The sequence below is a fragment of the Camelus bactrianus genome, chromosome 12, assembly GCF_048773025.1.
Source record: "Camelus bactrianus isolate YW-2024 breed Bactrian camel chromosome 12, ASM4877302v1, whole genome shotgun sequence".
NCBI lineage: Eukaryota > Metazoa > Chordata > Mammalia > Artiodactyla > Camelidae > Camelus > Camelus bactrianus.
In genome coordinates, this window is record NC_133550.1 from 11848176 (window position 1) to 12758175 (window position 910000).

Consider the following 910000-nt stretch of genomic DNA (forward strand, 5'->3'; position numbering starts at 1 on the left):
ATATGCCATCTGTACCTTCAGGTACAGAACGACAGCAGCCCCACGGCTCCCCAGCCTACCACCGGACCCCCTGCCACTTCTACAGGTAAACCTGTTCCTTCCCACCCATTGGTCCTCTTTGCTCTCCTAATCTCCACAGCCTGGAAAGATGCATTGCCCTCTTCCCTTTTCCAAATCTCTCTTTCCTCAATATATCCCCTTCCACCTGATTCTTCTCCCAGCTCTTTTGCAAGTCTCTGGGGTGAAAATATTTAGGGACATGTTTCTATCACTGGTGGAGCTCCCTTTTGCCACTACCACTCAAAGGCAAAAATGAGAGCAGTTTCTCCACACGGATTGCCCTCATTCATTTTGCTTGTTCCTCTCTGTTTCTTCTCTGGAAGAACCTTGCCCCTTTTCCCCTTGCCCATTTCGATTCATCACACAATTCTAATACAGCGTGTTACTTACATGACAACATGGAGTCCACACTGCACAGCTGTAAACGCTAAATAGTTCCCTTTCGGGGTTGCCAATCTTCTTAAAACTAGACTTTGCTTCTAGGCCTTGACCCTCAGGGTTATGATTTTTCCAACTCAAAATCTAGAATATGGTTCGGTCCCTGGTGCCCTATGTATGTGAGAGGCAGGTTTCTGCCTTCATGTAACAAGCATTTCCTGACGGGGAATGCCAAGGGAAAAACACAGCACTTCCCTTAGGAGCTTGTAGTCCATGAAGGAAGCAGTCCCACAGGTGACGGTTATAATATACTTTGGTTGAGTGCAGTGATCGTGATAGACACAGCTCAGGTAGTTTAAGGAAGCCATCAAAGGCTGAAAACATACACAGAAATGTTGCTCATTATTTTGGGGGCATGAGAGTATGTACAATAGTTTTTTTGCTTATTCTTATTTATATTTTCATCATGATACACACCACACCTTTTTCTTTCTTTTTCTTTTTTAAGATCCTTCTTATATTTAAACACAGAAACTTCAGGCCCTTCCCTTCCCAATGCTTCTCCAGTTTTATTGTCACTTTTGGTCAAGGGATATTTTGTCAGTGGTCTTTGAGCCTAGAACTAAACAGCTAATTCTAGGTCTGACTCCCAACAATACAGAAATGAATAAAGGAGGAAAAATATCATATGAGGGTTCACGTAGCAACTGTCAAAAATGTCTTCTCTGGGGCTGCATTCCTACAACTTAATGTTCTTTGCACTTGCTCCCATGACATCAGTGCACAGTTGTGCTTGGTGAAGACTGCTGCTTCCTGGAGCAGGGAGGGAGGCCTTGCGGGTAGACAGCTTTCCCACCTCAGTTCTCTAACTCCTGTGTTTCTTCCCCTTCTCCCACAACTAGCCTCTGAGAGCCAGAACGGGAATGGACTGAGTGCCCCACCGGGTCCTGGTGGTGGCTCGCACCCCCCTCACACTCCCTCCCACCCTCCCAGCACCCGGATTACCCGAAGCCAGCCCAACCACACGCCTGCTGGCCCTTCTGGCCCTTCCAGCAACCCTGTCAGTAACGGCAAAGAAACCCGGAGGAGCAGCAAGAGATAGCAAGACATTCTTCCTCCCTTCCCCCCACCAACTATAACCCAGGTGTCTGCTAGAGAACACAGCTTTATACTGGGCTGCTGGCTTTGGGGAGCAGGGGGGTTGTAGCAGTATTTTAGCCACTAAACTTCACTGGAGGGCTGGTGAACAGTGGCCTTATCCACCCTAAGCCCATACTCCCTTCCTTGTCCAGCTGAAGCTGCCTGTCCCCCGGAATTCAGGGCCCTCCTTCCTCTGTAGAAACGACAATTACAGTCTGTTTCTTGTGCGTGTGATGTGGAAGTCGAATTGAATCCCCTTCCTAATAAACATTACCACTCTGTACTAGACTCCTTTGCTGTTTATGAGAAAGTGAAGAGATCAGCAGCTGGGCATTTGGGAGGGTGGGGTGTCCCTAGGAGGCGGAGGGGAGATAGGTTGCAGGTAAGGCCTAGGCAAAGCAGGCCTGCCCCTTTAAGGCAGCGCCCCTCCCTTGCCCCCTCCCTGCTGGTGACCCTTGTCCGCCTGCCTGCCTACCCCCCTCCCAAGGCTGGAACCAAGAAGGCTGTGTCCCTCTTCCTCTGGGCGTTCTTCCTGTTTCCTGCTGTCAGGTAATGCCAACCTCGACCCCCTTGACCAATCACCCCAATCAGACTATGCTCCCTGATCTTAAACCAGGTCAGACTTATGAAGGGGACCCAGATACTTCTTTTCCCACCAGTGCTTCCCTTTTCTTGGTCATCGATTCCCAGAGTTCTGGCTTTTACTCTTTTGGGATGAGGAAGTTCTACAAACAATTTCTGCCCTATACATCTGAGGTGGCCCCTTAATCTGCCTCTTCACTTTCTTCTCCAGCTTAGGGACACCTGGGTCCCACCCTCCCAGGGAATGTGGGGATGGGGGTGGAGATGAATGAAGCCCAGTGCCTGATGTCAGGCAGGTGGGGTGGGAGTGGACACAGGGAAAGGCTAAGATGGTACTAGCTGGGCTGGTATGTGTGCAAATTATTTAGAAGATCAGGCCCAGTTCTTAGCCATGTGGCTTTTCTAGGGGCAGAGGGTGGCCCTTCCCTACTCAGGGGCCCAGCCAAGACTGACCTTTGACTCCCCCATCCCAGAGACCAGTGAACCATTAACTCCTATCTGATGTGAGCCTTCACACATTGGCCCCTCCCCTGACCCCGCCCCCAGGCAGGTGGGCTGGGGGTGTGGGGAGCTTGTCCATCCAGCCCCTGCCTGACGTGGCCTCCAATCTACCTGGGCAGCTGGAGGCTGAGCCCAGCTCCCCTTCCTGACTCAGGAACCTCTTAGTGTCCACAGCAAGGCCTGCCACGGACCTGAAGTGACAGCTCTCACACTGCCAGTGGGGGTGAGGCCCTGGGGATTGAGGGGGGACAGAGGTGAGGCAAGGTTGAGGGGTCAGGTTTGGGGAACAGGGGAGGGATGGTCAGCTCTGGGTCAGGTAAGGGGAGTGTTCTGGTTCAGAGATGGTGCTCTAGGAACTGGCAAACAAGTGCTGCTCAGGAGGTGGCACTGGGGGGAGGAAGGAAGGGGCTGCCGCTGGATTTGAGGTGGGGGCAGTCTGAGGTGTGTGGGCTCCCCAGGTCCTGCGAGGGACGGCAGAGCAGGAGCCCCAGCCCCTCCTCCTTGTTCTTCCAGGGCACAGTGTTCAGGATGCTCCTGGGGGAGTAGAAGCCGTGACCAGAGCCTCTACCCGGTCCCCCCAATAATGAGGTCCCCCATGAGTCATCTGCTGGCTGGCATGTGTGTATGGGTGTCCTTGGGCTGGGGAGGGGGCTCAGCCCCCAACCTGGGCCCTGCTGAGCAGGAGCAGAACCATTACCTGGCCCAGCTGTTTGGCCTGTACGGGGAGAATGGGACGCTGACTGCAGGGGGCCTGGCGCGGCTGCTCCACAGCCTGGGGCTAGGCCGAGTTCAGGCCCTCCACCTGGGACACCATGGGCCGCCAGCTGGCCGGGCTATACCCCCAGCTGGAGACAATTTCACGCACAGGTAGTAACCCCCACCCCACCCCAAAATGTCACACCCCAGCTCTTCTCAGTGCTTGACTCAGTCTGCAGTTGCCCATCTCTGCTCCCTAAAATCAGATTCCTGGAATTACAGATTTTTCGGAACCTGATTCCTTGTATCCTTGCAAGCCCCCTTTCTAAAAGAGCATGAGTCTGACTGGCTATCCCATCCATTCTAGGCCACAAGACCCTGAGCTGAGTGTGGATGTCTGGGCAGGGCTGCCGCTGGATCCCTCAGGGTGGGGCGACCTGGAGGAGCCAGAGGCCCCAGTACCACCTCATGGGCCAGGCCCCTCGGGCCTGGGCCTCTTTCACAGGCTTCTGCTGCTGGACCATTCACTGGCTGATCATCTGAATGAGGATGTGAGTCTGATGATCTCTAGAGAGGGGGAATGAGTCACGGGATTTCGATGGCCTAAAATGTTTAGAGAGTCAGTAATTTTAAATGGTTACTTAAAAAAAAAAAAATCCAGGTGTGATCTTAGGGTATGTTACTCCAGTAGAAATATGTTCCCTCTGGGCTCAGAACAGATAAACCCACATTCAGAACTCCAAGACTTGGTTTAGGGGCCACATTTTGCAAAGCAGAGAATTCAGAGAAGCAGCCCAGGGTAGGATCTGGCGTTGGTTATCTGGAGAGGAGGCCTGCAGGGGGTAGATGGCTGTCTTCATTCCAGAAAGCCAGTGAACTTGTTCCACGTACACCAGAAGGCAGCCAAAACCAGCCACGAAGCAGGCCTGGTAAGGGTGAGCACCCCATCACAGGAAGCATTCCAGCGAAGGCTGGGTGAACGAGTGACAGGGCTGTTGAGAGGAAGGGTACATGGCATTTTAGGTTCTTTTCCCTTCTAAGATTTCGGGATGGAGGGCTCTAGTTGTCCAACCAATTCCATCACCAAATCAATGAAACATCAAGGGCTTGGGAAGGAGGGAGCTGGTGGCAATGTTCACTAGCACCCAATTCACACTGAATTGAATATTTACATTGGATTGAATATTCACTAATAATTAACACACACTGATTATACATAACTGTCCCCAGTCCCTGACGCACTGCCAGTGAACAAATGGGACCCTGGGAGAGACCCAGGAGTCCACACAATGGAAGGGCAGACATTAAAGATCTGAGTCACAGTTCTCAGACTTCCCCAATGTATGACCTCCAACTCAACTCCCCTAGTGTCTGAATGGCTCCCAGCTGCTGGTCAATTTTGGCCTGAGCCCTGCTGCTCCTCTGACCCCTCGTCAATTTGCTCTGCTGTGTCCAGCCCTGCTTTATCAGATTGAGAGCCGTGTCTGCATCCAGACCCCAGCCCCAACTCCCCCAGGGGATCTACTGTCTGGTCAGTGGGTGAGAGTGGGTGGTGGGCCCCAAGCCGAGGAAGAGGGTTCATTGGGGTCCTGCCTCCCCTTGCAGCATATCTCTGCCCCACCTCACCTCCAAGGAGGCCTCCATCCAGCCCTGCCTAACTTCAGCCCCTGATTCTCCCCAGCTCTGGTTCATAGTGCCCTGGCAGTTCTGCTGCTCAGCCTCCCCACTCCCCTCTCCCTGCTGTTGCTGCGGCTCCTGGGACCTCGTCTGTTGCGGCCCCTGCTGGGTTTCCTGGGGGCCCTGGCCGTGGGCACTCTTTGTGGGGATGCGCTGCTACACCTGCTGCCACATGTACGTGAAGTCCCTTCTTTGTTCCCCTGCCCCCAGGGGTGGACAGCCTCCACAATCCAAGATGTTCCCAGCCATAGGACATCCTCTCTCCCACCCCGGCTTCAGCCTACAGCTGCCTTCTGGTAGAGCGTATGCGTGAAGGCTCGCCACCTCCCACTCAGGAGGGGGTTGGTGTTGGGTGCCGGGGCTTCCAGAGTCTGCCCTGACTGCCTCTCTGTCAGGCACATGGAGGGCAGCACGCTGGATCTGGCGGGAGGCCAGAGGAGGACCTGGGACCAGGACTGTCGGTGCTTGGTGGTCTCTTCCTGCTCTTCGTGCTGGAGAACATGCTAGGGCTTTTGCGGCGCCGAGGGCTCGGGCCAGTGAGTGACACCCTTTTTCCCTCTTTCTGCCATGACCAGAGTCCTAGAAATGGCCACTCGAGCCAGGAGGTGAAGGGCTGAGCATGCTCCTGGCTCTGCCGTTTGCCTGACTGCAGGACCTGACAACAGGGAGTGGGTGGGGGCTCCTCAGCATAGACCTAGGACTTCTGGCCTCCTCTCTGAGTTCAAGTCAGCAAGAAACAGGGAGGTGCCAACCTGGGAAGAGAGCAGAGGCCAAAGAACACCCCCAAGTACCAGAGGTGGAACCGGGTGTTCATTTTCCCAGCTGGTAGCCTGGCCTCTCCTTAGTCCCCGCTCTGCTGCCTCCTCCACCAAGAGGGATACCCTCCCATTTCAGAGATACTGCCGACGGAAAAGAAAGGATGTTGGAACACCAGACCTGGACCCGGAAAACGTCAGTGGGATGGCACTTCAGCCCCTACAGGCAGCTCCAGGTGACCAGAGGAGAAAATGAAGAGCAGGCCCCTGACTCCTCGCTCTCAGTTGCAGCCACCAACACTGCTCCTTGTCCTCCTTTCTGCAGAGCCAGGGGCTCAGGGCCAGAGGGAGGACAGCCAGGCCCCAGCACCTCCTGGGCACCAAGGCCACAGTCATGGGCACCATAGTGGCAGTGGCACCAATATCACGTGGATGGTCCTCCTGGGAGACGGTCTGCACAACCTCACTGACGGGCTGGCCATAGGTGTGAGGGGAGGGGATGGAAGGAGTGAGGTCCAAGGAGAAGGCAGGGCTCTCAGCTACTGGCTGGGGCTAGGAGAGGGCTACCAGGAAAGGGGGATGGGAGGACCACAGAGGGAACCCAGGCCCCTGCCCCTGGGGAAAGCTTCCTTTCGGACTGACCACCTCCAATCCTGCCCACCCCAGGTGCTGCCTTCTCTGACGGCTTCTCCAGTGGTCTCAGCACCACCATAGCAGTCTTCTGCCATGAGCTGCCTCACGAACTGGGTAGGGATGGCAGAAGCATGTGGGGTGGACTTCAGAAAGGACAGACTTGCAAGGGATGGAAGCTGGAGGCTGGTGGGTGACATGGCTGAGGGACAGCCCTGTCCTCTCCCCACAGGTGACTTTGCGATGCTGCTCCAGGCAGGCCTGCCCTTCCGGAGCCTGCTGCTGCTGAGCCTGGTGTCTGGAGTCCTGGGACTGGGGGGTGCAGCCCTGGGGGTGGGGCTCAGTTTGGGCCCCATCCCCCTCACTCCCTGGGTGTTTGGGGCCACTGCCGGGGTCTTCCTCTATGTGGCCCTTGTGGACATGGTGAGAGGTGTGGGGAAGTACAGACAGACCAAGGGAAGCGGGGAGGTGGGTGTGGAGGAGAGGGCGTGTCGGTCCCTCCGCCTTCACGGTGGCCACCTGGCAGGGGGCTGGACCACAGGCCTGCAAGTGTCTGAGAAACAAGGGCTTGGAGGGGTCTGAGTGGGGCTGCTGACACTCTGACATCTTCGTCTGGAGTTTCAGGGGCAGAGACCAGGCCAGGATCCTGACGCTGTTCTTCTCTTTCAGCTCCCAGCCTTGCTTCATCCACCTGAGCCCCTCCCTATGCTCAACGTGCTACTGCAGGGGCTGGGGCTGCTGCTGGGGGGCAGCCTCATGCTCACCATAGCCCTGCTGGAGGAGCGGCTGTGGCCCCTGGTCTCTGATGGCTGATGGGGGCCAGTGGAAAGGCGTCCAGGTTGCCCTTCCTTCCCCCCAACCACAGGAATGGAAGCGGGACACAGGGCCAGTAGGAGCAATAGGATTTTAATAAACAGAACCCATCCCAAAGCCATGACTACGACAGTTGTACTTGCACCAAAACAGCATAGAAAACCAGGATGTGGCGGGAGGAGGGCTCAAAGGGGGGGAGGGAGGGGCCTCGAGGATGCAGGGTGCTTCGATCTGCGATTTGCGGGGAGAGCATTGTGCTTTAGCCCAGGGAGGAGGGGGAGGGGTGGGGCAAATGCACTGAAGTCCCCACTTTTTCCTGCTGCCCTCAGCACCCTGGGGATACAGGCATCTGGGCAGGTCTGCCCTTTATTGCTGCCCACCAGCATTAATCACCCCCAACCCCAACACTAGCACCACAGATGGATCCAGGGCAGGGAGAAGGGCAGGAAGGGGAACATTGCTTAGAGAAAGATTCAACTAGAATCCAGTGAATTGTGCTCAGTTCTCTTTACTTCCTACAACCGAGTACATGGGTCACAGGGTGGAGGGTGCAACAGGACATGGGACATGCCCCTCAGTGCCCCCAACACACCCCTGCACACAGGATGGTGGTGTCTGCAGCATCACAGGTCATGCAGGGCACAGGGAAGGGGAGGTTCACACACACAGAGACGCCCACAGCGGGTACCAGACAGAGAACACCCCTGAAAATACACAGCTGTACACAGGGAACCCCCAGGTGCCTAACCCAACCCTCTCCCCTGTCTTGCCATCCCCCAGGCAGGAGGAACTGTATTGCTTTGAGAGAGTCACCCTGGGGGCCGCTCTGCCAGGCACCCTCCCCTCCCCCCACCCCCATTTTGGCACATCTGCAAGACACACGGCAGCTAGAGTAGGCACCCTCCCTCCCAGGCTTCTGTGGCTTGGAGTTGAGGAAGGGGGTAGAAGAATGCATCCTCCATCTTTCCCCTAGCCCTTCCCAAACCCCTACCAAACCCACTCCAGCCAGAACCCACCCCCCACCCCCAAAACACACACACACAAAGCTGAGCTATCCAGGAATACAGGGGATCAAGGAGATTGTCCGGGACGGGAGCAGAGGCAGTGGGGAGAAAGGACTGGAAGCAGAGACCCCACCCTGTGTCGTGTGGGGTAAGACTGGCACACAGCTACTTTAGTGCAATTGGAGAGGGTGCCCAGAGTGAGGGATGGAGGTGGGAGGGGCAGGCTCGCCCTGGCTTCCCTGGGGACAAAGACAGGCTCCTCAGGGAAAGGGCCTAGCAGGAGTGAGCGAGGGCCAAGGGCAGATCCTCTCGTCACCCGCCACCCTCCGCCCTCCCAAATGCAGTGACAGTGTCCCCCTCACACCTAAGTGGGCAACAGCAGCCTTGGAGTCAGTACCTTCAAGTAATTCATAGAGCAGACCCTCCCCACCCCAGCTTCCTCCCATCTCTGGGATTTGGTCGCTTCTCTAGGGGTTGGGTCAGGAGGAGGGGGTCCCCAAGTCAGACCCTTCCCTCTCTACCTCCCTCTTCCCAGACCACTGGGCTTGGTCCTCAAGGATTCCTCACCTCCACGCTCGCCCAGTCTGGGCCGCGGAGGGCTGGAGTCGCTGCGATTGGAGGGGAAGGGGCTGCTTTGCTCCTTATCCCTCCTTCTTAAAAGGTAGGGTTCAAACTAGGCAGGATGGGGCCCCGTGCTGGTGTGCCCCGGGAGGAGGGTTTCTGGGCTAGGGTCTGTAAGGCTATTTTCCTTTGTGGTGGGAAGGGGAGGTGGGGGATGAACACTGGATGCGGGGAAAGGGTGAGAAATGGCGGAGAGGGAAGGAGGAAGGGGCCTCCCTCTGGAGCGCAGTCACTGGAGTCATTCAGACGAAGTCACACTCATGTGCACAAGATCTTGAGCATGCCTGCTCCCAGTCCCTCCAGCCTGGCCCCAACACCTCCTCTCCCAGGGTCCCTTCCAAGACCCCAGAGGAGGCTTTGGGGGTACAGCTGTAGAACCGTTCACTCTGGCCCCCACCCCCTGTCCCACCCCCGCCCTTCTCCCCTCCTAAGTCTGGGGAGTAAGAAGGTGCTCGGGTGGGCAGACAGCGGTGGAAACAGTATTGAGTTTTCCTTTGGTTACATATTGAAGGCAAAGGTGAGCTGGACTTACAGTCAAAACGGATAGGGGTGAGGAAGGAAGAGGGGCCATGGCTGGGGTTGGAGAGGGAGGCAAGCCCTCCTCAGCCCCTCCACCCCAAGGAACACATGTCTAAGTGGGGTGGCAGTCCCTCAGTCTCATCTCTCCCACCCCCCACAGCACCAAACAAAAGGAGAAGCCCCCTCCCCCAGAGGCTGCTCCCCACCCCAACCTGGGCTGTACATTCAGTGGTTTTCAGCAGTCCTATGGCTCAGGGGGCCACGGGGCGGGGGAGGTGGCCCGTCAGTCTCAGTTGGACAGTGGCAGTGACCTGGGTCTGTTGGTCCATCCTGGGACCCACAGTTTGTGCCATTTGTTTTTCTGAAGGATAGTACACAACCCTACCAAAGCCACCGCCCAATCAGAAACAGCTCCCCAAAAATCAGAAACTAAAAACTGGCTCTTTTCATCTCGCCCTCTGATTCCCACGTCTGTTTCCCTGTCTCCTATGTAGCCCTCGCTCTGTCTCCTTTGCTGGGACCTGGGGCTGCACCCAGGGTCCTCACTTAAAATAGGCCTTTTCTCAAAAGTGCTTATTACTTGAAGCAAGTGCTTTAGAGCTGCGGTGGGGAGAGGGGGAGGGGGAGAGGGAGGGCAAAGGGAAGATGTTTCCTCCCCACCCTACCCCCTTAAGATTGGGGGGCATTCTGCCTGTTTTACTTCTCCACACCCGTTTAAGTCAAAGAGGTTTAAAAAAAAAAACAACTTAACATTAAAATAAATATGCAGTGGCCATGAGAATGGTCAAAATGCTTCAAAGACACTAGGGGCTGGGGAGCCTGGGGTAGGGTGTGGGGTTTCCTTTGGCATAAGGACAGGAGGCTGCCCATCCCCCAGGCCTCCTCAAGACCACACGAGGAGGCACAGAGGACTCCCCACAACTGGCCCCAGCACTGCTGACGGGTGCTGAAGGCGCAGCAGGGAACGGGCAGCCACCAGAAATCTCATCTAGCACAACGATGGGGCTCCTGACAATACTCAGCTTCTTCCTGTCGTCGCCAAACATTGATAAAGGAGAACACGACTGATACCCCGAGTGTCTTCTCTGGAGGACCCATCTCTCCACTCCCCTGCCCCCCAACAGCTAATTCCCAGCACCAAAATGAGAAGGCAGAGGGGGGTGGAACGGGAAGATCTGAGGAGAGAGAACTGAAGTTGGGGGCAAGCTTTGCAGAACCAGCAGGGTTGGGGGTGGGGGCTGCAGCCCTTAAGAGAGGTCACATTGATTGTCGTATAGGGGAGGATAGGGTGTGAAGGGAGGTGGGCAAGAGGGGCGTCGCAAGGCCCTTTGGCTTCGAAAACAAAAATAAAAACTAAAAACTGCACAATCCTTCTCACCAATAATGGTCATTTGGAAGCTTTGAAATGGTTTAGGAACTGAGGGTTGAGGGGAGCGAGACACAGAGAGAAAGGGGATAAAAAGGGACCACGACAAAAAGAACAAGGACTTGGACAAACACCCCCAGGCTTCAGGGAACCAGCATGAGGTATGGCTAAGGGTGTCAGTCGGTGGGGAGGGGTCACTGGGATGCCCCCCTCTCCCCTCAACTCACCCTCAGCACGAGTGGCAAGACTTGCAGGGAACACAACTGAAAAGGGGGTAAGATCATGAATAAAGCAAGCATGGGTGGGGGAAGGAGGCTGAGGGACCCCCAGGGGGAGACCCTGTTCTGTGTAAACGAAGCCTGTCCAGTTCTCAGGGGACAATACTGATGGCAGCCAAACTGGGCAAGGATGCACTGTGGGGGCGGAGGGGGCATGACCTCTATTCAAGTTCTGTGTCTTGGCCCCTGGCTGAGGTATTGAGTGTGAGGAAGGGAACACTGGGCTGCAGGAGCAGGTCCAACTGTCCAGGAGGCTTGGCTAGGAGATGGATGGACAGGGCATCTGAAGGGACCAGGGCCAAATGCAATGCTACATTTAGAGAGAAAACTGCCCCCTCCTCACTCCAGCCCAGTTTGGCTTTCGGGGTGCGACTTTTAGGAATCTTCTCAGTGCAGCCCCTAGCTCAATCCCTTCTCTCCCCGCTGCTGGGAAGGCAGGAACCAAGCCTCAGTGTCTATTCGTCGCTCCCTAGATCAGAACTTCATCCTCACACAAGAGGGGAAGCCTGGGTCCCTAAGTAGCCACGGTCCCTAGTCTGCCCTGCCCCTCCCACCATCTTTGGCTTCAGATCAGGAGTGACTGGGGGCGGTGGGTACTCTTGGACCTAATAGAAGGTGGCGGCAGACGGGGCACAGAGGAGCTGTGGGGTTAGGGGGCCTAGGAGGAAGAATATGGTCCCTCCCTCCACACACATGCAAACACATGCCTGAAACACAGAGGACATACTAGGGCTGTGGTTTTGAAATGGGCAGGAAATTAACTTGTTTCTTCCCCTAAAGGATAAAATGCTTACTTAAAAATTCATGACAAGCCTCAAAGTTAAGGGAGAGGAGAGCCAGAGGGGGAATGGCCACAGGCTCCACCCTCCCAAAAGAAGTTAAAAGAAAGAAGCAAGGTTAAAGTGCGTGGTCAGGGGGCCAGGCCAGGGAGGGAAGCAGGGCGGGGCAGGCTGTGGGGGCAGAACCAGCCCTTGATTTGCATATGAGGAGCCAGGGAGAGTGCAGGATTGGGGCCCAGGTACAGTAGTTGCTGCTTCAAGTGTTTTGCATTTGAACTTTAGGGGTGATGGGAAACAGAAGTGGGGGAAAAGCTCCAGGCCCCAGTGCTAAATACCCTCCCCCCTCGTCCACTAGCTGCCCCTGAAGGGGGAGGGGGACACCCCCAGAGTGCTCACACAGTACCAGAAATTAAGGCTTCTCACTGCTGCGGGGATGGAGGGGCCAGCTGAGCAGGGAGGCAGTGATGGGTATGGAAGTAGAGGGAGGGATCTGCCTGGCAGGGGCAGGGGACAGAGCGGAGAGTCAGAGGGAAGAGTTGAGGGAGCTGGCAGCAGAAAGGGGTACTGAGAGAGGGGATAAAAGAAGGGGAGCCAGGCATTGAGCAATCATTTTGGGACACTTGGCAGAAGGGGTTGCCCTGGGGGGACCAAGGGCCCGGGGTGCTCCCTGTCAGTCCCAGAGCCCTGCCAGGCCAGGATGGTGTGGCAAAGGGGTGAGCAGCTGCTCCCCAGTGCTTTTCTCCCCCCTCCGCCCCCCAACCCAGTCGTGTTCTCCTTTAAAGTGCCCTAAATGTATAGACTTTTTCTAAATAAATAGAATAAGATATCAAGCCACCGGCAGGGAGAGGGACACTGGAGGGGCTACTCGGAGTAGCAGCCATCTAACCCAATGGCGCCGTGCCGCTCCTGGCTGTAGGGGCAGGAGGCCCCGTGGGGCAGGGCGCCGCAGCCACCCACCGTCTTGGCTGCCGCGATGCTGCAGTTCTTGAGCAGGCTGAAGCTGAAAGGACTGACAGCGTCCTTGGGTGGGAAAGGCTTCATGGTGGAAAGGATCAAGGCCAGGCAGTCTGCCACATCTTTGTTGGGGGCACAGGCCAATGCCGGGGTGTGACCTGCAGGGCAAAGCAGAGAACTGAGCCCCAGGGTCCTGGATCCCTGAGTCCCCCTCCACCCCCCCACCCCAGGCCCTGAGCTCTCTTATCTGTGCAGGGTAGCCAAGGCAGGCAAGACCCAGCATGGTCAGAATTCAGGGGCTATGAGGGCCCAGGGAGGCTGACAGGCATGGGGTAAAGGGCAGAGCCGATAGTCAGGAGGCTGGGACACTGAGGTGTGTGGGAGGTCTTCCTGAGCACTCCGCTGCCTCCACCTAGTTCCGTCAGACTCCCCTCAGAGACGCTAGCGTATTGGTGTTGGAGCCTTGCTCTGAAGACTTCCCATGTGAAGAAAATTCAGTTTCTCAACCAGTAAGGTTAAGAAGTCACCTCCTGAAGAACATCTCTGACCCCAAACCTGGGAGAGGCGGGGGCCTCTGGACCCCACCCACCTTCTTCATCCACAGCCAGCACTGTCGCCCCACGACTCAGCAGGGCCTGCACCACGGAAGCTAGACCATTCCGGGCAGCAATGTGTAGTGGCCTTGGAAGAAAGGAAAAAGAAGGAGTGTGGAGGCAGCTTGCTGCACTGCCACCCCCAGCCACGGGAGCAAGGGTGCTGAGCGGATCCTGTGCGCTGCCCCTGGGATGTGGACAGCAATTTCTTTACCCACCTGCCTCCCCCAGCCAGGAGCCCCCTTCCCCATGCACTCACATCTGCAGCGCACTGTTGGTAGCATTGATAAGGCCAAGGTCTTGGGTTTCTGCCAGGATCATGAGGGCACATTTCTCGTGGCCCTGAGGGAGAGAACGGGGTGGGGGCTCGTGAAGTGGAAGCACGACAGTAGGAGCTGAGGGCATGGCAGGGGGACAAAAAGCTATTCCACCAGTCAGACAGGCTGGACAATCCTGCCCTCCACTGAGCGTGCTCTCGGTCCCCAGACCCAGCCCCCTTCACCAAGCATGGACCCTACCAGCAGCCCAGGCAGTACCTTGCTACAGGCCAAGTGGAGGGCAGTGTTCTTGTTTTCATCCAGCACAGTAAGGTCTGCCTTCCCTCGATACAGCAGAAATTCTACAAGGGAAAGGGGCAGAGCAGACTGACGCTCCCTTCCAGGGCAGCACCATCCTGGCTCTCCACCCTCCTATCTGCACACACTTTGCATCCCCTCTGCAGAGGGGGAAAGAGCTAAAGACATGCCTCCTGTATCCTGAGTCCCACAGGCAGGGCTGACCCATCTTGTGAAAACCCAGGGGAGCGCCTCCCTTTCCCACGCGGCCCCTACACACCCACAGCAGCGGTCTGCCCGCTCTCAGCCGCCGTCATGAGCGCAGTGCGGCCAGTGTGGTCAGTGGCGTTCACCTCAGCTTGATGCTGCAGCAGCATCCGGAGCCCAGAGACGTTGTCCGCGAAGGCAGCGGCGTGAAGAGGGGTCCTGGGGGGCGGGGGGCGGGGAAGAGTGAAACAGGGAAGGCCCTTTCTCCCGAGTGAAGAGGAAGCCAGAGGCAACGGAGGCTTCTCCCTGGCTCCTAACACTCACCGTCCTTTGGCATCTCGGCTGTTCACAATCTTGGCACCCAGAGCTCCCAGCAGCATCTCTGTGGTGCTGTCCTGGTTATTAATTCTGGGGAAAGAGGAAGGGTGAGTGGGAGGGGCAGGGGAAACAGACTGCCTGTCCTAAGCCTAGATCACAGAGCCTTGAGAAGGGCTAGGGTGTAGGAAGGGACTTACACTGCACAGTGCAAAGGAGTGAAGGGGTTTCCTTCCAGGTATGAAAACGGGCTGTGTTCAAGTAACAACTCCAGACAATCTTCATGTCCTGGGTACGAGGAGGGAAGAGTGGTGATGGAGAGAAACAACAACAAAGTCCCCCACGTCTGTCCTGTCCCATCTCTTGACACTCCATTCCACTTCCAGATCAACCCAGGTCCCTCCCTCAACCCACTTGTCCTTGTCTGCTCCCCCCACACACACACATGGCTGTGCCTCCAGAGGCCCCAGAAACACACCAGTGTAGGAGGCCCAGTGCATGGGCGAGTATCCGCTGTAATCCACCCCAGCATCCAGGGGATCTGTGGAAAGGGCAGCCTGCAGCAGGGTGCGCAGTACTGCAGTGTGGCCACAGGCGGAGGCCAGGTGAATGGGGGTGCGGCCCTTGAAGTCTCGGCACAGCACAAATGCGTCGTGGTCCAGCAGGGCAGCCAGGCAGTCCTCACAGCCAGTCACTGCCTGTGGGTGACATGGGGGTGTGAGTGAGGGTGAGGAGCTACTCTGTTTCCAGTGGCCAGTCACCAGGGCTGGCTCAGGAGGAAGAATCACTTTCAAGGCTCCAACCCATCTTTACAGCAATGATTCTAAGTGTTAGGGAGCAGCGTCTCCTTTCCTGATTCTATGCCAACAGACAATCAGGATGGTGAGAGTCAATCCTGGCCCTTTGCAGAGGGAGACTAAGGGGCCAAAGAATCCCAGGGGACGAGGAGGAGGCGGCTATAGGACAGGTGACTGTGGGGAAGGTAGTGACATCGTTATCTAACGGGACAGGGCCAGCCGGGTATCCTGGGACAGAGTCTGGGCAGTGAGCAGGTGGCCGTATGTGATTATAGAGCAAGGTAATCAGGGCTCTTAGCTACAGATGTCAGATATGCATCCTGGAGCAGACACAGTAAGGCCCACTAAGACCATGGGCACAAGATCCTGGCCCACTTGCTGGACAATCTGATGTCTTACTGCTGGTGGGTCCTGTGCTCCCTATCCAGGCCCATCTGTGAGTGACCCACCTAGGAGCTCACTCACCCCACGGTGGAGGGCAGTGCGGCCGCGGAGGTCAGCAGCATCAGCGGTGGATCCTTTCTCTAGCAGCAGATGTACACAGTCCACGTGGCCATTCATGATGGCCAGCATCAGTGGGGTTCTACAGAGTGGGCAGGAGAAAGGGTGAGGGCCCGGCAGGGACGGGAAACCTGCACCCCACACCCGGCCCACACTCACTGTCCATAGGCATCCATGACATCTGTGATGTCAGCTCGCTCCCCACTGTCGATCAGCAAGTGCAGGGAATCAGTGTGGCCAGAGGCAGCTAGGAGGAAACGGGGCCTGTGTCAGGGCATAGTGAGGGGGAGGAGACCAGGTAAAGCATAAAGGACTTGAGCGTGGAGGCTATGGGAAGACCTGGGACAGAAGGCTGCAAATCAGTACTTGAAGTTTCCATTCCCCTCACCCTACTCCACTCCCAAGCCTGGTCCCAATCAGAAGGGATTTGGGGATCAGTCTCTGAAGTCTGGGGTGGGTGGCAAGGGGAGGGAGCAGCCTGAAGGGCGCGCTCACCAGCAGCGTGCAGGGGTGTCCACTTGCGCTTGCGCTCCTTGATGAGGGCAGAGGCGCCGTGGGCCGTTAGCACCTCCACACACTCAGTAGAGCCTCGCTCAGTGGCCAGAAAGAGCGCGGTCCGGCCCTTGTGGTCCCTTACATCCAGATTCACCAGCGTCTCCGCCAGTGTCTTCAGGGCTTCACAGTGACCGTTGTAGGCCTGGAGGGGCACAGGCAACCAAGGGAAACAGCTCAGGACACTGCCCCTACTTGGCTCTCAGGGCCCATGGGGAGACTCCAGGCAGCAGGCCTGCGCCCAGCTGTGGGCTCCTCGGGCCTCTCTCCAGACCCCTGCCTGCATAACACATCCCTACAAGAAGGCGGAAGCAAGGACCGACTCACGGGTGCTTCTAGCTGTGTGTAGGCATGGGGCAGGTAGGGACAAGGAAGGCGAAAGGAAAAGACCTGGGACTCACAGCTAAGTGCAAAGGGCTGACTGGAATGGTGCTCTCCACATCCTCCAGGCAGTTAAAGGACATTTCTAAGAGCTGCAATGGACAGAACAGTCAGTAGGTGCTGAGGTTCTGGTACTCCCAACATTTTACTCCTGACCCCCTTACAGCAATCCCCTTAGCCCCTGGATCTAGAGACCACATTTGATTCATCCCTTGGTTTGAGAATCCACAAACACAAAGGTAGACTGTGGGCCGTGCCCTGCCCTGCTCCCCACCTCCAGGCCAGGTCCCACACATACCAGTTCGAGGTTCTGTCTGTTGCCATAGGCAGCTGCATAGTGCACGGCTGTGTAGCCCTGCCTGTCCCGCAGGGAGGGGTCTGCACCGTTATCCAGTAAGAACTCCAAACAGCTGGGGGCAGGAACAGACTGTGAGGCAGGGACAGGCCCAGCCAGGGAGGGGCAGAGGAGAGGGTGAGGGAGCCCCTCCAGGCCTAGCTGGCCAACACCCATCCCCTGCTCTTGGTAGACTAACTCCTGTCCATTCAACTCCAGCTCCAGACCCACCAGGTCTGCCCTGGCTTCAATGCCCTCCTTTATTCTTGAATGCTCTCCTAGAGAACCTGGAGCACAATCATCAGTTACCAACCTGCTGATTGACACACTCTTCGCCCATCTCCAGGCATGCTGAACCCCTGCTTTCTCTTCCCAGCCCATCTGAAAAAGTCCGACTCATCTGAAACTCGCTCCCAGAATCTCCTCCTCTGTGAGACCTTTCCCAACCTTCCCAGTCAGGTGCCTCCTCCTCTGTACTCTATTGGCACCATTCGCATAGGTTGTTGTGGTTGTACTAGTAGTAATATTAATACGGTATTTACTATGTGTCAAGCATTGCTCTAAGTACGCCATGTGTATTAAATCATTTAATCCTCATAATGATCCTATGAAGTAGATACTATTCTTATCCCTGCTATGATTGAAGAAATTGAGGCACAGAGAAGTTAAGTTACTTGCTAAAGGTCACACAGCTGAGCCTCTTGGATTTTTTTTTTTTTAAAGAAGCCTTTAATTTTAAAACCTGTGAAAATAATACAGAGTTTCCATATATCCCTCACCCCGTTTCCCCTATTATTAATATCTTATGTTAGAGTGTATAAGTGCCCTTTTGCTTATCTTTCCCAACAAATTATTAGTTTTCAAAGAGCAGAAATTTGGGGTAATTCATCTTTTACCCTTACTACCTAGCACAGTACTTGGTACCTATTAAGTAAATACTCAATTAATGCTTGTGGAATAAACTAATGAATTTGTATGTTCGGCTTATCTAGTTCCTTCAAGATCATTCCTTGAGGGAAGGAACTGTGTCTCCTGCGCCCACAGTGCATAGTCCAGGACTAAGCTCAGGCGCAGGGCAGCAGCGGTGGTGGTGGTGGTGGAACAAGGGGACCAGAGTCAGCACTGCTGGGAGAACGCACCCCAGGGCTCTCCGCAGCTACTCACAAGAAGGCCTCCTTCCTGCGGGACTCCTTCAGCGGCTCATCCTCTTCAGCATCGTGGGTGGAAGATGAGTGGGACTCCGCCCTGGGGGGAGGGAGAGGGAAGAAGTCTGGGGGGAGCCTGGGTGGGGGGGGTGCTGAGAAGAACCAGGTGGGCGTCTCACCTCCTGTAGGTGTCAGAGGCAGCAGCATAGTGGAGGGGAGAGCAGCCTTTACAGTCAGCCTCGTTGACGCCTGCCCCAGCAGTCACCAGTGTGACGGCGCACTGGTAGCTGCCATTGGCAGCTGCATAGTGCAGTGGGGTCCTGGGGAGAAGTGGAAGAGGGTAGGTAAAAGAATCAGGGGCAGAGCCAAATGCAACTGGATGTGCAGCCAAAAGCTGCTTTGTAATGTTCTCCTCACTTAGTCTCCAACTCCCCACCCCACCCTCCATCTCTTGTCTCTCAAATCAGATATTCCCTATGTATATATACCCCTGCACATCAGCACACCTTCCAAATTTGTCTCTCCTCCTCAAGTCAGCTCCACTGCTCAACAGCAAATTAAGACATTCAACATTCCTGGAAGGAAGGAGGACGCAGGTTTAGGGAGGGAAAGAGCGCCTCTGGCTTCTCCCCAGGGAGGGGCTGAGGGAGGTTGCAACCGGACAGCCCTCTCTGCCACGACTGCTCTCACTGTGAGAGGGGAGAGCTCCGGGCAGGAAAGGAGGGGTCCAGACCCTTGCCGACAGGCCCTCCTCTCAAGACCTGGAAGAGAGGGAAGAGAACTCACCCTCCAGAAGCAGCAGCATGAAGACAGGTGCGGCCAAGGCTGTCAGGCGTATTGATGTCAAACCCAGCTGAAAGCACGTGCTCGTTGCTGAGTGAAGACACAATGCTGTACAGCTGACCTGCGGGGCCAGAACAGCCGCAGATCCCACGTGAGGGCACTGAGCAGAGTGGGGAAAGGCCTCTTCCCTCCTGCCCAAGCCCCGAACCAGTCAGCTCATACCTGAGGAAAGAAGCTTACGACAACAGTCAGAGAATCCAAAGAGAACAGCTAAGTGCAGGGGGAACATGTCGTGGATGCCGCGCCTGGGGAGGAGTGGAGGGATTCAGGCCTCAGGTCAAGGAGGGCGCAGTTGCAGACCTCTTTTCTGGGACCTCCCACCAGCCCAGGAGACAGCGAGCTTCGCTGTGGAAGCTTCTCCGTGGTCTCTCCAGGTCTGACGTGAGCAGTCTGTTCAGACCTGAGACAGCCCAGAAGTGGGGTCGGGGGCTGGACTCACCGGGCGGTATCCGCGCCGTTGGTCATGAGGGTGCTGATGAGCAGCTCGTGTCCGTAGCGAGCGGCCACGTGCAGTGGCGTGTTCCCAAATTTGTCGGCACAATCAATCTCGCTGCCTGAAGGGGGGATGCACACCCACACACTCAGACCTTAGGCTTCCGACCACTTACGCTAGTTAGCTGCCGTCTGAGTGCTTGTTATGTGCCAGGGGCCAGGCTAAGCCTTCTACACGTGTTATCTTGTTTGTGAGCCTGAGGGGGCTGGGCAGGCAGAGCAGGGCCATTTCCACAGGTGCCTTGCTCAGAGCTCCAGGTGCCCATCCTGATTGGAAGACGGGGTGGGAGACGGAATGAGGAAAGAAAGGGGTTTCTAGGGAGGGGTTCTCTGGTGGGGAGGAGAAGAGATCACAAAATCTCCCAAGTCCGTACCATTCTGGATGAGGATCTGGGAGCGGGTAAAACGACCATGGATGGCAGCCATGTGCAGAGGACTTTTCCCTTCTTTGCTCTGTGGAAACATGGCATTTTTTTCTAGTGCAAAGCATGAAGAATGCCCTGTTCCCCCTTCCAAAGGACATGTCTCTGAGAACGGAGTGATCGTGTGGACATCTTCTCAGCCCACACCCTCCTGGGTCCCTGGGAAGGTCTGATCAGCCCAGGAGGCAGTGGACAGTTCCCCAGAGAATTATCCAGTGGGGATGATACGGTCAGGGCCCCCAGAGCCAGGTTCCTCTCCCCATTGGTCTCAGACTCATCCCTTCAGGCACCTGGTAGTTGACATCAGCCCCGTTATTGACCAACAGCTCCAAGCAGAGCGCGCCATTGGTGGAGACGGCAGCTACATGCAGTGGTGTGAAGCCTTTGTCATTCGGCTGGTTGACATTGGCTCCTGCATTCACTAGCTCGATAGCCACAGCATCCTGGCCCAGGTAGCAGGCGATGTGCAAAGCTGTGTTTCCAAAAGCGTTGGGCTCATCGATCTGGATTTCCAGGGGTGAGGGTAAGGGGATAAGGGAGGTATCAGCTTAAAATGGAAGCCAGCACAGGCAGCCTAGAGAACCCCAGAAATCCAACAACTGCCTCAGGTTCCAAACCCAAAGACTGAAGGCACTACTGCTTCCAATAAGCATTATTCAGACCCTCTTACCACATCCTCCTGACCTCCCCAAAGCACAGCAGCAATCCCAACACCTCATCTCCCTAACAGACTGTGTGAGACCTCCCCCTCCGTACCCTCAGCCTCAGCCCCCGTGCCCAGCACCCTGACCTCAGCCCCCATCCGGAGCAGGTACTTCACCACTTCAATCTGGCCACTGGCAGCAGCTGTATGGAGCAGCCCATAGCCCTTGTGGTCCTTGCAGCCTAGGTCTGCTCCCCGTGCCACCAGCAGTTTCAGGACCTCCAAATGCCCTGGGAAGAGAGAATATGCTCTCAAGGAGGTGGAGGGCAAGTTCTAATGCCCCAGCACCTCTCTCCAAAGGCTGCAACCCCCGCATTTCTACCCTAGGAATCCCAAATGTCCAATGTCTGCTCCTCCCATGATTCTTCTCTCACCTAGGAAAGCTGCCCAGTGCAGAGGCTGCCGCTCCTTTTTGTCACAGACATTCAGGCTGGCTCCCTTACTGAGGAGCAGGTTCACCGTCTGTATCAGGATATGAGAGACTCCTGTTCAGAGCTGGGTTCATGTCCTCAACGTCCCTAAGAGCAGAGCCCTCAGCCTCTGAAAAGGCCGAGGCAGCCTAACATCTCTGTTCTTGGGAAGCACAATCTAGAGAACTAGAGGGGACAGAGAAAGCAGGCACTAAGGAGATCCCAGGTAGATGTGGAAGTCTGAGGTAAACTCAAGGGAGTCTCTCAGGTGATCTGGTGGTCCTTAAACTCTTAAGAAAAGTCTTCGAAACGTGCTGAAAGACAAGGACTCTCACTTCAGAAAAAGGCATGTAGACAAACATGTTCCATGCAACTTCAGAGACTTTATCACCCTCTTGAGGTCCAAGTCAAGAATTTCAATCGAACCTGACCATTCATTTGGTGCTTGAACCCAAGTGTTTGTATAATCATCTGGGCTGCTTCCCCCCAGGCCTCATGGCCCGGAAGCCAGGGAAGGTGAGCAGGAAGGGAAGGGAAAAGGCACGAGGCTGGCGTGGACTTGGAGCAGTCCTCACCTCCAGATGCCCACTGTGCACTGCGTGGTGCAGGGCACTACGCCCACTCCTGTCAGCCACGTTGAGGCTGCTCAGTAGGGGTGCCAGAGCCTCAGCACACTTGGTGGCCCGGTTGGCGGCAGCAACATGCAATGGTGTCTGCCACAGCTTGTCCCGGGCATTCACATCTGCTGAATGTGCCAGCAGCAGTCCCAGCACCTTCTGTTGGGGGGCAGGGGAGAAGAGAGAGGGGGAGGAGGTAAACCAACAGGAAACAGAGGGGAGAGGAGGTCAGCACAGCACACGTGGCCCTGTCTCCGCACCCTGCAAGCAGAGTCTCTTCATTTTTCCAACATACCTAGCCTCTCAACACCTACTTCCCATCTTCTGGATCTTCTTAGAGCTTAAAACCTTCCCCACCTTGCTGAGGAAAACGTGGATCTCTTCCTCCAGTCACCTAGTATCATTCCCCAACCCAGACCCTGAAAATCTTCACCCACACGTAGAGCTACTACCAAGCGAATCTACACACGTGGAGGATCCCAATCCCCCACCACTTCTGGGAAAAGATAAATGCTCCTGCTGCATTAATGCCTTCAGCCCTTCTATAGGCATCAAAGTCATTTCCGTTACCTAGGTAAGCAAACAGATACTGGTTTCTTTCCAAAACCCAGGCTACAATGCTCCTCCTAATCACCACCCACTCCACCCACTGGCCTCAGTCCCTCCCCCTGGTGGCTGGAGCCAGGGAAGAGACTGACAAAGCCAGAGGAAGATCTCCTTTTCCCACTTTTCAGGGCTGAAGGACCCTGCTGATGAGGAATGTTTCATCCTTGTGCTGTCAACTTTCATGCTGTTTGAGGGGCAGGGATGCAAAAGATCACTACCCTCATCCCTCCATCACAAGGAAAGTAATCTCAGTGCCCAGGGGGGATCAGACTCCAAGGTGGCCCCCCAGGGAGGGATGAGTCACTCAGGCCTGGCAGCAGGGCCCCCTACAGTCTGCCAGCCCAGTGTTAAGCTCTACTCTGACGTCACATCAGCTGGCAACACTTAGCTCCCCCTTACCAGCCAGTTCTAGGGGTAGGAGGGAGGGGCCGAGGTCTGGTCTCCTCCCTACCTGGGGGAGGACCAGTTTGTAGGGCAGAGGACAGAGACTCTCCAACCCTTATCTTTCACCTTTAACCAACTCATCTTCTTTGGAAGGGTGAAGGGAGGTGGGAGGCCAGTACCTCATTTCGGGAGGCAGCAGCACGATGAAGAGGGGTCAGCCACAGTGTGTCCTTAGCGTTGACATTAGCACCTGTGGGGATATAATTTGCACTTTTGGTGGGAGGTGGAGAGCAGGTAGGGAAGGAGGCCAGTAACCAGGCCAGAGAATCTGGATGGAGATGGAACCTCGTCTGGACCAACCACCAGAGGACAATCTCTGGACATGAAAAGAAGGCTCCTCCCTCAGGCCCCCTCCCTTGGCGCCACACCTTCCAGCTCCCCACTTTCACCTGACATCAGTAGCAACTGGAGAATGGGGACATCGCCTACATAGGCAGCAGCATGCAGTGGGGTTCGCCTCTCTTGGTCCTGGGAAGGCAGAAAAGAGGAGCAGCTGTGGGGGTGAACTATCCAGGACCCCAGCTCAAGTCTTAGAGTTCGAGGCCTTTCCCCAGAACCTCTTCCCATAGATTCTGCAGCCTCCTAAGCCTCCATCCTAGGTCAAAGCAAGCACCTAGGGAGGGTGGAGTCAGAGGGTCGGCGCCCGCGACGGAGTCTCCTTCTTCCAGGAGAGGTGGGGGCGCTGCAGACACGGATGGTTCAGAAGAGAACACCGTTTCTGGGCATCCTCAGCTCCACTGGTCTGTGCTCCAAGTCTGACCTGCTCTCCATCCCCGAATGTGGAGCAGTCGCCCATCCCAGGGTGGAAAGAGCTGTGGCCTCACCCAAGCCGAGGAGACACGGAATCGCCCCACTGGTGGGGAGGGGTCCAGAACACCAGGGCCCAGATTACCGGCTCGCCATCCTCCCCGATCCCAACTCACCAGCACATTGATGTTCTCCTTCTGCGAGAGGAGGGAACGCACTTCCTCCACATCTCGGCTAAAGATGGCCTGGACCAGGGGCGGCTGCAGGGAGAACCGGCGTTCAGGGAGCGGGCCGGAGCAGAACCGGGGAAGGGAGCGGTGCGGGGGGGCACCAGGTTTGGGGGGCGTCGCTGGAGGGGCTCCGCTCTGGGGTCCTAGCTGCAGGGGGCTCCCGCGGTGTCTCCGCCGGTCGCCAGGCCCCCAAGGACACCGGCTCGGTTGAGGGGAGCGCGGCGTGGGGCGGGGCGGGAGCCCCGGGCTCGGGCCCAGCCTAGGCCGCACATCCCCGGGCTCGCGTGGCGGCGGCGGCCGGCCCTGGAAGGAGGAAGCGCGCAAGGGCAGGAGGGCTGACCTGGTCCGTGATGCTGAGGATCCCCATGGCCCGGCCCGGGCTCCGTCCGCATCGAGCTCCCGGCGGCGGCGGCGGCGGCTCCACCGGGGACACGGGGCGGCCCAGGCGGCGGCTGCGGCGGCGGCTGCGGGGAGAGCGCGGCCCCGCCTACCGGGGGGCGGGCGAGCGGGAGCCTGCAGCGCTCCCTGGCGGCCGTCCTGGGTCCGGCCGCAGGGCGCTTGCCGCGCAGGCGGCCCCGGGCCGCGGCACCCTCCGCCCCGCCCTAGCGGTCGAGCGGCCCCGGCGTCCCGCATCTCGCGCGCTGGTTCTCCGGCTGCCCAGGCTGGCCGCGCCGTGCTCTCCGCTCCGGTCTGGCGGTCCGGGGCGTCCCCCTCAAGACCCTAGCGCGAACTCGCGCCTTGACCCTGCGGTGTCTTCCAACCTGAGGACCAGATAGCTGACCAGATCTCACCCAGCCCACAATACCTCTGCTGGAGCTAACTCCTGTCAGCGATACACACCCCAAAACCCCCCACAGACTTGGGGAAGCAGGGGCGTGGAGATCTGGGGGTTATATAGCAATAGTCCCAGAGGAAGGGAAGGCGCGTGTCTCCACTGGCAGTGACAAGAGTTGGGTAGAAAGGAAAGAGCAAAAGTGCCAAACTGCAGAGAGAAAACGCAAGGACTCTCAGCTGCAGACCCCACGAAGAAGCTGGGACAGCTGGCAGTAGAAGGCAGCCTCCAAGGCCTGCAGAAGGGGGCTTTTTGACTCCCTAATTACTTTGTTGCCAGGCTTAGGTGATAGGGTGTCTACACTTTAAAAGGCTCAACGGTTTATCCCCAGAAAACGGTCGGGATGCTTACCCCACTCCATTGGAGAGGCCAGAGAGCAGCCAGGGAGGCAAGATCTGGATGGAGGTCATCCCATCCCAGAAAGGGAAAAAGAGGGGAGAAGAAAAATGGATATTGAAGAATTGGTACAATTTATAAAAGGTGATTCAGGTACTGTTCAGAGCTTAGCAACTCAATATATGTGTCCTAAGAAAGAAACACATTTAGGAAATGTAGCACACTGGCCCCCCTCAAGGTAGAGGTATAAAAGCCCTCCGTTGCTCTCCAACAATCTATGCTCCTCATCACCTTCAATATCTTGATTCCCCTGGAAGGATACACACAACACTGGTGCCAGTGTTTTTTCCTGGAGAGAAAAACTGGGAAACAGGGAATAAGGAATGAAAAGGAAATTTACCTCTCACTATATACCTTTAAATTTTTTGAATTTTTACCATTTTGAAAATAAAAGTTCACAGTATTCCTGGAAACTTACCTCTTCCAGGAAGTCTTCCCTGGTTAACATGTTCTTTCCCTTTTGTTAGGTTTCCTTAACATTTCCATACTTAGCTTAGACTGTCACAATCTTTTTTATTTTATTTTACTTTTTAAAAAATAGAGATAAAATTGATGTAAAATATTAGTTACAACTGTACAACATAGTGACTCAATTTTTACAGGCTATACTCCATTTACAGTTATTATAAAATATTGGCTATATTCCCTGTATTGTAGTCACAATCATGTTTAAATTACACACCTTTATCATTCATTTCACCTTACATCTTTGACATACAGGAGTCTAATGTTTCAGAATGAATTTTAAACTCCTTGTTAGCCAGTCTTCCAACACAGGACTGTACGTTGTTTTTGGCTTGGTTTTCTATGAAAAAAAGGATGTTGAGCTCTCTGAAGGCAAGTATATACATTAAGTTTTCTTTGTAGCTCAGGTAGAGCTGCATATGGGAACAGACACTTAATGCTTGATGATGATGATGATGATGAAGACGATGAGGCTGAAGACGTAGAAATGAAGGTAGCTGGGGATCCACTGGATATGGGTGTTGGGACAAGTTGACTTGGCTATTGGCTATGATGGACCTTCCAGGAAGGGCTAAGCTAGGATATGGGCCAGAGGATAGGGAGGAGGGGACTACATGGCCTCCATTGCCCAAAATAGCTCTTGGTAACCTGAGGAATTGGAGTCAGGGGTTGAGCTGGGGTCACGTGCCTAGTTCTGGCTCCTGAGTGTAGGTGAACAAGGGAATCTGCCAGACGGGTTCTCTAGGCAGCTGAAAGGAGGAGGAAGGGCTAGAAGAGTTATTTTTAATATTATTCAGAGCACAGAAAGAGGATTTCCCAGTAGGGAAAAAAGGACTGTGATGTAGGTAACACAGATACTTCCAGAGCTCAGGGAGATGCATAGTGTTGGGGGGAGGAGGAGGCCGGAAGTGGTGGCAAAGCTCTCTTATGCAAACAGTCCTTCTGGATTCGACTACTGAATTCATATTTGAATAACTTTAGACAGATGCCTCCCTGTCTTCAAGCCTCAGTTTTCAGTCTTGTAACAAATGTTGATTGAGGATTCATCATTGTATTCAGCCTGGTTTGGAGGTAGAAACTTTGAAGTAATGGTGTCTATTTCTGTGGAGTTCATAACAGTAGAATATACATATACATGTGAAACCACTAGAGAATATAGGATTCATGCTACTTCATGCAGCATTATGTGTTCACAGTAATGTTGAGAGATGGGTTCAGTCAAGAAGGTCTTTCTGGAGGAGGTGTGTTTTGAGTCAATACTTGAAGGAAGTTATCGATGTAGAATGACAGGAAAATAGCAGGAAGTTGGTTGTTTCAGGAACATGGAATGAACTAGGAGAAGTTTAAATGGCAATAATTACCTAATCTAATTAGTGGGGGGACAACAAGCAAATTGGCTTGGCAGGCCTATTGTACCTTGGGGACTCTGCAGCAGTTAACTCGGTTAAGGCATAGTGTTAAAAGAGGTCACAATTTAGTCATGTATCTCAGTTAATTTCTGTCTTTATCTGACCAGATCCTTTCTGCTCATTCTAAGCAGCTGTCTCACATGTGTAAGCCCTTAGTCAGAGGGAGTGGGGCTGGACAAGAGAGTGGGCTTGGAAAGGGTAAGTCTGTTCCTTAAAGTCACATGCCTTTCTGAGAGTGGCTCCTCGAAGGAGATACTGTATCTTAATGGTGGGGGTGGGAGTGCTGAGGGAGAAAGAAGAAATGTTAAAAGAAAAAAAGAGGTGAGACCATTCCCCAATTTGGGACTTCATGTATGTATAATATAAAGTAAGGATTAAAATGCTTTTCTTACAAAATGTTAAATATAAGCCAGAGTTTTATGGGAGGGCTCCTGTTCCTCGAAATCCAGATAAAATGGGCTCGCATTTTATATCAACTCAAATCCCGTGGAATTCCCAAAATTAATGCCAATCTCAAGGAGACGGGGGGCGGGGGTTGGAGGATTTATATCTGTTTCCAGGCCCCTATTTCTGGACAAGATGTCTCTCTTCCATACCAGTTAGACCCAAAAGGCAATACAGACTCTAATTATTTTAGCTCCTCACCCTCACCTCCACAACACTACTCAGATGAAACTTTCCTGAATGTGGAGAGCATGACTAAAGACTTAGAAAGAAAACAAAGGAGAGGCTTGCACTATAGTACCATAAACATCTTTAAATGCAACAGCAGGCACCACCTTTCTCAAAATGTCCTTCCTCTACTCTGCCGTAGGAGAATTTCAAGGGCTCTTGTACCCACCAGATCCAGTCTCTCTCTCTAATATCTGATTTCTCTCTTCTCTCTCCCCACTTTTTTTCCTTCTCCCCACTTCTGTTGAGAGCTTTTTTCCCCCTCCTTGTATCATGATTGAAAGCAGTGTAGTGACATTTCCTTGCCTGGGTTCTTGTTCATGAGGTCTCACCTCCATAAAGTGCACACTTTTCCAGACAAAGATGGTTCTCTTCCCCAAAAGTGAAAGATGATTCTCTACCCTAAAAGTAAGTCTGGTTCTTCCTACCCCGAATTCTTTCTATAAATAGTAACAGAAAAAACTATGCAAAGTCTTAGCCCAGAGGTTGGTACGTTAATTTCCCTTCTCAAGGGTGTACCAGGTGTATTAGGCACCACGGAGGCTACAATGATGAATGGAACTTCTAGCTATAAACAAGGCAGAATCTGGTAACGGTTCAAAGACAGACGTTCAGAAGACCAACGAGTGTCTGCTGTTGACACGCCCATGAAATCGCCTCAGTGCTTATGTATCAGGTTCCTGACCACAGACTCGCTAAGTAGTTTGCCTGGCGACCTCGCTCCACTGGGCCATATCTGCAAGCTTCTCAAACACCCACTGCAGCGCCCTTTCTCGCCAGAGGTGTGAAACTACATCTCCCGACAGGCCGCGTGGTCCCCTTCCTTCCCCCATCTCCTGGTCCCGATCCATGGCAACAGCGTGACGTGGGGGTACTGGGAGCTGCTGGAGCCGCGGTCCCGGCTTCAGTTCTGACTACCCGGCCGCCCGGGCGGGAGCAGGGCGAGAGAAGCCACCGCCCCGCGCCGCCCCTGTGCTCGGGGCCCTGAACCCGCCCGGCGGCCGCTTCCCTGCGCTCTTCCTCTAGAGTGAGGAGGGCGCAGCGGGTAACAGAGCGAAGGGAGTAAGGGAGGGTCGCGCGCATGGCCTCGGCGGGTGCGCGGCGGCTCCCGGCCGGGACGCGCGCGGCGACGCGAGGCTGTTGCGGCCTCTCGCAGCACCCGGCCCCGCCCCCGGGCCCTCCGCGACCGCCGGGACCAATGAGGTGAGAGGGAGGTGCGGATGTCCGCACCCGAGCAAAGGGGGTCGCCCAGGACCCCGAAGTTCCGCGGTGGAGGATTGAAACTCTGGCTGCAGGCGCGGCGGGGGGCGGCAGCGGTCGTATCCTGGGGTCTAATGCAGAGCTTTGGGGAAAGCTTTTGCAAGTTATTACCGAGGCAAATTCCCACTTGCCCCTCGCGGGCGCAGCTTGAAGAGGCCCCTGGGACTGTGATGCTGCCTGAGAGTCTTCGCTTTCAGCAGTAGGGTAGCCCCCAAAGGCAGCTGGCGCTTCGCACTCACCCCACTTTTCCCCATCTCCTCCCCCGGCACCGTCCTCAGCTGCCCTCGACCTTTCGCACTCGTGACTGCCTGGCCAGGGAGCCTGGCCGACTGCAGCAGGTGCTAGAGGAAAAGCTTGTCTGGACGACCTTCCTCTGGGATGCGCCCCTCTTCCCCTTCCCCTGGGAATGGTTGAGGGACACAAAGAAAGAATCGTGACGTTGTCTCTCTCCTTTCCTTTTGGCCTTAGAGTTCTGATCTCCTGCAGCCTCTTCTTGCCCCGAGCTGCCCAGGTCTTGGCGCCTGAGGCTGGCTTACCTCCCAGCCGTTCCTTCATGGGCTTTGCTGCCCCCTTCACCAACAAGCGAAAGGCTTACTCGGAGCGTAGGATCATGGGGTGAGCATCCTCTCCTCTTCACCATCCCTCCACATTCCCTTTCCCTCCAAACAAAATGCCATGTCCGGGCTAGAAAGTAAAGGTAGCGATACTGGGCAAGATTCATCCTTGGTCATCCCTCTCCCCAGCTACATTACTGACCCTTTATCCTCCTCTACCAGCCTTCCAACCTTAATTCCCCCCTTCTTGGTTGCTGTGCATGTGCATTAAGTAAAACATGACTAGGGTTGGACAATAACGTAAGACAACAGGATATTATTTCTCTGCAGAACTATGTATTCTGAGCAGGATGAGAACTAAATTATTGAGCACTTGCTATTGCCGGCAGTTAGGATGCTTAGGTGTTTTACCATAGATTTCCTCATGATTACCTCAACAAACCTATGACTCAGGTACTATTATTACCTATGACTTACAGAGGAGATAATGGAGACAGGTAATTTATCCAAGGCCACATTGTCAGAAATTTGTAAAGCTGCGATCTGACTCCTTGCGTGATCACTAGTAAAACTGACAACCTGTTTTCCCTAGATGGTCCCTCTTAAGATCAAAACAGATAGTAAATGCAAAAGCATTCTGTAAACCTCAAAACTTACGGTAACATGAACATCATGGAAATCTGCACATTTGCTTTTGGGAAGTCATTCATCCTGGCTTATTTGGGTTCTCCAGCTCCTGAAGGTGCATGGTTAGTGGGCAAAAGTATGAGGTGAGGGTGCCTGGGCAAGGAGGAACCTGGCCCAGATGGCAGTTCCTTGGCCTCTCCCTGTGATTCCTCCCCCTAGGTACTCAATGCAGGAGATGTACGAGGTGGTAGCCAATGTCCAGGAGTATCGTGAATTTGTGCCCTGGTGTAAGAAGTCTTTGGTGGTCTCCAGCCGCAAAGGTCACCTGAAGGCCCAGTTGGAGGTTGGCTTTCCACCTGTCGTGGAACGTTATACTTCTGCTGTTTCCATGGTCAAACCTCACATGGTCAAGGTGAGGCCAATCTGGGAGGGACTGATCAGGAAGTTTTTTCTGAGTTCTCTGGCAGTTTTGTATTTAAGGGCTATTTTGCCTTTCCTTGTAATGGTTTTTGTCTCCATGTGTCAAATATTTCCCTAATAAAATATTAGAAGGAAAGGAAAATGGCTTTCTATTCCTTCTTAATGTCTCCTATACTTGACACAGGCTTTATTCCATTGTAATATTGTTTAACTAATTGTCCTATTGTAGGCTGTTTGCACTGATGGCAGGCTCTTCAACCACTTAGAGACCATTTGGCGGTTTAGCCCTGGTATTCCTGCCTATCCCCGAACTTGCACTGTGGACTTTTCGGTGAGTCAAGAGGCTGTGTAGCACAGGGTTACCACTGGGTTGTAGGGGATGAACTGAATGAAGTATTGTGACGGTTATTCTTTAAAGCATAGCTAGCACTTAGCATTTTCCAAGTCAGTGATGCTTTCCACAGGTCTGAGCTTGTATTAAACCTGTACTTTGTACTCAGTTCTGGGGCTTTTGAGAGGATTAAGGAAATGGAGGGGGAGGGAGGAAAAGGCACTGAATAGTATCCTTGCATTTGTCCAGGGACTATCCAACATAGTCTTGAAGAGTTTCTGACCATCTCTTACCCATCCCCAGATTTCCTTTGAATTTCGTTCTCTGCTGCACTCCAAGCTGGCCGCCATGTTTTTTGATGAGGTTGTCAAAAAGAATGTCGCTGCTTTCGAGCGCCGGGCAGCAACCAAGTTTGGTCCAGAAACAATCATCCCCCGTGAAATGATGTTCCATGAGGTGCACCAGACTTGAGGCAAAGGATTGTTCCCTAGCCTCTCCTCTCCTCTCCCTTCCCACCCAGTTCTCTTATTTATTTCATTTGGCTCCTGCTCTAATCTGAGAGAAGAATCTGTGTTCGTAATACTATTCTCCCTCTCAATTCCCCAGACACTGGGCTCTAAGCTGGCTGGAAATGCTGGGAGAAAGAAAAGGCAGGGAGGTATGGAAAGGAGAAATGCCTTGGAAATGGTCAGGCTCATCCTGAGAGCCCTGAATGCTTGATGCCTGCAACCTTCTCACACTGAATTATAATCAGGACTACAGAGTTATCTCAGCTCTTGTCAAAGTGCCTTAGTGTGTGACCAGGGAAAGACAGCAACTTTTTAAGGACTGAATTCATTGAGCTCTTTCCTCTGACAGAGAGCTGTTGGGTGGTCAATAACTCTGCCTGCCTGAAAGCCTCAGATGCCCGAAATCTGGCCCCAGCTTGAAATCCATATGACCTCACTTTAAGAGTATTTCCATGCTGCCTGGATAGTGGAGAGCGAAGGGCTTTCTTACCACCAGTGCCACAGGGGCAAGGAGCAAAAAACACTGAACAGTTGTACTCTTGGGTTGTATCTTATTCTTCCACTTGGCCTGAGTTTTTATAAAATTTCAATAAATAAGTTATGACAGTGTGAATTTGGCTTTTTATATTGTTTTTCGGAGGGGAATGATGTAGATATAGCAAAGAAGAAAAGTCATGGCTTCCTTCCCTAGGGGAGTGAAGGTGGAAGAAGGCCTCTTGGACATAATGTCCCTGCTAACTATAGTAGCACATTCTACAAGCCAGGACCTAGTACCCACTCCCTTGCCTATTTATAGACTTTTTCAGAAGGTCAGTTGTTGCAGGATTCTCAGGACAGAGCAATCTGGTCTCAGACCTCCTATATAACTGATGCCCACAGGACTACCTCTTATTTTGGGGGGTCTCCTTAACAGAGGCTGCAAAGAATAGGCACTCAGTGAAGTACCCGAGCGCTCTAGAGGTGCAGATCCTGAGCCAGCAGTCCCATCCTGTTTGCCCTTGGTATCGTTTGTACCTTTCACCCAGTGGGCTGGACTAGCTTCCTTGGATCAGTCACATAAGCAGTTGTGAGGTCTCAGCTCTAGTCCTTGAGGCTTCTACCTTACAACAAATTTAGGAAGGATGGGGGCTAAAGGTCAAAGACTTCTAACCTTGAAGAAAGACAAAAATCACCTTTGGAAATCTCACAGGGAGCCTGTCTTCTAATTAGGGTAAATGAATGCCAAACCTGCCTCAAGATAAAGGGATACACAGGATAACTTATAATCCACTAAGTCTAGGATCTTGCTAGCCAGATTCCTTACCTCATAATAGAGACTCTTTTAGACCTTATTTAATAGGCTCAAGCATTGTTAATAAAAACATTTATTTTGTATTTTATACAGAACAACCTGAAGTCTGCATTATGACTTGACAGTTACCCAGGGGTTTACAGACAGTATTATCCATCTCAACAGCGTGGTTCTGGGGATTAGGGATCCACACAAACACAGGCAGGAGTTGCGAGGGAGGAAAGGGGCACAGCAGGAGTGTATTTCAATCCTTTCTTAAAAAGAAAAGGCAGTAGAGCATTCTGAGTCATTGGAAACCTGTGCATATGGGGCTTCTAAAAACAAACACTGTACTGTGAGCTCTTGGGGAAGGTGCAGGATTAAGGACCCTGATAAATAAAGGGATATCTGCTTGTGGCAGGGGATGAGGAGGGAGGTTTACTATTTTTAATGCCCTCAGTCCCAGTACTTGATATTCAAAGGAGACCATGTCCAATCTTAAATCATTTCCCTGTTCAGAAAGAGGTGCTAGCACCTCTGGGAAGAAATGTCAGTCATCCCCAAGTCTCTATTCTATAGCCCATAGCATGTTAAAGGGGAAAAAAGCCAAAGGGTAGTGGTTTGTGTTCTGTGGAAGTAAAAAGCTTAGCTTATGTTAAGCACTGATAAATCCAAATGACTAGGAAAGACCACAGATCAGACAGTGCTATATACAACCCGTGAAAGAGGCCTCTAACAGTGACCAAGAGGGGACAGTCCAGAGCAACCTCGGCTTGAGGCGCAGCAGGTATAGGAAATCTGGAAGGAGGTGAGTATTAAAGTAGTGGGCAACAGAACACTCCCAGATCTTAGTTTTAATGGGATAACTTTAAAAAGATAAAATAAAAATCAAACACTGGGTGCCAGTCACAACAAATGCCATGGCCTTTATAAAGATCATGTGGTAGCATTAAAAAAAAAAAAAGCCAAAGCATAACCAATAGGCCTTGCTTGGAAGTGTCTGTGTGCATGGGAGGTTAATGGGGCTTGGTACAGCTGACGATCCAACATGATTCCTATGGAAACAGAAGGGGCAGAGTCCTGGTTTGCTGGCCTATTAAAGGGTGGGCAGAATAGAACCAAAAGCTCTGAAGTGACAGCAGATTCTCTGCAACCAGCTTTGACCCAGGGAAAGAGGAGTCAGATTCTCTCTCTGGAGACTAGGGGGTGGCAAACCTAACGCATACCACGTGCATTAGTCCTGGTCATCAACAGTTGATGGGCAACTCATACCAGGCAGGGGAAAGAGGTGGTTAGGGAAGAAGGGTCACTTTTCATCTTTTAAAATCTTAATTTATATTTTAAACTCAAACTTATCATCAGTGCCTCAGACACAATTTAATCTTAAGTCTTTAAAAGCCCCCTGAAACAAAAGTATATTTTTTAAATTAAGCTCCCTCACTTTGTGGTAGTTAGTTTCCTCCTAGCCTCCAGTTTCACCCTGACTTAGAGTCCACAAACTTTATCAGACCTTCAGTGCTCATGGACTTGGGTCTCTCTAGAGGGAAGCCCAGGGCTCGGCTCCAGATGAGTTGTGCTAATACACCCAGTGCCCGCGATACCCCAAACAGGACTGTGTAGTAATTCATCTCCGTCATTCCATAGTACTGTAAGGTAAAGAGAAACAGGTTTTGTTAAAGGCCTACAGGTAGTGGCATGTACAAGCCCAGGGTGATAAAAACCTTAAACTAGTTAGCCTTCAGTAGAAATGACATTGGGAAAAGTATAGCAATTGGATTTTGAAGAGAGAGCACCCCTTTCCTCCAGCCCACACCCTCCCCCACACCCCTTAACAAAGGCAACTTTATCAAAAAAGGAAGGAAGGAGGTGTGAGAGTCCTTGCTCTGACTAGGGAGTTGACTCTGTGCACGGTAGAGAACAGTAGGGTTTGGTATAAATGAGAGAAAGCTGGGAAGGGAGGACTCACCTGGAGCAGCACCCCACTGTGAGCATCTACATTGGGCCAAGGATTCTTGGCCTTGCCCTGCTCTAGGAGGATATTGGGCACAATCTTGTACAGCTGAGCAACCAGCTTAAACATGGGGTCATGAGGCAGGTGTTTCAGAGCAAACTCTCGTTGACAGGTATATCGTGGATCAGTCTTCCTTAGCACTGCATGGCCATAGCCTGGGACAACCTGTAAAGAATGAGGGGAAAAGCCAGTTGTAGTCTCAGAGATTCTTATCTCTTCTGAATTCTTCTGGGTAGGCAAATGGGAAAAAAAAATCTCCCTCTGTAATTTAGGGAGTTATTTCATTCTTTTCTCCTTCATTCTTCCAAATTACAGAACTTGAGTCTTGGCTTCTCTCCTGACTGCTCAGCATCTCTGCTTACCCGTCCTGAGTTGAGTGTGTTCCAGATGTAGTCACGTAACTTCTCATCTGACACATCCTTGCCAATTTCCTTCTGTAGTTGTGTCAGCCAAACAAGTACTTCCTGTGAGTAAGGTTTAGAGAATAAAAGAGTGTCAATGCGTATGCCGGGGGAGAATGACAGGATCAGACACAGCATGGGAGTAAGAAAAACATGGAGCAGGAAAAGAAAAAGAGTAGCCTTACCTGATTTGCCAGTCCATGGAGGGGCCCTGCCAGCCCGTTCATGGCAGCTGCAAAGGACAGGTAGGGGTCCGAAAGGGCACTGCCCACCAAATGGCTGGTATGGGCACTTACATTGCCACCCTCATGGTCGCTGTGGGGAAGTAAGAAAAGAGAATCAAGGCTGAGAGAAAGGAGAAAGAAGGCATAGATTATGGGAACACAGACCTTGCTGTTCTCTTATGGCCACACACTAGCCTAGTTATGGGCTCACCAAGCCTACAGCCAGTCATTTCTACATAAGCTCTTGTAAGAGATGCCCCAATCTTACTACCAGCCTTTGTTCACTAATCCACAGGGCTGGAGAGGTGACTGGTTGATGATGCTGCTGTGCCAAGCTCCCGGACTCTCACCCCAACTTTAATAGCAATGGCCAGAAGAGGGAGCTCCTGGAAAGCTGACGGACCTATCCAATGTGAGCAGCTAGTACCTCTTCCTGGCTAGAAGTATGATCTTAGGGCAGTTATGGTAATTTCCCTAGACCTCCTAACCTTCCATACTGAACCCCTTTTTTGCCTTGTATCATCTCTTATGCTGTGTTTCCATCTCCTTGCTGCCCACCACCTGTTCCCAGAAGATGAGAATGTTAAGGAGCTTTTCTTAATATTCACAACCAATCCAGGCACCTGGTGGCTACGGTTGCTGGGTCTCCCTCACCTGTGGATGGTGAGGTACAAGCGCATGAGCTCCGTGAACCGAGCATCAGTATAGCCTAACATGTTGGTGAAATTGTGGGACCAGTCCAGCTTAGAATCAATGGCCCCAATACTGCTGCCCTCCCGGTAGAGATTCCGGTAGATCTTTGCTGCAACACAAGGTAGCTTTGCGATCAGATCCATACAGTCTTCATAAATCAACTGAGGGAAGAAGAGGAAAATGGAGAAAAAAAGAAATTATCAAAAAGAAGAATTAGGCAGGGGTGGTGTCTGTCATCCATGGATTGGGCTATTTGGGTGGATGATTATATGCTGGGTGGTTACACAGGGATTATAACAAAAGTGACTATTTAATTGAATAACTGTTGTGACCCAGGCACTGCACTGAGGGATTGACACACACTATCTCATGTATATTAAAACATTATTCCCAGTTTCTTCCACTCTACAAAGTATATAATGACCTCCATTTTACAGAATAGGGAACTGAGGCTCAGGGAGCATTTGGTTAAATGCCAAAGTCAGATTTTGAATCCTTATATGTTTAATCATGTTTTCTGCTACACGACTTTGCACTCAATGAATGCTAAGACACTAGGTTTTAATGAGTCTGTTTCATCTTTGAAAGAAAATTCATCACATATGCCAAGGGTCAAACAGTGGCATTCAGTTGTTAGTTAACAAAGGCTTCCATTTTTTAAGCACTTACTATGTAACAGGTACTGTGCTACACATATTATTTGCATTTTTTTCTTCTCTTACAATAATCCTGTAAGGTTATGTATCCCTCATTATACAAATGAAGAAATTGAGGCTTGCCAGGTTAAGTAACATGCACAAGGTCACCCACTCAGCTAATAAGCATCATCTGGCTTAAATAATTATCAACTTGTTTCATCTATACCCTTACTTTCCCCTCTCACCTTCCAAATTATTTTGAGTGAATCCCAGACATGAGATATAGATATAGATAGATAGATAGATAGATAGATATCTCAACATGTAAATACTTTAGCATGTATCTCTCGAAGATAAAGGGCTTTCATAATCAAAGCACAAAATCATTATCCCACTGGAAAAAAAAAAAACTGAATAAATCTTCAATACCACTAAATACCTACTCAGTATTCAAATCCATCCTCACATCTCAATTCACTTATTATAATTGCCCTCCCCCATTCATTTCATTCAGGATTAAAAATAGCCCACATTGCAACTGTCTGATAATGTCTCTGAAGTCTCTTTTAATCAATTTTTCTTTCTTATGCTGTCCTTCTTTTACTTTGCAGCTTATTTGTGGAAGATCAGATTATCTGTTCTCACAGTTTAAATTTTGCTGGTTATGTACCTGTGATGTCATTTAACATGTTCCTCTGTCCACTGTATTTCCAACAAACTGACAGAGCTAGAGGCTTGAGTAGATTCAGGTTCAATTTTTTTTAGCAAGACTATTTGATAAATAGTGCTGTGTTCATTTATTAAGAGAAACATAAAATATCTGGTTGCTTTTTGTGATGTTAATAGCTTGCTCAACTTTTATGTCTCAATTTCATCTTCTCAAAGGGATTTCAAGTTCCTTTAGGGAGGGGACAGAGTTTTAGTAGTTTTTTTTTTTTTTTAATAACAAACAATTTCTACTTTCATTCACGGTACATAGAAAGCGTAACTTTCCAGGCATACGGAAAGCATGGAGAAAATACTTGCTGAATGATATCACATGGTGCTGTCCTATCGAGCTTACTGGCTAAATGTTACTGCAGTAAGTCATGAGGTTTCAGTAGTTCTGTTGGAACAAAGGGCAAAATCTACAGTAACTAGCCTAAATGAGTTAATCCTTATGAAATCATCTATTACTCAAGAACTCAGTGAATTCTGTCAATGCCACCAAGATTCAATGAGAATACTGCCAAAATTAAAAAGCTACTTGAAGCAAGAAATATTAGCTAACACTTGCAAGTTCTCAGGAGATTACCTGCAAGATAATCATACTATTAACTATACCTCCTTGCAGATTTACATCCCCCAAGGAAGTAGGTTATTTCCAGAAGCCTGCATCAAGGATATGCAGTTCTAAGGGACCTGGATTCATGAGCAGTATGACAAGAACAGGATCCGGGGCTAGGCAAACTGGTTATCTGTGGAGTATATACTAACTTTCAAAAATCATCTGTAAAGTATGAATGACCACATCATAAAAAACTACAAAAAGGAGACTGTTTCAACTTCTACCACTGAGATGAAGTTTATAAAGGAACACGTATCAGACCAGGTATGACGGTGTGGGATCCTTACCCGGCTCTGTGTGGTGGCAAAGCTGCAGTCAAGAGATGAAATAAACACACCGACAGAGAACTCCTTATTTCTTCTTTAATAAGCTAAGACTGAGGTGCTATTTAGCTACTTGTACTCACTCATTCTTTATCTATAAAGCCTTGGAAAAAAAGACCTTAAAATATGCCACTATCACAACTGCCTGGAGTAAAGGTAAAACGGACCATAATCATCATTGTGAGCCAGTATCTCTACTGCTAGAGAAATTCTGGCCAAGCATTTAGCTATTAATCATTTTTGAGAAGACACAGAAAAAGAAGAGAGCCAGTATTAATGTGAAGAGACCCTAAAGTGAAGCCAACTCAAGTCTGAATCTGGTCTCTACCAGTTACTAGCTGCATGACCTTGGGCAAGCTACTTAATTTCTCTAATCCTCAGTTTCCCCATTCAGTAAAATGGGAATAAGTAGTAACATCTATCTCATGCAGTTGTTCTGAGTTGTTCACATAATGAATAGAAAGCATTTAAACATAATACTTGGTATGTTTTCAAGAGCTTATGTGCTGGGATGATGATTTTATTATAAACAGCTTCAAAACCTACATAAACTATTCATAGGCCTTACTAGAAAAACCTTATCTGTCAGGCACTTTGCAAATTTTACTCAATTCAACAATATCTTAAGGCTACTTCACAATTAAACAGCTCGTTGCATCAGAGTAATCTCCTAGTCATGAGTGAAGTTAAGTCAATTAGAAAAAGACCTGTTTCACCTCAAGAGATGACACTATTTAAAGTCACGTAAACTATGATGGAAGAAAATGTTGTAGGCAAATCATCCTCTTGAGGTATATGTAAAAAACAGCATGAACTGATGATTTTAGTAAAGACTTAGATCACACATACTCCTTAACTTAAATTTTTCAACAGAAATAACCAGCTGAATGCTGTCACATAATTCTACTTAAGCAGCCTATGGTTAAATTAACCAAGATGAGAGAACTGAACCGAAATAGCATGTTTGACTTGAGAGAGAGACCACAAGACAGGGCAGCAAAAGAGCACTAAGCTCCACTAAACTAAAGCAGTTACTGGTGCTAATTTCTGTTCAGTGTGAACTTAATAGATACATATCCTGAAGCGGACAGATATACTGGTGCTGCTTATAAATACTCTCCAGGCAGCAAAGTCCTGAAATACAACACTTACTTCAAAAGTCACCCAATAACATTTCACAAAGAGGTGGCAGAACAACCAGTCAATGGCTGTCCTTTGAAATGGAGGCAATAGCAAGCAGAGAACAAGATTCATTTTAGTGATTCAGTAAAGGACAGTGTGAAGGAATGCAGCATGTTTGGCTACAAGGGAAATATCTGACAGTATTTACTGCAAAGTATGCAGAACTTTACAACAGACAAGACAATAGCACTGTAAGTAGTAACAGGCACTACTAAGTGGTCCATTTCTAAAAGTTATAAAGTAGAAAAACTGTTGGGCTTGATTTAACCTTTTATGGTGACCCACAAAGATAGCAGTTACTTAAACAGCATTTAAAAAAGAAAATGAAAAGCAATATATTTAGGTTATATGACCTTCTGAACCTGCCGATGTGTAACTACAAATGCTTTAAATGCTTGTGAATATGTTTAGTTTGCATCATTCCTACACCTTCCTCCTCAATACCAACCAGACTAACATCAATTACACAACTTTTTCTCCCTCTTTCCCCCAACGGTAAACACAATTCTCTAAATACACAGTTGGCATTGAATAAATATTGACCAACCAAATGAAGCAGGAGTTGTGAAAACCCCAAGAGGATTTGTTTAGACCAGTGGCCCATGCTGTTTTCTGCCTTGCCTCATAATGAACTCACTGGGGGCCTTCTCCTGGTCAAAAATCACTTAGTGTATCTGCTTTGTAAAAAGGAACTTTTCTGTTCCTATGCTACCTGTCTCCAAATAAACAAAAGAAGATGAGATGTCCTCCTGTAAACCTAGCCAGATACGTTGTACTGTACCCAGTGTTTGTGAGTATGTGGGGTGTTAGAAACAGGGTGGAAGGAATTGTGTCCTGTGTGCTAGGACAAGGCACAAAAATCTTCTCGTACTCTAACCACAGAGTTCAAACTATTAAGGTCATATTTCATTTTCAGAAAATGTGGCTCTTTTGTTTTTTGGATCCTACTTCTAGGATGCTAACCACCATTCCACTCCTGACAGGTATCTTGAGTGGGTTAGTGCAGAACTGTGGCTGATAGGCACTAGCCCTCCTAGGCTCCAGTTACTCAGCTGCCATTCACCCAACTTCTCAAGGTTCTCCTTATTTGGAGAAGGGGAGGAGAAGGAATCCTTTGGGGCCAGGGTAAGACTATTCTGTGAAAGCTTCCTCGGGAACCCTGAACCCTGCAGTTGAGTCACATCTTTTTCAATGTTTCAACAGCACTGAGTACATACCTCTATTACAGCAAGATTACTGAATTGTAGTTTCTTTTTTTATATGTATATCACCCTAACTAAATCAATAGCCTTGGTGATAGAAAGCATGCTCCACTTTTCTTTGCAATCCCAACAACCAATAAAAAGCAAGCCTACAATAAAAACGTGTAAAATGAATTTCTGGCATATCTCAGAGTAGTAATTTTCCTAAGGATTCTACATTCCTTTCTCTTCCTTCACACTCAAGTCCTGATTCTCCATCACACATCAATCACTGCACCAAAGTTTCCTTACCTCCCAGTACCTGCTTCGGTTGACACCCTCTGAATATGCTCGGGCAAAGCTACTCTCACTGTTGAGGGCTGTAATGGCTGCACTGAGCTGAGACATGGGGTGTAGATTTGTGGGAAAGTTGTCCAGCATGGTGACCACATGGGAAGGCAGAGCTGCCCTCTTTGCCCACTCCTTTGAAAGCCAAGATACCTGTGGAAAGGGAGACACTGCTCACAACACTAGGCAAGGAAAAAGAAGAGAAATAAAAAGACAGTGACCTCTGAGTAAAGAAAATCCAAGATAATTCGATCCAATCCATGTAACTCTGCTGATTCTTTACCCTCACTGCACATCTCTATCAACTACCACCCATAACCAGATCAGGATTAAGTGTCTGAGACTAGAGAAAGGCAAAGAAGGAGGGAAATGAGACAGCTAATGTCCTTCGGCTTACCTGTTCCTCTTTTGGGATTTGTCCAGTTACCAGCAGCCAAAATAAACCCTCTGGTAGAGGTTCTTCCCCATCCTTAGCCTTGGGCAGCAATTTCTGGCATTCAGGGATACTGTAGCCTCGGAAACGGATGCCCTTGAGGGAGGGAGAAGAGTAAGGATTACAACTCTTAAGTTTATTAGCCTTGAAGTCACATAATTGACCTGTTCCACTTTTATCAGACCTGTCAACAAGTTAGAACTTTTAAAGTGAAAATCTTCAGGTAACTTACTCCTGCTTTGTGCTTTTAGTTTTATTAGTTGATATAGTAAAAAAGTAAATTCGTGCTTTAGTTATTCCATATGTACCTATTTTCACCTTCCAGAATACACAGGTAGGAGCTTTATTTGGTTCTCCTGCTCCCTAGTGGTCTAATCCATGGTGTGCACAACAGTAAAGTCAATGAGTCTCTTACCTCTTCAGGATCAAGAACTGATGTTTCATATACCAATCCCTTCATGCCTCTCATGCCACCATACATCTAAAGAAAGGAAGATGTAACCAGTCATTAAAATAATTCAGGCTAGCGGGTAGGGTATAGCTCAGGGCTGGAGTGCACGCCTAGCACGCACAGGCCCTGGGTTCAATCCCCAGTACCTTTATTTAAAAAAAATAAACAAACCTAAAATTACCTCCCCTACTGAAGAAAAGAAAAAAGGGAAAAAAAAGAATAATTCAGGCTAGAGACTGGTAGTGCTTCACGGGATCTGGAAGAGGAGATTTATTCTCTGACTTGCAAGGCTTCTTTTGGGGGAAGATTTCTGAGAAGTTTATTTATTATAGAATGGAACTTTGAGAGGAAGACTGCTAACATGGGAAATGAATTTTTAAGTTGAGAAATCACTATCTTTAATTAGTTTCTGCCTCTGCTCCCTTTTCTTTTTAATTTTTCTCCTGTCTACTCTTATCCCCTCATTCCCACCAACCAAAGTAAACAGAAAGGGTTTAATTGCAGGGAAAGGAGACAAAGGTGAATGGCTAAACACTGTTGTGAAATTATCATCTGAGCTGCTTAGACTCTTAGGCTGGAGAAGAAGCTGTCCTAAAGCTGTTCTATAAGGCCTGCTAGAGCTGCGGTTTAACTGGATGGTCAGTAGAGCATCAACTCAAAGACAGAGAGCCTTGGCCCCAACAGCTGAGGGGTTGGGAAAAGGAACAGAAACTTCATTCATCCCTCCCATACATGAATTAGGTTAGGCTCAACTATTAAATCTGTAGAAAAGAATAATCTAATTTCTAACAAACACCAGAAGCTTCAACATTTCCTTGTATAAGACAGAATGGTGCTTTTTTTGGGGGGGGAGGGGGAGTTTTTTGTTTGGTTTTCTTTTTTTTGGAGGTGGGGATAATCAGGTTTATTTATTTTTATTTATTTTTTAATAGAGGTACTGGGGATTGAACCCAGGACCTCGTGCATGCTAAGCATGCATTCTACCACTGAGCTATACCCTACCTTAAGAGAATGGTACTTTTGTTGAAGCACGTTACACAGCTACTTTTCCCAGCCAAAACCCCACAAACCTTACCATGTCCACAGTGATTTGGCCCACCACTGTCTTGCCATGTTGTTGCCTGAAGGTCTTAATTCTGGCCTGCTCCTTAGGTATCAGGTCGGCCAATATGTCTTTCAAATTCTAAAAAGAGAAGTAGAGGCTAAGTGATGATCAAAATATTAATTAGATTTCTACAAAGTAGGTATGTCAAGATTTGCTTCTCAGATTTCCTGTCTGTCAGGGAAATATGGTCAACTACCCTACATATGAGCGTAAAAGAATCAGGCAGAGGGAGAAGGGAATGGGGAGCTGTTTAATGGGTACAGAGCTTCAAGTTGGTAAGATGAAAACAGTGGCGATGGTTGCACAATAATGTGAATGTACTTACTGCCACTGAACTATAAAGAATAGTTTAATTTCTAATGAACACCATAAGCTCCAGCATTTCCTTGTATGGGTCAGAATGCTTTGAATAGTCAGTAAAGAGAATGCTACTTTTGCTGAAGTACATTACAGAGCTACTTTTTCCAGCCGAAACCCACAACCCATACCACGTTCACAGTGATTTGGCTATTTTAAAACAGTAATAGTATAAACAAACAAACAGTAATAGTAATAACAGATATAACAACAATGATGAGAGGCTGGGTGGTAGCCCTCCTGCCCGCCCCATCCCAGGGTCAGGCTGCCTCGAGGACTCTCAGCCGTCTTTTTCAAACCTTACCGTGGAAGAAGCACTGGCATGCCGGGCAGCAAGAACCAGACAGGATGCATTCTGCAAAGAAAACACAAAACCTTATGCAATCGTCCTCCCTCTTATGTACTAAAAAGTAGTTACGGTGACGCAACCTCTCTCTTCGTCTTAGTGTCAAAGGACAGTCTGAAGTAAAAAAGGTGTAAAAGGCCTTGAACAATCTGGAAGGAGGCATCAGTCTGGAGGAAGCAGCTTCATTAGTGTTCCAGACAGAGACTCACATCACCTGGCTTCCAGGGCTGGGCTTTGTTAGGCACACAGGAAAGGTCAGAGAGGCAGCTGTTAAAGTACCTAGTCCACCCTAAGCTAGCTGTCAACAGCTCTGAGTAGCCCTGAGAAAAGCAAATGAGGAAACTGATCAATTACTTAACCCAGATGGGAAGGTCTCTTCAGCACCTGGTCTTCTGGCAGCACTTCAACCTCACCAGTCTAGGAGAGCCCACAGGTGGAAGCAGCCTATTACAACCCTACCTGAAATGCTCTTGGAAAAAAACACAGAGAAGACAATATCTACAATGTAACAGTGGACAGACTGCTCAATAAGAGCAATGGAAACCAGAAAACTGGAAAATTATCTTTAAAGTGTTGAGAGAAAATAATTATCAAGCTAGAGCTGTGTTATCCAGGTGAGGAAAAAAATCTTAAAGGAGGTGAAATAAAGACATTTCATGTAAACAAAAGCTGAGTTTATCACCTACACACTGTACCAAAGGAATTTTTTTTTATTGAGGTGCGGTCGATGCACAATTTTATGTAAGTTTCAGGTGTACAACACAGTGATTCACAACTTTTAAAGGTTGTATTCCATTTATAGTTACTATAAAATATTGGCTATATTCCTCATGCTGTACAATATATCCCTTACACATAGCAGTTTGTACCTCTTAATCCCCTGCCCCTATTTTGCCCCACCTTCCTTCCCTCTCCCCACTGGTAACCTCTAGTTTGTTCTCTGTATCTGTGAGTGTTTTTCTTTTTTGTTATACTCACTAGTTTCATTTTTTAGATTCCACACATAAGTGGTATCATTCAGTATTTGTCTTTCTCTGACTTATTTCACTTAGCATAATACCCTCCAAGTCCATCCATATTGCAAATGGCAAAAATTTCTTTTTTATGGCTAAGTAGTATTCTATTGTGTGTGTATATGAAAACACACACACACACATATACCACATCTTCTTTATCCATTCATCAGTTGTTGGACACCTAGGCTGCTTCCATATCTTGGCAATTATAAATATAAATAGTGTAGCTAGCCTACGTTTTTCTATGTGAAGATTGCTGAGTTGCAAGAGAAAGTTCAACACTGCCTTTGAAAAAGACAACCAGTTATACTACTACCAAGTTTATCATAAGGGCTTAGGCAAGGAGATTGCCTTTTTGCACAAGATAATTTTGAAGATAAAATGAGACAGTCAAAGTAAGCCCCAGTTTCCTCATCTATAAAATGGTGCTGACACATCCACCACACATCTCACAGGGTTGTCTTGTGATGATTAAATTACAATGGATGTGAAAGCACCTTGCAAATTAAAAAGACCTCACACACATGCACACAAACTAATGGTGGAGCAAGGCTACACCTCTCCTCCTTTTGCCAAAAGGCCAGAGACATCTTTTGTAGTAACTACAATCATCCCTCGGTATCCAAGAGGGGATTGGTTTCAGGACCTCTCCCTCAACAGACACCCAAATTGGAAGCTCAAGTCTCTTATATAAAATGTTGTAGTAAGTGCATATAACCAATGCACATCCTCCCATATACTTTAAATCACCTCCAGATTACTTATAATACCTAATACAATGTAAATGTTATATAATTGTAAATACTATGTAAATAGCTCTCAGCAGGTGGCAAATTCAAGTTTTGCTTTTTGGAACTCTCCAGAATTTTTTAAAAAATATTTTGATCCACAGCTGGTTGAACCTATGGATGCAGAACCTGCAGATACAGACGGCTGACTGGACTGCACTGCTCTCTGATTGTGCTGAAAATCATTTGTACCAGTGATACTGTATAAACTCCAAAAGACTACATGCCTAAGGTGAGAGTTCAGTAGAGCCTAAGCCTTTTTAGAATTTTATACCCCTCTTTCTGCTAGGGCAGGAGTGAGGACTGAAAAGGGAAAAGGCCCTTGAAAAAAGGTTATTTTAAAAAGAATCAACCCCAGAAGGAAATCTACTTCAGGATGACACCTGCACCCCAATGTTCATAGCAGCACTATTTACAATAGCCAAAACATGGAAACAGCCTAAATGTCCATCAACAGGTGACTGGATAAAGAAGATGTGGTATATTTATACAATGGAATACTACTCAGCCATAAAAACCGACAACATAATGCCATTTGCAGCAACATGGATGCTCCTGGAGAATGTCATTGTAAGTGAAGTAAGCCAGAAAGAGAAAGAAAAATACCATATGAGATCACTCATATGTGGAATCTAAAAAACAAAAACAAAAACAAACAAACAAAAACAAAGCGTAAATACAGGACAGAAATAGACTCACAGACAGAGAATACAGACTTGTGGTTGCCAGGGGGATGGAGGGTGGGAAGGGATAGACTGGGATTTCAAAATTGTAGAATAGATAAACAAGATTACACTGTATAGCACAGGGAAATATACACAAAATGTTATGATAACTCAGAGAGAAAAAATGTGACAATGAGTGTGTATATGTCCATGAATGACTGAAAAATTGTGCTGAACACTGGAATTTGACACAACATTGTAAAATGATTATAAATCAATAAAAAATGTTAAAAAAATAAAAAAAATAAAAAGAATCAACCCAAAGCTAAATTCAGACAGCATAGAGCAAACTGATATGGCCCTAAAACAAAGGGGGGAAAGCTTCAACTTGTTAACCAGGGCTGCTCACAACTCCTTACATTAACTTCCTAAAGAATCTCCTCTTGCAGATACAAACTACTATATACAGAATAAACAACAAGGTCCTACTGGATAGCTCAATGAACTATATTCAATAACTTGTAATAACCTACAATGAAAAAGAATACACATATGTATAACTGAATCACTACGCTGTACACCCAAAACTAACACAACATTGTAAATCAACTATACTTCAATTAAAAAAAAAAAAGAATCTCCTCTAGCTCACCGAGGACCATTTGGGCAGAAAGTATGCAGCACAAATAGCCCTTTAGCTTGTTCATCCTACATGGGGCAAACAGAGGCTGGACCCAGCACTCAAGAAATAACTTTCTTTTTTTTTTTAACTAGTCACCAAAAAATGAACAAGGGAAAACCTGTGAATAGGTTTAAACTATTGTTCTACAGGCCTAACCATGTTCAAGCCATTCCATACTCCCACAGATCCCCTATTATAGAGGTCCCATCTCCCAGAGACCACATCAGCCTTCAGCAGGACCTTTTAACTGTGGGTAGGTGGTTGCTGTGGTTTGGTTTTGTTTTTAAAAAGGCTATAGGGGAACATATCATCTAAGAGAAAAAAGTTGCAATCTCTTCATAATGATCATTTTGTCCACTTCTAAACCATCTTTAGGTTTCTATAATGGCTGTCTGCTTCATTTGCAAGAGGAAAGATTGTAAGAAGAATAGTTTAAGGTTAAATCTTATGGGAAAAAAATCTACCAAAGCTCAAAAGACAGAATGAGAGCCAGATCTTAAGATGAAAATAGAAATTTCCTCAGGCTGGAGGTCTTTCTTCCACCAATATAAACATAAAACAAATACAGTCTTTTCCCTTGAGAGAGAGAACTGCTAGAATCAGTAAGCTTCCCTCTTCTTTTACTTCACTTAAGGTAAAAAAAATAAATAAAAAATAAAAAAAGGAAAAGGAAAAAAGAGAAATCAGAAAGAAAAGGATGTAGAAGGTTACCTAACAAGGCTGTAAGAATGCAGCATCATTTAAGGGCATCAAATGGGTTACAACTGCTGCTTAGTTACAGCCATTTCTCAGATCTTTTTATATAAACACTACTTTAAGGCAACGGTTAAGGAAGAACTTGGAACTAAACTATCACCCCACTTCTACCACCAGCAAAGTCTTAACTGCCTTGGTAGACAGCAGCTATGCCATTTAATGAGGTGCCTCAGGAGTAACTTAAGGAAAGCTAATCTCAACTGTCCCTAATCTCCAACAGTAACACTTCTTAGCCAGATCTCCAATTTGCAAAGCAATGCTAGTTTGTGGAGAAGCTGGCTCTATGCTATAGAATAAAGCTAGTATATTCTGTTTCTACTACACTTCTTGGCCACTTACTGTGTGACCCTAGCCATTGAACCTTTCTGTGCTTTAGTTTTCTTATCTGTAAAATGAGAACAATAATAGTACCTACCTCAAAGGACTGCTATGAGAATTAATCAAGCCAATATTTACAAAGCACTCAAAACCATGTCTGGCACATAGCAAGTGCTCTGTATTTATTATACAAGAAATATAGAAAATCAAATAGAATGGCCACTTTTTAGCACACTTCGATGTCAGGTTTAGTCATATTTTTAGCTTACTCTGCAGCTTAGAAGAAACTGAAGAAATACGAAGGATTTTAAAGGCAGCAATTCATTGATATGACCACTCAAAAGGCTAGAATAGGAAAAATTCAAGTTAGGGCAACTTTACCTAGTAGTGCAGGAGACAAACACATGACTTGGAATTAGGAAAGGAAATCTGGGTTCTAGTCCCAGCTCCATTCCTATGTAACTGAGACATCCAAAGCAAAACAACTAAATACTGTTTCCCTTTCTTTCTCCACATTTAGTAATGCTCAGGCTACTTAGCTCCAAGTTTGATTCTAAGACTCCAATAAGGACATATGTAAAAGTAGTCAAAAGCCTTCTATTTACAGTATGGCTGCCTAGCCAGCAGAATTAGCATTACTTGGGAGCTTGTCAGAAATGCCTCATCGCAGACTCACTGAACACAAATCTGCAGTTTAACAAACTCATTAGGTGATTCCTATGAACAATAAAATTTGAGACGTAGTCATGGTCTAAAGTGTTAAGCGAGCAGAAGGGTAGAATATAAAGGCTCTGGGATGTGGAGTTATCAAGGGTCAAGTCTAAAAGAGTTATTGATAGAAGTGGGCTGTAGCTCTCACATGCGCTATGTTAGGATAGAAAAATATAATTAAGGGAACCTCTATCTTAAAGGGCCAATGGAGGATAAAGACAAATAATACAAGCAGGAAATTCTGCTAAAAACTTGCTTATATTAAAAAAAAAGTTAAAAAAAGACTTCCTTATAATACTTATTTCTGGGACAGGGTATTGGCCAAATAACTTAACAAAAATCAATTAAAGCTACTCCATTCTCCCCCAAATTCTGGAAACAGTAGAATCCTATTTGGATAAGGTTATTTCTCCCTTACTCCTCTTAGCCTATTATCATCATTTGTCCACATCTAGGATCCTTACTCTACAGGGGAAAAGCCAAATTTTCCTTGATCCTCCATCCTAGGCACATTCAGGAACAAGTCCTGCCACATATCCCGGAGCTCTGACATCAAAAACTTGAGCGATTACAAACCATCACGTATCAAATAAATAAGCTACAAGGGTATACTGTACAGCACAGGGAATATAGCCAGTATTTTATAATAACTTTATAAATGAAGAATAATTGAGGAGAGGTATAGCTCAGCAGTAGAGCATGCACGAGGTCCTGGGTTCAATCTCCAGTACCTCCATTTAACTAAATTAATAAATAAATCCTTACTCCCCCCCAAAAAAACTTCTAAAAAATGTAGTATAATCTACAAAATTTTTAAATCACTATGCTGTACACCTGAAACTAATATTATAAATCAACTATAACTCAATAAAAATTTAATTAAAAAAAAAACTTGTGAGAGATGCTCCTGATTTTAATAGAGCCCTTTCTCCTCCTTCATAAAACAAAATCAGAGCTTGCCAAGCCAGCAGAACTGGCTTAGTTGATGAAGCAAACATAATTCACTAATAACTGTAGGAAAAATCTTGTGCTACAAAGCCTTCCAATGCAGAAGAAACAACTTGCATTAAGGGAAAAAGAACATGCATAGGACAAAGGTTCCTCTCTCCCCAGAACCAGCTCAGAGAACTGTCTCACAATGGTGATATTGGAAGTCAGCCTGCACTGCTCGTTCAGGCCAGTTGACAGCCTGCGCAGAATAATCCTCAGAGTTCATACTCTGATCCCCTTCATACTCACAAGAGTTTCCTTAATAATTCTACCTAATTCTCATTGTCTAACAGACCCTTCCCAAAAGGTTCACTGATTATTCAGTGAGGAAGACAGCCAAGGACACAAATTCAGCCTCAGAAAAGAATCAAGAGTTCTTATTTTCCTTTACTATTCTTTGCTGTCCTTTATCAAACAGTTGATGTTCAGAGAAATTCTTACTGTTCTTTAACAAATAGTTGCTGAACACCTACTTATTATGTGCACACCAAGTGTACAGTAGCGAATAAAGTGTTTATGATCTGTCACCACACTACTTTTTCAGGAACTAGAAACTGTTCTCTCACTTCTACTAGGAGTTGTTACGATGCTTTGTTTCAGGGATTTACAAAAAACTTTTCCTGAGGCATTTTGGGGGGGGAAAAACGCCTTGGAAGACAAACCTAGAGAAAATAGACTAAAACGGACTATTGCTTAAAATAATCACTTATGAAGTCATTTTAAAGTAATCATTGATTCAAAAAAAAAAAAAAGCCCAACATTCAAAGCTTCATACATACATTAAATACAGCTGCAAACAAAAAGGACTGCGTGTGGTTTTACTGGTTCAACAGAAGGGGATCACCAAGCATTGTCAGTCAACCGAGGTGCTTGAAAAATACAAGTTTTCAGATCCCATCCCACCTTTGCTGCTGAATCAGAATGTGAAGACAGGATTTATGAATGTGCAATGAAAACAAACACCTCAGGTGATGACACCCACTGTGACCTTACAGACCTTTAAAAATAATAACACGTTAAAAGAAATACAGGAACTTGGGCAGCTGAGGGAATAAGTGAAAGTTCGTCAGATCCTAAGATCTATTACTAAAGTTGCCTCACTATTGTTTTAAATTTCACTCAAATCCTGCTCGAATCTATCACATAAGGCACTGAAAATAGGGCAGAAAGAATTACTCTGTGGCTTTAGGGAGACCCACCAAGTCTGGTTTCCTGCCTTCTGCCCACTTGGATTCTAAGAACTAGGAATGCCAGCCTTCCCGTTTTCTGATTATCTCCTTCACAACTGCTCATTTCGATGCCTCCCCACACCCATGCATTCATCTGCTACCAAACTAAAGACCACTAGGAAGTACAAACGCAATCATCGCACCACTAGCACATGACGATGACACTTTATTCTCCATTTTTCATCTTTGGTCCATCTAGTAAGCATCAAAGAACTGCCATTACTTTGGGTAGGCTGGTAATCAAAGTGAAAGCAAAGAGATTTGAGTTCTTACCTTTAAAAGTTTTGGGCTTTAAGCCTAACATTTCACAAGACAAAACTGACTCAGTTTTGATGAACCCAATTTCAGATTAGGTTTTATATAGGATATGTTGTGAGTGGTACAAGTCTGCTGTGAAAGAATCATGGGTATTAATTTAAGTGTCTTGAAAAAGTCTAGAAATAATCTAGAAACACTTTTGGATTGATTTACTCAACGTTATCACACATCCTAGCTTGGAGGAACAATTCAATGGTACAGGATGGAACTAGGGTTGGTTAAGCCACTTTGGTGTTAAGAATCCATAAGTTAATTGGTGGCCCTTCTCCAATTCCCAATCCAGGTCCCCTGTGAAAAGACAGTATCTACAGCACAAAGCTAAGGCACCCACAGCTAATACTAAAGCCACTGCATAGTAGGAATTCATTCAGGTAAACAAGAAGTCAAATAATCTCAAGGCTCTTTATTAGGGGGGCTCTCCAACTCAGGTGTTCATTAAATTACCTGACAGGAGGTAGCGTGGAGCAATAGAACAATGACTAGCATTTGTGTCTCCTAGTAAGGTTAAAAAAAAAATTTCTCAGGAAAGTGAAACTACACCTGACCTTGAGAATCAAAGTGGCAGGGGTCAATTTTTCCAGGTATTTTTCCCTTACAAAGCCTAGCTTAACAGCAAAAGTAAAACAGAGTACCAGTTAGGCTGCAGGCTGATCTGGAAAGCTCAGGCAGGTGCTAGCAATGCTGACAAACTGAAAGGCTTCTTGGTATCCTGGCTATACTGCTTAGATCTCAGGAAATTTCCACTCCTGAGTCTGTGGGGCTTTGTTAGCTTTAAGGGTCAAAAGCCTTCTGACAGCTTCCAATACACAGGTTTCGGGGATCCTCAGGTCTATCTCTAACAGGAAAGTAAACAAAATAATAATGATTCTCCAGTTAGGTAGCCCTGTCAACCCAAAAGCTGAGTTTCCCCAGAGGCTTAAGAGACAAAATAAAATCAAATGTAAATTCTAAAGGTTTTTTCAAACTCCACTGTAGGGTTAGAAGCTCTGGAATGAGCTAATTATAGTATCCCCTATTCTGCCAAACTACTGTCTAGAACTTGCTTCATTTCCCAAGAGGCTTCCTTATCCTGTTCCCTGGCAGCAGGAGAACAACAGTCAAGTAAGACAAGTATCTCCCAAGTGATCAGCCTCCACCTTGCTGCTGGGTGCCTGGAAGAACCCCAGGCTTCATCTTATCTGCCAACCATGCAAGATAATACACAGTAAGCCAAAACCATTCTAAGATTTTCCTTTCCTTCCTTTCAGGTGCTGGCAGCTTTAATCTGTCTGCAGAAGAGAAAGTGTAGGTTCCTTGAAGGGGTCAAGGTCACTTGTGGGACTGTCCTTGCTTGGATTAGAGGACTGGGACTCCTTCAGCACAGCAGTTTTTCTTTTAAAAAGCCAAGTTACCCAGAGACAATTTTGGCATATGAAACTGATAGCACCATTTATCTGCAGCAATATTCTTATGATCCCAACGGCAACAAAAGTCAAGTAGAAGGCCCCAAAGAATAAGAGGAATCTCTTCTGAGTAGAGTAGACTTAAGAGGAACAGTAAAACCTGAGTGAGCAAGTAGTAGGGCCGGTCATGTGACTTTGGAATTACTATCTCCTGCCCAGTATCTTCATTTATTGGCCAGCAGTTTGGGGGAACAACCTTTCTGGTTCTTTCTCCAATCATATGTGATAATCATGCAGGTTTTACACAACTGCTCCACCCCACCCAAGCTCCTCCTATATATTAAAAGTACAAGAGTCCCAAGGACAAAGAGGACCCCAGTCACACTCCTCTAGCAGGAACTGCTGCGGCTTGGTCACTAAAGGCTTAAACAACTGGGTTGGAAAAATGGAATCAGGCAGTTCAGAAAATGACAAGGCCCCCTCTACAAAGCAGAAGCCGAAATTAGCCACTGCTCTAGCTCTCTGGTCCAGGGATAGAGTGAGCAGACCTGCTCACCCCTGCCACTTCTCTCACCCCCGCGCCCTCTTCCAAACAGGCTCTTTCCCTAATTCCAATGAAACAACACCTATGTTCTCCACTGGCGGCTGCTTCTCTTTCCAAGGCCAAGCATCGCCCCCCCTTCCACTCTAGACATGTGGGGTGACAGTAGGGTCCAGCCTTGCCACACGCCCAAGACCGAATGCCGGGGCGGGCAGCGCTCACTTCACTCCCTGGGGCCGGAAGGCCAGCGAAGCACATGGCCCTGGGAGCTTCCATGCAGGGCTGGCGGCCAGCCAAGCGCAGGGCCCCTTTAAGGCGTGCTGGGGTGCGCCTGGGTAGGAGAGGGAGACCCCGGCGCTTGAGGGCCTGCAGTCGCTTCAGCCCCACCCTAAGACGGCGCACTCCGTCCCTTAGTTGCTCACCTTAGCTCCGAAGAGCCGGGCAGCCGCAGTGAGTAAAGCCATGGCGGGCGGACTCGGGGATCTGGTGGGGAGGGATGGAGGAAAGAGAATTGCGGCAGGAACGGGAGCCGCCGCCGCCGCCGCACCAGAGGCCGCGCCGACTGGGGGACAAGGTTGAAAGGAGGCGGCTGAGGGAAAGGGTAGACCAGCCGGCAGCGGCGCCCAGCCCGGGGTCCTCAGCGAGGCCCCGCCTACCGCCCGGAACGCACTCCCGCCCCCTCTCAGGGGACTCGCCCCGGGCTCGGCCATTGGTCCAGTGTGCGTGGGGGGCGGGTCCTAAGCCGTTGACAGCTGTTGTGGCGGGGAGGATTGGACTGTCCGAGGGAGGCTAATTAAGGGTGGATGGGCCGAGGGGAGCGTGTAGGTGGTTAAGTATTTGCCTGAGAACTCAGTTAACTTCCTTCTTAGGCTTTTCCCCTTGCCCTTAACACACGTGGGGTTAATTTGAAGTGGATATTAGAGAAAAAAGCCTCAAGGACTTCGACCTTTGAAGGTTCTCGGAAGCCAACCCCTTAATATACTATCACGGCAACTGATCATGGCCCGTTCCTCCTACTTTCTTGGCCTGCAGTTTTGAACAATGTCTTTGGTCAATGGCTTAATGGCCAGAGAGGTGACATCATGTGGACACAGGCTGTGTTGCCAGAGTTGGCTACTTGGTGGAGATCATTTGAGGTAAGTAGAGCCATGGTATTATAGATACCAACAGACCCCAGTATGCAGAGAAGGAAAGCAAAGGCAGTAGCTTGAATATCCATCCAGCTGTCAGTTGGTGTGTCTAGTGCCGGGAAATCCAAGTCTTACAAATGCCCTCTTAATATGAAGGCTTCCAGCACAGGCCAGAGCCTCTGGGTCCTGGGCATTAGTCTCACTGTCACTCCAGTCACATAACCCCATACAGCCAGTCCACCCCGTATCTAGCCATAAGATAAGGAGTTGCAGACCAACACTTCATCCCAAATAAGGCATTTAGGCACCCTCCCTTCTTGTCACATCACTCCCGTCACTCCCATAGGGCCTCTGGACCTTTCCACTTACTTGGCTATCTTCTATACACGCTTATCCTGTGCTCCCTAGAGGCCATTAAATGAACCATGGCACTAAAGTGATCTTACAAATCACTCTTCATTAATTCCTCTGGGTAGATGAGACCATAGGACCTTTCTACCTCCCTAAGCCTAACATTTCCATTGACCCAAGGACAGAGGGGAACTAACCCAAGGACCAGGACACCTTATCTACAAACCCAAGCCCCAAGTGAACAGTCCTTTTATCTCCTCACATAGCAGTAATAAAGTTCAGAGGTCTCAGTACCATCTAAGCCAGGTTTAGATAGACCTTATAAAGAACCTAGTTTATAGCTTGAACTTGGAAAAAGAAGGACACCATTTTTCCTTCCCAAGTTTTCTCATACTCAGCTTTACACCTATGAACCAATGCTCCTCTGGCTTGGGATCAGATCGGTAGGTTTCAGGAAAGAACGTCATAAAGAGAAGCCAAGCAGTGTCCCAGAGGAGCACTGACCTCAGCTATCTCCTCGGTGACTTCAAAGCTCCACTGATCAATATTTGCTCCCAATTTAGGATCTCACAGAGGGTTTCCTCCTAACCCTAGAATAGTCTGGCCTTGTTTCTTCTCTCTGGTTAATCATCTATTAACCAGAGACTAGCCAGCAGACCAGAGGACTGAACTCCAGTGCCCTAAGAGACAGGAGGCATTCTCAGGGTGAGGCTACCAAAGGGATATTACTGAGTGGCCATAAGGGTAACCTATTTTGGAGTCCTAGTGATTGGGGTAAGAGTGGGGAACAATAATGTTCACAGTGTCCTGGAGCCTAGTGTCATGAGGACTTTCTTAGACTTGTTTTGAAGCTATTTAGTCCTGGCATCCTGTGGTATAAGGCCAATGGGAAAGCCTAGGGATCAAAGGGACTAAATGGAAACTCCTAGGAGCTGGCATAGAGTTTCTCTGAACATGGCTGGGACCTGGGGAGGTGGGAAAAAGTTAAGAAAGAAGGATTAACATGCATAAAGCAGCCAAATGAGCTCTAGGTCCAAATACAACTAAGTGCCTGAGAACTGGAAGGGGCAATGGACAGAAGGCTGAGAATTGAGGTCATCTTGACCTTGGGATGACCTCTTAAAAAATGGACAGAGGCAACGGTGCCCCCTAGTGGCCAAGGATAAGTGGAAGAATGCAGCCTAAACTTAAATCCATTATCAGTAAACCAAACTCTTATTTAATGGGTAATAGCTAAAATTTATTGAATGCTTAATATTTACAGATACTATTTGAATGTGGTACATGCATTATCTTAATTAATCCTCACAACTCTAAGGGATGTAGGTAATATTAGTATATCTACAGAGGAGGAAACCAAGATTTAGATGAAGTATCCTGCTCAGGGCCATAGCTTGCTACTGGATTGCTAGAATTCAGACCTAGGTTGGCCTTACTCCAGAAGCTGTATCTTAACTACTAGCTACTTTATATGGTGATGACTGTAAATAATCAGCTGCAATTCAGGAAGGGGACTTTTGAGTCATTGTTAACTATCTCCTGGCACATCAGTTCAGTGTGTTGCTATATTTAACAATATTTTAAAAGATAAGGAACTATAGTCTTATTCATCCTGTAAAACCTTTGTACCCTCATACCTGAAATACATGATAAATGGTGACCCTCCCAGAATGCAAGTAATAAAAGTAGGAGAGACAAACATTTAGCACCTAAAATGACCAGGGAGGTAGAATGGACTTCTTACAGGGAATAATCAGCCTGGAAAAATGACTGAAAAGAGGACATAGTGCTTTTTTTTACTGTATATTACTAGATTCAGAGAACACATGTTCAAACTTGAAGGTAGTTTTCAAAGAAATAAAAGAAGTATTACTTTATATAGCCACTGGGGACTACATGGAGACTCCTTTGGCCTAGGAATAAGATTGAAGCCTTGGCTCCCCCGTCCCTCTTTGAGCCTGGTTACTTCACTTGTAAAATGGGAGTAACATCTAATATTTCTTAGAGTTGTAACAATTAACTAAGTGTGTGTATGTGCTTGTTCTGAGTATTTATCATATACTAGTTCTTTTCCCCTTGCTGCTCATCTTTGTTCTGTATTTAAAGGAATCCTATTCTTGTTCTGAATCCTTTTTACAGCAAAAAATCCTCTAAAACTTATTTTTAAAGGACTAGGTTTTCACATATACAATTTCCTAGTCACACCTGGATCTCATTTAACACTGTCTTTGGGAATGTTTCTTTAAATTCTAACATTTTACTGATAAACTCATTTAGAAGGCATCTAGAACTTAAGGTGTAACCAGATATGCAAGGTTGAGTGTATGCTCTACCAAATACTGGACTAGAATAATTTGTTATAGTGAGCCTCCAGAAAGGTTCAGATAAATTCATGGATTCCTTGTGCTACCCTGGGATATGAATTAAAAGATATGCAAAGTATATCCTCCTGGCTTTCTGAGGATCAAGTCAAGGATAATAATGTCCACTCTTCCTTATATGAGACATGCCTGTGTCCCAGTGACTGGAGAGTTCTGAACAGCTATACCTTGCCAAACCAGTGAGGTGTACCCCAGGTAATTTATTACTGGTTAGTATTAAACTTGTTTTATTTATTAAAACTTGTAAATAATTTGCTTTTTTGTAAATTAAAAGTTTCAAGGTCCCTATAAGAGCACTCTCACTTAGGCTCTGGTAAGTTTTCTGGTGTCAGAGTAAGAACTTTTTAGACACCAAGCAGGCAATGGACAGAATCCTGGGTATACTCACAGGGATATGAAGCATGTGAACATTATTTACATGCATCACAGAAGAAATAAAGGTTAGTAACAGCTAGTGTGGAAAACTATTTGACAGCATCTCTTATGACTGATGAGAGAAGAAGGAATTAGCACCAGACCCTGAGTTTAGTTGTCAACTAACATCAGGGTGCTTACCCTGGGCTAGTTAATTGTTAGGTTTCACAGGGATTTGTGGTATGAGAAAGCTTTGTGACTATATTCAATCTGTGTGCCAGGGCTTAGTGCAAGATCTTAGGAGGAAAAAAGACTTAAAGGAGAAGCTACTTCACAGCTATATTAGATCAGATTGACACTTGAGAACACTAACTTATAGATCCAGTTTTGCCACTAAATATAGAACTTCAGGACCTATGATTTCTCTAGGTCTCAGTCTCCTCATCTGTAAAATCTGCAGAGGTAAACTAGATGACCTCCAAGCTCCCTTTAGCTTCTAAAGTGCTTAGTTTAAAAAGTCTTTGAAATCGAATAAACCTGAAAAACAGGTGTTCTCCCCCTGAGGCTTTTCTGGGGCCGAAATGTTCCATTCCAAACCCTGAGACAGCCACACCTCAGCATGAGAGTGTTTTGAGAAGCTCCTCAGAGAAGGTATCCTTTATATTTTCATCCCTATGCCCCAGTACAGAATCTCTACCCACAAAAAGTGGAGACAGACTTATGGTCCAGACTGACAATGCCTAGTGATGGAGATGATAAAATGTATACTTTAGTGTTGCTGTTGGCATCAAATCTGAAAGCTTAGGCCACCAAGCAAGGCTTTTCATTAAATACCATTCCTTACCTCATTTCTCCCTATCTGACAAAGCCTTTCCTTTTCAGCTGAGTTGATCACATCCATTTGCTCCCTCCTGTCTGCTCTTGCCGATCCCTCCATCTGGAAGGGCAGGGAGGGAAGAATGATCTGTTTCCTTCAAGATGAAGCTCTGTCTTACCTTATGTTTCATCAGGATGAATACAAGAAATTTCTAGAATTCTATACTACCATACACTTATTTATGTTTCCTAGCTTATTCATAGAGGTTCCTCTTCTTGCTATAATTAGACTCTAAACACATTATGTTGAATAGGCACCAAATCAATGCTTATCTAGTTTGTGAGTCCAGCAGGAATCTCAGATGGCAAAAGAATGAGAGCTTCAGGCTCCTCCTACCGTTGTGCTACATCGTTTCCAAAGCTCTTCCTTCTCTTTTCTTTCCAGTCTGGAATCCCCTATTTTCAAGCCTAACGTAAGGGCCAATTCTGGGCATGAAAAGACAACACAGTTCATACTTTTGGTTTCATATTTTTTCAGTTCATTTCAGTAAAAACATAATATAAAAGGCATTGCCACCCTCTTCCCCTCCTGGGGGTGATCCATCAAGCCTGTCATTCTGGGCTGCTCCAGTGGTTCATAGCTCATCATGCGATATGTGCAGGGCATGGTCACAGAGATCTGCAAATAGCACATAACAGTTTGAAAGAAAATGCCACTCTCATACTGATATATGCCACTATCAAGAAAAATACTTCAAAGCAAATGGACACCACCCCCCCACCATTTTTCAGAGCATGTGCTTTTAAACGAGAAAACATTCTTATGTCCTCTCACTTGTATCTCAGGTGAGGGAGCCTCAAATTCTGAAAGCTGACAGAGAAGGGAGAGAAACAACCCAGGCTTCTACGCCATATGTAATGGAAGTCGAAGCTTGAGCTAGTTTCAGAGGATTAGGTTGGGGGGTGTTGTTAGGAGGGTACTGGAGGAGTGGGGGTGGGACACACGCTAGAGAATGTGCCAGGTTCCACAGGGCTGTGAGGATGGGAGGTAAAGTGGCAGTAGCTTACCTGTTCGCTTACTACAAAGTTTGTCTTTAACATTGTCAGCCTCTCGGGAAAAGAATTCAATGAGTTCATCTTCATATTCCTCCACAATGCTCTCACACTGTCAACCCAAGGGAGAAACGAGTAAGAGAGGACAACAAGAGGAAGCCTCTGGTCTCCACCTCCAGAGAGGAGGACAAAGAAATTAACCCAACTTTCCACTTGGGCTCTCCAATAACTCCCCTAATTTCCAAGAACCAGCTGCCCACTCCCATAGCTTACCGCAAACTTGAGGGTGCCGCTGATGTCTGAATCAATTCGGATGCCCTGTAGATCCAGTTCACTGGATTCTCCATTCCGGCCCACTACACGCACGTAGTTCTTGCGGTGGGTGGAAGGGTCTATCTGTTCCCCATACTCCTTCATCCGGTCACACACCTCCTCGAGCAGCTCTGTGAGGTGGGCCTCTGAGCGAGCATAAGGCACCTAGAAATGTCCTCAGCCTTGGGTCACATTCTTCTACCTCTGTACATTAGTAATTTATTTCCTTACTTTTCCTTCCAAATCTAGCTCAACCAACCTATTCTAAAAAGCCTTCCCTAATTTAAAAACAGTATGATTTGTGTAGTTCTGATATATGATCTTATTTTACTTCGTTACACGAGCCTCAAAAATAAAATAGGTGTCATTAGCTCCAAATTATAGATAAACGGCCTCTTTGATTAACCCTAGTCAATTATGTGTTCTCTCCATTTGAATTCTCTTCATTTAAAAAAATTTTTGAATTCCTTTCATTTTTTGGTATGTAAGGTAATGATTTTCTTTTTGTATTGAAATGCGACTAATACCTGCCCTCAGTGGGAAAGCATTAGAGAGGTAGTGCAGGCTTTGAGGATAACTATTAAAGCATTTCACAAGGATCATAACCATAACGTTTCTCAGATGCTCACTAGGTACAGGTTTATGTCATGTGTGTTATGTTTTCAACTAAAATAAATTTCCTAAATATAAGGATAAGACCTACCTCTTTTTCGAACGAATGTTTGTATGTATACCATACTGCCGTAGTGAAAACACAAGTCATGTGGATTAAGGATATGAATAAGGGGGCTAATCAAGGTTCCGTCTGCTAACAACTTCTACAGCAGAAACAGAGTATTAAGGTTTGGAGCCAGGAAGCAAGTGCATAGGTTATAAGCCTCCAGCCTTTTCCAAATGAGACAGCCTAATCTTTTAGACACTTCTGTGGGTCAATGTTTTCTTCATTTCTATTAAACTAAGGTCCCTCTTTAATCAGTTAAGTTCTCATTCAAAGATTGAGTTGTTTTGGGGGGGGAACAGTCACAGTTACCTCCACCACTGACTGGCTGCCATCTGGATTGATTCGGAAAGAGCCCATCTGAATGGTCTTCTTGGGATCCACCCGGGCAATTTCCCACTCTAGTTCATCCACCAGAGCCCTGCAAGCTGGTGCAAGGGGAGGCGGGGGAGGGAGTGGAGAAAAGAATCAACCCAGGGATTTCCATTCATCCTTTTCTCAGGTCTTGGATCCCATGCCCTCTCAAGGCGCTTTCTCCCCCACCTCCTTTCCTCCCATTTCTTCTTTCGTGCCTTTACCTCCACAGTGTAGATCCTGGCTCCTCCGAGCCCAGGCAGTTCCCAGCAGGGCCCCTAGAAGCAGGGCCAGCCAACCCCAGCCTTTCATCTTTAGCGTAATGGGGTTGCTCCACCTGGGTTTGGATTGAAATAAAGCATAGGTGTGAGGAGCCGGCTCCACTCTCCCCTGCTGCCTACCGCCCCCCCTCCCCCCCAGGCCTACAAAGGCCTCAGTGTGATCTGGCTCTACTTTCCAGGAAATAGCCGGGACACAAAGGGGTTCCTCTGTTCTGGCGCTCAAGGACCCGGATTCCCAGGGGCGGTGGGTGAGAGCTCAAGCCCGGAATTGGGGCTCAGCCCCAGACACTACGTCGACAGGTGAGGCCCTAGATGTCAGTACTTAGGCGTCGGCTGCCTAGGACTCACAGTCCTATGTGGCAGCTACGGATCGGTGGTTGGCGATTTAACAAGGACGACAAGCACAGAGGAGCTGCTGGCAAGGAGAGTAGATGATTCTGGCCAGGAGGTAGCGAGGTAGCTGACTGGCGAAGAGCACTCAAAAACTGAGGCCTATTTGGACCCAGCACCGAAGATTACTGCATCCCTAACACCAACCTATAAGTTATCCCCCATGCGGACCAGCCCCCTTTCTAAGACCCCGCCATTGCCTTCGCTCCAGTCCATCCCCGACCCTCAGTGCCACTCGCATCCGTCCCACCTCTGCTCCCAGGGCCGCCGCTGTGGCCCAGGCGCTGGAAGACAGCCGGATTCTCACTTTAGCTTCCGACCCTACCACCTGGCTGCGGGGAAGCGGGGCTGTCCAGGCTTCTCCAGAGCGCTCCTGCGCTTTCCAGACGCGGGGTGCCCCGGAGACCGCCTGAGCCAGCTCAGCTCCTCGCACCCTAAGCGGACCGCTAAGCAGGGCTTGGATGCGCTGTAGTATGAGCCCCACACCGAAGACCGACCCCAAGCCCGCCCCTCCAAACTCTCGCGCGAACAGGCAGCCTAGGAGCGGCTCCCAGGCAGCGAGGACCCCGGTGGCTCTCAGGACCCAGACTTGCGTGGCGAGCAGCTCCACGTGACCACCAGGGGCCAGCTGAAGAATAGGAGTGGCTTGAAGCAGGGACAGAGCCCGACGTGGTGCATGGAGGCTGTCAAGCTCGCGCTTGCCAGTCTAGGTGGGCTGGGACCTTCAAAAAGAAAGGTGCGCTGCTAGCCGCTGAGAAGCCCTGGTTTCAGTACCGAGAAAACTACATCTCCCAGGAAGCACCGCAGCACCACACAATTCTTTGGTAGTAACTACAGGTTTTAAGATGTCCTGGGACCTGTAGTTTGTCAGCTTCTCCAACTCCCCTTTTACACATTTAACAGGGAAACCATACTGTACGTCTTAAAAGAATCCGACCTTAGGCTTCTACGCTGCCACAGCAAAGACATAACACTGCCCAGGAGAGACATAATTCTACTCCTTCAAAATCCTTAACTTTGGACTCCAGAGCTTTACTTTGATTTCTAGGTGTAAATTTGAAAGAAAGCCTTAGTGTTTTTTACCAGTAGTAACGCCAACACAAAGGAGATGAGGGCTGAAGTCAGAGAACCACACAGTGGCACGTTTCTAGTGAGATAGATGACACGTAATAATATTTTTGGTTTTATTTTATAAAACATGCAGTTTAAAACAAAATTTTAAAAAAATAACAAGAAAACAAGACTTAGGACAGGAGAGTGGATGGAAGACAGATGCTTCTCAGCTGTCAGCAGGAGTGAAGCCAACAGCCAAGCTTAGTCTAGGACCCAAAGGCCCTTTTGGCAATGATGATGTTGGCAACACTGGTTTGCTGGGGCCACCAAGACCCTAAATGTTGGCCCCTCCAGGCATCCCTCAGGCAGAGACTTGAGCTAGGTCTTGAACTATTGTTGTATCATGTCATTGTCTCGGACTTCAGTACTTACTAAGTAGGAACTGAAAAGTTTTGGTTCCAGGAGCTTCTTTGCCTGAGTATTAATTACCCAGGATATTTATTAAGAATGCTAATTATTTTCCATCTGGGTCAATTCTAGACTGTTTCTCGCCCACTATTCTGCAAAGGATGAAAAAGGAATCTGGCTCCTAGACCCTTTGCAACAATTCTGCTGCATTCCAGTTCTATTAATAGCACCATCTGTAGACCCTGAGCAGGTCCAATTCTGGAAGTAGACAGGGTATAGCCAACTTGGGAAGCCATCTCCCAGTTCTTGGGCCACAGAACATTGAAGGGAGAGGGAGTTGTTCATTGGGAGACGATGAGGTCAGAGCGGCAGCACTGAGGAGAAGACAGCTGCATCTGTCAAGAGGCAAAACCAAAAGCATTGACTCTTAAGGTGAGCAGAGAAAAAGCACCTAGGATACTACTTATGAAGGAAAAAAGCAAGAGAAAAAAGGGCATGGATCTGCTCCAAACACTTCAGAATTGGGCAAGAGGAGGTTAGGACCAATAGAGAATTTCAATAATAAAATCTGTTTCACTGAATTTTGAGAGGATTAAGTGATTTGTAAAGTGTTAAGTGCTTTACAAATATTAAGGCTGGGGTAGTACAGTTGTTAACATCATGTCATTCTTACTATGGTGGGTATAATTTTCACATATGCAATCAAAACCCCCTAGTCTAGTTTCCCCTGTCCCATCCCAGGCCTTACTCTTGGGACTTGTCTGGCCCTCAGGCTCAGGCACCTTCCAGTCCATCTTTCGGCCTTTCTCATAAAGGCCCTTGAGCACTTTGTGGAAGGACTCAGGCTCAGTGCCATTTTTGCTTAGTTCCAGATACTTTCGGTAAAGCTGAAGAGCTGTGCGGGCATCCTCAATACTGTCATGGGTCTCCCCTTGAATCTTCAGGTCTGGGGGAAGTAGAGGCGGAATAGTTTGGAACCTAGCAAAGGGAGGTAAGAACATGTCCTCTACTCACATCCCCAACTCTCAATAAACTGTAATAAAAAACCCGACTGCCCTTACGAGAAAGAGCTACACATCATCCCTAGTGCAGAGAAGGGATCGTGAAACTAATTAAATCTGTTAATAACTCTCACCACTAACTCAGGGTCCTCCCTGCTCCCCTTGGTCTGTTATACTTTTTTATGTTCTTCCTGAGCACCACAAGGGCCTCCAGGGCAGAGCAACTCACCTAGAAAGTACCAAGCAAGGAATCGCAGGGAAATCATTCGCTTTCGGGGCATGTGAAATAGATAAACAGTGTCAAGGACTTGGTCCTTGGGCACCTGCCAGGGATAAAAGAGTAAGAGGCTGAAGGCAGGGGATCTATAATTTCCCATTTCCCCAAATGCACGATGTATACCCTGGAGGGACCACATGCAAAGAAGACTCTTAAAAAAGCCCTGCCCGAACCATGAGGTTGATAACCCGGAAGTCCTTCTGCAGACCATGACCCACAAACTTGACTCCAATGTCTATGAGAAAACGAAGCTTTAAATAGGTAGACTTCAGAGTTGTGAGGTGCTTAGAGGAAATCTTGGCATCAAGGTCTCCTGGCTTTATCCCCGAGTACTGAGTCAAGTAATCCACCACCTAGGGATAGAGAAAAGGGCAAGTCGTCCAGGAGGCGAGGCGCACAGTTCCCCCTGCCACTCTTCCCTGGGTTTTAGGGCACCCTGTATAAGCACAGGGCTTGTTTCATTTGCACCTCCAACATCCTAATACCTGCTCCTGGGTAGAGATGTAGTCATCAATGAAGGGGATGCCTTCATTGGGTCCCTGGCCCCTAACGCAGGTAATCCTCGCTACTGACATCTGGCTAGGCTTGATTGTAGACTTGGTGCCATCACTGCGCAGCTCTGCTTCCTCCTACGTGGAAAGACTTAGTAAGAAAATCAGAGAAATGCTTATGACTCCTAATATCTTCAGAGTTCTGTTCCAACACCCCACCCTTTTGGTCTTGGTTACCTCATTAAGGGTGACAAACTCAGCGTCTAAGCCCACCAGGTCCCCAACCTGTGGCATCTCATTTGGCATCAGTGGAATAAAGGTAGTATGTGTTTTCCGCTGCTTCCGTGCTAGTGAGGCTTCAGCCAGTAGAACACTTGCCTCAATAGGGTTCTTGACTGGAAGGGAGAATCCAGAAGACAGACAGCTGGGGAAAGGGAAGGGACCAGGGGAGGGAAGCCAGAGCGTCTGACTAGAGACCAGGTCTACACTGTGTTCCCTCAATAATCCAAGCACGTGAGTAAAAAGATCATGTCTGACAAACAGAGGAGATAGATGGAACAGGTCAAATCAGAAACTGATCAGGAAATATGCTAAGAGAAAACAAAAGTCAACAGAGAGGAGACAATAAGATTTTCACTTTGAACTTTAGCTTAGAAAATTCAGAAAAATAAAGTTACAGAGAAATTATGGTTTAAAGATACTAAAAAGGGACTTAATAATGAGTTTATTGCCAAAAAAAGAAGAGACCTACACTTGGGGATAGGAATGGCTAGGCTCAAAATCATAATCTTAGCCATTCTGATCAGACTTCTTCTCCATCACCTCTTCCCATACACCCTCAGGATCTCCAGCTTCTAAATTTAAGCCCTGAGAAGCAGGAATCTCTTTACCTGGAAACTGATTACCTGGTAACACTGATTACCAATCCTAATCTTAACAAGCTATTTCTCAGAGCTCTTCCTGAAGACAAATCTAAACTGCCCACACCCTTGGGTCTACTTTGTACCACTTACTATTCAGGTTGTATTTGGAATTAAGATTCCTTTTGATGTAATAAAGGATAGCAGGCACTTTCCAGTTCATGTCAAACTGCACAGCTTCATGCTAAAAGAGAAAAAGCACTCAGTAGCCTACATATATGCCCCCTTTCCCTTCTTTCCCAAGTCAGAGAGAAGACAGGACTCAGGTACTATTTTTAGCTCTGCTAATGCTTTTTATTACTGAGGACCCATCCCTCCCTCCTGAATCTGCCTGGCATTCTCGGGCACTGAGGATGAGGATGCTAGGAAAGGGGGAGATGAAAGGGGGAATGGAATGTGTTACAACTAACCTTATCAATAGGTTCAATGAGAAAGTCATTGAAGAGATACCACTGCTGGTGGGTAACGCCCTGTGGAGATACAGAGAAAGACTGATACCAAAGTGATGGCTGAACCACTCTGGCTCAGACTCGAGATAAGGACAGACCTGGGACTCCTTTGTGGCCATCACCAGGAGTGTCCCTGCCCTGTATTACCTCACTCACCTCTTTGCGCTGGTGGTAGGTCTCTCCAACTTTGATGTGAGCCACCAGGCTGCCCCCTGTGCGTGAGTCCAGGATGTGTACCACAGTAGCCATCAGGTCATACACATAGACACCATGCTCCTCCTCTGCCCTGGCTGGGCCCCACTGTGAGGGGGGTACCCAGGCTGCTAAGCTAAGTTTAAGGTTGGGGAAGGAAGGGGAAGGGGGATAGAGGACAGGGAGTTTGGGGTATGGGGACAGGGGACCAGGGTAGGGACTCTCCATCCTAGCCCATCTGTGACTCCCAACCCTGAACTGAATCACTCTGGAGAAGCCCACAACTGGTGAATTACTAGGCCTTATTCCTCTTTTTTCCTATACTAAGTTCCACCTTCCCCTTGCCCTGCTTCTGCCCCGAACTTTTCTCCCTCATTCCCCCTCCTCTTCCCAGTTTTTCAACAACCTGCATCTCATCCCCATCAGTCCAATTGCAAACATCCAGCCCTTTGTTCTTAGTCATCTTCATTCGAAGGGAGAAAGGAAGCCAGACATTCTTCAGCTCCTCAATGGAGGGACACATCAGCATGCCCTCTGGACTCCCTAGTTCCTTCCTATCAGGATAAAAGAATTAGAAATTTGTCCTGAGGAGATCTAGCCAGTGACAAGAGGAGCCACTGGGTAGCTCAATCCTGTGAGTGCTCCACAGACAGTAACCTACCAGTCAGCCAAAGCAAACTCCTTGCTCTTGGAGATCTCCCCACCATGCTTTTTTATTGCCATCTTGAAGGCAACCTGAACACAAAGGAGAAAATATCCAATTCCTCAGGAGCATCAATCATACATGGAGGTCAGAAGAGGGAGAAAACTACAAAGTACTCCTAAAGGTCTGTTTCCAGCCCCAGTCCTTACCTCAGCCTGCATTCTCCAGAAATCAGCTTCTTTCAGGCTATTCACCTCACAATTGATGACAAGAATATCTGGCAGATGGCGGATGTTGCGGGTCTGAATCTGAGAAAATAAAACAAACGAGGAATGGCAGGGAGCCTATAGGAAAAGAAACCCCAACAGAAACAGGTAAGCCTGAATCTGTATCCTCAAACTAGGGTTCTTCCCACTCCCCACAGATCTCTGGATGGCAGTGCTGACCCAGCCAGTCCCAGATGAGACCATGGCCAAGTCCCCAACATGGCAGGACTCTAGTCCAGTGCAACAGCCCACTCACCGTGGGCTGGTACTTCTCACAGTTGTCACACCAGGCCTGTGTATTCTGCTCCAGGCAGATACTTCGCTTCAGCACCTGAGCAAAGTCACAGTTCTTCCCGGTTTTATCTGAGGGGAAACTGAATGCTTCACTCCAGGTCCTCCCTGTATCCACCATTAGGCCCCCAACACCCTTTCCCTGATGTTACAGGACATTCGGGGGAGCCTCCCCAACCCAGCTGCGGGGTATACCACTGTTGCTACCCTCAGGGTAGGAGAGTGTGAAGAGGAGGGTGGATGAGGCTCGCACGGTCTCACTGCCACAGCGGCAGAGGCTGCAGTTTTCCATCTCACAGCTGAACAGCTGCCCGATGACAGAGTCCCCCGATGAGCAAAAGCTGCTAAGAGTGAGGAGGGCAGTATATTCACACTGAGGGAGTTAGGAGACCCAAAAGTCACCGAGGGGCCTGTCACAATGGCTTTAACTATTCCTGTCCCAATTCCATACCTGCCTCCAGCACCTCGATAAGCCTGGGGTACTTCCAGCTCCTGCATATCTTGATGCAGTTGAGTGAGGATGAAGCGATTCCACCTCTGAATGAGCCTGGCCAGATTGCCCTTGCCTGAAGCCTCATCCGAGTCAGCCAGAATCAGACCAAGGGCTGAGGCCTCAGGAATGGTGCGGAACGCCCGAAGAAAGTTACTGCCCTGGAATCCAGGAAGTGTGTTGGTGGAAAAGGGTTATTTTCTCTTTTGTGACCATTTATAGAGCGCTGCCCTGCCTACTGTCCACCTCCCTTCTGCTTTATTGTCCCAGGTCTCCAGGCACTGACCTGACAAGGGTCACCTCGGGAGAGGTCCAACATGTGGAAGAGGAAGCCCAGTTCGCATGCCAGGCAGAATTCCTTTTGGCAAAGGTGGTTCTGGATTAGACAGCGAACAGGTTCCAGGAAATAGAGCACCTGGAGGTAAGAGCAGGAGAAATGATGCAGGCAACTGTGCAGAGAGGAAGAGGGATGGGAAGGTTAAGAAAGCCGGGGGGGGGGGGGGCAGGGTATAGCTCAACTGGTAGAGGCATGCTTAGCATGCCTGAGGTCCTGGGTTCAATCCCCATACCTCCATCAAGTAAATAAATAAATAAACTTCATTACTTCCCTCAAAAAAAAATTTTAAAAAGAAAAGCCGATGGAGAACACAAAGCAGAAGTCCACTGAAGAAGGAAAGTTTACAGGAGACCTGAAGACCATGGGGCAAGAAAGAATGGTAAAGGAAGCTAAAGTGGGCTTGTTGGGGGTTCTGAAAAAAGAGTAAGGGTTGTGGGCCACAGGGAAGAAGAAAAGCAGTAGGCATGTTCAAGCCGCAGGAAGACCCAGGCTTACCTGGATCATGCAGTTACAGTAGGCATTGGGGATGTGGGGCTCTAACCCAGCAAATAGTGTCTTATTGTAGTGTTTGAAGTCAAAGTCCTCCAGCCCTAGCTTGGAGTATTTGATGGTCACCTGAAGCAGAAACAGTCTGAGCAAGATGAAGATACCCTCTGAATCCCTTAAATCTTTGCAGTAGCCATAACCTTCCCCAAAACCTCCTTCCTGAGTTGAGTGATAGGTGAAGGCTTCTTGAATGAGGCCTTGAATCCTTCCCCATATGACTCTCCTTCCCTGGGAAACTTTCCCCACATCCCAGGGCTCCTTCCTTGGTATCCCCCAGCACCTTGCGGTATTTCTTAGAGACCATGTGGAGATGTGGCTCCTCTTCCCGTCCTATGGGTGACTCAGTGACCTGGCTGAAGCTGTCAAATTCACTGTCGGACTCCTTGAGTCGGTAAGGAATCTAGGGTTTTTAAAAAGAGGTATCCTCATTGGCTGTATAATCATCTTTGGTTTCCCCCCACCTTTATCTCAACATTGAAAGAGTCACTGAGTCCTAAACCTTCTAACTTCACGGGTTTTCAGCATCCACTGCTTCCTTTTCATTCCCGCTGCCATTGCCCTATCTCATCACAGCTGGACCACGGCGATGGCTTCCACACTGGGCCTCCACATTCACTCTGTCCAGCATACCACCACCAAACTCACCCTCCCAGAATGGCCCTTCTGCTGCATCACTTTTTCCATATTCAAGGCTTCACAATCAGGCCCTTCCCAAACTTCATCTCTTGCTGTTTCCCAATACTAACAGCTGCTCCAGCATAGTCCCCGTCAGATGCACCTGACGTTAAGCCTCCTGAGACCTTTACTAACACCATTCTCTCATCTTGAAAGGCTCCCCTGTTACTGTCTACCTACCCATCTCTCACCTTGCCAGCTCAACATCCACCTCTTTCAGTATGCTTTCCCTGACCACTCTAGCCCAGAGTAGCATCTTCCCTCTAAATAGCTCTGGCACTGAATGCTTCTAACATTCCTTTAGCATTTAACAAGAGTAAGTAATTTCTGTTACGGATAGGCCTTATCTTCGCCAACCAAATACTGAACTTCTTAAGAGCAAGGACCCTATCTAAGTCTCTGAATCCTTGCTAACACCTCATATAGTACCTTCAATTCAATAAGCTTCAAAAAAATCTTTTTTGACTGACTAAAAAAAACTACTGAGGACTACTAAAGGAAAAAGACAGAAATGCCAGTGAGTTGAGGTGGAGGCTGAGCCTCTTCCCCCCCTGAACATACCTGATTGCGCAGCCTGGTGCGGGGGTTGGGCGCATAGCCAATGAAGCCCACCTTCTTCATGGTGCGCAGAATCTCTGCATCCACAGGGGGTGCTCGCCTGTAATGCAGTACAGTTCTAGGGCTTGAAGGTAGTGGTGTCTGCCCATCCAATCCCCAATCCCCAAGGGGCCAGAAAAAAAGAAAACACTAAAGCCTGATAAAAATAAGGAAAGAAGTAGGATAGTAACAGAGCTCACAGAGAATCCTGGTGTTTCAGCCCTTCCCCTACCCCCCCTCCTTTGGGCCCAGAGATGAGGTACAACCTGGGAGCCGGAGCAGAGTTGGCAGCAGGCCAATCGGAGAGAAGCGTGTCAGTGGTGAGCGGGACAGGGATGAGGGAAAGAGGCAGCAGGTCCTGGCTCCAGTCCAGAGGAGGCAGTGAGTCCACGAGACAGGGCAAAGCAAACTCGGTCTCACGGGAGTAGGGGTTGAAGGAAGGTTCAGGGGAATCAGTCCAGAGGTGCACACAGCCCTCAGAATCCCCAAAGGCCAGGGCCTGCTTGCTGGCTGACACATCAAACGTCATCAGCAGAGGCCCCACAGGATTCACATGAAAGATGTCCGCTGGGTTGGCCAGGCCTGTGGGCTCACAAAACTGGCACTGCCCTAGGAGGGAGGAGGAAGCCCACTGAGCCCTGGAAAGTGAAAAGGAGCCATCCTTTTATGCCCTTCCTACCCTCTTCTCCTGGTATCAAGGAAAGACAGGCCCCCAATCCATGCTTAGAGATAGGAAAACATATTATCTGATGCCTTCCCATAAACCACAGGGAGATTTTCTATCCAGCAAAGGGCAGTTCTGAAGTTGTTTTGCCTGTTCCACCTTTTTTTTTTTTCCTGTGTTCTTCACACCCAGGGAGAAAATAAAAGCTATAATCTCTGAGCAAATCTAAGTGAGACCCTGAGACCTCTCAGAAAGGTTACTTTCTCTCCAACAGAGAAATTCCAGGGAGTATACTCTGGCGCCTTCTACCCGCTCCTTCAACCCCTTCATACCTGACTGGGAGATAATAGCAAGACGAGAGGTATATGTAGGGATGAAGCGCAAGAAGGCAGGATCCACGTGTACTTGAAGTGGCGTGATGGCACGCATCATGCGCAGGTCATACACCTTGAGGAAACGGTCACAGGCCAGGCCGGTGAGGCGGCTGGAGAAGCCACAGGCAGCCAGCAGGTTGCCGTGCACATCAAAATCCGACAGGCTCCCTGAGAAAGCATCAAATTCATGCTCCACCTTAAAAGTACGGAGGTCTCGAAGGGAAACCTGAAGAGTTGAGAACTTGGTTATCTGCCAACGCTGTTATCAGGAAGAGGAACTGACATCTACCTAACCCTGTGAGGCTCCTACTAAAAGAACTAAGGTTCTAGAATACAGGCAATTAAAGCACAGAAAAGGCAAAATGAGAAGCCAAGGGCTGGAAGGGACCCTAAAGAGAACTCTCGTTTATCCTGTTGCCTCCAAGGTACCCATTCACAACAGAAAACATCAGGTTGGAAGATAATCTTATAGTGTAACATGACTGAGCAGGAACTCAATTCATTCCTCCCACCCCACCAACTAAAGCCCCAGAATTGAGGGAAAGACAGAGCCCAATCACGTATCTGTGAAACAGGGTCCTATGGTGGGAGGGAAAATGGAACTTCGCCACCTTGCCAGATGTATGGCCACAGAAGAAGAAGCGATTTGTCTGCCTCATGATAGTGACTCCAGGCGTCTCAACTGCATACTGGGGAGGGAAGCGGAAGGAACCAGTGAGAATGATTCTTCCCACAGACCAAAGGAACAGAAAGGTCACACACACATCACAGGCGATTCCAGCCCGGGTATACTCCCCACTAACAACCTCAGGCCCTGGGTCCTGCGTGTACCTTCTGAGTCTCCTGGACAGTGTTAAGGTCAATCTCCAGTATGTGGTTCTGCAGCCCACCAACGAGCAGAGTGCTGCTGTCAGTCAGCAGGAGACTGTGCATATCCTCACTCTCATCCAGCCTGTGGGAAAGGAAAAGCTGACGGGCCAGAGTCTCACAAGTTTCCAGTCGTTTAGCCTTCCCACTCTATGAGGGACCCTCTTTCCCAGTCCAGAGGTGAGAAGCCACTCACAGGTAATCAAATATAATGAGACCCCCACGGGTCATATACTTGAGGTTGTTCTTTGTGAGAAAAAGGATGCCATTCTCCAGGCTCTGGATCTGCCGAATGTCATCACTGCCATTGACTTGAAAGGATGAGTAGCGCTCCAAAGCTGGGCCGAAAAATGAAGTGGCATGGCCCTGTAACGGATGAAAAGATGAGACAACTTGAGTGGAGGGGAAGGGCCATCCCAGATACAAATCAGAGACTGGACATTGCTCAGTTTTTCTCCATTCTTGCCTGGCCTTTCTGGCTGGCAGTGACCAAGGTATAAGGCTGGGCACCAATGTTAGTGATAACGACACTGATAATATTATCTTATGTTTGTTTAATACTTTACAGAGTACTTTTGTAAACTCTACTTCATTTTATCCTCACAATGACCCTGCTGAATAGCTAATGGCTCAGTTGGTTATAACAGTGTTCAGAAGGTCAAGGACACAGGTCCAATCCTCTATTGGCCAGCTGGCTTTCTTATGTTCCACAGTCAAGTCTAAATCCATGTGGCAAGTGTATACTGTGGGTCAGACTACAGCAGAGAGAATGTGAAACTCATTCCACCCTTGGCTCCTATGACATCATTCACTCCTGGTTTCACTCCTGACTCTTAGCTCATACCTTCTCCTTATGTGCAACCCTTATGACCCCTCTTGAAATATGGCTATTCCCAGCCCACTATCTTCTCACTCTACTTGGTCTTCTTAGGTAATCTCACCCCATCTCAAGTTTTTAACCATTCATCTTAAAGCTGATGAATCCTAATTTCCTTCCCTAGCCCGAACCATTGCCTCAAGCTTCAGACTTACACATCCAAATTCCTACTAAACATCTCTCCTTGGATATCCCATAAGAACCCCAACTCCCCACATCCTAAATCAAATTCACCATTTCAATTCTTCCTAATTATATTCCCTATGGTACCATGATCTACCCAGGAGTAAGTCACTGGTAGCTGACTTAAGTCTTATTTATTTACTTCCTAAATATTTCCCAAATCAGTTCTCATGAATAAATCTCTACAGTGCTTCATTCAGGCCTCCATCGTATTTTATGTGAATTCCTACAATATCCTGCAAACTGACTTGAATCCTGACCCATCCCCCTTAAGTCAAACTGTATACTGCTACTTCAGCACTCCACCCAAAATGCAAACCAGACCTTGCCATTCTGGATAAAAATCTTCAGTGGACTGAAGGCTCAAGTCCAAGCTCTTTTAACACAGCATATGAGGTTTTCCAGAACGTTCTCCCCCAGAAGTCAGCATGGGTTCCTCTCTCCCTTCTAGACGGGATTAAAATAGACATCCTGGCCTGCACTCTGGTCTCTACTCAAATATGACTTTATCAGAGAGACCTCCCCTGACCAACTACCTAAAATAGCAACATCTCCCACCTTTCAATATCTCAACCCTCTTAATCCACTTTATTTTTTTAAGGATATTAAGCAACACCTGATGTATCATAAAGGTATTTTTGTTGCCTTTCTAAATGCTTACTCCAAACTTAGACCCCAAAGCAAGGTCTGGCACCTATTAGGTACTCAAAAAGCACTGGTTGAATGAAGACATGTCTAACTCTTTAGCTTCAGCTTCCCATCCAATAAACCCTACTTGCTTGTAGTTCACACACTCTTCAATCACCCTGCTGTGTAATACCTTGGGAATCATTGTTTATCCCACTGTTTTTGCCAAGAGAGCATTTCCCCCTCTTCTTGACCTGACTCCTACTCATCTCTCAAGACTCAGCTCAGGTGTCACTTCCTTCTGGAGATCCTCTGATCCTCTGCTATGCTCACCAACACCCAGTACATATTTTCACACTGGTATTTACTAGTTTAAATCCTAAATTCATAATTATTAAGTGAAACACTTTAATTTCTTTTAAATGCCATAAAATTATCTGTTCATGTTTTTCTTCCCCCCACCCCCCATTGTCCTGTGAATCCCTTGAGGGCAAGGATTATGTTTTATTCCCACTTTATTCCCTGGGCCTAGCCTAGCAGTAGACACTGCCTATTGAAATGAATGTACTACCAAAAAACTTCATTGCTTCCAATGGAAAAACAATTCACACCGTATGGTAGGTAAATTAATAAACCAAGGATACCATGCTATTTCTTAAAAAATCTTTGCGCTCCCTAGCAAACTGGCAATATGGATACACATTTTAAAAAATTAACAATGATAACTGCTCTCAGAGACATTAAAATCAGCCAGAGAAGACAAAATGATTCCATGTTGCAGAAATATGTGTTAAATGTTATATAATTATAAAAATGGAAAACAGAGGAGGAGCATTAGAGACTGGATTTGTATGGCTATAGGCTAACTGATGGGTATGGTTATCAAGATAAATCAAAGCATGGAATGGGCAAATTGCGGTAGAATTGCGATGCCTTCTGAATAAGAACACCTATGTAACCCACCTCTGGATCCTATGACTCCCTCCTTCTCCCTCCACTCCCCTCCTCTTGGCTTGACTTAAGAGACCCAGGTAATTCTTGTCACCTCAACTTAGTTCTGGCTTCCTGCAAAGCAGCTGTCCTTGGGCTAAAACCAGAGAACAGACCTCCAACATCTCCTTTCAGACCTTACAAAGGGGTACAGTTCTTACCCCATGGCTTCCCACCCACAGCATCTCCTCGTGCAAGTCAAAGTGGGAGACGGAGACAGGCACACCCACTTCAGCCACCACACTGTGCAACTCAGAGTAGACACCTTCCATTATGTGCACTGACTCCTGGACAGGAAGAGCCTCTAAGGCCACTCCCTCCGGGTCCAGCTCCACATTCTGTAGCAGACTTGGGTTCAGATGGGCATCCAGGACAGGATCCAGGGCAGAATGCATGGCCGGGGCATACTCTGCCAGTCCAGGGTCCAGGCTCTCGAAGTTCATGATGATGATGATGATGATGATGATGATGATGATGGCAGCAGGTTAGACCTGTGTCACACCCTCCCTTGCCACAGCCCCTTTGGATGCCTGACCCAACCTTCAGCAGGATGGCACCAGTGGACCTAGAATGGACATCCTGACCTGCAAAGGGAAAGAGGTAGCTGAGTCAGGGGTAGGACGAGGTACTTGTATTTAGTATGTTCTAGGTTTTACCAGCAGGAGGGAGATGAAGCAGGCAGATGTGAGAATGCTAAGCAGGGGATGAAGCAGGCAGGAAGGGGCTGGGAAGTCGGGTAGAGGTAGAACTGTTGCCCCTTCCTCTTCTCTAGGCACTCTGTACTCCCCACCACCCCATAGCTAACTTAATCCTTGACTTCCCTTTCACCTCCCTTCAGGCCTCCCATTGCCTGGTTCATTCCTGAACCAACAGTGGAAGGAGCAGCAACTGCAGGGGTAGGAGTTAGGTAGAGGGAGCTAAAGTGCCTGTTTCCCAGAATTAGGGGTGGGGGTGGGTGGTTGAGAGGTGAGTACAAGAGAAGTCAGTTTCCTAGAATCCTCTGCAATGTTACCCAGGATTCTCCAAGGGAAAATAAGAATGGCCATCTACCCACAATTGGGGCGGAGGTGGGGGGACGTGATGGAAATAGCTAGTTACCCAGAATTCTCTTGGGGAACCAGAAAAATCAATTACCCATAATTCTCCCCCGGCGGCAGCGGGGAGAGGAGGGATTAGGGTAGGGGTCAGATGTGTTCCTGGGATGTTTACGGGGATTGGGTCATTACCAAGATTTCTCCATGGCGGATATTTTGGAGCGCGTGGAATTAAAACGAGTAGGGGGAGAGCAAGCGCCGTCAGCTCCGCGGGAAATTCCAGTTTCCCCAATTCTCCCCCGCGCCTCAGGTTCAACCAAACTCTACGACGGAAAAGAGGGCGCACTCCCAGTGACAGCTTCCAATCAGAAAGGGCTAGGGGCTCACCTCAGCCAATCGGAAGGAGCCAGGTACAGCGCGCGCGCGCAAACACCCCCTAACCCCGCCCCGCGAGAAGACGTATGACGCGGAAGCTGGGCAAAAACGAGCTACGGGACGCAATTGAGGACAAACGGAGTCAGCCTCTGTCCGTGTTTGGTCTCGTTAGACAGTAACCTCTTCTCTTCTAGGCCTCCTTTGAACAAAATTAGCCCTAGGCTTGGAAACCAACTCTTCATGCTCCCTATAGCTTTAGAAACTAGAATAAGGGGAGCCCAAGCCAAAGCATTGGGAATCGACTGCTGGGTATTCCCAGTATGGCCCAGTCCACCCCCTCTTCCTGTGGTGCTCTTGTGAGCGCTTCGCCACCTCAGTCTCTGTTACCCCCGAAACTCGCCGGCATTTCCTATCATTTCCAAGCATGGGAGAGAAAAAAGGAAGCGGGAGGCAGCCTCCTAACACGGCCCAAGTAGATGCATCTTTTACGGTCTGAAACTCCCATCTGTGATTATTCCCTCCTTAGAGGCCCCGGTAATATTTTCAGGGAACGGGAATCCTCAGCTATCAAGTTCCCCTAGCTCGTGGAGCTGGACGTTATTCCTCAGAGGGGCGGAGAAGGGCAAATTGAGATACTTGCATTCCTCCAGCTCTTACAAGTTTAGCGTCAACACTAACTCTGAGGAATTCTTGGAGTCTAGCTCTGAGCTTGAACTGCTTTGGAATAGATCCAGGTTGTTAGATGTCTCTGGGGCTTTTTAGCTCAGTTTCTAAAGGCCACAGAGAGGGCCTTTTTGGTGAAAGGAATTCCTTATAGAGGATACAGTTTAAAGCATTTCTCTCTCAATAAAGACTGGTAAATAGACCTTCATAAAAGAATCCAATAATTTAAATTTCCAGGACTCAGACAGGTCTTAGGCTTATTCAGAGATCATAGATGGAGAAACAGCTTAACTCAGAAGGTCTCTCAAACTCAGCTGACTTCACAGGTCCCTAGATTTAAAGTCTCCCAAAAAGACCAGTGCTGAGAGACAGAGCCAGTTCATCTTTAGAAATGTCCATATTGAAGTCTCAAATTAAGAAAGACGTCACACTGAGAATAACAGAGCCTGAGATACCAAGGATACCTGGGCTAAATGAGCTGCTTTATTAAGATGCTGTGTCGCCTCACATAGTCCAATATAATGGAATGACCAAGAATGCAGGTTCTGAAATCTGCAGTATAATTTTGGCCACTTAGTAGCTCTGTGATCTTGAGCAAGTTACTTATCTCTGCATCTCAGTTTCCTCATCTGTAATACGGGGATAATAATGGTACCTATCTCACTGGGTGGTTGTGAAAATTAAATGGGTTAATACGTGAAAAGTGCTTAAATCAAGTACTTGGCATAAAGTGAGAGTTGGGTATAAGCCATAATTTTAACCACCTGGGGAAACTTCAGCTGGATTTAGCATCTGGACATCCAGCTGGAAAGGCCTGCATGGGAGTGTCTTGTCAATGTAATTTGCATAACGGTTGAGGTCCTGCTGACGTCAAGGTCTCCTTGCAGCTTCAGGTCAGATCTAGTCCTGGAAGTAGTTCCTGTCACACAACAGTCCCACAGTCGCCCCACCACTCTTGCTTCCTACCCAGCTCCCTAAGCACCAGGAAGTGAAACAAAGCCCCGTGCCTCCAACTCACCCTTGTCCCTCTCATCCCATCCCCCAGGGCTCCACTTCCTCCTCCTCCTTTTCACCTTCCATCTCCTATCCTAAAGGGCTCCCAGAATGAGAACCAGAGGTGGTAAAAGCATGGAAGACATTATACAAAAGTGAGGTGATCTCCCCTTCCCCCTCCCACACCCCACCTCCAATGTCTTTATTCTGCGTGTATCCACCGATGTAAGAAGAGGCAAACCATTTCTCACTCAAACTGAGATAACCTCTCTGATGCTGGAAATGTTTATCCAAAGAGTGGATTTACCACAGAGTCATATTTGAATCAGAAGTTTCATTGGGCAGTTTTACATAGTCCTAAGGGAAGGAAGACTTCTATCAAGGGTAAATTTCTCAGAGAAAAAGGGTCAACCTCTTGGGAAGGCTTTGGGAGCCATCTGTGTGGTCATCCATGGCCTCATTCTGACGTCCAAATTGTCCTGGGACCCTCCACTGGGGTTGGGGCAGTCCCAGATTTAGACCACCCTCCACTCCCACACCCGACCTCACACTCTCAGCTGTTTCACTGAATGTTGCATCAGGGATGGTGATGAAATCAGTGTCAGCGGATTTTACCCATGGATGCAACAGGCTAAAGGACCAGCCAGGGTCATTGACACTGTGCACCTTCAACTACGCAGAACTCCCAGACTTCCTAGCCATGGGGAAGGGACTGGGTGCTGAAGTATCTAAGTTGGATTTCTAGCCTTTGCTTACACTGGTGTTCCCCACCCCCACAAAATCACCTGAATCCCACAGAGCCCATGACACTTGAGCCACGAAGGCTGAAGAATCAGTTGGTTCTTAGCCACAGCTCTCTCTCCAGCAGCCCTCTAGCCTCCAGAGTGAGACCTGAAGTGAGGGAGCAATAATACCTTATGCTGAACTTATGTGGCTTCCCAGTTCACAAAGTGTTTTCTTATCCATTCTCTCCTAGTGGAAAAAACAACGCTCCCAACAGAGAAAAAGAAGCCCCTTTTTTCTTAGGTTGAGGGCATCAGGTGGGAACCAAACTTCATTCCAAACTGAACTTGCCATTCTATTGCGAGATAAATGAATGCTTCTCTTTTGGTTTTTAACTCAGGCAGGAGGAGGTGAGGAAATCAGAGTTGGTTTGAAGGGAGGGAGAATATAGCTTTGAGAGGCAAAAAGATGAGGGAAAGGTTAAACAGGAAGGAACTTGAGACTTGATTCATTTAAATATTCGTTACTCCTACTCCACCCCCCCCCCCACCCCGCAGCCACTTAGATTCCTGGAGAGCATTACACATAAGTCTCATCCCAGGCCTCCAGCCACAGCAACCACACGACTCATTTCCCCTGGGACTGAGGCTGCATACCTGGGCTCCCCACGGAGGGGGATGATGCAGGGAGGGGAATCCCACCTGCTGTGAGTCACCTGCTAGTATAAAGGGCGGGTCTTCCAATGCAGGGATCTTAAAAAGAGACTCAGACAAGGGGAGAAAATCTACAGGAAGCAGCTCAGAAACTTGGTGCACAACAGAGGGAACCAAACCAGAGACACACCAGAACAGAGAGAATCAGGCTCAGAGCAAGGGGAAGTGAATAGAGATTCCACAGGGACTGCAAGGCACGGAGCCAGCCAGATTTGAGAAGCAGGCAACAAGATGTTGGGAAGCAGAGCTGTGATGCTGCTGCTGCTGGTGCTGCCCTGGACCACTCAGGGCCGGGCTGTGCCGGAGGGCAACAGCCCTGCCTGGGTTCAGGGCCAGCAGCTCTCACAGCAGCTCTGCACGCTGGCCTGGAGTGCACATCTGCCAATGGGACATGTGGTGAGTGGCAGCCTCTGGGACCAAACAGGAGCCCATCCAAACTCTCCAAGGCTGCAGTGGAAGACTCTGTGGCCTGGGGTGGAAGCTGGAGGGTTGAAGGGGTAAAAGAGGACAAGGGGGTTGGGTTCCAGGGGGAGTCAGGGCCTGAGAATCCAGGTGGGGTTTGAAAGTAATTATTTCTTCATTCTTCTACCCCCTCCTCCATTCCAGGATCTACCAAGAGAAGAGGGAGAAGATGAAACTACAAATGGTGTCCCCCATATCCAGTGTGGGGATGGCTGTGATCCCCAAGGACTCAGGGACAACAGTCAGGTACTAAGATGAGGCTGAGCCACAAGGAAGAGGGGACTGGGGACAGAACTGGACACCATGGTGAATTTGTAAAAGTTGTATTTGTCCTTGTCCATTCAGCCTTCCATAACCACCAACCACAGACAGGGTAATTTATAAACAAGAGACATTTATTTCTCACAGTTCTAGAGACTGAAAGTCTGAGATCAGGGTACCTGCATGGCTGAGTGAGAGCCCTCTTCCAGGTTGCAGACTTCATGTAACCTCACGTTGTGGAAGGGATTAGGGAGTTCTGTGGGTCTCTTGTATAAGAGCAATAATCCAATTCATGAGGGCTCCATTCTCATGACCTAATTATCTCCCAAAGGTCCAAACTCCTAATGCCATCATGCTGGGGGTCATATGAATTCTGTGAGGACGCAAATATTCAGGTGTCAGCCATGCCTAAGAATGGCAAACATCAGATGGGTCTTCGGTAAATAGAGTGATTAGAAGGTATCTGGTGTTTTTCATGGCTTTCTTTTCTGCCCAGTCCTGCTTGCAAAGGATCCACCAAGGCCTGGTCTTTTACGAGAAGCTGCTGGGCTCAGACATTTTCACCGGGGAGGCTTCTCTGTTCCCCCATGGCCCTGTGGGCCAGCTTCATGCCTCTTTGCTGGGCCTCAGGCAACTCTTGCAGGTATGAGCTAGGGATCTGGGGTGGGGAGGGCTTGCAGGTGTCAGGGCCTGGGGGTTGAAGGATCTAGAATCCTCTCTGATTGTGTCCTGTGTCCTTTCAGCCTGAGGGTCACCACTGGGAGACTGAGCAGACTCCAAGCCCTAGTCCCAGCCAGCCGTGGCAGCGTCTTCTTCTCCGCCTCAAGATCCTTCGCAGCCTCCAGGCCTTTGTGGCTGTAGCTGCCCGGGTCTTTGCCCATGGAGCAGCAACCCTGAGCCCCTAAATCCAACAGCTTAAGGGTGGCACCCAGACCTCCATGGCTCAGCAATGCTACAACGAATCTATCAGCCTAGACACCTGTGAGCCCACAAGTTAATCAGTTTAGTAATTTTATGGGGACTTGCTCTGTTGAAAAATTACCAATACTGACTGACTTACGATGCTGCCTTAGGACAAGGTTGAATATTTATTACATGGGAAGGGAAATTTGGGGATTATTGATCCTCGTAGTGGTTTGGGGAGGAGGATTATTTATTATATTTATAATGAATTATGTACTTTTTTCAATAAAGACTTATTTATGTGGATATCTGAGTCTACTTTCTAGGCTTGTTGGGAAAAAGAAAAAATGGAAAAACAGGGCCAAAGCACTACAAAATATAGCCTTCTACTCTGCAGGGCTATGGTGGAGAGGGATCTTTCCTCATGACTCCCTGGAATATAGAGTAAATGGGATCTTTTTGGCCTTAATCCCTATATGGCTAAGCAAGTTGAATGAGATCACAGAAGGTTGTGATTAGGAAGCAGGGCTCCGAAGTGTGGCCCTCTTGCTCCTTGACCCAGGGTTTCCTTCCCTGCTTTCTTAGCCAAGAGTATATATTTCACCAAAGACAGTAGTCCCAATCACTACAGGATCAGAAGTTCTGAGCAGAAAGGGCATCCCAGGAAGACGAAGTGTGCACCAGATTAGCCTTATCAGCTACAAAAATGTTGAAATCCTTCCATACTAAAAAGCCACTGCCCTGAGCCCTCCAAGTACCTCTGAACTGTCCTGGCCTGCCCCCGAATCCCTATACCTCCCAGCACAGCAGGCAGCCTCCAGGATCCTTGTTGGAACTATGGCCAACATCTGTTCTGATTCATTGGTGACTCTTCCTTACCCATATTATGCGTCCACCTCTCATTCCAAATCCCAGGGTTAATCCAGCTTTGAAGGGGCACATGCCTGATTTCACATCCTCATGATGTGAGGGGTAGGATAGGCAAAACATAAGGAGATAACAGAAGAAACGTAGTTCCTAGTAGTCAGAAGGAATCAGGGGCCCATCCGTGTAGAAATGGCTGGATTGGAAGATGTAAGCTTCGTCCATGTTGTTCTGGCTCGCCAACAGTGGGTCACCATTTGGCATGATTTCATCAATCTTCATACTGTTCCTGAAGACTAGATAGTCCAGAGAAAAAGTAAGGCCCTGATCTTAGGCAAGGAGTTCCCAAACCAGCAGGAAAAAAGGGGGGTGGGGGGAAGGCAGCAGAGGCCTGGCCTGAGAGGGCACTCAGGTGGGGCAAGGGAAGGCATGTACATTTCCTAATAAAAGCAACCCCAGGGAAATAAGCCTTTCTCCAATGAGGAGCTTAGAGCACAGCCTTTTTCTGTAATGGGTGAGGGAGGGGAGATGGGAAAGGGAATGTGTCCCCTCTTCCCTAGCCGCATCTCATCACTTAATTTCTGGGTTTTTTTGGTGGTGGGGGGAGTAATTAGGTTTGTTTGTTTGTTTGTCTATATTTAATGGAGGTACTGGGGATTGAATCCAGAACCTCATGCATGCTAAGCATCTAAGCATGCACTCTACCCCTGAGCTATACCCTCCCCCTCATCACTTACTTTCCATTTCCTCAGTGTTCAAGTGTCTCAGATCATGGGGCAAATCCGGCTCTGGCACTGGCTGTGAAATATGCGCTAGAAGAGGCTCCTCTTTCAGTCTGGGTCCTGGGCTTGGCTCTGGGACGCTCTGGGACACCTCATTTAGTGTGGGCTCCAACACGGGCTCCAGAGGGGACTCCAGGGCTGGCCCCAGATCCAGCCCTGTCTCCAGCAGCGGCTCCAAGTCCAGGCCCAGCCCTGACTCTGTCCCTGGTGCCAGCCCCAGATCCAACTCCAATGACTCCAGTTCTGGCTCCAACTTCAGCTCTGGCGGTTGCTGCAGCTCATCCACCTGTCTAGACACCCCAGTACAGAGAGAAGCAGGGCTCAGTGGTTTAGGTGAAGTGGAGAATGGCAGAGCAAGCAGAGGCTATCTCTCTAGTCGAAAAAGGCAACAGAGCAGATGGCTTAAGAGCCCCGGCTTTGGAGTTAGGCTTACCAGAATTTAAATCATATTATTTACTAGTTTGGTGACGTTAGGCAAAGTGACCTAACCTCTCTGAGCCTCAGATTTATCATCTGTAAAAAGGGAACAATACCTCATAATACTTGAGATGCAGCATGATGGTTAAAAGCAGGGCTTTGGAAACTGACAGACCTGGATCACTGATTAGCCATGTACCTTGGGCATGCCACTTCAACGCACTAAACCTCAGGTTTCTCAGATGAAAACAGTTAATAACAGTGTCTTCTGCCTCATAGGACTATTAAGAAGATTCAATAAATGAGAAAACGAACACAAAGCATTTAGCCCAATGCCTGGCACATAGTAAACTTTCATTAAACGTGGCTGTTATCATTACTGACTCAAATGGGTTCCCATATGGATTAAATGAAAAAAATGTTCTAAAAAAATCTAGTACCATGCTTGGCATCAAGTAGGTGCCCATTAACAGCAGTGATGATGACCATTTTTTAAAATGTGGGTACTGGAGATTGAGCTCAGGACCTTGTGCATGCTAGGCATTCACTCTACCACTGAGCTATACCCCCCACCCCCAACCCCCTGCCGATCAGGGCCATTATTGTCAGGGAACCCTTGTAGAGACAACCTAAGGATGGCAGCAGGAACATAGAGAGGAGAGAGACTAAAAGACCAGGAAAAAACCTAGAGGGTTGGAGAGTATGGGTCAGTAGGAGAGAAGGCTGGAGAGACAGGAACTGGGCAGGTTTGGGTCACTATATGAGCCAAAGAGGGTTAGGGAGGATGGGTGAAGAGTTCATAGCTCACCTGTTAGAGACCACAATGAGCTTATGCTTCAGGTATTTATTCCGTTCCTGGAGATTAACTGTAGGGAACAGACACAGGAGGAGGGGGAGGTCAGTGGATTGGGCACATAGCCCCAGGGTCCCCTAGTGCAGACAGTCCTGACAGTCATGTCTCCCAGCTAACTAGCAGTGTCCCATGGACAAATCCTTTAATTTCTCTGGAAATCAGTTTTTCCATGTTGGAAGGATGGAGTTGGATTTGTGGATGCCTGTGAATCTCTGTAATCTACCAGTGACGCATATCAATGATCCTCACCTTTCTCCTGTTGGTAGCAGCCAAAAGCCTCATCCCGGGGGATTCTGGGGTAGAGGAAGCGTAGTGGGTTCTCAGGTATGTTCTCCTCGGTGAGCAGCTGGTAGTGGCTGATGATTTTGGTCAGCGGGAGTGACTGCAGCACCTCCTTGGTGAAGGGCTGCACAGAGTATATGAGCACCTTATCTGGAGAGTGGATATAGGAACAAGCAGGCTTGAGGGAAGAGGCTCCCCAACCCCAAGCCTGCCAAGGGATTCAGGACAGAGCCAGGGAAGCCAAGGGAAGGCAGAGGGGCCGAAGGGAGAGGCTGTGGGAATGGCAGGGCAGAGCAGCTGACCATCATCTTGGTGCTCCACCCAGGAGCAGGTAATGCCCCCTTCCGATGTTTCACTGAAGCGCAGCAGAAAGGTGCCAGAGATGGTCTTCTTCAGCAGCCGGCGCTCCTGGCTTCGGCTCACAAAGCCCATGATGCGTCTGCAGCACAGAGAGCAGCTGTGAGGCCCTCTTGTCTCTCTGCTCCCCTTATACAGGGAAAGGGTGCCAGGTTTTGGCCCCGGCACTGCCAAACTGTTACAAACTTTTCCATGTTGGCCAAGTCACTTAGCTTTCCTGACAACATCCACCTCCCAGGGTTGGAAGAGGTGTGAAGATTCAGTGAGGTCACACAGCGAAAAGCATCTTGTAAAAGGCAGAGTGCCACACAAATGAGCAGGCAGTGTGGAGGAAAGCGCATAGGCTTAGGGTCAGAGAGGCCTGAGTTGAAATTCCAACTCTGCCCCTTGCATGAGCCCTTTAACCTCTCTGAGCCTTCATTTCCTCACTTGAGGGTGGCAACACCCATCACTCAGCAGGGTTGTAAGAATTACGTGACAGAATTCAGAAAGAGCACTCAGCAGGCTCTGGAAAACAGCGGATGCTTGACTAATGCTGGCTATGAGACTATTATTGCAAACGTGGTGGAGTGTGACCTCGCACCAGTTTTTGCTTTCTCCCCCTATTTGCCACATGAGGGCGCACAGAGTCCACTCTCAAGCCCAGAAAGGCACCTGGGCCTTGAGAAGGTTGGGGGGGTGGGGCAGGTGGAGAGAGGCCTAAGGCCTTACCCATCTTTCCAGAGATCCTTCAGGTGGTCGTGGACCAGGTCCAGAATCTTGTCAAGCCACGTCCAGAACGGTAGCTTGCCAGGGGGGCTCTCTCGCTGAAGGAGGAAGGGAAAGACGAAGAAATGTGGAGTTGCTCCCGGTGAAAGGAAGGGCTAGTAACTGGATGGGGCTTCAGGGTCTAGCTGCACAGGATGCAGGGAGTTACCTTAGTGAAGTCAGCCCAGGACAAAAATGCATCCTCAGTCCTGGAGTGATGCCCTGTGTGCAGACAGACAGTTCAGATGATGGGAGGAGGCAGACAGGAAGGAGGGTGGGGGCACTAAGGCTGTGGAAAGGCTGAGAGAAAAGGAGAAGGTCTGTACCAAACAGCTTATCCCTCAGCATGCCGAGCTGGTCTGGGTCGAGGCCTCGGCCAATGTAGGAGGAGAACTGCCAGCTAAGAGCAGGGCCCAGCAAGCTCCAGGGGGCCTTGGGGGGGCCAGAGAAGAACAGCTGATTCTGCAGAGGTGGGAGGGACAGGCTGGCTCAGAAGCAGTGCCCTCATGCCCCACTTCAACTCCCCTCTTGGCCACCCTTCACCTGTTGGCCTCATCTCCTACCTGGGGGTCTGAGCTGAGCAGATTGAACCACAGAACTGAGGCCCAAGCAATTGAGAGTTGGTTCATGTTAGAAATAATCACCACAGGGAGGGTGTCCGTCTGGGGAGGAAATAGGAATCACATAAGAGGGATGTAATGCTTCTAGCTGCAGACATTTGGTAAGGGCCAGGTAATACCCCACCCTAAGAGGTTTCTGCTTCACCCCTCCTTATGCCTTCCCCCCAGTGTGCTTCATTTTCACTTACTTTCAGTTCCTGCTTCAGACCCTGATAGGTGTATTTGACTGTGAAGCTGATAATGTGCAGTTCCTCTGTCACGCCCAGTGGCCCCTGGGACAGCCCAAGATACAGTGATCAGAGAGCCCTTTGGCAAATTCCTCCTGCCCCCCAACCATCTGTCCAGGCCTCACCTTATTGCTGCCCTTTCCTGAACCACCTGAACGCTGCTCCATCAGATTCTGTGAGTTGAGGGGAAGGAGAGGGAATCCTTGAGTGGGACCCCAGGGTCCCTGGAACCCTTGCTCTACCCTCAGGACTTCCCAAGGCCTGGGAACTTCTCCCAGCCTGTTCCATTGGACTAGAAGCTTAAGATTCCATCCCTTCTTACCAGATAGTTGAAGTCCCAAATTAAGCCCTGACTCTGCCCTTTCTCGGGGGTCAAAGTTTTCTGTTTTGAGGTCAGAATGTTGAACTTCCGGAAGCTATTGCAGGATGAAGAAGATATATGGAGGTCAGGAGTGGAGTTACTCTAAAAACTCAGCAGGAAAACAACAAAAGCTCCACTTCATTTCAGATCTCCCCTCCTCCCTCTGTCCACACACCACCCAAAATCAACCTCCTCCTTGTTTGTGCCCCCATCAGGGCTGCCACATGTGGTTGTGCAGGTCATGCAGTACACAAATGTTTGCAGGCAGCATTCCTGTCAGGCACCTACCCTTGTGATTCGGGAGGATTCCTGAAAAGAAATACACACACACACAAAAAAATCAACGGTAGCAAAATAGTATAGAAGTTAGGAATTTGATTATGGGGATCAGAAAGACCTGGGTTCAAACCCAAACCTGCAGCTCACTAGCTATATGGCCTTGCACTAGAAACACAAATTCTCTGAATTTGTTTCCTCATTTGAATGGTGCATTGATAATACCTAACACATGGGGTTCCTGTGACAACTAAATTGAGTAGTGGACAAGCTGCATGTCACACAGTAAGCGCTCAACAAAAAGGATGAGTTATTTCTATGAGGCAGGAATGGAAGGGGGAGAACATCCCTCGAGCCCTGTTGTGGAGAGTAGGGGTCTCCTCCAACCCACCACCCCATGTCCTGGCCACCCCTTAGTCCCACCCTTCACCCACCCCAACTTACCTGTCAATGGAGACTTCCGCGGTCAGAGACTCATTGCCTTCCTGGAGTCTCACCAGCAGCCTGCAGGGGAGGGAGGTAGATGGGAGAAAGTGGACAACCTCAATCTCCTGGATAGACCAGATATTTGAAAAAGATAAGGGAAGAGAATGGAAAAGGTAAGTGGATTGAAGAGAAAAGAGAAAAGAAACAGCCAAGGGTAGGAAGATTTGTAAAGCCAGAAAGCAAACAGTGCCGGGGCTAGAAAAAGGAAACAGGGGTGAGTTCTGGAATGCCAACCTTGTTCGGACAGTGAACTTGCTCCCTGTCTTGAGGATGAGGGGTCGATGGGGAGTTTGAGGCATACAAGGCTGGGTTTCCACTACCAACGCTCTGGGGAGAGAGATGTGGCGAGAACACACGTAGGTCAGTATCTGTAAGGGTGGCTCCCCTGATTCCTTCCCTCTGGCCTCCCTCAAGTCCCTCCCTGGCCTCTAGACCTGTGGAGCAGACGCTGCAGCAGCTCTGTGACCTGGGCCTTCCTCAGGTCCACCCCATTCTTCAGAGGGTCGTCCTGATAGCTAACCATGCCACTCAACCCCTTCAGCTCCTTCAGCAGCTGCCGCAGGTGAAACAACAGCTTTGCTCCAGCCGTGAACCTGGGTGACAGAATCCAAGGGAGAGAGAGCCCATGGGTGTCCCAGAACCCCCAAACAGACTTCAGGAGCTCTTCTTTAACTATGGGGAGAGTCAGAAATTGAGACGAAAACGGAACCCAGGAAGCAAATGAAAGATTATTCAACATGGTTCATAATCCAAGAAATGAAAATTGAAGCCACTTTTACATATAAAACTGCTAAGAGATTTATTAACATAATAAACCTAACTTTCATATGATGCTTGATATGTACTACTTATTCTGAGTGCTTTGTACATATTCATGAATTTAATCCTTACAACCATCCCATGAGATAGGTACTATTATTATCCCCATTTTACAGATGATAAAGCTAAGGCACAGAACGATTAAGTGACTTAAAACTAGTAAGGGATGAAGTTGTATGTGATCCCAGGCAGTCTGGCTGCACAATCCACACTTTTAACTTCTGTATTTTACTTTCTCTATAATGAAAAAAAAATATTGGGCAACGTGGTGACAGGAAAAGAATCATCTACTACATATAAGCAAACAGACAGAGATAACAGTTTGGAACTATTTTTTTTTAAAGCCTCAAAAAGTGTGCATACATTTTGCAGTATTCCATTTCTAAGATATATCTGAAAGAAATAATCAGACAAATGGACAAAGACAAATGTACAAGGAAGTTCATAGTTTTGTTATTTGTAATAGCAAAATTAGAAACAATTGATATTGGGAATATAAATTATGGCATATTCACATGATGGAATACTATGCAACCAATAAAAACAATGATACAGGCTCAAATTTTTAACATTAAAAAATATCCAAGAATATTAAATTAAAAACAATTACAGGATAGTACATATATGATATAATTTGACTTCTGTCTAAAATAGATGTGTATTTGTATATATGCATAGGGTAAATCTGGAAAAATGTATTCAAAAGCATTAATAGTGGGTACCTCTGCACAATCAGATTATGCAGATGGGGAATTTTTACTTTTTTTCCCTTTTAAGTTGTCTGAAAATTTTTCAACTGGTTTGCATTATATTTATGATCAGAAAAAGCAAGAAATCTTTGTATTAAAAACAATGAAACAAAGAAACAACATAATGACAGCACCACCACCACCAACATAAAAAGGTATATACTTTAACCCAGGAATACTACTTCTGGTAACTTACATTACAGAAATAACTAGGGATGTAAAGAAAGATGTAGCTATGAGGTTACTTACTACAGCACTGTTTAAAATAGTAAGAAATCATTCACAGGCCATAGTTTGCCAACCCCTGTAGAAGATAGTGAATATAGATGCAACTGTAATGTAAATACTTATCCTGTACCCTAAGCCCTATTCATCTGTTTTCAATTTACCTGAACTGTTGTGGTATATTTTTAATAGTTTAAATTATAATGAATTTTCTCACGAGAAAATATTTAACTAGGTATTTCTGGAATATGTTGAAGGACACATTAGTTATTTCTTCTACACCACAATAAAATTAATTTAAAATAAAGAGTTTGGTGGAAAACAATAGCAAGAAATTAAAAACAGCAAGAAATTAAAAACAATCTAAATGTCAAAATATAGGAGCTCATTAATTAAATTATATTACTTTCACGTAGGGAACTATGATGCAGCCATTAAAAGTAACACAGGTGATGGGGAGGATCTAGCTCAGTGGTAGAGTGCATGCTTAGCATGCACGAGGTCCTGGGTTCAAACCCCAGTACCTCCATTAAAAAAATAAATAAATAAACTTAATGACCCCCTCTTCCCAAAAAGTAAAAATAAAAAAAGTAACATGAGTAAATATAATATACTGCTAAGTTAAAAAAAACAAACATACAGGTCTCAAAATGGTATGAACAGTATGATTCTATTTTTGTTTAATAATATTATAGTAGCTACCCTGGATATTAAAGTAATAGATAATTTTCCTTCTTTTCTTTTCTTTTATTTTTTTGGCTTTATATTCATTTTGCTAAAAAAAAAGTAAAAAGATATTTCTCAGATGATTAAACAGGAAGTAGAAATCAGACTGTGGATCAGTCCATTACTTTCCCCAAGCAAAGACTGGGCTCCATGCTGCCTGGGTGGTGAGAATGAAGAGCAGAGCTGCAGCCAGACAAGGGAGCAGGGATCATTCTGGGGAGCAGAGATTAAGGAGGGAAATACCTCTTGTCATATACAGGGCGTTATAACCTACAAAGCACAGAGAGGTAGTTAGGACTAGGGCTGGGTAAGCATGAGGGCAGGGAGGTGCCTCTCACCACTTCTCCAGCTGCTCCAACCCTCCATCCAGTGGGGCTCCAATGCAGGCTTTCTGCTGCTGGACTTTCCACTCCTCCAACTTGGGCAGCAGCAGGTCGACCAGGGTAGTTAATCGGCCTAGCAGAGCTTTGGAGGCATCCAGCACCTCCTAGGAAAGACATAAAGTGAGTACTGAGCACCTCTCACCATCACCCTCCACCATCTAACTAAAGATGAAGAGACAAAGAAGCCAAGGCTAGGAGGCCAGGGCTCTCAGATCCTTCATTTTCCCCAGTTCCCTGCTGCCCACTCCCTCTGTCTTCTGCCTCCCACCTTTCTCCTTTTGTCCAGTTCATTGAGAGTTTCCTGCAGAATTTGCTGCTGTCTGGTCTGATGGGGGTCCAAAGAGGGTGTCCTCGCTGGATGGCAGGAGCAGGAGTGAGAAAAGTGTGCAGACCTAAGGCTCCTCCCCCTCTCCTTCCCAACCTAGACCTCAATCGGAGTCAGGAGAGGGGAATTTTGAAGGGAAAAGAAGGGGAACCAAGCAGAGCACAGGCACACCTGGGCCCTCAGGCGAATTCTGAATGGCCTTGCTAGAACCAGAAGCTGACTTAATCTGCTAAGGCAGCTTCCCAAGCATCTCCTCCAACATTCATTAGCTGTCCCTCAGCCACACCTCCAGCCCAACCTCTACAATGTACCCTGGCACTTTTTGCTTGGCACGACAGCAGGACCACAACCAGTGAGACGTAGCCAAAGGTGCCTGTTGCCTACTGAGGCTTTTCCCTGCTGCTCTCTTCCACCCTTGACCTCCCAGTAGGCTCCTTTCTCCCGTCCCTCTATGTGCTTCCTACCTGAGGTCTGGGTCTTATATCGGAAGCAGAAGACATCTTGCTGGTCTTTCAGTTGGCTGATGGATTTCACCAGCTTCTGCAGAGGAGATGAGACCTAGATGAGGCTGCTCCCGTGGAAAGAGGCAGGCTGAGCCCTGCCCACCCTGGCTCTTGCCACATCTACCAACCTCCATCATCGTCCTTAATTCCTGGATCCGGGTTTCAATCTCATGCTGCTGGCTCTCCCCGGGTGCTTCAAGGGCTTGCTCTCCTTGCTCCTGAAATAAGAGGCTCTGAGTACATTTCAACTCTGACCTTTCATCCCTGAAATCCAGGCCGGAAATTATATCACAGGATGTGGAGTGATACTGTTCTGAGACAAATTTCCTGAGTTTTTTGCATGGTCCCTCTCTACTCCAGGAGCTTTCAGCATCACCACCAAATTGCTCTCACCAACTGAGCCCTCTGAGCCCTCTGAGCCTGGGTCAGAATTCTTTTCTCTTCCAGAAGGAGATTAAAGATCATCTCAGCCAACTGGGTAGGGCCCTGGGGAAAGGCCTGCAGTAGGAAAAGAAAAAGGATTCATTTAGCTCAACTGCCATCAATGAACTACCATCTTAGATCCTCCCAATCAGTGACCTCAGTATTTCCCCCTCCTTCAGGGTCCCAAGCCCTACCCCTTTTCACTACTGGTCTCTCCAACCCTAGCCTCCTCCCAACAGGATCACCTAGACTGCTCTTCTCTCTGCCAGTGATCTCCAAAGTCGAGGCTCTGTCCCCTTTTCCCCAGATCTTCCTCCAACCCTTTGAACCTCCAGATCCTGTTCCATGTTCCATACCCTAAAATGTACTCCTCTACACCCAGCTCCCATTCCTACTTTGTTATTCCCAGCTCCTCCACATACCTGAATGTCCCGACAGAATTTTCGCAAGTTGTGCTGTAACAAAAAACGCTCACAGTCCTGGCTGCAGCGGCCACACTCATAGTTCAGTTGGTCCAAGAAGTGGAAGAATAGCATATTAGCCTTGGAATCATCATTGCCCAGTGCAGCTTCCTGCCTGGGGACCAGGAAGGACAAGGATTAGTATTTCTGCAGGGTTTCTACTATCTTGAGGCCTCCCAACTCCTTTTTGCCCCTGATATCTCCAGGATCCTGGGGGCTCAGAAGAAAGAAATCACTTTCCTCATCCCCTCAACTTCATAATGGCCTTACCAGTTCTGGTCTTCAATCCAGACAGCCAAGTATTGCCGAATGTCCACCGGCAGGAGGCAATCAGAGTAGAGCTGGTGCAACTGATCCTGAAATGGGCTGTCAAGATTCTGCAGCATCTCCCACTGCGCCATTTGGGGCCTGAGCCTGAAGGATGCAGGTTTCCAATTGGAAGTTCGGCTGGACTAAATCATTCATGGTCTCGTGATTGTTTATTATTACAAATTAAAAAAAATTTTTTTCCCTTTCTTTTTATTTTTATGGGAGGAGATAATTACTTATTTTTTAAGTGGGGGTACTGGGGTACCTTGTGCATGCTAGGTAGGCACTCTACCACTGAGCTATCCCCTCCCCTAAAAACATTTTTATATAGACTTGATTCATTTAGAGCAGTTTCAGGTTCACAACAGAATTGAGCAGAAAATACAGAGAGTTCGCACATAACCCTCCCCACAAATTAAAAAATTTTAAATTATACAGGTAAGAAAAAAAATTAGTCTAGATTGCCCCACCCACCCCCAATCTTGGTCCTTTCCCCTCCTCTCCGGAAGTAACCAGTATTATCAGTTTGGTACACATTCTTCCAGGGAGTACTATTTAAGAGCTCCAATATGTAGGCCTTTTTGTTTCAGTAGTAATTTTCAAACACACAACAAAGTAGAGGGACTAGTACAAGGATCGTCCATGTACCCATCATCCAGTTTCAACGAACATTAATGATATTTCTACCATCTTTATTTCATCTATCTCCCCCAATGAATTGATTTTAAATTTACCTGTTTGTGTTTGTATTCATTTATGCCGGAGTGTTTAAAGATTGGTCCTAAGTATTTACTTCAGCATTATCCCTGCTGGCCCCACGGCTTTGCCAGAGGCTAAAACCTCCTTGAACATAAGGTACACCCTATAAACTGCTCTCCATGTTGGAAGGAGGAGCTCCATTCTAGAAGATGCTTAAATGCTGTGCAAGGGTATTTAATCGCAATTCCTAAGATTTTGACACTTTTATGGCCTCAGTCAATCTCTGATTCTTCAAGTGGATTATCAACTTTGTGAGAACTTTCACTCAAAACTGGCTTTTGCTTGTCACCAAGCAGGCTGGGTGGAGAATCTTTTGCCTACCTTTCCCCGCCCACTGCCATCTGTCTGTTTAGGAAATCAAAACTTCTTGCAGCCTGAGCCTAACAGAAAAGAATAAACACCCACATCCGTGGTCTAAAAAGAGGTCACACGACTTTATTACAGATCAAATGCTTGCGGTGGGAGAGATTCTTTTCTACCAGAATTAATACTTATGAGATGCTTTTCTACCTCTGGGAAGTAGGAACAGGGAAAGGAAAGGATTGGCCAGGGGCTCCTGTTTTTCATTTTAATTCTTTTAGGGTTAACTTGACTTTTTAAACTATGTACTTGTACTTTTATTTTTTTCAATGGAGGTACTGGGAATTGAATCCAGGACCTCCTCCGTGCTAGGAACGCATTTCTACCACTGAGCTATACCCTCCCCCCAGGTATACCTGTACTGTTTTTAAAAAACAAATGACGAGGCCCCAATTCCCCAGGAACTAATCGGCTGACATTAAAAGAGCAAGGCGGCAAGTAAACCCTGAGGTTTAAATATGAAAAACAAAAACAGAAAACCTAGTCCTCCCAAATACATTGCAAATACCGAGGTTAAGGACTGTAAATTCATTTTTCTCCAGTTATCCGTCACGCTCTCAGGCACATATTGTGTGCTCAACAAGCTATTCTGAAATGAACTGCATTTTGTATGTGACCTTAGGCAAATCGTTTCACCTTTCTATACCTTACACTTTAACAAATAATGATACCTTTAGGCATTGTTTTTTGGGGGGTGAGGATCAAAAATAACACAGACCAGAAGGTAAAAGCGTTGGCTAAGACACTGAATCAATGCAACAATGCCAGGTTTCGGGTCTTGGAAGTTACAGGGTGTTTGGGGAGGTGGGCTTTGGGGTTGGGGACCTAAGTTGGACAGGAGGATGCAGCAGGCGACAGCTCCTATTTCAACCTGGGGACAGAGTCTGACTCCTTCAGGGCGTACCCAACCAGAACCTGCCTCCCTTCACAAGGAGAAACTCGCGCCTCCACCCTCACCCCTGAGCGCCCTCTTAGGGACCGTACCTGGTCAGGGTCTCAGCCCCCGCTTCCTCCAGTAGCTCCCGTGCAGGCTTCCGGTCCCCAGAGGGAGCTCCGGCACCAGGACCTCCTGCGACGCCCTTGGCTTCGGCCCGCCTCTCGGAACCGCCCCCTGTCGCAAGCTTCTGTGAGCTGCTGAAGCTCAAAACTCGCCATTCCCAGCTGGGCACCCGGACACTGGCTGCCATTCAGCCCAGCTCTTCACCAGGCTGTGAGCTCATTGGTGCCAGCACAACTCCTCCCTCTCCGCGGGGCGGGACAAGCTGAGCCGAAACCACACCTCCAGCCGCGGCGATTGGTAGAAAAGCTAAAGTGAGCCCCGGGCCTCCGGAGGGAGGAGTCCAATGAATAGAATAGCCAAGGACTGAAACAGCTGATTTCCGAGAACCTGCACCACAGGACCAGAACCGAGACTAGCTCAGGACCTTGGAGGCACTATGCCAAGAAGCGAGACGGAATTTCGACACTTTGGGACAGGAAGGGGAGGGCTTAAGTAACGACAACAACAAGAACAACAGAAACCTGTTTATTGATGGTATCGTTCTAAGCATTAGTACAACGTATCGTTTTTAATGTCCGCATAACCCACTGAAGTGAAAATCATCCTCACTTTAGAAATCTTAAAAACCGAGTTTGGAGAAAGAATTTAAGTTACTAGTCAGCGATCACTGAAGCTCTAACAAGTGGAGCTTGGATTCAAAACCAAGTCCTCAGCCAAACTGCAAACTTTAAAGTTCCTACATTTTACAGCACTGCCTTTCTCCTTGATAACGTTTCAGAGATTTGGATTTTGAACACACACAGAGCTTGTCAGAATACGAGATCTAGTAATTGTGTTTACCACCTTCTTTTATACCCCAAGATTCCCATACCCAGATTATAAGCCATAGCCCTTGAATAAGTTCCAACTCCAGGAAGGTGCTGAACTGACTAGTTCTGATACCAAAGGGACCATGGTAGTTGTTTCTTCCAGGTCACTCGCAACTAAGGTGTCTCCCAAGACCTCCTTGCTGGTCTCTGGTGGAGGGGTGTTTGCCTCTTTCTCACTGTAATACTGGATCAGCTGTTGAACCCCAAACTTCACTGCAGGTTTAAGTGCAATACCGATCAGTAGTCCCTTGGGCCCACCCATGGCCATCAGAAGATCATAACCCAGATCTATGACCCCATCTTGGCCCCGTTCCTTGGCCTTGTCCAGGCAGTTCTGAGCAGCATAATACAATGCTGTGCCCAGGCTGTAGAAGGTTCCCACTACCGGCAACAGCTGGACTGTATTGTACACACCCTGCTCCTGCTCCTGTTCACAGTCCTTGACAGAGAAGGCTCGTCGGGCCCTCTGTGGGCCTGGATGCTCCCTGGCCAACAGCTGCAGAGCAGAGGCCAGGGCATCCACTGACACTCTCCTTCCTGTGCTTCTGCTTTTCTCGAGCTCTTGAAGATGTCTCATGAGGATCTGGGTAGCATTTACACCCACCTGGCGATAGAGCTGAAGCTGCAGGACCCGTACCTCAGCCTGACAGCCCGTTTCCTCCAGGGCGATCATCAGTGGCAGGCTTACCAGAAACTTGGGTAGAGGGGCCATGTGGATGAAGCCAGGCAGGGACTTTGGGAGCAGCATTTGGCAAGACAAGGGGTCTGAGGAAGGTGGCCAGGATCCCAAGGATGAGGGAAGATGCATCAAGACATTTGTCTGGTTTCCATATGAAATGGCATCCACAGCGTGCAGGTAGTAGCAAAGAAGTAGCTCAATCAGCATCATGATGAGTCTGAGGCCACGCATGTCTGGAACAGAGTGAGCTGGAGAGGGGAGAAACCAGAAACATACAAACCATGTCCCTAAGGGCTGTGGTCTGAAAGGAGCCCAGGACTCAGGGCACATCTCATCTATTACCTCCAAACTTCTGTTCTTTTCAGGTAAAGGCCTAAGAAACAGGAAATGCAACCCAATTGTTCCCACTTGGCCTTCTCAATCTTCAGGTCATCAGGGTTTTCCTCTGCCTTACTTGCACCCATTTGTAGGGGATCCCAAATTACCACACAGTCCAGCGATTAAGAAGTGAGACTGCCTTGCTAGGTTTGGTAGCTCCTCGATCCTGTTCTGCCTACTCCTCTGTTCCATGAAGAAAGTCGGTATTTGTTTTCCCCTATCACCAGTAAGAGATGTAATCTTTGCAAATATTTGTCTGTTTGTGCTGGCTTCTCAAACCTCGTCCCCTTGTCACACTCAACCTCAATACCTAAAACCCTGTTCTTTGGCATTTCCTATAATTCCCTGCCACATTCCTACTCTAGTCCATGATAGGAGAAAGGAGACAGAATCAGAACAGATTAGATGTCTTTCATGATCTTTTATTTTATTTCTCTTTTCAGTTTAAAAATTAAATTAGCAAGCTATATTGTCAAGTTGGGGGTTTAGCACAGGGTAGATGAATGAAAAACAAGTCAAAATATTTCTCATGCTTATTACATGCCCAGCATAGGATAACTGAAATAAAGAAAAGAAAAAAAGGGAAAATGGAATGAGAAATAAGGACTGAGAGCTACTAAGTGGAGAGGGGCAAGGTTAATACCAGTCACCTGTGTGTTTTAGCACTGGGATGAAATAAAGAACATGCATCTGTCCTAAGTGGTGTCCAACATTCTGCCTACTTACTGTGTTCCATCCTTGAACAGAGTCGTGGGAAATCAGACTTGTCACCTAGGTGACATTGAATATCTGAATTAAATAATCTGGACAAATTCCTGAAACAGTTTCCCCCAAAACACTTCAGAATAACTGTGGAACATTTGATAAATTATATTGTAATCATCTATAGACACTGAGAGGCCCATAACGTGGAGGTGTCTTCAGCCTTTGTCTAATTCTTCAACATGTTTCCAAGACTCATATCTGCAGTTCTAGGGGTTGTTGATAGCAACGCTTTAAATTGTGTCATCAGCTAGCAACATGGAAGCTGTTTGCTTCTCAGCAAATTCAACCACCATCTGAGCTAACAGGTAGACCAGCCACTCCAGTGGGTGTACTCACCATCATTAACACACTCCTCAGGGTGAGTGGCTGAGTTTTGGATTTATCCAAGCTTCTCTGCGGGTCCCCCAAAGATCCCTCAGAATGACTATAGTATTGCCAGTGCCTTCCACCTCATCATGCTTTTTACTCTCATGGATGAGAGTTTCAGTGGTGTCCTTTCCTCCCATCTTAACAAGCTGAAGCTGCAGAAGGTGGGCCTCAGTTGGGCAGCCAACCTCCTCCAGGACCACCTCCAGAGCTAAGCTGGATAGGTACTCAGGCAGAGGGGCTAAGGAGGAGGCCATGCCCAAAAGATCCTGGCAGGTCTTGGGATCTGGGAGAGGGATCTGGTTGGAGAGCCTGTTCAGAGCATGCCCAGTTTCTGTGAAAGACGGCTGGAAGTTCAAGGCTCCTTTCTGGCCATTTCTTGGAAAGGCAGCCACTGGGGACAGGAAAACACAGCAAAGGAGCAGCACAGCCTGGACCATGGTGGGTCAGCAGAACAGCCCTGCTGGAAAGAAGCAGTGCTCAGGTTGGGAAGCGGGGAGAGGCCTAGGATGAAGAGACACCGAGACTGGTCAGAGCTAGGAAGTGTCAGGCCTTGGAAATTTCAGTTACTCTGGACATACTTCACTCCCACTCTTAAAAGGCCATGAGAGATCCTCAACTGTTTTGAGGAAGAAACAAGCCAGAGGAACAAAAAAGTCCAAACATCTCCCTTGCTTTGGTATCTTCATGACTGGGATGACTTTTCTGAATTTTTTAATTGCTCTTTCTCCCTTACCCCAGCCAGAATCACGAGGAAGCCAGAATGCTGACAGTGCCCAAAACAGTGAAGGACATAGCATTTGCAAATATTTATACATCTCTTCTAGGTCCAGACTTTATCCTCCTCACCTTTGGCCCATACTGACAAATAGGCCTTTCCCCTTTTCGCCCTGCTAGTTCTGCCCCGTATCCTTGTTGTCCTAAGGTTTTACCCTGGATCTATACATGAGATGAGGAAAAGTTCCTCTGTATCTTCTGAAGGGGAGAATGGATAAGGCAGAAAGGCTGATGATCTCTGGTAAGAGACCTCCAAAACATTCCATAAGTTCTTTTTCAAAAAGATACATTGAGTGGAGGCCAGGAAAACTGAAAAGACTGGTAAGTTAAATGAAATCAGTGCAACTCTTATTTCTCACTTTTCTAATTCCAATGCAAACCATAAATGAAACATGTTCATCAGCTAGGTAGTAACACTTTCCAAATCTAACCAAAACTCCAAACATTTGGTTTCATTTGGGGTCTAGCCATAACTACAGTCCAAAAATTAGGGAAAGAAGGTATTGGATGCCTTCTGAAACTGGTACAGATTCCTACATAGCGTTACGGCAAAAAGTTTCTTTGGTGCTGTCACTCACTTCTGACAGACAGCCAAAGAAAACAGGCCAGAGGTGGGGCGGGGGCTCAGAGTCCTTTCCTCTATTTATTTCACTTCTCAGTTCTCAGGAGTGGCCCTTGACAACTAAGAGCAGACAGAAGAAAGAAGAGGGGGAGATCTGTAAGGACACACTTCCAAAATTGGAAGTAGCAAGAACTAGGTGCGAAGGGGTTCAGCCCTACTGAACTGACCAGACACTAAATCCCTGGGGAATCCCGAGGACTCTACAGTTTCTGTGAAGCAACGTAACAAAGGGTAAATATTTAACCCTTTCTCCTAGAATCTATCAAAAAGCAAGAATATCTATGCTTACCACTTTATCACCATTGTACTGGGAGTCTTAAGTAGTGTAATGAGGCAATAATAAAAAATTAATGGCGTAAAAGTAGAAAAGAAGAATCAGAACTGTATTTATTTAAAAACAGCATAATTGTTTATGTAGGAAATCCTAAAGAGCCAAATTTTTTAAAAAAACTACCAGAACTAATAAGTGAATTTAGGAAGGTGACAGGATAAGATATTAATATAAAAATATTTCTGTGTTCTAGGAGCATACATTGAAAAGTTAACTTAGAAAAACAATTCTAATTAAAATGCTGTTAAAAAACACATAAAATTCGGGGGGAGGGTGTAGCTTAGTGGTAGAGCACGTGCTTGGCATGCACGAGATCCTGGGTTCAATCCCCAGTACCTCCATTAAAAAAAATAAATGAAGTAGATAAATAAATAAATCTAATTACCTCTCCCCAAAATTAAAAAAAAAAGCAAGGAAAGATAAAAAACAAAACAAAAAACCACATAAAATTCCTAAAAGAAGGAACAAGACAAAGATGCTTACTCTTGCCACTTCTATTTAACATTGTACTGGAGGGTTTAGCCAGAGTGACTTAGCAAGACAATGAAATAAAAGACATCCAGATTAGAAAGGAAGAAATAAATATCTCAGTTTGCAGATAACATGATATTGCGTATAGAAAACTCTCAAAGAGTCCACACAAAAAATTATTAAAATAAGTGAGTTCAGCAAAGTTGTAGAATACAAGATCAATATACAAAATAAATTACATTTATATACATTTGTAGTGAATACTTTGAGAATTAAATTTACAAGATAGTTTCATTTCTGATAGCATCAAAAAGAATAAAATGCTTAGGGATAAATTTAACAAAAGAAGTATAAAACTTGTGCACTGAAAACTACAAACAATTATCAAAAGTGATTAAAGAAGACTAAAGACTGAAGGACAAACTAAACCTAAAGCTAGCATAAGGAAGGAAATGATAAAGATTAGAGCAGGATAAATAAAACAGAGAATAGAAAAGCAATAGATAAAATCAATAAATCCAAAATTGATTCTTTTTTTTCCAAAATTGATTCTTTAAAAAAAAATCGACAAAATTGACAAACCTTCAACTACATTGAATTAAAAAAAAGAGAGAGAGAAACTCAAATTACTAACTTCAGTAATAAAAGTGGGATGCATAGCAAAGGAAACCATTAACAAAATGAAGATACAACCTACTGAATGAGAGACAATACTTACAATCTATACATTTGATAAGGGGACAATATCCAAAATAAGTAAGGAACTCATACAATCCAATAGCAAACAAACAAACAAACGATCTGATTTAAAAATGCGCTGGGGATCTGAACGACATTATTCCAAAGAAAACATAGAGATGGCCAACAGGTACATGAAAAGGTGCTCAGTATCACTAGTCATCAGAGAAGTGCAAATTAAAACCACAATGAGACATCACCTCACACCTTTTAGAATGGTTATTATCAAAAAGACTAGAAATAACAAGTGTTGGCAAGGATGTGGAGAAAAAGGAACCCTTGTGCGCTGCTGGTGGGAATGTAAATTGGTGCAGCCATCATAGAAAATAGTACGGAGGCTCCTCAAAAAATTAAAAATAGAACTACTGTATGATGCAACAGTTTCACTTCTGGGCATTTATCCAAAGAAAATGAAACCACTAATTTGAAAAAGTATATGCACCCCCATGCTCATTGCAGTTCTATTATTTACAAGAGAAGCTTCCTAAGTGTCCATCAATGAATAGATAGATAAAGAAACTGTGGTGTGTATGTGTGTGTGTGTGTGTATATACATATATATACACACACAGTAGAATATTCAGGCATAAAAAGAATAAAATCTTGCTGTTTGTGACAACATGGATGGACCTTGAGGGCATTACACCAAGTGAAATAAGTCAGACAGAGAAAGACAAATACTTTATGATCTCACTTATATCATAAGTGGAATGTGGAATCTTAAAAACAAAAACTGAACTCATAGATACAAAGAACAGATTGGTGATTGCCAGAAGCAGATGGTGGGCAGTGGGCAAAATGGATAGAGGAGGTCAAAAGCACAAACTTCCACTTATAAAATAAGTAAGTCCTGGGGATGGAATGTACAGCATGGTATCTATACTGTATAATAATAATAATTATTATTAATTAGTATAATCAATAATACTCTATTTTATATTCCAAAATTACCAAAATAGTAAATCTTGAAAGTTCTCATCACAAGGAAAACATTGTATCATTGTGTGCCGAGGGTTGTTAAATAGACTTATTGTGATCATTTCACATTGTATACAAATATTGAATCATTATGTTGTACACCTCAAACTAATATAAAGTTATATGTCAACTATATCTCAATTTAATAAGAAATGAAAGTGGGAATGTTATTACTTGTTTTGCAGAAACAAAAATGATTTTAAGTGAGTACAATGAATAGGTGTATGCCAGTAAATTGGGTAATCCAGATGAAACAGACAAATTGCTAGAACCATACAAGATACCAAGACTGAATCATGAAGTGACAGAAAATCTGAATGGACCTACAGTTAGTAAGGTGACTGAATCAGTAAAAAACTTCTCAATAAAGGAAAGCCCTGGACCAAATGGCTTTATTGGTGCATTCTACCAAACATTTAAAGAAGAGTTAATACTAATCCTCCTCAGACTCTTCCAAAATAAGAGGAGGGAACATTTATAACTAATTCTAGGAGACCAGCATTACCCTGATATCAAAGCCAGACAAGGACACTACAAGAAAAGAAAGCCACAGACCTGTATCTCTTGAGAATATTAATGCAAAACACTTACAATCTGAATATGGTTGCATATTAGAAGTATTACACACCATTTATTTATTTCTAGAATATAAATGTGGCTCAATATATGAAAATCAACCAGTGTAATTCATCACATTAACAGAATAAAGGAGAAAAAAATCATCTCAATTGATCATCTCAATTGATGCAGAAAGGCATTTTACATCAACAAACTAGAAATAGAAAAAACTAAGTATCTCAATAATAACAGCCATATATGAAAAACCCATAGCTAACATCATGTTCAATGACAAAAGACTGAAAGCTTTTCCTCTAAGATCAGGAACAAGACAAAGATGCTTGTTTTCAACATGGTATTGGAAGTTCTAGCCAGAGCAATTTGACAAGAAAAAGAAAAAAGGAACATCCAAGCAAAATTATCTCTGTTTGCAGAAGATATGATCATATATGTAGAAAACCCTAAATATTCGCGCACACACACACACTTGTTAGAATTAATAAACAAATTAAGAAAAGTTGCAGGATCAACAAAATCAACACCCCAAATTAGTTGCATTTCTATACACTAACAATGGAAAATCTGAAAAAGAAATAAAAAAAAATTTTTTTACAACAGCCATCAAATAGAATAAAATAATTAGGAATAAACTTAACCAAGGAGGCCAAAGACTTGTACAATGAAAGTTACAAAACATGGCTGAAAGAAATTAAAGAAGGCATATATAACGGGAAAGACATCAAGCCCATGGACTGGAAGACTTACTATTCTTAAGATGTCATTACAACCCAAAGAGACTAAAAAATTTGATGCACTCCTTGCCAAAATCCTAGTGGGTTTTTTTTTTCCCCCAAAATAGAAAAACCAAACTAAAATTCACATGGAATCTCAAGAGACATTAAATAGCCAAAACAATCTTGAAAAAGAAAACAAAATTGAAGGATTTGTTTCCTGATTTCAAAATTTATTACAAAACTACCTTAATGGAAAGAGTGTGCTATTGTCTTAATGACAAGTACCTCATAGGAGCTATTCTGCAAGGCCAATTAAAGCCATACTTGTATGCTTTTGCTACGGTGAGAGAATTCCTTTTCTTATAAATGAAGATACCAACTAGGACACACAACTCAACAAGGTTTGTCTCCCAAGACAATATGCTTGGGCAAGTATTTTCTGAAAGTAATTCTAGTTTTGCCCTAACTCAGATATGTGGATAAGAAATTATGCTTAATATATCAGGAACTTATAAAAATCAATGAGAAAAACAAAAAACTTTAATTAAAAAAAAGAAAAGAAAATTTGCAAAAAAAAAAAAAAAAAAACTAAACAAAACCCAGTGTGATATTGGCATAAAGATAAACACATAGACCAATGAAATAGAATAGAGAACCCAGAAGTAAATCTTTGTGGATATAGTTAAATGATTTTTTTATGAGGGTGTTGAAACCACTCAATGGAGCATATGGTGCTGGGACAACTGGATATCCACATGCAAAATAATAAAGTTTGACCCTTCTCTTATACCAAATATGAAATATAACTCAAAAAGGATCAAATACTTAAACATAAGAGCTAAAACTAAAATTCTTAGAGGAAAACATAGGAGGAAGCTTCGTGACCTTGCATTTGGCAGTGATTTCTCAGATGTGACACTAAAAACACAGACAACAAAAGAAATAATAAATAAATTGGATTTCATTAAAAACTCAAATTAAAATTAATTAATTTTTATACTTTTGTGCATCAAAGGACGCTAACAACAGAGTGAAAAATAATCCACAGAATGGGAGAAAATATTTTCATATCATATAGTTGACAAGAGGCTAATATCCAGAATATATAAAGAACTCCTACAACTTGACAACAACAAACAAACAATCCAATTTAAAAATGAGCAAGTGACTTGAACAGACATTTCTCCAACGAAGACATACAAATGGCCAACGAGCGCATGAAAAGATGCTCAACATTACCAAACACTAGGAAAATGCTAATCAAAACCACAATGAAATACCAGTTCACACAACCTCAGTGTCCCTCACAGATGAATGAATAAACAAAATATGGTATATACATAACGATGGAATATTATTCAGCCTTAAAAAGGAAGGAAATTTGAACACTACATAACATAGATGAAACTTGAGGACATAGTGGTAAATGAAGTCAGCCAGACACAAGAAGACAAATATTATATGATTCCACTTTCATGAAGTACCTACAGAGGACAGTGGGGAATGGGGAGTTAGTGTTAATGGGTACAGAATTTCAGTTTGGAAAGATAAAGAAAAAGTTCTGTTTATGGACATGGTAACAGTGTACAACAGTGTGAACGTACTTAATGTCACTAAATTGTACACTTACATTGGTTAAAGTGGTAAATTTTATGTTATGTATATTTTACCACAATAAAAAGCATTAACCATAAAATTAAAAATCAGTAAATTGGACTTCAAAATTAAAGCTTCTGCTGCTGTGAAAATTAAGAGGCAAGGCATAGTGCAAAGGAAATACTTGTAAATATATATCTGACAAAGGATTTCTAACACATATGATATGTGTGTGAAATTTATATCAGGGATAAACAGCCAATATCCATGGATGTGGAACCTGGAATATGGAGGCTCAACTGTACTGTGACATTTATGTAAGAGACTTGAGCATCTGCAAATTTTGGTATGGGCGGAGGGTCCTGGAAACAATCCCCCTCGGATACTGAAGGAGGACCATATGCCACTATAATTTATATCAGTGGTATGATACATACAATATGCATATAGACACACAATATTAAATAAGCAAGCAACTCCGTTTTATAAATGGACAAAAGACTTGAACAGACACTTCACAAGAGAGGAGGTAACAATGGCCAAAAGATGTGCAGTAAGTCATCAAAGAAATATAAATTAATACCATTAGGAGATACTCACTAGGATGGCTAAAACTAGAAAGACATAATGTCAAGTGTGTTGATGAGAATCAGCTAGAACTTTCATACATTGGTACAATCACTTTGGAAAACTGGCAATTTCTTATAAGGTTAAATATATACACACCTTATTGCCTAGCAGTTTTTCTTCTTAATATTTACCCAAGAGAAATGATAACACAAGTCCCATAAAAGACAAGTATGTTCATAGCATATTTATCTATAATAGCCCCAAATTGGAAACTATCCAAATATCCACTAACAGGCACATGAATTTTAAAAACAACCATTATACATTTACAAACTGATATATTACTCGGCATTAAAAAGCTCTAATTTACTGATATACACGCAAGGACACTGATAAATCATAGACAGCTGAGTAGAAGTCAAACTCGAGAGAAGACATATTCTGTGATTCCATGTGTGTGAAATTACAGAGAGGCAACACTAAACTGCACGGATAGAAATTAGTCCAATGTTTGTATGTGGGGAGAGAGTCATGAGAGAAGAGGGCGGGGAGTGGAATTAACTGGGAACATTCCAAAGTGAAGGACATGCTTTGTATCTTGATTGATGTGGTAATTTATCTATGTATCTATCTTTGTGTGTGCTTGTTTTTGTGTGTGTCAAAGTGCTTCGAACTGTACATTTAAAATCTGCCTGTTTTATTACAGGTATCTCTTTTTTTTTTTTCCTTTTTCAAATGGAGGTACTGGGAATAGAACCAAGTACCTCGTGCAGGCTCAGCATGCACCCTACCAACTGAGCTATACCCCTATCCCCTGTTTTATTATAAGTAAAATATACCTCAGCCAAAAAATTAACAGAAGTGATTTCTGAGTGATCAGACTTGAGGGACTGTTTTTTCTTTTAAGTTGGCTAAATTTTTTGCAATGTGAATGTATTACATTTACAACCAGAAAAAAACAAAGCAATTCTTTTCATTTTAACAAAGAGATGAATGGCTCAACTAACAACAAAAATGTGTATATCCTTTGGCCCACAAATTCCACTTCTGGAAATTTATTTCCAGAAATTAAGAATGAGTCCAGGATGGGGGGATGGGGGACTGGTTAAGGGTTCACAGGCTTCAAGCTAGTATGAACAATAAAGTCCTATTTTTGCTTAAAAATGTATGTGCATATACAGTTATAGAAAAATTCTATAAGGATAGTTGGACATCTAAATATTAATAAACTATGCCTCTGAAGTGGGTCTATAGGTAGCATTAAAAAGGAGGAAATCAGATTATCAGATTGTGGGTTAAATCATCACTCCCACTGAACCAAACACTGGACTCTGAGTTTTCTGGGGAGTGAGAATGAGTCTCCAGAGAGGCCTTGGAGTCGGGTAGCAGAGCAGGGATCATTACAAGGAGGAGAGAGACATGGATCAGTACCCCCCAGTGGCTATAGGGTAGTGGATCTCAAAGTGTGATCCCAGAGCCACCAGCCTCAGCATTGCCTGGGAACTTAGAAGAAGTGCAAACTCTTGGGCCATATCCCAGACCTGTTAAATCAGATACTCAGAATAAGCTCAACAATTTGGGTTTTAACAATCCCTACAGGTGATTCTCATGTGCACTCAAATTTGACAACAGCTATTACACTATTATAGGTTACAAAGCACAGGTGGCATTGGGGCTGTGCTAAGGGTAGGGTGGAGGTGCTTCTGACCACTTACTTCTCCAGCTGGCCCAAAAATATACTTGTTAATTGCATAAATTATTGAATGGATGCTAAAGATCTAAAAGTGAGTAAGGCAGGATTCTTGCCCTCTAGAAGCTCACACTTTAGGGGGAGAAGTAGCAGATGTGCTATAGGGTTGGTGCTATAGCAGTGCAATGAACAGAGCCCAGCTGCCACATTTTCTACATAGGTTCAAAGGGTAACAGGGACCACTTTTCAAAAGAAGTGACCATTGAGCTGACTCTTGAAAGTAGAGATTTATCAGGAGGACAACTGGGATGTGTGTGTGTGTGTGTGTGTGTGTGTGATCGAAACCTTCCAGTAGAGGGACTGGCATAACTAGCCATTTAGAAGCATGAAAAAAGCCTCTTTTGGAGAATGAAAAGTAGCCCAAGATGAGGATGACTCCAATGTAAATTAGGTGTGTGGGTGGCATGGCCCTGAGGCTGCTGAGGTATATTTTAGAAAAGATGACAAGGAAATTGCAATGAGGAGGAAGAGATCTAGAGTAGTCAAAGTCACAGAAGGTAGAAGGGTGGTTGCTGGGGCTGAGGGGTGGTAGAAATGGGGAGTTGCTGTTTAATGGGCAGATTTGCAATTTTATATGATGAAAAGTTTCTGGAAACAGGCTGCACAACAATGCGAATAGCTAATATTACTGAAATGTACACTTAGAAATGGTTAATATGGTAAATTTTATGTTATGTGTTTTTCACCACAATTTTAAAAAACTAAACTAAAAAAAGAGGAAGTGAGAAAATTATTTTCTTCAGTTATAAGAGGTTCTTTTTGGAGGAGGGGAATGAAGAAGAAAAATTTTTCAGATTGAATGGACTCACAGGATACCAGAAAATAGGTGAAAAATACCTATACTTAATGCGTCAGTCTGTGAGAACTCCATAACAAAATACCATAGACTGAGTGGTTTAAACAAAAGGAATTTATTTCTCACTGTCTGGAGGCTAGAAGTCCAAGATCATGGAATTGGCAGGTTTAGTTAGTCCTGAGATATCTCTCCTTGGCTTGCAGATGGCTGCCTTCTGGCTGTGCCTTCACACGGCCTTTCCTCTGCGTGTATGCATTCCTGCTGTCTTTTCCACTTCTTATGACACCAGTCCCATTGGATTACGGTCCCACTCTTATGATCTCATTTAACCTTAACTACCTCTTTAAAGGCCCCCTCCCCAAATGTAGTCACACTGTGGGGTAGGGTTTCACCGTATGAATTTTGAGGGGTATACAATTCAGTCTGTAACACCTAGAGACCTTGTCCTGTAATACCAAGAATTAAAACTATGATTAATAATTTAAAACATGGAAAGAAACAGATTCAGTTTTTCAGTCCCACTACTGACATTTCAGGTGCCCAATGGACATATGGGGCTTGCATCCACCATACTGGACAGCACAGATACAGAACATTTCCATCGTCCTTCAAAGTTCTGTTGGATAGCAGTGGTCTAGAAATTGTGCAAGAAGTCATAAAACTCCTAAGGTTGTAATTGGCTCTAATTCACCCCCAGGTCCCTCTTCCCTTCCTTAATCAGAGGATCATCCTCATTCAAACCACCTGGAAATTCAGCAAAGACTGTTAAGATTTATGTCACCTCTGATTTTCAATGCACAGATTAGCACATCGAAGAAAGATCTCTTGGGCTATGCAGCATTCTTGCTGCTGGGGCCATCGGATCTTTGTTTGGGAAACCTAGACTTATTACAGTACACAGAACCTAATAGAATAAAGAAAACATATGTGTGATTTAAGAAGCCACACAATTTTATTATGAAGGAAAACTTTTTTTTTTTTTTTGAGGTAAGAGGATTCTCCTCACTAGAATGGATAATGACAGAGTGACATACTCATAGTTGAATATTTCATTCCATATCTGAGGATTAGGACAAAGGAGTTGGTGATAATTTTTAATTCACTTTAATTTCTCCTGTGTGTAACCCCTTTATTTATACGAAGTGTAAGATTCCTAGGAACAGTGTCCTTGAATAAGGCCCACAATGAGTAGGAGCTGAGTTCACTTCTTCAGGAGCCTTGTCCTCTGACGTCGTGGTTGTTGTCTGTCACCCCTGGGCAATTTACATCTGTGGTGCCTCCCAACCCCTCCTCCTCAGTCTCTGACAGAGGGGTATTTGCCTCTTTCTCATAGTAATACTGGATCAGCTGCTGAACCCCAGCCTTCGCTGCAGGTTTAAGCACAGAACTCACCAGTAACCCCTGGGCCCCAGACAACCTTTGCGTGATCATCAGAAGGCTGCAGCTCAGGTCTATGGCCCCATCTCAGCCTCACTCCTTGGTCTACTGAAGTAGTTCTAAGCAGCAGAGTACTGGGTGGGAAGGGATAGACTGGGATTTCAAAATTGTAGAATAGATAAACAAGATTATACTGTATGGCACAGGGAAACATACACAAAATGTTATGGAAGCTCACAGAGAAAAAAATGTGACATTGAGTGTGTATATGTCCATGTATGACTGAAAAATTGTGCTGAACACTGGAATTTGACGCAACATTGTAAAATGATTATAAATCAATAAAAAATGTTAAAAAAAAAAAAAAAGCAGCAGAGTACAAAGCTGTGCCTGACTTTGCAGCACATTCCCACTGCTGGCAACAGCTGGACCACGCTGCTCTTGCTCATACTAACATTCTAGGGTAGAGAAGGCATATCTTTCTTTCCCTGTATCCCTGTATTAGGCAGGTTCCCTGCCTACTAGCTGCAGAACAGAGACCAGAGAATCCCCTGCGAAGCCCATCTCTGTGCTGCTGTCCGTGTGGCACCTTGTACGGCTTTCCTATTCTCTGGCTGTAAAGATGAAGCTTCAGGGTCTAGGAATCAGGCTGGTGATCAGCCTGCTCCAGAGACGTGCTTGGTGGAGGACAAAGTGGGTGAGGCCAGGCAAGGGCTTTGGGAGCAGAATCTGGCAAAACCAAGAGCCTGCAGAGGGTGGCCAGATCCCCAGAGAGGAGGAAAAAGGTCTTTTTCTGGGTGCCACATGAAGTGACAACCACAAGGTACAGCAGGAGGCAGTAAAGGAGCAGGTCATGATGGGTCTCGGTGAAGCCTAGCTGGATCGGACTACGCTAGAATGGAAGACAACACTCAAACTGTTTCCCTTGGGCTGTGGTCTGAAGGAGCCCAGGGCTCAGTCAGAGGACATCTTACCCAACAACCCCCAGCCTCTCTTTGTTTTAAGTTTGGGGCCTGGAATGAGGAATGGGACCTTATTTCTCTTCTTGGTCTCCCCATCCAGATCACCAGGGACTTCCTCTGCTTCACATGGACCTCATTTCATGCAGTTATGGGGCCCCAAATTACCACAAAATCCAGTCAGTGAGAAGTGAGACTGCTCTAGTAGGTCTAGACCCACTCTGCCCAGCTCTCTGTCCCATGAGGAGGGAAGATGGTTGCTTTCCCCAGTGATCAGCAAGGGCATGACTCCTACAAATGTTTGTCCATTTGTACTGACTGAACCTTGTCCCCTTGTCACACACTCAGCCTCAAAAGACCTTGGCATTTCCAACATGTCCCTGCCACATTCTATTGCTAGTTCACAAAAGAAGCCATGGAGACCCGGAGTTAAGAGAGATCAAGTAACTGTGATTCTGATATAGAAGCAACTTTTAATTTCTCTTTTCAGTTTAAAAATTAACATAAGCAAATTACAGTACCCAGTTGGGCAATTAGAAAGTGAATGGCACATGAATGGGGAAAGGTCACAATATCCTTCACGTCTAGTACATAATAAATCCACAGTATTCGACAACTGAAAGAGAGAGAAATTGGGCGAAAAAATAGCGGCTAGGACTTGCTAAGAGAGGGGACAAAGCTGGCTCCGGTCACATGTCTTTTAGCTCTAGGATCAAAAGAATAGCATACTTCTGTCCATTTCTAACGACTTGTTGTGCTCAGTCCTTGTGTACAGTCCTATCGGAGACCTTTGAGAAAGGAAATATGATGCCTCACAGGCTCTCCTTATCCTATGAAGCCTGTAGAAGCTTCCTGTATATGTTCCAGTATAATGTGCAGCAGAAGGGTTATGGTACGCTTGGCAAAGTATATCTGATCTTCTATAGGCATCGTGAGGCCCTTAGCCTCAGGGCTTTTCATCAGCCGTTTCCCTACTGCTTCCAAATGCTTCCAAGACTCATCCGTGCACTTCTGGGTGACATTAATGGCAGAAGCCTTTAGTTCTGTTACCAGCTCAGTAGAAGAAAGCTTGTCAGCAAATTCAGCTATCAGTTTTGCTGTCTCATAGAGCACCCACCTATGTTCAAGCCTACATGCCTCAGGAAGGGTAACTGAGCGCTGGACCCGCCTCAGCTCCCCTGGGGGTCCTCCCTGATCCCTCAGAACAACCGTAGTAATGCCAGTCCCTTCCTCCTCATTGTGCTTTTTACTCTCACGGATGAGGGTTTCAGTGGTATCCTTTCCTCCCATCTTAACAAGCTGAAGCTGCAGAAGGTGGGCCTCAGTTGGGCAGCCAACCTCCTCCAGGACCACCTCCAGAGCTAAGCTGGATAGGTACTCAGGCAGAGGGGCTAAGGAGGAGGCCATGCCCAAAAGATCCTGGCAGGTCTTGGGATCTGGGAGAGGGATCTGGTTGGAGAGCCTGTTCAGAGCATGCCCAGTTTCTGTGAAAGACGGCTGGAAGTTCAAGGCTCCTTTCTGGCCATTTCTTGGAAAGGCAGCCACTGGGGACAGGAAAACACAGCAAAGGAGCAGCACAGCCTGGACCATGGTGGGTCAGCAGAACAGCCCTGCTGGAAAGAAGCAGTGCTCAGGTTGGGAAGCGGGGAGAGGCCTGGGATGAAGAGACCCCGAGACTGGTCAGAGCTAGGAAGTGTCTTAGCCCTTGGGAACTTTAATCACCCCGGACATCAGACCTTATAGGCTGTGGGTGATACTCACCTACTCCGGGAAGAAACAGGACAGAGGAAAGAGGTCTGAACACGTCCTTTGCCTCGGTGCTTCCGTGATCTGAATCACTGCTTTCTAGATCTGATCTTCTCTTTATCCCAGCCAAAAAAGTTGACCCCTCTGAAAACAGTGAAGGACATAACATTCACAAATATTTATCCACCTCTTCGTGGTTCAGGCTTTGCCCTCACCTTTGCCCCCATGCCAACAATCAGGCCTGCTCCCTTTGTGGCCACTGCTTTTCCCGCCCCATATTCTCCCCAACCTAAGGACTTCTCTAGACCCAAACTTAGATCAGGAAAAATTCCTTTACATCTTCTGGGGAAGCAGGGAGATCAAAGACAGGGATGCCAATGATTTCTAGGTAAAAGACCCCAAAATAATTCTTATTCAATGAATTTAACAGGTAGAGCAATGGGATGATAGTACCTACCAGAAAGTCAGATCAAACCAGAGCAACTTTTCAGTTTTGACATTCTTAATTACAGTGAAATACCCTAATTAAATACATGATAGTACCTCTTTCTAAGCCTGTGTCAAAACTATAGGGATTGACTTCTTTTCTCATCCAGGATTCTAGGTGAGAAACTGCAGTCTGGACAATAATGAACAATGGTTTATGGTGCCTCCTAAAACTGGTACAAAAGTCCACACATCATTGTGCCACAGAGCTTCCTCTGTGGTGCTATAACCCACCCTGGCAGACTGCCAAAGGGAACTGTCCAAGAAGTGGTCCTGGGTTCCTCTTCCTCTCTTACTCACTCCTCTCAGTTCCAGGAGGGGCCCTTAACAAGCAAGAAGAAATCAGTTCCAAGAATAAGAGAAGTAAGCCTTCAGAGAGCTACTGGGGACACACTCCTAAAGTTGGGGGAACTGGATGTAGAGATATCCAACCCCGTCCATGGGGAATGTCTACTGCTTCTGTCCAGCTTGGGGAAGTTTTGGATCCTATCAGATTCTTCCATTTCTGACTTGACTTCACCATCCATAACTGGTCCTGTCTCCATTTCCAGTTCCTCAGTCAGCGTCACTCTCATCTTCAATATAAAAATGACTTTCCGTTGAAATTCCTTGACTTTCCAACTCTGGTGCCTTGGGAATGACAGGAGAGACTGTGTCAATACGGCAGGAGGCTGGAAAGTGGTGGTACGTTCGTCTCCAGGACGGAGAGAAATGACAGAGGGTGAAGACAGGGGCAAGTCCTCGCAATCAGACTTTCTACCTTTACTCCTGTCCTCGTCTACTTGTTCCTCATCAATTCCCATTAGTTGTCACTTCTTGGGTAATGAGTTTCTTGTTTTAATTAAGAGTTTATATTTTAGACTAGTTTTAAGTTTATAGAAAAATTGAGCATAAAGTATAGACACCCCCTGCCCCCCAGCAGTATCCTCTCTCCCAACCCCTCAGTTTCCCATTAACATCTTCCACTGGTATGGTACCTTTGTTACATTTGATTATTATATTAAATTTTTATTTAGTTTATATTATTATGTATTATTCATTGTTATCACCTAAGTCCAAAGCTTGCATTAGGGTTCAACTCTTTGCATTGCATAGTTCTATGGATTTTACCAAATGTATAATGTATAATCTACCTTTACAGTATCATACAGAATACTTTCACTGCCTTAAAAATCTTGGGTGCTGTTTTTAGTTGCCAGTCCCCATCAGCCTGATCTCCCACTGAAATAGGAGGCATCAAAGTAACACTGTCAGCCCCCTCAACCAGCATGGCTGGTACACTGTAAGTCCTCAACACATGTGCTTCCTGCTATCATCCCCTTGGGACACCAGGCCTACTCCCTTTTGTGGCTAACAGGAGGGCCCTCAGGGCTTGTGCTCAGCACTCCTCCTCAGGCCCTGGCTCTCCAGAGACTTCAGGTTCCAGCACTGGCTGCAGCTTTCCTCTTCTGAGTGGCTGAAAGAAGCATCTAACTTTCTTGGGGGTTCAGCTTGTCTGGATTCCATAAAAAGCAACCGAAAGGGTAAAAAATACAGATAATTATATACCATCCATCTTCTCATGAGTTTTCTAATTATGTTAGGAAATTGAAATAAAATATTACATTGCCTTATATGGTTCTCAACATATAGAGAGGAAATATTCAAGATAATTATAGTATGAATGGGAGAGGGTAAAGACACCTGGAGAGACAAGGTTTATACACTTTACTCTAACTGGCAAAATGTGTCTTAGCCCTTGAAAACTTCAGTTACCCTGGACTTAGCTTCACCTCTATCTTTAGAGGTTATGGAAGGGAAAAAAACAAGTCAGAGAAACAAGGCAGTTGAAACACATCCTTTACTGCGAGGGCTCTCCCTAATCTGAATGGCTTTCTTCACAATTCTACCTTCACCCTACCTCAGCTGGAAACACAAGGGAGCCAGAGAACTGATGGCTTCCAAGAACAAGGAAAGACAAGAGATTTGCAAGGTTTACTCACATCTTTCTTACCTGGACTTTGTCTACCTCTGTGCTGACAAACTGGCTTTTTCTCTCTTGTTGCTCCTGCTTCTTCCTGATGCATATGCTTTTTTCTTTTCTTTTTTTTTGGAGGTATAGTTGATGTACAATATTATGTAGGTCTCAGGTATACAACATAGTGACTCAATGTTTAAAGGTTATACTCCATCTATAGTTATAAAATATTGGGCTATATTCTGTGCTGTACAATGTATCATTTAACTTAACTATTTTATACATAGTTTGTACCTCTTACTTCCCTACCCCTATTTTGCCCCTCACCCCTTCCCACTGTAATGCCACTGGTTTGTTCTCTTTATCTATGAGTCTGTCTCTTTTTCATTACATTCAGTAGCTTATTTTTTAGATTCCACATATAAGTGATATCACACAGGCTTTATCTTTCTCTGGCTTACCTCACTAAGCATAATATCCTCCAAGTCCTTCCATGTTGCTGCAAATGGCAAAATTTTATTCTTTTTTATGGCTGAGTAGTATTCCATTGTGTGTACATGTGTGAGTCTTCTTTATTCATTCATCTGTTGACGGACACGAATTGCTTATGTTGGCAATCATGAATAATGGTGCTGTGAACATGGGGGTGCATGTATCTTTTAGAATTAGCGTTTTCATTTTTCTCAGATGTATACCCAAGCTTGGAATTGCTGAGTCATGATAGTTCTATTTTTAGTTTTTTTGAGGACTTTCATACTGTTTTCCACATGGCTGCACCAATTTACATTCCTACCAACAGTGTACAAGGGTTCCCTTTTCTCCACATCCTTGCTAACGTTTGTTATTTGTGGTCTTTTTAATGATAGCCGTTCTGACAGGTGTCAGGTGATCTGTCATTATGGTTTTGATTTGTGATTCTCTATGATTAATATTGAGCTTCTTTTCATGTGCCTGTTCTCATGCATGCTCTTGTCACTAAAGATTTATCCTAGACAGAGGATCTTGAGGTGAAAATGTTTTTCTGTGTCTTCTATAGGGAAAGTGGGAGAAAAGGGAAGGCTGGTAAGTCTCTTTTAACCCTAGTAGTTAAAAGTTCTTCCATGAATGTAACGGGTGGAGAGCTGGGGTACTTAGACAGATTGGCAAGTCGGATCAACATGGGCAACTTTTAATTTTACATGTTTAAATCAATACCAAATATAAACCAAACACACTCATCATCTGGAGAGTACTGCATCCCAACCCTACTTCAAATGCAGGAACTGGGCTCAATCTGGTGTCTAGAGGGTGATCACAGGAAAGAAAATGAGGATGGGAGCATCTGGTGCCCTTCAAAGATGGTCCTACACCTCACCCATCATGTCACAGAACTCCCCATTTGGTGCTGTGAGCCCCCTCCAGCTGAAAGCCAAAAGGAACAGACTGGTAAGAGGGGTCCAAGATGCCCTCTATATTTCACTCCCTCCTCTCATTTGCTAAGGGGTGCTATCAACTCAAAGAAATGAGAAGAGGAGTAAGTCTCCAGAGAGCTACTGAGGCCCACTGATAAAACGGGGAGACAGAAGAAGTGACTATACAGGAAGCCAACACTGTTGCCTGAACTTCTTGGACTGTAAATCGATAGGCAAGCCCAGGACTCCACTGTTCCTGTCCAGGAAGAGGAATTTCTGGATCCTGTACCGCCCTCCAAACTCAGATTTAAATTCACCACCCAAAAACAGATCTATCTCTTCCCCCAGACTCCTGGCTCCTCAGTCGCTCTCATCTTCATCCTCAATTTGAAACTGCTTCTTCTTTTTGATTCCTGGAGCTCCCGACTCTGGTGCTGTGGGAATGTCAGGGGTAAGAAGAGAGAGGTTACCTAAACATGTTAAGGGAGAAGGGGGATGGCAGCATTTATCTTCAGGACTGGAGAGAGGAGTGCTAGAGGGCAGAGGAGAAAGCAGGTCCGACCAGACGCTCTACCTGGGCTCCTGTCCTCATCTTCCTCATCACTGTCCAGCAGTTGTCTCTTCCTGGGTGCCACTTTCAGCTGCTCTTTCCCTTCATCAGTCCCTTCCTCTGAAATGACCACAGGAGGAATAAAATTAGGGAACTAGGTCCTCATAGACTCAAAATACTCTATCAGCCCTCTTGATTCACACGGCTGGCACGTAGTAAGCACTCAATACAAGAGTGGTCCTGCTATTACCCTCCGGGGACACCAGGCCTGCTTTCTTTTTCCGGGCTAACAGGAGGGCCCGCAGAGCTTGTGCTCGGTGCTCCTGTTGGTGCTCCTCCTCCGGGCCTTGCTCTCCAGGGACCTTGGGTTCTAGTCCAGGCTGAAGCGTTTCCTCCTCCTCTGGCTGTCTCAAAGAAGCTGCCACCCTCCGGAGCTGGGTGGGACTCAGCTTGGCTGGAATTCGCCAGAAGGTTTCCTACGGGGGCAAAGAAGTTGAAAATGAGAGTGGTGGGAAAGGAGCAGCCTCTGGTTCACCAGATTTTGATATTACTCACTGAATAAACATGAGCTTACATGTGGAGCTTACACTGGTGAAGCTCCACAAGGGTTGTGAACTCTACTTATTGCTTATTTTTCCAGCATATGCCCAGTGTTGAGCACAGTGTCTGATACATCAGGAGGTTCCCAGTAAATATAGTTGTCAATTATGTAAGTAAATGAATAATGGCCCCTGGGGATCTCCTAAGTCAGATTTGATCCTTGCTCTCAAGGAACTCACAATCTAATGGGAGAAAGAACCAATGTACTGTAAGACCACAGGATTGGGGCTATACTATGGGAATGAACAAATTCCAGCCACCAAAGTGACTACAGTCGGTCCTCCATATCCATGGGTTCCACACCCACGGATTCAACCAAGTGATTCAAAAATATTCACAAAAAAACCATTCCAAAAAGTTCCAAAAAGCAAAACTTGAATTTGCTGTACACTGGCAGCTATTTACATAGCATTTACATTGTGTTAGGCATTATAAATAATCTACAGATGATACGCATAGGTTATATGCAAATATTATGTCATTTTATAAAAGAGATGAGCATCTGTGAATTTCAGTATTTGCAGTGGGTCTTGGAACCAATCCCCTCCTTGGAAACCCAGAGGCAACTGTACTTCCGCTTCAGGGGTTGAAAGAGTAATAGAAACCGCTTCTCTGAGGAGGTGACGACTGAACTGACTCTTGAATTGACTCTTGAACTGACTCGGTGCAAGTTCATCAGGAAGACAGGTGACGTGCATGTCACCGCGTGTCTGCAGTTGGAGCCTTCCAGCTGAGGGACTGGCACGATCAACTGTTTGATAGTATGAAAAGGCCAACGTTTGATGGTATGAAAAGGCCTACTGTTTGGAGGATGGAAATTAGCCCAGGATGACTACAGAGTAAGGCAGGAGAGCGGGTGGCATGGCTGTGAGGCTGCAAAGGTCGGCCAAGGCCAGGCATGCCCCTTGGAGGCTGTGAATTCTGCTCTGCAAACAGTGGGGGACCAGCAAGTGCTCTGGACGGGAGAGTGATATAATCAAGGCTGTATTTTAGAAAGACAACTCAGGGGGCAGAGTGGAAGACAGGAGGGAGGAAGACTTGCAGGACGGCTGTTATAGGAGTCACGGTCAGAGATGACAGGAAAAGAGGAGGAGGAGTGGGAGGTGTATCTTGAAGTAGCACCAGCGGGGCTTGGCTGATGCAATAACTGGTGTATTTACCTGCCCAGAGGCAGGAGGCCGAACCCCTAGCTTTCGCAGCAGCTGCTGAAACTGTTCATTTTCCATTGCTTCCTCATTTTCTGCCGTCAGTGGCACCAGTGGAATTGCCTGGGAGCAGCCTAGGACGGGGTCAACAATCATATGGTGAAGCTGTGAAGAAAGAACTGGTCCTCCATTTCACAACCAGGTCTCCAGGAGCCTCCAGTCCTCCTGAAACCGTCATTTATCCACTTACCAACCTCCTCCCGATCATCTGCTGCTCGAATCAGGCAATTCTGGAGCCACAGGAGGGGAGCAGAAAAGCCTATGGGAAAGAGGGAAACCTGTATCTGGCCCATACTTCCAGCTCCGCCACCAGAGATGTCTCTCCCAACCTTCCTGACTTCCCTCCTCACCTTCCAGATGCAGGCTTTGCCCGAGGTTTTGAGTTGAAAGGCTGGAGGTACCATGAGCTTGTTCTGCTTCTGAGCTCCTCCATCTCTCTTCATCCTCTTCACTCTCTTCCTCTGGCAGGTTCTCCTCTTCTTCTAGATCTTCCTGGCAAAAATTGTGCAGGGACTCCTCTTCATTAGGCTAAATTTCATTGAGAGTAAAATAAATAAAGGAGACCAGATGAGGAACTGGGTGGAGTCCTCTGGTTCCTGACCGCCCCACTTGGGAGACCTGGTCAGAGCATCCTGAGGCAGGAAGAACTGGGTGGGCTACTTGTAAGGATCACTTCAGTAGGGTGGGCCCAGCCGGCAGACCCAGGGTAAGACTGTTACCAAGTTTGAGGGCGCCAACTTCTTCCGGCGTTTCTTGTACAGCTCCCGCCGCTCAGCCACCAGCCCCAGAGCCAGCAGTTTATCCACGATTCGAGCCCGTGAGCGTTTGGCTGTGATGTTCCTCATGATATTACCCAGGACGTCTAAAGAGAGGGGAAGTGCGAATGCCCAAGAGCAGCAGGGGAAAGGGATTAATAAAGGAAATCGGAGGTCTGTGGAGAAAGGCTGGCTCAGTTCACTCAAAAACGACATCACAAATAGAGCAAGTGGGCAGAAGGGACAGGACAAGCCTTCCTTGGGAACAGGAAGCAGCAGAAGAAACGCACAGTCTGGCCCTCATCTCGGAAGCCCCCTGAGCTTCCACCTCACCTACCATCAGAGTCCTGGAACTCCTCAAAGAGCCGCTGCAGCTCCAGCTCCTGATCTTCCGTCCACAGCACAATCTGGGTACCTTTCCTGTTTAGGGATGTGTCCAGGGAAGAGGGGAATCAGGGACTGAACGGTGGATTCCCCATCTCAGTTCCTTCCAGGGCACAGGCCTGTACCTTTGGAAGTCCTTGATGCTGTCAGCCAGGCCCAGCCGTACCAGATGGTGGATGACCTGCTTGCGTGTCCGAGGAGCGGTTTTCAGGTGTGCCAAGATGGTGTCCACCACATCCTGTCCTGGGGGGGAGGAGTAAGGCAGTGAAGGGGGGTCCCAGAGCTCAGGCTGCCCTCCTTACTCTTCAGACCTCAAGGCCTCACACCTTCCACATCCTTATGGGCAAGGTACAGTTCCTGAAGCTGGGCCTCCTCCTCTGGGCTCCACACAGGGGGTCTGCGACTGGAGGATCTAAACAGGGAAAGGAGGAGGGCAGCATGTAGGCTGTTGGCCCCAAAAGAGGAGATCAAAGGTGCCCTCTGGTCAGTTCCAAAAGGAATAAGGATGATGCAGGTACTGCAAAGGAGCCCGTTAGCAGAGGCCTAAGGTGTGTTTCCTTCCTCTCACTCCTCTTCCACTTAAGCACCCAAAAGTCAAACTAAGATTTTCCAGGTTGGGCCTATGGAACCTGACCGCTGCAGGGACTGGGAGTGTTATGGGAAAGAGAGAAGAGTGGAAGGAGAGGAGTGAGATGCTCAGGAAGAGATGACAAACATGTCTGTGCATCCTTACAGTTTCCCAGCACATCATGGGACAGGGTACATACACTCTGTCTCTAGGGGGCCACCCCACTCCCCACTGACCCCCACCCCATGGAGGCTGATGAAGGAGAAGGAAACAAGGGTAGACAGGAGACGTAGGCTCAATCCCAGTTCCCCTCCTGCGTGACCTTAGGTAAAGCATTTCACCTTCAGGGCTTGTTTTCTCACCTGTGAAAGGGAGAGAAAGGTTACACTAACTGATCTGCAAGCTCTTCCAGCTCTGACACTCTGGGACTGTCACATCCACCCCCCTCACCCCCCAGCCTTCCCCATCCCCAAGCTCACCCGCCATCCAAGGAGCCATAGCCCTCAGTCATCTCTCGAACCACAGCCGTGTTCTTCCAGAACAGCAGCTCCACAAAGGCTTTCTGGTTGACGGCAGCCAATGCAAAGAACTTGCCCAGGATGTATTTGGCGAAAGTCACTAGCTCCTGTAGGGGAGGGACGCTGCTGTGAGGCCTGGGGCCTAAATATAAACACAGCCCTCCAGGTATTTTCTCTACACCTGTTCCTACACGCCCCTTCCTGGCTCAGGATCTTCTACCCTTCCCCCTGCAGCCCCCTCAACCCTCCTGCCCACCTCCTCACCACGCTCATCTCTCAGCCTTGCACCGCTCAGTGCACTTTATCTCCTGAAGACTATCCCTTTATCCCAGGCCCCCCAACACCTCCAGACCCCCATTCCTTGTATCCCCTCACTTTGTAGGCCCCGGCAGCAGGGTCGTTAAGCAAACGATTGAAGAGGCAGAAGAGGGAAAGCTGGAAAAGCAGGGCTTCCATTTTGAGATCGTGGGCTAGCCGGTGCAGCATCTTGACGACACAGTGGTTGGTGTGGGCGCTGTTCTGCTGGTAGCTGCGCAGCAGCAGCACGTAGGCTCGGACGACAGTTGAGTTTGCAAAGCTGCACCAAGGCAGGGAGGGAGGGGACGTCGGCATGAGAAAGACACTGCTCGCCCTCACCGCCCCAGTCTCCATCCGGGCACCATCTCAGTCCTCTCGGGCCGCACCGTTTCAGGTAGTCCAGAAAATTAAATTCTTTCTCTGACACCTGGACCACTTGCAACTCTTCCTCGTCCTCCTCCTCCTCCTCCTCTTCTTCCTCCACCCCTCGTTCCTCCAGGCCCTGCTGCCCTACAGAAAGAATGGGGCTCACTGGGTCTCTGCGACGAGGGCTAGACAGGAGCTGGATGGAGAGAGACATGAAGGAAATGGAGACTCACGGGGAAGCTGGGCCCAGAAGATCTGTTTCAGCAGTTGGATCTCCTCCTCTGGGGAAATGTCTTGAGAACCAAACACATCTTCTTCTGGCCACACCTCCCTGGGGCACAGAGAGAAAAAGGCTTTCACCAGAGGGAATCTGAGTTACAATTTGAAGTGGGAGAAGAAATTTAGACTTATTTTATTTTCTAGCCAGAAAGAGGATATGAACGGTTATCTCAAAGATGAAAAAGACTGGAGGGAAACTTTCCCTCAGAAGCCACATTGCAATCAAAACCATATAGGAACAAAATGCAAACAATCTAAATGCTTGATGTTTAGTTGAACAGATGTACATAGTCACACAATGGTGTTTTATTTAGGTTTATTTATTTACTTATCTTTCTAGAGGAGGTATCAGGGATTGAACCCAGGACCTTGTGCACACTAAGCATGTGCTCTACCACTTGAGCTATATCCTCCCCTCAACACGATGGTGTTTCAAAAGCATTAACAATTGCAGAATTATATCTGATGTGAAATGATGCTCACAATGTTTAAGAAGTGAAAAAATTAATCAGTATTGCAATATTTTGATTTTGTGAAAGAAGGTATATGTGTCTGTATATATAACACAGAGGGGAAAAAAACTATGGACGATAACTCAAAAACAACGTTAATGATGGCTATATTTGGCTTGTAGAATTATCTTTATTTTTTCCCCCAATTAGCTGTACTTTCTGGTATTTCTCAAAAGTAAAATGAAAACAAACAATAAACCTCCCCAATAAACCAATCAAAACTCGCCAGGACTTGACTCAGTACAGGGCCCCAGGACTTCTGATGGAACTTCCCTTTTGAAGACTGAGAACCTGGTACCTCAGAGAAAGCCTCCCCCTGCCCCTAAAAGCCCCGGGGCTGGATCCAGGAGGATGGGTAAGCAGGGTTCTTACCGGGCAGACCTAAGGAGGCCCAGGGCCTGGGGGGCCTGGCCAGCCAGGAGACAGTCTTGGATCCGCACCATGGCTTCTGCCCGCTGCTCTTCCACTGGCACCTCTGAGGCCGCATCAAAGGGAACCATAGAGTCCAAACTGAGCTCAGGATCCTAGAGAGGGATTATTAAAGCTGTGGGAACAGTGCGAGGAGGGGCTTGGGGGGACCCAGACAGCCTGCCCAGAGCACTACCCTTGAGAAAGACAGGGTTTCTGCAGCTACGTACCTGGGCACAGCACTGTAGCTGCTCGGCCAGGGACGGCCACACAGCCTCCAGCTCCCCTGGGCTGCAGGGGACCGTACCAGAAGCAACGGACTGGTCTGGGACTTTCTTTTTCTTCTTTCTCTTCTTTCTCTTGTTCTATGGAGAAAGAGCTGTGTTGGGATGGCAGGAGAGCTAGAGAGGCCTTTTTCCTATCCATGTCTTCTCTATTAATTAATTAACTAGACGTCTGAATTAACTAGACATTCACAGTGTGACCGCTATGTTCTGCTCGATGGCAGCAGGAAGGCAACGGTGAACACACATTTCCTTGCCCTTGAGGTGCTTGTGGTCTACTAGGGGAGAGACAGGTAAGCACACAAGCAAATGACACTGCAGTGTGGATAAGACCGAGAACGTGGCTGAGCCTAAAAGGAAAAGCACTTGGCTCATTTCCTGGGGGCCAGAGTTTTCCCCAAAGCAGTGATATCTTAAGCAAAAGTCTACAGAATGAACAGATCTACTAGGAGGACAAGAAATTCTACGTGAAAAGGCTTTGTAAAATGCAAAGCACTCTGCAAATGTAAACTATAATTTTTTCTCCTGAAAAACAGGAGAATGAGTCGATACTCCAGCCCTGCTCCCCTAAGCCAAGGCTGTGAACCAGTCTTCTCTGTGAGCAAACAGCATGGGCTATCAGGCCCTTAATAAGCTTCATGCTCAATTCAAGGAACTTATAAACACACCAAAGATCAGGAGCATGAACTCCAGAGTCAGGCAGATCAGGATGTACGTGCTGACGCTAGCTATTTACCAGTAAGACCCTGGACAAGTTGCTTAACCACTCCATGTATGTGTCCTAGTGTGGTGAGACTTACAGGAAAACCTTAGCATAACACCTGTGACAAAGTAAACACTCAATAAATGACAGCATCCATTAGTACTGATAATACAACAGAGCCCTGAATGTAAAAAGAACTTTTAGCAAAGTCTCATTGGTACTACAGCCCTTTTCAAGTCCAGCTCTGACCGGATTTTAAGCTGTAGCAAATAGAATTATAGGAATATTTTCACAAAGCAGAGTCCCTGTGTCTCCAGGATACAAATTCCTTGAGGTGGCCCCAGACTTTTCATTTATTATTTCATTTCAGGCTCATGGATAGATATTGCAACCAACTTAAAAGATCTGGAGGCTGACCCAAGCAGCTTGAGTTATTCTAATAATAACTGACACAGGGCGAGATCCCAGACCTTCTGACTTTTAATTTAAGGCTCTTTCCATCTCACTACAGTACTTCTGAAGTATAATCAAGAAATATCACAGCTTAATTACTAAATTCTAAAATTATGAACCCTCAGAGTCTATGTGCTTAGCACAGAGCAGGTGTTTAATAAATGTTCCTGAATGAATTAAGATATTTATGGTAGATCAGGGATTCGCCTAACGGGAGAAGGAAACTCACAAGGCAGACTCACACTGGCAACACCACGGAAACGCTTGCCCTCAGTTCAGGGTAGTTCTCACAGATCAGCTTAAGCTACAGAAAATGTGAGAACCCCCGTCCTGGACCCTTTCCTCCCAGCTCTTTCCACACCCTGGGCTGCCCAGTACCTGCACCATCAGGTTCCCACGGCTCCGACAGAACCGCTCCAGCATCTTGAGGAAGAGGTGGGTGGTTTCCACCAGGTCACAAAGGAAAGAGCGGGGCTGGTATCTCTCATCAAACTTTCGAAAGAGTGCCAGGAAGAGTTCTCGGTACTCCATCACATAGAAAATGTTGTCTAGAAATGGGAAAGAGAAAGGAATGGAAGGACTGGCCTGGAAAGTTTGGGCAAAGGAGAGATGGGCGAAGCTGGGGCTGGGAAGAGTGGGATTCGGGTGGAGAAGCGGGGGAGGTGGATTAGAGGCCAGGCTGGGGCCTCACTCTTGAGGATGCGGCTGCTCTCCCTCACAGCCTCGTCTGGGGACACGTCCATCTCATTCACTGTGGCCAGCAGCTCCTGATAGGCCTTCAGAGCCAGGTGCATCCTGCGAGAGGGACAGAGGTGAAATGAAGACAACTTAGGACCTTGGCTCATGGAAACAGCATCATCCTTCTGCACCTTCCCCTCCTCAAACTGTTTCATCAAAAACTGAATGACTCAGCCAGTCCTCGCTCCCCAGCCTGACCACCTTCAACCTGAAAGAGGAAAGGCAGTACCATCCAAAATTCAGGTATTCAGATTCCCAGCCTGGCCAAGACATCCGCTCTAACCCCAGTTCTCCTCCCACTCACCGGCGCGCCCAGGAGGCAGCTTCCTTGCGGTCGGTCAGCATCATCTCATAGTAGTTGGTGAGGTTCTGCTCAATGAAGTGGAAGGTGCGGACACTGAGGGTCTCAGAAACCAGACCTGGCCGGAAGGAGGCAGCTCGGTTGAAGGCCATGAAGAAGGCCAAGGCCCACATGTAGTAGGTCTCGTCGTGCTGCTGGGCCTTTTCCCGAAGCAGGTGGTCCTAACGTCCAGGAAAAACAGACCATTCTATGACCTCAGGGCTTCCAACTTCCCGCTGTCCTATGATGACCAGGTGGACCCCGGACACCACAGTAACAATATTCTAGGACCCACAATTTCCATCCTTCTCTTGTTCTCCCCCCATCCCCTTCCCCTTCCTCTGGAGCAATTTCTCTAGAGCCCTTTTTTCATTACCAATAACCCACTCCATCCTGACCCCGACAGCATCTCTCAGGGGTGCCCTTCCCACCTACTAGTCCACACTCCACGGTCAGCTTCCTGTCGGCCCCTCCGCAGCTTGCCCCTCTTACCCACAGCCGGCCCCATCCCCTCCCTACTCCATCCTCCCTAGGCTCTCACCTTCACTGAGCCCATGAGCCGGTTATAACAGTTCTCCAGGAACTCAGAGCAGAAGTCTTTGAGGAAGAGTCTCACGTTGAGGGCAGAGCGGCGCTGGACAGACAGCTCCCGGGCAGCCTGGCGACGTTTGGGCACCCGTTGGGGCTGCTTTCCCAGATCAGAACTATAGTTTTGGAGCTGGGGGGTGTGGGTTGAGGGGATTAGAATTACTCCTAACCACCACCCTCCCCTGCAGCTCTTCCCACGTCTCTGGTACTGCAGTTTTCTCAGAAGAAACTCACAGAAGGTGCTCTCCCTCTGCCCTCTGGTACTAACTGAAGATATAGGTAAAGACAATAATGCCAAAGGCTCTATTTCTCCTAGTCTCCAGCTTTCTAAGCCCAAGAACAGAGAAGCTTTACTCCAGAGATGCTTACCTTTCATAGGGCCCCCACTCCACAATGTTCCCACCCCCGACGGGCACATACTTACATTGTGGAGACCTTTGTGAAAGATGAGGTCCCTCTCCCCAATGGACTTCAAGCCCTGGACAATGTAGGAGCCCCCAAATCGAGAATGCCTGCAGAGAAAAAAAGGTCCAGAGTGATTCCTCAATGTTCTTGAAGCTCCATCCCTACTCTCTTTCACCAACACATCAGAGCACGCTGTAACTGCAGAATGGTCTCCGGCCACCACTGTCTGCACTTGGCCCAAGCCCCAGCACTCCCAGTAGCGCAGGAATGGGAACACTGGTAGAGCAGCTCCCCGCCACTCACCTGTTGCCTCGCTGAAGGGCCCGAGTCCTCTTCTCTGCCATTTCACGCTGGCGCAGCACCTCCAGTTCTGCCACATCTGTGCTCCGCTCCTGAGCTAAGCGTCCCTGCCCTACCCCTGCCAGCTGCTCAGGGTGCTACATGTGGGACAAGGAGGGGAGAGTCAGAAGGACAGTCATTCCTTATTGTGAGTTCATTCCTAGTGGGGACAGGAAGAGTGAACAAAATAGCACTGTTGATGGGACACTGTACTTAAGACATGGCAACTCTACCTGTCACCTGCCTTCCCCAGATAATTCAATCATGACACAAGAGCAATTCTGGATGCGTAGCAGAAAACGACATAGGGGAAGGGACTGGAGCAACAGGACAGGGTCTCACCTGATCACGGAACATAAGGGAGATGACCTCCAGCACATGTAGGCTCCACTGCTGCTCCGCAGGTGAGCTGGCCAGGAAGAGGAGCAGGTCGTCCAGGCCACTGAGGTGGACTGCCCAGAGAAGCCGATCGTGGACACTGGCATCATCATCGATCCTCTGAGCGGTGAGGGGTGAGGGGAAAGAGGGAGGTCATTCAGTTCTACGGCCTTCCATGAAGTTCTCCAACACATTCCTTGATCAAAGTTCTCCCAGACTTGTCAGAGGACAGAACGGAGAAAAAGGGGCAGCTGGACCTAACCAAGTACAAGAACTCGGACAACCCAAGATCACCTTCTCCTGATCGAGGTCAGCTGGGACATGGAGAATATTTCTGACCAGCAGCAGGATCCGCTCAATCAGCAAGTTGTCCTCCTCCTGCCGTTCCTCCCAGCCCTAGTCAGAGGAAGAGTTAGAGGAAGAGGCTCCCTACGGAAGGCGGGCGCCATCTACCCTGACTGGGGGACAGAGGCACAGAGGAGAATCAGAATTAAGAAAGTAGAGTTCTAGCTGTCCTGAGGCAGCAGAGACAATGGATTGGACAATGTTATCTCCAAGGCCTGGGACCATATCTGCAAACTCAGTATGTCCTGACAGTGCCCGGCCTGGGGCTCTGTCCGCTGGGGTCCTGTTGGGTGGAGACTCACCAGCTGCAGCAGCTCATACAAGGTTTCACTGAGGACTCCAAAAGCCTTCTCACTGGCAAAGGCCTATGAAGTAGGGGGATGGGCCTTAAGTAGTCCCCACCCACCCCTTCCCCACCACCCCCAGGTGCTGCCCCGGGGACTCTGAAGGAAAACCGCACCTCTTTGTAGGCCTGCAGGTACGCGAGCACCTGCAGAAAGTGGTGCCGGAAGCTGGGCTCCTTGGGCACACTGCCAAAACAGAGCAGGGCTGGCTGCGTCAAGTTCACCGTCAGCCTGGGGAGGCAACGAAGGAGGGAGATGTTGTTAAGTTTTCTCACCAGGCACAAACGCCAAAGGCTGGAATGTGGTAAAAGTTAAAAAGCTGGGGAGTCAACCTGATAACGGCATCAAAGAGAGGCTTGTCCTGGCGGTGCTGGGTAAGGATGGGCAGAAGGTCGCTCTGCAGGATCTGCGCGGCCCCCAGCTGCTGCCGCACATCTCGCGTCTCGTCCTCGTGCTTCAAGTAGCGGATCAAATCCTTCACACTCTCTTCGGGGACAGGATAAACACTTACACGGAACCCTAGAAGGAGCCCCACCCAAGCCCACGTGCTTTTCACACCCATGGCTTGAGAAATTCAAAACACCTCGACTCAAGAAAGTTTTTTGTTTTTTTTTTTTTTTTAAAAAACCTGTTTCCTCAAAAAGGTATTTACCCAAGCAATCCGGCTCCTTGTGGTATGTGTCCCCCTCCAAGTACCCAAGGGCACTACACGTGGCTAGGAGTTCACAGTTCATCGTGTACAAAATCTATACATCAGTGGGCCAGCTGACAGGTAAGGCAGGTAGAGCAAGGGAGACAGAAATGATGAGGCCTGCAGAGACAAGGAAAGATAACAAATGTAAGGTCCTCTCCATAAAAGGGAGAGGGGAACAGGCAGGGCCCTAATGCTCAGAGTTTTCTGAACAAGATCCCCAAAGGCTTTACTTTTGTCAGAACCAAAAGTGCTGTTCTTAGTCCCAGGGGAAGCTTTAAGTTAAGGCTTCTACCGTATCAAAACCAAGGAGGCTCCGGGTCGGGGGAGGGTACAGCTCAGTGGTAGAGCGTATGCTTAGCATGCAGAAGGTCGTGGGTTCAATCCCCAGTACCTCAAATAAAAATAAAAATAAAGAACTATAAAAAAAATTTTTTAAAGGAAAGAAGAAAACAAAACCCAAGGCAGCTCCAAGCCTAAGAATTAAGCACCTGCCCCATCTTCTAATTTGGGTCTGAAACTGTAGAAAGTCTGTTTCAGAGCCAAGAGAGCCCCCAGTAGAAAGAAAGGCTGGGTGGCGAAAGGTGTCAACTCGGAGACCTTCCCCCGGGGAAGCTCTGCAGCCTTGTGGAGGAAGAGGGGAATTAGCTTCCCTCTCCCTTAAAATTGCCAGACCCAGTCCCTCTACTTTCATAGTTACAGCTCTTCTGTGCCACGAGAATCGAGAAAACCCAGCTCTAACTGTACAGTGATTGCACTGAAGATCTGATCCAGGAGCCCTGAGGCTTCTGAGGCACCTGAGGACGTGTAGAGAAAATTCCTTCACTCTCCTCCCTGAAGTTACTCTTAAATTTTGGTGATCTTAGTAGAAGCCAGCTTCTAACAGAATGCATGAGAAAAAGAAGTAAACAGCAACTGGTTAAACTCCTTGCCCTTCTCCCCAGAAGAATCATCTTCCTTTTCTAAAGCATGCTCTTTTTTATTAAGATCCTTAACCCCTTATCAGATAATTAACTAGGCATAGATCCAGAATCCTGGATGTTTCAAAACTTGACACTAGTCTCTCTCTCTCTCTCTCTCTCTCACACACACACACACACACACACACACACACACACACACACTACATTCACCATCCTGCTCCTGCGGAAAACCAAGAGTATCTATCAATCTTGTCCCTTTAGCACATTTAGCTGCACTGGTCTCAGCGCGTGGCAGCTTCCTTTAAAAAGATCTTTCTTTCCCTGTTCCATACCTTCCTCTAGCCCCTGACTCCACCCCTGTTCCCCCACAGGACATGGGTCATGTCCAAAGGGCCAGGGTTTAATGCCTGATGTCATCTCGCTGCATTTATGTAACTGGGCCACTTCTCTAAGCTGCCTGCTACCCCTCTACCCTCACTCAGGGCTTATCCTTCTGACTGCTCAGCCCAACGACAGTGAGCCAGTAAAACACTCACTGAATGACCAGGAAAACTGAAGGGAGACTTCCTTTTGCTGCCCGTTCTCATGGGACCTGGAGACCCTGAGATCTGGGCGCCAGTGAGGTGGGTGCAGTATGTGAGATCTCTGACTTTCCTCAAAATGCCATCTAGCTTTTCCAGACAGGCCACTGGTGTGTACACACACATACACACTAAAGGGCTTCCCTGACTGCTCTAAGTGGCAGCTTACGAAACTGACAGACAGCAGAGCTGTAGAGACAGCAGTCTCTGTAGAGACGCTGAGCCAACACACCCTCCTCAAACTAAAGCACAGCATCACACTGACACTCAAAAGTGCGAAAGGTAAAGTCTTCTAACAACAGGGACAAAGCCATGTCTGGAAAGATAACCCCATTCAGTCCTCCCAGCTTGCCTCCCCCTGTATCTTGCCTCATCCATAGTGGACCAATTCTAAGCAAAGATTCAATATTTGTAAAATTGACCCCAGTGGAGCAAGCACTCAAACCGCTGCTTCCAACACGTCACTTTACCCGGAAAGTAAAAACAATGAGAGGTGGTAATGAGATAGGCTGGGACCTGGGACCCTTTACTGCAGTGCTTGCACCTGGACAAACATGTCCTGGAGCAACAGAATACAAAGAACCTATGAGGGACTAAAAAGTAACTGCACAGACGTGCAGTTGGAGCAAATTATGAACAAGATAGAAAAAGGCCAAAACCCAAATGCCACTTCTGAGTTGCCAGGAGCAAAAGCAGAGTTCAGCGCATGATCCCTGCACACAGCCCCACCAAGGCGGTGGGCAGACCACCTACGCCACCCCTCTGGCCTGACCCACCGATCCATCCCTACCCTCACTCCATCTAAGGGAGCAGCCTACCCCTCCTCAGGGAGCAAGCAAGGGTACCAGTTACTTATTTTCGTTCCCAATAAAGCCTTGCCTGAACTTCTCTTCTGGCCTCTTATCAATTTCTGTTAATTAAAGAGTCCAAGAACCCAGGTGGGTAACATAACAGCTACCTGTTACCTGGCTACTGAAATGAAAGCAGGAGGGGAAAGGAGATAGGGAAGCAGCAGTCCTTGCAGATGTGAGAAGGGAAGAGGTGGGGTAAGAGATCTAGGACTTCAGGTTCTAATCCCCTGCAGTTTTGACAAAACCAGAGAGCAACAGGCAAAGTAGAGGAAGAAATGAGCCAGATAACCTCTATAGTAAAGCTCCCAGGCAAGCTGGGTTTACACAAGCCAAGCTGGCAGTCTTGGGTCTCTATTCATTAGAACTAGAATAAAAGAGCTCTAAACAGGAGTTCCAGCCCTCACTGGTGGAAACACACTATGAAAAAAATCAGACAAGGACTGAAAACTTACAGTTCACTCTCTTTTCATTCAGTTAACTAGAAGCTACTCACCTCGTCTGTCTGGCCTTATCCTCCTCTTCTAGACCACTTATACTCTGATTATTTGTCTTCTCTCTACATCACACATCCCATCCAACTCACCACTTCCTCTTGGACGCATGGCTCAGCTGCCTCCTCTGGCTATCAAGCCCCCCTACCCAGGAACATAAACATACACATTCCAAGACACAGAGCCCCTCATGCTCTGCAAATCCTTGCTCCCTCCTTGTGGAAGGTCCACCCTCCCTTAACTTCCAAAAGTTTTAAGCCTATCTGAACTTCAAGAGCCAATTCCAATGCCACGTCTCCAGGAAGCCCTCCCTGATAGCCTACAGCAGGACAGAATCTGACAGCACATATCGCTCCGTATGTCCTTCCTCCTCCAGCACTGAACTACTTCTTTACATTATAATTACCCAGAATACATCATTTCTCCTCTACTAAATGTTGCTTTATGCACTGAATGTCTTTAATAGGATAGACATTCAGTAAAAACTGTTAAATGCAATTTGCTGTAATAGAAAGAATGGTAGCAAGGTGGGGGCCAAAGTCCTGGCTTCACTGCCTACTTGTCTACCTGTCTATTTATTCTTCACCAAGTCAGTCTTGGTTTCTTCATCTGAAAAATAAGGGGGAAAGGATACTGTAGCAGCCATGTAGGTGTATGCTCAGATTTCTCAAGAAATAACTTGCCATTTAGCTGCAAAGAATGTAGTTAGGTGACAGAACGAACCTCAGCCCGACTCTTCCTGGACAGCCCCCCGTTAATGACTAAGCTTGGGGGCACTAGACATTTCTGTCCAACAAGGACTCCTACCAGGCAATCCTTGCTTCAGAGTTTCCCATTGGGTTGGCTGAGACTGTCAGATCCACCTTGTGGTTAGAGGCTGTCCCTGCCCCCATCCTGCTCCTTGCTAATCTACCACGGGCATACTCCTCAATAATTTCTTGTATCCCTAGTTCTACCTCTGTGCCTGTTCCCTGGAGAAACTGAACTGACAGAACCCACCCTACCACCTCCCTTACATGGTTATTATAGTGTAGGAGTCCACTGAGCTTCATAAGCACATTGTAAACTGTGATAGATAAGATAAAGTTAAGTTGAAAATCAGTGGTTCCCATGCCTTATGATTTCATGAACAGTATGTATCCCTCCAAATTGGGGAAACCATCTTATCCTGATTGGTAAGGATATTAAAGATACGGATATTAAAAATAAAAACAAACACTTGAAACCCCCCCACTAATCTCTATTAACATAGTTGTTTCATAAAAGAAAGAGTTTAACACACACACAAAGAATATATGATATAAACTCAGTTATGTCCTTCCCTTTAAGGTGCATAAACAAGTCTTTATGAAAAAGTCCATATATTGTCCTTATCTTTCTCATTCACTTCAGATTGCTAGAAATGTTACTATAGACCAGTACTGTTCTTCTGACTGGCACTTAGGAATCATTGATTTTATTTTTCATTTTTATTTTTTTCCCTCAATGGAGGCACTGGGGATTGAACTCAGGACTTCATGCATGCCAAGCATGTGCTCTACCACTGAGCTATATCCCCCACCCCCAGGATTCATGGATTTATATACCTGTTTATATGCTATTTATATAAGTCATAAACTAGCCCAACAAAAGGAAGGCTCCATGAGAGCAAGGTTTCATTTTATTTTATTTATTGCTGCATTCCTCAACGCCTAGAACTGAGCTTGGCATACAGTGCGCATGTAGTACATATTTGTTGAATAAAATAATTTTGAATCAACAGATTATCCTGGGTTGTACTGTTTGAATCAGTGAGCCCATTTTAGGGAATATAACCCAAGAAAATAATTTTTAAAAGAAAGGAAATCATTTGTACAAAAACAAGAATAACATCTCTTCCTAGTGCACTCTAGTTTATAAAACGCCGTCACAGCATTATTACACTTTGAAACTCACAAGTCCTGAGAGGTACAATCATCTCCATTTTACAGATGAAGAAACAGAGGCTCAGAAAGAATAAGCACCCCAATAAGATCTTTATAGACAAGTTCTCTTTAATGGTAAAGCCCTAGAGACAACCCAGAGGTACTAAATCCGGAGAACAGCTAGGAACATACCGGAATATCAATAAAGTGTATATCATTTAAAAACTAACTATGAAAACTAAAATTCAAAGGCCTATTAAATTGAAAAAGCTCACATAAAGTAGAACGTTCCCAATAACAACTCATAAAAACGTGAATGATCTGAAGCAGATGAGGGATCTTGGAAATTAACAGTTAAAATAATCTTGTATTTTAAAATAGAGATATTCATTGTTTTTAATTCTTTTGGTGAAATGTTACTCTTTAATAAAAACACAAAAGGTAGCCAAGGCTATAATCCCAGGTTTTTCCCTCCCAAACCCTTTCTTAGCCCAAAGGTCTCCTTCCCAACTCTCCTTCAGAAATAAATAGGACAAATCTCAAACTAATATATATAAAATAGATAAACAACAATTCTATACTGTATAGCACAGGGAACTCTATTCAATATCTTGTAGTAACTTACGGTGAAAAAGAATATGAAAAGGAATATATGTATGTTCATATATAACCGAAGCATTACGCTGTACATGAGAAATTGACACAGCATTGTAAACTGACTATATGTCAATAAAAGTATAAACAAACAAACAAACAAACAAATAAAATAGATTAACAACCGGGGGGGGGGGGGAGAAATAATGGGGCAGGTGAACTGGTGGACTGAGAGTTATTACCATTCTCTGCTTCTATGCACAGAGACGCAGAAACCTCATCTCTTCTCTCAAAACCTACAGTTCTCCTTTGGTCACCTTTCCCAGTCATTCATTTTTGTGCTTTTTATCTCCCACAGTAAATCAGCATGGAAACCCTTGTATTTCTGTGAACATCAAAGATTAATCCTGATGCATAGACATGAGAGTAGATCTCACTATAATTACCTCCATCAAATTCTTTCCTCCTACAAGGGGGAAAAGGAGAAATCACATGTGCTGTTGCCAGATAAGGGGACAGAACAGATATGCACACCCTTTGATTTCTCTTTATTCTAATAAGAGCACTTTATTCTACTTCCTGAGTTTTCTACTTTGAGAACAATGCTCCCATGCCACTTCTTCGACCAAGAACAAAAGGTACAATAGGAAAACCAGCCATTCTGGCTTGCCAAAGAGCCAACAGAAAAGAAAAAAAGAAATTCTTTTTTTTTTTTCATTGATAAACTCCTGGTTAGGTTTTTTGTTTTGTTCTCTTGGCTTTGTTTTTAAATACAGACTGGTGCAATGTAGTGGTTCTCAAGCTTCTAGACTTCATGGGTGGGTCTTTAATTTGTTTTTCAATTTAGAGAGACCCAACATAAGGTTGTATAATCTTTACATTTTGTAACATAAGGACACTTAAAAACAACAATAACAACATAGACACACAAACCTCATACATTGCTGGTAGGACTATAAAATGATGCAGCTGCTACGGAAAATAGTTCGGCAGTTTCTCAAAATGTTAAACATAGAATTACCATATGACCCAGCAATTCCACTACTAATGTATACATCTGTGAGAAATGAAACATATGTCCACAAAAACTTGCACACAAATGTCCACAGCAGAATTATTTATAATAGCCAAAATGTGGAAAACCCCAATGTCCATCAATTGATGAATGGATAAACAAAAAGTGGTATATCTATACAATGGAATATTATTTGACAATAAAAAGGAATGAAGTACTGATACATGCTACAGTATGGATGAAACTTGAAAACATTACATTCTGTGAAAGAAACCAGACACAAAATGTCATATAATGTATGATTCCATTTATATGAAATGTCCAGAATAAGTGAATCCATGGGAACAGAAAGTAGACTACTGGCTGCCAGGGACTAGGAGAAGGAGGGAATGCGGAATGACTGCTAGGAGGGAGGTGTGGGGGTTTAGGGGGAGATGGAACTGTTCTAAGATTAGACAGTGGCAATGGTAGCACAACTCTGAACTGTATACTTTTAAAAGCACGAATTTTATGGTATGTGAGTTATATCTCAATATAACTATTATAAAAAACACTCAATTACTACATTTTGTTTTCAGTATTTAAAACATGAAAAAAAAAAAAAAAAAAACTAAGGACAAAATCCCAGGATAAAGTACAGTCCTTTAAGTTTCATAAATGTGATTCTGTGAAAAAACTCACTACATTGTATTTTCACATTTCATCATGTATAGATGAGAACTTTGTTAAATGCCTTAGACAAAGCAGACCTGGACGTTTAAAAGGGATGTTAGTTACTTTTCCCACTCAACTAAGTACTAAGCAGTTGAGATGAAGTAATATTCATCTGACATTAATACTTACAGGCTTCAAAATGCAAGAACCAAAGGAAAGTCAAGGGTGGAATATGAAATACACTTGCAATTCAAAATAGAAAACTAATTCACTTCTTGAAAACAAAATAAAACCAAACAAAAAACTTTACCCCAAACCAACCCTGCTCTGAGAACCAGCTTTGAGAATCACTAGTGTGAACATAATGACATTTGGCATTTGAACTCCAGTTCTGTCCAGTACTAAGTTGGTGATCTTGAGCATGTGGCTTGACCTAAACCTCAGTTTCCTCATTGGTACATTGAGAAAAATATGTGGAGAGGTTCAAATGAGACCGTGCAAGTCAGTGCTACCCAGTGTCATCTGTGGCCTGCTGCCAGTCCACAAGCTGTTGGCAGTCTGCACCAAGATAAATACAGAAACAAAGCATACACATTTAGAACATCTTATAGCAACTTGACAGAGTTGTTGTTCAATCTAAAATTTAAAAAGTCTATATTCTGTATGTCTTTTTTATGTTATTTTTCTAGTAATTCAATTTTTCTAGTAATACGATTCTACTATTTTACAAAAGTGTTTTTAGAAAAGTACTTTATATGTCTATTATATCACAATAAGGCTGGGGAAAAAAAAAGAAAGAAAAAAAACTACTGGCCTGCAACAGCTTGAGGGAAAAAACCCTACCTGGCCCTTCACCAAGAAAGTTTGAAAAGCACTGATATCAAACACTTTACTGAGTGCTGAGCAAAAAGAACTCTCAAAAATATTAATTTCCTCTACATCTACTGGACTCTATACTCAGTCACTAAGAAGTGCTTATGGAGAACCTTTTCCGCAAAAGTCAGGGCAGGTGCAGTGGCTGCAGTACTATAGAAATTTAAGAATTTAGTTGCAGAAATAAAACCCACCCAATATAGAAGAAACAATGTAAAAGACAAATCAGTACAAGCTCTAATTAAGTGTATTGAAAACAATTCTGAAAAACTGGGGCTCTTTTTAGGTTAAAGTGGCCAATGAGGTTTTATGGGAGGAATTGTGACTAGAACTGGGCCTTTGAAGGCTGCATAGGGTTCAGGCAGCTGGGAAGAGGAGGGGAATTTAGGCAGAGAATTGCCAGAGCAAAAGCAGGGAGGCAGCAACTGCGAACAGAGGAGTCTCATAGAAAAGCAATGAAAAAGGAGGTTGGAACCAGCTTTACAGGAAAACCTTGTCTTTGTCTACCAATTCAAGGACTTAGAATTTAAACCAGGAACTAACTGAAGACTTCTGAGCTCAAAAACAAAATGATCAATCTGAGGGTGCATAAGTGGGATCACATATCCTACTACTGTATCACTACATATCACTCTCTGTGAAGTCTCCTTTTTCCTTTCACTGCATTCATTTTACAAAAGATCCCACCCTCAGATCAATGCAGTCATCTGCTTTCTAGACTCTTGGATTCAAAACTAGACTCAGATTTGCTGGAGGAAACCAAACAACCCTGCATAATGATACACAACAAATGTACAGTCGCCATCCTGAGCAGGACCCTCAGCCTGGCCCAGTAAATCTCCCAGTAAAAACCTGGTCCCCTCCCTCTTCTCCTTCCCAAGGAACAGCTGTTTCTTATGTTCACCGTTACCCTCAAGCCTCTTTACTGCACTGCTTCCCACATCTCTCAGCTGATGTCTTTGGCCCCTTTCTCTCAGGAACAGCTGGGATCATGACATGAACTCTCTCAACTCTCTCCATTCAAGCCTAAAAACATACAGATTTCAAATGCCCACGGTGACCTTTTTGCTTCTAATCTAAGTCCTCCTATATGTGACTGATCAACCACTTCCCATTCCTCAGTTGGTTCTTCTTCATTTCACGTTTGTTTCCAACTTCATCTTTATACCGGCTTCATTCCCACATGTTCCAGCTTAGGAGGTGGGAAAACCCAATATAAAACAAAACCTTTCCTAGACCCCATATTGGCTGCTCCTCCTCTCCTCCGTCAGTGATGATGCTCCTCAGGCCTGCATCTTTAGTCCTCTTCCTGTCTCACTCTACACAGCCTCCTTGGGCAAACTAATGCACTCCCATGTCTTGAACTACCATTTCTGAGCCATTAGCCAGCAAATCTGTATCTCTTGCCCCTTTGAACTCTCACGGCACCAATCCTACATGTTACACTAATGAAGAACATTCTCCATCTACATCTCTACATCTCAAAGATACGTCACACTCGACATGTCCAAAATGGCACATCTTTCCCCCAAGTTGTCTTGGCTTCTGCTGTGAACTTCTCAGGGACTGACACGATGTACTCAGTTATTCACATAAGAAACCTAGAAGTCATCCTAAATACCTTGAGTCATTAACTCAAGCTAATTCTATTTCCTTAAGCTCTTCTATCTGGCCCCTGTCCATCCCATTGCTACTGACTTACTTCAGGTCCTGACTATCTCGTGCTTAGTTTACTCTGCTGCTTCCTACCCTCCTTCCCTGTGTCCAGTCTTGTTCCCTTAGATCTACTCACAATATGGTAACCAGATCTGGCCATTTAACCACACTGCTTAAAACCCTTCAATGGCTACATAAGAAACTCAAAATAATTGTCTCTGGGGAGAACTGGGGGGCCTAGGTTAGGAGAAATATTTATCTTTCTCTTCAGTGTTATTTGAATTGTTTACCATTAGCATGCGCTACTATAGGAAACTGAAGTTTCAGTGGCCCCAGTGCCTACAATACAAAGTCCTTCATGATCTGCCTGCTGGTTACCTTCAAGACACTTCTTTGTCCGGAATGCCCTTCTCTCATTCATCTAGAGTCTAGCCACTCATCTTTTAAGGCTGCTCAAATGGCACTTCCTCCTGATTTCTCCACACAGAAGCTACCTCTCTCTTTTGTGTCACTCTGTGCTATAAACAGGCTTTCACATGGCATTTACAGCTCATGTTGTTCATAATACTTGAACAGGTTGTTTAAAATGTCTGTGTCCCTCCATTACCCTTAGATTCCCTGAAGGAACTGTTTCTTATTTACCTCTGAATTTTCAGAGTCTAGTGACTGAATCAGAATTTACAGGGAGTGGGGCTTGGACGAGTGTGCTTTGAAAACACTCCTTGGGTGATTCTAACTCAATCCCTGTTAACAAATGCACTAAAATATAAATTCCTTGAGGTCATGAATCCTTGTGACCAGCACAATGTATGTGTTTAATTAATGCTTTCTAAACTGAAGTAGGTAAAGTCTCCAAGTAAAGGGAGAGGAGGTTGGGGCTGGAGATTTGGAGGCAACAGGACGTAAGATGGTGTGTCAAGCTGTTAAAGTAGATAAACTTAAAAAGAGAGTTCTGAGTAAGAAGAGTAAGGAAGCCTGGGCAGACTTCTTTGTCACCTGTAACTGCAGAGGGCTCGTTTACATGTGTTCTTCCTTCCAGTTCCTTAAGGATAGGAATTCTGTTCTATTCATCTCTGCCCACCTGGTACCCAGCACAGTGCACAGTACATGTTAGGGGCTCAGTAACCTTTTACTCAGTTGTGTAAGTGCCACTGACAATACATGGAATCATAATCATAGTAAAATACTCCAGGGACACAAAGGAAGAAGTGACTATGTTGGCCTAGGAGGGCTGTAAATAGAGGTTTTCAGAGGGACAGATGAGCTCGGTCCTGAAAGAGTTCATTTGGCGGAGAAGTGGCAAGAACTTCAAGGAGAGGGAACAGCAGGAGCATAGGTAGGGAAGCATGAAAGAGCACAATGCGGACACCCTCTTTTCATCAGGCTGAGAGTTAAGTGCGAAAGATAGAGAAAATTGTTAGGGTGGTTGAGAAAATGAGCTGACAGGGTCAGGGTCAGACTGCCAAAGGCCAGGGACACCCACCTAAGGATTCAAATCTGACCGTGGGCGGCCAAAATGCTCTTTTAAATTTAATCTGAAATGACTAGGTTGACTTTATAAAAGTAATTACATAAATGGCAGCACGAAGGGCCGAGTAAAGAATTGAGACTTAAGGGAAGGAGCTTAATTAACGACTGATGGTCCAGCTAACAAACCCAAGCAGAGGCAGTATTCTCCTTTAAGTTTTACACCCAAGGGAAAGGAGGGAAGGGAATGAGAAATCCACTTTATAAAAACCCAAGATTTAAGTCAAGCGACCAGTGAATGCCGGCTTCTGCTGACCACCAGGCACATCTGATTTTTTCGGTCTGAACTGGATGGGGAGTTTCGAAGTGGAAATGCCAGGGAACCTTGTCTTACTTTAGGGGTTCCAAGTCCCTTTCTATCACGGCCCCACCTCCGCGCGAGGACCCAGCTGTGCCGAGCGGTGCGAGAACGAGGGCGCGTCCCAGGCGAGGTGGAAACGCGGCGGCACCCAGAGGACGCACGGTGGGGAGCTGCGCGTGCGCACCCAGAGCGCGCGCCCCGCCCCCTGCCTTTAAACCTGGCGGCGGGAAACGGGACTCCGCGCCTCGCAAAAGTGCCCCCGCGGCTTCGAAGGGACCCTGTTCGCTTAGAGCCCTCTCGCCCACAGACTCACTCACTCGTTCCCCGCCGGGCTTCAGGATCCCCGCGGAGACAGCGGCTCCCAGGTCCTGAGCCGCTGCCTTTCCCGCCACCAGGCTGAGCGGGACCAGACCCCGCCTGCGCGCGGGACGGGGCGGGGCGATCGGGCTGGTCCATGTGACCCCGAGCGTGGAGGGGTGTCGGTGAGGAAGTAAGGAAAAGGGAAGCGAGTACGGAAGTATTTGAGTCGAATCCCTTACATGAGCCAAAAATCACAGCGCTATAAATTTCGTGCAGACTTAAGATAATAGGGATCTAAGTCCGATTAGAAGTGAATTTACAGACATTCGTCCCCATCTCCTAATCAAGTGGATTATTCCAAAGTCTTACAAGGTTAGTTAGAAAAGTTAGGCTTTATTTGTGAGGAAGTGGAGTTGAGCTACGCGGAGAGTGGTCTTTTGCGGGGCTGGGGTGTCTTTCTTACTATAGGTATAGGTTTAAAGCTTGCGAAGTATGCAGGAGGCTCCTAAAAGGAAGAGATCAACAGTAAGTATTCATTGGTCTGTTCAAGGTCTCCTCTGACCTCTGCTGAGATGAGTGTATTTTGCCAACAACGAAAGAAGATAGGGATCAAACGAATATCTCGAAAATTATTAAGCATTTGAATAGAAAGAATCAATTTCTGGGACAGGTGGAGAGTTAGAAGAGGTTTGCTAAAGTTGAAAAGACAGACAACAAAAAGGAAAATAAAGAAGACCGAAGAAATAATAATAAAAGCAGAAAGAGGCCATTGGAAGAGTGTTTTGGTCTGATCTAAATTAAAACTCTGAGCATCACATCCTCTCCCTCCTGTGTCCCCATCGTCATTTCTGCATTTGCTCCAGGCATCAGATTTCCTGTTTTGGCCTTAGGGAGCTTTTCTGGGCTCAAGTACTGTCTGCCTAGAGGCTGCACTGGGTGGCTGTTGGGCAGAATAGTTAAGCTACTTAATTTTTGTAGATTCTAGGCTCACCCACCCTTTATTTAGGTTGGGAGCTAATGGCCCAGAGCCTCCAAAGAGATCCATCCTGCCAGAATGAACACAAAACCCAGGCAGTGAATGTAGACAGGTTGATGTGGATTTACAGAACAGTTCAAACCCCAGTGTTCATTTTTCTCAGAGCTACTTCCCCACCCAAGTCCCTGGGGCAAGCATCCCTGAGATAAGTAGGCTACACTCTCCTGTTAACTTCTCCAAAACTTTTTGGTACAATTGCATCCTGATCTGGGCTAATGCCTCCATTTCCTCCCTGACACCCAACTGCTTCTCCCAACCCTTGGAATGCCTTGCCTCTGAGGAGTAACTACTGCTCCCCTGCCCTGTCTGAAAGTCAGAGCCATACACCTGACTGGCAGCAGGGCAGAGGCCAGAAACAAGGTCTTGGTGCCCTGAACTTACCACACTGGGTTGGGAGAGGAAGGTATAGGGTAACGCCTCTTTTCACTTCCCTACCTCTCATGCCATGCCCCAAAACTCAGACACAGCCACATTCACACATTCATACGCACAATCACAATCTTGCACACACATCGGCGAAGAAGGGTGGGAGGGGGAGGAAGGGAAGTTTGCACCAACCAGCTCATGAATGCAACTTGAAAGATTTCACACGGCAAAAGGCCAAAAAAAAAAAAAAACGTAAATTTAAAAATAAAGAAGTACATGCCCCTCCCCACAGTCTCTTCATCCAGGGGCTGGCTCAGCCCCTGCATGTAAACCCAGAAGCTTCCTACTCCCTCTATCCCACTGGAGCTTTTACAGAGCTTGGGTCTTCAGTTCAACAGGTTCCGCTGTGGCCTCTGGTTGTCCATTGGATTCACTGGGCCTGGCACCCTTGAGAATAGACAGTCTCTCAGAAACGCTCTTGAGCCGGGGGAAGAGGAGAAAGTCATAAAGGAGACTGCCCAGGCCCCCTCCAATGATGGGGCCCACCCAGTACACCTGCAGGAAGAGGAAAGGAATAATCAGGTTTGGGGAGGGGCTCAAGAGCAAGGCTGCTCTTTTTCCAACCCCACTGTTGAAAAACAGACATCCTGCGCTTGGCACATACAGTTGGGCACTATTTAAGCCAAAATCAGTGTTTGTTTGTTTGTTTTAAAACTCTAGACAGCTCCACTGCCTATACTTCAGAACTCACCATTTCTTTTGACTCATTAAATCATTCCTTTATCCCACACCTTCTTAGCACATGTATATTCTATTTATTGTTATTAGTTTGCACTAGTTTACACATTGCTTTGAAAATTTGTTTCCCCTCCCCTTTTTTTTCATTAATGGGGTTACTGGGGATTGAACCCAGGACCTCGTGCAAGCTAAGCATGCGCTCTGCCACTGAGCTCTATCTCCCACCCCCCGAAAATTTATTTTTTTAATTTAATTTTTTAAATTGAAATATAGTTGATTTACAGTGTTGTGTTAATTTCAAAAATTCTTTTAAATTGTGGTAAAATATACATAACATAAAATTTACCACCTTTACCATTTCTAAGTGTACACTTAAGAGTGTTAAGTCTATTTATGTTGTTGTGCAGCCCATCTCTCGAATTTTTCATCTTGCAAAACTGAAACTCTATACCCATTAAATAACAACTGCCTATTTCCCCCTCTCCCCACCATTTGTGCTCATACACACTCTGATGCCTGAGAGTAGAAGTTTTTGTCTTCCTGTTCACTAGTCTTTCCTCATACCTCCTAGTTTTGGAAGCCAGTGGATACTTAGTAAAAATCTCTGACTAACCAGTGAAGGAACCTTATGAGCAAGAGCCCATCTTTCTAGAAAAATGATGAATCCTGCTCACACAGGCGTGCAAACTCTGACAGCCCCCTTAGCTGAGTGCTGGCCAAGCAGTCAACACATCCAGATGGAGAGCAGGAACCAGACTTGGAACCTGCAGTCCACACCCCTCCAGAAGGGCTTCAGGATCTTGCCCTTCTCCTCTCACTCACCCAGTGGTTGGTGAAGTTCCTGGTGAGAATGGCAGGAGCAAAGGAACGGGCAGGGTTCATGCCTGCACCAGTATAATACATCTGCAAAAGACACAGTTGTAACTGAGACACTTCCCCTCCACTCCTCCCCAGCTTCTCTCCCACAACCCATCTGCCCCTGAGGGTTGGTACCTTGCCTCCAGCCAGCAGCAAGTAGGGAAGGACAACCCATATGGAAGTCCCATGATGGAGGGAAGTCACTGATGCTCCCTAGGCACTGATGTGAATCCCTAGGCAAAGCCCGCATCTACCCATGTTACATGCCTTTCCACCTTGGGGTCAGGAAGAACTAGATATAGCCATCACAAGAGAGGAAAAGAGAGCAGGGTTGATTCCTCTGTGCTGACTGATACCAAGGGAGGTGGATAATGTTCATGTTTGACAGTGACGTGGGCAGGAAGAATGCTTAGAAGTCAGCAAATGTTTGGAGGCCCTGGAGAAGTTGGTCCCCTCTCCTGCTTACCCCAAAGAGGTGCCCCAGGGTGAGGGAGAAGCCGACGGCCAAGGCCACAGAGCCCAGGCGGCCATTCCGCCTCTCGTCGTATGTGGCAAAGATGCAGAGCACGAACTGGAGCGTCAGGAAGATCTCCACTATGGTGGCCTGGCCCACACTCACCCCAGGGTGCAACTGGGCAAAGGAAGAAGAAGGGAGGCAGCTCATGAGGGCTGACACAGCCTTACCTCCTCAGTGCATCCCAGGCAGGAACCCCCTTATGGCATCAGCTCCCTGGAGACGAAGGACAACACAACCTCCTTCACAGTAATTGTATTTGTTCCTTAGTTTCTCTTAATGATACTTCACAGTAGAAATCATTGCACCCACTTACGTGGATAAGGAAACTGAGGTCCCATAAGATAAAATAAGTTTCCTCAAGAACCAGCAAGGAGTTGAAAGAAAAGCTGGAGCCCGAACCCAGGTTTCTTGATTTTTAGTCCAAAGCTCTATGCCTGCCTTACCCCTCCAAGCCACCTGTTGATCCTCCCCACCCTGAAACACACATACACACACACACACACACAAAATGTCCCAGACCCCTGGGGAACTGATCCACCTGCACCAGGCAGGAAGTCAGGGCACCAGGTTCCCCCAGCCCCACTCTGCCAACCATTACCGTGTTAAGTGCTAGGTTTCCTCGGACGGCAGGTGGGGTGACACTGTACAGCACGGCGGCCCCAGCCACGGCTCCCAGGAGTTGGGCTACCATATAGCAGATGGCACGGAGCAGGGACATCTGAGAGCCCACAAGGAAGGCGAAAGTGACTGCAGGATTGACATGAGCTCCACTGATGTGGCCCACAGCTTGCACCAGCGTAGCCAGGGCCAGGCCGAAGGCCAGAGCCACCTGTAAGACATGCAGGGGTCCAGGGGTCCAACGCAGTGAGGCCCCCAGCCCGAAGAAGACATAGAAGAGGGTAGCAAAGAACTCAGCAAATATTGCCCTCCAGAAGGAGGCTGACCGCAGTTCCCACATGGCAGGGGGGATGGCACAATGCCTGGGTCCCTAATATCCCCCTGGCCTGGATGGACAGTCCCCTTTATAGAGGACTCTTAATCCCTGGGAGGGGCAGGCTGAGGTGGCTGGCCCAGCCTCTTAACCCCTTCACGGCTGCAGAGGGCTGGGCCCACCCTCATGCATCGGATAAAGCTGCTGCATTTTCCCCTCCCTCCTCCACTGGGAGATGAGCAGAGCCATGGGTGTGAGGGTGTGGGTAGGGTGAGGACTGGAAGGGACCAAGAAGAGGGGGACTGGAAGAGTCTGCCTCTCTTTTCATGTCAAATTTGGGGTTCCTCACCCTACTTGACATCTATATTAGAACATTCCTCAACTCTGCTTGGAAGGTCAGTCGAGCTGAGTTCACTTCATGGAGTATGAGACTGTGCTCAAGGGGGCCTCCAGGCTCCTCTGAATCGGCCAGGGGTAAGGGTGGGGGTAGGGGGTCAGGAGTGGGGTCCAGCAGGGAAGTTGGATAACTGAAGAGAATTCTTTAGTTCTCTGGGATTAGAAGGCCTTCTCCCATTGGCTGGTTTGGGCTGGAATCTGTGGACCCTGCAGCTCTGGGACAGAATAGATCTGCTGCGTCTGGCTTTCTCTGAGCCTGGGTTCCCTACCCCTACCCCATGCCAGCACCTCCCTTTCCAAGCCCTCAGCCTGGCCTTTTAAACCACAAAGACAGAGCAGGAAAAAGTGTCTTCCATGGATAGCCTGGAAGTGGGGTCAGGGAGCTGGGCAGGGGAAGAGGGGTTAGTAGTTAAATCTCAGAATCAGCTTGTACTTCGTCTTTCCTAACTCACAAGGTGCTAGCAAAAATACTGAAAGGATGGAAACTGAGTCATGGCTATGAAGCAATGGGAGGGTCTGATGCCTCCTGATATGGCCATTATCAGGACACTGGAGTCCTAAACCTCTATCCCTAGGGAAAGGTCTGGAGGTGGGGGTGTCTGACCCAGGAATTTCACTTCTCACTTACATACATACCCAAGGGAAACTTTCCTATACTTACACCAGGAGACAGTTACAAGATTGTTTACAGCAGCATTGTTCACAATAGCAAAATCTTGAAGCAACCCAAATGCCCATCGACAGGAGAATGGATGAATAAACGATGGTATATTCACACAACAGAAAATTATTCAGCAGTCAAAACGAGGTACCACCACAGTGACACTCAATAGTAGGGATAAATTTTAGCAATAAAATGTCATTTAAAAAGCCCCAGAAGATTATACATAGCATGAAAATCTTTTCATAAAGTAAAAAAAAAAAACATCTAAAATAAAAATATGCTTTTCAAAACACATATATATGACATGCAACTACACAAAAAAGAAAACAAAGAATGATAAACACAGGACTCAGGATGGTGTTTACCTTAGGTTAGGGGAGACGAGGGGATGAAGCGGGATATTTACATACATAAGTACAGATTTCTGTAAGTGCTTCTCAAGGTTCTAGTTTTTCTGTTGGGTAGATGGTTAATAATGACGCTTAATTATTTAAAAAAAATTAGTTGGAGCCATATATAGGCCAATGAGAGGGGGATGTCATGAACAAAGGAATATTCTCTGCACTTGAAATCCATAACGAACAGCAGCAACCCAGCCCTGGCTTTCCCATCTTCTAGGCGGGGACATTATCCCCACTAGATATAAACTCCAGGAGGGCAGGGATTTGTCGATTTGTCCACCACTGCAAACCCTGTGCTTGACACACAGTGGGCAGTAAATGAGTATTTGTTGAATAAATTAATGTAAGCTCTCTGAGCCTCAGTTTACTCTGGATCAAAGAAAAAGTAGGTACAGGGCTAGTATGGTGCCTGGCACAGAATAAAGCACTTAACAAATAGGAGCCATTTGATGAGGGCTGTGTCAATCGGAAGGGATTTTCCCTAACCATAGACCCCCATGGCCTCTTAGAATAAGGAGCAAAGAGCAGCTAATGTCGTGCCCTCGGAGACACCAATGAACAGATTTCCTTATTTGAAGCTACCAACCTTTCCCCTTTACTCCTTATCAAATGTTGATAAGAACCTTATGGAGAACCGAACCCCAGCCCATTTTCTTTCACAGCAGCCTCCCCACTTAGGTAAACACCAAACTTTCAAATTAGAGGTGAGCTCTCAAAACCTGAGATTTTACATATATTTACATATAATTAGCATACACAATATTTTCTGATAGCCTAGACTCTTGAAAGGAAAAAAAAAAGCTGTGTTTCCCCTTGAGGAGTGGAATCCAGCCTTCCCCAAGCCTGCTGCTTTGTACGGGTGCGTTCTTTCTTTCTTTCTTTCTTTTTTTTTTTTGCTTATTTTTTTCAACTCTTTCTTCTTTTTCAATTGAAGTATAGTTGATTTAAAATGTTGTGTTAATGTCAGGTGTACAGCAAAATGATTCAGTTTTTTATATATATATAAATTTATTCTTTTTCAGATTCTTTTCCATTAGACATATTACAAGATATTGAATATAGTTCCCTGTGCTGTACAGTAGGCCCTTGCTGGTTATCTATTTAATATATGGTAGTTTGTATCTAATCCCAAACTCCAAATTTATCCCTCCCCTCCTTCACTTTTGGTAACCATAAGTTTGTTTTCTATGTCTGTTAGTCTCTTTCTGTTTTGTAAATAAGTTCAGTTGTGTAATTTTTTTAGATTCCACATATGTGATATCATGATATTTGTCTTTCTCTGTCTGACTTCCTTCACTTAGTATGATAAACTCTAAGTCCATCCACGTTGCTGCAAATGGCATTATTTCATTCTTTTTTATGGTTGAGTAGTATTTCATTGTGTGTGTGTATGTCTGTGTGTGTGTATCTCACATCTTCTTTATCCAGTCATCTGTCAACGAACATTTAGGTTGTTTCCATGTCTTGACTGTTGTAAGTCATGCTGCTATGAACATTGGGGTGCACATGTCTTTTTGAATTAGAGTCTCCTTCAGATCCATGCCCAGGAATGGGATTGCTGGATCATATGGTAAGTCTATTTTTAGTTTTTTAAGGAACCTCCATACTGTTCTCCATATGACTGCAACAATTTACATTCCCACCAACAGTGTAAGAGGGTTCTGAGTGGGGTTCTTATTCATACCAGTGCTTCAGGTCACTGAGAAACCCACTGCCAGGCCACCTGGTCCACCCGCCAGCGAAGCCCAGCAAACATGGTGAGTACCAACTAGAAAGTGGAGAAAAACTCCATGCCCAGGCCCTGACCTACATAACTCTTCCTGCTCGCCTAGAAGGGACAAGTGATGCTAGGACAAGGGGTGAGAGAACACATGCATCCCTCCCGTTGGCCCACAGACCCCATCATCTAGCTACCAAGGAAGATTTGAGCAAAGGATCTGCAACGAGTCACCCAAATTCCTGAGTTGCTGAGCCTAACTCATTGGCCTATTTCAATCATATTGAAAGTGGCATAATGACAGGATACACAGAGCAGGGCTAGCCCCTCTTTTGTTCATTCCTTAATGCCATATCAGTCATCCACCCTCATTACCTACGTAGTGTCACCCTACTCAGGGAGGGGGCCTTCTGCCTACCTGGGTGACCAGTTAGGCTGCAGCCGCCCAGGGCAGAGCCAGGTAGAAGAAGAGTGAGGCCAGGATGGCTGCCATGCTCTGGGCCAGGATATAGGCTACCCCTGGAGAGGGTCAAGCCAATGGGCAGAGAATAGTGCCACAGTCAGGGCCGGATTTGTCTGGGCCTCACTGACCTCATCAAAAACCAGTGCCAGGCTCTCCACCAGCAGCTCTCCAGGCATGGGGGTGAGGGACTGTGCCTGACACGGAGCTCCCACTGAGGCACGATGCCCTAAGGACAAACCCCACAAAATTCAGGGTGTCCAGACCTTCAGCCAGCACCTGTCTCCAAAACCACTGGCTCTTCAAGTCCTGGGAGAGAGGGTGGGGAAGGGAAGGAAAGATCAGGCTGTCTCCTCTCCTCTGCTCTCCTACTCCCTCCTCCCCACCCTCTCTCTGTTCCCCTCCCCTTTAACAAACTCTCCCCACCAGGCCTCAGACTCTTCATTCTTTACCCGCTGACCCCCAAGCACCTGAAGTGAAAGGAAGGAAGAACGACTGAGGGACAGAATAAGGGGGCAGTCAGAGAATAAGGCCTCACTTGGTTGGACTGGGATTCAACAGTGGAGAAGGGGAAAGGGCTTGGCTTCAGTGGGAGAAGGGTGGAGTCTATAGATAAAAGTCCCTCTCTGCAGGACTCTCATCTCCCAGATCAGGTCTAGGTGAGTGGGGTTGGGAGGTGAGGAGCAAGTGTTTCAGGCACCTACCCTAGAGAAAGAGGCAGCCAGAGATGAGAGCTACACTCTTGTGTCAGGGAACAACCCTCGTCTCCTTCCTTCAGCCAGTAGAGGAGCCTCATTCCTCAACCTGCCACCCCGTCCCCTAGGCAGTGCCCTCCTCAAGGGAGCCCTGGACATTTGTACTCACACATCCTCACACCTAGGTATCCACTCTCTCCAGCTGTGTCCCTTTTCTCTCCCTCTTTAGCCCTTTGGCCCCAGGCCTGCTGAATGAGGAGAAGGAGCTTATAACATCTTCTGTCAACCAGAGGTGCTCACAGTGAAGGGAGAGACTCATTCTTTCACTTCCTAATCATCTTTTATGAACCTGGGTTTCAGGAGCCAGAGAGGTAAAGAGGAAAGCCAAAGTGAGGATCTATCTGGAAGATAATGAGAAGAATTCCAGGGAAGGCAAGGTAAGGTCATTCCCATCCCTCACCAGAAACTGAGTCAACCAGCGGGAAGGTACCAGTGCCGAACTGGCATCTGGACCCCTGGAACTGGCAAAGGAAAGTGCCTTTGAGGAATTGCCTGGGAGTGCAGGGGATTCCTGAGGTCAGCACTCCTGGGATCACCCAGAACACACCCCATTTCATCTTTGTCTTTTTTGACTAGTTTGTTCACTTTTTTTTTTTTTTTTTTTTTTGCTATCACTTGACTCCGTTCTTGTACTTGGGGTTCTTTTCAGAGGTTGCCAACAAAGTTTAGTTTTAGATTCTCCACCTTTCTCTCCTCTGGCCTTAAGTAAACATACAGAAATTTTTGAAGTTTTTTTTTCCACTAGGAACTATGGAAATGGAGAAAAGGGATCTGTAAAATAACAAACTTGGGGTAGTTACAAATTTATCATAAGTCTTAATGGCTTGTAGTAGCAGTCATCCTGGAGTCTCATCTATCTCTACACTTGAGTGTTCTCTTGGTTTACTAACCATCAACATTTCAACCTATTTATATTCCTGGGGCTAGTGATCCTACGTTTACTACCCCCTTCAATAGAGAAGGCCCCCTCTGTGTCCCAGAGAGGTGCCATTAGGAAGCATAATCCATAATACTAGGGAGCAAGTGAGTCTACAAAGCTTAGGGAATCTTTAGGCAGAGCTCTTCATCTTGCTTCATTTCTCCACAGTGGGTCCCAAATAGTACAGCCATTTGTGAGGGTGTCCAGGACCAGCTCACTACCTTTCTGAAGCTATTCCCTAGCCAGCCCATAGCACTAGGACCTAAAGAATACCTCAGATTTGAGTTCCATGAAAATAGCTCTCTTGCTGATCGTACAGGATTGTACGAGGATCAGATGAGATAATATGCCCTAGCAATACACACATGTTAAGTTAGCTGCCTTAAATCAACATGTAAATGAACGGATTCATGAATTAATCAGACATAAACATAATTTATGATTATTAAGTATTGAACACCCTCTATAGAAATTACAATGTGGTTGAATAGCAACATGGTCCTGAGGGGCTGGGTGACCATCCATCTCTGTTTTCACCACGTGGAACCTCTATCCCAGCCCCGTACCCAGAATGCTAGGTCAGCATGTAACCCAGCTCCATTGTGTGGACAGTTTCAGTAGGACAAAGGCCCCAGCATAGCACAAGCTAGCCTAGCAGCCCCTTTGGCTAGCTCCTGAGGGCCCCCCTTCTCTCCCTTTCTCTGGTTATGCTTTGCTGACTGCTGACTCCTGGCAAAGTCCAGAACAATCACCAAGCTCTGAGTGCATCATCCCTCTCCCACTCATAGTTAAGGGCTCCAGTTAGCACTTGGATCAGATCCAGGCCCCCACATGGTAGAAATGGGCTAATCCAAGAAACAGAGTAAATAGACTGGCCCATCCTGTCCTAGCCTCCTTCTCCACTTTCTTTCCTGTGGAGTCAGATACAACCCCAAGCCAGCAGACCAGTGCTCCCTATGGGTCAGGTCCTGTTCTAAGCACCTGATATGTGTTATCTCAGATACTGATATTCCCTAGGATTGCACCTTCAGTTTATTCCCTACTTACTCTAGTTTACACCCTCTCCTTGGATAACTTCACCTACATCTACCTCTCCCTTGAAATTTTTATCCATGTATCTATAGAACATTTTCGCCTGAATGTTCCATAGACTTCAACTTCAGCCTGTCCAAAACTGTACTAATTATCTTTCCCCATCCAAATATGCTTTTTCTTCTGTATCCCCTCATTAAGTGAGAAACCTATGAATCAACTTTCCTTCCAGCTTCCTCTCACTCCCATCTAACCAGTCACCAAAGTTCCATCAATTCTACCTCTTAGATAGCTGAGCCCACACCATGTCTCATGTGAGAACTCTAGTGGCCTCGGAAGCTGCTTGACCCTGTTTCTAGTTTCATCCCCTCCAATTCATTCTCTATGTTGCTGCCAGCTTTATCTTTATAAAAGTACCTGTAATTTGTCATTTCTCTGTATTCCCTTCAATAGCTCCTGAATGCCTGAAAGACATTCTTACCATGGGATACACAACTCTTCATAATCCAGCCTCAGCTTTTCCAATTGCTCTCCTTATCTCTTTAGCATGAGACTCTGGCAATATTATGCTTCTTGTTGTTCCGGAAACACCCACTCTGTTTCATAACCCAGTGCTTTAGCCTAAGCTGTTCCCTATACCTTTAATGTCTTTTCCTCTTTTGTCTGTCAAGTAAAATTCTATAATCTCCTAATTACTATGCCTGGAAATGTTAAGAGTTAATTACTTGTTCACTAGCAACGAGGCAGATAAATCATCAGAATGAAGATTGACTTATCAGATGGATATTCAGTCTGTAAAAGCTGGAACCAGTGATTGTTCCAGCTCTCAGGACCAAGGTGGAACCTAAGGAGAAACCCTACAGAAGCATAAACCTGAAACTTTTCTCTCATTACTACCAAAATGCAAAGTACCGACAAAGCTGGACTTTTCTGAAGGAAACGTCGCCTTCATGACTTTGCTCCTAGGCTTGAAAAGAGTAGAAACCTCTCTTCTCACATACTAAGTGGGATGAAAAGGCTGGGACAGGCTGACTCCTGGTGGAAGGAATGAGCCATTGCATGCCCAGAATGATGGTATAAAATTCCCTTTTTACTCACTCATTAGTCATTCAAAAGCAGTGAACACTTACTCTGTACTAAGGGGAACACCGAGGCCCTGAAGCACAGAGGACAATGTACTTTATCCCCATTCTTGAGAATTCACAACTTAGTGGGTGAGATAGTTGCCTCTTTAAATGTTGCCTCTTTAAGTGTTCCCTCAGCAGCACTGGGGAGAATGGGAGACCAGTTAGAAGGCCAATGCAGCAGTCCAAGGGAGAAATAATGTGATAGGGGTTTAATGACAATCACATATGTGTAGTGAGGGAGACAAAGAAGTCAGGGACTTCCAAGTTCCTGGCTGGGCAAATGTCTAGTTATGTGTTGCAGTTCAAGTCAGGTAATGTAGGCGCAGGAGGAGGAAGTTTGTGTAAGAAGGCAAAATTAGCTTTAGATATGTTACATTTGAGGTGACTGGGGTACATCCAGGTAGAAATGTCACTAGGCTGTTGGATATACAGATCTGGAACTCAGGAAAGAAATACGGGGTAGAGATTTTGAGAATTCTTCTCCAATAGGTGATTGTGGACTCCACCAGTGTAAATGGGATAGTCAAGAGAAAATACGTATATTCAAGGAGAAGACATTGGCCAAGATCTTGAGCAAACTGGGGTTCCCTCATCTACTTAACCATTTTCACTTTGCAAGCCATAGCTATGGCATCTGGGAAGTCTCTAACACTCCCTCATATAGTACTCAATCAGAGGATTCTCCTTTGCTTCCTGAGTATCCTGTCATCACTTCAGTCATAGCATGTAGTGCATCATAATGCAGCTGCCAATATTCTCATCTATCTCCTCCCACTTTGAAAGAGGGGCTGTGTTTTGTGAGAAAGAATGAAGATGGTAGGCAGCAGTCATATTATGTAGTCTTATGACAATGCAAGGGAATTTGATGCAGGTACATTAAAAGATTAAAAAAAATTTTAATTTAAGTATAGTTGATTTACAATGTTGTGTTAGTTTCAGATGTAAAGCAAAATGATTCAGTGATACCTACATATATGCATATATACATATTCTAGGCACATTAAAAGATTTAAGTAGAGGAGTGGCATGATCAGATTTGTGATTTTAAAAATATCACTCTGACTGTAGTGTGGACATTGGATTTAAAGCAGACAAATGGAAGTTGGGTGTCCATTGTAGAAGTGACCACATTACCACATTTAAAACAGGAAAGCCCCAATTCAGGACAAGGATGACAGTGGCCTTAACTAGGGACATCTCCACAGGACCAGTGGTTGGAGTTCTCCAGTAAGGGAAGAATTTTTGGTTAATATTTTAGGCTATTAAAGTCCTGAGATCACTTTTTCGAGGGAGGGGAGGACGGAGAGGGGATGCTGATACTGGGCTGGCCAGCAGAGCCTTGAGAAGTGGATAGTTTGAAAAACTTAGAAAGCAAGGATACAGAGCCTCAAGCAAATCAAAATGTTAAAAATGTAGGCCCTCCATAACCACCCACCTCATAACTGTTCCATTCTGAACTGAACCAAAATAGTGTTATTTGGAGAGTAAACTGAGAAAACCAAATATTGAGTCAAACCTTCCACTGCTGGCCCTGAAAACAGAAAACAAACATTTATAGTATTTGCGCATTTTAATATTTATTAGAACTGCCATTTACCCAGTGGTTGCTAACTGCCTATGTATTCGGGTTATTCTCTCGTTTAACTTTTACTTAAGTCTGACCGCTAGACATTTTTCTGTTTTACAAATGAGAACACGCAGCCTCAGAGAACTGATTTTGCCCAAAGTCACACAGAGGTGCAGGGTTCGAATCCAATTATTATTTAACTCAAATCTATACTTTTAACTGTCTTGCTACACCATCTCTTTAAACGTCCTATTTAGTTAAAATGTGGGCAGCATTCCTCTTTGCACAAAAATTGAATAAATTGTCAACTGCGGGTGGAGTCAGAACAGAATTCACGAAAATGGCGGCTCCCTGCGGGGGTGCTGCTCCCTCACGTCATCACACTGCGCGGCAGCCTCTTGCGCACCACGTGTGAGGGGAGCAGGCGGGCAGACGGCGGGGTCTCTGCCGGGGGGCGGGCCCTGTTCATCCGTGCTGCAAGATGGCGCTGCCCTTTGCACGCTCGCTGTGCCTGTGCCGCTGGGGAGCCAAACGATTGGGAGTTGCCGCCGCGGAAGCCCGCAGAGGTAGGATTAGATCCTTTTACTCTCTTTTGCTTTCAAAATAGTTCCCGTCTGTTATTCTGGCTGGAGTCCGCTCGGAGAAACAACTCCAGCCCCTTCGACTCATTCTCCTTCCCCCATCGGCGTTGGTCTTAAGATTCCAAACCTAGGACACTCTCTGGTTTCTTTAAATACCAGGGCTTCCCCAGTCCGAGCTTTTCGGCTCCTTGGGCTGTGCATACTAAAGCGCTCCCGCTCTCGCCGGCTTGACATTCTCACTTTCCCGTGTTTCCTTGTAATCTCATGAGTGAATGTTTCACATCGGGATATGTATTTGTCCCTATTTCCGGAGATTCAGCCCACGTCATTATCCCGTCTCTTTGCTTTGCCCGCAGGCATCAGTTTCAAACTGGAAGAAAAGACCGCTCACAGCAGCCTGGTACTCTTCAGAGGTGACACAGGTGTCAAATATGGCATGGTGGGATTGGAGCCCACAAAATTGGCCCTGAATGTGGAGCGATTCCGGGAGTGGGCAGTGGTGCTGGCAGACACAGCGGTCACCAGTGGCAGGCACTACTGGGAGGTGACAGTGAAGCGCTCCCAGCAATTCCGAATAGGAGTGGCAGATGTGGACATGTCCCGGGATAGCTGCATTGGTGTTGACGATCGTTCCTGGGTGTTCACCTATGCCCAGCGCAAGTGGCACACCATGTTCGCCAAAGAGAAAGCCCCTATTGAGGGCATTGGGCAGCCAGAGAAGGTGGGGCTGCTGCTGGAGTATGAGGCCCAGAAGCTGAGCCTGGTGGATGTGAGCCGGGTTGCTGTGGTCCACACACTACAGACAGATTTCCGGGGTCCAGTGGTGCCTGCCTTTGCCCTTTGGGATGGAGAGCTGCTGACCCACTCAGGGCTTGAGGTGCCTGAAGGCCTCTAGTATGTCCATTGCTGAAGTACCTAATCATGCTCTTGGCCAGTCTTCCGCTCTAAGTGTCCGAAACCTTTTAACTGTTCCCCAAGCAACCGCTAGCTCCCACAATTCAGTGTCGGGTCTTCTGTGCAATATCTTAGTCATCTTCCACTCCCTTACCCTGTGAAAGCTAGGCATACAGCCACCCTCTCTCCACCCCCACACTACTGCTAGTTTCCTAGGCTGTCATGAATGTACTTTCTCTGACTTGCTTCCTTCAGTCTCTCTGCCTCCCTGTACCCTGGTCTTTCACAGACTGTATTCAGTCCTGGGGGCTTAATTTCCAGCTATGTTTGAATTTATTCTTCACTGTGCTACCTCTCCCTCCTTTTGCCCACATGTAACTTGTTTGTTTTGGGGACTCTACCGAATCTCTCCAGAGTAAATCTTTTCTACCTCTGGCTGGAGGAGTGGTGCAGTGAATGATTTGGCCCTTTCTGTACAGCATTTACAGTCTGGGCTCTGGCTCCCTCAGGAAGTGTTTTGCTGACTATCAGAGTAACAGCCATCCTTCCCCAATACCTTAGTGTTACAGACTCAGTCCCATACAGCTGCAGCTCTCCTAAACCTGAGCTCATCTGCCTTAATCTGCACACCTCTGACACCTGGTCAATCTGTTGGACTCATTGGACCCAGTTACAACCATGACCAAAGGGGAAGAGACATTTGGGGCTTACTGAGGGAATTGGTGTTAGAAACTTTATTCTTGGGAAGTTCCATCTTCATTTTTGCTACAGTTGTGACTTCTAGAAGGAGGAGGGAGGCCTGAGGTCTTACACAGTCCATTTTGAGACCTGCTCAGACCCATTTGCCTCCCCTGTCAGAATACACGTAACCTAAAGCAGTATTGGTAGCTGAGGAAAACCTAGTGGGGTGAGTGAGTATGTGTGTGAAATATGTGTTGCTTGGGCTCTGTCTGACTCTGTGGTTCCATCTTATTCTCCCTTTATGATGGTGATGCAGCTAGATGCTGCTAGGGGAGAAAGAGAAGGACTGGGTCCAGTAAAAATAATTTGTGTAATTAAAGTTTATTTGAGCAGAAAATACTTTTTCTGTCTATGAAATTGCTGTTAGCAGTAGCAGCAGCACGTCCTGGCCAACGTGGGTGGCAGATCTTTCCAGACAACTGAAGCCCGGTACATAGCTCCCCACTTCCTCTGTGGATGCATGCGCGTGCTTGGTATCTAGAGCCCCTTCACCAGAGTCTCTCTCATAATGGTTTCTTCAAGGAGAGGAAGAGGGGACCTAGGTGAAGACCTGGGATGATTTTGAGTGGCCTAAGCCATCAGGCTGTCCCTTGAAGAAGCCCCCAAACTCCATGGATAGCTCTACTGCCGGTGTCCATCAAGGCACTTCTCTGTACTCTGTCTGCTAAGGGAACGGGGTATTTTGACTCTCACAGAAAGCACTGGCCTAAGTCTTGGTCCACACTGAAACAGTGTGGCTCTCCATAGCATGTCCAGTGGTTACATGTTAAAGTGTGTGGCCAGCTCGTGCTTTTTCTTACACAGGGACTGCGCATGCCCCATGCTCACACCATGCTCTCTAAGTTCTCTTTGGACAGGACCTCAGCTGCTGCTTCAGCCTGAGTCTCAGATGGTGTGTATGAGTCCTGGTAATCTTGGAGCAGTTTCACCACCTCCAGGTGGTTGAACTGCACAGCATCATCCAGGGGGATGTTGCCCCACCTAAGAGGAGGAACAAAGACCATGATTAGGCAAAGAAGATATCGAGAGTGCCCCGGTTATATACATAACTGTGGTGGCTGGAGCGCAGTGGTGGGGAAGCTGCTGCCCACCTCCCATCCCCGCCTTTTAGCTTAATCCTACTCACCTGTCCTTAACAAAAGGATTCACTTTGCAAGCCTCAATCAGGAATTTAACGACTTCAGTGTGTCCTAAGAATATGGGCAGAAGGAAAATGAGAGGGTATAGATCCTGATTCTTTCGGTGTTAACATCAGTGTAGACCCTTGGTGGCTGGAGTCCGAACTAAGAGGGGAGGGAGAAAGGCCTCCCATTTTCGCTCTTGCGGCACCCAACAGTAGTCAGCCTACAACTGAAGGGTATCTGGACAAAACTAGTTGCTGCCCTTGGAACCTTGAGGGCCCACGTGAGGTGGGGTACTCTTGGTAGAAAAGATGGGCTTTAAGATCTGCTTCCCCTCTTATTTAACCCTCACATACCTTCAGCTGCAGCAACATGCAGAGCTGTGCGGGAGTCATAGTCTTTCTGTTCCATGTCCATGGCTGACAAGGCAAACCTGGGGGAAGTGCAAAGTAGCTGGAGTTACCCTGAGCAGCCGAGAATCACTGGTATCCTTCCTGAAATGGGGTCAGACTGAATGGGTTCCAGCAAAAGTAAAACAGAGCTTATGCTAACATCTGTAGACCCTGTACAATCTATGTTCTCTACCCAGATGAGACTGTTCTCCTATGTCAGAGAGGTGGGAGTGTGGTGGTTCCAGAAACATCACTGCCTACCTGTGGTAGGTGTCCGGGACATACTTGTTGATGTTGGTGATCCATTTGAGGCAGGTAGTCCTACCTCCCTTCTAGGACTCTGCTTTCAACACCCAGGTTAATCATAACAATGGTTACCATTAATTAAGCTCTTACCACATGGCAGTGATTGTACTTAAAAAAAAAAAGCACCTCATTTAAATGTCAACTCTGTCAACTCTGACTCTAAAGCTGAAACACTTAACAATTTTGCTTTGTTGACTGCTAATGAGATCTCTGACCAGGAGTATTTTATTGGGTCTATTTGGTCACAGTAGAAGTACCTTCGAAGAGCTGAGACATCTCCACTAGAGGCAGCAAATAACAGGTTCACCACAGTCTTGTTCTGGAAAACATATCATACCTACCTGAGGTTAACTGTGACTTTTAATCCACCCATGCCCAGCTCTGCCCCATCACCCCCCTCCACGGACGCTTAGCCAAGGGTTTTCCTGAAGTGTTACTGCATGTTCTATCCTGAAATAGTCTTGCAGGCCACCTGGGGTTTTCCTTACCCGAACTTCTCCCCCTTCACGCCGTGGGTCTAACTTCCGAGCACAGTGCTTCAGGTTGTCATAGTTGTGGAAATTGAAGAGAGACACCAACTTCTAGAATTATAAGCCATAGAGATTGTTTACTTCCTCCTTGCTCCCAGGAGGAACTCAAAATTGATTTACTCATTCAAAAATGTTAAATACTGTATGCAAAGTGACTCACCTGGCAGAAGCTGACGCCCCTATAGCTGTTCCCCAGCTTGTCCAGTGGAGGTGACAGACACATCATTCCCATGACATTGGGCACCACCAGGAGGATGGCTCCTGACACCGCTGACTTGGCTGGCAGACCCACCTTGGGGACAGAGGTGACACAGGATGAGCTAGAGGTGCCCCACGTCCAGGTTAACAAGGCAGTCTGTCCCAAATAACTGTGTGGGCAAGGCCACACCCTTCTCAACCTCTGGGTTTGTTGATTAGTTTTTCTTACTCCTATCCTTCCCTGCCCCCTCTTGAATTTATAACTCAGTAAGGAAGTATGTATTATCTACTATGTGCCTGACGCTGTGCAAGCCCTAGGAGAGGCCCTGTTAACTTACGTTCTGCTGGTAGGAGATAGACAATCAACAGGGAAACAAACGGGAATAATCACAACTGATAATAACACGTCATAAAAAAAGCAAGGTGCTGTGACTGAGAATGATGTGGGAGGGGGAGAGAGGAAGACCAAAAAGACCTCTCTTTGGCAGTGACATCCTGGATGAGACCTGGAGGAGACTCGTCAGCCCAGTGAAGGGCACAGAGGAGTGGTTCTGAAGCTGCACTGTCATGTGTTTACGTGTTTGGGGACTTAGTGTGTTTGACAAACTCCCCTAATTGCCTGGCTGGAAGTAAGTGCATGAGAGGCAGGAACAAGCTTCCACCTCTCCCACTTCAGAGACAGTGTCCTCTCTTGGCTCTGGGCTCTGGGCTCGTTGCAAACAGATGGCAGGGCCAGAAGCACTCACGTGGAAGGCAAACTGGCCCGAGAAGTCGTACATGCCGCAGGAGTGCATGAGGCTGAGGGTGTTGCGCACTGCTTCAGCGCTCAGCACGCTCTCGCCTGTGATGGGGCAGATCCCGCCGTTGGCCAGGGTGGCTGCCATGACACTGCCTGATTCACAGGTCACCTCCACGGAGCACAGCTGTGGAGACAAGGTGCAGGTGAGGGTGTGGTGTGGGCCTGAACGCTGTGCTCTTGCGGGCAGAGCAATGTTCTTGGCACCCTAATCCTTCGACAAGTTCCCCTGGCGTTTCTGAAGGACACCAGACCACGGGAGACAAGCATCCCTCTCGTGGGTCGGAGCAAGAGGGCAGTCTGTCCTGTTCCCTTGACCCTGGGCTAAACAGCAGCGCTTGCTTACCTGGAAGTAGAGATCGAGGGCAGCCATCATGTCCACCCCTTTAGGAAAGCACTGCAAGGAAGAAGAGGGGAGAGCGTTTCTCTCCAGGCCATCAGCAGTCCCTGTCACAGTGTCAGGATTTCAGCCAAAGTCCCCACACCCAACTGCCCTCCACCAGCCGCAGGATCTCCAGGGTACTTTCTCTACCGGCCTCTCCCAGTTACCTTCTTTTCCTTTAGATAATAGCCGATGGCATAATTCCGATCCCCTGTTTCCTTCTCTGACTGGAATCTGAAGCAAACACCCGGTTTAGTAATTGACATTTGAGAGGTGAGTGTGAGGAGAAGGGGGGAAATATCTTCCCTGAGAGGGACTAGATCACACATGTCAAACTAAATCGGCCCCTTTATAAATTGTCACGGTGATGCTGGAGGAGACTTCTGAACCCGAGCAAGCACTGGGCCCAGCTTTATTGTAAAGTGTGAAAAACAAAACCAAACCCAAAATAGTCTAGTCACCTAGTCTAGGAAAACGTGAGGTTTTTGGCTTTGAGAGGCTTGGTTAAGAAAGGGCCCAGTGCAAACTCTTACACCATCTCTCTCATTAAGTACTAAATAGAAATGGAACAAATTCTTTTTACAAAGTAGACAAATGTCAATGAAGGGGCTCAGAGGAAGCTGGGAGGCCAAAATTCCCCTGGGAATTTTTCCTCCTAAGACTTCCTCTATCGTCCACCTCCTCCTCCTCCATTCTCCACATACACACACACACGCCCCAAGGTGCATTCAGCCGATCCTGTGAACAGGGCCTTACGTGGCATTGCTGAAACCCATGTATTCATTCCCAGCCATTTTGTTCAGATATTGCAAAACCTGGAAGAGAAAAAGGGGCATGGGAGGCACCTCGTGCGTGAGGACCCCTCCTAAACACATACAGGCTGACTAACCCTTCTGAACTCCTCAGTCCTGATCCCAGCAAGGACTTCAGGAGGCTTTCCTCTCTGAAGCCAGCAGGCTCCCACACCTCTAGAAATAAGGCTTCTGGTGTGGGCTGGTGCACCATCAAAGTGGGGTTAGAGCCAGGCACTGGGGCAGCTGGAGTGGATAACATGCCATGGAGAAAGACAGCCAGGGGCTGAGCAGCAAGGGAACTTACAAAATCAAACTTCTCTGCTTTGTTACAGTCCATCTGCAGAGACAGAGAAAGAGATATCAGTATTCTAGGCCTAGGAGGTGGCAGAGTCGGTTAGAAGGACCTTGTGGAGTTAAAGTGTTTGGGCATGTGTTGCATTTTACAATGATTTTTTTTTCACAGCTGAGACTTTTTTTTTTTAAATATCTTTGCATACCTAGTGATCTTCAAAACTAAACCACTTAGATTTTATTATCAATTAATGAGTATAGATAAGCTCATCCCATCTGTGAGTCTCACCCACCCCTGAGTCTCACTCCTATTCCCATTCTCAATGCCAGTCCTCATCCCTGACTTCCACTTTCACTTGCCTAATTCCAGTCCTGTCCCCAAGCCCCACCCGTATCCCTGACTCCCATCCCCATTCCTTACACCCCAGGCTGGAGCCTTACTCTGTCCTATCCCTGATTCTCATAGCTGTCTCCAAGACTAGCATGAGTGATGGGAATGAGAGGAGGGTATGTGTTGCATACAGTATACTGTGCAATTATACTGACCACTGAAATAAAGCTAAAGATTTTAGCTGAGAGTCAAGTCAGTAGGGCCTGTTTCGATGGGAATGGGATGAGGCAGGTCCCAGATACGGGGCTGTAGACAGAGCTATCCCAGAGCCAGAGGGGAGCCTGAGCCTGCTCTTCCCTACTCCCCAGTTGCTTCCGGTACATGTCAGCTATAGTGTTGACACCACAGGGACTCTGACACCTGAGTCCCTTGTGGGGAGGGTTCCTAACACCACCTTCCCCAGGAGGGGCTGTGATTGGCTCTGGGGTGTTGCTGCCCACACTGCTCTCAGGTTCTTGCTCAAGCCCTGGGAGACCTACAGCTGACAGGCTGGCCTGACATCCTTGCTCAAGGCCAGCTCACAGTTCCAGGTGACGTGAATAGTTACCCTGTCTGGCCATTCACCCTTCTTTCCATGTGTTCCACACCCAGAAGTGGCCAATCGGTACCTAATAGAGCTGTCCTCCCCCTGTGTCTGGCATTTGGCCCTTGGTCCCAGGCAGAGGTCAGGACCTGCTCGCTTCCCTAAAGGCCAGGAAGTTCTGGGCTCCAGACTCATGGGAGGGAGCAGGGGTACAGTTCCTTTTACTAACAACCTCAGCATAATTTGTGGGTCCCTGCTGTGCCCTCACTACCTCCTGGGCACCCTCAGAACAATCTGCCGAGAGAGATGGGCAGACATGAGGGATATAGCAAAGAGGGGGTTCAGAGAACAGTACCTTCTGGAAGCACTGACCTTGATCAGGGAGCTCACAACAATGGCACCAGCATTGACCATGGGGTTATGGGGGATCCCTGGGGAAATACAAACCCCCCAGAGTCTTATCAGCCACTGAGCAAAACCTCCTTTACAGCCTGCCCACTCTGCAAGGTAGACGGGAAAGATTTCTTTGCTGGGGAGGATGGAATGACAGAGCTGATGGGGAGGGCAGAGAAACAAACACACGAAAAAGGCTGGGGGGCAGGGTGGGGTAAGAAGAGGGCGTCCGTCCGTGAGTCTGGTCTGGGCTCTGCGAGCACTCACCTTCCTCGTTGAGGGAGAGCTTGTTGTAGCGCAGGCCGCTGGGCTCCTTGCCCACAAACTTGTGCACGTAGTCTGTGCCCAGGGTACTTACGGAGATGGCATAGGTGAGAGGCTTCACACAGGACTGCAGGCAGAAGGGGATCTTTGTGTGGCCCACGGAGTGCCTAGAGGCAGACAGGTGCCATGGAAGGGGTCAGACTGTGCTCTGCACCTGGGCCCTGCCTCCCCTTCCTCACCCAGCATCTCACCGCTGACCATCCACAGTGCACAGAGAGACGCCCCACAGGTCTGGATTTGACTTGGCCAGCTGAGGGATGTAGGCCGCCACCTGGGTACAAGTAGGGAGAGAAATAGACAGAATGGAGATATGGATGTGGAGGGAGGGAACAGTGCTGAGGATCAGGCTCAGGAGAATCTTTTAGATAAAAACTAATATTCTGTCTTCTGCAGGACAACAGAGTTCCCTCCTTCCTGTTGTTCTTAGAGACATCCAAGCCTTAAGTCCTAGAAGGCCTTATCTTCTGTAACCCCACTCCTACAGAGATGGCAGTAAAGCCTATGAAAGGTACAAAGAGAATTCTGAAGTCAGCTTCCCTTTTCTGTTCTGAGGCTCAATTACCCCATGGGTCTCAAAGTTCTACTGAATCCTTGTATCAGTTGTCTCAATAAAAACTTCAGATTCCCTCACCTGCTCTAGACACATAAAATACATAAAGCCCTCATCCCCATTGTTGGAGGTCCTGCTTCTCATCTCACATCCATTGGATTCCCAGCCCCAGGAAATCTCCGAGAAGCAAGGTGTACCTGGCCCAGAGCCCTTGCCCCTCCCTCAGTCCCCTGGCCCTCACTTTGCCTCCAGTGAGCTCTTTGGCATCTTCAAAGATGCGGTCCACATGGCTCGTGAACTCCTCAAAATCAGGAATGACAAACTTCTTTCGGAATGCCTGGGTCAGGAGCACAATGTTGCTGCTCACACACCTGGATCCCAGACACGATTGGGTTAGGGGGCTGGAGAGATGCAGCTGTGACTCACTCTGGAGCCATGGAAGTTGGGAATAAAGAAGGTGTGAGTGGTCATCAGATTTGGGGCCACCAGCTGTGTGACCTCTGGCCCATCACTTGATCTTTCTGGGTCTTAAGTTTCTTTGTCTCTAAAATGAGGGGTTGTAGTGACATGGAAAGATACCCCAAGACACAGTGTCTTGGAATAGGACAAAAAATAATACCTGAATAATATGTACAGTAGGTCATTTTTATATTTAAAAAATCCTAAATTATACTTACATCTAATGTATACTTACATCTATTCCTATGTGTATGTAAATGCATAGGACATTCTCTAGAAGATACCCACTAATCTATTAACAATGTTTACTTCTGGGAAAGGGGGCTGGGACTAGGGAGAGAGGGAAAGGAGGACATGTATTTCTCTATTATTTAAACTTTTATAAGGAGTATATGCATATTCATATATTATTTGTGTAATAAATAAGTAATAAAATGAAATAAGGGGTTAAATTATCCAATCCCCACGATCCCTCCCTGCTTTTAGAGTCTAAGTCCACAGAACGGTTTTGAGAGTGGTGCCTTTGTTTCTGGGGCCCTCACTTTCGGAAGAGATCTCGGTCCAAGAGGCCACCACTGCTGGACTCTCGAACCATGTGGCGCATCTGGCTCATGCAGTCCCGGAGCCGGGGATCCGACGTCTGCAGTCCAGTGGCCTTCAGTGCCTTCAGGGGAAAGAAGCTTGGTAAGGTCAGCTACAAGGACAAGAATCCAATCCCAGTCATCTTTCCCAACTACTACAACAGGTGGAACAATGGGTTTGCAGACTAAGAAAGGAGGGAATGTAACAGCTCTGAGGGCCAATAGGGGTTTCCTGCCCTTTTTCATCAAGACAGCTAGTTTCTGAACCCCCTGGGTCAAAGTTGCAAACCAAGAAGGAGGGTTGAGTCACAGGGTTGAGCCATCCCACGTGGGGCAGGGATGGGCTTGCCTCATCAGCCTAGGCATGTGTTATCATTTGCTGTTCTTCATGAAGCAACCCGTTAGCTGCCCTGCTCTGGTCTAGCTTCCCTTTCCCAGTCTCCAGAGATCCTAAGGGATTAGCGTTCTGAGCAAGTAGAGAGGAACTCACAGTGGTGAACTTGTGGATAGGGATTCGTTCCTGTCCCTCAGCAATAGTGTAGAAGAGCAGATCACCCAGGCGGGACAGCATACCACTCTCTGAAGAATCACTGTTTGGGGGCAGAAACAGGGAAGGAGGAAAGGAACCTGAGAACTGAGAACTAGTCCTCTTCCTTGAACATGGGCTTATCAGTAGGTAGGTGTCCTCAGTCTACGCCTCCTCCCTGAACCATCTGATCTATCCCTGTAATTCCAACCTTCACATCTGTCCTGAGAAGTCTTAAATCTTACTCTCTAGCTTTCTTTTGTTCCTAAACTTCAGGCATTTATTTCTACTTGCCTTCTAGATGCTTCCATCTCTAGATGTCCCATAGGCACTGCAAACTCAACATGTCCAAGCCTGAGGTCATCTTACCTCCTTCTGTCTGCTCCTTCTCTTGTGTTTCCCGTTTAATAGCATTACCACTCACCCAGGGGCCAAGCTGGAAACGTGGAATCATTTGGATAATTCCCATACCTTATACGTATAACCAACATCAGATAAATCTATCTCCATAATGTCTCTCGAATCCACCTCTTTTCTTCTCTTCCCCTGTGCCAACATGGTGTAATAGAAAGAACCAGTTTGCCCCTTAATAGATGTGTGATCTTAATGTGTCAGGTTATTTAATAGTGCTGAAGTATCTGTAAAATAAGGGTAGTAAAGTCTGCTTCACATGGGTGATGTGAGGCTTAATTTAAATGACATTTTATGAAAAACTTTCACAAAGTAGGTGCTCAGTAAATCATGCTTCTTTACCGTTAGCTCCTTTTCGTCTGTTACCTAACTGCTATTACAGTATCTTGACTTGCAACCCATATTCTACAATGTGCCAGTTATCTTTCTAAAACCCAAGTATCATCTCTCTACTCAAAAACCTTTGCTAGTTCCCCAGTGCCTTCAAAATAAGTCCTTACTTCTTGGTATAGCATTTAAGGATCCTTAAAACCTGCCAACATTCCTTTCCTGTTCTCCACCATGCCTCCATACTCTAGTTATGCCAGGTAGAAGTTGGCTCCCCAAATGGGCCAGGCATTGCCAGGCTTCCTGGCTTTTGCTTATGCTGAAGCTTCCACATGGAAAGACCTTTTTCTCCTTCACCTGCACAGTCCTGCTCATCCTTCAAGATCCCAGATCAAATGTTACTAATTCCGTAAAGGCTTTCCCAAACCTCCAGATTTTGCTTATGCTGCTGGTATGACACAACATACTGTCTTCTTGACAGAAGACAGTCTCCTCTGCTTCACTGTTACGTCTTTGTGTTTCATGTATCTTTGTCTTCCTAGCATTGAGCAAAGTCCCTCGCACATAGTGGATCTTCTATAAAGAATTACCAAGTTGCCTTTCTACAAAGTTCCTTTTCCCCAGAGTATCTCTTATTGGCTTTTAGCACCTAAAAAACCACATACTAAGGACTTCTTGGTCTTCAAGAGTTCTCCTATTAATATGTTAACAGATTTAGAGGAATTACTTTATCAAATCCTTCCAAGTATGACAACTATTTGAGATTAAGACCCTTCAAAATCCTTAGTCCCAACAATTTGACTTCCAGATATTTATCATATAAGTGTGTTCACATACCTACAAGGTAACATTCAGTTATTCACTGCACTGTTAGTAGTAGTAACACTGGAAGCAACCTAAATGTGCATCAACAGGGAACTAGTTAGGTAAATTAGGTATATTCGTATGATGGAATATTATGCAATGTTAAAAAAAGAAATGAGAGCATGCTTTAAAGATTGACAGGGAATGATCTTTAAGATGTAGTATTAGCTAAAAGAAGCAAGCTGTGGACAGTGTTTATAGTATGGTAATTTTTATGCTTAAAAGGGAAAAATATATGTTTGCTTTCTCAGGTAAAAAATATTTCTGGAAGAATGTATAAGAGACAGATAAGACTGATTTGTCTCCCTCTAGGGACAGGAAGCAGGTGCTGGGCAAGAGGAGTGGGAGGGATACTTCTCACTATATATATTTTTATATACTTTGGTCAATTTTTGGTGGGGGATAATTAGGCTTATTTTTTTTTAAAGAGGAGTTATTGGGGATTGAACCCAGAACCTCATGCATGCTAAGCATGTGCTCTACCACTTGAGCTATACCCTCCCCTCTTGCATACTTTGAATGTTAAACCATGTATATTTTATCTACTGAATGTGATATATAGACTATGAGTATATTATCTATTGAAACAATGCATTAAAAAATAAAAAGTCTCTAAAGAAGCTTGGCATAGACTAGACATCTGTATGTTTTGGGCCAGGAGGAATACCAGGAAAGGGGGGCGTTTTCCTTTTCTGAAGAAATCCAGTTGTCACAGTGAGGCTAGTGCTTTAGAGAAAAGGATCCATGTCATGACAGAAGGGAGGAAAAAGCTATCTGAGGAATAACGCAAGAAGAAAAGTATGTAGGAACACTTGAGGGCAGGTCTCTGCGCCTGGAAGATGAAGGAAGACAGGAAATAATGCCTCGCCACTGAATGTACTGCAAGCCTTAAAAAAAACTGTATACCTTTCGATCCAGATATGGATTGATCTGCAATATAATGTTGGGGGGTGGGAAACAAGCTGCAGAACAATGTATAAAGTATGATAATATTTGTATAAAAAAGGGATGTAATAGCAACATGTATTTGCTGATATATGCAAAAATATCTCTAGAAGGTATCAACATATCAATGAAAGATTTCTTGGGGAGCAAAACTTTCTAGAAATTTACTCTAAGAAATAATTGAACAAGTGCATAAGAATATATAGTAACCTAATTGAAGACTGGTTAAATAAATTGATACTTCATACAATGGAATCTTAAAATGGCAAAATGGCAGCCATTAGGATGACACCATCATGCATGCACACATTCAATGATATTAAAAGCTGTTCACAAATGGAAAAGATAGGCTTCCAAAAAAAGAAAGAATACTATGATCCTATTTTTGTTAAATTTTATATACATATATAGGATATATATAGATATAAATCATATTAACTGGTTACCTCTAGTAGTGGGATTTTTTATATTCTTGATACTTTATTTACCTTGTTTTTCATAATCAGAAACAGAATAAAACTAAATATTAAAAAAAAACAATAACCTAAATAATAGAGCATTTCCTCCTTACTGCCCTCCTTCTCCACCAAGAACACCTCCTCCTCATGATGTCACACTCCCAGAGCCCATCCCCCTCCAGTGCTCTCAATTCCTTCTGCCCAAGGGAATATCAGTCCAAGGTCTTTACCAAGAAGTCCCTGGGAGCACAGGCACAATAGGCAGGAGGATCAAGGTCCCTGAAAACACTTCCATCACCTGACTCCACTTGATAAGGAAGTGTGTGTGTGTGGAGGAACCAGGGACATCTCTTGCTCCCCATCCCACAGAATGTGTAAGGGTGAGGGAGGTTAAACCTTTGCTCTATCCTACCATTTCTCTCAAGGTGATTATTTGGGAAAAGTTGGAGTGGAGAGTAGAACAGGAGAGAGGCCTTTTTTTTTTTTTTGAGTTTAAATGTCTGTGTCTCCTTGAGAAGAGGCTGATGGAAAGGTGCAGCATAATAACAATTATTATTAATTACAAATAAATAATACCTTATTGATCTGTTACCTGTCAGGACAAGGACTCCAGTGGTGGTAAGGTAGTGCTGTGTCTGTCTGGCTACCTTAATTATGTCTTTCTGAATGTCATCAACAGATACCAATGACAGAGGAGGTGATCCATTTCCTGTTCCTACTATATTAGAGCAGGGGCTACTTTGACGGTGTCTATGTCGGCTTCTGGGGAGGACAAAATTTCCTGCTCAGCTCTGTCTGCACCTCGAAGAGACCAAGTATTCCTGGGTGGTAGGGGAGAGGGGTGCAGCCTCTTGGGCAGAGTAAGAACCCCAGGGAAGCCAACCCTTTAAATCAGGGAGCCTGAGCAGCACTATAAGGGCTCTGACTGGCTCTGGTCTGGGAGATCAGAGTCTTGTGATTTTCCCCCCTATTATATTTTCCTCATTCAACAACCAGTCGGATCACCACCCTTATTCTACAGATTAGGGAGCCCTGATAACGCATACACCCCAAGTCATTCGCAAACGACACAGGCATGTACCTGCGCACCAATAATGCATCACACATTACACGCCGAAATAGATAGACCCTAGTACACTAGGACTAGGCAGGATGTTCCATACCCACGCATCTTCTAAAATACATACGAGGACCAGGGAGGAGAGGAGGGTGAGGATGGGCGGTGCACACACCGCCCTGCACTCAGACACGTGCATCTAGCAACACTCCGCGCCCACCTGCGTTCCCAGTTAAGTACGCACCTTGGACAGGCACCATCCCGAACACCGACCTGCCCAAACGCCCTCCCGGGCGGACGGCACGTTACCGCTCGAGCACGGCAGACCCAAAGCCCCAAATCTAAAGGAAAGGGCATTGCAGGCCAGTAAGCGAGGAGAGGAGAAGGGAGTTGCGACGTGCTCCTGGGAGTAGGGGACTCGGAAGCTGGTGAGAACGACAGTGGGGGTGGGAGCGAGCCTGTCCCTACCCCAGCCCCGCGAGCCTTACTGATCCAGGAACTGCAGCTGGTGGCTGTGCGGCGTCTCCCGGCCCTGCGCAGCGGCCTCACTGAGTTGGTGCCGGACGCCCCCGCCAAGGAGAGGGCTCCGGCTCAGGTGACCCCAGCCTCCCCGCCGGCAGTGACTGCCGGCCCCGCTCAGCGCTTTCTGCAGAGCCTTCATGGAGCGCATCCCCCCAGGGTGCCGTCCGCTCGGCCAGAGCGCCCAAGGCGTCTGAGCGGTGGCTGGAGGGAGGGGCGGAGGCAAGGTTGGGGGAGCTCCATGGGAAAGTGCGGGGCCTGGGAAGTAGAGAGGAGGGGCCCAGTGGGTGGGGTTGGAGCTGGAGGACGGGCCAGTCCCTGTGACGCGCGGGCCCCGCCAGGTGCACCCAATCGCCCCTAGACAGGGGAACCGTGAAGAGCGAACTCGATAGAAGAGAAAGCCGAGAGGCGAGGGGCTCGTGGAAGGTAAGTGGGCGGTGCCTGAGGGTTGGGATGGACAACGCTCAGGTCCAATTATTGAGGAAGCATAAATTTTGGGGCGGAGAAAAGACGAAGCTATCCAATGAGAGCAAGGCGGTGGGCCGTCCGCCAGAGCCTGCGGATTCCTCCGCGCCCCGGGCCGCTGCGGCGGGCGGTGCGTGCAGGCGCAGAGGGCGGGAAAGCTGAGGTGGGGCGGTTGCGAAGCCGGCTGAGCTCCCGGAGGAGGCGGCGGGTTGGAGCGATGGAATTCCCGGAGAGAGAAGAGAGCGGTACCGCTCTACACTCAAATAAGAATGAGCCCTGTTCAAGAGGTCACTTAGTGACCTTCGACATTCGAAGGCCAGGCCCGCCCTCAGTAACCCGCCTCATAGTGCGGCGTTGAGGCCAAAGGAACACCTAGTCTCCAGCACGGGGTGTTGGTGAATGAGGAGTCAGCTGGCCGGAGATTACCCCGACCAGAAACAGCCCCTGGATACTTCAGTGAGATCACGAGGCGACGAAAAAAGGTCACCCAGGGTTGCTGGGGTGCTGGGTTCTCGTTTTAGCTCCACCAATTATTTGGTGGCTGTTCAGGACTTAAGTGTTCTTAACTCTGAGCTCTTAAACATTTTAAAAGCCGTTAGGTGCTCCCAGAATATTAAATGTTTTAATTGCTTGTCTCTTCCTTATGAGCAGAAAAGATGTACAAAAAGAATTTTGAAAACTAGGCAGATTCAGGAATTTTATCATTTTCAACTAGAACATTCTCCTGTATCTTCGCAGTGCCTAAAAGCGTCTGTATTTGTTAGGAGCACATGTAAATAATAGCTATTATCTAGGACTTAAGGTGTGCCAACCACTTTAGTCTAGCTTTCTCTTACCAGAGACCTACAGAGTAGTTATTATTAGTCCCATTTTGAAGATGAGGAAACTAAGACTCAGAAATGAAGACTTCTTTATCTAAGATAATCCAGCTAATAAGTACCAGAGCCAGGACCCAAGTCTCTCACTATAAGGCTCTCTCCATCATGAAGCTCTTCCCAAAACCAGCCATTGAATTATCCCAGGAAATGACCTCGTTCTAAAGAAAGCATGTATCTGGAAGCAGTATGATACAGAGAGTTGTCTAGGGGCTGGCTGTGTCACAAAAGGCCACTTGCTTTTCTTTTTATTTTTGGATTGAAATGAGTATCGGGGGTAACCGTGGGAAAAAAATATCGAAACCATATTCTGGTTTGTTCTGTGGAGAGGCAGTTCTCATTTGGCTTGGTTAGGGTTGGAGGGTTTATTTGGTTTGAAACCAGTGGAGTGACCTTTCTTTTCTTTTTGTTTGTTTTCCCCTTCTGTAGCCTTTCCTTATCTGCCCTAGTTCTCGAATTGGTGGGACCCTAATTCAGGGACTCCGGTTTGCCCTGGGCTGCCTCATTAACCAGAACCTTAAGAAAGTTCTGGGTCTTAGTATAAACTCCAGCCAGCATTAGTTCTTCCAAATGTAGCAGGCTATTCTTATCTGGTTTCATAAGAATGTTATTTCTCTGAAGCTTTTTGAGCTGTCAAGAGAAAGATGACATATGTTAGGGAATTTCTAAATATTACCTAGAAGGTATTTCCTAACCCCTGCTGTTTTGAATTAGCTTTAATTATAATCAGTAATGAGTTCCTCACTCTATTTCTCCCCAGTTCTCTCTGATAGTAGAAACTGATTGCATGGTGAAGAAAATCTACCTGTAGAAGAGGAGATTCTTTGCATAGAGAACTACCACCAGCTGGACTTTGACCTTTAGAGTAATTCTTCTTCCACTAAATACGGCTGCCTTTGCATGAGGTTGGAGCAAGAACAGGTGACGTGGGAGGCCCACAGCATTGTGTAAAGTATAAGATATTCAAGAAGAACAAGTTTGTCATCCTAGGTGGTTAAGTCTTGGCAACGTCAAGTCCTTTATTTTTGTTGTTTCTGATTTGAAAAGGACCCAATCTAGTTAAATCTGTGCAAAAGTACTAGCCACATGTGACATGGGCAGCTAGACATGAGACTTTTCATAAGTGAAGGAAAACTCAGATATCTCTAATTGTAAGTTTTTAGGTCAGTCCCTGTTTGTGCTAGAGTTTTGTGCTGTATGGGGGAGGATTGATCCGAATGATTTTGAATCCTTAAATCAGAAGAGCTGTGTCTTCGGTGGTACAAAACTGGAAACTCAATGCTTATGTTTGGAGGATGTTTATTTGTTGTGATTTGGATACTCATTTGTTCTACTCTTTATTTTTTAATGTATTATCTTAACCACTTAAAAAATTTTACTTATTACTGTATTATCTAATTATTTTACTTTGGGGGGGGAGGTAATCAGGTTTGTTTATTTTTAGAGGAGGTACTGGGGATTGAGCCCAGGACCTCGTGCATGCTAAGCGTGTGCTCTGCCACTTGAGCTGTATACCCTTCCCCCTGTTCTACTCTTTAGACTGTAGCTAGAATCTTAATTAGCTTAAGTGAAAGATTAGTTCACATTTTTTTCATTAGTCTTTGTTCTGCTAATGTTATTATTGGTGCGCACTCCTTCCTACCTTAGTTTCTTCATTTGTGAATGATAATCTTGTCTTCTACTGGGTGAAATATAAGTATTTGGAGCTCTGACATACCCATATCATTCAATGAATATTTATTCATTGGCCTAAATTGCACCAGGCCCAGTGCTAGGAAATCCAGAAACAAATTAAAAAAACAAACAAACCCAGTTTCTGATTATTGGAAGAAAAGGGAAAGCCAGTGTTTAAAATTTCTAATGAAAAATGCTGAGATGAAGAGATGTGCAGAAGGAAGTATAAAGAAGGGTGCCTAACTAGGCTCTGGGTGAAGGGTAGCTGAGATAAAGAACAGGGACCTTAAGGGATGCTGGGCGGTTGGAGCCAACTCTTAAAGGATGAGAGATGTTCCCAGGGAAGTGAGGAGAAAGGTGTTCCAGGCAGAGGGCTCTGCCAGAACAAACAGCATGAAGAGGAACATTTCAGGGACTCTGGATGAACTTGGTTGGAGTGAAAATTTGGTTGGATGTGAGAATGCATGGACCAGTGAAGCTGAGGATGTATGTGGGGGCTGCATTATGAAGAGTTCTGAATACTATGATAAGAGTATTTAGCCACAGCCTAAAGGAAACTCCATAGTAAACCTTTCAAAGCTTCTCTATTTCACTTAAACTCACCACCGCACTGCTTCACAAAAAGCCCCCGATTTCCTGCCGGTTACCCTTATAACCCATGTCAGTCCCTCCAGATGCTGTTGAAGAGGAATCCTTCCTCCACTCTCAGGTTAATCTCTCTACTTACTTTGCTCTATTTTTCAACTTCTTCCTCTTTAAAGACTCCATCATTCAGCATTTAAATAATGCTCAAATCTCTGCCATCTTAAGAAACAGTGCCTATATTTTGACTCTGTGTATGTGTGATTAAAGTATATTTCAGTTAAACAGCTTTATGCAATTCAGATACTCCATCAGTATTGCTCTTTTTTCTCCTTTTTAAAAAATTTGAGATGTAATTGATGTATTTTTTGCTTGCATCTGTATTCCTTCCACCACTGAGTTTTTTGAAGAAGTCATTACACTTACCACTCTTTTGTCCTCACTTCATATTTCCTGATAGTGATGAAACTCATCTTATGTTGCCTTTGTGTTGCTTTGGTCTTATGGGCTTCTGAGGGATTTTTTGGAGTTGAAAGTTTAAATAATATTAATCAAGGCCACCAAATAGGTTAATATGTTTAAAAACTGCTAAGACATCATTACTAATGAGTTTGAATGAATTTGAATAAGATTTAGATTCTAGCTAGAGCACTACGGTGCTGGCGCACATATTTTAACTTGATGTTAGACCTTTATGGAATAAATGAAATTTCATATAAATTCACATGTATCTATAATCTATTCCAATATGCTTTCCTAATTCCTCTTTGGTTTAGCAATTACAAAACCAAATTTTATAGGACTGAAAAAGTATAATCATAAGCATGTTAAAAAAAATCACAATATATCGTTACACTGGGCAGATTTATGAAGCCTAATGTACATTTTCTCTATTTTGCCAAATAATGTCTCCTGTAATCTGGTTTCTGGTGGCCTTAAGAATAGATTGTAGCAAGTCTGAATCATAAGATGCTAAGAGAATGTAGATTTTGCTTGAGTCCCTAAAAAAGATTTTTAAAAGCTTATTGTAGACTAAACCTAATTTGAAAGAATTTGAAACAGCAGAAAAAAAAAACCTTCAGAATGTGGTTGATAGCATATTAATACTCATTTTCTTTTAACCTGAAGAATATGAAAGATATAGTGAACAAAGCCATTTTCTAAAAGACTAGGTAACATTAATTTTTAATCACACTTATCTATTTGAACACTCCATAAGTCATAATTTCTCAAGATCTTGTGTAATTTGAAATTTTTTACATCATCCACCTTTGCCTGTCAATTTGTTAAAAGCTACGGTTACAGCTCTCTGATCTTTGAGAAATTTTTAGATAAAACAATTTAAAATTATCAGATAATTTATATAGTAACTACCACTTAGGTAAGAGATTTTCAGAGCTAAGTGTATTTACTCACTGATTGGCATTTATTATTCCAGTCCAGTTTAATTAGATCACAGTAAAAAGTACAGAAGGTGCCAAGTAAGTTTATGATGTATGAAAGTGATTACTAAAATAATTGCTGTTTTGTGAGAAATTTTAAACACAGGAATTGGAAAAAAGTAATACTACATATAAATTTTCTGTGATAGTCACTAATAATACTGGTACTTGATTTCAGATTTTTATGAAGTATTATCTTAGTTTTGATTTGCATAATTCTTATTCTTATATTTATAGCAGAATTAAAATATTTTAAAACTATTTAAGGAACTCTGTAGGATTACAGTGTTTAAGAGAATTTTCATTATTCAGCATATAGGCTCAAGCAGGGGAAAAATAAACATCATAAAAGTTATCAATTAGCCAACTCATTAGTAGGACAGTTTTCTTTTAAAATTTTACTTATTCATCTGGTTCGCAATTCAAAAGGTACAAAGGACATATAGTGAAGTCACCTTCTTGTTTCTGTTTCCTTGTTACCCACTTTCCCTCCCCAGAGGCAAACATTGTTATTGGTTTTCTATCTATCCTTCCAGATATATTTTATTCATATCTAAGCAGTTATATTTTTCCCTCTTTTACACAAATGGTAACATACTGTAAGAACTGTTTTGGGTTTTTTTCCTTAATTTTTTTTTAAACTGTACATCTTGGAGAACCTTCCACAACAGTATACAATGTGCTACCTTTTGTGGCTATGCAGTATTCCAAGTCTGGATGTATCATTATTATTTTAAAAGTCTCCTGTTGGTGAATATTTATATTATTTTCCTGGTTTGCTTGGGACAGTCTCAGCTATGCCAGTTGTCCCAGCTTAAATATTAATAATGCCCTCTTCCTCTTATAAAAGTGTCCCAATTTGGACAAAACAATGTGCTTTATGGTTACTCTAGCTATTACAATGCTGCAGTGAATAAGATTATATATCATTTTATTTTGCAGGTTTGCAAATATAACGGTAGGTTAAATTCCTAGAATTGCTGAGTCAAAAGGTATATACATTCATAACTTTGATAGATGTTTCCATGTTGCGTTCCATATTTGGTCATACCATTTTACAGTATCACCAGCAATTAGAGTACTTGTTTTTCTACCCTCACCTCAGTTCATTATCACTTTTTTTAATGTCTGTCTTTCCAAGAGGTATAAAATGGTATCTCAGTGTTGTTTTTATTTTACTTTTTAAAAATTATGAATGAGGTTGAGCATCTTTTTATATGTTTAAGAACCATTTGTGTTTCCTTTTTTATGAATTATTCATGTATTTTCCCACATTTTTGTTGGCTATTAAAGTTTTGCTTTTAGTCCTTTGTGAAATGAGTTGCATACATTCCTTCCCCCTCTTGGTTTATCATTTGACTTTTGATTTTCCTTTTACAGTTTTTGCCGTGTAGGAATTTTTTATCTTTATGTAGTCAGATATCTTAATTTGTATTTTCTGTTTAGTGAATATCAAACCCATTATTCAGCTGGATACACATTTAATCTTTGATTTCCTCATCCTTCAGATCCTATAATATAATAGGTTTCAAATCCATCCGCTTCTCCCCATTCGCACTGCTACCATCGCTAATATCCTAGTTAAGCTTCTTGATTTAGGTCTCCCTCCCATCAGTTTCACTCACTTCCAATCTCTTCTTACAGTATAGTCACAAGTGATCTTTCAGAAATGCAAATCTGATTATGTTGTGTTTTTATATAACCCATGAATGATTTCCCAAATCTAACATAACTTATAGTAAAGAAAATGAATGGGGAAAAAAACAAGTAAGAGATGAAGACACTTAGGAATTGTCGACAACTCTTGACTATGGGGAAAATGAAAAGAACAAAAATAGCTATGGAAGAATCTAGAGTTCAGGGGAGGGGCTTTTGTTTGTTTGGCATGTGTGTTTTTGCTTTGTCTTTTTAAGAAAATCATCATCTCAGTATGCTGAAGAGGAAGGCCAGTAGAGATGAAAAGTTTGATAGCAGGTAAGTATTATATGCTAAGACTATAGGGAGAAAAAGTGAGGTAGAAAGCCCAAGAATGGTAAATATTTAGAATAGCTGTCACAGAGACTAACAGAAGGTGTTACCTACTGCTGAGATGAGAAGTTTTGTAGTTTAAACATTTACACAGAAAAAGAAAAGTTTTATGTGGGAGTGCTATGAAACTTTCAAGGATAGATAATCCCAATCTTACGTACTTTGTTCCACGAAATAGGAAAAGAAGAAAAACTTCATAATTTGTTTTGTTAATTAGTATAAACTTTGAAACCAAAACCAGACCAAGACAGTTTAGGAAAGGTAATTATAAAGACAAAGATACAAAAGTCACAAAATATACATTTCATGACCAAGGAATATTTATTCCAAGGATGCAAGACTGGTTTAACATTAGAAAACTTGCATAATTTACAAAATCAACAGATGAAGAGAGAAAATATATTTGATCTTCCTGGTCATTGCAGAAGTATTTGATAAAATTAAGTGCCTATTCATCCTTAAAGCTCTTAGCAAGCTGGACAAGAAAAGGAGTATCCTATTAAACCTAACAAAGGGTTTATTAGGGAACAGGCCTGGTATCACAACTTCCGTTAAATATTTTATTGGAGGTCTTATTATTGTCCAAAAAGACAAAAAAAAATGATATAAAGATTACAAGAGAAGAAGCAAAATTGTCATTATTCACAAATGATATTAGGAAAATCCAAGTGGCAGGTAAATTGTTGGGGCTAATAAGAGTTCAGCAAGGTTGCCAAATGAAAGATCAGTATCCGAAATGCAATGGTGTTCCTATATTGAAGTAATAATTATGCCTGTTTCTCAGTTTTAAAAACTGAGAAGTACACATGAGTTAACCTAATGTAAGATGCGTAAGAATTTTACAGAGAGATTAGTAAGTGGAAATGTATACCATATATTGCAAATTGTAAGCTGCCTCCCATAATCCCTGCCTCCTGATATTAATGCCCTTGTGTAATCCCCTTCTCTTGAGTATGAATGGGACCTTTGATTTGCTTCTAGCAAATAGAATATGGCAAAAGTTACTGTCTCTTGTTGGCTTTCAAGAAACTAGTTGTCATGTTGTAAGCTGTCCTAAGAAGACCACATGATAAAGAATATAAGGCAGACCCCAGCTAACACCCAGTAAGAAAGTATGTTTCTCATCCAACAGCCTGCAAGGAACTGAATGCTGCCAAAACTCGTGTGACAGAAGTGAGTCCTTCCCAGCTTGTGCCATAGATGAGAACTCAGCCCTGGCCAACACTTAGACTGTAGCAATTGACTCATAGAAATTGTGAGATAATAAATATCTGTTATTTTATACCACTAACTTTACGGTAATTTTATGCAGCAATTGATAACTAATATACTGTGTTAAATGGAGGGAAACTATCAAAAATACAGAGGCTCTTTCCAAAGTAATTTATAAACTTAACACAGTTCCAATCAAAATCTCAACAGGTTTTGCACAGAATTTTCTTGAATCCTAAAAATTTTAGTAGCAGACAAAACAGAGAACCCAAGATGATTTTGAAAAATAATGAGGAAGGGTCTGGACTTCTCTACAGGATATTAAAACTTTTTATTAAAGCAACTGCCAAACTGTTTTCCAAAGTGACTGTACCATGTTACATTCCTACCAGCAATGTCTGAGCGTTTTAGTTTCTCTACATTGTCATCAATACTTATTATTACCCGTTTTTAAAATTGAAGTGTAGTTGATTTATAATGTGTTTCTGCTGTACAGCAAAGTGATTCAGATACATCTGTGTATATATTTTTTTCAGATTCTTTTCCATTGTAGGTTATTACAAGATACTGAGTATAGTTCCCTGTGCTATACAGTAGGTCTTTATTATCTATTTTATATATAGTAGTGTGTATCTGTTAATCCTAAACTCCTAATTTGTCCCCTCCCACATTCCCCTTTAGTAACCATACATTTGTTTTCTATATCTGAGTCTCTTTCTGTTTGTAAGTAAATTCATTTGTATCACCTTTTTAGACCCCACATATAAGTGATTTCATATAATTGTCTTTCTCTGACTTCTCTTAGTGTGATAATCTCTAGATCCATTTGTCTGTCTTTTTTACTATAGCCATTCTAACGGGTGTATAGTAGTATCTTATTGTGTGTTTAATTTGCATTTCCCTAAAACCTAATGATTCTTAGCACCTTTTCATGTACTTATTAATCATTTGGATGTCTTTGGTGAAATGTCTATTCAAGTCCTTTGCAAATTTTTAAATTGGGGTATTGTCTTAATTGGATAGAGTTCTTTGTTTATCCTAGATACAAGTCTTTCATCAGATGTGTGATTTGCAGTATTTTCTTCCAGCCAGTGGCTTGTTTTTTCACTTTCTTAGTGGTATCTTTTGAAAGTTAAAAGTTTTATATTTTAATGAAGTCCAATTTATTGTACTTTTCTTCTACAGCTCATACTTTTGTGTTGTGTCTAAGAACTCTGGTAGCCCAGAGTCATGAAGATTTCCTCCTGTGTTTTCTTCTAAAAGACTGTAGTTTTAGCTTTTACATTTAATTCTGTGATCCATTTTGAATTAATTTTTGTGTATGGTATGAGATAAGGTTTATCTTTTTTGCATATGGATATCCAGTTATCCCAGCTTGAATTGTCTTGGCACCTTTGTTGAAAATTAATTGGTCATAAATTTAAGGATTTCTTTCTGGTCTCTCAGTTCTGTTCCATTGATCTGCATTCACATCTTTATAACAACACCAAATTATCTTGATTACTTTTGCTTTCTAGTAAGTTTTGAAATCAATTAGTGTAAATCTTTCAACTTGTTCTTTTTCAAAATTGTTTTGGTTCTTCTAGGTCCTTTGCACTTCTGTTAGTTTGTCAGCTTCTACAAAGAAGCCTACTAGGATTTTGATAGGAATTGCATTGAAACTGTGTATCAGTTTGGGGGAAACTACCATCTTAACAATTATTTCTTTAATTTCTCTCAGCAATGTTTTAAAATTTTCAGTGTATAAATCTTATATTTGTAAATTTATTTCTGAATATTTAATTCCTTTTGATATTATGAGTGGAATTGTTTTTTTAATTTCACTTCAGTCTTTTTTTAAACTGGCTTCATTTTTTATTTTTATTTTTTTTAACATTTTTTATTGAGTTACAGTCATTGTACAATGTTGTGTCAAATTCCAGTGTAGAGCACAATTTTTCAGTTATAGATGAACATACTTATATTCATTGTCACATTTTTTTTTCGCTGTGAGCTACCACAAGATCTTGTATATATTTCACTTCATTCTGTTGATTTTTACATATTGATCTTGTATCCTGTGACCTCGCTGGACTCACTTATTAATTCTAGTAGTTTTATTGTGGGTTCTGTAGGATTTTCTACATAGACAATCATGTTTGTGAATAAGGACAGTTTTACTTCTTCATTTCCAGTCTGGATGCAGTTAAGCTATTTGGTTTTGTGGTTGTTGCTTTTTCTTAGGGCATTGTCTAGAACTTCCAGCATAATGTTGAATAGAAATGGTGAGCATAGGCACCCTTGCCTTGTTCTGATTTTCAGGGGAATGCATTCAATCTTTCAGCATTAAGTATGAAATTAGCTGTAGGGTTTTCATAACTGTTCTTTATTATCAAAATGAAGACATTTCTTTCTATTAGTCAGTTGAGAGATTTTATCATGAATAGGTATTGGATTTTGTCAAATCCTGCATTCACTGAGATAATCATGTCCATTTTGTCCTTTATTCTATTAATATGCCATATAACATTACTTGGTTTTTGAACATTTAACCCAATGGGTTCATGGAGTTAATCGCAGTTGCTCATGGTGTACAAACCTTTTTTTGTATGTTTCTGAATTCAGTTTACTAATATTTTGTTAAGGTTTTTCACATCTATATTCATAAGGGATATTTGTATTTAGTTTTTTTTCCTTATGATACCCAATCAGTTTTTAACCTAATGATTTTTAGTAACCTTTGATAATCATTGCCTGGATCAGCTGTTTCACTAGAGGTTACAAACTGGTGCCATTCCATCATTCCTTCATTCTTTATTATTTTGAATTCTTCTATATAGAAGGACTTTGCTTCATCAGCTATTTGGTTATTCAGAGATACAGTTCATATGGCTATATATTTGACTTGTTTCTCTTTACTCGATAATTTTTAGAATAATAAGTCGGTTCTGTAATGTCCTCCAAAGTTGATCAGTTAGAGTTTTAAAAACTATTATGAACTTATGAATTTTAATAACTATGATACGTTTATATTATATATAAATCACATCTTCTTTACCCAGTCATCTGTCGATGGACACTTAGGTTATTTCCATGTTGGCTATTGTAAATAGTGCTGCTATGAACATTGGGGTGCATGTGTTTTTTCAAATTACAGTTTTCTCTGGATATATGCCCAGGAGTGGGATTACTGAATCATATAGTAAGTCTATTTTTAGTTTTTTAAGGAACCTCCATACTGTCCTCCATAGTGGCTGCACCAATTTACATTCCCACCAACAGTGTAGGAGAGTTCCCTTTTCTCCACATACTCTCTAGCATTTATTATTTGTAGACTTTTTAATGATAATAATGGCCATTCTGACTGGTGTGAGATGATATCTCATTGTAGTTTTGATTTGTGTTTCTCTGATAATTAGCGATATTGAGCATCTTTTCATGTGCCTGTTGGCCATCTGGATGTTTTCTTTGGAGAGATGTCTGTTTAGGTCTCTGCCCATTTTTTGATTGGGTTGCTTTTTTTTTAAAATATTAAGCTGTATGAGCTGTTTGTATATTTTAGAAATCAGTCCCTTGTCAGTTGTATCATTTGTAAATATTTTCTCCCATTCTGTAAGATTTTTTTGTTTTGTTTATGGTATCCTTAAATGTGCAAAAGCTTTTGTGTTTAATTAGGTCCCATTTGTTTATTTTTGCTTTTATTTCTATTACTCTAGGAGCTGGTTTAAAAAAAAAATTGCTGTGATTTATGTCAGAGTGTTCTGTCTGTGTTTTCCTCTAGAAGTTTAATAGTAATCTGGTCTTACATTTAGGTCTTTCATCCATTTTGAGTTTATTTTTATATATGGTGTTAGAGAATACTCTAACTTCATTCTTTTACATGTAGCTGTCCAGCTTTCCCAGCATCAATCTCCAAGTAGTTTTAATTTTAGCGTATTTTTATGTTCAGCAACATATTATATTATGTACATGTTAATAAGTTGATGATAGTGAACCTACATTAACATATAAAGAGAGAAATTTGCCATTAGGCATCTGAAATTTAATGAGTTGGCTCTGACCCTCAAGCTGCAGGTTATTTACTTAGATTTGTGGTAAGGAATAAGATGGATTTATTAAGACAACTACTGTGTGAATAAAATAATTAAAAATAAGATGAGTTTGTTAGATGCAACATGGTATAGTAAATATCAAGTGTGGGCTTATACTTGGAAAATGCTTTATAATGAACAAAGTACTTTTACAGTTATTATCTAATTTGACTGTCATGATAATCCCTGAGAGATAGGACAGATACTATGCCCATTTTGTAGAAGGGGAAACCGATGTTTTAAAAGATTGAGGTTCCAGTTTAACATAGCAAATGATAGAATTGGGTTTAAATTTCAAACTTTTGATCTACCTGTATACAAATCTATGCTTTCTCTTCCTGGAGGTTGCTAAAGGATGCACAACCTATATTATCCAGGAGGTGGCAGTGCTTTCTTAATATTTATTGGGATTCATTTCCCACTGGAGAGATTTTTTTTAAAAAAATTGCATTCTTGAGCATAAATTATGTTTAGGTGTTAAAGATAAAAATATTAATAAAGTTGGTGTCTGCTTCCTGGGAGCCCACCATCTGGGTGCAAGAGGTGAGGCAGTCAAGTAGAGTTAAAGCCTACAAAAATTTTGTACAAAATGTTATGGGAATACAAATTTATATCGGGCCTTTTGCGGTGGTGTCTTTTTATGATTAATGGGAGTTAAGTTTTATCTAATACACCGATGAGAGACACAAGTTAATTCAGGCTCTCTGACTTCCTAAAGACACAAAAATAAGCCATAAAAGGAAAATAATATGTATTTTAAATATAATAGAAAAAGCTCCTAAATGTCCTAATGTGGCATTTCATCACTATCAACACTGTTTTCAGTGTTTTTAATGAGTAATATCTTTCCAGATGTAAATTTAATGTTCGAGATACTCCATTCATTCATTGAACAAAAATTTTTAAAAAATTTGTGTGTGTGTGTGTGTATTCAAAATGTGTTTATTGGGATGGTTTCCCATTTATCCTGATTTCAGGGTACTTTTAGTGCTCTTCTGTTTGAAGGGGCATCTTTCTGTAAACCTTGCTTTTCCTCCTGTAAGCTGGCAGGGGACAGTAGAGCAGCCAACACATAAACTAGTATTTGTGCATGACTAAAGAGAGTGGTGACTTTACAGCATCCTGAGCATTTCACATCCATGAGGTACGAATTGGGGCTCTGCAATAGGCAGGTTCCTCCCTCCTCTTCTCTTCTGGACAGGGATGGAGGAGGTCCTTTTTAAAAGGCAAGTTCTCATGAGGAGGTGTCACTGCTGACAAATATTTTAAATTTTAAATTAGCCAGGTACTGTTAAATGCGAGGGATATAATGAGGTACACACAATAGTCACAGTCCCTGTCCTCATCAAGCTTATACTTCTGTAATACCTGCTAGTGATTAGTGGCTTTATAAATACTGTATGTTGATATTTTAGAAACTATTTCTTATGTTCAAATCTTATGTTTCATTTGAGAGTTTCCAGATGTGGTACAAATTATCCCCAGAAAAAAAGCAGTATTCAAGCAAATTACTTTCTAAATATGTAATGAATCAAAGCTCAGGTAGAATCTTGAATACTTAATCAGCCAGAACTACAGCTGTAGTTTTCTACAGATCTTATTCTTTTTGGCATTATAAGTTTACTCCTAGAATTAGCATCCATTGTGCAACTTAAGAGTAGGCTGAAATATTGCGTATCACTGCTACTTGAGATAAAGAGCTGGTTTGAGGAAAATTACTGAACTTTGACCTTAAGAATCCTGGGATTATTCTTTTATTACTTCTGACCCCAAAATATGTATTTATCAGAATTTTTAATTTCGTAGCAAAATCAGATTGATGTGGAGACAATGCTGAATCAAGACAGAAAGTCTGGATTCTGGTGCCAGGTATTATTTCACCTCCTGACCTTATGCAAGTGAGTTTACCTCTCTGGGGTTTTTTCCATCTGAAAATGAGAGAGGACAAAGCAAAGGAACTATCCAGTTCATCAGTATTCTGACTCGTTTTCCCCATGGTTTTTGTACTTTTTGCAATGTTAGATTTAACCATATGAAATTGGCAGTACTTGACTATTTGAAAAGATTCAGTGGGGGAGGGGATAGCTCAGTAGTAGAGTGTGTGCTTAGCATGCATGGGGTCTTGGGTTCAATCCTTAGTACCTCTGTTAAAAAATATATATATAATATTTTACATATATAAAACCTAATTATCTCCCCCCACAAAAAAAGAAAAGATCCATATTTAACCTATAGAAACAACCGTTTCATTTGGTTCAACCTAATTGTTGAATTCATTTGTGGGCCCTGTTGGGATCATATGAGTTATTTGTTTTAGGGATAGCTGAGACCAAACAAAATTAATTTCTCAAGTGTGAAGGAAACATACATTTAGACACCATAATATTACCAATCAATACAGTCCATTCTGAGTATGCATAGAATCTAGTCTAGTCTTTTCTTTCTATATTACGCTAATTTTCTGGCTCAGTGATTCTGGGTGATTTGATTCCTGTATTTTAATATCTGGCAAAGGATAAGTCTACTTAAAAATTCTGTTAGGCTATTCCCTGTAGTGAGTTTTGGCTGGAAGTATCTGTTGTTACAGGAGAGAAGAATATACTGTTAGCACTGATATCCAGGGTATGAGATAAATAATTCGTCAGAGCTTCCTGTCTTTCTCCCTGTTTTCCAGTGAGTTAAGTCAAGGAGTTGAGAGACCAAACTTTCCTCATTTCTAGTTTTAGACCAATTTTGCCATTCCATCCTACATCAGACGGGGGCAATGCTAAACTTTTCTTGTTATTTGATGCAGATCCTTAGATTTTTCTGCTTAAGGAAGCTGATGTGTTAAATAAACTTTTTTTTTCACTTCTTAAGGCATTACCTCATCTCTTTACCATGAAATAAATTCTACTTTTTGGTCTTTTCCCATAACCTAGACTTTTGGGCACAAAAGTTAATTAGTGGGAGGAAAGATAATCCAAAGAGAATATTAATAGGTGGGGAGAAACGGCCTCAGCCCTAATATACCTTGTTCAGGTCTCTGAACTATATTCAGAACTCCACTAACAAACTGGCCCTGTCTCACGGCTTTCAGACACATCTGCTACATCAGCCTGGCTCCAGTCCTATGTCTAGGGCCTGGCACATCGGCAGGTACTACATTCTTTGGAGTTCTCCACCCTGATGTGGAGGGACCAATAGTGGCATGCAGTCATCTTTCAACATACAAATCGGAGTTGATCTAGCCTCAGCTCTTCTACCTGAGACACTGAATGAAAAGTGTTTTGTTTTTTTTTTTTCATTTTTTAATTGAAGTATAGTTGATTTACAATGTTGTGTTAGTTTCTAGTGAACAGCATAGTGATTCAGTTATTCAGATATACATATTCTTTTCATTATAGGTTATTACAAGTTATTGAATATAGTTCCCTGTGCTAGATACATTATTGTTTATCTCTTCTGTATGTAGTAGTTTTTATCTGCTAATCCCAAACTCTCAATTTATCCCTTTCCCCTTTGGTAACCATAAGTTTGTTTTCTATGTCTGTGAGTCTCTGTTTTGTAAATAAGTTCATTTGGGTCATTTTTTTAGATTCCACATATAAGTGATATCATGATATTTGTCTTTCTCTGATTTACTTCACTTAGTATAATAATCTCTAGGTCCATTCATGTTGCTGCAAATGGCATTATTTCATTCTTTTTATGGCTGAGTGATATTCCATTTTGTGTGTGTGTGTGTGTATTACATCTTTATATCCTTTCAATGTCAATGGACATTTAGGTTGCTTCCATGTCTTGGCTATTGTAAATAATGCTGCTATGAACATTGGGGTGCGTGTATCTTTTTCGAATTGGAGCTCTTTCTCCAGATACCTGCCCAGGAGTGGGATTGCTGGATCATATGGTAATTCTGTTTTTAGTTTTTTAAGGAATCTCCATACTGTTTTCCATAGTGGCTGCACAAAGTTGCATTCCCATCAACAGTGTTAAGAGGGTTCCCTTTTCTCTGCACCCTCTCCAGCACTTGTTGTTTGCTTACTTTTTAATGATGGCCATTCTGACTGGTGTGAGATGATACCTCATTGTAGTTTTGACTTGCATTTCTCTGATAATTAGTGATATTGAGTATCTTTTCATGTACCTACTGGCCATCTATATATCTACATTGGAGAGATGTCTGGTTAGGTCTTCTGCTCATGTTTTGATTGGGTTGTTCTTTTTTTTTTTTTTTTTTTGTGGTTATTGAGTTGTGTGAACTGTTTGTGTATTCTGGAAGTTAAGCCCTTGTCACTCATATTGTTTGTAAATATTTCCTCTGGGTCTGTAGGTTTTCTTTTCATTTTGTTTATAGTCTCCTTTGCTGTGCAAAAGCTTATAAGTTTAATTAGGTCCTATTGGTTTATTTTTGCTTTTATTTCTGTTTCCTAGGTAGACTGACCTAGGAAAACATTGCTATGCTTTATGTCAGAGAATGTTTTGCCCTTGTTCTCTTCTAGGAGACTTATGGTGTCCTTTCTTATGTTTAAGTCTTTAAGCCATTTTGAGTTTATTTTTGGGTATGGGGTGAGGGAGTGTTCTAACTTCATTGATTTATATGTGGCTGTCCAGCTTCCCCAGCACCATTTGCCAAAGAGACTGTCTTTTCTCCATTGTATATTCTTGCCTCTGTTGTCAAAGATTAATTGACCTTAGGTGTATGGGTTTATTTCTGGGCCCTCTATTCTGTTCCACTGATCCCTTTGTCTGTTTTTGTGTCAATACCATCTTGTTTTGACTACTGTAGCTTTGTAGTATTGTCTGAAGTCTGGGAGGGTTATGCTTCCAGCTTCATTCTTTTTCTTCAGTATTGCTTTGGCAATTCTGGGTCTTTGATTCCGTGTAAAATTTAAGATTATTTGTTCTAGTGTTGTGAAAAATATCCTGGGTAATTTGATAGGGATTACATTAAATCTGTAGATTGCTTTGGATACTATGGCCATTTTAACAGTATTAATTCTTCCAATCCAAGAGGATGGGTTATCTTTCCATTAGTTTAAATCATCTTTAATTTCCTTCATCAGTGTTTTATAGTTCTCAGCATATATAGGTCTTTTACCTCCCTAGTCAGATTTATGCCTAAGTATTTTTTGATGACATTTTAAAAGGGATTTATTTTTTACTTTCCTTTTCTGATATTTCATTGTTAGTGTAAAGAAATGCAACAGAAAGCATTTCTGTATGTTAATTTTGTAACCAGCTACCTAGCTGAATTTGTTTATCAGTGCTAATAGTTTTTGTTTGGAGTCTTTAGAGTTTTCTATATATAGTATCATGTCACCTGCATAAAGTGACAGTTTTACCTCTTCCCTTTCAATTTGGATCCCTTTTATTTCTCGTTTGATTGCTATGGCTATGTCTTCCCATACTCTGTTGAATAGAAGTGGTGAGTGTGGGCATCCTTGTCTTGTTCCAGATTCTAGTGGGAAGGCTTTCAGCTTTACACCATTGAGTAATATGTTGGCTGTGGGTTTGTCATATATGGTTTTTATTACGCTGAAATATATCTCCTCTATACCCAACTTGGTAAGAGTTTTTATGATGAATGGATGTTGAATTTTATCAATTGCTTTTTCTACATCTATTGAGATGATCATGTGGTTTTTATCCTTTCTTCTGTTGATGTGGCATATAATATTGATTGATTTGTATTTGTTGAACCATCCTTGTGTCCCCGGAATGAATCCAACTTGACCGTATTGTATGATCTTTTTTATGTGTTGTTTTTCTGGAGAAATCACAAACCAGTCTATGTTGAATCACAGGTATAAACGTCTCTTTCCAAGAGAAGTTCCCAAATAACTCTTATTTTACTTTTCCCCCCTTAGAACAACTCTTGAGTGCTGAGTGCAAAAGAACCAAGAATTTGAGATGCACTGACTAAATCTGAAAAAATGTGAGCCATATAATGGGCAAAGCAAATTGGGGTTGCCGGGGACAGGTCAAAGTAAACACACTGGAAGAAATAGAATTCTTCCTCTTCTCATATACTTCCTGAATCTAACCACAGAACTCCAACAACACCCTCTCCATCACATCTATAAGAGTCCATAACCTCCTTTAAAAATATACTTACCCGAGTAGATGATGAAGTTTCCAGTCTTGTTGGTGCTCTTTGACATTATTGACTTTTGGCATCAGGTCACCAATCTGGGTCATTTTACTTTTACGGCCCTAAACTTACTAGATAGGGTATAAAAATCTAGGTTTTTGTATTAGTTTATGTGAAATGGAATTTATTCAGTTGAATTCTTCTTTATCTACCTTCTGATACTTTCTACTTTTGGAGTAGAGAAATGGTGCCAAGTCTTAAGATACAAGAAAATACTACTTTTTTTTTCTGTATCTATTTCTATTTCTTAGATTAGTAGGACTCTAGAGGAAAGGGAGCTGGGATGTCTTATCTTTAGTGTGCTTTGATTCTGTATTATTTCCTTTCTTCTAGAGATAAGAGATGTTCCACCAATTTCCAGGAGATTGGGAATTATGAAAAGAATTTCCAAATATTCAGATTGTTTGTTTATGTAAGATAGGGAAAGAGAAGAAATTGGATTGGTTGATTTCTGAAATTTCTTATCCACTTTCCAGTTATATAGTTTAGTGTGTCTAGTCCTAGTATTATCTTTTGAATGTAACTAAGATACTAGTTTTTGGAAATGTTCACTTCAGATCATCAAATCTGGGTTATACAATACCCAGAGGGATACACACTGGGAGACCGTAGAGTAATTAATCATAATGGAGGTAACATCTGTTGAATCTTTACCAAGTGCCGGGCCCCTTCCTAAGGGCTTTATGTGTATTGCCTATCTTCATTTCACTACAGTTTTAGGAAGTAGATACTATTTACTCTGTTTTACAGATTAAAAAATAAGATTTAGGCATGTGAAGTAATTCTCCCAGTGTCACTCAGCTAATAAGTGATAGGACTGAACCAGAACTTAGATTTGATTCCAAAAGCTGATGAAGTGGGTATTATCTTCATTTTGGAAATGAGTGAATTAGAGATGCTAAGTAACTTGGCCTAAAGTTGTATATAAACAGTAACTAACAGTGGTGTCAGGATTTGAACTCATGTCAGCTGCTCTATAACACTCATGATGGTTTTAACTGTTTTACATTCTAAGACATCAGTGAGCATTAAGGAATGCAGTAAGAACACATCATATTGAGAATATTAGAATTTTACAAAAAATTAGATTGACTGCCATTATAAATCAGGCCTTAAAGATTAAGGTTTTGTATCACATTGTTAGGCTAAGGGAGAAGACGTCAACTAAGGGGCTAAATGACAGTGATAACTTGGCATATAATGTATCTCTGAGGGCAGAAAAGGGACTTAAAAAAATGAGGTATCATTGAGAGATGGCTTTATCAATTTATTTGCTGCACTTGGCTCTGTGCTTTCAGCCTCATTTGCAATTCCCTCAGTGAGGCTGTTCCCACCCTTCCTGTGTCCCTTGAGCTGGGCAGTCACTTCCTGTCCTATTGGAAATGAAAGTTAGAGATTGGGGGTTGGTATGTGTGTATTTACTCTGCAGAATGTTGGTACTATCTGCCCCATTATTATAGCAAAAAGGTGACAAGAAAACTAGAATAGAGACTGAGAGTTCATTTAAGGGAGGGTTTGGGCTTAATGTTTTTTGTGGCAAAGCAGACAGCACTAATTTATTTCTTAGAATATCCACGATGGCAGTGGAGTGGCCTTACGGGATTTGAAGGCTTTCATTCTATCTCCCTGTTCTACTTGGATTGGATTGGTAAGTTGCTGGGTATCATTCTTAAATTTGGGGTCTCCTGCAAGTTTCTCTTCTTGTTAAGGCTGCTTCTATAGGACATGCCTTTGAAACTGTCAGAGGTGTTGCAACTGTGTAAATTCTAGACTCTTAAGTTAATATTCTTCTTTCCTAAGAACTTTGTATTTTCTTCTCTGTGAAGCATATGTTTTTAAAATAGGGTTGGTTTGTTTGTTTTCTACAGGTCAGAGACAACGACATCCCAACTCTGTGAACTTCAGCTTGGGCATAAATTTCAGATTGGGTGAGTAACTAATTTGTTTCAGCTTCCTGGACCTTGAAGACTAGGAAATAGTGAGATACAGAGTCAAATAAGACAGTTTACAGTTGTTGAAGAAGCCACTAGGCAGTTAGATCTCAGTAAAGCTGAGGGGGAGGGGGAGAAAGCATTAGGCACCAAGTTTCATGACATAGTCCAGGTTGAAAATTCCTTCTTAAGTATGAAATCATACTTGGGGGAATCTGGAAAAGGGTAAGAGACATCGGCCCATCAGCGTGACCCAAGAGGAATAAAACTATCCAAGGATCTTAAACTAGTTATTTCCCAAACTGTTTTGCTTGTCTCTGCCCTTTGGTGAGCTCTTGTTTGTTCTTTCTTTGTGCGTTAAGTTCGCTGTAAATATAAAGTGGAGGGGAAGTCTTGAGCTTATCGCACTTCTTCTCAGTATGGCTTTCTTCACATTCTTCAAAGCAGTGTTCCAGTGGCCCCTTTAAAATCAAGCTTGCAATCTTCTTATAGCTGAAATCTAGGGGAAAAAAATCCTGATCGAATTTTCATGCCAATCAGAACTTGTTCACATAGGAAAGGGGATAAAGTTGAAAGGTGTAGACCTAAGGACTTCTGTTTTTTATTTAACTGCTAAGTCTGTTTGGGGGTGGGGGGTGCGGAATAACATCTTGGGCATTAGGACCCAGTGGAAGTGCCTCACTCAGACTCAGAGTTAACTTCTATCAGTGACGTAAACAAGCAGCCCTAGCTCATTCTCTACCCCCCTTCTCTCTCCCTCTTGCTCCTTTTCTCCCCCTTTCTCCTCCCCTCCCTTCACTCTCTCTCCCCTCCCTCCCTCTCCCTCTCTTTCCCCTCCTTTCCTTCTCCCTCTTCTCTCTCTCTCAGCTTCCTAACGTTAAAGAGAAAATGCTGCTATCGGTGACTTCCAGGCCTGGGATTTCGACTTTTGGCTATAACAAGAACAACAAGAAGGTAGGGAAAAGTGCTTTTTTGGAATTCAGCTACTTCCTTTTCTGGGGATCGGGAGTGCCCTTGACTTTAACATTCTCCTTAAGAGGGGAACGGGACTCCTCTCCTCTCAGTGCCTCTCTTTTCCACTACTTTTTTTGGCATCTTCTCTCACCTGGTTCTGAAGTTCCAGGAATTTACAGTCCCTTATGTGAGGCCTGAGAAGGCAGGGGAATTAAAAACAAATTAAGTTTTGCAAGTTTGTATCTTTGTGAAATGAAGTTAGTTTGAGTCCCTGCTGATGTACCCAATCTTCACAGGGATAATATGTCACCTCAGACCCTGGCCCCCAGCCCACACCCTCCAAGGTTATTTTGTCTTTTTGGATTAACTGTTTGCATTCTCCCGCAGACCACCTTCCTTCCTCCAGTTTTATCAGGTAGCTGAATAGTCAGTGAACTCACAACAGCTTCAAGGACTGGGTCTAGGACTAGGTCTCTTCTTCTAGATTAGAGACCCTACCCACCCCGCCTGTAGGGAAGGGGTTTTAGGAGGTGTATCTTGGGAATTAAGGCAGAAAGTTCTGTGATTCTTTGGGTTCTGCTGCGGAGCTGGTTGCTTCCTGCTCTGCAGATAGCGAGGCTCAGCAGGGATCCTTGGAGTCTTCATGGTTTACCCACAGCTGCCAGAGAATTGTGCTATGCTTGGGCATGGGGGCAGTCTGGGGAGAGGTGAATAATCATGCCCACATTTACCAGGAAATATCCTGGGCAGTTTCTTGGCATTTCAGGGCACACAGTGGTGATTACGAGGAACTTTTTGCTGTAGCAGAAAGACCCTTTACACTCTCTTTTGATGCTGTAGCGTTTCTGAAGAAAAAAGGTGCCATAGACATTTAAGGATCTTTTGCTCATTTGATGGATTGTTGGGGGAGTGGGAAAGGATTCCCGCTGCTTTCTCATACACCTAAGGAGACTATTACAGGTAAATCTAAACAAAATATCTGATCAAGGCAGTGGGTTAATGTTTAGACCCAGAACACCTAATGTTAGTTTATGGGTGTTAGTTATTATATGGTTCACTGTATTACATCCTTAAAAAATATGCGTCCATATTTGTTGGTTATCAATGATATATATTTTTAATGTATATATTTACTTACACACATATGCACATAAATATATGATTTTGAGTGAGGGCTGTTTCATCTCTTTATTCTTTACAAATCTTATATAGTACTGTATGAAAGTTTCCTTCCTAATTTTTTCCTCCAAGTCTCTTAGGTTATCCATTAAATTTCAGTAAAATGAATTTCAGAAATTGTTTTTTTCCCTATTAGCGGCTTCATATAATTGACCCTATCTAAAATATTTCCTTTTCTTAGCTCTCCACTCCCTTTTCCCCTTGTGGTGTAGGAAACATTTCACAAGCTTCTAAATCGTATAGGGGACAAGAGGTATGCCTGCGTGTTCGGATGCAATTCTTCTATCTCTTTCTGATAACTTGTAAGGTTTGAGAAGCAGTTCAGGAAACATGGGGTAGGGGTAGACACATACTTACTAATGTATCTGTCAGGTATTCTTTGGGTTCTTACAGGTCAGTGTTATGATGACATCACTTTGTGACTATATGACTCCTTGTGTGTATACATGGGTTTGTGAATATTGGGTATATTTAAACTAAATCACTACTTCATTGTTCTATGTCTTTTTGTTGACATATAGGGCTTAATGTGTTCATTCCTCTTTTGGGAAGAATGTTTTAGATGAATCTGCTTGTGTAATTTGTGCATTTTTATACCCAAGGTTAAATATTAAAAATAACTTTCATTAGTTTTTAGTAATAAATGTAAGAAATGCCTATTTTTAAAATTAAGCATAAAGAGGTATATAAAATAAAAAATCAGGTCTTCCCTTCATGTCCAGAAGTTCCTTACCCAAATTCTACCCCTTAAGAGAAATAACTAGTAGCAGTTTGCTGTATGTATTCTATCAGACTTTTTTCTGTGACAGAGGAAGATTTTATTTTTGACATTGGCTTATTTGCCACTTCTGTTAAGAACTCTATTTCTCAAGTAGGACAAGTCTATGTAATAAAGTTTTTGGACCTGTCCAGAATGCTTAAAAAACTAAGATAAAGAACAATAAAATTCTGAACTTTTGGAAGAGTACAAATTATAAATATCTGCTTATATCATCCATCATTATGTTATAGCCAAATCTAGAAATAATAGATTTGTAGAGATCTGCTTTCTTCAAGGAGCATTTTTACATCGTAATATTCTGTAATCATTAATTCTGGTTGGTGAAATAAAAATAATTTCCAGTGAGCTCAGTTTGAAAAGCTATTTGTATGCCACTGTTGTGACTTTATTCATTTTATTTGTCTTTAAAGAGTTGGATTTTTAAAATTTTGAGACATATTTGTATACTTTATCAGGGAAGTTGCTTCCTGAGAAGCTCATGACAATCATAGTTTTCTTATTCTTTTTTGACTGTTGTAAATATAGGAATATAAGCAACAAATGGATAATGCCTAATAAAGGCATGTTCTTTCTCAGGATGTAGTGTTGAATATCCATTCCTTTCGTTGGAATTAAAATAGTCACAGTAGGGGGAAAATGTCGATTTCAAAGAAAGATTCTGCAAAATAATGTGTTACATTTTATTAAAAAACTATTTTAATGGCCTTCAATTATTCTTGGTTCTTAAAAAAAAAAAAAAAAAGACTGAAGCTAAAAAGATCAGAGTTCTAGGGTCTCAACACTGTTTCTTCAACTTTTGAAACAGTTGCCTCAGTGGAGAGATTTGAGTATAGGTGAGATTGAAAGAGGAAGTGTTTGGGACTAAAGGAATTTCAGACTTGTAAAGAGCCTAACCACGCCTTCCCTGACATCATCTTCCTGGCATGTGTTATTATAATTTAACTCCTCAGAGCATCAACAACCATTCCCTTTGGTAAAAAAGAAAAGGAACTGTGTTTAATTTGGGGTAATTTGCCTTCCCCAGTCCATTTTGCATAAATTTCTATTTCTTCTCAGTCTTAACGTATTGAAGACACATGGGGTGGGCAGTGCAGGGTCAATGAGTAGAACTGACTGGTGGGCATTGCCAGATCTTCGCTCTTTAAGAAGCTTGAGTTACCTGAAAATTTCAGAAGTATTTGCTCAGGGGAGAAGAGAGTGGGATGCGGTACTACAATTGTTTATACTTCTAACAGGGAGAGACAGTTTTTGTGTGTTTACTGCATTTTCATCCAGTTTCTATCAAATCAAATGTAGTGGGACTTTTAAAGTCTAAAGTCTTTTGACTGGGGGCAGCTGATAGTTCTATTATCAGTAATGAAGTTAACTCAGTTGGCTAAAGTTTAGTGGTAATGTCTTTCCATTGATCCCTCCTTTCTTTTTTTAGTTCTACGATACGACCTTATGCCCTCATTACTACTGTTAAAAACATCCCGTGTGATCTCTTTGCCTCCTATTTCTCCACCCCCTACCCCTTGCTCTGAAGTAGTTTTATACCTGCTACCAGGATAATCTTCCAACATTCCAGCAATCTAGTTAGTACTGAGCATTTCTTGTATAAAAACTTGCAATGGCTGTGTATTACCTGCTAAACAAAGTCCAAATCTTTAGCCCAAAACCCATTATTTATCCAGCCTTTCCTTATCTTCCTTGCCTCCCCTCCCCATGAGTTCACTGCCTTCCTCCTGCTCTAGCCAGTTGTGTTACCTGCAGTTCTCTGGATATACCCTTTGGTTGTCAGTTTGCATGTGTCATATAAGAAACTATGCTATAAAACAGAAAAATACAGAAAAGAAACAGGGCAAGGAGAAATATAGATTAGAATAAGAAGTCAATTAGAATTAAAATGCAGGTGTGCAAACAAACCAGAGTTTTATTCTGGAAGATGAAGAATTTTGAATCGTAATTGATTTTGTCAGTGTAGAGGTGGTTGGTGACTTTGATGAGCAATTTTAGAGTGGGGAAGAAAAGCAAGGCTGGAGTGGGTTAATGAGTGAAAGAAGGTAAGGAATTTTAGATGGTGTGTCTAGAGTAATCTTTTAAGAACTTTGATTAAGTTGAAGAGCAGAATCCAATTTAAAAAATGGCCAGAAGAGCTGAATGTTTCTCCAAGGACTATCTACAAATAGCCATGAAAAGATGTCCAGCATCATTGACCACCAAGGAACTCAAAACCACAGTGAGATACCACTCCACACCCACAATATGGCTGTAATCAAAACCAGATAATAATGTGGGGTAATTAGGCCCTGTATACACTGCTAGTGGGGATGTAAAATGGCACATCTGCTTTGGAAAATAGTTTGGCAGTTCCTCATAAGGTTTAAACACACTTCTAGGTATATACCCAAGAGATAGTAAAACATACATTCACACAAAAATCTGTACATCAGTGTTCATAGCAGCATTATTCATAATAGCCAAAAAGTGGAAACAATCCAAATATCCATCGACTGGTGAATGGATAAGTAAAATATTATATATCCCCATACAATGGAATTTTGGAATTTTATTCAGCAATAAAAAGTAATAAAGTACTGATACATTCTACAAAATAGATGAACCTTGGAAACATGCTAGTGGAAGAAGCTGCTCACTAAAGACCACGTACATTTGACCCTTGAACATGCAGAGCTTAGGGGCACCAGCCCTCTGCAGTTGAAAATTCATGTATAAGCTACAGTCAGTCCTCTGAGTGTGTGGTTCCTCTGTATCCATAGTTCTGCATCCTCAGACTCAACCAACAGCAGATTGCACTGTGCTACAGCACTTGTACATATTTAAATAGGTAATTTATATACATATATTTATTGTAGTATTTACCATTGAAAAAAATTCCACGTATAAGGGAACCTATGCAGTTCAAACCCATGTTGTTCAAAGGTCAACGTATTTGCTGCTTCCATTTATATGAAATGTCCAGAATAGACAGAAAGACAGGACAGAAAGCAGATTAGTAGTGCTGAGGGCTGGAGTGGAAGGGGACAGTGGGGGAAAATGAGGAGTGACTGGCAGTGGGTATTGGGTTTCTTTTTGGGGTAATAAAAATGTCCTAAAATTTATTGTGATGATGGTTACACAACTCTGTAATCTAAATACCATTGAATTTACACTTTAAATGGGTTAATTATGTGGTATATAAATTGTATCTCAATAAAGTGATTTAAAACAGATAGCAGAGAAATGAAATAAAGGCTGGTAGAGGATGGTGATAGTGTGAGGGAATTTTCTTAATAAATGGGAGATACGGGAGCCAAAATGCAATGAGTCATGATGAGTTACTTGATACTTATTTTCCAAATATTTATGTTCATATTCACACCCCTCCCATTCTCTAATCCTTTTGTTGTTGTGTCTCATGTAGTATTTAGCCAGTGATCCTTTTTTGTTGTTACCACTTCCTTTTGTAATGGCCTTTCTGTTCATTTGTTCACTCTACCCACATTCATTAAATAGTTCCAGCATGCCAGGATCTGGGGCTAAGGCATGACTGTCACCCTTCCAAGAGCTCACAGTCAAAACTTGCAGAAGTTCAGCTGAAATGCTACCTCTTGTATAAATCTTCTAATCTTTCCACCTCCCTGCCCCAAAGGGGACATTTTTTCTTAGCCTCCTAATATTTTGTACTTCTTATGTGATATTTATATAATTTTGCATTGTGTTAGAATCATTTAGGTGACTATCTTATCTTCATTGCTGGAGTGTAAACCTGTAAAGGTAAAGAGTGTTATTCAGTGTATTATTCTCCAAAACACCTGATAAAGCACCTTAAGCCTATCCAGTAGACATTTAAAATACATATCCTAATAAATGTAATTAAGCTAATGTTAGGGATTCAGTTACAATTAAGCAAAGGAAGGCAGCATTGTGTTCTATACAGATTGTCAAATTTGGAGTTAGATCTGAATTAAAATATGATTTTTGTCACTTATTAACTGTGTGACTTTGATTTCTTCATCTTAAGTATTGATACACTTTATTGGGTTAGTTTTAAGGATTGGCAATATTTATTAACATTTAAAATCACATATCAGTGTATAAATAGATTATTTCTTTTATTAAAAAAACTTTTATATAAACATTTTTAATTGAGTTATAGTTATTTTACAATGTTGTGTCAAATTCCAGTGTAGAGCACAATTTTTCAGTTATACATGAATGTACATACATTCATTGTCACATTCTCCTTCGCTGTGAGCCACCACAAGATACTGTATATATTTCCCTGTGCTACACAGTACAATCTTGTTTATCTATTCTACATTTTGAAATCCCAGTCCCTTCCCACCCCCCCGTCCCCTTGGCAACCACAAGTTTGTATTCTGTGTCTATGAGTCTGTTTCTGTTTTGTATTTATGTTTTTAAAAAAAAAACAAAACTTTTTCTTGATGCCATTTCTTCCTCCAGCTGCTGCGCCATTTCTCTTCTTCCCTTTATATAAAATATCTTGAAACAGTTATTTATTCAACAGTCTTATATACTAGCTGTCTCCAATTTATTTCCTTCTATTGCTTTTTCTTTTGTTTTCTTTAATATATGATTTGATAATATGAAAGATTACATGTAACTATAAAGCATAATAATAAGAACACCTGTAAACCCATCTTTCAACTTAAGAGCTAGAATCATTGCATATAAATGGCATATACTTAGGAGTTTCTCCCCATCCCATCCCCTACCTCCCTTCTAGGGGTAACCACTCTTCTAAATTTTATATTTATCATTCTATTGCTTTTTTAAAACATAATTTAAAATCATGTTTAATTTTCTTATTTACATTGTTCTCAGTGCTTTATATATACATGTATGTGTGTGTGTGCGCATATATATGTAAAACTATATAATGTCATTTAATCCTTACAATTTCATTGTTACTCTCCCTTTTTCACAGATGAGAAAAAGTGAAGTACAGAGAGTTTAATAATTGCATTGCTAGTTAATGGACTGGCTGGGATTTGAACCCAGATAGTTTCACTCCTAGTCTGTGTTCTCAACCACTACCATATTACCTTATTGCAATGCAGTCTTCTGATTGCTTTTTCCATTCAGTATTACATTTTCATGTTTAATTCATGTTGTATATAGCCATGGTTTGTTCATCTTTCCATGCTATATTTCCTATTATGAATATACCATAGTTTATTCATTCTCCTGCCAATGAGCTTTTGAATTATTTCCAGGTTGGTTTGTTTTTGCTATTCCTAACATTGCTGCTCTGAACATAATCGTATATGTGGTACGTTTGTGTAAGAATTTCTCTTGAGTTTATACCTAGGAGTGGGATTGCTGAGTACAAGGTATGTGAATGTTCACCTTTAAGAGGTAATGCTCTCCAAGTATACCAAATTTGTTCTCATCAACAATGTAAAATTTACTGTAGATTCACATACTTTCTACCTGTTGATAATGCCATACCTCTCTCACTCTCTCTTAAACCCAATCTGATTAGGCTTTTACTCCCACCACTCTGCCAAAACTGCCCTTGTGAAGGTCTGCGATGACTTTCACGTTCTTGAGTGCTCAGTTCTTAGCTCTCATCTTACTTAACCTATTGTCAACACTTGACACAATTTATCACACAGTTCCTTGAAACACTTTCTTCATTTGGTTTATAAACTACTGCGCCCTGCTGTTCCTCTGGGATCTATGGCCTCTCTTCTTTAGGGTCCTTCTAGTTTTTCTCATCTCTAAACCTTGGAGTTCTCCAGGATTCAGTCCTTGAGTTTCTTTACTATCTACACTTCTCCCTTCATAATTTGATCCTCATAGCTTTAAATATCACCCACATGATGGCAAATCTCAAATTATATTTCCAGCCTGGACTGCCCTCCTGCATTCCAGATTCATATATCTAACATCACATCTCCATTTAGATGTTTATTAGACATTTCAAATTTAACATGTTTAAAACAGCTCCTGCCCTGCCAAAACTATCCTTCTCACTGTCTTCTCCATCTCGGTAAATAGTAATTTCATTTTTTCAGATGCTCAGGCCCAAAATCTTGACTTATCCTTGACTCTTCTCTTTCTCTTACAGCCCCATATCTAATAGCATAATACTAGTACTTAACTTTATTGGACCATTAGTAATTAATGCCTGCTACATAGTAAATCATCATTAAGGTTAGCAATTATAACTAAAATTACCAATGGAAGATATGATTCCATTTTTAAAATTCCTATATGCATACAAACAAGCTTATAGTTTCTCTCATCTTAAACAAAGAAAACCCTGCTTGATCCCATGCTTTCTGCCGGTTACTGACCCATTTCTCTGATCCTTTTTATAATCCACCTTCTTGAAAAAGTAGTTCCTATAGAATTTCTACTTCCTTACATCCTACTTTCTTTTTCTTAGTATTTGTTTTTTATTTTTAATTGTAAAATATACATAACATAAAATTTACCATCTTATCCATTTTTTTTTTTTACGTTTTTGTTGTTGTTGTTGTTGTTGTTAGTGGGGAGGTAATTAGATTTATTTATTTATTTATTTATTTATTTATTTATTTATTTATTTATTTATTTATTTCTTCATTTTTAACAGAAGTACTGGGGATTGAACTCAGGACATCTGCTTGCTAAGCACACGCTCTACCACTGAGCTACACTCTCCCCCCATCTTATCCATTTTTAAGTATAAGGTTTAATAGTGTTGAGTACCTTTACATTATTGTGCCACCAATGTTCAGTACTCTTTTCACCTTGAAAAACTCAAAGTCTACGCCCATTAAACACCACCTCATTATCTCCTCCCCCCTGCTTCTGGTAACCACTGTTCTACTTTCTGTTTTTATGAATTCTCCAAGTACCTCACGTAAGTGTAATCATACAGTATTTGTCTTTTTGTAATTGACTTATTTCACTTAGCATAATGTCCTCAAGTTTCATCCATGTTGTAACATATGTCAGAATTTCCTTGCTTTTTAAGGCTGAATAATACTACATTGAATGTATATGCCACATTTTGTTTATCCATTCATCTGTGAGAGACACTTAAGTTGCTTCCATTTTTTGGTTGTTGTGAATAACGTTGGTATGAACATGGGTGCATAAATATCTCTTCAGACTCTGCTTTCAGTTCTTTTGGGTATATTCCCAGAAATGGAATTGCTGGATCATATGGTAATTCTATTTTTGATTTTTTGAGGAATTACCATATTGTTTTTCATAGTGGCTATACCATTTTACATTATCACCAACAGTGCAGAAGCTCTGATTTCTCCACATCCTTGCCAACACTTATTTTCTGTGTTTTTGATTACAGCCATCCTAATGGCTGTGAGCCAGTATCTCATTGTGGTTTTGGTTTGCATTTGTCTAATGATTAGTGATTCTAAGCATCTTTTCATGTACTTATTGGCCATTTGTATATCTTCTTTGGCAAAATATCCAAGACCTTTGCCCGTTTTTTTTTTAATGGGATTTTTGTTGTTGTTTTTGAGTTGTAGGAGTTCTTTATATGTTTTGGATATTAACTCCTTATCAGATATATGATTGGCAAGTATTTTCGTACATTCTGTAACCTGCCTTTTTACTCTGTTGATTGTGTCCTTCGAAGTACAGAGTTTAAAATTTTGATATAGTCCAATTTATCTGTTTTTTATTGCCCATGCTTTTGGTATCATATCCAAGAAGTTGCCAAATCCAATCTCATGGTACTTTTTCCTTATGTTCTCTCCCAAGAGTTTTATAGTTTTAGCTCTTTTGTTGATCCATTTGGAGTTAATTATTGTATACTGTGTAAGGTAAGGGTCCAGTTTCATTCTTTTGCAGGTGCATATCCAGTTTTTCCAATACCATTTGCGGGAAAGACTATTCTTTCGCTGTTGAATGGTCTTGGCACCTTCGTTGAAAATCATTTGACCGTACATGCAAGGGTTTATTTCTGGGCTCTCTATTCTGTTCCATTGGTCAATATACCTGTCTTTTTGCCAGTACCACACTGTTTTGATACTATAGCTTTGTAATTATTTTTGAAATGAGGACGTGTGACTTCATCTTTGTTCTTTTTCAGGATTGTTCCGGCTATTCAGGGTACCTTGAGATTCCAAATGAATTTTAGGAAGAACCATTTTACTTCTGTAAAAACAACAACAACATTGTTTTCCATTTACTTGTGTCTCCTTCAATTTCTTTCAGTAGTATTTTGTGGTTTTCAGTGTACAGGTCTTTCACCTCCTTGTTTAATTTATTCCTAAGTATTCTATTGCTTTTGTTGCTATTGTAAAGGGATTTATTTTCTTTATTTTTCTTTCAGATAGTGTATAGAAGTAAAACTGATTCCATTGCTAATGTGTAGAAAAGCAGCTGATTTTTGTATGTTTGATTTTGTATTCTGAAACTTTATAGAATTTGTTTATTAGGTCTCACTGTTTTGGTGGAGTCTTTAGAATTTTCTATATACAAAATCATGTTGTCAGTAAACAGACGATTTTACATCTTCCTTTTTGATTCGGATGCCTGTATTTCCTTTTCTTGCCTGATTGCTCTGGCTAGGACTTCTAGTACTGTGTTGAATAGGAGTAGTCAGAGTGGGCACCCTTTTCTCGTTCTTGATCTTAGAGGAAAAGCTTTCAGCCTTTCACTGTTGATGACATAAGCTGTGTGCTTGTTATATATGGCTTTTATTATGTTGAGGTATGTTCCTTCTATGCTCTGACTGTGTGAGTGTTCTGCCCACCTCTCCATCCTTCGTTACACTCCAGCTTCACTGGCCTTTTGTTTTTTTTCAGATTCAGTTGAAAGTCCCACCTTATGTCTTTTGCCCATTTCCCTCTTTCTGGCATGATCTTTTATTTCATTCTCTGAATGGCTAGTTTCTTCTCATCCTTGAAGTCTCACTTAAATGTCACCCTTCTGACTATAGTAATTAAAGTAGGTCACAGCCTCTGTTCTTTTTTCTCTAGCCCATTTATGACACTGGGTAATTATACAGTTACATTGTGATTATTTGATTAATGGCTCTATCTCCACTAAATGCTGAATTCCATTAGGACCAAGACCATCTCAAGTCTTTGTCTCTAGACCATCCTTAGCTCAGCGTTTTGTCCTTGGTACCTGACATCATACCTGGTACTCTAACTTGGGCATTTGGTATTCACTGGGTGAATGCATGTGAGCTCATTTTATATTTCAGGCACTATAGGAGCTTTATGTGTGTTTATTTTAATCCTCATTAATTCCATTACATAGGTGCTGTTACTGTCCCCATTTTGCAGGTAAGAATAAGCAACATACCCAAAGTCATACAGCTAGTGCATAGCAACACTAGAATTAATCCTAAGTCTCTGGTTTTTGAGCCACTTTCTCATAGTTAATGGGCTCTATGGTCAAGAAATATACTTTTGAAAAAAACATTTAGTAAACATTGATTCATTGCCTACTCAGTTGCTAATTGAATAGTGAATAACTGAGTACTTACATCAAAACTGAATCTGATTTTTCCTCATTTGTACAATAGAGATCTTATATTACAAATGAAAATGATTTTCTTTGTTGTCCCAAATTGAATTATTATTAAATCGTTATTTTACAGTTACAGGATTTGCAAACTGGTAGGGCCAGGCCTGCTAACATTTTACCCTGTCCTCCATTTTACCTACCAAAGATAATACTTGCCTCGCCCTTGAAGACTGTTAGCGTTTGAAGGTTTCAGTTTGAAGTATTCTTTTTCCTCCCCTCCAGTTGTGAAATAAGAAAACTGTTTGACAAATGGGAAATAAAAACAATACCTTTAATAAAAACTAATGTTCAAGAGGGTAGCATATATCTGTGGGCCAATGGACTTCCTATTCCTGCCCCAGAATTAGATTTCCCCACCTAGGTACAAGCAGTGATCAAAACCAAACCAAACAGAAAGCTATGGGCTTCCCATGTGGGGTGACCCTTGTGAAACCTCACCAGTGTATAAAGTAGCAAAACGGAATGTGTGCTCCCTTCAGGCAGCAGAACCCCCCAGAGCGAAAGAGGAAGGGAGCCATGCAGCTGTTTCCCCCTGCAAAGGTGATGACCAGATTCCTTGGTTTGATTCCATTTTCACATATCAGATCATTGGTTAAATCTAGTAGATTTTTTGATGATTGAGGTAAAATGATAAGCTCTTTACCTGTCTTTTGGTGTCATTTTGGACTGTTGGTTTGAACACATTTTAGAAATTGATTAAAAAATAATAATTGAGGGGCTAATTGTTGACCTTACTTATAGTTTGTGAAAGCTGAAAGGATGTGGACTTGAGAACCAGATGACCCTGAGTCAAAAGGAAGACTCTGCTACTTATTATGTAAACTTGGGAAAGAATGAATTCCTCTGAACCTCCATTTCCGCATCAATAAAAACTAAAATGGAAATGATACCTATCTCATTATCCTCTTTGTAAGTATTATATTAGGTAACAGAATCCTCTAGGACCTAGAATATGATAGATAGCCAGCAAATGTTTTCCCTTCCCTTTGCCTGAGAAAAATAATAAAGTAATAGGTTAGTTGGCTTTTTTCTTGAGATTAATATCAATAGTTTTGATAGGCTAAGCCAGGGGCACTTTTACATTGTTACTATGAGGTTTTTGACTTTTTCATTGTGTTTTTATGTCATTTTTCTGTTTTTGCATTACATTTTATGCCTTTTGAAGGTCAGCCTTTTCTCTCATTTTACATTTCTTCATAGCGTCTCCGCATTCTGTATATTATATAGATTCTTTTTTTCTATTCTCCAATTAGTAGACACTTAATGAATGGCTTTTGAATGGGTTAATTTTTATGCTAGTACAAGTCAACTAACCCAATTTCCTCAACAAATAAATTGCAAGAAATAAAAAAGAAATGAATAGGAAACTTGTTGATTAAAAGATGTGTCAGACACAGCAACAGTCACAATATGTAGACTATTTCAAACAAATAAAACTTTCAGATAAAACAAAACAAAACAATTCTGATATGTATAAGACAGTTAGAAATTTTAACCCAATTTTATAAAATTAAGGAATTATTAACTTTTTAGGTGATATAGTGATTTTGTGTTTTTTGTTTTTGTTTTTTGTTTTTTTTTTAAGTGGAAGTACTGGAATTGAACCCAGGACCTTCTGCATGCTAAGCATGTGCTCTACCACTGAGCAATACCTTCCACCCCCAGGTTTATGTTTTTTAAAAAGAGGTTTTTCAGAGTAACATACGGAAATATTTTGTAATTAAATGATATATTTGGTGTTTGCTTTGAAATAATATGGGAGGTAGGGAAATAGGTGGGGCTATAGGTGAAGCAATTCTGTACTGAATAATTGTTGAAGCGAAGTGATAACTGTGGGTTCATCATACTCTTTGTTTTTGTATGTTCTCCGTAGTTAAAATTATTCTTACTAAATTTGCTTCCCATCCTCTGAACCAGGACTGTCTCTCTCTCTTTTTTTTTTTTTTTAATAGGTAAGATATGAGCAACTTTAATACCACAACCAGGCTAGTTATTACTTAAGAGTACCACTGAATGCAACTGTCAGGAGTAAGGGTCAGCCAAGATAGAGAAGAAAGGGGAAGATGGAGGAAGAAAGGAAAAGAGTAAGAGAGAGGAGGGAGACTAGAGAAAAGGAAAGAAGTGAAGGATAGTAGATGGTTCCCTCTTAGTTATAAGTCTCTTATTCTCATTCTAAATTTTCTTTCAATTTCACCTCAAAAGGATACCAAAGATAAGTAGGAACCTGAGATTCTGCTCTATAAGTTCTGTCAAAAATGTTTTGTAATAAGGAGAAAGAAAAATAGCTGTTTTGTTTCAATGTATCAGCCTAGGAGACTAAGGATTCCCCTTTTTTCTATATTCCTTGTAGATTTAGTATACTGTAGCTATTGCATAGATAGTATGTCTCTAAGTGTCTGTGGGTACTGGGCTTTGCAGAATTTCTTACATAATCTTCCACATCACTACCCAGGAACTGGATAGAGTTTTCTCTTCCTTTTTTGGAGACCTTATCCCTTTGTTTATAATTGGCTTTTGGCATTCAGTTCTTACTGTGGCAGCCAGTCCTCACCTCTGCCCCTTACCTCCAACCTCTGCCCCATTCCTAATTGTAGTTTAAGATCATGAGTTTGACAAACTAGGTTAACACTTTTCCAAGGACTAGTTCTGTTCAGATCACTTTTTTTTCTTTTTTTTTGAGATTCAAGGTATGTTAGGAATTAGAAGAGCATGGGTCCAGGAGTCAGGCCGTATGGACTCAAGGTTTTAATATTCTATCCCAGTTAAAAAAAAATAGTATGTCAGACTTCAAGAGACTTGTGTGTTTGTTTTTAAATAGGTAATAGATATATGGACTTGGGATAAAATATGAAAGTTTCAAACAAGTATAAAGGAAACAAAGAAAAAGTGTGTTTTCACCACATCTTCTGTGTACCTAGTTCCCATTTCCAGTAGCCATCACTGTTAACTGTTCCTTGTGTATCTTTTTCGAGATATTTCTATGTACATTATATCAGACTTTGAAAAATTATATAGCCAGAGTTCTTCGTGACTTGTAAAAAGCAGGCTAGAACAAGGATTAAACTCTATATACCTGATGTATTGTTGGGTGGTTGCATATGTACATTTTATTTTGATCTGGAAATAGACTAGGCACACATAACCTTTCACATCCTTGGGATAGGCCACTTACTTTAGGTGTGTAGCATTGCCAGTGTTTATTGTTTGGGGAATCAAAAATATTTCTGTAAGGACCACAGGAGCAGAATTTTTTGTGACTTTGAGACTTAGGGCCTTAATAAAACCAGATCCCTAATCTACCAGTGTGGGTTTTCTTTGAATGGATGGTATCAGGGTGAAGAAGAGAAGGGTTGGTATTTCCCTACTTCCTGTGTGTTTGTGATCTCTGTATTTCTGACCAAAATGAAATTGTGTCAAATGATGAAAATGGGGTAAATGACAAGGTAGGGCAAAGTAAACTACAGGCAGACATTATCTTTTCCTTTGTCCTTTCTCCGTCTGAAGCAGCTGTGTTGTGGAAGAGGCACGAATGCTTTTCTGCACGCCACCAACCTCCAGTGACGCTGCTGTTCCTTTTCACTTTGCAGCTCCTCCTCGGGCCATGTGTCCTTCCAAACGCAGATGATCCACCAGCCAGGCTGAGTAGTGGAGGGTTAGGTAATGCAGAGTCACACTGCATGGGGCTCAGTTGTACCCCACCCATGTTTTCCCCAAGCAGCTGTCATGTTCAGACTTAAGCTACTTAACCTTCAAAGATCCTTTCTCTTTCCTGAGAATTTAAGACATTTTTCGCTCTGTTATCTCCTGGTATGTAGGAGGTATTGCCACACTGACAGGTACCCACAAACTTGTGGTATAGTTGGTTATTCCCTGGGATGCAGGCATGGGCTTGTGCTGCCTAAAAACACTGTGCCTTGCTAAGATTGCCCATGTACTCCAGCTGAGGGTTCTTGCTCTAGTCAGTCTATGTAATTACCAGTCTTGTGTAGGAGATTTTTCCTCCAGCTTATTTGGTTCAGTTCAAATGCCTTTGCTCCTTGAATGTTCTACTTTGACTAGACATTACCTATTGCCAGGGAACTTAGAAGTGTTTTCCTTCCAGAAGGGAGAGAAGCAAAGGATGCAGGGTCATGCATAGGCCTGCTCTACATGTTTACCCAGCTGTTTGCATGGTTTGGATACTGTCAGTGTTTAGGGTTTCCGATAGTTGATTCTGTTTAACGAAAAGTGAAGTGATATAACAGAGGGAATGTTGAATAAGACTGAGCATCAGTTTCTAAGTTTTAGAAGGGAAATAACACATCCCCTGCTCTACCTCACAGAGTTGTGGGAAAGATGAAATGAAAGCATAAAGGTGATAGGACTTAAGATACTGTTAAATGGTTAGACAAAAAGATACAGAATTCTGCATCAAACTGTGCCTTGAGGCTTTTTGCACAGGGAGGAGGTTCTTTATCCAGTCTTGAAGAAAGCAGAGTTTCTTAAGAGCTTCTTGTACACCTGAGTCTTTAAGGTAGAATGATTGGTTCATCATTCAGGATCCCAAAAGGAAACAGGTGGCACATCCAAACAGAGTAATTTGAGAAAGACGAAATAAAGGGATTAATTACAAGAGGACTTGGGGGCACCAGTGAGAGCGAGCAGAGTACCCTATGGCCAGCAATTACAGAGCCTACATTACCTGAGATCTAAAAGAGCAAAGAGAGAGATGACCAGAATCTAAGAGTAGCTGTGTGGAGAGAACCGTGGGCCTCAGTAGAGGTATGCCGCTGGATCACGGTATCCTGGCAGGGAAAGGAGCTAGGAAAAGAAATTACTCTGGCCTCCTCCTCCTTCTCTTTGATATCCTGCTGGTGTGCATCTGGTTAGCCAAACCCAGCTGGAAGCCAGAGGGCAAGGGAGCATGTTCATACTCTATATGGTCAGCTTCCAAGGCATGGAGCAAGGTGGACAAGAGTGGCAAGTGGATCTGGAAGGGCAAATGGGTTCCTGGGCAGTATGTTTGGCTTCACTGAGGATTGTTTGGTTGTTTAGACTTGGGGTTTTAAATTGTCAGTTTTATGCTTGAGGCCTAGTTTGAGTACCACATGGTATGAATGTAAGTAACTCCTTGGTATTCAAGGGACGTGGAAAACAAATTGCTGTTATCGTGGTAAGAGTCAAAGAGAAGGGGGGGTGGAGGTGAGAACCTGGAGATGGTGTCAGGTTTACTTGAGCTAAGGGGAAGCAGTAGAAAGTAGAGTCAGCTTTTAAAACCAGGTTTGGTGGGCAGATCTGCAGTATGTGTTCTCTGACTCAGGTTCCACATGTTCCAGAGATACCTGTCTCTTTTTGTTTTGTTTTGTTTTTAATGTTACTATTTTTTTTCTTTTTTTGGGGAAGGGGGATTACAGAGAATATCCCTTTCTTGCTCTGATATGGCTTAATGTCTGATTCATATTTCCACTTGAATTTCAATACAATATATTAACCTTATGGCTTCTCATGGCTTTTCTGCCTGGAGATGAAGTAGGGTGATGCCGACCTGGGCTGATCCTGTGCTGGGTCATGCTAACCTGTGGTAGCCTAACATCTCAAGATGTTTTCAGTGGTTGGGATGTCCTCTTCTCTCTACCCATCCCTATCAAATTTTTTTCACTATTAAATTTCTATAACAGCTTTATTGAGATACAATTCACATACCATACAATTCATTCATTTAAAGTCACAATTCAGTGACTTTTTATGTATTCACAGAGTTATGCATCCATTACCATAATCAATTTTAGGACATTTCATTACCTTCCAAAAGAACCCCACCCCCACCCCCCACCCCCGCTTAGCGGTCATCTCCCAACTCTTTCATTACCTCCCTCTCCCAGCCTTAGGTAATCTACTTTCTGTCTCTGTAGGCTTGCCTGTTCTACATGTTACATATAAATGGAATCATATAATCAGTGGTCCTTTTGACTGGCTTCTTTCACTTAGCATGTTTTCAAGGTTCATGTTGTAGTGTGTATCTGTGCTTCTTGTGGCTGAGTAATAGGCTTATGGATGGATAAACCACATTTTATTTATCCATTTATCAGTCAGTAGTCGTTTGTGTTGTTTCCACTTTGGGCTGTATACAAATAATGTTGCTCTGAAACTCATGTACAGGTTTTGTGTGGACGTACGTTTTCACTTCTCTTGGGTACATACTTAGGAGTGGAATTGCTGGGTCACGTGATAACTCTGTGTTTAACTGTTTTAGGAACTGCCAAACTGTCTTCCAAAGCAATTGCATCCTTTTACATTCCCACCAGCAGGGTGAAAGGGTTCCAGTTCCTTCACAGCTCACCAACACTTGTTATTTTTTATGTAATCAAAGTTACTTTTGATCAAAGCTATAGTCTTTTTATTACAACCACCCTAATGGATATGAAGTAGTATGTCATTATGATTTTGATTTGCAGTTCCCTATGGCTCCCCATTTAAAGTTTAATATCCTACTCATCCTTCAAGGTGCAACTCAGACATCTTTGAGAAGCTTTTCCCTCAGGAATTGTTTCTTCTTCCCTGCTCTTACACCACTTTGCTTGGATCCCCATTAGCACACGTGTTTTGTTCTGCTAGTTATCTAGCTTGTTCTCTCTGGTTTGTGAATTACTGAATGGCTCCTTGTGGGTATGTGTTTAAATTTATTATGAAATGTTTCACTTATGTACGTACTCATCTGTGAGTCTGCGCTGCATCAAGCAGGACTTGCATGTAGTTGGCATTCAGATATTTACTGAATGACTCAAATAATGCAAAGGGTCTCATGAGTGAGTACTTTCCTGGAAGAGTGGACTTTCTTTTATTGGGAGATATTATGATAGAACTCAGGAAATAATGTATTTTAGGCAAAAATGTTCAAGTATGTTATATGTCTTAGAGACCACTGGCTCTAGGAACTTGCTTGTGAATCATCCGTATCCAGGTTGTAAATGGAATTTTGATGTCAGGCCACTGGATTGTTTATCTGTGAGACTTTCTTAGGGGTTTGTTAAGACGATACACAATTAGCAAATCCCCTAAGTTTGTTTTACTCCTTTCAGCAAATAGCCATGCCTATAGTCTGTGCTAAGGAACTTAAGTAGACACCAGATGTGGGATGGGGTTTTCTCTTGCTCTCGTGGTAATAAAGTTAAGGGCCCAGGATGGGGATGACTTTCATAGCAAATGAATGGATGCAGGATTTGTGAATTTCGTTAAACCATGCAAAATGAACACTTGATCAGAGAGCCTTATTTTGATTTTAATTAATAAGTAGCTCATCTGCCTGGATCCTTCTCTTAGAGATCTGATGGAAGACTAGTGATTAGGAATTAGGCTTTGTATCGCGTCTACCATTACGATCTCTTACAAGAGAACAAAGGGAAAAACACTCTTGTGTCTCTTAGTTTCCTGTAACTCAGCAAGGCAGGAAACCTAAAATTCCTGCTACAGGAAGAGGGGAGTTTGATCTTTCTTTTTCTGGATGAAGATGAAGGAGTTATTTCTCTGTCCCCATACTATAAGCCCTTCCCCAGATTGTTACCCCCAGAGATTCTTATAAGCTATCTTACAACATAATTCTCTGCCCATCCTTTAAACATCACCCCACCAATCTTTAGGGGACTAAAGTCTCTTCAGTGTTTTATCTGAAATGTCTCAGCCCTGAATAATAAAAGAGCAAAACAGAAGGATTGTTTTATAATCTAGACATAAGTAACTTTCTGAGGAGGTCAAAGAGAGGTAGTTCTGAAGATGGTCAGGGCCAGCTTGCTGCGTAGGTATCCAGGTACTTTGCCTCACAGCCTCAAATCTCTTCATGTACTTTCTATAAAAACACCTCTTCAATATGAAAATGAGTATATGTATATATATGCATGACTGGGACATGTATGCTGTACACCAGAAGTTGACACATTGCAACTGACTGCACTTTAATTTAAAAGAAAAAAAATCTCTCCAGAGTTTTCCTGGATCCTTAAGAACTACTAGGGGAAACATCAAATCTGCAGACAAATAACAGCTCAATATGGGTGAATTATCTATAGTTTGCAAAGGAAGGAGAATTTTGTCCTTTAAATAGAAGACCTTCATTTTTAAGACTCTAGATTTTAAAAGAATAATCATAATTGACATTTCATACTTTCTGTATGCCATGTTAAGTACTTTATATCCATTAACTCATTTATCCCACCTTTCTTTGACTTACTTTTATGTGTGGCTATTTTATATGTGGCTCTGCGAGAGGAGTGGCCCTTCTGGAAAACATCCAAGGCCACCCCTTCTGGTGTCCTCACACACCTTTTAGTGATAGATTCTAGTCTCCAGCCAGTCTTATATCTGCTGTTGGGAGGAAGGTATAGCTCAGTGGTGGAGTGCATGCCTAGCATGCACAAGGTCCTGGGTTCAATTACCAGTACCTCTGTTTAAAAGAATAAGCAAATAAGTAAGCCTAAAATTACCACCCCTCCTTAAGAAAAAAAAATTTTTTTAAAAAGGAAACAAAATTTTTAAAAAAGAAAAAAAATTTTTTTTTTAAATCTGCTGTTCCCTAGCATTTGCATTCAGTCAATTCATTTTTGCAATTCAATGAATGTTTCCTATTCTACCTTGATAACCTATTGCCACAGATAGGCACTTGGGTTTCACTGCCAGATCCAAAGCCAAAATGCCCTAGCCCTGAGATTGCTTCCCACCTTCAGGGATCACAGTTGAAATTCCTCCCTTTTGCAAAGAATTAGTGAAATACGAGAACCTTCTAAAAGCATTAATACCTCATTTGTAGGCCTACATTTCTAAGGCACTGCTTTAACTTTTAGCTAAGAAATCAAACTTCAGAGCTCTTACCACACTAATTACTGGGCTTTTCATGCCTTCCCTGCCTAGTCCTGTTATTTTTAAGATATTCAAACATTTACTAAATGCATGAATTAACCAATATTTATTCTAACAGTACTCAACATATATCCATCAAGCAGATAACTTCACATTCTGCAAGTCTGAATTTAACTTCTATACTTTTTCCTGATCCCCCTTCATGTCTAATATCTCCTAGCTACTCTCACCACCTCTGGTCTCCTACCCCTCCAAACCAGCTTGGATAAAGCTGCAGGTGTTAGCTTTCTCATGTCATTTCTCTGTTTATAAACCCATTAATGTTTCCCAGTCACTTCCAGAATTAAATCTCCTTCATAAGAAAACTCATACCTACCCTATTCTGCTGGATAGCTTTACATATTCCTTTGCTGCTTGATAATATACTACCATCCTTTATTTCAAAAGGCAAATTTAATACCATCCCAGGTATCTGGGCCAAATGTGAGGGTCCTTGTTTTAAAGAGTTCAAATCTTGAAATCATTAGGGGCATAATACAATTGAGTCCTCTTCTAAATGACCACTAATCCAAACACCTTTAAGAATTCCACCTACATGAATACAAACCAAAGTTATAAGTGGAAACCTACCAGTTTTTTTTTTTTTTTTTCTTCTAGGAGCCAAACAAAACTACATGTCATCCAAAGATACGAAGCTAACAGATGGATGCTCCAGTAGCATCCCTTCCTTAAGAGAACCTGGAGTACTGACAGGTCAACCATTTCCATTTCAGCTCCTCTAACAACCCTGAATTTGATCCTTACATGAAAATGACAGTTTTTCACCATAGCAATAAATATCAAGTTACCTTTAAGATTTAGACTCTGCTTCTGTTTATGAAATCTCCCATAATGCAGCAGGACTAAGGAAAACATCTTGTTCCTCATTTTCTAGCTTAGGCCCTGACAGAGGACCAGTGGCCTCAGAAGACTATTTCAGACTAGTAGGAATCAAGAGAGACAGTATTTCCCTGCCCTTCCTCCCTCAGGAAGGCTATTTCGGTCCTCTGGACCCTCATATATACGACCCCCTTTCTCTCTTAATACATAGGTAAACGTGAATTATTAGTTTGCCTTCATTATTATGTCTCTCTGAATAGTTTATTTTGGGGAACCAGATAAGCTTTACTTTGAGGCTTTCTCATCTTTTTTCCCTCGGATTCTCTCACACCTCAAAGTGAATATTTTTCTAATTTTTCTCTTTGGAGCCAAACCTGTATAGCAATTTCAGAAGCTGTTTGGGAATAGCAAGAGATTAACGTGTTTGGTTTTGTTTTGTTTTGTTTTCCTGAATGGTATTTTTTTTTTCCTAGTCTAATTTTCCTGGCCTTGCAGCAAGTTTATTATTGACTAAGTCAGTTTTAGATTATAGATAAGACCTTAGTATTAAATCCAAATTTATAACCATGGTAGCAAACCGATAGCTTCTTTTCAGTCTATTTCTTTCCTCAGTGACCCTTGTGTTCTTATTTGGACAGTCCTAGCATCACTGGTACTTGCTCTTAGAAATATCCTCCCATATTGGGAAAGGGGACAGGTAAACTCTCCCTGAGGCAGGTGAGCTCGTCTGCTAGTGCTCGGCATGTGATGTGATGCCTCTAGAGTTGCTTTTGCTGCCACTGTTGCTGCTCCCAGGCCTGGAATCTCACATTTAGAAGAAGCTTGGCTTGCTCAGCTAAGGATCTTAATAGTAATTCCTTAGAGGTGAAGAAAGGCAGATCTTAGAGAGTGATCTCCAGCAGTGATCTTCTTATTCTGAACTCAGGAACAAGCATGGTTGGAGTATAGGTCACAGTCTTCTTGCCTCTACTTTAAATCAGTTGGTGCACTTACGATAGGCATGATAACGGACAGGCCTAGACGGTTGGTATTTGATTATTACTGCAGATGTACTAATTCAGTGGTGGTTTCAACGTCATTCTTTAAGTGCTGCCATTTTTAGCACTCGATGTATGACTTTTACGTTTATTTGTCCTATTTTTGTCTTGTTGTCTGAAAGTTGCTTAAAAACATGCACATGCCCCCATCCCCTGCCCTGCACTTACTGCCTATCTCTGCCATCACAGAGGAATAATTCGTATTCCTCTGGCATGTGGATTGTTCTGTATGGGAAATCATAGTGTAAGTGTTGGCAAAGAGAGGGATAGGAAATATAAAAGGTGTGTGAAGAGCTGCAATAGATCATGAGTTTTTGGGCCATTCTAGAATATGGTATTGGGTTTCTTTGCTGCAGTAAAGGCCTAAGGAATAAACTGTATTTGCAAGTGATAAAAATGGGGAAATACCTCCTTCAGCATATTTAGCCAGAGCAAAGACTTTTATTTTAAAGTTTGCTAAAGGTCAGAGGGGTGAAATATGAGAGGCACATTTCACATTAATTAAGATTCTTTGGCGGGATGTTTTCCCCCCTTCGATATCCCTCGCCACCATTACCACCACCAAAAAAGGGGGGGGAGGGGGACACCTAGAGATGAAACTCGCATTTTAGAGAGAAGTAATTCCAAAGAGATTTATCCTATAAAGTGCTTTAAGGCAAGGGAGAACTAGAATATGGGTGTGATAGAGTAAAATGCATCGTATTATAGAAAATTATGCAAATTTAGAGTCTTATGAGCCATATATAAATGTATACACTAGAAGCCTGATTAAAGCATAAAGATATAAAATGTGTGATGAAGGAATGGATCCGTGTTCCAGGCAACCTGGTATTTTGTCTCCAACAGAAGTACCCCAAAAATGGAGCAGAGTTTGGTTGCCTGTCCTGGTATCAGTGGTGAAAGATTAGCGATCTTTCACCCCAAATCCTGGATTTCCTTGACCATACTTTATGTATTATTCATTCAGTTAAACTTTTAAAAGCTTTAAAAACAAGCTTATTTTGACCTCTCATTATTCATGAAAGATAGGGAGGACAGTTACATATTTTCTTATTCTATGGCAGAGAGGAAGTCCTTCAGTTGTTTTTTTTTTTTTTTTCAATTGTCCTATTGACTTCGCTGCTGTTAAACCTTGGACTGATTCTTTCTAAGGGACCAAAATACTCCTCACTCTTGAGCATCTAAACGTGTAATCCTGACCTTCTGTTCTTCATGTCTTCCTGCAGCCATACGTGTCATTGTCTCAGCAGATGGCACCACCCAGTCCAAGCAGCAGTACCCCTAACAGCAGCAGTGGGAGCAGTGGGAATGACCAGCTAAGCAAAACCAACCTCTACATCCGGGGACTACAGCCAGGCACCACTGACCAGGACCTAGTCAAGTTGTGTCAGTCGTAAGTCGGGGTATACGTGGGGAGGTTTCCAGGGACAGCATGGATTTGGTGATAGTGGCTTCTTACTAGATACTCTTATTCCGAAATGCAGTATTATTTTGCTTCTAGACCATAGTCGCAAGGTTTCTCAGCAGCCACTGTTAAGGAAATGCTACTTACTACTAATGTATAAAATGTTTATGTTTTTCTCTGAGGAAAGCTGGTTAGGGCTTTGTTTCCAGCATGTACCCAAGAACTGATGGTCTTAGTGGAAAGATTCCTGTCCTTACACCTTGAATAGAAATGCTCACTATCTCTGAAGATACTCACTAGAAGACAGAGCTGGCAGTGAGGATAGAAGAAAGTGGGACTAGCCAACTGAATTACACATGTAGGAGAATTTCTGCTGCTGGAGTTATTCCTAGTGACCCAGAGAAGCCCTCAGATTAGTGGATGAAGAAGAAGATGGGCAGAGAGGTTGTTACTCTGCACCTACCCCCTAAAGGCCTCTGGGGTTCCTCAGCATAGATTTGAGTCATTAGGTGGAGATAACACCATGGAATTAACCCAATTAGGAAAGCTGGAAAAATTACAGGAGTGCAGAGATGCCAGCTCAATTCCATTTGGCAGAAAAATATGTGTTTCAGATCATTTATATGGGGGACTGATTAGAGGCAGAAGTCTGGGGTGGGATGGGGACATTGATGGGGAAGGAGAAATTGAGTTTGGAAAGAGAAATAGGAACCTTAGTCTGTGTAAATTTATCATCTTTTAAAACTTTGTTGAAGTATAACAATTTGTGAAAAGTGCACAAATCGTGTTTACAGAAGAGAAAATTTTCACAAGGTGAACACATCCTTATAACAGTCCCTTGCAGCCAGATCAAGAAATAAAACATTATCCACTTTTCAGAAGCCCACCTCCCAGTTGCAATCTCTCCCCCTTCCCCTAAAGGTATCTGCTCTTTGGCTTCTAAACAGTTGATTGATGTGTCTTATTTGAACTTCATATAAATCATAGTGATGTAGCACGTATCCTTTTATGTCTGGCTTCTGTTGCTCAGTGTTGTTTGTGAGATTCATCTACATTGTTGCACGGAGCAAAATTTTCTTCATTCTTACCGCTTTATAAAATTCCATCCTAGGAACTACCAGTTTATTTACCCATTCTCCTGTTGCTGGACACTTGGGTTGTTGCCAGTATGTGACTATTATGGATATCAGTAGTGCTGCCATGAGCTTTTTGGTGTATGTGTGTATACATTTATGTTGGTTATGTACCTAGGAGGAAAATGACTAAGTCATAGGATATACATTTGCTCAGCTTTTGTAGATACTACTAAAGAATTTTCTGCAGTGGTCAAACTAACTCAAACTCCCACAACAGTGTATGTACGTTACAGCTGTCCCAAAGGCAGAACATCCCCCCTACCCGGAATGTAGTTGTGTGAGGCATCAGAGGTATTCTGTACACCCCTAACTCTTCTGAAGTAGTGGTTTTTGGATTTTTGCTAGCATCAGGCTGCACAAAATCAATCTCTGTAAGGCTAGATATGTGTATAAAACTGGATGGATCCTTTCCCTCAGCTTACCTTGCTAGAAAAGTATTTAAATGGAACTTAAGAGACTTAGTCTAGGACTAGTAATTTTTTGAAGGAATGGGAATTGGCAAAAATGTTAGTTGATGAGGGAAAAGAGTATCATATCAGTCTAGTTCCTTGATTTCTTCACCTCGTGTTTCTTGTACTAAATATAATGTGCTACTAAAATCAGTCTTCTTCACAAGACAGAGGAAAAACCCAGTTCTGCTTCACTATACCTTTAGACTTTCATTTTGTCCTTCCCAATAGTTGCCTTACCTTTTGCTGTGTCTAACGGGATGAGAATAGTTAGGGTCAGCACATAGGATGGAAGTAAGGAGCCCAGTAGGGGACTGTGGAGAGGTAGGAACGAGGCAGGGAAAGAATGGGTGCAAGGAGGGGTTGTGAGGAAGGGGAAGCTGAGAAGAGCAGGGGGTGGAACCCTCATGGCTGCTATGAGGGAGGAGGCAAACCTTTCTACGAAGGGTGTTTTCCGTGCGTAGAGGGACTTCTTGCCTTTGTCCCAGTTGTCTCTCTAGGTTGTAAGGGAAGTGAGCTTTGCTGGATCCTAAGCCCTGGTGGGTGGGAAGGAGAGGCGTGGAGGCTGGGCCTGGAACTCCTGGTTCTCTTGGAGGGGCTCCTTCTGAGAAGGAAGCAGCGCGACCCAGCTGTTGCCAGCTGCAGTGGAAATTCTGAGCGCAAAGTCTCAGGCTGCTCAGACCACAGCAGGCTCCACCCTGGGGCCTTGATAGGGATAGCAGCATGTGTGTCCTCTGGCTTACAGCCTCTTGCATCCCTTCCCTTGCCTAAATTTGGGAAAGAATCCAAGGATGTAGCCCTGAAGGGTTAGGATCGCCACATCCATTCCAGCCTCCAGGGCATTGCTTGGCTTGCTCTGTGTGATCCACTGGGTCACAGAGCCCCACTAAAATAGTCAATGAGGGGCCACCACGGGGCGAAACAAATACATCAATCATATGTTCTTCAGATCCCTAAATGAGATGAGAGGTAGAAGAAAAAGTTTATTTGAGGTCTTGGTCTCAAATTCAGTCCCTGCCAACTGCTTTCAGTTAAATCTTATACTTCTGACTTTGTTAGTGATCTCTGTTCCGTCTCTTTAATATCTTCCCTCTCCTGGAGTGGAATGTAGAGACTGCATCCTGGTGGCACACTTCAGATATAATCCCTGACCTGTGATACTCCCCTGCTCAGGTTTGGGGAACTCCTCGTGACTCTGCTGCCAAAGTATCATTTTCAAAAAGTTGAAAAGCATAATTCTCGGACAAATATAGGCAAACACATGCCAAATGTTTATTTTACTCATTCATGAGAAAACTAGCAGGATGGTAAAATGGGTTCGAAGTGTTTGAGGGACTGAGTATTTATGGTACTGAAGAAAGCGTTGGAATAAGATTACTAGGTTACGGACAAAACTGGTTCATATCCTATAGGACAATAAAGCAGTAACCTTTGAGATGATCTTTTCTACCGGGCAGAAATTATTTGCATTTATACCAGATAAAAATCTACAAGTTAATACGTGTTTTCACAAAATCTGGGCTCTCATCAGTAGTAAATAGTAAGTCAAACAAAGAAACATCCCCCTAGATAATAAAATATACCTTGAATGGGCCTTTTAGACAGTGCTCCAGAATTATATTGAAAGGCCGTGCGGTCCTCATTTTGCCTTATCGTCAAGTTTTGGATAATTTTCTTAACACAGATGTTGCATTTGGTCTTATGCCCACTCCCCTCCCTAACACATATCTTGACAATAAGGAATAGAAGTCTTAGAATGCAGTGAAGCAGGAAAGAGCCATTTGCATTAGGTTAAAGTTGAAATCCCTTGAATATAATAATCATAGCAGTTAAGAATTTTCAGGTGTTTAACCACGTGGTAGACATTAGTGCTTTATATTCATGAACTCATTTCATATTCCTAACAATCCTATCTCAGTTTTACAGATAGTAAGACTGAGGTAAAGGTTGAATAACTTGTCTAAAATCACACTTAAAGTGGCAGAACCAGGATTTGAACAAAAGCAGTTTGACTCAAGTTGACCTTCAATTAGGGGGCTAGTAGAGGGGTGAGGAATGGGGTGTCAGAGAAGAGAAACAGTTTTTCATAGGAGGAGTGGTGTTTGTCCAAAGGAAGATAAGTAATATCAAGGATTATTTTTAGTCCTCAAGGAATTCTAGCCAGAGCTCTGCCCTTACACACGCTGCTGTGTGGATGTGGCCAAGCTTCCTTCCTCAAAAGACAGTAGTTTCTTTCTAACTCATATCTGAGTCTTATTTGGGGAAGAAGAGAGAAAGATGTTGATATTATAGGGACTACAGTTACCTTATTTCTTGTAGCTACCTTGAGGGAATGGGTTTATGTAATAAGTATGACATTTTAAATTTACTTCTTTGTTCTAAGGTTTGAGTAGGTACAGTTGTCCTAGTGGCAGTGAAGAAAGGACATGGATTCATCTAGATGTCTCAGTCTCTGTCCTGTTCTAAACCCCTGCTCCCAGATCATCATTTCGCATTTTCCTCTCCCTTAGATACGGCAAGATTGTCTCCACGAAGGCCATCCTGGACAAGACCACAAACAAATGCAAAGGTGAGAGAACAGCTGTCCTCAGCGTGGAGAACAGCTGTGAGCGAGGCCACCGCTTGCCTCTGCCCTTTCCTGCTGAAAGGCCCTGGTATTCAGTGCCAGAGAGGGGTTTCTGAGGTTTTCAAGCCCAAAAGGCTCTTAGATACTGACTCGGCTCCAGCCGAAAGCGCTGTTCTGGGGGCCCAAGGCTGGCAGTCTGCGCAGGGTGCCGCTGAGTCCCTTGGGCTTACTTTGGATGTCAAGCTTCCCCAGATTGGGTGGTGGATATAAGTATAGATTATTCCTACTTAGCAAAGCACTGTAAATGCCTTTTGGTGGTGGAGAAGGGGTGAAATAGTTTTGTTGGTGTTTGAGCAATTCTGGATAGGAATGGAGGAGTGCAAGGGAGGGGAGAGGGCTGTGCGTTGGGGTAGGAAGGGGCCCCTTCCAGCAGGTGGCTGGTTGTCTGCAGTGGAGAGGCTGTGTTTCCTACATGCCTAGTGTGTCTGGAGCACGGCTGGAATAGAGGAAGAGGTTCTTTGGGGAGTAGAGTGGGGCTGTGAATTTTTAGAAGGGCCTAGTTCTTAAAACCTCACATTTCTTAACGGGGAGGGAGGAAGGCAAGGACACCATAAAGACCTCATTGCCCTTGGCATTCTTAGCTATAAAGTGGACCAAATATCACAGGTTTTGAGGAACACATGGATAACCACCTGAAACCTCTTAATTTCTCTTCTTCACTACCACGTCTGTTACGTGGACCATAACTCTTCCTCTGTTTCCTGAAAAGCCTGGGCCTCCTGCCTCCCTTACACCCTCACCTCCCCATGATGCTGTTTCCCTGTTCCAGGCTACGGCTTCGTGGACTTTGACAGTCCTTCAGCAGCACAGAAAGCTGTAACAGCACTGAAAGCCAGTGGTGTGCAGGCACAGATGGCAAAGGTAAGGATACTACCCGCTGTCTGTTCCTCTGAGGGTTTGTGATTAGCACCAAAGGCTTCCAGAAGGCTTAAGAGCCATGCAGTTGACGGCCAAGGGCTTATTTACAGTGCTTTTTGACTATATTTGGCCAGAGAGTCAGGGCCAGGGTCCCCTTGAGCACCTCTTGGCTTGGTACTCAAACTCTGTGGCAGGCAGCTTTGTCTGTCACCTCTGTTCCTCTTGTCAAGTATTATGAGCAGGCAAGAGGGTCAAGAGGCTCCTTCCCTACCTCTGGCTGTTTCCCCATCTCCACCCTGGCCCCACTTCCCCACCCGATAGCTTGCGGTATTTTTGCAACATTCTCTGAAGAAGCCAGTTGTGCAACTCAGAAGTTCAGATCAGTGCTGTCCACCTCTCAACACTTTTCCCTGTGTGTGTGTGTGTGTGTGTGTGTAGGAGGGTGGGACTTGGGAGGGGTCTGGGAGAGGACAGCCACAGCAAGGAAAGAAACTGTTCCTCCTTTCTCAGATCTGTCTGGAGCTTTTCTTTTCATTTGGACTACTGGAAGGCTCGTGGCTTTTCTCTCCCTTCTTAGGTGGGAGTGCCCCCTTGCCTTTCTAAAGTCATTGTGAATACTCTGGGTAGATCTGAAGAGACAGGCCTGACAGCATCCTCTTCTGGAATGGTTGAAGAAACAGGAAGCCCTGAAGGGAAAGGCAGAAGAGGGATTAAGGTTGCTGGTGATCCACTGTCTATGGCAAAGTGACTGCTTAAATTTTAATTGTACAGCTCTGACAAGCTATTGCCATTTTGCACATGCTGCCCCCTGGAAGGGCTCTCCCACTTCTTTCTGGAGAAGAGCCCTCTGCCAGTAGAGTGCCTGCAGAGTTCCTCTGAGACTAGAAGTTGCAGGGCTCCGTGGTGGCCCAGGGAGCTGCGCGCCTGGCCCTTAGTGCCGCCCCAGCACTTGGCTTCCCTTTACCCTCTCCGCTCTTCCTGCTTTCCCTCCGTCGGGGAGTGCGCAGGGGCAGCGCGCAGGCCTTCCTCCTCTAAGGAGTCCGCTGTGACCGGAAGAGGCGGAGGGGGGACTACTCAGAACAATCTGCCGGCTGGGAAGCAAAGGCAGTCCCAGAGAGTCCAGCCTCTGGGACAGGCTGCTGGGCTGCTGGGCTGCTGGACGGGAGAGGGGAGTGCTGTTCTGCCTAGTTCTTAAAGAGACAGCCAAAACTTCATCAGTGACCTGTATTACGGGCTTGCTCAGTGCTACAAATATTAAATCTCCCTTTTTTTTTTGCCTGCACTCAATATAAACTCCGTGGCAGTGGGACTAGGTGTTACAAATAGTTGTTAAGAGTCTCTTTTTTCATATGGGTCCCTTCCTACTCTCTTTTCTAAGCTGTCGGCTGAGGGTTGGAGAGGGATAGGAGATGTGAAATTCGTGTTTTCACCTTTATTTCCACAGCAACAAGAGCAGGACCCCACGAATTTATACATATCAAACCTCCCACTGTCAATGGATGAGCAAGAACTGGAGGGGATGCTGAAGCCCTTTGGCCAGGTTATCTCCACTCGAATCCTCCGAGACACCAGTGGGACCAGCAGAGGCGTTGGCTTTGCGAGGTGAGAGATGCCAAGAATAGGAAATGATGAGGTAAATATTCTTTAAAATAAAGAATGTCACTTAGCAGGTCACCAAAAGCCTGTGCCCACCCCCTACCCCACCCTGACCAAACTATTGGCCAGAAGTGCTTGTCAGAAAATCAAAAGTTCATTTAATTATAGGTCACAATATTCACAGACCCATTTGCTCCCAGATCTTTATCTTTTTCCCACTACTTCCTGCTACTCTAGCCTTTGTTCCTTTGATCCAGACCCAACCAGAATAAAGCAATTCCGTGTCTTCTTACAGTTTACTGAGTGGTTTCTCATCCTACGATCTCATTTAATCTTCATAACAACCTGGTGAAATAAATATTCTTCATTTTATAGATAAAGAAACCAAAGTCCCCATATGAAGTGATTTGCCCAGGGTCTCTTGGAGAGGGTGGTAGAGCAGAGTCCTTATCGTTCTGGCTTCAGGATCAGTAGGATGGAGTAGAAGATTTGGTGCCTTTTTAAGATCTGTTGAGAGACTTAGATTTTAGAACCAACTCTGCCACTAACTGCCTGTGTGACCTTGGACCTTTGTGAGCCTTGGTTACTTACTCTGTGAAGTGGAGATTGACTTAGATGAGTGATTTTCTTAAGGTGTTCCTAGAGCTGCAGAGTTTTCCAGGATGCCGTCTTCTGAGCTTTGGTGTCACTGTCGTAGCCCACTTAGGGAGTGGTTCTGCTTTTATTTATTTTAAGATTTGCTTAAAAGGAGATTCTGTCACTTTTCTAAAAAGTTTAAAAACTACTAGACTAAGTGATCTGAAGTTCCCTTTTTGCTTTGTAATATATTGTCTGGTCCGAGAATACTCCCTTACTCTGGAGTCTTTCAGACCTTGGGAGCCAGGGGTAGGTCCTCTTCCCTTGCCAACTCAATCTTGGTAGCACCATCTGCTGGCAACCCCAAGTATAACCAAAGGGAAAAGGTTTCTAGGCTTGTGTTCATCAAAACTTTTTTTGCTCCTGTACTCTCTTAAAGCAGATGTTCCAGCTCATGGTACCTTAGTTGCCAATAATTTTTTTTTGGCCCTAGACCAAAAGAAATACTTAACAGTTCAATTTATTAAGTAATTAAATGGTCTAAACAACTCAAAAAGTGTTTATTACCCTAGCAGTTTTGTAGCTATTTGAAAAATACATTGAAGAAGAAAGTATTTTTTATTTCATGATTAAATAGCTCTACTTACTAGTGCGATGTGCGCCTGTTGGACACTGCACAGCTTCTCAAACCTTGGAATCAGACTGGACACTTACACCCTGTTTCCTGTTGTACGTTGGTTTACATTGGTTTTCTTACGGTACTTGCTTTTGTCATAGCAACTGTTGAAAAACCAGCTTTGCAAAAACACATTATCTGAAAGAGTGTAGGGTGATCTAATGTTGAAATGATGAACTATTTAGAGTTAGTAGTCCTTATAGTAGAGATCCAATAGCTTTTGCTGTGTTTTCCTCAGAAAGTTAAAACATCCCTTGCTGAGCCTCTCTGAGCTCCTTGCAGTGGCCCAGGGCACCCCAAAGTCCAGTTTGGGAACATGGCTTTGTAGGCTTGAAAAACTATGAAATCTTTTACATGTTTCTTTTTTAGTACTCATAACTCTTACATCATTCTTACAGCATCATCTTTTTTTCTTCTTGATCTTGTATTTCCATTTCATTTCTCTACAGAATTGTGTTAGAGTGTAAAATGTTTTTTATAGTTGAAAGCATTTCTATGGACCATTCTGTTATGCTTCTCTGCAACAAACATATGTATATAAATTAAATTTTATTCTGTGACCCTGAGTCTGTATGCATTAATCCATAAGAAAATTATCTTTATAATTGGTTCACAGTTACCCCAAAGAACATAAATATGTTAAAATGTTGATACGAATTTATTTTATATTAGGTAAATTTTATTGGAAATGCTCCTTTTTGATTTTTATAATTAGGTCATATAGCCATCAGTGAATATTATTTACTACTGTAACAAGATGGGGTTTAATATCAGTTCTGTTCTTCTGTTTTGCTTTCATGCTGAGAAACCTTGTTCACATAAATAAGTAAGTGGAGATGGAAAGAGTTTTGCTAAAATAGAAATTCTTTGAATCCCTTCTGAATTATATGCCAAGAACCAGGGTGATAAAGCATCAAAATTGACTTTTGTTGTGTGCCAGTTAACAACTTGTTGAGTCCTCTAGCTTTGTGGGAAGGGAAAATTGAAACATCTGACTTACAGAAAGATTTGTACCTCAGTCATTAGTGCCTTGTGTTGAGCTTTGGGACAAGTGTGAAGCAGACTGAGCAGAGAGGTTGTGAGAGGGAACTTTAACCCTGATCACGAGTGATCATGAGCTCTCCCTCGGGCAGATCAGTTGTAAGAGAGAGTTTATGAGGAAGTTGAGGTCCCGAAAGTGATTCTCTTAAAACCTTTCCATGCCTGCTCACCCTTTTGAAAGACTAAGGAGTAGGAGTAACCCAACTGAAGGCTACTTGCTCTAGGACATCTAACATGTTTTTCTTTAAAAGGTTCCATCTGAGGTTATGTTTTTTGGGTAACTGCCTTCGTAGGAATGCTTCATATTTTTAGTAGTTACTGGCATAGAAAATACACTGAGACTTACTTTAAATATATGGAAAGAAGGGAAGATACTGTACCCTGCATTAGATAGACCCTCATGGTTTTTAGAACACTTTTATATACATGATCTCATTTGATCTGTATAGATAGTAGTAAGGTAGATGGATGTTTGGAGTGGAAATGAGTGAGTCCTAGGGGTTCTCGAGGATGTTCTGACTCACAGAGCCTTTGGGTGGTGAGCTGACACTGGAATCCAGATTTTCTGATTACTTACTCAGTCCTCTTTCCCCAAAAAAGACACTTGAACTCAGTAGTTCCCAACATTTTTTTTTCCTATCACGATGGACCATAAACCCTGTCTTAATACTCTTTCCTCCTACAGACTCACGAAGTCTTAATGATGTTACCAGTAGCTAATTAGACCTTGATAATTATAACCAGAAGCAAAAAATAAAATATTGGCAGATTCTTAGCTTGTGCAGTTTTATCAGAGTTAATGAACAATTTCTGTTAGGAATTCTGTAGTAAAAAAAACAATGGGAACGGCCACTATTTATTGTATTCTTATTTATGGACCCAGAAACAGTACTAAGCCCATCCCGCAGGATCTTCTTTGGCTTGAAGACCTCTGTTATTCCTTTCAGGACCCCTACAGGAGCCAGTTGGAAAAAAAACCTTATAGGCTTCATTAGAAGCTGGGGTTGCCTCTTCAAGATACCTTGAATCTGTGTGGAGGAAACTCTTTGTTTCTATAGTGACAACTTTTGGAGCATTTGTGGGGCTGGGAACTTAGAGCTTTCTCTTTGAATGTAGGGAGAGTACAGATCCTGCAGAAGCTAGAGCCTAACCCCTCTTGTGCTCCTCAGGATGGAGTCCACAGAGAAGTGTGAAGCCATCATCACCCACTTTAATGGAAAATATATTAAGACACCCCCTGGAGTCCCAGGTGAGGCCTTTGGGAATCAGGCTGAGAGGGCCACAGGTTATTGCTTCCTGAGGAGCTTCTGGAGGATTTTTGCGTGAGTGAGTGAACTGAGGTGGGGCTCAGCTGCCTGTCCGCTTTCTCTCTTGGCAGCCCCATCTGATCCCTTGCTTTGCAAATTTGCTGATGGTGGTCCAAAGAAACGACAGAATCAAGGAAAATTTGTGCAAAATGGACGGGCCTGGCCAAGGAATGGAGACATGGTAAGAGGCCCTCTGGGAGGGAAAGGAATACTAAGGACATTGAAGTGGAGTGGAAGTTACCATGGCGTGATGTCTGTGAGCTTAGGTGGCAGCTTGAGAGCTGCAGTGTGTAACCGAGAGATGCTGGCTGCTTAGCATGCTCTTCAGTGTGTGTCTTGAGTGGGATTTTGCAGCCTGAACAACCAGAAAAACTCGAACAGCTGTAGTGCGACTTGTCCAGACCTCACCTTAGTCAGTTGAACCAAATACCTCCCCAGCCTTGATGTTCTGGGCTTGCTCCTGTTCTCACCTAAGGGCTCACAATATGCTGCTGTGCTCTTTCTTGTAGGGCGGTATGGCCTTGACCTATGACCCCACCACAGCTCTTCAGAATGGGTAAGGGTGTTTTATATAAAGAGGCCACCTGAAAATGACAAGAGCCTGTGTCCAGGCACTCGGATGCTTCGTCTTGATTTTTAAACAGCAGTTAGTGGGAAGTGGCTGTGTCTGTCAGTGGGGCCTGGCCTTGTAGTTCCCTGTGACTCTTCACTGATGAGGTCCCTTCCTACAGGTTCTACCCTGCTCCTTACAACATCACCCCCAACAGGATGCTTGCTCAGTCTGCACTGCCCCCATATCTTGCATCTCCTGCGTCTTCATATCAGGTATGTTCATGCCCAGAAGAGGTTATGGGGGTTTTCCCTATCATTGCGTGTTAAGTGAAGGAGTATAGGGCTGGAAAATATTTTTTTTCCCTTTATGCATATTATACACAAATAATTTTACATAAGCACGTAGCATGTCATCATATTACATATATGTAGACTGCTGCAGAAGCAGCCTTTTACTCTGTCCCCTGCTTCCATAAATGCACCCATGTTAATTTCCACTAGTCTCCATATTTCTCATCATGGACATGTACACAGATGTATAGGGTTTTGGAAGTCATTGTTTATGTCACAAAAATTTGACCATGTTAAATATGTTTTTTTACATTTCACTCTTCTCACTTAACAGTAGCTCAAACTAACAATTCTCCAAGTGTGGTCCCTGGACCAGCAGTATCAGCACCACCTGGGAATTTTTGGAAACACAAATTCTCGGACCACACCCCAGACCTACTGAATTAGGAACTCTGGGGACAGGTCCCAGCAGTCTGAGTTTTAACAAGCCCTCCAGGTAGTTCTCATGCAGCTAATGTTCAGACCCTCTGTTCTAATTATTTCTTTTTTTAATAATCATGTTATATTTTGTGCTGCATATATACCAGAATTCTTCAGCTATACCCCGTGAAGGGCATTCATTTGGATTTCAGTCTTTTTTTCTGGTAAAATAATGCTCTAGTAAACATTCTTTTGCCTATATCCTTACATATGAGTGCTTTTGTTTCTGGGGGCTAGAATCTGAGAGGTGGGGTTACTAGGTTGAATCACACAGACTTTCAGTTTTATAGATGTTGCCAGATTGCTTTCCACAAAGGCTGTTTCAATCCACATTTCCATTAGCAACGTCTGACAGTTCCCAGGTCTCTCCAGCCAGAGGTGACATTGCTCTTTTAAAATTTTTCCTATCTTGATGGATGTAAAGTACATTGTTACTTTAATTTGCACTTCCCTGACTGTAGCTGAGTTTAAGCTTTTTTGTTGTTGTTATCAAATTTTGATTTGCTCTTCTCTGATTGCTTTTCATACTGTTGGCCCATTTTTCTGTTTGGTTATTTGTTCTTTTCCCATCAATGTATAAAAACTACCAATATTATAAGTATTAATCCTCTGAATGTTACCTTTGTAACAAGCATTTTTTCCCATATTTAACTTTTTTCCATTGACTGTGGTCCTGAGACTTCAGGTGTGCATGAGAATCACTTGAAAAGCGTATTAAACCTATACATTATAGGGCACCACGCCAAGAATTTGATTCAGTAAATCTAGGGTGAAGAATCTGTATTTCTGACATTCCCAGATGCGATGCTGCTTCTGCTGCTGGTCCAGGGACCATACTTTGCGAATTACTAGTTTTTGCCATGGAAAAGTTTAAAATTTGAATATAGTCAAATGTCTGCTTTTTCACTTACAGCTTTGGAATTTCTTGTCTTAATTTAAAAGGTCTTCCCAGTCCCTATATTGTACATATGGTCTCCAAGATTTATTTCAGTGTTTTATCTTTAAATGTGTGATCACCAGGAATTTGTTTTTGTACGTGACATAAGATAGGAGGCCCTATTGCATCTCCATCAAAATGCTCACCAGTTGTCCTAGTACCAGATTATTAAGTGACCCATCCTTTTCCCACTGAATTGAAATGCCACCTTTGTTATATAATACATACTGGAATTTATTTCTGTATCTTTTATTCTCCTCCAGTGATAATTGTATCTGTTCCTATTTCGGCATATTGGTTTGATTACAGGGGCTTTCATAATATGTTCTAGGATCTGATAAGACAGAACCCGCTTATCCACTCTTTCTTTTTTATACTTTGCTATTTTTTGGCATTTATTCTTCTGTATAAAGTTTATGATTGTTTTATCTAACTTTTAAAAATCTGTGAGGGAGGATTTTAATTGGAATTACATTAAACCTGTATATTAGTTTAAGAGAATTGGCTTTTTAAAAAATACTAAGTCTTTTCACCCAAAATACATTTCTTTTCATGTTTTCAAACTTTTATGTCCTTCAATAAGATTTTAGTTTTGCTTATGTAGGTCTTATGCTTTTTTTGTTAAATGTCTTCCTAAGTGTTCTGTGATTTTTATAAACATTTCTAGATGCTGATTGATACACTGAGAATTATGTAATTGCAATGGTTTTAATATTTCTCTGTTTGAGTTAATGTTAGCAGCTAATTTTTGGTAATAGCCTTTAATATATGTAAGTAGTTTATAGTCCCCTATTTTACTTTGTGATTTTTAAAAAATAAACGGCTGCTGAGAATTTTATAAAATGTCTTTCCAGCATCTCGTATTACACTATGGCTTTTCCTTCAATTTTGACTTATGTTTATAGAGTTTCTGATCTTGAATCCTTACGTTTATGGAATAAACCCTACCTGTTTATTGAGATGCATTTCTAGCTTTTTGTTGCTTTTTTTTTCATTTAAAAATTGAGATATAATTTATATACCATAAAATTTACCCTCTTAAAGTGGACAAGTCAGTAGTTTTTAGCATATTTATAGTTATGCAACTGCTGCCAACATCTACTTCCAGAATGTTTTCATCACTTCAGAAGGAAACTCTGCTTATTAGAAGTCATGCCCCATTCTCCCTTATCACCCGCATAGAAAGTATACTTTCTCTGTCTATAGGTTTACCTGTTCTGGACATTTCATATAAATGGAAGCACACAATATATGTCTTTTGTATCTGACTTCTTTCACTTAGCATATTTTTAAAGTTTATCCACGTTGTAGCGTGTATCTGTACTTCATTATTTTTTATGACGGAGTCATATTCCATCGTATGCATATATCACATTTTGTTCTCCATTTATCTGTTGATGGCCATTTGAGTTGTTCCCACCTTTTGGCTATTATGAATAATGCTACTATCAACATTTGTGCACAGTTTTTGTGAGGACATATGTTTCCATTTCTCTTGCGTATATACCTAGAGGTGGAATTGCTGGCTTCCATAGTGACCCTGTGTTTAACTTTCTGAGGAACTGCCACACTTTTCCAAAGCCTCTGCGCCATTTTACGTTCCCACCCACAGTGTAGAATGTTTGTTATTCTACCCCTTTTTAGTTACAGCCATCCTAGTGGGTATGAAGTGGTATCTCATTGTGGTTTTGATTCGCTTTTCCCTGTTGACTGATAATGTTGAGCCTCTTCTTGCTTATTGGCCGTTTGTGTATCTTCTTAGAGAAATTATTCAAATTCTCAGCCCACTTTTAAATTGAGTTATTTGAGGTATGAGAGTTGCTAATATTTTAAAACAGTTTATTCTTAATATTCCTGTTTTCTGAGGGGGCACTCCAACTTCTTTTGGGTTTGGTGAACATTATCAGATCATTGGGTGAAACAGTAGTTTCTAGGCAATTAACATTTTTGTTTATTTTTGCTTGCATTAGAGAGTAACTCAGACATCTCCTCTACAAGTACCTAACCCGTCTTGGATGCATCACCAGTCATACCTCATGCAGCCTTCAGTGAGTGTTCAGAAGTGGGCAAAAGCCAAAGAGGCGGTTTGATGTAAAGAGAAACAGTGGGGTTTGATGACAGGAGATGCGGGTGTGAGTTCTGGCTCAGTCTTTTGTATAGCCCAGGTGTATGGCCTTAAATTCTGTGAGTTTGCTATTAGACAAGGATTCCTCCAGACGGATGGGCAGAGTGCCTGTTCCTGTTGCATAGCTGGGTTGTCACTTGCCTGTTGTTTCCCAGGATATTTGAATGTCTGTTGTCAGTGGTTCTGGTAGCCATGAACCACTGCTTCAGGCAGCCTTACAGGATGCTGCCATCCAACCTTGTCCTTTGCTGCTGCTTCTAGGGTTCAGTTCTGACACCGGGAATGGACCATCCAATTCCTCTCCAGCCTGCCTCCATGATGGGGCCTCTCACCCAGCAGCTGGGCCACCTCTCCCTCAGCAGCACGGGCGCGGTAAAGCGGGATGTTTCTGGTTATAAGCTCCCACCAAGCAAGAAATAGCTATGTAATACTCTTTGGTATAAATACTCATGAATAAGGGTGGGACTCACTTCAGTGTCATTGAGGGCACACTCAGGACAGGGGAGAAACTGAAAAGGTAATAATCCATGAGCCAGGAGCGCAGCCATTCTGCTCTCCAGCTCATTCCTTTTAACTGATTCTTCCTCATGAAATTACATGCATAGTGTTTGTCTACATACTAGCTTGTCTAGGAGTTCATACCCATTTCTTACAAGTCCTTATCAAATAGCAACAAGAAGAGTGGGTGAAGCTTGTTAGGGCTCTTGTGGGTGGGGTGCATTCTGATGTGTACAGGGGGGCTTGAAGCAGAGAAGGCAGTGCATTGAGAAAAAGCAGGAACTGGAAAGACGACGAAAGGTAGTCTTGCAGATGGAAGTCTCTCTAAGCCAGTGTACTTTAGAATCACCTGAAGTGCTTTTAAAAAGCACTTCTAATTAAATTAGAATATCTGGGGATGGAACACAGGCGTTTGTCGTTTTTAAAGCTCCCCAGGCGCTTTAAGTGTAGCCGAGAATCACCACTACGCCTGCTGATCTTTCTCATTCTAGTACATGCCAGCAGCCGCAGCGATGCAAGGAGCGTACATCTCCCAGTACACCCCTGTGCCTTCTTCCAGTGTTTCAGTTGAGGTAAGAGCTTTATAATCTCTTTGGATGGAGGATAGGAAAGCGAACAGGCAGACTTGCCCCTGATCAAGATCTTCCTCTCACAAGGTTGCTGATTCTGTGTTCACAAATAGCTGGTAGGTATGTGAAGAATGTAGGAAGGAAAGACTGTGTCTTTGAATGAGGCCCTTCCTCTCATTTGGCCAGGATGCTGGTTTATATTGACTGGTGTGTCTAAATATTGGGGAAGTGATGCTGTGTGTGTGGATACACGTGCATCTGTGTGCACTCACAGGTGGATGGGAGTGGGTGGGTCGGGGAGGGCACTCTAGTCCGGGTTTTAGCTAGGCTGCTTCAGGGGGAGGTGAGGAAAGGATGTACAGGGTGACTCTCTTCGCCCTGGCTGTGGTACAGGAGAGCGGCGGCCAGCAAAATCAAGTGACGGTGGAAGCCTCCTCAGACCACGGGGTCTATTCTTTCCAGTTCAACAAGTAACAGCGGTAAGAACCTCATGCCGAGGGGCAGGGTGGGCGGAGCAGCCTGAAATCAGGCAGGCGCTCACGTTTGTCGCTCCCCCTCTCTACCCTCTCTGGCTCACGCCTCCTTTAGGATTTCCCTCCCTGTCTTTGTTGATTACAAGGGAATTCTTGGAGATGCGGATTCTCCGGACGGCAGAGGGCTACCCAGGATTGCAGCCCCTGCGTGGGCCCTGCTGAAGACTAACGTTCGGCCGTCTTTTGTCACAGGCCTGGGCCTGGAGAAAGAAATCTCTGCACTTCTACCCTCTGCTCTTCCTCCTGTCCTGATGGAGACTGGGAGAAAGGTCACTTTTTGTGTGTGCAACAGTCAAGGAGATCAAAAAAGTTTTTCTCTTTTGTGAAGAAAGTTTTATGTTTTGTTTTAAACTGCAGTATTCTCTTTCCCTACTCCAAAGAGACTTGGTGCCTGGAGCTTCTTCTCATCTTTATGAAAAACAATTTTGATGTGTTGGACTTACTTGGGAAGGCTTTTTAAAAAAAAAATTCTTTTCTTAAAAGGAAAAAGAAAGGTGTGGTGCTAGAACATTGATGAAGGAGTCTTACTGTGGGCCCTTCTTACCGAGTTTAGTTATGGACTTTTTTGGGTGTGTGTGTAAGAAAATATGCAGACTTAAAATTTTGTTTTATAAAGCTCTTAGATTACACATCCCATCTCTCCTTCACACACATTTTATGCCTTCTTTCTCTCATCTGAATTGTTTTTTTTTTCTCTTTTCCATGTAACAGAACCTGCCTACTTTGCCTCTTTACAGTTTTTAATTTTGTTTGTTTAAATTTCCTTTTTGAATGAAATTTCATATGGGATTTGGGGGCAGGGGGCTAGGCAAGGAACAAGGTGGATCACTAAGCAGGCAGTGGAAGTGGCTTTTCCTCCCTCTGCCCTGCCACATCCTGAGAGGAAAGACTAGACTTTGCCTTCAGGAAGCAGAGGTGCGAGCTAGGCTCACTGTGGAGACAGTTCCACAGCCGTTGGAAGTCATCCTTGATCTAAATTTGGATAAAGACTAGGTTTTCCCTGGCAAGTTCCAGAGGGATGGACCTACCGACTTCTTACTAATTCTTCTCACTGCCGAGGCCAACACCTTCTGAGGGAGTGTGTTCTCTGGGAACAGCTTTTTTGGAATATCTGCTTTTCTGCTTCCTGGAGGGTCTTCTTTTCTGCCCTGGGTCTCAGGGCCCCTCTCTTCCCTATTGCACATCCTGTGCTCAGAGCCCTCGCATTTGTGACCTTGCTGAATCCATGCAGGTTCCTTCTCCACCGTCGATGATCAGCTGCTTCACCTCAAGATCAGTGGTTCTCAAGGAGTCGGTTTTGTCCCCTAGAAGCCATTTAGCAGTCTCTGGAGACTTTTTTGATTGTCATGCCTGGGAGTGGGGACTGTGTGCTACTGGCATCTTGTGGCGAGAGACCACGGACCCTCCTGAGCACCCTCCAGGGCACATTACAGCCCCAGCTGCCCCGACAAAGAATGATCTGGCTTGAAATGTCAGCTGGTGCCAAGGCTGAGAGACTCTGATGTAGACGATATTGTCCCTGCCTCCTGTACCAGAGGACTTGGTAAGTTCCCACCCCAGCCCTGACACACAGTGCCTTTTGATGCTCATCCAGCTAGTTGAGAGGGACAGAACTGAGGTCCTTGAATTGTCCCCAGCCTTTGATCTTTGGCATCTCTGCATACAGCAAAGCTGTCCTTGAAAGGCTTATGCCACCGTGCACATGCCATAAGCACACAGGTGGGGACTGTTCTGTGTGTGTGCTGTGTAGCTGGGAAAGGACAAAGCTGGCCGGAACTGTCCAGAGCAACCTGCCCTGCCCTGGTGTCTTTGGGTCCCTTTTCCGGGGAACTAGGATATCAAAAATAATTTTCCTTCTTGTAGAAGGACAACAGGGAGCTAGAATAGAAAAGGGCAGCAAATCCCGTATCACTATTACAAGGTCAGGAGTCCTTCAAAAAGGGCTATATTTTGCTCTTCAACTCCATCTCCTTCTGCAAGCCCTGCATCTGTGCACATGGAGACAGACAGGAGGATGCCTTTGTCCACCTTCTAGGAAGTAAGATCCTGCACCTGTCTCTTCCCAATCACTCCCTTCTGCACTGAAAGGAGAGTCCTGCCCACTTCAAGGTCGGTACCTTTTCTCCAGACAGTCAGAAAGCCAAATGATGGCGAAGGGAGACACAGGTGTTCATTAAGCTGACTCTGGGGGAGGAAGGAGATGGTACTGAGGGGCACAAAGCTGCAGTGTCAGTTGTTGTGCAGAGAGCTTGGGCCCAGCTTCCCCTCCCCTCCCCCCACCCCAGGGGTGAGAGTGCCAGCGCTTCCTACCCCTAGAATGTCCTTTTGTGTATCCCTGGAGGTAAGGGAGTGGGGGGAAGTGCGTGGGATACAAAGTGCAAAGGACAGAAGTGCCACTGTTGGTTTTCTCATGGGTGCTTCCGGCCTCAGGAAGGGTTTATCTAATGGAAAACAGCCCCAGCCCAGTAATCCTCTAGACGGATTTGGCTGGGCACGTAGTTCTTGTTGCTGAGTCTCTAGCCCTTAGTCAAAGAAAGTACACCATAGATTTCTTGTCAGTGGCCTCAGAGAAAAGGAGAAAAATCAAGAATCCTGTTCATTTAAGTAACAGTAATTTGGGAGAGCCTGGTTTTGCTAGGAGGTTTAGTGAAATGAGGGCCTTTCACATGTATAAGCTGTTGATTTCACTGCCGCCCCTCCTCTGCCTCCCAGAACTCCTGGTTCTGTCTACTTTCTTTGTATTTAAATGTCTGAATGGCTGTGATTTTGCTTTGTTTTGTTTTAAAATTCTGTAGTTCCCTTTTGTGGGTTCTCCTGTGTGAATCCACTTAATAGATTCTGTTAGTGCTTCTGGTTTGGGCAGGTTGGGGCAGGGCAAGTGATGGAGAGCCTGACGTTTCTGTAGTGGCTAACGGCACTGTGGGATTTTTTTTATGGTGCTTTTCGGTTACACTCATGATATTTTTTCCCTAACTGTTCATTTCTGACAGTTCATAGCATGGGTGAGTGGTTGGAGAAAGGGGAGAGGAGTGAGGGACTGTTTGGTGACAGTGGTGGCAGAGGAACTGTAGGGGGAGCTCTCAAGCTCACGGCCTAGGGCTGGGCTTTTAATTTTGTAATTTATATTTTTAAACACCTTTATTGTGGTATGGTTCCTGCACCGTAAGCTATACATATTTCAAATGTACAGTTTGATGAATTTTGATTCACCAATGAAACCACTACCACGATCAAGATAGCTAACACTTCCATCACTCCCCAGGAGGTGCAATTTTCCAATTCCCAGTTCATCCCTTCCCACCGCCTTTAAGGGCTGGCCTCTTTGAACACTATACCTCGTGCTTTCTGAGTCCTGTCTTCATGGAGCCCAGGTCGTACTGTCTCCGCACTTCACATCTCACTCCCACTCGTTACAGATGCTCATGCGTTCTTAAAATATTTGAGTACTTTGTATTTAATCTGTTTCCAGTCAACTAGAACATACCAGAATCCCTTTCTCAGGTGAGATAAGCCTTTACCAGCACAGAGCCTGCCCGCCCCATCTCATGCCGGTGGTGTTAACTGCTCCTGTCTCACTCTGAGATGATACTCAGCCCGAGGCTGATTAGACTTTTTTGGAGGGTGTGGGTCAAGGTTAGGGAAGATGTGGGAATGAAGATGGGGAGAGATTTTATTTTTAAAGAGTGTTTTTAACCAAAGAATTTGAAGAGCTGCCCAGACTAGGAAGCCTGGTGGCTCTGAGGTAATAAATAGCCCTTGTCAGTAGAGACGGGAGTGGTAGGGGGCATCGCTTGCGCTTGAGTAAGGACTCGACTTTGCTGCTCCACCAACCATGCCTGGGTCGGGCCACCTCAGCCCAGTTCCGTTCCTCTTCCTTTCCTAACTTACTGATCCGTGAGCTCATTCAGCCCCTGGGTGCCTGCAGTGCTCATTCTCTGCTGCTTCAGTGTCAAACCTTTGTCAAACCTCTGCTGCTTCAGTTGTTACTTTGCTCCACAAAGACACTGAGAGGCCTTGCTGCAATAGAATGTTGCAGGAATCCCGACAGTAGAATCCAGTCTTCTAGGAAAAAGAATCATTGCTGCTCTCTTGCGCACGTGCCCCACCTCCTGGGAGAGCAGCAGCATTGCACACGAGGTGCTCTCCTGACTTTCCTGGCCAAGGGCAATAAACTTGGGTGGGTGATCAGGTCTGAACTTGTCCCCAGGCGCTACTAGACCAGCTTTAGAGAAGGGTGGGCATTGTGGAAGCTCATCTGTAAGGGCTAGGTCTGAAATCTTGTGCCTTGTCAGACTGATTCTTCCTGATTCCCTCTTAAACCAACTACTCCATCTCTGTGCTACCTGCATTTTAGATCACATTTACTCAGCTTTCACCCCTTCCTTTTGTAGGAAGGTCCTCCTTCAGCAGCCGAGACTGGCCAGTGAGCGCTGTCACCCTTGTCATCTTTGCTGAATTCTCTTCACCGGCCGCCTCCCTGGGGGTGGTCCCCGCGGCTGCAGTCTTGAGAAAGCTAGGTCCCCCTCCCCCCACTTATGGCGGCTCCTTCTCCCCGGCATATCCGCTTGTTTTGAATAAGCCTTCGTTCTCCAGGCGTATCCCAGAACTTCCTTGTCCTTGTTACAGATCTACCTCAGTTTCCCAGTTCAGCAAGGGCACAAGCACCTGGTTTACGTCTTTCCTTCCTTCCCGGCATGAGGGCTAAGAAGCTGGGAACTAGAAAGGGGCTCATGATTAAATACAAAACTCTTTTGGTTATTTGTTTCTGAGTGTCTTGAGATTTTTTTTACCTCATAATCACTAGAATAGTGTGAACTCTTCAGTTAGGTCTTGCTGTGACAGGCCAGGAGGCAGGCTAGGTCATGACTGCTTAGAATACTAACGAATGCTTGGGAGCCACCCCAGGACAACCAGCACCAGGGCAGAGCTCAGAAGCTGAGGACGAGAGCTGGCTGTGGCTGCCGTGCAGTGCGGCTGAGCAGGCAAGCATGCGCACAGCGGGAGTTTGGGGTTTGTACGGGGCTGGAAGCAGAGATGTTCCTTCTCCACCTTATTCCAGTTAGTTTAGAGGGTTCACCAAAGCAGAACTTCCAGCCTGGAGGGTGATAAGCTTTCCCAGCCTGAGTAAAGAAAGTTCTTGCCCCATTATTGGTGTCCACATCCTCCAACACGTCTTTTTTTGGGTGGTTAGTGCTCTCTTGCATGCACTTACCACTTTGGACAGGAAATAAGCTTAATTTATACTCAAACACGTTTTGTACATTTCTCTTCATCCAGAGGTTTCTGTAGTAGCATACTCTGGCCATGTCTGTGCCAGTGCCACCCATTCTTCTTTTTCTGACCCTTGGTATTCTCATGTTCCTTCTCTACAATTTGGTAAAGCTTTATTTTGTCTTATTTCAACTTTTGTTTTGAAATAAAACACAAAATTCTACCTCCTGGTGTCTTATCCATTGGGGGAAGCTGGGAAGGTGGTGATGGGCACATACCCTCACTATAATGGGAACACAGGGGGGCAGGGGAGGAACCAGGCACACTTGGCTCCTTTGTTCTAGCACCTCGGTCAGGAGCACCTGCTCCATCCACAGAAGCAGGAATTCTGCCTTGGGTGCCTCTTGCACAGGAAGGGCCAAGCTGGGAGTTGTAGGGGCATAACAGCTCCCCTGCCTGCTGACTCCTACATCAGGTCAGGCATACTCACCCTACGCCCCGTCTTCCCCTTTAGGTAAGTATGAGAACATAAGCTGAAGATAAATACACGGAGTCTTTTGAATCTATCAAATGTGGTTTTTATTCAACTGACAAGCACTTTCTACAGCTGCACTTGTGGAACATCACATGGCAAAAACAGGAGTTTTTTTCTCTAGACTTTTTTTTTTTCCTTTTTTAACCTTATTAAAAATGAGATTGGTCCTAAAAATATAGAAAGAAATAAATTTAAATTCACAAAAAACTGTACATTATCAAAAAGTCACTAAAACACCACATTTGGTTATATAAAAAGTCAAGTCCCTTTTGTTGTAAAAGGAACGTGGAAACTTGTTGGTGTTGATGGTGTGGTTTTTCCTGTTAACCAGACTGATAGGGGAGGGGAAACAAAGGGGCAGGGGGTGGGTTTTAATTTACTTTATTAACCTGCCTTCCCTACCAAATACTCTTATCTGTCAAGAAGAGAAAATCCACCTAGCTCAAGGGGCGGTGAAGATGAGGAAAGAAAAGTGAGAAATGGCCCCTTTGATCATGCCCTACCCCCACCCTCTTCAGCCCCCACATCTTCAAACTGAGGCTAGGACTCCACCCGACCTTAAGAGTGCCTGGTCCCTAGACAGAGATGGAGCTGGGAGAGGAACACAGAGCAGGAACAGTTGAGATTTCACTCCCCCATCCACCTAACCTCCAACAGTAAAATTAATCTAGTACATTTTACACCAGGGGAAAACTGCTGTGGGGAAAAAGAGCCCCACCTATAACAGTTCCAAACGTTTGACTAACACAAAGTTTGTTACAGCGCAGTTATTTAGATAAAATATAAATATTTATGCATAATATAAAGTCAATTCAAATATTCTTCAATCCACCTCTTATTTAAAAGCAAAAAAAAAAAAATCTCAAATAAAATTAAGTTTTGAGGTTTATCTGACAGAAAAGGCGACTTTAGAAATAGGCTATGGGGCAGAAGGGGCATAAAGGAGTAGGAATGGGGCTGCCCCTGGACCTACACTGCCCCCTCTCCTGGCTATTCAGTGCTGCCAGAAGTACAAGGAATGTTCCACCTCACCTGGCAGCCCCTCTCCCACCAATGGAACATTTCTTGGATGCCTCAGCTCTCTGCTTGGGCCAGCCAGATGCCACCTCCCCAGTGCAAGTACCCGTAATCTCTGATGGGAGGGGCTCTGCTGAGCAGGAAAGCAGGGGGCCAGGGGCCCATGGCTATAGCTGGGAGTTAGCAGCTTTCCTCTCACATGTTGGGGCTTAACTTGGGCATAGTCACATGTAGGGCAGTGGTGGACCCAGAACCCGTCCTCCCTACTCTCTTGTGCTCCGGGGTCTCTGCTGCTGGGGAAGGGGGTCCCAGGGCATGAAGTAGAAAAGGGAAGGAAAGCACAACTAAACCCACAGAAGCTCATGGGATTAGGAAAAGATCCAGTTCTACCCCTCTCCCTGCAAAAGCTTTAAGACTCGGAGCTACTGAAAGGAGAGGGAGTTCCTGCTGAAAGATTGCACAGTTTGAAGAGGCTGGAACAGAAATGACTGGGAGAGAGGGGGAGAGACACAGCCTTGTACCCAGAAAAACTGTTCCTGTGGTTTCCCAAAGACAAAGTGATGGTTTAAAACAAGGGGGAAAGTGGGAATAAAAACAGATACTTGGGGAAACTGAATGGATGCCACCAAACAAAACAGGGGCACAATCACAGCACCCTCTCTCACACACACATGCACACACCTCTCTCTCTCTCTCAGGCCAGTTGATTGCTACCTGGCCTCCATCTTGGGGATGTGCCCAAACTCAGCAGTAGTTGTCCCTGAGGAGTTCCCAAGAGGGAGGTTTGGGTAAGAGGTGGGGAAGGAAGCTGGAAGGCCCAAGGTCCTGGGTGCCTCCCTGCTCTCTCCCCAGTTGCTAAGTTTCAGAAAAGGCTAGAAACTCAGCATTTGAGGAGTATCCAACATTACAGAGGGGATAACTATTGGCAGGAAGATCGAGGACAGAGAGAAAGACAGGGACCTCTGAACTTTTTTTTTTCCTTTGAAGGGAAAAAAATTGGTAAGAGAAAAGGAGGGAGGAACCCGTACACAACAGTTTTACATTATTGGGTGAGAGAAAACCTGCAAGAAGGGAGAGGAAAGGAGAGAGAGAAAAGCAGGGGAGGGACTGAACATGGAAGCAGCATGTTCAGGGCCCGGTGTCCGGCTCGACACACTTGGGAGTTAAGTCCACTTTACTGGCCGTCACTGCGGGTCCACACACAGTACAGAGTGTTTCTCGGTTTCACACATTCACTAGAACTATTGCTATTGTTAAATAGCCCCAGAATGCTGGGGCACGTACAGGGAAGGTGAGGAAGCTGGGAGGAGGAAGTAGGGACTTCTTTCCTCTTCCTTTTTTAATTAGGAAACAAAACAAAGGAAAAATTATTTTTTCTTTCTTTTTTTGGCTTTCAGTCCAAAAGGACCTCATCTCTGGCCCTCTTATTTGAGGAACAAGAGGAGGAAAGGGAGAAGGGGGTGTAGGGATAAGATGTGGGGCGCTGCCAAGGATAGGGTCAAAAATCAGGGCTATGTCTCTGACTTGAGTATGGACCCAGGGCAGCATCAGCAGGTGAGAATGGCAGGGCTGGTTGGTTTGGAGGGCAGGGGGTGATGCCGCAAGGTGAATCTCCCCACCCTTGCCTCACAGATTGGCCTGTTTTCCCTGATAAAACTCCTCCCAGCGGCTCTCGAAGAAGCGGCGCATGATGTGCCCTGCCTTGCCCACTTCAGAGTCATCCTCGTTGAAGGTCTGGCAGTTGTCAAAGACCAGGAGCGCATCAGCCGCGAACTCCTCTGAGCTGGTGTACCTGGGCAGGGGTGGAGGCAGGGCTGTGAGGTGGATGGGAGGCACGGCAGTAACAAAGGAGCTGGAGAGGCGCCGACGTCTACTTACCCTCCCCGGAGCAGCCGCTCCCGCATGGTGGAGAAATCCATAGGGTTTTTGATGATGCGCCGGTACCCACTCACCAATCGTGGGTTCACAGGCTCCAGGAAAGGCCAGGCTGCATCATGGGACTCCATCTCCATCAAGATAATCCTATTATGAGAGACAGTGATGACTGCATTGTCGGGAAACAAACACACTGACACCTCCCAGCCCTTTACTCTGGCAAAGGAAGAGACAGCTGTCCAATGAATTGGCTCAACTCACTCGCAAAATGTGAGATCGCTGTGGTGGCTCCGCATGGAGAGCCGCCGCCGCTTTGAGGGGGACAGCCCTTCTTCTGAGTACCGAGGCGCTGTTGGGCTTTCTCGGCCCCTCGACAGTACCCGGCGCCGGCGACCGTCACCCTCTGGGAAGTTCAGTGCGTAACTACTCTTCCGCTTCTGGCCTCGTTTTGGGAAACCAGGCTTCTGAGTCAGTTCCCCGTCTACCTGCTAAGGATAAGAAAAAGGTGAGATCAGCAACAGCTGAACGTGCGCTCTGCTTGCCCTCCGGTTAATTACAATCCCTCCTTGTCTAAGTGTGAATACTTTCATGCATGAGGTAGCATGTGAATTTATTCACATAACCCAGTAAGGCAGGTAAGAGGGAGAGCATAATCGTTCCCATTTTACAGAGGAAAGCAAGTGAGGTTATAGAATTTAAGTGACTTTTCCAAAAGACCAGAACCCAGGTCTCCGAGCACTTAGTCCGGAGTCCTTCAGGAGGGACTGAAGCCATGGTAAGAAGTGGTGTCTGTTGGATTGGAGGCAAATGGGATGAGAAGAATCTCTGACTTCTGCTTGGAAGTGGAATGAGAGAGCAGAAGGCTTACCTGGGCCAAACAGACAGCACAGAACCAGTCTCCTTCTGGGACAGCCTCCATCTTGGGCCGATGGCAGTAAATATGGCAGCCACGGTCACATCCATCACAAAGTAGAAGAAACTCATCATTGTCACCCTTCCGGCAAACTAGACAGGTCTGGACCAAGGTTGTGAGGAGGCAGGGTGAGCCTTCAAGTCTCTGCCTGCCAATGACCCCACCCACCCCAGCTGGCCATCTTTTCAGCCTCCGCAGGCTTTCCAGGCCTCTTACCACTTTGTTGACGGACTTCTCCCAGGCAATGGACCTCTCCAGCTGGCCTAGGCACAAGCACACCTGGGCTGCACTCCGGCACCGCTCTAGCGTTTGGCGCCACGCCCGAATGCGAGGGGTGATCTCGTATGATCTGGAGGGAGAAAGTGGAGATTTTCTGATGAGGAGCAGGATCCAGTAAATTTATCCAAGAATAGTATATGTGGCGGGGGCACTCACATCTCTGTAGTGGTGCACTGGGGGGCACTACTGGGCGTGCTGAGCAGGGCCTTTTCCAGCACAAATTCATGAGCTGGCCAGAGGGGCTCCCGCAGGTACCGCCTCTCCACATTCTGCTCCAGGGCAGCAAGGCGCATCACTGCCAGGTCCAGAGGGTTGGTAGTTTTACGCTGGGGTGCCAGTCCTTCCTTGCCTCGACCTCTCCAGGTGATATCCTCCTGGGAGTCAGGTAGGTGCTCACAGTAAGCCAAGTCTTCACGAGTAGAGTCTGGGCTGGGACATGTCCAGCCCTGCAGGTGGGAGAAAGAAATAAAACTCATTATTAAAGGAAGAACATTAAGCATAGAAAAAAATATAACCCATTTAGGGTCATGGGAGGTCACTTGTGAAGCGGGAATGCAGGTTTTTCCTAATATGTACAAGATATTAATACCCTCTCCTCAACAACCCCCTGCCCAGTGCCAGCCCCAGCGTACCCGGATCTGCAGATCAGAGAGGATCACCCGCTGCTCCAGCTCTTCTACCCACTGAAGCACAGCCAGGTCTGTCTCAAATGTCTTCTCTTTGGGGGACCAGCTCATAATCCCTTCTTGAGAGGCAGGTAGCTGATTGGGCTCAAAGATGGGGTCTGAGATGACAGAAAGCAGCGGGAAAGGCCTATCAGGCTGTTTACCATCCACAGCAGCAGCTCAACATCTACCTGGGCTCTTCAGCTCAGGTTGGGTCAAGGTATTTGTCTTACCAGTTGAGGGTCGTAGGCAGACTTCCTGTAAGAAGTCCCTGTGCTTGTTTAGGTGTTTGTGAAGTGCCTTCTCTCGGATGCCTCGGGGGTGTAGGGCCTTGAGTGTGGCATCCAATGTCTCAGGATCTCGGATCCACCACCAGCCCGAGCACATTTCTGTGAAGACAGTTTATGTGTGTGTGGGGTGTGGGAACCAGCTATGAATCACATGGCCCACATCTGATGTCCCTCCTTCCTACACCCTCACTGCATCCTACTCGAAGATCACTCACCAGGGGGCACGGGCTGGGCTGTCAGCTGGGTCAGGTAACGCTGCTCCATCTGTTTGAAGAACTTACTGGGGGGTCTCCCTCTCCGTTTGGGCTGTCCCAGCCCTGTGGGGCTCTGTGGTGTTTCTCCAGGGTCTCCTGTTCGCCTTTTAGGAGCCACACCTGGCAAAGGGGTGGAAGAGAGCTGCACTGGAGGACAGGGGTTGGCAGCACTGGGTCTATTTACCTGTGAATGAGATGAAACATAAGAGGAAGAGGCTGTTTTTATGTTTATAGGACCCCAACGGAACCATCCCTTCCCTGAACTTCAGCGACAGCCCATAGCTAGGGGCCAGATGAAGTCAGGTAAATACTAGTTCTGGTTACTTACTGGCTTGGAGGAAGCAGGTAGCTGAGGGGAAGAAGTGGGCTGGTCCTCAGAAATTGCAGGGGGTGGTGTAGGGGCGACATTGCAGGGCATCTGGGCTGAGAAGTTAAACCAGGGAGCTTGAGATTCAGAGCTGGCTTCTGCCTCATCAGCTTCTGGCTCCTCCAGGGGCTGTGATGGGGTCGGGTCCAGTTTTCCGGGGCTGCTATCAGGTGTGAGAACTGAGCTGCTGAGCAGGGAGCCATGGCTCTGAGTCTGGCTCAGCCAAGACAGGAAGGCTGACTGGCTGAGGTCATGCTGGCTCTGACCCAGAGACAAAGGGGAGCCTTCTGGCTCCAGGAACCCATTATGAGACTGAGGATGCAACTGAAACTGGGCCTGGGGCTGGGGCTGGGGCTGGACATGAGCCTGAAGCTCATGAAGATGGGGCTGAGCCTCAGGCTGAAGCTGGGCCTGAGGCTGTTCTGAACCTTGACCCTTGACCAGAGATTTCAGGCGCCTAGATTGCATAGACCCTGGCTTAGTTTTCCGAGGTCGGCCTCGGGCCCGGGCAGGAGAAGTGGCAGAGCTGTTGGAGCCAGCTAACTCCCTCTTCAGACAGAAGGAGACTGGGCTGGTTGCTGAATGGGTTGCCATTTTTAAGGAGTCATTTTCCTGCTTTATTACATCCTCAGGAACTGTAAAGAAAAGTAAAGAGCATAAGACATACACTGATATATAAGGGAAAGAAAGAGGGTATACAAACACAAGACATACACTTTTTTCTCTTGGACTTAAGTGCCCCCTTTTTGAGGTGCCACTGAAAACAACTTACATGCCAATGAACACAGTATCTGGAGAAGAAACACTTCTCCCAAGTAAGAGTCATCAGCATCCGCGTAAGCTAGCATTTACTGAGAACAGCTATGCATTCAGCTCTGTTCTAAGACTCTGAACTCATTTTAGTCCTCTCAGTAACCCTATGAAGTACATACACTACTATGAACTCCACTTTACAAATAAAGAAACTGAAGCAAACAGCTGGTAAATGGCGCAGCAGGTGGGCTGGCATTCTCATTCCAGAGCCTGTGTTCTTAACCACTGTGCTATAATGATTCTCATAAAATGAAGAGGCCCGAGATGATTAGGTAGAGGAAAAGGAATTGTTTAGTTTTTGTTAGACAGGAATCAATTCAGGGTCCCACAACACACCTACCTAAGCTCCCCTCTGTTCCTTCCACAAAGATACCAGTCAAATAGGGCAACACCCAGTAGCGGCGTCTGTAGCGGTCTTGACCCAAGGAGACGGCTCGAAGCATCTGGGATGAGTGAAGCAGCTTTTTGCGAAAGAAGAGCTGACGCTGGGTAGGCAGTGGAAAAGGAAGATGAATGAAAAACACATTTCCAGGGTGACAGTGGTGACTTTGTCCAGTATATGGAAGAGGTCAGTGGCTCTCAGCTTCCCTATAAAAATGATACCATCTCGGCCCAACTCATAAGGTGATCAGTTCTTGCCCAGCCCCCATCTCTAGCTCCTGGGAGTTAGAAGCACAATACCTTGCTGAGTTTTTCTATCTGGCGCTCTAGCTCTGGGATGCTAGATGTTGTGATATCAACCTGGAGAAGAAACAAGTGGGCACCGCAAGAAAGAGAATCATCAGATTCAAGAAAAAGAAATGTTTTCCAACTCCCACTTTTCTTGATCTGGGCTAGTACCTCTCCATCCCTTCGGCCCCTACGGCCATGGACCGCAGCCGTACTCTCCTCCTCTTCCTCCTCTTCCATGCCACTGGTCTCCTCCAGGATCCGAGAACTGCGCCTCCGCCCCAGGCCTTCCTCTGGCCCCTGAAGCTCTACCTCAGGTCGTCCAGTTCTCTTGGCCAGAGCAGTTTTCAGTCTTGAAACAGATTTAAGGGAAACCGTGGTGAGGGACATGATACCACTACAAAAAGAAACACCTTTAATCTAAGCCATCCTGAGCCCTGGGGTAGCATCCCAATCCCAGGGGAGGGGCCAAGAACATCGAGATCCAGGCAAAAGTCCTGGTTATGCTTCACCCTTTCCCCCTTCTCTCCCCTCTCTGGGCCCTACCCTCTGTCCTGTTCCTACCTCCGGAGCCGGCCTTCAACAATCCACTTGTTTTTCCTGTAGCTGGACATGCTCTCCAGGGTCTTGTCAATCTCACTGCAGGGGCACAATGAATGGGATTTTGAGGCAGAAGCAGCAGCACACACACAGAAGGGAGGCTCAAGGGTAAAAGGGCTGCAGCTGAATAGGGAGTTTCATCCCAGAGCCGAGATTAGATGAACGGTAGAGTAAGGCTTAGGTTCTCCCAGGGGAGGAAATGAGCTTCAGTCTCAATTCACACCAGCTTATCTAGAGCATGGCAGTGGACACATCTCCCAGGACTTTGGATGGCTAAAACCCTCCCTGGCCCCATCCTGACCATGGCACACAATAACCATCCCAACCCAGCCCCTCACTTGATGATAAGGGTGGAGCCGTTGAGCTCATGCACGAGGAAGGCCAGGACAGCAGCCTTCTGTTGGGGTGGCTGGGCCTGAAAAGGCTGGGTGCGCAGGCTGTCACAGAGGGCTGGCTCCGCTCCATATGCCATGAGGAAGCAGCGCAGGATCTCGGACACATTGTCTCTTGTCAGTGGGATCTCAGACACCTTCTCCCCCAAGATCTTTAAGGACTGTTCGGAGGAGAACACAATAGGAGTGAGGAGAGACAGAGGAACTATGGAGTTAAGACAGGAAAAGGGAAAAGAATGTAAGTTGCTAGGATAAGATGAGAGAAGAAAAAGAAAAGATGCAAAAGAAAAGAAGTAAATAAAATGAACAAACTATAAGCAGAAGGAGGTCTGGAAAACAGAAACAGGAAGAAAACAGATCTTCCTCCACTTGTCCCCGGAGAGAATGACACGGAAGCCAGGACCTAAAATCTTAAAGCAGTGGTAGGGGTAACCTAGGAAAAGAGCCAATAAATTACAAGAAGAGCTAGCAGGTAGTATACAGATCTTCTTCAACTTATGTTAGGATCACATCCCAATAAACCCACCATAAATTAAAAATACTGTAGGTTGAAAATGCATTTAATACACCTAATCCACAGACCATGATAGCTTAGCAAACCCTCCAAACACTTATATTAGCCTAGAGTTGGGCAAAATCATCTAACACAACGTCCTTTTTATAATACAGTGTTGACTATCTCCTGTAATCTACTGAAGACTGTACTGAAAGTGAGAAACAGAATGGCTGTGTAGGTTCAGAGTGGTGCTAAGTGTGTTGGTGCCTGCAGGACTGCCTGGGAGGTGTGACTCACTGCTGCTGCCCAGCGTCATGAGAGCGTGCTGCACTGCATTTCTCTAGCCCAGGAAAAGATCCACACTCAAAATGTAAAGAACAGTTTCTACCAAATGCGTATGACTTCTGCACCATTGTAAAGTCGAAAAATCATTAAGTCAAAGACTAATTTGGGGACTATTTCTGAATCTCCCTTCCCTTGTCCTGATCACTTTGGGGAGGGGCTTCCATGCGTTTAACTTAAAGAGAACACAAAACTGAGAAAACCACTGGATCCCAAGCCCCCCAAACCTGCCCGGGAAAGGACCTCACCTGACAGTAGGGGGGCAAGCCAGGATCATAGAGCGCAGCTTTCAGAAGCCGCACCAGCAGATCCTGTACCTCGCCCAAGCTGTCACCTTGACACAGGAGTCCCTCCTGCAGGACCCCCAGGCTAGGTACATCTTTGGCAGGGTCAAAGCCCAGCACCTTGCCGAAGCTGTGCAGGAACTCCACGATGGTCAAGCAGTCAGAGAAGGCCCCACTAGGCAGGATCAGACCAGGGATGCGTGAGAAGTCAGGCAGGGGCTGTAGGGATAAAAGTGGTAAGGGGTTCTGTCAAACATACGGGATATTTAGGAGGTTCTTCCTTTACTAGAAGTGTCTCCACAGATGGCCCCTCCAGGATCTGTTATTCCCCCCTTACTACCTGGTGATCAGTCAGACACATGTCCTCTGTGGGCTTCTTCATCTCCTCCAAAATCATCTGCTGCCTCTGCCGCTCCTCCAAGCGCCTCTGTGTGGCCAGTGTTTTATCTGCTTTACAGGTTGGCTTGGCTTTGGCCACCTCCTCCTTTTCCTTCATTTTTACCTTCTCTTTCTTCTCCCTCTTGACTTTTTCCTTCAGTTTTTCCTGCTTTGTCTTTACCTTCTCCTTCTCAGCCTACCCACCCAAGGGAGAGGGGAACCAAGAGTGCCATAAAGATCTGAATCACCACCCTTCCCTGGTCCCCATCCTCCCCACCTTAGACCCAGAAACATGACTATAAAACAAGACCAACTCACACATCTTGCAAAATCAGTTTGGTGACTTCAAAGTTATGCTTGTGTGTACATGCACCTACCTTGGATTTCTTCTTTGCTTCCTTCTGCTTTAAGCTCTTGGTCTCTTGTTTCCGCTTGTTTCTGGCCTGTAAACCATAAGGGAAGTCATTTCTCCTCAAACTCTGAAAGCATCACTGCTTGGGCTAGGATTCAAAAACAGACAAGGGTGCTGGGGAGGAGAGTGAGAGATGGGATGAGGGACTGGCAATGGATCAATTCTCTCATCCTGGAGATGCCCACATTATTCTTGAACAAGCCCAATTCTCTAAATCAAGACTGCCCCCAAATCCCAGGTAAGGAAGGTATGCTGCTGTGTGGCGGGTGGCAGCCGTGGGAGAAGGAAGAAAAGATGGAGCAGGCTGTAGGAAAAATTAACCTCCTGTGTAATCTCTCTGATGTCCCTCACCTGCCCTTGGATAGTAGTCTGACACTCTCCACGTTGCACTTTCTGCTTCATCTTCTTCTTGATTTTACTCATCTTTGCTTTATCCTCCTCATTCAGTGTTTCTGTGAGGGCAGAAAGGAAAATGAACAGTGAGGCAAGCAGACCAACCTCCAGCATCTAGAGCAGCCTGTCACAAAGCTGGCCTCCCAAGCAGCTTCCTGAATAATCTAGATGGTTTTTTTTTTCAAGTAAATATAAAATTTTGGGAGGAAAAAATGTAGGAGAGGCACTGTGATGAGGGCAGCACAAAGAACTTAAATGGTATCTCCTGCCCCAAAGCACCAGCCCCTGGGAACACATGGGCCTGCTTTAGAGGGGGCCTAGAGGCCAAAACGGCAGGTAGCCTTATAGCCTGTCTCTCTCCCAGGCCACCTGACAAGGGCAGCAACCCCCAGACTACAGCAAAGAAAGGAAACAGAAAAACTGCCAGGAAAAGAAGGTAGTCTTGAGTTGGAAGTGCCAAGTAAGCAAAAACGTGCCAGAAAGAAAGGTCCTCAGATTATGGACACCTTAGTACAATCAGATCAAACCTGGCATAGCTATTGCTTATGCCTAGCTCCTATGTCTTGCTCCACTAAAAGATCTGAATTTCTTCCCTTTTAGAAGGGAAGTGTGGTTCTGTAAACAATAGAGTGTTTTAGAACTGACTTTTTAATATGACAGTACCTTTTCTGTTCTGGCATAGAAACACTACTACCACCACATCTGCACAGCAACCCTCTAAGTTAGACAGGTATTATCTATAGTTGAACCACTATAGGCTTTTATTAAATATAAATGACTTGCTCGAGGTCAGTCAGAATCTGGCAGAGCTGGAACTCTGAAGAGGAGTCAGACAACTCTGAAAAATCTCAAATTCTTTATACTATATCAGAGTAAGTGCAACATTTACTGAAAAATTAGACATTTCCTACCTTTCCATCCACAAAAAGTGCTAATTTAATTATCTTTTGGATTCAGATGTGAATTCTGAACCTCCATGATGGTGGCAATGAATTAGGTAGGAATATACAAGACAGCTCAAACCAGTAAGACAGGTGAGAAAGGACGTGAAAACTCTCTCCTCACCTAACTACCTCTGAGGACTGCCCAGGCTCCACCAGTAACAGCACCTCAAGAAAGACACTGGTTGTTATGGTTGTTAAAGAGTCACAAAAGTACTGGGATCCTGAGGCTGCTTTCCAGGAGGGGAAATTCAGATTCACTCTGTCCATATAATGTCAGTCACTCTCCTGGGACACTCAGCCATTAGCAACCCATCAACATTTCTGATACATTTCTGAACACTGAACATTTCTGAGTAAGCAGAATCCCAAAGTAAGAAATATCACTGTACCTTGGGCCTCCAGTTTCTTTAGGATGCGGTTGTCTGTCTTATTTAACAGCTCGGTGATTTTGACCTTGGGTGGCCGACCTCGGCCCCGTTTCACCTTGGGGACTTCCTTGGTCTTGGCCTTCTCAGTGTTTCGAGGTCGGCCCCGTTTCCCAGTAATTGCCTGAATCCTGGATGGGATCTCCTCTGCTGAGAGCTGTACCCACTGCAGGCCCTAAGGTAATGAGGAAGACTTTGTTACAACAAGAGGGAGTTAATGTAAGGCACCAAGCCATCTGAACCATTCAATGCGGTAGAAACGCCAAACCCCATGAGAGGAAGCTGTGGCTTGTCCACCAACCCTTTCTCAGGCACAAAAAGCGTATTTAACCCTTGGGTCTGCACCTCTGGTGTGTCTCTCTCTTCAAAGAAATCTCCAACAGGCATACGGGGACTGAAGCTGAAATGCTCCCGGCGGACATTGTGTACCACATTGCGGCTCAGGTACTACGAGGAGGAGATGAAGTGGCGTCAGTGACATCAGAGCCCTACCATGCCTTTGGCCAGCAATAGCACAAGCAGAACAAGCCCCAGAGCAGACACTGCCAGCCTGTTGCCACTGGGTCCAAAAAAGGAGTCTGCTTTCCTAAAAAGCCCACGAAAGCAATATTACCTTGATCACTTCCGGGAACTGTTTCATTCTCTTCCCACAGGGGCCGTAGTACCAGGTCTCCCCTTGCCATCGGTGGCTGCCCTTCTTGATGCGCACCTCTCTCCTCCACCTGCCAGAGAAACACATGGGCCCTGCCGCCAGGTCACACCCCTACCCACTCACACCCAGGAGCCAAGCCCACTGAGCAGACGGCTCTCCCCACACCTGTCTCACTAGAATTGCATGTAGATGCAAAGGCATCCTAAGATACAAGCTTGGCCAGAAGGCAGGCCTGAGCCACAAGCCCCTCAGGGCTTTAAGGGAGAGCAACACACCAAACTGCACAAGCCCAGAAAGACCTCCACCCCTCCCTCTACAAAGTCAGTGAGATGAGACGCCAGAAACCCCCTCCCTAATGCCATTCAGGGCAAACTACTAGGTTTCCAGTAAAGAGGATGAAGATCTAACAGAATAAAGGCAGAAAAGACAGAAGGTGGGGAGGCAAGCAGAAGAGTAAACTCACTGCTGACTCCATGAAATGACTCCGTTGGCCAGGGTTTAGTAAGGAACTCTGTGTTCTGAGCAACAGATTATTCTAAGACTAAGCCTTATCTTTCAAAATTTAAAGCAGAACTCAGACATCGTGACCACAAGTAGCCTAGAGGGGCAGGGGTAGGGAAGATCAGGAAGGCAGTTATTCCTACAAAGCCCTTAGTGTCAGCTGGCTTGTTCACTCTGGTCACATACTGTTCTTGCCCTTACCTCTCCAAAGTGCATTAAAAAAAAAAGAAAAAAATCCCCCTTTCATCATGACTAAGCCACTCCCCATTCACTGCTATTCCTTCTCTAAGCATACAGGACAAGGTAACTAAATTGAACATCCGAACCCTAGGCCCACTAGCTGAGTTTGGAAAAGTTAATAGCCATAGCCCCTTGAGGAAAAAACTGAGTGGCCACAAGACAGGAAAGAATGGGTGAGGGGAGGAAGACCCTGAGAGAGGAAGGAAAGCCTAGGAATCTCACACCTAGAAATATTATCATCACAGATAACTATCCTTTAATCCATTCTTGTCTAGCCCACTCCTCCCCACCTCAGATGAGAGGAGCTCCTTCCCTTCTTCCTACAGCCATTCATTAAATGTGTCAAAGGTTGATCATGTAGCAAACCAGAGCATTTACCCATGTTGGAGAGGAAGACGAACTTCTTCTGGGGTAGCAATACGTCTCCTCAGAACATCACCTTGGGAGGAAGACAGGGGATACCCAAGTTAAAGAGTTCAAGCAAAATACTGAAACAACAGGCCAGCAGGGTAGGGCTAAATGCCACATGGGACAGAAACATTTTCTGGAACCAGCTAGGGGTGGAGAGAATCTAGACACTCACCACTACCAGAGGTAGTGACTCCTTCTCCAGTGATCTCTTCCAGGTCAGCAGTCATTTCAAGGAAGCTGCTGACATCCTTATTCGCTGGGGAGGCTGCTGGGAAGCCAGCTGCTGGGGAAGCTGCAGGGGATGGTTTTGGGGACGTCACTGGGGAGGCCATCAAGGAGACTTCTGAGGAGACTGGTGGGAGGGCTGCTGAAGAAGCTGGAGAGACTGTTGGGAAGGCTGCTGGAGAGACGACTGGGGAGATTTCCAGGGAGGCTGCTGCAGAAACTGCTGGGGAGACTTCTGGAGAGATTTCTGGGGAGGCTGCTGGAGAAATTGCCAGGGAGATTGCTGGGGAGGCTGTTGGCAAGACTGCTGGTGAGGTTGCTGGATGTAGCTGAATAGTGGATGACTGGTCGGGGGCTGGCCGGGTCAGAGGTGGTGGGAAGTCTGAAGCCTCCGTCTCCATTTCTTCCTGTTCTGCATCACTACCATTATTCAGGTCAAAGCTGTTATCTAGAATCCAAAGGGACAAGATGGGTAAAGGAAAGATGATTATATAAAACAAGAGAATCCACTCTGACAAACCCAGACTAAGCCAAACAAGGTTACTTCAAGGGCTTTCCCCTAGGGTTGGAAAAAGAGAAGTAGCCTCTGGCTGTTCTCCCCTACCATTCATGAAGGTTAAAGAGCAAAACTGCTTCAGCTGTCATTGTGTGAAGAAATATTTTACCTGGAGCCAGTAAAGGCCTCTGGCCTCCTTTTTCCTGCAAACTCAAAGTCTCAAAAGTTCTTTTGGGCACAGCGCAGAAGTCAGAGTACCTTTTTCAGCCCCCCCATACACTATCCCATGGCCCACCTCAGCTCCCAGCAAGGTGCTCTCATAGAGTTCCTAGCCCTAAGGCCTGTTCTCTCACTTTTTCCCAGGTCAAGGGCTCTCTCTGTCCTACCTCTCCTCACTTACCTTGCAGAACAGACTCCCCAAGGACAGGTGGAGAGGTGGGACTGGCAAAGATAGAGGCTGAAGTTTGGCTGTCATCTGCCAGGAGACTGAAGGCAGTGGCATTATTGAGGGAAGGGCAATCAAGGGCAGAGATCACAGGGCTGTCCTCAAGAGGCAGCTTGTCCTCTGCACCCATCAGCTCCGTGTCATCTATCCCATAGAGTCCTCCACTCACTGGCTCTTCAGGGGTGGAAAAAATAAGAAAGCAAGACTTAAGAAATACTAGTCTGAATATATCCAATTTTAGTTCCCATAGTGTATGGGTTCTTTCTAATATTAGGCAAAGGAAAGGCAATGGTTCTGTATCAATCCACAGACTGACACAAAATTCTAGCATCTGTCATAAACAGGCCTTTCTTATATTTCAGTGGGTAAAAGGTAGTCGTTCACTGGCTACTGCCTTCTTTTCAGTTAGTGAGAACCCAAATAGACCAACGGTGTGGTTATTAGTCCCTGTCCAGTACTCTTGGCCAAAAGGAACACTGGGAGAGAACCTGGGAAATGAACCAATTCAGCTCAGAGTGCAGCTGGCCCAGTCAGGCCAGTGGCGTGAAGCTGTGGTCTGCCACAGGATCAGCTGGAGGCCTCAAGTACCTCAAATTCCCAAACATTTTTTCTGGCTTACTATCTCTCCGAGGTGGTAGAAGCAGGCTACCCTCTGCATGGATAAGTTGAAGGGAGCCTACCTGGTGCCAGAGTGTTGAACGGCTCCAGAGAGACTTCACTGAGAATTGGAGTGTCTTCCAGTTGGTCAGGAAGATGTGAAGGATCATCTAAGCAGCTCACTGTGGGATCAGGGACCAAGACTGAGACCTCTTGGTGCAATGATTCCACAGAAGGGACGGAGCCATTGTAGCCACACATCTTTAGTTCTAGGAAACCCCAGGAGAGGGCAAAAGTCAAAACCAGTGCCTTCAACAGGTTCACTTAGCTATAATAGACAATCTTTGGGGGGATGGATGTTCATTCTGAAAGAACATTTATGGGTGCCAGACCTATGCTGGGTACTGATCATACCAAGAACCTTAGGTGAGTAAAGATGTACTAACAAAATCCTACAGCAGGTGAAGACGGGAAAGGAGAGTGGGGTCTGAGACAAGAACCCCCTTATGTTCTCAGCTATTTCTCCCATTCAGTAGGAACAGGTGGTAAACAGAAAACATTCTGTGATTTTACAGGATGGTGAGGGAAAAGATAAGAGGCACTGTCTCATGTACCGATACTAACAACAACAAAAAACAAAAACTGTGAGCAGACAAGCAATGGTATGCTCTGCCTGCTTCCTTCTCCTCCGTGTGCCAGTCACTACGAGAACTCAAGCCCACTTTAGCAGCCAGTCTGGCCCTGATACATTCAAACCAAATTGGCTTCTTTGCCTCCTGCTGGTGCCCCAACCCCTTCCTATATTTTAGAAGAAGCCCTTCTTGATGCAGGGTGTCTGTTGGGGCTGTTTTGGGCTCGCCCACCTGCCCTCTCCAGGCCAGCAGCTCTGCATGAGCTTGAAATAATTTGCACTCCCACTCTCGAGCTGGTGCTGCTGCCACAAAAACACCAGCCACTTGGCTCTGCTAATCACCACATGCAAATCAGCCTCCACTGCAGAGAGCTGGAAAGACAAGTTTTCCTCACCTCAAAAAGCCACTGGCCCCCAACAACCCCATTTTCCCTCTTCCAACCCAGCTCGCAGACCCACAGTTATACCTGGCTGCTCTTCTTCCAGCTCCAGGCTGCCTACCAAGCCAGTGCCATTCTCTGCCACAACTGAAGTCAGCTCCTTTTCTGCCGCCTCATCAGGATGGATACCAACGCCTACCTCCTGGGAGGGTGCAAAGGTCTGGATGCTGGATCCCAACATAGGAGAAGTCTGTGGGGAGGTGAAAAAACTAGGGGGTCCATTGGGTATCACCTCAAAATTCTGGTCAGGAAAGGAATCATACAGTTCCTGTGAATCGAAGTTAAGCCCCATGGGGCTCTGGGTACCATTGGCCCAGAACTCTTGGCTCCCAGCCCGAAGGTTAGTGTTGTGACTTGGGGATGAAGGTTGCCGGCTGCCCCCAAGGATGCCGTTGAGTGGGTATTGTCCCCCCGAGAACTGGGAGAGAAGGGGTGGGTCCTTGAGGTTGCTGCCAGGATTGGCAGATGGGTACTGTGAGTAGTTCCAAAGACAGTCGTAGGCCACGTTGGGGTGATGGAGGTGTGAGGTGCTGGAGGAGTGGGGAGCAGAGTTCAAAATCCCTGAAGTAGTAGTGTGAGATACAGTAGATAAGCCATTAACATTCACATCCCCATTCAAACCTGGCAGAGAAGGAGGGAAAAGGGTCAGTTACAGATATGTATGCAAGTAATTCTACCCATTCTACTAAAGGAACAGCACTGACTAGAAAAAGGGAAGGTGAGGAGGAGGGGGATTCCCCCTCTACTATAGTTATAGTTCATCAGTCTCCAGGGAACACCGAACCCAGATATGCCTGGATATAAGCTCAATGGCTGCTGCTGCGGCTGCTGAGGAGGGGCTGGGGAACCCTCCCGGCCTACCGCAGAAGCCCCCAGCAGAGGACTGGCTGCTGCTGATGCTCAGGGCTTTTTAATTTTTTTTTTTTTTAAATGAAGCTGTTTGCAGACTCCCTACAGTGACTTGCATTCTTCCCCACCCTCATTCCCTAGAGGAATTCTTCTCTTGGAGTGGCATGACTAAATTCTCCAGAATCAACCCCACACACACACACACCCCGCCTTCCTCAGTGCCTGTTTGGCCCCACAGTGGCACCAGAAGGGACAGCCTCCACCTCACTGGCTCATGCAGATCCAGCACTTTGTGCTGGGCTAAGAATAGAATTTGCAGTCACCACAGCAGCAAGATCCCAGCTCAGAAGGCTAGGCTTGGCCCCTCCCCATAGGCACTGGAGGGTAATATGCAGGGAGGGAAATCTCTGCATGACCAGTACCGCAGACTTCAGTTCTAAACACCAAAGGCAGCCTCTGGACTAGAGGACAATCAAATAAAAGAAATCAGGATACTAAGGAAGCTCCAGGGAAGATGTGGAGGGGGTAGGGGGGTCCTCCAGTGAAATAAAGGAGCTTCTATCTATCTGCATCCCCCTTGTGGAAGACAGGAGGGAGAGGTGGTTAAATATAAGCCTGTGGCAGTATTTTTCTGCTGCCAGGAAGGGGGAAGCATTTGGGCTCCCCTCTGCTCCCAAGTATAAAGTACCTGAAACCAAGGCAAGATTAGAGAGGTACTTGGCAGAGCCATGGTACAGAACAACTGATAAGCCAAATCCAGGAAAAGACCTGATCGTGGCAGCAACACTTCCATCTGGGATTATAGATGTTTCTCTCTGGGGAACTAGGTAAGCATTAATATTCTCCCTTTCCCTATCTTCTGTCCTTAAGGACAGGAGGTGGCACAGGCACTTCAAGCAACTGCTCTCTTCTCTGCTGCACAATTGAAAGGTTGGGATGATTTTGCATTCACCATTCCACTCCACCCTCAGTCCCATGGGCAGCTTCTCCAGCCTCTAAAAACAGCTTCTCAGAGGGCTGGCCCTTTATCTCTCTCTTACGGGTCCAACCTGGTTATCAGAAGCAGTAGCCACCTCATCACTCTCTGGCAGTAGCCAGGGAACAGGGCTTACAAAAGAGCAAGCTAGGATGAAAAACCCAGTATGTTTTTCTAATCCCTTCCAACCTTAAAAGTGTTGCTTCCTAAACCCCTACAACTTGTTCTTAGAAGCTTAACTTCTCTCCAGCAGCTAGAGTTCTGAAGATTCACTTCCTCCTTCCCACCTGACACAAAAGAACTGCTATGAGGTAGCTATCCCAGAGGGGAGCCAAATCTTATCCCATCAAACTGCTCTAAAGGAATGATGCCCACTCCCTCCCCAGGCCGTGTGGCCCTCACACTCACTTTTCCCTTGCTGGGGGAAGTTCATGGGAGACCCGTTAGTGTAGAGGCCCTCCCCTGAGGAGGGAGAGGGTTTCAGTCCTGAGGCAGCAGGTGCAGGGGGAAGGCCAGTAAAGTTAAAATGGTCGTTTGCCTCCATTTCTGTAGGAGGGGAGAGAGAGGGGGAAAAAAATTACTGGCGGTTAAACAAGGTTATGTCACCTGGAATCTTCTAGAGGGAACGCCCCCTCCCCTCCATCTACTTACCCTTCTCCTACCTAAGTACTGGGGGAAGGGAGGTAGGGGCAGGTAGGGAGAGTGGAGGTTGAAAAAAAGAGAAGGAGGAACTATACCCCTAACCTGGGCAGTGACCCTATAGAAATAGTCTTTAAAAAAGTAAGTCTTGTAGAGATAAAAAGAGTTAGTGAGAAAAAACAAGTCACAAGCCTGGAGGAGTATTCTCCCTGTGGAAGCTCCGCCCTCTTAACTCCTAGCCCAGGTTACCCCTCTATGTTAGATATTAGCCCTCTATGCTAACATTTAACATTCTCCATCTGTTTGTTTCCCCTCTGCACCCTCAAGGGAAGGCCAGAGTCCCACTCTCAGGGTCTACATAAGGTTCTCAAAGCCATCTTTTTGACAGGAAGTCATGGAAGTGTTGGCAGAAAATGTATATTTAATATGTATCCTCACAACTCTGTTAACCGACTATACCTCAATAAAAAAATGCATCCTGCTTTGTTTTATTATTATACTTGAGTTAAGCAATTTCCACATTATCCTCTCCATAGCCCTAGACATCTGAAAAAGACAGTAATAGTAACTTCAGTAAAGTTATATGAAAAGGAGAATACATTTCAGGAAATGTGACCTAATGACAAAACTAAATCATCTGACAACACTTCTACTCTTTTTTCATGGGAAATAACATGCTCTCTAAGAACACAGCTCAGAAAAATGTCAGAGGTGATTAAATGAGAGAGTGTCCCAAGGAAGAGTATTCTGTTATGTCTACCATGGTTACTTCCTCGTGTTTTGGTTTTGTGGCTTAAATGTAACGGGTCATAGAGAGAAAAGCTAGATACTTATACTTGTTAAGTACAGTGGCTCAATGGGGAGTAGTATGGTTAAAAAGCTCTTCAGTCTCTCCTGAATATGAGGTGATATACTACTAGGAATGATGAGAAGTGAAGCCCTTGATCTGAATAAATTTAACTTTGACAGAGCAAGAGAAGGAAGAAAGATAAGGAGCAGAAGCCAGAATTATTGGTAGAGTCTGACATTTCAATCAGATACTTATGATGTACTAGAGCATACTAATTTGATATGTGAGAGACATGATCTGTCTTGATAAAGAAAAAACAATTCCTTTAGGTTCCTATACTTTTAAAAAAAGGGCAAAAGAATTCAGGTAGAAAGATTTCTTTATCAAGCTCCCAAGATGAGGCAAATAAGCAGATCTAGGTGATGTTTTAAATAACCTCTTAAAAAAAAAAAGAAGTAAAGCTTTTAAAAGAATTACTAGATCAGTTAAGAACACACAGGATCACTCCCCAAGGTTTGCAAGAGTCAATGTTCCTAAATATGCTAGATTATGCAGATTAGCCACCATCAGAGACACAAGTGAATCTAACATAATTCTGAACATGAAATATAAATGCTGTATAGTATGTAGCATGATAGCTGTAAGATTTCCCAGGTTACATACCATAATTGTCTCTACCTTTATCAATTTTAACTAGAATTTGAAAAATAAAAGCAAACTGTATTTTGTTGACTGATTTCCCATATAGGATTTCCTATCTTCAATCTAAAATAAGCAACAGACCCAAACCTGATATGCATCAAGGAAGAAACTGGGTCTTTACAAAGACCTCAGGGGCCCGCAGGGCTTTCCTACAGTTAAAGGCAACACCTCAGCAGTAAGGGGTCTGAAAAATAAGCATCATGAGATCAGTGATCCTTCCAAAATGAAAGACATCAAGGAGGAAAGTTCATTCCCTATCTTCTAGGTTAGGTTCTTTCCAAAGATTACATCATAGAGCAAAGAGGACATTCAGTAATTCATTTCAGAGGTCTCAGAATGATCCCCATCTCTCCCCTCCCTCAGTTTTATGCACAGGCACACCTCGCTGGTTATGTGTGTGAGACACACACACCTCTCCTTTGTGCACAGGACTATATCTTCCCACTCAATGATAGGCCACAGTTCATTTTTCCATTTTCTATTTGAATCCATGAGGAAACTAGTGACTTTCTCCACTCTACTACTTTGGGACAGGATAGCATTTCCTGTCTCATAAACCACATACTAATAAGAATAAATGGATGGCTTACAGAAATCAGATAGGTAAAAGGAACGGAAAGTCAACTAGAGCCTGAGATCTATTTCCCCAATAGCTTCTACTAAGGAGTCATCAGGACCACAATCAATTCATTTATAAGCTTCCTAGAAACATAAAACACTCTATACTGTGCAGTGATCAGTGCAACAATAGTGGGCTCTAGGTTCAAATCCCAGCTCTACTACCATTAGCTGTGTAACCTTGAACAAGTTGCTTAATGTTGCTGAGCCTCAGTTTCATCATTAGTACCCACCTCCAGGGCCTATGAAGATTAAATGAGAAAATCTATACAAAGGACCTAGCACAGCATCTGTCACCGAACAAGCACATAATAAATTTTAGTTATTACTAGACAAAAAGAGTAAAGACTGTTTTGTGTCAAAAATAGTTTTTAAAAAGATAATCAGGTCCAAAAGGTCAAAGTATAATATAAATATAATTTAAAACTATTATCAGTATGGGAGATACTACAAAACCAGGGATGATCCTCCCAGCCAGACCTCCCTATTGCAACTAGACTTTTTATTTCATGTATCACTTAACTATGGGACCCAATATAAGAAAGCAAAGAAAATGTGGACAGATCCTCTCAGCAATAAAATCAAGGTTATTTTATTTTAACCTTCATGCCCAAGATGGTTTTCACAATAAAACCTGAGGGTAAATTATGTCCTCCCATCTAGAGCTAATAAGGAGAACAGTAAAGCAAAGGAGTGTCTTCCTTTGAACTAATAGGATTTTGGCCAAGTGAAAAAAGAAATCAATCAGTGCCCAATCCCCAGACAGTAGACAGCTCTCCTGACCAGGAAGTACAATCAGGCCAGCACCCAGCCCAGTCCCAGTGGTGTGTAAATGGATCTCTTAAGAGCCTCTAAGCTTCATTCGTAAGAGTTAAGGGACATTGCCCCTTAAGCTTGAGGCAGTAAAGCTCTTGCCACATGGTCAGATAGACTGCTTTTTCTCTCAGCTGCGACTGAAGAGTTACTACTCTGTGGCCCTGTGAGAGGGTTTTAACAGAAAAAAGCTTATAATGTACAAAGTGCTGAAATAAATATTACAGATTTCAACACTGTTGCAGGTGCCCTGACCAATCCTAACATTCAAACCTCTGAGGCTACCCTGAGAAAGACAAGACACATTAATAACACCAGCTGGACACTTTTAGCAGTCCCTGCACCTCCCTGGTTCATTCAGCTCCTCGGTTCATTCTTCCTGTATTATATATGAAAATTCCACAAATAGAGAGGTTGCTGTATAGCAAATAAATCAGGGGGGAAGGTATAGCTCAGTGGTAGAGTGCATGACTAGCATGCATGAGGTCCTAGGTTCAATCCCCAGTACCTCCATTAAAAATAAATTTAAAAAACTTAACTACCTCCCCCTTGAAAAACAAACACTAAATAAATTTTTAAAAATAAAAATAAATCATACCACTACATTTTAGTTCTGTAACTGTGAATGTTATAAAGGATACTGCTGAATTCTACACATCTCTAGAGTCACCCACCATATTCTAAAATAGTGGTTCCCAACCAGGGTGATTGTGCCCCTAAGGGGACACTTAATTATGTAAAAAAGATTGTGCTACTGGCATCTATTAAGTGGAGGCTAGAGATGGTCCTAATGATCCTGCAATACAATACATAAGACAGCCCACCACAACAAGATTATCAATAGTGCCAAGGCTGAGAAACCCTGATCTAATATAAAAGCTGCCCCATTTTCCACTCCTATCCCATACCTTGGGGAAGTTCCAAAAGTTTTCACCACTCCCAGTTCCTGATGCTGCAAATAATGATGCCTTGACTTTTATATCTAAAAATCCCTTCCTTGGCTAAGTTGTTATCCTCTACCAATACAGAGTTCCAAGTGCCAAGCTGCAAAATCAACACACCTTCTTCCCCAGTCAAGACAGCCCATTCAGATAGCCCTGCTAACAATCTTCCCTTGCAACTCTGACTCGGACTACAGCCATACCGACTGAGGTTCATTCTCTCAAAATGTCCTTTCCTTAACCCCCTTTACTAGTCAGGCCAGTGAGGCAGAAGATGAGAGAAGGATGATTATACTAACGGGGGCTATTCAAAGACAACTACCGTGTCCAAGGCTGCTCACAAGAACACGAAGATGATTGTTCTCTGTCTTTATATCTTCTATACAACGTGGGTTCTACAGAATCAATCAGGTACTTCTACCATCATATCTCCGGCACTTAATTTACTGCTGAGTATTAAAAAATGAAATATTTGTTGAACCCATAGACTGAACAAATGAATGAATAAATCTATCTTTTCTGTCACTATTAGCTTTTTCATCCAATAAAGGTTGTGGTTTTTGATCCTACCATTCTCAGGAAACTAAAAAATTCAGCTTCATTCTTCACAGAGGTAATTTCTAGAAGGAAGAAAGATCCCACATCTTGGTGTATCTTAGACAGCTGTCTCATGGAGAAAATAAGGCCTGGGAACAGGAAGCATGATTTAACTGAATACTCTATGTTTTAAAATATTTGGTGACTGAATAAAGGAACTACATGCTAACAACCTAGGCTAGGTTTTCTGCCCCATCTCTGGTCACTTCACTGTCAGAGGACTAGAGATACCTCTAAAATTGCAGGACACTAAAAGCCACACTCCAGAGGTTGTAAGGTTATTTCCCTCTTTCAGCTCTGTTTCTCAGAATTTCAGCTCTAACAGTTAAGGACCCTACTCTTTCCTTCAAAAAGATATCCCCCTCCCTCAAAAAAACTGAGCTAAGAAGGCAGGTTAAGGATCCCATCTAGTGAGGCAGGTTATACAGTGTTCAATCCTAGGAGACCAAGTGCAGCGAAACTACCTATCTCTTAAGAACCTCACGTTTTAGTTTTTGATAAATATTTGGTAAAAATATTGGTAATATTTTCAGTATGTAAAATGCCCCCTTAATTATTCTTTATAACTAGGAGGGCAAAATACCACATAACATAATAACACAATGCTACTTTTACTCCCAGTGAACCAATCTAGGAATAATCTCCAGAGTTCTTCAAACAAGACAAGTTTTTTGTTTTGCACAATTTTATACATTTCAAAATTATGCAGACAAGCAAGCTGGTTAAAAACGGTCCCTCTGACCCATGTGCAACAATGCTGAGAAAATATTAACTTTGGCTATTAGGTATATGAGGACATCCATATCCCAAAAAACATTATCAGGAAGATTATTTACCCCAGGAAGTAACTCTAGAGTTTCATACTTCACTCTATGTCCTAGGAAACAAAAACTTTGGCAATATTGCCTCACTATACACATCTCACACAAGGTCAAACATTATACCAGTTATTGGACTAAACTCCACACTATTTTAACGGTAAAAGAATATAGCAGACCTCTTCAGAGGTGGTAAGAAAGGTCAACAGCAGCAAGACAGTAACCCTAACAAGCTTTGCTTCTCTCTTGGCAACACCTGATTCCAGAACCACAAGACTGCAAGATGAGACTCTAAGGGCATTCTAGATTTCTGACTGGCTCTGAGGTCAGCCCACATAGTTCTCTCTCAGTTATCTCTACACCTCAAAAATTTTCCTTTATGGAGAGGCTTTTTAAAAAGGTCAATATTAAGAAATCCACTTCTCTGATAGAAAAATGCATCCATTTTACAAAAAGGCCATGAAACGTTTAGTTCATTCAGCTTTCAGATCAATCATCTATCAAAGGAAGCAATATCTATCTACTTTCTCAAAATCAACTTCCATTCCTTTTTAAAAGAGTCCAAAGAAATAAGAGTGGTCTTTCTCTGAGGGGGAGGGATATAGCTCAGTAGTAGAGCACGTGCTTAGCATGCATGAGGTCCTGGGTTCAATTCCCAGTAAAAAATTCCATTTAATTCCATTAAAAAAAAAAGAAAAAAAAGTGGGGGGTATAGCTTAGTGGTAGAGTGCATGTTTGGCATGTATGGAGTCCTGAGTTCAATTCCCAGTGCCTCCATTAAAATAAATGGATAAATAAACCTAATTACCTTCCCCCACCAAATCACAAAATGAAAACAAAAACAAAAAAAAAAAAAAGAGAGAGTTGTCTTTCTCCTTGCTTCATTCTTTTAATCTCAACCAGAGAAAATCAATTTACTATTCTGTCAGGACCCAAGTTAGGTAAACAAAGGTTGAAGAAAGGGGAACTTAAAAATCAGTGTCAAATCAACCCTATCAGAAAACAACTCAAAGGAACTAACCAATTAAGTAGAGGCAAGAAAAAGAACAATGACACTGAACTGTTTCTACGGTTTCCAGAATATCAACCCCAACAGCCCCAGTGAAAAGAGCAATGATGCTATCAGTGACGATGCCACTGTCACACAATCATACACGTCTAACTGTTCCTATCCTGAATTTTTAATCTAGAAATGTACAATTCAATTGGAAAATACTGAAAAGATTATTTAAATATTAGGCTTAAGCGGTTTTCAGGATAGCCCAAATGATCTCAATACCTAATCTCTCAAAACATAAAATCCTGTGGCCAACTCACCTCAGACTAAACCCAGTGTCTAACAAAGTGCCTGGGGAAATCGTACACACAGTCCATCACTTTATGCCATAGTAGAAATGTCCCGGAGTTATCAAGTGGGAGAAAGAGAAAATCTGGCCATATGACTGCAGAGAAGAGGAAAAGTTTACCACTCACTCTCCAAGGAAGGTAATAAGAGAGATGTCTTTCGTGGACTGAAGAGTAAGTCATTATGATAGCTAACTCTCCTAATTAGTTGATTCTGCAGAAGGTAGACCCTCCAAGCCACTATGTCAACTAACAGGTTTCCCACAAGGATTTATCCTTAGGCTAGAATCACCAGTGAGGAACAAGCCCACCTTCACTCTGCAAATCAGTCCCTACCCCAACACACAAATCCTACTCAGTTTAATCCTCATGCCCTCCTCTTCTTCCACCTTTCAGACTCTACCCTTCTTCAGGTCACAAGCTCACTTGCCCAGGTGTTCTGTTAATACAGAAACTGTCATCTTAATAATATATTAAGCAAGATCCCCCAAAAGCCACTCTCCTGACAAAAGGATCCGAAGTCTTCCTGGCAGCACTCTGTACTGAGGGAATTTGCATCATTTGTATTGAAAGTGTAGCCCTGCTAGAGGATGACTGAGCTTGCTTTTCTATGACCTCTAGCTCAAGGGAAAAAAATCCAGACAGGGAGACAGAGATGCTCTGGAGGGGGGGGGGATTGGGATCAGTGAGTCAACTGCAGTGACTACTTCCAGTTAGCAAATTAAGCTCCCCCCCGCAAAAAGTCGAACGAAAGGATTCCCGAACCACATGGTTGGCATGATCCAAGCTTGCCCAGACGGCCTCAGAAAATGAAACCAAATCTGATTAAAATGGACATTTCAAAACAACAAGAGACGCAGCAGCAAACGCACAGCTGCCATTTCCCGGCCACTTCCTGCGGGAGGCTTGGGGGAGGGGCTGTTTGTGTACAGATGGAGGTGGAAGCTATCTCCCCCCCCCCATCGCCCCTCCAAGGATGCAAATCTCTCACTCCAATAAATCCTACAAAGGATGACTGCTGTTGGCATCGCTTCCCCTGAAAAGTGGGAACGTCAGGAAAAGAAAGGGATGATGCGGGGTCATCTTTTCTGCCACGGAAATGGGGATCCCCTTAGTGCGGGATCCCCCTTGTAAAGGGATCCCTCTTTATTCCTCCCTCCAGTCTGTAAGCCCAGCTCAAATCCGGACGCCTCAGCACCACCCCTATCAAGCTCCATCTCTGGAGCGGGGGATTCTCCTGGGACTGGAGGGCCCCAAGTCAAGCACAGCTCCACTCCAGTAAGGCCCTCTCCTGCTCGCCACGCTCATGAGGACGTGCACCCCACCCCCACCCCGCCCGCCAAGGAGACACCCCGAGACCCTCCGAAACCCCTCCTATCCCATCCCCTCACTGTTGCCAAAAAGCCCTAACCTCCACAAATGGAGTGTTTAACCCGTCCAGGGAACCCCCTCACCTACCCTTCGCACTCGGGCAATCCCCACCCAACCCGAGGAGGTGGAGCCCCTCCCGGGGATTCCACCCCGAGTCCCCCACAGGAGTCATCTCCACCAGCCAGGCGGCTTCTCCGCCTCCTCCTCTTCGCCGCCGCCGCCGCCGTCTCCGGGAGCCTCCACAGCTCCTCCCGCCCCCGCCGCCCCATCCTGAGTCTCTGCAGACCGGCGGGCCGCCTTCTCCTCCCAGCCCCCTGGGCAAGGGAGACCCCCCGCCTGCGGCTGGATCCTAACTGGAAATAAGCTCAAGTCAGCGTCTTCCCCGCAGGCAAGGCTCTAGGCGGCTCCGGAGCCTCGGCTCCCTGAGGGAAGCCTCGGATGAAAGCGGGGCTCCCTCCCTTCAAGCCCCCAGCCACAAACCCAACAGACCTGAGGCGGCGGCTTCCAGCCAGGCTCGGGGCTTGTCTCTCCCCAGGGGACAGGCGGTTCACATGGCCTCGCTCGGGGCGCCAGGAGGGGAGGGGAACGCGGGGGAGGGGGTCTGGGGTCCGGGAGGGGGAGGGGGACGCGGCTCAACCGCGGGGCCCGAGCAGAGCCAACATGGCCGGCGGGGGAGGAGTGAGCCGAAGCCGGAGGGGGCGGGGAGCTGCGGTTGAGAGAGAGCCGCCCTCCACGGCCTCTGCCACCGGGTCCTAGCGCCGGGCATTCCGAGTTCCCCCAACCCGGATATGGGTCCTAGCGCCGCGGTGTCTCCCTAGCCTACCGGGAAGCTCCCTCAGCACTGTGTCTCATTGTGGGCGGTAGTCCTGCTTCACACTGAGCAAACTGAAAGGCGTGCCCTGATCCCAAGGTTAACCTAAAAGACTAGAACAGATGTCTAGGACCGAGGCAAGTACCTCTCCCCTAACGGGGGGGGGGGGGGGGAGGAAGATGGGGGAGGAGATAATTTCAGGGCAGTTATTCCACAGGCTGGGTAGTAGAAAAGTGGAAGTGGAGAAGCAGAAAGGTTAGTCAGGAAAGTTCAGTCCTGGTAAAGGGGTTGAAAAAGGCAAGTACCTGCTGCCCACTCACCTCTGTCCCGTGGGGGCAGCCTGGTCCTGCCTGGATCACCACTTTTCCGGAGACATCTGCAGGGCCCTGAGGGTCAGGATGATTCCTGTGCATAGGAAAAAGAAGCTTGGCTCTAAGACCAGACAGGGAAGGCCTGAGTCTAGCCTAAACCTGGTCAGAGGAACAGGGGAGGAGCAGGAAAACTGACCAGCAAATAAGGTGCCAAATGTCCACCTATTCTATAGTTCTAGTACTTTTTCTAATAGGGCTATAGAACTGTGTGAAACCTTCTGAGAAGAGGAAAGAAAAATCTAGCAGGGGACTAGAGTTTAGCTATTACCTAAAATGTCTTTTGCAGGGGACCCAGAATGGGGAACAGGGTTATATATGTTAGAAATTAGAGAATTTCTAACCTTCTCTTGTTTGGCGATTAAGAAATTATGGCCCGAGGAGGTTAACCAACTTGTTCAAGGTCAAACAGTGGATAAAATGTGACTAGAAACCAGGTTTCCTTTCCTTGCAACTCAACAGACTTTGCAGGCTTCAAGATAATTCCCATTCAATTCAGTGCTATGCAGTTCTACAAACAATTGCCTAACTGTGCAAAACACAGGCTGAATATTCTGGAAGAGGAACAGACAGAGTGGGGATGATGAAACTCTGGCAGGTTGGGGGGGGTGGTCAACAAATACATTTTCCTCTGGGAGTCTGGGGAGGAAGATCTGAAAACTGGGTGGGGCCAGGGTAAGGCAGAGCCAAATAACATCAGCCTAGATTGGATTTCCTTACAGAAATCCTCCTTACAGAGTGAGTTCTTCCTGAGTTTTCGGGACAGACTCCACACCCCACTACAAATGGCTCAGAGAGGCTAAGAAGGAAGGGCGCTTCAGCAAACCCTCGAAGTGTGTGGGCCAGAGAGAAAGAGAGAGAGAGAGGCTAAGGAGAGTTAGGAGGGTTTCTCTCCCTCTCCTGAGAAAAGTAGACTGCCAGTGGAAAGGAGTAGACAGGCAGAAATCAAAATCCTTCTCTCCTCCCTGACTAAATAATAGATTTCTTGGGTCACCTTGGATAAAAAATAAAGACACTCCGCCCCCAACAGCCTACTGACCTCAAGTCCCTGAGTAAATAGGGGCCACACACAGGGAGAGAGGTCCTTCCTTCTGGAGAAAGCAGGGATTCAGCAAACTTCTGCAAAGGAATTCCTGCCCCATCCCCAAAGTAAAGGCAGGTGAAGAACAGAGCTCAGGGAAATGGAAGTGACTTTCTAAAAGGCCAGGGGAGAGAGCTGGGTATCTTTTTTTCTCCTCCTTTTTCCGGGGCAGAACAGGGAGAATTTTCCTACTTCCCGCCCCCAGTCCTGGGGCTGGCCAGTCAGAGGCGGGCAGCAGGGGCGGAGCCTGCGCCAGTCAGCCGGGTGTAGCCACGCCCCTTCCCCCCACCACACACCCACACACACCCACCCGCTGGCTCCACTCCGCTCCGGAAGAGCCGGTTACTCCTGTGCCCTACTGGCTGCCCCCACCCCTTCCGAGCCCCAGGCCTAGTCTCCAGGGCAACCCCTAGGACTATCCCAGCCAGGAGCTGTTGGGAAGAGCAGAGCTGGATAAGAGAGGGCCACCTGGGATTAGAAAAGAATTGGGGCAGGATCCATTCTTTCCCATCTGGTGCAGAAAGACTACAACCACCTTCCTCCTTGAAAGAGACCCCTCCTCATCCCATCTAATCAGAGGTCTTCCTTGCTCTTTGAGGAAAGATGAGGGTGGGGTGTGGATATGCCCAACAGCTGGGTGTCTAATTCTCACCTGAAGCCACCCCAGGCAGCAGCTGTGCTTCTCCCCCCAACCAGAGGACAGACTGACCCTTCTGTCTCCAAACATTCCTCAATCCCATCAGATGTGGCCAGTCACCTACCCCATCTCCCTTTAGGAAGCTACTAGAAAGGGGAAGAGGCAAATGGCCATTTTGTTCAGCAACTTGTGAGAAAGGCACCTAGGGAATACTCTGAACCTCTGTCAAGCCAGGCCAGTGGGCAGGGGGTAATAAAGAGAATCGGGAGGGAGAAATTAGCACCTGCTCCCCCTTTCTCACCCTCCTTGTGTTTCTGCTGCACCACCCTGACTCTGGGGTCAGCTGCCACTGTGCGTGGCTCCACTCAGGAGCCAGATTGCTGGGGAGGGGGAAGAGACAGAAAGGGAGAGTGGGGGGATTCATTCGCATCCTTCCACCTATCTTCCTCTCCGCATTCAGGTACTCCTGGAATTCAATCCCAAACACCACTGCTGACCACCCACTCCTCCCCCCAGCTCTCTCTCAGCCCATGAAAAGAGAATCAGAAGAGTCTGAAGCCAATCCAGACACCCTGTCCCTTCATTCTGGAGTGTAGGGGGAGGGCAGGTAGAATGAGAGCGCAAGGAGAGAAGGGACAGAGCTAGGGTCGCAGCTGGACTTGGAGGGAGGGAGAATTCCCCAACGGAGGTGGGGTAATTATTAAAGACCTCCCTTGTCCTCACTGGCTGAATGGTTCACAGTGTTAACAAGGTCTAGTAGGGAGATGGCCCCCAACCCTGTAACCATTCCAATTTGTCTCCCTTCCCTCTCCAGGTTAAGTGCAAAACAGTCTCCTCCCTCTCTGTATTTTGGGGAGGCCAGATTCTCCCATAACACATCAAAAAGACCATAACCCCTCCACTTCACTCCAAATTGGTATGTGCCCCTCGGATGCAGTACAGTCTCCTTTCAAACTCCCCCCACGAGCTTCTCCTCGGTTGTCTCAGGAGAGGACAGAGAAAGCCCTAATTTCCTTCAGACTCTCTTTGCATCTGAATAGAGAAGGCTGGGCTTCCCAGGCCATTCTTACCAAGCCCAAACCCTTAGAGACTTAGCCCTAGCCACTCACCACTGTCCTTAAGCCCAGTACCACAATATTCTGGGTGCGACCCTCTCCCGATTCCTAGGCTGGACCAGCCCGCCCCAAGCCCAAGAAAAGGGCCTTCTCCACCTGGGCTGGTTGGCGGGTGCTGAGGTCGCCCCCCAAACCCTGGGAGAGGTAGGGTGGGGTGAAGGCTACAGAAAAGCTTTGGATGGGAGTTAGTTGTACTTGAAGGGCTAAGCAGAGCAAGGCCTGAAAGAGACTCTAGTCTATGATAACACCCAACCCCCCTTACTATGGGGAAGGAGAGGAGTTGGGGTGGCGGTTATTCCCCCTCCCATTGGAGGTTAGGATGGCGTGGGAAAGCGATGGTTCCAGAGGGAACGAGGCGAAACCCAGACCGCGGGAGATTTTTCTGGGGAGGAAGGCGAGGGGGAGGGGGAGATCCTGGGTCCAGAATAGGAGGGGTACCCGGGAGAGGTTGGCCGAGAGGCGTGAGAAGCCTCCGGATTCCGGTCGCAGAGGACAGGGAAGAAATGGGCGAGTAGATAGTGCAGGGGAGAGGAAGGGCAGCTCCCGCAGGGGGAGGGTCAAATCCTGAGTCCAGGGCAGCGGAGATCCCGGGGCAGGGGACTGCAGAGGTGGCGCGCCTGGGGACTCCTAGACCGGACGTGGGTGCCGGGCCTCACCTGGAGCAGGGCCGGGCGGCGGCGGCGGCGGCGGCAGCGGCGCAGGTGGCCCAGCCGGGCGGCGGCGGCGCCTCCTCCCCCAGCCGTGGGCCGGTGGCGGGGGGGGGGGGTAGCACTTAAAGGGGCAGGAGCTACTGGGGTAAGGACGAGCGCCAGGGTAGGGCTGTCGCAAAGAATCGGCTGGGGGAGGGGGAAGCGGGTGGCGTCTCCTAGGGGCCAGAACCAGGAAGGATCCCAGATGGAGGAAGAGAACAGATCCCAGGAAGAAGAGACAGAAACTTCTGCCTTAAGGTGGGGGATGGTGGTGGGTCCGAAGTGGAGGACTTGGGAGAGCTCCGCCCGCGCTCCGAGGGCGCCGGCAAAGATCTCTTCACAAAGGAGGGCCAGGAAGGCAGTTAGAATCACAGGGATTCCCGAGAAATGGAAGTGCCTGAGAGGGAACTCAAGGCCGAGCCTGCTGAGGGTAACTCACAACGGCCCTACTAGGTGAACAGGTTCCAGGTGTTTGAGCTCCTCAGGGGCCCGATCCCTACAGCTGTGGAAGGGCACAGCCTCCTTCCCTCAGCACTGCTCAAGTTTCAAAGCCTCTGGAATCAGGAAGCCACGAGTGCAAAGACTTCCTAGGCCTTTTAACCTCAATCCTACCTCTGTGTCTTTTCAGTGACTGGAGCGTGGGGGGCCGCCAGTAGCAGCCCTAAAGAGGCTGATGGGGGACCGTGAGAATCGGCTTTATTATAGTTCAGTTTTCCCCCAACCACCACCACCCTTGCAGCAACCTCTGGGGCAACAGGAAGCAGCTGCTCAGTGCAGCCCCCACCTGGTGGTGGGTCAGGGTGGGGGAGGAGAGAAGACGGACTTAAAAGGCCTGGGAGAAAATAAGGGGAGAAGCACCTTAAAAACCCTCTAACGCGATCAAAAATGGTATTTACTTTAAGGGGGTAGGCCAGCAGTGAGTACTGTAAAATATCACTTGAATCTCAGCAGCTTAAGTGGGGAAGCGCTGGGGGATGGGGTTGGTAAGGAGAGCCCCCACCTAACGTGCAGTCTCAGGCTCTTCCCTGGAGCTTGAGCTTGCCAAAGCTCATGATCCTTTGGTTGGCAGCCTCACCAGCTGAGCCCTGTGCCCCTATACTCCGGTTTCCCTTCCTTCACCCCTCAAGAGAGCAAAGGTTAGGCCCCACCCCTGCTGAGTCAGGCAGGGAGGGAGGTAGGCATCCCTCAGGCCTTCCCCGGGGGCTGGTCCTCATACTTACCCATGTCAGGCTGGCAGGGCTCCAGGGCTGGGACCACCCAGCTCCTCACTGTCCTTGGTTCCCCCTTCACGTGAAGGCTGGTGTTAGATCCTCCCAAACTGTGAGCTGGGAACTAGCACGAATCAAAAAGCCAATGTATGCTTCCTGCGAACCACAGCCTGAACTGCTGTAGGGTGATGTCCCTGTGTGACAGACTGGGGTGGGGAGGGAGGAGGGAAGGGCGGGGCTTTCTCTGGGTAGAGAGGGAGGAGGCTGTGAGGACACGGCAGAACCAGGAGAAACATGGAGGAAGGTTAGAGCTGTGTTGACACTCCAGTGGTGTGGTACAAGAAGAGAGTGGTGAAGGGGGAAGGAAATAAATAGTTGCAGCTTATGAGACGGAGAAGGTTCTCGATGAATGCTGAGAGACGTACGTGTGTCGGGGGAGGGAGACAGAGAAATGACATTTAGGATCACAGTTCCCAGGTCTGCATCTGGATGACATGGGAAAACAGAGCAGAAGGAGCTGACCCATTCCCTGGGGCCTTCTGCACCAACTTCTCACCCACACTTGTGTCAGAACCTAGAGGAAGTGCCCCACCCCCATAACAGCATTTCCCCAAATCCAGGTTTTTCTGGGAGCAAACTACCAGGCACAGGCGGCTCAGGGGCTCCACCTTCTGTCCAGATCACGACACAGGGAAGACTGGTGCCAAGGACGTCATAGGCAGATGGGAGGAAACTTAGAGGCCCCTACTCCACCCCTGGCGCCTCTCCCAAGGCCCCTCCCCAACCTTCAGCCCCTAGGGGCCTCTGAATTGGGATCTGTTTGTCCTGCCCTGCTTCTAGCCAACCTGAGTGCCTCGGGGTGGAGCTTATAGATTCAGACTCCTCCTCAGGACAAAAGCCCCAGCTGGTTTGTAAACAGTTATTAGCTAAGAACCACATCCCAGCAAATGGCCTTCATGGATTTCAAAATGGTGAGATCAGAGTTCTTGCAGTCTCTAGTCCTACCACCAGAGGGCAATGGGAGACGGGTCTGGACCCAGAAAAGAATATTTAAAGAGTACCAAATCCAACCTTGCACTATTAGCAAGTATTTGAAACTGAAAGGGTGGATGTACTTTTGAGTATTCTTTATAATCCTTCACCTTTTAGTGGGCTAAAATGAAAGGGAAATTATCTAATTCCATTATTTAGTTCAGAAACCTAAGCCCAGCAACCCTGAAAATTACTTTGTCCCTTTAACACACTTTCTCCAACTTTTTTAAAGGGATTTTACTGGGTCTCAGGATAGGCCTCATGGTACTTTATATCCTGCCCTGTCTCAAGGAATCACAAACATACAACTCTTGCCCATAATATAAGTCAGGAGGCAATTAGGAACACCTTCTGAAAAAAAAATGAAGGTGGTAATAGATGGGGGCCTTCTTGACTCAATTTTTGCATTTTTCAGTATTAATTCTTCAGATTTCCTAAAAGTTTGATTCAGTGATTAACCTGTCTTCTTTTAGAATAGCAATTATTTTCAAACCATTTTCCCCAATATGTTCTTCTAAACAATCCTTTTGCTTTGAACAATGACACAAAAGGACCAAAACTGAGGCCCTACTATTAAGATCACATCATCCAAAGGAAACCCCTCACAAGACTGCAGTTGTTCATCAATCCAAGACAATGGCTTTTCTTTTTCAATGACCCCATTTCAAACATAAATGGCCTATTTTCTGCTGTTTCTTGTGGCTACCCTAAAATTGTTAAAAATGTCAATGTTAGCTGTGTTGTCAGGACCAAGAAAAAAAGACAGATGCTGAGGGATGTACATTTTATTGGAAACCTTAAATATTCTTCAGACAGAACACACAATGTCTTCAATCAAGGCTCTCATGTGGCTTACAGGAAAAAAACTGCAATTTTTGGATTAGGGGCATGGAGAGACAGCACAGAGGATGAGTGCTTAGTTTGCCAAAAGGACCCCCTCACGAGTGCTCTTCAGCCAGCTTATCAGCTTTTGCCACAGCTTCTTCAATGGGTCCCACCATATAGAAGGCCTGTTCTGGGAGATGGTCATATTCACCTATATGGAAAAAAACCCCAACTGGTGAGAAGCAGAGGGATATCAATTTTCTGTAGTGGGTACATACCACACCACTTGAGGCCACCAGTCAGAATGTAATGAAAAGTCATCTTCAAAATCTTAACAAACTTCCCTTAAAAATCCAATTTACAATACATGCTGCAGTACAGATTAAGAACGAATGGTTCAGAGTCACATAACTTGAGTTCAAATTCTTGCTCTCTACTTCAGCTGTATATTGGGATGGATTATTTAAAATTTTCTGTGCTTCAACTTTCCTAACTTGTAAAACAGAATAATGCCTTCCTTGTAAGGATGTTGTAATTCACTTAGAAGGGTAGCTAGCACTGCAAGCACTCAGTGTCTCGTTCTCAGAAGTTGAGTATTTCCAAAGAAAACTGATGGGAAATAACTATTTTTATATAAAAATTATGTAAGTAGGCACTTACGTGTTTCTTGATGGTTGCTGGAATAGAAACACAGCACAGCAAATATTTAAGGGATTTTGGCTTCTCTGCCATTTTATGTTCAGCTTTATACCTGAAACCTTACCTGCCAAAATCTGCTGGAATCCTTTGATGGTCTCCTTCAGGGGGACCAGTTTCCCCAAATGACCTGTAAAGACTTCAGCAACCTGGAATGGCTGAGACAAGAAACGCTGTATTTTCCGTGCACGGGACACAGTCAACTTATCTTCCTCAGAAAGTTCATCCATACCCAGGATGGCAATGATGTCCTGGAGGGATTTGTAGTCCTATGAGGAAAACAAGATAAGAGAAGCCCTAATAAGCATTTACATTTCTTTATTTGGACAAAAACCTAAGGGTTAATACAACTTTATATTTGCAATGAGCTTTGTACAAAGCATTTTAGCACCTCACCTAACTTCATAACTGAAACTAGTTACTTGGGAGTCATGAGGGCCCTCAGCTAAGATCAGTGTCTTGTTCTCCCTACTCTTAGTCTGTTAGGTGTTAGAAAAAAACTGGATTCCAAAGAACTAGAAACCCAAAAGACCTCATTAACAGTCACTAGGAACTGCTGGTCTCAACTTTCCTTGCTCTAAAGCAAATCACAGGTCGCCAGGCAAGATTTGGTCCTAATATAGTCCCCAAATTCCTTCTGTATGACTTTATGGTCACTGGTCTCACCTGCAATACTCACCTGTAGGATCTTTTGCACCCCACGGGCAACCTCATAATGCTCATTGCCAACAATGTTGGGGTCCATGATGCGAGAGGTGGAGTCCAGAGGATCCACAGCTGGATAGATGCCCAGCTCAGCAATAGCACGGGACAGCACAGTGGTAGCATCCAAATGGGCAAAGGTAGTGGCAGGCGCAGGGTCAGTCAAGTCATCAGCAGGCACGTAGATAGCCTAAAGTGAGCCAAGAACTCATGTAGAGCAGCAGGAAGTCAAGTAATTCTACTAAAGCCATCCCCTTTTCTGACCTCTCATCATCCACTCTATCTTCCTCCCATTTAAGAATCCACTTCAAAGAAGGTGGACTCTTACCATCCCTAAAAGCTGCTGAGTAAGCTTACAGATTATCCGATCCCTCCAAGTTGTGATTAAAGAATTTTCATTGTTATTCCTTTTGTTCTTCATTCTACATTTTAATTCTATGGTAGTGATACTCACTGTTAGAGTAAAAAACAAAAAACCTGGTGGTATTGTAATAGTTTACCAGGAAAGTGAACCATTAAAGTTAATATAATTCAGACAAATTTTTAGATAATTTTATTATATATACTATCTATGTTTTTGAAAATATATAGTAGTCATATTTAATGCTCAGTTTCCATGCAACTTCAGACTCCCCCTCACGCTAGAAACCACGACTTCATGATCTACATTTACATGGATACCTTCAATTAGTTAAAGACAAGGGGTTTCTTAATCTTTTAGGGTCTTTAACATGCACAGACAGAATTTTACACAATGTATCAGGGAGCTCATGAACCCAGTTGAAAACCTTTTGAGATATAAGTAACTAGGTTTTATACTTCTCTGTATGTGCCTTTATACAAATTATTTTCATCCATTTAATTGTTCTTACCTGTACAGAGGTGATAGATCCCTTTTTGGTGGTGGTGATTCTTTCCTGCATAGTACCCATATCAGTGGCCAGGGTAGGCTGATAACCCACAGCAGAAGGGATTCTGCCCAATAAAGCAGACACCTGAAAAAAAGAAAGAGTAAGAACATCTTTAGCCTCATCTGCATCATTCCACAGAAAGGTCAAATGGACCACATCCTCAAGCCGTCTCTTACCTCTGAGCCAGCCTGGGTGAAGCGAAAAATGTTATCAATGAACAGGAGTACATCTTGACCTTCTTGGTCTCTGAAGTATTCAGCTACAGTTAGTCCAGTCAGAGCTACCCGGGCTCTAGCACCAGGTGGTTCATTCATTTGACCGTATACCAGCGCCACCTGCAGCAATAATCCACAATCAGAAATCCTGGCCAAGGAATATGAAAGCAATATACCCAAAGTCCCCAAATCAGAAAAACAACCAAAAAATGCTCCTTCTCAGAAAGTGTCACTTGTGACTGCTTTTATTCAAAAATTTCTTTTCCCTTTTAGAGATGCAATTCAAAACAACATAAAAGATAATTTCGTATATTACTGAGGCAAAATACCTATAGTAGAAATGAAATTAACTGTAAATAAGTCAAAGGCACAAAATAGGGTTATCTGAGACATATGAACCACCTTCAACTCCCCTCACCAAAGTTAGGTTTCAAATGACGGGACTATCTACCAAAAAACAAAGACTAGAAACAAATAGGGAAAAAAAATACATTAGTGTATTAGAAGTTGGGGGGAAAACACTACCAAAAATTTCCTTTGTAGGTCCTGGGACACTAAAATGAAAATACAAAGCATGGCTTCAGCTAGTAACACAGTTAACTGCTACAGTTTCTTGGCACTACTATATGGAACACCAGTCACCTCAGTGCTCACCTTGGAGGTAGCATCTTTTAAGTTGATGACACCAGACTCAATCATTTCATGGTATAAGTCATTGCCCTCACGGGTCCTCTCACCAACCCCAGCAAACACAGAGTAACCACCATGGGCTTTGGCGACATTGTTGATTAATTCCATGATCAGTACCGTTTTGCCAACTCCAGCACCACCAAAGAGTCCTAAGAGAGGTTGAGAAAATAAGAATGTTTAGGAATTCTATGTTCCCAAATAAAAAAACTTAAAATTTCTTTTTGTTTCTTTCCATCTTTTCCCTTCTCAGGAATGGCATCTGGCTTCAGCAAACTCAGAAGAACGAAAGTCAGAAGCTACTCATCAGTGAGGGACAGATCTCAGTACCCACTCCTAACATGGTAGGATTTTTTTCCCACGTTAGGTTTAGAAAATATGCACCCACCACTAACATACCAATTTTGCCACCCTTGGCATAGGGAGCCAGGAGATCCACAACCTTGATACCAGTAACCAGAATTTCCTGCTCAACACTCATTTCCACGAATTCTGGAGCCTCAGCATGAATAGCAGCAAATCTGTAAAGGTAGAAGGTAAGATCAGTGTCTATTCATCTTATTGAAAGGTTCCTCTCATTTCTCAAGTCTAACTCTTTACTCAGCTTATCTCTTATATAACTTTCTAGACAAATTGTCACCAAGCATCTAGCCCAACATTCTGCAATAAAGGGGACTGACTTTATTATCTCAAGAAGTAATAATCCCATTCTCTGACAACTTTCACTGTCATAAGGTTTTCCTTTTACTGACCCTTAACCTAATAGGACTTCTTCACATACCAATAGCCATTGGTATTAAAATTCTAAATAATGAACTTGGGCCCTAAGTAGCAGTTTTTTGTTGTTTTTAAATCATAACTTCTGCATCCTTAATTTACTTCAAAAGAAACTGCATTGTGTGGTTTTAATAGAATGTATCAGCACTTTAAGTAGTCTCTGCAGGAAAATTCTGCTATACTAGAGGTTGTCACCTTAATGTATAAAACTAGGAAAAAGTTTCTTTGTGTGTAGATGCAACAAGGACACTTACTGTTTGGTTTTGATGGGACCTCTCTCATCAATAGGTTCTCCAATGACATTCATGATTCTGCCCAAGGTCTCAGGGCCAACAGGAATTCTGATTGGTGCACCAGAATCCAGGACTTTCTGGCCTCTAACCAAGCCTTCTGTACCATCCATGGCAATGGTCCTTACTGTGCTCTCACCTGTCAGATACAGGCATTGCAGGGTTATCCATAAAGACAAACTGGCTTCATGACATTAAATGAAATGTAGCTGGCAAGAAATACCTAAGTCAACCAAGACTCCTTCTCAGTATCGAAATATGGCTTCAGCAAACTCAGAAGAACGAAAGTCATTTTGATAAAATCATCACAGAAGGAAGACAACCTGGTTTTTTGGGGATACTTGGGCCAAAAAATATCTTCACTATTCCTAACAAATTCTACTTACCCAAATGCTGGGCCACCTCCAAAACCAGCCTGGTCTCCCTGCCTTGCACTTCCAAGGCATTTAGGATGGGTGGCAGTCCCTCATCAAACTGGACGTCCACCACTGCACCAATGACCGCCACGATGTGCCCTGTGGCGGCGCCTGCCTTTGGCGACGGAGATGTTTGAGCGGCATAGTCTCTGGCTAACAGACAAAAAAGATATTGGGAGGAGTTGAGATTAGAGCAGTTAAAGGTTATCGGAAGCCCCAACTTCACTCACAAGGACTGGTGAATTCAGGCCAGGCCCGGCCTCCCCCGCTGGCACGGAAGGCGTGTCCAGGGGGAGGGCCGCGCTGGAGCGGAGAAAGCGGCTGCACCATCTTCCTATCTTCTTCCACAAAACCCCATTATGCGAGAGCTCGGTGCCCCAATTCCGCGGGAAGGTCAATGCACCTGCCCACACTTTTCCGTCACACAGCACCCCTTTTGCAAAATGAGACGGAATCCGATCGTTCTCGTTCTTGTTCTCCCGCAGCTGGAGGGCACGGCGCTGGCCCTGGCGTCCTTCTAGCACCAACAGATCCCTTAGGCCTGAGAGACTAAGGCCCCCGTCTCAAGGTCATGGGCGGCAGAAACAAACCCAGCTCCTAGAGCAAGGCACTCACCAGGCTGGAGCGCTGCCGGTGCGGCCCGCAGTAAGAGCTGGGCTTGGGGTAGCGGCGCTGAAGGGCTGAGTCCCCGCAGGGCCCCGGAGGCCGAGGCAGCGGCCACACGACCCACAAGTCCCAACATGGCGGAGCCCGGGTGGAGACTGAGCGCTGCAGCTTGTCCGGCCGCCAATTCACCGCAGCTGAGGGGGCGAGGCCTACTCTGCAGGAGGCATGTCTATTGGATGAGCTTGCTGCTCATTACTGTCAGCGCTGCTTCTACAAGCTAATAATCTCTCATCTTCTCAACCATTGGCCAAAATTTGTGCTAATCTGAAGTCCTTTTTTTATTGGACAGTGTCTGGTTAGGTGCAACCCTCAGAGTCTCGAAACATAATTGGACAGCAGAAATGTCAATTGGAGAGAGTACTTGGCGGAACTGCGTTTAGGAAAGGGGCCGAGTTCCTGCGGGGAAGCATGTGGTCTGTCTTTGGCTGTCCTTGGGCTCACTCCTTAGAAAGGACCTTGAGCTAGGTGAGAGTCTCAGGGGCGGGGTTAGGGAAGTGGTAGTGCCGTGAAACACCACCGACGGTGACCTTGGCTAAGTCAGGAGCCTTCTCTAAAGTCAAACACGGGTTTTTTGTTTTTTGTTTTTTTCTTCGCAGTAATGATTTTGGAAGCTTCCAGACAACTCAGTAGGTCAGGAATCTGGACAGAATTTATATCAGTTAAAGCTACAATGTAAGAAACTAATGTAACCAGTCGTTTAACAAATGTGTGCTAGGCACTGAGGCGCCAAAGATAAGTAAGACTTAGGACCTCACTTTAAAAGAGACAGATGAGCAAAAAATGCAGTAAAGTGTGATGGGTTCTGGTTAGTATAGGATAAAGTGGATGCACGAAGGAGGAGGGGATACGTTTGGGTCACCCAGAAATGTAGGAGGAATTGCCTCAAAGCGGAGGAGGCTGATAGAACTGTTGCGAAAGGCAAGCAGACATTCCTAGGGTAAAGTAGGAAGGGAAGACTATTCCAAGCACACATTTGCATTAAACAGCATGTTCTTTTTGTGGAACTGCAGGTGAGGAAGGCAAAAAGAGAGGAGAGAGTAAAGAAATGAGTGTAGAGAGAGGAGCAGGAACCAGCCTTGGATGGGAGTGGAGGCTGGGGAGAGGTACGTGTGTGGTCCTTGAGCATGGAAAATCATAAAATAAACAGGGTATCCTGTCTTTAGTATTGATTTTATTCAAAGCTGTTTGGGGGCAGGATGGATGAGACCCTTAATCCTAAAACAAACATGGCCAATGGGAGTAGTTCAGCATGGAGCAACTTCACCAGACTTTCTCCTACCAGCCAACATTTGTTCTCATTTTTCTGCATGTTTGTGAAACTTTCCTACTGTTTGGTAGCGTAGAACTATCAAATAATTTAAAGGAGAAAACAGAAATAGAAGAGAATGTTAAATTTTGAAATGCCTATGGTTATCTTGCCTAGTAAGAGGGAAAGAACTCAAGAAAACTGCATCATGTATGGAGCAGGCAAAAAGAAACTAGCAAAAGGAAGCAGCAGAGGAATAAGGAGAGGACCAAAGAACAGTGTTAAGAATCAAAGTGGTCAATAGAATCAATCACATAAACATTCTATAAAATAGGGCCTGAGCAGAACTAATTGGGCTTGGCAATTAGGAATTTATTTCATAGAGATGTGGGGGTCAAAGGTGAGTTCAGTGGGCTGCAGTGTAACACAGGATATACATTTTTGTTTTGTGATCTGTGCTCTTCCCATTATACTGGGCAGCATCCCATTTAATAGGGACATATATAAGAGGGATCTATTTCATTTGCCTCCCGCAACTGTTACAGTTGAAGTTTCTGTAAATAGGAAAGGATACTCCTTAAGAGTACCGCCACTGGAGCCAGACTGGGTTTAAAATCTTTTTTTTTTTTTTTTTTTGCCACTTAGTAGATGTCATTGGGCATGTTATTTAAAATCACTGTACATACCGTTCTCATTATAGGAGGTGATAGAATGGGGATAATCTCATAGAATTGTTTCAAAAACTAAGTAGATTAAAATATGAAAGAAGCACTTAAAACAATGCCTGGCACATAGTTAGCACTGTATTTGTGTTGGCTAGTATTTTTACTATTGACTTAGTGTTAAGATCCTTTGGTTTTGTATCATCAATTTTGGTCTTGGCCAAAACTTTATTAACCGTCAAGCACATTTAAACTGACAATTTACTTAATCCAGGTGTAAAAGTAAAGATTTCTACATAAATTTTCACATAACTCTGGCTCATCACTTTTTGAAATGTATTGCACATCTTTTTAGCACATTATCAGGAAATTCAACTTTTTCTAGACAGTTGGGTTATCATTAAGCAAATCTTTGTATCACATCGCAATGCTAAATGTTTTCAGTGTTAACTGAGGTGGATATATAGAGCTTTCTCTACTATGCTCGTGTGTAAATTTTTAAATTTTCTAACTCCTTTGCTGTCAGTGTTTGACCTTAGCAACCGTCAGTCCTCTATCTGAAATCAGATAACCTGCTAAACCTGCAGTACTGTCTAAAATAAAAGTAAATAAACATGATTAGCTTGGGTTGAGATAGGCCTTAACAGCCTTTCTGAATAAATGTCATTTAATTTCAGCCTTCTGACATGTTTTGGTCCCACTTCATATTTCTTTATTTTCAGATAGCCCAAGTAGTGTTTCATGTAAAACACAAGTTACTTTTCATGGGAAAATAGAGACCACAAAGACCTAATCTGGTTTCTTACCTGAAGTTAATTCCAAATGACTAACCCCACAATTTATGACTGAAAACTTTACCAATTTTAATGTAAAAATAGCATTTTCCACCATCTCCTTATTTTACTACCATCTGTAATGGTTATGCCCCATATTCTTTCAATACTCTAGTAAATGATAAAATGTCTTTGTCTCTACTGTATTTCTTGACAATCATCTTGGGTGATTTGAAATTCCACAAAAATAATCCAATAAATACCCTAGCTTCAGAGTTTTTTAATCTCTTCAATTCCTACTAGTTTCACATGGACCTTTCACTTAAGTATCCTGCTCAAGTTTGACCTCAAGAATCCAACATTCTCTTGTCAGATCACAACTTTGGTTTTTGTGGGTTTTTTAAAAAACACAAGTAATACACAAGTTCTAAGTATACAGGATGAGAATAAACCCTTTCATCACTACCCAAATCTCACTCCCAGAAATAACCACTGAAAAACACTTTGCAGAGGGTGGGAAATAGCTCCGTGGTAGAGTGCATGTGTAGCATGCATGAGGTCTGGGTTCAATCCCTGGTACCTCCATTAAAGAACAAACGTAATTACCTCCCCCACCCCCCCAAAAAAACTGCTTTGCATATATCCCATTCACTTTCTACCCATTCCATGTACATAGAAGTTACATTTATTTATTTATTTATTTATTTATTTATTTATTTATTTATTTATTTATTTATTTAATTTAATTTAATTTAATTTAATTTAATTTAATTTAATTTAATTTAAACAGAGGTACTGGGGTTTGAACCCAGGACCTCAGGCATGCTAAGCATGCACTCTACCACTGAACTATTCCCCTCTCCTCTTAAAAACCTCAATGGAAGCACACTACAGAAAATTTGTTTTCTGATCTCCTATATTCTGGAGAACTTTGTGTCAGTACATTTTACTTTATTGAAAGTGGCTACACATTATGCCATGAAAATATGTAATAATATTTCACTCCATTAATGGTTATTTGGATTGTTTCAAATGGCTATTATATGCAGTACTGCATGAAAAAAAAAAGGAAATTTCATACACATCTATGTCTGCCATCTAGTACTTCTTTAATAGATTCCTAGGAATAAAATGTTGGCTTAAAACTTCGTCGTTAAAAAAAAGACAAAAATTAATGGGGAAAAAAACCTTTGTCATTTAAATGAGATTCTGCCAAGTGGCCTTCTAAAACATCTTGATAATTTACCAGGTTCCCAGAATCCTTGCCAAAACTTTTAAAGCCGCTAATATTAAACGTATGAAATTACTTCATTGACTGAATTCGTATTTCTCTAATTTCTAAGGAATACTTTCATGTTCATTGGCAATTCATGTTTCTTCAGTGAATTACTTGTCCCTACTTTTGCCCATTTTAAAAAATTGGCTTGTCATGATTAAGTGCTCTTCAAAACTGCTTTGTTTTTTTCATTTAAGTATGTCACTTACCTTTTAACCTAATGGTTATCTTTTGACCTATGTAATTTTTAATGTCATATTTGTTTACCCTTCCTTGTAGCTTCTAGATTTTGTATCATGCTAGGAAAGATTCCCCTCTATCATTTGGTAAGAATTTGTTTTCGGTAACACCTGCATCAGAATCACCTAAATCTGCATTATCTACTATGGTAATCACTAGGGGTTAAAATCAGTTAAGATTAAATAAAATTCAGTGTTCAGTCACACTAGCCACATTCCAGATCCACCATGGCTCTATGTGACCAGCCACTACTGTATCAGGCAATGGAGAGATAGAATATTCCACACAAAGTCACAGTGAACAGGGCTGGTATCTCAGTAGGACCAACTGATTCAGAATCTGCACTTTAGATCTAAAAGAGCATGTTATAACTTTGGCACACATCAGAATCACGTAGAGGGCTTAAGACAGATCACTGGACTCTTATCTTCTCAAGCTTCTTTTTAGTAAGTTTTATCTAACAAGTTCCTAGGTGAGACTGATGCGGCTACCCCAGGATCACACGTTGATGGCTGATCTCGTTATCTGTTAAATGGCAAATTCCTGGGCCCCACATCACCTACTATATTAAAGCCTATCTTGGGGTTGGGACTTATGAATCAACAGTTCCGTTATTTTGAGTGTCCAAGAACCATCAAGGTGGTACTATAGTCACAGGACTATAGAAACAGGGACTAGAGCTGAGTCTAATTAGTTGTGAGAACAGAAAAAATAAAGAACAATGGTTGAGTGACAGGTATACTCCTCATGGAGACCATTACTTGTGGAAGCAGCTTTACAGCTCTACCTCTCGAAGTTCTCATGAGATACAGCCATGGGAATGGGGTGCTAAGGAGAGTATGGAAGTCAAAGTCATTGGACTTGAAGCTAAGAAATTTAGGTTATAGTTCTGGATAGGTTTTTCACATTCACAATGAAGTTATCCAGGCTGATATTACTATAACTTGTAAACAAGCAATACGATTTGGTTTTCACTTTGTCACCAGATCGTATTTGACACCTGTGGAATCTCTCTCCAGTTCCCGTCGCCACTGCCTAAGTTTACCCTTTTACACTTTACTCTGAATTACCACACTAACTTTTCCTTACATCCAGACCCACTGGTGAAACATTACCCATACAAGATGTAATAATTCAACAAGTATGTACTGAGTCAACACATCGGGTGCTGTACTAAGGGCTGGAGCTTTAGTAGTGATATACATCCTTCACTCTTCTAGAAGAGACTACCAACTAATGATCAACTGTGGTTAATGTTTAAATTAAGCCCACAGACCCTAAAGGGGTATGAGGATAAAATTTAGGAGTTAAGAGTAGGCCTTAGACAGGTACCTGCTTCCCCATTCCTTCCCAGCCTATATTGTTCTCAAGGGTTGGCATAATGCTGGGTGAGCCATGGGGAACAGCATTTGATGTTAGCAAACAAGTAAAGTTCACTATCACTCGTTTCTTGTCAAAATCATTCCTGCTTAACAGAAAAAATTAACACTGGCACAAAACTGAATTGGTAAATAAAACCGTCATACTACTTATAGCAACTCATCACCTTCCCTTCTTCCTTCAGATTCCAGATTTGAGATCCAAAGACAAATAGTTCTCCTGAAGTTCTGGCCCGTCAATTCATCACCTGGCATGAAATACTCCAGTCAGAGGACTCAGATAACATACACAAGGCTTCATACTTGACTGAGCAGTAAGGGGTTAATGAAATTCCATTCAAGTGTTTGAACACAAAATAGACTTTTAAAAATTGTTAAGTACCTTGGGACAGAATGAAATCAGAAATCATGTTACTTTCTTTTCTTAGTTGGAAGTACTGGGAATTGAGCCTGGGATCTCCTCCTGCATGCTAGGCATGTGCTCTACCCCATCCACCATGTTGCACTTTCTTAATGCTATAGCCTAATGGCTGGCAGTAAGCAAACAAATTCCTTAATGAATCTTCAACTTCTAGAAGTGACATACAAAGATTTTTTGAGAGAGTAAGAATAAAAATAGAAGGGTTTTTGAAAATTTTAAGTTTTATCCTAAAGTTAAGAACTATACTACTTATCAGTCATAATGATGCCTCTGGCATGCTCCAGAGAAAGGACAATAAGTTTAATTTTTTTAAAGTACAGAAGGTTCACACATACCTCCCAATGTGGAAAAATCTAGGGCTATGAGGAAACTGTATTCCCTCAACAGGACCAGAACCTAAGTTATACTTCTGAAACATAACAAAACAGAGCTGAATACTAAATGCTGTTATGCCCACAGCTCCTAGAAAGTAGGATTTTCCAGTTGCAGCATTTCAAGAAAATGGTTTTGAGTATCACTTGCAACAGTCATATACTTAAACGGAGGAAGGAAAAAAGGTTGTTTTCCCTTCTAAATCCCCACAATACCCTATGTATATCTATTACTACACTTTCCAAGATTTTTGTTTAATGTTTGTCTGGAGGCCTAGCCTGTGACGTAAGCTCCCTGAGCACAGCAATTACCTGAAGGCTTAATCTTTGTATCCTCCCAGCACTTTAACACTGCCTGTAACACAGATCCTTAATGTCTGACATCAAGTACTGAAATACAAAGCATTTCTATGCTATGACAAATACACAAAAGCTGGAGGAAATAAAAACTGCCAAAATGCAGAAGCTCAAAGATTTAGAGGAGGACAACACATTAAGTTTTATTTCAAACAAATCACAACACTTTCTTTTCCAACTGTTGCAAAGTGCGTCTACAATTTTCTATTACAGATCCATTTTTAAAAGGTTTCCTGTGACATTACAGCAAGCCTCTTTTTTTTCAGAGGAATATTCCCAAATTCTTCCTCAAGTAAAAATAAAAACTCCATTCCAGTAAATGGCAATACATGAAATTACAGTAAACCAGACACTTAAAAGGATAGCCAAGAAGTCTTCCAACAGTTTATTAGAAAGAATGTAGACATTAAAAAAAAAATCCCCACTGTCATGAACAATAAATTGAGGTTCTCAGCCCAGGTACAAGCTGAATCCAAAAGAAAGAAAGAAAAAAAAATCCAATAGTGTATGAACATTTTTTTCACTCATTTGCCATACTGACAGTGCAAATACAAATTTGGTCTTAATGTACAGACTCTCAAGCAACAATGTACAGCCTTTGTCCTCCATGCTAAGAGATGTAAAAGTTTAAGGGTCAAACAATACCAAATGTACAGGCTTCAAAACCATCTAAGTTAGGGCATTCACTAGTTTTAGCTAAGATACATCTGGAACACTGACAAGTGATCACTTACATACAATAACGTAAAGTAAATTCTTTGAAAAATAAAACTTTAGTGGAACAATCCTGAAGGATATACCAGAGGAACAACAGGTTACCAGTTTAAGGTATCAACCAATTTGTTTCAGCCACTGAGTCCATGTTCTAAAATCTAAAATTTAGTTACTTTCCCCAAGCCAAGAACTTCCTACCATGTCAGTATCTTCTATGTTATGAAGTAAAGGAGACTTAAGTGAAATGTTTTTATTTATTTATCACAACTGCTGTTTCAATTGCCTAGGACCTCAACAGCATCATAGAAGTCTGGGAAATGTTCATGCATAAGGTTATTGCCTTAGCTGACCTAAAATTGCCCCATACAATGGTACATATCAACCCTTAGTGAAGCCTTTAAAAAAAAACAAACAGGTTGAAAAATGGGTTAAAGAAGGCAAATTCAGCATCTGCCTTTAGAGCTATCAACTCAGGAATTCTCTCACTTATGAAATCTTGCAGAGAAGTTTTCTTCCTTTCTCAAAATCCAGCGATGACAACATTCCTTACTCCAGATCTGGCATTTCTGAAAGGATTTTTAAAAGATCAGTATAAATTACAAGGGAATAATCTAATAACTTGAAGTCTTATAATAGGAAAGAGCAGACAAGAGAATTGTTTCTTTCAAAAATTTGAATCTCAATTCATTCAAATTTCTGCTTTGGCTATACTAGCAGTCATAAAGAAAATAATCATGTGTCTTCCAAGACTTGTAAAGAAGTTAAACTTCTCTATTTGGAGAGTTTGGTCTTTGATGTGAAATATCACTGTGTAAACATACTTTTTACAAAGATACTTACTTTCATCATCACTGTCTTGTGAATCCTGCAGAAAGGGAAATTTAAGAAGTTACCAAGTTGATCAAATATTCCTCTGCTAACTGAGCAGTTTGCCTTAAAAAGCTGAAGTATTTTTGACTAAAGTAGCAAAGATATGTGGTTATATCAGTCTTACAAATTTATCAATGGACTTAAGAACAGGTTTACTTAAGACAAACAGATGTATTGCCAAGGATCTATCTTTCTATAAGATGTGCGCCTTTCGGTGGGAATTGAGCCCATCCTTTAAATCCTTTCCTATCAACCAGACTGAATCTTGGTATAAAATGGTTTCTCTTCTCTCTTGGCATTCAATGGAAGAGGAAAATGGCTCAATATGAAGACCGCTGGCATAACAGAAGACAATCAACTCTAATCCTAGCTGTTGAATCATCATACAAATTGCACTGAACAACCTTCTTAAAGATGTTAACAGGATGCCAGGTGGGGAAATGCTGAGAATAATCATCTAGTATATCCTTCTTTAAATTCACAACATCCGTTTACTCTAGGTCTCTCTGACCAATTCTGCTGTAAAACCTGTTCAACTTTCTTTGTCCAAATAATTCCTAAACTAACTCTTAATTAAAGGCATATAATGTCTCTATACAGTAATTATTTTGAATTATAAATCTAGGCCCTTTAAGAACGGTCCATGGGACACCTGTTTCTTAGAAGGTACCCATCCCTTAAAAATGGGCACATTAAAAAAATTACTTCTCCCTGCAATATTTTTTTGGGGAAAAAAAAAGTGGCAAAAAAAAGCAATCTTGAGTCTACGTAAAACAACCTGTAAATACATTGTTTCTTACTATTTAAGTAAACATAGAAAAGAATTTATAGACTTACATCATCTGCTCCATCTACTTCTGGTAAATCTACATCCTCATCACCACCCATGTTGTTCATCATCTATTTGAAGTGTAAAAATTAGTTTTAAAAATGATGTTAAATTAAGCCCTAATTATTAGGTTGCACGCTCCAGAATAAACCTTAAGTCTGCCATAGATTTCCACCAATTGAAAAAAGTCAAATTAAATATTAGGTATCTTCCTTTCTAGAAAAGATAAGGTTATAGGTAATTAAAATCCTGGCAACTTGTAGGGATGTTAAGAGTAAATTCTCACTGAAGAAAAGTGAAGTTATTAAAATTCATACAAGGTATCTAGGTATGATGTAAAAATTAAACACCAAAATTCTGAATAGCAGTTACCGTTGGTGAAAAGGAAAAGAATGGGATTTATAGTTGTAAAGTTCCATTATCTTGAACTAACTGGCAGGTGTATTATAGTATTCTCATTTTAGTTCTAAATATTGTAAAGAACCGATAAGTAATTTAAAATAAAGTCCTTTGGGCTGACTAGTTTGTATAAAAGACGTGAATATTAAATCAAAGGATAAACAGCAGTAACTAAGTTACAAACAGAAAACAAACATAATCCTTGAAAGAGAAGGTACAGACTGTGGAAAATACCTTTGTGTACTTACAATAAACTGAGAACAGAGCATACTTACATAAAGAATTTCCCATCTTTAGTTGTTTCTCATCATAAAGCAAGCAGTGCATTATTTAAAGAGGTACAAATAACCAGACTAAATAACTATTAATAGGTGGGGAATTCAAAAATACATGCTTACCTAGACCTCTGAATTAGAAGGGGCCTTAAAAAGAAAGCTACTCAAGGGAGGTGGGGTAATAGCATGTGCTTGGCATGCAAAAGGTCCTGGGTTCAATCCCCAGCGCCTCCGTTTAAGGGGAAAAAAGTAAATAAATTACATTAAAAAGATACCTACTCAAATCTGTCGGTATAAAAATTCTGGTGGGGGAGGGAGGGTATAGCTCAGTGGTTGAGTGCATGCTTAGCATGTATGAGCTCCTAGGTTCAGCCCCAGTACCTCCATTAAAAAATAAATAAAAAATAAGTAAATAAAACTAAATTACCCCCTCAAAAAAGTATTAAAAATTAAAAAAGAGTAGTTCACAGAAGAGTATTTAAGAAAAATTCTGGGCAGAGGGGAGGGTATAGTTCAAGTGGTAGACCACACGCACGAGGTCCTAGGTTCAATCTCCAGTACCTCTTCTAAAAATAAATTAAGTAAATCTAATTACCTCCCCTCCCAAAAAAAAATTTAAAAAGAAAAAAAATTCTAGGCAATCTACTTTTGAATAATTTGAATAACTAGTAAAGAGTTTCTCTACACCTGAAAACACTACTGAATACTGGTTAAGTTTCTTTGAGCAGGAAAAAAATGCTCAAAATGTGCCAAGTACAATGCCCTAGGTCCTGAGAAGCAATGGCAAAAGACAGAACTGAATACGTCCAAGAGCTATTTAGGAAGTAAAAACAATACAAACAAAGATAGTAGTTAATATTATATTGGATAGAGAGAGGCAGTGAAAGAGAACAGTGTTAGTAAGTTGTGACTTGCATAGCTGGGTAAATGGTGGCACCAATTACTACAGGTAAGGAGTAGCACAATTTAGGAGAATCACATGAATATCCTATCTCCCTTCTCTCTTTTGAAATCAAGGTGCCAGAGCCACATGAGGATAGATGTCAAGTAAGAAGCTGCATAGATGACACTGGAAACTTACTCCTTTTAACTCTTTGTTTTCAAAGAATATAAAAGTATACAGTCAATTAAAATTTCAAATCACAATGAGAAACAGATTTCACAGACTTATCTTCTATTTACAGTCTAATGTTCTCTTTCCTGAATAGCTTTACTGTAGCACATTTGAGAAGATCTTGTCTATCTAAAAGAAAGCCAATGATTTTTTTTCCTTTGGCCATGGCAACATGTATTTCAGTAACATTGTGTAAAAACAAGCTTCTTAAAACCCTGTTCTTGATTTTGTAACCAAAATAGCCCTACATTTAATAATAAGCTATAGTTAAAACATCTAATGAAATAAAACAAATAAAATATTCCTATAGACCATTCATTGTACACATGTTACCATGATTCTTGTGTATATTTATATTACATGGCTCTAAAATGCAAGCCAATTACTATATTCATACTCCTTATAAAACAAAATCTGTTCCAATGCTAGAAAAACTAGCTGTGTTGCACTGACTATATGGTTTATTTTTTGTCTTTATGCATCAACTTTAGAACTTAACACTAATTTTTAAAAATTCATAGAATGTTAAATGACTACTGTTAAGATCTTCCTTGGTTTTACTGCAGAATGGTCTTACAGTAAAACAATGCATAGCTTAAATTTATCACTAGGTTTTTAAAACCAAATTAAATTGACTACACAAAAATTTACTGGGAGGGAGGTGGAAGAATGAATTTAAAAGAACTTACCTCAGAGAAACGATCAAAATTAGACATGTCTTCATCTGAATCATCTTCCCAGTCTTTCCAATTATTGAAGTCCACACTAAGCCAATTAAGCTATAGATCAATACAAATAACCACCCTATGATTAGGTTATCCTGTACTCTTTGGCCTGTATCTTAAGGCTACATTTTCTGAACTGTGAGTTCATACCGACTAGTGAGGCATGGAATTAGCACAAAAAAATACACTAGAAAAATTAGCGTGAAGTAAAATGAAGTACTGATAAATATAGTTTCACGAAGCTTCTTCCTCGGCTGTTAAAAGCGCAACTTGATTAATGTATTATTATTATTTTTTAATGGCACGAAGATGTGCTCAGATCTGACACCTGAATAATTTATACTTCTAAGCAAAGTCTGACTCTTGAATGCAGAAGATTCTGCATCAATTACTGACTGATCTTATTCTGACCACACCTGGTATTAAGTTAATGACAATAAATCTTAAAATAGAGAAAAATATGCAGAACACAGGGCCATAATATTAATAGCACCTAGATATGAAACAAGAACACTATTACTCCTTACACTAAACAAATGTTTTTAATATACTTTTTAAAATGAAAGTTTCAGGTATACAACATTGTATCTGTAACCACCACAAAGTGATCATCTTCCAAATTCACTTACTGTCACCATGCAATTGACCTCCCATAACTCCTTTCACTCATCCCTCCAGGCCCTCCCCTTTGGTAACCACCAATGTGCTCCCCGTCTCTATGAGCCTGTTTTAGTTTTGTTTGTTCATTTGCTACATTATTTAAAATTAGATTTGTATTTTTCCTTTTGACTTATTTCACTTGGCATGTTACCCTCAAGGTCCATCCATGTTGTCGAGAATGGCAAGATTTCTCTTCTAACGGCTGAGTAGGATTCCACTGAATACATACACCACAGCTTATGCATTACCCATCAATGGATATTTTGGTTATTATAAATAGTGCTGCAATGAACATACGGGTGGTATGTATCTTTCCCAATTAGTGTTCTCATATTCTTCAGATAAATACCCAGAAGTCGAATAGCTGGATATGGTAGTTCTATTATTAATTTTTTGAGGAATCTCTATACCGTTTTCCATAATGGCTACACTAATTTACAATCCCAACATCAGTGTACTAGGGTTTTTTCTCCACATCCTCTTCAACATTTGTCATTTCTTGTCTTTTTGATATTAGCCATTCTAAGAGATATAAGGAGATTATCTCATTATGGTTTTCATTTGTATTTCCCTAATAATTAGTAACGTTGAACATCTTTTCATGTGCCTCCTGCATATTTGTATGTCTTCTTTGGAAAAATGTCTATTCAGATCCTTTGCCCGTTTTTTAACTGGGTTGTTCTGCTGTTGAGTTGTATGAATTCTTTATATATTTTGGGTATTAACCTCTTATCAGATACATAATTTGCAAATATATTCTCCCATTCAGTACGTTGTCTCTTCCTTTTGTTGACTGTTTCTTTTGCTGGGCAGAAACTTTTTAGTTTGATGTAAATGTACTTTTTATTACTTAAACATATTAAACTTTCAAACAAAGAAAAAGAAACCTACCTTTGCCCTTTCTTTTGTTAACCTTGGCCATGACTGGCCAGATTCTCCTTTTCGTAAACAACATAAAATTGATCTGTCCGTTCTTTTATGCTTGGAATCCTAAAAACAAAAACAAGCACCATCACAGCATTTCTCTCTCTGATATCACTACAGGATGCAAAGGAGCTTGTTACTCATTATTTGTCACTTCTCCTAATTTCTTTCTCTACACTTTCTCTAAACCCTGAAACACCCCCCAGACTACTAAGGATTTCATAAGTTATCCAACTGCAAAAAACAAAAAACAAACAAAAAAAAAACCACAAGGCGAATAAAGCCTTAAAAAAATAATGTTTTAAAAAAGAGAATACGGCCCTGAGTCAAGACAGTGATAACAAGAATAAAAAGAATACATTTGGTGGGGAGGAATGGTAGAGTGCGTGCTTAGCATGCATGAGATTTGGGGTTCAATCCACAGTACTTCCTCTAAAAATAAATAAGTAAACAAATATAATTCCCTCCCCCTATCCCCGAAAAGAAAGAAAAAAAAATGCAGAAAAGCAGAAGGGGAAAATAATGCAAAACACTTAATACCTAATTAGCCTCTGAACTGTTAAGAAAATTGGGATTAAAGCATGACTACTTACATTTGGATCAATACAGTGAAAAAGATCAATTTCATTTAAATGTTTAAAATTATCACTTCCTCCAAGACAACTGTATAAAAAAAAAGGGAAAAATAGTCTCTTCAAAGAGGTAAAGATTAACAATAACTTCAGTGAAAACACAAAACAAGTAAGCCAAAGTTATTCAAGCTGTTTGAAACAAGCTTTTTACCCAGTAATGTAAAATGGTAATTTACCTGAATGTAAGTTTGGATTTTTCAAAATTTACATTAACATCTTTACTGTCTTCAACACAAAATTCAATGAAGACGTAGTCCCTTCGGTCGTACCACTTTGCAGAAGCAGGCTGCCTACAAAGAGATAAAATTAGACAAAGGTAAGCTGGAATTCACTAACTGAATATTTACATAAACCTCCAAAGTTTAGCATGTAAGTAACCTATTTCTGTACTCCCTCAGAACACTGATTATTTTGAGGCAGTTTATCACAATTTTAAATGGAAACTACATTTTTACCCTAATAGCTGCATTCAAGTTAAAACATGATACATTTTCATCATAGGAAGGATTTTTTAAAAATGAAAAATGCTCAATAATCATTTAGGTAGCCCTGTCAAAACCTATGTGCTACTCCTTTAGAGCCATGCTCCTAAAATTCAACTTAACAGAACTTAAAAAACCAAGAAAGGACTAATGGCACCATTAACTGAAATACAGCATTCAACATTTCTACTTACAATGCTAGGAACTGAGGGAAGAATTAAAAAGTATGAGAAATGGCAGTATTTGTCCTCAAAAAAGTTCTCGCCTACAGCTGACTACATAAGAAACTTTTATGATTCTAAACAACGACATTAGGTAAAGAATTAAACTTCTTTACAGCCTCATCTTTTAATCTATATCTGCATCCCATATTCACTATACTAGAAGCAACCTGGAATAGTTGCTTTTTCCTTATTATTCATCAGCTCCTGTCCCCTGTAACAGACTCCTGTCTTCTTCAGTGTCACCTGCCCATATTTCTATCCATCCACTGAAATTATGTTTTAGATATAGCTAAAAATCCACTAGAAGCAAATATGGTCAAATACGGTTGGTTAACAGGCAATAAAGATTGTATGCGGTAAATACTTAAAAATTTTTCTTTGTCATCTTTAAGACTTGTTAGATTAATATTTACACATGCATAAAAATTCCAAGGAGAATAACATACACACAAATTAACAGCATTTGCCTCTAAAGAATGAGTCAGAAAGATGACAGAAAAGAAGTAGAACCACATCACTCAACTGTTTCAATTATTTTTTAAAAATAAGCGTGTGCTGCTTGTCTAAAAATCAAAGTTATTGGCTATACAGGAATTCTTTGTATTTTTTGCAACTTTTCTGTAAACTTAAAACTTCAAAATAAAATTTTAAAAAATTAGTTCAAACACTACTAAGTCACTGAAAGGAACTGTTTTGTTTTTGAGCTCTGAAATTCCCAACTCTAAGGAGTACAGTTTCAAGTTCCAAAGTTGCAGCCAAATGCTCATTAACATTTTTACACAACTGATAAACTTGACTAGTCACACTCTACCCTAGAACACTGATATCAGATCTTTAGTTAAAAATTATAGATGGCAATTTCCAAAGCCTAAATACTAACAATCAGCAAGAGTAAAAGCTATTTCTTTAGGCATCTACTGGCAGATTTAAAAGGTAGAGGACTATATTCAGTATCTTGTAGTAACTTATGGTGAAAGAGAATATGAAAAGAAATGTATGTATGTTCATGTATGACTGAACCATTAAGCTGTACATAAGAAACTGACATTGTAAACTGACTATAATAAAAAATGTATATATACAAAAATTTTAAAAAGGGACAGGGAGGGGGACATTTTAAAATGCCTTTAAAAAAACATCTAACCTAAGGAGGACTAAGAGTCACAACTTCTAATGTTAAGTTATGTTAATATATAGCTAATAAACAATTAAGGAGTTTTATGAACAGGTCAGGTCCCAATATGCCAAACATTATTTCTAGTTCATTTTCTTGCCAAAAACAGTATTCTCAATGCAGTAACATGTTCAGTCTTTAACTTAATATATAGTTAAAACTTTAGCAGGGGAGGGTATAGCTTAGTGGTAGAACACATGCCTAGCAAGCACAAGGTCCTGGGTTCAATCCCCAGTACCTCCATATAAATAAATAAATAAAACTTAATTACCCCCCCAAAATGTATGCAATGCTGCTGTATGTCAATTATACCTCAATAAACTGGAAAGGAAAAAAAATTTTTTTTAATTTGAAAATTTATGAACCTTGGCATTTAAAGTTAAGTAAACAGATCTCTTAAAAAGCACGAACAATAAAAATATAGGTCAATGAACACTCCAGTGCCAAAATACTATTTATTTCCAACTAAAAGGGAATAAATTCCTATAGTGAAATGGTTGACCTCAGCCTCAAAGTGGAAAATATAACTGAGCTCAAGACATCCCTAGTGCAAATGAAGGTATTAAAAATCATGAGATCAGTCAAAACAGGAGGCAACAACTAGGGTCTCCCTCTCCTTGACCAAGGACAACCTGAGCACCAGAAAGAATAACTGCAAACTGATCCAAGCACACTGAATAAAATAAACAATCTGAGTTTATGTTGATTAAAAATATAATACAAACGACCCACAACTCTAGATCAATGGAAGAGAGTATAGTTTCAATTCTTTACAAACAGGCAATTAAAGAGAAAGAATTAGGCATTTATCCTTCTTTCCTTTTATGAGTCTTTATTCATAATTAAACAGGACCAGTTTATGAAGGAAACTTCTTTACAGAATTCCAGCTTTGGTGTGGAATAAAATGTGAGGAGCAAAAATTTTAAAAATCACTATTTTGCAACCTTTACACTGATTTGGCAGTGTTCACCAATGGATGGGACCATTAACAATGATTAGATGAACAGTAGATAAAAACTTAGGATCTTAGCATCATTAAAAATGGGACAACTAGACATTCAGCTACTGATTTGATCAACACGATGTATTTCACAGTAAACTTAATTCCAGTCCACAGGAAATATGAAGAAAGAAACAAGTTAAATGACACCACAAGAGACAATTCATAATATTTTTTTTAACTCAATGGCATAAAGAAGAGGGAAGACTGTTCTAGATTAAGAAAGACATAAGAGTTATCAAACAAGTGCAATGTGTAAATGTGCTCTGCCTCTTGATTCAAGCAAACTGAACATAAAGAACACTAATATTCCCACAACCAAAAAGAAGAAAAAAAAAATACAGAAATTGTAAAGACCTGGATATGGACAGATTATTAGATGACATGTAAACTATTAGCTTTGCTGAGTGTGAAGGGCATTGTTTTTATGGGAAAAAAGTCCATTCACGATGAAAATAAAATTACATGGGGTTTGCTTTAAATTAAGGAAAAAAATAGATAAAGCAATGTGGCAAATGTGGATAGACAAAGCAAAAAAGTTTGCTAAGTGTTTAATCTGGAAGATGAGTAGATGGGGATTATATTCATAATTCTTCTATAAAATAATATTACATGGTTTTTGCATGGAATACTTTCTTCCTTTAGAGCAACCCAGTCTAACTGTAAAATTGCATTATTAAAAAATTTAAAAAGCCAAAAAAAATCAATCTCTTCCATTCAATTAAGACACAAGAAAACAAAGAATGCAATACCCACAGCTCAAAAAATCTGGCTATGACTGTCTACTTGTCATTTATTCTAAAGTTTTAGAAGAATGATTTATTTTTTTATTTAGTTTGGAGGGGGGATTAGGTTTATGTATTTCTTTATTTTTATAGGAGGTACTGGGGATTGAACCCAGGACCTCATGTATGCTGAGCATGTGCTCTATCACTTGGGCTATATAAACTCTCCCCTTATTCTAAAGTTTTAGAAATTGTTTTTCTGGTAAATAAGAGTTGCCTTTTGCCAAAGGTATCCAGATTGCAGATGTTCCTTATTTTAAAGAACCATGTCTGGGGTTTTCTTCAAAATAAAATCCATTGGGAAGAAAGGGGTGGGTAGATAAAACAAGAATGATCCTGGACTGATCATGCTGAAGTAGGATAATGGGTTCGTGAGGATTCATTGTAGTATTCTTCAAACCTTTCCTGTTTGGGGGAAAAAAAAGTGTGTGTGTGTGTGTGTGTGTGTATAAAGAAAAAATATATATTAAAAGCTAAAAATAATCTGATTAATAAGAGGATTCTTCTCCCAATATGTTTACAAAAAGCTACTTAAATACTCTGGTAAACATGCTTTTGTAGCCACATTTAACAACATAACCTGAAGATATTTAACAATACTGTTTACAGTTTGTTAAAGTCAAGCTGCATATTAAGAACCTATAGTAAGAGAGGGGCAACATATGGTGACCTAATTATTACATTGGTTCTATCAGAAACCAAGTATATAAGCACTTCAGTTTCTGTTCATATCAAGGACACTGGAACCAGGGGAGAATCTTTTTTTCGTTGAATTTACATTAAGTAATCTAAACTTGTATCACTGTTAGGGGCTGAATCATGTCCCAAATTTATATTGAAGTTCTAAACCTCCCAATACCTCAGAATGTGTATTTGGAAAGAGGGTCTTTAAAAAGATAAGGTAAAATGAGGCCTTAGGGTAGGCAATGACTGGCATCCTTATAAGAGATTATTAGGAGTTACAGAGGGAAGATCCTGTGAAGAGGCCACAGAAGAAAGTCATTTGCAAGCCAGGCAGAGTGTCCTCAGAAGAAATCAACTGTTCTGATACCTGGATCTCAGACTATCACCCCCCAGAACAGTGAGGAAATAATTTCTACTGTTTAAATCACCCACTCTGATACTTTGTTATAGTAACCCTAGCAAACTAATAAAATCAGATAATAAAAACAAAATTAAATGATCCAAACCAGGGGTTGGCCCAGGAGCCAAAAATGGTTTTTATATTTTTATAGAGTTACAAGAACAAGAATGTGCGAAAGAGGTATTTGTGGCCTGTAAAGCCTAATATTTACTAGGTGACCCTGATCTAAACCATCAAGAATAAAAGGGGGGACCTCTATGCTTAACTTAAACCAGAAATAAACACATATATTCACTCATTTGAAAGGGAAATTCAATGTGATGAAATCCCTTTTTGTCTTCCATGAGAATCACAACACTTCTTTTTCTCCTATTAACCCAAAGAAAGGTTGATTTAGCTTATCTCTAGCTTATACAAACACCAGCAAAATCCCTAACTACTGTGCAAATCTGTTAATTCATTTTAACAGTAACATACCTATAGATGAAAAAACTTTTTCCACCTCTGCACATGTTACATGAATAAGCCACCACTTAAAGCAAAGTAATACCCAAAAAACCCACACAGTGGGATAGTCTAAGTTCTTCTGACAAACACTTCCAAGCTCAACATTACGGCCATGTCAATTCAAGCAACTAAATTTTGCATAACCTAAATCTCTCCTCTGTAGTTTTGATTAAAACTTCATTGTCTTAAAAGGGCAGAGTAAAAATCACATTTGTTTCCAAATACCATTTTTAATATGCTAGAATCTGGTGTGTTCTACTTTTAACTTATAGAAAATTACAATCACCCTTTACTTTAAAAACTGTATGCACCAGTACAGTGATCTGAAATGCACGCCCCCTAAAATTCTTATGTTGAAATCCTAATACTCAACGTGACGGTATTAGAAGGCGGGATCTTTAAGAGGTGCTTAGGTCATGAGGGTAGAACCCTCATGAATGAAATTCATGCCTTATTAAAAGAAGCTCCGAGAGGGTGGATGGGTAGAGCTCAGTGGTAGAACACACACTTAGCATGTGTGAGGTCCTGGGTTCAATCCTCAGTACCTCTGACTTAAATTAAAAAAAAAAAAAAAAAAAAAAAAAGAGGGGGGACACCAGAGAGACCTCCAAGCCCCCTCCCACTGCAGTGAGGACACAGCAAGAAGCTATAAAACAGGAAATGGGACCTTTCACCAGAAGGTGACCATGTTGGTGTCTAAATCTTGGACTTCCAACAGTGGGCAAACAATTTTTGCTGTTGATAAGCTACCCAGTCTGTGATATTTTGTTGTAAACAGATGAAGACAACCAGTAAAGCTAAATGGAAAAAAATGTGCTAAGGAACATTTCCCAATTATTGCAACTTTTCGGATAGTTTACTATGTGCAAGGCAGACTGAACAATAAAAGACAATTAGAACACTTAAAGCCTTTTATGAATTAGTGGACAGGCACATCATACATAACCTGAGGTAAGTTCAAAAAACTTAAGGTTGAAAACCAAGTTAGGTCTAGGTCATAGATGTTCCTGGAGACAGTAGAAAAGAGTTTAGTCTGTAACTGGGTAGTTAAAAAAATGTTAATTGCACCATCACCCCTTTAGAACTTTGTAAATCTTGAGAGGAAAAAAAAATTTATTTGTAATAGAATTCTATAGCGCATGACTTATCTCTATAACCAAAACTATGGTCAAAGTGCCAACATTTTCATTTTCTCTTTCTGTCAGAATTTCCAATGTTCAAGTTTTAGTAAATAGTTACTCTGGACCATTACATAGAAAACATAAAAAATTGTGAGATCTGTATGGGAGAATTCAGCAAAACAAAAAATTCTAAGTATTCAACTGGGAGGCCTACAAATCTTAGTTAATACCATAATAACTCAAATTTGGCTCCCTGAAATGTATGACTTAGATCAACCTCATGGGATATATACATACATGCTTGTCTGATAGAATCACACACAATTTCATAACACTTTGGCCTATATCCCATCCAAAATTGTTTATCTGTCATGATAGTGTCCAATCAGATTGGTTTCTTTAATAAAAAGTTTTTACCATACACAAATGTGACAAATCACTGGTAATATCTAAATTCTTACTCTAAATCACTGGAAAAAAATTAGCATACTATCATTTGGTCACAAAATACTAGGCTCTTCAATACACGAGACAAATGTACTGGAGGAAATAACAATAACGACCTTTTAATAAAAATGCTTATTTATTTTTTTAGAGGGGAGACAATTAGATTTTTTAAAATTTTTTTGTTTCTTTGAGGGGAGAGGCAATTAAGTATACTCATTTATTTTTAGAGGAGGCACTGGGGATTGAACCTAGGACCTGACACATGCTAAGCATGCACTCTACCACTGAATCCCCCCCCCACCAAAATGCTCTACTTTTGTAAAAAGTATATAAGGAACTGTAAAACGTGATATAAAGATGTGCTAATTGACAACAATCTTTATGATAAAATAGACAAATACTTTTAAGCCTATTAAATTTTCAACTAATGGACTCATACAGAAATTAATCAAATAGAAAAAAGTTGGGGGAGGACATAGCTCAAGTGGTTAGAGCACATGCTTAGCATGCACAAGGTCCTGGGTTCAATCCCTGGTAACCCCTCCAAAAAATAAATAAGAAAAAAGTGAAAGAAGGATTAATTTTTCACTGAAAAGCCAACTTCTTTAGATTTTTTTTAAAAACTGGAGGGGGAAGGGTAGAATCTGTTAATGGGGAGTCTGCGATAATCATCTAAGAAAGTTAAGAAAAAGATGAGTCTGACCAAAACATAACCAATAAGCTAAATATTTCTAAAATAAACATTTCCAAAATAAAGGACTCACAAACAAGTCAAATGTACTTTGAAGGTATATACTGATTTTGTGGTCCCTCTTTTCCAGATTTCCCAAAATACAGCAAAGCCTCAATTAACAGAGTCTAAAAATCAGACATTTGATTTATAGATGACTCTCAGAAACTATCTTTCAACTACTGACCACCAACCTACTTTTTAATCTGTATGACATAGTTGAATCTGACTGAAGATGTGATACAGCACAAGACCAACAGTAGAAGACCCCAGTTAGTCCCAGCCCTCACCATCAAGCACCTCAAACAGCACAGTTGCATAGCTAAATTAGATTTAGAGTTTGAATGTTATTCAATAAACAAATATTTATGGAATATCGTGCCAGAATTGTTCTGGAGATACAGCAGTCAACAGAACAGGTAAAACTCTTTGCCCTTAAGAAGCTTACATTCAAGTTGGATGAAATTTAGACCAAAAATCATCTAAGAAATATGGGGGTAAAGGGATCTGATCCATTACTGGCTATGCTTTATCTTTCTTAACATATAAATATGTTATACATCACAAAATAATGTTCTTCCATTGTTAGTACTTCGAAAGAATTCATTTATATATTTAAATTTATAAAGATACATTATATTACGTTATTGTATTCTGTAATAGTATACAACCTCACTTTCTTTATTCAGAAGTAATGATATTCCCCTTATGAGTTTATTTTTTAGTATTTTTGGTGGTTCTTATCATTATTATCATTTTTTAATGGAGGTACTGGGGATTGAACCTGGGACCCTGTGCATGCTAAGCACTACACTCTACCACTAAGCTACACCATTCCGCACTATGAGTTTATTTTTTAATGGAGAATCTTTTGAATTGAAAGATCACTTTGAATTCTAAGACAGAACAACAGTAATCAGAAGACTAGCTTTTTACTAGAGCTTAATAATGGAGTAAGCATCCTCTATGTTTAGGAATAAGCTAAACATTTCCAGTTAAATGGAAAGCTTCTTAAAGACTAGATTCACTAATCTTTTATACATCTGAGAATATTTTTAAATATCAAGGATTATAGAAGAAAAAGAAAACTCATTAAAATCAAGGGGAAAAAAGTCAGCAGTGAAAAAAGATGTTATGAAAGTTCAGAGTAATTGATTTTTTAAAACTAAGTTTGTCAACTGGTCTGTCATCTGCAAAAGACAATTGAGAATCTGGTAAATCTATTTCAGTTCGTACTATGTGAGGAATGATACGGAAACATGAAAATTCTGCTAAAAAAGAAAATAGTAGTTCTGATTTCACAGACTGAGCAATTTTTCCTTGTTAAGCATTATCAAAGGCCCTGCTGGTAAATGTCTAAAGCCAAACTCTCTCTCACACATATTCTTTGCTCAGAGAAATCCGTATGTAAAACTTTCTGGAAAGGTGATCTGAATATATATGCAAGTCCAGTGATTCCCAAATTACACTACATGGCAAGGTGAATCAGAGGACTATGGAGGATGGCTGCCACAGGATATTTCAAATCTGAGAGGAATTCAGTGATACTCAACTTCAGTCAAGACAGTAAGTGGTTCAGTTTCAACAGCCGACTGTACTATATCCCTCTCCACTAATTTCATCTTTGCAAAACTGGATTTTCAGTGGTTGCTATGGTTGCTATAATTAAGAAAAAGAGACACCCACAAAAAAATCAATGGGGAACAGGAAATGAGATGGAAGTATCCAATCAATTTCAAGGTATAAAGTTATACAGTGCCCAAAAGGCATACACCTTCCATTACTAACTGCGGTTATACAAGAAACTACATTTTTCTTCCAATTTGTATGTACTAGCTTTTCAAAGAGCTAACAGGCTATTAGGACAAAATACTAAAAGTTGTTTGAACCCAACTATCTAATAAATGGAACTGCTAGGCTACTCCTTTTGGCCTAGCAGCACCATTTAGGAAAAAAAAAAAAAAGCAACAAAACCCCAAAACGCTAAGACACCAAGGGATGAATTAAGAATGTCTGTGAACCTCTGTGCCAGTTCCTTCCTTTGGTACTTCCCACTCTGAAATAGTAAAGATGAAAGCTGTTCTTAAAGATACTACTACCCCATACCAAACTTACTGCCTTTTTTCAAGCAACTCTATAACCTTCTCACATTCCTACTTTTGTGCACACATCCTTTTAAGATACCTAAAGCAGATAAAATAATTCTCTTCATACAAATAAGACTCAAACAAGGTCACTCACTCATTGCCTCCAATACAGACAAATTTCAGAGCCTTGGGACTTAACGTATGTAAAAATGTGGCACAAGTTTTAACAAAAACAGTTTAGGGTAGATAATAAAGCTGAACTACAGACATTTACTTAGAATTAAAAGGACCACCTGGAATAGCATTCTCGCTTTTTGTAAAGTGGAAAAAATAAGCCTTCTGTCATAAATTCTGGGTTCCAACCTCTTTTGGGACAGCCCTTTATACTAATTAGCAGTGCCGTGAATTCTTATTTGAAAAGCTAGATCCGGGAATGCAATGTTAAAAATTTTAAAAACACCTCTCTGTGACTTAGATCCTTCCAGCACAGAAAGATAATTGAGCATGCTGAGTTGGAAAGGGCCCTGACATAAACACTTTTTAGCAATAAAGTGTGGCTACATGAGATCAACTATTGCACGGAAAAGCCACAACAGCACATTTTGTGTGGCTTTGGAGTACAACGGGTGAGGGCATACTGCTCAAGGTAACGTTTAAAGTAATTGCCATCTTCCCAGAAAACGAAAAGTTCAAAAGTGTCCTGGGGAAGTCAGCCTCAATTTAAAATTTACCATTGCAATAAAAAAAAGTTATATCAAAAAAAACTTTTAAACATATAAAAATAAAATCTATCATTGCCGATCTACACAGTAAAATAATAAAAAGTTTGTTAAAACACTTTGTGTTTCTGTAGTAAAATACACTAGATGCAGCAATTCTCAATTTAAGAACTCAGATAAAACATGATTATAAGAGTTTCAGAGCTAAGCTGATTCTAAACAGTTGGTATTGCAGATATTTTTCCTGAAAAGCGACAATCACTAACCACCTAAGACCCCAAAATAATATAGCCTCTAGAAGATTTTAAATCTGAGAAAGTACAGTTAAACTGGACAATCTTAATTAACAATAATACATACTGGTCTGCACTCAAGTGATTTGTCATTTCCAGTCTCTACTGCCTTCTAGTTAAAGTCTAACTGAGCATAGAAAAAAAGAAAAAAGAAAATCCAGTTGCCAGGTTACAAAATCAACACTGAACAAAAGCTATCATTAGTTACTTTTCCTTAACTTATAGAAATTAACCATAAATTGTATGGTCATAATTTGTTTCAGAGGTTAAAGACCGATGATTTTATTCTGGGGACTCAGTCCTATAAAGCTGCATGATGGCAAAGCAAGTAAGATTTTAATCAAGCTAGAGATAGTCACAGTATATTTCTGGACAATTTATTAATTTAAGTACAAGATACCAGAAAGAATGACTTCAAATACCTCAAAACTAAATAAAACATTTCACTTTATACCTACTGTTAATAGGTTCAACTTAAAATTAGAACCAACTACAATAATTAAAAAAAAAAGGCAAAGCAGCACCCCCTGAAGGGGATTTGGACAGCTCTTGAGAGGTCCTAAAATCTCAGCTTTCTCTAAAGCAGCTGAGAGATTGAGAGCTTTCATGCAAACTACTGGACAAAAGTTTAAAAACTTAAGAGAAATTTATCTAGGAAATCACTACTAAAGAACAATGAAATGATTAAAAAAAAAAAAAAGGCTCTTAAATCCTTAAGATGTCCAGAAATGATGTCTCCACATCTAAAATAAGGTCTATAGCCGATCAATAAAACCATCAGCCAGATTCTTCCTAGGACTGGATGACCCATTAAGTCTTTTCCAACTCAAATAACTGACTCATAACATTCATCCTGTAAATTCATTCAAGTTATTAATAAGACCCCCTAAAGAATTTGCAAGGCGGTATATATTGAATGTTTTAAAGGGAATGAGAGAGAGAATTTGAAAGTAGCATTCCTCTAATTATACTCCTTTCTAGAATACTACTAACACTTCTCATCTGAGTTCTTTATCTATTTCACATAACTTAGTATTTCTTACCTATTAAACTATTTTATATGACCTCCGTTAAGTGTTTCTATTTCAAACCATATTAAACATGCAATTTCTTCGTGAAAGACACTTTGGCTACATTAATCCATTAAAAGTTGGTAATGCTTTTTCTGAGGATTCATTTCCTCCTCATAGATGCTGTAACACTGACAATCATTTTACATTATTTGGAATAGTTTTCAAAAGGAAAAAAGCAAAAACACAAGCTATTAAACACAGATTAAAATCTATTAGATACTTTTTTGGGGGGGAATCCTCTCAAAATTCTAGTATGTCATTTTACAGTAATACATGCTGCTTCTCCACCATCAACTGACTGTAATATATCCTTTACTTTCCACTTACGACTTCTAGGCCAATATACTCACCGCAAATTTCCTTATTTCATTTAGTAAACCCTTGAAAGTGCACTACTTTTTAAAGGAATAAAAATTGTTCCCCTCGCCTGGGCGGTCGCAGGGTGGGGAAAAAACTGTTTCCCTCAATTGCTCTTCATATTTAACGTTTAAGGAGCACTTAGTACCAAGAAACGATAAAACCAGCAGTTCTCACATCGGAAAAGGTAAAGCTTTTCCTAAGAATGAAAAGCCTGGAATTGGCAGTGCCAAAAATTCTTCGGTTAAAATCACCAGGATTTTTGTTTATCATACAAAAGTAAGACTGCTAAAAAAAAAATCTGTAGTTACCTCCACGTAAATTTAAGGCAACAAGAAGGCAATCCCACACCTGTTCGATCCTTAAGATAGAATAATGAAATCTCGCCTAAAGTTTAATACAAACACAAAAAATATCCACAAGTATCTTTCCACTCCAACACGTGCAGAACTCCCTGCTCTATCAACGGTAACTCCCCGCTGCCAAGGACACCGCTGAGTTTTGGCAACCTTCACTCCTTTCGAGAGACTGGAGTTAGGAGAAAGCCTAGAAAGACCCATACTCAAGAAATCACGACACCCTGGAGGGAAGTAAGTTGCAGTGACACTATGGCCTCCCTCCAGTTGCCTAGCAGTACCTGTCGCTCGCGGTGGCGGGCCGCGTGGTGCTCTCCCGAGTAGCACCAGCAGCCTGTGGTAGCACCTACCTCAGGTGCATTTGGCCCCGGGCCTGTTCCCAGCATCACAGAGCGGCCGGAGTTGCGGCCCACGAGGGTCCACGCCTCCAGGGCGACCGCATGGCGGAAAGCTCACGGGAGATTAAGGCCTATGGCTAAGTTACGGAGAGTTAGGAGCAACCCGCACTGCCGAGGTGGGGAAAGTGGGATTTCCCGCACGGGGAAGCCGAGGGACGGTTTAGAGGTGGGGGAAGCAGCTATCTGGAGGAAAAATGTCCTCCACCCGCCAACGGTAACCGGAACAAGGACACCGGACCTCCCACCCCCAGGCAAGAACGATTACCACCGAGAGGGAAAAGCAGAGGGGGCCGCAAGAGGGGGAGGGGAGGGAACGGCTTCCCGGCAACCCCCTCCGCGCGGCCTCGGCCTCCCTCCCGGACGATCTTTCTTCGGCGGGGTGTCGCACTCACATCGTGAACGGGGCAGGGGGACGGGCGAACGGGTGGGCGGGCCTCTCCGGCGGCAGCTGCTGGGCAGTCGACTCCTCTCCGGTGGCGACTCCGGCGTCTTCTCCCCGGTCGCGGCCTCTTCTCGCTTCCCTCAAGCGACGGCGGCGGCGGCGGGCTGGACCTGGGTCCCCAGAATGCACCGCGCGGGGAGCGCGACTCCTCCGGTCGGGGAGAAGAGGAAAGTGTAGGAAAAGGGGCGCGAGGACGGAGAATGAACGTGCGTGCGTGCGAGCGAGGGGTGGTGAGGCCGGGCGGCGGCTGGTGACGCAGCAAAATGCCCGGGCCCCGCCGCCGCGCGTGCGCACTCTTTGTTTTCGGGCCCCTGCGCGGCTTTCTAGAGATATCTACGGAAAGGGCGGGGCCTCCCAGCTCTTTCGCGATCCTTCCCGGCTCTGGCCCCGCCCTACGTCCGCTGCCTCCCGCCCAACTGGTTCCCGCCGCTCCTCCCGCGCTACCCCCCTCGCGGTGGAAAACCGTTGGCAACTCAACCGCCCGGCCACGCGCCCTGGGCGATCTCCCCCAGAAACGGCTGGGCTGACTGCGGTAGGAAGGCTGAGGCGGAGAAGCACGGAGTCCGGAGGCTTGAAAAGTGAAATGGGGGATCGGTTACTCAGGAGGGAGTAAAGCGGCCCACTGAGCAAACATTCCACCGCAAAAAAAATGGGAAAAGCCTCTGCTGGTGATATTTATGGAAAAGGGCTAAGTTCGAAACCAAGGCCTGGGTCCACCCCGCCATTTTTCTGAGGTTGGCTACCCTGTTCGGGGCAGCGGAAATTTGAGGTCTTTGATCGAGGAGGAACGTTTACCATTTGGGGCCGTCATTGGCACCTGCTTTGAGGTATTAGTGTTGTAGGTGAGACAGGAAGGTTATTAGATCCTAGGTTTGCGGTAATGGAGAGGCTAGGACACTCAGTGTTTCCGGGCACATCAAATGTGGAGGGGGCTCCCCATTTTTTCCTCACTGTTGTCTGTCGAACTGCCGCTTTGAGCAAGGCAATGGGTTAGGCTCTAATGCGGGGTAGTAACCAAGAGGAAAACAGTACCTGTCTCTTCTGGAGGGTGACTTAACTGTGGAGTAAGGGAGAAGCACGCCAGTGCACCGCGCATTAGAACACAAAGGAGGTTTAAGGAAAGTGCCCTAAGGTGTTTTGGAAAAAGTATTTGGGGGCTTCATATTCAGCATAAAGGACTTAGTGTCCATGATGTGCAAGGCAGATGTTGGGGACTATAGACATTGGACGCTATGCTCAAATCCCTTTAAAGGGGGAGGTTAAACCCCAGCTCTCAAACACTGATTCAAAGGCGCCTACTGGGAAAACAAAGCATGGTACAAAACCCACGATATTTGAGTCCTATAATGGAAGTACAGAAAGTAATGAGAGCATAAAAGGAGGAGAGGTGGTTATTGGCTGGAATGATTAGGACGGGCCTTGTTAAGAAAAATTACTCAAAACATGGAAATAAGGCAAGGAGTGGAGAGATGACCTTTCAGTTCATACTGGGACATGGTTAAACTTGTCTGCCCAAGGATGATTCTCTAGAGAAGCTACCTGTGTTTGACTTTGCTACTTAATGATTAGAGCTCGAACATTGTGAAATTACTTAAGTTGTAGATTTCTGACTGACAGAAAAGCTAGTCCCAAAGTTATGATTTTATCGCCCTATAGGGCACTAACCAGTTTTGTTTAACCTGCAATCTTACGCTCATTATTCTTATTTTAATGCCTATAAATATCTAGTTCCTTAAATACTCCTGGAATCAGCTTTACCATCCTACTGGTTCCCTCAGTGAGTTAAAATGCTTGGCTCATGTTAATTTTATATTTGTGGGAGAATCACGTTTCGAAGGTTTTTGAAATTTTTACTTTGATAAATAAAAAGCATGCTGAAATTTTAATTTTTTATGTTCATGTCACATGATTGTCTTTTCCAACCCTTTAAAAATGTAAAAATCATCTTTACCTCGAAGGCCATACAAAAATTAGCAGCCTGCTGGATTTGGTTTGCAGGCTGTAGTTTGCCAATTCCTGGCCTAGGCAGTCCAGAGTCAAGGGGAATGTAGATCACAACCAATGGTGGCACTGAGTATCATGCTTACTGTTTTCTACTTAATTTCTCTTACAATGGGAAGCTTTGAATTTTTTTTTTTTTTGAAGAGTAACATTCTTGTGGTCTAGAAAGATTAATTTGGCAACAACATATAAGGTTAACTGAAAATGGAGGGACCAAATTGAAGATAGCATTTAGAAGACTGAAACCTAAAATAACTGGCAATTTCCCTTATCAAAAGAAATGCTGTGAGAAAAACTGCCTTTCACACAAGAAATTTTTGAAAATTCAAATTCATTGCACCCTAATTTATAGTTTTATTTCCTACTCCCTTTGGATATATTTCAAGGGATTTCCTGTTAGTGTAGCTCTGAAAATGGCTTCTCACCCAGAAGTTTCACAAGTAGCTTGTAGTCAGGTTTTATCCATGCCTTTATCTCATCCATTAGCTGATGGGGACCCAAGTTGTACCAAATCTCTTTTTCAAATTCACCAAAAAGTTCTGTATCTAGTAGGGGTAAAATCTAGATTCGGACATGTATAATTATATTGTCAGGTCTTTGGGGAGAAAAATCTGCAACTGGAATTGGCAGAAACTAGAAAATAGTTGGTAATAGATGCCATTTCACAAATTTAATCCTAACAGTCTCCTAAGAGAAAAAAAATTCCCAGGCCAATTTAAAACACTAGTAAAAAGGAAAACAGAAACAGTTTGTCAGTTTTAATTGTAGCAATCACCTTCTCCCTGATATTTTTCTGAGGACTGAATTTAAATGTATCCATAGACACTAATAGCAAAAGAGAATTTTATAGATTGACATGAGCAATTAAAAATTTTTTTAAAAAGTTGTAACAGGTGAGAAAAGTTCAGTTTTATGAAGGAGCTTTCTAATAAGAACTTAGAGATTGTTAATTTTGTAACTGTAAGGTAAATAAAAGGAAAGAGGGCAAAGTAGTCATCTGTTCTTGGTACTGGGAATAAAAAATTTGTTGTAAAGTTTAAGGGAGACCTCATAACCTAGCTAAATGTAAACATCACATATACCATCTTAAATTACTTTATGTTCTCTGATGCCATCATACCATCATCTTCCTATAATTTAGAAGCATACCCTATCAGTCTGGTTTGGCAGTAATAGGAAGGGTTAAAAAGTGACTGTCTTGTTTTGAGCTTTTTCATATTCTGGATTTTGCTACCAGTCTCTGACTGTAGGGTGACAAAAGCATGAACAGCTCTAAGTGATGGAAAATTCTTTAAAAAGCTAATTTATGGTGTGGCCATTATGGAAAGCAGTATAGAGAGTCCTCAAAACTAAAAATAGACTTACCATGTGATCCAGCAATCCCACTCCTGAGCATATATCTGGAGGAAACTAATTTGAAAAGATGCATGCACCCCAATGTTCAAAGCAGCATTATTTACGATAGCCAAGACATGGAAACAACCTAAATGTCCATCAACAGATGAATGGATAAAGAAGTTGTGTATGTATATGTGTATATGTGTGTGTGCATACACACACACACACACACACACACACACACACACACACACACACACAATGGAATATTATTTAGCCATAAAAAGGATTAAAATAATGCCATTTGCAGCAACATGGATGGACTTAGAGATTATCATATTGAGTGAAGTCAGACTGAGAAAGACATATGATGTATCACTTATATGTAGAATCTAAAAAAAAATGATACAAATTCTATTTACAAACCAAAACAAACTCATGGACATAGAAAACAAATTATGTTTATCAAAGGGGAAAGGGTGGGGAGGGATAAATTAAGAGGATGGGGATTAACAGACACATGTTACTATATTATAAAATAAACAAGGACCTACTGTATAGCACAGGGAACTATATTCAATTTCTTATAATAACATACAATGGAAAAGAAGCTGAAAAGAAAAAATATATGTATTTGTATAACTGAATCACTTTGCTTTACACTTGAAACTAACATTGTAAATCAACTACACTTTAATGAATTTTTTAAAGCCCATTTACATCTTTAAATGATGTACATTGGAATATTCCAAAAATGGTCTTCTACCCCAAACATCACCTTACAGCATATAGATATAGACATATAGATTCCAGAGTTTACATTGTAGAAAATAAGACAGTAGAGTGATATACACTTATCTCTATGTGAAGTAGCAATACTGTGGGATTAGAAGAAATCAGGTAGTAGTTTTCTTTGAATTTCATGGTCTTCATGAAAGAGAATGTATACAGTTCTTGAGTAACTCTGTTTGCCATAAGTAAATACTTTATTGTGCTCTTTCCATTGTGTAAGGTAGGAAGTGATCAGAAGAAGGTTACATATACTTTCAGACATTAGATTTTGGTGGACTATAAACATTTTGTTCAGCAGCTTGCAGGATAACAGTATATAACGGGATAATGGAGAAAGAGGATTACTTTCAACGTTAAGGGAGCCTTCTTTTTTTCTGATTTTTTAGTTGTTCACCTGAAATTTTCTTTTAAATGCTCCCTTTTCTAGGAAGTAAGAGCCATATAATACCATTTAGGGGAAAATAAGAGAAGACCAAGTGCTAAGAGAGTCATTTAAATTTTTTTTGGAATTTAGATCCTACCATATGCCCGATATGGCAAAGCAATATTGTTCCTAACCTCCAGGAATTGTAGAAAAGGTAAATAGGTAATTTATAATGCATTGCAATAAGTCCTATGTTAGAGCTATAAACAGAGTACTGTGGGAACAGCAACCTGAAGAACTAAGTAGGGGAGTCCGGGAAAGCATCAAAAAGGGGTAATGATTAAGAGCTGAATTTCAAAGGCTGAGTAAGTCTCTCCCAGACCAATGGTAAGAGGCAGAAGAGGGTATTCCAGACAGAAAATACAGCCTATATAAAGCAGAAGCAATAGAATTTTCAGGGATCTGTGCAAAGTTCAGTGTAGCTGGAGCTTAGGAGAGCCTGTAGGTAAAGGGGAGTGGTGAGAGATAAGGCTATAGATTCAATGGGTTCAGGACAATGGTAAAGGGCCCCATATGCCTGCATAAGGAGTTTGGACTTAATTCTATTGGTAACAGAAATTTTTAATCGAACTGATGCTATAGTGTGGATGGACAAGTTTCTTGACTATAGGGACTGGTGTTATATTTGTCTTTTGTGTTTCCAGTAGCAGACACATAATAGGTTCTCAAAAGTTTGTGGAATATAATATGCTGTCTGGAGTGGAAAAAGACTGCAGACAGACCAGTTACGGTAATTTAGGCAAGAGAATAGACCAAGAACTAAAGCAGTCACTGTAGGGGGGAAGAGAAATGCTCAGCCAGAATTTTGATAAATTTCTGACCTTGAAGACACAGACTGAAGAATATTTTGTACTGAAACAAAGACAATGTTATATGTCAATTATATTGTAATAAAAAATAAAAATAATAAATAGTGAAGTTTTACCACTTTAATATTTTTATTTCCACTAAAAAATGATAGGTTCCGTAAAGTCAGAGATTTTGTTTTGTTGTATTCCTAGGGCCTGATGTGTAATAGGCATTTCTTTCATTTATTCAACACATTTATTGAGAACCTGCTGTGGCCTCCACATTGTTGTAGATGCTGAGGATATAACAAAGAACAACACAAAAATCCTTGCCCTCACAGAACTTGCATTTTGGTGAGGGAGACAAAAGGAGTAAAAAATATGCTGAAATGCATTATTCAATGTCTTTTACAAAAAGATTTAAGAAGCTACAATCATCTCCCCCGATTATCTAATATATATTTAAATTACACATTATCAAGTATGTGGCCAAAGAAGGTTGCAAAGAAATAAAATTACAGATAAATTGTAGTTATTTGTGAAGACAAGGTCATATGACCATTGAAATAAGTAGCTCAGTTATGATGAAAGACAATATCATTGGAGGAGAAGAGATTAAGGAACTTAAAATGCCAAAGTATTGAAGGAATATTGATATCACCAAAAATTCTGATGGTTGTCCCTGGAGAGAGTGATAGCCAAGATCTAAAACCTTAAAGGAATGAGTAGAAGTAACCTAGAGGAAGCGGCAATAAATTACAAGAGTTGCATGTTGTATACTGATCTTCCTCAATTTACAATGGGGTTATGTCAAATAAAACCATTGTAAGTTGAAAATATTATTAGTAAGTAAAAGATGCATTTAATACACCTAACCTACCAAACATCATAGCTTAGCCTAGCCTGCCTTAAATATGCTTAGAACACTTACATTAGCCTACAGTTGGGCAAAATCATCTAACATAAAGCCTATTTTATAATAAAGTGTTGAATATCTCATGTAATTTATTGAATTAGGCATGCATTGGAGCTATTACAGGTTTGATTCCAGACAACCACAATAAAGCAAATATCTAAAATGAGTCACATAAATTTTTTGGTTTCCCAGGGCATATAAAAGTTATGTTTACACTATACTGTAGTCTAAGTGTGCAATAGCATTATGTCTAAAAAAAAGTACATACTTTAATTTAAAAATACTGCTAAAAAATGCTAACCATCATCTGAGCCATCAGTGAGTCATAATCTTTTGCAATAGTAATATCAAAGATAAAGATCATTGATCACAGACCACCATAATAAATATGATAATAATGAAAAAGTTTGAAATATTGCAAGAATTACCAAAATGTGACGCGGAGACGTGAAATAAGTGTTGTTGAAAAAAATGGCGCCAACAGACATGCTAGATGTAGGGTTGTTACAAACCTTTAATTTGTGAAAAATGCAGTATCTGTGAAGTGCAATAAAATGAAGCACAATAAAATGAAGTATGCCTGTACTGTACTAAAAGTGAAAACAGAATGGTTGGGTGGGTGCAGAATGGTTGTGAGTGTATGGATTGTTTACCTTTGTGATCGCATGGCTGCCTGGGAGTTGTAGGTCCCTGCATTGCCCAGCATCACGCGAGAGTATCATACCACATGTGACTAGCCCAGGAAAATATCAAAATTCAAAATTTGAAGTATGTTTTTTATTGAACATGTATTCTACAGTTGAAAAATCACTATTAAGTCAAACAATTGTAAGTTGAGGTCTGTCTGTAGTCTGATAACTTATGATTTAAAGAGGACACTTATCCTACCTTTGGGCCCAATGGTACCAAGGAGTATAGGAGAATAACTACATTCAAGAGGACTGCAGGGGAAACATTGCCATCAAAGGGGAACCAGGTTACACTTAGAGTAAGAATTTGTTTTACGGTCCCTCTTGGCTTCTCAGGAACATCCACTCTAGGCTTATAGAGAGGCATTCTTAATTCCTAGCCCATGGGCCACCCTCTTGATGCCTGCAGATGCCAACAGTGGTCTTTACAGAACTTGTTTTATTCCTAGTAGGTTAATCTTGATTCTTGTTCAATAAATAATTTGTTGAATGAGTGCATCAGGTGCCAGATCTGTGAGAGAAACAGTTTTTTACCTCTGAGGAACTCAGATCACTTGAGTTCTGTGTTTCCAGGTTTGTTAGTTACTTCAATGTGGAAATAAAACTAATATCACACAGTATCTAACATACATTTCTATATAGGTAACTTTAAGGGTTTTGAAATCCTCAGGAAAATGCCAAAGAAGCCCTATGTTTTTAGTTCCTCTGCTCAGCATAAATGGCTTATTATTGCCGGATGTTCACGAATAGAAAACTGATTAAGTACTAACAGAGACAGATATTTGTAGCTTTCATCAATATGATGAAAGAGCACTGATAAATGTGATAATTGGTAAGTTATTTCCATATCTAGGATTATTTTCTCTTATGTCTTCATACCAGCTATATTCTCATCCAAGCTTCATCTGTTTAATTCTCCATGTTAGAGAAATGTTCCTGAAGTGACATTTTTAACTTCATGTATTTTAGTTTTTAAATACTATATCTTAAGAAGAGCATATTAATATTACACTGAGCTTTAGTTTTCTAGGGCAACCCAAGGTTTATGAAACTTGACACTGCAGAAAGAAATATTTGAATGCAAGAATAGTGCAGAGCTACCTTCATCATCACTGACATTGAGAACATCCACAAGTGCCATTTAAAAATTGTGAAGTACATACCCACACACCCACATATACATACACACACAGGGGCAGTCTGGAAATGGCATGGAGACTCTGAGGTACCATCAGGAATCCAAGTTTTCCACTCCTCCATCCCTAAAACCCTTGTCTTTATTGTCTAAGGTATCTGTTGGAGTTCCAGCTAACACATTCATGTTCCAGGCATTAGGATGGAGAACTGGGGGAAGAGGGAAAAAGAAGACATGCCAGCAATCTTTTAAATCAACCTGCCAAAAGCCACCGTAGAACCTTTCTACTTGCATCTCACTGGCAAGAATTTATGTGGCTGCATCTTGCTGCAAGGGAGACTGGGAGGATGAAGGTATTTATGCAGGTGATTATGTCCAAGCTGAAATCAGAGATTGTATGATTTAGGAAGATAAAGAGATGTTGGAATAGGTGACTAACAGTTTCTACTTCAGACATTTCATACATCATACTTTTTTAAAAGGTGGAGGAAAAGTGCAAATAACTGTGACAGCAACAGACTACCACATGTGTGCCTAGGTTTTCAGTATTTGATGTTTTCACAATTTCTAGGATGAGAAAGAGAGTAAAGGAAGATTCTTTCAACGGGATAGGAAAGGTAAAAATGACTGCCCAGTCTTAGCACCTAGCAAGGTTATCTCCTGAGTAGAGAAACAAGAGTTGTGCCTAACTAAAGTAATCCCCATTTTAGTGGCATTGTGGTTTCTCTCTATGATTTTGTTGGAGGCTTTCCCGAACTATTTGAGCAATTATAGAAATTACCAGAAATGCTCACTGGGGAAGTCAAGAATTCTTATTATTGGATCCTAATTTGACTCTTAAGGGCTTTTCTTATTGCTAGAGACACAGGCTTTTGGGAATTGCTAACCACAGTCTCTTAGTTTTTATTTTGAATAACAAAAGGTGAAATTTCTTTGCTCCCGGATAACAGCTCTCCATCATACAGTTGGTCAAAAGCAGTTAGCAACTTTTGTCCTTAGTTTGTGTTCTCTGGGAGCTGCTGCTTTCCCAGTCAAGGTCGCTAACTGGATCTAGGCAATGACTACCTCTTTAACCCAGAATCATACAAAAATGGGAAGACAGAGAAAGATCTGACTTAACGATAATTTCCAAGAACTGAATCAATAAATTGGTAGGACTACAAGAGGCACTTCTTGGGACAGAGGTCAGGAATTTTTGTGCTTAATTCAGAAATAAAAAGTCTTTGGATCATAATCCTCATGCTTGATTAAATACTGGTTTGAAAAAAAATCAGCTATAAATGTCATTAGAGAATATTAAACAGAGATTTAGTATTCAATGACTAGTGAATTACTGTTAGTTTTGTCAGGTGCAATAATGCTATTGTGGTTTTGTGAAAGAACACTTTGTTTCTGGAGATGCATGCTGATGAAGTGCCATCATATCTTGACATTTGTAATTCTTAAAATTGTTCAGCAAATAAATATGGCAAAATATTCATTGTTGATTCTGAAGGGAATATTTATTGTTCTAATCTTTCTACATTTCTCTATGTGTGAAAGTTCTCAGATTAAGAATCCCCCCAAAATATATATATATGGGAAAATTCTTACAAGTAAAGAAACCAAGAAAACAATCTCAACCATTTTCCTATGCCTACTTTAACTCCCTCAAAGAAGTGAGAATCCATTCCTCAAAAAAAAAAAAAAAAAATACCCTTTGAATCTACCTACTTCAATCACCATTTCTCCCCTTCACATTCTGTCTTTGGAAATAAAATTGATGCCTCTACTTTGTATTTGAAGATTACTTTTGGATTTTTCCATCAGCCTCCTTTCCTCTACTTCAGGAGAAGCAACTCCTGATTCCTTACATTCCTTTTCTCTGCATAACTGGGGGAGGGACGGGAGAGGAGAGATAGTTTGTGCCTTGATTTTATCACATTCTAAAGTATGGGATAACTGGTAAAGTTGGCACTGTCTACTCAATGCTTAAGATGTATTGTTGAAACAAAGTTTAATTTTAAAATATTTTTTTCTAATACTTTAGGGCTTCTTTTCCCTGTTGGATTTGAGGGGGGAATGAGATGTCATTTTAATAACATGTCATGGGTAAAATATAATGAGGAAAGTGAACCTCAGTATACTCAAAACAAGATAGAAAAACAAAACAAAAGTAAAAATATTTTTTCTCAGATAAGCTTTAAACTATATCTTACTGGCTTTAACTTCCGTTACCTGGACAATTGGGAACTGACTGTAGTTTCAAATGCAGCTCCTAAGAAGCTTGATATTTTGGAATATTCTCCACTCAATTCAGTGTTAAGTTTCTTACCCAGGAGGAGGGAAGCAGCCTCTTTGTACCTTGAAGCCAAATTCAAGGAGTAAGACGTTTAAGTCTGAGACCCTGTTCCCTTGTTTGGCTCAGGTCCAACAGATGGGAATATTGGACAAAATGAGATACACTCACGTTTTCTTACATGTGGTCAGAAAAAACAAAAGGAAGATCTCTGTATCTGGTTTTCTTTTAGCTAGTTTTGGTGGAAAACCTATAGCTGGATAAGACAAACTCAAATCAGCCACATATTTTCTTTATTGCCTCAAGCTTTTTTGTAGATATCTCAAGAACAGTCATTTCTTTATCTTAAGACAACTCCCAAGAATGTGGCCATTCTATCTAAATGTTTCTGACCCACCACATTTCAATTAGCCTTTGCTGCATTAATGACCACAAAACCTAGTCACTTAAAGCAACGATTTTTGTGAAGTATTTCCCCCTTTTATAATTAAGGAGACTGAAACTCAACGTGATCAAATTACATTCATATCCAATATTACATAGCTTTTAAGTGGCAGAATTAGTATTTAAATCCAGTGTTACAATATCCATAATTTAGTTTAAAGTATTTCAGTATGGAGAGTGAAATATGGGCATATTAGGTTAAAATATAGTATACTCCAGGTGTAGCTAGCATTCCCAAATTCTAATTGGGAATTTACACTCTAAAGGGATTACCAGAAGTAGTTCAGGTGTCTTGGTTCTGATCAACGTTAGACGTTTTGCACATTAAACTAATGAATGTCAGAAATTAATTTATATTGGAGACATTAATGAATTGTTAAACAGAAAAATGGTTGCTAGAAATGGGCTCTCGTTGAAAATAGTAACACTGTGGATTGGCTAAAATACTTAAAACACTCCCATGCTTACATGAACTGGTAATGGTACACAAAATGATAAAACACAAAAATATTTCAGTTAAAATCAAGCAAGGCCTATAGCCTGTGTTCTTAAGGATGGAATTTTACTCAATATCTAAAAGATTCAATGTCTTGACACTGCAGTGGAGGATTTGTGGTTGCCTGATACCAACTCTAACGATAATAAAATCTGATTTTGTAGTATTATTGTATCTATCTTGATTGAAGCTTCATCCCAAATATGCTGGGATCACAGAACGTACCACTTAGATTTTTAAAAATTTGTTTCACTTTGGCTTGCTAATATTGACTTAACACTGTTGACCTAAAACAAAGCAGCCAGTTATTTCACAAGCCAAATGGGGTTTATTCAGAAGTGGCAAAGAATTGCAGTTTGGGACATGCAACTATATGAACCACAAGCAAGTCTGAGTGAAAGCAAAGAAGAGGAAACTCCTTTGTAGAAAAGAAGGGGAGGTTGGGAGAAACCTTATGAACAAAAAGTCCTTTGGAAGAAACTAGGAGTTCAAAGTATAGTGACTTTTCATTGGCTGAGTTGCAACAATCTCACTGGCTGAGCTGTTGCCAGGCCAGGAGAAAATATTTCTTCCTCCTGCTGGCATTAGCAAAATAGTGTTAGTTCCTTCTGGAGATGCAAAGTAGATCTCTTCCTGTTGGGATCTGCAGAGATGTCCAGTGGTACCTGCTTGAGAGCTCCCTCTTCTGGCCCTGCCACTCAATTTCAGCGAGGTTTCCCTTTATTTTCACAATACTAAATGTCATCTTCTGACTTATAAACTTAAGTTCTTTTTATTACCTCACAGCTATTCCGGCTTCTCCACTATCCTGCTACTTTTTTTTTCTCTCTTGTTTAGGCGGTGGTGACTCCGAGGCATTTGAGCTGGCTCACCCACACCCATACTTCCACAGATCATTTCAGATCAAGGCCAACCGGCAGAACAACCCAGAATTCCCCGGGGCCTTCCTAGCCATGGAGGGACGGGTTCTACGAGCTTCTAGACCCAACTCCAGAGGTGCAGATGAAGCTGGAGAATGTCTCAGGGTTGAAGCTCAAGCTGCTGGTGGAGATCCACCACCTACAGGAGGAGCTCAGCAAGCCAAGAACCACGTGGAGGATCTGGAGGCCAGTGAGAGCAGTGAGACCTTGCAACGGAACTGGAACGTGTCAATAGTTAGGAAGAACTTCAACAGGGACCCCAAGAAGGGGGATCTAGTTCTTGGTGGGGAACAAACTTCCCCAGTGCACCCCCAAGGGGGTCACTTACTGTTTCCGGTTCAAGGGCAAGATCCTGAACAAGACAGCCATGGGGACTACAGAGGGGAGATGGAAGAGCTGAACCTGGCAATGCTCCACACCTTTATGGAGCTGAATGCCTGTTGCAGACTCTCAAACAATTTCTGTGGAGAGGCCCAGAAGATAGACAAGATGATGGACGCCTTCAGCCAGCAATAATGCCTGTACAACCCTGGGGCTTTCCAGTCCACAGATGCTATGTGCTGTCCTTTGCCCAGGATCCTAACATCCGGGACAAGTCAGACCTGGAGCACTTTGTGGCCATGAACCAGCACATCCAGGAGGGCAGGACTTGTCTGAGGAGCTGATCAGGAATCTCTAGGATTGCACCCAAAAGGAGCCCTTCAAGATTCCTGAGGATGATGGGAATGATCTGACCCACGCCTTCTTCAGCCAGCATCTGGAGGGCAGGCTCCTTAAGCTGGGAGGGGCCAGATGAAGACTTGGAAACAGCACTGGTTTATCCTCATGGACAACTGCTTGTACTGTTTTGAGTACACAATGGACAAGAGGCCAGGAGGAATCATCCCCCTGAAGAATCTGAGCATCAGAGAAGTAGACGACACCCAGGAACCGAAGTGCTTTGAGCTTTACGTCTCCACCAAGGGGCAGCTCATCAAAGCTGACAAAATGGAGGCAGGTGGTTGGATGGTTGAGGTGTACCTGACCCGGGCCCCCATGCAGGAGGAGGACCAGCGGATCAAATCCATTCAGGCAATTGTGAGCGCAGGCCCCTTCCATGAGCTGCTGGCCGCAAGGAAGAAGGGGATTTCTGTTAAGAAGAAGCAGGAACAACCCTGCCCCTTTGCCCCCAAATCCATTATTTATTACGGAGCTGCCTGCCCTGGTAGCTGATGGGGGCCTGTGGCTGCAGATTCTAGTGCCCCATTTGGAAAATTCACCACCTCTCGCACCTCTCTCATTTGTAATCAACACACTGTTGGTAATCATTAATTATTTAAACACCAAATAAATAAATAAACAAATAAATAAAAGTAAGATTGTTCCTACTTGGTGGGTTCTAAATAAAACACTAGCCAAAGAGAATCCATCAATCTATAACTAAGTAAATATTATTTTTGGAATACAGGGGTGGTTTAATATTAAGAAAACCAATTGCTATAATTTATTTTGATCATATTAGGATTATTACACTATTAATAAATGCTGAAATACTTTTCACAAGTCAGTGTTTATGCATAACAATGTAAACAATAAATAATAATAAGTTAACAAAAACCAAATAAGTATGCTTATTGTAGTATTGTTCATGATGGCAAAAACCCAGAAATAATGTGAATGTCATCAATAGTAATGGTTGAATAAATTATGCCACATCCTCACTATTATGCACCTAACAAAAAGTTATACTAATTGCTTTGAATAGATTCCTATGAAGTAGGGGTTAAATGAGAAAACATGCAGAAGAATGTTTAAGATAGGCAGCTTATGGGATCCAAAGTGGGCAGAAAGGACCATCTCCTCTAAATATTGATCTGTGCTCTGACCTCTGACTGCTGCTTCTGATCACAGAGGTGCAGACAAAGACTCGGGTGACCATTGTTGTTGCACCTCCCTTCATTTTCCTCCTTCCTCTTTCTAGAAACCAGACAGTGAAGACAAGGATATTCAAAGGCAACTGCATACATAGGGAAAGCTAGAAAGTGATGGCACATGCCCAGAGAAAGGTACAGGCCCAGAAAAGATTTGAGAAAACCTTAAGTTTACACCTAGGCTGATTTTGGCACAGAGAATGTGCCAAGACCTTTATCTTACACTATGTACAAAAATTAGCTCAAAATGGATCAAAGACTTATCATGTAAAAGCTAACAGTATAAAATGGTTAGAAGAAAATACACGTGTAAATCTTAATGACATTGGATTAGGCAATGGTCTTTTTATTTTTATTTTTTTGACACCAAATGCATAAGCAAGCAAAGGGAAAAATAGCTAACTGGACTTCAGTAAAATTTAAAAGTCTTCTGCTTCAAAGGATACTATCAACAAGGTGAAAAGGCAAATCAAAGAATGGGAGGAAGTATTTCCAAATCATATATCTGATAAGGGTCTGTCATCCAGAATAAAGAACTATTATAAGTCAACATTAATAACACAAATAATCTAATTAAAAAACTGGCACAGGATTTGAAGAGACATTTATCCAAAGAAAATATACAAATGGCCAGTTAAACACATGAAAAGATGCTCAACATCAGTCATAAGGGAAATGCAAATCAAAACTACAATGAGATACTAATTCACACTCATTAGGATGACTAAAATGAAAAAGAGAAACAATAAAAAATTTGGGGGAGGATGTGGAGAAATTGGAACCCTCATACATTGCTGATGGGACTATAAAACAGTGGATCCACTTCAGAAAACATGTTCTTGAAATGTTAAACATAGAGTTACCATAAGACCCAGCAATTCCACTCCTAGGTATATACTGAAAAGAAATGAAAACATATGTCCACACAAAAATCTGTACACGAGTGCCATAGCAGCATTATTCATAATAGTCAAAAAAGTGGAAACAACCCAAATGTCTATCAATTGATGAATGGATAAACAAAATGTGGTATATTCATATAACTGAATATTATTTGGCCATAAACAAAAATGACATACAGATATATTCTACAACATAGATGAAAACATTCTATTAAGTGAAAACAGCCAGACACAAAAGACCACATATCATGTAATTCTATTCACATGAACTGTCCAGGATAGGCAAATTTATAGAGACAGAAAGTAGATTCCTGGATGCCTATGGTTGGAGTGGGGAAGCTTGGGCACAAATGGGGAATAACTGTTAATAAATGAGATTTCTTTCTGGGCTGACGAAAACATTCTAAAATTGATTATGGTGATGGTTTCACAATTCTTACTAAAAACCATTGAACTGTATACATAAATTGGTAAATTGTATGGTGTGTGAATTATATCTCAACAAAGTTGTTAAGAAATGTCAGTGGGGTGGTTGCATGAATCTATACATGTGAGAAAACTGCATAGAATACTACATACTCATCTCACATGTAAAACTAGTGAAATCTGAATAATGACTATTGACTGTACAAATGCCAATTTCCTTGATGTTATATTATACTGTAGTAAAAAAGTAAAATGTTATCATTGGGAGAAGTTAAAGGGTACATGTGACCTCTCTACTACTTTTACAACTTTGTATGAGTCTATAATTAGTCAAGAAAACTAAGTGGATGGGGAAAATGTATATACAATACTAAAATAAATCAAAATACAGTTTGAGAGGCTATATTAATATCAGACAAGGTAGATTTCAGAGTAAAAGTTATTACCAGAAATAGAGTCACTTAATAATGATAAAAGGATGAATTCAGCTGGAAGACATAGTAATCCTAAATGTTTCTCTTCCTAATACCAGAGCTTCAAAATACATGAATCAACAATTGGTAGAGTTATAATGAGAAACAGACAAACCTACAATTAAAATAGGGGATTTCAACACCCTTTCTTTCAATAAATTAGTACAGGTAAAGAAGACTTGAAAAACATTACAAACCAACTTAAACTAATTTATATTTACAGAACACTCCACCTAACTCCACCAGAACACACATTCTTTTCAGGTGCACATAGAACTTTTACCAAGATAAAACATATTCTGGGCCATAATATAGATCTCAATAGATTTACAAAGATTCCAGTCGTATAAACTATATTCTAGGGCCACAATGGAATTCAATTAGAAACTAATAGCAGAAAGCTATCTAGAAAATCCCCAAATATTTTAAACTAAACAAAACAACTCTAAATAACCCATGAGTCAAAGAAGAAATCAGAAGGGAAATTTGAAAATATTAAATTGAATGAAAATATGAAAACTTGTGGAATTTAGTAAAGCAGTACTTTTCAGGAAATTAGTACCAAACCTACTAACTACTCAGTATTTAAAAGGAACTACTGTTGATTCACACAGTAACATGAATGCATCTCAGTTATTCTAGGTGAAAGAACCAGATAAACAAGTGTACCTTGTATGATTCTAGTTTCAATTTTTAAAAATTCTGGAAAAAGCAAACTTATTTCTAGTGACAAAATAGTGGCTGCCTGGAGCCAAGTTTTGGGATGGGGAGGAGAAAGGGATTACAAAGATGCATTAGGAAACTGTTGGATTGATTGATATGTTATTATTTTGGTTTTAGTGATAGTTTATGAATGTATGAGTATGTCAAAACTTATCAAATTGTACACTTTAAATATCAGCTGTGTGTTGTATGTCAATTATATTTCCACAAACTGCCTAACATTAAATTAAAAAACAGAGTCCAGAAATCTGCATAGAGATCTTGAGTATTTGAATACTAAGCTGTACATGTGAGGATACATTTCCATTTAGTTTTAACTTTTCATGTAACTGGCCTGACATTGCCTGACTAAGCCTCCAGTGTTGACACAATGCCAAGATTTTATTCATTCTTTAAAATATTTGAGCCCTATTATGGTGCATCCACTGGGAATGCAGAGACTAATAAGCCCCATTTCCATAAGGCATGTATGTAAGTGTATACAGCTACCAGACAAGAAAATACAAAGACTAAAGCACACTAGAAATGTCAAGTGTAAAAGCAGTAAAATCCAAATAGTATATTTAAACATTTCCATACTGATCAAGCAGTTCTGTGGGTTGAATTTGGCCCACCATTTTATTACTCTTATTATAGATAGATAAGGGCAAAAAGTACAGGTACTTTTTAGCAGGTACAAGGTATGCTGGTATATTAGGAAAGAACATAGACAAAGGAATGCAAAATAAAACAGCTTGCCTTAATCAAATAGTTTTATGTATTTGGGAAGCCTAGAACATAAGGCATAAGTGACAGAAAGTCAGTATTTGTTCCTTTATAAATATACTGAAAATTTAAACTATTTGTGTATTTATTTGCCTAGTTCTATTACCAGGCTTTATAATGGCAGTTGAAGAGAGGTCTTGGAGCCTATTCCAATGCCTGAAACACAGGCTGAATAAACACTCCTTGAATGACTCCTTCAGAGATATGTAGAGCCTTGCATGGAGGCCAAGCTAAGGAATTTAGATGGTCATATTTGCCTTTCCCATTAGACTGTAATTTCCATAGGGCAGGTACTTATTCTTATTGGATCCTCAGTACTTAACAAATAGTAGGAACTGATTAATTTATTGAATGATTAAATACTGATTCCCACTAGTTTTCATACTCTATTTCAATGAAAGGGACATTGTAAGGTTGAGGAGGAAAGGCTCCAGGCCTAATTTCTTCAACCAGAGTTTTATGTTAGGATACTAAGACTTATTTTAAACAAAAAACTTCATGACTAAAGCTTCAAAGTTGCTGCTTTATTCAATAGGGCTTTAAGTGGGAGAGGATTTTAGAACCCACTTCTTGGAGGCAAGTGTGGAGTAATTCTGAGTGGAGGGCAGAAGAACAGTTAGGAGTTACTGAGACCCAGACAGTTCACAGTTAAGGCAACAGCATTGGGAATGAGGACGGGGCATAAATTGAAAATGTTTAGTAGGACGTGAAACTAGTGAGGTATAGCTATGAAGAAGGGAGGCTGTGTGACAGGATTAGGATGTTTCTTTCTTTAAAACAATACAATTAACAAAATTTACCATCTTAACCATTTTTAAGTGTGCAGTACAGAGGGGTTAAGTATGTTTATATAGTTGTGCAACCATCAGCATCATCCATCTCCAGAACCTTTTTATCTTCCCCAGCTAAAATTCTGTACCCATTAAATACTGTCTCCCTCCCCTCCTCCCCCGAACACCCAATCACCTCTGGCAACCACGATTCTATTTTCTGTCTTTATGAACTTGACTAATCTGAGTACCTCATATAAGTGGAATCATACATACTTGTTTTTTTGTAACTGGCTTATTTCACTTAGCTTAATATCCTCAAGGTTTACACATAAAACTTGCAAACATGTGCCAGACCTTCCTTCAAGTCTGAATAATATTCCATTATATTTATCTATCTATCTGAGAATTTTACAATTTTAGGTCTTACATTTAGGTCTTTGATTCATTTGTAGTTAATTTTTGTATATGGTGTAAGATAAGGGTCCAACTTCATTCTTTTGCATGTAGATATCCAGTTTTTCCAACACCATTTGTTGCAAAGACCAGGTTCCTTTTTTTTTTTTTTTAAATGTGACCAAATAGATAGCTGTGTCATTAATTAGCTATGTTAGCAGGAAATACATATGAGAAAATTTTGACAGAGTAGATAATGGAACTAATTTTGGGTATCTTGAAACTTAAGATGAAACAGATTTAAGAGAAAACAAGGGAAAGAAGTTAAGAAAGCTAATTTGAAGAAAGAGACAAATGCAGTCATCTATGAAGTGTCCACTGGAAATTAGCAACTGGGTGATCTAGATGAGAACCATCTGGTGGAGAAGTAGAGTTAAAAGGTAGATTACAGTGAACTGGAAAGGGAATGAATTCATTTACATTATTACCGTAGATAAAGAAAAATAGTTGAAGTGAAAAGCAGTTTGCATGAAGATATGTAATGCACAATTTTATTTAAAGTTTTAAAACTTGCAGAACATTAACTTCTTTGTGTAAAAGTTATGTATTAAGAATATCAACTCATGCACGCACAGGAATTATAAATGTCAGTTCATGGTAGTGGTTACCTTTGAGGGAGGGAAAAGGACTAAGGAAGAGTATACAGGGTTCTCAACCATAATGTATAATTTCTTAAGAACAAAATAGCTGGATAGAAGGCACACACAGCTTTTCATTTGCATGTTTTAAGTACTTCCCAGTTTAAAAAAATCAACTTTTAAGTGAATGGTAGAAATGTGAGAATATAGCTAAGTAAGTAAACTGACTTATTAGGAGGATTTTTTTTTTTCTTTTCAATCGGAGGGGTCATTTAGTAAATAACCTGTGCCAATTTCACAAGTTCTTATCAAATGCTTATAACCATTCTACATGTGTTTTGGGAATATTAGGTCTATTTTTACAGATGGAGGCAGAGGTTACTTAAGATATCATTGTTATATGGCCTATTGAGTATCTGAACACAGGCACTTCATCAACTTGAGAACTGGGAAGGAGTAATTCCTCTTCAAGATTTGTTCAATCCATACATGCCCTAATTTGATTTAATCATTAAACATTCTGTGGCAGAGGAAGTTAGTTGTACAGTTCAAGTATGGTGGGAAAAAAATGATTGAAGGAAAGGAGTTACAGGCATAACTCCTTTTATTGCACTTCACAGATTTGGCATTTTTTACAAATTGAAGGTTTGGGGCAACCCTGTGTCAAACAAATCGGTGCCCTTTTTCCAACAGCATTTGTTTACTTCACGTCTGTCACACTTTGGTAATTCTTGCAATATTTCAAAACTTCATTGTTACATTTGTTATGGTCATCTGTGATCAGTGACCTTTGACGTTACTACTCTAATTGTTTTAGGGCACCACAAACCATGCTCATATAAGACAGTGAACTTGATAAATATTATGTGTTCTCAGGGGTAGTCAGAGATTTAAGATGAAAACCAGGGCACAAAAGCCACTGACAGAGGAACAAGTGACATGGTTAACCTTGGAAAGAAATGGATAGATGGAAAAAAAAAAAAAAGTTGTGTTCTGATTGCTTTACTGACCAGTTGTTCTCTCTCAAGATTTCAGTGAAGGAATAACTGCAGATGTGGTGGAAATAGCGAGAATTAGAAGTCGAGCCTGAAGATGTGACTGAACTGCTGCAATCTCATGATAAAACTTGGATGAGGAGCACTGCAGAGAAATCGTTCGTGAAAGGGTCAATTGACGCAAATTTTGCCTTACTGTAAGAAATTGCCACAGCTACCTCAACCTTCAGCAACCACCAATCAGCGAGTAGTCACTAACATGATGACCCTCCACCAGTAAAAAAAATTATGACGTGCTTGAAGGCTCAGATGGTTAGCATTTTTTAGGTAAGGTATGTACTTTTTTTAAGACACAAATGCTATTGCACAATAGACTAGTGTCATGATTCACTATATTGCAATATTTGCTTTATTGTGGTGGTCTGGAACTGAACCCACAAAATCTGAGGTATGACTGTAATACATGGTGGAAGGGGTAGCAATACTTTGGGGTGGGAAGAAACAGCACCACAGCATTGATGGCAGTAATAGCCTTGAACACGTTTACCAAGAACTGGCAGTTTATTAACTAGGTAGAGGAAGGGTAAGAAAATATAATATCCCTAGTGTCTTCCTGAAATGAGAATTATTTGGCTGACACAAACTTGGCAGCCAAGGGGACTACCTTTAGCTGGAGACTTTTGTTCATCTAATGATCTAATCTGTTCTACTCCAGTAAAATGGAAGATCATCATTCTCAGCCAGATGCCAATCTGTGCTTCTTCAGGATAGCCTAACACAACAAAAAGGCTCTAGTCTTTGGTTGCTTTTTGGGGAAGTCATTTAACATCTTTAGTTCTCAGCTTTTAATCACATCTGCTTAAATGCCTACTCTCTCATAGGGAGGGAGAAAATATAATGAGAATGTTTAAACTTCTTCAGTTCCAATAGCCTTCCATGATGTTAATTTATTCCTAGTCTAACGTTTCTTCTACGTGTATTATCACTTACTCATTTTAGGATTCTTGCTTCTACGTTTACTTGCAGCCTTCTTATTTCCAAATTTCAGTGCTCTGCTTCCCACTAATCCATTTCCTAACAACCCAAACTCAGAAATGTTACTCTTCTTAGGAATTCTACAGAACTATCTGTATTTATCATAAAGCAGCTACATGTATGTACCAGTTTGCCTAGTACAGTTCAGGTTTTCCCTTACCCTAGCATAATTATAGCTATCCTACTCATAATTTACTTTGTAGACTAAAATGTTTGTATATGTCTAAGAGCAGAGCATTTGCACTGTATACAATAGTCAAAAATCTCTCCTTAATGAGGTACCCTTTTTTCTTTTTTACAAAGTAGTGTCATGCACATTTATCATGCACCTTCTCTAAACCTGTACAAAGCTCTTAAATATCAAGATGTAACCAATGTGAGATACTTCTCAGAGGCCAGATGAGGCCCAATATATATTCAGAAAGATCACAGGTCAGAGAATGGGATAATTATTAAATAAAGAAGCAGGATTTGCTAACAGTTAACATCTGAGAAAGAAATAGGAAACAAGGAACTTTACAATTAAGCTCTATTCTCTGAAGACAAGAAGTTTCTAACAGGTAGCCTAGTAACAATACCTTCTTACAAGAGGTGAAAAGGCTCAGGCTTTAAGAGGGGACTCTGTGGCCCTGAACCTCTTTAGTTGAAGCTGAGGTCTTAGGAGTAATTAATAATGTGTTCTCATTTCTAGTGCTTTCATGCTTTTTTAGGGGGAAAAGATCAAGCATCCACTGAATTCATCCAACAAGAAGCCATAACTTTATTAATGATAGAAACAGTACAAATTTCAAACCAAGCTGCAGTTACTCTTTTGAAACACCAAAAAAAGTCCTCTTTTCAGATGGTTACATTGTTAATTCCTGTAAAAGAAAAGAGCATCAGAGGTCATTACAGGCAAAAACTGAGAGAAGTCAGGGCACTAAAAACCCCCAGGCAACTCAGAATACTTTGGAATAAGGCTTCCTAATTGGCTGATACTAAGCACAGAGCACAGAAGATAAAGTCACCCATAATTGGTCAGGGCAGAAGGAGTCAAGGAATAAAGGCTCAGACACTTACCATAATAGCATTTACAATATCATTACTGTTGTTCTTCAGGGCTCGGACTGCCTTTGCCCTCGACACATTTGCTTGTGACATGACCAATTCTATGTCCTTAACTTCCACACCTGTTTCATCAACCTGTAAGAGTGGGAGGGAAAACAATAAATTAAAGGCAAGAACAACTTCAGTAGTTCTTAAAAGTCAGGCATCTCTTGAATATAGTTCGTAACATTACTCAAAAGCTACTTAACTCAAAGGAGTTCAAGAGTCTCAAACAATATAGAATCCACCCATCAATACAAACATAGTTATCATTTGGAGAGTATTAAAACTACAAAAGATTTCCTTATATACCTCTTCCTCTTCACTCTCCTCTTGTACAGTTGGAGTCTGTGTGTTTTCTTGAATGTTTGAGACAGCTTCACCTTGAACTTTGAATTTCTCAGCAGCTGCTAGCTGTGCTTGCTGAGATAAATCCTCGATCTACAGGGCAGAAAAAACATTCATGTGAGTAGATCAATCTGCAGGAAATGAAAGAAATCATTTGTCTTTTCCAAATTCCTACTCTAAACCCACTTCACATTAACTTACTTTAATTTTAATTTTAGCTTTAAATTGCTGGCCTCATTCAGATTATATATCACTGTCAGACAAAGAAGTAGCTTAGGTCTAAAGCAGTGGTTCTCATCTAGGGGGTGATTTTGTTCCCTAGGGGACATCTGTCCAATGCTGAGAAATTTTGCTGGCTATCACAACTGGATGTGATACTGCTGCTAGACATCTATAATCCACAGGACAGCCCTTCTACCACAAAGAATTATTTGACCCAAAATGTCAATAGCCTTGAGGTTGAGAAACCCTGGTCTAGAGCAACTCCCAAGAAAACTCTCCTTACCTTGGCTTCCCCAAAAACTATGTAGGTATCTGAAGCTGGGCTCTTGTAGACATCTGGTTTTGTGATGACGAAGAGGATATTCTTAGATTTCCGGATAGTGACTCTAGTAACCCCTGTAACCTGTCGAAGACCCAGTTTGGACATAGCCTAAAGAATAGACAAGAACATCAGGTTTTCAGCTTCTTTAGAAGCAGCCTCAGAAAGTAAGGAACTTAATAATAAATAATACTACATACTAAGCAAAGACTTTTTGTGGACTAAGAAAAGTTTACATGGGAATATGGAATTGATTTTCCTGGGTTTTCTGCCATAGTAACTTTTATTAGTTTAACTATACATGATTCTACCACTACCAAGAGTTCCACAACAGTTCCCCATCTCTAAAGTTGCTTCATCATAACCTTTAATCTTTGTTTGTAACTTAAACTCTTACCTTCCGTGCTTTCTTTTCACTCCGGCTCTGTTTTGCTTTACTGACTGGTTCTTCATCGATTTCAGCTGCTGCTGCCAGCTAAGAAGATCAAACAGCTACGAGTAAACTGGAATGTAAGACCTGGATACCACAATCCCCATGTGGTTTTCCCTTTATGAAGGTTCACAGCTCCAAATACATTAAGACAGCTTTTCTGATCAACACTGGTTTTCCAACGCTTCCTTGACCTAAGCATTTACACTAGTAAATAACACAATACCCACCTGGGCTTGTTGTGTGGTTGTCTGTGTGGAATCCTGTTCCTCGAGCTCTGGTACTGATTCATCACTGTCAGATTCTGTTCCAGACCCTAAGATGACAAATAACTTTTACTATTTTAGAGTAGAGATTACAAGCAAGAGGCACCTCACCATGGCCTGCTCAGACTAGAGGTCAATAGCTTAAGCTAGACCTCACAAAATTAAATGTAAACCAACTGACTTGTATGAAGCCAGTCTGACAGCCCCCAATTTAGTCACAAACTAGTGTGTACACATCCATTAAAGACCCAGCCCCAGACCTGAGAAGTAATGAATTAATAGATACAGCTGAGCAGTTAGTATACTGTAACTGCTTCCTTTCCCTCAAGGTCTTCACTTCTTGGCACAGGCAAATACCAAGGATGTATATAATCCCAAATTCTACCCAACAGCCCAATCATCCCAGAAAGGTTCTGGCAGACAAGGTGCCTCCAGAAATACTATTTAAGGGAAAAAAACAGTAAGATCACATTGTGGAGGAAGACTGGGGTTGGGGGAGGATACACTTTCCCTTCATCCTTTAAAGTGGGTTGGGTGAGGGCAGAAGCAGTTGTGTACACACATTTAGCCTTATTTTCAAACCATTTACCCCAGCAGTTTGGTCTAACATAGGTTGAAGGTTTTACTCAATGATGCCAATCTATAGTTCTAATAGTCACTTCTGCTAGGTACTGCCCTGTGACCTCTCCCATTTCTTCCAAACATAATTCACAAATTTTAAGTTTCCCTCAATTGAAAGGCCAAGCATCAACAGACTACTGAAGGAAAAAGCAAACACCTGTACCATTCTCAGGTTAGGAAAAATAGGTCTTTTAAGAAAAGGGAGTCCCTGGGCACTGGTTATTACTAAGTCTAAGAAGTGAAAAATTCAGATAGTTCCAGATTTCCTAATAGATAAGCAAATCCCAGGCCCAGGGACAAGGTTAGTGATGTGACAGAGATTAGAGCAAATTAAAGGTCTAGTAGGTCTTGGTTTTCAACATCAGATCAGTTAGGTAAAAACGACAGCAAACCCACGGTTAGTCTGGACCACATTACACAAGAGGATATACAATCGACTATCTGAGGTGAAAACCAAGATTCTGTTTCACATTCCTAGAGCTTTTGCGTTTAAATTCACCATTCTATGTTCTATGTCCAAACACAAGCAGATATACCAGAAAAAGCGGCACATCCTACTGTTAGTATTGGTGGGTGGCCCCCAGGAGGGTTGTGGGCAACACACCATGCACACGGCAAACCAAGGCAAATACCCTTATTGTTCTTCAGAACAGGTTGCTTGGCAGAGGGGGTTGGGGCAGGGATCCCAGCAGGTTTGGGGGTGGGCATGTTGACGAGGACCGGCTGGAAAGGCACTCGCCCTGAGATTGGTTCCGGGGGAATCAGAGGCGGCAGCTCATCCTCATCAGCAGGGGCTGAGAGCTTATGGGGTGATTCCAGCACCAGCCCGGGTGAGGACGGCAAAAACTGCTGTTTAGGAAGCAGAGGGGGAACTGGGGAGGGAGCAACAGGCAGAGAGACTGATGGAGTAGGTGCTGGAGAGACAGATGCTGATCCAGCTTTAGGAAGGACCTTCTCAGAGGCATCTGTTGCTGAAAGGGTAAATGTCTCAGACTCAGAAGCCAAGGGGCCCTTTGGGGAATGAAAAGAATCTTTGCCTTTTAAGGGAGAAATAGGGAGGGGTTTTGGAGTCTTCGGAGCAGAAACTTTCTGAGTGGAGACTGTTAGGAGAGGGACTGGAGCCACTGTAGAAGGGGGTCCCTTAGTACCATTCTGAACTGAGGGATCTGGGCATGCAAGAGGTGAAACAGCAGAACTCTTCTTGGCTGGTGGAACTTTGGGAGCTGTGAGGCCTTTCTTTACTGGGAGCTCTTTAGATGCCTGAGGGGCAGTGGACCCCAAGGGACATGTGACAGGAACTGGGGAAGTAGGGGCTTCCTTGGGGGAGGGAGGAATCACAGCTGGGGAAACAGGGGCCCCTTTGGAGGATGGGGTAGCTGGGGCTCTTTTGGGGGATGAAGTTGCTGAGGCCTCTTTGGGGGCCGGAGACTCTTTAGGGGAGGGAGAAATCATGGCTGATGCAGTGCGGGCCCCTTTGGGGCCTGGAGTTGCTGGAGACTCTTTGGGGACTGAAGAGGCTCTTTTGGGGGAAGGTGGAGCCACAGCTGGGGGAGTAAGGTCCCCCTTTGGAGGTGAGGCTGTTTTGGGAGATGGGGCTGCTGGGGCCCCTTTGCGGGTAGCAGGGGCTCCTTTGGGAGGTGGGGTAGCTGGGGATCCCTTGGGGGATGGAGGATTCACAGCCAGAGGAGCAGGGGTCTCTTTAGGGGATGGAGTTGTTGGCTCTCCTTTGGGGGGAGGAGGAGCCACAACTGAGAGAGTGGAGGCCTCTTTGGGAGATAGAGTTGCTGGGTCGCCTTTGGGGGAAGGAGCCACAGCTGGGGGAGTAAGGTCCCTCTTTGGAGGTGAGGCTCTTTTGGGAGATGGGGCTGCTGGGGCCCCTTTGGGAGGTGGGGTAGCTGGGGTTCCCTTGGGGGATGGAGTTGCTGGGGCTCCTTTGGGGGAGGAAGGAGTCACAGCTGGAGGAGCAGGGGTCTCTTTAGGGGATGGGGTTGCTGGCCCCTCTTTGGGGAGAGGAGCCACCACAACTGAGGGAGTGGGGGCATCTTTGGGAGATAGAGTTCCTGGGTCCCCTCTGGGGGAAGAAGCCACAGCTGGGGGAGTAAGGTCCCCCTTTGGAGGTGAGGCTCTCTTGGGAGATGGGGCTGCTGGGGCCCCTTTGGGAGTAGCAGGGGCTCCTTTGGGAGATGGGGCTGCTGGGGCCCCTTTGGGGGAAGGAGCCACAGCTGGGGGAGTAAAGTCCCCCTTTGGAGGTGGGGGTCTTTTGGGAGATGGGGCTGCTGGGGCCCCTTTGTGGGTAGCAGGGGCTCCTTTGGGAGGTGGGGTAGCTGGGGATCCCTTGGGGGATGGAGGATTCACAGCCAGAGGAGCAGGGGTCTCTTTAGGGGATGGAGTTGTTGGCTCTCCTTTGGGGGGAGGAGGAGCCACAACTGAGAGAGCGGAGGCCTCTTTGGGAGATGGAGTTGCTGGGTCCCCTTTGGGGGAAGGAGCCACAGCTGAGGGAGTAAGGTCCCCCTTTGGAGGTGAGGCTCTTTTGGGAGATGGGGCTGCTGGGGCCCCTTTGGGGGGTGGGGTAGCTGGGGCTCCCTTGGGGGATGGAGTTGCTGGGGCTCCTTTGGGGGAGGAAGGAGTCACAGCTGGAGGAGCAGGGGTCTCTTTAGAGGATGGAGTTGCTGGCTTCCCTTTGGGGGGAGGAGGAGCCACAACTGAGGGAGCGGGGGCCTCTTTGGGAGATGGAGCTGCTGAGTCCCCTTTGGGGGAAGGCGCCACAGCTGGGGGAATGAGGTCACCCTTTGGAGGTGGGGCTCTTTTGGGAGATGGGGCTGCTGTGCCCCTTTTGTGGGGAGTAGGGACTCCTTTTGGGGAGGAAGGAGTCACAGCTGGAGCAGGGGTCTCTTTAGGGGATGGGATTGCTGGCCCTCCTTTAGGTGGAGGAGGAGCCACAACTGAGGGAGTGGGGGCCTCTTTGGGAGATGGAATTGCTGGCTTCCCTTTTGGGGAGGAAGGGGTCATAGCTGGAGGAGCATGGGTCTCTTTAGGGGAAGGGGTTGCTGGCCCCATTTTGGTAGAGGGAGGATCCACAGCTGAGGGAATGGGAACCTCTTTGGGAGATGCAGTTGCTGGGCTCCTTTTGGGGGAAGCATGGGCCCCTTTGGGAGATGGAGTAGTGGGAGACTCCTTGAGGGTCAGAGTTGCTGGGGCTTCTTTGAGGGAAGGAGCCATAGCTAGAGGAGTGAGGGTCTCTTTAGGGGATAGGGTTGCTGGTCCTCCTTTGGGAGAAGGAGGAGCCACAGGTGGGGGAATGGGAGACTCTTCGGGGGATGGTGGAGTAGGGGAATGCTTCTTGGCTAGTGATCCTTTAGGGACATGAAAAGAAAGACTGGCCTCTGTAAGAGAGGATGCTTCAACTGGAGAAATAAGGGATGACAGATTTCCAACAGAAGTATCAGGGATAGCAGGTACACTTTTAGAAACAGAAGGAGCAAGACTTAAGGTAGTAGTAGTAGAAGCTGAATCCTTCTTGGTTGGAGGTCTTTTAGACTGAGGAGACACACTAGTCCCTAAAGGAGATGGGGAGTCAGCTAGGAAAGTTCCTTTGGAAGATGCAGTAACAGAAGCACCAGAGTCCTCAGCTGGGCACCCTTCAGGAGAGGATGTCATAGGTGCCAATGGTAAGGTTTGAGAAATACCATGAACTTTCTTTGCACCTTGACGAGTACCAGCTGGAGGAAGAGAGGGAAAGGACTCAGATGCGGGAGTTTCAGGGGCGTGTGCCACAGTAGCTGGAGAAGGAGAAAGATTCTGGGGAGATAAAGTTACAGCTGGAGCCACAGGACAACTTTCAGAGGCTGGAGGGATCAAAGGTAAAGTAGTAAGAGTGGAAATACCCTTTTTGGTTGGGTGGCTTTTAGAAGCTAAAGAGACAGTGCCTTCTGTAAGAGGGCTGGCTGTAGTTGTAAGAGTGGAGGTTCCTTTGACAGTTGTAGGAGCCATCCCATCAATGGTAGCACTTTCCAAAGGAAATGCAGCTTCAGTTGTGGTAGTGAGAGAACTTTTGAAAAGCAGACTAATGGGGTCTGGGTTTGCATAAGAATCTGTCTTCATTGTAGAGGTTGGGGAGTTAACACCCAGAGGAGAGGGAGTAGCACTGCCCGGCTTAACTACGGGGAGAGGCTCTACATAGCTTTTCTTTGCTAAGGTGGCTTCAGGAGAAAGAGCTATCTCCAGAGAAGATGATGTACTTTGGAGACAGGGGGGATTTTTAGGGGCTACGAGGGCTGATGAAACTCCCATAGCAGAGGCAGGTGCAGTTTGGAGACCTTGTGTTGGGAACTTTACTAATCCTGAAACAGGGAGACATCTGGGGTCCTCAGTGGGAGCTGGCACAGGTGGAGAGACTGGTATCCCCAGAGTGGTGGTTACTTGAGAAACAGGAAGCTCTTTGGGAGCCACAACCATGGCAGTATAAGATGAATCCTTACTTCTTATGGGACCTGATGAAATTGAAGGAGAGACACAAGTGGCTACCTCAAAGGTAACAGGTGCTGCAGAAATTGTAGAGGGGCTAGTCATCACAAGTGGAGTGGTTCCAACAGAAGAAACAGGAGCTTTCTTCAAGTCTAGGCTCCCCGGAGAAGCAGCAGGAATTTGGGCCACCAAAGGCTGATGCGTAGCATTAGGAGAGTCTTTGAGAATGAGAGAGGCTGTAGGAGATGAGGGAGAAGAGGTAGCTACATTTGAGGAGCCAGAAGGGCTGCAGGAGGCTATGCCAGTGATGGTAGAGGGGCCTCTGTCAACAGTCAGAGCCAAAGGGGAAGTTGGAACCCCCACTGGAACCACCTCACCAGCAGGAACCATCTCATTTCCGGAAGGAAGGGGAGGAATCACAGATCTCTGAGAAGGGCAAGAGGCACCTGCAGAAGAGTGATCTACAGAAACAGTATCTTCTATAGGATCTGACAGAACATTAGAGACTGTTTGACCTGAAGGTGGGACTGGAGAACCAAGAGAACTCTGATGAAAAGGTGCAGGGTGAGAGCCCAGAGAACTGAGGAAAACTGGGGGGACATCAGGGGCCACAGACTGAGCTGAAAGAGATAAGGCAGCAGGTGGACTAATGGGTCCCTTCAGGCTGAGACTTATTGGATTTTGTGGAGAAGTCAGAGCTGAGGAAACAGGGATACCTTTGACCTGAGGGGAAGGGATGTCCAGGGGAGTGGCAGGTGGCATCTGAGGACATGAGGCTATTCCAGATTGAACAGAGGCCAAAGGAGTTACAAGATGGGAAGGAATAGTACTGACTATACCTGGAGGGATGGGGATATCTTTTGGATTAGGGACTACTTGAGAGGAAGTCTGAATGGGAGAGGTCTCTGGTTTTGTGGAAGCAATGGGAGTTGACGGAGATGTCACTGATCCCAATTCAGCCATTGCAACCGAAGGAGGTGAACTAAAAGGGTTAGGTGGATAGCTAGAGCTCTTCTGAACTGAGTGGGGAGCCAGGGCCACCAGAGACAAGGGAGCTGAAGAGGAATGAGCACCTTTCATAGTTATCATGGGAGAGGCCAGAGCTAAGGCAGCTGGGGAGATGGGAGGCCCCATTAGGTTTGGTAGGAAAGTTGGGGTGTCAGCAGGGGGAGGGATAGCTCCCAAAGGAAGGGCTGTCCCAGTGGATGACTGGGAAAAAGGAGCTTCAAAAGGGGTTGAGGCAACAGAGGGAGAAAGTAACGGGGAAGGCTGATGAGGGGTTGCCAGGGGGCACTCTTGAGGGGCCAGGGAACAAGGAGGGGTAGGGGTAGTTTTAGGCTGCCCTAAAGCAGCAGTGACACTCAAGGCTGAAGACACAGGAAGCACAGCTGGAAGAAAGGAAAAAAAAAGAGGGGGGCGGGAAATAAAGAAGGAAAAGGGAGGGAAAAAACAAAGGTGAGTTATACAGCCAAACCTGCTACAACATGCCTCTCACAGGAAACACTGGAATTTTAAATCTGAGAATGAAAGTCACCACACAGGATTAGACAAAGGTGACAAGCGATAGCAACCTTCCCCAAACATACTTCAGTGGTCAAGTAACAATACACTCCTTTCCTCATCTCTTGTTTCCCAAGTTCTACCAAAATAAGTGAACTATTTTAGTGTGAAGAAAACAATCTTAACAGCAGCCTAATAGTCTCTAAATGGGGAGCACAGGCCCAGGAATGAGTTGGGAATAGCATGCTTTCTACCTTTTCCCAGTTGTGCCCTTCCCTTTCCTCCTCAAATGAACCATGTCTTCTTCATAGGCCAAATAATTACCACTAGAACAGTTCTACCCCGTCCACCCAAGGAGCATGAACTGAAATACTGAAAACTGGAACAAGGAAGCTAGTGAATGATGATAATGATGGGGAATCAGATCTGAATGAGAAAAAACAGGTCTTTTAGTGTTAAGGCTTCCACTAGGTCAGGAAAAATCTGACTCTTAGAATTTAATACTAAGTATTAAATACTAAGTCACTTAGCCTCTCTATACCTCATTTTACTAACTCCAAACAATCAACCACAAACGGCTGGACTCAGTCTCTAAAGACCTTTCTAGGTAATGTTACCTCTTCAGACATCAATCTAAGATGAATTAGATCACAAGGGACAGAGCTTAGTCACAAGGATAGGAACTGTATTATGAAATTGTAATCCAACTTGTTAAACCAGACTGTGGTTCTATTTTGAACTGGAGTGGAGAGAATACACTGGATCTCCACCCCTTAATCTGGATAAGTAAGTCATTCTGCCAAAATAGACCAGTATTTGGCACTAGTGTAAAGCTAAGCAAAAGATTTTCTGAATGATGAAAAAAATCATGCTTACTAATCAGTAGGTAACACAGGATTAGACCAACAAACGCTTAACATCTAGATGGGAGTATTAAAAAAGGAAAGCCTATAGAATCCAAATTCACAATGTACTCAACTGAGAGTATCCTGCTACAGAAAAGACTAGTGGCTCAACCAGTTTCTCCTGGAGAGTGAGTAGGTCAAAGTCTTATGATTACAGTGCAAATGCTCTCAAACATATTAATCAGAACTTGCAACTTGCAGAGTGTTTTCCTTTGCCTGGACCTCAAGATGGGATTAGCCCCACATTATTTGCTTTAGATACTGTACCCAATACCCTGAGTCAGCTTCCTCATTCAAATAATTATTTAATTATAGTTACTAAAAAAACAAAACAAAACAAAAAACCAAGCGATCATCACTAGCACTTGCTTTTATGTAACCTACTGTGCAATCTCAGAATATACAGGAATAAATTTAACAGCACTAAGGATTGCTTCAGAAGCAAACAGCGTTAGTTTTGAAACCTGAAACCACATTATTCTAAGTTCATTTGAATTTCAGTCTCCACATTTGTAAAATCAAGCTGTTCACCAGATTCTCTAAAATTTTGTTCAGCACTGACATTACAGGTTTAGAGACCAGTCCCTTATCTTTTACCTTCCTTAAATCCACTGTAGTTTAAGGATTTCACATAGCTCATTCCGCAGCTCAGAGGCCCCCTCCTTTCCTTTCCAGCAGCTGTACTAATCCCTCCAGCTGCTAAAATCAGACAGGTGCGGAGGGAGAACCTTAATGCTTTCTACTATAAACAACTCTATTTTAATTCCAGAAGGAGACAAAAATTGCCCTTAAGTGACAGGTGGAGGTTTTTTTTTTTTTTTTAAAATGAATTTACCATAAAGGGGGAAAAATGAGTTAAGGATGGAAGTCACAGGTCACAGCCTGAAAATTCCCTTCATTTAGTTCTGCACAACTGACTCAGCAAAAAGACTATCATAGTTTTCCCACTAGCCCCTCTCAAGTTTTAGAGAGATGTATTTTAATCAGAATTCAAAACTTGCCTTTACACTATGCTCTACATCCAGTAATTCCAAAGCTGAAAAGCTGTTAAAGGAAGGCTTTATTTCAATCCTGGGTTCCAGACAAGCTGTTGATGCAGACATTCCAGCACACTAGAAACGTCTCAGCACCAATGCATAAAACAAGTTAACCAATCTAGGAGGGCCCTGAGGCCCGGTATGACACATTTACCACCAGCACATCTCATCCAGACATGTGATGATGGCACAATGCCAAGCACTGCCATCTAAAACCTTGATGTAACTTGCTGGCTGGAACTTCACAAAAGCTCAGGTCTCCTTGGCCTGCCAGTGTGTCACCTAGTTCCCATAGGTAAGAATCACTGAGCCCCTTCCCTGCTCAGTTTTCCTATGTGAGGGGAGGGTTTCACAGAAGAGCTCTCTTTGGGGCAGCTGCCATAACCTACAAAGCAAATCAGGGAGCTTTCAATGTTCCTGAATCTTAAATATACTGTTTTTATTCTACTCCCTAACGAAGTCCCTTCAGGATATCAGTTAATATTACGGACTCTCCTCCACGGTAAAGCTACGGTCCCGTCTTTAATGAGTGTTAACACTAAAAGACAAAAGTGTATTCTCTTCGTCACTTTACCCACCAAATGCTTTCAGGGTCAATCTTAATTAACGGCAAAGGGTCTAGGGGAACCTACCTGTCTCAGCCTGGGGCTGTGGCAACTCCTGCTCTGTTGCAGGGACGGTTTCTGTGGCTTCACCGGGCATTTCTGAAGGAAGGGAATAAAAAGGAGGCCTGAATTGACTAGGATCCGATCCCAGCTCCCAACCGAGAGTCAAGTATTCTTAAAATTCTGCAGAGGACTGTTAAGAAAAAAATCGTAAGGGTGTTTGGGACAACCCTCCCCAAAGCAGCGAACATAGGTGAACTATGACGTTTTCAGATCTCTGAACGAGAGAATCACCTGCTTTCGCCGCTCCTCTTCACTCCGCACAGAGCGGACTTCCCAGTGCCCAGAAGTCCAAATCCACACTTCAAATCCCACAAAAGAGCAACACCACTGCGTTCTCAATCCAAGGGAGGGGATGCCGGTCTGGCTCCCGACCACGGGAGACTTCGGACGCTACCGTGAAGCCACCCCCACCCTCCCCCGGGCTAGGACTTTCAGGACTCCCGTTTGCCGACTATCGGGAACCAAGAGAGAAAAGAGGATGCCTTATGTCTCAACACTCGTTGGTCACAGTAAAAACCGTGTGTGTGTGTGGGGGGGGGGGGAGTCCTCGCGCGCCCGCAGGGGGAGGGGTTTCCAAAGCTGTGACCCCTTAACATCCTCTGGGTTCTCGTGAAGCCGTTCCCAACAGCAGACGTTCCCACTTCCACCCTCAACACTGCACCTGCTCTCATCTCCCCAGCCCTGGACTCCCGGCCAGCAGCCTTTATGCCCTGCTTTTGCCAGGACACCAACAGCAGACCCCATTTTGTCCGGAGGCCCCCAAGGCCACACTGCCCAGGGCCGAGTGGGAACTCAGTGGCCCCATAAAACCTCCAACTTTCCTTAGCTCCCAGTCCTCAGGGCAGCTCAGCCCGCAAGAAAGGCGGATGGCTGCGGATAAAAAGTAGCGGAGAAGATAGCACTTACTGTGCGGGAAACGCGGAACCAAGATGGCGGCAGAAAGAGAGCGAGCGAAAGCGTGACCCACGCCTGTTGCAGGAGGAAGTCTGGCGGAGGGGGCGGGGCCAGGATCCGATTCCGGGTCAGGAGCTGCCGGCAGTCACTTCCTTTAACCAGTGACCTGTCTGGTTGTTTCCAGACGGGCGTGGTGACGAGGTCTAAATAAGGGTAAGAATTCAGAACAGGACGCGCAGGTTTGGCAGGAACTCTTGCTCGGAGCAATGCAATCCTTAGATAGCCGACCCCTTCCCGTCCCCCTAATTGAGGCGTTTTTAATACGCGAACGGCGACTTCGTGAGAAGCAACCTCTGCTCCCCTGTCGGCAAAGTAGTGACGGCGGTATTATCGCTACTTCCTGACTTTGCTCAAATAATGTAGGGAATACAAGTTATCAAACAATACCAGATGCCACAGAGATTGTATTTACACCGTTTGAAGGTAGCCGTGACCAAGGGCAACCCTCAAATTATTTTGCTCTTGGAATACACAGTTTAGACTGAAATTATTATGAAGGTTTAAATTCCCCTCCTCAGGAAAAGGAACATAGGCACGGAAACAATTCCTTTCCCCTCTATTTTGGATGCGATATCCTGAAACTCAACTGTTCTAGAGGCCCAGGATTCCAGTTTATACGGCAGGATTCTTGAAAATGCTAGGAGTCCTGATTCCCATATCCTCCCTACAAAAGAACCTAAACTAGCTAATGCTATTTGAGCTACTGGCTTTAAAACAGTTGTGGCCACCTTTTAAGATAAGCAGGAACATTTAAAATGTTTTGAAAGCTACTTCAAAATTTGTTGTATCTTTACAAATAGTCAAATGAATATTAGTGAATTAAGAGTAAATGAGATAATGGAGTTTCACAGCAATGGGAAATTCTGAAGTTCTCTTCAGATGGGAGAGGCAATATTGTGGACTGATACAAGAACACGGATTTTGACTCCAGACTTCTTTGTCTGAATCTCAGCTTGGTTACCTAATGGTGACCTTAGGCAGTTTAATATACTTATGACTCTGCTTCCTTATCTGTAAAATGGGGATAATAGTAGCTACTTCATAGGATTGTTAGGAAGATTAAATTATGTACAGAAAAAGTTTTTATTGTTATTAAAAACCGTTGATAGAATTTCTACCTAAGTAAGTAAGAATCTGGAAGATTTGTCCATGCTGTCCATTTACCTTCAGAAGGAAGGGCCAATGATAGCCAATCAGCTCTTTAGACAAAACTGCATTCTGACCATTTCCCTTTCTTTCCCAGCAAGCCCACTGATTTTTCTAACTCTTGTTAGTAATTAGCTAAGGAAGGATATATTTTCTTTCTTTGCGTTTCTTCATAAACTGGGCAAGTGTGGAGATGGAAACCAGCTCTGTGCTGTTTGTTTCTACAATTCTCATATATGGATGTGTTGGCAAATCAGAGCTAGGGAAATCAGTAGTCTTCGAGCATCTTTCTGCTGTCTTCAAGGATTAAACACTCTTACACAACCAAAATATATTCCATAACTTATTTTATGGGCTAGTATACCAGCTTTTATCAAGAGCTCTAATATTAAAGCATTAAAAATGCTTCAGTGCTAAACATACTGGATGCCTAAAACATCTCTTGTTGAAAGCGTAATACCAGTCCTTCTGCTCTTGTTCTGAGTACTTAAGATGGACTGATGAGTCTGTAGTAATTTTGTATTCAGTTTTAATTGACCAGTCACCGTTTTCCAAACCTTAAGACTGAATAATACATAGAAAACAAGCTCAAAAAATGAGGAATTTTGCACAATCATCTTTAATATTTTTTTCTTAAAAAATTGGAAAAGAGAAATGCAAGGCATTTCAGTGGGCTGACTGAATTATGGAATGTTTTATATAAACCAAAAGATAAAAAAGAGACTGGCTGTGGAGAAAATAATGTTATAGGAAATGCAAAGGAAGGAAAATTTTCATAAATCACAGCCTAATAGCTTGCTTCTCAGTGTTTGTCAAAAGACTGAATGTAAGCCAGAATGACTGTTCTGTTAAGACTGGCTGTAAAACAAGGCAAAAAAAAAATCTGACACTTCAGAATCTGTCACACAAAATCAAATACAGAAGAAATGAAACCTTTAAAATTAAACAAGTGTCTGGAGATACAGAAAATCCAAGTGTTTTGACAAGTTCAAAAGGTTTTATGCTGGTCAAGTTGGTTTTCTCTAGGTTGCTTCGAAAATTGTTCTCTGAGGGAGAAGTTAGGAGCTATAAATGCCAACAGTTGTAAACAATACTCACTAGTCCCTGATATTGTAACATAATAACTCATTAGTTTTGAATTAAAGTTTTAGGTATGGATGACCATTTAAAAATGATTTTTAAATGACAGGCAGTGGAGTGTGACCTGACCAATAAAAATATCAGTAAGCAAAATTAGGAAGTGACTGAATACACACTCCAGGTATAATTAACTTAAGCATCTTAAGACAAAACCCTCATTCACCTAGAAATATGGAGGCTTTATCCAGTGAGCTGAGGTTAAAGTCTTGGGCATATTACTGCTCACTTACCTCTATATATGGCAACTGTAGAAGTGAGTATCTATATCAGAAATCTTAGAATTATAATATTAAATTTTACAAATTTATCTGCAGTCCACTTATATCCTCCCATTATCGCTCATTCCAGGAACTTAAGACACTCTCCTCTGGTGGTCTCAAGAATATTTTAACATAATTATTTTTCAAGGAAAGGAAATTTTGCTTTGAGCATTAAGACACATACATAGTTCTGCTATATTTATTAAATGGCTTCTGAAGTATTTGATTCTTGGTTGAAGATAGAAGATATCCATGTTGATATGAAGGGAGTTATCTTCAGAAGTCTTTTTGTAAGTCTAAAACAGAAAAGATTTTTATCAAAGGACAGTAAAGGAAAATAAAACAAAGCCCATTTATTTCACATTCTGATTTGCTTAATGCTTCTATTAAGTTCACATCATGCATAAAGATCTGCTTTCACATTTGCTGAAGCCCACATTATAGGCTAAGCTAGTACAGAAGAATACAAAGGACTTAACATGGCCAGTTGGAATGGCAGCTTCAATGAGGCTTTCCAAGTTCAGAGTCATCATTGTTCATTCAGTAAGCACATATTTGAGTGTCTACTGTGAGTAGAGAGCATTATCTTAAGCACTACTCTTTAATCATCAAAAATGAAGTAGAAAGGGAGTTTGTATTTCTATAATGTTGCCAGTTTTCTATGGTATGTATCAATCTCTTGAATAATATTCATTACTGATTTTTTTTCCTTTTGGCTTACACATATGCTCAGGAGACACAATATGTCTCCTGTTCAAATGACTCTGACACTGCTATCCTCTTAGCACCTCCTTCTAGTTCTTAGATCCAGCAGGATTTTATCAGTTCCCTACTGTGTTTGACACTTGATACATCTCCTTGAAACTTGCCTTTCATTTGGCTTGTGACACTTTTACTTCCATCTTTCATCTCTCCAACTTCCAAAAAATCATTTCTAAGTCCCAAGGATGGCTCCAGTATTTGCACTTTTTGGAGATCTCCAATGCTGCTGTCCTAATGCTAATAGCTCAGCTGACCTCTTGGGCTCTAGTCTATCCCCTACCTCTCCTCAGATACATTGTTGCTAGATTTATTTTTCTAGATAAAACTACAAATCATGGCACTCCCTTTCTCAATCACCTTTAATAGCTTCCCTGTCCCATTTGAATTAAACTCTCAAGACTGGAATTCAAGGCTGTCTATACTCTGGCTTCAGTCTGTGTCTTCAGATTTCCATCCCATCACTTCCTCACACATCTTATTCCTGATTAGCTGTACTACTCGACGGCCTCTAAAGTGATCTGATACTTTTCCTGCCTCTATGCCTTTGTTCCTTCAAGAGGGAACAACCTGTCTCCTTTTTCCACTCATGTACTTTTATTTCATCAGATCTCTGCTTGTAGAAATCCTACTCATATCTCAAGGCATGGTATATTGGCATTGGGGATGAGAATTTGTACAGCAGTTCACTGAAAAGAGTTCGAATACCATCCTTTTCATAAAAAATCTTCTTAGGTTATCTCAGTCAGATGAGATCTCTTTCTTAGCATTTTGTACTTTGTTTTATACCAGTTAGTTCTCTCTAAAGGTAGGGATCCATGGTGTGGAATTCATCTTTGTATTATTTATCTTTGTTTCCCTTGTAGTACTGTCACACAGAAGGTTGTTATATGAGTATGTGCTGAACTGAATTAAGGGGCTTCAGTATTCAGAATACTGAGGATAATAAGATAAATTAATAACTTTGTGGGATGGCAAAGACTAGAGCTCTAAAAATTGTTCACTTGCTAGATGCTTTAAACTGCCCACACTAAGATCTAAATATCTAAAAGGGAAAGGTATAGAGCCTTACCACTCTTCTTGAGAAGTTCTCCTTTTCGGGATTTATCCAGGTTTTCAAGAAACTGTTCAAAAACTTTTACAAAAGGAGCTAGACTGGTCTTCTTGTAATCTAAATTATGAAGACCATGCATTATAATTAGCATTTTGACAGCAAGAATAACATTAAAGTATAACTTTTAAGTTTCTTGTAAGAATTCTTTAGAATAGTGCTGTCCAATAGAAATATGAGACTTGTAATTTTAAACATTCTAGTAACCACATTAAAAAGGTGAAATTAATTTTAACAGTATATTTAACCCAGTATATCTAAAATATCATTTCAACATGTGATAAACATTGAAATATTTTACATTCTCTTTCCTTCTAAGTCTTTGAAATTTAGTATTTTGTACTTAAAGTACATCTCAATTTAAACACCATATTATCATTAGAAATACTTGATCTATGTTTAGATTTAAATTATAAAATATACAGTTGAAAAGGTAGGATACACACACACACACACACACACAATACGAAACAATACATAATTAAAGGCCAAACAGGCATATGGATAATAACGAGTCCAAAGATTGACCAATGAAAGTTGACTGAAGTGGCTGTGAACTGGGTCGTAGAAAAGAGATATAATTAGATAATCAGACAAGAGAGTGGAGAACATTCTAGGATTTGGGAAATAGAAGAGAAGGAGCAAATGATACTAATTTGAAAAAGGGCAAAGGTTTAGAATCACAGAAACTAAAGAAATCATAAGGAACGTATATATCATCTATTCCAGCCTCCCACCACCTCTAACACATTTCTGATTTACTGATGGCTACTAGCCTTTATGAATACTTGAAATGATAGGCAGGTCAGTTTATTTTTGAACATTTTTATTTATTAGAAAATTCCTCCTTATAGGGAACCAAAACTTGCTTTTTAAAACCTCTGAACATACGAAAATGAATATATGTATATTTATGTATGACTGAAGTACTGTGCTGTACAGTAGAAATTGACACAACATAGTAAACTGACTATACCTCAATTAAAAAAAAAATCTTCATCCTCTTGAATGGCAACTGCTTTTTTCTTTTCTAGCACTCATTTCTAAAAATGAGTACTTCCATTGTTACTTAGAAATCTAAGGCCATTCTTCCTAGTTCTATGGGTTTTTTTTGTGGGGGGTGGGGTAGTAGGAAGGGGTCTGAAAGCTCTTAAGATCTTCTGTTAATTCTTAGTGTTAAATTTCAAAATGCTGTGCCTTGGTGTATGTCTGTTTTATTATGCTGAGCCCTTTCAATAAAGGGCTGATTTCTGGGATATTTTCCTATATAATTTTGACAATTTTTCCACCCTGTTTTATTTATTTATTTTCCTGAAACTCCTGTAGTCAGATATTAGATATCCTGAACCAGCCTTCAATTTATCTTTTTCCTCCTTAAAACCGCAACAAACTTGTCTTTTTTGTACTTTCTGGGAAATCTCAACTTTTCTTTTCCAGCTCTTCCACTGTACTTTTTATTCTAAGATTATTTTTTTGATTTCTAAGACCTCTTTCTTCTTCTTGGAGTGTTCCTTTTTCATACCATTCTGACCTTGATTCACGGATACACTATTTTCTCTTGTTCTTTGAGGATATTAGTGTTTTTAAAAAAGGTTTCCTTTGTTCCTTGCATTGCCTGTTTTCCCTGAGTTCCTTTTTCCAGTTTATTCTGACTTTTTTAGTTAGAGACTTTTTTCCATTATTTTAAACAGAATGCTTGTAAATCACTCTACAGACATTGATGGTGGAATGTACTATATTTAGGTATTATGGTAGAGCTGGAATATACGAAGTGAAAGGTCGATCAGAGATCAGAGATCTGCATTGTTCATTATAGTAGTCACCAGCCACATGAAGCTATTAAAATTAAAATTAAATGAAATAAAAAATCTAATTCTCACATTTCAGGTGCTCAAAAGCCACATGTGGCTAGTGATGACCATTTGGGCAGTGTGTAACATTTCCATCGTCACATAAAGCGCTATTGGATTCTATCGCTATAGAGTGTCTCTTGGTGTTGGTGTAAGAAGATTTGACTTCCATGAACAGGTAATTTTGTATTCCTAGCTCCTTCAAATTCTTGAATATACAATTCAATCACAGTTTAGACATATATTTAACATAACACTCATGTGGATGTAAAAACAAAGTAAAGAACAGAAGTACTGCATACACAGTTAAATAAATAGCTGCTGAATCTAAGACTGTGAGAGTCAAATAACTATCGATACCAATCAACAATTTAATCTTACAGTATGGATCCAGATGTTACTTAGTAAATATCTGTTGGATTCAACAGCACCATTTGGGCAATTGATAAACGACAGAAACATTGCTGTAACATTATTTGTTACTGAGCTGGTTTCAGGATAAACATTGATCCATTTTGGGCTGAATCCAAGAAGAATCCATTACTGGAGTGACAGAAGGATGTCCTTATAAAAAGCTTATGTTAAAGTGAGACTTCAATATATTAACCTACCTCTGGTTCTACGTTTGATATCTGATTCAGCTCCATTCTCTTTTTCGTCTTCATTAGTGGAAATGGCATCCAATTCACGGCAGATGGAACTACAAATAATAGAATAAGAGAATTTTAAAGTTGCTTCTTGGTCAGCATTACTCAGTGTATGATAGCACATGAATCCTACAAGACTTTCTGTGAAAAAATTATGTGGCCAACTAAATTTTGGAGATTCCAAAAACCACAGTCTCTTTGAGTTTTCCGCGCATATTAGCATATTAAAGACTGCGAAAGACAGTAAAGAACTTTTAATCTGTTTAAGTCAGCATTTCCCTAACTTATTTGAACTTAAAATCTTTTTGTTTTTGCATAACAGCAGCTGAAAAACTTGTGTTCTGTGGAATTTACTGTGAAATGTTGCTCTGCTAGGGCATCAGCATATAGCCTCAGATAAGCTGCCTCTCTGGGAGGGATTTCACTGTATATATTGCAAATTTAGAACAATAATCACAAAGGAGTGATCAATGATCTGGAACATACCTTATGGTTGGAACAGTAAACGGATCAAACTGATCCACTTTCTGTAAATCAATAGGCACAGAAATGCGACCTGTGAGAACCAAAAGTTATAAATTGATGACTGTGGGATACAACTCATTATAGGCTGTCTCCTACAAATTATTTTTGGTTAAAATTTTAATCTAAGGCTTAGAAAGAGAGTTAGACTTATCTGTTAAGTACAATATTTAGAAATATAAATTAAAAGTATTTTCACATTAGCTATGCCTTTTATTTCTCTCAACAAAATACCAAAAAAATAGGTGTGAAAGTCTGTTGAGATTTAACCTACTTGCTCTTATTTCTATTTTTATTTCTATCTTTCTCTTCCCTATATCCTCCTGTATTTAAGTACAGAACAATCTCAAATTTAGTGAGTCCTGAAAATGGAACAGAATAGATGGAAATAATTCATTTCATTACTTTGATTTATTTGCTGAGATCAAAACAGACACCTATATGTTGGACATCTTTGGAAATAAAATAGATGACATTATATTACCCTTTTACAGTATCTACAACTGGGGCACCACAGAAAATTCACCGTATTTCAAAAATGAGATAATGAGTTTAAAGAATGCCAGGTGACTAACAAATAAAATAATAAGAGAATTGGGAGCTACTGTTTGAAGACAGAGTAAAAAGACTGCAGCTATTTAATGAGAAAAGGATATAATAAAAATGTACACACTTATGAGTGAATGTAATTATTTACCCAAACCTTGAATATTAGAATAAGGGGATACTCACTGAAGCTTTAAAATTAAGCTTAAAACAAATATTAAGAGAATATCTAAAAGAAATGTGAAAGAGGAAAAGCTATGTGTATTGAAAAAGAACTGAGGGAAGCAGCATAGTGAAAAACGCACAGAACGCTGAGTTTTAAGACCTGAACTCTGTTCCTAGCGCTGGTACAACTTGTTTTAAAACTGTGGACGAGTCATTTCTTGGGTCAGTGTTTTCTCATCTGTACAATGAGAGCTGTTGTTCTGTGATTTCTAAGATCCTCTCCAACTCTAAAATGGAGCCTCAGAAACCCAGCTGCAAATTATTTACATACTGGAAACTCATCTGGTAGCTACTAATCGACAACTGAAAAATAAGTTAACAGGTATTAGCTGACAGAATAATTCTTCAACCTTTACTATTTCAGACATTCACCCCCAGTGACATGCTTTAAAAAAAAACTTTGATTTTTCTTTTAGTTTTCCTTACTTTCTTAACATAGTACCTGTTTTAGGATGAACACTAAAAGGGCTCTTCAATAAATGATTGATTCCTTTGCTAACATTGACATCCAGTCGTGGAAAACAGTACTGGAGCATGATCTCCCACTCAAGCCAGGGTCCACATTTGTCATTTTTGTTGTTACTCTGAAAACAGATGCAAATCCAACATGAGCAGTAGGAACTTTTGAGGATTTCGTTAAAGTGGTTAAAAAATGACCTTCAACCATCTTTAACTTACTTAGCAAAATAATCAGAATTTGATAAAGAATTGTATTATTGTATTTGTAATACAGATTTCAGTGGAATATACCTGATATTTGCTGATTGCTTTTTTCAAATGCTCCCAACGCTGAAGTGAATTGTGATCCTTTTGAAAGTTCTGTTGAAGTTCATCATGCATTGGTGATGGGTCATTAAGGAACATACTCATTTAGGGCACATCAATGAACAGCTTATTTTCATATGCATTACCACAAAGATGTCTAAAGTTTAAAGTAATCAGTGTTTTCTAAAATGCAAATATTAAACACATATCCTTAAAAACATTCCCTGTTAAAGTATATTAGTGCTATAATAGAAAGAATGCCAAAAATAACTATATGGTTTAAGGTAAAACCATTCCCTAGTCTGTACATATTTTGATGATGATTCAGTATCCTTTAAATAGTCATTAATTTTAGGAGGATCAACTTCCAAAATGAGGAAGTTTATTTACAAAATGGCCTCACTTCTTATTGTATTCCAGACTAGAGATAATAAAAATGCAGAATATAGATGTTTTGTATAAAAAAGATTAAACATAAGAATAAGTATATGGGAAAATGCAGGCAGAACATACTTATAACAGCATAGATCAATACAAGTAGCTCTCATAGAAATGGTTTTGGGAAAGGATATTTTCAGGAACAAGGGCTAAAATCTTATCCCAGCTTTCTTTATTTCCAAGAATATCTTGATCAACCAAGGCATATCTTTCAAAGTCTTTTTTAATTATGTTTATAGATTTTCTGTAGGAATAACAACAGTCCCAACACTCTTAGCCACATATACGCCACATAGCTTGCTTCAGCATCTCAACAATTATACGGTGCTTAGCAACTTGCAAATAGACTTCACATTTACCATATCATTTAATCTTTGCCACAACTCTGTAAGATAGATGGAGTGGACTTCATTCTCCCCACCAAGCTGATAAGAAACAGAGGTTCTGATATTTTGTCAGGGTTGTATTAAAGTGGCAGAATAGGGGTTCTTACTCCTAATGCAGTGCTCTTTCCATTACCCCAGAGGAGTAGTGAATTCAGTGGAAAGAGTATGGTTTTTGGAGTCAGGCAGACTAGGACGTGAATCGGAATTTAAAAATTACTTATGTGCAGCCAAGCAAATTACACAATCTCTCCAAATCTCGCTTTCCTCATCTGTAAGTGGAGATACCATCATGCCCCTCATGAGGTTGTCGTGGAAACCAATGAGAACATTTATGAAGCACGTATCATGAATACTGGAGCATAAAACAGAGACTCAATTAACTCTACCCATTATTACTGTAAAATGCTACCCCAGCAGGGAAAATTGATAAGGTAATTCCAAAAGCACATGCAGGTAAATCAGACACAAGTTAAACTGCGTGGAGTCTTTTCCGACAGACCTGACAAAAGGGTGAATTTTTTCACTTAGGTGAACTTTCTTTTTAACATCTTGACCACCCTGAAAAACAAGCCATCAAAAGAGAACTTCATGTAAATTATATAACATAAGTGAATGAAATAATTAAAAATTTCTTTAACATGTTCCAAGATATTAATTAAATTCTGTGAAAGTATAGAACCTTGGATGCTATTTTATATGGTCTCAATAGCTGTAGCTTTCTGGGTTAACTCTACTTGACATACTTGAACCAGAAAAGTAAACTAATCTTCCTTTTGCCACAAAGAAGGATACTGAAAACAAAATATGAAATATCTTAAAAAAATGTAGCTACTATGATTTTAATTGACCTACTGATAAAACATCTACTCTGAAATGTGGATGCTATAAGAGATAGTTCAGTTTTGTTACCAAACATACCAGTCTTGGTAATGTCTAGCAAACAAAGAAGTGTAAAGTGTCATTAGGACCTTACCTTTACAAGACTCAAATACTCAACTATCCCAGAACGTACTGCAGAGGACAGTTTTCTGACTGATTCATCACAGACCCAACAATGAACACCTCTCCTTCCAGAATATACCCAGAGACGATGCTTAAATCCAAAGTCCTCTGAGGAGGGGAGAAATAATAGGTTTTAAAACAAATTTATAAACTTCTGGTTCCTGCTTACTTCCTTAGCTTCGTTTTTTCACCTCCTATCCACATGTACTCACCTTAACTAGACTACCACTGACCCTTGAACAAAGTGGGGGGTTTGGATGCCGACCCTCTGCAGGTGAAAATCTGTGTATAACTTAGAGTAGGCCCTCCGTAGAAACAGTTGCTCTGCACCAGCAGATCCTCTGTATTCTCGTTCTATATCTGTGGACTCAACCATCTGTGAATCATGCAGTACTCTAGTACTTACTGTTGAAAAAAAATCTGTAATACGTGGACCCGTGCAGTTCAAACCCATTGCTGTTCAAAGATCAACTGTACGTTTCTTGTAGCTCTTGCCTTCAGCTATTTACCTATCCTGGTCTCTCTGCTAAGAATTTCTTCCTGCCCGAGTACTTTCATTTCTCTCTCTGACCAACTGCCATATATATCTTCAAAGACCTAGTCTAGGGATATTAAGAGTTGATAATTTTAAAGTGTTTAGAACAAAGCCTGGCACATAATAAACCCCTATATAAGCGTTAGCTATTATCATCATCATCATCCTTTCATCACCTCTTCTAGGAAGCCTTTTCTGATCTAATCTCTTCCCATTCCAGTATGTACTTCTGCTGTTCTATATTCCTATAGCAGCCTGTGCATAATAACACAAATGTAACCCTCAATTTTCTTATTTGTTTCCTCCTCAGATCGCATAACCTTCATGAGGTAAGAATTATCTTTCACTGTTTCCCTCATCTGGGACAGTACCAAGCATACTGAGTTGCTCAAGAGATAAATGAGTTGGGGAAAAACTCAATGATCTGATCAATAGCTTTACTGAAGTTTCAAGTACAACTTTATTCTAATCTTTCATTTTCCTATCACGTTTCAAAGAAACATGTTAGATATTTATGAGATTTGATTCTAAAATGGTATAGATAGACTAATATTCAGCAAAAAACAGATTCTTGCATTTGACCCCACTCAGACACCGTCAATACTTGCCTTTCAACGCTCGGTCGATGATGTGTATGGCCATCGTCATGAGGGTCCAGCACTTAGAACATATGTCTGCAGAACTGGAACAGAATCATTATTACCTACTGTCATATGATCCAACCTACCAGTAAACCATGCGAAACTCACCTACAACATCTCCTCACATCGTCATAGTCTGTCATGTCAATGTCAAATACCAGTTCTTTTTCCTGAGCCTGGAAAGCTCCCAGCTTCACTGTATTGTGCTGATTGGGCTACAAGTACAAAATATCAGTCAGTTTGTATAAGAAGTGCCATGCTGCCAAATATGCTTATCTTCTACCCACACGGAAAAAGTGGCCAAAGAGAAGTGAAGAAATCATATAATGCTAAGTCCATGTCAGGTGAAGCTCATTCATTCAGATCCTATACATCCAGAAATGATGACAGTGTAACTTTCATCTACTTAAAAAAAAGGGTTTGATAAATATGTTACCATAAATATTTAGTTTTTTCTTGTTCTACTGAGATAATTGACATATGACATTGTATAATAAATATTTGTTGATCTATAGAAATCATAATAAAGATTTTTTAGGTTTCTGACATGGAAAAGTACATACAAATAATTAATGACCTATTACAAGGTGTTTTGAAGACCTTTAATTGTTATTGGGCATATAAGTAATAAAAATGTATTTAAAATGTTTCAATAATTCAAAGAGATCTCCCCAGTTAGTTTGGCTCAAACTGTAAGTAACCTCCTTTGAGGCTATGGACTACTAGGTAAAGAAGGCGGACTGAATACAAATACTTACTTGGTTCTTTCCATATCTGCACAAAAATAATAGGTTCATTAAATTAATAAATAGATTAATTAATTAAAGAAAGGCACAAACTTTTTAAAAAAGAACCAGAGAGGAGACAATACCACAATTTTTATAAGGAGGCCTATAAAAGCTAAATTTTCAGCTCTCAGTAAAGAAAGATTAAGAAGCAACCCAATTTACATCTCAGCATCCCTAAAAGTCTCAGGAATAAGTTACAACTGGTATCTCTGCAGCTGGGATTAAAAATAGGAGGATTGGTTAAAAACCTATTTATGAAGCAGTTAGTTCCCATAATCTTACACTTACTCTGCAGAGGCAGGTGACTATACCTCCATTTCCCTGGCAAAGACACCAGAATTATTATCTGGAGAGCATAAACAGATGGTCTCTGAACTGAGGGAACAACAGGCACAGCTGAAGAAGTTTGTATTGTACTGCTCTTCAGGGGATTAATTAGACATTTATGTGTAGAATGTTGAGACCCAGCCTTCTCCTCTATACCCTTCCACTGCCACCCCAGGCAGGAGACAGAAGATTCCTTTCTGAAGGCTCTGACTGGGTGTGTCAGGCACTATTATAGGCTCTAGGAATAGATCAGTGATCAAAACAAAGATCTCTGTTATCAGTGGAGTTTTCATTCTAACGAAGATCTAGGGAAACTGATATCAGAGCTTGTCTCCCCTATAAAATGGTCCAGCCAGATCACTCTATAAATCTCAGCCATGTATACAGAGCTTCCAATCAGTTTTTTAGTACTCTATTTTTTTTTAACATTTTTTATTGAGTTATAATCATTTTACAATGTTGTGTCAAATTCCAGTGTAGAGCACAATTTTTCAGTTATACATGAACATATATATATTCATTGTCACATTTTTTTCTCTGTGAGCTACCATAAGATCTTGTATATATTTCCCAGTACTCTATTCTTAAATATAAGCCACAAGCAATAAATTACCAGACATACGAGGAAAGCCTATGATATAAAAGAGGAAACAGAAAAAAAGCAACTTAGGGAAAACAGACTGTGTAACAGAAGAAAAATTTAAAAACTATCATTGATATCCTCAGTGAGATAAGACATACCAATGAGAAAAGTACAGAATGCTTTAAAAAAAAAGTTCTTGGAAATTAAAATATAATAGCCGAAATGGAAACCCAAGGAAATTCTCCAGAAAGTAGAGAAAATGGAAATAGAAAATAGGAAGAAAAATATAGAATTAGAGGACCAGGCTAAGACATAACATCTGACTTTAGGGTTTTTAGAGAGACAAGAGAAAATAAGTAGGAAAAATTATATTAAAAATAAAAAGGAGAGGGGAGGGTACAGTTCAGTGGCAGAGTGTGTATTTAGCATGCCTAAAGTCCTGGGTTCAATCCTCAGTACTTCCATTTGAAAAAATAATAAAACAAAATAAAAAAACCTAATTACCTCTCCCCCTAAAAATTTAAGAATAAATAAAGTAAGATTTAAAAATAAATTAAAAAAAAGCTTAAAAAAAAAGAGAGAGCCTTAAAAATAAATAAATCAATAAAAAGGAATATTTCCCAGGATTGAAGGACACAAGCTCATGATCATAAAGGCCCATCAGTTATCCAGAACAATAGATGAAAATTGATGTACACCAAGGAACACCACTGTGGAATCATAGAACGCTAGGGACAGAGGGGATAGACAGAAAATTCTAAGAGTTTCCAGGTCCAACACAGTGGGACAAGAATCAGAATGGCATTAGTCTTCTTAACAGCAATACTAGAAACTGGAAGACAATGTAGCAGTGTCTTCAAAATTCTGACGGAAAATGATTTACAAACTCAACCATTAGTTAAGAATAAAGATAGAATGAAGACATTTTCCAGATGAAGAAGGTGTCAAATATCTTGTCTTCCATGCACCTTTTCTTAGGAAGCTCCTCAAGGATGTGCGCCACCAAAACAAGAGCATAAACCAAAAAGGGAACGTAGGATCTGGGCAACAAGAGGTCATAGGAGAGAGGTGAAAGGAAACCAAGGTGACTATAAGATCATATTTACCCTTCAGGCTTAGAGAGCAGTCAGTCCAGACTGGAAGTCAGAAGGCAGCAGGAGAAATTTCTTCAGGATAAAACTGACAGATTACCTGACGGGTCTGAATACATCAGGAGATTTAGACAATTGGCAGAGTTTGGGGTTGAATTAGTGATCTAACCCTAATTCTTAATCTAACAAACATACTAGGAGCATGTGGGAATAGAAAGGTTCTATGTGTGGTGAGGGTAGAGGGTAAGATTAAAAAAACCCCTAAATCCTCATCTGCCAGAGTAGAAAGTTAGTAGACAATGCTTAAATTTCAAGAAATTTTATTTATTATTGTTTTTTTGGGGGAAGGTAATTAGGTCTATTTAATTAATTACTTCTTAATGGAGGTACTGGGATTGAACCCAAGACCTCATGCATGCTGAGCATGCACTCTACCATTTGAGCTATACGCTCCCCTGAAAATGGAAGAAATATAAGCATGTTATTTAGAGACATGGAGGAAAATACCTTAACAATTAACTAAAAGAAAGTGGTTGCCTCTGGCCAGAAACTAGGGGAAGAGTAGGAGACCTTAAAAAAAAAAAGCCTAATTAATAGAAGTAGTTGATTTTGTAAACTATGTGCATATATAACTGATAAAAATCATAAACAAAATACACAGAAAAGGTCTATAGATGCCTCTGTCTGGGCCCAATAAAAAAAACGAGAATTTTCCCCTCTTCAGTGTTAGGGAGAAGTTGCAGAGTGACACCTTGGCTGGTCTATAGACACTTCAGTTTTAACCTCCACCCCTAAAAAAGGAGTAACTGTTCCAAAGCATTTTTCCTGCCTGCCTTTTCTCCTTTTTCTCATCTGTTCTCCTCTTCCCCTGAGTCAGAAAACCCAGGTTCAGGTCCCATCTCCCTTGTTTAGAAACTGTGTGGCCTAGGGCATATTTATTAAAAGTTCTCCAGTCTTGTTTTTCCCTTTGTAAAAATAATGAGGATGGATATGAAAAACAAGTTATACAACATAAGAAAAAGCTCCATAGAAAAGCCATTATTCCACGTGTGTATTTTTCCTCCTTGTGTGTATCTTTAAGAAGAGGAAGAGGGTGATTTTGGTATGTTCATTCATTCAACAGATATTGAATGTATTCTAGGTATTCTAGGCACTTAGAGTATATCAGTGAGAGGCGGGGGTAGGAGGAATTGCAGGCTGCAACAGGCCTTATTGAGTAAGGACTTGAAGGAGGTGAGGGAATGAACCAAGAAGATATTTGGGGAAATGGGTTCTAGGCAGTGGAAACTGAGCAAGGGCCAGTGTGGCAGGAGCGGAGTGAGTGAAGGGGACAGAGGGGCATTTATTGAGTGAAATGGGGAGCCACTGGAGAATGGTTTTGAGCAGAGGAATCACAACAGTCTTACTTGTTTTAAGAGTCCTTCTGGCTGCTGTGTTGAGAATAGAGTCTAGGGGTCCACAGGGGCAAATTGTTAGGAAGTTTTTACAGTAATTCAGATGAGAGATAATGATGATGGTAGTAGCACCGGTAGCAGTGGTTGGATTTTAGATATTATGGTAGAGCTAAAAGAGATTTCCTAATGAAACAGATATAGGTATGAGAGAAGTAGAGGAATCAAGAATGACTCTCTCCAATGCTGGGAGAGAATGTAATTCTTTCCCTTAAATCATGCTGACTTCCTCATTTAGTCTTTTAGTCAGATACTCAATTTTTTTGTCCTTGTAAGAATACAGTTCACTTCTGAATGATTTCCATTCAGTAATGTACAGTACCAAAGAACAAAAAAATTACAATCTACTTGCAAAAACAGTTAAAGAGTGGCTCTTCAGCTAGAAAAAACTCTTAAAATTTATCTCAAAATACCCGGGACACCATTCCATTCTTAGTTTAAAAAACAACAAACGACATTAAAAAAAAAGAACAAAACAGATTTCTTACTCTGTGCGAATATACCGCGCCTATATCAATCTTATATGGATTCATTTTCTGCATCTCCTTCTCCAGATCACTCTGGTTGTTGAAGGATTGGTAGCGGATGTAAATATCATCTTTCAATGTGAATGAAAATTCACGGTGTTGAAAGTAATTCTTTACCACTGCAAAATAAATGTACATTTTAAAGTTAATTTAGTACTTTATCCAGCTCAGAGCACTAAAACATTAACTACTGAGAAGATATTTTTAATGAGCTCTCTGTGCCCAACACTGTGCTACATGTTTAAAACAAAGACAAGAGCTCGTCCCTACTTCGAAGTTTACCATCCCGCATCTAATAGGAAAAAATAAAAATGAGGAAACAGGTGCTGAAATATTTTCAATATGTAATATCACGTCTCTTTCCTTGGTGGGCACTAAGGAGTTCGGCTGGGAAGAGTTAAGGACCTCTTCTCTTCTGGGAGATGCCCCTCTGACCCTGATGCAGATCACGCGTCTGCAGCTTCCTGCTACGACGCGGTAACTTCCCATGGCTCAGACACCGCGGCAGGTAAACACTGCACCTACTAGGTCGTGATAGGAGCAGCGGCTGTGCCTTTCAATGCGTGGCACAGACTGCTCATTACATCCTCTCGGCTTATTTACAGCTTGGAGGTGGTGGGGAGGGCTCGAGATAACGCACAATGCCTGGCGCACAGGAGGCACTTCATATTGTCATCCCAAGTTACCCTCCCGGAATCTCCTTATACTCCCCTCGCGACCCACTACTTCCCCCCCCGCCCCCACTCCCGCTCCCGGCCTCCGTCACCTCCGCCATAGTTGAGCCAGCGATAGTACTGGGCGTAGGGAAAGAGCCTCCGATAATAAAGCTTAAGCAGCTCGGGCAGCTCGGCTGGATCAAAAGTCTCCATGAAGCGCGGAATTCAACTCAAGCAATAATACCGCAAGAATTGGCGGGAACCATGCAGCCCGAACCCCCGCCACTGCGCAGGCGTGTCGTGGTCGCGGCCTGCGGTTTGCAGGGGCCGCTGGGAATCGTAGTTCCCATTTGGAGACTGGCCTGAGCGTGAAAGGCGCTCCCGGGGTCTCCGCCCACCCGCTTACACACTAGGTCCACCGCTCCCGTCGGCAGAAGGAGGCCGCGCCCGTTTTTGGAAGATCTGCGGAAAGGTGAACCTAGAGTATATTGATTTAGGTTATAAGATGAAGTAAAAAAGATGTTCTCCACTAACTTTATGACTGTTTTAGAAAAAACATATTCAAACATTGTTAACCAATACCTGTTTAAGAGGGTTTGGCAATTAGTTTTTCATAGAATTACTAGGTCCAATATGTGGAAATAAACCGTGACCAACCAACCATGAGAAAAGCATAGACTATTTATTCAAGAGCTTGCTATATAGAAAGGGAGTCTACCACCGTCCCTTGCGTTTTGGCAGAGACTCAAAGGCAGGCAGAGAAGTACGAAACCTTTATAGTGGAAAAGGGAGGCTTCCGGTATGTCCGGATTCAAGGCTGTTTGCATGGGGAAGCCGTAGGTGGACCAACTCCTATGTGATTGGTTAGGGGTGCATATTTGACTTTCTCTTGTTGATGCTAAGTTGGAAGTGGGGACAAAATTGGGAAAGCTGTCAGTTATTTATTTATTTATTATTTTTATTTTTTGTTTTGAGGGGAGATAGTTAAGTTTATTTATTTATTTTGGGGGAAGTAATTAGGTTTGTTTATTTACTTAAATTATTTAAATTAAATTAAATTAAATTATTTAAATAAATATTTATTTAAATAGAGGTACTGGGGATTGAACCCAGGACCTCATGCATGCTAAACACACACTCTACCACTGAGCTATACCCTCCCCCCTAAGCTGTCAGTTATTAATCAAATCCTGGCTATATTGGGCCAATTGTTATAGGGGTCATTGTTTGGTTTCCTAGACTATCGCTAGAGACAGCAGTCTGACTTCTTACAAGTCTGACTTAAGGTTAGCTTCTTGGGCTGTCTATTATAGACAGGGGGTTGGTTTCCTGGGTAGGCTTCAGGCAGATTGTGGGTCAGTTTTGTTTTATATGTGGTCAGGTCATCGATTATTTGTATATTCAGTCTCTCAAATAGAACACCCAGGAATATGAAAATCTGAATCAGAGGAATATTGCAGAATCACAGAGAGCTTTACAAGTATGAAAAGAGCCTGTTTGGTATTCATGTGCAGATCTGCCAATAATTCTTACCAAGTAAAGATACATCCCATTGCAAATGTGGACTAGGGTGGGCAATCTGATAATCACATTATGTCACTTGAAAAGTATCATTTTCATGAATTTTATTTTTACAATAATAGTAGGAAAGCAAGGAGAAAGTAGTCTCTAGTAAGTTATTATTAGCCAAATCTTGAAAGTGATCATGGTCCCTTAGTTCCTATGGGCAAAGTAGTCAAAAATGGGCTCTGGGCAGTTCATACTTATTTGAATATTCCTAGAAATGTGGTTTCCTGCACAAATTCTAGTTGATTTTCACAATCCCCATGCATCCTGTTTTGGGTAGGATGAATTTCATTGCTGGAAAGTTCTTCACTCTAATGACAATAAAAAGAGTGCACTGTAGAATTTTCTTCTCCAGAACTACATGTCCTTGGACACTTTAATGGCGGAGTCTCAGTTTCTTTAATGGAGGTTCCTCATTGCTGTGTTTAGGAACTGACTTCTTTGGACTATTTGGGAGTCCCCCACTTAAATTTCAGGACTACTAAGAAGGGCAACCCTTTAAGGAACTGAGACATAAGGGGTGAAAGCAAAGTAAGTTATATTTATTGAATTCCTACTATATGCTTGGTTTACTTAACATTAGTTTTCTCATCAGGAAAAAGGGCATAATAATAGCTAACACATATAACATTTGCTATCTCATCAAGTACATGCATGGTAAGCACTAATATTATCCCTATTGTACAGATGGGAAAATATGTAGAGAACTTAAGTAATTTGTCCAAGGTCACAAAGTTAGTAAGTGGGAGAGCCAGACATCCTGGCTGCAGTCTGGGTGATTAACCCCCATGCTACATGCTATATCTCTACAAGGGACTGTTGTGAGGGTTAAATGAAATAAAGAAAGAGGTGCTTGGCACAGTTCATAGCCCAGAACCACTCAATGTGAGAAAGCCATTATTTTGTGGAAGTGCTCTGGTACAGAGACTTTTATCCCAAGTGCCACTGGGAGGCAGTATTGCCATTCAGTTAGTTACCCCTTGTGATTTCATCCTTGTGGGTACAAAATCTCTTTGTCCTTCAAGCTTTACACTGTCTACCATCCTCTTTACATTTACTACTTATATTTACTATCAACCTCTTTGTGTAATCTGTCAGGCCTAGGTCTCTCTCCCCAAGTTGTTTGCAGATTTGGACACTTACGGACTTCATTATTCTGGATATTTTTTACTATGTAAAAGAATGATCTGTTTTCTTGTAGTAACTCAGTGAAAAAGAATATGAAAATGAATATATGTATATTCATGTATGACTGAAAAATTGTACTATACACCAGAAACTGACACATTGTAAACTGACAATAACTCAATTAAAAAAAAAGAATGATCTGTTTGGTGAAGATATGGTTCATTCAGTCACTCTTTAACTTACTCATTTATTTCACAAACAATTAATGAAAATTTGTGTTGGATATTTAGCAAAGCTCTGGGGAGAAATTTTAATGACATGATTTCTGCTTCCGAGAAATTAGTCTAATGGGGCAACTGACACAAATCAAAAAGTATAATGAAGTGTTATAGATGAATTTATAATCCAGCTGTCCATTGGTGTCAGCATTTGTTTTTAATGCTTGGACACGATTGGCACAGGGAGCACAGACACAAGAGTGTAAATGGCGTGGTACTTTCAGGACGCTGCCAGTAATAGTTCCAGATGGTCAGAACTCAGACTTCAAGGGAAGGCATAGTAAGAGATGAGACTAAGAGGCAAGCTATGGCCAGAGCATTGCATGCCAAGCTAGAGAGTGTGGAAATAAAATTTATTCGTCTTACAGTTTTATTCAGCTTTGGTTAAAATTAAAATGAGAAGTCTTGGGAGTAAATATTCTTGAAACAAGTAAGTTGAAAAAAAATTTTAAATTGAAGTATCGTTGATTTATAATGTATTAGTTTCTGGTGTATAGCAAAGTGATTCAGTTATATATTCTTTTTCATATTCTCTTTTGTTATGGTTTATTACAGGATATTGAATATAGTTTCCAGTACTATTTGGTAGGACCTTGTTGTTTATTTATATATAATGGTTTGTATCTGACTAATCCCAAATTCCTAATTTATCTCTCCTCCAACCCCTTCCCCCTTTGGCAACCATAAATTTGTTTTCTATGTCTGTGAGTCTGTTTCTGTTTTGTAAATAAGTTCATTTATATCTTATTTTAGATTCCGCATATAAGTGATATCATGATATTTGCCTTTCTCATACTTACTTCACTTAGTATGATAATCTCTAGATCCATCCATGTTGCTGCAAATGGCATAATCTCATTCTTTTTTATGGCTCAGTAGTATTCCATTGTGTGTATGTGTATGTGTCTATCTATTTATCTATCTATATCTTCTTTATCCACTTATCTGTTGGTGGACATTTAGATTGCTTCCATGTCTTGGCTATTGTAAATAATGCTGCTATGAACATTGGGGTGCATGTATCTTTTCAAATTGGAGTTTTCTCTGGATGTACACCCAGGAGTGGGATTGCTGGATCATGTGGTAAATCTATTTTTAGTTTTTTAAGGAACCGCCATACTGTTTTCCATAATGGCTGCAACAGTGTAGGAGAGTTCGCTTTTCTCCACACCCTCTTCAGCATTTATTATTGGTAGACTTTTTGATGATTGCCATTCTGACAGGTGTGAAGTGATACCTCATTGTAGTTTTGATATTCATTTCTCTAATAATTAACAGTATTGAGCATCTTTTCACATGCCTCTTGGTCATCTGTATGTCTTCTCTGGAGAAATGTCTTTTTAGGTCTTCTGCCCATTTTATGATAGAATTGTTTGTTTTTTTGTTATTGAGTGGTATGAGCTGTTTGTATATTTTGGAAATTAAGGTCTTGTCTCAACATTTGCAATTATTTTCTCCCAGTCCATAGGTTGTCTTTTCATTTTGTGTGTGTGTATATATATATACATACAGTGGAATATATATATATATATTTATAAATATATATATTTATTGAAGTATATTCAGTTTACAATGTTGTGTCAATTTCTGGTGTACAGCATAATACTTAAGTCATATATGAACATACTCATTTTCATTTTCATATTCTTTTTCACCATAGGTTACTGCAAGATATTGAATATAGTTTCCTGTTCATTTTGTTTATGGTTCCCTTTGCTGTGCAAAAACTTATAAATTTGACTAGGTTCCATTTGTTTATTTTTGCTTTTATTTCTTTTGCCTTGGGAGACTGACCTAGGAAAACATTGCTATGATTTTTGTCAGAGAATGTTTTGCCTGTGTTCTCTTTTAGGAATTTTATGGTGTCATGTCTTATATTCAAGTCATTACAACATTTTGAGTTTATTTTTGTGTATGGTATGAAAGAGTGTTCTAACTTCATTGATTTACATGTAGTTGTCCAGCTTTCCCATCACAACTTGCTGAAGAGGCTGTCTTTACTCCATTGTATGTTCTTGCCTCCTTTGTCAAAGATTAATTGACTGTTAAGTGTCTGGGTTTATTTCTGGGCTCTCTATTCTATTCCATTGATCCAAATGTCTGTTTTTGTGCCAATACCACACTGTTTTGATTACTATAGCTCTGTAGTATTGTCTAAAGTCTGGGAGGGTTATGCCTCCAGCTTTGTTATTTTTCCTCAGGATTGCTTTGGCAGTTCTGGACCTTTTATGGTTACATATAAATTTTAGGATTATTTGTCCTAGTTCTGTGGAAAATATCACGGGTAGTTTGATAGGGATTGCTTTGGGTAGTACGTCTATTTTAGTAAGTTGAAGATGTGAAGCACCCCTGTGCTAGTTATTTTCCTCTGCTGTAAGATAAGAGAAGATCAGAGAATATATGTTGATAGCATAATAAACTCTCTATCATAATAAAATAAAAGGGAGACTATCTAGGTGGGGCCATGGTCATATTTAAGTTTAATTAGGATAGGTTTTGTCTCTTGTTATCATAAACTACTGAAAAGTAGTGAAGAATACCCTCATATTTGTTTAAATGCCAGTGTTTTAGTGTGCACTGCGGTCTGACCTGAGCCTTCGCGAGCCCCGGAAGCCCTTGCGGCCGAGTGGAAGTTGGTGCCGGGCTCCGGGAGCGGGCTTTCCCTTTGCTACCTGCGCCCAGGCTGAAAGTCAGCAGCCACTTTCTCTTTCTTTAGATTTCTCTGTATATGGAGACACTCGGGCCGAAAACACCTTAGACTCAGAAACTAATGCTGTGTATAGTGTGCTTTATTTGTACAGTTTAAAACTGGGGCATGTAGATTACTTACACATTATGTCTATTAGAGGCCAAGATTTCTGTTTCAGAATTCTTTATAAGAAATGAATCTACTGTGACTGTACTTTTTTTTTTTGGTAATTCAGAAGTTAATTTCTGCAAACTATACTTTTTTTTGAGCCAGGCAGTTCAGTTACTATAGCATCATTGTGGTTTATGTCACTGGTTGTCTTATCTCCCTGGAAGTATTTTTCTCTTCATCTCTAAAGAGTTAATTTTAAAGATTCTTTTCTTGACGAGGTTGATATGGGAATAACTGATGTCAGTCAATTTTACTTGCCTTTGTGAGTCACTGGAAAATACTCTGTGTAGCTCAAGAGTCCATTTAGGAGTTTAAATGTTCTTGTGTCTGTTTTTTTGTTTGTTTGTTTACATATTCTTTTTCATTAAAAATAATTACAAGATGTTGAATATAGTTCCTTGTGCTGTACAGAAGAAATTTGTTTTTATCTTTAATATTTGCAAATCGCAAACTCCCAAATTTATCCCCTCCCCCAACCATAACATTGTTTACTATGTCTGTGAGTGTGTTTTCAGATAAGTTCATTAGTGTCTTCTTCATTCTTTTTTTAGATTCCACATATGAGTGCTGTCATATGTTATTTTTCTTTCTCTTTCTGGGTTACTTCACTTAGAATGACAATCTCTAGGTCCATCTATGTTGCTGCAAATGGCATTATTTTTCTTTTTTTATGGCCTAGTAGTATTCCACTGTATAAATATGCCACAGCTTCTTTATCCAGTCATCTGTCGATGGACATTTAGGTTGCTTCCATGTCTTGGCTATTGTAAATAGTGCTGCTATGAATATTGGGGTGCATGTGTCTTTTCGAATTAGAGTTTCTTCTGGATATGTGCCCAGGAGTGGGATTACTGGATCATAGAGTAAGTCTATTTTTAGTTTTTAAAGGAATCTCCATACTGTTTTCCATAATGGCGGCACCAAACTACATTCCCACCAGCAGTGTAGGAGGGTTCCCTTTTCAACACACTTTCTCCAGCATTTATCATTTGTGGACTTTTGAATGATGGCTATTCTGACTGGTGTGAGGTGATACCTGACTGTAGTTTTGATTTGCATTTCTCTCATAATAAACGATATTGAGCATTTTCTCATGTACCTATTGGCCATTTGTATGTCTTCATTGGAGAATTGCTTTTTTAGGTCTTCTGCCCATTTTTGGGTTGGATTGCTTGTTTTTTTGTTATTAAACGGTATGAGCTGTTTATACGTTCTGGAAATTAAGCCTTTGTCAGTCTTGTATATGTTGTTGATTTTCATCTTAAAAGGTGTTGCTGCTGATTGTTTTTCTTGTTACAATGTGTGGCTTAAAAGCCAGGTGTGTGCCCTGCAGGTATTTTCTCAGATTGAGCATTCTTTTATGATTCCTGGTTACTAGGAGCAGCTACTGTTGGCAGAGCCCATGACAGATTCACACACCCTTGTAAGACTGATTCTTTGCCTGAAAAACAGGTCAAATTATTTTAATAGGTCAACATGAATGTCTAGTACCTACATCTTTAGTTGGCAGTTGTGTTTTAGCATGTGTAAATCATCTGTAGCTCATTAGGGATGCAAATATTTAACGTGGTTTTGGATACATACAGTTCAGGGGAAAGATACGCTGAGGTTATGGTTCTGTGTCAGTGAACTGGCTGTTCTCCAGGTCGTGTTGGTGATCGGCTCTCCACTTCCACATGTCGTTAATCATTTTCAGACCACTCAGGGGGCCAGATTTGATCTCTGTGGTGGGTCAGATAACAAAGCAGTATCCCAGGAGGTTTGGCCACGGTCTCTGCTTTGTAGGACTTTCAGCTCAGTTTCTAGTCAAATGGGAACTCAAATATGTTAAGTGTTGATATTTATGGAGTGAATTCCGTGGCTCAGGAGCTTTGCTAAGTGGTTTGGTGGATTATCCCAGTTCTCACACCAACCCTTTGAAATGGGTACTTGCCTTTCCCCCTTCAGAGAGACTTGGAAGCAGGCGCACAGAAGACTGAATTAACTTGCCCAAGGCTCCGTCAGTGTGAGGACTGAGACTGAAGCCCCGCTGCATGATTTCAGTGCTCTTGCTCTCTCCATGGTTGCCCTTCATTGCAAGCAAGACTCAACAAAATGCTGGAAGAGATAGGCTGAGAGATGTGGCCTCAGAGGTCCATGTCTTCCTCAATTATAAGTGTAATGTAAAATTACCCAAACTCTGGAAAATCGTTTTTTTTTTTTTAACACACTCTCATCCTACTACTCCAATAAACTTTTTTCTTGTGTTTTTTTTTAAATGCACTTTCATATGTTTCATAAGTTTATTGAAAGCTATAGGGCCTATCCCAATTGGAGGCCATTAATCAGTAAAAATTCTGTTTGTATTTTTTACGATTTCTGATACCCAAGTAGCTATTTTATAAACTGTAGTAAACGAGTAGGTGATTGTGTTGAAATTCATTGTCCCATTTTAATCTTTGACAAGTACTTCGCACATCGTGTTCTCAGAATGTCTCCATGAGGATGCGCCGTTGGGACAAGTGGCTGCATCAGTCGGTGTCACCTCCCTGTCATCACTGTTTTGGAGACTTCTGTTCTCCTCCCTGGCTGCTGACATTGGGTTTTTGTGCCTTCTTTTTCTCAGACTGTGCCTGCCTTTCTGTTGGAGAGTGACAGACGCACCTTGGAAACTGCACTGTGGTCCTCAGCCCTCCCCAGTCTCCTTCAAGAAAAATGAGTGTCCCTGCCTCAGGCTGTGGGTCCCTTAGCCGCATTTGCAGGGTCTTCCTGCTCCCCACCCCTTGCCTGGGGTGTGCACTTGGGGACAGGGCTGGTGCACACAGGGCTGCCTTCCCTTCCTTGTAGTCCAGCCTTGAGTAGGACCAGATCCCGCATGTCATCCTCCCATGGTCTTGAGTCCTCTAAGCTGTAGGAGACTGAAATTTGTGTCTCCCAACCATTCTGCATCAGTCAAGGCAGACACCAGGCCGACAGCTTAGCTTTCTCCATCCATCACCATTCCTCACGTTTTGTGAGTGACTATGTGCTCTTGAGTGTTTCCTGGGATGCTTTCTGCGCCTTCATGTGGCTCTGCCTCAGTTCAGTCGTGCCCTTGCTGTCTCACATTTAGGGTTGTTCCAGGGTCGCCTGGAGTAAGGGTGACCGAACTCCTCCCTGCACCTCCAGCCTCTCAGTCTCCTGCCCTTGTCGTCTGGCTTCCACACGGGTGGTGGATTGTTCAGATCCAGGTCTATCAGGTGGTTTCTCTTTCAAAACTTGTAGTGTTTTCCCTCGTGTAGACCAGAGGAAGTCAGTCCCATAGCAGGACACGCGAGCCCTGCCCTCCTCTGGCCACTGTCCCGTCCCCTTCCTCTTGCATAAGCTGTCCAAGCAGGTTTTATTATGCTGCTGTGCTTTTACACGTACTTTTCCCCCACTTTATTGACTTTTCACCTCCTAACTAGCCTGGTTAACTCATCCTCACCCTTCAGGACTCACTTCCTCTTTTCCGAGTTCATTGACTTTCCTGGGCAGCAGTGTCACTGCGACCTCACACGTCCCTCTCCCGTGGCACCTGCCACCCCACCCTGTACTTACTGTGTGTCTTCCCCTGCAGTGCCCAGGACCAGGAACCACGTCTCACTGGTTGCCCCAGTGCCTGGCTTCCTGCCTGCTCTGTGCTTAGGCACACAGCAAAAGGTTGTCAACTAAATTAATCAGTGACTTTGGAAGCTAACTTTGGCCACTAGGTAGATGGTGACCCTCTAGGCGGAGATGGGGAGAGCAGGTTTGGGGAAAATATGTACTCAGTTTAGGTCTTGTTGAAATTGAGTTCTCATACAACGTCCAAGTCGAGGTGTATTGGTCATGTGTCCTGCATTTGTCGTTCATTCATGCTATAGGTGATAACTGACCCAGGAAGACTCTGTAGATGTAGACGAGACTCTTCTAAAATTTACGCGGTGCTGGGGCAATTGGACATCACTACTTCAAAAAAATAAATAAACTGTTCACTCAATGTGGATCACAGACTTACACATAAAATGTGAAACTATAATTTTAGGAAAAATTTAGAAGAAAATCTTTGGTAGGTAGATTTCTTAATGCTGATGCCAAAAGCACCATCTAGAAGGGGAAACTGAATAAATTCAGCTTCATTAAAATTAAGTACTTTTGCTCTGTGATGGACCCTGTTAAAAAGAAGGAAACCAAGCTGCAGAGTGGGAGAACATATTTGCAGACAACATCTCTGACAAACATGGAATCAATATACAATTATTAAAGAAATATCTGACATTCTTTTTTCTCATTAAGTCTTAAAAATCCAGTAGGTGTTTCACCTTGGAGCACCTCGATGTGGACTAGCCGTGTGTCAGGACTCGTGGCTGCTGCTGACATAGTACAGCTCTGTAGGTTTCTGGGTTAAGAAGAATAGGTTTTTTAAGTTATTGAATTTATAGAAATAGTAACCCATGCGGGCCTGAGTTAGTACACTTTTGAAATACTGTATGTTGCTCTTGTTATAAAGAAAGTTGTGAGTCTAGATGTCTCCAAGGTGTTGGTGAGACTAAGTTTTTAAAACATTTTGGAAGAGTTAAGTTACCAGTTATCACTAATGGTTTTGAGGGACCTTCAGGGACAAAATGGAGGAGATATGTTGGAACTTGCTGACTGAGGTCCCAGGACATGTAAGGTGTTAATTATTTTAGAAAGAGTTCTCCGTGATGGATAGCCTCTAATGAATTAAGGTTCATTGATGTATGTTATCACACGTATTAAGCCCTTCTGGTGTGATCATCTTATAAAGAAATGAAGACTAGAATGTGTTCTTCCCCAAATCCTAGCATATGTGCTTTGATACATCAAAATTGATTCGTGACATTGTAAATCAACTACGCTTCAATAAAAATTAAAAAAAAAGATTCTTGAACTATTAATGCTTATTTCTTTAAAGCCTTTTAGTTATTTACTCAAGAGCCATGGTATTACATTTGATCACCCCTATGGACACTGCAAAGTTTTCAGCATGAAGTTACTTTCACACTATTCTAATTTAACATTTACCTTAAAATGAAACTCTTGTTTTAATTAGTATAGTCTAACAAATCTAGGCCATCTTTTATAAAGGTAACCATAAAACATTAATATAGTTTCAAAGCAGTACTTTGTAACTTAGGTGCTAGTTTTTTGTTATTCTCCCAAAACCAGATTAACACTGTTGTAGAGAGGATTTGTTGATTAAAGGCTGAGTACATTTCTTTTTAACCTCCTTGATGGAGTAAACAGTCTGACGTTCTGACCACTATTGTTCGTATGTTACATACCAGCCCCTGTGCTGGATGCTGAGAATGGAACCCCCAGACCCCTTCTCTGAGGCGGTCTTCAAGTTAGGGAAGTCACATAATACATCTGTTAAAAGTAGCTGGCAGTATTTTATTTTTTCTAAAACGTGTAAAAGCTTTACAAATAATGATACCTGACCATGGGCTCTGAAGATTTCAAGTTTAAAATGATGAAAGGAAATTTAAAATTTTTGAATTACAGTATTTTAAAAATAGTAGGTATTTACATCTGGTAAAATATTCAAAAGGGACAAATAGCCTCCCTTTCAGACCTGGTACTTAGAGCCATCTGTTCCTTTCCCCTTTGGGCAGATTTCTTGGAAGTCCCTCCAGAGATTGTTTGTATATACATAAGTGTTGTGTACTGTATTGCATCCTCCACCCCCCAACTTTTTGTGGGGGGAGCCACTATGCGTATTGTGGTATACTATAGGCACTCCTCTGTGCTTTTTTTTTTTTTTTTTAATGGAGGTTCTGGGGATTGAACTGAGGGCCTCCTGAGTGCTAAGCATGCACTCTGCCACTGGCCACACCTAGCCCCTTGTACTTTGTTTTTTTAACTTAACAATTGATCTTAGAGGGTTTTTTTGCATCCCATTTATTTATTCTTTTAAATTGAAGTATAGTTGATTTACAAGTTGTGTTAGTCTTTGGTGTAAAGCATAGTAATTCAGTTATACATATATATTCTTTTTCATTATAGGCTATTACAAGCTATTGAATATAGTTCCCTGTGCTATACAGTAGGACCTTGTTTATCTATTTTGTTATAGTACTTTGTATTTGCTAATCCCAAACTCTCAATTTATCCTCCCCCTCCTTTCCCCTCTGGTGACCATAAGTTTGTTTTCTATGATTGTGAGTCTATTTCTGTTTTGTAAATAAGTTCACTTGTGTCATTTTTTTTAGATTCCACGTATAAGTGATATCATATGATATTTGTCTTTCTTCTTTGTCTTGACTTACTTCACTTAGTATGACAGTCTTTAGTTCCATTCATGTGGCTGCAGTTGGCATTATTTCATTCTTTTTTAATGGCTGAGTAGTATTCCATTGTATAAATATACCACAACATCTGTATCCATTCATCTGTCCATTTAGGTTGCTTCCATGTCTCAGGTATTATAAATAGTGCTACAATGAACATTGGGGTGCATGTGTCTTTTTGAGTTAAGAGTTCCCTCTGGATATATGCCTAGGAGTGGGATTGCTGGATCATAGGCTAACTCTATTCTCAGTTTTTTAAGGAATCTCCATACCGTTTTCCATAACAGCTGCACCAAACTACATTACCACCAGCAGTGTAGGAAGGTTCCCTTTTCTCCACAGCCTCTCCAGCATTTATTGTTTGTGGACTTCTGAATGGTGGCCATTCTGACTGGTGTGAGGTGATCCCTCGTTGTAGTTTTGATTTGCATTTCTCTGATAATTAGCGATACTGAGCATTTTCTCATGTGCCTTTTGGCCATCAGTATGTCTTCACTGAAGAAATGTTTGTTTAGGTCTTCTGCCCATTTTTGGATTGGGTTGTTTGTTTTTTTGTTGTTAAGTTGTATGAGCTGTTTATATATTCTGGAGATTAAGCCTTTGTCAGTCACATCCTTTGCAAATATTTTCTCTCATGCCATGAGTTGTCTTTCTGTTTGTTTATGGTTTCCTTTGCTGTGCAAAAGGAAATTAGGTCCCATTTGTTTATTTTTGCTTTTATTTCTCTTGCTTGGGTAGACTACCCTAGGAGAACATTGCTAAAATTTATGTCAGAGAATGTTTTTGTTTTGCTTGTTTTCTTCTAGGAAGTTTATAGAATCTTATCTTATGTTTAAGTGTTTAAGCCATTTTGAGTTTGTTTTTGTGTGTGGTGTGAGGGAGTGGTCTAACTTCACTGATTTACACGCAGCTGTCCAGTTTTCCCGACACCGCTTGCCGAAGAGACTGTCTTTTCTCCATTGTATATTCTTACCTCCTTTATTGAAGAGTAATTGAAGATTAATTGACCATAGGTGGGTTGGAGATTGTTTTATGCTGCTACCCGAAGAAATTCTTCATTCTTTCTTACAACTGCTTGGAGAGAATAGAATTATTAAATCATCCCCGAAGGCTTAACACACTAGGGTTAGCTATTGTCACAGTGAATGGACTTAGTGCTTTTTTTTTTGAATACAGAGATCAGAAATTTCCTTTAGAATTGTTAAACTAGATGGTTTTTATTATATGTTGGGAAAATCTTAAGCCTTTTTTTTCTCTGTTTTTCAGATACCTGGACAGCTAAATGGAGTCTGAGCAACTGTTCCATGGAGGCTCCTATAGAAACAGCTACAACAGCATCACCCGTGTGAGCGGTGACGAGGAGCTCTCAGACGGGGCAGGTGTCATTATGGACTTCCAGACTTCTGAAGATGACAGTTTGGTAGACAGGGATGCAGCAGCCGGTAAGTTGGCGTCATGCTCCTGCTGTGCGTGATTGTGGACACTTACTGACGAGTATATACAGTGTTGTGCTGCAGTTATGTTTTGGGGTTATGGTGATTCATGTAACGTACATTTAACCTTTTTAAAATGTCCAGTTCATTGGCATTGAGTACATTCACAATGTTATCCATCTACCACTTGTGTCTAGCTCTAAAACATTTTCATTATCCCAAAAGAAGACTTTTTATTTGGGTAAACTTTAAAATTTAAACATAACATAATACAGAGAGGTGTTCAACTGTAATTGGGGTTTTCAGAAAAACAGAACAAATTGGATCTATATATAGAGACATAGAGAAAGAGATTTATTATGAAAGATTGGTTCACATGATTAGGGAGGCTGAAAAGTCCCACAATCTGCCATCTGCAGACTGAGGGCCCCGGAAAGCTGGTGGTGTAATTCCAGTCCAAACCTACAGGCCTGAGAACCAGGGGAGCCCATGACGTAAGTTCCAGTCCGAGTCTCAGGCCCACGTCCGGGAGGGCTGATGTCCAGGACAGGACAAGGTAATGTCCAGCTTAAGCAGGCAGCAAGCTCACCTTTCCTCTGCCTTTGTGCTCTGGTCAGATCTTCAGCTGATTGGATGTTGCCCGCTTACATTGGTGAGGGCGTCTTTTTTAGTGTTCCGATTCAGATGCTAATCTCTTCTGGAAAGACCCTACAGACACACACAGAAATAATGTTTTACTAGCTGTCTGGGCACCCTGTAGCCCAGTCAAGCTGACATGTGAGATTAACCATCACAATAGTCATCACATCACAAGTGCAGAAATTAGTGAATTCCTACAAAGTGAACACACTTATATAACTCCCCCTCCATCCAGAAAAAAAAATTACCATTTCCCCCAGAATCCTCCCTTGTTCCCTCTTCCAATTTCAAAGGTAACTGTTACTTTGAGTTCTGTCACCATAGATTAGTTTTGCAGGTATTTGAACTTTATATAAATGGAATTATATTATATACACTCTTGAGCCTGGTGTCATTTACTTATGTTTTTGATTCACTGTGTTGTTAAGCGTAGCAGTAGTTAATGAACTTCCGTGACCATGTAGTTTGCCATTGTGTAAATATGCTCGGTTTATCTATTCTATCCATCATATATTGTTAATGGATATTTACTTTTTTTAAAATTTTGCCTATTAATAATAATGCTGCTCAGAATTTTCACATGCATTTATTTTCGTTCACATCATGAACACCATTCTGTGGGATTTATACCTCAGAGTGGCATTCTTAGATGACAGGTGTGTGGGTCTCGGCACTGCCGGACTCTGTTGAAGGCAGTTCTGAAGTGGCTGTGGCCGGTACATTCTGACGGCAAGCAGTGTGGGAGAGTTCTGCCTGCTCCGCGTCTTCACCAGGACTTGACATTATCAGTTTTTTAAATTTTGGCTATTCTACTGTGAGTGCAGTAACCTCACATTTTGGTTTTAATTTACATTTGCCTAGTGATTGATGAGTTTGAGTGCTTTTTGTATGTTGATTGGCTTTTTAGATAGCCTCTTTCTTCTGGCCTGTTTTATAAGAGTTTACACCGTCTGATTGTGAGTCCTTTGTTAGATAATTGTATTTGTATTGTGAGTGTCCTCTCTCTCCGTGCTATGCCTTTTCACTCCTAATGGAATCTATTTATGAAGATGCCATCAGTTTTAATGAACCCCAATTACTCTTTTCCTTTTTCTGTTCTGTTTAAGATGGCTTCTCATACCTCAGGGTCATGAAGATATTCTCTCGTTTTCCTCTAGAAGTTTTATTTTTTGTGTCTTTCACATTTAGGTTTGTAATCTACCTGCAGTTTTATATGTTTTATATAGTAGTCAGTATCTGCAAATCCCAAAGTCCCAATTTATCCCTGCCCATCGCCTTTCCCTCCTGGTAACCATAAGTTTGTTTTCTATGTCTATGAGTCTGCTTATGTTTTATAAAGAAATTCATTTGTCTATTTTTTTTAGATTCCACATGTAAGTGACGTCACTTGGTGTTTTTCTTTCTGTGCCTGACTTACTTCACTGAGAATGACAATCTCCAGGCCCATGCATGTTGCTGCAGATGGCACAACTTCATTCTGTTTATGGCCAAGTAGTATTCCATTGCATGTATATATACACACATATCTGGATCACCTGTGGGTCTTTGTCTGTTGCGTCTTTTTCTCTTGGCTCTCAGTCCTGGCCCTGACTCCACATGGGCTCTGCAGATTTTTATCGAATGCTGGATATTGTGTGCATGTAATTACAGGTGCTCTGGATGACGGCATCTTCACCATAGTGTATTTAGTTTTTTTCCCTTGGCAGACAGGTAGTCTAGGAGCAAATTCCAGTGATCCCATCAGATGCAGAGACTTTGCAGCATGGTTTCAGACTTTCTGAGGGTGAACCTTTTTGGTTCACTTTATTTTTAGGGCATAGCCCTTAAGGATTTTAGTAGAAAGCCTCATGTGTTTCCCAAGAACCTTTCTCTCTGTCAGGCCCTGGAGTTCAGTTCCTGTCTTGCTGGCGTTTTGAGACTGATGGCAGCTCTGTTCCTCATTTCAGTCTCTTAAACACCGTCCTGTGCTTAGTTTCTCGGCCCCTTGCTCATGAAGTTTAGGAATTGTAAATATTTTCAGGGAAAAGCATCATGGCATGAACTGTTCTGTCTCTTCTCCAGGATGTTGGCCGTTCAAGTCCCCTGGCCTTGGTGGTTCTGTCTCCGTGACCCAAGAGCCTGGCGCAGGCTTTCGGTCTGACTTTCCGCTGGGCCTCTGAGTCCCTGTGCTGTGAACCAGGAAGTGGCTCAGGGCGCACGGTGGCTGAGGCTGCTGGCTTGACCCGTTTCACTTCTTTTCACGATGTTGGCGCTGCCTTGTGTGCTCTCTGGCTCTTTTGAATGTTCTTTGATTTAGAAAAAACAACAAGAACAGTATTTTGCTGTTATTAGTCATTTGCTTTCTTCATTCTTGATGGATTTCCCCCCGTAATTTCAATTACAACGTTATAAACCAGATAAACACATGTATTCATCATTTGGAAACTCAGGCAAAATTTAGCAGCATCCATCTTTCTGAGCTCGAGGAGCTCCTTGGCCCTTTGCTTGCAGCAGAGAATTAACGCAGGGCGGTGGGCAAACGCGGGGGGACCAGGCTCTGTCCAGCTTCCCACAATGCCAGCCAGTGTTGGTGATGTCTTCATTCGCGGTTTCCCATAGGAGAGGGCGGCGAGGAGGAAGGCAGGGGCATGGGTGCAAAGAAGGGTCTTCTTTTGTTCTTTTTCTTATCAAGGGATGTAATTTTCCTGGAACCCAGTCTGTAGACTTCCTCTTACTCACTGGCCAGAATCGGGTTGCATGCCCACACCTAGGCTGATCGCCCACACGGAGGGGTGGGGTTACTGACTGGTGAGAAGAATCACGATGTGTTCCCTGGAATTAGGCACATTACCAGCCAAACAAAATTAAGGTTCTGTTAGCAAGGGAGAAGTTGGAGTGACTGTAGGGTGAGCAGCCATTGGTGTTTTCCACAGCGAGCCTGACCTCAGAGGTAGCCTCGCTGAAGGTACAAGACGTGTAACAGCAGTTGACGGTGACTGTGCAAGTGCTACGCTGGGTGGTACAGATCCTAGATATCACATCTTGAGAAAGGGATGTAGTTAGATACCTCTTTAGAACTGGGAAGAGTGTTCTAGAAGGGGAGATGACGCATGAAGGCCCAGCAGTAGGAGAAGTCATCGTGTCGTAAGGCAGTGCGTGTCCTTCTGTAAGACAGTGACACCTGGCTCCCGGCAAAGCCGACGTGGTTCCCTTCATGGCCGCTGGGAAGGGAACATCCTGGGAGTGGGGGCCTCACATGAGACCTCCTGGCCTGGGCGAGGGGAGCTCATTTCTGTGTCTGTCAGTGTCTGTGGGGCGTGGAAGTGCACAGTAGGACAAGCAGTTGGGTATGAAATAGTCTTTTATGACTCAGTACCTCTTTAAACATCAACAAATAAGAAATAATTACTGGAAAGAACAAACAGTGTTTTGGCATTTGTGTTGAATGGAAATCTTATGGTCCTTGGCTTTCCAGTTGCAGACCTGGATTTACATCTCGGCTCTGCCAGTTACTAGCTCCATGACCTCCGTGAGTCACTTAGCTTTCGTTTTTTCCTCTTTGACCAGTAGGGGCACTCCTGTCTTCCCTGTTTCTTTCCCTGTGGGTATGTTAGACTCTGCCCACCCTCCAACCCCGACTCAAGCAGTTTCCTTTGAATTTAGCATTCGAGCGAGGTGTCAGGAACATTTCCAGTAGCATAAAAAGGACACAGCTCTGCAGCTAAACCTTGACTCTGGGTCAGGGCTTAGGTTGTAGAGATAAACCACTTTGGATTCCACTGGCCCCATTAGCTAACTGAGTTATTTACATGCTGCGTAGCTCTTGGTTTGAAGCTCACTTAAAGAGATGGGCCTACGGATCTCAAAAATGAAATCATCTCATTGGCTCAGAGTGAATACTAAATAATCCAGAACACACTGTGATTAAAAAATACCAATTACTGTGAATAATGACAAGTTGTCAATATCTAAAATTTAAACTAGTGAAAAGCTGAAAAAGTAGACCTGATATGTATTTATATTAAGTATATAGAGTGAGTCACTTGAGTCTATAATTCATGTCCTTTAGAAAACGCAGGAATTTTCATTACAGGTAGCAGGAAGAGAGGGCCAAGATTCTGTTGTCAGAGTTGTATTCATGAAAGAGAACCACACGGTTCTTGCTTCATTGAAAAGGAAACACACGAGTGTGCACCTGCACAGCTCCAGCGTTATTCTTAGGGAGAGCTGTCTCCCCGGAAGTAAGGAAAAGGAGAGTCAGCCGCCTGTCTCGCAGATTAACTTCCAGTGATTAGCTTGTGTTGATCATGGTAATGAATTTAAAATTCAGATTATTGTATCCCTTCTTACCACGTGTGCAGTGTGAGCATCATGACTTCCTTGCTGTTTCCAGAGTCACTCCCAGGGTTTCAGGTCACCAACGTGGTGAGGGGGACAGCGGCGTTGAGAGAGCCCACTCTTCTTGCTTCGGTTTCCTGTCTGTAGGTGACCTTTACCCAAACTTTGGAAATACGTCACATGTAAGGTGTTGTGTCTTTTTTCCAGAATCTTGGGGCACATGATAACTTGGAGTGGAATCGAGAGACATTACATAGATTGTTCATTCTGTGTCACACCCTGAGCCTCAGAATTCGGAGACCACGCGTGTGGCATACTGAGCTATGAGGTGGATTGTTCTAAACAGGGTCCTGTGACCCTTCCATCTCTGTCGAAACCTAACTTCCCTTCTGAGCTATTACAAGAGATCCCAGCGTTTTCATTTGAATGTCTGTTGTTCGAGTTAGCTTTATTCACAATGTTTGTGATTTTATTGGTTGCATTCCCTTCTGGGTGGTGAACTTGTAAATACTGTCTACAGGAGGAGAGGCTCTGGCGAAGTGGATGCAGAGGGACCAGGCCAGAAGCTGCAGTTATTGTTATTTTTAATTGAATTAATAAAAGATTGAGATTTTTCTTTTAATTTTTAATATGGTAAATATTGATAGCTGTAACCTACGTTAAAAAAAAAAACTTGTTAGAGTCCTCAATAATCTTTTAAGAACAGAAAAGGATCCTAAAAACAGAAGGTCTGAGAACTACTGCCCTAAAAGATATACTTAATTATAGTCAAAGCCAAGCATTTTGTAGATATGTGAGAGAATGCTATTTTGTTTTACCTTTTTTTTTAATGTGTGTGGTAGTTAACTCCCTTTCAAGTTTATCATGGCTGCAATGATCGTGACCTTGTCCTATGGAGTATAAGTTTTGGACCTTTTCTTCCAGCAGGTACAAAATTATTTCCAAAACCACTCCCGACCCTGCCCATGAGCACAGCCTCCACTTTCCCTTAAGAGGCCTTCTAGTGGCTTCTGTTCAGTCTTAGGTTTTGTCAGGCTCTTCCCCTTCTGAAGGAAAACAAGCTGGATGTCAGTAAAACCTTGTTAAAATTCTAAAATCACTGCTAACACATATATCAAACCGCCAGCAAAATAGGTAAATAAGTAAATAGACCTCGATGACTTCTGAAACCCTCGATGTGGCCCATCCAGTCCACGATACTGTGCACCACGTCGATGGACCCTGCCAGAACCTCGTTAAGTAATCAGTGCCTGGACCACATGACAGCAGTGCCCTCGTGGAGTTAGGTCTTGTGAGGCCAGTTCTAATCCATGCCCCAACTAACATGGCGGTCTTGGCAGAGGTAGGCAACAAGCCTTTTGAAGTGACAAGGAGTGCTCTGTGAGCCTCTGACCCAGGAGGGAAAAAGCAGGCTCTGTCTCCCACCGAGACTTCCCATGGGCCTCCTCACCACTCAGATTTCAGCTCGTGTACCTACCTGTTGTCTAATCCTTCAGGGGCCCTGTCTGGGTCTCCTGCTGCCCCTGCCACTCACCTCCCACAGGGCAGGCTCTGCTGTCACCTCAGACTCACTGGGTCCCTTGAGCACCAGCTGAGTCCCCACCACTGAGGCTCCACCAGATGGAGAGCAGGCTGCTTTCCACCTTTTGTGTTCTGGGTCCCAGGAAGGGGATGGAGTCAAGGCTAAGACAGAGAGGGAATGGCTGTGGGTTCTCTGAGGGGCTGACTGTCCTCTGACCTCCTGAATGCTCCTCACAGCACCAAAGCCTTGTCCACAGCTCTCTGGTTCTCCTTTCCTTTTTGCCAGGCAAAGCCCTAAGACTTCTGCTCTCAAGCCAGAATCATAAGTTGTGTGGGATCCACGGTTTTGCCTGCTCCTGCCCATCGACTAAGCCCCAGCTCCACGCTGTTTTTGGAGCAGGAAGTCCCTCCCTCCTTCATCAAAGAAACTCACTGTTTCAGCTGGTCCAGCGGTCCACTGCACTCATCACAGTAAGGGAGGGCACATTCCTATCTGCAGGAGAGCAGGAAGCCATCGTACGGCCTGTGCTAAGAACACTACCTGGATGTGACGCCTAGTGTGACAGCGTGACTCCCGGCAGAATGGAAGCCCTGAAGACAGACCTGGTGTCTTCTTGATGCATTAAATGATGGTTTTTCCTAGAAAATCGCCTGTTTCTAGTGGCCCTTCCTATATATTTGAAAAATGAGCTCAGCCAGCCCCATCACAGGTCTGAGTGGATCTGGGGCCACACTGCTCTCCCCTCAAGGATCCCTGCTCTTGGTCTCCTAGGACGGGGACACCTAATCCAATCACAAATCATTTTTCAACTGTAAATATGGATTTTCTTCTCAGGTGAGCGTGAATCCAGCCACTCTCTGCTGAATAAACCCATATCCTATCACAAGGAGCGTGGCGATCTCGCAGGACTTGTCTCTTTTCTCTCGAGATGAAGACATCTGCCTTGTGGAAAGTAGTCCCAATTACTGCAAGGCAAATGTCCTTTTAAGTCCGTGAAGAAATCCATCCATTGCCAGATTCGTTCCTACTTCACACCAGAGACTAACTGCTTTTCTCTCCATAAATAGGTTTCTTTCTCTGGCAAAGTGTGGCTTAGCCACTGTCCAGTGATTATACAGAGATTCTCTTCCAAGCAGGTTTGTAAAAGTCGTGGGGTTTGCACCATTCCCCATGAGACTAAGCCTGGTGTTCTGACAAGATAATTCCTGATTATTGTGAGTCAAAACTATTCCTAACTCTGGTGAAGCAACCCATCCATCTTTACATTATGTTTTATGTTACCCTTGAGAGTTACTCCTTTTCTCAACATATGCAGATTCCCTCCTAAGAAGCATAGAAACCCAGGCACTCTAGGGCAATTTTTAAAATCTTATCACAATTAGTATGGCAAATATCATGATATAATCCCTCTTACAGAGTTACAAAACTCACTGCTCTTGGGAGAGTAATCCCCATTATTGGAAGCCAAATCAAGTCTCAACAGGAGTGAAGAAATTACCATCATGAGATTATTTCCATTTGCAGCCCTGATTATAATTCCTTTTTACTGTAAATATGGGTTCCCTTCTCAGTTGAGAAGTAGCCAGGCACTCTTGGATGGTCACTCCTAACCTTCTCCAGGTGGTGCCAAATCTTACGAGATTTTCCCTTTTATCATGAGATTTAGCCCACTACTCTGGGGAAAGGAATTCTCATTTTGGAAATCAAATCCATTTCCCCCCTGAAGGGAAGAAATCACTTCATACCCAGATTCAGTCCTTCGTCACTCCTGAGTCTAAATCCATTTCTCTGTAAGGATGGATTTTTTCCTCAAGTGAGCATGAATCCAGCCACCGCCTATTGAATATACCCGTATTCTCTCACGAGGGACTCAGCAATCTCTCCAGTCTCTCAGAAACATAATCCCTGTTATTAGAAGCCGACTGTGTTCATAACACAGATGAAGGAATCATCATGGCTAATTGTACCCTTTTGCAGTCTTGGGAACAGATCACTTTTACTGTAAACATGGGCTCCCTTCTCAGGCTAGCTGGTGCCCAGGCACTCTCAGGTGATCAGCAATAGTCCTCTCCTGGTGAAGACGAATCTAGTGAGGTTTGTCATTTTCTCATGGGATTTAGCCCATTCTTCTGGGTAAAGTAATTCGCCTTATTGAAAATCAAAACTAATCACTCCCAAAAGGAAGAAATCGACAGATTCTGCCTTTCATCACTCCTGAGACTAACTCCTTTAGTCTGTAAGAACGGATTTTCTTCTCAGGGGATCGTGAGTCCAGCCACTCTTGGCTGAATTAACCCAGATCCTCTCACAAGGGGCTCAGCAACCTCGTGAGATTTGTCCCTTTTCTTGGGAATTAACTTGCCAGGACACCAGGCTTCGTCTCACAGGGAATGTTTCAAATCCCATGAGATTTTCAGATCCACTTGGAAGAGAACCCCTGGATAATCACTGGACAGTGGCTAAGTCACACTTCACCAGATAAAGAAACTCACATATGAGGAGAAAAGAAGTTAGTCTCTGGTGTGAAGTAGGAAAGATTCTGGCGATGGAAAAATTTCTTCACAGACTTGAGGAAATTTGCCTCACAATAATTGTGGTTGCACTCCCCAGAGAAGGGGACTTAGTCTCGTGAGAAAAGGTACAAGTCTTGCGGTACTGCCGAGTCCCTTGTGAGAGGATGTGGGTTTATTCAGCTGAGAGATGCTGGATTCATATCCGCCCGAGCAGATACCACGCCTGCTCTCCAGGGCTTCCATTCTGCTGGGAGTCACACTGTCACAATAGACATCAGGCCCATGTAGCCCTCTGTACAGTCCATGTGACAGCTTCCTGGTCTCCTCTAGATATGGATGCGTCCTCCCTTACTGTGATGAGTACAGTGGACCACTGGACCAGCTGAAACAGTGAGTTTCTTTGATTGAAGAAGGAGGAACTCCCTGGTCCCAAAACACCATGGAGCTGTGGGCTCCGTGGATGGGCAGGAGCAGGCAGAATCCTGGATTCCACACATTTTATGATTCTGGATTGAGAGCAGTAGTCTTCTGGCTTCTCCTGGAAAAGAGGAAAGGAGAACCAGAGAGCTGTAGACAAGGCTTTGGTGCTGTGAGGAGCATCCGGGAGGTCAGAGAAAAGTCAGCACCTAAGGAACCCATAGCCTCTCCCTCCCCATCTCAGCCCTGCCTCCATCCCCTTCCTGGGACCCAGAACACAAGGGGTGGAGAGCAACCTGCTCTCCCCAATGGTGGGGACTCAGCTGGTGCTCAGGGGACCCAGTGACCCTCAGGGGACAGCAGAGCCTGCCTTGTAGGAGGTGAGTGGCAGGGACAGAAGGAGACCCAGCCAGGGCCCCTGGAATACTAGGCAGCAGGCAGGTGCAGTAGCTAAAGTCTGAGATGTGAGGCGGCCCACAGGAAGCCTGGGTGAGAGACTCAGCCTGTCCTTTCCCTCCTGGGTCAGATTGTCATAGAGCACCTTCTGTCTTCCCGAGAGAGTAGTGCCCAGAGCAAATAGCCTGCCTGTCCTCACAGAGGTGACATTCAGCAGGGAGGGGCAGTGAGAGGGACAGAGCAGTGTGTCAGGCATCCCTGAAGACATGGAGAGGTTGTCATACCACTGACCAAGGGCAGTCACTTCCAAAGTCTTGTAGAAACCCCTCCTCTATGGTCAGGCCTACCTCTGCCAAGACCGCCATGTTAGATGGGACATGGATTAGAACCGGCCTCTGGACAGCAGGAGCCAAAGGCAAAAATGCCCACGTCGCCACAGGGCTGCCTTGGAAGTGCAGCATGGAAGGCAAGTCCAGGTCTCTGACTCTGCTGTCCCCGTGGCTACCCACAGGACCAAGTCCTCCATCCTGGGCACCTGGCTGCACCAGTGCCTAGAGGATTTCTACCAGCCCCCAGAATTTCCCTTCCTGAAGATGCTACTGGCCTACATAGAGCTCAGCATGCCTGGCTCAGACTTGGAGCACAGGCGCAGCTTCTCCTGGCACAGCGGGAGCACCTGGAGCCTAGAGGCAGAGGGTGACTGTGAGGAGGATGCAGGGTGGGTGATGGGGTGAGTGGGAAGGGGAAGGCCCTGGGCCAGACAGAGCGGAGCCTCTCGAGGTTGGGAGGACAGGGCCAGGAGCAATGAGGAGGCTTAGATCACTGTTCCCCTGGACTGCAGTCTAAGAACACTTCCTGGGGGTGGGATCTTGGACTGGGACCTCTCTGATTGTCAGTGAGGACTTTCCTGTCTTTGGGATACATGTGGAAATGCAGTCCTGTTGATGATAGTTTCCCTTCGTGGAGGTACAGCACCAGCTCCAGAACCCACTGTGGAAACACCAGCAGACCGAGAGCCAGCTACACCTGTCCTGCCTGTGACAGCTCCAGAGCCAGAGCAAAGGACACTGCTGTCAGTGTTAGTCAGTCTCTCCTGACTCCCCTCACTGCAGTGCTGGGACTCCCAATGCTCCTTATGTGTCTATACACTTTCTGATTATTCTGATTATTCTCATCAGAGATAACTTACTACTTGTGGCCTGCTGTGTCTGTCTGTATAATATATAGGGAGAGTGATTATCATTGTTTTTGCTTTAAATAAAAATTTTAAAAATTAAAAATAAGGGAGGTCACCGAGTAGCAGCATCCTGGATGTGATCCATCCAAGGGAATTTCAAATTGCAGCAGCGGCACCCAGTTGAGCTCATATGAGCAGAAAGAGCCTTAAGAAAATATGTCAGGTGCATGAGAATTGGCAGGAAGTTTAGAGCCTCATGCCAGGGCCCCTGGGAGCTACTCACAGGCCCTGCCACCCCTCAGGCTGCCCCCGCAGTGCCCCTCTGCACCACCCCTGCTCCAGCTTCCAGGACTGGCATCTTTGCCATTCATCTTCTGCAGGGGAAGGAACCTTTTGCCCAAATCGACAAATGGGGAAAAAGGAGTGGCCATCATGTCTAATCAAAGTAAGGACAGGGTGATCCCATGGTCTGAGGTAACTGAGTGTGTTCATGATCAGCGCCTCTCTTCTCTGCCCAGAGATGGAGCCCCTGATGCAAAGAACATGGGTCTTCGGATGGAGGAAGTTCCAAGTTCTCCCTGGAAGAGGAAAGACAGAAGGCCCTGATATAACTGGGAGCAGATGAAGTGGAGACCAGAAGACCAAAAGGAAGAGCTGCCTGGGCTGAAGCTCCAACTTCATTGTTAGGAGCACAGGCTCCGTGTCAATTTGTAGGGCTTGGCCAAAAATCATCACATCAAAGTCTGAATGCAAAGCCAAATTCACCTCTAGAAAATGCCTTCAGTATAGAACCCCAAACATCCCTTGGCCAGTTGGAGGTGTGGGAAACTTGAGAAACTGTGTAACTCATGACAGACCTGGGGTTAAGTAACATACTCCAGAGTTCTTAGAAACCCACAAAACAAAACTCTAAGGACTTCTGATTCTGCTAAGGGTCTCACCTGGTAAAGCCTTTAAGCAGATGCCTCGATGTCAGCCAATCATGGAAAACTTGGGGTCCATCTGCAAGAACGTGTAGTCAGTCTGCAAAGGCCTTCCAATCCCCTTGTAAGTCTCCCACCTATATATTCTGCAGGGTTTACTTTCAAAAGTCCTTCAACTCCTCAACCACCCAGGAACATACTTGCAGTTATAGGTGAAGGTGGTGTTCACCTGGTTTGCAAACCTTGCAAACAATGAACCAGTCCTTTTGCTTCAAGATAACACTGATTATTTTCCAGGACTTAAATCTAGGTTTAGGGTGACATTAGCCATAGTGCATAACTCATTTAGATTTACTGTTTCCAGGTCTTCACTGAGTATTTAGTATAGGTCAAGCACTGTGCAGAGAGCAGACTGGGAACTGATTGAGGAGAATTCTGATCTGAGCAAAGCTCTGAATCCAGAGAAAGAGAGAAGACGTGGTGTGAATGCTTGCCATCCTAGGATAAAAGGATAGAGATCATGAGCAGGAAGTTCAGGGAGTGATCCTAGATTTGGAACCTGCCTGTGTAAGATAGAATTTGGCTCCAATTTCAGAGAAGAACAAGACATGGTTGTTGAGAAACCTGGGAGCAGGAACAATAGAAACTGGTCCTTTAATTAAAAGCATTATAAGGAATATTATGCAGCCATTAAATTCATGTTTTCTAAAGTTTTAAATGGATGTGATAATTACTCATGTGAAAAAGTGACTGGTAATGTCGGGTAGTCTCATTTTTTCAAGTTCTACATAAATTTAGGTGAAATTAGATAAATATGTTGTGTGATAGATTTCTCATTTTTGTTTAGGTTTTAGTGTTAATATAAACATCAAAGTGCCATAAATGTCCTTGGTTGGATAGACTAACTTCTATATATCAGACACACAGAGCTGGGATGTGGACAGGTGTCCCCAGCATGTTCCCAGCCTCTCCCTTCAGGTCCTGTGATGCAGTGACCTCCTGTCTGTTCTCTGCTCTGGACCCAGGGCCTGACTCAGGTACTCCACCAACGCTCCCTGAAACATTGCACTTAGGAAGTGCCCTGTTGTGTCATGGTCCAGACAAGGACTTCCACTATAAGGGAACACCGAAACTTTTAATCTTACAGAATTTGGTTTCTTCTAACAGCAAGACCGATGGTGTGCAAGTGTGAATGTTGGCTACTTATCTGAAAAATCCATGAAACCAAGCAGCACTCATGCCATTTCTCACAAGGCCACCAGAGGGCGCTGTGTAACTGCTTATGAGAAACACTGCTCCATTCAAAAGTGGTCCTTTCTAATTTAACCTTCATTAGAACATGTTTTATAAACTGAGGATTTTTTTAAGGGGGTTGTGTGTGTGTGTGTGTGTGTGTGTGCGTGTGTGTGTATACACACAGACATATATACATATATGTGTATATATATATTTATATATGTTTTTCTTATTCAATCTCATGTGGAAGCTAAAGTAAGTCTACTAAAAGTCACAAATATAAGGTGATCCTCTGAGTGGAAATTGTCCCTTGTGACACCTAGACATGTGAAATTCTGTGTCCAACCCCTATCTGTGTCCACCTCTCTTTCTTCCTCTCTCCCATCAACCATCTGTAAACATCTACTTAAGTAAAACACTTTGACAATCACTGTAAAGTAGCCAGAGATATTTTAAAACATGTTGCCTCCTGCTTGTGCAATGTAGATCTTTGGGTAGCAAGTGATCTGCTCACAAGACAGCGGAGTTATCCCTGAATACCTAGGAGACAGTTGAATGTGGGCAGTAGGTCTCAGTGGGAGTCACTCAAAGGGAAATTCTCCTACTCAGCACAGCCAGGGTGGGGTCCACAATGTCTCCCTTGCCCAGAGCACTGAGTCTGCTTTCCCCTGGGGAACTTTGCTAACATCCTGTGTATCCTGAAGGAGCATCAGGGTCAGAATAATGAATAATGATTTTAAGAATTGTGAGAGAGGGATAGGTCATGATTTTAATTATCTGGTACTCTGCCTACAACAGCCTTCTCTGTACTTTATTATAACTGAGGCTCAGCCACTTGGGAACAGAGTCTATGCCTTGGTTTCCAGTGTATTACAGGTCTCCAGCCCAGCACTTGGCCAAGAAGACATGCAAGTATTTCTAAATGAATACCTTTGGGAGGCAAGATGTGACAGGTTTGAGAATGTATTTGAAATTTGTCTTTACCAGTGAGCTTGTTTGTTTGTTTGTTCTACTTGTGGCCTTTTCTTCTCTGCTTAGAGAAGTTCCTTTAGCATTTGTTGTAAAGCTGGTTTGGTGGTGCTTAATTCTTTTATCTTTTGCTTGTCTGTAAAGCTTTTGATTTCTCCAGCAAATCTGAACAAGAGCCTTGCTGGATATAATATTCTTAGCTGTTGGTTTTTCTTTCATCACTTTAAATATATCATGCCACTCCCTTCTGGCCTTCAGGGTTTCTGCTGAAAAAGCAGCTGATAACCTTATGGGAGTTCCTTTGTATGTTATTTGTTGCTTTTCCTTTGATGCTTTTAATACTCTCTCTTTATCTTTAATTTTTGAAATTTTACGGATAATCTGTCTTGCTGTGCTCCTCTGTGGGGTAATCCTGTGTGGGACTCTGTACTTCCTGGACTTGGGTGACTGTTTGCTTCCCCACATTAGGGAAGTTTTCAGCTATTATCTCTTCAAATATTTTCTTGGGCCTTTTTTCTGTTTCTTCTCCTTCTGGGATCCCTGAATGTGAATGTTGTGTGCTCTATATTGTCCCAGAGGTGTCTTAAACGGTCTTCATTTGTTTTCATTCTCTTTTTTTTTTTCTGTTCTTTTTCTTTAGCTCACTGATTTTTGTCATATTTATTAAATGTTTTAAAATTTAAGTACAGTCAGTTACAATGGATCCATTTCTTGTGTATAGCATAATGTCCCAGTCATGCATATACATACATATATTTATTTTCATTAAACATTATTACAAGATATTGAATGTAATTCCCTGTGCTATACAGAAACTTTTTTTTGTTAATCTATTTTTATATATAGTAGCTAACATTTGTAAATCTCAAACTCCCAAATTTTTCCCTGGTAACCATAAGATTGTTTACTATGTCTTTGAGTATGTTTCTGTTTTATAGATGAGTACTTCAGTTTGGTTTTTTTTTTTTTTTTTAGATTCCACATATGAGTGATACCATATGGTATTTTCTTTCTCTTTCTGGCTTACTTCACTTAGAATGACATTCTCCAGGGACATCCATGTTGCTGCAAATGGCATTAGTTTATTCTTTTTTTTTTTATCATTGAGTAGTATTCCATTGTATAAATATATCACGACATTTTATCCAGTAATCTTTCAGTGATCATTTAGGTTGCTGCCATGTCTTGGCTATTGTATATAGTGCTGCTATGAACATTGAGGTGCATGTATCTTTTCAAATTGAAGTTCCCTCTGGATATATGCCCAAGACTGGGATTGCTGGATCATATGGTAAGTCTATTTTCAGTCTTTTGAGGAGTCTCCATACTGTTTTCCATAATGGATGCACCAAGCTGCATTCCCACCAACAACGTAGGAGGTTGTTGTTTTTTTTTTTCTCCACACCCTCTCTAGCATTTATCTTTTATGAACTTTTGAATCATGGCCATTTTGACTAGTGTGAGATGATATATCATTGTAGTCTTGATATGCATTTCTCTGATAATTAGTGACATTGATCATTTTTTCATGTGCCTGTTGGCCATTTGTATGTCCTCATTGGAGAATTGCTTGTTTAGGTCTTCTGCCCATTTTTGGATTGGGTTTTGTTTTTTTTTTTTTAATTAAGTTGGGTGAGCTGTTTATATATTCTGGAAATTAAGCCTTTGTCAGTCTCATTTTTTACAAATATTTTCTCCCATTCTGTAGGTTGTCATTTTGTGTTGCTTTGCTGTGAAAAAGCTTATAAGTTTAATTAGGTCCCATTTGTTAATTTTTTATTTTATTTCTATTGCCTGGGTAGACTACCATAGGAAAACATTGCTAAGATTTATGTCACAGAATGTTTTGCCTATGTTTTCTTATTGTGTCTTGTCTTATATTTAAGTCTTTAAGCCAATGTGAGCTTATTTTTGTGTATGGTGTGAGGGAGAGCTCTGACTTCATTGATTTACATGCTGCTGTCCAGTTTTCCCAGCACCACTTGCTGAAGAGACTGTCTTTTCTCCATTGTATGTTCTTGCTTCCTTTGTCAAAGACTGTAGGTCTGTGGGTTTATTTCTGGGCTCTTTATTGTGTGCTACTGATTCATATATTTGTCTTTATGCCAATACCACACTGTTTTGATTACTGTAGCTCTGTATTATTGTCTGAAGTTTGGGAGGGTTATTCCTTCAGCTTTATTCTTTTTCTTCAGTATTGCTTTGGCAGGTCTAGGTCTTTTGTGATTCTGCACAAATTTTAATATTATTTGTTCTAGTTCTGTGAAAAATGTCCTGGGTAATTTGATATGGATCATATTAAATTGGTAGATTGCCTTGGGCAGTGTGGCCATTTTAACAATATTGATTCTTCCAATCCAAGAGCATGGGGTATCTTTCCATTTTGTTAAGTCATCTTTAATTTCCTTAATTAATATTTTGTATAAGTCTTAATTTGTATAAGTCTCTATGTATAAGTCTTTCACCTCCTTGTTCAGATTTATTCCTGTTTGTTTTCGATTCAATTTTAAAAGGGATCATTTCTAAACTTTCTTTTCCTGCTAATTCATCGCTAGTGTAGAGAAATGTACTGATTTCTGTATGTTAATCTTGTATCCTGCTATCTTGCCAAATACTTTCACCATCTCTAGTAGTTTTTGTGTAGAGCTTTTAGGGTTTTGTATATATAGTATCATGTCATCTGCATAAAGTGACAATTTTACGTCTTCTCTCCAATTTGGATCCCTTTTTATTTCTTTTTCTTGCCTGATTGCTGTGGCTAGAACTACCAAGACTATGCTGAATAAAAGTGTGTGAGAGTGGGCATCCTTGTCTTGTTCCAGATTTTAGTGAGAAGGCTTTCAGTTTTTCACCACTGAGTATTATGCTGGCTGTGGGTTTGTCATCAATAGCTTTTACTATGTTGAGATATGTTCCCTCTATACCCACCTTGGTAAGAGTTTTTATAATAAATGGGTGCTGAATTTTATCAAATGCTTTTTCTGCATCTATTGAGATGATCATGTGGTTTTTGTCCTTTCTTTTGTTGATGTGGTGTATCACATTGATTGATTTGCTTATGTTGAACCATCCTTGTATCCCTGGAATGAACCAACTTGATAATGGTGTATGATCTTTTTAATGTGCTGTTGGATTCTGTCTGCTAATATTTTGTTGAGGACTTTTGCATCTATGTTCATCAATGATACTGACCTGTAATTTTCCTTTTTGCTTGTATATTTGTCTGGTTTCAATATCAAGGTGATGGTGGCTTCATAGAATGAGTTTGGGAGTTCGCCTTCTTTTCAGTCTTTTGGGAGAATTTGAAAAGGACTGGTATGGGTTCTCCTTTGTATGTTTGGTATAATTCTCCGATGAAGCCATTTGGTCTTGAGCTTTTATTTGTAGGGAGGTTTTTTTTTGTTTTGTTTTGTTTTTATTGCTGACTCTATTTCATTTGTACTGATTGGTTGGTTCAAGTGGTATATTCTTGTTTCAGTCTTCATGGACTGCATGTTTCCAGAAACCTGTCCACTTCTTCTGGGTTGTCCAATTTGTTTCCATGTGGTTGTTCATAGTATTCTTGTATGGTTTTTTGTATTTCTGTGGTATTGGTTGTAATTTCTCCTTTTTCCTTTCTTATTTTGTTCTTTCTCTTTGTTTCTTGGTGAGCCTAGCCAGAGGTGTGTCAGTTTTGTTTACTCTTTCAAAACAGCTTCTTGGTTTAATTGTTTTTTTTTTCTATTTTTTAATCTCTATTTTATTTCCTCCCTGATCTTTATTATCTCCTTCTTTCTGAGGAATTTAGGTTTTGTTTGCTTTTCTTTTTCTAATCCTTTTAGATGGCAGATTAGGTTGTTTACTTGAGATTATTCTTGTTTTTTGAGGAAGGCCTGTATCACTATGAACTTCCCTCTTAGGACTGCTTCTCCTGCATCCCATAGCTTTTGTGTGGTTGTGTTTTTCTTGTTTATGTCAAAGTATTTTTTTAATTTCTTCTCTGATTTTATCATTGACCCATTGTTTTTTTAGTAGCATGTTGTTTAATCTCCATACTGTTGTTTTATTCCTCCTTTGCTTTTCTGTGGTTGATTTCTAGTTTCATGGCATTATGGTCAGAGAAGATGCTTGAAATAATTTCTATCCTCTTGTCTCAGTCCTTGAGTCTAAAATACTGAGATCAAGGTGTCACCAGGGCCATTTTCTACCTGAAGGCACTAGAGAAGAATGTGTTCAAGTCTCTCTCCTTGGCTGTGACAGTATAACTCCAATCTTAACATGGTTTTATTTCTGTGTTCTTAACTAATTATTTCTGTAATGACCCTATTTCCAAATATGGTCACATTCTGAGATACTGGGAGTAAGAACTTCAACACATAAATTTGGGGGGGCACAATTCAGCCTGTAACAGTAGTGTATTAATTAAAATAATTTTCTTCACAACATCTGTTCAGATGCCTCCTCTGCACTAATGAAATACTATCATATTTTATTTGTACTTGTTAGTTTTTAATGAGCTTAGTGAACTCTGCACTTGTGATAGGCACATTTTATTATATATAAATTCAACAAAATATATTGGGAGTACATTTAAGAAAAAAGAAAGACATGGTAAGAACTTTGAATAAATATATGTAGAACTAAATTTCTCATCTTCCTAGACCCTCAAAACTCTAGACTTAAGTGCACTTTAAAGAATGTATGATAGTAATTTTGTGAGCCATTTACCATCACTGGGGGTCAGTTTCTTTTATTTCATTTCAACAAACATTTATTGAGTTCACACTCTGAGAAAGACTGAAGGATAATGGTGAAACAGACAAAAGATTTCCCATCATCAAATAATTGTCTAATAGAGTTTGAAAGACTCCAGAAAGAACTATTTCAAGGGCAATTAAAAAATATAAAAAGGTTTGCTAGGACGGGTGACGAAGTATAATCATTATAGTAGAACCTAATATTGTGCCTGAGATATAGGGCAGAAGAAACTTGTAAAAGTGTTATTACAGAGTAATTAACACTTGAAGGCAAAATTAGGAGAAAATGGGTACAAACTGAGCCCCTTACTCCTATTTGAGTCCTTTAGTATAGCAATGTATCCAAAAACTGGTGGCTGTAATATTTTAAAACAGCTGTGAGTTTGGACACTAAATACAACACACTAAATGCTCTTGAGGCTTTTTCTGTCACAACTAGTAAAGGAAATGGTGTGAAAGAGGGATTAAACTTCCTAAGTAAATTTCTAGGTAAACTTTGTAGGCAAATGGGAATTTAAGTGCTTTCCTTTGGAGGACTTTGATCTTTCATTTGCTTTCTAGATAGTAAAGCAAAACATACAATGACAAAAACAGCAATACCTACCAAAAACTGTAGTAATTAAGAGGCTTAGAATCCTGTCTCTGCCACTTACTATCTGTGATCAAGTCACTGAGTTTCTTCTTAGCCTTAGCTTCTCATCTGAATATGGGAATAACTGCAGTGCCTACATCACAGAGTGTTTCTGAGAATGACATACGTTCTTTATATAAACAACACTGAAATTCCTCAGGGCATAAATAGTCAATGAAGAGTCACATGTTAAAGAGTCACATGTCCTTTTGCATACTGTCTAGCATTTGGGACAACTTAATATACATTGTTATAATAATATTCATTACTCTAAACTTCACTTTAATTAATAATGATTATTATGATTTTAAATTCAGCACTGCCTATGAGTTCTGATATAACAAATATGTACTCAATAAATAAGCAAAAACACACATCAAAAAAAGAAACTGAAATTGTCAAGTGGCCTGACTTTTTGTAAAGCAAACTAACACTTTTCAAAATAAATTTTGGACATATAATTCAGTATTCTGCAAATGACATATAGACTAATATAAAATAAAAACATTTTATGTGGTAAGAAAAAGAAAAATTCTCATGCAAAATGATATAAATTGATCAGGAAGTATAATGGAATAGAGGGTCTTTTTTGAAAGCAAAATCAGTACTCTGCTGTAAAAGATTATGGCTCATTTAAAGTGAGACAATGCACAGAAAAATACACTAGAACACATGTGAGTGCTGGAAAACAAGTCAGGACTTGTCAAAGGAAGGAAATATCAGCAATTCAACTTGTAACAAAATGGCTCATTTTTTCCCCATACATTTTAATTTAGAGCAAAATGATGTTAAGGAAGCCAACAGAATGCTGAAAGCAGCATCAGTAGTAGGAATGTCAGAGATGTAAAAGCAAAACATGGCAAGTGAGGTTTACTTGATGTCAGATTATCCAGTTTCAGTGATTGACCTTGACTGTCTGCCAGTTGTCAATCTACATCTTTTCTGTTCCCTGCAAACCATGTACATACACACACACACACCCCCACACACCCACACACACACCCTTGAATAGAACATGAAACCCAACTCACTTGAAGGGAGAATCCATAACAGAGACCTGGAAACCACTCTATGGACAGCAGAGTTGTGAGAAAAGCAGCAAGTTATCTCCCTGTGAAAAAGCACCTATTCTGGAGGCGACCAGGGGACTTTGTGCTGGTTATTAGATTTTTTTTTTTAAATTTAAAAGAAGTGTTTTTTTTCTTGTTTTTTTCAATTTCTGGTGTATAACACAATGTCCCAGTCATGCATATACATACATATATTCATTTTCATATTCTTTTTCATTAAAGGTTATTACAAGATATTGAACATAGTTCCCTGTGCTATACAGAAGAAACTTTTAAAACTCTATTTTTATATATAATGGCTAACATTTATGAATCTCAAACTCCCAAAATTTCTTTCTGGATTACTTCACTTAGACTGACGATCTCTAGGTCCATACATGTTGCTGCAAATGGCGTTATTTTATTTTTTTATGGCTGGGTAGTATTCCATTGTATACATATACCACAACTTCTTTATTCAGTCATCTGTCAGTGGACATTTAGGTTGCTTCCATGTCTTGGCTATTATATATAGTGCTGCTATGAACATTGGGGTGCAGGTGTCTTTTTGAATTAGAGTTCCTTTTGGATATATACCCAGAAGTGGGATTGCTGGATCATATGGTAAGTCTATTTTTAGTTTTTTGAGGAATCTCCATACTGTTTTCCTTAATGGCTGCACCAAGTTACAGTCTCACCAGCAGTGTAGGTTTGATAGCTGTGGGCCTCGAGAAATTTTCAAAATGTTTTCAGAGGCATGAAATGTTATACCAATTTATGAAACTGTGAGTGTTAGTGATTGGAAACACAGAATTCCCTCAGGAGTATGAGATTTGAGGACAGAAAGGTCTGCACTGGAATGAGATGTCACTTAATAGCTGAATGGCTGAAATTAAATGGCCCAACATATTTAATTTCAGAGATGTTGTTTCCTTTTTTGTAAAATAAGGCTATTCATTTTACCTGAAAAAATTCTTGGAAGTTTTAAATATTATAAAATTCTGGCTCAATACTTCACCTATATATGTTCCACATGTGTTATATATGGAACATGTATTATAGAAGATTATTTTTGCATTATTTTCCCAAAGAAGCCTATTACAGTTTTTGTTAGAATGTCTATCTTTTTTAATTACTTTTTTTTTTTTTTTACTATTTTGCACAGTGCCTGCAAGGGAGAGAAAGCCAAAGAAAGTGGAGAAGTGCAGAGGGAAGAAAGGGAAAGAGGATGAGCAAGAGAAGAATGATTTCTGGCACCCAAGGCACACAGAGCTGCTTAGCCTTTGGGTACAGCATGAAGACTTCTGCAACTCTGAACTTTTGAACATTTTGGAAGGGTTACTTTGCATTTAAAGGCGCAAATATGACTCAATAACTCTGAATTGTTTTGTGTAGTTGAATACTTCATCCACTGGATAAAGAAGATTATCTATCTATCATCTATCTATGTATCTACACACACACACACACACACACACACACACACACACACACACACGCACACACAATGGAATACTACTCAGCCATAAAAGGGAATGAAATAATGCCATTTGCATGGATGGACCTGGAGATTGTCATTCTAAGTGAAGCCAGAAAGAGAAAGAAAAATGCCAAATGATATCACTTAAATGTAGAATCTAAAAAAAGACACAAATGAACTTATTTACAAAACAGAAAAAGATTCACAGATAGAGAAAACAAACTTATGGTTACAAGTGGGGGAAGACATACTTCTTCATGTGCCCCTTCCAAACAACAAAGATTTAGCATCTATTTACAGACTAAAGTGCCTTGAGGGAGTTATGAGATCCAGCACCATATGCCATGGGACCCAGGAGGAGCCTTGCCCACCTGCACATTGAGTAATAGGCTTGTAGACCTTGATCTTGGCTGTTGACCCTGAAGTGGTCCATGAACTAGCTCCTGTTCCTCCCAGCCATGATCCAGGAGCCCCTGGAGAACCCTGTCTCAGACAATCACTCACACATGAACGAGCCTATCTGGAAGTCCAGGTTTTGAATGGAGAAGTGTGCTGGAACAAAAAAGTATGAGTTTGGATGCATTGGAGATAGAAGAAAATTTTGACTTGACCCACATCAACCCTTCCCCAAGGTGGCACAGTTCAGGGCCAAGAGAGATCATTTCAGCTCATAATTCCTCCTACTTCAGTACTTCACTTTCAATAATGAATAAATCATCAAGATCGAAAAGCAATAAGGAAATTTTGGACTTGAACTATACTTTAGATCAAATTGACCTGACAGACATAAAGAGAACATTCCTTTCAACACAGGCAGAATGAACATTCTTGTCGAACACACATGAAACAAAACATTCTCCAGATAGATATTATAGTTTGTTTTTTTTTTACAGCTCAACCTCATTTTTTTCAATTGAAGTATAATTTATGTACAATATTATGTAAGTTACAGGTTTACAACATAGTGATTTAAAATTTGTAATTGTTATACTCTATTTATGGTTATTATAAAATATTACCTATACTTCCTGCATCATACAATATATTCTTGTAGCTTATTTTATACATAATAGTTTGTACCTCTTAATCCTCCATCCCTATATTGTCCTTTCCCCCCCTCTGTTCCCACTGGTAACTGCTAGTTTGTTCTCTGTATCTGTGAGTCTGATTCTTCCTTATTGTCTTCACCAATTTATTGTATTTTCAGATTTCACATATAAGTGATATCATGCTGCATTTGTCTTTCTCTGTCTGACTTCTTTTACTTAGCATAAGACCCTCCAAGTCCATCCATGTTGCAAATGGCCAAATTTCATTCTTTTTTATGAATAGGTAATAGTCCATGGAACTTTCAGAGAATTAGAATAATTTTAAAATTTGTATGGAAATGCAAAGACCCTGAATAGCCAAAACGATCTTGAGAAAGAAGAACAGAGCTGGAGGAATCATACTCCCTGGCTTCAAATTTTACTACAAATCTACAATAATCAAAACAGTATAAAACTGGCACGAAAACAGACACACAGATCAATGGAACAGAATAGAGAGCCCAGAAATAAACACACACACCCACAGTCAACTAATCTTTGACAAAGGAAGCAAGAATATACAATGGAAAAAGACAGTCTTGCAGTAAGTGGTGCTGGAAAACTGGACAGCTACCTGTAAAAGAATGATATTATAATATTATCTTAACACCATATACAAAAATTAAAAAAAATTAAAGTGGATTAAAAGCCTAAATGTAAGAACAGAAACCATAAAGCTTCTAGAGGAAAACATAGGCAGACTATTCTTTGACATAGATCATAGCAATACTTTTATCTGTTTCCTAAAGCAAAGGAAATAAAGGCAAAAATAAGCAAATGGTACCTAATTAAACTTAAAAGTTTTTGCACAGAAAAGACGACCATCAACAAAACCAAAGACAATACTGAATAGGAGTAAATATTTGCAAGTAATATGACTTATAAGAGGCTAAAATTCAAAATATACAAGCAGTTCATACAACTCAAAAAAAAATTTTTTTAATTGAGCATAAGATATGAACAGACTTTTTTTTTTTTTCTCCCAAAGAAGACATGCAAATGGCCAACAGGCATTTGAAAAGATGCTCAGCATCACTGACCATCAGGGAAATGCAAATCCAAGGCACAACGAGGTACCACCTCACATCTGTCAGAATGGCTGTTATCAAAAATCACAAATGACTAATGTGGAGGATGTGGAGAAAAGGGACCCCTCACACACTGTGGCCGGTGAGCCTGGCTGCCGGGACCTTGAGATGACCAGTCCCTCAAGATCCTGGGGGCCCCCTCAGCCCTCCGCCTCAGAGTCACCCGACAGTCAACCTGGTGACCCAGCTGCTGTCCAAGTCGCAGGTGGAGGACCCCTTGCCCCTGTGTTCTCGGGCACACCAAAGGGCAGTGGGGCTGACTAGGGTGTTGGCCTTGACCTGGAGGAATTCCTAAGCCACTCTTTCGGTGTGGGTGTGGCTGATGGGCCCCAGGATGGCCAGGCCGACTTGCCCGCTCTTGGCCTCCTTCCTTGCTGACTGGCTTGAGGGCCATGGCATGATCCCTGCAGACGTCGAGTCCCTGCAGCGTGAGGTCCAGATGGATGCCCCTATGCTGCTGCCTGACCTGCCTGTCCTCCAGGAGCCTTGAGGCCCACAGTCTATGCCTTGCTGCCAGGGGCGGACCCAGCTCCAAGACCGCAGGAACATTCCCCAGGGCACCAGCCCAGCAGGGGAAGCTCATCTCAGAGCCACCCTGCAGCCTTAAGCAGTCCCCTGAGCCACCAGTGAGCCACAGGCAGGATCGGTAGAGCCCTACCTCCGAGCGGATATAAATTGGTGTAGCGAGTATGGAAAGCTGTATGGAGGTTTTTCAAAAAACTAAAACAACCATATGATCCAGCAACTCCACTCCTGGGTACATACCTGAAAAAAACAAAAATACTAAATTGAAAAGCTTCATGCATTCCAATGTTCACACTAGCATTATTTACAATAGCCAAGATATGGAAGTAACCTAAGGGTCCATCAACAGATGAATGAATAAAGATGTGGCATATACACACAAAATAAGACATAGAATACAAACTTGTGGTTGCCAGGTGGAGGGAGGTGGGAAGGGGCAGACTGGGAGTTTGAAATTTATAGATACTGACAGGTATATATAAAATAGATAAACAAGATTATACTGTATAGCACAGGAAAATATATATAAGATCTTGTGGTAGCTCATGGTGAAAAAGAATGAGACAATGAATATATGTATGTTCATGTATAACTGAAAAAACTGTGCTCCACACTGGAAATTGACACATTGTAAACTGACTGTAACTTAATTTTAAAAAATGTTGTGATATATTATACAATGGAATACTACTCTGCCATGAAAAAGAATAAAATAATGTCATTTGCAGCAACATGGATGGACCTAGAGATCATCATTCTAAGTGAAGTAAGCCAGAAAAAGAAAGAAAAATACCATATATCACTTGCAATTTTTATTTCATATGTGGTTCAAAAAAGTGTAATGAATGGATGTTGTTTGATCCAGGTTTATGTGTACTCATGCATAACAGCACTGCCTGCGCGAGCAGTACAGGCCGCCAAAAAGGCCATAGGAAGGAGGTTATAAGTGGAACAAGTTTCCTTCCGGTTCAGCTGTGGTCTTCAGGCTGTTTTGCGTTAATATTCTCTAATGAATTTTGAAAAACTATGAACCTCTATTCTTTATAAAGTGTGGCATATAAATATTTTAATTCAAGATTAGATACTTGCTGTCTAGTTTTTGCTCTTCTAAAAGCATCCATCCATAGAAATTCAGTGTCCAGGATCATTCATATAAATAAGCATACGATTAGTTCTTGCTCGACAGTTGAATGTTTAGCATCTTTCCTCTCTCTGAACTCCTGTTTCTATTCTCTTTCCCTTATTGGTATTTATCAGGAGGTAATTTATGTTTGAATATCTTTATGGGCAGAGACGTCACTTTATCATTTATTTATAAATCATGTGTGTACATTTCATTGCAGTGTAATCTAGAGATCGCTAACCTCTAATCTTTTTTAAAAATCTTATTTTTTCTAATCTCTAAACTTCTCTTGCTCTAATAGTAAAGATTTCTATTTTTATTTAAATCTGGAAGCCACTGACTCTTTCCCACTAATCTGTGCTATTTTCATAAATAACTGTAATATAAATTAACTACAAGTAACTGCTTTTTGAAACTGCATTAGGTGCTGGGCTGTTATTTATACTGGCATAGAAACTGTGTACTGATGTATGCACAAAGGACAGTGATATTTTTTGGTGACTAGTTAGACTCACGTGTGTGAGTAAGACGTTTTGTCAACTATATGAAACTCAGTGCTGTTTCGTCACATTGTGACCAACCTCAAGTTTATGTCAGGCCCTGCTGCGAGGAGCGCCCGGCCAGGTGGGCCGTGTTGCCCCCTCTGGATCAGAGGACACTGACTCGGTCGCTTTCTGGTCTCGCAGCTGATCGAGGACATGAGAGGGGACTCTGCTGGGGTGGCTCCTGGGAAATGGAGCCCACCCCACCTGAGCTGCCGCCCCTCAGCCCCTCAGCGTCCTACTCATCACCAATTCTCAGCTCTGCCTCTTGGAAACAGCCATTTCCCTCCACGTCCGCCAGCACCCTCCGGTCTCCCAATTCCCACTGAAAGCTGCTCTGCCTTGCTCTGTCCAGCCAGCCCCGCTCCTCCAACCTAGAGCAGCCGGAGCAAGTCCGCCCCCAGTCCTGTAGGGCTTCTGTGGCTCTGAGCGAGTGGCCAGCTGTCTGCGCCCCCTCTCCCCGTGTCCCCACCCAGCAGCAGAGAGTAGAGCTCCTGCCTCTGGTCCCTCCCCCATGATCGATCATCCAAGGCCTGCCCCATGCAGGACCCTGGGGTGGAGGGGCACTGCCGCCGTGGCTGGAGGTCAGAGCCAGAACGTCAGGTGGAAACCTAAGTTTTGCAACCAACTGGCTGCCTCAGGCCGGAAGCAGTCTTTGGAGAAACACGGGGAGCAGACCCCCCCCACCTGGTTTCTTTCCATCTGAAGTCACCCCGCTCGGTGCTGGCACCAGGAGGTCGGGCAGGGTGTCATGGTGCTGGCTCTGTAGTTCACAACCACGGAGGCACCTGCCCAGTGGACACCAGCCCGCTGAAGGGTGTGAGGACTCCGTGCGATGCGGTTCCTGGGGCCACCATCACTCGTGGACACGTTTTGCATCCCAACACATTGTTTATTGACAACTCACATACATGGGAAGCTCTCCTCCCGTGCCCCCCCACCCCCTTTCCCCCCAACTCACCCCCCCCACCCGAGTGCACCCCCTGCTGCCAAGGGAACAGTCAAGAGACCTCCCTGAGGAAATCCTCCAAGGCCCTTTGGATTGCAAGGACCTCAGCCTCCTGCTTGCACCACTCCTCCTGCTGCTGCAAGGCCTCCACTTCCCGCTCCAGGTCGTAATATCTCCCCGGCAGCCTCTGGAGCTCAGCCAGGGACTCCTCTATGGTCAGGGCCGGGGGCTCCCCTGGGACGTGCCCACGCCCCTCCCTCCCTGCCGCGACCCGGGGCTCCTGTTCTCCTGGCACCTTTCTCCTCCCCAAGATTAATCTGAACAAGAAGATGACCCCGCAGGTGTTGTAGAACCAGGACGTTCGGTGGAATGTGGTCCCAGGCCAGGGGCCCGCCAGCACCTCGGCCCAATGACCCATAAGGAGGAGGACCACGCTCTCAAGGGTCCCGGGCACCGAAATGGTGACGTTGGAGTGCCTGCCCTTGCCAAAGCCCGCCATCGCCTCCTTGGAGCACCACTGACGCGACTGCTCCAGCCGCAGCACCGGTATATGGAGCCTGGCCTGGGCTGGTGGCCTGGGATGTTTCCAGTCCGTGTTAGGGACAGGACGGCCTTTGGGTCCAGGTCGCCGTTTCTGCTCTCGGCCTCCCGTCTGGCTGGCTGGCTGTAGGGCAGGCTGGACTGTTGGTACCCATCCTTCTCTTCATGGAGAAGGTTGGGGCTGAGAGTCAGGGAGGGAACCAGGGCCAAGGGAGCCAGGGCCAAGGGAGCCAGGGCCAAGGTAGGGGACGGCACGCCTGAGGATCGGAAGGATGTCCTTCTCGTCCACGGTGTAGCAGCCTCTTCCTGCCGGCTGACCCGGGACCGGCAGAGGTGCCGACGGCCAGAGGCGTAAGTGGACATGGGGCTCGTCAACGTGAGGCTTGGGGCCGGATACCCGCGGCTCAGCTGGAGGAGGTCCTGGGGAGTGCGGCACAGGAGTCAGCGGCTGCCCTCTGTCCGAAGTCTGTGAGTGGTCGCTTGGCGGGCTGGTTGGCAGCTGTGTTGGGACAGCAGAGGCCTGGGAGGGACAGTCCCAGGATGGGCAGGGGTCCGCTGTGCTCCTGTTGTCGGAGCCCGATCCCCCGCCGCGGGGCTGGAACCAGAAGGAGAGGAGCCAGGCCAGCCCATGCCGGTACAGGGGGCGCCGGGTGCGGGTACGCGGGCTTGCTGGCCCGCAGAGGGGCCCGAAGGTGGACCCTGGCACTAGAGTAGAGTGCTCGGTGTGGGTGAGGGACCCGGGGCAATCGGAGTGGGCATGGAGTGTGTCAGAGGTGGGTATGGAGAAGGCGGTCGAGGACGTGGCCACAAGTAGCAGGAGAACCGGAAAGGCCATCTCTGCTATGGCTCACCTTGGCAGCGGCGCCGGCTTTTATAACCACCCGTGGTGCATCATAATAATGCCTCCCTGTGACCCCTGCGGCCTGTCTGGCCAATCACCAGGCTGCTCTCAGCAGGCCACGCCTCCGGCCAGTCGCCAGGAGGCTGTCACCGTGTCCCTCTGTAACGGAAAAGAACAAATCGGACTCCATATTGGCTCTGTTCCTGTGGCTTTGACCACTGTGCCTTGTTTTCCAGGCTTAGTCTTGCTAGCTGTGCACCTTTTGTGAAACAATGTTGCCTTTAGCCTGAAATGTACAGGAGAGCCTATTCTCGGGACTCCGACCTTTAAGGATGTTAGCACTTCTGCACTTATGTAGAGATGGTAAGTTGCAAAACAGAAAATAACCTTTGTTTTGTTGGAGGTTTACAGGGACACCATGGCCTGACCCACATGGACGGCTGCAGGAACAAAGACTTCCTGCAGCGAGAAGTTTGCAACAACCACACCGCCTCCCCTGTTTTTCTGTATAAAAGGAGACTGTATTCTGACTGGAGTAGGCTGGTTCTCCAAGACATTAGTAGGCCAACCTCTTGGTCGGCCAGCTTTCCGAATAAAGTCGCTATTCTTTGCCCCAACACTTTATCTCCCGTTTTATTGGCCTGTCGTGCGGCGAGCAGAACGAGTTTGGACTCGGTAACAAGTGGGATTTCTGGTCACTGAAGAGGGGCACCACGGGAGGGGCAGGCTTTAGGGGCAGGAAAGCAAGGGCGAGCTTCACCTCGGACGACCGAGGTTTGAGGAGCTATTACACGTCCGAATAGAGCTGTCAAAAGCACAGTTGGAGATACGGGTCTGGAGTTCAAGAAAGAAGTTAGAAGGACAAAGATGGTAACTTAGAGGCTCCTGAATGTCCCTTCTACCACAAAGGCACTGAGTACACGGCTATTTATGGAGCAATTGCCTCTGAGAGAAACCCAGAGCCTGGCTGAGTGTTTCCTACAGATAGGGTAACAGAAAACACCCACATCAGAAGGGGTAGGAAAGGCACATCCCCACCATAAACCCCACCCCCAGCGCAGTGCCCTGCAATTGAGAGGACCCCCAACTCCCAGCTTCTCCCTGTGGAGCGAGGGGTCTAAACTGAACAACTCGCACCCCCCTCAACTTTAAGGCTTCCATCCAAGGGGTGAGCTCAAGGTAACTGAGCTGTGAAAGTCAGCAGGGCCTGTGTCCACCAGCCCCACAGGAATGCGGCCAACAGGGAACCAGTGGGAGCACCAGCACCTGCTGGGCTACTCCCCGAGGCCCCAGCTCAGAGGTTGCAGGTAGAAATGTGATCTTCCCGCTTCCACTTCCCTGGAAGGGGTTTGGTTGCAGACTTTGCAAAGGGCCGCCTGGGGCCCAGCATCTAGTTAGCACACACCCAGGTGCCAGCTGTGACCCTCCCCAGAGCCCCGCCTTCTCCCTCTGGCTCACTCCAGCAGTAAAACCAAGCGTCTCCCTGGAAGGAGTTTGTCCACACATCTAGTGCCCCAGCTTTTATAGCTGCCATTCGAGAGATGGCCCCCAGTCACCCAGGTTTGGTAGCCTGTAGGACTTACACTCCCGAGTCCCACAGAGCTGAAACAAAGACGCACTTTTTAAATGGACACAGGAGTACCCCCCTCAGCTATACCCTACAGCTCAGCACGGGGTGAGCAAGTCAAAACACTCATCCTCCAGTTTCTCCAAAGAAAGGGCTTCATTACGCACTTTCTCAGTCCTGTCTGAGGGTCCAGCTTCCAATCGACCCACGTTTAGGCGCTGCCTGAGAGTTTCCCCTTTGGAAAACTGATGGGTCTTGGGAGCCACTAAAAACAAAGAGAGCAGTTTGGGCAATCGCAGAGGTTAATAAAGACACAACCAGGAGCTGAGGGCTGGCTGACTGCCAGGGTTCAACTCCTGCGGGAGACCATTCCATCCAGACTGGCAGAGGTGGTGGTTTTATCTAATGTGCAGAAACCAACACAGAGAGTCAAGGAAAATGAAGAAACAGGGGAATAGATTCCAAACAAAAGAACAAGCTAAATCTTCAGAAACTTACCATAATAAAATAGAAAGAAATGATTTACTCTGAGAGAGAGTTTAAAATAACAGTCATAAAAATGCTCACTGATTCAGGAGAACAATGCATGAACAAAGTGAAAACTTCAACAAGAGACAGAAAATATTGAAAAGTACAGAACAGCAATCATAGAACTGAAAAATAGAATAAAACAATTGAACTGAAAAGTTCAACTGGGAAGTTCAATAGTAGACTAGATTGATCAAAAGGAATGATCAACAAACTTGCAAACAGGGCGGTAGAATTTATTCAAGCAGAGAACAAGAAGGAAAAAGAATGAAGAGTGAAGATACTTAGGGGACTTTCAGGAACCTCCAAGCAGGCGAACATGTAGATTAAAGACATTCCAGAGAAGAGAGAGGAAAAGAGGCAGAACGCCTATTCAAGGAAATAATAGCTGAAAACTTCACTAGACTGGGAAGAGAAACAGATGTCCTGACTCAGGAAGTCTCTCAGGATGATATACATTCAAAGTGCTGAAAGAAAAAACCATCAACCAAGAGTCCTCTACCTGGCAAAGCTGTCCTTCAGAATTAAATGAGAGAGAAAGAGTTTTACAGACAAACAAAAGCTGAAGAAGTTCATCACCACTATCATTGCCTCATGAGAGATGCTAAAGGGAGTCCTTCAAGAGGAAATGAAGTGATGCAAATTAATAACAGGAAAACATAGTAAAGCATAAAACTCACTGGTAAAATTAAAAATAGTTCCATTCAGAATACTCCCCTATTTTAATGCTGGTGGTGGTGAAATCACTTATAAATCTAGTATGAAGGTTAAATAACAAACATTGACGTAACTATAATTATGATGATTTGTTGATGGATACACAGGTAAAAATAGATAAATTGTGATATTAAAGACAAAATGTGTGTGGGGGGGTAAAAATGGAGAACTTTAATATGTGTGCAAAGTTGTTAACAGCTTGAGACAGACTTATGTTTTCTGTAAGCCTCATGGTAAACTCAAAGCAAAAATATACAGTAGATATACAAAAGAAGAAGAGAAAGGAATTTAAGAATAGCACTACATAAAATTATCAAATCACAAGGACAGAGAGGAAGAGAGGAAGACAGGAACAGAGGAATTACAAAACAGCCAAGAAATAATCAACTAAACGGCAATAGTAAGTCCTTATCTATCAATTATTAGTTCAAGTATAAATAGACTAAATTCTCTAATCAAGACACAGAGTAGCTAAATGGATTAAAAAAAATAAGACCCAACTATATGCTACCTACAAAAGATTCATCAGCTTTAAAGACACATGCAGACTGAAAGTGAAGGGATGGAAAAAGATATTCCATGCAAATGAAAAACAAAAGAAAGCAGAGGTAGCTGTACCTCAGAAAAAATAGACTTTAATCAAAATACTGTAATAAGAGACAGAGAAGGTCATTATATAACAATAAAGGGGTCAATTCAACAAGAAGCTATAACACTTGCAAATATTTATGTGCCCAACATAGGAGCAGCGAAATATATAAAGCAAATATTAATAGACAGCAATACAAAATTATGGGGGGGACTTTGATACCCAACTTTCATCAATGGATAGATCATCCAGACAGAAAATCAGTAAGGAAACACTGGCCTTAAAGAACATGTCAGAACATTTCATCCAATAGCAGCAGAATAAACATTCTTCACAAGTGAACATGGAACATTCTCCAGGATAGAGTCTATGTTAGGCACAAAATAGATCTTAAGGAATTTAAGAAGGCTGAAATCATATCAAGCATCTTTTTCTGGCTGCAATGGTATAAAACTAGAAATCAATTGTAAGAAGAAAACTGGAAAGTTCACAAATATGTGGAGATTAAACAAGATGCTCATGTTTGACCAGCCCACAGCTAACATCATACTCTACAGTGACAATCTGAAAACTTTCCCTCCAGGATCAGGAACAATCAGGACATCCATCCTCACCAGTTCTATTCAGCATTGTACTGGAAGCCATAGCCAGAGCAATTTGGCAAGAAAAAGATATAAAAGGCATTCAAACTAGAAAGGAGGAAGTAAGATTATCTCTGTTTACAGCTGACATGTTATTATATACAGAAAACCCTAAATGTTCATCAACAGATGAATGGATAAGGAAAAAATGATACATATATATATATAAACAAAGGAAGAAAATCTTGAAATTTGCAACAACATGGATGAAACTTGAGGGGATTATGTTAAATGAAATAAATCAGACAAAGACAAATAAATACTGTATGATCTCAAATGGGATTCAAAAGAGCCAAACTCATAGAAAGAGACCAGACTGGTGTCGACCAGGGGTTGGGAGGTGGGCAAAATTAAGAGATGTTGATCAAAGGGTACAAACTTTCAGTTTGTAAGAGGAGTATGTTCTGGGGATCTAATGTACAGTGTGGTGACTACAATTATAATGTTGCATTCTATGACTGAAATTTGCTAGAGAGTAGAACTTAAGGGTTCTCATCAAATAAAAAAGTATGTGAGATTTTGGATGTGTTCATTAACTCAGCAGGAATCTTTTCACAACGTCCATGTAATTCAAATCACTGACACTTTAAAAATTTTACAGTTTTATTTATCAACTTTATGTTAATAAAACTGAAGAAAAGAACTTAGCAGTACAATCACGGAGGTGAGTTTTAACCTGCAGACCAAACACAGACCTCTGGTTACTTTACAAAACACGAATAGCATTTAAAAACATGTATTTAAGGACAACAGAACCATGTCAATGTAAGTTTATTCTACTGCTACAAATGAACATAACCTCACAAAGAAAAAAGTTAATAGATGTCATCTTTTTTTAATGAATAATGGTTGGATTTGTTTGTGACAGCATGTTACATATGTGTACAAGAAACATATATATGTAATTTTTAAAGGTATAGAAATAATTTTAAGAATTAATATTCTAGTTAGTACCTACAACTCTAATTATTACTTAATACCGAGTTAGAATTCATGCCCCCATCCTTAAGCTTCCCAAATTAAAGCCATTACTTACAAAAAGCCAAATCAAATGTTTACGGATGTTCGAAAATGAACACAAAAGAAATGTGACCATATAAATTGGAAGACATTAACTCTTAAATAGTATATGTAATAAAATTAGTGGAAAGTATTTAAAGATATGTAAGGTAAATATTTATATATAGAAGAACAAAATGTTTAACGTACAGGATAAAAGTTTACGGAATAAACAGAAGAGATTTTGAGCTTGTATTAAACATTGTTTAACTGGATAGAAAATCCTGTGAGTGTAGAAATAATTTTCTTGTAATTCTCAAAGAAGGAAATAATATAAACTTTAATTCATGGTAACAGAGTTGGCTGGAAAAATGCCAGTTTGACCTCGGAGCTTTCCTTCCCACCAATCAAAATGTGAGTCTCTTTTTGATAAAACTGTGATTCTGTCTCCAGCTTGACAATTCAAGTCTCCTGGCTGTTGTCCTTCAAAAGAATACAGTGCTCTCACTTCTGTAGGCTGGTTTCAATTGCCTAAAATAAGAAAAAGTATTTAAATTATTCACTTTTTTATGAGGAAACTGGAAGTATGTGTCAGTAAGATATCAGTTAACAACTCGGGGCTTGGTGTGCGGACGCCTTGGAAGCACGTGGGCTGTTTGATTTCATCCCATTGTGAAGAGCACACGTTTGGTAATAACACTCCCTAAATCCACACGCGTCAAACTGCGTTCGATTATGTACTTAAACATGTGTTTAGCAAATATTTGTGGTTATAATTGTTTAAATTTTGAATAATCTATAATATTTCTCAGTTTTTCCTGTCTTAATAGAATCGTCAGGATAGTTTCCATGAACTATAGTCATCTGATGAAAGTCGATGCTTATGCTCCCGATTGGATCATTAAAGCTTTAATGTAAACACCGAGCTCTGCAGTCACTGGTTTTGAGGACTCCGGCCCTGGTGCCCGTGCCATTGCAGCTGCAGACACTTACCTCCCCCAGGCTTTTATGGCTGTTCTCCTGCTGTACTTACTGGATCCCTTCTCTCAAAACAGATGAAATTCAAATTTGCACATGAAGCAGCACGTCTACATGTTTAACAAGAACTTCTACACTGTGTCTAGAACTGTGGGTGTTGTACTGGGAAGAAATACCCTGAGAACTGAGTGGGTAACAAGAGTATAAGACATCAAATACCATAAACTGTGTAGCATCACAAGAATTCTACAGAAACACACTTTCTGTGTCCTCGGCTACATGGGATCCAGCATTTCCATGTTTTGTACAATTTTGTGCGTACATTAGGCCATTGGGTGCTTGCATCTAAGAGCAAACATACAGAAAATATAAATAACCAAATTCAAAGGCCAGTTACTTATTTGAGCCTATAATACTATAATAATAAAAATAAACTGAATTTGGCCTGTCAGTAAGAAATAAAAATAGTCATCACTTTAATTAAACTACAATGACTGAAGCACTGAATTTGTATCTCACACAAGATGGTGCTACAGTTATTTCTATAAAGCATGTGTCTTGTAGTTGAGTTCTCCTAAAGAAATAACATTAATAATAACTCCACTAGCAATATTACTGGAATAGTTTTTCTGTAAAATGAAGCTCTTTATATTTTTATATTTTATACTGTTTTAATTTTTAATCTATTAATTTTAAGAAATAAGGTTAGAAGTATGTCACTAAAAGAATAAAACTTGACACAGCCTGGATCAAATCAAAACCAGCTGAATGACTACCAATATACTGATAAACAGTCGTTGCTAAGCACCAGGGAAAGTAGCTGTCACACTACGTTGAGACCAGTCCTCATGCCACGCCATGTTGTCACCAGATCAGAAGAATGCAAGTTGATGTTGAAGAAAAAATCATTCTGAACATAATTTTCTTATCAATAATTATACTCATGACCTCCCTATGGAGCTCAATCTCGAGTAACCGAACTTAACTAGTGAAAGCCCTCAAGTCACTCCTCCTCCCTCTTGTCCCCAGACACGATGGACAACGGGCAGCAGCAAGTGAAAGGTGCTTGTGAGCATCGGGGAGTATTCTGAAAGCCACAGCCGTCTTAGCTGCCGCACACGTACCCTGTTTGGAGCACTAACTGCAAAATTAAAGATGCGTAGGAATGCTGATGGCAGGGTAACAGGTGTCCCTCTGTGTGGCCGGGACTCCGGGCTGCGATCCTTGGGGGGCCCCTAGAATTTGTTACCTTCTCGGCTCCCTGCTCGCCGGACTGCTCTCCCCGGGGGCTGTAGTCTTCAATCTGGACGTGATGGGCGCCCTGCGCAAGGAGGGCGAGCAGGGGAGCCTCTTCGGCTTCTCTGTGGCTCTGCACGGGCAGTTGCAGCCCCGACCCCAGAGTTGGTAAGTCACTGCACCCACCCAGAATACCCGTGCCCGAGCCACAGTCACCCCACCCCCCTGCCCCATGTCTCAAGCTTCCAACCCCACCAAGACTCAGACTGACCACAGGTATCTGATACCCCAGCCTGGAGCTTTGTCTCGTCTGTCTTGGGTCTGAGACCCAGGGTTTTGCTTTGGGGATGGGTTTGAGAGCAAGGTTCTTGTCTTGGCCAGGAGCCACCTCCTTTTGCCTTTCACCCCACTTGCATCCTCCTTCCAGTCCCAGGGCCTGTGGCTCCCCTCCTTCAGGGGACTGAACTTCCCCAGGAAGGGAGATTGAGCGTTTTGCCTCTGCTTAGGGCAGAAGAGCGAAAGGACAGAGGTTGAAGGTGCCATGGGAGGGATGAAGGTAGACTCCATAAATATCTTCTTGCCAGAGTAGTGCCATGGGGTGGGATGAGAGCAGCTTCTGCTGCTTCTGTGGCTCAAGACCACAGGGAAGGCTGGGAGGAGAGGCTCGGAAGACCTGGGGGCGGGGGCGGTCTGGCAATCTGCACTAGGTGGTTTGGTGATCGAGAGTGGCAGAGAACAGAGCCCCCCAAAGCTGTAGCAGCAGCGGCAGCAGCAGTGAGGGGGACCCAGGAAGGATGCTGGCCAGGCGGTTCCCTCTTCTCCTCAGGAAATTTCCAGTTCCAGGAATCTCAGCAGTGGGGGAAGGCGGGGAGGAGTGAGGGGCAGAGGACAATTCTGGTTAGTTTCTGATCAGTTTGGGACCCGAGGGAGAAGGACACAGTTGTGTGTGGGGCCTGTGACTGTTATGCTTCTTGTGCAGTTGGCTCCTGCTCTGGTGTGCCATTTGAAAAAGAGGCAGGAAGGGGAAGAAAGCTTCCCACCCCTTCCCACCGGGGGCGGGGGGCTTTTCTCTCCTAGGCCAGACCCTAAGCCACACTAAGTGTCCATTACTGGGATCAGTGCTACCCACTGGGACTCTCTTCTCCCCACTGCTGTTGCCCTGGGGGCAGAGGGTAGGCACCAGAGCTCATTTCTCTTGCCTTGTTCAGGGAGGAGGGGCTAGCTCTGATCTTTCTTCTTCCATTACCTTTGTCATTAGGGAGCAGGGTCAGTGGTCCCCCAAACTTTGGGAGTGATAGAAAGCTACTGACTTCATCTCTTCTTCAGCCTTCTCTCTGCTTCCTCCCTCATCTCTGTCTCCCTCCCTTCCCCCCTCTCCCCGCATCTGCCAGAGTTCCAGGACTGGAGGCCTTTTTAGGACATGCTGAACTCTCTGAGCTATTTCCAGGCAAATTCTAGGTTATTTTTAATAGCTTGGTCTCTTGTCATTTCCCCTTCATCTCTGAAGGTGGCCCCTGATTCTGTCTCCCAGAGCCAAGCCTGGGGCATTCCCAGAGGGGCCTGACCCCCTCACCCTGCTCTTGCTCCAGCAGGGGGCACTCCGCTATCTGGTGGCACATGAGAGGCCAGGTAGGTACCTTGCTAAGTCCCCCCGGCTTTGGAGTTGCAGTTCACCTGCCCCAGCATTTGCTGATTGAAAGACCTCACCTATTTTGATGTCTTTCGATCTGGCCCCGAGATGAGACTTTGAAGTTTAACCTTCTTTGCGCTGTGGTTTCAGCCTCATTTATTTCCATCAACTGTAAAATGGAGATGAACAATAGTACGACCATATAGAGTTGTTGTGGGCATTGAAAGAGTTCTTAATATATGGAAAATGCTGGGAATAGCACAGGCCTGTAGTGGGCGCTATGACAGTGCTGGTACTTTTATTCTTGTGTAGTGATCCATGGAGCTGGAGAGTAGCTTTAGTGCCTTACAGAGAGCCCTGATCCAACGGCTTGGCTAGAGCACCCCCTGGGCTGAGCCAACCTCCCAGGCCGAGCACCCTCCCCAGAGGGCCACCCAGACTGAGAGTCAGAGAGGGCTGGACTGGATCGGAGGCTGGAGTGTGTGGGGAGGTGAGAGGTGCCGAGGTAGTGGGCTACTCCTTCGCCTCCACTAAGCCAGGCTCCCAAGGAGTCCCTTGCTCCCAGCTGCCAGCATGTCTTTGTCTTTCTCTCTGCAGTGGCTGCAGCTGTGGCTACTGTTCTGTCCAGAGGCCTGGGGTAGCTGAGGACCGTGGGATGAAGTCAGGAAGGAGTGTGTGGCAGGGGCAGAGGTGGAGGGACTGGAGTGGCTGCATGTGGGATCTCTTGTTCCAGGAGGCATGGTCTGTTCTGTTCTCCACTGCGTGGGGCTGGGCATAGCTATGCACTCAGCTTCTTTCCTCCAGGTGGATCCCCCAGCCCGACCCCAGGTCGTGATCTCCAGGGGAGATGTGAGCACTGAGCACTGGTTGTTCGCTTCTCGTGGTACTTAGTTATGCACAGACCAGCTGAGGCATTGGTTGCCTCCGTGAGCCTACATAATGTGCGGGTTCAGTGAACACATCCGGACACCTCCTAGGGGGCAAGTGCAAAGATAAATAAGACAGCCGCGATCCTCCATGGGGTTACCATTCCTGTGTGTGGAGGGGAGGCACCGCAGACTTGTCCAAAGGTTGGCCATGCCACTCAGTTTCTTTTTCTGCTCAGGGTACCCTCCTCTCCCCATCCCCGTCTCCCTTTTCTGGAGGTGGCGAGTCATTGAGTGGTGGAAAATGCACGGGTATTGGAGTTAGGCAGATGTGGGTTTGAATTCTAGCATACTACTAATGTCTCTGGGCAAGTTTCCTCATCTGAAAGACAGGAGAAGAATCCTCACGGAGGACTGTTGTGAAGGTTAAATGAGCTGGTGAAGGTAACCTGCCTGGCCTGGTGCCCGGCACCCAGTAGAGAGTCTGTTTATTTTTTTAATCGAAGTATAGTCAGTTTACAATGTCGTGTCAATTTCTGGTCAGTAGAGAGTCTAATACGTTAGTTCCTCATATCCCTGGCATCTAGCCTAGGGCTGGGTCTGACTGTAGTACGTGCTGACTAAATATTACTTCCTTGTCTCATCAGTGCCTGACACAGGGCTCGGCAGGTGATAGATTCTCAATAAATTGTTGTTAATCAGTGCCCAGTGTCTGCTCTCTTCCCTTGCACTTCTCACCCCCTCCTCTCTCTTGACACTGGCTCTGACATGGGATGACAGCTGCGAAGAGAAAGGAGTTGTGGGAAGGGAGAATGGCTCTGTGCCCCATCAGAACTGGCATGGTGCCCTGCGAATGCCTGTCTGCAATATTGCCCTGCACAGCTTCAGGCCTTGGCCCTCAGCGAGGGAGACGGAGGGAAAGAGTGTAGGAGAGAGGCCTTGGGGTTTGCTCTGCTGCCGCTTTGAGTCTCTCCCTCTGCGAAGAGAGGATCCTTGTAGCCAGCTAGGTGCCTGTCACCTTGCCTCACTCTCTCCTTCACTCCTGGTCCAGGGGTTCAGCCCTAGGGGACCCAGGCAGCCTCCATTCCCAGCACAGTCCTTCCCTGGGGAAGAAGCCTTGGCTGTGATCATGGAAAATTGTCCTGCCAAGAAAGTTGTATCTGGGAAAGCATCTGAGGGGGAGGTAGGAGAGAAGACTGGGTGGGGGCAGGGTGGGTGGGAGAAGTGGGGAAAATCATGGACGTGGGGAGGAGAAGGGAGGATGGGGAAGGGGATTCAGGATGTGGGGGGAGAATGGGCAGGAATGGAGGCACTTGCCCCTACCTCCATGCCAGCCGGAATGACCGATAGAATCCTGGGCCGGCAGGATTGCTGGTGGTGGGTGGGTCCTTGATGGGCCCCTGATGACGGGGTGGGGGAGGCAGAGCCATTTCTAGTCTCTTGCTTGGCTTCCAAAGCTGGTTCCTAGGTCACCTTATGGTGCCAGCCTGGTCTCCTGTTACTTTTGCTCCCAGCATTCTTGGCATTTCTGGGAAGGTTTCAACTGACCCATGGCTGAGGAGGAGGGCAGAGCTTGGGGATGGGGCCAGGGAGTGGGTAAGGAAGGCCTGGTCAGAATCAGGTGTTGGGAACAGGTGGTTCTTTCAAACTAGCAGTGCTGGCCAGGCTGCTTGAGTTGGGGTGTGTGTGTGTGTGTGTGTGTGCGCGCGTGTGTGAACTATGTATGTGGTCTCTCATCCAGATAGTATGTGCGTACGGAATGTGATGGTTGCATGGCCAAGTGTACTAATTTGCCCTTACCAGGACATGGGAAAACTGACGTTTAGCCCTTTTCCTGAGTCCTCCAACACTGCCTGGTACCAAGGAGCTGGGCCTGGGCAGCTCTGGGGAGGTGAAGGGCTCCGGCCACTAACTCCTGCCCCGTTGCACAGGCTGCTGGCGGGCGCTCCCCAGGCTCTGGCTCTGCCTGGGCAGCAGGCGAATCGCACCGGAGGACTCTTCGCCTGCCCCCTGAGCCTGGAAGAGACTGACTGCTCCAGGGTGGACATTGACCGGGGAGGTGAGGGCCTTGTGGGGGCCGGGTGGGGGGAAGGACATGACGGGGGGAGGGGAGGCCCCTCCACTCCCCTCCCCTAATTCCCCGTGTCCTGCCTCTAGCGGATGTGCAGAAGGAGAGTAAGGAGAACCAGTGGTTGGGAGTCAGTGTTTGGAGCCAGGGGCCTGGGGGCAAGGTTGTTGTGAGTACCACATTTTTTTTCACTTTTAATATTTACCATTTTTATTGAAAAAAGTCACAAAAGTTAATTTTTAAAAAGAGGGAAAAATAGTTTGACTCTGTAATAGTAATATAATTGCGGTGAGTACATCTTCTGAGTGTATGCAAGGGTGGTGTGTGTGTGTGAGTGTATATCTGTGTGTGTGTGAGTGTGTATCTGTGTGTGTGTAGTGTGTATATACACAGACGTGCTTACAGAACTCAGGTTGGCCATATGGTGTGATGGTCTGGTTCTCAGGACCTCAGGGAGATATAAAAAAGCATAAGACACAGTCCCTGTCCTTATAAATTTAAAAACATCTAACTGTTCATTCAGCCACTCATTTGTCAAACTCAGGTGTCGTGCTAGTTACTGAGAGAGGACAGGTGAACACAGGGAAAAGCCTGGCCCGTGCCTCAGCTAGCCTGCTGCCTAGCTGCAGAGATTCTCATGCTCTCTTTTTCTGTGTCTGTTTCTCTCTTTCTCTGTGTCATCGCTAACACGCACAAACACAATAATACAAGTCACTACGGGGCAGGATGTGGTTAACGTTAAGTGAGTGGTACAGTCCCCAGTCTATGAAAGTCCGAGGGAGGAGAGGAGAGAAGAGATTCCTGCAGGTGGGGGTGGTTTGAGCCAGGATTTCAAGAATAAGCAATGCTTGGAGAGTGGAGAGGGAAGGAAGCTCTTTGCAGATGAGGTGGTGGCACTTGGGAAGGGTTAGAGGCAGGACCACGTTAGGGCACGTTGGGGATTGTCCCGTATGGCGGGATCAAGGAGGCACGAGTTCTGTGTGCTGGCTTCGCTGTGCTGTGGGCGCCCGGACAGAACTTGGAGCAAGGGCTTCTCCCTCCAGGGCCGGGAAGCGGGTGCAGAGAGGGTAGGATGGGGGTTCTGTATATACCTGCCTAACACTGGCTGGGCAGTGGTACCCAAGTGATGCTGGCAGAGGAGTGTGTGGATGTGTGTGCACCTACGCAGATGCACGTGTGCACACAAACCAGTGTCTGCCAAACATGTGCATGTATGCATGTGGGTCAAGTAGGTGCCCAGCCCATGCAGTAGAATGACGGCTCCTTTCCTCGCACAGACCTGTGCACACCGATACGAGTCGCGGCAGCGAGTGGACCAGATCCTGGAGACAAGGGATGTGATTGGTCGCTGCTTTGTGCTAAGCCAAGACCTGGCCATCCATGACGAGCTGGATGGTGGGGAGTGGAAGTTCTGTGAGGGGCGCCCGCAGGGCCACGAACAGTTTGGGTTCTGCCAGCAGGGCACGGCCGCTGCCTTCTCTCCAGACAGCCACTACCTCCTCTTTGGAGCCCCGGGAACTTATAACTGGAAGGGTGAGTCACACCTGGGGGAGGGGAGAAGGGAACCAAAATGTCCCAGTACCTCAGAGAGGGGACTGGGGGCAGCACGTGGCCAAGCATGCCCACAAGTTCACTGCCACGCCTCCCACCACCGTCATGCCAGTGTACACACATACACGAATGGGGCTATCTCCACTCCTTCGAATGGCTGAGTGTTCTGCAACAGGCTGGCACGAGTCCCCACATCCACCGCTGGGCACCTGCCCAGCCGGGGCGCGCATGCTCCAACACACCAGCCCACCCTTCATCACTCCCATTCCCATCTCTGCACGCTGCCGCTGGCCAGGCTGACACTCGGTGAGTGTGATGCCAAGTCTGGGGGACCCCAGGCAGCTTGGGCCGGGGAGGGGGTGGAGACAGGGCTGGAAAGGAGAGGAGGGGCTTCCCTGGGGGCCTGTCTAACAGCCGGCCTGGGGGTGCACCTCACTTCCTGCCCCGGGCACTAACAGATCTGTCCTTGCAGGCACGGCCAGGGTGGAGCTCTGTGCACAGGGCTCAGCGGACCTGGCACATCTGGACGACGGGCCCTACGAGGCGGGGGGTGAGAAGGAGCAGGACCCCCGCCTCATCCCGGTCCCTGCCAACAGCTACTTTGGTAGGGACCCCTCCCCGGCCCAGAGCTGCTCTAACCCTCTGTTCCTCTCTCTCTCATCCTCCCTCTCCACGCTCCCATCCTTCTGTCTCTGTCTCTGTCTCTGTCTCTGATTCTTATCTCTCTGGTCTCTTTGTCTCTCTCATGTTCTTTCTCCACTTCTTCCTCTTCTGCCTCCTCCTTGCCTTTCTGTCTGCCTCGGTCTCTCCACTCTGTGGCCTCTTCCCCGGATGTCCCTCCCTGGTGTCTCCCCCCACCCCCACCCCATCCCCCGCAGGGTTGCTCTTTGTGACCAACATTGATAGCTCAGACCCTGACCAGCTGGTGTATAAAACTTTGGACCCTGCTGACCGGCTCCCAGGACCAGCCGGAGACTTGGCCCTGAATAGCTACTTAGGTTTGTAAGCGCCCCTCCACGTCCTCCTGGGCCCTGGGGGCTTGGCCTGGCCTCCCCTCCTCTCCTGCCCTGCCCCCCAACAGCACACTTTCAGGGAAATACCCACTGGGCCCAACTTAAAGAGAAGAGCTGAGCCCAGTAACCAGGATGGAGGAGAAGAGGCCCCAGGGGTGACAGCCTAGGGGGCTGTGACCGGGGTCTCTGGAGGAAGGTCCAGGTGGGTGGGACTGTCCCGGGAAGGAAGGAAGCTAGACCTCTGGGGGCCTTCCTCTGAGGGAGGGATGGTGGGCACGTGTGGAGACAGGTCCAGCTGTGTTGGTAAGTCCCTCTCATTGTCTCATCTGCATCCCTCTGCAGAAGAGGAGGAAATGAGGCCCGGGAGATGTTTGGGTGAATCAAGTTCTCCCCTACTCCCCCATGTCTCCCCCCTCCCATCCATGTGAAGACTTTCTCTCCCTGCATGGATGGTGGGAATTGGGGGCAAGGAAGGTGCATTGGATGGAATGGGGGCCTCCTGGGTGTGCAGAGGGGAGAGCAGTTCCCTGGGAATCGTATGGGAGGCGACCTGCCCTAGCTCCTACCAGTGCCACAGCCCCCCGCCCAGCTCCTTGGCCTTCTCAGTGGCCTTTCTCCCTCCTCCCCAGTCCTTGAGGCCGACCTCACCGCAACCCTTGTGCCAGCCCCCAGTATCTGGGTGGGGAGGGCTGCCAGGCCTCCAGAGGGGAGGAGGAGTGGTGCAGCCGTGGTGGGGATACCTTGGCAGGCGCCTTCCACCTATTGGCTCCGACCTGCTTGGAGAGGGGCAGGGTGGGGGGGCGCTTACTAGTGGGTCGCCCCCACTCAGGTTTCTCCATTGACTCGGGGAAGGCGCTGATGCGAGCAGAGGAGCTGAGCTTTGTGGCAGGGGCCCCTCGTGCCAACCACAAGGGTGCTGTGGTCATTCTGCGCAAAGACAGTGCCAGCCGCCTGGTGCCCGAAGTTACACTGTCTGGGGAGCGCCTGACCTCCGGCTTTGGCTACTCACTGGCTGTGGCTGATCTCAACAATGATGGGTGAGAGAGGGCCGAGGGAAGTGGAGCCTGGGGGAGGCTGGGTCCGGGAAGGGTGAGGGGCCTCTGGCCTTTCCTCCTGACTCCCCAGGCTTGGGAGGACTCCACACTGACTGTCTTCCTCTCTCCGTAGCTGGACAGACCTGATAGTGGGTGCCCCCTACTTCTTTGAGCGCCAAGAAGAGTTGGGGGGTGCCGTGTATGTGTATATGAACCAGGGTGGTCACTGGGCTGGGGTCTCCCCTCTCCGGCTCTGCGGCTCCCCCGACTCCATGTTTGGGATCAGCCTGGCTGTCTTGGGGGACCTCAACCAAGACGGCTTCCCAGGTGTGACTGGGACCGGGAGAGGCTCAGGGGAGGGAGGGGGCAGGGCAGGGGTGGGGAAGTACCTCTGAGGTCAAGAGGAAGGTCCTCTGAGGGCCCAGGGAGGGGAGCAGCCTAGGCTCACACCTGGGCAGCTTTGTGACCTTGGGCAGGTGCCCTTTCTGAGCTAGCGTTACCTGCAGAGAGTAGCTGAGAGGACTGAACGTGATGCGTGTAAGGCGCCCAGGACTTAGTAGCCGCTCAGCAAGATAGGGAAGACAGGACATGGAGCTGAGTGACTGAGGGAAAGCTGGGGCCTGGACCTTGTGCCTCTCCGCCCCCTGCCCCCCCAGGTCTGATTGCCTTTCTCCTGCTCCCGCAGACATCGCCGTGGGGGCTCCCTTCGATGGGGATGGGAAAGTCTTCATCTACCACGGGAGCAGCCTGGGGCTTGTCGTCACAGCTTCCCAGGTGAGGGCTGTGGCTGGGACCAGGAACGGGCATGGGTGGGACAGGCGGCGGGGCAGCAGCGGCAGGGGAGGCAGAGGCCCGGGAGTGGTGGGTGGGAGGCCGACGGTCTGGCCCCGCAGGTGCTGGAGGGCGAGGCCGTGGGCATAAAGAGCTTTGGCTACTCCCTGTCGGGCGGCCTGGACGTGGATGGGAACCATTACCCGGACCTGCTGGTGGGCTCCCTGGCCGACATGGCCGTGCTCTTCAGGTGAGCCCTCCCTCTGCTCTGCCCTCTTTCTCCCCGAGGCCCGGAGCACCCCCCCCATCCTCCCCGCCCCGGGCCAGCTCTGCTGCTGGAGAGTCCACCGCCTCCCCGCTTTCCCAGCCTCAAGTTCTCGTGCCTCCTGTGCCCTCCACTCCCCATTCCCCAGGGCCAGGCCCGTCCTCCACGTCTCCCACGAGGTCTCTATCCTTCCGAGAACCATCGACCTAGAACAGCCCAACTGTGCCGGCGGCCACTCAGTCTGGTGAGGTGGGATCCCAGGGGAGGGTGGAGGGGAGCCTTCAGGGTCCAGTCCTGCACCTCTATCTCCCTTTCTCTGCCCAGCTTGGGGCTGGGGCTGGGGCAGGAGTGTGCAGGGTCGGGGTGGGACCTTGGCCTGTCAGCCTCGCCTTTGTCCCCGCAGCATGGACCTAAGGGTCTGTTTCAGCTACGTCGCATCGCCCAGCAGCTACAGCCCTGTTGTGGGTGAGTGAGGCCCCTCCACCCCCACCCCAGTGGGTTTCCCGGTGCGTCCCCCGAGGTGGAGGAAGGGCCGACTGGAGCCGTTCCCCAGCTCACTGGCTCCTCCTCTCCCACCTGCCACAGCCCTGGATTACACGTTAGATGGGGACACAGACCGGAGGCTCCGGGGCCAGGTCCCCCGTGTGACATTCCTGAGCCGTGGCCCGGATGACCCTAAGCACCAGGCCTCAGGCACTGTGTGGCTGAAACGCCAGCGTGACCGAGTCTGTGGTGACACTATGCTCCAGCTTCAGGTGCACGCTGCCCCCTTGGCCCCTGAGGGTCACTGTCATCGCATCCTCTTTCTTCCTGCTTTCCTCTCAGCTTCTTCCCTAACACACGCACACCTCATTCTAAGATCTCGACTTTGGGGAAGGCTCCCTTTTGGGCTGACCACCCCCACCCCCCAACCGCTGCCTTCTTGCGTCTCCTGTTAAGCTCTGTTCTCCCTGGAGATGGTGACAGCAGGCTGTGTCTTCACGTCTGGTTCTCAAAGCCCTGCTCTCCTCCCTTCTCCACCCCAGTCGCTCTCCCTCCTCCTTGCCCAGTTCTCCACCTCTCTCCTGCACCTCCCTGAGCCTCTTTCCGAATTTCAGGATCTGTCTCAGGTCTGGCTGGGGCTTTGGGCAGGGCTGGGGCTGGGGGTTGTTCTTGTATCCACGTCCGTCTTTTCTCTTCCCAGGAGAATGTCAAAGACAAGCTTCGGGCCATTGTGGTGACCCTGTCCTATAGTCTCCCGACCCCCCGGCTCCGGCGACAGGCTCCTGGCCAGGGGCTGCCCCCAGCGGCCCCCATCCTCAATGCCCACCCGCCCAGCACCCAGCGGACGGAGGTGAGCCTGGGTTCCAGCTTAGCCCAGGAAGAGGAGCCGTGGCCCCTCGCCAGTGACACGCACTCACAGCGCTCGAGACCCTTTCACCGGTTACCCCGGTATTTCCTCCTGTTTCTAGATGCTGTAACAGGGGGGACCCCAGATGAAACCTGGCCCACGTGACCATGAGTTGCTAGTCGGAGGGGCAGGCAGGCACTCAGGGGCGCAGGGGTGTGGGGCTCTGCCGTCTTCAGATATGGTCTCCAAGGCCACCTCTATCCCAGCCTGCTGGAGGGGAGCGTGGAGCTCCTTGCATGGGTTTCACGGCCGGTCTGGCAGTGGCGCTCTTCGCTTCGCGTTCTAAGTCTGGGGCTCGGTTACACGGGAGAAAGGCCGAGGAAATATGGCCTTGCTCTGGACTAGCCTGCTAGCCTCTACTGCGACATCGTAATACTCCCATCATTTTGCTGATGAGGCCCCAGCTCAGAGTGGTTGAGTGACCAGCTCGATATCACACAGCTGGGAAGCCGCAGGTCTTCGAGTTGAACACAGGCTGTTTACCCCTGTGATCCTCTACCCCACCTAGGCAAGGCACATTCATCCCCTAGCAATGACCCTCCTCGAATCTCTCCTCAGATCCACTTCCTGAAGCAAGGCTGAGGGGAAGATAAGATCTGTCAGAGCAACCTGCGGCTGGTCCACGCGCGTTTCTGCACCCGCATCAGTGACACCGAGTTTCAGCCTCTGCCCATGTGAGGCGGAGCAAGGGAGCAGGCGGGGTGGTAAGGCAAGAGCTCCAGGATCGGAAGGAAGTCCCCTCAGGAGCGCCAGTCTGCAGGGAGAAAGCGGAAGGCTGGGGGGACCTGCTGATAATTCACAAGTTTGCAGATGAGGGCAGTGGTGGACCCACAGGGGCTCCCCTGGCAAGGAATGACAGGCCTTCACTATATATATACATATCATATATCTCTCTTTTTAGTCTTCACGACCCTGTGAGATAGGAATTCTTGTAAATCCCACTGTATAAATGGAAAATGGAGGCCTAGAGAGGTTAGGTTACTTGCCCAAGGTCGGGTAGTGGTGGAGCTGGGACCAGAATGGAGGTCCCCTGACTCCAAGTCTTGATTCTCCTAAGCCTGAGATCTGGGAGACCCAGGCGGGAGGAGAGGGGGCATGCCCTGGGGGAAGGAGGCAGGAGAGGGGGGAGGCCGGGGGAGGTGTTCAGATCTTAGAGTGAGTGGGATCTGACCCTCCAGGAACGCAGATGGGATGACAGCCCTGTTTGCACTGAGTGGGCAGCCAGTCATCGGCCTGGAGCTGAAGGTCAGCAATCTGCCCTCGGACCCAGCCCAGCCCCAGGCCGACGGGGATGACGCTCACGAGGCCCAGCTCCTGGTCACCCTCCCTGCCTCTCTGCACTACTCAGGAGTCCGGGCCCTGGACCCTGCGGTGAGGACCTGGGCAGGGTAGGCGTGGGGTGTTCAGGGGCTCCAGCAACCCAAGCTGACCTCTCCTTCTCTCCCCACTCCAGGAGAAGCCACTGTGCCTGTCCAATGACAACGCCTCCCACGTCGAGTGTGAGCTTGGGAACCCCATGAAGAGAGGCGCCCAGGTTGGCACATCTGCTCTTGTCCCTATCCAGGTGGCTCTCTATCCCCCGATGATTCTTCAAGCCCCTCACCCTTCTGGACTCTCATCCTGCTCCGTCCTTGCTCCAGGTCACCTTCTACCTCATCCTTAGCACCTCAGGGATCACCATTGAGACCACAGAGCTAGAGGTGGAGCTGCTGTTAGCCACGTAAGGCTGGTGGGGCCAGGGTGGGTGATGGTGGGGGAAGTTGGCTGGAAGTCCACCTAGAAGGGGCTTCACTGTGCTCACCTGACCCCTTGGGGTGGCGTCTGTGCCCGCTGCCCACGCCCGCCCTGCCACATGCCAGGATCAGCGAGCAGGAGCTGCGTCCAGTCTCTGCCTGAGCTCGTGTCTTCATCGAGCTGCCGCTGTCCATCACAGGGTAAGCCCTGCCCAGGGGGGCACCGCCGCCAGAGGGGTGGGCACTGCTACTGCCAAACCCAGGCCTGGGCTCTACCTCACCCTCCATCAGGCCCCACGCCTCCTGAGCCCCTGTTTTGACCCCTCCTCGCCAGGGTGGCCATTCCCCAGCAGCTCTTCTTCTCCGGCGTGGTGCGGGGTGAGAGTGCCATGCGGTCTGAGCGGGATGTGGGCAGCAAGGTCAAGTACGAGGTCACGGTGAGTGTCCTGGTGAGGCCCCTCCTTCTTGGCACAGAGGAGGGGCTGAGGCCTGCCCCAGGAGCTGTGGCTCTTCTCCTATGTGGCCGCATGGTGGTCTAGCGAGTTCGAGGCCTCGCTCAGCTCCTGGGCCTTGGCTGTGGGCAGGTGTTTGTGCTGGGGCCTCAGATAGCCATTTCCTGCTCGGCCCTGGCCGGCCGTCTCACCTGCTGGTCTGGGGGGCCCATGAGGGCCCAGGGCAGCTGCTCTGCTTAGGGCCTCAGCTGGGGGCTGGGGACTCGGGGGCAGGGCTGCTGTCTCTCTCCCGGACTCTGCCCTGGCGCGGCTGGGGCCTTCCCACACCTCTAGTGGCATCTCTAGGTTTTCCTGGCCTGGGGGGTGGGCAGAGACTGGCGCCTGGATCTAGGATCCTGGGTCTTTGTCGAGACTCTGCTCTCCGAGGCCTCCCCGCAGCCTGTGTGCTCTCCATCCCCAGGGATTTAGTGGCCCTCACGCTTGCTTGTGCCCACAGGTCTCCAACCAAGGCCAGTCACTCAACACCCTGGGCTCTGCCTTCCTCAACATCATGTGGCCCCACGAGATTACCAACGGGAAGTGGCTGCTGTACCCCATGCGGGTGGAGCTGGAGGGCGGGCAGGGGCCCGGGCAGAAGGGGCTCTGTTCCCGCAGGCCCAGAGCCCTCTACCTGGTGAGGCTTAGGCCGGGTGGGTGGGGCTGCTGAAGCAGGGTGGGAGGTAGACTTGGGAAAGGACGCTGTGGGCTGGGGGTGTGTGGATAGGTGGGGGGCCAGGAGGAAGGTGGTGGGTAGGAGATGCCATCTCAGGACTGCTGCATTTGGAGGGACCCTTACTGGGCCCCCTCCCCACCTCAGGATGTGGACAGCAGGGACAGGAGGCGGCGGGAGCTGGGGCAGCCGGAGCAGCCGGAGCCTCGTGAGCAGCCGGAGCCCAGCACGTCCTGGTGGTCAGTGTCCTCTGCTGAGAAGAAGAAAAACGTCACCCTGGTGCGGGCAGGGCAAACTTGGTGCAGCCAGAATAGGGGAGGGGGCGCGTGGTATGATAGAGGATGCGGGTGGTGGGGAGGGAATGGTGCGTCAGGACGGTGGGTGGCGCGTGGGGAGGTGCGATGGTCTGACACCTGGGCAAGTTGACAGGACAGTGCACAACACGCCTGTGAGGCAGCTGCGGACGCCAAAGTCCCACCCCTCCACGCTCACCAGGTGCTTACTCCAGGGCAGGCGCTTACCTATAGCCTTTTCATCTTGTGGATGAAAGATCACGGTTTATAGAGGTGGGATGGTCTTAGCCACCTCTGAGATCTGTTTGTTGTTCTTTTGAATTCTTTTTCGACAAAAAGTCAATTTGCATAAGGAAACCTGCTTGATTTTCACAATGTCAAGGACGCTTTAGGTTTCCGACAGTTCTAATTCACGTGATTTATTGTCTCTCCTTTTTGAGCAGTGTTGCCCCCCTTCTCCTACTTGTGTCACCTAGCTTTGTTCCACAGGCCGACTTACTGAGCAGATTAGCGCATGCTCTGTGCTGTCCCTTGCAGGGCGGTGCTGGCAGGGAGAGTGAGCAGGGGACACAGGTCAGCGGGGTACTTGGTCTGGTGGCAAGGGGGTGAATCCCAGGTGCGGAAGGAAGGGCAATAGAGGCAAGAAGAGTCAAAGAGGCCTTTGCAGGGGGAGGTAAGCGGCGGGGCCAGCTCTGGTGTCAGCTGTCTGGGAGGGAGTTCCACTGTCACACCCCATCCCTCTCGGGGCTTCCTCAGCGTCCCTGCTCCCCTGAGAGCATGACCTGAAGCAAACGAAGGCGCCTCAGGAATAGTAAGAGCTTGTGTCATCGCTGTTTCCCTGATATGTGGCTAGTCCTGGCCTTCCCCATGTGACTGGTTTCCTCGGAAAGCCCTCCCTTTCTGATAAGAACTTTGAAATGGATTCTTTTACTAAAAATGGCATTTAGACAAATTGACCAAGGATTCTTGAATTGCTCCAAAGTGGCAAAATAAAGGATGATGCAAAGAGTTCAAACACTGTCAAAGCCAGTCTTCTGTATACGAAGTGTGATAAATAGAACATTAATCTTAGGCAAACAGGCCATTAAGTGGGATTGGGCCAAATGGATTTAAGTCAGGCCTGGAAGGAGCAGGGCCTAAGTCCGCTGCCCCCCAGCGGCTCTGGGGCAGCCTCATCCTCCTTCAGTGAGTTTGGGCTTAGCAGAGGAATGCGGCTTTGCCCACTCTGGACCTGGGTTCAAATATCTGCTCCACCTCTTAGCAGCTTTGTTAGCTGTGTGACCTGAGGGAGGTCACCTGGCTTCTTTGAACTTGAATTTCCTAGTTTGAAAGATGGAGATGATGGTAATATGCACATTGCAGGACAGTAGCACATTTAAATGGGGCAAGTACCTCGCAGATAGTAGATGCTCAGTAAATGGGACCGTCATTAGGTAGCAGAAGCGGCACCTGGAGAAGCTGCTCTGCCTGTTGCTGTCCTCCCTGCTCCCCATGCATCTCAACACCGAATAGCCCAGATTTGGGGTAGGCTGCTGTTTTGGACCAAGGGTTAGTTTGGGAAGACTTCCTGGAGGAAGGGGGTTTGAAGCCAAGTAAGGAAAATGGGATAGATATTGAATGAGGAGCCAAGGGAAAGGGGGGCTCAGGGAGGGATGGAGGGAAGGCTCTGGGCAGACTCAGTGTCTGTGTGAGCACGACCGTGAGGGTGCTGGGCCCTGAGCAGCTCCGTGGGGTGGGGCCACGCGGCTCAGAGCCTCGCCTGTCCTGGTCCCCAGGACTGCGCCCAGGGCACGGCCAACTGCATGGTGTTCAGCTGCCCTCTCTACAGTTTTGACCGCGCGGCTGTGCTGCACGTCTGGGGCCACCTCCGGAACAGCACCTTCCTGGAGGTGAGAGCACGGCAGGGGCACCGGGCTGGGCGTCCTCTTCCCCAACAGCCCCTCGGGGACTCACTTCTCCTCCCACCTCCTCTGTGTCCAAATGCAGCACACTCAGCCCAAGACAGGAGGAAACACCCTCTTCCATTTACAGCTTCAGAAGCTGGGGGAGGGAGGCCTTAGGCATTTAGGAGGAGGGTCTCCTTCCCTGCTCCCTTAGGAGTACTCAGCTGTGAAGTCCCTGGAGGTGATCGTTCGAGCCAACATCACCGTGAAATCCTCCATCAAGAACCTGCTGCTCAGAGACGCCTCCACGGTGGTGAGCTGCAGGGCTGGGGAGGAGGGGCCGGGGCTTCTCTTCTCTCCTGACGCTCCCGCCCTCGTTCTGTGAACCCCTCCCTCCCCAGATCCCAGTGATGGTATACTTGGACCCCGTGGCGGTGGTGGCAGAAGGAGTCCCCTGGTGGGTCATCCTCCTGGCTGTCCTGGCCGGGCTGCTGGTGTTGGCGCTACTGGTGTTGCTCATGTGGAAGGTGAGGCTTGGGGAGGGGGAGGCCGGCGGGGGCTGGGCTCCTTGTCAGGCAGGTGGCCTCTCCAGGTGTGGTTCTCTCACCCACACTCCCATTTCTTCAGCAGATCTGCACTGAGCCCTTACCCTGCACGTACCAGGGACCCTGTCGAGCCCTGGAAGGTTCGGAGATAAGGCAGGCGCAGATCTTGTCAGAGGTTTTATAGTCTCGTGGGGGAGGGGAGCCTGTGGTCAAGCACAAGGCAGAGGTACTAAGTCAGGAGAGTGCAGGGGGAATTCAAGGGGGGAGAGCTTGAGAGCCGGGGGCCTGGAGCTGGGCCTTAGCAGGTGGGGTAGCAGGGTCTGGATGTGGGGAGGTGAGTGGGTGGGTCTGCGCCTTTCAAAAGGACCATGGGAGGCAAAGCCATGGAGGCAGGGAAATGTGGGCTGATTTAACTAGAGCATGGCAAGTAAGGCTAGGAAGGAAGCTGTGGCCAAGGAAGCCAACCAGTGTGGAGAACTGCCTCCAGGGAACTGTCTCCAGGACCGAACTCGGAACCTGCACATACCAGGCTCCACGTGGAACCGTGCTCGTACACAGAGTGTAGCCAGAACCACGTTTGCATCTGGGGCTCCACTGAGAGCACATACGAGCACATGTCCGTACAGTCACACCCGTCACCTGCGGTCTTCCCCTGAGCCATATGCTACCATTGCGGAACCATGCACGCCCTTGGGGCTTTATGGGGAACTGCCCCTCCCCTCCTCCCTGGGACCATAGACCAAGCACATGCTCTGGCAAATGCGAGTCATCAGTGGACCAGTCCTCTGGGCGTCCAGACTGTTGGGAACCTTGCCAACTCTTTTTAGGGGAGATTGATGCCTGGGAGAAACTGGCTCCCGGATCTCTGCTCCCTGCTCGCATGGAAGGGGGACCGAGCAGAAATGGGGGCCCCCATCTTTCTCCAGTCTTCCCATCCTCCTCCTCTTCTGCTCCCCTCCTCCCTTACATCCCAGTGTGGCTTCTTCCATCGGAGCAGCCAGAGCTTATCTTTTCCCACCGACTATCACCGGGCCCGTCTGGCTGTGCAGCCCTCGGCCATGGAAGCCGGGGGTCCAGGGACTGTGGGGTAATTGTGTGTGAGCATGTGTGTGTGTAAATGTGTGTGTGCGTGTGTGGGGATGTGTGTGTGTGAGTGTGAGATACTCCCAGTAGTCACGGGACCAGGAATGTGCAGGGTGAAGAAATGAGATTGCACGGGGGCCGCGTGAGTTCTAGGAGCTGGGGTGGGAGGGACTTACCAGGGTGAGGTCATGAGGGGGCGTATACACAGCCGGGGGCACGCACCAGGGTTGGGTGGGCTCCTGGGGTGTGAGCATGTGGGAGTACAGGGAGGTGCCGTGCTTGTCCTCTGGGGGCATGAGTGTGCAGACCGTCGTGCAAGGAGGTGCCGTGCAGCCTGAGCATGTAGGAGTCTTGGGCCGTCCTGAGTGTGAGCAGTCCTGAGCGTGAGTGTGCACGGGGCACGTTTCCATCTTGGTGTGGAAGGGCCAGCATGTTCATGACTCAGGGAGGGGCCGGGCCATTTTATTCACAGAGGGGAGGGCCCAGCCCGAGGGGGGTGCTCCCAGCGCACGAGCACACAGGCTTGAAGAGGAATTATTCCGGAGCTTCCACGGGTCTTGGAAGCCATGTTTTCCCTCCGAACTCGTTTGTGTTCCTGGGGATGCTACTGGGCCTCTTAAAAGCTTGGGAGGGCATGGGAACCTTTGGGGTCAGCGGTCCTGATGTTCTACCTTCAAGCCCCTCTTTCAGGTGCCAAGGGAGATGTCCTTGGTCCTGCACTTCAGGCCCCCTCCTGATGTTTCTCTTGCTGTGAATGAGGACCTGGGGACCCAGCATGGATGGTGGCTCTTGTGGGGGCTGCTTGCTGTGCTGGCTGCCGCCCAGCCTGTCTCCTTCCTGCTGCCGTTGGTCCTTTCTGTCCCAGGGACCTTGGAGGCAGGCAGCTGGCTGTGCTGAGCACCTGCCCCAGGGACCTCAGCCCCGCAGGTTCCTCATGTCTGGCCTGGTGTCCTTCCAGATGGGATTCTTCAAGCGAGCGCGGTACCCTGAAGCCGCAGTGCCCCAGTACCACGCAGTGAAGATCCCGCGGGAAGACCGGCAGCAGTTCAAGGAGGAGAAGACGGGCACGATCCTGAGGAACAACTGGGGCAGCCCCCGGCGGGAGGGCCCCGACGCGCACCCCATCCTGGCTGGGGATGGGCAGCCCGAGCTGGGCCCTGATGGCCACCCTGTGCCAAGCACTGCCTAGCCTCCTTTGTCCCAGCTGGCCCTGGGGCCCCTGCCACCCCTTCCCCAGAGACGGCTCCTGGGGGTGAAGAGGGGGGACCCGGTCGCTGGTGTCCCATCAGGATTTGGCAGGATCTGCTTCCTCAGGGCACAGACCTCTCCCCCCATGAGGACCACCCCCCAAACATCCCCTTAGGATGCTGTTAGGTGAGGGGAAATCAGGGATGGGTCATGGGGGAGGATGAGGAGGGCAGCGATGTTCTGATGCAAAAGTGGGGAAGGGGACCCTAATCCTTCCCTCTCCCATTCACCCTGTATAATGGAACCCCAAGGACCTGTCTCCCCAAAAGTGCCTTAAGCTCAGAGGGTGGGGAGGAGGTTATGTCGCTGACTCAGGGTCTCTTCCCTCCCTAGCTTCCCCTCTCCTCTGACCTTAGCTGGCTGATCCAATCTAGCAGATTTTGTCTATTAAAAAATACTTGAGGACAAAACCTGGCTCCTTTACTGAGTCTGGCCGCCTCCTGCCCAGGGTCTGCAGGAGAGGGCAGATTTTCTCTGCACGCACACAGCTCAGGACAAAGGTGGTGATGGGAGGGACTGCTGGGGGCCTGGCACAGACACACGTATCATGACTTGTGTGACCAGGTCCTGGGGCACTTGAGTGTGGTCTCAGAAAGAGGAAAGGGCAGCTGTCCTGGGGTGGTTGGGCAAAAACTGGGAGACCCAATCCAGGAATTTGCAGCTAGGGGTACGGCAGGGTGTAACTGCTCCCTCCCCGCGGTCAGGGGAGCAATAGCGCTTTTCCACTGAAGAGGGAAGGGTTGGAGATTCCCCAGGCAGAGGTGGGGGGGGAGGGGTGGGGGAGGGGTGGTGGGGGGATGGCTTCTCTCTGCCCAGATCCTCTCAGGAGAAGGCAGACTCAGCAGATGGGTGGGATCATTCCGACTGCAGGCAGGATTTGGGGAAGGCTTACTTCACGGCCTTCCCCATGATGTGCGGCCCAACAGGCAACCACTTGAAGGGAGGGGGCTGTCGTTCCATTTGGAGTTCGGAGAACTGGGCACTTTCCAGATCCTTCCAGGTCTCTCTGGTGAGGCGGCAGCCATCCCCGATGTGTTTCCAGGTGGGCTCTGCAACTTGCTGCCACAGGAAGGCCCAGCTCCCACGCGGCTCAGCCACGTGCTCCCAGAAAAAGAACAATCCTCCCTGGGAGAGAAGAGCGTGTCACTCACCTGCTCCACCCACCGCCTGCCTCTAACCTCACCTCCGTCCCGCCGGCCACGCCTGCCCGAAACCTCTCGGTGAAGAGGGAGGTGCTGGTCTTCAAGTTCGGGGAGCAAACCCGTCCTGCTCCGTGACGCCTCCTGCGCCCCGGCTCCGGCTGCCCGCCCAGAGCGAGTGTGACGAGCCTCCCGTGACTGAGTGGGGACGACTGGTGAGACATTCTCAAAGGGCGGCCAGAAGGACAGCGTAACCGAGGGCAGACAGACGGGCAGGCGGAGAACCAGGAGCAGAGGTCTCACTGGGTACAGAGATGCTTGCCCAGAGCCCCCTCCCGAGAGCCAGACACACGTGTCCTGGACATCTCAGCCAGCATTTCGGGGAAAACTTGCACTGGGCTTCTGATTAAACTGGGGTTCCTCCAGCTCTTTGCTCCTCGCTGTGCCTTCCCTAGGTGATCTCATACACCTCTGTGCTTGGAATTTACCAGCTAAAGCTGGTGACTTCCAAATCTGTATCTCCAGGCTCCCTCTTTTTCTGACTTCCAGATCTGGACTTCCAACTGCCTCTGGGTTCTCTCTGCCTCCATGGCACCTCAGACCTAAAGAGTTCAAAACAGGTTTCTCCTGTCTTGCAAAAGGCATTTCCCTCTACCGTCCCTCCCTCCATCAGCTGCTCATGTCAAAAACCTGGAAACCGTCCTAAACTCCTTTCTCTCCACACCCAGTTCCCAATCTTACGGATTCTACTTCCCCTAATATCTCTACCTGGAACATTGTCAGTTGCCCCACTCCCTCCAGCCCCTGCTTAATCCCTCGGATCTCAATGTAAACATCCCATCCTTAGGTGTCCTCCCCTCTTCCCCGACTTCACTGGGTGGCTCTCTTGTGGGCTTCCACATCCAGCCCTGTTCACCAGCAGATGGGGGTGGACGGGTGTCAGATGCACTAGTTCACGAGATTCCCCGTCCTGGGTGCCCCGGACACTGGGGTGGCCGATGCTACGTTTGCTGCCCCGCACCCACACCCTTCCCACTCTGCTCACCGGCCTCAGCACTCTCTGGACCTCCTGCAGGACCTTCCTCGGGCTCTGCACTGAGCAGAGCACCAAGGTGCAGACCACCACGTCCATGGAGCCATCGGCCAGCTGCTTCATGTCCTCTCCGAAAGCCACCACAAACCGTTCATACTCGAGATGTCTATTCTCGGCCATACTTTTTGTCAGGAACTTCTCAAAGTTGGGGTTCGGGTCCAGGCAGGTGATCCTGCAGCCAGATGGGTAGAACTGGAAGTTGGCACCAGTGCCGCAGCCCAGCTCCAGCAGGGCCACCTTGCCCGAGGCCCCTGCAAGCCCCTTTATCTGGCTGAAGAGCTCCCGCTTCTTGCCCTCCATCTTGCGGTTGGTCTTGGCCGCCAGCACGGCCATCAGGTAGGGGAAATAGCTCTTGCACAGGGGCTCCCAGAAGCCCAGCAGAGCCATGATGTGCAGGGGCAGGGTCAGGAGCAGCACCAGCAGCTGCAGGAGCCGGACCAGGGCGTCCATGGCAGCCCGGCTGGGAGCGGCGCTTCCCTGGTGGCCGGCCTTTCCGCGCTGCCCGGCCGCTGCAGACGCGCGTCTCTTTTTGCCCCGCGGTAGGACTTTGCTCCCTGTCTCCTACTTGGCAGTTTCCTCCTCGCCGGGTGGAGTGGATCTGTGAAATCCCTCCAGAGGGCACAGGTCCCAAGCCCCCACAAGCTCTTCAGCAGATTTTATGGGAGGCGAAGGAACAGGTGGCGCCAGTGTGTCCTGAGTTCGGGGCGTTCTGCCCAGTTGAAGAGGATGGTGTGTGCTGACCATCTCAGAAGGGAGAGAAGGGGGAGGGGGGCTATGTCTCTGATCACAGTTTGCGGGGGCCAAATGCCCAGCAGAGCTGACTCACGCCGGCCCGCCCTGGCCTGATTCGGTCCTCAGGTTCTGCTCGGTTTATGCAAGCTGGAAGTTCTGGTTGGGTGCCACTGGCACACCCCCAGGGCTTTGTAAACGGTAACCTGCCTCTGCCCCAGATACAAGCCAAACACAGAGAAGAATGTGTCTTAACCAGGGGGTAGGGGTGGGAGGGATGGGGGTGGGAAGTGTAGGGTTGTGGGGGTGGGGGGGTTGTCACAGGACTTTTCTGCTGGGCAGCGGCACAGGGGCCACTCGGGCTCCAGCAGCACAGTGCAGGAGACGCCTTCCTGAAATAGTTCATCCCCGCCTGACTCAGGGTTTGTCCCCAGACCTCTTCTCTGAGGCCCCCAGTGGCCAGGATGGTGACGTCAGTGGGTTTGACCGGTAGGACAGAGGCAGTGGACTTTGAGCTCCCGTCCCAATCAGGGACTTTGTTTAAACTCAGTCCTTCCCTAGAGGTCATCAGTGGCCCTGGAAAATGGTCCTTGTGAGATTTTAGATTGTTATAATCCCCCCTCTTGTATAATGCTAATGCATAATGGTGAAGGAAATTTTACTTAAAGAAAATCAACAACTTGGCATTCATTTTATTGCTGAATAGTATCCCATTTTGTGGATATACCACAAATTATATATCCATTCATCTGTGAATGGGCCTTTGGGTTGTGTCCAGTTTTTGTCTATTACAAACAGAGCTGCTACGGACATTTATATACGTGTCTTTGTGTGGACAAATGTTTGCATCACCTGCTTGTGGAATGGATATTTATTCATTTATTTAAAATGTGTAACTATTCTTTTGTTTTGACTGTGTCATTGAATTTTGTTGTGGTGGTGGTTAGAGACACATAACATAAAACTTACCATCTTCACCATTTTAAGTGTACAATTCAGAGATATTAAAAACATTCACACTATTGTGCAGCCACCACCACTATCCATCCCCGTAACTCTTTTTATCTTGTAAAATGGAAACTCTGTGAAACAGTAACTCTCCATCCTCTCCTCCCAAGCCCCTGGCAGCCACCATTATACTTTCCATCTTTGTGATTCTGACTGCTCGAAGTACCTCATTTAAGTGGAATGATGCTGTGTTTATCTTCTCGTGACTGGCTTATTTCACTTAGCATAACATCCTCAAGCATTGCAGCATATTGAAGAATTTCTTCCTTTTTAAGGCTGAATAATGTTTTGTTATGTATATACACCACTTTTGCTTACTCATTCATCTATCAGTGGACACTTGGGTCGCGTCCATGCTTTAGCTACCGTCAGTAATGCTGCTCTGCACGTGGGTGTACAAATGTCTCTCTGAGACACTTCTTTCAATTCTTTTAAAGGGCATGTACCTAGAAGTGGAATTGTTGGATCATATGGCTTTTTTTTTTTTTTGGTATTCTATTTTTGATTTTTCTGAGGAACCACCGTACTGTTTTCCACAGCGGCTGTACCATTTTATATTCCTACCAACAGTGAACAAGAATTCTGATTTCTCCACATCTTTGCCAACACTTGTTGTTTCCTGGTTTTTTTTTTTTTTTTCGATAGCAGACATCTTGATGGGTTTGAAGTGATATTTCATTGTAGTTTTTTAAAATTTATTTGTTTATTTATTAGTGGGGGAGGTAATTAGGTTTGTTTGTTTATTTATTTGGTGGAGGTACTGGGGATTGAACCTACGATGCTAAGCAGGCACTCTTACCACTGAGCTATACCCTCCCCTCTCACTGTGGTTTTGATTAGCATTTCCTTAATGCTTACTGATGTTGAGCATCTAGCATCTTTTCATATGCTTATTGGCCATTCGTATACCTTCTCTGGAGAAACGTCTATTCAGGTCTTTTCCCTAGTTTTGAATTGGGTTGTTTGTTTTTTGTTTTTTGGTTTTTTTTTTGGTTTTAGGAGTTTTCCATATATTCTGGATAATAAGCTGGTAACATTTATGATTTGCCTTTTTACTCTGTGGATAGTGTCATTTGATGCACAAAATTTAAAAAATTTCACAAAGTCCAATTTGCCTATTTTTTCGTTACCTGTGCTTTCAGTGTCTTCCCCAAGAAATCATTGCCAAATCCAATGTCCTGAAGATTTTGTCTTGTTTTTTCCTAAGTTTTGTTGAGTTAGGTCTTACATTTAGGTCCTTGATCCATTCTGAGCTAATTTTGTGTGTGTGTGTGTGTGTGGAGTTAGGTAAGGGTCTAACTTCATTCTTTTGCCTGTGGATATCCAATTTTCCCAGCACCATTGGTTGAAAAGACCGCCCTTTCCACATTGAATGGTCTTGGCACCCGTGTCAAAAATCATTTGACCATACAATTGAGGGTATATTTTGGGGCTCTCTACTCTATTCCATTGGTCTATACATCTGTCTTTATTCCAATATTATAGTATTTTTTTTCTTTCTTTTAACTGAAGTATAGTTGATTTACAATGTGTTAGTTTCCAGTGTACAGCAAAGTGATTCAGTTATGCATACCTATATATCTAGCTACCTACATATCTATTTCTCTATCTGTCTGCCTATTCTTTTTCAGATTCTTTTCCATTACAGGTTATCACAAGGTAATGAATATAGTTCTCTGTGCTATACACTAGGTCCTTGCTGTTTATCTATTTGATATACAGTAGTGTGTATATGTAAACCCCAAACTCCTAATTTATCCTCCCTCCCTCCCACCCCCATGGAGTTTTGATTACTGTAGCTTTACGGTAGATTTTGAAATCAGGAAGTGAGAGTGTTCCATTTTCAGGGTTTTTTTTTCAAGATTGTTTTTGCTATTTGGGGTCCCTTGAGATCCCATGTGAATTTTAGGTGAGTTTTTCTATTTCTGCAAAAAATATCATTGGGATTTTGCATTGAATCTACAGATCACTTTAGGTTGTGTTACTGACATTTGAACTATGTAAGTCTTCTAATCCATGAATTTGGGATGTATTTCCATTTATTTATGTCTAATTTCTTTTGACAAAGTTTTGTAGTTTCATTGTACAAGTCTTTAACTCCCTGGTTAAATTAATTCTTAAGTATTTTATTCTTTTTGATACTGTTGTAAATGGAATTGTTTTCAGATTGCTCATTGTTTGTGTATAGAAATGCAACTGACTTTTGTCACTGCCACTTTGCTGAATTTATTTATTAGTTTTAAGTTTTTTCCTGGAGGAATCTTTAGGGTTTTCTACATGTAAAATCAGATCATCTGCAAACAGATAATTTTACTTCTTCTTTTCCAATGTGGATGTTTTTAAAGCAGGCTTCCTCTTCTTGTTCCTTATCTTCAAGGAGAAGGTTTCTTTCTTTTACCATTGAGTATGATGCTTGTTGTGAGCATTTTATTAGGATTGTATTAAATATAGTTTACAGAGAACTGACATAGCTTTTCTTTTTTATTTGTGACATCTTTTTATGCAAGTGTATATTATGTCTTTCCAAGTAGTCACATCTTTTGTCCCCTCAGCAGCATTTCAAAGACATTGAACATGTCTTAGTTTATTTCTAGTTATTTTACTTTTTTGATTAATATAAGAGGGAGTCTGTATCCTCTAATTGGTTGCTATTTGCATATGTGTAACATCCTTTTTGATTTTTGTATATCCATTTTTGTGCCAAGTCATCTTACTGAATTCTCTCATTGTTTATAATAATTGTTTCTATTTAATTCTTTGGATTTTCTGGGCATAAAATCATCTGTGCAAATAAAGATAATTTCACTTCTTCCTTTCTAATTTTTATATCTTTTCTTTCTTTCTTTTGCTTACTTGCTTTAACTAATACCTTCAGAATAATGTTAAATAGTAGTATGGATACTAAATTCTTTTTCTTGCTCTTGAGATTAATGGGAATACGTCAGTACTTTCCCCAGATTATAACTATTTTCTCTTAGCCTTTCACCCGCCTTTTTATACTTTGCACTATATTGCTGGGACTAGGAGTCTGCAAACTACATTTACTTGGCTTTCGTCCTTGTGAGTTCTGCCAATGGTAAGCATTTGAGGGAGATCAGACTGTGGGAGGCACAGGGCACCTTCCTGCTTCCAGCTGGACAGTGTGGCAGTTGCTGGTAGTGGCGGTTCTGTAGCAGCAGTGAAGGTGGGTGAGTCAAGGCTCCATCAGCCTGACCCAAAGGCTGCAGTTTTTCAGCAATTCCAGCTCTGCCCTCTTTGGCAGATGGAGAACACGTGACAGTGTTGACGACAGGACAGCAGCGGGGGTTTGTGGGATCCAGCTCAGGGCTGTATGCAGCTGGTGATCTGTATTTCGTTTATGCAGCGGTCAGTTGATGTTCACTTGGGTTGCTACCACTTTTTGGGTATTATGAACAGTGCTGCTATGAATTCTAATCTTAGTTTTATCTTCTCTCTCTCCTAAGTCATCAATCTCTACCTCTTCATGGATCTTTCAGCATACTAATATGCTCTCACATATGTCAGGTTAACAAAAACTCAACTCTCGGGGGGAGGGTACAGCTCAGTGGTAGAGCACATGCTTAGCGTGCACCAGGTCCTGGGTTCAGTCCCCAGTACCTCCATTAAAAACAAACAAACAAACAAACCTAATTACCTCCCCACCCCCACCAAATTGAAATTAACTCACTTAAAAAAACCTTCAACTCTCTCTTGACTCCACATCTCCCTTTGGCTACCAGCTCGTTTTGTAGGTTGACGTCGGAGTCATACTTGCAGACTCTCTACTCATGTTATCTCAGTTTCCTCGCCTCCCATGTACTTTTCCTCTCCCCGCAATCCATTGCTCTAATAAAAACTGTTCTCATCAAGACCATCAGTGATCTCCACATCGCCAGATCTAGTGGCTGTTCCCTGTTCTTGTCTTATTTGACCCCTTAACAGTTTCAGAAATGCTGGCTAATACTTCCCCCTTGGAAGTCCCATCTAGGCTACCCCAGCAACACAATCTTTTTTCCACACCATTCCCCTGGCGTTCCCTCTCAGAATCCCCACCACCCCTCCCTTTAAAGGTCTTTCTCATCTACTCAACCCTCTAAATTTTTGTTCCTTTGCATTTAACAATTTTGTCTATGTTTCAAAATCTGCTGTTTTTGCTAGTGAGTTCGCTCCACGATGCCAGGGAGCACATTTTCCTCCTTGTTGCTGTGTCCTTGGGGCCATTTCCAGTTTCTGTCTCAGGGACCAGTCAACATAGCTTTATTGGATGGATGAATAAAAAGTCCATATCATTGAGGGCCTGATATGCCGACCCAATGGATTTGGATCTTTTCCTACAGGCGATGGGAACCAGTCATATGGTCTGATTGGCTTGTTGGAAACATCTGACAATTGATTTAAGGAAAAAAGACTGGAGGCTGGGACACCAGTTGAGTGATAATTTGTCATACTCTGATGACGGGATGGAACACCTATGGAACAATGGTGGTGGGGACAGACAGGAAGAGATTTATCTCAGGTGTTAAGAAGGTAGCACTGATAATTACTTTTTTCATTAAAAAATTTTTGTTAAAATATGCATAACACAAAAGTAACCATTTAAACCATTTTTAAGTGTATAGTTCAGTGGCATTAAGTTCATTCCCGTTGTGCAACCATCACCGTCATCCACCTCCAGAGCTTCGTGCTCTTCCCACCTGAGAGTCTGTACCTATTAAACATTAACTCCCCAGTAGCCTTCGGCAACCACCAAGCGTTTATAATTCTTAGCAGATTACTTTAAGGCTTCTAACTTGGGTCACTGGATTCAATTTATCAGAATAAGAGATTTTTTTTTGAAAGATGGTGAATTTGGTTTTGGCATGCTGGAGGTGATCTGTCCAGTGAACAGTTAAATATAGGAATTTGGAACTTCGAAGAACATTTTAGGCTGGAGATTTGAGACTCATTAGCTTAGAGGTTGGGTTTGGTCCTGAACTCCGAACAAGCAAGCCTTCTTGTCCTCTCTGACTTGGGTGGAAACAGAAAATACCCCAAGCCAAGCACTGGGAGCCCTTTGCCCTGTGCTTTCCCCCCACTGCCATGCAATAAAGCACTAGATCTTGCCATGCATTTCCAAATGCCTTCTAAATAGATCTTTTCTTTTTTTTGGTGGAGGTACTGGGGATTGAACCCAGGCCTCGTGCATGCTAAGCACCCGCTCTGCCATTAGGCTATATCCTCCCCCATCTCATCTTTCTCAGCCCAGCCACCAGTGCTTTAGTTCAGGCCCAGGTCATCTGGTTTCTGGACTCTGAAAAAAGCTTCCTAATGGGTCCCTTTGTTTCTAGTTTTGGCACCTTGAAGTCCATTCTCCACACAGTCCCCAAACATGCTTTACCTAAAACCCAAACATGATCATGCCACACCTTTATTTAAAAATCGGAGTTGTTTCCTCGTTGTCCACAGGATGAAGCCCAAGCTCCTTAGTGTGGCCGACAAGGCCCTGTGTGACTGGCTCCCGGTGGAAACCTCAGCCTCTCCTCCGAGGCTTCCCCCCTTGCTGACTGCGGTCCGCCAGCCCACAGCGTGCGCGGCTCCCTCCTCCCCGGCTGTTTCACGCCAGAGCCTGTGCCAGGCGGGGCCCCTGCACCTCACTTGGCTCACTCCTGGCCTTTGTTAGATTCAGCTCAGGCTCTTCGGTGCCGAGAAAGGCTTTCCTGATGACTCCCTGACCTGATGGGCTCTAGGCCTCTTCTCCCTCACACTATATACAGGCACTATATTCACACTCACTACATTGTGCGGAAATAACCTGTTTACGTATCTGTCTCCCTTAATGGCCCGTTGAGCATAGGGACCATGTCTTATATCTTCTTCTAGCCCCAAGACAGGAATAATCAATAATGTCTGCAGAATGGATGAATGCCGTAAAGGAACCAGGTGCCTGAGCAGTAAACGAAACACACCTGTAGGAAACTATTAAGTGAAATGCAAAGCAGAATTGCATGTGATTAGCGCCAAGTATGCAGGGACAGGCTCCAGACTCTGTGGGCGGGAGCGTTCTGTGAGGGAATGACTCCCTCCCCTTGGTGGAGATTAGGGCTCTTATTACTATGAAGTGGGTTTTTTTTTCTTTCAATTTTGCAAAACTGTAGTAATTAGTATTCTGGAATCTTTCTCCTCAAAGTGTGTTCCCTGGACCAGTGATGTTGGCTTCGCCTGGGCATTTGTTAGAAATGCAGGGTCTTGGGTCCCACCCCAGAGCTGCTGAATCTGAATCTGCATTTTGAACAAGACCCCAGGTCATTCATATGTGCAGCCATGTCTGAGATGCTCTCTCTGGAGAAACCATTTTGTTGGCTGGAGCTCCACTAGATGGAGTTGTGAGCTCAGGGTCCTTGGTCCCTCTCGTTCCTCTGGGAGGCAGTGCTCTGTGGGGCTGGCTGGAGGTTCCAGGGCCTGACTTCAAGGGGTGGGTGGTGGCAAAGGACTCAATCTAGCAGCTGTGCCCAGGTGAGCAGGTCTGCAGACGCAGCCCCTCACAGGCAGGGTCAAGCAGGAGCTGCCGGGAGCCTGGGACTGGCTTTGGCTGTATCAGCCCAAACGGAGTCCAGCAGGATCAGGCAGGGGCAGTGCAGCAGGAGGTGGACCTGGATGGAACTGGTAGGCGAGACAGGCAGAGGCCTGGTCAGTGAGCGTGGGTCAAGGCTGGAGGATCAGATGAGACAGTTCCTGGGACTGGGGCAGGGGCTGGGGTCGGGCCCTCAGCTTCAGGAATGGGGCGAGGCTCAGGGCTGGGGTAAAGGTCAGAATGTCTGGCGTAAACATCGTTCCTGGTGATCCGAGGCAGCCTTTTCACCGTCTGAAGGCGCAGCTGCTCTGAAACGCCTGCTCTGCGCCGCAGCTGGCCGGCTTTCACCTTAGGCCTCCTCCGGTCCCAAGGACACTTGCAAGGAGTGGGGAGGGGAGGGAAAGAAGAGCACGTGTCCTCCAGTGACCCAACGTGCCCTTCCTGATCCGTAGGTTTGTTGTGTGACCTCTGCATGCACCCTCTTATTTTCAGATGCGGTGTTTGGTATTTCACAGCAAAAGTAATGGAAGCCACTGGATATGAGTTAGAATGCCAGCTATGACATGTGTTAAAATGTACTGAGATCTCTTTTTCCCTTCTGTCCGGGAGGAGTGCTGTGGATTGAAATTTGAAGGTGGCACCTGACCTGGGAGGGGCTGAGGAGCCCAGCAGAGTGAATGTGGGCTTGGGAAGAAGGCACGTGTTCCTTAGGACAGTTATGTTAGGGTTATCATTTTTCAAGGAATAGCATCAAAATCTTAATATTAGGGACAATATGTATTTTTTTAGGAAAAAAGTTTACTTTTTATTAAAATATAATCTTTAAAAAATTTTATTATAGTATAATTGATTTACAAATAATACTGTGTTTTATGTGTACAGGAAAGTGGTTCAGTTATATGTATATTTATGTATATATATACATTTTTTCAGATTATTTTCTATCATATGTTATTATAAGATATTGAATATAGTTCCCTGGGCTGTACAGTAAGTCTTTGTTGCTTAACTATTTTATGCATAATTTGATCTGTTAATCCCATACTATTTATTTATCCCTCCCCCTCTCCCTTTCGCCTTTGGTAACGATGTTTGTTTTCTGTGTCTGTGTCTGTTTTCTGTTTCTGTGTCTGTTTTCTTTCTGTTTTGTATATATATTTGTTTGTATAATTTTTTGGAGGCCACATGTAAGTGATATCATATAATATTTGTCTTTCTCTGTTTGACTTATTTCACTTAGTCTGATAATCTCTAGGTCTATCAATGTTGCTGCAAAGGGCAATATTTCATTTTTTATGGCTGAGTAGTGTTCCATTATATATATAATGAACATTGGGGTGCATGCATCTTTTTGAATTAGAGTTTTTGTCCTTTCCAGATTCATGCCCAGGAATGGGATTGCTAGATCACATGGTAGCTCTGTTTTTATTTTTTTAAAGAAAGCGCCATACTGTTTTCCATAGTGGCTGCACCGATTTACATTCCCATTAACAGTGTAGGAATCTCCACACCCTCTCCAGCATTTATTATTTGTAAAATTTTTAACGATGGCCATTCTGACAGGTGTGAGGGGTGATACTTCATTACAGTTTTGGTTTGCATTTCTCTAGTAATTATTGATGTTAAGCATCTTTTCATGTTCCTGTTGGCCATGTATATATCTTCTTTGGAGAAACGTCTGTTTAGGTCTTCTGCTTGTGTTTTCATTGGGTTGTTCTTTTGAAATTGAGTTGTATGAACTGTTTGTATATTTAAGCCTTTGTGGGTCACATCTGTTTGGGTTTTTGTTGTTGTTGGGGGACGTATTTAGGTTTATTTATTTATTTATTTTTAGAGGAGGTACTGGGGATTGAACCCAGGACCTCATGTGTGTTAAGCATGTGCTCTACCACTTGAGCTACACCCTCTCCCCCTGGGTCGCATCGTTTGCAAATATTTTCTCCCATTCCATAGGTTGTCTTTTCATTTTGTGGATGGTTTCTTTTGCTATGCAAAAGCTTTTAAGTTTGATTAAATCCATTTGTTTGATCTAAGAAGATACTGCTATGATTTACTGTCTCAGAATGTTGTGCCTACATTCTCTTTTAGGAGTTTTATGGTGTCATGTCAGATTTAAATCTTCAGTCCATTTTGAGTTTATTTTTGTATATGGTGTGAGGGAGTGTTCCAACTTCACTGATTTACATGCGACCGTCCAGCTTTCCCTACGCCACTTGCTGAAGAGACTGTCTTTTTTCCATTGCAGTATATGTTTTCTCAATATGAAATCAGAATTTATGGACTTGGGAGAAAAATTAATCCCTGCTATGGTGAGACGTACTGGCTTTTTAGATAACTTGTGGGGAAGCTGGCTACAGCACACAGCATCTACTCCGTTTATGAAATCAGAGAGCTCCTCTCCACTTTGGATCTGGTAAAATCTGGACAGAGGAAAACTTCTATTAGCTTTTGGCTAAAATCTGAAGCTTGAACATGGGTTGATAAAGAAGGCTCCACAAGAAACCCTTTCTATCTTAAGATCTAGGTCTACAAGGGCTCCTTTGCTCGTGTGATGTAGGGAAATGAGTTATTTAGATAAAGCAGCACGTCTAGTCCTTTTATTCTTGACCGCTCTGTCATAGTTCCCTGGCCAGACAGCAAGGAATGGTGCAGATCTCCGCTGTGGCACCGGGAGTGACTTCTTCCCCTGGGGAGGCCTGGGGGAGGGCAGGAGGATGCTGGCAGGGGCTGAGATACGGCCGTGGGTGGGGAGGACGCACTTGTCCCCACCTCCGTGGGTCTGCTGGGAGGAGCCACCACTCTGATCTACTGAGCTGCAGGTGCTCTCCTGGCAAGAGAGACCTTGAGGTTGATTTATCCGAATTCTTGTTCCCTTCCTCCCATGGGAGCAGAGAAATCCCCAGCAGGACAGAAAAGAAGGGTTGTGTTACTCCGGCAACTGGGAGAGCTTTTTGACCTGGGCTTTGCATTCGTGACGGGCTCAGTTGTAGACTGCTGTTACTGCTAAACAAGGTCGCCGTGTCTTTGTATTTACTGGCTATATTCAAAGTTTGGGTTGGTTAAAAAAATACCTAAAATACAACAACATTTTAGTAACTCTGTTCTGGCATTTCTTCATTTCCTAATATACCCACAGTCTGAAAAATGGGAGACGACTAGTTCTCTGTCACCCTCAGGGTGGCCTTGCCTGCCACACGCAGGTTGTAGACAGAAAGTGCAATCAGTTGTGACAATTGTAGAAAGTTAACTTCTGGTTCTGTATGTCCTGAACCACTGTCAAAATTGCATTTCTTTTTTCAAGAAAGGCACTAAAAACAATGGAAAAACGTATTCATATCACAAAAACTTGTGACCTCACTCCTCACCCAAGCAGCGCCAGTCCTGCTTGGCTCCTGAGGCGGCCCCAGAGAGCTGACCCCCAGAGAGCTGTCACGGGTTGACCTTTCTGGGAGATCCCCGGAAAAGCCCCACTCACACGGCTTGTCCTCGTTTGGTCAGTGAGGAGAGCCCTATCCTCAGGGCACTGGTCAAACAGTCAGCGACATTCGTGCTCAGGGATGCACACCCCTCACTTCTGGGGGAACTGAGGCTGCGCGTGAGCAGAAGGGAGGGTTAAGGCAGAGCTGGAAGCTGCTCCAGCCCACGGAACAGCCCCTCGGAAGGGCTGGGACACGTAATGGTCAGAGGCATGTAAGGAAATCGCTCTTCAATTATTAGCTGACTCCTAAGCTACCAAGTGGCCTCACATGGCACAGAATACAGACTTTATAGAATTACTTCTGGAAAGTCACAAACAAACGAACAGCAGCAGCAGCAGCAACACTAATCCTTGAGGGGATGACAACCTGAGTTCCAGGGCTGCTGTATATATTATTTAAAATGTCGAGTTTAACAAAACATTGTGAGACATGCAAAAAAATGGCCCATATGCAGGGAAAAAAAAGTGATCAAAGGATGTTCCCCCAGGAAGGCCAAACATTGGACTTTCTAGACAGAGAGCACTCCCTTACAATCCTTTTTTCCCCCTGTAAGTTGGGTGGTGATGTCCCATCTTTCACTCCTCATTTTAATACTTTGATTCTATCTTGTTCAATCTAACTAAAAGTCTGTCGATTTTGTGGACCTTTTCAAAGACAACTTTTTGTCGTGATCTTCTCAATCGTTTTTTTCACTCTCTATTTCATTTATTTCCAGTTAATGTCTATGATTTCCTTCATGATACATTGAATCTCTCATCATTATAAGAGCCTTCTTTATCTCTAGTATTAACTTGCGTCTTAAACCCTTTTGTCTGATGTTAGTACAGCCACCCAACAACAGAGCCTCAAAACACAGGAGACAAATCCAGACAGAACTGAAGGGAGAAACAGCCGATCAGCAGTGACAGCTGGAGGCTCTGACACTCATTACTGGAAGTAGAACAAGAAAACAGGAGAGAGGCCAGAGCAACACTGTAAACTGACAAGACCTAACAGACGCCTGCAGACCGCGTCCCCCAGCAGCAGAACACATTCTTCTCAAGTGCACATGAAACAGCCTCCAGAACAGACCACATAGTAAGCCAGAAATAAGGTTCAATCAATTTAAAAGGATTAAAATTACACAAAGTGTCTTCTCTGACCACAATGGAATTAAATAAATCTATAACAGAAGGAAATTTGGGAAATTCACAAATATGTGGAAATTAAACAATATGTTCCTAAATAACCAATGCACCAAAGAAGGGAATTTATAGATGTAAACATCTGTACATTGAACTTCATCAAAATGAAAACCTTTTGTGCTTCTAGGGGCACCATCAATGAAGTGAAAAGACAACCTATATAATAGGAGGAAATATTTGCAAGCCATTATCTGATAAGAGACTTGTATTGCAGATTTATAAAGAAGTCTTATAACTGAACAATAAAAAAGCTAAATAACCCAATTGAAAAATGGGAAAAAGATTTAAAGACATTTCTCCAAAGAAGATAAACAAATGGTTAATAACACACGAAACGTCGTTAGTCACTAGGGAAATGAAAATCAAAACCACGAGATACCACTTCACACCCACTGGGATGACTGAAATAAAAAGAAGACAATACTGAGTTGGATGTGGAGAAATTAGAGCTATCATTCATTGGTGCAGGTGTTTTGGAAAACTGGCAATTGGTCAAAATATTAATCTACCACACCAACAATTCCATTCCCAGATATATGCCCAAGAGAACTGAAAACACATCTCCACTCAAAAATTTGTGCATGAACATTTATGGCAGGGTTATTCACAGTAGTCCCAAAGTAAACAACCCAAACCTCCTAAAACTGATGAATGGATAAATAAAATAGGATACATCCATACAGTGGAGCATTATGTGCCAATAAAAAGGATATAAATACTGATACATCTACAACATGGATGAACCTGGAAAACGTCAGGCTACGTGGAAGAAGTCAGGCCCAGAAGACCACATACTGCATGACTCTATTCATATGAAACGTCCAGGAGAGGCAAATCCATGGAGGAGACACTAGGGGGAGAGACGAATGGGAAGTGACTGCTAAGGGGTAAGAAGTTACTTTCTGAAGTGATAAAATTGTTCTAAAATTAGATAGTGGTGACAGTTACACAGTCCTGTGAATATTCTAAAACCTACTGAACTGCGTAATTTACCTGAGTGGATTGTAAGGGAAGGGTGTAGCTCAGTGGTAGTGTGTGCTCAGCATGCATGAGGTTCTGGGTTCAGTCCCCAGTACCTCCTCTTAAAATAAATAAATAAACCTAATTACTAACCCCCCCAAAAAACCCTAAAAAATGAGGGGATTTTAGGGTACACAGATTATACTCATAAAGCTGTAAAAAATAATAAAAATGCAACCAAGTTCCTCTTTGCCGCTCCATATTAAAAAGGAAATAAAAGGAATGATTTCTACCCTTGGATCAGTGGTTCTCAACTGGGGGTGATCTTGTCCCCCAAGGGACGTCTGGATACTGCTGACTGCCCTGCAAGGCAAGAACAGCCCCCGTAACAAAGGATGATCTGGCTCCAAATGTCAGTCACACCGAGACGGGGCGCTCCTGCCCAGATGAGGCTCCGGCAGGACAGAGCAGGGCACGCGCTGCCTCCCGTCTCCCCCACAGCTGCTGAGGTCCTTTGGTGCGACGGCATCCCCTGTGTCGAGGACCGTTATTAGAAGCCATCCCAAGAAACTCACTTTTAAGGCAACGGTAAGGACGTGAAGCACAGTCATCTCTCTAGGGGTGTCCTTGAGAGAACCTTCTGTCTGGTCTTGGCTCCGAGAATGGTTGTCCTGCCCTGAGCAGCCTGTCTCTGCTTTGTCGCACAGACACTGTGAACTCTGGGACTGACCGCACTCTCCTTTTTGGGTTCGCTGTTGAGCCAAACTCGTAGCCCACCCTTGGGAAGGGCGTAGGTGTTATATTTTGCCTTTTTAAGTTTTATTTCTGGTTCCATTTTATATGCCTAATTTCTTTTTCCTTTTTTAACATTTATTTTCTTTCTCTTTATTTCCTTAGTTCCTACTTCTAATTTTTACCATCTTTTTGTTTTGTCTCGTTGACATGTCTTGGGTCAGCTATTTACGCTGTTCAGCGAAAAACAAGGCACGACTTCGACACGTGTAAATGGCGAGTCTCTCAGCGCTGGGAGGGGAGTGGGAGGCAGAAGAGGCAGTTTATCGGGCAGAGTTGGGGGGGGTGTGACGGAGGCAGTGAGGGAGCCCAGTGACCTCCCCATGGGGTGCCCTGGTTCCTGCTCCAGAAGCCCGGCTGGGAGTGCAGGGGGCAGGGGGTGATGGAGTCGGGGGACCCTCAGGGGAGGCCGGCTGTTCCTGGGCTGCTGTGTAGGACACTGTGGCCTCTTGGTGTTGGAAGGAGCTGGGCTTTCAGAGGGTAAGTCACAGACGTGGGGACAGAGCTGGTAGGAGAGGGGCCCCCAAGACGGGCAGGACTGGGTGGTGTATCAGGGTGTCCTGGACCGGGAGCCAGGAATTAGGCTTCTTGGTTTGAAGCCCCGGCTCCACCCTCATTGGCCAAGGGGCTTTGCAGCCACGTGGCTCCTTAGTTTTCCTGCCACTGAAACACGGTGGTCACCCCTGCAGGGCCTGTCTCTAGGGTTGATGTGAAGACCAAGTGAGACGATGAAAGGAAATTGCTGAAGTGCTCTATTCATTGCTAGGCTGAAAACTTTTTCTTTCTTTTTTTTTAGTGTTGTGGGACAAAAATAATGGAGGCGTTACTGCGGCTGTGATCGCCGCTGCACTTGGGGAGACGTGTCACTGGGAGGTCATTACTGTCGCAGGCGCCCTGGGGCTTACAGCTCCACGGAGCAGGCCTGGGGCAAGACCTGGTGACCCTGGGGAGCTAGGACTTACTCAGCAACCCTGGGGAGAAAGTTTTTGTTAGTCATTAAGTTGCGTGTGGATGTCTGCAAGAGAGTGCCGAGACTTTCAGAGCCGACAGGATCTCAGGGGCTTGGAGAGGCCGGCCTCCTGCCCAAGCTCTCTCTCAGGAGCTCTGGGCACCCCGAGAGCTGCGCCCTGTGTTCTCCACGGAGGGAGCTTGGCCCGCAAGAGTCAAGAAGGGCTGGGGTTCGGGTACACGAATTTCCTAGCCTCACGTGGTTGTTGTTGTTGTTGTTGTTGTTGTTGTTGTTGTTTTCATGATCTCTAGGGTGGAGGCTGCTACAATTCTAGTTTCCTGGGTCTAATCCTGATGTTTTCAGCTGCAACATGGGACCAGCTTCATCTTTGGGGTTGGCTGACAGCCACGAGTCCCCTTTCTCTCATTTTCATGTTATTCTTCAGTTCGTTTTCCCTCTCCTCGGCTCCCCACAGGTTCCCCCATCAACACACACCCCAGATACTGCAGCCAACCAACTTCTGTTTTCACCTGAGTAAAAATATTCTTCCGAGGAAGGTTGCAGGACGTGACCAAGGAAGACGGCTCCTTGCCCTCGAGGCTGGGTTGGGGGGGCCTCCTAAACCTTCCCTCCACTCAAAGTAGTAACTTTCAAGGTACTTTTCCTTCAATCCTCTACTTTCTTCGACCTTGGTATCCTTTGGGTAATTTTCTTTGGCTTTGAAATCTTGCCGTCTTCCCAGACCAGGGTGGACACGGGCTGGTGAGCTCGCCTCCTCCGTCTCCCCCGAGCCACGTGACGCGACACTGACCTTCGTCACACCCTTGACGTCGTGCTGGGCGCTCCTCCTACACTGTGTTGCTTAATTCCTACAACAACCCAAGGAGGCAGGAATTATCTTCGTTTTGCAGGTGAGAAGACCAAGTGTCTGAGAGCTTAAACCACATGCCCACGGTCACACACTTGTCCGTGGTGAAGCCCAGAGGCTAGCCGGGGAAGGGGTCAACGGCAGACAGCTGAGGTAGAAGCGGCACTGGCCTTGGGGTCAGAGGCTTGGGTTCGCATCCTGGCTCGATCCTGACCCACGGGATCTCGGCAAGTCACACCCATCGCATCCCTTGACCTCAGCCTTCTCATCTGCAAAGAGCTAATTAATTGGCTCACTAACAAGGCGGAGAATGAGAATTAGCCGCAGTGATTACCCAGCCTAGGGCTGGACTCAGCAGATGCTCCGGCCGCGTCTGCGTCACAGGGCTGCGCACGTGCGGCAGGCAGCCCCGCAGCCGGCCCCCAGCCACACTGCCTCCTGATGCTCTGGCCCTCGTGCAATGCCCTTCCGTTGAGTAAATGGATACGTCACTTCTGTCATGTGGGGCTCACAACATGACAGGTGCCTTCCCTCTGTGTAAGTGAGGGGGAGAGAGAGAGCCTTTTTTTAACCTGGACCTTCTGGGGCTAGAATTAGGGACTCGCTTCTAACTGAGTGTGCAGGGCCGATCCATGTAGAGGCCCAGACAGTGAGTTCTGCTGCTGCGCGGGGGCATGGAGAAGGCTTCTTGGTTGAGGCAGGTCCTTTTTTGTGTCCCTGGGCTTCTTGTCCTGGGGGCAGCAGGGGGTGTGTGGCTTGAGCTCTGACTATTAATAGGATGTCTGACTGTCTAGTGGCTTCTTGTGTCCCTCCGAGTCTCGCACACTGGTCTTTTTGGCAGTAGGTCCCTGACACTACACCCACTGAAGCACCCTCCGTCCCTCAGGGCCCCAGCTGTGGAACCTTGCCCCACCCATGGCCCCTTTCTTCCTTTAAACTCATCTCTGACTCTGACCTCAAGGCTCTGCAAAGGGGCAGGTGCTGATCTGAGAACTTCCTGGTACTGGTGGGGATTACCCTGGGGCTTTCTTGGCTACCCTTCCCACTGTAGCATGGTCCCTGCACACACACGTATGTAACACACAGGGACACATGCACACACATGCAGGCACACGTGTGTGTGCAGAGCTGCAGTAGGACAGAGGCCCAGGGGCAGCACTGGACGAGGAGCCTGGAGACGGGGGCTCTAGCCCGGGCTCTGACCCTTGGTGACTGTGGAACAGCACATCTCCCTTCCATCTCTGTTTCCTCTTTTGTAACATGAAGGAATTAGAGCTGGTATTTCCAAGGCATCTTTTTCTGTGATTTAGATGAAGACATGTTACAGGGACACTCAGGGTGGGTGTTGGGTTTGGAGGCTGGGAGGAGGGTTTATACTGTTCAGTTACACTGGCCCTGGGGACAGACTGTGTCTGAGTTCTGGCTCTGCTGCTGTCGGGCTGTGTGACCTTGGACAAGACACTTCACCTCTCCCGTTTCATCAGTAGGGTGGGGTTAATAACCTCATTGTGTCAGGATCAGGTGAAGTGATTTATGCCACAGTGCCATGCACTGTGAGTGACGCATGTTATTACTGGGCTCAGCTCTGCCTTAAAGTCACTTAGAAATCTTGGGGAAACCGAATGAGCTCTTCTAGACCTCAGTTTCCTCCTCTGTAGACTGGAGTTTGGACAAGTAGAAGATCTTCAAGGCCCCTTCCTTTTACCATCTCCTCACCCAGAGCTCAAATAGAGGGGACGACATTGAAAGTGGCTATTTGGAGACTCACCACACGGGGGCGATGAGATCCTATTTTGAACAAACCCAGAACTAACACTGCTCTTCAGGAAAAAGGTCTGCTTTTTTCGGATCCATTTCCCAAACTTTCTTCCACCTACTTCTTGTTTTTCATTTATATTTTTAAAGTGGAAATTGCAGAAATGCTCAACACTGTACATCTGGAAACAACCTAAGTGCTACTCACAGCTTCTTTCTGCCCTGTGCAGTGTGATTACACTCACAGATTTTCTATGACGTATACGTTTGACAGATGTGTGCTGACAATTGGAAACATTCACTATTTACCCAACCGCAAAATTAAACTGTGGATAAAAACATTTCCAAAGGCATAAGTAGGCATAATTGGTTGAAAATAAATCAGATATTTTAAAACACCAAAATATGTTAAAACAAGTCCCATCTTTTTCTTTAAATGTTTCATGTATGATTTTTCCTATTGTGTGATCAATGGATCAAACACATATTAAAAAAAACCCACAAAACAAAAAGAACGCAACGCACACTCCAAGCCCATCCCACCCAGAGCGTATTATTGCTGATACTTTGGTGCATATCTAACGTTGTCTGCCTGTCTGTCCAGCCACCTATTTATCTGAATTTATGTTTTATACTGAATTTGTTGTTTTCTACGTTGCTTTTATCACTTAGTAATACATTGTGAACATATTCCCACATCAATTAACTTTTAAAAATAAACATTTTCTTGTAGAATAGTTTTAGATTTACAGAAAAACTGCGAAGATGACACACCGAGTTCTCATACTCTGCACCTCCGGTTTTCTGTATTAGTCACACCTTAAAGTACATTTGATACGTTTGTCCCAGTTAGTGAACCAATACTGGCACATTATTGTTACCTACAATCCACACTTACTCAGATTTCCTCAGTTTCCTCCTAATGACCTTTCTTCTCTTGCAGGATACTCGGCTCGTTTAGTTGTTACGGCTCCTTCGTTTCTCAGGCGCTCCTCGTTTTGGAGGACCTTGACGTGTGCGAGGAGTCCTGGTCAGATATTTCGTAGCCAGTTCCTGTCTTGGAATTTGCCTGTTGTTTCTCTTACGATTAGACCAAAATTAGGGGGTTTTAGAAGGAAGACCACACAGGTGACGTGCCGTTCTCATCACGTCAGATCAAAGGCACGCACTGTCACCTGGTTTGCCACGGCTGATGTTCACTTTAATCCCCTGGTTGAGGAGGTGTTTGTCAGGCTGCTTCTCTGTGAAGTTACTCATTTCCCCCCCTTTTTTTTTTCTTTCCAGAAAGTTCTGTGCAGAGCCCACAGTTAAGGAGTGGGGAGTTATGCTTCCTTTCCCTGAGGGTGGGCTGTCTACATAAGTTGTTTGAAATTTTCAATAAATAAACTTATTGCAATCTAAAAAAGAAAATAACCCAAATGAACAAGAGACTTCCTTGAATTAGGAGGGTCTCCGCAGAACTCTAAACAGGAGGTGAACCTGTGGCAAAGAAGGCTTCTTTCCAGCAGACTCACAGACACAGACGACAGACTAGTGGTTACAGGGAGGGGGAGGGGGAGGAGGGGAGTGGGGAGGGGCAACACAGGGGTAGGGGATTAAGAGGTACAAACTGTTGCGTATAGAATAAGCCACAAGGATATATTGCACAGCTCAGGGAATATAGCCAATATTTTATAATAACTATACACACAGTATAACTTTAAAAATTGTGAATCACTATATTGTATATACCTGTAACATAATATTGTATGTCAACTATAATTCAATAAAAAATAATTAAAAAGAGAAAGAAACTATGACACAAGTGCTTCGAGGATGCAAAACCTGGGGTTCGCATGGGCCTTTGTATAGATGAGATAGGTTAGGAAATATTTACATATCAGATACAAAATTTAGGTTAAAGTCATACTTTTTCTGTATCTTGTCGCCATAATGTTGAGTTTCTATCTAAGTCTGTTCATGAAAAAAGACAAAGAACTTTCCAATAATATTGACTTAAGAGTTCTAAGAATTGTTGACTTGTAATCATGAGATCATTAAAGTTTGCTATAGAGGAAGAAAAAGGCTTCCTTCCCGGCTAAGTGATACACATAATTCTAAGGACTGGAATTTCTCTCTGGTCTTTACTCTTTGAGCCGTTAGGGCTTGAGGCATCCTCTTGGGTCACCTCTGTCATCCCCTGCTCTCCGTGACATCATTTACCCCAGCTGAGACCTTTTTCCTACTTCTAACACCTTCCTCAGCAGCTGGGGAGTGGGTTGAACCCCCAGGCTGGGTTGGGAGGTTCTGCCACAAGTCAGACCTGTCGCTATTTCAGCAATTTCTCTTCTTTGAGCATTAGCACTGTTTTACAAAAGGATTTTGAAAAAAGTGCTTCCCCTGCTTTCCAGGCACTGGACTAATTCTGGGGATGGGCTACGGGCAGAGGGCTGGGGCAGTGGGCTGAGCAGTTCAGTAGGTAGACACTAGCCAGGGAGCTAGAACACTCGGTTTCTGAGCCCAGCTTCACTCAGGCCTTGCTGAGGGACCTGGGTACATCCCAGACCCCTCTGCGTTGTGGTCTCTCAGTCTTCCTTGGGGTGCAGACTCCATGCCCCAGGCCGGACAGCAGGGAACTCAGAGAGGCTCAGTTACTGCTTCCTTCTCCCAGACAGCACTTCCTTCCCCCTCCTTCAGCGACCCCCACCTCCTTCCCCATCCTCTGCTTTGGGAATCAGGCTCTTGGGGACACTGAGCTTCCCTCTTGTGCTGCTGGGAGGGGCATTCTGGCAGCCGTGGGGACCCATGTACAGGTACAAGCCCCACCTGCCTTCTCTCTGAAGCCTTTAATCCTGCGTCTTCTTTTTCTCTCTCTGGCTTTTGCTCTCACTCCAGCTCTTCTGCCTTATGCTGGATCCATTTTTCTTCCAGTCTCCCCCTTGACAGCTTTATTTATTCTGTCTGTGCACCCACTTTTCTGCCCATGTCCTCCACCACTTTCTCAAAGGGAACTGTTCTGCCTGTCCCAGCTCATCGCCCCCAGAACCCAGAACTTGGGTGAGGGGGTGAACATCCTGGTGTCTTGCAAGTTCCCAGCTTCCAGGAGGGTCTGCCATTCGCCTCTGTCCCTCCCCACCTTCACTTACCTTCTTTCCGCCCAGAGGGGTTTTCTGGGAGGGACTTGCCAGCAGCCAGGGTGCTGGCCCATCCCACTCCTGATCACTGGGATGTTCCTGTGGACCATTCCCGCCTTTCCTGCTGCCTCCGGAGCCTCCGTCTTTGCCCGAGCCCTCTGTCTGAGCCCTCTCCCGGCTCCCTCTTCCAGCCTGACGTTGGGGACATGGCGGGTGGCAGTGGCACAGCAGTGACGGAGTTTGTTCTGCTAGGGTTCTCAGGTGCCGGTTGCCTTCGGGGCCCTCTGTTCTGGGGGGTGCTCTGCGTCTACCTGTCACTCTGCTGGGCAACTTGCTCCTCCTCCTCCTCACGCTGGCGGACGCCGCCCTGCGCTCGCCCCTGTACTTCTTCCTCCGCCACTTCTCGGTGGTGGAGATCCTCTGCACCACGACCATCGTGCCCAGGGTGCCGGCCGGTCTCCTCTGCCCCTGCCCCACCATCCCGCCTGCCAGTGCTTCACCCAGCTGCGCTTCTTCGCCCTCTTTGGCGTCGCCGAGCGCTGCCTGCTCACGGCCATGGCCCGTGGCCGCTAAGCTGCCACCTGCCGGCCGCCGCGCTGCTCCACGCTGATGAGCCCGCGAGCGTGCGCCGGCGAGGCGGGCGCCTCCTACCTCATGGCATCGTCTCCGGCACCATTCACTCCTGCCGCATCTTCGCTTTGCCCTTCCACGGTGCCAACACGATCCAGCACTTCCTGTGTGACACCCTGCCCGTGCTGAGGCTGCCTAGCGCCAGCACCTTCTGGGGCGAAGTGGGCAATCTTGTCGTCACCATAGACTTTATCCTGACGCCCTTCTCGCTGACGGTAGCCTCCTATGCCTGTATCCTTGCCACCATCCTTGGCGTCGCGACATCCCAGGGACGTCGGAAAATCTTCTCTACCTGTTCCTCCCACCTATTTGTGGTTGTGCTCTTTTTTGGGACGGGGACAATTGCCTATATGAGGCCAGGGGCAAGCTCCTCTCAGGACAGGGACCAGATCCTTGCCCTCTTCTACACAGTTGTCACTCCCATGTTCAACCCTTTCGTCTACACTCTGAGGAACAAGGAGGTCACAGGGGCAGTGAGACGGCTCATGAGATACCTTTGGAGCCCTTGACCCCTCAGGTTCTTGGAGATAAGGGTTCGATCCTTGGGGATTCTCAAGGAGGAGGGAGCAGCTGGGGGCTGCAGCCCCGGGGGTCTGGCCCACTCGGTGCGGTCTGTGTAGGGGACCCTGCCTGCCCAGCTCAAGGACCCAGGGCTCTGACATGCTGCTCAGAATTCAGCTTCTGGGGCCTGTTCTTACAGCCTTGACCTGACTTGTTTGCAGGTACAAAGCTGGAGAGACATGCACTTGAGGGGAGGTTGATGAGGAGGGAAGGCGCTGTGCCCATCTTGCGTGATGACTGAGCAATTCCTGGTCTTCCCTGTGGTTTGGGGCGCCTTCCTGGGCCTAAGATTCCTGGAGACATTGCTCTTCCTCCTTCTCCCAGAATCCTCGCTGCAAACCTTTCTCTTTCGCATAAGTCACCCCTGATATGACATGAGCGCCTTTGCTCCAGGTGGGAGGCCTGACCTGGCTAGGAATGGGGCAGGGAATAGGTGGTCTGGTTTTGGCCGTTCAGGTGCTGAGTCTTGCCCGATGCCACTTTAGGTCTGGAAGCTTCTGTCTAGTCACTTTTCTCCTGACTTACAGCTCCTCTCCTGGGATCTCTGAGATGTTGATATTCTCTCCTGAGCTACTTTCTCACCTGCAGCCTGGCTCGCTGGTCATCTTCTCGTGTGGTCCTAGGGTAGAAATGCACCCACATCTCTCACTCTGACTCTGATCAATCAGAAGGGCTGATCTGGCCCCTGGACTCCCAAGATGATGCTTTTGTTTCTTGCAAACTGTCCACTCTCTCTACTTGAAGCCACCTTCATTTGCCTGCATCATTTTACTTTCCCTGGGAAGCCCATTCTTGCTTGTTCATAAACTCTCCCTTAGCAATAAGCTGCCAGAGGGAGAGGATAAGCAGGGAAATCACTCTAAAGGCACAATAAATGAGGGCCTTGAAAATCGCATTGATTTTCTTTTCCAATTTACAAAAGTAACACTGTTAATTGTAGAGAATTTTGCATCCAGAAGAAATGAAAATAACTATTAACATTTTGGTGTTAATTATGTCTGGTTTCCCTGTGTGTGTGTGTGTGTGTGTGTGTGTACACACATATATACATATTTTTAAAAACTAAAAATGGGATGATATTGTCTAAATTGCTCATAACTTTGTTTTCCACATTATTAAACTATATTGTAACATTAATTAGGCTTCTAAAGCATTATTTTAATATCCATATAGTATCCTACTATAGGAATGTACTAATTTTAAACAATCTTAACAGACTCATAGACATAGAAAACAAACTTATGGTTACCGGGGGGAAAGGAGTTGGGGGTATAAAAAGGGAGTTGAGGATTCACAGATACCAACTACTGTACACAAAACAGATAAACAACAAGGTCCTACTGTACAGCACAGGGAACTGTATTCAATATCTTCTACTAGCCTATAATGAAAGAGAATATGAAAAGGAACATATACATATGTATAACTGAATCACTATGCTGTACACCAGAAACTAACACAACATTGTAAATTGACTATATTTCAAAAAACCCCCAAAAACTAAGGACGAACCCCACAATCTTCTATTATTAGAATTAAAATTTTTTGTTATAAATATTGCTGAGACAGATGTCATTGCGCTCATATCTTTGTATGTTTATGCTTTTCTGAGCACTAACTTCTAGGAATGGAATTGTTGGGTGAAAACATATGCACAGTTTTAGAGCTTTTGAAACATATTGCCAAACTGTCCTCCAAAAGAATTTTTATAGCTTTACAGTCCAACTGAGGGCAGTCCCATTTGCAGGGGAAGGAAATGGACGAAGAGTCAGGAAGGAGTTAGGGTTAGGGAGCCCGGGGAAGAGCAGGACGGGGGAGATATGGGATATTTAATATTCTTGTAGTGCAGAAAAGACCTTACAAGGAGGACACGATCTCATTTACCCCCAGTCCACCAAGTACTGTGTGAGACATACTTGGACTGAGAGTGCAATGTGAGGCATCAAAGTTAGACTCAGGCAATGACTTCCCTATAGAGTTGGTATCTGAACAAGACAGGGGGAGAGGCTTTTTCCTCATTGTTGTGAGCTGAGGGCGGAGGCAGGAGGAGGACATGAAATCCGACTGGCTCGTCCCTAAGCGGTTTTGTGCGTCTCTCACCTGAGATGGTGACCATCAGTTCTGGAGGCTGAGGCTTCCTATTTATAGGGTCCCCAGACAGAGTTGCCAGGAAAATACTGGATGTTCAGTTAAATTTGAATTTCTGATAAACTACAAGTAATTATTTGGTATAAGTGTGTCCCATGAAATATTTGTCCAGAAGGATTTTGCACCGCTTTATCTTTCTGGGGAAAGAAATGTTTGAAATACAGATACATTAAAAATTATTCATTATTCATGAGAAAATAAAATTTAACTATATGTCTTGTATTTTTATTTGCTAAATCTGGCAACTGTATCCCCAGGTGCTATTCAAGCAGGGCTGGAACTGCAGTTGGATGTGAGGATCTAAGCAGAAAGCTCTGATCACCTCCATTCAAGAAGAAGGAAACTACTTGGGAAATAGAGTAATTTCCCCTGACATGAGTCCTTTGTTGGACCAGAGACTCACTCTTGTTACTTGTGTGAATGTTGGCCATCCTGTAAGTGCAAAAGAGGATATGGGAGGCTAGGGACGGAGGAGTCCATGTCTATCCTTGGGAATAAGGGGCATTGAAGAGTGGAATAGTGTCTCTTATTGTATTGGAAATTCTAGGAGTGGAGAATATGGAGCTGCCTAAGAAAGGTTGACCAGAGGACTGGATACAGGTGGCACTATGACACAGTGGTTTACAGCATGGCTGTGGTGCTAGGAGGCTCCAAGATCGAATCCATGGAGATTTCTTAACATTTTTCCTATCTTGGGAGTTTCTTACCATTTTTATGCCTGAATTTCCTAATCTGTAGAACAGCAGTTACAATAGTTTCTATGCTTCACAGAATAGTTGTGAGAATTTAATGTAGACCCTCTCCAGGCATTCTTTATTGCACAGTCACTTAACATTATCGGAAATCAATTTGTTAATGGTTTCTCATCTCTCACTTCATGTCCCATTAAAGGCAGGGTTGCTGCCTGTCTTGTTTACCAGTGTTTTCCTAGTGCCTGGCACATACTAGATGTTCAAGAAATAGTTGTCGAATAGATTACAAAAAAAAAAAAAAAAACTGCTTGGCAGTGCATGGCAAGTAGTGAAGCGGTAGTTACTTTTGATTAATAGTAGGAGTGCTACTGCTATCATTTGCGTTTCTATGAACTTCAGTGATAACTTTCATTGAGGTTTTTAGATGTCTTAAAAATTTCGGGGCAGCGTAGGCCTGAGGCCGTTGGCGTAGACGCCTCTTCCCGGGACCCGGACCCGCGGCGGGCGGCCGGGTGAGCGGCCGAGCGGGAGGGCGGGGGCGCGGGGCCCGCGCGCGGGGCGGGCAGGGTCGGGCGCGGAGGCTGTCGCGGGGCCGCGCGGGGTCAGGGGGAGCGGGGCCGCGCGGGGTTGGGGGCGGGAGGCCGGCCTCTGGGCGCACTGGCCGCGGCCGCGGGCGCCGGCGCGGGGGCTCCGGGCGGGGCGGGCGGGAGGGGTGAGCGCAGAGCCCGGGAGCCGGGGGTGCGCGCCGCGCGCCCGCCCGCCTTGGTGCCGCCGCCTCTTCCCCGCAGGCTCGCCCCGAACGCACGGGGTCGCGACCCTCGGCGGCGGCGGCCTCCGGGCTGCGGGGCCGTCGGTGCGGGGCCGCCGAGCCCGGCCTCCTCTGCGCGTCCCCGGCGTTTTAAACGGCACATCTCCTGCGAGCGGGAAGCGTCGTCCGGACAAGAAAGCGTCGCCGCTGTTAAGGCCTCCTGCGGGCCTCGGAGGTAAGCGTGGACGTGGTTGGGGTTTCGGTGGTGAGAAGAAAGCCCCCGACCCTCGACGGGCCCGGTCGCCGCGGGGGGACGAGGGTTGGTCCCACTGTCCCCGCGCCTTCCCTCGCCCGCAGCCGCGCTGTGGGGGGTGGACTCGCCTTGGGACGTGTGTACCGCCCGTGTGAGTGGGCCGAGGATTAACTTGACAAAAACATTGGGACCTTCCCTGCTAAGGATTCTCCCAAAGTTGCAGGAAAGCCGAAAATGTGTTATGTTGTGTTACGTCAGGGAGAAGCTGTGTGTGGACTTTTCGAAGAGAAGGGATTTGGAAATGCGGAAATCCTGGTGCAGGCTGAGTGCAGGCAACTCCGCAGGGGGCATGTGGCCCCCCTTCCTCTGGGCCTTGGGAGGAAGGGAACGGGGTAGCAAGCGAGCAGTTCTGGGGGGAGAAAAAGTGACTCCGCTGGTCGCAGAGCTGATAGGAATCCTGGAGGACCAGGCTTAGGGAACGATCTGGAACCGAGAGACACCCAGAGACCGGAGCCAAGTCAAGTTTTTACCACAGGGGTGGTCTGGCTAGGATGCTGCTGGCACGGCCACTATTGGTTCTTGGTGCTTCTTTGGCATGTGTGGTGCTGCCGCCTCTAGGTCCTCGGTGCCCCCACTGCCGTCACCAAAATGAACTGTGAACTTTCCTCTACTCTCTGCATCACTTGCCCCTGACTTAAAAGTCTGAGGCAGATACATCCTCGGGGACTAGCTAAGGCACAGGCTTGTGTCTTGGCGGCCAGAGTTTAGGGAAAGCCAGTATTTTGGCCTTATTGGCTTCTGTAGAGGATGGGGGAGTTCTGTCTTCTCGCAAAGCTCTTAACCACCAAATAAAAGTAAATGGCAGAGAAAGAAATATTATATGATATCACTTGTATGTGGAATCTAAAAAAAAAAAACAACAAGTCAACTTATTTACAAAAAGACTCACAGATGTAGAAAACAAACATGGTTACCAAAGGGGGAGGGGGAGGGGTAAATAAGGAGTACGGGATTAACAGATACACACCACTATATACAAAATAGATAAACAACCAGATTTACTGTATAGCTCAGGGAGTTATATTCAATATCTTGTGACCTTATAATAATAATGGAAAAGAATCTGAAGCTGTACACCTGAAACTAAAACAATATTGTAAATCAACTGTAATTAAATTAAAAAACCCACCAAACAAAAAACCCCCACCAAACCACAATATGTATGAAAGATTTTTAATGAAACATTTGAATGAAAAAAAAAACCAAAGTGGAATCTCAGCGGTTGGGTCAGTGGGTTGGCTGGTGAGGAGAAGCTGCTTTTGTGGAGTTCATGCCCGGCCTCCTTTCCTGCCATTATGGCCGTTCTATTCACAGGCCCATTAAGAACGAACTGGGTGTGATTTGTTGAGGAAGGAGGTAGACGCAACTTTCTTGTGTCTTCAGGACGTGTGCTTGGGCCCTGTCTGAATTCAGCACTTCTGCTTGTTGGTGAAGTGCTACTGGAAATTCCTAATTTTAGGCTGGATGGATCAGCTATGTCCAATCTATGGTGACCAAAAGAGTTCAATAGATGGTCACCTGGTCTTCAGTGGTCAGGTGTTCAGTATGTACTGTTGCCTACAACGAGCCCAAGAACAGTTTCACAAAAGGATACTGATTATTTGCCCCAAAGGCCAAGGCGTGGCTCTCAAAACCTGGGTTTGGTTCCCAAACCTGTGATTTGCCTCTTGGACTTATCAGAGCTTCCAGCGCCATGATGCTGAGCATCCTCGGGTCTGCTGGGTGTTCAGGAGGTCCAGATGGCAGAACTGCAGCCTGGACCAGCTAGAGAGCCTTTTCTTGCTCTGACTTGTGAGACATCTGCTAGAGGGTTTGAAGCAGCACACCCAAATGGGCTGTATGTTGCTTCCCAAATCCAGAGACCCACAGGAGGTCATTTTCTTACCCTACAGAGAAAAAGGTGAGGCAGCTTGTCCTTAACATTTGAGGAGATGTCTTGACATTTCCAGAGAACCTTCACTGAGGTGCCAGGTCTCTGAATTTGATGGGGCTTATCTCCTACCCTCTGGTATGAGCGTACACCTAGCATACCTGCTGTGTGCTTCTCTCCAGGTGCTGTCAGCTTAGTCTTATCAAAATAATGAACTGGTGTGGTTCCTAGAGGAAAATGAGATGCTGAGGATGGTGTGGATTAAATGATGGTGCAGAGTGAGAGCTGGTGTGACTCTGAGGCAAGACAAGAAAGGCTAACTTCTGTCCCTGCACTGATTCTGGAGTGTTTTCCACTTACAAGATAGTGAAGAAATGCATTTTCTTACTCAGTATTTGCACATCTGGTCCAGATAAGGAGAAGTGGCTTTCTGGTGGCCGAGGCTGTCCTGCTTCTCCTCCTCTGTGCCACTAACCTTCCACCTGTCGTTCTGCTTATTTTCATCAGCTCTTTGTTCTCATCTTTCTATTTTCTCTAAACTCACATTATCAGAGGGGAAATTAATAATGTAGAGAGTGAAAGTGCCGGCTGTAGAGTTGGAAACTCAAGTCTGTTATTTCCTAGCTGTGTTACTTAGGGAAAGTTGTTCAACATCGCTGTGCCTTGGTTTCCTCATCCTGTTGAGATTGGTATAATAACAGAGCCTACTTAGAGGTGAACTTACTGTGAAGCTTGAATTCTGGGGACTCCAAACTTGTATGGGCTCCTTAAAAGGGCCAGGAATTGCTAGCAATTATGTTCCTATAGTCACATTTTAAAATGTAAATTGCCAAGTTTTCTTAAAAATTGCAAAGTGATCTATTTTAACTGAAGTCTTTTGTAGCTTCTGTCTCTCTCCTCTCTGACTTTCTCTGTCACATTTCCCCTTGTGATGGGTGATGTTGAAGTGACCATGGATACTTTTGGATCTAAGTTTAAGTTGAGTTGGCGATAGATTAAGTTTAAGTTTGATGGGATGGTAGCATCTGGGTTTGTGTGGTTCACAGTCACTTTTGCGCATAGTTAAGTCATTGCCAGCTGTCCTGATGCAGGAATGACTTCCAGGAACACACCTTCTACCCACGGTGCTGTATCATCAGCATTATGACACAAAGTTTAGCACCGGATGTTTAATACAGCAAAAATGTGTCTGATGATGCCGGGCACTGAAAATATGTGGGAAGTGGAGGAGACACCAGGCTGGAGATCTAGGGATTGAGAAGTTAGTTTCTGGCAAAAGACCTTTCCAACCATCACATCTGTAAAGTTGTCAGCGGGATTTGATTTTCATCCTCTAAGTAAAAAATAAGTTCTCTCCTGTCAGAAATATCCTTGATGATGCAGGAACACATACACTTATAAACAAACCATTAATTTTACTCTTTTTTTAAAAAATGGGAATGGGGTATTTGATTAAACTTAAATACTTCATTTTAACTGAAATTTGGAAAGATGTTTTGAGTGTTTCAGTTAAAAAGTGAGAAATTAAAACCACCTTTAGAGTGCTGGGTTTCTGAGCTGAGCCACCTGTTCTCCTTGCCTGACCCTGAATAAACCTGTCTCTGCTCAAAAACAGAACAAAACCCAAGACAACTTTTATGGATTTGGATGTACATGAAGGTAACTGCTTTGGTCATCTTCAAATTTATTTTTAAAAGAACTAAGAGAAAATCTAGATGAAAATAATGAAATATGAAACAAAAGCAATAACAGTGATGAAGTTACTCTTACATTCAGAAACGAATTATAATGGAAATTTCAAATTGTGTTAAAAGTTGAAATTTATTAAGAGGAAGAGAGAGATTCTGCATGAAGTATAGGCTCTCATGGATTACTTGATAATCTGTCTCTGACATAGTGTTTTCCAAAGATGGCAGTAGCAGTATATCCTGTCCCACATGCACGTTTGCAACGTGACCTTGTCACCCTCCTATATCAAGAGGTGGAGTCTAACCCCCTACTCTTAAATCTGGGATTGTCTTAGTGACCCACTTGTAACCAACAGGATGTGCTGGGAATGATGCTGTGTGACTTCCAGGGTTAGGTGGGAAGAAGCCTTGCAGCCTCTGTCTTGGCTCTGGGAATGCTGGCTCTGGATGTCTTCTTTGGGGACAGTCCCTCTTGGAATCCAGCTGCTAGGCTGTGAGAAGGCCGAGCCACATGGAGCGATCATGTGTAGGTGTTCTGGTCAGTAAACCCAGTCATTACAGGCACGTGACATGGGAATGAAGAAACTGTTAGATGATTCTGCCCAGCCATTCAAGTCACTTCTACCTAGTGATTCTTTGCAGCTGATGACAGAGACATTGTGCTGCAGAGACAAGAATCCTTGTGCTCTGTCTAAATTCCTGACCTACAGAAATTAAGAGCACAACAAACTGATCATTGTTTTATGCCACTAGATTGGGGTGGTTTGTTATGCAGCAATAGGTCACTTGAACACCATCCAATTAATGAAGAGAGTGAATCAAATGAACACATTGGGAAAAGATTTAGATTTCTTGCTGATTATACATAAATACTGACATCAAAGTAGGAAACATAAAATTTAATATGCTAGTGCAGTGAGAGCCTGGAGGGCAAAATGGCTAATGAGTGAGGTCAGTTCAGAGACTACTTAAGATAATTCATTGTACAGGAAAACTTGAAACATTGTGAAAATTTACAGCTAATAATGAAAGAAACTTGATAGAGGTTTGATGAAATTTGACAACAATCCTAAAATCTAGCATAAAATTGCCAAATATGAGTTGTGAAGTTAAAAACTTTTCCCCTAAACTACCAATTAAAACAGTACATTTCAATCAACCATGCAAGGGGTAGGACACATCATCTTTCTAATCTCTTTGCAGAAACTGTATAACAAAATCATTGTCCTATGAATAGGAAGGCAATCAAAGTGCACAGCAAAAAACATAAGAAAAAAAGAATTACAGCGGTGAGCAGGGAAAACAAAAATATGTTATTTTCCTGGATTGTATCATTCATGGCATCTGCCAATTTAAAAAATTTTCTAATTTTAGTAATACATTTTTTCCTTTAAATGAACATTGTAATTAATTTTATATTTGTATTTCTGTCTTATTTTATTAAATAGGGCCGTCTCAAAGGATATAAGCTTTAGGCCCCACATGTCTGGGATCCATCCCTGCATCTACCACATAGGGTTTTTATGGGAGTTAAATAAGATAATCAAGTCAAGGGGTTCGTATTGTATGTATTAGGCTCTCAAACAATCTTAGCTTTTACTATTACTGTTCATTGTGGCTCAGATGCCCTTCTGTGCTTCCTGTTCAGGCCCTAATCAGTTACTTTTTGCCTCGAATTCCCACCGGCCCACTGTGGATGGCTCTAGGGGGCAGCTGTGACGTCTTGTCCCGAGTGCCATCAGCGTGCACTGGGCAGTGGCATATGAACCGAGCTCCTCGTGTCAGTGGTGTGGGTCCTGGGGTGTTGAGTGTCATCTTTGCTGCACCGCTGAGGACCCTGGCTCCCTGTCCCCACCTTGGAGATTCCGTGCACTGTTCAACCTTCAAATAATTCCTCTCTGCTTGAGATGAGCAGATTGGAATCTGTTGTTGGCAACTGGGCACCTAGTCTAAGAACGCACGGGATCTGGCTGATGGTGCATGTTGGGAGAAGGACGGGGAAGCCAGGGAGATACTCTTGTCCAGTTGGACATGTTATCACCAGTTAAGGATGAGGTCAGAAATCAAGGATGGGGAAAGGCAGGGAAGAATATTCACATGGAATGTCTCAAGGAGGTAGCAGTTCCCTCTCTTCTAAAAGGCATCAGGGCCTAAGACTGCAGTGTGTTTCTGGGAGAAAACTAGATCAAAGGGCCAGGTAAACTCCGCCAGGGGTTCTGGGTGGGTCACTTAGTTGGATATCAAGTTCATAGAATCTGCCTTCATGACTGACATGGACCTCTGACTGCTGGTATACCATGGCAATCAGCTTGCTCAGGGATCCGGAATTATCCAGAAGATGTTAAATGTTCTTCCCCCTAGGCAGTATTCCCTTCCATTCTCCCCTGGTCTAATAACTCATGCTCTGATAGTGAGTCTGGAGTGTGGGAGAGGAGATAAGATACACATTTGTCTCTGTTTTAACTCCAACACTTTGTGCGAGGAGGCCTCATCTCTTTGAGGTGCTGCATGGTTTCTGTTAGGCTAGGGTTTAAGTCCAGCACCTGAAGGCTGAGAGGAGGAGCAGACAGTGAGTCAGCAGACAACCCCTGAGTCCCTTCAGGGTGAGGGGACTTACCTCTTCACCACGTGCCACAGGGCCCTTGTCACCTCCTTGTTGCGAAGGGTGTAGATGATGGGGTTGAGCATGGGTGTGATGATTGTGTAGAAGAGGCTGAGGATGCGGTCTGTGGTGACAGAGGAGCCTTCCCGGGGCCGGATGTAAGTGATGCTGGCTGTTCCAAAGAAGAGGGAGACCACGAGTAGGTGGGAGGAACAGGTGGAGAAGACCTTGTGGCGGCTCTGGGTGGAGGCCATTGCCAGGATGGCACCCAGGATGCGGGCATAAGAGGTGACAATCAGAGAGAAGGGAACCATGATGAAGACCACGGTGGCTGTCATCACAGAGATCTCACTCCTGTGCTTCCCAGCACTGGCCAACCTCAGTACTGGCAGGATGTCGCAGAGGAAGTGTGGGATGGTTGGGCGGCTGGGGAAAGGCAGGGTGAAGATGAGGGAGGAGTGTGTGGTGGCCGTGATGATGCCCAGGAGCCAGGAGATGCCCACCATGGCCGCGCAGGCCTGCTGGCTCATGAGGGTGGAGTAGTGCAGGGGCCGGCAGATGGCGACATAGCGGTCATAGGCCATGGCTGTGAGCAGGCAGCACTCTGAGATGCCCAGGACAATGAAGTTGTACATCTGGGCTGCACAGCCCCAGAAGGAGATGGCCCGGGGGTGTGGGGAGGCCAGGTCAGCCAGGGTCCTGGGCACGATGTCAGTGGTGTAGAGGACCTCCACCATGGAGAGGTGGCACAGGAAGAAGTACATGGGCGAGTGCAGGACGGGGCTGACCTGTGTGAGGAGGATGATCAGGAAGTTACCCAGCAAGGTGACCAGGTAGACCAGAAGCACCACCCAGAACAGGGGACCCTGCAGGGCCTTGAGGTCAGAGAATCCCAGAAGGAGGAATGCAGGCAGAGTCTGATTCGCATTAGCCATCACTTCAGGGTAGGACCTGTGGCACAGCCAATAAAGAGAAGTTTATAGAGGAACAATCAGCATTTCTGTAACTTAGTAAAGCTCTTTTCATATAGTCCCTCTTGAATCAACGGAGACAGTTAGGGTCCCCCACTTTATGGATGAGACCATGGGTCTCCAAGGGGTTAAATAATTTGCTGGAGGTAATAGGCAGGGTGTGGCAGGCATGACTTGAATCTAGGTTTCTTGACTCAAAGTTCCATGAATTTCCCACTGTTCCCTGCGCTCTGGGTCCTGTGTGCAGGGCCCGACTCCCGTGTGTACTTGGGCCTTTCTCCAGAGCAGGGATGGAGCAGCTGCCATGTCCTACCCCTCTTTGTACTCCTGGGACGGAAACCCCAGCCTGGAAGAAACTACCCAGAAACCTCTGCTGTGGACTGAGTCAGGGACTGTCCCAGGCCTATCTCTAGTGATCACTGCGGTGGGCTGTGGATTTCGAATGCCACGCTATGATGTGACTGTGTGTGATAATACTGCCCAGTTGTATCACACTTTGGGATTCTACAGACTCTTTTTGTAGGTTATCGGGTTCTGTGACCTGCTCTGTGAGCGGAGTCGGGCAGAGACTGGCCATGTTGCACGTTGTCCTTTGCTCCCTTATCTGGGCCCTGTGATCAGCTGTACCAGCTGTCCACACTCTGTTCTCCCAGGTCTCCATGCATTTCCCTAGGGAGTGCCCCCCACAGGGCATGTTACTATGCATTCTCTTAAAATCCCACTCATCCTTCAAGCTCAACTCAAGGTCTACGTCCCCCATCGCAGCTTCTCTGCTCCTCATGGTTAGAAATAATTACTCAGGGCAATTCAGGATTGAAAGTGACCTTAAAGGTCATACAGTTCAGCATGACAATGCTCCAATCTTATCTGCAGCATCTTAGAAGGTTGCTGTAGTGTCTGTTTGAACATCTGCAGGGACAGGAACTCACCATCTACTGAGGTAGCCCCCTTTAGCTTTGGCCTCCTCTGCCTGTAGGAAGAGTCTTTGTTATATAGATCTTGGCTAAATTCTTAGTATTTTATAGAATGTCTAAGCCCTTTTGCACCAGAGAGCCCTCCCAGTATTTAAAGAAAGCATCTTCCTGCATGCTCTCAGGAGACATTACTTGTGCCTGGGGGCAGAGTCTCCACTGTAAGATCCTGCAGGGCAACTTGGATTCTTCTTTCTTTCTTTTTTTTTCTTTGCTATTTTAGATAATGATGCAAACAATATCTTTGTAAATGCCTCATTTTGCTTCTATTAACTTATCCCACTCCTGGAAATTCTGCCCAAGGGAATAAGTGGCTAAGGGCATGGACTTTTTAATGGGTCTTGCCATGTACTATGTATTTTTGGATTTCTTGTAAGTGGACACGAGTGGCAATCCCAGCCTCCTCTCCTTCCCCGAGTAAAGCTGCGATTCTTCTTCACCCTGCCCTGTGCCTCCTCACCCGCCTCATCTTTGCCACACTGTGAGTGCCTTTCTCCTCTGTCTCCTAGTTACATTCTGCCCAAGATACCATCTGTGAGGGTGGAGAGAGAAGTTTCTCCTGGGTCATCGACTCTTCCCTTCTCTGTTCCTCAGCTCCCATCACCCCTGTTTCCACTCTGCCTCTGTTAGTTTCCCTCTTCAGCTTCTCTTTACCGCCCATGCATCCTGGCAGAGTTGGGACAATCTTCAGAGTGACACTGGCCCTGAGGCCACAGTTATCTTTTTCAAAGTCTCGCAGAGAGGACAGGGAACCCTTCTGGGTCATAAAGAGGAGCTGAGGCTCTCTTTAAAATAAAATTTATTTTTTATTGTGGTAAAAAATACACGTGGTGAAATTTATCATCCTAGCCATTTCTTCACATATAGTTTGGCGGTGTTAGTACCTTCACCTTGTTGTGTAACACATCTCCAGAACTTTTTCTCTATTGAAAAATGAGTATAACTCTATGCCAGTTAAACAGCAACTCCCCATTTCTCCCTTCCCGTGACCCTTTTTAATGCAGACCCTCCTCCATCTCCAAGTATGCTTTCAGTAAGTCTTAATGAGACAGGGAGATGGATAAACTGGTCAATTAATGGGTGTATCAGTGGAACAACAGGTAACTTGTGGATAAATGGCCAGGTGGGCAGAGGGTGAGCGGACAAAGTTGTGGCTGGCTAGCTGTGCTGCTGGTCGCTCGGAGAGCCCTGAATGCAGGGGCTGAGGCTCCTAAGGGGCGCAGGAATAGGAAGCGGCCCTTGAGGGGGAGATTCGTCATCTTGTGGGCGAGGGAGCTGGGGTTCTGGAGCCTGCTGGGGGGTGTGGGAAATGGGGGGAGGACAGCCTTTATTAAGTCAGGGAGATCTTGGGGAGCACAGCCAGACAACTCATCATCGTTCTTTCAAATTTCGTGGTTTTGTCTGAAGTATTAATGGGAGCTGTGCATGCGGGAGTGTGTGTGTGTGTGTGTGTGTGTGTGTGTTGGGGACTATATGGGACAGCAAAGGGGGAAACAGCCAGCTCTATCTGTGGGCTCTGAGATGAGGACCATTAACAGGAACCTGAAAAGACTGTCCTAAGTTTTCATCAGACACTGACCATAGGCAGGATGGAGGCTATGAATGCCTAGCTGATGCACATACCACTTGTCATCCCGCAGACCGGCACTCACTATCCACTGCCTCACCCCGACCACGTCACCACACACGCCCCACCCTACTAGACCCACTTCACACCTGCATATCACATGATCGCCACACTTACCACACAGGACGGCCAATCCCACAGCACAGCTGCTCACTCATGTCATACCCAGGTTTGCATGGTCTGAACATATATGCACTTGCTGTGTTGTGTGCAGTTTTATCTGGGAGAAATTGTCCAAGGCTCCCTGTCTCCTCCTCATCCCTTCTCCCTGTCCAGCCAGGCTGGTGGCATCTGATCACATCTTTGCAAATGCAGTCACAGGGATTTGGGAACCCTGCCCTGGACTCTTCTCCCATGACCAGGTGCCATTATTGGCTTCCAGCCCAGAGAGAGAGGTTGTAGGCCCTTAAGTGGGCCCTGATATACCCACTGTTCCTTTTCCACTTCTGTCCCTGGATGGCCCAAGGCTGCCCAGCACTGTGTGGGCCGCTTACCTGGAGCCGATGGAAATGGCCACCCAGCCAGGTGGGGCCTGAAGGGCGCAGGTTCGGGCTCTGCCGGTTCCCTCCTCCTCTGGAAGACTCAGCCCCGGTGGTGCCCACAGTTATTCTCCAGCTGCTGCTGTAACTCACCCTCTGGGGGCCTGGGAGGCCCTGACTCTTGGGGGTTCCCTGAGTATCTCTGTGCTGAGGTGTGTCATGGGCTGGTGACTCTGTCGGGGTCCCCCGTGACTGCTGTGTCCCCTTCCCTTTCCTTGCGCTCATTTTTTCCTGGCCGACCTGTGTCCTTCTCCCTTTCCTCTTACCTTTCTCCCTCTCCTGCCAACGTTTGCTGCCTCACTCATCATAGGGTCTCCTTGGTCACAAATGGCAGGAGATTTGCGAGTCCTCCTCCCTTATGTCTAGAATCTCACCATGGGTAATTCATTTCTCTATGTGAAATCTTGGCTCCCTTTTAAATGTAGAGGCTTCTGGAAAATTCTAGAAGTTAACGACAGTGAGATGTGGTTAAGTCACATTGATTTCCATGCCTGGTTTGCTTTTGATGAAAAGTGTTTCCAGGGAAGACACTGCCTGTCTGGTTACCCATGGGCTCATGGCAGGGGTTTCAGGGTTCCCATCAATCTCCAGGTATCTCATGTTCCTGCAGATGTGCTTAGTGGGGTTCTTTACAGAGAGTCAGCCTTCTGAATGGTTTTAGTCTGGGGAGGGTGGTGGAATTTGGGAGTAGAACAGAGGTGCTACCTGGGATAGCCTGGGCCTTCCCCTCAGCTCCTGGTATCTTCTGGTTGACACGTGCTGTCTCTGCTTTTTACCTCCCATTTTCTCCATTTGTCCCTACATCAACACTGACTCTTTCTTATCAAGGTCACCAACAGCCCTCATGTTACCAAGTCCAATGGATAATTTTCAGTCTTTATCTTATTCAGTCTCTCAGCGGCATTTGAAATATTTGATCCCCTCTCATCCTTGAAACACTTTCCTTTTTAACTTCTGTGACTCCCAAATATACATCTTTGGCCCTGGCCTCTCACATATAGAGTTAAGCCCCTTAGATGTCTTAGAGGTATCTCATACTTACTTTGTCTCAAACAGCTCTCTTGTTCTTCTCCCAAACGTCCTCATCAGCAGTAAGGGCCCTGTTACCACCCAATTGCTCAGATCAAAAATCTGGCTGTCCATTTAAATTCATTTATTTTCTTAATATTCCATATGCAGTTTCTCAGCAAGTCCTGTTAGTTCTGCATCAACAATTGAATCCCAGGCAACCACCTCTCACCTTTATTGCTAAATTCCCAGTCCAGCAAATTGTCCTTCGTCAGAGTCATTCTTGTTCCATATCTTGTCTCCACCTAGCTCATGTGATTTTTCTCCAAGTGTAAGTCAGATGATGTCAGTCTTCTTTAAACCCTCCAATAGCTCAATAGATTCTCATTTTAGGTAGAATAAACTGCAGACTCCTTCACTTGATCTATAGAACCCCAGTGATTTGGTCCCTGTGTTTAAGCGTGTCTTTCTATTCTGATGTTTCGACAAGTAGAATCTTACTAACCCTGGGTAGACTGTCCCTCCCAGAGTCAGCTAATTCCTAGAGGTAACAAATGACTTACCTGCAAGCATGCCTTTTATATGCAGACCAAGCAATCCAGGGTCCATACCCAGAGCCACCACCTTTACCGAGTTCTGATAGTCTGGGCCAGTATCCTCCTGCCCTAATCATCCCAAAGCCAGGTACCAGACAACCAGAGACAGCCCCTAAACCCAGAGCCCACTGAAATTATTCAGATTAGCTAATCCTAAACCTGCCTACCCTGCCTCACCCAGTCCTTCCCATGAAAAGCACAAAACAGTCTCCTGCCCACATCATCCCCTAGCTTCCTCTGCCTCCTGACCGACTCTGGTGTTTCTTCATGAGGCTCCGTGTGGTGTGGCATGCCCCCTCCTCTTGGGAACTGTGAGCAACAGACTATCTTTTCAATGGCAGTTATCTCCTGATCTGTAACCCTCACTTGTTTTGTGGCCTAGCATGTGATTGTACATATTTTTGAATGTTTGATACTGTCTCATTGCTCTAAAATAGTCTGCTTTTTTCTCACACGTTTTCCTCTTTGCTCTTAATTTGGATAATTTCTGTTGACCTTTCTTCAGTTTCATTCTTTCCTAAACTCTGTCCAGTAGGTGTATGAGCTCACTACAGAAATTCTTTATTTCTGTCGCTGTGTTTTCTAGTTCTACCATTCTATTTTACTTTAAAAAATGTTCCGTTAAAGTTCCCCAGCTGATTCTTCATGTTGTCTGCCTTGTTCATTAGACATTTTAACATTGGCCTCATAATTACTTTATAGTCCCTGTAGGATAATTCTGACACATGTGTCATTTCTGAGTCTGGTCTAAAACTTTATGTTTTATTAATGGGTTGTTTCTTCTGGCTTTTTTATGTGTCTTGTAATTTCTGAATGCAGGTTTAATATCATGTGTAGACAAACCGTAGAGACTGAGGTAAATAGTATTTGTACACAGAAATGGCCATGCATTTTGTTATGTAAGGCTGGTCGATAGCACAAGTCCACCGAGTCAGGAGTTTAGTTTCAGATGTTTAGTTAGTTGTTCAGTTGCTGAGTTGAGTTTCAGTTGTTGCTCTCGATAGTTTCAGCTCACTGCAGACTTCAAAATCCTTCAGGTGTGGGCTGGTGTTACCTTGTGTGTAGTGTGGTGGCTCATTTTCTAATTGAGATTCCCTTGTGTTGATCTGGAGAAATGTCCCAGTGGAGAGGAACACAGTGGCAGATGTGATGTTGCAGGCATTAGGAAAACACAGAGGAAAAATGCCCAGAAGGACAGTAGAGTTGACTGGTTGATGCTAAGTTGTATTGATGCCTCGAGGAGGGACGTGAGTCTAAGTGCTGTTACCAGTCAGTTCCTGGGTAGGTATGAGAGCCGGGGGCCTACCTCTGTGGTGGGTTACAGAGGCCCTTATCTCTGTAGTGGGAGGACAGACATAGTTGAGTGGCATGTTCATCTACTTGTTAGAGGCACAGAGCTCCAGAGGCATTTGAATGCTTAGCCAGGCAGGCCTGTTAGGAAGCTCAGGATCCTGATGGGGGAGACATGGAAAAGGCATATCTGGATGGATGCTTCTGAGAATTTTAACTTATCAGCTTGTTACGAACACCTTGGATTTGCAGAGGTGGCCTCCCTTCCTCACTAAGAGCTGCTGGAAGATGCTTAGGAGGCCTCTTCCCCCACAAAGAACCAGGTGCTTCCCTCAGGAGCTGTCCCCAGCTCCTCTCTGAGATGCCGGGCTGATGACTAGGGTTAAACCCAGCATAATCCAGCTGAGTACATGCTGGGCTTGGTAAAGGAGGGAAGATCCTGTACACTGAAGGAATGAGGGAAATGGGCTAGCTTGACTGGCTGAAGTCAGAGAAGTGTTCGTGGGATTGGGTTTTGATCAGGGCCCCGGAATGTACGACTGGCTGAGCAAGAATTTACTGACTTGGGAACACGTTCTCAGGGTGTCGGATTTAACACCCTAGCAAGGATTTCACCACTGCTGGGGGGACTCCTAGTGCGTGAAAAAGTGACGTCCAACACTCAGTGACCCGGAAGTACGTGAGTCGCTCTGGAAGGTGGTAAAGGAAGGAATAAAAAGGCTGAGGGAGGTGTGAAAGATGGAATGAACATATGAGGCAAGAATGTAGGACCTCCTAGAAGATTGTTCCGTAGGAGGGCCCGAGGTCGTGGCTTTCACGTAGGCCAGGAGAAGTGTGCTGTGGGGCGGGGCACCAGCATCACGAAAACGTTCAGTGATGGCTCTCATTTACCGGGGATGCTGACAGGACAGATAGTCATGGAGACGGGCTTGTTAATATTCACAGGACTGATGGGGCCTGCAGTAGTAAGGCCAGGTGGCTCCACTTAACTGTCAGACGCAATTACCACAGGATTCGCAAGGTCAGAGGGGCAGTCAAGGGGCTTCAGGTGCAGGAAGTTGTGGAGGAATTTGATAGACCACAGCATCGTAGGTTTCCCTAAGAATCGTCTGTAACACTCCTAACCTCCTCAGGTCCGTCTGTAAACGTAGCTTCTGAAAGTCAGGTGTGCCTTGCCAGACTCTAGGTCCTACAGATTTTGATCATTGCCAACATGGCCTAAGATATCTCTTCACCTGAATTTTCCTTTAAGTGGAGTCCAAATGATTCCTTGATAATAGTTTTCATTCTAATTTCAGCCCTCAAATGAGAGTTAGAAATACTCTTATGAACAATCACAAGGTCCCACACTGTGCCTTACAGTAGGGAATATTTTCTGTAGGAGATGCCAGAGAGATGCAGTCTTTAAGAGTTGCTGGAGGGAGAAGCTTGAGAAAGAAAATTGTTTAAAACCCGAGAAGTTTATAGGAAGTAGACTTCTTTTGTGTGTGTGACATCACATATAATCTCCTCTGAGATAGTGATTGGTAAGATTAAGAGCCCTTCATGGGAAGGTGGACTTAATCACTCAGCTGATCACCACAATTATGATGAGTAAAATCATTTTTAATCAGACAGTTCTGTTTTTTATGTACTCTAAAGATATTACTTTCCTAATTTGCCTTCTTTATTAAGAGATATCTAATAGAAGAAAAAATCTGAACTTCTTTGAATACCTCTCTCTTGCTGGCAGATTTGAAACTAAATTTCCAAATGCGATCACAGTTTATCTGAGAAATAACTTTTACAAAAGCAGATATCAGAAGCTCAAATTATCATTTGGAGTAACTTCATGAATCATTCAGAATTTCCATTGATTTTGAGGCTATTAAAATGAATAAAGATGCCCTATTTTTCTGGCCATATTATTGAAGGCTTGTTTTACTTGCTTATTCCTTAGGGTGTAAATGAAGGGGTTGAGTAAAGGGGCAATTAATGTATTGAGCACAGCCACTTCCTTATTGAGGGTAACTCCTTTTGCTGAGGGTTTTATGTACATGAAGATGCAGCTGCCGTAAGAGAGGGAGATGACAATCATGTGGGAGGAACACGTGGAAAAGGCCTTCTTCCTTTGCTGAGCAGAGGGGATCTTCAGAACGGTCCGGATGATGTTTGCGTAGGAGAGAATCACCATCACCAGGGTGACCACCAAGGTCACAACTGCTAAGATAAAGTCAACCAGCTCCAGGAGTCGTGTGTCTGAGCAGGATATTTCTATGAGGGGTCCATAGTCACAAAAATAATGATTCAAGACATTGGAGGCACAGAAATCCAGTTGACTGGTTAGGATAATAGGGGAGAGGATGCTCAGGAATCCAGCCAAACATGAGCAGAGAACCAACTGGATGCAGACTCTGTTGCTCGTGATGGTCGTGTAATGCAGGGGTTTGCAGATGGCCACATAGCGGTCATAGGACATGGCAGCCAGAAGGTAAAACTCTGTGGCCCCAAGGAATATGGCAAAGAAATACTGAGTGAAGCAGCCAGCAAAGCTGATGCTCTTGTTCCCGGTTGAGATGCTGAACAGTAGCCTAGGAGTAAAAGTGGTTGTAAAGAAAATTTCTAGGAAGGAGAAGTTCCGGAGGAAGAAATACATGGGAGTCTGGAGATGGGAGTCCAGTAGTGTAAGGGTGATGATTGTCAGGTTACCTAAGATGCTGAGTAGGTAGGTGAAGAAGAGAAGTATGAAGATGATACTCTGAATCTCTGGGATGTCTGTCAGTCCCAGCAGGATGAATTCTGTCATATAGGTGTGGTTTTTCATTGTTAATATTGCTGCTTGTGAAGCTGAGAAGAAGAGAAAGGAGTGGTGAGAAGGACACCGAAACTCGGGAGTATTGAGGGGAGGATGTCGATTTCTCTTGAAATGGTAAATCCCTTTGTCCATCTGATCCAAACAGAGTGTCTGTTTGTCTCAACTAGCCCTTCACAAAATCTGTTTACTAAAGTTCCCGTGTAGGCAGCTGTATTTCCGAAGCCCTTTTCTCAGAACAACACAGTAGTCAGCTGGCCCACCTTAATTCCTCTCCTGCATTCAAACGTTTACCCCTTTATCCATACTTTGTTTTGTTTTCTTCTCATATCGATGAAACCCCTCTCTAAGATCCTGGTAGTAATGTCTCATCTTTCTGCAGCCTTAATGCCCTTGGTGATTTGCTTTGTTGATGCTCTCCTGAACATATCGGACACCTGCTGTATCCTTTTGCTTTGCCTAATAACAATCCCCAACCCTCCAGTGCAGGAGCGAATAGTTCTTTTTATGTGTTCGGACTTCTGAGCCTGGTAGCATTGCTGGAGAAAGCTTTGCAATATTGCACTCTTTTCTTTATGTCTCCCTTTCTCTTGGTTTTAACTGATGGGAGAGAGATAACAGATGGGTATAATTCTAGGAGAGCTTTCTTTAACTGCTTAAACAGTCAGGGAGAAATGTTTAGTGGACCTGGATCCCTTCTTATGTTCCCTTAGTCTCCAGGACGTAGATGTGACTCTTACCGAAAAGTAGAGAGAAGAGTCAGTCTGGTCACTTAAGGACTAATAAGGATTCCTCCCAGAAAAGAACCTGCCAGGGTCAAGGATCCTTTTGGGCATTTATCTTTGTTCTGATCTTCCAGTATCACTGGAACTAAGGATCTTCAAGGTGCCCTCTGAGGTGGGTGCTTATCCAGAACAATTTCATAGTGTAGGACCACCCTTGCCCTTGGACCATTGTAGCCACTGGACTGTAATGTCAAGGCAACGTCACCCTGTGATTGGGAGGCTCAGGCTTCTGTTCACAAGCCTTAGTCTTTAAGGAATTTCTCTATATTATCATTCAAAAATTTATATTTCCGTTTCAGAGAAATACCAGCACAAGTCGGTGTATATAATTGTTCTAAGATGTTCATTTCTTCAGTATTTGTAATAATGAAAAACTAAACAATAAAAATTCCACCAATAGGTGAATAAGTAAATAACTTACAACCATTTCTATTTGGAATAAAATGTGAAATTTATTCGTACTGGCTTCGACATGATACAATATACTGCTAGTGAATTAGATTGTTTCTCATTATGTATATTGTTTTATCTGTGGAAGAAACTGGAAATTCATGTGCATATTTCTTAAAGCGCATAGAAGAATGTCTAGAAAAATACCAAATGGTCAGTGATAGCTATTTCTGGAATGCCACTGCACAAAAAATGAAAGACTTTCCCTTTTATGTGGTACCCATCTTGATCATTTAAAAATTAAAAAGAAAAAAACAAGCCTGAATGAGAGTTAATCACATTGAAGTGGATCTCATATAATCTGTCATCATAGCAGGGTAATGTCAGTGACCTGTGGATGTACTTTCTGACAGTCAGAAAAGTTGCTGAGGGATCTTACCTCTTGATACACTGAAGGGTGAGTCAAAACTGAGAAGTCAGATGTGGTTGAAAAAGTGGAATAAAATGTAACGTGTATTCCACTTTTCTAACACTGCTTGATTCCCTGATTGTTCACAAAGCACACAGGCTTCTTAGGCACTAGTTTGGAAAGAAATAGTTTCTAGCTCCCCTTACCTGTAACCAAGCACTCGTTACTGCCCTTTTTATACACTGACCCCATTTATAATCGGCTCTGTAAGTCCTGAAGATGCTGCCTCATTTAAACTATTTGAAAAGCAGAGGAACATTTTACTCTTCAAAGTCTCATTTTCTCCATTTGGTCTGAAGACTGGTTATGGACTTCTTTTCAATTTTATACCAGTTTGAGTGATACACATTTTATCTAGTTTACTCAGCAGAGACATTGGGGGATAAAATATTGTCCTGGGATCCATGTCCAGAAAATTTTAATTAGTCTTTAAAAAAATAATGTTGGGAATTAACTTTTATCAGGTAATTAGGGAAGGTGTTCCAAAGAGACCCGTGAGGAAGCTGTCACAAGGGGGTCAGTTACAGGAGAAAAGCCCTGTGGGAAGTGATGCAATAATGATGATGATAATAGTAAAAACTGCAACATCAGTTTCTTTTTTTTTTTCACTATTTAAAGCCATGACATCTAATGAGATTACTTTTTAAAAAAATAGACTATTTGTTTAGATTGGTTTCAGATTTACAGCAGACTGAGCAAAAAAAATACAGAATTCCCACATAGCTGTCCCCACCTACACATTTATACTCCCCTACCCTCCACATCCCTCATCAGTGCGTCATATTTGGTACAATCGATGAACCAGCATGGGCACATTATTATCAACCAAAGTCCATAGTTTACATTAGGGTTCACTCTTGATGTTGTACATTCTATGGGCTTTGACAAATGCGTAATGTCATGTAGCCACCACTATAGTATCATACCTAAAAATCCCTTGTGCTCCATCTGTTCATTCCTCCCTCCCTCCCTCCCTCTCCCCAAACCCCTGGAAACCATGATCTTTTTATTGTTTTTGTAGCTGTGCCTTTTCCAGAATGTCATTTGGTTGCAATCGTATAGTTTGTAGCCTTTTCAGACTGGTTTCTTTCATTTAGTAATATGTCTTTTAAGTTTCTTCCATGTCTTTCATGGCTTGATAGCTCATTTTTTTCACTGCACATGTATTTTTTAGTTTACATGTATGTACTGTTCATTGTTTCTAAGAACATTTTTAAACTTACATAGTTTTCAAAGAAATAAAGCCAACAACAAAATAAAAATTAATTCAAAAGGATACATACACCTTGCTATTAACAGCAACATTATTTATAATTGCCAAGATGTGGAAGCATCTAAGTGCACGTCAATAGTTGAATAGATGATGAAGATGCAGCATACGTATATGTAATGGAATACAACTCACGCATGAGAAAGAAAGATACTTTGCCATTTGTGGCCCTTCATTCACTTTTTTTTTTCACTTAAAAAACCAGAATTTTGTAACCGACAACAGGGAAATGCAAATCAAAACCACAACGAAATATTACCTCACACCACTTAGAATGGCTGTTATCAAAAAGACAAGAAATAAGTGTCAGCAAAGATATGGAGAAAAGGGAACCCTTGTGCACTGCTGCTGGAAATGTAAATTGGTACAGCCACTATGGAGACAGTATGGAGATTCTTTAAAAAATTAAAAATTGAACTATCACACAATGCAGCAATTGCACTTCTAGGATATATATACACATATCTGAAGGAATGTAATCAGTATGTCAAAGAGATATCTGCATTTTGATGTTCACTGGAGCATCCTTCACAATAGCCAAGGTATGGAAATAACCTAAGCATCTGTCAGAGGATGATGGATATGCACACAATGGAGTATTATTTAGCCATAAAGGAAAGAAATTCTCCTACTTACAATAACATGAATGTTCCTTGGGAGTATTATACTAGGTGAAATAAATCAGACAGAAAAAGACAAGTATTGTGCTATCTCACTTTTATATGGAATCTGAAAAATCTGCACTCAGAAACTAAGAATAGATTGATAGTTGCCAGGGGCTGAGGTGTGGGAAAATAGGGACATGTTGATCAAAGGGTACAAACTTCCAGTTATAAGATGATTAAGTTCCTGGGATCTAATGTACTCCATGTGACTATAGCTAACAGTATTTCACATTCGATGCCCAGAATTCACTCATCTTCTGTAACACACACACAAAGGTGGTTACTGAGGCAATGGAGATGCTAACTAACCTTATTGTGGTAATCATTTCCCAGTATATGCCTGTATCAAATCATCATGTTTTACACCTTAAACTTCAAGAAGGTTGTATGTCAGTTATATCTCAGTGAGGCTGAAAAAAATAAAAATGAAGGTATCTCTGAAAAAACTTATTGTTCAAATTTCCAAAAAGTAAAAAAATAATGTATACTTGGAAGTTCCTAAAAGAATAGTTCTATTCTCACTACACACAACAAAAAAACTAACTATATGGGGTGTTGAATGTGTTAACTAACCCTATTGTGGTTAACCTTATTTCAGTATATATATGTATATCAAATCATCACACTGAATAGCTTAAATTTACATAATATTATATGCCTGCTATATCTTAGCTAAGCAGAAAAAAATCCTACCTCATCTTTTCCAATGCAAGCATTTAATGTTATAAATTTCCCTTTACATACTGTTATCGCTTGCATTACAATTTGTGGTATATTGGGTTCTCATTTTAATTCAATTCAATATATTTTCTAATTTCTTTTGAGACTTCCTCTTTGACCTATGAATTATTGAGAAGTGGCTGTTTAATTTCCAAGTGCTTGGAGAATTTTCTGTTATGTTTCTATTACTAATTTCAAGTTTAGTTCCATTATGAGTTGAGAACATACTTTATATTATTCCAGTTTTTTAAAATCTGCTGAGGTTTGTTCTGTGACCCAGGGTATGGTCTGTTTTGGTAAATAGTCCATGTGCATGTGAAAAGGCTCTGTGTTCTCCTGTTTTAGGTGGAATCGTCTATAAATGTCAGTTATATCTAATTGATTTGATAGTGTTGTTCAGTTCTTCTAAATCCTTGCTTATTTTCTGTCCACTAATTATATGTATTACTGAGGGAGGGGTGTGGAAGTCATCAGTTACAACTGTGGATTTTCTATTTCTTGTTTGAATTATATGTTTTAACTTACATAATTTGCAATTGTGTTTTTAAGTACGTATGCATTTTGGATGTCTTCTTGGTGAATCGACTCTTTTCGTAATTAGTGTCTTCATGGTATATATTTCTAGATTATTTACTTTTAACCTGCATAAATCATTATATTCAAAGAGAATTTCACCTAGACAGCATATAGTTATGTCATTTATAAAAAATCCATTCTGATAATCTCTATTTTAAATGGCATTTTTGGACCATTTATATTTAATGTAATTATTGATCTGTTTGGAGTCATGTCCATCATTTTATTATTATCTGTTTATTTCCTCTGTTTCCCTTTTCATGCCTACTTTTCAGTTATTTGAAGTTTTTTTTATGATTCCCTTTAAATTCACTTATTTCTTGTGATTTTTGACTGTGTCTCTGTGTTTAATTTTTGAAGTCATTTCTGTAGGAGTTACAATATGCATGCTTAACTTTCCCCAGTCCACTTAGAATCAAGATTTTACCTCAAAGGATGCAGACACCTTACACCATATAGGCTTTTTTGCCTTCCCCACTTTAACTACACTTTAAAAAACAAATCCTTAAAAAATGTGGATGTTTTTCCCTAAGGCATCCTTAGGCAGTTCTTTCACTCAGCCTCCTCAAGTTCATCTCCAAAATATGTCCTCTACAGCTCAGGGTCACTCAGAGTGCTGTAGGTTTTGTCCATTGCAACATGGCTGAAGAGTCTTACTCTTCTGAATCTTCCCTTAAGAGGAAGTTGGATATTCACTCTGTTGGAGATGCCCCTGGTGATAGTTTTCATTCTAATTTCATGACTGGAAGGAGAGGTAGAGTCATAAGTATCAACCCTACAACTGAAAATCCTTTTTGTATTAAATGTCTAAAAGGAGACAGTTTTAGAATTCTCAGAGCAAGAATAATGAGGAAGAAAATTGTCTCAACCTTAAGAGAAGATGGTGTTTTTTTTCAAGAGTGAAATAAAGCCTTATTGCAAAATGTAATTACTAGCCTCTTCTGGAAAATGTCTAGTATTTCTGAAAATATGTTTGCACAACTTTCTTAAAGACTTTCATGAAATTAAGAGCCTCATTTGTAAAGTTAAACTTTTCCAATAAGCCCAGGACCATCAATCTTGTGACAGTCCTAGTAATTTTATCCAGTTATTCCATTTTTGTGCTCAGACTGACAGTGTTACCTGCTACATCTTTTTTGTATAAAAATTTATCAAGTGGTTATATCTATATCCATTTTTAATCTTATTAGAAATTAAATTGAGAACTTAAAAAATCTATATATTCATTTGTTTTAGAATAATTGTATAACAAACATTTCTTTTTAGCACAATTTTTTTTTACAAATAATATATTTTTATTTAAAATAACTATAATCTGCAAAAAAGTCATGAGAAGAGTGGTATTGTTTTAGATTTCTTGTAAAATTTTAAAATGTCTGGCTCAAAAATCTATTTACTGGGAAGAAATATTTGAACTGGTTTTGGAAGATTCTGCCCCCCCACTCCTTGGCAAGTCTGGAATATAACTTTGACACTTCTTTATGGTAAATTCATCTGAGATGCTATTTTACTAAGGAGAAGGTTAAAGGAGTTCTGCCTTTGTTTTCATGGGGAGGAATTCAAGAATATTATTACTCTTCAGATTTTCTTTTGAGTTTGAGGTCTTTACATTCATTAAAGACTCACAATCTTTCTGGACACATCTTTGAAGGCTTGTTTTACTTGCTTATTCCTTAGGGTGTAAATGAAAGGGTTGAGTAAAGGGGCAATTGAAGTGTTGAGCACAGCTACTCCCTTATTGAAGGGAACTCCTTCTTTTGCTGAGGGTTTTACGTACATGAAGATGCAGCTGCCGTAAGAGAGGGAGATGACAATCATGTGGGAGGAACACGTGGAAAAGGCCTTCTTCCTTTGCTGAGCAGAGGGGATCTTCAGAACGGTCCGGATGATGTTTGCGTAGGAGAGAATCACCATCACCAGGGTGACCACCAAGGTCACAACTGCTAAGATAAAGTCAGCCAGCTCCAGGAGTCGTGTGTCTGAGTAGGATATTTCTATGAGGGGTCCATGGTCACAAAAATAATGATTCAAGACATTGGAGGCACAGAAATCCAGTTGACTGGTTAGGATAATAGGGGAGAGGATGATCAGGAATCCAGCCAAACATGAGCAGAGAACCAACTGGATGCAGACTCTGTTGCTCATGATGGTCGTGTAATGCAGGGGTTTGCAGATGGCCACATAGCGGTCATAGGACATGGCAGCCAGTAGGTAAAACTCTGTGGCCCCAAGGAATATGGCAAAGAAATACTGAGTGAAGCAGCCAGCAAAGCTGATGCTCTTGTTCCCGGTTGAGATGCTGAACAGTAGCCTAGGAGTAAAAGTGGTTGTAAAGAAAATTTCTAGGAAGGAGAAGTTCCGGAGGAAGAAATACATGGGAGTCTGGAGATGGGAGTCCAGTAGTGTAAGGGTGATGATTGTCAGGTTACCTAAGGTGCTGAGTAGGTAGGTGAAGAAGAGAAGTATGAAGATGATACTCTGAATCTCTGGGATGTCTGTCAGTCCCAGCAGGATGAATTCTGTCATATAGGTGTGGTTTTTCATTGTTAATATTGCTGCCTGTGAAGCTGAGAAGAAGAGGAAGGAGTGGTGAGAAGGACACCAAAACTCGGGAGTATTGAGGGGAGGATGTCGATTTCTCTTGAAATGGTAAATCCCTTTGTCCATCTGATCCAAACAGAGTGTCTGTTTGTCTCAACTAGCCCTTCACAAAATCTGTTTACTAAAGTTCCCGTGTAGGCAGCTGTATTTCCGAAGCCCTTTTCTCAGAACAACACAGTAGTCAGCTGGCCCACCTTAATTCCTCTCCTGCATTCAAACGTTTACCCCTTTATCCATACTTTGTTTTGTTTTCTTCTCATATCGATGAAACCCCTCTCTAAGATCCTGGTAGTAATGTCTCATCTTTCTGCAGCCTTAATGCCCTTGGTGATTTGCTTTGTTGATGCTCTCCTGAACATATCGGACACCTGCTGTATCCTTTTGCTTTGCCTAATAACAATCTCCAACCCTCCAGTGCAGGAGCGAATAGTTCTTTTTATGTGTTCAGACTTCTGAGCCTGGTAGCATTGCTGGAGAAAGCTTTGCAATATTGCACTCTTTTCTTTATGTCTCCCTTTCTCTTGGTTTTAACTGATGGGAGAGAGATAACAGATGGGTATAATTCTAGGAGAGCTTTCTTTAACTGCTTAAACAGTCAGGGAGAAATGTTTAGTGGACCTGGATCCCTTCTTATGTTCCCTTAGTCTCCAGGACGTAGATGTGACTCTTACCGAAAAGTAGAGAGAAGAGTCAGTCTAGTCACTTAAGGACTAATAAGGATTCCTCCCAGAAAAGAACCTGCCAGGGTCAAGGATCCTTTTGGGCATTTATCTTTGTTCTGATCTTCCAGTATCACTGGAACTAAGGATCTTCAAGGTGCCCTCTGAGGTGGGTGCTTATCCAGAACACTTTCATAATGTAGGACCACCCTTGCCCTTGGACCATTGTAGCCACTGGACTGTAATGTCAAGGCAATGTCACCCTGTGATTGGGAGGCTCGGGCTTCTGTTCACAAGCCTTAGTCTTTAAGGAATTTCTCTATATTATCATTCAAAAATTTATATTTCCGTTTCAGAGAAATACCAGCACAAGTCTGCGTATGTAATTGTTTTAAGATGTTCATTTCATCAGTATTTGTAATAATGAAAAACTAAACAATAAAAATTCCACCAATAAGTGAATAAGTAAATAACTTACAACCATTTCTGTTTGGAATAAAATGTGAAATTTATTTGTACTGGCTTCGACATGATACAATATACTGCTAGTGAATTAGATTGTTTCTCATTATGTATATTGTTTTATCTGTGGAAGAAACTGGAAATTCATGTGCATATTTCTTAAAGTGCATAGAAGAATGTCTAGAAAAATACCAAATGGTCAGTGATAGCTATTTCTGGAATGCCACTGCACAAAAAATGAAAGACTTTCCCTTTTATGTGGTACCCATCTTGATCATTTAAAAATTAAAAAGAAAAAAACAAGCCTGAATGAGAGTTAATCACATTGAAGTGGATCTCATATAATCTGTCATCATAGAAGGGTAATGTCAGTGACCTGTGGACATACTTTCTGACAGTCAGAAAAGTTGCTGAGGGATCTTACCTCTTGATACACTGAAGGGTGAGTCAAAACTGAGAAGTCAGATGTGGTTGAAAAAGTGGAATAAAATGTAACGTGTATTCCACTTTTCTAACACTGCTTGATTCCCTGATTGTTCACAAAGCACACAGGCTTCTTAGGCACTAGTTTGGAAAGAAATAGTTTCTAGCTCCCCTTACCTGTAACCAAGCACTCGTTACTGCCCTTTTTATACACTGACCCCATTTATAATCGGCTCTGTAAGTCCTGAAGATGCTGCCTCATTTAAACTATTTGAAAAGCAGAGGAACATTTTACTCTTAAGTCTCATTTTCTCCATTTGGTCTGAAGACTGGTTATGGACTTTTCAATTTTATACCAGTTTGAGTGATACACATTTTATCTAGTTTACTCAGCAGAGACATTGGGATTAAAATATTGTCCTGGGATCCATGTCCAGAAAATTTTAATTAGTTTTTAAAAAAATAATGTTGGGAATTAACTTATCAGGTAATTAGGGAAGGTGCTCCAAAGAGACCCGTGAGGAAGCTGTCACAAGGGGGTCAGTTACAGGAGAAAAGCCCTGTGGGAAGTGATGCAATAATGATGATAATAATAGTAAAAACTGCAACATCAGTTTCTTTTTTTTTCACTATTTAAAGCCATGACATTTAATGAGATTACTTTTTAAAAAAATAGGCTATTTGTTTAGATTGGTTTCAGGTTTACAGCAGACGGAGCAAAAAAATACAGAATTCCCACATAGCTGTCCCCACCTACACATTTATACTCCCCTACCCTCCACATCCCTCATCAGTGAGTCATATTTGGTACAATTGATGAACCAGCATGGGCACATTATTATCAACCAAAGTCCATAGTTTACATTAGGGTTCACTCTTGATGTTGTACATTCTATGGGCTTTGACAAATGCGTAATGTCATGTAGCCACCACTATAGTATCATACCTAAAAATCCCTTGTGCTCCATCTGTTCATTCCTCCCTCCCTCCCTCTCCCCAAACCCCTGGAAACCATGATCTTTTTATTGTTTTTGTAGCTGTGCCTTTTCCAGAATGTCATTTGGTTGCAATCGTACAGTTTGTAGCCTTTTCAGACTGGCTTCTTTCATTTAGTAATATGTCTTTTAAGTTTCTTCCATGTCTTTCATGGCTTGATAGCTCATTTTTTTCACTGCACATGTATTTTTTAGTTTACATGTATGTACTGTTCATTGTTTCTAAGAACATTTAGAGCTTTAGCTTTTTAAACTTACATAGTTTTCAAAGAAATAAAGCCAACAACAAAATAAAAATTAATTCAAAAGGATACATACACCTTGCTATTAACAGCAACATTATAATTGCCAAGATGTGGAAGCATCCTAAGTGCACGTCAATAGTTGAATAGATGATGAAGATGCAGCATACGTATATGTAATGGAATACAACTCATGCATGAGAAAGAAAGATACTTTGCCATTTGTGGCCCATCATTCACTTTTTTTTTTCACTTAAAAAACCAGAATTTTGTAACCGGCAACAGGGAAATGCAAATCAAAACCACAACGAAATATTACCTCACACCACTTAGAATGGCTGTTATCAAAAAGACAAGAAATAAGTGTCAGCAAAGATATGGAGAAAAGGGAACCCTTGTGCACTGCTGCTGGAAATGTAAATTGGTACAGCCACTATGGAGACAGTATGGAGATTCTTTAAAAAATTAAAAATTGAACTATCACACAATGCAGCAATTGCACTTCTAGGATATATATACACATATCTGAAGGAATGTAATCAGTATGTCAAAGAGATATCTGCATTTTGATGTTCACTGGAGCATCCTTCACAATAGCCAAGGTATGGAAATAACCTAAGCATCTGTCAGAGGATGATGGATATGCACACAATGGAGTATTATTTAGCCATAAAGGAAAGAAATTCTCCTACTTACAATAACATGAATGTTCCTTGGGAGTATTATGCTAGGTGAAATAAATCAGACAGAAAAAGACAAGTATTGTGCTATCTCACTTTTATATGGAATCTGAAAAATCTGCACTCAGAAACTAAGAATAGATTGATAGTTACCAGGGACTGAGGAGTGGGAAAATAGGGACATGTTGGTCAAAGGGTACAAACTTCCAGTTATAAGATGATTAAGTTCTGGGGATCTAATGTACTCCATGTGACTATAGCTAACAGTATTTCACATTCAATGCCCAGAATTCACTCATCTTCTGTAACACACACACAAAGGTGGTTACTGAGGCAATGGAGATGCTAACTAACCTTATTGTGGTAATCATTTCCCAGTATATGCCTGTATCAAATCATCATGTTTTACACCTTAAACTTCAAGAAGGTTGTATGTCAGTTATATCTCAGTGAGGCTGAAAAAAATAAAAATGAAGGTATCTCTGAAAAAACTTATTGTTCAAATTTCCAAAAAGTAAAAAAATAATGTATACTTGGAAGTTCCTAAAAGAATAGTTCTATTCTCACTACACACAACAAAAAAACTAACTATATGGGGTGTTGAATGTGTTAACTAACCCTATTGTGGTTAACCTTATTTCAGTATATATATGTATATCAAATCATCACACTGAATAGCTTAAATTTACATAATATTATATGCCTGCTATATCTTAGCTAAGCAGAAAAAAATCCTACCTCATCTTTTCCAATGCAAGCATTTAATGTTATAAATTTCCCTTTACATACTGTTATCGCTTGCATTACAATTTGTGGTATATTGGGTTCTCATTTTAATTCAATTCAATATATTTTCTAATTTCTTTTGAGACTTCCTCTTTGACCTATGAATTATTGAGAAGTGGCTGTTTAATTTCCAAGTGCTTGGAGAATTTTCTGTTATGTTTCTATTACTAATTTCAAGTTTAGTTCCATTATGAGTTGAGAACATACTTTATATTATTCCAGTTTTTTAAAATCTGCTAAGGTTTGTTCTGTGACCCAGGGTTTTGGTAAATAGTCCATGTACATGTGAAAAGGCTCTGTGTTCTCCTGTTTTAGGTGGAATCGTCTATAAATGTCAGTTATATCTAATTGATTTGATAGTGTTGTTCAGTTCTTCTAAATCCTTGCTTATTTTCTGTCCACTAATTATATGTATTACTGAGGGAGGGGTGTGGAAGTCATCAGTTACAACTGTGGATTTTCTATTTCTTGTTTGAATTATATGTTTTAACTTACATAATTTGCAATTGTGTTTTTAAGTACGTATGCATTTTGGATGTCTTCTTGGTGAATCGACTCTTTTCGTAATTAGTGTCTTCATGGTATATATTTCTAGATTATTTACTTTTAACCTGCATAAATCATTATATTCAAAGAGAATTTCACCTAGACAGCATATAGTTATGTCATTTATAAAAAATCCATTCTGATAATCTCTATTTTAAATGGCATTTTTGGACCATTTATATTTAATGTAATTATTGATCTGTTTGGAGTCATGTCCATCATTTTATTATTATCTGTTTATTTCCTCTGTTTCCCTTTTCATGCCTACTTTTCAGTTATTTGAAGTTTTTTTTATGATTCCCTTTAAATTCACTTATTTCTTGTGATTTTTGACTGTGTCTCTGTGTTTAATTTTTGAAGTCATTTCTGTAGGAGTTACAATATGCATGCTTAACTTTCCCCAGTCCACTTAGAATCAAGATTTTACCTCAAAGGATGCAGACACCTTACACCATATAGGCTTTTTTGCCTTCCCCACTTTAACTACACTTTAAAAAACAAATCCTTAAAAAATGTGGATGTTTTTCCCTAAGGCATCCTTAGGCAGTTCTTTCACTCAGCCTCCTCAAGTTCATCTCCAAAATATGTCCTCTACAGCTCAGGGTCACTCAGAGTGCTGTAGGTTTTGTCCATTGCAACATGGCTGAAGAGTCTTACTCTTCTGAATCTTCCCTTAAGAGGAAGTTGGATATTCACTCTGTTGGAGATGCCCCTGGTGATAGTTTTCATTCTAATTTCATGACTGGAAGGAGAGGTAGAGTCATAAGTATCAACCCTACAACTGAAAATCCTTTTTGTATTAAATGTCTAAAAGGAGACAGTTTTAGAATTCTCAGAGCAAGAATAATGAGGAAGAAAATTGTCTCAACCTTAAGAGAAGATGGTGTTTTTTTCCAAGAGTGAAATAAAGCCTTATTGCAAAATGTAATTACTAGCCTCTTCTGGAAAATGTCTAGTATTTCTGAAAATATGTTTGCACAACTTTCTTAAAGACGTCCATGAAATTAAGAGCCTCATTTGTAAAGTTAAACTTTTCCAATAAGCCCAGGACCATCAGTCTTGTGACAGTCCTAGTAATTTTATCCAGTTATTCCATTTTTGTACTCAGACTGACAGTGTTACCTGCTACATCTTTTTTGTATAAAAATTTATCAAGTGGTTATATCTATATCCATTTTTAATCTTATTAGAAATTAAACTGAGAACTTAAAAAATCTATATATTAATTTGTTTTAGAATAATTGTATAACAAACATTTCTTTTTAGCACAATTTTTTTTTTTACAAATAATATATTTTTATTTAAAATAACTATAATCTGCAAAAAAGTCATGAGAAGAGTGGTATTGTTTTAGATTTCTTGTAAAATTTTAAAATGTCTGGCTCAAAAATCTATTTACTGGGAAGAAATATTTGAACTGGTTTTGGAAGATTCCGCCCCCCACCTCCTTGGCAAGTCTGGAATATAACTTTGACACTTCTTTATGATAAATTCATCTGAGATGCTATTTTACTAAGGAGAGGGTTAAAGGAGTTCTGCCTTTGTTTTCATGGGGAGGAATTCAAGAATATTATTACTCTTCAGATTTTCTTTTGAGTTTGAGGTCTTTACATTCATTAAAGACTCACAATCTTTCTGGACACATCTTTGAAGGCTTGTTTTACTTGCTTATTCCTTAGGGTGTAAATGAAAGGGTTGAGTAAAGGGGCAATTGAGGTGTTGAGCACAGCTACTCCCTTATTGAAGGCAACTCCTTCTTTTGCTGAGGGTTTTACGTACATGAAGATGCAGCTGCCGTAAGAGAGGGAGATGACAATCATGTGGGAGGAACACGTGGAAAAGGCCTTCTTCCTTTGCTGAGCAGAGGGGATCTTCAGAACGGTCCGGATGATGTTTGCGTAGGAGAGAATCACCATCACCAGGGTGACCACCAAGGTCACAACTGCTAAGATAAAGTCAGCCAGCTCCAGGAGTCGTGTGTCTGAGCAGGATATTTCTATGAGGGGTCCATAGTCACAATAATAATGATTCAAGACATTGGAGGCACAGAAATCCAGTTGACTGGTTAAGATGATTGGGGATACAATGATGAGGAATCCCCCCAGCCAGGAGCAAAGAACCAGTTGGATGCAGACTCTGTTGCTCATGATGGTCGTGTAATGCAGGGGTTTGCAGATGGCCACATAGCGGTCATAGGACATGGCAGCCAGAAGGTAAAACTCTGTTGCCCCAAGGAATATGGCAAAGAAATACTGAGTGAAGGAGCCAGCAAAGCTGATGCTCTTGTTCCCGGTTGAGATGCTGAACAGTAGCCTAGGAGTAAAAGTGGTTGTAAAGAAAATTTCTAGGAAGGAGAAGTTCCGGAGGAAGAAATACATGGGAGTCTGGAGATGGGAGTCCAGCAGTGTAAGGGTGATGATTGTCAGGTTACCTAAGATGCTGAATACATAGGTGAGGAAGAGAAGTATAAAGATTACAAATTGAATCTCTGGGATGTCTGTCAGTCCCAGCAGAATGAATTCTGTCATATAGGTGTGGTTTCTCATTGCTGCCCTTTGCTGCCTATGAAGGTACAAAGGAAAGAAGTCAGTGATGAGAACGGAAGAGGAGCCCAGGAGCATTTAGAAGAGGTTAAGCTTTTCTTATTGAATTGGTTCAAATGCCTTTTTTTCCTGTCATTTTGATGTGGATGAGGTTTTCTATGGGACAGAGGGTGACTCGTCACAAGAACGATTTCCCTGAAGTCTCACGTGGGAGGGTGTCCTCCGTGGCCCCTTCTCAGGCTCCCCCTCAGCTCTCCTAGCCTGTCTTCTAAACCAGTGCCTACGTGATCATTTTCTGTTTTCTATTTTTATTTCCACTTTGAATGATAGCCCTAGTTTTGCTTTTTCATTGCTTCTGCTCATTTGGCAGTGACACCTCATTTCTGTAACTTTCTTGGTCTCTGTGTGAGAAGGAAAGCTCACCTGTTAGCTGCAGTTGAGGAGCCTTCAGGAGGGGATCAGCAATGCTGTTGTAACTGTGATGACCAAAGATGGCCTAACTTCCCTTTGATGTTTTTGAATTTGTGGACCATTGTAACTAATATTATCAGTCTGTAAATCTTTGCTGCCAGTGTCAGCTTTTCCTCAGGCCCTAGTTCTCCTGTCTTAGATGGTTTTAGCAGAGAAATAGATGGTACCTCTCCAATCAGATCCCTGCTATAATTTTCTTCCGTATCCATGTCTATTATATTAATAAGTATGTGATATTCCTCTGGCTAGACAAATATAACTGGAATCAAAAGTTGCAAGCCTCACTTACAAGTTTCTCATGAATAACTTGAATGATTAGGGGGCTATTTATACCATACTTTGAGAATTCAAGTAATTAGTTTTTGCTTATTGATAAGGAACAGGTTTCTGAATATTTACATCTTTTTATTATACATTTTACCATAAATTTATAATAAAAATTACTTAACTTCTGTTTAAACTTCTCCACAATTCTCAAGTTCTCAAAGCCATTTTCAGCAGATAACTTATGTACAATATTTGTCTTTTTGTGACTGGCTTATTTCGTTTAGCATAATGTTCTCAAGGTTAATCTATATTGTACCATGTGATAGGACTTCCCCCCTTTTGAGGTTAAATAATATTCCATTGTACATATATATTACATTTTGTCTACCTATTCATCTGTAATGGATGTTTGGGTTGCTTCTATCTCTTGATTATTGTGAAAATGCTGCTGTAAACATGGGTGTGCAAATATATCTTCAAAATTCTACTTTCATTTCTTCCGGGTGTACACCCAGCAGCATATCTTGCTGGATCCTATGATAATTCTATTTTCAGTTTTGCTGGATACCACCATACTGCCTTCCAGACTGGCTGCATTCTATGTGGATTTTTTACATCAAAATGAGTATCTGAAAATCTGTGACACAGAATAAATTCAGAGAGATGTCTGATTCTAAGATAAGAATTAACACATAGGATGCATTCTTTTCAGGCATTGACCATTTTCTGTTTTCTGTGTATATGTCACCTTTCCCCAAAACAGACTGTAAGTTCCTTAAATGCAGAGGAAGGGCAAGAGAACCAACACTTGCTGAATGATTGTAGTGCTGGTTTTATGCTAGGCTCTTCATAAATACATTCTTCCTCTTTTGGTATTCTTTTACTCCTCAGTAACATTGGCAAAAACACACAGTATAATCAAAATACATGGTTATTAAATAAATGAAAAAAGGTAGTGCCCTTCTCTTTCTTTTACCCCCTCCCCACCATTTTATTCTCTGTTTACCCTTTGTCCTTGAAAATCAACCATATAAACTGTGCGTTTTCCTAGCTTTTTTTGTCTAACAGTGAATAGGAACTTTCAAGAGTTAGTCTAGGGTAAAGTCTCTTCAATCTATAAATTGATGTTATCACTTCCCTTCTCTCTTCCACTGATGAATGATCAATGAGTCATGTAGTCTCTGGTGAGATTTTAGGAGCTGAGAGCCAGGCCTCTGTTAGCAAGGTTGTATTTTGAGATTTTCCTTGTTCATAGTTGGTGCTCCTCTATCCCCAAACAATAAAAATCTGTATTTCTGTTATGTGTTACTGAGGGTGAGGGGGATACAATAATTTTAAAATGACTTAATGCATGTAAAGTTTGTTTGGGCACAGAGTTCCTTCATGCTTTGTTTTCGTAATACTGACCTGTCACTGATGGAAAGAGAAACCTCAGAAAGCACATGATTTCAGGAGGGGCTTTCAGGAACTACTTTAAATTCTTACCCCTGACACTTAGAGAGAGGTGTTCATTTGTACCTGGGCTCCTCCATCTGTGCTCTCTAAGCTCCCTGGATGGGCTGAGGCACTTTGCATAAGATACAGGTACAGCCCGAACACAGAACCAGGAAGTGGGCTACCAGATTATGTGGTCATAATATTCTTTTTCAGAAATGTTGGCATTTATTCCAAGAAAGAAGCTTTGAATTTTAGAATCAATTAGGCATTTTCATATTGTTCTGATCTTTTAAGTTTCCTGAAATAAAGAAATCCTTAGCCCCACTCCCTCCGTACATCCCTGGCCCGTGTGCCTATCTGGAACACCAGAGAGCCATCTTTGCCATTGTCCCTAGGAACGTCCCAATCACAGGATGTGTGGAACCTGGTAATGCCATCCAGTACCTGAATGTCCAGGCTCTTGCACTTCCTAGTCATTAATTGTTGGTCTTTGGTGAACAGATGTATGTTATCATTCAAAATTTCACATTCATATTCTATATAAATTCTATGATAATTCTGTTTCAATAATTTTACAAGGATGTTCATTATAGCCTTGTTTATAAATGTAAAAATTTGGAAACAATTAAAGTTTCCATCAGTATGGAAGTGACTAAATAACTTGGCACATCCAAACTATAAAATGCAATACACCAATACAAATAAATGGGAAGTATTTATGTGAACTCACTTGGAAAGATATATTTGATATATTGCTAAGTGAGTAAAGCAAGCTGCTGAACAGTAGTGTATTATCCCATTTGGGTTAAAAAGTATATATCGTATATGCTCTAAAACTATATTTTTACGTGCGTATTCACATAGATCTGGAGAAATTTTCAGTATTGCTTTTATGGAGTTAGATGGGAAGTGGAGGACATAAGGGGAGCTGTCTCCTTTTACTTTGTATTTGTCTGTGTTCCATGAATACTGTAAAACAAGCGTGAGTTACTTTTTAATTAAGAAAAATCACAGTAATGTAATTTCATGCTCTATAATCACAAACAGGTAACACTGATTTAACTAGAAGCTGAGAATATACTTACACTTGACTTTCAGGGAAAGTTCTGTAGGGTTTTACCCGTGCACCTCTATGGAATGAATCACAGTTTAGAAGTCAGATGTGGAGGAAAGATGGCATAAAACTGAACTTGTCTGCCTTCCCACCGCTACTTACTGACCTAATTCATCACAAAAGTTCACAAACTTATGAAAATTTGGTAGAAAAACTCCTACTCCTCCTGCTGTATATCAGCTTAGCTGTCATTTGCCACTTCTTATCTCCACATAAAATGTAAAATGCCCCCCAGCCAGCAGGTAATCCTTTGAGGTGTGATTTATTTAAGTTAAATGTGTTTATGGTAGTGATAATAGAAACCACCCTCCCTTCAAAGTCTAGTTTCCTCCGTTCTGACTCATCTGAGCCTGGATATGTGCTGCTTCTGATTTTACACCAGATGGAAGCATATTTTAAATATTCTATTCGGGGGAGACCTCAGCATAATCAGATGAGGAAGGAGAGAAAAGATCCCAGGAGACCCCCATTCAGAGCATGCTAATGAGCCCTATTTGCTGAGAACTCTGGAATTGAACTTTTAATAAGGGATTGGGGAAGAAGTCCAAAGAGACGCTGAGGAAGTTAGCAGGAGAGCATCAGTATAGTTCAAAAGCCTCGTGGAAGCTGGAGTAATGACAACGATGAAAAATAATCGTGGGAACTAGAACAACAGTATATTTTTTGAGCCATTTACCATGTGCTACGCATAACGCTACACAACACACCTTCATTACATTGTGCATAATGCTGGACGACATACCTTAATTATTTAATGTTCCTAGCACCATATGCCTCCTAAAGAACAAGGTGTAGGAGGCCATTTGCCTTCTGTTGCCGTGGTACTCTTACATTGGTCAGGTAACACGAGCCATGTAGAGGGTTTAGCGTTTTCCCCATTAGACCCTTTCCCTTCACTTTAGTCTTCTGTGCCCTGAAGATATTCACTGAAAAGGAAAAGTCTACCAAATTTCTGATAGATGTGCGTGGTGGATGTGTGTGTTTGCCGCAGGAGACTTATGGTGAGCACTCAGTCATAAGGTATTACAAGTGTCCTCAGCTTCAGTCACACTGTGAGAGGTCCATCCTTATTCCTCTACCCCAAACCTCCTGGTTAACCAATCCTCCAACTTTTTTTTTCATTCTAAGTCTCTGATTATATAGACAAACCATTATCTTCTAAGCACTGAATGGTATAGGTCTAACTCTCTAGACATCTCTCCTTCCAGACAGAGTGACAGCTGTTAATATCAAAGTTCTGCTGGTGGAATGATTTCCCTTCCCAACTACTTTTCATGGCCGTGCCTCAGTGGTGTTGTAACACCACGGTAGTCCACCGCTGGCTCATGTCAGTGTATTGCACAGAGCCATCTGTAAAGAAGGCTTTATTTTCTCTTCCCTAGTCCATTAGTCATTGGGAACCCGCCTCCCTGACCCTCACCAAACATGAAGTTGCAGGTGTGGTTTGAGGTAGCAGAGGCACCAGAGGAAGGGTTAATACATCAGGAGTGCGAGCCTTCTGCCTGTGCATGTTGCTTCTGCTTTGAAGGGTCTGCATGAGCTTCATCTCCTATGTCTCACTTCCACTTGAAGCTGGGGCATTTTTAGACACTTCTATTTTTATGACTTAGTGAAAGATATTCACTCAGTTCATGATGAGTAGTTCAAGGTACATGTTTTTAGCTTGCCCCACGAATAGACATTCAGTCTGTGCCAGGCCCAGTAACGAGCAAAACACTTATTTCTCAAAACAGCAAGTTAATTGCTAAAGATGGTGTGGATTTATCTTAGGGGGTTTGTATTAAGACTTACCTACGGGAGCATGCCACAAATTCTACACTGCGTCCTGATCTCCCACCGACACTCTGAATACAGTGAAATCCACAGAGTCATAAGGACTCTGCTTGCATCAAAGTCTGGGCCATCTGGAGAGCTTTCCCTTATTGTGAGCAGTTTTATGGATTACTTAGTACGTGGGCCAGAACAGCAGTCACCAATGTGGTGTATATTATCTCATCAATGTAGTGTATTGTACTTTTTGATTCCTCTTAGGAGGTACAAAATGTAGTAATTTTTATTCTAATTTGAAGGTATACCCTGATATGCCCTTAGACATCTGGAATTCCAGAAACTTCACTGAGGAAGCAGGGAACGACAGTGTCTTGGAATTTATCTTCTTCCCCTGGGCAAGCATGTGTCTTACCATGGAATCCAGCTACTTGTTTCTTAGGTCCTCTTGTCCTCAGTGTCGTGAACAGACCCACAGCTTGAAGTAGAGCCAGCCAGCTGAGCCAGGCTGAGTTCACCAGCCCACAGAACATCACACTGGTTCAGTACATCGATCTCTGTAGCTATTCAAGTCACCAAACAATCAAACCAGGAGTAAGTGGTAGAGTTGGGGTAGCCAGTTGCTAAATTTATCAGTGAACCAACCAGATACCTGAGGGAGTAGTTGAACAAGGAGTGATATAATCTGATGACATGTGCTTTAACGGAATTACAGGTTTTGAAAATAGAGGACAGTGGTCTGTAAGAGGCAATGGAGAGAATGGAGAAGAATCTGAAAAGAAAAAAACCATGTATGTGTATGTATAACTGAATCGCTTTGCTGTATACCTGAAACTGACATTGTAAATCAACTGCACTTCAGAAAAATTTTGTTTTTAAAAAGGAAAAAGAAATTTTAAATTTCTCTTCTGTCTCCAATAAGATAATTAGTTTCAATATCATCCATGTGTATGATAATGAATGGGAAAATGACGAAAGAATGGAAGAGAATTAAGGATAAGAGAATACATATATGAGATGCTCCCTAACTTCTCCAGGTGGTAGTATCTGCTCTGTCCTCTCCCTTTTGATTGCGTTGGTGTATTTCTGCTCTGATATTTAGCATGAGGTCTCCTACTGGTTATAAGGGCCTTGAGGGTAGAACCGTGACTTTTCATTCATTTATCTGCAGCGTTTTTTGCAGTCTTGGTGTAAGTAGACCATCAATAAATGTTACTCTACTGACTATCTCGTGAATAAAAAAAAAAAAAAAAAGGCAGTGGAGAGCGAGGAGGGTACCCACCCCCTCTCCAGGATCAGAAATATGTGAAGGACAGGTGTGCTGAGAGTTTTCAGAGGATTTTGAAGATGACAGATCACTCGGGGGTAATGAAGGAGGATCTAGAGAGTTTTCTGGTAGTGATTAAGCTGACAGGGAGGAAATAACAGGATGTAATTCGTTCTGAAGTTCTTTTAGGAGAAGGAACATGAGCTGTAATTGTTACCTCTTCTGGGCCTGTTAGTCAGTGCCGAGGGCAGAGTGTTGAAAGAGCTGGGCCAGAGCTAGTTGAGGTAGTGCCTTGTGGACTGTGGTGAGGAATTTGGAATTTAAGTAATGGGAAGCTCTCAGAGGGTTTTAAGAAAGAAAGTGACATGATATGATTTATATTTTTAAAAGATGAAACCATGAGACATTGTTTTCCTCAGTCTGTCTCACTACAGTTTTTGTTGTTTTTGTTTTTTAACATTTTTTATTGATTTATAATCATTTTACAATGTTGTGTCAAATTCCAGTGTACAGCACAATTTTTCAGTTATACATGAACATATATATATTCATTGTCACATTTTTTTCTCTGTGAGCTACCATAAGATCTTGTGTATATTTCCCTGTGCTATACAGTATAATCTTGTTTATCTATTCTACAATTTTGAAATCCCAGTCTTTCTCTTCCCACCCTTCGCCCCCTTGGCAACCACAAGTTTGTATTCTATGTCTGTGAGTCTATTTCTGTTTTGTATTTATGCTTTGTTTTTTTTTTTTAAGATTCCACATATGAGCGATCTCATATGTTATTTTTCCAGTTTCTGTTTTTAATTGAAGTATAGTTGATTTACAATGTTGTGTTAGTTTCAGGTGTACAACAAAGTGATTCAGTTATACATAATATATATCTATGTTCTTTTCAGATTCTTTTCCATTATAGGTTATTAGAAGTTATTGAATATAGTTCCCTGTGCTACACAGTAGGTCTTTGTTGTTTATATATTGTATATATAGTAGTGTGTATATGTAATCTCAAAATTAATTTATCGCTCCTCCCCCCGCTGCTCTCCTCTTTGGTAACTATAAGTTTGTTTTCAGTGTCTTTGAGTCTATTCCTGTTTTGTAAATAAGGTCATTTGTATCATTTTTTTAAGGTTCCACCTATAACTGATATCATATGATTTCTCTTTCTCTCTCTGACTTAGACTTCACTTAATATGATAGTCTCTAGGTCCACCCATGTTGCTGCAAATGGCATTATTTCATTCTTTTTTATGGCTGAGTAGTTTCCCATTGTATATATATGCCACATCTTCTTTGTCCAGTCATCTGTTGATGGACACTTAGGTTGCTTCCATGTCTTGGCTGTTGTAAATAGTAGTGCTGTCAACATTGGGGTTCATGTGTCTTTTTGAATTAGAGTTTCCTCTGGATATATGGCCAGGAGTGGGATTGCTGGATCATATGGTAAGTTTATTTTTAGTTTTCAAAGGGACCTCCATACCGTTCTTTATAGTGGCCACCCCAGTTTACATCCCCACCAACATTTCACTACAATTTTCATGGCGGTAATTTGCTCTGCCAAATTTCTTTAGCCAGTTTTGTTTACAGGACTTGGCTGTCATTTGGAAAAAAAAAGTAACATATCCTAGCCTATAAGGTGTTTTCATCTTTTGCTCTCAAGTTCTCATGTTCTCTTTTCCTTCTGTATGTGTGGGAAGATCACACTTCTTGGATCTTTTGCATTTGTTAACTCGTTTTGGCCAGTGGGTTTTGGGTGGAGCTTTTAATCGCAGGTTTGAGACATTTCCTGTTTTGTGTGTTTCCTGTTGTGACCCTTGAAGCATCTTATGTGGGGATGGCAGCATTATAAGATGATGCAGAAGTTACCATGTGGAGCAGAGTTGGCTGCTGACCCACACTGAACATATAGTATGAGAGGTTATAAACTTTGGTTATTTAAGCCACTGAGATTTTGAGGCTGTTTACTTCTATAGTACACTGGTACACTGCTTCTCTTGATTGCATTTTAATAGGAAGAAGACTCAAAAGAAAATAATTTAATTCCTAATAGTAGATCGTAGATATAAGGGATAGTTTAACGGGGAACACACTTTTATAAAAGGGTATGTGCGTCTCCTAGACTTCTGAAAACATGCTTAGACAGCTTTTGTGAAAATCTGATTCTCCTTTTAATTTATTTACCTATAAATATCCCTGAGAAAAGGAGAAAAAAACTCTTAAAATAATGTTAAACAAGGTGACATTAACAGAGGATTTGTCTGTGGATATCTCTACAAAGAAATAACTATGTGGTTCAAAATAGGCTTTAAAGTGTTCAGGAGAGAAAGAGTTTGGCCCTTTAAAAAACTAGTAGATGATAAAAAAGCTTATGAAAGCTTACTTGAATCCTGTGTAATAAAGACATCATTTACTCATGTTTTTAAATTAATTGAGCATTTATTGAGTGCCTGTTATAGGCGTGGCACAGTGTTATATGCCCTCAAGTCTAGGAACCAAAGCCATTGACCCATACTCTTGAAATTCCATCTTACCATTTCTAACTTTTCAACTCCTAACCACCAGTATCCCACTGTGGTCTGACTTCTTCCTACCCCACCCCCAAGTTCCACATTTTCTGAAAATGGCTGTGATCAATAACAGTAGCCTAATTGTCAGTTCTCATGCTTTCATTCTTCATATTAATTGCTCTCTGCAGCATTTCACATTGCCAAATAACCTGTGTTTCTTGAGACATTCTCTTATGAATCCCACAGTTCTGTGGACTTTCTTATCTTCTGCCTCTTATGCTCTTCAAATTATGAGAGGATGCTAAGAGTTTAGTATTTGAACTTCTGTACTTGCTTCTATTCGTGGCCTCCTCTGTTTCCACATCAGTTGCCATCTACATGGTAAGGATTTCTAAATTCACAGATCTTGTCCCAAATCCAAATGGCTTGACATTTTGAGCATTTAATTTATTTAAAGTGGGATTTAACTTAATTCAAAACTAAAACTTTTATCTCCACAACTCTTTTCCTTCTCTGTTTCATTTAATTGAAATGAATGACAACATTTCCTCAATCTTGTTGGACTGAAAATTTGTGCTCCCACCACCAATATTCTTTCTACCTGTTTCTTCTCTATTTTTGCTTGCTTGACCTATTCCTACTTGTCAAGACTCAATTTAAATGGCACCTGCTCTGAAAACTTTTTGACTTACTAACTCAGATTGAGCTGCTTTTTCATTAATAAAACCTAATCATTTCTTTATATGAACACTTAGGTTGTATTTTTTTAATTTCCAAGTCTCTCTCACTGTCCTGGAGTTTAACTCTTTATTGGATATCTAGTAACTGGCAGAGAGTTTGGTATGTAGTAAGGATTCACCCATTAAGGTTTTAATTCTGAAATTCTTTAAAGTTTCATAAGCTTCTTGACTGTATCCTTGAAGGCTTGTTTTACCTGTTGGTTCCTTAGGGTGTAAATGAAGGGGTTCAACAAAGGTGCAGCTGAAGTAATGAGTAGAGCGGCTCCCTTGTTGAATGAATCCACTTCTTTTGCTGTGGGCTTAATGTAAATGAAGAAGCAGCTTCCATAAGAGAGAGAGATGACAATCAGGTGGGAAGAACAAGTGGAAAAGGCCTTTGTCCTTTGCTGGCCAGAGGGGAGCTTCAGAACAGTCCTGATGATGAATGTGTAGGAGAGAATCACTAGCACCAGAGTGACCACCAGGGTCACTGAGGCCACAAGGAAGACAACCTTATCTATGAGGCTCGTGTCTGAACAGGAGAGTTCCCGAAGGGGCTCATTGTCACAGAAATAATGATTCAGCCTGTTGGAGGCACAGAAGTCCTGCTGACTCATCAGAGTGGTTGGTGGTATAATAACCACTAACCCAGCCAGCCAGGAGCAGAGAGCCAGCTGGGTGCAGGCTCTGCTGCTCATGGTGGTCGTGTAGTGCAGGGGCTTGCAGACGGCCACATAGCGGTCATAGGACATGGCGGCCAGAAGGTAAAACTCTGTTGACCCAAGGAATATGGCAAAGAAATACTGAGTGAAGCAGCCAGCAAAGCTGATGCTCTTGTTTCCTGTTGTGATGCTGATCAGGACCCTAAGAATGAAGATGTTTGTGAAGGTAATTTCTAAGAAGGAGAAGTTCCGGAGAAAGAAATACATGGGGGTCTGAAGGTGGGAGTCCAGCAAGGTGAGGATGAGGATCGTCAGATTTCCCATCATGCTGAGCAAATAGGCAAGGAACAGAAAGGTGAAAACCACCATCTGGAGTTCAGGGACATCTGTTAGACCCAGCAGGATGAACTCAGTCAATACGGTTTTATTTTGCATTGCTTAAAAAATTTTGAGTCTCAAGGTAAAATGGTAATAATAAAAGGTGAGAAAGGAAGAGGTATTCTGAAAGGGACATGAAATCTGAAGAGAACAAAAGGAGAGGGACCATGAACTTTTCCTCTGATGACATGACCCAGCCCAGCAGCCCATTTGAATGGTGTTGGGTTCTTGCCAGTCCTGTTTGCCCTATATAGAAAGTTCTTATTATGATTTCTCCAAATGTACTCTCCCCAGTGCCAATATGAAATAATCGCTTCGTAGATGATGTTTAAATAGTTTTTGAAAAGAGTTAATAAAGGAATGCCTGCAACAGCTGTCTCCTTCCAGAAGTTACTAATTTTCTTTCCCCTTTATTCACTTTCCTTACTTCTCACTGGTTCCACTTATTGCCCTGCTTCCTTTGCCTGCCTAACTCTTCTTAGATGAGCTCGTTTTCTTACGCTTCTCTGCCATTTTTGTTTTTATTTTTCATACAATCATATCAGCCTCTCATTTTCCTTCCTGTTCAACTCCCTCAATTCCCTCGATGCCAAGAGTACCAGCTCCTCACTTCTTCTTCAACAGACCCTCCTTCTCTGTCTGTTAGAATTCAAAGATTGTGTATTAGATTGAAAAGTCTTCTGTTCTTTGAACCATTCCATATACCTGTCTACAGTTCAGCAAATATTAGATTAGAATAAAAATCTCCATTTACACAAATGCATTCAGAATCTTTAGATCTAGAACTTTGCTTTCCTTTAAGGACAGGCAGATGCTATTACATTTCAAGGAAATTTTAGGAGCTTCAGAATATTTCAAGCAGGAGTTCTAAACTAGGGATCTGTTAATTCTAGATTGGATTTACCATATCTATGAACCCACTAAATCATGTGTAAAACATTTTGGGTATATGGGTATAGAAATTTTACAGGAAAAGTATATAAAAACTATGATCCAGGGTTTTCTAAGGAGTCTTCACGTTTAAGCACTTCAAGAACATTTCAAGTCTCTACTGATTTGTGAGCTCATGTTGTTTAAGAATCACATTATATGAGAGCATCCTTTCTGGCTTATTCAAGATTTTCTATATGTATTGTTTTTTACAAACATTTATAGGGCAGCTGCTTTCAAGCATTTTGACCATAATGCATTCTGCATTTTGTATCATTTTCTGGCAAAACTTGTATATGTCTAACTTAAATAAAGGTTTTACAGAACATTCCTTATTACTGCATGTGGTACGACATAGTATTTTAAATCTTATTTTACTAAAAATTTTTTTTCAAATGCTGATTGCAACCCATTAAATTGATTCCATAAGCCACTAGTGGGATGCAGTCCACAGTTGGAATCAGGGACCGGGAGAAGTTACACAGTGCTCTGGATGCCCTTGCCCTCCTGGTTACCTACCTGAAATCTTCAGGGAAAGGTTGAATATTCACATCTGCATTGGTTTCAGGCTTTACGGCCACAGAGAGGTAAAATCAATGAAGCTGTAAAGAGGGAATATACCTTCTCACTTGACTATCCGAATGGCTATAGTGAGATTTTAGTCCTAAATATTCTTAGAGGTATATAAAATTATAAGACTATATTATTATAAGATAAAATAAAATGTATTGCATTTTCAATGTTATCTGCCACCAAGTCCTATCCAGCATTTCACAGAAGTTACAAAAACTTCCAGGGCTTCTCTTGGTAAGAAATAGTCTTTTCCACTTCCTTACCAGTTTAGTGGGGATTTGCCCATTTCTGTTTTTCCACTCATTAAGACTGGGACTGCATCAGAGTTTTTGGATAGCCTGTCTTTTAAAAGTGGAGCCAGTATAAAGGTTAAAAGAAGGACTTTGAGGAGCAGAGTTGCCCTGGATTTTTCTGTTCTAGGAAAAATGATGTTAATGACCTCAGAAGGCAGAATATGAACTCCCCCTCCCACCTCAGCTGTACTTTACCCAGAGTGACGAAGGTTATATTTGCTCTATTGAGAGATTGCACTGGGGGAGTCAGTTGAGTGAGGAAGCACAAGTTGCCCTGGGGATTCTTGTTTGGAACAGGCTAATGAATGTCCTTTGTCAACAACTCTGGGAACAAATTTTAAATACATGGCTAAGTGATGAGATCCAGAGAGACTAGCTTGGAGGTGAGGTTGGGTGGGCAGTAGCTGCAGAGCAGGGAAGATTGTGGAGTCTTGACATTTGCCTTTCCCCGTGGGTGGGCAGGGCTGGACTTGGCTGTAGAACAACAGCTTAGGTGGAACTGTTTGCAGGTCACAAATGTCCTGAAGAGTCCCATTTGATAAACATTGTTAACCTGGTTGTAATTAGTCCGTTTATAGACTACTGGCTGAAGACAGTAAGCAGTGATTTTCATTTTTCGAAGTGTGTGCATAAATGAAATATAGAACGTATAAAAGGGGAGTGCTCAGTTTGAGATGGGGGTGGGATCCCACTTGACTTGTGAGTCTCTTCTGAGAAAACACTTGCAAATTTCCAGCTTAAGGTAGTGAAGAACTTAAGATATGTATATATTACCTGGGAGGGCTAACCCTTTGCTACCCAAAGACATCTTCATAGCAGTTAATTTATCAGATTCATCACCTGTTTATCAACAGAATTCAAGCATCAGAAGAACCAATGCTAGTGAGCAAAATGCCAGAGTTAGGAACAAAGTACCCACTGTACAAATATCTTATAAATGGCTTCCTTATACATGGTTGCATATAATTCTCATAGCAGTGGTGGGGCCCAGAGAACGAACGTGGTCTCACCAAATTTAACACAATAATCACCTCCACCTTGAGTGACACAAGAAGCTCCATCTCTCTGGTTCTCACTTTCCTCTTCTGTAAAATAGAGACCATGATGCCCTTCAAATAGGCTTATAATTGCTAAGTACCAACTACACAGTACGTGCCTCACAGACGTTTCCCACTTTCTTTTCTCCAATGAGGGAATTACTATACAACTGTATTTGGCAATAGTTCAGTTGTTTCTTTCAATTGTGTTTACAGACAAGAAAGCCAAAGTTACCAGTGGAAACTGCTTGAGTCTGACAGATTGCGAATGCTCTATTTGGGTTAGAGTGAATCTCTTCTTTAGAAAGGGGAGGGAGAGGAAGTAAGTTGAGTGGCAGGTCATTGATGAGCCAGTCTAGGCTGCAAATTGGGCAGGCTTGGAATTTGGGAACAAAGATCAACATAAAATAAAACGAGAGCAAGAGGTGGAAATCTGCTTAGGAAGTGATTCATGGAGGAAATTATTTGATAATTATTTGGAAAGGCTACACTTTTTTTTATGGCTACACTTCTTTTTTCTAAAAAGTTTAAAAAATTTAATACAATTTTAAATCTTAGTCCTTAAATTAAAAGAATTTATTTCCTCCCTGATCTTTATTATTTCTTTCCTTCTGCTGGCTTTAGGTTTTGTTTGTTCTTTTTCTAATTCTTTTAGGTGGTAGGTTAGATTGTTTAATTGAGATTGTTCTTGTTTTTTGAGGAAGGCCTGTACCACTATGAACTTCCCTCTTAGGACTGCTTTTACTGTATCCCACAGATTTTGTGTAATTGTGTTTTCATTGTCATTTGTCTCAAGGTATTTTTAATTTCTTCTTTGACTTCATCACTGACCCATTGGTTTTTTGGTAGCATGTTGTTTAGTCGCCATACAGTTGTTTTTCTCTCATTTTTCCCCCCAGTGGCTGATTTCTAGTTTTATGGCATTGTGGTCAGAAAAGATGCTTGAAATAATTTGTCCTCTTAAATTTGTTGAGGCTTCTTAATACAATTTTTTAAAGATTACTTTCCATTTACAGTTATTACAAACTATTGGCTGTCTTCCCTGTGTTGTACAGTGCATCCTTGAGCCTGTCTTACACCCAGTAGTTTGTACCTCCTGCTCCCCTACCCATACTTTTTTCCCTCCCCCTCTTTCCTCACTGGTAACCACTAGTTTGTTCTCTGTATCTGTGAGTCTGCTTCTTTTTTTGGTTATATTCTCTAGTTTGTTGTATGTTTTAGATTCCATGTAAAAGTGATACCATAGAGTATTTGTCTTTGTCTGACTTACTTCACTTAGCACAGTGTCCTCCAAGTCTATTTATGTTGCTGCAAATGGCAGATTTTGTTCTTTTTTTGTGGCTGAGTAGTATGGAAAATCTACACTTCTTTCTAAAGTTTAGGAAGTACCTAGGTTGCATGATAAGGAAATGACTGAGGTAACTGTGACTGATGGAAGAATGTTATTTTGGAAATGATGACTTTTTTCCAGGAAGCATTCTAATGTCAATAGTTTTTGCTTGATGATTTTATAGTTAGTATATTTATGATGAAGATAGTAGAACTTACGTTTTGTGCATGAGATGCTATAATAAGAATTAGAAAACCTTTGGTCATTTCTGATCTGATGTTGGAAAATTTTAGTTCATAACATTAGTGTTTAAAGTATTTAAATCACTTGAGCTGATAATGATTAGTGCCTTGTATCTAAAGGGCAGATCTTGATGGATAATAGGATAACACTTTCATTCATTCAATAAATATTTATTGAGTACTTACCCTGTGCAGCTACTGCTGTGGGCGCTGAGTATATGACTGTCAACAAAACCACTGAAGTCCTTGCCTAGACATGGCCTAGGGACAATAAATGAATGCACAGGTAAATGTAAAATAAGTGAGATCATCATAAATGTGATAATAAATAAAGCAAGGTGGGTTCCTGATGGAGCAGTCCTTTTATCATTATGTAAATGTCCCTTTGCTTCCCATTTGTAATTTTCTTTGCTTCTGTCTACTTTATCTAATATTAATGTAGCCATATCTGCTTTTTTCTTGATTTTTCATGGCATAGCTTTCTTTATCCTTTTACTTTCAACCTCAGTATGTTGTTGATTTTGAAGCAAGTTTCTAATAATATCATATAGTTGGATTGTTTTAAAAAATAAATTCACTCTGTCAATTTCTTCCTTTTAACTGATGTGTTTAAACCATTTACATTTAAGATAATTATTTATGTGTTCAGATTTGTCTGTCTTTTTATTATTTGTTTCTGTTTATTTCCTTTGTTTTTCTCTCTTTTTTTGGACATATGTAGGTTGTTTGAACATGCTTTAGGATTCCATTTTGACTAATTCATTAATTTAGTATTTTTTAAGAAATACTATTTATTTATTTGGTTTTTTCCCTCCAAACCCCAGGAGGTACTGGAGATTGAACCCAGGACCTTGTGCATGCCAAGCACATGTTCTACCACTAAGCTATACCGCCCCACCCTAATTCAGTATTTTTGATTGTATCACTTTGATTTTCTTAGTGGTTGCTCTGGGTATTACAACATACGTATATTATCACAGTCTACTGGCATAGATGTTTTAGCATTTCAGGTGAAATGTGGAAATCTTACTTCTGTTTAGATCAGTTTACCCACCCCACTTTTAAATATCATTGTCTTCAGTATCAGATGGTGTTAATTTTTGTTTAAGTCGTCACATGTGATTTATAAAACTCAAGAGAATAAGGAAAGTCTATTTTACTTACCCTTATTTCTTCTCCATCCATTGTTCTTTCTTCTTTCTTGTTTCACCAAGATTTGTTATTTTGTAATTTTCTTCTTGTTTGAAGAACTTCTTTTACCTATTCTTTATGGTATGTCTGCTGTTGATAATTTTTCTTGCCTCCAACCTTTAACTATGAGGAAGAGAATTGCTTGCTGACTTTTTTTTTTTTTTTTTAGAATTTTGGAGAAAAATAGTCTTTTGGCTTATTTCAGCCACAATATTTTTAGGTTTTGTTTTTTTTTCAGCAGTCTGTCCTTTTATAAGACTAATATAAAAGTTCATACTATAAGTGAAGTCCTGTCATAACAAAAAAGAAAATATGTGACATTAACTCAGTGGATGGGTAGGCGGTGGTAAAGAAAAATATATTCCAACCTCAGAGTTGGAGATTCTTAATTTGACACAAATGACGTTTTATAAAGCTGTTCACTGCAGGGACTAGTCTGCTGAGTCTCTGGCTCTGAGGGGCATGGTTGGCATGGCTGAAAAGAGCCAGTATTTGTTCAATGTTCTCTGCTGGGTTTAGCTAATGGTCTCAAGAAACATTTGAACTTGGGCAATAAGTGGTTGGTTTGCAACTAGATTAGACAGTAAGAGATTGCAGACATTAGGGATAACATAGGTTTTTGCAAAACCAACTGGTTCTGGACCTCAAACAGTCAGAGATAAGGTTGCTAACTTCCCACATGAACCTTTTGTTTTGGATGGTCCCTAAAAGTAGATGCTGTTAATGTAGAGAGGCATGAGGAGAAGTAAGTGAAGAAATAAAGCAGGTGTAAGAATTCAGTCTGGAAAGGGTTTTTTTTGGTTTAGTCACTGGTGCAAGGCACTGCCTGGAGGCACATAGATCAAAAGCTTCCTATGCTATTTTTATTTTGAAATACGGAAAAAAAAAAAAAAAGTCCAAGGGCAGTGCATAGAACACTGCCAGGACCCCACAAGTGCCTTTTGTGCCTCTCCCAACCACTAAAATTCTTGTCTCTCTTGAAGTTAACCACTCTTCTGACTTTAACAGTAATAGTTGAAAAGTTATACTTTTCTTTATAGTTTAACCAAATTAGCAATCGTTCCAAATTCTATCATTCAGTTTTGTTCCTTAATTTTTTCTATACAAGCAATGAGACTGCTCAGGACTGTGTTTGTGAGATTTGTCCTTTATTTGTGTATAGCTCAGGATTGCCTGCTCTTGTTGCTACCTAGTTTGCCATTGTATGAACATACCAGAATGTGTTCATTGCTTCCCTTGTTGACAGGCATTTGGGCTGTTTCCATGTTTTGGCTACTATAAATAAGGCTGCTATGAATGTAATACACAACTCATTACATATGTGTATCAAATTCTTTGTATAACTTTAGATGGAGATAGTTAATTTCTATCATTTCTTCTTTTGTGGCATGAATTTTCCCCTTAATTTAAAAAAATTGTGGTAAAATACACATTAAAAAAAGGAAGAAAATTCTGACATACGGTGCAACATGGATGAATCTTGAGGACATTATGCTAAGTGTAATAAGCCAGTCCCAAAAAGACAAGTGCTGTATGTTTTCACTTACATGAGGTATTTAAAGTTGGCAAAATAATAAAAACAAAGCATTAATGGTAGTTGCCAGGGGCTGGGGGATTGGGAAACTGGGGATTATTGTTAAATGGATATAGAGTTTGAGTTTTACAGGATGAAAAGAGTTACAGAGATGGGTGGGCATCATAGTTGGACAACATTAGGAGTGTATTTATTACTTAAGAGCTATACATTTAAAAAAGGCTAAGATGGTAAATATTATGTTATGTGTATTTTACCACAATAGAACAAATTGGAAAGAAAGCATACAGAATGATAACATTTATGCAAAGTTTAAAACACACACATACAAACTGTTTTACATATAGTTTGCATTTGCACAGGTATGTAGGTATAAAGGAACACAAGGAAACCAGAAGTGCTCAGCTCTAGGTAAGGATACTTCTGGAGCTTGGGAGATCATGGCCGTGATCTTTATACAAGGGACTTGTGTTGTATTAGAAATAGACTCACAGACAGAGAATACAGACTTGTGGTTACCAGGGGGGTGGAGGGTGGGAAGGGATAGACTGGGATTTCAAAATTGTAGAATAGACTACACTGTATAGCACAGGGAAATATACACAAAATGTTATGATAACTCACAGAGAAAAAAATGTGACAATGAGTGTGTATATGTCCATGAATAACTGAAAAATTGTGCTGAACACTGGAATTTGACACAACATTGTAAAATGATTATAAATCAATAAAAATGTTAAAAAAATGTTTAATAAGCTGAGCTTCCAGTACATCATGTGTTTCTTTATATTATTCTTGGTATGTTTCAGTTATTTTCTAACAGCAATTTGAAGTCTCACAAAACTCCAGGCTGTACATTTCCCTAGGATCCTATTATTGGCTGGGCTGCATTCTCCTCAAATTCATATGTTGAAACCCTAACCCCCATTACTTCAGAAAGTGACTATATTTGAAGATAGGATCTTTAAAGAGGTAATAGGTTAAAATGAGATTATTAGCATGATCCCTAATCCAATTTAACTGTGTCCTTCTAAAAACAGGAGATTAGGCAGATGGTGCACAGAGGGAGCATCATGTGAAGACACAGGGAGAAGACGGTCATCTACAGCCAGAGGAGAGAGGATTCAGAAGAAACGAACCCTGCCGGCACCTTGATCTTGGACTTCTAGCTTCCAAACTGTGAGAAGACATAGTTCTCTTGTTTAAGCAAAAAATGAAAAAGTGTCTTCTTCATCTTTTGGGTGCGTTTCTACATATATCTGTTACTCTCCTTATATACTATAGTGATCAGGTCTTCATTGCACACGCTCATTTCTTTTTCTGCTTGTTCTATTGATTAAGAGAAAGATAGTGAAAAGCTTACTGCTCTCTTGCTGCACCTGCACTTTGTAAATATATATGTCATAGGAAGTATGTGGTCTTTGTCCCTGTTCCTGGCACAGCGCTCCTAAAACTCTTGAAATCTTCTGATTGATAGGGGTGTCTTTTGTTACCTTGTGTTTATGCTCATAAGGAAACTTAGGGTGGGGACCCTAGGTAGCCTCCGAATGGGGCTGATCTTTAGAAAGACCAAAGGACTAGAGGACTGAAGCTGTCAGCCCTGTCCACTGCCTCTGGGGCGGGGTGAGTGAGAGAGGGAGATTACCACACAAACTCTTGAACAGGGAGGTGAGGGGAACTTCCAGATTGGGGAGCACATCGAGATGCTGGGAGGGCTGAGCATGGAGACTCCATGCTGCCCCATCCTCCATACTGCGCTCTATGAAACTCTTCCATTTGGCTGTTCCAGAGAAGTGTCCTTTATAATAAACTAGTAATAGTGCAGCAGTCACATGTTAACGGTAGGCAATATTTGGAAGGAGAAACACCAAAATAATAATGTTTATTCTGGATGTTACAGTTTCTATGGTTTTCTTTTTTCAGTTTTTGTATCTATTTTTGAATTTTCTATATTAAATATTGTTATGGGTGTAATTTTAGATAAGAAGGCTATCTTGTTGCATTGCATAAACCATGTGTGAACAAATAATTAGAAACAGGTTTCTGATGGGACACTGGAATCTTAGTGCTTTTGATGCTTGGACTGAGCTTGTTACTACTGCTGCATCTTTTTCTCTCTCAGGAAATTATCTTTATTTCTTGGCTTAGGATTTTTTTTTTGTAAAGTAAATTATATTTTTAATTCAATGGAGGGTTTTGAATCAGGTCCTCCGAGGAATTTTTTATTCACACCTATTTTGTGCACACCTGTTGGAAATGAAGGAAATAAATAGGGTCATAAATGTAAAAACCTGTTCGAGCAGAGAAAATCAGAACATTCACTTTCGCAGAGCCAGAGTGTCTTCCTAACTCCTCCTTGCCCTTTGGACTTTATCTTCCTTTCAGTTATCCAGAGTGCACAGAAGTATATCTTAATTTTAGAGTAGGATGGTATTATATGTTTAGAAACCATGTGTATATATATGGTGACTGTAGCTTCCCAGGGGCAAGGGGCTGGGAATGCACTTAGACGATCCTACTAGTAACTTTTTGTTTAACTGTGAAGCTCACTGTGGTCATTTGAGGTGTAGCCTCCTGGTGAAACGATGAAGAATGTCAGAGGTAAGTACTGGGGTGTTTTCAAGCCAGGCCTGTTTCAGCAAATAATTTATAGAGAAGGCGTTTGTGATTATGTTTCACTCTAGTAAAAAAAATGATTATTTTTTTCAATATTTATTTGTTTTTGATATTTTATTGAGAAATCCAGTTATTTCTGAGGTTATTTATAGAGCTCATGAATCTTCACCAGTTGGAAACGTGGGCAGGACGCATTTTATGCATCGTTAAGCTGGTGCAACACCACGTGCCGTGGTCTGACTGACACACAGGAAGCCCTTTCCTAATTTCTCTCTGCCGGTCTTTTTTTAATTTTTTATTTTTATTGAAGTATAGTTGATTTACAATGTGTATTAGTTTCTGATGTACAGCATCGTGATACAGCTATATATACATATTCTTCTTCAGTATAGGTTATTACAAGCTATTGACTATAGTTCCCTGTGCTATACAGATGGACCTTGATGTGTATCTGTTCTGTACATGGTAGTTTGTATTTGCCGATCCCAAACTCCTAATTTACTATCTACCTCACTTTCTCTTTCTTTGTCCGTCTCTGTCTCTCATTTATCTATTTTGTCTCTATCTATGTATTTATATCTTATATATCTCAATTACCATTAGTAAACACTCCATTTTTAATATCCCCCCATCTTTCAGTACCTGTATCACCTCTTTGCAAACTATTTGTCTCATAAATCCAGGTTAATGTCCCTTTTTCTTTCACAATGTCTGTTACCTGGCAATGTACAGCAGTAAGTCTGTACCTGGTGGGAGTTGATACTTTTCACCTCACAAAGACAAAAAAAAGCCTCATTTTTTTCAGTGTCAGGGAGCATACACTTCAAAGTTATTTGAGGGTTATATTACAAAAGCGTGAAAGCCATTTAGAAAACAAATTAATTTGTCTTAGGAGATCCTTTTTTCAAAATTCCCCAATGTGAAAGAACTTGAAAACCTAGAACAGTACAGTGCAACAGAAATAAAATGTGAGTCACATTTGCAATTTAAAGTTTTCTGGTCATGTCATTCAAAAGGTAAAAAGAAGCAGGTGATCTTGATTTTAAATAATGTATCTTATTTACCTCCATATATCTAAAATATTAACAGTTCAACATGTATTCAGTATAAAATTATAAATGGTATATTTTATATATTTGTTTTCTAAGTCTTGACATCTGATGTGTATTTCATGGTTATAACACACCTTGGTTTGAACCAGCCACATCTCAAGTGTTCAATAGCCATATATAGCTGATAGCTACTGCATTGAGCAGTGGAGGCCTGGAACATTGAATGAAGAGAGAACATTGAATGAAGATAAATAGCTGAGTAGACCAATATAACTATTATTATGGGGCTAATGCCCAGATCTTGAGTAACCATACTCTTGGGCAGTGGTCTTAATATCACATTGAAAGATGAACTGAGTAGATAGAAATTATATTAATAAAGAGGTCAATTATCTGTTTGGAAGATATATTTTATTTTTGAATATGCAGATTAACATGTTTCCTAAAGTAAAAACTATATAAAAGAGTGTAGTGATTGACGTGTCACTCCCTATGAGTATTTTTATTGTTTTTTTAAGTATAGAGTCATACCAGAGAATGTTTGGATGATGATGAAGTACGTCTAGAAAAGTGGAAGAAATTGATGATGCTGAGAGATAGAGAGAGAGAGAGGGAGGTGCTCCTAGTGGAGCTAAATGCCCTCTTGAGATTATGAGAAAGATTGGCTTCAGAAAAAAAGTATAATATTAATCATGTCCTAAGTACTATTGTAAACATGCTACGTGGTTTATCTCATTTAAACCTCACAGTAACTCTATGATGCAGTATTCCTGATGACTCCACTTCACAGATTAGGAAAACGGAGTACAGAGAGATTAAATAATTTGCCGAAGGTCACTCAGCTAGTAGATGAGAGAGACATGATTTGATCCCAGACAAACTGTTCCAAGGTCCATAGATTTAGCCCCTGTGAAACATGCATCACACTTCTGCTGTCATGAAGGAGGGAAAGCAAAGTATATCTTGATATCCTTCAGCTATTTATCCATTTTTACCCATGTTTTCTTCAAATTGTATTAAAATAGTCATGCATTAATAAAGTTCTCTGCGGAGAACAGAGATAGAAAAAAAGGAAATAAGAGGAACTTAGAAAAAGTCCGGAGAAAGGGGCCATTGAATGACTATTTTCTGGGAGAAATCTAACTTGACCTTTAAATAATGCTTCGTTCACTGGAGGAAAGATCTGGAGAGATTCTGCACCTAGGGCATAATGCTATCTTCCATATATTTGCATTTTATCAGGCACCACAACTTAAAGCAAACGAATTTTAGGATTTAGCTTTTGAGTACAAATGCTTTGGAATAAATAGACTCAATGACCCATCAAAGTATAGCTAAAAAGTGGCCAACTTCTGATCCAATAGGAGATGTCTCAACCGAAGTATGGACTTAAAAAAAAGAGAATTAGAAATAGTGCTATGAGTTGGGAGATCCTAGAATATTTAAAACAATTTTAGTAGCAGTAATTTTAAAAAGAAATTTCCCCAAAGCTTAAGCTCCCTGTGGCACATTTCAGTGGATTTGAGGGAATTATCTCATCAAAATCTGATTATTAAATTCCAGAAGGACATGCATGTGACTGGGTTTGCTTGGTATTATAGATGCGGTCTGCTTCTGTCATATTTTGACATTGCTCTTCAGATCTAATTTCTATGCCTTTTATGTGAAGCAGTCTTGAACCAATGGCAATAGTATGAAGACAGTGATGAGAAACCGTTTGGCAGTAACAACGTTCATCATCCTGGGTTTGACGAATGATCCACAACTAGAGATTTTGGCTTTTAGCTTTCTGTTGATCACATATATGTTAAGTGTAATTGGGAATCTGACCATAATTTCCCCCATCTTGGTGGATTCTCATTTAAAAACAGCTATGTATTTTTTCCTTCAAAATTTTTCTTTCTTAGAAATCTCATTTACAATTGCCTGTGTCCCCACGTACCTCTACATCATATCAAGTGGGGACAAAACCATCACCATCAATGCCTGCTTCAGCCAAATATTTTTTATTGTCCTCTTTGGAGCTACAGAATTTTTCCTCTTGGCTGTGATGTCCTATGACCGCTACGTGGCCATCTGCAAACCCCTGCACCACGTGACCATCATGAACAGCAGAGTCCGCAGGAATCTCATCGTCTGTTGTTGCGTATCTGGCTTATTGATTATTCTCCCGCCCCTTGGCCTGAGTCTCCGCCTGGAATTCTGTGACTCTGTTATTGACCATTTTTTCTGTGATGCTTCTCCAATACTGAAGAATTCATGTTCAGATACATGGTTCATAGAGCAGCTGGTTATACTCTGTGCTGTGTTGACCTTCATAATGACCCTTGTATGTGTAATTCTGCCCTACATACACATCATCAGGATGGTCCTAAGATTACCCTCTGCTCAGCAAAGGAAAAAAGCTTTTCCACGTGTTCTTCCCACATGATTGTGGTTTCCATGACCTATGGCAGCTGCATTTTTATGTATATCAAACCTTCAGCTAAGGATGAAGTGGCCCTTAATAAGGGAATTTCCCTGCTCACGACATCTGTTGCTCCTTTGTTGAACCCCTTCATTTATACCCTGAGAAATAAACAAGTAAAGCAATCTTTCCATGACATCTTGAAAAGACTTGCATTTCTTTCAAAGAAATATTAATTGAAATATATTTCAATTTTCATATTGGGAATTCAAATGAAAACAATAAGTTAGCAGCATATGGGTGGAAACTGAGGCATGGCTGTTGTGGATGTGGTCTTCTAATGCAGAGGAGCAACTTGGGAGTTGAGAAGAAAGTCTAAGAAAGAACCGTGAGGGACCTAGCATCACGCAGATAGGTAGTTCTCTACTTTTCTGAAACTTCTGTCTTTCTAATCTACATTTCAATCAGTTTCTTTTTTTAGTTTTATCAAATACACATTATTCATTAATCTTGTGTATTGAATCTGTTCTTTCCTCTTGGTAACACAGCCTCTTTCAAAGTACTTTCCCTTTTCAAGAGGATAAAAACAAAACAACAAAAAACAAAAAAGAGGATAAAGACATTGTTTCTTAGGAAAATATAAGCTGCCTTTATCTTCAAATCCAACTTTTTAATACTGCCTCACAATAAATATATGGATTTTCACAAAATTATAATAATATTCCTTGCCTCTCCTAATATGCCAAACATATGCCAAAAAACACAACATAAATAAAAGCATAACCAAGTGGTCTTTAATGATAGTCGATAAACTTCCTCTTCTGACTACAGGCATACCTTATTTTAATATACTTCACATCTGTGCTGAAGTATGTACTATTGTAAATGTGTTATGTGGTTTATCTCGCTTAGACCTCATAGTAACCCTATGATGCAGTATTCCTGTTGACTCTGTAGATTAGGAAATGGAGTACAGAGAGATTAAATAATTAACCCAAGGTCACTCAACTAGTAGATGAGAGAAAGGTGACTTGATGCTTTGCAGATACTGCATTTTTTACAAATTGAAAGTTTGTAGCAACCCTTTGTTCTCAGATGATAGTTAGCATTTCTTAGCAATGAAGTATTTTTAAATTAAGATAGTACATTGGTGTTTTAGATATAGTACTGTTACAAACTTAAATTACAGTAAAGTGTAAATGTAACTTTAATATTCACTGGGATACCAAAACATTTCTGTGGCTCACCTTGTTGTGATATTTGCTTTATTGTGTCTGGAACTGAACCCATAATAGCTCTGAGATATGTCTGTAATTATCTCAAAACAACCAGCAAATATGAATAAAACACAAAAGTTATTGACTTACAATCAGACTGTGTTTGAAACAATGAGGGTCAGAGGGGCTGAGATTCTAGAAAAGGCAGAGCTGTGGGAGGAAGGACTGACTGTAGACGGCTGCTTTGCCTCTTGGCCCTGGTGGCCCTTGAGGTCCTTTTCAGCTTCATGACTGTGGGGGGTAGTTTCTTTCCTCTCCCTTTTGATCTTGACTGGCTCTCTGACTTGAATTTGACTTTAGTTGTAGAAGTGAAGTTGTGCCACTTCAGAGATTAGATCATTGGAGACTTGTAGCTTCTCCCTTTTTTTTTTTTTTTTTTTTTGGAACATGTGCTCTGTGGGGATCCAGGAGTCATGAAAAAGTTCAGGAGGGAGAGCATAGCTCAGTGGTAGAGCGCGTGCCCCGCACGCACAAGGTCCTGGGTTCAGTCCCCAGTACCTCCATTAAAAAAAAAAATATTACTCCCCACCTCCCAACAACAACAAAAGTTCAAATACTGTGAGATTGCCATGCAACGAGGACACCCAAGCTAGCCTTGCAGAGGCGAGTAGAGAGAGAGAGACTTGGTTAGCCCCCGTCTCATTCAGCCGTCTTAGCTGTAGTGACCTGTGACCTAAAGTCATCTTGGACATCAGCTCAGTTGAGCCTTTACATGATTCCAAATGCCGTCACCTACAATTGCAACTAAATGAAAGGCCCATGTGAGAGCCATCTAGCTGTCCTGTCTCCACTCAGAACTATAGTGATAAAAATTTATCTTTTCCGCTAAAATTTGGGGTGACAACGCTACACAGCAACAGATACTAACAAATAAGATAGAGTGTTTTGCCTGGGTGGTGGGCCGCAGGGACCTGGCAGGACACGGTTGGTCTTGTGAGGCCAGGGAAGCTGTGCTGGTCATTTGAGAGACCTGGGTGAGAAGCCTTAGGCTTTAGAATTTTGAGATTTTTTTTCCTTTCTGTAGGTACAATATGTTCAAAAAATCTTGAAAGAAAACAACAGTGTCAGTGTCTCCATCAGGGCACACGATTTCTTTTCTCTCTCTTTAACTTGGCTGGGCTTATAATTTGCTTTTGATCATCAAAGTGGAGTAGAAATAAAGTTGCAAGATTTACGATGTCAGTCAAGAATGGCCCCCACCACTGGGGTCCTTGAAATTAACTGATGTTTGTCAGCATTTTGGACCGTCTGCAGTTTTGTGCACCTGTTTTCACAAAGCCTTCCAGCAATGGGCTGATAGTCAAAATATTTATGGGCATTTTATATATCCAAGTGGTTGTAGCTGCTACTCTGAATGTATTTTGGAACTAGATGTTTTAAGCATGTGAAATATTTCTACTGTTCATATGGGATGTTCCCAATAAGCAACTGCTACCATTAGGACCGTGGCAATGGGATGAGTGCATCACATGGGCACCTCTGACCTCCCCTGACTCAGACATGTGGTCAGTGTAAATCCATGAAGGATAGTAGGGGCGAAAGAAATTTCTATATTGATTAAAGAGATGGTAAAAGCAGGTGTCCTTCAGAAAATCATCTAAATAATTTTACAGAGCACCCTGCAATCAGGTCAGTTAGTCTTTTTTTGGGAGGGATGGTATTTATCTATCATTTACTCATTGTGATGAGTGAAGTTCAGGTATTTCCTTAGTGGTATGTGGTAGGAAATCCTGGGCTCTAGACAAACAAAGCACCAAATTAACACTTTCTGTCCATTCCATTTCATCAATTAGTTACATTCAAGCAAATGACTGCTTTAGCATACAAATAGGTGTGAATGAAATTTTGCATTTTGATTAAAATGTCTTATTTTTAAACAAACTTCTGAAACTTTAATAGTAACTTCTAACTCCTTCTGTAGAACCAAAGTGCTATTTTCAGTTCTAACCCTTAATTACCAGAATACATGAAAGTAAAATTTATATTTTTGGTAAAATAGACTTAAGTGTGTCTATTATATACAATACATTCCTGAATTTATTTGTTATTGCTTTTAACCCAGTTTGAGTTCTGTGTCTTTCATTATGGGATTCACTGATATGTTCTTTCCATGATGACTGTTATATAATAGGACTGATGTCTACCATCTTATTCTATATATGCCATTTTTTCCACTGGTTACTACTTTAAAAAATCTTTTCCTGTCTCTCATTGGGTGGATACTTTTTGTTTTGTTGAGTTGTAAATTATATTTTATTTTTAGGATGGATACCTTAAGATTCAGTTTTGTTTATTTTCATCTACTGATTTCTTAAACTTAGGCATTTCTATTTCTTTCTTGGATCACAACAAATATATTACCGTTTCTGTACGTTACTTTGGACTTTCTTTGCAACCCCACTGTTTACATGTTTTCTAGAATTTTAGTTCTGCTTTGAATATAGATTTTCTTTTATTCATCTTTGAGTCTCCCTTTTTTAAAAGTTAAAAATACACATCATGTAATTAATATGTTATATTGTAATTTTTATGTTTCATATTATTTGCATCATCCTTCTGTTTATTTATCCTTTTATTTGAGTATTTCTTTTAAAAGTGTTTTGAATTTGTTCTTTGTGCAGTAAGCCTTCTAAGCCATTCTTTTATTTTACTATCACATTTAAATGTCTGGTTTCTTGAGGTGTAAATTTTCTCTATCTAGCTTGTCTCAGCATACTCAGACATACCCACCTTTCTCTAGTATAGGAAATGTATTATTATTTCATTTTTTCTCTTCTCTTCACCTGCAATGCTTATTCTCTGGATTTGGGCATCTACAATGGTCTTTTGGTGCCTATTTATCTATCTACCTACCTACCTAATTTAATATCATTATTGTTTTATGTTATCTATCTAATATCTTTATTGTTTTCTGTTGCTTTATGGGAGAGTTTATCAGGTCTGATTTTCTTTGGGGGGGAGGTAACTAGGTTTATTTTATTTATTTATTTGTTTTACTTTAACGGAGGGCCTTGTGCATGCTAATAAGCACGCTCTCTACCACTTGAGCTATACCCTCCCTCCTTATCAGGTCTGGTCTTCTAGCTTAGTTTTAATGAATGTTTTAGTTCCTTCTCTCTTGGTATTAGCCTCATCTTTATTTCACTTATTAGGTTTTGCAGCCATATTTTTTCCTAGTTATTTTTTATAATGTTTTGTCTTTCATGTTACCAGTATCATTTGTATCTTTTTGAGTAAATTATACTTACATAATTTTTTTGGTATATATACATAACAAAAATATATATATATATATTTGGTGTGTGTGTATATATATATATTATTGAAGTATAGTCAGTTTGCAGTGTGTCAATTTCTGGTGTACAGCATAATGCTTCAGTCATACGTGAACATATATTTGTTTTCATCTTCTTTTTCACCGTAAGTTACTATAAGATATTGAATATAGTTCCCTATGCTCTACAGTATAAACTTGTTGTTAAATTCTTGATGTTTCTGTTCCTATAATTCTTCCCTTCCTCTGTTGTCTTGTGTGTAATCTTGCTCCCCACCCAGCCCCCACTTCACAGTGGCTGTATTCCTCAGATGGGTGGTTACTGTGGCTTCTGAACTCATAACCCCTGCAGAGCTTCAGCGATACTGTCTAGTGATATGTATGGGCTGAAGCTTAAGCCCTGGTTTGTGACGTTCTGGGTGAATCTAAAGAAATGACAAAGATGATCCTTAGGCTGGAAAACCCAAATCATTATAGAACTGTTGTTACCTTGCCTGACTTCTTAAAAAATTCTCTCCTTCCCTTTTGAATTTTATTTTAAACTCTTTGCAAGAAGTGGCTTTGCGTTTAGATTTATAATTCATAAGCCCACAACCTCTGGGGGCTCAGGGAGAGAGGAGAGAGGAGTGAACACTTGGTGCAGTAGGTCCGGTCTCACTTGTTTTTATTCTCCCCTCACCCCAGTCCTGCTGATACTATCCTGGGAGTACTAGGCTGTAGAGCTGTTTCTTTTGATTCTGTCAACAGCGGTGACAGGAGGATGAAACCCACCAACTTATATATTTAGACCCTGAATGCTCTAAAGGTTCAGCTGCAGAATTAGTAAACTCATTCCTTTGCTTTTCTGTGACTTGGGTTACATTCCAAGTCAATATTAACATAAAGATAGCCAGGTGGACAGCTTCTGAAGAGCATGACTTGTCTTTTTCTTTTGTCTTCTGGACAAGCTCTTGTAGAAGGTGACACGTTCCCTCCTGATTTCATTTCAAAATGCTTTTATTATGAAGTCTGGGTGGAGCCCTGGCTCATATTCTTGAACTTTGACTTATACAACTAGTCTTCTTCTTCTCAGCATACTTGGTGTCTGGGGCACAGGGAGTTGGCAGTAGCCCAGTCCTAACAGTCCGCTGCCGGATGTTCTGATTGGCTTTATCTGAAGTGCGGGTTAGACCTTCACTGACCTGGCTGTCTAAGGATGCAGCTGGACAGAAGAGGAATGGAAACAAGCTGGCCTTGTGGCAAGTAGAATGGCCAACATTTTTACAGTCCCCTTTAGGTTAAACTGAACAATTTAATACCTATTCCTACCAGTTAAACCTGACTTTCTTGAAAAGGACATTGGTTATTATTACCATACTGTTATAATGGATATCATTTATTAAACAATAAATAATGGCTTTAATTTTTTTAATACTTACGATGTCATTTGATGCTCAAAGCTAACCTATAAGATAGACACTATTATTATCCACATTTTAGAGTTGAGAAAAGTAAGCGTTAGAGAGGTGAAAAAGTGTTGCAAGGAGACTTGGGTAGAAGGTTGAGTATCTGGGATTTGAACGAAAGCCTGTATTTTCAACCACCATGTGGCGTTGTCTCCCACTTCATCATAGGTTTTGGTAGCAATGTGGATTTAGGGGAACTTAATGATTCAGGTGTGATTGTTTAAGAACATTTCTCTATTAATTAACAGTTCAGTGAAGTTGGAATAAATTGAAAGTCATCACTAATCTCTAGCTTATCCACCAAGAAACCTAGATATTCAAAACAGCAATGGCTTTATATAAAAGGCCATTTAATAAAAATATTACACACTCTTCAATGCTTTCTGGGGTTCTGGGAGTTTGCTCTCATGATCAGTCTAATACAGTTTGTTCCTAAAGTGCTTGAGGAGCATTATTCCATTCAATGTTATTACCACATATAAAAGGGGTGAACACATCAGATGATGTTCTATTTGTACCCCAAACAGTAATCAGCATTCTGCAATGAATTAGGATATTAGCAAACAAAGTACAAGTACTCAGATTTCCGAAATGTCCTGTTCCATTGACGCTGATTCAAATTGAATTTGCTCTTACCTTGACTCCGTGTGTAGAGTTATTGATAGGGTAGTCTTGGTAGGGTAGGTAGAGTTGGCTGCAAAGACTCATAATTTGGAACATTCTAGATATAGAACTGTATGAATACCTTATATTCTTTTCCACTTTATGAAATAGTTATCCATGGCTTATGTTTTAAAAAAAGCAAAAATTTGGGAACAAGTTAAACGAATGAAGTTATATCACAGAATTTGTCCTTTATAATACCTAACAAAATAAGCAAAAAGATGAAAATAAAATTACAATAGAAAAAGAATTATCAGAGACTAGCAAAGAGGAAGAGTCGATGACTCATTACCTTAAAAAATGTCAGCTTATGAAAAGCACCAATAGGAGAAGTGAGAGGATTCTAACCTTTCCTTTAGAAACCTAACCATAACTTCTAGAAAACAAATGTGTAAGTTGACAAAATCTTGAGAATTTTCACCTCATTTGGAGAAAAGTGGATCAAATGTAAAGCCTTTTTTCTTTATGGGAGGGTGGAAGTTGCAGTGGCCTACAGCTGAAAAATAAATGAAAGAGGAAAGGAGAATAAAAAATTATTGACACTGATAGAAGGATGGTCTCCAGCACTCCACAGTGAAGAGCAGTGCCCGTGCTCGACCTCCTTCCAGACAATGCTGGTAACATCACCTCCTTTCTTAAACGTCTCTTGGCTCACGAATATCCAGCTAACTCCACACTTTGTAATAAACACCTTTATGATCTGGCCTCTTTCTTGCTCTAAATTTTTACCTTCCCACTCTCCTAAATAAGCAGGTGTTTTGCCTCTTAAATTTCAAGTAATTTCCAGAAAACAGTTAATTCTTTCCAATTGTTGTTTTCAGGGATTCTCAGTCATCTTTCTCTAATAACACTTACCATATTATTTTATTTTTTGTAAACTTATGACATCAATTTACAGTTTGTACACATTTCTATCACATTAGAGCATAGATTCCTTGAAATTAGGGCGTACGCCCTTTATACTTTTGTCCTCAAGTGCTGGTTCAGCACTTGCAAAAATACAGTAGACATTCAATACATATTTATTAAGTGAAATGTATTTCCTTGAGATATAAATATATAAATATATATATTTAAAACTTCATGATCTTTTTGATGTTGTCCTTGAATGCTTGCTTCACTTGCTGATTTCTTAGAGTGTAAATGAAAGGGTTTAACAAGGGAGTAATTGAAGTAATGAGCACAGCTATTCCTTTGTTGAAAACACCTTCTTCTTTTGCAGAAGGATTAATGTACATAAACATGCAGCTGCCGTAAGAGAGGGAGATGACAATCATGTGGGAAGAACATGTGGAAAAAGCCTTCGTCCTTTGCTGGGTAGAAGGGATCCTCAGAATGGTCCTGATAATATATGTATAAGAAAGTGTCACCAGCACCAGAGTAACCACCAGAGTCACAACCGCCAAGAAGATGACCATCAGTTCTAAGAGGCTTGTGTCTGAGCAGGCAAGCTCCAGGAGGGGCCCATAGTCACAGTAGTAGTGATTCAGAACATTGGAAGCACAGAAGTCCACCTGGCTCATCAAGATGACTGGGGGAAAGATAGCTAGGAACCCCCCCAGCCAGGAGCAGAACACGAGCTGGATGCAGACTCGGCTGCTCATGATGGTCGTGTAGTGCAGGGGCTTGCAGATGGCCACATAGCGGTCATAGGACATGGCAGCCAGGAGGTAAAACTCTGTGGCCCCAAGAAATATAGCAAAAAAATATTGAATCAAGCAGCCAGCAAAGCTGATGACTTTATTTCCCGTTGTCAAGCTAGTTAGGAATCTGGGAATAAAAATGGACGTGAAGGAAATTTCTAAGAAGGAGAAATTCCGGAGGAAGAAATACATGGGCGTCTTGAGGTGGGGGTCCACCAGAGTGAGTATGATGATAGTCAGATTTCCCAGGACACTCAGCATGTAGATGAGGAACAGAAAGATGAAAATCACCACCTGGAGTTCTGGTTGATTTGTGAGGCCCAACAGAATAAACTCAGTAAATGTGGTTCGGTTTTTCATCGTTGACCTCTAGTAGATCTAAAGGGAAAAGGTGAGCATGGTGAAAACTAAAGTTTCTCGGGATTGGAGAAATAAAGCTGATTGTAATCAAAGAATTAGGTCAAATATAACTCTCCGTCCATTTGGCCCAAACCACTGTCCCATTGGACCGAACTTGGCTCCATGAAGCCCCACACCTCCCATGTAAGTGACCTTATTCCTTAAGTCTTTGTAACTCTTCAAGCTGATCCATTCCTGGACACTTAACAGAATTTACTACAGAATAATTACTCAATTTTTTTCAGAAGAGGAAATTTTTGAACCCATCTTATCTTTACTTCCTTAAATGTTTATGAAATCTTCACATGTAAGTCACTTTTCTCTGACTGTGAATCTCTCATATTCCTGGGCACTTGATAGAAACATCTCTGTCTGATTCTGTTTTCTGTGCTTCCCTCTCCCCTCACTGTGCTCCCCACTTCTCTGCACTTTCCCCTCCCCCTGCACTATCTGAGGCTTCAGTGGACGTCTGCCATGGAGCCTCATCTCTGTTACTGTAGAAATCTCTGACTCCCTTATTTCAGCAGCCAATAGTAATTTCCCCAGGAAGGTAATGCTGAAGATCTTGATTCATAATTGATTTTTCCTACACCCCTACTTCTTTTGTAGGATGAATTTGTAATAGGGCTTTAGGACTTTATGATCTTTGGTTCAATACTCTCATTTTATTTTGGAAGCTTTGTGACTACACGGACAAGTCTCAGGCATTAGTAAATCATATCAGTTAGGACTTACATATGTTTCTCTGCCATTTTCAAAGTCTCCTACACACTGACTTGGGATATATCTCTGAGAATAGAGATCTCAAGAGATCTACAGACGGCGTCTCAGAGTAGATTTTGCTTAAAGTCTCAAAGAGTCCCTCAGTGGCAAACTACGGGTGATCATTTATCATGCGTCAAATTTTCTTGGCATACAGAAACCAGGAAGAGGGAAATTAATGTTTCTGACAATAAGAGTCCTTTGTAGACACATTGGTAATCCCTAAGGGAGGAAACTCTGGTGGTGGGATCCTATGTGCATCTTTAGACTTTTCTGATTAAGAAACAAAGACAATAAAAAGCCCCTCAAACTCACATGCATATTGGTAAAGAAAATCATATCCTCACAGTCATTCTTGTCAGTCTCCCCATTATTCCATACAGCTTTTGGAGGCACTAGTTGATATTAAACATTGACTGCTATCCCCTACAGCCATGCCTTCCTTGTCTGTACTAACATGTCATCTTCGGCAAGTTCTGCATTTTCATCCAGATTTTCACAGTTGATGGATTTCACGATCCACGTATATAGAATAGTAACATCACTGACTTTAAGAATCTACCGTGCTCACAGCCTCAACAGTCTGAATGACTGCAGTGGGTTGTTTACCTTGTTGTTCCTAAGAGGTGTGTCGAAGATGAGATGTGCCACATGAGTCTCCGAGTGGTATAGAATTTAGCATGTTTTCTATTGGCCTCCATCCACATTCTGTTCTTCTCTTAATGGGAGGACCCAAGGTTGTGGGACTTAACTAGGAAGGAAGTGAATTACCTTCCGTTTTGTGACTCCAAACTGGAATCAAACCATAGTTCCTGAGAAACAGACCCCTGCATATGTATTAAAAAAAAAACAAATAAATAAGCAAATAAGCCCCCTTCCCTGGCAATGATAGGATTCAAAGAAAGGTCTTTAATAGACCAAAATTCCTTAATAATTCTGTTCTAAGAGAGATTATTGCAGAGCCCTTTGAAGGCAGGATATGGGCTTCTTTGCAGTTCCTACTGTAGCCAGAGTGATGCTACAGGTTTTATTTGCTCTTTTTAGAGCAGGCACAGGGGGATCAATTTCCTAAAGAAGCTAAAGATGCCCTATGGACCCAAGTTCAAAAGGTGCAAATAAACCTCAGTTGTTGACAACTTTGAGAACAAGTTGTCAACATATGGCTGAGGAGAGAAGTTCCTGAGAGACCATGAAGGGCTCCATGAGAGAATCTGTCCCAGCCGTGAGGTTTGTGATGTTGGGAACAGTGGAGTGAGAACCCTGGGGACTGGTATGCCTGCCCAAGACATTGTTCCTATTATTTCTCCCTTTAATAACCCAGTTTGGGCAGTGCTCAAACTTGATATAAATGAATGTCACTTCACAGTGGATTACCACTTAATGCCATGTTATCATCCATTAAGACCTGCGTACCTAACATTATTGAAATTAATCCAATCAGCAACTGGAAAATATTTTGCTGTTATAGATTTGGCTAATATGTTCTGTTGTGTATGTAGTTGTACAGCTTCTCAGAAGCAATTTGCCTTCACTTTTGAAGGAACAGTACATTTTCATTCACCTCCCCATGGGATATGTCAACAGCCCTGACAATGCACATAACTTTGCAGGCAAAATCTTAACCACGTCAAACTTGTTCCAGGAACAGAGCTGTAACATTACATTGATAACATCCTTCTGCAAAGAAATTCAAATGATACAGTCAAATGGGATATACAAACACTTGTCATAGAACTTTCCAGTCAGGGTTGGGCCACTGCATCATGTAAAATTCAAGGCCGTGTTACTTCAGTAAAATTTCTGAACATTACTTGTCAGAGATAATTCATACTTGATGTAAGGAACCAATTCTTCCTTTTCACCAGCACTTACTCATTTACTGTGCTTATTTGGGTTTCAGAGGCAATATGTTCCCCACTTACAAATTTTACTTTAGTCAGTTATGCTGTTGCTCAAAAATTAACTCCCTTTGTTTTGTTTTTCCTTTTTCCATTTATTTATTTATTATTTATTTTTTTATGGAAGTATAGTTGACTACAATATTACAGTAATACAACATAATAACTTGATATTTATATATATTACAAAATGATCACCTCAGTAAGTCTAGTTAACATCTGTCACCATACATCATTAAAATTTTTTTCTTTTGTGGTAAGATCCACTCTTTTAGCAACTTTCAAATACGCAGGACAGTACTATTACCTATAGTCACCATGCTGTACATTACATCCCCAGGACTTATTTTATAACTGGAATTTTGTACATTTTGACTCTCTTCACTCATGTCTCCCACCTCCCCCCCCCCCCCACCTTTGGCAAACACTAGTGTGTTCTCTGTATCTATGAGTTTGGATTTTTTTTTGTGGGGGGGGATTCTGCATATAAGTATTTGCCTTTCTCTGCCTGATTTATTTCACTTAGCATAATGCCCTTAAGGTCCATCCATGTTGTTGCAAATGGCAAGATTGCCTTGTTTTTTATGGCTGAATAGTATATGTATCACATTTTCTTTATTATTCATGAGTCAATGGATACTTAGGTTGTTTCTGTATCTTGGTTATTGTAAATGATGCTGCAGGAACATGGGGGCGCAGATGTCTTTTCGAGTTAGTGTTCTCATTTTCTTCAGATTAAATACTTAGAGGAGTAATTGCTGGGTCACATGATACTTCTATTTTTAATTTTTTGAGGAAACTCCATACTGTTTTGCAGAATGGCTGCACCTAAATTTGCTTACTTTGAATGGGCTACCCAACAACAGAGGGCTCTAAATTGCAACAAAACAGGCACTTCTGTTAGTGTCCTCCTTCCTCCCCCACAGAGACTCCTTCACTGTCGAGGCTTCAATAGCCTTTTCTCATTCTTTCTGAAGTCCCTGGATCAGCCGTGGTGGCTGTGGATTGTTCAAGGGCTTCTAGTGCAAAAAACTGTCTTCCTTGGCTGCACCCTCCTACATATCATTAAGATGGCAATGTTGGCTGTATGGTGGGCCCATCTTGGAATAAATGCTTTCACAAGTCCTGAGCCTGTGATTCTGCACCCAGTTGCCCATTAAGCCTTGGGTCCTGGAGGCAGCACCACACAAACTTGGCATGGCCACAGGGGCCTCATTATTAAAATGAAAATGCTTAACCCAACAAATTCAAAACACAGGATTAACCAATGAAGAAGATGCAGATATGGGACTAACCATATGAACACTAGTCTGTTTGTTTTCATTTCCATCTTTCAGGCTTTTCCTATAAAAATTATTCAGTTACATAAAATGAATATGTTCTGTGGGTCAAAATGACTGGAGGACCCTTGTAGCAATCAATAGAACATTCTAGGCTTTATATGTACAGTTTTTATGTGTACACTGTAGGAGTCTGCTTACTTTGAGGGGACCAGGCATTCACTTGTTGGCCACAATCCAATTTTCATGAGTTTATGGGAACCATTATTAAAGATTTCCAGAATTTCCCGTTACCACCTCTCCCCATTGATGCTATATCCTGGGTTAACTGGATCAATTGTTGTTGGGTACCACTCACTTCCTCTTAAAGCATTTATCTGGACAATAATGCTTACTGTATTTGTAGCATCTAAAATAATCTTTATCTGAGAAGAGATGATCTTTATCTGTGGATCTTATTTCTACATGTTGGGACATCTTATTGTTTAATTTTCTGATACACAAATTGATTTTGAGTCTTAGTTTTTGGTTTATTATCTTTTTTATAATGTTCTCCCATTGTGGTAATTCTTGTTGAGGGGTTATATCCCATTATACCATTAAAAATTACGTCTCATTTTGCATTTTAATCCATTAACCAACCATGACTATCGGATAGCTGCTGAACATGTATTGAAGGCCATGTGTGTAGATGGAGTAGGAGGATGGAAGCCTTAGGCGTGTGGCCTTTAGGATGAAAGAGGACTCAATAGAATATTTAATAGACTTAAACACTTTAAAGCAAGATATAGCAAATATTGCCAAATAAAAAGGTAATTAGATACTGCCAGAGACTCAAAAAGCTGTTCAAGAGAAGAATGTAATTGTTTGGCACAACTTGTGTTTATAGTGAACAGAGAACATTATTTACATAAGTACATTGAAGTGTTTAAAAAGTATCTAATGTTAGCAATATTAAGAATATGGGGAAGTTGGAGATGAGATTTTTATAAGAGGGCTGACACCTCATCTTTTATCACAGGAAATATACCTCAAATCAATAAATAGTTCCCTGAACTCATTATTTAAAGCATAAACAAGACCAGCAGAAGAAACAGCTAAAGTAATTAAAAGTGGAAGACCTAAGGTATGTTCTGAGCATAGAGAGGTGTTGGTACTATTTGAGCCCTTAAGCATGTGCATTTATTACTTTGAAAAAATATATTATATATAATTGATTATACACATCTAGGATATAATTGTCTTTCAGGTCTAAGAAGGGTCTAAGGAAAGGATCTCTTTAAAATGTTAAAGGCTCCATCTGTGAGTTTAAAACACGATTGGGGAAACTCTGTAAACAACCGTAAGACACTAATGCTGAGGAAAATATCAAACAGCACAGATGGTGGATTGCCATTGTGGAAAGTGTCATGTTAAACACTGCTTACTAGGCCAAAGGTGGAAATTTCATAATTTTACCTACAGCTTCAAGATTTTGCTTTTCTCATTATTTCCTTCGGTGTGCGCTTTGCATGGTTAAAACTTCCATTTCTTGCTAAATTAGGTACGACGGTCTTTCCTTCTCCATATGACCTTTGTTCTGGCACTACTAGATTGAAATGATTTTTAAACTTCACTTTATAAAACTTTGGAAGAATACTGAAGCTTTATAGACACGATACTGCCGATTCTGCTGGCTTCCCTTCCAGCTCTGACAATTCTTAGGCCTGTAGTCCCTGACTTCCAGGGGAGTTTTTACTTCTTTTTCTGTAGTAGCTCTTTATTTCCGCCCTCCCACCCTCCCTGGCTTCGCTGCTCCCCCTCCCCTCCCCTTCTTCCTCCTCGTCCTTCATCTCTCTGATGGCTACTATTGGCAGACTTTATTTCAGAATATCCTTGATTAGAAGCTACTTCTAAGGAGATTTCCTAAGTCTGTGCTCTTAAATTATTTTGAGACAAAAGCCAAACCTTCCTGTCTAAACCTCACTTTGTTCCTTGCGTTGCTTGCCCAAATTGACTTTTAAACTAATCTGACTCATATTTCACATGTTCTTCTAAAGCTGAGTCCATTGGTACACTGATAGAGAAGTCCTTCTCATATGTTTATTTTTCATCTATGTTTTGAAACAAAGTTGATTAGATATAACTTGTGATGATTACACATACAAATATTTTCCTCCTGAATCCTTCATTTTGATTTACGGCTTTATCAACCGTGCAGCCTTCCAGGTTGGAAAACTTTCTTATCTCCATCACCTATACACTAAGTTACTTGAATTAAGCTGGGAACTGTGTCCTTTCTCTCTATTCTCATGGACCATAAGACCTTTACCGCCATTTGCTTGAATGCTATTCTTGATTAATTGCTTGTCACTTGTATGTAGGAGTAGACCTGTTCTCTGCATTACTATATTCCTCATAAGACAAATTTGATAGTATCACTTTCTTTCTTTTGCTTTCTCTTGGCTCAGTAATGCCTAGCTGTCTCCTAAATGTGCAATAAATATCTTCATTCTTGGGCTTCCACCATCCACTCTAAATTAACATCCTCCTACTGTTCCCATTATAAACTCCTTTTGCCTTTCAAATTTCACCTCAAAAGTGAAATGCCATGAAATCAAGAGTGAAGTAATTTGTCTCAAGTCTTTTTTACGGCATCTCATTTATCCCTTTGTAGTAACTTAATAAGTTTGATTATAATTTATTTGTTTTTATATCACTCTGTGATACTAGACTGGAGGTTCTTAGAAACTGGGAACCGTATTTCTTGTATTTCTATTCTCAATGTCCAGGATTATCACTTGAAACATAGTAGACACTTAATACTTATGTAGTAACTCAAATATTTGTTAGTTTGATTTTATTGATTAAAATAATAAATTCTGATGATTAAAACTTCACAATTTTTTTCACTGTGCTCTTAAAAGCTTGCTTCACCTGCTGATTCCTTAGGGTATAAATAAAGGGATTCAACAAGGGGCTAACTGAAGTCATGAGCAGAGAAATTTCCTTGTCGAAGTTTCCTCGTTTTTTTGGTGATGGATTAATGTATAAAAAGATGCAGCTGCCATAAGAGAGGGAGATGACAATCATGTGGGAGGAACAAGTGGCAAATGCCTTTCTCCTTTGCTGGCCAGAAGGGATCCTCAGAATAGTCCTGATAATATATGTATAAGAAAGTGTCACCAGCATCAGAGTAACCACCAGAGTCAAGATGGCTAAAAAGATGACTATTAATTCTAAAAGGCTTGTGTCTGAGCAGGCAACCTCTAGGAGGGGTCTATAGTCACAGTAATATTGATTCAGAACATTGGAGGCACAGAAGTCCACCTGGCTCATCAACATGATTGGCGGCAGGATAGCCAGGGCCCCCCCCAGCCAGGAGCAGAACACGAGCTGGACGCAGACTCGGCTGCTCATGATGGTCAGGTATTGCAGGGGCTTGCAGATGGCCACATAGCGGTCATAGGACATGGCAGCCAGGAGGTAAAACTCTGTGGCCCCGAGAAGTATAGCAAAAAAATATTGAGTCAAGCAGCCAGCAAAGCTGATGACTTTATTTCCCGTTGTCAAGCTGGTTAGAAATCTGGGAATAAAAATGGACGTGAAGGAAACTTCTAAGAAGGAGAAATTGCGGAGGAAGAAATACATGGGCGTCTTGAGGTGGGGGTCTACCAGGCTGAGTATGATGATAGTCAGATTTCCCAGGACACTCAGCATGTAGGCGAGGAACAGAAAGATGAATATCACCACCTGGAGTTCTGGTTGATTTGTGAAGCCCTGCAAGATAAACTCAGTAAATGTGGTTCGGTTTTTCATTGTTGGCCCTCAGTAGATCTAAGGAAAAAAGGCAGGATCAGTGATGAAAACTGAAGTTTCTTAGGGTAGGAAAAATGAAGTTAATGGCAACCAACACAAGCAGGTCATGTTATCAACTCTTCATTCAAACTGACCCGAACTGGCATCCCATTGGACTGGGCTTGGCTAAAGGGAAGCCGCAAGTCTCCTGTGCAAGTGGCTTGACTCATAAAGCTTTTTTTTTTGGCAGGGTTAATATTTTCACATTAAAACATTAATACAAATTGATTTAAACACAAAGAATAAAACATATCTAAAACACACACACAAAGGATGTGCATAGAAGAGTCATACAGTGGGATAAAAGCACCAAAATGTAAAATACTGATTCTATTCATGAAGTTCTTGTCATTTCTCCTATTCCTAGGTTCTTAGTAAAGATATGTCACACAAGAATGACTGTCTGGACCTGTCCTTTCCTATGAAATGTTCATAAATTTCCTACACTTAAATCATTGTAGCTGACTTACCTCTCTCACTTCTATGTTCTTGTATAAATGTTTCTCCTTGTTCCTCTTTTCTTTCTGTGTTCCCCTTCACGTACTACCTGATACCTCATCATGTGTCTGTCACTGACCCTCATCTCCTTCACATGCTGGTTCCTGGTTCCCTCTGTAAGTAACCTGTGGAAATTCTCCCAGTGCAGGAGATGCTGCAGGTCCCAGATCCAACACTGACTTTTTGCTACCTCTTTGAATTTTTTGAGGTGAATGTCTATCTGGCCTTTAAGATTCTGAGACCATTGTTTCATGACTCTGTCGTTTTATCCTGTCAGTCTTTTCCTCTGTCCAGGTCTCGGTCATCACTAAATCATATTGATAAGCATTAAACTTTATGCTTTGCTGCTGTATTTGGAGTCTTCTGGGCACTGATTTGGCACACTTCCAGGCAGAGAGAGACTGTGGCAGCCACAGGACACATCTCTCAGAATGGATTTTGCTGAAAGTTTTGAAGATGCCTGAATAGTATTTGGGAGTAGAAGTTGGTTATAATCTCAGACATGTGTGTCCACTGCTCTTAGAACACAGAGAGCAGGAAGTTGGCACTAATATTGTTATTATAGTTGTCCTTTGTAGATAAATTAATGGTGCACAAGGAAGGAAACTTTGATTTGCCATCTTCAGCCCTATCGGATTTTGAAGATTCCTGTGGCAAAGGACATTTTAAGGGATAATCTAATCCACATGCATAGTTAGTTAGAAAAATCATATACTTTCAGACATCAGTGATAATTTTCCCATGACAGCCATAAGTGAGTACGGAGGGACCAGGTGAGGTTGAACCTTGAACTGGTTTTCTCAGATCTGGATCTCACTTCCCTGATGTACTCACCTGTGATTTTTAATAGTAGCTTTGTGTTTTCTTCCAGAACTTCACAGTAGTATAATTTCATGGTCTATGTCCACAAAATGATAATATTGCTGATTCTGGGAACTGGAAACATAAGGTGCTCATACTCTTCACAATTTGCAGTGGTCTGTTTACTTTGTTGATTCGAAAAGATGACTCAAAGACGAGATTCACACATGAGTCTACAAATGGTAAAAAATTAGCATATTTTTATACTGTCTGATCCTATCCTGCCATGCTCTCTCATGGAAGTACCCAACTTTATAAGTCTTAACTAAATAAGTGAGTTGTTTTTCTATTAGTCCAAATAATTCAAACTAGAATGATACCTCAGTTCTTGAGAGATACAGTTCAATTTAGGAGCAGCAAAAAAACAACCCCCCCCCAATTAAAAAAAAAACTGTGATAGAATTAAAAAAGACAACTTATCAGCTGAAAATCTCCTAAGTTTTCTGATTTATGGTAAATTATGTTGCTGTCCTTAGAAGCTAAGATATGGACTTTGCAGATTCCGTGTTAGCAAGAGTGACCCAGACTTTATCTGCTCCTTATTTAGAGCAGGCACATGGGGATCAATTTCCTAAAGAAGCTAAAGGTGCCCTGTGGACCCAAGTTCAGAAGGTGCTAATGAACACCAATTGCTGACAACTCTGTGAGCAAGTTGTGGACATATGTCTGAGAGGAGAAGGGCCAGGGAGACTGTGTTAAAAGTGCAATGAGAGTATCAAATCATCACCTTGTACATCTTAAAGTTACACAGTGTTATATGTCAACTATATTTCAATAAAGCTGGCAAAAAAGACCCAAAAAAAGTGCAATGAGAGACTCAGCTATGGCCTAAGAGTCTGAGAGAGAGGCTGAGAGCAATGGGGTGAGACCGCTAAGGATGGTTAGAAAATTTATCACTTAGTTATCATTGAAATATGCTACGGCACTGGTGACGCAATTTGAGGGTCACTGAAGAGCCCCACATTCTGGAAATATTTCATAAATTATTCTTGTAAAGTCAACATAATTAGGGGTCCTTTCATTTGTAGGAGGATGGGTGGCCCCTATAGTACTTGCAAATTCATCAGAAATCAAGCCATCTCTCAGATGATGATTAAGTCATTCATTCACCACCCACTCCAAAATATAAATCAATATTATCTTATTTTCTGTCCATTCTTTTCTTCTTGTTCATCACCTGATATTATAAGAATGAAGTATGAAGATCAGACTCAAAAAAAGAGAAAACGTATGTGGCTAAAAACTTTGTTTTGGATAGAGGTTTGTGTTCACAGAAGTTTCAAAAGATAAAAAATCAATAGCAGTATTAACACCAGGAACATTAACAGTAAGACCAAGGAGAACCATATGAGTAACTTTGCTTATTAAGTGATTTCCATTTTTTTAAAGCAGAGACTGAGTCTGTTACATGCATTAATTTATTTAATCATCACAAATTTTTGGAGCCTGTTCTTATTTTTATCTGCATTTGCATATGAGAAAACTTCAACAAATTAAATTGCTTACACTTACAATTTTATCACTTAAGTATAGATCCTTAAACAATTTAATTTAGTGCTACCTGTTTTCAAACTTTATAAAATTGGAATTGCATTGTATGTATTCTTTCCTGTCTTGCTTCTTTTGTTCAATTTTATGCTTAGTATTCATTTGTGTTGTTTCTGTGAGTCATTCATTTTCATTGTAGTGTTCCACTGTGTGACAATTTATTCATTTATTCAGTTGACAGGAATTTATTTTTCATTTTGGGGAAATTATGAAATGTACAGCTATACTGAAACATGTCTGAAATTTTCTCTGTGAAATATATCCAAGAATGGAATTGCTGAGTTATTGCTATGTATAACCTCAGCTTCACTCGTGATGCCAAACTGATTTCAAAGTGGTTAAGTTACTTCCAGTATCACCACCTCTGGTATGTCTATGTCTGTGAGTCTGTTTCTCTTTTGCAAATAAGTTCATTTGTATCATTTTTTAGATTCCACATACAAGTGATATCATCATCTTTGTTTTACTTCACTTTGTGTAATCTCTAAGTCCATCCATGTTACTGCAAATGGCATTATCTCATTCTTTTAATGGCTGAGTAGTATTTCATTGTGTGTATATATATATATACACACACACATACCACATCTTTTTCAATCCATTCATCAGTTGATGGACTTTTAGGTTGGCTATTATAAACAGTGCTCCTATGAACATTGGGGTACATGTATCTTTTTGAATTAGGGAACTCATGTGATCTTAATTTGCTTTTCTGTAGTTACTAGTATAGGTGAAGAATTTTCTATACCTATATTAGCCATTTATATTTCTCTTTTTTGAAGTTCCTATTTTGATCTCTTGCCCATTTCTTTTTCATTGGGTTATCTGTCTTTTTCCTATTGATTTATTGGAATTCCTTATATATTCTGAACTTAATTACTTTTTGGGTTATATGAGTTGCAAATATCTTCTACTATTGACTCTATTAATGGTGTTTTTGGGGGGAACAGATTCTTAATCTTAATGCAGTCGAATTTATCAATTGTTTGTTGTATCTAATTTAAGAAATTCTTCCCTAACCCAAGGCTGTGAAACTGTTCTCCTATATGGTCTTCTTAAAATTTTTTTTTTGCCTTTCATGTTTATGTTTCTGGTAAGATTTACTCGCCCTACTCCTAAAGTCAGGGCTTGTTCTCCTGGGGTCTGTGTCTAAGCACCGTCAGGGGCCATGTCAGTAGATGACTCTAGCACTCAGACGTCTTGTTCTTTCTCTTTGTAATCAGATATTTCAAGATGCGGTACATCCACATCATTTCCAGACAGGCCAGTAGAAAGATTTTTGTAGATAAATTGGTTTAAAAGAAAGAATATAATTATCTTCACTGATTTTGAAATTTCCCCATTAACACCTTTTAGTCATTCCTAAAAAATGGACATTTTAAAATGACAAAGAGAGCTCTGGAGTGCAAACTTTTCTTTAAGATCATGTTTTAAGCTTTGGTAAAGAGTTTTTAATTACTCTTGTTCAACTGGGGTCTTCCAAACGAGTGAGAAATGCTCTCTGGGCATTTATAGTTCACATCACGAGAAGGCCAGATGGCCAGACATACAGCTTCATGTATCTATATTTCCCTTTTATGACATTGAGTATTTTGGGAATCTAGTCTCTGGAACATGCATTAATGGAAAAAAACATTTTGAATAAAATAAACTTGGAAAGAAGGAGCTTGATTTTGGCATTTGGGTTATAAAAGAACATTCCTGGGAGAGGATTCACTTGATTAATCTACAGAATAGGAAGAAACTATTTGTTTAGCAAATTCGTGAATGTTGCTCCTGGGTTATTCAGGTTTAAATTTAAGTCAGTCTCAAAAAACAGTAATAGTCTCTTACTTCTTTGTGAGAAACACAATCCGTTTTACTGTGTCTTTGAAGGCTTTTTTCACTTGTTTGTTTCGAAGGGTATAAATGAATGGATTCAGCAAAGGGGCAACTGAAGTGGTGAGCACAGACACCACTTTGTTGATGGCCACTCCTTCCTTTGCGGAAGGTTTGATGTAGATGAAGATGCAGCTGCCGTAGGTGATGGAAACCACAGTCATGTGGGAGGAGCAGGTGGAAAAGGCCTTTCTTCTTTGTTGGGCAGAAGGGAATCTTAGAATGGTCCTGATGATGTACGTGTAGGAGAGGACCACACACACTAAGGTCATAATGAGTGTCAGCACCGCCAAACTCAAGACGATTCTCTCTATCAGCACAGTGTCTGAGCAGGTTATCTGTAAAATGGGAGATGCATCACAGCCAAAATGATCAATCACATTCAAGTCGCAGAATTCCAGCTGGAAGCCCACGCCCAGAGGCGGGAGGATGATCAACAGGCCCGCAAACCAACAGCAGAGAACGAGTGCCGTGCAGACCCTGTTGTTCATGATGGTCGTGTAGTGCAGGGGCTCACAGATGGCCACGTAGCGGTCATAGGACATGGCGGCCAGGAGAAAAAATTCGGTTGCTCCAAAGAGGACAACAAAAAAGAATTGGGTGGCACAAGCATTATAGGTAACAGTATTATCTCCAGTTGTCAGAGTATACAGGAATCTGGGAATACAGACCGTGGTGAATGAGACTTCTAAGAAAGAGAAATTTCGGAGGGAAAATACATGGGAGTTTGAAGATGGGAATCCAAAAGTGTCAGGGTGATAATGATGAGGTTCCCAGCCACACTCAACATGTAGGTGAGGAACAAAAATAGAAAAAGCAGAACTTGTAGTTTTGGGTCATCTGTCAATCCCAGCAGGATGAATGTTGTTATTGCTGTATGATTTCTCATCACTGCCTCTTGCCAAGTCAGGGGTGATTCCACCTGAAGAAAGAAGTGTCATAAGAACCTAGTTTTGGAACCTGAATGAAATATCCTAGCAAATCAACTCTCGTGCACTCTCTTCTTTTATTAAACTCAGTTTGTTAACACAGCAGTGCCTTTGACATCTTAGTAAGAGACATTTATAGGCAATCACTATTATGAATCTTACACCTGTAATTCTCTGACTAGAAAGCACATTTACAAAGATGTCAAATACAAAAACAGAAGTCTTATGTCCGATATGCATTTTCTCAACAGGACTGCCTTGTAATGCGGACTTTATTTTTCCTTATCCTGGAGGAAATTATGCCATTTTTGAAGTTGTTTCCCTCCCATCCTCATGTTTCTTTGCTTTTCCACCCCAATACCAAAATGCTTTGGTTTCAAAACCAAGAAGTCTCTGTTAATTAGTAATTTTTGTGTCTTAAGTTAAAACATATTTTTAGAGCCATTTTATGTTCACAGCAGAATTGAGGGGAAGGCAAAGAGATGTCCCATGCATGCACAGCCTTCTTCGTTATCAACATCCCCCCCTCCAGAGTGGTATGTTTGTTACAACTGATGAACCTACTCTGACATCACAATCACCCACAGTCCATTAGCTTGCATGGTGGTTCTCTCTTGGTGTTGTATGTACTATGGGTTTGGACACATATGCAATTAGTATTTTATGTAGATCATCTTATGTTGTTATGCTGAATTTTAACAGCAGCACATTGCCTTAAAAGTGTTAGTTCTGCTCTTTGTACTTAAAATTGTCTCTGCATAGGGAGATAAAAAGTTGCATCTTTGCTTTGACATCCTATATACAGGCAAATGAAATTATTTCTAAGCTAGTTTTGGAACTGCATAGGCAGAGGGTTACCTGAAGCAATAAAAATGAAATTGTTTTAGAACCTGAATATAAAGCAGATTTAGTCCTATTGTAGTGCTTTGGGTCATGGATGAAGCCCAGAGGGAATGATCTGAGGTATCTGCTTTCTCTGCCAGCCTAATCAACCCTGTGCTTTTCACAGCACACAGCCTTCAGAATCCATCTCAGGGTGTAGCTTCGTGACCTCTTCATGAATGATGTCTGCCGCTCCCCTCCTCAAATCACCTCTCTCCACTAATTTACCAACCAGCTCCTTCCCCCGCCTGCTGCTTATGTTCTCCGAGTTTAGATATATGTAACTTGCACAAGCAACATCCAGACACAAAGGGACACACGTGAGCCAATCTATGTAAACAAATTATAAAGTCCCCTACCTTTCTAATGGACGTTTTTCACTGTCCATTTCAGCATCTTCCCCCTCCCCCGAGTTTCAAGCCTCCCTGTACTCTAATTTACATTTTCTCAGGAATCTATCCCCTTTGAATAGAGGCTCAGAAAATTCCCCTCTCCTTAATGTCAGAACTTACCCTCACTGAGATTCATATTCCAAGCAGCTACTCTCAGGTTTCTCAGGTTTCCATCCTGTAAAAGAAGAACTGGTGACTGCGTTCTCCCTGGGGTTATCAGCGGTTAATAATAATTGGACATATTGACCTATAATGTGTATTTGTGTTTTTTTAGGGAGGCTTGATTAGTAAATGAGCAAATTTAGGCATAACTCAAGGGTTTGTGGGAAACACTATACACTTCTACATGAGAGGAAAAACTAATTGTGTGTTTAAACAGTTGACCTACTGTGTGTGTTCTGAGTAGAGAATAAAAAAATATGTGGGGTTCCTCTTCTTTCCTATTGTGCAGATAATCTACATTTATTCATTCAAAGAAATACTAAATAGGCATCTATTATTTATAGGGCATAGTTTCAGAGACTGGAGATCCAACCATTGACAAGTTGCTCCCTCCAGGAGACGTGAGGCTACCAGTGGGAGACAGTATTTCATTTCAGTGCATACTCCGCGATGTGAGTATGTCACAAGATAAAAATGAAAGTGCAGCTCTGGGTCTGGGGTGATAACTGCCCCATGCTTGTTCCCTGGCACTCACTCTGAGTTACATCAGTAGCTGTTCATATCTTCCTATGCTCACCCAGCTTCCCTAGGTTCTTTTCCTCCTACTAAAATTGTCAGCGTTATCAATCACCATAAGCTGAGTTAGCGAGGTGTGTTATTTAGGGTTCACAGACATGATTCTGAAACAGAGAAACCCCTCCCTTAGCTCATGGGAAAATGGTTTACTGGAGAGACAGTATCTTGCCGTAGAGTAGCCAGGGAAGACTGATAGGAAAACTAAATGATAGGTCTGGTTAATTTTTGCACTCCTAGTTTTCCTTTTTCCCTCCCTCCCTTCCTTCTGTTGTAGAAAAGTTTAAATCCTGGCACTGGCCATTGACATAGTAACTCCAGCTCACTTTCTCCTCAAAGTTCCTAGGATCTAAAACTTCTCCTATCAAAATTCTTATTCTTCTACATAGGTAGGAAAGACTGATGACCTCAGTTGCATTAACATTTGAATGATCATTAATTTGATGTTTTAAAATGCTTAGTATATGTTAATCTTCAGGAACATTGTGTTTTAATTCATGAAGCTTGTTATGTTAAACACTACCTCAGACACTGCAGTTAAGCCTGTGATAAGAGGTCCTTTGTATGTGAGACTGCTTCGTTTTGGTGTTTACTCCCAGTCGTACCAATATTCTATGTTGTATTGGAAAACTTCCCTGGCAGACTCAGAGATATTTATTTTTAGTTTGGATCAATTAAAGTTGGTAACAATTTCCTTAAATAAATGATAAATTTTACCACTTTCCTCCCATAATTAGTGTTTTCATTCACATTAACACTCAGGGGCTGACGACAACCTGTGCAAAGCCACCTGCTCTCACGGACACGGTGGGAGCTAGAACAGTGGCTGAGACTCCGCTTCTTCCTTCGTCAGCTCCCTGTTTAGTGAGCTAAAATACATCTGAGACACTTTGAACTTGCTTATATTTGAAACAGCCTCATTCAGTCTTCATTTGGAACAGAGATTCAAGAAGTGAATCTGTGCCCTCCTCGCCAACCCCCAGCTCTCCACCAAAAAGTGGCAAAAAGAACTTAAATAACAGATGAGTAATAAGATGAGATTCCCTGTGAGGTCACTTAATAGTGTCTGATTTCTGTGACACTAATGCATATTATTGGGTAAGGTGTCCTTTCCATCACCTTTTATTCTTCTGCCTCTTAAGCAGCAACAGCCTCCTTCACTGATGGTTATGACTGGTCCTTTTCAAAGGCTAAAGTCACCCTGGCAGGAAAATTTGAATTTCATGTTCCTTCAGAATAACAACATGTCAGAAATGAGTGTTGATGACCTTTCTGCCTAATTAGTGTAATGAACCGAAATCCATGTTTTAACGCTGACCACACACACACACACACACACCCTCACAGGGAAGTCTGACCATCGACAGAAGCTCCTAGATTTTCACAGCTCCCGATACAGTGAGCCCTGCCTCAGTCTCCTCTGTTCTCTAAAGTCTAAAATGACATCTGACACTAGAGTCCCTAGTTTTCCTGCTGGTTCAAAGGCAGAAAAGATGGCACAGAGGTAAGGAGTATTTCTCTGGAGTTTAGTCGGAGGGGCTTAGCTGATCTTTCTGGGCAGGGAGGCAGGCTTCCCTGCAAATTCTGTAATAGCAGCATTTCTTATATACGTTTAGTCAGTTACCAGTGCAGAGGGAACATCTGAGCGAACAACAGAATAGTCCTTGGTGACCCAGTAATGAATTGGCGGCAGTTTAATCAACAATGTAAAAACACATGTGGCGATGGGAGCAGTGTCCTCAGAGACACTGCGGGTGGTCTGATGTCATCTGAATTCCCTTTTGATTTCTTTATGGAATTTTTATATTTCTCCTAGACAGTCGGTTTGGCCTTTTATATATTATATATATCATTTATCTTTGACATAAATCTCAGATAATGTGAAAAAAACAAAACTATCTTCATGTTATAGATGGGAAAACTAAGGAGCAGCAAAATGAATGGTCAGAATGCCCCGCTGTGGTGATGCAGGTTCGAACAAAAGTTCATCTGAATACAAAGACCCTGTTTCTTCCTCCACACCCCCAGAGAGCTGTCTCCATATTTAAGAGGCTTACCTACATTTAAATTCCAAACTTGATGTTCCGTTGCTACCTGACCTGTATTTTCACCCTCTTTGCTTTTACTTATGATTTTTCAGATAGACAAAGGAACTTCTTTTGGTATTTGAAGCAATGTAGAGGTTTTACATCCAAGTACTGGATGAAAAATTGCATGGTTCCAGGATGTTTCTTGCTTGGGTCTGGTGAAGTTGAATAAAGCTTTTCCTTGGACTATCTCTGCTGTTATTTCTGGACATTCTCGCTCATGCCGCCGCTCATGGTGATCCTGGTGTCACATGACGGAGCAGAGGTGTGTTCCTCCTGCTGCTCCTGGAGCAGGTGTCTCTGCTGTCCCTTTCCTCGGTCCGCTCACTGCTCTGCCAGTGAGCTTCCTCACACGGACTGCACATATCATGTCACATCTCTCTGTCATCCCACTGTTGGCAGAGAGTGATTGAAAATGTCCACTGGCAGAGGGCTGTGCTGGGGAGAAAGACGCTATCTCTCTACATTTAGGGTACATTTTTATGCTTAAGGTTTTTTTATTCAAAGACATATCATCTATTTCTGCAGAGCTTTTAATTGAAAAATTCTGTGTTGGAAATGTTAGAGAGCATATAATAGCAAATCTGAGATACAAGAAAGAAATGACTTAATTTTTCAAAAACTCTTATTTATTCAAATGATGTCAGTGCTAGTTTTTAATGATCACATAAGTTTGTGCTAATATGCAAGCATAGAAAATCGCCTTTTAAAATGGAACACACAGTTCATCGTTGAGCTCTACCCTGGTCTCATTTTGGTAACCCATTTGGGGAATAATCTAGAGTACATTTTTGAAGAACATCCTGATGGGCTGTGGCAGAGACTAGTCATTTCCTGTCTGGTGTTTTTCTTCCCTGATCCATGGAAATTGAAGCCCAATTTTCTACCAGGTGCAAAGTGTCCAGATAAAATACTACCCAGGCTCCCTTACAGCTGGTAAGGCTGTATGACTAAGATTATGATCATGACCAGTTATACAAGTTACAATTGTTTATTGTTCAATTATTCTCTTTTCCTTTCTCCCTCTCCTCTCCTCCTGGGCTACCCATCACCCTGATGTTGCCCTTCCTAAACAAGTTGGGTAGCTCTCATATAATTTCCTCATTAAAAATAACTTATTTCTATTTCCTCTTTTACTTGTATCATTTCTAGATTTCTATCTTCATGCTCACTAATTCTCTCTTCCATGTGGTCTACTCTATTTCCAGTGTTTTCTGATGCATTCTTCATCTCACTTATTGAGTTCTTCAGCTCCAGAATTTGTCTGGTTCTTCTTTATAGTTTCAATCTCTTTGTTAGAGTATTCCTTCTGTTCATTAATTTTATTCCTGAGCTGACTGAACTGTATTTCTGTGTTTTCTTGTAGATTGTTGAGTTTCTTCATGACAACAATTTTGAATTTGCTATCCATTAAATCACAATACTCTACAACTTTCAGATTGGTTTCTGGGAAATTGTCATTTTCTGTTTGTAGTACAAAGGTATTGTGTTTCTTCATGGAGCTTGATGAATTGTTCTTCCGCAGGTGTATTTGAAGTAGGCACAGGTTAGAAATTCGATGCCTTTCTTTTGTTTACCAGGCGGAGGTGCTATAGCACAAGTTTTTGGTTTCTCTTACCAGCACTGCCTCTGGTTATGTCTGAGAGGTGGCAGTTTCCACCCTCAGCTGCCTCTGTCAGAGGTGTGGCTCCTTATGCCTCTGAGTTGTTGGCGCCTGGCTTCTGCGAGTGTCACTGGCATCACTGCATGGTGCTCCAGGATGGTGGGCTCCTTCGCTGGGTCCAGGATCCTGAGCTGCGGGCTCTGCCACTGCAGGGGGAGAAGTGTGCGCGCCGGAGCCGAGGTCCTGAGGGCGCCTACACAATGTCAGGTGTTGGAAGGTTCATAGGCCCCACTGCTGCAGGTGCTGGGGCAGGGAGCTGGAGTTGTGGGCCCTCAGCACCGCAGAGACGAGTTCTCTGGCCCCGCTGCCGCTGCTGCCCGGTTTTCTGTGGCCATCGGTGCCGCTGCAGCCAGGAGGCTGGAGTTGTGTGTGCCGCCTCCCCTGCTGCTTCTGAGTTCTCTGGGGCTGCGGGCTCAGCTGCTGCTGTAGAAGGGCTAGGATTGCAGGCGCTGCCTCTGCTGTTCCTTGGTCCTACCTCCTCTTTGTGTTTTAGGCCACCCACCTTTAGATGAGCATATGTGTGGAAATCTCTTGGCGTCCTGGTGTGTTGGGCAGAGGCCCCTTTGTTGCATTATGGATGTTTTACTGGGTGTAGATTGAAGGGGAGAGACAAAGGTAGCATTTCATTCCGCCATGTTGCTGGCATCACCTTTTCATCTCTTCAAATACTTTTTCTGTCCTTTCTCCTTTTTAAAGGAGACTTTAATTCCATAATACATCAGGCATCTTGAATTTATCTCACAGTTTCCTGATGCTCTGTTAAAATTTTTTCAGGTTTCTATTTCTTTGTATGTTTTGCATAGAGAACTTCTACTGGTGTTTCTTCCAGTTAACAAAATGTTTCCTTTGCAATATCTGATATTGAAACTATTCAATCTATTTTTTTTCTCAGATGGTGCAGTTTCCATCTCTATAAGTTTGATTTAAATGTTTTAAATAATTTTAATGTTTTTACTTAAAACATTCTTCTACATTTTTAACATATCAGGTACAGTTATAATTACAGTTTTAACTGTATCCTGTTTTAATTATATCATCTGTGCATTTGGGGTATATTTTTATTATATTATTGCTATTTTTTAAAATACTTCGTAAGTTTATTTTGGCTTTGAAATGCCAGTTACAAAGTACATAAAAGCTGTTTCAAAAAGACCATTTCAAAAAATTGTGCTGTACACTGGAATTAGACACAAGATTGTAAAATGACTGTTACTCAATTAAAAATGTTAAAAAAAATTAGAAGAGAGAAGCTTTACCTTCAAGTGAAATATAGTATTTTGACAGGACAAATAAAACAAACAAACAAACAAACAAAAACAAAGGCCATTTCAGAAGCACTGAGACAAATGGCCCATTCTCACCACTTGTATTGAACATAGTGTGGAGAGTCCTAGTCACAGCAATCAAACAAGAAAAGGAAATAAAAGGGATCTAAACTGGAAGAGAAAAGGTAAAATTCTCATTATATGCAGATCACATGATACTATATATAGAAAACCCTATAAGACTCCACATAAAAACTACTAGAACTGATATACGAATTCAGCAAGTTAGCAGGATACAAGATTAACATACAGAAATGTGTTGCATTTCTTTACACTGACAATGAAATATCAGAAAGGGAAAGAAAAAAAAAATCCCTTTTAAAATTGTATCAAAAGAAATACTTAGGAATAAACCTCACCAAGGAGGTGAAAGACTTATATGCTGAGAACTATAAAACATTGAGTAAGGAAGTTAAAGATGATTCAAAGAAATGGAAAGATATCCCATGGTCTTGGATTAGAAGAATTAAAATTGTTAAAATGGCCATACTACTCAAGGCAATCCACAGATTTAATGTGATCCCTATCAAATTACTAGTAACGTTTTCCACAAAACTAGAAGAGATAATCCTAAAATTGATATGGAACCATAAAAGACCCAGAGTTGTCAAAACAATCCTGAGGAAAAAGAACAAAGCTGGAGGCATAACCCTCCCAGATTTCAGACAATACTACAGAGCTACAGTAATTGAAACAACATGGTACTGGCACAAAAACAGACGTATGGATCAATGCAGCAAAACAGAGAGCTCAGAAATAAACTCACACACCTACAATCTATTAATCTACGACAGAGGAGGCAAGAATAGACAATGGGGAATAGTCAGTTTCTTAAATAAGTGGTGTTGGGAAAGCTGGACAGCCACATATAAATCAATGAAATTAGAACACTCCCTTACACCATATACAAAAAAACCCTCAAATGGTTTAATGACTTAAATATAAGACATGACATCATAAAACTCCTAGAAGAGAACATAGACAAAACATTCTCTGACATAAATCGGAGCAACATTTTCTTACATCAGTCTCCCAAGACAAAAGAAATACAAAGATAAACAAGTGGAACCTAATCAAACTCGAAAGCTTTTGCACAGCGAAGGAACCATCAACAAAACAAAAAGACAACCTACATAATGGGAGAAAATATTTGCAAAGGATGTGACTGATTAGGGGTTAATATCCAAAATATACAGGCAGCTCATAAAACTCAATAAAAAAACAAACAACCCAATCAAAAAATGGGCAGAAGACCTAAACAGACTTTTCTCCAGAGAAGACATACAGGCATGTGAAAAATGCTGAACATCACTATTACAGAAATGAAAATTAAAACTTCATTGAGATACCACCTCACACTGATCAGAATTAAAAATGTCTACAAATAACAAATGTTGGAGAGGATGTGGAGAAAAGGGAATCCTCCTGCACTGTGGAAATGTAAATTGGTGCAGCCACTATGGAAAACAGTATGGAGGTTCCTTAAAAAACTAAAAATGGAGTTGCCATATGATCTAGCAATCCCACTCCTGGGCATATATCTGGAGAAAACTCTAATTTGAAAAGATCCATGCACCCCAATGTTCATAGCAGCACTATTTACAATAGCCAAGATGTGGAAGCAGCCTAAATGTCATTGCCATTTAGATGAATGGATGAAGAAGATGTGGTGTATATACACAATGGAATACTACTCAGCCATAAAGAAGAATGAAATAATACCATTTACTGCAACATGGATGGACCTGGAGATTGTCATACTAAATGAAGTAAGCCAGAAAGAGAAAGAAAAATACCATTTGCTATCACTTAGGAATCTTAAAAAATGACACAAATGAACTCATTTACAAAACAGATACAGACTCACAAACATTGAAAAAAAACTTATAGCTACCAAAGGGGAAAGGGAGGGGGAAGGGATAAATTAGGAGTTTGGGATTAGTAGATATAAACTACTATGTACAAAATACATAAGCACAAGATCCTACTGCATAGAACAAGGAACTATATTCAATATCCTGTAATAAATCATAATGGAAAAGAATATGAAAAAGAATGTGTATATAGATGTATAACTGAATCACTCTGGTGTACACCAGAAAATAATACAACATTGTAAATCAACTATACTTATATAAAAAAAAAAAGACCACAGTGCTTTCTTCAGTCCATGGTTGTCAGAATAATATATGAAAAGAAACTTTGGTGGTTAATCAAACTGTAATGTTAGTATTGTATTGTTTTTTAAAAAAATATTTTAAAGAGTCATTTATTTATTTAGTTTTGCTCAGGAGGGTAATTAGGTTTATTTCTTTCTTTATTTTTAGAGAAGGTACTGGGGATTGAACCCAGGAACTTGTGCATGCTAACTAAGCATGTGCTCTACCACTTAAGCTATAACCTCCCTCCTGTATTGTTGTTTTGAATTAGAACACATAGTAAAAGATGAAATATATATATATATTTTTAATTTGTAAAATCTTTTTAGTTTTTTAATTTTTTGAAAAAAATGGTATCTTTTTAATTGAGTCCCTGAAGGCTTGTTTGACTTGCTTATTCCGTAGGGTATAAATGAAAGGGTTCATCAGAGGAATAACTGAAGTGTTGAGCAGTGACACCACCTTATTAATGGCCACTCCTTCCTTTGCTGGTTTGATATAGATAAAGATGCAACTTCCATAGGTGATGGAAACTACAATCATGTGGGAGGAACAGGTGGAGAAAGCCTTTTTTTTTTGCTGAGCTGAAAGGAGTGTTAAAATAGTCTTAATGATGTAGGTGTAGGACACAATTACACAGACTAGTGTGAGTATGAGGGTCAGCACAGCCATGATTAAAACAAGTTGCTCTACAAACTGAGTGTCTGAGCACACAATCTTTAGAAGGGGCGATGCATCACAACCAAAATGGTCAATGAGATTGGAGTTACAGAAATCCAGCTGAACTCCCAGGCTGAGCGGTGGGAGTATGACAAGTAACCCAATCAGCCAACAGCAAAGGAGAAGAACAGTGCAAACCCTTTCATTCATGATGGTGGTGTAGTGCAGGGGCTTGCAGAAGGCCACGTAGCGGTCGTAGGACATGGCGGTTAGAAGAAAAAATTCTGTTGCCCCGATGAGGATGACAAAAAATAATTGGATGACACAAGCATTATAGGTCACACTTTTGTCCCCAGTTGTCATGCTGTACAGGAATCGGGGAACACAGACAGTTGTAAACATTATTTGTAAGGTGGAGAAATTCCGAAGGAAGATGTACATAGGTGTTTTAAGGTGAGAGTCCACCAGGGTGAGGATGATAATTAGATTTCCAGCAACAGCGAACATGTAGGTGAGAAACAGAAATACCGAAAGCAAAACCTGTAGTCGTGGGTCATCTGTTAATCCCAGTAAGATGAATGTTGTTATTGCAGAATGATTTTTCATCACTGTTTTCACATGTATAATAAGTTTGTATGAATAAATCATTAAGTCTGAATCTAAGGAATGGAATATAAAAATAGTATTTCAATAAGGTATATAAAGCAGCCAAGCAAGCCAGTAGAAGCACATTTTAAAGCTTTCACTCAACAGTAATCAAGACGTAGAAAAGTGATTGCGTCATCCTTCCCTGGACTCTGTTTTACCTTGGTCCTCAGAATGTGGTTCATGAAGAATATTCATCTGAAGTTTCATTTTCACTCCAGGTACAGAACCAGTTTTAAGGTCAATCTCACAGTTGCCTGAGATTTTGGCAGCCATCCTGGTATCCCCTGTCCTCAGTGAAGAGTAGGAGATCCTAAATGTTGGTTAATGGAAAAAGTGTATAAAAATTGTATTTCCCCATTGGCTAGTACAACACAAAAATCATTCTCCTCCCTTATGACAGTAAAATTTCACCAGTGGCTCAGCTGAACTATCTCCCATGCTTTGTATCACTTGTTCCATTCAAATAATTTCTTAATCCCTCCTTTACTATTTGGATGACCTGGGGGCAATACCACAGAGTTACCGTGACATGTCCTCATGTCCATCCATCCACCTCCAGAATTTCTTCTTTGTGCCCCTTTCATGGTAGATATTATGCTGAAATATTCGAGTTTGGGTCTCTCCTGTGTATCAGTTGACATGCTCTGTTTTCTTTCCTTTCTTGAATTACTGTTTCAACGTTGATTGCCTGTCTAATGTCCCACTCATCCTAAACCTTCCTAGAACACTGACAAATGGGGTGTTTTGATGGTTTTCCCCCGGAAACAGAATCCTGTTTTTAGGCTTCCCTGATCCTTAGTGGGCTTCTGCAGTTATCTATGCACAGATATTTCAGCTCCCAGGTGTCTGAGGCTATGTTCCGGCTCCCTTAATAACATAAACTCTGTGTCCTCCATGATGCAGAGGATGGAGAATACTTCTTGGGGAAAGAGCTGCCTGCTTTGCCTTGATTTCCTTTTCTGAAGATACACCCTCCCCTTGGGAATGTCACTGATCATGGTGGTCACTGTCAGTGCTCAAGGGCACTCTTTGTACTTAGCAGTCTGGCCCAAGGAGAGACTCAGAATCTGAGCTTATTCCTCGAAACAACTGGTATTTTCAGGCATGAATATTAACAAGGACCAAACATGACATAGAGGGTAAATAAAGTTGGCTATTCTGTGTGAATGATCTTACCAACTGAAAAATCACAGTCCATCCTTATGAGTTTCCCTAGAAGGTCGCCTCCCTGTGTTGCTTCTCTCGAGGATCCTGTCAAAGGAGCCATTGTTTCACCACCTTCCAGGATGGCCTCGAGCGCTTTTTCATTTCTCACATTTCCTGTCCATTCACTCATCCCTCCCATTGCTGAGGGCAACACTGAACTCCTCAGACATATCAGAGCTGGAATTTGAGCCAGTTCAAACTGGATCCAAAGCTTAAGTGTTTCTAGGAAAGCTGACATTTTAGGATATGGGTCAATTGCTCATCGACTTTGTCAATTCTAGTAATCACAAGTTCATTAAAATGTTAGCTTTTCAAATGTTTCCTAGCTGCAAACAGTATCTCCAGGGCATCTGGGTTACTTCAGTGAATGACTAGATAAAATCTCCCCTGGAGATACCAGTTCTTCTGCAGTGTGATTTTTATGTGATGTTGTAAGATATTGCCCACAAAATACCTTATGCGCTGTTTCCCTCTGGGCTCAGGGACGGCATCATGTCTTTTCTATTGAGGAGAGCTGCCACAGTGTGACAGCATTTATAGACAACTTCATAGGAAAAGTCTGCTTACCTACTCTCCTGGGATAAAAGGTTTGCCTGAGTGTCAGCAACCTTTAAATAATGGGCGCTGATGGGGAGATTGCTCCCCGAGGCTAAGACAGGATGGTTTCCTGACAGCCAGGCATCTTCACAGTTAATGCCGCAGCTGTTCTCAGCTTCTTCCACCTGCCTCAGCCGCTGCCTTCCTGCTGCCCAGTGCACTGACTCCAGTTAATACCACTGGATGGTGCACCACCACGTACCATAAAAATACATTATCTTGTGTCCTCAACACAGAGGAAAAGGCTGGAATGGGATTGGTAAATATCTCCACATGGTTGTTTGAATGATTACTTGAAGAAGAACATCAGCAGTACAAGGACACTGTATTTAATACTGGAGTTTTAGGCTATGACTGTTTCACTTCCTGCTATCAAGAATCACTTAAAATTATGGAGAATTGTTATTTATGATTTTGTCTTTAAAGACAATTACATTACTTTAATCTTTAATCTTGAACATGAAGGTACTTCTTAGATTCAGATTTTCCAGCAGAAAGATCTAAACTCACTGCCTTTCCCCAGGGACTGCTTTCCCACAACTTCCATGATTCCAGTTTTCAAACCTCTTAGCACATAAATGACAAACATTTCATACTTACTTTTTGGTGGCTCTCCATCACTTTTCCAGAAATTTAACATAAATTACCTTCTTGGGTCTGAGAAACCGGGGTGCTAGTGGCTATAATTTTGAGTTAACTGTGACCTACATTTAAGCCCCGCATGCTCTTCCAGGTCAGGGTGTCTGCAAATGCAAGGTCGTGTGTAGTGACCTGGAGAACAGCACCTTTGCTCTAATCATCACTATGTCTAGAGTGGGACCTGATGAGAGTTCCCATGTCTCATTAAACTATTATTAATACTTTCCTGAATTCTGTGACTGAAAGAATGGACAAGCAATGGCAAATAAATGCGAGCAGCTCGCCCTGGCTGTGAAAGTGAAGATGGGCTGAGCTCTCTGTGCAAAGAAATGGGTTACTGTATAAATTTTTATTACTAGAAATGCCGTGTGCTTTATTGGTTATGTCAGCTTGAGTGCACAGGGGAAAATCAAGTGAGCAAATAAAAATGTCCTTGGTAACCCTATTGAAACCACTAATGAATCTATAGTACAATTAACTCTGATAGAAAAAAGAAGGAAAAAGGAGAAAAATTAACCAGCACCTGTGGGACAGTGTCCACAGAGACGAGAAATGCAACAGTTGCAGAGGAAAAAATCAGGTGATAAAATGACTGTGACTCTCACCGTATGTGTTGTACATAGTCTAATGGCTGACGGTCATCTGATGATTTTTGTTGCAGGACACATTTGTGATCGTCAGCCTTCCCCAGATATCTGTTTATTAGTCTTTAAAATGTCTTGCTGATTAGGAGAATTAATATTTATTTCAATTTATTGATCATACAGTTCATCCACTGGTCCTCTTTTAAGGTAGAAGTAATTAGTATTCATATATGGACTAATCATTGTGATTTCATACTCAAAGCATGCAGGGACCTTGCTAAGCCCAAAGGTGTCACTGTTTATCCAGAATGCAGGGTCTGGGTGTATTATGCTCAGGAGACGCCATTTGAGCTTAAGTCCAGAGATGGCTCCTGCCCTCCCCCAGTGCTCAGCAGTGCCAGCTTTTCGTGAAGCTCAGTATTGGAGAAGTGATCAGTCTGGGCTGGAGTCATAGAATCCCACGTGCAGATAACTGCCTGTGCTGGCTCGTAGCCTCCTCCACATCCAGGGTGAACAGTAAAGTTCCATACACCCTCATAGCATCGCAGCCGTCACACTCCCAGTGGAAATGCCTGCAGATCTTTTATACATGTGGGTCAGTTATTGAGACAGGAGGGCAGGCCCTCAAAAGCAGCAGTACTGGAGCTTTTCCTGGGCAGAGGGAAATAGGGACTGAGGTAGGAAAGGAGAGTTGAAAGGAAGCAGGGATCCAGAGACAGGCTTGGAGAAATGGAGGCAGCGGCACACTTACAGGGGTCTCTTTCTGCACTTCCTGTTCTATGCCATTGATCTCTTTTTCTATGCTATTGCCAGTGAGATTTTCTTCTTTTTCAGGAGGGTCTTTTTAGTGTCGGTCCTCTGTATTTCCCTATAACTTTTAGAATCAGATTGCCAATTTACAAGGAAATAATTTGCTAAGATTTTGATGGCGTTGGTTTGAAATCAATGGATCAGTTTGGAAATAATTCACACTTTAGAGTACTGGATGTTTCGATCCATTAAAATGATATCCCTATCCATTTCATTTCTTTTAATATTTTGTAGATTTTTCTTTCAGGTGTATATGTGTCTATGTGCTGGGCTGTGGGCTCTGGTGGTCTGGCCAACATCAGAGATCAGGACCGCCTGTATTAAGTGCCAGTAGTGACTGTCCCTTCCCTGCTCAGATGCCATTTGGGGTCTAGGCTACCTCTGTGTCTAATGGTCAAGCACTTTTCTTGGTCGTGGCAGCCCTGGTTCCACTTGTGAAGCAAGGATGGCTGGAGAGTTTGCTGGCCTCAGGCCAGGGCGCCTGCCGGCCTCCAGTATGTTCTCAGTCCACCCTCTCTGCTCTGCCTTGGGAGCAAGCAAGCGTTGTGCACTCCCCACAAGCAGAGTCCAGGCTTCCCACAGCCCTCTGCTAGTCCCACTGAGACAGGACGGAAGGGGGCAGGGCACAAGCATTGAAAGAATGACACAGCAGTTAGCACCAAGATGGTGGAAGATTCAACTCCCAGTAGATCTTGAACTTCAGTATACACTCATTAAAGTAAGAGAGCATGCTAAATGGTACTCCCGCAGGTGTCAGGACAGTTTCCAGGCTGACCATAAAAGGTGAAAAAGTGGGTAATGGCCCAGTTCCTGGGAATTCCAGCCCATTCCCCAAAGTAGCTGGCACAGTCTTCCCACATGTTAGCACCTGAAGTTACTGAGCCCCTAAAAAGCAACAACCTGGCACCTCATGGCTGCTCTCTCTTCTGAGTAAGAAGGCCTGCTCCCTAACTATGGGGTGTGTATCTCCTAAGCCCCTCTGCTTTAACCACCCGCTCGCCTCGTGGCCTTTCTGGTCTCTCAGACGGCCTGCACTCGGCCTGTGGAGAATGTATCTCTCTGAGCAAATCTCCCTTTGCTCAACTCCTGCTTGCTCTTGAATTCTTTCTTGCATGAAGCCAAGAACCCTCAATTGATGGGGTGCTTCCCAGGGACTCTCCTGGGACCTGGAACCTTGCCATCCTTTTGCACCCCATTTTCCTGTATCACCACCAGCTCTCCAGCCAACCAACGGGGCTTCTCTTCTCTGTGTCGGACCCCAGTGCTGAAGTGCCCAGTATGTAGCTGGAACATCTCACTCCCCAGGATGGGCTTCTGACCTTGTAATCTCGCCTATCCTCCGAGTCCCTTCCCAGGGGCACACTCCCAACCTGATCACTTCTCTTCCCTTCCTGTCTAATTTTGTGAGGCTCTTTCTTACAGCCTTGTTTGTGTAGGAGTCTTTCTGCCAGTCTCTGTTGGTCTTCAATGAGACTGTACCACATGCAGGTGTATTTTTTGTTGTATTCATGGGGATGTTGAGTTCTGTGTCTTCCTACTCCCCTACTTGATCCAATCCTCTGTTACAAGTAACTTTTCTGGATGCAAGAGAGAGAGAGTATAGAAAAAAGAAAATATAATAAATAATAAAAGTTGATCCATTAAAGGTGGATCCACAATTTTTAATATCCATGTATAAAGAAAGAATAAGTGGAAAAAAATTAGATGAAATTATACAGAAAAAAATGCCCTGGTGGTCAATGAGACTTTAATAACCAAGTGAAAATCAAGAGAAAAAAAATGGAAATGACTAAATACATAATAGCAAATAAAGAAAAGTATAAATAAATACCAAAAATCCTAAACACTTCCTAGGAATGAATATCTATCAATGTAGTATATTGTATGAATGTATCAATATATAAAAATAGATTCTTCTTTGGAATTCATAGTTAAAGAAGATGAAATTGCTCTTGGAAAATTATTTCTAATAGAAAATTACATACGTGGGAAAGGAGCCATTCAGTATGAGACCAAATTAATACAATTTAAGAAGTGAAAGAAATCAAAAAGTTTCACTTTTATTGTAACTAACAGAATTACTAAATGATATCCTCTAGCAAGAAAAAAAATATGTTAACCCAAGAGAGGAAAATATTTTTAGGATGACAAGAGCAGGGTGGTTACAAATATGAGTAACACTTATTCTTAAATCTAAAATAATATTAATAACAAAAAAATTACCATCTCAACATAAGACACGAGTCAATAGTATCCTTAAAATAGCCCAAAACAAGAGGAAGAAGGAAAAAAATCAGGCTGAGTGCCTTGTGCTATTGGGAATGAGGGTCTAGATATCAATTATTCCTAGATGTTATAAGAAAAAAGTATTAAATACGTGTGTTAAAGTAGTATGGGAAATATACATCAGTAGGAATGTACTTAATACTACTGAACTGTACTTTCAGGGTGGTTGAGATGGGAGGTTTTATGTTATATGTAATTTACTAAAATTATGAAAAATGAGAAAGTATAAACAAATACAAAAAATATATACTGAGAGTAACCACAAACAAAAATTTGTGTCTAATTTATAATAAATTGCACTTACTTAAGGTAAAAATGATTCAGAAGAAGCAAGGAGTAATTGTATTCTGTTAGCCACTATTGGCAGCTATAGACGTTATTAAACACGAGGGGGAAAATTTAGGCTTGCTCTTTATCACTTTATTTTTATTGTATGTAAAAGTCCTGTGTGAATGTCACTGTGGACTCTTCAGTTCTCTGAGGACATTGTCCCCACCGCTGCGTGTTTCAGGATCTTTGCCAAAAGATGACCCAAAAGATTCATAAGTGACTTAAAAACCCAGTTCACCCAGGACTCATGTTTACTCACTTGATTTCGTGTTAGCTACATAAAACAAACATCAGTCTTGTTACTGTCAGAAATTCTCTTTTTGTCTGGGAAGGTTCAAATATCATGTATCCGAACTGGAGAGAGTTCCTGATTTTCCTCCAGACCTCAGAGTAGTAATTACCTTTCAAAGTAACACAGATGCCTTGATAGGAAAGTCTTGGCCACAAGTTAGAAATGGAAGGATTAGACAAATGGGAGCCATCCCAGAGCTGCCTGTGAGGTGAGATTGGGTCCATGAGTAGGAGTTACCAGGAGTCCACATACAAGCCTATGCAAACATAACCATCTTCCTCCTAATCCTTTGGATGCTCAGGGATAAATAGCCAGCAGAAACCAATATGTTTGTGGCCTTTGACAGACTTAGAAAATTATTATCTCTTAGAAAGAGTTTGATACGTTTTACCAAAATTAGAGAGCTATGCATAGTTAATTGAATTTTGATCACCAGAAACCAGAGTTCATAATTGTGAATTGACTGAGGATACTGATAAGGCTGGGCTTGTGCATTAATAAATATCAGGCAACCTAAAAATAGGTGGAAGGAAGGACTTCAATGAATTGGAAATTATGTGCTGATATAATTAAGATCCTTGCACTTTTTAAAATGTTTAGTTCTCTAAAAGCAAGAGGAGTAAACAGATCTCAGTCAAACAATAAGGTCAATTTATTTTTCAAGCTATTAGGAGCAAGGAAAGGGTCTGAAGTTTCTGGAGTTGTGTAAGGCACCCACTGGATGTCTCAAGACTGAAGAAAAGAGAGGCAGGTGGGCAGTATATGTAATCCTCTTCTATATTTTGAGTCTGTTATTCTATGCAATTATTCTAATGATTTAATCTATTGTTTATATTTGTTTAATTTATTGTGACTTGTGGGATGCTCACATACTTGGGAGAGCCCCCAGCTCATCCCCAGACATGTTTTAAAACAGGCTCCATCTCCTTAATGGGGCCTGTAAACTCTGGGAGATTTATTGTGGGAAATGGGCACGTGAGAATCTCCCACTTCTGCAGGAAAGGGATATTTTAAAGCATGTAAGTGACACCTTCACCCAGCCAGTTAATTGGAATTTCTAAAAGAAGTTATGTTTTTAAAAAAATGTATCGATGGCCTTGAGCAAAAATTGGAGAGTCAAATCATTTCAGCAGATGTCAGTGTGTTTGCTTGGTGTTGGTTGAGGAACAGCCACAGAGCAGATGTTTGGTCCAAATCTAGAACTTCAGAGTCCTTGATTTCTGATGTTAATATGTTTGTGACAGGTGTATTGAGGAAGAAGGCATAGAAATCATAAAAGGAAAGCTATTTCTCTGCTGAACACAGACACCTTTTGGCCTTAAGGCAGGTTTTATATATGTGCTGGTTGTAGTGTAATTGAAGAGCCCCTTAGATCATTTCCTCCACAAAATATAAAAGCCAACAAGAATCCCTGGATTTAGAGTCAGGGATATGGCAAAAGTAAGAGGTGTCAGAGTAGTTTTAAAATTGAGTCCATATATTAAGCAATATAAAAGTCTGGGGGTAAATATGATCTAGAATTCTATATCTCAGATTCCTTTGGTTCTGTAGTTCTTACATTAAATGAGATGAAAATCCTGCTCCCAATAATTTTTTAAAAAATCCTCTTTAAGCGGAGTGTGAGAAAACACGTAAAGGTCTTAACTGCTGTTGGGAAGATTTGGAGACTCCTCTGAAGAGTCTAAACAGAAAACAAAGGAAGAAGTCAGTAGATCCCAGATGTAGGTCAGAATTGATGGAGTCAGGAGGAGGGGAAAACACAAAAGGTTAGATGAAAATACTTTACAGACAGGTCGTCCACATGGGGTGACAATACCTGACTCTCTCTATTCTGTGTTTTAGAGCCACTCTTCATAACTCCAATATTACAAAACTAACTCACTCACTAAGTAACTAACTAACAAAACTCCCCTGTGTTTGAGTCAGGGCAACAGCAAATGTAAGTGTAAGTACCTGCAGTGTCAGTAGAGTCTCAAGATAGGGTTACACTAAGAAAATGATAGCTTGATCTCAGTTGTAGATGTAGGACAATCCATGCTGGCTTTTGGTTTTAGTAGAGAACAAGGAGCCGAGCAAGGGGCTAACAGAGATGCGCCTGGGGAGGCAGTCCGTTATGAACGTGTTCACTTAGAGGGAGTGTGAAATTGCCAGGTGAAGATGTTTAACATTTAAAGAGATCATGTCAAAGATGCAATATTGAAAAATGATCAAATTTTAAATGATAAATTGAAGTTATGCGATTTAATCAATTTCCAGGAAGAACACATAGGTAAGCAGAGAAGAGAGTTCAGTGTGAGCAATGTCTATGTCATAAAGATGAGGAGGGGAGGAGATACCTGTACAGGAGAAACCAGAAGGGCCAAACCAGTCCCAGGAGTGTGGATATTGCACAGTAGTGTGTCTAGAACAACATAAGTAGAAGGAGTGATTGACAGTGCCAGATGCAAGAAAAAGTGCCATTGAAACTTAAAGAAATAACAGCCAAGTTTCAACTGAAACTGCCAAGTGCTAATAACCTATTATGAAGAAGAATGAAATTATTCTGTATGAGACTATAGTGGTGGCTACATGTCATTAGCTTTTGTTAAAACCCATAGAATGTACAACATCAAGAGTGAATCCTAATGTAAACTACAGAATTTGGTTGATAATAATGTGCCCATATTGGTTCATCGATTGTACCAAACATGCCACACTGATGCGGGATGTTGAGGGTAGGGGAGTATATATGCGTGGGTGAGGAGGGCTGTGTGCAAACTCTGTATTTTCTGCTCAATTCTGTTGTGAACCTGAAACTTCTCTAAAAGAATGAAGTCTGTTAAAAAAGAATATAAAATATATACATATTTTATATTCTTATAAAATATACATATATATATACATATACATATATATATTTATATATATATAAAAACTGGGTCACTATGCTGTACACCAGAAACTAACACAACATTGTAAATCAACTAAGCTTCTATTTAAAAAAAAACTGTTTTTATAGTAAACATTTAGAAACAAAAAAAAATTGTCAAGTGTAGTTTCAGTGGAGTGGTTTGTTCAGAAGCCATACCAAAATCGGTGGAAGTCCAGATTTAAGAGAAAAATTATTAGAAACTAAGGATGGAAGTCAGATTGGCAAATGTATTTAATACTTACAGAGCTGATGAGAACATCAGTGACTTGATAACAAAGAGTCTGAGTGTTTCAGTCAGACCCATCTCCGGTTGAAATATAAAGATAAAGAATAATATTCTTCAGTGTGTACAGAACATTTTTTTCATTTAGTAAATTCGGTATGTGTCAAAGTGCTCTTTTTATTGAGTGCCAAATTGGACACTCAGTGAAAATGACACGACATAAGCAAACCGAGAAAGACATGGGAAAGATGTAGAAAAGGAGTGTTTAATACAGGAGCTGTCCTTTGTAGATTAAGCATAAATTTCATCACGGCAATAGAACAGAGCCCTCAACTGCTTTGGCAAATGGATACAGAAACCCTTATGGGTTTTCAATTTATCCAGGAAAAAAAGCTTTAAGTAGACAATTAAACTGTGTAAAATTTCAGTTAGTAATAAGGGAAAAATTCTTAGGAAAAATGGATACCCTAAGTTCATGATTTCACTGCTACTAAGGGAACAAGTGTGCTATGAAAAAATCTATTTGAATGTATAAACTAAAAGAATAGCATACATTTAAAAAATATCATGGAAAAAACTATGTTTTATTTGGACTATATTATTTAAAGATTCCCCCAAAATTAAATATTTTTTTCAAATGCAGGTTATGACTGTTTAGTAGACTATAAAATCAATTTGGTGATATTAGTATTTATCTTAAAATTGAACTATAGTTGACTTACAATATTATATTAGTTTCAGGTGTACAGCATAGAGATTCAGTATTTTTATAGATTCTATAGAAAACATCAGAGAGCAGGGCATCTAAGGGTTAGTATTTTATTGAAACTTTTGTTTCAGATATATGTAAGTATGTGTGTGTGTGTGTGCATGTATACTGGACTGCAATATAAACTGTGTATCTTACCATATATTGTGGTCAAAAATGCTTGAAAGACAAGTTTCTAACCTATCAAATGACATGTCAACAGTTGACAGCACGAATTATTTACAAATATTTATTATCAAGTAAAACAGAATACATCACTTGCCTTTTCTAAACAAACTTCATTGTAAAACACTTCTCCCACCCTCTTCTCAGATCTTACCTCCCTCAGTTTTACACACAGACTGGGAGGAAGTCAGGAGCCAGGAATGAGAAACCACACAGCAGTAACCACATTCGTCCTCCTGGGACTAACAGATGACCCACAGCTGCAGATTCTGGTTTTTGTATTTCTACTTATCACCTACATGTTGAGTGTAACTGGAAATCTGACCATCATCATCCTCATATTAGTAGATTCCCACCTTAAAACCACAATGTACTTTTTTCTACAAAATTTCTCCTTCTTAGAAATCTCATTCACTTCTGCCTGTATTCCCAGATTCTTGTACAGTATATCAACAGGTGACAGGACCATTACCTATAATGCTTGTGTAAGCCAACTATTTTTTACTTACGTGTTTGGAGTAACAGAATTTTTTCTCTTGGCCGCCATGTCCTTTGATCGCTACGTAGCCATCTGCAAACCCCTGCATTACATGACCATCATGAACCACAGGGTCTGCAAAATGCTTATCTTCTGCTGTTGGATGACCATTCTGTTGATTATATTCCCACCACTTAGCTTGGGACTGGACCTGGAATTCTGTGACTCTAACATCGATCACTATTTCTGTGATGTTAGTCCACTCCTGAAGGTTTCATGCTCAGATGCATGGTTCATTGAGCAGATGGTTATTTTTGGCTCTGTGCTGATCTTTCTTATGACTCTCTTGTGTGTGGTTCTGTCCTACATGTATATCATCAGAACAATTCTAAGATTCCCCTCTGCCCAGCAAAGGACAAAAGCCTTTTCCACCTGTTCTTCCCACATTATTGTGGTTTCCATCACCTGTGGCAGTTGCATCTTTGTCTACATCAAACCTTCATCAAAATATGAGACGACCATTAATAAGAGAGTAACGATACTCACTACTTCCATTTCCCCCATGTTAAACCCATTTATTTACAGTCTGAGGAACAAACAAGTGAAACAAGCCTTTAATGACTTAGTCAGAAGAATTAGACTGCTCTCAAAGAAGTAGGGGAATGCTGAAGTCAGGATCCCTAAGCAACTATCTTATGAGTCTATCCTATTTTGTCTCTTCCTGAGCTAGATTTGGTCTCTTATTCTGTACTGACCCTGATCAAGTCACCACTGTTATCCCCTATACATGAACCTCTTTGAGAATTATAGCCCTTATAAAAAATGAAAACAGTTGTTTCAGGATATCTAAGAATGACCTTACTCTCAACCTTTCCTTTCCACGTGCTGAAAGGATTGCACATCAGTCCTCAAAAAGAAAAAAAACTAGAACAAAACAAAGAGAAAAAGTATTAGAAAGAATACTATCTCTAAGTGTAGCAAGGAAAATATTCTCAAAATCCCAATATGTATTTTAAAACTAGGAATAAGTATAAATATTTAGGATTTCAAAAAAGTATTTACTGCTGACACAGCTTTAAAATTATAACTTACATATTTATTGAATGGATCCAAGTCAATATAGAAGTTATTTAAAAATTGCCAGTGAAACATGGCTTAAATTAAAATCAAGAGAAAAATGCAGTGGTGATTCCTGTTAAAGGATTAAAATCTGTATTGAAATTGCATGTAACAGATTGATATCGATATACCAATAAATGTGCTAAATTGCAAACAGGTGGCAGCAAGTCTAAGAAAAGCCATCGGGCTAGAAGAGTGATAAATAAATAACCAGGAAGCCAAATATACAGGAGGTGGAGTAAAGAAAACAGAATATTATATGACTACAAGTCTCAATTAAATGAATTGCATTTTAAAAATGAAAACTTCAGTCATTTCAAGAATTTAAAATATGTACCCACTGATAACCCTTCAAGGAAAGATCTGCACTTAATTACTTATTAAATTCTTCACCAACTTGAACTTCTGTAGTCCAGCATATTTAAACTTCCTTTGATCCTTGCTGTCCTACTTGAGGCTACTGATCATCTCATGGGCCCTGTAGGCAGGAATTTTCCACTCATTTCATCTACCCCATCTCAGGGCCCTCCCGTTTATGTGGCATTCCCACAAGGAATCTTTTGCTGACCTTATTCCTACTCCTCCACCAACACTACCACCGAGCCCTGGATTAGTCGTACTCATCCACCCCTTCGTCCTCACTTATCTGCTGCTCTCATGTCTCTTTCCAAACTCCAATTTCATGCTTACTTGTCCTGATTCTACTCTACTAGGTCAGTGCCTTGGAAAAGTCTGTCTTATATGCCACACTGTAGGATGCTTTATGCCTGGCACCTAGACAAACATTGGTTATGCAATAGATAATCTTCCAACATGGTGCTTTGATATTTCTGATAATGAAAAATGAGAATTTTTATGCGAAGATAAAAAATACAAAGTAACATTTGGCATTAATCTGTGAACCAAAGGTGAAAGAACTACCCTGTTAAAATGTCTATTTTTATATTTCTGAATGAAATAGAGTAAAATCAACACTGATTAAAAATTCACATACTGATAAACCTGAAAATTACAAGTGATTTATAGTCATAATTTACACTGGAAAAATGTGGGGAAATAAAAGTTTAAAAAAGTGAACTATTGCTAGCAAGGGACATATCTAGGATCAAAACTAGTTTTACTGATTTTAAATGGAACTACTTACTCATGTTGATATATCTACTTCTCCAGAGGCATCAAGAGGATTTCAAGGAACAGCCCAAGAAATACCTATCAGTACTGAAATTAAGTAAGATAGGTAACATAAACAAAATACAAAGATAAAATGAAAACAGAGCTTTTATACACATATATTATTAATACTGTGGTAATAATAAATGGTATTAATTATTGTAATGGGTTAATATCCTATAAAAACTATAACCTTAAATTAAAAAACCAGATTAGCAACATACAGACTTAAAGAGCAAGATAAACTGAAAAAAGAAGCAAAAGCAAGAAAAGAGGGAAAAAGAAAAAGTGGCCTGTAATTTGAATTTTCAACCTCATTGAGAAAAGCGTGGCTCTAGGAACTTTCTTGGTGCTGATCATCTGTTCTCCTATGACAAAGACTTCTCATGTGAGTCCACTGAGACACTAGAAGGTCCTGCAGGAATTTCGCAAAATCTTTTATTTTATTTTATTGAGTTATAGTTTACAATGTTGAGTCAATTTCCAGTGTAGAGCACAATTTTTCAGTTATACTTGAACATACATACATTCTCAAAATCTAAGAGTGCATTAGAGAGAAGTTCTCCAAGTTCAGTCCCCATCTGGGACCACAAATGTTCAGTGGCCTTCTAGATTTCAAGCAGAAAAAAGCATTTGAGCAGGTATCCTAACCCTATGGCTACAGTTTAACCTCAGATTTCTAAAATGTTTAGCTTCTCTGATTTTGTGATTCTGCCATAACCCAGGCTACTCATCCATCCATTTAAATCTAGGATACACACACACACACACACACACATTTTAGTTAAGATTTAGTCTTTGTGTTATTTCCTCCATGTGAGAGTTGCTTAGCCTATCTCCATGGCTAAGATGAAGGGTGTAGAGTTTACCATCTGAATAGCAAGTCTTCAGTGATACCAGTTTATAGAACTGTGGTCACACCACTGATTTCTGACTTCTTTAAATCAAGGGTGCAACATCATTTTCTACACAAGTGTGGTTTACCTTCTGGGCTCACATCTTGGTCTTATATGTAAACAGTACCCATGGTATTAGTTTTCTAAATGATAACATGGCTGTTAATTGGTATTATTTAATCCCATACTTCCTCCATGTGAGTTCCAAAAAAACTGAGTCAGGTAAGTGTAAATAGTTGCTTTATTCACGATAAATGTAGATTGAAGAAGATGGCTAAGATGAGAGAGCATCCTTAAGCTGGCCTAATTTACCTGCCATGTTAGAAGTCAGCTATTTCTGAAGTCATTGGGCGAGGACAGCTGGCCCTCATGAGCTCACTCAGTGGCAGACGGAGGGAAGAGGGCAGTGGGCTTCTCTTATAGGTCACCCGTCATGAGTAGTGATGTCATCTTGGTCTCAACAAGTAGATACATTTTGCAGAAAATTATTTAGTCATCTAGGTTCTTAAACCATTCTCAAGTGGCATTTTTCAACATTCACAAAAGGAGACAAGACATACTAATTAACAGACATATACCCATTGTCTGGATTCCATAATTATCAACATATTAAAGTTATTTTTCTCTGTCACCCTCTGATCTTTTATTTTTTGACTTTCATTTTGCCTTATAGCATTTCACCTATAAATTCATTTTATTTCATCCACAAGTTTATCAGTAGGTAAATTGAGCTGATAAGAAAATTATCTTTTTACCCACCAGCATGCCATTGTCCCATGTACCAATTTTGTGAATACATCATAATAGATGCTCATATTCAGAGTGTGTTTATGAAGGATTAGGCAAGGAAGTAACTTCTCTGATGCTAAAACTGTTTGCTGATTCTTCCTAAGAAATCCTGCAGTTTGTGCTAAGCAACCCGCAGACTTCTCCCTTACATTCTTTACAATAGTTTTGACCCAGAGTCTATGCTCCAGGAAGAGAGTAATGGGCCAAAAATCTCACAAGAATGGACAGACCCTCCTCAGTTCCCCTATGAGGCTGAGGTTAAAAGGAATGTAGCAGCCCTGTAAAGTGCCGTGATTGTTACCGCCTTTTCTGATCCATTCATTCTTTTTTATAAAACTTCAAGACCCCAACCCCAAGACGGGTTCACAGTCTCTAAGGCCATGAGCCTGCTGTGACTCCCTTTGCCTGGCAAAGCAATAAAGCTATTTTTCTCCCACAGTTCTGCCCCTGAGTTTCAGTCTGGGTTTCCGGGTGCAGAGGCCAGTTTTGTGGCAACAACTTTGGCAACTCAGCATAGGACTTGAACCCTCTTTCCTCTTTCCTGCCCCTGGACACCTCGGCTTGATCTGTCACCCAAAGGGCAACCCCTGCACCAGCCTCCCTTGGGACAGCGGAGGGTCCAGGTAGACCAGGAGGCCAGATCTCTGGGGCAATCCGGAACAATCCGAAACAATCCGGAACAGGAGAGGAGCGGATCCGTGTGTGAGCCACTCCGGCTGTGGTAACTGAGGGCGGGGACTCTGAGGCCGGAGGAGGAGAGCAGGGGAAAAGCGGCCCCGCAGATGCTGAAGCCCTCTTGCGTCAGGAGTCTTTCCCTTCTTCTTTCTCATATTGATCTGACCCTGCGGCTGCTCAGAAACTTGAGAGAGAAGAGAACGCTGCTAGGGACATCACGGCTCCTCAGCCAGGACTAGGGTAAGTTTCCGCGTAACCACCGAGGCCCCTTCCACCCTGTCCGGGGTCTCCCTGAGGCAGGAGAGTCCCCAGTTTGATGGGGCTCTTTCTCCCTGAGAGAGTTCCTGTTTGATAGGCACCAACTGGATAGGCTTCTTGGGCTTAGTGGAACTAGGAAGCTGTTGTTTTGACTTTGAATTTTGACTTGTGCCTGCTTTGAATTTTGAGGCTTCCATTTGCGGCCGAGGTTTGAATTTTGTGTTGTGTGTTCATGAAAGATCTAAATAGACAGTGCTGTTTCAATTCCATCAGCCAGTCCCTTAGGAAAAGTCTTGACAGACAAGTCAAACTCCAGTTAGTTACCAACTTCAGTGTCTTTGAGATGCAAATATTCTACCTGGTCTTCTTCAGGAACCCTGATCTCACCATCTTTTTTAAAATGCAAATCTGGAAAAAGGAGGTAAATAATTTGAAACTTGACTTGTTAAAGACAAATAAAAATCTTGTCTCTTCCATAAATATTAGTAAAAACCTGCGAGACCTCTGTTTTGTGTGCATGTATCACAGGTGTATGGTATTGCCAAATTAATTCATAAAATAGCTCTATTTAGTTGGCTTAAAGAAAATCAAGTGCTTATATGACCAGTCAGAAATATAAATAAAATTGATCAAAATAACATTTATATTTCTCTGGTTCATATGTTTTGTTTTTTGTTTGTTTTTTCACAATTAGCTATGTGAATCAAAATCCCCACATCACGCTTGGTTGTTATGTTACTTACAGCTTTTTTGTATTTCTATATAGTCCTTTTATTTTTTACCCCTAGCATCAATTTTGATGGTGAAATGAAGTTATTTCAGTGTATAGTGTCATTGATTATTTAACTGATGTCTTCTTTACGGTCTCACTTGGTTATCACTCAGTTTCTTCTTACATGCTAACTAGATTTGATTATTAACTTTAGATTCATATTTTTAGCAGGGATAGTTGATGAGTGACACTGTATGCTTCCTATTTCATTACACCATGAGCCTTATAATGTCTGCTGGGTCTACTTTTAGTAATTCTTAGATTGATCAGTGTGTTCAGGTGTTACCATCCTGATATCTCTTGATAAATCGCCATCAGTATTTCACAAATGGCTTTTAGCCCATACTAAGGCATTGTTTAGATCCGTTATTATATTAAGAGGTTCAAACCATTATTTTCTTTTGTAATTTGGTGAATTTATAACTTTTTTGATAAACAGTTTGATTACCTGAAATATAACATATACAGTTAGGTTAAATGCTTGGTTCCTTCCCTCCTTTATCAGTGTTCTGGGGTAGTAATTTGATGTCCTAGCAGCTTCCACTGGTCATCAACTAATTTCCTTTTATAATCCTATACACTCATGAATATTTATATATTTGATATCTATTAATCCATGACAGTAATTACTATATTTTTATAATAAAACCATCCCATTTTAGGCCAGTAGGTGGAACCCAAATTGGCTCCTCTGTCCTCATATCATTTTTTTGTTTGTTTTGTTTCCCTTTCTTCTGACCCAAAGAGATGTTCCAGGCTTGTTTTGTGTGTTTCCCACCCCTAACCTGGAAACACTTTTTCCAAGAAGACCTGGTTCCTCTCAGTGGGAAATAGCATTTAGAAACTATACCCTGCTGCCAGAATTGCTTACAGCTAACATGAATGATGGGCCCCAATTAGTGCCAAAGAATCCACATCATTTACTTCTACAGGTTAGTGTCTTCTGCTAGAATGGATTCAGAAAGTGGTTTCATGGTTCTACCTGTTAAGAAATGGCTCAATATAATAGATATAGATGCAAAACTTAATAGTGACTATATTTTCAGTAAGTTTCAAGAATGTGTCCATTATTTACTAATGAGTATAAGGCTTGTACTGCTTTAGGTGTAAGTGTCTACCTCAGTATGCCATCAGACCCACATTCATGTGCCTGATGCACAGCTGAAGTGTCGGAGTTTTGAGTGGAGAAAGGTTGATTGCAGGGCCCAGCAAGGAGAATTGGGTGGCTCATGCTCAAAAGAGCCAAATACCCTGATGGGTTCAGGGAAGCATTTTTTTAAAAGGGAAGGTAAGGGGAGGAGTCGCAATGTGTGTGATCAGCCTGTGTACAGTTCTCTGATTGGCTGATGGTGAGGTAGCAGAGTGGGTTAACATTATCAATCCTCAGGCTCTGTAGGTCTGGTGGCTCTGTGCTCATGATCATCAGGTAGTTAATTTCTTCCATTTGGTGGGAATTTTAGCATCTGTAAACAACTCAGGAAATGTGTATCAGATACTGTTCCCTAGGTACTTCAGGGAAGCAGAGGAGATTCTGTGACTGCCATAGGGCTGATTTACTGCTTAAATTCTTACCAGTGTTCCTGACACAACTGCTGTTTTTGTCACTACATGTTCATATCCTTTCAATCATTAATTCTTGAGCTTTTGTGACTCAGGGGAAGCAGGGAGACTATAGCTTCTCTACAAAGAAGAGGCAGGCAGAGGGCATGGGGAGAAGACTCTGTCCCAGGAAGGCTCCGCAGGGTACTGCTCGGTTACATATGTAGTATCTATGTCACATTTTTATTTGCAGGATTAATCAACTATTTGACTGCAAATACAGAGTGATCTTGGAATAAATATTGCATTATATCTTCCATTATAGCACTACTCCCAATATTACTGTATGTGAAAATGTTTGGTTGGCAATACAACATTCAGATCTACTTGCTATAAAGTGCATATTTGTCCAAACCTCCTAGTTTTAAGCAGAGCTTGGATAGCTATTTTTTAAACCAAATTGTGTCTTAATCTCTAAGAAAAACATGAATATAAGTATCTTCCTCTTTTCTCATGATGATTTTAGTAATCGATCTTGGAATAATTTTAGGATGTGGCCAAGTATGTTAGCTATTTTTCCTCAGAGCAGCTAGGTATAAATACATTGTCGACTGAAAAAAAAAAAAGCACAACTTAAAATTGAGAATTATGCTTTATTCAGTGGCCTTACTGAGGACTATAATCCTAGGATACAGCCTCTCAGATAGCTCTGAGGAACTGTTCCAAAGAGGTAAGGGAGAAGCCAGGATATATAGGAGTTTCTGGCAAAACAAACAAAGAAACAAACACCCCCCCCCAAACATGTATCTGTTCAGTAATCAAGGATTACTGCTAATCACAAAAAGCAGACATCTCAAGTTAATCATTTCAGTGCTTTTTATGAATGGGAAGATGCAAGAGTCTGGGTGCATTGAAATTACTCCTTTGACATGCACCTTAACTATCTAGGGCCAGTACCCTGTTTTATCCATCCTAAATTCTCTTTTGGGTACACCTTTGGTGGTGGCTGCGTGGCTGATGGCTTGATGGCCGCAACATCTTTTGTTTACTGAAATGTCAGGTGACATTCTTTGTCCACAACACTAAAATTTAGAGCTTGGATTTTGACAGGCACTCTACAGTAAGTCATGTTTGTTGATTCTTGAGAAATAGTTTTCATCTTATCTTCATTATTGACTAAGATATAGGGTTAAAGTACAGAATGTATTTTCAAACTCATGTCACCCTGCATACTTTCATTTTTGTTCTATTAGTAAGCCAAATTTGTCGGTTGCACATAATAGGTTTCCAAGAGATTGAACTGAAGCAGTCTGAGAAATACTTTCCCTACTCTCAGACACTTCTATAAACCAAATCACACTTCCAAAGAAATGTATAGGAGATTATACTATAAAAGCAAATAATAGAAGTTAAAAGCAAGTAATTATGTTTTACATAAATCAATTTTCTACTGGATTTTAGGAAAAATCCAGTATCTTATCTCTTGCAAATGTTCTGAATTTGACATCTGGCATTCATTTGATTTTTCCTTCAATAAGTGGCAAACATTACTAATTATCTTAGGGAATTTGTACTAATGTACTCACATTTCCCTCTCCACATTTATTTTGTTCAGAGTATAGCAATACTTAATGTTAAAATCAACTTGGTTAACAGCAAGAAAGAAACTCTGCTGACTCCACTGATGTTTCTGAGATTTAGCTGTATTGCTGTCATTACCAGTTACACCACCAAAGGCTCAATTAACTAGAATAGAATATTAAAGTGCAGTTTAGCATTATATGGGAAAATAATGATTACATTCAAATCAGGAATGTTTTAGATGGAGAAAATACCTTTATTCAATCAGGAAAATTCTGTGGAAGAAGTACTTCAGTCTTTGAAGTAAGGCAGTAGAGTAATTTCTTACATTATAATTCAATTCATGGGCATAGGTAGGTAATATCTCTTTCAGATATTCAAATTTAGAATTTTAATTAAAAATATTTTCAATTAGGGTTATATAGACTTTGGTTACTACTTTTTCTTATTCATCCCGTATACAAGGATCAAAATTTATTCTTATTTTACTAAGTAAAAAAGTATCTTATAAAATAAATTATTATAAATTATATCTTCAAATTAATGTGTGCAGTCTGCTCACACATGAAAAAAATGTGACACTTTGAAACATAATATTCTCAAGAGCATAATGTGGTATTTATTATAACTGAACTATTTTCTTGAGTAAATAATTGATTCTGTGGTCTTTCAAAGAGTCATTTTTGTTCTAAAAATATGATTACAGCTACAAACATTCAATTTTTATTCCACGTTTTAGAACCATGTCTAACATGCAACTTCATACAGAGCCTTATTGAAAACTTTTGTTTCATACAATATGATCTATGAAAAATGTCACATTTAAAATACTGCATTTCTGAAACTGATAAAAGAACAAGTTTGTAGAATAAAATTTCTAGCACGAAATAATAGCATGGAAGGAGACCCCCAAATTGGCTGAAATTGCTAATATAATCTAAAAACATGTACAGAGTAAGACAAAGGAAACCAAGATTAAAAGGGCAACATTTTTATTCATTTTTTCCCTCATACTTTTTCAAATTTTCTCATTTGTTTGAAGAAAACAAAACTTTTTGGACCATGTCCTTAAAGGCCTGCTTCACTTGCTGGTTCCTTAAGGTATAAATGAAGGGATTCAATAAAGGGGCAACTGAGGTATTGAGCACAGCTATTCCTTTGCTTAAAGTTGCTCTATCATTTGCTGATGGTTTTATATACATGAAGATGCAGCTACCATAAGAAATGGAAACTACAATCATGTGGGAAGAACAGGTAGAAAAGGCTTTGGTCCTTTGCTGAGCAGAAGGGAATTTGAGAATTGTCTTGATAATACAGCCATAGGAAAGAATCACTAACATCAGTGTGGCCATTAGTGTCACCACAGCCAAGGAAAAAGACAGTTCTAGCAAATGTGTATCTGAACAAGAGATCTGTAGGATGGGAGAAGAATCACAAATAAAATGATCAATGACATTAGAATTACAGAATTCCAACTGGAATCCCATGATCATTGGAGGAAGGATAATCAGGAATCCAGTTACCCAAGAGCCGATTACGAGTTGGTAGCAAACTCTGTTGCTCATGATGGTGGTGTAATGAAGAGGTTTACAAATAGCCGCATAACGTCATAGGACATAGCAGCCAGAAGGCAAAATTCAGTTACTCCGAAAAAGATGAAAAAAAATAACTGAGTCATACAACTCATGTAGGAAATAGTTCTGTCCTTTGTCACAAGGCTCACAAGGAACCTTGGAATACAAGCAGTTCTGAATGAGATTTCTAAAACGGAAAAATTTTGTAGGAGGAAATACATTGGCGTCTTAAGGTGGGAATCCAGCAGAGTGAGAATGATGATGGTTAAGTTTCCTGTCACACTCACTCAACATGTAGGTAAAAAATAAAAAGAAGAAGATTACAATCTACAACACAGGGTCATCTGTCAGACCCAAAAGAATGAACTCTGTCTGCACGGAATGGTTCCTCATTTCTCTCTTACGGGTTTTATCAAAGATAGAGAAAAAGAGTAAAAAAATATAATGGTCAGGATTGGCTTTTAGAGTTAATAAGAAAGAACAAAGAAGAAGAAAGAGAAGCTAGCATTCACTGATCACCAACATTGTGCTAGGTACTATGTTGGGGGATGTACATAAATTTTCTTAATATCTCCAAGAACCCTCTTTGAGTAGAGTTTTACAATCTTCACTTTTTATTGAAGACAACTTAGGCCCAGATTAAAGAGTTTGTCTGGGGTATACATCTAAATCCCAGCTTTCCCAGAAAGCTGGTGAATCTTTAAATAAGATAAATGTCCAGGACACATCTGATACAATCCATTTGAATCTCTTGGGTGACATCAAGGCATTTGTATTTCTACAAAGTTTATAAGTTCATCGCCAAGTGGAGAAATACTGTGTTAGTAATTCAGTTGGAAATTGAACTCAAAGCCTTTTTAATTTAACACCTTTGCTCTTTTTAACTTTATCATACCAAATATCCATTATAAGCTTTTAACCTTGAGTACTTGGATAGATTTCAGAATGTTTGTGAACCCAATTAAATTCTACAGAAATTATGTGTGAGGAGGGCCCATAGAAAAAAAATTTTTTAAAGAAAGGACCGATGATACACAAAATATTTAAGATTCACTACTATATATATTACTGCTTCAAGAATGGCAACAATAATAACATAATTTAAAACCAACCCCAACTGGGTGGCAAATCAGAAAATTGCAGTTGGGACCTGAAAAAATCATAGCATCTTAAGTTAAAACAGAATTCATGGATAATTTGTCTAATCTTGACATAAAGCTAAAATTCTCTGCAAAATTAAGGAAACTATATACCAAGGTTTTACTTTTAGGAATACAATTATGATAGTTGATAGCATTTACAAATAAGAAGAACTTTAGAGCGCAAATATAAATGTAAGGTAGAAATCAAAAACGTACAACCTCTTGCAATCACATTTTACACAGTGATTTTCAACTCCCTAGACATATTTTAGAAATCAGTTACATTGCTTGTAAGGCATATATCAAGAGTTTTTCTCATTCTTCAGAATGTTTTGTTAGCCAGGCTGTGGACCAATTGGTCTACTTCCATATGGATTTTACAATTAACATGATTCCTAAGAGACCAAGCAAACAAGCAAATAAACAAAACAACCCCAACACAGAAATAAGTTAAAAAATGCATTTTCTCTTGTTTAGAATTTTTATCTGTGAAAGTTTGAATTGCGGGTGATGACTCTTTTTCTCAATATGGTCAACTCTTCAGCTGTGTTTTAAAATCTCTCCTATAGCTAAAATTTTTTACCATTTTGTTTTATTTCCTTTTCTTAGTTACCATATCAAAATTTACACCTGCCCAGAACAATTATGTTTTGCTTCCTTAAAAGTTTTCTCATAGTTTGGTTTAAAAAAATGAAATTTGACCTAGTCCAGAGGGTGTGTCTGAATATCACAGTGATTTCCAGAATCAAGGGAGAAAAGATTTAGAGTAAGCAGGGATATCTTGTGTGTCTCAAGCTACTGTGTATTTATTGGCTGCTTAATGAAAACAACGTATTCTTTTTCACATCTATTCTTGTGTAAGAAGCATATTGAAACTTCTATTTTTTAAATTAATGAATGGAAAAAGATCTCTCTAGGAAGATGTAATCAGGCAAAAAGAAACTGATAACCCAAACGTGGCAAAATTATGGCCATAGAGTGATTTCTCTCTTTTGAGAGATTATTTTGTTAGTCTTCTTTTCTCAACTTAATCATTGCTATTTTAAATTTATACAATTAAAAAATGCAATGAACAGACTTAGGTGCATTTTATGAATAGGCACCCTCTATACATTTTTTATTTCTATACATAAAAAGATGCAAAATGATTAACCAGAAAGAAAAAATCAAGCTACTTATAAATATCTTGCCTTTAATTTCCACGTAATTACTTAATTTACAATTAAAAATGATAGATCCAAACTCTAAAGCACTTACCTTACGTCCTGTATTTTCTTCTAGGATGTGAAAAGGGAGAAAAAAAATAAGCTGGTAATGGGTCTTGAATGTAATCAAAGTCTAGACAATATTATTCAGTAAGAAATTGAAAGAAAAATGACTTTTAAGTTGCCACTCAATGCAAAATGATGGAGTGTATTATTCTGTGCTTCTGTAAATTTTCCACTTCTTACCTCACTCTTGTGTGTAAGTTTGAACTTAGGCCAATGTTCCGTACTAATTTCACACACTAAAAATGTGAGCTTTCTTTTATCATTTATTTAATTACATACTCGAGGGATTCATTGAGAAGGGAAGAGAAGGAAAACAACACAAAAGAAAAGTTTCCCCTGGAGTTAATGAAGAGAAAACACCAATTATATGCAGTAAAACTGACTTGGACAGCATATTGTAATAGAATGTGAAAGGTCAGTGTTCCTATAGAGGATGAGGTTATTAAAAATGCATGAGACAGTAAGCAAGAGCAGTTGGTGGTCACGATCACGTTCATTTTACTATTCAATAATTAACTTTAATATTGCAGGTTAAAGGTATAAAATTCCATTAGATTTACCGTATTTAACAAAATTTTTCCTTCAGATAATCTTTGTTGAGATGGTTGAAAAGTTACTAATTTTATCCTGAGTTGTGGCATCCTCCAAGCCAATTAATTTGGGGATCAGTTACCTCAGTACATATTCCCACACAAGGAGAGCAGTATCTAAGACCCAAAAAGAAACTGAATGAAAGGAGATAGGAGGCTAAAATGATAGGAGAATTGTATCTAAGGAGTGTAAAACATAGGACCCAGTTGCTTAGAAATGAAGGAAGAATGACGGTCACATATTCCCAACTTTAAGGTATTTCTTTCAAGTATGTTGAACTAGAAATACTAAAAGAAAAGATGTTGCACAAAGTATTGAATTGATACACATATATTGCAAAATGATTGCCACCATAGCCTTAGCTAACACCTGCATCATGTCACATAATTACCGTTTCTTTTTTTGTGGTGAGATCATTTAAGATCTACTCTCTTAGCAACTTCCTAGTATATAATACAGTATTATTAATGATAATCACTGCTGTACTTTATTTAGATCCTCAGAACTTCTTTGGAGTTCCTTGAAATAAGGAACTTATTTCAGTCTCATAACTGAAATTTTGTACTTTTTGTCCAACATCAACATATTTCTCCAACTCCTTGCTAACCACTGTTCTACTCTCTTTTTCTCTGAGTTTGGCTTTTTCAGATTCCACATACAAGTGGTATCATAAAATGTTTGTCTCTTTCTGACTTACCTCACTTAGCATAATGCCCTCAAGGCCCATCTGTGTCATCACAAATGGCAGGATTTCCTTCTTTTCCATGGATGAATAATATTTATTATATACACAGATGTACAGATGTTTCTCCATCCTTTATCCATTTATTCACAGAGGGACACTTGGGTTGTTTCCACATCTTGGCTATTGTGAATAATACTGCCATGAATATGGGAGTGCTGATATCTCATCAAGATCCTGATTTCATTTTCTTTGGATATGTACCCAGAGGTGGAAATGCTGGATCATATAGTAATTCTTATTTTAATATTTTGAGGAAACTTGGTAGTGTTTTCCACAGTGGCTGCACCAAGTTAACATACTCACTGACTGAAAAGTTGTGTTTTTATTCACTTAGTTCATTATATTTTTCAATTCCTCTTGAGATTTCTTCTTTGACCTACATCTTATTTAGAAGTGTGTGGTTTAATCTGCATGTGTTTTTGAATTTTCCGGTTATTTTTTTGTTACTGGTTTCTAAATTAATTCCAGTGATCTAAGGACAGATATTTTAGGATTTCTATTTTATTAAATTTGTTAAGGTGTGTTGTATGGCACAGAATGTGGTCTATCTTGAAGAATGTTTCATGTGCTTGAGAAGAATGTGTATTCTGCTGTTGTATAAAGCATAAGCATATATCTATATATGCTTATAAATATATATATTTATTTAAGTGGCCAACAGATTTAAGAAAAGATGCTCCATGTCACTAATCATCAGAAAAATGCAAGTTAAAACCACAATGAGTTTTCATGTCACACTTGTTACAATGGCTATTATGAAAAAGACAAGAGATATCAAGTGTCATTGAGCATGTGGAGAAAAGGGAACACCTGTACATTCTTAGTGGGAATATAAATTGGTATTGTCAGTATGGAAAACAGTATGGGGATTCCTAAAAGTAAAAGAAGGTGGTGTAGTAAGAGGATGTGGAGCTTACTGCCCCTGATGAACACATCAAAAATACATGTGAACAACTCTCATAGAAAGCTAACTGGAAACTGGCAGATGGGCTCCTGTACAACCAAAGCTGTAAGAAAAATACACATATAATCAGGTAGGATGGGAAGAAAAGCGAGTGGGTCAGGGCCTGTGCCCCAGGGAGAGGACTCAGAGGTAAAGAGATATCACATGGATGGACACTCATCCTGGGGAGTGAGCGGGTCAGGCCATAGACCAGGTGCCCCAGTTCTGGGGTCCTACATAATAGGAGACAAACCCCCTTGGCTGCCTGGAGAACTTCTGGGACAGATAGGCTGGAGAAGCCTAGACTCCACTGGTGAAGAGTGCACTGTGCACCCCCAAATTCATTCTATGAGGCCACCATTGCCCTGATTCCAAATCCAGACAGTGACACTACAATGAAAGAAAATTACAGTTCAATATCTTTGATGAATATAGATGCAAAAATTCTCAACAAAATATTAGCAAGCCAAATCCAGCAATATATAAAAAGGATAATACACCGTGATCAATTTTGATTTATTCTAGGGTCACAAGGATGGTTCAACATTTGCAAATCAATCAATGTAATACATCACGTTAACAAAAGGAAGGGTAAAAATCACATGATCAGATCACCTCTATAGATGCAGAAAAAGCATTTGACAAAATTCAACATTGATTCATGTTAAAAACTCCCATCAAAGTGGCTATAGAGGGAACATATCTCAACATAATAAAGGTGAATTATGACAAACCCACTGCCAACATCATACTCAATGGTGAAAAGCTGGAAGACTTCTAGCTAAATTCAGGAACAAGACAAGGATGCCCAGTCTCCCCATTTCTATTTAACATAGTATTGGAATTCCTAGTCACAGCAGTTAGACAAGAAAAAGAAATTAAGGCATCCAAATTGGAAGGAAAGAGGTAAAAGAGCCCTATTTGCAGATGAATTGGTATTTAAATAGAGAACCCTAAAGTCTCCACACAAAAATTACTAGAACTAATAAATGAATTCAGCAAGTTTGCAGGATATAAGGTTAATATACAGAAATCAGTTAATTAGGTCAGGACCTAATTAAACTCAAAAGCTTTTGCACAGCAAAGCAAATCATCAACAAAATGAAAACCCTATCTACTGAATGGGAGGAAGTATTTGCAAATGATGTGACTGACAAGGGATTAATATCCAAAATACATATATAGCTTATAAAAAATATAAAAAACCTCCAAACAACCAAATAAAAAAATGGGCAGAAGAATTGAATAGACATTTTTCCAAAGAAGACATACAGATGGCCAGCAGGCACATGAAAAGATGCTCAACTTTGCTAATTAGTAGAGAAATGCAAATCAGAACAACGAGGTATCACCTACTGCCTGTCAGGATGGCTACCATCAAAAAGACCTCAAATGACAAATATTGGAGAGGATGCGGAGAAAAGGGAACCCTTGTACACTGTTGGTGGCTGTCAACTGGTGCAGCCAGTATGGAAAACAGTATGGGTGTTTGTCAGAAAACTAAAAATAATGTTACCATATTATCCAGAAATTCCACTCTTGGATATATGTCTAGGAAAAACAAAAACACTAATTGAAAAAGATGCATGCACTGCAATGTTCATAAGAGAACTATTTACAATAGTTAATACATGGAATGCCCATCAACAGATGACTGGATTAAGATGTGGTGTACACACACACACACACACACACACAGGAATATTACTTGGCCACGAAAAAAGAAAAATCTTGCCATCTGTAGCAACGAGTATGGACATAGAGAATATTATCCTTGATGAAACAAGCTAGACTGAAAAAGACAAATACCATATGATATCACTTACATTTAGGATATAAAACAAATACAAATGAATGTATATGCAAACAGAAACAGACTCATAGATATAGAAAACAAATTTGTGGTTACCAAAGGGGAGAGGGAAGGTGGAGAGACAAATTAGGGGTATGGGATTAACCAATACAAACTACTATGTATAAAATAGATAGACAACAAGGATATACTGTATAGCACAGGGAATTATAGCCATTATCTTGTAATAGTGTATAGTGAAGTATAATCTGCAAAAATACTGAATAACTACGTCATATGCCTGAAACTAATAGAATATTGTAAATCAACTGTACTTCAGTTAAAAAAAATTAAAAAGAAAACTACCAAATGACCCAGCAATTCCACTTCTGGTTATTTATTTAAAGAAAAATAAAACACTAATTTAAAAAGATATATGCACTCCCATGTTCATTGCAGCATTATTCACAATAGCCCAGATATGGAAACAATCTAAGTGTATGAATAAAGAAATTGGGATACATACATATATATATGTGTATATATTTATACACACACACAATGGAACTTTATTCAGTCCTGAAAGAAGAAAACCTTACCATCTGCAACAACATAGATGGACTTCAGGTCTCTTAATAGACTCACATTAGGAAGCTCTGGCAGAGGAGAACAGAAGTCTAACACCAAAACAAGCAGAAAACCCAAAGAAACGTGAAGTCAGCCTTTTCTCAGTGAGGCTGAAGACCTCAGATTACGCAGCCATTTTTTCTATATCCTTTTCTCTTGCTTTTACTTCTTTTCTTTTTCCACTTGTTTTTTAGCTACTTTCCCCCTCCTACTGTTTCTACTTGTTTTTCTTTTCGTTTTCTTCTTGGGCTGCTCCTTGAAATTATCTTCATGCCCCTGGAGAAGCAGGTACATGTACTTGAACAAAGCGATCCTTTCATAGTCACTAATACGACTTTTAATACAAGTTCTAGCACTTGCTAGCAGTAGTTCACTTTTTTCCAAACACTGATTTTTTTCCCCCATGTAAATTATGACTAATAAGTAGAACTTGTAGAGTTATTTTCATGTTAATCAGTATTATAAATTTTCAATACATTTTGGCTTTTGTTGTGACCATTTCATTCAAAAATTTAAAAATAAATACTTTTAACAGGATAGTTACCATTAGCCATGTGTTTCTTTTATCTGTTGTTCACAGATCAATGTCAAATGTTACGTTTCTATTTTCTATCTTCACATAAAAATTCTCATTTTGAATTGTCAGAAGTATCAAATCATGTTGGAAGATTATTTGTTACATAACCAAGATTTGTCTAGTTGCTGGGCATAAAGCATTCTAGAATATGACATACAAGATAAACACTCTCCAAGATATCTAGAGTAGAATAAGGACAAGCAAATGTGAAATTGTAGTTTGGTGAGAGTTGTGAGAGCAGCAGATAAGTGACAACACAAGTGTGGATGAGGAGGATTAATCCAGGCTTGTTGGTAGTGTTGGTGGAGGAGTAGTAAGACAGGGTGAGAAAAGGAATTCTTGTGAAAGTGTCATTTAAACTAAGAGCTGGGTAATTGCAATGAGTGGAAAACACTTGCCTAGATGGGCCATGATGTGACCTGCGGTCTGCAAAAAGAACAAGGATCAAAAGAAATTTTAATATGTTGGACTATAGTAGTGGTGACGAATTTAACAAGCAATTAAATGCAGATCTTTCTTTGAGGGCTATCACTGGATACGTATTTTGGACTCTTAAAATGACTAAAGTTTCATTTTTAAAATGCAGTTCATTACATTGATATCAGTATTCATACAATATTCTGTTTTCTTTATCTCCCATATATTTGGCTTCCTGGTTATTTATCACTCTGCTAGCCTTATTAGTTTCCTTGGCTTGCTGCCATCTGTTTCCTCAGTTTAAATGCTCTACAGTCAATATTTCATATTTCAGTTGGTAGATTAATATCAATTCTGTTTTATATAATTCCAAAGCATGTTTCATCCTTTAACAGGAATTACTGGTGCATTTCTCTCTTCATTTTAACTTAATTCTTGTTCCTTTTGGCAGTTAAACAATATTATAACTGATGGGATCCATTCAATAATGTGTAATTTTAAAGCGTCTTCATTAGTAAATGTTTTTGATATATTAAATCTTTATATTCCTTATTTTAAATATATTTGAGGCATTTAAAATATTTTTCTTGTTGCAATTAGAAAAATTATTGATTTCTTTTTAATATTATTTCACTCCTTATTTGACCAGTCTTGTTCTGGAAAATTGATGCAGTCTATTGCACCAATATTTTATGATAAATTCCTCAATCCTTTTAGCTTTGGTAAGTCAAGCTTGAAGGAAAGGTCATGCTTAGATTTTTTGAAACAACTATTCTCATTTTTTTCATAAAAGTTATAATTCTCAAAGAGGTTCATTTATAGGGGATAACAGTGGTGACTTGATCAGGGTCAGTACAGAATAAGAGACCAAATCTAGTTCAGGAAGAGACAAAATAAGATAGACTCATAAGACAATTGCTTAGGGATCCTGACTTCAGCATTCCCCTACTTCTTTGAGAGCAGTCTAATTCTTCTGACTAAGTCATTAAAGGCTTGTTTCACTTGTTTGTTCCTCAGACTGTAAATAAATGGGTTTAACATGGGGGAAATGGAAGTAGTGAGTATTGTTACTCCCTTATTGATGGTCATTTCATCTTTTGCTGAAGGTTTGATATAGACAAAGATGCAACTGCCACAGGTGATAGAAACCACAATAATGTGAGAAGAACAGGTGGAAAAGGCTTTTGTCCTTTGCTGGGCAGAGGGGAATCTTAGAATTGTTCTGATGATATACGTGTAGGACAGAACCACACACAAGAGAGTCATAAGAAAGATCAGCACAGAGCCAAAAATAACCATCTGCTCAATGAACCATGTATCTGAGCATGAGATCTTTAGGACTGGATTAACATCACAGAAATAATGATCGATATTAGAGTCACAGAATTCCAGGTCCAGTCCCAAGCTAAGTGGTGGGAATATAATCAACAGAGTGGTCATCCAACAGCAGAAGATAAGCATTTTGCAGACCCTGTGGTTCATGATGGTCATGTAATGCAGGGGTTTGCAGATGGCTACGTAGCGATCAAAGGACATGGCGGCCAAGAGAAAAAATTCTGTTACTCCAAACACGTAAGTAAAAAATAGTTGGCTTACACAAGCATTATAGGTAATGGTCCTGTCACCTGTTGATATACTGTACAAGAATCTGGGAATACAGGCAGAAGTGAATGAGATTTCTAAGAAGGAGAAATTTTGTAGAAAAAAGTACATTGTGGTTTTAAGGTGGGAATCTACTAATATGAGGATGATGATGGTCAGATTTCCAGTTACACTCAACATGTAGGTGATAAGTAGAAATACAAAAACCAGAATCTGCAGTTGTGGGTCATCTGTCAGTCCCTTTAGGATGAACCTGGTTAGTGATGTATGGTTTCTCATTCCTTGGTTCGGACTTCTGCCCAATATGCATGTGGAATTGAGGGAGGCAGGATCTGAAAAGAGGATGGGAGAAATGTTTTACAATGCATTTTGTTTAGAAAAGCCAAGAAATGTATTTTACATGTATTTTGTTTTACTTGATAATAAGTGTTTTAAAATAATTCACCTTTTCAACTCTGTTGACATGTCATTTGATAGGTTTGAAACTTAGCTTTCAAATATTTTGACCACAACAGATGGTAAGATACACAGTTTATATTGCAGCCTATTGTACATGCATACACATACACACAAAGACACACACAAATATACACGCTTCCACTTACCTGAAATAAAAATTTAAAAAAGTATATACCCCTTTCTCTGATGGTTTCTGTTCTATCTCATTAAAAATACAAATTATCATCAAATTGATTTTATGCCCTACTGAATTATCATGACTTATGGTTTGAAAAATGGATTTTTATGGATTCTTTCAATAATATAGTCCAAATATTATAGAATTTCTTCCTGATAATAAAACTTTAACCTTTTTACATTTGCAATAGATTTGTTCACAGAATACTTGTTTCCCTGGAAACAATAAGATCATGATTTTTAGTGTGTCCTTTTTTCCCCAAGATTTTCCCCTTTCCATTAATTCAAATTTTCCTCAGTTATTATTTGCCTGAAGTTTTTTCCTGGCTATATTGAAAACACATGGGTGGTGGTTATGACACAACAATGTTTCTCTGTCTATCTGTCAGAGCAGTTAAGGACTCTGTCCACTGCCATGACCAAAGCCACCATTAATCTACAAAGAGTATTTTCCCTCTGAAAACCATCTCCTAGGTCTTTTCTATGACTTTCTCACATTCACAGAGATCATGTCCAGAAATGCACATTTTGAAATTATCAAATTTTAAATGATAAATTGAAGCCATAGGACTTAATGCAATTTCCAGGTGACGTACGTGGAGCAGCAGAGGAGAGGATTTAGGGATGAAGTGTGAGAAATATCAACATTATAAAGATGAGAAGGGGAAGCGATACTTATAGAGAAGAGACCGGAAGGGTAAAACAAAAAGCAGAAGTGTGGATATAGTGCAAACAGTGTATCTAGAGTATTGTAAGGAGTGACTGACAGTGCCAAAGGCAACAAAAATTAAAAAAAAAATAGGTATATTTCAATTAACCTTAAAGAAACCAGAGGTCAGCTTGTCAAGAGCAGTTTCAGTGGACTGGTGTATTCGGCAGCCATATATTAACAATTGGGATCGAGCTTTATTGCTTCCTAGTCAACCCTACCGTGAAGCTCTATTGACACTGCAGGTACTTTCTCTTAATCTCCCTGTTTCTCTGACTCTAATAAAGGGAAGGTTTTCTTTGTTTGGTGGTGGTGGTGGAGTTGCAGAGAGTGGCTGAAAACACACTCTAGTGAGAGACAGGTATTGTAGTCATCTTCCATGGGCTACCCGTCTGGAAAAAAAGTTACATCTAATCATTTGTTTTTCCCTCCCCTTTACTCCATTTGCTGATTCTGACTTACACCTCCTTTTTAGTGACTGGTTCCTCTCTTCTCTGTTTAGACTTTTCAGAGGAGTCTTTCCCAGTCTCCCAAACCACAGTAAGACCTTTCTATGTGTTTTGTCCATCCTATCTATTCTCAAGAAAACATGTAAAATATTTGTTGAAATAACCACAGAACTGAAGGAGTTTGAGATATAGAGTTAATTTTAGGAAAAAAATTATCCTTAGATCTAGGTCAAGTTATATTGTTTCTTATGTGGACTCAATTTTATGACTATGGACACCTCTTAGTTTGCGATATTCCTGAGTCTAATTTAGGGGATTCTTGTTGGCATTTACATTTGATGAAGGAAATGTTCTGAATGGCTCTGAAACCACATCATTACCTGACTACCTACTCAGCACATATATAGTACCAGCATTACAGCAAGAACATGCTAACTGACTTATCCCTGTGTTTGGCAGCGAGTAGCTCTCCTTTTATGGTTTCCATTCATGTTTCCTCAATATACCTGTCAGAAACTTTTTCAAACCTGACATTAAGGACTCTTAAATTCTGGATTTGGACCAACAACTACTCTGGATGTTCATCAGCCAACACCAACTAAATACTCTAACATCTACTTAAATGATTTCACTCTCCGATGCTTGTTCAAGATCACCAATGGAATTGAAATAAAAAACAACATTTGTTATAGAAATTCCAGTTAACTGGCTTTGTGAAGGTTCTACTTGATTGCTTTAAAATATTCCTTTCCTGCCAAAGTGGGAGATAAACTTTACCCACTGTGTTCCCATTTCTCATAGTAAATTTCTCAGAGTTTCAGGTTCCATTAGGGAGATAGAGGACTCACCATGGTTAATGTTTTAGGATGAGCTGGGGGCATTCGCAAGAATGCAAGCATTATATGTGTAAGAATAAATTAAATAAATATTAATAATAGATTAAATAACTAAAATAATTAAATAGAATAATAGTCTCAAAATAAAGAAAAGGATTACATATGCAGACCTCTTTTTTTTTTTTCAGTCTTGAGATACTTAGTTGCAGGACTATTGAACTCTGGAAACTTTAGATCATGTCCTTCCTCCTAAATATCTTGAAAATCGACGTTGTTTGACTGATTTTTGTTTACTCATTTTGTCTTTTACAGAACATTTTAAAGGGTGAAGGAGTCTTAATCATATCAGCACATAATTTCCAATTCAAGGCTGCTTCTAGAAGTCCTACATTTCACCTGTTTTTAAGTGACCTGACATTTATTGATAACCAAATCCAACCTTATCAACATCCTCAATCAACTCAAAATTATAAATTCTCACTTCTTTTAATCAAAATTCAGTTAATTACTCACATCTAATTTCGGCAAGACATACGAAACAGTTTCTAAAATAACAATTTTATCAATCTCTCAAAGACCACAGACATAATGGTTTCTGTTGGTTATTTATCCCTGAGCATCTGGAATGTTAGAAGGATGAAGAATATGTTTGCATAGGCTTATATATGGAGTCCTGGTCACTCTTACTCGTGGACCCATACTCACCTCACAGGCAATTCTGGGATGGCTTCAATTTATCTGATCCTTCCATTTCTAACTTATGGCCAAGACTTTCCTACCAAGGCATCTGTGTTACTTTGAAAGGTAATTACTACTCTCAGGTCTGAAGGAAAATGAGAAACTCTTTCCAGTTTGGATAGACATGATATTTGGACCTGGACCTTTCTAGACAAAAATGAGAATTTCTGACAGTAATAAGATTGATATTTGTTTTATGTGCCAAACATGAAATCAAGTGAGTAAACATGAGTCCTAGGTGAATTAGGTTCCAAATCATTAATGAATCTTTTGTGTCATCTTTTGGCAAAGAGCCTGAAACACGCAGCAGTGGGGACACCGTCCTCAGAGAACTGAAGAGTCCACAGTGACATTCACACAGGACTTTTACATACAATAAAAATAAAGTGATAAAGAGCAAGCCTAAATTTTCTCTCTCATGTTCAATAACATTTATAGCTGCTAATAGAACACAATTACCTCTTTTCTCCTTTTATTTCTTTACCTTAAGAAACTTCTTATGTAAGTTTATACATATTAATTGATATATTTACAAATGTGAAACTTTCTTTACAAGTTGTTTTTCAAACTACTTTATAATTAAACATTTAAAATAAACTTTTAATCTGAATAATTACAAATTTGCATCATCATTTGGGGAACTATATAATATTTCTTTTTGGAGCATTCCATCATAATATTAAATCAATTCTAACACTGGAAACTTCATGATTAAAAAATTTTTTTCACTATTGTAAAACAAAAAAGACTCAAACTGATTATGATTATACAACTTAAATATAATTTTTCTACTTATTTTTACTATTCTTATATTTAAACTTAATATGTGTTTAGGTAATCATTTCTATTTTTTTAAATCTCGCTTCTCATTAAGTGCTTAAAATCTTATTCACCATAAGGAACTTTTTCTCTATAATGTCTTTAAATTCCCCTGTTCTTTTTTATTATCAATAGTACATTTCATGGATATTGGAATTTATGAATCCATCTTTTATGGCTCAACTTTTATTTCTTATTTCTCAACTCTTTCCTTCCTTACTTTCAGGAAGATTCTTGTTCCAAATGTTTAGCATATTGATCATTCTTAACTAGTTATTCAATTTTTTACAAAAGCCAATTACCATATAGAACTAAAGTTTCCACTTAGGATCAGAGCCCAAATGTGATCCTTACCTCTGAGTGTATAATTAAATACTAATTTGGTATTTATCATTCCTGATAATTTTTATTATATATCCTTAAACATCTTTTTACTATGGGGCTTTCTCATTTGTGTAATTTACCCACAATTATTATGATCCTCTAAATATTGAGTAGGAATTTGCTTTTATCATGCAACAAGAGAATACTGAAGATTGTTAGAAGTTAATTTTTCTATACAGGGTAGAAGAAAACTTTTACGGAAATTGTTTACAAAATCAGAGAGCAAAAGAAAGCAATGAGATTAGGACATTAATTTACACCGTATACAAAAATAAACTTAAAATGGATTAAAGACCTAAATGTAAAATCTGAAACCATAAAACTTCTAGAAGAGAGAAGACAGGCAGAATACTCTTTGACATAAATTATAGCAAAAATTTTTTGTATCTGTTTCCTAGGGCAAAAGAAATAAAAGCAAAGAACCCCCCCCCCCCCACAAATGGGACCTAACTAAAACTAAAAACTTTTGCACAACAAAGGAAACCATTAGCAAAACAAAGGACAATCTACTGAATGGGAGAAAATATCTGCAAATGATATGATGGATTAGGGGTTAATATAAAAAATATATAAACAGTTCATACAACTCAATATAAAAAAACTGAACAATTCGATTGAAAAATGAACAGAAGACCAGGATAGACATTTTTCCAAAGAAGAGATATAGATAGCTAATTTGTACATGAAAAGGTGCTCAACTTTGCTAATTATTAGAGAAATGCAAATCAAAACCACAAGGAGATATCACCTCATACCTGTCAGAATGGCCATGATGAAATCTACAAATAACAATGTTATAAATATAGAATTATACAGTTTGAAAGTTTTTGATAATGACTTTTTAGAAAACTCAGTATAATTCTTTGGAGGCTCATCCAAGTTGTATGGATCAGTAATTTTAATTGCTGAGTAGTATTGCATTGTATGCATTTTATAGCAGTTTGTTTAATCATGTACCTGTTGAAAGACTTCTGGGTTGTATCGGTTTTTGGCTTTTATGAATGAAGATGTTATAACTATTATTATACAGGTTTTTGTGTGAATGTAAGTTTTCATTTCTATGGGATACGATGTCCAGGAATGAAAATAATAATTAAAATAATAATAATATTTAGAGTGACATGAAATATTAAATACCAAGGAACAAATCTATTAAAATATGTGCAAAACTGCTGCCCTAGAAATAGAAAAAACTCACTTTTTTTACAGGAAGCAAAAATCACTGAAATAAACAGAGGGGTATACCACAGTCATGTATTGGAAAGTTCAATAATATAACAATGTCAGCTCTCCAAATTTACCTGTTGAGTTATTGAAATTCAAGAAAACCATAACATTTTAATTTTAAGAAATTTCACAAGCTGCTTCTAAAATTTAGATGGAAATGCAAAGGCCAAAACACAGCTAAGGCCATCTTGAAAAATAACAAAATTGGAAGACTTACTATAAATACCAATACCTACTATCAAGCTATAGTAATTAAGATATTGTGGTACTGGTACAAGAAAAATTAAACAGAATGAAATTGGCCAGTGAAATAGAATAGAAATTCCAGTTACACATCTAGAGTAACTTGGTCACCTGAATTACAGCAAATTCACAGCTGCAAGCGGAAAGGAAAGTTATTCAGTAAATAATGCCATGTCAACTGGCTATTCTATGGGCAGAGTGAAATGAAATTTAACTCCTGCATTACATCTTAGTACATAGTGGAAGTTTACCCAAGTGGTTGTACTGACTTACTCTCCTGCTGGCAGGTTCTGAACCACATTGACAAACAATTGTTAGACAATTGTCAGTTTTGCCTGTTTTAGCTCGACTTGTATACATAGATCAAGTAATTATTTTGGCAGTTACTAATGTGCCCATCTTGATTTTTAGACACTCAATATCCAGAGAAATGATTACTAGGTGGGACTGTAAATCCACTGGATCCACTGCAAAATGATTAACAAGATTCCAACACCTGGCCTCCAAACACACAAGCTCTATGTACTTTTATGTTCTGTGGTGTTAGAGGCAGTTCTAACACCAGAACTGAAAGGTCAACTTCAACAGACCTCGAGAGAATCTGGAAGTCCCTTTTTGCTAGGTTTAGAATTACTCTGATAAGTGACCATACATTTTGGGAAGGACTGACTGAAAAACTTGTCACTTTGTAATATGTCACCTTTCAGAATTCCATCAGTTTTTCATGCCATTCCTAACTCTTGAAAATTCACCTATAATTATTCATTGTTATCAAATAAATGGGTGTATAAAAATAAATTGTATTGTTGTATAAACAATTTTTCAGAAATTTAGTTTTTTTACAGCAAATTATTTTTCTAAAAATATTTTTGCAAACTCGATAGTTTGAGAATTTCAGGAATAAAGTGCATTCACATTGCAAGGCTTTTATATAATAATATCAAAATTCTCTCTAAAAGCTCACTTATGTATCAAATTATAATTGATGAGAGTGCACCTGTGTCAACACTCAGTTAAACATTGTGTATTATCATTTTCAGTCAAACACTTCTCATACACTTTGAAAATATTTTCTTTTCTCATTACTATTGGTCTTCAAATTTATTTATATTATTTAAAAATCGTGGTATCTCCTATCACCTCTTGAAGAATTGTCTTTGTAGTTTTAGCTATTTTATAATTTGTACTTAAAAAAAGTCTACTGTATTTTTCAAATTGTTTTTACATCCCCTCCAACAGAGAAATAAGTTTGCCTCTATTCTTAGTTTGTTGAGTTTTATTTTATTATTTTATTTTTTCCTTGTTTTTATAAACATCTATTATAGGTGAAACAAAACATACCCATATTATAGATGTGTGTATTCACATTTGTACATTACCATGTTTAACAGCTTGAGATAAACTCTGCAATGTCTTACAACACATTAAACGATATTCAAGTTACAGGGTAACAACAATAACAAGAAATAAGCATACAGCAGAAGCCTCAAGTGTTTCCTCATTGTCTAGTTTACAGCTCAACTCATTGTCTAGTTTACAACTCCATTTTTATGAGTGACAAAGCAAATTAAGATAATGAAGTAAGAAAAAAAGATTGTTTGCAAGATGGAAGCCAATTTGTACTTCTTTCTAAAACTATTTTTAAGTTAAGAAAAATGTAATTATAAGACAAGCAGGCTTGTAGCCATTTTTGCAGCACACATTAGGAATACTATTAATACATTAAAATTAACTTTTAAGCATTATATCACAGAAAAATTATGTACTCATTACCTTGACAAGAAACCTGGGGCAGGGAGAACAGGGTTTGAAGCAATACCCAGGTATAAACACTATAAAAATGCAATAACCAATGCTGTACATCTATAAATGTTTTATTGATAATAAATTTTAAATTTATCAAATATTCCATATTCATTGGGATAATCAAATGATTTTCAATTTAAATAGTTTAATTTTTATTATTACTTATATTTATTTATTATTAATTATATATGTTTTAAACATAAAACAAATATATTCTTAGAACAAATTCTTTAAAAATTTTTTTGTAATAAAAACACTTAACATAAGATCTATAATCTTAGCAAAATTTTAAGTACCCAGAAAGAATATTGTTAACTATAGGCACTACACTGTACACTAGATCTCTAGGACATATTCATCTTGTGCACAAATTTTGTACCCATTGACTAAAACCTCCTGTTTCTCCCTCCCTTCATCCTCTGGCAACCACCATTCTACTCTATACTTCTGTAAGTTTGACTAATTTAAGTATCTCGTATAAGCGATTTTTGTTGTATTTTCCCTTCTGAATCTGACTTTCTCATTCCTCCTGATGCCCTCTAGTTTTAGCCAGGTTGTCACAAATGGCACAAATTAGTCTTTTTAAAGACTAATTAATATTCCATTTTATGTATATGACACATTTATTCCTCTGTCAATGGACAATTAGGTTGTTTCCATATCTTGGTTATTGTGAATAATGCTGCAATGAACATGGGAGTGTGAATAGCTATTCAAGATCCTGATTTCAATTCTTTTGCAAAAATACCCAGAGTAGGACTGTTGGATTGTATGGCAATTCCAGTTTAAAATTTTTGAAGAAACTCTATACTGTTTTCTAAAGTGGCCTCACCAATTTACATTCCCACCAAAAGGGTTCTAAATTCTCCACATCCTCACTAATATTTGTTATCTTTTGTTTTTCAGATACTAGCCATTTTAACAGGTATGAGGTTATAGCCCATTGAAGTTTTGATTTGTATGCTATAATGATTAGTGATGTTGAGCACCTTTTCATATGCCTGTTGGTCATTTATATGTTTTCTGTAGAAAAATGTCTATTCAATTCCTTTGCCTATTTTATAATTGGGTTATTGGAATTTTTTGCTGTTGAGTTGTAGGAGTTCTTTATACATTATGGACATTAACCCCTTATCAGTTATATGATTTGTAAATATTTTCTCCAATTCCACAGGTTGCCTTTAATTCTGTTGGCTGTTTGCAGTGCAGAAACTTTTTAGTTTGATATAATCCCACTTGCATATTTTTTTCTCTTGTTGCCTGTGTTTTTGGTGTCATATCCAAGAAATCATTGTTCCTGTGTTTTATCAGCATGCTGTACCCTCTCACCTGAAATCTGGAGCTTTCTTTAAAATCTTTCCTTCCTTTAGAATTGGAAGGAGAGTGAGCTACCTGATATGTCTGGTCCCTATTAAGATCCCCAGCGTATACAGTCACCATCATAAGGAAGACTGTTCTGAGGCCTTCTGGGGAGTTTGATAGTCCCAGGGACTGTAGGCACACACTGGGAGTAACTAAGTCAATCAAAGTAAGAATGCGTTGAAGGGTTACTATTTCTACAGCCCAACTCATTTCCTGCCAATCCCTTCTCCTCAGCTTACAAGCAAGTATGTTATTTTCATACATGGGTAGTTGTTAAAACAAGTATCTGTGAGGGCTGGGAAGTGCTATTCACAATCTTTCTAATGACACTCTCCCTGGCTTGGTTTCTCTCAGAAGAAATTATACCACCATATATATCCATTTTTTTTATATTATTAGATTTAATTTGCTAATTTACATACATTTTGTTTAAGATTGTTGTATCTATCATCATGAGAGAGATTAGCCAGTAAAATTTTTTCTTTAATACCTTCATCGGATTTTCATATCAAGATTATTCTGGGCTTTCAAAATGAGCATGTTTTGCTCTTTTCCCCATTTTTTGAAGAGTTTGTGTAATATTGATGACTTTTGGAGTAATTATTTGGAATGCCATTTGGGTTTGGCATTTACATTACGGGAAGATTTTTCTTTATAGATGCATTTACTTTTTATAGGTATGGAAATACTAATATTTGAATTAATCATGTGCCATTTGTGGTGAGTTGTGATTTTCTAGGATATTTTCCACTCAAATATAGTTCAGATCCATTAGCATGGATCTTTTAGACTGTCAGCTCATTTCTTTTTAATGACTCTGGGGTCTGTGGTGGTATACATAGTAATATTTGGACCTTTGTCAAAAATATAGTGGCAATATATGTTTGTTTATTTAACCTAAAACCTAGATGGGAATTATTTGTTATCAGGGACTCAGACATCAAGAAGAACTATGAAAGTGTTGTCAATTACATGGTATATTAGAGAACGTATTAGCAGAAAAGAGATGGGACATTTATACACAGCAGAGTTTTTGAAAGACTATTTATTAAATTGTATCTGGTATTAAAGGAAACCAAAAAGAGATGATGTAGTGCTGGCAGAGCAACATGGGAAGTCATTAAATCCCTTGTGTCTGGAGGGAAAAGATGAGGGAATAGTTCCTGGAGTGTGGAGAAAGTGACTCTGGCTGCAGGACAGCTGTACTGCAGCAGTTCTGGTTTTCGACAGAAGGATGCAGCCAACTACTGGTAACTCCAAAGGAATAAATAGGAAATATAGATAGTCAACCTCACATTCTTCCTAAACTCTAATCTGTCATATCCTCTGTTTGGTAAATGCTCCTTGAAGCCAGAAGTCACGGGAATCTGTGAAATTAATAAGGAAAGTCTCGTGGGGCAAAGAAAACATATGGAAGAGGATTGAAAGTAGATCTGGATAGGCATAGAGAAAATAACCAAAATATTCTGGAAGATCAAGTCATTTGTCCACTTTAGGGCTGTTGCATACTTGGCCAACCTCAATCGTTAAGACTTATTGGCAGGATTATGATAGGGCTTGGTTCCACCCAGTTGTGCTTAGAATATCAAAATACGTTGTGTGTGCCTGAGGTAGTGGTGCTGGGTCTCCTGTTTTTTCTTTTTAGATTCAGAATATAGCTTCCTTACGGTAGAGTAGTGTTAATTTGTTCTAAACACATTTCTCATAAATCAGGCACTAATTTTTATTTTGTGTTATATTTGTTTTCCATCATTTAAAAAATTTGTAGTTATTTTGTAGTTTTTGTTAAGTTGGATAGAAAGTTAATATATTTCCTACAAACATGTAGTTGTATTTTCTAAGGGGTGTTGGCTTAATAGAGGTTCATTTATAAGAAGAGTAAAGAATAAACTGATATTGGACTAAAGTCTAAATGATGTTTTGAGGAAGTTAATCTGAATTAGAGCACAGATGAGGAAGAGAGAATAATTTTGTAGCTTAAAGAATTTATATTTAGGAACCTCTGATCTTTTGAAAACTTTTAGACTCCTAGATTTCAATATTCTCATTTCTTTGAGGATAATGCAATTCTTTTGAATGAGTCACTAAAGGCTTGTCTCACTTGTTTGTTTCTCAGAGTGTAAATGAATGGGTTCAACATGGGAGCGATGGATGTCATTAGCACTGCCACACCCTTATTGATAGTCACTGATTCCTTTGCAGAAGGTTTGACATAGACAAAGATACAGCTTCCATAGGTGATGGAAACCACAATCATGTGAGAAGAACAGGTGGAAAAGGCTCTTTTTCTTTGCTGGGCAGAGGGGAATCTTAGAGTAGTCTTGATTATGTATACATAGGACAGAACAACACACACAAGGGTCAGAATGAAGGTGAACACAGCACAGACAATAACCAGCTGCTCTATGAGCCACGTATCTGAGCATGAAATCTTCAAGATAGGAGATGCATCACAGAAAAAATAATCAATGACATTTGAGTCACAGAATTTCAAATTTAGGAACAGAGTAAGTGGTGGTAGTATGATCAAAAAGCCAGCCATCCAACTGCAGAGGACAAGCCTCTTGCAGACTCTGTTGTTCATGACGGTCACATAATGCAGGGGTTTGCAGATGGCCACGTAGCGGTCATAGGACATGGCAGCCAGGAGAAAGAATTCTGTTACTCCAAAGACGTCAGTAAAAAACACTTGAACAACACAAATATTGTAAGTAATTGACCTGTCACCTGTTGCTATGTTGTACAAATATCTAGGGATACAAGCAGATGTAAATGAAATTTCCAGTAAGGCAAAATTTTGTAGGAAATAGTACATGGGTGTTTTAAGATGGGAGTCCACTAAAGTGAGGGATATGATTACCAGATTCCCAGTTATACTTAACATGTAAGTGAGAAATAGAAACATGAAAATTGGAATCTGAAGTTGAGGGTCATCTGTCAGTCCCAACAGGATGAAGGTTGTGACTGAGTGGTTTTTCATCACTGACTACTGAATTTCATTTAAAATTTAAAGATATTTTATTTGAAGAAAGTGTTATCAAAGCCAAATAGCAATAAAGGATGACTACTAGAAACAGTAAACTAATTCACATGCAGTTTCTTCTACAAAGTAATAATTGATATTGCCAGTATTCTGGTGGGCTTGGCCATGCAATTGTTTATTTTATTGTTTTGGCAGTTCTGTAATAGATTTTATACATATACTAAAAATTGTTCTACCATCTCATTTTCCTCTTTGATTTCACATTTTCAATTTATACCCAAGACTGGGTTTTCTCATGTAATTTGATTTGACCCACAATGTATTTTGATTCAACAAACTTATTATTTCTTCTTACTGCTAAGATTTCTTCTCTATTTCAAAGGTGAATAAGTATAATCATTTGTTTCATGTCTTTTCTTGAAGATTTGGCTACGATAAAATGTAAATATGTAACAACTAATCTGGGCTCTATACACAGGCTTTGTTGATCCATCTAGGACTTTTTAAATATTTTGCCCCTAAGACAAAACGTGTTATATTGTTTTGTTTCGTGCCTTAACATGTAACTTCCACATGGTTGGATGACTCCTGTGACTCTCCTTTGTTTCTCAGCTTGTGTGCAATTTACAGTCAGTGTACACTGGATATACAATTCAGAGAGTATTTTAATGCACAGTTTATTTGCTACATGTGAAGAAATGTTTGGCCCAATGATATACAACTGGTGAAAAACCACATACTTCTCTTAATCTTTCAGTTTGTTAAGAAAGTGTATGAAAAACATTCTAACATAGTTTGTTATCACTATCACTAAGTTTGAAATCAAATTTACTACTAAATAAACTCTCCATGCATCTGTCTTTAATCTCTTCATAAGTCCTAGCTGAAGCAGCAGCACTGCGGTGATTAAGACCAGAGCTTCTGTAGAAAGATCTTCATCATTTAATTCCTGGCTTTCCAGCCTCTTGTCAGTATGAACTTGGGCAAGTGTCCGGACCTCTCATGCCTTCAGTTTAATGTATAAAATGGGGATAACAATAATATCTGTCATGTACAGTTAAAATGATTAGAAGAAGTAATACATTTATAATAAAGTCCAGTGCATGGTATGTGCTTCGTAAGTGTCAGCTGTTACTTTTCTGAACTTCTACAGATAATTTATGTGATGTGAACTAAACCCCATAAAACCCAAAGTGGAACTTTTGCTCTGTGTAATGCATATCTTCATTCTATTCCATATTCTGTGTAACTAAAAGAATAGATTCTATGTACTGAGAATTTACCATGTGATAGGTATTGTAAGTAAGCACTTCACAACAGTTATCTGTCTGAAAAAAATCTCCCCTCTTATCTCTTTCCTTCCACACTGATCTTTATTTCCTAGTCTCTCAAACTACCTGAACACAACCACTCATTTGTTTTCACTTTGAGCATGACTTCTACTGAAGTCTTGCAAAACTTTTGTCTATATTAACTGGATCTTATCTGTTCTTCTATAACAAATAATTGTTACTTCCATCTTTGCATGTCATCTGAAAAAGTAAGTAAATTTGCTGAAATTGGGGGCTTTTTTTTACTGGGATAGCTACCAAAATGAACACAATCCTAGACCTATAGTCAATAGCTATTCACAACCTATTCATCTTAAAATATATTTTTACATCTCTATAACATAAGTGCACTTATTTTCCTTCTATTTAATTTCAATCCATTATATTTGTATAACTGCAGTTTTTAAATTTCAAAATTTCACCTGTATTGAAATAGCTTTATGAATGCACTGGAGTTTTAAATCAATTTTCAACACACTTTTTATGTATCTTTGTTTTCTACAATTGATAAAATATCTGCAAAAGGCATCATTTTATAAATATTATTTCATGATTTCATAATTCCTGAAACTTTTGCATACCTGTAGCAAGGTATTTTCTGTAAATGCTGTATCACTTTTTCCTTCAACTCACTGTGTAACTGTATAATTGTATCCACACTGAAATTACTACAAAGTATCATATTTTTTTTCTAAGATTATTGACATTTTTATTTGATATAGGTTTGGTGTCATTGGGTCTTAACTCACAGAATTTACACCATGGAATATTCATTTGTTCAGTCTACACTTAAGGCTTTCATTCTTGTCTTCTGCAGATAAATATTTTCCCCCTAAAATTTCCATTTATATTTCTTCAATGAATATTTTCATATTTTTAAAATCAGAGTTTCAGAACTTTCTAATTCTTGATTTAGCTTAATAGTTGTTCTATAGTTCTTCCTCAGCCATCACACTAATGTTTTACTAACATACTCAAATATTTTTTAGTTTTGAACTAGTATCTCCAGGATTTGAGTGTCTCATATAAATAAATACAAAGCAGGTTTTCAATTTCCTAGCAAAATGTTGTATGTTTGACTATCATTTGTTCCCTTAAAAACTCATTTTCTCCAGAGATTAGGGCCGGGTCATCTCTTACTGTATGACTAGTTACTACAGGTAAACCCAAAGGTTTATTGTAACTTTTGTTGGAAAGGAGAGATGACAACAGTTTTTTTTTGAAGAACTCTGACATTCCTAGGAACTGTAGGGACACACCAAAATAACTACAATAATTTTAATTAAAGGGAAGGATATTCTTTTCATTTTTTTCCTAACTTCCTTAATTCATTTCTCATCAACCGAGTGACTCCTAGAGCTTTACATGATAACATGTTCTTTCCTTCACCCTCTAGGTAGTAGCCCTTATTCCCAAACTTTCTTTAATTACTGCATTCATTAATGATGATAGTTTTTAAGAGGCAGAGTTTAAGAAAATATTTTATATCTTTAAAAGACTTGCATGTTTTAAAAAGTGCAAGGATAACTAATTTTGTCAGTATTATTATATAAATTGTCATATTGGGTGATTTTAATGTAGATACAAATTTTTTTTTAAAAAGGAAAGTGAGGGTGTGGCAGAGATAACTTCTCACTGCATATAAATTCATATTATCTTTTTGTAAGCTATGAAAATCAGCATTCGAAAAATACAACGTAGAAAGATTCATGATTCTTTACATAATAGTTCAAATACTAATTATATCTGATTTTTGTGAATCATGTCAAATCTGCTCAGAGAAAATTGTCAAATAGATTTACTAGAAATGAAAGTAAATGAAGTGGTCACTCTGCTTACTTTTCTGAGAGTTAATAATAGCTTCAGCTGATTCTTTAACAGCAAGAGTCCTAAAGGCTAATTTGATAAAGAAGTTCTATTAGAAAAGGTTTGTGTGGGATTTACTTCCCTCTCAGCTTAAGGCTCCACTTACCCTGACTGGTGCTCTGGGAGGGCCAAGAACGCTTGAGTTTTTCATCTCCAACACCTGAGAAGATTTTCAAACCAAGAACTTTGGTCCCCTCTATACCTAGGAAATATTTTATAGCTCTCTCTTGATTGAAATTAAAATACTGTTCAACTATTTCCCCTTCTTGCTTTGAAATCATTGATATTATGACTTCTCTGGATAGGGTAAGAGGCTTTTTACACTATTAAGATTTTTATTTGCTGAACCTCAAACTAAATAATAAGCATCTGAGTCCTTGGTGACCCAGATACAAATGTCACTAATGAGGCTCCTTTGTAATGAACTTGGGCAAAAATCCTGAAAGATGCAGCAGTGGGGGCAGCGTCCTAAGGGACACAAAGATGCAACAAAATAGCAACAGGCACTGGTCAAGAGAAAATATTAAAAAACCAAATGGTCAAGAAGTAGTCTCCTTTTCCTGCATTTCTTCCTTACCATCTACAGAAGCTAAAATATCACAACCCTGTCCCACCTGCTACTTTTTATCAATCATTAAATAAGATAACATAATAGAAAAATATTAGAAAACTTAAAGCAAGTGATAATATTTTGTAATATTCTAAATAAATATATGAATACAAATATTTAAAAAACAAAAATACTATTTTCATCTCCCTCTTTCAGCACTTTTTAAGATGTGGTCATACATGGGTTCATGTAAAGATAGTTTTCTTTTAATTCAGTGAAGGTTCATTTTCTTTTCACAATAAATGTAATTGTGGATGCTATCTTGTGTAATTTTTACATCAAGATGCTTACATTTATCACTGTACTAGATAGCCCAGAAAGGGCAATAAAGAAATGATAAATAATAGCCTTCCATTATTTGCATATTATTTGCTTATGTGTTTACACATTTAAAAGACACTGCAAGTGAATCATTAGACTTATTAAACTTAATAATTAGCAATTACTAAATTTGGAAAGGTTGCTAGACAAAAGTCAACATACAAAAACAATTATATCTCTACACACTAGCCACAATTAGAAAATAGAAGTTAAGAATACATATAAAAAACATGTTATCAAACACCTGGGAATGAATCTACCAAAATATCCAGTAAAACGTCTATCAATATTGTGCAAGGCCACTTTATACTTAAAACTTTGAAATATGTTTGAAAGTTAAAGAGACACCAATACAGAAAGTCTATTAGAAAAGGTTTGTGTGGGTTGGGGTATATGTTTTAATGGATTGGAACTCTCAATGTTGTAAAGACATTAATTTTACCCAAATTGGCCTATATGTCCAAAGCAATCTTAAAATCACTGAAGAGAATTTTTTTTTACATGCTTTCTGAAATTGCCAAAATTTTTAAGGTTTTATGAAAAACAAAGGGCCAAAAAGAGCCAAGGCAACCTCAAGGAAGCAGAAGAAAGTTGTTTGAATTACAGTATTTAATATAAAAGCTTATTTCAAAGCTACTATAAGGAAAATAGTATAGTAATGATTCAAAGATAAGCATATCAATGGAATTAAATGATGAAATCTGAAAAAGATTCACTTATGAAACAGTTGATTGTGATAGGGTTGCCACTGAATGCAAGGAGAAAAGGTGAATGGTCAAATCTTTCCAATAAATAATGCTGAGTTACGTGGATGTTCACATGAAAAAAATTGAATGTTCTTCCTTATCTCAAACCACAGATAAAAGTTAATTTCAGATGGGTAATTAACCTTAATTTGTAAGATATGTGAGTGAAATTTGTTTGGCTGCACCCTGCAGGCATACAAGGGCTGTACTTACCTAGGTTGAAGAAAGAGCCTGGAGTCAGCGATGGAGACTTCAATGGTATAAGGGATGGATAAGGGGATAGCTTACATTTTTGAGGCAAGGTACCTGGAGTGACATCCCAATATGTGCAGCAGATGGTGGGCAGGACCTGGTGGTATTCTTTGCTTCCAAGGTTGAGGGAGAGGGGGAAGTTACTAGATATATGGGGAACTGATGTCAGTTTGGCTCACGGTTACCAGGGAAACTAGCAGAGGGGTGTGCCCCTCACCACCTCTTTGATAAGCTATTATGGTGGAGGTGTTCTGATTTAAAGATTAGAACAATCACTAGCTGGGGAGGGGGCAAGTATGTAGGAAGGTCAGTGATTTGAGTACGGTGTAGATGAAGCAGACACTGATCAAGCAGGGAATGTACAGAGAGCAGGAGAGCAGACATTTTGGGTGGCCTGAGCATACACTTACAGACTAGAACATTGTTACTTACCTTCATAATAATGGGTTTTATGCAAAGATTTCTGAAACAAAAAACAAAGAGCCCTATCAACAAAAGAAATGAACTGATGAATTGGACTTCACTAGACTTCACTAAAATTAAGAACTTTTGCTTTTTAAAGTCAACATAAAAAAAAAAATAGGAAAAGACAAGACACCTAGAGGGTTAAAAAAGCTTCAATACATGCCCCTGATAAAGGATTGATATATAGAAGATTCATACAACTCCAAAAATTAATTTAAAAAATAAAGAAATCTAGTTAAAAAATACAAATTATTTGGCTAGGCATTTCACAAAATAGGATGTCCAATATCCAAAAAGCATACAAAAATGTGTTCAACATCATTAGTTAAAATATGGCTAAAATCAAGAGCTTTGACGGTGACATTTTGGCAAGAATATGGAGCAGTTATAACCTTTATCCATTGCTGATAGAATAAACTGGCACACTATTTACAAAAATTATTTGACAGCATCAACTAAGCTGAACATATGGCTACCATATAGCCTATCAATTCCATTTCTGGTTCTATATTCTAAAGATATGAGTGCATGTCTGCGGAAAAAACATGTACAAGAATATCCTTAGTAGCTTTATGAGTCGTATATGGGAACCAGCCCAAATATCCATCAAGATAAAATGATTAAATCAGTTGTGCTTTATTTATATGATTGACTGTAACTTGTAAATTAAAAGAATAAACTACTACTAACATAGCAACTTGGACAACTGTCACAGACATAATGTTGAGCAAATGAAACCAGTCTCAAAAGAGTACATTCTGTGCATTTCTATTCATAGGACAATCATGAATATACAAAACTAATCTGGCATTGTAAATCAGCATAGCAGATGCATATAGGAGTATATTGATTTAGAGAGGCATGAAAGAGATTTCTGGGATTCTGAAAATATGCTACATCTGGGTCTGTTACATGAGTATCTATAGTTATAAAAATTCATCAAGCTATATACATTGAATTACGTTCTTTCTTTACTATAAATTGTACCTTAGTGTTGAAAAAATACTTGTTTTTGGAGGTACTTACTTCAATATAACAGATGAAATAATATACATATGTATCTATTTCAAATGATCAAGTAGGGCTTGGGAGGAATGGGCCTGCATTAGAAAGAGCTTCCCAAGGTCCCTGAACTCATTTCACTCCACTGCTCTTACTGACCACCCAGTACTAATGAGTGTTGCTCTAAGCAGCAGCGTGGCTCAAATATTCAGGTTCACATTATTTATATTAATTTATATATATTTAACAGTTTAACTCATTTTAAAGAAAAATTAGGGTTATGCTAGTGGTTGTAACACTTACATTTTCATTCAACAGCTCTTTTAGTTTTTATTCCACAGATTAATTTCACTTGTTCATTATGTCATATTTAAAAGATGTATTGCATTTTGTAGTTTAAACCTACTGTGAGCATTTTATGCCCTCCCAGCCTCCTTTCCCACTCTTTAAACGATTCCTCCTGTCCTCGTTGGGTGAGGACTTGTATGTGGCCCGCCATGGTTGCATACTACAAATTGCAATTCTTTTTTGATCTCGAATAAACCCTTTTTTGCTTGGGAAATAGCTGGCACTCTGTTTTAGGTCAATATTTTGGTGACCCGTACAGGGATCCAAAGGCCTTTAGAATTAAGCCTTCTGAGGATTCAGAGGCTAAACCCTTGCTGTCTTATATTTCCAGGACTAAAGCTGAATTACAAGCCATTTTCAAAGATTTTTCCCAAAGTAACCAAAGATCCTCACCGTTTTGCTGAAGAATTTAATATAGTCATTCGAACATCAATCTGGTTTCTCTGACTTATATCAACTAGTTCATATGCCTATTGGTGAAGGCCAGGCCCAGCACTGGATGGAAACTACTGATTGGGCAAAGGTCTCCAGAATTACAATTGGGAGGCCAGCCCTCTACATTATTATATGATCAGGTGTGAGCAATTGCTGGGCAACTTCACTGAGCAATTCCTAGGGCTTTGCCAAAGCGTATTGGTTGGAACACAATTCAGCCTTGCACACAAAAATCTGATGGATCTGCACATGATTCCTACAGTGGGCTTCAGATTATTTTTAAAGGAAATTCCGGTCTTCCTTTAGACTGATTCCAACCCAGGTAGCTTTTTTTTTTTCCCAAGTAGCTTTTAATTCTATTTATTAATGGACTGAACCGAGAAAGGCTGGGACAGCGGAGGGGGAAGCGGCTGGACTGTTGCGGGAGCCCCCGCCCCCGCCCCGTCTCCCCACAACCCCCCGCTGCCCTCCCTCTAGCTGGGCCCCTGTCAGGTGTATTAGAAGCCGCCTGCCAGCCTCACACCTCAGGGCGCTGATAACACTTTCCAAGGAGCTGGTCTCAGCGCAGGCGCGCCGCAGGCCGGGGCAAAGCTCCAACCAGCACGAGGGAGGCCGGAGCCTATGAGGGGCGCAGCGCCTGAGGAGGCAGAAGAGCCCCCTTGACGCCGCCGCCGCCGCCGCCGGGACCGCTGCTCCTGAGGCGGAGGGAGCCTGCGCCGCGGCTCTCTTCCCGCCGGCGCTGCGCCACCTGCGTCTCCCCTCTGGAGCCCGTCGGTGAGGCGCTCTTGGCGGCCCCGCTCTCGCTCGCTTGCCCTCCGTCTTCCCTCCCTCACCCCTTCGCGTCCTGGCGATGCCGCACGAAGCCACTCTGAAAAGGACTCTGGAATTCCACCCGCCGCTGAGCCCGGCGTTCCCCAGGCGGAGGCGATGGGCGCCACTGTCGCTCACCTCAGCGCGGCCTCCCCGTCGGCGGCGTCGGTCATGGCCACCAACGCCGCCTCCTCCTCGGCCGCCGCCACCGCCTCGCCGCAGAAGCATCTCTAAACGGAGCCTCCTCCCTTCGACGTCTCCTTTCGCCTCACCACAGGTGGGGCTCTTCCCATGGCTGTCAGGTAGGGCTCCCCGGGGCGCCCGGTGCTGCTGCCCGATTCGGGTGGGGGTGGGGGTGTGTGTGTGTTACCTGACTGCTCTCCTGTGTTAGCAGAGCCCTCGGGGACCACTATTTCCTTAAATGAGCTCTTCCAGCCTCAGAGACACAGTAGAAATGGCCTGATGTCAAGGAGCGGGGGTGGGGAGTGGGAAAGTGGTGTTGGGGTAATTGGGAGGTGGGGTGGGTAGGGCCATTTCTTGCAGGGTTTTGTGGGGAAGAGGAAGATCCTTTTCTTTGGGCCTGTTAACTAGAATTGAGCGGTTCCGTAGCCTGGAGAGCCCCTGTGGAAGTGATTAGAGAGGGTGCTGAACGGAAATCTAGGCAAGAGGAGGGTTACACGGTTCACCGTACTCTCCTTGGCTGTCTCCCAGCATCCACTGGTCGCAGTTGTTAACTCTGGAACTGGGTAGTTCGAGTGGAGGCGGCAGCCCCTCCTTCAGTTCAGACAAGGCTGATTTTAGTACATTGCGGGTGGAGGGTGCAGAGGGATGTCACTGCAGGGAGATCTAGGGCTGTCATTAATCACCCACGAGAACACCACTTAGGCTGAGTCAAGACCTATTTCCCTAGCAGGGTGAACAACAAGGAAGATGTTCTTCTTGAGTACTATAATATGATCACACTGTGCATCTAGACCTTGAGAAACTTGAACTTTTAATGAAAAGCAAATTGTACTGAAAATCAGGGCTGAGTCGTTGTTTTTAATTGGAAGTGCTTTATTTCTGCCCAGCTGGGTATGTTGAGAGAAAAAGCCTAGGCCTTGAGAATAATAAAGAACCCCTACACCCTCCTCCCCAAAAAGAAAAAAAAGGAATGGAAAACTATACCAGATTTAGTTAATCTGGCAAACCAGCTCTCTCATACTCTAGATGAGTCATCTCAGTGGGAGACCATCAAAATTCTTAATTTTCAACACCTGTGAATGAAGGCACTAAAAGGAAATTAAAAACCCTCCTAGTTTCTGTAATTATTGCAAAAAGCCATGACATTGGAGAAGAGATTGTTACAAACTCAAGTGCTTTAGGTTCCTTTAGCCTTTTAAGCAGCTTTTCCAACATCCTCCCAATTCTCAGTGATGGGACTCCAAGGAACAACAGGGGCTCTTCTCAATCCTCCTTCTTAATCAGTTTGGATAAACATTCCTCCAGATTGAGAATGTATCTCTTCCAGCCCTAACTGACACTGGAGTCACACTCCATGCTCAACCTGAATAAAATAAAAGTAAAAAATAAAATAACCCCTGCCTTGGAGTAGAAAAGTGGTTCAAATAGTGGGGCTTTTAAATGACCCTCAAAAGGGTGCTGTCTGTGAACCGATTCCTTTTCGTTTAGGCCCGTTGATAGATACACATCCTTTTCTCTTTAGTACCTAAGCCCCTAACCATTTATTAGATTGAGGCTTCTTAGAGAAGTATCATGCTGGAATCTCTTCCTCTCAAAAGGGGAACTAATTCCAGAATTTGACAGTAGACATCAAAGTAACCCCACTAGGTGAATTAAATTACCCTTTGACATCTTTTATTTGCTCTGTCTTTGGTGGTACAAGAGCTGATTCTGGAAACACTCTTTGTCCCTATTGAATCAACAATCACCCTCCTTAAGGGTAAAATCGTGGCAAAATTCACAGTGCATATCTCATCAAGACAAATTTATCCTTCAAAACCTCTCACCAGAATTAATTAATGTCCTATAAGTAAAGATGCTCTTCATGGCATAAAGCCCATAATAGAAGATTTCAAGGCTCAAGATTTCATTTCCCTTTGTACTAATTTTGTTCGCCTATTTTACCAGTGAGAAAAACTAAGATTCAAGGGTAGAGGTTTGTCCCAGACCTTTGAGCAATATACAGTGCTGTTGTCTCTGGACACCCAGTTATTACTAACCTTCATACTCTACTAACATCCATTCCCACCAGAAGCAAATTCTTTACTGTAATTGATTTATGTAGTGCATTCTTTAGTATTCCAGTTGCTGAAGCTAGCCAATACCTCTTTGTCTTCACCTGGGAAGAAAAATATCTGGATAGTTACGCCTCAGGGTTTTACTGAGAATCCTTATGATTTCTCACAAGTCCTGAAGACTACCTGGATGACATACAGTTCCCTACATATTCTACTTCATTGCAGTATGTGGATGATTTGCTTCTTTGCTTTTCTTCTCAAGTCTTCTCACAGGGAGACAGCATCCTTTTGCTAAAGCTTTTAGCCTTAAATGGACATAAAGTCACCAAGGAAAAATTGCAGTTTGCCCAAACCCAGGTTCCATATTTAGGGTATCTGATGTCAGAACAAAGGTTACATCTAGGTCCAGATAGGCTTCATGGTATCCTAAATTTCCAAAATGCAAAACTAAGTGCCAACTATGAAGTATCTTGGGCTAGTTGATTATTGCCAAAATTGGATTCCAAATTTCTCTCTTATTGCCAAACCTCTGTATGTTTTCCTAAAGAACAGCAACCCTGACTCAACTTTATGGGAAGCTCTAGAAGGCATAGCTTTTAAGGATTTAAAGGGGAGTTTGGTGAACTTACTTGCCCTTGGGCATTCTAATCATCAGATTCCCTATTTCCTTTTTGTTTATTGAAAGGAAGGGAATGACCTTTGGGTTCTTATCCAAAAACAAAGGGCCCACTATCAACCTAAGATATTATAGCCAGCAGATTCACCCTGTGGCACAAGGATATTTCCCTCACCTTAGAGCCATTACCGCCACTGCACTTACGGTTAAGACCATGGAGAAAATTGTTGTGGGATCCCATTTAACCATTTTTGTGTGTCGTGCAGTAGAAGCTTTCCTCAATTCTCATATCACACTCAACATTTCTTGGTCGGCCACCTCACTTCCTGTGAAGTACTTTTGTTAACTTTTCTCACATAACTCTTTCAAGTTGCGATACCTAAACCCTGATACTCCTTTTCTTCCATCACTGACAAAGCCACTTATGACTGCTTAATGCTGACAGATCACCTCCTGACTCATTAGGATGATCTACAGGAAAATCCTTTGGGTAACGCTGACTTCTAATTGTTCACTGATGGTTCTTATTTAGAAGGTGACAATGGCAGATGTTGTGCGGGGTGTGCTATTCCAACTCCTTTTGATGTTGTTGAGGCAGCATCTTTAACCATGGCTACTTAAGCCCAACTGGCTGAATTATATGCTTTTACAAGGGCATGCAAGGGCAAAACTTTCAACCAAGGGCAAAACTTCTAATATTTATACTGGTCGTAGATATGCTTTTGGAGTAGCTGATGGTTTTGGAATGTTGTGGAAGCAATGTGGTTTCCTCATTTTCAGTGGAAATAAAATTTAACATTCCCTATGTTCAAGGATTTTTGATTTTAATACTTGTACCTGCCACTCTAGCTATTACTAAGATTTTGGGGCATTTTAAACTTGATATGCTGGAAGCTAATGGTATTTCCATTGTTGGTATTTCCTTTTAACAGGTCTGGTCTGAATATCTCAGGAAAGCTGTTTCATTAGTTGTCTGCTTCAACTCTGGAAAATCTTTACTTCCTTATGGTATTTCTTATGGTATTTCCATAAGAAATGGTGCTCTTAAACGACCCATAGTGGCCAAACCTCTGTCATGGGCCAAAGAGATATTTTTCCAAATGATAACTTAGAAAAACTGGCTAGAGAAGCCCAACAACTGACCTCAGAAAGGGAAAAACAAGACTGAAAATTTAACAATTGTTGGCTTTATAAAAAGAGAAAGTTCTGGTTAAGACAAAATCCTACCTGGTTCAAACTCAGTCCTACTGGAGACTCAAAAATTTCCACTCCTAACCACTGTACGTGCATTAAACCATCAGTCTGCCAACAAAATGATAGCACTCATGAATCAGTATTTTTGGGGAAACATATCAAGGTTGCAAAAAGTGCCTACTTCACTTGTTCTACTTGTTTAAGCCAAGGGAAGCCTGTTTGTACTGGGCCTGGAAATTTTAAACTGCCTAAAGGACAGTTTAAGATTTGGCAAGTAGATTTTACACAACTTCCTGTCTCATGAATATAAAAATATTTTAATCAAAGTATGTTATGTTTTCACAGTGGACTGAAGCCTTCCCTTGCAGATAGGCTGTTGCCTCTTCTGTGGCTCAAGTCCTTTTGGAAAAGATTATCCCTACTTGGGGAACTCCTCTCAAACTTCATAGTCACTGAGGAATCCATTTTACTGGTCTGGGACTTCAACAAGCTTGTGCTGTTTGGCTGGTTTCACAACATTTTCACTGAGCTTACCACTCTCAATCCTCTGATTTAGTCAGAACTTACTAATGGCATTAAGATTCAATTGGCAAAATTTGTAGAGGCCTTCGAAATACCTTAGCCAAAAGCATTGCCACTGGTCCTTCTAAGTCTCAGATCCATCCCTTTGGAAGTCAAAAATTCACCCTTTGAGATAGTCTCAAGACACCCAATGCACCTGGCTCCTACCTCACAACTGATAAAAGGAGAGATTCTCCAATATTGCAAAGGTCTAATTGCTTCTATAAAAGTAGCTATGTTTTGGTAGAGCAGTCATTTCACAGTGCACTCTTGGAAGATGAAGAACTCAAGCATCACCCCTTGTAACCTGGAGGTTTAGTCTATTGGAAAAGACTCTTCCAGAAGACTCTCTTCATCCACTCTGTAGTCTCTTATCAGGTACTGCTAACCAACCCTTGTGTTGCCAAACTCCAAGAAATAAGAGACTCTTGGATTTATGTGACACATGCAAAGTAATCACTGGACCCTGACTGAAGCTGCACATCATCTGGTGACTTGGAAGTAAAGATTTTCCGGAGTTGAAGCAGACAACTAATGAGACAGCTTTCCTGAGATATCCAGACCAGACCTGTTAAAAGTCTGTCTGCCAAATTTTGATGATGACGTGATGGTTCAGATGATCTTGGTTCAGATGATCTCCATTGTCTATGATCTTGACAACATATAGACTTTAGATAAAAAGTACCTGAGAATTCTCTTTCCTACCCCTCCTTGTTACTTGAATGTGACTTCAATAGATTTCTCATCTGTGAACTTTCCTCTGATGTGAGATACTCCACCCAGGAGAGGTCCTTCCTGGCATTGAGGGAAAAAAAGCCACTGAAACTGAAAATCCTGACTCTTGATCAGCAATGCTTTCAAAGAAAGATCTTGATGAAAAGGGGGAGGGGTGGAATGGAATGTAAAAATTAGTAAACAGAAACCTCAATTAAAATAGAATCGAGATACCAGAAAGGGGAGCTTTCATGCCCTACGGCAATAGCAGAGCTCAACAGGAAGAGGAAAGGCTTCTTGCCTGGCAAGAACTCAGCCAAGGAGACAGCCACAACTCAGCTAAGGAAAAGCCATGGGAACTTTGTTTACTGAAGCTCTCCCTCTTTAGAGTCCTCCTGTCCTTGTTGGGTGGGGTTTTGCATGTGGCTCACCATGGTTGTAGACCCTGAACTGCAATTCTTTGTTTATCCCAAATAAACCCTTTTTTTTTTTTCTGGAGAAATAACTGGCAGTCTATTTAAGAGAACAAAATGAAGGGCTTCAGCATAGGTAGTGAGCATTTTCACACCCTTATTAATAGCCACTGATTTCTTTGCTGATAGTTTAACATAGATGAAAGTACAGCTTACATAGTTTTAGTTTGAATTGCAGTCATTTCTGTGCCTAATTTAGGTGCATTCCATGTTTTTTTTAATTGCTTTCACTTTTTACATTTTAACAATCTTCTAATCATTTTAGTTCCTCACCAGCCAATACAATATAGTTTTAGATAAAGGTATAGAAACAAATACAGATATAGATATGTAACCATTTTCCTCACAACTTTATTTAGAACTGTTATCACTTTAATTTTACATGTTTTCTGTTTAAATTGACCTGTTAGTCTGTGATTTTTAAAGTATTCAAAATTGTAAGAGACTATATTTTATAATTCACCTTAAATTTAGTTTGTTGTCAAATTCTTTTTCTGCATCTGTTGAGTTGATCATATAGATTTTATCTTTCATTTTATTAAGATGGTGTATCACATTGATTGATTTGTGGATGTTAAAATCATCCTTGCACCCCTGGAATAAATCTCACATGATCATGGTGTATGATCCATTCTGTATACTATTGAATTCAGTTTGCTAGTATTTTGTTGAGAATTTTTACATCTATGTTCATCAAGGATATTAGGCTGTAATTTTCTTTACCTGTAGTGTTCTTGTCTAGCTTAGATTTCAGGATAATGCTGGCTTTGTAAAATGAGTTTAGAGGTGTCCCTCCTCTTCTATTTTTTTGGAAGAATTTGAGAAGGATTGGTAATAATTTTTCTTTAAATGTTTGGTTGAGTTCACTAGTGAAATAATTTATTCTAAACTTTTCTTTGTTAGGAGGTTTTTTATTTTTTTTATTACAAATTCAAATTCCTTATTAATAATTGGCCTGCTCAGATTTTTAAATTCCCTCATGATTCAGGTTTGGTAGGTTATGTGTTTCTAAGAGTTTATCCAATTCTTTTTTTTTTCTTTTTTTTTTGGAATTTATTCATCTCTATAGGTTTTGTTGGCACTTAAATTTTTTATAAGATAGTTTTAGGATTCTTTGTATTTGTGTGATATCACTTGGAATGTCTCCTCCTTCATTTACAGTTTTCTTTATTTGAGACATCTTTTTTCTTGTTTAGTTTAACTGGGAGTTTTTCTATTTTGTTTTTATTCTCAAAAAACCAACTCTTCATTTCACTGATATTTTCTATTATGTTTTTGTCTTTATTTCATTTATTTATGCTCTGATTTTTGTTATTTCTTTCATTCTGCTAACTTTGGGCTTCACTTATTTTTAGTTCCTTGTGTTGTACAGTTAGGAGATTTACGTGAGCTCTTTCATTTTACTTAATGTAGGCATTATTTCTTAATGTTTATAGTTATAAATTTCACTCTTACAACTGTTTTTGCACATCCCATATGTTTGGTATGTTGTATTTCCAATTTAATTTTCTCAAGATATTTTTTGACTTCTCTTTTGATTTCTTCTTTGACCCATATGATGTTCAGTAGCATATTGTTTAATATACACACATTTGTGAATTTTTGAGTTTTCTTCTTGAGATTGCTTTCCAGTTTCATGCTATGGTGGTTGGAAAAGATGCTTGATATGATTTCAATCTTTTTAAGTTGATTAAAACTTGTTTTGTAGCCTATCACATGATCTAATCTAGATAATATTCCATGTATGCTTGAGAAGAATGTGTATTTTACTGTGCTGGGTGGGATGTTCTGTTAATGTCTGTTAAATCTATTTTATCTAACGAGTAGTTTAAGTCCAGTGTTTTCACATTGATTTTCTGTCTGTCCATTGTTGGAAGTGGGGTATTGAAGTCCCCTACTCTAATTTTACTATGTCTGTTTCTTCTTTCTAATCTGTTAGTATATGCTGTATATATTCTTCTATGTTGAGTACATTAATACTTGTGATATACCTTCATGATGAGTTGACCCTTTTATCATTATATAATGACTTTGTCTCTTGTTACAGTCATTGGCTTAAGGTCTGTTTTTTTTTTTTTTTCCACTGATATAAATATAGCTATCCCTGCTTTATTTTGGTTTTCATTTGCATAGATTGTCTTTTTTAATCCCTTTATTTTTAGTTTTTTGTGTTCCTAAAGCTAAAGTGAGTCTTTTGTAGGCAGTGTATAGTTGAATTATACATATTTTTTTATCCATTCAGCCACTCTGTTATTTATTTATTTATGTATTTATGTATTTATTTATTTTACATTTTTTAATTGAGTTATAGTCATTTTACAATGTTGTGTCGAATTTGCAAAGTGTAAAGCACAATTTTTCAGTTATACATGAACATACATATGTTCATTGCCACTTTTTTTTTTTTTTGCTATGAGCTAACCACTCTGTCTTTTGATTGGAGAATTTGGTCCATTTTCATTTAAAGTAATCATTGATATGTATGCACTTACTATTGCCATTTTGTTAATTTTTTTTTTGGCTGTTTTGTAATTCCTTTTTTACTTTTCCCTCTCCTCTTCTATCATTTGGTGATTTTTCTGTAGTGATATGCTTTGATTTATTTCTCTTTATCTTTCTTGTACCTACTACAAGTTTTTGCTTTGTGGTTACCATGAGCCTTACAAAAACCTTCTTATATTTATAACAGTCTATTTTAAGCTCATAACAGCTTACCTTTGAACAAATTAAAAAACTCTACATTTTTATGATGTAAAATAGAGTTATCCTGTTTCCCCAATCTTCAGTGAAGATCATAGCCAGCTCCTAGATTTATGCTATATTAAAAATAAGACCCTCAAGCAGCTTTCAAAGTGTGCAGTTGGATCTTATTCAGGAATGTCTGGGAGATAGTTCTTTTTGCCTTCTCCTCTGTGCTGAGCGCTGGTGGGATAGCCACAGTGAGTGTTAGTGTGCTTGTTAACAACTGCTCCTTTGTTTCTTATAGTCTTGTGGGTCTCATGGATGCAAACCCCATTGGCTTTCAAAGCTAAGTGTTTTAGGGGCCATTTCTAGGGTAGGTGTCTTAAAAGTCAGGGTGCTAAATGTAGAGTCCAAATTCTTCACTCCTCAGGTTGAAGCTAGGAATTGGAGTTCCCTCCAGATTATACGACACTGTGTTGATAGTGTGACTTATGGTGAGAGTGTGTCTCATGGTGGGAGTGTGTCTCAGCCTTTCCTGCCCATTTTGATGTTCATATTTTCTCATTAAAACCAGTGTGTAGGAGTCTCTCAGCTGGTTTATAGATTTCTTTCAGAGGTAATTGCTCTGTGTGTAGCTCTACATTTAATGCATCTATGGGAGGAGGTGAGTTCAGGACCCTCCTATGAATCCATATTGGTGGAACCCTGTATTGTCCTGCTTGCTGACATGTGTTGTGAGCTGAATTATGTTCCTATCAAAATTCACATATTGATGTCCGAATTCCCAATACCTCATAATGTGATTGTGTTTGAAGACAGGGCCTGTAGAGAGATAATTAAGTCAAAATGGGATTGTTATGGTGGGCTCTAATCCAATATAAGTGGTATCCTTATAAGAAGAGGATATTAGAACAGTCAGAATGTGACACCAGATATGCATGTGCACAGAAGAAAGATCATGTGAGGACACAGTGAAAAGGCAGCCATCTGTAAGTGAAACAGAGACTTTGAAGGAATTGAATCTACAGACATCTTGATCTTGGACTTCTAGCCTCTAGAACTGTGAGAATATAAATTTATATTGTATATTCTACCCAATCTGGGTTTTTTGTTATGGCATTCCTAGCAAATAATACAGCATGTCCGATAATTATTTGTAGAAGGCTTGAAATTGTTGATCAATTGAGAAAGAACAAAGCTGGAGGCATCACACTTCCTGATGTTGAACTATTTTACAAATCTATAAAAACCAAAACAGTATGATATTGGCACAAAAACAGACACATAAATCAGTGGAACAGAATAGAGAGCTCCAAAATAAACCTACATATTTATGGTCAATTAACCTATGACAAAGAAGACAAGAATATACAATGGCAAAATGACAATCTCTTCAACAAGTTGTGTTGAGTAACCTGGACAGTTACATGTAGAATAGTGAGATTAGAACATCCCCTCATATCATATACAAAAATAAACTCAAAATGGTTTAAAGATTTCAATATAGGACACCAAACCATAAAATTCCTGGAAAGAACATAGGCAGAACACTCTTTGACATAAATTGTAGCAATATTTTCTTGAATCAGTCTCCTAAGACAAAAGAAATAAAACCAAAAATAAACAAGTTTGATCTGATTAAACTTAAAAACTTTTGTGCAGCAAAGGAAACCATTGACAAAATGAAAAGGAACCCCTGGAATGGGAGGAAATACTTGCAAATGATGCAACTGATGAGGGGTTAATATCCAAAATATACAAACAGCTCATACAACTCAATGTCAAAGACAAAACAAGATGACAAAACAATAAAAAAAAATGGGCAGAAGTCTTGAATAGACATTTTTTCCAAAGAGGAAATGCAAATGGCCAACAGACACATGAAAAGATGCTCAACATTGCTAATTATTAGAGAAATGCAAATCAAAACTACAATGAGGTATCATCTCACACCTGTCAGAATAGCTACCTTCAAAAAGTCTACAAATAAATCTTGGAGAGTATATGGAGAAAAGGGAACCTTCATATGTTCTTGGTAGGATTGTAAATTGGTGAAGCCACTATAGGAAACAGTGTGGAGGTTTGCTAAAAAATTAAAAATAGAGTTGCCATATGATCTAGCAATCCCGCTTCTGGGCACATATCTGGAGAAAATTCTAATTTGAAAAGATCCATGCACGCTGATGTTCATAATAGCACTGTTTACAATAGTCAAGACATGGAAGCAACCCAAGTGCCTACTAATGGACCATTGGATTAAGAAGATGTGATATATATTTACAATGGCATATTACTCAGCCATAAAAAAGAATGAAATACTGCCATTTGTAGCAGCATGGATGGACATAAGAGAATATTATGCTTAGTGAAATAAGTAGTAAAGAGAAAGACAAATGCTTTAGGTTGTTACTTACACGTAGAATCTAAAAAATAATACAAATGAGTGTTTATGCAAAACAGAAACAGACTCACAGATATAGAAAACAAACTTGTTACCAGAGGGAAGCGGGAAGAAGGAGGAACAAATTAGGGGTATGGGATTAACAGATATGAACTGCTATATGTAAAATAGATAAGCAGCAAAGGATACACTAAATAGCTGTCTTGTAATAATCTATAATGGAATATAATCTTCAAAAATACTGAATCACTATGCTATATACCTGAAACTAACACAATGTTAATGTTGTAAGTTAACTATACTTCAATTAAAGAAAAAGAAAAAGAAAAAGAGAAAATGTTATAGAGGAAATAGAGGGTTTTACTGCATGTTGATTCTTTGTGTTTGGAGGTGTGTAGGATTGGGCAGGAAAGAATTCCCAGTAGGAGTGACTGTTTTCTTTCCAGCTTAAGATTCTGACACCAATTCTGATATGTGGTTTTTTCCCACATGAAACAATCTTCTGATACCAGCTAGGTGTCCTACAGTTCAAGTTAGTTGTGACACTATCTACCTGGAGGTAGCATCAGGTCCCACAGGATAAGGTCTCAATCTTACAAGACTGTCCACTTCCCACTTTAAAGGTCAATGGGAAGTCTAGGTTGTCATCTGTGCTTCTGACCCACTGGCTATGGATCTGAGGCTCCATCGATCTCCTCCTTGGCTTCAATTAATTTGCTATAGTGACTCATAGAACTCAGAGAAACATTGTATCTACTAGATCACCATTTTATTGTAAAAGGATGTAACTCCAGAACAGCCTGATGGAAGAGATGCATAGGGCAAAATATATGGAAAGGGGCTCAGAGCTTCCATGTCCTCTCCCAGGAAGCTGCTATCCCACCAAGTGTTCACCAGCTTGGAAGTCCTCAACCTCATCCGTTTGTGTTTTCACGGAAGCTTTATTACATTGCTATGATGGATTAAATCATTGGCCTTTGGTGATTGAATTCAATCTCTAGCTCCTCTCTCCTCTCTTGAGAGTAGTGGTGGACTGAAAATTCAGATCCATTTGGTTGATTCCCATCAATCATCCTTTATCTTTAGGTTACCTAGGGGCTTCCCAAATCATCTCGTTAACATAACAAAAGATACCTTTATGGCTCTTATCACTTAGGAAATTCCAACAATTTTATGAGCTTTGTGCCAGGAGCTGGAGGATGACCAAATAGATATTTCTTACTACAGATCACAGTATCACACAGCTGATAGATCTTTACCATTCATGATAACAGTATTAGTGTTGTAATTATGATTAATGTGTTGTTTTTTGAGCTTATTTTGTTTTTCGCCAAATATACAATAGATATTCTGATGATCTTTTCATAAATTTTCAAGGTGAAGCACAGACATGTCCTGAGGATGTTACAAAAATGTGAAACCTCAAAGGACTGGTCCCTATTACTATTTTAGTAACCATAGGTATTGCTAAATGATGGGTTGGCAATCAAGTACAGGAATGTTAACTAGCATCAAGCTTTAGATTTAGGTATTCACTTAAAATCGTATTTATAAAGGCTTGTTTATTTTCTTATCTGAAAAATATGGTTTTTTAAAAGATTTTACTGTGGTAAGAACACTTAACATGAGATTTATCCTCTTAACAATTTTTCAGAGTAAAATACATTATTTTTGACTATAGGTACAATTTTGTAAAGCAGATCTCTAGAGCTTATTCATTTACTTAACTAAAACTTTATACCTGTTTATTGATAAATCCCCATTGGTAAGCACAATTCTAGTATTTGATTTTATGAATTTGACTATTTTAGATATTTCATGTAACTGAAATCATGAAGTGCTTGTCTTTCAAGTACTTGTCTTTTCAGTACACGTCTGTCTTATTTCGCTTAGGATAATGTCTTCAAAGCCCATATTGTTGCATGTTGTAGAATTTCCTGCTCTTTTAAGGCTGAATAGTGTTTCTTTGTATGTATAAACCACATTTAATTTATCCATTCATCAGTAGATAGACATTTAGGTTGTGTCTATATATTAGTTATTGTGAATAGTGCTGCAATGAACATGAGAGTTCAGACATCTCTTTGAGATCTTGTTTTCAATTCTTTTGAATATATACCGAAAAGTGGGATTGCTGGATCATAGGGTAGTATTATGTTTAATTTTTTGAGGAATCTGAGGGATTTTTACATAAAAACTGAAGGAAAAAAAGGACAATCCAATAAAGAATGAGGAAACCATTTTGACAGGGAAACAGCAGATGGAAAAGACTAGACATGAACTCAGACGGGAAACATAGGTTCAAATTCCTAGAAACTGAAATGTAGTGGATGGGGGAAATAGTTTTAGATTATGAGCTGTGTGAGGTTCTTTTAATGGAGGAAATGTGGTAAACAATTTGTGTTCTTCCAATGTATAACTGTATATATCATAAAAGATGCAATGCTTTCATGTACAGCTTTCCATATTCCTTCTGAAAACTTTTCTCAGTTTCCAAGATCCCATATATTGACCGCTTTTATTTCCTTGATTTCTTTCATTTAATTTTTTGACATATGTTTGCTTATTTTAGAGACATTCTGTGTTGGCATTTCAGCATATGTGTCTATATTGGGCAGGTTTTTTGCAACACCCAAATATATAAATTCCCTCAAATAGTTACTATTCATTTTTACCATCTTCCCTTTAACTTTGTATTTTTTGAGAAAAATTTTGGTTATTATGAATTCGATATATATCACAAATCTTATAACTTTTTAGTATCTTAGATATTTTTCCATAAGTATAAGGTTTATAATTCCCCTTCATAAAAATATTTATATAGTGCATGTTAACTATTTTTGCTTTCTTTAACATAGAATTATTTCTATTTACCCCTGAGGGTACATGGAAGTAAGTTTTTCCTGGTTGTTCTCTTCTTTATTTTTAGTGTCTAAAACAGTGACTACTCCAAAGAAAGTATCCATCACAATATTTGTTAAGTGAATCAATGGATAAATCATTCAAAAGCTTTGGACTGGAAGAAACAAAGGTAGGACCATTACTTATTCTTCCTCTGGAAAATGTAAAAATTCATTAACTTATGTTTAAATTTTTTGGTATTTCTAATTTGGAGATGTACTTCTGTTTTAGTCGTGTTTTGTTTCTTGATATTCGTAATTTGGAGAAGAAGCCAGGATTTAAATTTTTAAAAGCTATTAACATGCTTGTTAATGGAAGAATCTTCAAAGAGGTTTGTGACGAAGATGTCACTAGATCAGGATGAATGAGAGTGTAACCTGACAATGAAACTTGGTAGGTTCATTATGTGTTTATTTGACTTTACATTCACTCATTTCTTGGAAAATATTACAGTTCTTTTGATTGAGTTATTGAAGGCTTGTTTGACTTGCTTATTCCTCAGTGTGTAAATGAAAGGGTTCAGCACTGGAGCAATGGAAGTAGTGAGCACTGTCACACTCTTGTTGATGGCTACTGATTCCTTTGCTGAAGGTTTGATGTAGATGAAGATGCAGCTGCCGTAGGTGATTGAAACCACAATCATGTGGGAGGAGCAGGTAGAAAAGGCTTTTTTCTTTTGCTGGGCAGAAGGAAATCCTAAAATTGTCTTGATGATATAAATGTAGGACAGAACTACACACATCAGTGTCATAAGGAGGGTCAGCACAGCACAGCTTACAACAGTCTGTTCCATGTACCAAGTATTTGAACAAGAGATCTTTAGGAGGGGGGACGCATCACAGATAAAATGATCAACAGTGTTAGAATCGCAGAATTCCAGATTTAGGCCTAGGCTAAGTAGGGGGATGATAATAAATAGACCAGCTACCCAACAACAAAAGACAAATCTTCTGCAGACTGTGCTGCTCATGATGGTCACATAATGCAGGGGTTTGCAGATGGCCACGTAGCAGTCATAGAACATGGCTGCCAGGAGAAAAAATTTGGTTACACCAAAGAGGTCAGTAAAAAATACTTGGCTGGCACAGGCATTGTAGGTAATGACCTTGTCACCTGTTGGTATATTATACAAGTATCTGGGAATACAAGCGGATGTGAATGAGATCTCCAAGAAGGAGAAATTTTGTAGGAAATAGTACATGGCTGTTTTAAGGTGGGAATCCAGTAAGATGAGGGAGATGATGGTCAGGTTCCCAGTTATGCTCAGCATGTAGGTGAGAAAGGGAAAGATAAAAATCACAACCTGCAGTTGAGGGTCATCTGTCAGTCCCAGCAGAATGAATGTTGTTACTGTTCTTTTTCTCATTGCTGACTGCTGAGTTCTGTTAAATCTGCACGTAACAATGAGACATTCATTATAGATTATTTTAACAGCATGAAATCTATCATATTCAGATTTTTTCTTATTTATTATTAATTAAAAATAATTACAGTTTAAATGCACACTCTGTAAAGGACTGCTTATGACTTCCATGGATCTGTCATTTTACAGAAACAAATATCTTTTGACCTTCAAGAATTCTCTGTTTGACATAGTTGCTTGACACTTCGGTCCTTATTAAAGAATTAAGATACATCAGACCATTTGGGTTCATTGTGTACACTTTGTAGTCACTTGAGTTCTCTGTTCCAGCTCTGCAATGAAAGAATTTTGTTTTCTGTTTTTGTTTATTGTATACATGTCCCCTGAACAACTGTAAACTTTATCATGTATGCATGTACACACACATACACACACACACACACACACAAATTTTTCAGCTCCCCACCAGACACTGCCTCCTTCTAAGATTTCTCTGTCCCAGAGTAATCATTTATAATTCACAGTGATGCAGAATATAGAATGCCTTAATGCACAATGTACTTATGCAAAGTATACTTTTTTTTCATCAAGTGCTCTGATAAATAAACTTCAAAGATACTATGGATGATATGTTTCTCTGACTCTTTTATCTGTCTGTTAGTTTTCTCTTCAACTCTTTTCATGTCTCTCCATACTAATATTCCCTCTGTATCTTCATTGATTCCTATGTTTTGAAGTATCATCTTTCAGATGGTTATTTCTAAATCTGTATCTTTATTTTGTAATACTCCTGATTCTCAGATGCAACCTGATGTATCTGTTTGAACATTTCACATGGACTACATCACAGGGAAAAATCATGATCTTATCTCTCTTCCTTCTTCTCTTACTATGTTCCTTCCAACAAAGATAATAGGCTACATTTATTGAGTACATTCCACATGACAGGTATTTTAGTAAATATTTCTCACAGAACATTTGTTTTCTGTCTTGAACTCACCTGAGTAAGTTCTAATCTTCGATTGGGTTTTGATTTCATCTTTAAGACCTCTAGAAAGTTTCCTGCAAGTCTGAGAACTATGCTATCTCTAATCCCGGCCACTGTGTTCCCATAGAAAACAATGGCTTGCCTACCATTTTAACACTTAAGAAAGAATACTTATTTGTGAGGATCATGAACTGTGTCTTTTTCACCATACTACTAACACAGTCTCAGATAGATTGTCAACCGTCCAATAAATATTCTGAAATGAATTTATCTCATGTTTTCTGGACACCTAGGCAACTATTTTCCTTTCTATTCAAACTTCTTTTTTTAATTAATTTTTTGGTTTTTTATTTTGCTTTGTTTTATTCTGGGGGGAGGTAATTAGGTTTATTTATTTAGTGATTTTAATGGAAGTACTGGGGACTGAACCCAGGACTTACCACTGAGCTATACCCTCCCTCCTCTATTTGAACTGCTAATTCAAAGCATTTTGATAATAACTTTGTTTATTTACCTTTTGTTTGTTAGAATCTGTCTTTGAATTTCTTTCTTTTTTGTTTTGGAAGAGGATCAACTTTTCTGCTTTTAATACTTTCACAGCAGAAAAGAGAAACTGCCTTCTCTTTGCTCTGTCTTCCAGTAAAATTCTGTTGATGCAATTTTTGCCACTGAGAGCACCTTTCTGTGAGATTAAATTCAGAAGGCATGAACTTTTTTTGATTCTGAGTTTGTGTTAATAGCTTTTCCACAGATTGTTTTAAGACATTGACAATTAACTGCATTAGTAGGAACTCAAATGTTTAATTTTAAAATTAGTGTCTTTCAGTTTGAAAGTTCCCTACAACAATGATTTCTGAAAAATTTCCCCTGGATACCCTGATTTATTTGTCTGTGTGAACTACACACTTATCGTTCACTCTTGTTACTGTGTGAACTAATGTGTGGTTTTACTGATGTGGGACAGGGTCAGCTCTGACTATCTAAGTAGCAAATACAGGTAAGGCCTCAAGGTTCCAGAACCCAACGTAAGGAAGAAGAAATGAACAAAGCTCATGATTTGCCTGACAGAGCACTCTAAAGGAACTGGGGATACATCAACGGTCATATTATATCAAATTAGGATGTAGGAGAGATATTTCTGCTGCTCGTCTCCTACCTTTCTCCAACCCCCTTCTAATCTCTCAGACAACACATGCATCATATCACTGAGTGAACTTAGCCTTATCACCACCATTGGATATGATTCAATGCTCTAAAAATGTCTGTTTTTTTCCTTTTAAAGTACATAAAGATTTAAAAAATGACTCAATGATATGTGACTAACTGGTTTTTGTTTATTCTACTTTCAAAAGATATGTTTGAAAAAATGACTAAAATCTCTAATGAGGATGCAATATTGGTTAACATGTTATTCCTTGGGGAGATTGAGGAGTATGCTTACACAATTACATGAATATGTATCTTATTTTTTGAAGTGAGGTTGATGATATAGTTAATATATTTCTGGATAGCTAGCAAATTTTAATCTCTTTAAATGCCAGTATATTCCTGTGAATAAAAATCTATAAAATGATATTTTATATCCAAAGGAACTGCATTCTAAAAAAATGAAAAAAACGTATGCTCTTCTCTACCAAATATAGAAATTTATCACTCACATTTCCAATTTTTAAAATACAGGTAAAATATGTTTTCTAGAGCATCATAAAATTTAAACCACACAAAGTAAATATAATTTAAATGACAAATCTCACTTACTATTATGACTGTCAATCATAGTTTCTGTTAGTTATTGAAACACATGAAATCTTAAAATTCCTAAATTGAAAATCGTAGTTGAGATGAAGATTTTCATATGAACTTCTGGTTACTTTTGCTTATGAGTCCACTCTCACATTCACAACAAATCCAATATGCATAGACCTCTCTGCAGTTTCCATCTTCAACCAATTTCATGGAATTCCTTATTACACTCTTAAAAACTCCCTCAAAAAAAGAAAAAACAAATACAATAATATTATATGAAGACTGTAGAATGTCAGAAATCTTTCCAGTTTCAGGAAAGTTGCTATTCTTATCTCCCAGGGCTGTGAACGCATTTACTGTTTCTGGCTTGACATTTGCTTTGTTTGATAAAAAAGCGACTAAGTGAATAAACAGAGTCCCCAGTGACCCAAGAACAGTCACTAATAAATCTTCTGAGTAATAAAACTTGTTATAAAACAGTATGGCAACAATGGCTTCTTTGGAGACACTGTCCTTGGAGACAGGAGGATGCAGCAGATACAGGCCAGTAGGCAACAGAAGAGTCTGGTTGTAAAACACAATTTTAGCTCCACCATACTGTCACATAGCATAAACTGATACATATTTTATTAGAGGATCATAAAGAAACCACATTTCTCATTTGATGGTTTGTTACGTAAGTTACTTGTTATATTTGGGAAATTTTAAATAGACAAGAAAAAATTTTAAAAATGTATAAAATCATATCCCATCCAGACATTTTTTTCTTCAAATGTATCAATATATTTGTAGGTACTGTTAAAGAATAAACATTAGGAACAGAGTATGTATAATTGGATATATAAATCAGTGTTCTTAAACTTCTACACAGTCTAAATTAATATTCATATTATATGTAAATTTTAATTATATATCAATCATTTATTTTCATTAATTTATATTCACTATCTTAATGTTCTATCAGATCTTAAAGTCAATTTACTATAAATTTATGTCCTTTTAAATTTTGTATTCTCCTATGGTCAACTAATTTATGACAAAAGAGCCAAGAATATACAACATGGAAAGGACAGTCTCTTTGATAAACGGAGTTGGGAAAACTGTGCAGCCATATCCAGTAGAATATAACTGGGCTAGCACTATTTTCCAGTCACTCAGCTGTTCTCTGTTATTATAGATTGGTTTGCATTTTCTAGAATTTTATACGAATTAGAAGGAGACAGTATATACATTTCTTCTTTTTTCCTATTTAAAAATATTTCTTCAGGTTTTTTAGGTATAATTGCCAAAACTTTTATGTATTTAAGGTGCAGAGCATGATGGTTTCATTTAAATATACATTGTAAAATGATCAGAACAATCCAGCTAATTAGCATTCACTACCTCAAAAAGTTACCATTTTTATTTTTGTTTTGTTTTGCTTTTATTTTTCATCCAGCTTCCTCCCAACAATTACCTTTCTTTTTGTGTCTATGAAGCTGTTTCTGTTTTGTTCTGTTTGTTCATTTAAAAAAAAATCATTATTATTATTTTTAAATTGAAGTATACTCAGTTTACAATGTAGTGTCAAATTCTGGTGTACAGCGTAATGTTTCAAACATATCTATACACACATATATTCATTTTCATATTTCATTATAGTTTACTACAAGATGCTGAATATAGTTCTCTGTGTTATCCAGAAGAAACTTGTATATCTATTTTATATATAGTAGTTAGTATCTGCAAATCTCAGATTCCTAATTTATCCCTTCCCACTCCTTTTCCACACCCCCGATAACCATAAATTTGTTTTCTATGTCTGTGAGTCTGTTTCTGTTTTGTAAATAAATTCGTTTGTGTGTTTTTTTCTTAGATTCCACATGTGAGTGATATTATATGGTATATATATTTATAATTGTTATACTATCTTGTTGAATTGATCCCTTTATCATTATGTAATGTCTTTCTTTGTCTCTTGTTAGTCTTTGTTTTAAAGCCTATTTTTTCTGATATAAGTATTGCTACTCCAGCTTTCTTTTGATTTCCATTTGCATGGAACACCTTTTTCCATCCCTACATTTGATTTGTGGGTGTCTTTAGATCTGAAGTGAGTCCCTCATAGACAGAATATATATGAATCTTATTTATTTATACATCCAAGCACTGTATGTGTTTTTGTTGGAGATTTTAGTCCATTTACATTTAAAGTAATTATTGCTAGACATGTAATTATGGCCATTTTGTTAACTGTTTTCAGTTTGTTTTGTAGTTCTATTTTGTTCCTTATTTTTCTCTGTTCCCTTGTGATTTGATGACTATCTTTAATGTTATGTTTGGATTCTTTTCTCTCTTTTTGTGTACCTATTATAGATTTTTGGCTTGTGGATAACATGAGCATCCCATATATAGGAATATCTGTGTATCTATGGAGAAATAGATATAGATATAGAAATATCTCTATCATCATCTCTAGCTCTATCTTTATCTCTTATCTATATCTATCTGTGTATCTGTGATTTTTTTAAATTGTTGATTTCTTATGGTCAAACACATTCTAAAAACCTTGCATTTTTGCTCCCTCAAATGCCCCCCATGTTTAATGTTTTTGACATCATATCTTACTTCTTTTTGTTTTGTGTATCCCTTAACTACTTTTTGTGCATATAGATGATTTTTACTACTTTTGTCTTTTAACGTTTCTATTAGCATTATAAATATTCAGTCTACTAATTTTACTGTATATTTGCCTTTACTGAAGACATTTTTCCTTTCATGATTTTCATATATCTGGTTATGGTCTTTTCTCTTTCACTTAGAGAGGGCCCTTTAACATTTCTCATAAAGCTGACTTAGTAGTGCTGAACTCTTTGTTTTTTTTTTGTATGTAAAACTCTTGATCTCGCCTTTAAATCTGAGTGATACCCTTGCTGGGTAGTATATTCATTGATTGTGGGTTTTTTTCTTTCATCACTTTAAATATTTTGTGCCATCCTTCTGTCCTGCAGATTTTCTGCTGAAAAGTCAGTTGATGGTCTCTATGTGAATTCCCTTGTACATAACTAGTTCCTTTTCCCTTGTTACTTTTAAGATACTCTTTTTATCTTCAAGTTTTGGCATTTTAGTTACAGTATGTCTTGGTGTGGATCTCATTCTCTAGTTTGATCTTGTTTGAGACTCTGTGATTCCTGGACCTGGATGTCTGTTTCCTTTCCCAGGTTAGGGAAATATTCAGCTATTATGTCTTCATTTTAATTAATTTATTTTCTTTTAATGGAGGGACTGGGAACTGGGTATTGCACCCAGGACCCTGTGCGTGCTAAGCACACGCTCTTCCACTGAGCTGTACCCTCCCTCCCTATTATGTCTTCAAATAACTTCTCTGCCCCTTTTCACTCTCTTCTTTTGGGGTTCCTATAATATAAATGTTAGTACATTTGATAGTGTCCCAGAGGTCTCCATTCCTCTGTGTCAGCGAATCTAATTTCTTCTAGTGTAGTTCTTGTTTCAGTTATTGTATCCTTCTACTCTGTTTGGTTCTTCCTTATGTTTTCTAACTATTAAGCTTCTCATTGTGTTCATCCATTCTTCTCCCAAGTTCACTGAGAGTCTTTATGATCATCACTTTGAACTTTTTTATCAGGCAGATTTCTTACCTCCATTTGCTTAGTTCTTCTGGGGTTTTACCTTGCTCCTTAGTTTGGAACTATTTCTGTTGCCTCCCTTTGCCTAATTCTGTTTTTATTTCTGTGTGTTAAGTTGGTTATACTTCCTTATCTCAGAGGTGTGGCCTTATGTGGGAGATGTCCTATGGGGCCCAACAGCACTCTCTGATCACCAGAGCTATATGCTTCAGGAGTGCACCCTATGTTGGTTTGAGGACCCTTCTGTGGCAGAGCTCATTACTGTGGGTGCACTGGTAGGCTGGGCTGGACCCCAGAGTGGTTTGCTACCAGCTCCTGCTTTGTGTGGAGTCTGCCAACCACTGATGGGCAGAGTTGGGTCCTGGATGAGCTGGCTTTGTGGTCTGGGGAGTCCTGGTGGTGGTGCTGGCTTGCAGGTGGGTGGGGTATGGTTCCTTTAAGCATCTGGTTTCTTGGCTTGGGGTCATTTTTCACTTTGCTTGTTTCACTGAGCATAATTTTTTTTGAGATTCATCCATGTTATTACGTGTATCTATCCTTCATTCCTTTTATTTCTGAGAAAAATTCCATTGTGCGGATATACTAAAATTTTCTGTTTATTTGCTAAAAAGGTATTTTGTCATTTCAATTTTAAGGTACTTACAAATAAAACTGCTATGAACATTCATATAAAAATAGCTCTAATGGCATGTACTTTCATTTCTATTGGGTAAATACTTCGGAGTGGAATGGCTGGGTCATATAGAAGGTATATACTTAACTTTTTAATAAACTATCAACAAGTTTTCTAGAGCAGTCATATGATTTTACATTCCCAACAGTAGTGTAGGAGTGTTCTGATTGGTCCACCTCCTTGGTGTGATTAATCTTATGCTTTTAGACATTCTAGTAAATGTGTAGTAGTATCCCATTGTAATTTTAATTTTCACATACCTAAAGCTAATGATGTTGAACATTTTTTGTGTGTTTAGTTACCATATGTATATCTTCCTTGGTGAAATATCTGTTTAAATCATTTGCTTATTTAAAAAATTTTCTTATTATTGAATTTTGAGAGTTCTTTGTACAGTTTGGATACAAGTCCTTAGCCAGATTTGTGATTTGCAAATATTTTTCCTCACTTATGGCTAGTCTTATACCCTTAATAGTATCTTTTTAAAAGCAGAAAATTTAAATTTGTATAGGTGGTATTTCATAATTAAAAAAATGCATCATGTTTTTGCTATTATATTTAAAAATAACTTTGCCTAACCCAACAATGTTCTCTAGTGTTTTGTCCTAGAAGTATTATAGTTTGTTTTACTTATAGGATTCATTTTGAGTTAACTTTTATAAATTTATTTGTCAATCATACAAGTACATATCAAAGTTCACATTTTAAAAATATGATTATCTAATTTTTCCAGTGCCATTTGTTGAAAAGCGTAACCTTTCTTGAGTAAATAGTTCCTGCACCTCTGTCAAAAATCAGTAGACCACAAATGTGATGATTTACTTCTGGAGTCTCAGTTATTTTTCACTGACCTGTTTCTGTATTTTTACACACTGTCTTGATTAGTTAGCTTAATAACAAGGGCTAAAATGAAACAAGGTAGGTTCTGTAACTTTGTTCTTTTTCAGACTTAAATGGTAATTCTAGGTGTTTTGAATTTTCATATGTATTTTGTAAACACCTTGTTAATTTCTTGAAAAAGTTCTGCTTGGATTTTGATTAAAATCAAATTGAACCTATAAATTAGTTTGGAAATAATCTAACTCTCAATAATATTTAGTGTTTTTAATCTAGGAAAGTGGCATATATCTCCACCCATATGGCTCATTTAAAATTTTAGTAAATTTTTAGTTTTCAATATGCAGATCTTTCATATCTTTTGTCAAATTTAGGCCTATATCTTTAATATTTTTGATGCCATTTTTTAGTGTTCAATTTCTTATTGTTAGTATATAAAATACGTTTGAACTTTGTCAGTATTTTTCTGCAACATTTATAATACGAAGTTGCAGAGATATAAGGACAATTCTTTCCTTCCTGTGGAATCTAGATTTTTTTTTTTTTCTTTTCTGGACGTACTGCACTGACTATAATCTTCAGTACAGTGTTGAATAGAAATAGTTACAGTGGCCATCCTTGTGTTGCTCTTGATCTGAGGGGAAGCATTCGGCATTTCATTATTAAGTATGACGTTAGTTGTATTTTTTTGGTAGATGTCTTTTATTAAGTTGAGTTTCATTTCCTAGTTTGCTAAGTATTTTCTTAAAATTGAAGTATAGTCAATTTACAATATTAAGTTTGTTCAGGTGTATGACATAGTGATTCAACTTTTTTTTATAACTTATTCCATTTAAAGTTATTATGAAATATTGGCTAACAATTTTTTTTTAATTAGGAATGGATGTTGGATTTTTCAAATGCTTCTGCATTGATTAAGATAATCATGTATATATACCTTTTATTTTTTAGTTTTATTATATGGTGGGTTATATTGATTGATTTTCAAGTGTTAAATCAGTCTTACATTCCTGGGATAAAATTCCCTGGGGTGATGATGCATATCTCTCTAAATCCGTATATCTCAGTTCTAATTGCTAACAGTTAATTTTTACAACTATGTTTATGAGAGGTATTGGTCTATCTACTTCTTTCCTTGTAATGTTTTTGATTTTGTTATCAGGCTATTGTTGACCTCATAAAATAAATTTAGAAATATCCTCTTCATATTAATTTTCTGAAAAAATTTGTGTAGAAATAGTATTATTTCTTACATATTTGGTAAAATTCATCAGTGAAGGCATTTGGTTTGAATTTTATTTGTGGAAATGTGTTTAACCACATTTTACAGTTTCTGCAATACATGGATGGCTATTCATTTTTTTTTTGGACTGACTTTTGTTTGTTTTTGTGCTTTAAAGGTTAATTCTAGCAAGCCTGATTCCAGTTGCTCTGAGCTATTTTTGCTGAACTTCCAGCATGGCACTAACCCCGGGAAAGGCATGAACTATTAATTAATATGATTAATATGTTGCTTTTAAATCATGGGTCTAAGGAGTCTCAGGACAGTGTTTACCAGCTTGTTAACGTTGTTTATTGATTAATATTTATTCATCATTTGCACTTGGTCTAGGTGGGACCATTTTAGGCTTCTACTTTTGAGGTTATTTATGTGGCAGGAATGTTCCCATATAGTTAATAACATATAAAAATCCTCAGCTGTGACTCTGGGGCCTCTGGGATTGAGGTGTTTTCTACACATGTCAGTGGCTTCTGGTCTGAGAGAGAAAGTATGTCCATCCATGATCCCTACCGAGGGAGGACAATAAGAGTGTGTACCTCACCTCTTCAGACCCCTTTATGTGATACAGCCTTTGCCTGTGGGCCATACCTTTATTTTAATGCTGTTCATGTAGTGTATCTTTCTCTTGTAATAAATTCTAATTGTAAATACTGTCACTCTGGGCCCTATAAGTCTTTAGCAATCACTGTTTAAGCACCACCATTGTGCACAGTGCAGCATGCTGTAAGGAATCTGTCCATTTTAATATAAGCTGTCAACTTATGGTTATGCACTGTTAGTAATAGTCCTTTATTTTCCTTTTAATGTCTATTAAATTTATAGTTACATCACCTCTCTCATTCCTTGTATTTGTAATTTGCGGTCTCTCTCTTCTTTCTTGATTTTTCTCTAAGACCCAACTTTTATCTATGGTTTTCCTCTTCCATTTCAATTGATTTCTATAATAATTTTTATTATTTTTTCCTGTTTACTTTGTATTTGATTTATTTTCTTCCCTTTTTTCCTAATATTGTGGAGAAGATTGAGAGAATTTAGATTTTTTTTCTTTGTTTTTCTAGTATAGGCATTTAGTATCATAAATTGTCCTCTCAATACTGCTTTTGCTGCATCCAACATATTTTGGCATGTTGTACTTTAATTTTCACTCATTTCAAAGTATTTTAAATATCTTTTGATTTCTTCAGTGAACTATGTCTTATTTTGATTTATGTTAGTTTTTCATATGTTTGGAGATTGTTCTCATGTCTTTTTGTAATATTTAAAATTCTCTTGTGGTCAGAGTTCACGCTTTATATGATTTGAATTCTTTTATAGCCCAGAATATGGTCAGTTTCATTATACACATTTCATGTTGTTTTTCATCTCAAATTTTGTAGCTTTCATCTCTAAAATTATAGTTTAGTCTTTCTAATATATTTCATGTGTAGCAGGCAGAATTCTAAGATGGTCTCTATATTAGTCTGGATTCTCCAGAGAGACAGAACCAATAGGGTATATGTAATAAGGCATTGGCAGTTGGCTCATATGCTTACAGAGGATGGCAAGTCCAAAATCTGTAGGCTGGAGACTCAGGGATATCTGCAGTTTGAGTTCAAAGGCAGTTTGCTGAAAAACCAGAAAGAGCCAATTTCGCAGATTAAGTCTGAAAGCAGTCTGCTGGAGAATTTTCTTACTAAGGGGTGATTGGATGAAGCTCACCTTCATTATGGAGGGCAGTCCACTCAAGTCCACCAATTTTAATGTTAATCTCATTCAAATACACCCTTACGGAGACAGCCAGCATAATGTTTGACTATCTGGGCACCCTAAACAAGTTGACACATAAAATTAACCATCTCAGGTCCCAGAGCTCCCAGACTTTGATGTACTTGCATCTTCCGCTGCCTTCAACCATACAAGAATACAAATGCTAGTGTAAAGGGATTGTTTTTCATATGTAATAAGGTCTAAAATAGTTGACTTTAAGATAAGGAAATTATCCTTGGTGGACCTTAATCAAATGAGCCCTTAAAAAGGATGGAAGCTTTTACTGGTGAAAGAAATTTGAAGCATGCAAGAGATCTGACATAAAGAAAATAGTCTATTTCTGGCAGACCTTGGCTGACAGCCAGCTACGAAATGGGGACCTCCATCCAATGGACAAGGTCCAGGAGAAACCAGGCACAAGCTTTCAGGTATCCCCTCCAAGTGGAAATAGGGATGAACTTAATTCTCGACAGTATGTGACAACATGTACAAAGTGTTTCCAACCAGGGAGGCTCACCTGAGCCTTGGGGTCCAGGGGTTTTATTGGAAAGTCAGTCACTAGGCATGCAGGGCCCACAGGACTGACCTTGGCTACTTAGTCTCCGGCCTATCAGAGGTCAAACTGATACAGTATGGCCAGGGCCTAAGGCATTAAAGAACACTCTCATCAGGCAACTTACTCCAAGGACTCAGGTTGTCTCCAGCAGCTAATCAAGGGTCAGTCCTTTTTTTTTTTTTTTTAAATGTGCATGGCATGAGCCAACTGGGCTCTCAATATGTTTTATATTATTTTAAATGAATAATGTAAACATTTTTACATATACATGTATTTTTACATACACACATCTCTCTATATGTTGACATATGTGTATATACATATACACACACCTACTGAAGGGTTTTTGCCAAGATTTTCATTACAAAACTTGATCACATCAAACACACTTTTCCATCTTTTCAAAAAAATTCCCAAGAATTACTGCAGATCAAATTGTCACTATAATATATTTGTTTAATAATTGCATGACATTCCATTAATCAATGAGTTTTCATCTTGCTTTGAGATTTTTTGTTACTAGAAATGCTGCTTTCCATACTGTGCCTTTCTTTTCATGCTATGCTTTTAATACTGTATATCCTTCCAGAATGGTGCTTTAATTTCTATGAGAAAGAGTTGCAGACATGGAATTGCTGTATCAAACTATATGTGCACTTTCAAATTGCAGATTTTCTGATTGCTGGCCAAAAAGTTTTAGCAATTTAAATTTCCACATGTACTATAGGAAAGCAGCCTTTTGTCCATTGTCTTATTCAGCAACAGATGAAAAGATTTTTCTAAAATCAACAGTTTTGATTGGTATAAATTTTTACCTCAGTATAAATTTTTTGACATTAGGATGATTCTAAGATCAGTTGACAATCATACATTCTTTACTAATTGGGCTTTAATGTTCTCTAAATTGCTTATTTCTATTTTCTGGTTATTTTTATTTAGACCTTTTCACTTGTATTGTTCATCTGCAGGAGCTCTTAATTTTCTTTAGAAGGGATCTCATTGTCAATGTTATATATTTAGTTTCAGCATTATTATTCGACTTATGAATTTTTCAGTGATATCTTTTGCCAGCCAAAATGGTTAACACACAAGTAATCAAATAGGTGCCTTTTCTTTTGTCACTTTCTGCCTTTAAATTCTTAAGAAAGTTTCTTGCTTTATATTATTGTGATCACCTGTATTTCCTAAGTTTTTATTTGTTTATTTTTATACTTAAAATTTTAAAACATTTAGAATGTAACACATATGTTGTGTAAATAAAAAGTAAACCTTTTTCATTTGAGATTTTTTGTGTGACTGAAAGAATTAATAAATAAACCATGATTTTCCTACTGAACTGAAAATTTCCCACTTTTATATAATAAGCAAAATAAATCTTTATATAAAATAAAGGCTATATATTATTAGTCTATACTTTCATGATCTCAAAAGTTCTACTGAACATTTTATCTTTTCTTATGCCAATACTATATTAATTTGATTTTATTGATCTATAATATATTTTGATATTACATAAAGTAAGTATTTTCCAGTATTTATTTTTCATTTATACATTTTATACTCAAGAGATTTAATTCTTGGTTTGAAGAATGAAGATACAAAAATGGTTTGAGCAGGGCTCAATGGAAGCTAGGTTAAATAAATGTTGAGAAATTAATGCTACTCACATGCACATTATTAAACAAACATGACCACAAGTTTCAAAGATAAATGACTATGGCCATTTATTCTTGTTTTTGAGGTGATGTTTTAAAAATATTATTTTCTTTTACTTAGTTGAGAGCAAGGCAGTTCTTTTGATTGAGTCCTTAAAGGCTTCCTTAACTTGATTGTTTCTCAAGGTATAAATAAATGGGTTCAACATAGGCGAAACAGAAAAAATAAGCAGTGAAACCACTTTTTTAATGGTCACTTCTTCCTTTGCTGTAGGATTCATGTAGATGAAAATGCAGGTGCCATAGGTAAGTGAAACCACAATCATGTGTGAAGAACAGGTTGAAAAAGCCTTTTTCCTTTGCTGAACAGAAGGGAACCTAAAAACTGTCTTGATGATATAAGCATATGACAGAACCACAAAAGTAAGAGTCATATTCAGGATCAGCACAGCACAAATTATAACGGTCTGTTCCATCAACCGTGTGTCTGAGCACGAGATTTCCACTAAAGGAAATGCATCACAGCCAAAATGATCAATCCTGTTAGAGTCACAAAATTTTAGATTTAAATTCAGGATAAATGGTGGGATTAAAATACAGAGACCAGCCATCCAGCAAGAGATGATGAGAATCCTGCAGACTCGGCTGCTCATGATGGTCACATAATGCAGGGGTTTGCAGATGGCCATGTAGCGGTCAAAGGACACAGCGGCCAACAGATAAAATTCTGTTATTCCACACAGGTCAGAGATAAACACTTGGATGAAACAAGCATTATAGGTAATGACCTTGTCACCTGTTGCTATGCTATACAGGTATCTGGGAATATAAGAAGATGTGAGTGAGATCTCCAAGGAGAAATTTTTTAAGAAAAAGTACATGGGTGTTTTAAGATGGGAATCCACAAATGTGAGTGTGACGATGGTCAGGTTTCCAGTTACACTCAGTATGTAAGCGAGAAATAGAAAGATAAAAATCAGGACCTGTAGCTCATGATCATCTGTCAGTCCCAGCAGAACAAAAGTTGTTATATATAGTTTTTCATCACTTATTTCATCACTTCTGTCCAATCTGCATGCTCAATAATTCAAAGAGGTTATTATTTAGAGTATATTATCTGTATAAAATCTAACGTAATCAGCACTATCTTCACTTTATTTACATATTATATTTTAAATCATAATATGAATATGGTTGGATTTATCACTAATGCAGTATGATTTCATGGGTAGCAAAATGTCATTTGGCTCCCCCAAGTTCTTCCCTACTCAGAGCTAAGTAAAAACAATTTTATCATTAATACTTTTGGTTAATGATTTGGTCTTTGTCAAAAGGTTAATACATAATAAATAATTTGGACTCACTCTAAAGAGTCTTGATCAGAACTTGGAGTCTCTGCTCCAGATTTTTTTCAGTTTTTTTTTCTTTTTGGTAAGTTTTTTCCTAAACTAAAACATTACATGCTAAACATTACATAGAAGACCACACGTAAGCTTTCCTCCCTTGTCTTCCTTCCATATTTCTCTGTTATTGTGTAAACTGTTATGCAGAATACAGTATCTTCAACACAATTTTATTGTATTTTTTAAAGAAATATTTTGATAAAGTTACTTTAAAATTACACTTGTAAGTTTTCTCTGGTTTTTTTTTTTCCTATGTTGGTTGCTTAGGTCTATTAGTTCCTCTTCATGTCTGACTATCCACTCTCTTCCTGTTTTCTCCACAATTTCTACAATTTTATATAACATGTTTCACTTAATGACTACTAAATTTCTGTTTCTAGTAATGGATTTTTTTTTTCTGACAGCCTATTGAATTGAGTATCACGCATATGTACTTTTATTTTGAACCTACCACTAAACATATCTGCTTGTACAAATCACACACTTGTACATTTCAATATAAGTAAAACAGAAGTCATGATCGTCCACGTGACATGCCACCCTTGTCCCTAGTCCTGTGTGCTAACAGGTTCCATTTGTTAACCATGCATTTTGTGCCAGGTGTTAGAGCAAGCACTTGCATGCTTTTCCCCATATTCCCCAACTTAACTAAGTAAATCTAATCATCACTGATTTTCAACTGAAGCACCACTTCCCTTGAGAAGTTTTCTGTAATTCTGATGACTGCCCTTAGCCAACACACTCACTACTGTATCTCCATAACAAACAAAACTTCCCACTATGTTAGTGATTAGCAGGAGAATATGTTTGCTGGGATCATGCTGTTCTCACCAGGATAGCAATGACAACTAACACAGTTCCACTTATATTGTCAGCGTCTAAAGAGTATTTTCTGAATAAATTTATATACCCCAAATTTATAAGCACACGCAGACAAACTATTTCTTCATATGTGGACTTAAATTTATAATGCCCTGATACTGAATATATTTACTAAATTTTCTGTCTCTGATTCTGTTATTGGAAAATTTTGTGGTTATCTTTTTTCTCTTTATCAAAAAGCTCGTTTTATTAATTAAGACACACTGTGAAGTGATCTTTACAACTGTGACAACAGTTGTAACTGCCTTCTTGTCCCTCCTGGTTTTTTAAATAATAAATGTATTTTTATTGACACTGTGTTTCCATCCTCACTGTTATCAGTAATTCAGTGTTAAACCCAGAGATCATAGGTTTATAATGGTTAATTTATGTCAAAAGCTGCTCCACAGTAATTTTCTCAAGCATCAAGAATTAGTTACTGTTGTGGTGTACTTGAATGTTTTCAATTTTCAGTCAGTTTCTGAATGCCTATAATCCTACATCAACGAGTAAAAAAAAAAACAAACCTTTGAAACCACAATTTATTTGTTTTTTGTAGTTTTTCTTCGTCATTATTACGTGTATTTTATTCATATTGAGGTAGGAGAAGAGCCATGTCTGATGGTTGGCCCAATTCACACTGTGTGAGCATTATTCAATTGTCAAAAAAAAATTTTTTTTCTTATAAGATACTCCATGGTATTATAAGAGAAAACTCAATAAACTAATTGACACTGACATGTAACCCATTGGTTTCTGTTTATTTATCTTTAAATAAATATTTGAAAAGGGGCATGTGTTTCTAATGAGTGATGTTACTGCAGATAGTCTTTTGGAGAGATGAAGGGAGAAATACACACATACACACACAGGGTATATTTATTTTCCAGTTTGAGGTTGATGGTATGGATGAAGTCATTTCTGGATATTTATTAGGATTCTCAGTTACATATCTCAGTTATATTAAGACATCTCACATATATTTTTGTAGGTTTTATAAAATGTATAAATTATAGCTTATATATCTGATTTTAATGAAGTCAGGTGAAATTCTTTTTCCTCAGAGAAAAATACGACCAAAATTTCACAAAAGGAAATGTTACTAATGTTGCAAAACTTAACATACTTACTTTTCTTTCTGTCAATCATAACTTCTCAAGTTTAAAATAGTAACTCCTAAATCCACTTAGTTGAAAATGGTGGGTTTGATGAAGATTTCCACGTGAAATTCTGTTCACTTTTTCTCATGTGTCCATGTTCATCCTCCTGATTTCTGAGCAAGGAGAAAGGTCTCTAAGCTTGCACCTCCAACAAATTGGACTGACTTTCTCAGGAGAGGCCTAAGAAAGATTTTGTTGTATATTTTAACACTTAAAGGTGAAAAAAATAACCAATGTCAGTGGAATGACAGAAAAACTCTCCTCTTTTGAAAGAGTTGGTATTTCAATACCTTTGGATAGGGACAAAGGTTTGAATTATACCAACCTTGCCTTTTTTTGTTTTGTTTTGTTTTCAATTTGCTTTCCCTGCAAATATAAATGAATTTAAAAAAAGGTCCTTGGTGATTTACACTCAAAAACCACTAATGAATCTTTAGAGTAATTTTATTTGGCAAAATAACTAACAAAGATTGCTTTGCCTGTAGTGTCCTTGGGGACAAGAGGACAAGTATCAGGTAATTTTGTTCATTTTCTTATTTTTCTTAACAGCTTTATTGAAGCAAAAGCAACATATTATAAACTGCACATATTTAAAGTGAACAATTTTTAAGTGTTGACATATGTACACTCCTGTGAAAACATTTACATAGTAAAAAGAGTCAACATGTCCATCACTCCCAAAAGTGTCCTTGTGCATCTTTGTTATCCCCTGTGCCCTCCTCCCTCTGCACTCTTCCATTCCTCAGGCAACCACGGATAAGTTGTCTGTCACTATGGATTTGTTTGTTTTCTTATAGAAGTTTAAGTAAAATTTAATAACATTTATCCCTGTCTTATGTGTCTCAATAGTTTGTTCCTTTTTACTTCTGAGTAGTATTCCAATTTAATAGACTTACGAGGTTTATTCAGCTTGTGACTATTACAAATAAAGAGAGCTGCTATGATCAGTTGTGTACTAGATTCATATGGAAATATACTTTCATTTCTCTTGGGTAAATACCTTGGAAAGAAGTTGAATGGTGTATTGGTTTAAAGGTTTTGTGTATGTTTTACCTTTAAACAGTCTACCAAACTGTATTCCAACACATCTTTAGGATTTACATTCCCATTATGAATGTGACCACCTCAATGCCAACCCTTAGCATGACCAGTCTTTAATTTTAGCCATTCTACTCAGTGTGTAGTGGTAGCTCATTGTCCTGACTTACAGTTCACTAATGACATATGATGTTGCATGTCTTTTTATATGCTTATTTTACATTTGCTTATCTTCTTGGATGTGACAGCTGTGTAGATCTTTTGTCCATTTTTAAATTGAATTCTCCTATTGTTGAGTTCTTTATATATTCTAAATACAAGTCTTTTATCAGCTATATCATTTTTGAATATATTCTCCCGTTGTGTGAGTTTTCCAATTTCTGAATGGTGTCCTTTGAGCAAAAAAGGAACTTTAATTTGGAGGAAGTGAAATTGATTTATGTTTATCTTTTACCACTTGTACTTTTCGTGTCATGTCTAAGAAACCATTGTCTAACCAAAGGTCAGAAAGATTTTTCTCCTGTCTTTTCTTCTAATAGTTTTAATGGTTTAGCATTTACATTTAGTCCTAAGATTCATTTTGAGCAGATTATTATATATGGCATGAGAAAAATGACTAAATCCATTATTTTGCATATGGATATCCAATTATTTAGCACCATCTGTTGAAAGACTATTCTTTCCCCAGTGAATTGCCTTGGCACCCCTGTTGTAAACCTGTTGACCATTGTAGTGAGTTGAATAGTGTCTCTGAAAAAGATATGTCAAAGTTCTAATCACAGAACCTGCAATTGTGACCTTCTTTGGAAAAGGGTCTTTGCAGATGTAATTAAGCTAGGAATTTTGAGGAGGCTCTAAATCCCCAAATCCAATGACTGGTGTCCTTATAAGGAGAGAAGAATACACAAAAAAAGACAGGCAAAAAACAATGTTGAAGATGGAGGCAGAGATTAGAATTCTGCCACAAGTTACAGAATTCCAGGGACCACCAGAAGCTGAAAGAGGAATGGAAGGATTCTCCCTTCTTTTCTTCCTTTGGGACATACAGTCTTTGTATGGGGAAGCTTTTAAGCTATTCAGCAGTGTTTTGGAACAAATTAAATAGTGTAAAAAATACATTGTGGGCAGAGGAACTAAGCAGCATCCATGAAGAGTATAGTATTAGAACAGGAAGGATTCAAATGTGCAGTCTCCTGCAGGATGTGCCCGGGGGACAGTTAAGATATTTATGATACTATTTTACTAATACTATTCCTTTAAGGTAAGTCATTTTTTGTTTGTTCCTGAATCCTTGGTTTTCTTTTAACTTTATATAATTTTATATTATGTAGGGAGAAATGGAAACAAAGAAGGGTCAGGAAGTCCCAGGAGGGGTAAAAGGCGATAGAACATTCTTTACTATGAATTAAGGGTTGGGAAAAAGGAAAAACACAATTGCCAAATACCTGACTTTTAAGAGTCACTTTTCTTTGCCCACTGGGCCTCCGAAAGCTTAAAGTGATCTGAATAAGTTTAAAGGATAATGATATAATAGATCAGTTAAAAGAGAGATTGTCAAAGTGAATTAAAAAAATAAGACCTCTGTGAGAACATTTAAAAACTTCTTCTGTTTCATTCTTTCTGTCTTGTACTTCTTCTATTTTCATATGCTGTCTCGAAGAAACCAATTTTATATATAGACTCAGATAGATTAAAAGTAGAGGGATGAAAAATGATGTATCATACTAACACTTAAAAAACTGGAGTGGGTATTAATTTCTGCCCTACTTATTATTTTCAATTTGCTTGCTTTGGTTTTTGTTTGCTCTTCTTGTGTCAGGTTTCTTAATGTGGGCAGTCAGGTTATTGATTTAATATGTTTGTTGTTTTTTAATATAGATGTTTACTGCTACAAATTTCTCAGTAAGCACTGCTTGAGCTGTATCCTGTTAAGTTTTGGTATGTTGTATTTTTGCTTTCATTCATCTTAAAGTATTTTCCCATTTCTCATGTGATTTATTCTTTAATTCATTGGCTGTTTAGAAATGTATAGTTTACTTTTCATTTCCCAAATTTTCTTCATTAATTCATTTATAAATTTGTTACTTTGTGGTTAAAAAACATAATTTGTGTGATTTAAATCCTTTTCAATGGTGAGTCTTGTTATATGGGCTGGTATATGATCTGTCCTAGAGAATTTCCACATACATTTGAGAAGAATGTGTATCTTAATGGTGTTTGATGGAGTGTTCTATATAGATGCCTGGTAGGTTTAGCTGGTTTATATTATTGTCCATATCTTTTATTTACTTAATGATATTCTGCCTAGTTGTTCTATCCATTATTGAAAGTGAATTATTGAAGGTTCTCACTATTATTTTTGCTTTTTAATATTTATTTATTATTGAAGTTTAGTCACTTTACAATGTTGTGTCAGTTTCTGGTGCATAGCACAATACTTTCATCATATAGGAGCATACATACATTCATTTTCATATTCTTTTTTACCATAGATTACTACAGGATGCTGAATATAGTTCCCTGTGCTATATAGTATAAGCTTGTTATTTACCTATTTTATGTATATTAGTTAGTATCTGCAAATCTAGAAATCCCAATTTATCCCTTCCCACCCCCTTCCCTGCCTGATAACCATAAGTTTGTTTTCTATGTCTGTGAGTCTGTTTCTGTTTTATAAACAAGTTCATTTGTCTTTTTTTTTTTTTTATTCCACATATGTGTGATATGATATGGTATTTTCTTTCTCTTTCTGGCTTCACTTAGAATGACATTCTCCAGTTTCATCCACTACCACCACAATCAAGATAGTAACATTACCATCACTCCCCAAGAGGTGCAAATTCCAAAATTCATCAAATTGTACATCTGAAATATGTGTAGTTTACTGTATAGGAATCATACTGTAATAAAGGTGTTAAAAATAAAAGAGTAAATATAATAAAATTTATCCTTTTAAAAAGCATAGAATTTGGTGGATTTTAGTATATTAATAGCATTTTGAAACTATTACCATTATCTAATTTTAGGACATTTTTATCACCCCCAAAACAAAACCAGTGTTAGTCTCTTCCATGCCCCGCTACTTCCAGTTAGCAGCAAGCAATAATCTATATTCTGTCTCTGTGGAACTGTCAATTCTGGACTTTTCATACAATGGAAAATTAGGTTTTGTGGTCTGTTGTGACTGGCTTCTTTTGCTTAGCATGTATTCAAGATTTATTCATGGAGTAGCGTATATTATTTCTTCATTTCTCTTTTTTTTGCCGAGTACTCTTCCATTGTATTGATGTATCAGTTTGTATTTTCATTCATCTGTTGATGGACATTTGGGTTATTTTCACTTTTTGGATACTATTGTGAATAATGCTACTACTAGCATCCAGGTTCAAATTTGTGTGTGTACATTTATTTTCAGTTCTCTTTGGTATGTACTGAGGAGTAGAATTGCTGGGTCATTTGGTCACTGTTTGTTTAATTTTTGAGGAACTACAAAGTTGTATTCCAAAGTTGCTGCAGTAGTATGAATATTCAGCAAAGAAACATTGTTCCAATATCTTCACATCTTTGTCAACACTTGCGTTGTCTGCCTTTTTTTGTTTTAGCCATCCTAGTGGGTGCAAAGTGGCATCTCATTGTGGTTTTAATTTGTATTTCATCAGTGATTAATGGTGTTGAGTACCTTTTTATGGGCATTTTGGCCATTTATATATCTTCTTTATAAAATGTATATTCAAAGTCTTTGCCTCTTTTAAAATTGAGTGTCTTTTTGTAATGGAGTGTTAAGAGTTCTTTATATATCCTCTATAGAAGTCCCTTATCAGGTAAATGATTTTCAGACGTTTCTCCCATTCCATGGGTTGTCTTTTCAGTTGTTAATAGTGTTGTTTAAAGCACAAAAGCTTTAATTTTGATGAAGTCCAATTTATGCATTCTTTTTGTTATTTGTCATTATGGTGTCATTTGTAAGAAACTATGTTTTAATCCAAAGTGACAAAGATTTAATGTATTTTTCCAAGAGTTTTTTATTTTTAGCACTTACATTTGAGTCTTTGATCCAGTTGGAGTTAACTTTTGTATATGTTGTGAGGTAGGTGTCCATTTTCATAATTTTGTACGTGGTTATAGAGTTGCCTCAGCACCATTTATTGAAAAGCTGTACTTTCCTCATTGGATTACCTTGGCACTCTTGTTGATATGTGTTGACTGTAAATGTAAGGGTTTACTTCTGGATCCTCAATTCTAATCTATTGGTCTAAAATATCTATCCTTATAAGGATAATGTTTTGATTACTGTAGCTTTATAGTAAGATTTTGAAGTCAAGAAGTGGTAGTCCTTCAGTTTTTTTTATTTTCCAAGATTGTCTTATTTGGGGTCTCTTTTATTTCCACATGAATTGTAGTGTCAGTATGCCACTTACTGCAAAGTGGCAGCTACAATTCTGATAGAGATTGCAATGAATCTGTAGATTCCTTTGGGGAGTATTATCATCTTAACTATATTAAGTCATCCAGACCATGAATATGAGATATCTTTCCACTCTGAGGCTTTCAAAATGCTTTGTACATAGGTCCAGAATGGTTTTATAATCTTATATTTATTTTGTTAAATTTATTCCTGAGTGTTTTATTCTTTTAAATGCCGATGTACATGGAATTATTTTCTTAATTTCATTTTCAAATTGTGCATTACTAGTGTATAGAAATGCAATTAATTTTATTTATCTTGTACCCTCCAAACATGTTGAACATAGTACTTCAAATAGCTTTGTGAGTTTTGTAGATTTGCTATATACATGATCATGTCACTTACTGATAGAAAGAGTTTATCTTCCTTTTCTGTCTTTTTTTTTTTCTTTTATTTATTTTTTCTGCCTCTAATTGCCCTTGTAAAAACCTCCAGGACAATGTTGAGTAGAAGTGTTGAAAGCAGGCATACAATATATCATCTTTTTTTATGTTGCTGGGTTTGTTTTTTAAGTATTTTGTAGAAGATATTGATGTTTATATTCACAAGGAATATGTATTCATAAGGTCTGTAGGTTTCTTCAATTGTGATGTGTATGTCATATTTTGGGATCATAATAATAATGGCTTCGTAGAATAAATTGGGAAGTGTTTTCTATTTTCTCCAGGAGTTTGTGAAAGACTGATGTTTTATTCTTTAAACATTTGATAAAATTCACTATTGAAGACATCTAGGTCTTCGGTTTACTTTATGGGAAGTTTTTTTATTACTAACTCAATATCTCTACTTTCTATAAATCTATTAAAATTTTCTATTTCTTCTTGAGTCAAGTTTGGTGGCTTGTATTTTTCTAGAAATTTGTCCATCTTCTCTAGGTAACCTCAGAGGTTTATGATTGTTCTTAGTATTTCCTTCTAGTTCTTTTTATTACTGTGATGTTAGTAATGTGCCTCTTTTTCTTCTTGATTTTAGTCACTTGAATCTTTGTCTTTTTGTCATGTTCAATGAAACTAAATATTTTCTGATTTTGTTGATATTTTCAAATAACTAAATTTTGATTTTGTTAATTTTTCATATATTTTTCAATTTTCTTTTTTATTTATTTCCCCTCTAATTTTTTTTTTTAATATTCTTCATACTGTTTGTTTTGAGTTTAGCATTCTCTTCTCCTTATAGTTTCTTTTTGTTATGGGAATTTTATATATTTTTTTCCAGTTTTGTGAGATTCCGTTGACATACAGTGCTGTATGTCAAGTTTATGGTGTTCAGCAAAATGACTTTACTTACATATATCTTGAAATGATTACCACAATGTTTAGTTAACATCCATCTTATATAGATACAAAAATTTTTTTCCCTTGTGATGAGAAATCTTAGGATTTATTCTCTTAACAACTTCCAAATATACCTTACAGCAGTGTTACCTTTAATCATCACGTTCTGTGGGTTCTGTTCATCGTGGGTTCTGTCCAGCAAAAGTCCCACCGCGGAAGAATGAAATTACTCAAGACTTTTATCAGGTCAAGAGAGTGAGAAGGAGCCAGAGACCAACTCCCTGAACTCCTCCAAAGCTCTTATACTTATTGAGAATAGTCAAAGAGTCAAAGTGAAATACGTCATAGGAATGAGTAAGGGGCAAGGTATACATGCAGGGATGCAGGTCAGCAGTTTCAGTTAGTGGAAAAGCAGAAAATTATAATCTTAATTTATATTTAGCGAGAAGGTTACAATATTGATAGTACAAACGGTTATTTTAAGCCTCCTACAATCATGAGCAAGGTTACAATGTTCTGAACAATTGATAATGAAAACCCAGACCACCACAGAGGCTCTATACAATGATCAGAAATCATCTAAGCATGCGAAGCAGCCCAGCTGTTTCCAGCCAAGGGCTAAGTCACAGTTGTCTGTGAGCAAGAGCAGCCTACACTGTCCACCTATGTCTGATAAGCATGTCCTGCTGGTTAGTGCAAGGAACGAGTTATGGTTTTCCATAAGCATAAGCAGCCCTGAACCTATGACCTTGAGCTTAGCAAAGCAAGCAAAGCATGTCTTTGCTTTTTATGGCAAGGAGACAGTTTGTAGCAGATTCCTGCTAGCAAAGCAGCTTCAAGGCAACTGAGCTAAGTTCCATAGATAAGGTGGTGACTGGTATTGAGTCTTTTGTGCTTTTGGACATTTTGCTTTGAAGTAGCAGTATACAGACAAATATAGAGAGCATTGGTTTTGATTATACATTTCTTATGTGTTTACATAAAGGTGAGAATATGATTTGGTAAAGCAATTATTAAAATATCAAAGTTTGTTAACCCAAGTTTGTGCTCCCACAGTGTTCTATATTACATCCCCAATACTTGTTTATCTTATAACCGATATTTGTATCTTTTGACTACTTTCTTCCAATGTATGCACACCCTTGTCCCCCATCATCACTACCCTCTCCTTTCTGGTAACCACAGATGTGACGTCTTTTTCTATGAGGTTGGTCTTTTTTGTTTGTTTTTTAGTTTCCACATACAAATGAGATTTTACAGTATTTGTCTTTCTCTGTCTGACTTATTTCACTTAATATAATACCCTTAAGTTCCAGCCATGTTGTTGCAAGTGGCATGATTTTCTATTTTTAATTGCTGAACAATACTCCATTATATAATGTGAAACATTTACAGTTCAAGGGGTTTTTCCTTTTTTGTGCTTTTTGTTCATTTTTACTTAATTAGTGTAAAATAAACTGTGACTTAATTTCTTTCACTTGGTAACAGAAATTTGATAAGCTGTCATTTTGTAGATGGAAATGTATTTGAAAAAAAGTTTCTTTCTTTACACCCCAATATAGTATAACCAGACCTACACATTTCATAGGACTGTATGGTCAATGTTTTATTTTGATTTTTTTTCTTATTCTACCCATTCTTCTTCCTGATTGCACCACTTTGTTTCTGCTTTAGACAGCCTGCATTAAAATTTGTTTTCCTTTAATATTCTACTTGCTTAGTGACTACATAAAAATAAATTGATAAAAAGTGTTTCCACAATACATTTAGTTATACACATATGCATGCTCATGTTAAAATTTTGCAACCAAGTATATTGATAACATATCTTTTGTTCTAATTATATTTTACTTTAAGAGATTTTATACTTTCTTTACATATATACTGTACTTTTATGTTAAATTTATTCTCTTGTGATTACATTTTTATGACTATCATGACTGAAATAATATTTGCTCATTGATTTTCTGTTGCTTATTACTATGACAGTCTACTGATTTTTAAATAATGTCAATTTTTTCCACGAAAGCAACAAATTCCTTATTAATTCCCCTACTTTCCTACTACAATATCTTTAGTTTTCTGGATATGGAAGAATATCCTCAGGGTAAAAGAAATACGTCTACTTGCATCCATTTTAAGATATCCTAAATTGTAAGAAATATAATTATATAACCGTATCACTTAAAAAAAGTTGCAATTAAACTATGAACAACAGTAGATATCATCCATTGTGTGACATACCTCCATTTCAGAAAACAAAATGTGAATGCTTTTAAAATCAATTCAATTCAGTAGTTTTATTTATCCCTTCCCATATTTATCCTGATTTTTTAATTATGTTATTGCATATGCAAGGTTTTCCAATAAAATATTGAAAATTTATGTTTTGTATTCATCACATTCATTGGGGAGGGTTTAATTGCTGTTGGCCTTTTGAAAGAACTGGCTTTTAAATTTGTTAGCTTATTTAACTGATTTCATCTTCTACCATTAGTAAGTAACGTTTTTCATTTACTTTTTAAAATTTTTTATTTTTCAAATTTATTAGGATAAGTTTCTCTCTTTTTGGCTAGTTTACAGTTTTGTAAGTAATGAGTACATTTACGATAATATAATTCCTAGTGAATACAGCTTTTTCAGTGTTCCAAGTAATTTGTGATGCCATGTCTGCATTTCATTGCATTCCAGATAGCAATTAGTTAATTTGGTGTAAGTACCGTAATTTCTAAGGAATTTTATTTGTGTAGATTTTTTCAACTCGTTGTATCTAATAATTGAGATTATTATGACCAAATTTGGACTCTAAAAGCTTAATTTGTGTTAGATGTTGGCACAGGTATCAAATACACTGGGAATGTTTCTCGCGTGAGTCAGTTCTATAAGCAGCAGACAATACCTTTCAGGAAAAAATGTAAACTTTCTGTGAAAATGAGCATGGTTTTTCTCAATTCAGACTTTCATTGAGTGTGCATCTAATGTGTCACCAAGCGCTCTCACTAAATTTATCCTGAGACTTCAGACCTAAGTCTCTGTGATCCATTATGTAAAACTTATTCCCATACCCTGTCTATATTCTCTTGAATATCCATATCCTTTCATAGGTTATTGCTCTACTTTAAGTTAAATCGTTATTTATAATCCATTCTATTCAACACTTTGCAATGATTTCAGCTATAGATTCAAAAGAATATTTCTTAAATTTCATCCACTATTTATGTGTGTTTATTGTAGTAATACATATTTTTTCTCTGTCTTCTCAATATTGGAAGTGGTATTATTCTCTTTCACATTTATTTTAACTTATGTGATCATTCATTATAGACATTTTATGTAAAATAACTTATTACATGCCCTTCATGTAATTATTGTCTATATTTGAGAAGAGCTATAAAAATTTACCTGGTATTTACCTCTATATCCAGAGTAGTGACTTTTATTGTATACTAAAGTAATTTTATGAAGTTATTTTCTTTTCATAATGATTTTTTAAGAAGTTGACAGCAAAACTATCAGGTATTGGTTTAAATAATGAAGATGCAAACATGGCTTGAGCAGGGCTCAATAGAAGCTTGGTTACAGAAATGTTGAGAAATTTACTGTTACTTACCTGTGTATTATTAAAAAAGAAGATTACAAGCTTCAAAAATAAATCTCTGTGGCCATTTATTCTTGTTTTTGACACAATCTTTTAAAAATACTATGTTCTTTTATTAAGATGAGAGCAAGGCAATTCTTTTGATTAAGTCCTTAAAGGCTTTCTTAACTTGATTGTTTCTCAAGGTATAAATAAATGGGTTCAATGTAGGTGCAACAGAAAACATGAGCAGTGAAACCACTTTTTTAATGGTCACTTCTTCCTTTGCTGTAGGATTCATATAGATGAAAATGCAGGTGCCATAGGTAAGTGAAACCACAATCATGTGTGAAGAACAGGTGGAAAAAGCCTTTTTCCTTTGCTGAACAGAAAGGAACCTAAAAATTGTCTTGATGATATAAGCATATGACAGAACCACACAAGTAAGAGTCATATTCAGGGTCAGCACAGCACAGATTATAACAGTCTGTTCCATCAACCATGTGTCTGAGCATGAGATTTCCACTAAGGGAAATGCATCACAGCCAAAATGATCAATCCTATTAGAGTCACAGAATTTTAGATTTAAACCCAGGATAAGTGGTGGGATTAAAATACAGAGACCAGCCATCCAGCAAGAGATGATGAGAATCCTGCAGACTCGGCTGCTCATGATGGTCACATAATGCATAGGTTTGCAGATGGCCACGTAACGGTCATACGACATGGTGGCCAGCAGATAGAATTCTGTTACTCCACACAGGTCAGTGATAAACACTTGGATGAAACAAGCATTATAGGTAATGACCCTGTCACCTGTTGCTATGCTATACAGGTATCTGGGGATACAAGAAGATGTGAGTGAGATCTCCAAGAAGGAGAAATTTTTTAAGAAAAAGTACATGGGTGTTTTAAGATGGGAATCCACAAATGTGAGTGTGATGATGGTCAGGTTTCCAGTCACACTCAGTGTGTAGTTGATAGATAGAAAGATAAAAATCAGGACCTGTAGCTCAGGATCATCTGTGAGTCCCAGCAGAATGAATGTTGTTACTGTACTGTTTCTCATCACTGACTTCTGACTTGTCTCCAATCTGTGTGTGATAGTGAGAGAAATTTGCTTATAGATTGTAGACTATTTTAATTTAATGTATTTAAACTTTTATATTTCATTATCTACAATATTGTATATAAATAAGTATATATATCCCCATTTTATGTCTCTTATGGGTGTAGGATTTTCCATTGTGATGACTAAGTAGATGCTGAGGAGGTGTAATTAAATGGGTAGCTAGAATGTCTTTTGCCTCTCAATATTTTTTCCCTATTCAGAAATGAATTCAGAAAATTGCACCCTTGATTTCATATCTTTTCTTGACACTTTGAGTCTTTCTTAAGGCAGTGCTTATAGGACTTGTGTTCACTGTGTAGACTCTAGAGCAAAACTTGAGGTCTTTGTTCCAAAAGAAAATTTTGTTTGCTGGTTTGCTGGTTTTTAGGTTAAGCGTGCTTAATTCTTACAAACAACCTAAGGCCTGCTACTCACCCACCAACCCCTGCCACATAGTCCATGTGTCTGTTTCTGCATTGTATTTACTGAGTATGTGTATGTTTCCTGCTGACACATATGATGACTGCCCTCTCTTCCCTTCTGCACCTTCCAGTCAATGAATTCTTTTCATTGATGCTACACTAGTGGGGACTCAAATATTTCTAATGTACAATTGGTGTTTCATGTCTTGGAGTTTTCTGACATCGGTCAATAAAAAAGATTTTCCCCTTGTGCACCTGGTTCATTTGTTTTGAGTATATTTACTTAATTGTTTAACTTATTGCAATCTCTTCTTCCTGAGGTTGGGCAGTCTTGGTTGTGACTATGTACCCAGCTCCAGTGTTTCCAATATAGAGAAAAATCACTAACTGAGGATTATGGCTACTCAAAAGTTAAAATTCTTTTAGTAAATTTAGTCTGCCATTCAAGTATTTATATCAAATTGAGATGTAGAAGGAATATACATACATGTGTATATATATACACATATATATGTATATATATATATATATACACACACATATATATATATATATATTTACAGTCTACCTACCTTCCTTTCATCTTTTCTTCTAATCTCTCAGATGATATGTGCATCCTTGTGAAATTTACTCTGCTCTTCAAACTTTGACCATTTTTCAATTCTTGAAATATATCTTTTTCTATAAGACATTACAACTTACTTTATAATAGAAATCAGTAAACAGATTGATAATAAAGTATAAGTATCTGTTTTCTGAGTTTTCTATCTTTCAAAGAGTGCTGAATGTGAACACAGGGATCTGTAAAGAGATGTGTCATTCCAGTCACAGTGTTATTTGTAGGGAGGATGGGAAGAGGAATGAAAGGGCATGCTTGTATACTTCTATATACAGGAAGACCCTCATTTTATTTTGGGTTAAATATCTGTTCAAAATTACCCTAAGGATTTCTTATATTTAGTTAGATACAGATTTTTAAAATATATCTTAAGGATAGAAATCTCCCAGGCAGTGACATTTATCTACATAAGGGAAATTCATTCCAAAATTTGATGTCTGAAAAATATATCTTATATACATTAAAAACATAAATTATTACCAAAATTCATTTTTATTTCCAGGGGAAAATATAACCTGGATCCTACAAAGGGAATTACAATCAAAGAGACAAACTTTATCATACTTACTCTTCTGTTAGTAAATCAGAGCTTCTGATGGTTGTTTAAACACAGCAAATTTAAGACTACAAAGTTAAAAGCCATGTTTTAATAAAGGTATTTGTATCTTCTGATTCATGGGCATGTCTGGGAACACATCAGTCTCCCTTTGTTCACCATCTCCAACAAATTGGGAAGACTTGCATATGCTGAGCTTAGTGCTGTTATAAATGTCCAAATATTTTCTTGTTATCTCCATCACTAATTAAAACAAAAATAAATTATAGTAAGAGCTGAGTAAGTCTCCCCACTGGGTGGAGGAGATGCATTTTAAATCATCAGGACAGAGAGACATACTTTTCCAGTATGCAATGTGACTTTTCTCTTTAACTTGGCAAAAATGCCACTAAATGAAATAAACAAATGGTCCTTACTGACCTGCAATCAAGAACCATTACTTAATTTTCTGAGTAACGAAGTTTGGCAAAAACACAAGTAACTCAGTCTTAAGTGGGGACTGTGTCCTTGGAGACAGGAGAATGTTACAGCAGCATTTGACACAGGTCAGGAGGACAATTGTATCATTTCAATTACACAGCTCATTAAAAAAAGTCCTTTCACATGTGGTAAGACTTTTTGAATATTGTAATTCTTTAATGTTTGAATAAAATCCTTTATTATATGAATGTTTTACTATTATTGGACAATTTCAATCAGATAAGAAAGTGTAATAGTTTATAAAATTATACAAGGTTACTGCTTACATTACAGACCTTATCTTTCCAGGTATTCCTTTCTGTAAATATGTGGACTATAGGTGTTTTTCATGAATACATGAAAATTTGCAGCCACATCTGTTAATTGGATACAAAACATGCTTTTATATTTGTACAACAAAATGAGTGTATTAATTCCATTGAATTTTACAGTTAAAAATGATCAGAATGGTAAATTTTGTTATGTGTATTTCATGACAATAAAAAGATGCACTTTTCTATATTGAAACATATCTTAATTTTTCATATTATATAATTTTCCAATTATTCACTCTTAATAATGTTGGCTAGTAAGTATGTAGTGTTATCCTTTTATGATTTTAATTTTCATATATCTAAAGCTAATTATGTGGAAAATCATTTGTGTGTTTAGTTGCTATCTGTGTATCTTAAATTATTTGTCTTTTATTAAATTGTGTTGTACGTTTTGTTATTGAGTTTTGACAATTCTTTATATAGTCTGGGTACACGACCTTTGTCATATATGTGATTCAAAATTATTTTCTCCCTTTTTATGGCTAGTCATATTCTTAATAGTGTCTTTTTAAGAAGAGGAATTTTTAGTTTTTGTGAATGGCATTTCTCATTTAAAAAAATGCATCAGGTATTTACTGTTTTATCTAAAAGTTTTTGCCTAATTGAACAACAATTTTCTTCATATGTTTCTCCTAGAAGTATTACATTTTGGTTTATGTAAAGATCTGTGATTCATTTTGAGTTAGTTTTTGTAAATTTATTTGTAAACAGTATAAGATATATATATCAAAGTTCATTGCAGATATGACTATCCAATTATTCCAGTGTCATTTGTTGAAAAGACTGTTTCTCTATTAAATTTTTTGCATTTCTTTCACAAATCAATTGACAATAAATATAAGTTTCCTTCTAGAGTCTTAGTTCTTTTCCTCTGACCCTTTTCTGTATCTTTACATCAATATCATGATGTCTTGATTACTTAGCATTATATGTGTTTGAATAAGGTAGGCAGTATAACTTTGTTCTTTTTCAACGGTTGAATTGGTTATTCTTGGCCTTTTGAATTTCCAGAATAATTTTATACTCAAGTGGACAATATTTTTACCAAAAAATTTTGCTTGGATTTTGATTAAGACTGATTTGAATCTATACATTAATTTGGAAATAATCAAACTCCCAGAATGTGAGGGACACACACTTTCTATTGCTTCCATCACAAAGATTACAAGTGCTATTGTACAGGGATTTTGCATACGTAGTAAGGGTCAAAATAGTTGACTTAAGATAAGGAAATTATCCTTGGTGGGCCTTACTTAATCAAATGAACTCTTTAAAAGGATGGAAGCATCTACTGGTGCAAGAGATTTGAAACATTTAGAGATTTGTAATGAAGAAGACTGTCTATTTCTGGCTTTGATGTTGGAGGAGGTCATGAGACACTCCACCTCTAGGAGTGGAGAGTAGCCACTGCTTGACAACAAGCTAGAAAATGGAGACCACCATCCAATGGACAAGATCCAGGAAAAATCAAGCACAAGCTTTCAGGAGTCCCCTCACAGTGAAATCACATAGGGAAGAACTTAATTCTCCAGCAACAATGTGTGACCACATGTGCAAAGTCCAGCTGGCTAGGGAAGCTCACCTGAGCCTTGGGGCCCAGGGGTTTTGCTGGTGGTCAGTCACACAGGTCTGCAGGGCCCCCAGGACTGACCATGGCTATACAGTCTCCAGTGCCCCAGAGGCCAAACAGATACAGGATGGCCAGAGCCTCAGGGGATGAAAAACCACTCTGATCAGGCAGAGTGTTCTTAGGGCTCAGAAGTTATCTCCCAGCAGGTAATCAAGGGCCAGTCTTGACACAGGTCTTTCTTGGAATGTGCAGGCCGTGAGCAACCTGGTCCTGCCAACACTAGCACAATAAGGACTTCTAGGCTCCTCTCTTGCTTTCCTGTTTCAAACCTTCCAATAACTATTTCTCCAGTAAGGTGCATTTTTGTTTGCTTTTTTTGTTTTGGTTCGTTTATTTAGTGTTTAGTATATTTTTTAGTTTAGTTTTCCCAGTAAACATAGTTAACATTATCCATACTAAAAATTTGATATGAATAAATGTGTAAAGATAAATATATTTGTCTCTATTATATGTATATTTTATGCACATATATCTATCAATATACATATATATGCACATATATTATGTACACATACTGGTTTTTGCCAAGATTTCCATTATGAAAACTTGATTATATTAAATGTACTTTTCTACCTTTTCCCTCTTTTCAAAAAAAAAATTCACAGGAATTACTCCAGATCAAATAACGTAACTGTAATATATTTATGCTTAATAGATGCATGGCATTCCATTAATTGATGGGGTTTCATTTTGCTTTCAGTTTTATTTTTTGGCATAGAAATGCTGCTTTCCATGCTCTGTCTCTTTATCATATTATGCTTTTAATACTGTGTGTCCTTTCAGAATGGTGCTTTAATTTATATGAGACCGAATTGCAGAAATGACTTGCCATTTCAAAGTATACTTTCAAACTGGGAATTATCTAATTGTTTGCCTAAAAGCTTTAGCAATTTAAATTTCTACATACACTACAGGAAAATAGACTTTTGCTTCTGATCTTTTCATCAACAGATGCGAGGGTGCTTTTAAAACTGACAGTTTGATTGGTATAAATTTCTACCTGAGTATACATTTTTTGACATTAGACTGATTATAAGAGCAGTTGGCAATCATATATTCTTTACTAAATAGGATTTAATATTCTCTAAAAGGCTTATTTCTGATTTTTGCTTATTTATATTTAGATTTTTTCACTTTTATTGTTCACTTACTAGAGCTCTTTGTATTATTTAGAAATCATTTTGTTTGTCAGTGTTATCCATTTAGTTTCAACATTATTATTTGACTTATGAATTTTTCACTGGTATCTTTTGTCAGTCAAAATGGTTAGTACAGAAGTAATCAAGTAGGTGCCTTTTGTCATTTTCTGCCTTTAAATTTTTTAAATAAGAAAATTTCTTACTCCTTTATATTATTTGACCTTGTATGTTTTCTAATAAGGTTTTACTAGTTTATTTTTATACTTATAATTTTAAACCATTTAGAATGTAACCTGTTTGCTGTATGAGTAAAAAATAAAACATTTTTATTTGTGATGTTTTTAGTGACTAAAGTAATTATAAAGTATGATTTTCCTAATGAACTATAAATATCACACTTTTATGTATCAAGCAGAATAAACCTTTAGATAAAATAAAGGTGGTTATTCTATACTTTCATGATTTCAAATGTTCTGCTAAGTGTTTTATCTTTTCTTATTCCAATACCATATCAATTTGAAATCCTTGATTTATAATGTTTTTATATTATATAAAGTAAGTTTCTATTCACTAATATTTATTTCTCATTTATGTGTTTTACATTCACGAGATTTAATTCTTCCATTCTCATTTAAAGATAATTTGTGCAATTAGAAAAAATTTGAAAGGTGATTCTAATTAGAATTGTGTTAACTTTATACATTAAGAGTGGGCAAATTGATATTTTATAATGTAATGCATCGAACCCATTACAGGATCTATTGCTTGGCTGTCATAATGATTGCTTTGATTTGTAGGGTCCTATTGCTACTATAAATATTGTCAATGGACTTTCGTTTGCATGTATTCTTTCTTCATCCAAGTTACTAAATGTTCTTATTAGGTTTATTAGTTTCCTGTTAGATTTTATTGTTTTCTAAGTATATAATAACTTTATCAGAAAGAAAATATTGTATTTCATTCTAATTAAGTATCTGTCATTATTTTAAGTACTTTTATGTATTTTATGAAAAATGTTAGTGATTAAAATATGCACAATTTTAAGAAGGCACATCTACCTTTCAAAGATGTAAAAACTTGAAAAATACAGCTTTCATAATTTCTAACTATATAATTTCGTAGCTTCATTTTGATAATAATCCCAACTGTTTTATTTATCTTACTGCCTTTTCAAGATGGCAATTGAATGTTGAATATCAATAATGAAAGTGAGTATCCCCCTTTTTTGTTTGTTTCTTGATTTTAATTAAGGTGAATACAGGACACAATAAAATTTAAAAATTTTTATTTCCTTAGAAATTTTAATATTGTTTTAGTAATTCATCATATTCTTATTTTCTTTTAAATTTATTGGGAGAGATTAATGATTCTTTTCCAGTGATCATTTAATCAATTAATCAAAATCCATATATAAATTTCCTCTTTTGTTTTGTTGTTACAACAAAATTTGGCTATATTTCATATATATGGATATGTACACACAAATATATATACACATTTCTATATCTGTATACATTTCTCTATACCATTATCATTTGTTTATCCATTATCTATCTCTACTCCTATATTATTGAAGTAAATCTTGATCATAGTATAAGTTTTGACTATTTTTTAAGATTCTATGTGAATAGTCTACCTATATTCATCAGTGAATTTACTTAATCATATATCTTATAATGTCTTCAGACTTTGGTGAAATACTAAGACATTTTCATAAAACTCAATAAAGAGAATTTTTTTTTTTTGTATTTGTATGGTTAAAATCTTAGTGAGATTATGGCTGGACCTGGAGATTGTAATTCTAAGTGAAGTAAGCCAGAAAGAGAAAGAAAAATACCATATGGTGTCACTGATGTATGGAATCTAAGAAAAACAAGACACAAATGAACTTATTTACAGAACGGAAACAGACTCACAGACGTACAAAGCAAACTTACCAGGATGAAAGGGGGTGAGAAGTGATAAATTGGGAATTCGAGAGTTGCAGATACTAACTACTATATATAAAATAGATATACAAGAAGTTTATCCTGTATAGCACAGGTAACTGTATGCAATATCTTATAGTAACTTATAATGAAAAAGAATATGAAAAAGAATATATATGTGTATATGTATGATTGAAATATTATTCTGTACACCAGATCTTGACACATTATAAACTGACTATACTTCAATTAAAAAAATAATAGAAAAAAAAGATTTGGTGCAGTTAAAATAATGCTATGCTTTTGGTTAACAAGTTGGTCGTTGTCAGAATGCTAATACATAATATATAATTTCGATTCACTCTAAAAGAATCTTGATCAGAATGTGGAGTCTCTGTTTCAGCTTAAAAGAAGATTTTTCTCTGTTTCTTTGTTTTTTGTTATGGATTAGTGTGCTTTCTCCAATGAACCATGGTATGTATTACATAGAAGACTACATATAAACTTCCCTCCCTTGTCCTCCTTCTACATTCATCCATCCTTCTTGTCATCTTTCTAGTATACTGAAGACACAATAGACAAAACAGAATTATGAAATATAGGGGAAGCATATTGCCTGTGGAAGATGGATAGCAAACCTGGCTCCCTCCCTTTCTGTTCATGCCATCTGCAATGTGTCTCTCTAGCTCCTTCTATGCTTAAGTAATTTTATTTTTCTCCCTGAATCTTGGCTAATTGAATGTGTGTAATAGAAAGGATATTGTGCCTACGATCTGGAGTCCTTGCATGCTTCCACTCTCCCCTGGAGCCCCATGGTCTTACCATGGGAACTATGGTTAAGCTAGCAGATAAAGCACTGTTTGGAAGAGAATCTAGTTATCGTAGTAAGGAGTCATTCAGCTTATAAATTTGTGAATGAGGACTTACTAGACAGCAAGACCCAGTCATCCATAGTGACAATCTTGTGACCAAACCAGCCGCGATCAGCTGATGTCTGCTGAAATGGGCAGAAACACCCAGTTGACCCAGAAACTCAAGTTTTAAACCACCGATTTGGGGATGATTTGTTATCTCATAATAACTAACTGTAGAATGTGACAGGTGCCTATACAAGGGGTTCCAAACAGGCCAAGAGTACTAAGAGGGCTAGGGATGGATTCAGGGAAGAAAATCTTTGTAAGAGGTGACACCTTGAGCACAAGTCTAGAAATGAATGTCAAAAACATTCCAGTCTGGACCATGGAGGTTTATGGTGAGAAATGTGAAAGATGGTAAGGAATAAAATAACCAAATGTAGAAAATCCTTCTTTGAGAAATATTAGTGAAGGTCATACCTTATGTTTTTTCCAGTGTTGAAGATAATCTTTGATGAAACAATTATGATTTCATATTGGATTCCTTGTCTGTAACCCAAGGCTTCCATGTATTTTGCTAGTTTAATTTTCTTGATGTCTAGGACTATTATTTGCTGAGATTTGCTGGCTCCTGTTGGCTTAATTTAGATATATTTAGGACTTGCATTATATTATGTATTCAGCACTAGTCTTGCTTTGTCATCATAAAGATGGTTTCATTGGCTCAGTAGATTTTATCAGAACACTGCCACCTGGTTGATGAATTAATGTAGAGGCTGTGCTCTTTCACTTTAGAGAATCCAGTGAATCTAAATTCTAAATCTTTGGTCTTTACAGTTTCTTTTACAAGGTAGACGTGGATTTCCAGGTGTCTAAACTCATATGTTTTCCTCTCCAGTATTAAAATCCATTCCTTTTTGCTCAAACTAACTCATTTTTTTGAAAAAAATCTTATTCCTATTTGAGAAAAATAATTGTAATTGTATATATGCTTTTTTTGACATTTGCTTTTTTTAAAAAAAGCAATGGATATTATTGCTCCATTATTTTTCTGTAGTTCAAGGGTTCATTTTTGTTTCTACATAAGATTTAATAATGCTTCTATTGATCAGAGTCGGGTTATAGTTTAGGTAAGTTCCTGTTCCTGGAAATCTAATTTCATGTTCTCTTGATAGGAGATGTCATCTTGGAGAAAGTTTGTTTTCAACAAGAGTTGAAAACACTCAACTTGCTTATTTCAAGAATCATTGAAATGATGATTTGGGGTCCAAAATTCAATAATAATAGTGGTACAAGCATGTTAATATAAGCAGACAAAAGACAAGGGTACAATAGTTAAGAACTGTTATGACCTTAAGGCTCACTGCTCTTTTTACGTTTTATGCTTAATTTCAACATTCCATTACTTCTCTGAGATCAATGAAATTCTTTTGATTAAGTCTGTAAAAGCTTGTTTCACTTGCTTGTTCCTTAGAGTATAAATAAATGGGTTTAACATGGGGGCAATGGAAGTAGTAAGCAGAAACACACACTTGTTAATTACTACTTCATCCTTTGCTGAAGGTTTGATATAGATGAAGATACAACTGCCATAGGTGATAGAAACCACAATCATGTGAGAAGAGCAGGTAGAAAAGGCCTTCCTCCTTTGCTGGGCAGAAGGGAACTTTATGATGGTCTTGATGATGTATATATAGGACATAACTACACACAGAAGTGTCATGACGTCGGTCAACACAGCAAGGGCAACAACCATCTGTTATATGAACCATGTGTCTGAACTAGCGAGCTTTAGCATAGGAGAAGCATCACAGAGAAAATGGTCAATAATGTTATAGTCACAGAATTCCAGGTTTAAGCCCAGGCAAACTGGTGGAAATATGACCCCAAACCCTGCTATCCAGCAGCAGATAACAAGCCATCCACAGACTCTGCTGTTCATGATAGTTGCATAATGTAAGGGTTTGCAGATGGCCACATAGCGGTCATAGGACATGATGGCCAGGAGGAAAAATCCTGCTGTTCCAAAAAGGAAGACAAAAATAGTTGGGCAACACAAGCATTATAGGAAATAGTCTTGTCCCCAGTTGATAAGCTGTATAAGAATCTGGGAATGCAGACGGTGGTGAATAAGGTTTCTAAAAAGGAGAAGTTTTTGAGGAAAAAGTACATGGCAGTTTTAAGGTGAGAATCTACTAAAGTGAGTATAATGATGATCAGATTCCCAGTTATACTCAATGTGTAGGAGACAAACAGAAATATAAAAATCAGAATCTGCATTTGAGGATCATCTGTCAGTCCCAGAAGTATGAATGTGGGTAATGTACAGTTTCTCATTGCTTACTTGTACTTCTCAAACTCCTCACAAACTCAAGTGACACTGAATTGAGAAAACTTGTATGAAATAATGAGGCCATAGCCTTTGGGTAAAAAAAATCCAATCAATGTAAGGAATAGTCATTTTCTTCCTTGAGTTGCTAATGACCCACCCAAACTCTGGAATTCTCAGTTTTTCTGATGTGCATTATAGGTCTTAAGATTATGTTCTTCTGAAATAAGTTTGTACTGCAATCCATTATTTTCACCGTCTTGCATGCTCTCACATGTCTGTTTTTCAATTAATCTAAATTCTTCCATTTATTTTCTGAAATATATTTGGCTATAGAATTAGGAAGGATCATCTGTGTGGTACAGTTTTGTGGATATTATAATGTCCTTTTGCTCCTAATAATTCTTCACCAATCATAAGGCTGAATGAACTTACAAATTGCCTGAAGTGTTGGTTCCCGTTAAATGCAAATAAGTGGCTGAGTTTGACATTTTATACAGAGCCTATAGGCCATGTGTGCAGTATATGAACATTTGCTTCTACTGCAACGACCAAAGAGGTTATTTCACTGTAATTTGCTTTTGGTATCAGACTTATTCGAGTAACAGCCATTGCTTTCCAGTTTTGCTATTTATCTCTAAGTTTCCACATCAGTAACAGACTTTCCCTCTATTTTCATTCTGATAGAACATAGTGTTTGATAAGTACTATATAAACAACTTACACACTACAGCATTGGGTAAAGAAATTATTGGCTATACGCGGGGAAAAAAAAACCCTGAAAAATTTAACCTCAATTATTTGTCCTTTCAAGGTCATAAAAGACAAGGGGAGACAGGGTGAGACACAGGTTGACCGAGACCAAGTAGACATGCCAATTCCTTGTCAAGTTGTCACTCGAATTGCATCCTGCAACAGAAAAATGACGTTAGTCGAAAAGCTGGGAAAATTCAAATAGAGCCTGTATTTAGTTAAATTAATTTACTTTATCTGATTTTTTCCAAAAAAACCCTTGGCTCCTCGGAGATCCCCCCCAAGTCAAAGTGGCAAGTGCTCTCCTCTAAGCGCCTCCGGGAACTCGCAGACAGCAGCGAGGGCGGCAAGCGCGCTGCGCATGCTCAGTCCTCCGGGGCTGGGATCTCCAGTAAAGATGCGGCCTCGGCGCCGCCGAGCCGGCGGGGGGCACCAGAGAGCGCGCGAGACTTGGGGCTGCAGCTGTGGCGGCGTTGGCGGCGTTTGAGCCGCCTTTCCCGGCCTGGCCACGGCCTAGAGCCACCCTAAAATCTGTTCTTTAGTTATTAGAATTTGTATACAGTGTTGATAATTGCGCTAGGATTATGCGGGATGCTAACATTAGGGAGAGCTGGATGAAGGATACCTGGGAACTGCACTATTTTTACAACTCTTCAGTAAGTATAAAATTATTTTATAATTTAAAATTTACCGGAAAAGAAAAAATAACAAAAGAAAGAAAACCAAAAAACCAAACAGCAGTTGCTGAGCACTTTCCATCTGCTAGGCGGCATGTTGGGGCAAGTCTTCCCATGGACAATTTGGTATATGTGTACGCCCCTCCAGTCGTCTGTGCTGCTTCAGCCAAATTTTTGTGGTGATACGGATTTTTCTATCTATAAGTATGTAGGATATCATTTGAAAATAACATTTACAGTTGAAATTATGGATTCATATTGATTAGCAATACCTCAATTGCCTAGGTTTTGTTAACTAAAAATGAGAATTGTAACTTCGATCAGGAAGAACCGAAGTGCTTGGAGTTTTTGCCCCAGAGAGAATACCTCGTGTGATGATGATGTCAGTATTTTGAACGGAAAGTCACCTCTCAGACAGCTCTTCGGAATGCTTCCCTCAGAGAGGGGCACTCACTTTCCACAAACCAGACCAACATGGCTACGAGTGCGAGTGGCGTCTGTTTCCGGTCACAACTCTGTCCTCGGAGCTTCCCACCCCTGTCCTCACCTTCGCTTGACCAAAACGGGTATGTTTTCCAAGTTTTGGCTTAGTGTCATTTCCTGAGAAAAAGTTTCTTGAAACTTCGTTGTCTAAGTTATCAGCTTCTCCTCTTTGCCCTGCTAGCACATTGTGCTTATCTCTTTGTTACCACGAAATAGGTGACAGTAATTTTGTTGAGGTTGGGCTGTGCCTTTGTTCATTGAGATGCCACGGCAGCTAGCTAGCCCTGTTCAAAGTGTATCAAGAGCGCAATGAATGTGTTTATTGTAAGATTCATAAATTTTCTGTGTACTCTTCTGACTCAGAACAAGCAGTCTGTTTCCTCATTTAGTGAAATTACCATTCTCTTTTATGTTGCATTCTTTAATGTAAGTATGTAATCCCAGATGGGGGTATGCATTTTTTTCCTACCAAGAGTCAATTAGATTCTTTTGTGTTTTAGCTTTATTCAGGTATAGTTGATATAAAAAAAATTGCACGTACATAGTATATATGCTATATGTAGTCTCTGTTGTCTATTCTCATTTTTTTTTTTAAACAAGCTCTTTAAAATATAAAAATCATTCTCTGCTCTCTGGCAGTACAAAAAAAGGCTACATGTCAGATATGGTCCTACACTAAAAAAAAGTCATTTGAAATTTTTTGCATGGATCAAAAAGTATTATATATTTGGTCTTTTCTCTGACTATTTCCATAGCTGCTAACTCACATATTTCCTATCCTTCAGTCATTGTCTGGTTACCTTGTCATTTTACTACATTGCTGAATCAAAAGACATTTGCCTAGCGGTCTCAGTTAAATGGTTACATAGAGCTTCACTTGGCTGCTTCAAATAATTCCATTCCAAATAATTAGGAAAGTCAGATATCAGCTCCCACTTTGTACCTAGTCTGATAGTTTGGCCTAAAGAGGTTATAGAAAAGCAGAATAAGGGAAGAACAGGGAACGGTTTGCCCACAAGTTACCCTCCCATCTCCACACCAGGTTAAAGGTCATAAAGGGACAGCACAGCATTTCCCATGGTAGTAGAGAAATGAACTGTATCTGCAGCCCAGATACCTCCCCTCAGTTCTCATCACCACAGCTCCAGACATCTAACTAATGCCCAAGCACCTCAGTCAGCCTGAATGTACTGGGGATAGTATTTTTTCTTCCAAAAATACCACTATTTTCTTCAGTCATTCATATTCCACATTAAGAACACTGGCATGAAATTAATTGACATTGGTAACGATACAGAGATTAAAAAATTGAGTTTCCATTGAAATGTGAAAGACTATTAGAAGATGGGGCCACCAATTGATAAAACATCAGCAAAAAAGCCATTCAATGGAGATAAAGTTTACATATTTTGTACAGAGTTTTTGTTTAAAATGAAGGTGAGGTTATGGCAGAGAATACCTAGGCGTGTCCCTCTAAAATTCCACTATGTGTAGATGACCTTTATTGTATTGATGCATAAAAACAGCTTATCTGTGACTGTCCGATTACTTGCCACTCATGTTGAAAAGCCACACTTCATTAGTGATTGTTAAAACCTTTCCTAAAATATTAAAATAACAAATCATATCATTATTTTGGTATAGACACTTTCCTCAGAAAAAAACATCATTCTAGAGTTCAAAAAAGGAAAAGAAAATATAAAAACTACTTCTCTGATCATCATAACCTCAGATGTTTGCTGAACTCCCAAGTTGCAAAGGGTGAAAAAGTCATACAGGAATCTCTTCTGGTGGAGAGAGGTGGGTGGGCTCTGTGCATTCTTAGGAACACAGATTCCACAGATTCACAGAAAGCTCCGCAGTTGGAGAATTTTCATTGTCTTCCACCTCCCACACAAGATGAAGATTTTTTCAGCAGAAAGCCTGCTTCCTTTTGGGCCCAGGAAATCTGTTCTTTACTCTGTAACTACACAGCTAACATAAATAAGGATCTCTGTCTGTTGGGAAAGTTGATACTCTGATGTTTTTGGCAGAGGGACGTATTTCTAAATGATAGAATTTCCCTTTTAAAAGAATTGACACAATTTTCAGTTCAGTGAAACAAACGAAGATGTCCTTGGTGGTTCTGTCTTTGACATTACTGATGAATCTCTTGTGTAATAGGACTTTGGGTAGAGAGAATGCAGAACTGAGGAAAATGTCCTCAGAGACACATGTGTAAATAACATTAGCATCAGAAGCAGGCCAGGCATGCAGTAAAAAGTCAGATTACAAGGCAGTGATTTGCTATGATTTTGATATCATGTTAGGCATTTTTAAAATGATAAATTTATCCAATTTATTATTCCTGTAAAAAGTTCCCAGCCATAAATTATTCGTATTTTTTTCTGCTCCATTCTCTCTTTTCTTCTGGGATTCAAATTACAGATATGATAGACTGTAACATTGCACCATAGGTCCCAGCATCTCTGTAAATTAAAAACAGTTTCTATTTCTCTTTTATAAGGATTACAGAATTTGTTGTTCTAATTTCAAAATCATTTCCTTTCTCTTCTGTAATCTCTATTCTATAATTAAGCCAAAACTGTGACTTTTTTCTGAAACATAATGTATTTTTCATTTTAAACATTTTCCTTTTAAAACTGTGTTTTTTTCTCTTTCTCTTCTGAGAAATCTTAACTTTTATCTTTCTTTATCTCATAAAGCACAATTGTGTAGACTGATTTAAAGTCCTTCTATAATTCTACATAATATCTGAGTCATCCTGGACTTTGTACCTACAGATTGTCATTTCTTTTGGGATGGGTCACATTTTACCCATTCTTTCTATCTCCAGTAATTCTGGATTATATCCTGCACACTGAATATTACAGAACTTAAACTCTGTGTTCTGTTATATTCATCTGGAAAATGTGAATGATTTAAGTTGGCTATAAACCTCACAGGGTTTCCCAACTTCAAAAACTACGACTACAAGCTGATTCTTACCTTCTGTAGTGTTGGTTGAAATCTCAGTTTAGTATTTTAAGCCTTTGCTAAAAGAGTTTTTCTTTTGTTGTTGTTTGAACCATGGGTATGTGGTTCAGCGTTCATCCTGAAATGTGTGAATGCTTATATACATAATAAAGGTGAGCGCTTCTCTGACTCTCTCCAGAATTCCTACATCTGTCTCAGACCTGCCCAGATACTTTCCCATGTATTCTGTTATTTTATAGAATATTCTATAAATGTCAGTTATTTCCTGTTGGTTGATGGTTTATGGTGATCTTTTATATCCTTGCTGATTTTCTGCCTAGAAGTTCTGTTACTGAGTGAGGAGTATTTAAGTTTTCAGCTGTAACTGTAGATTTGTCTAGTCTTCATTTGTCATGTCAGTTTTTGCTGCAGATATCTGAAGTTCTGTTTTAGGTGCTCTGTTAGTTTGCTAGGGCCTCCATAACAACGCAACATAACCTGGTGGATTAAAACAACAGAAATGCATTGTCTAACAGTTCTGGTTGCCAGAATTCCAAAATCAAGGCATTGGTAGGTTGGTTTCTTCTGAGCATTCCAAGGAAGAATCTCCTCCATGCCTCTCTCCTAGCTTATGGTGCAGTCAGTATCCTTGATGCTCCATCACTGCAGTTTCAGCCCTCTAATTTCTGCCTCCACTGTCACCATGCTGTCTTCTTCCTCTATGTCTCTGCTTTCATATCATCTTCTCATTGTTTGTGTCTGTCTCTGTATCCAAATTTACCCTTTTTATAAGAACATCTTGTATTGGAACAGAGCCCATCCTGATGACCTGATCTTAACTTGGTAGGAGGTGGGGCTGAAGAAGGAGGGGTTAGGGCCAGAGCCAGGTGTGAAATAGGGCTTCTCTTCTGCTCAGTGGCCATCACCTTTTTACTGGGGGCTGGGTCAGGCCCCAGGTTCCTGGAGGTCTGAGGGTTGGGTCGGAGCTGACATTGTTCACTTTAAGTTTGTGCTCTTTCCCCCTTCATCCCAGAGTGTGTGAGATTTTGCATGTGTCCTTTAAGAGCAGAGTCTCTGTTTCCTGCAGCCCTCCATCTGTCCCATAGGCAAGCCTAGCTGGCCTTCAAAGCTAGATATTCTGGGAGCTCATCTTGGTGCAGGATCTCCAGATTGGGAACCTTGTTGTGAGGCTCAGGCCTCTAGCCCCTTGGGGAGAACATCTGCAGTTGTGATTATCCTCCTGTTACTTGTGGGTCACCTTCCAGGGCTGTGTGTCTTGACTATACATGGCCTCTGCCTCTCCTACCATGAGTTTCTTCTTTATATCTTGAGATCTCTCTCTCTCTCTCTCTCTCTCTCTCTCTCTCTCTCTCTCTCTGTGTGTGTGTGTGTGTGTGTGTGTGTGTGTAGGGGGGGGGGGGGAGGGAGAGAAGGAAAATCATAAAGAGGATTGGATGCCAGGGTGGCTGCCAAGCCATTTTTTTATGAAGTGATGAAAATCTTTAAGAGATGGGGATACAAATCTTACCAATGAAACTCAAAGTAAATTAACAGAGCCTCCAAAGAAGTACGCAAGTGGAAAAACAGGGAACACAATGCACAATGGAAATTAGCAAAATGTTCTATTCCCTCATCCAATGGAAGAAGTTTGAGTATAGGTGAGCAAGATAAAGTCTTTCCATTGCTGAAAAGCCTTCACATGCTCATATGGTCACCTGGGCAGAAATTCATTCATTCTCAGATGAACTCAAGACCACTGACTCATGTGGGTAACAAGTAGCCAGAGGCAATGATCAGATGATCAAAGATTCCAAAGCCATTTTTTAAAAGATCTAGAATATTTTATGAAGAAATAGCAGCACAAGCTTAATGAATCTTGACTAGTGTGGATTCTTGGAATGAGTAAAAAGGGATTAGTTCATTAACTTTAGGCCCTACTGAATAGAACAAATTATTTAGATTAATGATTCAAGGGGCTGCAAAGGTCTGTGAGCAGACATTACCCGGTGTGCTATTGATGGTATTGTTGTAGTGGGTAAAGGCAGAGTTTGTGCAGGCCCACCCTGAAAGTGGTAATTCCTCCGTTCCCTCTTTGACCCACAATTGAAATACTCCTTTTGATGTGGGGATATTGCACATGCAGACCACCTTAGACAAAATTTATGATGACCAGAAAGACAGACCTGAGTTAATATTGTTAGTTCAGACCATGACAGTTGTTGTAATAGATGAGTTCCCAATCTTGTGCATCTTTTATCAATTTATTCTCAGAATATTAAATTAATATTCAGGAAGCTGTACTTGAATTCTCAGTTGTCTCATGAGGTAAAAAATACCTTTGATGGAAACAAACAAGATTGATGTTATCCAAGGGAGTGATCAGTCAAAGGGAAGAAGTGAAAAGATGGGGTCAAAGTGGTAGTTGGCTAAATCAATAAGTTGTTTAGACAACTTTTGGAGAGTATGAAAAAGATGAATTATCAGGATTAACCAAAAGAATTAATTGTGAAATACCAATTGTAGGATGTGAGAAAGCCACTTTAGCTCCACATGGACATCTTAAAATGCTCATTCAGATTTCTTCAATTTATTTTAGCCTGAAAGATTATGATTGGCAAATTTTTGTACAGGGGGCTAAGTTTAGTCCCTCAGTTAGGCTTATGGAAACTGAAAGAGATTGGCTGAGGGACCAACATCTACTTGCACGAAAACCTTGAGGGTCTCTTGAATGTATTTCTTCTGATAAAGTTACTTTCGTGCTACCAGTGTACATAAAGGGTCAAGAAAAATTAAGTATTGCATAGACATGTTACATGCAGTGGACTCATTGAAAATTGGAAAGGGCCGTTTAAACACTAGCTATTTAAAAGAAGTGGTTGGCAAACATTGAAGGCTAGAATTTTATTTAAATAATTGCCTCCTCACAGTGAAATGAGAGGAAGTAATACAGGCACTTCCCTGGAAAGGTTTATAGGATCAGTAGATAAGAAAGCGGGTGGCTAGTACTACAGCTTCACAACTTTTTATATATTATTTTAAATACAAATTTTCCTCACATAGTCACATAAATTTATGTGTGTCTGAGGAGGAGGATGCCAGTAGTCAACCAAAATATCCATACCACCAAATTTAGCAGCATGTACCTGAAATGATACTTCGGGTGGGTCGTAATTTCAGCCTTGTACCCAGTGTAGCGCTAACTGTGAACATGGCCCCCTTACTAGGTGGCAGGAATAGTTCTGTGATACTTTACCTGTCGAATTTGGTGACAACTCCCTGCACAGAGGGCAGAGGGGAAGCATTACCAAGCTTGCTGTGACTGCCTGTCCTTTAGGTAAAGACTATAGAGGTACTGGAAAACCAAGCTCATTCATCATCAAAGTGAAGCTGACAAAGTCATTTCAACATGGACATCTGGAAGATAGAAGAGGGAAAACAGAGGGTGGCTGCCATGTTGGGTATTTTTATAGACCCAATCTAAAAATGGTGCACAGCACTTCCACACCCATTCTGTTAGCTGTAACAGAGGCTGCATAGCCACACTGAGCAGCATGTCAGAAAAATGTGGTGTAGCTTATTTCCAGCAGGTAACAACTGATATGTTTGGCAAATAGCAGTTTCTGCCAGATGGTGAGAGTACGCATCCTGAGTTTAGTTTCAGTGAAGAATAAAAGATGGAATAGTCAGGGTTCACAGTAAGCAAGTTTAAAAAGAAAATTATACAATGTCAATATGACTGGAGAATAAATTTTATAGGGACAAACAGTATCAGAAGCTTCAGGTTTTGTGCCAGATCATCTAATTAAGATTCACTGACTCATTTTTCCTTTACATTTTTGAGAGGAATACAGTTTTCTTAATTGAGTCAAGAAAAGCTTGCTTCACTTGTTTATTTCTCAGTGTGTAAATAAAGGGGTTCAACATTGGTGAAATAGAAGTAATGAGGAGCGAAATTCCTTTATTAATAGCTACCTCGTCCTTGGCTGACGGTTTGACATAAATGAAGATGCAGCTGCCATATGTGATGGAAACAACAATCATGTGGGAAGAACAAGTGGAGAAGGCCTTCTTCCTTTGCTGGGCAGAGGGAAACCTTAGAATAGTCCTGATGATATAAATGTAGGAAAGAACGACACCCATGAGAGTGATAATGAAGGTCAGCACCGCACACACTATGACCATCTGTTCTATCAGCCATGTGTCTGAGCAGGAGATCTTCAGGATAGGAGAAGCATCACAGCAGAAGTGATCAATGACATTCGAATCACAGAATTCCAAGCCCAAACCCAGACTGATTGGTGGGAGTATGATGATCAATGCTGCTAACCAACAGAGGAGGAGGAAGTTCTTGCAGACTCTGCTGTTCATGGTGGTTGTGTAATGCAGGGGTTTGCAGATGGCCACATAGCGGTCATAGGACATGGTGGCCAGGAGGAAAAACTCTGTTACTGCAAAGAGGTCTGTAAAAAACAGTTGACTGGCACAAGCATTATAGGTGATAGACTTGTCCCTGGATGATATGCTGTACAAGAATCTGGGCACACAAGCAGTTGTGAATGAAATTTCTAAGAAGGAGAAATTTTGGAGGAAAAGGTACATAGGTGTTTTGAGGTGGGAATCCATCAGAGTGAGGGTGATGATGGTTAGGTTTCCAGATACACTCAACATGTAGGAAAGAAATAGAAAGATGAAAAGCAGAATTTTCAGTTGAGTGTCATCCGTCAGCCCCAGCAAGATGAAGGTTGTTATTGTGGTTTGGTTTTTCATCCTCGATGGTTGTCTCTTGCCCCTTCTGCTTGAAACAATAAGACTTTGTATGAGGAACTCCAGAGTCCAGGTCAGTTTCTAACCTCAGGCGAAGTAAATCTGAGAGTGATTCCTGTACAATTGGTTAGTGGAGAAGCAAGCACGCAGCACATGACAATGTTTCATCACCTCTTTGTGTCACAGAAACTGACTATTCATTTTAAAATCATTATTTCGTACTGCTGCTTCTAATAAAGTACAACTTAGTTTGGTGTCAGTTCAGCATATCTTGTAAATATTATTGGAAAAAAATGTCTCTTTCAGTAAGTTGCTTTTGGGTCAACAAATCTACTTTCCCCCAATTTCTTATTTTCAAACATGCTTCTAGCAGAGAAGTACCCCCCAAATGGTCTTTGTTAAGATGCTGGCATTAAAGTTACGTGTGTGTTATTATTAAACTGGCAGTGAGTACTTATCACATAGTCTATCCTGTTTCAGCGTATCCAGTCCAGCTTCTCAGAAGTGTGTTTAGGACTTTTTTACTGGATATATTTTCTTAAAGATTCATTTAAATGCGCTACAGTCCAAACACTTTGAGGTTTCCCTCATAGAAAATTTATTTCAAATGTATGTATTTAGTATTTGTAATATATATCCTTGATTATATTTTCCGCCTACTGTAAGAATAGAGTATGTTACATATTTTTATACTTCCTAGGATATCCTTGTTCCTCAAAGAATTTCTCCCCAGTTTACAAGCTGAATTCTGGGATTGTATTCTTGGGTGGATTGCTTTGTTTTTGATTCCTTTGACAGGGAAAATCCTAGTGTACTCTAACTAGCTTCTGCAGTTTCATATTCTCTAGATCTTGAGAGCTTGCTTCTCTTTTCCCACCAAAGGGTTCTCATTCAGAACAGCTTTTTGGTATTAAAATTCTAAATTGAATTCTATTATTTCTTTCTAACCACATTTGATAATGATGTATTTTCACTCATTGTATGTTTTGTAATGTGTTTGCTTCAAAATTTATTACAGAGAAGAAAGGGAACGTTAGGAGTATATTTATAGAGCCGAAGAGCCCTGATTTTTAAAAATTCAATTAATTAATTAATTGTTGTATATTTATATTTTTATTGAAGTATAGTTAGTTTACAATGTTGTATCAATTTCTGGTTTACAGCATAATGCTTCAGTCATACATGAACATACATATATTTGTTTTCATATTCTTTTTCACCATAAGTTACTATAAGACATTGGATATAGTTCCCTGTGCTATACAGTATAGACTTGTTTATCTATTTTATATATATTAGTTAGTATCTGCAAACCTCAAACTCCCAATTTATCCCTTCCCACCCCCTGTCTCCCTGGGAACCATAAGTGTGTTTTCTATGTCTGTGAGTCTGTTTCTGTTTTGTAGTAAGTTTGCCTTTTTTTTAAAGATTCTCTGTATAAGTGATATCATATGATATTTTTATTTCTCTTTCTGGCTTTCTTCACTTGGAATGACAATCTCCAGGTTCATCCATGTTGCTGCAGATGGCATTATCTCATTTTTTTTATGGCTGAGTAGTATTCCATTGTATATATGTATATACCACATCTTCTTTATCCAGTCATCTGTTGATGGACATTTAGGTTGTTTCCACATCTTGCCTATTGTAAATAGTGCTGCGATGAACATGGGGGTGCATGTGTCCTTTTGACATATCCCTGATTTTTAAAATGTTTTTGGTCAACCTTGTTTCAGCTTGAAATACACTTAGCCACATTATTATAAATGACATTTAGCAGTATCAGGTTTAGTAAGACTTGGCCATTTCTCATTTCTGCTTCTATATTTTCACTTATGTTCCATCTATGTGATAATTGTCTTCTTTGTCCTTTTAACCATTTATAGATTAACTCATCTGATTATTGTGCTAATTAAATTACTCTCAACAAGCCATGACTAGCCTCCCTCTTGTTTCACTCATTAAATGCATTTCAGCCTTCATTTAACTCAAACTCTCTGCTGCATGAGAGAGAATAAACTGCTAACTTAGGAAAGCCATGACAGCTTAACTTACATTATTTCACATTTTCCTGGATTTCTTCCTACCACTCTATCTCCATTCTCCTTCAGGGTGCCTTTTCTTTTTCTAATCTTATCTACTTGTTGATTGACCTAAAATCTCTTTTCTAGGCAGTCCTTTCTTTCACTCTTCTCTCTCTCTAGGAGATTCTTATAAACAAGGGAACTTCAAATCAGGTATAATTCCCAAATTTATATCTGCAGAGAAAACACATCTTACAGTATTTTTGCTTTAACATTCAACTTATTTTTGGACATCTAGATCAGACTGAGAGGTTTGAATTTAGAGTTTTCCTTTTTCTTTTCTGAGTGTCCTTGGGCAGTCTGCCTAACTTCTTTGTTCTGTGCTTTTTTCATGTGCAAAATTGAGATAAAAATAGTATGCACGTTTTAGGGTTGTACTGATGAATTTAAATATGCAGCTAAAATATCTACAGCTGCATCTGGAACACAGTGAACACTCATTACTACTTACTGTATGAGGCATTCTTACTTGTCTCTGTATTATTTCCTTTTGAGAGTCCTCTAGTTGTGTCCATTTCAAGATTTCAAACATAGTGCATGTTATTGTGATTCCTGCCCTGTCAGTCCTAAGTCATAAGAACAGTCTTAATTATATCTTTTTCTTTACTCCCATTTTCAGTTTCTCACCAGGTCTTGCCATTTCTGTTATCTTCTTAACTTGGTCCTTTTGCTTTTTCACTCCCAATACTAATTGTACCCTGGGTATCTTTATCTCATAGCTGAAATATTGTGAAAGTATACTGACATGTGCTTAACATATATCTCTGCTTTTCCCATTCGATATTTTAGAACCAATACAATCAGAATCATTTTTCTAAAGCCCAAATATGATTAGTTCTCCCCTATATGTTGTGGAAAAAGGTTTTGAACTGTTATTAATTGACAGTTATCCCATGCTAGGTATTTCCTTGAAAGTCTTCATCTGTCTCTCAGTTACATGGAAGTTAATTCATTTAGGCTTTAGGTAAGAATTGTGAAAAGGAAGAGAAGGAACATATTCGTGGATTTTGAATTGCAAATGCACAAGCATTTAGATTAATGAAATACTTCCAGCTAATAAATATTCAAATAAATAAGTGAGCATTGCATTTGTCTTAAACATCAAATACAAGGTATTTTCTTTAAAATGATTTACTGGATCTTTAGAATGACCTTGAAGATGATTTAAAAAATATTTATATGAGCCTAATGGTAAAATTTAAACTGATTTTTAATGTCAAGCAGGTATGACTCCAACTCTGTTGCTTTCCTGTGGACTGATGTGTAGTGAGGAAGTATACTTTCTGTACTTTTTACATAGTCTCTGGAGTAAGGCTTCAGTGTTCTCATTTCTCCTTTCCATTTTAGCCTCAGTTTTCCCCATAACATGTAGTTCATGGAATTACTGTGAGTATTGATTGAGATAATCTGTGCAGAGTGCCTGGTAGATGGTAAGTTAAAGCCACTACCCCTACTTCTTTATCGCCTTTATTTCCTTCTTCTTTTTTTTGCTCTGTAACTTGCTCTAATACTTATGTTGATAATGTATAAGAGTATTAATCAATGGCCACTGCAGCTATTGTGTTTTCTTTCCTGCATTCTTTATAAAGCATGTGGATTTTGGTGCCTCTGATAACCTGTTCAGTGTTCTGCAGAGAAATACTATGGGCAGAGTTCAGAGGCTCTGCAATTTTAGACACAAGGCAATAGATATTCCACATTTCTTTCTCAGCTGTTATTAAGTAAGTATTTGGGCAGCTGCTTCCTTTTGTTAGTGAAGAGTTTATGTCTTTTGTTTTCCCTCCATTCTAAGGAGTAAAAAAGCTTTTCCATGCAAAAATTAATTAGTTTGTTGTATGAATGGTTTCAATTAATTTTTTGCAATCACTGTCCTACAAGAAAGGTGGAAATGTATTCTCCTAAGATTTGGTGAATCAAGGCATGTTATTTCTCTCAAAACAGAAACAAATCACAGTGTCAGAATACAGTAGATAGAAAATGACCTACGGTTAAAGGCATCTCTATAGAAAAGGAGCCCTAATCTCCACTCAGGGGAGAAACAGTTAGCTGATAATCAGGTACCCTTTTAGATAGTATTATTAGGGAGCTGACCCTGCTGAACCAAACAGAAAACTCTAATGCTCTTAGTGCTTCACTGTGGCATCCTAACTCAGAGCATTGCTCCCAACTCCCAAACTGTCCTCCCTTTATAATCACCAATAATTGTCTTCTGTGATACTGGGATATTAAATGAATGATCTGGTAAACCACTTTCATTCAGGTATATTTTCTATTTAGTGTATTTCAAGGAATATTTGCATTTATAACTCGCTCACTATAACTATCGCTTATGGCAGCATTGCTGATAACTTGGCACACTAATGAAGGGCATTATAGTTACATGTTGGTTATATGTATTGATTGGTAAGAGTGACATTGTAGAGAAGGTCACTTCTGTTTGTCCCTCCTGTTCTTGTAAGTACTCATGAATTCATTCAAGATATAATTATTGAGATGCTGTAATATGGCTGGTTCTGCTGCAGATACTAAGGATAGAAAGAGTGAACAGGTAACTGACCTATCTCTACTAATGCGTGTAATAAATACTTCTAATGCGTTCAATCCCTTCACATTTCACTTTTCTAATACTAAAAAGTATTAGAAATAACTTTTCTTTTCTGGAGATATCCAAATTAATTTATTGCCATCTGATTTTTAAATAGATAAACTTGATATTTGGCATAGACCAAGGAACTAGAACTCTGAATGAAGAAAGAAACTGAAATTACCAAAGAACATACTTACTCTAATGGAAGGTCACCATGGCTTTAGTTGACTGTGTAATCCCGGTAGTGTCACAGATGAAACTAAAAGGATGAGTGGACTCAAGTGTGTGCACAAGTGCCCCTCGCAGTGAGACACACATTCACAGACGGCTCTGTGCAGCGGATAGTGCTCTCTGAGTTGCCAGCAGACTCTCATGAAAGATGTTTTTCCACTTTAAACTTAGGAAGCAATTTCTTATATCTCAAAGCAGAAGTAAAAAGTCACTTATTTTAAATGTCTGAGAAAAAGAAGGTGATTTTAAAAAAGATAATTTCTGATTTCTCTGGGCAAAGATGGATTTTTACACAGTGAAATAAGATGAATGTTTTATTACCATCTCAGACTCTTAAGGATGTGCAGGGGCCCCTCTATGTGGATAGAGAGTCCTTCGTGACTAAAGTTCAGATATGACTAATGAATCTATAAGGCACTGGATTTTGGCAAAATACCTAACAGGGGCAGCAGTGGGAATTGTGTCCTTGGAGACAATAAGATGCAACAGTTTTATTAGACACATTCCAAGTGCAAAACAGTAACTTTCTGATGAAAAGATATTTCTGGATAGTCTTCAACCCATAGATAACAAAGTGTTAAGAAAAGAAAACGAATTTGCTTTATGCCTATGTTTTCAATGAGAAAATATTCATATATATATTATATAATATATATATATATATATTTGAAAGTTTACATACATTCAATTTCTAGGCCAATAACTATAAACACTTACATGGTAAAAATACAGGTTTGCATTGTAAATGTTCTGCATTGTACTCTTTATGGATTATCCTTTATTTAATAAGGCTTCTCATACTTAAATATTATATCATTATATATTAAATATTTTATATAAACATTATTTATTTCCTTAGTTTATGTTATCAGAAGAGAAATTTCTGAGGCAAAGGCCAATTACATTTTAGAATTTTGAAGTGTATTGTCACATTTTGCTTCCAATGTGTAATACCACTTATATGCACAAAAGTGGGTCTCTCATTGTCACTGTTGGGACTGTGGGACCTGAAGGAATCCCACCCTTAATTCCTTGCTTGAGTTCCAAGTGAAGTAGAGAGAGAAAGTAGGCAAGTAAATGGAGATTAAAATACCAGTTTCATTATGGAAGTGTTGAAAACATAGCTATGAACATCCCAATAAGGAAATCTTGAGTCATTCATAACTGTACGTAGTGCTGGAAATCCAAATCTACTCCACTACCCAGGACAAACACTTCTACTGCTTGACTTGGAACAGCCTGAAATCTGTCTATAGAAAAGACAGTATAAAAAAAGAAAGGGAATGGGATGGATCTAACATATCGTATCCTTGTTCGAAATCTACCCATCAGGGGAAGGGTAGGTAGGAGAAGAGGGCAAGTCTTGCTTATTTTCAGTACTACTAGTAAGAATAATACCTTGTATATAATTTTTTTGTTTACATACACATAAATTTCTGGTGGTAATATACCTAAGATTTTAATTGTTAGTCATGCAGTATATTTTACAGCGTGTATACCAGTTACACTCCTGTGAGCAGCGTGTAAGAATTCCAGTTTCTCCACTTCTGTTTGAGTGCCTGTATGTGTGTCTGTAGTCATATATCATTTTCATATACTCAGGTGCTGGTTAGATATTTCTTTATGTGAAGTACCTGTTGAAGTTAATTTGCTCATTTTCTTTGCTTTTTCAATCAGTGTTATTAAGGTATAATATATACACAATAGAATACATTCATTTTAAGTGTAAAGTTTGAGAAATTTTGAAAAATGTATCCATGTAAGTAATCACCAAACCACAAGATATATAACATCTCTATCATCCCAAAACATTGCCTCATGATACTTTGCAGTCAGCACACTCTGCTCTGACCTCATTCAGTCACTTATGTGTCACTACAGATTCGTTTTTCCTGTTCTAGAATTTTACATTGATGTACATTGATGAGTGTATTATTTCACTTAGCATAACGTTTTTGATATTTTCTGTTCTATTTGTTTTAGCAGTTTACTCCTTTGGGTAGTTGAGTGGTTTTCCATTGCATGAGAATACCAAATTAGGTTTCTTTTTTTTTTTTTTTAACTTTTTTTATTGAGTTACAGTCGTTTTACAATGTTGTGTCAAACTCCAGTGTAGAGCACAACTTTTCAGTTATACATGAACATACATATATTCATTGTCACATTTTATTTTTGCTGTGAGCTACCACAAGATCTTGTATATATTTCCCTGTGCTACACAGTATAATCTTGTTTATCTGTTTTCTCTATTTTTAATGAATATTTGGGATATTTACAGTTTTGAGCTATATGAATAAAATTGTTACAGACATTCATGTATGTTATTTTGAGGGATATCTGTTTTCAGTTTTCTTAGGTAAATAGCTAAGAGAGCAATTGCTGAGACATGTGACAACTATATTTAATTTTATATGAACTAGCCAGAATGTTTTTGTAAGTGGCTGTATCATTTCACATGCATAGCGGCAATGTATGATAGTTCCAGTTGCTCCCTACTCTTGTCATGACTTACATTGTCAGCCTGTATTCTAATTGTAGCCATTCTAGTGAGTGTGTGATACATTTTAGTTATAATTTAAATTTCGTGATGACTAATGATACTGAACTTCTTTTCATGTACTCATTGGCTATTCATGTAACTTCCTTAAGTAGTATCTAATAAATTTTCTTGTCCATTTTTAGTTGGTTACTATTATTGACCTATAAGTTTTGCTGGTCAATTGTGAAGGATGTTTGCATCTGTGATCATGAGAGGTGTTGGTCTACATTTTTATTATTGTAATTTCTTTGCCTGGTATTTGTATCAGGTTTATGTTGATTTCATAAAATGAGTGAGAAAGTAGTCTTTCTGTGTTCTGAAGGAATTTGCATACATTGGTATTCATTAGTGAGGCAACGTGATTTTGGAGTTTTCTTTGTGAGAAGGTTTTTAACTATTAATCCAATTTCTAAAAAGAAAAAAAAACGCAGATTTTCTATTTGTGTGCGTGTGTCAGGTTTGTAATTTGTATCTTTTAAATAACTTTTCCATTTCATCTAAGTTGTCAAGTATATTGGTTTAACATTGCTCATAATCTTCCATTATTAATATGGTGATATCTGGAGGATCTATATTGATGTTCTGTCTTACATTCTTTGTATTGGTGTATCTGTCCAGGTTCAATCAGGAGACAGAAACCATATAGTGATTTAAAAAGGGGGAATTTAATATATAGAATGATTAAACTATGGTAAATAAGTAACCATAAGATATAAGAGAACTCTAGAAGGTACCTGAGACTCAGGGAGAATTTAACAAGGAGGGACAATTATGAAGGGGGAATCAACTCTTCAAGACTGGGGTTCAAATCTCATTGCAGAAGGTATAGTTGTAGTCCACTGGCAGAGAAGTTCACAGGTTTTCCCGGACCTAAACTAGTCTACAATCCTGTTTCAGGTGGAAAGAATACCCTAGGGCACTGGCTAGTCACATCCAGGGGTAAACATGAGGGTGTGCAGAGGTAGCAAGGATACAGCTGTGGTTAGGAGACCTCCTCCACATCAGGAAGTATGTAAATAGTGATGGTCAGCCAGGTGTGGACTGACGAGTTGCTGAAGGGCTCTGTATACCTGGTGAGTGGCTGGACTGTATCTCCACACCACACCTGTGAGAGGTTGTGCAGTTACCAGAACTAGAATATTAGGAGGTCATGGAGAGGAGGTGACTTTTGGTTGGCTTGCAAGCAGAGATTCCTCCTGCACTCCCCCATTCTTGAAATGCACATTCTGTCCACCATTCCCACACTAGGCGCAGTCTCAAGAAAGTAGACTTAAGAAGGTAAGGTGTTGTTGAGATTATCTGAACTGAATACATGACTGAGCCCAGTTAAGGCCTGTTCATAATCTTTAAGAATCTTGTGGGTGGGTGTGGAGATCTGCTCCTCCTGTGGCTGAAGACAAACTTTGTACGTAAGTTCCCTTGCTTATTGAAACTGCCACTCACCAGTCAGTAGTGACCTGCCTCTCTCTCCAGTCTCTCCTTGTCCTCTGTGTACAGGGGCCAGTTTGTGAACCAACATAGGAAGAGAAGCCCCTTCCTCCTGAAATATTTCTCCACGAGCAAGCTTAGTATCTTATGATACTAAGTTTCTTTTTAGTATCTTGCTCCCTGAAAATAAAGAAATACTTATAAAAAATCATCTGTTTATTCTAACAGGTTTAAGATTGAATTTGAGACTGAGGGGCAATAATTTAATAACTGGCAAAATTGGTAATTTGTGTTTTAACTCTTTATTTCTTGATCTTTCTAAGCAGAAGTTTATCAATTATGTTGATCTGAAAAATTAGCTTTATGTTTCACTGATTTTTTTCTATTGCATGTTTGATTTCTATTTCATTGATTTCTGCTTTTATCTTCATTATTTTCATCCTTCATTGTCAACCAGTTCAAAATATTTTCTCTCTCTCTCTGTTTTGAATAGCTTCTTCATTGTCCTCTGCTAAAGTATGGTCAAAGGGTATTATTTAATTTTTCAACATTTGGAGATTTTCCAAATTTTTTCCAAAGAAACTGATTTTAATATAATTCTGTTGTTCACAGGAAACGTGTTTTATATTATCATGATCCCTTTGAATTTACTGAGATTTGCTTTATGTCCTAACATATGTGCTGTCTTGGTGAATTTCATGTGTAATTGAAAAGAATGTTCAATCTTAGTTCTTTAGTGGATTGTTCTTTAAATGCCGCTTAGGCCACCTTGATTGATAGTGTTGTTCATGTCCTCTATTTTAATTATTCCCTTTCTACTTGTGCTAGAACTGTTGAAATCTCTCATAGTTGAAGACCTGTCTTTTTTTTTTTTTTTTTTTTTTTTCCATTTCTGTCGGTCTTCACTTCTTGCAGTTTGAAGCTCTGTGATTAGGTACATGTACATTTAGGGATGTTATGTCTTCTTGATGAGTTGACCCTTTGACATTGTAAAATGTCCCTTTATATCTAGGGTAATACTATTTGCTCTAAAGTCCATTTTGGCTGATATTAATATAGCCATCCCAGTTTTTAAAATGACTTCCTTAAAGCTAAAATTGTGTTTAATTTCCTCCAAAACTGGGGTATGAAATTAGCCTTTTTTATACTCCAAGTGTCAACCCATATAACACATAGATGCCCCAACTCCATAATTTTCCTAATGTATATGTCATTATACCAGTTGGTTTATACTATAGAGGTGATTAAGTTAGTCACACAAGATTATCTTCCATATATGCCGGTTGTATTTGTTCTTGTCTATGTCTACAGTTACTGTACATTTCTCTAGCCAATATTCTTGAAAATACTTATCTATTAATTTTAATGATAGTGGGAAAATAAAACATAAATGGATCAATTAAAATAGATTATTAGATTATTGGTGAGCCCTGAACTTCACAGTAAATTATAAGAAGACAGAAATGTATATGCAAAGTTAGAAAGACAGACTATTTCTCAAATATCAAGATATTGATTGTTGTTGTCAATCCTTCTGAAATAACTAGAGAGGTAAATGTGTAGAGTAGCATGCTGCATAAACGTTGCATATTTCTTCTTTATTGGTATAGCCTCATTAAAAAGAAAGAAAGCAACATGTTGTGTACTCCATGAGAGTAACACAATAATATCAATCATCCAACATCCTCTTATGATATGACTTTGACACTCTTTCCAAGGATAAGTAGGCTCTAAATTCCTTCCCTAGAATTTGGACAGAAGCTAATGACTACTATAACCAGTAGAGTTGATGCTATGCCATCAAGACTAGGTTATAGAGAGGATATAGATCCTGCCTAGATCCCTCTATTTTGGGACACTGACCCTTGGAACTCAGTCCCATGCTGTGAAAAAGCCCTGACTGGCTCTAAAGAGAGACCATATAGAGAAATGCATATTAAAACCCCCCCCAGACGGAGGCCTCAAACCGACAGTCAGATTCAGCTGTCAGACATGTGAGTGAAGGTGTCTTAAGATGACTCCAGCTCTCAGTCTTCAGGTCTTTCACATGAGTCCCCAGACATCACAGAACAGAAATAAGGCCTGGTGTACTCTCTGTATAAATTCCTGAACAGAACCTGTGAGCATAGTAGATGGTTGCTTTATGCAATAAAATGTTGAAGTAATTTTTAGTGGTCATCTCCTGGTGTATAAGTGCTTACAATTGACAGTTTTGTTTTTTTTTCCTGTGGAAATCATCCCAAAAGTAATCCACAACTCGAAGTGGAAACCTGCAGTTGATCAATTGATTGACTTTGACAGTTGATAGAAATGTGGCTTATATTTGTCATTTGTCAAAACTCATCAAATTGGATACTTAAGATTTGTACATTTTACCAGATGTAAATTTTGCTTAAAAAAAGAATCAATCCTTCCTTCCTTCTTTCTTTCTCTTTCTTTCTTTCTTTCTTTCTTTCTTTCTTTCTTTCTTTCTTTTTCTTTTTCTTTTTCTTTTTCTTTTTCTTTCTTTCTTTCTCGATAAGCACACTATTACTTGCTTCAAACTTTAATTCCTTCAGTTTAGCAATATGTTCGTCAATTTTCCTCTTGATCATAATCCAATATTTATTCCCTTTGTAGTTCCCTATTTTTTCCTATTTCTGCTAGTTGAATATACTTGATATCTTCTTAAATCATCCACTTAGCCTTGTTTTGATGTGACTTGTCTTATTTCATTAGCGTTTAAAATTTGGTCTTCTAGTTCACTCATATGTCTGTTCCAATTTTGTAACTGATAATAAGTGATGTATGTTTACATTTGTTTTAAATTAAATGCCTTTTAAGTGAAATTCTCTCATGAATTTAAATAACATAGTGAATACATCTTATCAGTGGTTGTGATGATGTTTCCATTTTAAAAATTCTGATCATTCTTAAAATCCTGTTGATATCTTAGTTTCCACTTTGTTCTTTCATTATTTTAATTAGCCTGGAACACCTTATTTGATTAAATTTATTTTAATACATCTATGTATCTATGCACATTTTTTTCTGTTTTTTTGATTCTTAGATTTATGGTATTATTTTTGATAACTTTGAGAGGAAGAAACTTGTATTATTGCTGTATAATGTGTCTTCTATATAATTTATATACTCTTAAATACTATTACTTTCCTTCCTAGATCATTGAAGAAAAGATAGGTCAGAAGTGGAGACAATTTTCATTACTTAGAAATACATTATTTATAGTTTCACAATGAGAGAAAGCACCATGTATGAATTTGGCTTGGAAAAAAGGAGTTTGATTAAGGTGAAATTAAGATGCAGTATTAAATGTCTTTGAGAAAGTTAATATGACTAAATTATAAGTACAAAGCAATGATACAAGTTAGAAGCTGTCATTAAATATTTAGAGGACTTTCTTCTTTCATTTTACTCTGATTCATCAAAATCTTGATTTCTTTGAGAGAAATGTAATCTTCTTTATGGAGTTGCTGAAGGCTTGTTTCACTTGCTTATTCCTCAGGGTATAAATGAAGGGGTTTAGCAAAGGTGCAACTGAAGCCATGAGCACCGAAACGCCTTTGTTTATGGCCACCTCCTCCTTTGCTGAGGGCTTGACATAAATGAAGATGCAGCTTCCGTAGGTGATGGAAACCACAATCATGTGGGATGAGCAGGTAGAAAAGGCCTTTTTCCTTTGTTGGACTGAGGGGAATCTCTGAATTGTCCTGATGATGTACATGTAAGAGAGAAGCACACACACTAGCGTGATAATGAGTGCAAATACGGCCACAAGGATAACCATTTGTTCTATTACCCATGTATCTGAGCAGGAGATCTTTAGGATTGGACCTGCATCACAGGTAAAATGATCAATGGTGTTGGAGTCACAGAATTCCAGCTGCAGGCCCAAGCTAAGTGGGGGGACAATGATCATCAAGCCAGATACCCAGCAGCAGAGGACTAGTAAAGTGCAGACTCTGTTGTTCATGATGGTCATATAATGGAGGGGTTTACAGATAGCAACATAGCGGTCATAGGACATGGCTGCCAGGAGAAAAAATTCTGTTGCTCCAAAGAGAATAACAAAAAATATTTGACTTGCGCAAGCATTGTAGGTAATGGTATTATCCCCAGTTGATAGGCTGTACAGGAATCTAGGAATACAGACAGTAGTAAATGAGACTTCTAAGAAGGAAAAATTTCTGAGGAAAAAGTACATAGGAGTTTTAAGATGGGAGTCCACCAATGTGAGGGTGATAATAGTCAGGTTCCCTGTTACACTTGACATGTAGGTGAGAAATAGAAAGATAAAAAGCAGAATTTGCAGTTGTGGGTCACTTGTCAGTCCCAGAAGGATAAAAGTTGTTACTGCTGTGTGGTTTTTCATCACTGAGTTTTGAAATCTACCCAATCTGCGTGTAAAAATCAAAAAGATATTATGAAGTTGATACTTGAATTCTGTAGCAAAAGACTGTGTGAATAAAGCCAAACAAGTCTGCATTTATTTTACTCCTTCATGTTATATTCAGTATCACCACTGTTTCAACAGCCATCCTGAATGTACATGTGTGAGCAGTGGATTATTCCTTCAGGATTCATGTTACTGTAAAGCAGTCCCACATTTTCTCAGATCGTTCCCTGCCCCTCAAAATTTACAAATGTTTGTAATTCATGACATGGATTGGGTTTTACAAGGAAGTTAGGGGGGAAAAGATGACGTTACCTTCTGTGAACTTAAACATTCTTTGTTTAAAGACAAACCTTGGATATAGGACTTTTCCACATAATGAAGAACATGAATTCTCTTCAGCTGTCACTTTCCAGGGATTGTTTTAAGGGTTAGATACATTTCTCCTGGAAAATGGACAGAAAACAATGACAACAAAACACAGCCCTGCTCCTGAGACTTGCCTTTGTCTCTTTATTCTTCTCTGCTTGTATTCCTTATTCTCAATTCATAGATGGTTTGATGCACAACTATTTTATCTATAGTGTGAAGAAAGGTTGTAGTCAAGATATTTGCAAAAGGAATTTTCTCATGTGAATTCATGTAAGTTTTCAGTTAATTGATGGCGGTCACTGAAGCTAAAACAACATTTAATATCATTTAAAAATAGCCTTCCAGGCTGTGCCTGATTTCATTATGTTTTTAATTCCTTTGAAAAGATGTTAGTGTCTTCACCTTGTCATCTTACTCCTGCTCAGTTTATGCTTTAAGCCTCTGCAACCTGAATTTCACTTCTAATCCCCCATTGCTTGTCTAACACCTGTAAGAACTTTATTATTGTTGAAACCAATGGCACATATTTTTTTTGTAGTTATTTTGCCTGGCATACCCGCTCTGTGAATATATATATGTATTTAATTTATATGATGGACTCACAAAGGCCACAACTTTTCCAAATAAAAATCATTGCCAAGTATATATCATCCAAATGGATGTTTAACAGTCACCTCACATACAATGAGCTCAAAGTGAAATCATTTTCTCTATCCAAGCCTTCTTTTCTTCCACTGATAAACATTTCCTGATTAAAATTAGCCACTTTTGTGTGGCCTACAAGGTTCTTCACAGGCAGGACCTTCCGTATTTTCACATCTCCTCACTTACAAATTCCTTACTTTTCTTCCTCATAACTTAAGTTCCAGTAACCTTGACTACTTACAGTTCTTCATATTTTCTACATGCTGTCTCCTCCACAAGGGCAGTCCTTTGACTGCCCAGTGCCTGTTGGTCCTTCAGGATTCTCCTCGGGTATTAATTCTTCAAGGAAATCTTCTTTTACCCACCCAGAGTATGTGAGATGGTGATCCTGTGTTATTTCCTAGCACCAGTTGCCTGCCCTGTTTTGGAATCTATCACATCATATACTTCATTATACTTATATTTCTCCTCTGTGTTTCTGTAAACTTCTCCAAAGTAGAGACAATCTTTCATATACTCTTCAATTCTCTTATGTTGGCCTGTATAGAGTATTATGTAAATGTGAACTGAAGAAACAAAACAGAGTTGTCTGTGAAATGAAACTCAGCTATAGTCTCTAATGATGTTCTGGTCAGTTGACTCAGTATTTTTATTTTCATGTCTGTTTCAAATTGCTTAGTCATTTTGAGTATATTCTTAAGCTAAAGGCTTGGAAAATCCTGATTCTAAACTTTATAAATCCTTCTTTTCCAGACTTTTCCTCTGGCCTTTGAAGTAGTCCTTACTTTCCCTTTAATATTCTAATTCTCCACCTGCTGTTGTTTGCTTTTTAGTTTGTTTCTAGAAATCCTTCTGGAGCTCTTGCTTGTTAGGTGCTTAGATTTTTTTCCCATTGTCCAGAATTTGCTCCCCATACAACATTTTTTTTAAAGACTATAGTTGTTTAACTTTCTGCTTTGCTCTCTTCTGCAAAGCTGAAACCACATGCTATGTATCTAAAGAATGATTCCCTTTCTAAAAGACACTGGAGTATGGCACGTTTCCACCATCTTTCCCTCCTCAGTGCCCAAACTCAACACCCTTGCTCTGGTAGGAAGTACTGATGTTCTTCATTCAAGGGATTACTTTGTACTGTCTTCTTTAAAGTCAGCTGAAATTCGCTAGATACTATATTTGTAGACATTCCGGAAGTTCAGGAAGACTAGTGCTCTTAGGGTTATTGGATCGCTCAGGTCACTAACAAATAACCTCTAAGGACAGGGGGTTTGTTCTTTGTCTGATACATCACTTGCTGCAACGGAAACTGTGCCTGGCATGTAGCATGTATTTAGTTTTTCAATGAATGATTTAATCTACTTTATATATAATTTTAACTCAATTTTTATTTTATTCTTTTAAAAAGTAGAGAAAATTTCCAACAATACTGGTAGTTAAAAGGCTCGGGTTGCAATGACAGGAAGATTAGGATTGTTGCTAAATTCTATGATTATACTCAAGATAGATTCTGTTTCTTCCTTGTTTAAATAACGTACTTCCTGCCTAGATTATAAAACCTATTTCTCTCCTGCTGATACTCCCAGCTTATTTGCTAATATAACCTAAAATTTGTTAATGATGCAGCTTTTAATATTTATAATAATTTCATCCCTCTCTCTCTACACATATTAGGTTTATTTAGCTTTCCATTTTTTCTGCTGTTCAGAACCAACCTCAGTGAATAAAATCTTTTGAGAAACAAATGCATAAGCATAAAGACAAATCAATCAACCAAATATTTGTAAGGGAAAAATAATGTCCTCTCTTTTTTGAATCTTGAAACAGTCACAGAACCTCTAGAACTGTGTTACTCAACTTTTCATCACCTTTCCAGTACTCCTGATTTCTCCATCTCCTTGTCCATTAATCAGTCTAAAATAGCACAGAGTTCTAGTCTTTGTTTGGACCAGTACTTTTAAGGTATAAAATATAACACTATGCTGCCCCTTGACAATGTAGGGGTTAAAGGAACTGATCCCATGTGCAGTCAAAGAAAATCGTAAAACTTTTAGCTCCCATGGAAATTAACTAATAGCCTACTGTTGACTAGAAGCCTTACCATTAACACACAGTCGATTAATACATATTTTGTATGTTATATATATTACATACTGTATTCTTACAATAAGGTAAGTTAGAGAAAAGAAAATGCTATTAAAAATCGTAAGGAAGAAAAAATACATTTAATGTATGCTCTTTATTGATTCTGTAAGTTTACAACATCTGTTTACAAGATGGTCTGTCAGAACCTACATAAATATCTTATATAATGTAAGACACTGTGATATTACATATGTTACTAACACTAGACATCAAAAATGAAAAAATAACATGAAACAGAAATTCATACTTATTTAAGGTAAAGCAATTCATGCATTGATAATGAACAAAAAGCAGTAAGATTACTTTATGGTTGCCTACTGTAAATCAAGGAGATTGTTCCCAGTACACCAGCTTATGCAGTGATGAATTAATCAATGTAAAATTTTTATGGCAAAGAGTGTAACAGTCATATTTACAATACAGTATTGGAAACAGTCACTTTTTTAAAGAAATACTCACCTGTGATGATAGGCTGATACAAAGTTTCTCCCAGTTACGAGAGAGGCATACTGTATGGCAATGTGATTCTTTAAAAGCAAAGTTATATAACAGTAAGAAATATAACACATTATTCATTTTGTATAAAATTCACTCACCTTATGCATATATAAAGATAGACTAATATCTACATGTTTTATGCATTCATGACATACCTTTTTCTTAAATTTTCTGTTATGTTTAGGCTACAGGGTTTCTCTGAGAATTAAATTTTTTTTAATTGTCACAAATCTCAAAATCTTTTTCCAATATATTTATTGAAAAAAATCTGCATTTAAGTGGACCATGCATTTCAGATCCTTGTTGTTCAGGGGTCAGCTGTAGATCAGCAGTGATTTCTCTCTTTGGTGGGGATTCTTGATCGGGAGTCAGATATAAGCTAGTAACTCTATCACCCCTTGGCAGTGTGATCATGGCTGAGAGACTTCATTATGGTGGAAATCTCAAGGGTTTAGAATTAGACACACTCAATGAAAGAATTCTGATTTATCCTGAGGTCCATAACAATATTCAGATAAATTATAAATTTAATAATTACTAATAGGTGGTGACACGTACTGCAAAGTAGCTTTCTGTTCCATTTCCACAGCCACTGATTTCCTTCTCTTGTGAACCTGTTAGTGAATCACAGCTACTGTTATTCAAGAATCATTATTTGGAAAGGAGAATAGAATATTAAGTCTGAGTGTCTTAAGGACAAAATTTACCTACTTATTTGACCTACAGTTTGCTTTTTAATTTTTTCCATTTTCTAACATAATCCTTTGTCCAAAATTTAAATTTAATCAGCTTCCGTTCTCTTTACGACTTCAGAAACACAGTATCATTTTTAATCCTCGTCCATCTTTATTTTATTAAGTGTGAATCTTCTCATTTCTCAGAAGACAAGAATTCTCTCATTCTCCTAATTTGTCTTGGTCTTATTCTCTTAGAAATCTTCCCACACATGCAGGGTAGACATCATTATGGCAAAAGTGATGTTTACCTCCATAGTCTTTGTTCCCCCAACTCACCCACCTAAAATCCCAGCCTGCTTTTGCCTCACTCCTCAAAGTATACTGGCTGGTACCTCAGTTGTGTTGTCAGGTAAGCTCTGACAGTTGGCTTTCCTTTTTGTAATGCAAGTGCCTGACTTAAGCTTTCACTGCCAGGGCATCCTCTTCAGAGATGGCTATTTCCAGTGAACACTGCCAGTCACAGAACTAGGTAAAGAGCCAGGCCAACATCACCCTTCACCCCCTCATATCAGACTCCTTTGTTTTAGAGATCTTGGTTGATTCCGGTAACAGACCTTTTGGGCCACGTGTGTTTTCTCTTCCTAGGCTTTAAAGTCTCACTCTTGTGTTTTATATTCACCAATAAATAGTGAGCCCTTGAAACTCTAGGCCTGACCCTGGACCCCAATTAAAAGCAGAATTTCCATCTCCCCTCTCTCCCTTCTCCATCTCTATTCCCAGGACCTCACTGTGTGGCCTCAGGAGTGTCATGTGCTTTCCAAGACCTGTGGGAGATAAATTTTTTATTCCCAAAGTTTCCTAAAGGGAGTCTTGCCATCATAAGACCCACAGGTCCAGTTACAACATTGTTCATCCAAAGGCTGAGACCCACATGACTTGTGGAGGTTTGCACTCTGACATTCTCCCAGGCTCACTCTTCCTAACTAATGATGCAACTCTGGACCTTTCTGTCACTCCACCCTCCTGTTAGAGCACAACCACTTACTTTTATGTCAGGATTTACTTCCACCCGGCTATTGGAAAATCTGAGACAAGCTATTGTAAATGGAAATATTCGATCCAGTTTCTGTTTGTCAAGCACAGGTCTAGGCTCTGTATCATAAAACTCATTTAATTTACACAAAAATTCTGTAGCCTGTAGCATTTTATGTAATGTTTTACCTTCTTCTTCTACAAAACATGTGTTTAATTATGTTGTTTAATGTGTGTTACTCTCTGAATCAGAATCATCAGGAGCTTTTCACAATACAGATTCCTGATCTCAGGGACACCTGAACATTTTTCATCTAGGCAGTGAGGGAGAGGGGTTAGGTGTCAGTGAAAATGTTTTAGTATGATGGTCAAGTATTATATACATATTAATGTTTGAGACCTACGTAGACAGTGAAGGAAGTTTATTGCCTAAACTGAACATTATCACTTACATCCTCACCTCCCTCCCAATTAGTACTGTACCTCATATCACATGCAATCACTTAATTTATATATTTATATTATAATTTCAGGTACTCATGAAAGAGGAGTAGAATAGTCACTAGCTTCTTTTCCTGTATTATGAATTTTATTTTGTTGATATTATCTGTGACCATTATGTATATTCTTCAGCAAGAGAAAAAGACTCTATTTCTGTTCAGGAAGCAATAACCGCTCCCAGTCCTTCACCACCATTAATTACTTGTAACAGCAGTAAAAATATGTCCTATCTGAAAACACAGTCTCCATGCTTCCTGCTGTTTCTCCATCACTGAAGTAAATGGTACCCCCAGGGGACAGTAATTCATTTGTTATGTGAATGATTTTTCACTTAATTGGCTTTAAAATATTTCCAGCAAACGACCTGAGCCCTCTGAGTCTGGCAAAATTAAGTCCTCTCCTCCTATGGGCATGTGCCTTATAAAGTCCCCATAAGGTACATACGGCAGGGCCAGCCGGGCTCTAAATGCACCATGTGAGGAAAATGGACACTGATGCAGGGAAACTAATGGAAAACTCTAATAGGGAAATAACACGACTAAGATGAGGACACTAACAAAACTAATGGCCAACATTATATAGTGACAGCCTGTCATGTACATTTACCTCATACTTCAGTTCTCAAGGTTTTTCAAGACATCAGTAAATAATGAGAACTGTTCCCTTCAATGACCCTGCCAGCCCCAAACGAGTGGTCTCGTAGTGAGCTTCTTCTACCAAACGATAGCTTATACAAAGAAATAAAAAGAGATTTCTTTGTTTTCAAACTGAGATCTTTCACATCCCCTCAGTCCTCATTCTCTATGCAAATCCTGTTTTGCCTTTTTAGATAGGATCATTTTATTCACAGTGTCTCTTTTATGCAAGGAAAAGAGTTTACTGATAGTTTACCATGCCTTATTCTTTGACTTGTCCTTTGGTTTTGGCTTATCTAAGAATTAATTCTCTCCCAACTACTTCAGGATTGCAATAAAGCATTAAGTAGAAAGAAGTGTGAAGAAACTAAAAACTGACATCATTGTTGTCACCTTCTTTTTCATACTCCTCCCTCTGAATACACACTGGGCTAACCCTGTTAGTGAAATACTCTCCTCAACCTTGCCTCATCCAGTGGAGTGCTTCATAAACAACAGAACGTCCTCGCTCTCCTCAGGCCAAATTACTCTCCATGGAGTGATTTAGATAACAAGGAAACCTATTCATGGAACTACTAGATGCTTAGGAAGGGCTGAGTTATTTCTGCTTAAACTTTTCATTATGAAAGAATATTTGCAATTTAGATAATGTTGACATTTTAAGCAATGTAATACTCTTTTTGATTATAAATTCCAGGGACTTGATGTGTGTGTGTTTGCCTATGTTCTTGAAATTACACTGCATGGGTGACTACTTATGGATGTAAAAATACTCAGTTTTACAAAGGACTCTTGGATGATTCACGACATGTCTACTACAATTTTCCGTATTATAAGTTGAAACAAGTTTAACCACGTTGCAGAAGACATTGACAACAAATATTTCTTCCTCATCCCTCAAAAGGGACAGTAATTCTCTTATCTACTTAACAGTACTTATACTTCTGATAATTTTTCCTGGTTTCAGCTGGCAACTCCTTACTGTGCTTACCTGTGTTGTGTTAAGGGAGACGTGCCTCTGCTCTGGCCTGACAGGATCACCAACCTACATTTCCTCTCCAGGCGTCTTCTAGAGGGTCTTGGGTAATTCATTTCCCATCTTCATATCATATAGAGACTCTCATTAGAGACTTTCTTATTTTAAACCTCGAAACATTTTCCTTTGGTCTCTGTCATGAGGGTAGAGAACCTAATGTAAGAGAGGAGAAAAAAAGAACTTCCTCTGGGTTTTGGAAGAACTCTGATGGCTCTAAGCAGGGAGTTGGCTTTCCTGCTCCAAAATTAATGATATTTATATTCTTCTACTCAGTCTTCTGGAGGTGCACTGGGATTATCTGAATGAATAAAGTGAAGGATCCTCAGTGATCTATGGTTCTAATATCATTAATGACCCTCTTGTGTAATGAACTTTGGCAAAGCAACTAAAAGAAGCAGCAGCAGGGACACTGTCCTTTGAGACACTAGGTGGAGCAACCGCATCAGACAGAGGCTAGGTGCTCATTTTACCAATGAGAAAAAAACCCCAAAAAACAAGCCTGACACAGTCTCCTACTTTATTTTCTAAGGTATAACAGATTTTAATAATCAAACTATTTTGCTTTTCCTAATCTCCCATGATATAATTTTTGTAAAGTATTTATTTAATACGAAAACACACATAGAGAAAAATTACTATGTATTCAGTGATACTGTAGAGTAAATTTATGTATTTTTTTATCAAAGGAACATTTATTTACATTTCAATAATAGGAAAAATATGTATTACAGATGTCTTATACGATTCATTATTCTGCCTACATACAATGCTTTGTAAGTCCATAGTTACATGAAAGGCTCCAAGACAGTTCATTCAGTTGAAAAACTGATCTAATGGATTCCTGCTTTGAAATATCTACCTAGTAAGTGTATTTCAGAGGAACATCTCAACCCATCTGAGATTGTTTCAGGACATTAAAGTTTGGAGGACTGGCTAGAAGAAATGTTACTTTAGGTCAGTTAAAAAGTGAGATAAAAGTTATAGTAACTTGGAGATAAGATGACTTTTTAAAAATTTGGAAAAACCTTGTATGATTACATATTAGCTGCTTTAGAAGCTTATGGTTTGATGATGGTAGATTAGGGCTCATGATTAATAAGTCTGTCATGGTTAAGAAAGAAACTTCAATAATAAAGAGAAAATGCCCTTTTTACTGGTTGTTTGAATAAATTAATCTCCTTTCTTTTTTTTTTAACATTTTTTATTGACTTATAATCATTTTATACTGTTGTGTCAAATTCCAGTGTAGAGCACAATTTTTCAGTTATACATGAACATACATATATTCATTGTCACATTTTTTTCTCTGTGAGCTACCATAAGATCTGGTATATATTTCCCTGTGCCATACAGTATAATCTTGTTTATCTATTCTACAACTTTGAAATCCCAGTCTGTCTCTTCCCACCCCTCGCCCCCTTGGCAATCACAAGTTTGTATTCTATGTCTATGAGTCTATTTCTGTTTTGTATTTATGCTTTGTTTTTTTGTTTTTGTTTTTGTTTTTTAGATTCCACATATGAGCGATCTTATATGGTATTTTTCTTTCTCTTTCTGGCTTACTTCACTTAGAAGGACATTCTCCAGGAGCATCCATGTTGCTGCAAATGGCGTTATGTTGTCGGTTTTTATGGCTGAATAGTATTGTGTAAATATACCACCTCTTCTTTATTCAGTCATCTGTTGATGGACATTTAGGCTGTCTCCATATCTTAGCTATTGTAAATAGTGCTGCTATGAACATTGGGGTGCAGGTGTCATCCTGAAGTAGGGTTTCTTCTGGATATATGCCCAGGAGCGGGATTCCTGGGTCATAGGGTAAGTCTATTCCTAGCCTTTTGAGGAATCTCCATACTGTTTTCCACAGTGGCTGCACCAAACTGCATGCTTATATATTCTGGAGATCAAGCCTTTGTCGCTTTCATTTGCAAAAATTTTCTCCCATTTCATAGGTTGTCTTTTTGTTTTACTTATGGTTTCCTTTGCTGTGCAGAAGTTTGTAAGTTTCATTAGGTCCCATTTGTTTATTCTTGCTTTTATTTCTATTGCTTGAGTAGACTGTTCTAGGAGAACATTTTTGAGATGTATGTGAGATGTATGTGAGGTAATGTTTTGCCTATATTTTCCTCTAGGAGGTTTATTGTATCTTGTCTTATGTTTAAGTCTTTGATCCATTTTGAGTTTATTTTTGTGTATGATGTAAGGGAGTGTTCTAGCTTCATTGATTTACATGCTGCTGTCCAGTTTTCCCAACACCATTTGCTGAAGAGACTGTCTTTATTCCATGGTATAATCTTGCCTCCTTTGTCGAAGATGAGTTGACCAAAAGTTTGTGGGTTCATTTCTGGACTCTGTTCTGTTCCATCGGTCTATATGTCTGTTTTTGTACCAATACCATGCTGTCTTGATGACTGTAGCTCTATAGTATTGTCTGAAGTCTGAGAGAGTTATTCCTCCAGCCTCTTTCTTTCTCTTCAGTAATGCTTTTGGCAATTTTAGGTCTTTTGTGGTTCCATATAAATTTTATTATGATTTGTTCTAGTTCTGTGAAATATGTCCTGGGTAATTTGATAGGGATTGCATTAAATCTGTAGATTGTCTTGGGCAGTATGACCATTTTAACAATATTGATTCTTCCAATCCAAGAACATGGGATATCTTTCCATTTTTTAAAGTCTTCTTTAATTTCCTTCATCAATGGTTTATAGTTTTCTGTGTATTATTCCTTCACCTCCTTGGTTAGATTTATTCCTAGGTATTTTATTAGTTTGGGTGCTACTTTAAAGGGGATTGTTTCTTTACTTTCTTTTTCTGTTGATTCATCGTTAGTGTAAAGAAATGCAACTGATTTCTGAACGTTAATCTTGTAACCTTAATACCTTGCTGAATTCTTCAATCAGCTCTAGTAGTTTTTGTGTGGACCTTTTAGGGTTTTCTATATATAGTATCATGTCATCTGCATATAGTGACACTTTTACCTCTTCTTTTCCAATTTGGATCCCTTTTATTTCTCTCTCTTGCCAGATTGCTGTGGCTAGGACTTCCAAGATTATGTTGAATAGGAGTGGTGATAGTGGGCATCCTTGTTTTGTCCCAGATTTTAGTGGGAAGCTTTTGAGTTTTTCACCATTGAGTACTATGCTGGCTGTAGGTTTGTCATGTATAGCTTTTATGATGTTCAGGTATGTTCCCTCTATACCCACTTTGGTGAGAGTTTTTTCATAAATGGATGAATTTTGAATTTTATCAAATGCTTTTTCTACATCTATTGAGATGATCATGTAGTTTTTGTCCTTTCTGTTGTTGATGTGATGTATTACATTGATTGATTTGCATATGTTGAACCACCCTTGTGTCCCTGGGATGTACCCCACTTGGTCATGATGTATAATCTTTTTTATGTGTTGTTGGATTCTATTTGCTAATATTTTGGTGAGGATTTTGGCATCTATGTTCATCAGTGATATTGGCCTATAATTCTCTTTTTTGGTAGTGTCTTTGCCTGGTTTTGGTATCAGGGTGATGGTGGCTTAATAGAATGAGTTTGGGAGTATTCCCTCCTTTTGAATCTTCTGGAAGAGTCTGAGAAGGACTGGTATGCATTCTTCTTTGTATGTTTGGTAAAATTTCCTGGTGAAGCCGTCCAGTCCTAGACTTTTATTTGTAGGGAGGTTTTTTTTATTGCTAATTTGATTTCATTTCTAGTGGCTGGTTTGTTCAAGTGGTCAGTTTCTTCTTGGTTCAGTCTTGGTGGACTGTATGTTTCCAGAAACTTGTTCATCTCCTCTAGGTTATCCAGTTTGGTTCCATATAGTTTTTCATAATATTCTCATATGATATTCTGTATTTCTATTTTATTTGTTCTAATTTCTCCATTTTCCTTTCTTATTTTGCTGATTTGTACTCTCTCTTTTTTCTTCTTTGTGAGTTTGGCCAGAGGTTTGTTGATTTTATTCACTTTTTCAAAAAACCAGCTTTTAGTTTGATTGATTTTTTCTATGGTTTTTTTTAATCTCTATTGTATTTATTTCCTCCCTGATCTTTATAGTTTCCTTCCTAATCTCTTTTCTTTTTAGTTTTTGTTATTCCAACATTGCTTTAAGGATTTCTTTCCCTAATTCTCATTTTAAATCAAGTTTCTGTTTTTTAAATTATTGTGTATTTTCATATTTTTAATATTTTATGTACAATAAAGTTGTATTACTAAGATTTATGTTGTGGGAGAAACTATGCTATAGTTTTAAGCTGTTATCATGCCAATATGTATTCAGATTTTCATTCTGGGATGTAGAAGGGGTTAAAACAGTGATTTTGATTAAGATTTATAAAAATTGTGACTTTATATATTGGTTTTGAAATGATGAGAATGAATCATACCAAGCAAGAAACTACACATGCAACTACACAAACATTTAGCACTAGGTATTTTTTCATCTCCTTTTTTTTTGGGTGCTAATTTATGTACTATGTTGACATGTAATCTGTCTACCCAATATTTTTATGTTCAGGAAAGGTCTTGATCTTAATGAATATGTCTTATAACAAGTCATCTTTTTTCTAAATGATTCTCTATGATTTTTAAACATATAATCATATTATGAATACATTATGATAATTTTTCTATGGATTCCCCAGTGATATTTACAATATCACAGAGTTGTCTTATTGCACAGCTTTAAATAAAACTTTTATTTTTTATAAAGTCTAGTGTGCACACAAAACAGTGTATAATCGTAGAGGTATTCACAATCTAGGTTAAGAAACCTCCTGTGTGTCCTCTCCCATCACGTCCCTCTCTATCCCAGATAGATGAGTTCATGGACCACTTAATTTCTGTGACCTGTTGTGTATCTAGGAAACTGACCACAATAGACTATGCACAGGCTCCTTTTCCAGTGGACTTCTCTTTGTTCAGCCATTGAAAACCCCTATAATGTCATCATCAAGTCTTGTGTCAAGATGATACTGTTTTCATTTTTTGAAATTGGTACATACTCCTTTAGCTATGCCCTGGAAATGTCTTGTGTAGAACTGGTATTAATTCTTTCTTATATATTTAAATGCTAAGGACTTCCCTAAAACCATTAGATTCTGTATGTTTCTTTATCAGATGACTTTTAATTGGGGATTCAAAGTTTTTAATAAATACATGAGTGTTCAGATTTTATATGCTTTCTCTGTACCAGATATATACTTTTGTGGGAATTTCAATGGTATTTACATATTTATTGATAAAATTTTAATTAATTATCTTACTTTTTATGTCTATGTTATGTATAGTGATGTGCACTCTATTTCCTAGTACAATGTTTGGATTATTCTCTTCTTTTTTGTTTTTAATCACTCTTGAGAGAGATTTAATGACTCATTAGTCCCCTTAGAGAAGTTTCTTTTTGCTTTGCAGTTTATTTTCTGCTCGTACTCTATTTTCTTTTTCTCTCTTTCTGTAATTTCTGCTTTAATCTTTATTACTTTTTTCTTTCCAATTGAGTTAGGTTTAATGTTGTGCCTGACTCCTTTGAACTAATGCATAGATCATTGGTTTCAAGGTTTTATTCTTTTTTTTCCTAATAGGATTTGGACTCCAAGTATACTACTAATCATCATTTTATATTTATCCCACAAATTTGGTACTTCATATTTTCGTATGACATATCAAACTTTTTTCTAATATTTGTTGTGATGTATTCTTTGACCGTTGTTTTGTTTAGATGCTATTCAATTATTTCCAACTATATGGTGGTTTTCAATTTTTTTTTCTTCTTTATCGCCATTCTAGTCAGAATTTATACTGTGGGTGACTTCACTTCTTTGTAATTTTTAGTATTTGTTTAATGGCCCCATGTATGGTTATCCTCAGTAAATGTTCTTTAAGTACTTGCATAGGCAGAATGCCAGTTCTGGAGTTGGATGCAGTGTTTTTTCATATGTCAATTAGTTCAGATTTGTATGTTATATTTGCCAAGTTTTTTATCCTTAAAGATAATGCTTCATATGTTTACATGTTTGTTATTGTCTGTTTTATCAGTTACTGAGAGTAGTTTGTTGAAATATTCACTGTGCATTTGTCTATTTCTCTTGAAAGTTCTAATGATCTTGCTTTGTATATTTTGATCGTCTGTTATTAAGGGCGTACAAATTTAGAATTATATTAGCTGTGAAAATTTTGATATTGTGAAGTCTTTCTCTTTCTCCTTAGTGATTTTTAAAATTTGATCTTAAAGATTACTTGACCTTATTATTAACATTGGTACACCGTCTTTCTTTTTAGTATTTGTATTATATATGCTTTATATGCTTTTACTTAAAATCTATACACATATTTGGATGTGGATTTAATAGCTAAAAATACTAATGCCATAGCTATTTGAGTAAATTAAGTTGTGTTAAATATCATCACAATGCATATTATCTGAAGAAAGACATTAATATACGAACTGACTTTACTCATTTCTCTGTGTTATATCACAGGAGAATGCTACAGATCATTCAAAATGATTTTGTGCTTAAATTCATATAGGGAGAACATGTAATATAAGAACATTGAATCCACAAAACCATTAACAATTATATATCTGAGAAGTGATAAAAGTAAGAAGAGAGAAGAAATAAAACAGTGAATTATTTATTGATTCTTTCCTAAAAATTGCTGTGTATTTAGTTAAACACTATGGTCAGATCAATGATTTTGAGGAAAGTATCTTTCTTATAACATCCTTAAATGCTTTTTTCACCTGCTGGTTCCTTAAGGTGTAAATAAATGGATTCAGCATGGGAGCAACAGAAGTATTGAGCATAGCTACTCCTTTTGTGAAAGCAACCCCTTCCTTTGCTGAGGTTTTCACATACATGAAGATGCAGCTTCCGTAAGAGATAGAGACAGCAATCATATGGGAGGAGCAGGTTGAAAAGGCCTTTTTTCTTTGTTGAGCTGAAGGAATTCTCAGAATTGTCCTGAGGATGTAGGAGTAGGAGAGGACTACCAGTGTCAGAGTAGACATGAGAGTGAGCACAGCTAAAACAAAGCTCATGAGCTCTAGAATGCTTGTGTCTGTACAGGAGATTTGTAGTATAGGAGCAGAATCACAGGTGAAGTGGTCAATGACATTGGAGTCACAGAAATCCAGCTGCAGCCCCATGGCCAGTGGTGGAAAGATTACCAAACCCGCCAGCCAAGAGCTGCCTACAAGCTGGTAGCAGATCTTGTTGCTCATGATGGTTGTATAATGTAGAGGTTTGCAGATGGCCACGTAGTGATCATAGGACATAGATGCCAGGAGGAAAAACTCTGTTGAACCAAGGAGGATAAAGAAAAAGAGCTGAGCTGCGCAAGCATTATAGGAAATAGATTTGTCTCCAGTTAGAATGCTCATCAAAAATCTAGGATTACAGACAGAAGTAAATGAAATTTCTAAGAAGGAGAAATTCCTGAGTAAAAAATACATGGGGGTCTTCAGGTGGGAATCTAGCAGAGTAAGAATGATGATGGTAAGATTTCCAGTAACACTCAGCACGTACGTGAGAAATAAAAAGAAGAAAATCACAGCCTGTATTTCTGGATTATCGGTCAGACCCAGGAGGATGAAATCTGTCACTGATGTTCTGTTTCTCATTTCTGGTGGCTGATTTTTGACAAGTCTTAGTGGCAAAATCAAGACAGACAATAGTAAATCAGTTAGACAGGCATAAAACAGCTGCACTTATTTTTGTTAAATAATGATTGTATTTTCACAGAAAGTATCTGGGCATCTATAAGTACACTGCTCATTCTCCCCAGTTCTGTTATATATGTTACAGGTATGTTTTCTGTTTAATATCAGTTTTATTACTCTGAATTCCTTGCTATACATTACTCTGTGTCCATTTCTTACCGTTGTTACTTGGGAAATCTAGTGATTGAACATGCTTCTCATACTTCATTGTTAAGCTAAAATATAGAGAAAATTATGCTTTTTAATGTTATTTTTTCCAGGCATAACATTCTTTCTGATGTTGGAGATGATTGGTAAACTCAACCCTAATTAATGTTTTCTAGTGAAAATTCTATATGTTCTTGTGGGGAACTAGTGAATACTACCTTTGTTAGTTTACTTATTGCTCTTTCCATTGTAAAAAATCTTTGTAAAAATGAGACCAAATCATTCTAATGGTGTATTATGAACTTTTATTTATAATAAACATATAAACAGTGATTTATGTATATAGTATCTATATTTTTTAACCACCGCACATTTTATGTCCATATATTAATGTAGCTTCTGAATCCCTACTTTTCTTCTTGATTTCCTTAAAAAAGGTGTCTTTCCACAAAAATTCAATCAACTATCGATTTTTCACTTTATTATTCCTAATTCCTAATTAAATAATTTTTAAAAATCTAGTTAATGGTTGAGCATCAAACAATATGCTCACAAAATATGTTAGTGAAGTTCAGGGGTACTCATATGTGGAAAATTGATACGAAATATGCGAACACTTTACATGTGTTATTTGAACTATCTTGGACACTCATGCCAGAAGTATATATCAGGTCTTTCTAAAGTGTAAACGTACTAATATACAGGAAAGCATTCCATGTTCTGACTATTTCAGTTAATTGATAGAAGTTACAATTAAAAAAATTTACATTTCAGTTTAATGATTTAACTGTTTAATACATACGTAGATATATGTTATATACACTATATATAATATGTAATGCATAAGATACGTATTAGAGAAAGAAAGAGAAAGACACTAGAGGGTAGCAATCAATGGTTTATAATGAATAGAAGTTGAAACATCAGATAAAAATAAACAGAATACTTACATACCATCAAATGACTGGTGATTAGTGTTAATGTTGAATACAAACTAGTGTGCTCAATTATCTTAAATCAAAAGACAAGCAGTAGTCTAATTTTTTATGAAGAAATAACTTTTCCCCTCTTTTCCTACAAAGCTGTATGTTCCTTCATAAAGACCTTGATGTTTCATCTCAGAACATCTAATGGAGCAGTTTCCTTATGTTCTTCCCCATCTTGTCCCAAATCTGGAAGCCTGCAATATCCCACCTGCCATCTTAACACTAAATCTTCAGATGAAAGTTATACAAGAAAAACAATCTAGAACTATTTTTAATATGCTATTCTGATATTTCACAGAGGGCCATATCCATTTATCTTCTTTTTGAAAAATGTAAACCTAGCACCTTTTATGTGTTTTGCTTCTGAAATATACTTTGAGATAAATTTTAATGACTTTTGGGAAAACAGTAAAAGGCACTAATGAATCATGCACAAGATCAACTTTGGTGTATATGTTTTAATTGATATTATGGGACCTGTGTCCCAGGAGAAGTTTGAGGAGATCATCCAGCAGGATGATGGCCAGGTATTTGGGGAGGTGGAAGCTTAGCAAAAATAAACCAGTATTTTCTGATGTTCGTATCCTATGATCCATGTATCATTGTTAACACTGTGGAAGATCAGCTTAAAATATGAAAGGCAAAACAGAGGACTATTAAGGAAAAAGACTGGTTCTACCGTCTGTAAAACAATTTTTAAATTACTTAAGTCTTTTGAGATATATCATTCCAGCTAAAATTTCCTTAGGAAGTACTTCTCCTTTCATCAGCTGAGCCTAATAACTAGTATACATCTAAAATTAGAAGCAACTCAAGTTCCACCTGTATGTTTCTATATTATATCCAACATATTAGTGTAAAATCCAAGATATATTTTAATATGTACCAAAGCTGTTCTTACTGATGAGCAAATCAGGCACAATTCATTCCACAGTGGATAAGTGCAGTGCTGAGAAATATAACTTCTTTGAAATGGTATCTTGTTGAACATGTTTGATAAGTGAAAACAAAGATATTTAAATTACTTTTTGTGTAACCATCAAGGATACTTTAAAACCAGAGGCTTAGTTAATAATTGGATTATTAGAGACTTTATCACCATTGTGGAGACAAATATAATTTAAGGAAAAAAATCACAACAGAGACTTTTTTCATTTTAAAGACTTTATCTTCGTGTGTTATCTGTAATTTTAAGCTCTTGATACCTAATTAGGAAATCTTCATTTTAAGCAGTCATTTGATATTAGAGTATACATTTCCAGCATCAGTTTTAGTGGCTAAATACAGTTTCATTTTATGGATGTTCCATAATGAAAAAATATCTCTTTGTTCAGCATTTAAAATTCCCCCATCATAAATAATATTTGAATGCATAGACACACATATACATCTTGTCATGATCGTCCTATTATCTTTTGAGGGTACATTTCCACAAAAGGAGTTAGGACTCACAACTTTGCATTCTTAACAGTTTCATACATATTTACATATTTCTCTAGGGAAATGGTTGTTTGTATCTCATACTTTTATAAGAATATCTCTTTTAACACAAACAGCACACTGAAAGTGACTACTCAATCCTTCACACATATGATGGAGAATAAAATACCTTTCTCCCCCCGCACCCACTTATATACTTGTACAAAAACAGAAAATAACAAGCATGGAGGAGAATGAGCCCAAACTGGAATCCTTGTGCATTGCTTGTGGGAATGTAAAGTAATATGGAAATGTAAAATCGCTATGGATGACAGTACGTTGTTTTCTTACATGATAAACAGCATTATCGTACAATCCAGCAATTCTGCTTCTGGAGTATATTACCCCAAGGAATTGAAATCAGAATCTCAAAGAAGTATCTGCACTCCCATGTTCACTGCAGCCTAATTCCCAGTAGCAAAAATATGGCAACAAATCTAAATGTTTACTTATAAATGAATGGATAAAGAAAATGTGGTATACAATACAATGCAATGGTATTCAACCGTAAAAAGAGGAGAGAAATGTTGACACATGCTGCATTATCAATGAACCTCAGAGACATTATTCTAATTTTAATAACCAGGGAGGAGATTTCCTAGACAGCCTTGTACCTACAATTGACAATAGTGTATTGTGAGAAGGTAGATCTTATGTTAAGGGTACTTATCACAATTTTGCAAAAGGGGCCCCTCTCCTGTTCTCCTCTGGGAAACTCTACAAACAGCTGCACTTAAAGGAAGAGAGAGGAGGCATTAAAGCATTTAGAACCCCTACTGTGCATCTCCAGCAGCTCCAAGCTTTATCTGCGCAACCTTGAGGTATAAGCAGCGGTAGGCAGGGGATGTCTGATGCCTGAAGAGCTTTCAGCAAAGCTCATTTTTCTGTTGGATTCTTGCCAGCTGTGCCCTGTGAAGCCACATCAGGGAATTGAGAATAAGGCTGATAACCAAGAAAAAGCCTGATGAGTTTAAGATAATGATTGGCTGTCAGAAAACATTTCATGGTAACTGGGAGAAGGATGCTCTTATGTCCACTTGGGGGAAATTATATACCTTGCATCTTCTTGCTGGGTTTGATGTTCTAGGTGCTACTATAAAATGCTCCTAGTCTTTGGCATGTATGATTTGTTTGGAAAGCATTAATTATTTTAGGAGCCATGACCAGGCAAGGAAGAAGTTGGTAGGCAGCATGGTGTATGGAAAGTTAACTGAATTGGGATGTAGATCTACATTTGCACTGATTCACTGAGTTCCCTGGGAGAAGTCCCTCCCCTTTCTGGGTTTCACTTTCTTTATCTCACAAGTGAGAAAGTTGCACTATATCAAGAGTACAAATAAATCTCATCTCATTGATGACTCTTATGATGTTGGCACTGTTGTTGAGAAGGATTCTGAGGTCATAGCTTCATTCTTCAGGAAATAATTATGCAAACTATTTGCAACTATTTGCCATAACCATAGGGAAGGGAGGGTCGCATCATGTCTCTTTTGCTATCCCTGAAAGAGAATGTATCTGTAATCCCCTCTAAATGGAAAATTCTGTTATTCTAAACACTTACAGTTACTTTGATCCTTGAGACTAGAAAATTATTTTTAACTCCTCTCAATCATTTAAAAATGATACCCCCACACCAATGTTCTACAAAAATATAGCATTACAGAATCTGTTTTTAAGTATCAAAAGTCAAAACTTATATAAAGCATCAAGCCTAGTTTTTCATTTTACTAGGATTTTTAGTTCCTTCCACTGTGCTCTGGTAAGTGAACTCTGCCACACATTAATAAACTAGAATTTGTGGAATCACGCACACACAAACTTTAAATGGTTTATGTAAAGTTTATGCACCTAATAAGATATTAACAAGTCATGGGAATGTTTTGGAGCCACAGCTCTTCAAACTTTGTATGTTTTTTTCTGTAACTACTTTTGTAATGAAAATATATATTCAGATCATTCATTGTCATGAATATTTGCTAATAATACTACATCCTAAAAATGTCAAGAATGTATTTTATATAATTGCACATAGTACCATAATTATACTAGTATCATATAATTATACAATATTACTGTTTTGTCAGCATTTAGAATGTTATAACTTTATAATATTTTTGTTTACCTAAACATTTTAAATGATACTAGAATTCCAAAGTTTTTTTAGTGTTAACTTTTATTTTCATCTTACTGTTTTCTTAATTTTTTATTAATTTCATATCATCTTTGTTTTCTTCAGGTTTTTCACATATTGAATTTTTTATTTTTAATTTTCAGGGTACTGATTTTCATATTTAATCTAACATTTTCATTCTTCCTATTTAAATAGCATGAGCTACTTAGAGTGATTGTTTGAAAACAACCAAGATACATGAGTTGCCTTTGAATTTTCCTTATTTGCTTGAGTACCAATAAAATTGTGCTCTCTGATCCTTATGTGCATGTTAAATAGGTGTGTAAATATCCTGCAGTGATTTGCAGTAGTTTCATGGACTGAGATCTTGTGAATACCCACCTCTGTCTATTTAATAGTGAAAGTTTTCTGATAATATGGTATGTCAAAAAAAGTCACTGCATGTAGTGTAAAAGCAGTCATTCCTAATAATTAGTAATTAATAACTTCTTAATAACCACTTATAATTAATGATTAGTAGCGATTCCTGTTTATTGTTTAATAGGAAGTGTGTAACCTGGACAGATATAGAGAAATAGAACTGATGAAGCAGAGATGGAGGAAAGTGACCTGGACAGCTTGAAATACCCCATCCTCCCAGTAGAAGATAATTGCTTATCAGTTTTTCCCTTTACAGATTCTGAATATCTGACTCAAGTAGAATAAGGAAATAAGAGTAGGGGGGGACAGAACCCTTTGATAGAAATAGTCATAAAGCATGGTTTTCTAAGCCTTGAAGTTAGGTTCCATACCATTCATTACCAGTGGGTTGCCATGAATTTTATTTTGGACCATTTATTTTCATTTAGGATTTGAGTAAGCTATCCAGAGCTTGCTAGTTATCTTTTCAAAAAAAAGTGACACCGCACAATCTCCCCATGTTTGACATGTGTGAAATAGATGAAACATGGACCTGGGAAAATTACAGGGGAAAAAAAAGATAATGAATACAGAGAAATACTTTTATTAGAGGTAGAAAAATGAAATTAAAAAGGAGCTATAAAATGACAAAGTGAAATGTTTGACCACCCTATTTAATTTGAATTCTACCCTCCTTTCCCTAAAGTATTTCAGTTTTGTTCATAGCATTTTCACTTAACGAAAATCCTAGATAATTTACTTTTCTATTATGTTGGCTGTTTAATGTGTGTGTTCTCTAACTAGAAGTAAGATCTAGGATAGCAAGAGTTTTGTGTGCTTTATTTTTATTCCCTTCTGTATACCTACCACCTAGAACAATGATTTGTATTTATATGTGGTTCATCTGTGGTTTTAGCTACAGATTTCATGATGATGAGTGCTTGTTTGATAATAGCATTTTTTTGGTAAAATCCCGAAGGGCCTGTTTTACCTGCTGGTTCCTTAAGGTGTAAATGAAGGGATTGAGCATGGGAGCAACAGAGGTATTGAGTACCGCTACCCCTTTGCTCAAAGCCACACCATCTTTTGCAGATGTTTTTACATACATGAAAATGCAACTCCCGTAAGAAATGGAAACCACAATCATATGGGAGGAACAAGTAGAAAATGCCTTTTTCCTTTGCCGGGCAGAGGGGATCTCCAGAATTGTTCTAAGAATGAGTGTGTACGAGAGAATCACCAAGGCCAGAGTTACCATGAGTGTGAATACTGCTAAGAAAAATGCCAGAAGCTCTAGAAACTTTGTGTCTGTGCAGGCGATCAGCAGCATAGGAGAAGAGTCACAGGTGAAGTGGTCAATGATGTTGGAGTCACAGAAATCTAGTTGGAGGCCCATTATCACCGGGGGAAAGATAATGAGGAAACCAGCCAGCCAGGAGCTGATTACAAGCTGGTTGCAGACTTTGTTACTCATGATAGTTGTGTAATGCAGAGGTTTGCAGATGGCCACGTAGCGATCATAAGACATCACAGCCAGAAGAAAAAACTCTGTCGAGCCGAGAAGGATTAAAAAAAATACTTGTGTCATACAAGCATTATAGGAAATGCTTGTGTCTCCTGTAGCGATGCTGATCAGAAACCTAGGAATACAGACTGTTGTGAATGAAATTTCTAAGAAGGAGAAATTGCTGAGGAAGAAATACATGGGAGTCTTCAAACAGACGTTTGACAGTGTTAACATGATGATGGTCATGTTTCCACTTACACTCAGTAAGTAGGTGAACAACATAAAGAAGAATATCACAGCTTGTAATTCTGGGTCATCTGTAAGTCCCAGAAGAATGAATTCTCTAATGGATGTTTTATTTGGCATGACTAAATTCTGGATTCTGCAGGTCTGTAGGTAAAAATAAGAGTGGGTATCAACTCCCGGTGTGATCTCAAATACATTTGTAGTGCTCTTATTCTACACAAAGAACAATAAAGCATACAGTAATGTGAAGTGACAAAATACTTATCCGTCAGAATTGCAAACTCATATTGGAATTTATTTAATGGGGAAAAATTAATGTTTTATTACTTTAAAAACTCAAGAGTTTAATCTCAGCTTTGATAATTCTCTGCTGTGTATTTTTGATTACTTACTTAACATACATAAAGTTGTTTTTTTACAGTCATAAAAGTAGGTAATAATGATAAATACTTAGTTTACTTCGTTGGGAAGATTAATATATATCGAATAAATAGTATTTTTGAAGACTTAATACCCATAAAATTCTGTATGCTAATTTTGCTTTTGGAAAACTTACTTTTGAATCAGGATGCGGTCTTTTTGTAGGTTTTGGTTTCTACTCATAGTAAAAATTTAAACAGAAAATACAATATTTATGGGCAGTTCATTGAAATTAATTCCCTTTTGCTTTATCCCAACTTGACTCTACTCACTCCTCTGACTAAAGGTGGCATAAGTACAATGCCAACCCTTATCAATAAATAAAGTCATAGGATAAAAATTCCAGTTGGATTCCTTAAATATAATCAATCATGTCAACAATGAAAGATCATGCTACTTTCTTTAAGATTAATTATTTCAGGAAGTTATTGCATAACAGCCTTTATCAAGCTCTGCTTTCAAAAATAATAATAATCTGGTAACTTTATTGTTTATCAGACTAGTTTCTGAGGATGTGATAGGGAAAGAAAGTATATTGGAAGAAAGATAATAGCAGCAATAATAGCAATAATTAATCATATAAAAATATAATGCATTTTTATTATTGATTATTATTGTTATTATTATTATCCATATTATTAATATTATAGTAAAGATCGAAATAGCCTTTTACCCTGTGCCTAAAAACGCCTTTGGTAGGTCCTATAAAGAGACTCATTTTGCAGATGAGGAAATTGTGCAGAAGGGTTACCTGAGGTCACATAAGAGGTATATACAGAGAGGTTAGCTTTCATGTCTGTCTTCTGCTGCACCATTCCTCATGTTTTCACACTGATTCTTATTCAATTTCTTTAATGAATTAAAGAACAAATTAATGACCAAATAATGTGTATGCAGCCCAGATTTGAATTGGCTTCAAAACCCAGAGGTTTCTTTAGCTGGATGTATTTCGCTCTGCATTCATATATCAATTATTCTGAAACAGTCAGTCCTGAAAGATAAAGATACGAATATCCATGTGTGTCAAGAATGGGAACTTTTGCTAAGGAGAGTTTTGGAATCCCAGTGAGGTAGATGCTCAATATCTTGAAAGGTATTTATCTGTGTAGTGATGTGCTGCTACTAGTACTAAAAAGAGAGAAACCAGACTGGTTGTAATTGGATGAACTATGAGGGTAGTCTGATTTAATAACAGACTCAAAATGTGTGTTAATAGGAATGTGCAGGTCACAAAAGTGTGGGTTAATGGATCCTGTGGCTGGTGTGATTATGTTTGGTCACACACGTTTAGATTTGGCTAAAAATATGCTACCTGGCTCCCTCCTGAGGCAGAATGCAGCTTATGATACATTTATAAGTTCGGCTGTGACAAATTTAGGATGCTATAGGCAGAGAAAATAATGCAAGAATTGACAAAATGCCCTCATGCTACAATTCAAAGAGAGCAATTGTTAGAGTTACATGATTTAGAAAGATAATTAAAGATGTGGCTAAAGAAGAAACATACTCACATTTGTGAGAGTCCTTGATGGATCTGAGTCATAGCTTAAACATAAATATTTTTCTAATTATCTATAATAAGAGCAACATAATTTCTTAGAAAAGGCTTCCCTCATTTTTACACATTTTATAAAACTAATTCACATTTCTGCATTCACTATTTAAAATGTAAAGATTTTATTCAGATTTTCTTTATCATAAACCATCCTTTTCTCAGTCAAATACTCAATCTTTGAGGATGAGAAAAATCCAGTGAGCAAACTTGCAAAAATATTTTGTTTTGGATTTTAAATGTCATGTGTTTCATGACTTTTCTGATACTGCTCAGTGATACAGATTTTCCAAAAAGGTTTTCTCCAAAAGAAACAGACACATTTTATATATTTTTGAGTATAATGTTAACAGAAGAGTTTGCTTTTGATGGAAACATAAAAGAAACCTCTCTGGAGACAGGAAAACTAGTACATCTACAATGCAATTAATTTTAGTGACACTTTTTAATTGAGTTCCCTTGGGAGCCATTAAGTATTGGAGGGATTTAGAATTCTACCTATAATATTGAACTTTCCATGGAACAAAGGGAAAAACGGATGGAAACATTATCTCTTCCTTATTTTTCAAATTATTTTTCTGATTATTATTTTAAATGAAGAAAGACTATCATTGGCTTTCTTGCAAATTTCAATGAGAAAACATGCATATGAGGTCAAAATTTAATTAGGACTCAGAAGAAATCCTAATCTAGGTGGTTCTATAGTACAAACAATGAAGAAGTATTTTGTTGAGCACAACTGAGTTTCTCTTTAGGGAAGGCCATGCATTTTTAGTTGAGAAATTTAACAAAGTATTACAGATTTCTTAAAATAAATAGTTGCATACTTGGATTTAGAATAGATTAACTATATGATCCAAGATTGGGTATGCTATACTTTAATTATAGTTAGGTCATTAGCATAGTGGATTCCAGGCTTCAATTAATAGTGTCATGGGGATGCCAGACTACGTGGTCTGTACTCTACAATGAAACTCAAAGCTAAAAATAATAGCTGTTACTTTGCATAATAGGGAGGATTTGTAGGCTAGAAGTAATGCTTTTGGTAAATAGTGCTCTATTATGAGGCAGTGGTAAAGACAATATAAAACCTAATAGTATGAGTTTCTCTGAAGGAGTTATGTTACTCTTACACCATTATCAACCAGGAAATCTCTAATCTTTGAAGAGTGGATATACTCAGTGATATTTGACTGAATTTAAATTTTTTCCTTCCCTTCCCTTCCCTTCCCTTCCCTTCCCTTCCCTTCCCTTCCCTTCCCTTCCCTTCCCTTCCCTTAAGAAGCGGTACAGAACTGAATCTCTGAAAAAAAAATGCCCTTGGAAAGAATATTTTTGTCCATTATTTTAAAGTCACTTTTTCACAAATGAGTCATAAAAGAAAAGGAAGAAAACAGGGGAAAAGCTCCTTGGCATTGGTCTTGGCAACACTTTTTTGGCAGAGCAAGAAAAACAGAAATAAACAAGTGAGACGATATCAAACTAAAATGCTTCTGCACAGCAAAATAACCAGTCAACGAAATGAATAGGCAACCTACAGAATGGGAGAAGATATTTGCAAACCTTATACCTGATAAGGGGTCAATATCCAAAATATATGAAAAACTTATACAACTGAATAGCAAAAAACAAACAAATCCAAATTAAAAATGGTCAGAGGGTCTTAATAGACATTTTTCCAAAGAACACATACACATGGCCAACAGGTACATGAAAAGGTGCTCAGTATCACTAATCAATAGGGAATGCAAATCAAAACCACAATGAGATGTCACCTCATACTTTGTTAGAATGGCTATTATCAACAAGATAAGAAATAACCACTATTGGAGAGGATGTAGAGAATAGAGAACTCTTGTGCACTGTTGGTGGGAATGTAAATTGATGCAACCACTATGGAAAACCGTATGGAAAGTCTTCAAAAGCTAAAAATAGAACTACCATACCATCCAGCAATTCTATTTCTGGATATTTATCTGAAGAAAATAAAAACACTAACTTGAAAAGATACCTGCACTCCTGTGTTTATTGCAGCATTATTTACATTTAGTCAAGCATTGTAACAACCTAGGTGTCCATTGATGGATGAGTGGATAAGGAATCAACCGACATGACTTTGAATAAGAGGGAGGTGGTGTAACCACAGCACAAACCATTTTATGAGGTTATCCAAGGCTAGTAGAATATTTCTTGCATTTAGGAAGATGGGATTAGGCACCAGATTTTAAAGAGCCTTTATTTTACAATAATTTTAGTTTTAAAAGACTCACAAAAATAGTACAGAATTTCTTCATATATTTTACTCATCTTCCTCTAAGTACAGCATCTTATTTAACCATAGAATATTATCAAAACTAAGAAATTAATTTTGGTATGATACTAATAATTAAATTACAGACTTAACTTGGATTTTGTCAGTTTTTCGATCAATGCCCTTTATCTGTTGAGGATCAGATCCTTAATCCTTCATTGTATTAGAGATCATGTTCCTAACTTTTCCCAACCTGTGAAAGTTCCTAATTCTTCCCTTGTTTTTCATGACCTTATGTATTTGAAGAGTATTGATCAAGTATTTTGTAGAATGCATCCCAATTTTGTTTGTCAGATATATGATATCTGTAAATCTTATTACTGATATTAACTTTGTTAAACTTGGTTAATGGTATCTCCTAGATCTCCATTCTAAAGATTTCCCTCTGAAATTATTAAGTGTTTTGGGCGAGATACTTTGATTTTTGTTGGTGTGGTTCTAAATTGCGGCAGGAGGATAGCATTCTATGATCCTATGATTAAATCTTAGTTTTTTAGTGGGCTTGTGTTTCTGGGCCTTCATAAATGTTTCTGGTAAAATCTTTTCCATTGGTATAGACCTCTGTGTGAAGAATATTCTGAGGTTGTTTCAGAATGGTTACTCTTTCCCTTTCTTGCCTGAACCAGGATGAGACTTTTCTCAGATCTTCACCTTAAGAACCTGGTGGGGAACCCCTTTCTATGATAATCCTTAGGTAATTCTTACTTTCATGCAGTAAGTGCTCAGTTCCAGTAATTTGTCACAATTACTATTGTAGTGTTCCTACCCACTTACGATTTTAGTAACATGTTCTGAGCAAGTAGATCTCAACTGTGACTCTGGATTTCCTGTTTCTCCAGATTTCAGGGTGCGATTTACCCAGCAACTTTACTTCTCTGATGGATCCAAATGAAGTTATTATTATTGAGTTTTTCACCTTTTTCTTTTCGTAAAGCAGAGGTTACACTTTCCAAGCTCTTTACATGTTGGAGCTGAAACAGGAAGTCAATAGAGTTTTCTGTGAAGGTGCTTACATTGTTGGCAAATAAAATCAGTTTTATGTTTTCCTTTCCAATATGAATGCTTTTATATTTTATTTATTTTTTAATTTATTACATAAATTAGAATCTACAGTACAATGTTAAGTAGAAGTAGTAAGAGTGAACATCGTGACTTATTTTTTTTCTTAGGTTGAGATGCTTGAGGTTTTCACAGTGAAGTAAGATGTTAGCTATAGTTTCTTTTTCTCTTTTACTATATTTTATATGTCCTTTGCTATTTCCCATTTATTAGATCTACTTGCTGAGAGTTTTGTCAGATAGGCATGTTAAACATTTTCAGTTGTTTTCCTGCAACTGTTGAGATGAACTCTAGTTGACTAAAATGAATTAAACTCTTACACATTATTAGACTTATTTGCCATTTACTTTTAAGTATTTCAACTATATTCATGAGTAAGATTAGCCACTATTTTTTCCTAATAATGTCTGTTTTCTGGTTTTGCTCTCAGGATAATTCTGTCCTCAAAGGATAAGTGGGAAACCATTCCTTATTCTAATATATTCTGGGAGAATTTGTGAACAATTACTAGTATTACTTCCTTAAATATTTTGTAGCATTTACCAGTGAATGTGGAGTTTTCTTTGTAGAATGTTTCTTAATTGTAAGTTCAATTTCTGCAATACGTATAGGCCAATTATACCTATTGTTTTTCTTGAGTGAGCTTTTATTATGTCTTTCAAGGAATTTTCCCATTTCATTTACATTTTTTAATTAATACGCCTAAAATTGTTCAAAATCTCCATGTTATCCTCAATAAGTATAAAATATCAGTGATACAAAGTTACTCTTCATTGATACTGGTAATTTGTATCTTTGTATTTTTCCTCATCTAGAAATTTATCAATTTTAATGATATTCTCAAAGAACTAGATTTTGTTTTTATTGATATTTTCTTATTTACTTTTCTGTTTCCTGTTTCATTGATTTCCACACTGATCCGTATTATTCCCTTTCATCAGGTTACTCTGTTTGATTTACTCTCTTATTTTTCTAGTTCATAGAGGTGGGAGGTGAGGCCGTTGATTGAGACTTTCCTTCTTTTCCAATATAATTTTAGAATCTTAAATTCAAATTAAGAATCTTAAAAAGTAAATAATGCTTTAGCTGCATTCTAAAAATTTTGATATGTTATTTCACGTTCAGTTTGTTTAAACTGTATTTTAATTTTTCTTTGATTTCCTTTAGCCCATAGATTACATAGTAACATATTATTTTGTTTTCAAATATTAGTGAATTTTCCACATAGTTTTCCATATTGACTTCTAATTGCACAGTATTCAGTAAACATTCAATGTATGGCTTGAATCTTGTAAATTTCTTGAGACCTTTTGTATCCCAGAGTATGGTCTATTAGATAATGTTTTGTGTGATATTGGAAAGATTGAGTATTCTTTTAATATTGAGTGGAATATTCTAAAAATATAAATTAGGTCCATTTGATAAGGTTGTTCAAGTCTTCCATATATTTACAATTTTTAAAAAACTTTTTCTACCAGTTATTGAGTGTATTGAAACTTATGACTATAATTGTGCATTTGAATGGTGGTGTCAAATTCAAATCTATTTGTCAAATTGTGATTGATTGGCAACCATAGGTTGATTATGGACATGAGTGAGGTAAAAATCAATGAAATCATTCTGTGAAAATCCTTTGGGCACACAGAATTTGCAATGAAGTTTGTTGTATGTTTTACTATTTGTAAATTATATTAGTAAAATTTATAATATGTCTGTGTATTTTTTTATGAGAACTGGTTGTTAAACAGTCACCAGCACACTGTTTCTCTACTCATATGCACTGAAGGATCTGGACATTATTGAGCATCACATTACCTGAGTCATATCTACATCAACAAGTGCAAAGGAAGTATTTATATTTATGTAGAATCTCCAAAGCAACAACTGAAAAATAAAAAGTCTTGTAAAGCAAAGAGATAAACAAAAACATAATACTGGAATAGCTAGAAAATTCACACCTATGATGCCTAAGAAAAGAGTCCAGTATACATCCAGTTCTAACTGAAGTTATTATCAAATTGAGCAAAACACTTTTTACAAGAAGATGTAGTAAATGTTTTTGCTGAGATATGAAAATGTAAATATATGAATGATTTAGACATTCATACCCAGAATTTGTTAATTTTCACCTGTTTTTGATTATGTGTGTAATCCTGTTTCTCTTAACACTTGTTAGAAGAACTCATTTTGTTTCTTAATGGTAAGGCAAAAGACCTAAGCATTGAGAATCCATTAAGGGAAAGTGTTCTAATTGAAATTAAATTATTTCATGTGTTCATGCATCCCTTGTAGAACAATGTAATAAAGAAGCAAATGGATAAATACTAAACAAAGATTTATTCTTATAAGCATACAGCTAGAATTAAGAACTTCTTATAGAAAAGATTTATGTCAAAGTTGGGCAATGCAAACATTCTTAAATCTACATCGTCCAATGTCCGTAAAAATTCTGAAATATACGTGTGTGTGTATATATATATATATATATTTTAAAAGAATGAAATCATACAAATGCTGGAAAACACTTTAGGATATCATCAGTGTATCAGAAATTTTGAAAATTGCCTGGGAGAGAAAAAGCATATGGTTTTAATTGCCAAAAAAAATCAGAGGAAACTGAATCTTAAGAAGGAAAAGGCATGCCAGGTTCTTTCCATAGGAGCCTGAGATGAGCCCCAGACTCATCACTGGCAAATTAAAAGAAAATAATGGGCCATGGAGCAATCATCCCTGTAGTTCATTAGAGGTGCTTCATGGTGAGGATATCGGGGTTTTACTGAAATGTCAACACTACACTTGTAGTAACTTTGGAATTTTGTCCAAAAAAACACTAAGTATGTTATAATATTGAAGCATGGACTTTGCAATGAGTATAATCCCTATGCCCCAAATAGCATAGATCAACATTTATAATGTAAGATACAAGGATAAATAGAAGCACACTAGACGTAGGAGGCTTTACCTCACAGAAAGGTTTATTTCAATCTTATGTACTGGGAGAAATAATTTTTTTCAAATTGTGTGACAGTAACTTTTATTTAGCTCTTGATTGATGCCCAAAGGGAAAGTTCTTCGGTGATTATTAGAACTCAGTTCTGGAATTTTTATTAAATGTCATTCTCACTTTGTGACATCAAATCACTCATGCTTAAAAATTTTTCAGGGCATTTCAATATAGAAAAATAGTTGAATCAAATGAGGTGAAAATGGGATACATGGAAAATAAAACCTGAGGGGAAAGGAAGTTGAATATAGTAGTGGATGGAAAAATATAATGATGTTAATAATTGTGTTAGACATAAGGTTCATTTAAAGTTCAGGTCATGAATTTCTTTATGATTAAAATTTATTTGAGAAGCATTTTTTTGGCCAAGTTCTTAAAGGACTGCTTGACCTGCTGGTTCCTCAGGGAATAAATAAAAGGATTTAGCACTGGGGCAACAGAGGTATTGAGCACTGCTATACCCTTGTTCAAAGCCACTCCTTCTTTTGCTGAAGTTTTGACATACATGAAAATGCAACTTCCATAAGAAATGGAGACAACGATCATGTGTGAAGAACATGTAGAAAAGGCCTTTTTCCTTTGCTCAGCAGAGGGAATCCTCAGAATTGTTTTAAGGATGAATACATAGGAAAGGATCACTAATGTTAAGGTTACCATGAGCGTGAATACTGCCAGGAAAAATCCCATGAGCTCTAGGAGTGCTGTGTCCGTGCAGGAGATCAGTAGCATAGGAGAAGAATCACAGGTGAAGTGGTCAATGTTGGAGTCACAGAAATCCAGCTGAAGTCCCATGATCACAGGTGGAAAGATGATGAGAAATCCAGCCAGCCAAGAACCAATGACAAGCTGGTTGCAGATTCTGCTGTTCATTATGGTTGTGTAATGCAGTGGCTTGCAGATAGCCACATACCGATCATAGGACATCGCAGTCAAAAGGAAAAATTCCGTTGAACCAAGGAGTATGAAAAAAAACACCTGGGCCATGCAGGAATTATAGGAAATGGTCATATCCCCTGTTACAATGCTGACCAGAAATCTAGGAATACAAACTGTTGTGAATGAGATTTCTAGGAAAGAGAAATTCCTAAGGAATAAATACATGGGAGTTTTGAGGTGGGAATCTATCAGAGTGAGGGTGATGATTGTCAAGTTTCCAGTTATACTCAGTGTATATGTGAAAAATAGAAATAGAAAAATGAGAATATTTAGCTCTGGGTCATCTGTTAATCCGAGAAGAATGAACTCTTTCACAGACGTGTGATTTTTCATTTCTTATTGCTGACTTCTTCCTGGTCTGTAAATGCAAACAAGAAACAAAGATTTAGTGAGTGCAGGGTTACTTTTTTTATCATCTCTGCTGGTTTAAGAAATATATACTATAATGAACCAATAAATTAACCACCAAGTTGTACTGAATTTTGAAAATATATGTAAACCAGGATAAAAAAAACTCTTACATCTGTAGATCACTAGCCATATAGTATTGAGTAAGTCACTTGATAGGTCTAATAATCTATAAGAATAAGAAAAATATACTTATCAAATGTGTTTTACTTTCTTTTAAAAGTTGTATGTGTGAAGAAATTAAGCAGAGCTCTATAAAATGTTATAATGTTCAGTGACCACATGTTCTAATGATTTTTCTGAATATGAAACCTTTTAAATTTGTTATTTTCTGTAGTTTTTTCAAAATTTTTAATGTTATTCCTGGCTACATGGATAATTAATAACTTTCTGAAAGACTCAGGGCCATCAAAATTGATATTTATATTCTCCTAAACAAACTCAGAACTTAAAGTTTTTCTTTTCTGAATTAAATAGTAATCTATTGCTTTTTAAGAAGAGATTCTTACAACCAAAGTTAGTTGATCTAAGTTATAAATTGATTAGAAAATGGAAAAATGAATGAGGTGAGACATGAAAAATATGCTTACCATTACATAAGCCCATGTGGTAGCAATTTGACTTTTCAAACCCAAATATTCTGTTACTTTACTTCAACTGTGTGTCAGTGTGTGGTGCTTTAACTTTGGAGTATGCATAGACTTCACAACTTGTTCCTGCCTTTGATTTTCTTATGCAATAACATACTTACACAGTGTGTAGGTGGAATTTGGCCGAATGATCTTGGTTGCATAGAGTGAGGTGGAACATACTAAAGAATAATCCAGGAGAAAGCTTATTCCTGAAGTTGAGAAGGCCCAGACAGAAAGGTGACATAGTCCCACTAGCTGGTAGAAGGTGTTACATTCAGATGGCAGGCCGAGTATTCAAGAGGTTCTGAAGATTGTGCTGCAGGAAAGGGTTGGTGACATGGTAGCAGAAGCTCTGTGGGTTGTCCCAAGTAGTCCATTCATGTAAAGTCTGAACGTCTGAGACTCAGGTAGTATTGCAAAGTTTTTTTTATTGAGTAACAATGTCTCTGGTACTAACTCGTTGTTTAGGAGTAAAGCTAGAAGCCCTGGAAGTGGGAGAGAATTGCAGCAAAATGGACCACTGTCCTAAGGTTTTAACTGGTTACACAGCAGAACCAGAGAGCACACTTTCCTGGAATGTGGGTAAAACTCTCAAAAAACTAAATAGATTAAAAAAAGAAAAAAAAAAAGTAGCATCAGGGCAGTAGTTACTTCAGTGAAACTGGCAAATAGAGGTGCTAAAGTTATATATTTTGCTGGTTAATTAAGTGAAGCTCTTAGTTCACAGGGAGACAGCTCAGACCTTCTTGAGTGAGAGTCAAGAAGTAATAGCTGTGGAAAAGAGGCGAGCTGCATGGCATTTGAGTAGAAATTTGAGAGAAGGAAAATCCTTGGAATGTAAAGAACAATTCCAAGTTGCACAGCCCAAGGCCATTTCCCTCTCCTTTCCCCAGATTTCCATTCAGTGGCAACGTCCTAACCTTAGATGAAAGAAAGACCTAGTGATACAGTATCTTCCTTGGTTCTGAGTAACTTTTGAAAGAAAGATGGCTTCTAATTTTTGTTTTACTTTCTTTACTTTCCAGTGGGAAGACTAGGGTTTCTAACTATTGTTTCCGAAACAAACAGACTGGTTTTATCCATTTTTCCCTCAAAACAGTCACAGGGGATTCTCGCAGTGAAACAATTAAAATGCCTCTGGAGAGAGATGGTGCTGATTAGTTCATCCCAAATTTAGTTGAATAATTTTAATTAAGTATCTTTGGGAAAATATTTTTTAAAAACCTTAAATGTCAGAGAGGTGTATAATGCAAAGAACAACAATGAGGAAATAGCGGTCTTTGAAATTTTGGATTTCATATTGTCAATGTTGTTTTATTTTTACTTGAAATTAATTTCTGCCAAGGCAATATATTTTAATTAAAAATGTAAACTTGTGAAGAAGCCAAAAATAGCAAGAGAAGGGCCACAAGAATATAAAATGTGCTATTCAAAGGTTTTATTTGTTATAAATTTGCTAGTAAATATATTGAGCGCCTATTTTAGGTAAGCTATAGCTAGTGGATAGGCACATACAACAAGATGCAACAAAAACTGAGAGACTAATAATACACACATAAAACCCATGAAGTTGGTTGTCTGAAAAATTTCATTAAATAGTGCTTCCTTCACATTAGAAAATGAAGCAGGCAAAATTTGTGTACTGTTTCATTTTTATTTCTTTTATTGAGGTATAGTTGATTTGCAGTGTTGTGTTAGTTTCTAGTATACAATGTAGTGATTCAGTTATACATAATACGTATAAATTCTTTATATTATAGGTTATTGTAAGATACTGAATGTAGTTCCCTGTGCTATACAGTAGAACCTTGTTGTTTATCTGTTTTATATATAGCCGTTTGTATCCATTAATTCCTAACTCCTTATTTACTTCTCCTTCCCTCCCTTCTCTTTGATAACTATAAATTTGTTTTCTATATCTGTGAGCCTCTTTTTCTTTTGTAAATAAGTTCATTTGTATCGTTTTTTAAGATTCCACATATAAGTGACGTCATATGATAGTTGTCTCTGACCTACTTCACATAGTATGATAATCTCTAGGTCCATCCATGTTGCTGCAAATGGCATTATTTCATTCTTTTATGGCTTAGTAGTATTTCATTGTGTGTGTGTGTGTGTGTGTATCTATATGAATCACTTCTTTATCCAGTCATCTGTCAATGGACATTTAGATTGCTTCCACGTCTTGGCTATTGTATATAGTGCTGCTGTGAACATTGTGTGTATGTGTATCTTTTCCAATTCGAGTTCCCTCTGGATATATGCCCAGGAGTGGGATTGCTGGGTAATAGGGTAAGTCTATTTTTAGGGGTTTTTAAAGGAATCCCCATATTGTTTTCCATAGTATCTGTACCAAATTACATTACCATGAACAGTGTAGGAGAGTTCCCTTTTCTCCACACCCTCTCTAGCATTTATTTTGTGGACTTTTAAATAGCAGCCATTCTGACCAATGTAAGGTGATACCTCATAGTAGTTTTGATTTGCATTTCTTTGATAATTAGCTGTAATGAGTATCTTTTCATGTGCCTGTTGGCCATATGTATGTCTTATTTGGAGAAATGTCTGTCTAGATCTTCTGCCTATTTTTTTGATTGGGTTGTTTTCTTGTTATTGAGTTGTATGAGCTGTTTGTATGTTCTGGAAATTAAGCCCTTGTCAGTCGCATCATTTGTGAATATTTTCTCCCAGTCCATAGGTTGTCTTTTATACTATAATTGTTAATTATTCCTACTACCAACATGATTTATCACTGTTGATGTGAGCTGTGGTACTTTTTGTTAGAGTTCTCCAAAATAAAGTTGCTGTCTCCCCAGCCTCCACTTCCCACACTGTATTCTTTGGAAGGAAGTCACCATGTGCAGCCCACACTGAAAAAGTGGGAATATGGCTCTGCCTCCTTGAAGGGGAAGTATCTATGTAAATTATTTGGGATTCCTTTATAAGATGGGTAATTTGTGTACTCTTCCTCATTTATTAATTTATTCAGTTATTTATTTATATCGGTATGGATTCATGGATATTTATTTTATACTTTGATTATATCCAGTCAGTGCTAACTTACTTTGTTGCTAAATTTTTCCATCTTTGGCCATTGGGACCCCTTTCAGTTGGCTACTGTTTCCTTTGATATACAGCCATCACTGTGCTTTTTAAAAAATTATTTCTTTATTTTCTGGAACTCTAAGATGCTTCAGGATCATCTTGTATCTTCCTTGCCACAGACTTCTAATCAGACACTTCTCCAGTGATACCTGGTTCCTTTTATTGGAGAATGGTATTAGAAACCAAAATCTCACCTCTGGATGTGTTCATAGTTGCCGTGGTGCCATTGCTTCTGGGTCCTCTAAGAGGACAGAACCAGGAAATATATGTGAGCCAACTAACCTCTATATAAATACATATGCATAAATATTCCTCTCTATTACCTTTTGGATCATTATTAAGCTAAAAATGAACCCATACTGTTATCTCCGTTACCACATGGATTGTAGTTTCCCTCTCTTGCTTCTCTGTCATCTCCCACTGCAAAAGTGAGAATCTTGGCTCCACGATCCATTTACTTAATTGTTAAATTTTTATATACATATATAGTGTTATCAAAATCATTGACCTATACAATGATGGGAAACCACTTTATTAGCTAGAGTGCAATACTTATGTACATTTTATTTGTTTTTAGTCTTACATATTTCAATCATTTCTGAAGTAATTTAGGTCAGCAACTTTCAATTCTACTCCCTTCAGTAAGATAACTGCATACATTTAAAATACAGTTATTTTGGGAGATCATAGTCTGTATTCCACTCTGTGATCCCCTGACCTCTTAAATAATTTTTTAAACATTTGTATAAATTAAGGTTTACTCTTTGTAGTGTAATGTTCTATAAATTTTGGCAAATGCATAGTACCGTGAATTCACCATTACAGTAGTACACAGAATAGTTTCTTTGCCTTAAATTCCCCATTCAGTTCACCCTTGTAAGCTTCGCTTTCTTACAGTAATCTCAGGCAACCATGGATCTTTTTATATTATATATAGTTTTGCTTTTTCTAGGATATCATAAACCAGAATCATATAGTATGTTGCCTTTTCAGATTGACTTCATTAGATTAGAAATATGGATTTAAGCTTCACCCATGTCTTTTCCTGGCTTGATAGCTCATAAATGAGAGTATCAGAGTTCCTGTTGCTCTGCTTTATCTCTGACAGTTGGTGTTGTCATTGTTTTACAATTTAGTCATTACAGTGTGTGCATAGTGGTAGCTCATTGCTGTTTTAATTTGCAATTATCTAATGACAATGATGCTGAACATCTTTTCATATGCTTATTATTTTCCTTCTATGTATCACCTTTGGGGGGATGTCTGTGGGATCTTTTGCTCATTTTTAATTGGGTTGTTCATTTTCTTATTGTTGAATTTTAAGGGTTAAACATTTTTTTTTTTTTGGTAAATTTTGGATAAACAGTCCTTTATCAAGTATGTCTTTTCCAATATCTTCTCCCAGTCTGTGGCTTGTCCTCAACATATTGATAGTGCCATTGCAGACCAGAAGTTTTACATTTTAATGAGACAAGCTTAACAATTACTTGTTTCATAGATTATGTATTTATTGTTGTATATAAATATCATTTGGTGTTGTATTTTATAATTAGGTCTATGATCCATTTTGAGTTAACATTTGTGGAAGGTCTGTGTCTAGGGTAGTTTTTTATATGAATATCCATTTCTACCAGTACTATTTGTGAAAAAGATTAACTTTTCTCAATTAAATTGCCTTTTCTCCTTTGTCAAAGATTTACTGACTATATGCATGTTGTTCTATTTCTAGAATCTCTATTGTTCCATTGATCCATGTGTCTATACTTTTGCCAATATCACTCTGTATTCATTAGTTAATCTTTGTTGTGAATATTGAAATTGGATATTATGAGTTTTTGACCTTTGTTTCTTTTCTTCTTAAGTATTGTGTTGACTATTCTAGGCTATTCTAGGTGTTTGCATTTCCACCTAAACTTCAGAATCAGTTTGCTGATGCCTACAAAGTAGCTTGCTGAGCTATTGACTGGTATTGTGAAGAATATACAGAATAAATTGAGGAGAATTGATATCTTACCAATATTTATTTATATTTTCAATTTCTTTCATCAGTGTTTTGTGGTTTTCTGCATATAGGTTTTATACATATTTCATTTGATTTATACCTAAGTATTTCTCTTTTTGGCATTACTGTAAATAGTTTACTTTGTTTCAAATTCTAATTTTTTTTTTTTGTTTCAGATTCTAAATTTTGTTAGTTGCTGATATGTAGGTAGAAAAGTGACTTTTACCGATTCTTGTGTATTAACCTATGTCCCCCAGCATTTCTATAATCACATATTAATCCCAGGAAGGTTTTTTTTCCAGTCAGTTCTTCAGGATTTTGCACATAGTTTTCTCTCTTTCAAATCTGTATGTATTTTTTTTTCTTGCCTTATTTGACTAATCAGGCTTCCAGTAGTATGTTGAATAGGAGCGATAAGAGAGGAAATAATTGCCATGTTCCTGAACTTAGGGGTAAAGCATCAAGTTCATCAATATTAAGTAGGATGTTAGCTGTATGTTTTTTTTTCTAGATGTTCTTTTTAAGTTGAGGACTTTCTTCTCATTCTCAGTTTGCTGAAACTTTTTACGATGAATTAGTTTTGTTGTTGAAGTGCTCTTTCTAGGTCATGTGATATAACATAACTTGTTTTCTTTAGCCTGTTGATATGATGGGTTACTTGCATTGATTTTTCAAATGTTGAGCCAGACCTGGATATCTGGGGTAAATCCCATGTGTTTATGATGTTTAATTCATTTTGTACATTGTTAAATGTGATTTGTTAATATTTTGTTGAGAAAGCTTTCCTCCATGTTTGTGGGAGATATTTATCAGTAGTTTTTTATTGTCATGACTTTATCTGGTTTTGGTATTAGAGTAATGCTGGCCTTGTGGAATAAGTTAGGAAGTGTCCCCTCTGCTTTTGTTTTCTGAAAAAGATTTTTAGAGAATTAACATAGCTTCTTTCTTATGTTTGGTAGAATTCACCATTGAAACTGTCTGAATCTGGGGCTGGCTTTTTGGAAAGTTGTTAATTATCAGTGTACTTTTTTTTAATGAATATAGACCTATTCAGGTTATCTCCTTTTCCTTGTGTGAGTTCCATAGTTTTCTTTCAAGGAATTGATCTTTTTCATTTAAAGGTTTCAAATTTTTGAGCCTAGAGTCATTTTTCCTTTTCCCTTTTTAAAGTCTATTTTTAAGAGTGCCTTTATGTTCATAGCAAAATTGAGAAGATACAGAAATTTTCCACATGCCCCACCAGAGCAGTACAATTGTCACAGCTGATGAACCTATAGTAACACATAAGTCACCTAAAGTCCTTAGTGTTTACTCTTGGTGTTATAGATTCTACACTTTAGACAAAAGTAAAATGACTTGTATCTATCATTATAGTATCACACGGAATATTTTCAATGCCCTAAAAATCCTCTGTGTCCCTCCTAGTCATCCCTATCCCCAACCCTCAAACACTGATGTTTTTACCATCACCATAGTTCTACTTTTTCTAGAATGTCAGATAGTGGTAATCATAGTGTGTGGCCTTTTCGGATTGGATCTTTTACTTAGTAATGTGCATTTAATGATCCTTTATGTGTTTTCATGATTTGATAGCTCATTTTCTTTTAGTACTAAGTAATATTCCATTGTCTGATGTACCACAGTTTATTCATCCATTCACCTACTGAAGAACATCTTGGTGGCTTTCCAAATTTTGGCAATTAATTAATAAAGCTGTTATAAATATTTGTATGCAGTTTTTTGTGAGGACATAATTTTCAGCAACTTTGGGTAAATACTGAGGAGTGCGATTACTGGACCATATGTAAGAAATTGCCAAACTTTCTTCCAAAGTGGCTGTCCCATTTTGCATTCCTGCCAGCAATGAATAAGAATTACTGTTGCTCCACATTCTAACCAGCATTTAGTGTAGTCGTTCTTTGGGATTTTGCCCATTTTTTTTTTTTAAATGAGTTCACTTCATCTTTTGTTTCCCCCAGTTTTATAACTGATAAATAAAACTGTAACTATTTAAAATGTACAGTGTGAAGATTTGATGCACATATACATTGTAAAATGATTATCATAGTCAAGTTAATTAACATATCCATCACTTCCAATTAATTAGTGTGTATGTAATTTGAGAAGGCTTAAGATCCATTCTCTTAGCAAATTCCAAGAATACAGTATTATTAACTATAGTCACTGTACTGTATATTAACTCCTCAGAACTTATTCTTTTTACTGAAAGTTATAACATTTTCCTATTTCCCCGACCTCTCCATCCCTGGGCAACCACCATTCTGTTCTCTCTTACTATGAGTTTGAGTTATTTATTTACTTTTTAGATTCCGGATATAAGTGATGCCATACAATATTTGTCTTTCTCTAGCTTATTTTCCTTAGCATAATGTCCTCTATGTTCATCTATGTTGTTGCAATGGCAGGCTGAATAATATTCCATTACAAATATATGTATTCTTTCTTTATCCATCTATCTGTTGATGGATAATTAGGTTGTTTCCATATCTTGTGTATTGTGAATAATAATGCTGAAATGAAAATGGCAGTACAGACTGTCTCTTCAGATACTGATTTTGTTTCTTTCAGATATATATTCAGAGGTGGAACTGCTGGGTCATATAGTAGTTCTATTTTCAATTTTTAAAGGTATCTTCATACTGTTTTCTATAGTGACTACCAGTTTACATCCCAAGGACAGAGTACAAGGTTTCCCTTTTCTCCACATCCTCACAAACACTTAACATTTGCCTTTTGATAATATTCATTCTAACAGGTATGAGAAGATATCTAATTGTGGTTTTGATTTGCATTTCTTTGATGATTAGTGACTTCGAGCACTTTTACAATCTTTTTAGTGAACAGGTAGAAAATTTGAGCCATCGATGTGCTATAAAATCTATTTCCACAGTTCCTAGTTCATAGTTTCTAATAATTATTTTCATATAGAACTTTAATAGTATGTTTGACTCCATGAATGGGGAAAACAGACCATGCTTTGTCTAATATTCTCTGAGTGTTATTTCAAATGGTGATAAATTTCATTTGAGTAGCCAACCAAATCCCGTATTCACAGCGAAGACCGATACTTTCTCTGTGCTGTTAGGCGTTCCCTCCTCTGCCTTTTCATCCACTTGTACCTCTCTTCTCATAAACGGAACTGTAATGATTTCAGTTTAAGGAGGGATTTAAGATAGAATTGTCCTTTTTAACTTTATTTTTGTTTTTGAAATTTTATATTCATTTAGAAGTAATTATCTCTTTTCACATTTAAAATGTATTTGTTTATTTTTTAGTGCGGTATAGTTGATGGAAAATATATATTTCAGGTTAACAACATAGTGAGTCACAATTTTAAAAAGTTATATTCCATTTATGGTTATAAAATATTAGCTATATTTCCTGTGTTGTATTGCGTATCTTTGTGGCTGATTTATTTTAACATACTGGTTTGCATCTCTTAATCTCTCACCCCTATCTTGCCCCTTCCCCCTTTCCTCTCTTCACTGATCACCACTGGTTTATTCTCTATATCTGTAAGTCTGTTTTCTTTGTTTTGTTATATTCACTTGCTTGTTTTATTTTTTAGAATTCACAAATAAGTGTTAACATACAGCATTTGTCTTTCTCTGTCTTATTTCACTGAGCATAATACCCTCCAGGTTCATCCATGTTGTTGCAAATGGAAAAATTTAATTCTTCAGATAAGTTTTTGTCAATGGAGAGGATCAAGTTTCCCTTACCCTGTCTCTCTGCCTCTCCTGTCTACCTACATCGCTGTCATATATGTCATATATGTAGTGTTTACTCATTTAGTTAACATTTGGATGTTGTTTTCCATACTCCTAATTTTCCCTTTTGTATTTCTGCCTGCTTGTTACAAGTTATAAAGGCAATTGTTTTATTTCTTTACAAACTTCCCCAGTAACGAATTCATAAACAAATAAAGTTATCATTTAATTTTTATTTTGTGATAGTATCATGTTAAATCTATTTGAAAAAAAAATGTAACCCATTCTATGAAAGTACAATGGTAAGAATAGGTGAGTGCCTACAGACACTCACACCCGTCTATAAGCAATAAGAAAAAGGGTTTCTATTGTGGACTCAAAATACATAGGGCTCTTTACATTAACTTACATATCAGACCAACCTGGAAATCAAGAAGCCAAAGTCAAATCCACTTAGCCTGTACGTAGTTAGACATAATACTGTCCCAAGACAACAAATTTTCTTAATGATACACTGCAGGCGAGGGGCTCATTAGCTATAGGAACTGGGCTTGGACACATTTTTTACAGTTGTCAAATTTTTCCTCCCGGGGTCATTTTCTTGGATATGAGTGAATGATGTAGGACCTTCTGTGAAAGAGACAATGGAAAGATCAAGACAGTATTGTAGATGTGCAGATAAAGGAAAGCTAAGACGTAAATTATGCTTATGTCATCTTTTCCAAGATACTCTCTAGAATGTCACTGTCTCACACCATTTTAGATTCTGAGTTTGTCATTTTCTTCATGAGTGTAAGAAAGACCATATTTGTATGAATTGAAAGAACCTGAATATAAATATGAATTTTATCAGGGTAGCTTAATTTACCTTCATAGACCATGGCTTTCCTTTTCCAGTATAATTGGTAAAAACAGCATAACCTTCAGTTAAATCATCTATTTTTAGGAAATATTTTCAAAGGAAAAATAAGGAAAATTCAATCTCTTCTGTTGCACAGAAAGTGCAATTATTTTCCGGGAAAACTAATACAAAAGTTAATGCAGCCTCATTTCATATAGCAAGTTTAATAATTCTTAAAACGTATTTTACCTGAAATGTCTATTTAATTTTGCAACACATTTTAATTATATTTTATTGATAAGTTGAAGGAGATATTTTAATCATGCTTTTAGACTGTATACCATATTTTCGTGCTGACATAGAAGAAATTTTAGAGATATTAAGATACATATTTTTATTTCACATAAAATTTATTTTTGTATGTGGATTTTAGTAAGCTTCTTATAGCAATCTCTATTCTTGTTTGAATCCATAGTCAACCTTGCTTTGATATGAGAAACAATATAGATTACTGATATCTAAATATTTGTTACATGGATGCAAGTTGATTTTTCCCATATAACTTAAAATAAGACCTTGTTTTTAGGCTAATAAGAGAAAGGGGCATTGAAGATATATACATACGTCTAACTGAAAGAATGAATTGAGGCGCTTCAAGAATTTATGTAGCGAAACTCAGAGTTTTTCATTTAGCTAAGTTTTCAGAGGTGCTTCTTTTACACAATCACAGTCATTTATTTAAAGAGAAGGCCATTCTCTGGACCATGTTCTTGAAGGTTTGCTTCACTTGCTGATTTCGTAGTGTGTATATAAATGGATTCAAGAGGGGAGCCACTGAGGTGTTGAGCACAGCTACTCCTTTGCTTAAAGTCACTCTTTCCTGGGCAGAAGGCTTAATGTACATGAAGATGCAGCTGCCGTAAGAGAGGGAGACAACTACCATGTGGGAGGAACACATGGAAAAGGCTTTTTTCCTTTGACCTGTGGAGGGAAACGTCAGAATTGTCCGGATGATACAAGTGTAGGAGGGAATAACTAGTGTGAGGGTGACCATGAGTGTTACCACAGCTAAAAAAAATGCCATGAGTTCTAGAAAGCGAGTGCTTGTGCAAGAAAGCTGCAGAATTGGAGAAGAATCACAGATAAAGTGATCAATTATATTGGAGGCACAGAAATCCAACTGCAGCAGCAGGATTATTGGTGGAAAGATGATCAGGAATCCTGCGAGCCATGAGCTAAAGACTAGAAGTATGCAGACTCTGCTGTTCATGATGGTCGTGTAGTGCAGGGGTTTGCAGATGGCCACGTAGCGGTCATAGGACATGGCGGCCAGAAGGTAAAATTCCGTCACCCCCAAGAAGATGAAGAAAAACAACTGCGGCACACAACCATTAAAAGAAATGGTTCTGTCCCCCGTCACGACAGTGACAAGGAATCTGGGAATGCAGACCGACGTGAATGATATTTCTAGGAATGAGAAGTTTCGAAGGAAGAAATACATTGGAGCCTGCAGATGGGGATCTGAAAGGGTGAGGGTGATAATGATCAGGTTCTCAGTCACACTCAGCATGTAGGTAACAAGAAGAAATATGAAAAGTGCAACCTGCCACTGTGGGTCATTTGTCAATCCAAGAAAAATAAATTCTGTTACTTCTGTGTAATTTCTCGGTATTTTCCTTCTTTCTAATGACATTCTTTGTTCTAGCTGTAAAATAGATGAAGATAAAAGAAAGCTATGGCACCAGCCAAGAAACACACACACATGCATGCACGCACACTTGAAAATATTGCTGCCTTGTGCTTTTAGAGAAAAATTATTTTGTAGCACGTAGAAACAAAATACTTAAAAAACTCTGTAATTCATTATGATATATATTAATTCACTATTCTATAGTTCCTTCATTGTATTCTCACACGTTTCAGTATAAATGTCTGTCTTCTGAATGTTTGAGTATATTCCTGAAAACAACAACAAAAAAATAGAGATTAAAGCCCCAAGTAAAATTCTTATTTAGAGCTTCCTTCCAACTACCACAATATTCTTGAAGATACTCTTTTGTTGCTTTCTTCTTCATACACATTGTAAATATTTCTACTTTTTGAATAAGCACTTCTCTCTCCTTACCCATATGAACTTTCATAATCCTCGGAGACAACTCTGTTGTCCATCTGATAGAGTAATGCATCCCAGAGAATAGTATATAGAGGTATTTAATGGATGAGAGGGTTTTCCCAATTATCTCAATGTCTACACTGCAAGACATTCTAGTTTTAATTACTAATCTATTATAACGGTGTCTTGTAAGACTGTAAATAAACTCTTCTTGAACATATTTTTCTTAACTGCTTATCTATCATGAGTCTACAATGTGCAATATCTGAATATATTTATATGTAAATGTATGTGAAAACATACAAAGTAGTACTTTTACTTAAGTCCTAATTTTACTTTTATAAACTGCCAGTGTTTTTACTTATTTCCAAAATCGTTTTGCACTTCTCCACAGTATTGCTTATTTTTTCCTTCAGGGATAATAAAAGGGAATAGTTGACATTCAAGGTAAGTTTTGGAGAGGCAAAGAGTCTTTCTTTTCTTTTTTCCCATATTTGGTATCTAATGTAATTCTTGGTAGTGTACAGGATTTATTTAATTGTTTGCTCCCGTTTTAAGTTATTCTTTTCCATTGAAGCTTTAGATATGCTGTCATCTAAGATACTATTTTTCAACACTTACATGTCCAGAAAGTCTGCCTAAGTGTGTAAGGCCTCATTTGTTTTCTTATACTCTTCAGAGGTTTAGTGATACTATTTTGTCAGCATCAGCCAATTAATAGGATAATGAACTTACTCACAATGTTTGCCTACATAATTACTGAGAGGGATATTTTCCCACTTACAATCATCTGTTCTCTTTGTGGTCATAAGCTATGCATCTTCTTTTTGTCTTTTACCTTTATATGATGAATGCTAACCTTCACTATGTATGAAATTCATATTCTGAAAAAGTAAAATGTAAGTATCTCCTCAGGAATAAAATACATCAAGAAAATTATTTTAAATATTGTACAAAAATGATTACAAGGTGTCCTAATACTAATTATATTAAAAGTGATTATGCAATGTATAGGCAAGAACACAAAAATCATAGATGTCCTATTAATCACAAAATATTTATATTATAATAAACAAAAATGTTGCAAAAATTATTAAATTGTAGTCGCTTTAAAAGTTTCTTCATTTATATATTTCATATAAATTGTGTAGTTTATTTATTTATAGTGTTCATAATTGAGATTACTTGTGTAAAGCATAAATACACAGTATTAAAGCAAAAAATAAGTTCCTAAAAGAAACTGTCGAAAAAATACTTACTCTTATAGCAAATATGACTGGTTTAGTCAATATCATTTCTAATGTCTTCTTTAATTTCTGAAAACTAAGTGCTTTGGGATTTTTAAAAGCCTTCGCAATCTGTTTCTCCCCTGTCATCTTATATTTATAACCAAATATCCAAAATATCGATAATAAAGACTAATTCTCAGAGCTCCTCTACAGCTTTTACAAAAAGAGCATTTATCAACCCATTTCTGAACATCAACCCAAATTTCTCTAAGGGTTTGCGTTCCCACTTATCCTGCCTGTAGGTGGGTAGGTGGTATCCTACCTATTGTCACTTGGAGAAGTATCACCTTGGTACTTGAAATAAGTTATAATTGAAAGGACAGCTGATGTAATGTCTTTCCAAGCTTCGTGGGCAAGATGATATGATCTTTTGGGCAGAAGTAAAGTTACTCAGTCTAGCCATAATTTTATCTCCATTACAATGGACTCGGGGGGATTAGCTGATGAATAAACAAAAAAGGCACGGTGGAGATTGGTGTTCTCAAGACACTAAGCATTAAACAATGGTCGGAATTAGTACACAATTTAGAACAAAATATTTAGGTGATAGTGGCCTGATATCAGAGCAGAAAAATATATAGAAAGATTTACATTTTTTATAATAATTCATAACTTCCCAAGGAGTAGAAACAGTAACCAAGTGGTATTCGAGATTAACAGTTTCTAAGTGGTGGCAGACTAAGTTGTGAAAAAGTGGGTTTTTCTCCAATCATAAGGAAAATATGAAGACTTCATTGTGATGTTTTAGACTGGGGCTGAGGTCTCCATTATTCTACACCGTAAGAGATACCAGTCTTGCCCTAAAGGCTTTATATCTTGCCCCTGAATGATGACATAGAAAACCTGATCGTGACTAGAATCACTATCAGTTACTCATTCCATAATTAATTTAGTATGTGTTGGGCTCCAGCTTACTTTCTGAGAATACAAAGATGACAAAGACAGCTCTTTGCATAATTTTGACTTCTTAGAAAAATTGTGAGAATTCGACATTATTTTTGAAATCTTAGATTCCCTTTCTCTTGTTCAGTACAAGCAATATTCTCTCCCAGCATTATTTTACTACTCACTACTTTGATCTGAAAAGACATATATAATATTCCACTTACATTAATTATTCAAGACATATTTTGTTGCTATTTAATCCAGGAGTTCCATAAAACATACATATAGTTTAAATTAAATGGAAATTGGGACTGTTTAATGATCTTAAAATAAAAGAAACTTTCTGAACAAAGATTTTTAAGTTATTCTTACTGTTTCTTTGGGAGACAGATGAAGTTATTCATGGTATATGATTAAGCAAAATGCAGGACATATTGAAGAAAGAGACTATTAAAAAGAACTTGACTAATGTGACATAAACATGCTCACGTTTAATTGCAAACATCGCTATTGTATTTATCTGATGTTTATCTGTAGGCCAAAATGTTATTTAAAATTATGCATCTTGGACAACATTTTATTAAATAAAGCTGCATGGAAAATTACTTTAATTAAAATAATCATCAAAAATTAACTAAACTGAGCAAATCGTCTTAACTTGATTACATTTGCAAAGACTCTATTTCCAAATAAGATCATGTCTGGAGATTCCAGGTGGACATGAATTTTTTGAAGAGCACTATGCAAACCAGGGCAGTGCTGAAAACGAATCCTTCTAATAACAATCTTAAACAATAACATATCTCTCTTGAGCATAGCAATTCATGTGCTTTCAATGTTTTTAGTAGAATCTGCTTTTATGTAAGTATATTCAATAATGGATTATAAGAACATACATGTTTTTAAGAAAGTTCTTTGAAGACCATCTTAAGCAGTAAAAACACCAATAAAAAACACAAAAATGTAAAAAATGTGACATTAAATAGGCCATGAAAAGGGCATTTGTTTAAGGTATGAGAATTGAAAAAAGAAAACAGAGCATCACCTCGTCTAACCTCAGCTGAGACAGTGTATGAAGGATAACAGTTTTTTTTCTTCTCTGTGTATGTTCTCTCTGGGAAAGTGCCCCCTGTATGATTTGGGGCTTATTAATACATTTTAGAAGACACATTTGCAAATATCAGGTCCATTAATGGATCAACTTTATGTAAAATACACAGAAGTTCATATGCTACTTCTAACTTCAGTCCTTTAGTCCAGAGTTTATTGTGATACTGTTCATTTGCATTTGTATAACTTCTTACCTGATAGGGAGAAGCCTTGCTCATGTTATGAAAATATATACATTTATTTATTCAAATCTAATGAACATATAGAGTAATTTTAGAATTGCTTTAACCCATATGCCTATGAGAAGCAAATTTGTCACTAGAATTACAGTGTTTGTGATTTTCTTTAAATCAGCCTCAGATTATCAAGTCAAAGCAGTTTTCCAAAATTACTTAGGCCAATACATTTCTTACGTGCCCCCTTTAGTATTGGTCATGTCATTAATTTGTGAAACAGTGAGATTGTTAACAAACTCAGGTTTGGCAGCTCACTGCTCAAAAGCCAATAAATTCGAGAGGCAAGTGTCAGTAGAAAGGAAAGGTTTTAATCAGAAAAGCTGGCAATCTGGGGAAATGGTAGACTCATGTCTGGAGATCAGCTTGGAAGATTCTGCTCAGCCATGACAGTTTCTAAAAGGAAATATGGAGGGGAGGAATCTGAGTGAGGGGAGGAATCTGAGTGACTCACTGAGGCAGGAGGTTGGTTCTGCCTCAGTGTCCATCACATGCAGACTGGCTGACTATTCAGATGCTATCTTGCCCCGTGATCTGCCTAAGGGGGCTGCTGGGAATAGAGGGCTAATCATTCTTTAACTGCTTAATTCTTTATCCTTACTTCTTTTTATCTAGGAAAAGAATCAACAGGTTAGACAAGGTGTGGTGTGCATTGAGAAGAGTGTAAGTCAGGAGTTAGTTTCAATTGCTTAGCGGTCACATTGCTGTAATTAGGCTCTTTTAAGGTCATAAGGGGGACAGAAATAGGAAAGGGGCAAAAAAGCTGCTTTCAAGATTTACTTGTCACAGTATGGGTTCCTCTTCAGTTTCAGCAACATCCTGGGAGATATTTTAAAAAAATTTTCACTTAGCGAAAGTCACTTCCTGTGGGCTGTTCACTGCTCTGTGTGTGTTTGAAAATGCATGGAGTCATGTTTCCACCCCCACAGAACCACACAGGAGAGCTGTAACATCTCACAAAGTCCCTTATGTTGCCCCATTGCAGTCAACCCTTCATCCCTCTCTCAACCCTGGCAACAACTGATTTGTTTTCTATCCTGATCGATTTGCTGATCCAGATTGTCACACACATAGAATCCTATAATGCTCAGCCTTTGAATGATTCTTTCACTTAGTAAAATGGACTTACGTTTCACTCATGTTGTCTGTGAATCAGTAAGGGGCTCTGGTGCTAAGCTTGTTTCTGGTGGGAGGGATTTTGACTCCCCGCATTTCAGAGGCCAAAGGTAATTTTGATGTTTCTTTGTTGTTGCTGCTTTTGGTTTGGTTTGGTTTCATCATCACCACCAATGATTTTTTTTTTTTAATTAGCAAAAACTTGTAAAACTTTTCATATGTAAGGCTCTTCCTTCTTAGCTTTTCCATGGCTTACCATCTCCTGGAAAATGCCAGACTTGGATACATGCTAGAGGTTTGAAAATACTCTGTGAGCAGTGAATGCATATGTGAGAAAAATTACCTCCTTTAAGTGAGGTAATTGCAGAGTCTCTAGAAATGCATGACCAATTTCACGAAGCAGAGAAGCAGGATCCTTCTGTTGGCAAGGGAGTCTAGGTGGAGCCTCCATGTTCAGATGTTCCGAGTCATCTGAGTCCACAGATGCCTTCAATCCGATTCTCAGTCCCTACTCTTTCCCAATCAACACCTTAACATTCACCTAAGACACGTGGAGAGGTTGTGAATTACATCAGTTTTACTGTTACGGAAACTGTAGGAACAGGATTTCATATTGGCTGTGCCATCTCTTTGGTTACGAGGTAATTGATACATTGAAGTTGCGTTTTCTTTCTTTAAACTGTCAAATGCATTTGGAAGCAGCCAGCCCTCTGCATAAGCCAGGCATTCATGATGCAGCCTTCTTTAATCTGTTTTAGTAGTGATTTGATCCTAGGTGAGCTCTGCCTTGCTAGTGTGTAAATGCAGACTACCAGGGTTTCATTGTCTAATGAAATCATTGCTGACTTCAGACCGCACAGGTTGATTATTGGTTAGATTCTAATTGCTTTGGGAGTCTGTTACTTGGATATGCTCTCCGTATATCAAGTGCAAATTAGACTGAGTTCTGTTTTTGTAAGATGTCACATCTATTTTGATTATTCTTGAAATAGTCAATACTTGTGGTTAATGGAAGTGATTATTTTGTATAAGTCAACGTTTAGGTCCTCTATGGGATACAAAGATGAACGTAACCATTCTCAAGGGAGATGCACGACAGAGAAGAGTTAGGAGGCTACTGAAAATGCCAAGGGTGACTTCCACAAATCCCTCATGGTCTACATTATGGCAGAGATGTGCTCTGACTTTGCCTTGTTCCCAGGAGATGAATGCATGACTCTCTTCATAGCTCAAAACAACCAGACTTGAAAATGTATTAGTACAACCAGAGGGACACCAGATTTAACAATCTGTACTCATAATACCCAATAGTGTCATATCCCTGTCAGTTCTCTCTTTAAATATAACTTTATTAAACTTCTAGAGCAACATTATTGAAGAGGACTATAATATATTTCCAGATCTTCTTAAGGTTTCTGACATTCCATTTTTATTTCCTAAACTATTTCCCTTGAGTGTTCATAAAATAGAGAAAGTTTAATCAAACTTAATTAATATGACTTTGCTAGTGTCTGGCAGAGAAGCAGTGATGTTCCAGTCTATTATGCACAGCAGAACTGTGGCTGTCTGAAATATGTAGAAGATAGCTGACGTGATTTTAGCAATCCAAATACAGAGAATGGTGTATCCAGCTCAGCTGGGGATGAACTGAATAGGTTAGGATGAAGGAGAGGTTTTCCTACACATTTCTGGAATATCCTTATGGATAGGGTGTCACATGTGAAAATAAATGTGAGGCAGAACTCCAAGTCAGTAAATCATTTTTTCATAAAGCTTAATAGCTGTGAATGAAGGATGTCCAGACAGAAAATGCACTGGGCTACAACCTGGGTGACAGAGCTGCTGAGATCTGAGGCAAGTAGTTATTTTTCAATTTGTACTTCGGTGCCAAATGAAAAATGAATAAATACTGCATATCCCTTTAAGCTCAAAAATAAAAATGTTTCCATATATACATTTCTAGCAAGTTATAGAAGATGTCAAACATTAATGATTTCTATGGAATTATAAAAAAATCATCAAGTGATAAGGTAATATATTCTCTGTTAAATAAATGTTAGATTATTTATTCTATTTTTTACTAAATACATACATATATTACTCTATAATATGTATGCAGTGTTTTCATTTTATCTGAAAAGCTACATCAAGAAATATTAGTATTGAAATAAAATGAGTAATTAAGTTATGTAGTAAATAAACATTTTAAGTTTATTTTATATCCTAAGAAAATCATTCATTGAGTTCTTACATCATAAAAAGTAATGGGTTGATGCCTTAGTAATCTACGTTTTATTTGTATCTTTTAATGGAATTGAGATCATCTATTCCTGTCTTTAACTGGTAGTATCTTCTAATAAATACATTACATAAAAAGGGAAAAATGTGTATTTTATATGATTGTTTTGAGAAAAATGCAATGATTTGCATAAATTGGACAAAGCAAAAAGTATTGATTGAATTTGCCACCTCTCAATAATGTGACTTACTTTATGAAGATTTCCTAACTTCTACTAGATTTAAATAAGAGAACGAGTAAATAAAGCAGGACTCACAAATATGTATTAAGATATAATGCAAATAAAATAGTCAAGAGAAAATAACATCAGCATGGATTCTAGAAAATGTTTTAGAATTGTATCAATGATGATGATATTGATCATGATGAATTATATCCTCATCTCTTCCCTTTAATACACTTTCCACCTAAATGTCTTAAAGAAGGAAAAATGAGAAAGAGAGAGGGAAATGAACCACACAGGGATCACAGAGTTTGTCCTCCTAGGCCTTTCTGATGATCCTGACCTTCAGATTGTGATTTTCCTCTTTTTGTTTATCACATATGTATTAAGTGTCACTGGAAACCTCACTATCATCACCCTGACTTTGCTGGACTCCCATCTACAGACGCCAATGTATTTCTTCCTCCGAAACTTCTCTTTCCTAGAAGTCTCCTTTACCACTGTATGTATCCCTAGGTTTCTGGGGACAATTATCACCAGAGATAAGACTATTTCTTATAACAGTTGTGCAGCTCAGCTATTTTTCTTTATTTTCATGGGGGTGACAGAGTTTTATCTTCTAACTGCCATGTCCTACGACCGCTACGTTGCCATCTGCAAGCCCCTTCATTACACAGCCATCATGAGCAGGAAGGTCTGCAGCCTGCTTGTGCTGTGTGCATGGCTGGGTGGCTTTCTGACCATTTTCCCACCCGTTGTGCTTCTCCTCCAGCTGGATTTCTGTGCCTCCAATGTCATTGATCACTTTGCATGTGACTATTTTCCCCTTTTGCAATTATCTTGCTCAGATACGTGGTTCCTAGAAGTAATGGGATTTTATTTTGCTTTGGTTAGTTTGCTGTTCACCTTGGCATTAGTGATTTTGTCTTATATGTACATCATCAGGACTATTTTGAGAATCCCATCTGCCAGTCAGAGGAAAAAGGCTTTCTCCACGTGTTCCTCTCACATGATTGTCATTTCCATCTCTTATGGAAGCTGTATATTCATGTATGCTAATCCCTCGGCCAAAGAAGAGGCATCTGTCACTAAAGGAGTAGCTGTTCTCAACACGTCTGTTGCCCCCATGCTCAACCCCTTCATTTACACCCTGAGAAACCAGCAAGTAAAACAAGCCTTCAAAGACATGGTCTATAAAGTAATATTTTCTGCCAAGAAATGAATTTTTTGACATAAATAAAGGACACTCTGAAGAGCTATTAGGTTAAATCTTGGAATTCCTGAATGTCATACAACTATCCTTGCTGTTTATAGTCTCTTTAGTTGCTTTATGCCCACGGTACAGTTAATATCTTTTCCCAATCCATTTCTTCCACTTCCGTGCCTTAAGTTTCTCCAGTGCATTGTTTATTGACATTTAAAAATATATTTCTCCTACAGAATTTTCTGGGGATGAAATGTATTTCTTTAAGTCATACTTTACAGCAGGAGGTAGAAAATAATTTTAATTCTCTTAAATATCAGTCCCTAAAAGGATCCTATGATTACACATTGTACTTCAAATATAGAGTTCCAGAATTAATGTCTAATTTGTTGTGTATTTTGAAGATGAACAGTGATAATTTCTTGAGGTGTAAAGAATCTAGATGTTCATATTATTATATATTAACTTCAGTCCAAAGAAATAATATGTACTATTGTATTACACATTAAATGGAGACATTTATACTTTGTGAAATTTGGTGCATATTTTCATGATAAATGTTGTTCATGATATTATGTTATATTTATATAATTTCTATATTTTCTGTTTTCTATCATTTTTAGAAAATAGTTATATTAAAAAGTTCAAAAGAAATGCAATAAAACTTAAACACTGGCACTTTCCTGAACTCAAGGACCATCTTTATAAGTTATTTTGATTTCTTTGTCAGGTGTTCATCCATCTCCATTCCTTTAGGGTCTGTTTTTAGAGATTTATTCATTTGTTTCATTGGGACATTTTCCCCTTTCACCTGTTTCTTCATGTTTCTTATAACGTGTTGTTGTTGCTTGCAATTTGAGAAAACAGCCACATCTCTCAGCTGTTTTAGACTGGATTTGTAAAGGCAAGACCTTCCCCATTCTGTCCACTAGAAATTCTGGGGACTGCTCAAATCTTTTGTGAGGATGTGTCTTCTCAGATTTGTGTTTGGAGATTTCTAATCGGAAGATTTTTGCCCATTTTATGCAGCAGTAACCTATAATCTCTTGCTCTGTTTCTGTCTGCTGTAACTCAGTTGCTTGAAGAAGTCACACAGCTCTTTTTGTTCTCAGCAGCCTCTGGGCATCTAGAGCATGTGAGGTACCATAAGGGCCCCAAGATGGGCTAGAGAGACAGCAGTCCTCCAGCAGGCCCTGAAGAGCCCAGATGTGGGGCACGTGCTCCACATTTCTTCCTTACGCTGAGGGAGAGGCCACTGAGTGTTGTTTGCCTCAGAGTACTAGAAATTGGTCTGCTGGTATGTACGATTTTCAAAAGGATCCTCTTATACTATTATAAAACATACTTTCTTTAAATTAAATCATTGTAAATTACTTGAGCTTCACTTCATAGCCTAGAATATGGCCAGAGTTTTGTAAACACTTCTTGTGAATTGGAAAATTATATGTAATGGTGAGTGCAGTGTTCTATTTGAGTCCGCTCGCCTATTTGAGTCCATTAATCACGTGATTTAAATATCTACTTCTACTGTTTGTGTTATTAATGAGTTCTTTAAATCTTCCAAAGCGTCTCTGTAGTTCTTTTGTTCTCTTTGTAGTTATTTTTTCCCATTGTAGCAATGTTTTTATTTTTAAAAATATTAACTCTGTTTTTATGCAGACGCAAGTTGGAGTTGTTACTTTTTATTGGACATAACTTTTTATCATTAAGAAAAACCATTGATTCCTCTCCATGTGAAGTGTACTTTTTTCTGTAACATTTACCTTGACTAATACTTCTATAGCTCTACCAGCACTTAAAAATCTATGTTGTTTACATGGCATGTATTTTCTCTATCAGTCATTTACTTATGAGTGGATGCTAGCCTATTGAGCAGAACGTCTGTCACCAGGTGCATATCTTTGTACGTTGGTCCGCTAGTTATTAGGTACTCTCAATAGTGCCGTACGTATGGACAGAGGAAGAGGATGTAATGCAGGAGAAATTGGTTTTGAAGACGTCTGAGTCATCTGTTTCTAAGCTTTACTTCTGCCTTCTGGACCTGCTCAAGTCTGAGCTCCCAAGTACTATCTCCCTTTGATGATAGATCGCTGCTATAAATTACCAAGTTATAAATTAGAAAGTCCAGTAACACTCTGTTGACTATGGGAACTCTAATGTAATGGTCAGTTGATGCTCTGTGGTTTGGCCTTTAGTCTCTACTAAGACCCAGTGGCAAGCTCAGGTTTGTTGTTTCAAAGGAGAATGTTTATCTGTAAAAGATTTTTCCATAATCAAAGTTTGTAGTTTGAATCTCCACCTGTGGGAAAGCGGAAGTGCCTTATAGCATCCTCTTTGTCACCGAGACTTCAAATAGCACTGGAATTGCTGGGTCATTTGCCAAGGTAGAAGAGCACTAATACTAAAACCAGCACTAAATTTCATGTGGGAAACAGGCATGCAATAATGATCAAGAGATCTTGAGAAACAAGGCCAATATGAGAGGTTTAAGCATACAGATAAAATACAGTATAAGGCTTGTATAGTGAAAACAGGTACTGAGGTAGGAAAAGAGAGAGAGATTATTAGAGTAAAATAAAGTAAGTGACACAATTCTCAGTATACCTATTTGCATAGTATTAACTTTTGAGATATTCTCATTGTTTCACATATTTCAAAGATGAAATTAAATGGTCAAAAATGGGGAAAAACCTTAACATTGAATACACACAAGTGAATATAATTTTAAAATAAACAAGCTTGTTGGGTGAAGAACAAAAAATTGATACAAGTAGGTTTTCAAGATAGCATTTTGAACAGACCATCAGTAGGACAAGGTTTGCAAAGAAGAATGAACTTTTTTAGTACGTTTGTTTTTATACTTGCAGTGTCAGAATTCTGAAACTGTATGTGTTGTAGAATTGAGTAACTGACAGGAGAATGGGTTTGTTGGAGCCAGGTTTCTCACTGCAGAGAAAGAGACACAATGTGGTATAAGAGAGGAAGTGAAAAATCCTGTGTTATTGGACTGGAATAAGAATGTTGTGAGTCCATTCCTTTTCCGAATATTTTTCCTTTCTCTATTTCCTGCAAGCTCCAAGGAATAATGATAACTCAATAGGAAGAACCACACAAAGCATCCAGATCTTGAACTCAGAGTACTATTTCTCGCTGAAAATAACTTCTGAGAACTGGAGAAATGGTTGACTCCAGGTGGATTCCAGGACTTAGCATTGAAGCGACAAGAAGAGCTGAAGTATCTTATCGTTCCAAAATATAAGTGCTCTGAAAATGTAGCCACATATCAAAAGATAAGGATTCACTTAGAAGTTGTTCTCACTGACAATATCAAGACATTTGGAGCAATGAACTGAATAATGATAAAAATAGACAATAACACATTATGTAGAAAAACACTATAAAAAGTGCATAAATTGATACTAGGATTAGAGAATAAAATGCTTTTCTTTATGGTAAAATTCTAATAAATGTAGAAAGAGTAATGGATTTAGAAAAATCACATTTGTTTTAATGTTATATTATTATATATTGCCATCAATAAATAGGTTAGAGAACAAATAATAAGGAATGATTACAATAAAAGTTTCTTAGGCAATATAATATTCATACAGTCAAAATATCCCTGCACTACAGAGTAATTTTTAATTTCTCAGGGGGGAAAGTAGCTTTACATTGGAAAACTTTACAGTAGAGAACCACATTAATAAATAATAAATATTACCATTGCTGACAATCTAAAGCTGATGTGAAGTACCTCTTAATATGGTGTACTGAGATGCCTCAGTCCCACTGACTATTTGACTGTCCATGGACAGCTAAGGCACTGTCTCAGCTCTGTCTGGTAATGTAATTTGCCCTCCCCTTTTCTTCAAGATTGCCTTGGCAGTATTGTCTTTACTTTTTACTTAAGTTATGTGCCATCAAGTAAAATCCGAAGATAATAAATGTGTAACAATTTTAATTTTACATCAAAAAAATATAAACACATGGAACCAACAGAAAGAACAAAAATCGATTATTGTCTGATACCCAGAAGCCCTAATCATGCTCCTATACTCGGAATATTTTCTTTGAACTCCTTCTTACTTAGGACTGATACTGATTTTTAACTAAATAATTTTCTAGTGAGAAATGTTTTCAATTCTTTGACATTTTTGATGCTTGGATTATGAACCAGTTTATGATCCGGCATATGGTTAGTTTTGGTAGCTATTAAGTGTTCTTGAAAATAAAATAATGTAGGGAAGAGTGACATCAGCAAGGTGGCAGAATAGGGGGCTCCAACCCCCAGCCTTCATATTCCAACAGAAACACCAATTTAATAACGGTCCATAGGAGAAAATACCTTTAGGAGTGCTGCAGAATCCAAGAGACAAGATAAAGCACATTGGTGGAGCACAAAGAAGCATTGACAAAGCTGTGAGAAGAATAGTTTCACTGTTTTTGTGAGGACTTGTCTTTAACTCCCTTGAGTAAATACCAAGGAGCAAGGCTGATGGATTGAAGGGCGAGTGTGGTTACTTTTGGAAGAAACTGTCAAATTGCCTTCCAAAGTGGCTTTCCCATGTTGCATTCCTGTCAGTAGTGAATGAGACTGCCTGTTGTACCACGTCCCCATCAGCATTAGATGTCAGTTTTAGAATAGATTTGGCTGTTCTGATAGGTGGGCAGTGTAGTCTCCTTGTTTTAATTTGCATTTCCCTGATGACTCATGGACATCTTTTTTTTTTTCTTCCAGTTTTATTAGGTAGAATTATTACAGTTTGACTGCACATATACATTACATTGCATGTAAATACATATATACAGTATACTGCACATATTTTTTTAGTTTACATATATGTACTGATCATTGCTTCTAAGAACAGATTAGAGCTTTAGCTTTTTAAACTTAACTAGTTATCAAAGGAATAAAGCCAACCACAAAGTAAGAATCAACACAATGCAGTAATTCAGTCACAGAGGACACTCAAATGTGCTTACACATATTCAAGAAATCAATCATCTAAATTGTAAATCATTAGTTCATTTGTCATCATCTTTTTCTTCTCCTCCTCCTTCTTTTCTACATATAAGTGATATCATATGGCATTTTTCTTTCTGTTTCCAACCCACTTCTGTTAAAATGACAGTCTCCAGGGCCATCCATGTTGCTGCAAGTGGCATTATTACATTCTTTTTTATGACTGCGTAGTGTTCCATTGTGTATATGTGCCACTTCTTGTTTTTCCAGTTATCTGTTGATGGACATTTGGGTTGTTTCCATGTCTTTCCTTATTGTAGATAGGATTCATGGACATCTTTTCATATGCTTATTTGCCATCTGTATATCTTCCTTGGGTAAGTGTCTGCTAAGATCTTTTGCTCCTTTGTTATTTGGGGTGTTTTGTTATTTTATTGATGAGTTTTAAGAATTCTTTGCATATTTTCGATAATAGTTCTTTATGAGATGTTTCTTTTTACAATACTTCTGTGGCTCTTCTTACAATTCTCTTGTCATTCCCTTTCACAGCAGGAGTTTTAAATTTCAATGAAGTTCATTTTATCCACTGTTTATTTTGTGGATGACACCCTTTGGTGTTGTTTCTAAGAAGTCATTGCTATCCCCAAGATCATAAAGGTTTTATCCTATGTTATCTGCTTACCTTTTTCTAGTTTCCTGTTCTTTTTCTAGTTTCCTGAGGTGGCAATTTAGATGATTAATTTTAGATTCTTCGTATGTTCTAATATGTTTATTCCATGTTATAAATTTATCTTTAAGCACTGTTTTTACTGTATCCCACAAATTTTGACAAGCTGTGTTTCCACTTTTACTTACTTCAAAATATTTTAAAATTTATTCTGACACTACTTATTTGTTCCACGTATTATTTAGAAGCATGTTTAATTTCCATGTATTTGGGGATTTTCTAGTTATGTTTTTGTTCTTGATTTATCGCTTAATTCCATTGCAGTTGGGAGCAGACATTGTATTATTTCTATTTTAAAATTTTGTTTGGTGTGTTTGATGGCCCAAAATGCAGTCTCTCTTGGTAAATATTCCATGTGTGCTTGAGAAAAATGTGAATTTTGCTGTTATTGGGTGAAGTACCTTATAGATGTCAATTTTAACTAGTTAGTTGATTGATGACATTGCTGAGTTTATCAATGTCCTTAACTAATTTTCTACTTGCTGCTGGGTATGTTCATTTCTGATGGATGAATGTTGACTTCTGCAACTGTAGTAGTGTATTCATCTATTTCTTTTTGTAATTCTATTATTTTATACCTCACATAGTTTGATTATCTGCTGTTAGGTGCATAGTCATTAGGAATTTTTAGGTCTTCTTCAAAAATTGACCCTTTATCAAAGAGCCGCTTTTATAGAGACATTTTTTATATGAGAAAACAAAATATAATATTTATACATGAGATTCACTCATCCTAGGATTTTAGTCAGCAAGGAAAAAAAAAAGATCTATTCTCAGAGAAATCTTGGTTTAGGAATTTCAGGAAACCTCTTCTAAAACATTTCCATGTTTAGCTATTTCCTCATAGATAGTATGCAAATATTCCATATGCTTCTGGCCTATTTCTCACACCCTCTTGTCTCAATGGACATTGTCCCCCAAGTTTCTTGTTTCAATGTTGGTACAAATGTTGATATCATGTTTATAATCCTTAGTGTGTTTTCCTCTTGGCCCCTGTAGACAGACTGAGTTCACTGGAGTATTTCCCATGAGCCTGGGCATACAGGGTGGATAAAATAACACGTGGCTTATGCAGGTTATAATCCTTGCAGAAATCATGTCCAGAAAGGCTCAAAGTAACTGCATAACTTCCTTCTTCTTCCCTATTTTTGCTCCCATGGCTATAATGGAAAACGTATCAAAGAAAATTAGCCACAGAAATAAAATAATTCCAAATGTATTGATAAACTGTGATTTTTAGAAATGCTAGATTTCTTAACCTAAAACTGAAATACTTGACAGTATTTTTTAAAAGTAATTTCAACCAGCTGCTATGATGTCTCTGTACAAATAGAGGTAAGATTATGAAGTTAAAGCCAGTGAAAACTTTCCTTTCCTTAGCTCTGATTTATTAATTCTTAGCTTAATTTTTCATCAAATTGACTCGAATAATGTGAGGTTGTTATTCCTTTCTGCATTATGAAAATTGAGCATGTTTATTTCCTGTTTGTCATAGTAATTGATTTCTTTATTAATTTTCAGAGAATTAATCTGTGAGTTTCAGCCTCCTAATTGCATGTAGGTTTGATAAGCAGCATATGATTCAGTTTCAGGCAGGAAGAGTTTAGAATTCCAGTTTCACCATAACTAGCTGCATGATCTTGTTTATGTTATTTAACCTCTCAGTGTCAAAGTTTCTCCATATGTAACAGTGTTATCATAATGAGTAGATGAGATAAGTATGTAAAACATTAGCATTGTCTCTCAGATGAGTTTCCTCAAAAATCCTTATTATCATTTTATAGTGGAACTATCTGCCTCTAATGTGATAATTGACTTTATTTTTAGGAATAAAGAAGATAATGGGTTTACTGTGTGGGAGTATGTGCTATAAAATTTTTATATAATTTAATTTTACTTTATATTTAAATTAGCTCTCACAATAGTTCTGTGAAATATTCTCATTTTCACGATGGAAAAAAAAAATCCCCCCAAAACCAAAAAACAAACCGAAAACTCAGGGAGAGTTGTATTTTTAATCCATTTCTCTTGGAATGCAAAGCCTGCAGGCTGTCCCAATAATCACACACATTATAAATTAAAATTAAGTCCTGATGCCGTAATTCATATGAGAATTGCTTTTCCTTTTGAAGTTATACATTATCTTCAATTGTAGATACTATTTACAAACTGAGACAATCAGGAGAGAAAGAGAACATCTCTTTGAAAACCTATGGATTTTGAGAGTGATTTAGGTTACAACACTTTTTCTTTCATTATTCTTATTCATACTGGTTGGTACTTTGATCTCACTGACTTGATCTGCCTCCCCCTTCCCATTAGGCAAAAAGCAAGGTCACTTTTTTCTTTCAAAACACTCAGAGAAACAGAATTCTAAATTATAGGACTATTTGAAGATAATCTTAAAGTAATAATTTGAAAATAATCTAAATTGATTCTTCTGAAATTTTTTTTCATGCTGTCATAATGAAGTTCTTACATGATGAGTTCTTACTCAGCAAACAGAGTCAGAAGTAGAATAAATCATTCTAGAAAAAAAAAATTAGGGTTGTTATAAAACCAAACCCAAAATATCAAAATAATCCAACGCTCTGTTCTAGTCACTGACAAATTAACCTAGCATACAGACCTAACACCAAGAAAAAGATCGTCAGGGGAAAGACAGAGAATTGGAAAACTGTATAGTAATGTTGAGGGTGAAGATTGTATTGAGGATATATGTGTTCACAAGCTCACTTATGGCTTCTTAGGAGTTTTAACATAAGAAGAGAAAATTCAGTACACATAGAGAATGTGGGAAGATAATCTAAGTTTCCAGTTATATTGTGGAATTTAGGGAGCTTCTCACAATTTATACAAAATAAGAAAAGACAATCTCTTGATCTTTGATAGACATTGAAATATAGTTGCTTTTTAAATTGAACAATTTGTAGAATGCTGTTTCTTTTCTCCTTATGATTTATTGTGAAGCCATCATTATGATTTATTATGAAGCCATAGTTATGATTTACTGTGGAATGGCAGAAGTTTCCTGAAAATCATTTCTAGTTGTTTTATTTAACACAAGGGCAAGCATTTGCTTGCTGAATAGGTTAATTTTCACTTGCAGTGAGCTACAAGCTTGATTCAATGATGAGATTTCCAAGATATGAGAATTCATTAAAAAGGAAGGAATAGAAAGGAATATGAAGCTTGTTATCATAAATCACATAGGACTAGGAAAAAATGTGAATTGAATAGTTAGGAAGGAAAGTCTGAAAGGATGTCTTACTGACAGATATAGCATTGATTACTTTACCAGAAACATCCCAGAAATGGTTTACAGATCAAAGAATCACACACAGCTATTAATCCCAGAAGATTGTTCATTGAGAACAATGAATTTTACATTTGTAAGTATCTATCATTCTTGAATGGCCATAAATTTATTCACAGAATATGTATTTATAATGTCTGTTTTTCTTCTAAGTGCTGTTAAGACTTTTTCTCTAGTCTCTGAGGAATAGTGAAAGAATAAGTTCATTTTCTTGTGAACTTCACATGCTCTCGCAGTAGCCTTGGCCACCATCCACTTCAACTGGAATTTTCCTTAATTTGAAAGCAGCAATAGTTTTTTGCTAGAAAGTGAAGTAAGTGAAAAGAAAGCTCACGTATGTAAGGGAAGAAAACAAAGTTGAGAAATTTCATAGTATTACGATGTATCACATACCAGAAATCAACAAACGTGTATCTTGAAATTAAACATTCTATTGTAGAAAATTCTCTCCTGACATTGGAATGTAAACTTGACCATGTAATGCGAATTCACAGAATTACTGATATGAAAATGTACTGAGGAAATTTATTGAGGAAACTTAGTTTCTTTTTAAAATAAATGCATTATTATTACTACTGTTATTTAGGAAGACAAAATCAATGGTTTTCATTGCTATTTCATGATTACTCTAATGTGCTGACAAAATAGAACTTCTATTAAGTGAATCCTGATGTAGATAAAAGGCAAAATATAAAAATATATGAGATAGTAGAATATATATAGAGTGAGAGAATACTAATATCACTTAGATGTGAGAAATTTTGGAGAAAAAATGTTTGATGGAGGGTAACATTTTATTTTAGACATTTGTACAGTTTGGTGTCCTTGACCCATAATGCAGATCCAAAACTCAGTGTCTAGTCTACATCCTTTCTCCCTTGGACTCGCTAAGTCTGAGGAAGTCATGGCAATAAATCCATTATCTGTGGCTTCAGAGGAGGAGCAGGAGGTTGGGAAAGTGACCGTGAGAGTGGAAACTCAGAAAGCTGTCACGTTGTTAAAGATTTAACTCCAATGACTTTCAGATTTGGGAGACATACCCATTTGAGTGACCTTTTTCCTGACACATCTGGCTTTTCTATATTACACTAGGAAATAATATTACAGGAATTTGGGTGACAAAAATTAGGAAATCAGATGCTTTTATTGGAGTGGAAGAAAAGACAAGGTGTTTCCCATTGGGAAGGGAGTCATTTAGGGGGAGGCTTTTAAGAAGTAAACAGGTAGCATTTGTATTCCAGTATTCCTAGGTTTTAGAAAAACCCAGGTTAAAATCCCTGCTCTTCCCATTTAGGTTCTGTGATTTGGATAGGATTTTTAAAAATCATTTTAACCTGTTTCCACTCAGTCAAATAGGGATTTTATAAAGAAACATTATATTTGAAACAGACACTGACATATGGTAAAAATCTGTTTATTTTTTAATTAATTAATTAATTAATTAATTTATTTATTCATTCATTCATTCATTCATTCATTTATTTTTTGAGAGTTATGTTTTATTTGGCAAGAGGACTCGAGCCGGGATGACAGCCCCTCAGATTGCTCTGAGGGACTGCTCTGAAGAGGTGGGGGAGGAGGTTGGATATATAGGAGCTTTACAACAAAGACCAGGTATTTTGAACAATAAAAGAGTGCTTGGTATCTAAAGAAAACCAGACATCTCAAGTTAAAGAATTTAGTGCTTTTCTATGTATGGGAGGAAGGAAACATGTGGGCTCATTTAACTCATTCCTTTGACAAGCATCTGGCTATCTAGGGCCAGTATCCTGTCCTTTCTTATTCTGAGTCCCCTCAGAGTTGCACCATTGTGAGTGGCTACAGAGGCTGGGCTGTAGGCCTGTTCTCACTGGGGGGTGGTGGCAGCCGCTGATGACTTGGTTTCAGCATTCTTTGTTTACTGATATGATTGCAGTATTTTAGTTGACAGTGCTCCCCCTTGGTCCTAAATTCGACCAATATTTTGGGAGACATTTCATGACCAATTTTGTCTCATGGTGCTAGGAAGGCTCATTCCTATATCTGGTGAAGTATCTGTTGACATGCCACTCAAAGTGCTAGTTTTTGGATCAGGCCTGTTGATACTAAAAATTCTCTGGATCACCTGTCTTACTAGTGTATTATGATCCAGGAAATGTTTACCCCTTGTTGCTCATTCCCATACCTAGAATCACACTATTAAAATTATTCTATGCAGTTATAAATTTGTAAATTTTATCGTTTTCCTCAAGATGTTTAGCCATCATCAATCTTGTTGGAGGCCTAGTTACACACTGGAAAATGTAAGAGAGAACAATCTTATAAAATAGACAGGGTATCAATAATACAGCTAGTAATGTTAATAAAGTCACGAGTAAGAATTTAATAGTCGAGAAGTTACCTTTTTGGGTTAAAATTTTCCTTGTGTTTCTGATTGAGCTTGAGTGATCTTATAAGAAAATTCATATTCATGGTCAGGCTCAGAGCAGGTATTATTAATTGGCCAGGTGAGGCCTCCCACCTTGTAATGTCAACAGTGGCCTAAACAGAACTATAATTTCTTTTTAGAATAAATTTTCTGAGGGCTATCTTGTGAGAGCCTTGGAGTAGGGAAACCCGCCAAGGTAACACAGAAGTACTAGATATAGGTAATTTACCATAAACCTAACAATTGGATTAGTTCATAATCAAAGGTATGAACAATTATCAAAGTAATTGGTAAACAGGCCTGGTCTGGTGTCTTCGGTCAACTGTCTACCTCAGATGTTGTCGTCTTCTCATCGTGGCCTGGTAGCTTCTTCTCCATTTGAGCATTGTTTTAAGGTGAGCACTACTCTGTAGGCCAGTGCAAGGGCTCTTTCTGACTGGAAATTAATCCAAAAGTCAATTTCCTTTAGGTTTCACTGTGCATGGTCTGGTTAAGAGTACCTGATAAAGGGTCCTTCCATCCAGGTTGGAGACAGTTCTTTAAGTCATGCCTGTTCCAGTATGTATAATCCCCTGGTTGAAGGTGATGGGGCATCAGATCTTCCACCAAGGATAGATTACTGAGCTTCAGAAATAAACCTAGAGTGTCTTTAATAATTTAATTAACCTTTGCCGCAATGTAACAACAGCAAGCAATGATTTGGGAAGTGAGTCTTAGTAAATACAGACCTCAATTAACAAAACTGGAATTTAATATCCACTAAAATAAAATCTTTTTCTCTTTAATGTTACCTTCATTTTTATTAAATATAGCCAAATCAAGATTAATTTTGTTTACAGGTTAAGTTTGATTATTTGATCATATAGGCTCTTTTATAAAAATCTTACTTTAAAACATGTCATCTATGTTCATGAACTTGTTTTAAAAATCTCCTAAATTAAATTAGCATGGCATAATAGTTGACTTCCAGAGGCAAATTCCAATGCTATCTGTGGGTAATCCTCTTTTCTTTAAGTCTTCTCTTTGTGTTTCCTCTTGTAGTTGACACAAGAGAAGAGAAAAAAAAAAATGAGGAACTACACAGTAATAAGAGAGTTCATCCTCCTGGGACTGTCCGATGACCCACAGCTTCAGGCTGTCATCTTCATCTTTCTGCTCATCACCTACATGCTCAGCATCACAGGGAACCTGACCATTATCACCCTGACCCTGCTGGACTCCCACCTCCAGACCCCCATGTATTTCTTCCTCAGAAACTTCTCCTTACTAGAGGTGTCATTCACAACTGTCACTATACCCAGGTTCCTGAGCACCATTGTTACAGGAGATAAAACCATTTCCTTTGATGACTGTATGGCTCAGTTATTTTTTTTCATTCTCCTGGGAGCCACTGAATTTTACCTGCTGGCCGCCATGTCCTATGACCGCTATGTTGCCATCTGCAAACCTCTGCATTACTTGACCATCATGAACCAGAGAGTCTGCATACTGCTTGTCTTTGCTTCTTGGCTGGCTTCATTCTTAATCACATTCCCATTACTTATGATATCCATACAGCTTTATTACTGTAAGTCCAATGTCATCGACCATTTTACTTGCGATTTTTCCCCCTTATTACACCTTTCTTGTTCAGACACCAAATTCCTGGAGACAATGCTTTTTTCCTGCGCGGTGTTCACTCTAATGTTCACTTTGGCACTGATATTCCTGTCCTACATATATATCATCAGCACAATTGTGCGGATTCCTTCTACCAGTCAGAGGACAAAGGCCTTTTCCACGTGTTTTTCCCACATGATTGTCATCTCCATTTCTTATGGTAGCTGTATCTTCATGTACATTAAACCATCAGCAAAAGACAGACTGTCTTTGAGCAAGGGTGTGGCTGTGCTCAACACCTCAGTAGCCCCCATGCTGAACCCCTTTATTTACAGCCTAAGGAATCAGCAAGTGAAACGAGCCTTCATGCACATGGCAAGGAAGATTGTATTTTTCTCAAGCAAATGAAAAAACAAATGTGCTCTTCCATAAATTAGAGGCATAAAGTAGAGAAATTAAATGAAAATCAGGGTTCTCAACATCTATTAATTTCCTCATAGTCTCCCAAGAGTTATTTTTCATTGCTTATAATTTTATTGCCAGTGTGTTATCAAGAATATTTGTATATGTATATATTTTTCTTTTTTTCCTTTCAAATTCTTCATCTGTATATATATTTATTCATTTTCCTTTTAAATTCTCTTCCTTCTCTCATGCACTTCCCTTCCTTTGGGCTGGTCTTTCCACTCAGTAACTATGAGACTAAGCTCAGTGCATTTTTGAAATCTTTTCTAATTCCAATTTTTCAGAATAATTTTTAGAAAATGAAAGAAAGACAGAAAGAGTTGGGGCAAGAGCACACAAGAGAGAACTGCGTCTTATGGTTCACCAGGACACACCCTTTCTAGAAATTGAGGAAATATTAAATCATGTTTAACATTATTTTTAATTTAGTACCCAATGACCATAAGCAAAATCTGACAGTCTTCCTAGAATGTTACACATACTATCCCCGCCACATTGTGGACCACTTAGTAACTATGTGAAAAACAGGACAACTGAAAGAATAATGTAATTATATTTTTTGAGAAATGAAAAACATTTCTCACTACTAAGTTTAAAATTTTCTGTGCCATATAATTTATCAATTCAAAACACTGTTTTGAATACACAGTTGCTCAGGGAAAAAGTATGAAACGCCCCATTTTTTTTTTGGAACTTCAAAATTAACTTACATATATAACAATTCTTAATAGAAGCCTGGAGAGATAAATATTACTAGATGCCAAATATGACTACATTTGCTGTGGCTCAGTAGTGCATTTAAACAAATGCCTGATGTTAAGCTGGTCTTTGGATAATCAGTAGCTAAGAGTTTTGTAACTTTCTCATATTTGTGGCTATTTTAATATAATAGATTACACATACTATTTACATAATTGCTTACTTAAAAGACAAGCCTAGTTAAATTGGTAGAAAATAGCTAACAATGGCAAAGTTTCACTGTATATAAAATTAAAATTAAAAAAAATTTATGTTCTTTTTTAAGCATCAGAATATGGCATCATATTGGAAAACATGCTAATTAGGATTTCTGTGATGATCATATAGGATCATGCAATTCTGGCCCAAACTTTTCTTTTCCCATTTTCCATGAATTCAAAACCTGAAATAATAATAATGTTGCTCAAAATCATCCTAAATTTTTTTAACCATTTTTTCTGCAAAACAAAGGCTGTAATTGTTAATTCATTGAACCAGATTCTCCTTGATAGTCATGTAGTATATGCAGTTGACAGACTCAGGTCTATGATGTGCTGAAAAACAAACAAAACAACGTATTTTAAAAAAGTGACATTTGCATTTTGCAGAGAGGTAATGGAGTTATTATTTCCTTCCTTCATACTGAAACTACAGTTCCTAAACTAAACTGGAAACATTCAAAAATAATGAAGTTTAGACTTGATTGATGATTGTAGGTTCTTAAGTACTCAATAAAAATATACCATAAAATTCAGACAAGTATAGATCTGAGAATTAAAAGAACTGTAAAACTATTACAAAAGATATGAAGGAGTTTATGCTGGTCTTAGGAGACGATGCATCCCTCTGTAACACTCTATACGGCCTCCTTAGTGGTTATTGTAAATGTTTGGAATCTGAGCATTTTGATTATCGATATGAGAGGTTAATAAACTTTCTCTGTAAAGGACAATACATTAATAATTTAGATTTTGCAGGTCATAGTGTCTCTTATGCAACTACTCAACTCTCCCTCTTTGTAGTGTGAATACAGCTATAAACAACGTGTAAATGAACGGGCTTAGGTGTGTTCTGATAAACTATTGAACACAAATATATGGTGGGCCAAATTCGGCCCGTGGACCATAGTTTTTCAACCCCTGTCTTAGATTTTTCTATAAACATTGACCCACATGTTCTCATTTAATGTAATGTAGTTTGACTAAAATGTGAAAATTCAGTAATAGATGTAAGATTTTTAAATTTAACACCAACTTTAATTTTTTTATAATGAGCATGAACGAGAGCAATCTTATAAAACAGTTCCAGAAGAAAAGAAGAGGTAAACATTTCTAACTCATTTTTGTTCTTTTATGTCATTCTTGGTATCCAAAGATAATCTGAGAAATGAAAAATCACCAGCAACTTGACTGTTAAATTAGGAGATAAAATACTGAAGGAAATTAGCAAACTACTATTTCATGTTCCATATGATTTTATCCCAAAAGTAATTGATATTTAGAAAGCGTTCTTGAGGAATTTAAACATTAAAAAATTAAAGATTAAAAAAAGTGAAAAAAAGAAAATCACACCTCCTTTGATAAAATGTAATGCCATTCATGATTTTTAAAAATCTCTTAGTAAAATAGAACAGAACATTGTTTCAGTAGCATTAAAGACATGACTCAATCATCACAGCCAGGTAGGCTGTATGTTCCTTGTTTGGCTCTAATTTGAACAAGTCAAGTATAAAATGATATTTTGGAACGACTGGGGATATGTCAGTAAGGGCAAGGTGATAAATGACAACAAAATTTTGTGTGTGTGTGCATGTCAATTTTCCTAGCTTGGAAATTGCACTGTAGTTAAGCAAGAAAACAAGCTTGTATTTTAGGAATTTCATACTGAAAGTATACAGGAGTGAAAGATATGTTTAAGTTCTGGTTTATAATATGTCAACAAATTTTTAAGAAATTTTAAAAAGACAGTTAAAGCAAGTATTTTTAAAAATCTTCATAGTTTTTGAATCTGCTTGATCTGTACATGAGATTTACTTTTCCAGTTCTCTATCCTAGCATATGATTTAAAAATTACAGCAAATATGCCTAATTTATTTAAACAATAGTAACAGCCTTGGTAAAATCAGCTACAAGAAGAGAATGACCACTGTCACTGCTTTTATTCAGTGCTCTGCTGGAGGTTCTATTCAGGGCACTAGCATAAGAAAACAAATATATTTAAAATTATTGGAAAGAGGGAAACAAAAAAAATCTTTCTTTGCAAATGACATGATTTTCCTCCTAAAACCTTAGTGTATTTACACTAAATGTTCTTACACTGGCAAGTCTCCTCTCCCAGGTATCTGCATGGTTAACACCAGAAGCCAATTGTGCAAGTCTACTCAATTTTGTGGTCAGTCAAGGGCACATTTGTAGCTTGAAATCTGCTATGGTGAGAGACCATCATAGAAACTGACAAACTCTACAAATCAGCTCCTCTTCTCCATCTGCCAACAGGCAGTTGTTAAACATTTACCAGAAGTCACTAATCCTCCTTGTGCAGAACATGCATCTACCATGTAGTAGATACTCAATAAATTTTTTTTAAATAAATAAATACTTTAAAATAATTTAGAATGGTTCCAATGTCACGGTAATCAGCAGCTTTAAAAAAAACATTTAAAAAAAACATTTTACCCAAAATAAACACATATAATTTATATAATAACATACACAACATTGATTTAGCTTTTAAAATAGTGTTCAAATAAATGTGTATTTTCATCATGGCTAGACAACTTAGTATGACAAAGAAATAATGAATTGGATATATTTAAGGTATTTTTTTTTTAGTGTTCATTTTTCTTTTTTATTTTATATTATGCCACTTAACAACTGTTTTTATTTATTTGTTTGTTTGTTTATTTATTAATGAAGGTAGGGATAGGACCTAGTACCTTGTGCATGCTAAGCACACAATCTACCACTGAGCTATACCCTCCCCTCCCTGTTTTTTGAGGCATATTTTATTTGATCATAGTAAAGCCAGAATGAGAAAACCCTTTAACAGTTCTAATATTTAACATAAATTTCTATTCATAAATTGTTACAAATGAAAGTCATTGTTCAAGTGACAGTACCCCTACTAGTCTTGATTTTGATGTTAAAAAAAAAAAGTAGATTTAAATTTCAGTTCAGAAAGGTATATCTCTGTGACATTGAACTCTCAACCTCAGTTTCATTCTATACACCTGTGTAGTAGGAACTGTAACACTCACTCTCTAAGAGGTTTTGCAAAATGAATATTGCATATGACGTATCTAATACTGTTCAGAATAGTATCAACAGATGCTGTTTTTCTCTGCTTCCCAAAACCCTAAAGGCATTTCTAGACTCTCAGATTAAAACTTGTTTCTCCAGAAAGCTGAACTCTCACCATTTTTCATCCATTTTACTTGACATTATTTTACATTATCTGTTCTCTGTTTTTAATTTTTTGAGATGTTAGATCTACCTAAAGAAAAACACCTCTCACTGAAAGAGAATAACAATTATAGGTACCTCATAAAGTTGTTGGCAGAATTCAATGAGCCAACATGCAGAAAACAGTTAGAATAGATCTGGAATATGGTAATTGCTGAAAAAATGTTATCTTCTACCCCTCTACCTCTTCCTTCTCCTCCTTCTCATTATTATCATAGATACTATTAATAGCATAAAGAACTTGAATATATATGAGTTTCTGATCTTTTAAAAATGTTTGAGTAGCTACTTATATTTTATTTCAAACCCTCTGGTGATCGTGGTTATTTGATTTCATGGAATTGCCAAATAGAATAAAAAATTCCTAGTAACTTTCCTTTGTATTACCTAGTATGAATGAAAAGTTCAAAGATCCACTTCTATTCTATTCTAACACTCTTTCCATCAAACTAAATGGCCTATGTCTCCTCAAAAGCAAACCACTTCTACTCAAAACTGTAACATTAACCTGTGCTTTTCACTTCATCCAAATGCATTTAAATAATACAATTTACAGAAAAGTTCTGAGGCAATATTTAGCTTTGTCAAATTTATTGGGTTCATAATGGGGGAGATTTTATATGGGAATAAACAAGAGGGAAAAAATACATAACCAAATATATATAATGTAAATAGTGAAGGAAAGAGAGTTTGGAGAGAGTGTGAATAATAGAATGCATTGACAAAATTTTATTCTTTTAATGCTACAAATACTTTCATTTACTAGAATAAAACATGACCTTTTGGATGGTATCCTTAAATGCTTGCTTCACTTGCTGGTTCCTCAGGGTATATATAAATGGATTCATCATAGGAGCAACAGAAGTATTCAAAATAGCTACTCCTTTTGTCAAGGATGCCTTTTCTTTTGCTGAAGGGTTGGCATACATGAAGATGCAGCTTCCATAAGAGATGGAAATGACGATCATGTGAGAGGAGCATGTAGAAAATGCCTTTTTTCTCTGACTAGCAGAAGGCAGTTTCAGAATTGTCTTAATGATGAACATGTAGGATAGAATTATTAAGGCCAAAGTGAAAAGCAGAATCACGATTGCAGAGTAAAAACCAATCACTTCTAGGAGCCACGTGTCTGAGCAGGACAATTGCAAGAGGGGGAAATAGTCACAAGCAAAGTGATCAATAATATTGGAGCCACAGTAATCTAACTGGAGAAAAAGAATAACTGGAGGGAAAATATTTAGGAATCCTGCCAGCCAAGCAAAAAAGACAAGCAATATGCAGACTCTTTTATTCATGATGGTTGTGTAATGCAGGGGTTTGCAGATAGCCACGTAACGATCATAGGACATGGCAGTTAGAAGATAAAATTCAGTTATACCCATGAAGATAAAGAAAAACAACTGAGTGGTACAATTGTTGTATGAAATAGTTTTGTCCCTGGTGATAATTGTGCCCAGAAATCTAGGGATACAGACAGTGGTAAATGAAATTTCTAATACAGAGAAGTTCCTGAGAAAGAAATACATAGGGGTCTGTAGATGGGAGTCCACCAAGGTGAGAGCGATGATGGTCAAATTTCCAGTGACGCTTAATATATATGTGATGATTAAAAAGAGAAAAATCACAATCTGAAGCTCTGGGTCATTGGCTAGTCCTAGAAGAATGAATTCTGTGGGTACTGTGTGATTTTTCATTGCTGATCCTTCTCCCCTACTTTAGAACAGAAAATTTACCTTCCCCCTATAGAACATAAAAAAGTTAAAATAAGTCTGAGGATAGAATATAAAATTTTTAAAGTATCAATGATAATGAATAATCTATGCAATTTAAAAATGTGGGTCCCCTTCAATAACTCTTTCCAATTTCCATTCGACCTTTCATTTGAGTAATGAAGTTAACTATTGATCTCTCACCTTTGTAAATACATTATCACAGGCTGTGGATAAAATAAAAACTTATGATAACATTTAAGCAGAAACTATTTCTTCTAACGTTTCTTTAAAATTAAGCTTGAAATTATTCTTTAAAATATTTAGCTTCTTTTGTAAAAAAATACAAAAATATTCTCATTGATTCTTTTTCTTTCCTCAGTATTATGAAAACCAATATGGATTGCAGATAACCTAAATATAGAATTCGAAAGTTTACAGGAAGTTGTGCAGTCCTCCCTCCACACTTTACATTTTGAGAAACTGAGGCCCACATAGTTTAGGATACTTTCACAAGTTTAAACAAGTCAACATAGTAATCATCTCACTTTAGAACTTATGTACTTATCCATGGGAATGTTTTGCTGGCATTCTTTCCTAAATTTCTTTCTTAAGGCTTTGATTGACATCAAAATTTTTTTCCTTTTCTGATAAAAAGGCCAAAAGACAAGAAAGGGCAGCTTCTAATACTAAAATAAATAGTTGCCTAGAAACAACTTAATTCATACAATGCATAATGCAGTTTTTTTTTTTTAAAAAACAACATTACTTTAGCAAATGAACAAGTAAATGGTCCAAATAACATTTACTGGGAAGCACATATTTTTCCAATGGAGAATGTCTTTTTTATAATCCTATTTCTGTAAGAGCATGCCATTTAACTTAGAAAAAAAATTAATGACCAACCCAAGACTTATTGCTGTGCTGCCTCTTTAGGACTCCATTAATAGTCTTCTTGGGAGGAAACAAGCATTTAATTTTTAATATGAAAAGAGTTGAAAGTTCACAAACACATATGTGAATAATACTTTAAACATTTAAATGAGATAGAATAATGTATATTATACTGAATAATAATAACAATAATAATAACAAGTTTACTTACGTCCTGGTTCTTCTTGATGATTCAGTCTCAAATTTTATTATCTGATTTGTTTCCATATTTATATAATTTCAGGGCTGGTAAATTGAGTTAGCGATGTTTTTGATTTCTGTCATACTCTCAAAGCAAGTGTGGTGGTTAACTTTGTCATAGCTCTCTAGGATTATAGTTCTCATTATTAGACTGATAATTGACCCACAATATCCTTCATTCCTGTTATTGCAAATTTTGGGGCATATTTTCTTATAATAGAATTCATACTTGCTTTTTGTCTCCTACTGAAGCTCCATGTACAAATTCATTAATACCTGAGTGAACTAGTATAGTACTCTTACATTTGACCCTTTTCATATAACACAAAACACTATTTATTAAGACATGTTTCTTTGTATTAATATAAATATTTTAAGTGAGCTTTTGCAATTCTGTGGTTATACAGGTATAAAATATAAGTAATATTTTCCTTAGGCTTCAAAAACTATTATATTTTTCCCTAAATGCTTCTTCAAAAAATAGAAAATAGGAATGTTCTCTGTGTATATCATACATATGGAACTGGCCTTCTTTTATCTGTGTTTTTCTTGCTCGCTCAGGGGAATTCATTAAGTAAACAGAGTGCCAATGAGGCATCATTAAAAGACACAGATAAATCATTTTATAAATATGGTTAAGAAAATATAAAAAAAGCAAAATGATTGAGGTAAATGAGGCAAATTCATAAACAACCTGTGATGCTGAGTGTGTGAAAGTTCGATTTAGAATCTGACTTTTCTATGATTGTATAACAAGTCCCTATTTTTCTCCCATAAATGCTGGACTCATCCTCAGTTTCTATTTGTACGTATGACATCTCTTTATGGGAATATTTATGAACCAAGAATATAAATATTTGGAAGTCTGGCATTGGATATTGGATATTTTTAACTTGATTTCCACATTTGCTTCTATGAGAGATGGAAATTTTATTACTAAAAGAATACAATACACATCACATATACTATATAAACACATATATGTAATATAAATTTAACATTTTACAATTTATTTTCTTCACAGTTATAAATATGAATGTAAAGCACGTATGCCTTCATTGCTAGGAGTGCAGATTATTTATAGGATTGAAAGATGAAAGTATTTGAAAGTAGGACAGAAAAAAACAGTAGGAAAGGATGAATAAAAAACTAGTTAACACACAGGGCAATACATAGATAGACATTGAGGTGGGCTGAATTTGTTTTACAAATTGATACATGTTAAAATACAGATTGAAAATATTTATTCAACACATTTCACTGAAACTGATTTCCTACTGATGAAAATTCTTATCCTTTGCCTTTATTTTTATATTCAAATAGTGATTCTTTTCATATTTTGTTTCTTAAACTCTGTAACAATAATACATGTAGCCATCAGTGTTTGAGATTTTATTGATTACCAGATACTGACTATATATCATTTATCTCATTTTTCTAAACAAACAGCAACCAAAAAACCTGTATGAGGTGAGTATTATTACTATTCAGATAAAGACTTTGAAGCAGAAAGAAGTTAAGTATTTAATCTCCAGCACATGTGTATTTGTGAGCAATGTGGTTTTTATTGATTTTAGAGAAAAAGGGAGTTGATTTCTATCTTACAAAGCTCTGCATTTCATTTGAAAAATCCTTAGTTTCTTCTCCATTATATTTTTTCTTAGCCTCCCAGGTGCTGAATTGTCTCTTTTCTTTCTTTTCCCTCCCTCCCTCCCTTCCTTCCTTCTATCCTTCCTTCCTTCTTCCTTTCTTTTTCTTTCTTTCTTCCTTTCTTCCCTCCCATCCCTTCCTTCCTTCCTATTCCTGGATCCTAATAGCTCTCTAGCTTTTCTCTAGGCCTCATATTAATTGACTTTTAATTTAGACTGATTTATCTCTATTACACTCCTATCCACAAGCTAATAGGACAGCTGCTTTTTAATAATGTGTCCAATTATTTCGAGTATTCTGAGGTTGATGAGTGATTATGTTTTAGGCTAACGAAACATACATAGTTCAGCTACCAGCTTTTACTCTCCTTAGAGAGTGGAGGAAGAATTCAATTACAAGTATATTTTGCTTTAACATGTTTAGAATCCCAAAATAACATTTAGTACATCAAAGTGTTAAAGATAAGAATATTTTAAAACTTTAAACCTGAATTGGCAGAATATTACTGAATAATCCCAATGTATGTTTCTAATTAATTCCAGTGATATTATCCTTCATAGGTAAGCCCCTCAGCATGATGTCTGATTGGCTTGCCACTTACTGAATACTATCACTTAATTGTGTTATTATTCTATCAACTGAATCTGTAATTTCAGAAGTGTATTTAACTCATAGATGATGTTGGATCACATACGACTCTGGGCATAACCCAGATAGTTAAAATAATTCTTTAGGAAACAAATAAATGTTCATTCAGATCCTTTAGAAATTCCTGCCATTAGAAAGCTTAGCTCAAAATGCAAACCATAATAAGAATTATTACTGACTTCAAAAAATGAGTATAAATAAAAAAATTGTCAAATGGCCTAATGTAAAACAAAAGAAGAAAAATGAACCCCAAATACCATAGAAAAGATGTAAATAATCACTTCTTTGTTATACAAAATTATCCAGCTATGATGAAACGTTGTATTTGAACATTATTTAAAAAGTTAAATCAATGTTATCTACATTGTCCTATAAATTTTATGTGTTTATTCTGGATAAAATATTTAGTTAATGCTTCTGATTGATGTGACATTGGAAACATTCTAAATTATTTCAAAATATTTGTTTATTCAAAAATATTTATTGAGTACCCACTACGTGGCAGATGCATGTTCTACATGAGGAGAATTAGTGGCTTCTGGTAAATGTTGAACAACTAACTGCCTCTCAGGAGGGTGGAGTAGAGGGGCTGAGTTTGTCAATTTCTATGATTAAAGTCTTCCCCACCATGGCAGGCTTCCAGCTCCCAGTGTGCCCTTACTGACCTCAGAATTGAGGAGAGACATGCACAACTGACTACTGGGAAGTGTTCTGGGTGGGCTCCAGCACACCACTGCTGGGAGTGCATCACTTTGTGCAGGAGACAAAGATTCCTGCTTCCATGGGGTAAGGGCTGTGAGAGGTTATAGACAATAGGCATGAACATCATTGACTAGTGAATTATATGGTATTTTATACATTAATAAGTATTTTGTGAAGGAGAAGAAACTGAAGAGCCTTGGAAGTGGAGAGCTGGTATGATTTTCAATAGTGGGTGGGCATTATGGAAGTGACGTTTAGACAGAGACCTGACGAAGGGGAGGGTGTTAACCATGCAGATATCTGGGAGAGGAGATTTGCTGGTAAAAGAAACATTTAATGTAAATATACTAAGGCCCTGGGAGAAAAATCATGTTACTTGCAGAGAAGGCTTTTTTTGTTGTTGTTTCCCCCTTTCCAATACTTTTGAATATATTGTTTTCTTGTGCTAGTGCCCTGGATAGAACCTACAGCAGAGCACTGAATAAAAGCAGAGACAGTGGTCATTCTCATTTGTAGCTGATTTTACCAAGGCTGTTGCTACTGATTAAAAAATTAAGCATGATCCTTGCTGTAATTTTTATTATGAATATTTTCAAATATACACTAAGATAGGAAAGTGGAGAAATGAATTTCTCATACAGATCAAGCAGATTCAAACAATATGAAGTTTAAAAAATTATTTTAGCTGTCTTTTTAAAAGTTTATTTTTCTTTTGTTGGTGTATTTCAAAGCAACACCTAAACATCATACCTTTTCACTCCTGTGTATTTTCAGAATGAATTCCTAAAATACATGTTTGTATTCTTGCTTAACCACAATGCAATTTTCAAGCTAGCAAAATTAACAAAAAATCTTTGGTATTATTTATCACTTTGCTCAAACTCTTATGTCCCCAATTTTCCCAAAATACCATTTTATAGTTGACTTGTTCAAATTAGAGCCAATTAAGGAGCATATAGCATACCTGATTGTGATGATCTAGTCAGGTCTTTATGCTACTCAAACAATGTTTTGTTCTATTTTACTAAGAGATTTTTTTAAAATGATAAATGAGCATTTGATTTTAACAGAATGTGTGATTTTCTCTCTTTAACCTTTTTTTCCCCATCTTTACTCTTTTAATGTGGTAAATACCACAAATAGACTTTTTAGAGATAAATTACCTTTGGGATAAAATTGTTCTCAACATGACATAGGAGTTTTGCTAATTTCTTTTACTATTTTATCTTCGAATTTATGAATCAAATTGCTGGTGATTTTTTCATTTCTCATATTATCATTTGACATTAAGAATTATACAAACATCCAAAAATGATTTAGAAACATTTACCTCTTTTTTTCCTCTGGACATGTTTTGTAAGATTGCTTTCATTCAAGTTCAAAGTAAAAAATAAAAATTGGAGTTAAAAATGTTAACATCTTACATCTATTATTGAATTTTCGCATTTTAGTCAAATTATATTAAATGAGATAATATGTGGACCAGTGTTCACAGAAAAGTCTAAGACAAGGGTGGACAAACTATGGTCCATGGGCCAAATTTGTCCCACCACCTATTTTTGTTCAACAGTTTATCAGAAAATACTTAATCTCATTCATTTACAATTTTTTTATAGCTACAGAGATACTACAGAGGGGGAGAGCTGCATGGGAGACACTATGACCTGCAAAATCTAAATTATGAATATATTGCCCTTTACAGAAAAAGTTTGTTGACCTCTAGTATTGACAATCAAAATCCTGATACAGATTCAAAACGTGTAATAACCACTAATGAGTTTGTATAGAGTTATACAGAGGGCTGTATCATCTGAAAATACCAGCATAAACTCCTTCGTATCTTTTGTAATAGTTTTACAGTTCTTTTAATTCTCAGATCTATACTCGTCTGCATTTTATGGTATATTTTTATTGAGTACTTAAGAACCTACAATCTTCAATCAAGTCTAAACTTCATTATTTTTGAATGTTTCCAGTTAGTTTAGGAACTATAGTTTCAGTATGAAGGAAGGAAATAGTAATTCCATGACCTGCCTACAAACTGGAAGTCTCCACAGTACTTTTTCTATAAGTTGTTTTGTTTTATTTTTTTGCAAATCATAGATGTAGGTCTCTGAATTGTGTATAGTATATTAATATCAATAAGAATTTGGCTCAATGAGTTACAATTACAGCCTTTGTTTTGAAGAAAAATGGTTAAAAAAATTTAGGATGATTTTAAGTAACCATCATTATTATTTCAGCTTCTGACTTCATGGAAAACAGAAAAAAAAAAGTTCAGGTCCAGAACTGCATGATTTTGTAATGATTGTCATATAATTTCTAATCAGTAAATTGTCCAATGCGATGCTTCAAATAGACAGAACATAAGCTTTTTAACAAAAAAACTCAGTTTTAAATACAGTACAACTTTGCCATTGTCTGCGCCTTCCTTTCTATTAATTAGGTGTGTCATTTAAGCAGGCAATTAAATAAATTGTATGTGTAAGCCATTATAGCAAAAGAGCCACAAACATGAGAAAGTTATAAAACTCTTAGCTATTGATTATTAAAAAACCAGTTTAACATTAATCATTTATTTAAATATACCACAGAGCCACAGCAAACATAGTCATACTTGGTATCCATTAATATTTATTTCTTCAGGATTTTATTAAGAATTTTTATGGTATATAAATGAATTATGGAGTTCCAAAATGGAGGGGCTATTTCATAGTTTTCCTTAAGCAATTATAAAGTCATAATTGTTTTTCGAATTGATAAATTATACGGCACAGAAAATTTAAACTTAGTAGTGAGCAATGTTTTTTGATTTCTCAAAAAAATATAATTACGTTATTCTTTCAGTTGTCCTATTTTTCACATAGTTACTAAGCGGTCCACAATGTGGCGGGGATAGTATGTGTTACATTCTAGGAAGACTGTCAGACTTTGTTCATGGTCATTGGGTACTAAATTAAAAATAATGTTAAACGTGATTTAATATTTCCTCAATTTCTAGAAAGGGTGTGTCCTGGTGAACCATAAGACGCAGTTCTCTCTTGTGTGCTCTTGCCCCAACTCTTTCTGTCTTTCTTTCATTTTCTAAAAATTATTCTGAAAAATTGGAATTAAAAAAGATTTCAAAAATGCACTGAGTTTAGTCTCATAGTTACTGAGTGGAAAGACCAGCCCAAAGGAAGGGAAGTGCATGAGAGAAGGAAGAGAATTTAAAAGGAAAATGAATAAATATATATATAGATGAAGAATTTGAAAGGAAAAAAAGAAAAATATATACATATACAAATATTCTTGATAACACACTGGCAATAAAATTATAAGCAATGAAAAATAACTCATGGGAGGCTATGTGGAAATTAATAGATTTTGAAAGGCCGTGATTTTCATTTAATTGCTCTCATTATGCCTCTGATTTATGAAACAGCACATTTGTTTTTTCATTTGCTTGAGAAAAATACAATCTTCCTTGCCATGTGCATGAAGGCTCGTTTCACTTGCTGATTCCTTAGGCTGTAAATAAAGGGGTTCAGCATGGGGGCTACTGAGGTGTTGAGCACAGCCACACCCTTGCTCAAAGACACTCTATCCTTTGCTGATGGATTAATGTACATGAAGATGCAGCTGCCATAGGAGATGGAGATGACAATCATGTGGGAGGAACACGTGGAAAAGGCCTTTGTCCTCTGACTGGTAGAAGGAATCCGCACAATTGTGCTGATGATATATATGTAGGACAGGAATATCAGTGCCAAAGTGATCATTAGAGTGAACACAGCACAGGAAAAACCCATTGTCTCTAGGAATTTGGTGTCTGAACAGGAAAGGTGTAATAAAGGAAAATAATCACAAGTAAAATGGTCAATGACATTGGTCTTACAGTAATCAAGCTGTATAAATAGCATGAGTGATGGGAATATAATTAAGAATGAAGCCAGCCAAGAAGCAAAGACAAGCAGTATGCAGACTCTCTGGTTCATGATGGTCAAGTAATGCAGAGGTTTGCAGATGGCAACATAGCGGTCATAGGACATGGCGGCCAATAGGTAAAATTCAGTGACTCCCAGGAGAATGAAAAAAAATAACTGAGCCATACAGTCATCAAAGGAAATGGTTTTATCTCCTGTAACAATGGTGCTCAGGAACCTGGGTATAGTGACAGTTGTGAATGACACCTCTAGTAAGGAGAAGTTTCTGAGGAAGAAATACATGGGGGTCTGGAGGTGGGAGTCCAGCAGGGTCAGGGTGATAATGGTCAGGTTCCCAGTGATGCTGAGCATGTAGGTGATGAACAGAAAGATGAAGATGACAGCCTGAAGCTGTGGGTCATCGGACAGTCCCAGGAGGATGAACTCTCTTATTACTGTGTAGTTCCTCATTTGTTTTCTCTTCTCTTGTGTCAACTACAAGAGGAAACACAAAGAGAAGACTTAAAGAAAAGAGGATTACCCACAGATAGAATTGGAATTTGCCTCTGGAAGTCAACTATTATGTCATGCTAATTTAATTTAGGAGATTTTTAAACAAGTTAATGAAACTAGATGACATGTTTTAAAGTAAGATTTTTACCATATGCCAGAGTCTGTTTCACATAGAATATTTCTTTATAAAATCCCTATTTGACAGATTGTAAACAGGCTAAAACGATTTTTAAAACTCGTATCCAAATCGCAGAACCTAAATGGGAAGAGCAGGGATTTTAATCTAGTTTTTTTCTGAAACCTAAGACATACTGGAATAGAAATGCCACCCAAATTTCCCTTCCCATTGGGAAACACCTTGTCTTTTCTTCCTCAATCCCAATATAAGTATCTCATTTCCTAATTTTTATCACCCAAATTCTTGTATTATTTTTCTCTAGTGTAATTTAGAAAAGCCAGATGTGTCAGGAGAAAAGTCACTTAAATGAGTATGTCTCCCAAATCTGAAAGTCATTGGAGTTAAATCTTTAACAACGTGACAGGTTTCTGAGTTTCCACTCTCATGTTCACTTTCCCAACCTCCTGCTCCTCCTCTGAAGCCACAGATAATGGATTTATTGCCATGACTTCCTCAGATATTAGCGAGTCCAGGGTAGAAAGGAGGCTGAGTGGACATTGGGTAGGTTGGATCTACATCATAGGCTAAGGACACCAAATTGTACAAATGTCTAAAATAAAACGTTATCTTCCATGAAACAACTTTTCTTCAACATTTCTCCCAGCTAAATTATTTTATTATTCTCTCCCTCTCTCTATCCCACATTATATTTTTATATTTTACCTCTTATTTACACAAGGATTCACTTAATGGAAGCTACATTTTGTCAGCTTATTGGAATAATCCATAAAATAGCAATGAAAGCCGTTTGCCTTCCTGAATAACAGGAATAATAACAATGCATTTATTTTAAAAGGAAGCTAAGATTTCCCTCAGTAAATTGAACCAGTTTATTCATTTTCATATCACTCATTCTGTGACTTCACATTAAATGGTAAAGTTTACATTGCAATGTCAGGAGAGAAGCTTTTGTAATAGAATATTTAATTTCAAGGTATATGTTTGTTTATTTGTATTATGTCATGCATCATAATGTTGTGAAATTTCTCAGGTTTTTTTTTTTCTTACAAGTGTGAGCCCTCTTTTCATTCATGTCTTCTGTATAGCAAAAAGTATTGCTGCTGTCAATTTTAGGAAAATTCCAGCTGAGATGGATGGTGGCCAAGGCTACTGGGAGAACATATGAAGTTCACAAAAAAATGAACATTTTCTTTCACTATTCCTCAGGGGCTAGAGAAAAAAAAGGCTTAAGAGCACTTACAAGAAAAGCAGATATCAGAATTATATATTCTGTAAACAATTTATGGCAATGTAAGAATGATAGATATTTATAAATGTAAATAAAATTTGTTGTTCTCAGTGAACAATAATCTTCTGAGATTAACAACTGTGTATGACTCTTTGATCTGTAAACCATTTGTGTGATGTGATCTCTAAAGTATTTCTGGAATGTTTTTGGTAAAGTAATGAAGCCTATATCCAAGCCTCTAAGACATCAGTTCAGACTTTCCTTCCTAACTGCTCATCCACATTTTTCCCTAGTTCCATGTGACTTATGATCATAACAAGCTTCATATTCCTTTCTATTCCTTTCTTTTTAATATCTCATTGCTGAATCAGGCTTGTAGCTCATTGAAAGTAAAAATTAGCCTATTCAGTAAACAAATGCTTGCCATTGTGTTAAATAAAACAAATGGAAATGATTTTCAGGACACTTCCTCCATTCTATACTAAATTTTAAGGATGGCCTCTTTGAGAAAAGAAAAATAGTACCCCCTAAATTGTCCAATTTAAATAAACAACATACTTAAATGCCTATTAAAGATTAAGATATTTTTCTCCTTATACTTTTTAATAAGTGTTGAGAAGTAGGTAGGAAGCTCCCTAAATTCCACAATATAATTGGGAGCATAATTTATCATCTCCCATTCTCTATGTGTACTAGTTCTCTCTTCTTAAATTAAAACTCTTAAAAAGTCACAAGGTTGTAAACACATATATCTTCAAGGCAATTTGCACCCTCAACATTACGACACAGTTTTCTAATTATCTTTCCCACTTACTTGACAATCTTTTTCTTGATTGTCTTGTTAGGTCTATAGGCTAGGGTAATTTGTGAGATAAGAGAGCAGAATATTGGTTCAATTTCAATACCTTCAGTAAATTTTGGTTTTATAACAACCCTAATTTTTGTTTTTTCTGGAATGATTCATTCCACTCCTGACTCTGTTTGCTGACATCTAATACTGTGTAAGAACTTCATCATGACTACATGAAAAATAAATTCATTAGAAGTAACAATTTAGATTATTTTCAGATTATTATCTAAGACTGCTTTAGGATATTCTTACAATTAGTTCAGAGTTTTATTTCTTTCTGTCTCTGGGGGAAAAAAAATGACCTTGCTTTTTCTTCCAACAGAAAGGTAGAGTCAGATCAAGTCAGTCAGATTAAAGCACAAACCAGTATGAACTGGAATAATCAAGGAAAAACATTAATCACCTAAGTCACTCTCAAAATCTGTAGGTTTTCACAGAGATGTTCTATTTCTCTCCTGATTGTTTCCATTTATTAACTACTATCTATATTTGAAGATAATTTTTTAACTCAAAAAGGAAAAGAAATTCTTATAAAAATTATGGCATCAGGACTTCATTTTTTTTTATAATGTGTTAGATTATTGGGACAACATACAGGCTTTGTAGCCTAAGAGAAGTGCATTAAAAAGGCAATTGTCTCTAAGTTTTAGGTTTAAAACATTTTTCCATTCTGAAAATGAGAATAATATTTCATTGAATTATTGAGAGGGCTAATTTATATAAAAATTAAAATCAAATTAAAGTTTTATAGCATGTAGTCCCACATAGTGAACACTGTTATCTGTATTATTTCTTAAAATACAATCAGTTATCACATTTAAGGAAGATAGTCCCACTATGAAATAATAATAACCATTTTTGAGGAAACTCATTTGAGATACAATGCTAAGGTTTTATGTACTTAACTGATTTACTCATTACAATAGCACTATGTTAACTTTGAAAAAAAATAACACAGAAGTTAAATAACATAAACAAGATCATACAGCTAGTTAACAATAAAACTGTAATTTTAAACTCTTTCTGCCTGAAACCGAATCATATGCTACCTATCAAACCTATATTCAATTAGGAGGCCCAAACTCAGAGAGTAATTCTCTGAAAGTTAATAAAGAAATAAATTATTACTATACACAGGAAGTGTAAACATGCTCATTTTTTATAATCCTTGATGTATACAGAAAAGAATAGCAACCCCAGATTATTCCACTCAACCTGATGAAAAGTAGAACTAAAAATTAATGAATCAGTGCTAAGAAAAAGTTTCATTGGCTTTAACTGTACAATCTTACCTCTATCTGTACAAACCCATCACATCAGTGGTTCAAATTTTTAAAAAAAGAAATACATTGGCAACTATTTCAATTTTAGGTTAAGAAATCCAGCATTTCTAAAAATATTCCACCTCAATACATTTGAAATTGTTTCATTTCTGTAGCTATTATTCTTTGATACATTTTCCATTGTAGCCATGTGAACAAAAATAGTGATGAGAAGCAAACTATGGAGCTACTTTAGGCCTTTCTGGATATGATTTCTACATGGATTTTAACCTACATAAGTCATGTGTTATTTTATCCACCATGTATGCCCAAGGCTCATGGGAAATACTCCAGTGAATTCAATGTGTCAACAGGGGCCAAGAGGAAAATACAATAAGGATTATAAACATGTTATCAACATTTGTACCAATATTGAAACGAGAAACTTGGCAGACAATGTCCAAAGAGATAGAAAAGCATGAGAAGTAGGCTAGAAGTATATGGAATATTTTGCGTACTATCTAAGTGAGAAAATACCTAAATGTGCAAAGGTTTTAGAATAGGTTTCCTGAAATTCCTAAATCAGGATTTCATTGAAGAATAGATTTTTTTAATCTTATTGAGTGAACTACTGGGATGACTTGATCTTACGTGGAAACATTACATTTTCTTTTCTTTTATCGTAAAATGTCTCCATAAAGTGACTCTCCAACCTATTAAGTATCAAGTAAATATTCAAAACAATGAATACAGAACAATAAAGTCAAGAATGAGATACAATGTGGTGCTCAGTAAGTTCTCATCAAAAGGCATGAGAAAATTTGGATTAAATACCCATTAAACTCTGCAATCTCTTCTAAGAATCTTTTCAGGTCATTTTTCCATAATAGTAATGGTGGCTAATTGTTGAGAGGGATCTACTATCCAGAGATCCCTTTCATTTGATTACTGTACTGGGTTTACCCCAGTAATTAATGGAATATACAATCTATTGCAAGAATTTACAATTTAGATTCCTTTTAATTTCATTTTAGAAATGACAAAAGAGAAGTCTTTTGACTCAATCACTATTCATTCAACAAATACTTCTTAAGGACCTTCTATATTTTGATACTTTATAAACACTAGGGATACAACATAATCAAAATAGAAATGAATCCCACCTTCTCTCAGCTTACCAAAAGACAAGGGCAAATCAATGAGAGAAAATGGCCTGAGCAGTGTCACCTAATAAAGGACAGAGTTCTGAATGGATGTAAGTAAAGCAACCCGTCTCTCAATTCAGGACTTTTACCACTATGTCAAAACATGTATTATCAGCAAACTTACGCTATTGTACTAAGTAATATACTCTATTGATCCAATTATTTTTTGGTTATTTCTTTACTATGAATTTATACTAAAATAATATTTTCACCATTTTCTAACTTGTCTGCTGAATTACATGTTCACCAAAAATTGTCCAAAAAATAATGTGTTAAAATACTTGTCAAATATTCTAAATTATTCTGAGTCATATACAGTATTTAATAAAATTATGTTTGGAGATTAAACTAATTTGAAGTTGATGATCTAATTTTTTATATCACTACTAATCAGTATTACTAGCATATCTATTAAAAGAGCCATTTTTATAGATATCTTGTAAGTTTTCAGCTATAGGTAACTTTTGTTACTTTCAGGGGTCAAAAGTTTCAAAAACTTTTTAGTGTGATATGTAAGTGCTTATGTTATTACAAGAATATTAGTGGAAGAGAGCATATCATGATTGTAAAAAGTGGAGTCTTAGATCTAAGAGAAATAGGTTCAAGCTTTGCTATTATTCGTGTTGTAACACTGGAAAACTTACGAAAAGCTTTACTTTCTTCACTTCTAAAATAGAAAATCCATCTTCAAATTTTGGGAACAATTAACTGAAATATAATACGTAAGTCTTCTGTTTCTATGACGTGGAGCAGCGTGAGACAGATCAGTACTCGTGCAAAGAACGTATAGAAATGTGAGATTAAACACAAAAATAATGTGATCAAAGATATCTGATACTTCCAGTTTCCCAGTTATGGATGTAAGAACTTGGAAGCCACCACTCCGTTCTAACAACAAGAAAACAGCTGGACAGATGGAAAAAGCAGCAACTCATTTTGGAGCCATAGAGCAGGAAGGATGCAGAGTAGATGACTTCCTCCCGTGCGGAGAGTCAGGTGAATACAGCGCGTCAGGGTCTGCTGGCGCAGAGGCTCATGGGTAGACACTGCCGTAGGCACCGGTGCGAAGTGGGAAAACCTGAACCATCACTGACGAGTGGCAGTAGGGCCAGTATGGAAAACTTGGAGAGTTAAAAGCTCTAAGGAGACCAAGATAAAGTGAGACCTCCATAGTATTGTGAGATTTGCCTCCAGAGCTTGACCAGGATGAGACAGTAAATAGCAGAGAAATATCACCTTATGCCTCCTGCATGGGGAGGGAGAAAGGAAACATTCTGAAAAACGTCGGAACATTCTGTTCCTTAAAAAGTCCTGCCCTCAAGGAAACTAGTTAACCAGCTGATACATCGTCAGAGCCTAACTGAACTGGGGGAAAGGAAATACCCAACTCTAGTGGCTCTTAGCCTTCCAAGTGAGAGAGGGAAATACCCAAATGAAGCGCACCCTAACTATTCTTTTCCAGCTAAGCAGGGAGAGAAAAAAAAAAAAATGAGAACCACTTGTGAAGTTCACAGTCCAGAGGCGTGGGCTGACTAAAAGACTGAGATCTCATCATAGGACTGTAGCTCTGTAGCTGCTCCCCGTCGCTGGTTCATAACAGACCAAGCATCAAAAATTTAGAAGAAGAAAAAAATTCTGAACAGAGAAGGATTTAGTTAAAAACCAGTAGCAGCCCTAAGTAAAAAGGAGTTCAAAGAAAATAGTCCATGTGAGTACAGGCAGCATGATAGGGCTTCTGGGTAGCCGATAATAATCTGGTTTTGTTCTTCCTGTTGGTTACATATGTTTACATTTTCTGTGGATAATTAAATTTGTTATGCATTTATTATCTATATACTTCACTTGATGGCACATAACTTAAATAAAAATCCAAAGACAATACTGCCAAGGCAATCCTGAAGAAGTGGGAGGGCAGGAAATCTGAGTAATTATAACACCAGATAAAGCTGCCATAACTGAGATTGTGTGTTGTCCATGGGCAAATAGTCAGTGGGACTGAAACATCTCAGGACATCAAGTTATGAGATATTTCATGTCAGCTTTATATTATCAATGATGATAACATTTATTACTTGTGAATATGGTTCTCTATAGAAAAGTTCTCCACTGTAAAGGCACTTTCCCCCCTGACTAATTAAAAATTACATACAGTAAAAATTATGTACAGTGCAGGGATATTTTGAGACTGTATAAATATTATGTTCCCTAACAGACTTTTATCTGTTTATAATCATTCTTATTTGTTTTCTAATCTAATTAATAGAAATATATAATAGTATAACATTAATATTAACACAATGGTTATTTTCCTAAATCTGTTTCTCCTTTTACATTTATTTGTTGGAATTTTATCATAAAGAACAGCATTATCTTCTCTATTCCTATTATCAATTTATTTCATAGTGTTTTCCTACTTAGTGTGTTATTATCTACTTTTATCATTATATTTCAGTGCCCTGATATTGTCAGTGAGAGCTCCTTCTAAGAAAACTCTATCATTTGACATGTTGCTACACTTTCTGAGGACTTATTTTTTGGAACAATGAGATACTTTAGCTCATCTTGTTCTTTTAATGTTTAGTCCTGGAATCAAACATTTCTACAGTTCTCAGAGGTTAATTTTCCCAAGAAATGGTATTAGAACCCATGATGCCTTGTGTGGCCTGTGCTATTTAGTTATTGCTATTCCTTGGAACTTTCATAAAATGGAGAAAAGAAATACATTTGAAAAAGTAATAGTCTCACACTGACATTTCTTATTCCAATCTAGTAACACAGGATTTTTCAACTTCTCTTATACCACGTTGTATCTCTTTCTCTGCAGTGAGAAATCTGGTTCCAGCAAACCCGTTAAGCTATCAGTTACGCAATTCTATAACACACACAAATAGTTTTTGAATTGTAACACTGCTTTTATAAAAACAAACCTACTAAATAAATTTCATTTTTTTTCAGTCCCTGTCCTACTGATGATCAGTTGTAAAAATGCTACTTGAAAAACTACTTGTATCAGTTCTTTGTTCTTCTCCCTATGTGGTAATCAATTGATTTTAAAATTATATTCACCTGAGTGTATTCACTTGTAAGGGTTCCCCCGTTTTTGCTCATTAAATTTTATCTTTGAAATATGTGAAACAATAAGAATATTTGAAAAGTTAAAACTATGCAAATAATCTCTCTTTTCCTGCCTGAGTACATGTTTTAGTTACACAAGCCTTATGTTATATTTTTATATCTGTATGGTTAGTCCTCTTATATTGCTCTTGTTTCTCAATATTTCTTGATTACTATTGCATGCTTGCTTTTCCACATGAAATTTAGTATTTGTTTTAGTATTAGTACTCTTCCACTGGGGCCAAATGACCCAGCAATTCCAGTGCTATTTGAAGTTTCAGTGACAAAGGGAATGCAATAAGGCACATCTTCTTTGCCACAAGTAGAGGTTCAAAATACAAACTGTGATTGTGGAACAACCTTTTGCAGATAAACATTCTCCTTTGGAAAACAAACCCTGGCTTGCTACTGGGTCCTAGAAGAGACTAAAGGCATCAATTGACCATTAGATTTAGCTTCCCAGAGTGAACTGTTATTGGACCTTCTGATTTATAAACCTGGTCATTTATAGCAGTGATCTGTCATCAAAGGGAGATAGTACTTGGAAGATCAGACCTGAGCAGGTTCAGAAGGCAAAATTAAAACTTAAAAAGAGGTTTCTCAGAGTTTTTCAAACCAGATTTTTGGTGCTTGGATCCTCTTCATCTATCCATATGTATGGCCCTATTGAGTGTACCTGATCACTAGCTGACCAAGATATAAAAATATGTACCTGAGGATACATGTCCTGCACAATCCATTAGCATCCACTCAAAGGTAAATGACAGATAGATAAAATACAAGCCCTGTAAACAATATATACTTTTCAAATGCTGGCATAACTATATCAGTATTGGTCAATGTAGATATTACGGACAAAAGTGTACTTCATATGGAGAGGAATTGGTGGTTTTTCATGATAGAAAGTTATGACCAAAAAAAGTAACAATCGCAAATTTGTGTCTGCATAAAAACACAGTGTCAATATTTTCAAAAATAAAAACATGACATAACTACAAAGAGAAACAACTCCATCATTGTTTTATAAAATTCAGATAACTCGGGAATAATACAAACAGTAGAAGTAGATATTTAAATCATGTGATTAATGAACTCAAATAGATGAGTGGACTCAAATAGAACACTGCACTCAAATACCGTTACATACAATTTTCTAATGTACAAGAAATGTTTACAAAATTCTGGCCATGTTCTGGGCTATGAAGTGAAACTCAACTAATTTAGAAGGATTTAATTTAAAGAAAGTGTGTTTTATAATATTATAGAGGATGCTTTTGAAAATCTGTGTACCAGTGGACCGATTTCTAATAGTCTGAGGCTAACACACTGAGTGGCCTCTCCCTCAGGGGAAGGGAGCAGTGTGGAGCACATGTCCCACATCTGGGCTCTTCAGGGCCTGCTGGAGGACTGCTGTCTCTCTAGCCCATCTTGGGGCCCTTATGGTACCTCACATGCTCTAGATGCCCAGAGGCTGCTGAGAACAAAAAGAGCTGTGTGACTTCTTCAAGCAACCGAGTTACAGCAGACAGAAACAGAGCAAGAGATTATAGGTTACTGCTACATAAAATGGACAAAAATCTTCCAATTAGAAATCTCCAAACACAAATCTGAGAAGATACATCCTCAGAAAAGATCTGAGCTGTCCCCAGAATTTCTAGTGGATGTAATGGGGATGGTCTTGCCTTTAAAAATCCGGTTTAAAAAAACAGAGAGGTGGCTGTTTTGTCAAATGTGTAAGCAACAACACCACGTTATAAGGAACATGAAGAAACAAACAAAAGGGGAAAATGGCCCAAAGAAACAAATGAATAAATTTCTAAAAACAGACCCTAAAGAAATGGAGATGTATGAACACCTGAGAAAGAAATCAAAATAACTCATAAAGATGATCCTTGAATTTAGGAAAGTGCCAGTGTTTAAGTTTTATTGCATTTCTTTTGAAATTTTTAATATAAATATTTTCTAAAAGTGATAGAAAACAGAAAGCATGGAAATTCTGTAAATGTTACATAATATGAACAATGTTCATCTTGAAAATAAGCACTAAATTTCACAAAGTATAAATGTCTACATTTAACGTGCAATATTCTAGTACATATTATTTCTCTGCATTGAACTTAATACATAATAATACAGAACATGTAGATTCTTTACACCTTAAGAAATTATTATAGTGAATCTTGAAAATACACAAGAAATTACACACTAATTGTTAAACTCTACATTTGAACTATGATGTGAAATCATAGGATCCTTTTAGGGACTGATACTTAAAAGAATTACAATTATTTTCTACCTAATACTGTAAAGTATGTCTAAAAGAAATACATTTCATTTCCAGAAAATTCTGTAGGAGAAATAACCTTTCCTATATTTTTAAATGTCAATAAGCAATGCACTGGAGAAACTTAGGCACGGAAGTGGAAGAAATGGATTGGGAAAATACATTAACTGTACCGTGGGCATAAAGCAACTAAAGAGACTATAAACAGCAAGCATAGTTGTATGACATTCAGGAATTCCAAGATTTAACATAATAGCTCTTTAGAGTGTCCTTTATTTTTGTCAAAAAATTCATTTCTTGGCAGAAAATATTACTTTATAGACCATGTCTTTGAAGGCTTGTTTTACTTGCTGGTTTCTCAGGGTGTAAATGAAGGGGTTGAGCATGGGGGCAACAGACGTGTTGAGAACAGCTACCCCTTTAGTGACAGATGCCTTTTCTTTGGCCGAGGGATTAGCATACATGAATATACAGCTTCCATAAGAGATGGAAATGACAATCATGTGAGAGGAACATGTGGAGAAAGCCTTTTTCCTCTGACTGGCAGATGGGATTCTCAAAACAGTCCTGATGATGTACATATAAGACAAAATCACTAATGCCAAGGTGAACAGCAAACTAACCAAAGCAAAATAAAATCCCATTACTTCTAGGAACCACGTATCTGAGCAAGATAATTGCAAAAGGGGAAAATAGTCACATGCAAAGTGATCAATGACATTGGAGGCACAGAAATCCAGCTGGAGGAGAAGCATAAGGGGTGGGAAAATGGTCAGAAAGCCACCCAGCCATGCACACAGTGCAAGCAGGCTGCAGACTTTCCTGCTCATGATGGCTGTGTAATGAAGGGGCTTGCAGATGGCAACGTAGCGGTCGTAGGACATGGCAGTTAGAAGATAAAACTCTGTCACCCCCATGAAAATAAAGAAAAATAGCTGAGCTGCACAACTGTTAAAAGAAATAGTCTTATCTCTGGTGATAATTGCCCCCAGAAACCTAGGGATACATACAGTGGTAAAGGAGACTTCTAGGAAAGAGAAGTTTCGGAGGAAGAAATACATTGGCGTCTGTAGATGGGAGTCCAGCAAAGTCAGGGTGATGATAGTGAGGTTTCCAGTGACACTTAATACATATGTGATAAACAAAAAGAGGAAAATCACAATCTGAAGGTCAGGATCATCAGAAAGGCCTAGGAGGACAAACTCTGTGATCCCTGTGTGGTTCATTTCTCACTCTTTCTCCTTTTTCCTTCTTTAAAGATATTTAGGTGGAAAGTGTATTAAAGGGAAGAGATGAAAAGTAATTCATCATGATCAATATGATCGCTGATACAATTCTCAAACATTTTCTAGAATCCATGCTGATGTTATTTTCATCAGACTCTCTTATTTGCATTATATCTTAGTATATATTTGTGAGTCCTGCTTTATTTTAAATCTAGCAGGTGAAGTTAGAAAATCTTCATACAATAAGTCACACTATTGAGATATGTTAAATGAAATCAGTGCTTTTTTCTTTGTCTACATTATGCAAGTCATTGCATTTTTGTTGAAATAATCACATAAGTATGCATTTTTCCTTTTTTTCTGTCATGTATTTCTTAGAAGATACTACCAACTAGAAACACAAATGAATCACCTTAATTTCATCGAAAGATAAAAAAAGAAACATTGAAACTGAAATAATAAAGCATTATATTTTATGATATGAGAAATTACTATAATTTTCTTAGGGAATGAAATAAACTTTAAAATCTTTAAATATTAATTTAATTAATTACTAATTTCATTTTAATATTAATATTTATGTATATAATTATCAAGATAATATGAGAACATTCTGTACATATTGTATAGTACTCTAATGGAGAACATATTCACTTAATGATTTTTTAAAAAATTATTCAATTGAAATCACTAATTTTTGATGTCTTCTATAACGTGTTATGAGTATATATAGCGAGAAACATTTTTATTTCTGAGCTTAAAGTGATATGCAATATTTATTCATTTTTTACTTTACACTGAAGCACAAATTGAAAAATAACTACTTGCCTCAGATGTTAGCAGCTGTGTCACGCAAATTGTAGCCCAGTGCATTTTCCATTTGGACATCCTTCTTTCACAGCTACTAAGCTTTATAGAAAAATGTTTTACTACTTTGTAGTTCTGCCTCACATTTATCTTTCAAATGAGATGACTGATCCATAAGGTTATCCAGAGATGTGTAGGAAAACCTCTCCTTCATCCTAACCTATTCAGTTCATCCCCAGCTGCACTGGATACACCATTCTGTGTATCTGGTTTGCTAAAATCAGGACAACTAATTTCTCCATATTTCAGACAGCCACAGTTCTGCTGTGAATAATAGAATATAAAATCATTGCTTCTCTGTCAGACACTAGTAAAAGTCACACTAATCCAATTTGATTTAATTTTATCCTTATTTTATGATGACTAAAGGAAAATAGTTCAGGAAGTAAAACTGGACTGTCAGAAACCTTAAGAAGATCTGGAAACATACTATAGTCCTCTTCAATAATGTTGATCCAGAAGTTTAAGAAAGTCATATTTAAAGAGAGAACTGAGAGGGATATGACAATATCAGGTCTTATAAGTATAGATTCTCAGATCTGATGTCTGTCCGTTGGCATTAGTAGCTCAAATTTTCAAGTCTAGTTGTTTTGAGCTATGAAGAGAGTCATGCATTCATCTCCTGGGAACAAGGCAAAGTCAGGGCGCATTTCTACTATATTGTAGACCATGAGGGATTTCTGGAAGCCACCCTTGGCATTTTCAGTAGCCTCCTAACTCTTCTCTATCGTGAATCTCCCTCTTGAGAATGGTTATGTTCATCTTTGTATCCCATAGAGGACCTAAACGTTGACATCTACAAAATAATCTTCCATTAACCACAATTATTTAATATTTCAAGAGTTATAAAAATAAATGTGAATTCTTACAAAAGCAGAACTCAATCTAATACTATTTATTCATCTTGGCATGTATAATTTTTCTACATATACAATTTTTGTTTATCTTGAGGTTTTGTTATTGTTGGGGCTTCAAGAATTAAAGGTATTTCATAATTCTGAGATAAATAATAACTATTATAATGCACATACTGTGCTCACAATTTTTAAAAAATGCTGTTCCATAGGTTAACTAATAATTCTCTTTATCAGTAGCAATATTTAATTACAGTGTCAATTTTGTTCATCTTATTGTTCATCTTGGTCTTTGCATTTACTTACCATGTCATTAACATACTAGTGAGAAGTATCACAAAATACAAATCTTTTGTTTATTTTAGTTCTGGTTACTGAAGTTTGGTTAATTATCTTTATTGTTGTTCTTATTTTTCTCAAATATCTTTTAGTTAAAATTATATATAATCAGTTAATAACAAGTCACACATTCATTATATAATTACATAAAATAATAATACATATCACATAATAACTACTTTGTAGAATATAAGTGTTATATATTTCATCCAGTTGTATTGAGGTGTAGTTGACATGCAGCACTATGTATAAATGGAAGGTTTACAGCATAATGATTTGATTACAAACATCATGAAATAGGTTTATTGAACATTTGCTATCTCATATAGATATGAAATTAAAGAAATAGAAATAAATTTTCCTTTAATGGCAACTCAGGATGGACTCTTTTAACAACTTTCATATGTAACATACAGCAGTGTTAATTATCTTTATCATGTTGTACATTACATCTCAAATATATCATGCTAGTCCCTTCTGACTTGCAGAGTATCTGCTGAAAAATGAGCTGATTATGGAGATTGCTTTTTATGTGCCTTTTTCTCTCTCACTGCTTTTTAAAATTATCTCTTTATCTTGGACTTTTAACATTTTAATTAAGATATGTTTTGGTTTGAGTCTCTTTGGATTCATCTTGTTTGGGACTCTCTTTGCTTCCTGAACTTGGATATCCATTTCCTTCTTTAGGTTAGAGACGTTTTCAGCCATAATTTAATCAAATACATTTTCTGCTCCTTTCTCTCTCTCTTCACCTTCTGGGACCCTTATAATATAAATGTTAGTGCACTTGATGTTGTCCAAGAGGTCCCTTAAACTATCTTCATTTCAAAAAAAATTTTTTTTTTCTTTTTCTTTTTCCGATTGGGTGATTTCCAGTATTCTGTCTTTTGAGTTGCTAATGAGTTTGTCCGTATCACATAATCTGTTAATTCACTTCAGTGTACATTTTATTTCAGTTATTGTATTCTCTAGCTCTGATTGATTCACTTTTATTTTTTCTAGTTCTTTGTTGAAGTTCTCACTATGTTCTTCTGTTATTTTCCCAAGTCATGGAGTGTTTTCTGTTACTATTGCTTTGAACTCTTTATTGTGTAAATTACTTATATTTATGTCATTAGTTTTTTTTTTTTCTGGGTTTTTTTCTTTCCTTGGAACATGTGCCACTGTCCTTGCATTTGATTTGATTTTCCTTGTTTGTCCTATGACATGAGGTAGAAACAGTTACCTATCTCAGTCTTGAAGCCATATCCTTATGTGGGCATCTCTGTGCAGTCTGCCTGTGCACAGTGGCTTTGATAGGAGAGCTGGATCTGAAGTGAGCACTGGCCGAGTGTTCTCTTGGTGTGTGCTCACAGCCGTCTCCCTGGGAGGTATGGCTGGAGGCAGAGTGACTAGAGCCATAGATCAGTGCAAGCCAAGCCTTCTCCCAGGATTGAGGATCATAGCCACCTTGGCCGGGAGTCGGGGTGGAGGGGTCAGGGGCCCCGAGGGGCTGGAACAGCAGTCCAGAGTGAGCTAGGCTTCTCTCTAGCACAATGACAGTCTGTGTTTGGGTTGGGGTTGGGGTTGGGGCTGGGCCCAAGGGGCTGGAGCATGAGCAGGCGTGGGCTGGGGGACACGCTCAGGGGATCTGGCAGGCTGATCAGGGCACCAGGCATTTTCCAGTGTCCGAGATAGGGAGCAAGCAGGTCTGTTTGTCCACTCCTCAAGAGCAGAGCCTCAGTTTCTGCAGCCCTCCAGTAAGCCCCACTGGTCCTCAGACCAGCCAAGGGGGCTTGTGCTCCTGGTGCCAGACCCCAGGGATAGGGTGCCGAAGCTGGGGGCCAAGGGTTTAGTTGCACTGAGACTCTTCAAAATTGGTAAATATAATTAATTTTTAATAAAAGTGATTGGTTTTTCCTTAGGCATGTAACACTCATCTTTTCCAACTCCTGCTACTACCTCACCTGAGGTGAGATACACTGAAGCCACTGCCATGAGGAACCTGAGATGTTAGGGAAAAGGGAGAAAATAATGTAACTGGAAGGGCTTAAAAACTGAGGTTCCTTGCATGTGAATTCCTGGCAATGTTTCATGACGATTTAGCCTACCCATGTGTCATCATTACGGGCTTTATTCTAATACAATCTGTTTCCCTTTCTCTTTAAAATAATAAGTATCGTTATTATTTCAGAAGAATTTCCTTCAGTGAAAGAGATGGCTAGGTGCTTTTCAAGAAAGCAGACATTAATATGTTTATGTATTTATATGTGTTAAATAATAGTAGGTTTTAATTTTTCTATCATAGATATTTCCATAAGGAAGAGTGAATCCTGGTCATTTACTATTTTAAAAATCCCTGAATTCCTCTTGCCTGAATTACATCATCCGTAAATTCCTTTGAATACCTGTCTATCTCACAGAGTTGAGCTTTCAATGACTTCACTGTGTGAAATCTTTAGAAAAGTGCCAAGCATGTAATAAAAGTCGTAGAAGGCTTTGCTCTATGAAAAATATGCTTCCTGACCATTAAATTAAAAACCTTCAGCTTAAAGATGTTATCTAATGGTAAAGGCTATGTTAGGTCTAAGTTAAAATCTGCAGTAAGAGAATCACGTAGAAATAATAAAAATTGTACATAGAAATAAAATTGTACATAAAAATAAAATTGTACTTAAAGTTGTACATAAAAATGTGCATAAAGTTTCAGTTATACATGATGAGTAAGTTCTAGAGATCTGCTACACAACACTGTGCCTGTAGTTAACAACACTGTACTGCGCCCTCAGAATTTGAAGTGGGTAGATCTCATGTTAAGTGTTCTTGTCTTAAAAATATAAGCCCTACATTTTCATAAGTATAGCAGTTAGATATATAGAACAATATTAATATTTATTACAATTTATTGATAGCTAATTACGCTATATGCTTTATAGATTTATTTCCCTCCCTGTAATAAGTTGTTTATACCTGATTTATCTGGACTTATAACTTGACTTACCAATGGGGAAATATATGCTTAGAGGGTATAGAAACCTCAAGTTTGTCAACTATTTGTCTTATTTAATATAGAAATTATACTTCAGATAGGATGAAATGAATTTAATTTTCCTCTAATATTTTGAATCCCCTTCAATTTTTTTTTCTTTCTCAACAAATCCTGTGTTTTATCTCTGCAGTAAATGTATCTCATAATGAGTATTAGGAATGTTGCACCACTAATTAGGCTTATTTTTCTATTACCAAAAATTGGTTTTTGTTATTTAGAATACTTTTTACTATCCATAATCGTTATTTCAGTTTATACACACACACACACACAAACACACACACACACGCACGCACACCCCTTTTCAAAATACTGTAGGCACTTATTAATGCCTCAAGCAGAATAAATGTTAGAGTGTTTTAAAAGATGAAATCCTAATTTTATATAAAATGGAAGATTTTGCTTTGATACGAAGATTTTATTTTCTTCAAAACTTGAATGATTTTATTTAGGTATAAAATAATCTGGATAAATGCCCTGTTTCAAAATAGTCCAAATTTTGAGAAGGTTTTATATATATGAATAATATATAAATAAATAATATAGAAATATATATTTTATATATATATATAAATATATATATATTTCAGCAAATCAAAAAGGGGAGGTTACCTTCCATGGAATTACAGAAAGTGAATTTATCCTACAAATCTAAAGTGGCTACTTCTTCACTATTTTCTAGTATGGGATTTGGAAATATGGAGCTCTATGTAGCACTATCCCTACAGAAGTACATATTGTTAAAAATCTATAGTTTTTATTTATTTATTTATTTATTTTAGTTTTTAAATTTTTTTTCAGTGGGTAGGTAATTATGTTTATTTGTTCAGTTAGTTTTTTGCTGGAGATACTGGGGATGGAGCACAGGACCTTATGCATGTTAAGATTCACTCTACTGTTTGACCTATACCCTTCCCCTATATCTATACTTTTAAAATCAAAGAATAAGTTATTTAGACATCCTCTATTAAATTAAGGAACAAGTAATGTTTCTTTGTTTTTTTTAAGATATTTTTTGTTTTGTTTTTATATTGGTTGGGGGGAGGTAATTAGGTTTATTTATTTTTTTAATGGAGGTATGGGGATTGAACCCAGGATCTCATGCATGATAGGCAGGCACTCTACCACTGAGCTATACCTTCCCCCCAATGTTTCTTAGCTTTAAAAAAAAACTTTCAGATTTTTTCAGTAAATTACGTGGCATTTAAAAAATGTTTCCTGAGAAACTGCAAGATGGTAAAGGGAACTTCTGTCAAACATAAATGAAACTCACAAGATTATGTTTTCTGTAACTAAGTAAGTGAAATATCATAACCATCTTTATACAATGTCCTCCATTCCTGGTGATTATTTCTTTCCTAAACAAAACTCAGAATGCAATTTTACTTTAAAAGTTTTTAGTTTAAGAAGTTGCAACTAACAAGTGTTCAGAAGAATGAGAGTCAGAAAGACTTAAGAAAAGTTATGCAAATTGAATGAGAAAGATACTAAACAAATATTTTTGTAAACTACTAGAAAAAAGACAGAATAAACAAGGATGGCAAGGAGGCCATTGTGATTTGAATATGCTATTGAAATTTTAAAATTTCCCAGCAATGTGTCTCTAATTCATTACACCACATCATTTCATTTGCTTTTGAAAGACAGTCTTTTTTGCCATGTCCGTGAAGGCTCGCTTGACTTGCTGATTCCTTAGGCTGTAAATAAAGGGGTTCAGCATGGGGGCTACTGAGGTGTTGAGCACAGCCACACCCTTGCTCAAAGACACTCTCTCATTTGCTGAGGGTTTAATATACATAAAGATGCAGCTGCCATAAGAGATGGAGATGACAATCATATGGGATGAACATGTGGAAAAGGCCTTTGTCCTCTGACTGGTAGAAGGAATCCGCACAATTGTGCTGATGATATATATGTAGGACAGGAATATCAGTGCCAAAGTGATCATTAGAGTGAACACAGCACAGGAAAACCCCATTATTTCTAGGAATTTGGTGTCTGAACAAGAAAGTTGTAGGAGGGGGAAATAATCACAGGCGAAATGGTCAATAATATTAGACTTGCAGTAATCAAGGTTTAAGAGCAACATGAGTGCAGGGAATATGATTAAGAATGAAATGAGCCAAGAAGAGAAGACAAAGAGTATGCAGACTCTCTGGTTCATGATGGTTGTGTAATGCAGAGGTTTGCAGATGGCAACGTAGCGGTCATAGGACATGGCGGCCAGCAGGTAAAATTCAGTGGCTCCCAGGAGAATGAAAAAAAATAACTGAGCAATGCAATCATTAAAGGAAATGGTTTTATCTCCTGTAACAATGGTGCTCAGGAACCTGGGTATAGTGACAGTTGTGAATGACACCTCTAGTAAGGAGAAGTTTCTGAGGAAGAAATACATGGGGGTCTGGAGGTGGGAGTCCAACAGGGTCAGGGTGATAATGGTCAGGTTCCCAGTGATGCTGAGCATGTAGGTGATGAGCAGAAAGATGAAGATGACAGCCTGAAGCTGTGGGTCATCAGACAGTCCCAGGAGGATGAACTCTCTTATTACTGTGTAGTTCCTCATTTTTTTTCCTCTTCTCTTGTGTCAACTACAAGAGGAAACACAAAGAGAAGACTTAAAGAAAAGAGGATTACCCACAGATAGCACTGGAATTTGCCTCTGGAAGTCAACTATTATGTCATGCTAATTTAATTTAGGAGATTTTTAAAAGAAGTTAATGAAAATAGATGACATATTTTAAAGTAAGATTTTTACCATATATGCCAGAGTCTGTTTCACATAGAATATTTCTTTATAAAATCCCTATTTGACAGATTGCAAACAGATTAAAACAATTTTTAAAACTCGTATCCAAATCACAGAACGTAAATGGGAAGTGCAGGGATTTTAACCTGGGTTTTTCTAAAACCTAGGAATACTGGAATAGAAATGCTACCTGTTTACTTCTTAAAAGCCTCCCCTAAATGATTCCCTTCCCATTGGGAAACACCTTGTCTTTTCTTCCACTCCAATAAAAGCATCTAATTTCCTAATTTTTGTCACCCAAATTCTTGTAATATTATTTACTAGTGTAATATAGAAAAGCCAGATGTGTCAGGAAAAAGGTCACTCAAATGGGTATGTCTCCCAAATCTGAAAGTCATTGGAGTTAAATCTTTAACAATGTGACAGGTTTCTGAGTTTCCACTCTCACAGTCACTTTCCTAACCTCCTGCTCCTCCTCTGAAGCCACAGATAATGGATATTAGCGAGTCCAGGGGAGAAAGGAGGCAGACTAGACACTGAGTTTTGGATCTGCGTTATGGGCTAAGGACACCAAACTGTACAAATGTCTAAAATAAAACGTTATCCTCCATCAAAATTTTTTCTCCAAAATTTCTCACATCTAAGTGATATTAGTATTCTCTCTCTATATATATTCTAATTTCTATCTCATAAATTTTTATATTTTGCCTTTTATTTACTTAAAGGAAGTTCTATTTTGTCAGCATATTGTAGTAATCATGAAATAACAATGAAAACCTTTGATTTTGTCTTCCTAAATAACAGTAGTAATAATAATAATGCATTTATTTTAAAAAGAAGCTAAGTTTCCTCAATAAATTTCCTCAGTACATTTTTATATCAGTAATTCTGTGAATTCACATTAAATGGTCAGGTTTACATTCCAATGTCAGGAGAGAATTTTCTGCAATAGAATGTTTAATTTCAAGATACATGTTTGTTGATCTCTAGTATGTAATACATCGTAATACTATGAAATTTCTCAACTTTGTTTTCTTCCCTTACATACGTGAGCTTTCTTTTCACTTACTTCACTTTCTAGCAAAAAAGTATTGCTGCTTTCAAATTAAGGAAAATTCCAGTTGAAATGGGTGGTGGCCAAGGCTACTGCGAGAGCATGTGAAGTTCACAAGAAAATGAACTTATTCTTTCACTATTCCTCAGAGACTAGAGAAAAAGGCTTATTAGCACTTAGAAGAAAAACAGACATTATAATTACATATTCTGTGAATAAATTTATGGCCATTGAAGAATGATAAATATTTACAAATGTAAAATTTGTTGTTCTCAATGAACAATCTTCTGAGATTCATAGCTGTGTGTGACTCTTTGATCTGTAAACCATTTCTGGGATGTTTCTGGGAAAGTAATCAAGGCTATATCCAAGTCAGTAAGACATCCTTTCAGACTTTCCTTCCTAACTACTCATTCACATTTTTCCCTAGTCCAATATGATTTATGATAACAAACTTCATATTCCTTTCTATTCCTTCCTTTTTAATGAATTCTCATATCTTGGAAATCTCATTGTTGAATCAAGCATGTAGCTCACTGCAAGTGAAAATTAACCTGTTCAGCAAACAAATGCTTGCCCTTGTGTTAAATAAAACAACTAGAAATGATTTTCAGGACACTTCTGCCACTCCATAGTAAATCATAAGGATGGCTTCATAACAAATCATAATGATGGCTTCAGAATAAATTATAAATCATAAGAAACAGCATTCTCCAAATTGTCCAATTTAAAAAGCAACTATACTTCAATGTCTATCAAAGATCAAGAGATTGTCTTTTCTTATTTTGTATAAATTGTGAGAAGCTCCCTAAATTCCACAATATAACTGGAAACTTAGATTATCTTCCCACATTCTCTTTGTGTACTGAATTTTCTCTTCTTATGTTAAAACTCCTAAGAAGTCATAAGTGAGATTGTGAACACATATATCCTTAATACAATCTTCACCCTCAACATTACTACACAGTTTTCCAATTCTCTGTCTTTCCCCTGACAATCTTTTTCTTGGTGTTAGGTCTGTATGCTAGGTTAACTTGTCAGAGACAAGAACAGAGCATTGGATTATTTTGATATCTTGGGTAACAGTTTGGCTTTGTAACAACACTAATTCTTTTTCTAGAATGATTTATTCTACTTCTGACTCTGTTTGCTGAGTAAGAACTCATCATGAACTTCATCATGACAGCATGAAAAAAATACTTGAGATGAAGAATCGATTTAGAGTATTTTCAAATTATTACTTTAAGATTATCTTCGAATAGTCCTATAATTCATAATTCTGTTTCTCTGAGTGTTTTGAAAGAAAAAAATGACCTTGCTTTTTGCCTAATGGGAAGGGGGAGGCAGATCAAGTCAGTGAGATCAAAGTACCAACCGGTATGAATAAGAATAATGAAAGAAAAACTGTTGTAACCTAAATCACTCTCAAAATCTGTAGGTTTTCATAGAGATGTTTTCTTTCTCTCCTGATTGTCTCAGTTTGTAAATAGTATCTATAATTGAAGATAATGTATAACTTCAAAAGGAAAAGCAATTCTTATATGAATTACGGCATCAGGACTTAATTTTAATTTATAATGTGTGTGATTATTGGGACAGCCTACAGACTTTGCATTCCAAGAGAAATGGATTAAAAATACAACTCTCCCTGAGTTTTAGGTTTGTTTTTTTTTTTTTTTCTCACTATGGAAATGAGAATAATAATTCACAGAACTATTGTGAGGGCTAATGTAAATATAAACTAAAATTAAATTATATAACAATTTTATAGCATATACTCCCACACAGTAATCCCCATTATCTTCTTTATTCCTAAAAATAAAGTCAATTATCACATTAGAGGCAGATAGTTCCACTATAAAATGATAATAAGGATTTTTGAGGAAACTCATCTGAGAGACAATGCTGAGGTTTTACATACTTATCTCATCTACTCATTATGATAACACTGTTATATTTGAAGAAACTTTGACACTGAGAGGTTAAATAACATGAACAAGATCATGCAGCTAGTTATGGTGAAACTGGAATTCTAAACTCTTCCTGCCTGAAACTAAATCATATGCTGTTTATCAAACTGACATTCAATTAGGAGGCCCAAACTACGAGAGTAATTCTCTGAAAATTAATAAAGAAATCAATTACTATGACAAACAGTAAATAAACATGCTCAATTTTCATAATGCAGAAAGGAATAACAACCTCACATTATTCAAGTCAATTTGATGAAAAATTAAGCTAAGAATTAATAAATCAGAGCTAAGGAAAGGAAAGTTTTCACTGGCTTTAACTTTATAATCTTACCTCTATTTGTACAGAGACATCATAGCAGCTGGTTGAAATTACTTTTAAAAAATGCTATCAACTATTTCAGTTTTAAGTTAAAAAATCTAGCATTTCTAAAAATCACTCTCTATCAATACATTGGAATTAATTTCTGTCTCTAATTTTCTTTGATATGTTTTCCATTATAGCCATGGGAGCAAAAATAGGGAAGAAGAAGAAATGCAGTTACTTTGAGCCTTTCTGGATACAATTTCTGCATTGATTATAACCTGCATGAGCCACGTGTTATTTTATCCACCATGTATGCCCAGGCTCATGGGAAATACTCCAGTGAACTGTCTGTCAACAGGGGCCAAGAGGAAAACACACTAAGGATTATAAACATGATATCAACATTTGTACCAACATTGAAACAAGAAACTTGGGGGACAATGTCCATTGAGACAAGAGGGTGTAAGAAATAGGCCAGAAGCATATGGAATATTTTGCATACTATCTATGAAGAAATAGCTAAACATGGAAATGTTTTAGAAGAGGTTTCCTAAAATTCCTAAACCAAGATTTCTCTGAGAATAGATCATTTTTTTTCCTTGCTGACTAAAATCCTTGGATGAGTGAATCTCATGTGTAAATGTTATATTTTGTTTTCTCATAAAATAAAATGTCTATATAAAAGCGGCTCTTTGATAAAGGGTCAATTTTTGAAGAAGACCTAAAAATTCCTAATGACTATGCACCTAACAGCAGGTAATCAAACTATGTGAGGTATAAAATAATAGAATTACAAAAAGAAACAGATGAATACACTACTACAGTTGCAGAAGTCAACATTCATCCATCAGAAATGAACATACCCAGCAGCAAGTAGAAAATTAGTTAAGGACATTGATAAACTCAGCAATGTCATCAATCAACGGGTTAAAATTGATATCTATAGGGTACTTCAGCCAATAACAGCAAAATTCACATTTTTCTCAAGCACACATGGAATATTTACCAAGAGAGACTGCATTTTGGGCCATCAAATACACCAAACAAAATTTTAAAATAGAAATAATACAATGTCTGCTCCCAAACTGCAATGGAATTAAGCGATAAATCAAGAACAAAAACATAACTAGAAAAATCCCCAAATACATGGAAATTAAACAACATGCTTCTAAATAATACGTGGAACAAATAAGTAGTGTCAGAATACATTTTAAAATATTTTGAAGTAAGTAAAAGTGGAAACACAGCTTGTCAAAATTTGTGGGATACAGTAAAAACAGTGCTTAAAGATAAATTTATAACATGGAATAAACATATTAGAACATACAAAGAATCTAAAATTAATCATCTAAATTGCCACCTCAGGAAACTAGAAAAGAACAGGAAAGCAGATAACATAGGATAAAACCTTTATGATCTTGGGGATAGCAATGACCTCTTAGAAACAACACCAATAGGTGTGATCCACAAAATAAACAGTGGATAAAATGAACTTCATTGAAATTTAAAACTCCTGCTGTGAAAGGGAATGACAAGAGAATTGTAAGAAGAGCCACAGAAGTATTGTAAAAAGAAACATCTGATAAAGGACTATTATCCAAAATACACAAAGAATTCTTAAAACTCATCAATAAAATAACAAAACACCCTAAATAACAAAGGAGCAAAAGATCTTAGCAGACACTTAACCAAGGAAGATATACAGATGGCAAATAAGCATATGAAAAGATGTCCATGAATCCTGTTTACAATAAGGCAAGACATGGAAACAACCCACATGTCCATCAACAGATGACTGGAGAAGGAAGTGGTACATATACACAATGGAACACTACGCAGTCATAAAAAAGAATATAATAATGCCACTTGCAGCAACATGGATGGAACTGGAGACTGTCATTTTAACAGAAGTGGGTTGGAAACAGAAAGAAAAATGCCATATGATATCATTTGTATGTAGGAATAGGAGGAGAAGAAGAAGATGATGACAAATGAACTAATGATTTATAATTTAGATGATTGATTTCTTGAATATGTATAAACACATTTGAGTGTCCTTTATGATTAAATTACTGCATTCTGTTGATTCTTTCTTTGTGGTTGGCTTTGTTCCTTTGATAATTAGTTAAGTTTAAAAAGCTAAAGCTCTAATCTGTTCTTAGAAGCAATGATCAGTACATATATGTAAACTAAAAAAATATGTGCAGTATACTGTATATATGTATTTACATGCAATGTAATGTGTATGTGCAGTTAAACTGTAATAATTCTACCTAATAAAACTGGAAGAAAAAAAAAGATGTCCATGAGTCATCAGGGAAATGCAAATTAAAACAAGGAGACTACACTGCCCACCTATCAGAACAGCCAAATCTATTCTAAAACTGACATCTAATGCTGATGGGGACGTGGTACAACAGGCAGTCTCATTCACTACTGACAGGAATGCAACATGGGAAAGCCACTTTGGAAGGCAATTTGACAGTTTCTTCCAAAAGTAACCACACTCGCCCTTCAATCCATCAGCCTTGCTCCTTGGTATTTACTCAAGGGAGTTAAAGACAAGTCCTCACAAAAACAGTGAAACTATTCTTCTCACAGCTTTGTTAATGCTTCTTTGTGCTCCACCAATGTGCTTTATCTTGTCTCTTGGATTCTGCAGCACTGCTAAAGGTACTTTCTCCTATGGATCGTTATTAAATTGGTGTTTCTGTTGGAATATGAAGGCTGGGGGTTGGAGCCCCCTATTCTGCCACCTTGCTGATGTCACTCTTCCCTACATTATTTTATTTTCAAGAACACTTAATAGCTACCAAAACTAACCATATGCCGGATCATAAACTGGTTCATAATCCAAGCATCAAAAATGTCAAAGAATTGAAAACATTTCTCACTAGAAAATTATTTAGTTAAAAATCAGTATCAGTCCTAAGTAAGAAGGAGTTCAAAGAAAATATTCCGAGTATAGGAGCATGATTAGGGCTTCTGGGTATCAGACAATAATCGATTTTTGTTCTTTCTGTTGGTTCCATGTGTTTATATTTTTTTGATGTAAAATTAAAATTGTTACACATTTATTATCTTCGGATTTTACTTGATGGCACATAACTTAAGTAAAAAGTAAAGACAATACTGCCAAGGCAATCTTGAAGAAAAGGGGAGGGCAAATTACATTACCAGACAGAGCTGAGACAGTGCCTTAGCTGTCCATGGACAGTCAAATAGTCAGTGGGACTGAGGCATCTCAGTACACCATATTGAGAGGTACTTCACATCAGCTTTAGATTGTCAGCAATGGTAATATTTATTATTTATTAATGTGGTTCTCTACTGTAAAGTTTTCCAATGTAAAGCTACTTTCCCTCCTGAGAAATTAAAAATTACTCTGTAGTGCAGGGATATTTTGACTGTATGAATATTATATTGCCTAAGAAACTTTTATTGTAATCATTCCTTATTATTTGTTCTCTAACCTATTTATTGATGGCAATATATAATAATATAACATTAAAACAAATGTGATTTTTCTAAATCCATTACTCTTTCTACATTTATTAGAATTTTACCATAAAGAAAAGCATTTTATTCTCTAATCCTAGTATCAATTTATGCACTTTTTATAGTGTTTTTCTGCATAATGTGTTATTGTCTATTTTTATCATCATTCAGTTCATTGCTCCAAATGTCTTGATATTGTCAGTGAGAACAACTTCTAAGTGAATCTTTATCTTTTGACATGTGGCTACATTTTCGGAGCACTTATATTTTGGAATGATAAGATACTCCAGATCTTATTTTTTTTTTTTAACATTTTTTATTGATGTATAATCATGTTACAATACTGTGTCAAATTCAAGTGTAGAGCACAATTTTTCAGTTATACATGAACATATATATATTCATTGTCACATTTCTTCTCTGTGAGCTACCATAAGATCTTATGTATATTTCCCTGTGCTATACAGTATAATCTTGTTTATCTGTTCTACAACTTTGAAATCCCAGTCTGTCCCTTCCAACCCTCTGCCCGCCTTGGCAACCACAAGAATGTCTTCTATGTCTATGAGTGTATTTCTGTTTTGTGTTTATGCTTTATTTTTTCGTTTTTATTTTTGTGTTTTTTTTTTTTTAGATTCCACAGATGAGTGATCTCATATGGTATTTTTCTTTCTCTTTCTGGCTTACTTCACTTAGAATGACATTCTCCAGGAACATCCATGTTGCTGCAAATGGCGTTATGTTGTCGGTTTTTATGGCTGAATAGTATTCCATTGTATAAATATACTACCTCTTCTTTATCCAGTCATCCGTTGATGGACATTTAGGCTGTCTCCATGTCTTGGCTATTGTAAATAGTGCTGCTATGAACATTGGGGTTCTGGTGTCATCCTGAAGTAGGGTTCCTTCTGGATATATGCCCAGGAGCGGGATTCCTGGGTCATACAGTAAGTCTATTCCTAGTCTTTTGAAGAATCTCCATACTGTTTTCCACAGTGGCTGCACCAAACTGCATTTCCACCAGCAGAGCAGGAGGGTTCCCCTTTATCCACAGCCTCTCCAGCATTTGTCATTTGTGGACTTTTGAATGATGGCCATTCTGACTGGTGTGACTCCAGCTCTTCCTGTTGCTACAATGTTGAGTCCTGGAATCCACCTGGAGTCAACCATTTCTCCAGTTCTCAGAAGTTATTTTCAGCGAGAAATAGTACTCTGAGTTCAAGATCTGGACGGTTTGTGTGGTTCTTGCTATAGAGTTATCATTATTCCCTGGAGCTTGCAGGAAATAGAGAAAGGAAATATATTTGAAAAGGAATTGACTCACACCATTCTTATTCCAGTCCAATAACACAGGATTTTTCACTTCCTCTCTTATACCACATTGTGTCTCTTTCTCTGCAGTGAGAAACCTGGCTCCAACAAACCTATTATCCTATCAGTCACTCAATTCCACAATACACACAGTTTCTGAATTGTGACACTGCAAGTATAAAAACAAACGTACTAAAAAAGTTCATTCTTCTTTGCAAACCTTGTCCTACTGATGGTCTGTTCAAAATGCTATCTTGAAAACCTACTTGTATCAATTTTTTGTTCTTCACCCAACAAGCTCATGTTTATTTTAAAATTATATTCACTTGTGTGTTTTCAATGTTAAGGTTTTTCCCCATTTTTGACCATTTAATTTCATCTTTGAAATATGTGAAACAATGAGAATATCTCAAAAGTTAATACTATGCAAATAGGTATACTGAGAATTGTGTCACTTACTTTATTTTACTCTAATAATCTCTCTCTCTTTTCCTACCTCAGTACCTGTTTTCACTATACAAGCCTTATACTACATTTTATCTGTATGCTTAAACCTCTCATATTGGCCTTGTTTCTCAAGATCTCTTGATCATTACTGCATGCCTGTTTCCCACATGAAATTTAGTGCTGGTTTTAGTATTAGTGCTCTTCTACCTTGGCAAATGACCCAGCAATTCCAGTGCTATTTGAAGTCTCGGTGACAAAGAGGATGCTATAAGGCACTTCCGCTTTCCCACAGGTGGAGATTCAAACTACAAACTTTGATTATGGAAAAATCTTTTACAGATAAACATTCTCCTTTGAAACAACAAACCTGAGCTTGCCACTGGGTCTTAGTAGAGACTAAAGGCCAAACCACAGAGCATCAACTGACCATTACATTAGAGTTCCCATAGTCAACAGAGTGTTACTGGACTTTCTAATTTATAAACTTGGTAATTTATAGCAGCGATCTATCATCAAAGGGAGATAGTACTTGGGAGCTCAGACTTGAGCAGGTCCAGAAGGCAGAAGTAAAGCTTAGAAACAGATGACTCAGACGTCTTCAAAACCAATTTCTCCTGCATTACATCCTCTTCCTCTGTCCATACGTACGGCCCTATTGAGAGTACCTAATAACTAGCTGACCAACGTACAAAGATATGCACCTGGTGACAGACGTTCTGCACAATAGGCTAGCATCCACTCATAAGTAAATGACTGATAGAGAAAATATATGCCATGTAAACTACATAGATTTTTAAGTGCTAGTAGAACTATAGCAGTATTAGTCAAGGTAAATGTTACAGAAAAAAGTATACTTCACATGGAGAGGAATCAATGGTTTTTCTTAATGATAAAAAGTTATGTCCAATAAAAAGTAACAATCCCAATTTGCATCTGCATAAAAACAGAGTTAATATTTTTAAAAATAAAAACATTGCTACAAAGAGAACAAAAGAACTACAGAGACGCTTTGGAAGATTTAAAGAACTCATTAATAACACAAACAGTAGAAGTAGAGATTTAAATCATGTGATTAATGAACTCAAATAGACGAGCGGACTCAAATAGAACACTGCACTCACCATTACATATAATTTTCCAATTCACAAGAAGTGTTTACAAAACTCTGGCCATATTCTAGGCTATGAAGTGAAGCTCAAGTAATTTACAATGATTTAATTTAAAGAAAGTATGTTTTATAATAGTATAAGAGGATCCTTTTGAAAATCGTACATACCAGCAGACCAATTTCTAGTACTCTGAGGCAAACAACACTCAGTGGCCTCTCCCTCAGCGTAAGGAAGAAATGTGGAGCACGTGCCCCACATCTGGGCTCTTCAGGGCCTGCTGGAGGACTGCTGTCTCTCTAGCCCATCTTGGGGCCCTTATGGTACCTCACATGCTCTAGATGCCCAGAGGCTGCTGAGAACAAAAAGAGCTGTGTGACTTCTTCAAGCAACTGAGTTACAGCAGACAGAAACAGAGCAAGAGATTATAGGTTACTGCTGCATAAAATGGGCAAAAATCTTCCGATTAGAAATCTCCAAACACAAATCTGAGAAGACACATCCTCACAAAAGATTTGAGCAGTCCCCAGAATTTCTAGTGGACAGAATGGGGAAGGTCTTGCCTTTACAAATCCAGTCTAAAACAGCTGAGAGATGTGGCTGTTTTGTCAAATTGTAAGCAACAACACCACGTTATAAGGAACATGAAGAAACAGGTGAAAGGGGAAAATGTCCCAATGAAACAAATGAATAAATCTCTAAAAACAGACCCTAAAGGAATGGAGATGGATGAACACCTGACAAAGAAATCAAAATAACTCATAAAGATGATCCTTGACTTCAGTAAAGTGGCAGTGTTTTAAGTTTTATTGCATTTCTTTTGAATTTTTTAATATAAATAGTTTATAAAAATGATAGAAAACAGAAAATACAGAAATTATATAAATATTACACAATATAATGAACAGTGTTTATCTTGAAAATAAGCACTAAATTTAACAAAGTATAAAACTCTACATTTAATGTGCAATATTATAGTACATATTATTTCTTTGGACTGAAATTAATATATAATAATACGAACATATTGAGTCTTTACTCCTCAACATATTATCAATGTTCATCTTCAAAATACACAACAAATTAGACATTAATTCTGGAACTCTACATTTGAACTACAATGTGAAACCATAGGATCCTTTTAGGGACTGATACTTAAAAGAATTAAAATTATTTTCTACCTCAGACTGTAAAGTATGTTTTAAAGAAATACATTTCATTTCCAGAAAATTCTGTAGGAGAAATAACCTTTCTTATATTTTTAAATGTCAATGAACAATGCACTGGAGAAACTTAGGCACGGAAGTGGAAGAAATAGATTAGGAAAATACATTAACTGTAATGTGGGTTTAAAGCAACTAAAGAGACTATAAACAGCAAGCATAGTTGTATGACATTCAGGAATTCCAAGATTTAACATAATAGCTCTTTAGAGTGTCCTTTATTTTTGTCAAAAAATTCATTTCTTGGCAGAAAATATTACTTTATAGACCATGTCTTTGAAGGCTTGTTTTACTTGCTGGTTTCTCAGGGTGTAAATGAAGGGGTTGAGCATGGGGGCAACAGACGTGTTGAGAACAGCTACCCCTTTAGTGACAGATGCCTTTTCTTTGGCCGAGGGATTAGCATACATGAATATACAGCTTCCATAAGAGATGGAAATGACAATCATGTGAGAGGAACACGTGGAGAAAGCCTTTTTCCTCTGACTGGCAGATGGGATTCTCAAAATAGTCCTGATGATGTACATATAAGACAAAATCACTAATGCCAAGGTGAACAGCAAACTAACCAAAGCAAAATAAAATCCCATTACTTCTAGGAACCACGTATCTGAGCAAGATAATTGCAAAAGGGGAAAATAGTCACATGCAAAGTGATCAATGACATTGGAGGCACAGAAATCCAGCTGGAGGAGAAGCACAACGGGTGGGAAAACGGTCAGAAAGCCACCCAGCCATGCACACAGTGCAAGCAGGCTGCAGACTTTCCTGCTCATGATGGCTGTGTAATGAAGGGGCTTGCAGATGGCAACGTAGCGGTCGTAGGACATGGCAGTTAGAAGATAAAACTCTGTCACCCCCATAAAAATAAAGAAAAATAGCTGAGCTGCACAACTGTTAAAAGAAATAGTCTTATCTCTGGTGATAATTGCCCCCAGAAACCTAGGGATACATACAGTGGTAAAGGAGACTTCTAGGAAAGAGAAGTTTCGGAGGAAGAAATACATTGGTGTCTGTAGATGGAGGTCCAGCAAAGTCAGGGTGATGATAGTGAGGTTTCCAGTGACACTTAATACATATGTGATAAACAAAAAGAGGAAAATCACAATCTGAAGGTCAGGATCATCAGAAAGGCCTAGGAGGACAAACTCTGTGATCACTGTGTGGTTCATTTCTCTCTCTTTCTCCTTTTTCCTTCTTTAAAGATATTTAGGTGGAAAATATATTGAAGGGAAGAGATGAGGATATAATTCATCATGATCAATATCATCACTGATACGATTCTCAAACATTTTCTAGAATCCATGCTGATTTTATTTTCTCTTGACTATTTTATTTGCATTATATCTTAATACATATTTGTGAATCCTGCTTTATTTACTCGTTCTCTTATTTAAATCTAGTAGAAGTTAGGAAATCTTCATAAAGTAAGTCACATTATTGAGAGATGGTCAATGAAATCAATACTTTTTGCTTTGTCCAATTTATGCAAATCATTGCATTTTTCTCAAAACAATCATATAAAATACACATTTTTCCTTTTTTATGTGATGTATTTATTAGAAGATACTACCAGCTAAAGACAGGAATAGATGATCTCAATTCCATTAAAAGATGCAAATAAACTTAGAAGACTAAGGCATCAACCCATTACTTTTTATGATGTAAGAACTCAATGAATGATTTTCTTAGGATACAAAATAAAGTTTAAAATATTTATTTACTACATAATTTAATTACTTATATTTTTCATTACCAATATTTTTTGATGGAGCTATTCAGATAAAATGAAAATACTGTATACATATTATTTAGTAATATATGTATGTATTTAGTATAAAATAGAATAAATAACCTAACATTTTATTTAACAAATAGAGAATATATTCACTTTCTCACTTAATAATTTGTTTTATAATTCTACTGAAATCATTAATGTTTGACATCTTCTATAACTTGCTAGAAATGTATATATGGAAACATTTTTATTTTTGAGCTTAAAGGGATATGCAGTATTTATTCATTTTTCATTTGGCACCGAAGCACAAATTGAAAAATAACTACTTGCCTCAGATCTCAGCAGCTCTGTCACCCAGGTTGTAGCCCAGTGCATTTTCTGTCTGGACATCCTTCATTCACAGCTATTAAGCTTTATGAAAAAATGATTTACTGACTTGGAGTTCTGCCTCACATTTATTTTCACATGTGACACCCTATCCATAAGGATATTCCAGAAATGTGTAGGAAAACCTCTCCTTCATCCTAACCTATTCAGTTCATCCCCAGCTGAGCTGGATACACCATTCTCTGTATTTGGATTGCTAAAATCACGTCAGCTATCTTCTACATATTTCAGACAGCCACAGTTCTGCTGTGCATAATAGACTGGAACATCACTGCTTCTCTGCCAGACACTAGCAAAGTCATATTAATTAAGTTTGATTAAACTTTCTCTATTTTATGAACACTCAAGGGAAATAGTTTAGGAAATAAAAATGGAATGTCAGAAACCTTAAGAAGATCTGGAAATATACTATAGTCCTCTTCAATAATGTTGCTCTAGAAGTTTAATAAAGTTATATTTAAAGAGAGAACTAACAGGGATATGACACTATTGGGTATTATGAGTACAGATTCTTAAATCTGGTGTCCCTCTGGTTGTACTAATAAATTTTCAAGTCTAGTTGTTTTAACCCATGAAGAGAGTCATGCATTCATCTCCTGGGAACAAGGCAAAGTCAGGACACATCTCTGCTATACTGTAGACCATGAGGGATTTGTGGAAGTCACCCTTGGCATTTTCAGTAGCCTCCTAACTCTTCTCTGTCGTGCATCTCCCTTGAGAATGGTTACGTTCATCTCTGTATCCCATAGAGGACCTAAACGTTGACTTATACAAAATAATCACTTCCATTACCACAAGTATTGACTATTTCAAGAATAATCAAAATAGATGTGACATCTTACAAAAACAGAACTCAGTCTAATTTGCACTTGATATACGGAGAGCATATCCAAGTAATAGACTCCCAAAGCAATTAGAATCTAACCAATAATCAACCTGTGCGGTCTGAAGTCAGCAATGATTTCATTAGACAATGAAACCCTGGTAGTCTGCATTTACACACTAGCAAGGCAGAGCTCACCTAGGATCAAATCACTACTAAAACAGATTAAAGAAGTTTGCATCATGAATATCTGGCCTATGCAGAGGGCTGGCTGCTTCCAAATGCATTTGACAGTTTAAAGAAAGAAAACGCAACTTCAATGTATCAATTACCTCGTAACCAAAGAGATGGCACAGCCAATATGAAATCCTGTTCCTACAGTTTCCGTAACAGTAAAACTGATGTAATTCACAACCTCTCCATGTGTCTTAGGTGAATGTTAAGGTGTTGATTGGGAAAGAGTAGGGACTGAGAATCGGACTGAAGGCATCTGTGGACTCAGATGACTCGGAACATCTGAACATGGAGGCTCCACCTAGACTCCCTTGCCAACAGAAGGATCCTGCTTCTCTGCTTCGTGAAATTGGTCATGCATTTCTAGAGACTCTGCAATTACCTCACTTAAAGGAGGTAATTTTTCTCACATATGCATTCACTGCTCACAGAGTATTTTCAAACCTCTAGCATGTATCCAAGTCTGGCATTTTCCAGGAGATGGTAAGCCATGGAAAAGCTAAGAAGGAAGAGCCTTACATATGAAAAGTTTTACAAGTTTTTGCTAATTAAAAAAAAAAAATCATTGGTGGTGATGATGAAACCAAACCAAACCAAAGCAGCAACAACAAAGAAACATCAAAATTACCTTTGGCCTCTGAAATGCTGGGAGTCAAAATCCCTCCCACCAGAAACAAGCTTAGCACCAGAGCCCCTTACTGATTCACAGACAACATGAGTGAAACGTAAGTCCATTTTACTAAGTGAAAGAATCATTCAAAGGCTGAGCATTATAGGATTCTATGTGTGTGACAATCTGGATCAGCAAATCGATCAGGATAGAAAACAAATCAGTTGTTGCCAGGGTTGAGAGAGGGATGAAGGGTTGACTGCAATGGGGCAACATAAGGGACTTTGTGAGATGTTACAGCTCTCCTGTGTGGTTCTGTGGGGGTGGAAACATGACTCCATGCATTTTCAAACACACACAGAGCAGTGAACAGCCCACAGGAAGTGACTTTCGCTAAGTGAAAATTTTTTTAAAATATCTCCCAGGATGTTGCTGAAACTGAAGAGGAACCCATACTGTGACAAGTAAATCTTGAAAGCAGCTTTTTTGCCCCTTTCCTATTTCTGTCCCCCTTATGACCTTAAAAGAGCCTAATTACAGCAATGTGACCGCTAAGCAATTGAAACTAACTCCTGACTTACACTCTTCTCAATGCACACCACACCTTGTCTAACCTGTTGATTCTTTTCCTAGATAAAAAGAAGTAAGGATAAAGAATTAAGCAGTTAAAGAATGATTAGCCCTCTATTCCCAGCAGCCCCCTTAGGCAGATCACGGGGCAAGATAGCATCTGAATAGTCAGCCAGTCTGCATGTGATGGACACTGAGGCAGAACCAACCTCCCGCCTCAGTGAGTCACTCAGATTCCTCCCCTCACTCAGATTCCTCCCCTCCATATTTCCTTTTAGAAACTGTCATGGCTGAGCAGAATCTTCCAAGCTGATCTCCGGACATGAGTCTACCATTTCCCCTGATTGCCAGCTTTTCTGGTTAAAACCTTTCCTGTCTACTGACACTTGCCTCTCAAATTTATTGGCTTTTGAGCAGTGAGCTGCCAAACCTGAGTTTGTTAACAATCTCACTGTTTCACAAATGAATGGCATGATCAATACTATAAATACAATAAATGGGGCAGGTAAGATATGTATTGGCCTAAGTAATTTTGGAAAACTGCTTTGACTTGATAATCTGAGGCTGATTAAAAAAAAAATCACAAACTCTGCAGTGTAGTGACAGATTCGCTTCTCACAGGCATATGGGTTAAAGTAATTCTAAAATTACGCTATATGTTCATTAGATTTGAACAAATAAGTATATATATTTTCTAAACATGAGCAAGGCTTCTCCTTATCTGGTAAGAAGTTATAAATATGCAAATGAAGAGTATCACAGGAAACTCTGGACTATAGGATGGAAGTTGGAAGTATCATATGAACTTCTGTCTATTTTACATAAAGTTGATCCATTAATGGACCTGATATTTGCAAATGTGTCTTCTCTCTAAAATGTATTAAAAAATCCAAAATCATACAGGGGGAACTTTCCCAGGGGGCACATACACACAAAAGAAAAAAAAATTGTTATCCTTTACACACTGTCTCAGCTGTGGTTAGATGAGGTGATGCTCTGTTTTCTTTTTTCAATTCTCACCTTAAACAAATACCCTTTCCATGGCCTATTTAATGTCACACTTTTTTTTACATTTTTGTGTTTTTCATTGGTATTTTTACTGCTTAAGATGGTCCTCAGAGAAGTTTCTTAAAAACGTGTATGTTCTTATAATCCATTATTGAATATATTGATATAAAAGCAGATTCTACTAAAAACATTGAAAGCACATGAATTGCTATGCTCAAGAGAGATATCTTATTGTTTACGATTTTTATTAGAAGTATTTGTTTTCAGCACTGTCCTGGTTTGCACAGTGCTCTTCAAAAAATCCATGTCCACCTGGAATCTCTAGATATGATCTTATTTGGAAATAGAGTCTTTGCAAATGTAATCAAGTTAAGACGATTTGCTCAGTTTAGTTAATTTTTGATGATTATTTTAATTAAAGTAATTTTCCATGCAGCTTTATTTAATAAAATGTTGTCCAAGATGCATAATTTTAAATAACATTTTGGCCTACAGATAAACATCAGATAAGTACAATAGTGATGTTTGCTATTAAACGTGAGCATGTTTATGTCACATTAGTCAAGTTCTTTTTAATAGTCTCTTTCTTCAATATGTCCTGCATTTTGCTTAATCATATACCATGAATAACTTCATCTGTCTCCCAAAGAAACAGTAAGAATAACTTAAAAATCTTTGTTCAGAAAGTTGCTTTTATTTTAAGATCATTAAACAGTCCCAATTTCCATTTAATTTAAACTATATGTATGTTTTATGGAACTCCTGGATTAAATAGCAACAAAATATGTCTTGAATAATTAATGTAAGTGGAATATTATATATTTCTTTTCAGATCAAAGTAGTGAGTAGTAAAATAATGCTGGGAGAGAATATTGCTTGTATTGAACAAGAGAAAGGGAATCTGAGATTTCAAAAATAATGTCGAATTCTCACAATTTTTCTAAGAAGTCAAAATTATGCAAAGAGCTGTCTTTGTCACCTTTGTATTCTCAGAAAGTAAGCTGGAGCCCAACACATACTAAATTAATTATGGAATGAGTAACTGATAGTGATTCTAGTCACGATCAGGTTTTCTGTGTCATCATTCAGGGGCAAGATATAAAACCTTTAGGGCAAGACTGGTATCTTTTACGGTGTAGAATAATGGAGACCTCAGCCCCAGTCTAAAACATCACAATGAAGTCTTCATATTTTCCTTATGATTGGAGAAAAACCCACTTTTTCACAACTTAGTCTGCCACCACTTAGAAACTGTTAATCTCGAATACCACTTGGTTACTGTTTCTACTCCTTGGGAAGTTATGAATTATTATAAAAAATGTAAATCTTTCTATATATTTTTCTGCTCTGATATCAGGCCACTATCACCTAAATATTTTGTTCTAAATTGTGTACTGATTCCGACCATTGTTTAATGCTTAGTGTCTTGAGAACACCAATCTCCACCGTGCCTTTTTTGTTTATTCATCAGCTAATCCCCCCGAGTCCATTGTAATGGAGATAAAATTATGGCTAGACTGAGTAACTTTACTTCTGCCCAAAAGATCATATCATCTTGCCCACGAAGCTTGGAAAGACATTACATCAGCTGTCCTTTCAATTATAACTTATTTCAAGTACCAAGGTGATACTTCTCCAAGTGACAATAGGTAGGATACCACCTACCCACCTACAGGCAGGATAAGTGGGAACGCAAACCCTCAGAGAAACTTGGGTTGATGTTCAGAAATGGGTTGATAAATGGCCTTTTTGTAAAAGCCATAGAGGAGCTGTGAGAATTAGTCTTTATTATCAATATTTTGGATATTTGGTTATAAATATAAGATGACAGGGGAGAAACAGATTGCGAAGGCTTTTAAAAATCCCAAAGCACTTAGTTTTCAGAAATTAAAGAAGACATTAGAAATGATATTGACTAAACCAGTCATATTTGCTATAAGAGTAAGTATTTTTTGACAGTTTCTTTTAGGAACTTATTTTTTGCTGTAATAGTGTGTATTTATGCTTTACACAAGTAATCTCAATTATGCACACTGAATTAATAAACTACACAATTTGTATGAAATATATAAATGAAGAAACTTTTAAAGCTACTACAATTTAATTTTTTGCAACATTTTTGTTTATTATAATATAAATGTTTTGTGATTAATAGGACGTCTATGATTTTTGTGTTCTTGCCTATATATCTTTTCATAATCACTTTTAATATAATTAGTATTAGGACACCTTGTAATCATTTTTGTAGAATATTCAAAATAATCTTCTTGATGTATTTTATCCGGAGGAGATATTTATGTTTTACTTTTTCAGAATATGAATTTCATACATAGTGAAGGTTAGCATTCATCATATAAAGGTAAAAGACAAGAAGAAGATGCATAGCTTATGACCACAAAGAGAATAGATGATTGAAAGTGGGAAAATATCCCTCTCAGTAATTACGCAGGCAAACATTGTAAGTTCATTATCCTATTAATTGGCTGATGCTGACAAAATAGTATCACTAAACCTCTGAAGAGTATACAAAACAAATGAGGCCTTACACACTTAGGCAGGCTTTCTGGACATGTAAGTGTTGAAAAATAGTATCTTAGATGACAGCACATCTAAAGCTTTAATGGAAAAGAATAACTTAAGACGGGAGCAAATAATTAAACAAATCCTCTACACTACCAAGAATTATATTAGAAACCAAAAGTGGGAAAAAAGAAAAGAAGATTCTTTGCCTCTCCAAAACTTACCTTAAATGTCAACTATTCCCTTTTATTATCCCTGAAGGAAAAAATAAGCAATACTGTGGAGAAGTGCAAAACGATTTTGGAAATAAGTAAAAACACTGGCAGTTTATAAAAATAAAATTAGGACTTAAGAGTATATTTACATTCTTACAAGACACCATTATAATAGATTAGTAATTAAAACTAGAGTGTCTTGCAGTGTAGACATTGAGGTTAGACTGGGAAAACCCTCTCATCCATTAAATACCTCTATATACTATTCTCTGGGATGCATTACTCTATCAGATGGACAACAGAGTTGTCTCCGAGGATTATGAAAGTTCAAATGGGTAAGGAGAGAGAAGTGCTTATACAAAAATGGAAATATTTAAAATGTATATGAAGAAGAAAGCAACAAAAGAGTATCTTCAAGAATATTGTGGTAGTTGGAAGGAAGCTCTAAATAAGAGTTTTACTTGAGGCTTTAATCTCTATTTTTTGTTGTTGTTTTCAGGAATATACTCAAACATTCAGAAGACAGACATTTATACTGAAATGTGTGAGAATACAGTGAAGGAACTTAAGAATAGTGAATTAATATATATCATAATAAATTACAGAGTTTTTTTAAGTATTTTGTTTCTATGTGCTACAAAATAATTTTTCTCTAAAAGCACGAGGCAGCAATATTTTCAAGTGTGCGTGCATGCATGTGTGTGTGTTTCTTGGCTGGTGTCATAGCTTTCTTTTTTATCTTCATCTATTTTACAGCTAGAACAAAGAATGTCATTAGAAAGAAGGAAAATACTGAGAAATTACACAGAAGTAACAGAATTTATTCTTCTTGGATTGACAAATGACCCACAGTGGCAGGTTGCACTTTTCATATTTCTTCTTGTTACCTACATGCTGAGTGTGACTGAGAACCTGATCATTATCACCCTCACCCTTTCAGATCCCCATCTGCAGGCTCCAATGTATTTCTTCCTTCGAAACTTCTCATTCCTAGAAATATCATTCACGTCGGTCTGCATTCCCAGATTCCTTGTCACTGTCGTGACGGGGGACAGAACCATTTCTTTTAATGGTTGTGTGCCGCAGTTGTTTTTCTTCATCTTCTTGGGGGTGACGGAATTTTACCTTCTGGCCGCCATGTCCTATGACCGCTACGTGGCCATCTGCAAACCCCTGCACTACACGACCATCATGAACAGCAGAGTCTGCATACTTCTAGTCTTTAGCTCATGGCTCGCAGGATTCCTGATCATCTTTCCACCAATAATCTTGCTGCTGCAGTTGGATTTCTGTGCCTCCAATATAATTGATCACTTTATCTGTGATTCTTCTCCAATTCTGCAGCTTTCTTGCACAAGCACTCGCTTTCTAGAACTCATGGCATTTTTTTTAGCTGTGGTAACACTCATGGTCACCCTCACACTAGTTATTCCCTCCTACACTTGTATCATCCGGACAATTCTGACGTTTCCCTCCACAGGTCAAAGGAAAAAAGCCTTTTCCATGTGTTCCTCCCACATGGTAGTTGTCTCCCTCTCTTACGGCAGCTGCATCTTCATGTACATTAAGCCTTCTGCCCAGGAAAGAGTGACTTTAAGCAAAGGAGTAGCTGTGCTCAACACCTCAGTGGCTCCCCTCTTGAATCCATTTATATACACACTACGAAATCAGCAAGTGAAGCAAACCTTCAAGAACATGGTCCAGAGAATGGCCTTCTCTTTACATAAATGACTGTGATTGTGTAAAAGAAGCACCTCTGAAAACTTAGCTAAATGAAAAACTCTGAGTTTCGCTACATAAATTCTTGAAGCGCCTCAATTCATTCTTTCAGTTAGACATATGTATATATCTTCAATGCCCCTTTCTCTTATTAGCCTAAAAACAAGGTCTTATTTTAAGTTATATGGGAAAAATCAACTTGCATCCATGTAACAAATATTTAGATATCAGTAATCTATATTGTTTCTCATATCAAAGCAAGGTTGACTATGGATTCAAACAAGAATAGAGATTGCTATAAGAAGCTTACTAAAATCCACATACAAAAATAAATTTTATGTGAAATAAAAATATGTATCTTAATATCTCTAAAATTTCTTCTATGTCAGCACAAAAATATGGTATACAGTCTAAAAGCATGATTAAAATATCTCCTTCAACTTATCAATAAAATATAATTAAAATGTGTTGCAAAATTAAATAGACATTTCAGGTAAAATACGTTTTAAGAATTATTAAACTTGCTATATGAAATGAGGCTGCATTAACTTTTGTATTAGTTTTCCCGGAAAATAATTGCACTTTCTGTGCAACAGAAGAGATTGAATTTTCCTTATTTTTCCTTTGAAAATATTTCCTAAAAATAGATGATTTAACTGAAGGTTGTGCTGTTTTTACCAATTATACTGGAAAAGGAAAGCCATGGTCTATGAAGGTAAATTAAGCTACCCTGATAAAATTCATATTTATATTCAGGTTCTTTCAATTCATACAAATATGGTCTTTCTTACACTCATGAAGAAAATGACAAACTCAGAATCTAAAATGGTGTGAGACAGTGACATTCTAGAGAGTATCTTGGAAAAGATGACATAAGCATAATTTACGTCTTAGCTTTCCTTTATCTGCACATCTACAATACTGTCTTGATCTTTCCATTGTCTCTTTCACAGAAGGTCCTACATCATTCACTCATATCCAAGAAAATGACCCCGGGAGGAAAAATTTGACAACTGTAAAAAATGTGTCCAAGCCCAGTTCCTATAGCTAATGAGCCCCTCGCCTGCAGTGTATCATTAAGAAAATTTGTTGTCTTGGGACAGTATTATGTCTAACTACGTACAGGCTAAGTGGATTTGACTTTGGCTTCTTGATTTCCAGGTTGGTCTGATATGTAAGTTAATGTAAAGAGCCCTATGTATTTTGAGTCCACAATAGAAACCCTTTTTCTTATTGCTTATAGACGGGTGTGAGTGTCTGTAGGCACTCACCTATTCTTACCATTGTACTTTCATAGAATGGGTTACATTTTTTTTTCAAATAGATTTAACATGATACTATCACAAAATAAAAATTAAATGATAACTTTATTTGTTTATGAATTCGTTACTGGGGAAGTTTGTAAAGAAATAAAACAATTGCCTTTATAACTTGTAACAAGCAGGCAGAAATACAAAAGGGAAAATTAGGAGTATGGAAAACAACATCCAAATGTTAACTAAATGAGTAAACACTACATATATGACATATATGACAGCGATGTAGGTAGACAGGAGAGGCAGAGAGACAGGGTAAGGGAAACTTGATCCTCTCCATTGACAAAAACTTATCTGAAGAATTAAATTTTTCCATTTGCAACAACATGGATGAACCTGGAGGGTATTATGCTCAGTGAAATAAGACAGAGAAAGACAAATGCTGTATGTTAACACTTATTTGTGAATTCTAAAAAATAAAACAAGCAAGTGAATATAACAAAACAAAGAAAACAGACTTACAGATATAGAGAATAAACCAGTGGTGATCAGTGAAGAGAGGAAAGGGGGAAGGGGCAAGATAGGGGTGAGAGATTAAGAGATGCAAACCAGTATGTTAAAATAAATCAGCCACAAAGATACGCAATACAACACAGGAAATATAGCTAATATTTTATAACCATAAATGGAATATAACTTTTTAAAATTGTGAATCACTATGTTGTTAACCTGAAATATATATTTTCCATCAACTATACCGCACTAAAAAATAAATACATTTTAAATGTGAAAAGAGATAATTACTTCTAAATGAATATAAAATTTCAAAAACAAAAATAAGTTAAAAAGGACAATTCTATCTTAAATCCCTCCTTAAACTGAAATCATTAATACAATTCCGTTTGAGGAGAGAGGTACAAGTGGATGAAAAGGCAGAGGAGGAAATGCCAACCAGCACAGAAAGAATATTGGTTTTCACTGTGAATAAGGGTTTTGGTTGGCTACTCAAATGAAATTAATCACCATTCGAAATGACATTCAGAGAATATTAGACAAAGCATGGTCTGTTTTCACCATTTATGGAGTCAAATATACTATTAAACAGAGCAATAGATTTTAAGTTCCTGCTACATAAAATGGACAAAAATCTGTTGATTAGAAATCTCCAAACACAAATTTGAGAAGACACATCCTCAGAAAAGATTTGAGCAGTCCCCAGAATCTCTAGTGGACAGAATGGGGATGGTCTTCCCTTTACAAATCAAATTTAAATAGACTGAGAGAGGTGGCTGTTTTGTCAAATGTGTAAGCAACAAAACCAAGTTACAAGGAATGTGAGGAAACAGAAAAATATCCCAATGAAACAAACAGAATAAATCTCTAGAAACAGACCCTAAAGAAATGGAGATATATGAACACCTGACATAGAAATCCAAATAACTCATAAAGATGATCCTTGAGTTCAGGAAAGTGGCAGTGTTTTAGTTTTATAGCATTTCTTTTGAATTTTTTAATACAAATATTTTCTAAAAGTGATAGAAAACAGAAAACATAGAAATTATGTAAATATGACATAATATCATGAACAATATTTATCTTGAAAATATACACTAAATTTCACAAAGTATAAACCTCTACATTTAATGTGCAATATTCTAGTACATATTATTTCTTTGGACTGAAATTAATATTTAATAATATGAACATGTAGATTCTTTACACCTCAAGAAATCATCAATGTTCATCTTGAAAATACGCGAGACACTACACACTAATTGTTAAACTCTACATTTGAACTACGATGTGAAATCATAGGATCCTTTTAGGGACTGATACTTAAAAGAATTAAAATTATTTTTTACCTCATGCTATAAAGTATGTCTTAAAGAAATACGTTTCATTCCCAGAAAATTCTGCAGGAGAAATAACCTTTCCTATATTTTTAAATGTCAATAAACAATGCACTGGAGAAACTTAAGGCACGGAAGTGGAAGAAATGGATTGGGAAAATACATTAACTGTACCGTGGGCATAAAGCAACTAAAGAGACTATAAATAGCAAGCATAGTTGTATGACATTCAGGAATTCCAAGATTTAACCTAATAGCTCTTTAGAGTGTCCTTTATTTTTGTCAAAAAATTCATTTCTTGGCAGAAAATATTACTTTATAGACCATGTCTTTGAAGGCTTGTTTTACTTGCTGGTTTCTCAGGGTGTAAATGAAGGGGTTGAGCATGGGGGCAACAGACGTGTTGAGAACAGCTACTCCTTTAGTGACAGATGCCTTTTCTTTGGCCGAGGGATTAGCATACATGAATATACAGCTTGCATAAGAGATGGAAATGACAATCATGTGAGAGGAACACGTGGAGAAAGCCTTTTTCCTCTGACTGGCAGATGGGATTCTCAAAATAGTCCTGATGATGTACATATAAGACAAAATCACTAATGCCAAGGTGAACAGCAAACTAACCAAAGCAAAATAAAATCCCATTACTTCTAGGAGCCACGTATCTCAGCAAGATAATTGCAAAAGGGGAAAATAGTCACATGCAAAGTGATCAATGACATTGGAGGCACAGAAATCCAGCTGGAGGAGAAGCACAACGGGTGGGAAAACAGTCAGAAAGGAACCCAGCCATGCACACAGTGCAAGCAGGCTGCAGACTTTCCTGCTCATGATGGCTGTGTAATGAAGGGGCTTGCAGATGGCAACGTAGCGGTCGTAGGACATGGCAGTTAGAATGTAAAACTCTGTCACCCCCATGAATATAAAGAAAAATAGCTGAGCTGCACAACTGTTAAAAGAAATAGTCTTATCTCTGGTGATAATTGTCCCCAGAAACCTAGGAATACATACAGTGGTAAAGGAGACTTCTAGGAAAGAGAAGTTTCGGAGGAAGAAATACATTGGCGTCTGTAGATGGGAGTCCAGCAAAGTCAGGGTGATGATAGTGAGGTTTCCAGTGACACTTAATACATATGTGATAAACAAAAAGAGGAAAATCACAATCTGAAGGTCAGGATCATCAGAAAGGCCTAGGAGGACAAACTCTGTGATCACTGTGTGGTTCATTTCTCTCTGTCTCTCTCCTTTTCCTTCTTTCAGGATATTTAGGTGGGAAGTATATTAGAGGGAAGAGATGGAAGATAATTCATCATGATCAATATCATCACTGATACAATTCTCAAACATTTTCTAGAATCCATGCTGATGTTATATTCATCAGACTCTCTTATTTGCATTATATCTTAGTATATATTTGTGAGTCCTGCTTTATTTTAAATCTAGCGGGTGAAGTTAGAAAATCTTCATACAATAAGTCACACTATTGAGATATGTTAAATGAAATCAGTGCTTTTTTCTTTGTCTACTTTATACAAGTCATTGCATTTTTGTTGAAATAATCACATGAATATGTGTTTTTCTTTTTTTCTGTCATGTATTTCTTAGAAGGTACTACCAACTAGAAACAGAAATGGATGACCTTAATTTCATCAAAAGATAAAAAATGAAACATAGAAACTAAAATAACAATGCATTATATTTTATGATATGAGAATTTAATATAATTTTCTTAGAAAATAAAATAAACTTTAAATATTAATTAATTACTAATTTCATTTTAATGTTAATATTTATGTGTATAATTATCAAGATATATGAGAACATTCTGTACATATTATATAGTAATATATTAATATTACTCTGATAGAGAACATATTCACTTACTCATTTAATGATTTTTTAAAAATAACTCCAATGAAATCATTAATTTTGATGTTTTCTATAACTTGTTAGGAGTATATATAGTGAGAAACATTTTTATTTCTGAGCTTAAGGTGATATGCAGTATTTATTCATTTTTTACTTTACACTGAAGCACAAATTGAAAAATAACTACTTGCCTCAGATCTTAGCAGCTGTGTCACCCAGATTGTAGCCCAGTGCATTTTCCATTTGGACATCCTTCTTTCACAGCTATTAAGCTTTATGGAAAAATGTTTTACTACCTTGTAGTTCTGCCTCACATTTATCTTTCAAATAAGATGACTGATCCAGATGGTTATCCAGAAATGTGTAGGAAAACCTCTCCTTCATCCTAACCTATTCAGTTCATCCCTCGCTGTGCTGGATACACACAGTGTATCTGGTCTGCTAAAATCAGGACAACTAATTTCTCCATATTTCAGACAGCCACAGTTCTGCTGTGAATAATTGAATATAAAATCATTGCTTCTCTGTCAGACAAGTAAAAGTCAACTAATCCAGTTTGATTTAATTTTTTCCCTATTTTATTTTTATTTATTTATTTATTTATTTTTGTTAATTTTTTTTCTTAGAGGAGTTACTAGGGATTGAACCCAAGACCTTGTGCATGCTAGGTATGTGCTCTAGCACTTGAGCTATATCCTCCCATTTTCTCTATTTTATGACTAAAGGGAAATAGTTCAGGAAGTAAAACTGCACTGTCAGAAATCTTAAGATCTGGAAACATACTGCAGTCCTCTTCAATAATGTTGATCTAGAATTTTAAGAAAGTCATATTTAAAGAGAGAACTGAGAGCAATATGACAATATCAGGTCTTATGAGTATAGATTCTTAGTTCTGATGTCCGTCTGTTGGCATTAGTAGCTCTAATTTTCAAGTCTAGCTCTTTTGACCTATGAAGAGAGTCATGCATTCATCTCCTGGGAACAAGGCAAAGTCAGGGCACATCTCTCCTTACTGTAGACCATGAGGGATTTCTCGAAGCCTCCCTTGGCATTCTCAGTAGCCTCCTAACTCTTCTCTATCATGAGTCTCCCTTGAGAATGGTTATGTTCATCTTTGTATCCCATAGAGGACCTAAACGTTGACATCTACAAAATAATCTTCCGTTAACCACAATTATTTAATATTTCAAGAGTTATAAAAATAAATGTGAATTCTTACAAAAAGAGAACTCAGTCTAATATTATTTATTCATCTTGGCATGTATGATTTTTCTACATGTACACTTTTTGTTTATCTCTAGGTTTTGTTATTCTTTGGGCTTCAAGAAATAAGGCTGTTTCATAATTCTGAGATAAATAATAACTATTATAATGTACATACTGTGCTCACAATTTTTTAAAAATGCTGTTCCATAGGTTAGCTAATAATCCTCCTTATCAGTAGCAATACTTAATTATAGGGTCAATTTTGTTTTCTTACTTTTCATCTTGGTCTTGCATTTACTTATCATGTCATTAACATACTAGTGAGAAGTATCACAAAATACAAATCTTTTGTTTATTTTAGTTCTGCTAACTGAATATTCTTAATTATCTTTATTGTTGCTCTTATTTTTCTCAAATATTTTGATAGTTAAAATAACATAATCAGTTAATAATAAGTCACACATTCATTATATAATTACATAAAATAATAATACAGATCACATAATAACTGCTTTATAGAATATAAATGTTATATATTTCATCCAGTTGTACTGAGGTGTAAATGACATGCAGCGCTATGTATAAATGGAAGGTTTACAGCATAATGATTTGATTACAAACATCATGAAATAGGTTTATTGAACATTTACTATCTCATATAGATATGAAATTAAACAGAAAAACATTTTCCTCATAATGGGAACTCAGGATTTACTCTTTTTACAACTTTCATATGTAACATACAGCAGTGTTAATTATCTTTATCATGTTGTACATTACATCTCAAATATATCATGCTAGTCCCTTCTGACTTGCAGAGTATCTGCTGAAAAATGAGCTGATTATGGAGATTGCTTTTTATGTGCCTTTTTCTCTCTCACTGCTTTTTAAAATTATCTCTTTATCTTAGACTTTTAACATTTTAATTAAGATATGTTTTGGTTTGAGTCTCTTTGGATTCATCTTGTTTGGGACTCTCTTTGCTTCCTGAACTTGGATATCCATTTCCTTCTTTAGGTTAGAGACGTTTTCAGCCATAATTTAATCAAATACATTTTCTGCTCCTTTCTCTCTCTCTTCACCTTCTGGGACCCTTATAATATAAATGTTAGTGCACTTGATGTTGTCCAAGAGGTCCCTTAAACTATCTTCATTTCAAAAAAAATTTTTTTTTTCTTTTTCTTTTTCCGATTGGGTGATTTCCAGTATTCTGTCTTTTGAGTTGCTAATGAGTTTGTCCGTATCTCATAATCTGTTAATTCACTTCAGTGTACATTTTATTTCAGTTATTGTATTCTCTAGCTCTGATTGATTCACTTTTATTTTTTCTAGTTCCTTGTTGAAGTTCTCACTATGTTCTTCTGTTATTTTCCCAAGTCATGGAGTGTTTTCTGTTACTATTGCTTTGAACTCTTTATTGTGTAAATTACTTATATTTATGTCATTAGTTTTTTTTTTTTCTGGGTTTTTTTCTTTCCTTGGAACATGTGCTACTGTCCTTGCATTTGATTTGATTTTCCTTGTTTGTCCTATGACACGAGGTAGAAACAGTTACCTATCTCAGTCTTGAAGCCATATCCTTATGTGGGCATCTCTGTGCAGTCTGCCTGTGCACAGTGGCTTTGATAGGAGAGCTGGATCTGAAGTGAGCACTGGCCGAGTGTTCTCTTGGTGTGTGCTGGCAGCCGTCTCCCTGGGAGGTATGGCTGGAGGCAGAGTGACTAGAGCCATAGATCAGTGCAAGCCAAGCCTTCTCCCAGGATTGAGGATCATAGCCACCTTGGCCGGGAGTCGGGGTGGAGGGGTCAGGGGCCCCGAGGGGCTGGAACAGCAGTCCAGAGTGAGCTAGGCGTCTCTCTAGCACAATGACAGTCTGTGTTTGGGTTGGGGTTGGGGTTGGGGCTGGGCCCAAGGGGCTGGAGCATGAGCAGGCGTGGGCTGGGGGACATGCTCGGGGGATCTGGCAGGCTGATCAGGGCACCAGGCATTTTCCAGTGTCCGAGATAGGGAGCAAGCAGGTCTGTTTGTCCACTCCTCAAGAGCAGAGCCTCAGTTTCTGCAGCCCTCCAGTAAGCCCCACTGGTCCTCAGACCAGCCAAGGGGGCTTGTGCTCCTGGTGCCAGACCCCAGGGATAGGGTGCCCAAGCTGGGGGCCGAGGGTTTAGTTGCACTGAGACTCTTCAAAATTGGTAAATATAATTAATTTTTAATAAAAGTGATTGGTTTTTCCTTAGGCATGTAATACTCATCTTTTCCAACTCCTGCTACTACCTCACCTGAGGTGAGATACACTGAAGCCACTGCCATGAGGAACCTGAGATGTTAGGGAAAAGGGAGAAAATAATGTAACTGGAAGGGCTTAAAAACTGAGGTTCCTTGCATGTGAATTCCTGGCAATGTTTCATGACAATTTAGCCTACCCATGTGTCATCATTACGGGCTTTATTCTAATACAATCTGTTTCCCTTTCTCTTTAAAATAATAAGTATCATTATTATTTCAGAAGAATTTCCTTCAGTGAAAGAGATGGCTAGGTGCTTTTCAAGAAAGCAGACATTAATATGTTTATGTATTTATATGTGTTAAATAATAGTAGGTTTTAATTTTTCTATTTTTAATAAAATGAAAAAGATAGCATCATAGTTATTTCCATTAGGAAGAGTGAATCCTGGCCATTTGCTGTTTTAAAAATCCTGAACTTCTCTGTGCCTGAGTTAGTTCATCCATAAATTCCTTTGAACACCTGTCTGTCTCACAGAGTTGTGCTTTCAATGACGTCTCTGTGTGAAATCTTTAGAAAAGTGCCAAGCATGTAATAAAAGTCATAGAAGGCTTTGCTCTGTGAAAAATATGCTTCCTGACCATTGAATTAAGAACCTTCAGCTTAAAGATGGTATCTAATGGTAAAGGCTATGTTAGGTCTAATTTAAAATCTGCAGTAAGAGAATCACATAGAAATAATAAAAATTGTACATAAAAATAAAATTGTACTTAAAGTTGTACATAAAAATGTGCATAAAGTTTCAGTTATACATGATGAGTAAGTTCTAGAATTCTGCTACACAACACTGTGCCTGTAGTTAACAACACTGTACTGCGCCCTCAGAATTTGAAGTGGGTAGATCTCATGTTAAGTGTTCTTGTCTTAGAAATATAAGCCCTACATTTTCATAACTGTACCAGTTAGATACATAGAACAATATTAGTATTTATTACAATTTATTGATAGCTATTTATGAAATAAGCTTTTAGATTATTTCCCTCCCTGTGGTAAGTTGTTTATACTTGATTTACCTGAACTTATAACCTGATTTACCCATGGGAAATATGTGCTTAGAGGGTATAGAAACCTCAAGTTTGTCAACTATTTGTCTTATTTAACATACAAATTATACTTCAGATAGGATGGAATGAACGGCAGAAACCATTCTTAATTTTCCTCTAATATTTTGTATCTCTTTCAATATTCTGTCAATTTTTTTTCCTTTCTCAACAAATCCTGTGTTGTATCTCTGAAGTGAATGTATCTCATAATGATTATTAGGAAAGTTGCACCACTATTTAGGTTTATTTTTCTGTTACCAAAAATTGGTTTATATAATTTAGAATACTTCTTAATATCCATAATCATTATTTCACTTTACACACAAACACACACACGCATACGCACACGCGAGCACACACACACCCCATTCCAAAAATACTTTAGGCACTTATTAATGCATCAAGCAGATAAAATGTGAGAGTATTTTAACATATGAAATCCTAATTTTATATAAAATGGAAGATTTTGCATTCATATGAAGCTTTTATCTTCTACAAAACTTAAATGAAATTTTTTTAGGTATAAAATAATCTGGATAAATGCCCTGTTTCAAACTAGTCCAAATTTTGAGAAGGTTTTATATATACATGTAATTCAGCAAAATCGCAAAGGGGAGCTTACCTTCCATGAAATTACAGAAAGTGAATTTATCCTAAATATCTAAAATGGCTATTTCTACACTATTTTATTCTATGTATGTATCTGCCTGCATCTACTGTGTTTTTATGGGATTTAGAAAAATGGAGCTTTATTTAGCAGTATCCCTACAGAAGTACATATTGCTAAAAATCTATACTTTTTAAATCAATGAATAAATTATTTGGACATCCTCTATTGAAGTAAGCAACAAGTAATGTTTCTTAGTTTTTTTTTTTTTTTAAGACTTTTTTGTTTTGTTTTCATTTTTTAGGGGGAGGCAATTAGGTTTATTTATTTAATGGAGGTAGTGGGGATTGAACCTAGGACCTCATGCATGATAGGCAGGCACTCTACCACTGAGCTATACCTTCCCCCCAATGTTTCTTAGCTTAAAAAAAAAGTTTCACATTTTTCAGTAAATTATATGGCATCAAAAAAAAAAATGTTTCCTGAGAAACTGCAATATGGTAAAGGCAACTTCTGTCAAATGTAAATGAAACTCACAAGATTATGTTTTCTGTACTAAGTAAGTGAAATATCACAGACATCTTTATACAGTGTCCTCCATTCCTGGTGACTATTTCTTTCCTAAACAAAACTCAAAATGCAATTTTAAACTTAAAAGTTTTTAGTTTAAGAAGTTGCAACTAACAAGTGTTCAGAAGAATGAAAGTCAGAAAGACTTAAGCAAAGTTATCCAAATTGAATGAGAAAGATACTAAACAAACGGGCTTGTAAACTGCTAGAAGGAAAGAGAATACACAACGATGGCATGGAGATCATTGTGTTTTGAATACCCTATTGAAAATTTTAGCTTTCCCAGCAATGTGTCTCTAATTCATTACACCACATCATTTCATTTGCTTCTGAAAAATACTCTTCCTCGCCATGTCCGTGAAGGCTCGCTTGACTTGCTGATTCCTTAGGCTGTAAATAAAGGGGTTTAGCATCGGGGCTACTGAGATGTTGAGCACAGCCACACCCTTGCTCAAAGACACTCTCTCATTTGCTGAGGGTTTAATATACATAAAGATGCAGCTGCCATAAGAGATGGAGATGACAATCATATGGGATGAACATGTGGAAAAGGCCTTTGTCCTCTGACTGGTAGAAGGAATCCGCACAATTGTGCTGATGATATATATGTAGGACAGGAATATCAGTGCCAAGGTTATCATTAGAGTGAACACAGCACAGGAAAACCCCATTATTTCTAGGAATTTGGTGTCTGAACAAGAAAGTTGTAGGAGGGGGAAATAATCACAGGTAAAATGGTCAATAAAATTAGACTTGCAGTAATCAAGGTTTAAGAGCAACATGAGTGCAGGGAATATCATTAAGAATGAAATGAGCCAAGAAGAGAAGACAAGCATTATGCAGACTCTCTGGTTCATGATGGTTGTGTAATGCAGAGGTTTGCAGATGGCAACGTAGCGGTCATAGGACATGACGGCCAATAGGTAAAATTCAGTGGCTCCCAGGAGAATGAAAAAAAATAACTGAGCAATGCAATCATTAAAGGAAATGGTTTTATCTCCTGTAACAATGGTGCTCAGGAATCTGGGTATACTGACAGTTGTGAATGACACCTCTAGTAAGGAGAAGTTTCTGAGGAAGAAATACATGGGGGTCTGGAGGTGGGAGTCCAGCAGGGTCAGGGTGATAATGGTCAGGTTCCCAGTGATGCTGAGCATGTAGGTGATGAGCAGAAAGATGAAGATGACAGCCTGAAGCTGTGGGTCATCAGACAGTCCCAGGAGGATGAACTCTCTTATTACTGTGTAGTTCCTCATTTGTTTTCTCTTCTCTTGTGTCAACTACAAGAGGAAACACAAAGAGAAGACTTAAAGAAAAGAGGATTACCCACAGATAGAATTGGAATTTGCCTCTGGAAGTCAACTATTATGTCATGCTAATTTAATTTAGGAGATTTTTAAACAAGTTCATGAAACTAGATGACATGTTTTAAAGTAAGATTTTTACCATATGCCAGAGTCTGTTTCACATAGAATGTTTTTTATAAAATCCCTATTTGACAGATTGGAAACAGATAAGAACAATTTTTAAAATTCATATCCAAATCACAGAACCTAAATGGGAAGAGCAGGGATTTTAACCTGGGTTTTTCTAAAACCTGGGAATACTGGAATAGAAATGGTACCTGTTTACTTAACAGCCTCCCCTAAATGATTCCCTTCCCAATGGGAAACACCTGGTCTTTTCTTCCACTCCAAGAAAAGCATCTAACTTCCCAATTTTTGTCACCCAAATTTTTGTAATATTATTTCCTAGTGTAATATAGAAAAGCCAGATGTGTCAGGAAAAAGGTCACTCAAATGGGTACGTCTCCCAAATCTGAAAGTCATTGGTGTTAAATCTTTAACCACATGACAGGTTTTCTGAGTTTCCACTGTCATGGTCACTTTCCCAACCTCCTGCTCCTCCTCTGAAGCCACAGATAATGGATTTATTGCCATGACTTCCTCAGATATTAGCGAGTCCAGGGGAGAAAGGAGGCAGACTAGACACTGAGTTTTGGATCTCTGTTATGGGCCAAGGACACCAAACTGTACAGATGTCTAAAATAAACCGTTACCCTCCATTAAACATTTTTTCTCCAAAATTTCTCACATCTAAGTGATATTAGTATTCTCTCTCTCTCTATATATATATATATATTCTAATTTCTATCTCATGTATTTTTATATTTTGCCTTTTATCTACATCAGGATTCACTTAATAGAAGTTCTATTTTGTCAGCACATTAGAGTAATCATGAAATAGCAATGAAAACCTTTGATTTTGTCTTCCTAAATAACAGTAGTAATAATAATAATGCATTTATTTTAAAAAGAAGCTAAGTTTCCTCAATAAATTTCCTCAGTACATTTTCATATCAGTAATTCCGTGAATTCACATTAAATGGTCAAGTTTACATTCCAATGTCAGGAGAGAATTTTCTGCAATAGAATGTTTAATTTCAAGATACATGTTTGTTGATTTGTAGTATGTAATGCATCGTAATACTATGAAATTTCTCAACTTTGTTTTCTTCCCTTACATACGTGAGCTTTCTTTTCACTTACTTCACTTTCTAGCAAAAAACTATTGCTGCTTTCAAATTAAGGAAAATTCCAGTTGAAATGGATGGTGGCCAAGGCTACTGCGAGAGCATGTGAAGTTCACAAGAAAATGAACTTATTCTTTCACTATTCCTCAGAGACTAGAGAAGAAGTCTTAACAGCACTTAGAAGAAAAACAGACATTATAATTACATATTCTGTGAATAAATTTATGGCCATTGAAGAATGATAGATACTTACAAATGTAAAATTTGTTGTTCTCAATGAACAATCTTCTGAAGATTCATAGCTGTGTGTGACTCTTTGATCTGTAAACCATTTCTGGGATGTTTCTGGGAAAGTAATCAAGGCTATATCCAAGTCAGTAAGACATCCTTTCAGACTTTCCTCCCTAACTACTCATTCACATTTTTCCCTAGTCCCATATGATTTATGATAACAAGCTTCATATTCCTTTCTATTCCTTCCTTTTTAATGAATTCTCATATCTTGGAAATCTCATTGTTGAATCAAGCTTGTAGCTCACTGCAAGTGAAAATTAACCTATTCAGCAAACAAATGCTTGCTCTTGTGTTAAATAAAACAACTAGAAATGATTTTCAGGACTCTTCTCCCTTTCCACAGTCAATCATAAGGATGGCTTCATAATAAATCATAATGATGGCTTCACAATAAATCATAAGGAGAAAAGAAACAGCATTCTCCAAATTGTCCAATTTAAAAAGCAGCTATACTTCAATGTCTATCAAAGATCAAGAGATTGTTTTTTCTTATTTTATATAAATTGTGAGAAGCTCCCTAAATTCCACAATATAACTGGAAACTTAGATTATCTTCCCACATTCTCTATGTGTACTAAATTTTCTCTTTTTATATTTAAAGTCCTAAGAAGCCATAAGTGAGCTTGTGAACACATATATCCTCAAGACAATCTTCACCCTCAACATTACTACACAGTTTTCCAATTCTCTATCTTTCCCCTGACAATCTTTTTCTTGGTGTTAGGTCTGTATGCTAGGTTAATTTGTCAGAGACAAGAACAGATCATTGAATTAATTTGATAACTTGGGTAACAGTTTGGTTTTATAACAGCCCTAATTTTTTTCTAGAATGATTTATTCTACTTCTGACTCTGTTTGCTGAGTAAGAACTCATCATGTAAGAACTTCATTATGACAGCATGAAAAAAAATTTCAGAAGAATCAATTTAGAGTATTTTCAAATTATTACTTTAAGATTATCTTCGAATAATCTTGTAATTTAGAATTCTGTTTCTCTGAGTCTTCTGGAAAAAAAAAATGACCTTGCTTTTTGCCTAATGGGAAGGGGGAGGCAGATCAAGTCAGTGAGATCAAAGTACCAACCAGTATGAATAAGAATAATGAAAGAAAAACTGTTGTAACCTAAATCACTCTCAAAATCCGTAGGTTTTCAAAGAGATGTTCTCTTTCTCTCCTGATTGTCTCAGTTTGTAAATAGTATCTACAATTGAAGATAATGTATAACTTGAAAAGGAAAAGCAATTCTTATATGAATTATGGCATCAGGACTTAATTTTAATTTATAATGTGTGTGATTATTGGGACAGCCTGCAGGCTTTGCATTCCAAGAGAAATGGATTAAAAATACAACTCTCCCTGAGTTTCAGGTTTGTTTTTCGGTTTTTTTGGTTTTTTTTTTTCTCACTGTGGAAATAAGAATAATATTTCACAGAAGTATTGTGAGAGCTAATTTAAATATAAAGTAAAATTAAATTATATAAACATTTTATAGCACATACTCCCACACAGTAATCCCTGTAATCTTCTTTATTCCTAAAAATAAAGTCAATTATCACATTAGAGGCAGATAGTTCCACTATAAAATGATAATAAGGATTTTTGAGGAAACTCATCTGAGAGACAATGCTAAGGTTTTACATACTTATCTGATCTACCCATTATGGTAACACTGTTACATTTGAAGAAACTTTGACACTGAGAGGTTAAATAACATAAACAAGATCATGCAGCTAGTTATGGTGAAACTGGAATTCTAAACTCTTCCTGCCTGAAACTGAATCATATGCTGCTTATCAAACCTACATGCAATTAGGTGGCTGAAGCTCACAGATTAATTCTCTGAAAATTAATAAAGAAATCAATTACTATGACAAACAGGAAATAAACATGCTCAATTTTCATAATGCAGGAAGGAATAACAACCTCACATTATTCGAGTCAATTTGATGAAAAATTAAGCTAAGAATTAATAAATCAGAGCTAAGGAAAGGAAAGTTTTCACTGGCTTTAACTTTATAATCTTACCTCTGTTTGTACAGAGATGTTACAGCAGCTGGTTGAAATTATTTCTAAAAAATACTGTCAACTATTTCAGTTTTAGGTTAAAAAATCAAGCATTTCTAAAAATCACTCTCTATCAATACATTTGGAATTATTTTATTTCTGTGGCTAATTTTCTTTGATACGTTTTCCATTATAGCCATGGGAGCAAAAATAGGGAAGAGAACCAAGTTACGCAGTTACTTTGAGCCTTTCTGGACATGATTTCTGCAAGGATTATAACCTGCATAAGCCACGTGTTATTTTATCCACCATGTATGCCCAGGCTCATGGGAAATACTCCAGTGAATTCAATGTGTCAACAGAGGCCGAGAGGAAAACACACTTAGGATTATGAACATATTATCAACATTTGTACCAACATTGAAACAATAAACATAAGGGACAATGTCCATTGAGACAAGAGGGTGTGAGAAATAGGCCAGAAGCATATGGAATATTTTGCATACTATCTATAAGGAAATAGCTAAACATGCAAACGTTTTAGAAGAGGTTTCCTGAAATTCCTAAACCAAGATTTCTCTGAAGAATAGATCATTTTTTTCCCTTGCTGAGTAAAATAGTAGGATGAATGAATCTCATGTGTAAATATTATATTTTGTTTTCTCATGTAATAAAATGTCTCCATAAAAGTGGCTCTTTGATAAAGGGTTAATTTTCATAGAAGACCTAAAAATTCCTAATGACTATGCACCTAACAGCAGATAATCAAACTATGTGAGGTATAAAATAATAGAATTACAAAAAGAAATAGATGAATACACTATTACAGTAGCAGAAGTCAACATTCATCCATCAGAAATGAACATACCCAGCAGCAGGTAAAAAATTAGTTAAGGACATTGATAAACTCAGCAATGTCATCAATCAACTGGTTAAAATTGACATCTATAGGGTACTTCACCCAATAACAGCAAAATTCACATTTTTCTCAAGCACACATGGAATATTTACCACATTTTGGGACATCAAATACATGAAACAAATATTTAAATAGAAACAATGCAATGTCTGCTCCCAAACTGCAATGGAATTAAGTGAGAAATCAGGAACAAAAACATAACTAGAAAATCCTCAAATACATGGAAATTAAACAACATGGTTCTAAATAATATATGGAATAAATAAGTAGTGTCAGAATACATTTTAAAATATTTTGAGGTAAGTAAAAGTGGAAACACAGCTTGTCAAAATTTGTGAGATACAGTAAAAACAGTGCTTAAAGGTAACTTTATAACATGGAATAAACATATTAGAACATATGAAGAATCTGACATTAATCATCTACGAAAAAGCAGCTGTAGCATTACTGATTTCAGACAAAATAGACTTTAAATAAAATCCATAAAGAAAGATAAAGAAGGATATTTTATAATGATTAAAGGAGTAATACACGCTGGGGATATTAGAATCATTAATATATATGCACCTAACATAGGTGCACCTAAGTACATGAAACAACTAATAACAGAGATAAAGGGGGATGTTGATGGGAATACAATCATTGTCAGTTTTTTTAACAGTGCATTAACATGACTAGACAGATCTCCAGACAGAAAATAAATAAGGTAACAGAGAAATTAAATGATAAAATAGAAAAATTAGATTTGCTGGATATTTTCAGAGTATTATACCCACCCAAAATAGGATATTCAGTCTTTTCAAGTGCACATGGAACATTTTCTAGGTTTGTTTATGTACTTGGGCACAAAAGGAATCTCAACAATTTTAAGAAGATAGAAATTATCTGAAGCATCTTTACTGACCACAATGCCATGAAACTAGATATCAACTACAGAGAAACAAAGGAGAAAAAAAGGAAAGCATGGAGATTAAACAACATGCTATTAAAAAACGAATGGGTCAATAATGAAATCAAAGTTGAAATTAAAAAATACCTTGAGACAAATGAAAAAGAAAACAGAACCACACAAAATTTACAGGTCGCAGCAAAGGCAGTGCTAAGAGGGAAGTGTATAGTAATACAGGTCTTCCTCAAAAAAGAACAATCTCAAATAAACAATCTAATCCACCAACTAAAAGAACTAGAAAAAGAAGAACAAAAACACCCAAAAGTCAGCAGAAGGAAGGAAATTATAAAGATCAGGGAGGAAATAAATACAATAGAGATTAAAAAAAAAACATAGAAAAAAATCAATCAAACTGAAAGCTGGTTTTATGAAAGAGTAAATAAAATCGACAAAACTCTGGCCAAACTCACAAAGAAGAAAAAAAGAGAGAGCACAAATAAGCAAAATAAGAAAGGAAAATGGAGAAATTAGAACAAATAAAATAGAAATACAGAATATCATATGAGAATATTATGAAAAACTATATGGAACCAAACTGGATAACCTAGAGGAGATGAACAAGTTTCTGGAAACATACAGTCCACCAAGACTCAACCAAGAAGAAACTGACCACTTGAACAAACCAGCCACTAGAAATGAAATCAAATTAGCAATAAAAAAAACCTCCCTACAAATAAAAGTCTAGGACTGGACGGCTTACCAGGAAATTTTACCAAACATACAAAGAAGAATGCATACCAGTCCTTCTCAGACTCTTCCAGAAGATTCAAAAGGAGGGAATACTCCCAAACTCATTCTATGAAGCCACCATCACCCTGATACCCAAACTAGGCAAAGACACCACCAAAAAAGAGAATTACAGACCAATATCACTGATGAACATAGATGCAAAAATCCTTACCAAAATATTAGCAAATAGAGTCCAACAGCACATACAAAAGATTATACATCAAGACCAAGGGGGTTCATCCCAGGGACACAAGGGTGGTTCAACATATGCAAATCAATCAATGTAATACATCATGTCAACAAGAGAAAGGACAAAAAAATAACACATGATCCTCTCAATAGATGCAGAAAAAGCATTTGATAAAATTCAACACCATTTATGATAAAAAAAAAAACTCTCAGCAAAGTGGGTATAGAGGGAACATATCTCAACATAATAAAAGCGATATATGACAAACCTACAGCCAGCATAGTACTCAATGGTGAAAAACTCAAAAGCTTCCCACTAAAGTCTGGGACAACACAAGACTGCCCACTATCACCACTGCTATTCAATAAAGTCTTGGAAGTCCTAGCCAAAGCAATCAGGCAAGAGAGATAAATAAAAGGGATCCATATTGGAAAAGAAGAAGTAAAAGTGTCACTATATGCAGATGACATGATACTATATACACAAAACCCTAAAAGTTCCACACAAAAACTACTAGAGCTGATCAAAGAATTCAGCAAGATAGCAGGTTACAAGATTAACGTTCAAAGATCAGTTGCATTTCTTTACACTAATGATGAATCAACAGAAAAAGAAAGTAAAGAAACAATCCCCTTTAAAATAGCAACCAAAGTAATAAAATATTTAGGAGTAAATCTAACCAAGGAGATGAAAGAGTTATACATGGAAAACTATGAAACACTGATGAAGGAAATTAAAGAAGACTTTAAAAAATGGAAAGATATCCCATGTTCTTGGATTGGAAGAATCAACATTGTTAAAATGGTCATACTGCCCAAGGCAATCTACAGATTTAATGCAATCCCTATCAAATTACCCAGGACATATTTCACAGAACTAGAACAAATCATAATAAAATTTATATGGAACCACAAAAGACCTAAAATTGCCAAAAGCATTACTGAAGAAAAAGAAAGAGGCTGGAGGAATAACTCTCCCAGACTTCAGACAATACTACAGAGCTACAGTAATCAAAACAGCATGGTATTGGTATAAAAACAGACATATAGACCAGTGGAACAGAATAGAGAGCCCAGAAATGAACCCACAAACTTTTGGTCAACTCATCTTCGACAAAGGAGGCAAGATTATACCATGGAATAAAGACAGTCTCTTCAGCAAATGGTGTTGGGAAAACTGGACAGCAGCATGTAAATCAGTGAAGCTAGAACACTCCCTTACACCATACACAAAAATAACTCAAAATGGGTCAAAGACTTAAACATAAGACAAGATACAATTAACCTCCTAGAAGAAAATATAGGCAAAACATTATCTGACATACATCTCAGAAATGTTCTCTTAGGGCAGTCTACCCAAGCAATAGAAATAAAAGCAAGAATAAACAGATGGGACCTAATTAAACATACAAGCTTCTGCACAGCAAAGGAAACTATAAGTAAAACAAAAAGACAACCTATGAAATGGGAGAAAATTTTTGCAAATGAAACTGACAAAAGCTTGGTCTCCAGAATATATAAGCAGCTCATATGATTCAGTAAGAAGAAAATAAACAACCCAATCCAAAAATGGGCAGAAGACCTAAACAAGCAATTCTCCAAGGAAGACATACAAATGATCAATAGGCAAATGAAAAAATGCTCAATATCACTAATTATCAGAGAAATGCAAATCAAATCTACAATGAGGTATCACCTCACACCAGTCAGAATGGTCATCATTCAAAAGTCCACAAATGACAAATGCTGAAGAGGCTGTGTAGAAAAGGGAACCCTCCTACACTGCTGGTGGGAATGCAGTTTGGTGCAGCCACTGTGGAAAACAGTATGGATATTCCTGAAAAGACTAGGAATAGACTTACCCTATGACCCAGGAATCCTGCTCCTGGGCATATATCCAGAAGGAACCCTACTTCAAAATGACACCTGCACCCCAATGTTCATAGCAGCACTATTTTCAATAGCCAATACATGGAACAGATATCCATCAACAGATGACTGGATAAAGAAGAGGTGGTACATTTATATAATGGAATATTATTCAGCCATAAAAACCAACAACATAATGCCATTTGCAGCAACATGGATGTACCTGTAGAATATCATTCTAAGTTAAGTAAGCCAGAAAGAGAAAGAAAAATACTATATGAGATTGCTCATATGTCGAATCTAAAAAAAAAAAAAAAAAAAAAAGGCAAAACATAAATACAAAACAGAAACACACTTATAGACAAAGAATACAAACTTGTGGTTGCCACGGGGGTAGGGGTGGGAAGGGACAGACTGGGATTTCAAAATGCAGAATAGATAACAAGATTATACTTTATAACACAGGGAAATATATACAAGATCTTCTGATAGCTCATAGCAAAAAAAAATGTAACAATGAATATATGTATGTTCATGTCTAACTGAAAAATTGTGTTCTACACTGGAATTTGACCCAACTTTGTAAAATGAATATAACTCAATAAAAAATCTAAAAAAAAAAAAAGGATATGTGGAAAGAAAAAAAAAGAAAACCTCACAGTGTACAGATTACTATCCTGAAAACCTCATAATGATATGGTCATACTTGTAGAAAAATAAAATTACTGCTTCGCTTTAAAAAAAAAAAAGAGAGAGAGAACTGAGAGGGATATGACAATATCAGGTCTTATGAGTATAGATTCTCAGATCTGATGTCCATCTGTTTGCATTAGTAGCTCAGATTTTCAAGTCTAGCTCTTTTGACCTATGAAGAGAGATATGCATTCATCTCCCGGGAACAAGGCAAAGTCAGGGCACATCTCTCCTTACTGTAGACCATGGGGATTTCTCGAAGCCTCCCTTGGCATTCTCAGTAGCCTCCTAACTCTTCTCTATCATGAGTCTCCCTTGAGAATGGTTATGTTCATCTTTGTATCCCATAGAGGACCTAAACGTTGACATCTACAAAATAATCTTCCGTTAACCACAATTATTTAATATTTCAAGACTAAAAAAAATAGATGTGAAATCTTACAAAAACAGAACTCAGTCTAATATTATTTATTCATCTTGGCATGTATGATTTTTCTACATGTACACTTTTTGTTTATCTCTAGGTTTTGTTATTGTTGGGGCTTCAAGAAATAAGGCTGTTTCATAATTCTGAGATAAATAATAACTATTATAATGTACATACTGTGCTCACAATGTTTTAAAAATGCTGTTCCATAGGTTAACTAATAATTCTCCTTATCAGTAGCAATATTTAATTACAGTGTCAATTTTGTTCATCTTTCTGTTCATCTTGGACTTGCATTTACTTACCATGTCATTAACATACTAGTGAGAAGTATCACAAAATACAAGTCTTTTGTTTATTTTAGTTCTGGTTACTGAAGTTTGGTAAATTATCTTTATTGTTGTTCTTATTTTTCTCAAATATCTTTTAGTTAAAATAACATATAATCAGTTAATAATAAGTCACACATTCATTATATAATTACATAAAATAATAATACAGATCACATAATAACTGCTTTATAGAATATAAATGTTATATATTTCATCCAGTTGTACTGAGGTGTAATCGACATGCAGCACTATGTATAAATGGAAGGTTTACAGCATAATGATTTGACTTACAAACATCATGAAATAGGTTTATTGAACATTTGCTATCTCATAGAGATATGAAATTAAAGAAATAGAAATAAATTTTCCTTTAATGGCAACTCAGGATGGACTCTTTTAACAACTTTCATATGTAACATACAGCAGTGTTAATTATCTTTATCATGTTGTATATTACACCTCAAGTATATCACCCTACTCCCTTCTGACATGCAGAGTTTCTGCTGAAAAACCAGCTGATTATGGAGATTGCTTTTTATGTGACTATTTTTTCTCTCACTGCTTTTTAAAATTATCTCTTTATCTTGGACTTTTAACATTTTAATTAAGATATGTTTTGGTTTGAGTCTCTTTGGATTCATCTTGTTTGGGACTCTCTTTGCTTCCTGAACTTGGATATCCATTTCCTTCTTTAGGTTAGGGACGTTTTCAGCCATAATTTAATCAAATACATTTTCTGCCCCTTTCTCTCTCACTTATCCTTCTGGGACCCTTATAATATAAATGTTAGTACACTTGATGTTGTCTAAGAGGTCCTTTAAACTATCTTCATTAGAAAAAAATTTTTTTTTTCTTTTTGCTGTTCTGATTGGGTGATTTCCAGTATTCTGTCTTTTGAGTTGCTAATGAGTTTTCCTGTATCTCATAATCTTCGGTTAATTCACTTCAGTGTACATTTTATTTCAGTTATTGTATTCTCTAGCTCTGATTGGTTCACTTTTATTTTTTCAAGTTCTTTGTTGAAGTTCTCACCATGTTCTTCTATTATTTTCCCAAGTCATGGAGTGTTTTCTGTTACTATTGCTTTGAACTCTTTATTGTGTAAATTACTTATATTTATTTCATTAGTTTTTTTTTTCTGTTTTTTTTTTCTTTCTTTGGAACATGTGCCACTGTCCTTGCATTTGATTTGATTTTCCTTGTTTGTCCTATGACATGAGGTAGAAACAGTTACCTATCTCAGTCTTGAAGCCATATCCTTATGTGGGCATCTCTGTGCAGTCTGCCTGTGCACAGTGGCTTTGATAGGAGAGCTGGATCTGAAGTGAGCACTGGCCGAGTGTTCTCTTGGTGTGTGCTGGCAGCCGTCTCCCTGGGAGGTATGGCTGGAGGCAGAGTGACTAGAGCCATAGATCAGTGCAAGCCAAGCCTTCTCCCAGGATTGAGGATCATAGCCACCTTGGCCGGGAGTCGGGGTGGAGGGGTCAGGGGCCCCGAGGGGCTGGAACAGCAGTCCAGAGTGAGCTAGGCTTCTCTCTAGCACAATGACAGTCTGTGTTTGGGTTGGGGCTGGGGCTGGGCCCAAGGGGCTGGAGCATGAGCCAGCGTGGGCTGGGGGACATGCTCGGGGGATCTGGCAGGCTGATCAGGGCACCAGGCATTTTCCAGTGTCCGAGATAGGGAGCAAGCAGGTCTGTTTGTCCACTCCTCAAGAGCAGAGCCTCAGTTTCTGCAGCCCTCCAGTAAGCCCCACTGGTCCTCAGACCAGCCAAGGGGGCTTGTGCTCCTGGTGCCAGACCCCAGGGATAGGGTGCCGAAGCTGGGGGCCGAGGGTTTAGTTGCACTGAGACTCTTCAAAATTGGTAAATATAATTAATTTTTAATAAAAGTGATTGGTTTTTCCTTAGGCATGTAACACTCATCTTTTCCAACTCCTGCTACTACCTCACCTGAGGTGAGATACACTGAAGCCACTGCCATGAGGAACCTGAGATGTTAGGGAAAAGGGAGAAAATAATGTAACTGGAAGGGCTTAAAAACTGAGGTTCCTTGCATGTGAATTCCTGGCAATGTTTCATGACGATTTAGCCTACCCATGTGTCATCATTACGGGCTTTATTCTAATACAATCTGTTTCCCTTTCTCTTTAAAATAATAAGTATCGTTATTATTTCAGAAGAATTTCCTTCAGTCAAAGAGATGGCTAGGTGCTTTTCAAGAAAGCAGACATTAATATGTTTATGTGTTTACATGTGTTAAATAATAGTAGGTTTTAATTTTTCTGTTTTTTAATAAAATGAAAAAAATGACATCATAGTTATTTCCATAAGGAAGAGTGAATCCTGGCCATTTGCTATTTTAAAAATCCTGAACTCCTCTGTGCTTGAGTTACATCATCCATAAATTCATTTGAATACCTGTCTATCTCACAGAGTTGAGCTTTCAATGACATCTCTGTGTGAAATCTTTAGAAAAGTGCCAAGCATGTAATAAAAGTCATAGAAGGCTTTGCTCTATGAAAAATATGCTTCCTGACCATTGAATTAAGAACCTTCAGCTTAAAGATGGTATCTAATGGTAAAGGCTATGTTAGGTCTAAGTTAAAATCTGCAGTAAGAGAATCATGTAGAAATAATAAAAATTGTACATAGAAATAAAATTGTACATAAAAATAAAATTGTACTTAAAGTTGTACATAAAAAATGTGCATAAAGTTTCAGTTATACATGATGGGTAAGTTCTAGAGATCTGCTACACAACACTGTGCCTGTAGTTAACAACACTGTACTGCGCCCTCAGAATTTGAAGTGGGTAGATCTCATGTTAAGTGTTCTTGTCTTAGAAATATAAGCCCTACATTTTCATAACTGTAGCAGTTAGATACATAGAACATATTAGTATTTATTACAATTTATTGATAGATAATTATGAAATAAGGTTTTAGATTATTTCCCTCCTTGTGGTAAGTTGTTTATACTTGATTTACCTGAACTTATAACCTGATTTACCCATGGGAAATATGTGCTTAGAGGGTATAGAAACCTCAAGTTTGTCAACTATTTGTCTTATTTAACATACAAATTATACTTCAGATAGGATGGAATGAACGGCAGAAACCATTCTTAATTTTCCTCTAATATTTTGTATCTCTTTCAATATTCTGTCAATTTTTTTTCCTTTCTCAACAAATCCTGTGTTGTATCTCTGAAGTGAATGTATCTCATAATGATTATTAGAAATGTTGCACAACTAATTAGGTTTATTTTTCTATTACCAAAAATTGGTTTATTTAATTTAGAATACTTTTTATTATCCATAATCATTATTTCATCTTTACACACACACACACACCCCTTTCCAAAATACTATAGGCACTTATTAATGCCTCAAGCAGAATAAATGTGAGTATTTTAACAGATGAAATCCTAATTTTATATAAAATGGAAGACTTTGCTTTGATATGAAGCTTTTATCTTCTACAAAACTTAAGTGATTTTATTTAGGTATAAAATAATCTGGATAAATGCCCTGTTTCAAACTAGTCCATGGAATTACAGAAAGTGAATTTATCCTTCATATCTAAAGTGGCTATTTCTTCACTATTTTCTACTATGTATGTATCTGCCTGCATCTACTGAGTAATTATGGGATTGGGAATATGGAGCTCTATTTAGCACTATCCGTACAGAAGAACATATTGTTAAAAATATATACTTTTTAAATCAATGAATAAATTATTTGGACATCCCCTATTAAAGCAAGCAGCAAGTAATGTTTTTTAGATTTTAAATAAAAACCTTCACATTTTTCAGTAAATTATATGGCATTTAAAATGTTTCCAGAGAAACTGCAAGATGGTAAAGGGAACTTCTGTCAAATATAAATGAAACTCACAAGATTATGTTTTCTGTACTAAGTAAGTGAAATATCAGACATCTTTATACAGTGTCCTCCATTCCTGGTGACTATTTCTTTCCTAAACAAAACTCAGAGTGCAATTTTACCTTAAAAGTTTTTGGTTTAAGAAGTTGCAACTAACAAGTGTTCAGAAGAATGAGAGTCAGAAAGACTTAAGCAAAGTTATCCAAATTGAATGAGAAAGATACTAAACAAATGGGCTTGTAAACTGCTAGAAGGAAAGAGAGCATAAACAAGAATGGCATGGAGGCCATTGTGATTTGAATACACTATTGAAATTTTAAAATTTCCCTGCAATGTGTCTCTAATTCATTACACCACATCATTTCATTTGCTTTTGAAAGACAGTCTTTTTTGCCATGTCCGTGAAGGCTCGCTTGACTTGCTGATTCCTTAGGCTGTAAATAAAGGGGTTTAGCATCGGGGCTACTGAGATGTTGAGCACAGCCACACCCTTGCTCAAAGACACTCTCTCATTTGCTGAGGGTTTAATATACATAAAGATGCAGCTGCCATAAGAGATGGAGATGACAATCACATGGGATGAACATGTGGAAAAGGCCTTTGTCCTCTGACTGGTAGAAGGAATCCGCACAATTGTGCTGATGATATATATGTAGGACAGGAATATCAGTGCCAAGGTTATCATTAGAGTGAACACAGCACAGGAAAACCCCATTATTTCTAGGAATTTGGTGTCTGAACAAGAAAGTTGTAGGAGGGGGAAATAATCACAGGTAAAATGGCCAATAATATTAGACCTGCAGTAATCAAGGTTTAAGAGCAACATGAGTGCCGGGAATATGATTAAGAATGAAATGAGCCAAGAAGAGAAGACAAGCATTATGCAGACTCTCTGGTTCATGATGGTTGTGTAATGCAGAGGTTTGCAGATGGCAACATAGCGGTCATAGGACATGGCGGCCAGCAGGTAAAATTCAGTGGCTCCCAGGAGAATGAAAAAAAAATAACTGAGCCATACAATCATTAAAGGAAATGGTTTTATCTCCTGTAACAATGGTGCTCAGGAACCTGGGTATAGTGACAGTTGTGAATGACACCTCTAGTAAGGAGAAGTTTCTGAGGAAGAAATACATGGGGGTCTGGAGGTGGGAGTCCAGCAGGGTCAGGGTGATAATGGTCAGGTTCCCAGTGATGCTGAGCATGTAGGTGATGAGCAGAAAGATGAAGATGACAGCCTGAAGCTGTGGGTCATCAGACAGTCCCAGGAGGATGAACTCTCTTATTACTGTGTAGTTCCTCATTCTTCAGTTGCTTATTTGTATCTCCTCGGCCAGACCTACAGGAGAAGGCACAAGGAACAAACCTGAAGAGTAGATTGCCAAATAGCCAAGTTTGGAGCTAGCATCTGGCTGAATAGTATGTCATCTCACTTTCAGGGGACATTTGAAGCAAATAAATCACAATGATAATCACAATGATCTTTTAGTTTCCTCTCTTTTACAGGTGAAAACTCTTTGGCTAAGGCAGGTTTAAAATGGTAAATATCCCAGAATTTTAAGTCTTAGAGACGGGATTTGTGCCTAGACTTTTCTGACTCCATAGACTACCTGTGAACTTTCAGAAAGGTGCCCATAACCCATGAGGTTTCCTGAGAACCACCTTTGTGCTATTCCAATCCCTACGTATGTCTCCCATTCTCTGTAACTTGAAAGTTTGATTATATTGAGAATTCTCAAAAGTGGGAACGATGCCATAGTTTTTTTAATAAATGGAACATTTTGTCCTTAGCTATCTATCAAATTTGCTAACACTCAGTTTTTCCAACTCCTTCTATTACCTTATTGGAAGTCAGAAAAGCTAAAGTCATTGAAACAGCTGCAGATGTTAAGAGTAGAGGGGAGGAAGGTAGAAAATACTGTAAGCTGGCGCTTCATTACATCTGAAACCCTGGTAACATTTTGTAATAGTTCAGCCTAACACTGTGTCACCATTATGGACTTCATTCCTATACAACCTATTTCCCCTTCTATTTAAAATATTATTTAAAATAATACTTAAATATGATTATTAAAGAGTTAGATAAGTGCTCTTCAAGGAAGCTGAGGTTAATAGTTTGTGTCTTTGTGTGTTTTTTAAATAGTGAGTTTTAATTTTTCCTTTTTTTAAAATAAAATTTTAGTGATATTACCATAGATATTTCTATAAGGAAGAGTGAGGATATCTAGGTATGAATCCAAGCGACTTAGTAGGTCTGAAATTCATTCAGTCCCTCAGTGCTTCGTCTATAAATACATACTTTATTCCACTGCATGGAAACCTATCTCATAAAGTTATTGTGAGCATTAAATGAGTGAATATATGTGAAGTACTTAGAAAAATGCTTAGCATTTAACAATACCCATATAAGGCTTTGTTCAATGGAGAAAACACTTCCTGACCACTGAGCTGAAAACATTTGGGATTTGGATGTTGTCCTATGTAGAAAGCTATGTCTAAGATAAGTAGTAATGAATAAATTTAGCACCAAGAGAATCATATCAGAACAATAACAATAAAAACACAAATGAAGTAGAATCACATGATTGTACACTACCTGTCAGGCATTCGGGGAAAGTGACTCTTAGCCTTGTTCTTCCCACTGTGTGTACGTGGTGACCTCTCCCACCACGGTGTATCTGCCTTCACCGCCTCATCACCACTCCCTCGCTTTCCACAAACAAGTCACTTCTCTCATCTTCAGCTGGGATTTGAGCGCCGCATTTGAGGCATATTAGATATTTGCAGCACATCAGCGTTGCTACCAGTGGCCACTTCGTTTCTCCGCTCCTCATTAGTAATCGTAACCTTTCTCAGAAAGGTGGTGAGGTTTGCATTAAATATATGCATGTGACTAGCATTATGGGTAGCAGATTTCAATGATTTTCAAATCGGCTTCTTCCTTATTCCCTAAACACCAGGTTTGATACCCATTGTAATGAGGACTATAGAACTCTTAATTCTCAATTCATCCTTTGAAACCCACCTCACAGACTACAAATCTCCTGTGAACACCTCTCTATAGTATAGTATAGTAATAGTAGGTTTGAAATAAACACTTGTCTAATTAATTGATGAATGTTGAGTTTGTTGCATGTCTCCACTTTATGCCAAATTCTAGGCTGTATATCACATCAGTTCTATCTTTGTTTTACAAGATGTATTTTGCTACTTTACCTACTTTTTTCAAGATGTATTATCTGCTTGGTTTAAATTCTCTGTATTGAGTAAATTTATAACAAAAAACATGTAAAGGAAGCTAAATTTTTTGATATATAACTTAAAAGAAAACTGTAAAATGTTATTTCAAAATTAATGTCCTTAATTTTTTACAATTCATCCTTTTAATTAAATTTACTCCCTCTCAGTAACTTCACTCTTCCTTTATAAGGGTTTGTTTTTCATGGAAAGCACTACTTTTTCATGACATCTTAAATCACAAAACGCATTCTCATCAAATAGACAAGATTTGGTTTCACTCTCTAGACTGAAATTTCTGCAGTAACTTATTGGCATTGGATATCCAGGTTTTAAAAATTATATTGTTACTATTACATGGTGAACAATGTATCAGTACACTGTATTTTAAAACATATTTCTACTTTTTTTACATTTTGTTTTTCCTCTTAAGTTTCCTGTTAATTTTAATACTCTTTTGAATAATAATATGATTTACACTTTTTGCTACTGATTAAACTTGTGACAGAATGTATGAAGAGCTATGAACAAAGGTATTAATAGATATTGGAAGAGTTCATGTGAGCATCACTGAAAATGAACACTTACATAGCCAGCGTTCCAGGACTAGAGAAAATAAGCTTAAAGGAACTCTAGCAAGACGTGATCCAATATCATAGGGTTAGGAGTGTATACTATACTTTTTATGTGAAAATGTTTATGAAAATTCAGTGGATTGCATTTATTTACCAACATCAAATAAGCCTGATAAAAATTATCAGCATTCATTCATTCATCAGCCTTTTGAGAGAAATAAACCCCATGTTTAATGAGGTCTATATGCTTCCTAGAGCCTTCAGCCATCACAAGGATGTATTCACACAGGGCGTGAAGGATATCTCCAAGCATTTAACTCATCTTCTCAGCTTTTATTTCTGAATGTAGGTCCATGTTTCCCCCTGGAAGAACATGGATTAGAGTATTTATTGTGCTTTATACTTTCTTCCACCCATTTCATCAAACTCAGTTCTTACTTGCTCCCTAAGAATCCCTGAGACAGGCTCTTTGAGCTATTCAGAATGAAAATTAACAGCGATACTTCATGTTTGTTACACGAGATGACTCTGAAGCATCTTCAAGGTGTCATTCTGAAAACACTCCTATCTCCTGCCCTTCCTAAATCCCTGCCATCAAGTTAGTGACCCTTTAAATAAACTAGATATTCATGATTTCTCGGATGCCCAAGATGAGAAGGAGACTCTGAATTAAAGGGTACATTATGTTTCAAGGACCAAAAGAAGTTCCTTTGAGAGACTGAGATGAAAGCCTCAGACTAGTTCCATTGTATTTCTTGTGTGTTTTGTTGTTATTTTTGTTTGTTTGTTTTTAATAATATTTTATTTTGCACTGGGTGGAAATATCTCTTAGTAATGCAATGACTTTGAGAGTCCAGTTGTTTCAACTTTTTCTATGTCTACCAGTTCTCTCTTCTTCAGTTAAACCTCATTACAGATCACTAGAAAAATTTCACAAATCGTACCACCAAAATAATGTGTTTTATTCATTTTATCATTGTTTCTGCTACTTTGTGTGTTTAAAGAGTGTTTTAGGGTTTAGTTTAGTACATTATGAAAAGAAAAATAGTTTAATTCAATGTTGAGGGTAACATCTAATTCAGCTTCATAATTACTTTAAATTTACTTTGGGCGCTGGTCAGTCATTGTAAGCTTTGCAGCGTGACACTTAAGAACTTCTCATGGCCTGAAGGCCTGAAGGCAAGGATTCGTCTGGAGAATCCACTGAGTGGTTGGAATGATTGTTTTATTAGATACTTTTTTTTTTTCACAGTTATTTTAGATAACTATTCCCCTGGAGAAATCTGAATAATTTATATTTCTTTATTTCAGTAATGATGGGCAGATTCAGTTCACAGCATACATACCAGTGTTCATAGAGACAAAACAAGGGGAAAGAGAGATTATCAAATCACTTTTAATAGTAACTTCAGAAATAGTAACACTCATATCTGTTGGAGTGTATGGTGAATATCAGCTCCTAACCTCACATTTTCAGTCATAAGCTAGCTATCTATAATTTAGACAAGGAAGGAAAAGTAAATAAACTAATAAAAATACTATGGTATCAAAATACTATTAATTTATTACTTATGACATTCTAGGATAAATTATCACACACAGTGTACGGTCTTTACAGTTAGAACACATGGATTAAACATACAAATGGGCCACATAGACTGGTGACTTTGGATAAGTTATTTACTTTCTTTAAGCTTCAGTTATCTCTGTTTAAAATGGAGTTGAAATTTCAAGGTTTTTTTTTTAAAAGAAATAATTGCAATAATCTAAATGAAAGTACTCTAAAAATCCTGTGGCACTTAATATGTGTTAAGAAGACCTATTTTATTTACTTTATTCTTCTTTTAGTTGGAATTAATTCCTAGCTCTGGGAAGGATATTCATAGTAATTGTGATTTAGCAAAACCACTATTTATTCAAGTGAAGTACTAAGAACTTTTGTATTTTATCTCATTTAATCCTTATAACACACCTATGAAACTTTTATCTTTATTCCCAAATAAACAACTAGGGTCACTGAAGTTATACTTTAAATATATTCTTATAGTTGGCAAATAGTCTACCTGAAATTAAAGTCTGTTCTTCTAAACAAATTACTACAAAGCCTATATTAGATTAGAAACACACAGAGACAGTAATTACCTGCCTTTAGTTAATAGGGAATGAATAAATTGACATAATAAAACAAAATTAACTACCTCTTTTTACACTGTTTAATATATCCAGGTACAGAATATAATTCCAATATATCCTATTTAATTTGATTAAAAGTTGAGCTGATAAGCAATGAATCACTGATAAAGTTTTGGGAGACTTCCACTACTATCTGTATGTCCAACTTACCTCTGATTTTCATACAGCCTTATTCACATTCAGAATGGGTGGAATATAAAAAAATCTTAGCAACTGCCATTGTTGTAACCCAAGAAAATCAGCATTTCTGTAAACATTTCCTCTCTTTGGACAAATTTGCCTTTGATTGTCAATGTTTTTGTCTTTTATCTCTCATTTTATCCAGAGTGTTTCTTTGACTATAGAGAGTAAGAAAGGACCAAATATATAAAAGAGAAAAAAAAAAAAAAAACCAGAAGGTGTTTAAAAACTCTCTGGTATGGTTTCTACATAGATTTCAAAGTAGCGTAAGTTGCTTAATGTTTTATCTGTTCTCTCTCCTGCTGGCTCAAGGGGACTAATTCAGGATATCAAAATTGCCAGAACAGAAATGTTCACAAAACACTAAGGAATATAAAACATAATACACATTAGTATTGAAGTCGGAAAAGGAAGCTTGGGGGAAAGTGTCCAGTGAGACAGAGAAAAAAACAACAAGCAAACAACAACACTGTGTGAAGTCAGGTTCCCTTGGCATTGTTTTTCAGACAGGGATTAACACCTGATTGTCTGAATTCCTGATGCAGATCTCTACCCCAACCTCCAAGCCGATTTTTTTAAACTGGTAATCTACCACATTGTACCAAGTACATTCACTAACTCCATTGTTTTTAATCTGCCTTCTAATAGAAATTTTTGGTACTGTAATACCACTGATGTTTTACATGTCTTTCCTACTCCTTCTGTTGCTCAGCAACAATGGCACTTAAAGAGTTTCTCGTTTTTATCAATTAATGTTGTCATTGATATGCCAAGTGTGCTATTAGGAGTTAGTACCTTCTGAGACTAGACTGTAATAATATAATCATGCCCCAATGAGATGATGTGAGTGAAACAAAGCCAATAAAATTGTGTAGGTCTTGGCGAAAGCTGTGCAAAATTTGCAGATCCTTTTACAGAGTTTCGAATAGGTAGAAAATTGAGCAAGCACAAGTTCTTGTTTTGTTTTCTTTTGTTTTGCTTTTTTAATCAGTCTATCATGTTGTCTATAGAGCTCAAGACTTCAGGCAAGTTACCCAATCTTTCTGAGCATCAATTTGCACATTTGTAACAAAGAGATAATCATGTCTGATTTCACACAGATATGGTACAGAACATTCCTGGTTCAGCATATGGCACAGAATAAGTGCTCCTCCAGAACAGATATTATTTTCATGAAATTCCTATCCAACTTACAGGTGGCACAGGAGTAATGGTGGCTGCCTAAATATCCCTCTTTTACATATTTTTAAAAAATAATACAGATAAAAAGGAAAGTATATAAAATAAGACATAACACAGGCCTTCAGCACAACTGAGTCATGTGATATTAGGAACTTCAGATTATTTGTAATTAGGAAAGTAAATAGCCAAGAATATCAGATGAGGGGGAAGAATTGGACAGATGCAGCAGATAGTGTGCAAAAAATGTGGTTGTTGCTGATATTTAATTTATTTCACATAATTTATTTCATATAATTTTAAGAAAGAAACTTATATTAGTAACAAAAGGGAAAATTTAAGAGTAAGGTGATTATAGCAGTGTTTCCTCATTTAGACATTACATAATAAAATATGTTTATTATTCAGAATAATAGGCGAAACAGTTTATGTTCTGTAGCTACTGGCTTTCTATTCAGAAGTGCAAATCAACGATTACATGGAAGCTACAGGTAGTTTGAAAGGGAGACACAGCATAGTCGCTTTCAAGTTAAACAGAAAAACGTAGGTAAATGAGGTCAGCATAGTAGGTATCTGGGAGATGGATGGAGGCGGATATTGTAGGAGATAAAATTTCATTCTTCCTTTATCAGATCTTCATGATGACATTCATTCATGTTAATACATAATTTTATTCATTTCTAGAAAACATTACTTTATAAACCAAGTTTTTGAAAGCTTGTTTTACTTGCTGGTTCCTCAGAGTGTAAATAAAAGGGTTTAACATGGGGGCAATTGAAGTGTTAAGAATAGCTACTCCTTTGGTCAGTGAAGCTCTTTCTTTTGCTGAAGGCTTGACATACATGAATATACAACTTCCATAAGAGATGGAAATGACAATCATGTGAGAGGAACACGTGGAGAAAGCCTTTTTCCTCTGACTGGCAGACGGGATTCTCAGAATGGTGCTAATTATGCACACATAGGACAGAATCACTAAGGACAAAGTGAAGAGCAGAGTCACAAAAGCAAAGTAAAAGCCGGTCGTCTCTAAAAACCACGTATCTGAGCATGAGAGTTGTAAAATGGGGAAATAGTCACAAGAGAAGTGATCAATTACATTGGAAGCACAGAAATCTAACTGGAGAATAAGCATGAGTAGTGGGAAGATGGTAAGAAATCCTCCTAGCCACGAACTGAAGATGAGCAGGGTACAGATTTTCTTGTTCATGATGGTGGTGTAATGGAGAGGTTTGCAGATGGCAACATAACGATCATAAGACATGGCAGTTAGGAGAAAAAATTCAGACACACCCATGGAGATGAAGAAAAATAACTGAGCTAAACAATTGTTAAAGGAAATGGTCTTGACTTTAGTAATGATTGCCCCCAAAAACCTGGGGATCGAAACACTGGTGAATGTAATTTCTAAGAAGGAGAAGTTCCGAAGGAAGTAATACATAGGAGTCTTTAGATGACAGTCTGATAAAGTAAGGATGATGATGGTGAGGTTTCCAGCCACACTTAATACATAAGCCAGAAATAAAAAGATAAAAATTACAACCTGAAGCTCTGGGTTGTCTGATATGCCCAAGAGTACAAACTCTGTAATCACTGTGTGGTTTCTCATACTGATTTTTTTCTTCAGGTCAAATCTATTCATGAAAAACAAAACAAAAAGAGAGAATACATGAATAGTAAAGGAATTGAAGATTTAACTATTGGTATTATTTACTCCAGTGAAATGAAGCACTAGAACTTTTTCTGTGTAAGATTTTTTTGGCAATATCCACTCCTGTTAAAGCAGAATATTTTATACACTGTTTATTAAAAAGGAATATGCAGTCACAGGTCTATGTTAAAATTTCCTCTCATTGGTGACTTTATGTAGAATCTTTGTATGTAACTAAACTTTCTATATGAGCAAACATCTCTTAATTATATGTTTCTATAGCAATATGTATTAGTTATGTCCATAGTTTAGATATTGATTTTTTTCCAGTTTCCAGGGTGTTGTGGTTATAGGATTGAAATATCTAATTTTGAATTTTAATTCTAATGCCTTTTACAAACTTTATTGTCTTACAAGACTTTGGTGGAGACTGACCCTAATCACAATCCCTGAGCTTAATGATAACTATGATTATTTTTTTCTTTTTTTGAAGATTATTTTATTTCATTTTTATTGAAGTATAGTCAGTTTACAGTGTTGTGTCAATTTCTGGTGTACAGCATAGTTGTTCAGTCATACATATACACACATATGTTTGTTTTCATATTCTTTTTCATTATAGGTTACTGTAAGATACCGAATATAGTTCCCTGTGCTATACAGTATAAACTTGTTCTTTATATATAGTAGTTAGTACCTGTAAATCTCGAACTCCCAATTTATCCCTTCCCACCCCTTCTCCCTTTCTGGTAACCATAAGTTTGTTTTCTATGTCTGAGTCTGTTTCTGTTTTGTAAATAAGTTCATTTGTCTTTTTTTAGATTCCTCATTTATATTTTTTCTTAATATATATTCTTTTAAATACAACTGACAGAAAGAAATGCCTTGCTTGTAAACAAGAGTAAAGTTACTTAAATTATGGGAAGATATCAGAAACCAGAGATATTAATGCTCACACAGAGCCATATCAATAATATATTTCTGTAACATGCTGATCCATGATACATTTATGTAATTTTTATGATGCTTATTTAAATTAACAATCAAACCTTTTTTTAAACTATATTCACTCTGTCTTTTTACTACTAAATTTGTCTGACACCAAGATGGACCTCAAGGGAGTTTTTTAGTGCCGAAATATCCCATTGCCTTCTTCCTGGGAGACTAAATAATCAGAATAACTAAAATTCTCTGTAAGATTTACTGTATAGAAACCAAAATTGTTAAAATGTAATCCATATGGCTTTTCATCTGTCTTGATCTCTCTTCATTCTTAGCAACCAGAATTTTAAATGTGTGTAAGCTCTTAATAATACTGTATTATTTTCTCTCTATAGTATGACCTAGACCAGCCAGCAGGTGATAAGTATCAAAGGTTGTATTGTGCCCTTTTCCTCCCTCTCTCCTTTTATTTAATTTTTTTCTGGAAGTCGGCATTCTGTTCCTTTAGGAATAAATATGTTTTTGTTATAATTTGTTAGCAAAATTAGCAGACCAAAAGGCAGAAACTGTTGCTTTGTTTGAACAATGACTAAATGATTAAAATGCAAAATTAGTAACAATGAATTTGTTAAAGTGATAATTTGATGGTCCCTGAAATTTATTTCAACAAAATAAACTTTTGAGTGGAAAAAAAGATAAAAGTACACATTGAAAAATAGGAAGTATACTTACTTTCTGATACATCTAACGATTCCAGTCAGAAAATCCCAGATTTCTCTTAATTTACTTAAAAAATGAGATATAATGCGTTCATATTACACTGCAGGAGACTTTTTTGTCATTAGCTCATCCTTGCCTCTGTCTACCGCATAAAAGCCTCTCACGTGGAGAAAAACAGGCTTGATTTCATGCATTTTTTAAAAATAACATCTGCTACAAGTTAAAGAAATTTCTCTTTATTTCTTTTATCTTGCCATATGAACATAAACATTGTTCTGACCTTAACTTTAGGAAACTACTCTTGTAATCCTGAGAGTTCTTTAAGAAAAGTTTCAGGAAATACTGCTTAATGACTGGAAGGTAAACATTTCAAAGCTGGCTGGACAAGATGAAGATTGAATGTTACCCAAAGCTAATTTTACTTTCTCTGGTCACTGTATAAATCTGAGACCAGAGTGAAGAGAGGAAGGTGCAAGGAGAAATAAGCTCAAGAGATGTAGTGATGTCATGACAGATACCTTTCCAGGAGCTAATCAGTAGAGCGAGATAAAAGCAAAAGTGCACCAACCAGCTTATACCAGCAACCTGGTTTCCCTTTGATTGTACTTAATTTCTCTAATATGCACATGGTACTCAGTCTACACTCGGGAGATGATTCTCAATTCCTTCGGGGTTGGTTAAACACAGGTCTGAGCTACACCAAAGTGGACCCTTCATCAAGGGTAGTGCTCTTGTTTTATTCATTTACACTTTTCCAGCAGCACAAAGCAGAATGAATGAATAAAAACAGCATTTTAATATCTTTAAAAATCAGAAAAGTACTTACAAATTTAGTTTTTAATTTTAGTAGTTATATATGCTTAATGTTATGAGAATCAAATGTCAGAGAATTAAATATCAGATCAATAGCACATAGTGACATATGGAATGACCCTGTGTTTCCAACTGATATTTTCTTGGCCCTCAAAGCTTAAAATTAAACAGTGTTAAACTTTTAAAGTATGTTCTACCAGATACGTTTTCTATATATTCAGCCATAAACACAGTCACAGTCACAGACTCAGAGATACATTCTTTTCTTCACACTAATACAACTTTACTTCAGAAAATATTTTACAATTTTCCTTTTTTTTTTTCAGTTAACAATACGTATTGGATATTATTCCTTGTCATGTTATCTAGATGGAACTCATCCTTTTATAATGATTGCACAGAATGCCCACGGAGACTTGTTTATAACTTGGTAATTTCATTATTGATTAAGATTTAGGGAATTAGGTTGCTACCAATTTCACATCATTGGTTACAATGCTAAGTCTATTTTTATGCATTCATTTGCATATATACAAATATTGGAATTCTCTCATAAAGATGAGTACTAGACAGAAATCTTTTCTTTTTTCTAGTTTTATTGAGATATAATTGACAGCACTATATAAGTTTAATATGTACAACATAATGACTTGACTTACATGTATCATGAAATGACTTCCACAATAACTTTAGTGAACATCCATCATCTCATAAAGATTAAAGAAACAGATTTTTTTTCCCTTGGTATAAGAAGTCTTAGGATTTACTCTATTAACAAGTTTCATATTAATATAAAGCAGTGTTAAGTTTATTCATATTGTACATTACATCCTTAGTACTTATTTATCTTATAGCTAGAAGTTTGTACATTTTAATTATCTTCATCTAGCCCCACCTTCCCTAACCCCCACCTCAGATAACCACAAACCTGATCTTTTTTTTTTTAATTAATTTGTTTGTTTGTTTTTTATTTTATTGAGTTATAGTCAGTTTACAATTTTGTGTCAATTTCCAGTGTAGAGTACAACTTTTCATATACTCATTGTTGCATTCTTTTTCACCATGAGCTACCACAAGATCTTGTATATATTTCCCTGTGCTATACAGTATAATCTTGTTTATCTATGGTATATATACCTGTCAGTATCTACATATTTTGAACTCCCAGTCTGTCCCTTCCCACTCCCTTCCCCCTGGCAACCACAAGTTTGTATTCTATGTCTATGAGTCTGTTTCTGTTTTGTATTTATGTTCATTTGTCTTTTTCTTTTCTTTCTTTTTTTTTTGTAGATTTCACATATGAGCGATCTCATATGGTATTTTTCTTTCTCTTTCTGGCTTACTTCACTTAGAATGATATTCTCCAGGGACATCCATGTTCCTGCAAATGGCATTATGTTGTCATTTTTTATGGCTGAATAGTATTCCATAGTATAAATATACCACATCTTCTTTATCCAGTCACCTGTTGATGGACATTTAGGCTGTTTCCATGTCTTGGCTATTGTAAAGAGTGCTGCTATGAACATTGGGGTGCATTGACCTAGAACACTGTGTTAGTTCCTGGGACACAACATGCTGACTTGATTTTTCTATGTTTCAAAATGATCACCATGAAAACTCTAGTTATCATCTGTAGTTATCACCATGTAATGATATTACATAATTATTGACTATATACCCCACATGCATATTTTACACCCATGACTCATTTATTTTGTAACTGAAAGTTTGTACATACTAATCCCCCTCACTCTCTCTCCCCTACCTTTACTCCCTCCCCTCTAGCAATCACCAGTTCTCTGTATCTGTGACTCTGTTTCTGTTTAGTTATATTTGTTCATTTTTAAGGATTCCAAATATAAGTAAAATCATATATTATTTAGTTTTCTCAGTCTGACTTATTTCACTTAGCATAATACCCTCTAGGTTTGATCATGTCACAAATGGCAAGATTTCATTCTATTGCATGTTTGAGTAATAGTCCAGCGTGTGTGTGTGTGTGTGTGTGTGTGTGTGTGTGTGTGTGTGTGTGTATTATGTGTATGTATATGTGTGTGTATCTATCTATCTATCTATCTATCTATCTATCTATCTATCTCACATCTTCTTAATCCATCATCTATTGATTGATACTTAGGTTGCTTCCATATTGTGGCTATAGTAATGTCACAAAGAACACAGGGTTCATATATCTTCTGATTGGTATTTTATTTCTCTCTGCATAGATACCCAGGGGTGGAATTGCTGGATCATATATGGCAGCTCTTTTTTCATTTTTGAGAAATCTGCATACTGTTTCCCATAGTGGCTGCACCAGTATACAATCCCGCCAACAGTGCACAAGGTTTCCCTTTCCTCCACATCCTTGCCACACTTGTAATTTGTGTGTGTGTGTTTTAATATAATAGCCATTCTGCCAGGTGTGAGACTATCTCACTGTGGTTTTGATTTGCATTTCCCTGATTAATTAGTGATGTTGACCACCTTTTCATGTGCCCGCTGGCCATCTGGTTGTCTTCTTTGGTAAAATGTCTATTCAGTTCCTCTGCCCATATTATAATGGGTTGTTTATTTTTTAATGTTGAGTTGTATGAGTTCTTTGTATATTTTGGATACAACCCCTTATCAAATATATTGTTTGCAATAAACTTCTTCAATTCAGTAGGTGACCCTTTTCTTTCAGTTGATAGTTTCCTTCACTGTACAAAAGCTTTTTTAGTTCAATGTTTATTTTTGCTTTTGTATACTTCACCTTAGGAGAAATATCCAAATAAATATTGCTAAGACCAATGTCAATGAGACCAACGCCTAGGTTTTTTCCAGAAGTTTTATTGTTTCAGGTCTTATATTTAAGTCTTTAATTCATTTTAAATTTATTTTTGTGCATGGTGAGAGAGAGTTGTTTAATTTGATTTTTTTACATGTAGCTTCTCAGTTTTCCCAACACCACTGTCTTTCCCCAATTGTATATTCTTGACAACCTTAAGGTAAATTAATTGCCCATATAGTGCCAGACATTCTGGGTCTTGTCCTCTCAGTGCAGGACTTCCAAGCTGAGGAGCTTAAAGTGGGGCTCTGACCCCTTGCTCCTCCAGGAGAATCTCTGCAATTTGATTAATCTCCCTTTTGTGTGTCATTTACCTGGGAGTGTGGGTCTTCACTCTACCTGTCTCTGCCCCTCCTACCCATCTTGTTGTGGTTGCTTCTTTGTATCTTTCTTTGTGGAAAGTCTTTTCTGCTAGTCTTCAGGTCATTTTCACCAACAGATGCTCTGTAAATTGTTGTTATTCTAGTATATCCATGGGAGGAGGTGAGCTCAGGGTCTTCCTACTTTGCCGCCTTAGCCACTCCCCCTTAGGATTTTCTGGAGTTCACTGACTCTTTTCTCCATCATTGCCATCTGCTTTTATATCCATAAATGATTTTTTTTCAGATATATTTTTCACTTACAAACTTTTAAAATTTTGTTCCTTTTTTTACTTTGCATTTTTCTGCTGAAGTTTATTCATTAACTGAGCATAGTTCTATATACTCCTGTAAATCCTTTACAATTAGCTGTAGCATTGTAGCCATCTCAGGATTGATGTCTACCAGTTTTCTTTTCCCTTGTGAAGGAGTCACTTGTTCCCTTGGTTTTATATATTGGGAATTTCAGACTGTATCCTCCACATTATAAATATTATGTAATGTAGGATACGATTCCTCTGAAGATATTTTTAATTTAGCAATTAAACCATTTGGGCTTCAAAACTATAAATTCCCCCTCACCTTATAAGAGTGATGTTTCAAATCTCAGTTCAGTTTTTAAAGCCTTAACTATGCTTCTGTTTTATAGGCAAAGATTTTAAGTGTTTGTCAACTGATAAAATATTGTTAACTGAGAGATGCCACAATTCTCTTTTATTGACTTATGGATAGAATGCTCCACATTTATCTTCTCCCAATTAGAAAATTATCTTTAAGAATTTTACTATTTATTTCAACTACTGATGTTCTAAACCTGGAATCACTGATTCACTGAGAAACTTTTAAATGTTAATGGGTGCCATAAATCCTGAAATTTCACAAAAGAAATTAAGGTAAAATGTCCAAGTGCAAACTTTGACAAAAAAACCTTCACTCATGCAATATCTGAAAATGCCACAGCCACAAGTTATGGGTTATGGATTTTTTGAATGTAGGAGTGCTGAAATGGTAACAGGCTATAATGAAAGAAGGGATGTTTTACTTATATGAAGTTAATCTAAATTTTTTTTGAACCAGCACAGAGATGGCCATAACCTTGTAACTATAATGCTATCAAGTCTCCTCTTGTTAACATCACATTTTTATTGGATGACATATATTTAAGAATAAAGTCAGTATTTTGTTAGAACAAATATCACCACTTTAGAAAAAGGCTCTAAGATGTAAGAATAAATTTTAAAATTTATCAGATTTAATTATTAATGAATAAGATTTAAAATTTAATGAGAAAATTATCGAAGTTTGACAAAATGTGCAATAACAATTTTCTCAGTTCTGCCAATTTTCTAAATTCACATACTAGATATGTAATACTTTATAAATATCACTTTCAACCTAGATTAGCTGGGAGCAAAATAAATTGTTTTTAACTATATCTAATAAATGATACTCATATAGTGGTATTTTCACCAAGTTATTATTTCTCCTACTTGCTAAGAGGAATTGAGTGAGATATAACCTTTTCTTCTGTTCCATTATACTAGATTTAAATATTTGATTCACATTGATAATGAAGTTTTGTCTACTGCTAGAAAAGGTTATCATATAAGAAATGTTTCCTATCCCAAGACACATCAGTTCAGTAACTTCCTGAAGTCTCAAGAAATGTATGATTTGAACAATTTGATGATTAAAGGTTATATTAAGTATAATATAGATAAATAATCTAGAACGTAATGAGCAAATAATATGTTCTTTTCATTAAGTAGGTGGAGAGCAATCCTTAGGATCACAGATGGTGGATCCCCACCCTCTGATGGCAGTCTGGGTTGAAACCGGGCAGCTAGTAGCTCAAAAAGAGCAGCCTCTCATTCAACACAGTAATTAAACCGAGGACTATATGGATTTTCACCACACAAATAAATAAGGAGTCCGGGGATTTTTGGAAGTTTAGATAGTGGGTCTTTTTGCTTACTAGAAAAATTATGTCCAGTTAAAGAAAACAACTTAATCCTTAACCAACGTTAAGCAAATTTATGTAAAGAACTAATTTTATCTTGGGAAATCCTTATTTAAAAACATAATGCTTAAGGGAACTATATATATGCATGTGAATAACATTTAATAAACAAAGATTTGGAAAAGATTTCCTACCAATAATCATTAAAAAATAAAAGACTAGTAGATTGGGACAAACTTTCACTGCTTTGAAAACATCAAAGTTCTGGGGTCAAATAGAAATATTAATACCAACTCTGTGAATATTCTCCTAGTGGAATATTTAGTCATTCAATTCTCTGAAAAACAAGAATTTGCATCCATATTTATTGGCTAATGATACTAAACATTAAACCTCTAATAAAATTTAGAAAGAATATGAGTTAAGGCTATAAAATCATTACTACCATAGATAATGTTAACATAGTTTTATTTTATACTCTTGTAAATGAGAACCAGAACAATGACTATGCACAACACTAAATTATATGATATTTGCTTAATAATAACATACTTCTAATTAGCTTATATTTGAAACATTCCTCTCTGCCTCTTTCATGGGTTCATTTAAAGAGCTTAATCTGTGCGTAAACCATCATTAAGCATTTCCCCATCAATGGTGAAACCAACATATATTAATTTTCTCTTCTTTAGAAATGTCTTACCTCAAACACTGTGCATGCCTAGGTTCTCATATAAATAATCCTTGTAAAAAGACTAAGTTTAAGTCTGAACATTATAAAATCTGAAAATAACCAACTTTATACCAGTTCTCTAATATATTACTTAAGCTATCATTAACAAGCTAGAATAAATTTCTTTGGTGTATGTATTTAATAATTCAGTTACAAGAATAGAGATGGAAGACTATGTGGCAATGGACAAGATAAGAAAAACTCGGGTTGTAAAAAAACAAACTATTAAAAGTAATATTCCCAATTCTGACTTTCCTTAAATCTTTTCTTTAAAAGTGAGGTACATATGAGGAAAAAAGCACGCAAGCTTTAGAGAACAAACACACACACACAGAGACCTCTAAATTTTTAAGAACAGTAAAATGATGAAAAAATCAGCTAAATTAAATAAGTAGTTTTACTGTTTCAGGGTTTGAATAGGAATATTAGTAATATAATATAGAAAATATTTTAAAATTACAACAATGTGCACCTACAGCCTCCCAACATTTATTATTTGTTTTAATAATGAACCTCAGATAGTTTCAATTTTTGGAAAAAGTCGTTATCTTACTGACCATATCTTTGAAGGCTATTTTCACTTGCTTGTTCCTTAGTGTGTAGATGAAAGGGTTCAACAGAGGGGCAACTGAGGTATTTAAAACAGCCACTCCCTTGTTAAAAGTCACTGCATTCTTCACAGAGGGATTTATATACATGAAGATACAGCTTCCATAAGAAAGTGAGACCACGATCATGTGAGAGGAACATGTAGAAAAAGCTTTTTTTCTCTGCTGAACAGAAGGGATTCTCAGAATTGTCCTGATAATGTAGGTGTAGGAAAGAATCACGAGCGTCAAGGTGAAGATGAGGGTCACCGAAGCAAGGACAAACTCCATCACTTCTATGAAATGTGTGTCTGAACAGGACAGATGCACCAGTACTGTGTAGTCACATCAATAATGATTGATGACGTTGGAGGTGCAGAACGGCAGCTGGAGAGTCATCACATGCGGCACAGTGACAACCAGAAAACCAGAGAACCAGGAACACAGGACAAGGAGAATGCAGGGTCTTCTGCTCATGATAGTTGTGTAATGTAGGGGTTTGCAAATGGCAACGTAGCGATCGTAGGACATGGCAGCTAACAGGTAAAATTCGGTTGCTCCCAGAAGGATGGCAAAAAAGTACTGAGTGAAACAACCAGCAAAGGAGATAGTCTTGTCTCCAGTTCCAATGTTGACTAACATTTTGGGAACAAAGACAGAAGTAAAAGATATTTCCAAGACAGAGAAATTCCGGAGGAAGAAATACATAGGGGTCTGAAGGCGATAATCCAGCAGGGTCAGTGTGATGATAGTCAAGTTTCCCGCGATACTTAACATGTAAGTTAACAGCAGAAAAAGAAAAAGCACAGCTTGAAGCTTGGGGTCACTTGTCAACCCGAGAAGAATGAACTCTATCACTGATGTTTGGTTTCCCATCATTAACTTCACACAAAAGGGAGAAAATAGTAATAATGATAAAGGTTGGTATAAAACAAACGGTTCCAGTTTTTTATTGAAATAGAAGATGAAGGTCAAAAGAATTAGAAGTAAAATGTAAAATCAGAATCTTCCTCTATCCCTCATTTTTCAAAGGACATAACCTTTTTTATTATTATTATTGAAGTATAGTTGATTTACAGACATTTCTTTTGGTGGAAAAATTTACACATTCCCCTATCTTAATTCATAAATAACAAAGGTCCTGCTTCTTAGGGACATTTTCAACTGTTTCTTTTAAATTATATCAATATTTATTTCTCATGTTTCCCCACTTGTTTATGTTTTCCCTCTTATTCTTTCTATTCTAGTTTGACTTTATAAATTATTGTCTCCTGTCACATGCATAGATGAATCTGAAGAAACGTTTAGATAGCAGGCTTTATTTGGAATTTCTTACATTAGCCTTTTAACTCTCAGTTTATCAGCCAACAAATACAAATAATCCAAGGTATGAACTCTAGGAATAAAATTGAACTTGATTGTTTTGTTTTGTTCTGCTTTGTGTTTTTATTTTTGTTTATTTCAATTTTCTCATTTTGAATAATAATTCTGTGCACTTACTGAAGCTCAAAACCTGGATAGTTTTTTCTTAATCCTTAAAGTGTTTGGAATTCGTGTTATTTACAGTTTCTGTGTCATGAAAAGGGCTCAGTAAATGAGATCACCATTTAACATAAATATATGGATTAACCCATCTGCGGTAAAATATTAAGTAAAAAAAAACCTCACTGATCGTGTTTCTTGCTGCATGCAGGATCTGCCCATCAACCTATTACAGTTCCTTAAGACGTAAATCCAAGCTCAGCTCTCCATACAATTTTATCTGACACTCACAATTAACAAAATTGTTTCTTTTCTTCTTTATAAAAAATTACCTTCATGTAGCACGGGATCATAAAGTTAAATTATTTTATAGTTATATCTAGTGTGCTTTAATTCATTCAACTTTAAAATTAATCAACAGCTTACAATAATAGGCTCTATTTTTCTTTATATCTTTTTAAAAGAAAATTTTACAGATTTGGTAAAAATTTCAATGCAAAATATATTTTTGATTTCTCTTTATATTCAGACCTGTTTTACTAAATGCTATAGAGCTTTTATGCAAATAGAAACTCCAATTGAATTTATGCATACAGTTCCTCAGAATTTTCTTTTAATATTTTATAAATATGTTAATATAGAGGTATTTAACAAGGGACAATTTTCTATAAAAGTGCCAATTGGCTAAAGTTATAAGATTAAGAGATCTGAACCCTCAAATTTTCCAGACGTAATTCTACCATACAGTAAATCTTCCTGGCAAAATTGCCCTTTCGTCTGTTTGACCTCTGTATCCTTCTGTGGTGGACCCAAAGCTTTAACAAATATCTATTTATTTATAGAGTATTGTTATAGATTACATTTAAGAGGAAATTTAAGAAAATTAAATACATGAAAAGTAGGAATGGGCATAGTGGAAAAACAGGGGAAAAAGACATGATTTGATTTATTTTACCACTTTAATTCTGAGAATAGTGTAATATTTTGTACTTGAACATACATTTCACTGCTAAAATGTAATGTTTTGAGATATTTACCTGTATTTGTTCAAGTCTATCAAAGTTTTATTAAAAAGAATGCATGTGCAGTTATGTCAGCAAGCAAACATGAAAGGTAGACAAACAAGGCAATAATGAGACTACACCATCTTTAGTTAACTGCAGCGATCGCCAGCCCTCTCCTACCTCAAGCAGGGGAATCAGTTCTGCCTTAGTTCCAAATCCAGCTCCTTTTGTGGCTGAAACGGAGTATATAAAGCTTTAGGACCCACTGGGAAATCCTCCCTGGGCCGTCAGAATTTGTTTGCTTCAAAACACTCAAGAATAGCCTGGCTTTCTCTCCCAACAAAGATGGGTCACATTCGCGAGGAAGAGGAAGAAAAAGGCAGTCCTGTGGTGGAGCAGAGCAGGTTACAATCCCCTGCCACGCCTTCTGTATGTTTCCACTGCTCTTAGAATTTATCTATTACTATTTTTCAGATTCATTTGCTCTGGGTGTATATCTTGCTATTTCTTCGTCACCCAAGCACCTTGCCAACTCAAAGCCTCTGCACCTGCTGTTCCATTTTTCTGCACTGTCCTTTCTCTCTCATGACATTCAGATCTCAGAAGTGGGAATGCCTCAGGAAGTGTCCCAGACCCCACGACACAAGATAGCCCCCACTCAGTCACTGCCTAACACCTTAACTTGCTTGGTGTTTTATACAGGGTAAACTTTTTTATTGTTCACATCACTCCTAAATTCTGTGATTTCTTTATTTCCTTATGTGTTTATTGTCTGTCATCCTCACTAAAATATAAGCTCCACTAAGTGAAGGATTTTCTTAATGCTGTATCTCTTAAGACTTATGAAAGTGACTAGCACATACTTAGGATACTATAAATATATGTTAATTGAATCTTTTTTTTACCTGAATCTTCTTTTATAACAATTTCTCTAGGCTTGAACTATCCCAGCATGCCATATTACCTTAATTTTTCACAAGGGATCAATACTCTGAGTGAACTCTCTCTTTTCTCCAAAGTAATCCAAAGATACTTCAATACAGAGAAAGATAAGGTTGACAAATCAAAAACAGTTTGAACAAACTGCAAATAAATATTGAATTTATATCAAGTATTTGAAATAGACTAATCTGAAAGGCCCTCTGAAGTGTTCAGTTAAGGAAATAAATTTCACTATAACATTTATCACTCAAGGAGTAACATTAAGAGAAATTTGTCATCTCCTCCTGGAAATTTATTCTGATTAATATTTCTGATTAAATCATGTGGAAATGCATGCAAATTTCACAAACAAAAGAGTTAATAGTTTTATAAGCTACAAATCTGATCTCTTTTTCTATGAGTTTGGTTTTCTTTAAATTCTACATGTAAGTGAAATCATACGGTATTTGTTTTAATCTGTCTGACTTATTTCACTTAGCATAATGTCCTCAAGTTCCAACCATGTTGCAAGTGGCAAGATTTCCTTCTTTTTTATAGCTTAATTGTGTTCTGTTGTATGTGTATATACACCACATTTTCTTTATCTATTCATCTGTAATGAACACTTGGGTTGTATCCCTGTCTTGGCTATTTTAAATAATGCTGCAATAAATATGAGAGTGAGGGTATCTCTTCAATATAGTGCTTTTGTTTCCTTTGGATAAATACACAGAAATGCAATTGCAGGATCATATAGTAGTTGTATTTTTAATTTTTTGAGGAACCTCCACACTGTTTCCATAGTGGCTATACCAATTTACAATTCCACCAACAGTGCACAAGGGGTTCCCCTTCTCCACATCCTTGCCATCACTTGTTATCTCTTGTCTTTTAGATAGTAGCCATTCTAACAGTATGAGTTGATAATTCATTGTAATTTTGATTTGCATTTCCCTAACGATCAATGACATTGAGCACCTTTCAAATGTTGACTATGTGAATATCTTTTTTTCGAAAAATGTCCGTTCAGGTTCTTTGCCCATTTTTAATTGGATTGTTTGTTTTTTTGCTATTGAGTTGTATGAGTTCTTTATTTATTTTGGAAATTGACCTCTTATTAGAGAAATTGCAGATATTTTCTCCCATCCTGCAGTTGCCTTTTCATTTTGGTGATTATTTCTTTTGTTGTGCAGAAGAAGCTTTTTAGTTTGGAGAAGTCCCATTTGTTAATTTTTTATTTTGTTGTTTTTGCTTTAAGTTTTCTATCCAAAAGTCATAGCCAAGACCCACGTCAGGAGGCTTCTTCCCTGTTTTCTTCTAGGAGTTTTATGGTTTCATGTCTTACATTTAAGTCTTTAATCCATTTCAAATTAATTTTTGTGAGTGATGTAAGATAAAGGTTTAGTTTCATTTTTTACATACAAATATCTGGTTTTCCCAGCACCATTTACTGAAGAGACTGTCTTTCCTCCGTTGAGTACTTTTGTCTCTCTTGGCAAATATTAGTTGATGTATATGCACTTGGGTTTTTTAAAACTAAGATTAGTGTTTTTTTTTTTACCACACCTTGATTTTGCTTTATTCATATATGGTTTTTGTTCACATTAAGATTAAAAAGTGGATTGAAAACTGATTATCACTTTTTAAACAAAATGTAACATTTCTTCACAAATCTGCCAATGGTTGAAGTAAAAAAAGCACATTCAACTAATCTAAAAATAAAAAATACCATTGTAGTGTTTAAGGTCACATTTAAAAGCCTTATTGTTTAAATTGTTACTGTCTTCCAGATACCCAAGTAACACACACATAGAAGGTTATTCACATCTAAGTGAGGGTTCTATCTCTCCATATCTATATATACCAAATATACATATAGATGCAAAAATTTTTCCCTCTAGATTCAAGTGTTCCTTCCAAAAGGCTTCTGTATGAGCCATTTTGATGGATCTTTCAAATAAATTCAGTCAAATGACATTTGTTTCCTGATTTGTTTGATTTTTATCCATTAGCATTCTTCACTTAAAAAGAATTTTAACTGACTCAATGATTTACACAGGAAAAATATTGAAAAAATATTTAGAAGCACACCACATACACAATAGGAAGGGAAATGCAAGCATAACCAGGACCACAGTGGACATCCAAATTAACGCTCCAGAATCAGTTGTATCAACACACTGCTGTGGCCCTGCTGGACCCTGGATGCCACAGCTTAAGCTAGCACTCCGGGCATCAGGCACTGGCACCGCCATAGCGCTTCAGTCTCCGTGGTCCCTGGGCGCTGGGAGCCCCTGGCTTCATCCCCACTGCCCTCACTTCTCTGCGTGGTTAAACTGAGATTCAAAATGTGATTCCGTGAGCTTAGGTTGCACACCCATCAACTAGCTGTAAGGGAGTCTGGATAAAATATGGTGTATCTGGCTTCACATCTTCATAGAAGATGGTTTCAGCCTTCCCCTAAGAATCATAAAATGAGGAGTCCAGAGGCTATGTGGTCTGTAAATAATCACTGTCCCTTCTTTTCTGGGTACATCAAATTGTAACAGCACAATAGAAACTCACCTGACTTTGCCACAAACACGGGAAAAAATGAAAGTTCATGGAGGATAAATAGGTTGTTACTGAGTATTGAATTCTGAATTCAAATGAGTGATTATCTGACTGCCAAGTCTGTAGGTTTCATTCCACAATGAATCATCATTTTAAATAAATTTTATTCTGTCTGCTACCCAAACACCCACAGCACTCACTATCGATATTAATTTATAAATGTGCATGTATTTGTTACTGCAGCATTGATTTTGGAGAGTGAGAAGTTTGCTTTATCACTTCATTATATAATTGTATTTTTACTAGCTAATGGTTCTTTTTTTTGGGGGGGGGGTAGTAATTAGGTTATTTATTTATTTATTTTTTAACGGAGGTACTCCGACCCCAAGCCCAGGACCTCGTGCATGCTAAGCATGCACTTTACCACTGAGCTGTACCCTACCCCCTTAGCTAATGGTTCTTAAGTTATGTCTCCTAAACAAATCTAAAACTCCTTTAGGACAGTTTTGTTCATTTCACATTAAAATATAAATATGAAGCAATGCTATGTATTTGTTTGGATTCGTTAATTTGACTTGAGCGCTGTTCAAATTAACCAAAGACAGACTTTTTAAGCTATGCCGAAATACCAGATGCACTTGATTTTTCTTCTTACCTCGGCTCCCCTGTATGTAACAGGATTGGATAATATGTAAACTAACCAATCTAACCAATTCTTATCTTATGTGTATGAGGTTTGGCCTTTGATGACACCCTCTAACACTCAAACTTAAGGACATTTAGAGGAAATATTTCCAAAATTGCTTGTAACTACGATAAGGGAAACATATTTGGAAGTAGTCTACGGAATTGTAAACTTAGAAAGGACTCATGCAAAACGTCTTTTCACTACAACCAAAAAGTCAATTGTATCACCATAAGAACAATGATGAAAATATTTGGCCCAAAGTAAAGTCTGGAATTACCGTTAGTGATGACATCACTTGTTTGGGACAACAACTTACCAAACCAATCTTTTCAATCATACCTCTAGATATCACACTGACCCTATTAACTAGGTTTTGGAACTTTAAAGAAAAAAATCAACTTGTAAATTGAGGCTAAAAATTAAAAAAAAAAAAAATCTCCATGAAGGTCTTGTAATTCTGTGACTTGTATCAATTTTAATAAAACTATTTGAAACATAGTAGTTATATTATAAATTCCCTACAAAAAAATCATAGTTTATAAATAACAGGATATGCAAGAGGTGCATCACTTTTTAACATTTTTGCTCGCACCTTACAGAAGAAATTAATTTACATTTCATTCAGAAGATAATGTATGCATAACTAAAACATTTGCAGAATCCTCTATATTTTGTTATTCTAACAAACACTATCAAACAATCAGATAGTGTTTACTATGTATCAAGTGCTCCCATAAGCTTTTTTCATATATTGCTTATTTTATTCTATTCTATGTTTAATTTTGCTAGTTATTAAATACATAACACATGCACTACTCAATTCATTTTACAATCTCACAATCTACTCGAGTCACATACAGCTAGCAGGAAACCATTGCAATAGTCTTACCAGATGGTCATTGAACTTAGTAACATTAATTTTAAAATATCTGAGCTAGACTTAAGAAATTAAAAGGCCATTGGAGGAGAAAGATTTAAAAGAACTGATATTTCCTACCCCAAACTCCCACCACACTCAATGGATGCAAACCTCGGGGAATCACAATTAAATTAAAATAGTCATCAAAAGTTGGAAATTTACAATGATTTTTAAATTTTCCTGAAAATTGACAACAAATGATTAGGGAGTTATTATTGCTTAAAGAAAATTTTGTACAGTGAAGAAAAACACTGACTAATGAAGTCTTAGAGCAACTGTTACCATTATGCATAAATTACATATTCAAAGCCAATATATTTCCTTTGCTAATGGAAATACGAGATTTTCCAAAATTAAACTGACTCAGTCACATTTGTTATAGGCAGTGACTTCATAAATCATGTTGCTTCTTACTATCTTTACTCTTGCTTTTACAATATTATCAAGCAAAGTTTGTTCTTTTTTTTTTCATTTTAAATAAGGTGTGAGTTTTTTTGCCTTTAAACATTTTTTTATTGAGTTATATTCATTTTACAATGTTGTGTCAAATAAAGTTTGTTCTTTAAATTCTAAGTCACATTTGATTAATACAAATGAGTAACCAATTGATCCAATGATCAACGAAGTTCAGAATCGTGTCACCAAATATTAATACTAAGGTAATTTTATTAAATAACCTTATTTAAACCAGCCACACATATAAAGAATTTGCATCATGAATTCTTGGCAACTGCGAATCTCCACCTTTCAATACTCTCCACCTTTTAAAACTTCACTCAAAACACATTACAGATTAGTCTTTGCATCACATTAGCTGCCGAATAAATAGTGGTTTCTGGTGATATTTTCATTTACCCTTCATAAATTTTTCCATCCTGATCCATGCTCCAGAAGATGGTCCCTTGATTACTGCATCGATGGACATTCTCGCCCTCTGTCTCAGATTTGGTTTAGTCAAGAACAGACACCAGCAGTAGATTTGAGAGAGTCAGGGCAGAATCAGGCTGGGATGGCTGCCTTCCTCTTCTAAAGAAGAGAGCTCCTGGCGAGTGGCTTTTTCTTATAGTCTTAGCATTCTCCAGACTCCAGTTCATTCTCCTTCTCCTTGCCCTTCAGATCAAGGGATAAGGAAGTTCCGCCATATGAGCCGCCCCACAGTTTGTGAATAATCCCTTCATAAAGATTCTCTCAACTATCCCAATTTGAGCTGAGACTCTGACTGAAATCCTGAGACTTACCTGTCATAGTAAGTGAGCCTGACAAAGTAAGAGCAAATCTTCCACTCCTTGTAAGCTTTTATTCAAGGCTTGTGGTGCTCCTACTTTGTTCAAAACAGCTCTACCCAACAGAGCTCAAAACACATCTAACTTCTGCAAGACTTTTTGAGTGATTGTCCTCTTGACTGCCCCCTTCATTTCGTTGTTTCTTAGGCTGTAGATGATGGGGTTTAGCATAGGTGTGATGACAGTGTAGGACAACGATACTATCTTCTTGCTCTCAGACGACTGGTTGGACTTGGGCCGTAGGTAGGTCAAGCTGGCTGTTCCATAGAAAAGGGACACCACAATAAGGTGGGATGAACAAGTGGAGAACGCCTTCTGGCGGCCAGTAGCAGAGGGCATCATCAGGATGGTTTTAATAATGTGGGTGTAGGAAACCAAAATGAGGGAAAAGGGAAACATAATAAATAGTAGTGTGGAGCCAAGTGCTTGCATTTCGTACATGGTTGTATCCTGGGTGACTAGTTTCAACACTGGGGGACCATCACAGAAGAAGTGGTCTATGGTGTTTGGTCCACAGAAAGGATGGGCCATCAACCAAGCTGTCTGTAGCATAGAGACAGGAACACCAGACATCCAGGAACCCACAGCCATCCACAAGCAGAGGGACCTATTCATTACGACTGAATAACGGAGAGGGTTACAGATGGCCACAAAGCGATCGTAAGCCATCATAGAGAGAAGGAAACATTCAGAGCTGCCAAAGAAGAAAAAGAAGTACATCTGGGTACCACAGCCTACAAAAGAGATGATTTTCCTGGGGGTCACTAGGTCTACCAGCATCTTCGGCACCATGACCAAGGTGAAACAGACTTCCAGAAGGGACAGGTTTCTGAGAAAGAAGTACATGGGTGTTTGAAGAGCAGGATCCACGCTGGTAACTGTGACAATAAGAAAATTGCCGAACAAAGTGACCGTATAGATGGCCAGGAACAAAACAAAGAGGGAAACTTGCATCTCAGAGTTGTTGGTAAAACCAAGAAGAATAAACTCAGTCACTTGGGTGTGATTTTCACAAATCATATCTTAGCCCAGTTTCTAAGAATCAAAGTATGTGTATCCAAGGATACTCTAAATATAGATATAATCTCAAATATATTAATAAAATCCGTAAACGCATCTCTGATCTCAGTTGTCTTCCCATTCTGTTTCTCTGAAGCAGAATGTTTGCAGTGAGATAAAATATGGGGAAAAGAAATACTTTGCAAGAATCCTGCTAACTGCTAATCACCTTGGTGCAGTGTTTCGCTCATCAGTGATCACAGGCTGTAGCTTGTATTCTTCATCAGAGGCATGCGATTTTTCATTACGAAGTAGAAAGAGTTTAGACAACTCATAATTAAAAGACAATCATCTATGAATTTTTAAAAAATAGATCCAGGGTGCAAAAAGATGAATTCTGGGCTAGTTTGACTTTTCCAATCTCGGATTACATAAATGACATGTTTCTACTGCATGGAGTGCCTATTACACCATACCATCCACTATACACACACATATTTACATCCATATATACACGTACATACTCATATATGTATATATGAGAGAAACTCAGTAAATAAACATAAGCAAACAAAAACATAACATGTACTTATGATTTTGCTGCTTTTCTGCAGTCTTCATGAGACTGCTAATTTATACGAATTTTGATAGTGCCTCATAAACCATAATTTCATTCCACAGGGCCACAGTTTCTTACTATGCACACAGTCATATTATTTGAGTTGGACTTAAAAAAAGCAACCTTCTGAACAAATATGAGTCGCAATGTAGACGTCTTTCTTCTAACATTCATCTCCGTTCCTGGCCATCAAAATAGTTCTGCTTCCCACTGTGTTGTGACTTGCTAAATTAGCATCGTTGAGAGGAGCCCAGAACTGTAGGATGGTGAGCGAGGCTTCAACAAAAAATCACAAGGCAAAGTGAAATAGAGAAGTTTATTACTTTCAGGTCCTGGAGGAGGGACCACAGGGGGAAGTCAAGGCAGGATCCTGGAGAGAGAGATGCTGGATCTGCGCTACGTGCCTTTATTAGGGTCCAAGGCTGGAGTCCTTTCAGGTTCCCTGGCTAAGGCCAGAATGGTTAATTCATTAAAAAAGAGCAAGTATGCTTCCCAGGGGTTTCCTCTAAGGGGCACACAAGGGAAAGGCCTGGAAGGCAGGGGAGACTATCACAAGGGCAGTTGGCAGGGGTCATATCAGAAACTTACATTTGGGAAGGAGAGTACAGCTTAAATGGTAGAGCGCATGCTTGACATGCACAGGGTCCCGGATTCAATCCCCAGTACCTCCATTAAAAAAGAGAAAACTAGTAATAAATAAATAGACCTAATGACCTCCCCTCCCTTCAAAAATAAATTAAAAAAGAAGAAACTTAACATTTACTGATGACTCCTGGGCCGTTATCTAGGGTACGTGCTCCAGTCGCCACACAAAATGGATACTGAATGAGTAGTATTATGAAGTAATTTAGCTAAACTCTCAACAGACTGTCCGTTTTCTCCAGATCTGCATGGTCACAAGTGGGAACTCGTCCCTTACTCTTGTGTGTCCAATAAAAATCCAATCATGAAATTACTCATTCAATTATTATGATCTCAAACACTGTATCTTATTTAGAGTAGGCTATTTTGATCGTAAGTACAATGATATAAATATTTTCTGTACAGATCTTCCTGAGCAATAGCATATCAAACATTAGCAATCACAAAAACATCAGTTGGAAAACAGTTATTCCTAATGCCACATTGGAGCTGAGCTGCACAATGTTTCATTTTTTTCAAATATTTGGGATTAGGTATGTATTGGATCAATTATTTTATAAGATGTTTTTCAAATTTAATTTAAAAGAACTTAACTACTTTATTTTAAAGTCAAAAGATATTTAAAATAGATTTCCCCTCTGCAAATAAGGAGTTGAAAACTCACAGTCTATAGATCTATTCTGAAACAAATGACCCTTCTGTATTCATTCTACTTCAAAGATATATGTGCTTTGGTAGTATCTCACTTATCCATTTTGTTTATGGTAAATTCTCAACCCAATATCCTCCATAGCATACGGAAAAGAACTCTGGTGATCCCAGACATCCATGCTGCTAGTGCCCCATAATAACAGGTAATAGATGTGGCGGTGATTGAGACCATTACCTTTCACCCCTATTGCAAATCCCACTTCAATACTATTCGCATCATCATTAATCGCAGCAACAACATTATTATCATTCCTGGTATATTTAGCAAAACTTAAAAATAGGTTCACATGCATTATCATGTTCACCAGCATTCTGCAACAATTCCAGACTTGTTGTGATTCTAAAAATACTCCATCATTTGTCTTAAGCAAAAAAGAAAATACATATATATATATTATATATATGAACTGATGAAGGTATCAAGATTTTGTAATAGTCCAATGATTTTTAGCATATCCCTGAAATGCCTCCACCACCACTGCCTCTCAGAATTCTGAAATTAAGGTGGTAGAAAACAATGCTAGGTTAAATGGCTGGTCCTTGAGTGACCAAGTTCTACAGTGTACCATCCATGGTCTCCACTATGAGATCTGAATAAGGTTATCCAAGAAAATTGTCAGTTTCTTTATTTGATAATTAGCACTGTACATATTCTACCTTGCATGGGCACATTTAAATTCATTAAAAGTTTGGAGAACTAGAGTTTTACAGTGTCACAGAAATGTACCTCCAAATGTCCCTCTCAGTCTCTCTATATCTTAAAAAAAAACCACCAACCAAACAAAAAAAAAACTACTGATTCCTTTGCATATATTCTCTAAAAAACAAGATGCATTGGTAGTGATGTTGCAGTTACTACCACAGACTTATGCTGATGTCTTTTTTAAACCCTTTAAAACTATAGATGAGTTTCCATTATTGCTACACAGCTCTAGAGAATGTACCATTTTACTTGTTGCATGGAGTTTTAATAATTTAATGACATTTACTTAAGTCCACTAATTTATTGGTTATGTCCTAATGAGGCCAGAGATGTTTCTCAGGAAGTAGACCAGCTTCAAAATTTTCTAGAAAATACACTTTATCATTCATTCTAACCAGGTTTCTCACAAATTTATGTTTTCTCATAAAAATGATTACAAAACCAATGCAATTATATCGGTATTTGGAGTTACAGCCTGAAGCTGAGATCATTATTAAATTTCTTTAACTAGAACAGCATTTCTAACAACCCCAAATGTAAATTAGTAAAAACCAGAGAGCAAATAAGCCCAAAATCTGAATTTAAATTACTCTGTGAGTTTCAAATCCACAGCATTTCTTAAATACACAACCATTGTTTTCTTAATATGCTCTTCCTTAGCATTCTGTAGCTTTCTAGACAGAACAAAAGCTCTATTATTTTTTGTCTTCTTTTATTTTAGTAAAGCATCCAGTTATTCCTTTTTTCATATATAAGCAAGATCCCGTATTTATTTTTCTTAAAATGTTTTTGTTATACACAGAGCACAGATAGAATTAGTTATTTTTAAATCAAGGAACAAAATAAATCATAAAGAAATATCTGGATCTATCTTACCAAATAAAATCCCGTATTTCTTCTTTAATTAGAAATTTAATGATTTTTTAAAAGATAAGTAATATTTTGTGAGAATGGTTAACTGATCTTGAAATCTGTGACTTGTCTCAAATCTTCAGAATTAAGCAAATACCTTAGACAAATTTGCCTTGCACTGGCATTAGATGGTTGATATATTCTAGTAATAATATTTAAAAATGTAACTGGCTTTGGGGAAATGACCCCTGGGACATTATTAGAAGGGACTACTGCTAATTAAACAACTGTTTTACCTCATGGGAAAGAACATCAAATTTTCATGAACTGTTTACATTTCTTTAAGTCATAGTGGCTGCAATTCAATATGTATTTCTTAATAATAGATATTTGTGGTGGGTCTGTAGGGCAGACTGGTCAGTCCTTTAGGATTACAATTATTAATATACCACAACTCTATTAGGAACATAGATTTTAGATTTCCCTGTAAAAGTTTTTGTATTTTTTGGTGGGACAGATTTTCGTCCAAAACTGATAGAGTAAATTTGTACCATGCCCTTGAAAGTTAATATGATTTACATGATTCTAAATTTTATTTTTTTAATTCATTTTAAAAATTTTATTATTTTAAACATATATTTTACTAATAATAATCATTTAAATGATTAAACTGAGCAAGTTAAGCTGATAATTGGCATGTATTTTATTGTAGTTTTATACCTTAAATAGGTTGGCTATTGGTTTGGTTTCTATGAAAAAGTTGTAAACGGTACCAAGAGTCACATATTTTTCCGTGAAAGCAATATCCTATATATATCTAACATGGTTAATGCTATAAAGAAATAAGCAATTTTTCTTTCTTTTTTAATCCTTAGAATATTTTATCCCTGGAATTTCAAAGGCTATTTTAATTCAGTAGGCAGAGACATAGCATTATTCTTTAAAGTGTTTTGTAATGAACTTACAAGACTGTGAGGTCCCTCTCTTTATTTTATTATAATATATTTGTTGTAGAACCAACTCATAATAAAAATAAGTTTAAAACAGTTACAGATTAGCACAGCAAGAATGATTCTAAAAAATTCTAACAAAATCTCCATGGGGCAGAAAGCCTTGAAAAGGCCCTGGGAGTTTAAGGTTAAACTAACATGAACAGGAGACACAACAAATAGCTAAACAGGAAATTTTACCACTTCTAATTTTACTTCCTTCAGCAATAGTAAAAGGAAAGCTTCCTGCATTTGTGAAAAATGAATAAAAAATTCTTAATACTTATTTTCCAAGCAAACTAAGTAACAATGGTATAATAGTTTAAAATCTTTTTTTTAAAATTTTCAGTTGGAAACATATACCTTTAAAATAAGTAAAACAAATCACTTTTCATCATTTTTGTAATCATTTCAAAGAAAAAGCTATCAAATACATTCGATCTATTTTAATTCATATCTGTACCAAATAAATAACTGTACCATATGAAGGATAGATTTGTAATATCAGGCAAGAAAATTCAAATAAAAATGGTGCATTATTGACTCACATATCAGGCTTTTGTTTGGTTTTCAAAATTTTTAAGTAATAGTTCTTATCAGAGCTCAATAAGAAGGCCATGAGAATTCCCTTACCCAAAGAGGAAGTAAACTTCAGTGGAGTTATTTCTGCCTTATCTGTTCCTAAATAAATATCACCTGCTTCCCCCAAAATTTGGATAAAATACAGCTCCCTGTGTAGGTTTCCAAATCAGCACTCTACAGTAGTTCAGTTCCTTATCAAGTTAATTCCTAAAGTCAGTGTACAATGCAGTCACTGACTATGTATTACTGCCATCTTGTGGGCACTTCAGTAATAAATATCGATTACCTCACAATTTCTGTGATTCTGGAATTCAGTTTATCTGGGGGAGTTTGACTCACAGCCTTTAATGAGGTTGCAGTCAAGATATGATCTCACTTATATGTGGAATCTAAAAAAGCCAAACTTAACAGAAACAGAAATAAGGGTTTCCAGAGGCAGGGTTGGGGGTGGGAGGAATGAGGAGATGTCAGTCAAAGGAATAAACTTCCAGTTATAAGATGAGTAAGTTCTGGGGATCCAGCGCACAGCACGGTGACGATACAAGCACACCTCATTTTATTGTGCTTCGCAGGTATTGGGCTTTTTACAAATTGAAGGTTTGTGGCAATTCTGTATTGAGCAAGTCTGTCAGCACCATTTTCCCAACAGCATTTGCTCACCTTGTGTCTCTGTCACATATTAGTAATTCTCACAATATCTCAGACTTTTTCATTATTATTACGTTTGTTATGGTGACCTGTGATCAGTGATCTCTGGTGTGACCATTGTAATTGTTTTGGGGAGCCACAAACCGCACCTGTATAAGATGGCAAACTTAAGAAATGTGAAATGTGACTACTCCACTGACTGACCGGCCATCCTCTCCTCTCCACAGGCCTCCCTGCTCCCCAGGACACAACAATATTGAAATTAGGCCAATTAAAACCCTAAAATTAACGTTACACTACTGTATTTTCAAAATGTAAGTACAGAGGAGACAGGGAGGGACTTTGAGATGACTCCTTCACAACGGCTATTAAATAGGCTCCTGGTTCTCTCTTGAAAACATAGTGAAGAACAACCTAAATAATCTTGTCTCATCTTCTGTTTCTCCCTAGGTATCAATCACCCTTTCTCCTCCCTTTCACGGCCAAATGTTTCCATGTTGTTTCCATCATTTTTTTCATTTCTCAACTTCTGTTTATTCATAAATAACTTGAATCTGGTTTGTCCTCTTACTGCTCTTTCAAAATTGCTTTTTCTGAGTTGTCAATAGCCACTGTATAGCTAAAAATTAACAGATAATGCAAAGCTATTTCTTCTCAACTTCTCATAAATATTTGGCACACTTAATCACGCCTTCCTTTAATGGTCTTTTCTTGCCTTAGAAACTACGGTGTTGCCATGACCCACTGTTTCATCCTAAGCCTTTGGTTTTCAAGACCACCTACAAACTCATATTCTATGAGATTAGAGAAGGATGGAAGAAATTGTCATGAGATCTGCAAGTCACATTTTGCTGTTATTGCAGTAGGGCTCATTTTCACCTAGTCATTATTTCACCAAATATTGTGGCCTTTTACCAAGTTATTCAGGTCAAAGCAGATGTGAAGCAGCATGAGAGGACTTTTGACTTTCAAATATCCTACATCCAACCATGTACACTTGATCCTTGAACAACGCAGGGGAGAACAGTCACCGCCTCCTTCCCGCCAGCAGTCAGAAATCCTGGTATAACTACAGTCTGCCTTCCATGTCTGCTGTGGTTCTGCCTCCGTGGATTCAACCAGGCAAGGATCATGTAGGTATGTATGGGGAAAAATGCATATAAGTGGATATGCACAGTTCAAACCTGTGTTGTTCAAGGGTCAGCTGCACTCATCTTATATTTTTAATATTATTTTCCGGTTTCAGAATTAGATTCAGAAATAGTCAACACAGAATCCAGATGGAGATTAAATTAGAAAAATGCAGTTATCAGCTTTTTGTTTTGTTTTATTAGTATTTTACTATAAAAACACAGCAAAGGTGGACACAGGTAGTTTTCGTATCTTGGCTACTGTAAATAATGCTGCAGCGAACATGGAAGTGCAGATATTTCTTTGAAATAATAGTTTTGTTTCCTTTGGGTATATACCCACTAGTGAGATTGCCAGATCATATGGTGGTTCTGTTTTTAATATTTTGAGGACCCTCAGTACTGTTATCCATAATGGCTGTGCCAAGTTACATTCCCACCAACAGTGCACAAGGATTCCCTTTTCTTATCAGCACTTAGTATCTCTTAGCTTTTTAACAATCACAATCCTAACAGATGTGGAATGACATCTCAAGGTGCTTTTGACTTGCATTTCCCTTATAATTAGGGATGTTCAGCACCTTTTTCATATACATTTTGGCCCGTTTATATATCTTCTTTGGAGAAATGTATATCCAGGTCCCTTGCTCATTTTTTAACTATTATTTGTTTTTTGCTATTGAGTTGCATGGGTTCTTTATATATTTGGGGTATTAACCCTTATTGGTTTGCAGATACTTTCTCTCATTCTATAGGTTGCCTTTTCATATTCTAAAAATCATTGCCAAGACCAATGTTAAAGAGGAATATTATTCAGCCATAAAAAGTGAAGAAAATCCAGCCATTTGTGAGAACATAGATTTACTTGGAGGTGGGGACATGGGGATTATGCTAAGTAAAGTAAGCCAAACATAGAAAGACAACTACTATATGATATCACTTATATGTAGTATCTGAAAAAATTATTTTTTCTTGATCAGGCCCATTTATTTCTACTACAGATCATTTAATCATAGACAATGAATAAGGTGAATGTTCTCTGTGGCTTTATGGAGCCTACTTTGTGTCCTGCATTGGGTCTATTGACATCATGAAGACCTGAGCTGTCACTGTCCATTGGAGAAGCTTAAGGAAGATTATTATGTCAAATATCCATACAGTTCAATAATTATTTAAATTTCAAGATGGAAATCAATTAGAAACTGTTAGTTTTACACAGTGAAATTTAAATGATGTAACTGAAAGCAAAAGATTACCTCTGAAAAATGTATTCAAATAATGAAATCCAAATCTCCATTGAATGTCATCGTTGTTTTGAACAAATTCCCCTTGAGACAAATATAGTTACACTGTGCGGTGATGCAATCCCTATGGTCTCCAGTAAGAATATAAATACTGCCTGTTCCATCACCATGTTATAATTTGGAATTATAGGATGTCTACAAGCCCGACAAGGAACAGAAAGTTTGCCTTGTGGTTCTAGGTATGTCCTCCCATTCAAAATTGTCTGCAAAATTACACTGAGGTTGTAGAAAGTAGATTCTGTTAGTTTTGGTTTCCAAGATTTTAGCTGCGTAAATATGGTCTTACTTTTGTCAAATCAAAATGAGTAAAAATACGTAAGAACAAGAATAGATAAATGGCTAGAAAATTTCCCTTTCAAGCCCTTAAGTGCGGCTCTAAGGGAAAACTGTGGAATCCAGAGGGACGGGGTATAGCACCTTTGTATTTAACTCTTCTCACTTAGGTTTCATGTGGCTCCTTTATGACTGAAACGCCTTCGTACATATTACTCACATCACAGTCTGTGTATATGAGTAGAATATCAAGATAAAAACAAAAATCAGATTATGTAAATTAACGCCATTGTTTTCTCTGTTTCTCTGAAAATCCAGAACTCAAGGTCAGGTAGAAGTTTTGCATGCAGTTTAATTGGGCAGTTATTTCCAAAGCTGTAGCAAAAGGAATCCAAGTGTGTAGGTCGCACGTCAGACCTCTGATCCGAGGAACGCTCCCTTCTCTGAGTCAGATGGAGACCTGCGCCAGGTGATGGGATTCCTTTAGGCATTAGCTGCCCTCTCTGTTGTCGCCACAGATGCCTGGCTCTGAGCCGATTATGAGTGGAAACCGGTCCCTCTGCACCACGTTCACGTTTGTGGCGTTTTCCTCCCTGGAAGAGTTACAGCCTGTGCTCTTTGTTGTGTTCCTAACCATTTACTTGTTCACGGTGGGAGGGAACCTCCTCATCATCTGCTTGATCGGGGCCACCCCTTCCCTGCACACGCCCATGTATTTCTTCCTGGTCAACGTCTCCTTTCTGGAGCTGTGCTACATCACCAGCGTGGGGCCTCAGATGCTGGTGCACCTGCTGGTGGAGACCAAGACCATCAGTGTGCGAGGCTGTGCAGCTCAGATGTACGTATTTACCATCCTGGGACTGACAGAGTGCTGCCTGCTAGCAGCCATGGCTTATGACCGCTTTGTAGCCATCTGTCACCCGCTGCATTACACTCTGCTGATGGGCCCTCCCGTGTGCCTGAAATTGGCCGCAGCATCGTGGACCACCGGGGTCGTGGTGGAGTCAGCCCAGACCACGTGGCTCTTCACTCTGCCCTTCTGCGGAACAGGAGAGATTCAGCACTTTCTTTGCGACATCATGCCTGTCGTGAAACTGGCTTGTGTTGACATGTCCCACAATGAGATTGTGCTGTTTGCTGTGTCCGCGCTCTTCGTCATGAGTCCCTGCCTGCTCACCCTGTGCTCCTACGCGCGCGTTCTGCTGACCATCTTGGGAATCCCTTCGGCCGCCGGCAGACGCAAAGCTTCCTCCACTTGCTCCTCTCACGTCCTGGTTGTTTCTCTCTTCTATGGCACCGCCCTGTTCGCGTGCCTCCAGCCGAAGGCTGCGCACTCTCCGCAAACAGACAAAGCCGCTGCGCTCATGTACACGGTGGTCACGCCCGCTCTGAATCCCGTCATCTACACCTTGAGGAACCAGGACGTGAAGGAAGCCTTTCAGAGACTAACACGAAGGAGCCCTTTCAGACAAATGGCCTGAACCTCACACTACCGCACAGAGAGGTCACCCAGGTGTCTGATCGCCCTGCCAACACGGTGCGTCATTCACGTACTTACAGGATGGCGACCAAGAGACCCTTGGATCTGTTCCATGTTTCTCAGTGTTTAGGCAGGGGAACTATGTGGTAGGGTCATTTTTCTATCATTTGCTTATTAAATGATTTAAATTATTTATCACTTGTTCAACAATATTCAATGAACAAATGTACTGAGCATCTCCTGGGTCCTGGACACCATTCATTTTTTCCCTTCTACAGTGGTAGTGGAATTAAGGTTAGTATGTTTCACACCATTTGACCAAAGAAAATGAAATGTTCTTCTCTAGAAAAAAATTAAAAATGAATATGAAGTAATTAACACATTTTAGTGCCAAACATAGGATGCTGTGATTTAAGTCCTGAAGTGGAGTACATGCTCCTAATTAGTCTGCTCTGTATACATCTTAATAATCAGGCATCTGAAATAATCAACTGCTAATAAATACTGACAAGTAATGTACACTGTGATACGCCTCTAAGTATTTAACTTGTAAATCCAGTGAGGGACACTGAATTTTTGTCCAATGCTAGATTCTTCCTTTTCTCTTATCTGCTGATTTCTTGGTTTTTCATATGAATTAAGTTTTAGAGAAATAAACATTATATATATATATATATAGGCCAATTATAAAAATATGACACTGCTATTCAAGTTTTTTTCCCTATTTATCTAATTTTAAAATTGTGATTGTTTTTGCTCTCAATTTTTCTATCATTCTCTGCACAGTTTATTGCTTTGTTCAACTGATTATTCTAGTCACATTGAATTTCAAAGCAGTTCCTCTCCAAGGTAAAAGTTTAAAAGACTATTTTCCACACATATCATTAGAGACCTATCAATACTGACTGTTGGTTTAGAAGAATGAGGAGAAGATCCAAAAAAGCAACCTCAAATATGCCCTATTATATAATGTACGGCAGGGGAAAGATGTGCACAGATCCTGAGTTTAAGTAACAGAAAGTCATGGACACCAGTGAGATGCTTTCTAGTGCACGCCCACTCCTGGGAGACACGCCCACTCCTGGGAGACACGCCCACTCCTGGGAGACACGCCCAGCACAGCTCCCCAGGTTAAGACTACTTGACATGACTTCCAGGCCTACACGGATTTTCAGTACCAGAAATCTTCAGTATACTCAGTACCTCCACCGACCTCCAAAATGATAAAACCTGATATGACATTTATCACTATAAGATTTTTTTTAAGATAGTAAAGCATTTTAAAAGTCATGTAATAAAAATTGATATTATATTCACTGGAACTATGCTTTTATGCTCTGAAGTGGGGCTTTTTTCACTTGTTTATCAATTTCAGAAGCGGATACAGCTGAAGGAGAGGAACTTTAAATTCTTAAGAAGACTGAGAATGAGCCAATAAGAACTGGGTTTTCTAAAAAGGTGGAAAATCACCCCAGCCATCTCCAGGCACCCACCTGTATATAAGGCTGACTGAGGAGGGGTGAGGCAGGTTGAAATTGTTGTACTTGTAAGACTGGGCTTCCTGGGGAGATGTGCCTTCCACTTCTCACACTAGATGGAAGGGAGGGCTGTGAGCACATCTAATTATATTGAAGGTGTTGCTGGTGCCACAAAGAGAATCATCGTCGGAAGCGGGATGCCTGCTAAAAGGTGAAACTGGACTACAGGTCTCCATTTGCATGTTTGCTGAACGTGGCACCTGGGGCAGCTGAAGTCCTCCCACCTGAATGGAGCCTCAAATGATGACATGTTAAAGACTGATCTTGCTTGTATCCACTAGTGTTTGGAGGGATCTGTGAACATCAACGTCAGGGCCATGTCACATCCAGTTATTGCTGTACTTTTGAGGTTCACTGTAGCAATCTTTAAAAGCAAGGTTTGAAAGGAGTGGATTAGAGAATGCTTTAAAAAATAACCAACTGAAATACAAATTTAACAAAATATGTATAAAATCTATATGAGGAAAATTACAAAGCTCTGATGGAAGATAACAAAGAACCAGAAAAATGGAAAACTAATAGCTTCATATATCAACAACTGAGCCACAGTGTAAACTACCTGGGTTTCACCCAGTAAAGACATTTGCCCTTTTCCTCTCTCTCACCCCTGACTTAATTCCCTGGGTGACACAGGGTCTAGAAGCTGTTAGGCATTGCCTGAGTTTCGAATTAGATGTGTTTCCAAAATTTCAGTTTACTAAATTTCAATAATTAAAAGATATCTGAAAGTTACAGAAACTGACAGAGATAGTCCAGGGCTATGAAAGGAGGACTCAAACGAGCAAGATTAAACAGTGATTGGAAAAAGGCAAAGCCAGGTCATAATTCTGTTCCTAATGAACTGAACATTGTTACAAATATTTGTTTTTGTTATATGAAAGCCAGTGACACACATAGCATTTATGCTATACTAGAAATATTAAACCCAAACTTCACTTTTTAGAAGAAAGATATGTTTGCTGTTCCAGGCACACACAGCAGGAAACTTCTTCTTTTTAGAAGAAGCTGTCATTTCAATTCAATGGAAAAAAGACAGAGGAAGAACAAGTGTTGGGCATATGTGAAATTGTAAAAGTCTATTTTTTTTTTTTTTGGTAAAGATTTACTATCAGAATGTCCCTTGTAAAGGTTTTGAAGACACTTACCATTTTTAAGCCTCTTTTGTCCTAAAAAAAAAAAAAACGTATTTAGCCAATTCCTTCAGTAAATGATCTATAAGACCACGAAGACCAATTCCTGAAGCTGGCTGATAACATAAAGTCTCTAACGTTATATATCTTCCATTGACATTTAGATACGTCCCCTTTTCATCTTAATTTCAATAATGCATTAACCAATAACCTCCCACAGTACCAGTTTTGAAATTTGAGATCCAGTTTCTAATTGATACCACACTCGGAAATTCGAGGCATCCCAACACGACACACCCAAACCAAACTTGTGAGTAAACCCCACCTTGAAAAATATGCCAGAATTTTCCATTCTATATCTTAGCACAAATTACTATACCATCCACCCTGTACAGAAGACAGGAATCTCGGGATTGTCCTTGTAACATAGCTGTCTTTGTCACTATATTCAGTCTCCCGTAAAAGAATGACGGTGATGCACAGGAAACTTATGAAAATCCGTCTGCCTCTCCTTATTTCTGCTGGCATACTCCAAATTGTCATCATCCTTCACCCTTTACTTGACCTCTTTGCATCCACTAGGACTGAACTTTCTCAGTCTGTTCCAAACTACAGTCCTGCTGATAAGTTGTACAGTATAACTTTCATTATACCGCCACCATGTTCAAGCACATACAATAGTTCCTATAATTTTTAGGGTGAAGACTGAAACGATTAACATGGCCAAAATGACTCCATATGATCTGGATCCTCTTTGCTCTCCCAACCTCAGCTAGCACCGTGCTCTCTCTGTTCCGGTTTCAGTGATTTTCTTTCAGTTTCCTGAGTACCATCTCATCATGTAGACAGAGTGCATGCTGTTTCCTCTCCCCAGAACCTCCCACTCCAATAACTATTCCTCTCATCTAATTAATCCATGTTCTTCCGTCAAATCTCAATCAGTAATCACTTATTTATGAAATCTTTGTTTTATTGCCGCAATGCCATCTTTTCTTCCTATTATGTAATTTATGACACTACCTAACTTCCTTTGGGTCGCAGGTTTTTCCATACTTATGGTGCTTTCATTGTTCATTTAGTTGTGTTTCTTTTATTAATACCTGTATTTTCACTAAATTGTAGATTCCTGAAGGCAGGGACATGTCTTATTACTGTATCCCCAAAACTTAGTTCAGAGTCTGATAATGATAGGTATTCAATTAATTTCAATGTAAGAGTGAAAAACTGAATGACATAGTTATTTTCAAGATTTAAACCCATGTGAGATATTCAAGTTTACATTCCTTCTTCAAACTGCTTGTTATTACCCCACAGATCTTGTACTTTTCAGATCTTTCTCTATAGTTAGACAATGGGCCATTGTGAGAATGTAATGTAGATCTTCGCCTGAAGCCACCTCTCCTTACAAGAAAGGGGACAATAATAATTAGATCAGATATTCATTTGGCACCAGCTGCATCCCAGGCATGTGTTTTACAAGCCTATCTCCCTTGTATCTCACAACACTGCAGGGAGGGTATTATTATTTCCATTCTAAAGATGAAAAAACAGGCACAGAGATTATAAGAAACTTGCCAATGGCAACAGCATTTGTAAATGATAAATTCATGACCTTAAATATTATACTATTATATATTTTTAAATGAGTTATACCCTTTTCTTCAGGGTTCACATTTAGAGGTGGCTGAATGGTGCAGCAGTCCACTTCCTCCTTGTTGCAGATATGAAGAAAAATTATTTATAAAACATACTCAAAATGTTTTAGTTAATTCACAGGAAATTCCCCGCATTGTCTTTGGCTGTAGCAATGAGGTCTGCAGCTGCCTTGGAAAGATCATAACTTGTTTGAGCAAATGATACTCAGGGCCTGATTAGGCCTGGTCCCAAATATCAGCTTTCTGTTGATAATGAAAACAGAGGATTCGGGAAGTTTGAACTCGAAGAATAAACTGGTTAAGGTGAACAAAATTTCTTAAGCATAAAAGCAAAAAAAAAAAAAAAAAAAAAAAAGGCTAAAGAAAAAACACAGATATGGAAGGTTAATTCAGTCACATGGTATTAACGTACCTAACCTTACCCCAATCCCCAAACCAATTTAGCCAATTTGTATTTTTAATTTCAAAAATTTTATAGGAAATTAGAAGTACATAAAATACTCAGTTTATACATTTTCTTGACACTCCACCAACCATGGGTTAGAGGAAAGAAATCTATTTTAAATATGTTTCACTATGCTTTCAGTTAGCTACATTCAGAGGCAGTTTATTTCACTGTATGGAGTTAGGAAGACCATCAATCGAGTTGCCTATGAAGAGCTCCCTAACAGTGCCATCTGGTGGACGGAATGTGTGGTAATTGTATCTGAGTGCAGGTTAAGTCTGGACATTTTTACACCTTTAAAAAAAATCCGACACTTTGTGACATTTTTAGCTATCAAGATAATGTGACATATGCAATTCTGTTAAAAGTATTATTTATTAAAATTATTTAAAATTTACTCAAGGACATAGGATCCTTCCCTCTTTTGCTTCTTCACTGTTTCATGTGTATACCAAAGGAAGAGCATTTCACATATGACTCATTTTTTTTTTGTCACCTATTATTCTCAACAGCATTTATAACTCCTTAGAATCCCTCTCCACAATAATTTATAAACTGCATTAGAAGAGCTGAGTATCATACAAGAAGAGTGAAGTCACTATCATGAGACATGTAAAGGACTGATACAAGGGGTCTGATTTATTCACAAAGGTGAAAAGGGTAGAATTTAAAGCAATGGGAGGAACTCACAGGAAAGCACTCTTCTGCTTAGTATGAAAAAAACCTTTCCAAGAGGCAGAGCCATTTGAAAATGAAATAGACAGCATTCAAAAATATGAAATGCTCAGTTGATGAAACTATTTAAGTATATGCTAACTGGTTATTTGTTTAGGAAGCACATAGAAAGGATTCACTTTGAATTTTTTGTTAAGTTAAATTATTTAAGGCACCTCCATGAAGTAAGAAAACACATTTTGCATTTGAAAATGTTAAACACTAAAAGAGGGTACCTAAAATGTAAATCTCCACTGTCATCCACCTTCCAGATCCCCACCCTCTATCTTTAGGTAGAATGTGTTTTCCAGTCTTTGGAGGGATTATTTATATGCATGAATGCTATATGATAGACAAGTGTAATTAAATGTAATTAAGAATAATTTCTGTTCCATAATCATCTGATAACCTATCATCAAAACAAATTCTCTTATTTAACTAAAAATGATAATAAGAATATCTAAATACTTTAGGGAAAGCTTTAAAATTTAAAACATTACCTCTCTTAGGTAAAATAATTAATCCCCCATCTAGAAATGATATGAGATTCTTGGAAATGTAAAAACATTTATGAATTATGGCTTAATTATTTAGTGTCTGAAATTAGCCTCAGTCAGAAGGTATAATATGCATTATTTTTGATGAACAGCTGGCATAATGCCTTGTTTCCTTTTTCAATTATTCTGAACATATAAGTAGAAAGACTCTACGCATTGTTTTATGTAGTTACAGACAGATTTATCATTTTCACCTTTTCACTCACTTCTTTCATATTTACCAGTTTTAATCATCACAGTCAAATAATTCCTCCCCATAATTATCTTCCCCGAGTTATTTCAAACTCTTGGTGGGTGACAGGAAGAAAACTCTTTTGTGGTGGCTAATAGATGTCTTTGAGAAGATTTGGACGAGGATTTTTCGATAGCCATTCCTCAGATCCTGTGTATACTTAATAGCTACTACAGGTTGCTTGTGCTATGATTTTGATATTTAATTGATATCAAATCCTAAAATCATGAGTGGTGAAATTAATTCTTTATTTGTGTGGCTGCTCTGGTTAAAAAGACTGGTTGAGATCACTGCATCACACTGTGATAGTGCGTAACGTAGTTCAAAACAACTACTCAGTCTAATCAATCAAACGATAGCCCTGAGGGGGTTATATACATCTATGTATGTGTATAAAACATCTATAATCTACATTTGTGACCTTGAAAGGAATATAAATAATGAGTACGTTAACTGAGGAAGTAAAATTGTAATGTATTTATCTAATTAATTAATGGAAATGCCTTCTTTAATTCTCCCAATATATAAAATGACTATAACTCAACAAAAAGTGATTTAAAAAATTCTCCCAATAACAGCATCTCAAGAGAAATGATTTAATGGCATCTTACCATTCAAACTGATTTTTAAAATCTATACTTAAAATGCCAAGAAATTGGGTAAAATATTATTTTATGTGTGTGTGAGAAGTAAGAGAAACAGTGATTCAAATTTGTCCATGTATAGAGAAAACAGTTTTAGAGAAAGAGTTTTTATTTTTCCCTATTTATTCTAGATTCTATTTATTAAACCTGATGAATAATATAAGATCATTATTTCCACTGGAGGAATAATAAATGTAAATAAATTCTAAACTAACTTCCAGACAGTAAGAAATGTAAAATGAGTTTAAACAGAAAGCTACAAAGTATTCCTTCAAATAGATTTTTTAAAATGTGGTCAAGGGCAGATAAAATTCCCCATGGAAGGAGTCAGAAAATAACAGTGTTTGCATATACACTAAAATTACTTTTAACATGTGGACTCTTTGGAAACTAATCCATTAATGCTGACATTCACCCAAGAGATTCCTGTGAGGATATGTGTGTTTGTCTGTGAGTGTAGGACAAGTATGAAAACTTAAGCAAACACTTGCTTCTGACTGTATATTTTAAAATATTTAATGTACCACTTAAAACTGTTTCAAGCTTGTGTTGTCCTATAATCGCCTATTCAGAGATTTCTTTAAGTCCTTTCTAATTTTGTTCTTTGACTAAATTTACTTTTTAATAGGGCCCAATGAGACTGATTAAAATTGTGAGTTATTTTGCATGGGCTTTATTTAAGATAATTCATAGCAGGATACAAAAGTTACCTGCTATGGGAATCATCCGGTTGCCCTGGCATAACCTACAGCTAATTATGGCAAAACCAGATCAATTTGTCTGAGGAAGTTTGAGGAATTAGCTACCCTATCCCCCAACTGTACTTTGAGACCAGTGGAGTCCCATTTTCTCATTAACCTTCTCTAAGGCATGATTCTGTCTCTCTTAGGTCTCTCTCTAACTGGCACACTTGCTGTGAAAATGCAGTATTATTTTAGACATCTGTTGGGTATTACACTATTTGGAAACCATCAAAGTAGAACTGGTTCCAAACATGCTACCCTGAGGATGACTTCATCATTAATTAAAAATATTTGTATAATATTCTCCAAGGACAAAGATGATTAATGGCAACAATAGAAGAGTTCTCTGTGAGTTTCTGATTGGTCTCCAGGGTTTGCTGCCTTAAAGATGTAAGTTTCTTTTAACTATAAACTCCGGAAGGTACATTAGACACTTTAAACGAAAAGAGTATCTTAGAGGGATTTTGTCCTCTGGCATAATTAAGACGGTACTCTCCTTGGAAAAAAAGTGAATCAGAAATTTCCTCACCAATTATTCAAATCTTCAAGATTGGGGTGGGGGTGATACCTAGTTATTAAGAAATATTTTTATCTTAACAAGTCTAAGTTGAGGTAAGCTACTGTGAAAAAAATATGGAATTTGATATAGAGAGTGCTGAAATCTAGCGGTGAATTGGCACCAATAAGAAGTGTGCCCATGGGCTAATCATTCTACATTTTGGGGTTTTCACATTTAAAATTCTCAAGAATTCCAGCCTTCTATCACAGACTCTTTTAAAGACCAAATTAAAAAACCCATGTAAACTATCATATACCCCATTTCCTGTTCTTTTTCCCTGGCTGAACCATATTCAGCTCAAATGACCAGATACCTAATCATGTTTTACAGAAAATAAAACAAACATCTAAAACAGGAGGTTTGTCAATTCCTTTCAATTATTCACTCTAGTTTCACAATTCAGCCTGTCATGCACAAGTTATCATATTCAAATGAGTCTTCAAAATTGCCATGTTTTTCTTCTTCACACTACTTGGTTCAATCCACAAAAGGGAAATAGTATTGAAAATTTATAATATGAGCAGCATAGCAAGATATATTTTTAAAATTTAAATATAAGCATAAATTTACTATAATGAAAGCTATATTGGCAACAGAACAAGTTGAAAAATTAATAAAACTTCAATAAATTTTTGTTACTTATGTATGAAACAATTTACTATACAGATAAAACACATTTCCCCAAAATATCTATAGAAAATGATTAATTTGATAACACACTAAGTTAAAAAATAACATTTATGAGATACAAATATAGGACAAAATCAAAATTTCTGAAAAATTATAAAACAGGAAAATAATTTTTAAGAGAAAAAAAGAACAGGAACTAACAAATTTTGAAAACAAAGCAGAGAAAACCTAAAATAATTCTTAATTCTAATAGGAAATTAAACTTGAAATTTGAGGTAGTAGAAAATAATGTTATGTAGTAGTACGTATAAAATTATAAAATGAAAATATACCAATATTGAAAATGCTATGATATTTAAATAGTTTTATTCTACAAAAATAAAAATAACTAAGATAAATATTGAAATCAAGAAAAGGAAAATAATAAAAGCAAGAATAGAGAATTACCATGGTTATCATTAATGAACAATTCATTTATCATAAAAATGTGTGTGTATATATATATGATACATTGTCTAGTGGTACAGTATAACAACAAAATCAAAGAAACTGAAATAAGGTTTTAAAATTTTTTTCAGTGTTTTCTTGGTGATAGTGAGTGTGATGATGATGAGATTGCTAGTGATGCTCAGCAAGTAGGTGAGAAGCAAGAAGATAAATAACACAACTTTCAGTTGTGGGTCATCAGTCAAACCTGCGAGGATAAACACTGTCATTCTTATACGGTTTCCCATTACTGGCCTACACTCTTCCAGGTCTACATAGGAAAAATAGGAAATAAAGAAAATGATGATTTCAATGGAAAAATAATAATGATAACTAGTGTTTAAGGTAAAGTTAGCAAAATTATGTTTCAGATAGAATAACACAATGCTCATTCAAGTTTTAACAATGGTTAAGCCAGGAGGAACAACAGTTTGCTTGTCCAGAGTATCTGGACAGATATATCAATCTAAATTGCAGTTCTAACGCAGAATAACCTATATGATGGTAGTAAATTTTGATTGTTTTTATGTGAATAAATTAGAGATAAATTAAATAGCCTTAAAGTATAGAAAAATGCTTTTTCCTGTCTTGATTTTATTGCAAGAGTTGGGATTAACGTCATTTCCTGTTTAATTAAGAGATTTGCGTAAGAAGCGCAAAATGATTCCTGTCATGTATATATCAGCCCGTGTTTTTCATTCACACACACACACACACATACACACACACACAGCCCTAGCCATCGTTAATATCATGGCTAATGTACCTACACCATTTTACTCAATCAAACTCAAATGCCTGATAACTGCCGTGTACTTCCATGGCTTGTGAGATCCTATTTCAGATAAGTGAATATGAGACATTTGGAATGTATTTATTTGCTGTCCTCATTAGTATTTCCTTTCTCAGTCTCTATTACTGCTCTCACACTTCCCATTTTGGTCCCTGCCCCCCAAATCAGCAGAAATAATATGAAAATTTCAGTATGTGTAACAAGAAATTGGAGTTTTCCTCTACATGTTACGATTCTGAGAGTAGACCAGGTCAAAAAAAAAAAAAAAAAAAAAAAAAAGAAGTGGAAATACAGGACACACGAGCAGATAAAAATATATAAACATGTGTTCAGGAAATTGTGGAAGGCTTAAGAGGAAGAGAAAAGAGAAAGACAGAGACTTATGGAAACCTAGAAAGGCAGAAGGGCTCTTAGAGATAGGATAGTTGTTTTCAGAAAAATTTAAAAGAAGATGGGAATATGCAAAGAAGTCATTTTTTTAAAATTAAAATATTTAAAGTTGTAAGTAAAATAAGTAATGTAGTAAGTGAAAATTAGCAAATAAAAATCGTAAGGAGGAAATTGTGACTAACGAAATTTCTCTCCATCTGCTTCTGTTCTTCACACTTATCACTTTATTCTTTGCCCTAAATATAGACTGAAAAGATGAACAATTTTGAGATCAGCAAGGCTGATCGGGAGTGAGTGATCGGGAGTGAGTATTTGGTAATTTCAAACATATATAATGAGTCTCAGAATTGTTGGCAGAAAGTTAGGAGGCACCCATTTCCCAATCCCAAGGATATTTAAATGTATGACTAACATGTCATTAAAGAAACATTAACTGTAGGTAACCATTCTCCACACTGGGCATATATCAAGTGAGACAGCCCTGCTGTTCAGATTTGCAGAGCTAACAAATTCAAGGTCAGGATTCAGTTTGAAAGTGTATTTTTCAAAGCTGTCCTCTTAAAAGTACAACATTTTGTACAAATAATTTAGACCAGATATAGTGTATTTCTTTAACAAAAAAGGTCAATGATATTGCTAAGGAAATGTTACTTCCTCAGTTTCTTCATCATCAAACACGTTAAGATGATTAAGTCTTTGTGATGGGCACTCTAAGACAATGTGTTCTGCATTGAGGTTATCAAGATTATTATTTCCACTCTCTCAAACACACATTTTTATTGAAAAGGCATATCTATCAAGAAAAATAAGCATAGAAGGACAAATAAAAGTTGTTCCAGTAATATCTAGAGAAGCTTAAGGATTCTAAGATTAAAGAATGAGATCTGCTCTCGTAATAACATAGACATATACAACAGAAGTGACTGTTCTTATCCTGGACATTGCTTTAACATTCACATAATCATGAAGCAATGTATTTCAATTTTTTTTATTTACACAAATGGCTCAATGGCAACAATAGTAGAAATGCATGTATCTGAACACATAATCAGAATTTTACCATGTCAAATTACTTCTTTGTCAAGATTCAACAATCACAAACACCAGCTAATTCCAACACACACTGTGAAAAAATAACAAAGTTCACATTACAAACCATTAGCAAGGCAGGCCTATGAAGGTAATGAAGTTTAGTTTTGTTAGATATTGTCAGTATTAGATAAATTTAAAAAGGAAAAGTTTTTCAGTACTAAATTATCATTGTACTTCATATGTCTTCCTTCATCATTTTCCTCAAATCAAAATTTAAAAGGTTAAAAAAAAGAGATTAATAATGGGAAAAACAGAATAAAAGTAAGTTAAAATATATCTAACAAGAAATATGGTCTTTAAATTTTAGACATACCAATTCTTTTTATCTTTTTGAATCCAAAGCCGTTTGTCAAAAATACTTACAAACATCTTTTTTAAGGCGATAGATACAGACATTAATTCTGACAAAATCCTCTCTGCTTCAGTGTTCAGCTCCTTTACCATCATGCTGAACAGAGACACTGATGTTCCGTTCCTGTTGGAATGGATCTCACTCCACCCCTTGGTCTATGCCTGTTTTTTCTTACCCATTTATGGCAACTTGATAAAAGTAAATGCTGTGTAACTAAAGCTTTTTTTTTCCCTCAGATATTTGGACTAGAGTATAACATTTTCCCATTACAACAATTTGATTATTTGTGTGTGGAACACATTTCCAAGCATTACCCACAATGCCACAAAAAGTTAGCCAACATTTATCCCATGGAGTATTTATGCTTTCTGTGCCCTGAAGGAACAGATCTAAAGATTATGAAGACATCTCAGGAGGATATGAGATTCAAGGAAATCGTTTCCAGAGGATCAAAATGATATGTTATACAAGTGTTCTTCTCAGGCACTAAATATTTTAAAAAGTAAAATTATATATTAAAACAAAAACCTCCTTTATGTCTCCAGAGAATTCAGTGTCGATTTCCTTAGTATATTTTGCCCTCCCACACACTCAAGTTTTGAAATCCCAAACACATACGGAAGGATTTGGAAACAGAAAAGAAAACATTATTTTAATTGGTAATAAAAATTGACTATATAAGTCAGAGAACTTGGGCTGTCATAGAAAAATGTGTCCCTCAGGCCAAAGGCACCAGTATTAATTCTCCAGACACGTCTACCACTTCGTGTCCTGTATGACCTCAGCTGCTTTTCTGAAAGCTGTCTTTTCTCCAAACAGTCTCTGTGGTATTTTCTACTGGATTTTAAACTGATATCTCATAACTAAGCATTCTCTACCTTTTCTACATTGAATGCGTATTTATCAGTGTCTATAGCTAGCCTTCCTTGCGACTTGTTGTGTCCATGTAACTAAATTCTGTCCAAAGGATGTAAATGAAGATCCCTTGTTCAACTTGCGTGGATTATCTTCTGATTCAAGTGGTTGTTCCTCCTCTTCCACTTTGCCCCCCTCTCACTATTGTTATGTAGATGTGGTAGCAGGCCTTTTTTGAGCCATGAGTACGAGTAAATGACTAGGAAAGGTGAATAAGCAAGACGGAACACATCCAGAATTCTGACACCGCTGTAGGTCATACCAGCATAGAAATGCAATGACTTTAAGGAAGAGCTTTGACATACCAGCCCGAACATCTAAACAGATAAAAATAAATTAATTTTGTTTTAAATAGCTCTGATATTTGTCAGTTATTGTCCAAATACCAGTTATCTTAAGTTGTTAATTTCTTTATATATTGTGCACTAAATATATGTAGATCTTGAGTCTCTTTCTATTTGTGTGTGTGTGTGTTTTTTTGTTTGTTTTTTAACTTTTGATCATTTGAAACTCTGGTATGCTTGTAAATTGTTTCCTCTATACTCATAACTATATGCAAATGTTAAAGGCTCTGGAAAATGATTTATTTCTACAAATAGGATTTCATTTATCTTGACCCACAGGTGAAGGTAGACAGCCTTGGTCAAAACAAGGAATGAGATGATGTTTCGTGCTTCCTATGTTTCATACTTCTTGAGAAATGATGAATTCATTGTGTTTATTCTTAGGATATAAGATTACAGTGCTCTGAACTGAAAGCCTGTATTTTACCCAGGCTCTTTCAACTTGGCAACATAAATGGCAAAAATGTTCAGAGACTAGCAAGAATTTCTTCTAAGATTCTTCATCAGCTAGCTGCTGCTTTATACTTGTGGTCTCAGGCTTCCATTGCTTGAGGATTGAGATTGATTAAACGTGTTGATGGAAAAAGCACTGAAAAATGTCAGGCTGATGAGTCTTCAGTTGCTTTTTAGACAAGTTTCTTTTCTCCAGGAAAGGTCCCGCTTACACTGATAGATAAGGATTCCCATTTGTTTCCCTCCAGCCTCGTGCGGGAGAAGAAAGCTTTCACACACCATCACTGGGAGTGATGTTTACCACCAACTACGTGGAAAAGAGCAAAATATTCTAATACAAAGTTGTCGAATATATGGGATCCTCTTGGTAAGTATCCTCTCCAAGACCCAGGCTTCTCAAGTCCTAGGTGCTATTTTTGTTCCCTAATGACATCAAGTAGTTTTTGTTGACATTTTGGGGGACAGATTGATTTTCAGTAAACTCTTTCATTTGGGAAATTTTTTACCCAGTTTCTGCTAATGTAAATATCTTGTATTGTAACCAAACATGACCCTGTGGGGCCTTCCTAGGACAGAACCACCCCCACGTCCTCTGCCTGCCTCTTGCCTGTAGAAAAGCTGTCTTCTCCCAGACCTCCTCTGAGTCACAAAAGCCTGACTCAAGAATTAATGATTAAAAGGATGTGAACATGTAGGGACAGAAATAGCAGTGGTGCTGGGAGAACTGGTAACAATTTTAAACAGTGTATCAACCATGCAGCAATCGCAGAATCTTTAGTTCCTTCCTGAAGGACATAGGTAACAGCGTCTGATGCACATGCCTGAGTTGTTTTATAGGTACTAAAACCCCCACCAAATGGACGAAGTTAACTGCATGATGACTGTGAACACGGCCCCCAGACCAGCTAAGCCTATGGATTGATGGCCTTAACTCCTGTGACCCTGCCCTGTCACCTCATCATTAGTCAGAGAATTGTGCATGAGCTGATCATGCCCGTGTGACTCTCCTCCTTCAAGTTGATTTTAAAAAGGCTTCCTTGAAACCCATCAGGGAGTTTGAGTTTTTTGAGCATTAGCTGCCCACACTCCTGGTTTTTCACCTGCACTTTCCTTCACCACAGCCTGATTGTGATTTTACTGAGCATGGGCATGTGGACTCAAGTTTGTTTTAGTAACAGTATGATCATTATGCTACCATCAAAATAAAAAGATATGTCAAAGAAAGAAGCATTGGTACATTGCAATTAACTGAAGTCCTGAATGCATCTGTCTTTCATTAGTTTTCTTTGAACAAGAAAAGTCTGGAAAGCTGCCAAGGGCTGGGATGTACAGAGTGGCACAGAGATAACATTTATCAGATAGAACAAATAAATAGACTCGTTTTGATTATGAGCATAGAAAATCCAACCTGAAATTTCTAGGGATGCTAGCAGTTGCTAAGGTTCCTTACAGGAAACCAAGTTACGTCATTGGTATTTACACTTCCCCAGTTCTTTCTTGACCCTGATTTTCTGTATACTGGCTTCATAGTCATGTAAACATGCCCTCTTTCGTGTCTCCCAAAGACCCTAGTTTCTTTTTTTATATTCATAGCTCTAATTCTAACAGAAAATAATATTCTCTCTAACATTTACATTTATTGACTTGAGTTTTACTGAACTGATTTTGCCCTCATGCCTAACTAATTGAGTCCTTGTTTATAGAGAGAAAATGGTCATTTTTGAAGCCTGGGTTAGAGGTGCAACCTTGAACTGATCAGGGAGTCCAATGGCTTGATTGGCTAACTGTGGTTTATGGATCCTAGTGTGGTTTATGAACCCACGGGTTCTTTGGAAGTCATCCTCCACAAATAAATAAATAAGTAAAAGGACTGAGATAGAGCTCAAGATAAAGGGGTGTGTGTGAGAGAGAGAGAGAGAGAGACAGAGAGAGAGAGAAATTATGAGATTATCCCAGGCATACAGAAACAATTACCTACAAATTTCAAGACAGTTTAACTCTGTGCCAGGCCGTATATTAAACATGTAAGAAGCTTCTCCAAGTACATACCCACTCTATTACAGAGCTTTCCAGCTTTTTAAATGGCATGTCACATGTGTTAAATGACAGGATACTACAGTAAATTATATCAGCCTGATGTAACCTGGTGTGACATCAGGTTACTAGGAGTCTCTTTTTGCACCTGAGTGTCTGAGAGCCTAAAAGTCTCCTTTCGCACCTCCAAACCCAACCCACAAACAGAAGTTACCGCTCTCTGGGCATGCCTGTACCCTACTCTGCTGCAAACTCCTGGGGGTGCTGGTTCTGAGTAGCACACAGCCTTTGGAGTCAAACAGAAATGAATTTGAGATCTGTCTCTCTTACTAACTAGCAATGTGATCCTGGGTAATTTACTGTTACTTATTGAAGTTCATTTTTTTCACAAGTTAAAATAAGGATAATTTGTTACAAGTTGTCTTGTTTTGTCTTGATTTTGAAAATTCGGATAGTACATACAGACAGCTAGGATGATGCCTGGTACAGAAATAGTAGTTCTTAATAATGACCTAAATAATATTAAAAATACTTTCTAGCCTACTTTCCTATGCAGACTGTAGTTAGGGGTTTGGAAAGGAAGTATTATTCATAAATAAAAAGTGTCTGGGACCACTTTCTTTGTGTAACTGTCCTTAGCATCACGTGCAAGAGTTGTAGAAGTCGGGGTGTTCAGGGTTTAGAATCTTATGGTACCAATTCCAGCAAACATTACACATAGAGTAAGAATGTTCATAGAATTAGTGCATATTTAGTTTTTCCTTCTTCATTTATACACTATCATGAGTGTTCTTTTTTACTATATTTGAAAATGTAAGAAAAGGGCATGGGTAAGTTAATCAAATTATCGAATAAATTAGGAGATAGTTGAAGAAAACTAGTATGTAAATTGGAACATTAACCATGCCATACGCCTTCTCTCTAACTTGTCCTCAGCTAATTTTTATGATAAACTACTTATTAGGTAAACTTACGCATACACACTATAGAGAGACATATAATGGACACCCGTGAACTGGTTCTTCAGCTTCCGCTGTGATAAACACTATGCTATTTCTGTTTAGTCTTTAGCTCTCTCATATTTTTAGAGCACAATTTTAAAACAAACAACAGATACCATATCATGTCATCCCTAAATATGCCATTATTTAACAGATAAGGAATTTAAAAACGTAACTCCAGTGACATTATCATAGACCACATGTTTTTAAATTACCCAACCCCTTAAAAATGCCACTTTGCAGCTTATTTGGCTAAGTCTACATGTTTCACTTGATGGATACATCGTTAGTTTTTAAAATGTCTAGAGTAATATCCCCTAACATCTTTTTTTCTATGCTTTTGGTTTGTTGAAATAATTGAGTTATTTTAATATAGAATATGCCACTTTCTCAACTGAATAGTTTGGATCCGTCTGACATTATTTAACACGATCATCTGTACTTGTGTTTTCTATAAAATGGCAGCTACATATGGAGACCTGATTTTTAAATAGTTTTAAAATATACGACTTCAATTGTACCCGGAGTTGTTTTAAATTAAATCTTACATGCCTATGATCACAATCTTATTACTTGGTAGAATTAAACAGTTTTATTGGATTTTCTGGTTTCTGTTATGACTATTTTTTATTTACAACTAGATTACATGCTTCTAAAGAAAAGGACTCACGTGGTTTATTTTGTTGTTTTTTTCCTAATAGTATATGCTAAGTATATTCGGTAACATAAATGAATTAATAATTAGCATTTAATAATTTCATCCACAGTTATTTTATACTTTCACATTGGCCTTATAATATCTCAAAATAAATTAACTGGTTATGATTATATTATTATTATTATTTCTTATATGATTATGTTATTATGTAGACTCTAAAAAACAGTTAGTTCCAAGGTGAATAGGAAATGTCTGGTAAAGTATCAAATTGACCTCTCTGGCCATATTTTATTCTTAATCAAAGTTACCTAGATTTACTACACCTCATGACTCAATATTTACCTACCTATATGGAATAGCATGTAACAAAAATACAATATACCATATGATTTTTTTTATAACACTAGCATAGTTTGAATTTTTTTTTTTAATTCTCAGGACAAAAAATGGCATTGCTATTTTAATCTTAACTTCCCACTTTGAATATCTTTATTTATAAAGAATAGAAAATGTGTATCAAGACAAAAAGCCAGTGATAAACAAATTCCAAAGAAGCCATATCAGATAATCATTTTGAACTTGCTAAAATTTTTTAAAAAATCAAATATGAGAACAAAGTTTACTGCACATACATAGAAATAATTCAGTCTCCATGAAATAATCCATAAAATTGATTAAAATAAACTTTCAAATATTCACTACACTTAAATGAGTGAAGAAGAGAGAAAGGGATCAAATTGGAGAATGTTTATAATGGAATAAGAAAAGAAAGTTTTGCTATTTTGAAATGGAAGACATCATTGGGAAACAACAGCGAATATAAATATCATGACACAGCAGAAAGAAGTGAAAGGACAAAAGTAGTGCCATCAGAAAATCAGGACCCAATCCAAGCATTTCCTTTGCCATTTTCCTTAATAATCAATTTCCCTTATATACTTCATCATGATTTTACCTGGATAAAGACAGAACTCTTTGTAGCAGGTTCTTAAATGCTTGCTTCACCTGCTGGTTCCTTAGAGTATAAATAAAGGGGTTCAACAGTGGGGCGACAGAGGTGTTGAGAACTGCAACACCCTTCATTAAGGATATCCTCTGTTTGACCGAGGGTTTAATGTACATGAAGATGCAGCTGCCGTATGAGAGGGAGATGACAATCATGTGAGAAGAACAAGTGGAAAAAGCCTTTTTTCTCTGATTGGCAGAAGGAATTTTTAAAATCGTCAGGGCAATATAAGTGTACGATAGAATCACTAATACCAAAGTGACCAGGAGAGTCACCAAAGCTAAGATGAAACTCATCATTTCCAACAAATGTGTATCTGTGCAAGAGATCTGCAGGAGAGGAGCGGTGTCGCAGTAGAAATGATCAATGACATTGGAGTCACAGAAATCCAGGCTTAAGCCTAAAAGGAGTCCTGGAAAAATGATGAGGAAACCAGCCATCCAGGAGCTAAGGACCAGCTGGATACAGATTTTGCTGCTCATGATGGTTGTGTAGTGCAGGGGCTTACAGATGGCGACATAGCGGTCATAGGACATGGCAGCCAGGAGATAAAATTCAGATGCACCAAGAAGGAAGGCAAAAAATAACTGAGCAGCACAACAGTTATAGGAAATGCTTTTGTCACCAGTTGCCATGCTAGCCAGCAATTTGGGGATACAGACTGTTGTGTAAGAGATTTCTAAGAAAGAAAAGTTGCGAAGAAAGAAATACATCGGGGTCTTGAGATGAGAATCCAGCTTAGTGAGGGTGATGATCATCAAGTTGCCTGAGATGCTTTACAAGTAGGTGAGAAGCAGGAAGACACAGAGCACAATCTTCAATCTGGGGTCCTCTGTCAATCCTACTAAGATAAACACTGTCACTGTTGTATGGTTTTCCATCCTTGCCTTCTGCTCTGCTTCTGCTCTGCTAAAAATATTGAGAAAAAATTATGTAAAGGGACTGGTAAAACATGAAGATAACTATATCAAAATATTAGTCATTGCTAAAGGAACGCTTTTTGGGATGTGATTCATGTAAGATAAACGCTAGCAAAAGCTGTTACTTTTGAGAAAAAGCAAATATGTTGTACAAATCTGATGAAATAGAAGGGTATCTTATAAGTCATTGTTCTATTCTGGTTTAGTTATATTTATCATAATGAAATGAAGAGAAGAACATGCATGTGAAAAAAATTGATTTCTTCTTTCCTCAGTATGTAAGGGCAAAAATGTCATATTATCTACACTCAGCCTGACTGCTGACCATATAAATATCACCTCAAGGAGCTGACTATGAGGGCAATAGAGAAGGAAGCGGTGTATGATGGCTGAGAACAGAAATCCAGCTTTAGGTTTAAGCTACACAGTGGAAGTAATTCAGTACAATAGTGTCGACACCTCTTGAGTTGTTTGGCCTTTTGCCACATCTACTCAGCTAACCAACGCTCTTCGTCTTAGTTCTCTCTTCTCTTTTACCATCTCCTCTTCCAATACTACACCTATCTGATCACGTAGTAAACCTGATTTGAACAAAATTAAACAGATTTGGTGTTTCTTCTGGTTATAGTTCTGAAAATGGAAAGAGAATAATACAATGAAATGCAAACGAAGTGAATAAGGTTCAGAGAGAGGGGAAAATGAAATAAAGTACAATAGAGGATAGATAGATAGTAAAGGAAGATGATAAAGAGAAAAACCTACCATTAAGACTGAATTTGAATTCAGATGAGACAGTGACTTCTGTTTAGCTCTTGGCTTCTTAACTGATATATAGACCGAGACAGCAAAATTGTCATTTACCTCTACCTAGGAGAACACAGGAGAAACTCTAGTAAATGTGACTCTGATAATCAGTGACTAGGCAGGTGTTCAGACACTTACAGGTAATACTGACTGTCTTAATATAATACGGTAAGTCAGAAGCCAAGCTGCCTGCAATGAAGTTGATAATGTGGTTGAGAGTTTTATAAGCTCTTATTATGCTAAATATGAAAAACTCCTAGGGATAAACATTTCATCCCTTGAGGGCCAGTTTCTTCTTTGATGACTTCATCATCAATTACGCTTCTTTGGTGACTTCATTATCAATAGCAAACACTTATTAAACAATTTTTATAGGTCCATGGAGAATGCATTGTACTGTGTTAGACAGTGCCCCCGACTCCTGCAGTTTACCAACGTATTGAGGAGGCAGGATGCACATGTGACTATAGCAAAGTACTGTGTTCCATTAACTTAAGGGTAAATAAGAGTCATTTTTACCCTATGGCATTGGAGGCTAGGAGAGGAGGTTTCTCTGGGGCTTGGGGCAGTGGGGAGAGATTTACAAGAAGGAATGTTAAACGAGAGGGTGGATCCTCAACTGGGCATGTGAGACAGACTAGGAAGCAGAATAGGTAAGAGAAACAAGTGAACAAAGGTGCATAAGAATGAAAACTCGTGAAATAATAAAAATTTAGCAGCGAGTATTTACATTAAAAATTGAAAGGAAATTTTACCTCCTTTCAAAATCATGAAAAAAATTTTATTCAAAACTGGTGACATTTGATAAATCAATTTCAGGTCTTCCACAATTACAATCAAGTTAGAAGGATTAAATTTAAATCTACTAACATAAAATACTCTCAGAATGTTAAGGTGATTTATTTTCAATAATATTCAGATGTATAAATCACCTGCAAAATACACTAAAATTTACACACTGTTACTCTTAAAGGTATATAAACACAATTACTTAGGCAAAGGATTTTGTCTGTTGATGTTTACGTTCCTTATATCTCTGCTGCAGGACGAAGCACTCAGATTTTTTTCCCTCCTTCCCAGGTATCACACTGAAATAGGTAATTTTTAAAATAAGTTTAACACTGTGAGCATTTTGTGCTTAGCTGTTTGTAGCTCAGATCAGCAATTTAGAATATCCAGGTATCTCTTTTGTTCTTCATATTTACTATATTTTTAAGTTAATACAACACAGTAATTAAATTAAGCAACCGTTTATCATAGCAAGTGATTACGGTTGCTTGTTTCCAGGGGATGCCCTAAGCAGTATGCAAATCTCTCCAAAAAATTCAGGTTCAGAGGCAGTACTTCCCTGAGGATCTTTGGTTTGTTTATTATGTAAGAGATGCCAAAGTGTAGAGGCATCTCTCCTTAGTTCTCAGGAGATCTTCCTTGCACAAAATATACTATATTGAAGTCACCACGCATCCCATTTACCTTCATTTATTTGTTAATTCCTTTCTTCCATCCTTGAATACATGTTTGTCATGTGCTTGAAACGTGTCAAGCATGCTTCTATGCCCTGGGCATAAAACTGCAATCAAGATACATGAATATAAAAATTTTGAATAATCAGTGACTGCAAAGTTCCTACATTTGAAGAATGCCATAAATTTACAGAATCAAGAAGGCAAGGTAACTCCCAAGTGTGATAAAATGCCTAAGCATATAATCCCACTGCTAAACATCAAAATAATGAGAAAATATTTAACATAGCTAGAGAAAAAAGACTTACCACATACTATGAATATTGAGGAACATTTACTTAAACAATTTCTAACCTCGTCACAAACATTGGAGGCCAACAAACAAAGGGTATTTTTCAGTATTTTTTCCCTTAAAGTCACACTTACATGCAGGTGGATGCATGGAGATGGCTGGGGTGATTTTCCACCTTTTTAGAAAACCCAGTTCTTATTGGCTCATTTTCAGTCTTCTTAAGAATTTAAAGTGCCTCTCCTTCAGCTGTATCCTCTCCTGAAATTGCTGAACAAGTGAAAAAAGCCCCACTCCAGACCGGTCACATGTTTAAAAGCATAGTTCCAGTGAATATAATATCAACTTTTAGTACATGATTTTTTAAATGCTCTAATATCTTAAAAAATTTATAGTGATAAATGTCATATCAGGTTTTATCATTTTGGAGGTCGGTGGAGGTACTGACTACTGGAGATTTCTGATACTGAAAATCCGCGTGGGCCTGGAAGTCATGTCAAGTAGTCTTAACCTGGGGAGCTGTGCTGGGCGTGTCTCCCAGGAGTGGGCGTGTCTCCCAGGAGTGGGCGTGCACTGGAAAGCATCTCACTGGTGTCCATGACTTTTGTTACTTAACTCAAGATCTGTGCACATCTTTTCCCTGCCATACGTTATACAATTTGGCATGTTTGAGGTTGCTTTTTTGGAACTCTTCCTTATTCTTCTAAACCAACAGTCAGTATTGACAGATCTCTAGTGATATGTGTGGAAAATAGTCCTAAACTTTTACCTTGGGAAGGAACTGCTTTGAAGCTCAAGCAATAAAACAGCACACAGGTTTGGTAAAGAGATCGATTCCATCTCTTTTCCTGGGAAGTCAGCATCACTCTGGAATCCTGGAGAACTGGAGGTTGAGAACATCCAGAAACTAATTCTGGCACAAGTGTGGATTTCTTACTAGTTGGTGATAAGCAGCAACAGCAAGTCTCTAAGTGGTTTTGCAGAGCAGTGAGTGCTTGTTTGAAAATGAGGGCAAAACAAGTGAAGAGATCAGACCCTCTGTGATGCCCAGCAGCTGCTGGATTGGGGTGTGTGTGTGTATGTGTGTCTGTGTATGTGTGCACCCACACATGTGAAGTATTTGTCACGTGTCTCAGAGCCCACATGACCGAGGGATAGCTCTGGATGGGGTGGGGCTCTGCTCTCACACAGGTGGTGCCTGGACAGCCTCCAGTCCTACTCGTGTGAGGTATCTCTCATTCCAGGTCATCACAGTGTCCCATGTGTGATCACAAACACCCACTTCTCAACAGGAGAGAAAACACATTTGTGTGGTTCACTTACAGGAAATAAATATATCTGCTCAGCTTCTACTTGCAGTGATGTTTAGTCTCTGAGTTCTTTCCAGTTGTAATTCTACTGATAAATAATCCAAATTCTGACCATCACTGCCCTGAAACTTAGGAGCCTGGTGATAATGTGACTGAAATGATAGATTGAACAAAGCAATATACTGTGCATTCAATGCAGAGAAAGACAAGAAGACTGAGGACAAAAACAACCACAATTTAAAAACTAGATAAATAAGAAAAAAACTTTGAATAAGAGTGTCATATTTTTATCATTGGCCAGTAAATATAAATTTTTTTCTCTAAAACTTCACTCCTATAAAAAGTGAAAAAGTAAGTCATAAGAGCAAAGGAAGAATCTACTTTTGGATAAAGAACCAGGGTTCGGAGGAAATGTACACATGACAAATATAATTAACTGCTGTACATTATACATGAAAATTGTTAATAGATTAAATCCTAAGAGTTCTCATCACAGGAAAAATATATTATCTATTTCTTTAGTTATCTAATTGTATGAGATGATGGATGTTCACTAAATTTGTTGTAATCATCATCCCATGATGCATGTACGTCAAATCTTTATGCTGTACACCTGAAACCTTATACAGTGCTGAATGTCAGTTATATCTCAGTAAAACTGGAAAAGAAAAAAGAGGCAGGGTTCCTCACTGGATTTACAAGTTAAATACTTAAGAGTTGTGTCACAGTGGACATCACTCATCAGTATTTACTAGGAGTTGATGTTTAAGATGCCTGATTATTTAGGTGTATAGAGGCAGAATAATTAAGGGAGTGCACTCTCCTTAAGAACTTAAATTCTAACAGCTTATATTGACATTAAAATGTATTAATTACTTGGTATTCATTTTTATTTTTTTCCACAGGAAGAACATTTCATTGTCCTTAGTCAAATGGACAAACAAACTAGGCTTAATCCTACTACCACTGTGGAAGGGAAAAATGAATGGTGTCCAGGACACAGGAATACTCAGTAAGTTTGTTGATTGAATATTTTTTTTGAATATTGTTGATTGAACAAATGATAAATATTTTAATAATCCTGTAGTTCTTTTTATTTAAAAACATTGAGAAACATGGAACAGATCCAAGGGTCTCTTGGTCGCCATCCTGTAAGTACGTGAATGACGCACCGTGTTGGCAGGGCGATCAGACACCTGGGTGACCTCTCTGTGCGGTAGTGTGAGGTTCAGGCCATTTGTCTGAAAGGGCTCCTTCGTGTTAGTCTCTGAAAGGCTTCCTTCACGTCCTGGTTCCTCAAGGTGTAGATGACGGGATTCAGAGCGGGCGTGACCACCGTGTACATGAGCGCAGCGGCTTTGTCTGTTTGCGGAGAGTGCGCAGCCTTCGGCTGGAGGCACGCGAACAGGGCGGTGCCATAGAAGAGAGAAACAACCAGGACGTGAGAGGAGCAAGTGGAGGAAGCTTTGCGTCTGCCGGCGGCCGAAGGGATTCCCAAGATGGTCAGCAGAACGCGCGCGTAGGAGCACAGGGTGAGCAGGCAGGGACTCATGACGAAGAGCGCGGACACAGCAAACAGCACAATCTCATTGTGGGACATGTCAACACAAGCCAGTTTCACGACAGGCATGATGTCGCAAAGAAAGTGCTGAATCTCTCCTGTTCCGCAGAAGGGCAGAGTGAAGAGCCACGTGGTCTGGGCTGACTCCACCACGACCCCGGTGGTCCACGATGCTGCGGCCAATTTCAGGCACACGGGAGGGCCCATCAGCAGAGTGTAATGCAGCGGGTGACAGATGGCTACAAAGCGGTCATAAGCCATGGCTGCTAGCAGGCAGCACTCTGTCAGTCCCAGGATGGTAAATACGTACATCTGAGCTGCACAGCCTCGCACACTGATGGTCTTGGTCTCCACCAGCAGGTGCACCAGCATCTGAGGCCCCACGCTGGTGATGTAGCACAGCTCCAGAAAGGAGACGTTGACCAGGAAGAAATACATGGGCGTGTGCAGGGAAGGGGTGGCCCCGATCAAGCAGATGATGAGGAGGTTCCCTCCCACCGTGAACAAGTAAATGGTTAGGAACACAACAAAGAGCACAGGCTGTAACTCTTCCAGGGAGGAAAACGCCACAAACGTGAACGTGGTGCAGAGGGACCGGTTTCCACTCATAATCGGCTCAGAGCCAGGCATCTGTGGCGACAACAGAGAGGGCAGCTAATGCCTAAAGGAATCCCGTCACCTGGCGCAGGTCTCCATCCGACTCAGAGAAGGGAGCGTTCCTCGGATCAGAGGTCTGACGTGCGACCTACACACTTGGATTCCTTTTGCTACAGCTTTGGAAATAACTGCCCAGTTAAACTGCATGCAAAACTTCTACCTGACCTTGAGTTCTGGATTTTCAGAGAAACAGAGAAAACAATGGCGTTAATTTACATAATCTGATTTTTGTTTTTATCTTGATATTCTACTCATATACACAGACTGTGATGTGAGTAATATGTACGAAGGCGTTTCAGTCGTAAAGGAGCCACATGAAACCTAAGTGAGAAGAGTTAAACACAAAGGTGCTATACCCCGTCCCTCTGGATTCCACAGTTTTCCCTTAGAGCCGCACTTAAGGGCTTGAAAGGGAAATTTTCTAGCCATTTATCTATTCTTGTTCTTACGTATTTTTACTCATTTTGATTTGACAAAAGTAAGACCATATTTACGCAGCTAAAATCTTGGAAACCAAAACTAACAGAATCTACTTTCTACAACCTCAGTGTAATTTTACAGACAATTTTGAATGGGAGGACATACCTAGAACCACAAGGCAAGCTTTCTGTTCCTTGTCGGGCTTGTAGACATCCTACAGCTGCAAATTACAATACAGTAACAGAACAGGAAGTATTTCTACTGTGACCGGAGACCATAGGGGTTGCACCACTGCACAGTGCAATTATATTTGTCTCAAGGGGAATTTGTTCAAAAACAGCAGTGACTAATGTTAATGTAAATTTGGATTTCATTATTTGAATACATTTTCCAGACGTAATCCATTGGTGTTAGTTACATCACTTAAATTTTAATGTGTAAAACTAAAAGCAACAAAAGCAAAAATAAACAAGTTGGAATGCATGAGATTTTTAAATCTTCCACACAGCAAAGAAATAATCAACAAAATTAAGGAAGCAACCATTTGAATGGATTTCCAGTATGTAATTTAAATAATTATTGAACTTTATGTATATTTGCCTAGTAATTGTCTTAAGTGTCTCAGCTGGACAGTGACAGCTCATGTCTTCCTGATGACAATAGACCTAGCGCAGGACACAGAGTAGACTCCATAAAGCCACAGAGAACATTCACTTTAACAGGCATCCTGAATTCTACAGTGAATTCTACTCAATGGTTTTGAGCTACCTGTTAATTTTAAGCTACACATTGGCCATTGACAACTTCAGAAAAGAATAATTTTGAAAGAATGGCAAGAGGACAAACCAGATTCACGTTATTTATGAATAAAGAAGTGAAGAAAGGAAAAAACAATGGAAATAACAGGATGGAAACATTTGGCCATGAAGAGGAGGAGACAGAGAGGGTGACCTAGGGAAAAACAGAGGATAAGACAAGGTTATTTATGATTGTTCTTCAGTATGTTTTCAAGATGGAGGAACAGGAGCGTATTTAATAGCTATTGTGAAGGAGTCATCTAAAGCTAAGTCCCTCCCCATCTCCCCTGTACATATAGTTTGAAAATAGAGTAATACAACCTTAATTTTAGAGTTTTAGTTGGCCTAATTTCAATATTGTTGTGCCTTGGGAGGCCTGTGGAGAGGAGAGGATGGCCAGTCAGTGGGGTAGTTACAGTTCACATTTCTTAAGTTTGCCCTCTTATACAGCTGCTGTTTATGGTGCCCCCAAACAATTATAATAGTAACATCAGAAATCATAGCTTCAACAAATTTAACAAGAAAGAAATTATTTCAAGTGTCTTTTCTGATCACAATGGCATGAAACTGGAATTTCAGCTCATGTGGTGTCTTCAACAAAGAACAATACATTTGTAAAGAAATGACAGGAAAAGAAAAGCAGTTTTAGGCTTCCGTAGGTGGCCAGGTAAATACATGTGGGAAGAAACCAATGAAGTAATAAGTATTGTTTGCACCTTCCTCTTGTCAATTGATAGGACAAGAACTATAAAGAGGCAAAAAAGCAGTTTATTTTGGATCTTAGATCTGGAATTCTAGTAGTTCTATTTTTTTTTATCGTTTGAGGAGCCTCCAAAGTGTTTTCTATAGTGGTGGTTCCAATCTACATTCCCACCAACAATGCCCAGAGCTTCTCTTTTCTCCTTGTCCTTGCCAACACCTGTTATCACCTGTCATGTTCATAGAAGCCATTCTCATGGGTGTGGGGATATTTCATTGTATTTGCATTTCCTTGTGGCTATTGTTGTAGAGCATCTTTTTATATACCTGTTATCCATTAGTAGACATTCTTCGGAAAAATGTCTATTCAGATCATCTGCCCATTTTCAATCATATAATTTGTTTTGTTTTGTTTTTCTGTTACTGAGTTCTATGAATTCCTTATAATTTTGGCTATTAACTCCTTATATAATAAGAAGTTTGCAAATGTCTTTTCCCATTCTGTAGGTTGCTTCCTTATTTTGTTGATTATTTCTTTGCTGTGTGGAAGATTTTTAGTTTGATGCATTCCCACTTGTTTATTTTTGCTTTTGTTGCTTATGCTTTTGGTGTCATATTCGACATTGCCAAGAGCAATATCAGGGAGTTTTTTCTTCACGTTTTCTTCTAGGAGTTCTACAGTTTCATGTCTTATATTTAAGTGCTTAATCCATTTTGAGTTAATTTTTGTGAGTGGTTTAAGATTGGGATCCAGGTTTATTTTTTTGCCTATGAATATCCAGTTTTCCCAGCACTGTTTATTGAAAAGACTATTCCTTTTTCATTAAATATTCTAGGATCCCTTGTCAACTATTAATTGACAAAAACATGCATGGGTTTTTTTCTGGGCTCTCAACGTTGTTTCACTGGTCCATGTATCTATTTTTTATACCAGTATCTTACTGTTCTGATTACCACAGCTTTGTAGCATAGTTTGGAAACAGGAAGTGCGATGCCTCTACCTTTCTTCTTTCTTAAGATTGCTTTGGCTTTATCTGGTCTTTGGCGGTTCCATACAAATTTTAGAATTGCTGTTTTCCTATTTTTGTGAAAAAATGCCCTTGGAATTTTGATAGAGATCACACTGGATCTATAGATGTCTTTGGAGATTATGAACATTTTAACAGTATTAATTCTTCCAATTCATGTAAGCAAGATAATCTTTCCATTATTCTTCAATTTCTTTTATCAATGCTATAGTTTTTAGTGAACAGATTGTTCACCTTCTTGGTTAAACTAACCAATCCAGAGCCAACTCCCCTCTATCTGGCCCACACGCCCTGGCAGACAATATTCCTCTGCCATAATCATCCCAGGGCCAGGCAACCAGATATAACCCCTATAGCCTAAAACTCACTGACATTAGTCAAAGTAGCCAATCTTAAACTGTTCACCCTGCTCTACCTTGCCTTTCTCAGAGAGAACCCAATAAAGGCCCTAGCCTAGTGCTTTTTCCTTGCTTTATTAGTTTCTTTTCTTAGTATCATATATATCTGACTCTTTGTGATCCATGTAGCCTTGAATAGATGTCTGTGCATTTGAAGGAGCAAACACCTCATTAAGTCTTTACAGGCTGGTTTTTGCAGGTAAAGTTCTTCCCCTGTGGGTTCCCTGAGCTGATGGAACTACCTCCAGAATCGCAGTCATACTGGTTTGGAGTGAGTTTAAGGTTCTGCAGTGGGGTCTGTGAATGGCATGCATGTTACCAGGAGTTTAAGCAGGCATCAATACTGCCTGGTCCTTAGGTGAATGGGACTTCCTCCAGTAGCCTGTTCAGAAGGGTGGCAATGGGACAAGGATTCACTCCAGGATTCATATTTGGATGCTTGGTCAGCAGCTTAGTAACAGGTACATAGATGGACAGGAGTGTCGCTTACTGGGTCCTTGGACCTTCAGGACTGCTGACAGACTGTGGCTGTGAGGGGCCTGGATCCAAATATCAGACCCTTTCAGGATCCCTGGGGGTGCAGACAGAAGTGTCTTCTGGGTCAGCAGGACTGTTTATGGACTATTGCTGGGATGAGCTAGAGTCCAGTTACAGGGCAATTTCGGAATCTACAGCCTGACCGAGTCTGGGGGACATACCTTCCAGGCTCCCAGACTGTGGCTGAGGGGGGCTGGAGCTGGTCCACAGATCGGTGCAGGGTCCACATCCAGGACTGAGGACTGTATGCCTATTACCTGACCCAAGGATGGGCACGATTCCCCCCCAGTCCCGTGGTGCATGGTGCTGGGGACAGAGCCAAGCTCGATGGAGCTGTATTTGAGTCCTCAGGGTGATGGAGATGTTTCTGGGGCATAAATGAGTTAGCCACTTGGATGGAGGCCTGCAATCTAAAAATGGCTCCTCTCCTTATTGGACTGTCCTGGGGCTGCACAATCTCCTACCTCAATCCCAAAGCTCCCACAAAAGGACTTCTGCCCACGGATGGACGACAAATTATTGTGGTTCAAAAGGAACGTGAGAGGGAGATGTCTTATTTGGTCATCTCGAGGATGTCACTCCTTTCCTCTTTGTAATCTTGGAACAATACTTTTCTACCACATAATTTTATTATTTTTTAATACATGTAAGATACTATTTTATAATACGTAAGAGAACAGATATACTTTACTTAAATTGGAAAGCATTATATTCCTAAAAAATATAATAAACTAATCAAGCAAATATTATGACTATAGAGATTCCATCAAAAAGGTTTTTTGAGTTGAAATCTACTGAACTTAAGATAATACAACTAGAAATCAACAATAAAAAAGATACTCTCTAAATAAATCTGCTATACTGAAATAAGAAACTGCAGCTAAATAATCCTTAGATGAAAGATAACAGTAAAAATGAAAAGAAAAGGCATTTATAAAATAATAGAAGCAAAAACAAGTTAAAGTGCAAAAGTTTTCAGCATAATTCATTAAAGCAAAAACAGAAAAGAAAGCAACCAAGTAGTCAACATATAAATTCACAAACAAGAGGTTAACAAAACCAGATCTTAGGTAAATAAATTTAAATAATTATGTAAATATACAAATAAACACACAGATATTGATTAATGAATGTAATGGTTGTATTTATGTATTATTCTAATAGCACAGTGTTTATGAATTGCAATTTTGAATACATCTAAGCAAAACAAAACCACAACAGCAAACCTATGTAACACTCAGATATCACATCATAAACTACTTTAAAATAATGACGTGGATCTCAAAATTCTAATCATACGAGGTCAGATCCTTGGCAAATTTAATTAAGGAACAAAAAAAGAATAAAATTCTAAGAATTAAAAATTAAAAGTATAGATAACCATAGACATCAAAAGGATTACATTATTACAAGGTTGTTTATGTCACTCTATGGCAATATTTTTTCACATCTAGAGGAAAATAAGGATTTTCAATCAATATGTAAGTTATAAAAATGATACAAGGTAGAAAGTAATGAGACCAATAAGCACAAGTAATATTGGATAGATGATCAAACTCTTATTATTAAGACTCCACTTACAAGATAGTTTCACAGCATCCATATCACATTTATTTCTTTAATTTTTATTTTTTGCTCCTTGATGAAATCATTAATGTTTGCAAGATTTAAGGATATTATGGGTATAATTCTTTATACTACCTCTTTGTATTTCTATTTGAGCAAAGCCAATAATGCATATTACTATAGCATTTCCAATTCTCATTTACAAAGATTAGACAATGGCAAACTTGACTACGTTTTGAAGAAAACAAAGAGCACAGAAATTTCAATAGTGTCTCTGTCTTTCTCTCTTTCCAAATGTATACATGGATCTATAGATATTCACTTATATTCATATATGTTTTCAGATATATTAGCACATATGTGTTTATTCATTTTCTAGTACTTATTCACAAGTTGTGATTTTGAATATGCTTAAGCAAAACAAAACATTAACAAACCTATGTAACAAATAGATATCACACCATAAAATAATTATGTAGAACTATGAAAAATCTACACCTGTTTTTAAGCTCGTTTTAAAAAGACTATTGATGTTAAAAATAAAATAACATTTAATCTTCAAAAATTTAGATGACTTTAGTTGAAACTAGTCCATAAATATATTGATTTTAGCCTAGTCTACAGTTTTATAGCTGGTTGGAGCTCAATGAAAAGATATTTTTCTCAACAGTATCCTTTTCACAGCATTTTTCACCTCCCTATTCCTTAGACTATAAATCAGAGGATTCAGCATAGGGATGATAAGAGTATAGAACACAGCTATAACCTTGCTTTTCTCTGGTGAGGAGATGGCCCCGGGTTGGGCATACATGAAGAACACAGTCCCATAGAATAAACTCACCACAGTGATGTGAGAGCTACAGGTGGAGAAGGTCTTGTTCCTGCCATGGGTTGAGGGGATCTTTAGGACAGTGGAGAGGATATACACGTAGGAAACCAGAATGACAGTTGTGGTGGTGACGATGATGAAAGCAGACAGAATAAATAGTACAATCTCGTTCACAAAGGTGTCAACACAAGAGATCTTGATCAGGGCTGGGACATCACAGAAAAAGTGGTCCAGTCTGTTTTCTCCACAGAAACGCAAACTGAAGGTGAAACCTGTTTGTATCATGGAGTTGATGCAGCCGCAAATGTAGGAGCCACTCACCAGGTGAACACAAGCCTCCTGAGACATACGGACAGTATAGAGGAAAGGCGAGCAAATGGCTGAGAAGCGATCGTACGCCATCACCGCCAGAAGAAAGCCTTCAGTCCCCACAAAGAGAGCAAAGAAAAAGAACTGCGTGGCACAGCCATTGTAAGAAATTCTCTTGTCCTTGGACAAGAAAGTAGCCAGAGTTTTGGGAGCAATGACAGTGGAGTAGCAGAGATCTAAATAGGACAAATTCCTGAGAAAGAAATACATTGGTGTATGAAGTCTGGAGTCTGTTTTAATGACAACTAACAGGCTGATATTTCCCACCACAATGACCATGTAGATAAGCAAGAAAAGTAAGAATAAGAGAATCTGTACTTCTGGAGATGTTCTGAATCCCAGCAGGATAAACTCAGTCAGCTCTGAGTAATTTCTATTCAGCTCACTCTTCATTGCTGAGACCTGTCTGAGAAAATGAGTGGATGATCATGAACCCTATGGAAAGCCTTGTCAGCTTTTGGCTCTTGAAGCTCCCAGTGAGGAAAAAAATGCTAATAGAAAGTGAGGTTCTCCTGGCAACACAATCCCACAGAACAGCTTTACTTTTGGAAGTACCAGTACCAGAAGATATTATATATATTTTGTTCTAATATATTTAATGTCAATATGATATGGGAACTGTGGATGGGAAAAGAATGTCTGAAAGAGTGATGTTCTCAGTCATTTTATGTCATTTGTTCAGAGCTTTGGATCAGATGGAGTGAGTCCAAATTTTACCTCTTTGAGTTTAAACGGATCCAAGATCACCACCTGCATTTTCACTGCATTGAAGTCGTCTTCTGTCAAATGAGAAGTGCTAATAATACCTGCTTTATAGGATTCTTGTGAGAATAACACGAAACTGAGTATGAAAAGCGGTATCTGCGTTACCAGAACGTCTTAAATGCAAAATAAATATTAAATAAACCATCAAGCAAACAAAAACCTAAAAAATTACTTTCAGGTTATCCATCCTACAAATGGATAGCAAGTGAAAACTTGGATCAATTCCTTTTCTTGCTCAGAGATGCAGTTAATTTGGCTGTCTTAAAACATTCTACTCTGTAAAAGACACCAGGAAGCATGGGTTACTGTTTCATGAGTTAGAATGAAGCACCAGTGTTAAGGAAAGTCACCTGAAATGATAAATCAACTCTAACCGCCTACACTAACCACACACTTTCAGCCTCTACCGCCTACCCCACACACTGCTTCACTGATGACCAGTAGCTCTGCTCCCTTTTCGGCAGTGGACTCCAGCCCATTCTTTTCCTTTTGCTTTCAAGCATTAACATCTTAGATATATGAACTATTCCGCTTATGTAGAAGCAAACTTCATGCCTGAAATACAAGATTAACTTTCCTAAGAAGTTTTTTTTTCTCTTTGTATACATTGTTAATCAAACAGAAGACATTAACACAAATACTATCATAGGGCAGAAAAAAATCTGTATTGCATAGGTTTGACTTTTTGCTTTTTTAAATAACTATCAATGCTGACTATCAAACAGTAAAGAGGTATGTGGATAATATCAATAATTTATAGATACTGAAAAATTAAATCCAAATGGAAAAAAGAAATAATATGTTATAAATCTGATTTCCATTACTATCTTTAATTTCTGAACTAACAAGAAAATAATTCTTCCCTTCAAGGAAGTTAATATCATATTTGAAGTCACATTTTAATTTGGAAATTTTTATAAAATCAAAAGTACAATAAAGTCAGAAAAAGTGAAACTGACTTAGCCTCTGTTACTATTTTTTTATGAAGTCAAAATGTCTTATTAGTTAAAAGTGTGGCATTTTAATTCACATAAATCTACGTTTTAATCCATATCTTGCAATTCACTGGCTAATACTGGACTAATTGTTCAAATTCCCATTAACCTCTGTTTTCTCAACAGCAACATACGTCATAAAACATCTATTCCCACAGGAGGTATTGAAAGGGTTGAATTAAGTGATGTATATACATAAAATATGTTGAGCCTGGAAATAGAAAGTGCTCATTAATAATAGATGAATAATAGATTGAACAGGAAAAATTTGCTAAATTAAGAAAACTATCCTCAGAAAAAGTTGTGATTTTTAAAAATCAGTTATCTTACTTGAGATCCAGCAGATTTCAAAAGAAGCCTCACTGAAGACTTTTAATAGTTCATCGTTCCTTTAAAGGAAGCTTTGATGAAAAAGCAGCTAATTGCAGCCATGCTTAACGGTATATATTCAACTATCTGAGTGCACTCAATAAGTAGACCTATTTATTTTTAAGTTTCATGTATCTCGTTTTTATTTATTAGAACCAAAAAAAAAAAAAAAAAGAATCTTGGACTGAGTCTTCAGTTTGGCATCAAGAAATAGTCCTACACTTTATATTATGCAAAGACTGAACTGAAAATTCCTCCCACCTATTACCTACTAAAAGTTCTAAATCCTTTGATCTAGCCATATAGTTATTCTTAAAACCAAGAAAATAAGTGAGATATATGTATATAAATGTGTGGTCTTTTTGAAAGTAAAACGGGCCCTGGAGGTCAATTAGGTCAGTGTTTGCCAAACTTCCCCGTACCTCAGAATCAGCTGGGGAGATTTTGTTTTGCTTCACTGTTAATACTGATTCTTGGATCACACCTCATTCTTAATTAGTCTCAATATTGAAAACTGTCTATTAGTGAGATGAGTGCATGGAGCATTCATTTATTTTTTAAGATTCCCAACTGACTCTACTGAAGTCAGTCCCTACATAGAATTTTGAGGACCACTGAATTTGGTCTTCTTATTGCTTCCTGACAGAATAAAGTTAATCAAAGTCATTATTAATTATAAATATTCTTCTGAAAAGATATTTTTCCACCCTTCATTGCATTGTTTTACAAATAGCACACTTCCAGGAATTTCTTTTATTCAACACAAATATGCAATATGTATAACTCTTTTCTTATTTTTCTAATGCCAACGGATACTAAAACTAGATCACTAAATGCTTCTCATATAAACCAGGCTCACCCCCAATTCCAGGACATTCCTTTAGTTTCTTTATATTTCCATTTTAAACATGTAGTTTTATCTTGGGTGCTAAAAGACCTTTTAAAGACTGGAATAAATGTAGAGAATATATTTTTTATGTATGATGAAGTCTTGATCTAGAATATTTGAGGAAACTTCTGAGATTTTATGATACCAAATAATTGCAAATAAAATTTTGTGCATTTATATGATGGATAAGTTTTCAATTTTATGTCAAACTAAAAAGTTTCTAATGTAAAACTGTTAGATATAAAAATGACAAGTTAAACGCATACTAAGTCAAGAATAATTGGACAATGAAAACAAAAAGCATATGTGGCTTTTTTTAACCCTTCAAGTTGGCAAGGTATTTTTTAATATGCTTCACTCAGTCAACTAATAGCATAATACTTGGTCCATTAGTAGTATTATATTTGTTTTATTATTCCTTTTATAAATTTGTTGTGTGTACTAGAAAAAACATATTTTATAAAATACCTTATAATAGCTACCAACTAATTTAAAATTCTGTAGCAATTAACTCTGCCAGCACTTATAAGTGCTCTCCCCAATACAGAGTGTCAAACATATTTAAGTCTCTTATCTTCTCTGCTGCAGTGATTTTTGGAAAGGAAACAAGGATTTTTTCCTGGTCTATGAATGATAGACACCCCAATCACTTATGATAAATCAAAGAGAGTCAAAAGAGAAAGGATAATACACTATGACCAAGTAGGTGTCATCCCAGGAAGGCAAAGCTGGTCGCATGCCCCCAAATAAGGCAATTTACTATATTAACAAGGTAAAAAGGAAACTATGCCTACATAAAACCAGACATTCATTCCTGGTAACTCTCAGCACCTTTCCTCACCCTGATAAAGGGCATCTTTGAAAAACCTATAGGCAATATCATCCTTAATGACAAACGATAGGGAGGGAAGACAGGGTCAGCGATGCCAGAGACAACTTCATCTCAGGATACAGGGCGGTACTGGGGAACTTTGCATGGTTCTGGTTATTTTCAATCAAGCTCTCCTCCTCAAGATCATATGATGGGGATGGAAACCAGGTAACTAGGAAATAACTGGAATTCTTTCATTGTCCTGGAAGTTCCATTCTATCACAGTATCTAGTCTTTGCAACTTAGACTTGGAGTGGACAACAGCCACTAGATGGCAGCAAACTGCAGCTGCATCTAGCATTTGCTTCTGGAGCCTGCACCCTCCCGGAATCCTCACTGGTTCCACAAATCCTTGCCTGGATCATACCATTCTATTTATTTTTAAAATCTATTTGTTCACATTTTATAAACTCTTTTTCTTACTAATTTTAGCTTTTTAAAAGAAATAAAATTTTTTAGTCAAAATGAGACTCTAAGCCCTTGGAAAGACTCTCTGAAAATAGGATATAGTCTTTGTTAAGGAGACACTCACTGGCCAGTGCAAGAAGCAAAAATAAATAGATATGACACATTTAAAATGCAATAGAAAATACAAGGCAGTATAGAGAAATATATGATTCTCATAATGAGTTCTAAGAATTAAAATACTAAACTATTTTTCTACATATGTGCACAGAGTATATAATTTAAATATCAATAAAATAATAGTGCCCTCTATTTCTCATCTGTCAACTGATACAATATTATCTGGAAAAATTCTGTTACATTCCAGATCATTTGTTTATATATAAGAACAACTGACAGGTATGTATAATCTTACAAGGTTCAAAGAACAATACTATTTCTAAAAGTAAAAGATGATGTTAACAATTTGTTGAATCTTAAAAGTTGAAAGGTAAACAGAGACAAACTCACAGATATAGAAAACAAACTTATGGCTACCAGGGGGGAAGGGAGGACATGGAAGGATAAATTGGGTGTCCTGGATTTGTAGATACTAACTACTATATATAAAAACTAAACAACAAGGTCCTACTTTATAGCACAGGGAACTATATTCAATATCTTATAATGGCAAATAATAAAAAAGAACATGAAAAGAAATATATATATGTATATATGAATCACTACGCTATACTCAAGAAACTAAAACAACATTGTAAATCAACTATACTTTAATAAAAACACATTAAAATTTGTAAGACACAATTATAGACACAAGTGATGTAATACAGGCTTATACATAGAAACGGCAGTATTTTCTCTACTACAACATACAAAAGAGGAACGTACACAGAATATGAAAATATAAAAATGAAAAAAGTAAAATAAAATACATTACGACAATGAATGTAAATGAGATATACTACTTTCCTTTTAAGAGAAGTACCCTTCTGATGAGGAAAAGGAAACTTGATTTATAAAAATCACAGCTATAAGAGATTTCATAGAAAAGTTGAAACAAAGCATAATATATATAATTGTGAATGATATACTACATTGTGGGTAAATACAATAACCTTCTCTTGAGTTCTCTAAATTATGTTTGGTGGTTGAAAAAAAAAGTTATAATACTGGCTTTGTAGTTCTAAATGTATATTATATAGATTAAATATTTAAGAAAATTACATGTGAAATGGGAGAGGATAAACAGACATAAAGAAAGAGTAAATTCCTACATATAAACATGACTCATCAAACACCATGAAAAACCACAGCGAACAGTATCAGGAAAATAAAATGACAATTTGCTAGAAACCAAATTTAAAGCCATTTCATTCATTAGATAAATTTGTGGTTTCAACAGAAATATTAAAAAAAAGAAATGTAACTAAAACTATCTGAAAGAAAAGAGTTTTGAGAACAAATATGAAATCGTCTCATGAGTGGATACAATTCCTTATATTTATGATAGTAGAGCAAACCTTCTACCCAATATGACATCAAGTACATTCATGAACAAACAGAAGTATGAAAAGAAACAAATATTTGTTTAATAGGAAGTTATTTTGCAACAAGGATTGCATTTCCTCATTGTTCAGATCGTGAATTAAATTTGCTAAGATGAACAAATACTATAAAAAATTGTAACTTCTGTCTCTGTCTCTCTCTCTCCTCTTTATTCTGCAATATTTTTTAATTGATTAAACCAGCAAATATACCTGGGAAGTGTCCTTAGAGAAATTCTCTCCTGGGGAGGAAAACCAGAGTGGTGGCCATTCCCTCTGCAAGATAGTCACCGAGGACTAAAAGTCCTTCTCACCAATAATGTGTTCTGTATCACAAAGCAAAAAGAAAAATGAGAAAATATTATTAATCCATAAACTCACCAGACCTTTATAAAACTGGAAGAGCTCTCTAGAGGACATGAGAGCTAACCTTATACTTACAGAAAAAAAATTCAAGAACACATTTGGATGAGGAGTACCTGATTTGTCCTTTATTTTCATGATTTACACAGAGGGACATTCATGGTTTTTCATTTGAATAAATTAAAATCCTTATTTTCAGAGATTCATTTCTTATCTCTACTATAAATATATAAACAGTCAATGGAAGAGTTGGGGAAAAGGGAGAGATTTCAAAACAACATAATTATTAGCAAGACCAGGCAGTCATACCTCCATTTGTTATTTCAAGGCACAAGAAGAGGTGGTGTTAAAGGATCTCAGAAGCCTGGGAACTTTGTCAAGACTGAGAACCGTGGTGGGGTTTGCCCACTAGGTGCTAGAACTGAAAAAAGATACACTCCAAGAAGCATGTTAAAAGAGAAAGACAAATGCTGGAGAGGCTGTGGAGAAAAGGGAACCCTCCTACACTGCTGGTGGGAATGCAGTTTGGTGCAGCCACTGTGGAAAACAGTATGGAAATTCCTCAAAAGACTAGGAATAGACTTACCATATGACCCAGGAATCCTGCTCCTGGGCATATATCCAGAAGGAACCCTACTGCAAAATGACACCTGCACCCCAATGTTCATAGTAGCACTATTTACAATAGCCAAGACATGGAAACAGCCTAAATGTCCATCGACAGATGACTGGATAAAGAAGAGGTGGTATATTTATACAATGGAATACTATTCAGCCATAAAAATGACAACATAACGCCATTTGCAGCAACGTGGATGTCCCTGTAGAATGTCATTCTAAGTGAAGTAAGCCAGAAAGAGAAAGAAAAATACCATATGAGATCTCTCATATGTGAAATCTAAAAAAAAAAGAAGAACATAAATACAAAACAGAAACAGACTCACAGACATAGAATACAAACTTGTGGTTGCCAAGGGGGCGGGGGATGGAAGGGACAGGCTGGGATTTCAGGGTCTGTAGATGCTGATAGGCATATGCAGAATAGATGGGCAAGGTTATACTGTACAGCACAGGGTGATACATACAGGATCTTGTGGTAGCTCACAACAAAAGGAAAGTGTGACAATGAATGTATGTATGTTCATGTATGGCTGAAGGATTATGCTCTACACTGGAATTTGACACAACATTGTGAAGTGACTATAACTCAATAAAAAAAATGTTAAAAAAAAAAGACAGAGAAAGAAATACCTTCTCTTCCTACATCCTTGGTTCTGCCTTGACAGTGTGAAAACAGCCATTGACAATAGGGGAATGAATGACAGCAACTGGATTTGGCCCACAGGCTATATAGTTGGATGATCACTGCTCTAGAATATACAAAGTTTCCTCAACTAACATTTTGGGAAAAAAAAGAATCTTACATTAAAATTTTCAAAACATTCCACAATCGAGTTCTGTGGCTTCATACTAGTTTGGCAATTTTGTTGCATTGGCTTCTGTACTATAAAAGAGGAGGCTTTCATTTCTCCTATGTAGATGGCACGTTAAAATTCCAAAATATTTTAGTAGTAACAGAACAGTGTTCTATAATGATATCCATCGAGAAGATAGCGGGTATCACACACGTTACTTACAAAAAGGTACTAAGTTTTCGTGGAACAAACACAGAACAGGAGAGCAGGAAGTTTTTGAATCATTCAATAAAAAGTTCCAGAATCATTGAGTGAAACCTAAGTAATTCACATTTTTATGATTTGAGTATTTTTCTCCAAATATTTACAGGTAGCTTCCCCTGGATCTTTTTCTGCTAGTCTGGAGTTTGGGCTGCCTAGAGTCTAGGTAGGGGTGTACTGGAAGACATAAATAGTGAACTGTCAATTCACTGGTCCTTTCAATTCTTCTATCTTTCCCAATTCACTTGCTCCTATTTTTAGAAACTTCAAATAGCTATTCTATAATTTCAGTCCAAGTTTGAGAGCTGCATTAAATAAGAGATAAACAGGATGGAGTGTGACTACATCTACCCTCTTTTTTTAATTTCTGAAAGTTATTTTCACCAGAAATAAGGTTCTGTATTCACAATTTTTAAAAGCAGTTTAAAGATGTCCACCCGTTGTCTTCTGGCTTGCATGATTTCTTACAAAAAGTCTATGCTTCAACTTTTGTTTGCTTGTGTGTAATGTCTTTTTCCCTCTGGCTACTCTAACAGTGTTCTCTTTCTCACTCATTTTCGTAAGTTTTATTCTGATGTGCCTTCATCTGGTTTTATTTATCCCCTGCTTGAGTTTTGTGAATTTTCTTGCATCTATATATTTATAGTTGTCATCAACTTTGAATAAAAATGTTCTTACCACAGCTTCTAATATTTTTGGCCCTTCTTCCAATTACATTTGTAGTATTTTCTCAGCTGTCATTGATTGCTCATTTTTTTCTCTTTCTAACTCAATGCTTATGTTTGATTTGTTTCTATTGCTATGTATTCAAGTGCACAATCTTTTCTTCTGTAATGCGGAATCTGCTTTTCAATCCATCCCCTGTATTCTCAGTTCAAATATTGTGTTTCCCTGTCTTAGGAATTTCACTGGTTTCTTTCCCACATTCTCCATTTCTTTTTTTCATTTATTTGCATTTACCATTAAATTCATGTGAGTATTTATAAGAGCTTTTATGGTCAATGTCTACTAATTACTTATCTATGTCATCTCTGCATATGTTTCTAATGGGCTGTTTCTTGTGGTGGTCACATTTCCACATTCCTTCATAGGTCTAGTAAATTTTGGTTATATGCCAAACATTAAAAATGTTTCACTGTTCGTTGTTTGGATTTGGGTTTTGTACCTTTAAAAAATACGGGAATTTGTGTTAGTAGGTGGTCACTTACAGATCAGCTTCATCCTACTGAAGAGTGTTTTTAAGTTGTGTTGAGTCTGTTTTAGACTAGCATTTACTTTAGAGCTGCTTCAGTTCAACTACAAGGCATAACCCTTCTGGAGCCTTGACTGAATGGCCTTTATTTGTAAGGAAGTCTCCATTCTGGATAGAGAAAGTTTTATTGTTTCCCAGCTTTATTTTACCCAGGTATGAGGTGGTTTTGCCGAATATCGTGAGTTTCCTCTTATGCATATGCAGATTATTATTATTCAGCCAAAAATTTAATGCGATTTATTTTCTGATTTTTGGAGCTCTTTCTTACCGTTGATCTTTCGTCTTGAGTTGGCTACCCCACAAACTGGTGCTGCCGTGGTCTCTCCAGAATTCAGCCCCTGGACTCAGCAGCCGTTTCTGCTCGCCGAGCCTGGAGAAGCGCGGGTTCCCGGGCGCCCCGGCGGGCGCCGCGTGAGGGCGGCGCGAGGCGAGGCGGCGCGAGGCGGGGCGGGGCGGGGCGCGGCAGCCGCAGGCGTCCCGGGTCGCTCCACTCCCCGCCCCAAGCGCGCGCTGGCCGCCCCACGCCGCGCCTTCACACGCAGCGCCCGCCCAAAGCGGGCGCCGGCGACGCCGCGGTGACGGCCCCGTCATGGTGAAGCCCGAGGCGGCGGCGGCGTCGGAGGTGCCGGGCCAGGTGCCGGTGGAGGAGCTGCTGCGCTGGAACAAGGAAGGGCGGGCGCGGCGGCGGCGCCGAGGGCGAGAACGTGGGCCTGCGGCTGGAGCAAGGTGGCCTGCTGCGCGACGTGAACCGACGCCGTGGCAGCACCTGCCGGAGAGCCGCTGTCTCAAGCATGTGAACCAGCGGGTGCAGGATGCCATCCCGGAGCGGCGCCAGCTCTGCTGCTTCCTCGAACGACCGGCCCAAAGGGCGCAAACTGGCGCGCGAGTGGCAGCGTTTGGCGCCAGGCGGCCGGCGCCGTGTGGCACGAGACGGCCCTCTCGCAGCAGAAGCTGCGGGAGCTCTAGGCGCGCCCGGAAGCTCTGTGGCGCGAGAAACTGGAGCTCAAGGAACAAGTGCTGGTCCCGGACGAGGAGCGCGTGACGCTGGCGGGGGGCGGCTGCATCGACAGCAAGGCCGGCTTGAGCGGGCCGCGGGGACCCGCGCTGTAGGCGAGGCAGTAGCGCGTCGAGGGCAGGCAGTGGCGGCAGCCCGGGTCACCACCCCCACGCTTCGGCTGCTGCACCCCCAGCCACGGGCCTCTCAAGGCCCCTGACGACAAGACCGTCGCCACACGCACGTCGCTGGATGACCTGTCGGCACCACAGCACCACCGAAGCATCCCCAACGGCCGATGAGGTAAGGACGGCACTAGCCGGACAGCGCGGGTCTCTAGTCCACAAACCCTTATCCTACAGGTGGAGCCCACTCCAGATCCTTCGTCCAGCCGGCATCCAGACTCTGGGCAGGGAGATCCCGAGCCCACCCTCCGTAGGGCCTTGGGCAGTGGTTTTTCTGGTTAAGTGATGGAGACGTGTGCCTGTTCCGCTCTGAATCCGCCGCAGACATGGGACCCAACCAGACTGCAGAAAAATTTCTGCCCTGCGGAATTACCAGTGTTAGAGTCTGGCACTGTAGGGCTGGCTGGAGGCACCGTATTCCAGCCTCGAAACCCTTGCCCGGGAGCCGGATGGTTTTCCTGGGGGAAAAAGAAATGAAGGTCCTTTGAGCGAAAGTGAAATTTCCCTTCCTATTTGGAGCAAGAGGCAGCCCCAAACCTGAGTACGAGTGTGCCGGGGCTGGAATCCCACCTGGGCTTCTCCGGAAGGAGCACAGGCGGCTGAGCCAGAGGACCAGAGGCGCAGAGCCTTCCTGGTTTGCTGTTAGTCCTATACTTCTCAGGGTCCAGAGACCTCTCTCATCCGAGGCTCTAAGACTTCCCAAAGGAGTATGTGCTTGGAATGGATCCTGGCTTTTCGTCTCCGTGTGCCTCAGTTTCTTTATCTGTAAAATGGAGATGATGGTTCCAACTTCCTGGATTTAAAATGCAGATAAAAGCCTCTGAAGGGATTTGTAAACTGTTGGGTCACCTTACAGGTAGTGCTAGGGTTGGCGGTGGCCAGGGTGTGGATGGGAGGATCTTCCGCCACACAAAAGCTCAGCTACTGCTTTCCACTCTGCTGTGACTTTGGGGCCCAGGGCAGAGGGCTCTGTAGGAGCAGAGCACTGGGGGCCCCATCCCCAGCCCTCTGACTGGTGTGTCTCCTCCCTGCCTTCCTGCCCTACATTTTTGGTAGCTTGGCTCCTACTTCTGGTTGCAACTGCTGCCGCCGGAACTGTGCCTGTAGGTGGAGATTAAATGGCCCTTTCTGGTTCTCTTTAAAGATTTTCTTAGTTCAGAGAAAATATATCTAGGCCTTAAATGACTGTTCTTCTCCAGAGTGACAGCCTGGGGATGACATGAGGATGGGCCACTCTCTCTTTGGTTTGGTGGCCATGTGGCCTCTGCAGGTGCCTAGGGGTGGGGGCCTGGGTGGAAACTGGACTTGGGGAGGTGGGGTGCTAGCCCAGCACAATTTGTCCTTTATTTACCTTCCCAGTCTGTGAGTTCAGGCAGGACTAGGTGTAGAGGGGTATTTTGTTACTGATTAGCAGTCTAGGGCTACAGCTTGGGTTTCTCCCTGTAACTCTGTATGCACGCCCATCTTTCACCACAGGCTCCTTACAGCCAGTGGAAGTAGCTCAAAGTTAAGAGGTTTAATTCATTAAAGTTGCACCATCTGTGGAGTGAGGAAACCCAGTCCCAGCCTCTCTGGCCTCGTCTTCTAGGTCGGATTTTGGGGCCTCAGTTTTCCCAGGCACAGTATGAAGCCGGGATTGCTGCAGTCCTGTGGCTAGGAAATGAAATGTTCCTGGTTTTCATCTGTGTTATCAGATATGTGGCAAGAGTGATTCTCTGCAGGGCACCAAAGTGCTGGAATGTCAGAGGATATTTGCAGAAAAGTTCTGCCATGTTTTGGACAAGGAGACGCAGACTCTGGCTCAGGATTTCCCTGCTGCAATGAATGGTGCAGGAGTTGAGGACTGGGTTCCACCTGAGGTTTGTCACCCCACTAGGGGGTGGGTAGGGTGGAGTTGTAGGGTTTCCTGCAGAATGCATGCTCCCCCCAAGTCCCACACACACGTGGAACAGGACTGCCACAGATTTTGTGGTGGCAAAACTTTATGTTGGGGTGAAATAAAAATTCAGCATTATTGTCACAAATTTCAGTTACGGGTGGAATTACTGCCATTTAGTTTTGTCTCTTAAAGTCCTGTGTGACCTTAAGATGTTCTCCCAAAAATATGAGTAGGATGCCTGGAAACAAGGAAAGGCCTTTCTCTTGGAAACCACTTTTCTGTACTTGGACCTGTAGGGAGGTTTTTTGGTAATAACTTTATTTTTAAAAAATTTTTATTCAAGTATAGTCAGTTTACGATGTTGTATAAATTTTCTGGTGCACAGCATAGATTTCAGTTATACATACATATTCCTTCTCATATTTTTTCATTATAGGCAATTACAAGGTATTGAATATAGTTCCCTGTGCTACACAGTAGGACCTGTTGTTTATCTATTTTATAGGTAGAGTTAGTATCTGCAAATCCCAAACTCCCAATTTATCCATCTATCCCTCTCCTTTCCCCCCTGGTAAACATAAGTTTGTTTTCAGTGTCTGTGAGTCTGTTTCTGTTTTGTAAATAAGTTCATTTGTGTCTTCTTTTAGATTCCACATATAAATGATATCATATGGTATTTTTCTTTCTCTTTCTGGCTTACTTTACTTAGTATGACAATCTCCAGGTGCATCCATGTTGCTGTAAATGACATTTTTATTATTTTTATGGCTGAGTAGTATTCCATTGTGTGTGTGTGTGTGTGTGTGTGTGTGTATAATCTCACATATGTACCTCACAACTTCTTTATCCAGTCATCTGTAGGTGGACATTTCGGTTGCTTCCATGTCTTGGCTATTGTAAATAGTGCTGCTATTGGACCTGTAGTTTTAAGGTGAATGAAGAGCGAGCTGGAGATGAGAAAAACAACAAGCCTCAGTCTGGGTGGTGGCGAAAGTGGAGTCAGCTACCAGGCTGTGCCTTAGGTACTTGCTCTCAGATCATCCTCCCAGGAAGCCTAGGAGGTGGTATGATCGATCTCCATTTTACAGCCAAGCAGGCGGAGGCTCAGAGGAGTTCTGAGTGTTTCCTGAGATAGAAATGTCTCAGTTTCACTGACTGGGCGGGGCTCTCAGGGTCCTCTACTGCTCAGGCCAAGGGCTGGCTTGCATCTCTGGCCTGTTGTCATTTTGACCAATACTGTTAATCAGCAGACACTGGTGACTCCTTATCCTTGATTCCTGACCCAGGTTTGCCATCCTTCTCCCATCTTGGGATGTGTCACTTCCTTATGGGTGAACACTGAGCAGATGGTTGATAACCTGACCCAGAGGGTTCAGACTGTCTTGTGTTCACATATCCGCTCTTCCTTTTTTCTTGGGCCAGTTACTTATCTTCCCTGAGCCTCTCTCTGTTCTTCTTCTTGTAAAGTAGGGCAAAACCCATATCCCTTTATCCATGTGAGGTCAAAAGAGGTCAGGATCAGTCAGCCTCAACTGTTGTCAGAATCCATGTCACGCACGTTTCTTCCAAGTTTCCTCAAGAAAAAAACTTGGGAGTTGTTGAGGGTTTGCCAAACAGACATCAGGTTTCTCTTCAGAACTCAGTTTGCTGTTTAGACGGACAGCTCCCTTGAATGTTCCTATTTTGTTCTAAGACTCATTACAGGAGTTTCAGCCAGAAGTTCCTCCAGTCTTTCCAAATTTCACAGGCCTCAATTCACCCAATAGATATTTTCCTGTATAAAAAAACCTAAACTGCTTTCTCTTTCTACACTGACCAGATTTTTAGTAATACTATATTATAAGAAGGAGAAGCTCTGGCCTCATATCATTTTTCAATTTATATCCTGAAAAAATTCCAGATAAATTCTAGAAATATTTTTTTAATTAAAAAGGGATTTTCTAAAATCAAGATTACAATTAACTTATGGAAATATTTAGGAAAAAATATCATCCTTATACTATTAGGCTTGTTAAGTCTCTGGTTTTAATCTAACCTTTCAGTCACACAGTAACTATGATGGAATGTTTAAATATAAGTCCTGATCTCTTATAAAATATTTCTACTAGAGATTTTAAAAATAATTTTATTGAATGCTATCATTTATTCCATTATATTTTCTAACTGATTAGTATTTAAATATAGAAAGGGGGCAGGTCAGTGGTAGAGCATGTGCTTAGCATGCATGAGGTCCCGGGTTCATTCCCCAGTGCCTCCATTTAAAAAAATAAAGTAAGATAAAATAATACTAGACAAATGGATATTTTTAAAAATAAATAATAAATTTAGGAAACCATAAAATTAGCAAAACATCATCTAACTTCAGGTTTGTGATTTACAGGGCATTTGTGTACCATGAAATATATCTGTATCAAGAAATACAGGAAAACTAAAATTTGGAGTGAATTTTTACATTTTAAAATCGTAGCAAATAGCAATTTACTACATAATTTAAAATGTTTATGTAAAACTTTTCTCAAATAGTACCAACTTTTCAGTCTGTTTCTCTATGCTTATCGATTCACCTGCTGTGACAGTTATGACGAAGTTTTACTTTGTCAGTGTCCTCATGGACAACAGCCCTGGAGCCCACACTTAAGTCTCCATAATTGACTCTAAGATAACTCCTCTCCCAGTGGGATCCCTCAAAGAGAATGAGCAAAACCTCAGTGCTGAAATACCCTGAAGAAGGTTTCACAGGAGTACAAATAACTAAGGCCATCATTAACGCCACTGTTGATGCTCTAGCTCAGCTTCATGGACTCTGGATGACACAGGGTTGCTATGGTCCTTAAATAGCCATGGCTACACTATTATCCTTATTTTAAGACACATAAAACATACTAGAATTCACGAAAGGAACTTTCCTCTAGGTATTTTCCTGAAGTTTGCTTGCCCTGACTAAGGAGCGCCATCCCTTGAATTGATGCAGCTCTGGTAGAAAGTCAGTCATTGCACTGTAAGGACTGGAATGTTCACCAGCTTCTCTCTCTGCTTCAAAACGAGGGTGAAAAGACTATGGCATTTTTTAAACAATTACTAATGGAAATGAAATATTTATAATGAGTCATAAAAATGCATTTATTTGGGGGAATGGCTTTGATCTGAGAAAAGGAATGTGTATTTGGAAAAAGCTTTAGAGGGTTTTGTTTTACCTCGGCTTAGTAATTTTTTTATGTAATCAATTTTAACGTGTCAATAATGTCTATTTTATTCTATTTTCAAAGATGGATACAGATGGGTAATGCAAACTAAATAAATAGAGGTATAATAAGGTCAAAATATTTTATAATATTTATTACCATTTTGTACTGATTCAAATATTGATTTGACTAACAACAGCTACAAACACTCATAGATACTATTATGCAATACTCTCTTTTTAATTAATATTACTCTTATTTTTGCATTTTAAAATCATAGCAAATAGCAATTTACTACATAATTTAAAATATTTATTTATCTAAAACTTTTCTCATATAGTACAAACTTTTCAATCTGTTTCTCTATGCTTATCAATTCATGTGATGTGACTATTTTATATAAAGATAATTTTTAGCTATAAACAATACTAGAAATTCATATGAGAGTAAGTTTAGACAAAAAAATATGCTATTATCTTAATGAAGTCCTTGCAAAAGTATTATTTAAATAAAATAACCAAAGAACTTCTTTCCCTATTTAATAGAATAACAGTTTCAGAAGCCTAGTGGTATCTGATACAAATTATAGCTTCTTTTTGGCATTAAAATTGCTTCATATGCATTAAGCTGTAAATAATCTATTTTTACACTTGAGGATATTTATGTCACTGGAATCAAAGCCAGGATTTGTTTATTTTGCCTGTGTGTCTCAGCAGGTTTCTGCCATGGGAGACAGGGGAACAAGCAATCACTCAGAAGTGACTGACTTCATTCTTGTAGGCTTCAGGGTCCGCCCAGAGCTCCACATTCTCCTCTTCCTGCTATTTCTGCTGGTCTACGCCATGGTCCTCCTAGGGAATGTTGGCATGATGGCCATTATCATGACTGATCCCCAGTTGAACACACCAATGTACTTCTTTCTAGGCAACCTCTCCTTCATTGATCTCTTCTACTCGTCTGTTATTGCACCCAAGGCTTTGGTCAGCTTCTGGTCTCAGAGCAAGTCCATCTCCTTTGCAGGCTGTGTGACCCAGCTCTTTCTTTTCACCCTCTTCATTGTGACTGAGGGGTTTCTCCTGGCAGCCATGGCTTATGACCGCTTCATTGCCATCTGCAACCCACTCCTCTACTCTGTCCAGATGTCAGCACATCTCTGTGCTCAGTTGGTGGCTGGCTCCTATTTCTGTGGCTGCGCCAGCTCAGTTCTTCAGACCAGCATGACATTTACTTTATCCTTTTGTGCTTCTCGGGCCATTGACCACTTTTACTGTGATGACCGTCCACTTCAGAGGATTTCGTGTTCTGACCTCTACATTCACAAGAAGGTTTCTTTTTTCTTATGCAGCATTATCATTCTGCCTACCATCATCGTCATTATTGTGTCCTATATGTATATTGTGTCCACAGTTTTAAAAATACGCTCCACCGAGGGGCGTAAGAAAGCCTTCTCCACCTGCAGCTCTCACCTGGGAGCCGTCAGTGTGCTGTATGGTGCTGTCTCTTTCATGTATCTCACTCCTGACAGATTTCCTGAGCTGAGTAAAGTGGCCTCCTTAGGTTACACCCTAGTCACTCCCATGTTGAATCCTTTGATTTACTCTCTGAGAAACAGAGATGTCACAGAGGCTCTGAGGAAGATCCTAGAGAAAAAAAACACTTGAAGTTAATTCTGTTTGAACAGTGACGTAATAGAGAGGCCTGGGCATAATAACAGATTGATGAAGAGTGACTCAAGAAGTGCTCTCATTGATTATAGAAATATTTAATCTCAGAAAGTTTATTTTTTTTTGAATTCCATGTGCTTACAGCCTAAGAATACATTTGGACTATGCTTTGTCTGACTGTTGATTTTGGATTTGAATGACTTTCTCTGTGTTTCATCTTCATTTTGAGTAAAGATAATGATTGCCATGTAATTTTTTTTAGGGATTGTGTATTCCAGGTTTGCTGCTGGTTCTCTGAGATTGTGGTTTGAGATGGATTGTTTGTCTTGAGTCAGTAACCTATGTTATGTGAACATGTGTGTAACTGATAGAGGTAACAAAGTCTAATATAATAAGCAGACAAAACAGAATATCAGATTTACTGAAAAAATCTTTTTGGAAGCTTAGAGAATGAGATACTCTGTAGTGCAGAGTCTGAACGGTGACGTGTAAATAACTCTAAACTGTCTAGAGGCTAAATGCATGACATAGTTATTTCATGGTTTCTCTGCCTTGAATCGTTATTAGTCCCTCGCATTTGAATACCTGCTAAGCTAATCAATAATTTTTGAAACTTCTCCCTTTTCACAAGAAAACTGTAATAAAAATAAATGAGAGTAGAGATAATTTGTATTTTGTTACATATGCCTTTTTGAGAATTCATTTATCAAATTAATATTTATTGAATTTTGATGTACTCTATAAAAATTCCTAGGTATAAATAATTTCTGAACTTGAGCTCACAATAAAAAGGGGAAAATAGCTGGAGAGAGAACTAAAATGTCATATGGTAAACCCAGTGAATAAAGGCATATATAGAAAATACAAAGAGTGTAGCTTCTGACGGTGAGTGATCTAAATGACCAGGGAGAACTTCATGGGTACGTCTAAAGCATAGGTGGAATGAAGCAAGATGAAATAGACAAGCTTCTGTGTAAAGGAAAATAAATGCCTATATGTTAAAGTGCCTGAAGTTTACTATCTGGTTTTTAGTGCTCAAGAGAGGGAGTGAGAGATTAGATAGAAAGAAATTCATGGAAATCATGCAGACCTATATGACAAGCCAAGGAAGATGACCTTTATTCTCCAGGCAGCAGGAAGATTTTTTTTAAGATAATACTGTGTTCAAATTGGCATTTTATGAAAATCACACCCATGGCTTGTGGTGGGTAAGTATTCATGGGAGAAGAATAGTCACAGAAAGTGTGTGATTGTCCAAGTGGGAGGTTTTGGTGGCTTTAAAAATGGCAGTCATATTAGAGATAGTGTAGAGACGGACTATCCTTCAGTTACAGGTAAACTAAGCTGAATATTGATTGACAGTTGATAAAATGAGAGTGAGGCAGAAGTGAGTAATGACTTCTAATGTTTAAGCATCTCTGACTGAGTACATGCTACCTCATAAGATGAGGAAGAAAATATGAATAATTGTAGTTCATCATTAAGAGTTAAGAAAAGAAGCTCAGGGCTCATGCTGAGCTCTCAGATTCTGGTTTTGCCTGTGTGCTCGACGGTCAACCGTCTTGACTTTACAGTAATTCTTTTTTCTCAGTTTAATATGAGATTCCTGATATCTAACTGGAAAAGACCCCGCACCTGGGATTTAGGTAAGCTGAATTAAAAAGAATTGGGAGCCTCGTTCATTGAAGGCTTGTTCCATTACAGGACTCAGAGTGTTGGCTAAAGGATTCTGTAATTTACTCCCAGAGGAGTGTTAGTAAACTATGCCTAATAACTTAAATAGCACACTTGTCTAAAACATTATTACTTCTTTAAACTCATCTTGTGACATCCTGTTTAACTTATAATTATAGCTGTTTGTAGACTCATGACTAGTAAGGTTTTTTAAATTTAAATGATAGTGTTCATGGTGTTGGATCCTCGTCAGCTGCTCAACACTGACAATAGTTACATTAAAAAATTTTAGCTTATGTTTCACATCCAGATTTTTATATAAGAAGTATCTAAATAAATCAGTTTATTAATAACAATAAATATTCTTTTATTATAAATAATAAATATGTAATTGTTATACATAAGTAAATAATAAATTTTCTATTTCCTTGTGTAGCTTTCTGTTTTGTAGGTGAAAATTAAACTTTTATTCAAAAAAAGATATTTCTGAGTCATTCTCTAAAATGAAAACCCTTGAATCTAAACAAAGATCTGCTCATTTTTTTTCAAAACACTTTATTGAGGAATAATTAGTGTGAAATAAACAGTATGCATTCAAAGTGCACAATTGTGTGAGTTATGACAGTTTTTACATCAATGAAAAAATCATCACGGCAAGATAAAGAACATTTCCTTCATTTCCAAAAGGCTTATTGTGCCTTTTTTCAGTCCATGCCTCCCTCCAAGCCCATTTCCGGATAACCAATGATCTGACAGATAATGGAGTCATACAGTATGTGCCCTTTTCTCTCAGGCTTCTTTCACTGAGTAAAGTGATTTTGAGATTCGTTCATTTGTTATGTATATAATTAATTCATTTTTGTATTGCTGAGTAGTATTCCATTTTCCATTGCACTCTTTAATAAATAGGCAATTGATGTGTGTTCAATTTTTAGATATTGTGAGTAAAGCTGATAGAAATGTTCATATGTATTTGCCTAGACTTGTTTTCCTTTCTCTTTGATAAATTTTGAGGATTGAAATCGTTAGATCTTACAGTAAATGTATTTTGACTTTTGAAGATACTACCAGGGAAATATCTGGAAATAAAGAAACAAACAAACAAACAAACAAATTTATGCAACAAAATCTACTGTCTTGCTGGAAGAATAGCGAGAATCTGTGACATTTGAGCCAGGGCCCAGTCCCTCCCTCCACTCTCTCATTGCAGCACAAGAGAAAGTCCACTCAGGCAAGTGCAGACAAGAACATAGAGACCCCTCTGCCCCTAGATCTCTGTCAAAGGCTGCCATATTCCCTTGACAGTGGCAGCTGCAAACATTTCTTAGCCCTCCTGCTCCATGTTGAAGAAGCTCTATTCAAGGCAAAGTAGCTAAAACATCTGGGGGTGTCTACTCAGCCCCTAGTCATAAGGTAAAAGTTCTACCCTAAGCATGACAAGCCAAGAATCTTGGGGCCCCAGTCTCAGCTGCTCCAGTTCTCTCAAAGGACAGAAGTTCTGTGCTAAGAGGCATAAGCTCAGAAGACCATGGGCTACTAACCTCACCCAAACACCTGCTCCTAAAGTAAGGATGTCATTCTGAGAGAATTCCTGCTTCAATTCCAGAACAGTTGAATGTGGGTTTTACCCAGAATGAAGGCAAAAAGCAAACTGTAGACCGAGTAGAAGTTTATACTTCCTCGGTCTAGGAAGGAGACAGCTAATAAAGGCCCTCTTGGGATTGGAACAAACCTCAAAGGCTATCCTTTGCATCCATGGTCCTGCCACAGTCGAGCGAGTGCCCTGCCTCTCCCCATCAACTCCCCCCACTCCCCACCCCCCCGTGCTGCAGTGACAGCCCCATTACAAATGGTGATCACAGGTCTTTCACAGGGGACATCTTTTGGCTCTGGTGGCCAGGGGGAATTTCACTTCTAGGCCCCACACATTATCTCCTACACAAGGCCACTCCTTCAAGACTGGAAGAGGTAGCTGCTTCACCTAATACATAGAAACAGAAAGTCAAGCAAAATGAGGAGATGGAAGGATATGTCCCAATTGGAAGAACAAGATGAAACCTCAGGGAAAAAAAGACCTTAATGAAACAGAGATAAGTAATCTACCTGATAAACAGTCCAAAGTAATGATCATGAAGATACTGACAGACCTCAGGCGAAGAATGAATGAACACCCTGAGAACTTCAACAGAGAGATGAAAAATATAAGAAACTACCGAACAGTAGTCACAGAACTGAAGAATATAGTAGTTAAACTGAAAAATACACTGGAGGGATTCAACAGCACACTAGGTAAGTAGAAAATTGAATCAATGACCTGTGTCTGAAAATTCAGTGAACAAGCTGGTGAAGAACAAAAAAGGGAATTTAATCCAGCCAAACTGAGGATTATAATCAGAGAGACAGACTCTCAGAAAGCTCTGAAAATTGTTCCATCTGTTAGAAGTCGAAAGCACAGTCATAAACATTTTCGAGACAAAGTCTCATACATCAAGAGAAATACTGATATTTACTAAAGTTCACCAAAGATACATAGTGCAGGTAAGCATGTACAAAGCAAGCAGCAAGTCACAATAACCCCCTACGGAGTTGGGAAAGAATGCTATTCTTTTAAAAAGTTACATTGCTAGCATCAGAAGAGAGGAAAAAGATGATTTTTATGGCCAAGCAGGCCTTCCTATCTTTGAGGAACTCTGGGTAGTGTGAAATTCGGATGCACACTGCACGTTAGGGAGGGAGGGAGAAGGCAAAATGGACACGGGGAGAAAATTTTATGTTTAATTTTCCTTGGTAGAACTCAGTAGATGTAGCACAAAGCAGTACGGCTCAAAGCGTAAGACTGACAGCGAGCAGCACAGATCAAAGTGCCCCCTAGTCGGAGTGCAGCAGCTCACACTGCATGTTGCTGTATTGCAGGCCAAAACAAGAAAAGAAGGATTCCCAATGGTAGCAGTCATCGTCTCGACATCTTTTTCACAGCACCAATTATTGTGAACAGCCTCACTCAAAATGTGGTTCTACTACTGAATTAACATTTGAAGAATAAAAAACATATGATCATCTCAATAGATACAGAAGCAGCATTTGATAAAATTCAACACTCATTTGTGATAAAAATTCTCCAGAAAGTGGGCATAGAGGGAACATACCTAAACGTAATAAAGGCCATATATGACAGACCCACAGCTAACATCATATTTAATGGTGAAAAGCTGATCATTTCTTCTCTAAGATCAAGAACAAGACAAGGATGCCCACTCTCAACCACTTTTATTCAGTATAGTTTTGGAAGTCCTAACCATAGCAATCAGACAAGAAAAAAGAAATAATAGGAATCCAAATTGGAAACGAAGTAGTAAAACTGTCATTGTTTGCAGATGACATGATACTACACATAGAAAATCCTAAAGATGCTGCCAGAAAGCTGCTAGAACTCATCAATGAATTCAGTAAAGTTACAGGATAAAAAAAATTAATATGCAGAAACTGACAACGAAATATAAAAAAGAGAAATAAGGAAACAATCTCATTTACCAAAAAGAATAAAATACCGAGGATTCAAAGGAATAAAATTGAACAAGAAAGAATAAAATAGCTAGGAATAAGCCTACCTAAGGAGGCAAAAGGTCTGTACTCCAAAAACTATAAAATGCTGATGAAAGAAATTGAAGATAACACAAAAAGATGGAAAGACATACTGTGTTCTTGGATTGGGAAAATTAATATTGTTAAGATGACCATGCTACCCAAGGAAATCTACAGATTCAATTCAGTTCCTCTCAAATTACCAGTGGCATTTTTCACAGAACTAGAACAAAAATTTTAAAATTTGTGTGGAAGCAGAAAAGACCCTGAACAGCCAAAGCAATCTTGAGAAAGAAGAATGGAGCTGGAGGAATCAGGCTCCCTGACTTCAGACTGTATTACATAGCTACAGTAATCAAAAAAGCTTGGTACTGGCACAAAAGCAGACACATAGATCAGTGGAACAGGAGAGAAAGCCCAGAAATAAACCCACGCACTATGGTTAATTAGTATATGACTAAGGAGGTAAAAATATGCAATGAAGAAAAGACAGTCTCTTCAATAAGTGGTGCTGGGAAAACTGGACAACTACCTGTAAAAGACTGAAATTAGAATATTCTCTAACACCATATGTTAAATTAAACTCAAAATGGATTAAAGACCTAAATGTAAGACAAGATACTATCAAACTCCTAGAGGAAACATAGGCAGAACACTCTTTGACATAAATCCCAACAATATTTTTTGGCTCTGTCTCCTAAAGTAAAGGAAATAAAAGGGAAAATAAACAAATGGGCCATAATTAAACTTAAAAGCTTTTGCACAGCAAAGGAAACAGTCAACAAAATGAAGAAACAACCTACTGAATGGGATAAAATATTTGCAAATGATATGACCAATAAAGTATTAATATCCAACATATATAAACAGCTCATGCAACTCAACATCAAAAAAACAACCTGATTAAAACATGGGCAGAAGAACTGAATAGACGTTTTTCCAAAGAGGAAATGCAGATAGCCAACAGGCACATGAAAAGATACTCAGCATCTCTAATTATTAGAGAAATGCAAATCACATCACAAGATATCAGCTTACACCTATCAGAAGGACCATCATCAAAAACAACACAAATAACAAATGTTGGTGAGGATGTGGAGGAAAAGGGAACACTTGTACGCTGTTGGTGGGAATGTAAATTGCAAAAACAACACAAATAACAAATGTTGGTGAGGATGTGGAGGAAAAGGGAACACTTGTACGCTGTTGGTGGGAATGTAAATTGATGAAGCCACTGTGAAAAACAGTGTGGAGGTTTCTCAAAAACTAAAAATAGAACTATGATGTGACCCAGCAGTTCTACTCCTGAGTACATATCCAAAAACCCCCCACTAATTTAAAAAGATACATGCACCCCAATGTTCATAGCAGCATTTTTTACAATTTCCAAATATGGAAACATCCTAAGTGGCCATCAACAGATAAATGAATAAAGAAGATGTGGTATATACAATGGAATACTACTCGGCCATAAAAAAGAATGAAAATTTGCCATTTGCAGCAACTTGGATGGACTTGGAGGGCATTATGCTAAGTGAAATAAGTCAGACAGAGAAAAATAAATACTGTATGATATCACTTATATGTGTAATCTAGAAAATAAAGCAAACTAGTGAATAGAACAAGAAAGAGGCAGACTGACAGATACAGAGAACAACCTAGTGGTTACTAGTGGGGGGAAGGAAGTGGGGAGGGGCAAATAGGAGTAGAGGATTAAGAAGTACAAAGTATTATGTTTAAAATAGGCCACAAGGATATATTGTACAACATGGGGACTATAGCAACTATTTTATAATAACTATAAATGGAGTATAACCTTTAAAAATTGTGAATCACTATATTGTACATCTATAACTTACATAATACTGTGCATCAGCTGTAGTCCAAAAAATCTTTTGTAAAACATTTTAAAAATACATACATAATTTTACAAGAATCTATCAAAGAGAGTTAATGTACTGAGAATTTACTCATCTATGTATAAATACACGAGGGAGAACCACCTATGTAAAAACTCTCACAAAAGGCAGGGACAAGACCTACAAAGACAAAAGTGAAAAAGATTCACAAGTAAAGCCCATAGTTTGATTATAACAGGCCTTGATTTACCCATTTAGGATTGTTGGTTGCAGCAGAGCTTAGTGGGGGAGGAATCTGACCCCTAACTCCATTTGTGTTTTTTCTGGTAACTGTGTTCACCTATCCAATTTATTAAGTTGGGTTTTTAAGAACAGTGTATGTAGGATGCCTTTTCTATGGCTGCTAGCAGTGAAGGCAAACCAAAGCAACAGAATAATTTTAATGTTATACAACCTCCTCTTCAGAATTAAAAAAGGAGAAAAAAACTCCATCTTTTAATGATGTTAAGACAAACGAGTTCAAAATGTGCCGTGATTAACATGGGGAAACCACATAATACTTTCTTCGACTTGATGATGAACATTTACACAGCAATTCTAAACAAAATCCAGTAAAACCCAGTGAAAATGTATCTTAAGATAAGACAAATTCAGACATAATTGGCAAATATTTTCCATTTTCTGTTTTTCCCTTTTTTGAAACAGGATGAGATCTTACAGGACTTATCTTTGGTGAGGGAGGGAACAAAAGATAGGGATGGAAAACAGGGCTGACAGTGCTGACAATGCCAGAGACAACTTTATCTTGGGAGATAGGGAAATAATGGGGAGCTTTGCACATTTCTAGTTGTTTCCAACCAACTTCCCCTCCTCAGGACCACATGATGGGGATGAAAACAAGTAACTAGGAAGTACTTTGAATTGCTAATCATTGTTCTGGAGGTTCCATTCTGTCACAGTAACAAGGATGTCTGCCTTAGATGCCTTACAACAGCCACCAGATGGCAGCAAACTGCAGCTGCCTTTGCTTTTGGAGCCGGAACCCTCCCAGAATCCTGAGCAGCTCCACACATCCTTGCCTGGATCATATCACTGACTTCACAATAATTAGGCATTTAGTTTTGGGGAAAAAAATATTTTGAAACTCCTTCTATCAAGTTAAAGTAGGGTTTTAAAGTATAGGATAATTGATTGAGCAGTATATAAAGAGCATACCACGTTATAACAAGGTTGACTGTATCCCTGGAATACAAAGGTGCCTTAATATTAGGAAAATCAGCTAGTGTAGTTTACCACACTCTTAGAAAAAAAGGGGATAATCATTGTATCACCTCAAAAGCACTTTACAATGTATGGAAGAAAGTTTTACCTCTACCCTCTTAGGGTTTTAGCTGGGCCTGATAATTAAATTGACATGAGACAGATTAATAGAAGAAAGCATGCAAATGTATTTAATATAAGTTTAAAGTGACAGGGGAGCACTTATAAAGGCATGAGGACCCAAAGAAATGGCAAAACCTAAATGCTTCATAGTAAGTTGAACAGAAAGAGTCAATTGTGAAAAAGTAACTAAACTATTGGGGAGGCTAAAGGAAGTTAAGAATTATTTTTAAAAGGTTGGTGTTACACAGAGTTCTGTCAGTCTCAGCTCCCCATCCTTGATGATAAGGTAAGATAGAAACAAAAAAAAATTTGAAGAAGGACCTCAGTCGGCATCATATAGAAAAAGCACTTTTATATCAACTAAAAATTTAAAATAACATCCAAAAAATTAACATTAAAAGTATTTATCTGATTTTCATTGGGTAAGTATATACAATAAATTAAAAGAGAAAAAGACCGATAAATTAAATTATATGGAAATACTGTACTTCTCTATACCAAAAATGTTGAAGAAGAAACACAGAGTGATATTTGCACAAATGATAACAGAAGAATGGTCAAATTTATTAGTTTCCACACTGGCTCAATATCTACACCTGCATTCACAATGGTTATTTCTAGATTGTGAATTTACATTTTTAGAATATATCAAAATATACATTTAAAAAATATTCCATTTTAGAATATACCACATTTTAGAAGATATATTTTGATAATAAAAATTCTGGAGACATACTGATGTAGAGATTTGGCTAAACCAAGTTACTTAATCTCAATTTCCTCATTTGAAAATGATGATAAAAATGATGTATGGCAGCAACCAAAGTAGTAAAATATCTCAATAAATCTAAACAAGGAGGTGAGAGACTTATGCATGGAAAACTATAAAACACTGATTAAGGAAATTAAAGAAAACTTTAAAAAAATGGAAAGATATCCCATGCTCCTGGATTGGAAGAATAAATATTGTTAAAATGGTCATACTGCCCAAGGCAATCTACAGATTCAGTGCAATCCCTATCTAATTACCCGATACATATTTCACAGAACTAGGACAAATCATAATAAAATTTATATGGAACCACAAAAGAACTAGAATTGCCAAAGGATTACTGAAGAAAAAGAAAGAGGCTGGAGGAATAACCCTCCCAGACTTCAGACAATAACATAGAGCCACAGTAATCAAAACAGCATGGTATTGGTACAAAAACAGACATATGAACCATTGGAACAGAATAGAGAACCTGGAAATGAACCCACAAACTTTTGGTCAACTAATGTTTGACAAAGAAGGCAAGAATATACAATGGAATAAAGACAGTCTCTTCAGCAAATGGTGTTGGGAAAACTGGACAGCAGCATGTAAATCAGTGAAGCTAGAACAGTCTCTTACACCATACACAAAAATCAACTCAAAATGGATCAAAGATTTAAACATAAGACAAGATACAATAAACCTCCTAGAAGAAAATATAGGCAAAACATTATCTGACATACCTCTCAAAAATGTTCTCCTAGAACAGTCTACTCAAGCAATAGAAATAAAAGCAAGAATAAACAAATGGGACCTAATTAAACATACAAGCTTCTGCACAGCAAAGGAAACCATAAGTAAAACAAAAAGACAACATACGGAATGGGAGAAAATTTTTGCAAATGAAACCAACAAAGGCTTGATCTCCAGAATATATAAGCAGATCATACAACTTAATAAGAAACAACCAAGCAACCCAATCCCAAAATGGGCAGAAGACCTAAACAAGCAATTCTTCAAGGAAGAAATACAAATGATCAATAGGCAAATGAAAAAATGCTCAATATCACTAATTATCAGAGAAATGCAAATCAAATCTACAATGAGGTATCACCTCACACCAGTCAGAGTGGCCATCATTCAGAAGTCCACAAATGACAAATGCTGAAGAGGCTGTGTAGAAAAGGGAACCCTCCTACACTGTTGGTGGGAATGCAGTTTGGTGCAGCCACTGTGGAAAACAGTATGGAGATTCCTCAAAAGACTAGAAATAGACTTAGTATATGACCCAGGAATCCTGCTCCAGAGCATATATCCAGAAGGAACCCTACTTCAAAATGACGCCTGCACCCCAATGTTCATAGCAGCACTATTTACAATAGCCAAGACGTGGAAACAGCCTAAATGTCCATCAACAGATGACTGGATAAAGAAGAGGTGGTATATTTATACAATGGAATATTGTTCAGTAATAAAAATCGACAACATAACACCATTTGCAGCAACATGGATGTTCCTGGAGAATGTCATTCTAAGTGAAGTAAGCCAGAAAGAGAAAGAAGAATACCCATATAAGATCAGTCATATGCGGAATCTAAAAAAACAAACAAACAAATACAAAATAGAAACAGACTCATAGACACAGAATACAAACTTGTGGTTGCCAGGGGGGTGGGGGGTGGGAAGGGACAGACTGGGATTTCAAAATGTAGAACAGATAAACAAGATTATACTGTGTAGCACAGGGAAATGTATACAGGATCTTGTGGTGGCTCACAGCGAAAGAGAATGTGGCAATGAATGTATGTATGTTTATGTATAACTGAAAAACTGTGCTCTACACTGGAGTTTCACACAACATTGTAAAATGACTATAACTCAATAAAAAAAAGAGAATAAAAAGAAGAATATATTAATAGATAGAAATTTCCCGGTGTAGGTTAAACAGAATTCACAATGTGGATCAAACAGGAAACCAGAAAGCTAATATCAAGAATGAGAACGTATTTCGTCAAGTATAAATTCTCAATACTGACTTAACAGTATATAGGTTATTTTTTAAATGCTTGCTATACATCATGTTTATCATTAATCAAAGGTAATGATGCATAGATGAAATATATTTCATTATTAATTGGTACTAATTTAAAAAATCAAGATATGCTCAAACATATGGTATAGATTAGTTGTTCAATCAGCAAACACTTGCTAAGAAAACATCATTTGAAAGACTCTATGTTGTGTCTATATCTGAGGATACAGAGATGAATAAAATACTAGTTTCATTATGGAAAGTCAAGTTTGTGGGGAAAAAACAGATGAATATCAAACAGTTACAAAGTGTTAAGTACTAGAAATAAATATGCATTTCCATTGGGGAAAAAAAGATTTTTACAGACAAACAAAAGCTAAATGGGTCACCATCACTAAATTGGCTTTACAAGAAAAGTTAAAGGAATTTCTTTAAGCAGAAAAGAAAAGGCCACAATTAGAAATGGGAAAATGATGAAAGACAAAAGCCTATTGGTAAAGAAAAACATGTAGTAAATGTAGTAGATCAACCACTTATTGAGCTGGTAGAAAGATGAAAAGGCAAAAGTAGTAAGTCATCTATACCCACGATAAGTAATAAAGATACACAAAGTAAAAAGATATAAAATATGATGTCAAAACCATTGAGTGTAGGCAGGGAGTGGTTAGAATGTGTTCAAACTTAAGAGATGATACTCAAAAACTAATAGAAAACACACTCTTTTCAAGTGCATGTGGAACATTTTCAAGTGTATATGGATACACTTCCTCAGGATAGATCATATGCTAGGCCAGAAAATAAGTCTCAGTACATTTAAGAAGATTGAAAGCATATCAAGCATCTTTTCTGACCACAGTGGTATCAGACTAAAAATCAACTATAAGAAAAAAAATATAAACAAACAAATAAAAAAAAACCACATGTGGAGGTGAAATAATATGCTACTAAATAACCAGTAGGTCAATGAAGAAATCAAAGAGGAAATCAAAGAGGAAATCAAAAGTACCTGGAGACAAATGAAAATGAGAAAAACAATGATCCAAATTATAGGGAGCAGCAAAAGAAGTTCTAAGGGAAGTCTATACTGGTACAGTTCTACCTCAGGATAGAACACAAATCTCAAATAAACAATCTAACCTTATATGTACAGAAACTAGAAAAAGAATAATTAATAACAAAAAGAAAAATAAACTACTACAAAGTTAGTAGTAATTTTACTGAATGTTATCACTTCTTCCATTATATGGTCTAAC

General features: G+C 40.0%; 62 protein-coding genes, 3 long non-coding RNA genes, 4 other non-coding genes and 8 pseudogenes across 112 annotated transcripts in view; 20 read left to right on the forward strand and 57 right to left on the reverse strand.

Annotated features, from left to right (window-relative positions):
• NABP2 (nucleic acid binding protein 2) overlaps nucleotides 1-1859 on the forward strand; it is a 5061-nt gene extending 3202 nt beyond the window's left edge. For all 5 annotated transcript variants that reach the window (XM_010963864.3, XM_074374682.1, XM_045523274.2 and 2 more), the window contains exons 6-7: nucleotides 22-85; nucleotides 1341-1859. In XM_010963864.3, coding sequence (XP_010962166.1) covers nucleotides 22-85; nucleotides 1341-1540 — 264 coding nt within the window. In that variant the 3' untranslated portion in view covers nucleotides 1541-1859. The remainder of the gene's footprint in view (nucleotides 1-21; nucleotides 86-1340) is intronic.
• Nucleotides 1860-2030: 171 nt separating this feature from the next.
• Nucleotides 2031-7353, forward strand: SLC39A5 (solute carrier family 39 member 5). Of its 5 annotated transcripts, none has more exons than XM_010963857.3 (12): nucleotides 2040-2127; nucleotides 2816-2884; nucleotides 3175-3528; nucleotides 3725-3908; nucleotides 4726-4888; nucleotides 5039-5208; nucleotides 5430-5570; nucleotides 5929-6025; nucleotides 6115-6273; nucleotides 6456-6536; nucleotides 6652-6842; nucleotides 7089-7353. In XM_010963857.3, the coding sequence occupies exons 3-12, from the start codon at nucleotides 3245-3247 to the stop codon at nucleotides 7230-7232; spliced, it is 1614 nt and encodes a 537-aa protein (XP_010962159.1). In that variant the 5' UTR covers nucleotides 2040-2127; nucleotides 2816-2884; nucleotides 3175-3244; the 3' UTR covers nucleotides 7233-7353. The 5 variants fall into 5 exon arrangements, with proteins under 5 accessions (XP_010962162.1, XP_010962159.1, XP_074230781.1 ...); XM_010963859.3 differs by having other exon boundaries at nucleotides 2042-2127; nucleotides 2827-2884; XM_010963860.3 differs by lacking the exon at nucleotides 2816-2884 and having other exon boundaries at nucleotides 2031-2127.
• Nucleotides 7307-24146, reverse strand: ANKRD52 (ankyrin repeat domain 52). The gene is made up of 28 exons (XM_074374679.1): nucleotides 23987-24146; nucleotides 23593-23676; nucleotides 23059-23137; nucleotides 22789-22859; nucleotides 21578-21778; nucleotides 20967-21054; nucleotides 20680-20822; nucleotides 20180-20392; nucleotides 19842-19920; nucleotides 19415-19529; nucleotides 19138-19220; nucleotides 18919-19036; nucleotides 18639-18707; nucleotides 18312-18452; nucleotides 18152-18232; nucleotides 16952-17063; nucleotides 16674-16745; nucleotides 16216-16417; nucleotides 15880-15967; nucleotides 15685-15802; nucleotides 14901-15120; nucleotides 14623-14710; nucleotides 14432-14515; nucleotides 14181-14326; nucleotides 13883-13965; nucleotides 13606-13688; nucleotides 13343-13434; nucleotides 7307-12911 (listed from the first exon to the last, which is right to left on the reverse strand). Exons 1-28 carry the CDS (start codon nucleotides 24011-24013, stop codon nucleotides 12661-12663), a joined length of 3231 nt encoding a protein of 1076 aa, XP_074230780.1. The 5' UTR covers nucleotides 24014-24146; the 3' UTR covers nucleotides 7307-12660.
• Nucleotides 24147-28265: 4119 nt separating this feature from the next.
• COQ10A (coenzyme Q10A) lies at nucleotides 28266-31734 on the forward strand. Its single transcript, XM_010963855.3, has 5 exons — nucleotides 28266-28623; nucleotides 29149-29295; nucleotides 30081-30273; nucleotides 30511-30612; nucleotides 30916-31734. Exons 1-5 carry the CDS (start codon nucleotides 28502-28504, stop codon nucleotides 31081-31083), a joined length of 732 nt encoding a protein of 243 aa, XP_010962157.1. The 5' UTR covers nucleotides 28266-28501; the 3' UTR covers nucleotides 31084-31734.
• Nucleotides 31735-32467: 733 nt separating this feature from the next.
• CS (citrate synthase) lies at nucleotides 32468-53423 on the reverse strand. The gene is made up of 11 exons (XM_010963854.3): nucleotides 53230-53423; nucleotides 43370-43420; nucleotides 42679-42786; nucleotides 41568-41633; nucleotides 41117-41248; nucleotides 40684-40872; nucleotides 35682-35881; nucleotides 34989-35118; nucleotides 34765-34866; nucleotides 34358-34567; nucleotides 32468-34037 (listed from the first exon to the last, which is right to left on the reverse strand). The coding sequence occupies exons 1-11, from the start codon at nucleotides 53269-53271 to the stop codon at nucleotides 33867-33869; spliced, it is 1401 nt and encodes a 466-aa protein (XP_010962156.1). The 5' UTR covers nucleotides 53272-53423; the 3' UTR covers nucleotides 32468-33866.
• Nucleotides 53424-53589: 166 nt separating this feature from the next.
• Nucleotides 53590-72748, forward strand: LOC123619400 (uncharacterized). Of its 2 annotated transcripts, none has more exons than XR_012510564.1 (5): nucleotides 53590-53943; nucleotides 66469-66755; nucleotides 67699-67849; nucleotides 68565-68702; nucleotides 70440-72748. It is a non-coding gene; the product is annotated as an uncharacterized LOC123619400 (long non-coding RNA). The 2 variants fall into 2 exon arrangements; XR_006727996.2 differs by having other exon boundaries at nucleotides 70522-72748.
• CNPY2 (canopy FGF signaling regulator 2) lies at nucleotides 58353-61694 on the reverse strand. Its single transcript, XM_010963853.3, has 6 exons — nucleotides 61198-61694; nucleotides 60501-60613; nucleotides 60235-60350; nucleotides 59166-59369; nucleotides 58908-59004; nucleotides 58353-58518 (listed from the first exon to the last, which is right to left on the reverse strand). Exons 2-6 carry the CDS (start codon nucleotides 60586-60588, stop codon nucleotides 58475-58477), a joined length of 549 nt encoding a protein of 182 aa, XP_010962155.1. The 5' UTR covers nucleotides 60589-60613; nucleotides 61198-61694; the 3' UTR covers nucleotides 58353-58474.
• On the reverse strand, nucleotides 62118-75542 carry PAN2 (poly(A) specific ribonuclease subunit PAN2). 6 transcript variants are annotated; one of them, XM_010963852.3, is made up of 26 exons: nucleotides 75392-75541; nucleotides 74327-74749; nucleotides 71685-71854; nucleotides 71453-71573; nucleotides 71233-71310; nucleotides 70580-70847; nucleotides 69850-70192; nucleotides 69548-69644; nucleotides 68592-68711; nucleotides 68261-68380; nucleotides 67715-67843; nucleotides 67390-67589; nucleotides 67146-67279; nucleotides 66904-67010; nucleotides 66591-66689; nucleotides 66400-66473; nucleotides 66145-66292; nucleotides 65703-65846; nucleotides 65508-65567; nucleotides 65191-65281; nucleotides 64415-64572; nucleotides 64172-64315; nucleotides 63860-64039; nucleotides 63639-63732; nucleotides 63157-63354; nucleotides 62118-62803 (listed from the first exon to the last, which is right to left on the reverse strand). In XM_010963852.3, exons 2-26 carry the CDS (start codon nucleotides 74606-74608, stop codon nucleotides 62769-62771), a joined length of 3594 nt encoding a protein of 1197 aa, XP_010962154.2. In that variant the 5' UTR covers nucleotides 74609-74749; nucleotides 75392-75541; the 3' UTR covers nucleotides 62118-62768. The 6 variants fall into 6 exon arrangements, with proteins under 6 accessions (XP_010962154.2, XP_010962152.2, XP_010962153.2 ...); XM_010963850.3 differs by having other exon boundaries at nucleotides 67134-67279; XM_010963851.3 differs by having other exon boundaries at nucleotides 67146-67282.
• Nucleotides 75543-75698: 156 nt separating this feature from the next.
• IL23A (interleukin 23 subunit alpha) lies at nucleotides 75699-80294 on the forward strand. The gene is made up of 4 exons (XM_010963847.3): nucleotides 75699-79062; nucleotides 79273-79374; nucleotides 79886-80032; nucleotides 80133-80294. Exons 1-4 carry the CDS (start codon nucleotides 78898-78900, stop codon nucleotides 80292-80294), a joined length of 576 nt encoding a protein of 191 aa, XP_010962149.1. The 5' UTR covers nucleotides 75699-78897.
• Nucleotides 79503-93949, reverse strand: STAT2 (signal transducer and activator of transcription 2). The gene is made up of 24 exons (XM_010963848.3): nucleotides 93591-93949; nucleotides 91449-91592; nucleotides 91140-91293; nucleotides 90688-90792; nucleotides 90423-90512; nucleotides 90256-90331; nucleotides 89735-89820; nucleotides 89422-89570; nucleotides 86999-87157; nucleotides 86799-86891; nucleotides 86523-86582; nucleotides 86091-86111; nucleotides 85764-85857; nucleotides 85567-85614; nucleotides 85403-85486; nucleotides 85158-85256; nucleotides 84921-85056; nucleotides 84764-84816; nucleotides 84559-84653; nucleotides 83793-83929; nucleotides 83458-83640; nucleotides 83164-83221; nucleotides 81894-82228; nucleotides 79503-81452 (listed from the first exon to the last, which is right to left on the reverse strand). Exons 1-24 carry the CDS (start codon nucleotides 93791-93793, stop codon nucleotides 81310-81312), a joined length of 2805 nt encoding a protein of 934 aa, XP_010962150.2. The 5' UTR covers nucleotides 93794-93949; the 3' UTR covers nucleotides 79503-81309.
• Nucleotides 93950-94115: 166 nt separating this feature from the next.
• Nucleotides 94116-95854, reverse strand: APOF (apolipoprotein F). 2 transcript variants are annotated; one of them, XM_010963842.3, is made up of 2 exons: nucleotides 95640-95854; nucleotides 94116-95402 (listed from the first exon to the last, which is right to left on the reverse strand). In XM_010963842.3, the coding sequence occupies exons 1-2, from the start codon at nucleotides 95722-95724 to the stop codon at nucleotides 94483-94485; spliced, it is 1005 nt and encodes a 334-aa protein (XP_010962144.2). In that variant the 5' UTR covers nucleotides 95725-95854; the 3' UTR covers nucleotides 94116-94482. The 2 variants fall into 2 exon arrangements, with proteins under 2 accessions (XP_010962144.2, XP_045379237.1); XM_045523281.2 differs by lacking the exon at nucleotides 95640-95854 and adding an exon at nucleotides 95497-95623.
• Nucleotides 95855-96452: 598 nt separating this feature from the next.
• Nucleotides 96453-109239, reverse strand: LOC123619402 (apolipoprotein F-like; annotated as a pseudogene).
• TRNAA-GGC (transfer RNA alanine (anticodon GGC)) lies at nucleotides 98662-98734 on the forward strand. Its single transcript has one exon. It is a non-coding gene; the product is annotated as a tRNA-Ala (tRNA).
• A 134-nt stretch (nucleotides 109240-109373) lies between the features above and the next one.
• On the reverse strand, nucleotides 109374-111946 carry LOC141579361 (uncharacterized). 4 transcript variants are annotated; one of them, XM_074374688.1, is made up of 3 exons: nucleotides 111387-111946; nucleotides 110682-110810; nucleotides 109374-110574 (listed from the first exon to the last, which is right to left on the reverse strand). In XM_074374688.1, the coding sequence occupies exon 3, from the start codon at nucleotides 110508-110510 to the stop codon at nucleotides 109746-109748; it is 765 nt and encodes a 254-aa protein (XP_074230789.1). In that variant the 5' UTR covers nucleotides 110511-110574; nucleotides 110682-110810; nucleotides 111387-111946; the 3' UTR covers nucleotides 109374-109745. The 4 variants fall into 4 exon arrangements, with proteins under 4 accessions (XP_074230789.1, XP_074230788.1, XP_074230786.1 ...); XM_074374687.1 differs by having other exon boundaries at nucleotides 109374-110533; nucleotides 111387-111936; XM_074374685.1 differs by having other exon boundaries at nucleotides 109374-110530; nucleotides 111387-111801.
• A 2315-nt stretch (nucleotides 111947-114261) lies between these two features.
• TIMELESS (timeless circadian regulator) lies at nucleotides 114262-138358 on the reverse strand. Of its 4 annotated transcripts, none has more exons than XM_010963844.3 (29): nucleotides 138238-138358; nucleotides 126512-126670; nucleotides 126192-126345; nucleotides 125976-126090; nucleotides 125818-125880; nucleotides 125465-125566; nucleotides 125135-125290; nucleotides 124757-124890; nucleotides 124473-124560; nucleotides 124002-124178; nucleotides 123425-123642; nucleotides 123074-123177; nucleotides 122761-122930; nucleotides 121173-121307; nucleotides 120907-121058; nucleotides 119977-120074; nucleotides 119764-119887; nucleotides 119456-119657; nucleotides 119042-119187; nucleotides 118321-118406; nucleotides 118120-118237; nucleotides 117948-118030; nucleotides 117575-117717; nucleotides 117206-117383; nucleotides 117046-117114; nucleotides 116811-116929; nucleotides 115301-115526; nucleotides 115075-115170; nucleotides 114262-114934 (listed from the first exon to the last, which is right to left on the reverse strand). In XM_010963844.3, the coding sequence occupies exons 2-29, from the start codon at nucleotides 126591-126593 to the stop codon at nucleotides 114861-114863; spliced, it is 3612 nt and encodes a 1203-aa protein (XP_010962146.2). In that variant the 5' UTR covers nucleotides 126594-126670; nucleotides 138238-138358; the 3' UTR covers nucleotides 114262-114860. The 4 variants fall into 4 exon arrangements, with proteins under 4 accessions (XP_010962146.2, XP_045379233.2, XP_045379234.2 ...); XM_045523277.2 differs by having other exon boundaries at nucleotides 119740-119887; XM_045523278.2 differs by having other exon boundaries at nucleotides 119740-119887; nucleotides 138234-138355.
• Nucleotides 138359-138565: 207 nt separating this feature from the next.
• MIP (major intrinsic protein of lens fiber) lies at nucleotides 138566-142752 on the reverse strand. Its single transcript, XM_010963840.3, has 4 exons — nucleotides 142334-142752; nucleotides 141685-141849; nucleotides 141183-141263; nucleotides 138566-140177 (listed from the first exon to the last, which is right to left on the reverse strand). The coding sequence occupies exons 1-4, from the start codon at nucleotides 142691-142693 to the stop codon at nucleotides 139992-139994; spliced, it is 792 nt and encodes a 263-aa protein (XP_010962142.1). The 5' UTR covers nucleotides 142694-142752; the 3' UTR covers nucleotides 138566-139991.
• Nucleotides 142753-152118: 9366 nt separating this feature from the next.
• Nucleotides 152119-154259, forward strand: SPRYD4 (SPRY domain containing 4). The gene is made up of 2 exons (XM_010963835.3): nucleotides 152119-152270; nucleotides 152642-154259. Exons 1-2 carry the CDS (start codon nucleotides 152186-152188, stop codon nucleotides 153178-153180), a joined length of 624 nt encoding a protein of 207 aa, XP_010962137.1. The 5' UTR covers nucleotides 152119-152185; the 3' UTR covers nucleotides 153181-154259.
• Nucleotides 154223-167484, reverse strand: GLS2 (glutaminase 2). 5 transcript variants are annotated; one of them, XM_074374692.1, is made up of 19 exons: nucleotides 167028-167044; nucleotides 166784-166880; nucleotides 162442-162541; nucleotides 161913-162034; nucleotides 161153-161282; nucleotides 160553-160632; nucleotides 160305-160468; nucleotides 160017-160144; nucleotides 158744-158776; nucleotides 158402-158460; nucleotides 157813-157879; nucleotides 157610-157660; nucleotides 157214-157390; nucleotides 156430-156561; nucleotides 156228-156320; nucleotides 155997-156058; nucleotides 155398-155474; nucleotides 155047-155110; nucleotides 154223-154901 (listed from the first exon to the last, which is right to left on the reverse strand). In XM_074374692.1, exons 3-19 carry the CDS (start codon nucleotides 162520-162522, stop codon nucleotides 154745-154747), a joined length of 1677 nt encoding a protein of 558 aa, XP_074230793.1. In that variant the 5' UTR covers nucleotides 162523-162541; nucleotides 166784-166880; nucleotides 167028-167044; the 3' UTR covers nucleotides 154223-154744. The 5 variants fall into 5 exon arrangements, with proteins under 5 accessions (XP_074230793.1, XP_074230792.1, XP_010962138.1 ...); XM_074374691.1 differs by lacking the exon at nucleotides 166784-166880 and having other exon boundaries at nucleotides 167028-167484; XM_010963836.3 differs by lacking the exon at nucleotides 166784-166880 and having other exon boundaries at nucleotides 160017-160075; nucleotides 167028-167483.
• Nucleotides 167485-179225: 11741 nt separating this feature from the next.
• LOC141579362 (small ribosomal subunit protein eS27-like) lies at nucleotides 179226-180547 on the reverse strand (annotated as a pseudogene).
• Nucleotides 180548-185364: 4817 nt separating this feature from the next.
• RBMS2 (RNA binding motif single stranded interacting protein 2) lies at nucleotides 185365-233725 on the forward strand. 6 transcript variants are annotated; one of them, XR_012510566.1, is made up of 17 exons: nucleotides 185367-187190; nucleotides 187411-187470; nucleotides 188341-188427; nucleotides 211863-212029; nucleotides 216137-216195; nucleotides 217022-217113; nucleotides 218555-218712; nucleotides 222169-222248; nucleotides 222378-222487; nucleotides 222816-222862; nucleotides 223038-223131; nucleotides 226537-226614; nucleotides 226953-227063; nucleotides 227681-227761; nucleotides 228152-228237; nucleotides 228347-229834; nucleotides 232683-233725. XR_012510566.1 is itself a non-coding variant. In XM_074374696.1 (17 exons), the coding sequence occupies exons 5-16, from the start codon at nucleotides 211887-211889 to the stop codon at nucleotides 228230-228232; spliced, it is 1134 nt and encodes a 377-aa protein (XP_074230797.1). In that variant the 5' UTR covers nucleotides 185367-187190; nucleotides 187411-187470; nucleotides 188341-188427; nucleotides 209378-209473; nucleotides 211863-211886; the 3' UTR covers nucleotides 228233-228237; nucleotides 228347-233725. The 6 variants fall into 6 exon arrangements, 5 of the variants coding, with proteins under 5 accessions (XP_010962135.1, XP_045379245.1, XP_074230798.1 ...); XM_074374696.1 differs by adding an exon at nucleotides 209378-209473 and having other exon boundaries at nucleotides 228347-233725; XM_010963833.3 differs by having other exon boundaries at nucleotides 185365-187190; nucleotides 228378-233725.
• A 332-nt stretch (nucleotides 233726-234057) lies between these two features.
• Nucleotides 234058-267053, reverse strand: BAZ2A (bromodomain adjacent to zinc finger domain 2A). Of its 7 annotated transcripts, none has more exons than XM_074374690.1 (30): nucleotides 266863-267053; nucleotides 262073-262157; nucleotides 252717-252854; nucleotides 250511-251104; nucleotides 249496-249681; nucleotides 248771-248989; nucleotides 247822-248322; nucleotides 247617-247677; nucleotides 246459-246567; nucleotides 246191-246292; nucleotides 245810-246020; nucleotides 244435-244535; nucleotides 244049-244114; nucleotides 243634-243867; nucleotides 243258-243512; nucleotides 242118-242332; nucleotides 241744-241818; nucleotides 241351-241531; nucleotides 241192-241251; nucleotides 240851-240995; nucleotides 239659-240332; nucleotides 239292-239514; nucleotides 239020-239175; nucleotides 238754-238905; nucleotides 238278-238567; nucleotides 238059-238191; nucleotides 237798-237944; nucleotides 237191-237414; nucleotides 236933-237076; nucleotides 234058-236846 (listed from the first exon to the last, which is right to left on the reverse strand). In XM_074374690.1, exons 3-30 carry the CDS (start codon nucleotides 252850-252852, stop codon nucleotides 236681-236683), a joined length of 5760 nt encoding a protein of 1919 aa, XP_074230791.1. In that variant the 5' UTR covers nucleotides 252853-252854; nucleotides 262073-262157; nucleotides 266863-267053; the 3' UTR covers nucleotides 234058-236680. The 7 variants fall into 7 exon arrangements, with proteins under 7 accessions (XP_074230791.1, XP_045379241.1, XP_045379238.1 ...); XM_045523285.2 differs by having other exon boundaries at nucleotides 237191-237417; nucleotides 249496-249594; nucleotides 266863-267052; XM_045523282.2 differs by having other exon boundaries at nucleotides 237191-237417; nucleotides 266863-267052.
• Nucleotides 267054-268652: 1599 nt separating this feature from the next.
• On the reverse strand, nucleotides 268653-274177 carry ATP5F1B (ATP synthase F1 subunit beta). Its single transcript, XM_010963824.3, has 10 exons — nucleotides 274017-274177; nucleotides 273372-273554; nucleotides 272950-273124; nucleotides 272318-272439; nucleotides 271886-272070; nucleotides 271193-271351; nucleotides 270978-271100; nucleotides 270083-270295; nucleotides 269471-269672; nucleotides 268653-268918 (listed from the first exon to the last, which is right to left on the reverse strand). The coding sequence occupies exons 1-10, from the start codon at nucleotides 274141-274143 to the stop codon at nucleotides 268821-268823; spliced, it is 1587 nt and encodes a 528-aa protein (XP_010962126.1). The 5' UTR covers nucleotides 274144-274177; the 3' UTR covers nucleotides 268653-268820.
• LOC123619405 (small nucleolar RNA SNORD59) lies at nucleotides 272163-272233 on the reverse strand. The gene has a single exon (XR_006728005.1). It is a non-coding gene; the product is annotated as a small nucleolar RNA SNORD59 (small nucleolar RNA).
• Nucleotides 273226-273300, reverse strand: LOC123619404 (small nucleolar RNA SNORD59). Its single transcript, XR_006728004.1, has one exon. It is a non-coding gene; the product is annotated as a small nucleolar RNA SNORD59 (small nucleolar RNA).
• Nucleotides 274178-280909: 6732 nt separating the features above from the next.
• Nucleotides 280910-301545, reverse strand: PTGES3 (prostaglandin E synthase 3). 2 transcript variants are annotated; one of them, XM_010963823.3, is made up of 8 exons: nucleotides 301165-301545; nucleotides 288111-288224; nucleotides 287896-287965; nucleotides 287270-287368; nucleotides 285683-285772; nucleotides 283214-283276; nucleotides 282347-282371; nucleotides 280910-282072 (listed from the first exon to the last, which is right to left on the reverse strand). In XM_010963823.3, coding segments are annotated over exons 1-8 (483 nt in total). In that variant the 5' UTR covers nucleotides 301167-301545; the 3' UTR covers nucleotides 280910-282052. The 2 variants fall into 2 exon arrangements, with proteins under 2 accessions (XP_010962125.1, XP_045379219.1); XM_045523263.2 differs by lacking the exon at nucleotides 301165-301545 and adding an exon at nucleotides 300725-301060.
• LOC105075926 (cytohesin-2 pseudogene) lies at nucleotides 301545-315347 on the forward strand (annotated as a pseudogene).
• A 7861-nt stretch (nucleotides 315348-323208) lies between these two features.
• NACA (nascent polypeptide associated complex subunit alpha) lies at nucleotides 323209-335381 on the reverse strand. 3 transcript variants are annotated; one of them, XM_074374698.1, is made up of 9 exons: nucleotides 335241-335381; nucleotides 334299-334370; nucleotides 326393-331612; nucleotides 325104-325189; nucleotides 324841-324918; nucleotides 324408-324554; nucleotides 323867-323995; nucleotides 323528-323650; nucleotides 323209-323328 (listed from the first exon to the last, which is right to left on the reverse strand). In XM_074374698.1, the coding sequence occupies exons 2-9, from the start codon at nucleotides 334366-334368 to the stop codon at nucleotides 323314-323316; spliced, it is 5868 nt and encodes a 1955-aa protein (XP_074230799.1). In that variant the 5' UTR covers nucleotides 334369-334370; nucleotides 335241-335381; the 3' UTR covers nucleotides 323209-323313. The 3 variants fall into 3 exon arrangements, with proteins under 3 accessions (XP_074230799.1, XP_010962124.1, XP_045379252.1); XM_010963822.3 differs by lacking the exon at nucleotides 326393-331612 and having other exon boundaries at nucleotides 335241-335328; XM_045523296.2 differs by lacking the exon at nucleotides 326393-331612 and having other exon boundaries at nucleotides 334299-334396; nucleotides 335241-335275.
• LOC123619403 (uncharacterized) lies at nucleotides 335342-391680 on the forward strand. Of its 2 annotated transcripts, none has more exons than XR_006728003.2 (4): nucleotides 335342-335441; nucleotides 341592-341732; nucleotides 366073-366248; nucleotides 377739-381350. It is a non-coding gene; the product is annotated as an uncharacterized LOC123619403 (long non-coding RNA). The 2 variants fall into 2 exon arrangements; XR_012510567.1 differs by lacking the exon at nucleotides 377739-381350 and adding an exon at nucleotides 387930-391680 and having other exon boundaries at nucleotides 335343-335441.
• Nucleotides 337035-352998, reverse strand: PRIM1 (DNA primase subunit 1). The gene is made up of 13 exons (XM_074374699.1): nucleotides 352795-352998; nucleotides 351990-352147; nucleotides 347370-347476; nucleotides 347229-347302; nucleotides 346057-346193; nucleotides 345583-345641; nucleotides 344832-344941; nucleotides 344245-344336; nucleotides 343937-344078; nucleotides 342688-342757; nucleotides 342166-342254; nucleotides 339666-339764; nucleotides 337035-338130 (listed from the first exon to the last, which is right to left on the reverse strand). The coding sequence occupies exons 1-13, from the start codon at nucleotides 352895-352897 to the stop codon at nucleotides 338111-338113; spliced, it is 1260 nt and encodes a 419-aa protein (XP_074230800.1). The 5' UTR covers nucleotides 352898-352998; the 3' UTR covers nucleotides 337035-338110.
• A 14285-nt stretch (nucleotides 391681-405965) lies between the features above and the next one.
• LOC141579363 (integrin alpha-7-like) lies at nucleotides 405966-420670 on the forward strand (annotated as a pseudogene).
• On the reverse strand, nucleotides 419923-423817 carry LOC141579364 (thiol S-methyltransferase TMT1B). The gene is made up of 2 exons (XM_074374701.1): nucleotides 422914-423817; nucleotides 419923-421854 (listed from the first exon to the last, which is right to left on the reverse strand). Exons 1-2 carry the CDS (start codon nucleotides 423409-423411, stop codon nucleotides 421618-421620), a joined length of 735 nt encoding a protein of 244 aa, XP_074230802.1. The 5' UTR covers nucleotides 423412-423817; the 3' UTR covers nucleotides 419923-421617.
• On the forward strand, nucleotides 421842-863184 carry LOC141579365 (uncharacterized). Of its 4 annotated transcripts, XR_012510569.1 has the most exons (5): nucleotides 449112-449362; nucleotides 498968-499168; nucleotides 602304-602405; nucleotides 643620-643900; nucleotides 767961-770238. It is a non-coding gene; the product is annotated as an uncharacterized LOC141579365 (long non-coding RNA). The 4 variants fall into 4 exon arrangements; XR_012510570.1 differs by lacking the exons at nucleotides 449112-449362; nucleotides 643620-643900 and adding an exon at nucleotides 421842-422083 and having other exon boundaries at nucleotides 767961-770237; XR_012510571.1 differs by lacking the exons at nucleotides 643620-643900; nucleotides 767961-770238 and adding an exon at nucleotides 862333-863184.
• LOC105075642 (olfactory receptor 10P1-like) lies at nucleotides 455612-456535 on the reverse strand. The gene has a single exon (XM_010963530.3). The coding sequence runs from the start codon at nucleotides 456533-456535 to the stop codon at nucleotides 455612-455614; it is 924 nt and encodes a 307-aa protein (XP_010961832.3).
• LOC141579478 (olfactory receptor 2AP1-like) lies at nucleotides 464470-465835 on the reverse strand. Its single transcript, XM_074375898.1, has one exon. It carries the CDS (start codon nucleotides 465526-465528, stop codon nucleotides 464470-464472), a length of 1059 nt encoding a protein of 352 aa, XP_074231999.1. The 5' UTR covers nucleotides 465529-465835.
• On the reverse strand, nucleotides 471883-472812 carry LOC141579503 (olfactory receptor 6C4-like). Its single transcript, XM_074375920.1, has one exon. The coding sequence runs from the start codon at nucleotides 472810-472812 to the stop codon at nucleotides 471883-471885; it is 930 nt and encodes a 309-aa protein (XP_074232021.1).
• Nucleotides 479279-480208, reverse strand: LOC141579504 (olfactory receptor 6C4-like). The gene has a single exon (XM_074375922.1). It carries the CDS (start codon nucleotides 480206-480208, stop codon nucleotides 479279-479281), a length of 930 nt encoding a protein of 309 aa, XP_074232023.1.
• On the reverse strand, nucleotides 489925-491392 carry LOC141579505 (olfactory receptor 2AP1). Its single transcript, XM_074375923.1, has one exon. The coding sequence runs from the start codon at nucleotides 490852-490854 to the stop codon at nucleotides 489925-489927; it is 930 nt and encodes a 309-aa protein (XP_074232024.1). The 5' UTR covers nucleotides 490855-491392.
• LOC105068526 (olfactory receptor 6C2-like) lies at nucleotides 501992-504238 on the forward strand. The gene is given in 2 exon segments (XM_010954409.3): nucleotides 501992-503997; nucleotides 504000-504238. Coding segments are annotated over 2 exon segments (948 nt in total). The 5' UTR covers nucleotides 501992-503288.
• LOC105068520 (olfactory receptor 6C4) lies at nucleotides 511735-512779 on the reverse strand. The gene has a single exon (XM_010954403.3). The coding sequence runs from the start codon at nucleotides 512662-512664 to the stop codon at nucleotides 511735-511737; it is 930 nt and encodes a 309-aa protein (XP_010952705.2). The 5' UTR covers nucleotides 512665-512779.
• Nucleotides 519512-520466, reverse strand: LOC105068525 (olfactory receptor 6C4-like). Its single transcript, XM_010954407.3, has one exon. It carries the CDS (start codon nucleotides 520439-520441, stop codon nucleotides 519512-519514), a length of 930 nt encoding a protein of 309 aa, XP_010952709.2. The 5' UTR covers nucleotides 520442-520466.
• Nucleotides 525217-526154, reverse strand: LOC105068519 (olfactory receptor 6C2-like). The gene is given in 2 exon segments (XM_010954402.2): nucleotides 525217-525977; nucleotides 525980-526154. Coding segments are annotated over 2 exon segments (936 nt in total).
• Nucleotides 535771-536703, reverse strand: LOC105068518 (olfactory receptor 6C2-like). The gene has a single exon (XM_010954400.3). The coding sequence runs from the start codon at nucleotides 536701-536703 to the stop codon at nucleotides 535771-535773; it is 933 nt and encodes a 310-aa protein (XP_010952702.2).
• LOC105068517 (olfactory receptor 6C2-like) lies at nucleotides 547758-548693 on the forward strand. The gene has a single exon (XM_010954399.2). The coding sequence runs from the start codon at nucleotides 547758-547760 to the stop codon at nucleotides 548691-548693; it is 936 nt and encodes a 311-aa protein (XP_010952701.1).
• LOC105068524 (olfactory receptor 6C6-like) lies at nucleotides 557863-558884 on the reverse strand. The gene is given in 3 exon segments (XM_074375925.1): nucleotides 557863-558440; nucleotides 558443-558692; nucleotides 558694-558884. Coding segments are annotated over 3 exon segments (936 nt in total). The 5' UTR covers nucleotides 558802-558884.
• LOC105068516 (olfactory receptor 6C2-like) lies at nucleotides 567459-568394 on the reverse strand. The gene has a single exon (XM_010954398.2). The coding sequence runs from the start codon at nucleotides 568392-568394 to the stop codon at nucleotides 567459-567461; it is 936 nt and encodes a 311-aa protein (XP_010952700.2).
• Nucleotides 577901-581401, reverse strand: LOC105068515 (olfactory receptor 6C2-like). The gene has a single exon (XM_074375926.1). It carries the CDS (start codon nucleotides 580302-580304, stop codon nucleotides 579369-579371), a length of 936 nt encoding a protein of 311 aa, XP_074232027.1. The 5' UTR covers nucleotides 580305-581401; the 3' UTR covers nucleotides 577901-579368.
• Nucleotides 602471-604174, reverse strand: LOC105068514 (olfactory receptor 6C2-like). The gene has a single exon (XM_010954396.2). It carries the CDS (start codon nucleotides 603639-603641, stop codon nucleotides 602706-602708), a length of 936 nt encoding a protein of 311 aa, XP_010952698.2. The 5' UTR covers nucleotides 603642-604174; the 3' UTR covers nucleotides 602471-602705.
• Nucleotides 616638-624899, reverse strand: LOC105068513 (olfactory receptor 6C2-like). The gene is made up of 2 exons (XM_045516256.2): nucleotides 624886-624899; nucleotides 616638-617815 (listed from the first exon to the last, which is right to left on the reverse strand). The coding sequence occupies exons 1-2, from the start codon at nucleotides 624897-624899 to the stop codon at nucleotides 616858-616860; spliced, it is 972 nt and encodes a 323-aa protein (XP_045372212.2). The 3' UTR covers nucleotides 616638-616857.
• LOC105068512 (olfactory receptor 6C2-like) lies at nucleotides 628920-631591 on the reverse strand. Its single transcript, XM_010954393.3, has one exon. The coding sequence runs from the start codon at nucleotides 631589-631591 to the stop codon at nucleotides 630659-630661; it is 933 nt and encodes a 310-aa protein (XP_010952695.2). The 3' UTR covers nucleotides 628920-630658.
• On the reverse strand, nucleotides 640933-642057 carry LOC105068511 (olfactory receptor 6C2-like; annotated as a pseudogene).
• Nucleotides 650601-651539, reverse strand: LOC105068510 (olfactory receptor 6C2-like). The gene has a single exon (XM_010954391.2). The coding sequence runs from the start codon at nucleotides 651537-651539 to the stop codon at nucleotides 650601-650603; it is 939 nt and encodes a 312-aa protein (XP_010952693.1).
• Nucleotides 663830-664798, reverse strand: LOC105068523 (olfactory receptor 6C2). The gene has a single exon (XM_010954406.3). The coding sequence runs from the start codon at nucleotides 664775-664777 to the stop codon at nucleotides 663830-663832; it is 948 nt and encodes a 315-aa protein (XP_010952708.2). The 5' UTR covers nucleotides 664778-664798.
• Nucleotides 670401-680220, reverse strand: LOC105068509 (olfactory receptor 6C76). The gene has a single exon (XM_074374700.1). The coding sequence runs from the start codon at nucleotides 679944-679946 to the stop codon at nucleotides 679008-679010; it is 939 nt and encodes a 312-aa protein (XP_074230801.1). The 5' UTR covers nucleotides 679947-680220; the 3' UTR covers nucleotides 670401-679007.
• Nucleotides 686113-687060, reverse strand: LOC105068508 (olfactory receptor 6C65). Its single transcript, XM_010954389.3, has one exon. The coding sequence runs from the start codon at nucleotides 687058-687060 to the stop codon at nucleotides 686113-686115; it is 948 nt and encodes a 315-aa protein (XP_010952691.2).
• Nucleotides 695629-696555, reverse strand: LOC105068522 (olfactory receptor 6C76-like). The gene has a single exon (XM_010954405.2). It carries the CDS (start codon nucleotides 696553-696555, stop codon nucleotides 695629-695631), a length of 927 nt encoding a protein of 308 aa, XP_010952707.1.
• On the reverse strand, nucleotides 707428-708634 carry LOC141579479 (olfactory receptor 6C75-like). The gene has a single exon (XM_074375899.1). It carries the CDS (start codon nucleotides 708632-708634, stop codon nucleotides 707672-707674), a length of 963 nt encoding a protein of 320 aa, XP_074232000.1. The 3' UTR covers nucleotides 707428-707671.
• On the forward strand, nucleotides 716436-717371 carry LOC105061939 (olfactory receptor 6C3). Its single transcript, XM_010946068.3, has one exon. The coding sequence runs from the start codon at nucleotides 716436-716438 to the stop codon at nucleotides 717369-717371; it is 936 nt and encodes a 311-aa protein (XP_010944370.3).
• Nucleotides 729835-730773, forward strand: LOC105061935 (olfactory receptor 6C1-like). Its single transcript, XM_010946064.2, has one exon. The coding sequence runs from the start codon at nucleotides 729835-729837 to the stop codon at nucleotides 730771-730773; it is 939 nt and encodes a 312-aa protein (XP_010944366.2).
• LOC105061936 (olfactory receptor 6C3-like) lies at nucleotides 735785-736723 on the reverse strand. The gene has a single exon (XM_010946065.1). The coding sequence runs from the start codon at nucleotides 736721-736723 to the stop codon at nucleotides 735785-735787; it is 939 nt and encodes a 312-aa protein (XP_010944367.1).
• Nucleotides 744310-745248, reverse strand: LOC105061937 (olfactory receptor 6C1-like). The gene has a single exon (XM_010946066.2). The coding sequence runs from the start codon at nucleotides 745246-745248 to the stop codon at nucleotides 744310-744312; it is 939 nt and encodes a 312-aa protein (XP_010944368.2).
• On the reverse strand, nucleotides 755663-756598 carry LOC141579506 (olfactory receptor 6C3). The gene has a single exon (XM_074375929.1). The coding sequence runs from the start codon at nucleotides 756596-756598 to the stop codon at nucleotides 755663-755665; it is 936 nt and encodes a 311-aa protein (XP_074232030.1).
• LOC105061938 (olfactory receptor 6C1) lies at nucleotides 763308-764393 on the reverse strand. Its single transcript, XM_010946067.2, has one exon. It carries the CDS (start codon nucleotides 764247-764249, stop codon nucleotides 763308-763310), a length of 942 nt encoding a protein of 313 aa, XP_010944369.2. The 5' UTR covers nucleotides 764250-764393.
• On the reverse strand, nucleotides 775585-776520 carry LOC141579507 (olfactory receptor 6C3-like). Its single transcript, XM_074375930.1, has one exon. It carries the CDS (start codon nucleotides 776518-776520, stop codon nucleotides 775585-775587), a length of 936 nt encoding a protein of 311 aa, XP_074232031.1.
• On the forward strand, nucleotides 784104-785184 carry LOC105068521 (olfactory receptor 6C75). Its single transcript, XM_010954404.3, has one exon. It carries the CDS (start codon nucleotides 784222-784224, stop codon nucleotides 785182-785184), a length of 963 nt encoding a protein of 320 aa, XP_010952706.3. The 5' UTR covers nucleotides 784104-784221.
• LOC105077663 (olfactory receptor 6C3) lies at nucleotides 788570-789505 on the reverse strand. Its single transcript, XM_010966081.3, is given in 1 exon segment — nucleotides 788570-789505. A coding segment is annotated over 1 exon segment (936 nt).
• On the reverse strand, nucleotides 795617-795689 carry TRNAD-AUC (transfer RNA aspartic acid (anticodon AUC)). Its single transcript has one exon. It is a non-coding gene; the product is annotated as a tRNA-Asp (tRNA).
• Nucleotides 796146-797110, reverse strand: LOC105071478 (olfactory receptor 6C1-like). Its single transcript, XM_010958158.3, has one exon. It carries the CDS (start codon nucleotides 797108-797110, stop codon nucleotides 796169-796171), a length of 942 nt encoding a protein of 313 aa, XP_010956460.3. The 3' UTR covers nucleotides 796146-796168.
• LOC105076330 (olfactory receptor 6C1-like) lies at nucleotides 811033-811975 on the reverse strand (annotated as a pseudogene).
• LOC105076329 (olfactory receptor 6C3-like) lies at nucleotides 818706-819644 on the reverse strand. The gene has a single exon (XM_010964441.3). It carries the CDS (start codon nucleotides 819642-819644, stop codon nucleotides 818706-818708), a length of 939 nt encoding a protein of 312 aa, XP_010962743.1.
• On the reverse strand, nucleotides 828568-829506 carry LOC105076328 (olfactory receptor 6C4-like). Its single transcript, XM_010964440.3, is given in 1 exon segment — nucleotides 828568-829506. A coding segment is annotated over 1 exon segment (939 nt).
• On the reverse strand, nucleotides 837550-838500 carry LOC105076327 (olfactory receptor 10A7). The gene has a single exon (XM_010964439.2). The coding sequence runs from the start codon at nucleotides 838498-838500 to the stop codon at nucleotides 837550-837552; it is 951 nt and encodes a 316-aa protein (XP_010962741.2).
• LOC105082479 (olfactory receptor 10C1-like) lies at nucleotides 844042-850912 on the forward strand. The gene has a single exon (XM_010972043.3). The coding sequence runs from the start codon at nucleotides 847451-847453 to the stop codon at nucleotides 848411-848413; it is 963 nt and encodes a 320-aa protein (XP_010970345.3). The 5' UTR covers nucleotides 844042-847450; the 3' UTR covers nucleotides 848414-850912.
• A 3544-nt stretch (nucleotides 863185-866728) lies between the features above and the next one.
• Nucleotides 866729-867664, reverse strand: LOC105076389 (olfactory receptor 6C74-like; annotated as a pseudogene).
• Nucleotides 867665-872533: 4869 nt separating this feature from the next.
• Nucleotides 872534-874620, reverse strand: LOC105076388 (olfactory receptor 10C1-like). Its single transcript, XM_010964489.3, has one exon. The coding sequence runs from the start codon at nucleotides 873758-873760 to the stop codon at nucleotides 872798-872800; it is 963 nt and encodes a 320-aa protein (XP_010962791.3). The 5' UTR covers nucleotides 873761-874620; the 3' UTR covers nucleotides 872534-872797.
• Nucleotides 874621-879787: 5167 nt separating this feature from the next.
• On the reverse strand, nucleotides 879788-880961 carry LOC105076326 (olfactory receptor OR9H1-like). Its single transcript, XM_010964438.2, has one exon. The coding sequence runs from the start codon at nucleotides 880821-880823 to the stop codon at nucleotides 879876-879878; it is 948 nt and encodes a 315-aa protein (XP_010962740.1). The 5' UTR covers nucleotides 880824-880961; the 3' UTR covers nucleotides 879788-879875.
• Nucleotides 880962-890148: 9187 nt separating this feature from the next.
• LOC141579489 (coiled-coil domain-containing protein 85C-like) lies at nucleotides 890149-891331 on the forward strand (annotated as a pseudogene).
• A 5003-nt stretch (nucleotides 891332-896334) lies between these two features.
• LOC105076387 (olfactory receptor 9K2-like) lies at nucleotides 896335-897640 on the forward strand. Its single transcript, XM_010964488.3, has one exon. The coding sequence runs from the start codon at nucleotides 896462-896464 to the stop codon at nucleotides 897458-897460; it is 999 nt and encodes a 332-aa protein (XP_010962790.2). The 5' UTR covers nucleotides 896335-896461; the 3' UTR covers nucleotides 897461-897640.
• The last annotated feature ends 12360 nt before the right edge of the window (nucleotides 897641-910000 follow it).

What these genes read in the sequence shown, in the direction of transcription:
- SLC39A5 (XM_010963860.3), top strand. Translation starts at nt 3,245, where the DNA reads ATGAGGTCCCCCATGAGTCATCTGCTGGCTGGCATGTGTGTATGGGTG. An exon ending in CCCAGGGGATCTACTGTCTG is followed by an intron (nt 4,889 to 5,038) that starts GTCAGTGGGTGA and finishes GATTCTCCCCAG; the next exon opens with CTCTGGTTCATAGTGCCCTG. An exon ending in TGAGCTGCCTCACGAACTGG is followed by an intron (nt 6,537 to 6,651) that starts GTAGGGATGGCA and finishes CTCTCCCCACAG; the next exon opens with GTGACTTTGCGATGCTGCTC.
- ANKRD52 (XM_074374679.1), bottom strand. Translation starts at nt 24,013, where the DNA reads ATGGGGATCCTCAGCATCACGGACCAG. An exon ending in CCAGTTGCTACTGATGTCAG is followed by an intron (nt 22,860 to 23,058) that starts GTGAAAGTGGGG and finishes ATATCCCCACAG; the next exon opens with GTGCTAATGTCAACGCTAAG. An exon ending in GGGCTGATGTCAACTACCAG is followed by an intron (nt 19,921 to 20,179) that starts GTGCCTGAAGGG and finishes ATGTTTCCACAG; the next exon opens with AGCAAAGAAGGGAAAAGTCC.
- COQ10A (XM_010963855.3), top strand. Translation starts at nt 28,502, where the DNA reads ATGGCCTCGGCGGGTGCGCGGCGGCTCCCGGCCGGGACGCGCGCGGCG. An exon ending in CGACCGCCGGGACCAATGAG is followed by an intron (nt 28,624 to 29,148) that starts GTGAGAGGGAGG and finishes TTTTGGCCTTAG; the next exon opens with AGTTCTGATCTCCTGCAGCC. An exon ending in TCGGAGCGTAGGATCATGGG is followed by an intron (nt 29,296 to 30,080) that starts GTGAGCATCCTC and finishes TCCTCCCCCTAG; the next exon opens with GTACTCAATGCAGGAGATGT.
- CS (XM_010963854.3), bottom strand. Translation starts at nt 53,271, where the DNA reads ATGGCTTTACTCACTGCGGCTGCCCGGCTCTTCGGAGCTAAG. An exon ending in AAATCCCAAAAGAGGAACAG is followed by an intron (nt 40,873 to 41,116) that starts GTAAGCCGAAGG and finishes CCCTTTCCACAG; the next exon opens with GTATCTTGGCTTTCAAAGGA. An exon ending in ACACACTCAACTCAGGACGG is followed by an intron (nt 34,568 to 34,764) that starts GTAAGCAGAGAT and finishes CATTCTTTACAG; the next exon opens with GTTGTCCCAGGCTATGGCCA.
- CNPY2 (XM_010963853.3), bottom strand. Translation starts at nt 60,588, where the DNA reads ATGAAAGGCTGGGGTTGGCTGGCCCTGCTTCTAGGGGCCCTGCTGGGA. An exon ending in CCAGGATCTACACTGTGGAG is followed by an intron (nt 60,351 to 60,500) that starts GTAAAGGCACGA and finishes CCCTTGCACCAG; the next exon opens with CTTGCAGGGCTCTGGTGGAT. An exon ending in GCAGCCAGTCAGTGGTGGAG is followed by an intron (nt 59,370 to 60,234) that starts GTAACTGTGACT and finishes GGACATTTCTAG; the next exon opens with GTGCCTTATGCTCGCTCAGA.
- PAN2 (XM_010963849.3), bottom strand. Translation starts at nt 74,608, where the DNA reads ATGAACTTCGAGAGCCTGGACCCTGGACTGGCAGAGTATGCCCCGGCC. An exon ending in TGTGGGTGGGAAGCCATGGG is followed by an intron (nt 71,855 to 74,326) that starts GTAAGAACTGTA and finishes CATCCGTTACAG; the next exon opens with GGCCATGCCACTTCATTTTT. An exon ending in GCACCAGGCTGCGCAATCAG is followed by an intron (nt 68,712 to 69,547) that starts GTATGTTCAGGG and finishes TAAAAACCCTAG; the next exon opens with ATTCCTTACCGACTCAAGGA.
- IL23A (XM_010963847.3), top strand. Translation starts at nt 78,898, where the DNA reads ATGTTGGGAAGCAGAGCTGTGATGCTGCTGCTGCTGGTGCTGCCCTGG. An exon ending in ATCTGCCAATGGGACATGTG is followed by an intron (nt 79,063 to 79,272) that starts GTGAGTGGCAGC and finishes CCTCCATTCCAG; the next exon opens with GATCTACCAAGAGAAGAGGG. An exon ending in GCCTCAGGCAACTCTTGCAG is followed by an intron (nt 80,033 to 80,132) that starts GTATGAGCTAGG and finishes GTGTCCTTTCAG; the next exon opens with CCTGAGGGTCACCACTGGGA.
- STAT2 (XM_010963848.3), bottom strand. Translation starts at nt 93,793, where the DNA reads ATGGCAGCCAGTGTCCGGGTGCCCAGCTGGGAATGGCGAGTTTTGAGC. An exon ending in GCGGAAGTCTCCATTGACAG is followed by an intron (nt 86,112 to 86,522) that starts GTAAGTTGGGGT and finishes ATTTCTTTTCAG; the next exon opens with GAATCCTCCCGAATCACAAG. An exon ending in CTCATTGTGGTCTCTAACAG is followed by an intron (nt 82,229 to 83,163) that starts GTGAGCTATGAA and finishes TGGGGTGTCTAG; the next exon opens with ACAGGTGGATGAGCTGCAGC.
- APOF (XM_010963842.3), bottom strand. Translation starts at nt 95,724, where the DNA reads ATGGAACAGAGGAGTAGGCAGAACAGGATCGAGGAGCTACCAAACCTA. An exon ending in CTTAATCGCTGGACTGTGTG is followed by an intron (nt 95,403 to 95,639) that starts GTAATTTGGGAT and finishes TCCCCTCTCCAG; the next exon opens with CTCACTCTGTTCCAGACATG.
- LOC141579361 (XM_074374688.1), bottom strand. Translation starts at nt 110,510, where the DNA reads ATGGTCCAGGCTGTGCTGCTCCTTTGCTGTGTTTTCCTGTCCCCAGTG.
- TIMELESS (XM_045523277.2), bottom strand. Translation starts at nt 126,593, where the DNA reads ATGAACTGTGAACTCCTAGCCACGTGTAGTGCCCTTGGGTACTTGGAG. An exon ending in TGTATGAGCTGCTGCAGCTG is followed by an intron (nt 125,567 to 125,817) that starts GTGAGTCTCCAC and finishes TCCTCTGACTAG; the next exon opens with GGCTGGGAGGAACGGCAGGA. An exon ending in TGCCCATAAGGATGTGGAAG is followed by an intron (nt 118,238 to 118,320) that starts GTGTGAGGCCTT and finishes CCTCCCCCCCAG; the next exon opens with GACAGGATGTGGTGGACACC.
- MIP (XM_010963840.3), bottom strand. Translation starts at nt 142,693, where the DNA reads ATGTGGGAACTGCGGTCAGCCTCCTTCTGGAGGGCAATATTTGCTGAG. An exon ending in GAAACCTAGCACTTAACACG is followed by an intron (nt 141,850 to 142,333) that starts GTAATGGTTGGC and finishes TCCTTTGCCCAG; the next exon opens with TTGCACCCTGGGGTGAGTGT. An exon ending in CCCTGGGGCACCTCTTTGGG is followed by an intron (nt 141,264 to 141,684) that starts GTAAGCAGGAGA and finishes TGTCTTTTGCAG; the next exon opens with ATGTATTATACTGGTGCAGG.
- SPRYD4 (XM_010963835.3), top strand. Translation starts at nt 152,186, where the DNA reads ATGGCGCTGCCCTTTGCACGCTCGCTGTGCCTGTGCCGCTGGGGAGCC. An exon ending in CGCCGCGGAAGCCCGCAGAG is followed by an intron (nt 152,271 to 152,641) that starts GTAGGATTAGAT and finishes CTTTGCCCGCAG; the next exon opens with GCATCAGTTTCAAACTGGAA.
- GLS2 (XM_074374691.1), bottom strand. Translation starts at nt 167,209, where the DNA reads ATGCGCTCCATGAAGGCTCTGCAGAAAGCGCTGAGCGGGGCCGGCAGT. An exon ending in AAGCAGAGAAGTTTGATTTT is followed by an intron (nt 158,461 to 158,743) that starts GTAAGTTCCCTT and finishes TTTCTCTTCCAG; the next exon opens with GTTTTGCAATATCTGAACAA. An exon ending in GGGGCGTCAGCTTCTGCCAG is followed by an intron (nt 156,321 to 156,429) that starts GTGAGTCACTTT and finishes TTATAATTCTAG; the next exon opens with AAGTTGGTGTCTCTCTTCAA.
- RBMS2 (XM_010963833.3), top strand. Translation starts at nt 188,362, where the DNA reads ATGCTGCTATCGGTGACTTCCAGGCCTGGGATTTCGACTTTTGGCTAT. An exon ending in CTCCTGCGTCTTCATATCAG is followed by an intron (nt 223,132 to 226,536) that starts GTATGTTCATGC and finishes TGCTTGCATTAG; the next exon opens with AGAGTAACTCAGACATCTCC. An exon ending in CATACCTCATGCAGCCTTCA is followed by an intron (nt 226,615 to 226,952) that starts GTGAGTGTTCAG and finishes TGCTGCTTCTAG; the next exon opens with GGTTCAGTTCTGACACCGGG.
- BAZ2A (XM_045523282.2), bottom strand. Translation starts at nt 252,852, where the DNA reads ATGGAGGCAAACGACCATTTTAACTTTACTGGCCTTCCCCCTGCACCT. An exon ending in TGTGTCTGACTGATCACCAG is followed by an intron (nt 243,513 to 243,633) that starts GTAGTAAGGGGG and finishes TTATCCCTACAG; the next exon opens with CCCCTGCCTGACTTCTCACG. An exon ending in AGCGATCTCACATTTTGCGA is followed by an intron (nt 237,077 to 237,190) that starts GTGAGTTGAGCC and finishes CTCTCATAATAG; the next exon opens with GATTATCTTGATGGAGATGG.
- ATP5F1B (XM_010963824.3), bottom strand. Translation starts at nt 274,143, where the DNA reads ATGTTGGGACTTGTGGGTCGTGTGGCCGCTGCCTCGGCCTCCGGGGCC. An exon ending in TAAAAGATGCTACCTCCAAG is followed by an intron (nt 271,352 to 271,885) that starts GTGAGCACTGAG and finishes TTATTGCTGCAG; the next exon opens with GTGGCGCTGGTATACGGTCA. An exon ending in GGGTGCAAAAGATCCTACAG is followed by an intron (nt 269,673 to 270,082) that starts GTGAGTATTGCA and finishes TTTTCCTCATAG; the next exon opens with GACTACAAATCCCTCCAGGA.
- PTGES3 (XM_045523263.2), bottom strand. An exon ending in ATTTTGATCGTTTCTCTGAG is followed by an intron (nt 283,277 to 285,682) that starts GTAAGTTCTTTT and finishes CACTTCAAATAG; the next exon opens with ATGATGAACAACATGGGTGG. An exon ending in AAGTAGATGGAGCAGATGAT is followed by an intron (nt 282,372 to 283,213) that starts GTAAGTCTATAA and finishes CCCTTTCTGCAG; the next exon opens with GATTCACAAGACAGTGATGA.
- NACA (XM_074374698.1), bottom strand. Translation starts at nt 334,368, where the DNA reads ATGCCCGGTGAAGCCACAGAAACCGTCCCTGCAACAGAGCAGGAGTTG. An exon ending in ACAGCCCCAGGCTGAGACAG is followed by an intron (nt 331,613 to 334,298) that starts GTAGGTTCCCCT and finishes CCTTTCTTCCAG; the next exon opens with CTGTGCTTCCTGTGTCTTCA. An exon ending in CAACCACACAACAAGCCCAG is followed by an intron (nt 324,919 to 325,103) that starts GTGGGTATTGTG and finishes TGATCTTCTTAG; the next exon opens with CTGGCAGCAGCAGCTGAAAT.
- PRIM1 (XM_074374699.1), bottom strand. Translation starts at nt 352,897, where the DNA reads ATGGAGACTTTTGATCCAGCCGAGCTGCCCGAGCTGCTTAAGCTTTAT. An exon ending in GCGCGGTATATTCGCACAGA is followed by an intron (nt 347,477 to 351,989) that starts GTAAGAAATCTG and finishes TTGTACTTGTAG; the next exon opens with CCCAATCAGCACAATACAGT. An exon ending in AGAACTTCTCAAGAAGAGTG is followed by an intron (nt 338,131 to 339,665) that starts GTAAGGCTCTAT and finishes TTTCTGTTTTAG; the next exon opens with ACTTACAAAAAGACTTCTGA.
- LOC141579364 (XM_074374701.1), bottom strand. Translation starts at nt 423,411, where the DNA reads ATGGACGCCCTGGTCCGGCTCCTGCAGCTGCTGGTGCTGCTCCTGACC. An exon ending in TCCAGAGAGTGCTGAGGCCG is followed by an intron (nt 421,855 to 422,913) that starts GTGAGCAGAGTG and finishes CTTCTCTCCCAG; the next exon opens with GGAGGATTGTTCTTTTTCTG.
- LOC105075642 (XM_010963530.3), bottom strand. Translation starts at nt 456,535, where the DNA reads ATGGCTAATGCGAATCAGACTCTGCCTGCATTCCTCCTTCTGGGATTC.
- LOC141579478 (XM_074375898.1), bottom strand. Translation starts at nt 465,528, where the DNA reads ATGGACAAAGGGATTTACCATTTCAAGAGAAATCGACATCCTCCCCTC.
- LOC141579503 (XM_074375920.1), bottom strand. Translation starts at nt 472,812, where the DNA reads ATGAAAAACCACACCTATATGACAGAATTCATCCTGCTGGGACTGACA.
- LOC141579504 (XM_074375922.1), bottom strand. Translation starts at nt 480,208, where the DNA reads ATGAGAAACCACACCTATATGACAGAATTCATTCTGCTGGGACTGACA.
- LOC141579505 (XM_074375923.1), bottom strand. Translation starts at nt 490,854, where the DNA reads ATGCAAAATAAAACCGTATTGACTGAGTTCATCCTGCTGGGTCTAACA.
- LOC105068520 (XM_010954403.3), bottom strand. Translation starts at nt 512,664, where the DNA reads ATGAAAAACCGAACCACATTTACTGAGTTTATTCTGTTGGGCCTCACA.
- LOC105068525 (XM_010954407.3), bottom strand. Translation starts at nt 520,441, where the DNA reads ATGAAAAACCGAACCACATTTACTGAGTTTATCTTGCAGGGCTTCACA.
- LOC105068518 (XM_010954400.3), bottom strand. Translation starts at nt 536,703, where the DNA reads ATGAAAAATCATTCTGCAATAACAACATTCATCTTACTGGGATTAACA.
- LOC105068517 (XM_010954399.2), top strand. Translation starts at nt 547,758, where the DNA reads ATGAGAAACCACACAGCAGTAACCACATTCGTCCTCCTGGGACTAACA.
- LOC105068516 (XM_010954398.2), bottom strand. Translation starts at nt 568,394, where the DNA reads ATGAGAAACCATACATCACTAACCAGGTTCATCCTAAAGGGACTGACA.
- LOC105068515 (XM_074375926.1), bottom strand. Translation starts at nt 580,304, where the DNA reads ATGAAAAACCACTCAGTCACAACCTTCATCCTGTTGGGACTGACAGAT.
- LOC105068514 (XM_010954396.2), bottom strand. Translation starts at nt 603,641, where the DNA reads ATGAGAAAAAGAACAGTAACAACATTCATTCTGCTGGGACTGACAGAT.
- LOC105068512 (XM_010954393.3), bottom strand. Translation starts at nt 631,591, where the DNA reads ATGAGAAACAGTACAGTAACAACATTCATTCTGCTGGGACTCACAGAT.
- LOC105068510 (XM_010954391.2), bottom strand. Translation starts at nt 651,539, where the DNA reads ATGAAAAACCAAACCACAATAACAACCTTCATCTTGCTGGGGCTGACG.
- LOC105068523 (XM_010954406.3), bottom strand. Translation starts at nt 664,777, where the DNA reads ATGAAAAACCACACAGCAGTAACAACTTTTATCCTTCTGGGACTGACA.
- LOC105068509 (XM_074374700.1), bottom strand. Translation starts at nt 679,946, where the DNA reads ATGAGAAACAGAACATCAGTGACAGATTTCATCCTCCTGGGTCTGACC.
- LOC105068508 (XM_010954389.3), bottom strand. Translation starts at nt 687,060, where the DNA reads ATGCCAAATAAAACATCCATTAGAGAATTCATTCTTCTGGGACTTACA.
- LOC105068522 (XM_010954405.2), bottom strand. Translation starts at nt 696,555, where the DNA reads ATGAAAAATCACACGTCTGTGAAAGAGTTCATTCTTCTCGGATTAACA.
- LOC141579479 (XM_074375899.1), bottom strand. Translation starts at nt 708,634, where the DNA reads ATGTCATTAGAAAGAAGGAAAATACCGAGAAATTACACAGAAGTAACA.
- LOC105061939 (XM_010946068.3), top strand. Translation starts at nt 716,436, where the DNA reads ATGAACCACACAGGGATCACAGAGTTTGTCCTCCTAGGCCTTTCTGAT.
- LOC105061935 (XM_010946064.2), top strand. Translation starts at nt 729,835, where the DNA reads ATGAGGAACTACACAGTAATAAGAGAGTTCATCCTCCTGGGACTGTCC.
- LOC105061936 (XM_010946065.1), bottom strand. Translation starts at nt 736,723, where the DNA reads ATGAAAAATCACACAGTACCCACAGAATTCATTCTTCTAGGACTAGCC.
- LOC105061937 (XM_010946066.2), bottom strand. Translation starts at nt 745,248, where the DNA reads ATGAGGAACTACACAGTAATAAGAGAGTTCATCCTCCTGGGACTGTCC.
- LOC141579506 (XM_074375929.1), bottom strand. Translation starts at nt 756,598, where the DNA reads ATGAACCACACAGGGATCACAGAGTTTGTCCTCCTAGGCCTTTCTGAT.
- LOC105061938 (XM_010946067.2), bottom strand. Translation starts at nt 764,249, where the DNA reads ATGAGGAACTACACAGTAATAAGAGAGTTCATCCTCCTGGGACTGTCT.
- LOC141579507 (XM_074375930.1), bottom strand. Translation starts at nt 776,520, where the DNA reads ATGAACCACACAGTGATCACAGAGTTTGTCCTCCTAGGCCTTTCTGAT.
- LOC105068521 (XM_010954404.3), top strand. Translation starts at nt 784,222, where the DNA reads ATGTCATTAGAAAGAAGGAAAATACTGAGAAATTACACAGAAGTAACA.
- LOC105071478 (XM_010958158.3), bottom strand. Translation starts at nt 797,110, where the DNA reads ATGAGGAACTACACAGTAATAAGAGAGTTCATCCTCCTGGGACTGTCT.
- LOC105076329 (XM_010964441.3), bottom strand. Translation starts at nt 819,644, where the DNA reads ATGAGAAACCACACAGTGATTACAGAGTTTGTACTCTTGGGCATATCA.
- LOC105076327 (XM_010964439.2), bottom strand. Translation starts at nt 838,500, where the DNA reads ATGATTTGTGAAAATCACACCCAAGTGACTGAGTTTATTCTTCTTGGT.
- LOC105082479 (XM_010972043.3), top strand. Translation starts at nt 847,451, where the DNA reads ATGCCTGGCTCTGAGCCGATTATGAGTGGAAACCGGTCCCTCTGCACC.
- LOC105076388 (XM_010964489.3), bottom strand. Translation starts at nt 873,760, where the DNA reads ATGCCTGGCTCTGAGCCGATTATGAGTGGAAACCGGTCCCTCTGCACC.
- LOC105076326 (XM_010964438.2), bottom strand. Translation starts at nt 880,823, where the DNA reads ATGAAGAGTGAGCTGAATAGAAATTACTCAGAGCTGACTGAGTTTATC.
- LOC105076387 (XM_010964488.3), top strand. Translation starts at nt 896,462, where the DNA reads ATGTCACTGGAATCAAAGCCAGGATTTGTTTATTTTGCCTGTGTGTCT.